Below are 1153433 nucleotides of genomic sequence, written 5' to 3' on the forward strand. Positions count from 1 at the left end.
CCCCACATCCCTCCCCTGTGGTAACCATCAGTCTATTCTCTGAGTTACTCTATTTTGGTTTTGTTTGTTCATCTGTTTTGCTTTTTAGAATCCATATGTAAGTGAAATCATATGGTATTTATCTTTTCTGTCTAACTTATTTCACTTAGCACAATACCCTCTAGGTCTCGATCCAGAATATAACAGCAATTTCCACCATTTCCTTTTTGCATGAATATGTTTGAAAAGTTGAAGAGTTAGTGATCAAAAACTATCAGGTAAAGATGACAGGAACAAACAGTTGGTTGAATCCTACTGAGGGATGTTTAATCTGGACCATGCCAACAATAAGTCATACCATTGGCCTGCTATGAAACTGATGTTTCTAATGATGCTAATAATTGAACTTTCCAGATGCAACTGATTATTAGTGAGGCAATCATTTTTCACTATATATAAATTAAACTCAAATAACAGTGGTTTAAATAAGATAGAAAGTTGTTTCTCTCTCAGATAAGATCAAATGTAGGTAGGTATTCAGAGACATCTCATGGTTCCACAGTTCTCTAAGACTCACACAATCTCCAGCTTCGCATTCTGCTATTACTGCGATAGTATCATTGTCCTTAAGTGTCAAGGTGGTATTTAAGCTGTCACATCTACAATACAAGGTGCAACACAAGGTAGGGATGAGAAAGTGGCTTGTCTTCTTCTTTTCAGGGACATGTGGACAACACTTTCAATTATGCTCCAGTGGCCAATACTTAGTAAAATGGTTGCTTGTGCAAGGGATATGCAAAATGTGCAAAATGTAGCCTTAGTTCTGGACGTCCATGTTCCCAGCTAAAACCTAAGGGAGAAGGAAAATTGGGAATTAACTAGGAGTTTTTGCCAACAAACTGACTTGGTCTGTTGGATACACAGCACACTTCAAGTTTCTTCCTTGAAACAGAAATTTGTATTAAATGGGTCATTCATATCATTTTTAACTACATCTTTACACATTATTATAAATTCTGGTATATCAATCTTTATACTTTCTGTGAAATACATTAAAGCATTTTTTAATCAGGGCAGCACCCTAAAACATTGGTGATATATTTTGTAATCATGATGTAGGCTAGGTAACTCCTGCAAGGCTTCTATTGACAAGCAGTTTTATCTACATAAATGATTATAGACCTTCCTAACTTGATCTTTAGGTTCTGACACAGGAACTCCAAAACTCAGCTACTATGTTAGCCAATATATCAATTTCCTTTACCCATCATTGGCATTTTCTCTACTTTACCCTTTCTGAATGGGGAAAACTCAGTCCTCTTAAGATTGTCCCTTCCTTTGTAATGAAATTGTGATCACCAGGAATTTCTTTTTTCTATGAATTGAAACAATGCACCTGAAATTATAAATTTTTTAAAATTTTATTTTGGTATCATTAATCTACAATTACATGAAGGACATTATGTTTATGAGGCTCCCCCCTTCACCAAGTCCTCCACACACCCCCATTCACAGTCACTGTCTATCAACATAGTAAGATGCTGTAAAATCACTACTTATCTTCTCTGTGTTGCACAGCCCTCCCCGTGCCCCCCACAACACTGTACATGCTAATCGTAATGCCCCCTTTCTTTTTTTCCCACCCTTATCCCTCCCTTCCCACCCATCCTCCCCAGTCCCTTTCCCTTTGGTAACTGTTAGTCCATTCTTGGGTTCTGTGCTTCTGCTGCTGTTTTGTTCCTTCAGTTTTCCATTTTTCTTATACTGCACATATGAGTGAAATCATTTGGTACTTGTCTTTCTCTGCCTGGCTTATTTCACTGAGCATAATACTCTCTAGCTCCATCCATGCTATTGCAAATGGTAGGATCTGTTTTTTTCTTATAGCTGAGTAATATTCCATTGTGTTTATGTACCACATCTTCTTTATCCATTCATCTACTGATGGACATTTAGGTTGCTTCCATATCTTGGCTATTGTAAATAGTGCAGCGATAAACATAGGGGTACATCTGTCTTTTTCAAACTGGAGTGCTGCATTCTTGGGGTAAATCCCTAGAAGTGGAATTCCTGGGTCAAATGGTATTTCTATTTTGAGCATTTTGAGGAACCTCCATACTCTTTTCCACAATGGTTGAACTAATTTACATTCCCACCAGCAGTGTAGGAGGGTTCCCCTTTCTCCACAACCTTGCCAACATTTGTTGTTGTTTGTCTTTTGGACGGTAGCCATCCTTACTGGTATGAGGTGATATCTCGTTGTGGTTTTAATTTGCATTTCTCTGATGACAAGCGATGTGGAGCATCTTTTTATGTGTCTGTTGGCCATCTGAATTTCTTCTTTAGAGAACTGTGTATTCAGCTCCTCTGCCCATTTTTTAATTCGATTATTTGCTTTTTGTTCGTTGAGGTGTGAGCTCTTTATATATTTTGGATGTCAACCCTTTATCAGATCGCTCATTTACGAATACATTCTCCCATAATGCAGGGTACCTTTTTGTTCTATTGATGGTATCCTTTGCTGTACAGAAGCTTTTCAGCTTGATATAGTCCCACTTGTTCATTTTTGCTATTGTATCCCTTGCCCAGGGAGATATGTTCAAGAAGAGGTCACTCATGTTTATGTCTAAGAGATTTTTGCCTATGTGATCCAGTTTCATTCTCTTACATGTAGCTGTCCAGTTTTGCCAGCACCATCTGTTGAAGAGACTGTCATTTCACCATTGTATGTCCATGACTCCTTTATCAAATATTAGTTGACCATATATGTTTGGGTTAATGTTTGGAGTCTCTATTCTGTTCCATTGGCCTGTGGCTCTGTTCTTGTGCCAGTACCAAACTGTCTTGATTACTGTGGCTTTGTAGTAGAGCTTGGAGTTGGGGAGCGAGATCCCCCCCCACCACTTTATTCTTCCTTCTCGGGATTGCTTTAGCTATTCGGGGTCTTTGGTGTTCCCATATGAATTTTTGAACTATTTGTTCCAGTTCATTGAAGAATGCTGTTGGAAATTTGATAGGGATTGCATCGAATTTGAATATTGTTTTGGGGAGGATGGCCATTTGGATGATATTAATTCTTCCTAGCTAGGAGCATGGGATGAGTTTCCATTTGTTAGTGACCTCTTTAATTTCTCTTAAGAGTGTCTTATAGTTTTCAGGGTATAGGTCTTTCACTTCCTTGGTTAGGTTTATTCCTAGGTATTTTATTCTTTTTGATGCTATTGTGAATGGAATTGTCTTCCTGATTTCTCTTTCTATTAGTTTATTGTTAGTGTATAGAAAAGCCACAGATTTCTGTGTGTTAATTTTGTATCCTGCAACTTTGCTGAATTCCGATATTAGCTCTAGTAGTTTTGGGGTGGAGTCTTTAGGGTTTTTTATGTACAATATCATGTCATCTTCAAATAGTGACAGTTTAACTTACTCTTTACCATTCTGGATTCCTTGTATTTCTTTGTTTTGTCTAATTGCCATGGCTAGGACCTCCAGTACTATGTTGAATAACAGTGGGGATAGTGGGCATTCCTGTCTTGTTCCTGATCGCAGAGGAAAAGCTTTCAGCCTCTCGCTGTTCAGTATGATGTTGGCTGTGGGTTTATCATATATGGCCTTTATTATGTTGAGGTACTTGCCCTCTATACCCTTTTTGTTGAGAGTTTTTATCATGAATGGATGTTGAATTTTATTGAGTGTTTTTTCAGCATCTATGGAGATGATCATGTGGTTTTTGTCTTTCTTTTTGTTGATGTGGTTGATGTTGATGGATTTTCAAATGTTGTACCATCCTTGCATCCCTGGGATGAATCCCACTTGGTCATGGTGTATGATCCTTTTGATGTATTTTTGAATTCGGTTTACTAATATTCTGTTGAGTATTTTTGCATCTATGTTCATCTGGGATATTGGTCTGTAGTTTTCGTTTTTGGTGGGGTCTTTGCCTGGTTTTTGTATTAGGGTGATGTTGGCTTCATGAAATGAGTTTGGGAGTATTCCCTACTCTTCTATTTTTTGGAAAACTTTAAGTTTGTGGAAAACTTCTCTGTATGTCTGATAAAATTCTGAGGTAAATCCATCTGGCCCTGAGGTTTTGTTCTTGGGTAGTTTTTTGATTATCACTTCAATTTCGTTGCTGGTAATTGGTCTGTTTAGATTTCCTGTTTCTTTCTGGGTCATTCTTGGAAGGTTGTATTTTTCTAAGAAGTTGTCCATTTCTCCTAGGTTTCCCAGCTTGTTAGCATATAGGTTTTCATAGTATTCTCTCATAATTCTTTGTATTTTTGTGGGGTCCGTCGTGATTTTTCCTTTCTTGTTTCTGATTCTGTTGATGTGTGTTGATTCTCTTTTCCTCTTAATATGTCTGGCTAGAGGCTTATCTATTTTGTTTATTCTCTTGAAGAACCAGCTCTTGGTTTCACTGATTTCTTTTCTATTGTTTTATTCTTCTCAATTTTATATATTTCTTCTCTGATCTTTATTATGTCCCTCCTTCTGCTGACCTTAGGCCTCATTTGCTCTTCTTTTCCTAATTTTGATAATTGTGACATTAGACCATTCACTTGGGATTGTTCTTCCTTCTTTAAATATGCCTGGATTGCTGTATACTTTCCTTTTAAGACTGCTTTTGCTGTATCCCACAGTAGTTGGGGCTTAGTGTTGTTGTTGTCATTTGTTTCCATATATTGTTGTATCTCCATTTTGATCTGGTCATTGATCGATTGATTATTTAGGAGCGTGTTGTTAAGCCTCCATATGTTTGTGAGCCTTTTTGCTTTCTTTGTACAATTTATTTCTAGTTTTAGGCCTTTGTGGTCTGAAAAGTTGGTTGTTAGGATTTCAATCTTTTGGAATATACTGAGGCTTTCTTTGTGGCCTAGTATGTGGTCTATTCTGGAGAATGTTCCATGTACACTTGAGAAGAATGTGTATCCTGTTGCTTTTGGATGTAGAGTTCTGTAGATGCTATTAGGTCCATCTGTTCTAGTGTGATGTTCAATGCCTCTGTGTCCTTACTTATTTTCTGTCTGGTGGATCTGTCCTTTGGAGTGAGTGGTGTGTTGAAGTCTCCTAGAATGAATGCATTGCATTCTATTTCCTCCTTTAGTTCTGTTAGTATTTGTTTCACATATGCTGGTGCTCCTGTATTGGGTGCATATATATTTCTAATGGTTATATCCTCTTGTTGGACTGAGCCCTTTATCATTATGTAATGTCCTTCTTTATCTCTTGTTACTTTCTTTCTTTTGAAGTCTATTTTGTCTGATACTAGTATTGCAACACCTGCTTTTTTCTCTCTGTTGTTTGCATGAAATATCTTTTTCCATCCCTTGACTTTTAATCTGTGCATGTCTTTGGGTTTGAGGTGCGTCTCTTGTAAGCAGCATATGGATGGGTCTTGCTTTTTTATCCATTCTATTACTCTGTGTCTTTTGATTGGTGCATTCAGTCCATTTACATTTAGGGTGATTATTGAAAGATATGTACTTATTGCCATTGCAGGCTTTAAGTTTGTGGTTACCAAAGGTTCAAGGTTAGCTTCTTTACTATCTTAATGTTTATCTTAATTCGCTTATTGAGCTATTATAAACACTGTCTGATGATTCTTTATTTCTCTCCCTTTTATTCCTCCTCCTCCATTCTTCATATGTTGAGTGTTTTGTTTTGTGCTCTTTTTAGGAGTGTTCTCATCTAGAGCAGTTCCTCTAAGATACCCTGTAGAGGTGGTTTTTGGAAGGCACATTCCCTCAACTTTTGCTTGTCTGGGAATTGTTTAATCCCTCCTTCATATTTAAATGATGATCGTGCTGGATACAGTATTCTTGGTTTGAGGCCCTTCTGTGTCATTGCATTAAGTATATTGTGCCATTCTCTTCTGGCCTGTAAGGTTTCTGTTGAGATGTCTGATTATAGCCTGATAGATTTTCCTTTGTAGGTGACCTTTTTTTTTCTCTCTGGCTGCCTTTAATACTCTGTCCTTGTCTTTGATCTTTGCCATTTTAATTATTATGTGTCTTGGTGTTGCTCTCCTTGGGTCCCTTTTCATGGGAGTTCTGTGTTTTTCTATGGTCTGAGAGGTCTTTTCCTCCCCTAGTTTGGGGAAGTTTTCAGCAATTATTTCTTCAAAGACACTCTCTATCCCTTTTTCTCTCTTTTCTTCTTCTGATACTCCTATGATGCAAATATTGTTCCTTTTGTATTGGTCACACAGTTCTCTTAATATTCTTTCATTCCTGGAGATCCTTTTATCTCTCTCTGCATCAGCTTCTCTGCATTCCTGTTCTCTGTTTTCTAGTCCATTAATGGTCTCTTGCATCTCGCTCATTCTGTTTTGAAGTCCTTCCAGAGCTTGTTTTATTTCTTCATTCTCCCTCCTTAGTTCTTGCATATTTATCTGCAAGTCCATCAGCATGGTTATGACTTTTGTTTTCAATTCTTTTTCAAGAAGATTGGTTAAATCTATCTCCCCAGGTTCCTTCTCAGGGGAAGATGGATGTAGAAGATGTCAATGCTGTCTGGGTTAGTCTTGTCTGGATCAAATTTTTTGTCTTTTCATGTTGATAGGTGCAGTGGAGTGCTATTGATACGTCTCTCAGCTGGGAGAGTCAAGCCTCTTTCCACTTAGCTCCTGGCCTTTCTTTACTGGGACAACAGTGACCCCTAGTGACTTGTGTTGGGCAGTTGCATGTAGACTGGGTCTTTGTATCTTTTCTGGCCGATATTGAGGAAGCTCCCTTGCTGAGGGCATGGCCAGCCTCAGGCTGCAGCTCTGCTAAGGCGGGGCCCCGTTGGGGTAATGGATGGGGGACTGTTTGGCTGTTCATCTCCGTGAGGGGTCTCAGAGCTGTTGCCCAGGGGGTTAGTGTGACCGGAGTTCCCTGGAATTTCCAGCTGCTGGACTGTGATCTTAGATGCTTCCGTCCAGCTGTGGGGTCCCTTTCCCTTTAAGACTTTCAAAAAGCACTCACTTTTCTTTGTCACAGGGGTGCCAGCTTCGGGACCTGTTCACAGGTCCTACTGTCCTGCTTCCCCAGTTTCCAGCACCCCACGTATGCACTGTGTCTGTGCTCTGGTGCGGATGGCTAGGGCTGGGTGTTTAGCAGTCCTGGGCTCCCTCTCCCTTCCTGCTCTGACTCCTCTCCTCCCGCTGGGAGCTGGGGTGAGGGGCCTCGGGTCCCGCCGGGCTTTGGCTTGTATCTTACTCCTTTCACCAGGCGCTGGGTTCTCGCAGGTGTGGATGTAGTCTGGCTGTTGTCCTGTGTCTTCTGGTCTCTCTTTTAGGATTAGTTGTATTTGTTGTATTTTCAAAAATATATATGTTTTTGGAGGAGATTCCCACTGTCCTACTCACGCTGCCATCTTGGCTCTGCCCCTGCACCTGAAATTAAAACCCATAGATTTTGCCTTTTCCTCTAGAATCTAGAGATACATGATTTAGTATGGGAACTAGTAGTTTCTATATTCAATAAACATGCCAAATAAATGTTTTTGAAGTTTTTTCTTAGCCTTTGGTGAGAGATAACTTATGGGTATCTGAAGGTTTTCCATCAGGGACCTGTGTTCATACATTCTCTAGAAGGACTCATGAGACATGGAACATAGTTATACCCAGGGCTGGGATTCTTTCCAGTGATACAGTAAAGATACACAGCAGAACCATTAAGGGTTAAGACACAGGCAGAATCTGGAGGGATGAATATGCAGGTTTCCATATACTCTCTCCTTCCCAGGAGGGGTCACACAGAACACATTTTTCCCAGCAACAGAAGTGCACCAACAAGTATGTGTGTGATGTTTGTGCCCAAGGATTCCCACTAAAGACACAGGTGCCCAAGTTGTTTACTAGAGGATGGTCATATAGGAAAATTCCAGACTCTACAAGGACAGCAGGCGTTTAGCACAAACCATATTGTTTGCACAGTCTAGGCATAGTGAATCACCATTGTCATTTAACTGTTGCTGGGGACTTTGGGAGCCAAGAACAGAGATGCTAGCCAAAAGCCCATCTTGCAAACATATGTTCTAATTATAACAATCTGAGGCTGGCCATGTAAACTCCTTACTGAAAGATCAGTAAATACCTGTCTTTCAATTTCTGGATGAATAAATTTTTATGTCAAGATATATGTGCAGGAGTGTACTTAATTCAAAAGGCACAAAAGTATAACAGCAGTTTTCCAAAAGTGTTTAAAATATTTACTCATTCAACATTAAAGTTTTCAGGAGCTTTTTTAAACAGTCATGTGAGTAACAAACTACACTGATGATGTTATTTAACAAGAAAGGCACCCTATTTCATTTGGCCTTTTTCCACTCTATTATCCCCAGAGGACAGAAAATGAAGTGTTAATGTCCTGGAACATAAGCAAACACCATGACGTCTTCCTCCATGTGTCAATAAAAGCCCTGCCACCATCTCAGTCCCCAGCTTTGGCACAATGGCTGTCCTTCCTCTTTGGTCCTGCTTGCTGGTCAGTTACTTTTCTGTTTCTTTAGCAGAACTGTCCAATCTCTCGGATCTCTATCCCCCACTGTGGGAGGAGAGTCCTGGTCAGTTCAGTGACTACCAGGTGGAGAATGGAACATACATTATTGACCCCTGGGTATACACTGACAGACTGGGGATGTATAAAATCCTAATCAACAAGACAGCCACTTATTTTGAAAAATATGCACCAGAAAATGAACAAAATATTTTATGGGGATTGCCTGTCCAGCATGGGTGGCAATATAGAACAGGTAAGAATGACTCTTGGTTTCATTCTAATGATCTTCCACTATGACGATGCAGTAATTGGGAAATGGGATCTGTATATATCCTACCATATTTGTGAAAATTGATTCTTTCTTTTCCTTTTCCCTTCATAACCATTATTTCTCTACTTCTCCTTTCTCTCCATAAATCCTTCTTTTATGTACTGCCTGTTTTTACTAGAAACTGCAATGGGGTTTAAGGCATAGTTGCTAAACACAAAAAAAGACCTCACATCTAATCTATTAAGCATTCTACAGGTATTTACTGAATACCTGCTAGGTGCCAGTTTCCATTATAAGCACAGATGAACAAAACAGTCAAGAAGATATGCATAGGAAAAATAAGGTGACGTCAAATTAGTTTGAATTTCTTGAAGATGTAATTGTGATCGCAAGGAAGGACACCTTGTTCGTGAGGATGTTCCTCTGCAAATGATTGATTCCTCTGGAAAATTAAGTACATTCCAGTGTTTAATTAGAAGCTGTATTTGGGCCCAAAGAGTCTTAAATTAAAAGATTCCTTTTTCTTCTCAATCATAATATAAGTTGTTTATAGAGATGGTAGTACAGAATGGAGAACATAGCCGAGGGTTTTGTAACATCTTTCTGTACTGACAGATAGCAATTGCACCAGTTGGGGTGAGGATTTAATAATGTGTGCCACTGCTGAACCATTGTGTTGTATACTTGAAATGAAAATAATATTGTATATCAACTATACTTCAATAAGAAAAGATAAAAAACATTTTTAAAAAAGGTTTTTTTTTTTGACAGGAGAAGCTCAGGAAAAAGACTGGTGTCTCCAGTCCACTCTGTATTGATAACACTACCAATAAGGAATAGGGAGATTATTACTCAGGTGGAGGCCAAGGCAAAGAGAAAGTTAGCAGGAGGGGAAAGAACAAGCTGTAGATGGCTAAGCTAAAAACTAAAAAAGCAAAACAAACAAACAAAAAACTGTATTGGAAGCAACAGATGAAAAGGTGAGGGAACGTAGGACAGAGAATCAGAGGGATGAACAACAGGTAGGCAAGAGAGATGGAAAAGTGACACAAAATGAAGATGAACAACCAGAAGGAGAGATTGAGAAACTACAATTTTCATTTGATGAGGAAAAAAAAAGACTATATTCATTGGAAGAAATACTTTTTGACCTTTTTCTCACTTGACACACCAACCTCATGTTGTAGTTAATCTTACTTATTCTCACTTTATAGATGAGAAAACTGAGGTACAAGTGGTATGTTATTTGGCAAAGGTGAAGCTAGCTAGCGACTAAGCAGGGATTTGGTTTGACTCTAGGCCTGTTTTAATCTCTCTACACTGCCTCCCTAATTTTGGAGAGAAACAGAACAGGAAGTAGGAGAGAGAATAATTACAAAGCACATAATGACAAAACAGATAATTCAATAATAGAAAATTGTGGTGATGTTAGAGAAAGGAAAATGGATGGATTAAAAGACGGGAAGTGAAGGATAAAGAGGGCTAGGAAGATAAACACACATCAAGTGACAATAAATGTTTGTTCATCTTTGCAAACAAAACATACTTAGTTAAGTGACAATTACAACCAGTTTCAAATTGTGCATGATAAATAAATAATCTGTGCATCCTCTATCTTCTAGGAAGATTAGCTGATCCCAGGAGATGGACAGACTGTGGTTATGAATCTGGAGATCGTTTGTGCATCTCTGTAGACAGCTGGTGGGCTGGTAGGTTCATTTCAATAGCAAAATAGCTAACAAACTTCCTCTAAATGTATTCAACCTAAAATCTTAGGAACAGAGAAAACAAAATCAACACTACTCCTTTGTAAAAAAGAATCTCTTTCATCACGTATGTGTGACCTTTATGACACATTCTAAGATTTGGCAGGCACGATGACAATAATGAATCCTTAGGACATATTCAGCTTTTCACAGGACTGAAGCAAGTTGCTGCACAGGATGATGGCCTCTGAAAGCCCAGCCCTGGCGGTTAGCTAGGTAGTGGGCATCTCCAGAATGAGGAAGGATGAGAAATGACATGACAAATGTGCTTTTTCTCATTTTGCTTAGACCAAATACATTTACATATTACACCTGTAAACATGTCAGAGATTGATGACATTATTATCATTGTATCAATCAGTAATCTACAGGTTCAATCAAGGAATACTAAAATAAACAGAAGACTTTCTAACTCTTTCATTTTAGTTTATGTTTTAGTAATACAATGAATTGACCACAATTTCTTAGACATATTTCCCTATAATTAGAAACAAGAATATATTACATTTCATCTTCTTAGAGTGATACACATCACATATACCTTTACATATTTTTCTAAAGCTATGCTGACTGGTTATTTTCAAAGACCCACATATACTCATGGCTACAGATCTAGAATTCTGACTTCTTTATTCTCAGTTGACAGTAGTTTGGAGTTTCAGCCTGCTCCATGGGGGCATAGAACTGCATTCACAAAATACATGTCTATGATGCAAAATATTCTGCATCACCCGTGAGACTCAGCAAAAGTTTTTAGCCATCTAAACTTTAATGTTTAAATCTGCTGGGATAGGTTATAGTTAGAGAGAAGTTTTTTAAAATCTTAATTCATTGTCAATTTTATTATCCAAAGATCTATTGTCAACCCTTGTCCAAAATGTTTGCTTTAAAGACCTAATATAAAATAAGCACATGTGATATTATGGTTGCACATTAAACTTAGCTGAAGAAATTCAAAACATAACACTATAACTGCATTAAAATAGTTTAGAATAAAATCAGTTCATAGTAAAACCTCAGAGTTATTGTATTATTCTGTGCAAAGTAGATAACTTTCCTCCTTTTGTACTTACTGCTTTGAAAAAATGAATATTATCAAATTCAAAAAAATTATTTTTTGTTTTAAAATACTATAGTCAACTACTTTAGCCTGTATTTATTTATGAGCAGAAGTGTGTTGAAGTTATATATGATTCTCAAGGAGATTTTTTTTTTTGGCTGTATTTGTGAGTTTTTGCCTACTGTTTACAGATTACTTAAAAGTTTCCTCTTAGTGTTGTGGTAATAATAAGTACTTTGCTTTTGCAGATGTAAATTTCTTTCTATGCGCATTACCCTTCCTTGCTGCGGTTGATTCAGACATAATGGGGATATCATCAGACCAAGTCATGCTTTTGCCACCATCCAAGGATCAGACGAAGTTTTGTCTTAACGTTTCTAGTTGTCAGTCATCCTTTCCTGGGAAAATGAGACAGTGGATTGCTTTTTTCCAGGTTCCTGTTTTAAGTTTTATAATTTATTTTTTTAGGCACTCATAAGAGAATTTCTTTTCTGTATAATCTTTTTTGTCTAGGTTTTTGGATGCATTATACAGTATTTCCCTAAGTATAAAAATGTAAGTTGTTATGCAAGTTATATTAATATTATTACAAGGCATCAGGGCATTACATGTCATTAATACCCTCTGAACCAACATAGCCTTAACACTAAATCATTCCTCCAATCTCAAATAAATTATATATATTTTTAAAATTGAAAAGCACATATGTATTTCACTGGATGAAAAGATTATTCTGGGTAATTGAACCTTCAAGTCAATCGAGGGTTAACCCTTGGGAGAAATAGTTATAAGTTGGTTTGAGAACAATTAATTAACTTCAACTGAATTAATAAATGATCATATATAGGTAGAACTAAACAATTATGTGGCAATCAAAACCAAATATTCAATGACTAAGATAAAATAACATTAGTTAAACATAGATATGGACAAAGATCACTGATGAAAAGTAAATTTACTCATTCTATAGATTATTAGCTCATTATTTAGATGTGGCTAAATTACATATTCTAATGAATTTTTCTCTTTTCTTAGTCTTAAACTTTGTGGTAATTTCTACTATGGTAGCAGAAAAACAAATGACAAAAAATAAAGATCTCTTGGCCAGTATAAAACACTAACTCTTGGGAAAATGCTTGCAGTTCATTTCTTATAGATGCATTAAGTATTACTAATACCAATAGATATTTATTATACTTTTTACAGAGTGTTAGTCACTGACACCTTATATAAATCAATTATTAGAAACAAAATTCCCCTTTCATGTAGACTATTGCTAAATTACATATGGGAACAAGATTAAATTGTAGGGTGAGGAACTGTTGTAGTTGTTCAAATGTGAGTTAATTTTTCCTCTTTGCTACAGCATTTGCAGTCACCTTCCACCAGCTTTGACGAACTGTTGGAGTACTTATGGGGTGCACATACCTCAACCTTGGATTATACTGACAAAAGTCTTAATGAGAGGTAAGAATGAATCCAAAATCATTTCTATTTAACATGGTCAGTGACTTTTGGCCTTATTTATACCTCTTTATTCTTCTAAAGTGACTGTCAATTCAATAATATATCTAGCCATTGGGCATTTTAATAGTGAGGCGTAAATATATTATTTGTATGATCAGACTTAAGAAGTATCTAATGAAGGAGGGGCAAAAATTTGAAAAAATAAAAATCTTGCACCAGCCAACCAGCTAACCAAAAAATAAAACATACAATCAATTTCTCTATATAATAAAAGGAAATTACCTTCATTGTTTTTACTGCAGACATATATGGTAGGTACATACTTGAGTGAAAAGTCAACTGGTTTCTGGGTAACACTCAAGATATCTTAGATTATCAAAGTCACTCTACAGGTATACTTAGAGGTATTTTACGCTGAGATGTGAGAGTGTACGAATGACTCATGTTTAGTTGTGAGTGACACTGTATAACTCAGGGTTATCCAGAGAAACAGACCTAATAGGAGACAGATGGATAAATAGATGGATAGATGGGTAGGTAGATTGAATGATAAAGGGATGGATGGACAGATGGATGGATGGATGGATAGATAGATAGATAGATAGATAGATAGATAGATAGATAGATAGATAGATAGATAGATAGACTTTTTAAGAGGAATTGGCTCATGTGAATATTATGGAGGCTAGCAAATTCATAACCCAGAGTCTATGCTTGGTTCAAGTTCAAAGGTCAGCAGCTGCTATAGAATCAGAAGGAGCTTACATTCCAGTCTGAAGGCCATCAGGAGAATTCCTGACTCCAGCAAAGCTCAACTTTTCTTCTACCTAGGCCTTCAACTGATTGAATGAGTCCATCCACATTATGGAAGGCAATTTGCTTTATTCAGTCTGCTGATTTAAATGTTAATCTATTCCAAAATCAGTCTCAGAGAAACACCCCAAATAATATTTGACCAAATATCTGGGTGTCCTGTGGCCCAGTCAAGTTGCTGCATGATATCAACCATCACAGACACTGTTTAGGGAATGGAGTCAGCCACATAGAGTGAGGTATTGGATAGAAATCTGGGTATGATAAAAAACAGGATCAAAACCATCAGGGCTCCTTGGTATTATATAAGCAGATTTATAAATCTAGGCAGGAATGTTTGAATATCTCATTTTCCACTGGCTGTTGTCTCTCCCACTGACTCCATCATGCAGTAAGGCAAGTAAATCATCACACTTAACAGATTCACAGAACATTTCCTCCTCTACCTACTAGTATGGTTTCAACAATTAGGCATTAAATTGGGCAATAGAGGAGCTCTTTCCCTTGGCAGTATCAGTGATGTGATTTAGGGCTGCAATCATCACAGTGGCTGTGACTCTACTGCTTTTTCTATTTGATGACAGGAGATAGGGATTAGATTAACAGACAAGGATTTCAGGTTGGGATCGTCAACCTCAAGATCTGATGGATAGCAAGTGTCTTTCTGCATAACTGCTTTTATTTACAGATTTTGCAGGCTCATATACAAAGGTAAATCCTTAGAGAATGCAACTTTATACCTAGGAATAGTTGAAATTCAAGGAAATTGCAGAAATTTAAAAAAAATATATATTTCCTTTCTCTTGTGGACTTAGACTTTTAAGCTTACTGTATTCCTACTTGTGTAATGGAACTGCTTTTGAAAGAAATATCATATCAATAGCCAGTCAAGTTTATTTAAAAATTGCTCCAAAATCACAGAGCATATCAATTTTTTGGTGAATAAGTTTAAACATTTATATGACTCTTTTGATAACAATGATATAAAATAAAAAAAATCAATATACTGGCATATGAGAAGCACTTTCTAATTACAACAAAAAAGTTTTTTCTTAACTCATTTTATTTCCTGAAAATTTATCCTTCTTACTTGACCTTCCATATAGGTGTCAGCAAGTGACTCTCTTAAATGAATTTTTCATATAGCTAATAGCATTTTTTAACTATACCAAGTAAAAGAAATTTCCTTAAGCATTTCAATGTAATACTTCAAGATAAGGCCTTTTTCTAGATCATCAATTTGTGACTGAGCTCTTAAGTAACTTGCTTAAAATCCTGCAGCGAGCGAGTGAATGACTGGGCTAGTATTCATATTCCCTGTGACTCCGTAGCCCATTCCTTACCCTGTATGTTGTGCCGCCTGCAATGTATGCAGCCTACAGACCTGTTTTAAGAGGTCACTGTCTACCAAGGTTCTCCTTCCCTTGTGAAAAGATATTAGAAGCTCTTAAACAATAAAAATATACTACCTTCTCAATGTAAAATGAAGCAGAAATAAAAAAATATAATTTCACTTCCTTTCATGAAGAATCTTCCAATGCTGAGAAGAGATAAGGCACAGATGCAATTGCCAAACTGAACAAAATGCCCCCTTAGGCCTCTTCTCCGACTGTCTCAGGCAGGTCAGAAGGCACGTAAGTCTGAGGCGGGCCTCCCTGGCTGGCCTGCCTGGGCAGCGGCGGGAAGCCCTTGGCCTTCTTGCAAGTGCTATTTTCAGGCAGGAATTCTTCAGGGTTCTCCCGTCCCTCTTGCCCTCCCTCCCTCCCTTCCTTTTTTTTATTTTACATATTGAACTTAGGTGTACTTTCTTACTTTTTATTTTGGATTATTTTTAGTTGGTATATTGTGCCCTTACATGCCAGTGATTTAAAGAGTCCAATGGTTCTATGAGGTGTTGTTATTCCTCCTACCAAAAACACATAAAAAAATAAAATGGCTGTATCTAGACAGAACATCATTAGAATCACTTATTCTGTTACTTGGATATTTGCTGCTATACTTCTGAAAAACTTCTTATAACACCGATTTTCAGTTTTAGGTAGTATCTTTTGAATCACTACTGCAGAAAATTACCACCTCACCCCCATTCTCTTCACCTATCATTTTCTCTGTATAGTTGTTTAATAATTTTGTTTAGGTCGATATTCAGTGCTTACATTATTTTAACTGTCATCACTCTTCACATCTGGGGCCTGCACTAAACTGATTACTTTTGCATTTCCTCATCAGCTTATTCCCCTTGGAGCGAATCATTATCTAGTGCTTCTGTTTTCTTTCAATTTGTACAGAACACTAATGCCTTCAAATTGACAAACCACGGAAGGTTCTTCTCAAGATGTCCAAAAACATCAAGAATTGTGTCAGTTTCTGCTTCAGTAGGTTTCCTTCAGTTGTTAACTGCCCAGGTGGCCAGATATGATCCTTAGGTCTCTAGCACCACCTTGGGGATTTCCTTTATCTCTTTTTTGTGTTGAATCACCCATCTCTAGTATCCCAAATCTTTCTATTTTTCAGATGACTTTGTTTGTTAGGAGTCACATGCCAGTAGATGCAGAATGGTTGTATGAGAAGAAAAATTGGCAGGTGATTTTTTATTCTTAAAATAGCCTTATTCTATCATGATTTTTGACTGAGACTTTGAGTGAGTAAAGAAATCTAGGCTAGTAATACTTAAGATTTTTGAAGGCATATTTCCATTAATTTTTAGCTTCACTTTTGCTATTAAGAAATCTGAAATGGTTTCATTCCTGACCTTTTCTATTAACCTGTTTTTTATCCTTTTTTCTCCTTTCAGTTTTTAAATTTGTTTTGGTGTCTTTTATCCATGTTAGAACTTGCCTCAGGTATTAGGTAATACCTGGATGTGTACTCATATCTAAAGAGAAGCACTTAGAAGCTCTGAGGATGTGAGTAGGTTTTTTCTACTGTGAACACCTTTCCAGGATAATCTTGCTGTGGTTGTTTAACTAGGGAAGCCTTAATGTTACTAACTTTGTCTTTGTTCTTCATCACCTATTTCTCCAGAAAAGATACTTTCTGTCACCTCTTTCAAAAGTGAAGGCCTGCTGCTAGTATTCTTAAAGTCAAGAGAGGGAAGCAGGAAGGGAGAGCCGGGGACTTTACTCTCCTGTGTACTATATTCACATATACTCCCTGTTTTCAATGTACTGTTCTGCCTTCAACTGTGACTAGTTTACATAGTTCAGGGACCCTCTGTTGTACTCTTCTGAGTGTGAGAAGTGGAAGTTACCTACTATGTAGAATCTAGGAGGGAATCTTTGTATATGACTGCTTCTTCAAAAAGCTTTCAAACAATCACCTTCATTACAGCAACTTCCCTTCACAGAGAGAGTACCACTCAGTCTTGACTTCGGAGATATAATACAAATTGCATCAGCATTACTTCTCATCTTCAGTCTCTGGTTGCATAGGATTCAGTTTTATGACTCTATTACATGTTTTCTTTTTTTTTTTTCTGAGTACACAGAACCATTTGAATCCTTCTTTGTCTCTTGTTACTTTCTTTATTTTGAAGTCAATTTTGTCTGATACAAGTACTGCAAGTCCTGTTTTTTTCTCCCTGTTTTTGCATGAAATATCTTTTTTCCATTCATTCACTTTTAGTCTATGTATGTCTTTTGGGTTTGAAGTGAGTCTCAAGATCTGATGGATAGCAAGTATCTTTCTAAGTAACTGCTTTTATTTACAGATTTTTCAGGCTCATATACAAAGGTAAATCATTAGAGAATGTAACTTTAAAGACCCAGTATACAGATGGGTCTTGTTTTTTTTATTCATTCAGTAAGTCTATGTCTTTTGATTGGTGCATTCAGACCATTTACATTTAGGGTCATTATCGATAGATATGTACTTAGTGCCATTGCAGGCTTTAGATTTCTGGTTACCAAAGGTTCAAGGGCAGCTTCTTTGCTATCTAATAGTCTGACTTAACTTGCTTATAACGCTATTTCAAACACAATCTAAAGGTATTTTTCCTCCTCTACTCTTTATATGTTAGGTGTCGCATTCTATACTCTTTGTGTATCCCTTGACTGACTTTGTGGGTAGTTGATTTAATTTTGCATATACTTAGTAATTAATAGGTCTACTTCCTTCACTGTGGTTTTATTTTCTCTGGTAACAGGTATTTAGCTTTAGGAGCACTTCCAACTAGAGCAGGTCCTCCAAAACACACTGTAGAGATGGTTTGTGGAGGGTAAATTACCTCAACTTTTGCTTATCTGGAAACTGTTTAATCCCTGCTTAAAATTTAAATGATAATCTTGCTGGGTAGAGTACTCTTGGTTCGAGTCCCTTCTGTTTCATTGCATTAAATATATCATGCCACTCTCTTCTGGCCTGTAAGGTTTCTGCTAAGAAGTCTGATGACAGCCTGATGGATTTTCCTTTGTAGGTGATCTTTTTTCTCTCTGGATGCTTTTAATACTCTGTCTTTGTCCTTGATCTTTGCCATTTTAATTATTATGTACCTTGGCATTGTCTTCCTTGCGTCCCATGTATTGAGAGATCTGTGCACTTCCATGGCCTGAGAGACTATCTCTTTCCCAAATTGGGAAAGTTTTCAGCAATCACTTCCTCAAAGACATTTTCTATCCCTTTTTCTCTCTTTTCTTCTTCTGGTAGCCCTATAATACAAATATTGCTCTGCTTGGATTGGTCAGAGAATTGTCTTATTATTTTTTCATTCTTAGAGATCCTTCTTTCTCTGATACAAGTACTGCAACTCCTGTTTTTTCTCCCTGTTTTTGCACGAAATACCTTTTTTCCATTCCTTCACTTTTAGTCTGTGTATGTCTTTTGGGTTTGAAGTGAGTCTCTGGTAGGCAGCATACAGATGGGTCTTGTTTTTTTATTCATTCAATAAGTCTATGTCTGTTGATTAGTGCATTCAGACCATTTATATTTAGGGTGATTATCGATAGATATGTACATTTAGTAGTACTCAAGAGTGCACTGAATCCACTCTTCTACTTCAGTGCCTCAGCATCTTTGTATTCCTCTTCTCTAATTTCTATTTAATTTACCATCTGCTCTATCTCATCTAATGGGCATTTAAATCCCTCCATTGTATGTTTCATTTCAGATACTGTATTTTTCAGTTTCTGTCTCTTTCTTGAAGACCTCCCTGAGGTCTTGACTATTTATCTGTAGCTCCATGAACATGTTTATGATTTTTATTTTGAAATCTTTATCAGGAAGATTGGTGATTTCAGATTCACTTAGACCTCTTTTTTGTGTTTGAGGGATTTTGGTTTGTACCAGGTTCTTTCATCATTTCATATTTTTAATGATTTCTATGAAATAACAATTTTGTGTAGGCAGCACCCTCTAATGCCCAGAAGCTACTCCTTAGAACTGCCCAGCACCTGGAACGATGCTGGGGGTTGCAGGCACGCAATGCCAGTGCCTGTCAGAAGGAAAGAGCTCTTTCCTGCTTCCTGGCTGCAATGCCTGCCTCCACTGCCAGGGCCAGTAGGCCAATCGTGCAGGGAGCAGCCTCTGCTTACACCCTTGTAGCTGTCGTAGGTGGGACTGCCCTCTTACTGGCCTGGTGTGATGGTGGGGGCAACAGATTTGTAAACTGATGCCAGCCAGGAAGAAAGAGCAACAGGTTGCTTATCACAGTGGGGGGTCTTAGCACTCCCACTGTCAGCCAGGGGGATGGAGCATGTGAAGCTCCTGAAAGTTTCCAATCTTCTGGGCTGAGTGTGCTGGGATGATTTTGTCCACCTGTCCTTTCCCTGAGCAGCAAGCTCTGTCTGATCCTTGCCTCTTTTGCAGCCCTCTCACTGTTGGGAAGCCTTTCAAAGTGGCTGCCTTTCTTTTGTCCTTGAGCAGCCAGTTGTGGGTACCTGTTCTCCACAAGTGGCTGGAATCTCAGTCTCTCTGAGTATTTTGCCTGTCTTTGCTTTCCAACCCCTCTAATCTCCAAAGCACCATGTTAGGTGGGTTCATGCTCCCTGAGCAGATCTCCAGGGGTTGGTATTTAGCAGTCCTGAGTTTCTACTCCATCCCTGCTCTGTTTCCCTTCCTCCCTCCTGTGAGCTGGGCTTGGGCAAGGGCCTGGGTCCTACCAGATCATGGAAGACTATTTCACCTAGTTTTTCTCACCTGCTACTTTACCCTTTTCCATGAGGTCTTCTCTTTTCCCCAGATGTAGGTTGTCTATTGCAGTCTTCTTTCTGGTTGCTCTTTCAGGATTAGTAGTATTTGCTGTATTTTCATGTTATATGTGGTTTTGGGAGGTAATTTTGGCCTCACTATTCATGCCACCATCTGGTTTTCAGTTCAGTCTATATTACATCTTTTTCGTTTGTTTTATTGGACTTCCAGTTTCTAAGACTATGTTACTCCTGTCTCTCCCACTGTTCTCCCAATCCTTCTGAGTTTTTTTCCTCATGATTAATGATGGGGAGCATCTTTTGCAGGTAATGAAAGTTAATATCTATAAAAATCAGTCTTTTTGTTAAAAACTTTTCTGTTATCTCTTTAATTTATTTCCATTGTTTTTTTCCATAGGGTCATTTCAACATAATCTCATTAATATGTTATGACAGATAAATTTTATAGACAGTTTCAGTACTGAAGTTAAGAATAAAAGTTTTCTATCAATTCATCTCTTTGGAAACTTAAAAAGTAGGATCCCAGTCAAATGGAATTCTTCTGACACATTATGTTGGTGGAAGGTGAATCTTTTAAGGATTATTAATATAGAAAATTTCAAATGCCTCTTTGTGTGCCCTTTGTTTTGTCCAGGTCTAAGAATTAATTTGGAAGGTTCTAGGCTGTTGGTTGTTCCTAGAAAAAAATAAAATAGAAGTTACAATCTTATACTTTGGCATGACACGGATCTTACTCCATTTGTTCTGGGGATCCAAATAATGATAAACTCAGTTTTCTTGTCTTATAACCTATAATAATAATAGTACATACCACATAGGGTACTTCTGAAGATTACTTGAGAAATCCATGCATCATGCTTAACATATCACTGGCGCATGAGAAGCATTCAGTGTACAGTAACTATTATCAATCATTGTGACAAAAAGCAGTGGAGGGCAGCTGAAAAGACTATTAGTTTTAAAGCCAGATTTTATATATTTGGCTTTACAGTTTATTGGGTGTGTAACCCTTTATTTCACTTAGTTTTTCTCACTAGAATGTAGCACAATTGACAGTGACTAAACCAGAGTGCCACACAAGAGTAAGCGTTTATTGCTCACATGTCTGAGGTTTAGCTGGGCTGGTCTGCTGATCTTTCCTGGGCTCACCTCAGGTTAGCTGATTCTGACTGGCCCACAGGGATGAGTGGGACAGCTCAGCTCTGTTCTACTTGTCCTTTATTCTCTATCTGTCAAGATGATGTTTTCCATATTGGCCAAATCAAATCATTTGGTGGGGCCAAGGGCAGGAAATTATGCTCCTCTTCTCTTTTCCCCCTCCCCACATTGTATATAGCATGGAAAGAGCATTTGAAATTTATATACCAAAAAACAGGGAATGGAGAATATTGAAGAAGTAGCACAATGTTTGCTATCTACTACTACATACTGCAGAACTTCATTAAAATTCTATGTATTAACTTTATTTAGGTAAAAACTATAGTACAGTTTATAATTTGCATAAGATCATACCTAACTCTGTGTATTCTGCATATACTTAATTAAAACTCTGTGGTCTTGGATCCTAAGATTGGTTGGTGTGTGTATATATATATATTTATTTATAATATTATATATATAATTTTTATAAACCTTATATATATATAAAACATTTATATATATATATGTAAAATTAAAATGAGCCTTTTAAGGTATATTTTTACCTTTTTACGTAACCACATTATAATTGACTTACTGGATGAATTGTCCAATAACACATTCAATTAAATCGTTTGAAAGGCTTCAATTGAATTTTAGTTCTCCTCATAAGCCCTCTATGTGTTGAACTAATGCTTTCATTTCTTTCTTCCTCTCTCAGTGTTGCTGACTCCTTCCCAGTTTGTTTAATCCATCATTACTAGGACTTTGTGGCCGTTGCTCAAATCCTTATGAATTTACATTTCCTTTTATTCTTATTTCATAGTTAGTCGTGATGTGACTAAAGATAGTCAACTGTGAATCCACACCAAACTTCTTTCATCAAGAGTGCACTGAATCCACCCTTCTGCTTCTGGGTGTTGAAGTCAGGAAGTACCCCCATGAGCATGGGGGCCAAACACAGCAATGTTTCTCCTCTCGATTATGTCACTTAACATTGACAAATATAATGCAAGCATTTTCTCTTTAATGGACCCTACATATGCTGTGAAAACAGAGAAATTAGGATATAATGTAATGAGAAAATAACTTTTACATATATGAATGATATGGTGTTATGGTAATGCAGAGGAGGGGGAAAAAGCCAGTCCTTTTCAGGTGGGCTGGAAAACTTTATATAGAAAGTGATTTGTGATGTGATTTGAGAAAGAATGTAGCTGGTGAGCAAAGCAAAGTGTGGACAATGTTTCAAGGAAAATGAGCCTGTTAAACAACTGAAAATGGTTTCAGCATGCTTAGACAGTTATAGGGACAGGAGCCATGAATAACATAGTTATAAAACTATTTACTACATCCTTAACCTTTCCACAGTAATAATTTGTTTCCCAAATCTGTGTGAGAATTTAACTTCCTCCAGTAGAAAGAATAAAAATATACATGTGCCAGCCAATCTTAGGATCCAAGAACACAGAATTTTATTTTAAGTATATGTAGACCAGACAGAGTTCAATATTATCTCATATTACTCAAAGTAAAAATATGGCAGGCCTTCTCCAGTAGGAAAAAAAACCATGTATTTAGAAAGTCAGACAAGAAAATTGGACATATGTTTCTCTTAGGATGCTTAGTATTTAAGGGGTCCCCTGACTTCAAGAAATCAAGCTTTACAAAGGATATGTGAGTCTAGCAAAAATTTTGCTTTGGTAACTGATTTTTATCGGCACATTTTTAAAGAGCATTACATAGTGATAGTCTAACATCTGGTTATCATGATATTCGAGCTTAAGATGTTAGTTAAAAGGTTAAAAACTCAAAATAAAATACAACAGTTGATGGGATGGGCTTTTCCAAATTAAAATTTTTAATTACCTCTATTTATATCTTCAAAGGTAGGAATTCAAGCTATCACATTCTAAACTAAGAATTACAGTTTTAGTTTGTTGGCAAAAGATGGTCTTTTCCAGAAAACAATGAGGCTGAAATTCTGAATGGACTAACTATAATTGTACATGTTTCCACTTGTCTTTTAGGTTGGAATATTTATCCAAACCAGAAGCGAACTTTGGAAGAAATTGGGCTACAGCTGTGAAATATTTAGGTGCATCGCTGTTTCCTACAACCTTGATTAGAGTTCATGAATTCCAGAAGGGCCTCCCATCACGAATGTTTGTTAATGGGGACAGAGGCCCCTTCATCAGTGACTTCACTAACTTTCAGAACACGGTCCTGCTTAGTCTAAATCTACTTTACAAAGTAGATAACTCTATAGGTAAGGTGCCTTACAAGCAATACCTTAAAGAAAATCAATATTACATTGGATAAATATAGGTAGAAAAAATGATTACATCATAGATATATATCGTTAGAACACATACTTTCAAAGAAAGTCATTATTTCATTTGGGTGCCCATTCCACACACTGTTGTTCTTCCAGTCATGGCCTGTCCTGACCCATTAATTCAGCCACCAGATTATAAGTCCATTTTTTCATCTACAAGCTTACATATTTCTTTTCTGTTATTACAGTATTTTTTTTCCTTATATGTTGCTTTTACATTTAAAAAAAGATAAATCATTCTCAAAAGGAAACCTGCCATGATTAATGGGGAACACGAATAAACTGACTTCTGTGAACTCCCTGCATCCAGCCTTGGTAGTCATGCTCCAGCCCCTTCATTGTGGGGTTTCCTAGCAGAATGAAAAACAGAAGGAATTTTTAATTGCAAGTTTGAATTACCATAAAATCCCAGTTTTCCAGATACGTGCTTATGCTCTAAAATATTAGTATTTTTAAAACAAACAATGAATATGAATGCTATGAAAGCAAAGTCAACATAAATACATTAAATATATGTTCTTGAAATCTTATTTGCATTAGTTAGAGTCACAAATAAACCCAAACATTTTGGGAGTTTCATGCAATTGGAGTTTCTTCTTGCTCCATTAATGACCCAGTGCAGAGTTCTCAGTGGCAGCTTCTCTTTACACAGTGAGTAGCACACTGAAGCCCTTCCAGCTCCTGGAATTATCTACACCCCACCAACAGGAAGATACTGCTGCATTTGGAGAATGCCTGGATATTTCTTCCTCTTTATCTCATACTCTACAGGTACAAACTGTTCACAGTTTCCCCTATCTGGATGCAAGTGGGCTAGGGAATTAAGTCGTTGCCTGAGAACTACTGTTGTGTGATGAATATACACCAGGAAAGGGAAAGCATGAGCTTTGATGATCACCTACCCATCTCTGCCAAATTATCAGATAACATCATGGCATTCTAGTCTTGGATCCTCTACACTGGCTCCATGGCTCTTTTCTCTTAAGATGTAAAGGGTGGAGAACTGAGTGGAGATTTGAAAGTTATTTCACTTAAAGCATTGAAGTGCAATCCTATATGATTTTACTATAAGATCAGATTTTACTGAAATTTTGTTTTGGGTTTAATATGCAATTTTGAGTTGCTTTCATGAGAAAAAAATGGGACATTAAATGTTGAAAACTACTTGTGAAAAAAAGTGAGGCTTGATAGCCCAATTGGGCAGACATTGTGTAATGAGGGATTTAGATCGTCTGGTCATTATTCTCATGACCAACTACTCCGTGCTCTCACTGGCACTCAGAAGTCAGTCACAGTGGCGAAGGCCTTGGAATATTAAAATAAGCAGAGAAGGAAAACAAACCAACCAAGAAAGCTGTTGCCTCCTTCTCCACTCTAGTCATCACCACCTCCTCCTTTCTGTGAATGAGGACAACTGTTTGTTAAAGTACAATGTGTGAAGAGGTGGGAGGAAATGAGCTTGGGCGTCTCAGAAGCTTTAATTCAGGTGGCAACATAGGAGGCTGCTGGTTTTATGGACACACCGAAATCACAGCCATATACAGAACAATATCCCTCTGAGAGAAATCTGGAAACTAGTAGAGTGACTCTTACACATTGGGCAAATAAGAGTAAAACCCACATTTAAATGGGAAGGAAAAACTGTGGCCCAGACTTGTCATAAATCCCACCTCTGGCATGATTACAACAAGGAGGGATTTCACAACTACCATCTTCTCCCGGAAGAGTGAGGGGTTTGGGCCTCACATCTGGCACCCTGATTTTTTAAGCCTTCCTTACAGATAGCTATCCAAATCATCAAGCTTTGAAGCAAAGAGGGCTTGAATCCATAATCCATAGGACCCAAGAGCAAAAGTGAACTAATAGACAGTTCTTTAAGGGCTTGCAGACTTTCTGGTAAATGGCAAAATGCCCAGGGTCCAGAACAGAGGCAGCAGATTGAAATGTGCCCACTGTTTGTATCAAAGAGGCCTGGTGGGTTCCATCTTTGTATTCTTCCTTTGCTTCTTTCCAGCCTGCTGCCATCTCACAGAAAGGAGCTTGTCCATAGTTCTGGTGCCCTGTTTTTTGCAGTTGCCACTCAGGGGATACCCCTTGATCACCTGGCTCTGGTGGCAAGTGGGGCTTAAGTTCACAGGTTCTACTAGGCGATAATACGCAAAGCTGCTGCCTGAGGATCTGGTTTACAATTAGCTTGCATCCACGTGCTGGCTGAGATCTTCCCCTTTTGGGACACTAATAGGTCTTGGCACATCCTTGACACTAAGAACAAAGAAAGCTTCTTGGATAATCATGAAGGACTGAGATACAACCAAGAGCAAGGGCAGGGTTGAATGATAAGGTTCTTCTCCTACACAAGGTCACTCTTTCAAAGCTGGGATAGTTAGTTGTTTTATCTAGAGCATAGAAACCAACAGGAAAGTCAAAAAAGAAGAAACGGAGGAATATACTCCAAATGAAAGAAGATAAAACCTCATAAAAAGACTTTATCAAAATGGAGGTAAATCATAAAGACTTAAAAATAATGGTCATAAAAATGGTCACTGTGGTTGAGAGAACAATGAATGAAGAAAGTGAGAATTTCAACATAGAGAGAGAAAATATAAGAAAGTGCCAAGCAGAAATCACAGAGCTGAAGAATATAATAACTGAGCTGAAGTTCAATAGAGAGGTTCAACAACCACCTGGGTGAAGTGGAAGAAAAGGTCAGCAAACTGGAGGGCAGGGCAGGGGAATCTATCCTTTAAGAGGAGTCAAAAGAAAAAAAGAATAAAAAAGAGTGAGGACAGCTCAAAGGAATTTATAGGACAACATCAAGTAGATCAATATTTGGATTATAGGCATCCCAGAGAAGAGAGAGAGAAAGGGGCAGAGAAATTATTTAGAGAAATAATGGCTGAAAACTTCTACAGCCTGGGGGATGGAAACAGACATCCAGATCCAGGAAATTCAGAGAGTTCCAAATAAGAGGAACCCAAAGAGACCCCTAGAAGAACACACAGGGGGTGAATTTCTTGACATCAGTTTTGGCAATTGTTTTTTTTTGGTGCAGGAGTATTTGACACCAAAAGGAAATGCAACAAAAGCAAAGTAAACAAGTGGAACTATATATATCAAACTAAAAAGCTTCCACACAACAAAGGAAACCATCAACAAAATGAAAAGGAAATCTGGTGTATATCATTTGTCTGACAAAAGGTTAATATCCATAATATATAAAGAACTCATACAATTTAACAGAGAGGAAAGAAAAGATCTGATTAAAAAATGGGCAGGAGATCTCAAAAGATATTTCAACAAAGAAGACAAACAGATATCCAACAGGTACTTGAAAAGGTGCTCAATATCACTAATCATTACGGAAATGCACACATCAATAATTATGACAGTGAGATATATTCTCATGTGTTAGAATGGCTATTATCAGAAAGACAGAAATAATGTGTTAATGAAGGTGCAGAGAAAAAGGAACACTTGCACACAGTTGGTCGGAATTTAAATTGGTGCAGCCTTTATATAAATAGTATGGAATTTCTTAAAAATAATTAAAATGGAACTATCATATGATTTGACAATTCCATTTCTATCCAGAAATGGACAATTCCATTTCTTACCCAAAGGAAATGAAACCACTATGTTGGAAAGATATCTGCAGCCCCCATGCTCATTGCAGCATTATTGACAATAGCCAAGACATGGAAATGATCTGTGTCCATCAATGGATGAATGGTTAGAGAAAATGTGATACATACACACACACACACACACACACACAGAAAGAGAGAGAGAAATATTCAGCCATGAAAAAAGGAAATCCTGCCATTTGTGACAACATGGGTAAACTTGAGGGCATTATTCTAAGTGAAGTAAGTCAGAAAGAGAAAGACAAATATCACCTGACTTCATTTTTATTTGAAATCTAAGAAAAATAAATCAAATGGATAGATACAAAATAAATATTGATGTTTGCCAGAGGCAGGGTGTAGAAGGTGGGTGAAATGCATGAAGGCGGTCATAAGGTACAAACTTTCAGTTACAAGATGAATCTTGGCGATGTAATGTACATTGTGGTGACTATAGTTAACCATACGGTATTGTATATTTGGAAGTTGCTAAAAGAGTAGATCTTAAACGTTCTCATCATAAGAAAAGAGCTTGTAACAATTTGTGATGGTGGATGTTAGCCAAACATATTTTTTATTATTTTTATTGGAATATAGTTTATATACAACATTATATTGGCTTCAGATGAACAGCTTAGTGATTCAATTATTTACATTATTAAATGCTCACCATATTAAGTGTAGTTACCACCTGTCACCATGGAAATATAGTGAAATATTACGAGATATATTCTTTATGTTATACCACCTGTCACCATGAAAATATAGTGAAATATTATGAGCTATATTCTCTATGTTATACACTAAATTATTTTGTAAGTTGAAGTTTGTACCTCTTTATCCTCTTCACCTATTTCACCCTCCCATCCCTGTGTGGTAACCAATTGTCCATTCTCTGTGTTTATTAGTCAATTTCTGTACTGTTCGTTTGTTTTGTTTTTCAGATTCCACATGTAAGTGAAACTGTATGATATTCCTCTTTCTTTGATTGATTTATCTCATGATAATACCCTCTAGGTCCAACTAAATTTATTGTAATCATTTCTATATATATAGAATCATTATGTTGTACACCTAAAAATAATACAATGTTATATTGTCTCATTTAAAAACTTATTAAATTTCAAATCTAATAATCTATTGTATTGAATTGAAAATAAATAATGGGTGCCATGTAAAATTAAGAGGTTATCATGAGAAAGGGAACTCATTTTTATTATATACCTACCCCATGCCTGAAATCCTGTCAGGTGGTGTTTTTTGGTTTTTTTTCATTATCACATATACAAATCACTACAACGCTTTCATAAAAATATCATTACCGTTATTTTACTGATAGAAAACAGAGGCTTTGTAAATTGAAATAATCCACCTGTTGGTAAATGAGCCAGTAGATTTGCATCCTGGCCATGTTATTTTAAAGCCTGTGCTGTTTTTCCTTAACAATCATCCTGCATTCTGAAATCTGTTCTCTAGGATAAGTTGAAATCTGGTGTCAGCCCTTTGCTTCGCTGTTGGATGTGCCTGAGTGGGACTGACTCAAAATTAACCATGCATTAAGATTTCAAATTAAACTTGTTTCCTTACTAGTCTAGATTTAGAAAGAATCATTATTCTTGGATCTTAGAATTTTAATAGATTGGCTCTAGCTAACTGAGAAACATGAACCAGATGCTCTTATCCACCAATCAGGTAACATACTATATTGATGGAAAAGAATAAAGGATGTTTATGGAAATAATTCTCCATGGAAGTTCAGCATTATCCTACCATCTCCAAAGAGTCTAGAATCCTGGGACCAAGGGTTCAGGATACTGTCAAACTGTTGCTTCATATACATGAACAGAGTTAACCTGAAATTGAATCAATTTTCTTCTCTTCAATTGATTTTTTTTCTAAATTATTTTCTCTCTATTTAAAATGTATTTAATTGTGTCTTTTATTGATTTATTTTAAAGTGTATTTAATATACTCAAACTTAAAAAGTCTAAGTGTTGAGATGTTTATTAAATGAAAATAGAAGTCTGCTTCACCATCTCTTTTCACTTAAATATCTTAGTCCTTCACTCAATTTTTAAAAATCAATCTTTGGTGCAAATTCCTAGAATATTTTAAATAGATAAAACAGTGCAAGCAAGTATATAAATTAAACCTGTGTTGTTTGCATAAATTAAATTATATTCACTGCTCTGCATTATACATATTTTACTAGAAAAAATTTTGGAGCTTTTCCCATATCAGGACATACTGATCCAACTCATTCTATTGAAAGGATAGTAGTATTTCATTTAATGGATTTATCATAACTGTGAACATCACCTTCTGTTATAAGGTATTAGAAATAATGTGACAATGCCATTGTATGTATCCTTATATTCACATAATTTATGATTTTACCAATAAATTTGTAGCTAAGAAATGAATTAAAATCAGTGGGCCATATATTGCGAAATGGTACTCAAAGATTTCAGGGGTTTACATTTTTGTCTTCAGACTATGAATTTAGATTCCTGTTTCGAATCCACTACCATATAGTGATTTCAATGCTTTATGTTAGTTTGTTATATAGAAAATGCTACTTCACCATTATATGAATTTACAGTTCTTTAAATGTGTTTGTGTACTTTTCTCAGTTTTCTGGTTACTTATATTTCTTATTGTTTTTTATATGAAGAGCTGGTTAGTTAATTTTAAACTTAAAAGCTTTATATGTATAATTATCATGTAATAAAATTAATATTTGTATGCAAAATACATAGAATTTTGTGTAAATGTTATAACAATAGGGTATAAATTTAAATTGACATGTAATAACTTTAAATCTTTTCCAGGTTCATTATCTTTGCCTGTATGGAAAACTTTAATGAAGACACATGAGGCAAGGAAGCTATTTCTAGAGTTTTTAGAAATAATTGTTAAAATCTTTAATTCAACGTTTCTGGATATGATTAATGAATTAAAAATGAATGATAATTTGTTGAGCAACAGCAATTTCAAAATTTGATGTGATCACAGCCTTAAGTTTTCTTATTTCTGGTGTTTTTGATTGTGCTTATGCATTCCCAACTTTAAATCCAAATTAACGATATGATTATTTTACTCAATTAGTAATTCTTGATTTTTGAATTTATCAATACTTAAAATGTCCAGGATTTAAATAAGACTGCATTAAGCTCTAATAAATCACTAAGAAATTAATAGACACACATTAAACTTGTATGGCTCTTTTATAGTTCTCCTATGTAAACTAATTTCATGAAATTTAAAGCAATATGTCTTACTGATTTATAATCTAAATCCAGACTACTTTCAAATAAAATACTGACAAAGTTTTTAAAACTCATAAATAGAGTACGTAACTGATTTGTCAGTTTTGTGCACGTATCCTTAATCTCCTTGTCAAGTTTGTTCCCTCCAGAAGAGCCAACTCCAGGCGTCGCTCAGACAAGGATTTCAGCCCATCCCCAAAGCTGATGAAGACCCACATCAGCAGCCCCGCCACTTAGCTGCGTCCTCCTCTTGTGTGCCCTTGTCCATCTCGGCCATGGCTGAGTCAGCTCCATGACCTCACTCTCCCTGACAGACAGCAAGGAACTGCTGGACCCACAGGCAGGGACAGCGCCCCCCTCAGCAGGAAGCAGCCACAGATGAACGACCGACACCTACTTTACCCGGAAAGATTTCAAGAGTCCACATTCCTTGAGGGGGAAATGAGATGGGCCAGGGATGTGGGACATGCATCGTGATTCATTTTTCCTGCCTATAACTGAAAATGCTGAAATATACATAGCATAGTAAGAACAGGAGGGACTCCATATTAAGGCTAAGATTCCATTTAAACACCAGGGAGTTAGGAGGTAAGGTTTCAAACATATTTTATGGTGATCAGGCAATAGCTGACCCTGTCTTAAGGCAGAGCAACAGTCCTATATGATATGTCCCCCCTGCTTGAGGGTAACTGCTCTTTTGGAGAACAGGATCAAGAAATTCCTTGTGTTAAGTTTATCTTACAGAATATCTAGAGGATTGACTAGGGATGGTGACAGTGTCTCTCACTGAAGATAGACATCTCAAGGCCATATGTCAAGCCTGTGCCCAACACCCCCCAACCCTTTGCCCCATTCTTGAGAGCCTTAAAAGACAGAATCCCAAACCTTTATGTGCACCTGCTCTCTGAGGTTGTCCATACTACCCTTTCTTCAAGTGTGTACTTTTTGTCTTAAATAAAGACTTCTCTCTGCTCAAGTTATTGCATTTTGTCTCTGTGCTCTTTCAGTGGTAAGCATTTTTGTTACTTTGCTATTTCATTCAATTTTCTAGACTTAAGCACAAATCTTCAATCTCTCTGTTCTACTTTAGACAAGTAGGGAAGGGCTACTGAGAGATCTGATTCAGGCTTGCAAGTTCCCATTGCTTGGGTGACCTGGACAGGACTGCAATTGTATGATCATGTCTTTAGTTACTTGCCCCCAAATCTCCTTTCTTTGCCTTTGGGAAGTTCTCAGAACATACTTTCACTACATCCAGTGCTCTGCAGCTCCCCCAAATCCTGGAGTGGTAGAGGCTTAGTCCCCATGCCATGCAGATTCAAGTAGAACTTTGGATGTCAGGTGACTCTGGCTTCAGGAGTTGGCCAGGGATCTGCCCTGAGCAGAGCAGGAGTTACTGACCTTCCCCTTTCCTCCCTCTGTTCTTCCTTGCTCTCTACTGCCTGTATGGCTGCTGCCATTCACTGCTACTTTCACTTAATGAATTGCTTCCTCACCTACACTCATCCTATCTGTTCAAGAATTTGTTTTCAATCAGAGGCAAGAATCCTCCCTGGTCCAAACTGAGGTTTCACCTAGTGCACAGGGAGATACCTCCCCATACGCAGCTGCTCAACAATACTATAGAACCTGATTTTATGAAATTTAAAGCAAGGTATGTCTTGCTGATTTATATCCTAAATCCAGACTATTTTAAAATAAAATACAAAGTTTTTAAAACTCAAAAATAAACTGGCAAACAGAATACATAACCGATTCAGTTTTGAGTGTGTGTTTTCACTGACCACAAGCTCCTAACAATTAAATACTAAGTTTCTTCTCCTTTGGTTGACACTTGATAATGTTTAAGAGTGAAATTAGCCAAGATTGCTCTCTTCTCAGAGAAGGTACGTACTGGCAATGAGGTGGTGTTTTCCAGAGCTTACATGAAGCTTTCATATGAAGGTTTCCCCAGAGCCTCATCTATAAACTAAATCTACCCGCCAAATGTTGAAAAAGAAATTAGATAAATTGATTTGAATAATATACACTTTGGAGTTGGAAAGATAAACTTTAAATCTCAGCTTTATTGTTTTCTAGAGTGACCTTGAGCAATTTTTCTAGTACCCTCTAAGCCTCAGTTTAGTTGTTAAAAGAGAGATTATAAAACCTACTTGCAGAATTATTTTGAGGAATCAATAAAACATGGATATAAAGTGACTAGGATTCTTCCCAGTGTGCAGTAGGCATCTACAAAAGGTAGCAATTTTCACAATAATTGTGTTCAGAGATTGATGGCATGTGCTATATTGTTGGGGCAGTATAAAACATCTTTGATAAGCCAAATAAAATTTTAATAAGTTATATTAAAGAAAAATAGGAAAATAACAAAGAGCTGATAACAGCTGAGGAACAAATAGATCAGAAAAATAGAATAGAAAGTTCATACCCAGAATGAAACACATATGGAAACTTAGTATATATATGACAAACATGGGGTCTCCTATCACTAAGATTGAAAGTAACTTGTTAATAAATGATGCTGGGATAACTAGGTAGCCACTTGGGAAAAAGATAAAGTTAGATTCATTTCTCATAGCTTACTCAAAAACAAATCCTATGAATTAGTTGTCTAAGTGTATGCAAGATATGCGAGAGGAATCTGATTGTATCCATACTTATACGAGAGGAAAATTTAGAAGAATCCCTCTTACACATCTTGTAGCCACAGGCTTTCAACTTTATTGCCTGGAGTCAATAAAAAAAGGAATAAGTTGACTGCCTTATAATTGAAAATGTTTGCATGAAAAAATTAGCATAAACCAACTACGAATACAATATCATATAGAGAAGAAAATATTCTTAGCATATACTATAAAGCGCAAGATATAATTTTATTAGGGATTTATATATCTCTAATATATAAATAACTCTTAGAAATTGAGGTCAAGTGATGGAAAACCTGATAGTAAAAATGAAAACATATTGGTTAGGAAAGAACAGATTATTCACAAAAATGATTTTTTAAAAAAGAAAGAAATCCTGCCATTTGCAACAACATGGATGGACCTAGAGGATATTATGCTTAATGAAATAAGCCAGGTGGAGAAAAAAAAATACCATATGATTTCACTTAATTGTGGAATCTAAAACAAAACAAAATAGACAAAATAGCAGTTTTGTTCTCAGACTCAGAGAGACTGAGAAGTGACTGTGGTTACCATTGGTGGGGGTTTGGGGTAGGTGGAGGGAGAGGGTGAAGGGGATAAAAGGGCACAAACATTCTCAATCATAGTTTAAGTTGGTCATGGAGATGGTAGTACAGCATGGAGAATATAGCCAAAGATTCTGTAACATCATGCTATGTTGATAGATACTAACTGCATTAATGGGGGTGAGGATTTAATTATATGAACCGCTGTGTTGTATCCTTGAAACCAATATAAGGTTGTATATCAACTATCCTTCAATTTTAAAAAAAGGTGTAAAAAGATTTTTTAAATGGCACTTATGGGAAAAAAACTCATTCATAGTTAGAGAATTGTAAACTAAAATAATAAATTACCATTTCTAAACAACCAGACTAACAAAAATGAAAGTATGTGATGACCCATCCTATTAGTGAAGCTGTGGAAAAACAGGTAATATGTTACATTGTATAAAAAAATAAAACAAATAAAAAAAAAACAAGGAATGTAATTTTGTATAAAGCTTCAGGAGGGAAAATTGACAAGACCTAACAAACCAGAAATGGACTTAACATTTGAGCATGTAATGTATTTCCAGGAATCTATCATAAAATTATACCACACACAAAACAAAATATAACTGTGCAAGCTTAGTGTACCATTGTTTATGATTTCAAAATAGGGGGGATAAACACCCCCAAATAAGGCAGTGGTTGCATTTTAAAGGTCTAATACTGTGCAGCTATAGAAAGAATGAGGAAAAATACTGAATAGATGCAACTTTCACAACACACTATCAAAATAAAAAAAAGCACTTCAGTAAGAAATAAGAAAATGCTTCTTTTACCAAGTGGTCCACATCAACATTATCAGTAAAAACACTGCAGGAACCTCAGTTAAAGAAGAAAATTACATCAGAAAAAATGAACAAATACAAACTAGGAAAAATGGGAAAATTTACCAATATTGTTATAAAATTATTTTCTAACATGGACCTTATTAAAATGAAGCATAGGTTTGTTTAATAATGTTATAAAAATAATATGGAGGAGAACATAGAGCAGGATGTCAGCATTCCAAAATCCTGCAGATTAAATCAATTAAATGGAATCCATGTATAAAAAAAGAAGCAAAATATTTTTAAAATATTTTTTAAAATGGAAAAACAATAACAAAGTAAAAGGAAATTATAAGTTTCACGTGGGTGAACTTTGCTTTAAAATGAGTAAATGTCCTCACATTAGATAAAAGTGAAAAATGTAACAGCATGCAGCTTAGAAATATATAAAAAAATCTCAAATAGAATATTTCTGACCACTTCCATAGCTACCAATACAGTCTTTTTTTTGTCACCGAGTCTAAGCTCATGCCACTCGCCACACAGGCCAAAAGGTCCACAGACTAGGTTTTTTTTCAGAAAACCAGCAGACTGGAAAAATGGAAGACTAATGTCCCAGTGCAGCACTTTAACTTAAGGTTGATTCTAAGTTTCTTTTTTATTAGGGAAGTGGGGAACTGGAGGGGATTGAGGTCAGTGGGTGACGACCCACCTCAGACATCTGGACATCAGCAATGGTCTAAGGAGGCTGGGAAACTCCTCATCCTTGTTTAGTTGACTCCAGTCATTTTGTTGACATAGGTCTGGCCACAGTGTTCCTGTAAGTCCTTAACAATCCAGTCATCATTTCTGTATATACTTCATCTCCTTGCAGGAAGCAAGTTTTGGGTAAGGGGCTGTTTGCATCACTGTTAGGTCACCAGCAAAATTCCATTTGATGTTTAACATGCCTACAGGGCTGTGGGGCTGAGTAGTAACTTTTTGACCCAAAGATTAAGTAAGCAAAGGAGACAGATACAAAATGAAGGCAGATCTGCCAAGCTTTTCCTCTCAGTTACACTGTTTTTCTTTTCGAACTTTCATTTTCGTGATGCACAAATTTCTTTGATTTAATGCAGAATCCACATTCAGAAGCAAACACAACTAATCTTGGAGGAATGTGCAGTCACTTGCAGTTGCCTGCCAACAGTTTTCCTATTCCATTCATTTTCCTTGATGGAAGAAACTATCTTTCATCATAGAAGCTGAAAACATCCCCAGAATATACCCCACCATTTTTGGTACATGGTAGGCACACAATAAATGCTAAAGATCTGAGTGGTATATAGAAATGGAATGTATTAAGAGCCCCAGCACAGCACATTGAGAAACCATATGCCTAGTGATTAAGACCACGTAGTTTGGAATCACACAGATCTTAGTTTAAGTCTAAGTTGGATTGTTGAAAAGTTAAAATTTGGAAGACAGACATGCATATACATATTTTTATAAAAGTACCTGGTAAAGTGATTGTCTGACAAATAATAACTAATCTATTAATCCTCAAGGACTTCTTTAAAACTTTCATGTATTTATTTATATAATTGTCACAACTGTTGTGAGCTAGGTAGGTATGCTTATTAAGTCTCATTTCATGGATGAGGAAACTGGGATATAGGGAAGATCAGTGACTTTTCTAAGATCACTCAGTTGGCACAATGTTTTTTAATCAGGTTCTTTGGAAGTCACTGAATAAATATTATTTACTTGCAATCACTACGATGCCACTTGGAGAGCACCTGGAAAAAAAGAACAGCAAAATAAATAAATATATAGATAGATAGATAGATAGATAGATAGATAGATAGATAGATAGATAGATAGATAGATAGATAAATAAATGAATGAATGAATAAATGAATAAATAAATGAAGAGAAATATTATATTTAGGTTACAGAGTGCCATCTAGTGATAACCTAGAGAATTTCATCATTGTATATCACTGTAACAACTGAGGAAGTTTTATTTTGCTTAATATAATCTTTAAAGAGGTATTATAAGTTAGCAGTATATTTATAATTATCTTGACATATTTTATGGGCCCAATAAGAAAACATGATGCATTTACAGGATCCTTCCAACTGATATTCAAGAAACCAACTTTCTAGTGCTATTGACAATAACTTTGAAATTTGGAAACATTTGGTACAAATTCTATTGCAGAAAATAGCCACTTTCTCTCAGATGCAGTATACAGTGACCCAGATTTCAGAGTTTGCAACAGATAATCTGGTTGGGAGCCTTTCGGGGGAGCAAATAGTTGCTATTAAAAACAAAGTAAGAAGCGGTAGATAAGCACTGGGGGCCTTTCCCGAGGATGTGCTTGCTTATTCCAGAAGCAGGCAGTGTAACTGCTCTGCAGTTCGCTGCTAGGAGGGCAGAGCAGAAGCCAGGAGGTGCAGAGCTGGCCAGTCAGCCTGGTTCTAAAACCACTTGTTCACTCTCTCCCACCAACCATTTTAGTACATCACAGCTATGCAAGTTTGTTTTTACAAATATGTGATTTACAACATCAGGGTTCTAGCATTATCATTTCTACAGAGTATAGCTCAATTTTAACATACCATACAGCTTTATATGAAATTGACTGACTTTGGATATACTTAATGGTTTTATTTAATTCAACATCACTTGATGATTGTTAGTAGAACTTACATTTACATTGTAGCTACCATATTTCATAGTTCTGTGATTAATAAATTTGTCTCAGAGCACTTAGAGAATTCATCATACCATTCTTTAGAAGCCTAGAATTTTACTAATATTTAGAAATCTCCAGTTATTTGATGAGGTCTTTTGACTTTTGATATTACCATCAAGGAGAAAGAAATCATGAGAAAGTAAGAAACTTGTACATGATGTTCTCTGTCCTTGAGATAACAATACTTTATGATGTGTGGACATACTATTTTATTCTTTCCCTGGTGAAAAAGAGCTGCTACTCTAATTTGTTAAACTTAGTTTACCAATTTTTATATTAAATTCTGGTATGGGAAGAGTTTTTCATGGCTAGGTAAACTAAAGGGTAATGAATGCAACTTACATTTTGAATGTAAATCTCATTTGTATGAAAGGAAAGTTGAGGTTTTATGATAACAAGTTTAAAAATAGAAAATACATACATGTGCATGAACATATTTTTCCTTTGGTATAAATGCATAAGTATATTTTATTAAATACATCTGTAAAATTATGAAACTGTATGGCTTCCTTGCAGTTGTTTTAAAAGGTATCATTTTAATAAAAATTTTTAAATATTGTCTTGGGATATAGAAAGCAGCTCCCCTGCAGTGTCATCATCTCTTCCCTAGTCCCTCCTCCAAATGAAATTTGGAGGTAATCGAGCAGTCTTCTGGGATTCATCAGAAATCACCACTCATACAAGCACTCAGGGCTCAAAATCTCAGGGAACCACAATAAGTGGCATTTGGTCATATTCTCCTGACGGAAAAGTGTGCTGGAAAGCCATTCTGTATCCCAGCAGGGTGCAGGATTCCTAGTCACCATCTAGGCATGTTCCACAGCCTTGCACATTAAAATGGCATGAACACTACTATTCACCAATTCTTCAGGGTAAGACATAACTTAGCCTGCTCTTGTCAGTGACCAGAAGAGTTTTGCAAATTATTCAGTGTCACTAGAGAATTCAACTCAGGTATGGCTGGAGCAGCAGCAAAGCAGGTGTTTTTAAGGACTAGGGTGTGTCTGCTTGTCAGGGGTCTTCTTCCAAGCTCTCGTGGAATGGGATTATCTTTGCCTGGGTGAGCTGTGCCTGGCCCTGCCTCTCATTTGAGCTGAAGATTTAGAAACACAACTGCCTCCACTACTCCTCCTGATGAGGACGAACATTTAAAAGGAGATGTTGATTTAGCTCTTTGCTAGGGCTGACAAGACCCTGGCATTTAGGTGAGTTGGATTTATGGTGGAAACCGGATGAAACAAGAAGAGTACGCTTCATTCCCAAGAGCCTTTGTAGGATAATTCAAAATAGGGATGGGGCAGAAAGAGGGTGTGTTCTAATCCATTTTATGAACCCAGTCTATTCTTACCTATTGTCAAATCTATTACCAGAAACTTGCAGACATGAGACATGTGCAGCTCATAAGTACACATCATCAAAGGCACTGGAAGATGATGTTATCTGCCATTCAAGGAGGAAACTTTTATTAATATTTAGGCAAGTAGAACAATCTCTCTCCCTGAGAGATTAATTGTATTTGTTTATATATCATTATACCATTCTAAATGAGAGAATATCGTTTATAAAGGTTAATGAACATGAAGATTCAATACTTAGTACTCTCTAAAGAGTCTACTAATTATACTGATTATATAGTAAGTAGTAATTATGAATATACCTGACAGTTTTTAACCAAAGGTGTTTTTGAAAAGGACGGTATTTTATAATGGTCAGAACAAGACCTTTGGAATTTTTTTTTCTCTTACAAGTGAATGAACTTTCCATGTCTTAATCATAAATGGAGGAAGGAGAGTAAGAGTATTTTATCTATTCAATGTTAAATAATGAGCAAATTCTTTAAAGGGAAACTTGATCCATGAAAGAAGCCAGTCATAAAAGGCCAATATATCATATTATTCCATTTATGTGAAATGTCCAGAATGGGCTCATTGGTAGAGATAGAAGTAGTTTAGTGGTGGCTGGATGCTGAGGGGAGGGAAGAATGGGGAGCAACTGCTTAAAGTTAACAGGGTTTCTTTTTGGCCTGATGAAAATGCCCTGAAATTAGATAGTGGTGATGGTTGTGCAACATTGTGAATGTACTAAAAACTACTGAATTAATTATTTGAAAGGTTAAAATAGTGAATTTTATGTTACTTGATGTTTACCTGGGTAAAAAAATTTTTTTAATAAAAAAAAGGAAAATTTAATCTTGACCCTCTCTTATTTCACATGCTATGTTACTTTGGAAATCAAATATTTGAATTTAAAATGGTTGTTTCAGTCAACTTACTTGTGATTATTTATTAAGAGAGTTGAAATAAACTGATTAAACTTGCTACAACTTAGTTCATAATTACATTTCTACAAAGAATTATTCTTAAGTTGACCTGAAATTATCATAAACTAGAACACTTCTTCACTATTCATTTGTATACAATTTATTTGATGTGGCAAAAGTGGATAGGCCTATGTTGACACTGTATAGAAACAAGGGTGCCAATGAAATTTTATGTCAAAGGCAATCTGCTAACATTGGTATTGCTATCAAGAACATTATTTCTTAGGAAAATGTAAATTTCAAAAAAAAATTCCTGCATAAGTGGTACACAAAAATTTTATGGCTACCCCCTAAAATTATACAATGAAACACCTAAAAAGTTTGGGAAAATTCATTCCACTGTTTCATTGCCTCTGGGGAGAATGAATGACAGCTAGAAACATAACAAAAATTCATGGTCCTTGGAAGGTGGCAAAAGGGTGACTTTGATAGTTCCAGTATGCCAGACTCAACTGCAGCAAGGAAGGATATTGCAGGGAGATAATAATGAAGAAAAGCAGTTTTTTAATTAATATATCAAAGAGATGGTTTCTCAAGTAAAGAAATCTATCATAAAAGAAGTATCTATAGACCCAGCAATATAGGTAACAGTAGGCCTGAGAACCACTGAAAATTTTATCAGAAATTTCTTCAAGGATGATATAAAATTTGAATTTGAATTTGATCATATAAAAATGGAATAAAGCCACACTGTCATAAGTCAAAAGTTATTTACTCTCACACTGAATTCACTGGCCCACCAACTGTCCACAGAGATGTACAGATGATTCCAGCTTTGTGGCCACAGCTACAAATCAGCTAATCTGCCTAAAAGAGGGAGGATGCAGAGTAGGGTTTTTAAGGTACACTTCTAATATGCATATCGCTGAAAATTAAGTAGATATATTATGCTTACAGGAATGTACAAAATATTTATTTTCTGAATAAATTGTGTTGGTTTCCCCGCCACTCTCTGTAATATATTTTATGACTCCCACCCATCTCCCATACAAATCGTTGGTCTCCTTCAACACCGCTAAAACTGTCTACTCTTTTGATCTTAAGTGTTTTTTTTAAAACCTCTGTAATTCCCAAGTCTCCTACTTACTAGTTCTTTACTTTTTACCATCAAAGTCAGGGAGCCAATATTTACCAATAATAAAGTTGTAGACTCAATTTGCTTTAAATAAAATCCATTTTCCATCACTGTCTGTGAGACCTTGGATAAATAACTCTGTAAGTCTTGGTTTTGAAATCTGTTAAGTGGGGTTACTGATAACAATTTCCTCATGGAGTCTGGGGATTAATAAAAGAAGAAGGCCATTGAAGGTGCTCAGTGCAAAAAGCACCTGATCCATAAATCTTAGCTATTATTCACGTATTTTTCCTTTTCTTATTACTCATTCTATGTTTCTTATGTCCTAAACTTTTCACCCTTTTCACGTTCCATTTTGGTGTCCCTTCTAACTGTACTCCCTGCATACCCCCTTAGCCATTTTCTGATTGGATGCCCATCATTCCCCTCCTTCAACCATTGCTTCCTGTACATTTCCAAACTTGGTATATTATCTTCCCCTACTCTCTCTAGATCCTTTCCTCCCCCAAGTTCTGCTTCTCGGTTTCCCATAGCATATATATTTTTTCACTTGCTGACCTGCATATCCTCACTTTATCAATAACTTAAAAAATCTGATTAGGTCTGTTAATGCATATGAATCTCCTGAAATAATTTTTCCTTAGGCTGATAATTTGGAATAAAATTCAAGTCTGAAACTTTCCTTTGTGATTGTTTTGAATCCTTCCAGTACTTTCTTTCCTTTGTTCCGTTAATATGTATCTAAATTATACCTACTTTCCACAATTCATTTCAAATCTCACTTATTTACCAAATTTTTCCTGCTCACGAAACTCTTTTTAAGTTCTCATTGCACCTTTATGCAGTATTTTTGTTTTAGGTCTTTTATTGTTCTCTATTTCATTCCTGCAATTATTATTTTTCAATTATGTAGCAAGAGTTCCTTGAGAGGAAGCATAAAACATTCAGTACACTGTCTCTCTTCCACAGAGCTCAGAATAACACTAAACCTGTACTAGATGAAGAAAGATGATACTTACTTATTTGAATTTCACCAGATGAAGTAAGAAAGTCTCATTTCCACCCTACACCTAATTATGAGCTAAGGTCCTTAGTTACCACATGGCCCTCTGTTTTTCCACCTTTTTCACTTGAGTGATACTTCCTCGATTCTGCCTCATCCCCAATATTTCCTTTTGGCTCTGCCTTGGCTAAGTAATAATAAACATACATGTAACAATGTGGTTGAACCTCAAAGTAGTTATGCCTAATGAAATAAAGAAGATAATAAAGAGTGCATATTGTTACAACTCCATTTGTTTTTAAAAAATCTAGAAAATTGAAAATATAACATGCAGTGATAGAAAGTAGGTCAGTGTCTGCCTTGAGGGGAGTTGAGGATGGGAAACGAGGGGAAGGGTGTGAAGAAGGAGTTGCCAAAGGGCACAGAAACTTTTTGCAGTGAGGGCTTGTTTCTTACCTTAAGGGTAGATAAGACTTAATGAGTGTAACATATTAAGCTTAAACACTTATCAAATTGTATACGTTAAATAGATAGCTCAATCTAATATATACACTCGTATATTAAATGTATGTCACTTTAAATGTCTGTTCCTGGATATACTTCTCAGTGCTTAAAAATTGATCTTGGCACATTGTAGTGATCAAAATAATATGTGTGAATGTTGAATGAACCAGCGTCAAGTGCTTTAGTAGAAGTTAGTGGCTGTTTGCCTCAGTGAATGTTCACTCTCTAGAACGGGGCTGCTATTTAATACATTAGGCACCTGTGACCATACAAAAACAAATTAATTAAAATCAAAAGAAATTAAAAGAAAAATGCACAATTCAAGGGCACAACAGCCACATGGAGCCACTGCTGCCCTCCTGGACAGTGCATCGGCAGAGCATTTTTACCATCCCAGGGAGCTCCTTGGAACAGAGCTGGGTAGACAACTCTTGTACCCAGTGAGCATTCCATAGTGTTTGATAAAAATTCAAGGAGAATAAGGAGAAATAATAATAGAGATGGGAGGAGAGGAAAAGAAAAGAGAAGATGGGAAAAGAGTAGAAAAATAATCAACTTTCAACAACTTCATGTATTACATGCAAGGTACCACTTCTCAGTTAGTTTACAGTTACATCTGAGGATTGATATATGTAAAAAGAGAGTTATGCTCACCTGTATGTATTGTCATAAAACTTTCCATAAAATATTCTGTTCATTTCTAATGTATATTTTGCAAAGTACCTTGCTCTTTGGTTAACTAGGATTTTCTACATCCCCATTCTCTCAGGGTGTGGTTAGGGGTCAATGACATATTTTCCATTTCTAGTCATTGAACCGAGTAGGGCTCTCTTTCCACAGGAAAGGATTCACAACTGAGAGACGGATGCTTCTGCTAAAAAAGCAGAAAGATAACCAATGATTCCACCAGCCCAGGAAGCAAGGAGAGTCCTGGTGCTGCAGCTGAGAGTTGAGATTATGGCAGGGACTCTATTAGGAAATGGAGAGGGAATTTATATTATATTTTATAATTTATTTTGTATCCCAATGAATCAGCATTTTGCATTTCTTTTTCTAATGATGATAAGGTAGAGACGGGAATGTCATACCAACTGAAACAGAGTGACTTCAAGATAAAGTGGATTATGCAACAGTTTCTGAGGAATGTTAGGAAGTCTTGGTCTCATTTATTCCTGTCTCTTTGTTTGTTTCTCTCGCATAGCAACTGTAATAATAAGTCACGTTTTCACCTCAAGTACTTGTACTTCTCAAGGGGAATCACTGTTAATCCAAATGATTCTGACTGGTACAATTTCAACAACACAACTACATAAACCAAACAGTTCCATACAAAATTCAGCAGGTTTGCCGCTTAACCAAATCGTTTTTCCATTTCACTTTACATGCAAATCCAGACCTACATGTCTGACCTGTCTGAACTTTAGCAGTGTTTGAGTCAAAGGCTTGCTAGCATTTAGTTTATACCACTAAGGTACTCAGTGCCATAAGATATATTAAGAACATTATAAAAGGCATTTTAGTACTTTTAGTCTTGACATAGGGAAGTGAGAAGCATTTCTCCATGTGTTCTCATCATCCATTATTCAAGGCGTTTTAATCATGTTATTTATTTTTTGTGTTTTATGTTTTGACTTCTCTTGAGGCCTTTACAGACCTGGAGAGAGACTGCACTTCTCAGGCTAGCTAATTCCTGGGTGGGCTTGCCTGAAATCTGTTTTTCGTGTGCATTCTGGTAGGTCCAAGGCTGTGTCCACACCTACATTCTTATTCTCACAAACCAAGCCACTATTTCCCCTGACCTGGATCATTCCAGGGCCCAGGTACCAGGCACCTAGAGGCCACCCTATTGTCCAAAGCACGTCCTAGACTGTTTACTCTGCCGTGCTTTGCTTTCCTGAGAAAACCCGGATAAAGGTCTCACCGATGCCTTTTCCTCACATCTGTTGTCCTGGTGTTTCCCCTGAAGCCTTGTGTGGGGTGGCATGCTTTTTTCTCTTTAGAAATGTAAGTAATAAATTCTTCTTTCTATGGCATTGGCCCTTGCATGTCCATACTCAGTCACACGTCCATAAACTAACTTCCAGGTATAATGTTTGAACACGATGGGGGTCCAATGGGTAAAAACTCTCCTGTCACTCTGGTTGGACAAGTCTGAGTACCACATAGGTTCTTGCAGGTGTTTCAGGTAGCAACAGAAGCATTCAAGTTTATGGACAGTAGGAAGAGGTACAAGGAGTGACTGAAGGTTAGCTGCATTAAGCAGGTCAAAGCCAGTGTGGACCTGGTCATAAACAGTGGCTGTAGCCAGAATAGAGGCCAGGAGGATTCAGGAATTATGCCCAGGAGTGTGGGTTTGGAACTCCAGCATGAGAGCTGAATTATGAACCATAATTGGAAATACGCAGTCCATGGTCTCATGCAGGCCCAGCCCTTCCCTGCTGTGTGCATGTGCAGTGTATTTATTCTAATCACAATGAGTTACCAGTAAACTCTTCATCAGAAGATCATTCCCAAGGCTTAGACTTTATTTGTCAGCTATTTATTGAGCAGTGCCCTTACCCCCGGTCCTACCCAGCACTGGCCTGCCATGGGGAGCAAGGTGGAAAAGATCACTGTCTCTGAGGTGTTCACCCAAGGATTACTCTAAAAATGTAATCTCTAATAAAAGAAAGTAATGTGAGGTGTGATAGGTGAACTTTACCTTCAATTTTACTTTTTTCCCAGCTTTATTGAGGTATAACTGGGGAATAAAAATAGTTTGTATCTAAGATTTATAACATGGTGTTTTTATGTACATATACATTGTGAAATGATTACTACAATTGAACTAGTAACACCTCCATCACATCACATAGTTACCATTTTCTGTGTATGGTGAGAGTATTTAAGATCTACTCTCAGTAGATTTCAAGTATAAAGCACAGTATTATTCACTATAGTCACCATGCTGTACATTGAACTTACTCCTCTTACTACAGAAAGTTTGTACCCTTTGACCACTATCTCCCATTTCCCCCGCCTTCCAGAAGCCACTACTCTACTCTGCTATATGAGTTCAACTTTTTCAGATTTCACATGTAAGTGAGAATAAACAGTAGTTGTCTTCCTTGTCCTATTTGCAACTTGTTTAATTGCAAATATTTTTCTTGGTTAAAAAATTAATAAACATGTAACAAAGATTATTCACCCACATTTTCTTTGTCCAATCCAGTATATCTTCTATCACTCAATCTGTTGACATGTCTTCAAATTTACTTGAGAAAATAAAGTAGGTGCTTTGCATAAAGCGATGACATAGTGATACAGATTTGTGTTGACACTGACACAGAAGTAGTTAAAGAATCACTTAAGAATATCACTATAATCTTCCAGGACATTAGGTGGTTTACTCCATCAAGACTGCAGGCACAAAACTAGGATTCTTGCACTTTGGGTATAATCTCTGCTAAAAAATTGAGTAAAAATAATATAAAAACTGGAATTAACTTGCTTCTAGTGGTGCAATCTTCCATCAAAGGCAGTCTTTATGTGTATGTCTCTGTTAATTTATTTATCTATATCTCTATAGTTATTTGTCTATGACTTATTTTTTCTTTATTTCTTCTACAAAGATAGGATACTGTATATATTTATGTATATATGCACTCTTTGACACCCTGATTTTTTCACTTAAATTTTTTTCTGGGCAATTACTCTATATGTCCTCATAGGGATATTCCTCATTTTTTTCTTTTGCTAATTACTTAGTACTCCTTCATGTGGATGTTCAATACTTTATTCAGCCAATATTGTATATATGGCCATTTAAATGTTTTCCTAATAAATTTCAGATACAAATAATATCACAGTGAATATCCTTGGATATATATTTGTTTTGTTTTCCATTTCATAGGAGGCAAATCTTTTAGGTAAATTGCCTGAAAAGGGATTACTGTTTCAAAATATAAGTGCATAAAAGATGAGGAACCTTTGGCCCTGAAACAAAATGGCATAGACTCACATTTCCCTGCTCCTCCCCTCACATACAATGAAATGCCCTAGAAATTATTCTACAGATCATGATAAAAGAACTCTGAAAACTGGATAGAAGAATGGATGCCTGAAGACTCCAGGACTCTAGGAATGACATTGTGGTGTTCCCTGGGTTTTATTTATCTCCTACATAACTCCTAGACTAGGAACCAGGGAGCCCTGTGCTCTGAAACTGTCAACAAGAATATACAAGAACAGCAAGAAAGTTTCTGTCTTTGGCCAAAAGAGACCTAGTGGGACCTAGCCTCCACTACACAGTCTGATCACCTTCAGGTAGTCCAAGGTGCTGGCAAGAAGTGCAGGGTGGCAGGAGGAAGTCCTAGGCTATGCCAACTCTCGCTCCACCCCTGACACATGCATGGGCAGTTTCATCCTCCAACAGGCCAGCAGTGGAAGTCTTGCATCTCTATGACTCATAACTGCAGCTTTGACCCCACCTGGATAGTTACTCAGTGGCAACAGGTGGCTCAGGGAAGGGGCTTCTGTCCCTGTAGATGGCACCAGCAGAGACTGAATGGCAGAAACATACCACAGAGCAGAATAACGTTGTAAGGACTGAGAAAACTAACCTGTCATTTGGAGCAAACCCACAAAAGTTGACTGAAACCCATATGCTAAGCCTGAGCAGGATGATTCCCTGCTAAGATGGAAGGATTGTATAGGTTTAAGAGTCTTTTAACATAATAAACAAAATGTTTAGGACATAATTGAAATCATCAGATATCCTAAGAACCAGATAAACCACAATTTTAATGCGAAATCACAACCAACAGACATTGACACCAAGGTGAATCAGATATTGAAATTATCTGCTACAGATTTTTAAATAGCCATCATATGATTGGATAAAGAAGATGTGGTACATATACACAATGGAATATTATTCAGCCATAAAAAGAAAACAAATCCTACCATTTGCAACAACACGGATGGAGCTAGAGGGTATTATGCTCAGTGAAATAAGCCAAGCGGAGAAAGAGAAATACCAAATGATTTCACTCATCTGTGGAGTATAAGAACAAAGGAAAAACTGAAGAAACAAAACAGCAGCAGAATCACAGAACCCAAGAATGGACTAACAGGTGCCAAAGGGAAAGGGACTGGGGAGGGATAAGTGGGGGAGGACAAAGGCGGGTATTAAGATTAGCATGCATTAAGGGGGGGGTGGGAGAAAGGGGAGGGCTGACAACACAGAGAAAACAAGTAGTGATTCTACAGCATTTTGATATGCTGATGGACAGTGACTGTAAAGGGGTTTATGGGGGGACCTGGTATAGGGGAGAGCCTAGTAAACAGAATATTCTTCATGTAATTGTAGATTAATGATAACAAAAAAAGCAAAAAAAAAGAGAAAGAAAGCGGGATTACTCCTTGATAGGATAAAACTAACTGTAAATCAATGATTAATGCATGCTTTAAATATCCTTAATTTTGATCATTTAAAGGGTGTCAGATGATCAGCTATGGAAGTACATTTTTCTGATAATATTCCTTTCTCTTAAAAAAAAAAAAGCAGTTCCTGTGTGGTGATCTCTAATAAGTTCTTCAAAATGGTATAAAGGGCATATCAAAGTGTGGGCAAAGGGTCTCTATGTGTTTATACAGAGGATCAAAGCCTAATTTGGTTACCCAGAAAACGAACTAAGGTATGATATGAAGAAGTTCCAACATCAACATACTCTGGAAGAGTCATTCCAGAAGATGATCATCAAAAAACATCAACAAAGATCCTGGTGCGGTTGCAGTTGTAGCTGCATTCATCCTACTGGTTCCTGGAATTGCCTTGGGAATGAAGAAGGAGATATCTAAGCTGACCTGTGCACACAGTAAAATAACAAATTTGACTAAATCTATACTGTTGGAACTCAACCAAGAATTAGGAGAAGTGCAAGTTGCAGTGCTCCAAAATCTTGAGACTACAGACTATCTACTGTTAAAAGAACATATGGGATGTGAACAGTTCCCAGGAATGGGTTGTTTTAAATTTTCTGATTTTTCTCAAACTATTCAAATTCAGTTAGACAATATCCATCATATCATAGATAAGTTTTCACAAATGCTTAGGGTGCCTAACTGGTTTTCTTGGCTTCACTGGAGATGGCTGGTAATTGTAGGTCTGCTTTGGTTATGTAACTGTATTTCTATTATGTTAATGTGTGTGCACAACTTAATTAGTAGTTTAAAACCTATACATGTTTAAGTTACTCTACAAGAAGATATGTCAAAGAAATATTCAATCTTCCCATGTTTTCTTCCATCTGCTACTTCTATAGCTTTTTTTTCTTCCTTCCTAATTACAACCCTTAAATAGAATTTGTGTTTCATATTGAATTTATTGAGTACCGTAATTCTTCCAATTGGTAAAGATACCTCAAGACAAATGCTGGGCATAAAACCCACAGGGCATAAATCTGCAAAGAAGTAAAAAGCTAACCTTTTCAAACAATATTGCTTCTCTCTCACTTACCAACTTTACATTTCCCTGTATGGCCCCGGAAGATGACTGGTTAGCCAGAGACGGGTAAGATTCCTCAAGGGAGGAACAACCTAAGACAGGCACAGTCACAGGGGTGTCATCAGGTGAGAAATTGGAGATCAACAGAGGTGAAGCTTAGAACCTCACCCCCGCTGTTTTGAGAGAAATCGTCTGCATCCGTGGATGTTTTGTTACCCTTGTCTAGCTTGGATTAATACTTAGTCTATAGGCACATACCTGATCATCTACATTTGCCCTCTTACAGCACTAAACTATGTTTTCTACCTTTATCTTGCATCTACCTACCACCTCAGCATTTTATTAAAAAAAATAATAATAATAATAAGGGAGAAATGTGGGATTCACATATAAATCAAGTATAAAAATCAAACAAATATTCATATTTGACCTGATTGTTTATAGTTCATAATGTGTGATCAAAACTGAAAGTTTCTGTGACGACTGCCCTTGTACTGTTCACCATGTAAGAACTTATTCACTATGTAAGAATTTGTACACTGTGTAAGAACTTGCTCGTTGTGCTTCAGAAGATCTGAGACTGATGAGAATTAGGCTTGGGGTGGATTAATGATTGTGCATTGAGTCCCCTATACAGAATTTTATTGTTGTTAACTGTTAACAACCATTTGATCAATAAATATGAGAGATCCCCTCTCAAAAAAAATAGCCATCATAAAAATCTTCAGGATCTAAATGACATTTATAAACACTCCATTCACCAGTAGAGTACAAATTCTTTTCAAGCAACAATAGAATAAAAAAAATACCACATCCTGGACAATAAAATTAACTTTAACAAACATAAAATTATTAAAATCATGGGGAGTATGTTCTCTGACCACAACAAAATCAAGAAATTAATAACAGAATGATAACAAGAAAATCACCCAGAATACAAGATTAACAAGCAAAAATCAGTCATGTCTCTTTGCAATCACAAATAACTGAATTTTTTAAAGTAGCATCACTGCAAAGAAAATATAATACTTAAGTTTAAAACTAAGAAAATATTTAAAGGATTGCATAATGAAATAAATAAAAGATGTAAATATTTGTAAGTACATACCATATTTGTGTTTTCAAAAATTCAGTATAGTGAAGACATCAATTCTCCCTAAACTTATATATAGGTTTAACACAATTCCTAACAATATTGCAGCAAGGTTTTTTCCTTAGATATACACCCTTATTCTAAAATTTGTATGGTAAAGGAAAGACCCTATAATAGCTAAAAACTTTTTTAACTAGAAGAATAAAGTGGGAGGAATAATTCTTCCTGGCTTCTTGCATAGCCACAGTGATTAAGACAAGTGGTACAAGTGGAGGAATAGGCACATGGATCAATGGAACAGAATAAGGAAACCAGAAATAAATCTACACAAATATGTGCAATGAATTTTTAACAAAGTTGCAAAAGAAATAATATGGAGGAAGGAGAGCTTGTTAATTAAATGGTGCTGGAGCATTTGGAAACTCACAGGCAAAAAAAAACCAAACCTTAATCTAATCTACATACCTTATTAAAAAATTAACTCTAAATAGATCAGGGATATAAATATAAAACATAAAACTATAAAAATCTACAACAAACATAGGATAAAATCTTTGGAAACTAGGACTAGGCAAATTGTCCCTTAGACTTGACTCCAAAAGCATTAAAAACAAAAATCCATAAAAGGATATTTGATTATTGGACTCAGCAAAAATAAGAAATTTTCATCTTGAAAGATTCTGTTATGAAGAAGAAAAGATAAGCTATAGATTGAGAGAAAGTATTTGCAAATCACATGTACAATGAAGGACTTGTATCTAGAATCTATAAAGAATTCTCAAAACTCAACAATAAACAATCCAATTTAAAAATGGAAAAAAGACATGAACAGACACTATACCAAAAAGGGAGAGGGATGTCAGATAAGCTGATGAAAGAATGTTTAACATAATTGGCCACTGAAGATCTGAAAATTAAGCCCACAGAATAATTGACTGAGAAAGATTAAAGATGGTGGTGTGAGAGGTGAGACAGAGGCTTCCTCCTAAAACCTCACAAAATATAGTTATTACAACCAATCCTGAAAGAGCAACAGGAAAGAGGACTGTGCCAGATTGCATAGACCTGGAGAAGAGAGCAGAAGTCATGGAACAGGGTAACGTACCAAAGCTGTGGCTTGGCAGGACTCCAGCCTTTCCCCTACACCAGCTCATGAGTGGAAGGAAGAAAAACAGAGTGGGGAGGGAGTGGAGGGCTGGGACTGCTGAAATCCTAACTCCAGAAATCTTCCCTGGGAGCACAAACCTACATTTCATGGTGCTTGCATGGTGATCCCATGATTAGGGGGTTGGAAAGCTAAGACAGGCAGAATTCCTGGAGAGACTGAGATTCTAGCCACTTGTGGAAAGCAGGGATCCATATTCAACTGCTCTGGGACAAAAAAGAGGCAGACAGTCTGAGAGACTTCCTAAAAAGGAAGCCCTTAGCAAGAGGGCTGCTAATGGGACAAGGATTGCACAGAGCTTACTGGTCAGGAGAAAGGACAGGTACACAAAATTGTCCAGGTGTACTCTGCCCAGCAGGTTGGGAGCTTTCACAATCTTCAGATGCTCCAGCTCCCTGTCTGGCTATGCAGCTCCAAGGATCCCCTCTGTGATACACAGCCTGCTGCGCCTTCTTCCAGGCCAGCCCCACCTAGCTCACAAACTGGCAAATGCTGCCCTGGCATTAGGCCAGCTGGAGGGAAGATCTGTCTATAGCAACTACAAATGCAATGCATAGAGGCTTATATCTGTGTGCTCAGCCCACAGGTTCAGGCATAGCAGTGGGAAGCCAGAAACAGCTCTATCCTCCCCCCAGGCACTAATACCACTCCCCTGTGACCCCTGACATTGCTTCAGGGGCTGAGCAACTTCACAGCGTAGAGCTTCTGGACACTAGAGGGCGCCATATACAAATATGAAATGCCAAAGGAACAGGGTCCAAAGTAAAATTATTAATACAACTCCTGAGAAAGATTTAAGTGACATTGAACTCATGAATCTTCCTGAAAGGGAGTTCAAAATAAAAATTGTTAACATGCTCATGGAGGTATGGAAAGAAATTCAAGAACTCAGGAATTAATTCTGGCCAGAGATCCAATTATTGAAGAGCACAATGGAGGGAAGTAAAAGCAGATTAGATATGGTGGAGAAGATGATAAACAAAATAGAAACTAGAGAAGAGGAATACAAAGAAGCTGAGGCACATAAAGAAAAAAGGATCTCTAAGAATGAAAGAATATTGAGAGAACTGTGTGACCAATCCAATCAGAATAATATTTGCATTATAGGGGTACCAGAAGAAGAAGAGAGAGAAAAAGGGATAGAAAGTGTCTTTGAGGAGGTTATTGCTGAAAACTTCCCCAACTGGGGAAGGAGATAGTTTCTCAGGCCATGGAGATGCACAGATCTTCCAACACAAGAGACCCAAGGAAGACAACACTAAGACATATAGCAATTAAAATGGCAAAGATCAAGGGTAAGGACAGACTATTAAAAGCAGCCACAGAGACAAATAAGATCACATACAAAGGAAAGCCCATCAGGCTGTCATCAGACTTATCAGCAGAAACCTTATAGGCCAGAAGGGAGTGGCATGATGTATTTAGTGCAATGAAGCAGAAGGGCCTTGAATCAAGAATACTTTCTCTGGCAAGATTATCATTTAAATTTGAAGAAGGGATTAAACAATTTCCATAAGCAAAATCTGAGAGAATTTACCTCCCACAAACCATCTGTACAGTGTAATTTGGAGGGAATGTTATAGATGGAAGTGTTCCTAAGGTTTAATAGCTGTCACCAGAGGAAATAAAACCACAGTGAAGAAAGTAGAACAGCTAATCACTAAGCAAATGCAAAATTAAATTAACTATCCCCAAAGTCAATCAAGGCACAGACAAAGAGTACAGAATATGATACCTAATATATAAAGAATGAAGGAGGAAGACAAAGGAGGAGAAAAAAAGAACCTTTAGATTGTGTTTGTAATTGCATATTAAGTGAGTTAAGTTAGACTCTTAGATAGTAAGGAAGTTAACCTTGAACCTTTAGTAACCACGAATGTAAAGCCTGCAATGGCAGTAAGTACATACCTATTGATAATCACCCTAAATGTAAATGGACTGAATGCACAATCAAAAGATATAGAGTCACTGAATGGATAAAAAACAATACCCATCTATATGCTGCCTACAAGAGACTCACTTTAAACCCAAAAACATACACAGACTTAAAGTGAAGGGATGCAAAAAGATATTTCATGCAACTAATAGGGAGAAAAAAGCAGGAGTTGCAGTACTTGTAACAGACAAAATAGACTTCAAAACAAAGAAAGTCACAAGAGACAAAGAAGGACATTACATAATGATAAGAGGGTCAATCCAACAAGATGATATAATCATTATGAATATCTATGTGCCCAACACAGGAGCACCTACATATATGAAACAAATACTAACAGAACTAAAAGGGGAAATAGAATGCAATGCATTCATTCCAGGAGATTTCAACACTCCACTAACTGTGAAGGATAGATCAACCAGAAAGAAGATAAGTAAGGAGGCTGAGGCACTGAATAACACATTAGAACAGATGGACCTAACAGACATCTACAGAACTCTATACCAAAAAGCAGCAGAATACACATTCTTCTCAAGTGTACATGGAATATTTTCAAGAATAGATCATATACTAGGCCACAAAAAGAGCCTTGGTAAATTCAAAAAGATTGAAATTGTAACAACCGGTTTCTCATACCACAAAGGTATGAAACTAGAAATACAAAGAAAATGAAAATTCCCACAAACACAAGGAGGCTTCATAACATGATCCTAAATAACCAATGAATCAATGACCAAATAAAAACAGAGATCAAGCAATATATGGAGACAAATGACAACAATAATTCAACACCGCAAAATCTGTGGGATGCAGCAAAGGCCATGCTAAGTTGAAAGTATATTGCAATACAGGCCTACTCAAGAAAGACAAACAATCATATTTGAGAATTCTAAACTCACAATTAACGAAACTAGAAAAAGAAGAACAAATGAGGCCCAAGTCAGTAGAAGGAGGGACATAATAAAGATCAGAGCAGAAATGAGTAAAATAGAGAAGAATAAAACAGTAGAATCAATGAAAGCAAGAGCTGGTTCTTTGAGAAAATAAACAAAATAGATAAACCCCTAGCCAGACTTATCCCCAAAAAAAGAGAGTCTAAACACATAAACAGAATCAGAAATGAGAAAGGAAAAATCGCTACAGACACCACAGAAATACAAAGAATTATTAGAGAATACTATGAAAAATTATATGCTAGCAAACTGGATAACCTAGAAGAAATGGACAACTTTCTAGAAAAATACAATTTTCCAAGGCTGACCCAGAAAGAAACTAAAAATCTGAACAGACCATTTACCAGCAATGAAATTGAATTGGTAATCAAAAACCCACCAAAGAACAAAATCCTTGGACCAGAAGGCTTCACCACTGAATTTTATCAAACATTTAGTGAAGACCTAATACCCATCCTCCTTCAAGTTTTCCAAAGAGTCGAAGAGGGAGTACTTCCAAACTCATTCTGTGAGACCAGTATCACTCTGATACCAAAATCAGGCAAAGACACAACAAAAAAGAAAATTACAGACCAATATCCCTCATGAACATAGGTGCAAAAATACTCAACAAAATATTAGCAAAGCAAATTCAAAAATACGTCAAAAAGATCATCCATCATCATCAAGTAAATTTATTCTAGGGATGTAAAGGATGGTACAATATTTGAAAATCCATCAACATCATCCACCACATCAACAAAAAGAAGGACAAAACCACATGATCATCTCCACAGATGCTGAAAAAGCATTTGACAAAATTCAACATCCATTCATGACAAAAACTGTCAACAAAATGGGTACAGAGGGCAAGTACCTCAACCCAGTAAAGGTCATATATGACAAACCCACAGCCAACAATGTACTTAACAGCAAGAAGCTGAAAGCTTTTCCTTTAAGATTGGGAACAAGACAAGGATGCCCACTGTCCCCACTTCTATTCAGCATAGTACTGCAGGTCCTCGCCACAGGCAATCAGACAACACAAAGAAATAAAAGGCATCCAGATAGGCAAGGAAGAAGTTAAACTGTCCCTGTTTCCGGATGATGCTAGAGTCCAGCTCCAGCAGACGTGTGGGTCATGAAGGAAAGGACAGCGTCAGCGAATGAGGAGACGAAACACCTGATTAAGGTTGTAACAACTCCTGACATCAAGTGGCAGGGTCTTTATTTTTATACCTTTTTAAGGTTTACATAATGTTAAACATTTTTCTTTAATCATGAATAATACAATCTTTTTCCTGTCAGTTTCTACATAATTCCGGCTTACTACCCTTAAGTGAATATCATCATTTCTTCCAATAGTAGCTGTTTAACATTTAATTTTTAACTTTCTCTTAGTCTATTGTGATTAGTAATTCATGTAAGCTATGTGCTAGGTGCTAAACAGAAAATGGCATGAGACAGCATGTGGGCTATGATTTTTACTTATAAGTGTGTAAGATTATATAGAGTTTAAGATACGTGTCTAAGGCTATATAAAGTTTAAGCAGGTTATATAAAATGCAAGCTATATGTCTTTTGGTCATTAAATGTAGTATTAATTAAATCTTATCCTACACATGTGGGTTTAGGCTTACATCTAAAGTCTAGGAATGGTACTTTTATCACCCAGAAGTTTTAACATTCCTCAACATTTCTACGGATACAATAAAAACACCTTATTCTTTCATAATATTCATTCCACAATTTCAAATGTTTACACTTTCCTCCTGTGTCCACAGGTACCAGGGCCTTGCAGTCCTCTTTAATCTTTCATGTAATAACACTAAATCTTCTCTTACTACCTTACCATTAATATAATAATATTTTGTCATAAATTGATTATAAACTTTTATATATGGGATAGTTATACATGTAAATCTTCCTATTTTACTCATAACTTCTTTTTTCAAGGGGGATACTCTTCTAATATTATAAGCAACATAAAGGGGGGGCCCTGGGCAGTGGGAACTATAATATTTATTACTTTGCTGTTTCATATAACTTTCTTGGGAAAATGGATTTTTCCATGGCCTAGGTTCCCATAACTCCTTCTCTGTCAATATTCTAAATAAATCCTGATTAGTCATGTTTGAATTGTTACAAAGGGGAGGACAAACTGCATCTAGTTTTAAGAGGCCTGGGTTGTTCTGCCTCACTTATTCGTGGCAGTCTGCCTGGAACAGTTGGTCCCATAACACTGCTTTCATTTCTGGAATTGCTGCTTTGATCAATATTTTGGCTTATGTTATTTACTAAAGATTAATACATCTTAAATACATAAGATTTCCCATATATGAGCCCAATCACCAACATCATAACTGCAAAAATAAGTGCGGGAATTAGCAGGGGCCAGTTATGAGGTTTCCTGTTTTCAGGATTCCTCCTCGTGCCTGGACCTTGTCAAACAGCATGAGCAGCATGGCCCGCGCCATCTCTCCCTTTTTTATTTTTTGCAGCTAATTGAAGCATTTTTAATTTCAAAGAGTTGTTTATATTTCTTTGCTCAGCAGTCAGATGAAAACTGGGAAAAAGAATAAAAGAGAGAGTATAATTAATGCTGAAATTCTGAAATTTATATAAAAGGGAAACTAAGCAGTATGGGTAGTGTACTGTTGCAGGGTAGCCAGGAAAGAATTAGCAACTTCAGGAGCTGTGGCTGAGGATACATGAGCCTTACTAAGAGCTTTAATCTTTTTTTGTAAACTGGCCATATCTAAAGAAATATTAGAATTATCTTAAATGCCTAATAAATTATTTTTTACACTGTCTCAAAAAGTTTGGGTGGAATTATATAAATAGGGAGTCACACAAATCTATTTATACTGACTGTAACATTTGGTAATCAAGTGGGTTTTTAAATTTTGGACTTGATTTTTTACATACAGCAGGGTTTTTTCTAAAACATTGTCATGGCTTAATCTTTTTGTTAATTTGCTTTTGTAAGTATAAAGCTACCAAACATTTCTGCTTAGAATATCTACGTGGTTGGCTGTGTGAATTTCTTGTACTGAAGCAGTAGGGTATAATGCAAATGAGCTAATGAGTGTAATTAATGCAGTGATTCTTAATATTAAGGCAGCTACAAATCACTTTGGGTGGCTTAAAGCATGAACAATGAACTGGAGAACTTGTATTCCTGGGTTATCATACCAAGGCTCTTTTAAAACCACAGGAAGAATAACATAATAAGGCTGATGTACAAGCATAAAACCAGTAGGACCATAAGTAGGGTCTCTTCCAGGGCATTAACTTTGAATTCCAATTTTTGATTAATAATCTTTTAAGTGGCTGAAGCTAATGATACGTTCTTTAGACAACTGATCAGTAAGTGGCAGTATGGGTCTCTTGTACAAGGGCTACAGCTGAAAGAGAAAGGAAAGTTGCTAAGGTAAGGAGTGCAGCAATACCAAGAATGAGAGCTGCTACAAAACACTTTCTCCGAAGTAAGAGAGTGCTGGTATCACGAAGTGTTTGTAGCCCATAATTATTAAACCACATAGAATTTAAAGTAATAGAAATCATTAAATGTGGGGGATGGTGACAATACAAATGACTTTTGCATTACTTTTTTACAGAAATACAGGTATAAAGAGTACAATTATTTATTACAATTTATAATGAATTTATCTATAATTTTGCTAATATTTATAGATATATAATTCTGATAGCAAAAAGGCATAAATGAAATTAGCAAACAGGCTCGAAGTTGATAAACAGCTTTTTTTGTGGGTCAGTGCAGTGTTACTGGTCTGACAGAAGCTACAACTCACCATAATTCAGATTGTAGGAAAGATTTTTCATTTAGAGATGTAGTTAATATGGGTGGGACTTCAAGCATAGCAATAAACAGAGTTTTACTGGTAATAGGCAAAGCCTGAAGGCGATCTACAGCTTCGGCTTCTTCCATGAGCTTTTTTATCTGGTCTCAGTTCGGAGGGTTGCTTCTTCAAGTTTATCTTGCTAATCGCTGCTGTGGGGGAAGACTTGGTCACGACTGGTGAGCTTTTCAGGAATCTTGCAGAGCCAGGTTCTGTAAACGCTGTACTAGAAGTTCTTCAAGGTTTTTTCTTGGGCAGGGACTTTCACTTCATCTTGGGAAGTTGCATGGGGGAGGAGGTGGTGGTTGAGACTTGTTTGATGAGTTTGTTTGGTACCCACATGGGTGTATCTGAGTCCTATTTAAAAATACAAGCATATCCTCTCCCACAGGTTATTAAAATATCAGGCTTTTTCTATTGCTCTGTAAGCAAGTTTTTCTGTTTTATTAAAGGTTTGGAATCAATTGAAGGCAAAAAGCCACAAAATTATTATTATTATTATTATTATTATTATTATTTTTAGTTTATTTAATTTTATGTAACCAATACCTGTTGTGCTGAAATTCAGTTCTTTACTAATTTAGAAGTAATCAGTGACTACAAATGACAACAGACCTATAAATGACAATGTTTAAAGATTTGATGAGAGTTTACAGTAAGAAAGCTGACACAAGGAAATTTGGACATTTCTGTAACACAAAACATCAGATAACAAAGTTTAGCATCATCTTCTTTGACAGTGCTTTCCAGGTAGATACATATTAGATAAATAAAGCAAATTAGCCAAGCATTTTCCCCAATGAGGAGAAAAAATTCTTCTGACATGTTCCAGGGGCCCTCTGGAAAGTATCAGAGTTAACTAGAGGTAAAAGAGGGAGGATGACATGATATTGTACATTAAAAAAACCCTAAAGGATCCACCCCCAAAATACTAGATCTAATATCTGAATTCAGCAAAGTTGTGGGAAACAAAATTAATACGAAGAAATTTGTGTCATTCCTGTACACTAACAATGAACTAGCAGAGAGAGAAATCAGGTAAACAATTCCATTTACAGTTGCATCAAAAAGAATAAAATACCTAGGAATAAACCTAACCAAGGAAGTGAAAGATCTATACTCTGAAAACTACAAGATACTCATGAGAGAAATTAAAGAAGATACCAATAAATGGGAACACATTCCATGCTCATGGATAGGAAGAATTAATACTGTTAAAATGGCCATCCTGCCTAAAGCCATCTACAGATTCAATGCAATTAATATCAAAATACCAACAGCATTCTTCAACAAACTAGAGAAAATCATTCTAAAATTCATATGAAACCACAAAAGAATCTGAATAGCCAAAGCAATCCTGAGAAGGAAGAGTAAAGCTGGGGGGATTATGCTCTCCAACTTCAAGCTCTACTACAAAGCCACAGTAATCAAGACAATTTGGTACTGGCACAAGAACAGATCCATAGACCAATGGAACAAACTAGAGAGCCCTGATATAAACCCAACCATATATGGTCAATTAATATATGATAAAGGAGCTATGGACATACAATGGGGAAATGACAGCCTCTTCAACAACTACTGTTGGCAAAACTAGACAGCTACATGTAAAAGAATGAAACAGTACTATTGTCTAATCCCATACACAAAAGTAAACTCAAAATGGCTCAAAGATCTGAATGTAAGTCATGAAACCATAAAATTCTTAGAAGAAAACATAGGCAAAAATCTCCTGAATACAAGCATGAGCAACTTCTTCCTGAATGCATCTCCTCAAGCAAAGGAAACAAAAGCAAAAATGAACTCATGGGACTACATCAAACTAAAAAGTTTCTGTATGGCAAAGGATACAATCAACAGAACAAAAAGACATCCTACACTATGGGAGAATAGATTTGTAAATGTCATATTCAACAAGGGATTAACATCCAAAATATATAAAGAACTTACACACTTCAAGACCCAAAAAGCAAATAACCCGATTAAGAAATGGGCAGAGGATATAAAGATATAGTTCTCCAAAGAAGTAATTCAGATGGCCAACAGACACATGAAAAGATGCTCCACATCACTAATCATCAGGGAAATGCAAATTAAAACCACAATGAGATATCAACTCACACCAGTCAGAATGGCCAGCATCAAAAAGACTAAGAACAACAAATGCTGGAGAGGATGCAGAGAAAGGGGAACCCTCCTACACTGCTGGTGGGAATGTAAGCTAGTTCGACCATTGTGGAAAGCAATATGGAGGTTCCTCAAAAAACTAAAAGTAGAAATACCATTTGACCCAGGAATCCCACTTCTTGGAATTTACAAAAAGAACACAAGTTCTCAGATTCAAAAAGACATATGCACCCCTGTTTATTGCAGCACTTTTTACACATCAGTAGATGAATGGATAATAAGAGATGGTACATATACACAATGGAATACTATTCAGCCATAAGAAAGAAACAAATCCTACCATTTGTAACAACATGAATGGAGCTGGAGGATATTATGCTCAGTGAAATAAGCCAGCCCGAGAAAGACAAATGCCGAATGATTTCCCTCATTTGTGGAGTATAACAGCGAAGCAAAACTAAAGGAACAAAATAGCAGCAGACTCACTGACTCCAAGAAGAAACTAGTGGTTACCAAAGGGGATGGGTGTGAGAGGGCGGGTGGGGAGGTAGGGAACAGGGGATTGAGGGGTATTATGTTTAGTACACATGTTGTGGGGGATCACGAGGGAAACAGTGCAGCACAGAGAAGGCAAATAGTGGATCTGTGGCATCTTATTACACTGATGGACAGTGGCTGCATTGGGGTATGGGTGGGGACTTGATAATATGGGTAAGTGTAGTAACCACATTATTTTTTCATGTGAAACCTTCATAAGAGTGTTTCAATAATACCTTAATAAAAAATTTTAAAAAGAAAAAGAAAATTAAGCCCACAATGAGATATCACTACATGCCTATTAGATGACTAAAATAAAAAATAGTGATAACTCAAATACTACTAAGAATGTGAGAAACTGGATCATTTATTTGTTGCTGGTGGGAATATAAAAGGTACAACTGCTCTGGAAAATAGTTTGGCAGTTCCTTTTGAAACTAAATATGGACTTGCCATATATATGACCTAATAATAAAATTCTTAGGCATATGTCTCAGAGAAATGATAACTTGTTTTAACACAGAAAATTTTATAGATATTGCGTGTAGTGTAGATATATTATTATGTAGTGATTATACAAATCTATACATGCAGAAAGTTTGCACAGAAATATACACATAGTCTTAAAGACACATGGATAAGTACAGGTGTTACTGATGAAATTTGAATGCAGTGTATGGATGGAAGTAATACTGATATCTTAGTTTTGATAATGCAAAATGTTAACATTGGTGTAGTTTAGGTGAGGAGTGCACGTGATCCCTGTACATTTCTTGTCATTTTCCTATCAATTTTTGATTATTGCAAAATAAAGTAACATTAAAAAATATGTTTTGTTATGTAGGACAAGTTTCTTGTATGGGGGTTGTCATATTTTGCCCCACCAGCAGAGATAAAGGGTTTAAGTTGTAAAATTAGGTTTTTGCTAATTTCAGATAGAGAAATGGCATGCTATTATGCATTAAATTTGCATTTCTCTTATCATGAATATGTTAACACAAGGAATATAACTGTCAAAGCAGATTCACATGAATCATAAACCTTTCCCGATCTCAGGCTTAATTAATCATTTTAAGGATACAAACAAGTAGCTGACACAGAATTTATTTTTGTAGGGTGAGAAAATTTCAGACACTGCAACCTAAATGTCTTTTCCTCCTGTGTTAATATGCAATTTGAATTCAGATTAACACATGTGTTCTGACCGATGTATGCAAATAATGTCGTTCTCAAGGGCAATGGTTTCAGTTTTGAAGCTCCTCAGTTTTGTGTTGTTTCTTACGCAGAAAAAATGTACCAACAAGATTAATGTCCATCACCAGCTCTGCTCCATAAATCCATAAAGTCTATTTTTATTTGCAGTAAGTGATCTAAACAGGCCTTGTACATCATGCCTGATAAAAGCATTTTTTATAGAGTGAGTGAATCCGTTATTGTTCTATCATTAGCTTGTTTAGCAGGAGATTTGTTACAGGAATTGACAAATGTATGAATAGAGCTGGTCTAAGTCAAACATTTACCTTAGGCATTCTGCGTAGGAAGGGATGAGATACACGCCTGTGGTTAATTTCTTTCCTAATGAATAAAGTTGTGCATTTTTTTCATGTGTAAGTGACATTTGACCATTGTTTTTGTGAACCTCCTCTTTATGTCTTTTGCCTAATTGTTAAATTGAGTCTTTTGTGCTTTTCATTTAAGATCATATCTTTCTTTCTCAAAAAGAACTGGTATTAATTCTTTATCTATGATTACAATTATTTTCTCCCATTTTGTTATTAGGCTTTTTACTTTGCATATGTATGTAGTATGCTAATCATATATGCACACATAACCACATCTATTTCTGTATCTATCAATATGTGTATGTGTTACTACTTGAGTCTATGTCTCTGAATCTAAGCCAGTACCAAGGGTTGATTCTAGACTTTTTTCAACCCCAACAGATCCTTGCACTTATTTGTATCTTCTATGATAATGATATGGTGATATTCCCGGCTCTCATTACCTACAAGATAATTATTTTTTGTCCAACAGAGTATACATTTATACAGAGTAAAATAGTTTCAAAATTACAACCCTGTAGTCTTGTGAGAAACAAATAGAGTGTGAGTATTTTTACACTCATAGTATCCAGACTGTTTCCTACAATTACTTAGTTGGATATGGCCACCACCCCCACCCTTCTGTGATGTCATGCCTCTGTAATACATTTAAAACACTTTAAGTTCCACTTGTCTAGTCTACATTTCACCCTCGGTTTTGTTACTGCTAAGAAAGAAGCTCATTGCCTGGGTGGCTTCTGGAATTTGGAGGCAACATGTATCTCATTTGACAATGCTACTCAGATTCATTTTTAGAGTGACCAGAAAAAGCTGCTAATTATAGTGGGGCCAAAAACAACACACCACAATTCTGGCTGTTGTGCAATCTGTTTTGACACTTGAATTTTATGATCCAACAGATCCAATGATACTTCAAGTATCAGTGGACAATAGGGATGTTATATGGAGCCAAAAAGGGTTGGCACATTTTTCAGGCACTGGAAGAAATATCAGGTCAACCTATCTTTCAGGAATTCAGGGAAACAAAGATATTCTCAGGCAAATATAGAAAAATATAGTTTTTCCTCAGAAGAACTGTAGTTAAAGAATAGCTGAAAAATTTTAGCCAAACAGAAGGAAAATGAAAATGGAAGCTTGGAATTTGAGAAAAAAATGGAGTAAAAACAGGGGTAAATATAGTGAACTTTCCTTGTCTGCATGTGTATTTAAACCATGTTTAAAACAAAAATCGTAACACCATTTTTTGTGATGTTTAATATATGTAAAATCCATATTTAAGACACTTATTATTTTACAAGTCAGCAAGTGAAAGGTGCCGAAATGGAGGTAAATTTTCTTTCACTTGTAGTGGTAAAATGCTGTTAGCAGTAGACAGTGATGTTATTTATGAATAATCTTTATTTTTTAATTTTTTTATTAAGATATTATTGCTAAACTCTCTTATGAAGGTTTCCCATGAAAAAACAATGTGGTTACTACATTTACCCATATTATCAAGTCCCCACCCATAACCCATTGCAGTCACTGTCCATCAGTATAGTAAGATGCCACAGATTTAATATTTGCCTTCTCTGTGCTACACTGTCTTCCCCGTGACCCCTCACACCATGTGTACTAAACATAATACCCCCCAATCCTCTTCTCCCTCCCTCCCTAACCGCCCTCCCACACCCCTCCCCTTTGGTAGCCGCTAGTCCCTTCTTAGAGTCTGTGAGTCTGCTGCTGTTTTGTTCCTTCAGTTTTGCTCGTTGTTATTCTCCACAAATGAGGGACATCATTTGGCACTTGTCCTTCTCTGTCTGGCTTATTTCATTGCGCATAATATCCTCCAGCTCCATCCATGTTGTTGCAAATGGTAGGATTTGTTTCTTTCTTATGGCTGAATAGTATTCCATTGTGTATATGTACCACCGCTGCTTTATCTATCCATCTACTAATTGACACTTATGTTGCTTCCATATCTTGGCTATTGTAAATAGTGATGTGATAAACATAGGGGTACATATGTCTTTTTGAATCTGAGAATTTGTATTCTTTTGGTAAATTCCAAGGAGTGGGATTCCCAGGTCAAATAGTATTTCTATTTTTAGTTTTTTGAGGAACCTCCATATTGCTTTCCACAATGGTCGAACTAGCTTACATTCCCACCAGCAGTGTAGGGTTCTCCTTTCTCCACATCCTTGCCAGCGTTTGCTGTTCTTAGTCTTTTTGATGCTGGCCATCCTTACTGGTGTGAGGTGATATCTCATTGTGGTTTTAATTTGCATTTCCCTGATGATTAGTGATGTGCAGCATCTTTTCATGTGTCTATTGGCCATCTGAATTTCTTCTTTGGAGAACTATATCTTTATATCCTCAGCGCATTTTTTAATCGGGTTATTTGCTTTTTGGGTGTTGAGGTGTGTAAGTTCTTTATGTATTTTGGAAGTTAACCCTTTGTTGAATATGACATTTACAAATCTATTCTCCCATACTGTAGGATGTCTTTTTGTTTTGTTGATGATGTCCTTTGCAGTACAGAAGCTTTTTAGTTTGATGTAGTCCCATGAGTTCATTTTTGCTTTTGTTTCCTTTGCTTGAGGAGATGCATTCAGGAAGAAGTTGCTCATGTTTATATTCAGGAGAATGTTGTCTATGTTTTCTTCTAAGAGTTTTATGGTTTCATGACTTACATTCAGGTCTTTGAGCCATTTCAAGTTTTCTTTTGTGTATGGGGTTAGACAATAGTAGTGTTTCATTCTCTTATATGCAGCTGTCCAGTTCTGCCAACAGTAGTTGTTGAAGAGGCTGTCATTTCCCCATTGTATGTCCATAGCTCCTTTATTATATATTGATTGACCATGTATGGTTGGGTTTATATCAGGGCTCTCTAGTCTATTCCATTGGTCCGTGGCTCTGTTCTTGTGCCAGTACCAAATTATCTTGATTACTGTAGCTTTGTAGTGGAGCTTGAAGTTGGGGAGCGTAATCCCCCCAGCTTTATTCTTCCTTCTCAGGATTGCTTTGTCTATTCAGTGTCTTTTGTGGTTCCATATGAATTTTAGAATGATTTTCTCTAGCTTATTGAAAAATGCTGTTGGTATTTTGATAGCGATTGCACTGTATCTGTAGATTGCTTTAGGCAGGATGGCCATTTTAACAGTATTATTTCTTCCTATCCATGAGCATGGAATGTGTTTCCATTTATTTATATCTTCTTTAATTTCTCTCATGAGTGTCTTGTAGTTTTCAAAGTATAGGTCTTTCACTTCTTTGATTAGGTTTATTTCTAGGTATTTTATTCTTTTTTGATGCAATTGTGAATGCAATTGTTCTGATTTCTCTTTCTGCTAGTTCATCATTAGGGCATTGGAATGCAACAGATTTCTGTGTATTAATTTTTTACCCTTCAACTTTGCTGAATTCAGATATTATATCTAATAGTTCTGGAGTGGATTCTTTCGGGTTTTTTATGTACAATATCATCATCTGCAAACAGTGACAATTTAATTTCTTCCTTACCTATCTAGATGCCCTTTATTTTCTTAGTGTTGTCTAATTGCTGTGACAAGGACCTCCAGTACTATGTTGAATAAAAGTGGGGAGAGTGCACATCCTTGTCTTTTTCCCGATCTTAAAGGAAAAGCTTTCAGCTTCTCACTTAAGAATTTTTATTATGAATGTGTGTTGAATTTTCTCAAATGCTTTTTGGCATCTATAGAGATGATCATGTGGTTTTTGTCCTTTTTGTTGATGTGGTGGAAGATGTTGATGGATTTTCAAATGTTGTACCATCCTTGCATCCATGGAATAAATCCAACTTGATCATGGTGGTTGGTCTTTTTTGACATATTTTTAAATTCAGTTTGATAATATTTTGTTGAGGTTTTTTGAATCTACTTTCATCAGGGATATTGATCTGTAATTTAGTTTTTTTGTGGTGTTTTTGCCTAGTTTTGGTATTAGAGTGTTGCTGGCCTCATAGAACAAGATTGGAAGTATTCCCTCTTCTTCTACTCTTTTGAAAACTTTTAAGGACAATGGGTATTAGGTCTTCAATAAATGTTTGATTAAATTCAGCAGTGAAGCCATCTAGTCCAGGAATTTTGTTCTTAGGTAGTTTTTTGATTACCAATTCAATTTTGTTCCTGGTAATTGGTCTGTTCAGATTATCTGATTCTTTCTGGGTCAGCCTTGGAAGGTTGTATTTCTAGAAAGTTATCCATTTCTTCTTGGTTATCCAATTTGTTAGCATGTAATTTTTCAGTATTCTCTTATAATTCTTTGTATTTCTGTGGTGTCTGTCATGATTTTTCCTTTATCATTTCTGATTCTGTTTATGTGTGTAGACTCTCCTTTTTCTTGATAAGTCTGGCTAGGGGATGATCCATTTTGTTTATTTTCTCAAAGTACCAGCTCCTCCTTTCATTGATTCTTTCTATTTTATTCTTCTAGATTTTATTTATTTATGCTCTAATCTTTATTGTGTCCCTCCTTCTACTGACTTTGGACCTTTTGTTGTTCTTTTTCTAGTTTCATTAATTGTGATATGGGAGTGTTCTTCTTTTCTGAGGTGGGCCTGTATTACAATATACTTTCTTCTTAGAACGGTCTTTCCTGTGTCCCATACATTTTGCGGGTGTTGAATTATTGTCATTTGTCTCCATATAATGCTTCATCTCTGTTTTCATTTGGTCATTGATCCTTTGGTTATATTTATGCATAATCTTAATTCCTACAATAACCATTAAGAAAATTGTACAAAAAGAGATACTGAAAAACCTCATGAATAAATCAAAATAGAATTCTAAAAAAAAAAATCTACTAGCAACACAGAAAAGTGAGCAAAGGAAAAAAGAGGGTTAAAAAAATATAGAAAACATAATGAAATGTCAGACTTAAACCCTAACATAATGAGTTTAAATACAAAGGCTATACCAAGTAAACGACACCACTTCTGTCTCAGTCCATTCAGGCTGCTGTAACAGGATACCATATCCCGGGTAACTTATAAACAACAGAAATTTATTTCTCACAGCTCTTCAGGCTGGGAAAGTCCAAGATGAAGTCAGCAACAGATTCAGTGTCTGGTGGGAGTTGACTTTCTGGTTCACAGATGACTCTCCTTTTGCCGTGTCCTCAAATGATGGACAGACTGAGGAATTTCTCTGGTGTTTCTCTTTGAAGAGCACTAAACTCGGACCCAATCACCTCCCAAAGGTCTCACCTCCTATGTCAACTCATGACATATGACAACTCACCATATGTCAACTTATGATTTTTGGGGGCATACAAGCATTCAGTTTATAGCAAAATATTGGCAAAGTTGATTAAAAAGATGACTCAACTATATGCTGTTTGAAGAAATAGACAAGTCTACAATTATACTTGGAGAATTCAATAAACTTTTCTTAAAAATAAAACACAGCAAGAATATAGAAGAACTGAAAAATATAACCAAGCAACAGAATTCAATTGACATTAATAGAACACTTAACCTAACAACAGCAAAATACATTCTCTTCAAGTGTCCTTAGAACATTTACCAAGATATACCATATTCTGGGTCATAAATAAAGTTCAAAATTTAAAATAATTGAAATTGTACAAAGTATTTTTTTCTATAGAATTAATCTAGAATAATGGAAGTAAACTAGAAATCAGTAACACACTGGTTACAGCAAAATCCCCATATACTTAGAAGTTAAACAACATGCTTCTAATTAACACATGAATTTCAAAATAAAGCCAGACACTAGCTAAAGTAGTCAAAGTTGTAAAGAGGTATTTTAATCCTTACTATTGCAATAGGGAAAAGAATCCAGTGTGAACTGAACTCCACTTCGATTTGTACAGAGGTGACAGGTGTTTTAAAGAGAGATGAGGGAAGGGGTAAGAGGGTGGTCAGGGACTCAGTAGCATCAGGGAAGTGAAAGTGAAATGTGGTAAAAGCCATGGTGCTGGTTGGGGGTGGGGGAAGGTTGTTTATCTTAAACCCATCTGGGTCTATAAACTGGCACTTATTGAAGTCAAGCTCCTACCCTCCCACAGAAGCAGAGAGATAGAGGCCCTATCTTCAGGTGTTACCTGAAATAAGCAGTAAATAAATTCTTTTGGTAACCTTGAGTTTTCTCAGACAGGCACATTAGGAGGGGCTAGGGCCATCCTAGTGATGTGGCCTTGAACTGTTAGAAACTATGTGAATGCTCATTCTGGTCTTTACAGGCCAAAGTTGAAGTGGAATTTTTGGAATGCATCTAAAGCAGGGCTGAAAAGAGAATTTGCCGCAACAATGTTTACTTTAGAAAATACAAAAGGTCTCAAAATAAAAATCCAAGTTTTCTTCAAAAGAAATTAGAGAAAGGAAAGCAAAATAAAATCAAAGTCAAAAGAAAGAAGGAAATAGTAGAATCAATGAAATTGAAAATAAGAAAACAATTTCAGAAAATGAATGTAACAAAACTTGGTTCTTTGAAAAGATTGATAAAATTAATCTAGCATGACTGACAATGATTAAAAAAGAGAAAAAATATATTCCCCATATTAAGAATGAAACGGGACTTCACTAAAGACCCAATAGACCGCAAAAGAATAATAAAACACTATGAAAAACTCTGTACTAATAAATATAAGTTAGGAGAAATGGGGCAATTTTTCAAAGAGCAAAAACCAACAAAATTTACTCAACATGAAATATATAATCGGGATAGTCCTAAACCATATAAGAAATTGTATTCATAATTTTAAGGGTCCTGAAAAATGAATTTCCAAGCCCACATTGTTTACTCTAGAATCTTCTGAAACACTGAAGGAAGAGCTAGCTCTAATTGTGTATAGTCTTTTCCAGAAAATAGAAGACAAGGGAAACAATTCACAATATTATATTATTCTTACATTAAATCTTGACAACACAGTACCAAAAAAGAAAAAAAAAGAGAATGCTACAGGTTAACATATCTTACATTTTGATCCAAAAATTCCTAACAAAGGATTAGCAAACTGAATTCAACAATACATAAAGTAATTCTACATAATGGCCTAGTGAGGTTTATTCCAGATTGGTTCAATACCTTAAAATCAACCAATATAACTGATCAAACCAAAAGACTAAGAAAGAAAAGTCACATGATTATATCAATAATGAAGAAAAACAGTCGGCAAAATTCAATACCCATTCATGATGAACACCTTCAACTAGGAAGAGAGAGGAACTTTCTCAACTTGATAAAAAATATTTACAAAAAATTTATAACTAACAGCAGAATAACGTGCAGAGCTCCTCCATCTGTGATTCCAAGGTACCTCAAACTGAGCTTGACTGACCGTCTTCAACACAAGCACGTTTACTCTGTGACCTTTCCTCTTTTTTGTTGGAAGAAATGATCTTTTTTTTTTAGTTTCACCATGCCTTTAGACATCTTTATCTCCTCTGCTACTTTTATAGACAATCTGAGTCATCATCTTGTCTTTTTTTCCTTGAAAGAATTTTGTTTTTGCTTCCCTTGACCACTCCTTAATCCATGCTTGTACTTTTACACCTGGGTTAGTTCTACGGGGTCTGAGCTGGTGACAATGGTTCCATTTCCTTCTTTTAGTTAGTCTAACACTCATTCTTGATAATATTGAACAAAAAAAAGCCCCCTGCTTTGGTTATATCTCTTTCTTCAAGACACAAAGTAATTCTATATAACTTACTGCTTCAAACTTAAATTCTTGCCCTACTTACCCAATATTACAATTAACTTGCCTCCTGAATGCACTGTATGTATTTTTGTTTTGGATGGACCTTTCTTCTCTCTATACCTCTTCCTTGGTAACACACACACACATCAAATATTACAACACTTCCAACATCCGTGTTTTCCAAATCTCATTATATTCCTTCTACATGCGTTACTTTTCTTTTCTTTTCTGCATCCAAATTTTATTTAGTTGTTAAGATTTACTCCAATTCCAATTCTTATTCCCTTCAATGATTATTCCAGCACATAACTCTCTCTTCTGCAGATCTTATAAGACTTGTAAGGTTGCAGAAAAAATACATCTTTTCTCTGCCCTCTGTTCTCGGCACAGAGCTCCTAAAGCCCTTGTAATTTCCTAAATGATAAGAACACTAGGAGCATCTTTTGTTGAGGTGTCTCTGGGTAGGCTTCTGGATGGCTTCTGTATGGAGCTGGTCATCCGAAAGACCAAGCCATGATTGGAAGGTTGAACTTTAAGGCCTCTTCCCACTCCTCCAGGTAGGGGAGAAGGGTTGAAAATGGAGCTAATAATTGATCATGCCTATGCAAGGAGTTGGCGTTAGAATATCTTACAGGTTGATAAATACATCCACATTGGGAGGGTGATACACCCCAACTCTATAAGACAGGTCTGCTGTGTTCAGGACCATCCTAGATTTTGCTGTATTTATCTCTTCATCTCACTGTTCCTCTGTATCCTTTATCATATCCTTTAATAAATTGGTAAACATATGTTGTCTCTACAATCAATAAATAAGTCATGGAGATGTAATATACAATACAGTGACAATAGTTGACAATACTGTACTGCATATTTTAAAGTTGTTAAGAGTGTAGATCTTAAAAGTTCTCATCACAAGAAAAAAAATTGTAACCTTGTGATGTAATGGATGCTAACTAAACTTACTGTGCTAAACATTTTGCAATGTATACATATATCAAATCATTATATTTTACACCCTAAACTGATACAATATTATATTTCAATTGTAGGTCAGCAACACAAAAAATTAAAATATAAAAATAAACTGATAAAGGTAATCAAGAGCTTCCCTGAGTTCTACCAGCTGCTATAAGTAAATTGATTGAATCTGGGTAGGGGGTTGTGGGAACCCCTGCTGTGTAGGCAGTTGGGCAGCAGTTGTGGGAAAACTAAAGACCTGCTTCTTGAGGTTGGCATCTGAAGTGGGATGGGAGCAGTCTTGTGAGATGCAATCTCCAGGTTGAGTGTCAGAATTGAGTTAAATTGACTTTTGCTTAATAATTGCGTCCTGACAGTTTTACGTTGACAGAAGTTCGTCCTCCTCAACTTGCCAAAAGACAGAAAGTCACAGCCATCCTAGGGCTTAGTAGATTGGTTTTGCTTCCTAAATAACTCCCTCTTATAAGGACCTTGTGTTTACCCTGAACTCACCCTAATAATTCAGGATAATTTCCCATGTCAAGATCTTAAATTAATGACATCTGCAAAGTGTCTTTGGGAGGGAAGGTATATATTCCCAGGTTCTGTGGATTAGGTCGTGGTAGTAGTTTTGAGGGGGCTTTTGTAACAAAGCAGCACGAATTGAATAGTTAAACAATAGAAATTTATTTTCTCACAGTTCTAGAGGATACAAGTCCAAGATCCAAGGCACTGGCAGGGTTGCTTTTTTTCTGAGAGCCGTGAGGAAGAATCTGTTTCTTGTCTCTCCCCTAACTCCTGGTAATTTGCAGGCAATCTCTGGCATTCCTCGGCATGTAGAAATATTGCCGGATCTCTGCCTTATTTTTACACATGGCATGCTCACTCCTTATGTGTATGCCTGTCTCCAAATTTCTCCTTCTTATAAAGACACTAGTCATATTGGATTAGGTCCCACTGATGACTTCATTTTAACTTGATTACCTCTGTAAAAACCCTCTCTCTAAATAAAGTCACATTCTGCGGTATTAAGGATTTCAACATGTGAATTTTGGGGGGACATGATTCAACCCATAACAGATGTGGATGTCTTGATAACAGGAAATATCTGGTATGGAGAAGGAGTAATTTTTGTTGGAAATTTAGGAAAAATAGCGTATTAACTGAGATACGGTGTGATAAGCATTCTATTAATATCTCTGCCATCACCACAAGGTGTAATACAGAATTTAGAACTTCACCAAATGAAATATGTTATATAAAGGTTGACATATTTTGGGAAAACATCCTAAAATCTCCAAATTTATAAAATAACAGAGACTGATTAAACAGAGGAAGATATAAATTTACCTTTGTCTCAATCAATATTTGAGAAGGTGTAATTAACAGTGAGTAATGAAAAATAAAAAATAAACAATTTTGGGTAAACAAAATAAACAAATATAAAAATACCTGTGAGGGTTATGCTCATGGTGAATTTAGTATTTTAAGAAAATTTAAACTTCCTATTGGATAATGTGGGTTTCAATATCTGTTTGAGTGCAGTAATCTTTTGTGCCCAAAGGATTGTAGAGCTTGCTTTACAAGAGTTATAATAATATGACCAAATAATATATTGCAAGGGGTATTAACAATATGATTAACAACTTACACTACTATCAACATAACCAAAAATCACTGAATCATTCTCTCCTCCCTCTCCTCAAATGCTATTGCCAAGTCTTGTTTATCTTATGTCTGCATGTTCATCCGAATCTTCCTGCCATTTCAATACCCATATCTACTATTGTATTAATTTCCTTTGAGACTGAGTAAGAGTTCCTGATTCAGACTTTATCCCCAGTATCCCCAATCTTATTAGCTTTTTAAACTGTTGTTCATATGGATAATTTCTATTACTCTGTCTTTCCTCTGTCAAGTCTACTCTGCTATTGAGTTCATCTACTGAATGTCTTCTTTCAATTATTATATATTTTCATTTTAAAATTTCTCTTTATATACATCTTCTATTCATTTAATACCATTTCATTTTCCCATTCATTTCAAGAATTTAAAAGACTGCATGTTTAAGCGATTTTATTATAGCTGCTGTAAAGTCTCTGTCAGACAGTTCCAACATCTATGTCATTTTATAAGCATCTGTTGATTGTTTTTTCCCATGAAAGTTGACATTTCCATCTTTCTTCATATGCCAAGTAATTTTGGACTGTATCCTGGATATCTTGACTATTATGTTATGAGACGCTGAGCTTTGTGTAAATCCCATGGAGAATGTTGACATTTTATTCAGTAAAGAGTCTACCAAGTAAATTTCAGACCATGACTTTCTACCCATCTTCTGCAAGCTGTACTTTCAACATCAGTTAATATTTTTAAAGCCTTTTTAGTGCCTCAGTGTTATTGGATTTGTTCCACCTGAGTTAACTCAGCAGTAAGTATGGGGAAAGACATACTCTAATTAGCTCATTTCTCACAATTTTATGATAATATGAGCCAGATCCACACATATGCATGTCAAGATATGCCCAGAAGTCCTTAAATTTGTGATGGTCTTTCTGAGCTCTTTGTTCTCCATGAATCTGGAGATAGCTGGTGCTTAATCAGTTGGCAGTTGATGAAGTCTAAGGATGATTTGAATAATAAAAGACCCAACTAAAACCTTATTACAAAGAATCTATGCAACTAAGATACTGTTACAAAAACAAATTAAAGTAATCTTTCTAAAAAGTAAACCACCATACAGTTTATTCCTTAATGATATCACCACACTGTGTCTTTAACTATATCCTACGATTTAACCACAAATCAAGTTTTCCTTTAGGATATTTCCTAGTCTTCCTTAAACTCTCCTGTGTTTGATTAGTAGCTGTGGTATATTGAGGTAAACACTGACCAACACAATACTGAAAGAGAACAAATTGGAGAACTGACACTATGCTACTTCAAGACTTATTACAAAGCTACAGTAATCAAGACAGTGTGAAATTGGTGAAAGAATGGACAAATTAATGGAATAGAATAGGGAGCCCAGAAAGGAACTGCACAAAGGCAATTGACCTTTGACAGAAGAGCACAGACAATACAGTTTTTTTAACAAATGGTGCTGGAACAACTGGACATCCAGATGCAAAAAAAAAAGGAACCTGGACAGAGACCCTACACCCTTTACAAAAGTTAGCTCAAAGTGGATCATAAACCTAAATGTAAAATGTCAGAGGTTAGGGTGAAAGGAGAGATGAGTAGGTGGAGTACAGAGGATTTCTAAGGCAATTGAACTACTCTGTATATTATAGTGATGGATGCATGCCATTGCACATTTATCATAATCCATGGACTGTACAGCACCAAGAGTTAACCTAATGTAATCCTAATGTAAACTTTGGATTTTGGATGATAGTAAAATATCAATGTAATTCACTGATGGTAACCAATGTACCACTCTGGTCCACAATGTTTATAATGGGGGAGGCTGTGCATACATGGGGTTGGGAGGTATATTGGAACTCTATGTACTTTCCATTCTATTTTCCTGTGAACTTAAAATTGCTTAGAAAATAATGACTATTATAAAGAAAAATAAAAAAGCACTGAATGCTTACCAAATCCTTCTATGTGGAGAAGGTAACAGAGAGGTAGAGGATAAGTATGCTACAAGCATCAAATCCCAAAGAGGGAGCAAGCACTGTCATCTGGGTTATGATATTGTTCATCTGACATGAAGAAACATGAATTAAGCCACTACCATGTGATGGATACAGTGCTGGGTGACTGAAGACTGAAATACAGAGAGCAGTAAGAATGCAATCCTTGTTCACTAAAGGGAGTGGTGAGGCTCAGAACACACTACATCAAAATAGGGCTCTTGCTAAGATATTTTCCCTGGTTTAGTACATTTACCTCATTTCCTTTGCCCTATTATATCTTTCCATTCTTAATCAAACCTAGCATAATAGCACTCTGGTTTAGCTGTTTCTTTGGGTCTTCATTTCCTTAAGAAGGTACTTGTCAGAGAGAACTCATATTAAATACATTTGTTTGCTTTTTTTCTGTTAATCTTTTTTTTGTTCAAAGGTCTCAGTCAAAATTTAAAAGAGAAGAGGAAGAAGATGTTTTCTCTTGCAGGTGAAATAAACAGGTAAATATATAATCTCTACAGAGCCAGAGCAGTATGGAGGAAATGGAGGTGATTAACTCAGCTCGGGGGCACCGGGAAGCTTCCTGAAAGATGACATATATCCTCAGTCTTGAAGGATGAGTAAGAATTGACCTACTGAGCCTGGTAGGAAGGGGATTAATGGCAGAGACAATGGGCTACAAATCATTTTACAGGGGAAGTCCCGCTGCATGCCTAGGCAGTCAGCTGGGACTGGGTAAGGATTTACACTGTTTCCGCACAATCAACCCAACCTGATATTTATTTTTACTTAAGAGTTAGCTTGAAGAAAACCTCCTGTCTTTTGGATTGAAAGAGCTAGCTTTGGGGCAGAATGCCACTATAAACCTATCACTTTTAAGAAGGAATACAAGTTCCTTCTCAATGATGCTTCATATTTTAAGTGTTCCGTGATTTTAGCAAAGCAGCTTAAAAGATTGTCAGATTCTAGTAGAAATTTTGCCTCAGCATCTTTTCATTTTAACTCTGTTTTCCCAACATTAGTCAAAGCCCTGCACATTGGTGTTATCTGGTATTCAACTATACCGAACATTATTAAATGGGGAAGAAGAAATAAAAATTAAACATTTGATGAGGAAATCCTTTACAAAATTAAAGTTCAATAATCTGGTTTCACATACAAAAGAATAAAGATTAAAACCACCAACATTCCCAAATACATGTTCTACCAAATGAACTCATGCTCTTATTTTGATGGCAGATATTATCTAACCACCTTCCTTGAAAATTAGGGAAGGTGGGACTCAGAGAAAACTCAGTTTACACTTATTTCCATTCTTTAGAGTTTAATATTATGGAGCAGAATTTGCAAAACGCTGGGCTGTCTTTGTAGAATGCAGCTCTCATTTCTATCATCTTGGTAACAAATCCTTTTCTAAAGGATCTGCCACAGTGAATTCTTATTACTGGAGTTAAAAGTGAGATAACAGCATAGTGACTTTGCTAACTGATAGATCGGTGTTGTCTGATTTAAGTTTTCTCCACAAAGCACCTAATTCTATAGGTTCTACAGATTCTCTGATATATTTTACACTGTATGACATGGACAAGTGAAGAATTAGAAGTTCAGTTATGGATATAAATCACTGCCATACATGATCAAAGAAAGGAAGTGTGATTTCCTCTAGCAATTTCATGCAAGATTTTTGCAACAACAATTGCTGGGCACCTTCATGTGGCCAGCCCTCTCCATGGGGTCGTCAGGCAGCAGGCCCTTTGAAGCATACCCCCCATTGATCTGGAAGTGATATGATGCCTGTCTATTCCCTTCCTGGGGCTTCTTACTTTTGCTTCCTCCATTGATCTTGGACAGAAAAAAAGTTATATACAAAAACCTACCTAACTAATGGGAGCAAGAATTTAAACCATCTTACCAGATTTGTCTGTTCAATTCTGTATATTCCAGACATAACCAAATATCCTTTCCCAAATCCTAGTGTTCTGCTACAGCCCTTCCCCAATGTCTAGGTTATATAACAAAGGAAGAAACGGAAACTATCTATAAATGATAGTTTGAAAGTTCCTCATATAACCTGGTTCCAGAATAAATGTGCCCTGTTGAACCAAGTTATAACATAATTGAATCATTTTTAGTCCTTATGGCAAAAACACCCATATTAATGTGGGCATGGAAGGAGACAGGTGATACATTTAAAAATTATATTAAAAATAACTTTTTAGATATCATATCTATATTCCAGCATTTGGGCAGTATAAACTACCTCTTACTTTTCAGGATGTGACGACAAGAGCTTGAGTGGAGAGTTAAAAGCTTTTTTAACAAAAAAGAAACTTGGATGTTATAAATTTTAGCTTTTTATAAACTCCAATTTTACTGTAAGTTAGCATCAGATTAGATACTGTGTTTAAAAAACTGGTGAAAAAAAGGGAAAAGCTTTTGAGAAATACTGCTGCTTGGATTTATAAACTAGGCAACTAGCAACATCTAGTGGTTATTCCCATGATCAAACAAACTTTCTCATTTCCAATGTTGGTTAGAACTCACAGACATGCTTAAAATCTTGGCAGGTATTTTGAATTCAGTAAAAATAAAGTAAAATAATAAATAGAGGAAACAATAAAAAATGAAATCTAAGCAATAATTTATTATAAATATGCAATGTATACTATTATTTACAAGTGGTTTATGAACAATAAAATTTAATACATTGAGTATTGAAGCCGCTTTACTTGTCCTAAGAAGGGCTGTAACTTTGCTATACATAGGAAACAAGACTTAATTTTACCTCCTGTAACCCTAAAAGTTAAATTAATATTTTAAGCTCCTGCTATGGGTAACTATTATTTTAACTGTTAAAATTGTTATGGGTTTTGAACCATTATTTTACTCAACTGTTTGAAATCAGACAATAGTAACAGCAGGTTTTGATGCTTGAATACACATAATCTGGCAGTGAGGGCCTATACACATATTAAGAAATAATAGCTAATAATTATTGAAGGCAAAAGAAATTTCGCCCGGAATTTTTCTATTTTTTTCAATGGCCAACCCACAAATAAATCATCAATGATTGAATACATATTAAAAACTGTCAGAAACTGTTTGATTCTTATTAACACAATTCGAATGCCTTAAAAGATTACTTCAAATGTCAAGAGTATAACGTAGAATACTGACAGAGAAGACATTAACCTGATTGCAATCTGAAAACAAAGGGGAAATGGAGAAAAGAGACTGATGTTTTTATACACATTTATACACATTTTAAGTGCCAGACACTGGGTGGTGCTCCATGTTCATCCATTATCATACTTCATCTCCATGACGACTGGAGAGGTGGATGTCATTTGCTGCCTCCTCCTGTCCCATTTTATACTAAAAAATGGAGTCCCACTCCTAGTGATCACACAACTAGTAGGTGACAAAAGTAGACCTGAATTCACCTCAGTCTAACTCCAAAATCAATGCTCTCCATGCTCATCAAATCATCATATATGTATACTAAATACTAAATTTATACTCTGGACAAAAAGTTTTAAATATGGTATCAGCATATTTTTTTTCAGTTTTCCAATTGTTTCTCAAGTGATGAAAAATAATGGTTCCAGGGTCATATATTGTCTTGAAAGGTGTCCCACTGATCAAGTCTGACTTTTATTCATCAGTGAAAAATGTTATTTCGCACTTTCATATAACTATTATGTTCGGTACTCAAGAGATTAGAGAAATCTTAAGATACAAATCTAAGTTAAAGGTGGTATAGCAAATTAAATTTATACAGCATTGGAGATTAATTCATTTAAAAATCATGTATTATGTACCTGCAATATGTTACTGCAGATACAAAGACAAATGACCCAAGCAGCGTGAATACCAGGAACTCAGTGAAAATATATGCAGACACATATTCACAACACTGAAGATATATTATTGTGCCAGATGTACTCTATAGAGTGATAGGGAGGTGGGAATGATGGTGTCTGCTTGAATAAATCTTACAAAATTCACAGAGGAGATGTTTGAACTTTGCAATTCACTAGCTTGATTGGGGAAGGATGAAAGATTGTGCCAATTTGAAAGAAGAGTCCATGTAAGGGCAAGAAAGTGATGGGAGAAGTGAATGGATATGAGACATATTTAGGAAGTAATACTACGTCAAGGGTAATGACTCCTCATGACCTTAGAATAATAGGGACTATGCATCGCCACCAGGGTACAAGACAGTCTGGTGCAATGAGAAGAAACTGTTGACTGTGTGACTAGTCTAATCTGACATGTTCCCTTTCCCCCACTATTTGTAAATGATCACTAATTATTTATTTCCTATTTGGTAGCATTTATTATTTAATATAGCTGTACCATTGTCCCTTAGTTATTTTTAAAACTCTAATATATTGATTGCCAAAAAGTTAAACTATATACCTCTGTGATTTAAACCTTCAGTCCTTGCTCTACGCGGTAGTAAGGGATGATAAAAATGAGTATGCAAGCTGAAACTTTGCAAAGTGATCTTAATAGTCAATGAGAATTATTAATTGTTCATGACCTTTAAAATTTTTGTTTAAATATTAAAATTCTTACTGTCAGTTATAAATGTATAAGGAAATGAAAAGAACCATAAAATTAATATTTATCTGGTACACTCTAATTTTAAACATTGGGAACATTGAGAATTAAAATGTCATTTCTTTGTAAAACAATCAAGAATAGTGTATACAGTTCTTGTTGCCTTCTTCTCATATACCATGCAACAGAGAGAGAGCATTCCTGGGAGAATTCATTCTTCTTCCTAAGTCTGTATCAGCTCCCAACATTGTGTCCTTTCAATGTTGTGAAATGTCTCAAAAAGCTCCTGTACTGTGAAGATTTGTGCTGTTGACATGTCCCTTGAAACCTCTTGATACTTCTCACATCCACCTTCCTCATTAATGTCATAAAGGTGGCTGTCACCAAGTTCCTCTGGCTGCCTAGGTAAAGTCTCTCAAATGGCAGGAGTGCCAACATTCTCACCATCTACTCTTCCACAGCTGCATTCATGTCTGATTCAGATTTCCCTGCCAGTGTTATCTCCTTTCATTTCTCTGCTGCAAAAATAATTTCATTTTCATTGACTTCTTTCACACCCTTTTTGGATGAATCCAATTTTGTAAAAGGTCAGGTGAATTTATTACTGTGAGACAACACAACTCCAGCTTGCTGTCTTTGTGTGAACTGAATAACAAATATTCAGTGAGTTAAAAAAAAAATTCAGTGAGTTACCAGTCACCAACATACTATAAGAGAAGTGGCGTGTTTAGTCACTGATCAATATGTATATGTGTTATTTACAGCAGGTGGATGGATAAACAACTTGTAGTATATCCATAGACTGGAACACTATTCAGCCAAAATAAAGAATAAAGAATTTATATACACAATATAGCATGTATGATGCTCAAAATAACTACATTAAGTAAAAGAAGGTAGACAAGAGAAATATATATATATTTTCTATGATTCCTCTTATGAAGTCTAGAAAATGAAAATTAATTTATAGTGTTACAAAGAAGATAGAAAGTAGTTATATAGGGACAGAGAGGAGGGAGAAAGAGGAGTATGAGAAGCAAATGTAAAGTACACAGGAAACCTTTTGGCATCATGGATATGTTTATTATGCTGATTGAGGAGATGGTTTTGTGGGTATAAAGTTATATCCAAATTTATCAAGTTTTCTACTATAACTATGTACAGTTTTTTGTGTGTCAATTATACCTCAATAAAACTGTTATAAAAATGTATTCCATTCTTGTTTTTTTTTACTGTCATTAACCTTGCATATACTTAAAAATTATATGGCTTTATACTTGTCCAATGACAATATAAATTAAGTAAAACAAGTTTGGTTTAATTTTTAGCAAAAAATTTAATTATTGACAAAGTATTTCAGAGTTATATGTCATTCTTAGTGTCCAGCAAATTTCTAAAAAAAGGTAATGAAATCTAAAAATTTTTAGACTTTTTACCTTAACTAAGTGGCTAATAGATCAGTGCAGTTTTATCACTAAGTGTAATTAACAAGGCTGCCAGCTGTTAGAATACAGAGATAATTTGTCACAGAAACATTTGAAAATAAAAATTGAGCTTCTTTTTTGTTCCAATGAGTAAAGTTTTCAAGTAATTTTAAAAAATAGATTAGGATAATTCAAACTATTGATTACAATTTTGGGCATATTATTCAATAGAAAAATGTATTTTAAAGAATTTTATGGAAATTCCCATTTATCATTGGTTTAAATACACTCTGTAGACATAACAAATGCTTAGTATTGTAAAGTGAGTTTATTGAGCAAGATATTTGAAACAATATTTTAAAATAAATGTCCATAAATTTTATATTTACAGGTATCAGGGGAAACCATAGGCCTTCTTCCTTCTTCATAACTTAAGCTTTACCTTATGTTTCGATACAATTGACTCAAAATTCAAGAAGGACATTCCCTTGGAATCCGAGCAGGAGCGTCTCAGAGAGCAGGGGTCACAGTGTAATCATTCATTCTGTCTTGTTGCTGTCGCCTTGTTGTAATTTGGTGTTTGTGGCCTTGACTGCTTTTAATGACGAGGTATTCTTGCCCATAAAATTAAAATTAATAAGTTTACATGTATAATTTAGTTACACAAATTGATGAACAGTATTCCAAAAGTTATTAAGTTTCAGAAGCAAAAAAGCCCTTTGTCTGGCAATTTTGATATGGTTCTATGGAGTACTGTTAAACCCTGCTCAGAGGTTTGAATGTTAGAATATCCTAGTAATGTTGCCTGGCATTTCCAGGGATTAAATATTTGCTCAAGGCTGTAGCTCTTCGTAACTGCTTTAACAGAAGAAATGCAAAGACAAGATAGAAATGCTATTGTTGAATACTCTAACATGAAATCACAGACTGATTTAGGTTTAATATAGTCTGAGCAATTATCACTTTCAATGGTAAAACCAAAGTTAAGCAGACAAAATACTTTTATTGTTAAAATGGAAGTGAGTTTGTAGGAAACAATATTTCCTAACACCCAATCTTAATAATTTAATTGATCAATGCAACTTTTTATATGTCTGGAATATTTGTCTCAAAGCAAAGATCAAGATTATGAATTAGGTCAATTACTGCTCAGTATGTTGTAAAATTTTTTAGAATAATAACTTCTAAATAAATAATTATGTTATTATCATTTAATTTTTAATGATTTTAATTTGACATTTATTTTGTTAATGTTCCCTTCTTTACATGTTTTCTAATATCAAATATTTCAGGTAGACATTTTTACATCACAATATATTCTCTCTTAATAATAAGTTATGCATTTATCATCATATCTTCATTTTGCAACTGAAAATCTCTGCAACTAAACTTCTGTCACACAAAATGATTCACTGTTTATTATCCTGGATATTCATTATTGTTTTAAAACACATAAATAAATTATTTTAACATAAAGGAAAAACCCATGATTTGGAGAATTCCCCAGATTCCCCAGGAATTCTTACTTCTTATTCCCAAATCCCAGTATTAGTATATATAGGGAATTTGAAAACACAGTGTTGGCAATTTTATATGTTCCTCACTTTTGCAATCCCTGATTTATGGATTTAGTTAAAATCTACTTTTACCTCTAACTTTCATGACTTAGAGTACAAACCCTGGATTTAGATTGCACCTGTCTATCAAGTTGTTCCAGAACTCTGTAAACCCATATCCAAAATTATACCTCCCCATGACTTTGGTGTGAGAATGAGAGGTAGTAGTATTTTGAGTCCACTTTTCTACACACATAGCAAATTGAAATAATTAACTTACATAAACTACAATAACAAAATCACCAAAAGTATAAAACAAAATATATAGTTCATTTCCCACTCTCATAAATAAAAACTATTTGTAACAAATGGTGATAAAGTGAATTTATATTTTAGACTTTCAGAATCTAAATGAGAAATGAATATGGGTACCTTTCACCTTTTAGTACTTATTTAATATATAAGCCAGTAATACAGATGAAGTTATTATCAGTCAATTATTTCCACATAATAAGAGCAAAATGATATAACCATTCTCCTCCAATAGCACACTATAATCTAATCAAGGATATGAGCACTTACAAATATTTTTGCTATTATTTCACTACTAACCTCTAACTTAGAAAATAAGGACTCTTCATGTATCTTTCCATGCATTGATTGGATTCAAACTAAGCTTGAGGCTTCCTTAGAATGCACAAAAATAAAAAACGTAATGATAAATTTAAAAATTTAAATGTCAAGGCAATGTCTAAAAGAATATAAATATCATATTCATGAAATACTTTGGTAACACTGCCTAGAGAGTTTAGCTTTTACTTTTGAATACTGTAAAAGGTAAGAATTTGACATATAATGTAGAAAGCATTCATTCTCAACATAAAGATTTGAGGACATTTTAAGGAACATGCTGGAGAAAATGTATTTCATATCTTTTATTGGTATGTAGGATAAATAGAAGAAAATATTTATGAGATTAGCCAACTTGAAAAATGTATTCCAGTAGGACAGCAGAGCGAAACTGTATGCCTAATAACATTACATATGCTAAAAATAAAGTACACACAGGGGATTATAGTATGTATTTTGAGGGAGGTTTGCTGAATATCTACCAACTCTGTTGGCCAAATCAAACAGCAGTGTTTTCCTTACATCATTTTTTAAACATGTTTTGAAATATTCCATATATGTAACATATATAGATAGGTAGATAGATATACACACATATGATATAAATAATTTAAAAATCCACATGCATACCAACAAATGTAAGAAATAGCACATTACAGGCACACTTTGAGGCCTTTAGGCTCATATCCCAATCTCTCTTCAACCTTTATCCCACGGGTAAGTCCTATCCTGAAATTCCTGCTTATCATTCTCTTGCTTTCTCATATATATGTTCAGTGAAGTGAATAATTCTTAAAAGTAAGTAAAATTAAGTGACTTTATGTATACTTCCATGTAATCAGAACACAGATAAAGATATGGAACATCACCAGCACCCAGAAAGCTCTTTTTACCCCTTCCCAGTCATTCCAACTCAAATGCCAACAGTATACTTCCTTCTATTAACATAAAGCAGTGTTGCCTGCTCTTAAAATTCATGTAAATGGAATCATACAGCATGTGCTATCTTTGCACTTGATTTCCATCATTTATCTTACAGGTTTTGAAATGCATTCACGTTGTTGCACATATCATTGCACACAGGTTGTTACTGCTCCATTTCTCCACAATTTATTTGTCTATTCTACAGCTCATGGGTATGGATTGTCTCCAGTTTGGAGCTACTAGGAATAAGGCTGCTACAAACATCTTAGTGTATGCCTTACTAGTATTAATGCTTTCAGTTTTGTTCCATTTACACCAAGGAGTGGAACTTCTGGGTCATAAGGTAGATATATGTTTAGTTTTAGAAGATACTGCATTTTGCCAAAGTAGATGTTTCAATTTAAACTCCCACCAGCAATATGTGGAAGTTCTGATTGTTCCCCACTGTCTTTAAAACTCATTCCTGTCACTTACTTTTTAAATTTTAGCCATCTGGTGGATTTGTAATTGTATATGTCACTGTGGCTTTAATTTACATTTTCCTAAAGACTGCTATGATTTTGAACACTTTTACATATGCTCATTATCCATTTGGATACCCTTGTTTATGGAATGCCTGCTTAAGTTCTTGATCCTTTCTTAAAAAGGGTTGTCTGCATTTTACTTAATGATTTGTAGGAATTAGATCTTCTGAATACAATTCTTTTGTTGGTTGTATGTAAGACAAATATCTTCTCCCATTCTGTGAATTCTTTTTTGCATATCATTCCTTCTTGATTCTCAGATCATTATTTCTGGATTAGAGTACGTCCTTTATGTACTTTTGTACTACAAATTCAACTATTTAGAAATCCTTTCTGTTCTTATCTATACAAATATTTTATTCTTATATTTTTAAACATTTACTTTGATTAGAGCTCTTGAGAGTTTTCCTATTAGCACCTTGGCTTCCAGCTTCTGTTTTAGCCCTAGACAAGTCTATTTGCTTATTGAATTGATGACTCAGCCTAATCTTTGTATCCATCTTCTCGAATTTCACTATAATATGATGTGTTGGGACATTACTTTTTTATTCTTCTTGAGGTATGCTGTGTTTTCTAAATCTATTATCACTAATTCTAGAAAGTTCTCAGATACCATCTCTAACTATTGCCTTACCTCAGCCTTGTGCCATTCTCTCAATTTCTCCTGCTCTAACTCTATTAAATATTAGGCCTTCTTAAACTCATCTCAATGACTTTTAACATCTCTTTTATATTTTTCATTGCTCGTCTTTCTTTGCTGTAATCTGGGTGATAATTTAAGATCTACCATCTCATCAACTTTCTCTTCTGTTATACCCCATCTGGTTTTTTTATTATTATATGTTTTCTAATATTTTTATGTTTCCTTAGTACTAATGCAAGGACAAGACCACTAGAATGAGTTTCAGTTCCAGATTATTGATAAAATATAAAAGACACTACAGGCTTACCCAGCACCAAGTTTACTTAGCTTTAAAAAAGGGTAGACAACAAATAGCAAGAACTATACAAAGCAGGAAAACCCAGGGGCCTCAGACACCCAAGCGTAGCATCTCATGTGGCCCATCACCGTACTGTTCTGGAGACATGACAAAGCGTTGAGTGTGAATCACATCACTACAGGAACGCCACAGAGGCTAGGGCCCCCTCGCTCAAGTACCCTGATGGTCATCTAAAGGGCTATGTATCTGACTCTCATTCTTTAGTTCTTCTTCAGAACATTAATGACATAATATATAATAAATAATTGTGACAGTCATGCACAGAGTGCTTAAATGGACTCTCTCATGAACAGAATACCTCCTCTTGCAGCAGATCAAATAACAGTGTCTCCTGGGCCCAGCCTGTCTCACAGTGGGTCCACTGGTCGCACAGACCCCACCAATGGTTGTTTCCTCATTTCTCAATTACGGTCAGAACAGATACACATTATGGTTCTTGGAACCACAGTAATGGTCCCAGGCAGTCTGTGGAGAATGAGCTATTGTAATAGAAAAAGCTGAGTTGAAGCCTTTGAACTACCTTCATTTACTTCTGGCTGATAACAGTGAACATAGAACAATACCGTATCCCAGGTGAACTGGCAGAAATCAGTGGTACCTTCACAGATTTAAGGAAGAAGTATAGTATGTTAAATAGAATCAATTATTAGGAAGAAAAATAAGATAAAATGGGGCAGGAGACAAGAAGAACCAGGTGAGGCTGAGGTTATAGTTTGAGGTAATATGGTCCAGCCAGGCATTTGTGTAAAACCAGAGGGAAATGAAGGAGTGATCTGTGTGGATATCTGAGCAAAAAGCACTTCCCACTGGAAAGAAAGCAAATGCACAGGTGAGGCAAGACCATCCTGGCATGTTCCATGAACAGTGGGTGGCCTTTATGAAGTGAGCACAGTGAGTGAGAGGAGAAGAGGCCAGAGAGGTAACAGGAATAGATCATGCTGGGCTTTTTAGATTATTTTAGGAATTTTAGCTTTTACTCTGAGTGAGGTGGGAAGCAGCTCATTGAGGTGGGTGTGAAATGATACATGATTTAATGAGATCATTCTGGCTCCTTCCCTAAGAATTGATTGGTAGCAAGACCAGGCATGGGGAGAATGGCTACAAGGTTACTGCGATGATCCAATAACAGACGATTGAAACTTGAGCCACTGTGGTAGAAGTGGAAGCAGTAAGAAGTGGCAAAATGGTGTAAATATTTTTACAGCAAAATCAAAAGAATGCCTGCATTTTATTAGATTCAGTTTTTAGTATTCTAAACTATGGAGATTTAATTGGATCTTAATTCTGACTCTTCCATCCACAAATTTTATAAATCTTCTTCCTTTTAGAAGTAACAGGCATCTTAAGCCTTTGGGTCAACATACGAAAGTCTCATTAATGGTGACTTTGATCTTAAAAGAACACTTTTTATGTTAAAGTCCTAGATTTTAAGAGCCAAACACATCTCAAAGAACATTTTCCATTCTCTGTTTCTTACTGCCTTCCCAACCCCTCCCCAAAACTGCTTGACTGATTCAGTAAGGAGAGGGCAGCATCAATAATTGGTAGTCTTGACAGCTATAAATGCAGCTTGACCAAGCTGTGGAATCTGGTAATTGAACTCAGCACTCTAGGTCCCTGGTTGGGGCAGACGAAGCAGCGGCTGAGTATCTCCATCCATCCTCTGGATCCTTTAATACAGGCAGCTTCCTCCTTAGTAGTGAAGATTTGATTTAAATTCTGGTTAAATAATATTTTAACTTATTTGTCATAGGAATATAGCTATTCCACAGTTAAACATGATAGAGAACACACACACACACACACACAATAAAAATAGAAAATTTATTTTCAACCTCCCAAAGTCTTCATAGATGAACATGAAGTTTATTATAATTTTCAATATCAAGAGAGCTGGAAGCACGGTACATAAAAGGACAGTTAGAAATGTTATATATGATTTCTACTGGAAAGCCCTTGATGATTCACAACCAAACTAAGGCATGAATTCTCTTGCTTTTCTAATCAAAGAATTGTGACAACTAAAAGTATACATGTAATTGTTCTCATATACCAAATAAAAATACTTATTATTCATTATGCTTTGAAAAATAACATACTGGCCTGTGAGTTCTATAAGTTTGCCAAGGTTGCTGAATTGAGAAAGGACCCTCTGTGGAGTTGAATAATCAAATGTGGGACCACAACCTTTGAAAAGTTCTTGTTCTTATGAGGACAAACAAGCACAATAAATTAAAATGAAACTATATCAGAAAATATCAGAATTTGTAAGTAACAGGCTATATTATCACATCAAGTCGCTAAACAATATTTAAGGTATTATTAAAATCAGGATTGACTTCATTTGAAAAAAAATAAGGAGAAGTAGGCTAAATCAGAATATAAACATTGTGTGAAAGATCTCTAACTGTATTTTTTTTTTTCTGCTGACAAGTTGTTTCATGATTTGCTGTCTTCAGAAACTCTTTGGTACTAAACCAATGGATAATTTTTATATATAATGCAAAATAACTATGAGATAGGGAATTAACTAACAGTTTGTTTTGTACAGAGGAAGACCTATGATCAAGGTACAAAACCTGCATTAAATTCCTGAATAACTTTAACAAGATAATCTGTCTGCCTCACCATTTTATTACAGGCAAAAAAATATAGTCCCTGTATACCTAATGCATAGGAATACAATGAAATGGCCTTCCTGCAATCTTGATGAATGTTCATTTACAGGGTTATCTAGTATACACTATATGCAATAATAAGGGCTATTATCAGATCTTTAGTGACACTGTAGTCATGAACTCTGGGTTGCTGGGGGCAGGAGACAGTTACGGAAAATTCCTATGACTCAAAATGGCTTTGGCTGAGAGGCCTAAAACACCCTCATTTACAGTATATTTCTAAAACAAACTGAAAATGTGAAGTCAAACTCATTTCTTCAGCCCCAAGGCAATCAGATACGAAACCTGGGTATTTTTAAATCACTCTCAGATATAATTACTTTTAAAGATATTTTTTACAGGAATGATGTTAACACTAGAAAAAATGGCAAAACAAATTCTGTAAAACAGTGAAGCTGTTTGGTGAGCTTTCATCCTATTTTAATTGTTTTTACTCTAGACACCAAAATATAAAATTAATTTTCAATTGTTTAATTGTTGGTAGGGGAAATAAGAACCACCAACAAAATGTACACATTAAATACATATGTCTGAAAGTAACAATAAAATAATCTATATAGATTTTGTCACAAGAATAGACTACGTGAATTCCATATCATAAGTTGCTGTGTAAGTTTCATCTGTTAAAACTTTTAAGGTTGTTTTCTCCTTTGCAAGGGCCAGTCGAGTTGCTTCTGGGGTCCACTGGGGAATAGTTGTTTTCAGCTAGAAGTCCAGGCTAACTGTTTCCTTGCAGCATTTATGTTCACTGCCCAAGTTACTTCAGTCACATCTTGTTATTTTTGATGTTTGTCATTTTTGAAGATTTCTGTAAGAAAAAGTAAGAAGAGTCCATCAGAAATATGTTTTGGAAATTGGAAATAGCCAGGAAAGATAATAGTTGCATTCAAATACTGTTTATAGGGCACTCAAATGCATATATATGTGTTTTTATTTTCAGGAATAATTGGAAGAAAATAAGAAGAGCCCAAAACAAACAAAAGAAAACCCCAAATCCAAGGAAGTAATATATACTCTTCAGAAACAAGGTAAATTTTTCTACGAGGAAGGAGATAGTATTTTAAATTTCTAAGTGTTTTTCAGTTTACAAAGTGCTTTTCTTTGCATTTTAGTTTGCCTTTATAAAACCTCTATTACACAGGTAATGTAAGGTCAAAAACTGAATCCACAGTGAAGTAAAGAGACTTGCCAAGCAACCGCACAGCTAGTAAGAGACTGAAATTGATTATGCTCTAAAAAATGTCTGATCGCAGACCCATCACCCTGGCTGTCGCACATGCCTACAGAACGGAGCCCAAACCTGACAGAGTCCTAAAGACTGCAGAGCAGGAAAAGGGTACCCATAAATGTTAAACTGAAGAGAAAGCACAAGTCTCAAGCATAAGCTGTACAATCTAAAGGTTCGAAGGCATGTATTCAATCTTGACATTAATCGATCATATCAAAGTCTCAAGTAAAGGAAGCTACATTGCAGATAGCAATAGGGGGTCGTAAAAATTCCTAACAACGTTCACTCTAATTGTCTAGAGGTACAGAGTCATCTGTTCTGTGCTCCCACACCTCCATTGTTCTTGTGATCTGTTAAGCGCCCGGCTGTGGGGACCAGGAGAGAGCACTCTGAGGTCCACACCCTGAATGTCCATTAGCCTAAGACTTCATCCCTTCCTCTTCCGTCACCCCTTTCCCCCTCCATTTTCCTCCTTCCTCTCTTTCTTGTTTCCTCCCTCCTTCCTTACCTCTCTCTCTTCTTCTTGTTTCTCTCTTTTCCTTCTCTGTCCCTGCCCTCTCTCCTTCTTCCCTATCTCCTTCCTTCCTTCTCTGCTACATGCTACAACCTTAAGGAAGTTACCTAACATTCATTTTCTTATCTTTATAAAAAAGAAGGGGGAAAGGATAATAATGCCTGTTTTACAGGGGGTGACAAAGATTGAATGAGTTAATTAATGTAAGGAGTTTTAAATTTTATAGTAAAGAGGTTTGCTGTCTCACCAACTGTTAACTATTTTTATTATATGTGTGAAATACAAAGAGAAAAATATATAGTTTTGTGACCTCTGACGAGCTCACAGACTAACTGGTGAAAAAAAGGGAGGATATCAAAGCAGAAAGAAGAGGAATTTCTCCACATATCATGTTAATTCCCCTAATGGCCTGAATTTAGTTTCCTCCGTCAGCATCTCTCCGTAGCGCTAGCTGGGGCTAGGGGCTGGGGCTGGCGGGTAGGTGGGGTAGTCAGGGGCCTGATGAGAAAAGACAGCCTGGATTCCATGCTCCCCTTGATTTCAGCCAGTATCCCCAACTGTTGCCCTTAGAGTTTTAGGTCTCCCTGACATCAAACAGCAGTAAAACTCCACATTGTAGAGAATACATTATAGATGAAAGAACACCAGATTTTTAGGCAGTATGCCCACGTTTAATTCTCATTTTTATCACCTACTATCTTTGTGACTTTATCTGTAAAAAGGGATTACAATAGTATTTCTCCCTCACAGTATTGCTTTGCTTGGCTGGGAGAAGGGAGTGAGGGCAAAGGAAATCAATATATTGTGGCTTAGAGAAAGGGAATCTGAAGATCTAGGTCTGATTCCTGATTCTAAGACTTACTGGCTTTATGTCTTGGGGAATCTCTGAATTCCATCTCCTTATCAGTGAATGAGTTGTGATAGTAATAATTGAATCATAGAGTTGAAATATCAAATGAAATAATGGGCCTACAAGTGCTTTGTAAAAAGTAAAATGCTATAGAAATATTACTTGCTTTTACCATCTTGTATTCACATAAAACTATTGTAAGCCTGTAGTTTGAAAGTTCAATCTGTCATCTTGACAGTTATTAGTCTCACTCTCCCTTGTCAATAAACTGATTTAAGATAATACATAGTTAAGTAGAAAAATGGGAGATGAGGGAATTATAATAATTTGATTATCTCTGTACAAAATAACAGCATTTACACAATCTTAGCTTTGGAAGGGACTTTATAAGTTGCTTCTCCCAGCCTGATCCAGCCCAGTCTTCCACCCAGTAGGGAATGCTCTAAACAACATCCAAGCTCTAGAGGTCAGTTTGAGTTGACAGAACAGATTTCACATTGAATAGAAACTGCATTCTTTATTGCATTAACTAAAAAATCTCAAAACATGCAGGAACCAATTTTTACCACAATTCTTTAGGTTTTAAAATACAAATTGATTTAAGCCTTTCAACTCTTTTGGCATTCATCAACCATTCCTTTTGGAAATGTCACAGACTTAATATGGAGGTGATGTTTCTTACATTCAATTGAATATTCACAGGTTGTTTTTGAACATTCACAATTACTTAAATGACCACATTAACTGAGGTATGTGGAGTCATGTCCATTCATTTTGTAGGAGATCAAGTGAAACACTTCGTCCATGGAAGAATAGATACAGAACATTGTCTGACTGGGTTTTTCTCCCTAAAAAGCATCCTTTAATAGTCAAAATTTACCTCTTTGAAAAATAACCTAGTGTTCAATCCACAAAATGAAACTTTGTATACACAGAATTAGGTGAGTATTTTTTGAATGAGAGGATTAAAGTAAGAAAAATTTCCATTTCTTCTTATTTTAGAGGAATCAAGTTTAAGTATATCTAAATTTGCTTTACATTCTCTCATAAAGCCGATATTTCTGAAAGAGTTCATTTGAACCACAACCAATCACACCCTGCTCATTTTCCCTTTTGGAAACTGGGTGCCAGTGTCTTCAACTTGCTTGTGCTGATGGTGAACAGTAAAACCTGCAGCAAGCACATGCACGTCCTTTAGGAGGCAGCTCGGTTGTGAAATGTGTTTTTCTGGAATCTCTTAACATTTTCCTGGATTTTCATCCATGTACCCATTTTCATATCCACATCCATCTTCTTCTTTCCTTTCATTAACACCTTTTGTAATTAAGTGATCAGTTAAGGTTGAAATAACTGCTCTATTCTTCCTCTCATCTACAGTGATTACATGGCTACAGCATCATTTTTCAAAGACAAGTCACACAATTATGTCCCTGGCAAATGTTTCTGCGTACAGAAAATGTTTGATAGTTGTCATACATTTCATGTCAGGTTCAGAAGAGGAATCTGGGGCTCATTTCTTTACTCAAGAAATATTCACTGAGTACAGCTGGGGCTTTTTGTCAGTTTGCTCTACCCTTAGAAGAATTTAAGAAGAATCTAAAGATAAAGCAAACTGACAAAAAAAAAATCCTGCCTTCATGGTGCCATCATGTGGGAAAGGTGACCCATAATCAAAATAAAGAAGTTAAGTGTGTATATAGTACGCTAGATGGCAGAAGAGAGAGAGGCAGGCGCAGATGGAAGATTACAATTTCAAATGAAGGGTTTGCAGAAGAAATCACCAAGAAGGTAATAGCTGAGGAAAAACCCACAGAAGTCAAAGCTGTAAACCTTGTAGCTCTCTAGGGGGAAAGATTATGCCATTTAGAGAGAATAGCCGGCATAGTGTGGGGGATGGAGCACTCCGAGAGTGTTTGAGGAACACCTAGGAGGCCAATATAGCTAGAATAGCAAGAAAGGAGAGAAGCAGAGAGACCACTGGAGGATTGTGAGGAAAGAAGTTACATGGTCTGACCGAGCTTGTGACACCTTTACTCTGTCTGCTGTGTTGAGAATAGACAGTATGAGGCAAGGGTAGAGGCAGATTGACAAGTTAGGAAGCCAAATCAACATCCGAATGAGAAATGATGATGTCTTGAACTGAGCTGATAGTGGTAACCATAATAAAAAAAATAGTCATATTCTAGATTATTGTTTGAGGATAAAGCCAACAAGATTTGCTGATGGAGTGGATGTGATGAGTGAGAAGAAGACTGTCTACAATTCTTCTACTGCATTATTTTTCAAAGTGTGGTCCAAGGTCTGCTGTACCACAATCACCCAGGAAACACGCTGAAATAAATTCCTAGTTCCTAACTGCAAACTTCTGAATCAGATTCTCTAGAGCAGAGGTTGGAAAACTTTAACTCTAAAGGGCTAGATAGTAAATATTTTAGGCTTTGCATCAAACCACTCAACTTGGCTGATAAGAGGCCAAAGCAGCCATAGATAATATGTAAATGAAGGAGTGTGGCTGGGTTTCAATAAAACTTTATGTAGATACTGAAATTTGAATTTCATATAATTTTTACCTATCAGAAAATATTGTTTTTTTTTCTTTTAAACCATTAAAGAAAAACTTCTTGGTTTGTGGGCTATACTAAAATAAGCAGTGGGACAGATTTGACCCACTGCCAGAGTTTGCCAACGCTGCCTTAGAGAGCAGATGCCAGGAATACGTATTTTTAGTATGTGCATTAAGTAACATTTTTATGCACAGGAATGTAGAGAATCACTGAGATAAACTCAGACAGTAATGGCCATCTATTCCTTTTTGCTTTACTTCATTCACGGTCACAATAAAGATGAGCTTCTTGAATGAAATAAGAACAAGAGTTGGTTTTGAATAATGGATAAAAGAAAGTTTCACACCTGCTAACAAGAAAAAAGATTAGAAGAATGAGGAAAGGAAATTTAAAATGATAAGATTGAGAGTTACTCATGAGAAAAATTAGGAAATTGGGGAGAGGCTCAAAAGCTTATTATTTAGAGGCAAACTTTATAGTTTTAAAGAATGCACTTACCATGAGAAAGAATCAATCATAGATTTGTACATGACTCCATAAAGGTCAAAGGCAGAGGTCACCATATAAATCTAGTTCTACCCAACTTAAGATACTGTCAATTGACTCAAGAAAAATATTTTTTCATATAAAAGAATTCTTCTATCATAAGTTGCACACCATGAACACAGCTCATCTCTGCTTGCTACAACCCTGTGTTAGGTCTCAGTTGTTAAGGTCTGTACCATGGCATATCTTCTTTTCTTATTTTACAGTCTGCTTCAATTGCTCTTTCTTTCTAGTGTTACACTCAAACCATAAAATAACATGAGGAAAATGAAGAAAAAATAACTTACTTAAACAGACTTGTTAATCATAATCATCTTACTGAAATAGTGATCATTCTAGGCTTAAAATAATTGATTCTGTTTCTTCATCCAGAATTTCTCAACTTTATCTCTACTTTGCTACCATGTTGTTGTCTTCTTTTTCTCAAGATGTAATTCACCAAAGTTTTATTTCTGAGAACTGAGTTAAACAGAAATTGATATTTTTTTATTTCTGAGAAAATAATTTTTAAAAATAAACTCAAAGGCAGTTTCAAGTCCTAATGGATCTAAAACTATTAGCAAATAGCTTTGGGATTACTTAGAGAACTTATTGGTGAAAAATAAGAGTAATTTCATAAGCCTCTAATAAGCACTGTGGAAACTACAAGAAGATAATGAGATGGAAGAAGACATAGAGAGTAAGACAAGACTTCAAACAGGCTGTCTCAAAAACCTGTCCTGCTCCAACACTCCTAACTCCTTAACATATTTTTTAAAATCTCTATAGAGTCCTTGGTAAACCAACATGAGACACAGTTAATATTATACTACAGCAATCAATATGCAGTAAGTGCTAAATAAAGGCTGTTGATAGAACTCCATACACCATAACAATATTGTTTTTGTGTCTACTCTGTGCTAGTCTCATTACACCATTTCATGTGAGGCGGTTATTTTTATCCTTATTTTACAGATAAGGAAACAAAATCACAAAGAACTGTGGCATTCTTTGAATCAGAGTCCAGTCTCGGGTCTGTTTGGTACAAAGCCTGCCTACTTTCCTCCGTACCCACCATCTCATAGAATGCTTCCCCAGTGGCTCAAGTTCCTGTCCAGCCACAGAGGAGAGAATGCAGTGAAAAGAAAAGGATTAAAAAAAAAAAAGGAGTGAAAAGAAAAGTTGCTTTGCCTAAAGAATTGTTTTTCCCTTTTCAATATGGTATATGGTTTTGCTTTTATAATTAACATTCTGCTGATGAGATCTCCCATTGGTGAAGGCTGACGAGTCAGATTTTCCGTGAAGAGCAAACACTGCAGAAAATAAATTAATCTCTAGGGAAGAAGAGGGGCAAGGCTGTCACTGCTCCCACAACCACCTAATAGGAAGTGATATTACAGAATTTTTCAAAGGGTGAAATGACTGAGGGTTCTCCTTCCAGCATATTCTTAAACATTTAAACCTTCCAAAAAGAGGGAAATCGATTGTTATAAAATGAAGAGCAATCTTATAACATTTTCTTCAGGCTGTCAGTATTTCCAGACTAAGATAGTATTCCCTCGAAACATTAGGAATATTCTACTTGTGACGTTATTTTGTTTATGTTATGAAAATTTGCATTCATGGTAAATGGAAAGATGAAGGATATACTAGATTATTTTTTATTACCAGTTTGAAATTATCCAATATTTTACATAATAGGTTTTTCAGTCTTTGGAGTAAAAGTAATTCTTGTGCTTAGAATTAACAATGAATTATTGAAGTGCTCCTTTATTAAAATTGAGAAACAAGAATATGTTTTATGACATCTAAAGTACCTACATCTCAATAGCATATATTTAATCATTAGTCTCAGTCTTTAATATAGAATACCAATCTTGTCTAATTCTTTAAAAAGTCCTGATAGAGACCTGCTTATGTTTTATTTTCCACTGTACAAGAAAAATCTGAAGTTCTGATTAAACATTAATGTTAAATTAAAGCTCAGTATAAAAACTTCTTTATTTTCCTACAGATCCATTCGTTATTTCTAGCTTCCACCTTGACCTCAGCAAAAAGCTTTTCCGTGAAACTTGTTTCCTCTCATCTGTTTAATTTACCACAGTAAGTAGACTCCTAAATGGGGTGCATCACGTCTACTGTGACTCTTAGTGATGAGCAACAGTTGCATTGTTCTATGATAGCAGAGTAGGCTGTAGAATCCAGTGCTTTCAGAATTGACAGGGCATAAAGATTACCTGGTGCACCTCCTATTTTGGTGAGGAAAGTATGACTTAGAAAAATGAAATGGCTTGTGAAATGCTACACATCTAGGCTGGGGTGGAGCTGAGACTAGATCTGAGAGTTCCTGGTTTTTTTGCTTTCTAGCTTTGGTTTCTCACTACCTGACAAGTCGAACTTATGGAGGATGAATCATGGCATGGATTTAGTCTAAAGATGTAGGGATAATTAGAAGAACATAGATGAAGCTTCAAAAGAAAAGAAATTGACTAATTAGGAGAATATAAAATTTTCTCAGTAGAGAACATTTAGGGAGGGCAAACACAGGCATATTTTAAAAGGTTATCCTTTCTGGCAAAAATTTCAGTTTCTAAAAAGACACATTAAGGGGGGAAAAAAGACAGCACTCCCTGTTTAGCCAGTCAGATCACCAGAAGCAATCTCTGCAATTAAAGAGTCATCTGCATAATAATTGAGTCCTCCCCACAACTAAATAATAATCCTCTGACACCAAATGACTTGGCCACTGGCTAAAGGAAACCACCTTACCCACAGTCTTGCTCTCTTCTCAGGTGCAGCTGTATTCAATCACTGATGGATTCAGAAGCCATAAAGGCCTTGTCCTCTTGCCCCAATTCAGAATGCCTCTGAAGAGCCACGCCGACTGCAGAGCTCCCTGAGGGATCAGCTAGGTCTTTGTGCTGACTGTATCCCGATTCAGCCTCCCCGGGGCCCAGATCTGCTTTTGCTCTTCTGTCTTAGGTGTTGTTCCTGGGAACACTTCCCAGTCAACTTTCCATGTGCCAGTTCCCTAGGGAACTGCACATGCCACAAATAACCAAAAACAAACATTTGCACGTTCTCTCATCTACTAAAAGTAGCACTTAAACTGATGGAACAGAGAAGCCCTGCTCTTCCTGACCTACTGCAGCTGAGGTAAGATGGGGACGCTATCCATTAGGGAGGGTCAGGGCTTCCATGTCTCTGCATCACTGCAGTATTTCTTGGACTCACAAGAGTAATTCATCTCCAAAGGAGATTTCTGATCGCCTCCCATGCCCATTGAATTCACAGGGACCATGATATTCCCAAGAGGCTACAATTCTCAAAGGAAAAAGTTCAGACAGAAACTTAGAGTTTACAAGAGCCACATTAAGTGGCAAAAGTTGCAAAAGACACTGTCTGGAAGTAAAGTTTTCCATACAATCAACTCCTAAAGTTGCAGGACTTTATTATAATAGCTATGATTAAATTGGAGTTTATTACATACTCTACCAGCTTTAACCTATTTTGTAATGTAGTTCTTCAAAATGGCCTATGATGTAACACTATTATTAACCCAATTTTACAAATAAAGAAATAGAGACATTAAAAAATTGCTCATGGTGCACAGCTAGTGAGCAGGAGAGCCAAGATTTAAACCTAGCAGTCTGAGTTTAGACTCCAAAGGTTAACCAGTTAATCATCCTGCTTTCAGAGAACTGTTTTCTTAGTAATTTATGGACCAAACAACAGGCAAACTTAATAACACTGCTCCTAAAATAAGGTATTATCATTGCCAAGCAACCAGAGTGAGTCAAGACCCCCCAGAAGGTCATCCACAAGTCTGATGAAGTGTTTTCATCAGTTTCTTGGTGAAGAGGAACTGAGACTGTCAGCACCAATTCTAAAATACAGTTTATTGTAGTCCTGGCTGCAATAGAGCAAACTCTCATTTACATAGCATTTCAGCCATTCAAAGAGAATCATCTCATTTTTTATTAATTTCAAAATAAAGAGCTCCTTTCAGTATAATTATTAGATACATATTTGAAATGGTTCCACTTCATCTGATTGAAAGACTAAGATCTGGGTGTCCAGAAGGAGTGAAACTAGAGAAGCAGCATCTTTGTCTTAGGTTTCTATTTCTGTTTTGTTTTTGTCTGTGATAGGCTACAAAGACTCTGAAATTGCTACTCTTGCAAAGAGAATTTAGGAAATGACTGGCATATCTAAGCATTAAAAAGAGATGAACACTCAGAAGGGTATCATTTGCTAACTTGAACTCCAAGGTGGTTACTGACTGTTCAGAGATGATCTATCCAATTCCAAATACAGTAAATGTTAAGTAATATTAAGAGATCCCATTCCTTTTTTTTTAAAATGAAGAAGCATATACTAAGTCACACATGATAAAAATGAACAAAGTCTGAAGAATTATATTTTTGATTTACTTAACTTTTGTATTTGTACATATGGCATTGTCATACAACTCTAATTCATAATGAACAGTGACTGTAATTTATTGTAATTACAAATGGGAAAGCAATGAAAATATTGCCCAGATAAATATAATTTCTAAATAAATACATGTTGAAATTAACTTACCCTAAGTAAGGAAATTTCATTTTACTCTCTTGAATAAAGTTAGGAATTCACGTTCACTTAGAACCACTACTTTAATTCTAGGTTCCTCTTTCTCCTTAAACCATCAGTTACAAGCACTATGTTCAAAGCAGGTATTGCCCTGGTCTGAACACACTCTGCACTATTCACTGGAAGTGCAAAGCTGGGGCTGCCGCACACCTTCAGGAGGATGCACACACAGGGGTAGTTCAGATAACAGGTTTTCCTATGACTGAAACAAAAACTTTGATCTCAGGAATTGTGTTATCTGGTCTTTCTTAGGATCCATAACTTAAGGGAAAAAAAGAATAGTTTCCAATGAATTAATAATGGCTTGGGACCCTACATGCTGTAGCAATTTTCACTGCAGTAGTTGTTTCTTTTGTAGTCATGCTTGATTAGTATTTGAAATTTGGAGGAACTGCAATATGCATGGTTTTCAAAGCCCTTCACAGAATTTCATTTTTATCCCTTGGAGAGAGTCAGTGAAGGTAATAAGAAAAGCTCTATGGGATATTTTTATAGGAGTGTCAGAAGCCAGTAAGCTAACTACATGAAAGAACCCAGATTGTACAGACAGAGTTTGAGCACAAACACTTCAGAGACTTTGTATCTGGTATTTTGACTTTTACCTGCCCTTGGAGGGAAAAAGAGTGCTAGCTACAAAACCAAACAAGGAAGGGAAAGGAACAAACCTTATGCTTAAGAATAATTACAGTTTCAATTTTCCTACAAATGAAATGTGAAGTTTCAAAGATAAGGGGTAATAGAAACTGAGCTGCTTCTGTGTGTCTAAAATATTGCCAAGGAAGACCATTTTCATTTCCCTTGCTAACTCATCCCAGATTTCCACAATACATAAACCAGTCTAGGTAGATGAACTGAATGCTACCAACTTCTCCACAAGCCCATTTGCTCTTGCTACCGTTCGGTAGAGATGGAAAATGTCAGATCATAATCTCCATGAATGAAACTATCATAACTCAAGTCTGCAATAGGTTCTGACACTGCTTTAAACATTTCTCAAGTTATTTTACTCCCTTCTCAAGCCATTAATCCTTCTTGTTCATTCTAGCAAAAATTTTAAAGTACTATCGTTATGATAATACAAGCAACCTTAAACTAAAACTTCCTTGACCATGAAAACCATAGATGAGGAGAAAAACCTAATGAAAAATATTAAATAGATCTATCGTTATTTTGAGAATTTAATATTATGTTGCATTTCAAACTACATTTCAGTTAGATTGCCGATCAGGCAGTCCCTTGGACTAAGCCATATATTCTAAACAAAATCGTAGTAAGAGTATGTCGTTGTGCTTTTGTCATGTAGGCATTCAAAAGCATCATCATACGGGTTAACCAACCTGTGGTTGCATGGGCATCCGCTCCTCCAGTTGCTCCACTCTTGGTTCCCTCTTTCTCCAGAACAGCCAACTCATTTTGACAGCCAGCTGGTACTTCTGGATCCAGGCCGGCTTGATCTGAGTGTGGTTTCTTAGATATGTCTACATGGAGACTCTGAAATTACACAGGCCAGAGTGATTGATTTCACAAGTAAATAATCAGTCCAAAATAAATGTTTCCCAGATATTTGACAAAGATAAACATTTACCACGTGACAAGCTACTTTTGTGCATCTGAAACAGAACATTTTATATGTCAAAGTGAGTTACAGGTTACATTTTTTCATCAATATATTTTGGTGATCTAAATACGGAACTTCTCAGGCATGTCTCAGTGACTTGAATAAGAAGTCATCTCAGACACAGAAAAATCATCTTCAAAGACCAGTTGTGTTTATTATTTTCTTCCCATGAAGCTCATAAATTATTTTTCATTTAGAGCATGTTCACTCAGTTTTGTTCTTATGGTTAAATAATCCAGCATTTTATTATATATTAAGTAATTACATATTACATAATGAGCAGGTTTCATTTCAGTATTATCTGTACTCTTTATATAAAACAAATCATAACACGCCTTTTAACCCACCTTTTAATTAGTATTGTGCGAACTTGACAAAGCTCCTCTAGTCAATTTAAGAATAATAATTCATCATCCTAATGAAGTATTAAGACATAACATCAATGGACCCCAAAACACCTCTCACATACAAAAGGTGTCATAGTGTTTGATGTTACACAGACACACTGTATGCTTCAAAAGAATCAGCAGACAGGAATGAAAACTAAGGCCGAAGTAGGAAATTGAACTTTCAGCACTTTGCTTCATACACAAATTCAGACTAGTTTTTCAGTTTGAATGTGGTTATGCACTATTCAAAGATTCATAGAGTCAAATTTAGCCAGTCAATTTTAGTCATTCATTTTGATTCACTAAAGGATGGAATAATGAACCAGTTTCCTTAAGTTCCTCCTACAGACTGTACATAGCATTAAATTCACTAAAACCTTCCTTAAAATCTTGAATCAAAGTTTTTTTAAAGTTTGGAAAGGGCCATGAAGGAACTTAGGGTCCAGTAAGATTAAGGAATTTACCCAAATAAACAGAATGAACAGTGTTGAGCCTCAGGGATATGTCTCCCAATCCTTAGCTCTTTGCATCAGTCTACGATCCATTTGTTTATTTATTCACACAGTGTAGTAGACTAGTTGCCCTGATGACCCCAATCATTCACTCCTCTCTGCAGCCATGTCCTTTCAGTGTGACCACGCACTGCCCTCCTATTGACTTTTGACTTGCCCATGTTTCTTCTTTGAGACCAACAGGCTTTGGCACGTGAAACACAAACAGACGCTTGAAAGATGCTTGAGCGATTGGCCTTGCTCGTTCTTGCCCTCACTATGCCATGAGGACATGCCTAAACTAGCACGCTAGAGTTTGAGCAGGACAGAGAACAGAGTCGGGTTGCCCTAATCACCCAAGGTGAGACAACCAACAGCCCATGGAACTCCAGATATTTGTAAGAATCCAGCCCAGATCACCTGAAACTAAGTTAGGTGAGCTGAATCCCAGAACCTCAGGTTTTGTGCTGTATGCCATTAAGTTTTTCTGTGAGTATGCAGCATTGTGTGGCAATAGGTAAGTTGTACATTCAACAGCCATTTATCTATAGTAACCCAGATACTGGGCATAATGTGAGAATACAAAGATAAATATGATGTAGCCTTTACAACAACATTGTTTAAACAAAATTTCTTAAATTGTTTAAACAGGGAATTAAAATATAGTGTGGTAAGTCATTTGTAGATAATTCTCCAATTCCTCCTTTGATGGCAAAAGATGGCATCCTGCCAGGTGATCCTGCCAGGGACAACTCTGAAGATCAGATTTGAATGTTGGTATTAACCAAAACTGTACCACTAAACTTATTTACATTTGACTCATTTACTGCCTACAAAAATGTAAGTCCATCACTCAGCATAAATTTCTTAATTAATTTTTAGGCCTGTATTAACATATAGCTTTGGAAAGAAGTAGATTCAACCAGCATCTAAATACTCTCCTAATTTTGAAATTAGTTACCTTTGGAAAATATACTGTGATTTCAAATTACTAGATGAGTATTAGATCATAGTTTCTCAATACTGAGTCATAAACGAGATTCAAGTAGGAATGCAGCTTCTTGCTTACTCACACCACATTCAATTGATAATATTAAAACTTTGAGGGGTAAAAATGTAAGAAAAATCCATGAAATTCTCAGACATCAAAGAAGAAATGCAGAAATTAAATAAAGCCCTTAAACTTGAAACCTCTAACAGAAAAGGGCTGAGGAGAGAAAATGGCTGCCTAATCACAAAGGGTGAAGTATTATAAAGGCCTAGGGCTTCCTCAAGCAAACCCCCAGCAGATTAGCCATTTTATAAACATATTACCATTTCTATAATTAAGAACCCCATTTTGCTACAGAGCACTCCCCACACTGAGGTCACCTCTCGTGAAGCTGTGTCAAATTTTTGAACCTCTCCTTTGCCTTGCTTATTACAGCCGGGATCCTGTTTCCTGGTCTTAGCATAAAGGGAAGTAGATGTCTCTTAAGCCACTGATGTAGCTACATTCTCTCAACCTTGTTTACTTATTGCCTTGCGCCAGCTCCCTGGGTCCCAAACCTTCCACAGCCACAATAAAATTCCCACAATGCTCCTTTCTTCGCTGCCCAATTGCCTTCCTTGAAGCACCAATCCTTCTCTCTTTCCTTCTATCTCTCTTTCTCTCTTCCTGTCTTTTCAAATTCTTCTGCTATGCCTCCAGAATGCTGCTCCATGATTTTCAAATATCACCACATACTCAACTTCCCTTCAAAACCTTGTCTCTGCCTTTCTCTTTTGACTGAAATTCCATCCTCCATTGAGGACAGTACTTCTCCTACAAGTGAGGAGGAGATGGCCACTTGTTCCTCCACACCCTAGATACCTTCAGGTTGGGGTTACTCTTGCCGATAGTGCTGCCCATTGCTTCCTTGCCTCCTTGCAGAGAAACCCTGCTGCTTTGATATTCCTGCCATCTAGCTGTGCACCATCTCTCTTCTGGGCCATATCATCTAACTAGTAATCTCTAGTCACAACTTATCCACCATAAAAAGACTGGATTATTGGTTTTCATTCTAGCCCCATGATCCTGGATGATGTTCGCATCTACACAAACATCCCATTCAACACCATGACTGGATCTCCTTTTTATGAATGAACTTCTCCACCTTAGCCTTTCACTCCCTAAAACCTATCACAACTGGAACCTTTTCCACCTCCAAAATCAGTTAAGTGTCTTCCTCTCTCCTGTCTTCAAGTTTCCCGTCTCCACTCCAGCCAAGCTCTCCATCCGAGCCTGCTTTTCCCAGCAGGACTGCTCTTGGACCTCACTGGGAAGCTTAGTTCCACTTACCCTTCCACTTTCTCTGTCCTCCAGCCCTAGCATCCATTCCAGCTCAAGAACTTCAGTCTGTCCTGTAACCTGTCCACCCTGATCCTGTGTTATCCTTCAGCAGCATTTGACATGTCTAGTCACTCCCTTTGCTTGGTTTCTGGGGTCCTTCTACCACCTTGACCTCTCATTCTTAGTCCCCTTTGCTGGCTCAACCTCTTTTACCTAACATTGGCTGTTAAGAGTTTCTCAAGGTTTTGTTATTGACCCAGTTTTCTTTTTACCATCCTTAGTTAATTCCAACAATCACATGGCTTGACTTACCATCTTCATGTTTATAATGCTAGGCATGGGGGAGATTTAGGAAATGAGATGAGGCAAGGGCTCGCATGCCATGATAAGCACTCTGGACTCCAGTTCTCATGTCCTTCAGCTCTACAGTCCCACCACTCTTCCCTCCTGTCTTTAGGCTTGGCTAGTCCATCTTCATGGAACATTCTTCACAAACAATTTCTCCTTTATTTTATGAAATCTTGGATTTCTGCGTGTTTTCCCTTACCATGTATACTTTAGCCAGCACCTTTGTTTTCTAGTCTTTGAGCACCTTATACTTCCACTGCAACACATTTTTCACAAACAAAATAAAATAACACCTGGTTTAGTGTTTGATGTCTGTCTCTCTGTTTAAAATATAAGCCTGCTAAGAATAAGGACTATGTCTGTTCTATTCTCAGTCCTTATCTCAGTTTTCTAAATATAGTAGTTATTAAATAACTGCATATTAAATGACTGGAGAAATGCAGGAACAGAAGACAGATTTAATTTGTATGACTTTTTCTTTGGCTAGTGTATCAATGGCTACTGCATGTCACATGTTTACATGTTAGGAGTTATACCCAGTCACTTTGAAAAATAATGATTATTACATAATTGAAAGGAACACAGATTTTTAGCTTGCTTTATACCCATAAAATAAAAATAAACACACATTTAAAATCCTGTGTTTTTAAATAAATCCACTGCTGCAATCATTGCAAACATTGTAGTTATATATTATCTCATATATTTCGCTGGCTCAAGTTAGACTGGCCACTCACTACAAAAATTGTAAATCAAAGAATGATTATGTTGGGGAAAGCGAAAACTTGAGAACTGAGTGGATATACACAGTGGGCCTATATTCCTAAGGCACAAGACTGTGGCCTGACAATACTGGAAGGAATAAAACTCTCTGTCAGACACTCACTCCATGATGTCAAGCCTTCAACCTGAAGATTAGATCCAGAGGAAAATGAGAAAAGTAACATGTGGGCAAAGAACAGAGAGTATACAGACCAACGTGAACTGGCACGCACTGGGCCTTTGTGACCACTCTCAAGTTGTAGCTCAAAAATAAAACCTGCTTATTTTGTATAAATTTCATTTAACTTATTAGAAATGAGTCATTATGATGCTGTCTGCTAATATAAAACAACTATTAAATTATTTTTCATGTTATTCTTGGTTTGTGTCTTTATGCTGCTTTTGATGTCCCTGCTGAATGATCCAGTTACGAGGTACTATAATTGAACAAAGAAAGGAACAAATAAGAATTACCGAAGAGTTAACCCAAATGTCCATTAAAAAAAAAATTGACAGATTTCTTCGAATCCAATTTTCATCTTATACCTAAGGTCATATTGTTGGAAATAATCATCCTTTTCCAAGCAATTCACTGAGATTCCCAGTTCATACTTGTAGGGCAAATAAGGCTTGCTTCTCCTTAGAAAGCCACACCAGGCCTGTCTGGGCCCAGGAACTAAACATCATTTACAATTAAAATGACATGAAGTATCCCAAATAATGTACTTTGCTTTTCACTTTGTAAACAATCAATCATTCTCTAACAGATTAAAAAAAGCAAAGTCCTTCTCTGCTTATATAAACAACTACTCCTTTCCTCTGCCTGTACTTTCTCACTTTGGAAAAGTGGATTCAAGGGATACTTGGGAAGAAATCTCAAGGGATATTTGGGAAGAAAATACTCATTAACTAACTCCCTTCCTCAAAAATTAACATAGAATTAATTCTACTTAAAACAAGAATAACAGTAACAGAAATTCAGAGAGTATACATTAAAATAAGGAAATGAGGATCAAAATCCAATCAGAGTAAGTACAGGCTTGCTACACACACTCAAATTATCATTCCAGGAGAACATGTAATCCTCTGTGTAATTTATCTTGTAGTATATGTTTGTGTGTGTGTGTTTCCTCTTTTGTTATATGGTTGTATCACAATAAATACTTTAGATTATCAAATGGCTTTAAAAACTAATACATTTCTCATTGTGCACTATAAAGAGCCAATTAAATGGAGGCAAATATTTAAACACAAATTTTATCTGAAAAATAATCTGACATTATCTTAACTCATACAAACAGTCCTCTTCCAGAAAATAATCTGCAGTTTCATACAATACCCATCTATACTAGTAAACTGCCTTTTCTGTGCAGAATATGTTCTTTATGCCAATTGAAAGAGAATGCTTTTGAGTTTGTTATATCCAATCCCAAAGACAAGCTGTATTTGACTCCCTTCCTGTGCCTTACATCCTTAGGTTGTTTGCAGGGGGTTTGCCTGGCCTATGGTTGGCACATCTCATTTCCTCAGCCCATCAGAAGCCCGTTTTCACCTCTCCTATTTCTTCCTGAGCTTCAAGCTGTGGTCTTCCCAGGTGAGAGGCTTTGCTGGCATCACTTACCCTTCCAGCCAGGGCTCTTCTCCCGCAACCAGCACACTTTCTTCTCCAAGTGGAACCAGGCTGGCTGAGCTCTGAGCTGGCAGCTGACTGGGAAACTTAGCAGCAGTCACAGGTGTACACATGTGGCTTGATACTTAGGCAATCTTGAGCCCACTTGCAGTTAACAGGGGGCAGATCCTTCTCTTCCCCGCCTGCCCCAAATACCACCAGAAATGAAGTAAGAGTTGGGGTTTTCAATGTGCCTGGACCTTTCCCATGGGTAGCAGAGGATCTGTATCTGCCTCCCTATCAGTTGCCCTGATAAGAGATGACAACCTTTCATCTCAGCCCTTCAAGGATTTCCTCTTTCTGCTGGAATTCCTGGGATGAGACCCAAGAAAAACCATCCCTGCTAGAATTATGATTCGATATCTTACCATGTGTCATATATAAAAAATCATACTATGTTCTCTGGGTCTTGACTTCAGACTACTTTAATCCTTCACTTTCAAAGACATGTCTCCAGAACACATTACATATTAAAGGAGTATACTGTAAGTACTCATAGATCTCAGTTGCATCTTCCTCTGTTTTTCCTGCTGAAAACTGGAAACTGGCCAATTTGACATCCAGAAGTCCTACCATCCCAATTTAATGTTGATTGGACCACCCTCTAGGGGGAAATTGAATCCTAGCTCATGGATGCAAGAAGAACTTAGTATAATCAAACACACACAATATAATTGAAGCAAGTTTAAGAATTTTCCTCCAGAGTACTCAGGGTGGAAAACCTCTTCACATCCTTCTGTGAAGCTCACTTAAGTCTACTTCTTGCTATTCTAATCTTCTATGAATATAGCGAAAAATGAAATATATACTTGAGGCAACACTAAACCAACATATCTTTATTTTAAGGTCAGAAGAGACAGCTAATCTGTACCTATGTTATTCTTAAGGAGATAAATGAGAAGTCCACCTGCTTTCAAAAATGATAGCCCAGTCACTCCAGATGATGGACAAGCATGCAGAAAGGCCTGCTATTTTAGGACTGCTGTGCCAAGAGCATCCCTTTTAAAATACCAAAGTCACCTTATTTATTTCTATGCAAAGACCCATTACAGTGTTCATATGAATAAATTGTCTTCTCTCTTTATTTTACTTTCCTGCAAATTTTAAAATTATTAAATCATATGTCATTGTTATAACTTTCAAAGCTCCTATTTTAATTTGAAAATCATAACTCTTGGACTCGTGAGGGTAATCTCTAGTCAAAGGGCAGGAAAATTAATCTTAGTTTTAATTATAGAAATAGAAATTACTATAGAATAAACTCTGTGACACATTTTTGTTTTGATTAGTTTTCGGTGAAATTAGTTTTTAATCACTGGACATATGAACAGCATTTGAAAAATGTCCAGCAGAGCAACACTTGCTGCAGATGGCAGATGGGAATTGCAGAGCGCCCTATAATAGTTCTGTATCTAGGCAAAGTATTCTAAACTCATTTCTTCAAAATTACATTTGAAATCATTTTAACCTTTTGGATATGTTAAAATACAGCCTTTAACATGAATCTTTGGAAGGCATCCTTCCTAGCAATCTGATTTCAAATAATTGTATATTATTTGAACTAGAAACAATTGTGATGAGTATGATTCATCTCACTATTACTTCAAGTATCCTAACACTTGACTAAAAATATTTTCACCAAGAACATACTAACCATCAGTCGTAAATCCCATTGTCTTTTCTCAGAGCTCATGGTTTCTGAGCTTCCTGCTGCACATAAGTATGTTAACCACCTCGTCATTTTTTTAAAAATGTGTTCCCTTCCATCTCCTCCATAATCCTGTACTCTCATCTTCTATCTCTTGGGTCCTCATTCACTCATCCTTTTTGTCATCTTTATTTTTCTTTCCAGTCTCTAAATCAAGTGATATGCTTGTTGTTAACAATAAAAATTGTAGGTGTAAAGCATAAATGTGATACATGTATATATGCATAAAATTATATGGATGTACTCTACTAACATATCTGTAGATATGTGCATATACTCTACAGTATTCACTATAAAACAAACTCAAAATAGAAACTTTAACATAATAAAATTGAAGTAAAAATACTTTAAATATAATTTTATTTAATCTATTAGTAATATTGAAAAAATAGTTGAATAGTTTTCATTACTTTTTAAATCTTGATTTAACATTTTGTGTTATAGTAATTCAGTTGTTTGCTTCATAGTTCTGTTGATTTACATACTGAGTTTTAATGGCTTTCACCACTAAAAGTGATGCTTCACAAAGATATATGGATCCAAATGGAAAAACTACATTGTTAATTGCTCTAAGTTATGATATACATTTTTCAACATCTACTAATTTTGCATAGATGGTAAATTCCTATCTTTCTTGGTGTCAAACTCGTTTTAAAAACATACAGATTTGAGCTGGTAGTTAATTAATTAATATTTAACTATTGGATTTAAATCCACTGAAATTCTTTGGGAGATTTCATAAATGGTTAGACATTTTTTTCCCAAGACTTAAAAGTTTGCTAGATGAAAGGTTTTATAGATTGTATTAAATATATTGCATTGTTTTCAGCAATGAAAACACACAACATCAGAAACATTTTTGAACAATCCATTTTCAAAATGTTCTATATAAAATGATTCTTTTGTTATAGCTATTTTTGCTTCTCTTAATTGAAAGACTAGTTTGTGTGTGTGTGTGTGTGTGTGTGCGTGTGTGTTCCTCTTGGTACCAGATTACTGACAGGCAATTACCATGGATTGTGTAGACATATTTGAACACTCTCTTTTTTGTAAAATAAATCTTAATACACTTTTAATTTTAGAATAAATTATTTATCATAAGACAATTAACAAGTTTTCATATGGCATAAAAGAGTGCCACAATCATTCCCCATTTTACAAAGTGCCATGAAGATCCTATAGTATTTTATATTTTTGTTTCTCTAAATCAACCATATTCAAAACATCCTGCAGAACTTTGTAAACCAGCTACAATTTCTTTGCTGTGGTAATTTGCCTATCATGACACTGGGAATACATTTCCTATGTGGATTCATGCCTCTAATCTTCCTTTAGGACCACTTTTAAAATGTCTAGACAATGCAGCTGCTCTATCACTGATGTACTTACTTTAGTTCACCCACAAAGCAATGCTTTCACTAAAGAAGTCATTAAAGGGATAGAATAATGGCTTCTCCAATGCATGTAAAAAATACTTCACAGGTTTCATTACTGAAGCACAATCTAGCAACTATAATAAACATATATGTCAGGAAATAATTGAACTCTCACTTGACCTTACAGAAAATCTCCCTCACTGAGTCATTTATTCATACAAATAATAATAACAACTAACATTTATTTTGTGCTAACGGAGTGTCAGGCACTTGTCTGCACCTAGTACATGTATTAGCATACTGAATTCATCAGTATGTTTTCCTAAGCATCTTTCAAGAGTTTTGCAGAAAAAGAAATGGTTTTCACTCATCACATTTCTTCTTTGTATGCTTTTAGCCATATCTAGGAAGAACCAGTGTATGTATTCAATAATACATAGTTTTTTCCTTTACTGCTTTTTAAAAAAATTTAAGAGTTAACATTAATTTTGGTGAATTTTAAAAATGATGAAGTACTGGGTTGAGTATAATATAAATACCACTGAAAAATGATAGGCAATTGTCTTTATGTTCTTATTGCTTAGTTTTAAAGCATATTGTTAATCATGATCGCTTCATTTTCTCAGTTGCTAATCTCACATAAACAGTATAAACTAAGGCGAAGTTCACTGTCACTGAGTGTAAATCTTCATTTCAGTCTTCTTGATAGTCTCAAATTCTTGGCTGATATCTTGACGTCTATGATTAGTACATCTTTTTTTTTTCCCTGATGTGGCTGCTGGAAAAATATTAGAAGTGTGAAAACTGTCAGTTCTCCATTAAAAAAAAATCACTGCTGTCTTTTGCTCAGATTATAAACACAATATTTTAATACATTTATTTACTGAAGCATCTAATACTTTTAGAAAAATGCACAAAGATAAGAACAACTCAATGACTTGACACAAATTGAAAGCACCTATGTAACTACTACCTCAGTCTGGAAAGAAAAGATTCATAACTCTCTGGCAGCTACTTCATACCTCAACCTAGTCACATTGCCAATCTCCCTTCCCCAAAGCTAACCACTACCCTGATTTATAATATCATAGATTAGTTTTCTTTCTTATTTGGAAACTTTATATACTTTGAGTCATAGAGTATATTCTTTTTTGTATCTGCCTTCTTTTTTTTTTATCCATAACTTCATAGAGTGTTCCACTATATGAATATATCAAAATTTATTTATTCTATTTTGAAGAACACTTGAGTTGTTTCCAATTTTTAGCTATTATAAATAATGCCACTAAGAATATTCCTATACATGTCTTTTTGTGTGCATATATACACATTTCTGTTGAGTGCACATATGCATATGTTTCCGTAGGCATATATTTTTTGGGTCATAGGGTGTATGTATACTCAGCTTTAGTAGATCCTGCAAAACAATTTCCGGAGTATACAAAGTTATGCACTTTCTTGCTATGAATTAGTACGGACAGTCTTTTTATTTGACCATTCATTCTGTGATTCTTTAGTATTCTCATTATGATTTCAATTTACACTTTCCAGATGACTAATGAGATTAAATGCCTGTTCAATGTTGTATTGATCATTGTGAAGTATCTACTTTGTGAAGTAACTATTCAAGTGTTTTACCCATTTTCTCTATAGTGCTGTATGTATTTTTGTCATTGACTGGTAAAAGCTCTTTGTATATTCTAAATACAAGTCCTTTTTAGTATCCATTATCTGTTTCTTCCACTCTGCAGCTTGCCTGTCTACTCTATTAACAGTGTCTTTAGTAGTATAATCTTGAATTGATGGTGTTTTTCTTTGTTTAGTAATTTTTTAAAGTACTTATCCATTTTATGAATTGGTTTCATTTAAACTAGAAAATACAATTTGCAAACAACTTGACCAGGCTCATCCAATCTGCAGTATAATGCAATACTTGGAAATCAAGGGTGCTACTGTGAACCCTTGGCAGAGGCCTACACAGGGTCCCAGTCTCACAGATACACAGTCTGGAAACAAAAACAAAATCCAGTGGCCAGAACTGCCCTATAATTTGAGTTAACAGTGATCATCAAGAGCTGCTGACTTCATCAAGAAAACAAAAACAAAAACCAGCCAGATGATATATATCTCTTGGTCGAAAACACACAGTAGAGTGGTCTTCCCCAAAATTAAAATCTGAATCTATCCACTTTCAAGATTTAGCTATTAATTTATAGGGAAACAAGTCGAAAGTACATTTTGAAAGGATGTCCATTCACAAATAAGACTGTTCTAGAATATATGACACCTAGAATATATTTTATCTAAAATATTTGGCATGTAATAGGCTAGAAAAGAAACACCTATGGAAATCATATGTGAAGTACAAGAAATCTAAGAATAAGTGTTTGGGAAAACAACAAAGTGAACTAAACATCACAGGTACTTGTAGTTTCTACACAGTTGCTCTAAATAAATGAGCGAAGAAACACCATTTCCACTCTGCTAACCGGCAACCACAGGGATAGGATCAACAGAAGCCACACTGTGGGAAACTGTAGGACTAATCCAGTTTCTCCAACTACTTAAAAAAAAAGAAGAAACTTACAGATTAAAAGAGACCTTAAACCTCATTTGATTGCAATGAATGCACCATATTTAGATCCTTATTCAAACTGTAAGAAAACACTTGGGAGACAACCACGCAAATTTGGATCCTAATGATATTTGACAACATTAAGGAATTCTTGCTAATGTTTTCACGTATGACAACTGTAGTGTTTGTTTTAAGAATCTGTACCTTTTAGAGATATCCACTGAAGTATTTGCTGACCAAATTAAATGAAGTGATGCCTTTTTTTTTTCTTTCCCAAAATATTTAGTGGGGCTGAAAAGTGAGAGAGATAGCTGAAACACAATGAGTCCTGAGCTGATAGCTGACGAAACTGGGCAGTGGATACCTGGAGGTTCATTATGTTATTCTCTCTCTACTTTTGCATGTACTTGAAACTTTCCAGAAAAAAAAGTTAAAAAATTGTTTGACCTGGCTTGATATCAAGACAACAATACATTTATGTACAGTGTGAAGAGGCATGAAAAAATGTATTGGATTTCAGAATATTGGTTGCAGTTTCTTAAACCATTTCAGCTGCCTAGAGTTGAGGTTAGTACTTTGGCTAGGAAGACATAGCTAGCTCTCCTACAGTCTCATAGGAGGAGAATTTCAGACTTGACTTTACTTCTCCAGAACCTACACAAGAAGTTGCATTTTGGATAGTGAAGGAGGGGTCAGGGACAAGGTTGCAATCCAACACCAGACTGAAAGCCTGGAAGGATTTATTGGTGGACAGTAACATGGAATACTCCAGTGTAGTCAAGCTCACCAACCATCACACATTTATTTGCTCTTGGCTAATTGTAGGGACATAGAGAGAAGAGAAGGAGATTTGGGTCTTTTCCACCTATATCTGAAATCCTTGTTTAATAAAAAACCAAAACTTTAGACATGTCTCTTTTGTTGCCTTCTGTCTAAGGTATTGTACTGAGAGGAAATTAATTTTATTGTATTTAATTTGTATAGTAAGTCAAGAGATTTTTAATTCATAGTAAGAAAATATTGAATATAGAATATAATTAGCACATACAGAGACACACAGACACACACACACACACACATACCATTTGAAGCTCTGCAGAAAATGCTTCAATTTATTCCCACATTACTTTGAAGACAGAGAAATCCAGTAGAGTAGAGAGTAAAACTGATGATAAGAGATATTTAAGAGCCACACGTTTATTGGTATAGGCTTTATAACACCAAAATGAATTCCCAGGATCATATAAGTACTTTAAATACATTAAAATTTCTACACAAGTGCATGATCTGCCATTATATCTGCCGCATAGAAACTTGGTTAACAGAGAAGTTACAAGAGGAAAAGCTGATAAACGAAACTCAAGTACAAAAGGATTAAACAATATCCCCAAATGAAAACCAGACTAGAGTCTAAGCTAAAGGCTCATCCTTTCCAGGCCTATGTTCAAATTACTTTTTATTACTTGCCATTTTATTCATTCTTCTACATTCTTCTTCATCTTCTAATGTAGTCAGAGTTGCATATTACATTGCCCTTATTATATTTAAAAGGTTTATCCCAGTTTCTGAAAATTAGAAAACAATGAGTAGGGGAAACTGAATGACCGAATAGAATAAAAGAAAAATATCTGTCGGTGCTTTTCTTTTTCCATATGTCAGATGAAAGGTGAAACACAGAGGGACTTAAGAGCAATAATCATGCCAGGTCTATGAAACTGCTCAGGTGGTGTTTGATTTAAGATATCATTTCATTTTTGCTTTAAAAGTTAGGTCGCAGACACAAACTCAATAAAGCCAAGGGAGGATGGGGGTATTTTAGTAGTCATTTAATATTCCCACCAGATGGCAGTGCTCCCCGGCTCTTGGCAGCTACCTTCGAGAGTCTGTGCATCAGCAACAAAGCAGTGAAATCATATCTATGCGCTTGGTTTGAATATGGGAAATCTGCCAGGACTCCATGGCTCCAGGATTAAATGTCTCTCATTTGAAAAGAGACTTCCGTGGGGCAGAGGTTTTTATTTTTTCAAGTCATACATATATCTTCAGGACAAAGGCTATTTACATAAACTCCAGGCTTTTGTGGAGCTTCTCAGGATGGTAGTTGGCCCCTTTTCTTGATGCTCAGGACTCCAAGAGGCTGGTAAATGCACCAATGAATGTTTCAGAGTATTGTGTTTCTTAAAGCACAGCCAAGTAAGAAGTATTCAAATGCCATACATATCTCAAGTATTCTCATCTGATCTCAGCTCCTACAGTATTTACTCAAACATTTTCATTTTTTTTTTTTTGGCAAGGAGCTAGGTAAATACATTCAACTTCACCTTTTTTTATACATACGTCCTTGAGATATTTTGACTACTGTGTTAGGTTTGAGAATTTTATTCTCTAACTACATGTGTACAAATATACCATAAGCTAATTCCAGAATAAAAGGTTTATCTCAATGATCAGTGACATTTGCATTCAGAAATTATAAGCAATTATGAATTCATTGCTAGAGAGAACCTTAATGCACTCCCCAAGTTATTTATTTTTAATGTGTACTTCTAAGAAATTCATATACCTGACATGGATCAATATTAATTGACTACTTTTTCAATACAGGAATTCACACAATCCTACATATTGTCTATGCCTTATATAGGAGTAGGCTGGGAACATTCTCACAGGGGGCTTGTGCAGGGCCAAGGGTGGGGCTTTGGGGACAGGGACTTCTCAGACAAGGGCGTGATGGTGACTCAGGGAGCACAAGTGAGGCGGGGCTCTATCTTATCACCCTGGCTTTTTCCTACTGAAGAACCACAGAAAGTGCCATCCCAAAATAGGACTGTAGGAGTTCAGGAAATGCCACCCCAAAATATGCCACTTGGATATATTGATTATTTTGAGCTGTAGGTAGTTAAAAAACAGCAAAAGCAAGGAGAGACAGTCTCTGAACTCTTAGCTGCCTAAATACAGATCCTTCACCAGGAGATTAATTGTCATCAACCCCCTCTTTGGAAGTTACATCAACTGGAAGATTGACTCTTGCCATGGAGGAAGTTGACATCACACCCAGACAAACATTTTTTACAAACTAACATTCCTCCCATCTATTCTTTAAGGGCCCACTCACCTTCTCTAACAATTATTTGCTCTTCCCTAAGAGGCCTGTGTCCCCTCCCCTTTCCTTATTAAGATGGTATTTAAGCCTAACTTCCACAACTACCTCTTTGCCTTACTCAGTTTTCCTAGGTATCTCCCTTGAAAACATGAGGCCTACATGTCAATAAACTTCCGTTTGTTTTTCTCTTGTTAATCTGCCTTTTATTACATGGGTCTCAGCCAAGAACTCAGAAGTGTAGAGAGAAAATTAGTTTTCCTCCTAACATAGAAAGCACAAGCCACTGAGCAAAGCCATGGCTAAGTTCTACCCTGCGCCCGAATTCTCATTTTCTCCCCCCTTAACCCAGTCCACACAATGCACTGTGCTGCAAATCTAAAGAATTTAAACTATTTTTCATATACATGATATAAAGTGTTAGAACTCAGAATAAATTTTAATAAAAAAAAGAAAACACTCATTACCCAAAACTGAATTCACAGTCATCCACAGGGAATGGGACTGTAATCCAGTTGCCAAATAATGTAGCATATGTGGATACAAGCATGCATAAAAAAGGAAAATTTTCTGTGGAAGGGGAATTTGGGACCACATTATTTAGGTAAACAGTGCAACAAGGAAAGGCTGTAGGACTGTGCATGCTAGTTGAAAGCAGAGAAAGTGCTATGCTGTTTCAAAAGCAGCAAGTCATAGGTTATTCATATAAATTAGTTTTTGATTTAACCTCTCTATTTAAAATTCCTCTATAACTCCTATTCTATAGCCCAAAAGATAAGATCCAGACTAGTTTCTGTGACCTTTAAGATCATTCCACAACCCCATTTCATTCCTCACCTTCTATGCTACGCTTTATAGTTTCCTGAGTAGGTCCTGCTCTTTATTTTGAAGTCCATCCTGCTGGGTAGTGGGGCTCCAGGCAGTCTTTCCACATTCTCACTTTGAAATTTCCAGTGACTCCTCAATACATTTGTGATGAATTAATTAATCGATTAAGTAACTCTTGGTTGATTTTCTGGCTATTCTAGTTCTGTAAAATTCTAAAATGCTTATTAAGTTTTCTTTGGGAAACCCTGGAATATCTGTGTATTGTATTAGGGCTTTGTATGATATTATACTTATTATATTATATTACACTAGGGCTATTATACTATACTAAGGCTGATGTGGCAAATTACCACAACCTGGAAGTTTATTCTCTAAAAGTTCTGAAGGTCAAAAGTTTGAAATCAAGGTGTCCAAAGGGCTGCACTCTCTTCAGAGGCTCTGGGGGGCACTTAAGTTCTTCCAGCTTCTCTGAGCTGTTGACATTCCTTGGTGTTTCTTGCCTGGAGGCTGTGTGATTCTAATCTCTGCAAACATCTTCACATGGCCTTTTCCTCTGTGCTTTCATGTGTCTAAACTTCCTCACTCTCTCTAAGATATATAGGATAGCATTTAGGGTCCACCAGTTAACGCAGGATAATATCCTCCTTTCAATCATATCATTGCTCTATAAGGAAATACTCATTATTTTGCCATTCTTTTGTCAGATTTTCAGGTGATTAATATGTACACATCTTTTTAGAAGCCACATTAAGCCTACCACAACCTGAGCGCAGATAATTAACCAAATGAAAACACAAAGTCCAAACTGGGCTCAGGGTTTCTCTCACCAACACAATATTTTCTTTGTGAGACCTAAGCCCAGAAGTGTCTATAACTCTGAAATGGAACTTTCACGTACAGCACGCCGGGGGATTGCTCTTGCTAAATGAGCTTCACATAAACTGACAACCTTCTAGAGAACAGGAAGACAGAGGGGACAATAGTGAAGAAGACCCTGGTGATGAAAGAGTAGTAGCGGGCAGACCTGATCAGTGCACCTGGTCCTGCATACTGGTCAGGCCGGTGCCCAGGGACTGGAGGATGGATGCCTCCAACACACACAGTCCAGACAGAAGCACTGGGGAGCTGGAGCCAAAAGGTGGACAAGAAGCCCAAGATGAAACGTTTTCATTTCCAGGGAGCTTGGAGTTGAGAGAGTAAGAGTGAGCAAACTCTGGGGCAAAAATGACTGAAAATTACTTCCCACTACCTCTCAGGGCTAAGAATAAAGGAAGGAGCAGCCGGTAGAAACTGAGAGGTGGCATGTGAAACAGTGAGGGCTTGAGCAGCTTAATGCTGTAAACCTAACAATTATTCCAAACATAGAACCTTAAGAGGTTTTGTGTGAATCTGCAATCTGCCACTTTGCCAATATTCTTGTACTCTAAGATTCTATTATGCAAAAAAAAAAGTGGTTTTTAATATTAACTGAAGGGCTCACACTCAGCTGATACGCGACAGTATTGAGCAGAGAAGCATCGGCCCTCAATTAAGGCATGTTCTGAATGGCCAGTGCCCACGCTGGTTTTCTCCAGGTCATGTCTCACTGTACGCATGGGCATGCAAGGACAGTGTTGGAAAACGAGCCATTGGAGAAGGGGTCCCTGGACCCTGAGGCAAAGAATCTCCCAAATCCTTCAGGGGAAGAAGTAGGAAGATAATTAGAGCTTTGGCAACGTGAACCTAATTGGTTTTTTTCTGCTTTATGCGTCTTTTCTGGGCAAGTGGGAATCTTTGATCACAAAGAACATCTAAAATCATGTAAAATATCCATGAAATTAGGGGCTGGAAACTCAGACACCTTCAGAGCCCATGAAGCAGGGCTCAAGATAGATAACAGAAAAAAGTAAGAACCATACTTGTGATTGACTCCAGGGTTGGAAGTTACCAGTTTGTGAGTATCTAGTGAGGAAAATACTGCTAAAGCTTGGAAGCTTCTAATGTATTTGAGCATTACTAAAAATATTTATTCGATATAAACATCAAACTGTTCATAGTCATAGCCCACTCAGGACAAAAATGATTAATAAGGTGATTTTAATCAAACACAATTGCATAGCCAATTCAATTGATTCTCCTAAAGTATCTTTTAGTTGGCCTAAACTTCTCAGTGTCATTAAAAAAAACGGTGACCATATGTAAGGCCAGCCCATTTTGCTGAGTTACTCTAGAAAGATATGAGAGCATAAACAATTTTAACCATTTTTTTTTCTGTTACTGGAAAATAAAGCTAGTATGTGGTTACAAATGGCTGTGGAGGAGGGAAGGACTTTGTGATGGACATAGCATTAGACCTCCAGAGAGCATTTGTGAGTTACTAAGACTACAAGACACAAACTATAAACCATTTATTACAATATTTTTATAAGAAAAAATAAGAATTTAGGGACATTTTAAGATACATACATGTTTTATATTACTGGCAAGTGTAACTAAAAACCAAAAGCTTTTAAAAAATTTTTCCTTCTGTAATCATGTTTGAAAATATTTCCACTTCTCTCTTCCCCTCATCATATATAAAGATATTTGCACATGCTTGCTTTTCCACACCTAAAAAGTACTTAAATTTGATAGATGCCATCTATGAGAAACCAATAAAACCCTACAAATACTGTAGCTCTGTAGGAAATTCAGTCTTAAATCTGCAAACATACTATCCAACTTCACTATTTCTCAACAGACATGTGGTTAATAGACCCAGAAGCAGCAAAAGGTAACAGTCCACAATACATAAATTATAAACATATAGGTAAGATTACCATTTCCTTTAAACCTCACTATCAAGTTTTCTGTGCTTTTAAGGTTAAATAATGATCTACACCTCAATTAAATATAAATCAGTTTTATTATCAGTTTTATTCTGATCTTGTGTTTATTCTGATCTTGAAAGTAGCTCCTAGAATAGCATTGTTTGCTGTTGCTTATAAAATTTCAATTGAAATATTATAGACTTAGAATCATAGAGGGAGGGTAAATCTCCCAGACATATATTGTACTCCATTCTATAACAAAATGAAGATGCAAAATGGAATGAGTAAGGAGAAGACAGCTAAAGATATACAACAGTTCTATAAAGAATTCTTAAGGCTTGAAGCATACAAAAATCTAGACACAGCAAAAGGTGTTCATCTAGGAATTTAGAAACTGTGATTTTTACTACCAGTTTCTCCAATTCTCTAAGTGACTGAAGAAGTCATTTATAGTTATACTGTTTTTCAGTCTTTTATTATACCAGCTCATTCTCACCTTCTCATCTAATCAATTTCTTAATCTGCAAAATGGGAATTATCTGGTCAAGATAACAGTTCAAGTTTACATGATCCTGCTCAGGCAACGTGGGAGAAAGAAGAAAGCCTTGGAACCCACATACTTTTCCATCAGGTGTGACAATTGATCTCCAAAAAAATAATAATAAACTGATACCAGCAAAAAAATGACAAAATAAGTGTTTGCTGCAGAACAAATAAATGGAGACAATGTAAAAAAGTTCTTTGTAGGTCAGCTAAGAGAATTACATGAAATACTGTGTCTGGAGGAAGGATATGGACTTTTATGGAATACAGTAGGGTGGTTCCTAAAGAAAGTAAACACCTAAAATCACCATATGATCCAACAATGCAGCTTCTGGAATCACAGCCAAAGAACTGTAAGCAGGGGCTCAAGTACATATTTATACACCAATGTTCACAGCAGCACTATTCACAATAGCCAAAGGTGGAAGCAACCCAGGTGCCCACTAACAAAGAATGAGTAAACAAAATATAGAATATACACACAGTGGAATATTATTCAGCCTTAAAAAGCAATGAAATTCTGACACATGCTACAATATGGATGAAATGTGAAGACATTATGTTAGGTGAAATAAGCCAGAAACAAAAGGGCAAATATTGTATGATTTCACTTATATGAGGGACATAAAGTAGTCAGATTATAGAGACAGAAAGTGGAATAGTGGTTGCCAGGGGGTGGGGGTGGTGGGTGGAGATTACTGTTCAATGACCACAAAATTTAAGTCTGGAACATAAAAAAGTTTCAGAGATGGATGGTGGTGATGGTTGCACAATGTGAGTACAGTTAATGCCATTGAATTGTACACCTAAAACTCAATTAACAGTTTCCATTATGTGTATTTTATCACAGTATGAAAAAAAGAAGTACAAAACAGGATCTGAGGAATTTTTCTTCCTGAGTTTTACAAAATTCATTATTAAAAAGCCTAACATATAAAAGAACAAATTATATTTTAAATAGTATATGGCATGTGAAAAGATTCACAAAAGAAGGAATGTGGGCTATTCTCTTGATCTGAAGAAGATCAGCATGCCTACAAGAGGGGAGAGAAGACTGAAAGGCAAGAAGCAGCCTTAGGTGACTGTCTCCTCCAGACTGAAATAATGATATCTCAGCTCTGGTGATAGCTTTGCATTAAAACCTCTTAATTTCAAGTTTATCGCTTGGCTGCTAATCTGCTGGGCACCAAACTCTCCAGATATGAAGTCTAAGCCTAAGAAAAATATCCTCACCCTCAATTTTTCTCTCACCCCAACTCAAATTAAATGAAAAAGTCATCTTGACATTTAGAAATTCATGGATGTGAATGGAATGAAGGGAAGTTTACGTTAGAAATATACTTGGTGTTAAGAGTTAAATAATGAAATATATGGAAAAAGAACAGAACAGAATTGTAATTTCAAAGGATTAGCTTTTCCAGTCCTTAAAGGTAATAGGGATAGGGTATAAAATGCTTTTTAAGGTAGAGTCTTTTAAGAAAGATGCACGCACAAGGTTTCTTAGTTGCTATGATATTAGCTTTGTGTGCAGATGCTGAATTCAAACAAGACTAGAGATGTCTTATTGCGTCCTGGGCTGCTTGACGTATGTGTGATAATGAAGGTGATGGTTACATCAGTTCCTATCAAAAGTCTGACACAAATTTCTCAGGTCTACAATGTATCATAAATGCAAATCTTGTATTTAGAATAAGTTCTGTAGAAAACAATGTATAAATAGTGAAAAGCAAGTCTATGTTTTTCAATATTATAGTAGTCATTTCTGTAATGTGCCTACAGGTGTTTCCTTAGGTAAAAAAGAACAGCTCACTAGGTTTTACTTTTAACAGTTTAGCATGGTACCCTTTGAAAATTGCTTTTGGCCTAGAAAAGAAAAATAGACAGTAAAGACACATAACTGAAATCTGGAAATAAAACTTTATTAAGTCATTGAAATTGATTTCTAATATCTGATATCCAATATGTGATACCAGGTAGAATGATCAGAATTTCCCGTAGAACAGATTTTCATTGCCTGCTCCAGGCAATTATTCTCCAGTAAGTTACAGAAGCTGCAGATGTCTTTTTGGGTTTGCCAGAATCATCTTGATCACTTACCTTAGGAAGTTAAAGAGGGGTTGATCTTTTGGAAATATTCAGCAGAAACAAATTGTCTTTAGTTGACACTTTTTGTTCATTCTCCCATCTTCAGTTCCCCAACTTCCTTTAACATCCTTATTTTGCCCCAGATCCTTCCTACTGTATCAAAGGTGCAATTGTAAAGCATAAGTGGGAAAAGACTAACATAAAGAAATACAACACAGTGGAATGTTGGTATGTCTCCTGAGCTTTAGAGATATTTAAACAGATTCCTCTCCTTAACGTCTCAAAGCAATCAGCCAGGGTTACCAAAATAGCACTCACATATCTACCTTGAGAGAGCTTAAATTATTCCCCAACACTTATGGAAAGTAATTTGGAAATATGTATCAGTGCCTTTAAATATTACTACACCCTTGACCTACAGTTCTACTTGTGGGATATATGCCTAACTAACTGATATTCAATATAAAATTTTTTCATAAAGAAAATTTAGAAGCAATCATTCAAATGACAATTAAAATCCCAAACAATGCAGAATTACTGGGAAAATTGTGGTGAATGCAATAAGGTGGATATTTAAAATCATTTAAAAAGATGATCTATAGGAGGCGGAGCCAACTTGGTGGCGTGAGTAGGACAGTGGGAATCTCCTCCCACTTAAACATACATATTTTTGAAAATACAACAAATACAACTAATCCTAAAAGAGAAACCAGAAGACACAGGACAACAGCCAGACTACATCCACATGTGCGAGAGCCTACCGCTTGGTGAAAGGGATAAGATACAAGCCCCGGCCTGGCGGGACCCAAGCACACCTCCCCCCAGCTCCTGGCAGGAGGGAGAGGGAGCCCAGGACCGCACCAGAGCGCAGACACAGTGCATGGCATGTGTGGAGGGCTGGAAACTAGGGAAATAGGGCAGCAAGACCTCTGATGACCCTGTGACAAAGAAAAGCAAGTGCTTTTTGAAAGTCTTAAAGGGACAGGGACATAACAGCTGGATGGAAACAACAAAGGTCACAGCCCAGTGGCTGGAAATTACAGGGAAAACCAGGTGCACTGACCCCTTGGGCAACAGCTCTGAGACCCCTCACAGAGGTAAACAGCCAAACAACCCTCCCATCCATTACCCCTCTGGACGCTGGGAAAGCAGAGAAGCAGCCTAAGGCAAGCCCTGTCCTCAGAAAGGGAGCTTCCTCCATATCGGCTGGGCAAGACACAAAGACCCAGTCTACATGCAATTACACAACACAAGCCACTAGGGGTCGCAGTTGTCCCAGTAAAGAAAGACCAGTAGCAAGTGAAAAGTTTGGCCCTCCCAGCTGACAGTCAATAGCACCTGTCAACATGAAAAGGCAAAAAAATATGATCCAGACAAGACTAACCCAGACAGCTTCGGCATCTGCTACATCTTCCCCTGAGAAGAAACCTGGGGAGATAGATTGAACCAATCTTCCTGAAAAAGAATTCAAAACAAAAGTCATAACCAAGCTGATGGACTTGCAGAGAAATATGCAAGAACTAAGGAAGGAGAATACAGAAATAAAACAAGCTCTGGAAGGACTTCAAAACAGAATGGATGAGATGCAAGAGACCATCAATGGACTAGAAAACAGAGAACAGGAACACAGAGAAGCTGATGCAGAGATAAAAGGATCTGCAGGAATGAAAGAATTCTAAGAGAGCTGAGTGACCAATCGAAATGGAACAATATCTGCATTATAGCGGTACCAGAAGAAGAACAGAGAGAAAAAGGGATAGAAAGTGTCTTTGAAGAAATAATTGCCAAAAACTTCCCCAAACTAGGGGAAGAAATGGCCTCTCAGACCACAGAGGTACACAGAACTCCCATGACAAGGGATCCAAGGAGGGCAACACCAAGACACATAATAATTAAAAAGGCAAAGATCAAAGACAAGGAAAAAGTGTTAAAGACAGTCAGAGAGAAAAAACAGGTTACCTACAAAGGAAAACCCATCAGGCATCATCAGACTTTTCAACAGAAACCCTACAGGCCAGAAGAATGGCATGATATATTTAATGCAATGAAACAGAAGGGCCTCGAACCAAGACTACTGTATACAGCACGAATATCATTTAAATATGAAGGAGGGATTAAAAAATTCCCAGACAAGCAAAAGTTGAGGGAATTTGCCTCCCACAAACCACCTCTACAGGGCATCCTACAGGGACTGCTCTAGATGGGAGCACTCCTAAAAAGAGCACAGAACAGAACACCCAACATATGAAGAAGGGAGGAGGAGGAATAAGAAGGGAGAGAACATCAGACCGCGTGTATAATAGCTCAACAAGCGAGTAAAGTTAGACAGTAAGATAGTAAAGAAGCAAACCCTGAACCTTTGGTAACCACAAACTTAAAGCCTGCAATGGCAATAAGTTCATACCTTTCAATAATCACCCTAAATGTAAATGGACTGAATGAACCAATCAAAAGACACAGAGTAATAGAATGGATAAAAAAGCAAGATCCATCCATATGCTGCTTACAAGAGACTCACCTCAAACCCAAAAACATGCACAGACTTAAAGTCAAGGGATGAAAAAAGATATTTCAGGCAAACAACAAAGAGAAGAAAGCAGGTGTTGCAATTCTGGTATCAGACAAGACAGACTTCAAAATAAAGAAAGTAACAGAAGACAAAGAAGGACATTACATAATGATAAAGGGCTCAGTCCAACAAGAGGATATAACCATTATAAATATATATGCACCCAATACAGGAGCACCAACATACCTGAAACAAATACTAACAGAACTAAAGGAGGAAATAGAATGCAATGCATTCATTCTAGGAGACGTCAACACACCACTCACTCCAAAGGACAGATCCACCAGACAGAAAATAAGTAAGGACACAAAGCCACTGAACAACACACTAGAACAGATGGACCTAATAGACATCTACAGAACTCTACATCCAAAAGCAACAGGATACACATTCTTCTCAAGTGCACATGGAGCATTCTCCAGAATAGACCATATACTAGGCCACAAAAAGAGCCTCAGTAAATTTCAAAAGATTGAAATCCTACCAACCAACTTTTCAAACCACAAAGGCATAAAACTAGAAATAAACTGTACAAAGAAAGCAAAAAGGCTCACAAACACATGGAGGCTTAACAACACACTCCTAAATAATCAATGGATCAATGACCAAATCAAAATGGAGATCCAGCAATATATGGAAACAAACGACAACAACAACACTAAGCCACAACTACTCTGGGACACAGCAAAAGCAGTCCTAAGAGGAAAGTATATAGCAATCCAGGCATATTTCTAAAAGGAAGAACAATCCCAAATAAATGGTCTAATGTCACAATTATCAAAATTGGAAAAAGAAGAACAATGAGGCCTAAGGTCAGCAGAAGGAGGGACATAATAAATATCAGAGAAAAAATAAATAAAATTGACAAGAATAAAACAATAGCAAAAATCAGTGAAACCAAGAGGTGGTTCTTTGAGAAAATAAACAAAATAGATAAGCCTCTAGCCAGACTTATTAAGAGGAAAAGAGAGTCAACACAAATCAACAGTATCAGAAACAAGAAAGGAAAAATCACGACGGACCCCACAGAAATACAAAGAATTATTAGTGAGTACTATGAAAACCTATATGCTAACAAGCTTGGACACCTAGGAGAAATGGACAACTTCATAGAAAAATACAACCTTCCAAGACAGACCCAGAAAGAAGCAGAAAATCTAAACAGACCAATTACCAGCAATGAAATTGAAGTGGTAATCAAAAAACTACCAAAGAACAAAACCCCCGGGACAGATGGATTCACCTCAGAATTTTATCAGACATACAGGGAAGACATAATACCCATTCTCCTTAAAGTTTTCCAAAAAATAGAAGAGGAGGAGATACTCCCAAACTCATTCTATGAAGCTAACATCACCCTAATACCAAAACCAGGCAAAGACCCCACCAAAAAAGAAAACTACAGACCAATATCCCAGATGAACATAGATGCAAAAATACTCAACAGAATATTAGCAAACCGAACTCAAAAATACATCAAAAGGATCGTACACCATGACCAAGTGGGATTCATCCCAGGGATGCAAGGATGGTACAACATTTGAAAGTCCATCAACATCATCCACCACATCAACAAAAAGAAGGACAAAAACCACATGATCATCTCCATAGATGCTGAAAAAGCATTCGACAAAGTTCAACATCCATTCATGATAAAAACTCTCAGCAAAATGGGAATAGAGGGCAAGTACCTCAACATAATAAAGGCCATATATGATAAACCCACAGCCAACATTATATTGAACAGCGAAAAGCTGAAAGCTTTTCCTCTGAGATTGGGAACTAGACAGGGATGCCCACTCTCCCCACTGTTATTTAACATAGTACTGGAGGTCTTAGCCACGGCAATTAGACAAAACAAAGAAATACAAGGAATCCAGATTGGTAAAGAAGAAATTAAACTGTTACTATTTGCAGATGACATGATACTATACATAAAAAACCCTAAAGACTCCACCCCAAACTACTAGAACTGATATCGGAATACATCAAAGTTGCAGGATGCAAAATCAACACACAGAAATCTGTGGCTTTCCTATACACTAACAATAAACCAACAGAAAGAGAAATCAGGAAAACAACTCCATTCACAATTGCATCAAAAAAAATAAAATACCTAGGAATAAACCTAACCAAAGAAGTGAAAGGCTTATACTCTGAAAACTACAAGTCACTCTTAAGAAAAATTAAAGGGGACACTAACAGATGGAAACTCATCCCATGCTCATGGCTAGGAAGAATTAATATCATCAAAATGGCCATCCTGCCCAAAGCAATATACAGATTTGATGCAATCCCTATAAAACTACCAGCAACATTCTTCAAGGAACTGGAACAAATAATTCAAAAATTCATATGGAAACACCAAAGACCCTGAATAGCCAAAGCAATCCTGAGGAAGAAGAATAGAGTAGGGGGGATCTCACTCCCCAACTTCAAGCTCTACTATAAAGCCATAGTAATCAAGACAATTTGGTACTGGCACAAGAACAGAGCCACAGACCAATGGAACAGACTAGAGGATCCAGACATTAACCCAGACATATATGGTCAATTAATATTTGATAAAGGAGCCATGGACATACAATGGCGAAATGGCAGTCTCTTCAACAGATGGTGCTGGCAAAACTGGACAGCTACATGTAGGAGAATGAAACTGGACATTGCCTAACCCCATATACAAAAGTAAACTCAAAATGGATCAAAGACCTGAATATAAGTCATGAAACCATTAAACTCTTGGAAAAAAACATAGGCAAAAACCTCTTAGACATAAACATGAGTGACCTCTTCTTGAACATATCTCCCCGGGCAAGGAAAACAACAGCAAAAATGAACAAGTGGGACGATATTAAGCTGAAAAGCTTCTATACAGCAAAAGACACTATCAATAGAACAAAAAGGAATGCTACAGTATGGGAGAATATATTTGAAAATGACAGATCCGATAAAGGCTTGACGTCCAGAATATCTAAAGAGCTCACACACCTCAATAAACAAAACACAAATAACCCAATTAAAAAATGGGCAGAGGAACTGAACAGACGGTTCTCCAAAGAAGAAATTCAGATGGCCAACAGACACATGAAAAGATGCTCCACATCGCTAATTATCAGAGAAATGCAAATTAAAACTACAATGAGGTATCACCTCACACCAGTAAGGATGGCTGCCATCCAAAAGACAAACAACAACAAATGTTGGCGAGGCTGTGGAGAAAGGGGAACCCTCCTACACTGCTGGTGGGAATGTAAATTAGTTCAACCATTGTGGAAAGCAGTTTGGAGGTTCATCAAAATGCTCAAAACAGACTTACCATTTGACCCAAGAATTCCACTCCTAGGAATTTACCCTAAGAATGCAGCAATCAAGTTTGAGAAAGACAGATGCACCCCTATGTTTATTGCAGCACTATTTACAATAGTCAAGAATTGGAAGCAACCTAAATGTCCATCAATAGATGAATGGATAAAGAAGTTGTGGTACATATACACAATGGAATACTACTCAGCCATAAGAAGAGGGAAAATCCTACCATTTGCAGCAACATGGATGGAGCTGGAGGGTATTATGCTCAGTGAAATAAGCCAAGTGGAGAAAGAGAAATACCAAATGATTTCACTCATCTGTGGAGTATAAGAACAAAGGAAAAACTGAAGGAACAAAACAGCAGCAGAATCACAGAACTCAGGAATGGACTAACAGGTACCAAAGGGAAAGGGACTGGGGAGGATGGGTGGGTAGGGAGGGATAAGTGGGGGGAAGAAGAAGGGGAGTATTAAGATTAGCATGCATGGGGTGTGGAAGAAAGGGGAGGGCTGTACAACACAGAGAAGACAAGTAGTGATTCTACAACACTTTGCAATGCTGATGGACAGTGACTGTAAAGGAGCTTATAGGGGGGACTTGGTATAGGGGAGAGCTAGTAAACATAATATTCATCATGTAAGTGTAGATTAATGATAACAAAAAAAAAAAACAGTTCCTGTTTGGTGACCTCCAATGAGTTCTACACAATGGTATAAAGGGCATATAAAAGTGTAGGCAAAGGGTTTGTTTGTGTTTATAGAGAGGATCAAAGCCTAATTTGGCTACCCTGAAAATGAACTAAGATACGATATGAAATAGAACTTCCAACATAAGCACTCTCTGGAAGACTCATGCCAGAAGATGATCATTAAAAAACCCCAACAAAGAACCACGCGCTGCTACAGGTGTAGATGCACTCATCCCACCAGTTCCTGGACTTGCCATGGGAATGAAGAAGGAGATATCTAAGCTGGCCTGTGCATACAGTAAAACAACAAATTTGACCGGATCTATACTATTGGAACTCAACCAAGAATTAGGAGAAGTGCAAACTGTAGTGCTCCAAAATCTTACAACTACAGACTATTTACTGTTAAAAGAACATATGAGATGTGAACAGTCCCCAGGAATGGGTTGTTTTAATTTGTCTGATTTCTCTCAGACTGTTCAAGTTCAGTTGGACAATATCCACCATATCATAGATAAGTTTTCACAAATGCCTAAGGTGCCTAACTGGTTTTCTTGGTTTCACTGGAGATGGCTGGTAACTATAGGTATGCTTTGGTTATGTAACTGTACTCCTATTATGTTAATGTGTGTGCACAATTTAATTAGTAGTTTACAACCTACACATGCTTATATTACTTTACAAGAAGATATGTCAAAGAAATAATCAATCTTCCCATGTTTTCTTCCGTCTGCTACTTCTATAGCTTTTCTTCTTCCTTCCTAATTACAACCCTTAAGTAGAATTCGTGCCTCATATAGAAATTACCGAGTATCACAATTCTTCCAAGTGGTAAAGATACCTCAAGACAAATGCTGGGCATAGAAGCCACAGGGCATAAATATGCAAAGAAGGAAAAAACTAACCTTTTCAAACAATAAGGCTTCTCTCTCACCAACTTTACATTTCCCTGTATGGCCCCAGAAGATGACTGGTTAGCCAGAGATGGGTAAGATTCCTCAAGGGAGGAACAACCTAAGACAGGCATAGTCGCAGGGGTCCATCAGGTGAGAAATTGGGGATCAACAGAGGTGAGGCTTAGAACCTCTCCCCCCCTGTTCTGAGAGAAATCTGTTGCATCCGTGGATGTTTTATTGCCCTTGTCTAGCTTGTATTAACACATAGTCTACAGGCACACACCTAATAATCTACATTTGCTCTCTTACAACACTAAACTATGTTTTCTACCTTTATCTTGAATCTACCTACCACTTCAGCATTTTATTAAAAATAATAATAATAAAGAGAGAAATGTGGTATCCACATATAAATCAAGTATAAAAATCAAACGAATATTCATATTTGAACTGACTGTTTATAGTTCATAATGCATGATCAAAACTGAAAGTTTCTGTGATGACTGCCCTTGTACTGTTCACCATGTAACTTATTCACTATGTAAGAATTTGTTCTCCATGTAAGAACTTGTTCGTTATGCTTCAGAAGATTGGGGACTGACGAAAATTAGGCTTGGGGTGGATTAATGATTATACATTGAGCATTGAGTCCCCTATACAGAATTTTATTGTTGTGAACAACCATTTGATCAATAAATAGGAGAGATGCCCTCACAAAAAAAAAAAAGTACACACTTCCAATTGTAAAATAAATAAGTAACCAGGATGTAATGTATCACATAAGGAATATAGTCAAAATATTGTAACAACTTGGTATGGTGATAGCTGGTACCTAGAATTATCATGTATATAAATGTTGAATCACTGTGTTGTACACCTGAAACTAAGCTAATGTAATATTGTGTCAACTACCCTTCAATAAAAAATAATTATCTAAAAAAAAAAAAGATGATCTATAATGCTTATAAGTATCTTTATGCCACAATTTTATATGGAAAAATCAAGTAAAGTGCAAGTATATTATGCAATATGTATGCACCATGTATCAAGTTACAAGTATTGGTCTGTTGGTATGAACATAATATATTAGCATTTTACCCTGTGGGTGAATTTGGATCCCAATTCTAATTCAATGTATTCAACTATGTTACTTAAAGGAAAAGGCTTTTAACTTAAATAGATCTATTCTCTTTTACTTATAAATATGGGTAGAATTGTCAAATATGTCTACTAGAATAAGACTTAAATGTATAAAATGCCTGATGTTAATATGCATACTTAGAACACTGAAACTATTTGTTTCAAACTCAGTTTATATCCAGCTACTTCCCCATTTCTTCCCAAATTAACCTTTTATTCTCATCTAGTTCCAAGGAATAATATTCTATTAAATATCTGTAGGTTGTTTACTTGTGAAGGAAAATCCCAAATATTTGTGGCTCAGTGGGGAGAATGCATTTCTTTTTCATAGAAAAGTACAATAGAAGTGCTGATTAGAGTCGATGTGGATTGAACAATATGAGGCTTGCAGGCATTCTCTCTCTCTCTCACTCTTTCTCCCTCTACCTTATCTAACATATTGTGACAAATTTGGAAATGTGATGTAGAAATACCAGTTCTAGCCATTTACATTAAGTAATAAATCACAGATGTGCTAAAGGTTGAGCAAAAGGTTTAACAAAATGCACTGCTTATTAGAACATTTTTAGTAATAAAAAGTTGGAAACAATGACCAAAAATAGAAGACTGATTATGTAAATCCATAAAATATACTACTATGCATGGGAAATGTTGGCTTTATATTAACTTAATTGAAAAGAGGTGATTACAAATCAGATCATGCAGAGGAGAAAGAAATTGAAAAGGATTTATCAAAATTATTAAGAACTGAATTACAGGCGGCTTTACGTTCATGTTTATGTTTTTTTCAAAATATTTGTCTGCAGTAAGTATTTTGCCCAAAAGACTGCTCATATGATAAAGTTACTTTTTAAGTCGTGCTGAGAAAAGTTGTGTCAACATCAAAATAGAATAATGCTCATAATTCACACTAAATATTCTTCACATTTGGTCAAAGGATAATTGAATGACTCAAGGAATCTGCAACATACTTTTTCTTTATTATGTATGTTTACCTACTTTCCTCCTGTTTCTCCTTGTTACTGGACACTCCACCCTGATCCCCACCCCCACACAGGTTCTTCCACATTTGCCAAAAAAAAAAAAAAAAGCTAACTATAAATAAAGGAATAAAGAAAATAAACTTTCAGGGGAACTATATCAACTGTTTAAACTGAAAACAACCAAAAAATTTACCACATGCTATGAAGACGACACAAGAAGAAGAGATTCAATTTTCCTGCTAGAGTTTTTTACGATTAGCAATGCTGCTGAGTTAGGGCAAATGGCTGCAGGATCTGCTGTGAGAGGTCTATAATCTTGTCTGTGTTGGACGGATTGTATCTACTGGGATTTATTCACTTGAAGAGTTTGCTTTACCAGCACACATGACCAAGATCTGATGGCTGAATGGAGGTATTATGGATAGTGAATCAGAATGGGAATCAAGAAACAATTTTAACAACTTCCAGAAGAAAATACAGGCAGTTAAGTTCCTTGACATCTGTTTTGATTAATTTTTTTTCCATTTGACACCAAATGCAAAAGCAACAAAAGCAAAATAACAATAATAATAAGTAGGATGACATCAATCTAAAAAGCTTCTGCACAACAAAGGAAACCATCAAGAAAATGAAAAGGTAACCTACTGAATGGGAGAAAATATTTGCAATCACATATTGAATAATGGGTAAATATACAAAATAAAGAACTCATACAATGCAATTGCAAAGAAAACCCAATTCTAAAAAATGGGCAGAGGATCTGAATAGACATTTTTCATCCAAAGAAGACATACAGATGGCCAACAGGCACATGAAAAGATACTCCATATCACTAATCATCAGATAAATGCAAATCAAAATCAGTTAGATATCATCTCACACGTGTTAGAATGGCTGTTATCAAAAAGACAAAAAATGACAAGTGTTAACAAGGATGTAGAGAAAGGAAATTCTTGTGCACCATTGGTGGGAATGTAAATCGGTGTAACCACTATGGAAAACAGCATAGAGGGTCCTCAAAATATAAAGATTAGAGCTACCATATGATCCAGAAATTCCACTTTTGGGTATTTCTCTGAGGAAAATGAAAACACTAACTTGAAAATACATATATATATGCACCCCATGTTTATTGCAGCATTATTCACAATAGCCAAGATAGGGAAACAACCGGTTTGTTGATACTCGAATGGATAAAGAAGATGTGGCATATATAAATACAATATTATTTAGCCATAAAAGCAAATGGACTCTTGCCCTTTGTGACAACATGTACGGATGGAACTTTTGAGGGCATTATGCTAAGTGAAATAGGTCAGACAGAGAGGCAAATGCTGTATGACCTCACTTATAAGTGAAATCTAAAAAATTAAAAAACAACATTAAACTTGTAGATACAGAGGAGAAATTAGAGGCTGTCACAGGCAGGGGATGGAAGAAATGCATGAAGGGGATCAAAAGGTACAAATTCCAGTTATAAAATAAATAAGTCATTGAGATGCAATGTACACTGTGGTGACTATAGTTAATAATACTGTATTATATATTTGAAAGTTGCTAAAAAGGGTAAATCTTCAAAGTTCTCAGCACAAGAAAAAAAATTGTAACTAAGTCTGGTGATGGATGTTAACTAGACTATTGTGGTGATTATTTCTCAATATATACAAATAAATCATTATGTTGTATACATTATACTAATGTAATAGTATATCAGTTATACCTTAATAATAAATAAGGAAAAAGGATGTTAATATCACTTCTGTAACTACTATTATATAACTTACAAAAATCACAATTTCTCAGAAACTCAGTTTCCATGTTAACCTATGATAATATATATAATTATGTAATACTTAGATACTTTACTGAATTAAAATTTGATATTTGTACTTCCAATTATTTCATAGTGAAAGCAGCCCTGGACTGAAAGCCAAGAGATTAAATGTCTACTCTAAGATCCACTCCTAATTTTTTACTGATTCTAGGCTAACCAGTGTTTTAGGAGTTAATAGCGTAAGTGCATATGACACAGTAGGATAAGATGGACTCTAAAGTCTCATTATTTTAACATTCCATGATTCTTTGAATATAGCCTCTGTAACAATTTCATATGTCAGAATATTGCCATTGACAACATTTCCTCATATGTAAAAGCTGATCCAGCCCTGAAGATATCATGCCTCATTGAATCTGGAGCTCACTTCAGGGGGAAAGCAATTGTGCTTTTATCTGAAAGAGCACATAATTATTAAGCCTATACCCCTCCCAATGTGGGCAACTTCTTTAGTCTCTACTGTTCAAATATGACAAGAGCATAGAAATATGTGGTGATTATAAACTGACGATAAGCAAAGCAACTGAACTCTATATTCATTCGAAACCCAGGATTGATGCTTTCTAATGTCAAGTTAATGGGGAAGAAAAGCCTTCAGGAGACTAGATCTAAAACATTGCACATCAGCAGCTTATTTTGAAAGAAGATTTCACACAGAAAAGAATGATTCATATTCATGAAAAGGCTCTATCACATTTTCAATTCTTGCTTAGGATTTTTGCTGCACGTTCCCTCTGCCTTCATAGGAAGTGGCCTCTCTAACGTAGCAGTGAACTTACAGGTGAGTCTGAAATAAATTTTATAATAGGACCAAAGACCTTTTAGAGAATCTGGGAAAGAAGGTAAAGACTCCAATTAAGTAATCTTATGCTATAAGACCCTAATGAAGCTTTACTGGGCCATAGGGTTAAATGTTCTTGGACCTTACTAGATTAAAGATGAAGTTTCAGCCATAAAATAGGCCTTATCCCCTAGACATATAGCTGAACTGGAAGGTTATTAGCATAATACATCATGGAGAGCTGCAGGCAGCACCACAATAACACCATGGCATCAGTTCTGCAGAATATAGAAGAAGATTTGTAATTTTGAGTATATCAAGGTATTCATAAAAAAGCACTTTACTTTTCTGGGGCACTAATAAAAAGTCAGTACTAAAGTCTGCTCCTTCCATTTTAAAATGGGGACAGTATCTCCTAGAACAGTTGAGAATGCCCATCAGAAACATTCTCCACAAAATACCAATGGTCTCATTATAATCACTGTTGTTAGGAGATAGTACCGCACTTCAGTCCAGGTCTCAGTCAACTAACTCTGTTGGGCCCGGATTGTAATAAGAAAGCTGTGCTTGGAAGGGTGAGGAAAATGTATTGATGTCTTCTAACTAATAACGTATTCTGATAACCTGTAGTTTAAAATTTTCTTTTTCTTTTAAGTCTGAGAAAAACAAGGACATATTATGGCTTATGTGTTGTCCTTTTGACTTGGGCATAGTTTTTGGTCATAGCCTTGGCCTAGGTAAAAAATATCATTTTATGTATACTATTCAAGCACCAATTTTATTATTTACTTTTACATATACCTCACATAATATTTTGTATGGTCAGTCTGAAAAAAAAAGCACAAAACAACTCACTAATTAGTGGCACAATTTAATTCATGCCTGATCCATCTTCAAAATGAGGATGTCAATGCATCATCAATATAAGAACTAGTCTAACAAATGTTTGGATTTGGATTCCCAGACTGGCACAAACCATGGTCAGACTAGATCTTTTTTATCTTATTTGAGGCAGGAAAAATCCGTTTGTTTTAAAACTGATGAATAATTACTGATATATATGGGAGAAATATATGGGAGAGTTACAATAAGATAAAGAAGTTGTTTAACTATCATTTCATATAACTCAAATGCTTTACAGAACAGACTATACAGCAGTCTCAAGCTTACAGAGATTTTGTATTCCTACACTTGGATAATGCAACTTGGAGAATTTTTCTATAAAAGCATTCTCAACCATGTGTCTAAGCTTTCAGACTTTTTTAGAACAGGTGCTTTAATGTAGTTGAGCTTCAATACAAATTATATTTTCAAGTTGATATTTACTAGTTAGTTTTTATGGTGATGCTGCCCTGGACCTAGATTCTTGTTCTTTCTCTACTCTGCCATTTTTAGTACCTCAATTTTGTCCATTGGCCAGTTCCTCTCCTGGTCACAAGAGAGCTCTAGCAGCAACTCAACAAAATGCTTCTTAGTTCACATCCCCTGGAAGACAGGGAAACCTCTCCCTTCACTAAAATGTCATTTCCTCCCTCAGGCTCACTGGGCAAGCTTGGGTCATTTGTCCATCTCCAGACAAATTATGGTTGATAGGAAAATTGTCTTAAATGAATCATAAAGTAAGTTGGAGCTTGGGACAATTGTCTTAAAAAGGGGGTTGTATTAAGAAGAGGAATGACAGAATGCAGCTTTGGGGATTTGGAAAGGGCAGTGGAGACAATGAAAACAGATGAGGAAAGAATGATGAATGGTTGCAACTGTCCAAATTAATGAACTGTTAATAAATTATCTATTAATTTGGGGAATGATAACTTGGGGAACGCTCACAATGTTAATAATGTATATACATATGTATGTAGGGTTATGTTTCTAGAAATATTGCAACTAATTGGAACATTTTCCCAAGAAATTACATAAAGGATTATTTTAAAACTCCATCAAATCCATTCTTTTCCAAAGATGTCATTTAATAACTCTATGACAGCTGGTTATTTTGGTAATAAACTCTTTAAAGAACAATCTTGGCTTGATGGTATGCAATGCATCTTTCCTCTAAACAGCCAGCATCTATAGACACATGTCTTCCAGGAGCATATAGTGCTCAAACTGTATCTGCCATTAGCATCATCATCACCAATTAGACTCCGGCACCACAATTCAAGAAAGTAGCACATGAGAGGTATTGCATCTCTAAATAAAAAAGAGCTACTTTTCAAATTAAATGTTATATTAAGGAACCGGTTAATATGTCTTCCCAGGCTAAGTCAGTTTTGGATTTATACTGATAGCACTGAAGATATCAATGAACAAGAGTTATAAGGCTTCCCATAACATGTTGAACATTTCAGTTTTGATTCAAAATAGACATTTTTCATCATTCCGCAGAATGCTGGAAAAAAACATCTGGCATATCAAGATACCATTTGAAAGTGTTTTTTTTTCTTTGGTATCAACTTACTATAACATTTAATTGTGGGTTGTACAAACATTCTCCACAATTAAAGTAATAGCAGAAAATCAGCAACATTCTCATCCTGCGTATCATGTTTCAGCAATCAATATTCAACACAAACTCATCCAAGTACAGAAAAGGATTCACAGTGTGTAATCAAGGTATGTCATTAAATAATCCTCCTTTTTGCAAAAAAAGGAAAGACCTTATCATAACTATCTTTTAAAAAGTAAGAATTTCATTTCAATCCCGGTCAATTAAATTCTCTAAAAGTCTACATACGAAACTATCAATATACAAGCAGGTATGCATTTTATGATTTTGCAAGAACAATTGTACAGAGTGGCTGTCAAGTTAAAAAGGTAGTATACAAATATCTCATTAACTTGTAGATCAGTGCCACAAAAGCAATTATGAAATCTTGGACAAATTTTACTATACCTAAGGTTACTACTAATCAGTTTCATTTTTGCAGAAGCTTATAAGATGAAAACTATTGTATTGCATATTCTAACAGAATACTTCATGACCAAATTTAAATTTACTCAAGATGGTTGTATGCCCATTGTCCCTAATGGCTACTTTTGACAAAATGATAATAAAAATGAGACATCATAATGATCAATATACAAAACATTTGAGAAAGCATTCTGGCACTTCTAAATGAAACCTCTGGCTTTTCCTTCTGAATCCCCTGTCACTTAACCACATTCACTAGCATTTGTCACTAATTATTAACTGTTTACTAACATAACAGCTATTTTATTTAGCTGAAGAAATAAAGTCTAGAGTGATAGTGTATTTTCTAGATTTTAGTATACTCAAATCAAGTCAAATGAAGTCTAGGAGTAAGTTTCATTAGGGGGTTCATTGCTTAGCTTTTATGAGGAAATGGTAATGTGGCTTTGAACTCCAAAATGTGCCTGCTTTGCAGTCCAATTATTTATATCTTAATAGAAAATGTCACCACAATTAATCTTGGCTTTTATTTTTCTGTTAAGCAGACAACATAAAATGACTTTTTAATCCAGACATTTATTCATTAGAATGGTTCTGATTTTTCTGCCAAAAATAACAATAAAAGAGTAACATAATCAAAAATCGGTCACCTCTGTATTTCCAAAGGAAAAGTAAGAAATAAAAAATATTTGTACTGCAAGTCAAATGAAAATTCTTTTATTTCATAATAGAGCTTTCCAACAGAACTTTCCAGGATGATAGAAATGTTTTTTATCTGTGCAATTCATTATAATTGCTACTGGTGACCTGTGGCTGTTGAGCCTTGAGATGTGACTAAAGAACTGTATTTTTTATTTTGGATAATTTAAATTTAAATAGCCCCATATGGCAGTGGTCCATATTAGCCATGAAAAAATGGTATAATAAGTTACTGGTTTCTACAATTATTGCCAGAGTTACTTATGATGTATCTAAGCCTTGGATAAATATATAAATTTATTCCTGAACAGAAAAAAATGTACTAAAAATGTGATAATATCTAAAGGCTCTAGTATATTTAGATGCTTTATATGGACAGAGAAATCAATTCACTCATCACATAGATAGATAGGTAGATAGATAGATTGATTTACATATGTATATGCAGATACATGCATGTGTATATAAATATATTAGTACAACTGCATTAGTCTAAATTAGTTGTATCAATAACTACCAATTCTTAGTGGAGTACAACAATATAGGTTTATTTCTTATTCCTATTATACTTTTTAGACAGCTATACTCTGAGACTAGCTGAAAGAGTAGCTTTATTCAAGGACTTATCCATTTTTTGGCAGAGGAAAGAAAGCAATGGTGAAACCAAGTACAGAGCTCTCAAAGCTTTTCCTTGAAAGTGGCATATGTCACATGTCACATTTTATTGACCAAGTCAAGACATGTGGACAAGCCTGATATCAGCAGTGCTGGGCATATTATCTTCCTTCAAGAATAACCTGGTAAAGAAAGTCAGATAGAAAAGAGCAGCAAATAATTTAACAGTAATATAATTTATTCTCTGCAGATATATACATGCATAGGTATAAAAATACAAATATAGATACACCCACAACTGTGTATATGTTTATATGTACACATATAGGTATATATATTTACACAGCTTCATTATAAAAGAGATTTGAATCAGTGAATGATTGTGTATAAAATAAATAGAATACAAGAAATAAAGAATTGAGACTACAACAAAAAAAAGCAGTCAAAAAAGAGAAAGTATACAAATAAGAAATTATAGGTCCTTTACAGTTGTTAGAGCTGAATTATTAAATGGATCACGAACTTCTTGTTAGAAAAGGGGATACAAAAGTAGAATACATAATCAATTTTTACATTTATATTAATCAGAAGGTAAAAATAAATCAATTTCTTAGAGAAAGCTTTTATTGGCTTAACAATATATGAACACACGATATGATAATGAAAATAATTCCTTGCCATTTACCTTGAAATAAACATATTATAAATATATATCACTACAGTAAATCAATAGTCCTAATGCTTAGTAGGTATTTGGTAAATATTTATTTGTTGAATGAAAAAAAAAAGAGAGGAATGCTTCCTATAGCAGAAACATAAAGTCAATGTATTACACTAAAGCTCAACAAATTACAATATCTTTTACAAGAAGGCAAATATATATATATATATATATGGTTGTCTGACTTGATATTGACAGAAGTTTAGAGTACATAGAAGAATGGACTACAGATTGTTTAGGTTATCATTCATGAAAGAAAAAATAAATGTTGGATCATTTCAAGGAAAAATAAATCTTTTTTAATAAAGTCAGTAACATGATCAGAATCATAATAAAAGTTCACAAGATTTGAATCATGCACTTTAAAGCAGGTACTTAGTTGTAGTTCTATGTACATTTTAAGGACTTGAAATATACTTAACTAACAATAGATCCCAATGCTAGAGATGTTAAGAAGGCTCAAATTTAAATACATGAAAGGACTGAAGTTATATTAGATATTCTTTTTTTAAAATTACTATGTGTTACATACAGGGATTGGTGACCTTTTCAGAATTTAGGAAGAGTTTCTTTATTTTAATTAGTAAAGAAAAGGAGTTTAATACATAAATATAAGTTTATATAGGGGAATTAATACTTTAAAGTTATGATTGCAAGGAAATTTCCATTTGTCATTATGAAACCTTTAGAATATATCATAATGCTCTCATAAATGCTAAACAAGTAATCAATGAACAACAGTTACAGGTAAACTTTGAGGTTTGCTCAGTCATCAGTCAAATGTATGAGGCTGATGACACTCAAAATTACACCTCTAACTATAATCTCTTCCCTAATCACTGGACTCAAATACATAATATATATGGAACTGCCTTCCATCAAGTAAAGTTTTATGTCCAAAAGTCATTTTAAACTTTTATCTGAAACTTAATTACTTCCTTTCTCTCAAACATGTTTCCTTACTAGTAGTTAATATCTCAGTTAAGGGTAAATTCTTTATTCCAATTGCTCAGGTTGCTATTAATGGTTGGAGTCATCTCTGACTCTGTCTTACATATATCCATCATTGAATTATCATGGCTCTCACCATATCTAATACATCCAGCATCTAACCTCATCTCATCATATCCAGACCTACATCCCTAGCCCAGGCCACCCTTGTTTCTTGCCAGGACTATCTAAAAGACTTCTGTATGATCTTTCACATTTTGTCTTACCCTTTTACAATTTCCTCTTCACAGAACAGCTAAAAGGATCATTTCAGAATGTAAATTAGATCATGTTAATTCCCTATTCAAAAATCTTCTGTTGGCAGTGTATCTTACTTAGAATAGAAATCAAGAGTTCTTAACATTGCCTACATGATCTGGCTCCCTGCTAACCTTTAAATCTAATATCCTACTTCTCATGTCTACTCCAACCATGACAAGAACTTTATCATCTCAAGGCTTTTGCACTGTCTGTTCCGTCTGCCTCTATCTGTTCTCCCAAAAATAGGATGACTGGCTTGCTCATTCCCTGACCACTCTGTCTAATTAATTCAAATAGGTGTCCTCACCACCATCATTTTCTCTGCCCTATCTAAATAGCTTTCAATACTTATCAAGCACTGAATATTATATTTAGCCTAAAATGTTTAAATTGATCTTCAAATTTATCATTTCTATCACTTCCTCTACATACCTCTTCCTGCTGATTTTGCTCTAAGCATTTCTAGGCTAAATAAATAGAAGCAAAGCATTCAGTGTTGTCCACCAACTTACTAACTTACAAAAAAATAAAAGAAAATCCTAACTGGCTCCTTATTGCACTGAAAAAAAGGTGTAGATAACTTCAATAACTAGATACTCATAGTCTCATATAAGTCAGAAATAAACACCTGGGCTGGAGGAGGTGGGAGGAAAGGCACCAAATGCTTTTCAGGGTCCCTTTGCCAACCAGTCCCAACTGCATTTGTTCTTCTATTTATGAATTTGACTCTTAAAAGTCTGAGAAAGAAAAGAATTTGCTTAATTTCCATAAATAACTTATAAAGGGAAAGTCCATTTAGAAAGAAAAGGAAGATCATTATTTTTTAAATTTAAGTACACTCACCAATGAATTCTTTGGCAGTTGAAATATTCTTTATCTTTCATATGCATGATATACTGTCTGTAGTCTATAGAACGCTTTCATATACATTGTCTTGTTGGATCATCAAATCAAGATTTGTATTGGGGCTGTGACTGGACTAACTAATTAACCTGATCTTCAACAAGAGTTAGTTTTGAATACCCCAATGAACTGATGCTCTTGGGAGGCAGATGTTTCTGACCATCACTAGGCTTTTGCATAATAAAGTAGGTTATTACTAAAGTCAATTAAAAACAAAAACAAAGACATTTGTCCTACCTTTGTTACTCTCCCTACCTATCCTGATCCATGAAAAAATTACCTCATCTATTTGCAGATGATTGAATATACATAATTAGTTATGACTTCTTTTAGCTTAGATTATTGTCTTTATACTGATCTGTTATCCAATATGTAATTACTAGTTATGTGTGGCTCCTAAATGCCTGAAATTTGGCTAGTCTAAACTGAGATGTGTGTGAGTATAATATATACACTAGACTTTCTAAACTAAAAAACATGTTAATGATCTCATAAATAATTTTATTCTGGTTACATATAAATAATTGAATCAATATTTTGTAAATATAAAGCTAAAGTATATAATAAAAATAATTTCATCTATTGTTGCGGTTTTTCTTTTTTTGATATGGTTACCAGAGAATTTAAAATTTCATCTATGATTCACATTTGTGACTCACATTATGTCACTAGGGAACAGAAAATTCAGAGATGGACATAACAGACGAATCTTACACATTCCTAAAAACTAGTTTACTTTGGTTTAATTAAGGAAGAGATAAATAACAAACCAAAGTTATCTATCACCAGTTTAGAAAGACACAAAGTGTGTAATGTAACATGTATCCTATAATTGACTGATAGAGGCCTTCAGGATTGGTACATCTACTGACTGCTTATTGGCTTTGTATGTACTTCATCCTGTGATCAACCAGATTAAAATATAAAATAAACTGCTTGTATAGAGAGATAGCATAGCCTTAGAGGGGGACAGAGACACTAGTCCACTAACACCTACTTTGATCTGTACCTTGACTATTTAAAGCCCTATTTCCTATAAATATTGCACTTGATAAGAATCCAGGAATTCAATCCGCAGGGAGGGGTACTGAATGGTGGTCACTGGTAATCACTAATGTAGTGATTCCAGAGCAGTTTTTTTATTATCTTACTCTTTGATTCTCAAATTCACTTTTTGAGTATCTATATTTTCTACTTCTTACACAAAATCTCCAAATCTTGTTTGAATTCTGCTTTTCCTGAAGAGATTAATATCAATGTTATTGTTTGTTTTGTTCTCTCTCCTTCTACATTATAATAAAATTAGACACCCCTCCCCTCAACCCAACTGCAGTAGGAGTTTATGCTTCATTTTGTTCTGACAGCTCCATTTGTATGGGCCACCCCAGGGAAACCTCATTAGCTGTGAATTTCAAAGCTTCATGTAAACTACAAGTGTTCCATAAATCTAATCCTGTTACAGAGACCGTTGCATTCTCAAGGGATGCCTCCTGAGACTTTCAGGAATTCTCAAAGTCAAGAATACTATTACAGCACTTAATTTCTTCCTTAGGAATTCAGTAAGGGAGAATTAAAAAAAAAGTAAGTGATCTCTTCACACTCTTAATGGTTCTACAAATACAAGGCCAAAATCATGCGTAAAGCTACTTGAAGGGATAAGAATTGTTACTTTCTTAGGTCTCCTTACGGCTCACCAACATGATCATTTGGCTACTTTCTGGGAAATTTTTCATAAAGCAATAAAGCTTTCATCCTCTCACAAGTGTATCTGTTTAAAAGATGAAGAAGACAGAACAATAAAAGCCCAAGTTGAGATGAACTGCCAACCAGGAAAAATATATGGGGAAGCTAACTCCAACCCATTCGTCTTCAAGTGTAAGAGATTCAGTCTCAGTTATGGTAAATTACAAATTATAATATGTTGTTGTGCCTAAAGACTGCTTGCACATAATGAAAAGAATGTCAAATGTAAAAAAAAAAAATCACTGAAGTAATTTAATCAAAATGGAATTTTATTGGGTATATTTGAATGCTCGCTGATCATTGCAGGAGTCCTTGGAAAAATCTATAATTATTCTTAAATCCTTATTGTTATGCAATCTAAAGCAAATATTTGAGTAGTTGATCTAGAAGCAAATAGAACAAAATTTAGTACCTCAGATTCATAGCATCTGTACTCCTGGCTTTGAATTTGTGCTACTTACCTGAAATCATGATTTAATTTTTTATGCCCAAGGTACTTTAATCTAAGAATTCTAATAAACTCTTAATCATCATCCAAAGGGCTCATTACATTGCAGTTTTAGCTCTTCTAATGACTGCTTATATCCTTGTGATGCCCACCAGAATTACTCAAAATGAATTTTACACTTTCATGTAGCTTTTTTTGTTTGATGCAATAACCAACAGTTTTATTGAATGTGACATGCACCATGAACTCAGTAGCATGTGGAAATCTTTGTTTTTAAAAAATGTTTGATTTGATGATACTATTGATAAAAATAATTGGATATTAGACACCACAGCCCCTTTTCTATTCTATTTCTAGAAATAAAAGAATTCCCTTCCTCAGATAAGTAAAAATATAAAATATGTCCAAATGTTTCAGTACACTAATTGGTATAATTAATTAATGGTTATGATAGAACCCCCCAAATGTTCATAACTACATCCTTCCATTTCCTCTTAAAATCCTTCTCTGAACTGTAGCACACACATGCACACAAACACACAATGTACTCTATTTAGTTCTGCACCTAACTATGTAATGATATTTTTCATCCATACAGATTATAAATTGGTGGCAGAATATGATGCTTCTTTCATCCAATTAAAGAAGTGTAATTTCAAAGCAAAATAAATGTTAACTATCATTATTTATATTCCAGAGATTCATCTTCCATCCTAACTTAAATGGCACACTGTTTCTAGATTCATTAACAACTCCAGGCACATCTACCTCCACTTGCCTCTGTCAACCCAGCAAGCTGTTCCTTCTGACTTCAAAGTGTGAATATTTTTGCTTCATCATCAGTTTTGTAGTATGAAGGGAGAGTTGGCTTACCTAAAAAGAAACCATACTTTCCAACGAAAACAATAAGGATGCTAATCACCATTTCCTCTTAAAATACATATGCCTCTTCCTCCAAAAAGAGAAAGACAAGGGAACTTTCTTTTGTGAAAGAATAAAGGCAAAGTGTGAAAGAAATCTTCAAACAGTATTAATTATATTTTTTAAGTTCAGAATATTAAAATCAGCAAAATTATCAGTTAAATTATTTATGTATTCAGGCAATTATTCAGATCAGAAATTTGAAAATTCCAAAAATGTTAAAATGTGTTTAAATAAAAGTTCCCAAGTTACTCATAATTTCTATAAAGTTGCCTAGATATTGCTCAATGTGGAATGTGAAAGTATCACTTTGTATTCATCACATTGGCTTTCCTTTCTATTAAAACAGGTTCAAATCATTTTGGCAGTCCAATCTTAGCTCCAATAGCACGTAATCAATCTTTCTTACCACACGGCCAACTCTGAAGAATCTTTTAACCTTAAACAATGCAGAGATGATCTCAAAGCTCAGTCTAAAATGCAAATATTGCAGTTCTTCAAACACATCATCAGAAGACAACATTCATTTCCGATTTACTTTGCAGACCTTCCTTTACTAGGTGGATCTCTGAATTCTGATCGATTTATGTCTTTGCAGGGAGATGTAAACATTAATTATATTTGAAAGAATTACTTAATTTCTTAAAGCTACACTTTAAATGAAAGGTCTAACTAGGAAAGAAATAGATTGGAAAAAAATAACATTTTTAAGGACCCCATTAAATTGGATACATTATTTGAGCTATTTATCCTCGGCCTTCTTCACTTTGTTCTAATCAGTGACTAAAAGTGTTATTTTAAACTTCTGAGTTTGTTGTATTTATAATGAATAAATGAAAATATGTACCAAGTCTTGGCAACTTATGTGCATGGCAGTGTATGAAGTTCCCTCCTACAATATCTTCTTTGATCTCCCCCAGGAACTTAATAGGTGGATATCATCTCCTCATTTTACAAGTGAACAAAGAGAGGCACAGAGGTGAAGCAATATGTTCAATGACTAAGTCCAAACACTCAGGCTTTGCTCCTTACTATCAATCATGCTTATTTCTCTGAAGATTTCATTTCTGCTCTGTAAGATAAGGGGACTTAAAATCACCTTTATATTCCATAGCAATCACTAACTTCACACTGGAAGTCAGAACTATGAAGGTGTTTAATTATTTACGATTGACCAAGCATAGTTTAGAACCAACCATGGTATTCTTTTCCCATTCTTTGTATTTCTGTGTAATTACAATAATAATGTATGCACTATTTCTCCCTTCTCCCCCCCCTAGGGTCACTGTACTCATCATGTTATGTGTCTATCAAACCACATACATAAATCAGAATATGTAGATGATCACATGGAATGTGTAGCTCTGTTGATTTCTTTTAATAAATGGAAAAATACTATGTATTTTGTTTTACAATTTGCTTTCTTCACTTAATATTTCTCTTGGACACTTTTATTTTTTGATGCATCTATATCTGCTCCATTCTTTTTAAAATTCCTAGTATGGATATTCTTAGATTATATAATCATCCCCCTTTTCATAGATATCCATACAGCTTCCATATGTTTATTATTTGAAAATGAAACAATGATTTTCTTTTATTAAGGTATCATTGATATACAATCTTATGAAGGTTTCACATGAGCAACATGTGGTTACAGCATTCACCCACATTATCAAGTCCTGCCCCACACCGCATTGTAGTTGCTGCCCATCAGCCTGGTAAGATGCTATAGAGTCACTAGTCTTCTCTGTGCTATACTGCCTTCCCCATGACCCTCCTACATTATGTATGCTAATCATAATATACCTTAATCCCCTTTTCCCTCCCTCCCCACCCATCCTCCCCAACCCCTTCCCTTTGGTAACCTCTAGACCCTTTTTGGAGTCTGTGATTCTGCTGCTGTTTTGTTCCTTCAGTTTTGCTTTGTTGTTATACTCCACAGATGAGTGAAATCATTTGGTACTTGACTTTCTCAGCCTGGTTTATTTCACTGAGCATAATACCCTCTAGCTCCATCCATGTTGTTGCCAATGGTAGGATTTGTTTTCTTTTTATGGCTGAATAGTATTCCATTTGTGTATATGTGCCACCTCTTCTTTATCCATTCATCTACTGATGGATCCTTAGGTTGCTTTCATATCTTGGCTATTGTAAATAATGCTGCAATAAATGTAGGGGTGCATGTCTTTTTGAATCTTGTATCTTAATTTTCTAGGAGTGGAATTCCTGGGTCAAATGGTATTTCCATTTTTAGTTTTTTGAGAAACCTACATGCTACTTTCCACAATGGTTGAACTAATTTACATTCCCACCAGCAATGTAGGAGGGTTCCTCTTTCTCCACATTCTCTCCAGCATTTGCTGTTTCTTGTTTATTAGATGTTGGTCATCTTAACTGGTGTGAGGTGATATTTCATTGTGATTTTAATTTGCATTTCCCTGATGATTAGCAATGAGGAGCATTTTTCATGTGCTTATTGGACATTTGAATTTCTTCTTTGAAGAAGTGTCTGTTCAGATCTTCCACCCATTTTTTAATTGGGTTATTCGCTTTTTGGGTGTTGAGTCATGTGAGTTCTTTATATATTTTGGATGTCAATCCCTCATCAGATATGTCATTTATGAATATATTCTCCCATAGTCTAGGATGCCTTTTGAAACAATGATTATTCTTATGAATGCTCATATGGGGGGGATTTTCTAAGACAGATAATGACAGTAAAATTGCTAGGTCCAAAAGTATTCATACAATGCATAAAAGAACCTGTTTCCTCACACTATCTGATTAACTTTTTGTCTTTCTTTGCCATTTTTGCCCCTGGTGAATTAAGTATCTTATTTTTAAAATTGCATATTCTTGATTTCCAATGAGATTAATAAATATTTCACATATTATTGGTCATTTATATTTCTGTAAACTTGCATTCACATCATTTGCCCATTTTCAGAGTGTTACATGTTCACTGAGGATTTTTAAGGAAGAGTACTTATATATGAGCTAATAAAATATTTTATTTATAATTTGATTCTTAAAGATTGAACTCTTGATGTCATCCTTTGGAAAAAAAGTTAGATATGATGGTTCTTTTCTGAATAGCCACAATCACTCAGATACCTTCCTGTTTTGTCATTCCATAGACTACACTCTTCTCTTTAGTGTCCACAAATTCTAATTCCTAAGGCTTTTCCCTGGAAACAACAGCAATATCTTTCAAATATAATGTCATTTTGATGTTTCCACTCCCAGAAAAGTCTAAAAATGTAAGAAGTTCTAGTGAATGATTTAGAGCTCCAATTTTTTCATTTAGGAAGCTCTCTAAAAAGAAGTGGGTAAGGGGACTCAGTCTTTAAGGAATTTTTATTCTATAAGAAGTAAAACTTGTTTACTTAACTTCTCTTGGCTCTGCCAATCATGATCTACTTAGCATAAAAATGAAGTTATGCTAAATCAAGTTGATAGCACTGGATAAGTTCCAGAATTCAATATCTGTATGCATATAAAGATATGCTGATTCAGACTAAATACCTAAAGCCCCTAAATTACTTTTTGCATGATTTTGAAGATAGAAAAAATAAGAAGCTAGAGGTAAACCCAAGATTCTTCTGATAAGTGAATAGAACTTTACTCTGAAATGTACTTCCATGGGAAGCAAGGCAAAGAATGTAGCTTTTTATAATGGTCTCAAATGATTAAGTGAATGTGGAAGCCCTGAGACCTATCAGGATGATTTTGGAGTGCTGCCTTATTAGAGGATCACTTTTTCTGATAATCACACATACTCCTGATATATTTCAGCATAACTAGGATGCCAAGTTCTCAGCTAGTATATTCCAAAAGAATTTACACTCTCAGAATATGTTTGAGCCTCTTTATCCCATTTTCCATCATTAAAATGAAAACACTGTTAAAAATACTCAGATCTCTTAAAACTACTTTATGTATTTAAAAAAATAATCTCCTTTCCTATGATTGATAAGCAGCTATGAATTTAAGCTTCCATTAGAGGATTTTAAAATATTTTTAATGACAACAGGAAGATTATGGATATTTTCATCACATACATGACATCTGGTATCTTATTCCCTGCCAAAATCTATAAATGGCTTAAACTGTCACTTTGTAAAAAGCAACCTTAAGAAACCAAATGACGTAAAGCATAATAATTAATACAGCAAAAACTGTACAAGGCTCTAATATTAGTGGCTATGTAATTATATGTCAGAGAAAAAGTTAAGGCTAGATTAAATTCAAATGAGAAAATCACAATTAGTCAGTTTATTCATTTTCATCCTATAAAATCTTACCTTTTGTACATAGTGACTTGGATGAGCTTCTCAGGTACCTATTGCTACATGACAAATCACCCCAAAATTCAGTGGTTTAAAGCAACACCATTTTACTATCTCCACTGTTCTAATCAATCTAATGCATTAATCAACTAGGCCCATCTTCTTGTGATGTTATCTGGGTCTGCAGCATTCCAGAAGGCTCACTATTTGCCCAGCACTTTGGTGGAGAAAGCTGGGCTCTGCTGAGATGCTGTGACAATTGGACATCGCAATGGGCTCTTCAAGATAGCCAGTCTTTTTATGCAGCAGCTCAGTGCTATCCTAAAAAAGCAAAACAGAACCTACCAGGCCTTCTCAAGGCTTGGATCAGGAGCTGGCTCAGTGACACTTGCATCACATTCAATTGGTAAAAGCAAATCACAGGGCTAGTGCAGATAGATCCAGGGCGGTGGAGGACCACCAAGAGGCTTGAGGACCAGATGACATGGCTCCTTGGGGAACCTGACAGTCTAACTGAGTGGCTCCATGGTATTGCTCCCTTAGCATTCAAAGTGCATACCCTAGATAACAGCTTGCAGAGTCACAAGTAAATGTAAGTTCCTGATGTGAATTTCCCATAGGTTCTTATGATGAACATTCTCCTCTGTCTCACAGGAACTTCTCCTTCTGTATACCTGAGATTTGACCCTCATGAAGCTCACCAAACCCTCACTCTTTTTAGTTTGAATTGACCAATCTCACCTTAACTCTGGAACCCCAAAGCACTCCACTATGGGACCCTAATAAAGACATGTGTCCCAGGTCCTGCCAGCTCTCCCTGTTACCCTGACTTTACCTCCCAGTGTGGCTCCTCCAGGCTTGCCATGTACTTTCTCTAGGACTCGTGAATGATAAACCTCTCCACTTCAACTATCTTGTGGTCTTTGTTGAACCCAGCTCACTATCTTGATACCCTGGGGCTCTAATAAACAAATGTCAATTTAATAAAGTCACAATGCAGACCATCTTTGAAGAGTAGCTACCAGTAGGTCCTTTGGCCGAAGATGATGCACATACCGCCTACTTTCAAAATATGCTTAACAATAGCCCTAAATCCTCAAAGTTGCATCCCGTCTCAACATCAGAATCACACTTTAAGTCTAGAATCACATGATGTAAATCAGGTCCAGGTGCTGTAGAGGTTAACTGACCTGTTCTTGACTGGAAGAACATAAAATAAAGGAAAAAAATGTGGCCCCCATATCCACAACATACAGTGGGAAGACAGGATCTAGAGAACCACAATAGGCCTTTCAATCAAAACAAAGGAGGAAAAATGGGAGCAACATAGGAATCAATGGTCTGAAAAAATTCTGAGATCTAGCAGGGCACACCTGCTGTTTCACTTTATTCAGAAGGCACAGGGTATGTTGAGTAGGACGCAAATGTATTCCCTGGGTGTAATTCTTCTTGGCTGCTGGCCCCATGCTCTGGATTCTTGACACTACCTTCTGAATTATCTTATTCCCTTAAGAAAGAACTCATATTTAAGCTGAGTCATGATCTCAGCCTGCTTCCTCTTAGAAGGAAATTTGAGTGCTCAAAGGCGTTTTAATTTTTTTCTTGAATGGTCTGTTCCTTTCAGTCCACACTAGTATAATTCCTTTTAAAGCCTGTGGATTTGTTATGTACAAATTATAATCAAATTAATTAGATGAAATTGGCACCCATACATTTCTGAGTGCGATCTTTTTCTATTTGAAGTCACTTACGAGGATGCAGAGGCTCACAGCAGAGAAGTCAAAGAGACATGACCTTAAGATTCATTCTTAGAAGTACTTTCTACTGAAAGGAAATTTGAGACATTCATATATTTCTGAAGTTGTAACAAAATTACATCCATACCTTTGATCTGATCAGAAGTCCATAATACTCTACTTACAGCATTCTGGGTGGACATTTTCCATGAAAAAAAATTTATTTACTATCACCCCCAAAAATTATTTCACACTTCTCTTCAGTGAATGTCTCCCACCCCGACAACAAATGATCTGCTCTCTGTTACTATAGATGAGTTTTGCTTTTCTAGATTTTTATAAAAATGGAACATGTAGTATTTATTCTTTAATGTCTGGCTTCTTTGGCTCGGCATAATGTTTTTTGGGATTCATTCATGCTGTTGCATGCCTTTTCGTTGCTGAGTAATATTCCAGGGTGTAACTATACCACAATGTGTTTATCCATTTTATCTATGAAAGAATTTAGCTTATTTCTAGTTTGGGGGTTATAATAAAGAATCTATAAATATTCTTGTACCTGCCTTTGTGTGGAAATATGTCTTAATCACTTTTTGGTAAGTACCTTAAAGTAGAATGGTGAAGTTTTATGGAAGACTTATATATAACTTCTTTTAAAAATCTGTCATAATTATCTAAAGAAGTGGTATTATTTCATTCCTATCAGCATGTATGAATGTTCCAGTTCTTCCACAAACATACCAAAAGTTGATCTTGTTAGTCTTTCTAACTTTAGCTATTTGGCAACTTATGGTTTAATTACTAGTAATGATGATTTTAAATGTAGAGTATTTTTCAAAATACTTATTAACATTTTGAATTAATTCATTTGTGAAATGGTCTAATCTTTTTCTCTCCATTTTTTTTTCCAGTTGTGTTTGTCTTCTTATTGCTGAGTTGTAAAAAAATTTTTTTTAAGATATAACAGATACAAGTACTTTGTCAAATATACATATCTCTAGTATTTTCTCTCAGACTGTTGCTTTTCATTTGCAATAGAATATCTTTAAATGAGAAGTTTTTAATCTGATGACATTCAGTTTAACTTTTTTTTAATGGTTCATGCTTGTGTCCTATTTAAAAAAAAATCTTGGCCTTCTTTAATTGTGAATATTTTCTTTTACGTTTGCTTCTAAAATTGTATCATTTTAGCTTTTCGATTTGGGTCTTTGATTCATTTTAAGTTAATTTTTATTTTTAATGTAAGGTTAAGACTGAGGTACATTTTTTTTCCCAATTGATATCAAGTTATTCCAATACCAATTGTTCCAATACTGATTATCTCTACTGAATTACATTAGTACCTTTGTTGAGAAGCAGTTGATCATTTATGTGTGAACTTATATCTCTGCTCTTTCATGCTTCATTGATTTATAGGTCTAGCCTTATATTAGCACTACACTGTTTTGATTACTGTGGGTTTCTTAGAAGTGTTGAAATGAAGTACTGTTTCTTCGACAACTTTTTTCCTCTGTTTTTTCAAAATTGCTTTGGCTATTTTAGGTCTTTCATACTTGCATATAAATTTTAGTATTAACTTGGTAATTTCTATCTTTAAGAAAGAGCTAGAATTTTTATTGGGTTTGGTTTCAATATACATATGTCAGTTTGAAGGATAATTGACAGCTTAACAATATTTAATCTTCCAATTTAAGATCATGCCATATATTTCCATTAATTTGGTCTCCTATACCATTTTCAATGTTCTTGATTTTACCAATGAGCCCAATTTGTTTTTGTTGATTATTATTTGCTCATTATCTAGTTCTTTACTTTCAACTCTCATCTTTATTAAGTCTTTCTTTTACTTACTTTACATTTAATTTACTCTTCTTTTTTACCTTCTTATGATAGAAGATAAATGATTGATTTTATGTAGTACTTTTTCTCTATCATAAGCACTACAAATATTGATTTGATTATCTGAAATGTTACTTTATCTGAATTCCAAAATTTGAACATACTGTTTTTATTTCCAATCATTTCTAACTTCTCTTGTGATTTCATCTTTGACCCATAGATTCTCCAGAAGTGTGTTGTTTAAATGCCAATAATTGGTTATTTTACCATGTATCTTTTGTTATTGATTTCTAATTATCCATTGTGGTTAAGAATTTACTCTCTATAATTTCTATGCTTCTAAATTTATGAAGACTTTTATGTTCCAGCATGTGTTTGTGGTAAGCAGCCTCTACGATGACCCTCTGAAGATCACTGCCTCCTACATTCATGCTCTTTTGTAATTAATTGCCTGAGTGTGAGCTGGATTTAGTGACTCACTTCTAACAAACAGAATTTGGCAGAAGCAATGGAATCTCACTTCTGAAACCAGGTTTTAAAAAGACTGCAATTACTGCCATAGGTGCTCTTTCTCTTTCTCTTTCTTGGACCTCTCACTCTGGAAGAAGCCAGCTGCCATTTTAAGAGGCAGCTCTGTAGAGTCTCATGCGAGTAACCTTGGAATCAGAGCTTCTAAGTCCTGTGTCAAACCAGGTGAGTGAACTTGAAAGCAGAAGCTCTTCAAGTCAGCATTTTAGAAGAGAGCAGCCCCAGCTGATATCTTGATTGAAACATCATAAAGACCCTGAGGTAGAACCACCCAGCTAAGCTGTCCCAGATTCTTGACCTACAAAAACTGTGACATAGTGAATATTGTTTTCAGTTACATGTTTTGGTATAATTTGTTATGCAACAATATTAAATGAACGCAGATGTTAGTTTTATCTTAATGAATGTTCCATAACTTGTAAAGAACTTGTGTTCTGGCTATTTTAGAGCAGAGGTTTCTATAAAATCAGTTAGTTTACTTAGATGATAATGCTGCTGAGCTCTTCTATGTGCTAACAGTTTTTTTCTTTCTTCTATTAGTTGATGTTAGAGGAGGGTTGAAATCTCCAACTACAATTGTGGATTTGTCTATTTTTCTTTTCAGTTCAATAGATTTTTACCTCATGTATTTTGCAATTCCCCTCTTAAGTAAATACACATGTAAGAATTGTGATATCTTCTTGATAAATTAATCTTTTATGGCTATAAAACTTCAGTCTTTATATCTGATATCTTGCCCTAAATTCTATTTTGTCTTATATAGCCTCTCCAGCTTTCTCTTGAATAGTGTTTGAATGGTATATCTTTCCCATTCTTTCACTTTTAACTGATCTGTGACTTTATACTTATAATGTATTTTCTTTATAGACAGTACACAGTTGGGTACTTTTTTAAAAAATTTAGTCTGACAATTTTTGACCATTAATTGGAGTTTTTACCCATTTATATTAAAGTGATTATTCATTCATTTGAGTTAACTTAACACCCTGGTTTTTTTTCAGTTTGTTTCATCTTTTTCCTTTATCTCTGGCTTAGGTTAATTGAATATATTTTAGGATTTTGTTCATCTCCATGAATAGCTTATTAACTTTACCCTTTATTTAGTTTGCTATAGGATCTGCAATATTCATTGATAATTTATGACAGAATTGTTTCAAATAATATTATGCTATTTTTGGTCTATGGGTTATTCTTTATAATAACATCTGAGACATAATCAAGAAAACATATTTTTCACTGAAAATTTCCAGAACTTAAAATGCAAAGCAGAGAAAGTCTTGTTACATGACACAGTGGCTTATTAAGGAAAAGACTTGATGCAAATGATTATATTTTTAATAAAAATAAACAAAAAATTTTGGCTCTCTCAAAGTAGCATGCCAATTTTGTTTCAGGCTATGAAATGTTTTTTAGTGGTAGATCAAGAACTGGAAGGCAAGGGCTGCTTTCCTGATGATGGACAAACACCACTGCTTGGACTGTGCTTTGTTATCTTCAAATTTTTCCATATTTCCATATTCAACAGGAATTATTTATATGATAAAAAGAGTGCTTATTTGTTTATTATTTTAATATCATTTGAACTTTCTGTATAAGACAATTAAATATTTCTCTTTCAACTTAGAGTACATATGGTAAAGCCACAAGTTTTACTATTGTCTCTGAAGTGACAAGGTTCCCTACCATGTGAATCATTGGAATTGAGATTGTAGGAATGCTCTTCCACATACTATTTATTGTAGTAAATTATATATAAATTCAAATGCAGTAATGGGTTGCTTTACAGAATTTTATCAAGTGAGTACATACCTAAACTGAATGTAGAAATCCTAATGTACTCCCAATGCTGGAGCAATTATTGACCAAGTGAAATAGTAGTGTGTGTGTGTGTATTGGTCTATAGTTTTATATATATATAAAATTTTATACACACACACACACACACACACACACACACATACACACACACATATATATGCACCATTATTTGTGACATCAAAATAAAGGGGAGGAGAGTAAAAAGATGGAACCCTTATAGGTAAATAAAGACAATTTGTTATCAGCAGATAAAAGACTATTTTATCTGTGTAATGTTTTATGCAAACTTCATTGTAACCACAAAGCAGAAATCTAGAGCAGAGACAGGAAACACATAAAGAAGTGGGTGGGGGAGAAGACTGAACAAATCAACATGGAAAATCACCAATTTACAAACATGAACAGAAATATAAGGAGAACAGAAACAATGGAGAGACAAAATAACCAGAAGACAAAAGATAAAATGGCAGTAGTAAATCCTTACATATGAATAATCAACCTAAATGTAAATGAACTGAACTCATCTATCAAAAAACATAGAATGAAATGGCTGGATGAATAACAAAATAATAAGGCTCAACTATACATCACTTTCTGGAGACTCATTTCAGTTTAAAGACACACAGAGGCTCAAAGGATAGAATATAATATTCCAAAAAAAGATAAAAATGAAAAGAAGGCAGGCATAGCCATACTTAAGCAAAATAGAGTTTAAGTCAAAAAGGGAAATAACAGACAAGGTCATTATATATGATAACAGCGTCAAAACATCAAGAAGATATAACAAGTATAAATATATAATGCTCCCAACACTCAGACACTGTGATATAGTAAACAATAACAGATTTTAAGGGAGAAATAGACAATATAATAATCAGCAATGGATAGATTGTCCAGAAAGAAAATCAACAAGAGAACACTGGATTTAAATTCTTTAGAACAAGTAGACTTAATAAACATATACTGAACATTCTATCCAGCAGTAGCAGAATATATACTCTTCTCAAGTACATATGAAAGTTTCTCAAGTACATATGAAAGATTGAATCATACCAACTAGCTTCTTGACCACAATAATATGAAACTAGAAATCAATGATGAGAGAAAAGTGAGATCTATAAATATGTGGAAACTAAGCAACACATTTCTAAACAACTAATGGGTCAAAGAAAAAATTAAAAGGAAAACAAAAAATTATTCTGAAACAAATGAAATGAGAAGACAACATATCAAATAGTGCAGGATGCAGAAAAGGCAGTTCTGAGGGGCAAATTTATAGCAATAAACATGCATATTAAGAAACTGGGAAGCTCTCAAATAAACAATCTAACTCTTTATACCTCAAGCAACTAGAAAAAGAATAAATTAAACCCAAAGTTAGCAGAAAGAAAGAAACAATAAGGATCTGAGTGGAAACAAATGAAATAGAGAATGAAAAAACAGTAGAAAAGATCAACAAAACCAAGGACTAGTTCTTTCAAAAGATAAGCAGAATTGAAAAACCTTTAGCTGGACTAAGAAAAAAAGAGTGATGACTCAAATAAACAAAATTAGGAATGAAAGAGGAGACATTACAACTGGTACTAAAGAAACACAGGATCATGAGATTACTATGAACACTTATACACCAACAGATTACACAATCTAGAAGAAACAGATACATTACTAGAAACAGACAACCTTCTAAGACTGAATTAGGGAGAAATAGAATAACTGAACATATAAAGAAAAGAGTTAAGAGATTGACTCAGTAATCAAAAAACGCTCAACACAAAAAACTTCAGGACCAGACAGATTCACTGGAGAATCCTATCAAACATTTAAAGGATTAATACCAAACCTTTTCAAACTCTTCTAAAATATTGAGGAGAATTGGACACTTCTAAACTCATTCTACAAGGCCAGCACTACTTAAATAACCAAAACTAGATGATGGTACCACAGAGAAGACAATTATACACTAATATCCCTGATAAATATAGATTCAGAAATTGTCAACAAAATATTAGCCAACTGAATTCAAGAACCCATTAAAAGGATTATATACCACAACCAAGTGGGATTTATCCCTGAGATGCAATGATGGTTCAACATATATGAATCAAAAAATGTTAACGTCATACCAATGAAATAAAAGAAAAAAATTATGTTAATAGATACAGAAAAAACATTTGACAAAGTAAAACATATTTTCATGATAAAGACCTTAACAGACTGGGTATAGTAAGAATATACCTCAACATAATAAAGGCCTTATATGGCAAACACACAGCTAATGTTATACTCAATGGAAATAAACTGAAGTCTTTCTGCTAAGATCAGAAACAAGGCAAGAATGCCCTCTCTTACTACTCTTATTCTATATTGTACTGGAATCCTTCTCTAGAGCAATTGGTCAAGACAAAGAAAAGGCATCCAAATCATAAGGGAAGAAGTAAAATGATTTACTGATAGCATGGTCCTATACATAGAAAATCCCAAAGAATCAGTATAAAAACTGTTGGAATTGATCAACAATTTCAGTAAATGGGCAGGATACAAAATCAAGTACAGAAATCAACTGTGTTCCTTTACATTAATGATGGAGCATTTGAAAAAGAAATAAACAGTGTAATTCAATGAAATTCAAGCCTATCACCACTCACAGTGAAATGCTCTCACCGATCCATCTCAACAGTCCCGCAAGTATGTGTGTGTGAGGAGCTCCGTAAGTATACACACATTATTTCTGGGATCCCTTTTTTTGAATGTAGCACAAAGAACAAATGATATACAGAGTATCTTGACAATAAATACCATAAAATGAATCTCATTACTTTTCAGTACAAACATCAGTGTGGCATGAAACTCATGAAGGGAAGACATTGGTGTTCAATTTGAAATTTGAAGGGTCTGAGGCAATAGTATAAGATAAGAAGTCAGCCTGCCAAAATGTCAGATAAGTAGACGGGCAGACAGATGAAGAAGGGTATGCTGTGTAAATGTAGATAGACAGATAAGGATAATCATGACAGGAAATACAAAGTCTCTAGATCAGAATACAATTTATTATGCACAGAGCATCCAAACTGTGGAAGTCATCACCGATAAAATCATCTTGAATGGATGATGTTCACATAATTGTTGTCTCACTAAAGGAAATATGAGGATTTTGCACCTGCAGAGGGATTTCACCACAGGCTTACAAAAGCATGATACTCAGGAGTTTAGGCAGCCACATAGGCCCACCCTCCCCTCTGGAGGGGGTGAGTCTTTTACTCTGGGATGTAAGCAAATGTTTACAGGAGAAAGAAGTCTCTAAATCCCCCATACACTACCTCTGCCTTCCAGGACATAATGGCTGTTCAAGCATCCTTTAACCAAATTTGCCAGTGGTCTTTCCTCAGAGTTTAGACCATGCAGAAAAGATTCACAGAGAATTGCCTTGCAATAATCACATCTAGGGATTGAAGCTAAAAAGTCTAGTGACCTTTTTTCCTGTCTTACTCTACAGCTTTCTATTACTGAATAATGAAAGGTTGAGAGACTAATGTGAAGGGAAAAAATAGTAAAATACTTTCTTCACCTTTACTGACATTTTCATTAAAGAAATGATATTCATATTATTGTCTTAGTCTGAACTACCTAAACTTTTGAGAGTAATCATTTACTGGCAGTAACAGCATTAAAAGATATATCCAGATTGTAGTTTTATTTGAAAATAAGGTTCTTTAACATTTTAACCCTATATATTTTCTGGAAGAGACACAACAAAAATGATCATGCTAGTAGAGATGCTTCCTTTTTGTCACTGAATAGGCAATATGTTTTTATATCTTATAAATTCTGTCTAGACAAGGTTACTTCACTTAATCCTCATTACCTTCAGTCCACTTACCCAGAATATGACAAAATACTAAAGAAATAAATTGACTTTATTTACTTCTATGTCACAAAAATACCTTCGAATAAATTACAAAGTCAGAACAAAATGCTGTAGCATCTAGATGGCATTTTATAAACAAAGTTTTGGTTTCCTGATCATTACTGATGTTAATGATTTTGGTTCCTCTTCCAGCCATAGTGATTATTTTAAAGCATAAAGTCTATCATACCACAGCTCTGCTCCAAACCCTTTGCTGGCTCCCTTTCTCAGTCATAGACAAAAAAATTAGATTCCTTTCAATAGCCTCTAATAACCTACAGGACCTGCCTATCCTGTGTAACTGTTGCTTTTTGTTTATTTCTTTTGTTCTAGATTGCTCTGTCTACATATTCCAACCAACTGATAGATGGTTTGCTGAACAACTGAGAATAAATTAACATGTACCTTGGAATAAGTCTTAAATTACTTAGTTTTCCATTAAAGCTAGATGAATTCTGTGTATAATCCAAATGTTTTCCCCTAAGAGATTTTTCAGGAGTTGTGAAAATTTGTTCTCTTGTTCAATGGGACACAAAGACTTACTAAGCATCTTTTGAGGACAGTCATATATCATTCAAGAAATGGCCTTAGCAGTATAGACTTCCCAGATCTAACAAAAGAGACAAGACATGTACATCAATATTACTATTTGCAAATACAGTGGCAAAAGAAAAATAAAAGCTAAAGAATTCCAAGGAAACTGGTCAAGATCACTTGATTACTAGATCCAAACTGGAAAATTCTTCTGAATGAAGTGAAGTATATCCAGAAACTTACATCCTCTCTATCTCAGAGTAAGAGAGGAAGTGGAGCAACAATTTTATAACGTTCAAAAAAACCACATTGGTTGCGATGACAATATACAGTCTAGGCGTTTTGGCTTGCCACAGTCTTTCTTCACCTGGTTAGCACATAGAGCTACAAAATCAGGGTGGATCCCACTAGGAAAATGTCATACAACAGCTTTCTCTCCAAGAATGTGTCAGCAACATCATGTTTGTAGGTAAAGAAAAATGTACTTGCTTCTAAACTTAGGTTATTGATGTACATATTCACAATGCCTTTCACCTATAGGAAATAATTTAATTTCAAATCATGAAATTTGCATATAAAATGGCTAACATTGAGCTATGTTTTAGGTGAAGCCGTACTCACTCCCTTTTGATATGTTATTGTTTTAGACATTTTTGTTATTCCTCTGGGTTTTGTCTTTACCACCACCCTGTGATGAAGGTGCGATCATTCTGTTTTGTCCATGATGGAAACAAGAAACATGGCTTCCATGCAAAGAACAACAGAGCAGAAAAATTGCTAAAGACATTCAGACACCACGTTTCTAGGAGGCGTCATGGGATCAAACAAATGCCTGGGTTTTGCTGGCGGGAGGGAGAAAGCACAGCCCTGACATGGACTGCATACCGGAGACCCTTGGCCAAGTGTGCTAGCTATACAATGGTGGTAATGCGACCCTTATCGGGAGGCTGCATTACAGGAATCAAATGAGATGAAACACACAAAACCATTTATTATTATTATAGCTGCAAAGAAAGACAAAACTTTAATACTTTATAATATATTTACCAATAAGCCAATGTTAGAAAAATCTGAGAATCGTTTTGGATTGTTTCTGGCTCTCTCAAAAATGCTTCTCATTTTGAACTACTCCCTGTTGCCAATCAAATCTGAATTACTGCTTACCTCCAAAGACCACTCTCTTGAAGATTGATTACCTTTTAACCATGATTTGAGACTTAGTTTTCATAATAAGAAATAACAGTTTTGCAGAACGGTCTGGCAGAGCTTTATAGAACAGCTTCAGTCAGGCTGACATGTGCTTTTATTAACCATACTTCCTGTAGCTGCACAGACAATGAGAAATCCACTTCTGTGAGAACAACCAATTATAACTGAACAGGTACACTTTCCCCCCAGCCTGGTCATGATGTCAAATATTTGATTAGGGAGGTCCGTGCTTTTAGCAAAATGGGGGCAAATTTCTTTCAATTTGCAAGGACAAGCTATTTCTGCCTTTCATTCCATAACCTCTTAGTATCTTAATCCTGGTCTTTCAGTTCCAAATAGACTCATGAATGCAACACCCCTGAGATGGGAAAAACAATTTTGTTATGTTTGTTTGAAAACAAATTGAGTTAGCTATGTGAAGGGACAGGCTGCACTGTGGCACAGAATCATTCATACGCATGGTATGGTTCTGGGAGAGAATAGAGACAAGTTACCCTTGAAGAATAGGTCCCAGGGGAGGCAAACTGGGGATGGAATTGGTTGATCCTGGAAAGGAATCTCAAGAATGGAATTCCTACTATGTGCAGGATTAAGAAGACAAGGCAGGCCCCATTAATTCAAGCCCTATAGACAAGGGCTCCTTCTCAGGAGCCAAAGACAGAGAAACTTAAAGGCAGTGCCAACAGGAAGACCACCTTCCCCCCAAATACCATAAGCTCATTTTTGGATACTTCTTGTTTCTTTAAAATTCTTCAGTTATATCAGGAACCATTTACTGTTACAAGGGACTTGAAGATTTTCTGTTAGTTTTAACTCTTTTCTGACCAGGGTATAGATACAGAATCATAGATTGGTAAACTATTTAAGCTCAAAGAAAACATACTGATCACTTACTTTAACCTCATTTTATAGTCAGTATGCCAAGATTATCCCAGATGACATGACAAACTAGTAACAAAGCCGCAGTGAGAATCACATTCTCCTAATTTCCAGATAGTGCTTTTTATTTTTTCACCATAGCTATTTAAGGTTAAATTTTAACATTTGGAAAGAGAGTTGCACCTTTAAAAAGTCCAAGAGAAAATTCTGTTAATAAGGGAACCCATGTAGGAATAAGCTTAATTTAAAAGGTCAACAGTAGAAAGTTATAAAATGAACATTCCTCATTGAAAGTAGGAGGGAAAAATGCAACCCAGAAAGAAATACTTCTGGTTTTACACTTAAAATATATCTGGAACTAACCATTTCTCATTGCTTCCATTGCTACCCTCCTTGTCCATGTATGGCAATGATTCCCAAATAGTCTCTCTGTTTCCATCCTTGTTCATCTACATCTAACAGCAGCACAAAAAGTCAGAATGAGCCCTTTAAAACATACTTTTATGTTGTTCCACATAAATGGTGGTTTATGTTATTCCACCATTTGATCCTCCAATCACTTCATTTCTCATGAAAAGTTAAGCTCAAAACACTACAAAGACTTCCTCTGCCCCACTCCCCTCCATTTCTCCTCTCATCTCATTCTTTTTTGTTTCCTTCACTCACTATATTCTAGCCACCCTGTCCTTCCAGCTAATTCTTGAGCACATTAGACATATATTCCTGCCTTAGGGTTTATCTCTTTTTTCTGCCTAGAATCAGCTTATCCATTCAAGTTATTGGACAAGTGTTGTCTTCTCAGTAAGACATACCATGACCCTGTTTGGAAGTATTCTATTCCTCTTGCACTCTTAATCTTGTTCTATTCTTTTTTCCAAAGCACTTACCATGCTCTAACATTCTGTGTTATTTATTCCCACTAGAATGTAACATTTAATTGACCATCAAACCATTTGCTAAGGTTTTTGTTACTGATCTGTAAGAAGCACCTAAAATAGTACTAAAATGCAATAATTAGGAAATAGTTGCGCAATGACAGATTTGATTAAAAGCAGATGATCACCATGTTAAAAGACATGATCTCTACTTTTACTCAAATGAAAATACATAAAATCCTACACCAGAGAGAGTACCACAGCCCTGAGTGTTCCTAACTGAAGGAAGGGATCTAATAGGAAGAAATGTCAGAAGTACTTTGGAAATTTTTAGAAAGATACACATGACTTTAATAAGAAGGTCTATCTAAATGGAATATCAAACCATTTAACTATTTACCCAAGGTGCAAATACCAAGAATCATAAAAATTTATATTCTCCCAAGTTAATATTTAGTATAATTTCAATCAAAATCCACACAAGATGTTTTTATAGAGGTTAATGAAGTGGTTTATAAGTTCATTTGAAAAAACAGAGATGAAAACTTGAATAATTATTGATAAGAGAAGAAGTATATATCCGTATTAAAACATATTAGAAAATACTATATTGTGAGATACTGATTTTAGACATACCAGGTAAATCAAAGAAATAAAGTAATAAAATTGAGAAACTGCCTCCAGGACAGATGAATAAGGAATAACTTAGTATATATATATATATATATATATATATATATATATATATATATATATATATATATATATATATATGATATTGGGAACATGTATTAATCATTTAAAAAATTTTTTTCAAAATATAATATATGATATACAAAATACATTCTTCATGGATTAAGGAGTTAAATAAGAAAATAAAGTTTTAGAATAATTATAAGTGGATCTGATATTAGGCAGATCAGTCTTCCCAACCTTAATATTACATAATTAAATTATAAGAATTATTATCTTGAATGTATTACTATTATTAAAGTGAACAATCAATATGAGCTGGTCCTGAATGGAAAAGCATTGGCTTTGTTAGATGAAAAACTTGAACAGGGTTAAGGGTCAAAGATTAATCACTAGGCATTAGGCATTAGAACTTTCATGTCCTATCTTTGCTATCTATTATCTTCAAACCTTCAACAAATTCATTTTTTTACTTACAACTGCATTTTTGATGATTCCTTGAAAAAAAAGAGAAAAAATTGAATTCATAGTTTGGGGCACAAGACCAGAGCAACCTGATGCAATTGGAACATGTGTTTTAAGATGAAAAAATTAATGTGAATAAGAATGAAACACAATAATAAACAGGGTGGGAAGAAACTTTTGGAGATAATGGATAGGTTTATGGCAAGACTGTGTTGATGGTTTCATGGCTGTATAATTACTACTAAACTCATCAAGTTACATATATTAATTATGTATACCTTTTTGTATGTCAACAATATAAAGTAAAAAAATAAAACAAAATTCAGGAAAAAAAGAAGAGTGAAGAGCAAGAAAGCATAAGAAACCAAAGGAGAAAACATAAAGGTTCCACATAAATTTTTGGAAATAAAGAAGGGCATTGGAATGCTAAAATTTACATGAAACTGACTTATTTTATGTTATTTGAACATTTAAAAACTTGACATCCAAAAGGATGATTAGAGATAATTGCATTGTACATATGTACTCACATACAGAAATATGCACACATGGGTGTATACTATACAAACATACACACACACACACACATACTTAGTGAATTTTTGATCAAGTTAGGCTTGATAGGATATAAGCAGAAAACAACTTCATTCTTGTTATTTTTTTATTGATATACAATCTTATATTGGTTTCAGGTGTACAATGCAGTGGTTCAACGGGTTCAGTTTCCGGTATTATTAAATCCTCACTACCCACCAGTGCCATTACTGTCTGTCAACATAGGAAGATGTTACAGAATCACTGACTGTATTCTCCATGCTGTACTACCATTCCTGTGACCAGCTTATATTATGAATGAGAACTTTTGTACTCCTTTATTCCCCTCACCGCCCCCATCTACCCTCCCTAACCCCTCCCCCATGGTAACCACCAGTCACTTCTCAGTATTTATGAGTCTACTGCTATTTTGTTTATTTTGTTTTGTTTTGTTCTTTTCATTTCCACAAATAAGTAAAATCATACAGTATTTGTCTTTCTCTGCCTGGCTTATTTCATTTAGCATAATACACTCTATGTCCATCCATGTTGTTGCAAATGGTGGGATTTCTTTTTCTTTTCTATCATTTTGCTGTTGGCATTGATTGTGGGACCTTCATCTTTCAAGTTCCACACTGATAGTCTAGCAACTCGCTTTAAAATGGGAAGTTCATAGGCTCACATTTAATTCTCAGGCTTGAGTCCTCTGGAATAACTCAGGAGCAAAGAGTCAAATGTAACAATTTGTTGGACTACAAATATGTATACACATGCATAGATGCATGTGTCCATATATCATTTTATCACAGATACAGGTAAACATAGAATCATACATGTGGGTGTTCCTGAATCTACATGTTAATAAATAATGGAAATATAATATTTATAGAACAACATATTAATGTGATAAGATTACTGGTGATTTTATTTTATTCTTTTGTTTTTCTCTATTTCCTAGTAAAATAGTGTAAAATATATATAAAACATATATAGATGTAGGTACATGATATATATACATATACACATGTGCACACACATATGCATTCATGCATACACACATACCTATATATGAAGGCATAGATGAATATATACTAATATGTGTATATATGAAATTAAATTCTAAAAAATACAAAAGTAAATAAGATTGATACATATGCATGGGATCACTGTAATTGGAATAAGTTTTAGAGCAATAAAAGTAAGCACAAATGAAGAGTTTAACAGATTTAGCTGCATAAAAATTTAATACTTCCACATAGAAGCATTAAGAACCAGTAGTCTGGAAATACCCCAAAATGTGACAAATATGCCAACTCTTTTCAATATATTTACTGCAAAAGAATTTAGAGAAAAACAAAGTAAAATTCTTTTTTCTCCCTTCCTTTTTTCCTTCCTTGCTATTTCTTTTCTTCTTCCTCCCACAAACATTTATGGAGTGATTGTTCTGTATGAGGAACTTTAACAAAAACTTAAGAATGCAAACACAAATATATATTCCCAGGCCTAAAGATGCAGAGTCCAATTAGTGTGATGGATATGTAAAAGTGCCATTATAACACTTTGCAGTGGATGCTGTCATAGCACTTTCTAGGTCTTGCTGTGGAAAACCAAAGTAAGAACACCAAACAGATTTGTGAGCTAGGAGATGGGAGGTAGCTCGCCAAGGAAATTTCCTTACAAGAGAGAAGAACACAGAGAACTTTAGATGAATAATAAAGGATGGTTTAGAATTCTAGCCCTAACACTTAGTAGAGGCTCTCTTTCCTTGCCAGTTATTCTCTAAGCCTTAGTTTCCTTGTGAGAGAAATTAAGGCTTGAGAAAATTATAAAAAATTAAAGGAAAGCCAGAAAGGATTTTTAGTAAGAGAGTTACATGGTTTGGATAAAATAAGAGTTCCTGTGGTCAGGATTCTCACCTGAACCTGGTTGACTAGCTCACTGCACACCTGTGGGCAATACATGGCTGTTGACTCTATATAAAGAGCTCTGCCCAGTGCTCTGGGTGCGACATGGTGGCAGGGCTGCAAGGCTACAGGAGAGCAGCACAGAAGCTGGAGTGGTGGCAGCGCCGAGCACAGAGGCCCAGAGGACAGCTGTGCAGGACGACTGTGCACAGAGGCCCAAAGGACAGCTGTGCAGAGGGGAGCAGAAGCAGAGACTGGCTTGCTGCATACAGACTCACTCTGAGTGAATGGGATTCTAGTGACTGACCTGCCACCTGGAAATAAAGATGGGTATAACCCTTTCACCCCAAAGAACGTTTTGCTGTCAATTTCTTTGTTCACACTGAATCCATAGAGAACTTGCCCAGGGCTGAAACCCATTGGCAAGACACATGGAAAGATTTTCCTTTTAAAATGATCAATATATCAACAATGTGGATAATAAATATGAATACAGTGTGACCAGAAGTCAAAAGACAAGTTAGACATTCTCAATCCAGAAGAGAAATGATGAGGACCTGAAGTCAGGAGGTATGTATTCAGAAGATGTTAAAGTAGGACTTACAGGATTCAAAGGTCTATAAATGGGAAGAGGGGAAAAAAGGAAGGACTCTTCCTAGATGTCTGTTTCAGGCTGTAGTAGATGGTATACAGGTTTTGTTTTTTTTCATTCTTTGTTTTACTAGAAGTACAAAATGCAGTTTTTCTTTTTTTTTTATTTTGGTATCATTAATCTACAGTTACATGAAGGGCATTATGTTTACTAGGCTCCCCCCTTCACCAAGTCCCCCCCACATACCCGTTCACAGTCACTGTCCATCTATGTAGTAAGATGCTGTAAAATCACTACTTGTCTTTTCTGTGTTGCACAGCCCTCTCCGTGCCCCCCACGCACTATACATGCTAATCGTAATGTCCTCTTTCTTTTTCCCCGCCCTTATCCCTCCCTTCCCACCCATCCTCCCCAGTCCCTTTCCTTTTGGTAACTGTTAGTCCATTCTGGGTTCTGTGATTCTGCTACTGTTTTGTTCCTTCAGTTTTCCTTTGTTCTTATACTCCACATATGAGTAAAATCATTTAGTACTTGTCTTTCTCCACCTGGCTTTCAAAATGCAGTCTTTCTTTAATCAACTAAAAGAATGAGAATGTGGAGAAAATGGAAACTTGCTTGTGTCAGCTGCTTAAGTTTTAGCTGTGGGTTTAATGGGGCACCAGGGGCTATCATCAAAGAAGGAGTGAAAGTAACAGAAAAACGTACCTCTGGGAAAAATCTGAAATGACTAAAAGGAGGAAAGATGAGGGATGATGGGTGGGGTTACAAGAACATAGGAGCAATCTTTAGGAAATTAGCCAAAGAGAGACAGCTCTATCATCATGTAATCACCTGATGGCTGAACCAGGTAAAGGATAAGTCAAGTAGCATGAAGACTGAGTTCTGACCAGTGGAAGAGCATGGTGTGGCAGGACACCTAATCAGCTGGGACTGAGGAAGCCTCATTCTCCATCTGCAATAGAATGACTAAGAAGTGAACTAAACAATTTATCGAACAGCAAACTAAGAAACTAGGTAATGACACACTTTCCCTTATCTGACCCTCTTTGCTCTTCCATCTCATGTTATTACTCTGTGCTACAGTCATAAAAACCTCTCCCAGATCCTTAATGATGTTCTTTCTGGTGGGATGACACTAAGCATCACTGTACATTTGACTAATTCATCTTGCCTGAACTTCCGTATTTCAATCTGGGCCTCTAAATATCCTTTTCTGAGCTCAATCCCAAATTTTGATAGAAGGTCTTAATCAGTTTTCCCCAAATCTCTGCTCTCTCCATAAGAACAGTCTTCTGTCTAGTTTCCATACTGTGATTGCCCATTTTCCCATTTTTCTTCCAATAGAAAGGAAGTCCCCTGAGCATAGATACTGTATTTCATTCACCTAATGTATCTCTAGTGCTTTTCACAACAAATGGCACATAATTAGGGTTTTGTATCTATGGAAATAAAATGAGTGTAAACAATTATAACAATCATCATTTTAGCATTTTTAAATAATTACAGATATAAGTAATTTAATTTTACAATCAAAGCATTTTACTTACAATGTACAATTAGAATAATATTTAAAGAAATGGAAACCAAAAGATTTTAAAATATCTCTCCTCAATCTTTTACTGTAATTATATAGTCCTAGTTTTCCTCTATGTGGCAGTGAATTTTTCTTGCTTACTAAGAATGTGTCCATTGTTCTGAGCTCTTAGCCTTTTTCTTTTTATAGGTCCATACCTCCTTTAATGAAGAAAAGGCTTCATAGTTTCTCTGGATCTTGTCACCTACTTGATGTTAATTTCCAAAATTACTAGTCGAGTCCCAATTCTAGTTACTGAAGTTTATTTCAGTTAAACCTCCTGAATTGTTACTAAAAACCTTCCTGCTGATATCAGGAATGGCTCTAGGCCTTCCTAAATTTCTAACATGTCTGAGATACTTCAACGTATTCTCCAGCTTTTTCTCACCATTGGATCAAGAAAGAAAAATCCTGTGTGATAAACCTCCATTTCTAGGAATAACATGTCAGAAGGAAGTATCTTTCCTCACCTGATCATTTCCCTGACCTTTGATATGTCCCAGAGGTACCGCTGAAACCTTGTAACTGCTGTAGGCCAAACACAGTGTTATAGACTGTCATCTCTCAAAGACTGAACCTTTCTTAAAGGACTTCTAAGCACATTAAAACAGGTTTTAAAAGAAATATACAAAAGCATTTCCAGTTGCTTTCTTAAATGTATTCATATAATGACTAATTCTACTGAGATCATGTTATATGTATCAAATAAGTAATTTGTGAGTTTGGATAGGAATTTAAAAAGTAAGCATAGAGGAGATTGAGGATTAAGCTCTAAGACACTTAAACATTAATAGTTAAACTATACTAACAAAACATTAAGCTTAAACATTTATAGTTAAAGAAGACCAGAGGAAGAACCAGCAAAAAATCCAAGAGGAAATTTAACTGCTGCAGTGTAAAGAAAACAGGGGCACATGATATTCCAAAAGATAAAGAAAGGACTTCAAAAAGCCGGGGTTGTTCAATTGGGCCACTTACAGTTTAGTATTCAAATAATATGAGGTCTAAGGGTTGACCATAAAATTTGGCAACCTGAGCATTGCTGGTAACCACAACATATTACATACCATTCAGCCTGGATTACCTCATGTGCAAAATAGCGATAATAATAGCAACCATTTCATGATGCTGTGTGAAAGATTCAATCAGCTAATAATACATGTAAGGACCTAGCAAAATGCCAGCAACAGAGGACTCACTCAGTTATGGAAGTGTTTTTTTAATTAACAAAATACTGAGACCAGTCCAGATCACATAATTGACAGAACATATCTCATACGACTTTGTGTTTTATCCTATTTCACAACTGGTAATTGTGCACATTTAAAACATTAGTTAAGATGTGGAAACATTTGAAAATAAACTTTCTTAAGGACAAGGGGGTATATGAAATTTAGTGATCTAAATAAGCATAATGTCACAGCTAAAATTACTTATCTCTTACACTAAATATATTCCTTTTATATATTGTATAACTCCTTAATTTTACATTTAGCCACTTTAAATTTTTGTATCTGCATAAATAACTTGAGAGTATATAGTTCTTGTGGTATTTGATATATAAATTTATTCCATTTGGTTAATTTTGTAGTTCAATAGCTTTGTGATTTTTATAGTATTTTCTCTAATATTTTTCTCACATCATCAGATTTGAAATTAGCTACATAATTGGCTTCTGGTAAATTTCTTAAACAATGACATATCTCAAAAAAATAGCTAAAAGGAGCTAGTTTTTATCTTGATAATGTATCTTGGTAAGTATTGGGTGGATGCTTTCCAAGACATCATAGTCATACTGAAGTTAGATTCTGGATGAAGCAAAACAAAAAAGTTAAGTGCTGTAAAAGGTTGGATGAGACTTTTCCTTTAAATAACACATTTGTATGAAACATTTCTTTCTCTATAATTTTTTAGAGTGTTTATGGACCCTCTGGTCCTTTAAATTCAAAGTTCATTTTCACTTACTACTCTTCTAGAAAAATCTTTTGTACTTTTCAAAATTTGAAAAAATAATACTGATTTTTGTTTTTGAAGCCTACCATTGTGCATTCTTTCATAGCTATCTTATATTCATTTTCTATCTTAACATTTACCCAGAAAATGTGGTTTGGAAAGCAAAGCATAAATGTTTTCACTTATGTAGTTGACATCAATGAAAACACTACTAAGAGATTAAAAGTAATTGTTGACTCACAAGAACTGGGGAGTTATAGCAAAACATCCTTGCTCAACTATAGGGCTTACATCTTAGCAACTTATTTCTAGGCAAGGTTTTTATTCTAAACTAAATTCAGAACTGATATAATAATGGAAAACTCAAATTAATCCGTTTTGGAAACTGCAAAGCCAGTTGGAACTCACTTCCTCTACTCTTCAGATATTCTTCTTAATTACAAAAGAAACCAAAAAAAAAAAAAACTGAAGGTAGTGAGATCAAAGAGCAGAAAAATATCTAGTGAAGCCAATGATTCTGGGCACTAAATCATTCTAAGCACTAAAAAACCTTTAGGGATTATAGGCAATTGGCAATTCAAATGTTTTTATTGTGTATATACTGTGCATTGAATATTCCAAGCTGCTGATTCTTTTATTAGAGCTGGTCATTTCTAAACAGATATTTCCAGGTTACAGACATTCAAAGAAAATGAAAACTATTCTAACCTTTGTAAAAGCCAGAATTCTAATGTGAAACGATTTACTCCACATTTCATTCAATCATTTTGTCTATCTTCTGGGAGAATAAATATATTTTCTTTTAATTCACTTTTTTTTTGTAGATAAAAAGTAATAGTAACATTGAAAATATGACAATCACCTATTCAGTGGTATTTTCATTCTTGGCTCCGCGGGAGGGAGAGGGAGGCAGAAACAGTATTAACTGACGTTTTTTTGTGAATCTGTCCTCATTCCCTGAGTGTGAACATTCTCGGTTGGCTGCAACTTCAAAGAGGACCAACATTTTGGTTAATTCAATTATTGCCAAGTAGGAGTATTCGTCAATCATCCCAGAATGGAAACAATATTCTTTGGATACAAACTCTTTAGAGAAAATGGGTATCTTTATTATTAGTTTGATAACTTGTTCATTTTTTGGTTGAAATTCCCTTAAAGCAGGCCATGTTTCACAGAAATTCTCAGTCATAATGTAAGGTGGTGATGGGATGGTAGTACAGCATGGAGAATATAGCCAATGATTCTGTAACATCTTTCTGTGTTGACAGATAGTGACTGCACTAGTGGGGTGAGGGTTTAATAATGTGGGTAACTGTTGAACCACTGTGCTTTATACTTGAAACCAATAAAAGGTTATACGTTAACTATACTACAAAAAAAAAATCAGGCCATGTCTTAATTTAAGCAATTACTTTTCATTTAAAACTCATTTAAACTACTCTTCAGCTTTCCAGCTCAGTATTAATGTAGTGCATTTCATGTCTAGATCAAAACTTTGAAAGCTCTGATTACTCTTCTGCTTCCAGAAGCACAAAAATAGTTTATAAATATCCTGCACCTCCCATTGGGAATAGATTTCTACCTATTCAGGTATCAGCTGAAACTGGAGTTCGGCAAATTTTCAACTCAGCACTTCCCTTTATGCACCCTTTGTCCTCTCCTCCCATCTTTTTCACTTCCTCTTACTATAGTTGGCTGGTAATAGGCTCATGCCATTTATTAGACTACAACCTCAGGCAACTCAAAAACCATGATGTGAAGTTCGTCTGTATGTGTCTTTTCCTAAGAACCATCCAACTATCTGCTAAAAATATGCTAAAATTGTTGCAGTTAAAATGTGTCAACATTTTAAAGGAAGGTCATTAAGTTCCCTTTATTTTTCTTATTATTCAGATTCAAAACTCCACTTTTTAAAGTATGTCCATGTTCCACCTTCATTGTCTTCTGTCTTTGAAAATTGCTAAAACATCAATTTCCCTGATCCATAAGGAAACAGACTTACAGCTTCTATGTCAGACCAAGAGGACACACGAAGAATAGACAGATATTCCTCCCCAGTGGTCGCAAACCCGAACACTCTTAATGTCTTTACATCCCATCAGGCTAACAAAAACAAAAACAGATCACACCGTTTGTGACTAAATCCAGTACACAATTGAGCAAATCATACTATTCTTTAAAGATCGATCCAGATTTAGCCAGGGAGCAGGGGTTTCTTTAACGCTTCTCAGCCACTCTCACTGTCACACCACATCAGACGTGAGCCTTAGCACCCAGCAGCTGCTGTTGAGGTGTTCTCTCTGCACCTCCCAGAAACTGTTGCTTTCCTGCTGCCTTGTTCAGCCCTTACTATTCTGGTATGGGGTTTGTTTTCTGCTCATTTCCTAGTACCTTGCCATTACTGCCTCCCTTGCTCTTTGCCTTAATGTCTCCTACGGGTGTTCTTGTCTGACAAAAATCTAGAAATTCCAGCAGCAAAGTGGACACTTGGGCATTAAATGGCCAAACAGAGTTAGTAAAATGCAAGATTTCTGGTCCCAGTTGCAGTCTCTGAAGGAGTGAAATATCTCATCTTTCAACCAAAGGTTTGTTTTTCTCTCTGGTTATAGGCTCTTTCATCAGAATACAGAAGTTACATTTCCCCTCTGTGGCACCCAGAAGTCATAGCCATATATATCCTCGACAGGCAAAAACCCCAGTGAGTATATGTTCTTTCAAACTATCTGCAACTACTTCTGACATAGAAAGGAACCCTCAGGGAAGGAGAGTCTATCCCCACAGAATTCCTATTTAGAACACAATTTCAGGTCCAGTCTCACTTATTAGATCACTTTATAATATCGTTTTCATCTAAGAATCAGAAAGCACAGATCTTAAAGACTAAAAGGAATTTTGAGGGGTCACTTGGTGTGTTCTCACTTTGTTTAGGCCCCATACATTATTGTTCCAAATTGTTAACTATCATATTTTAAAAACAATAATAAAGTCTAAAGCTTCAGTGTAAAACTTCACAGGCCTTGAAATGTGCTGTTATCTCTGTTAATATCCACCCCTGCCACCTGTCCCTGTCCATATCCGCATTACAATTCTCAAATTTCTACTATTATCAATTTTTTCTTATTTAGGTATTGCTAGAGCTAGAGAACCATTGACAATCTTACCTTAGAAAACAATTCTATTTATCCTAGTTCCTATAACCTGTTCTAACGCATTCTTAATTTCTAAATGTCTTAGGTGAATTTGTAGGGTTCATAACTGACAACAGATACCTGCTACAGGTGAACTTGGCTAATACTGAGCACAGTTAGTACAGTATTCTTAGTTCGTACATCTGTCCTGTTACTTAACAGTGGAAGGAATGATCTCGTCAAATGACCCACTGGGAAGGCAATAGTAAACTTAAATACTAGTGAAGCATCTGATACTCTCTTCTCTATATATACAATAACATATTTTAAAGAGTTAAGTGAGTTTGAATACTTAAACTCTGAATAGCTCTTAAGTGCTTTCTGAGTTTAAAGCAATATTCCACATACTCCAAAAATCTTAGAGGATTGTCTTCAATGGCTGCTTCCTGCCTGTAGAGTACAAAAAATGTTCTATCCAATCATTTCAAAAGTATACATAGATACAAGAGCTTTAGTGTAGATATCAGAAGAAACATAAAAAAAAATATGAAAGGATGACATTGTGATAATAAGAAATAGTTGGTTGCAAGACTTTTCAAGTAGTTTATGCAGAAACTGACAGAGCTTTTGTTTATCTTCCAAAAATGATCCACTAAGCAGATTCCTATCTTCATAGTGAAAAAAAATTACTGAAAATGAGGTCAGTAGGTCTGAACACAGGTAAAATATAGTATCCTGTGACATTTTAAAGTGATTTCAGAAAAAAAATTATTTGTATACCACAGTAGAATTGATGGAACTAATCATAAACAAAGAATCCTAGACCCTTCTCAACTGACTAATAAACTTTCAACCAACAAGAATCTCCTGACATTATAAATCTCGGCTTTCCTAGCTTCCACTGTAACCTTTCTGGGAATAAGAAATTTGTTCCAATGTATTACACCAAAATTGTTCTCCCTTTGAGTCTGAACTTATGTTGTAATAGAAAATAAAAATGCAGTCTTTGCCACAGAGCATCTCTATTGTTTGAGACCTCATTTCCTTCCCATCAATCTTGGCTATAGTTGGGGCATCCAATAAATTGCTTGAGTCAAGAGAGGGCATGTGACCCAAAATCCTTGTCTGTCACAACAGGAGTCAGGCAAAGAGTTTATATTCTTCTCTAGTGATGAAGCTATGAGATGGAGGAACTGTCAGTTATAATGTGCCTTATGTAAATAAAACTAGCCTGGAAAATAAACCAATGTAGGATGAAAAGTAAGGTCCATTCCAGCCATATTCAAGATCCTGTTCCCAAGTGTCCCTGATGCTTAGTTGTACCCTTAGGATCTTCATGAGTACAAGAGCTAATAAATTCACTAAAAAGAAAAAACAAGAGCTACTTTGTCAACATAACAAGTCTTAAGTTAAATACAGATTTTTCTCTCCAAAGTTTTTACTTTTTCCTTTCTCCCAACTTTACATCCTAAATGAGCTTTCTAGTGCTCCTTTAACATAAACTTGGTGCCTTAAACAATACAAATTCATTACTTAGAGTTCTGTAAATCAGAAATTTGACATGCGTCTCACTGGCTAAAGTCAAGGTGTTGGCAGAACTGCATTCCTTTCTGGAGGTCTTTCATGTATTTCTCTGATGTTTCTTCTGATATCTATATTAAAGCACTTCTATCTATCTATGTATGCTTTTGAAGTGAATGTATAGATCATTTCTTATACTCTACAGGCAGGCAGCAACCATTGAAAACAAGGGAATCTGTTCTTATCTTTTCTAACTTCTAGGGACCACATCTACATTCCTCGTATCAATGTTCCCTTTCCTGCGTTTTCAGAGGCAGCAGCATTGCGACTCTGACCATTCCTCTGCAGTCACATCCCTCTCTGACCCTGATTTCAGCTGGGAAATGTTCTTTTAAGGACCCTTGTAGTTAAGTAGGACCAACCTGGATAATCCAGGATAATTTCCTCATCTCAAGGTCCTTAATTTTAAGCACATGTGCAAAGTCACCGCTTCTGGAGAGCTAGGCATGGCTACCTTGGGGGTGAAAATGTGGGTTTGGGGGTAAGGGACATTATTCTGCCTACCACTGTAAATGAGAACAACATTTATCTCTCACATCACTCCACTCAGTAATAAAAGTATACTAAACAGGAGGAGCCAGACACCCTCCACATTAATAGCAGCCTGTTAATCAACATTCTTTGGGAACAGTTGTTTAATTCAAAATTACTCCTTCAAAACTGTTTTTCTGGAAAAGAAATTTCTGCTGGTTTTATTTTTTTCTGAAGATGAGTTTGAAGATACTGGCTTTCCTCAGCATACCACACAATCAGAATGCAGTCTTTGAAATGTAGAATTAAAACTATTTCCATACCCACATATTTGAAGCCAGAGGCTGCTATCTTTCCTGAGCATAGAGAGTAAACACAGCATCTCTCTTTGTTTTACTAATTGCTTTGTTTCCCCAAGGTGCTAGCACATCTGCCAGGCCAGAACAAGCTCCTTCCACACACCATAGAGCGACCTTCACTCCCTGGGGTAAGGGCCAGTGCTTTCCAAACACTCAGCAGGCAGTTTTGACGAGGCAGAGACTGCAAGTAGAAGTGAACTGTAACCCCTCCCTTCGTAAAATCCTTAGGGTGGTTATGGAGTTGTTGATTCTGTAATGATCTGATACTGCCTGCAATTTTATTGATTTTTGTTTTTCAGTAGAACTATTAAAGATTATAATTCTCAGATAGGCAGAATGTGGGCAGATGCTCATATGCTCACACACAGTTCTGCCAAGATATTTTTACATCATTGTGCACATAAAACAAAATGAAGACGTCTTACAGATGCATGCTACTGGTAACCCCCCAGAAAAAGGGAGTTTATTATATGCTCATTTCCTGCATGAAGTATTAAAACAACTCTACCTAGAAAAAATGAAACAGCACTTCCAAAATAAAAGAGATTTGCTTCCGAGGCACCTTATAAAACATTCCAAACTGCTAAAACCCATTGAGACAGCAATTTGGGTTATCATATCCAAATGTCACCCCTGCTATTTCTAATTCAGTATAAACTTCTTGTCATATCTACTGGTTAAGCATCAAAATACAAAATGCTGCAACAGCTTATGCACTTCTGATGTTCATTCATCTACTGTGCATCAGAAAGGCTCATTTCAAATATGGCGTGAAAGAAAGAAAAGTAAACAAGAAACAGACCCAGAAGAGACTTGAAAACACTCACGAGGAAAAACAGAAAGCAAAATCATAGCCTTACCTTGGGAGACTTAGGCTGACCCAGTGTCTTTTCTTCTGCTGAGGTTGGCAGAGTTAACTTTGTTTCTTCCAAGGAGGGATGTTTGGGTGGGCGAGGTGGAGGGTGCAAGATAGAGCTCTCATATCTCCGCATCATGTAATATTGTTCTTCAGTGATCTCTTCCACCAGAGTCCTGACCAGAAACGATTCTGTATTCCTAGACAAATTACTAACTAACTGCACGGTCATATTCAAGCGGCCAACGGGAATTTCCCAACACTCCATGGGGTTGGCAAAGTCGCTTATGAGTAGGTAAGAGTCTGTGATCATTTCCTCCAACTGCAGTCCTGGTGTGGCAACTAAAATGTCCTCATCAATGGAAAGATCTCTCACTGATACCTTCACATTGAAGGGCAAACAGAACTGTGCACAGAGCTCAGCAATCTGGTACTGTTTCTTATCATGAATCACCTCTATGAAACCTCCCTCCATGTACAAAGGGAGCGCGGCTGCCTCACAGGATTTTCTGAGGATTTTTTCACAGACCAGGACATTCACCACTGTTTTGATCCCCTCACAAAGCACTTCAGTCGTCTGTGAGTGATGCACTAGAAACTGGTCCCCGACAGATACGGAGGACAGCTCACAGTCAGGGGGATGAAAGGCTTTGGTGGCCACCACGTGGAGAGGTTCCTTTTCACTCTTTGCTATCTCCAGGTCATACACGGTTGGGAACTCTCGAGGTCGCCTCTTGAATTTGCCTTTATAACTAGTGGGGATCAAGAAGTGTCTTTTAGGAAAATTGCTTCGAATTTCTGAAGCTAAGATCCTCGATGCCTGGTACTTTTTGTGGATCGTAATGGTTTTCCCAGGCTGTAATATGCTTCCGGACAACTGGTTTCCTTTAGGCGCTTCTATGACTTCAGCCACTATGGGGAATTCTTCACTGGTCATCTCAAAAAGATCTTGCATCGATAACAGCTGAAGAAACCAGTTGGCATCATAACTGTCAGTAATGTCTTTGACTTCAACATCTAAACTGGGGAGGATGCGCACTATATCTTTTTGAACTGAAAGAAAAAAAAGAGGCTATGACATTTTGTGCATCAAAATGTTGCTATGAGATAGTATGAGAATCCCTCCTGGTGCCTTAAATATATTTCATTTAAAAAAACCAAGATGTTCATGATATAACATTTCTTACATCTGACTTTTTTTTTCAAGTTTCAAAACTAAATAGATCATATATAAAACCAACACCCATAAACCCAACTGTTCAGCTTAAAAAATGTACAGGAACTAGTACACCAGAGCCCTATGTACCTCACCAAAGTCACTTCCTCCTCATTGAAACTTAAGGGTCGCCATTCTCCTGACTCTAGTGTTAATCATTCTCTGTTTTTCTTTAAAGTTTTATCACATTTAACATATATGTACATGTATGTAAATGTATATGTCTGTATGTGCATTCTTTTTCAGGCTTATAAATTTAAGTAATGCTTCTGAGGTTCAGATATTATATTTAAATTATCTGGGAAGAAATATTCTTTTTCCTTGCATGCTTTTGAAAATGAATAATTTGGAAGATTTAGACAGACTTTCCTTTTTTAAAACATTACCTATGTGATGACCTTTGATATTATTAACTCCATTCAGGGTCTGAACACTGTAACTTTGTAACTTGTGTCATATCACTTGTACATGCCGTGTAACAGAGTTCCTGAAGACACAGCATAAGAAAGTATTATTTACTTGAATTAAAAAAGAAAAAAGAAAAAAATCAATGGTTGTCTATAGGCTGAGAAATTCTAAAGATTCTTCATTGAAAAAAAAAGAGGCGTCTAAGAAAAGCACATGTTTTACCTTTATCAGTCCATTTTGTAGAGCTTAACACACCCAAACTTTTCAGATCATCACAGGCTTCCCTAAACTCCAAGATAATTTCAGAAACAATAAAACCTCAGATCAAAATGAACTAGATTTAAAAATTGTAAAAGTAGCACTAGTTAGGCATCAGGCATCATAGGCCCATGTCATTTCTCAAGTCATGGAATAGTTGCCATTAATGACTTTCTGGGACATGAATTAATCTGTTAGAACACAGGGACTCTAAACAGGCCAGATCCCAATCTGTAGTTGGACATTATAGATATTGTGGGTACAAGAGTCTTTGATTGTTTTGCCCTGCAATATATTCCAGTGTCTAGAAAGGTGCCTGGCACATAGTAGATACTCAATAAATGAATTGAGTAAATGAAAAACAATTGCCAAAACAATACCCTTGATTGAGTACTGAAGGATATGATCCATTAAACAAATGGAGTTCCATGTAAAATTTCATTGGGAAAAAAGAAGCTTCTACTGCTAAAACTCCTACTTTATAACACAGAAATTATTGTATATTTCATTTAAAACATGTCCTTTAAGGTTGTAGTTTATCTTATTCAATGGCTTATTTGGTGCAATAAATATTTTTATTGTTTGATTTCTATAAAACAATAATTCAGACATTTTAAAGTATAGAAATATTCATGATAAATAAGCCTAAAGAGCAGATTCAATATAGGGAAATAACACATGCAGTGAAAATCAACAGCTCCATCTTAGATCCATCAGAGAATTAAGGTCACAGGGCAAACTATTACCCCCAAAAAACTAGAAAAATAGGTGAACACCCTGTTGCAATTTATTGGGAGCAGAAACGACTGCTGGATGCAACAACTGGCAAGAACACTAAGAATAATTGCTGGAGTCTAAGGATGGACAAACTTGAGAGATAAAACTTGAGGGGTTCCAAGTTGAGGAAGATCCTCCCATGTTTTCCTGAATTTATTTCTAGGAGCCCCACCAGGTTCTTAGGGTAAAGATCAGAGAAAAATCCCCTCGTTCTTCAGGCAGGGTGAGGGGAAACGTAACCATTTTGAAATACACCCAGAGTATAACATTCAATTCTCCTTAAAAAAGGCCTTCCCTCAAGGAAAACTTATCCCAGCCTAACCAATTTGGGTTTTACCAGAGTCTAACTGATGTGGGAAAGGGAATACCCAGTCATACCTCCCCATATATTTTCACATGGGGGAAGGGAAATACCCAACTGCAGCCCCATTAGCCGTTCTATTTCACCTAAGGGGCAGTGCAGAAGAAAGCTGACCTTTGTGAAGGTCACACCCAGGGGCACAGGGCCACTAAAAGACTGAGACCTAATTGTAGGATTATAGAATGCTCCCCTTCCCTACACCTTTCCAACCATATCAACAGGGCTTCTATAATATAACAGGGGATTACATCTGAAAGATTGGTATTTACGCTCTTTTCAAGAAGAATCTCTAGGGAAGGACAACAGAGGAGAACAAAAACAACCACACTACATAAAATTTTAGCCTCTGACACCCATAGCTTCAATAAACAGTAAATGTAGCCTAATTCCTGCGCAGATAAACATAGAACTTCACACTAAAGACCTGTTTACATCAGTTTCTGAGACATCACGTCTAGCTTTCAACAGAAAACTACGAAGTATGTTAAAAGTCAAACAGCATAATCTGAAGAGACAAAGCAAGTATCAAAACCAGACTCTCATATGGCAGAAATTTTGGAATATTCAGACTGAAAATTTTAAACATGATTAATACACTAATGGCTCTAATGCAATAAAATGCAAGAAAAGATAGATAATGTAAGCAGAGAGATGGGAGCTCTCAGAAAAATCAAAAAGAAATGCTAGATATTCAAAACATGGTAACAGAAATGAAGAATGGCTTTGATGAATTCATTAGTAGACTGGACATGGCTAACAAAAGAATCAGGGGGCTTGAAGATATTATCAAACCGAAAAGAATAAAAAAATGGAACAGAATATCCAAGAACTGTGGGACAATTACAAAAGTTATAGCATGCCCACCACCAAGGGAGTGACAGAGAAAAAAGGAGAAAGGAACAAAACAGTATTTGAATACGCATCAGCATTTTCCAAAATTAATGAAGTGTAGAGAACATCAAGCAAGATAAATACAAAAAAAACTGTACCAAACATATCATATTCAGACTGCAGAAAATCAAAAAATAGAAAACTTCAAGAAGACAGAAGAAAAGCCCATATCACCTATAGAAGAAAAATAAGAATATTACCATACTTGTCTTCAAAAACCATGCAAGAAAGAAGAGAATAAGTAGTATATATGAAGTGTTGGGGAAAAAATCAACCCAATATTCTGTATCCAGCAAAATTGTCCTACAGAATTCAAGGGTGGCCGAATATGCCACCTCAAAATATATCACTTTGCCATAAACATTATTTTGAGCTAACAGTACTTGAAAAACAGCAAATGCAAGAAGATCATTCTAATCTCCCCTATTCTTTCTGAAAACAGGAGATTAAAAACTCACATGTGAAAGATGCCTTTCCTATACCAGGACAAAAGAAACATTCTTCAACAAGGAGTCACAGCCAAGAGAATTCTGTACAAACAGACTTTGTTAAAATAATTCTCACCTTCCTTTAGCCTACCTGCATAGTTTAGTTATTTCTCCACAATTGCCTCTCTTTGTTCAACCCAACGTAAATACATGCAGGTTTTACCAATTCTTGGGTCTTTGTTTCCTTCCGAAAGCTTTTGGGTCACATAAAACATAAATTTGTATGCTTTTCTCATCTTTATCTGTGTAATGTAAATGCAATTCTAAAGCCCAGAAGAAAAACCCTAAGAGGGTAAAGGTAAAATTTACAGCTTTTGTTACCAGTAGACCTGCTTTGCAAGAAATATAAAAGAAGTTCTTCCTAGAGAAGGAAAATGATATAGGTCAGAAACTCAGATCTGCATAAGAAAAGGAAGAGTATTAGCGAGGAAGTAAGTGAAGGCAAATATTTTACTTTTCTTACTCTTAATTGCCATAACAGATAACAGTTTGTTCAAAATAATAATAGCCACAATATAGTGGATGACAACAGCTTGTGGATAATGAAATGTATGACAGCAGTGTTATGAGGGACAGGAGAGAGGGACTGAAGTGATGTAGTGTTATTTGAAAGTGGACTTAGATCAAAACGTATATTGCAAACTCTAAGGCAATAACTAAAAATATTTTTAAATATAATTGATATGCCAAGAGAGCAGAGAAAATGGAGTAATATAAAAAGCTCAATTAAAATTACAGTAGGCAGAAAAAAGAATGAAAGAAATAACACATTTAGTTTGGAGATGAAGATAAAGATAGATATGAAAGATGCGGCTGCAACATGCATCTTTAAGGATGGGGAGAAATTGCGAGCCAAGACAGGATATTCTCTATGTCCCAGATGGTAAGAATGCTATGATCAAAGATAAGGTGCCAGAAAAAATAGGTTATAGTCAGTGATTAACATGTAATACAGCCTTGGGATTTCGAACTAGAGCCATGGGATCTGGACAAGAGACCCACTCAAGACTATGGATGAACTGACCCACGAGTGCCATGCAGAAGAATATATAACTACTTCAGGAGGAAATAAAAATATTTGAGATTAAAAATGACCAAATTAAATTAGGAATTTGGCAGATTAATTTGACCAACACAGTGGGAAGAGAAGCTGATAACAGAGCATTTGCCTTTTTACTAACTGTCATGAAGTCCGTAGATCCTCAGTATTCTAACAGCTCAATTTACCTAATTGCTTTTTGCATCAGTCTCAAATTTTGTTATTTTGCTGTCCTGTCTCTTAACACATTTAAACAAAACACCACTTGATTTTTTGTACTGTTCTCTTTGTTCTTACATGTTTTAAGTTCCCCATAGGCAAAAGTTAAAATGAAAACTTACATTTGTTTAAAATTACCTAGAATTTGGAAAAGACATCCTCAATTTTAAGAATAGTCTTAACTAATTTTTATGACAAATATTATATTTAAGAATGTGTTCAGGAGAAAGATAAAGAAATCAACATTTTTTTGTTTTGTTTTTCTTTTAAAATAAAGGGTTAGATGCTCTTATAAAAATATTTTTTAAAGCAAGAGGGGAGAAAAAAACTATATAATTTGTATGAACTTATCGGTTTTAGGTTACCCTGCTTACATTTTGTAAGCAGTATGTGTGTGTGTGTATTATAAATTCTTTAAGGATGCATTTGTTATCTTACAATTGGAAAAATGTAATCCTCCCACAAAACAACTGGTTACAGAGTGTAAGCTAAATAAGAAAACTTTCCCAGGAAGGTAATCTTCACTTCAAAATAATAGATAATAAAGCAGCAATTCTGACCATGAGAGATTCCTGGAGGAGTTTACTACAAATTTTCCAGTTTTAAACCAATCTGAAGTAAGAAGAACATATATTCGTACAACCTTAGCTTAAACTTCCCGAATTTTCTTTCTGGACAAACATAAATTGTTCTTTCTTAGATATGTTTTCTGATTATCCAAAGAGAGGTCTTGTGAAAAAATTTCCATTCCATTTTCTCTAAAAAGGTAGCACTGGTTTCCTCTTTATGCTGCTGAGTCATTTCATTGAAATTTGTCTTTCTGCCTGCTCTTTCAGGGAAACTCCCTTCGCAGTTACAGTTTATGTTAACCATAATGTGGTTCTTTTCTGCATTTCACTGTAACAATTCTTTTAGCTAAGTATGAATTGTGGGACCCCACTAAAAATTAACTTTAAAGAGAGAATAAAGGTTTACATTTAAGTTTGGTTAATGATGGGAAATGCATTTCCTTGGACAGTTAATTATTCAATTCTGGAATACTCTCATCTCAGTTCAGCATGTGAGTACCTATCCTTTGCAACTGCACCTGAATTAGTAGTACGGTGCTGGAAATCTGCTGAGATAATCTTATTCAAGTCTTGAAGTTGAAACGATGGGTCTGTATATTTTTAAAATAAATTTGTAAACACTAGCCTGCAGTTTCTCTCAATTTCTAGTTCTTCTTATATTAGTAATAATGATTATTCATATATTTATTATTTATTCATTTATTTATTTTATTTTTTTATTTTGTTGTCATTAACCTACAATTACATGAAGAATATTATGTTTACTAGGGCCCCCCTTCACCAAATCCCCCCCACAAACCCCATTACAGTACTGTCCATCAGCGTAGTAAGATGCTGTAGAATCACTACTTGTCTTCTCTGTGTTGCACAGCCCTCCCCGGGCTTTTGGCAAAGTGATAATTATGATTAAAAGCATACTGTTAATCATAATACCCCCTTTCTTTTTCCCCACCCTTATCCCTCCCTTCCCTCCCTTTCTCCCCAGTCCCTTTCCCTTTGGTAACTGTTAGTCCATTCTTAGGTTCTATGATTCTGCTGCTGTTTTGTTCCTTCAGTCTTTCTTTGTTCCTATAGTCTTTGGGTTTGAGGTGAGTCTCTTGTAAGCAGCATAGAGATGGGTCTTGCTTTTTCATCCATTCTATTATTCTGTGTCTTTTGATTGGTGCATTCAGTCCATTTACATTTAGGGTGATTATTGAAAGATATATACTTATTGCCATTGCAGGCTTTAGATTCGTGGTTGCCAAAGGTTCAAGGTTAGCTTCTTTAGTGTCTTACTGTCTAACTTAACTCACTTATTGAGCTATTTTAAACACTGTCTGATCATTCTTTATTTTTCTCCATTCTTATTCCTCCTCCTCCATTCTTTATATGTTGGTTGTTTTATTCTGTGCTCTTTTGTGCTTCCTTTAACTGCTTTTGTGGGTAGCTGATTTTATTTTTTGCCTTTAGTTGGTATTTGGTTGCTCTGCTTTCTTTGCTGTGATTTTATTTTCTCTGTTGACATCTATTTACTCTTAGAAGTGCTCCCATCTAGAGCAGTCCCTCTAAAATACCCTGTAGAGGTGGTTTGTGGGAGGCAAATTCCCTCAACTTTTGCTTGTCTGGGAATTGTTTAATCCCTCCTTCATATTTAAATGATAGTCGTGCTGGATACAGTATTCTTGGTTCAAGGCCCTTCTATTTCATTGCATTAAATATATCATGCCATTCCCTTCTTGCCTGTAAGGTTTCTGTTGAGAAGTCTGGTGATAGCCTGATGGGTTTTCCTTTGTAGGTGAAATTTTTCCTCTCTCTAGCTGCCTTTAAAACTCTGTCCTTGTCCTTGATCTTTGCCATTTTAATTATTATGTGTCTTGGTGTTGTCCTCCTTGGGTCCTTTCTGTTGGGAGTTCTGTACACTTCCGTGGTCTGATCGATTATTTCCTCCCCCAGTTTGGGGAAGTTTTCAGCAATTATTTCTTCAAATACTCTTTCTATTCCTTTTTCTCTCTCTTCTTCTTCTGGTACCCCTATAATGCAGATATTGTTCCTTTTGGATTGATCACACAGTTCTCTTAATATTGTTTCATTCCCAGAGATCCTTTTATCTCTCTCTGCGTCAGCTTCTATGCGTTCCTGTTCTCTGGTTTCTATTCCATCAATGGCCTCTTGCATCTTATCCATTCTGTTTATAAATCCTTCCAGAGATTGTTTCATTTCTGTGATCTCCCTCTGGACATCTGTAATCTCCCTCCTGACTTCATCCCTTAGCTCTTGCATATTTCTCTGCAGCTCCATCAGCATGGTTATGAGCTTTATTTTTAATTCTTTATTCTTATATTTATTGGAAATTTTCAGTTTCTAAGTTTGATTTCTTTATCATTTACTTTCCAAGGCTATACTTCTCCCAAAAGTATGTTCATAAATTTTATCTCCAGCTCTCAGTGTGAATTGAGAGTGAAGACTTAGTGAATTGTTTTCTTCATCTTTTTGCATAACTTGTACTCTTTATTATATGGTGTTTATTAGATGCACTAATGATTTCTGAGCTCTGCCTCACTGCAAACTTTTAAATTAAAATTTGCTTTACAGCTCACCCATTTGGTCTTGATTTTCTTAATGAATATTACGTTAATTTTTTTCCATTTACTTAGCTTCATTATAGTTTAAGAGAAACTATGCTGTGAATGTCCATTTTATTAGATGGTTCTCCTCTGATTCTATTGCTGTTTGTATTTATAAATAAAGAATATGCCTTTTGCTCTCTAACATTTGCAGCAAAAAAAATTATTTCTCCCTCACTGAGAAGTCATTTAAAATGAATATACTTTCATTTAACACAGGATTTTTATTAACACTACTCTGTCTTTTACATTTCCATTTAGTTTATAAATGCTAAGAGAAGTGAATGACCAATTTTCTTTTACTGGATGATACAGTTCACCATGTTTTCTCCATTAATGTTTGTGATGGAGAGTTTTATGTGTCAACTTAGTACCTACTTACTTAAACACTGATTTAGGTGTTTCTGTGAAGGTATTTTTTAGATGTGGTTAACATCTAAATCATTTGACTTTAAATAAAGAATGTTAACTTCAGTAATGTGGCTGAGCTTTGTCCAATCATTTGGCCTTATGAGCAAAACCTAACGTTTCCTAGAGAAGAAATTCTGCCTCAACACTGCAGCATCAACTTCTGAGTTAACAGCCTGCCAGTCTTTCCTATAGAACTTCAGCCCCATAGTTTCATGAGCCAAGTCCTTAAGATTAATTAGTAATATATAATTATGTATATATAATATATAGTATTAAATTTATATATATTTATTGTTTCTCTTGAGAACCCACACAGTTAGTGCAATACATAAATACATAAACATATACTAAAAACTACTTTCCTCTGTGTGCTATTTGATATTTCTATTAGTAATAAGATAACTGCCTAAAGCGGTAAAATGAAATGGAAGCTGACTAGATTATCTACTGATTCTAAATATTACGTTAAATCACAGTAGTTTCATGGACATATTAGAAAAAGCATCTCTAATAAAAATTGAACCTGTTATATGAATATAAATGATATCAACTTTGGTTCCATGAAGTGAATATTCATTCTCCTTAGCTGTTAAATTCATGAATATGCTATCATAATAAAGCAAATCTGGATATGGTGATTGAGAAAGCCTTCTGGTTACCTAAAGAGGAACTTTTTACTGTGCAATATATATATGTACAGAAACAATTATTCTGGTTGTTTCATGTATTCATGCATGTATTTGATTTACTGAATATTGAACATTTACTTAAGAAAAAAGAGAAAAAGTTCCAGTGCATTTGGAAGTTGTCTGCAATCCTTAAACTAAATGAAGACAGAACTCAGATGGAGGATTGGTAAATGATTTGGCAGAATAGAAAAGGGAAAGCCTATTTGTGCCTAAGAAGTCAGAGTGCAATGCTCCATGGGAGCCCCAAAAGGCTGGCAAATTGAAGGTATCAGGCTCTTCTGAAAGTAGAAGAGAAGCTAGCAGGCAAACATACAAGCAGACTGAATGTATTAAAGAGTGGTTAAAATCAGGTTCCCAACTGTAATATGGGGAAGATAGGTGACCCCCACTTCACTTCTCTTTCTGCAGGAAACATTAGACACCAGCCTCCAGAACCTGGAAATTGGGGATGAGTGAGCAGACAGAAGCTTGGAATGGAGGGAAAGGAAGTAAGTCTAAATCTCAGCAGCTCCCCCACTCAGCTACAATAGTTTCAGAACCTCCAGAAGATATCAAGAAAAGTTTTCTCAGGTGAAGCTAAGTAAGTCCTAGAGGAAAGATTCACAGAATTTGACTTTGAGGAATGCTTCAAGGAAAAAACTGGCAAAATGAAACCTTAAACTCATGAACAAAGAGCTTGTATATAAATAGTACCTCACTGACAAAATTTTTTTTAAAGTGCCTCACATGTAAATATGAACGAATGACAAATAATCACCAGGCATTTGAGGAAAACATTTAATAAGATAAAAAATTTTTCTTAAAAGCCTCAAAAGAGGCAGATGAAATGCAAAGAACAGGAGAAAAGTTCAAGAAATTATAAAATATTCTGAGAGAGATAAGGTATTACATTCTTAAAATAAGAAAATGCTAACATTTAAAAAATGATGTAAGAAATGACTCTTAGAAATTAAAAATGTGATAGCTGAAATTAAAAATTCGTTAAAACAGTTGGAAATGTAGTTAAGAAATTTTCCCTGAAGGTAAGCCAAAGGCAAGGAGACAAAATAGAGAAAAAAATTGCCCTAGATAAGTATGGGAGCTTCAATAGGAGATGCGAAGTTACACAAAGAAGAGAAAAGAATAATTGAAAGGGAAGTATCAAAGAAATTATCTCAGAAATGAGGGACCTGAATTTCCAGTCTGAAAACTATCATCACAATGAAAGAACAGACTCATCACAAAGCATATTACTGTGAAACTTCAGAATATCACAGATAATATCTCAAAGACAATATCGGAAAGTAGAAGATAAGGGAGCAAAGCTTTTCATTGTCAGAAGCTATTTGCAACCTGGAATTCTAAAAGTAGCCAAACTATCAATCTTATGTGAGTAGAGTAATAAACATTTTTGAAACATGCAGATCCTCTAGTTGACTAATTAATATCCTCTGTACCTTTCTCAGGAAGCAAATGGGGAGAGGGCTCCACAAAACTAGAAAAAAACAAGGAAGAAGTTATTTGACTACAGAAGTTGTTGGTAAACACAGAAGCAAGTTAAAGGAAGCATCAGGATGTTTTCACATGGAAGCCCAAGACAGAAAGTTTACAGACTAAATGTCTGTGGCCTCCATATGTACATGTTGAAACCCTTCCCTGATTTGATGGTATTTGGGAAGTGATTAGAATTAGATGAGGTCATGCAGGTGGGGTCCCCATGAATGGGATTAGTGCCCTTATAAAAGTCTTGAAAGAACTTTGCTTTCCCTCTCTGCACTCCACATGTGAGGATACAATAAGAAGCCAGGAGTCTGTAAGCTACAAGTGGCTCCTCCCCATAACTCAAAAACGTGGGCACCCTAATCTCAGACTTCCAGCCTCCAGAACTGTGAGTAATAAATTTCTGTTGCTTATGAGCCATCTGGTTGATGGTATTCTGTTAGAGCAGCCCAAGCTGACTAAAACAAGCACCTGTGTGGTCGGTGTAGAGAGCAACCAATTCAGACTGGAGCATGGGGACAGAAGGCTTCAGGAGAAAAAAAATAATAGGAAGGGTAGATCTTCTAACAGTTTGGGCTCTGAGGAAAACTACGTTGAACAGCTTTTTCTAACAGAGATACTGGAAAATACTACAAGACCAAGGAGAATATTGAAGAAAACCAAGCAATGAAACAATAAGGTCATCATTACATAAAAACAAAGTTATACAGAAATGGAATTATAGTCGTTATACAACACTTGATTCAGCAATGAATTGTCACAAAAACGAAAATCCTAACGCTTAACCATATTTTACCATATGCTGAGAGAATGGGAAAAGGGAAGAGCAAGTAGGAATATAAGAGCATTAAATCTTCATCACTTTATGTGGAAGTGAGTAGTTACTGTTTAAGTAATGACTTGAAAAATAGCAAGACGCTTATATCATTTGGAAATGTAAATGCAAACACAAGAAAGCAGGCACGAAATTAATTTCAAGTTACTTTGGAGCAGCCAAATGGGGCAGAACTTTGGGAATGGTCAAGGGCATAAGGTTTGCTGCTAATTTTAAGTCTTTTCACCACTATTTGACTTCTTTGATTTTAATAAATATTGAAACTTTTTTTAATAAAATGAGAAAAAGAGGAGGCCTCAGATCACTAAAAGATCAATGTATTTTTCTGCTACTCATTTACAACCTATATACAATAGTCAGTGCCTTTCTGATATCAGTATTCTGTGTATATGCTTTCAGCCCTCTGCTTATAGATCAATGAATATGTCATATCTGAGCAAAAATTGTACCCCCAAGTTTGGAAGGCTCTGAGTTGTTCTCCTACAATGAAATGTAGCATTTGAACTCTTGATAGGGAAGCAATAATTATCAATCTACATATCAAAACATAACACTATTTAAAAGGTTTCAATGACCAAGACTTATTGTGTTTTGAAGCAATTTTAAACAGCTGACTCAATTTTTCCTTTGCAAATATTATACCTTTCATTTGTTACTCTAATACAAATTTTATCATCCTACGAAAGGCACAAACATATCTTATTATGACTTATATAAGACCAGTTGTTAAAAGTCTTGGACTATTATTTATATCTTTTTTCAAAAGAAACTTAAAAAAAATCGTTGAGTGTATAGTGAGAGTTAGCAGGGTTTCAGGGCTGACATGGGGATGATTGAGAGTTTTCAGGAAGAAATATTTCATTCAAACTTTTCTGCTACTGTTCTTTTTTATGCAGCCTAAATTTTCACATTAATAACATATTAAAAACTAGCACTAGCAATAGAATATCTTATGTTCCCTCTTTTCTCTACTTACTTGCTCTGTTCTCTTTTCAGCAAATCAATATTTCAAAGCTTCCTGTAGTTCTCAATCTTTTTCATTTTTTATTTCCCCTTAGGTTTCTTACTAGAGTCTCCTATCCCTGGCTCAGACCTATTCTTTTTGTTGTCATGTTGTAAAGGAAGGACTCAAGACAAGAAGGGTTTGAACTGTACCTGACAGTCAAGGCCATTGAGTAGCAGCTTATGAAGCAATGTGCCCTTGACTTCAAGGCAAGTTCGAATCTTCAATATCAAAAAGAGTAATGGAAAACAAGACCACAATTGATTTAAACAACAATCTGCACTTTACATTTAAGGGAAAAATGCCTATAGCAACAACACTTTAAATATTTGGGCTTTTTTATGTTGGACACGCGTCTTCTATTCCCAGAGAATATTCTGCAGTCAGTCCACATGCAGAGCAGTCTCAGACAGCATCTGTCCCCAAATTTCTGTACAATAAGAACTAATGTTTAAAATAATCCCTAAGAAATTGAAGACCCAAAATAATTAAAATAAAAATTCAATTTTAGTATCATTTAAAGAATGGAAATTGAATGAAAACATTTTGGGAAAGATTTTATTTCAACCAAAGACTTTCTTCTGGGAACTTGGTCAGCAGGAAACCGTATTTAAGTCCATCTAAACAAATCTGTTACTATCTTCTGTTTTTGTGTCAATGTATATATTTAATTAACTGCACCACCATCCAACCTGTAAAACATGTCCAAAGCCTAGGAAACAGGTTGACTTCTTCCCCCTTTGCAATTATCCTCCAAATCTTGCTGGTCTACTTCTTAAATACCAAGGATTCAGAGTCCCTCTGAAACTATTATTGTATTACCCCCTACTAGCCGGTCATACACCCAATGGCTTCACTATACAACTCTGGCCTTGTTCCTCCTAGCTGAGAAATCTTTATTAATTTGCCCTTTGGATAATGTGAACCCCTTAACATACATTTCAAGACCCTCCATAAAAGATTCCACTACCTCATTGCACGTTTTGATATTTGCCCCAATTTGCCTTCTTCTCTCTTTTTTACACTGGAGCTCTAATCTTTTGCTTACCTGCTTTCCCTCAAGCTGTCACCACTTCCTCCAATATTGTCCCCTCCATCTTTGCCTGACTATCTACTATTTATCCTTCAGGTCTTAGTTTAAAAGCGATTTCCTAAAAGAAGACTTTCCTGATCCCTAATCTAAATTCACTAAACGTTGCAACAACCTTGTTCACATGCGTAGGTTCTGGGTCGACTCTCATTTGAAGCTGTGTGATTGTAGATGCCAATGGTTTTAGAAAATTAACAAATTTTAAAATGAGAAAATGCTACCATGATTTATAAAAATTGAAGAAAACTCAGTTCTAAATTTGAGTGCACATTTTGGAATAGCTAACAGACCACTAATGTGAGGTCTCAAATTCAGCATGACTTCATTTCTTGTCATATTAAAAATAATCATGGAAAAGGAAACAAACATTCTCAATCACAATATAAGTTGGCCATGGGGATGGTAGTACAGCATGGGGAATAGAGCCAGTGATTCTGTAACATCTTCTTATACTGACAGATAGCAACTGCACTAGTTGGGGTGAGGATTGAATAATACCAGTAATTGTCAAACGACTGTGTTGTATACCTGAAACCAATATAACATTGTATGTCAACAACATTTCAATTAAAAAAAGCAATATGAACAATCATGCTGTGGCCTCAACTTTTTTGTAGTATGACAAAAAAACCACTACTTAAGAGTAATTTCTTACCTATACCTGTAGTTTTAATGAATGAATTAACTTATGGTTAATTATTTGCATGTAACAAATTTAATATAGCTTTAAAATCCAGCCAAAATCAATTTTTACAATAATTGTGTAAGTGACAAACAATACTAATGGGAGCAGAGTAAACAGAATTTGAGATATCCAACAGGTACCCTTGGACCAAACATTTTCACATACTGCTTTTTTCCTCAGGTGTATATGCAATACCCTAATAGAATCTTATTTCATTCAAAAGCAACTCTAAGAGGTAAGCAAAAGAAACATCATCGTCCCCTTTGCATAGACATAGTTTAAATGGCTCTCCCAAATCCACCACCTAGTAAGTTATTGACCCAGGATCAGAATCCAGGACTTTTGACTTCAAATATAGAAGAAACCTTTGTTCCATACTTGCCCTGTGGTGTACCATAATTTTTAAATTCAAGGTTTTAATTTTGTTAGAGTAGTAGTACTCTCTCCAGCTATTCCTACTTTAAAATGCAAACGATCCTGTGAAGGTTAGATATTAAAACACACTTCTGTGTGAATTAATTTGTCCCATCATTTTCCCTTAGGTCAGAGAGACTCCCAGCTATTAGAAAGATTTATGATCAGTAATGGGTGGCCGAAAAAAGAAAAAAAGGCTATCACAAAAAATAGAAGGAACCAATATATTAAGGAAATTCTGCATCCTTACCTTTTTGTTGATAATCTCCCCATAGAAGAAAGTCCCTTTCTAACCAAAAATGCCTTATTCTAAAAAACAGCTCTTTTCTGACCATGCTTAACTGGCAGTGATAAAAGTGAATTAATATTTTAATCTGTCTGTACCTTACAATTACAGCACCTTCCATTTGGATTGCACCACACAATTTACAATATACATTTATATATATTATTCCTTTTGATCCTTGCAACAAGTGCATGGTTTGCCTATTTATAGATGAAGAATCTAACTCTCAGCAGGCTTAATGGTCAAGTTAGGGACAGAGTCCTATTCTTCAGACTCTAAAGCTTTTCTCTTTCCCAAATCCCACAATACTCATGCTCATAGAGCATTATTTGAAGTATATACTTACATTTCATCACACCTTGAATTTCATACACAGGCTTGAGAATCAGAGCACCGTCAAAGCCTTTAGGGAATGGATTTGTTAGGTCCCACTTATTTGAAAAATCTGTAAGTTTCACAGTTCGTGTTCTATTCTTGGGGATCTTCCATTCAACGATCTCTTTCAGGGTGTAAATATGTTCATCTTTACACTCATAAAATTCTCCTTTTTGTGACAAAGGCAAAGTGAATGAGTGATTCTGATGATTCCTTACCACTCCACAATTCACCATTATTTCTCCATTGATCTCTTCCACCGAGTCGAGCACGATTTCTTCACCTTGTTTTACAACAAGATTCTCTTGTTTTATATCCTCCTGATGATAGAAGCAAGGATGCCCTAGTCTACTTGGCCCGATATGGATGGTCCTTGTAATTTCTTCCATAGTAAGGTATGGAGTTTTATCAGCCACAATCTTAAAAAGACCTAAGAAGAGAATTGTGTGAATTAAAGATAGTTCTTACAATGAAAGTTCTCATAAGAAAATCACAGTGAGTTAAAAACAAGTATAATGTAGCTCTTAAAAGTAATGTATCCTTTTAAAGATTAAGGATACTTGTTTTAATCCTGATTTCTTCTAGGAAATTTTAATGTGTTGTCTGTATATTACTGGATCATCAGATCTAGTCAACGTAAAAGAAAACAAGGGCAAAAAAACCTTGCAATTGAAAAGGCACTGTGCTTTGAAATGGGACATTTGAGGTATTGTCTGTATCCCAACTACCCATGTAATCTTGAGCAAGTTAATCTTTCAAGATTGTTTTTTTATTTTTAATATTTAAAATCAGAGTATTGGATTAGATCAGTGTTTTCATAAATATATTCTCTAGATGCACAAATATTAAAAGATATTCCAGAAAGAAACTGTTTCATAGTCAATAATTACAAAGCTATATACCTGGAACTAGACAGTGGTGATGGTCGTCCAGACTTGTAATGTATTGAACAACAGTGAGTTGTACACTTTAAAATGGTAAATTTTATGTTATCTGTATTCTACCACAAGAAATGATATCTACATATTTCCAATTAATTTAAAACTTTGTCAGAAGCTTTAGATGCACTGTAACTCACAAAAAGGGAATATAACATGCAGAAAATCCCAGATTTCTTGATTTTAAAACTCTTGGGGAAATATCCAGTAATAAATAGCAATACCAACATATCATGAAATATTAGCAATCCACACAACTGTCCTTGGACAGTGCTACCTGGGTTCAGTAGTTGTTCTGGATTGAATATTCTTGATTATATATCATTCTTTCTTCCCATTCTTCAGTTTTACCATAGTTCCACTATTTGAATTTTTTCCTGTAATATTATTGGGAAAGTCACTAAAATAATGAATTTTTACTGTTTAAGATACAGCTTTTTATGCTTGCATGTTTAATTCTTCCCTTTAAGTTATTTTGCTTTTATTTTATGCTTTGTAGCACTTTCAGAAATTTATTTATTGAACAGATTTTAATAAATTCCAGGGGAAAAAAAGGACATAAGAAAAATTAGATAATTGCTTTCTTAATCCAGAAGTAAATTAATGATAATATTATATGCTAGCATGCACTAAGAATATAGTGTATTAAAAAGCTCAGGATGCTATAGCTTGGAAAAATCACTTACTAGTTTACTCAACAAATACATTCCAATTAAGTTCACATATAAATATACATCACAGCATTTTTAACTATGCTACAAAGTCTTTTATCTCTACTTTGGGTTGCTGTACAAAGATTTAGAATTACTTATATTTGTAGTCAATCTTTGCTCAAATGAAAAATACAGGATTTTGGTTATTTGTAGATATAAGCCTCCTGAAAAAGTGTGGGTGATACAGTTCTGACCAGGAATGAGTAAGGCAGTATGTCCTCAAAAAACTTTAGAAATGGAACAGTGTTTATCGCTGTCTGGTGTGCTTGAAGACAGCAAGGCAAGGGAACATTTGCTTTGAAGGACCTTCTTATTTTATTACATTCTATATCAGGGAAAATCCAAAAAAACAGTAAATGAATTTGTGTGTATGTGTGCGTGTGCATGTGTGGGTGTGTATATGCACATGTTTAATCTTATTTGTGTGTGAAGATTTATTTTGAGTCCACAATCCCTTTCAGGGTATAGAAAATTCAACAGTGTTTGTCAAATAAGTTTAAAAAAATAGCTACCTAAAATCTCATAAATGGTGGAGACACATCATTTTATTTCTATCCTAGCTATATTGATGACATAAGTCACAGTAGAATTAATTCAGCATCTTCTTTCTTAGGGAATTGGGTTCACCTAAGGTAATAACAGACCTAAAATGTTATGAAATGGAAAAAGCCTGAAACCCTAAGGACCACCATTATTTCAAGTTAATCACACACTTCAGAGCTGTCTTGTTGGATGTCTCTATTGCAAGAAAAATCTGTGAATCTGTGTTTTCCCTTAGAGGATGATTAAATACACAGTTTAGTGTAATACTAAGTGGCAGAGTACTGGAAAAAATATGATTAACTTGTTTCTTCCTATCCTACAGCAGTCAATCCAGAGCCCCTCCTTATATACAGCTTCCTAAGATCATATAAGCTAGGGAGAGTTTTTATTTATATATGATGTCATATTGGAATTTCAATTTCATAATAAACAAAAGCACCATATGCCTGCTTAGCTTTAAATTTGACCAATTTTTCCTCTGTCTTTTTCACAAAGAGTATGATAGTTTTGTACTGGAGAAAGTATTATTTGTTATACTTTCAAAGAAAGTCAAAACACCTATCATGAGCTGAGTGATCATGAAAGTACTTATAAAATAAGCCAATATGTAATCTTCATAAAGTAAGCTGAAAAACACAGAGAAAATGGATTTCTACTTTCAAATTTGATCATAGCATCTATTAAAATGAATATTATTGTTCTTGAATTAGGAGAAATTGTTCATAAAGAGCATGTCATTTGAGAGACAAAAAATTATAAGGAAAAGGAATTAATTGATATGTTGAAAGTTAGTCAACAAGTGAACTTAGTCTTTAAGATCTTGTCCCTGAATCTTTATTATTTGGGAGTTTATACTTTTAACTAATTCTTAATGATCTATAATTATTATTATTGATAATAATAGTAACAACTGAAATTTGGCTAGAAATTTACAAGTTTGAATGAGTTTTTTCATATGCATTATTTCTCTTCAAAATAATCTTTTCTGGACAGTAAAACAAATAAATTACTGGGGAATATAAGAATTGTAATGATTTTCATAGTCATGTTTTTGGAATTTCATATCAAACCTTTGACATCCAAGTCTTACACTCTTGAAAATACACCAGGCCACCTTCCTGTCACATATATGACTTAAGGACATTTATGAAAACATGCTGATTCCGTTTCAAAAAATATATATATTCCAGGCTTGCCCTCATTTTGCACAGATCAGCTTTTCCAGACCCACCAATAGGAGAAGAGCAAGAATAATTTCCTGGTTCACTGTGCAGAACTTATGCTCATTAGTTTGTTTTCTACTTTTTTCTCTATTTCAGCAATTCCCACCACAATTGGAAAAATAATTTAAAAAAATTAAAATTTCCCTGTGTATCATAATATTGCTTAATATGCATATCACAAAACCATTGTGAAGAGTTAACAATCTTTTTTCCTAATGTCATCTCTACCTTACTTTCTCACTTCCAGCCAAATGTATTCCCTCCATCTCTGAGATAAGAAATTATATAGTGAACTTTACTTACTAATTCTCATCTTCCTCTCATGTCATCAAAACTGGGATTATTAAAATATAAGCTAGTTAGAATGTGCTAGAAATTAACATGTATGATATAATTTAATTTTCTAAAGAGCAATATGAAGCGGTTATAAATCAAACACAAAAGTTTATGTATAAACACATGATTTAAAGAGATGCCATCAAGTCTCTATCATCACATAATTTATAACAATCATGGTAGGTTTTGCTTCTATAGTTGAAGGGCTCACTCATGAAGTTACACTTTCAACCTTTCATTATTATTGTAAATCATAAATTACTTGTCCAGTCTATCATCAGCTAACAGGGAAAATTCCAAGGTGGGTGTCGACCCTCCTTTTAGGTGCATAAAGTCTTAGAATTTTTTTAATCAAACAGTGTAACAACATAAGCTTCACTGATAATTAAGACACTGACTGGCGTTAATCTCATTTGTTCAATAGTTCAAATGGCCACGTGCCTGTAAGTGTAGGTGAGGCCTCCAAGGGAGGCCTGGGAACTTCCCAAAGTGAAGGGCTTGTATGAAAGGGTTTGGCCAGGTATATTTGGTGAAGATTCCTGAAAATACTGCAGAATCTTAAAGGTGTTTTTTCATGTTATTGAGAGACTTTTGGACCCCACCCAAGAGCAGGGGCTGGAATTTGAATCAGCCAATGGCCAACAATTTAATCAATCATGGCTATACAGTAAAGTCCTCACAAAACCCCCTGAGCAAAGCTTATTGCTCTCTGCTCGGTTGGATCCTGCTTCTCCATCAGGGAGAGCTTCTATACTTGGGGAACCAGAACACCTCCATGTGCCACCAAACTAGGTGCCAAGCTCCATGAGGATAAAAGCTCCTTTATTTGAGACCTTGTCCTATGTGTCTTTTCATCTGCATGTTAACTTGTATTCTTTACAGTATGTTTCATTAAACTGGTAAATATAAGTGTTTTCCTGCATTCTGTGAGCCACTCTAGCAAATTAATCTAACCCAAACGGGATGTTGTAGGAACCTACAATCTACAGGGAGTAGGTCAGAAGCACAGGTTATGCCTGGGGCTTGTATCCAGCATCTGGAGTGGGGAGATAAAGGGCAGTTTTGTAGGATGGAGCCCTTAACCTGGGGAATCTGGTGCTGTCTCCGGGCAGAGAGCATCAGAATTGAGTTGAGTTCTCTAATACCCTGCTGGTGTTTGAGAATTGCCTGATGTTATGTGTGGGAAAACCCCCTCCCACTTAACCACCTTAGAATTGTGTCTGGGAACCTGAATGAAATTATACTACTATTACTGCTGGGTATAATATTGTTATTATTATTGTTACATATCTAGGAAAACACACTGTCACAGGTTGATAATGCTGCACACACAAAAGTCATGTTCTTTCAGTGTTCTTCAGGCTACCTGGACAGGAGAAATGGGTTTACAGAATACATTATCATAGTTTTTAAATAAGTAATTCTCTCAAAAATGGATAAATCACTTTAAACACTTCCTTCAAAGAAACCATGCACTGCAAATTAAACTAACTTAAACACAAGGAATAACAAGATGGCAGAGCTAACATTTCTACTTCCACTCAAGCTTTTCTTCAGTCATATTATGAGGCAAAAATAATGGTAGTCTAGGAGAGGATTAAAGATGACAGTGTGAGAGGAGAGACAGAGGCTTCCTCCTAAAACTGGATACAATTAGAAAATTTAATTGGCGCAACTAATCCTGAGAGAGCAACAGGAAAGAGGACGATGTCAGACTGCACACACTGGGAGAAAAGAGCAAATCTCAGCGAACGGGGTAACGTACCAGAGCTGTGGCTCTGAGGGACACAAGCCCCTCCACCACCCCAGCTCACCTGCGGGAGGAAGAGAAACAGAGCAGGGAGGGAGTGGGGGCCTGGGACTGCTGAATACCTAGCTCCAGAGATCTGCGCTGGGAGCACAAACCTACATTTCATGGTGCTTTCATGAGACTAGCAAGACTGCTGGGTTGGAAAGTTAATACAGGCAGAGTTCCTGGGGAGACTTGGATTCCAGCTGCTTGTAGAAAGCAGGGATCCATATCCAGCTGCTTTGGGACAAAAACATACCTGTGTGACTAGCCCACCGGTTCAGGCAGTGGAGACAGGCACAGCAGCCAGGAAGCAGGGAACAGCCCTTTCCTCCCCCCTAGGCACCAATACTGCTCCCCTGTGACCCCTGACATTGCTTCAGGGGCTCAGCAGCTCCAGAATAGAGCTTCTGGACACTAGAGGGTGGCATATACAAACATGAAACGCCAAAGGAACCTTGTACAGAGTAAAATTGTTAAAACAACTCCCGAGAAAGATTTAAATGATATGGACCTTGTGACTCTTCCTGAAAGGGAGTTCAAAATAAAAATCATCAACATTCTAATGGAGGTATGGAAAGACATCCAAGAACTCAGGGATGAATTCAGGTTGGAGATCCAATCGTTGAAGAGCACGATGGAGGGTATTAAAAACAGGTTGGATAAGGTGGAGGAGACAATAAATGAAATAGAAACTAGAGAAGAGGAATACAAAGAAGCTGAGGCACAGAGAGAAAAAAGGATCTCTAAAAATGAAAGAATATTGAGAGAACTGTGCAACCAATCCAAGTGGAACAATATTCACATTATAGGGATACCAGAAGAAGAGAGAGAGAAAGGGATAGGAAGTGTCTTTGATGAGGTAGTTGCTGAAAACTTCCCTAATCTGGGGAAGGAGATAGTCTCTCAGGCCATGGAGACCCACAGATCCCCCTACAGAAGAGACCCAAGGAAGACAACACCAAGACACATAGTAATTAAAATGGGAAAGATCAAGGATAAGGACAGACTGTTAAAAGCAGCCAGAGGCAGAAATAAGATCACATACAAAGGAAAGCCCATCAGACTAACATCAGACTTCTCAGCAGAAACCTTACAAGCAAGAAGGGAGTGGAATGATGTATTTAATGCCATGAAGCAGAAGGGCCTGGAAACAAGATTGCTTTATCCAGCCAGATTATCATTTAAATTTGAAAGAGAGATTAAACAATTTCCAGATAAGCAAAAGCTGAGAGAGTTTACCTCCCACAAACCATCTCTGCAGTCTATTTTGGAGAGACTGCTATGGATGGAAGTGTAACTAGGGTTGGATAGCTGTCACCAGAGGTAGTAAAACCACGGTAGGGAGGGTGGAGCAGTTGATTGCAAGGCAAATGCAAAATTAAATTGCCTATCCCCAAAGTCAATCAAGGGATAGACAAAAAGTACAGAATTTGACACCTAATATATAAAGAATGAAGGAGGAAGAAAAAGGAGGAGAAATAGAAAAGAACCTTTAGATTGTGTTTGTAACAGCATACTGAGTTAAGTTAGACTCTTAGATAGTAAGGAAAGTAACCTGGAACATTTGGTAACCACAAATCTAAAGCCTGAAATGGGAATAAGTACATACCTATCGATAATAACCCTAAATGTAAATGGACTGAATGCACCAATCAAAAGACATAGACTCACTGAATGGATAAAAAAACAAGACCCATCTATATGCTGCTTACAAGAGACCCACCTCAAACACAAAGACATGCACAGACTAAAAGTCAAGGTATGGAAAACGATATTTCATGCAAACAATAGAGAGAAAAAAGCAGGTGTGGCAGTACTAGTATCAGACACAATAGACTTCAAAATAAAGAAAGTAACAAGAGATAAAGAAGGACATTACATAATGATAAAGGGGTCAGTCCAACAAGAGGATATAACATTATAAATATATATGCAACCAACACAGAAACAACAATGTATGTGAAACAAATACTAACAAAATTAAAGGAGGAAATAGAATGCAATGTATTCATTTTAGGAGACTTCAACACACCATTCACTCCAAACAACAGATCCACCAGGCAGAAAATAAGTAAGGACACAGAGGCATTGAACAACACACTAGAACAGATGGACCTAATAGACATGTATAGAACTCTACACCCAAAAGCAACAGGATACACACTCTTCTCAAGTGCACATGGAACATTCTCCAGAATAGACCACATAGTAGGCCACAAAAAGAGCAATTAAAAAAGATTGAAGTTCTACCAACCAACTTTTCAGACCACAAAGGTATAAAACTAGAAATAAATTGTACAAAGAAAGCAAAAAGGCTCCCAAACACATGGAGGCTTAACAACATGCGCCTAAATAGTCAATGGATCAATGACCAAATTAAAATGGAGATCCAGCAATATATGGAAATAAATAACAACAACAACACAAAGCCCCAACTTCTGTGGCACACAGTGAAAGCAGTCTTAAGAGGAAACTATATAGCAATCCAGGCATATTTAAAGAAGGAAGAACAAACCCAAATGAATAGTCTAACATCACAATTATCAAAATTGGAAAAAGAAGAACAAATGAGGTCTAAAGTCAGCACAAGGTGGGACATAATAAATATCAGAAAAGAAATAAACAAAATTGAGAAGAATAAAACATTAGCAAAAATCAATGAAACCAAGAGCTGGTGCTTTGAGAAAATAAACAAAATAGATAAGCCTCTAGCCAGACTTACTAAGAGAAAAACAGAATCAACACACATCAACAGAATCAGAAATGAGAAAGGAAACATCACGATGGACCCAACAGAAATAAAAAGAATTAAAGACTACTATGAAAACCTATATGCTAAGAAGCTGGAAAACCTAGAAGAAATGGGCAACTTCTTAGAAAAATACAACCTTCCAAGACTGACCAAGGAAGGAACACAAAATCTAAACAAACCAATTACCAGCAAAGAAATTGAAGCGGTAATCAAAAATCAACCCAAGAACAAAACCCCTGGGCCAGATGGATTTACCTCGGAATTTTATCAGACATACAGAGAAGATATAATACCCATTCTCCTTAAAGTTTTGCAAAAAATAGAAGAGGAGGGAATACTCCCAAACTCATTCCATGAAGCCAACATCACCCTAATACCAAAACCAGGCAAAGACTCCACCAAAAAAGAAAATTACAGAGCAATATCCCTGATGAATGTAGATGCAAAAATACTCAATAAAATATTAGCAAACTGAATTCAAAAGTATATCAAAAGGATGATACACCATGACGAAGTGGGATTCATCTCAGGGATGCAAGGATGGTACAACATTAGAAAATCCATCAACATCATCCACCACATCAACAAAAAGAAGGACAAAAACCACATGATCATCTCCATAGATGCTGAAAAAGCATTCGACAAAGTTCAACATCCATTCATGATAAAAACTCTCAGCAAAATGGGAATAGAGGGCAAGTACCTCAACATAATAAAGGCCATATATGGTAAACCCACAGCCAACATTATACTGAACAGCGAGAAGCTTAAAGCTTTTCCCCTGAGATCGGGAACTAGACAGGGATGCCCACTCTCCCCACTGTTATTTAACATAGTACGGGAGGTCCTAGCCAAGGTAATCAGACAAAGCAAAGAAATACAAGGAATCCAGATTGGTAAAGAAGAAGTTAAACTGTCACTATTTGCAGATGACATGATGTTGTACTTAAAAAACCCTAAAGACTCCACTCAAAAACTACTAGAACTGATATTGGAATATGGCAAAGGTGCAGGATACAAAATTAACACACAGAAATCTGTAGCTTTCTTATACACTAACAATGAACCAATAGAAAGAGAAATCAGGAAAACAACTCCATTCACAATTGCATCAAAAAGAATAAAATACCTAGGAATAAACCTAACCAAAGAAACGAAAGACCTATACCCTGAAAACTACAAGTCACTCTTAAGAGAAATTAGAGGGGACACTAACAAATGGAAACTCTTCCCATGCTCATGGCTAGGAAGAATTAGTATCGTCAAAATGGACATTATGCCCAAAGCAATATACAGATTTGATGCAATCCCTATCAAATTACCAACAGCATTCTTCAACAAGCTGGAACAAATAGTTCAAAAATTCATATGAAAACACTCAAGACCCTGAATAGCCAAAGCAATCCTGGGAAAGAAGTGGCAGGGATCTCACTCCCCAACTTCAAGCTCACTACAAAGCCATAGTAATCAAGACAATTTGGTACTGGCACAAGAACAGAGCCACAGACCAGTGGAACAGATTAGAGACTCCAGACATTAATCCAAACATATATGGTCAATTAATATTCAATAAAGGAGCCATGGACATAAAATGGGGAAATGAGTCTCTTCAACAGATGGTGCTGGCAGAACTGGACAGCTACATGTAAGAGAATGAAATTGGATCACTGTCTAACCCCATACACAAAAGTAAATTCAAAATGGATCAAAAACCTGACAGTAAGTCATGAAACCATAAAACTCTTAGAAAAAAACATAGGCAAAAATCTCTTGGACATAAACATTAGCGACTTCTTCATGAACATATCTCCCCGGGCAAGGAAAACAAAAGCAAAAATGAACAAGTGGGACTATATCAAGCTGAAAAGCTTCTGTACAGCAAAGGACACCATCAATAGAACAAAAAGGTACCCTATAGTATGGGAGAATATATTTGTAAATGACAGATCTGATAAAGGCTTTACATCCAAAATATATAAAGAGCTCACACACCTCAACAAACAAAAAGCAAATAATCCAATTCAAAAATGGGCAGAGGTGCTGACAGACAATTCTCCAAGGAAGAAATTCAGATGGCCAACAGACACATGAAAAGATGCTCCACATTGCTAGTTATCAGAGAAATGCAAATTAAAACCACAATGAGATATCATCTCACACCAGTAAGGATGGCTACCATCCGAAAGACAAACAACAACAAATGTTGGCGAGGTTGTGGAGAAAGGGGAACCCTCCTACACTGCTGGTGGGAATGTAAATTAGTTCAACCATTGTGGAAAGCAGTATGGAGGTTCCTCAAAATGCTCAAAATAGACTTACCATTTGACCCAGGAATTCCACTTATAGGAATTTACCCTAAGGATGCAGCACTCCAGTTTGAAAAAGACAGATGCACCCCTATGTTTATCACAGCACTATTTTCAATAGCCAAGAAGTGGAAGCAACCAAAGTGTTCATCAGTAGATGAATGGATAAAGAAGATGTGGTACATATACACAATGGAATATTATTCAGCCATAAGAAGAAAACAAATCCTACAATTTGCAACAATATGGATGGAGCTAGCAGGTATTATGTTCAGTGAAATAAGCCAAACAGAGAAAGACAAATACCAAATGATTTCACTTATCTGTGGAGTATAAGAGCAAAGGAAAAACTTAAGGAACAAAACAGCAGCAGAATCACAAAACCCAAGAATGGACTAACAGTTACCAAAGGGAAAGAGACTGGGGAGAATGGGAGGGTAGGGAGGGATAAGGGTGGGGGAAAAAGTAAGGGGGTATTATGTTTAGCATGTATAATGTGAGGGGTAGGGGAAAGGGGAGGGCTGTGCAACAGAGAGAAGACACGTAGTTATTCTACAACCTCTTACTATGCTGATGGACAGTGACTTTAATGGAGTTTGTTAGGGGGGTACTTGGGGTAGGGGAGAGCCTCCAGTGAACATAATGTTCTTCATGTAATTGTAGATTAATGATAACAACAAAAAAATAATTGTAGTCTAGTTTATATGGAAAGTGGCTGAAACTTTTGTAACACTTCAAAGTTAACAAAATACGGACTCATACCCACTAGCAGTAGAAGGAAATTTGCCCTTGAGATACAGGTAAAGATATATCAAATGCACACAAATAATTTTAAATATATACATATACATTTGAGATGCATGTTCAAAAATTTCTAATGGACTGAGCTATATGGAGAAGATTTGGAGACAAGTCAGACTGCTGCATATTTCTGATTATGCCTTTTCGCCATTAAAGCAAAGTGTGTCTACTTATTTCTGTTGAGCATGTGTGTCGGCCTTTTATGAGATGTGTACTTTGTTCTGCAATCAAATTCTTAAACATTCTGTTATTTATATGCAATTGCCCATATAACTTTCTCCTGTTATTTATCCTGTTATTTATACTTGCCCATAAAACCACTTCTTGTGGTTTTTCTATCATTTTGTTATATTCCCAAGACAACTTAGGTGTGATGCTGACCTAGTCCTACAATATAGATTGTTTTGGGACACCTCTTGGGAATATTCATACAAGATAGGTTTTGTAGGAATATCCTACAAAACTACCTTCTTCAAGACTACCCCAAATCTAATATTTCCACTAGAAATTCTAGCTCAAGCATCTCCATTCAAGTTCATGTTGAAATGGGTATGAGAAATGCCCTATCATAGCAAAAAAGAAAATCCTTGTGCAAAGTATTAGAATATATAACAACATCCAAACTGTAAGAAATTTCTCCAGATTTCTCAGAGTCAAATATAAGATGATTGATCATCAACTAATGAGTGACTTCAACAAACTTGATAGAATAACCTCCAAGAATAGAAACAAGGAATGTGAAAAACATTAAAGTTATTAATAAGAAAATTTTGTACAGTAATCTAACTGAGTATTTGGGAGGGGAGAAGACATATCAAAGATGGTGGCCACATTGTTAAATGTTAGATGAGACTAAGCAAGGTTGTAGAATTCCTGTTTGAATATCTTTATATTTATAGTGGAATTGCCATTGTCTATAATAGCTATTAACAATTTTTAATAGTTATTTTACCTGGAGGTAAAAAGAATAAATCAATAAACCTTTCAATTCCTGTTGACATCTTTGGTTCAACCTTTGCATAAAAAAGAAAAACTTCTTTTCCCAGTAACACTATGCAGTACCTAAACATTTAAGATGTTTAACAAATAATTTACATTAATAATGTTAGGTCTTGAAATCACATGATATAACTTGATATCTATACCTAAAACTGTTATAATCATAACTTATGAATAGATGTGTCACATATACTTGCTCATGTTAAAATTTTCTCTTTCTCAAGCAGCGAGAATGAGTAATAGATCAAGGATGAGGAGAGAGTGAGAGAAATTCTTCTCATAAACCTTGGCAAAACCTAGACTCTTCAGTTCCTCAGACACTGCCCCTTGTGTTAAAGGAAGACACATAAAGATCTAGAAAGAACCCCCAACAAACCTTAGGAATCCCAAAATCTCTCACTAGGCTTTACTTAGAAGATTTTCAAAATACCACATATTTACTAACCCTGGCCCTGGGTGACTTAAGCAATAGAATTTTCAGGGCCAGTGAAACAGCAATTTCAGGCAAAGTGGAGTGGTTAATAGTATGAATTGTTGATTCAGACAGTCCAGGTTTAATGCTGGCTCAGCCATTTCCTTGATGTGTAAACTTGAAAATTTAAACTCTCAGGGCTATGATTTCCTTTTCTGTAAAATGGAGAAAATTATATCTATTTCATAAAGTCATTGTGGTGATTAAGTGACTTATTACATACAACATGCTCAGACAGTACATAACACATAACAAGCACCAAAAAAGCAAAGGAGAAAAAGCAATTGTTATTCTTTCTCCTCATTTTCTTTCATTCTGGAATTCTAAGCTATTGAAGGATGGTTATAAAGTCAGAGAGATTAGTACAAAGAGGACAAACTAGATATTCCAGCTGGATCAAATTGGGTGGAACAAAATACATAATTCACAATTCAGTACCTAACACAGATTGAATAAAAAACCCCAGCATGATCATTTCCACAGATTTCATTGGAGTGTTTGAGTATGGAAATGAGCCTCTGGTGACCTCTTTCGGTGGAGGAGCCTTTAGGGAAATATTTCCAGGTTGCTTTGAGGAGTTTGTCTAACCCCATACCTTGATAAATTGCTTAGAATTTAACCACCATAATTTTATGCCCATAATAAGCAGATTATAGGGAGATGTGGGCACATTTTAAATGCAAATATTGTGCTGCTTTTAGTTATTCACAAGGTATACATTATACACAGTTGCTGAAGTTTCCTTGAACAAAAGAAACAGCAAAATGCTGAGGCATTTTTGAAAATGTGTTTTATTCATGGCTGTGAAAGGTAGTTGAAGCCTGTTGAGGGAGGAGTATACCTTCCCTTTATTTTAATGATCTTAATTTTGCTAATGGAATGTTAGTGGAAAGAGTTTGGGAGCCATGTGGTGCTGATTGCGTTGTTCAGTATTGATGTTGCCTGCAAATTAAACGTACCTAAGTAGCCACCTGTTTATGCTTACGATTATGTAAAGCCCCATATGTTTCCCTCTCCACACATGGGAGGTAAATATTGAAAAAATTATTCTGGTGTGAAGGGTGAAAACAGCAGCAATTCTTCTATAACTGTCAACATATGCTGTGGGTTTCTTTTAATGTTGTGCTTTGCCTGACATATTTGCCGATTTTCACCATGCAGTATTCAAAAAAATCTGTTACCCATGGTTATACAAAACAATTAAAAATCAGTTTACATTAAATTCTAATTAGGAAGAGATATAATTTCCTGATGTAACCATACATTTTAATGGATTTCAGAGCTTATGATTTAAATAGATTTTGATTTGCACGATAAAGAAAATGCAGGGTTTTTTCCCTAAGTTTATAAGCATATAAAAGGGAACATTTTCTTCCTCAGCACATCTTTTTGATTCCATATTACTAGGCAACAAAATACAACTCAAATAACATAAATTTGAAAATCCCACCTAAAATCAACAATGGGCTCTTCAACTAGCTGGCCCACCACTCTGTCTACTGGATCTGCTCTGGAAAGCAGTTTGCTGGGCCCCTTATCAGAGATCTGACCTGGTATTGGGTCAGCAAGAGCTTCCAAGCAATTTGAGGGGAGTTTCTTTAGAGCATTGGGGCATCTGGTGCAGGTAACATCTGTGGAACTGCCTCACACTATTCAAAGACTGGCCAACAGTAGCTTACAGGAGAAACCAGAGCCACCGAACTTGATGTTGTTGATCACTTTAGACAGAAGATAAATGGATTGGATTTTTTGATGATGTATATCTGATCAAAAGGGATTTAAGTATTGAGTCTAGCAACCTAGACAAAACTACACAGAATATGATAGAAAAAGGTGAAAAATTATCACACCATTGAACACTAAGAATGATAGACAAACTGCTCCAAAAAGCCAGAAGATACTTTTATAATAAAGAAGATGGAACTGAAATGAGAACAATTTAAAGGCTTACCCATGCTGGGTTTCACAAAACAGAGGAGCCCCTCTAAATTTTTTAAAGGTAATAATAAGAATGACAATAAAAAAAATTATAATCATTGACTTTTTCTCTAGGTCAAGTTTCTTAGTAAGCACTTAATGATGACCTCATATCATTTATTTAATTCTTGGAAGAATTTTGTGAGATAAATAGTAGAATATTTCCCAACCTTATGAATAAGGAAATTAATAAACTGATGCACTGAAACACTTCAAGGAGGTCACCTAGTCTTTTAAATTTTGGTATTTATTTTCAATCCTGACATATGGATCGATAGAAATGGTTTAACAACATTGAAACTATACCATATACATTCGTTGGGATTTCACTTTTTTCATTTAACATTGAATCATGATTACACCTCATGTTTAAAAATGTTTTCCACAGATACAATTTTTAATGGCTGTATCATACCATATTTTTCCACGCTATTAAGCATTTAAGTTAATTCCATTATTTTGCTGTTACAAATAGTGCTAAGAGGACTAGAGTTTATTCTAGTAAGTGGAGCCACTGAGTTAAAGGTCTTTTTCTAGGCAGACTAATGGCTCCAGGAGGGCAGGGTCCAAGACATAAGTGTATCCCAGTCATCAGTTGTTAACCCTGTACATGTGCAAAAGAAATCCTGGCCAACTGATTGGCAGAAGGTCTTGAAATATAGTATCAAGCTTTTTTCAGAAAAGTTACAACATTCTATACACCCTTCCATTTGATTTGAGAGTAACCGTTTGACAATATCTTTCTTAACTTTATCATGCTTGTAAAAACTTAGCTAATAAATATGTGGAAAAGCTTTTATTGTTCTAACTTACATTAATGAATCTGAACAAATTTTTTCATGGTTATAAACCATCTGAATTTCTTCCGATAGAAAGTTCCATTTTATGTAAAAATATATTGTTTGTTTATGATTTTCATTATATTTGTAATCTGAAACTTTTTTCAAATACAAACAAAATAGTTTTACTTAAAATGTAACTTTTTCATCTGCTTCAAATTTCCTTTGCTATGTAGTGTAAGGTTAATGATCAATTTCATCTATTATTTTCTAAATTGATAAGTATACTATAGTAGTAACTTACTAAATAACTCCTCCCTTAACCCCATATGTGTGGTACTGAGTTTATCAAATAGGAAGTAACACTCTATGTTAAGGTCTGTTTCAGAGCTATAAACTAATGCTAAAGTTAGGGACACTAGAGTCAAAATCAAAGCATTGCTCTGATACTTCTATAACTAGGACCACTAATACTAAATTATTGATTCAACTTGTGATTTTTTTAAAGTAACACTGTAATTCATGGTAACTTTGTAATGGGTTTTAATATTGACAGAACAAGTATTCCCTTATTGTTCTGTTTTTTAAATATCTGCTTGAATATTTTCACTTCCTTTTTCCCCCAAATGAACTTTAGAATTACTTTGTCAAGAGACATCATAATAATAATTATAATTATAATGTGGGATTTGTGTTGGTCATTGTGCTGATCTCATTAATTAATCCATGTGCAATTGATATATATATATGTAATAGTTTTCTGATTCAAGTACCAAAAATGTCCTTTTGTTGATTTTCAATAAATAATTTTTATAATATCTTTAACTAACAAAATAGATGAGTTAAAGTTTTATAATATTCCATACACTAGTTATAAAGATATTGAACCAAGTTGTTCTATGCTTTTACCTGGCTATTTTAAAATAGATTATGCTTATATATTCTAAACAGTTATAAATGGCAAGTCAGGGCTATATATATTTTTTCATATATATATTTATATTTTAGTTACATACTTATGCATTTTGCTTATATTTATTTATTTTTATCCTATCATCTTACTAAACTTGTTTATTAATTCGAACAAATTTAAAATTTTTGTTTCATTTGAGTCTATTGGATTTCCTACATAATCTTACTTCAATCACCTTATTTCTAAAAGTTTTCTAATTCATTTGCTTCTGGCTATATTTACTTACACAAAATTCTAGAAGAGGGTTAAATAAGAGTAAAAACAAGCACCCTTACAAGAACAACTCTTCTTTTCTCTGGCTCACTGGGCCTAACTACTTGGTGTCTGTGTCTAACTCCAGTGCCCCACTGATAGTGTGATCTTCTGCCTCTCTGCATCAGGTTCTGCCATTTTCTAGGATTCGGAAGGTTTTTAAATTCATGTTGCTAGAAAAAACACTGAAACAAGAACACTCAAAACCATTGAATTGTATACTTTAAACAGTTGAATTTTATTCTGTATAAATTATAGCTCAATAAAGATGTTAATTTTTAAAAAGATGGGAGGGGAAGGGATGGGCAGTTAAGTAATATCTTCAAAAAAAAGCGGTTAGATTGGCCCTGTGGTTGTTTCCTGTGCATCATAAATGGAGTCTTTATAGAACGTGATTTGGCAACATGCATCAAAGCTTTAAAAACATTTTTACTTCAGAAGTCATTATTTCATGTATATGAAATTGTTATAATAACTGGAATTGCAAACAAAACTTTAGTAAAAAAACTGCTTACTATAGCATAAATTGCACAAATGAACATGTTCAAGATCAATTTATTAATTAGAAATATGCACATGAAGGACTACTAAATAGAAAATGAAAATTATACTTTGAAGAATATTTAATGACATAAGAAAGTCCTCAGAAATAGATTTCTTTTGTATTATATCAAAACATGAGTCTATATGTGTCTGGGTGTCCATGTACTGGAAAACAATGGAAGGAAAAAAATATGCCAAATATTAATGCTAGATAGTTCTGATGATGAGATTATAGAACACTTTTATTAACTACCCTGTATTTTCTTTCATTTTCTAATTTTGTATAAGATACATGTGGTATTTGTAAAATTGGGAAAAGCCGATTTATTTTATAACTTTAAAAAGTCATGTTCCTTATGTCCATACAAAAACCTGTACATGGATGTTTGTAGCAGCTTCCTTCATAACTGGCAAAGCTTAAAAAAACCAAGAGGTCCTTCAGTAGATGAATGGATAAATAAGCTGTGGTACAGCCAGACAATAGAATATTATTCAGTGCTAAAAAGAAGTGAGCTATCAAGTTAAGAAAAAACGTGAAGGGACCTTAAATGTATATTACTAAATGAAAGAAGCCAATCTTTCATTTACATACTCTGTGATTCCAACTGTATGACATTTTGGAAAAGGCAAAACTTTTGGAAACAGCAAAAAGACCAGTGGTTGCTAGAGGTTGTGGGGTAGGAAGGATGAGCAGGTGGAGTACAGAGAATTGTTAGGACAATGAAAACACTCTATATGACTCTATAAAAATTGATACATGTCATTATACATTGGTCTAAACCCACAGAATGCACAACACCAAGAGTGAGTTGTAATGTGAACCATGAAATTTGAATGATTATGATGCATCAATGTAAGCTCATTTACTGTAACAACTATACTGCTCTGGTGGGGGACGTTGATAATGGAGGAGGCTATGTATATGTAGGGATGGGGGATATATGGGAGATCTCTGTACTTTCTGCTCCATTTTGCTGAGAACCTAAAGCTGCTCTAAAAAATTTATCTCTATTTTTTTAAAAAAGCTTTTGTTCTAGCAGCAGAATCTCTACATCACTCACATGCAATTATGTTTCAATATACTAATGTGCTTTACCAATGTCCAGTTAAGAGAGTCAAAGAGGTGGAGACCTGAGTAGTCAGTTGTTTTTTTTTAAGGAAAATTTGGTTCTCACCAGAGTTCCTCCATAGTGATACTGTTGAGGTAAAGCCGTAAAGAGCTTTAGAGGAACTGTACTTGCGTAAGAAAGTGGGATAGTAAGAGCAAAAAGTGATGAGATAGGTTTGTAGATGCACATAAAATATTACTGGTATGAAAATTTATAGAACAGTAGTGACAGTTGTGGAAAAGTCTATTTTAAAATAATCTTTCTGACAGAATTCTGGTCCAATGCGAAAATGTTCATAGGTGAGAGAAAACATTTCAACCCAGAACTACAAAATCTATTTGTCTTTCAGATAATATACATTTTAGTTATCCAAATACCAAGGACTTAGAAAAACAATCAGATCATATACTGAAGAGTAGAGGAAAAAAATTGGCCAAAAAAAAATGGAACTAAAAATTAATGTAAAAGCCTGAATTTCTTGGGCATTTAGATTACTTCACATTTTCTTCCATAGTATATCCAGAATACCCCTTTTTGTCTAAGAAAATATTTTGTATAAAAGACATAGCTGAATTTATTTTGCTTAAGTGAGCACAGTGGGGAAAGAGATGCTGCAAGACAAGTTGACCCAGAAAATTTGGAAGAATAGCCCATGATTCTTTGAATAGCAAATTATCCAAAAGGCAGGGAGTCCTATTTAGGGCTTCTCTAAATTGTGTCATCATAGCATCCAGATGGAAAAATAGCAGCAAATTTTGCCTTATATCTTGCTTTTTTTAACAAAAGCCCTTCAAAAAATAAGAAGCTTATTCACAATAAAGCTATTAAAACATATTCTCAATATTTTTTGCATAACTCTTTTTTCCCATCGGGTCCTTTTAGAAACTGATATGTTAGTCAGGTTAAAAATGAACTATAATCATAAAATGGCTAAGCATGAAAGATTTAGTCATTTCAATGGTAGATGAAACCTATAATGAATGACCATTGAATCTAATATTACGTGTTTTCTACCAATTAAGTATACAGTTTCCCAAATGAAACAAGGGGAAATTCATTTTCAACAATATTAATGTATTACATATTTTGGTACCCATGAATAAAGGAGCAGGTTCATAAATTTTAGTCAATTTTAATTAATTTCTTGAAGAAATTATTTTGTTACTAATCCAATTTTTGTCATTGGTTATTCACAGTATTTTTCTTTATACAGCACATTTGTAATTAAAATAGTTTTGAAAGAATCTTTTGTTAATGTATGTAGAAATGTTGGGAGATAATTCTCCGTGGCACTTTTACATATGTCAGAAGCTAGAGGTAAAAAATTTGTTTCATTACCAGTATAAAAATGATAGAGAAGATCTCCCTCCTGAGGGACATTATAGGAGAGTAAACCCTCCCTCTTCTCCCCATAGGGAATTTTCTTACATTCCAGGGTAATAAAGACAATATCTTCCCATAGGGCAAAATCGGCAGATTTGCCAGCAGCCCCTTACATGTTGGGGATTTCCTAAATTTAGTGCTCCTCACCTGTGCATTTGGCACCTACTTAGCCCTGCACTTTATCACCCAGTGGGTTATGGGGCTTCAGGGGCTTTAAGGCATGAAGCTCATGCTGTCTGCTGTGCCTTGAGAAATAGTTACATTCATTTGATCTCATTGTTTCATTATTGACCTAATTTATGGAAGTGTGACAAATCAGTAGAGGAGCTACAGGGCTATTTAAGCATAGATTCACCAAATAACATATAAAATCCAATTATCTGTTTATCTGGTAGAAATTCATTTAACATTAACAAGTCTGAGAGTAAAAAATTCTGGGGAGGCCCAGGAATAGGGGAGTCCCTACAATGTTGTAACTTTTAACCACCAGGAACTTGACCAGGATCTCAAGGTCCATGTCAGAGAAAAATCCCCTCATGTTTCTGGTAGAGGGAGGGTAAAAGAAACCATTCTGAAATAGGCCAAAGCATTTTGTTTTTCTTAATAAGGCTGCCTTGAAGTGAAACTGTTTGTATTTTATCAGAACTAACTGACCCAGGGGAAGGAAAATACATAACTAATGTCACTTCTACTCAGGGAAAAAAGTTCAACTAAAGACCACTCTAGCCTTCACTTGGAGAAAGGGAAATACCCAGGTCTATACTTCTCTAGTTTTCCACATGGAAGAAGGGAAATACCTAAGTCTAGGCATCCAGTCCCACCTAAGCAGTGGGGAACAGGACTGAGAAACACTTGTGAAGTTCATAGTTCAGAGGAACAGGCTTATGAAAGTACTGAGACCTGGTCATAGGGCTGTGGAATGCTGCTCTGCCAACCACAGTTTATTGTCACATTACTAAAGGTCTCTTTACCAATGTTCTTTCACTCAGCACGTCATATCTGGCTATCAAAAAATTACAACGCATACTTAAAGGCAAAAAGACAATTGAAGACACAGAGCAAGCATAAGAATCAGACTCCTCTATGGCAGGGATGTTGGAAAAATCAGACCAGGGATTTAAAACAATTATTAATCAACTAAGGGTTCTAATGGATAAAGTACGATAGGTAGGCAATGTAAGCAGAGAGATAGAAACCTAAGAAAAAAACAAAAAGAAATGCAAGATAAATAACACTATAATAGAAATGAGAATGCTTTTGATGTGTTCATTAGTAGATTAGACATAGCTGAGTAAAGAATCTCTGAGCTTGAGGATATAGCAATAGAAATTTATAAAACAGAAAAGCAAAAGGAAAAATCAAAACAAAAACACAGAACAGAAAACGAAGAAATACTGTGCGACAATAACGAAAGGTAGATTATATGCATAGTGGAAATACCAGAAAGAAAGAGATAGAACTAAAAACAGAAGCAGTACTTGAAGCAATAGTGACTGAGAATTTCCCCAAATTAATGTCATACACCAAAGGACAGTTTCAAGATGCTCAGAGAACTAAACATGATAATGGCACATACACATAAGCATGCAACTACATAGGAATATCATATTCAAAATGCAGAAAGCCAAAGATAAAGAAAAAATCTTGAAAGAAACCGGAAGAATAGAACACCTTATCTACAGATGAATAAAGATAAGAATTATGACCAACTACTCCTCAGAAACTAGACAAACAAGAAGAGAGTGAAACGAAATATTTGAAGTGTTAAGAAAAAAACTAGAAAAACGTAGAAAAACCACCCATCTAGAATTTTTTACTCTGATACATTCTCCTTCAAAGTAAAGGAGATTTAAATACTTTCTCAGACAAACAACAAATGAGAATGTTTGTTATCAGTACGCCTACTTTACAAGAATACAATGCTAGCAAAATTTCCAGTAAGTTATTTCACAAATTGTAGATATTCACAAATTGATGCTGTGGTTATACGCATAGGAAAAAGACCCAGAATAGCTAACACAATATTGAAGAAGGACAAAGTCAGAGAACTAACACTACCTGACATGAAAACTTAACATAAAGCTACAGTAATTAAGACAGTGTGGGACTGGTGAAAAAAAATAAATAATTAAACAAATTCATGAATGGAAGAGAATGGAGAGCCTAGAAATAGATTCATATAAATATGGTTCAACTGATCTTTGATGAAGAAGTAAAGGCAATACAGTGAAGCAAAGGCAGTCTTTTTATTAAATGATTCTGGAATAACAGAACATCACATGTAAAAAAAATGAATCCAGACACAGATCTTATGCCCTTCACAAAAATTAACTCAATATGGATCATAAATGTAAATACAAAGCACAAATCTATAAAACTCCTAGAAGATAACATAGGAGAAAAATCTAGGTGACCTTGGGCTTGACAATGACTTTTTAGATATGACATCAAAGGAACAATCTATGAAAGAAGTAACTGTTAAACTGGATTCTATTTTTGAAACAGTGCTTTCTGAATAATACTGCCAAGAAATGAGAACACAAGCCACAGGCTGGGAGAAAATATTTGCCAAAGATGTGTCTGAAAAAGGACTTGTATCCACAATACATAAGGAAAAATTAAACTTCAACAGTAAGGAAACAAACAACCTCGTTAAAAAATGGTCAAAAGATCTGAACAGACAGCTCACCCAAGAAGAATTAAAGATTTCAAATAAGCACATGAAAAGATGTTCAATATCATACATTATTTAGAAATAGAAAATTGAAACAACAATGAAATACCATGGGCATATATGTATTGGAATTACCAAAATCCAAAACACTGACAATGCAAAATGCTAATGAGGATGTGGAATATCAGAAACTTTCATTTACTGCTGGTGGGAAAACACAGTGACACAGCCATTTTAGAAGGCAGTTTGGCAGTTTATTTAGACTAAAAACACATTTACCATATGGTCCAGCAATTATGTTTTTTGGAATTTACCTAACTGAGTTGAAAACTCATATCCACACAAAGACCTGCACATGAAAGTTTATAATGTCAACTTCATTCATAATTGCCAAAACTTGGAACCAAGTTGTTCTTCAGAAAGTGAATGGCCAAATGAACTGCATGTTACATTCAGAAAATCAAATATTACCTAGTGCTAAAAAAGAAATGAGCTATCAAAAAATGAAAATATGGTTTCAATATCAGGGAAATTGTGCATATTTAGTGGCAGCTAGTATATTGTAAATCTCTGAACCTGCTGCACAATTTCACTATGTACATAAAACTGCTCTAAAAATAGTCTTAATTTAAAAAAACAGAAGAATTAAAATGATACACTAGAAAGTACCCATTTAACAGAAAACAAGGTCTAGCCATACAGAAAAAATAGGAAAATAGTCATTGCAAATCTTACATTATCAGTAATTGCATTAAGTTATGAATGGATTAACACTGACTAAATGGCAGATTGGCAAAATGGATTAGAAAACATCTGCTTGCTGGCTATAAGAGACATACTGCAGATCAAACACACAAATAGTTTGAAAGTAAAAGAATAGAAGATAGACCATGCAAGTAATAACCAAAAGGGAACTGGAGTTACTACACTAGTATCAAACAAAATAAACTTTAAAATAAAAATTGTTACTAGATACAAAGAAAAATATCATACAATGCTAGGAGAAAAGACTATTTTACACACATAATCATCACCTGACATCAGAGCTCCAGAATACATGAAGCATAAACTGAAATTAGTAGTTGGGAACGTCAATATTTTGCTTGAAGTAATGGATAGATCTAGAAAGAAGATCCACAAGGAAATAGAAGACTTGAACAACACTATAAACCAATAGACATGTATAGGACACTCCACCAAACAACAGCAAAATATGTATTCTTCTCAAGTGCACATGAACATTCTCTAGGGTAGGTCATACATTAGTCCATAAAATAAGTTTCAATAAATTTTAAAAGATGATACAATCACAAAAAGCATGTCATCTGACCACAATAGAATGAAATTAGAAATCAATAACAAAAGGAAATTTTGAAAATTCCCAAGTCAGAAAGAGTGTTTAGAAATTGTATTAGACTTCTGAGTTTAAAAGTCTAACTGGGAGTTTAAATTGAAAGTTCTAAGTAGAGTATAAATAAATAGATGTTTCTGTTGAAACTTATGAAAAATAGTGGCCATAATTTTTATTTTCTCCCTAGTGCTAATATAGAATCATTACTCCTGTATCTGAGATCCCTTTCCTCATCACCTAGAAGTCCTCTTTGAAAGTAATCCCTAACCATCATCAATCATTTTACTCCTCCATTTTAACCCTGACCCTTACAATAAAACTAGTTTTGTAAATACATTTTCAAACTGTTGCTCAGTTAATGTAAGCCTATCATATCAACTGAAAGCTCAAAGGGATATTCTAAATAGCAACTCCCCATGTTAAACTGTTAGTCTATAGCTAAGTATCTTATTTCTCTAATAAGAAACATGCCTACCATAAGATTCTAGTCATTTTACCTTACTAAATATTTATTATATACATCTTCTCCTAAATACCACAGGGAATATAGCAATAGATGAGATTCAGATTGTCTTCAACAAACTTGTGATCTCTTAGACAAACTGTGCTCAAAAGGCAAGCATACAAGTAACTTCAATTGCATGCAAAATGTAATAAATCAATGCAATAAAATAGTGCAGTGATTAAGGCATGCAACAGTATAAGTGATTCAAAAAGGGAGTTTTTACATCCAATTAGAATAGTTAGGAAAAGCTTATTATAAAAGCAATAGTTTGCAACTTTGGCTGCTCATTAGTATCACCCTGGTAGCTTTACGAAATTTTGATAAGCAGATATCATCCCAGACCAAATAAATCAGAATATCTCAGGCAAGTATCCTGAGCATCAGGATTTTTTTAAAATTCCCTAGATGATTTCCATGTTTGAGAAACATTGCTATAAAGGAGGCAGGTAAGGAAGGCATAATTAGAATTGAACATGTGTAAGATTTTAGTTGAAAAGGGTAAGATACTGGAGCACTTGGAAGAATCTCCTCCTCATACAGCTAATTTATTTTCATTCCCCAAACCGCAGCTCAAGTACAACGTTTTCTGAAAAACTTTCTCTAGTTCCACCAATGGTAACAATAATAATAATAATGGTAGTAAAAACTGACATTTTTTATGGTCCTTGTTATATAAATACCATTCTAAGTATTTTAGGTATATTTTAATATTTAATCCTCTGAATAACACTAGGAGATAGATAGTATTATTATCCCCATTTTATATGTAAACTTGGCAAGTTTACATAACAAAAAAGTGACAAACAAAAAAGATGCAAAGACTCTAAAATCTATGTTCTGAAACACGACCAACTGGAGTTAGATGTTCCTTATCAAAACTCTCATAGAACCCATACATAGTCCAATCATACCAGTAACCAAATTGTATTACGAATGCTTACTAGGTTTTTTCTCTTCCACGAAATTTTTATTCATTTATTCAATAAATTATTGACCACATTCTCTGTGCCAGAAAAAGTAATTGGTACTAGAAACACAAAATCACATATGTCATATTTTACCTGTCAAGACGCTTTAGGCTATGGCAGCAGTCAGCAAACTTAAGTTCACAGAGAAAATTCTGTTGGCCAACTGGTTTTATATATATATTTATTGAACCATAGCCATGTTTCTTGGTTTATGTATTATCTGTAGCTTCTTTCATGTTACATCACAGTGGAGTAGTGGTGACAGAGGACATCAGTAGTAAAATCTAAAATATTTACTATCTGATCCTTTACGGGAAGTTTGCCAATCCCTGGTCTAGAGAATAAGACAAGTAAGAAAACCATCAATGACTACTCAATAAGGCACACACTATGGTGCCCACAAAATCATGGGAACATAAAAGAGAGATAAAAGTTAGAAAGTTAGAAGGTCAGAAAGATATCTCTAGAACACATGATGTTTGAGGTAACTTTGGAAGGCAGAGTAGACTCAACTAGACAAGATGAGCAAACAAACAGGGCAGTAAGAACAGACAGGGAAGCGCAGCCGTGATCCAGGGAGCTGGAATAAAGAGGGCAGATTTGTTTAAGAGATATTAGTTAGTTCTATGTGACTTATGAAAATATATCTTTGACTAATTCAGTCTTTATATCTAGTATAGCTAGTGGTGCATGGAGTTGAAACTTTCTAAATATTTGTTAACATAAACTATTAAGTCTTAAGTAAAGGATGTTTATTTTAAAAAGGGAGAAGTACTTGTTTTCTATTATTCCTAAAATCATTGAATTATAAAAATTATGAGTTTTTACCCATTGCCCTAGAGTGAAATAAGAAACCTACCACCTTTTCATTGTTTTCAATTGTATAGGTACATATGTCTATTAGCAATACAGTTTTATAAATGAGAAATGGTTCCAATATACAAACCTGGAAAATTCATAGGCAGTTCAAACGGTTGTGGAGATGTACACCCTTCAATTTGCTCACAAATTTCAGCCATGATCTTCTTAATTTTGAGGCCCGTAATTTTAATCACTTCTCCTGTTGACAAACAGCATTCATTTCCAAACATTTCATAAATAGAACCTGAATAAAAGGAGAGTGAAAAACAGTTTTTAAAAAAAGTTAAATAGTGAAGAGAATTAAGTAATAAAGTAGAAGCCACAAGCCTCATCTAAGGTGTTTTTATTCAGTTCTTCTCTTAGTACCTACTAAACAGGAATTTAATCAAGTTTGGTAAAATGATCAGCATGAACCAGGAAAAATATTAGATTTTCACTTCATCCACTGGGCAAAGTATAAACCATTTTATTTTTGTTATCATTGTAAATTGAATTCATGGTTTCCTTATCACCTTTAGCTCATCTTTCCAAGGTCAAACAGCAAACATGACTTCCCCTGCTGTGATTTATGATCTGTTTTCTCTGGGTCACAGAATTAGGCTTATATGAGTCAACAATGATCTAAGTAATTACAGCAAACAAGGTTGTAATCCAAAGACAGAGGGTCTGCACACCAGGGGTTTATATTAAGAGCACCATATCTATTTATTAGATGTGGTTCTCTTCATCATTGGGAGTATAAGACTTTTTGTCCATTTTCTCTCTTGATTTTTGAGAAGCTGGAAACATTGTTCAACATCTTTAAGGCAATAGAGGGCAGATCAGCCCAGATAAACTGAAAAACTTCATTTTAGATGAGGATTTCAGTCTCCTTTCTAACAAACCTTTTATTATAGATGCTAAAGCTAATCTTTTCATCTATTTATTTTCTTTTATATCTTCTGATAATGAGAAGATGGGCAGCAGAAAAGAGGACAGGCAAAAATTCCGGATAATCTACCCCTAAAAAGGGAACAACCCCAAAATTACCTCTCTGAAATATTATCACTGTACAATTTTCAGTAAACTGAAGGTGGGTGTAATGGGGGGTATTAAAACCTACCAGTCTTCTCTTGCCTCTAACATGATTTATAATATTTTTACCATATTAAAATGTGAATAATATGAGCACAAAATTTTAGGCTTCTTTTTTTTTCTCTTTTGAGCTCCTCATAGAATCTCGCCTGATATACAGTAGGCTTCTAGAACATTTTTGTAGCATTAATGGTTATCATAAAAGCCTGGCATCCAATCTAGCTTTAAACAATTCTGAAATTTTATCAGATCTCAACAGGGAGCAGGGGACACACTCAAATTAGAATAATTTGAAGAGGTTTCAATAAAGGGGCAGTTTACACAGAGGGGCAACCAGTTCTAGGCAACAAGAGACCATCACTCTTCTGACCTCACTCTTCTCCCTCTATTTGATCCTCTGCTAAGTCACCTCATTGGCCAAATTTACCCAGAAGCTAGAGTACAAGACGGCTGCTGATGCCCTCACAGAAGTCATCCTCCATCCTCCCAGGCAGAGAGTGGAAATGAAAATCTATCACAGCAAACTTATTATTTATTGTTTAATGGGGACCATTTTTTGTGGACATGCTAGTGTGTCTTCTCAAGTTTTAGTATATACTCCCATAACTCCCTCCTTTCCTTAACTATATATGCATTAATACTTTTCATTAACTCCAATACATAATGTCAGCCATCTCAAATCTTTTGTGGAACAATTATAATATTAAAACATAATAATAAACCTAGAGTGACTTTTCCTCCAGTGAACTTGGAATTGTTATTTTCTATGATCTTTATTTGGCAATTAACCACATACTAACATTTTACATCTTTAGTATTATCTCTTCCTGTACTTCATTTTTTACTGACTTTAGTTTTAATCAGTCCCAATCAACTTTAAGCTTCATGAAAGAAAATGCTGCATTATATTATTGCATAGCTACAACAACACATCAACCTTCTAGCCTCAATCATTCAGCAAAACTTCAATGAAAACCTATTATGTGTCAGGCATTATGATTGTATCAGAGGTAAATACATATCTCTTGCCCCTCAGAAGCACAGTCTTGAAGGGAACAGATAAGTAAGCAGACATTGTAACAGGTTATGAGAAAGTCATAATATAGGGAGTACAGGACATAGTGGGAGGCATTGAGAGGCATTTAATTAGCAGTTACGTGGGAAAGAGATTAGGGAAGGTTTCTTGGAGGAAATGACAACTGAAGCATCACAAGGTATTAGAACAGGCAGAGGAAATAGTTGAAAATGCAGAGACATGAAAGAGCCTGATACAATCTGGAAATTTCGAGTGAATTTGTTATGTCTCAAAAGTAAAGTAAGAAAGGGGAAGTGGTAAGAAAGGAGACTAGAGAAATAGAGGGAGTCCAGATCATGCAGCATCTTTCTGAAATTATCAAAAAACAAAAAAGACCAATCAAAGTCTGAAGCAACCTTCGAGTCAGAAAATCTATAGTCTCAGTTGTCAAGGTCCAGGAACTAGTACCAGTTTAATGAAAGGCCATACAAATGTAGGTACTTGCTCTCCAAAGTGTGGTCTACTGCATTACCCAGGAGCTTGTTAGACTCTTGGCCAGACCCCCCAACCTGCTGAATCAGAACCTGCATTTTTAATAAGATCCCCGGATGATACATAAGTACATTACCACTTGGAAAGCACTGTCTAGGTAACAACTGTGTAACTAAAATAGTCTCTGTTCTGGCACTGTTGCAAAATTAACCAGAGAGGGAAGGACATGCCATTTAGTGTCAGTGAAATGGACGATGTTGGGGCAGGGAAAGAGAGAGATTTTTAGTAGGAAACTGATATGGTAAGATTTTTCCTTACTACATGAAATAGAACAGAATATAACATACTCTGTTTCAGCTGAAGTCTATTGGGCTTATTTCCATGCAGTGTCTAATTATAGATCATTGTGTACCAACTGACTGACTTGGAAGGCACGCCATCTTTCTTTCACAGGTTCCATTGGAATTCAAAATTAAAAGACGAATTTCTGTCAGATTACATATCAAGTCACAGAGAAGAGAAGCCAGAGAATTCTATGAGGAGAAAACCCCCAGAATTTTAGTCACTACACAAAAAGCTTTTGACTCTTCTGTTCTCTTTCCAAGCATCTTTCTCTTTTTGAAAGAAGAAAATCATTTCCTTCAGTCATATAAGGAAAAGAACTTCATACAAATACTAATCTTCTACATTTATCTTCGGTTATTTGTGACGTCCAGTTTCCTCTAATGCCGAAGTTGCTAATTCACTTCAATAGAGTGGTCAGTGACACCCAATGCTAGAAAGTTACGTGCATGAAAGGTAACAAAAACATTCAGCAAATCTTGAATCCCTGAAACATGAAGGGTTCCTGTACATTGTTATAATATAATGTCTTCCTAAGATATATTTTTTCCTTGGTGAAACTATAAAATGGTTAATTTTTAAAGTGGCCAACTTCCAGAATCTAGAACAAGCACATATAATATGTGTAATTGCCTTTTAAAAATTTGCTGAGATGTGTATCCGCACTATGTGTTTGTGTATATATAGATATGGATATTAAAATGGTTTTCATTTCATTTTAAACACGACATATATTTTGAATATGCAAATCTCAAATCTATTAAATCTTTACAGACGGATTCTTTCCAAGTCAGAGCATATGTATTCAGGAGAGTGCCAACCATCAGAGAGAGCTGGAACAAAGCAGCCTGTTTTCAGTGATCAAACATGGCCCCCAAAGGCTGTAATGAAAGAGCCATGTGCCTTTGAAATCACCTTTTCTGTAATGCTACTTTGCTCAATAAAAACGACACATTAATATTCTTTTATGAGCTCATCTCTTATTTGACAATCCGTATAAGCAAGGCTGTGATCACATTGGAACAGCCAAAACAAGGGGTTCAACAGAATTTCTTCCATTTCCTCTACAAAGTCAAAAATGTGTGGCAGTCACAGAAGAGAAACTTACATCGTTTAAAGGATCCCCCTCACCCCTTTTTCTTAAGATGCACACATTCCCTCCATCCCCCACCACCCTCCCCTGCCCTACCAGGCCTCTTCATCAGCCTGTCAAAGTTCAACCAGTCCTAAAGATTCAGCTCATATTCACGTCTTCTTCAAAGCCTTCCTTGATCCCCACACCTAAGTGAGAATTAATTCTCTCCTCTGTGCTCTTAGAGCACGTACAGCCCCTTTGTGATTATTCTGACTGCCTGCTGTTTGGGTATTATTTTCTGGCCATTGATACTATGCATGTTTTAGAATGTATTATGAGTTCCTAGAGAAGAGCTATCTCTCAACTGTATTTTTTATCTGTCCTCACATATGCAGCTAGTAACACAGATTTTGTCACTTAGTAGATCCTTGGTGAATGTTGAATTATAACTTAGCCTTACTTTAAAATATCAACAAATTATTGTGAACATAGTAGTAATCCTTCTACATCAGAAGTTTAAAGCATGGCCAACCAAGACTTTGACATGGGTTATATCTTCCTTTGGTATGTTTGACATCAAATGCAAAAGCATATGCAAGATTAGCTGGCCACCTTGTGAGTTCCCTAGACAAAGAACATCAGGGCAGGTAATTCTTAAAGAAGAATATCTACTTTTTAAGGTTGCACTTGGCCACCATGTTTACCACTTTTATATTGCTGGGCTTGAGGGTGCTGTTCATGATGTGATGATCTGACATAGGTTTAGAGGTGTTATGAAATTGCATCTATACAGTTCAATTGATTTTGCATTACAGTGTATATAAAAGCACATCAGACTGGTATTGCCAGTAGAAGTGTATCTTTGCTCCTCATGATTATTCTTTACTTAAGGATAGTGTAAATTCCCAAGAAACATTCACAAAAGAAAGCATAAAAGTGTGAAATTATTTTATTAGCAGTGCTATCCCTGTACTGGGTGATTGATTAGACATTAAGAGACCATTATACCATTTGACCCAGGAATTTCACTCCTAGGAATTTACCCTAAGAATACAGCAGCCCAATTTGAAAAATACATATGTACCCCTATGTTTATTGCACCACTATTTACAATAGCCAAGAAATGGAAGCAACCTAAGTGTCCATCAGTAGATGAATGGATAAAGATGATGTGGTACATATACACAATGGAATATTATTCAGCCATTTGCAACAACATGGATGGAGCTAAAGAGTATTATGCTCAGTGAAATAAGCCAGGAAGAGAAAGACAAGTACCAAATGACTTCACTCATCCGTGGAGTATGAGAACAAAGAAAAAACTGAAGGAACAAAACAAGCAGACTCACAGAACCTAAGAATGGACTAACAGTTACCAAAGGGAAAGGGACTGGGGAGGGTGGATGGGAAGGGAGGGATAAGGGGGAAAAAAGAGCATTACACTTAGCACACATAATGTAGGGGGAGCACAGGGAAGGCAGTATAGCACAGAGAAGACAAGTATGACTCTATAGCATCTTACTATGCTGATGGACAGTGACTACAATGGGGTATGTGGTGGGGACTTGATAATGGGGGGAGTCTGGTAAACATAATGTTGCTCATGTAATTGTACATTAATGATACCAAAAAAAAAGGAAAAGAGAGAGAGACCATTATAGTGGTAAGTTCAATTTTCCAAATTAATCTCTAGATAGTTCCCATAGGAATGAAGCTAGAAAGATGCCAAAGGTGCAACAGATATTCACATGGCCAGTCTTCCATGAAAGTAAGGGAATTTCTCCATTCCCCTGTAAGGCAGAGAAAATGTCTTTCCTAGTATCTGATGAATCAAAACATAGCTAAACATGATATTTGAATGAAGTATGAAAAACATCAGACATGAAACAACAAGCTTGCAGCTTTACTGGGGTGGATTCTAGCAGTTGGATGCTGGATATACCACAGAAAGCTATACCTGAACTTTGATAGGAAATTATCTTTAAGGGCATAGAGACTTTCTTCCACCACTGCCAAAATATCAATATAAGGAGAGTAAAACATTAGGAAGACATCTTACATTGGTAAGGAAAATGATGGCCACACTAAGAAGAACTGAGGTATGATCTCTCTTACCTCTGAGAATATGAAGTTCTTTCTGTGAGTTGGGGATTTAGGTGTTATCCAGGAAGTCAAACTTAAATACAAGCATGTGGGAGACAATAGTGAATGTGGGTGTCTCTAAAAATCTGCTTATGGGGAAGAAATGAAAACCATAACAGGTTGGAAAGGCTGGAGCTTGAGAGCCAGTAAAGCAGGTTAAAGTAATAGTGAGGCCAGGAGCCAGAAAATGCCCACTTTTCAACCACTCTGAATGGTTAAATGACTGAAGTTTGGTGGTTGATGAACGAAGATTCACAGTTTCCTACAATAGCTAAAAAATGTCTGTATAATTGCAGAATCAATTTAATATAGCAAACAGAACTGTGCCAGAGGGTTTGCAAGTTGGTGTTATGATGGAAATCATCACTGCAGCTCTTTGCGTTAACAATGATCACAGCAAGAGGATTTGGGATCTGTGTGCATGAAATGAATATCCCTCTTAGACATCTACAAAATGTTTCTTTTGATAATGGAATGACTCAATGGTGCTGCATCTCTTAACACAATTTTTGACCAATGTATTCTCCATATTTTGCCCAAATTTCAACCCTCAAAATGACGTTATGAATAATAACTTCTTATATAAATAATGTTGCATTGGGAGATGGTTTATTATCATGGGAAGGACTTGGTTTTAAGTATATTTTATATAGTTTAAAATATTTGCCTATGTTTTATATCGCAAATGTTAAATAAACTTACTATTGACCTCTATAGCCATTTAAAATCATAAACTTGTTCTTTGCATTTCATTTAGGGAATATAAATATACTGATTGAATTGATTATACATGGGCTCTAATGCACTATAATGTGTTCATCCAAAGTATATAAAATAAAGTATCACTATATCATAAATTTTCCCTAAGTTAATTAGCATCAAACACTTCATTAACTACTCTGCTTGTGAAATATAGTTTATAAATAGAGACCAAAGGTTTAGAAACTTCTATAGGAATTTTGAAGTTATACTATATTCATTGAGTTAAATAATAAAATACATGCTTGTATTTTGTATGTCTTTCTTTAAAACATTTTTTAATAATAATTCACTTATATTTCAGTTTACTAAAGCAGTAGTCCATGATGGATTGGGTAAAGAAAATAAATTGGAACTTCACCACAGATAGTTTAATCCTAAAGCATAAAGTATAAATATATGACCACAGTCAAAACAGGGAACCAGGTTGTAGTCCAGGGAGTTAGGGAGTTAGAGCAAAATTTGAACATACCAGAAAAAGGAAAGTTACACCTAATATACAGTGTCCTAATTGATACTATTAACTTATCTATCTCAATGTCACTAACAGTGTAGATGCCTTGACTAAAAAACACAGGAATTTTAATTAACTTGACAGTAATAGTTCTAATTACAGATTATTACACGGGCATTCTGATTTGTATATTATACTCTTTGATTTGTATGAGGCAGTGTTTGAACCTAAGTGACCTTGGATGCTTTGATTTGTTAGATATATGCAGCTAAGCTGCAAAGATAAAGCCACGAGCAGGTGAAACACCCTAGGAGATAAATTCCTTGAGTTCTATCTAACCAGCATAGCAGGTATTCTCCATATAAATATCTAGACTCTATTCTACAACTTTTCCCTCCCATCACTAATTAGTCATTTGAATCAAGATGAGGCCTAATAATCCTCCTCAACATAAAGTTCCAGGTAACTATCCATCAATTGAGATGGCATGCCATATAGAAATTATTCCCAGCCTAGTCCTGCACTATGACTTATCTTGCTTTCTTTAAATCCCCTTGGCTAATCTTTATTTTTTAAGATTTTCATCCTCAGATTGGGATAATTTACTCCCAAAGCCTTAGTTTTAGTTTTTAAAAAATCTGGCAGAATACAGACTCCCTCAAATCCATCATGTTTTTTCAAGGCAACTGTCTGAATTGAGGCATAAAACATCTAAACTGATAATAATCACAACTTTATATACCCCAATGGCAGCCGTAGGATGAGCTGCAATTTCATTTACATTTCTACATTAATTCTAATGATCTCTTGAATCATTGAGTCTCTGTCAGACAGGAAAATTAAGACAACATGCTATCCTACTAACGTATTACAATGACTGAGTCTCTATACACTATTTTTACCAAGTGGTTCTCCAAACCATACTTGAACACTTTCACTGATGGAATTCCAATTATTTAAAGGTGTCTACTTTTGAGCAATTCTCAGTGCTAAGGAACTCTGCTTTTTACTAAGTGTAATATGTGTTCTTATAGGATATACACATTAGAACTATTTTTAGCCCTTAGAATCATACAGAGCACAACTATTTAATTCCTCTACAAAGCAGCCGTAAAATGTTTGAAGATAGCTGTCACAGTTGACCTTTATAGCAAATCAATCTGTCAGACAATTGCAGTATGTTTGGGGCCACTGCTTACAGCATAGGTGGCCCATTTTAAATGACTTGATGTGAATGGCTTTCTTGAAATTGTACAACATGGTATCAGTCTTTTCAAAAACGTGTGCCTTTGCATGCTCAAGGGGAGGCTCGATAGTGCCTGTCAGGGATGTTCAAAGAAAGTTTCCTGCCATGAAACTAAAAATCTTCATATGAGAATAAGGCAGCTGTTTCATATGAGCAACACTTGGCTTTGCCAACCAATAAGTCAAGGTAATTCCTATAGTAGAAAAAGTAAAAATGTCCGAAAGCTGAGTAGTAAATTTAAGGAAGTAATACCTCCCAGTAGATAGATTCTTCCTCTGCATTCCTTCCACTATTAAAGCAAGACATGAAGATTATTTCCCCAAGAAAGGAAAGAGATTTAACCAGTAAGTCATTGTTTAGTTCTGAGACTCAAAGAAATTTTTGAATACTTGGGAAGATAATAATAATGAAAAGATAGACTTTATTGGAAGGGGAAAGTGTTTTTTCACAATTGCCAAAAATCTTTTTATGTAAACATAAGAATCAAAAATGGGAGATTGTTATATAGTAGTTTTTAGTATATAGTATATATAGGAATTATATATTATTACATAGTATATAGATTATTATATTATAGATGAGGGGGACTCAGCACATGCCATAAAGGGATTTCCTGCCTGGCTGCAAAGAAAATTAGAATTTTTTTCAACATGAAGATGAAAAAATCCAATGTTCTATTTTTAACTTCCAAAATTTGTTTTTTTGTGCCACATGAAGGGAAAAAATTGTTTTGATTCATAAAAGCTGTTTCTTATTGAAAGAAGTAAAAACCAGGTTCTAAGGAAGAAGGTCATAGAATTAATGCTTTAAAGTTAGTTTGTAAAGAGAACAGAATTCCAGGCTGTCTTCTGGGAGACTAGCTGGGAAGGAGAGAGGTGACTTCAGTGGAGAATCACATTGCAGAAGATTTGTGGGGCCTAGTTTGCAGACATCATGTGAAGAGGTGCAGAGATTGCCATAAGCAGCCTATCCAGTATCCATTGTGATAAGCCTCAGGAGGCTTCCTGAGTCTGTGACAAATGACCATGCTAATAAGCACTAAATTAACGTGAATAAACAAGCTCAGCTTCTCAGCTTCTCAATTCTGTCTGTTGAGGGCCTTCCTCAACAGCTATCTGAATATCCAGCAAAAGTGATGTCCACCCATACAAATCAGAGGTCTCTATTCCACACTTAGGTTTGACTTCTTAATAGAAGGGCACATAGAACTCAGAAAAATCATTATACCCACATTTATATTTTATTACAGAGAAATGATGCAGATTAAAATGAGCAAAGGAACAATGTTCATAGGCAGAGTCCAGGAGACAAGTTTCCAGTTGTCTTCTACCAGTAAGGTCACATGGACACAGTTTAATTCTCCCAGCAATGGTCGATGGCAACATATACAAACCATTGCTAACCAGGGAAGCTCATTGAACCTGGTGTCCAGGGATTTTACTAGAGGCCAGTCACTTCAGAAGTCAAACCAATACAGCATGGCCCAGGCCCCTGTCAAGCAAGTGGTGGCATTCACCATAAGTCACATTCTTAAGCTATACAGAGTGGCCCAACTTCCAAAATATACAGGCCTTTTATCACGCAGGATATACCAAGAAACAAGACCAGTCCTTTCTATAGAATTTGCAGATTTGAACATGGAAAGCCTGCTGAGTTAACACTTTACAGCATACCATGTCTCAGGACTTTGTTAAAGCTTGTCAGGAAAGCTTGTCCAAGATTTTAAGAAGCAAAAAAGAATAGGTGTCCTTTCAGTGAAGAGCTGGATATTGTCTAGCAGACCTTTTAAGGAATCATTTGGGATTCTTTAGTGTAATGCAGCTTTAAATGACACTATAGTGACGTACAGAAAATTGATGGAAATGTAAATGATACTTAACCATAGTGATGCAAATGATCATTTTCCATTGAAACAAAAATATTTTTTTCCAATATACATATAATTGACCTATACCTTGTAGAAAAGATAACCCGAAATATTACATGTTTAAGGAAGACAGTTAGGAATACTTTTTGAATACTGGAATTTGAACACTGGAAAATTCATTTGAGCATTTCTCATGGTGTGTGTGTGTGTTTGAGCTGGTTTTAATATCTCACTGGTTATCTCATTTGATGAGTTGAATAAAATAGTCCATGTGTTCATTTCATGTTTTTAAAGGAGTGATATTTTTAACTTTGTAAAAAATATACTTTGTCAATCTCACATTAGTTGCCCAGCATTTGGGTTCTCTTTTGAATATGACTAGTCATTTGTAACAGAGGGTGGGATCCTTCAGTCCCAGAAGAGCATTGATAATTTGATAAGAAAACTGTTCAATATTTATATTTGGGTAGAAATTCAGTGTTGAAAACTTACTCCCTTTGTATTTGTAAAATATTATATCTAATTTAGACAGTAGACTTTCTTCCTTTTCTTTTCTTTTTTAAATTTGTGTTATTCTTTCTCTTCCCTAGTTTATCACTTAATGATATCATTCATTTTTGCAGAGCAAATGATCTCCTTCTCATAAGAGATAATTCTCATTACAAGCCTTCAACAGATAAAATTTCAACTCGCTTATTTTTAAGAATGATAAATGTTTTTAAATTTTATGTTCAAAAGAGTCAGGATAAGATTTTAAGATACAATAGAATTCTAAAATGTATTCTAAAGATTAAATTGCTCTTCAGTGAAAGACCCCATATTTCTATAAACTTTCAAAATGACTATCCTGCCTAAAGCAATCTACAGATTCAGTGCAATCCCCATAAAAATACCAACAGCATTCTTCCACAAACTGGAACAAATGGTTCTAAAATTCATATGGAACCACAAAGACCCAAAATAGCCAAAGCAATCCTGAGAAAGAACGAAGTGGGGAGTATTGCACTTCCAGACTTCAAGCTCTGCTACAGAGCCACAGTAATCAAAACAATTTGGTATGGGCACAAGGACAGACCTGTAGATGAATGGAACAGAATAGAGAGCCCAGATATAAACCCACACATATATGGTCAATTAATATATGATAATGGAGCCATGAATATACAATGGGGAAATGACAGCCTCTTTAAAAACTGGACAGCTACATGTAAGAGAATGAAACTAAATTATTGTCTAATTCATACATACATAAAAATAAAACTCAAAATGGATCAAAGACCTGAATGTAAGTCATGAAACCATAAAACTCAAAGAAAAAAATATAGGCAAAAATCTCTTGAATATAAACATAAGCAACTTTTTCCTTAACACATCTCCTTAGGCAAGGGAAACAAAATAAAAATGAACAAATGAAACTGCATCAAATTAAAAAGCTTCTGTACAGCAAAGGACACTATCAGTAGAACAAAAAGGCATCCTACAGTATGGCAGAATATATTCATAAATGACATATCTGATAAAAGGTTAACATTCAAAATATATAAGGAACTCACATGCCTCAACACCCAAAAAACAAATAACCCAATTAAAAAATGGTTGAAGGACCTGAACAGACACTTCTCCAAAGAGGAAATATGGATGGCCAACAGGCATGTGAAAATATACTCCACACCACTAATCGTCAGGGAAATGCAAATTAAAACCACAATGAGATATCACCTCACACCAGTTAGGACGGCCATGTTCCAAAAGATAAGGAACAACAAATGGTGACGAGGAAGCAGAGAAAGGGGAACCCTCCTGCACTGTTGGTGGAAATGTAAATTGTTTCAGACGCTGTAGAAAGCAATATGGAGGTTCCTCAAAAAACTAAACATAGAAATACTGTTTGACCCAGTAATTCCACTCTTAGGAATTTACCTGAAGAAAACAAGATCTCTGATTCAAAAAGACGTATGCACCCCTATGTTTATTGCTGCATTATTTGCATTTGCCAAGATAAGGAAGCAACCTAAATGTTCATCAGTAGATGAATGTATAAAGAAGATGTGGCATATATACACAATGGAATATTACTCAGCCATGAAAAGAAAAGAAAGCATGCCATTTACAACAACATGGATAGATCTAGAGATATTATGTTCAGTGAAATATCAGGTGGAGAAAGACAAATACCAAATGATTTCACTCATTTGTGAAGTATAACAACAAAGTGAAATCGAACAAAAAAAGTAGAGGACTCAGAGACACCAAGTGATGAGTGGTTACCAAAGAGGAGGGAGAAGGAGATTAAGGGGCATTATAATTCACAATCACAACATAGGTAGGTCATGTGGACAGTAGTACAGCATGGAGAATACAATTAATGACTCTATAGCATCTTACCACATTGATAGGTAGTGACCACAATGGAGGGGGTGAAGAATTGATAATAGGGGTGAATGCTGAACCACTGTTTTGTGTATGAGAAACCATCAAAAGATTGTATATCAATGATACTTTAATTTAAAGAACTAATAAAGGAATAATAAATATTAATCAGTACATTTGAGTCAAAAACTTATAGATATAATTTGATGTGCAAAACTTTTGCTTTCAAAAAAAAAAGTTTATTGTGAAACCACCAAGAGCCCCCATTCAGCTGTTGAAACAAATCCTAAAACAACAGTTGCTGAAATAAGAAGTGTTTCTTTCTCAAATAACAACCCAGTGGTAACTTGTCAGGGTTTATAAGGAATCTTCGTGGGATCTAGCTTTCTTCCTGTTGCTATTCTGGCTTCTTCAACATGAAACTTGTGCCTTCTGTTCTAAGAAGGCTGCTCCAGTTCCTATCATCTTGTCTGAATTTCAGGTAGTGAGAAAAAGATATGAAGAAGAGGAGGACATTCCTTTTGTTTTAGCGGCATGCAATAGAAATGTCATACATCATATATTCTCACAACTCATTAGCCAAAATTTAATCAAGTGCCCACATTAAGCATTAAGAGAACTGTACAGTATCATTTTTAACTGTTCACAGATGATATCTGTTACTAGAAGAGAGAACATATATGGTTAGGGAGACATCTAACAATCTCTGATCAGCAAAATGTGAGGGAAAGATATATATATTTCATGATTTAAATTAGCTGCACTGTATCTGTAAACTTATCTTGTCTTAGGGGGAAACATTGTATATTTTTATTTGAAACACCAAAGATAGGGGATCTGTTCCTGAGATTGAGACTGCAAGCTAGGATTTCAGGGTTGATTTTTACCTCCACTGAAAAGATGAAAATATTTTACACACACACACACACACACACACACACACTTCTTATCTCCATTCATTCCTACTCATTTAACTAGGTGAAAATCACAGATAAGAATGCCTTCTCTAGAGTTTCAAATCCAGGATCTATATTTAATAGATGTGAGTTCATGTAATATCTTTGTCTATAAAATGGGGACTGTGCCTCAATTTCCTTGTCCTTAAAATGAAGATAGTAATATTACCTCAAATCATTGTTTTGAGGATCAAAGATGATAATCAATTTTTAAGTAAATAGCTCAGCACCTGGCATTTGTTTAGGGCTTAATAAATACTTGCCATCATTGGGTTCATCCTTGTTATGTCATATTATATTGTTGTTTAATGCTGAATAATTCAGTATAATGTTTTACTTAGTAAGCTGGTGTGATTTTGTTGGTTTATCTTTATGAAAGTTAAGTGTCCTCTTTGGATGTAGGTGAGGTTTTCCCTGAATAAAAAAAATGATATATTTTGTTTGTCAATAATCCTATTAAAGAGAATATTATGGAGGAGAAAATAGGAACTTAAGAAGATGGATTATGAATAAAGGCACACTCAAGGTCAGCTTTTTTCCCAACTTGTGCTAATGAACCTTGGTATGCCACAAATGGGTTATAAATGTGCCAATATATTGAACTCACTGAAGTGACCAGCTCCGGTAGGTCTGGGATGACTGGTAGGTTTGGTTGGTGACTTTTGGTTGAAAGTTGCCTTGTCTGTTTACCCTGGTTGTCAAACAAATATTCCTATTGTGCATATGTGCCTGACATAATTTAATGAGTTGGGAGGAAGGGTCTAGGAGCACTCCTGGTGGAAAGTTAAGTTGCTTTCTTTCTATGAAGGTTCGCTGAGAAGTGGTGTTACCCTGGGCAAGGGTAGAGCTCTATAGCCATTCAGAAAGGAGCCCTGGGAGACACTTTATTTTTGACTTATTCATTTTTTCAACTATTCAACACATTGAATATATGATATGTGTAAAACAAAGAACTATGATAAGTACTACTGGTATAATGGTGAGCAAGAATAAGTGGTCTCAACCTTCATGAATTTTTTAATATTTTGGAATAAAAGATAATCAAAATATTATACAAATATATGATTACAAAATGATGATTACTATGAAAGAAAATTGTTGATACTAGGAGAAAGGACCTGGGCTTCTGGGCTTTGTGAATAGTACATCTGCATTACATTTATTTATTAAATCCTTCAACAATCATTACATGCCAGGCATATTAATCTCAAGCTGACAGTAAAGTCTTATTAAAAGGCATCATCTGGGATTTCCATTCCACGAAGATGGCAGTAAACATACAATTTCCTAACCTCATATACAGGCATACCTTGGAGACTTGAAGGTTTGGTGTTTAACTGCTGCAATAGACCAAATATCACAATAAAGCAAGTCAACTGGCAATTTCTTAAAACAGGGCAACAGTGAAGTTTGCTGCATCAGTCTAGTCTCCCTGTCACAAACAATTTCTCTGTGTCATGCAGTGCTGTTTTTAACATTTTAGAACTTCTTTCAAAATTGAAGTCAGTCCTCTCAAACCCTGCCAACGCTTTATCAACTAAGTCTATGGACTATTCAAAATCCTTTGTTGCCATTTACATCAATCTTCACTATATCATCACCAGGAGTAAATTCCATCTCAAGAAAACACTTTGTTGAACAATATCCATCATATCATAGACTAATTTTCACAAATGCCTAGGGTGCCTAAATGGTTTTCTTGGCTTCACTGGAGATGGCTGGTAATTATAGATTTGCTTTGTTTATGTCACTGTATTCCTATTATGTTATTATGTGTGTGCAAGTTAGTTAGTAGTTTAAAACCTATACATGCTCAAGGTAGTCTACAAGAAGATATGTCAAAGAAATAATCAATCCTCCCATGTTTTCTTCCATATGCTACCTCTATAGCTTTTCTTCTTCCTTCCTAATTACAACCCTTAAATAGAATTCGTGCCTCATATAGAATTTACTGAGTATCATAATTCCTCCAGGTGGTAAAGATACCTCGAGACAAGTGCTGGGCATAGAAGCCACAGGGCATAAATCTGCAAAGAAGTAAAAAGCTAACCTTTTCAAACAACATGGCTTCTCTCTCACTTACCAACTTTACATTTCCCTGTATGGCCCCGGAAGATGACTGGTTAGCCAGAGACGGGTAAGATTCCTCAAGGGAGGAACAACCTAAGACAGGCACAGTCGCAGGGGGGCCATCAGGTGAGAAATCGGGGAACAACAGTGGTGAAGCTTAGAACCTCACCCCCTCCCCCATTTTGAGAGAAAGCTTCTGCATCCGTGGATGTTTTATTGCCCTTGTCTAGCTCGGATTAGCACATAGTCTACAGGCACACACCTGATCATCTACAATTGCTCTCTTACAACACTAAACTATGTTTTCTAACTTTATCTTGCAGCTACCTACCACTTTAGCATTTTATTAAAAATAAAAAAAATAATAATAATAATGGGAGAAATGTGGGATCCACATATAAATAAGTATAAAAATCAAACGAATATTCATATTTGACCTAATTGTTTATAGTTCATAATGCATGATCAAAACCAAAAGTTTCTGTGATGAATGCCCTTGTACTGTTGACCATGTAAGAACTTATTCACTATGTAAGAATTCGTTCACTAAGTAAGAACTTGTTCATTATGCTTCAGAAGATTGGAAACTGACGAGAATTAGGCTTGAGATGGATTAATGGTTATGCATTGAGCATTGACCCCCCTATACAGAATTTTATTGTTGTTAACAACCATTTGATTAATAAATATAAGAGATGCCCTCTCAAAAAAAAAAGAAAACACTTTGCTCATCCATAAGAAGCAACTCCTCATCCATTCAAATTTTATCATGAGATTGCAGCAATTCAATTACATCCTCAGGCTTCACTTCTAATTTGAATTCTCTTGCTATTTATACCACATCTGCAGTTATTTTCTCCACTGAAGTCTTGACACCATCAGTCATCCATGAGGGTTGGAATCAACTTCTTCCAAACTGCTGTTTATGTTGATATTTTAAGCTCTTCCTATGAATCATGAATGTTCTAAAAGACATCTCAAAAGGCAAATACTTTCCAGAAGGTTTTCAACTGAGTTTGGTCAGGTCCATCAGAGCAATCACTATCTTTGGGAGCTATAGCCTTAAGAAATGTATTTCTTAAAGAATAAGACTTGAAAGTTGAAATTACTCCTTGATCCTTTGGCTTCAGAAGGGACGCTGTGTTAGCAGGTATGAAAACAATGAGAATTTTAGTGTACACCTCCATTAGAGTTCTTGGGTAACCAAATGCATTGTCAACAAGCAGTCATATTTTGAAAGGAGTCTTTTTATTTCCTGAGCAGATCTCAACAGTGGGCTTACTATATTCAGTAAACCATGTTATAAACAGATGTGCTGTTATCTGGCTTTTTTCTTCCCTTTGTAGAGTATAGGTAAAGTAGATTTAGCATAATTCTTGAGGGCTATTCACTTTCAGAATGGTGACTAAACATTGACTGCAACTTAAACATTCCAGATGCATGAGCCCCTAACAAGAGAATCAGCCTGTCCTTTGAAGCTTTAAAGCCAGGCACTTACTTCTCTCTGGCTATGAAAGCCCTAGATAACATTTTCTTCCAATAGAGGGCTGTTTGTCTTTATTGAGAATCTGCTGTTTAGTGTAGCCACCTTTATTACTTATGTCAGCTAGATCTTCTGGATAACTTGCTGCATTTTCTATATCAGCACTTGCTGTTTTACCTGGTACTTTTCTGTATGAAGATGGCTTTGAACGCTTCTTTTGCAGCTTCCTCACCTTTGTCATTCTTCCTAGAATTGAAGAGTCAGGGCCTTGGTCTGGATTAGGCTTTGGTTTAAGGGAATGTTATAGCTGGCTTTATGTTTTATTTCCTGAGCAGATCTCAACAGTGGGCTTACTATATTCAGTAAACCATGTTATAAACAGATGTGCTGTTATCTGGGCTTTGTTCTTCCATTTATAGAGTACAAGCAAAGTAGATTTAGCATAATTCTGAGGGCTATAAGCTTTCAGAATGGTGAATAAACATTAGGCTAACACTTTCTCCATATCAGCAATAAAGCTGTTTTTCTTCCTTATCATTTGTGTGCTCACTGGAGTTACCCTTTTAATTTCCTTCAAGAACTTTTCCTTTGCATTCACAACTTGTCTAACTGGTGCAAGAAGCCTAGCTTCTAGCTTATCTTGGCTTTAAACATACCCTCCTCACTAAGATGAATCAGTTCTAGCTTTTGATTTAAAGTGAGAGACATGTGACTCTTCCCTTCACTTGAACATTTAGACTCCATTGTAGGGTTATTAGTTGGCCTAATTTCCTCATTGTTGTGTTTTGGGGGGCCCAAGGAGAAGGAGAAAGAGAAGAAAATGGCTGGTCAGTGGAGCATAGTAATTTATAAATGCACACATTTATAAATTAAGTTCTCCATCTTAAATGCACACAGTTTGTGGTACTCCAAAACAATTGCAATAAGAACATCAAAGATCACTGATCACAGATCACCATAACAAATATAATGATAATGAAAAAGTTTGAAATATTGTGAGAATTACCAAAATGTGATGCAAGACATGAAGTGAACAAATGCTGTTGAAAAATGGTGCTGTTACATTATCTCAATGCAGGTTTGCCACAAACCTTCAATTTGTAAAGAGACACAATATCTGTGAAGCTCAATAAAACAAAATACAATAAAATTAGGTATGTCTGTATCCCACACTTGAAGCTAGAGAACGTGGCAACCTAGAAATACCTTTGGTACAGGAAAAAATATAAATAAAATCGCCAAGAATCCTGTTCTCTCTAGACCAGAGAAGGAACAGCCTAGTAAGACAGAAAACTTTCTGACAATAATCACTCTATTAAAGCCAGATATTACAGAAAAACATTTTTATTCTCTAACCACCCACTAGGAAAGGCTGATAGAGACCTTATAATTTCACCATTGATAAGTGTAATGACACTCACCCTTTGCTGGGGTGGTGTTAGAAAGGCAGTTAAGAAATGGGATTTGCACTTTTGTGAGCCTGTAATAAGACCCCCACCCCCATCAGGAAAACCAAGTGGAGAGTCTGGACTTCCCCCCTCACCCAGCAGTACTCAAGTGCCCTTTCTCCTTTTCCCTGGGATGATGTCTGAGAATGTCTAATTAAAAAATTAGGACTTTAATTATTGCCCAATGTAATTAGGCACCTCCCTACAATAAGGTTTAAGAGGAAGCCATGTATGGAACAGTAATGAGGCAATACTATCCCTCTCATCAAAGGTAGTATCACTGGAGGCCTAGTAAGTAGCCAGTACTCCAATCTGAACAGCACAAAGGATGATCCCCTCCCTTCAGATGTCAAAAGAGGCTGAATGGGGAACCTGGACTTCTAACTCCACCTGGCAGTAATGAGGCAATACACCCCATTCCCTCCTGAAGAAACAAAAAACAGAATCCAAAGATAAAAACTAAAGATATTATGGCAGACTTAAGCCTTTGAATATCACAGTTATATTAAATGTAAATGGTCTAAATACATCATTTAAAAAACAGAGATTGATATAATATATTAAAAAACATGACCCAAATATAGCTGATCTATAAGAAACTCACTTCAAATATAACAATATAGACAGGTTGAAAGAAAACGGATAGAAAAAAATACATCATGCAAACATTCATCAAAGGAAAACAAAATTAGTTATATTAACATCAGATATAGTAAACCAGAGAAATTCAGAGGAATAAAACAGAGGAAATAGCTACAGACCCTTGAGATTTCAAAAAACTCATAAGAGAATCCTATATACAACCTAACCTGCATAATTTGATAATTTAGGTGCAATGAACCAATTTCTCAAAAAAAACACAATATACCATGGCTCACCCAATATAAAATGGATAACAGGCTCAGTCCCTTATTAAGGAAATTGATTCATAATTACAAAATTCCCAAAAGAGAAATCTCCAAGACCTGCTTGTGTTACTAGAGAATTCTATTAAACTTCTAAGGAAGTATTTCACCAATTCTATACAATCTGTTCCAGAAAATAGAAGAAGAGGGAATATTTGCCCATTTATTTTATGAAGCTAGTAATTGCCATTATACCAAAACCTCTGCAATAAAGAAAAATGCAGACCAATATCCCTCATCAATAGACAAAAAAATCCTTCACAAAATGTTAGCAAATAGAATCCAGCAATATATAAAAATAATTATTGTATCATAACCAGGTGTGGTTATCCAAGAGATACTAGATTGGCTCAATATTCAGAAAGCAATCAATGTAATCATTTATATTAACAAGATAAAGAAGAAAAAGTATATGACCACATAAATTAATGCAGAAAAAGCATTTGACAAAATTAAACACCCATTCACCATCATCATTATCGCAAAACTCTCTGAACAACTAGGGTACAGGGCAACTTCTTTAAATGAATAAAGAGGATATAACAACAACAACAAAAGACCTACAACAAACAATATACTTTATGATTAAAGACTAAATGCTTTTTTCCGAAGATGATGAAAAATCCAAGGCTGCTCTAACCACTTTTATTAAACATAGTTCTGCAAGTTCCAGCCAGTGCAAAAAGGTAAGAAAAGGAAAAATAAAGGCATATATGTTGGAATGGAAGATATGAAACTGTCCCTATTTGCAGATGATTATCCACATAGAAAATCCCAAGGAATCACCAAAAATCTCTTAAAAACTATTAAGTGAATTCACTAAAGTCATAGAATAAAAGACTAACATATAATAGTTAGTGTTTTTATAACTAACAATGAATCTGTGGACCCTGAAATTACAATTATATATAATAATCTTAAAAAATGAAATACTTCATTGCAAATCTGACAAAACAGGTACAGAACTTATATGTCAAGAAGTAGAAAACACTGATAGGAGAAATTAAAGATCTTTATATAAAATGGAGAGACATAGCATGTTCATGGATTGGAGCACTCAGCATAATAAAAACATCAATCTTCTCAAATTGGTATACTGGTTAATGTGATTCATGACATAATTTCAACAAGATTTTTTGTACAGGTAGACAAGATCATTCTAAAATGTATATGGAAAGTCAAAGGAACTAGAAAACTAAGACAATTTTGAAAAGGAAGAATAAAGTAGAGGGAACTAGGCTACCTAAGTTTAGGTACTTACTATATAATAATCTAGACTGTGTGACTGGCAGAAGCATAGATATACACGTCAATGGAACAAAATGCATTAATGTCTAGGAACAGCCCCATAGAAATAAGCTCATTTGATTTTTGACTAACTTGCAAAAGCAATTAAATGGAGGAAAGATGGCCTTTTAAACAAATGGTGTGGAAGCAATTGTATATCCATAGGCAAAAGAAGATTAACCTATTACTAAACTTCACACCATAAACATATAAATGTTGGCTGAAAAGGGATCATGAACTTAAATGTAAAATTTAAAACTAAAAACTTTTAGAAGAAAAGAACAATGGAAAATCTTTAGGACCTAGGGCTAGGCAAAGAGTTCTCATGGCAAACTGACACCATAAGCATGATCTATAAAAGGAAAATTTGATAAATTAAACTTCATTAAAATTAAAAACTTTTGCACTGCAAAAGTCAATGTGAAAAGATTGAAAAAACAAGCTACAGATTGGGAGAAAATATTTGCAAACTATTTATCTGTCAGAGAACTTATATCTAGAATTTATGAAAAAACCTCAAAATCAAATATTAAAAAAATAAAACAATCAAATTAGAAAATAGGCAAAACATGCAGAATATCATTTCACCAGAGAGGATCTACGATGGCAAATGAGCACATTATTAACCATTACTAAATCGCAAATTCATACCATCTACTTATCAAAATGACTAAAATAAAAAATAGTGAGACCACCAAATGCTGGTGAGGATGCAGAGAAATTATTACTTGTACATTGTTGATGGGCATTTAAAATGGTAGAGCCACTCAGGAACACAGTTTGGCAGTTTCTTAAAAAAATAACTAAATATGCAACTACCAGCATTTCACTCTGGGTATTTAGCCCAGAGAAATAAAATATTATTTTCACATAAACACTTAAATGTAAATATTTATTGAAGGTTTATTCATAATAGCCAAAGACTGGGAATAGGTCAAATGTCCTTCAACATGTGAATAAGTTAAATAAATTATGGTATATCCATACTATGAAATACCACTCAATAACAAAAAGAAAGAAGAATTAATTAATTCAAAAACCTAAATGAATCTCTAGACAATTATGCTGAATGAAATCCAAAAGGTTACACATTGTATTATTCTCTTTATAACATTTTGAAATGACAAAATTATAAAAGCCTGAACAGATTAATGTCTGGGAGACGATAAGGGAAATGGGAAGGCAGTGGGTATGGCTATAAAAGGGAAACATGAAGGATGTGGTGATTAAAAATATTCTGTATCTTTACTGTATCAATGTCAATATCCTAGAGGAGCCAGTATACCACAGTCTTGTAAGATGTTATGATCAAAGGAAACTGGGTGAAGGATACATGGGATCTCTCTATATGATTGCTTACAATTGCTTGCAAATCTGCAGTCATCTCAAAATGAAGTTTAATTTAAATAGTGTGCATACATACAGTATGCATGTGCTGCAGTGCAACTTTTCACCCTAGTGACAGACTGAGAAATCCTGAGTCAGACACAGAAACACATGTGGACAAGGTGAAGTAGTAGAAGTAAAAAAAAATTTATAATGCCCCAAATGCAGCAAGTTCTTAGGAGAGTCATGATAGCAGAGATAGAGGGAGTAGGTTATGCTGATATTGGAGAAGATGTGAGCCTCTTCTCGCCCTTGGGACTCCCAGAGGGACTTCAGAGCAGCTCTGTCCAGTAGAACTTTCTACAGTGATCGACATATATAACTTGAGCTGCCTGACACTGCAGCTAAGACCCACATGAGGCTCATGAGCACTTGAAATTAATGTAACTGAGGAACTCAAATTTAAAATTTATTTAGTTGAAGTAATTCAAATGTAAATAGTCACATATGGCCAGCGGGTACTGTATTGAACATCATTTCATTTTTCCACTAAAAGAAAAAAGGGAGTCTTAAATGAGAGCCTACGTTTTGTTGTCAGTAAAGTGATCAGAGTTTAGGTAATTTGGGCATCCTTGTATCACCTTGATTATCTTCTGATGCTAATGAAGCCACAACAATTCAAAGGATATTCTCCTATATGTGTGGTAGCTGATGAGTAATTATGGCCAAATTGGATCAATCTGGATGGCTGGTTAATAATATTGATAGAAAGGACATTCTAGAAAGTAAAAATATCACTTTTCAGATTTAAACAAATGAACACGTGTGAAAGGACAACCTGACATCATGGCTTTCCAAGACAAGCTGATTACAAAATAAAAAGTAAGTGGTTTGAGAGGACCTAAGGGGAGTGAATTTGAGCTGCAGTTGTATGTACTGCTATTGTTCTAAGAAAGTTCTCCTAAGAGGTGCTGCAGAGGAGCAAAAGACACATGGAGCAGTGATATGTGTTTCCAGGTGCAGCAAGTGATGTGGGTATGCAGTGAGCAGAGCCTGCACAGGACGGCAGCCGTGAACCCTGAAACAACCCTCCAGAACTGGTGAGAGCAAAGTAGAAAAATGGGACGAAAATGACTTCGAGGATGCACTGCCTGACTCTAAGAGAATTATGGCATACTAGATGTAGAAAAATTGGCAAGAAAACAGGGACTGTGGTTCTTGATAATACTGTTTCTAAGGTCCAATTGTTATCCTTAAGCAGAGATGGTCCTATCTTGCTCCTCCTAAACAACTGCCAACAGGCTGCACCAAAAGCCATATTCATATAGTGCATAATTCACTAACTGTCATTATCTAAATGTATACTTATACAGCCAGTTTTAAAGTTAATTCTTCAATATCATACATACTTACTAAATTGCAATCATAACTGGTAATAGTAAGAAGTTGTTAAAGGAGAAACGTGTAGCTGAGACTAGTTATTTCTTGTGCATATTTACTTTAGCAACCCAGTTTAGAGAGTCAAACTGCCATTAGTAAATTGTTACAAAATTTTTTAAAAACATTGATGGTTCTATAAGAAAAGGATTTACTATAGAATTTTGTAAACTCTTCAGGTGGTAGAGCAAGAATAAACTTTAAGTTTTATCCCTGGGACAGAGGTAGGTATATGGCCAATAGGTGACCTTGAAAACGGAAATAATAATAATAGTCTTATCATAATTAATACCCTTAAAATATAATGAATTAAATAATTTAATTAAGATTAAATATGTGTACATATAAACATATGAATATTAAATTTGTGTATAGGTGAACATATGTAAAGCACTTAATATACATGTTGTATTTTATATATTCACATGTATTTCTATATAGACTTACATATATATAACTGATATGAATATATGTATTATATATATGCTTACATACCCAAATCTATATACAACAGTGCCTGGCACATAATGAACCTTCATTATATAGGGCTATAATAATAATTAATAATCCACCATAAACTGTGTACTAAAAGCAAACATTTATTCCTAACACTTTCTCAATTTTGTTTTCTGTCATTTCTTCTCTTTAACAAACTATCCCACTTTCTTCTGCTTCTCCTCCGACACAATTATTTGAGGTGCTTGGCAGATTCCTCCTTTAATCTCCCATACCTCCCATGTTGGTGTTCTTTGACCCACAGATTTCTTCTGACCTGACACAGGGACTACAGAGCAATCCCTGAAATAATGCTTTCACACAAATCAAAAGAGAATACATCAAAATATTAATAGTATTTCTCTCTCATAGATGAAGTTATTGGTGATTTTGTGCTTCTGCATTTTCCAACTTCTTAGCTATGTGCATGCATATATTATTTCTATAGTTAAAAATGATTTTTTTTCAACATCCAGTTTACTGAACAAGATCATAATGCAAACTTCGTTTTCTGTCAAATTGTTAAGTCAACACCCAAATGGTTACATATATGAAGTAAATAGTGATAAATGACAATGTTAGTAATGTGTTTTCTTTAATTGAAGTATAATTAATATACAATCATATTAGTTTCAAGTATGCAACACAGTGGTTCACTAGTTACCCACATTACAAAATCCTTACCCCAACTAGTGCAGTTACTGTCAACATAGAAAGATGTTACAGAATTATTGGCTATATTCTCCACGCTGCATTACCATCCTTGTGACCAACTTATATTATGATGGAGAATTTTTCTGTCCCTTTATCCCCCTTCTTTTCCCCACCTACCCACCCCAACCACTCTCACGTGGTAACCACCAGTTACTTATCAGGGTCTGTGAGTCTACTGCTATTTTCTTCATTTCGTTTTGTTTTGTTTTTAGATTACACATATAAGTGAATTCATACAGTATTTGTCTTTCTCCACCTGGTTTATTTCACTTAGCATAACATCCTCTAGATCCAACCATGTTGATGCACATGGCAGAATTTCTTTCTTTTTTATGGCTGAATAAAAAAGTGTATATAGAGAAAATGGTCATTTCTGACCAGGATACTTGCCTGGCTTTAATATCGCATTGTAGACCTGAAATAACTTGTTTGCATGCCTATGGGATGTTTACCAGGGACAAAGCAGCTGTTCAGTCATGGGAGTATTGGCCCAGAGGAAGGGTGGAGAGGAAACACCCAATCTCTCTTCTCCTCTGTTCCTGGTATGTAATTGGTCGTTCGTGGCCAGTCATCACAGAGCCCATCCACAGAGTTCCTCCTGTTGCTCAGGGTGGGGAAATAGAAGGCAGTGAAAGCAGGGAGAGAGAGGTATGAGTGTGGGAGCCATGAGAATGGGAAAGAGTGGAGAAGGGAGGCCTAGAGGGAGAACTAGGAGAGAATGGTGGCTGGCAGAGGGAAGCCATGGAGCCCTGATGATAGGAGAGGATTAAGCCTGAGCTGGGAACAGTAGAGAGTAGCACCAGAGCCAGGAGAGACTGAGACCTATGCCATGAGAATAAAAGTGGTTTGAACCCCTTTTAAAACCCCAGCTTTTGACCTTGTCTTTAGTCAGTCTCATCAAATTCATAGGCAACTTGTCCCAGGCAGGGAACCCTTTCCTCCTGGTGCAACAGTATATAGGTACCCTATCTTCTTTATCTATTCATCTACTAATGGACACTGTTCAAGAGATTTTTGCCTATATTTTCTTCTAAGAGTTTTATACACTTTTATGTATAAAGTTAGACAGTAATCTAGTTTCACTCTTTTGCATGTAGCTGTCCAGTTTTCCCAACACCAGTTATTGAAGAGACTGTTATTTCCCCATTGTACATTAATGGCTCCTTTAATTGACCAAAGATGTGTAGATTTATATCTGGGCTCTCTATTCTGTTCCATTGATCTTTGGGTCTGTGTTCTTGTGCCAATATCACACTGCATTGATTACTGTAGCTTTGTAGTATAGCTTGAAGTCAGGTTGCATAACTGCAACTTTGCTGAATCCAGTTATTAGCTCTAATAGGTTTTTGGTGGAGTCTTCAGACTTCTATATAGTACCATGTCATCTGCCAATAGTGACAGTTTTACTTCTTTGTAACATTAGTAATATGGAGAGTAGTCAAAGGAACAACAGATAAGTAACTTTTCTGGCATTTTATGACTCTCATCAGAATATGTCTGATGTCTAAATTTTTAAATTGATCATTAGTGCAGCTCCAGTCATAATAAATATAATGGATATTGGTCAGGAAAGTTTAGGTTATGCTGAAATAACAACCAACCCTAAAGTCTTAGAAATTTAAGCAATCAAGGTATATTTCTTATTCCACTACATGTGCACTACAGATTGGTAAGGAAGTGTCTTGAAAAATTATAGTCACTTAGGACTGTTGAAAGCTCCATTTTCAAATGGCCTACCAGGATAAAATATGTCAAAATATGAACAGGCTCTTAAAGCACGTGTCCCTAAATGATACACATTGGCTCTTCCCTCATTACATTGGCCAGTGCAAATCTGTGGCTACAAAAGAGTTGAGAATTACAATCCTATGATGTACTTGAAAAAGGGAGAAAATTGGAATAAATGAACACCATTTTCTTTTTATTCTTGAATCTTTTTACTTGGCTATAAAGTGTTCTTTCAAAAAACTGAAGATGATACACTGACACAGGTCAAGTTATCTATGATATATATCACAATTTTTCTTCAGCTAGTTTACCTGGTGCTTTAATCTGGATTTGTGATAGAAATTTTGTATTTTCTCCCAACAGTGATCTCTAAAGTGACCTGTGGCCTACACATTGCATAGAATATTACAAGACATGAGGTTAGAGAACATATTAGAGCTTCAATTCGTATTCATTTCTACATAAAACAAATAAGAAAATTAAACTATACTAGCATTAAATATAAAAGTTTTCTAATCTTTAATTTTAAACTTTACCAGTATATTTAAAATTTCTAATTGAGACTTACATCAGATGGTCATAAAACATACATAGTTTACAATTCCAAAAAATGAGAGTTGAAAGAATTGTCCTAATGTGTTTATTTCCAATACTTCCATATATTGGATTTTATGTATCAAATTAAGTCAATTTAAGAATTTTTATAATCTAAAATAGTCCCCACAAAATAGACAATATGTTTTTTAGGATGCTTGTAAAGACACTTGAGAATTGAAGGTTGCAGAGCCTATCAAGAAGAAAATGACAGAATGACACTTCTATTCCTAATACAAACTTGTCATCAGCTGATGCAATTGCTATCTAAAAGAGAAACTGTCAAAATATGAAGATTATTTCACATATAAATTGATAGGCACCAACATTAATGATAAATTCACTCCAAGTATGTATTATATATGATGTATATTGGATCTTTATTAGGTATTTTTAAGAGCTATTATTGAAAACAAGGTTTTGTGATCAAATAAAGTCCTGATCAATTAAGTCATGGATAAAGCATTCCAGCTATGAGCTCACTCTGTGGCCAAGACTGGTTTTTCAATTACCTACTTGAAATTTTTGCTTGAGTAAATGACATATATTTATATTTGACATGTCTGAAACAGAACTTTTGTTTTCTTTACCAAAGCTCTTCCTCCATTGTTCTTCACAACTCGGTCAAATGCACAAACATCTATCCAGTGGTTTAGGTAAAAAAAAAATCCTTGCATTTATCCTCTGGTGTTCTCCTCCCTCACACCCACATGAAGTCCATGAGCAAGTCCTGACATTCCTACCTCCAAAGTATATCCTGAATTGGTCATTTCTCTTCAAAGTAAATCAAGGCACCATGTCTCTTTTGGATTACTGCATGGTCTCCTAGTATGTCTCCTTCCACTTCTGCCTCACTGACGCCTATTCTCCCAACGCAGCCAATGATTCTCCTGAAATGGCAACTCAGGTGCTTTCAGTCTCCTGCCTCAACCTGGTCATCAGCATTTCTTATAAAATCAAAACTCCTTGAAATGCTCTTGCCCACTCCTTAAAATTCTTCTCATATGACTTTACTCTCTGCTTTCTTCTATATGTTCAAGGTACAGGATTTTTCTCATCTCAAACAGGTTAAGTTCCTTTTGGTCTCCAGATGTTTGCACTAGTTGTTCACTCCGTTTAGAGCAATCATCGCGCAGGTCTTTTCTTGGCTGATCCTTTCTCAACAATCAGGTCTCGGCTTCTAAATTAGCTTTTTAGAGTGGCCTTCACTGATCATCTCACCTTACCTCCCCCCACCTGCTTCCCCAGCCTGATTCTGTATCAAATTATGTATTGCTATGTCCTTTCAGACCTACAAAATGTGTACCTCCCCATGTCCTCAGCCTCATCCCCCGTCATACTTACCCTCAATTGCTCTGCTTCATACCACTGACTTCCTCCTGGTTTCTTAACTAGAGGAAAAAAGCTGTTTTACAGTTTGCGGTCGCTCTGTCCTCAGAAGGAAATGTTTTTCTTCCAAATATATGCACGGCTTATTTCCTCAGTTCATTCTGGCCTCTACTCAAATTTCATCCCATCAGAGACATCGGCCTTGATCACCCTCTGAAAAGATCATCTCTTCTGTCTGTCTCACTTTACTCTCTATTTAGTTCTTCATGGTCCTTGCATATATTATAACCCTGTCATGTGTTTGACATTTTTCCCATCCACTAGAAAATAAGCTACAATAAGGTAGGGGTTTTGCTATCTTCCCCTACTTGTGTCTTTTGAATAATGCCTGATAATGTATTATTGTAATTTATGTAAGCTATTCTATTCTGAGGCTCACTTAATGTCTATCCATAAAACGTGTGGCTGTGATCACTCTAATATAGTCATTATTTTTGCTTCTCTGTAGTTATATTTCAAGTTAATTTCCAGATGTCAAATGTTTATACACATGTTATTTGTTGATGTATATTGCCCAATTGATATTTAGAAAGTTTGTAAAAGTTTACACACTGATTAACTGTGCCTCCCCTCATATCTGCACATTCATGCCTACATTGGGTTTTGTGAATCTAATATGTGACTGAAGAGGTAATTAAGAGTGATTTACTGCTTATTTTCATTTTATTGTGAGTAAATACTTTATATGATTCTGGAACATGAACTGCCTTTTATATCTTGTGTATATAGCCATAATAGAATTCAAATTAGTTTTATTTCACTTTTTAGAAGTGGTTGACCAGTTTTCTTCATACTATACCAACGTCATGGTAATCATAATAAAAGTAGTTAAGATTTACTGCAGGATGTCTATGGGCCAGTCATTTTGCTAAGTATCAGGTATAAAATAGCTCAATTAATCTTCACATCAACCTTCAGGTTATGATGAAGACTAATTTTCTTAAGAAAGAAATAAAGCAAATGTTGACAGTTATAGATAACAGAATCATCTCTGATAACAGCCAAAAGGCAGAGTCCTGAGTTTATAACCATAGTTCTATACTTCATGGAATAGGGCAATTTAATAAGTCATTGAACAACGTGTTACTGAGAGTGTTGTGTTGCTTATTATCATTGTGGTTGTAAATTGGGAGCATTCGGTCCAGTACTGCAGAACCTTACATGACTTCATGTTAGTCTTTCTCAGGTTGCCTCATAACGCGGTTTGCCCCAAATCTCCTGTTGTGGAGTCTTTACCACCAAGTTGGCAAAACCTGGTTTCACCGTCTACACTGATACACAGAAGCAGGAGTATAAAGAGTATGTTTCCTTGCACTTAAAGTAAGACACACCAAAATATTGGAAATAAATGCTTAGCAGAAGATATTCCAAAAGAAAACTGGAGTAGTCATGTTATTTTCTAACAAAATAGAACTTAATGAATAAAAATTCCTGTAGGAAAAAGGATGATAATAAAGAAGGTATAATCCTCATTAACAAAGCTCATGCAGCAGCTCAACCTCAAAAATGTGATGAAATAACAGATAGAAGTGAGGAGAGAACTAGATAAGTGAACAACTAATGAAGAATTTTTTCCCATAACTTTCTCAGAAAATAATCAGTAAAGCAAAAAAAGAAAATAAGCAATGAGAGCAAGATTTGAACAAAACAATTAAAAACTCAAGCTATTTCATATATATATGTGTGTATATATATATATATATATATATATATATAGAGAGAGAGAGAGAGAGAGAGGGATGTTATACCAAACAAAACATAAGCTATTCCTGAGCACATATGAAATGTTTAAAAAGTAGAACATGATTCATACCTTAAAGCAAGGGAAGTGTCATTCAATTCCAAAGAAACAGTATGATATAGACTATTATTCTCTAACATAGAATAAAATTGTTAATTAAAAAGAAAAGAATATCTATAGGATATTCCATATTTTTGGTAAATAAATAAAATAAATAACCACTGAGTTGAAAGGGAATAAATTGTACTTTGAATTGAGTAATAGAGAAAACACTACATGGCAAAATACATGGGGAAAAGTTATACATGTATTTAGAGAAAAAAACACACTTATCAAGAATCAAAAAATGTTTTAAAATGACTGCCAATTCAACCTGGGAAGCTGGAAAAGGAGCAAGGAAGCAAAGAGAGAAACAAGAAAAGACAAGAATGAAAACCAAGTCAGAAATCAATAAAAGAAGCAAAACAATGAAGAATATTAACAAAACCAAATTCTGATATCCATCCAAAAATTTCTATATTTAATAGTTATAGAAGAATAGTGCTAACTTTAAGTGCTAACTTTAAGGAAGAGTTAAAACTTTTTTTTTTTTTTTTTTGCAAATGACCTCAGAAAATAGAAAACAACAAAATCTATTTAGCTCCTTTTAGGAAGCTACTGTTTTCTTGAGTCTGAAACAGATGAGTCGATTAGCTCATTCCAATTATGATTAAATGCAAAATTCTTAAATTTGATATGAAGCCCTACATTGCATTTAAAGAATGTATATATAACATGAAGGAATTCTTCAACTTGAAATATGTTTAAAAGTAATTTAACATTAACAGACTAAAGAAAGGGAAGCACATTATTATCTTAATAAGTGATGAAAAAGTATTGATTAAGTTCAATAAGTATTTGTTATGAAAACACTCAGAAAGCATGGATTAGATGGGAATTTCCTTAATTTAGAGAAGGTTAAATACCAATTTTAGAATATTACACTTAATGAAGGAATTTTAGGTGCATTTTATTTATGAGAAAGAATAAGATAGGGTTCTCATTATTGCTTATAGTACTGAAGTTGCTTATACATTATTGCTTATAGTACAGATAGTACTGAAGGCTCTGACCTATACTATAAGGATAAGAAAAAACAAATACCTATAAAACACAGTAGGGAAAAGACACAACTCTTGATATTTCCTAAATGACACCAATATCTATTTAGGAAAACCAACACAATGAAAAAGATAGACTATTAGAAGTAATAAGAGAATTCATCAACACTGCTGATAATATTTACTTGCATTTCTCTACTTCAGTGATAACCAATGAGAAAACAGAAGAAATATGATTATCCATCAACATACATACACACACACACGTGTGTGTGTGTGTGTGTGTGTGTGTGTGTGTGTGTGTGTGTGCATTCTAGGAACAGGCTGTGATATACAGATCTCTATGGAGATATTTTATTAAATTCTAACACATGAGCTAGGAGATGGGTTTTCCATTAATTGCTTTGTTTTTGTTTTTTAATATGTAATAAACTATACTCACAGATGAGAAGAATTTACAATTTAAAAAATTGAACTCAGAATTAAAAACATTTCTACATTAGAAATCCCAGCTCAGAATGGCTTCATTTGGAATTCCACTAAGTATTTAAAGAAATAAGATCAAACTTGCACTACATCTTTCAAAGAATAGAAAAAGACTCAATCCAAGAAGCTTTGTAAATTCAACACAGCTCAATACAAAAAGTTGACTAGGACAGTATAAGCAATAAAAATTATACACTAATTCTATTTCTTAAAAGACATACAAAAATCCTAAAATTAATTTGGTAAACCAAATTCAGTGTTATATGACCAAATTTGTCTTATTCAATTAAAAACTTTTATTCAAGTAAAAGCTGTAATATTTTAAAAATTGATCAATGTAAAAAAATTACCATCACAAATTTTAGAGAAAGAATATTTGTTTGTATATTCATGATTTCAAAAAAAATCTATCAGATAATTAGAAATTCCTTTAACTTAAAACAAATATTGTATTTAAAGATGAATTATTGAAACTTTCTGTTTGTGAATGAGGCAAGGTGGTTCTTATCATTATTCTTATTCAGTATCATACTAGAAGCACTACTCAGTGCTTTGAAGGACAACAAAGCGCAATCACTGGAAAGAAGAAATAAGACGAATCAATATTCATGGAAATCTGAATGTGTACATAATAAATCAAAATAATTAGAGATATATTCTTAGAATTAAATAAGCGCAACAAAGAGAAAATGAAAGCTTCTAAAGACACCATTTATAATGGAATAAAAAACAATGAATAATTAAGAATAAACATAAAAAAGAAATGTAAGAATTCCACACACAAAAAAAATAATTATAAAATGCAGAGATCTACATAACTGCATAACTATACCAAGTTCATGGATCAGAAGACTTAATACAAAATGTTGCCAATTCTCTCCAAACCAAAGCACTGGTAATTAAAATGCAAGGGGACTTCTTTGAAAGTTGGTAAGTTAATTCTAAAATGGGTATGAATTTCAAGCTGCTAAACTTAAAGAAGAAGAATAAATTGGGAGAACTTATTCTACAGTAGTATTTCTCAAATTTGGCTGCATGTGTTAATCCTTGTGGAGATTCTTTAAAATCCAATGATAATGTCTTTTATTACATAATTAAAACAGAGGCTACCACTAGGCTTTTCCACAATAACTAAAATTATGAAAACCAATAAGGTCAAGTGTTGCCAAGGACATGGACTAATTATGACTCTCAGATACTGCTGGTGTAAAAGAAATGTATACATATTGGCATAATGACTCAGGAAAATTGTTTTTCATTATCTACCAAGGCTGAGCATACACATACTATATATATACAGCAATTCCATTTTATATACCCAAATGAGTTCATATATATGAGAACACACATATTCAAAAATGTTCATAACAATGTTACTGGTAGCAACTCCAAACTAGAAATAATCCAAATGCCCATTAGCAGTAGAATGTATTAAAAAATTGTAGTATATTGATCCAATGGAATACTTTTATGCACTGAAATGAATAAATTGTTGAAACATCATGGATTAATTTTGCGAAGATAGTGTTGAACACAAATGCCAACCAGAAAAGAATGCATACTATGATTTTGCATTTATATAAAATTCATTAGCAGACAAAAGTCATGATAATGATTACCTTTGGAGAGAATGGTAGATAATAACTAAGAAAGGGCACAGGATGGGACTTTCAAATATTTGTAATTTTCTGTTACCTGACCAGGGTAATAGTTACATAAATGTGCTTACTTTGTGAAAATGCATCAAGGTGTCACTTTTTTTTTAATTGAAGTAAAACATAGTAGTAAAGTACTAAAAGATGAAGATGGTCTGAACATGCAGAGAGATTACGTTCTTTTGTAAGACTTGCTATAAAAATGTCAATTCTTCCCAAGTTGATCTATAAAATCAATGCAATCCAGTACAAATTATAGTTGGATCTCTTAAGTAATCAGTTGATTTCTTTAAAATATATTTGGAACGTCTCTGACTAGCTAAGTCAACTTAGAAAAAAAGAGTAAAAAACTAGGGATAAGTCTATATATGAACTAAACATGAACACTTATTCTGTAATTATAATTGTAAAATAGAGTGATTTTTGTATAATTGAGAAAAAATACACTAATGAAGTGAAGGAGACATTTTGGAGTCAGATTAATCAAAGTGTAAGCATATAATATGATTTTAAAGTAGCAACATAAATCAATGAAGAATGGATGGCTAGTTCAGTAAATGGTATTGGAAAATCAGGTCTATTATATTAAAAAAAGCTAAAATTGGATCACTCTACACCTCACAGCAAAGTGCCCTCCACATGGATTAAAAGCTAAATGTGAAATATGAAACTGTAAAGTTGATACAAAACAACATAGAAAAAATATCTTTATAACCAGGACATGAAGAAAGACTTCTTATGCAAAGCCTCAAAGCACACCATGAAACAAAAAATGATTTGGGGTTAGTTTAGGAACAAAGATATATTTTGTAATATTGTATACATGGAAAAATATGGTCTGATTCCAAATTATAATAAAAAAATGAATTTAACAAAACTATCTACTAATCTGATGACAGCATGCACCAGCAGGTGTGTATGTGTGTGTGCCTGTGTGTGCCTGTGTGTATGAACTAATACTGACATCTGTCAATCTTTGCTTTATTTTATAATATAATATCTAAAACATTCTTTTGTCTATGAATGGAGAAGATTTTCTTACCAACAGTTCTTTAAGTCATTTTCCCAGTAGTTTGTCTGAATCTATTCTTCTACTGCCTCAGTTCTACCTCTATTATGACCAGAAAGATATATTGGCCTAGAAAATGACTTTGTCTTACATGTACTCAAACTAACTGCTTAAAGATTATAGGGTATATATTGTAGGCTTTAATGTTCTTTTACAAAAATAAACATATTACATCAAAACATAATAGTTTATTTAATAATCTCAATTGAATTTTTACTTTTCAACGTAGATCCTTAAAAATTATCTTGTGATTCAAAGACTTTAATTTCAATGCCTTCAAATAAGAATGTCATTATTTAAGGAATTAGAAGTTAGGCCACTATAGAAAGAGTAAGAGAAGTGTTAACATAAGCAACATTGAGAAGTGGCTAAGAGTTTGGTGAGCTTTTTTTCCTAAAGATTGTGCTTTTAATAGTTGCTTCTGTTTTAGAAAAACTACATTTTATTTTTTATATTCAAGAAACATAAATATGGAGAACTTTCAGCTCTTGGATTACAACCAATTTCAAAGAAATTATACACCGTTCATGTTGAACTATGTGAAGGATTACAAAAAACTCCAGAGGCTTCATTCAATTTCTTGTCCCTATCCACCTCTGTCCAGTTCCTCCCTTCTCCAGCACACCAGGGTATTGCTCAGTCATCAGATAATTACTTTCTCTCTTTTACAATCGACTTTCCTTTAACAGAACTCATATATTTTCTATTAAAACTTCCCTCTGCAATTCCCAAGAGTATACACCTTATAAACACTTTTGAGCCAGCCAAGGGATAGGAAGGTACTTACCTACCTTCAAAATAGATGCCTGACTGGATCTCCAGGACCCTGGGGAGGGTCCGGAGGTCAAGGGAGTGGACGAATTCTTCCAGTGACAATGCCATTGCTCTGACTTGGGTCCCTGTGCAGACCTGGTACTTACAGAAGCTTGTGGCTTCTGAGTGTCACTTGTCTGCAAGCACAGTCCTTGCTCATCATCCCTCCCTGGGGCAGGCAGGGATGTCACACCAGAGCCCAGCTGCAGCGGAGCAGCTCTTTGTGGGGAGGACCTTGAAGAAGGAGGGAGGGGGCAGCAGACAAAGCGTTTTACAGCTCTCTTTGTTCTCACTGTGGCTTCATTTCCTTCTGACACTGCAGTAGAACTGGATGGAGGTGGGGTGAGCACCTCTGAACAGTTGCTACAAAAAAATGAGAATTGACAAGTAGCTCCCTCTGCCCATTGCCAGTCCAGGTGTGCGTCGATAAACAGCAGGGGCCAGGCTCTTTGGAGTCAGAGTGGCTTGTGGCCTGTGGCTTGTGAACCAGAAAAGAACAGGAATACAGGACTGAAATCTAATCTTAAAAAAGGCACCATGCTAATTCTTTATCTCTTTAGTTCGTTTCTTAAGTTTGGCTTTCTTGCCTTATTTGTATACTCAGTGCTTTCATATTAAATTTGGTTATGGAAGGGCTTTGTGTCAGTTCTTTGCAGAAATTTGGTGCTCTGAAGGGAGCAGATTGAAAGCACTGGCTATTCTTTCTTCCACATTAAAAATGTTGCTGAATCTTCAAGAAGGGTGGGGGAGGGGTGCAATGTGCAAAGTGAGGCGGTACATTAATCCACTAAGTTAATATGAATTTTCTAATCACCATGTTATAGTGAAAGTATCTAAATCCGTTGTTATAAAAGGGTTTCCTGGGTTTTGCTCTGCTTTTGATTTACACGTGACTTCAGCTTTGTGTCCTCCGTTCCTCATTTGTCACATTTATTAAATGGAGAGAAAGTAGAAGCCAAATAAATTGTACAACTTAATCTTCCCAGGTTAATTTTCTGCAGCTCTGATCCTGTGGTCCACATTTAGAGGGGGAAATGCCCAAAGTCAAAGGAATCAAGAGAAGCCTTGCGAAAACAAACCTCTTAAAATCCTCTCCCCTCTACACTTTGTATTTAGCTGAACCACTGTCCTGGAGCTAGTGTAGACAGCTCAAAGTGATATTTTCTAAGTGTCTTTAAATCTAAAAGAGGACTGGTTGGTCTAGACATAGTGAAAGATCCTAAGAAGCTGCTTCTCCTTGTAAGTTGGACTCCAGGCTCCCTGCCTAGGAAGTGTTTTAGCCTTAGTCTACAGAGAGCAGAGCCAGACAGAGAGCGCCAGGGGTGACCCGTCTCCACCATATCCTTCTCATAAATGACCTAGGGATGAGAAGCACTGCCTTATTTTAACATAGAGTTTCCAAAACTCTTTCAGCTCCTATAATCAGCTCCTATAATCATATTTGACACTTGGAATAATCTGCCCGGCTTCATTTCCTTCTTTACAAAGCTAGAATTTATGAAGTCATGTTAATAGTTTTCCACCGGTAGCTTGTACTTACTCATCACTTGCAACTTCTTTACTCAAAAGTCTCCCCAACTTGATCAGTCAGCCTTCTATAGCCCTCCCCTCCACAGCTCCTAGATGGGATGGCTGCAAACACTGCTTATAGCCTAACAACCTATCTCACATGGTAGAATAAATGAAAAAGGCTGCTGTGGACTCCTTAAAAATCATACATCTGTGAAATTGGTGTCCCCAACAAATTTCAATTGATGCCTAATCCAAACTGTATTTCACTTGATTTAAAAAAAAAAGATATTCCTAGTCAACTTTCTATGCTACTATCCAAAGAAGCCTTTTCAAAATATCACCAATCTCTTAGTTATCTAAGCTACCCTGGCTTCTGCTCTTTCAAGAGATGTCCCTTGATTTCTGTTACAATCTAACTCTCTTATATTCCCAATCTTCATTAATGACACTACCATTCTGCAGTTCCCGCAAGCAGAAGGCTACATGACGGGCGGTGCCACCTCCAGTCTCCAAACCCCTCCAGCCCCCTGTGCAGCAAGCTCAAGAGCACTCCCCCTGTTCCTGCTCTGGGCCCCCACGGCTGCCGTGTTCCTCCAGATCATAATCACTCTGACGCTCTAGCTAAAGAAATCCTGACATGAAAGCCAAGGTAAAAAGGACAAATAACAGTGTTGGGAAGATACTTGAACCACTGGGTAATAAAATGAATGATTTAAATTCAACCACTGAAACAGCAGATTACAGAGGTAATACTAGTCAGATTAATGAGAGCTCAGAAACAAACGACTATAAATAATAATTTACCATATGAAAAAGGTGAAATTCCAAAGCAGGAGAGAAGAATGTTTTATTCAAAGAATAGGTACTAGATAATTTTTAAAATGAAAGATCCCTAGGATTCCATACAATGAAATTCAATTTAGATACATTTGAAATTAAATGGAATGAAAAATCAAGCAAAGGAAAAAATGAAAAAATGACGAGAGTAAAGAAAGAACTTTTTCTAAGCATTAAGAGAAATAAAAGCAAGTGCTAATAGATTTGACAATGGACATATAAAATACTTCTATAAATCAAAAAGGAGCTATAATAGAACAGAAAAAAAAAAAGAAAAGTGCATACCTCAAATTAAGAATTGATATCCTGGGTGCACCAAGAGTGCTTATTGATCAATGTGCCAAAAATATATATATATATTCATGGACTTCTGCTTCTGGCTATGAGCTTGTATCTGACCAAGTATCCTACCAAGAGCAATTAGAAAGGTAGATGATTTTTTAAAAATCTGTTTTAAGGAACAAGAGAGCTATCAGGGCAGTTGAGACTTGAGAGGCCAAGATCCTGAAAAGCAAAGAAACACAATGAGACGAATCCAATACTCTACATTTTTTTTCGCCTCAAGGCATTTGTGGATTACCAATTGGCACCAAGAGAGAGGCTAAAGAGAAGAGCAAAAGTAGTGGTTAAGGAGAGAAGCGGAGTTATTAGCAGTTTCATATAGCTTGGGAGACAATCATTAGAATTTGGGGCTAGCAAGGCACCCAGGGAAACTCAGAGAAATGAGTTGTTTACCACCACTTTCCTCCTTCAGGGTTTGCCCATTCAAAAGCAGTCCTGGGTTGATTGTATGAGACAGCAGTTGGAAAGTGATTGGTAAGAAATTGAAGAAACCAAGCAGTGCTTTTCACCAGTCTCCTGTTTCAGGGAAGGCATGGCTCGCCAAGGAGGTGGGAGGAGCTCCAGGAAATGCCACGTGCTCTCCCTGGAGGCCCTAAAGGCTGATCTCTAAGAGAAAGGGTTGGCTGTAAATAGAACAGGCCTTACAAGTACTGAAGCCCAGATTAAATTAGCTCAATCCCTGATTGGATTAAGGTGATCTGCCCCCTATTAGCTGCCAAACAAAAGCAAAAGTAAATCATTCTATATTCAGAGGAAACAAGCTACATAAGTAAAGGCAAAATATAAACATTTGTAGTCAAACAGAAACTAAAGAAAATTTGGCTTAGTAGACCAACACTAAAGGAAGTTCTAAAAGGTGTGTTTCAAACAAAAGGAAGATGATCCCATACAGAAAGTCAAAATGCAAGAAGGAATTTAGAGGGTAAATATATGGGAAAGTTGAATAAATATTGATTGTACAATATAATAATTTAAGGAATTTAAAATATATGTGAACAGCCAAATTATGAATGGAAAGTAAAGAGTTCTGAAGGAAATGAAAAGTGCAATTCCAGTGAACATAGAAATGGTAAGAAAGAAAAACAGCATTATTGCTGATATGGAGAAAGTTCAAGAGGCATTTCTATAAGCCAAAGCCCAACTCTCTTTAATCCTGGAGGCTGAGAAAAGTAAGGAAACTGCAGAAGAAAAATTTGTGGCTAGCAGAGGTCGGTTCGTGAGGTTTAAGGCAAGAAGCCATCTGCATAACAGCAAACTGCAAAGTTAGGCAGCAAGTGCTGATGTAGAAGCTTCAGTAAGTTATCCAGAAGATCTAGTAAAGGTAATTAAAATTCTGGGGCACTCAAGATTTGTGCTAAATCTACGTGGCCTGTGCTCTATAAATGAAGCAATAAAGCCCAGATAGCAGCACATCTGTTTACAACATGGCTTACTGAATATTTTAAGCCTGCTTAGAATCTGAGTTGAGATCTGCTGAGGAAAAAAAGACTCATTTCAAAATATGACTACTCATTGACAATGCACCTAGTCACCCAAGAGTCTGATGGAGATATACAAGATTTATGTTCTTTTCATGCCTGCTAACAGAACAGCTATTCTGTAGCCCATGGATCTAGGAATAATTCTGACTTCAAGTCTTATTATTTAAGAAATATATTTCATAAGGCTATAGCTGCCATAGATAGTGTTTCCTCTGATGGAGTTGAGCAAATTTAATTGAAAACCTTCTGAAGATTTACCATTCTAGATGCCATTAAACACATTTATGACTCATGGGAAGAGGTCAAAATACCAACATGAGCAGCAGTTTGGAAGAAGCTGATTCCAGTCCTCATGGATGACCTTGATAGTTTCAAGACTTCAGTGGAGGAATTAACTGCAGGTGTGTTGGAAATAACAAGAGAACTGGAATTAGAAGTGGACCCTGAAGATGTGCCTGGATTGTTATAATCTCATGATAATATTTGAATGGATGAGAATCTGTTTCTTATGATGAGCAAAGAAAGTGGTTTCTTGAGGTGGAACCTACTCAGATGCGCTGAAGATAGATGAAATGACTATACAGGGTCCAGAATATTCCATAGACTTCATCGATAAAGCAGCAACAGCATTGAAAGGATTCCAATTTCGAAAGTTCTACTGTGGGTAAAATACTATGAAACTGCATTGCATGTTATGGAGAAATTATTCATGAAAGGAAGAGTCCATTGATGTGGCAAACTTCATTGTTGTCTTCTTTCAAGAAGTTTGCCGCAGCCACCCCAGCCTTCAGATAGCCTCCCCCCTGATCAGTCAGCAGTTCTCAACATGGAGTCAAGACCCACCAACAAAAAGATCATGACTTGCTGGAAGATCAGATGATGGTTAGCATGTTTTTAGCATTCATTTTGTTAAATTAAAGCATGTACATTTTATTTTTACATAACGCTATTGCCTAGACTACAGTATAGTGTAAATATAATTATTATATGCACTGGGAAACCAAATAATCCATCTGACTCACTTTATTGTGATATTCATTTTATTGGAGTGGTCTGGAACTGAACCCATAACATCTCCAAGGTATGCTTGTGTCCAATTCTCAATAGAGATGACCAGGCTACTTTATGGGGACACACAGGAAAGTCACCCAACCCAGGGACCTGAATAGTTAAGAATGGATTTCCCTGTGGAGAGTATTCCTGAGGTTAATCATAAAGTGTAAGAGGCAGTTAGGAAGCTAAGCCTGGTCATCTTATGGAAGCTTTACTCAAAAGGATGTGGTTTTTGCAAGGGGCTCTGCTTTACCAAATAGTGCCAAGCAGGGGCACCTGTTGAAATGTGAATATAGCAAGGAGGAATGATATGAATGTGTTGGCATTGTATGAATCCTGTGCTGATGGTTTCCCTTGCTGTAGAACTCAGTCCATTCCCTAAGAACCATAATGACTGATTGAGAATAAAAACCTCTTCCCTCATAAAAGAAATTCCTGTTCTCTCTCCAAATGGTGGCATTTCTTGATCTAATGTTAACATTTTCTTCTGATGTTTATACAGTATTATGTAAAAACATAACTGCAATATGCTTGCAGAAAGCATATCCTCATTTTAGTATTTATTTTCTCTTTTTCACACTTTCTCTTTTTTCACAATTGTTATATCTGAAAGATAATCAGTGATGTCACTTACATTTCACAGTAACATCTTAGAGTCTCTGAGAAAAAACTAAGTCCTAAGCATTAGTAAAAATAAATTTTAAATTTCTTAAAATAATTTTTTATTACAAGTAAAACACTGATAAGTTCCCAACCTTGTCAAAAAATCAAGGTTTTCCTTTTCACTTCCAGACCTAAAAATAAGGAATACATTAAATATAAATTGTATTATAAAAATAAAATATTAAAATGTATGTTAAATGTAAATTGTTGAATTTGGAATATTATATTAGGGTATGTGTTTTTCTAACCCATGTCAGACCTTTACTTAGCCTTACAGATATATATATATATATATATATTTTCACCTAATACAACTGGACTGAATTAGGCTGGGACAGCCACCAGGTGATCAAAACTGTAATATCAATAGCAAATTGATTATGGAAAAGTGATGGAGATAGCAACAAAAATGAAAACATACAAATATAAAATGACCAACATAAGAAACTACATATATATAAACAGAAATCTTATATATGAAAATTATACTAACAATACATATGTAATATAAATACTAACATATAATACAATATATCATATATAATATAAATATATGTGCATACTTTTTAATATATATATATATATGCTAAAGAGAGAAGGGGGAGTGATACAACTTGGTCAGGATTCCTATTTCTTAAACTATTTTAATAACTGAAGAATACAATTTGCTCACTCGGCTGATAGGCAATACATACATGGCTGAGGCCATTATGTTTCTCAAAGCTCCCATACTTTACAAAAAAAGCACGTGATATGCAATTTGATCATTTTCAAAGTTGGAAAGTTATGGATCTAGTGATAAGAAAACATGGGGCAGGAGTTACTTTTGGAAAAAATCTTGTTTGTTGAGAAACTACATTCCCTGACCCCCACCCCCTACCAAGTAAAAATCTCAAAGAAAAAGCTTGAAAGAGCAGCAGTTGGAAAGGTTTACAAATTCACTTTATACAAAAAGAATAACTTTAGATTTCATTACTTTCAAGTGCATCCAATTTCTTTTATCTTGTTTTTTGTATACATGAAATAGCTAAAAATAAATAAGGTAACAGGCTTGTTATAGATGACGATTTTTCACAAAGATTTATAGTCATAGCTCAAATTACCTTCTCAGTGACTATGTTTTCCAATTAAACTCTGAGAGTATTGCAACCAACCTCATCAGTTTGTGAGCTCATTGTTTTAGAAGATGTATTTATTTCATTCATAGGGATAATGAATTGATCTCCAAGAGTTTTTTTTTTCAGGGAAGAAAATTCTTGATATCATCAACAGTTTACAACCACATTATGTATTTGTTTTTTGTTGGTATGTATTCAAAAGTAATTTAATATTTTTATCTATTAGTTTCCTGAAACACTGTTCTCAGAATAAAAAAGTCTGAAAGTAATAAGGCATTAGGGAACCTGTTCCTGACATTCCCATGCCTCAAAGAAGATCATTAGAGGACTTCAAATTGGAAGTGGAGCTTAGAAAGTGGAGCAACCATTATTTTTAAATATTTCAATCATTTCTGAATAGGCTATGGATTTACAGAAAAGTTGCAAAGATAGTAGAGAGATTTCCTGTCCACCCACCCTCATTTTCCCTATTAAAGCTTTACATTACTATGGTGCACTTGTCACATGTTAGAAACCAGTATTGAAAGATAATTAACTAATCTCCACACTTCATTAGAATTTTAAGACTTTTTGCAGAATCCCATCTGAGATACCCCATCAAATTTAGTCACCACGTCTCCGTAAGTTCCTCTGGTCTATGACAGTTTTCCAGATCACAGAGGTTAAGTACTATTCTTATTCTATCATATCCAGGTATATGCTATGAACATGACTTATCATTTATGATTCTAACTTTAATCACCTAATGTAGTGTTATTAGGTTTTTCCACAGTAAATTTGCATTGGCCTTATCAGTTTGTGAGCTCATTGTTTTAGAAGATGTATTTATTTCATTCATAGGGATAATGAATTGATCTCCAAGAGTTTTTTTGGAGATCAATTTATTTGGAAGCAAGTAATTAAGCATAGTCTACACTTAAGGTATGGTCATTTATGCCCCATCTTTTTGAGGGAGGAATATCTACATAAATAATTTGGACTTCTGCTGAATAAAAGGTTTGTGTCTTCTGCACTTATTTATTCAATCACATATTTATGTCATATGGATAATGAATATTTATTTTCTACTTGGGTTATAATCTAATGTTACATTTTTTAATTTGTAGTTCAAATTGTTCCAGCTTTGACCATTGTATACACATGTAGCTATACTATTTCCCTGTGTGTCTGTTTGTAACCACATTTAGCTAAACATGAGTTTATCCTGATGTCTCCAACTCCAGTCCAGTACTACATTATTCATCTAGCCTTCTCTGCCTGCTTGTCTGTAACCTTCCACTCTAACAATGAGACATCTATGTCCCACCAAGTGCCATTCAGTTACTTGTTTGTTCAGTCCCACGTACAGAGGTTTCACAGTGTTAACCCATATATGGTAAGTTTGTAAGAAACAATTTTTATCAATTAGACTACAATGCTTATTATGGTTGTTTTTGTCTTTAGTCTTACAGTTTTCAGTCATTTCCACATTTACTTAGGTTAGCAGCTCTTTTTCTGCAACTCCTTTTATCAACTTTTATACATTGATACACAATATAGTTATATAACAACTACACACAAGAATGTATATTATAAGAAATTATAGTTAGATTCTTTCATCACAGTCTGAATTACATACTGGAATTTCTTGGCAATCATCACTTGTATAAGCTCTGTATCACTTAGCGGTGAGATGCCTAATTATCTCTTCTAAAATATAGAAGAATACATATGAGTATTAAATTCCAGGTTAATAATTATGTTTTGCTGTACGGAAGTATTAAAATGCATGTTACTTATGAATATATATGAAAATTGGAAAAAAAAACTAAAATAATCCAAAACAACAACAGAATGAGTAAGTACATCAGGGCCTATCCCTACAATGGAACACTATGCAGAGTGAAAAACAAATGATATACAACTGTATACATCAACATGGGTGTATCTCATAACAAGAATAAAAGGGTTCACAAAATAATACAAATAAGGTAATTACATTTAACAGGAAAAGTATATGTCAATTAATATATAGTAATATAAGCAAAGGAATAAAAAACACAAAAATTAGGATACTACAAACATCATGGGGAAGAGGGAAAGAGATGTAAAGATTGTATTGTATGCCTTTCTCAGTATCTGATTGAGTTCATCTATCCCTGAACAGCCTCAGTGGCCAGGTGACTACAATGTTCTGACTGTCCAGGTTAGGTCACTGGACCATTCTGACACTGGACATAAAACACCTGGATTGAGAGTGAAGCAGTAAGTGATTTCTCAGAAAAAGGCAGATAGATACTGGATGGAAAAAATAATTTGTCCTACACTCATATTTTAATTCCAGGTCTGATTCTTTTACCTCATTTTAAATTATTTCTTCTTTCATAGAAGTCTCACTACCTGAACATCTCTTATTATGTGGCCTTTTGCATGTTTTTTTTTTCTGTTTTTAGATTAAAAATACCTAAGGGAAGCATCTGTATCTAATTTAACTACATGCACTTCATGGCTTCAAGCATTGTGCTAAGAAATATTTTCTAGAATCAAAAACTGAATGGCCTTCACATATTTGTTGTATCTGTCAACCAAAGAAAAGCAAAGCTGTAATGCAAGTTGCCTTTATTTTGAGCCTTAGGAATTGAGATCCTAGAGACACACATTTTCCTCTGAATTGCTGACAAAATTGAGGGTTTTGCGAGGTGAACAGCAGGAAGTTAATTCATTTATATACGTTGTTGTGAGTGTTTTGTGCTGCAGCTGGCAGAGAAGTTCGCACGTTATTCAGTTTCTGGTTGGTTGCTATAACCCAACGCAGGCAAGTGTGTATGTAAATCCGTGACAGTGGTCTCAGGAATGCTGTTTGGCAGATAGCTGTGGCTGGCATTCTCCTGACGTGAGGCTGCCAATGTGTACAGATCCCGTGTCCTTAATGGCCCCCCAGCTCCGTTTCAGTTGTTCCCCTTAGGCAGGCTGACTCCATTTTGAGTTTAGTTTGTCACCCATTACATATTTAATTGAAAAATATAAAACTGAACCAGGCTAGTTTTGCCTCCATCCTCCTCTTCTTTTCCTCAGGCAGACAGAATAAAGTCATGAGCAGACTTCGTAAAGCTAGGGCAATTGTCTCACTGACTGACTTCTCAGTTGAAGTAGGGCTATCATTCAGGCTTTTAATCCCCAAAGCATTATTTAATATGTACTTGAAGTAAATACTGACCACATAAAAAAGCTCAATATTTTTCTCCTTAGTAAGATTTTATAGCTCATACCTTAGAATTTGGTCACATGTACTATATTTTTAGACTACCAGTATTGAATTGGTAGTGACAATCAAGGACTGTGTGTTTCCTAGCACTTAATCTGGAGAAAATATCGCTCTCAAAGTCCTTACTGAATACTGCAGAGAAATGGCAGAAGTTAAATCTTATACTACCATTCCCACAAGGGCATGTATGGGAAGATACTAAGAAAAACTTACAGTATTCCTTCTTCTTTTCACTTTGTAAATCCTTACAGCATGAATCTCTTCTGCTATGTATCATTTCATATAATAGAATTTAAGAAAGGAAAGGAATTTGGAGTCAAAACCTAACTATATGTCCTCTACAAAATCCTATTTTGTTTGCTATAAAGTGGTATTACAGATAAAATTTCAAGTACAATATTTAATAAATGTACATTATCCAGGTTGTCAGAAGAGCAATTGATTTGAAATGCAGTTTAACTTTAGATTTTATGTACAACCAGTGAACACAAAGAGCTGCTAACTGTTGGTTTTGAACCATTTTTAGAATCAACTCCATATTATTTTTGGATAAAAATAAAAATTTATGGTGTACAATGTTATATTTGAAGAAATATTTATACATGATCTAATGATTACTGCAGTCATTATGACCACCACAATCATATGACCATCACATCAAATAGATACCATTTCGTGCCTGTAGTGATAACACTTGAGATTACTCTCTTAGAAAATTTTAAGTATACAATATGTTATTATAACTATAGTGCCCGTGCTGTACATTAGGTCTCCAGAAGTTATTTATCTTGTAACTGAAAGTTTGCACTCTTTGATCAATATCTCCCTTTTACCCCACCTCCCAGCCTCTGGTAACTATCCTTCTACTCTGTTCTGTGAGTTCAAATTTTTTTGGATCCCACATAAAAGTGAGATGATATTTATCTTTCAGTATCTAGCTTATTTTACTCAGCATAATATCCTCCAGAATCATCCATGTTGTTTTTTTAAGAATGAATCATATTCTATTTTATATATACATATATATATAATATGTATATATATTACATATAATGTGGATAATATATTTTATGAATAATCCTGTAATGAACATAACAGTACAGAATCTCTTCAAGATCCTGTTTTCATTTCCTTTGAATAGTTTCCCAGAACTGGGATTGCTGGATGACATAGTAGCCCTATTTTCAGTTTTTTGAGGAACCTCTATACTGTTTCCTATAATGTCTATGCCAATTCACACCAACAGTACACAAGGGTTCCCTTTTCTCCACATCCTCACCAGCACTTGTTATCCTTTAATTTTTCAAGGTTTGAGGTGCTATCTCGCTGTGGCCTTGTTTGCATTTTCTGGTGGTTAGTGCGGCTAAGCACCTTTTCGTACTGTTGGCCATTTGTCTCACCCCACCGCACTGGGGAGGGTAAGGGGTAAAAGGCAAAAAAAGCTCAGTCATAACATAATTTGGTCACAGGGATGGTAGTACAGCATGGAGAATATAGCCAATGATTCTGTAACATTTTCCTATGTTAACAGATAGTAACTGCACTGGTTGGGGTGAAGATTTAGTTATATGGATAAATGTTGAACCACCATTTTGTATACTTGAAACTAATATAAGATTGTATATCAATGATACTTTATTTAAAAAAAAAACTGGCAGCAAATCCCTGCTCAAAGACCTGTCTTTCCCAGTTTCCATATTCCAAAGGCTAAAGGTTCAACATTTCCTTAGATTCCAAGAGATATCATAATGTGCTTCTAATACATTCCCCTTCTCTGCTTAAGTTAGAGGGACTCAGTTTATCACACTGATATCTGAGAGGAACCAGAACACTGTGCAGTTAAGGTTCTCATTACAGGGTTCAGTGTTGTTTTTTAAGAAGCATGCATGGTCAGATGAATTTACAAGCCATTTTCTTGGATAGACCCTAATCCCAGGATGGCCTGTGCCTCTTCTTTAACTCCAAATGGGCACCTAAGACTTCAAAAGACAGAGTACTCCCATTTAAAATAAATGAATAAAGTCATGTATAACTCATACCCTATGAGTGCATTTTAATCTTGAAGAAATAGAAGAATTATCATCCTGATTCTGCTGTTAACAGTAATATTCTTTACAGAAATTTTTATCTGTAATTGAAATCTGGGTGAATTCTCTGTAATTGACTACTTGACACTATACACCTGAGACTGTATACATAACCAGTGACAACTGTGGCCCTCAGAAGTCATATAAAAGAAGGAATATCCCACCAATGGCAGTATGTTTGATCACAGACACCATCATCAGCATAGGGGCTCTGGGGCGGCCCAGGTCTTCTTTCCTGAAGGAACGAAGGGGGCCATGAAGGACCCTCGCCCCCTGCCACCAGCAAAGGCGACCAATGTAAACATAAACTCTGCGTCTTCATGATGCTCCATTTGTAAGCCTGGGTGCCTGCAAAAGGGGTGGAGCTCTTAAGTCTTGGTGTGGTTAAACCCAGATTGGACCAGACTCAGTACTTCCTGCTGTGTTAGCTGAAAGACACAGCAACCAATTACACTTAGATTAATCTGAAGAGCAAAATTATAAGCTTTCAGAATTGTTTAAAGGCAAGCTTTCAGTTGAGGATCAGGTAAAACTAGAACCACAAATCAAAAACCCCTCTGGAACTTAAAGATGTTCTCTCTCCATCTTTCATTTTTATTTTTCTGCATGTCACAGAGAAGTCTAAGTAACCGTGCCAGGGTCCCTTAGCTAGTTTGTAATAGAGGTGAAATCCAGATCTTTTGACTTCTGGTTTTGAGCAATTTCTACCTCACTTTACTTTTTGCTATGAGAGCAACTAAATCAGCTATACAAATGTAACTTCTCCATGTTTCACTAATTGATAAATTGCCCCAAATGAGTACTTCCTGAGTATGATGAACAGCTGCATGAAGGCCCTCATACTTCCCTCCTCCCCCTGTCTGCTTCTGTTCCAATATAGGTGGTAGGTAGAGTCAGTGACCATGAAATCACATAGTACTGGCTCTGCACCCCAGTTTGCAGACCCTAAGCAAGTTGTTTAACTTCTCCAAGTCTTGACTTTCTCATCTTTAAAACAAGATGGTAATTGGCCACCCACAGGGTGTTACTGTGAGAGTAAAGTGAGATATTGCACATATACAATACCCAACAATACACCAATATGTGGAAACCTTTTTGATGGTAATAGAGCTATTGATGTCACCGTTCACATGTCAGTTCTCCAAAGAGCTCTGCCATCCCGCCTCTAGTTCTAAACACAAACACCACGGCCATGAGCCTTATCAGAACAAGGGTATTTTTATTGATGAAAACAATCTTTCAGTGTTTTTGTGGAGGAGAAAGTGAGGTGAACAGATGACTTGACACTCATTTGTGGCCTCATCCAGTGTCAAAGCCTGGTTTCCCAAAGAGACTGGCCAGTATTTCTGGGCAGCTGTCAACCTGGCTGATTTACACAGATGTGACAACACCTGCTGAATTAACCTATGGCATTTGCCCAAGCCTACCTCTGCCGAAAACAAATCTCTGTCCCCATGGCATGCTGGATAAGAGAGAGAGATGCATTATTTACTGAGACACTTCAAGATAGTCTCAGGTAACAGGAAGTGTTTTGAGATTTATCTGTCATGTTTTAAGTGCACATAAGACAGCGGGAGATACACAGGGTATGTTCCTGAAATCTCTTCTTTTCAATCAGTGTCCTCTGTGACTTTTACACTATAATTTATTTTTAAAGAGGCATCATAGTGTTCTGGGTGCCATAATAAAATCTAAAATAAATGTTTTCACCCAGATAAGCACTATTAAAAGGAAAGGATACTGAATTCATTTAAATACATTTGCAAAAGATTGATTTTCCCAAGAGACTATACATATCCTATTTCTCTAATTATTCTTGAAGTTTTGCCTATCAACTGACAATTTCCCACAGAAAGGAAGCAAAACAGCCTGACAGCAGAGAACTATCACAATATTAGAATGAAAACAGGTTTGTCACTTCCCTTATTTGTTGTAATGTCTGAGTTACTGGGAGTCAGAAATGAAATACCCCCACTCTAGTGAACAGTTACTAAGAATATATTAAACTGAAAGTTAAATTCAAAGTCAAATTTCTCTAGTTTTTGAGGATTCGTATACTAATTCTTAACTGTAAGTAACCAGTATGATGGGATATACAAAATTAGAAAAAAATATCATCATTTTGCTTTATTTTCCCAATATTTTTCTGCTTTTCTCTACAGCCCAGTACCCAATCTTGTGGCTTCTAATAAATAGGAGGGTTTCTCAGCAACCAATAAGCACCCAATTAGGCACCACCCCAGCCCTGCAGTAAGCCTAGGTCACCAGCCCTAAATTTCCTTTCTATCTTAGCTCAGCTTCTCTTCAGAAGCCATGGTTTCTTTCTTATCACTGAACTTGATTCAAGTCTTCCTAAGCCTGGGGGTCCCCTCAAAACAATGATCTCTGTTGAAAGGTGGTGATGGTTATACAACAATGTGAATGTACCAAGCGTACAACACGGTGAGCTGTGCACTTAAAAATGGTTTTATGTTGTGTACATTTTGCCACCAAAAGAAGTAATTACCTCTATCTTTTATTCTTAGGTAGCAGAGGGGCTTGCTTCCCAGAGGGCCCAGGCTTTCTTTTTTTAATAGTCTCACCATCTCTGTATCTTGCATGCCAAAAGCAAAGGTTTTTTGAGCTAATCATGCATATATGATACAAAATTGCCTTTATTCCATTTCCCTTCTCCTTCAAGAAATGGAATATATTATCTCCTTGAATCTATGTGGGCTTATGACTCTCTTGAAACCAATTGAATGTGGGAGATACCATGCTAGGTAAATTGTGAAGACAGATGATCATAAGCAATGCATCTTCCTTCTTACTTGTTCAAACTCGATCTTGGTTCCCTCAACTGCCATGTAGTCCTACTACGTTGATGCCCAAACTAGCCCAGATAGACTGACCAATGGAGAAAACCTAAAACTTTATGGAGATAGACAGATGCAGCCCTCAGCTTCTCTAGATTCAGTCACTCTCTCACTGCAGTTGCATGAGACTTCAATTCAGAACTACACAGTCAACCCCTTCCTGAATTCCAATCTCACCAAAACCGCAAGAGGTAATAAAATTATTATTGTCAATTTTGATCTATAAATTGCTGTGCAGCAACAGAGAACTGGAAGAGAATTTCGTTCCTGAAAGTGGGTGCCATTATAAAAACCAAAAATATGTGACACTGGGCTTAAGTCAAGACAAAAGTGGAAGATCCTTGAAGAAACTACATGGCCTGGAACAGAATTTAGTAGAACCTTAAAACACCTCAAGGAGGCTGTCTGTGGAAGCTTAATATGTAAGGAACATACTACCAGAAGGTTAAGGAAAAGAGATCCTTTCGTGTAGTGACAGAAAATTGACAAAGCTGTCATGAGTTAGCATGAGAAATAGAAAATGCACCTTATGAACCTGGTGGCCTAAGTAAGGACATTTCGAGGCGGAGTGTTGAGAATGCAGCCTGGTTTCTTCTAAAATGAGAGAAGAGATGGGCTAAAAAATCAAGCATTCACATTTGGAGTTGGAGTAAAGTCTTTTCAGCTAGCAAAAATAACTCAAAATAAGAAAGGGTCTCAGGCCAAAGACCAAATCTAAAATCTAACTATGTGAAAATCTGAACGAGCTAAGGTAACTCATGGTAACTGCCAGACAGACAAAAAAACCTTCAAGGACCTGAAGGGCATGGCTTTCAGTTAAACAAAAGGGATTTTAAGACTCCTAAGAGCACAGCAGCCTCACAGGTAAAACCCAAGGTAAAAAAGGACTTATCTTGAAAAGATTTATAGATGTGGCTTTTGTCTACTGAGGGTAAATTAGAAAGTAGTATACAGGAAGCCTATGCCATTTTAAAAGAATTGTATTTGAGAAATTGAAAATTGAAAGAGGACTTTGGATTTGTTAATTTCCAAAGAGAGAAAGCAGGATGAGAAAGCTAATCAAATGCAAATACAGGCTCCAGGCTTATCTTATATATTTCATGCCCCAGCCCTAAAATCTGTCATTTCTCTAAGGAGTCCTAGTTTCTTTTATTGGAGGATGGTACTAGAAACCAAGATCTGAGTGCTATGTGTAACTTACTGCTACTGAGGTGTCATTGCTTCTAGGTCTTGGAGATGACAGAGCTAAGAAATCCATGTATCTGTATAGTGTCCCACATATATACACATTTTTATAACTATTTCTGTATCTGTATTTATGTTAAGTTAAACATGAGTTCATAGTGATGTCTTCAATGCTACTCTATTATTGTATGGATCATTCTAGCTTCCTCCTTTGCTTGTTTCTAATTCCCCACACCAATAGTTGTATTTTTACAACTGCCACCCATTTCCTTGTGATAATCTTAAATATAAAATTGTCAGTTATTTTACCCCCCAAAAAAGGGTTTATTTGGGAATGGCAGACGATTGTGATTTGGGTCAAACAAGCTACAGAAAAACCACAGGAAAATCCAGAGAACAAAGGAGAGGAATGCTCTTTTTTAGAGGAAAGGGAAAAGTTGGGAGGGTTGACATAAACAAAAAGTCCATTGGAGTGAATTGGGAGTTTGAAGTATAGTGGCTTTTGCTGACTGAGTGTGACAGTCTTTCATTGGCTAGGCTATTGTTGGGGAAGGATAAAAACTTTTCTTCCTCTAGCTGGTCAGTAAAATAGTAATTAAAGTAGTGTGGACTTGCAAGGTACATCTTTCTGTTGGGTCTGCAATTGATGAGAGGTAGGGCATGAGAACTCCCCCTTCCAATCTCCCAGTCCCATTTTAGTGAGGTTTCCTTTTATGAATTTTAATGCTTGTTTTCCATGGTGGTATGGGTTAAAAATTCTAAAACTGCTATGCATGCGTACTGGTATTGAATATTAAATGGATGATTAACTTGAGGCAGGGGCAGGAAATATGCTATATGAGCCTGGATCATTTTGTTGTGCCAGAAAGGAAGCATTCAAGCAAAACAAAACACATGTGATAGAATATGTCAAAGGGAGACAGAAACCAATTGCAAGAATCTCAATAACTAAACCTAGAAACAATTTTTAAAAGTTAATAAAATAATATTGGATTATAGAGCAAAGTAAAAAATGAATATTCATGAAGCCATACTCATATAAACAAATGACTGAATAAATAAATAAATGGAGGAAAACAAATATCTTATGCACAAGAATTCCAAATAATTTATATAGATATTTGCCCCTCAAGGAGGTAGAACTAATTCCCCATGCTTTACATACGTCCTGTGCATGATGACTTCCTTCCAAAGACTACAGTTTGGAAGGAAGAAAAGGTTAACTTTACAGTTGAGAAACCTAACAAATACTACCTTAACTAGGTAATCAATGTCAACATCAGCAGCAGCAAGTCACTGCTGATCTCAAGTACCCTTGAGATGAGGTGATATGAATAGCACTCACCTCTGGACTTCCTCCTCACAGCCTGTAACTCAGGTTAGTAATGAAAACCTCTGACAAATCACAACTGAGAATCATTCAACGAAATACCTGACCAATACCCCTCAGAGCAGTCAAGGTCATTAGAAACAGGGCAAGTCGGAGAAATCGCCACAGCTAAGTGGAACCTAAGAAGAAATAACAAGTGGATACAATATGGTATCCTTCATGGGACCCTGGCATATAGTAAAAGAACATTAGGGAACAACTAAGAAAACCTGAATAAAGACTAAAGTTTAGTTAATAATTGTTTATCAAGAGTGACTTGTTAATTGTGAGAAATGTACATACAAAAGTAAGATGTTAATAAGCAGAAAGTAAGAGTATATGAGAATTCTCTGTATGCTCTTTGAAATGTTTCTGTAAAGCTGTCATAAAACAAAAAGTTTATTTAAAAGAAAAGGAATTATGGAAGGAGCTGGACTGTCCTAAGGACATAACTTTATACCAGTTCTGGATTACCTATACTGCTGGATTTCTTACTGCATCCAGAAAATGTCTACATTGTTAAATTACTCTTGATGTAATTTTCAAACTCTTCCTGTCAGAGAAAAGCCAGGATGAATGTCTTAGAGGTATGACAGGAGAATGGCAGGCCTGAGAAAGGGAGGAGGCGTAAAAAGGACAAAGCTATTTCTGAAGCAGAGCCTTATCTTATGTTCCCAAATTCTAATGTCATAATTCTGTGAGAAACTATACATTTTTTTTTGAACTGAAAGAATTCTTCACTTTCCACAGTTGAAGAAAAATCTCTAACTGTTGTGAGTTGTATTACTGGGGTGGGGGGGTTGGGGGGATGATATTAAAAAAAACACATGCTGAGTAGAATCTAAAGACAACCTGAGTAACACACATACAAATGTTGTTTGGTAAGAATCAGGGTCCAGAACAAAGGGGATGGAGTGTTTGGGTAGGACTTTTTAAAATTTGGGTGTGAGGAGGATAATTAGATATAAATGGTCATGTCACTTTAACCAAAAATTCCTGATATTACCTGTGATCCCCAGACAGTAACTGTTTGTTGGTAAGTTTGAAGGCCCTATCATCCACAGGGCAAGGGAGGTGACGATCTGGTAGCCCCTTGTCTGTCTTTGAGATTTTGTATGTCTCTGAGCAGAAGCCACAGAGGCCCAGTTCATGCGTGGATGGCTCAGGAACTCCCCAGAAAGGGTCTGGGCCGCTTTTCTTAACTGTTTGGGTGGTTCAACCAGTTATTACCTAAAATCAAGGCTGACTCATGCATATCATCAGTTAAAGGCAAAATGAGAAATTGGATTTAGTTTAGAAATATAGATGCTTGTATCTATGGGGAAGCAGATACAGCAAAACAAAGACATAATGAGATCAGATATAAAGAAGTCGAATGTGGAAACCAAGTAAAACCCGTAACCCCAGCAGGGAAGGTACAGTGAAGCAGAGGGAGGATCGTGCTCTTGGTTTCTGGACTATTAGAAAAAAATGCATGAAAGCAGATCACTGCAAAAAACATTTAGTATCAGTTTGCATCTGCCTATAACTTACCCTCTAGGAGCCCCTGAGGGTCATACCTATAACATTCCCTGCAGGGCTTTAATGGGATGGACAAAGAGGACAATACGGTTCCCAGCACTGACCCCCTGGGAATGGAAGGGGTTCTAGAGACAAACTTGGCCTTTTACTTCCTTTCTCAAAACACCCATGCCTCATTTCATAAATTAAAAACTTGGCATGATATATTTAATTGTAATTTCCTCCTCAGCCTATGTAAAGTTCAATCTGAAACAATTTCAGAGTGTTTCATTTTAATGACTGAAATGTGTATTCAATTCCTATAAAAATCCAAAACTCCATTCTGAATGCAGCTGACATTCTCCAGCACATCATTTAAATTTCTCCTAGTAATTTTCTGCCTTCTGTGAGACAGTGATATTACATTGCCTCAAGGCATTTTGCATATTTTGTTGATTTTAACATTTAAAGTCCTGGTGGTTTTTACTCTCTCATTATGTCCCTGTTCATGTCCCATATTCCCCTCTATTCCTCTCTAGGAAAAAGTGAGAAAGTTGAAATGATCTGCGTGAGTTTAGAAGGCAGTTTCTCTGAGATGGCTACAGATGTTGGTTTGAAACAGAAGTACTGATAAAGGCATCAAAAGTCAAGGAAGTTTGTTCTGGTTATGACGGCTATGAGGAAAAAATAATTCAATTCTTCTGCCTATTATGTAGAAGCTCTCAACATTAGCAGGGAGCTCAAAATAAGGCTGGAATCACTTTTAGCATTTAGGAATACCACAAACAAAAATCATGAAACCACTATATTTTTTGAAATTTCTTAGGCAAAAGAATAGAAAAAACACAGGGGGGAAAACAAAAAAGGATTGCAAGTCTCTGACTTGTCAAAAGCAAAGTCTGTTACATGGATAAGAAACATGAATGAAAATGGGAGAGAATAAGCAATTCTGATCAAAAGACTATACCAAGAACCCCTGTAGCTATCAAAATTTCCCAAATACCTCCATTCCAATGGATTAGTTTGAAAAGGAAAAGTCTGTCTCATATCTAATTGCTAACATATATATAAACGGACTATAAACTTTACTTATATATTTTATATTATAGTATCCAGACAGTGACACATATTCCCATGTACACTTAAACTTAACAGTAATATCTTCATAAATATTTTCATTTTTAATCTTTATCCTCCTTTCTTCTATCCATCTGCTTTCTTTGGCCCAGGGCTTTTTTATTTATCCATCCACCGAGCACTTACGGAGAAATGCCACAATGATAGTTTAAAGATGGCCACACATTCTTCGACACTTTCAGATTTGAGAGCTGGGAGCCTGTTTCCCCTCCTTTCGAATCTAGCAGGACTCTGCAACTACTCTGACTAGTTAGAATAATTGACCAGAGAGATTCAATGCTGCTCCATTTTTTGAGCCAGCCTTAAAAGACTAGAGGCCTCTATTTCCTATTTCTTGAAATGCTTGTCCTGGGGCAAATCAGTCACCTGGCAAGAAGTTCAATGCCTCTGAGTCTGTATGAGGAAGCCCAGGCTAGCCATATGGGGAGGCCACGCGGGGAGAGATGGCTGGCCAGCCCTGATGACACAGGTGAATGAGGAGGCTTTTTGGTGACTCCCGCCACAAGCCATCTACCTAAAACCATTAAGATTAAAAAACACATTGTTACTATAAACAATTAAGTGTCAGGACGGATTATTACATAGCAATAGATAACCAGATTCCCAATGTAGAGGGTTGGGACGGTACAAAGGAGAGTAAAAGAAGATGCCCTCTCTCAAGGAAAAAGCAGAAAAGAGTTTTAGTGAATATTATGAGAGGAAGTTATAACTGACTAATTCTACAGGAACATAGAGGATTCAAGGATTACTTATGGCTAGGATCCGGTTTTGCAAAAGGGAAACTGTTGACTAAAAGAGAGAGGCGACTTGCACTGTGTGAATTCTTACTGAGATTCAGTTTCCTGATCTGTAAATCGTGTAAGATTAAATAGGCTGGTCGTGTGAAACGCTAAGAATATGGTTCAGCCCATAGTCAATGATTAACCTGTATTAGCTACTACTATTATTATTTATTATCACTATTATTATTACTAATCATCATCAGTAGTAGTAGCAAACACCTCCGTCTCAAGATAAAACTGAGAAGACCACTAAGTCTCCCAGGTTAGCCCTGCTGGCCCCACGGTGGGAGAGGAGTGCATAGTTAGGCTTCCGTCTCTCATACTAACGTTCTTTTGAGCATCTTTGATCTTCAACACTAAATAGTTGTATTGCTGTAAATCACACAAGTCTGTCTAAAATCATTGTTTCTTAATAGTATATAGAGAGGAGACATTATGGCATAATGTTTAAGAGTGGGTTCCAATCCTATTTTGAACATATACTGGCTCTGAGACTTTCTGTGCTTCGGTTGTCATACCTTCAAAACAAAAAATAATGATCTAGTAGTTAATAATTATCCACTAGTTATTTACCTACTATCTAAAAAACAATAATTTATCTGGTACTCATAAGAAGTTGTAGTGAGAATGAAATGGGATAATATATATAAAGTCCTTAACACAGTGTTCAATAAATGTTAGTTATTGTTATTACTATATTACCACTGGCAAGTAACAATAATATAGTCCCTACTACATGCTAGTCATTTTTATATATCATTAATGAGCCATTCAGCAAACTTTAATCATAATTGTTACTATATCTATGAGAAAACAGGTTCAGAGATAAATTACTTTTCTACTGTCACCCAGCAAGAAACCACTAAAGTCAGATTTTAATTCACATATGGCTGATAATAAAACTCATTCCTTTTCTACTATGCCATTCCTTCTTGAGAAAACACTAATATTTGCCATAAACAGGAATTAATACACATTCTCACTTTCTTAGGTTTATAAAATTTAGTGAGAAAAAATAAGAAATACTCATTTTTTATCTGAAGTTCAAATTTACATGGGTGTCTTGTAATTATCTAGCAACCCAATGTGTTCATATCTTTTTAGCTGTTAAACCTAAAAACATTTTGCTTTTCCACTAACCACTGAAAAATCAGAGATCTTGCCTTTTGCCAGTTTTATCTTCATTTGCCAGATGAAACCTAATGGAGGGAAGGAAAATACTTTTGTGTCAGACATCTCCCACCCTTAGACTCACCCCAACAGACTGAAAGTGCTCCTTGGAGAAAGGAACTTCATTCATGTTTGTGCTTCCCGGCACTATATATAACATATATGTGTACTCAAAAAATACTTGTGGAATGAAAACAGCAGTCAAGAGTCCTTAGGAGTCCTTCAGAGAGAAGATTTGTGCTGTGAGGAACATTGAGCAAATGGTGTGCACAGCAAATACAAAACAACAAGAACTTGGTATAGTTGCTTGTCAACTCAGAAATTAATACTCTTCTTTCTTCCACAGCCTCAAGAAATTTCAAATCCACTCATCCAAGACTTAGGTAAATACTTTGACTACTTGCTTATCATGTAGAAGCTCTGTACAGACAGAACAGACGGATACTAGCATTTCTGGAATGTTAAATGCTATGGGCCAAAGTTGGCTCAAAGCTACATTTTAGAAGTTTCTCCTTCTCCTTCTCCTTCTCCTCCTCCTCCTTCTGTTCCTTCTGTTCCTTCTTCTTTCTTCTTCATGTCACACCTACTTGGACAATGTATCATCTTCAGGATTCCATTCAGTGAAAAGATCATAAAACTAAGGAAACCTTTTGGAGAGAACAAGAGAAGCCCTGATTAAGATTTAGTCCCAAGGAAGGACAGTGGAGTCCCTGAAATAAAGTCATGACAAGTGACAGAGCTTTGGGATTGGAATGGAGGAAAAGGAAAAAATGAAGGTTTGGTCTGTGAGCTGGAAAAAAATGTGGGGAGGTCTGACTCAGAGCAGACTACACTCTGGAGAAGCAAATACGTCTAGGGAACTGTCACCCCGACAGCCCTGTCCAGCTTATGCATGGAGATCTTTTGACACAGTATCTCTGGAGAGGTGGGATCTTCTCTGCTCAGGCCAGGAATCTGCACTAGTGGCCATTAGAGTGGAAAGAGAAGTAATGTCACCACATCTTTGTGAACTTGACCATCAGTGATGGGACTTACATACTGTAGACAATTGTTCTGCCTTCTGTGATCTTGTGTAGTTTATAGATCATCTCTGTACCTCTATTTTCTTATCTGTGAAAATGGGATTAATGATAGTACCTATGTCATGTCTATTGTAAGCTAAGGTTAAACAGCAATATAATAAATGCTTACTATTAATGTCACCTAATTTTTCACTGTAAACACTGTATTTTGTGATGACAATGCTAATAAAACAAGCTGTAACCTCGTGATCTGAGAACAGTTTTGGTCTTGAACTTCTCTGACACCACACTGAGAGACTGAAAGGGAGATTCCCTCTTTGAAGGTCATCTGTCCTGGGCAGTAGCAGGAAACACTCAACCTTTCCAGTGTATTCCTATAATTCTGACACCAACTCTCAGGCCTAGAGGTCTAGCAGAATACCAGCACCTCAAAAAACCAATAGTATGGGTGCCAATTTCAGGGCACGCACAGGAGGCCAGAACCAGTTCTGAGATCTGGGAGTGAATGGGACTAGCAAACCTGGCCAATGCTAAACACACAAGATTCCTGAACATGCAGGGAAAGAGCAGGGCCCTAATGAGGCAGGCTTCTGCTTGGTCTTCATGATTTAGACTGCTACCTCAAAGTGTAATGCTCCATCCAATGAGATAGGCGCAGAAAAGAAAATAGCACCATTAAATACATATTTTTTTTTAGGTTCTGGCAGCTGAACATACATTATTTTTTTTTCATTAATATAGTACAGCATATTTTAAATTGTTATCAATGCCTGGATATGGCAAACCTGGCCAATGCTAAACATACAAGATTCCTGACCAGGTAGGGAAAGAGGGCTGGATTGGGAATTTGATAATAGCAGTGCATGACATTTGACTTTTTTAAAAATTATGGAACATTTCTTTACCCTTTAAGCAGAACTTATTTAAATTCCAAAGATTTATTTGAAAAAAATCAAAAACCAAAAGCCAAAAAAATAATTCAGTATCTGTTTTTCAACATTTTCTTCCTTCTGATAATTCACCCTAACTTTGTCCTCATTTCTTTGAGTGTGTGACCCTATGGCAACTAACTACTTTTAATCTTTTTTTGCTTTTTAAAAAACCCACACAGTTTCCTGGTTAAAACACATTTATTTTCCTCGTTTCCTCTATCAGTTTTCAATGCAAACTCAGGACTTACATTTCATAAAACAATGGCATGCACTGCTCTTTTCAACACTTTCAGAAATACATTCAGTGGTGTGTTTGTAGATGGCAAAATGATGTTAATGCATTTATCCATCTGCCTTTTTACTAAACTGGGGATCAACGCAGGGTATTTGATAGCATGGATTATAAGTGCTGTCCTCAACACTTCTGAAAATGGGTTATACCAAAAGCTATAAGCATGACTTCAGGACATTTTAGAAATGGAAATCTACAAATCTCAGAATAGCTCATTCAGTATAGATTCTCCTAGGGAAGAGATATAATCTTTGGAAATTATGTTGGCTAGAATTTTCTCTCTAACAAAACAACGAAACAAACAAAAAAGTAAAATCCTTTTTCTTTCAGAGAAGCCTTTGCAAGTTTTCCTAGGAACAAATGTATATGAGCTCATCAAATAAGACTTCTGTTTCTACTCCTGCCTGTGATGTGTATGTATGTGTGTGTGTGTATATATGCATACATACATATAAAACATATTTATATATGTAATTTTGAAGGGTTTGGGGAACTGCTAAGAACACAGAATTTGAGAATCTATGTTCTTCATCCACCATGTAAGCAGTCCAGTCACCCTTAGACCACTGTGCTGTGAGAAAGCCCAGATTAGAACGCATATAGAGCCCATGTGGAGAGACTCAAGACTACTTGAAGAGACAGATCCCAAGATTACAAGTAACCAGTTGCTCCAGCTTCCATTTTCCAGCTCCTTATCATTGTCTGACTGCAACTTCATGAAATACCTCAAGGTGAGACCCTTCCAAAGTTTTACTCATGGAAACTATGAGAGAAAATAAAATGATGATTGTTGTTTGAAGCCACAAGAAGGAGAAAAAGGCAAGTAGGACATCAGACATTTCCCTTAGGGCATTTGTCCAATTTGGGAGGCGCAGAGAGAAACCACGAATCTGGACAGTCAAGGGCGTAATTGCAAAAAGGCAACAAATGCAGAGAACTTTTGAAAATGTAAAGGTGCTAAAGAGACAAAACTTAAGAGTTCAAGATTGCCAAACAGCCAATATTTATAAATAACAGGTTGGTTTTACATTTTACCAGCTGCTCTTTCCGCATCACACCCACAAAAATGGCTAAAATGAAAAATAACAGATACTGGGTAGGGTGTAGACTGACTCAAACTCTTACATGCCACTGGGGAGAATTTAAAGTATTACAGCCGCTTTGCAAATCTATTTGGCACTCAGTTTCTACTAATGGCAAACATGTATTTTCCACTCAACACACACTTAGACGTACACTAAGCAGAATGACTACATCTGCTCAGGAAAAGGCATGTACACTTGTGTATAGCAGCACTTTACTTAGTAGAGAAAAACGGGAAACAATCCAAGCATTCATCATGGCAAATGAACAAATAAATGGTGTTCTCTCATACAATGAAATACAATGCAGTAGTGAGAGTGAATGAACTATCTCTTCTACATGGAATAGCAGAGCTTCGACTTACAAGCATTATGCTGATGGAAATAAGCCAGACACAAAAGAATTCCTTTTATTTGAGTTCATTTACATAAAGCCCCCAAACAGGCATAACTAATCTGTGCTGTTAGAAGTTAGGCGAATGTTTACCTTGGAAAGGGTAGTGACTGGCAGTGGTCATTAGTGGTCATTAGTGCTCTGGGATGCTGCCAATGTTCTCTTTCTTTTTGTTTACAGGAGTTTCTGTTTACATAAGTATTTTTTCTTAGTGAAAACATATTAGGCTTTGCACTAATGACTTGTGCATATCTGTATGTAGGCTGTACTTCAATGAATAATTATTTTAAAAAATGTAAGATCTCACTCTCACGCTTTCATGGGTTTTAGTTCTGGGAATCCTCTAGCTTTTCACAATGAAGAACCAAGAAATATCCTACCTAGGGCATTCTCTATAATAAAGGCCAGATCTCCAGGGAGAGAGTCTTTACCAGATTCTTATCCAGATAGGAGGAAGGCCTTTACCTAACTCCAGCTCCCTCTAGCCTTTCTGTCTTACCTAAGGGGGGAGAAGAAGGCAAAAAACCATATATGAAAGTCAAAGGAAAGGGACACAGGACTGCTAAATGACAGAGGTTTAATCACAAGATCATCAATCACTTTCCCTCCCACATACTTTACTGCCACACCAACAGGGCTCCGTATAATAATAAAAGATTACAGTTGAAAGAGCTGCAATATGCAGCTTTTATGTAAAGAAGAGTTCTTAGGGAAGCCCCAACACAACAGGGAGCAAGAACACGAACAGAATCTGAAGCTAATGGCATCTATAGCGATAGCTAACATTAAACACAGCCCAGCTTCTAGCCGCATTAATAGAACCTCACTCTAAAGGCCTGTTAACCTTAGCACCTGTTGCCTCATGTCTGGTCTTCAACAAAAAAATCACAAGGCATGCTAAAAGGCAAGAAAAAAGGAAAATCTCCAAGCTGGACCAATCCATAGTTTTTATACATGGTGTAATTTGTTTCTTGAAAATCTGAATTTTTCTTCACTGGGTATAAGGCTTAGTTACCTGTTCAAGTAATGAATAGTACTAAACTTTTGGGGATTGCAATGCTGAATTTAATTAACACATTTTCTGCTAACATGCTGAGTAATATTCTCTACCTCAGATCTCTGCTCAAATGTCACCTCATCAGTAAGTAATTCCACTTAAATAACAGCACTTCTCCACACTCATGATCCACTGTCTGCGCTTTATTTTTCTCCATAGCACTAATCTTTATCTAAACCTTATACATCTCATTTGATTATTTATTATTTGCCTCCCCTGACTAGAAATAAGCTTCCTGAAAGCTGTCTGTTTTATTCACTACCCCTCCCAACGTGCCTACAACAGTACAATGTTTGGCAAATGTGTGCTGAATCAATGAATAAATATATATCTATCAATATTTTATACATAGTTAACTAAGTATACCAGATTTTATTATGGTAGCTAACACTGATTGAATTCTTACTATGTACTAAGAATTGTGCCAAACGGCTGTGGGTTTTTTGTGGACTGCCTTATTTAAACTGCACAACAACTCTATGTGTAGGTGTTGTTATCTGCTCCCTTTAGCAAATGAGGAAACTGAAAATGAAGTGATTAAGTAAATTATCCAACATCCTCCACAGATAAATTGTATTTTTTTGATCTCAGAATTTTGGCTAAATTACTAATATTACAAATTTAAGTGACAGCAGCCCATCCAGTCTAAAGAGGAGCCAATAATGCACATCTCTATAGGACTGTTTAGAAGGTACGCCATACAATGCTACCAGCACACTATTACGACAACCAAAATATACAGAGGGAAGGCCAGGAATTTGCAAGGGGTTCCTTTAAAGTAATGTAGGTCTTTTCGGGTGGTCATTGCTACTGAAGGAAAGGGCAGTGGCTTTTCCCATCTTCCCTCCTCTTTGCCTCATCTTCCCTTCCCTCAATGGCTGTGCTGCCCGACAGAGCGCTCTGAAGATGATCCTCTCACTCCCATACTTGATGAGCTTCAGAAACTCACAGACACTCCCTAGCTCATTGCACTAAGGTAAGGGGCAGTGAGAGAATTCTCAATCGCTGAAGAATCACAGAATCATCTCGATAATGCTGAACTTATATTAATAACAAAAGCAGCCACTGATGGTAGGCTCCAAGGACAGAGAGCCATACACAGCCATCCCTCCCAGCAGGTGCCATGGCAGAGCCAGGATGAATCCATGTTGAAGGTCCCTATTCACGAAGAGGGTCTACCGGGGCAGCAGCAGTTCAGCAGTGAACAACTACGGAGTAAACCCACCAGGTAAAGGACCTGAGACGCACATGTCCTGATGTCAGTCAGAGAGTACAACATGGATGCCAAGAAATCAGGCAGTGCAGAAGTCTCACAAGCTCTCCAGGAGCAAAACACAGCACAAGCTGGCACTTGGATGTCTGTCTGAGAGCAGGTATTGACAGCCTATCAGTGATAGCCAAGAGAAAATAAAATTTCAGGACCAAAGAAGTAAAAAATAAATAAATAAGTTTATACCTTTGTTCTAACCTCTTCCTCCTTCATTGTGCTGCTTCAGATTTTTTTTATGTCAGGTAAGAGGGAGGCAGGGTAAATGAACAGACCCCCCCTCTAATACAAGACTGGAGGCCCCAGGTCTGTGTGAGTTGTGATAGGAAAGGGAGTTGCTTTCGACTGGATTAAGATATATGTCAGCTGTAGTCTGTTGCAGAATTTATAACACATAAACTTTTTAATTGAATGTTCTCAGAAAACTATGGGATCTCACTGCTCTAGGTAATATTAAGGGACAAAGAGGGCAAGATCAAACTAAACATGTTGAAAGCAATGGTGAAGAAAAATTAAACTTTCCTGGTTGTACCCTACCAAGATAAGATTATTCTGTAAACAAGTTACAATGATAGCACTAACACTACATAGCCTTAATATATCAGAAAATTAATGATTAAAAAGGAATGCAAAACGATATTCACAATCTCTAAAAACACTGAAATATGGCAAAATTTGGGCTGGGAATCCACTTCCTATTTTAATACCAAGCATCTAGGTTTGCAGTGTCATTGCTGACATAAATGGATTGTCTCTGACACAGATTCCCCAATCAATCTCAGTTATTCATGTGTATCTGCTCCAAGAGCCACATGTGGAATCTGAAATATCCAGTAAAGACCAACACAGTAGAGAAGACACAGTGGCATATCCAATCTGCCAAAAGACCGTAAGGTTATCAAGCTTATGTATGAAGGGATAGCAAAACACCTACATACCTGACAAACTAATAACCATGATCATTGATTGAGTTACATGGGTCATGAGACAAAATACTTTAGTTAATTAATTTAATCCTCACAATCAACCCATGAGACAGTAGGTTCATTATCAGTCTCATATATTTTACATATGAGGAAACTGAGGCATAGAGAGATTAAGAAATTTGTCACCCGGGGAGGAGGTGGCAGACAGGACTTGAACCTAAGCAATCTGGATTCAGTCCATGTTTTCTCTGATATTTATATAAAAAATGCCTCATGCGGAAAAACAAAACTAGTCAAAATTCCTTACAAGTAGTTACAAAATTATAAGAAAGTCACCCCCCTGTGTTTCCTTAAGAATCCAAAACTCCTAATGCCAGGGGTTATCAGGTTTGAAAAATTTCTTCTGCCCAAAGTTGATTATAGCACTGTTGTAAAATTCTTAGTGCTTGTCTCTTCTGGGTCTTCAAACCCAGTATGGTGGGCAGGGATTCCTTTAAAGTAAAATTTAGCTGGAAGGGAAATATTAATCATTAAAGGTAGACTGGCCCCAAAGGCTTAATGTGTCTGTTCTTTTATCTTTATACTTCATGTAATAAAAACATTACAAGATTATGTGTTTCTGCATTTTTCCTTTTTCTGAAAGCCCAAATATATGTTGGTTTCATACTTTTGATCATGACTTTAGTAACATTCCAGTTGAAATAAATGTTAAGTGCTCAGAACTGGCATTCACTCCCTTAGCTGCTAGGAGTGATGCTGTCAAGGGCTCCCAATTGAGTTCATCTCTAGAAACTATCTTTGGCTGAAAGAAATAGCCTTATAAGGTAAAAATTCTAAGAATTGCTCTGTAAGTGCCTGCAGGGAACTATGAGTACTCTATCTCCAGTGATGGGCTCCTTATTGCCTCAAAGCCAGTGGTGGCTCTATCTCCAAAATAACATTTCCGAGCTTGTATACTCCTAAGACTGAATGAGAAGTGACCAGTTAAAATAGGGTGGAATAGGGAAGGCCAAGCTATGTTCATAAATTATTTGATTTAGTATATGGATGCAAGCTGCATTTACCCTTTGTTGAGAGAAGAGTTCCGGCACAACAACACAACACTTAACAGTGGCCTTGCAAGACAGTGGCTAAGTAAAATTATAACACACAATAAAGCTTTGGGTAGTGATCCTGGTTATCCATTTAGTATGGAGAGAGAAATAACCAAAATAACCATGTGTAGATGGATCATAGACTTGAATGGCTTGACTGTTTGGTCAGGGTCCTGAAATGAGGAAAAACTGGAAGATCGTAGATAGTGGTATTTGGAGATGTATGTGGCTTCCTCTATCACAAAGCATATGGAGGGTGAAGATTATTGTATTGTGTGCTACCACCAGAGAACATCCACCACAACAAAGTGGACAGAATTGAACAGTGATTGACGTTTACATGGCCTCTGTCCTTAGCTACTGGCAAATGTTTACTCTGATAGCAACTTAGACCAGTGTTGAGTCCCCAGTATGATGCCATCCCCTGAGGAGATGACCAGTCATTTGGTGGCAAGTTGAGAACATCGGATTCCTTCAGCCCAACATGACTGGAACCAACAGTTAATCTGGAAGTAGGTTATTTTTACTGCCTTCATGGCTTCAACCAGTGTCCCTGTATCTAACACCTTACAGCATTTTAATCTACTAACATGGGATCTTTCATAACAACAGATAAAACCAAAGGAACCATTTTAAAGCAAAAATGGTCCAGCAGTGAGCACATGGTCGTGGGATCTACCGGTTCTGCTGCTTTCCATAGTACCCGGAAACTGCCAGCTTGACAGAGTGATGGAATAGCTTGTGAATGTGCAGATGAGGTGTCAACTTGGATGATGGAGCCCCATCCTTCATGATATGACGCATACCCCAAATCAGCACCCATGATATTATGCTATGTCTCCAATAAATATAAATACGTGAGAATAGGAACCATGGGGTACACGTAAGAGTAGCTTCAATGACCTCAATCTCACTGACCTACTGGAGATTTTGCTCCCTGTACCTTTAGCTCTAGGCCCTGTGGTTCTAGAGATTCTGGCTCCCAGTGAGGGAATACTTCTGCTAGAAGACACCGTGAGAATGCCATTAAACTTAAAGCCAAAATTGATCCTAGTTACTTCAAACTCTTTGCACCCAGAGTTCAGCAGGCCAGCAATGGTGCCACCATCCAGGCTGGTACAACTGATCCTGTTCTTCATGGGGAGGCAAGGCTGCTGGTGCGTAATGAGGACATGGAGGAATTCATGTGGGATCCAAATGATCCACTAGGGCATCTGATGGTTCTGTGCCTATTAGTGACAGTAAATAGTTGAGTACAATAGCGATGGCTTGGAAAATGCATGGGGGTTGGAGACTCTCCTCTATCGTGGATGAGCGTGTGCATCACTCAGCCACATAAGCCATCATGACCAGCAGAGGAGCTGGTGAAGAATGAGGCAAATCTAGAATGATGAGTAGCAGAGAGGATGATGATATCTTCCCCTGATATGAGCTGTAGCCATGGTTTCTGCAGTTCGTATTGTTTACTTTCTCCTTGTAAGTTTTCCTGGTTATAGCTGCCAGCTAGAATCTTGGAAGAGCTGATTCTGGATGGTGTGAACTCACTCCATGAAGTACACAGATCCAAGAGACACATTGGATGGTAAACTCTAATGAACGCTGTGCCATCCCACCCAGAGCCCTCTTCGGAGCCTTTGTACCCACCCCCCACCTGTCAGAAACGTTGACTACTGACAGCTCTTAGCTGAGCCCTTCTTTAGGAATCACCCTTTGTTTGTGCAAGCTTCTTGACCCAAGGTTCCGCCCCTTCTCCCGGGGTAGTCTGCAGCTGGTGAGTGGTCAGGGCCAGGATACAAGGGTCTGGTTTCTTTGCCTCAAATGAAGCAACTGGGCAACTCAGCTCCATGGCAGCTGCATTACGGGTCAACCGCCCTCTGACCTGTTGTTCTCAATAAACTGCCTGCATGCTAATCTCCCCATCAGGGTCTCTTTTCCGGGCAACTGACCCGAATGACATTTACAAACTCTGTTAAAATGATACTTCTTTTTTCTTATCTAGCTGTAGTAAACATATACTCAACTATTTTGTTGATGTTCTACTAAGACAAGGAATAGTACTTTTACATGTAACCTTAAGTGATTCTTTCAGTCTCTTCAAGGTCTGCCTGTGTGTTAAATTTCGTGGAGGATCCTTTTCCTCGCCTTTTTCCCTAGGTAAGATGCCAGAGCTGGGTAACTGAAGACATGGCCTAGGAGATCTGGCATTTACTCCTATACTGTTCAAAAGTACCATGATCATTACTTCGCTTCTGCAGCCGTGGCACAGAGACAAATCCTGCAGCAGCTCCTCAGACTATGAAACGATGCAAAGTCTTTAACAAAGCTGCCGATTTCCTGTATCTTGAAATCTCTTTGTCTCATTCCAAGAACCACAGAGCACTATCATTAACAAAAGTCAACAGCATATCTCAATGTAAATTCAAATGTGATATTTCGGTTTAAGTTTACCACAAAAAAACATCTCCAGAAGAGTGTCATTATGGCTGCCCAGATAACTTCTCATTGACAACAAAATAAAGTTCAAACTCCTGCCATGTTAGACCCTTCACCCTTCATCTTTAAATTAATCCACGCTGCTCTGCTCCAGCTAAACTGATACCCAATTCATAGACATATCTTGTGCCTTTTCTGGAAAGCCCCCTCTCACAGCTCTCCCAAACCACTCGTCAGGCCCCATCTCTCTTGGCATCTCTTTCATAATTTTTTCATAAACAATAGAGGTCATGAAATGTTGCCTAATGCTCATTGGAAAAAGACCCTAACCCTTACCCCAGCCTAGAAGGTCCTGTATTGTGCAGGCTCTCTCCCTCTCCAACTTTGTCTTGTACCTTGGTAAGTTTTTAGCACTACGAGCAGTTTTCTCTTTATAGCATCATGCTCTTCCTCCCAGCAGGTTAGTTGCATACCGGTCCTTATTCCTATAATACTTCCTCTGGCCCAGAAGCTCCAGTCTTTTGCCTAGTTATTTCCTATTCTTTCAGATCTAAGACCAGTTTTCAATCTGGGAAACTTTACGTGATTCCTCAGAATAAGTAAGAAGTCCTTTATCATATGCTCTCACAGAACATAGCCTCCCAAGTCACAGCTGTGCTGTGTGCTAGTTAGATTCAGTGCATAAGGAGAAGAGACAGAAATCCTGTTATGTAGGAATGCGAGGTGCACACAAGTCTTTGGAAGGGTGGGAAGAGTAAAGGTTGGGGAAACTGCCATCAGAATTCAGGAAATCATATACCACAGGAGTCATTTGTGATCTCTGCTAGGCCTTGTGACTAATTCACAAGAGGTTGCCTAGAAGCTGTTGTCAAAACCACCTGCCATCAGCTGTCTGCCAAAGCCCATGAAGCTTCCTTATACCCTGTAGGGGAACACTACCTTCTGGTTCTTTTCTTCCTTCTAAATCTGTGAGCACCTGCCATAAGCAGAATCTAATCTACTAGGAATTTTGGGCAATATAATTCCCAGGTTTCTAGATCAGGGTTGATAAAAATGTTTCTATAAAGGACCAGATGGTCAATATCTTAGGCTTTGTTCATTACAGAATGGAAAGTACACAGAAATACTGAAATTTTAATCTCAGATAATGTTTAAATGTTATAAACTCTTATTTTTCTTTCAATCTTTTTCCCCAAGCCATTTACAAATGTAAAATCCATTCTCAGCTTGGGAGCAGTACAAAACAGGTGGCAGGCTGAATCAAGCCCACAGGCAGCTATTTGCCAGCCTTTGTCCTAGACTCTGCAAAACAAGAAGAGTAGAAATGGTGCTGATATGCCAGCAGAGAATCTGGGTACTAACTAATAAAAGCACGGTGATTTTAGGATGCCAGCAAGGCCATAGGTGTGAGTTAGGGGACCAGAGGAGGGGAGTGGGAGAGGAATCCAAGACCCCTGAAAGATACCCATGGTTTCTTGGCCTGCCAAGCCTCAGTCTTAAACCGGCCAATAATATTTCATAACGGAATGCTACTGCACACATCCAGCTTTATACTTTCTTAGGTCAGATAACATTCAGTAATGGTAGCCATTCTGGTAGTCCATTCTCATAGTTATTGGTGTTCCATTCCATGGTCAGCCTTTTCTACTAGGGTCATAGAGCTAGCCCATAGCAGCTTTACTAATAGAAATAGTATTTGGCAGAAGAGGAAATAGCCTTCTTCCAAAACCTGAGGGGTATGCAATACGATGTCACTATTGCTGACTATATACTTCCTCCTTTTCTGCCACAAATTCTTTAGGTCCCACTCAGTCTGCTGGGTCATTGGCCTAGCTGGCAGGTCAGCTTGTGCAGGAGCCTGGTACTATATAGTACCTGAACTGAGTACTGCTGTAGAGAGGAACACTAGGGCTCTGTCTGCTGTGAGCTGTGCAAGATGAGGCAGCTTATTTCTCTTTTAAGAGGAAATATCCTGACATTTCACACCATTGTCCTATGAGAAACTTCGAATTTTCACAGGTCTGTGAATTTTCACATGGTTGACTCCCTTCCTCAGTCACACTTTTTCTTCTTAAGGCATGTGGTTGTCAGCTCCTTCCTGATGACATGGTCAGACCAATATACCCCAACATAATTATTCTGTTGCATATCAAGATGATCAAGATCCCCCTAGGCCAGAATACCAGCTATTCAAAGGTCCTCTGTACAGCAGTGAAGTAAAGAGCTTGCACCAAAATGTTCATCAATGCACTGATGCACTGCTCTCTCATTAAAAAGTCTTGCCTAGAAAAAAATTGTCAGCTGAACTAAGTAGTGTAGTTAGTGAACTATGGTTCACAGTCTGGTGCAAACTCCTTAATTCACTGGACACAAGTAAGAAATATGGACCAGAAACCAGTTCACAGAAGACACTCTGAGGATCACTGCTTTTAGTCTAGACTGCAACATGACAGAGATCAGACATAGTTTTGATAAAAGATAGCAAAGGTGTATTGCTGAACTGCTGGGCAAAGGTGAGATGTTGCAGGTTATATTTACTGATGAAAACTAAAGTGAAAGCATTTGCTAGGGCAGTTGGTGCATATCACATGCCAGAGGCAGATTTGTTTTAGTAAAGACATCAGCTATTGCTTGCTTCAGATTACCAAGGTCCCATTTCCCCCAGCAAAGAGTCCTTCCATGCACTCATCTATTGTATGAGTGTTCTAATGCTGTAATCCAGTTTGATGGACTGTGTCTGAGGGCCACTTCTAGAACTAATTAGTGGATCAGCCAAGATTTTGGCAAGGAATGGATGGCATATTAAACAGTAAATTGAGGGATTAAGAAAAATTCTATTGTGGTGGTACTAGCAAGTTTAGGGGAACAGCAAAGTTTGGTAAAGCACCCAGGAAGTAGTGAGGGTTGAAAGTCATCATTATACCTAGACCTGAAAGGGTAAGATGACGAAGCAGTATTACTAGAATCAGGAGAGCTGAAGCCAGGGGAAGAGGGGCTGCCTTCCAGGAGGTTGGTAGAGGAATACAGCCTCTAAGAAAAATGAAGCCCAGCTAGGGGAAAGCACCACTCGCTGTCTTCCTGCCAGTGGATCCCCCTCTGGTGCTTGACTTAGCCAACCCCAGCTCTGCGTCAAACAGCAAGGAAATCCAGGTGGTCAGTCCCGGAAGGTCAGCCTCCCGTGAAGCACAGCCAGGCCGAGAAGAGGCCAATAGAGCCAAACACGTACTTGTGAAAGGCTAATAGAGAATAACATGCCTTCATCCTCAAGAGGAAGTTTTGATCAAACAGATTATAGTTCTACAATCAAATGCCACAGCAATTTTAAAAAATGAACGAACTTTCCAAGTAAATAAATCTCAGGAACATAATAAGTGAAACACAGAAAGCAGCAGCAGGACGCTCACACTACAACATCTACGTAACATTTAAAAACCTAATAAAACCAAACTGTATGGATGCATAAGTATGTGGAAAAAGGATATTCTAGCAGTAACCACTGGGAATGCAATTTTGTATGCATCACTGTTTATGGATGGAATATGTCTGGAAGTGTCTTCATTCCACCCTCATGCTGGAATGATTTGGCCAGGGGTGTCAGTTATCTGTCACTGCGGTGGGGGCTGCGCTGTGTCCTCCAAAAAGGTACGTTGACGTCCTAAGGCCCCAGCACCTCATAATGTAATTTTTTGGAAATAGGGTCATCACAGATGCAATATTTCAGTTGAAATGAGATTACTCTGTAGTTGGGTTGGTCTTTAATCCAGTCTAACCGGTAGCTAAGAGGAGAAGGGACACGTGCAGGGGAAAGACCCTGTGAAGATGGAAGTAGAGATTGCAATGATGCCTCTGCAAGACAGGGAATGCTGGGGACTGATGGCGAACCCTCAGAAGGTAGAGAGGCAAGCAAGCCTTCTCTTTCTGCAGGTGTCAGACATTGTATGGTCCTGCCACCACCTTCATTTCTGGGCTTCAAGCCTCCAGAAGTGGGACGATAAATTTATGTTGTTTTAAGTCATGCAGTTTGTGGTACTGTCATGCCAGCTTTAAGAATCTAACACTCTAAATCAGGACTCTGACCCACAGGAAGGGACATGCTTCTTGGCTGAGTATCAGGCCCGACTAGGTAGAGGCAGGTAACTTTATCCTTGGGTCAAGGGCAGTCTGTTTTTCTCCTGCCTTGATATGGTTCAGGCCCCAGATATGCAGACACAGTGCGGTCCACAAGCCCAGCATGCCTCGTTCTGTCAGCCCTGTGACTTCAGTTCGGCTCTGGTCTTGCTCATCTCCCTGGCACCTCCAGGTCACACAGCTTCAGACCCTGCTCACTGCTATGGTTTTCTATACGCTTTCTAGGAAAGCTTCTGTGTTTCCGATTGATGAGATTTTCATATCTAGGTTCCATAGTAAGCTCTGTGTTTATAAAACATGTTTCCATGTTGCAATCATTTTTGTGTTTGGACTGGAATAGAGAAAAATTTTGCTTATATTCAATCAGTGCTATTGAATTGGATGAATTGCTATAGTCTTAGACCCCGATTTATTTTTTGTTTCTCATGGTCCTGAGTCAAATTACTTACTAAAGAGCTCATTGAATTCATGAATACTATGAATGAAGTGCCAAAGTACTTCAGAGAATGAGTTTACCCAGTGGACTCAAAGGATAATCCTGGAACGTTCCCAGGAGCAGATGCCTGTGGGCTTCATTGATTTGTCTGCTTTTTTAGAAGAGGAGACAATGTGTGATGTTGTGGGGAAAACATAGACGAAAAAAGTCTGGATTCAAGGTCTAGCTTAAATTGTATCTAATAAACATTTATTGAAATTTGCCATGTACAATATCACACATTGAGCTCTGGACTATGCCGGGTGAGTGGACAGAGAATGGAGGCCCGAGGGGACGGGCATATCCAAACTCTTGGCTCTGGCCACTAAGCCCGCAGGCTGTGGACCAGTCTGGCCGACCTCCCATTGAACCACTCTCCTGTTCCTTGTACACATTCAGCTTCTTCCCATTTGGGGGCCTTCCCATTTAGGAACCTCTCTCTTATTCTTTGCAGCTGCCCAGGTCACTTGTGACATCATTTATTGTAATCCTCTGCATAGCATGGATCACTATCCATTGTCTTGATTGTTTATTTGCTCTGTATATTGTGTTTGCCTTTCAGTCCTCTTTATCTGAATTCATTGTCTTGGTATGGTTTTGGAAAAACACAAGATTTGGATTAAAATCCTGATCTCATATTCCCTTTCTTTTGATATTATTACCACTCCAACAGATAAGAAATGTGCTTGCCATTTGCTACAACATGGATGGACCTAGGGGATATTATGCTAAGTGAAATAAGCTAGACAGAGAAAAACAAATACCATATGATTTTACTTATATGTGGAATCTAAAAAACAAAACAAACAAAACAGAAATAGACTTATAAACACAGAGATAAGACTATTGATTGCCATAAGGGAGTGGGTGAGGGTGGGTGGCATAGGCAAAGGGGGAAAACATTAGTGAAAATGCTCGGTAGTTTGAGCTCAGTGATTCCTCTATCCGTTTTTACTCAAAATTCGATGAGCTGTACACTGAGGTATGTGCATTTGTTGCATGTACCTCAATAAAAAAAGTAAAGAAATATGCTGGAAAAGGTCTTTTCTGCAACTTAAAAAAATGATTATGGACTCAAGAATGAATGACTACCTAATATTTTCTTCTGGATTCAACAAATGGGGAGAAGGCTTTGGATTATCTGCCACTGGGAAGTGATTGCATAAGTACGCAGTTGTATGTTGGATGTAGTTGGATCATCTGCTAGGTGATGCATGTGCTGTGGCATATTTTAAGTCAGTAGAGGAATCTGTCTTCGAATCTTATCTTTCAGGAGAGCTTGAACCCTTTTCAAAACTAAAGTAGGGTATCACAATGAGGGATACAGACATTGATATAATCCATGAATCTTATTCAGATTTACCTGGGTTTACTCTTAGTTATATGTGCCTGTGTGTATATATTTGGTTCTGTGCAATTTTGTCGCATATGTACGTTCACGCATCCACCACCACAGACAAGATACTGAACAGTGCCATCACCATAACGATTGCCTGTGTTGCCCTTTTATAACCACACCCACCTCCCATTGACCCACCCCACCCACATTCCTAAACCCTTGCAAATAACTGATCTGTTCTCCATTTCTAAAATTCTGTCATTTGCAAAACATTACATATATGGAATCACACAGCATATATCCTTTTGGGATTGGCTTTTTTCACTTGGTATAATTCCCTGGAGTTCTTTCAAGTTGTTGCCTATATTGACTGTTCATTCCTTTTTATTGCTGAGTAGTATCCATTGTAAGACTGTATACCACAGTTTAACCATTCACCTGTTGTAGAACCTCTGGGCTGTTTCTAGTTTCAGGCTATTACAAATAAAGCTGCTATGAATATTGAAGTACAGGTTTTTTGTTTTTTTTTTGTTTTTTTGAAAAGTACAGGTTTTTGTATAATGTAAGTTTTCATTTTTCTGGAATAAGTGCCTATGAGTGTAACTGCTTGGTTGCATGTTTAGTTTAAGAAGTATCCACCATAATGTTTTCGACAGTGACTCTAACATTTTACATTTCTACCAGCAATATAAACATGATACAGTTTCTCTGTATCCTCATCAGCATTTGGTGTTTGTTGTTGTCATTTTTTCACCTTAGTCATTCTGGTAGATGCATCATGGTATCTCATTGGGGTTTTAATTTACATTTTCCTTATGGCTAATATTGCTGAACATATTTTCATGTGCTTCTCATCTATACCTCTTCAGTGAGAAGTCTGTTCATGTCTTTTGTGCATTTTCTTTTTTTTTTATGTATGATTATATTTATATGACATCTAAATGCTTTTAATGCCTTTGGTAGGACATTCTTCTTTGATATCACTAACAGTACAAAATGAAAGGATTTTGTGAAAGGATTTGTCCCTGATTCTGGGCATTGGGACTATAGGGTGGGGGATGGGGTGCAGGGGAGTTGAGTTTGTTTGTGGTTTTTCCTTTATTTTTTATTTTTTGTTATTTATATTTGTTTTTGCTTCATATTTTCCCCATCTCTGTGTATATTTGGTGGTTGATTCTTTATCATTTTCAAAATAGTCCCACTGTAAAAGCTCCAAGGAGAGTGTGAAAGTGTCACTCCCCCAATGCCCTGGATTCTGGCCCCAGTTCTGCTTTGGTAATAGTGGGTGCCTGTCCCACATGTTACCAACAGCTGTGAGCAAAGCACCAACAGGAGAAACCTTGGCATCAGGAGATGGAAGGCTGGGCATTACCTCTCTGTGCCACCTAGAAAGCTTTACTCATAAGTAAGGAATGTGGCAGCCCGTCCACTGAGGAAATGTACCGCCCAAACATTTTCATGCAGATCATTCAATGTATTACATGGGATTGCTGAGTATGTCTAAGAAAAACATCTACATTTTCCTGGAAGACATTAAAATTCTCACATTTGAAATGTAATCATTTGAGAATCTTGAGGGACGCTGATGATGTGTTATAAGACAGGTTACAGCATCCAGGGCACAAATGGCAATAAAGAGCCTAACATGGACTCTGGGATAGCTTTTTTTTTTTTTTTCTTTTGAGAGGGCATCTCTCATATTTATAGAACAAATGGTTGTTAACAGTTACAAACAATAAAATTCTGTACAGGAGACTCAATGCACAATCATTAATCCACCCCAAGCCTAATTCTCATCAGTCTCGGATCTTCTGAAGCACAACGAACAAGTTCTTACATGGTGAACAAATTCTTACATAGTGAATAAGTTCTTACATGGTGAACAGTACAAGGGCATACATCACAGAAATTTTCGGTTTTGATCACGCATTATGAACTATAAACAATCAGGTCAAATATGAATATTTGTTTGATTTTTATACTTGATTTATATGTGAGTCCCACATTTCTCACTTATTATTATTATTATTATTTTTAATAAAATGCTGAAGTGGTAGGTAGATGCAAGATAAAGGTAGAAAACATGGTTTAGTGCTGTAAGAGGGCAAATGTAGATGATCAGGTCTGTGCCTATAGACTAAGTATTAATCCAAGCTAGACAAGGGCAACAAAACAACCACGGATGCAGATTTCTCTCAAAACAGGGGGGGTGAGGTTCTAAGCCTCACCTCTGTTGATCCCCAATTTCTTACCTGATGGCCCCCCTGCGACTGTGCCTGTCTTAGTTGTTCCTCCCTTGAGGAATCTTACCCGTCTCTGGCTAACTGTCATCTTCCGGGGCCATACAGGGAGATGTAAAGTTGGTAAGTGAGAGAGAAGCCATATTGTTTGAAAAGGTTAGCTTTTTACTTCTTTGCAGATTTATGCCCTGTGGGTTTTATGCCCAGCATTTGTCTTTAGGTATCTTTACCACTTGGAAGAATTATGATACTCAGTAAATTCGATATGAGGCACAAATTCTATTTAAGGGTTGTAATTAGGAAGGAAGAAAAAAAGCTATAGAAGTAGCAGATGGAAGAAAACATGGGAAGATTGGTTATTTCTTTGACATATCTTCTTGTAGAGTAACATCATCATGTATAGGTTTTAAACTACTAATTAAATTGCATACATACATTAACATAATAGGAATACAGCTACATAACAAAAGCAGACCTAAAATTACCAGCCATCTCCAGTGAAACCAAGAAAACCAGTTAGGCACCCTAGGCATTTGTGAAAACTTATCTATGATATGATGGATATTGTCTAACTGAATTTGAATAGTTTGAGAAAAATCAGACATTTTAAAACAACACATTCCTGGGAACTGTTCACATCCCATATGTTCTTTTAACAGTAAATAGTCTGTAGTCTCAAGATTTTGGAGCGCTGCAACTTGTACTTCTCCTAATTCTTGGTTGAGTTCCAACAGTATAGATCTAGTCAAATTTGTTATTTTACTGTAGGCACAGGCCAGCTTAGATATTTCCTTCTTCATTCCAATGGCAATTCCAGGAACCAGTGGGATGAATGCAGCTACAACTGCAACAGTACCAGGATTTTTGTTGACATTTTTTGATGGTCATCTTCTGGAATGACTCTTCCAGGGTATGTTGATGTTGGAACTTCTTCTTCACATCGTATCTTAGTTCATTTTCTGGGTAGCCAAATTAGGCTTTGATCCTCTGTATAAACACAAACAGACCCTTTGCCCACACTTTGATATTCCCTTTATACCATTGTGAAGAACTTATTGGAGGTCACCACACAGGAACTGCTTTTTTTTTTAAGAGAAAGGAATATTATTAGAAAAATATATTTCCATAGCTGATCATCTGACACCCTTTAAATGATGAAAATTGAGGATATTTAAAGCATGTATTAATCATTGATTTACAGTTAGTTTTATCCTATCAGGGAGTAATCCCCCTTTCTTCCTTTTTTTTTGTTGCTTTTTTTGTTATCATTAATCTACAATTACATGAAGAATATTATGTTTACTAGGCTCTCCCCTATACCAGGTCCCCCTATAAACCCCTTTACAGTCCATCAGCAGAGCAAAATGCTATAGAATCACTACTTGTCTTCCCTGTGTTGTACAGCCCTCCCCTTTCTGCCACCCCCACCTTTATGCATGATGATCTTAATACCCACCCCTTCATCTTACCCCCCCCTTATCCTTGCCTACCCACCCATCCTCCCCAGTCCCTTTTCCTTTGGTACCTGTTAGTCCATTCTTGGGTTCTGTGATTCTGCTGCTGTTTTGTTCCTTCACTTTTTCCTTTGTTCTTATACTCCACAGATGAGTGAAATCATTTGGTATTTATCTTTCTCCGCTTGGCTTATTTCACTGAGCATAATACCCTCCAGCTCCATCCATGTTGTTGCAAATGGTAGGATTTGTTTTCTTCTTATGGCTGAATAATATTCCATTGTGTATATGTACCACATGTTCTTTATCCAATCATCTACTGATGGACACTTAGGTTGCTACCAATTCTTGGCTATTGTAAATAGTGCTGCAATAAACATAGGGGTGCATCTGTCTTTTTCAAACTTGAGTGCTGCGTTTTTAGGGTAAATTCCTAGGAGTGGAATTCCTGGGTCAAATGGTAGGTCTGTTTTGAGCATTCTGATGAACCTCCATACTGCTTTCCACAATGGTTGAACTAATTTACATTGCCACCAGCAGTGTAGGAGGGTTCTCCTTTCTCCACAGCCTCGCCAACATTTGTTGCTGTTTGTCTTTTGGATGGCAGCCATCCTTACTGGTGTGAGGTGATATCTCATTGTAGTTTTAATTTGCATTTCTCTGATAATTAGCGATGTGGAGCATCTTTTCATGTGTCTGTTGGCCATCTGTATTTCTTTCCTGGAGATTTGTCTGTTCAGTTCCTCTGCCCATTTTTTAATTGGATTATTTGTTTTTTGTTTGTTGAGGTGGGTGAGCTCTTTATATATTTTGGACATCAGTCTTTATCGGATGTGTCATTTTCAAATATATTCTCCCATACTGTAGGGTTCCTTTTTGCTCTATTGATGGTGTCTTTTGTTGTACAGTAGCTTTTCAGCTTAATATAGTCCCACTTGTTCATTTCTGCTGTTATTTTCCTTGCCCTGGGAGGTAAGTTCAAGAAGAGGTCACTCATGTTTATGTCTAAAAGGTTTTTGCCTATGTTTTTTTCTAAGAGTTTTATGGTTTCATGCTTACATTCAGGTCTTTGATCCATTTTGAATTTACTTTTGTGTATGGGGTTAGACAATGGTCCAGTTTCATTCTCTCACATGTAGCTGTCCAGTTTTGCCAGCACCATCTGTTGAAGAGACTCATTTCACCATTGTATGTCCATGGCTCCTTTATCAAATATTAATTGACCATATATGTTTGGGTTAATGTCTGAAGTCTCTAATCTGTTCCACTGGTCTGTGGCTCTGTTCTTGTGCCAGTACCAAATTGTCTTGATTACTATGGCTTTGTAGTGAGCTTGAAGTTGGGGAGTGAGATCCCCGCCACTTTATTCTTCTTTTTCAGGATTGCTTTGGCTATTTGGGGTCTTTGGTGTTTCCATATGAATTTTTGAATTATTTGTTCCAGTTCATTGAAGAATGTTGCTGGTAATTTGATAGGGATTGCATCAAATCTGTATATTGCTTTGGGCAGAATGTCCATTTTGATGATATTAATTCTTCCTAGCCATGAGCATGGGATGAGTTTCCATTTGTTAGTGTCCCCTTTAATGTCTCTTAAGTGTGACTTGTAGTTTTCAGGGTACAGGTCTTTCATTTCTTTGGTTAGGTGTATTCCTAGGTATATTATTCTTTTTGATGCAATTGTGTATGGAGTTGTTTTCCTGATTTCTCTTTCTATTGGTTCATTGTTAGTGTATAAGAAAGCTACAGATTTCTGTGTGTTAATTTTGTATCCTGCAACTTTGCTGTATTCCGATATCAGTTCTAGTAGTTTTGGAGTGGAGTCTTTACGGTTTTTTAAGTACAATATCATGTCATCTGCAAATAGTAACAGTTTAACTTCTTCTTCACCAATCTGGATTCCTTGTATTTCTTTGTTTTGTCTAATTGCCATGGCTAGGACCTCCAGTACTATGTTAAATAACAGTGGGGAGAGTGGGCATCCCTGTCTGGTTCCCAATCTCAGAGGAAAAGCTTTCAGCTTCTCGCTGTTCAGTATAATGTTGACTGTGGGTTTACCATATATGGCCTTTATTATGTTGAGGTACTTGCCCTCTATTCCCATTTTGCTGAGAGTTTTTATCATGAATGGATGTTGAATTTCGTCAAATGCTTTTTCAGCATCTATGGAGATGATCATGTGGTTTTTGTCTTTCTTTTTGTTGATGTGGTGGATGATGTTGATGGATTTTCGAATGTTGTACCTTGCATTCCTGGGATGAATCCCACTTCGTCATGGTGTATGATCCTTTTGATATACTTTTGAATTCAGTTTGCTAATATTTTATTGAGTATTTTTGCATCTACATTCATCAGGCATATTGTTCTGTAATTTTATTTTTTGGTGGAGTATTTGCCTGGTTTTGGTATTAGGGTGGTGTTGGCTTCATAGAATGAGTTTGGGAGTATTCCCTCCTCTTCTATTTTTTGGAAAATTTTAAGGAGAATGGCTATTATGTCTTCTCTGTGTGTCTGATAAAATTCCGAGGTAAACCCATCCCATCTGGGGGTTTTGTTCTTGGGTAGTTTTTGATTACCATTTCAATTTCTTTGTTTCTAATTGGTTTGTTTAACTTTTGTGTTTCATCCTTGGTCAGTCTTGGAAGGTTGTATTTTTCTAGGAAGTTGTCCATTTCTTCTAGGTTTTCCAGCTTGTTGGCATATAGGTTTTCATAGTTGTCTTTAATAATTCTTTGTATTTCTGTGGAGTCTGTGGTGATTTTTCCATTCTCATTTCTGATTCTGTTGATGTGTGTTGATTCTCTTTTTCTCTTAATAAGTTTGTCTAGAGGCTTATCTATTTTGTTTATTTTCTCAAAGAACCAGCTCTTGGTTTTGTTGATTTTTCCTATTGTTTTATTCTTCTCAATTTTGTTTATTTCTCCTCTGATATTTATTTTGTCCCTCCTTCTGCTGACTTTAGGCCTCATTTGTTCTTCTTTTTCCAGTTTGTGATGTTAGACTATTCATTTGGGATTGTTCTTCCTTCTTCAAGTGTGCCTGGATCGCTATATACTTTCCTTTTAAGACTGCTTTCACTGCGTCCCACAGAAGTTGGGGCTTTGTGTTGTTGTTATTTGTTTCTATATATTCTTTGATCTCTATTTTGATTTGTTTGTTGATCCATTGATTATTTAGGAATGTTGTTAAGCCTCCATGTGTTTGTGAGCCTTTTTGTTTTCTTTGTAGAATTTATTTCTGGTTTTATACCTTTGTGGTCTGAAAAATTGGTTGGTAGAATTTCAATCTTTTGGAATTTACTGAGGCTCTTTTTGTGGGCTAGTATGTGGTCTATTCTGGAGAATGTTCCATGTGCACTTGAGAAGAATGTATATCCTGTTGCTTTTGAATGTAGAGTTCTATAGATGTCTACTAGGTCCATCTGTTCTACTGTGTTTTTCAGTGCCTCTGTGTCCTTACTTATTTTCTGCCCAGTGGATCTATCCTTTGGTGTGAGTGGTGTGTTGAAATCTCCTAAAATCAATGCATTGCAGTCTATTTCCCCTTTAGTTCTGTTAGTATTTGTTTCACATATGCTGGTGCTCCTGTGTTGGGTGCATATATATTGAGAATGGTTATATCCTCTTGGACTGAGCCCTTTATCATTATGTAGTGTCCTTCTTTATCTCTTGTTACTTTCTTTGTTTTGAAGTGTATTTTGTCTGATATTAGTACTGCAACCCCTGCTTTCTTCTCTCTGTTGTTTGCCTGAAATATGTTTTTCCATCCCTTGACTTTTAGTCTGTGCATGTCTTTGGGTTTGAGGTGAGTTTCTTGTAAGCAGCATATAGATGGCTCTTGCTTTTTTATCCATTCCATTACTCTGTGTCTTTTGATTGGTGCATTCAGTCCATTTACATTTAGGGTGACTATTGAAAGATATGTACTTATTGCCATTGCAGGCTTTAAATTCATGGTTACCAAAGGTTCAAGGTTAGCCTCTTTAGTATCTTACTGCCTAACTTAGCTCACTTATTGAGCTGTTATATACACTGTCTGGAGATTCTTTTCTTCTCTCCCTTCTTATTCCTCCTCCTCCATTCTTCATATGTTGTGTGTTTTGTTCTGTGCTCTTTTTAGGAGTGCTCCCATCTAGAGCAGTCCCTGTAAGATGCCCTGTAGAGGTGGTTTGTGAGAAGCAAATTCCCTCAGCTTTTGCTTGTCTGGGAATTGTTTAATCCCGCCATCATATTTAAATGATAGTCGTGCTGGATACAGTATCCTTGGTTCAAGGCCCTTCTGTTTCATTGCATTAAATATATCATGCCATTCTCTTCTGGCCTGTAAGGTTTCTGTCGAGAAGTGTGATGATAGCCTGATGGGTTTTCCTTTATAGGTGACCTTTTTCTCTCTAGCTGCCTTTAAAACTCTTTCCTTGTCCTTCATCTTTGCCATTTTAATTATTATGTGTCTTGGTGTTGTCCTCCTTGGGTCCTTTCTGTTGGGGGTTCTGTGTACTTCCATGGTCTGTTCAATTATTTCCTCCCCCAGTTTGGGGGAAGTTTTCAGCAATTATTTCTTCAAAGACACTTTCTAACCCTTTTCCTCTCTCTTCTTCTTCTGGTACCCCTATAATATGGATATTGTTCCTTTTGGATTGGTCACACAGTTCTCTTAATATTGTTTCATTCCTGGAGATCTTTTATCTCTCTCTGTGTGAGCTTCTATGTGTTCCTGTTCTCTGGTTTCTATTCCTTCAATGGCCTCTTGCATCTTTTCCATTCTGCATATAAATCCTTCCAGAGTTTTTTTCACTTCTGTAATCTCCTTCCTGGCATCTGTGATCTCCCTCCAGACTTCATCCCATTGCTCTTGCATTTTTCTCTCCATCTCTGTCAGCATGTTTATGATTTTTGTTTTGAATTCTTTTTCAGGAAGACTGGTTAGGTCTTTCTCCCTCTCTGGTGTTGCCTCTGTTATCTTGGTTTGCCTGTAATTTTGCCTTTTCATGGTGATAGAAATAGTTTGCAGAGCTGGAATGCATGATGGCTGGAAGAACTTCACTTCTTGTTGGTTTGTGGCCTTCCTCTCCTGGGAGAACAGTGACCAGTAGTGGCTTTTGCTGGGCAGCTGCAAGCAGAGAGGGCTTCTGCGTCCTGCCCTGCTGCTATGGAGTTTATCTCCGCTGTTTGCCATGGGCGTGGCCTGGCTTGGGCTGCTGCTCCAAAATGGTGGAGCCCTGTTGGATGGGAAGTGGCCGGGACCTCTGTTTTCCCTGCTGCCCAGGGGGTTAGAGTACCCAGAGATCCCCAGATTCCCTACCTCTGGACTAAGTGTCCCACCCTGCCCCTTTAAAACTTCCCAAAAGCACTCACCAAAACAAAACAAAACAGAACAAAAAAATTTCAATAAATAATTTAAAAACAAACAAAAAAAAAAACGCTCACTTTTCTTTGTCCTCAGGCACCTGCCTCAGGCATCTGCTCACCGGTCTTGCTGCCCTGTTTCCCTAGTATTGGGGTCCCTGTCCCTTTAAGACTTCCAAAAAGCACTCGCCAAAAAAAGAAGAAGAAAAAAAAATGGCCGCTCGCATTTCTTTATTCTCCGGCACTGGCCTCAGGCACCCACTCACTGGTCTTGCTGCCCTGTTTCACTAGTATTGGGGTCCCTGTCCCTTTAAGACTTCCAAAAAGCACTTTCCAAAAAAAGAAAAAAAAAATGGCCCCTCACTTTTGTTTGTTCTCCGGCGCCGGCCTCTGGTACCTGCTCACCAGTCTTGCTGGCCTGTTTCCTTGGTATCCAGGACCCCACGCATGCACTGTGTCTGTGCTCTGGTCTGGATGGCTGGGGCTGGGTGCTCAGCAGTTCTGGGCTCCTTCTCCCTCCCGCTGTGACTCCTCCCCTCCCACCGGGAGCTGGGGGGAGGGGCGCTTGTGTCCCACCGGGCCAGGGCCTATATCTTACCCCCTTCGCGAGGCGCTGGGTTCTCGCAGGTGTGTATGTGGTCTGGATGTTGTCCTGTGTCCTCTGGTCTCTATTCTAGCAAGAGTTGTCTTTGTTATATTTTCATAGATATATGTGGTTTTGGGAGATTTCCGCTGCTCTACTCATGCCGCCATCTTCTTCTTTTGTGCATTTTCTAATTGTTTGTTAATTTTTTTACTGTTGAGTTTTGCGAGTTCTTTATTCTAGATGCTGGTCCTTTCATTGGCTATGTAGTTTCCATATGTTTTATTCTAATCTTGTCCTTCATCCTTTTCACATTGGTTTTCTCAGAATGAAAGATTTTAATTTTGATGAGGCTCAAATTATCAACTTTAACTTTTAGGGATCATGCTTTGGGGGCCAGGTATAAGAACCTTTCTTAGCCCTAAATCCAAAAATAATTTCTTGCTCTTCTTTTTCTAAAAATAGTAGTACATTCTTCTGATTAATATATGATACAGTAAACCTTAATATTTGATAGTGATTCCTTTCACTTTTTAATTCATTGTTAAGATTGTTTTAGCTATCCTAAAGCCTGTGCCTTTCCATAAGAATTTTAGAAAAAGTTGTCTATATCTACAAAAATTCTTGTTGGGATTTTTATAGGAATTAGATTAAACCTATAGATTAATTTGGGAAGAACTGATAGTTTTACTATGTTGAGTCTTTCAATCCACAAATACATCTCTCCATTTACCTAGGTATACTTGATTTCTCTTATCGGCATTTTATGATTTTCAGCATAATTTACTTTTTTATACTTGGTCAGTTTTTGGTAATGGGTTTATATTGGCCTCATCAAATGAGGGAGTATGATCCCTTCTCTTCTGTTTTCTTTAATGGTTATAGGATGATTCAGAGTATCCATCTCATCTTATTTGAATTTTCAACAGTTTGTGTTTTTTTCAGGAGTTGGTCCATTTTTCTCAATTGTCCAATTTATGAGTATGTTTTTTATAGTATTTATTTACTATCTTTTTAATAACTGCATTATCTGTTATGATGTCCTCTGTTACAATCCTGATATTGGTGATTTATGTATTGTCTTTTTATGTTTGTTTTGCTAAAGTTTTATCAATTCTATTTATTTTTTAGAATTAGATTTTCATTTTACTAATGTTCTCTATTTTCATTGCCATTGATTTCTGCTCTTATCTTTATTTTTTCCTTCCTTTTCCTTGCTTTTGTTTTGTTCTTCCTTTTCTATTTTCTTGAGGTCAGAACTTCATTGATTTGAGACCTCATCTCATTTCAAATACAAGCATTTAGTGCCATAAATTTTCCTCTCAGCACTGCTGGATAGAGTGTTCTAAAGTTTTCAATTAGACCTTGTCAATTGATTGTATTGTTCAGATCAGTATCTTCACTGATTTTCTGTCTACTAGTTCTGTCAGTTGCTGTGGTTTGTTGGGTGGGAAGGGGATTTTGAAGTTTACAACTATAATCGTGGATTTATCCGATTTATCCATTTCTCCTTTTCCTCTATCCATTTTTACTTCATGCATTTTGAGGTTGTGACTTGGTATGTACACATTTACCATCATTATGCCTTCACTTGTGCACTGATCATTATGGCCTTTGCTTGTAATGTCCCCTTATGTAGGAATTTTACTTGCTCAGAAGTTTACTTTATCCAATGCCAATTATAGCTATTATTTTCTAAACGGAATGTTTGCATGGTATATCTATCAATCCAGTTACTTTCATCCTACTTATTTCACTGAATATGAAGTTTCATCTCCATAGTACATATATGTCATTTTTTTATCCAACACGACAATGTTTCTACTGATAGATTTAGACCACTTATGGTAATTATTGATATAGTAGCACTAAGTCTGTCATTTTATTATTTGTTTTATATTCATTTTTTTCTGGTTCTGATTCCTATTTCCCTTTCCTTAATTTTCTGTGCACTGTGTGAACATGTTTTAGGATTTCATCTTGATTCATTTATAGCATTTTGGAGCATATCTTTTGGAATAATTTTCTTAGTTGTTCCTCTGGGCATTACCATACACATACTTGATTTGTTACACTTGAGTAGTATCATTATTTTATCACTGTGTACAGTATGAAACTTTACTTCCATTTAGATCTTTTCCTTCCCCACTTTTAATATAACTTTCTTGAGTATCAGATGGTGTTATTATTTCAATCAACTATGATTTATAAAATAGATGAGGAAAAGGATATTCCATTGTATACTCATACTTCTGCTCTATTGTTCTTTTCCTTCTGATGCTTGAAAATTCTTTTTATTTGTTTGTTTAAAGAACTTTCTTTAGCCATCTTTAAGGGTAGGTCTAGCAACAAAGATAACAGAGACCAATGGCCTGCAAAGCTGAAAGTTTAAAGTATTTACTATCAGACCCTTTACTGGTAGACATATGACTTCTCTAGGTTTTAATTTCTTCAACTTAACAATAAGGTTATCGATTTGGTGGTCTGGAATATTTCTGTCTATCATTTTATAAGGAAAATCAATCTGAGTTCTTATGAGAAGGTAGGCTTTTTTTCTCCCAAGGACCACATTTGAGCTCTGACAATACAGAATTTGACATTGGAAAGTAAGTAACAAATTCTCACTTTATCATGCCAAGAGTATAACATGAAGGTGAAAAGAAATTAACTTCAGTTTGCTGAATGTGCGTTAGGTAATTAGATTTATGAAACGGGAGTCTAGGTCCCCACAGCAGGCCGGCAGGGGCCATGCTGTTCTGCACCTGCCGCAGAGGGTCCGTCACACTCTGGATGTGTGGTGCTTCCACACATGCTTTTCTGCACTTGCGACTAAAACTCAGGCCATCCCATGCCTCACAGAACAAGCCCTCCCCCTTTTGAGTTCTTAATACAATTATTTCCAGAAGAATGATTTTCTAGTCATCATTTAGGGGGTGATTACTAGGTATGAATGACTTTCTGAAATATTCTCTCTGCAATTTAGTCCAGGGAGAAGAGAGCAGAAAGAGACACTGGTCTTGTTTTGTTTTCATCTTAGGAGTCAGGATTCATTTACACATATTTTTAAAACAGAAAAATATGTGAGAAAATAAGGTAAATAGGAAACAAAGAGGAAGTATGGAAAGTTACTGTGCTATTTTAAGAGAATTAAAATCATGTTTCTTTAAAAACATTTTTGAAAGATCCAAATAGCAAAACAACTGTTTTTGTTGGGAAATTGTGGCTCTTATATGGCTATGCCAGATGAAGACTTCTGACAGGTTTTGTTTCACACAGAGTTGGGCTAGAGTTTTCTTTGTGTTTTAAGATCTAATTGGCTGCCAACATTAAAAATTTTAAGTCATGTAAAAATTTAGATTTCCACACTCTTCCGATAAATGAGACATCATTGAGTCCATGTTGCCACACAGCAAATGCTGCTGGGAGGTAAGGGCCATTCTCTTTGGGTGTCACATGTGCTTCTGAGTCCAAATGGGAGACGGCCTTCCCACCTCGTTCCCTCTGCTGCCCACATCAAACAACTGTCATTTATCATTAATCTCATATTATTGCTATCTCATATTCTTATGCTAGAACTGAAGATGGTGGAATATCTAATATGCAATTCTCTATCAAAATTGGGAAAATGCAGGATGGACCAAGAGCAGCATGTGTTTTAACGAAAAATGGGAGACAGGTTTTATTTGTGGAGAAATGAAAAAATACTATTAGAAAATGCACAAGCAAAGGTTGTCCATTGCAGTAATACAACCTGAATGATCATTCTGAAATATATCTGGCCTGCTCCCCTAACTTACAGTATCTGCTGGGCCTGCAGGCATTTCAGCTTTGCCTCTCTGTTTTTTCAACAAATGACCAGTGGATGCCAGGACAATCTTCTTTTCTTTCCTTTCCCAGCGTGATTTTGTCTCAGACCAGGCAAATAGTGGGACCGTATGGCCTTTGCTTGTCTGTACATTCTAACATCTATGTCCGAACTCCCCAGTGACTCAATTTACAAATTCTTATTCTCGACGTTCTTCAAGTTCTACATCTACTTAGTTTGCATCAACGTACTGAGGGTCTTTTACTTTTTTATTCTTTTGGCCTAAGTGCTACATATGCTCTAACATATGAATTGAGACAAATAAAACTTTAAGACTGATAAGGTTATGTTGAACTGAACACAAGTACATCAGAATAAATTAACACTCAATTTTCTGTGTTAGTTTCAGGTATTATAGATCATTTTCTACCATTGGCAAGTGCATTATGAGAGATGGTATCTGTCATCAACTCTCTCCCTCTTCCTGCGATCTTAACGTTAAAGAGAGCTTTCAGATATTCAATAGGGACTTCATTTCAGTGGTTTAGAAACCCCTTCCACTGGTTTCTTTTGGGATTTGGTTTAACAATGGTGTCTCTCTGGTGTTTGTTATTTTCCACGTTAGCATTTCATCTCACTTTAGAGGAAGCTGGAAGTTTAGGAGTGTTATATATCTGCCACATTTCCATTGACTTTTGGACAATTTATATTCCAGCCACTAACAGCTTGCTTAAGTAGATCCCAGGGCAAAGCTTTCCCTTTCAGGTTCAGAGATAATATTCTAATACTCTGCAGACTGCTTGAATAGACCAGAATTATGAACAAATTCAGATAATCTCTCTCTCATGCCAAGCTTTCCTAAGCTGTGGGGAGACTTTATGAAATAATATGTAAGTAGAAATCACCACAGGAAGCACAGCCAGCTGTCTTCTATCTTCACTTAGAATAGTGTTCACTAAAATAGCTTATTGCCCCTCCATGGAACAGAGGTGTTTACTAAAACAATGAAATGAAGTCTAGGAAAGATGTGGAGTTGCTGCCTATGGAAATATTTTATGGAGTAAATATTCTACATATTATACTAGAGTATGGAACAGAATATTGATTTCTAACCATTTTGCCATGAAAAGGGTCTACTTGCTAAAGCCCACAGAAATTAAATATAAATGTACAATTGTCACTCCCTATGAAAGTGAGGCAACTTTCAAAGGTGGATTTCCAAAATGAACAGGTTGTCTAGTACATTATTTAGATGCCAGGGATCTCTCTTGGAAGCATCTTGTCTTGGAGGGGTGAAGACTTCCAGGCTTATTACATGAATACCTGGGACCAAAGGCGTTCTCAGTGCGGTGAATACTGAACATGCACATCAGTGTAGAGGTGAACATATCTGCTCTCCTTCCTTGTCCAGGTAAAAATATCTTCCTTTTAATGCAAAACCCTTTTCTTTCTCCAAAGACTAAGTATTAGAAAAAGGCTAGGCAGCTTAGACTAGAAGGCTAAACACTTATTTTCAAGAGTACTTGGTTAAGATGCATAAATTTCCAGTTGCTTGTATGTATCTGGCCCACCACACTGCTGATTCTGATTCATTCATGTGAGTAGAAATGAGATCAGGGTCAGCAAAGCAGAATCTTCCATGAGATTAACATCAGGAACATTAATAGGTAAAGAAATCTTGGGTGAGTTTTTGGGTTTTTTTTGGTTAAATCCATCCATGCTTAAATGAATATTAGTCTTCCTAGGAAAGGATAAAGTCTCTTTATCTAAAGTCTTACTAAGAAAAGGCACAAATGTTCTAATAATGTACACAGCAGATAAAAGTGTGAAGATGCCATTAATGCTAGTTTATGAGAAAATCAATTAATGAGGAACAATAAGAATGAAGTGCCAAATATTCTGTCATGCCATCAGGGAAACTGTGTTTAGCAGAAGAGATTGAACTGCTAAAGCAGACTCCAATTTGAATCTGTCAGCCAATCATTTACCTTCTCATTAACTTCAGTTTCATCACTGGTAAAACAGGGATGCTGATTATAAGATTTGTTCCAGGGAAGAAATAAGGAAATATATTACATAAAAGGATAGTTACATACATAGCGAATTAAAAAAAAAAAGATGTCAAGCCCATTGCTTTCCCTCTTCCAGTTATGTGGACTTTTTGACATTCAATGAAAAAATAAATAAAAATGAAAGACATTAGTGCTTGGACATTGGTTTTACTTTTAATAGAATTTTTGTGGTCTACTTTTATCCATGGAGACAGGCTATCTATTTGGGAGGGAAGGCATGAAAATTTAAGAGGAGAAAATGATGTGTAACCAATAACCACTGTAATTATAAAACTTTATTTTGCTCTTATTTTAATTAAATCTTATAAGCACCATGTCATGTACTGGCAACCTAGGAAGAGGAAGAGGATACCGGAATGCTTCAGTCAGTAACAAACTGCAAGCTGATGATGTTCAGTTACAATTACATGAAGCATATGAACAAGACCACATTTAGAAAGGTCCACTTGAAAATCCTGCAACGATGCACAAAACTGGAATCTGGCACTGATTTGTTCACACTGTCTATGGGGTCAGAACCCAAAGCTTGCGCATGTAAACAAGAAAAGAAACACTGTCACCTTGACAGTTTACAGTTTGCTAAATCATGACCCTGAAAGCATAAATGTTGCCATTCTGTTTTCTCGACCAGTCCTTGGTCACAGGCTGAAATGATGAATGCCTTTAAAATTTAAATGACGCTTAAAGGCTATGCTCAACATAGCACAAGTCATCAGCAAGGCCTTGGAATGTGTGCAATTCTCATATATGATCATGAAACCACTATTTACCTAATGAAATTGTGGAAAAATGAAGCATTTTCAGCAAAATGTTTTAATTTGGTCCTATAGTAAAAGACCCAATTGCCAAGTTGTTTTACATAAATTTAATTCACAAGCAGGTACACAAGAGAATCACTATAAAGAACATTGCTTCCTGGTTTATGAATAAAAAGTTTATCCTCGACTTACACTAAAACATACAAAAAATAATCTACAAAAATCGTTTACAATTGAGTTTAGTGAAAGAAAAAGCTTTCTTCAGAAAAAAAAAATGTGTGGTGGTAGTAGTTTAGCCATCAAAAAAGGAATGTAAGTAACCAATAAATATAATGTGCTTTCTCCATATAGACATATTTACACTTGAGTCTTTGGCTTATGTTTTTTTTCTAAAAAGAACTTTAAATGATCCAGCCATCATTGCACATTAAATGAAAATAAGCCAGTTATATATATTTATACATTTATATAGAGATCTGCTACACTTGAAACATATAAAAAGTGAACTTTACTATGAATTCGCACAGCTTTTCTTTCTTTTTCCTTTAAAGATCTAACGTCTTTTATCTAAAAAAGGGAGAAAAGTGCGCCTTTGAAAGTATTAATTCATGCAACATGTGGTGGCCGCTCTACCAAAACCAGGAGAGGCTGCATATTCACTGTACAAACACTGATAAATTCTCCTCTGAATCTGGTTCTTATTAAATATAATTTATGTGGCACGAAATGTTGGTGCTTTCATACAATAATAGAAACTAATTGAGTCCTTTTTATTAAGATACGCAACTTCATAAGAAAAATACTTTCACCTCTTGAATGTAAAAGTCTCCCACCCCCCACGTTAAAATCTTTCTGCCCAGGTGTAGCAGGTACAACAGCTGCTGGCTCAACAGGTGAACAGGCTCCTGCTTGGATGCACTCTGAAGCCTCGCCCGACTAAGACGATTCCAGATACTCCAGAGCTACATCATAGCAGAAACGGTACTGCTCCTGAAAGATGGCAAAACAAACAATGTTAAAACCAAAGAGTTGAGTAAAGGTAAGAAGAGGAGACTGATGGTGGCTCATAGCTCCCAAATGAATATTTGGTGACCACTTTAGATTATTCTAAGAATTACAAATTATTTTTTTAATGCAAGTTTAATGTCTGTGCATACATATTTTACTGTTTAGTCTAATGGCCACTATTTAAGTAAAAGGAACTAGATGTAAAAAGATATGTTCTCTTTCTCCCTTATTTTCTATCAATATTTTTTAAAGTCCAGTACTTTTTCCTGATTATAAAAGAAATACCTGATCATTACAGAAATATTTCTCAGTGCAGAAAAATATAAAGAATCAGAAAAAGAGTTTCTATAATTCTACTATCAGAAACAACTGCTATAATACTGCCTCAGTTTTGCTTTAGTCCTTTTTTATGTGTGGTTGAAATAATTATTTTAGAACAAATACAATTATATATGTATATTAAGGATAGATATAATTTTATATTTTAATTTCCTTCATTTAATATTGTATGTGTCTTTTTCCCATGTTATTTAATACATCTTTTAATACTACATAAAAACCTAATATATGGATTATTTGACTATTAGATTGCTTCTATTTTTTCCTGTATTATAAATGTTACAGTGAACATGTGCAAATATTCTTTACCACACTTCAGATTTTTTCCTTAGCATAAAAAAAAAGTCAATCATTTTAAACTGCTACATCACAATTCCAAGTCCTTAATTTTTGACATGGTCTTGGGTTCATCAAAGTATTTAAGTAAATTTATCAAGAATAATTAGTGGTTTTTAATTTTTTTGACCTTATTTATAATTGGAAATTTATTTCTGCCCCTTTTCTGTATTTAAGACAATTTGGGTGACATAAAATTTTTTAGTCAAAATTGCCTTTCCTCTAAGTCCATCTATGTGTTGCTCTATTATCAAGAATTTAGAAAAATTCAGAGACTATACTACAAATTCTGACTTGGAATATATAGCTTATTAAAAAGTTTCCAATTCAGTCTAAAACACATATTATTTCTAAAGAGAACTTACAGGTGTTCTTCAGCAATAAACTAGGGTAATAAAAACTTTCCCCAAGAGGTCTTTATCAATCCTACCCTAATTATCAAGTAGGTGTGATTTAAATTAGCCTACCACGGTGGTAAGTGCATCTGAAGAGGCAAAAAGTGCTTGAAAACAGTTATGTCTCTTTAATCAGTCTCTAGCACTTTTGTTTACACTCTAAGTTTCCTCAGCAAACTTGTCAGTTCAATTCAACAGTACACTGAAATAATCACTAACTTCGATTAAACAAAAATCAGAGGGTAAGGTATTTAGTCAGGATTCATGGGACATGATGTAAAGGTAAATAATAACTCTTTGGAAGGTTCTAGAACGGCTGGGTTTAACCACAGGTTCTTTTTTTTTTTTTTTAAGTAACACTGGAAAGTTGGAGTTGAATTTGAAGGTAGAATTTGAATTCTAAGGCCAGAAGCGAACCCATTGATGAACTGAAGAAGGCTTGACTTGATCTGAGAGATAGGGGCAGAGTATATATTACGAGATCTTCAGACTGTAAAGTGTTTAAAGACATAACCACTAAGCCATCTGCTTTGTATGAAGACTTGAGAGCTCTAACTTAACCATCCTTACAATCCATCCCCTTTCTCCAACTCCACTGACAACACCTGGTCAAAACCAACATCATTTTGTCCAAACAGCTGCAATAACCTCGAGGAGAAGCTGGATTAGAAGGGTCTAAGGGGAAGGAGACTGTTACTACTTTTAAAAGTGAAACAGTATAAATGAAACTCTTTAGATTTTTGTCTCAGGAAGCAATGCACTTCTTGTGTGAACAATCCATGGGCAGGAAGTGGTAAGAATACTTTAAAGGTTTATTGAATTGCTCATTTTACTTATCTGATCATCTTGATAAATGTAAGGCAAGCAACAATGATGCCTTGGTTTTTCTGGTTTACTTTTCTGTGAGTATAAACTACACAGCTGCTCCTGACCTTATCCCACAGCGCACATATGCGTAACCCACAGACGTTTTACTTTAGAAGTGAAATGTCTAGAGAAGCTTAACTTTCTCACTCTTCACATGGCTTTAGCCAGATGAACTCCTACGTACACACCTATCAGCTCCTATTTTGTAAGCAGTGTTCTAATTTTATGAGCCCTGGCAAATTCATGTAGCATATGACCTATACTCAATAATTGGTAAAAGCTGAAAACTGTCAGCAATGATGGTTTAAAATTTATAATTTGAACAGGAATGAAGAATTAGAGATAATAACTAAAATAAATTTAAGTTGCTCTTTAAGAACGTCAGGTGTCTGAAGTTCTGATGCAACCTATGAGTATATCCCTCAGATTAATGTTTTACCAGCTAACTCAATATTATTTAAGAAATAAAAATAAACAAGAATAAAGTCTAGACAGCAGGATGTATTCTTATCATAAAACCATTTACTACCGTTTATTTCAGCAAATATTTATTACCTGCAACGGAAAAAAAAATATCCCACACATTTCCCAAATCACGGTGAAATAGTTTTCTTTATCATTAACAGTTTAAGTGATAAGTGTTGACGTTTATGTGAGTAGAAAGGGATACATAGGCATTCATCATTTAGCCAGGGACGTCCCCACAAAGACTCAGTTAGCCTTCTGATTGCCTGTGTGTAGTAAGCCGGAACAACAAGTAGGTACATGACTTGACTAATCTCTATGCCGCCTTCTCTGTCGAAGACTGTGACTCACCGGGGCTTCCACCATGTTTGGCTTGCTGTTCCTTAGTGTCTTGACAGCATGGAACACGTCGACAACGTTTTGCCGTTTGACCATTTCAACAACAATGCCTATGGCACAGAACATGCCACTTCGCCCACCACCGTTTCTAGAAGCACAGAAAGCAAAAGCATCTTAGACAGTTGCTTTTGAGGACCGTAGGTCACACAATTATATATATTCGGGAAAAAAAAACACCTTAGCTTTTAATTTTTTTCCATTCGTGTCTTAATTTTGCATCATGCGTGTTCAGGTATGTGTACAGAGCCGAGAGGAAGGACCCTGGAGGCTGACGTTAGCTCAGTCAGTAGCTTATGCTTGCGATAGGCTACAAGCACAAATTGCTGCAACTTAGATACCTTGAGATTTTGACAGATTTGTAAACACTGTAAATCAGAAAAGTGGTGGCTCTGAGTAGTGTGCGGAAGAGATTGAATCATATAATAGCTATAAAATAATCAACTTTTAAATATGAAAATTAAAGTTAGTAGTTATAGATTCATGAGCAGGAAAATTATTTTAAAATAATAGCCCTGGGGGCCTGCAAGATGTGAGTCAGCTGCACTTGAACATGGGAAATGCAAGGCCAATGAAGCAGTGAGCACCGGGCCCTGTGCCCTGCCCGGCCACGCCGCCTACTCACAGGCAGTGGATGATCGTCCGGCCTTCCCCCTCCTCACATTCCTCCTGCCATTTTTCCACCTGCAGTATCAGTTTCAAAAATGACCGCTTGGAGCCAGGCACTTCTCGATGAGAAGCCCACCCCAGATACTGAAACTGCTGCACCATCAGATAGCCTTCCTGTGGCTGTAGGGAGAAGTATTTTTATTACTGAATGTTTACCAGAAACTAAAAGGTGGATCCCAGTTTGTACCATTATATAAATGACATTGACATTGAATCGAGTCTAGCTGATAAAAATCTGAAAAATGTACATACCAGTGCAGAAACATTCTAAATTACAGAAGCAAGAAACAGGCGAATCATCATTTATATAAGCCTCTCCCTCACACCACATATCCAACAGCCAATTCTTATGGTTATACTTCTTAAATAACTTTCAAGTTCATCTCCTCTTTACTGCCACTGACATCCTGGCACTCCCAATCACAAATTATGATAATTACTCCCTAGTTGATCTCTCTGAATAAAAAAACTTTGATCTCCTTCCAAACCATTCTTACTGCAGGCATCATAGTAATTTTGAAATGCAAATATCATCTTGTCATTCCCCTGCTTTAATGCCTACCCATGATCTTATCACAAAACCTAAATTGCTACCATGGCTTAAATAAAAAACCCTACATGATGAGGCTTCACCTTCTTCTCCCACCTTCCCTTTATTCTAACACATGATTCCACTCTTCAAGTTCTCAGCACACTGCTGTCTTTTAGTCTGCTTCTCAAATCATTTCTTGTCTTGTGGGTTTTGCACAGTCTCCCCTTTGCCTTGGACATTTCCTTCTTGCTTGCCTTTCTCAATCCCAGTCGAGTGACCAACTTTTCTTGGGGTTGCCCTGGATTTTTCTGGTCTTTGCACTGAAACTTGTGTGTCTTAGGAAACCTCTCTGTCCTGTGGAAACTAAGATGGTTATCCCACCCCAAATAGCTCCTACTGATTCTTAACATTTTGGCTTAAACATCACTGCCTCCAAGAAGTCTTCTCTGATTACTCAGTTATGTCCAATCATGCAAACACCCTATATTCTATACTTATTCCCTATAAAATTTCTCATATTTGTAAATAAATATTAGACAATTCGTTGTTCAATGCTTATCTTTCCTGATAAAATATAAATTATTTAAGGACAAGGAAACCTCTCTCTTTTTTCCCCTACACTTTGTATCTCTAGAACCTAGCAAAATATTTTGTGAAGAATAGTACTGTTGAATGAATGAATCACAATTTTAAAGCCTCAAAGGAAAATGTAAGGAAGAATTTTCAATATGTGAGTAGGCCATATAAAAAGGCATCAGATCTAAAGGTCCATATGGTAAGGGCTCCCACGGCTTTTGGCAGGACAAGGATCTACCTGCTATAATACCCAGCTTCTTTTCTCACTGGTACCTACTAAATATCCAATGGCATGAATGATATTAAATGAGATTAGGAACAGAAAAATATCATGCACTGATAAGGACCAGAATACTACATAGAGAGGGAAATAAACAAGCAAATTGCAGCTATGCTGACAAGAAAAAATGTAACACAGATTTCAATTCCTGTTCTTAGAATATTTTTCATGTAAACAACTTAATTAGCAGACAAGTCTCACTTGCTTAGTTTAGCAGCTACGATTTTTCAACTAAAATATTACCAGAACCATCATGTAACAGATGTGCAGACATAATGAGATTCCACTTAAATTAACATCTAAGATACGCACTGATATTATGACATGATTGAAGTTATCCTTTTTTTCCTCCACTGAAATGAGCAATAGAATTGGATATGATTTTATCCTCTGCTTACAGTTACGTACATATAGACTTACTCACCAGAAACATATATAGTCATTTTGATACAAAAAACACTGAAGCACGACAATCCTAATCACACACTTAAAATAATACACATACATTGAGCTGCTACTAAAAAACAGCAATCTTTCCCTTTAAAAAGAGAGTGACTCCATGGAAGTTAAGAGGGTTTTCTTATTTTCATTTCAAATTCTCCTTGTTGTTTGGTTACATAATCTACACAGTTTTTACTAGCATGTTCTTTTTTTTTGGAGATACCCCAAATGTAGTTTGTCATTTAGTGCAAAACACATGAAAAGTCAAGGAAAGAAAGACTCCTGAGGTACACCTTTGCTACTCTGCTCCTAGGAAAAGGTACATAGGTCACAGCACTGATTCTAGTTATAAAATGGGCACAGCCAGATGTAGACATTTAGAAAGGTGAAATTGTAGGTAGAAGAGAATTAATGATGGCTGAGATGTACCTTTTCCTTCCTGCCTGGGATCCTTCCATATATGCAGGACTTAGAATAGTGACATGGAACCCTTCTACAATGGCTGGTCCAACAAATCCCTTTCTTCTGAGGTAAAATTTCTTCTCTGTCAGTATTATTATTATATTCTTATTTTTCAATTGCATGCCTTTTCTGGGCTGGGTATCAATGCTAACAAAACATGCAGTCAACTTCAGATAAGGCCACTTATGTTCAGGGGCCAGGGCCAGAAATCCAAGTCAACTGAGCTACTGCACCTGAATTTAGATTTCCAGATGGAAAACATTAGTCTAGTAATGGACCAGGAAACCCAGCTTCTAGCATTTCTGCTTCTCTGTTTTTGTTCTAGTACTAAGGTATCGAATGATTACTAGCTTTGGAACTGATGACACAATACCTATTAATTCTACTCTCCCTGTTGTCTGAATGGAATTAGAGCCTGAGCCCATTGTGGTTATTATCACCTGTTATGGAGTGGCTCAGTTAAAAATGATTAATGACTTACTCTTGTTAGATTGCATATCCTAAAAATCCGGTTTATCACATCACAATCCATTGAGCAAGACATACATTCCACTTGGATGGGGCCATATCGGAGCATCCCTTCTTCGGGCCAGTACTGAGGGCAGCCCTACATGATGAATGTTTTGAAAGAGAAAGAAAATGAGCATTATTTGTTTTCTACTTAGGGTAGTACAAAGCTGATTTTAGTGTTTTATTACTACTTTATTAATATAAGAACCCAAAAGCAACCCATAGGCATTAACCTGGGACAAGTCGACTTCATTTAACATCACAATGGAGGTACAGCCATAATCATACACCAATCTCCAGAAGTCCTTCATGGTGTTTGGCAGAGGGTACTGCGTGACGATGAAAGCAGCTGGTTGCCTATAGCTCTGTTTAGAAATAAGGGGGATGGAGAAACATATGAACTTAAATGAACCAACAGCTGTACAAGCAGATTCAGTGCCCTTTGTTGTAAGAGCAGAAAGATGTAATAGTATCCCAGGAAGATGAGCTAGACTGCTGTATACACAGGAATAACAGATTTGGGTCAGGGGAATACACTGGAGCTAGTAATGAGTCAAACAGATGGTAAGATTTCCGTGCCTCAGCAGCCATTCAAGCCAAGAAATTCAGTTTTGTTTTATTGAGAAAAGTAAATACAGGACAAATACAAAAGAAGAAACCAAAGGACTTCTTGGGGTTAAGATGCTCCATGATGCACCTCTGGGGCTATTTTAGCTTTCCAACGGTCATCAATCTGAGAGGCTGAAGGCACAGAATCTTGTGGTGTGTGTGGGTCTGTATCTACCTATCATCTATCAACTGTTACATACATAACTGTCTGGTTCTCCTCTAATTCCAAATAAGAAAAACCACATAAGTCTCAAACTTATGTGCTTTACATTATATAGATATTATTAGCACATTCTGCACATCTTGGAGGCAATGCACTTACCACAGTTTTCTGGGCATTTCTAATGGTCAAAATGGTAGTTTCATTCATTTAAGATTTTTCAAGGGCCAAAGAGTAAAACCAATGCACTCCTTGGCCCCACCTAAGAGGAAAGGGCTCCTGTTTACCAAGGGCCCCTTGAATAGGACACACATTATCTCTATCCTGAAGGAGAGGGTCTGCTCATCTGGCCTGGGCAATCTGTGTTCTGCAGACAGATGATCTACACTAGAATAGAAATATACATTTCTGTGTAATAACTTAAGCTAACGACTTGTTAAAAAATTATTTGTAAAAAAAAAATTACTAGACAGTTGCGTGAGATAAATTTTCTTAGCTAATAAAAATTGCCAGTGATTTTCTAACTCACTGTATCATACCACACTTTAAGTCGTTCAAATGCCTTAACATCAGTGTAGAAATTGATCCTCGAACTTCAACTGATCCTATACCAGTTAGGAACTACTGCTAACCATGACATTCCACTCCACGGAAGACCGAAGGATGAATCTGAGTAGATGGTAACTCACTTGGCTGCTTCCAAATGACCTCAAGACCTCACAGAGTTATAAACTGCAGCTCGGGTGAGTGCCTCCTCAGGAAGGTATATAGGCTCATGTGAAAGGATAAGAAACAAGTATGCCTTCCTTCCAGTTAAACTTCTGCTCTGTGGAAAGGTAAGTCAAAGGTGGCTGAAAGCTATTCACTCATTTTTTGAGTGACAAGGGAGAGATGAATGAGGGGATGATATGGGAAAAGACTGAAGATTTTCTGATTATTTCCTTTCCAAGTGCAGGAGCGTATCTAAGCCTTTAAAATCATAGCCTCCTTGGCCTTACCTCCTAATTCTTTTACAGGGATGGCAAAGGAGTGTATAACACTAGTAATGGGCACAGAGGGTAGACGGAATGGCGGTGTTGATGAATGAGCCTTGTTCTTCTAAGGTGAACCAATCTTTACTTTTCTGAAGCTCCAACTACACTACTAAATCTGTAGGGTGGTTTCAACTATGAAATACATCTTTGTTGAATTATAGGGAAGTAAGCAGAGAGTAGGAACAGGTGGAGTACCAGGTTCAGGCTCATACTGATCACATATGGCCCTTGAAAACAACCTGGAAATTAAGAAAAACCTGACAGAGATGACAAAGACAAAAAGATGCCTCAAACCTATGCCTCATCAATATCTTTCTCAGCGTTACTTTCTTCCCTTTCTCACACAGCCTTTTTTCATTCCAAGTCTAGACTTAGAAATGAAAAGGTCTTGGGTGTTTTCTTGGGTGTATCTGTTCTATTTTCCTTTTCAGACAATTACAATGGGAAGAAATGGTACAATAAGGATCTAATGTGATTTCAATGGATATGATTAATGACTAGGCAAGACTCCAGTCAAGACAAGAATAGGAGCTTATTACTTGCACCTGCCTTTAGTCTACTCTGCTCTGCAGCATAAAAAAGAACAAAAGACCTGGCTAAAAGACTCATCTCAGAAGTTGAACTTGGGCTATCCTGTGTTTATCAGAAGCTAATTTTGGAAAACACAATAGGAGCAATAACTTATAAACTTTTATTATTTGTCTCATGGGAATGAACCCTGCCTTCTAATTTCTCTTGCTATGGTTCTACAGGCTAGAGGCAAAAACAAGAAATGTTTACAAATGAAAGTAGTGAACTGTTTAAAAGGATTCTGAACCTTGATGGCCTTCTTGCTTCTTCCCAGGGTAACCAAAGCAAGGCGGCCACAGACTAATTTAAAACTCTCTTTCCATGTTGTTCTGTCTACAGGATGCTAATATGCTGAGCACATGCTCTACCATCTACAGTTTACGAAGAGCGCAGTGGGGTAAGATAGTTGTGTGTAGAGTGGGGCTGTGTAACATGCCTTCCCTACTTATTTATAAATAGCATCTATTAATTTATGGCCTTTAAAACAAGTTTGCTATAAACTACTGGAACATTAAATGTCAGAGATAAAATTTCCAAAATTAATACCACTTTGCTAGGATATGGCACCCTGTGATTTAAAAAATTCATTCCTAACTATTTAAAATAGGTAAGCAGGATTTTCTTTCCTGAAGTTCAGATGAAAAATATTACCTGCAGATATTTCCTGTACAGAATGCATTTGACAATACAGGTTCAAATGTATAACAAAGCCTAAAACTTATAGTTCCCAAGAATCCCTGTAGGGGAATTTTCAAAATCATTTTCCAATAATTTATATTTCAATGCAAATTTTCAATTTTCCTCTTCAGGCCATTTTAATTTTTCTTGAAAACTAGCCAGCGTTCATCATAATATGTAGCTTTTCATGTCACTTTACACTAACAAAGAGACAGTCGCTTACATCCATAAGAGCAGCATTGATATAGTTACTACTCTCCCCATCAATTGTGATTAAAAAAGGCAGACATCTGTCAGGTGGCAGCATGTCCATGAATCGGTTCTTGTCATGGTTCCTTGGCAGGCATGCTATACTGCAGTCTTCAGCTTGGAGTCGAGGGGTGACTGAATTCAAGGTCTAAAAAGAAAAGGGGACCTATGTTAAAAGACAGTGACCCATTTAATAGGATAACACAGAACCATCAAGTATTTGGGAGGCCAAGTAGAAAGTGAAGAATTTGTACAAAGCAAGGGCATTTGCCACCATGACAGACTGAAAGACTTTGGAGTTAAAGCTAACGAAGCCTGAGAGGTGACAAAGAAAAAATACACACATCGTTCAATGTGCCTTTTCTTTGGAGAAAAAGGGAAGCTGAACAACACAGCTACCTGCCAAGTGTACTGCCTGACCAAAGGCAATAGAACTAGAGTGGCCCATCATCCTGACCCATCCTCAAAGTTGGAAACTATCAGGTGTAATAACATTTTGGCATGCCAGGTTTGAAGATATGCCATGACATCTGGAAAAAGCACTGGGAAAATAATCAAAGTATTAGGTTTCTAGAGCTTCTTTTGACTTCAGAGTCACATACCCTCAGGGACATTTTAAGGGCAGTGAAAACATTTGGGGTCTTTAAGAGACAATGTTTAGTCAAAGTTCAGCTATTATTATTAATGTGCTTGATTTCATATTGTGAGTGACACATAAGGTCAAAATGCATAAGACTGCATTAAAAAAGGTCATAAATACACACAAATCACCAACAAATTTGACTTTTATGACATCTTTCCCCATACTCTTTCCTGAGCCTGAACTCATTTGCCCTTCAAGCTAGAGCAGATATGAGCTCATTAATGCAAAACTGACTCCATAATATGGACAATGGAAGAGATGGGTATTATATTATACTTAAAATAGGGTCAAAGGTTGTAAATTTGACTTGAAAGACCTTTCTTAGAAGAATTAATAATGCCCGGAACAAATTGGAATAAGTTGTTCATAAGAGAGGCTCTGGAAATGGTAAATACCTGGAATTCATCTTTGAGATGTGAAGAGTTAGTCTGGGAGTCTATTCTAATCATATCAAAATATGCAGCTTTAAATTCACAGACAGGTATGGCAGTTTCTCCACATAAGCAGGCTTCTAAAATGGCATCATGAATAAAAATGTACTGTTCCTACCGAAAGAAAGAAAAATAAAATTTTCATACTGTTTTCATAAAAATTTTCTGTCACCAAAGGTAGAGAACACAAAGAATTTTCTCTATATGGAAATATTAATAAAAATACCAATTTTTTCCTCTACGACTTGATGAACAAATACTGATTCTATGTGAAAAACATCTCCTGTTCGATAAATGTGGGAGAGCCAAAAAAAAAGTCCACTAGAGGCAAATCAACTTTCAACATACCTCTGTCTGGACCATATTGATACGACGAGACCTTAAGGCTTTGACGCAGTTGTAAATATCAACAACACCTTCTCTTTCAGCCATGTCCAGCATGATGTCAATCACAATGTAACAGCCAGTTCGTCCAGCACCAGCACTGGAAACAATTAAAAAAATCTAAAGAATGGCAGGAAGCATGTTGAGGCAATCTTATATACAATCCTTCAACATTCAGATAAGTGGGGTCAAGTTGATGGGTAAATCCAAACTATAATTTATACATACTGTATAAATGCTTATTAATATACAGATAACTTCATGTAGAGTACCTGCTTTTGTGTACACAGAAGGTTGGAATAGGAGTTCTAAAGAAAAAGATAAACCTTGTAAATCTAATTATAGTTTGGAAATAATGTGTATATGTTGTTCAAGTTCCATTTTATGTAAATCTAATACACGTAATTTCAAGCCTGTAGACTTGATCAAGCGGTGGATTCAACTTCACAATTTAACCTCAAAATGAAACATTCTTATACTCATATAGTTGTGGGTCCTCTGGCAAAATGCAAGAATGATGGCTCACTGTCTTAGTAAGGCTCTTGTAAATACCAACGCAAAAGACACCTATTCTGAAACAAACAGGAAATCTGAGGAGTCACAATTCAGGGGAAGTGCTAGAAAGGAAATGGTGTTATCAACAGGGAGGAGAGAATATTTGAGTGGCGATCTGAAGAAAGAATGAAAATGAATTGTTAGGCCAAGAATATAATTCCTTCCAGGTCATAAAGAAGCCACGGTCTTACTGCATTTAATTCATTGGTTGAATCAAAATACACTATTGATTATTTTACCCCTTGGGAATGTTTCTCCAGTTTTATATATAGGTCAGTGGAGCAAACAAGATATTGCTGGTTTTGGGGAGGGGGGGATTGGGATTCACTTCCTAGTCAGTTTCCTCTCTTTCATAAACTCAGAATTAACCTGAGTATAAGTTGAAAATGACACTTCTGTTTCCATAGAGTATCTGGTCATCATGGAACACCTCTGAAGCAAGCAATTCATAAGAAAGGAAACCTCTATGATAAGTCAATATACACTTGAACTGAAACCTATTTATCTCATTTTTTAAAAGCTTAGATGGGCTATTAACATTATTTCTTTGTTGTAGATTTGGTCATTTCTCTTAAACTCACTGTTCTTTAAGAAATTTAAGTAAAATACATTGTGGCTATCTCCCTTTCTCTTCTTTTTTTTTTTCCTATTATCTTTTCAATCACTGTTCCCAGAGTCTGAGACAGGAAAGTAATTGATGAGGACATCAGATTTCTTGAGGAGGATTGAATTGATGACCTTTTCTCAGGGTACACAGTATATGATCCTTATGAGATGCCTTACTTTTATTTTATTTTCTGTGGATTCCCTCCATCCCTTTTATATTTGATCATTTAAATTCTGAATAGGCTGGATTTTCAGAAAAAAAAATGCCTAACTTTTATGCAGCTTGGAAGGGATAGTATTTGAGAATGTAGTGCACATTTATGAAAAGCTTTTCAGATTCAGTACATATTTTTCTGTTCACATCTCAAAATAAGACCATGTAATTTGCTTTAAGTGTCTCTGAATGCTTGTTTTAAGAGGAGTTTCTAATCAGAAGAAAGTCTGGATATAATGTTCACACTTTTCTGGGATATATTTACAGGATCTCACTGATGTAGTTTTTAAGGTCCTCTGATGGATGGCTTGTAAAAAAATTCTTAAACAGCCATTTTATAGCACAAATTCTTGCAATTTAGACCATTTAGTAACTCAATATGTCTCAAATTTAGTTTTAAAAGCTGGGATTCTATTGAGAATTTACTAAATTGGCAAGAAATCTCTATTTCAACCTACCATTCCATACAATACAGGATCTGCAAAAGCGATAAAAAAAGAACAAAACAGAAACACAGATGTTGCTACTAAAAGGCAGAGTTTCTATGTGGATAACATACACACATTAGTATTTATTTTGTAAGTTTCTATTTTATATCCTCCTTACAGCTAACTGTTAACTTATTGCTGTTTTACCTTATTTGCAAAACATGCAAGCTGAACCTTGTAAGCATGCATTAGTTTTGTGCTTAAAAGCCCTGTCATGATACTTAAGAAACCACGGTGCACTCCATCAGTGCCATTTGGACCACCACTCACCTGCAGTGCACAACGATGGGGCCAGCACTCGGAGGGTTTGAGAACTTGACTCTCCGGATAAAAGAAAGAAGCCCTGTAGCGTGGTATGGCACTCCGTGGTCAGGCCAGCCAGTGAAGTGGAACTGTTTAACTTCACGGATCTCATTATATCCCCTCTGTGCACACATGTAAAAGAAGTGTTTGTTTCAGAAAGACCAAAATTAAGCCGTTAAACACAACCATGAGGACTATACCTGGCTGACAATGACAAAAATGAAGAATTTATCAAGGATCATGCATTTTCAGAAAAAGGATGCTGGCCTGACCTGGCCTAGGAGCTTACCTTGATTGTCAGACAGTTGCCAAAGAAAAGAAAATTAGAAGTCTTGCTCAGTTCTATTAAGTCTGGGTAAACTTTATTTACCTTGACAGTTTCTTACTTGGAAATGACAACACATAAAATTATTAGGGGAGAAGGAAGAAATGGGAGAGCTAAAATGCTGCCCTATTGACTCAAAGCACTGAGTTCTTAAGTGGTGTATAAAAACAACTTCCTGGCGTCTCACCGCACAGATTTCAAGGCCTTGCTTATCCATGTTGAAAATGGTTTTGAAGCATAGCATGTAGGGAGTTTCCAGGACAGTGTTACTCTAGATTGCTGTGTAAAAATAGACAGTTAAACTGCTCTTTGGGAAAATCTTTTTTTTTTAATTTTGCAAACTAACTCAGCAAACAGAGCATTATTCAAAGAAACAAAACTACAAAATGAAAGAAGTGAAGGATCCATCATTTTGCCTCTCTCCTACTGGGTTAATTTGAGAGAACCCTTCAAACACACACTTTAAAGATTTTTCCTTCTGTTTCGTTGAAAGAAGCCTGAAGACAGTGATAGTACAGTTTGGAAAATATCCATGAAACGCTGCAGAATTTTATTTTATTTTATTTTTTACAAATCTACATTTGTAGCAAAAAAATCCCAAACAAATGAAAAATCAAACAAAAATAATCCCACTATCATCTGTATAACCCCAGCTCTTCTGTGGCCATCTGTGAAATCTCAATACAACTTGTTCAACAAGAAAAGGTAGAAAAATGGCATGAAATAAATGAATCAAATTGAGAAAGTTTGTATTTCAATTCTATCCTATACAGACCAATATCAGCAACACCTTGGAAGCCACTGGTCAAATATTATTCCTTTTAAAATTTCCAATTCCCAACACAGTATCCTATACAAAGCAAGGCTCAACGAATAATTATAATGACAATGATAAACATCATCATGGAATCATGCAAATGGAAAAGCATTTTCTTTACTACTTTTCAAGTCAACTCTAATAAGGAAGATCACAAATTGTTCTAAGACCTGATTTTAGACAATTACTTCACCTCCTCTATATTAATCTTTTTACTGGAGTCGCTATAAGGGCCTTGCTTTCTTTAGTAAATTTTAATATATGGTAGCATATGTCTTTTCTAATAGTGATGCAGTTTATTCCTTCCCTTGTCTTAGTTCATTTACTAGAACTTCTAAAATTTATGAATACTAGTGAGAATGACTATGCACATCACATTCCTGATGATAACAGCAACGCCTTTAGTTTTTCACTCCTTAATATGCACACTATTAGGTTTTGTTGAATCACCTTTCTCAAGATGAGGGTGTCTCCTTATGTTCCTAATATAATTAGGGCATTATTATATATGTCTTTTAATATGTTAACAATATCTATTAATGAAATCAGATGGCTTTGCTCCCATTAGTGCAGACAAATATGAAATATTCTGTTACATTTCCTACCACAGGTGTCATGTCCTTGTATTCTTAAAAAAGCGATCATTAGAGATGATACTGTGATCTTTTGTTAATTCATTGCTGGATTCAAATTTTCAACGTTTTATTTTGGAGTGTTGCTGGTCTACAAAGTAGGTTTGCACACAATTGAGACATAGAGATAGAAAGAGATCCAAAGAGAGACAGAGACATAGAAGAGCTTGAAAGAATGCTATCTTTCCCTGGTTCTGTTATCACAGTTATATGCTAGCTTCTAAAGTGTATTTAGTTGGTTTTGATGATTTTCTATGCCCTAGTTTGATTAAAATAGATATTAGCTATTCTCTAAAGGTTAAGGAAACCTTAACTATACAACAATTTTACTGGTAAATTTTAACATTACATTTTCTTCTATCATCTGTCAGATTTCTAACTCTTTTTGGGTCAAATTTTGAGAATTATTATTTGTTAGGATATTAGTGTATTAGACTAAAATCTATGACTCAAAGTTTACAAATATTTTTCATAACTTTCCCAATAGCAAATATAACTGTAGTTATACCCTTTTTATGTTTTCTAATAATGCATATTTTATTGTTCCTCATTTGGAATTGACAGTGGTCATTTTATTGATTTTTCCAAGGAATTAGCTTTTTGATCTAATTTATTATTATTATTTTTTGTTTTATATTTAGTTTCTCCTTTATTCTATTGACTTTTCTCTGATTTTCTAACTTCATGATTTTTCACAAGATTCTAGACTGCCTTTCAGAGTAGAAATCATTTTAGGGATTTAGTATGTGTCCCAAGGTTTAGAAACATGCTGGCACATGGTATGCTCTCAAATAAATACATGTGGAATGAATGAATGAATGAATGAATGAATGAATGAATGAATGGATTTTTACAGTACCATCAAACAAATTTTGACAGGGATTTTAAGAGAAAAAACAATTTCAGTGTACATGTATTTTTAGATAGAATTTTAGAATACTTACCCTTTCCAGGGTGAATGTCCTAACTACATATTCAGCAAGTGGTTCCATGTCTACACAAGTTACTTTGAAGTCACCATAAACTTCAGTATCATCAGGCCAATACTTATAGCACTTAACCTAAATGACAGAAAAAATACATAGCTGGACCTGAATACATAATACACATTAACCAAGATGATTTAATTTCTGTCATAACTCTTCTGGTCACAGTTAAAAAAAAATCTATAAATGAGATAAAAGAATCTGTTACACAATAAATAGAAAAACTTTGTGTAGTCTCATAAAAATATATAAGCCTGGTAATGCAATTGGATTCTAGTGTAAAATCAAAGTTTATTTTATTACTCAAATAATTTGAGAAATCAAATAACTTCTCAGCTATAAGGTCCACTAATCAAATAACTTCTCAGCTATATGGTCCACTTAGGAGCACTTATTTGTAATACTATGCCTATGATTTTCTTTTAAACAATTAAATGATATTCTATTTTAAGCAGGTTATGTTTTGCTACTCAACCTATACTCATGTTTTGTGGCAAAAAGAGAAAATCTTTTTCTTACCCGGCCAACCTCAACTAAGTTTGTGACCATCACAATGCAGGCAGACTGTTCTTGCCAGATCATTCTCCAGAAATCATATACTGTTTCATGAACTGGGCCTATGTGGGAATTAATATGTCATTATGTGATCAGAGAGATCTTGTAGTCAGAAAAAGTATAGATAAGAAGCAGAGTAATCTAAATAAACCAGATAATAACATTAAAAATCAAACACCAAATGTTACTGAAAGTACATAGATTCAGTTCAAATCTAAATTCATACATGGGCGTATATAAGTTTTATTTTCAATAAGCCTTCTATATTTCCCAATTTAGAAGAAGATATTACTAGGATATTTATGTCTGTCACTAGGTCAGTTTAATTCATCTTGAAATACGCATAGGAAGTCATATACCACCATAAGTCAAACAGCATTATTACCAATTAAATATGCCCACATCATTTATAAATAGTGCATGTTTAGGCGTTAATAAAGACACATCCTAACCCTGTATTATCATCTCCAAACTGCAAAGCATCTACTGGGTTATACACTAAGTACCATGAAAAAACTGGAATATTATTCACCATGGATGATCTTTCTAACTTTAAAGAGTTTATAATTAAACTCAATTATTCAAAGGTATCTGAAAATACTTTTAAAACTAATTAGAAAATGCTCTGTCAAAAGGGCAAAGATACCTTTTGTGTCATTTTCTTCTTTTATTAAATAAATAAAGCAGGTTTCTCTTCTGATGGCCAGGGGTCAATTTGGAGAGATGACCAAAGGTATTTTAGGACACTCATTCCCTAGTATGTCACTATAACAAGACTTCCCTATTTTCTTCTTATTTTCCACTCTGAATGAATTAAGTTCCCTTTAGCCTTTTGTTTTGTCTCAGTCTTGACTTGTAAAGCAATTGCTGAAAGGGAGCCTCGCATCTCACCATAACAACACTGGGCTTGAGTACTGTCACATGCTGGGCCAAAGAGTGCGCTGCAAGAACACAGGCAGCTTAGACAAGAGGAGACCTTTCTTGCTTCCTTCAAAACTAAGTAATTCCTCTGTCCAGTACTCGTTACCAGCGCCCTGGAATATCAGAACACCAGCAACCAAATCACACATAAGCAGTTTCCTTTTTACTTTTAATTAAAAAATGAATCAAGCTTTATTTTATATACGTTTTATACAGAAAAAACACTTTGAATTATTCAAATGAATAATGAGCAGTGTTACTCGGAAGAGCTGCTCTTCTTTTCAGTTAAGTCAGATAAACTTGCCAGAAGCACCATATGGATGAATAAGCAAATTTGGTTGTTCTATAGCATTTAAAAAGACAGAGTTTTACCTTGAGTTGCAATGTAGTGACTTGGTCTCTGGTAGCCCTAAAATAGGAGGACAAATTGATTATCATTTTATGTCAATATCAGAAATAAATGAATGAAGGCATAAAAAGATGAAGACAACCACCTGTTGAGATTAAATTACAGTAAAAAAGTCCAGAAATGAGTAGTGAACTCATGGTTCACTTCTCAAACCTAGGTTATCTGAAAGGTAAACATAAAATTATTTTAAGGGCTCCGATTAGAATATATATTGCATAATTGAGTTTTGTTTACTAGGGAATGACCTCATAGATTTGGTTTCGCTAAAATGTTTATGCCTTCATGTTAATCTTTAGTCATTCATTCCTGACAAAACTGTGTTAAAAAATATTGATTCTCATTTTATCATCCAAAAGTACAACACACTGCATTACAAATGGACAAAGACATATTAGAACCATAAAAAAATAACAGAACATTCCAATGTTAGAGCTGGACAATGCATGTGTGCATCAAGTCAAAGTCTGCTGAGATATTTTAGAATATTCCTGCACTATAATGTGTTCAGGAATCTGCCAAAACTATTTTGTGTGTTCTGATAATATTAATTTACACACACATAATTATAGGTACACACATATATAGGGAAAGAAGAGTTTTAAAAACTGCATCAGATCCTAAACAAAAAGTTTAGCACATTTTTTCTACTTTCCTAGGGTGCCAAGAGCTCTATGTGGCTAAACATTTAATTTAGTTTCAATAAATAAATTATTTCACAATAAAAAATAAGTTGTTGCTCTCAACTGGTTTGAATTCCAATAGATCATGAGTAGCAAAAATGTAAATGGTAGAACAGTGTTAAGCTTTGAATTTGTTTTGTCTTCCTTAAAGGGCTTTAGTAAAAACCTGTGGTATAACTAGTCCACATTTTAGTGTGGGTGACTCAATGCACATATAAATGCATATGAACTAAGATCTCCAATCTAAAACTTAATAGGTTGAGCATTATACTGTTGCAAATTTGGAAGTTTTCTATTTCTTAACATACCAATATAGCACAATGTTTTATGGAGAAACTTTTTCCAAGCTTTACAAGCATTTCATTTCCTGTTTTCAAGAAAAATTTACCAACTGCATAGACGTCTTTTAGGTATAATAAACTAATGGGATGGGGAACATTATGAAGTCATGTAGTAATCAGCCAAAATACACTGGGGTCTTAACAGAGAGATTAGATCACGATGCAGTCTCATTTAGAACACAGTTTTACCATAGGGGCCATATGGCGGTATTATAATAAGGCTCCAGTGTATATGTCTTGGCAGAAAACCAAGGTTAAGCTAAATAGGTAAAAGCAAGTGCAAATTTGTCAGAGAACTCTTAATTTTTTTATTCTAAACAGACCATTAGCTTAATTTTCCACATTAAGATGGCTGATAAATTTAAAATACTGAACATGAGTAAAATGATAATCAGAATTTTAACCAATATACTCAGAAACTATACATACTAAAACTATTAATTTAAATATGTAAATAATAACAATTTACAAAATAACTGTAAAACATGACTTATTAAAATGTAATTAAAGTTATGTCCTATTTATAGAGATTAGAAAATGTGGGGTCCTAATTTTCATATCTCTTACAAAAACAAATGTATACATATATGTGCAATATCTGACACATCTACCTTTAGTCTTACAATTAATGCAAATTTTGAACTGATTAATCTCAGCACACCTAGGTCTGAATAATTTTTGAAAAGACTGAAGTTTAATGTGTGCTTAACATGTGCTAGCTAGGCATTGTGCTAAATGCTCAACATGCATTACTGCATTTCATTCTCAAAACAAAGTGATGAGGTTAGTTACTATTACTGTTTTTTCTTCTGTAAAGGTGGGAAAACTGAGGCACAGAGAGATGAAGTAACATTCCAAGATTTCCAGTGTGATTTGAACCGGTTAGTACAAATAAAGAGCCTGCCCTTCTTATATGTAATGTATTACATTGCCTCCTTAACAGCATTTTGTCTTTTATTTGATAATTTCTTCCCATTTAACAAAAACTTTGCATGAAGGTATGTCTGTAATGAAAATTTAACAGTGGAATATATGATCAAAACAAACATTTGATTTGTATGATTCGATATATATGTGTGATATGTGTATTTTACAAATGCAATTATTTTGCCTATGTAATTTTAATACTTTACAAGCCAATACCACACACCATAAAATAGTCTTTCTACCTATTTTTAACATCAGAAGTCAAATGGAAAAAGTGAAATTTCAGAAACACTAATACACATCATACTATCCAGCTTCTCACATATGTTTGGGGAAGGGTAGAATAAAAGCCAGAAACAGAAATCATTAACAAATAAAACTCAAGTACATAATAACTTGTCAAAAGCTAAAAATGGTCCTGTTTTTCTAAACATAGAAAAGGGAAGGAGGTAAAATATATCTTAACACATGTAAAGGAGTTACAAAAAAAATGAACATAGATATACTTATGAGGCTAATTAGGTGAAGCATGCAGAGATAACTAGTAGTAAGCATTAGTAATAATTGTAATTAAGAGTAATTCATATTAAATATTTATAATAGGGTGCTGTTATTTACATATAGTGGTACTTACATCCCTGTACAGCCAAATCTACATCCCAAACCAAAGTCAGGTGTGAAAGAAAGCACAACAACGTCAGTAAGTACTAGGACATAGAACAAGGAAAAGTGTACAGTTTGTTCTTTATTTTAAAAAGCTAGCAATCACTTTATAGGTAATAACAGGTAGAGATTAACATATATAAGCTAACAAATTGGGCACACTGGACTATAACAATACTTACATCTATATAGTTGGCATTAATGTAATCTGAAGAAGGATCATCCTCTACAGGTTGCAAAATTACTCTGGAGTGATCATCTAAAAGTTTCAAATAATAAAATAAAGGCTATGAAATGAGACTATGTCCCAGGTAGAAACTTAAAATAATACAGTGGTTGATAATAGTTTATCCATAATATACTACCAAAATTTCTGTAAATACCTATCAATTAAAGAAACACAAGAACTTTAATGAGCACATTACTTACTATAATTATAATATTAATTAATTATAATATTAATAATTAATAAGGCTTCAGTGACTAGCATCTTCATAGTCACTAAGTTTCTGGAGAACATGACAATGTCTGAAACATTATTTAAGTCCTGGATTTGTCTAAAGAACTGAACTTGCCTTAATTCCTAACGTTGCTTCTTACTGATTTTAAATGGGCTGGGGTCGTTTTTCCTTGCACTTTACAGCAAAATAGCCACAAAACTAGGGAGTGCATTTTGAGCCCCTGCTCTCAACTTCTTATCTCTTGAGAGTCAAGGCTAAATTCTGATGTAATCATAAAATACTTAAAAATAACTCAAACTGAGAAGAGTGTCTAAATAAATCAGTAGCTAGTTACAAGCTAAACTACCTATTACTTGCCTTACTGCTCCTGTGGTTTCATATGGTAATTTATTTATCCCATGTATGTATCTTGAAGGCTTAATGAGGAGGAAGTCTCTAATGATAAGTAATACAGAGCGACTGGGGGTCAGACACTGAATCTGAGGAAGAAATAATGGTATGTGTCAAGAATAACACTCATACCTTGAATATGTTTCGTGGAAATGTTATGGCAATTTATCACTGAAAAGATCTTTCTTTTTCATTATCCCGATATTCTCAGCTGTTAATAACACCCCCACGCATTTATGCGCAGACGTAAAATCAAATAGCATGTTACCTCCACAAGATGAAGTCTGAGTCAGTATAATTAATGAGGATGACAACAATTTTAGAGTCATTGCTAATACTCAATACTGTTTAAATATTAAAGAAATTACTTTATAAACAGATATGCCACCCTCTGGGATCTCTTAAAGTTTGAAACTGTTATAAGGACAACTTACTTTTTAATCTTTTACACACAATATTTGCATTCACCAAGAATTGTATGAGAACTTACATGCTATAATATTTCCATAACGGTTTTTTGCTCTATTTTGATCTTTTTTAGCTACATCCCAAGATGCTGACTGTCCTTCAAAGAAGCTCTGGAAAAAAAAAAGAAATTCACAAGGAGACTGAATTTAATTCCTTTTCTTGAATCACTTTTACCTGTTTTGAAGACCAAAACAGTAAACGCCACTTTTCTCAGGGAGGAAAGGAGTCCTGAAGTAGTAAGTAAACAAGCTCTATTTTCAGACCTCAAAGCTTGTTTGTTGGACTCCTACTTGTTCATCCTGGATTGGACTGAGTTCAAATTAAGGACAAAAACAACTTGAGAGAAAAAAAGCGCCTTGAAAGTATTTCAAACTTAAGATTGCTATGGTGGAGACTTGATAATGGGGGGAATCTAGTAACCACAATGTTGCCCATGTCATTTTATATTAATGATACAAAAAAAAATTATACATAAAAAACAATTTAAGATTGCTATGACTTTGTGAGAAGGAAGTACTGAAAGCATCAAAACTTTCAAAACTACTTTTAATGAGTATCTTTAAAGTGTTCTTCATTTCGCATTTCTAACAGGAAAAAGAAAACCTGTTTTTGCCCCATAATTATTCACTAAATCATGTGCAAAACATCACATTTCAGTTTCTCTGAGGATCATGAAAAGGACTGTATCTATAGCAAGGGACCATATGAAAATTAAAAAGTCACCATCTCCAAGAATCTTGGAGCAGATGAATTTGTTGATTGGCTTAGTTACCATATGCAGCAATTTAAAATGTGGGTATAGATTTCTTCTTGCAGAAAAACTTAAACTTTGCTTGACACAGGAAATAGGGTCTTCAAAGAGCAATGGTCTTTGAAGTGAGGTACACAGGAATATGCATGAAATGAACAAAAGAGAATCAGCTCTGGCAGAAATTATAATTCCTTGTGCTGTTCTGTTACCCTAGCAGAGTGTTTCTGGTATGTATTCAAAATCAATCTTCAAAATGCAAAGATTATTTTATTTGCTCCCACACTAAGGCATATAAGTTATTGGTAAATAAAATGCAGTGTTTAGAAGATTATTCACAATTTGGATGCATTTTGGATGGTCTTTCAAAGTAAAGTATTAACTTGACTCTTTTATTTTAAGTGTGTGTATGGTGGTATGTGTTTGGTGCTGAAAGAGTTTTATTCTATACCGACTGGTATTTCTCAGTAAGGGATGCTCAGTTTAAATCATTTCCTTCATAGTTTGGTTTGAGTAGGAAGGGGAAATTTGGGTGGAAGAATTTCCCATATCCTTCTTTTGAGTTCTTAATGTTTGGATATGCAGTGCTCTGTTTTTCTTCTTAGCCACCTTCACCCTATAATCCACAAAACAAAACTAAGAGTGACTAAGTAGTACACTGAGACCACAAAGCTTGACCCCATTCACTCAACAGGCAAAAAGACAGAGAAGTACCTACAGCATAAGTCTAATGATACAGTGAGACTCAAGATATACTGTTACAGATTTTTTGAGTGGGGAATATAAGGTCTAACGAAGTGGTTTTTAAACAACATACTAAAGTAAATTATGGAATCCAACATTTAAAAATTCTTAAAATATATCCCCAGGAAGTCCCTGCCCTTTTCTTTCAACCCCATCTACCCCCTCTCTCTATAGACACACTTATTGTACACTCATTAGGATTAGAGCGCTTTCAGGGTATTTCACTCCTTGTTCTACTAAAGGGAGGAAAAAATGTTAAATGTCGAATGTCATGGTTAGAAATAAGATTTAACATATTATTGAAACTTTCACCTCATATTCCTCTTTGAACCCATAGCTGTCTGATGTCTTCATGAGATTAATGTGCTGCAGTAAGTCGGCTACCCTGATGGCTGGGTGCAGCTGTCCTGTCTGGTAAGGGGATTCTGTCCCCTCACAGAGGTAGCGAGGCACATCTAGAAGACGACTGGACTCTGCTGTAGCACTGTGGTTCTCATCTGGCATTTTTCAGATTCCAGAAGATTAAAAAAAAGACAAAGTTATCTTGTTTTATATATATTTTTATATATATGCACAAAGAAGATTCTAAGACCTTAAGATCTTTCTTATAACAGAAGGAAGGAAGGAAAAGAAACAGTATAGGCTTAGGGCAGCATCCCCATAAAGATAAAGCCTCCTACATCAGCTGAAGGTATAGGTCAGGGTATATTTTATCAGCACAACAGATGCTGCAAGATGTAGAGACATCTGGTCCCCTTTAAGGAGTCTAAGTGGGAGATTTTGCTGAGTTCTTCAGTTCTCTGGTATCTGCGGTCATAGCTGTATACAGTTGGACCAGATCAAATTGGCAATTGAAGAGGTATTTTCATTGTCCATTAAATTGAAAAAATTCCTTCCCATCCATATCCCAACCTCTCTCAGGGACCCAATCTGGGCAACTCATTCAAGGGCTCTTCTTGTTGTTCTTGAGGCCCTGCTATGCCACCTGGGGCTTCTTACTACTATACACTCCAGACTGGGAAATGGGCATTCTACAGAATCACCCTCTAGCCCCTTGATGTTTGTGAGGCAGGTTATATGTGCATATATACTCAGTCTCTACCCCCTTGGTTATTATTGTTATTGCTTTGATTGCTGATCTATTTTATTTCTTCTTGCTACTATGTGAAAGAAACCAGGGCATGTGTCTGGGACAAAATATGTAGGTATTTCCTTTGGAATTCCTCCCAGGCCCATCCAAGCTGAGCTACATGTCTCCTTTCTTATGCTCCCGTGGCTTCCTATTCTCCTACCTGTCATTTTCCTTACTCTATATTTTAATCATTTGTTTACTCGTCTATTTTCTTCACTAAACTCTGAACTCAGAGTGTAGGGAAAGTCGTATTTTTCTTTTTATTCCCAGTGCCTGGTGCAAAGCAGTGATTCGATAATTATTGCAATGAATGAATCAGTTCAAACCAATTGAATCCCTCACCCTCCACATTTAAGTGTAGGCCCCATCCCAACTGTGTTGTTAGCTTAAAAGGAAAAGAAACTTTTAAAGTCACTTTCTGTCATAAGAAGGAAGAAAAGAACAAGAACATTTTACCTATGAAGAATAAATATTATTTTAATGACCATTGCACTAATAATTACAATGAGAAGAAGCATGCTTATAGTTATCACATTTAAACTTACCATTAAAAAAAACAAATGTTTTAAGGGGTGTTACTTTGAAAAGCATTATACTGCCATACTCATTAACAGAAGAGAAAGTACACTCTTAGGGGAACTTGTGTTTTTAATGATAATGAACACTGTAGAGAACGATATTTAATTAACAGTTAAACATATTTCAAGTGCTGGTACATTTGCCTGTTCTATCGCCAACTCTACAAATAGGATATGGCAAAAAATGAATTGTTGTCCCCATGATAAACATTTTTTCTTCCTGGAGAAGAGGAAAAAAAAAAAAGAACCCCACAATCAGATTTGTGTGCTTCTACAATTTAAGTTGATTGCATACACTTTACTTTCCCTTATTAGGCTGAATGCATTTTTTTTTTGCATTTACTTCTAAAAATACACATTTAATCCAAAAAAAAAGAAATCTCTGGTGGATTCTGCTGTGGCCTAACCACCCAACTGAATTAATGTCCTTTACTCAGGTTTTGCCCACCTCTCTATACACAAACATTTGCTAGCCAACATGATTCATGAGAGTTTTCTCCTCTTCCTGTAAGATTACCCTCAGTTGTTAAAATATTACAATCCATAGAATGACATAAAGAATATATACATCTCCCCAGTAAAATTAAATTCAGAGGCCACTGATTTTGGCACTATCACTATATAGTATATTACTATCACTATATAAATATATAGTTTAGGATGAGAAGTAAAGAGAACAGACAATGTCATAGAAGTGAAATGTAATCACCCAAAATGGGATAAGGTAGCCAGGGCTCTGTAGAGTAGCCCCAGAGCTCACACTGAACCTGCTGGAGCAGCAGAATATTTACAGTTGTAGAAACATCTCAGTGGGAAACAAATAATTCACCCATATTCCAAATCTTACATGATTTTGTTCCAATAGGAAATAGTGCCTTTTGTTTTGTATTGAGCTTTAATATAGTAGTACAATGAGCAGTATTCTTTAAAATAATCACATATGAATTATTAATCTCAATATATTTCCACCTCATTAAACCACCTAAAATGTGACTACTAGTGAGAGTACATGTACTAATCATTACCCTTATTAAACATTTAAGAAGAGAACTTCAAATATTTCCTTGATGGAAAGGTTTTCTAGAATTCTGAGCAATACACTTACCAGTTATAGGGACTTTAACCCAATGAAGCGGTAAAACACAAAAAACAAAAAATATGAATCAGTATGAAAAGTTTCTAAGGTCTTTTAAAATCAGTAAATAGACATTAATATCAAACAATATTTTACATGATTTCAAAAACTGCCTTATAATTATAAAATCAAGTGGATGTAAAAGAACTGTAAATACCAAGATTCTAAGAATGATGAAAAAATGCAACAAATCATTTCTATATCTGATATGATTGAGAAATTCAGCTTTTAAAGAAAAAAACTATTTTTTAAAAAAACCAACCAGCTTGATTTTCAAAATGAAATGAAATGTATAGCAATAGTATGTAAGAATAGATTTTATGACTCTGTGTTAACTCTAGTCTTCCTTAAATGTAAATATACCTTTTCACAGGAAAAATAATTATAATAATCTTTTAAGTCTTATAGTTTGCAAAACTCATATCATTACTTAATTTCTTCTTTACAAAAAATGGTAGGAATTATTATACTATTTTACAGACGGGGAAGCAAAGATGTAAGGTATTTTCATGAGTTTATATTGTGAGTCCATGGGTGGACTGACATGGTTTTAGAATATTCTTGTAATGAAATTTAGCAGAAGACAACCAGTTTTTCTCCAATGAGTTTTTAACATTTTAATTGAATTCTACTTATTAATTTGAGGCTGACAACACTATACAGTGTTTGACAGAAGACAACGTTCTCAGAGTCACCTGGTGCCACCCGGAGGTCATGATTCCTGACTCCTCCCTACCTCCCTATGTGATCACACCACCCCTTTGGACAAATCCCTCAGTTCAACTCCCCGATATTATTGGTGTGAACGTCAAAGGGAGAGTGCAATCAGAGAAAGAGAACATTGACTTTCAGATAGTTTTAGTATAGATATCCTTTATATTATAAAATTATAAGTTTAATAATTATTTTAGTGAAAAAGAGGTGTATTTTACTTAACTGAATTAGTGTATTATCCTAAAATACTTAAAAAATATAAATAAATGTTGAATACATGGATAATAAAAACATATGTAAGATAGATGTAAGCTAAAGATTTATGCTTATGAGAAATTTAAATATGAGAATTAGGAACTTGTAAGATATATTATCCAGTAATTTCCTTATTTCTTTGGTTAAATCTTAAATATTAGAAGCACAGTTAAAACTGATACAGAATTTAACATATAAGCAAGCTGGTCTCGCTGGTGTATAATTAGTCAAGGAAGAGTATAAACAGAAATGAAACTCATTCCATTATTGAATATACAGTTAAATTAAACATTAATGTAATTTTACATCTGAAAATTATTCATCTAGTAATGAATACTAGTTGTCTTAGATGTTATATAGTAGTAAACCTTCGCTTATTCTAAATTTCTTGAAAGATAACACTTATCATGTAAGGTGCATTCATATAGAACACAAAATTCCAGATCAATATTATAGCAACTTTACCCACACTTATAAATTCTTAATAAAGACAAAACTACAGCAAATTCACAGATTCCTAATGCCCACTTGGAAATGTGTTCTTTAGTTGCTATGAAATTAGGGGGAGTTAGAAAATCCCTATCCATATGGTAAATTTTTATATATAAATTAAGTATTCAGGTAGCATTGGTCCCTACATATGTGGTTATAGATTCATTCTATTTACTTGTGTGTAAACATCAGTCATATATGAAGGGCCATTCTACTCCATTCTACTTGGTTTTACTCCAAACCCAACAAAACCAAGAGTTAAAGAATACGTTGCCTTAAAAAGGCAACTGATAACTGAAATCCATTAGATTTGATTGGGTTGACCACAGTTGCTATTTTGATGAGACCATGACAATATTTTCAAAATCAAGCTGCTTCCTGCACTGTAAACAATTACTGTATAGACAAAATTATAACCCATGCAAGGATGTGTGATCCATGCAAAAATGGATGATAAAGAATTAGGGCCTCACCTAACACAGCAGTCGGCACAAGTGGATCATTGGGCACTGTAGGAAAACAAAGCTCATGAGGGAATATATATAGCCCTAATGTTGTATTTTACACTTAATATTTTTTCTTAAAATATATTTATGCTTTCTTAAGAAATATAATTATAAAACTCTTTGATTACAATAACCTACAAAAGTAAATTTTCCTTTTTTCAGCTTGGGTTATCTCAAGACACTAGGGAAGGTACAGCTATAATTATAGTTTAGTATTCTATTCAATTTTAAAAGCTAGGAAGATTCAACTTGACATGATAAAGATCATAAAATACCCATGCATTTTAGATCTATCAAGTATAAGGTACTTACAGAAATAATTATCTCATATTCATTTCAAATAATGTTTTTCAGTTAACTGTGGGAAACAAATTTAATCCTTTCTCCAAGTTCACAAATGGATATAGATAGTTATGTTGCTGGATTCAAGTTACCTAATAAGGTACTAACAGGAAATAGATAAGAAGTTTGGCGAAGTAACATGCCTTCAAATCTTTATTTGGTTAGTTATTACATCAAGTGATTAGAGAGACAGTACCTCTATATTTTCAACAGAACTTACTTTTAACAATAATAGTATTTTATGTTATGCTTTGTCACTTTAGTGAAATATGTATATAATATATCAGGAAAGCCCTATTAATACTAAAACTAAATTCCAAAATGGCTCATACGGTATATCCAACTATTAATTTGGGGTGTGTGTGTGTGTGTGTGTGTGTGTATTAGGGAAAACAATGGGCTGCATTTAGGACCAATAATCATTGAAAATTTTATCAAGCTAGACATTTCAGGAAAGAAATAAAAAAACCTTTCCTTACTGAAGAGACATAAATGCATACAACCTACAAATACTTTATTTTCTCAACCTTACGACTACATAGGTTTATAATCTGTAAGGAAATGCATGTACTTCTACTGTTTACATCTTCCCTTATATACATTTTCCAAACTGGGGCAAGCAAACCATGGGGCTGTGTGGCAGAATGCCTCTGTGTACACAACGCCAAGGATAAACACGATTTGCCTTCTCAAGCAAAAATTTTACTTGAGGATTTGAAGAAACAGAGCCAGGTAATTTAACTTAAACTAACAAAATAAGCATATTGCTATAGAATAGAATATAAAATTCATAGGAAATTGGAAGATAAAAAATATTGATTATGGATCAATTATTCAAATCATCTGCCATTAAACAGCACTTTAGTATAAATATTTTAAAAGACTTGCCTTCATAGATCAACAAGAATTCTTACTCTGTGTGGACAGATGGGTGAATGAATGGATAGATTTCACCATTCCCTGCCAATCCACCAGTTCAAGTAAACTTTTGGACTTCAAACTAGGTACTTAAGAGCATGTAGAACCTTCCTAGTCTTAGTTAACTTTTTATTACTGAAATTTTCCCAGATATCTATAGTAGAATATTTTAATAGAATAATTTTACCCATACCAATAATTCCCTGAAAGAATTATGATATTTCTTACCTAAAAGTAACTTTATCTTACACAAAGGAAGACTCAAATGACAACATAATTATAAAAAAATTCTGACATGAATTAATTTTATGAAGGCAACCAGGGATTAAAGGCAATGACATGATTTGGTCTGAATGGTATATGAATATCTCTTATGCTATAGTAATAAAATACATACAGTTTGAAGTTAAACTAAATTCAATGCCAAGACTGAGAATAGCCTTCTTATAAATACCATAATTATTCTCTATCATTTTCTCTTCCAAGCTGCTTCTTCCATTTTTTTCTTAGTTTCTAGCACTATTCTAAAGGTAATGTTTTGAATTCAGAGTGGACTTAAAGAACTTCAAAAATAAATTATTGAAGTTTATGAAGAACTTACATCTTGGACTAAAATTATGTTGGTCCATGAATGTAATGGAAAGAGGGTCTTCTGCATGCAGAGTGCTCTGATCGGCATAACTTCGATCCATAGCATTCACCATGTGAGTCATCTCCTGCCGGGTGTTCCCCATAGCATCTTTGCGTTTTTTAGCAAGCTTGCTGCCAATGCAAATACAAAAGGGAAACCTTAATGTAAGGAAGGGTTGAAGGAAAGTTCACACCAGCAATAAGTAGTTCGGAAAAGCCCAAGGATAAGGATATAGATGTGGTTTAGAAACTCTAACTAGTCATTATTTCAGAAATTAAGTTTGACATTCAAACAGCATTTGTTGCTTGCTATAAAATTATTTTATTTATCTCAATGGATATTTCAACATTCAAGATGTCAACCAAACATCTCATCATTTCTTGTATTTTATCATTAAGCTAAATGATTATAAAATATATATTAAAACCATAAACAACTTTCTTAGGAGAGCTATTCAAGGAAATTTTAAGCTAAAGCTAAGTTTTAGTTTTCTTCCTTGGTGATTATTTCTTTTGATCAACATTTAGAAGTTCTGTGGAATAATATGACTTCTTTTTCAAGTTTATTTTGGTGTCATACAATTAAAATAGACAAATCCCATTCTTTACTTGTATTACTCAGTAAAAGTGCAACATTGTAGCATTAACATATTTAGCAATATATTTATAACATTAATCCAAACCTAATCTGGAGACTTGTAGAATCCACCACAGCTAGACATTATGCAAATACACAGGAATATTTGGGAGAGTTATATATACTGTGTAAGAACAGAACTTCGAGAAAAGTTTGGAAAATGCTGTGTAGAAGTATTATACAAATGATCATAATCTTGAATTACAGACATGGTCAAATCCTAAAAATGTGTTTTAGAACCACAGAAATGCCGTGTAAATGAAGCAGCACAAAGAACTCAGAGAATTTAGAAATTAACAGAATTAGACTTCTGAGCTACTCAAATATTGACATCTTTATCTTATATATCAAGGATGTGAAGTACATTCTGGTTCTTTGTGAATGTTACACATGGGACATGCAATAAAAAGAAAACTATTAAGGTATATAAAACATTTATATCACATTAACAAGGCAATTTATATGTGATATAAATAAAGGCACTCTAAAAGTCTCTAGTAGCCAGATTATGTTTATGGCAGTAGTTTATGTTGGATTGGAAATATTCTTTAGCTGTTTTAAGAATACCATTTCTCAGCTAGATTATTAGCTAGGACATTTTCTTCTGGTTCCCATTATATCTGTACTAGAGCAAATATACTATATTTTTTAAAAGGCTCATTTTATACTTGGGTTTATGTTGAAAGGCTTTTCCCTTAAAAAATTAATGCAGTGATTTGAGACTTATACTCCTGAGTAAGATATTTTTATCTGAGAATTATAGTACTTAGCCTCAGGAGGTACATATCTAACACACCCAACATACAGACTCAGCAGGTCTGACATCTAAATAAGATAGTTATAAACTAATCTTTAGGGTTGGAAACCACATTAATTTCTTTTTTAAAAATAATAATACTGATAATGACAGTACTAGTAATAAGTACAACAAGAACAATGACAAAAGTATAACAAGAACTTCCACCACCACCATCACTACCACTACACCATCACAACTACCACCACCAATGCTTATCACCAATATTTGCTCTACTCATTAAAAGAGCTACTATCTCTTACTTTCTAAGCTAGAGAGTAAAAGCCCTGTAAAAACTTTACAGGTTCCAGATGGGTAACATAAATGAGTGCTTTTGCCAGTGTTAAGATAGCATAAGTAAGAGTGAAGACCCTGGAGCTGTGCAGGGGACAACTTGCTTAAGGGACTACTGACATTTGATCCCAGTGTTGACCTTCTGTTTAAAAAGAATTCATTAATTTGAATATGTATGTTAAATTTCCTGATTTTTTTCAAGTGTTTTGCAGTAGTGTATGGGGCAAATTAAACATCAACAGGTCACACTTTGATCTATAGACTTCACTTTCCAAACTTACCTCTATTCCATCATATAGGATATTTGTTCTTTGACCTACAATGTTCTTTCACCAAATATCTTGTTAACTTTCATTCTGTCTCACCTTATCATGGAAGCTTCTCTGATCCCAATACAACCTACCTCAGGTGAAGGTTCCCTGGTAAGTGTCTTTACAGCACATGGTTTTGCCTATAGTAACACTCATCACATATCTTTGCAGGTGTCTTTATGATTCCCTGATTGTTTTTACTATGTGTTCCATGAAGGAAAAGGATCATCTGTATATTCCTAGTGCCTAAAGCAGTATCTGGCACACAGCAGGCAATCAATAAATAGTTGCTGAATGGATGAATTAGGCCTGTTATCTGCTTGGCACATTTCATTTATTAATTCAGTTAATTCTCAGATCAACCTGCTGAAAAAGGCATCAGGATTCTCATGTATAGATGAGTTCACTGACACTCATACAAGTTAAATAACTTGTCCAAGGGTATATATCCAATAAGCAGTTAAGAATGATCTGGTTCCAAGGCCTAAGCTCTTCTACTAGTATATCCAATTGCTGACCTTTTTTTTAAATGCCATATTACAAAGTAGTACTATAACATGAAGCATCTACTTACTCCAGGAGTTAAACATTAGTTATAAATTTGAGAATAATGTGAATGCAAGCACATGTTTTGCTATTTAAATATTTTTAAGAAGCAAAAAAATAAAATTGTTTAAGAAATAACTTCCAATCTTTGTTTCTTGGGCAAGAAGAAAGAATGAATTCATTCCTCAAAAAATGCAAGAGATCAAATTGGATAAAAATAACACAACTTGAAAGCTGGATTAAAAATAATGTGAATAGTTGAAGACGGGAAGTTTAAAGCAAATAGAAAAGACATACTTAAACTTTGGGGTTTTCCTTTAAAACATACAGAACATATATTTTGTGATTGTGGAAAAATAGTAATGAATTTGTCAAATGCATAACAGGTAAAAGTTTTCATGGCAATGATAGATTTTTACTTTTCAGATTCACAAACCTTTGTTAATTGACAAATTACAGGGGAATATTACCTTTGTTAATATCTGCCAGCCATGCATTATCAGCTTGGTTCTTATACCTTAATCCTCACAACAACCCTGTGAGGTAGGCTTTAATTCAGGTTATTACAAAATAAGTAAAAATTAACATCAGGGTTAAGGTTTTGATCAAGAACTGACAGTTACTATGATGATACCAGTGAATGTTGGTTTAAGGTCACACCTGGTTTTCTTTTAAATTATATTCTAATTTATTTCTACTTTTATTTTTAGAAAATCTCTAAGTCAAATTAGTTCCGATAGGTATGTTTTAAGAAGGTTTCAAAAGCATATCTCTGTGGTATCCTTTCTAATTATGATTGATAATGCCAGTAACCTTAAGTATTACAGTAACATTATCATAACTTACTACATAATCTAGAATACAGAGATGTTACCTCTCCACTAAAAAGGAAATCCCATTCTAACATTATAGATACATTAATGGTTAATGGTAAGTTTCTTGACATTCTCATAATTCAAAACTTATTGATTCCTATATGTGTACTTTGTCTTACTCTAAGCAAACAGCATATGTGTGTGTGTATAGACACACACACATTTACTTATAAATTTACATATAAATGTATAATATACATTTCAGGACAGTTAAGCAATTCATTTTGCAACTGCTTGAGTTTGACAAAAGTGCAATGACTTTCATTATCAAAGCAGCCAACAGCATAAACTTCTGCAGGTGGACATATGGGTGGGCAATAAAGAGAAAAAGTGCTCCATCATTGTATGAAATGGTACAGTTAATTACCTTTGGCTTCATCAAACATGATTTAACAAGGATATTATGACTTATCACAATAAGCTAAGAGCACTGTTAGCTTACACCTGCTTGTTTTAGCAGATTTTAAGAAGTCAAATGTTTATAATATTTAAAATATTAGCAGAATTCTGTTATAATCTTTGAGATTCTTGGCAAATTTTATTGTAAGGCTAGCTTAAATTTACCTAGCAAAATTAATACTGTGGGTAAGGACCCCAAACATACTTAATCACAATCTCTAAATCTTAAAAGTTGGTGGATCAAATATTGATCAATTAATGTCCAAGAATACTTTGTTGTATTTATTCCTTTGGATTGGATGACTACCCTGGCATCTAAAGTTTTAACTGAAAATGACTAGAGAAACAGAGTGGACAATACTCCCAATCCTTATCCAACCAGTGTTCCATACCTAAGCAGAACATAAGCTAGGAGTTTGGAAGAGAAAAGAGATATTTGACACTTATGTATGTTTTGTTAGATTGACAGCATTTTTTTTTGGTCTTGGTATTGGTAAACTCATTCTTCCATTTAAGTTACAATAAATGAATTCAATTTTTTTTCTCTAAAACAATTTTTATTTCTTTGTCACTGCAACATAATGATTTTATCCATTTGTTTTTGCAAGAACATACTGATTACCTAGATGGCCAGGCCAATTGTGTTCTGAAGTTATAACCCATTCTGGATTCCTGGAAATGTGGAGAGAGATGTTGTTACAGGCAGAGCTTACCTGATTTGCAGTATGAGGTACAGGTTTGACTTAAATAAATAAATGATGCTTTGGTCTATAGTCTAAAGCTACTTATGGAAAATTGTAAATAAAAATTAAAAGTAGCCAAACATAGAAATACAATATCCCTTTTTAAAAAGATTAACAAAACAAGTTAGTAGAAACTCTTTATAGTTTTAGTGTCCAGAAAAACACATTTTTGAAATGTCACCAAAATTGCAAAGTTGTTTTTTTGGATTTTTTTGAAAAGGGATACTGCATCTTCAACACATGTAAATTGTATTATCACCCATTTTCTACTTACAGGTAGTAGGAGTAAGAATAGTAGCTCCTCCTGGCAAGCAAATCACAGACAGTGGAAAAAGAGAAGCAATGGTGAATGAAAAGCGTGACTCTGTCACATTCAATAAAGCAGAAAAATGTGCGTTAAAAATAAAATAAAATAAAATAAAATTTATGTTTTTGGTTTGCACTTCAATTTGCTCATGCATTGGTTAGATATCTTTTGCCATGCAATTAGATATGCAATAGAAAAATAAAATTTAAAATACATAATTTGAAGAAAAATAACATGCTGACATTTCTCTTATTGCCAGAAACTTGAAAAATTAAATGAATTGTGTATTTTCAACATGCAGTTAAGCTTATTATCCATTACCATCTAAATGCCATGACAGATGGAACAGCTGTGTATAGAACTTGTACACTAAAATGACTCCTTTTCTTTAGATACAAAACATAAAGATCTATTAGGTTAATATAGAATATATATGGAATGATACCTAAATTTCTGTAAACAAGTCAGTATATCTTAATGGTACACAGGTACATATGTATATTCTGTGAATATACGTATGTACCATATATTATATATACACAAAGATACTTTTACAGTAGATGTATGTGACCTTAATTGCATACACAAACATTTACTGTATTGAAATATAATTTCAAATTTATGTTTGGAATTCATAATGTATTCATGCTGTGCATTTAAAATATAATGCATAACCAATGAAAAAATGGCATACATTTGGAAATAATTCAATAGCGATTAAATTAAAAAAGATGACACTGCGCTTTGAAAGATGCAATATCCCTTTTCTTAGCCTAAAAACTTACTTTAAATATATACCCTCAGCTGTAGAATTTTGCCAAATTGAGTTTCACACCATTTCTTTATACAACAACCAAAAATACACAGAACTTTTTTCAACATGAGAAATATACCTACATATATTATTCCCAGTGAGGGATGAAGTCTTGAGAAACTTAACAATTTCCCATAAAAATAAAGATCTTCAGCTAAAATAATTTGCTTTTTCCATTATTTTTAATATAAATTTTTGTTTTAAAATGGAAACTAAATTATAACTAAAATTGTTTATCTAAAGTTCATACTATCCAATATTGTTATATATCTATGCTTTTATGTATGTAATACAAACATATTTGTGATTAAATCATATGTGATACATGTATAATACACTACGTAGGAGTAAAAGTCATAAAGTTGCTCAGATCAGGGATTCTGGTAGTTTTTATATATTGGAAGGTAATATGTGTAAATATGTAATTTTATAAATCTATAAAATTGCAACTTTTCTTTGTCATAAAGATAGTGGTGAGTAAAAGAAACAAAAGGCCTAGCATACTTTCCATCAAAAGATAATAAATGCATAATTATGAAAACTCAAACATTAAGCATTTTAATAGGAAGGCCAACCATTTGAAATATGAACCAGAAAAAGAATTTGTTACATTATGCAATTTTACAGAGTTGTCAGAGCATTTTATCCCCACCTCCCCTGGCAAAAAAATACTTGGAGATTGTTTTAGAATACTTTAGGAAACTTAGGTTTCAACTTTTTCTTATTATTTCTAAACAGAGGGCATGAATAAGGAAGGCTACAATAACAGATAAGTGTTGAATAAATAACAAATAAAACCAGTAAGTTTAACCCAATTCTTGTTAAGTGAGGACATAGTCAGATGTCATTTTCATGCTCAGATTCAATCTGAGGTGAGTGGAGTAGTTTTAATTGTGAAACAAAGTTTCATTAACTCTCTAAACTGTTTTAGTTAACTCTCCAAATAAAAATTTAAACTAAGTAGAAACATGAGATCTGAAGGTTATCTTCAACAATTTCATTGACCTTAACTGACAAATTTGTGTTACTAAAGTATTCAAGTCTTCCTGTCTCAAATATGATGTATTTTCCAACCACAGAGGTAGACAACAGCAAAAAGAGAAAGCACTCTTGGGGAAAGCACGTATGTAGCTAATTTAACACAAAACACTATAATGCATACCTAATGTTTCTAATGCAGATGTGTCTTCTCCAACATATATATCTCCAGGGGATAATTGTAAAGAGGCAATAAATTAAAATAAACTCTGATGGAATCATTAAACATGTAGTATGAGTCTTATCTATATTGTTAATGACTTATTTTGAGTACAAAGTAACAATCATAATAATATATTAAAAGATTTAATGTAAGCCGACAGTTATCCATTATTCAATATAATTCACAAATTGCCAATACTTATATGCACAAAAGTATTATAGGATTGTACTCTGCATATAAAGACTTTTTAACAAAGTCCTTCCAAACTGTATTACCTAAAACGTATTATTGGAAAGACTGGATAGTTGTACCAGTTGCCAAGATAATGCCTTGCAAATAATGACACTTTATAGAAAGGAGAAAAGTTCAAATTATAAAAACTGTATACTTTGAAATGTTTTTCAGTAGGAGTATATTTTAATCTCCTGATAGAGTTCAGTTTAAATTCCAGTAGGTCTTAAATATCTTCATATAACTCCAGAAGATGGCGATATTGGTTGATACAGTATAAAAGACTAATGCTCCATTAAAAAAAAAGACTCTAGATTAAAGTGCTGCAATATTTAGCCAGTGAACATTTAATATACAATTTCACAAAATAATGTTTATATTCTTCTCATATTTTATTTTTGGCCACTACTGAGAAAAATAGAGGAAGAGTACAAAATAATTCAGACTATAATCCAAGTATCAGAATAAATCCTTATTTTGGCTTTTAATAAATAACACTTCAAAATATAAGATAAATAAATATCTCAGGTATTTTTGCATTTGAGAAATTTAAATTCATACATTAATTTCAACACTAACTTGACACAAGGTATATGTTCATACCCAAAATTAAACTAGAAATAACCAGTAAGAATTTATTAAAAAGCATGAGAAATAGACTCAGATGCTGACGTCATTAAAATCCAATTCTTGTTGTTTGTTGTAATTTAAAAGAGCTCAAGGAAACAAAAAGTGTTGGAAATTTAGGAACATAAATTGTGCGTGAGACAGAACAAAAACAGGTCTTACCTCTTTTTCACGATTAATATGACAACTAGGAGGAGGAGGATGAACACCAAAATGCCTGCACTAATTCCTGCTATTTTCACCACTCTGTCTGTCTGCTTGGCTGGGTCTGGGATCACTTCTGGTTCCTCTGTCGCTGCTGCTAAATGAATCAAAAAAATAAGTTACTGCAATAATTATCACAGAAGGGAAAATTATTCCTGGTCAAAATCTATTACACAAAGACAACTTATTTTATTTGTATAAGAGTAACTCGAAAATATAAGTACAGAAGCATGCTATAGCATGAGAGACGTAGGGTGGAGATAAAGGAAATGTTTTTTGCATAAGGGTTTTTGTTAACACAAATAATAAAACAGAACCTAGAAAGAACTATCAAAGGGGAGGATGAACTATTTTCCTCCAAACATCCTTAAATTCAGAACACAAGAGTTTTAGCAAAGAGTACATTGGAAAAAGTGAGGTCAGACTTAAAAATTCATTTGCTGGTTGGTTCACTGAGCAAACGCTGCTTGACTCAAGTGTGTGGTGCTGTGGTTGGCACTTTAGGGTAGAGTCAGTGGCACTCACCCGGAACACAAGGGGTGAGGTTAAATAGGTGCCCAGTCTAAATGCTAGAGGTGTGAGTTTGTGATTTGATATTTGAAGTGAATAATTGGTTTGGAGAAAGAAAAGCAGAAGAAAGGAAAAACAGACACATGAAGGAATATTTCACATTCTCTTAACAAATAAAACCCAGATATTAAACTTGGGAAAGAGAATTTTGAGATGAAACTTTTTAAAAAAATTCCTCACTGTCTTTCTTGCTCAAAGTCACCACCATCCCTCATATACATACACAATCAAGACTATAAACTTTAGTCAGTTTACAAGCTCCAGTATCTCTCTGAAGACCTTTTCCTTTACCTCATTCACCTTGAAAACTGACAGGAGAGTATTATTATCTACATTTTATAGATAAAAAGCTTGAGCCTTAGTGAGATAAGAATAGATTAGAAAATTCTTAAGAACAGAGAAAATCTCACATATGTTCTATTTCGTAAAGCAGTATTTCTCAGTGTTTCCAAGATCCACAATCCCTCCTGCTAATTGTGTGACAGGAGTAGAGGTGGTTCTCAGGATTAGGCACATTTAGGAACTGGCTGTGAAACATCCTCAAAGGGGCTATGGTGGCTGAATGAACAAAGAATCCTTAAATCCAAGCTCATACCTTTCCAATAAATAATACACTAATTCCCTTTTAAAAATTATCCACTTTCCTCCATTCCTTTCTTCTTTAGCTTTTCTCTCTTGGCTTCTTTACCCTGTCTCCCCTGCCCTCCCCCACCCCGTTCTGCAAATCTAAACCTCTGCTCCAGTTTCCCAACCAGCCTCAGTTCCCTCAAATGGGTACTGATACAAGGTTGATAGCTTTTAATTTTTTTCAAGAAGGAAATAAAAAGGAATATATCTAATATCAATATCATGTCTTAGAATAGTGATTTAAAGCTAACCAGTAGGAAAAATAGTTTGAATAAAAGTGTTGGAGAGAACAGTTACCTTTGTAAAACAATTCACTATAACGGTCTTCATTTATCTTATTTCAATTGGATATGATAAAACTACCCATGGACTGGTATTTGGTTACTACTATTCTCAAGAAGGAAAAGCAAGCCTTCAGTTTTCCTTTCTGACTGACACTCTTTATATATCCAGGCTTCAGGAAATTTCCAATCTCATTAATTATGAAAAGAGGTAGTTCAATGATTACCACATTTCAAACTACACATTATGGGTCAATACATCAAAACCTGTGTAAGTACACTGGAGACCTTATCTTTCCCAAGAGCTACTTTAGAAATACATACATCAGTGTGCAGACAGACAGATAAAAAATGAAAACAGGTGGAGTATATTTCAAAGTTGGATATAAAGCTAAAATGAATCTATTTCCTGTTTTTAATTCTCAAATTCTCAGTGTTTCTGAAACTCTCTGGAAAATCAGTTCTTTGATGAAGCAAATATATATTTAATATGTCACTTTAATTCAATAAACACATGCCATCATGTGATAGTTTTCTAAAGAAATGCTGTAATATATATTTCATAAGAATCTTCAGAACCTAAGCCCCATCATACAAACTTTATAATATGCACAAATGCAAATATAAACTATCATTACAAAGTACAAACAGCTAGCCTTAATACTAGCTAGGCTTAATAATTAAATTTAAAATGACATGATGTGATGGATAAACAATTTCAAATTCAGAGGATGAGGAATTTTTTAAAGAAGTATTATTAAATAATAAAGATTTGTTAGTGAATTAACCTAAACATATTTCCAGAAATGAAAAGCCAAATCTAAAAGTATATTTCCAACCAAAGATATTGATAACCTTGCAGATGTACTCAGGGTGCAAAAGAATGAGACTTTTATAATCTATTAGAGAATAAATTATTACCTTAAAGTAATAGTCTACATGCCTTTGTTAAACACTGGACTTCAATGAATATTTACCAAATAGTTTAAAAAGAAAAAAAACCCCACTGGGTTCATTCATTTGGGTTAGGTAAGGGTGCTTCTCTGTCATGATTACAACTTTTGTGCAGAGTTGTTTATCAGTACTTCAACATCATTATTAAAGTTGAGTATAGAAGACTAATCAAATTCTCCAGGAATATATGATTTGGCTGTTGTTTTCCCTTGATTGTGAATCTTCCTCAAAGTCTTTAGCTATGACATATATTACTACTACTAACAGCATTTTTTATTAAATGTCTGCATAAATTTATTACTTCAGATACTTTAATCACACGTAGTTTCCTAAGTTCTTGGCCTACTAGAACCAAGGAACATAAATATCCTATTTAAAATCAGTCAAGCTTAAAAGATTCATTAATGGAAACACAAGCGGGTAGCCCGTAAGTGAGCATTTTCTTTTTTCTTCAAAGAGAGCAAAAAGCTATTATAGTGACTGCACTCCTGAGCCCTGTGTATAATTTATGCACATACACAAAAGGCAATGTGGAACACCTTTTTCAGAAATGCTTTCTTTTGTCATAAATCTTTACCTTTTTCATCTGTCAAAGAATATCTGAAGAGTCCCCAATGTTCTGAAGCCAAGAGCTGCATAATTCTTGGGACAGTGAGAAAAAACTAAGCCAGTATTTCATTTTTATTGGGCAAATTTATGAGATGCCCCCCCCCTTTTTTTTCCAAGATAATTAAAGTGACTTTATAAATTGTGTCCTTGCTCTCACGACTTAAAATCTATTTACCTAAGAAAGTTAGGTAAATATTAGAGCTGGAAGCCTCCAAGTACAATATAGTAGGTGATCTCATAGCAGCAACTTTAGAGATACCATCGTCCTGTAAATTCTATGAATCCTCTGGGTTTTTTTTCACTATTGCTTTCTTTCCTTCTCAGTTATAATTCTGAAAAACTGTTCACACTCACTTCCCACTCAAGACCTAAAACTGTCAGCAGGTTTATATCCTTCAATGCCACCAACCCACCATCACAGTGTCCCTAATGCAAATGACTAGTTACTGAGTTCAACAAGCACTTTTCTTATATTATGTGACCTTTTCATAGCATTTGGCATTGCTGTCTACGACCTCTTTCTTGCAACGCTCTGCTTTCCATTAAGTGGCCACCTGCCAGTTTTCATATGTCTCTGCTCTCTCCTTTCCAGATCTGCGGTGTGAACCCTTTCCTTGTTTCCCTTAAAATTAGATGCTGCTTTGAGTTCCTCAGGTACCTGGGCCTCTTCACACTGTTTTCCATACTTTCTGGCTTAATTAATGTTTTCATCTACTTCCATCACTTCAGTTGCTATCCATTCATGCTATTCTCTCTCAAATCAATATATCTCTAACCATGGGTTAGGACTCCAACCTGAACCTGACCCATGTAGTCATCTGATTCTTGTTATATGTCTTCACATCAATGTAGGACAGTCCCCTTATACACACCATCTACACTGCTACTACCTAACTTAGGTTAACGTGACATCTCATTCAGATTACACTGTAGCCCCCCGTCTTACCTCCCTGACCTCACTCCCTACCTGTTTCACACCAAAACTCACAGGGGACCCCCCAGCATGCATGACTTCAACTGTATCATGCCATTCCACTGATTATAATCCTCCTATGCCTTCCCACTGCTGGAAAGACAAAGCACATGAAAGCAGGGACCATGTTTATTTTGCTCAGTATTGTATTTCTAGTAGAATCTGGAAAAGAGCAACAGTACAAAAGTATTGGTTGAAGAACTCAAACAATGCCCCTAAAGCTGCCTGCAGTAGATTGTACTGGCATACAGAAAATCAGGTGTCTTCTTAAAAAAAAAGGATAGATTTGATCAGACTCATATCTTATTTTGATGATAGTATAAAATGAATTTAGTACAGACATTCTGAATTGTCTCTAGAAATTTCAAGCCCCTGTGCTAGCCATTCCTTCACAAGGTTAACTTTCTACCATCTCCCACCATCCAAACCCAAATCAAAGTGCAAGGAAATCCCCCCATCATGGAAAGGAGATTTGATACCAGTGAGACCCTATTTTAATTCTCAGCCCCTTCTCTTAGAATTAATATTTTATCTATAAAATAAAAATAATAGTGCATAGACTATATAGCTTTTAGGAATATTAAGTGACATAATGATGGGAAAAGTTTTTATAAGCTGTGAAGCTAGTAACAGAAGTAATAGTAGATGCTGTTGCCTAGGTAGACAGGGCCTAGATGTTAACCCTTTGATTTTTCATATAAAAATTAAAAATTATGAACATGGGAACTGACAGTACTAAAAACAGTTTTAAAAAAAAATCTTAATAGTCCATTGTATAAATATATAATGATGAGTTTTGTAAAATACATGTTATTAATTAAATAGTCCGCCACAGTGGACATCTAAGCCTTACGGGCATCTTGAGCATATATTATTTAAGTCAATGATCCTTTGAAGTCATTTTGCTTCATCATGTCATGTGATCTTATAAAACTTTGTCCTGTCTTACACTGCTGTCAATAAAAACATAGTCTATCAGAGTTTTATATTGGTGAAAAAATGAAAACTGCTATATATCACACATTTTCTTTCAATGGTCACTATAATGTAGTTGTAGTTTATTCTTGTTTAATAAAGATACAGATATTACCTGCAAATTTCTGCTGTGGAAAATACTAGTGCACAAGTCAATGAAGATTTTAAACAACTATGAAATAAAAGTACAGATTAATATTTCAAATATTTAAAATTAATTTCACAGTTTAAGGCATCTTCTTGTAGTTCTAAATTCTCTAAATTTGGTTTGGTTTTAAAGCCAGAGTTCAAAATGTTACAGTAAAATCCTGAAGAAATGATAGAAATATTTTTTTAAAAAGCAATAAAAGAAGTATCACATTTCAGGAATGTACTTGAAGGTTAAAAAACATAATGTTTTTTTTTCTTTTGCTTCATAGTAACTTAATGAAGGGCAAATATTTTATTTTACATACCAATTTTTCATTAAGCATTCCATTTAGTGAAGTGGATTCAATTGGTTAAAACAGAGCCTCAGAGTGTTCTCCTACACCTGACACACAGTTGAGTCTCTCTGTGAGAAGTCTGAGGTCTGTCTGTCACTCTATAACACCTTCTTACTGCCTTAGGTCAGACCCAGTCATCTTGCTTTTTTCACTAAGCCTTTCTGCTTCCCATATAGGCCTCCTCAGACTTATCTTCTATATTGCCACCAAAATGAGTTTTCTAAAATGCAAATTTGATTGAACAACTTCTTTAACTGCTTTCCATTCAAGAGGAAAGGCAAAAGTTCTTGGTACGACATCGAAGGCCTTTTAAAATGAGCTCTAATCAAAATGTTCAGTCTCATCTACTGACAATTCCTTTAGGGTATCATATACAGGGATCATTTAAAAGCATCAGCTGTTTCCCAAATACTCAAATACTTCTTAATCTATTCCAGGACTTGGCAAACTGTGGCCTGCATGGTGGCTGCTCCAGCAGACTTTTGACTGCAACTATTACATGACTGCAAACATTCAGCTTTACAAGATAATGCCAAATTGTTACCAATTTACATACCCACCAGCAGCATATGTAAATTCTATTTAAATTACATTCTAACATTTGTATTATCAGCCTTTGTAAATTTTGCCTGTTTAGTGATAGAAAATAGTATCTAATATGCAGTTGATTATTGAAATTATCTTTTGAGATGTTTATTTGAAATATTTATACTTAATTTCTCCTCTGAATGCATGGTACACAACTTTGACCCATTTTTCCTATTTGGTTTTCATTCTTTACTCATCAGTTTATAGAAATGTTTTATATGTCGATGCTAATCCTTTGTCAGCTATGTGTGTTATAAATACCTTTTATTGAATGGCTTTTCTTTCATTTTATTTATGGTATTTTGATGAATAGCAGTTCTTAATTAATGAAGTCAAATCTATCAATTGTTTCTTCAAATTCATAAAAATAATCTTTTATTCTCTAAAAGTTTTAAGATTGTACATTTCCTAATTAATACTAGATCCATCTGGAATTGCTTTCTGAGTATGATGCACAATAGGAAGGATTTCAGGTCTCCTGCCCTCTCCCCTGCATAAATATCCAGTTATCTATGAACAATTTTTGAATTGTTCCAATGATCTACAAAGGCACTTCTGCATTAAATCCAAATTACATAAATGCATGAATTCAGTTTCTGGACTCTCTATTATTTTCCAAGACACACTGTATCAATTTTGTGCTGACATTTCATGGTTTTAATTACTACAGCTATATAATAAGTTGTAATATATGAAGGGTACAATCCCATGCTAGTCCTTTTCTTAAGTACTTTAGATTATCTTTACATTTTGCTATGGTTAACTTCTTCAGATTTAAGTTCAGCTGATAAGTTCCCTTTTCACTTCTGTCAGAACTACTATGTACTCTATCCAAAGAGTTTAAAAATTTTGAACAATTAGTCTTTTTCTTCTTCAAAGTTCCATTTGGTTCTCTGCAAATGGTTCTTTGTTTACTTGCTCCTGATAGCATCTTGCTAATCTTTGTGATTTGTACTTTATTTCTTTAGGTATTTTGTACACAGGTCTTTAGTACTTTGGATTTAATATTAAAACCCTGCAGTCCTCTGGGGATTCAGATCGGTTGTTTCTGGTAACTCTCACAGTGAGTTACTTTCATGAATGCTTGGAGACCTTTGATTGTGAGTTAATTGCTATATGTTAGTCTGGGAATCTGCAGGACTAAATTGGTCGTGCCTTCATCTAAAAAAGACCCGTGAGGTTCCACAGGACTCACACCACCTCTGCAACCCTCAAGAGTACCAGCTCTGTATGGGTGTCCCATGCTAGGCAATCTCCTTATCACCAGCCTGAAGATCAGTGTCTTAAGTGCGATATAGCTTCAATGACCCCCTTCTGGGTCTACCAACCCTTCCTTCTGCGTAGTGCTTAGTGTTCTCAGCTCCAGCAGCCTACCTTTTTTTTGTTGGGGGAAGGCGGAGAGAATAGTGGATTCTTAGAGACCTCCCCTAGGTGCTGTGGGACCAGCAGTGTATCTAAAGATATGTCTATCCAGGTAGGATTGTTCTGCAGAGGTTCTCAGAGCCCCTAATCTGCCAGCCTCCCCAAAATGGAAGTCAGATTGTGGAATTTTATGTTTTTCTTTTTCCCAAGAACTTATCTTTACCTACCTACCCTCTTACCTCTAAAACACCAGTTAATTATTTTCCATAATCCACATGTCAAACTGTATTGCAAATATTTTTCAGTAAGTCTTATGTATAGATTTCGAGCTAGATTGGGAGCAATATAATCTTATTCATCTTTTTCATGTCTAATTATTTAGACAGTGACCAACAAATTAGCTTAATGAACAAGAAATAAAAAAAGTTCATCATTTGTCAAAGTATATTACCTATATAAAATCATATATCAACTACATGTTGATAATGTTGTTATCAACAATGTTTAAATGTTTAGAGTTTTAACATTTATTAAATAAATACAGGAATACATAAAACAGGGAACACTCTAATCAGGTGGTATTAAACATTTTTGTTATAGCAAAACCAATGATCTGAGTTTGAATTCCAGCTTTGCCACTTACTGATTAAGTGACTTTGAGTAAGTTATTTAGCTTCTGTGTTCCTCAGTTTTTTATTGGTAAAATAGAGATGATAAAGATACCTACCTTCTAGGTTGATGGAAAGATTAAATGTACATAATAAGGCGTCAGTATGTACTACGGTATATATAATTAAATTCAGATCAAATTCTTTTTCCAAGTCTAGACTTCTGAACAATAGCTAAATATGAGTTCAAATAAACATCATCAAATGAAAAGAATTCTAATTTCTAAAAATACAGAGATAGTCTTCCTCTTCATCATTTATCATATATTTGTTAAATATGTTGAGGGTACAAAAGAGTATAGTAGGTCAAAAACCAGAAAGATGAACAAGATTAGGGATCTATCTAGTGATCAAAAGTTTTTTTTTTTAACCTCAAGTTACAAAGGAAATCAGAGTGTAATAATAGAGTAGAATTAAAAATTAACTTGGGCAAGTAAAAATATTAAAAAGGCAAATTATATAATGTCATAATCCTGGGGAATAATGAGTGGGCGTACATTTATGCCAAAGGTATAGAAAGGGGAAAGGAAAGTGTAAATTAGGAGCTACCCCTTCCATAAACTGATTATTACATATGGGGGATCCAGGTAGCAAAGCCTATGGTGAGTAAAATAGACTGAGCTGAAGACTTCTGAGAAATAAAAGGAGTCAGTTAAAACAAATGGTGCTGAATCACATATCTGCACATAGTGTTTACGGCAGAGTAGTCCACGAACAACTAAATTTATTCCTTAAAGTGAAATGTTTATAAAATGATAAATTTGGATATTGGGAGATGATAAGAAAAAAAGCTTCATAATAAAGTCAGTGATTTTTTTTTTCCCCTCTCAGAAACTACAGGATCAGGAAAGTCTCTTCTTCAGGGAAAAATCTGGAATATTAAAATCCAGTCACTGCATGTAATTAAAAGGCAAATGCATTTGACCTTTCTGTTGGCACAGTATGCAGAATGCCAGATCTAGGCCAGTCATCCAGATATGCCATTCAAAGCACAAACAGGAGAGAAAAAAAAACCCCCCACACATATCTGAATGTAATATAACATAAAATATCAGAAAAACAAATAGAAACCAAACCAAACTGTCGGCAGTGTTCAAGTTATGAGGATGTGGTGTGATCTAAAATAATAAATATAACCTACCTTTTAACCTACTTCTACTTTCCTTATTTGTAAAATGAGGGGTTAAGATTAGCTGCTTTTTTTTGGCTGCTTTTAGTTATGAATTCTACTTGCATTTCCAGCAGGTCATTTTCCACAACGGCTTGGATAATTCATTAATCTGGCATATCTCAGGAGAACACACAACATGGTTTAAATCATATTAATAGAGGTTGCCCTGCAATTTTCACAGGTGTTTATTTACTAAATTAGAGACTGCCCTAATATCGTACAGAGGAGCCAGCTTAAAAAGTGATTTTATTTGAGTTCCAGCTTCTTCAAATAACTTAGTATAAAGTCTAAATTTTTAATAATGTTTTAGAATTTGAGATTAGTTTTTAATCCTAAAATACCTTTTGGCCTTGAGTACAGAGATAGGAGCCACATTTTTAAATGGCTCTTCATAGTCCAAAATTACCTAAGCACTGGCTCCATTTCACAATATCTGCTTTTTGAAATATCTAACAAAATCTAAGTTACTTTAGCTGACTACATCTTGTCCACTTCTACATAATGAACCTTTTTCTTTTTTTTAATACTCAAAGCTGTCCCCTTGTCTAAATGGGGCCCTTTCAATGCAACATTTCCATCTCTTCAATGAAGCCTTCTCCAGTCCTGTAATCTCACTGGCTTCTGAATTCCTGTACATTTGCTGGTGCTATTTTCTTATCTGTACATTAAATGAAGGTCTCATAGTGACAGGCTGGAGTTTTAGAAGGAGTAAGAGTTTTTGAGGTTGCCATTCACTGATTACATGGTCTTGGGGAAGTTGCATAACTTCTTTGAATCTCAGTTTCTTCATTCATAAAATGGGCAGAACTATTCCCTTGCATCTATCCTAAGAATTAAATAAAATAATCTTTAACAAAGCTCAGAAAGGTTTGTTCTTTGTCTTTTCCATATCTTCCTCCTTTGCAGGCACACACCGGCATCTGCACTCTTGAGCATGGAGTAGGGATTCAGCAAATAATCGATCTCCAAGTTCCCCACTTACGTTAGAGCTTTAACCACCAACAATCTGCATGCTGCTACTTGGAGATAGCTTCACAGGGTAAAGACAAAGAGGCTACTTAATCTTCTGCCTATGACTGCAGAAGCTAGGTAGTTGGTAAATTACGTAAGTAGTGCCTTCAGCTCTCTCACACTTGAACCTTACCCTTTTCTCCCGTATCCCTGCCTCACATTCTACTGTGACCAATTTTTAAAACACTGGGGGTGGGGAGGTGTTTTTTTCTCTTTTTGCCTTTTTGCCACACACCCCAATTTTTGGTCCCTTACTTTCCTTCTCTTAAAACCTAATTCTCAGCAGCTTTTAAACAAGCAGTTTCATTTTTCTTTGACCTTTAATATATTTGCTTTTTCAATTACCTCCGAATTCATTGAATTTGCTGTTCACATACTTCTACTTACTGTTTTGGATTCCTTAAAGGTGGTTTCTAAGTGTCTTACGCCAAATGAGTCCTGCTACTGTCAAAGACTCCCTCGCTTATGGAGGGAGAAACAAACAAGACTGTGTGTATTCCTAAGAGCTCTCTCAGAAACTGTTCTCCAAGGTCACCGGCTCACACAGCTCAGCTCCCAGCCCTAGTATCTCTGGCACACCTACCTTTCCTGGGTGCTTCTGATCAACTCTTTTCCACTAACCTCCGTGTGAACTTGTTCTTTCTCATGGACTTCACGGAGCCTTAGCTCTATGAGCACATTTCTTTTCCAATTCCCCCCCGCCCAACCTAATATGTTTTCATATTTTGGGGGTATAGAAAGCCAACCCCTTAAAAGGAAAATTGTGCTCTTTTATTAAGTTTATACATACTTGGCAGATCAGGTGCTGGATCCTGTCTAACTTCAGCTGCTTGAGATCCCTGCATTAACCAACATGCTCTGACATAGAGATTAAAACTTTTATTATAAATCCCATCCCTCAATACATTTTTCTGCTTTAAAAATATTGAGCAACTTCTCTGATTTGTGGTAAACTGCGTAGCAGCATCTGCAGAAGCCAGGAAAAAAGGCAACAGAAGAGGTAAAACAAAGACTAAAAGTCTGAAAAACCAAGCATACTTTGAGAAACAGAGATCCATAAAGACATTCAATAAATATTCAATAATAATGTCATGTGTGTATATTAACAATAGTTCTAAAATTCTTAATCAAAGGTTGATTTCTAATTGCCTTGATAAAAGCAAGCTGATGTTACAAGTGAAGAATCAGGGGAAATCATAGGATCTACTCTATTTTTCTTATCAGTTTTTGCAATTAATCCCTTCAATTTTGAAAAAATAAAGATTTGTCCTTATTCTAAACCTTTTATTTCCTTCTTTCAACTTCTGTTCCTTTCATTTCCCCCAGATTAGCATCGCCTTCCCGTATCACCTGAGACCTACAAGATGTCTCCAGACAACCTAGGCTTGTGTCTGCAGAAAACAAGAGTGGCAGCAGTGTGGAGCACTGGTGTGTTTCCAGAGATTAGCATTTAAATCAGATCAGAGCAGCAGTGTGGAGAGGTGCCTCACACAGGTGCCCTGTTCTCGCCTGGACACCCATGTTGCATCTGTGGTTTCCTAGCTGCATTTATTGGGGGATGAACTGGCAAAATTCTACTTGCCACTCTTATCAGAAGTGGACCCAGAGTCAAAGAAATTCAATCCAAATTGGCACACGAAAGCTGGCCTTGTTCCTTTCTGATGGGGAGGGCAAAATGAATAGAGCCCTGACAACAAGGATGAATTCTCTTGTGAACAGGCAGCTCTCAGGTGGTGCGCACAGAGCACAGTGTTTTCTTTGCTAATCATGGACATGTTTGCCTACTAACGGACAGTAGAAGGGGTAGGTCTGATTTTACTGAGTAGTGGAGCCAAAATTATGCAGATAGGAGACAGAGTCTATCCTAGGTTTCAACTGTATTGTATTCAAAGAGAAAATATATTCGTATCTTTGCAAGGTATTCTTATATCACAGGGGATTTCATAAAGGGAACAACCATAACACAAGTCTTTATAGAAATGGCATTATAACCCACTTCGGTTTACCTTCTTAACATCTTCTAACCTGGCCCATGGACTTGAAGAATTAGGAGATCTGAGGGCCCCAGTTTGTAATATGAAAGGATTCATAATATGATACACTGTTTTGAAGTGGCTCATGGATGAAGGACTTTTATGGCTCCATAATGATGAGTGAGGGTCTGAAGACTGTCAGGATAGCAGGAATGGGGAAGGAAGGAGGGAATGCAAGTCCTTAAAGAACACCTCTCATGGAAGGTCTAAGGATGGCAGGATGTTTCTCACTAGTGATAAAGGAACTATGATATATTTAAGTCAGCTAAGATTCCCCTATTTATTCCTGCTTCAAAATTACATACTTCCATAGCCTCCCTTCAGGACAGGACCTTGGATGGTTATGGTGCAGTTTGAACCATTTGGTCTGGTGAACATAAAGGGTGGGTAATAGCTGGAAAGGGATGGACCTGATTTACTCCATTTTCTTGGACTGGCAAGCCATCTGGCTCTTAAAATGGATCAGTAAACCATTATCTTATGAGTTCTCTTGTTCCAGGAACATTTTTAAGGAAAAAGAGATTAATGGTTCCCTATATATGAAACACAAAAAAAGTGTATGTTTAGTATCACACTTTAAAAAGTGGAATTTTCATAGTGTACAAAACTAGAACTACATTTTAACTAATTTCTGAAAAGTAGTAGAGTCTACCAGAGAATTTACAGGCAGAAAACCAGATTAAGAAGAAGCATTTTTTATTGTTCTGCATAGGTAAGTGAAGATACTCACTTCTGGAGAGGAACAGAGAAGGTGCCCCATTTATATTAGTGTTCCAGTTAAAACCTGAGATGAAGGCAGAGAGCCTCTAACCAAGATCAGTAGTGTACTCTCGGGAATTTGTTGCTGCAACTAGTATCCCTCTTTAGAAAGCACTGGATGATCTCGGACCCACCCATGTGTTCTGCAGTCCTTCTCTGCATGTAATAACTTCTCATGTGGAATTCACCTTCCTGGAGTCCAATTTCATCCAGACCTCTGTGCAAGCTAGATTCACGGTTTTCGTCCCTTCTAACGTTCTCCACCCTCCTTCAGCTACAGACCTGTTATTGTCACCTTTTTTTTCCTCTCTGGGGTAGTTAATTTTATGTGTCAACTATGACTGGGCCACAGGTGTTCCAATATCTGGTTCCATTATTCCAGGTGTGTCTGTCAGGGTGTTTCCAGAGGAGATTAGCATTTAAATCAGATCAGCATTAAATCAGACTAATTAAAGCAGATGGCCTTCCCCAATGTTGGTGGGCTGCAAGCAATCAAGGGCCTGACTAGAACAAAAAGATGGAGAAGAGAAGCATTCGCTCGGCTGGACTGTTGAGCTGAGAGACTAGGTCTTCCGCCCTTGCACTGGGATGTGAATTTACATCGCATCCCAGTTCTTAGGTCTGGTTCTTAGGTCTTGGACTCTGACTGGAACTATACCATTCACTCTCCTCAGTCTCCAGCTTACAGACAACACATGTGGGACTCTTCTCAGACTCTATAGTGTTATGCAAACTAATTTTCCATAATAAATCGCATCTGTATCTATTTCCTATGGGTTCTGTTTCTCTGGAGAACCCTGACAAATTCACTACACATCATATTATCTTCACCACTGAATTTGCCCCCAGTCTGTCTGCATGTTCTATAATTTGCTATGGTTTTCCATTAAAACTCTGCTGGGGAGTATTCTTCTCAAAAAGTATGATAAAAACAAAGAAACAAATTATCACTTCTCATCTAGTATATTTTAAAACAGAACTGTTTGATCTCTTATTTTTATAAACAGAGACTGTCTCTAGAGTAATAAGATAATTCACACATTTTAGCTTCTGTCTACCCATATTTTTCTTTTTAAAATAGGCACTTAATGTACTCCTGAAGTTCAAAGCTATTTAAATATTCCAAGTCACAATAGTAACTAAATCCTTTAAGCACATAAACATTTCAACCCATATGAACACACTAAAATAATTCCTTGTAAGAGCTGTGTAAACATCAGGACAAATCTTACTCTATCACATCACCATGTACTTTAGCAAGTGAATATCTGTTCTGAGCACATGACCACAACTACTTGCTATGTAACAGATGATTTTTCTCAGTATAAGATTATGTTGTTATGGTATCAGCAAATGATGATCTTATGAATCCTCTTGTTTACCAGGAACATTTTTAAGGCAAAATAAAATATTAATGGATCCCTATTACATGTTTGCATTTCTAATGTAAATTCAGTATCAGGCATGGAAATTAATAATTTCACATTTTCTTAGTGTACAAAACCAGAATTACATTTTATCTAATCTCTGATAATTCCCAGAATTTACCAGTACACTCTGAAGCATTACTACTATTATTTTTGCAGTTCACGAACATGTACTAATAAAATGAATATGAGAGAAAAACATGTAAACTGTAATACCTTTTCAACCAAGATCGCACACAGTGCTAGTTTATTTTGTAGTACTCTATCTTTGACATATGTGGAATAAATTCTACAAAGCTAAAGGAATTTGCCAGTCCTTTTAAATGAAATTATCTCAGGCCTATTTGCAAACTCCTAATAAACAGTGAAACAGAGTTTGCATTCTGCATGTATGAACAAAGATTTGCATAAGACAGTCTCTCCCTATGAGGCCAAGTTTTGTTCTTCATTAGTATCTATGCATTCATATTCCAAAGTCTCTGATTCAGACAGATTGTCTCCAACTTTTGTTACATCAAAATTATTTAAGCTGAACCTCAAAGGAGACAAGACAGTCCTATAAATCTTTTGCTAAACGTTTCAACTTAGAGAAGAATAAATAAAAATATTTAAATGAGAACAAAAATCAAAGGTTTGCAGATTAGAAAACCCTGGTTCTACCCTTGCTCAAATTAGATAAAATGCTGACTAGACACCTTAACCTCAGAAAAGGTCACAAAATAATTTTCCATTTACCTATTTGTTTACTACTTAACAAATTTACCACAAACGTGGTGGCTTAAAACAACACACATATATTCTCTTAGAGTTCTGGGAACGAGAGGTCCAAAAGCAGTACTGCTGGGACACAGTCAAGGCAGAGCAACACTCCCTGTAGAGGCTCTAGCGGGGAATAGGCTCTGGCCTCTCCAGCTTCCTTGCGGGGTCACATCATGCCAATTGGTCTTTGTGGTCACATTGCCTTCTTCTCTCCTGCATGTCAAATCTTCTTCTTTTTCTTCCAATAGACGTGTGATTGGATTTAGGGCCACCCAGCTAATCCAGGACAATCTCTCCAAGTCAAGATCTTTAATCACATGTGCAAACACTGTTTCTTTATGAGGTAACATTTACAGATTCCGGGATTAGGACCTGATATGTCTGTGTTTTAAAAGGGATTTTTCAAGGTATATACTTTGAGTAATCAAGAGAATCCCAGAGGAGAGAGAACAGAGTGATGGTATTAAGCGGCAGGGAATGAGGGAAGACAAAGATCATCATTTACCAAATGGCCAGAGCGTGCAAGCAGTTCTCTTCATTCCCACCGTCGGTAGTTTTTACTGCTAAAGGAAGCTGTCCTCAGTCCAGTCGCACTCACACATATAGTAGCTGCAGAAGCCCTTGCAATCTGCTTCAAAGCTTTACTCTTCTATAGATATCGTGTGTGTGCACCAAATGGTCTTTCCTTTAAATCGGGTAAGATAATACAATCCAGTCATAACAGCTATTCCTGAATAGCTGAATGGCAGCATTTGGAAAAAGGGAAGAGAGTCATCCATGTGCTCCAACCGTATTTCCACAAGGCCTTTACTATAATTACAGGAGTCCAACATGCAAGCTCCTCCTGCTTCTTCACATGTTCCAAGCGCACATGCATCTCTAGCCTTTAATGGGGTTGCTGTCCTACCCTATCCTTCTTCCACAAGTCCAGTCTCCTTTGTTCTTTCAATGTCTATCTCGAATCCAACTTTTCATGAAGTTTTCATTTTCACCACTTGCCCTGGTAATTAATTATTCCTTTATATGTCAGAATCTCATGGTCTTTTAAAAAACAGTATTGATCATTCTTTGTTTTCTACTTAGCTCAATGTATGTATGTTGTCTCCACTACACTGCAAGCTCCTTCAAGGAAGGACTGTCTTATTCAGAACGGTTTTCTCTTCCCTGGCCCCCTATCCTTATCCATACACATCTTGCAAGAGAGAATTCCACATAGCTGAGACTCAATAACTGTTCAATTTGTTCTGTACCTTGGGCAAAGTATTTCTCACTATATGACTTTGCTTCCCCGTGAAATTACAAAGGAGAGAGAGAGAGGATCTCTTCCTGGTAAAAGAGATAGTTGTTATAAGACATATGATATATATATATTTATTTCTTAAGGGTTTGAATTCCTAAAGAGGGACAAGCTTTAATCTTGAGATTGGCATTTAAAACATCAACCCAGAGTAAAAATTATCCTTTTAAAGAGGAGAAATAACTATTAAAATAGTACATTATAGGATACGCTTTAGTCTTCCAAATGGTAGCATTTCTTTGGAAAAACAAAACCACTTTTAAGTGTAATTTCAAATAGTATGTACTATTGAAATAGTACACATTTTTATCTTAAGATTTAAAACTGTAGGTGATCACAGATACATTTATTTTATCCAAGCCAAGAAGTACAAAATCTTTATTTGTTGAACAAATACTTGAATGCTTTTACATGCCAGGCTCTGGGTAGATGCCGGGAATGCACCAGCCAATAAGAGGTTGAACCTATCTTTTTAGCTTAGAGGGAGAAATAGACAATAAAAAAACATTTTATAACTAATTGTGATAAATACCCTGATATAAAAGAGAGGGTTATGAGAATATATAGGAAGAACATTCTAGTTTGGGGAATAAAAATAACTATACTGAGGCCTGAAGGACATATGCCAGTAAGGCAAAAATACTGCAGAATCTTTTCTGTACACAGGGCTGTGCCTCTGAAGAGAGGTCTGAGATAAGAGAAACAGGTTTGCAAGCCATCCTAAGTATAGAATGTGATTGCAGCCAGAGTGAAATCTCGTAGCTAGAGTACACATTACAGAAGAAAGCCCAGATCCAAGTGTTGAGTAGTAGTTAAAAATGAGGGTAACAAGGATGGGTAAGTATTTAAGACATGCTCAAAGGCCTTCTTGTAAAAATCAATTAAAGACAACTTAGTGTGGCTAACTTTAGTGAGAAGTACCACAAGGCAACAATTGAAAACAAGGTTACAACCAGATAATGCAGGGCTTTGTAGGCCAAACTGAAGCTTTTAGCCTTCATTTTAAGATAATTTGGAACCATGACAGTATTTTAAACAAGTAACAATCAGATTTGCATTTGTAAATGCTCTCTGGCTATCACCTGGAGAATCAGTAAGAAGAAGGCAATGGTAGAGCTGGGAGGACTGGCTGCAGTGACCATCACAGTGGTCCAGGTAAGAGACGAAGGTGGACTGAACTAGCAGCAGTGGAAATGAAGCGGGAAGGGGCGGAAGTACACAGAATTAAGCAACTTCGGTAATGGACTCAGGGACTTAACAGTGCTTGATGAATGGTTGGATAGGAGAGGTTAAGAAGAGAGAAGAGTTAACCATAATTCCCTAGTACTTGAGGCACTACTCCGTGGATGGCAGTCATATAAATTGAGATAAAGAACACTGGAATAGGAGCAGGTTTTAGGAGGGAAGATCAGATTAGTTTTCAAGTACCTGAGTCCAACCTGCCAGTGAGAAAGATATTTCAGATACAGGGCTGTAGCTCAGGAGAGAGATCTCAATTAGGAGAAACAGGTTTGCAAGCTATCTCAGCACAGAATATGACTGCAACTATTGTGAAATCTTGTAGAGAAAATACAAGCAAGAGTAAAAGACGACCCCTATTCCAGCCCTGAGAAACTCCAAGGAAGGGGTATATGCTAGCAAAACATGCTAAGGAATTATGGACAGAAAAAGAAAAACCCGTGATGGTAGGCTATTATGGAAAAAGCCAATGAAAGCAGACTCTTGGCTTAGTCCTATTCTAGGTTTGGGTAAACAGGGGAAGTATTTACCCAAAAGGTTATTTTTAAGTCTGAGAATTAGAGGGCAAAAAACATGTTTATTTGGATATTTCTGAATTGCACAAAAGTCTTAAGTTCTTTGTTAAGTGAAAAAAAATTATGTATTATTTTAAGTCACATGCACTGAATGAATAAGTTACTTAGTATGATACACCTAAAGCCTACAATCCACTTAGAGGCTGCAAGTAGAAATTGACATGGAATGTTTTGTTTTGGCAAAGTTGAAAAGGTAGTAATAAATTATCAATAGTTCTCCAAAAAGTTTGTGGTTCATGAAAATTTCATCTACATATGTGCTTTTGTAATATAATGAAGAAAATAATATTATGTCTAACTTGGATTTTTCTAAGATCTTTCTTCTAAATACCTTAGAGTAAGTTTACAGGTTTATTTTTCTGTTGTTACATTAGCCAAAGGATCAGATATGACATCATTCTACACATCAGAGATGCAGCAGGAAAAATTCGAAACAGAAAAAATTGCTTTGTTCTGTGGGGAAAGTTCCTTTGCTTTTCTGAGACCCAGTTTTCTCAGCTTTAAAATGGGATTCATAATTCCTACCCTCTAGGTTTGTTTTAAAGATTACTGAATATATGTATTTAAAGTACCTGAAAGTGCTTGGCATGTAGCAGTAACATAGTATGTAGTTATTAGTATCAATAGTGGGTAGTAAAAAATTACTGTCATGCAACACATACACTTTGGCAGGACTACATAATTTTGAAAAATATACTAGCATTTTTTTTTTGCATAGTGTGTCTCAACCAAATCTTTTTTATTTATTTTTAAAACAGAAAAGGTATTTAGTAATAGAATTTTGTATTCAGTCATTTCTATTCAGTAATAGAATTATTCATTTTATATAATTTTCCTTCCTATTGTACTAAAATAGAACATATCCTCACACTGAAATTGCAGCTGACCCAACACACTAACCAATGTCCCATTTCATTCATTCAGTTTCCAGTTATTAACTCAATAAATATTTTGGAGCACCTGTTGTGATAGCTGCTGAGGGCAGATTCGAGTCTGACCCATGCCCTGCTCTCTGGAGCCTGCATTCTAGCAGGGGAGGCAGACCTCAACAAACAATCAAAATTGAATTCAGTGCCACAAAGGAAAAATACAATTTACTCCTTTTCCAGACTTGACTTATATTTCACAGTGCTCAGAACTTCTGGATTCTTTGGGAACTTCATCACTTGTCTTGTAATTAACAATTAACAAATTGTTAATGGTAATTATCAATCACTTGTCTGATCTCATTAATACAAATGGCTAACGTGCACTTCCAATAGCAAGAGCAGAAAATACCTATCACTCTGTAATAACTTTTCACTTATTCATCATTTCTTGGAATCATGTATATGTTATTTCCTTTAAAAGCAGACTTATACTAGCATGCTTCCCACTAGACCGAACTGTTTGTCTATCTAGCAAATGGGTAATTACGGTGTGGCTGTTCATTAGTTCATTCATTGAAGAAATATGTACACTGGCAATAACATAAGTCAGATGGTGGTAGCACGTGAAGCTGAATAAGCCAGCCCCTCCCTTCAAAGAGTTCAGAGAGTCTTTCAGGAAACTGTATGCCTAAAAGTCAAAGTGCCCTTTACAATTTTTCTGCCACAACTTCCTCTGTTGAATGAATGATTGTGTAAGAGCTTCATAAATGCCAAGTTCTTTGAATACATTAATTTTTCAATTAGCTTTCACAGGCACCTGAGAGGCCTGTGAGGCAGGCATTGTATCTTCTTTTCTGGAGGAAGATGAGGACACTGAGTTTCCTCTATCCTCATCTGCCTTTCAGGGCTTCTCTTACTCAAGTGCTGGAGTCCATGTTCCCCTCATCTCCACCCACCTTCAGCTTTAATGTAGGTTTTTCCAAAACCCAAATATGATCCTCCTTCTGCCCTGTTTAGTAGTGCCCACAAAACTTTCAGAGAAAATGAAAATGGGAATGCAAATTAAAGTACATATACGACTTATAACAGTATTTAGTCATTTAAAACAAAAACACATACATGTGGGAAAAAGCTCATGGTATGATAGTCACTACAAATAATTACAAATTACAAATGCTGCAATTATGGAAAATACTTATGTAAACATTTGATAAGAAAAAGGAAAAAAGCAAAAATGATAATAGCTATTTTAGGATATTGTTTTAAAACACTTCTTGATATTACTATTTCATTTTGATAATTTTTACAGCACAGGAGAAAATGAAACCTTAAAGCACTGTTGATTCTGCCATTGTTCTCAAGATAAAGTTCAATCCCAAGTGTTCCAGTCTTTCCATAACTCTTTTAGCCTAATTTTCACCAGTTTCCATACATATTCTTCCCAGAACATTTAATTAACTTTCAGGTCTATACACCTTTGCCCATGCTGTTCCCTATGCCTTGGGTCCTTTCTACCAGCCTATCTTAAGTCCACATTTTGTACAAAATTCTATTTTATGCCTGACACATATCACAATTATTAGCTCGTCTGTCAGGCTCTCTCACTACTCACAACTCCTTGAGAGCTGGAGCCACATCTTGCTCATTTTTATTTTCTCAATGTGGCAGAGAGTAGATGTGCAACAAAAATTGTCCATTAAATATTCTTGTACACTTTCATACAGGAGAACATTTTTCATTTGACACTAGGTTTTGATGGCTTCTCATTTCAGATTAGGAGGCTAAATGGAATACATTCTGAGCTACACTGGACTAGCCCAGACTAGTGCTGGACTGCTTGAGAGCACTTGGCCAACTGAAAGTCAAATTACATACTTCTCCCATTTTTCAAAATACTGTGAGCATCAAGTTCCAGATGTGCCAGAGACTGAGGATGAAAGGTAAAAGACAACAGGATCTATTTTCTAAAATATATCACTGCTGTAGGTTAGGCTCCTTAGAAACAGAGCCTGATACAAGGATTCGGATGCACATGATTTAAAAGAGTGTTCTCAGGAGGGAAAAACACTGAGAAGGATGAAGAGGCCAGGGAAAGGAGGTAAGTAAAAACATGGTCTCAGCTGAAGTCTTAACTTCAGCCTGATCCCATGAGAGAGCTCTGGAACATAAACTGCACCAGAATTGACCTCACCTTGGGATGAGGTGCTGGCTTTTGTATTCTTCTGTCACTTAGTCATTGGTGGTAAGCTGACAGGGTTGGGAGGTGGGCACATGAGGCTCTGTACACAGCAAATGCTTTTTAGCTGTAACTAATTTGCAACAGAAGAGAGGAGCTCTGAGCTATTAGCAGCTAATGCTCACAGAAACTGGGAATAGGTCCACAACCTTGGTAAAAGGGATGTGGCTAAAGTCACACAAAAGCTCCTCCAAGTGACAGCATAATTGGCTCTTCAAAAAAAGAATATCAAATAGCAAGAAAAGAGAGATATTTTGAAAGATAGACATTACGAAGTTTATTACATAACCAGCAGTATCTCCAGCTCAACCAGCAGCTGTTCATATTTATCTGTATATCCTGACATTATCTGTAGAAGGTTCTTAAAACCTGATTCTTCCATTAGGTAACTGTCATCTGAGACTTGGTGTTTCTTACTTCCTATTTCTAGCTGTGCATCTTGACACTGCTTCCTCAGATTATTTTAATTTTATCAAAGCCTTCATACATTTGACTCAAACTGAAATAAGAAGGCTTCTTCATTTCTGCAGAACAGTCCTATCTGGCTAATCGGATAGCAGCTGGGTTCTCTTAAAAGCAGCTCATGCTCTGCACAAAGCATATACACATCAAAATGCTTTTTGTTTTCTTAAATCAGAGATTAAATTTAAGAAGAATTTCAAGTTGACATGAAAATAATTCTCCTCAAAAGTCAGAAATGTCTTTCACTACAGGTTATATGAAACTTCTCACATGGAAATTGATGTGAACATCTGGCATGTTTGAATCATAGCATTCATTTTAGATACTTAACTAGGTTTGAAGAAATACACTGAAAGATATGGCAGATAAAATGATGAAATAAAATGAAACTTCAAGGTTGGAAGAGATGTTAGACACCATCATATTAATGTAACTTTTAATAATAGAAAATTTTAAGAGATATTTAAAATTTCTATGTCTTAGCCCAATAAATGAGAGTGCAGATAAAGTAGCTGAAGCAGGGACAGGGAACCCACGTCTTGAATGATCTGACTTCATCTTGCCCCACATCCTTGAAATCTGCTCATTGAACTAGATTTGTGTCTAGTCAACCTAAAGGCCGACCACTGATTTGGCAAAGGCTACACTAGTGGTTCATAGAGCCCAGGGCGTCTGACCCCAAATCTGATACACTTTCTTTGACACCACAACTAAAGACATGATTCCTGCCCTCCGAAACTTTGCACCTTGTTTGGAAAGAAAATAAATGTACAAAATAACAGTCCAAGGTGTGTGACATTAATGATATATAAATGGTGTACAGTAAATGTCAGAAATTCAGGAAAGGGGGGAGATGTGCAGTTGAACTCCCCTGAATCATTTTCAAAATAAATTAAGTAATTTCAACATCTGTCTAGTTTTATGTAAGACTAGACGATGGCAATTACCTTTGTCTTGGGAGGTGGGGAGCTAATGAGAACAAGCCAAGTAACCAAAACTTCAATTCCATTTTTAAAAATGACCTGTGCTCTCATTTCCCAGTTGTTTCTGCAATCTAATAAATTTGACCTTACTTTGTCTTCCCTCTTTATCTTTTTCTTCACTTTCAATCTGTAGATTTTGAACTAGGTTAAGATAGCTCAAGAAATGTAAAATATTTTAGATGCCAAAGAGTTGTATCACCTCCACTACTTTCGTAGTAAGAAAAGCACCTGAGCTGCTGGTCTAGGAACCTGTCTGAATCAGTGTCCTTGATCTCATGCCTTGTCTTTTCCACACCCTTACCCAGCATCATGGTCTGTCAGGTGTGACGAACTCACAGGCTGACTTGTGTCAGGATCCTGCAGGCCACAGTTTAGTAGCAGCCACAAGAGCAAGGACTTCCTATAGAAGGCAGGTGTGATTTGGACAGTTCAAGTGTTTCTGGTTTCTTGTGCCTGCTCTGATCTCAAAATCCTGACTGATTTTTGTCCTCTGACCTGGTCCTAATTTTCAGTTCTGTGTAAGGCAGACTGCAGAGGCTTCCTCTGTCTGCTGCCTCTCAGCTCCAGACTATGTTTAAGCTCTGCCTTCTGACTGAATCTCTCTTTCCTAGTCAACATTGGCTGGTTTCTGCCCTATTTGACCCCCTGCTTCGGGATTCTGTGCTGTGTTTTCCAGTCTTTTGTGGTTTTCCGCCTTCTTGTGGTTCTGCTTGCCACATCATGCTGCTTCCCACAAGCTTAGCAAGTCGCCTAATTCAGATCGGCTAACAGGAGATTTACTATTTTGTTCATGGTGTGTAAAGGCCACAGCTCTAATAGCTTGATCGAGTCATACTTATAGGAGAGTGATTGTAAACTGTGATTATAATCCAAGAAATTTTCAACTAAATATATCGGTCATTATTTATAATGTCCTCTTTGCCTATAAATGGATTGTAAACTAGATATTTAAAAAATCAAGTAACTATCAAACATGAAGAGTCAACTAAACTATCAAGGTGAAAATATTTACCTCCCTTAAAAGGAAGAATAGATGTGATAATTCTGGTTTCTAAGGACTGAAATATTCTCCAGTTTTAAAGGTTCTCCAGTTTTAAAAATACTTTAAATCAATCCCATGAAGGAAGGAGTTGGTAGCGTCTGAAACAGATGTAGGCCTGGTGATTGAAGGCAGCAGTGAAGGTCATCATGTGACAAGCAGAAGCATCCTTAGGACAGTATTGCTGCTGGGACCTGGCACTAAATCTTAGTCCCTGGTATGATACATACTTTTTAAAAGATTAATCTGGATAATCCAGAAGTGTACGCTGAACTAGTTTTAAAGTATGTGATTTTAGGGAGAAAACGGCTGAGTTTGCATGTCTTGAGTAACTGATGGGAATGTGGGTGAAGACAATATGGGCCTTTTGGGAAGCGGCAGGGATGGTAGATGTGGAAAATGTAGGAAAAGAATGAACACATTTATAGTATTTCTAAATTGTTCACAGCTGTTCATAGACCCAGAGGAGTAAGTTAGAAAAGCACTACTAATTTTAGTACATAAGGGTAGCACTTGGGGCTTGGCACCTATGCCAGAGCCATGCTCTTCATTTGAAAGTGGACTGTGTTGGGGGATGTCCAGAGATACTAAGGTATAATGGATCAACTATGTTAGAAGGTAGCAACTGTTCAAGTCATATTTAGAACATGAAAATTCAGCTGACAAATCTCTTCCCAAAGAGTTTAGGACTATATTCAAACTTCATGAGATCACAGCTATCTTTACAATTATATCCTTGCCAGATTTCTGAGGATTTTAGAACACCATATGTCTGCTATTATTGCATTAAGATAAATTTTTATTTTACTGACACACAGATTTAGAAGTTAACAGGAATGGCAGTTTTACATTTCAATGAAAGATTTTTGTATTATAAAGTAAAATTGGTGATTAAAGGTCAATTTCATAAGTCAGGAATAGTTTTGTACATAATATTAACTCTGATTAGGGTCCTATGAATGCTGATGCAAATTTGAACCTCTCAGGTGACACACATCTTCACATGGAAAGAAATACCCCTTTACAACTGAGGACCACCTCCTTGAATGCAGACTGGTCCTCCAGTACAAATTATACCCTGGTCAAAAATTATGTTGCCAGGGAAACTAAACCACCCTCAAAATTATGTTATTCATATTGTGTTTTTTAAGCAAAGGGCAAGACATCCCTTAAAAAGTCAACCCAGAGGCAGGAAAAAGATGGCAGTGTGAGAAGTGAGGTAGAAACCTCCTCCCAAACCACATACATAAAAATACAGCAAATACAACTAATTCTGAAAGAGTGACTCCAAGACTGCAACAGATTGCCTACATCTGGGGAAAAGAGAAGGCATCACAGAAAAGGGTAAAGTAGCAAAGCTGCAATCTGGTGGGATCCAAGCCCTTCTGCCAACCCAGCTCACAGGTATGAGGAAAGAGAAACAGAGCAGGGAGGGAGTAGAAGCTAAACACCCATCCCTGGGATCTGCTTCAGGAGCATGAACCCACATTACATGGTGCTCTGGAGATTAGTGGGGTTGCAAAGCAAAGAAAGGAGGAATACTCAGAAAGACTGAGATCTCAGCCACTTGTAGAGAACAGGTACCCACAACTGGCCACTCCGGGAAAAAAGAAAAGCAGGCACTTTGAAAGACTTTCCAACAGTGAGAGAGATGCTAAAGAGGCAAAGATTACACAGAGCATGCAGCTCAGGAGAAAGCACAGGTGGACAAAATTGTTCTGACACACTCAGCCCAGAGGCTGGGAACTTTCAGGAGCTTTAGGCACTCTATCCCCATGGCTGGCAATGCAACACTGAGACCCCCGACTGTGATACCCAGCCTGCCGCTCCTTCCTCCCTGCAGGCACTGGACAACACACTTGCTGCCCCCATCATTGTGCCAGGCCACCTGGAGGGCAGAACCACCTATGGTAGCTACAGATGATAGCATAGAGACTACTGCCTGCACACTCAACAGTGGAGGCAGTTACTGCAGCCAGGAAGGAGGAGAGAGCTTTTTCCATCTGTCAGGCACTGGCATGCCTACACCCCCCGCCATTCCTCCAGGTGCTGGGCAGCTCCAGAGAGTACAGCACCTGGACACTAGAGGGCACTGCCTATACAAAGTTATTATTCCATAGTAATCATTAGATTTATGAAATGGCAAAAGAATTTTGTACAAACCAAAACCCCTCAATCACCAGAAAGAGGGCTAAGTGAAACTGTAATCACCAAACTTGTGGCTAGAGATTCCAAAATAAAAATCATAAGAATGCTCACTGAGCTACAGAGAAGTATTCAAGACTTCCAGGGAGGACTTCAAGAAAGAGATAGGAACTTTGAAAAATACAGTATCTGAAAGGAAAAGGATAATGGAGGGATTTAAAAGTAGATTAGGTGAGGTAGAGCAGATGGTAAATGAAAAAGAAATTGGAGAAGAGAAAAACAAAGAAACTGAGGTACAGAGAGAAAAGGACCAGTAGCAATGAAAGAATAATAAGAGAACTGTGTCACCAGTACAAACAAAACATTATTTGCATATAGAGGTACCAGAAGAAGAGAGAGAAAAATGGACAAAAAGTCTCTCTGAGGAAATGACTACTGAAAAGTTCCCCAATCAGGGGAAGGAAATAGTCTCTCAAGCCATAGAAGTTCACAGATCTCCCAACACAAGGGACCCAAGGAAGACAACACCAAGACATATAACAATTAAAATGGCAAAGATCAAGGACAAGGACAGAGTGTTAAAAGCAGCCAGAGAGAGAAAAATGATCACCTACGAAAGGAAACCCATTAGGCTATCATCAGACTTCTCAGCAGAAAACTTATAGGCAAGAAAGCACTGGCATGATATAGTTAATAAAATGAAACAGAAGGGTGTCCAACCAAGAATACTCTACCCAGCGAGATTATCATTTAAATTTGAAGCAGGGATCAAACAATTTCCAGATAAGCCAAAATTGAGGCTCCCGCAAACCATCTCAACAGTGGACTACATCTATTTTGGAGAGACTGCTCTAGAAGGAAGCGCTCCTCAGGCTAAACAGCTGCCTCCAGAGAAAATAAAACCACAGTAAAGGAAGTAGACCAATTAATTATTAAGCAAAGGCAAGATGAACTCAACTACCTACAAGTCAGTCAATGGATACACATCTAATATATAAAGAGTGAGGGAAGAAGAAAAAGATGGGAGGAAAAAAAGAATCTTTAGATTGCATTTGAAATAGTGCAAAAAGCAAGTTAAGTTGGACTGTTAGATAGTAAAAAAGCTACCATTGAACCTTTAGTAACCACAAATCTAAAGCCTGCAATGGCAATCAGTACATATCAATCAATAATCACCCTAAATATAAATGGTCTGAATGCACCAATCAAAATAAATAGTTACAGAATGTATAAAAAAACAAGTCCCATCTATATGCTGTCTACAAGAGATTCACTTCAAATCCAAAGACATACATAGCCTAAAAGTGAAGGGAGGGAAAAAGATATTCCATGCAAATAATAGGGAGATACAGGAGTTGCAGTACTTGTATCAGACAAAACATTTCAAAACAAAGAAAGTAACAAGAAACAAAGAAGGACATTACATAATGATAAAAGGGTCAGTACAAAAAGAGGATATAACATTAAAAACATCTATACACCCAACATAGGAGCACCTAATCATGTGACATACTAACAGAATTAAAGGGGAAACAGAATGCAATGCATTCTTTTTAGGAGACTTCAACACACCACTCACTCCAAAGGACAAACTGTCCAGACAGAAAATAAGTAAGGAGACAGAGGTACTGAACAACACATTAGAACAGATGGACCTAAGAGACATCTATAGAACACTCCACTCAGAAGCAACAGGATACACATTTTTCCCAAGCGCACATGGAACATTTACCACAATAGATCACATACTAGACCTCAAAAAGAGCCTCAGTAAATTCAGAAAGATTGAATTTGTGCCAAACAGCTTCTCAGATCACAAAGGTATGAAACTGGAAATAAATTATGCAAAGAAAACAAAAAATCTCACAAACACATGGAGGCTTAACAACATGTTCTTAAATAACCAAGGGATCAATGACCGAATAAAAACAGAGATCAAGCAATATACAGAGACAAGTAAAAACAACAACTCAACAACACAAAATCTGTGAGACGCAGTAAAGACCATGCTAAGAGGGAAGTATACTGCAGTACAGGCATACCTCAGGAGAGAAGAAAAATCTCAAATGAACAGACTAAACTCACAATTAAGGAAACTAGAAAAAGAAGAACAAATAAGGCCCAAAGTCAGTAGAAGGAGGGGCATAATAAAGATCAAAGCAGAAATAAACAAAATCTAGAATAATAAACAACAGAAAGAATCAATGAAACCAGGAGTTGGTTCTTCAAGAAAATAAACAAAATAGATAAAGCCCTAGCCAGACTTATCAGGAAAAAAAGGGAGTGTACACACATAAACAAAATCAGAAGTGAGAAAGAAAACATCTCTATGAACAGCACTGAAATACAAAGAATTATTAGAGAATACTATGAAAAATTATATGCTAACAAATTGGATAACCTAGATGAATTGGACAACTTTTTACAAAAATACAATCTTCTAAGACTGACCCAGGAAGAAACAGAAAATCTGAACAGACCAATTACCAGCAATGAAATTGAACTGGTAATCAAAAAACTGCCAAAGAGCAAAATTCCTGGACCAGATAGCTTCACAGCTGAATTTTATCAAACATTTAGAGAAGAGCTAATACCCATCCTCCTTAAAGTTTTCCAAAAAGTAGAAGATGAGGAAATACTTCCAAACTCTTTCTATGAGGCCAGCATCACTCGAATACCAAAACCAGGCGAAGACACAACAAAAAAAGAAAATTACAGACCAATATCCCTGATGTACACAGATGCAAAAATCCTCAAAAAAATATCAGAAAACTAAATTAAAAAATGCATCAAAAATATTATCCATCTTGATCAAGTGAGATTTATTCCAGAGATGCAAGGATGGTACAATATTAAAAAATCCATCAACATCATCCACCACATCAACAAAAAGAAGGATAAAAACCACAAGATCATCTTCATAGGTGTTGAAAAAGCATTCAACAAAATTCAACATCTATTCATGATAAAAACTCAATAAAATGGGTATAGAGGGCAAGTACCTTAACACAGTAAAGGCCATATATGACAGACCCACAGCCAACAACATACTTAACAGCGAGAAGCTGAAGGCCTTTCCTTTAAGATTGGGAACAAGATAGGGATGCCCACTCTCAACACTTTCATTCAACATAGTTCTGGAAGTCCTAGCCATGGCAATCAGACAACACAAAAAAATAAAAAGCATTCAGATTGGTAAGGAAGAAGTTAAACTGTCACTGTTTGTAGATGACATGATACTGTACATAAAAAACCCTAAAGACTCCACCCCAAAACTACTAGAACTGATATCGGAATACAGCAAAGTTGCAGGATACAAAATCAACACACAGAAAGCTGTGGCTCTCCTACACACTAACAATGAACCAACAGAAAAAGAAATCAGGAAAGCAATTCCATTTACAATTGCATCAAAAAGAATAAAATACCTAGGGATAAACCTAACCAAAGAGGGGAAGAACCTATGCCTTGAAAAGTACAAGACACTCATGAGAGAAATTAAAGAAGACATCAATAAATGGAAATACGTCTCATGTCCACGGATAGGAAGAATTAATATTGTCAAAATGGCCATCCTATCTACAGCAATCTACAGATCAATGCAATCCCTATCAAAATACCAATGGCATTCTTCAACAAACTAGAACAAATAGTTCTAAAATTCATATGAAACCACAAAGACCCTGAATAGCCACAGCAATCTGAGAAGGAAGAAAAAGCTGGGGGGATTATGTTCCCCAACTTCAAGCTCTACTACAAAGACACAGCAAGCGAAACAATTTGGTACTGGCACAAGAACAGACCCATAGATCAATGGAACAGAATAGACAGCCAAGATATAAATCCAAGCATATATGGTCAATTAATATATGATAACATAGCCATGGATATACAATGGGGAAATGACAGCCTCTGCAGCAAGTGGTGCTGGCAAAACTGGACAGCTACAAATATGAGAATGAAACTTGATTATTGTCTAACTCCATACACAAAAGTAAACTCAAAATGGATCAAAGAGCTGGATGTAAGTCATGAAACCATTAAACTCTTAGAAGAAAACAGGCAACAATCTGTTGAATATAAACATAAGCAACTTTTTCCTGAACACATCTCTTTAGTTAAGGGAAACAAAAGCAAAAATGAACAAATGGGATTACATCAAGCTAAAAAGCCTCTGTACAGCAAAAGACACCATCAATAGACCTAAAAGGCATCCCACAGTATGGGAGAATATATTTGTAAAGGACATATCTGACAAGAGGTTAACATGCAAAATATATAAAGAACTCACATGCCTCAACACCCAAAAAGCAAGTAACCCGATTAAAAAATGGGTGGAGGATATGAACAGACAATTCTCCAAAGAAGAAATTCAGATGGCCAACAGACACATGAAAAAATGCTCCACATCACTAATTACCAGAGAAATGCAAATTAAAACCACAAAGAGATATCACTTCACATCAGTTAGCATGACCAACATCCAAAAGACAAGAAACAACAAATGCTGGTGAGGATGCAGAGAAATGGGAAACCTCCCACACTGTTGAAGGTAATGTTAATTAGTCTAACCATTGTTGAAAGCAATATGGAGGTTCCTCAAAAAACTAAAAATAGAAATACCATTTGACCCAGGAATTCCATTTCTAGGAATTTACCTGAAAGAAATAAGATCCCTAATTCAAGAAGAATACACACCCCTATGTTTATTGCAGCACTATTTATAATAGCCAAGATATGGAAGCAACCTAAGTGTCCATCAGTAGATGAATGAATAAAGAAGAGGTGGTACATGTACGCAATGGAATATTATTCAGCCATAAGAAGAAAAGAAATCCTACCATTTGCAACAATATGGATGGAGCTAGAGGGTATTACGCTCAGTTAAATAAGCCAACTACAGAATGACAGGTACCAAATGATTTCACTCATCAGTGGAGTATAACAACAAAGTAAATATAAAGGAACAAAACAACAACAGACTCACAGACTCTAAGACCGGACTAGTGATTACCAAAGGGAAAGGGTTGGAGAGGATGGGTAGGGAGGGAGGGAGAAGGGGATTAAAGGGCATTATAATTAGCATACATCCTTTAGGTGGGTAACAGGGAAGGCAGTATAGCACAGAGAAGTAGTGACTATAGCATCTTACTATGCTGATTCACAGTGACTACTGCATGGGGTGTGTGGCGGGGACTTGATAATATGGGTGAATGCTGTAACCACAATGTTGCTCATGTGAAACCTTCATAAGATTGTATATCAATGATACCTTAATAAAAAAAAATCAACCCAAAAACTGTATGCACAACTAAAGCTATTAGCATCTAAATGTGCCTCCTTTTAGAAAAAGGATGCTAAGAAAGCTCAGTTTCTCCTCTCTTAACAAAATGACAGAAAAGCTGTAACATGCATTCAAATTGATAACTAATTTTTGATCAGCAGGATTTTAACCATCATACTGTTTAGTATAAGCTTCTCTTGGATAAAGGAAAAGAATGATTAAAATCTTAATCAAAGAAATGTATTTGCTTGTTTCAATTCTTACATTTGCATATTTAATGAACAAATTCGATCACACATGCATTCATTCATGTGGTCAACACAAAAATATTAAATATCCAGGAGATTTGTAAAGTAAAAAAGTAGAGGCTAATACAAAAGAAAACAAACGAGGGTTCTGAATTCCGTGAAACTGTTATAGTTTCCATAGATTTTAAAATAGGCCATCAAAAATGTCTTAACATTAGAAAATGTTAACAAGTTCTAACATCTGAAACTGTTATAGTTTTATATTTTACAATTCCTCTTCAGAGAATGAAGCAGTTACGTCACATGCTGTTTTTGTTTTGTTTTTAACTTGAGGAAAAGGAACTGGGAAATCACAAGTAAGTTGAACAAGACTTGATGACTGAGGCATGAACAGGAGGCATGTAAAATATTTAAGCCCTTAATAAATACTTGTGGGTTAACTAACTGAAATGTTTAGATCAAAGTGGTATACACAGAAATATTTGGTGAAGAAGCATATATCTTAAGTTATAATGTGTTTCATAGCTATGTGAGGAAGACATATTAGAAAGGAGAAAGATGCAAGTGAGATAGATAGGAAGATTTTGAAACTTTTTAAAATGTTGTTTGTGCCAGTTAAAGAAAATTCAGGAAGTTTTCAGTTTCTGCTGCTTAAGGACATTACCTATTAAAAATGATTATACCAATTCTTGCTTTATGAAACATTACCCAATCCTTCAGTGAGTGGTGTCTGTTAATATCATCTGGCCACCTGATGGCAACATGGCCATGATACAAAATAAGGAAATTCATATTTTCACTTTATGATCTGCCACATGAAGGTATTCTCATTAAAACATGCCAAGTGTGGCATGTCTGCCTGGGTTCTATTTCTATAAAATAGAAAAAACTCTGAGATTGTGCTCATGGAAGCTCCACAGCAAACCTTCCTTAGAGCAACCAAAGAGAGAAAAATGCCAAATATTAGCACTGGTATTGAAATTTCCACAACAGTGGGTTCTTGCTAAGGCAGACAGTGATTTCTAGAGGCCTTTAGAAGCTTTGAGAGGCTCTATAATATTTAGTGAGTGGAGGAAGAGCTGTCTGCATTAATAGTTGATGCATTCTGTGATCCTACGAATACCAGCAAATGTCAGCATATTCTTTAAGTCTTCTAGTGTGGTTGTGTCCAACCATTTAGGTGATGAGATACATATAATTGAAGTTGCTTCTTGTAGCTCCTTTACATATTAAGATTAGGAAACTTTATTGATTACTTTTTGAAGTTCTGTACATTGGTACGCTGAATGGATTTTGTTTCTTGAGAGTGGAGATCTTAGGAAATAGTGGTTATATTTGGAAACTAGTAGCGTTGAGAGCCTCTGTTCCATGTTTATGCCTCAAAATAAGAACAGAAAAGAGGCACAGGCAAAACCAAAGCTCAGGGAGTCCAAGGGCTGTGGGAGAATAAGCCCGACAAAATCAGAGTTTTACAAGAGCTGTATTCTGTGGTGTGGCCACACCATGTTCTTAGGAGCAGCCAAATCTGGGAGATCTTTGGAGACAAATACATAAATATTTTGAATAAGCAAATTGTAAGATGCTGCTAGCAACATAATTATATAGAGAACAATAACTTTATAGGTATGAAATAATTACCAAAAAAAAGATTTTTAGGGAAGTGATAGTTATTAGGCATAAACAAAAGAGAGAAGGGAGCCTTCATCGATAGAAAATGGCAAGAAAGAATGTAGAAAAGTAACCAGGGTGTGAATGTCCAAAGGTCAGTAAACATATCTTATTAATTTTTATACTTTTTTATACTGGGATTGTTTATACTTAATACTACACAGCATGAAAAGTACTTAATAAAATAAGATGTTAAAATAAATACAGGGAATAAAGAATTAACAAAATAGAAAAAAATGTGTGTGTGTATATATATATATCACAAAATTATAAAGGATCCTTGAATAGACTACCAATTGTCCCTGATTTTTTTGAAAGTAAATGACCTGATTTCTTTCAGTCTCCTTCCTACCTCATTCTTTTATTATGCTTGGAAGTCAGTCTTGTTCACAGTGCCACAACCTATCCCCTACCCTTTTATTTTGAACTAATCAGATTTTTCTGCCTCCTCTCAGCAAGCAATCCTGTATATTTGATCACTAGACCTAGGTTCCCCACTGATAGATCCTGTGTGAGAGACACAAGAGACATTATATACTAAGTCATTTAAGTCATCTCAGATAAAGACTGAATTAATTTACATCTCAGAGGAAATTTGAAGCTGGAGTCTCCTATCCTGAGGTCCTTCTACTTCCTGCAGAAAAGTTAATTTAGGGCATTTTTCGATACCCTAGCGTGATGAGCAACTGTTCCTGTGAATGGATCCAAATAAAAGCATGATGCAAATCAGTCCTCTAAGAGTTACCCAAATGAGGCTCCAGAGTTCTCAAACTTCCTGGAACATTTGCTTAAAAAATGTATCTTAAAACAGTACTTAGAAAAACCAATTTATGTTTTATTACCCATATGACACTAATACATTCAGTAAGTAAACCTAGCACAATTAGGATTTTACTATATATTTATTTCAATGCAATCTTTTAGATGAAGAAAAATGGAGAGAAAGCAGTCATGCTTCTGGTATCTATAAAAATCAAGTTAGCATCATTTTGGTAAATAAATATCTTCACATCATGACAATACATCAGGGTGATTAGTGCATCAATTAGTTATTTGTTAAATTCTGAAACTGAATAAGAAGCAATCCATAGTTTGGCAATGTGAAATATCCTATTTTTCTCTGCAATACACTACTTTAGATGACAATATCTATCATGGCAAATTTTGACTTCCCTCTTTAAGATTTTTAAAACAATGATTATGTTGAGAGTAAAGCTGAAATTTTTGCTTCACAAAAAATTTCCATGTGGTTTTAACACTGATTCCCAAAACCATATGTTCTTTATCAACAAATAGGATATATAGCTTAGATGTTTCACAGACATAGTTATATTGAACACTGAGCAAGACTTCTGTACATCTGGCAAACAGAAATCAAACTGAATTGAACTGGTGATGTGCATATTTCTCTAAATTTTTCTCACATTGAAAAAAAGTTGAATATATATCTTAGAATATATGCAAGTATTTTTTAAGGAAAAATTTAAATACTAATGTGCTTCATGTATCTTTTTATGATTATTGTGACCTTCACCTTTCATTCTGCCAAGTACTGTGTGAACTTTCAATTAGCTACTTCTAACTGTATTTTAAAAAAGGTTCTCTCAGCGGTTTAATTTTGAAAATACTTTTTTTCCACATTTTCCTCTGCCAACTGGCTAAACTAATGAATTGCAACTTATTCCTGTGGCTCTTCATGCTTTCTCCCACTTAATTTTTTTGACACATTTTGTTTTTAAGGAATAAAAAGTACAGTTTTCACAACCTCTACAGATGCTGCCCTACTCCATGTGAGAATGCCTGAGGAACTCTGAAATCAGAGAGTGTCTGTGATTAATAAGAGCCTATCACAAACCAAGATGATTTAGAATCTACTTACCTCAGGAATGGACAGAACCACTCTGTGCTTAAAGATATTCCAAAGCAAACTAAAGTATTTCCAGGCTTTCCCTAAGAAGCAGCTTTTTCATTCATCAACTTAAAACAAAATCCGAAATGTGCCATAAACAGTTTACTGTGCTCATGTGATTGTCTCTTCAGTCTTTATGGGACAGTTTTAAAACAATTATCAGCGATATCATTATGTAAATCATTTAACAAATGAGACATAATAAAATGTTTACCATAGTTGCCCATTATATAAACAAAAATCTTCAAAAAACCTGGTAACAATTAGTAGTAATAAGTGTATGAAGACAAGAGTATTATAAAAAATTGTTTGAAATGTAAATTTGTATTACTTTTTTTGTAACTTGGCTGCAATTATTTAAAAATATATACATATCAAATAACTTAGAAATATTGATTTTTAAGAATTCATCCTATAACAGAGGATGCAGAGATCTTACCCAAGAGCCTTTATTCCATTATTGCATGTAATAGTAAGAAATCTGAAAAAATCCCCACATTAGATAAATATATACAATTTTGTATCTACAACAAATTAGATTGTTCATTTGTTTTATAAAATCTAAACCAAAAAGCCTACACAGTTTTCAGACAAGAACATAAGTATTTAATGGAGGTTATTAGCAAATTCTAAATTACAAGCAAATCTACAACATAGACTGTAAACGCTCTACCAAAATGAAAAAGGAAACACCCTATTTTCAAGAACAGATCTTGGCAGAGCTGAGAAATCTCCATGAGGAGGAGAGCTCATGACTGAAGACAGACATGGCCAATGACTATTTTTACCCCAAACCTTCTCTGCATAGTAACTGCATACAGGTGCCATGCCCTCCATCCTACAACTGTCTTCCTTTAAAACTCAGTATCTGGCTTAGTGCCTGACAGCAAGTAAGCTCACAGTACACACGTTCTGAATTGATAATCAAGCTTCCAACGTTTAGCAGCTGGTGTATTGGTAAGGTGTAGGAAATTAAGCAACAAACAAAGACGTATACAAGATATGACTGTTGTCCACGATGATGATGTGAAATTAAACTTTAAAATCCTTAAATTTCTCACATCAACAAAACAGTAATCATGATCACTTCTGAAAAGTGATGTTCTACAAGACAAGTCTGAATTATACAAGACAAGGTGATGTCTTAGGTCACATGCTTCTTAGGGCCTTAAATTTTCTTTCTTCCTTATTTCTCTATAAAAATTATCTCATTTGCCCTAGTCTTTAGTTCACTGTTAACCCACCAACAATGAACCATGTTTACTTCCAACCAGCTCCCTGAGTGGTTGAGCTTGTCAGAAAAATAAATACTGGCCAATACACAGCAGCTTTTTATAAAGGAGTCAGGCCTGGAAGGATAGTCACCAGGGTGAGCCAAGTTTCACTAATGCAGTGAAGCCATACATCCAGGGTGCAGCCTAGGTGGATTTTCATCTGGGAAATAACAGCAGCCAGCAAACCAAGAAATCAGGAAGCATACAAGGATTAGGGTTTCCTCAAAGGCAATGACTGAGATTTTAAGAGGCACAGATGCAAAGTCAGGAGTTGTAAATAACAGCAGCAGACAGTAAGTAAAACACTGTTTTTCTGAATTTGCAACATGGACAGCACACATGCACATACAAAACGCCTAACAGGAAGACTAGCTTTGTTTTAACAGGACAATTTGGATATGTTTTTAATAGTCAATGATACTCAAATGGAATTAATTTTTGCTACTATTAGGGACATAAAAGATGTGGTGCCATTTTATCACCTCCGGAATCATATTTACAAACATGAATTTCAGCATTTTCTTAAACAATGAAGTAGAAATGGTAAGCTTTTTGTCAGTAAATTCAGGAGGAGCCCTTGGATAAAGAGTAGGAAATAGAAGAAGTGAGCAAGATTTCAAACTGAAGCTCAGTCGAGATCCATGTCAAAAACAGGTGACAAATGTAGAACTGTTTAGATGTTAGGGTGATAACATTCACTTTCTATCTTCAAAATAAAAACCCACTAAACTATATATGTGCTCAAGTATGTGACATTTTTCATATCTCACTTTCAGAACATCTGAGAATTTTTATTTTTAAAAGAAAGTAGAATTTTTCCATGGTTTTTATAAGGGTAATAGGGCTGCATAATTTACTTGAGAAAACTGATCACCAAAAAATACTTCACTAATCTAAAAGTTTTAAGCACATAAAACAAATCCAAAAATATGTCATCTTTTCCTATCAATCACACATAGTGGTCATTGTTCATTCAAAAAAGATCCAATTAATTTTCTACTCTAATGCCATTTATTAAATCAGAGAGATAATCTTTAATCCACATTTCATTAAAAACTGTATAGAATACATAATTTCAGATGCTAGACTGATAGGAGATAAATACTTGGTCTCTTACGGAGCAATAATTATCAACCAGTGCTCTATAACACTCTGCAAATGTGCTCCGATGAGGCCAAAATGGATTTTAATCTTCTTTCCCTACAATAGGATAAATATGGAAAAAAGACAGGCAAAGCTCATGTTACCATAATATTGCAATAAAAACTAATCTAATCCTTTTGATGGGGGGATTCACTCTTAAGATCTGTTTTTAATTGCTAAGAATAAAATACTTTTTCTAATTTAGCAATTGCCTTCTTCAAAATCAAAGGATTAACATAGAGAACCTATACTGCCACTATATAAAGATAATAACAAATTATATGTTTGTGAGTGTGAATGTGTATATGTCTCTCTCTCTCTCTCTCTATATATATATATACATACACACACATGTATACACACACACGTGTGATTTTTGTATTTTCAGCAAGGCTATACCTTCAACACTGCTTGGAAAACTCCTCTCATCTATATATCCAAGTTCTTTGTTTATAATTTTTGCTTCCTACATAATTGCAAGACATAATTCAGCTCAATTTCTGCCACATAGCAAGGATTCCCTTTCCTCCAGTTTCTACTAACGTGTTCCTCATTTTCTTCCGAGCCTTTGCAGGTAGAGATTTTAACATTTATCTAACAGTCTAGTAAAGGTAATCTAGGCTTTTACTATATATAATGCTCCTCAAAATTCTTCCAAGTCTCTGCCAATTGCCCAATTCCAAAGTCACTCATCAATTTTTAGGTGTTTGTTAGAGCAGTACCCCACTTCCAGCTGCCAAAATCTTGTCACTACTTCAAATTGCCACAAATGTGTGCGTTAAAACAACACAATTCATTACCTTAGAGTTTTAGAGGTCAGAAGTCTTAAATGAATTGTCTGGGACTAAAATTAAGGTGTTTTTCAGGCATTACATGAGTCCACCTGGACAATCCAGGATAATTTCCCCATCTCGAGATCCTTAATATATTTGCAAAGTCTCTTTTGCCACACAGATTAACGTATTTATAGAGTCTGGGCATTAAAAAGGTGGGTATCTTTGTGGGGACAATTATTCAGCCTACCACAGAGTGCAAAACTAAAAATTACTATGACTATAAATTACTTATCTATTTAGGACAATATGATTCTCTAGCAATGGTAAAAGGCTTAGTTTTGATGGACAGTTGTAAAGGGATTGTGGGAAGAGAATCCTATCAGCAAGAGTTTTGCCATCTTTGCTCTGTCAGATAATGTTATTTCTGACCCTTTCTCATAATGTCTATAAATGTTATCTGAGTAATGAAGTTCATTCTCATTAGTCATTTATGGCAATATTTCTAGAATTCAAGGCAATAATTCACTCATTGTTGATACTATTCAAATGAAACAATTACAAAATTCTCCCTTTTAAACAACTTGCATCCTCATTTTGATGCTAACAGTATATTACCAAATGAAAATCTCTGGATTACTCTTAATCACATGAGGGACATGATTACTACAGCAGACTTCCAGTAATCATATTGCCTTGGTTGACACAATGATGGAGATTTAACATATATTAGTATTTAAACTGGTGATTCTAGAATGGCAGTGTGAAATAAGTGTGGTATATTATAAAAAGTACAAGGCGTTGGTTTCTGTTCCTACACTTTCAACAGTCTATTCTACTTTGTTCAATAAAATCATCAATGAACATCAGTTTTTCTCATCCATAAAAGGTGGGCACAACTTAGATCAGGGGTTCCAAACTTTTCAGTATAAAAACATTTTGTAAAAGAGATACTAAATGGAATATAAGTATTTTGCTAATATAATTTTATAAGTTCAAATAGTTCAAATTTACTTATTACCAGTTTCCATTACCTATTACAAAGCCAGTTAGTGAAAACATAAGAACTAGTCACAGGAGAATTTGAAATTAGGCATTATAGTTGTAGCTGTATATTTTAAGAATCTGTATGTTTTAACATTCTTTTGGTTGTCATTATCAACATATGCATGCACAAATGACACTATCATTTTAGTAACTTTGCAATTTCAACATGTACTTAAAAACAGAGGTAGAAAAAGTTTCACATCTTTTCAGGAAAAAAGAAACAATAGCAAAACTTAAGGTAAGATATTAGTTAGTGTTCTGCAAATAACAGATTTGTATATATAAGCACTTTTTTTCAGTTTTAAAATAATTGATTACTAACGTAGAGTAAACACTTTTGAAATCCCTAAAATGTCTACAAAATGGACTAGGAATATCTTTCTAATATGCAATTTCTAAAACATATAATAAATAAGTATAATAAGTAGATAAATAAAGTTCAATTGGCTTAAGACAGGGATTAGAATTCATCACTTTGCCAGAAATTTCCCATGAATAACGCTGTTCTTTTTGAAAACTCCCCATTACTTTAATAGATTACTTATGTAGTACACATATATATATTACATATACAATATATGTTGTATTTCTTTTTCTACATTTTAATTTTTCTCAGGTATTTATTTGTGTCTTGAATTGGACCATAAGCTTCTCAAAGTCAAGTCTTGCACTTCCTCTCTACACAGTAATGAAAATACTCTTACCTAGTAGGGAGGAGGGTAAAATTTAACTACTTTTTCTCAACTTATTTATCCTCAGGTAAAATTTAAAAAAAGAAATAATTAAATTAGTAACTCAGGCAAAACTTTTCTTCCCACATTTTGTCCATCCTAAAAGTGGACATATTTTAGATGAAAATGAACAAAAAGTTGATTGGAACCTTAATAAGGACAAAATTTGTATTCATAATAAATCTTTCTTTTTTTGTAGGAGACTTAAAAGAAAATAAATTCTTCGATTTATTTCTAATCTATATCAATATAATAAAGATGTATTAGGAAAAAGAAAACTGATATACATTTGGGGAATTGAAAAGTAGAATAATTCTGGATAATAATATTCATTCACTCATTCATTCCAAAGACACTGACTGTATTTATATTAAACATAAGGCACAGATGTAACAAATATAAGGTTATCACCTCTATCCTTGTAAATCTTACAGTTCTTCCAGATAGGTCTTCATTCTAAGAAATTTGCAAATAATGAACAATTTGGACAATTTAATTAGACTTTGAATTCATTGTATATAAATACTACATTTTTATTCTACTCTGATTTTTCAAAGGCAAAGATATACTTCAGTTTTGCAAAAAGGTTGAAAAATTATCTATTAGCTACTGATTTTTTAAATAACTTTCTCCATGCTTAAAGAAAACCAAAGAATTTACTATGATAAGGCCTTTGATAGAGTACCAGGAAATACCAGTGCCTAGCAGAGGTTAGTTCCAAGCCATGAACCACTAATTTAAGCTTTATTAAAATTGTATTTGTTCTGGCTTGGTTTTACATAGATATGATTTCCTTCTCCCCAGGCTATAGTCCTTTACTCTATCACTAATATACTCTTCTGTAATTTCCTCTCTCTTAGTTCAAGAAAAATGAAACCTCACATCAGATTAATGTTTGAAAACTAGTATGCAGACCCAGTAGGCAGAAAAAATGATGCAAACTTGTTTCCTTGCAAGAAAGGAGTGTGAGTACCAGGGAGAGGACTTAGTTATTCAGTGCAAAAAAAGGAACTTATCCTCACTGATTACAATTTTTCAGAAGAGCTTGTAGCTTCCTCAAAGCTTGACCCATTCTAAGGACCAAGAAAAGCCACATATCTGCCCAGAGTTTCTTAATGGCTGAACTATCAGAATTGACTCTGGTTTCCATCAGCTAAAAAAGTTCAGATAAAGTATCTGAACTTTCTTCCTGATGCTTTACCATTTCCTTCAACATGGAGCTGTCAAAATATAGAGCATCTTAGTGCAATTTAAGAAATTAAGCTTAGGATTTTAGGGACCAAAACCCAGTTAAATGTATTTTTTCCTTTAGACCTCACCCCTGATTTCAAATCACCTTCTACCACAGTTATATGTTCTGTAAGGGATAAAGCAAAAGAGCACAATTTAAGAGCTCAGGTTGGTAAGTTGTATTCAAATTCAAGTTCATCTGTGGTGAATATGGCAAGATGAATTCAACCAAATAACTTCTATACACATGGTACAACCAACTGGAGCTTCGTGGGTTTCCTTGTAACTTTTTGACAGACTAAGTGTTCTTTTTCTTTTCATGTTTGTTGTTTTTGAATGTCTCATCATTTAAAAGGCACTTTTATCCATCTGCACACTCAGAGAAAAGGGCACAAATGAAAGATCTGAAAAAAGCAACATGAGACAAAATTAAGATTATGAAGGGCATGCTTTAAAAAAAACAACCTACTCTTTATCCAGTGCCTGGAAAATAGCAGAGGGAATAAAGAATAAAGTAAGTAAACTATTACCAGTGTTTTTGTTTTATAATGTATTTCAGATGAAATCTTTCTCACAGATCTACTTTTTTGTGACAAGTGATTATAGGCATCTGTCACTATCACACATCAACATTAAGTTTATCAAAAGAGAATAAACTGATATTAAGTGAATGGATGACTGCAGATATGCATGCCTTGGGTTCCAAATTTCCTTCTTTCCCTGGGGTCTGGTGGGATTACCTGGGCTCCTCCCTTTCAGCTTTGTCTGGAGCCCAGTGAGAACAAATCCCACTAAAGTTCCTTTGCTGTCAAGGCAGCTGAACGTGTTCCTTATATCCTACACACTGACACCCAAAAGGAGATTTCCTTTTATTTGATGTACCACAGAAACCTTTCTTGAGACTTATTCTCCTTTTTGTTTTTCAAAGATACAGCTGACAAACTCCTTTTCATTCGTTTACAACAATTCAAGTTTTGGATACACCTTTTTATAAATGAATTGACTTTCACGATTTTCAGTATAATTTCAATAATCCTCTTCACTTCATTCCTGATGCACATTTTCTCAATGACTAAATACGAGTCATAGACAGCAGCGCCACTGATCTCAACTGCAATGAATACAACTCCCAGAACACTTCCCATCTCATGCATTCACATCACTCTATCTTAGACATTATGACTTTATGCGTTTTTTTAAAAGTCAAGCCTACATCTGAATCCTCCTTATGTGTTGGCTGCCTTCAGATACGAGTTCTGAGAAGACAGGAAACAATCTATTACACCAGAAGTTTCTTAGAACAATTCTCACATCAAACATTTTCAAAATAGTCCTGCTATTCTCGTATGTATGCTAACTGTTCTTGGCTTTTAAATTCACATTCTCCACAAGAATTTTCAGTGCCCTAAGCCAATACAGAACACACATTTTAAGCACACAGTTTAATGGGTTTTAAATATGAGTATACGCTTGTGAAATACTGGACCATTCCTTACCTGGAAGGTTCCTACATGCCTCTTTCATGTCAATATAGTTATGCCATTTGACTATTTAAGAGTGTTTTCAAAATGCCCTGACAGAAACTTTTTTATTTTCATATTGAAAAGTTTTATACCAAAGCTAACTATATTCATATTGTGTTAGTTCAAAATGTAGTCAGGCGATAAGTTGATTTTGCCCTAATAAAGTGTGCTTTACATTAGATCTGGAGAGAAACATTAAAAAAAAAAAACAAAAAACCCTTATTCTTTCTGTAACTAATTGCTATCATAAATATTTAGGTTTGTTTTTATACATATTTCTTTAATAACTACATAATACAAATTATGTCCTTTTGAAGTAAGGTACAAGATGATAATAATAATCATGATGATGAAAAAATAGCAGTTAACTCTTACCTAATAGTCACAATATACTAGACATTATTCAAGCATTTCATATATAAACTATTTTAATCTTCACAATAATAGTAAATGGAAGGTACTCTAATATTCTTATTTTGAGGATGAGGGGTTAAATAATTTATCCAGTGCTAAGAATACTAAGCAACAAAGTCAGGATTTAAACTCAGGTAGTTCAGGGCAAGAATTCTTTTCTGTTACTCATTAAACCACACTATCAACCTGAGATTCAGAAGAATAGCAGGGATAGATTATTCAACAAAGAAACTAACTACAGCAAATAGATTCTCTCACCACCTCTGAATCTTAGGCAAATTTTCTATACCACAGGATAAATTCAAATTTCATAATCTAACCTCTCTTGCAGTCTAAATATCATATGACATTTGTCATCATAATTTCATCTGTATTGTCAGAGGGACAAAAATGACACTTAAACAACCTGTGTAAAATCTAAATAACCAAATAAGAACAATTACAGTGTTAGAATCATTTATAGCTATCTGTCCTCAGTTATAGAAATACAGCATGGCCATATCTAAAGAATTTCCTGGGGGCTAAAGCCAGATCATTTTACTTTACTTTTCTAGCTCTATTTGAAACCTTGGAAAAGCATAGATACAGAGTTAGAAAGTTGAAATTTTTAGAAAGTAATGGACTTCTAAATGCCTGTCATTGTCTCCCCAAAATTTCAACTCTAGGTCTTGATCTACTGGATAAGCTTTTAAAATAAATACTTATATTATATGCATCTGTATACATTTTATCTTTCCCTTCATTAGGGATTGCTTTATTCTAAAAATTGTCATGAGGAATCTTAGTAGCTGAATTGAAAAAGTGTATTTTTTTCCTCTGATGTGATGCTTTTTTATTACTTCTCCTGTATCAAAGGAAAAGTCTTTATTGCTTTACAAATCAACAGTAAAACATAAATGCTGAGTAGAGTAGATTGATGATTAAATGGAGAAAAATGGCGAAAGGAAAGATGCCAGCAGAGACAGAATATGGCCATTCATTTTTACCCCAAATGAATCAACTACTGGTCATGAACGTGAGTCTAATACTAATTCTGGTAGCAAACTACTCAGAGCACCAGCCCTGTGCGGAGATCCACGTCTGCGTGCAGACAGCTTTCCCTCATTTCTCTTGCTAGAATACAGCAAGTAGCTCTCTCTCCCTTCTTGGCACCATCAACTACCTCTCAACATAGGGTGACAGATATAGTGAATGCAGGTGACTTCTCCCACTCTGAATTCCAAATACTCATTCAAAGATGAAGATTTTTTTCTCAAGCAACTGCACTATATTATACAATGTTAGCATGCACTGGCCATTAGTCATCACATTTCTAATTTCTTGGTTATCAGTTGGATTAAAAATATTATTTTAAGTTAAAAAAAAAAGTAAAGGATCCTTGCTCAAACTGCATTACTATGAAGCTGTGGACCAGTCACCATATCTGTACTCGTCTATATGGATGGACTAGCTCAGTTCTTTTTATGTTTGATTGTCTGCCACAGAAAGTAACAGAGGATTTTAAAAGAGTAACTTGCTATTTTGAGCTGCTATTGCTGAGCTTTTCCTAATACATTGGTAGATCAGCAGCACAAGACCTTTCAGGCACTAAATGGCAGAAATAAGCCCTTCTAAGGTTTGCTAAATCCTTCCTATTCTCATGACAAAATTCCTTCAGTCAAGTACTAGAGGATGGAAAGAAGCACCCCATTACATGTTAAAGACACTCAAGGGAGTCGGAGAACTTGGCTGACAGTTTAACTGGGCCCTAGTACAAATACTCTGTAATAGAAGTACCACATTTAATTAGCCCTGAAGTAGGGAACAAAGCTCTTTCATTTTAGAAAGCAGGCAAATGGAATTTGAAAAAAAAAAAACAGCAGATCTCTTACCTTTCGTAGCAATTCGAACACACTGCGTTTTAGTTTCCTGGTGGAGTAAAAATGAAAGACAATAGTCAGTGTATAATGTTTCTTTTTATAAACTATATTATGAAGATTAATCTGGGCTTATAAAATAGGTTTATGAGGAACAGAATTGGAGCACTAAGGAAACTTTAAATTTTTCATAAGTATACTCAGAGAGCTTTTTTTTTTAACTCTAAAATACAAACCTTAAAACATTTTCATTATTTTCTAAAGATTCAGGTACCTGTTTTCACCTTGTAATGAAACAAGTTATTTGTCTGGGATGAGTAGTATATAGTGTTCTATTGGCATTTATTATATTTTTTGAATAATCAGAAAGAAAAATGTATATGCAAAGCTAATACAAATCAGACCCAAACACAAACTTCATTTTCACCTCTTAGCTGTAGACTCAGACGAAAGCTGAATGTTATATACTCTCACTTGGATCCTAACATGACTAAAGAGCTAAATGACAATAGTTAAAAAGATTATCAAAAAATCATATCACAGTTATAGTATAATTTATCTGTTCTTTTTTCCTTTTTAGTTTATCTTTTGGGAGTGAAGTATTTCTCAGTATGATTTTCTGTCTCTTGCTAGAGAGATGGGGTTGAGGAAGTAGAACTAAAATTAGAAAAGGACAAGAATTATTTCAGACTTTTTTTAAAAGTGTTGTTGGGTGGTACCAGAAGGAGTAACTCACTTCTCGGCCCACCATACCTTACTCCCCCAGGACTTAGTTCATTAAGTTTGTATTTCTGAATATACAAGAGGTTAAAAAGGATGTTGATGCCAGTAAACAAACAAACAAACAAAAAGGCTGTTTTCAAAATGTCTAAATACCTCCATTCTGAGTAGTTCTACATATTGATAAACCAAGAATTTATTATTTTCTCTTAAGTATTTATTATTTTTAAATTAAACAAAATAAAGCAGTGGGGGGAAAGTTAGTAATTAAAAAAGAATGTTTGCATTTCTATTATTTAACTGTGACCTGAGGCCTTCTTAGTAAGCTCTAAGATATTGTTTCACATTCCTGTAAGGGCCCAAAGTAATTTTGATTTCCTAAAAGCAATCTCTTAATTCTACCAAGTTTACCAGCCTCTGCAGGTAGGAGCCATGTCAATTTTGAAACTATTTGCCAAGATGACTGTGAAATATACTGTACTTAGATTAAACCACATGTAGAAGAGAAAATTCATAACAAGGCTTTTAAAGAGTGACAGAATATCCTTTATAAGTAATAGACTTTTATTAACACAGCTCTCATACACAGATCAAGTAACGAAAGTTAATTTGAAATCTCTCACCTCTCTGAAGATGAAAACCCAACACAGAACTATGTTTCCTACCACCATGCTACTTTATACCCAGAATGGAATAATAACTTCCATAATCTTCTCTTTTTTGAGCATCCCCGTCATACCATGGGTACAAAATGATGTGTAGGTGGGAAGTGGGCTGTCGACTTGCCTCTAAAGACTGTCACTTATGTAGAAATAAACTAGAAGATGAGAAGAACTTTGCCAACTATGAGCAGCCTCTGGCTTTGGAGTACATCTGAGAAGATTCTGGGGCACTCTGCTTTTCTACTTCAAGCTAACAATACAGGTAAGCAGAAAAAAAGAGCTTTCATTCAAAAGTAGCCAGTCATACCCTAAGTTTTTCTGGTTTCCTCAGAAATGCAAATGGATGGTTATGTCCTCCAATTAAACTACTCCAGGATAAAATATGACTGTTGTAATTGGACATTACATATTTTACATCATCTCCCAGGTATCCACCTCAGAAACTCCAAGACCCAAACCCAGCAATTTCCTAAACAACCACAAGTACAGAAAAATGTCATTTTTTGAGTGCATTTTCAATTGTGGGAGTTTCCTATCCTCCACATTTTTTTCCCATATTATTCTCTGCAAAAATAATAAATAAAATAAGTTTTAGGGTAGAAAATATTTCAAAGAAAACAGCATGAGGCATGAAAGGCCAGGTTATTTCCCCATACATGGAACCATTGGTGGTTTCTAACTTCCTGTTGTGTTTTCCTCTTCAATATTCATTTGGGATCAGCAGCAGTGTTCAAAAACAACTGTGTCCAAAATGGGAAAAGGAGGGGCAGCCGAGGAAACAGAAAACACACTTCTCTGATGGCACAGCATCCAGCTATCTCCAGGCAGCCTTCTGCTTTGGTTGTCAGATATACCACAGGCGCCCCATTACTTTGTAATCAGAGGATTGTTACTTGTTATTTACTATTTGGCTTGTAACCCCTGAAAAGTTTATAAGGGTTTATTAGCCTGCTGTGGAACACACATTCTGTTTATCCTGCAGTAAATTTAATCTTCTGAAGTCTGCCACTACTGAGCAAAGAAGACAGAACAATGCCTGGTATTTACTGAGGTTGGAGGCCCTGTAGCAGCATACCCACCTTTTCAAATCATTTTGCTCACAATTGCTTTTGTGGGCTTTCCTGAAGAAAGCTCAAGTAGAAGCAGTTACTAGGAAACCAGAATCTGGTGCAATGTAACTGGCACGGAGCCTCACCCTACAGTAGGCCCAAAACTGTGTGCACTGTTGGGAACAGAAACAACACCCCCTACACACCAATTTTTTTTCCTGACAAATGCTGTTGAGTATTTATAAAATTCAACTGCAGTTTTTCCTCAGGGCAGTGAAAAAGCAAAATTTTGGAGGAAGCTCACCTTCTCCACACTGCTCATTGCCTGGAAATAGATGTTGTATCCTTTACGTGGAGCCAAAGGGGGGTTCCAAAAGCCCTGATAGGTCCTGTTGTCGCCCACCGTGAATGGGGCAGGTTCAGGAAGATTCCCTGGGGGTAGTTCAGCAGCGAAGTAGTACGGTGCACCCCCGCTCAGGGAATTTTGGTATGTGACAGGAACTTGGTAGCATTCCATTGCTCCAGCTTCGCGCTTGGTTCGGTGTGGGTGCAACTCCTCCACAACAATCTGATAGGCACTTTTTGGAAAAAAGGGGGGAAAAAAAAGCACACGTTTAAAGATCCTAGATACTAAGATTTCCCAAGAAAAGAATGAGGTATTTAAATGCTAAAATGCAACATTTGAAAGTCTTTAAAGTCATTCTTTATCCATAGCATTCTTTTTCAACTATTTTGCAGTAAAATTGAATTCGAAGTGGATTCTGCTTCTCCTACCCTCAATGTAGTTAGTAAGGACCTAGAAAAAGAGGAATATCATCATAAAACTCTCCACATTTTTAAATGTTGTGAAATGAGCCACTCTAATAAGGAGCCTGACATTAACCAGAGACACAGAAGAGATTAAGTTCTTCGTCTGATATTTTTAAATGTTTAACGTTAACATTTTCCTTTGAAATGATAGCATGGAGGGGCCAGCTCCAAGGCCCAGGAGAGTGACTGCTTCAGGGTGGGGCTTGAAGCACCAGCCTGCGGTTGTCATCACTGGGGAGACAGAATGTGCTGACAGGCTTCTCCACCTCTCGACCTTGCTGTGGCATCGGCGCTGGCTCCAAGCAATGCAGAATGAAAGCAAAAGTGACATGCGGCAACACAGGCACAGATGGACAGAAATCTGTCCTCAGCACCGAAATAGACTGGCTCCTTCTTCTAAAGTTGTTCATAATAAATGTTACAATTTGTACAAACAGATGGCATTTGGCCTATTAAGCTTGAACCTAAACCTTCTAATACCTTTCTTAAAAGTCTTAAAACTTCTGCAATATCTCTTATTTTACAGAGGAAAGGAAAGAAATAATGCAGCTTTAAAATAAAGATCTGCATAATGACTAATACAATCTCTTTAATCAATTTCTAAAACTGGTATATAATATTCTTTTTTTTGTAAGACATTCCTTACGCAAACACTTGCTAGGTATGTACAACCGAGAAAGCTGATATTCATACTTTTATGTATTAATTATGAATTAAAATGTTTCAAAATTCTTGAAATTACGAGATAATGCATTATAGTTGCTCATATGAATCGAATATAAATAAGCTTAATATGTAGGGCTGCAAGTTGGAATCTTGAATTCTTGGCAAATATACTCATTCTACGTAGGGAAACCTTGCTATTCAATGGACCTCCAGCAGGCATAGAATATTGTTTACAATGAATTTCCATGAAAAGAAAGAAGGGAGGTAGAGAGAGAGAGAGACAGACTAAATTTACATCTATGATAATTAAATATTACAATTTATAACACTATAGAATCTGGTATCAAATTCTAGCTGAATATTAAACTCTGTATGCCTGCAAACAGAACTTTCATAGATTACAAGAAAAGAGCTTTAAAAAATAAAGATTTTTTTCTTCCTATTACTTCAAGTTCCCATTTTCCATTAAAATATTGCCAAGAAATTGGTAGTTTGGTATCCATTTGCTTTCCTTTAGAACTAGAACAGAAATTGTATTAATGTCAGAAATCAAGATTTGAGCAAGTAACTAATGTAAAAGACTGTTGTTTGAAATAATGTGCACTGTATCATTCTCTATACCTCTGCCAAGTAGGGTCTCTAAGTCCTAGGAATGCTATTGACAAGATACATACTGTCTGAGGGGTCTATAGAGCAGGCCCTTGTCAATTCTAAAGAAGAGGAAATACACAAACATGGCCCTTGGAGAGGAAAAGAAAAGATATAGCTGACACATGCTATATTAAGCAAACAATCTTTTTTTTCTCTTTATTTTCAATTTAGAATCCATATTTGTATGTTATAAATCTGCATATCCTACAGATATATACATATATGTAGCTAGACTCACAGATACACACTCCCCAAACAGGTCTAACCTCATAGTCTTGCCCAAATGAGCAATAATGATAATTAACCATCCTTGTTAATCATTTAACCTAATTCTTAAAAGTAAATTCCTTGTTAATTACCCTATACTGCTAAAAAAAAATCCAGAAAATCTAGTGAACATGCATTCTTAACTAATTCTATTACATTGACATAGGTTGTAAATTACAAATTAAAGAACTTCATGCAAGACAGCTTGTCTCTCCAGATCTAGTAGGAGCAAAGCAAACTGCCAATGATGGAGAGGATTTAAGGATGAAACGTGGAATCTGTTCTTTGGGTAAGATCTCATTGAACTTGAGATGGAATCCCAAATCAAAACTTATAAAGTTCATTTTAAAAAGAATTTATCTTCCCTTCATTGTTTAATTTGTCCAAGCAGACTATACTCTAGCCAAATACTCTTACTCTTTGAAAAACCTTTCTTTTCCCTGCTATTTTCTTATTTATCAATACAAATTAATTAAAGGACAGAAAATAAGGAATGAGGAATGAAATCAGAAGTGATTTGAATGATTACATGAAATGGGACTGTACTTTTTCATCCCTGTGGCTATCTAATCACTAAGTGGTACTTAAAATTAGCTAGATCTAAATATTATTTGAATTTAGTACCTTAGCAACTTAAAATATTCTAATGCCACCTGAACAGTTTTATTCACTCCATTCATATTTCATATTTTCTCATTCCTTTTAATTAAGTTTTAGAAATATTTCTGCAATTAAGTTAAAATTAATATACTGGCATCATGAATCTTCCCTCAATACTCAAAAGATGATTTCCTTATGTTAAAAAAATGAAAATGATTTCACCATACTATAATCTGATTTGATCAAACATTGGTATATGCTCCTTTTTAGTTTTTGAGGGAGGCCAAATGATGACTTCTCATCATACAATTTCCCTTCAGTCATAAGACTGTAAGAAAATATACAAGGGGATTTTGTCATTAACTCAAAAAAGCAATTATATGATACATATGATAGATAGTTTTCCTGATTTAATGCTCAAAAATATTGGAGCTGAACTCAAAGTTACTTATAAAAAACTGCTATGGATTTTGTTTTAACCCATTAGTAAATCAAACCTCTGTGAATCTGATTTTAGTTTTAACTTGTCCAACTTCCTGGTGACAGCAAGTAACATTATACATTTGTATACTTCATCATTTTTCATCTCAGATTTCTCCCTAAAGCTTCAGGAGAAAATCCCTACCTCCAGTATTTTCTATTTCCCACTAGACTTCCCAAGATCTCCCAATCACCACTGTTCATCCTGTTCCAAAGCCAACATTTTGATTATCCATAGAATGAAGGTTTAATTATTATGTTCTCCAGCTCTTCATTCCTTAAACAAACAAGCCAGGTCTCTCATGACTTCCCTATTTCTGTAAAAGGAACTCCCAGTTTCTGAATCAACAAAGCTCAAAACCCTGGCATTAACTTTAACAAGTTCTACTTTAGGCATGTTCTATCTCCCTTGTAATATACCATTCCTTTTCATCCCCATTTCTTCCATCATTAGGGAGGTAACTGTAACTTTATGTTCACATTACTGGTTTAGTCTTCTCGCCTCCAGTTCCTCCTTCATATACTCCAGGCACACACTCATTCACTCATCCACTCATTCTATTATTTTTCAATATTCTCTTTATGCTCTGAACTGTTCATGGAGAATGCAAAAGAGAACCATTTCTAGCACTGCTCATATTTTTCTGAAACAACACTTTTGATATTAACTAGCCTTGTCTGACATCCCACTGTGTCAAAACTATGTGATGCTCTCTCATTTTCAAAGTCTATATATTCTTTACGTTGGGGTTAGTGTCTTTGCACATCCCTTGCCTTACATCTCTGTTCTTGCTGTCACTCTCCTGAATATTCATTTCAAATTTGTTCAACCATTTTTACCTAATAATATAATACAGACCATCAAAGAGTTTCTTCTTTCTCTTTTGCTAGCTTTTCTGCTTCTGCCATGAAGCCTTCTGGAATTAGTTCATTCTGTAGTAATTACTCTGTCTTCTAAAATCAATGGAGGTAATTCTTGAGGTAATTGAGTGAATGATGTGGGGGTTAAAGTCAGACTCATGTGGAATGCATTTTTAATTTAGTCCTTAATCCACCCACAAATTATAACGCCACAGATTCAATGATAGGAAACATCAGGGGTATCCCTCAGAAATTCTGTGGTTGAAAGAAAGGCCAAGAACCACAGTTTTATAGTATTTATTGCTTTTATCACTAACATGCTACATTAAAAATACTACTGGTATTATACTATTTTATATATATATATATATAATATTTTATATTCCCTAATCATATGTTTTTAGCAAATTGTAAGCTAATTAAAGACAGTGGCTTTCATATTTTTTAACTCCACTGCCCGTTCATCTATTCATCAAGCATTTATTAAGTGCCTACTATATGCTGTGAATTATTTTAAGCTGAAGTTACAATAATGAACATAGTAAGTAGTCCAAGTCTTCTCTCATGAAGCTTACATTCTAATAGGGAAATAGAAATAAAACAAATAAAAGAAAACAAACAATAGGATGTTAAAAGGGGAGAAGTGCTCTGAAGAAAAACAAAGCAGGATGAAAGGAATAGGGAATGACAGGAATGAAGTTATATTTTATAAGCATGGTCAAGAAAGTGACTATATCATGTAGTGTCCTTTAAGCAGAAACTTGAAAGGAAAGGTTTCAGCTATGTGGGTGCTTGTATTAGTTAATTATTCTTGTATAACAAATTACTGAAAAAGTTTGTGGCTCAAAACAATAAACATTAATTACTATGCAATTTCTGTGGGTCAGGAATTTGGGACTGACTTGGCTGGGTTGTTCTGGTTTAGGGTTTCTAAAAACGTCACAATCCAGCTGTTGGCTGGGTCTCCAGTCATTAAAGGAAAGAAGATCAAACAGAAATGGCTCACTTCCTCCCATGTTTCTATCAGAAAAAAATTCTTCCTACTATAATTCTATAGAATATACATTGAATTAAAAATAACATCTATTTGACTTTACTTGAACCATATGACTTGTATGTCCATAAAATGGGGCAAAAAAAATTCTTTTCATTTTTGTTTAAATTTCAAAGCACTTTATATTTGGAATTCAAGTAAGTTCTAGGTCATGACAGAAAAATCAGGTGCAACTATTTGATCTCTTTAAATTTCTGGGATGAACTGGGATATTCTGCAGATGAAGGAGGATGTCAGTCCTATGTTTCAAGTTGTCTATATGTGACCAACTGACTCAGGAAATAACTCTGACATACAAGGTCTGAACTCCAACTAAACTCACCTGTATTTTGATCTGTATTTCTAGTAAGCTACCATTGAATATCAGAAAACTTATTTTCCTAATATAACTGTGGAAGAAATGACGGTTTTGACTGCATTTCATGACTATATTCTAATTACCTACCTAAAAATACATGGTACTTAATGTTTTAAACTGCAAAATTAAGCTTTACCTACAAAATAAACATTAAGTTACCTTAGAATAGGTAGCTTCCTGCTGGACTAAAATTGGGAGAGCTTATATTTGGAAAATGCTGCAATAAAATACACATTCATTTAGTAAACCTTAAAATATATTGAATTCACCACTGAGGAACTCTTCTCTATGCTTTTGCAATGTGCTGTTTTTATTATTTGAAAACAGCTACACTGGCTCAATCTTTTAGAAACGGGACATTGTATATATTATAATTTGTATCTACTCAGGTGAGAATTTGAACTCACTTATGAAGAATATAAAATGTTTTTGGAAAACAAAATAAATTACACATTTTAGGGAACTGATTTCAAATGTGGGCAATATTCATACTGAATCATAGTAACAATTGTCAAGTGATGTTATTTTTAAGCACAGAGCTCAGAAAGTTGGTGAGGAGATTCAAAGGTCTAGTTAAATCAGACAGCCGCCACCTTTAGCCTTTAGAATGATTATGTATTCAAAATTTAACTTTGTCAAAGAACCACACTTGCCAGGTTGTACATGGTTTATATTAAAGACTGTATGGATACAGTCTTTATGGATAACAGAATGATGAAGCGATTGATGGTTCTAAGTGCTGCATTATTTAGAACAGGCTTTTTCACTGGGGTGTACATAATTTGTTTTGTATACATCATGATACTTTAGAGAAAAAGCTTGGTGAAAATATTCATAAGGTAGCAAATATACCATAAGTATATTATAATTTATAATATGAAAAATGTTTGTATTTTACAAATTTTGTATTTTGCCTTTTTTAAAAATTGGGGTAACAATTGAATACAACAAAAAAAATCTATTATTCCTTAATGACCTCAAAGAACAATAGCGTGAATTCTTAGATGACTTTCTGTTCTGCTACCCCTTCTGAAGTAAAAACTACCATCATCTTTCACCTAAAGTCTTCCATCTGTCTTCTCACCATGCTTTACACATTCTACCTGTGTAAAACCTTGTATTGGAGGCCTAGCCTCACCTGCATTCCCAGTGCTTCTGCCATAATGTGGTCCAATAGTCCATTCTGCCTTTGGTCTGATTTACCCCAGTCCATTCTTTATGTTTCTATAGAGTGATCTTTCTAAGGACGTAAAATTGCTCCTGGCAGTTTTCACTCACAGTCCTCTGTGGCGACCTTCACTTTCCAAGCTGGTACTAACCAGCCTCTCCCACTGGCCCCTGCCTATTTCTCTAACTTCAGCTCCTGTCATTTCTCCCACACACCTTTTCCTCCCAATGGCTTGAACTACTTGTAATTCTGAGTGTACTACATTATGTCACATACGCAGTCATCCACTTTGCAATCATTTGGAAGGGCCACTGTTTCTTCTCTTCAGCAACCTCTCCCCTTTTATCAAGGTGACCCTTTGCTAAAGTCATTTCTACCTCTCCTTCAAAACTCAGCTCTAGAACCGCACATTCTCACTGTTGTCAGTTGTCACCCACTGACTTACGAGGCTGTCATTGCTCGTACTAAGGCACATACTAAGTCCTCTTATGTGGGATTCTAGTCCAAGAATCCAGTTTGGTCCTGGCACATACTGAATACTATTGCATCAATAAAATTATAAGAACCATTGGTAATTTTAGCTTTCCTAGTAAAACTAAACTAAAGGTACACATTTTTACGTAACAAGGATTTTCCAAGTGCTATGATAGAGGCTTTTGGAATTGGGGTTTATTGGACATTAGGAAGACAAAAATGGAAAGATGTAGACATTTCCACTGCAGCTGGGACAACTAGATGGCAAAATGCAGTGTGGCAGAGGCTGGAAATACTGTAAAATGGAGGACGATAGAACCTGATATTTAGGGCCTATGATAGCAGACAAAGCTAGTAGATGGATGCCCTCAGGAGGTTTTGCTAGGTGGTACACAGGTCTGGTTTTATTGGAGGGTGGAAGTGATGTTCCACAAGGCAGTGGAATGGCAATAAGCATTAGCAGAGTAGAGATTCTGACAGGCTGGCATAAATGAAGAAGAAACTGGGTGGAAAACCAAATTGTTTCAAGAATCTGAAGGAAGTCAAGGGGATCCAATCAAAGATTTGATGTACCAGACCATAAATGATATCAGTTGGACCCTTATCTTCAAAGAGGTTAGAGCCCTGGACAAAATAAATGTTCAGATAAGGTTCCGGTTACTGGCAGCAATGTCAAAGGCAGGGATGTGGTCAGAGGAAAAAGACAGAACTACCTGTCTGGAAGATTCAAAAAGCAAAGGAGGCAGGTTCATCTGAGGCCAAATCACCTGACTTGACCAGTCTGGTCCTCCCACCTGGCCACCCTCTACAGGTGATCCCCAATAGCTGAGCAAGTCACTACAAAACACTAAAGATGGTCAAAGTGGGATTAAAGTATCAGTTGGAAAACAGATTTTTTTTCCTTGCAGTAACACTCTTCTAAAACACTTGTTATTTGTTTATATATCATTTAATTATTTCTTCTTGCAGTATTTCACGTTTTAAATTTATTTTGAGTACTAATCACCTAAGATTTGGTTCCTAGCTACTGGGCTCAATTCCAGAAAAGGTCAAATGAATTTCTAACAAATACAAAGAGGTGCATTCTATATCAAAGAAAGAGGAGATATGATTGTCAAGGATTATGTTTATAGAACCACTAGTTTAGGTCATATGAATTCTTAGAAATTAGAAATTTTGTGATGAGTAAATTAAAACAAATAGAAAGATTTTTGATTTAAAAAACGTGTTTTTAATAATATATTCACTAGTTCAACAAAGTTCTTGAACATCAGCTATGAGCAAATGATTTACGAGGATGCAGGCACCTCTGATCATTCTTGACAAGTGTGGCACAAGCTCTGTGCTTAATTGTGATCATTTTATCTTTGATTCACAGTGCCTAGCACAGTACCTGGTATATGATACACAGTTGATGTCTGTGCATTAAATTGGTTAAATTAATAAAGAATTAGTGTAGGTTACATTATGTAGCATGATTGTGTAATAAAAATAATATACTTTGTGTGCCACAAACATAGTACATTTTGTGTGCAACTTACATTAAGTAAAGCTGAATTCACTCAAATATCTAACTCTTGAAGTATAAATGCAAGTGCCTGATAGCTCATTTAAACAGCAGAAGCAGAACTGAATACCTACAAAGTAAATTTTATCACAGGTAGGAACATGTGAATGACTCTGATTACTTGTCAATAGAAAAGGATGCTGAATGCAGGCATTTTCTCTTTCTCCTTTGGTTCAGCAATCACACTCATGCACAGATCATTGCTTCATGAATACTACTATGTATGTACTTTCCATTTTCAAGTAGCCAGTGCTTTGTGGCAGGTGTTTATATCACAAGTGTATTCAATCATCTCTCTTTTTCTCTGGTTGGTATTCCCATGATTTTAAGCCAGACAGGACTTTAAAAAGTCTTCTTTACAGACTTAAGTTCTTTCATCAATATTTTTTTATTAAGAAAAATATTTCTTTCTTTCCAAGTGATATGGGATTATTTGAATGGTTAATTGTGCTCATAAGGTCAAATGTGTTCATATTACACACAGAACAAAGATTAGTTTAATTTTAATGAACATGTAAACAATTTGAATGATTCTGTTATGATATATCTGCACTTATTTCTGCACCTTGATTTATTTCTCATCTCAATACAGGTATGAAAACAGAGCATCCACAAAATCCACAAGTTTCAAATGGAAACTTATTTGTTTCAGACATTTAATTACAAATGCATAAGGATTAAAATCAGTGGAATAATTTGACTCAATCCCTAAGAATAACTGGTTCATAATATTCTTTAAGATGGTAGTAAAACAGGAGATTTTAAATATTGGGTAGATAAAGAAAATAGCAAATTGAATTTTAATATTTAGTATGGAATTCCCAATAAGCCACAATTTAGTAATCAGTCATATTGGTTGCATTTACTATACTTAATTATTTTATTTCCCCAAAGCTTCTTATTTTTCAATCACTTTTAAAATTATAACAGATTTAATACATGGACAGGAGTTATTAATAATGGACAGAAGTTATTTCCTTGTTCTATTTCCAACAAGTACTTTCAAAACTAATATATATATATATATATACCACAGATACCAACAGAGGAAGTGAAATGAAATGGGACTAGAAGAAAATAAAAATTAAAGAGCAACACTCTTATACAGCACAGACAGGTGAATTGCGCAGCTCATGAATATCTCAAAAATCCCCTTAGAATCTTACTTTTTTTAAATATCTGCAGGCTCTGTCCAAATGAAAGACAAAAACAAACCAAAAAATTACTACCTGATGGTAATTGTCAAATGAATGTCTCTTAGAAATGAACTTTTATGTTGGCTGCTAACCAAGTATGAGTAAACGTCTCTCCTGTAACTGTGACTTCTCCCCTCTTACCTGATAGGTGCACCTTTGGCCTGTGCTGGTCTCAGCAATACAGTTATTGTTGTGGCAGTTTCATTGAGAGATGCATCAACTCCTTCATAGTCAGGTAAGGTTGGAGCTGATAAATGATTAAGGAGGGAAAATAAGTTTCAGTCAATTAACAGGCATATATCATAGTTCAGGATGAAAAAATGATCCTGACTGAAGGAAAAATCTATTGAATACTTACTTATCTAAAATATACCTTATTTTATAGAACAACATATGCTACTGAAAGTTATCCCTGGGAACCTAAAGCAGCAGAAAATGTAAAGACAAGTTTTGTTGCTGAAATTGAAGTTATAATCTGGTGACTTGGCCATGCACTCCAAAGATTGTATAAAGCTTCTTTAGCTTTTGGTTTCCTGAGATCTTGAAATCAGCATTAATGGGATGGGAGAAAAATAGGAACGACACAGATGCTGGATATGCCGATATGCAGACAGAAATGGCAGGAACTGAGCTAAAGGACTGCACGGTGAGGTGGTACTGTTCATGCCCTAATGGCTGTGGAATGACCTGCTATTAGTGTCTGAATTGCTCTCACCACTATGGTCACAATAGAAATATATCAAGGGAGTGTGGTGAATGACAACTCTAGTTTTTATATGAACTTGTGCATTAGTTGCCAGATTCTGGAAAAGGAGAAACTTAGAAATTTTCAAACTATTTGATAAAGTTTAGGATGTGGTGGAGCTTCCTAATCTTGATCTGGGGGGAAAAGTAACTGCAAATAGCTTTCAATTATTTCCATGTGGTAAAAAGAGGTTTAAGGGAATAGACAAACCCTGAAATGTGCAATATCAGAAAAACTGAGAACAAATGGCCTCTAATAAAAAGGTTAAAGTATTTTATTCAGTCATTGAACATTTACTAAATACATACTATGTGTCAAATTTTATGTGAAGTACTATAAATGTAAAGACAAATGAAGCACAGTCTCTGATATTTATGGAAGTAAAAGTAGGGATTCACATTTTATCAAGAGTGAGAGTCTTATAAGCAAGCAAACAAAAATACAATAAAATATTAGGTGACCAAAAGGGGAGAAAATTAACTTGCTGAAACAGTGGTTCTAAAACTAGGGAGCTCAGAAGCACTAGAAGGCTTCCTAAAACACAGACTGCTGCCCTTCTACCCTAGAGTTTCCGATTCAGCAGGTCTAGGAAGGGGCCTGGTAATGTGCATGTCTAGAAAGTTTCCACTTTACATCGATGCTGTTGGTCTGGAACCACTAGTCTATGCTGGTGTTGGTCATTGGGAAGATGAGACAGAGAAGACTTCAGGGTTTAGGTGATGTTTGAGCTGTATGTTAAAAGAGAGTGAAAACTCATCAGGAAGAGAAAGCATGGCATAAACTTCCAAAGACAGGAAACAGAATTTATTTGCAAAGACAGGAAACAGAATTCATTTGCAGAAATCATAATGTGAAAGGATATGGTATGTTCTAAAGATACAAGCAATTTGCTATGCGTGGATTTTTGGATTCATGAGCAGGAGTGGAGGATGGGAAGAGCCATAAAATGACATCAAATGAAGGGCCACAAATGTTGACCACACTTGCACATTTGAGCTTTATCCTATAGGACACAATGCATTAGATTTTGAAAAAAATTCAGAAAGGAAATAAGTGTTGTAGGAAGATCGATGGAAAAATACAATGAAGTAAGGTAAGTCTGAAGGCAAGGATACTGCTATGAAAGATATTTCAATGATCTCTTTAAAATACAGTTCAGAGGGAAGAGAAGGAACAGTGACATTAGAAAGAGGAAAAATATCTGAGAGTTATTTAGGAAGTAGACTCAATAGACATTAAATATGCACAATATATGTCTATTACATATGTGTATGTGTCTATTTTATATGTATATTATATATTATGTGTATTCTGCATTCACACACAGATACATAAAACATGCTCTCAATGACCTGATTATATTTTTATTGAAATCGCTTTTAAAATACTGAGGAATATATTTACTAGACTCAAGGAATAAATAACAATAAATTATTAAGTGATGCTGAGAACCACACTAACCATAAATTGTATTAGATTGATTATTTACTACGCATTACCAAGACACAGTGATTACAATCACGTTTTTAAAGTCCAAATCAAGTAACTATGTTCATCAGCTGATTCAAGTGAAACTGCATTTAAATAATTCAAAGAAAATGATAGATGGGTGTTCTGGTCTCTAAATATACATTTTTTATTCAATAAAAGGCACTGTGTCTGAACCACAATAAATAATGGCTCTCAATAACATCCAATTGCTCCTTGTTTTCAGTTTTACAAGTTCATGTACATTTTGTAGGTATCTCTACTGAAGGGTTGTATCCATTTATAGCATTACTGCTAATTCTAGAAGATAGGAAACATGTTTCACTATATCATGGTATCTCCAAGTCATATTTTCTAGTAAAGTGATTTAATAAATATTTTAAATTCATGACTTAGCTTTGTTTCATCAGGAAATGAGTTTTCAATTTTAATGCATTGCTATTTTATAACATAATGGATAACATTTTAAAATACTTTTTAAATCAGAATATTAAAATTAAATCAAATTTATGCAAAAGGAACCATAGCTCATATTGAAATAATTTTTTTTCATGGTATAAATTTTTAAAGTTTCTTTTATAGTCAAAGCATTTCCAAATAAAATTTTAGACTTAAAAAAATAGAATATGTAGCTTCCTTCTGATACAAATAGTACAATAGTAGAAAAATTTTTAGCGATGTATTATAACAGATCACCAATATTTGCTATACTACAACTGTAATGAAAATGAACATAAAGAAACAAAAATAATTTAGAAATTCAAAATCAGTATTTTAATATATTAAGTGGTTAATTCTTTAAAACATTCATTTTTCAAATTTAACTTATTACATAAATATTTATTTTAGTAATCTTAAATAAAAAAGATAAAACATTATATAAGCTGGAGTAGATTTAGGGCATATCACAATGCTAATCCCTGGCAAAAAATTAATCAGGTTTAGCTGATGATTTGACTGAAGGAGAAATCACATCTGTAAACAATCCAGTCAAATGCAAAGTATGAAACTGTGAGCATAACATAATGTGAAATTTAATTGTATTTGTTTATCAGCTAAATTATCCTACACATTACATTCTGAAATTTAATGAATGTATATGGAATTTCTAAGAGTAAGAAAAGCTCATATTTGTTTAAAATTATTGGAATGTCAAAGAAAATGGAACCGAGAGACAAAGATCAAGGATCTTCTACTATTTTTTAGATAAAATCCATTTACAGTAAAGATCAGATACCACAATAATTACCAAATCCTCAAATGTATAACAGGTCTATGCATTACTTTTAAAGACTTCTAATTAAGATAAGGTAATTTTTAAAAAGACCACTGTCAAATAGAAGTAATTATTTGAGATGTTTTTGGGTTTGGATATCAAACCAATAATAATCTGTATTTAAATGCTTTCTAAAGTGCCTTCAATGAATAACTACATTAAAGATTCAGTAAGTGAGATGAACTTCCCTCAGTGCACATGTGATTCTGTAGGACACGCTTTTATTAACCCAACTGGTTTGCACTTAATTCATTTGCCTACCTGAGATATTGGTGGTAACGTTGATGGCAGTGGCTGGCCCAAAGCCTTTGACTGTACTGGCCCTTATGAAAAACTGGTAGGTGGTTCCAGGATGGAGATGCATAAAGACATGGTGTGTGCTGTTCCACAAATTTGATACAGTCTGGGGAGGTCCAGCCACTGGAACTGCAGGGTCAAATGACCTTATACTGCTGTAGCTGACCTGTTTCAGGAAATATTATTTCTTATTACATATTCAATATAAGTCATAATAAATTTTAAAGAAAGTAGTATTCAAGGGCATCTTTGTGGAGTTAATCACATTGTTTTTCACTTTTCTTTCTTCTCATTTTGACATGGTTATTTCACTGTCATTCTGTATCTATTGCCTATCTAATCATCCACCCATCCCCCATCCAACCATCCCCAAATCTACCTAAAGTTATATCTGACTGGACTAATACACATCTATTTTCTTCTATCAAAAAAATAAATCAGTATGTTTAAATATGAATACACATACATACAAAATCTTATGATTATGTATTTTAATGCATATGAAATATGGAAAGTAAAGTATTCCACAAATGCTTATTATAATTAACATTATTCTACATTTTGTCCAAGTTACATAACAAACTTAATGTAAATAGTATTCAAGTATGCTAATACAGTCTGCAATTATAAGACTAAACTAGTGATCCCATTCCTGCACTGCACTCTATACTCACTAGAAATTTAAGATTTTATGCTCTAATCAACACTGATAACACAGGAAAAGAGTTACACATTAGTGCAATTAAAATGATCCCTTCTTTTCTTCTTTGCAGCTTCTCATATTTAAAAATAAGATCATAATTTTTATATTCAAAGTTGACTGAAACTCTAGAAAAGTCAAGTTTATCATTTGTTTTGCTCCTTTGGTACTAATCTCTTACTCTGAAAACACTGACATTCAATGACCTCACCTAAATCACAATATAAAATGTTTCTTAATTTGATAAAACTTCATTCTTTACAACTACCAGAAGGGCATTTGACAAGGCCCATGCTGCTTCCCTATAACAACAACATAAAAACATATATTTACTTTAAAAATCTGAAAATTCTAGGTGCCACACAACCCTTGTTTTGATATTCAATTTTGTTATCAAGGAATTTGTAAATTAAAACAGAGGAGAACTAATAATAATTTTAACCCCCTAATTCTTACTTCTTTTCAATTATTTCCCTCCTTTTCCTTTTATTCTCCTTCTAATCCACATTTCAGTTAACTTCCTTATTATCCCAGTACCTCATACTGAGTGATGATTCCATTTGGATCCATAGGTTCTTTCCAGTTCAAGAAGATTTTATTTTCAAAGGATGTTCCTTGAAGAGAATTGACTGGTACTGGGCCAGGCACTATAAATATATATATTTTCGGTTATAAAGATCCTTATATCAGAAACAGAAAAAACAGATCATGTAAACTCAATAAACCAAATAAAAAGTAAGTTAAAATGTGTCCTTAAAAAGAAAATAAGCTGTATGGCCAGTTTTTTGATGTTTAATGCACAGGAATTTAAAGTAAATCTATAAACTTCTAAGGCAGAAAATGTACAAATGCCAAATTATTTTTATTCAAAATAATATTTTATCACCTTAGAGAGCTGAATAAATTGTGTAGTCTGGTTTTCTCTGTTGTAAACCTCTAATAAAATGAAGATCTCACTTGTAATTTGTTTCAAGAACACAGCTATATCTCCCTGAAAGATACACTGAAGATTGTAAGCTTCTAAAGCGTCTTCATAAAGTTCATAAAATAATGACTTATCATAATAAACACTCCTTAGACCCAAAAGCCAAATCATATAGCACTGATTTAAAATGCCCATTAATAGTCCATCTGTCTTTTATAGCCGTACTTAGCACATTTCTATAATTAAAAAAAGACAGCATTGATTATTTCAATTAAAAAAAACTGTAGGATGAATAGGTTCAAATACCATTCATTGCTTCACTCTTTTAAATGAAATTCCCCTTTTCAAAACTAACAATCAAACCACTTTACAACATCACACTGGTTTAAAACTAAACAATCAGCATAACTAATTTTGAATTATCCTCAGGTATGACAAGATCTGAGAAACCATCATTCCCGTCCTCATTTGCAAATGTCTTAAAACTGACAACACTCAGTGGCAGCAATGAATGATGTGTCTGCTCCTATTTACAAAACACAAGATACAAGACACTTCTGCTCTTGGGTATTTTCCTTTCATATATTTTATTAAAATACATACTTGCTATTTATTTGCATAAATATCCAGTTTTTATTCTGATAATGTTTAAAAACATATCTTATCCACCCTATTTTGCTTTAAAAAAAAGTGTTTTCTTTTGAAAATATTGCTCCAATATTGGGTGAGTACGGTTTTTAATTAATATTTTTGCTTAATCTAACGTTTCAGTGAACTTCACACATAACATTATCTAGAAATGTAGTTTCAGACTACACAGCAATTTTGTAAGGATTGAAATAAATTAAAAATCACTGGATCAAGGGAAATGTATCATGGCTAGCAGCATCAAGAAATTCTGAATGCTATGTCATAAGAGTAAGATGTATTTCAGTCTACAAGGAGACAATAAATGATGGCTATGACCTCTAGGACAGCCAACATAATTTGGCACATTAATAATAAATTCACAGCAGAAAAGAAACCCACAGTAAACAGAAATGACAGCACTAAACTTTAGAAGATAGGTTCATGCCTCTGTCAGGTGAGAGTTCAGGGAGAAGTTAACCAAGGACATCCACTCCCCACCCACCCCCAAGTCTGCAACGTTGGCACAGGCTGTGCAGTTCATCAACGCAGTGGGTCCATGATGGTCTATGTGTACAATCTGTGGCACCATAGAGGCTGCCATGGGCATTAGCTGGTTTCCCAAGACAATGCCTGCTGTTTCCATTCTACTCAAATGAAATAAACTTACAATAGTAATTAAGGAAAAGCAATTCTTCACCTTTCTACACCTTTGGGGTTGGGGGAGGAGGCAAGACCCTGACCAGTGAAAAAATGTTTATTGGATGGTGTGATAATTATTACCTGTGTTCACCAAACACAATTTGGCAACAAATACTATAAAATGGCAGACAGATTTCAAATTGTTCACAAATAGAGATAGTTAGAATGTGTGCATAATTCTGCATTGGAAGAGGGGTTAAATTGGAAAGTATGCTCTCTAGAATTTGTGTATTTCTCTGGTCTTCCGACATATGTTCTACTTTGTCAAAAGGGATCACTTCTAGAACCTACAGGTCATATTTGTAAGAGGGGAAAGATTGGGGGAAAAGTATGGCCAAGACAGTATAACACTATTGATCTTGCACTGGGACTAGTAGAGTGGACAAAAGACTACACTTAGGTAAGCTACAAAATGCACACATAAACAGGTAGGGGAATGTGGTGTGGGCACAGACAAATGATATTCAGTAACTTTCCACATTTGAAGGAAGATAACGTCTACGTATAGACATCTGTACTTATGATTTGTGTACATCCAAACTAAGTTACTAAGACTATCATCATGGCAGTTTTCATATCAGGGAATGTCACTTTACATTTCCACATCAACAACTTTTAATGGAGACAGAATGCTGACTTTTATTCCCCTGCTTGTGATTTATTTGAGAGCTGTTTCAGCTATTTTTTCTTTTTTGCATACAAGACAATCCTTTAAAATACAACTTTCAAAATGGAAGAGAGGAGAAATGAAGTGTGGGTTGGTCAAGACTATATTAAATAAGCATTATAACCTTTAAAATATAATAAATGCACATTTTGAATAGCTTTGTATCAGAAAAAAATGTCTCCGAACCAGGCTTTTCTGCTGAGCTAACATTATAATATTGATTTTATAAATGCTGGAATAAAAAATGAAAACAATCTCATACAAAAAAATTCTACCCATCTATTAAAAAATGTGTGCGATAAATTAAATATAAATTCTACCTTAGGGTTCTGGTGAGAAATCACTCTAGCTTTGCTTTCATGATTTATGGATATCCCCAGAAATCTTTTCATGAAATTGTATTCTTTTATTAGATGGTTGGTAATTTATTCTTTTTCTATGTATATAGGGCAGCAATAATTTAGTAAGAATGACTTAATTAGATCATCATAATCCATCGATCTTCACAACAATAGCTTATGATTTAGACATTCTGTGCCCTCCTCAGGAACAGTGAGACACATCATGTATTCTATGTAGAAACTAGAACTCACAAGGGCAGATTTGAAGAACGAGATACTTGAAAATACCTGATAGAAAGTTTGTACTTCAATCATTTATCCTTATGTGTAAACAAAAGAAAAAAAATACCTTATAGTAGAAGGAATTACTCTGTGACTATATTATGAAATAATAATATACAACTCAATATCATCACAACCAATGAAAATATTCTTCAAAATAGATGTTAAAATAGTTTAAGATTGGAAATGATATTGAAATTGACTACACAGTTAATGTCATTTTACTTATACAAGATTATATCTAGATACAACAAATAGCATAGTCATGCATCTATTTAAAATTCTGTAATAATTTACTTCCTGATTTTAATCCTGTTGTATGTGTGCTCAAAAATACATTAAAAATTTTAATACAATATGAAAAAGATTACATAAGCCTGACTGCATTCTTTGGTTTGTGGGAATGACAAGCAAACCAAAAAAAAAAAAAAAAACATACCAAAGAACACCATCAGAATGAATTATGTTGTTAGACAGTGATTGGCTAGAGGAGCACAAAACTTATGTATATGAGTCTAATATTATCAATTAAGAAATTATACTGTTTTAAATTTTAAGTGCAGGCAATAAAACATGTGAGTGCATTCTTATTATAAAAATATGAGTTACAAAATGTGTAGCACAATACAGGCATTTTAATATTTATCTCACTGTATGAAATAATTTTTCAGAGCTTTTGAGTCTATGTTTAGACTTTGCGTTTTTATTATCCACCTATGAAACAACAATACTAGCCGTTCTTTCTTGCATAAGCATCTATTGAGGTACGGTGTTTCGTGGGGGGTGATATATGAGTGTTTATGTATCAGAGGCAGGGTTTATTGTTCAAAATACTGTTAATGCTTCGATTAGGTGAAAGTTCTGACATGATAGCTGAGGTCATCATTTGAAATTTCTGGCATTTTAGGACAATATTAATTGTTTCCTTCAAAATCTGAGCTAAGTGAGGTTAGAAAGCTCTCACTTCCCTTTTTCACAACATAAACACAGCAGACTAGAGTTACTTCCACTTTTCAGAGTGAGAGAGCTTTTAAGTGATATGGAAAATTTCTGGAAAACGTAATTGACCTATTTAATAGCAATCTTATCCTTGGTAGGCATCAAAACAGACATCTGAGCCAATCATTTAGCCTTATGTGTACACAGAAGGAAAAAAAATCCCTTATAGTAGACAACTTGAAACACATCTGTGCCATTTTATAGTATTTGTTGTATGAGCACACGTACAAGTATAGAACTTGAGGGAAACTGGGCACCTGGGTATGAAACACATCCTGTTTCCTGAAACGCAAGAAAAAATATAGTCCTATTAAAAAGCTATTCAAATAGAATTTTGGAAGGGGATGGACTTAAAGAGCATCTAATTTAAACTTTTCATATGGAGATGAGAAATGATGAGAAATGAAGGAATAGGAGGAAAGGAAGGATTTGCTCAGGTTACAGAGTTATTAGAACCAGGACTGAAAACTCAGGACTGCTTACTCCCAGCTCAGCTTTGCCTTAATTCCTTAATTAGCACCACTCTTTCCCCCTCTATGCCTTCATTTATAAAAGGAAATATTCAGATGAAATGTCTTATATTGAAATAATACTTCATTGTTATTATTAGAACATTATAATTTGTATGATACATCTTTGTTAAGTCAAAGAATGTACTGATATTCACATTAATGACATACTGTAGTGCAGTAACAGTCTGCACATACAGAATATTAATATAAATGTTCCTATCATTTAATAATTAAGAAACACATAGAATTTAGGCAAAATTTGATGGTAGTAAGGTGGATAAAAGATGATAGTTTGATGATATGATAAAAGGGTGTTATTTATACTTAAAGATATGAACTTTGGTCTTCTTTTGTATTTAGACTTAAGTAAAACTATCTAAAAATGAATGGTCTAGGTAAACAGTGCTGTTTTCAAATTTAAGGAAAGTGAAAGCTACTACTGTTGGTTTGCAAAAAGGTAATCAATATAGTGCCATGAAAAACAGTGAAACGTTTCTGAACACTTGATAAGAAAACTATGGACTTTTAGTCTAATTGCTACTTCTTAGCATTGTATAAAAGAAGACAACAGCAGAGGTCTAGCTCACACAGTATTTGATATTACTCTGAAGAATATTAGATGCAAACTCATTTTTCTTAGATGCAAACTCTTTCCAAAGTTAACCTTGTTAGATGCATTTAGCAGATATCAGAATCCAATTCAATTTGGGATAAAGTAGGGAGAACTGTAAGCAATTCTTAATTCTTATTATATAACTCTCCTTTTTCAGATAACAAAGCATAAGCATACCATCTTCATCAGTCTGAATGATCGTCTCTTCACTCTCCTTCCTGCCTTCTGGATTGGTTAGGATCATCTTGAGGCTGACGTTTGTATAAGGCGGCAGATGGTTCACAACATGCTGAGGGGCTTTGGGGTCCATGTCCAAACAGTCTGCCTTGCTCTCATTATGACCACGGAAATAATGGTAGCAGATAGTGACATTAAAAGTATGGCAACGAGTAATATTGTAACCCAAGGATTCCCAGTCCACAGCAATGCGTCTTGCCTGTATCTCAGCAATCTTCAAAGTCTTTGGGGTTCTCATAGGTTCTAAAAAATAAATCAAAGACACAGGTAACTGTCAAGTTTACAAAGAATAATCTTGGGAAAATAAAACACTGAGCATTACATAGCACGTGTAAACTTAGGAAAATTTGAAAGTCATCTTTTATTCCTATTCTCTTTATTTACCCATGATCTTATTATCAAAGGTTTCGGTCAGGGGCTATGATTTACCAATAGGAAAAGAAACTATGTAAAATGTCAATGACCCATAGCATTCAGGAGCACCACAAAATAATAAAAACCTGGAAATGTGGTCACAATGACTTTATGCATGCTGCCATTGTCACTGTTTGATTCCCCACCTTTCTTTTCTTTTGTCATTACTGAGCAAGTGAATTAGCTGACATGTTATAATGGAGACAAGTCAACATGTTCTGCTCTATGATTTGTCATGTCATCAAGCTATGCTGTATACTAATTAGTCTAATTGGAATACTAAACTACCATTTACAAAAAATGACTCAGATATTAATTAACATTTATTATTTCAGTAATGATGTTCATCAAAGCAGAAAAATATCTGAGAAAAACTGGAACACATGTGGATATTCACTTTGTCATCTATCCTTCTTGATCTCTTTCAATCTTTTTCTAGGAAACATTCAAGTCTGACAGTCCATTCACTGTCACCCACACCAACATGGCAAGTGAATTTCCATTCAACTAGAAAATGCTGGCGGGGCTAAACACTCCAAAGACCGGAGTCCATCCATCACTGCTTCCCAAGTGTACTCTTTCCTCATGCAAGACTAACTTTAATCATCAAACTTCATCAAAATAATCACTCTATGGAAGTCATGGCCATGGCAAAGTCTACACAGTAAACAAACCACAGTACAACTTTAATACACTGATTTTACAAAGAAAAAAGTCAAGACCTTGCTGGTTTCTCCCTTAACTCACTAAGGATAGTCACTGCTTTTGCTAAATGGAATCAGTAGGGAAAAAAGAAGAAAAATATTACAAAAAGCCCAATTTGAGTGCTTTGGTAAATTTTCATTTTTGAGATTAAAATCTCAGTTCTGTAAAAATAATCAGCAGGACATACAAATGGCAAGCCCAAATTGGGATTTCAATTCAATGTATTTAATGTGTGATTTGAAATACACTCCAGTGGTCATTTAATTTAAAACCTCAAACTACAAAAATACATAGATATATATACACACACATGCAAATTAATCTTTGGTAGAATCCAGTGCTTAGGTTTTAAATGCTGCTGCCAATCTGCTGATTGTTCACAGTATCCAGTCCCCTATTGTACCACTTCTGTTTCACGTCTTACCTTAAGCATTGTAAGTAGGCTGTAAGAATGACATAGCTTTCTAATCATTAAAAAAAATCTCTTTACGTCCAGCTCTTTGCAAATATTTTCCCCACCGGGCACAAGAGCAATGACACTTTCAGTTCAATCTAGGTAGACTGAAAACACAGTATTTGGTGCCACTCCCAGCAGCTGAGCAGGCAGTCAAAGGATCATCGTAAAATTCCCAAGTAGACTGTGCGTCTGCTGCCTATCAGGCAGCAATCAGATATGATTTAGTGGCCGTATACAGGTCAGGCCATACTTTTTTCTAAAAGTATCTACAACGAGAAAGTAAGATTTCCCCAGCGAACATATGGAATATAGGAATGAAAATCTCCCATTCAGAAATGAGAAAAAACACTAAGAAATATTTATTCCTCTCTTTAAGTTGTTTTAGGTCTAATATTTATGTACTTGCTTTCATACACCACCCATTTTTAATCTGACATTTTCCCTTTTTACAAATTTCTGTTTCCATGTGATTGCTCTTTCATGCATTCTTTCCTTTTATCCCACTATTTAGTTTGCACTTACTCTGCATCCTAATACAACTTCATAAGCATAAAAAGAGCATAAAAGAAAGTGAAGATAACACAAATAAATGGAAGTGCATTTTGTGCTCATGGATTGGAAGATTCAATATTGTTAAAACAGCAATATTACTCTAAGCAATCTACAGATTCAGTGCAATCCATACCAAAATTTCAAAATTTTTTTTTTTAAGAAATAGAACAAATAATCCTAAAAATTGTATGGAACCACACACACACACACACACACACACACACACACACACACACACACACACACACACACAATAGCCAAAACAATTTTGAGAAAGAAGAACAAAGTTGAAGACATCACACTCCCTGACTTCAAACTATAATAGAAAGTTACAGTAATTAAAACAGTATAGCATTGGCATAAAAACAGACACAGATCAATGGAATAGAACAGAGATCCCAGAAATAACCCCATGTACATCAGTTAATTTATGATGAAGGAGCCAAGAATATACAATGGGAAAAGGACAGTCTCCTCAATAAATGGTTGGGAAAATTGGACAGCTGCACGTAAAAGAATGAAACTGGATCACTGTCTCACTCCATACACAAAAATTATCTCAAAATGGAATGAAGCCTTGAACATAAGACCTGAAACCATGAAACTCCTTAAGGAAAACATATGTGGTAAGCTCCTTGACATAGGCGTTGACTATGATTTTTTTTTAATCTAACACCAAAAGCGAAAGCAACAAAAGCAAAATAAATAAGTGAGATTACATCATACTAAAAAGCTGCACAGTAAGGGAAACCATCAGCAAAATGAAAAGGCAGCCTACACAATGGGAGAAAATATTTGCAAATCATGTATGTTTAAAGGGGTTAATACTCAAAATATATAAAGAACTCATACAACTCAGTAGCATAAAAATAAATAATCCAATTAAAAAATGGGCAGAAGATTTGAATAAACATTTTTTCAATGGCATACAGATAGCCAACAGGTACATGAAAAGGCATTAATCACCAGAGACATGCAAATCAAAACCAAAATGAGATAACACCTCACACCTGTTAGAATGACTATTATGAAAAAGAGAAGAAACAACAAGTATTGGAGAAAGGGAATCCTTGCAGACTGTTAGTTGGGATGTAAATTGATGCAGCCACTAGGGGAAACAGTATGGAGGTTCTTCAGAAAATTAAAAATAGAATTACCATATGATCCAGCTATTCCATTTTTGGGTACTTACCCAATGAAAACAAAAACATTAACTCAAAAATATATATACACACCCCTATTGATTGCAACATTATTTACATCAGCCAAGATATGGAAGCTAGCTACCTAAGTGTTCACTGATGGATGAATGCATAAACAAACTGTGCTATACTGTTCCGCCATATAAAGAATGAAGCCCTGACATTTGTGACAATGTGGATGGACCTCAAGGGCATTATGCCAAGTGAAGTAAGTCAGACCAAGAAAGACAATACTGTATGATCTGTCTTATATAGAGAATCAAAATAAATATATAAATAAATAAAGATAGAAAAAGAAAAACAAAGAAGGAAAAGACTCACCAAGTTCATAAATACAGCAAACAGATTGGTGGTTGCCAGAAGGGAAGGGTGGGAGGTGGGAGAAATGGGTGAAAAGGGTACAAATTTATTTTTAAATAAGTTTTAAAGGGAATCTGTGCTACAGATGTATTTGACATAACTTCACTGACAGGAGTTGTGTGTGGGAGGGGCGGTTACCTAAGTAACTTAGGAAATGAATAGAGACTATGAGACAAAAAAAAATCCCAAAAAAGTGGATACCCATAGTAATAATTTAAAGTTTACCTTTACGTTTTCTTTTTTAGTTTACCTAACATCTGCCTTTAGGGTGCAGTCACCATAGAGAGATTATATTTCTGAATAGCATACTTAGAATCCTATTCAAACAAACAAAAAAAGAAATAAGAAAATAAAGAGGACATATGAATGTGAATAAATCGAAATGAAAAGTTGTAAAGTAAAAAAAATTAAAGCTACTTAATAGTGTATGGACTTAGAACCTTAATTATGAACTCTTCAATCTGCCTGCTGTATTACTGACTGTGTTTCTACATTTTCTCGTAAACTTACTACAAAACAATTAGAGAATTAATTTCTATTTATAAACTTCAATAATTATAGAAATAAATAGAAATTTTCTTCTCCTAACTAATCTCATTATATCCAATTTCATTTGCCCTCTGGCTTCCTTTATACAACTCCTCTACAGAGCCCTTAAAATAGAGAGTGTATGTGCTAGTAATTCTTTCTGCTCAGTTGCACATCTAGCTGATTAGCTACTACTGGAACTGCCTGAAGTTTGTAGAACATGGTGTTTGTAAGAACATGGTGTTTCTCTAGGCTTGGAAGAATGAAAAGATGCAAATGTTTCTATATGGAAGGATTCAGTGTCAAAAGCAAAAGCAATTCACTACCCCTCTTCTTTTATTCTAATATTTAAAAATGACTTAAATTTTACTCTCACACAACAAACTAAACACAAATACACACATCTAAAATCAAACTCAATTATTTTGAACTCTATGGCAACTGCAGTAACTCAGGGGAAGTCACTATTTAATTATACTTTCTCTTAATTGACATGAGACTTCTTCTTTTTTTTTTTTCTTTCAGTTTTTATTGAGGTAGGTGGGACCTTCTCAGCTATCTGTCTACCTACCTCTCTATACACATACACATACACATATTCACATATGTACTTTTATAGACACACACATACATTCACACACATGATAGGCACTCTGCTATCCAACTTCTCTGAATTCTATTACATTTGACATGGTCTGGCAACTGCATGCATAAGATTTTTTACATTAGAGTATAAACAGTTCTACTACCACGAAATCCATTCAAAGGAAATTCTATGAAAAAATTTAACAGAAATTACCTAAATTCCTCAGCCTGATCCATTACTCTTGTGCCTCACCAATAATTACATTATACATCAGGTATATGAACACAAAAACAAAATTCTGAATTTTTCTAAATTGGAATATTACTTAAATTGTCATATAATAACTGAAAGAAGGATATTACTCAAAACTGATACATTATATACAAACTGAGCATAAATACTTTTTTAAAGATTAAATAATTTAAAGAAGTGAATAGTGAATGGCACACAGAGGCATCACAGTAAACTGGCTGATGTACAGGTAATCCAGTAGGAGAGTTTGTGGGGAAAATTGATTGGAAAAACTTTGGATGTCACGGTAAGAGGCTGAACTTGATCCATCAGGCTATGGAAAGTCACTAAGTAGGAAATTAATATAATCAATTAACTACTTCAGAAAAATTAATTTTGAGGTTGTGCAGTGTAGACACTGGAAGTAGATAATTCTGAAGACTGCAATGTGTTAGGGAAGAATAAGGGGCCAAGAATGAGCATGACCTCAATAGAGACTGGAGGTTACCTCAAGTTGGAAACTGGTGTATCAAGGACAGATCAAAGTTAAGATGGTAAAAGAAAAACCATGAAGTAAAGCTTTCTAGATCCTACTATGTTCTGAAATCTGTGTGTTCAATACACACTCTAATCCAGTTCTTCCCCCAAAATCAATTAGAAGTTCAGACTGAGTGAAATCTATAAGAAACGAGGACACCAGCAGAGGAATTAAGTTTTAAGACCATGTGTATTATACTTGGAGAAGATGAGGGCAGGGGAGGTGAGGGAACATTAAGAAGCACATGCAGGAACTGGAATCATAAGCAGAATCCAACCCTTTCCAATCTATTCTTTAGATGATGAATCTCAACTCCTCTTTTAAGTGTCCTGTGGACAGATGTGCAACCAGATTGGCATAAAGGTCTCTTTCATTCATTCGTTTCCAATAATTTTAATAGGAAAACACTACTAAAATTTAAAAACTATTAAATTTTTTAAAAAGCACATGCAATGAGAAATGTCACAATTGGCTGGTTATCTTTTCTGCCAATGTTGATCACCCACATTTACTAATATTTCCCATTCCACTTTTCCTTCTATTGTTCACCTACTTACTAGTTGTTACAATCAAAAAGGATATATGAAATCAAGAAGAAATAAAAAGAAATGGCAGAAAACTTACCTATGAAATCTATGACCAGTATTATATAATTAGCAGGTAAATAAATATCACTCCCTGACTTAAATTCTGAACAGCTCAAGCATGGGGTTTTTGCCTGTAATTTTTGTGTCAAATATTTAACCCAAATATTTTATCCTTGATAGGATAAAATGAAGAACAAAATAATTCTATGAAGGTTTAGAAAAATAGAGGCAACATCAATAGAACCTGTTGACTTTGAGGCGGCTCTCAACAGCAAGATTTAATAAGTGGTTCTAGATAACAGATAAAAAGGAATTCAATTTTTTAGTATTTGCTAAACAGCACATGACATGACAGGTCAATATCCATGTCCTCTTGTAGAGATAATCTCCAGTTATCCTGAAAGAGTTGTGAAAACAAAAGCTTAGCAGCTATAAGAGAATTGAGGGCAGGGATCATATTTCCCTAGAATCAGTTTTGAATGATAAAACTTATTATCCAGCTGTCAGTCAGAGAAAAACAGAGGATGTCCCAAAGCTCTTGCCAAGGAAAAAAGGAAGATCCTGTCAAAGATGTACACAAACTAAGAGCACTGAAGCATGACAGGGAGCTTCGTGCTCCCGGCTACTTTTTCATCAGAAATCCTAGAAGCTGACTGTTCTCATTCAATTTATCAAATTAAATACAAGGAAAGTCAATTTCCGGACTGACAGAGAAAATATATGTGAGTGTAAAATAATACTACTATTACTACTACTACTAATAATAACAGAGATGAAATTCTGAACAAAGGTGAATTAAAAAAACATTAAAAGGAAGAAATCATTGATATAACTTGGAAGAGGAGAAAACTTAAGGTCTTTGGAAGACACAGTCTTTACTTTTCCTGACTGATGCTTTGTATTTTTATGCTTTGCTTCATGGTAAGCAATGAAAATAAACAAGATTTTACATTGCACATCTTTTCAACCTTATAGCATCATTAGTCTTGCCAAAAATATTTCATCTCTGCTCCCATGGGTCAAATTGAGTTAGTGGTTAAGTTGGTGAGATGACTTGATTAGTACTGTAACGTGAGGGAGCCTCAGGTCCAGGAATAATCACAAACCAACTGTCAACTCTTGGGGCTTTCTCTTGTACTGTTGAAATGACACTCTTGGATTCAGTGAGACAGAATGACAGGAGGTACATGTCTCATTCATCTCTCCTGCAGAGTCAAAATAATGTTTACCCAGGACCACAATCAGAACAATATCAAGCATTCATCAGATTAACCCAAAATATGTCATTTTCACTGCTTTCAAGAGCCTGAGTGAAGCTCATCAAGTCATCCTAATAAACTTAACATACACATCTTCTTTACAACTATGCTAAGGAAATAGTGTGATTTTTCAAGAATAATACCAAGTGACATGGAAAAGAAGACAAAGATGATTCTTTTTCCAATAAAGAAGTCTAGCTGAATGTCTTATTATGACACTTAATTCTCAAAATATGGGCAGTTGAAAATTTGGGAATTCATGTGTTTCACTTAAACCCTTATGTAATTATATTAGACTATGTTGGAAGAAACATGGAATTACGATCAATGTGTCCACTTCAATTCATCTCTGATAGTGCATATTCCACTTCTGCGCCATAAAATAAGTAAAACTTTAAAAATAAAACATTCTTTAAGGATAACTGCCTATACTTGGATGAAATGTGAAATAGAAAACTGAAAAGGCATTTTCCTTTAGTTTATAGAAAAAGAAGAAAATAACCTATCACTACTATAAAACAAGCTTCATTTTTCACAAAATATTTTTAGCAACAGCATTAATCAGACACAAAAAGGTAGTGATTTGCATATAACCATTAAAAAAGCAATATGGAAAACACTGATTTATAAGATGCAGTGTAAAAAATCAGGTGACTTTAGAAGAGCTGTTCATAGCAATGACAAAACTGTAGAGGGGATTTTTCAATGCCTTCAACCCAAAAAGAAGAAAAATTACACACTTCTTAGGCTGTCCTAAAAACTGAGGTAAACATCTTGTATCAAGCACAGTCATTGGCCCATAGTATATGCTTGGAAATTTTATTTTCTGAACAATAAAGCAAATAATTTTAATATGCTTTAAGTCCAAGAACTAATGAAAATATAGACCTTTAGAACTCAATTCTGTGTAGTAGTTACAGTGATGACTCCAATTCTTTACTTCTCCTTGTATTCATACTGTTTTCCATGTGACTTTGCAATTACTCACACCAAAAAATAGAGAGTATATTTCCTCACGCTTTGATTTTGAGCCTATCTTGTAATTTGCTTTGGTCTTAAGAAGGAGACAACAGTGATGGTTTACGGCCTGTATCTCAAGAAGCCCTGTGAGGGCCTGCTGGTTTGTACACTGCCACCATCACTTGAATAAAAGATACATGGGAAGCAGAGCTCAGTCACCGTAGTTGCACCAGCAAAAGCTGGATCAGCCACCTGCCTATCAGATTGTTGTGAGACAGCCAAATCATCAGACATTCCTAGTCAACCATTTCAGAAGTATGAGTAATACATGCTTGTTTATGACACTGACAAAATTTTGTGGTGAGTTGTTATTCAGCATTTTGATATAATCCCCATTCCATTTTAATAATCCCCATTCCTAATCTCTTCATTTGGTAAATTACCTTAATATTTGTGTAAAGCTTATGTCATCTCTCTACAGAAGAATGCTCAACACATTTTATTTTTCTATAATGGGTGGTGCTGGGCCACTACATGCTTATTTAGTATTCTTTTTGTAATAGGAACGTTTATTAAAGGCTTGACAGGTGCCAGGTACTGTGGTATATGATATATGCTCTAAAAATGACTTTAAATGAATTTGTTTTGTCTTCATTCCCTGTATGCTCTTTGAGAGAAAGTTCATTTTTTTCATTATGCTCTTATAGATACTAATATATTAAATGTTGGACTAATAATTCTATGAGTGAGAAGAACATATTAATACCTTATTCTAGGCTATAATAATTGAAAGAGTAATTTTCCAGTGCCCTAATACTTATTACAATATTTTAACTTTTTATATCAATATGATGTTATACGTGTATATAAAAGTGTACCTGAAACATAGTCTAAATTTCCTTACTTCTGACATATATATTGTTACCCAAACCCTTTTAACACTGCTTAGTGTTTTCCTTAACTACATAACTCTTTTTTAGACATCTTACATCTATTCTTGAATGAGTCAGTCACTCAATTAAAACTGGAAAATTATTATGAAGTATATTAATGAAATGTTAAGAGGGTGTGTTTTAAGTGAGGACATCTTATGACATAAAAGCGCCCTCACACACCCTAAAAATAAACTACAACAATTAATTATAATGATATCCTATGTAAGTAAAGCTAATTTCACTCCTTAAAAGATCATTATTTTAATACATCATCTTAGGTCCTTCTTTCATTCCTTCTGGAAATTTGCTAAATAGACAAATTTGCTGTTGATCACATTGCTGAACAAGGAAGTGAAACTTTTCTAAATTATAATAGAAAAAAGCTATAGTATACAGATTTTGAAAATGATAGTGGCTATTGACAGCCTTTGATGCATCTTTGGATTTTATAAAATGCAAGTGTCTGGTCACATGCTTACTCAGCAGGAATAGAAAGACATATAAGGGCTGTGGGCTGATGATTATTTGTCCATTTCCTTTTCTGAAGCCACCATTTATGCTATGCTTTCATGCATGATGAACAGCTTGCAGATCCTTCACATGTAATCAATAGTTGTGAAGTTTTATATTAGGTTTAGACATTAGGCAGCCTTGATTATAAATTTTATTGACTTGTACAGCTAGTGCAGAAATCCCTGTACATTTTTCAGAGATTAAATTAAAAGGAGATATATGGCCTACACATGCCAGAAATGCCAGTGTGATTATATGGTGTGACCTCTTTATACTCATTCCTCTAGATGAATAAGACCTATCTAGGGCACTCAAACATGAGTCGGCATGTCAACAAGCATCAAGCTGAGTAGTAAACACAGTGAAAATGTGACAAAATGAATTACAAAATTGCAAGGAAACCTGCCTAAGACTCTAATTAATACAGGAGACTTGCAAGGATTAATTGTTTGGCTCATTTGTAAATTAGGAAATTGACAGAGATAAGAATAATGAACTCTTTAACTTCTACCTGGAAAATCTGAGCCTATATTAAAACTGAAGATTCATGATCTTTTTTAAGATTGAGGAATGAGAGCCATTGTTTTTAAGTACTAGAAAAATAAATATGATCACTTTAAAGTTGGCAAATAGCATAGTGACTACAAAATTCACAACCAAATATGCTTTATGAATATTCCCACTTCAAACACTTTTAAAGCACTGCAATATATTTTATGTCCACTATTTTAAGGTCTAAGGCTATCCAGAAAAAAAGTTAATATGCAAATATCAGGGAAGGCTAATATTTTTCAATTTGTAAACCTCATTTTTCTCTTTTAATGTTCTGTTGTGGCTGTCTGAATATTAGTTCACCTTTGTTCTTTGTGAAGTATTTTTCATTCTTGTAATTGAGTATGTCCCAAATCTCTATAAGCCCTATATATGATGACACATACAGTGGAAATAAGGAGAAGGTGAATCACTTTGACATGCATCCTAAAGAATTCATTTCCTTGCCTTTGAAAATAATCTCCAGCCTGATCTCTGACCTGAACTCCAGATTTATATATCCAATTGCCAACTAAATGTCTCAACTGGGCTGTCTAGTGGGCATCTCAGACAAATCTGCAAAACTGGGTGAAGGCTATTGCACAGTCTGCTCCTCTGGCAGTCTTCCCCATATTCCAGGTAACCAGGCCAAAAAAACCTTGTTCACCCAAAGGCCTTCCTTCATCCTGCACTTCATTTCCATTCCATCAACAACGCTGAACATTCTCTATGGAACTAGACGCCTTACCACTACTTCTACCACTGCTATTTCTTCAATCTTAGCTGATATCACTTGGGGCTGCAATTAGTAAAACTGTTCCCAAACTAAACTGGAATGAACCTCTGCTTCTTCTTTTACACCCTCCTTTACACCATTGTCAGAGGGACCCTGAAAAATCCTCTAGTGACTGCCCACCGAAGTCAGAGTTAAGAGTGAAAAACAGTCATCATAATGGGTTTCTCGGTCATGCACATTCTACTGCCCACCCTACCCCTGGCCTTGCTCCCTGACCACCTCAACTCCCACAACTCTCTGTCTCTACCCATTAGACTTTTCTCAAACATGCCAGGCACATTCTTGCCTCTGGCAGGGCCTTTGCACTGCCTCTTCTCTATTATGCAAATGTTCTTCTCCCAGATGTTCACTTGTCTCATTCCTTCTCCTATTCATGCATTCATTCACCATAAATGATGGATGAATGAATGTATTAATTAATGGATCTTTGTATCTTCTTCAGTCACTAAGTTTCTGGCACATAAAAATTGAGCTACAAATTTTTGCTGAGTGAAAATTACTTTTAATAATAGAAAAGCCACCATTAAAATTATATGTCTGAATTTAGTTGTAAAATGAAATTTAAACAATGGACCATCTGTATTCTCTAGGAATAACATTAACATGTTTTAATACTATAGAAGCAAAGTAAAGATTTCAATTTGAGTAACAAAAATGTCAAATTACTGGGAGAAATCAAGTAACAGGAGGAGGGTAAGGTTACTATAGACCTTTGAAAAACTAAAGTGGAAAATCTTTGACAGAAGGAAGTATACATGTAATGTTGGGAATCTGAAGAGCACACTGAAAATTTTTATCTATCATGAATATCAGGCTAGGTTAACTATTCATTTTGAACTGCCTATTACTATTTTTTGATCTTTCAAGCATTTTTTTCTTATTTTCTCAACTAGAGATCAAGTTCCTCCAGGGATAGAAAATATTTACTACTTCACTTAATCAGTGCTAAGCATAGAGTTAGAAAGTGATGAATACATTAACTTTAGGTAATTTTACCCTAAAGGAGTTGTTATGAATTCTAAGGGCTTTTAACATTAAATATCAAAATAACTCTCAACAAGATAGAGAAATAAAAAATCCTTGAAGTCAATGGATGTTTTTTTCAAAGCATAAGAACAATAAACTTTGTTATCTTACATTATTTGATATTCTAACTTAAAAATGAGATGTTCTAGGAGCAAATAATTCAAAAATTCATATGGAAACACCAAAGACCCCGAATAGCCAAAACAATCCTGAAAAAGAAGAATAAAGTAGGGGGGATCTCACTCCCCAACTTCAAGCTCTACTACAAAGCCATAGTAATCAAGACAATTTGGTACTGGCACAAGAACAGAGCCACAGACCAGTGGAACAGATTAGAGACTCCAGAAATTAACCCAAACATATATGGTCAATTAATATTTGATAAAGGAGCCATGGACATACAATGGCGAAATGACAGTCTCTTCAACAGATGGTGCTGGCAAAACTGGACAGCTACATGTAGGAGAATGAAACTGGACCATTGTCTAACCCCATATACAAAGGTAAACTCAAAATGGATCAAAGACCTGAATGTAAGTCATGAAACCATTAAACTCTTGGAAAAAAACATAGGCAAAAACCTCTTAGACATAAACATGAGTGACCTCTTCTTGAACATATCACCCCGGGCAAGGAAAACAACAGCAAAAATGAGCAAGTGGGATGATATTAAGCTGAAAAGCTTCTGTACAGCAAAAGACACCATCAATAGAACAAAAAGGAACCCTACAGTATGGGAGAATATATTTGAAAATGACAGATCCGATAAAGGCTTGACGTCCAGAATATATAAAGAGCTCACACACCTGAACAAACAAAAAGCAAATAACCCAATTAAAAAATGGGCAGAGGAACTGAACAGACAGTTCTCTAAAAAAGAAATACAGATGGCCAACAGACACATGAAAAGATGCTCCACATCGCTAATTATCAGAGAAATGCAAATTAAAACTACAATGAGGTATCACCTCACACCAGTAAGGATGGCTGCCATCCAAAAGACAAACAACAACAAATGTTGGCGAGGCTGTGGAGAAAGGGGAACCCTCCTACACTGCTGGTGGGAATGTAAATTAGTTCAACCATTGTGGAAAGCAGTATGGAGGTTCATCAAAATGCTCAAAACAGACTTACCATTTGACCCAGGAATTCCACTCCTAGGAATTTACCCTAAGAACGCAGCAATCAAGTTTGAGAAAGACAGATGCACCCCTATGTTTACCGCAGCACTATTTACAATAGCCAAGAATTGGAAGCAACCTAAATGTCCGTCGGTAGATAAATGGATAAAGAAGATGTGGTACTTATACACAATGGAATACTACTCAGCCATAAGAAGAGGGAAAATCCTACCATTTGCAGCAACATGGATGGAACTGGAGAGTATTATGCTCAGCGAAATAAGCCAAGCAGAGAAAGAGAAATACCAAATGATTTCACTCATCTGAGGAGTATAAGAACAAAGGAAAAACTGAAGGAACAAAACAGCAGCGGAATTACAGAACCCAAAAATGGACTAACAGGTACCAAAGGGAAAGGAACTGGGGAGGATGGGTGGGCAGGGAGGGATAAGGAGGGGGAAGAAGAAAGGGGGTATTAAGATTAGCATGCATAGGGGCGGGAGGGAGAAAGTGGGGGGCTGTACAACACAGAGAGGACAAGTAGTGATTCTACAACATTTTGCTATGCTGATGGACAGTGACTGCAATGTGGTTTTTAGGGGGGACCTGGTATAGGGGAGAGCATAGTAAACATAGTATTCTTCATGTAAGTGTAGATTAAAGAATAAAAAAAAAAGAAAGAAAGAAAAGGGGATTACTCCTTGATAGGATAAAACTGTTGGTAAATCAAAGATTAACGCATGCTTTAAATATCCTTAATTTTGATCACTTAAAGGGTGTCAGATGATTGGCTATGGAGGTACTCTTTTCTGATAATATTCCTTTCTCTTAATAAAAAAAAAAAAGCAGTTCCTGTGTGGTGACCTCCAATGAGTTCTACACAGTGGTATAGAGGGCAAGTCAAAGTGTGGGCAAAGGGTCTGTTTGTTTTTATGTAGAAGATCAAGGCCTAGCTTGGCTACCCAGAAAATGAACTAAGATACGATATGAGGAGGAGCTTCCTGCATCAGCACTCTCTGGAGGACTCCTGCCGGGGGATAAGCATCAAAAAGCCTCCACAGGGATCCAGGCGATGCTGTGGTTGTGGCTGCGTCCGTCCCACCATTTCCTGGACTTGCCATTGGAATGAGGAGGGAGATGTCTAGGCTGGCATGTGCATACAGTGAGACAATGAATTTGACTGGATCTGTACTGTTGGAACTCAACCAGGAGTTGGGAGGGGTGCAAGTTGTAGTGCTCCAAAATCTTACGACTATAGACTATCTACGGTTAAAAGAACATATGGGATGTGAACAGATCCCAGAAATGGGTTGCTTTAATTTGTCTGATTTCTCTCAGTGTTCAAGTACAGTAGGACAATATCCATCATATCATAGACAAGTTTTCACAAATGCCTAGGGTGCCTAACTGGTTTTCTTGGCTTCACTGGAGATGGCGGGTAATTATAGATTTGCTTTGTTTATGTCACCGTATTCCTATTATGTTAATATGGGTGCACAATTTAGTTAGTAGTTTAAAACCTATACATGCTTAAGTTACTCTACAAGAAGATATGTCAAAGAAATAATCAATCCCCCCATGTTTCCTTCCATTTGCTACCTCTACAGCTTTTCTTCTTCCTTCCTAATTACAACCCTTAAATAGAATTCGTGTCTCATATCGAATTTACCGAGTATCATAATTCCTCCAGGTGGTAAAGATACCTCGAGACAAGTGCTGGGCATAGAAGCCACAGGGCATAAATTTGCAAAAAAGTAAAAAGCTAACCTTTTCAAACAATATGGCTTCTCTCTCACTTACCAACTTCACATTTCCCTGTATGGCCCCGGAAGATGACTGGTTAGCCAGAGATGGGTAAGATTCCTCAAGGGAGGAACAACCTAAGACAGGCACAGTCACAGGGGGGCCATCAGGTGAGAAATCGGGGAACAACAGTGGTGAAGTTTAGAACCTCACCCCCCCCTGTTTTGAGAGAAAGCTTCTGCATCCGTGGATGTTTTATTGCCCTTGTCTAGCTCGGATTAGCACATAGTCTACAGGCACACACCTGATCATCTACAATTGCTCTCTTACAACACTAAACTATGTTTTCTACCTTTATCTTGCATCTACCTACCACTTCAGTATTTTATTAAAAACAAAAATAATCATAATAATAAAGGGAGAAATGTAGTATCCACATATAAATCAAGTATAAAAATCAAACGAATATTCATATTTGACCTGATCGTTTATAGTTCATAATGCGTGATCAAAACCGAAAGTTTCTGTGATGAATGCCCTTGTTCTGTTCACCATGTAAGAACTTATTCACTATGTAAGAATTCGTTCACCATGTAAGAACTTGTTCGTTATGCTTCAGAAGATTGGAGACTGTTGAGAATTAGGCTTGAGATGGATTAATGATTGTGCATTGAGCATTGACTCCCCTATACAGAATTTTATTGTTGTTAACAACCACTTGATCAATAAACATGAGAGATGCCCTCTCAAAAAAAAAAATGAGATGTTCTGTATAAATTGAATTTAATTTATGAACAACTGATTTTGTTTTAGGTTATACTGTAGAACAGATGGTGTCATTAAACTCATATTAAACATCTTTTTCACTTGCATGGAAACCTAAAGAAATTGCTCTTTAATTAGAGTCTTAGGGATACTCTCTACCTTGAGCATACTCTCAGTCAGGCTCTCTGATTCCTGGCGTCAAGTACCTTTGGGTATGGCTTTTATTTACACTTGCCTGTTTGTTTTAGTGGCCTAGAACTGGTTTCATAAGAGTATTTCCTCATCTCTGTGTGTTTATACATGTGATATATTTCTTAAATTACTGAATGTAGCCACAGTAAGAGAACAGAGACCTCCATTGCTGAAAAGACCATAGACGTGAATGAAATTGATTAAAGGGAATGGGCTGTGGAATCGGATTTCAGTTACTTATGTGTAAGTTACTTAACATCTGTATATATATCAGTCCCAACTCCAGGAAATGGGGATGGGAGAGTGGTATCTACATCAAAGAACTATAATTAGGATATTATAAGATGCTACATGTAATGTGCTTAAAAAATACCTGGCATATTTTATGAGCGATTTGTGGCTATTAATTTTATTATGATACTGTATTAGTGGTCAACTAACATTATCACTTGTAAGTATGAAATCCTAGAGAAATTTGGGAAGAGGATTTTTTCCACCAAAAGTGGATTACCTGTCACCTGTGGCTATTTATCTTCTATTCCCCACATAGAAAGGAAAAGCATTCATTTATAATTTTCAGAATGTCAAGTTAAATAATTTTTTTTAAATCATGATATCTGCAATATTTTTGAATTCTAAGCAATCATCTCTATATCTCTATTTTTCCCATCTTCCATTTTATATGTAATTACTGATTACATATAAATTGTAATTTTAAATGTATACAATTACTGTACACACAGCCAAGTATATTTTCTTGTTTGTTTGTATTTCATTATTCTGGTTCCCTCGAAATAAAGAAAAAAAATTCAGAATGTTATTTTGCCTGTTTTCCTCCATAATTTATGTTAACCTTTAGATTTTAAAAATTAAACAATTAAAACATGAATATATTTTTTTAAAAAAGCATGATACCTGATTACCTTACACCAGTTAGGATGGCCAACATCAAAAAGACAAGGAACAACAAATGCTGGTGAGGATGCATAGAAAGGGGAACCCTCCTACACTGCTGGTGGGAATGTAAATTAGTTCAACCATTGTGGAAAGCAATATGGAGGTTCTTCAAAAAACTAAAAATAGAAATACCATTTGACCCAGGAAAATTCCACTCCTAGGAATTTACCCAAAGGAAACAAGATCTCAGATTCAAAAAGACATATGCATATACACAAAGAAATACTATTCAGCCATAAGAAAGAAACAAATCCTACCATTTGCAACAACATGGATGGAGCTGGAGGACATTATGCTCACTGAAATAAGCTAGGTGGAGAAAGACAAATGCCAAATGATTTCCCTCATTTGTGGAGTATAACAATGAAGCAAAACTGAAGGAACAAAATGGCAGCAGACTCAGAGACTCCAAGAATGAACTGGTGGTTACCAAAGGGAAAGGGTGTGGGTGGGATGGTGGGAAGGGAGGGAGAAGGGGATTGAGGGGTATTATGTTTATTACACATGGTGTCAGGGATCACGGGGAGAACAGTGTAGCACAGAGAAGGGACATAGCAGATCTATTGCATCTTACTACACTGATGGACAGTGACTGCATTGGGATATGGGTGAGGACTTGATAATATGGGTAAATGTAATAACCATATTGTTTTTTCATGTGAAACCTTCAAAAGAGTGTATATGAATCATACCTCAATAAAAAAAAGACATATGCACCCCTATGTTATATTATAGCAGCACTATTTACAATAGCCAAGATATGGACGCAACCTATGTGCCATCAGTAGATGAATGGATAAGGAAGATATGGTACATATATATATACACAATGGAATATTATTCAGCCATAAGAAGAAAACAAATTCTACATTTGCAACAACATGAATGGAGCTAGAGGGTATTATGCTCAGTGAAATTAGCCAGGCGGAGAAAGACAAGTAGCAAATGATTTCACTCAACTGTGAAGTATAACAGTGAAACAAAACTGAAGGAACAAAACTGAACAGACTCAGACTCCAAAAAGGGAGGGTGGGTGGGGAGGGAGGGAGGAGGGGATTGAGGGGTATTATTTTTAGTACACATGGTGTGGAGGGTCACGGAAAAGACAGTGTAGCACAGACAAGACAAGTAGTGACTCTGTGGCATCTTACTACACTGATGGACAGTGACTTCAATGGGTATGGGGGGACTTGATAATATGGTTGAATGTAGTAACTACAATGTTTTCATGTGAAACCTTCATAAGAGTGTGTATCAGTGATACCTTAATAAAAAAAGCAAGATACCTGGATTACTTTGCCCATTTTCAGGTCCTTCAAGAACATGTGCATAAGATATTAGGGAAAAATATCTAACTTGGAATAAAAACAGCCCTAAAATCGAACAGAAATCTAACAGAGAACTTTAAGAAAAATAGATAATGCTGTTAAATACAAAGCTTTTCTGCTAAACCAAATCCTTTGAGCCTATCCACTCATTTCCATTTGTGAATGCAAACTATTTTTCTCTACAAGTGAAGTCTTCAATGTATCATTAAATAGTAATACTAAAAATTTCAAGAATTTTTGTTTTGAATGTAAAGCTATAAGGAGGGTTGTTTCAAAGGTTTTGTTGTTTATGTTCTATATAAATGGTTGCTCAATGACATTTCCAGCAACCAAATATCATGATTAAACTGTAGCTATTTATCATATTCTAACATATCCAATGCTTTCTTTGGACACTCTTAGTATGTTTTGCAAATATATAAAAAATAATTTAGTAAGTACAAATGATTGAGCACCTAACAAAAGATACTTTATTATGAAGTGCTTAACATACTTTAAAATCAAAAATAAATACCAAAGTAGTTAATTTCTAGATTCTTTTAAAATTATGATGTCTTGAATATAGACTGTATATCTAGTCATTTACTAATAAATTCACATAAATAAATTTAAATCTCAAATAGTTAAACTTCAGTAATTAAGGTTACTGATACTTCACTGGGATGCAAGACTGTGTTTTTTAAAATTTCACATAATTTTTTTACACATAGTTGTAAATTTTACACACAAATGTGCAGGACCCAATGAAACTCATTAAAATGGAGTACTCAGCAATTGAGGTATGGCAGGTCCTGCTCATTCCCTTCTTTTACATGCTTTAAGAAGGTATTTTTTAATGCATTTTCTGAAGCAATGATTCATCATGGAATGTAGTACACCAGAAACATATATTTTCAAGTCATTTTGAAACATTTTTCTTAAAGCACTCACACTTTGATTGTTATAACTATTTAGGGAATCCTTTCAAAAATGTCAAATACACTTTCCTGACATCTTAAATGCTGTATATTGAAAATATTAGCAGGACAATTATTAAGGCTCATCATCATGGCTGTGGTTTTTGATGATACTCTCCTGGTAAAGTAGAACTCTATAATTTGAGTATTTATTAGGCTTTCATAATGTCTTCTCTCTTCCAAGGGGACTGTGAAGACAAGAATTATGCCATATTTCTCTGCATCCATCATGGATTCAAGCATAATGCCACATTGTAGATGTCTACTTAAAGTTAACTTATTGAATAAAATAATGAATAACTGCGTTAGTTTTCAGTAAATGCACACATTAAATCTGTTTTCTTTACAGACAACCATCCCATCTTTTCCATTGATGTTCCTTGAGTGGGCAGAAGAGCCCAAAGTAATATAATGCAAAAAGTGATGGGGAAATAGTGTTTATTTGATGTCTTTAAACATTATGTTCAAATAAAAAATATATAGCTTAATTTTAAGAGAATTATTAGTTTATCAAAAATTGATGAAGAAGTGTTAATAGTGCATCAGTTTGCCTTACAATACCTACATACTATTTCATCACAGCTCTTTTAAAAAACTGCAATGACAATATCTATGTTAGATAATAATACTTGTGACAATTTGGGATGGGAGGATTTCCAAGCTTCTCCAAGGGAAAGCCTTCTCCCTCCCAGCAGCTGTGCATCACTGAATGAGGGCTCACATGGAGAGACATAATTGACATGACACCAACTGCTGAGCAAGACAGCAGCCCTCTTCGCGGGCACATGCCACGGCAACGCAGGGAGAGCCCTCTCCTTTCTCCTCAACACAAATGTATTTCTTTTCATTTGTCAACCACTGCAATTTTCTTTAAATTTTACATAGATCCGAAAGCCATCTCTCTCCTGTTGCAATATGTCCTCCAGCCCTGCCGAAACTCAACCAGATCCCTGAACAGCACAAGGCCCCCTTCACACTTCAGTCAAAATCAGTTGTTCCTCAACACATTCTTAAGAGTCAATATTGTTTCAGTGCCAATACTGTACTGTTTAAAAATGATACTGTTTACTGCTTCCTCCAAGTGATGCTAAAATAACAAGCAAGTTTAGTCATTTGAGTAAATAAAAATTAGCTAAGACAATTAAATAGTCAATAAAAACCCAATAAAATAAAAGTAAAATAAAATTCTATTTTTTAAATGTGATACACAGTGCACAAAAACAGTGGAGACATCTAAGAATTAAATACATACTGTGTGCTATGGAAAAGTTTTCAGCATGTATTATTTCATTTAATGCTCATAGCAAGTCTAAAAAGCTGGTATTATTTCCCCCCCACAATCTTATAAAACAAGAAACTGACATTAGGAAGTGGTTGAGTAACTTAATAATCGTTTAGCCAGACTTCAAATCTAATTCTGGCAGACTTGAAAACAATACTCAGTTTCTAGCAGTATACAGAATTTGTATTAAGGACTCTGAAAAACATCAGTAATGATACATACAAACTTTCCCATAGAAAGAGATTAAAATTTATATTTTCTTAAGTGTAAAATACCTACTATGTTCCAGTAGGTTACATTTAACATATTATTGTGACCACGGCTCTTTAAATAACACCAGAGTAGCTAAATTCAAATGAACAGCCACATCAGCCTCCTAAATGAGCTCCATCCCTTCCAGCCTTGTCCTTTTTCACTTTCAGAAGTTTGAAATGTAAGGTTAATTATGATTTTCAATCTAACCCACTTCCATTCTTAATGGTTACATTATTAATGGCACACATCTGCCATAAGGACTGTTATGGTCCAGTTTCTCTCATCTTATTTTAAGCTGTGTGTACAATTACTCACATGTTATATTTGCTTTTTCAATTGTTACATTTTGTTGTTATATGGCAACAATTTAATATGTGACAATGTCTCAGAATTGATTCATAAAAGCCTAAAAACAGTGATGAACATACACAGGGCCTTAGCATAAAGAGTGAACAAGTATGAAGTGACAAAACATTATGTGATTTTTTTTGTGCTAGAACAGGTAGTGATAAAAAGGACAAAAAAAATGATACACAGCTTGAGTACTTGAAACTTGGATTTTCTTCTATTTGGTGAGCCATTCATCTCTGATCAATGTACTGTCTGTAATAAAATTGTGTCTAATAGTGGCTTACATCTACTGACACTTTCTTATCATTTTCGAAACAAGCTCAGTAACCTCTATAAGTAAACCAAACAAGTTCTTACAAAATCAAAGCAAAATGATGCTTTCTGTGATGAAATACTCCAGTCACCAAAGATAGGAAGGGAGCAGGAGTAGACTTCCAAATTCACACTAAAAAAATTAACAATAACAATAATGCACTCAAAAAATTAGGGAAGCTATTGACAAAATGTCTATATCAATGAATACTGTCACATGTTGGAGCTATGCAATGCAGAATAGCAATGCCCATCTCTTGGAAGTAGTAAGGGACATTCTATTTAAGCTGAACACCCCTTATGTGCAGAGAATATGCTCCTGATGGATGTGCGGGAAAATGTGAGGGCACAATGCTCCATGACTTTTGGTATCAGTCATCCTCAGACACCAGGACTACACACAGATACAGGAACAAGGCAGTGAATTCAACACTGGTGTAACACAGCTGTGTATGCAGAGGGGAAAGTTGGCACTTTGTACAGAGAATTAAAACTCGAACATCAATACAGATATTTTATTCATTGAGAACAGCTAAGAGTCAAGCATAATCTATCTGATCTTGATTCAGTGTTGAAGTATTAAATAAAATGGTGAATAAAATGACCTTGTATTTTCTATGTACTGAGTGAAGAAATGGGCCACGAATACAAGACCGCCGTGTTAAACTAAAACACACTGATTTTAGAGGGGAAAGAAGCCCACATAGGTTTTCAAAATAAAAGATAAACACATTTCTTCCTGACACTGCTCATGCTATTAAAGATCATTTCAGTGATTTCAAGTGTTATGCAAAAATAACTCAATTTTATGCAACATACTCAACTTATTGAATAGTCTAAACCTATCGCATCGGGGTCAAAATAGCACCGTATTTAATTCTGAGAATCAGAGAGATTTCCTAAGATGAGTAAATAGAGATACAAATGACACAGTCACTCCAAGTTTAATCTAACTCAAAACAGAATGGTTTCCTATGCTTTTTAGAGAGAGAGATTGGTATCCTATTGGTAGGCATATTTAAAAAATACTCAATGCTGCAACCAAATGTGAAAAAACAATTTTAAGTACTGAATTTAACAAAAGTGTGCATTAAAGTAAATTTTTGTTATATCCTAAGTTAAAACATTTAACTCTCTAGCTTCTGAGTAAGATAGGCTTGCCAACTTAGACTCTGACAGTTTACTAAAAGTGACTCCCAATAAAATACCAACTTAACATGTGTGGCTCCACATCACATCCAAACATCCAGAAGTGATAGTCACAAACTACTCTTTAGTGATCATTCCCATCAATCTACAATTATGTGTTAATACTTACTAAGTTGGAGGGCATAAGGAAAAGAGAAAATACAGAATAGATCTAGAACTTCAGATGTTTCTCAGAATATTTATCTTAAATTAACATAGGAGTAACAATGAAAAATGCAATTAATGACTTTTTCTGATATGAAACAAATAGCACTTTCAATTTAAAATACAATTTTACTTTTCATTTGGTATCATTAATATACAACCACATGAGCAACACTGTGGTTACTACATTCCCCCCATTATCAAATTCCCACTACATACCCAATTACAGTCACTGTCCATCACCGTAGTAAGATGCTATAGAAGCACTACTTGTCTTCTCTGTGCTATACTGCCCTCCCTGTGCCCCCCACACACATTAGGTATGCTAATTGTAATGCCCCTTATTCCCTTTCTCCCTCGCTTCCCACCCACCCTCCCCAGTTCCTCTTCATTTGGTAACTGTTAGTCCATTCTTGGGTTCTGTGAGTCTGCTGATGTTTTGTTCCTTCAGTTTTTTCTTTGTTCTTATGCTCCACAGATGAGTGAAATCATTTGGTACTTGTCTTTCTCTGCCTGGCTTATTTCACTGAGCATAATACCCTCTAGCTCCATCCATATTGTTCAAATGGTAGGGTTTGTTTTCTTCTTATGGCTGGATAATATTCCATTGTGCATATGTACCACATCTAATGTGTCCATTCATTTACTGATGGACACATAGGTTGCTTCCATGTCTTGGCTATTGTAAATAGTGCTGTGATAAACATAGGGGTGCATATGTCTTTTCAAACTGGGGTGCTGCATTCTGAGGGTATATTCCTAGGAGTGGAATTCCTGGGTCAAATGGTATTTCTAATTTTAGTTTTTTGAGGAACTTCCATACTGTTTTCCACAATGGTTGCACTAGTTTACATTCCCACCAGCAGTGTAGGAGGTTTCCCCTTTCTCCACAATTTTACTTTTATTTTAAAATTTACTTATAACTGTGCTTTCCAGGTTGCATTAAACTCCCTTATGTCAGTTGTAGATACCAAGCTGTGAATAACACTGCCCTATTGGGTAAAGTTCAAATTCCTCAACAAATTATGGAATACCCTCTTTAATCTAGGCTCCACCTACCTCTCCACTGTCTTCTCAGCACTCTTCATGTTTCTGGAATATCAAACTATCTTTAGTTCTCCATATACACATGTATTTTCCTTACCTCCATAATTCTGTTTTTGTCATGTCCCCTGATGTAATACACTTCCCTCTCTGACAGCCTCTTCCTCGTTCAACCATTCCATCTGGTTAACTCCTCCTAGCCATTTTTAAATATCACTTAATGTCACTTTAATATCATCTAGCTTTGAAATTTTTATATTAGCTCAGATATTCTCTGGAATCCTGCTCTATTCCCACATCTTCACCTTGCCCAGTTAGAAGACTTTTTAATGCTTTGTGATAACTGACATCATGGAACTTCTACTTGCAAGTTATCATTGTGTGTCCTTAGCTCTACTACTGGAAAGGGAGCCCCTCTAATTTCTTTTTAATTTTTATATTCCCAGAGTCTAGCCGAACACCTAGCATACAGTAGGTATGTCTATAAATAACTTATAGTCATAAGAAAAATGAATGCTCAATTTTACCTGTGAGGATGGAGGAGAGGATGTTGGTACAGATTTTATAGCTTTAATAAACATATTATTCTAATCACTACTCTCACTATCTCTGTTTGAGCAAGGTAAAGTAAATCTCGATGAACCAGACATCTAGTTATGAGATTAGTTAGAGATCTGTGTAACAATGCAATTACTTTTAGAGATTGACTTTAATATTCAAGCTTTTAAATATACATATTTAATTTATATTTCAATGACACCAAGCTCTTATTTCCTACACTTAGATTGGATCACAATGAAGAGAAATTTAATGAGAATGGGGTAAAACTTGCAAAAAAAACATGCACTCAAAACTAGCATATATAATACAGTTTTTGAAGTATATATTATAAATATTTTTGCTGAAAATAAAAAGAAAACTGAGTTATGGAAGAATTAGTCCTTTTCAAATTAATATGAGATTTTACCATTTATTTTATGATGGAGAGAATGTATTTTAAGTTACAATGAATTTTTAATAGTTCAGCAAAAGGAAAACATTTGGTTATGAAAACTGGTCCACTAGAAGCATGTGACAGAGTCAATACAAAAATAAGTATATCACAGGTTCAGAGCTTTAGGAGTGCTTGACAGGTTATCTGGGCTGGCAATTCCCTTGCCTCGGCAAGATCGTTTTCAAAATGCAGCAAACGCTTCTGTGTACTCAGAAAATGCCTCTTGGGGAAGAGGAGTCATAATCTTCCTTAATAATTCACTAAGCCCTTTTTAAACCTGGCACCTAAATATAGTTTAGCACATAGAGTTCAGAGGCCATATTCTTTTGCTTTTACTTTAGTGGTGAATTAGAAGAGCCTAATTCGCTGAGTAAATGCAGTTTGATTTCTTACAGACAATTCAAACTCGTGTCAGTCACTGAACACATCATCTTTCCATACCTCTCTTTCCAAACCAATTTTTCCTTCTACAGTCACCTACTCATTTGCTCAAACCTGTAAGTCACCCAAGATATGCTAGTTTTTCACCCTCTTCCATAGGCTTACATTGAATCAAGACCCACACCTAGTATGTGTCACTCTAAAATTCAACTCTTCCTCATTACTTACTTCCAAGTCTCACTTAGAACAATGAAAATACCCTAACTAGTTTCCTTACCTCCAGTTCTATCTGCTCTCCCTTTGTTTTAATTACATAGGAAAATACTGTTAGTATAATAGTCATACAAATATGGACACAAAACATATTTATGGCATTGTTCCTAACAACATCCAGGTACAATACATACATGGACACACAGATAGGATAAAAGCATCCAGAAAGAAGGACAAAGTGTGGTTGTTAACTGCTTTTTTGTCCACACACAATAACAGATACGTACTACACTTAATAATACAATGCTATTGCTGTTATAAATTACTTAATTAAAATTGTGATTGATCTTATAAAGGAAAACTAAAGGAATTATGACAACATACAACAAGGAAAGTTTGACTGATAATAAAGCATCAAGATGCACCTTTGAAGGACTATGTCAGTTGCACCTTGTAGGACGCAGACGTTACTTATCAGAGTTTTTAATGGCATATTCCACACAGGCAGCTCAGCGTGAAGGTCCAAGGCAGAGCAAAGGGTAGTCCAGAAGGGCCATGAAAAGGCTTGGTGAGAATAAAGAAACAGTGGTGTAGAATGGTGGCAGTGAGGCTTGTAAAATACAAGGCAGTGCCCACATCAAGTTGTGCCATGTATAAAAAGATCAGTCTTTGTTTTACTGCAATCAACAGTCTGTTTATATATGTCTTATTTTGTGATTGAAAACATTAAATGAAAATACTGTTCTCCAGGGTGATATACCTAAAATATAATCCCAGCATGCCACTCCTCTGCTCCCTATCACATTAAGGATCGTGTTAAACAGCCCTGAAAGCACAGCATGCCCTTTGCACTGTGGGCAAATTCTGGCTATTGGGCTGTACCTCACGGTCACTCTGGGCTCCAGTCTAACTGAATGGCTGTGACCCTCACTGGACACAATCACAGACTCTGTTTCTTTGAGTCAAACACATTTGTCACCAGGATCCTGTGGCTCATACATCAGAACTAAGGCCCCAGTTCCTACAGCAAGTCCTCCAAACTACATGTCCTTGGTGCTTACATACAAAATTAGGATTCTCCACCCAGCTTCTATTTTCCTGTGTGTCTCCTCGGTACAATTTAACATATGCTCACATAAAAATGTGAAAAATGACAAAAACAACAACAAAAAAACAGAAATGTAAACTGTCACAAGGGAACTGACTTTATCAGGGAAAATGGATTATAAAAATGAACTTTAGAAGTACTTGATATATAACAGAAGTCAAGGAACAAAGAGAGAAATTTCATACTTTTGGGTTATAGAAACTTCTTTCTTTCAATAAAATTGAAATATTAATACCTACCTTACAAAAGCTCTCAAGGACGATATCACTACATCATGGGATAATATACATGAAAGGGACTTGAAAAATATACTATGTCTAACAGTGTATTTTATTATTAGTTTTGAGCCTAGAATTAAAAATTTGCACGTTCACAAGCTCTTATACCTTCCCTCAAAGATACTATAGATGGGAAATAACTATTTTCTATGCAGTGTATTTCTCTTTTACTCTTCCACCCTTAATGCATACTAGTCACAAACTTAAAATGTGTTTTCATTGCAAACCAAATATATAGAATGATATACAGTAACAGGTAAACCCCTCTCCACTCTCACTCTGAATTCCCACTACCCTCCCTCCACATTCCTCATCAAACCTAATCACAGACTACTCACTGTTAATATATTTTCAAGTCAAGCTTGTCTCAATGATTTATTGCTTTTCACAATATTTCTTCTATTTTTGTTATGTTTTAGGCAGTCTGTGATGCTTTTAAGTGTATCTCCTGTAATTGATTTTCCAATTTGTCTTCTCTCTACAGTATCTGTTACTGGTGAGGGGTGGATTAAGATTAAGAGGGATACAGAACTATCTAAATTTAGATTTAGAACCCATAATCTCTTAGAAATTTTATATATTTCTTGTCTTTCCTTATTTAATTTACAATTAATTAATGTTATCTATACATAATCCTTGAAATGGAGTGGAAATATCACTTGATCCCATTTAAAATCAAACCATTTGATGTATTCTTTGATTATGAAAAGGTCATGCTAAAAATACACATTAATTCATTGATGATTATGTATCTGGGAGAAAATCAGGAGTCTTTCTCCTGCATGTTCACAAGCTCTTATACCTTCATTTATTATTAATTATTTTAATTAATTATTATTAATTAATAATCTTTCAAATATATAAGAAATGGCATAACCAAAGAGGAATGAATCCATAGTGTATATTAAAAATAAGTAAATTTTCTTTCTAAGATGACAAATGAAATCTACAACCTTATACTTAAACTAGCAAGCAACAATATGATGCAATGGATAAGAGCAGGGTCGCTGGAGTTGGGTTACTGGGTTCAAACCTTGATCCAGTATTAGATATGTGAACATGGGAAAGTTACTTAACATTTCAAAGCTTTTGTTCACACATACATAAAATGTCAGGAGAGAGAGGATCTTGTGTTGTTCAACAATATAAAAAGAAATGGAGTTTTTATTATTAAGACCTAATTTCAAATTTCAAATTTATAACACTGAATTTCACACCACAAATAAGTGGTGATAACAGAGCTGTTTTGATGAATGATTATATCTGAATTCTAGAATTATGGATGACAGCCCGCGGTCCTCCAAAGTTCCTCCAGAAACACAATTCTATAAAACACAGCTTGAAAACCAATTTTCTATTATGAAGCTTTGTGTGATTGTAACTTGGGGTAACCATCAATATAAATTTAATAACAATTAATTAAGACAAATTGATTAGTTAAATACTGCTGTAAGGTAACATTACTTGTGCAGACTTTCAAACTTTAGAAGGAAGACTCTCAGTAACTATGATTATATTCAGTAGAGATAGAGGTATTTCCCAAAGATGTCATTTTATCATCTGCTATATTTACATTCTGCAGCTTTCTGTATTTTAAAGTTCCAACCTAATTAATTTTTATCCACAAAGACAACACAGTTCTTTCAAAAAATGTAGTCTAGGTTTTAGGATATAATATTCATATTGTTCTAAAGATTCTGATATTTTCATAATCAAGCTATTTATTTGTGATTGAGTAAATATGATCCGAAAGACAGAAAATGCACAGACTCCATAAGGAGGCTGCCTCAGTGCAGAGAGTAGAACAAATCCATGCATCAGCCAAAGGTGTTTTGATTCACAAAAAAAAATACAGTGATGTTAATAAATAATAGACATGGTGCCTATGATTCAAAATAACTCCATTTATTCCTCTATCCATTAAACTTTCCTGTAAAGGGATCTGTGACTTGATTTGCATCCAATGGTAATGAATCTAGGTTTCCATGGACTTGCACTGTGGCATATTTGTGTTGAGCAAATATTATGGCACTAGTGCCAGCTATGCATCCCACTTCTGGAAGTAAACAAGTAGTTCTGCTCTAAATAAAATTGTAGTATGTATATATATTACATTATATATATATATATATAATTTATCTGTAATATATTTCTTCTCTAATATAGAGATTTCTTTAATGAATATAGGATACAGAATTCAGAAAAGTAAGAAGAAAGCTGAATTGTACATCATTTCTCTTAATGTTAACACAAAGATTGAAATTTTCCCCCATTGATTGCTTTTGAACCATTAACATGCCAGTAAAGGACAGCCAAAAGCTTAGAATTGACTCTTGATTTTTATGTTTATAATGACCTACAAATTTTTTAAAGGATGTACCTTTAAGTGTATTCTTAATCTTTCCCTGTTTTCACTATGATAAATAAAATGACGACATTAGCAAAACTCCATCTTGTCTTTTAAATCATTAATAGATGTAATACTATCAGTACTAAAATTGATCCTGAGGGCATCCGTTTATTAACCTCTTTCCACTTGAGAAATCAGCCATTAATTTCTGGACTTGCTTTTTATCCTTCCTACAATTTAAATCTTAGAAGGAAATTTTACTTTTAATCCTTGATCATCAGCTTTCCTTAGCTTTGTCTTGTAAAGACCTTTATCAGAAGTTCTGAACCAAAGTAGCATTTCCCTTCTCCACAAATAACTTCTACCAATTTATTGGATTTCTGCATTTATTGGATTTCTCTCAGGTAAGAGTCTATTTAGTCCTGAGCAGAACAGTCAGGAACATTATTTAAATACTCCAAGAGTACAAATCAGCTGCTTTGAAAAATGCTAGGAGAACAAATTAAAGTGACATGAGTAAATTTAAATTTCACCCATATGCTAGACTAATGCATAATCCATTAATAAAATGAAATCTACTATGCTAGTAATTCATTTACATGGGCTTGATTCTCCCCAGTATTAAAAACATACTTTAAAAACATTTCAGCATGAAAACATAACTGACAACAACAAAAATTGCCAAGAAGCCATGGATCTTTTATCTTTTTAAAAACTTACACTTTCTATTATTCTTTTAAATTTTCAAAGATCAAAATGACATCCTTAGATGGATTATTCCCTAAGTATCAGTTGTGTCCTCCAAATGAAGAATACAAAGTGTCCTAAAATAGAAAAGGGTTTGGATATCTACCTTCTTGCTAAGAACCATTTCACAAACTTCCTTACATTCAGTGAGAAAATTCAGAACTATATAGTAATGGCTTTACAATATTTTCACAAAAGATTATTTCTAATAGTACTGTTGACTTCAGTTATTTCCAAGAATAAGCTAAAGCTGTCTGCAAGAAAATAATAGCTAGAAAGTAAATTCACTCAAGGACCAAATTCACTTTATCCCAAAAGAGAAAGACTTCAGTTTTATATAGGTTTCTCAGTCATGGTTTTCCTGTTTCCATATGAATTTCACAACACAATTGTGAAATTGTTCATTGTAAAATGGACAATCAGTAACTACAATGCTTATGAGAAAAGTTTCTAATATATTAATACTAGATGGTCCCTCTTTTCAATTGAACAAATGAACATAATTTAAAAATCAATTAACTAAGCCACAACTCCAGGCCAGGCACTTATTTAGGTGCTTTACATGTCATTTCCTTTAAATCTGACAACAAAATGAGATTTTTCCTATTGTTACCTCCATATTAGAAATAAGGTTTAATATTTTGTCCGAGGTGACAGTATTGCAGGAAGAAGTCTGATTCTTTAACATTATAATCCAAAGAAATCTGCCAATGTTAACTGACATAAATGTTCTTAACTAATTTACCAGAGACTTTCCAGTTTTATAATATTTTGTTTTTATTATACAATTAAAGGCTCAATCCCACTTTCAAGGATGACACTATTAATTTTTTTTGCATGCCAATTATAGTCTTTTACTATGCAAATTTCTTCTCATAGGGGTGGCTAAAAATTGAGATTATAGCCCAATAATGATTTTTGATATTTTGTTCTTAATAGTAAGAAATATTTGAAAATATTCTTAAAAAGTCTTCCATCTGGAAGTGCAACTTTCTTTTTTTGAACCATTCCAAATACAGAGACTTCTGAGCTGTTTACAACCTAAAACAAGGATGTGACTGACTATAAATCTTTATCTCAAAGATTACTTTGAATAAAGTGATTCCACTACTTGGTATCTATCAAAAATACACTGGAGGGAGTATGATGGAGTGATAGTTTTTTAACACTAATGAATTATCAACTAATAATCTGGAGTGGAGGTATGTGCTAATGATTATATTTTACATATGTAATGCTTGTGAAAAAGTTCACATAATTATTGACGAGTTACCATGATCAAGGCAGAAAAATACAATATCCTTAACTGAACAAGAAAAAGGGAAAATCTGAAGCATCAATTTTGTTGAAGAATATTTAGACAACAGAAGTCAAAATCTTCTTTTCAGTTTAAGTTAAAAAAAAAAGATTTCAACACAAACTTGACTCCAACTGTTATAGAGAATAAAATGCTAAAGGAAAATTATGTCTTATTTCAATGAAATAACACAATAAAAATATCAAACTTTTCACCACAAGGAGAAAAAGGAATACAGCACAATAAGTAATTTCCCCATAACAATCTGCCTCTGTATATTAAGTGGTCAATTGAACAATTTTAAATATATGTTACCAAAAACGATACAGCTGACCCTTCAACAACATGGGGTCAGTTTTATACACTCAGGCTGCCAAAAGTTAAAGTCTAACAATATCAAATACAACTGACCCTTAAACAATGCAGGGGTTAGGGGTATCAATGCCTCATTCACTGAAAAATCCAGGTATAATTTTTGAGTCCCCCAAAACTTTACTAAGAACCTACTATTGACCTGAAGCATTACTGGTAACATAAACAGTCAAGTAACTCATATTTTGTATGTTATATGTATTATGTCCTGTAGTCTTACAATAAAGTAAGCTAGTTTTTCCAAACAGTTGCAAATCTCCAAAAATTCTTCCAATACAGTTACTGAAAAAAATCCATGTGTAAGTGGCCCCATGAAGTTCAAATCCATGGTGTTCAAGGCACAACCATATTTTAAAGTAATTAAAGGAATATTTTCTCCCCATTTCTAGAGGAAAAACTCCATTCTCTTTTTCTTCTATAGAATTGGAAGAAGAAATTGGCACTTATTTTGCAAAGTTTTTATAAATCATCCAAAAAGAAGGAAGTCATACTTATGTTCAAGAAGTTTAGAAATTTTGTGAAACTAATACTTTGTAAAATAACAAAAACATTTTAAAAAGCACAGTTTGAAAAAATTAATTTAAAAGCATAACTTAAAAAATAAATGACAATAAATATATATAAGCATTAATTATTGTGCTGAGAATATCTTAATTCAGAGATTCAGAATTAACTAGAGGCAGAAGGGAAGTGAGGAAATTTCTCAATTTTGATCAGAGAGATTGAGATTCATTTAGTACTTCCTTGGGCTGATAGCTGCAACTGATAGAAATGTTAAATGGAAGTACCAAATATTTATTCTTCACAATTCAAAAATAAAAGTGACAATGCTTGGATCACCTAGTTTGTGAATATGTGTTTGTCTATCTGTTTTCAAATACTTCTGATCAAAATGATTATATTGTATTTTAAAACATGAAACATAAGAGCACTAAAAATTGTATTTTCATTTCCAGTATAATACTCTTAAGGTTATAAAGAAACATCTACAAACTTAGCTGCACAGAAACTTTTTTTGAAATTAGTATTACAATCTATTTTGCATATGAAACTCAGGTAATTTTAAAAAACTTACAGGCATACTTCATAACAGCTGCTTCCTTTTCCCTGAATGATTGCCTTTGGAGTTTGTACCTTCCAAATGTTGAGTGAATTTTAAATGTCTTTTAATGTTCAGGGTATTTTCCCCACCCCAGCAATCAAAGTTAAGATTACACCACACCTGCCCTCCTGCTTAAGTTCCACTTTTTCTGCATTTAGCACTAGATTCCAAGGACCGAATTTAGCTTTCTGATTCATGTCTAAAAAACAAGCCAATAGAATTTTTACTAATTTGTGGCCATTAGTCATTTTACTGTGCCTCTCCAGTGTTCAGAGATGTCTCATTCCATGATAGGAGGGCAGTTAACACCTGTAAGGTAATTATATCTACCAAATGCTGTTGGCCAGGAATGTGAACATATAATTGTTCCTGCCATCTGTTAATTGTTCTATTTGAATCACTTATTTCATTATATACATTTACTTGGCATCTACATAGTTTTACTAGTCTAGAAATGCTACATTTGCTTGTAGCAGAGTTTATAAGTCTTTACATCATTAAGATGGAATTTGTAAGTCTTTGGGGAACGACACAAATTTAAATGGATAAAAAAGCCTGTGTGTGCATGTGCACAGAGGAGAGGGGAGGAAATTATCCTAGTGAGAGGGAAACCTAAACAGGAAAGTAAATCATTTTCAGAGGAAAACAGAAATTTATGAGAGAAGGTAAGTGCTGATTGGAAGACAGATGGATAACCGAGATGGAATCCTGCCTGAAATCTTATAAATAAAAAAAAAAACACTATTGATCTTTATCACAGAAACCCCTGCCAAAGGGACTGATAAATCTTTATATCAAGTTGCTAATAAGAACACTCAATGCTTCCATGGCTTTAAAGCCTTAAAATGGAATCCTCAGGTTCCACAGAGGGATTCAGAAATTTACAAATGTTTGGATATACATTTTACATGCAGTATTATAACTTCACAAATGCTACAAACAAATCCGAAAATGACCAGCTGTGTGACTTAAGGCAAGTTTATTCACTTGTCAGTGCCTCAGTTTCACCATCCACAAAGCAAGGGTAACTGAAGTGTGAAGCTTAAGAGAGATAATAAATGTAGAGCACTCCGTGTGTAGCATATGGTGAGAGCTCAAAAATGATTACTTATTATTATTGTAATCATTTTTAAGACAATTCTAACATGGTAGACCAGTAGTATGTTCATTTTTACTGCAGATTAGTTAATTTTTATACAGACTTCTTTTGCACTGCAGGTGTTTGAACACCTTATGGATATGCCATGATGTGTGTGGGTTGAACAGTGACCCCCAAAACAGGTATCATTATCTAGAAATTCAGAATGGGACCTTAGTTGGAGTAAAGCTTTAGAGAGGTAATAAAGGAAAGAATCTCAAAATGAAATCATCGTGGAATAGGGTGAGCCCTAATTTCAGTGAGGAGTCCTCAGAAGAGACAGAAAAGGAGGGAACAGAGAAATACAGGGGAGAAGGCCATGTAAAGACAGAGGCTGAGACTGGAGTGATGCATCTACAAGCCAAAGAACTTTAAGGAAAGCTGGAGGTCCCCAGAGGTTGTAAGAGGCAAAGACTTCTCCCCTACAATCTCCAGAGATGAGCACGGCCCTGCGGACATCTTGATTGTGCTGCTGGCCTCCGGAACTGTGAAAGAGTAAATTTCTGCTGTTTTAAGCTCCTCAGTTTGTGGTAATTTGTTACAGCAGACCTAGGAAATTAATGCACGTGGTACAGAGGTACTTTCTTTGCACTGGTCTTTTTAAAGTCAGTCATGAGTGTCCACTCCAATAACACTATACAAGCAAGATCATTTTCCTTTTTTTCTTAATAAGCAATTTATTTTAGAACAGATATTTACAGAACTGCAAATAGAGTACCAAACTCCCATATATGCCACATTCAGTTCCCCCTATTACTACCATCTTACATTGATACCATACCTTTGTCAAAACTAATAAACTGATATTCACACATTATTATTAACTAAGCTCCTTACTTCTACCTAATGTCATTTTTATGTTGCATGTTCCCACCCAGGATACCCCACTGCATTTAATCATCATGTCTCCTTCATCTCCTCAGGTCTGTGATAGTTTCTCAGATTTTCCTTGTTTTGATGATCTCAACAGTTTGAGAAGTATTGGTCAGCTACTTTGAAGACCATCCCTCTATTGGAAATTGTCTGACGTTTTTCTCAGATTAATTTGGTTCTGTGGGTTTTGGGAAGGGAGACCAAAGATGTAAAGTGCCATTCTCATCACATCTTATCAAGGGTACAGAGTATTAACATGACTTATCACTCCTAATGCTGCCAGTGACCACCTGGCTGAAGTCGTGTTTGTCAGGTTTCTCCACTATAATGCTACTCCCCCAGCCCCACTCCCGACTTTGCATGCTATAATCTTTGGAAGGAAGTCACTATGCAAAGCTCAACCTCAAGAAGAGGAGAATTTATTATGCTCAACTTCCTTAAAGGCAGAATAATCTACATACAGTATTTGGAATTATTCTGCATGGGAGATTAACATTTCTTCCTTATTTGTTTATTTAATCATTTATATCGGTATGGACTCATGAATATTTTTTTTTATCCCTGGGTTATATTCCAAAGCGACTTTATTTGTTTTGCTGGAATTATTCCTGCTTCGGTCACTGGGAACTTTTTCAGATGCCTCCTTAATCCCTTTGACATTAACCCCCAACACACAATAGGGGGTTTGGGGGAACTTTCTTACTTTCTGGCACTATAAGATCCTTCAGGCTCATCTTGTGCTTTTCCTGCCTCAGTCCTAAAATCCATTTCTTTAAGGAGCCCTGGTTCCTTTTACTAGACATTGGTACTGGGTGGCAGGTATGCTGTGACTACTGGGGTAACATTGCTTCTAAGCCCTCCCAGATGACAGAGCAAGGAGATATATGTATGTATATTAACCCCTATATATATATTATATATATATGCATTTCTAAATGTAACCATGTGTGTCTATATTAAACTAAGCATGATATCTCCAACTCCATGACCACATAGATCACTCTTGCCTTTTTACATTGCTTATCTGTAAACTACTAGTCTAACAATAAGAAAACTGGCCCCCACCATCTTACATAACTTCTCAGTTCCCATATTCATATATAATAGATTTAGAATTATTAACTTGTAAGCATGTAAGATATAAATTTGTCAACTAGAATACTGCACTCATATACAGTTCCTTTAGCTTTTAGTTTTAAAGACACCACTAATTTCCAGTTAAGTCAACACTCTTCTCCACATCTCTTTAGTAGAATTTGTTCATATATTTGTGATATAGTTAGATTACAGTATCATAGAAAATAGTTCCACTGCCCTAAAAATAAGTCTCCTCACTTCACCTATTCGAAAAACATCTTCCCTTTCACAACCCCCGGAAACAACTGACTACACAATCTGTGATGTTAATGTTAAATGACAACTTGAAGGATGTTTTAGGATAAATTAACATTTAAACACTGAATCTGAAGCAGAGTGTCCTAAATAATGTGGATGGGCCTTATCCAATCAGTTGAAGACCTGAAGAGTACAAAAAGAGTGGCCTCTGTGAGCAAGAGGGAATTCTTCAGCAGCTGCCTTAGACCTCATCTGCATCACTGTCTCTTTTGGAGCCTGCAGCCTATTGGCTTTTGGACTGAAACTCACCATCAAGTCTCGGGGTCTATAGCCTGCAAACCTAAATTGTGCATTTTAGACATGCTAGCCTCCATAACAGTGTAAGCCAATGCCTTGTAATAAATCTCTTAAATACACACACACACACACACACACCACACATACATATATCCTGTTGGTTTAGTTTTTCAAGAAAACCCTTATTAAAATCTCTATAATTTTGCCTTTTTCAAAATGTCACACAATTGAAATCACACAATATGTAGCCCCTCATTCTGTCTATTTTCATGGAGCATAATTTGCATTTAAGATTCAGTCATGTGCATGTGTGGTTTGATAGCCACTCCTTTTTATTGCTACTTACTGCTGAATAGTATTCCATTGCATGGATATAACATGTTGTCTTTATCCATTCACCTTTTGAAAGGAATCTTCAATGTTTAAATTTTTTGGTGATTATGAATACAGCTATTATAAATATTTGCATGCAAGTTTTGAGTTTTGCATGCAAGTTTTTTGCATTTAAGTTTTTGAATTAAATAGGTAAGAGTATAAATGCCTTATAATATGGCAAGACTATGTGTAACTTTCTAAGAAGTCTCAAACTCTCTTCCAAAGTAGCTATATCAATTTGCATTCTCATTGGTAATGAATGAAAATTCCTATTGCTCCACATTCCTTGCTAGCAACTGGTACTTTCATTTTTCAGGGATACCAGTCATTCTAATAGGTATATAGTAGTATCTCATTGCTGCATTAATTTGTACGGTTGAAAAGACCATTTTCTCCATCAGGTTGTTTTGGCATGTTTTTCAAAAAGTAATTGACAAAAGAAGCCCCAAATCAAGGTGTGGGGAGGCTTGGTTCCTTCTAAAAGCACTGAAGGCAAACTGTCCCTGTCCTTCCTCTTAGCTTCTGGTGCTTGCCAGCAATCCTTGGTGCTCTCTCCTTGGTTTGTGTCAGCATGACCCCCATCTCTGCCTGCTCGCATGTAGCCTTCTTCCCTGTGTGCTGGATCTCCTCTTACAGAGACATCAGTGACTGGATTGAGGATCCGCCCTAATCCAGTATGACCTCACATGACTTTATATTTTAATAACATCTACAAAGATACCATTTCAAATAAGGTCACTGTCACTGGTTGTGGGGGTCAGGACGTGAACCTATTTTTGGAGGGTCACAATTTAACCCTTCATACCTACTATCTAATCATTAGCTAAGAACTAGGCTAATTATTTAACAGATGCTAGGTCTTTTACTCCTCACATCTATTATAATGAAATACTACTGTGAACGTCATATCATCCAATTAGGGACTTGAGGTATGGAGAGGTGTACTAAGTTGTCCAAAGACACACAGGAAAGCCTCTTAGGAGACTACTCTGGTAGGGGTGGGAGAAACCATTGTGACAGCTTGTACAGAAGTGACGGCTGAGGGATGTTCAAGCAGCTGTGATACGTTGCACTGCCAAGCACATGCTGTTTAGTTAAGTACAGCATTTTTCCAAACACTGTGAGATAATGGCCTACAACTTATATGTCATATGCATGTACAGTGTTGAAATTACAGCAATGTCTTTCAGAATTTGTTACAAATCAAAGCTCACTGCTGGTCATGAGGCAAAGTTTTTAGTGGACTATTAGAGATGAGAGGATTTAATTTTTACTGCTGAAGAGACCTTATTAGATAACTATCTCAATTAGGCCATGGATGCAATGTTTTGGGTTACTTTTGACTTAGGGTTTTATTTAGCTAAACAAGCTCACTTTCTTGATACCAGGCCAGAACGTTCTCTATGCGGAATGTGTCTTTATGAAACTAAAACTTGTAGTTTAGACTCAATATGCCTTTAAGGGAGGTGAAAGTGACTTAGGAAACTCATACTAAATATTTGACTGAGCAGAACATTGACATAATTGAGATTATTTAAAAATAGTACTTCCAACACTTTGGTTTACTGTGGCCACACTGAACTCTGCTAGGAAGCATTGTGAGCAGCAGATGAATTCTCCTAGTGATTCAGCCCTAAAACAACAATTTCCAACTATTCTTCTTTTAAACTTCTGGATTAGCTTTCTAAGAGATTACCCTGGGATTGCAAAATAAACTATTAACATACATTTCTTTTTTTTTTATGATTCAAAGGCTATTTATTGGTTATAATTCCACCTCTGTCTCTGACTTATAAAAGTCCCTTAGCCTCTCTGGATTTTCATTCTCTCTCCTAAGAACAGTTTGATTATCCTGGCATATTTTGCATGTGAGTAGTGAGATTTTTTTTTTTGGTTTAATTAATATACAATCACATGAGCAACATTGTGGTTACTAGATTCCCCCCAGTATCAAGTCCCCACCACTTACCCTATTACAGTCACTGTCCATCACTGTAGCAAGATGCTATAGAAGCACTACTTGTCTTCTCTGTGCTATACTGCTTTCCCTGTGCCCCTCCACCCCATGTTATGTGGGCTAATCGTAATGCCCCTTATTCTCTTTCTCCCTCCCTTCCCGCCCACCCTCCCCAGTCCCTTTCCCTTTGGCAACTCTTAGTCCATTCTTGGGTTCTGTGAGTCTGCTGATGTTTTGTTCCTTTAGTTTTGGCTTTGTTCTTTTACTCCACAGATGAGTGAAATCATTTGGTACTTGTCTTTCTCTGCCTGGCTTATTTCACTGAGCATAATACCCTCTAGCTCCATCCATGTTGCTGCAAATGGTAGGATTTGTTTTCTTTTTATGGCTGAATAATATTCCATTGTGATTATGTACCACATCTTCTTTATCCATTCATCTACTGATGGACACTTAGGTTGCTTCCATTTCTTGGCTATTGTAAATAGTGCTGTGATAAACATTGGGGTGCATATGTCTTTTTCAAACTAGGATCCTATATTCTTAAGGTAAATTCCTAGGAGCATACGTTTCTTTAATTACATTAATTATCTACATGAATCAGGATTCCTGACACTCTGAAATCAAAAGAAACTCAGAAATCAACTGGATGTTAAGGCCAATAAGATAGCATCTATCATTCCAAATCAGTGAAGTTCAATTTTTGTTTTTATTAAAATACTCTTGGTTTATAAGGAAAGTTAATAAACTTTTGAAATAAACACACATTTACAGTAGTATTTTGAGGTCTTTCATATTGATTTCATTTTACAAATGGCTTTCAGTGCTGAAGAGTCACTTATATCCTATATGAGGACCAAAATTTAATTTATGTAGCAAGCCAAAATGTGATCACTGTGCATTGTTCCACCTGCACCTTTCGATACTCTCACCGCATCTCCCAGTCATACTGCCTAGGCAAATGTAGACACCTCCCTTCAGATGGCAAGATCTTCCTGTTTGCTTTTACTCAGGCTAACAAAAGCACTGCTATCCTTCAGGGCCCAGCTGAAAAATCTCCTTCTCATGTACAAAAGCCATTGCCTCCCTTCCCAGGACTCCCACAGTACTCTGAGCAAACACCATTTTTACAACCTCCTAGTAAACTCAAAAGCAACACCTGCCTGATACTGTGCTTCTCAAACTGAGGGGATATATGGGTCTGCAGTAGACAGGACAAACTGCAACTTAACTATGGCCAACTTCCCCTGGACTCCAAAGATTTAGGGGGCAAATTATGTTAAAACACCAGAAGATAGAACTTAGAATTCACTTGAATTGTTAAGATATAGCAAACAATTTCAGAGGAATTATTCTGTTGAAATGAAGAAGTCAGGCTGTATCCACAATTCTCACAGTTATCCCTTCTTCTCTAATGCTAGAGTTCTTTGATAGGAAAGTCTGATAGTTAAGTTATTATTGTATATTCACAAACTAATATAAAGTGGTAAAAAGATGTCTGTGGAATGTGGTGCATGAGAGCTAAACAAGCAACAGAAATGACATGAACCAACACTTCAATGCACTGTGGACAGGAGTTCTTTCTACCCAAGATGTTACCAGTTCCCATTTTGAAAAGAGAAGCTAAAGGGGTCTATTGATTTCACAAGGAAATATTTTCACTACTTGCATATATTGCTTATTTGACTCATGATTTGTAGAACCAAAGATCTTAGTTTAGCATGGGTCTTCTCTCTTGGTTTGAAAATTACACAATGGGCCTTAACCTGATGTATCCTTTACCTGTCTAAGTTGGCTTGTGACTTTACCTACATCTATTTATTTCTTTTAATTTTGATTATTCTGTATTTAAGCTGAATGTCCCCCAAAATGATTTTTCTGTACCTCTCAGAGTAAGCCATCTCATCACTGCTATTCAATATATATTCACCAGTACTATTTAATGCATAGTACATGTTTTCAGCAATAAACTGGATTATATTAAAAAACAAAAAATATTTCTTGCCTTATGCACTAGAATCTATTCCTTCAATGTAATACTGCTAGCTATTTTTTTCACTCAATCACCTATTAGCTCCCCAGGAATTAAGCATTTGCTTAAATTAAGTTGATCCTCTCAGATTTTCCTTTTCCTTTTTGTCATTCTTATAAGAGGCAGTTTTATAGTACCTTAAACAGAGAAATTACTCAATAAATGTTTGCTAAACTGAACTGAAGGGAATAAGAAATGCCACCACTTTTCTGAAACCCAGGAGTTAAGGCAAAATTGAGGTGATGTATCACTGCTAACAAAAGCAGTGAATGCACAGAAAATGCAAAAACTTAATCATATATTCAGTCCATTTACAAGTTGAATATCCTTACCTTCAGAACAATCTCAAACTAATAGTATTTAGAAAAAATTAAGGTAGTGCATTTTATTAGGTATATGTCTGCACTCCCATTCTGTATACACTTTATGTCATTTCATGAGTAGATGTGTCATCATGTCAGTTGAGAACATTAACCTTTCTTAAACTCAAAAAGAAATACCATCCAAGGAAAGCAATGAAGCATTTCTCTATATCTTTTATGTTTAAAGGCTGAGTATCATCAGATAGTGTCACATAAACAGTCATCTCGCTAGTTCTGAACATACAACTCAGTTCCTAGGGCTGCACAAGAAGATTTAAGAATACAGTAAGAGAGATGATTTGGTATATTTTGTCTAAATCATGAACATTTTCAGATGACAATAATGGAGAAATTAAATAATTTCTCAGGTCAAAAGATTAAGGCATCTTAATGTAAAATATTTTTTCTAATTATCCCTAGCTATAATTTTTTGATCTCATACTATAAATTCAATTTCCTCCCATCCAATAGTTAGAATAGCAAGTCTATTTCGTCAAACATTACATTTCTTCTAAGGATGTTCTGTCAATAATAAATCTTGCAATGTTATCTATTGACCTGATTTTCTTCAAAGTAACAATAGTCCCACTTTGTTGCTAGGATAATGTATAAACGTCATAATAGATGCTCAGTGTTCCATCTCAGTAAGTGGTAACATCAACCACTGCATTACGAGTTGGAAACCTAAGAGCCTGGCTCATGTTACCTTCAGAGTCCTTCCTCATTAAGTTCTATCATTTTTTCCCTCTATGGCTTTTTCATCTATGCAGTTCTGTTATCTATACATTAATCCAAGACAGTGAGATAAAAATAGGTATTAGGGGGTAAAAGGGTTTCCTTTAGGAAAGTCTGGGTTAAACAAATTAAATAAGGTGATTTGCCATGAGATTCATTGAGCACTGAAAATGTCTGCTGTCATTTAACTCGCCATGCCACACTTTGAAAGTTCATTTGGCATTTACATTAAATGTTTAGGGACTATTTTAACAAATGAACTCTTTTTATTTTTTCACAAGCAAATGGATGGCATTGGTTTGGAAAGTATATCAAAATGAGGAGATTTCACCTCTAATTTAGATATCCAAATTCTGGAAACAGACATATTAGTGAATAAGAAAACACTTGTGGGAAACACATTCAAACAACTGAACAACTGAATTATATTTTAAGGAACGTGGTTTGAAAGCTACAAGGCTCTGGGGTCAGCCCCTCCGTTCCAGAACTACATAATTTGCTGTTGCATGAGAGAGTAAAATTGTTGTTTTCTGTCTTACAATTTCCATCCATTACCCATCATCCTTTTAGGATTATAAATGCCTCCTTTCTTCTCCTCTTCCCAAACACCTTGGGCATTAATTGTTTATTTCTTTCTCTCTTCCATTTTAAGAGGAGAGAGACTTGAGGGAAGGGTTATAACTGGGAAGAAAAATCATTTCCCTAAGTGGTAAAATGCATAACTGAAATAATATCCTACAGATTGTGCAGGGACAGAGCTTTGAGCATTTGATTCATGCCGTGGCTTTCTTTCAAAGTCACTGGAAGATAAAGGAGCAATTGTGACTCTGGCAGTCTTCCAAATCTCAGCTGTGTGTTGCTTGAGAAACTACTTCTGTGGTGGCAAAACATGGGTGATCAAGTGGGTGCTGGGCGAGGACACATGACCTAATAAAAATCTAGGGGAAGCCACATCAGGCGAGAGACCACCACTAAGAATGCTCTTGTCTGCATCTGCCTATGGGGGGATGGCAGGTGTGCATTTGGATGCAGGTAGCCAATTAACTACTGCTCAACAGTAATATTAGCTCTTTTCTGTTTCCAGGCATCGCAGCACCTCCGTATAGAATAGATGTCCAACTCCCACTGTAGTTTTGGCTAAAAATCTTCCAGTACCCCTCCAGCCAGAAGTGAAATTAGGACACCTGCAGAATAAAATGCCCTCCTTCAAGCCAAGTGGAGTTGTATAACAGTGCTCTTTTTTTCTTTAATGAAACTCAGTTTTAAAAGGGATATCCCTAAACCACTATCTCCAAGTTTGTAAGAAAGCATGCTTAACTCATCAAGGGTTTTTTTTTTCACTGTATTTATTTACTCATGTTAAGTTAAAGGCAGCTAAGGCTGTGATCATGTGATTTAAAAGTTGCAAACATCATTAGGTTTTTTAATTCTAGCTCTGATCCCTGCACTAAAGAAAAATATTATACTGGTTAATAATTTATATGTAAAATATTTAAATATCATTATGTACGCAAGTATGTTTTCATAGGCCAAATATCTTTTTCAGACAAATAATTATAAGCCACTGTACTGTAAAAACTCTGTATTTTTAATCAAAGGAATAAAATAAAATGCACATTAAAAATATTGTGTAAGATAAAAGTGAAGTATAGATACAGCTAAAGGCTGTACATTCTAAAATAACAACTACTGTCATCAATTACATTTGCTTCCCCTGTCTCTCTTCCCAACTAAGGTCTACTCTGGAGAATATTACTAACATTAATTGATCTTTCCTGAATCACACAGATGAATGACACCACTATTGCAAGGACAAAACATAAGTGACATTAGTTAATATCATATTCATTCTGCGTTGCACAAAAATTTTCCCTCCACACACAACCTGCATTCTACTATGCTACTACAAGTCAAATTGATAAAATGTTTGATAAAATGATACAATGTTCATAAAACAACCCTAATGTCCATTCATAGACGAATGGATAAAAAATATGTGATACATATGTAGTATTACTCAGCCATAAAAGAATGAAATCTTGCCATTTGCGACGTATACAGAACCAGAGGATATTATACCAAGTGAAAGAAGTCAGAGAGACAAATACCATATGATTTCACTTATATGTGAATTCTAAAAATAACAGAACAAATGAACAAAACAAAACTGAAATAGACTCATAAATACAGAGAACAGATTGGTTGTTAGCACGGGGGAAGGGCATAGGGGAACGGGGGTGAGTGAAATAGGTGAAGGGGTGAAGATTGGTGAGAATTTTGTTATCTTGTCTGGACAATGGTTATGTGAATGACACATGTCAAAATTTATCAAGCATTTGATATAAATTCATCAAGCATTTGAATAAAATGTATTTTATTGTACACACCTCAATATAAAAATTCTTTTTAAAAATGGATATAATAGCAAGCATTAAAAGCCATTCTTCATGTCATTTTGTAAAGCCTGCTGCCATATAAACTAGAGAATAGTCATGATTTTCCCATCTTCCAGATTTGAACATCTGGGTGTCAACATATTCCATTCTAGTAAGAGGGCAGCTTTCCACAAAGAGACCTTCAAAAAGCTTGGAGACTGTCAGATTTACTCACATTATCACATCAATTACAAAATGAAGTAGAACTAATACATTTCTAGCAGGTAAAATTAATAAATTCAATCTTAAGGAAGAGACAAGCATGTTGAAAATTTTAGTTCAGGGCATTTATACAGGATGAGATTAAAAACAGGTATTTAAAGTCAAATGTTGAAAAATGAACATTTAGAATTTAGGCATATAATTTACAAATTAATTTGATTTTCCTTGCTCTGTATAAGAAATTTAATTTGGACAATATGAGTAGAATTATGGGATTTTTAAGACAGGATCTTGATAAGAGATCTCTAAGGTCTCTTTTACTTTAAAATTTGTATTAATCTGAATCTAATGTAAACATCAGAAATAAAACATATTTTACTATGTGATACATGTGGATGATGAGCTAAATTTGAAACTATTAGGAAATTTGGCACTTTTATTTTTATGGACAAAATTTTAAAACAAAATATGCAAACACTAGATTGTATTTATTTTGAAACATCCTTATGAAGTGATTATATTTGACTTAAGTTTATGTATCATAAATGATGAGCAAAATTATATCTAAGATAACACTTTTAAACTTTTTTTGGGTGATAAATAAATAAGAGTTCATATTTTGAGGAAATGTATTTCAGAATGTAAAAAATTCAAATTAGTTTTCTTAATTAGTATGGTGTTAAACAGCAAAGCCACATGTAAGTATAAAACAGTAATTATTTCATAAGTATCTGTATGGAATAGTAACTAAAGAAAAAATCTCAAGGTAAGAAATAATATATTTTTGCTGTGGATCTCAAATATTTATAACAACTCTATGTTCTTTATTTTACAGAATGGTCCCATTGTCAAACATTGTAGCTTTTTCTAAGTTTAAATCATTAGCGTGGCATAATATTCCAAATATTTTAAGATTCAAACACTGCTCCTTGTAACCAAATTGGTAAAAATATTTGGCAAACTATGAGCTCTGATTTTTTTCCTTTGAATGGTTCCAATAATCTTATAGCAGTACCCATTAATAAAATACTCACCAGAGATCAGCAAGAGAGTAAACTATATTCGTGGTGATGCAAATAGTTCCATTTCAGCAACCAAATGCATCTGTTTGATGCCAAAATAAACACACATGTATTTATAGCTTTCAGGCATGCATAATCTTAAAAAAACTTCCTAAGTTCTAATGGTTCCTCATCTCAGAAACCTTATTAAAAAATTCTATGAAGAATACAAATACGATTTTTCTAAAGTTTTTAAAACATTATATTGTCAATATTATGTTCTACTTCTGCATTATGAGTTTTAGGAAGCTTTCATAGTTACCTGTGATGATAAAGTGCTATATTGGCCAGGCCATGGTGCCTCCCTCTTGGCAAACACCAATTTAGACTTTATTGTGAAGGGATTTTTAAAGATGTGGCTAATATTTAATCAGCAGACTTTGAGTAAAACAGCTTACCCTCCATGATGTAAATGGGCCTCATGCAATCAGTTGAAGGCCTTAAGAGAAAAGACTCAAAGAAGAATTTCTGCCTCCTGACTGTCTCATAACTGCAGCAAAAGCTCCTGACAGTTTCCAGCCTGTTCACCTGCCTTGCAAATACTGGACTTAACAGCCTGCACAATCTTGAGTCCATCTCTTAAAAATATTTCTTGATTTCTTTCTCCCACTCCTTCTTTTCTCACACATTCTAATTGTTCTGTTTCTCTGGAGAATCCTGACTAATACACCACCACATTCTGTTTTCTTCTATATTTAGTCTTAAAGATGGGACAAGGTCTAATCATGACTGATGTGTTTTCACAAAGCATGTAAGATCTCCTCTTCCTACCCTTGCAGTTCATGGAGCGGCGCTGAACACTCTCCGTACAGGATGGAGGGCTGGTTGATGCAGCGCCGGAGCCAGAGGTCTGGCACCCTTCCTTCTTGTTTTGGTGAAGCCATTGTGCCAGGGTCCACCTATCATTTTGGCTTAGGTCTGCCAAATATAAGAGGTTGCTGTGTCTTAGCAACATTTTTGCTGCTTCTACAACACCAAAGCCCTATTGACTATTTGCTTATTAGCACAACCAAATGAACTACGGGGTTTCCCAGAACGCTTTTCAGTGCTCTTGAGATTCTGCCTACGAAGTGTGCCTGAAAGGTGTGATGCCAACTTACTCCACTGGACCCTAATACACTTCAAAGTGGACACTGGTGGGGCTGCTCTGGGGACCAAACCATTCACTTTCTTTCAGGAGCAAGACCTTCTTTTTTTCTTTCTCTAACTTTACCTCTAGGCTCTCCCTGAGATTTCTGAGTCTCTTAGTGACAATAATTTCTTTTTTTATTATTATCATTATTTTTTTTATTTTTTATTTTTTTATTTAAAAACATTTTTTCTTAAGGTATGATTGATATACACTCTTATGAAGGTTTCATATGAAAAAACAGTGTGGTTACTACATTCACCCATATTATCAACTCCCCACCCATTCTCCAATGCAGTCACTGTCCATCAGTGCAGCAAGTTGCCAGAGATCCACTGTGTGCCTTCTCTGTGATACACTGTTCTCCCCGTGATCTCTCACACCATGTGTACTAAACATAATACCCCTCAGTCCCCTTCTCCCTCCCTCCTCACCCACCCTCCCACACCTCCTCCCCTTTGGTAACCACTAGTTCATTCTTGGAGTCTCTGAGTCTGCTGCCATTTTGTTCCTTCAGTTTTGCTTCATTGTTATACTCCACAAATGTCAGTGCCACTAATTTCAAGTGCTGTCTTCTAACAGAGAAACCAGCCTAGGAGATGTGCTCTGGGTTCACCCCTGAGTGTTATTATCATGGGAAGAGCTTGCTAATGCCACTGTTATCAAGGGAACAAAAAGGAAGAACATCTGGAAGCGTTTTAAGAGATGATGAGACACATGGATAAATATGGTGTACGGGCTAAACTGTGACTCTCCAATGTGCATGTTGAAGCTCTAACCCCCAGTACTTTAGAATGTGACTTTGTTTGGAGATAGGGCCTTTAAAGGGGTGATGAAGTTAAAATGAGACCCTTGGGTGGGCCCTGGGTATCCTTATCAGAAAAGGAAGATTCGGACGTAACACACATCGGGGATGCAAGTGCCCAGAAGAGAGACCACGTGAGGACAGAGCAAGAAAGCTGCTGTCTGTAAGCCAAGGAAAGAAGCCTCAGGAGAACCCGAGTCTGCTGACACCTTGAACTTAAGCCTTCAGAACTGTGAGAAAATGTGTTTTGTTATTTAAACCATCCAGTCTCTGGTATTGTGTTACGACAGCCCTGGCAGACTAACACATATGGTATCAGACAATGAGGAAATAATAGAGCATTTGAAAAAGGCATTACAGACAGGGCTTCAAGTTCTTCCTGGGCTGCACAACCCACCTATCAGACATAGGTCCCAACTGAGCTCCAGAGAGGGCTCTCATCGTTCTCCCACTGCCCGGCGATGCAAAGTTCAGAACAGCTGGCAACTGTAACTACCAGAAACTCCTTCACAAGCCACTGCTGGCCTTTCCCCGTCTCTTGTGTGTTGTAGTGTCCCACCTGTGGGAACTATAATTGGCAGGGTGCTAAATATAACCACATACTCTCTTCTCCCAGTTCCTTATTTACTCTCTTACTTACTTTCCTGAATGGATTTTAAAACTGATAGGTTGTTACTTGAAGAGGGAGTTTACTTTCGGAAGCAAAATTTCTACAGTGTATGAGTGGTTGCCCAGCTTTTCACTTCGAGGAAACCTTTTATTTTAAGCCAGATTCAATATAGCTTTTATGTCCTGCTTCAAACTGAGCTTAGTTAGCTCTTATTTCCAGAAGCATAGCACAGGTAACCCGCCAACTGCATTTTAAAATCCAGTTTCAACAACAGAAATATGGATGTTCGTGAGACAAGGCAAGTAGAGTAAATCATAACAGTAAGTATAAGGGCATTTAATATATAGTTACTTCAAATCACTTCTTGAAATTTATTTTGACTAAATATAGGGAAAAAAACAGAATTCCTTTCAAATTCTTGTGGTAAGTGGACCATCAGTCTGTGTTTCTCATATTGTGAAATATTACCTTTTTCTGGGTCTTCATAGTCAATTTAGTGGAAAGTTTAGACATGTTATGTTCAGGGCTGCTAGCCAAACACCATTTAAAGTAGAAATCTCAGTTATCTCTTAACAGTAACAAATAGTTATTTACTGAACCCAAACAGCATCCAAGATACTCTTTTCAAAGCAAAGGGAGGCTCACAATCTAATGATGAGCAGCCAAACCAATTATACTAAATGTTCCCACAAGCTAAAATAATATACTAATGTAAAATTTAGTAGATAATAAGAAACTTTCCAAGCAGTGAAGGCAAAGATTATATGTGTCTTAGGAATTATTTTGAAATCTACCAAGTATTAATCAAGAAAAACAAATGAATTATCATCTCACAAAATGAGTATCTCCCACTTTACGTTTTTTCTTGCCCATTTGAAATATAAATACCTGCCACATATTCATTAAGCCACAGATATTTCATTTTTAAAACATAAAGCTTTATAAAAATAAAGGCTTTTTATTACCAAGGGAAGATGTGTATCTGGATCTGTGCCAAATTACTTTTCTTTAGAAGAGCTAACAGATACTAAGTCCCCAAATTAAAAATGGAAAACATCAACATGTTCTTGTTTGGATATTAAGAAACATAAAAGAAATGCAGAACATGTTCTGTCACTGTGTATCAGAGACTGGCCACAATAATTTTACATTGCCCAGTAGAGACTGGTTTTTGGCCACCCCCAGATGAACAGGAAGTAGTCAGACAAGCTATACGATTAAGTTACATGTCTCACTCTTTCCCTTTTGATTCTTTCTTGTGTTTCAATAGGAAAGACTAGATGTGAATCTCAGTACAGATTCCTAAACAATGATCACCAGTGATGGGGAAACTTCATGAAATATCATTTATTTATATTATATTTTCATAAATTCATTGCTTATTCCAAATGGTATGATGTTTCAGCTAACTCTCAGAAATTATTGTCCAGTTGGCTTACCCAAAACTTCTTGAATTCTCCTAGTGCTTTTACTACTTTGGTTTTTTTATTCTCACCCCTCCTCCTTCAATTAAGTCATCCTCTTTTTTTATGACCATTTGATTTGATAATCAATTTCATTTTTATACTGAAATAATGATTTTTCCACCCTTATTTAGGACTCCAGGGAACTAAATATCCTGTCTTTGGAGTATCAGCAATCCTGAGCCTTTCAGATGCTCTGTTTAGTTTTCAGAGTGGCAGCATAATGGGAGATAAAGTAAGGGCCTGTACTGGGGGAACTTAATGGACACATTCTATAATCACTTGAGTGCTTTCTCTGCAGATGGCCTACTCCTCATTCCAGCAGTGGTGCAGGAAATACAAAAGAAATGGCAAGGCTTCTGTCTCCCACGAGACTTCAGTCCAATGCGGTGAGGGGCAGGCAGCTAAGCAACATATGCAGGGGTATCTGTCAGTGAAAGTTGCGAGAAAGGGAGAATTTACAGCTGGAGAGGCCTGGAGAGAACAGTGTGAGCAGGGGACAGTGAGCAGGGGAGCAATGAAGAGAATGTCTCTAGTGGGAGTTAGGCTCTGGTCAGAGACCAACAAAGAGGTAAAATTAGACAAAGAACAGCCACATCATCGAGAGTCTTAAACACTAGATAAAGGATTTAAACTTTTGCAAACAATGATAAACCTTTGCAGGTTTTAAGCATGAGAATCAACTATGTTAAAAGCAGTGGAATAAAAAGATAAACCTGTTGGTGTATAGAATAAACTTTATTTTCTAGGAAAGCCTGGAAAAAGGATGTCTTGGAAGCAGCTGCAGTGGTCCATGTGTGAAGTGATGCGAGCCCAAATTGCTTTATAGTTATCTCAGACATTTTAAGAATAAAATGTCACAAAAAAAGATATGCACTAACATATAAGATGTGGAATTTCATAAAAATATAGTTTAAAGAGCTCCTATCTTCCTTTGCTCTCAAAGGTCCCCTGTTGAGATCATCATAGTTATGAAAATAGGGTTTTACACTAAAAAAACAATATGAAACTTTGAGGAAGACCTTTTGAGTGATTAGGGTTCCTTTTGATTGTAAAGTTAATGCAATCAATAACTCCCTCCCTGTCTCTCTTTACAGCACTAATCCTAATACACAAGCAAATCTAAATCCGGGTTGGCCTTCATTGACAGTTTCTGATGAGTGGTCCAGACTTCAGAATGAACATCCAGGGGCCCTTCTGGGGTACTGAAGAGCTAAGCAGAGTAGCCTGCTCCAGTTCTCCAAATTCAACTGATGTCAGAAAAATAATTTTGCAAGAAAAAATTATTTTTTTCAAGAAGGAGAAAATTGATTTAATTGGTTTTAATTCTATACTTAGGACACAGTGATGTTGATTTTATTTCTCTAGCAATAATTTTTTAATCCAAATAAACTGGCATTGAGTAAATAAAAATAAAATTGAAAGAGCAGAAAGCAGTATGCCAGCAAATGCTATAAACAATCATGGACTACTCAGAAACTGTCATCCTGTCACCCCCTTTTCTGCAGTGGAGGAAGACATTTCCTCACTTCCTATTTAAAATGTTCCTGCACACTTGTCTCTTATCCAGATGCATGTGTTGCTGCCTGGCTTTTTTAATACTGACATTATGTATAATTCATTGTATACCTGGCCCAGGTGTAAATGGGTAACATTTATAACAGCTAAATATATTGTTCATGACACTCTGAAGAATAACTAAACACAAGGCATCTTTTAGAGTCAGATAAACAAAATGAGGAGACAATATTATAAGCCTATAAGAGTGAGATATAATTTGCAGAAGGGGCCTGTGAAACTGGTAATTTAAGAAATACATAAGCATTTTTCCCCTCAACTTCAAATATTACCTTTGAAATAAATACCTCAAAATATACTTAATAGTAGTCAAATATCCTACAATAAATGTCAAGAGCTTGCCTAAGACATCTCTACTTTCCCAGTCCCATCCCCAGACTGAATTACTATTAACAGTGTCCTTTGGTTCCATGATTCTTGCAACAAAACTGATTTGGATACATTGATCACTAAGTCATATACATAATTTTTCAACAATGTGCAAGAAAAATTATTTTTTTTCAAGAAGGAGAAAATTGATTATTTGAGCTACTGAATATAGTCTCAGAATTATTAAGGCTAGAATTTAGGATTCCCATTTTACAGGTAAACATTTTCAGAATAAACCAGATCCAAATGAAGTAGGTAGATAAATGCAGTTGGTCTTTCAGATTTAATTTCTTCCTTAACTTTTACCATTGAAAACACTTTAAAATTCATGCAAAAGTTCAGTTTTCATTTTAATGAAGCAATCTTATATTGTCAAAAATCACCTATATGTCTTAAAGATGGAAATTAAGTATCCAAAGAGGACCAAAACATTTTGCTTTTACCAGACAGCAAAGATTCCATTCAGAAGCAAGCATCATAAAGAAGTTGTTCCTATGGCTTGAAACCTGTCTCTGGGTCTCTTTTCTTCTGCTAAACCTATTAACTTGCACTTTTATACTCAATGCATTTTGATCACCTATTAAACACAATGGATTTTTTAATTGGTGAGAAAAATTTAAGCACATGGAGGTTTGATTCTTCAAGAAATTCAACTACAAATGAAGATCAAGATTATTTTATTTAGTGCAATATTTTATTAAATCAATTTAAAATTATTGTACCATGAAACTTTGAAAATGTCTAATTAACATTTTATTCTTAATGAATTTTATTCTTGAGCTATTCTTAATAGCTCAAGGAACAATCTTGAGAAAGAAAATTCAAATTTCAGTTTAAATTATTGACAAATATATCTCCAAACATAAAATAATATCCTTCTATATATTGAAAGATATATATTATAAACTAACATGGAACAAATCAACTATCACTATCAAAGTGACAACATATTAAACAGTAAGCTCTTTCAAAAGAAACAAATGTGAGAGGATGATTTAAGAATACTTTTAGTCATTAACATATACATTATAAAGAAAAATAAAATCATAAACAAAACTCCTCGCCTAAAATCTCATGGAGCTTTGGTGTATAGAGTCATCGAACAGTTAAAGAATTATCAGAAAGATATAGATTTGAGTGCAATCTTGAGGTACAGCCTTTGACTAGTTTTTAAAAAGCTTTCTTTATGTTGCTAATGCAACAGTTTTCAGTGGCTACAGATGTATTGATTCAGTACGGCTGTAAAAGCATTTTATATTTATTTGTGTTGATTACAAAATCATTGCATCTCACCTTGGCCTTGGGTCTCTGATATTTGCCCTTTTTTATGTACTGGGATGAGTTTTAACAATCTGTTCAGTCTTCATATAGATACCAGAAGAAAAACAATTCTTTGGTTCCAACTTTACCTTCAGTTTTATAAGACTTTATTGTTTTAAGGCAGATGGTATAATATACTGCATCATCTAAATTAAGATTTTTTTCTTCCTAGCATAAAATTCTTTTTGAGAATCAACAACTAGATGTTCTTCCTTACTCCTTAAAAACCCAAAAATACATTAACATGTATGTGTGCATGTAGTTATGCATTACTAATTGTGGATATGTACGTAAGCATATGTATATACACAGACCATACAGCCATTGTAAGTGACAATACATGAACTTGCTTTCCATTCTTTAGTTATCACCCCAGAACCAGAGAGCAGACATCGCTCAGAATATGGACTTCAACAAGCAATAGAAATTCATTCATTTTTACTTTAAAATTCAAATTGAGAAGTCTGCAGAGAAGCTGATAAGCTGTCTAGTAGACTATAAAGTCTACCACAGGCCTTAAGATCTTGCACAGGTGGATTATGTGTATTGAAGTAAAAGGAATAAATGTCCTCTAAGGTGAGCGAATCCATCACAACTCTCACCCAGGCAAGGCAAATATTGTACGTCCATTGGAAGTTATGAATATAAATACCACAAGCTTTCACACACATGTGTCTTCCAAATGCAAATGTATTTCTTATAGAGATAAGAATGTAGAGGAGTTTTGAGGGGTTTTTTTTCCCCAAGAGAAATGGACTCAATAAAATTAGAATGTGTAAATAAAAAGAAAATGCTAGTGAATCTTAGCTTTCAAAAAAATAAAGTCTAACTTTTAAAAGGTGTGAATGCTCTTCTATTCATCCAATACCTCATCATCTAAGTATCCTTATATCATACATTTAAATGCATTTTTCATACACAATAAAGATTTGGCCTCATCATATTATGGAATGGGGCCTATATATTAAGCTACAGCAAAATAGAGACAATTTGGTACATTGCTTCTCAAAAATATTTACAGTATTGTAATCTAACTATTCTAGATATTTATCATCTCTGATCTAAATACTGATTCATTGCTCAAATACTTTTCAAAACGTATCCATGTGAAAGGAATTGGAATACTTGGTATTTTTTTCCAAAGCTGATGGATTCCAAAATTTATGAAAGCATAATCATGGTGACTGGTCTCAAATTCAATCTTGGGCAGCAAACCCAAGGTAGGTCCTCAGCATAGCCAGGCAACTACACTATTTCTTGATTTATGCACTCTCATGGAGGACTATTTTACATTTCTCTCCTCCCATATTTTCTATTCCCACTCTCAGTCTTAACAGATTAGTTTGGTTCTTTTTCATTCAGAAGAGAATTTCATCATCATCCTATAGCAGCTACATGATCCAGGGTCTTCTCTCTCCTAACTCAAACCAGCAACCCCCTTTTCTTCCTCTACACAGTGTTTTTAAAATTATTTGTGGTGAAGGACCTATACCCCAAGCTAACATGAACCTAAATTTTTGTAAACTACAATAAAAATAATTAATAATTAAATAAAAGATTAAAGATATGCACCATGTATCACATATCAGATTCAACACACACCATTACTACATCAAGTCGCTATAAAAGCTTTCTCGCAAATTCTGTCTTACCTGTGACTCAGTGATGACCAGCTTGCCACAGGCACCCACCCAATGAGCACACTTTGATAGGGATAGCCTGTTTCAGGACTAGCTCTGGTTTCCTTTGCTGGAACCTTCTTCCCCCATGAAAGCCAAATGTCTTGCTCTTTATCTTATTCACCTTGGCTTTAATGTCACTACGTGAGAAAGGACTCCCCTGATCATTGTGTCACCTATCAAAATAAATCCTTGCTGTCACTTTCCATTCTGTTGCATTATATGTCCTCTTTACCTTTACAATTTACTTGGCATTCTTATATTTATTATTCTTTATTTTCCCAATATAAATTGAGTTCCACTTTAAGTCAGTGACTTTATGATTTTGCTACTGAATTCCCAGCATTTAAATTCTAAGTGGCAAACAGTAGGTTAATTCAATGTTACTTAGTTAAAGTGTGAATGTCACCAAATATATAACCAAACATAACTAGTACGGTATCATCACAGGTGTCTGGATAATGGTGAAAGCTTTCTGTGGTTCCATAAATACCAACGTCTAGTTTCTTTCACAGTACAATACGAAGATGAAATGGCAGAGGTTAAATTTAACTGTGAGACATGTTGTTTAAAATACAGTTCACAAAAGCTACATAAGAACAAATGTCTACAATTGCTTTCGGATGCTTGGGGTGAAACAGCAAGCTTTTGTACAAAAGAAGTGTCTAATGAAATGAAGGCATAAACAATTAAAACACATTGCCTTTCAAGAAAACTAGAAGTAAATTCAGAAGATTACTGCTCCTTTACTTATGATTGGACCTGAGTTTATCTGACCTCAAAGCTGGTTTTAATGTATACTAATTACATTAAACAACACAAGCATTTAAGTGGAATTCAAAATATTAAGAAAAAAATTAAAGAAAAAAGTCATATTCTTGAGGTGAAGAAGCAAGAGTGAAAAAACCTATTATATATTTGGGTCAGTTAAAAATGATCATCCTTATATTTTAATGAACATTAAACAAATTCTTTTAGATTCTGTGTGTCATAAATATTCTTTTACATTAGCATATAATGTATATTCTATTTCCTTACAACATAGGTATCTTACAGTTAATATATTAAGTCCTTCCTACTTAAAAAATATTAACTATAACTATTGTGTTGAAAGCTAGTTAATTTTTAACAAATAAGTGTAATAATACACATGCACTATTATTTTATGGTCACAGCACAAGAAGAGCAAGCATCTTCTGGGAAATATTCCCCCTTCCCTGTATGTGGTTTGATGGGCATCCCATCTTCTCACAAACCCAGCCCTAGCCACAGCTGGGTCAGGTGTGCACGAGCCTGCTACACATAGCTGATGGGTGGAGGGGTGGCCCTGATGGAGGGATCTGGGCTTAGGGTTCCTTCCCTTCCTAGGGGTGGCTATATGAGAAAGGAGGCAGTCAAGCTATTTTCACTGAAGTTAAAGACTACTGAAGCATAAGGGAACTTCTTGAGATGATGGAGATAGTATATATTGCAATCATGGTAGTGGTTTGCGATAATTTGTATGATGGTATACTGAAAAGGGAAAGTTTTACTCTATCTAATAAAGTATATCTCAATTAACCTGATTTAAAATGCTTTACATAACTTATTATTTGCTGAAGTTGTGTTTTATCATATTGCTTTAATATATGTGCCAATTTGACAAAGTGTTATTTTTCTGTATTCTAATCTGCACATGTGCTATAAGAAGCCATGACAAGGTATTAAAATTAATACTTTAATATCACTCTGTGGAACAGTGTACAATACTCGGTAATCTCATATCTTGTTTGCAAAATCTATAAACATCATATAATTGCTTCAATTAGGAATATGTTTCAATACAAATGAATAGCTTGAAAAAAATGGGCACTTGGGAACTAAAGTGGGAACATTTCTCCTATTCTGATCTAATTAGCTCATTCTTCTACCCCAGTTTGCTTTCCTGTTATCTCCTGAGGTATTGCTTGTATAAAAATATTTCCATTTTTAACCATTTGCCTAAGTTGTAAATATATTGCTACTTACTATATAAAAATGTATGCTGTAAAGAACAGGAAATTTACACAAGGTTTACACAAACAGATATAGGAAACATTTAATAATAAAGATGACAACACTTAGAAATGTTTTAACATTCTAGTAAAGTAATAATCTGTTTAAAGCTACACATTCTCTATAGTTTTTACATTTAAAGTTACAAAAAAAACCACACCTAGGAACATTTAATGGTTCAGAGAAACCATTCATCCTTCTGGTACTAAATAGCAAAACCCTAGTTATTTTTCCAGGATTGTACTTCAGATGTTCACCTTTCAAACAAGTTCATAAGCAACTCTCTTGCAGGGGAGAGGCTATTTCCAAATACCTATAAATTTTGTAAAATCTTAAGACTATACAGTTGACAAAAACATAGTATCGTTAGAAATAAACATCAAATACAAAAAACAAAATGGATATAATAAGTCAACGTCAATAGTTTTCATTACTCATACAGAGGAATCTTCATTGACTGAGAAGGCTGAACTCTGAGTGCTGCAGTTGTGTTTTTAAAATTCTCTCAAAGTGTGGACCCCCTGGCTCAACAATAGTTCATGTGAAAACAACATAAAACTAACAAACAATAAAACCTGAGAAGTAAGAAAGTGTTCTTTCTGCATAAGAAAATATCTGATGGATCAAAGTCATGAGCATAAGTGTATAGTTGTCTCTCCTCCATCCATACACTGAAGCAAAGCCTTTGCTACCTCCTCAGTTCCCCCACCACTGCAATCCTACCCACCCTATTTCCCTGCACTTACCATGTATGGAATCTTCCTTGTTGTGAAGAGGTTTAAAGGTCAGTTTATATAATAATAACCTGGTGGAGAGGAGCCACAAACACACAGGAATTTGAGTTAACTGCTAAACTTGAGCCAAGAAGCAGTTGCCAAAAATTGCAATGTAATCTTAGTGACCAGAAAAAGGGAGGAGGTAAACCCATTATTTCCAGTATTGGTTGAACCACCACATGAGGAGTTCAGTTCTCTACTTCACGTTTTAAGAGGGACACCAATGACCTTTGAGTGATGAACATCTACAGATTTTTAGGGAGGGGATCATCATTTAGTGCCTGAAGATAAATGAGAATACATTTTCCTTAAGTAGATGCTGTGTAAAAATAAAAAGGATTGCTTTGTGAGGTAGAAAATCTTGATCGTAGGAATTTTAACATATTCATTCAAAGATTTCATTAGCACATATTATGTGAGGCTATGCAAGGCAGTATGGAATTACAGTTAGTAATAATAACAAAAAAGTTCTTCCTTCAAAGAATTTCTACTCCAGCAAAGATCTGGCAGGTACCAGTTATTCCTGTTGGATTGTAGAAGGCATGCCTCCCTTGGTAGGAAGAATACACAAATGTTCCCCTATAATCCCTTCCTACTCAAATGGTTAATGTTGAACATTAAGATTTTATTATTCATTTCCTAAGGAGACTTGATATTCCTTAACAGGTTACTAGTCAGAGCAGAAACCAAGAAATGATTGTGCAAAAACAATGCATTAGCCTTCCACTGCTTATCTTTGCAATTTTCCAAAACATTTGTGTTATGAAAAATATGTTTGAAAAATCTGCCTAAAATGTTGCCAGCTACATTGATGTGCTTAGTAAGAACAATCACTAGTGTGTAGGAAATTTATTTGCATGTTAATTAACTTTGGAGGAATGAGACCTGCTTTACTCAAAGATTATATAATGTCTTTCCAGAAAGAGAACAAAGCCAAAGTTTGGGAAAATGACAGAATTTAATTACCTGTTCCATGATTTCAAGGGGAATTCATCTACCATATCTTACATAAATGGCTGATGCATTTAAATCAAAGGGAATGATGAACTGAATCAGCCTGCTTGACATTACGGTGTAGGTTGTCACTGAGTAGCAAACAAAATCTTTATGACATAGTATAGCTAATGAGATAATAATAATAATATTATTGATAATGTTTAAACAGAATAAATATATTCAATGTGAAATGTGCTGTTGTGGTATTTTAGATGTGTCTGACTTACAAACAATATTCTAAATTTTGAATAGTTATTATATTGCAGTAGCAATATAGTGCTACACACATGCAGTAGGTGGTTTTGGTATCTGATGAGCATAAAGTCCAATCTCAATCTGGTATTTACTGTGTGGCACTTACTTAATTTTGATAAATTTATATCTATTTCTTTTGCATGGGGATAATGAATACATCATAGGATAGTGGTGAGAATTTACATAGATAAGGCATGCAAAATACTTGGTAAAGAAGCTAGCACTTGGTAAAGTCTCAATAAGTGAGGGCAGTCTCAGTAAAAGGAAGCTTTATATAATGTTGGTAGTATAACTTTCTCTTTTGATATATTGAAGCCCATTTGTATTATTCTCATCATTCCTTCCTTTCTCATTTCTGTCCAAACAAAATCAGCTTTAGATTTGTCTGCAAATAAATGAGAGATAAGAGAAGAAACAATCATTGCTGAATGTCTTTAAAAGTAAAAGCACTTTCAGCTAATTGTAGGTGTTCACTGCATGGAATGGTGTCCTGGGAATTAAAACATGCCAGAATTTCATAAGGATTGTGGCATCTTCCTCAGTAATCTTAAGTGACTCTATCACTCCACTGGGTCAAAGAAACAGAGTGCTTGCTCCTGGGCTAGAAGCAGGATATACTGTTAGGACATTTATTAGTATTAATTTGGGTTACATAGAGTGCCAAGAAGTTCAGTGGATTTGGCTGTAGTTTTTGCTATGATCAATTTAAGAAGCAAGCTAAAAAATAAGCTCACAGGTAGAAAAGTAAGGATGAGATAACAGATGTTATCATTACTGCACTGGGTTTAGTGCTGCTTCTTTAAGCTTTTAATATCACTGAAGTCATTCCTGATTTTATACTTTTTGACTTACACAAATACATATAAGACCATAGGTCAAATAAATTATTTTTTAAAAACCCTGTATTTGAGAGAGGCGCCACATGACTTCCCCATTGTTAGTGAAGCAAATAACCAAAAACAACTAAATTGGTACATGTCCTATATTCCAGATTCACTGGACTCCAAAGGCTCTGCCCTTTGCAATCACCATTCCCTCCCCTGCCTTGTTCATTTTTCCAGAGGCATCCCAAATGTCTGCCTTCTGTTCAGCCTTCTTTGCTTCGTTGCAACTTTCAAACAGTTGACTGCTGTCAAGCTCTGAAAATGCGCTCTGTTATCGCATTACATAAACATCTCTCTCTTCCTTCATCTCACATTTTTATTGAGAAATCACAAGTTTATATATGGGAGTAAGGGAATTCAAGGCTATAGAAAAGGCAAATTCAAGGTCATATTTATATGTATATATGATCTGGAAGAATTTAGTTAAACTTTGTAGGTTTACTCATCTCTGCAAGAGCACAATAACATCAACAGATGTTTTCAGTAATTTCAAGTTTCTACAGAGGATGAAACAAGGTATTTCAAGTGAATAGCACAGTAGTTGAAAAAGAGAATTATGCCTTAAAATACCAATTATTATTATGATTATTGTCAATAATTCAAATAGGGAGTATCATGTGACAAGTGTTCAACAGAAGAAAAGCAAAATACTAAAGGAACACAAGGTAAAACAGTAATTTTGATGGAGATCTCAGAAGCATAATGCCTGCCATTGGGAATTCAGTATATGTTTATTAAATTGACTTGAATTTCCAGATCTGTTGAAAATTGAATGGAAGTTAAAGGACAGGCAGAATTTTAAAAAACTAAAACAGAAAGGAAGAGATTTTTCCCCTAATTTTAAGGATTTCAGCTCTATTCCTGTCCACTTATTGGGTATTCTGAGCTATAAAAAATCAAGCAAATCATATATGCTCACTATACTACTTCATCTTATGAATTTACACACCATAAAAAAACAGTTAAGCAAAGAAGAGAAGAGAGAGAACAAATTAAGGCATTCTTAAAGAAACAGTCTTTTATGCTAATCTGTAGCTTTAGGCATGTCTTTAGTAGCTTATTTTGTTATACTAAATACAAGAGGGTAATATAAATGGTAAAAGAACCTAGAGATTAACACACACGTAATGAGGTGATCCCCAACAAGTAGTAGAGAAAACTATAAATTCTTCATAGATCAAATCTTCAAAAATCCATTCGTGTTTTCAGATGCAGCCTAACTATGAACAACTGATGTGCATAGTCTATAAATCTATGCTTATTTTACATGAAACTGCGGTAGAGAGAGGGGGATGACTTAAGTTTGTCTCTGAGAAGGTTACTACAAACTTCTAAAAGTTTTAATGGAGAAAGTAAAGTAACAGAATGAGAGATGATGAATGAGTGAGCAGATCCTTTAGAAACACATAGTATAAAAAGGTAATTATTTTGAGACCTTTATTAGTGAAGGAAAAAAAAGGATAGAGTCCAGTGAGGGAAAATTGAGGTTTAAATAAATGATTTCTTTTTATAAAGAGACTTAAAAATATGAATATCTGTTGGGTGTTTGGAAAAATTGGTGTAATGAATGAATAGAAATACATAAGCTGAATTATTTGAAGGAAAAGATCTCTGGAAAGACAAAAGCAGCTAAGATTAAGTGGACTTGGGAAGAGATTATTATACCTGAAAAGGACAGGACGTCCATTCCACGGGGTCAGGAGGGAGGTAGCAGGGAGTGAATGTTGAAGTGTTTTGTTTAGGAAAGAAAGGGAAGAAAGAGTAATTGTAGAGTTGTGATCAGTTGGCTTTAATTTTCCTCAATAAAATCAAATGTAAAGTTTTAAGAGAGTGATTAGGTGTTTGAAAGAAAGGAACATTATGAGGGTCACAGGTGGTTCTCAGAAATAAGTCAAATAGAGATGAATCAAAGTACTGATGGTAAACCAGGCTTGTAATTAAGCCCATCAGTACAATGAAAGGACTTAGGGCCACATGGTGTTATAATGGAGAACTGTGGAGTTTATCTAAGGGTGAGGCCTGGCAAAAGGGAGGGGCACCCTAGCCAGAGTGAGTATAGGGGTGGAAGAGACCATGAACAGAATCTGAGGGGAGATGGGCAGGCTGAGAGACACTGGGGAATTAGGGTTTATAATGGGACTAGAAAAAAAAAAGGATTAGACCAGTGGAAACAAAGAGTTTAAATTGATAAGTTTAATGCTAGAAATCAAAGGGTCTGAGGAGTTTATGGATGGATTCATTTAAAAAAGAAAATACTCAAAGAAATGAATTACCTATTTAGACAGCTAAGTCACCTAAGACAGTAGCAGAGTGGAAAGAATCGGGGGCAAAATGGAGACTGAAAATGAAAACCTTCACAGAGAGTTGTCAGATCCTGATAAAGGAGAGCAGCACGTCTATGATGTGACTCACGAAGGGGGAGCAACTCAGGGAAGAGAGAGAGAGGAAGCGGAATTACCAATAGGCATTGCTTAATTTCAGGGGAAGCACTTGGCGGCATGCATGGGACAGGTCAGAACTCAACACAGCTGAAGAATTGACCCACAAACACTGACTGCTCTTTTTAAAATTGAATAACACAATTCAAATAGAATTTGTCATGTGGCTTCTATCTCTCTAAAATTTAATACAATGAGGAATATGGTGAAAGAAACTATGATTCTTTTTGCCTTCAAGGAGAGTAGAATGTGTTTGGGAAGGAAAATAGACTACATGAGGAAATTAGTTGAATAATGAAACAAAATATAAATAACTGATATGTATTAGATGTGAAATCAAAAGAAGATCAAAGACCTGAGATAAATAGGGTATCAATTAAGTGAAAAAGGCAAAGATAAGAAATATCAGGATGGTGAAGACGGTACGATAAAAAGAGACAACTTTCTTAGTAAGGTGTACAGAATGACACACTGCAGGTCCTGGAATGTGACTGAGAAAGCTATTAATATACAGTGTAAGAAAAATAATTAAGTCTACTCAATCATGTTCATCTTTCTGTGGCATATGGGTTTTCCTATTAGAGCAAGTTATGTATTTGCTATCAGAAGAATGAAAATATGTTTTCCAGTATTTGATTTAAATTACTTGGGTTTAAAACTGAAGTATAAGAAAGTGATCAGACCATTCAAACTACAATTAGCAATACATTTTCATTGCAGTTCTACAGATTTGAAATTCATCTTTCAGGTTACAATGAATATAAATAAATACATTGTCCTCTCCTTTAAAAATCAGCAGGTTTAGAAAGAATTTAAGATAAAGGCATTGCTGTTCTGACAGACAATGACAACATTTTAGATACAATGCCTGCTAAGTGAAAAATCTGAAATTCTGCAAGGCCCTGTTAATCATTTTAGTTGATGAGAATTCATTCATTCAATATTCCCTTGAAAAAAAATGGTCTTTTCCTCTGAAATATTAAAATAACTAAAAAGGGTTTATGACAACCAGTATAAACGTGTAGTTACGGCCACCATTTATAAAGATAAGCTTCACTCTCCATGGTCCCAAGAAAAAAGTGAAACTCCATAAATAACATCAATAACAATGATGCAAGACTAGGAACTCAGAAGCATGTATTCTTTAGCTAAGAACTAATTTATGACTGGAGCGGGCTCTAAGTATGATAGAAAAATCCCATCAGAAGGAGAAAAAGCTGATTCAGGGTTATTTGCTAAGACTTAACATATGGGTCATAATTGTTATGTATAATTTAGTGATCTTATTTGCATGTCACAGGTCTTATAGGCATTTTTTAAATAAATCAATATATTAATAAAAATTGAGATAGTACACATCAACAAAGGAACAATTCAATTCATAATAAACGATTGCTAAATTGTGAATATTTATGTATTGAAGACTATAGTATCAGAATATCAATAACAAAAAATATTAGTGAATAAAGGAGAAATTGATAAAAAGTCATTGTTATTGATAGTTCTATCATTTGCATCTCTAAAAGATCCCTGTAACGCAAATGCTACAGCTGACCTTAATAATATAATGACAAGGAAGATTGAATAATGGTAAAATACATTTTAAAGGACAATGCCTAGTTTTAAGAGTCCACATATCTGTACAAAAAAAAATTTATCAGTTACTTGGTTAATGAAAAAAAGTTTAATAAATTCTGAAAAAGCATAAACTGTACTACCTCATTTTCTGACCACAGTGTAATACAAATAATTAAAACTAATGAGATTTGAAAAAAATAAATGATTCACCTAAGGAATTACTTCATCAAAGAGGATATAAAAATGCAATTAGAGTTAATTTAAAAAATAATGAAAATGATATCTAAGTTTCCAGCTATTATAAATTCTCATAATTTGTTACTTGGGTAGTGATACAAGATAAAAATACAATTAGATGCACAAAGATATGTTTCATTTTTATGTTTATTATGGAAATTGTTAAACATATGGGAAAGTAGAGAGAATAATGTAACAGACCCTCATGTACCTGGCTTCAATAATTATTAGTTGATTTGTTCAAATCTGAACCTAAATGATGTATATAAATTGCATTTGGTTGATATGTCTTTTAAATCCCTTTCAATCTGAAAGTCCTCACTCTCTCATATCACATTTAATAATTAAAGAAATAAGGTCATTCATCTTACAGAACTGCCTACATTCTAGATTTTTCTGTCTAGTATTATTTATACATCCTTCAATATCTAGAATTTCTTATAAAATGGTACTACAGCTACAGAAACCTAAACAGATTCAGGCTTGCGTTCTTGGCAAGAGCATTTCATAGGCATTGTGTACATCTATCAGAGGCAAAGAATGTTCAGTGGTTTCTCTTTTTTAATGCTAATAGCCATTAATGATCATTAACTAAATCCATTCCTTCCTTGAGTTTTGCAAAGTGGGAATATTATAATTCTACCATTTCTTCTTTATTCATTAGTTGGAATAATTCTATGAAGACAGACTTTTCACTTTAGCTAGTTACTCTAACTTAGAGTTAATATAGGAAAGACAGGTTAAATATTTGATGCTTTCACTATATTTGCAAGTTTTCAGAGTATGTTGCTTTCCTGGCATTATCCAAAGATTATCAATGATATCAAGTTTTAAAGGACTTATAAATTTTAGCATATTTTATAAAGCTTAACCCATTACAGTTCTTTCCTTCCTTCATTTGTTTCTTCTCAACACATCCCAATTTTGGCCAGTGGGATACACTTCAACCTCACTCTTCTGTCATTGTGACACAACCCTAGTAACTTTTAAGAGCTTCCTTATTTTCTGGTGTTAAAAGGTGTTTCAGCCTCAACTTATATATTCCCTGCTCCAGATGAGATATCAGTTATTTCTCCAAAGGGCCACAAAAGTTTGGATAAATTAAGAAGTATAATGTCAGAAATTTATTACTAGACTACATGAATGCTGTGAAGCATTCCTAAGTCGTCAGTCTAATTTTAAATATAATGAAAATGATATCCAAGTTCCCAGCTATTATAAATTCTCATAATTTGTTATTGGGTAGTGATACAAGATGTCAGTCTACTTTAAAAAATAATGAAAATGATATCCAAGTTTCCAGCTATTGTATCACTACGTGCAAAACACCAGGTTGAAGAATGAAGTTCTTTATCCATGTAGAAATTATTGTAAAGTCTTAAATCTTATAGTCCTATTTTCTTTTCTTATGATTTACTATGAGTGTTTGTGTTTACTCATCTAAGTATTTCCTCTAATCTATCGTTCACAAAATTGGCAATTCCTAGTATAAACTAATACTTTATAAAATGTGCTTGAAATAAAAATACCAAATGTGGAACCTCCAGAAAACTGATCTAAATATAAGGTATACATAAGTTTCAATAATATGTATTAATATAGAGCTTCAGAACTTCATTTATATCCATATTGTTGCAAATGGTAGGATTTGTTTCTTTCTTATGGCTGAATGGTATTCCATTGTGTACATGTACTACTTCTTCTTTATCCATTCATCTACTGATGGACACTTAGGTTGGTTCCATATCTTGACTATTGTAAATAGTGCTGCGATAAACATAGGGGTGCATATGTCTTTTTGAATCTGAGAACTTGTATTCTTTGGGTAAATTCCTAGGAGTGGAAATCTGTGGCCTCTTACTACACTGATGGACAATGACTGCAATGGGGTATACGGGGGACTCAATAATGTGGGTGAATGTAGTAACCACATTGTTTTTCATGTGAAACCTCCATAAGAGTGTATATCAATAATACCTTTAAAAAATAAATAGTTTATATCCATTAGCAACAAAAATTAAATGCAACATAAAATAATTATAAGAATATAAACTTTACCTAAAGCAATCACATAAACATATAGAATTTTCAGAACCCACTTCTAACTGGTTCTTCATTAATTGCTTGCTATATGTAAGAGTCTGTCTGTATGAAAATTATATCCAAGCTCCCAGCTATTATAAATTCTCATAATTTGTTACTTGGGTAGTGACACAAGATGAAAATACAATTAGATGCACGCACAAAGATATGTTTCATTTTCTGAATCTGAGAACTTGCATTCTCAGATGTATTCTCAGAACTTGATTCTCTTTGTATTGCATGCATGGATGGATGTCATCGAGTTAGTGCAGCATAGTGGTTAAGAATATGGACTGTGGAGTCAGGCATCAGTTTCAATCTTAGATCCTTCTTTTAATAACTATGTGGCTCAAAAGAAGTAACCTGACTCCTCTATTTCAGTTTCTTTGTCTTTAAAATGGGGGTAATAATACCTCATCTGTTACTATGAGGATTTAAATGGGTTAATACAGGCCTATAATAGTTTATCTAAATTCTGAACAATAGTGAGGCAATTTATGGTTTTTAATTATCCCCATTGGTTTTGCTGCAGACATACTAATGTGTCTGATCACAGAATGTTGCTCTAGACCCTACTGGAGAATTACTATACTTTCATGTCTGAGCACAGACTATTGATTTTACACAAAGTCTCCTTAAATCCCTTCAATATTATCACATACTTTCAACACCTCCTGTCACTTTTACTTTATAATGTGAAAGGTATTTCAAGACTTGTCAGGATTATCTCATTTCTTAAAATAAATTGTATTATTTTCTTTGTCATTTATTTATATATACATATATAATATTAAATTGATATACCTACGTAAACATCTGAAGTACATCACATTTGATGTACACACAAGCACAAGCACTAAAAAAATGGCATTCCTCTAATATCCATGACCTGGTTATTTGTTTTGGATTATTATGCAGCTTGTGAATGGTCAAAAACATTCCATGATCATTTGATATCTAATTTTATCTCTCATCCAAAGACATGACATGTAAATACTCAAGAAATTAATTTGTAAGGCATCCATGATAAAATGACAGCTTTTTAAATGAATGGCCATTCTGCCTAGTCTTATTGACTGAGTTTTGTTCACCCTGGAAAGCGAATCAGGCACACATTTAACAGCAGAGGGACAAGGCCACTCAGGAAAGTCTCAATGCTTTATCCACAACACACAGACACTTTGAAATTAATCACCAGGAGTTAAACTATAGAAGTCTACAAAAACTTCACAGGTTCTATTTCCCATTTCTCATTCTTTTTCTTCATCTAAATCCACATGAAGCACTAGCACTCTCAAATACCTCACTCACTAAGTAACTCAAAATAGATCTGCCACTTCAAATTTCTCTTTTCCCCTTCCTTGGACATTTATCAAATAGTCATTACAGATTTTTTCCTTCTCTCCATTTAAACAGGAAACCTGTTTAATTCTTCCTTTCATTCACCTAGATATATGTGAGATTTTATATATATAGATATATATTTTTTTCTTTCCTATGTGTACCTGTAAAATGTAATTATTAGCAAAAGTGTCCCCCAACAGGTGATGATTTCTGAAGTTCCTTTAATTACTAAGGACTAACATACATGAAAATCTTTTTGGGGTTCAAATGTGTTGCTCCTGATTTACTATAGAAAAACCTTTTAATTTATGAATGCATATGGATTGTCAAAATTAGTTTATGGTAACAAAAGACACTACTGAAATGCTTCTGTAAGATCTGAAGGATCATAAAGCACAGTGCAGGGCTGATAGTGACTGCAATGGGGGGCTGAGGAGTTGATAATATGGGTGAATGCTGAAATCACAATGTTGTTCATGTGAAACCTTCATAAGATTGTCTATCAATGATACTTGAATGAAAAAAAATCACACATGAGAAAATATATCAAGAAGTAAAGTTTAATTTAGTTATTTTAAAAAGTAAAGTGTATATGATTGTGCTTGGCACATAGTAGGTGCATAATATAATTACTATTATTATTTTAAAAAATTCAGTACAACAACTCATGGAAAAAGAAATAGAGACATTATAGGAGAAAGGGATTCTAAAACCCAAGTTGTCGGTTTTAGCTATGTGAATAATTGAATATTTGAGCAAACCTACAAAAAGGTATAAGAATGTTGCGAAATTCTATTTTTTTCTGTTTTGATCCAATTAAATAGGTCAAAGTCTACAGAATACATACAGAAGCTCTATATAACTTCTGTCATCTTCTGGATTTATTTCCAAGCATACGAAGCAACCAATGAGGTTTACTCCTGACTTCTATATTTTTGCAAAATTTGATAAACTGGAGATGCTCATTTAGTACAGTTTATTAGCCAGTGGTGCAAACTAATTTTACATTTGAGGTATAAGATAAAAACTGTATAAAACCCATTATTGTAATTATTGATAGAACATCATAATCCAATATGTTTTTTGAAAGAAATAACAGAATGAAAAGCAAAGTTTATGCAATTTCTAAAGTACCAATTTGTGACTCTAATATCTTAAAGGAAAATGAAGATGAACATTAAAAGAGGTACATTATTTTTAAAAGACTGTTGTTGACAACACAGATTATTTTTTTCCTGACAATATCCTTATGAAACTATTGTGAAGAGAGGAATATGGATCTAGAGTAAGAATGGTATGTCTGGAGACATTTGGCATAAGGTCTACAAAATCAGCAAAACAGGCCACATCACATTTATTTACAACTCTCCTAAGTCGGTTTTTTTCAATAGCAGGAGTTATATATTGTTATAGAAGTATTAAATTTCCCTTATGCTCTGATATTTATATATTTTTCATATTCTTATTTCAGGACATTGAAAAGCTCATTTAATTTGAAAAGAACAATTACTACTGATTTTTTAATACTCATATTCTAACAAACACATCATTCATATTAAGTAAAAGAAATGTACACTTATGCAATCAAAAAGGTAGATTAATAGAGATATGTGGCATTCATTCTCAAGGAGAGCAATTTTACCCCTGGGGGGTTAAAACTAGTTCTTAGAAGGTACAAACTATTACTCCTTTTTATATACAGTACATAAACAGATAGATAGTATATTTGTGGAATTAAAATTATATCAGAGGAGATAAAAAATTCTAAAATGGCTCTGTAGAGACTGAGTAATAATGAAACAAAAGCTGGGAAACACTGAATATACCACCAAAAGCAAGGAAAGAAGTCAGAACAGCAATACAAAGTGGACGAACCATGAAGAAATGGAAATTTAACTCAAAGTGGGACGAAGGATTCTGGACTCTAACACTGAGGAGATAGTTCAGTGGAAAAGAGTCAGAAAGACTTGGATTTAAGTTACAGCTCAACTTTTCTTTAGATATATCTTGTCCACATTGCATCTTTCTTTCTTAAAACTCACTTTCCTAAATCTATAATGGAGATACGAGATAAGCTCATCAGATTGTTGAACTGAATGCAATTATGAAAATGAATTCTTAATATAGCATCTAATGCATTAAAAATAATCAGTACATGGTATTAAAAAATATTTATTAATAAGTGCTTAATTTAGCAAATACATTTTGACAAGTTGAAACACTGAGGTGATTTGGTCATCAAAAGCCTAGAAAATTACATTGGAAGATGGATTTTAAATGAAATAGTTTGAATATAAATGTCAGTCCCTTAGCAATCAGAGTGATCAGAAAAAAATTAGTTATTGAAGGAAGCTTTAGAACCTGTATTTCTATAAAATTATAGGTGACTCCACCTCCATCTGTTCAAGATGATTCATACATTCATAAGCCTTAAGGAGAGACGGTAGACCAGATGGTCCTGAATTATCTTCCACTTCTATTATTTTCAAACTCAAATAGTTTGTGTTAAATGTGCTAGCTTAAAATCATATATAATCGGATGGAAAAGAATAGATTCTAGCCCATGTTTAAAGGACATAATAGCTTACATTTTGAAACAGTTTGTTTAGCATGTGAAATTTTGTCAAAAGTAACAAATGATGGTTGCATTCATAATTAACAGTACCAGAGCTTGCTTGAATATAAATCAGAAAGAAACAATATTTGATTAATGCATTACTGAGAGTTCATGTTCTAGCAGCCCTATGTGAATTGTCTGTGCGTACTCCATGGCTCGTTATGATTTATCTTCATCAGCCATAGGCCAGAATTACCAGATTCCAATTACTTTGCTTCCCAGTTTCAAGAAAAGGAGAGAAATTATGTCAGTATACCACAGGAGATGGCTTAAAATGCCTTAGGTAAAGAAAGTAATCTACTGTTCTCTGACATTCACTGCCTGAAAGTCGTTCACATTAACAACCATTCAAAGTTGTTCAGTGCAAGCCAATTGCTTCTATTTCCCTCTTGTCAGTTACATTAGCTTCAACAAAAATTTAACTCTAAGAAAATTAAAAAAAAAAAAAATCTCGCAAAGCCTGACAAGGGCATATATGGGTCCTGACAGAACATAATGTTTCTGAATTTACTTTAATACAGATATTAGAATATTGATTTTCTCCAAGAACAGTCTACCATTTTGAGCATATGCTCATTTCATTCCCTTGTTTTCCTCTAAAACCACAGTGTGTTGATGGGCAAATGTTTATCAAGATAAAAAGAAAAAATAGAAATCTTTTGTTTATACTAAGAATAGCATGAGTAGAAAAAAAACAAATGTCCTTAATTTCACCAATACTATGTCATTATTCATGATTATGAGATAGAGATCAAGTTACATTTCAAAATGCATAATATAATCTAATATTCTTTCACTAAGAACTATTATACTCATATAACAGACCATTAACTTCCAGACAATTTAGAGCTCACAAGGTTAACATCAGCACTACAAAAAGGAAATGGGGATGACATTTAAATAACAGTAAGTGTCAATATACTATTATACAACCTAACGGAGATAATAGTTTCGATGTTTATCTATTATGCTGGGCTGCATGACTTTGATGTTTAACAAGAGGATTAACTAATTTTTGATAGTATGCACACCATAAATTTTACATGTGTGAATAAAAATGTATGATATAACTACCGAAAAACTGTATCCTACCATATTTTTCTAATTTTAATCTATTTTGTCTTATTTTCTCCTCCATCTGTGAGTGTGTTTATGTGTAACAGAGAGAAAAGAGCGAGAAGACAACAGGATAGATCTTTCTAGACTTTCCCAAGTGTGTATGTGGTGGGAAAGCCAGAATGTGGGCACAGCGGATGCACTCACTAAAACTGTCTCACACTTTTTGCAAATAGGGAAAGAGCCTGACGTAAAAGCAAGAGTTCCAATTATATTTAAAAATAATTGTCAAATACTGGATGAAGGGTGCATGCATTTCAATTCAAGAATGACTCAAATACCTCTTTATTGTGTTCAAATAATAACGGATGAATAGACTCTTCCCAGTTAACTATCTGGGTGAGGTCCATTAATGCTGAAAATGAACAGTGAGACAAATTGCAGGAAGCTGCACATATTGACAAGATCTGCACAGTATCCTTTTTGAGATGCTGAGCAAGACCTCAGAGAAAAATATAACGTGGACATCAACACATACAGGCTTTTCTGGTTTCCTGCTTTTATGTGGTTAGCACAATTTAGGTGTCTTTTTACTTTATCACTGTATCAGTTATGCTTCTTTGAATTGTTTCAAACCATCTAAATGAAATCTAAGACTGTTAGGGTATAGAAGCTGTAATGTTCTATATCATCACTTATTAAAACAAAATCCTTTTTTTCTAAAGATAAATTTTGTTATCCTCATTTTGCCTTTTCTTGACTGTGAGTTTTCTGAATGCCTTTGGGATAGAACAAACATAAATAGTTAAACAATTTTCCCTTATGTGGGTAAAATTGTAATATTTGAGAATCTCTCGCCTGGCGTTAGTGCATCTCCACACAATAGGTATTTCCAAGGGGTGGAGAGAAGTAGTGCATCTCCACATCAGTAGGTAATTACAAAGGTTAGTGAGGGCTTATCTGGACCAGAGGTTGGGTGTGGGGCCCCTTCTTCTACAGCCTGGGCACAAGTGACATGGGGAGCAGAAGTGGACTGCTTGTAAGAAATAAATGGGTTTCACACACATTATTTTTCCTTTTGACTAATTTCGGTTTCAAAGGTATTGTGCCCTGGGATTTCCCCCCAGAGTTATACCATCCCAAAATTACATGGGGTACATTTATTCCATAAAAATAAGTCATGATTACATAGCTTAGTAGAAAAATATTTCTCAATTTGTCTTGGAAATTTATGCTTGATGGTAGGGTGAGATGTTGTCATATTTGGGAAAGAAGGAAGGCTAAAAGCAAGCTGAGTTAGCTTTCCAACGTAGAAATGGTGAAGTCCAGGACGATCACGGGAAGATGGCGGTGTGAGTAGTTCAGAGAAAATTTCCTCCCCAAAACATATATATTTATGAAAATACAATAAATACAACTATTCCTAAAAGAGACACCAGTGGATGCAGTACAACAGCCAGGATACACCTACATCTGCGAGAACTCAGCATCACACGAAGGGGGTAAGATACAAGCCATGGCCAGGCAGGACACGAATGCTCCCCCACCCCAAAACCAGGTGGGAAGAAAGGAGTCGGAATGGGGAGGGAGTGAAAGCCCAGGACTGCTAAACAACCAGCTCTAGAAATCCGCACCCGGAATGCAGACACAAGGTGCAAAGGGTGCTGGATATTAGAGAAACAGAAAAGCAAAATCTGTGGGCAGGTCTCCGCAACTGGCGCCCCTGAGACAAAAGAAAAGCGAGCGCTTTCTGCAAGTCTTAAAGAGACAGGGACCCCACAGCTGGACGAAGTTGTCCCAGCAGCTGGGAATACCGGGGAAACTTAGGCACCCTAAATAGAGACAGTGCGGCTCTGAAGCCCCTCACAGGACTAGGCAGCCTGCCAGTCTTTCCTCCAACTGGCACGGACCCTGACACACGGGCCCAGTAGCAGGAGAGTGGGAGCGTGCACTGGGGACGGAAGCACTGGAAGGAACCGAGAGCAGATCCATGCGCTGCAGGAGAGGCTTGTGCTAGCCCACAGTGGCGCGAACGAAGAGACCGGGCGTGGCACGCTTGCACCGGCAGCAGTGAAGCCAGAGCCCAGTAGAAGCCTGCACGGAAAAGCCCAGTGTGCACTGGCACAAGAGCCAGAGGGAGCAGGTGCGCTCCCAGGAGTCGACCGGAATCCCAACCCAATGCACAGTCGCCTGGGCTAGACCCAAAGGCTGCTGGTGCTAAACAGCTGCCAGGCAGGGTCCCCACTAGCATGGAGGAGCACACCTGGCATGCCTGCCACTCCCCACAGGGCTCCGTGGTGCTCTAATGGACACCCTGCCCACAGCAGCTTCGGAGATTCAACCGCTGGCTGCTCCAGGAGTGCAGGTAGCCATCACAGGCAGCGGAGAAGGGCAAGGCATCCAGCAAGCAGGAAAGGACTTTCTTTTCCCAGCTGACACACCCGCAACCTGCCTAAAGCCACTGCTATCACCAAGAAAAGGCAAAAAAATCTGGTCCAGACCAAGATAGTTACACCTGAGAAAGGATCTGCAGAGGCAGACTTAACCAGTCCCCCTGAAAAAGAATGCAAAATAAAAATCATAAACATGCTGACACAGCGGCAGAGAAATATGCAAGAGCTAAGGGATGAAGTCCGGAGGGAGATCACAGACGTCTGGAGGGAGATTACAGAAGTGAAACAAACTCTGGAAGGATTTATAAGCAGAATGGATAAGATGCAAGAGGCCATTGATGGAATAGAAACCAGAGAACAGGAACGCATAGAAGCTGATGCAGAGAGAGATAAAAGGATCTCCAGGAATGAAACAATATTAAGAGAACTGTGTGACCAATCCAAAAGGAACAATATCCACGTTATAGGGGTACCAGAGGAAGAAGAGAGAGAAAAAGGGATAGAAAGTGTCTTTGAAGAAATAATTGCTGAGACCTTCCCCAAACTGGAGGAGGAAATAGTTGCAGACTATGGAGGCACACAGAACTCCCGAGAGACGGGATCCAAAGAGGTCAACACCAAGACACATAATAATTAAAATGGCAATGATAAAGGACAGGGAAAGAGTATTAAAGGCAGCCAGAGAGAGTAAAAAGGTCACCTACAAAGGAAAACCCATCAGGCTATCATTACACTTCTCAACAGAAACCTTCCAGGCCAGAAAAGAATGGCATGATATACTTAATGCAATGAAACAGAAGGGCCTTGAACCAAGGATACTGTATCCAGCACGATTATCATTTAAATATGAAGGAGGGATTAAATAATTCCCAGACAAGCAAAAGTTGAGGGAATTTGCCTCCCACAAACCACCTCTACAGGGTATCTTAGAGGGACTGCTCTCATGGGGGCACTCCTAAAAAGAGCACAGAACAAAACACCCAACATATGAAGAATGGAGGAGGAGGAAAAAGAAGGGAAAGAAATAATCATCAGACTGTGTTTATAACAGCTCAATAAGCGAGTGAGGTCAGACAGTAAGGTAGTAAACAAGATAACCTTGAACCTTTGGTAACCACAAATCTAAAGCCTGCAATGGCAATAAGTACATATCTTTCAATAATCACCCTAAATATAAATGGACTGAATGCAACAATCAAAAGACACAGAGTACAAAGATGGCGGCGTGAGGGGAGAGAGAGAGGCTTCCTCCTAAAACTGGATACAATTAGAAAATTTAATTGGCAAAACTAATCCTGAGAGGGCAACAGGAAAGAGGATGCGTCAGACTGCACACACCGGGAGAAAAGAGCAGACCTCAGCAAATGGGGTAACATACCAGAGCTGTGGCTCCAAGGGACCTGAGCCCCTCACCCACCCCAAGTCACCGGCGGGAGGAAGAGAAATGTAGCAGGGATGAAGTGGAAGGCTTGGGACTGCAGAATACCTAGCTCCAGAGATCTGCACTGGGAGCACAAACCTACATTTCATGGTGCTTTCATGAGACTCGCATGTCTATCAGGTTGGAAAGTTAATACAGGCAGAGTTCCTGTGGAGACTGGGACTCCAGCTGCTTGTGGAAAGCAGGGATCCATATCTGGCTGCTTTGGGATGAAAACTTATACCTGTGTGCCCGGCCCACTGGCTCAGGCAGTGGAGACAGGCACAGGAGCCAGGAGGCAGGAAACAGCTCTTCCCCACCCCCGTTACCGCTCCCCTGTGACCTCTGACATTGCTTCAGGGTCTCAGCAGCTCCAGAATAGAGCTTCTGGACACTAGAGGGCACAAATATACAAACATGAAACGACAAATGAACCTTGTCCAGAGTAAAATTGTTAATACAACTCCCGAGAAAGATTTAAATAATATGGACCTCGTGACTCTTCATGAAAGGGAGTTCAAAATAAAAATAATCAACATCCTACTGGACGTACAGGAAGACATTGAAGAACTGAGGAATGAATTCAGGTCAGAGATCCAATTGTTAAAGAACATGAAGGAGGGTAATAAAAGCAGGTTGGATACGGTGGAGGAGACAATAAATGAAATAGAAACTAGAGAAGAGGAATACAAAGAAGCTGAGGCACAGAGAGAAAAAAGGATCTCTAAAAATGAAAGAACATTGAGAGATTTGTGTGACAAATCCAAGCGAAACAACATTCGCATTATAGGGATACCAGAAGAAGAAGAGAAAGAGAAAGGGATAGAACGTGTCTTTGAGGAGGTAGTTGCTGAAAACTTCCCTAATCTGGGGAAGGAGATAGTCTCTCAGGCCATGGAGATCCACAGATGTCCCAACACAAGAGACCCAAGGAAGACAACACCAAGACACATAGTAATTAAAATGGGAAAGATCAAGGATAAGGACAGACTGTTAAAAGCAGCCAGAGGCAGAAATAGGATGACATACAAAGGAAAGCCCATCAGACTAACAACAGACTTCACAGCAGAAACCTTACAGGCCAGAAGGGAGTGGCGTGATGTATTTAATGCCATGAAGCAGAAGGGCCTGGAACCAAGATTACTTTATCTGGCAAGATTATCATTTAAATTTGAAGGAGGGATTAAACAATTTCCAGATAAGCAAAAGCTGAGAGAGTTTACCTCCCACAAACCATCTCTGCAGTCTACTTTGGAGGGACTGCTATAGATGGAAGTGTTCCTAGGGTTGGATAGCTGTCACCAGAGGTAGTAAAACCACGGTAGGGAGGGTGGAGAAGCTTATTGCGAGGCAAATGCAAAATTAAATTGACTATCCCCAAAGTCAATCAAGGGATAGAGAAAAAGTACAGCATTTGATACCTAATACATAAAGAATGAAGGAGGAAGAAAAAAGAGGAGAAATAGAAAAGAACCTTTAGATTGTGTTTGTAACAGCATACTAAGTGAGTTAAGTTAGAAAATTAGATAGTAACGAAAGTAACCTGGAACTTTTGCTAACCATGAATCTAATGCCTAAAATGGCAATAAGTACATACCTATCGATAATCACCCTAAATGTAAATGGACTGAATGCACCAATCAAAAGACATAGAGTCAGTGAATGGATAAAAAACAAGACCCATCTATATGCTGCTTACAAGAGACCCACATCAAACCCAAAGACATGCACAGACTAAAAGTCAAGGGATGGAAAAAGATATTTCATGCAAACAACAGGGAGAAAAAAGCAGGTGTTGCAGTACTAGCATCAGACAAAATAGACTTCAAAACAAAGAAAGTAACAAGAGATAAAGAAGTCCAACAAGAGGATATAACCATTATAAACATATATGTACACAACACAGGAGCACCAGCATCTGTGAAACAAATACTAACAGAATTAAAGGAGGAAATAGACTGCAATGCATTCATTTTAGGAGACTTCAACACACCACTCACCCCAAAGGATAGATCCACTGGGCAGAAAATAAGTAAGGACACGGAGGCACTGAAAAACACAGGAGAACAGATGGACATAATAGACATCTATAGAACTCTACACCCAAAAGCAACAGGATATACATTCTTCTCAAGTGCACATGGAACATTCTCCAGAATAGACCACATACTACACCACAAAAAGAGTCTGAGTAAATTAAAAAATATTGAAATCCTACCAAACAACTTTTCAGGCCACAAAGGTATAAAACTAGAAATAAATTGTACCAAAAAAGCAAAAAGGCTCATAAAGACATGGAGGCTTAACAACACGCTTCTAAATAGTCAATGAATCAATGACCAAATTAAAATGGAGATCCAGGAATATATGGGAATAAATGACAACAAGAACACAAAGCCCCAACTTCTGTGGGATGCAGCGAAAGCAGTCTTAAGAGTAAAGTAAATAGCAATCCAGGCATATTTAAAGAAGGAAGAACAAACCCAAATTAACAGTCTAACATCACAGTTATCAAAATTGGAGAAAGAAGAACAAATGAGGCCTAAAGTCAGCAGAAGGAGGGACACACTAAAGATCAGAGAAGAAATAAACAAAATTGAGAAGAATGAAACAATAGAAAAAAATCAATGAAATCAAGAGCTGGTTCTTTGAGAAAATAAACAAAATAGATAAGCCTCTAGCCAGACTTATTAAGAGAAAAAGAGAATCAACACACATCAACAGAATCAGAAATGAGAAAGGAAACATCTTGACGGACCCAACAGAAATGCAAAGATTTATTAGAGACTACTATGAAAACCTTTATGCTAAGAAGCTGGAAAACCTAGAAGAAATGGACAACTTCCTAGAAAAAAACAAACTTCCAGACTGACCAAGGAAAAAACACAAAATCTAAACAAACCAATTACCAGCAAAGAAAATGAAGCAGTAATAAAAAAACTACCAAAGAAAAAAAACCCAGGGCCAGATGGATATACCTCCAAATTTTATCAGACACACAGAAGACATAATAAATATTCTCCTTAAAGTTTTCCAAAAAACAGAAGAGGAGGGAATACTCCTAAACTCATTCTATGAAGCCAACATCACCCTAATACCAAAACCAGGAAAAGACCCCACCAAAAAAGAAAATAACAGACCAATATCCCTGAAGAATGTAGATGCAAAAATACTTAACAAAATATTAGCAAACCGAATTCAAAAATATATCAAAAGGATTATATACCACGACCAAGTAGGATTCATCCCAGGGATGCAAGGACGGTACAACATTCGAAAATCCATCAACATCACCCACCACATCAACAAAAAGAAAGACAAAAACCACATGATCATCTCCATAGATGCTGAAAAAGCATTTGACAAAATTCAACATCCATTCACGATAAGAACTTTCAGCAAAATGGGTATAGCGGGTAAGTACCTCAACATAATGAAGGCCATATATAATAAACCCACAGCCAACATCATACTTAACAGTGAGAAGCTGAAAGCTTTTCCTCTGACATCGGGAACAAGACAGGGATGCCCAGTCTCCCCACTGTTATTTAACATAGTACTGGAGGTCCTAGCCATGGCAATTAGACAAAACAAAGAAATACAAGGAATCCAGAACGCTAAAGAAGAAGTCAAACTGTCACTATTTGCAGATGACATGATATTGTACATAAAAAACCCTAAAGACTCCACTCCAAAACTACTAGAACTGATATCAGAATACAGCAAAGTTGCAGGATACAAAATTAACACACAGAAATCTGTGGCTTTCCTATACACTAACAATGAACCAATAGAAAGAGAAATCAGGAAAAAAATTCCATGCACAATAGCATCAAAAAGAATAAAATACCTAGGAATAAACCTAACCAAAGAAGTGAAAGACCTATACCCTGAAAACTATAACACACTCTTAAGAGAAGTTAAAGAGGACACTAACAAATGGAAACTCAACCCATGCTCTTGGCTAGGAAGAATTAATATCGTCAAAATGGCTATCCTGCCCAAAGCTATATACAGATGTGATGCGATCCCTATCAAATTACCAGCAACATTCTTCAACAAACTGGAACAAATAGTTCAAAAATTCATATGGAAACACCAAAGACCCCGAATAGCCAAAGCAATTCTGAGAAAAAAGAATAAAGTGGCGGGGATCTCACTCCCCAACTTCAAGAATAAAATGGCGGGGATCTCACTCCCCAACAAAGCCATAGTAATCAAGATAATTTGATACTGGAACAAGAACAGAGCCACAGACCAATGGGACAGATTAGAGACTCCAGACATTAATCCAAACATATATGGTTAATTAATATTCAAAAAAAGGAGCCATGGACATACAATGGGGAAATGACAGTCTGTTCAACAGATGGTGCTGGCAGAACTGGACAGCTACATGTAAGAGAATGAAACTGGATCACTGTCTAACCCTATACACAAAAGTAAATTCAAAATGGATCAAAGACCTGAATGTAAGTCATAAAACCACAAAACTCTTAAAAAAAAACATAGGTAAAAATCTCTTGGATGTGAATATTAGTGACTTCTTCGTGAATATAACTCCCCAGGCAAGGAAAACAAAAGCAAAAATGAGCAAGTGGGACTATATCAAGCTGAAAAGCTTCTGTACAGCAAAGGACACCATCAATAGAACAAAAAGGTACCCTACATTATGGGAGAATATTTTCATAAATGACAGATCCAATAAAGGCTTGACATCCAAAATATATAAAGATCTCACGCTCCTCAACAAACAAAAAGCAAATAATCCAATTAAAAAATGGGCAGAGGAGCTGAACAGTTCTCCAAAGAAGAAATTCAGATGGCCAACAGACACATGAAATGATGCTCCACATCGCTAGTTATCAGAGAAATGCAATGAGATATCACCTCATACCAGTAAGGATAGCCACCATCCAAAAGACAAACAACAACAAATGTTGGCAAGGTTGCGGAGAAAGGGAAACCCTCCTACACTGCTGGTGGGAATGTAAATTAGTTCAACCATTGTGGAAAGCAATATGGAGGTTCCTCAAAATGCTCAAAATAGACTTGCCATTTGACCCAGGAATTCCACTTATAGGAATTCACCCTAAGGATGCAGCACTCCAATTTAAAAAAGACAGATGCATCCCTATGTTTATCACAGCACTATTTACAATAGCCAAGAAATGGAAGCAACCTAAGTGTCCATCAGTAGATGAATGGATAAAGAAGATGTGGTACATATACACAATGGAATATTATTCAGCCATAAGAAGAAAACAAAGCGTACCATTTGCAACCACATGGATAGAGCTAGAGGGTATAATGCTCAGTGAAATAAGCCAAGTGGAGAATGACATATACCAAATGATTTCACTCATCTGTGGAGTATAAGAACAAAACAAAAACTGAAGGAATAAAACAGCAGCAGCAGAATCACAGAACCCAAGAATGGACTAACAGTTATCAAAGGGAAACAGACTGGGGAAAATGGGAGGGTAGGGAGGGATAAGGGCTGGGAAGAAGAAAGGGGATATTATGATTAGCATGTATAATGTGGGGGGTGGGGGAAAGGGGAGGGCTTTGCAACACAGAGAAGACAAGTAGTGATTCTACAACATCTTACCATGCTGATGGACAGTGACTGTAATGGGGTTTGTGGGGGGGACTTGGGGTAGGGGAGAGCTTAGTAAACATAATGTTCTTCAAAAAAATAAAAATAAATTAATTAATTAAAAAAAAAGAAACATAATGTCATCTAAAAAAGTAAATGCTTCATAGTATGTTTTCTTCTTGGTACCTGCAGCCATAGGAAATGATTTTTAATGTTCATAGTGTAATAAGGTTTTTTCTTTGATATTAAAGGAAAAATAAAAGGAAAAAAAAAGACACAGAGTAATAGAATGGATTAAAAAGCAAGACCCATCTATATGCTATTTACAAGAGACTCACCTCAAACGCAAAGACATGCACAGATTAAAAGTCAAGGGTTGGAGAAGGGTATTTCACATGAATAACAGAGAGAAAAAAGCAGGTGTTGCAATACTAGTATCAGACAAAATAGACTTCAAAATAAAGAAAGTAACAAGAGATAAAGAAGGACATTACATAATGATAAAGGGCTCAGTCCAACAAGAGGATACAACCATTATAAACATATATGCACCCAATACAGGAGCACCAATATATGTGAAACAAATACTAACTGAATTAAAGGAGGAAATATAATGCAATGCATTCATTTTGGGAGTCTTTAACACACCACTCACCCCAAAGGACAGATGCACAAGACAGAAAATAAGTAAGGACACAGAGGCACTGAACAACACGCTAGAACAGATGGACCTAATAGACATCTATAGCACTCTACACTCAAAAGCAACAGGATACACATTCTTCTCAAGTGCACATGGAACATTCTCCAGAATAGACAACATACTAGGCTATAAAAAGAACCTCAGTAAATTCCAAAAGATTGAAATCCTACCAGCCAACTTTTCAGACGACAAAGGTATAAAACTAGAAATAAATTATATAAAGAAAGCAAAAAGGCTCACAAACACATGGAAGCTTAACAACATGCTCCTAAATAATCAATGGATCAATGACCAAATAAAAATGGAGATCCAGCAATATATGGAAACACATGACAACAATAACTTAAAGCCCAACTTCTGTGGGACGCAGTAAAAGCAGTCTTAAGAGGAAAGTATATAGCAATCCAGGCATATTTAAAGAAGGAGGAACAATCCCAAATGAATAGTCTAATATCAAAATTATCGAAACTGGAAAAAGAAGAACAAATAAGGCCTAAGGTCAGCAGATGGAGGGACGTAATAAAGATCTGAGAAGAAACAAATAAAATTGAGAAGAATAAAACAATAAAAAAAATCAATGAATCCAAGAGCTGGTTCTTTGAGAAAATAAACAAAATAGATAAGTTTCTAGCCAGACTTATTAGGAAAAAGAGAGTTAACACACATCAACAGAATTAGAAACGAGAAAGGAAAAATCACGACAGACCCCACAGAAATACAAAGAATTATTAGAGAATACTATGAAAACCTGTATGCTAACAAGCTGGAAAACCTAGGAGAAATGGACAACTTCTTAGAAAAATACAACCTTCCAAGAGTGACCCAGAAAGAAGCATAAAATCTAAACAGACCAATTACCAGCAAAGAAATTGAATCAGTAATCAAAAAACTACCCAGGAATAAAACCCCGGGGCCAGATGGATTTACCTCGGAATTTAATCAGACATACGGAGAAGACATAACACCCATTCTTCTTAAAGTTTTCCAAAAAATAGAAGAGGAGGGAATACTCCCAAACTCATTCCATGAAGCCAACATCACCCTAATACCAAAACCAGGCAAAGACCCCACCAAAAAAGAAAACTACAGACCAATATCCCTGATGAACATAGATGCAAAAATACTCAAGAAAATATTAGCACACGGAATTCAAAACTACATCAAGAGAATCATACACCAGGACGAAGTGGGATTTATCCCAGGGATGCAAGGATGGTATAACATTCGAAAATCCATCAACATCATCCACCACATCAACAAAAAGAAAGACAAAAACCACATGATCATCTCCATAGATGCTGAAAAAGCATTTGACAAAATTCAACATCCATTCATGATAAGAACTTTCAGCAAAATGGGTATAGAGGGTAAGTACCTCAACTTAATGAAGGCCATATACAATAAACCCACAGCCAACATCATACTTAACAGTGAGAAGCTGAAAGCTTTTCCTCTGACATCGGGAACAAGACAGGGATGCCCAGTCTCCCCACTGTTATTTAACATAGTACTGGAGGTCCTAGCCATGGCAATTAGACAAAACAAAGAAATAGAAGGAATCCAGACCACTAAAGAAGAAGTCAAACTGTCACTATTTGCAGATGACATGATATTGTACATAAAAAACCCTAAAGACTCCCCTGTAAAACTAGAAGTAATATCGAAATTCAGCAAAGTTGCAGGATGCAAAATTAACACACAGAAATCTGTAGCTTTCCTATATACTAACAATGAACTAATAGAAAGAGAAATCAAGAAAACAATTCCATTCACAATAGCATCAAAAAGAATAAAATACCTAGGAATAAACTTAACCAAGGAAGTGAAAGACCTCCTATACCCTGAAAACTACAAGACACTCTTAAGAGAAATTAAAGAGGTCACTAACAAATAGAAACTCATCCCATGCTCCTGGCTAGGAAGAATTAATATCGTCAAAATGGCCATCCTGCCCAAAGCAATATACAGATTCGATGCAATCCCTATCAAATTACCAACAGCATTCTTCAATGAACTGGAACAAATAGTTCAAAATTCATATGGAAACACCAAAGACCCTGAATAGCCAATGCAATCCTGAGAAGGAAGAATAAAGTGGGGGAGGGGGAGGATCTCACTCTCCAACTTCAGGCTCTACAACAAAGCCACAGTAATCAAGACAATTTGGTACTGGCACAAGAACAGAGCCACAGACCAGTGGAACAGATTAGAGACTCCAGACATTAATCCAAACATATTTGGCCAATTAATATTTGATAAAGGAGCCATGGACAAAAAATGGAGAAAAGACAGTCCCTTCAACAGATGGTGCTGGCAAAACTGGACAGCTACATATAAAAGAATGAAACTGGATCACTGTCTAACCCCATACACAAAAGTAAACTCCGAATGGATCAAATACCTGAATGTAAGTCATGAAACCATAAAACTCTTAGAAAAAAACATAGGCAAAAATCTTATGGTCATAAACATGAGTGACTTCTTCATTAACATATCTCCCCAGGTAAGGGAAACAAAGGCAAAAATGAACAAGTTGGACTATATCAAGCTGAAAAGCTTCTGTACAGCAAAGGACACCATCAATAGAAAAGAAAGGTACCCTACAGTATGGGAGAACATATTCATAAATGACAGGTTCGATAAAGGATTGACATCCAAAATATATAAGGAGCTCACACGCCTCAACAAACAAAAAGCAAATAATCCAGTTAAAAAATGGGCAGAGGAGTTGAATAGACAGTTCTCTAAATAAGAAATCCAGATGGCCAACAGACACATGAAAAGATGCTCCACATCGCTAAACATCAGAGAAATGCAAATTAAAATCGCAATGAGATATCACGTCACACCAGTAAGGATCGCCATCATCGAAAAGACAAACAACAACAAATGTTGGCGAGGATGTGGAGAAAGGGGAACCCTCCTACACTGCTGGTGGGAATGTAAACTAGTTCACCCATTGTGAAAAGCAGTATGGAGGTTACTCAGAATGCTCAAAATAGAAATCCGATTTGACCCAGGAATTCCACTTCTGGGAATTTATGCTAAGAATGCAGCACTCCAATTTGAAAAAGACAGATGCACCCCTATGTTTATTGCTACACTGTTTACAATAGCCAAGATATGGAAGCAACCTAAATGTCCATCAGTAGATGAATGGATAAAGAATATGTGGTACATATACACAATGGAATATTACGCAGCCATAAGAAAAAACAGATCCTACCATTCGCAACAACATGGATGTAGCTAGAGGGTATTATGCTCAGTGAAATAAGCCAAGCGGAGAAGGACAAGTACCAAATGATTTCACTCAGATATGAAGTATAAGAACAAAGGAAAACTGAAGGAACAAAACAGCAGCAGAATCACAGAACCCAAGAATGGACTAATAGTTACCAAAGGGAAAGGGACTGGAGACTATGGGTGGGAAGGGAAGGATAAGGGTGAGGAAAAAGAAAGAGGGCATTACGATTAGCATGTATAGTGCATCAGGGGCACAGGGAGGGCTGCACAACACAGATAAGACAAGTAGTGATTTTACAGCATCTTACTATGTTGATGGACAGTGACTGTGAAGGGGTATGTGGGGAGGACTTGGTGAAGGGGGGAACCTAGTAAACATAATGTTCTTTCTGTAATTGTAGATTAATGATACCAAAAAAAAAAAAGAAATGTTGAAGTCCATTGCTCATGTGAAAATAAGGTTTACAAATGCATAAAATACAGAGAATTTCAAAAGCTACCAAATCATCTTTCAAATATGTGATATAGTAAGAAATGTGTTAACTTAGTAATGCATTAAAGAGGCAGGTCTAATAACTACTGTAATTTCAAAGAAGTGATGAGAGTAAACATTTCTAGCTATATACAACTGTAATGCAATATGCAACTATCTGTGATGCTTGTTGGAAACAAAGTTACTTATGCTACTAATACTATCATAAGATGTGCCTTTATTCCCAATTGAAGGAAACACTAAATTAGAGTTGGAAATTAGTGGAAATAAAGTCTTTTTTTTTTGTTTTTCATGTAAAAATTTTCCAGGGGCCTGAGTTCTATTTAAGAATACCCAGGTTAAGAATCCCTATTTCAGAGGAATACTTTCTAGCCTTCTTTGTCCTCTTCCCTTACAGCTCTCATCACACATCCCAATTCCTCACTCCTTATTTTCTTCAAGATACCCCATAACCAACTGAAATTTTACTTCTCCCAGTAATGGCCATCACTGATGCTATGACATGGCAACTTATACACATATATAAACATCCCTGTATAAGTGAAGTTAAGTGAAAGGAAACATTAATGATCAGAGAAAGAGGCAATAAATACTCTGTGGCAATCACTCAGAATCAGACGTATAACTCTCATCATGGAGAATCAGATACTGTTCTTGAATGGAGTATGATCATACAAGCTTAATTATTCCAAGTTATGACCCTATGTGTATATCTCAGCTGCTTTTTCCATAAAAGAAAATCTTCAGCCACTGGTTACATTGGATTACTAATAGCTTTATACTAGTTGGGTTTTTTGTATGACATTACTATGAAATTGGCTGTCCAGTATATTGTGGCTTAGTCCTTCAAAACTGCAATTCTCCGAACACCTCTAACTTGTGGTAAAAAAATATGATATAAATCTGCTTCAATACCATTGACACAGAATTAATATCTCTATCTTCAAAAAAGGTGTTAGATACAAAACTGATCTTAAGTTAAATTTTGCATTTTAATCATTAGGTGAAATGAACTGGTTTGCTGATGTGCAACTAAAAAATACTACTTAAAGAAGCATAAAATAAAGATACATTTGGGTATTATGGAAGATTCACTACAGGTAGGAGGAATGTAAGTCAACAATGTACATAAAACTGAAATAAGCTGAAGAAAAACAGGGAGGCATTCAAGTGTTTTCCATATTTTCAAGTACATGTCAGATAATAAAAATGTCCTAATTGTGAACAAGGACAGTTCAAAGGAGGGTAGAGCAAAAGGAGATGAAAATTAAGTTGTCATGATTCACGAAAATGGAAAGTACAACCAATGATCAAGTTTGGGATAACTAGATAAATAATTTCAATGAATATAAATTTAAAAAAACAAAATTCAGTTTTATACACCTAGACTACCAAAAGCTAAAGTCTGAAAACATCAAATACAGTTGACTCCTGAACAACATGGGGGTGAGGGACATTGACTACTGCTCAATTAAAAATCTACATTTAACTTTTGACTCCCTCAGAATATAACTACTAATACCCCACTGTCAACTTGTAGCCTTACTAAAAATAAAAGCAGTAGATGAACATATATTTTAAATGTTATGTGTATTATATACTGCATTCTTACAATAAAGTAATCTAGAGGAAAGAAAATGTTTTCTCAAATTGTTGCAAATCTCCAAAAAAAATTCCCAATATATTTATTTTTAAAAACCCACATGTAGGTGGACCTATGTAGTTCTAATCTATGTTGTTCAAGGGTAAACTGTATTGGTAAAAAAGTGTAGAAACTAGGATTTTATAATTGATGGTGAGGGTATTAACAAATATGAGACTTTGTGATACAATTTGACAATATCTAGTAAAAGTGAATATGGATACACCATACCACATTACCATTCCAATTTTAGTTATATGCCATAGAAAAACTTCTATAAGTTTACAAGAAGACATACACAAGGAATGTTCATAGCAGAATTATTTATAATTAAAAAAAATTCTGGGTATACTTTAAATGGCCATGTATGGAGGAATGTTACAAATGACAAGTCACAAGGAGGGCTAATTTTTCAGCCATGTAACAAGTAAACTAGATTAATGTTTGTACAAGGATAAATATCAAAACTTCTAAGTGAAAGGTTGATACATGTTTATACTTCTGGTATATTTTTTTAAAAAATACCTGCAAAACACTACATTCTCCAAATTCTTAGAAAAAATTCAGTCAAAGGGATATATCATTTAAGAATACAGGGTTAGATAGAGATAAGAATTAACATTTGTTGGCAAGGATGCAGAGAAATGAGAACCCTCCTACACTGTTGGTGGGAATGTAAATTGTAGTAACCACTGTGGAAAGCAATATGGAGGTTCCTCAAAAATCTAAAAAATGGAAATACCATTTGACCCAGTAATTCCGCTCCTAGGAATCTACCTGAAAAAAACAAGAGCCCTGATTTGAAAAGATAAATGCACCCCTTTGTTTATTGCTGCACTATTTGGAATAGTCATATAAGGAAACAATCTAAGTGTCCATCAGTAGATCAACAGATTAAGAAGAAGTGGTATACATACACAATGGAATATTATTCAGTCATAAAAAGAAAAATCCTGGCATTTGCAACAACATGGCTGGATCTAGAGGGTATTATGCACAGTGAAATAAACCAGGTGGAGAAAAACAAATACCATATGATTTCACTTATTTGTAGAATATAAAAACAAAGCAAAACAACAGAAACAAAATAGCAATAGACTCACAGACACTGAAAAGTGACTAGTGATTATCAAGTGGGAGGGGTTGGGGCAGATTAGGGTAAAGAGTGAAGGGGATAAAGAGGCCTAGTAATTTGAAAGCACAATATAAGTTGCTCATGGGATGGTATTATAGCATGGAGAACATAGTCCGTGATTCTGTAAGAATTTTCTATACTGACCATAGTAACTGTACTAGAGGAGGTGAAGATTTAATAATATGGGTAAATATTGAACCACTGTGTTGTATATTTGAAACCAATATAAGATTGTGTATCTGCAATACTTCAGTTAAAAAAAAAAAGAACACAGGGTTAGATAAATCAGGGTAAAATGACTGGTTATAAGCACTTAAATGTAGAGCCAGGATGAGCAAGCAGTGAGCAAGCAGGATGAGCAAGCATTTTATATGGCTATAAAATGGAAGACAAATGTTAGATAACATAACAATGTTATAAAACAACACTTTGTAATATGTTATTAGAATTGAATGTTAGTGAACTAGGGTGTTCATGTTCATAGGAAAGAGTGAAGCATTATCATTTAAAATGAAAACTGAATTTTAAAAAATGATTCTTATTACCTCTTGTTATTTCTCATAATCCATTTTCTTAACACATGTATCTTTAAAACACAGATGCAGTTCAACATGTTTGCAAATTATTTTACCCAATTATTAACGCTATCCTCTTTTTCCTCTTTATACACATGCACATACTTACACAAATAGAGATGCATAAAATGATGCTCTCTAAAATTAATGATTATTTTTCTGCATGATAGGACTTTTAGTTGATTTTGTTTTCTTTTTCTTTCTACACTTGCTTTTAACCTTTACAACTATAATGGAAATGCAATACAAAAATCAAACTAACTCCATGGGTAGTGAAAATAATTAGGAGATATAAATCTTATCTTAAATATATTCATACATAAAGTAATACAAGGCAGACTCTAAATGTACATATAACTAGAAGAGTAAAATAACATATTTTTCAAAACTTTCATAATGATTAGATTTAAAAATAATTTTTTTTGCAAACAGCCTTCACTAGGACAAACTTTCAAAAATATATCTCCTTAATAAAATTAGTAATGAAGTTTATAATGAATTCACATGGTGCTATGAGTGAATATTGAAGTATTTATTAAAAATTAATGAAATGAGAACCTAATATATCATCTCTGTAAAAGTTTGTATCACAGAACAATTGTAGTTCAGTAGTTAAGTAGAAGATCAAAGAAAAGTAAAAGATGCATAAAACTATTTAAAATTAAAGTAGCACTGGATATATATTAAATTTCTTTGTGCTAGTTGAGTTTCTAGACAGCTCTCAGAAGAGTATCTCTTCTAGATCTTGATAAAGGCAAAGTTGCTAAATTCTGACCTGCAAGTCTTCCTCCTGGCTTTAATATTAACTGTTCATAGGAGACACAGCTTTTAGAAAATCAATTTGTTCATAGCCTCAAGACAAAAATAACTTGGTAGCAACAAAGAGCAAAAAGATATTCACAAGGACTGCAGAAGGATATAAGTTATGGACATTCTTCATTTATACTGAATCAACCTGAGCCCCACAGAAGAAATTTTTCCTTTTTTTCTGTGTTTTACTTTTTTAATTTCAAAAAGGTTTGTTTTTGGTAATTAATTATTACATTTTTTTAAAAACCTTTTTTGTTTGTTATGATTAATATACAATCACATAAGCAACATTGTGGTGACTAGATTTCCCCCATTATCAAGTCCTCACCACATACCCCATTACAGTCACTGTCCATCAGCATAATAAGATGCTATAGAGTCACTACTTGTCTTCTCTATGCTACTCTGCCTTCCCCGTGCCCCCTCTATGCTATGTGTGCTAATCATAATGCCCTCATTACCCTTCTCCCTCCCTTCCCACCCACCCTCCCACCTAGTCCATTTTTGGGTTCTGTGAGTCTGCTGTCATTTTGTTCCTTCATTTTTTGCTTTTTTCTTATACTCTACAGATGAGTGAAATCATTTGGTACTTGTCTTTCTCCACCTGGCTTATTTCACTAAGCATAATACCCTCTAGCTCCATCCATGTGGTTGCAAATGGTAGGATTTGTTTTCTTCTTATGGCTGAATAGTATTCCATTGTGCATATGTACCACATTTTCTTTATCCATTCATCCACTGATGAACACCTAGGTTGCTTCCATATCTTGGCTATTGTAAATAGTGCTGCACTAAACATAGGGGTGCATATGTCATTTTGAATCTGAGAAGTTGTTTTCTTTGGGTAAATTCCTAGGAGTGGAATTCCTAGGTCAAATGGTATTTCTATTTTTAGTTTTTTGATGAACCACCATACTGCTTTCCACAATGGTTGAAACAGTTCACATTCCCACCAGCAGTGTAGGTGGGTTCCCTTATCTGTATCCTCACCAGCAATTGTTGGTCTTATTCTTTTCTATGTTGGCCTTCCTAAGTGGTGTGAGGTGATATCTCATTGTGGTTTTAATTTGCATTTCTCTGATAATTAGCTATGTGGAGCATCTTTTCATGTGCCTGTTGACCATGTGAATTTCTTCTTTGGAGAAATGTCTGTTCATATCCTCCACCCATTTATTTGCTTTTTGGGTGTTAAAGCATGTGAGTTTTTATATAGTTTGGATGTTCTCCAAACTATATAAAAACAAATATATTCTCCCAAACTGTAGGATGCCTTTTTGTTCTGCTGATGGTGTTCTTTGCTATACAGAAGGTTTTAGCATGATGTAGTCCCATTTGTTCATTTTTAATTTTGTTTCCCTAGCCCAAGGAGATGTGTTCAGGAAAAAGTTGCTCATGTTTATATTCAAGAGATTATTGCCTATGTTTTCTTCTTAAGAGTTTATGGGTTCATGACGTACATTCAGGTCTTTGATCCATTTTGACTTTACTTTTGTGTATGGGGTTAGACAATAATCCAGTTTCATTCTGTTGCATGTAGCTGTCCAGTTTTGCCAACAACAATTGTTGAAGAGGCTGACATTTCCCCATCATATATTGGTGGCTCCTTTATCATATATTAACTGACCATATATGCTTGGTTTATATCTGAGCTCTTTAGTCTGTTCCATTCGTCCATGGGTCTATTCTTGTGCCAGTACCAAATTGTTTCCATTACTGTGTCTTTGTAGTAGAGCTTGAAGTTGGGAAGCAAGATTCCCCGTGCTTTATTCTTCCTTCTCAGGACTGCTTTGGCTATTTGGGATCTTTCATGGTTCCATATGAATTTTAGAACTATTTGTTCCAGTTCGTTGAAGAAGGCCGTCAGTACTTTGATAGGGATTGCATTGATTCTGAAAACTGCTTTAGGCAGGATGGCCATTTTGACAGTATTAATTCATCCTACCCAAGAGCATGGGGTGAATTTCCATTTATTAGTGCCCTCTTTAATTTATCTTAAGAGTGTAGTTTTGTAGTCTTGTAGTTTTCAGGGTAAAGGTCTTTCACTTCCTTGGTTAGGTTTATTCCTTGGTATTTTATTCTTTTTGATGTAATTGTAAATGGAATCGTTTTACTGATTTCTCTGTCTGCTGGCTCATCATTAGCATATAGGATGCAACAGATTTTTGTGTATTGATTTTGTATCTTGGAATTTTGCTGAATTCAGATAGTAGTTCTTTTAGTTTTACAGTGGATTCTTTAGGATTTTTTATGTACAATATCATGTCATCTGCAAAGTCACAGCTGACTTCTTCCTTGCCAATCTGGATGCCTCTTATTTATTGTGTTGTCTGATTTCTGTGGCTAGGACCTCCAGTAGTACTATGTTGAATAAAAGCGGAGAGAGTGGGCATCCTTGTCTTGTTCCTGATCTTAAAGGAAAAGCTTTCAGCTTCTCGCTGTTAAATATAATGTTGGCTGTGGGTTTGTCATATATGGCCTTTATTATGTTGAAGTACTTACCCTCTATACCCATTTTGTTGAGAGCTTTTATCATGAATGGATGTTGGATTTTGTTGAATGCATTTTTTGTCATCTATAGATATGATCATATAGTTTTTATCCTTCTTTTTCTTGATGTGGTGGATGATGTTGATGGATTTTTGAATGTTGTACCATTCTTGCATCCCTTGAGTAAATCCTACTTGATCATGATGGATGATCTTTTTGATGTATTTTTGAATTCAGTTTGCTAATATTTTGTTGAGTATTTTTGCATCTATTTTCATCAGGGATATTGGTCTGTAATTTTCTCTTTTTTTGCGGTGTCTGGTTTTGGTATTAGAGTGATGCTGGCCTCATAGAATGAGCTTAGGAGGATTTCCCCCTGTTCTACCTTTTGGAAAACTTTAAGGAGGATGGGTATTAGGTCTTCATAAAATGTTTGATAAAATTCAGCAGTGAAACAATCTGGTCCCAGAGTTTTGTTCTTAAGTAGTTTGATTACCAATTCAATTTCATTGCTGGTAATTGGTCTGTTCATATTTTCTGTTTCTTCCTGGTTCAAACTTTTTTCTAGAAAGTTGTCCTTTTCTTCTAGGTTATCTAATTTGTTACCATATAATTTTTTATAGTATTCTCTCATAATTCTTGTATTTCTATGTTGTCCATAGTGATTTTTCCTTTCTCATTTCTGATTTTGATTATGTATGTAGACTCTCTTTTTTTCTTGATAAGTGTGGCTAAGGGTCTATCTGTTTTGTTTATTTTCTCGAAGAACCATCTATTGCTTTCAATGATCCTTTCCATTGTTTTATTCTTCTTGATTTTACTTAGTTCTGCTCTATCTTTATTATGTCCCTCCTTCTCCTGACTCTGGGCCTCATTTGTTCTTCTTTATCTAGTTTCAGTAATTGTGAGTTTAGACTGTTCTTTTGGGATTTTTCTTCTTTCCTGAGGCATGCCTGTATTGCAGTATACTTCCCTCTTAACACAGCCTTTGCTGTATCCCACAGATTTTGCGGTGTTTAATTATTGTTGTCATTTGTCTCCATGTATTACTTGATCTCTGTTTTTATTTGGTAATTGATCCATTGATTATTTAGGAGCATGTTATTAAGCCTCTATGTGTTTGTGGGCATTTTCATTTTCTTTGTGTAATTTATTTCTAGTTTCATACCTTTGTGATTTGAGAAGGTGGCTGGTACAATTTCAATGTTTTTGAATTTACTAAGGCTATTTTTGGGGCCTAGTATGTGACCTATTCTGGAAAATGTTCCATGTGCACTTGAGAAGAATGTGTATCCTGCTACTTTTGCATGGAGAGTTCTGTAGTTGTCTGATAGGTCCATCTGTTCTAATACGTTGTTCAGTGCCTCTGCATCCTTACTTATTTTCTGTCTAGTTGATCAGTCGTTTAGAGTGAGTGGTGTGTTGAAGTCTCCTAAAATAAACGCATTGCATTCTATTTCCCCCTTTAATTCTATATTTAGTATTTGTTTCACATATGTAGGTGATCCTGTGTTGGGTACATAGATATTTATAATAGTTATATCCTCTTATTGGACTGACCCCTTTATAATATGTAATGTCCTTGTCTCTTGTTACTTTCTTTGTTTTGAAGTCTATTTTGTTTTATACAAGTACTGCAACTCCTGCTTTTTCTCCCTATTAGTGGCATGAAATATCTTTTTCTATCAATTCACTTTCAGTCTGTGTATGTCTTTGGGTTTGAAGTGATTCCCTTGTAGGCTGCATATTGACAGGTCTTGTTTTTTTATCCATTCAGTGACTCTATGTCTTTTGATTGGTCCATTCAGTTCATTTACATTTAGGGTGATTATCGATAGGTATGTGCTTATTGCCATTGCAGGCTTTAGATTTGTCATTACCAAAGTTTCCAGGGTAATTTCCTTACTATCTAACAGTCTAATTTAACTACTTAGTATGCTATTGCAAACACAACCTAAAGGTTTTTACTTCTTCTTCCTCCTTTTTCCTCCTCCTCCATTCTTGATATATTAGGTGTCATATTCTGTACTCTTTGTCTATCCCTTGATTGACCTGGGGGTAGTTGATTTGACTTTGCATCTGCTTAGTGATCATTTGTTTTACTTTACTGTGGTTTTATTTCCCCTGGTGACAGCTATTTAGCCTCAGGAATAGTTCCATCTATAGCAGTTGCTCCAAAATGTATTGTAGAGATAGTTTGTGAGAGCTAAATTCTCTCAGTTTCTACTCATTTTAAAATTCTTTAATCCCTTCTTCAAATTTAAATGAAAACCTTGCTGGGTAGAGTATTCTTGGTTCAAGGCCCTTCCATTTTCATTACATTAAATATATCATGCCACTCCCTTCTGGCGTGTAAGGTTTCTGTTGAGAAGTTTGATAATAGCCTCATGAGTTTTGTTTTGCATGTGATCTTTTTTCTCTCTCTAGCTGATTTTAAAAGTCTGTCCTTATCCTTGATCTTTGCCATTTTAATTATTATATGTCTTGGTGTTGTCTTCCTTGGGTCCTTGTCTTGGGAGATCTGTGCACCTCCATGGCCTGAGAGACTATCTGTTTCCCTAGACTGGGGAAGTTTTCAGCAATTACCTCCTCAATGACACTCTTTCTATACTTGTTCTCCCTCTTCTTCTGGTACCCCTGTAATGTGATTATTCTTCCATTTGGTTTGGTCACACAGTTCTCTCAGTATTCTTTCATTCTTAGAGATCCTTTTTTCTCTCTGTGCCTCAGCTTCTTTGCATTACTATTCTCTAATTTCTATTTCATTTACCCTCTTGTCCACTACATCTAATCTACTTTTAAATTCGTCCATTGTATGTTTCATTTCAGATACAGAATTTCTTAATGATTGAATCTCTGTCCTAAATTCATTCCTGAGTTCTTAAATATTTTTCTGTACCTCCATGAGCATGTTTATGATTTTTATTTTGAACTCTCTTTCAGGAAGATTGGTGAGTTCAGTTTCATTTAGTCCTTTTCCTGGTGTTTGCGAGATTTTTGCTTGAAACAGGTTGCTTTGACATTTCATATTTGTTTTTAGCAACCTCTAGTGCCCAGAAGCTCTAGTCTCTGGAACTGCTCAGCCCCTGAAGTGATGTCAGGGTTTGCAGGGGAGTGGCACTTGTGCCTGGGGGGGAGGAAAGAGCTGTTTCCTGCTTCCCAGCTGCAGTGCCTGTCTCCGCTGTCACAACTAGTGGGCCAGCACACAGGTGTAAGCCTCTGTACTTTGCATCTGCAGCTGCCATAGGTGGAACTTCCTTCTGCCTGGCCTGACGTCAGGGCAGGGACTGCTGGTTTGCAAGCAGGTGCCAGCAGGCAAAGAGCAAGGTGCAGCAGGCTGTGTATTACAAGTGAGGGGCCTCTGAGCTGAGTAGCCAGCCAGGGGGATGGAGCACCTGAAGCTTCTGAAAGTTCCCAACCTGCTGGGCAGAGTGTGCCCTGAAAACCTTGTCCACCTATCCCTTCTCCCGCACAGCAAGCTCTGAGCAAACCCCACCCCTTCAGCAACCCTCTCACTGCTAGGAAGCCTCACAGACCACCCACCTTGGGAATAATTCCATCTATAGCAGTCCCTCCAAAATGCATTGCTTATCTGAAAATTGTTTAACCCCTCCTTCAAATTTAAATGAAAACCTTGCTGAGTAGAGTATTCTTGATTCGAGGACTTTCTGTTTTCATTACATTAAATATATCATGCCACTCCCTTCTGGCCTGTAAGGTTTCTGTCCCAAAGCAGCTGGATGTGGATCCCAGTCCTCCACAAATGGCTTGAATCTCAGTCTCCCCATGTATTCCACCTGTCGTAGCTTTCCAACCCCACTAATCTCCAGAGCACATTGCAACGTAGGTTCGTTCTTCCATAGCAGATCTCCAGGGCTGGCTGTTCAGCAGTCCTGGGCTTCCACCTCCTCCCCGCTCTGTGTCTCTTCCTCCCGCCACAGAGTTGGGGTGGGGAAGGGCTTGGGTCCCGCCAGATTAAGGCTTTGGTATGTTACCCTGTTTCATGAGGTTTACTCGATTCTCCAGATGTGTGCAGTCTGGTTCAACCTTCTTTCCTGTTGCTCTTTTAGGATTAGTTGTATAAGCTATATTTTCATAATATATGTGAATTTGGGAGGAGTTCTTTATCTCACCTCTCATGCTGCCATCTTGAATTCTCTTCACTCAGGAGATATTTTTTCTTATCCCCATAATGAAGGCAAGTTATATTTTTCTGAAGCAATTGATTAATTTTATCTTATAAAAACTATGACTTCTGTAGATAAGATTATGGATTTGGGAGTCAAAAGTGTCTGGATTCATGTCCCAGCTCAACCACTCAATTGTTGTGTGACTGCAGATAAAATACTTTTCTAAGATTCCTCTTCTGTATATGTAAAATATAACATCTCCACTTTGCAGGGGGCACTGCTATAATTAAATAAAATAATGATGTGTCAAAAACAGAGTACAGTTCTTATAATGCTAAAAGTGATTGATAAACATTAACTTTTTTATATAAATAATAAAACCATAGTTACTAATTGATATGAATTTTGCTTTTACTACTTATAAACTCAAAACCAATGTACGGTCTCCTCTAGTAACAGCACATTCTATGACATAAATGATTGTTTACTTGTTACCCCATGCATTTATCGATGGCTTTTTTTCCTAGTGTCCTTTTTTTCTCCCTAACTTACTTATCAATTTAATATTCTTCTGTTCTATCTGTATGTTCCAGTAAACCATATCCGATTATTCTTGAAATAAAGAAGGATGTAAATAACACATATATTCCTACGTAAATATACAAATAATAAATAAAGACTACTTGAAGTATGCTTTACTATCCCATAAAGTTAACATTGGTTTTGTGTTTTCTGTCACCTAAGTTCACTTGGGTTATCAATACCATCAGGTAATAACTAGGAACAAAGTTTACCCACTTCAAGATAAAAAGTCAACTTCTGCAAAACTAATCAACAATGATAAACTTTTTTTTGGAATCAGTCCAGTGTTTCCCTGGATAGCCTTGTGCTATGTCTTACACATAAATATATATGAAAAACCACAAAGATAATATTACAACTTGGTCTGTGAGAAAAGGAAAATGACACAGAACTATGTGCACAGTCAGGAAAAAATAATCCAACTTTAACAGTAAAGGTTACATTAACATTTTGTTTCCTAGAAAGCACTCTAACAAATGAAATAAATCTTGAACATGTATGTTTAAATTTAAAACTATACCAGGATTGTTTAAAAGTTTATAACATTACTATTAGCCATGAATATTAGATGTTATGAATCATATCTACATTTAATAAAAAGCATATATGAAATTACTTTCTAATTTGTTATTCTAGTGTCTTTTTCATCTGAGATATTTTGACACTGACTTTATGTTCTATACTACTCTCCCATCTCCAGTAGGGTTAAAGTACACTTTATATCCCTTTGCCATAATTCAAAAGTAAATGGGTCACAGGAAGTCAGTTATAGCAAAATTTCCTACAAATTATTGCTAGGTAATTTTCAGAGAAATTGTATTACCAAGCAGTCCACCTGTAGTAAGAATTTTCTATTATAAAGTATTCTCGTTAGGAAAATTTTTAGAGTGAATATGTCATAACTTGATTCTTACTATTATCATCTGCTGTACTTATTAATAATATTGCCATCACACAACTAATGCATTTGCTTTTTAAATATTATCTCTGTTTACATGTCTTGCCCAAATTCAATTTAGGAACTGCTTTTCCCAGCTGAAGTTGACCTAGGATTTTACTGAATCAAGTACTAAACAAAAATTTGTCAGTGCAGTTATTGCCATTAACTACCTACCTATTTTTAAAATAGAATTTTAACTGAGCTCTAGTCCAGAGCCAAATAGCTTTGAAATTTTTAAGAACCTAATTTAAAGCAATATTCTAAAAGAAAAGCAAAGTGATATATTTTTTAACCTGAGAACAGAAAATGGCCCTCAGAAGTTGAAATCCCCTCCAAAATAAGTTCCTGGAATGAAAATGCTACTGAATAATCCCTGAATGCCAGAAAATGTGTTCTCACACAAGCACAATTTTAGGAGTAAATCTTGTCACACCTTCCAAATATGTAACAGTTCCATTTTATTCTCTCATGCATTTTGATTAAAAGGAAAAGGAAAAATGACTTCACTAAAAATAAAAACTGCCCCAAGCCCAAATTAATTTCATAGTTCAAAGTACATGAATTTACAAAAACTCAATTACACCAATTTACAGAAAAATGCAAGCACGCGCATATGTATAAATCCTGAACTAAGGTTGCAATATTATCCTGCAATACCATCAGCATATTTAGTCTTTAAATGGACCTTTACAATTTTAATCTTAAAGATATGAAAAGCAAAATGAGAAAGTTTAAGTGAACCAGAGAATTAGTTGAACTCAGGTCTATCATTGAGACCAATCTCTTCTTTCTACTTTTTTTTTTTTTGGTAAACTTTCTTCTTTTGTAAATATTTATTTTTATAAATGAATGACTTTAAATCATGTTAAGAAATACAAAATTCTATATAAAGTTATTACCTGATTTTTATTATTTCATCATACCTTTATTTTCTCATTTAACATTATATTCAAATAAAGACTTTATATATGTACTTTCAATGGTTACACAGTATTAAATACATAGATGTGCATAATTTATAGTCATTCCCTTACTGTTGAGTATTTAGTTTCTTTCCAATTTCCAATACTACATACCATGCTAGATCAAAATTATTCATTTGTATATGTGTGTGTGAGTGAGTGCTATTTTAAGGCTAGTATCAGAATTGAGATTATGCATATTAAATATCTTTACAACACACACTATGTACTTTCCATAACATTATGGGAGAAAATAAAGTATTTGATTTGAAATATAAAATAAATTAGTAATGAAAAAATAGGTACTGAAATACTAGTCAATAAATATTTCATGTTGGCAGTTTCTTCTGTTTTAATTGTTTTATTACTCAAAACATTTAAATGAAACTGTGAACAATTTTTTCAAATGGTAATATGGACTCCTTGAAGTATTAGTTCAGATATTGTAACTAAAATTTGGGTTTTGATTAGCACAAAGTTAAATTGTAATTAGAAACTTCATTCCACAACTACTACAAATAACCCAAGGGTACTCTTGAGTTCTCCCTGTAGATGAAAGGTGAAATTGCCCCGCAAGGCACAAATAAGTGAGATGCTCAATGTCTAATCTTCGTATCTCTATCTAGTTTAATCTATATCCACCCATACCTATGGTAATACCTATAACTATTTCTAGGCTCTTCTCAGCATTGCCTACTCTTTTGGGAGAAAATGATAAAGAGATGAATACATGGGTGATTCCTTTATAATTCCATTCATGGAATTAGAAAAACTGTTGATTTTACTCTGCATTTAGTAGTATATCCTAATTCAATAACTTTATTTAGAATCTAAACAGATCTTATCCAGTACGTTAAGTTACTAGAGAAATACCCTTTTTCAGGAATGCCACTTTGGAAGTTAGCACTGAGAATGGACGTGTCATCTTTTAAAGTAACAATCTGTCTACATAAAAGTAAACTTGAAATGGATCAGACCTGAATGTAAGTCATGAAACCATAAAACTTAGAAAAAAAACATAGGCAAAACTCTCTTGAATATAAACATGAGCAACTTCTTCATGAACATATCTCCACGGGCAAGAGAAAAAAAGGAAAAATGAACAAGTGGGACTATATCAAACTAAAAAGCTTCTGTACAGCAAAGGATACCATCAGTAGAACAAAAAGGCATCCTCAAGTTTGGCAGAATATACTCATAAATGACATATCCGATAAAGGGTTGACATCCAAAATATACAAAGAGGTCACGCACCTCAACGAACAAAAAGCAAATAATCCAATTAAAATATGGGCAGAGGATATGAAAAGACACTTCTCCAAAGAAGAAATTCAGATGGCCAACAGGCACATGAGAAGATGCTCCACATTGCTAATCATCAGAGATATGCAAATTAAAACCACAATGAGGTTATCACCTCATACCAGTTAGGATGGCCAACATCCAAAAGGCAAACAACAGCAAATGTTGGTGAGGATGTGGAGAAAGGGGAACCCTCCTACACTGCTTGTGGGAATATAAATTAGTTCTACAATTGTGGAAAGCAGTATGGAGGTTCATCAAAATGCTCAAAATAGAAATACCATTTGACCCAGGAATTCCACTCCTAGGAATTTACCCTAAGAACACATCAATCAAGTTTGAGAAAGACAGATGCACCCCTATGTTTATTGCAGCACTATTTACAATAGTCAAGAATTGGAAGCAACCTAAATGTCCATTGGTAGATGAATGGATAAAGAAGATGTGGTACATATACAAAATGGAATACTACTCAGCCATAAGAAGAGGGAAAATCCTACCATTTGCAGCAACATGGATGGAGCTGGAGGGTATTATGTTCAGTGAAATAAGCCAAGCGGAGAAAGAGAAATACCAAATGATTTCACTCATCTGTGGAGTATAAGAACAAAGGAAAAACTGAAGGAACAAAACAGCACTGGAATCACAGAACCCAAGAATGGACTAACAGGTACCAAAGGGAAAGGGACTGGGGAGGATGGGTGGGCAGGGAGGGATAAGAGGGGGGAGAAGAAGAGGGATATTAAGATTAGCATGCATAGGTGGGGGGTGGGAGAAAGGGGAGGGCTGTACAAGACAGAGAAGACAAGTAGTGATTCTACAACATTTTGCTATGCTGACGGACAGTGACTGTAAAGGGGTTTACAGGGGGAACCTGGTAGAGGGGAGAGCCTAGTAAACATAATATTCTTCATGCAAGTGTAGATTAAAGATAACAAAAGAAAAAGAAAGAGAAGAGGGATTACTTCCTGATAGGATAAAACTAACTGTAAATCAACGATTAATGCATGCTTTAAATATCCTTAATTTTGATCACCTAAAGGGTGTCAGATCATCTGCTACGGATGTACACTTTTCTGATAATATTCCTTTCTCTTAAAAAAAAAAAAAGAAAAAAAGCAGTTCCTGTGTGGTGACCTCCAATGAGTTCTACACAATGGTATAAAGGGCATATCAAAGTGTGGGCAAAGGGTCTGTTTGTGTTTATACAGAGGATCAAAGCCTAATTTGTCTATCCAGAAAATGAACTAAGATATGATATGAAGAAGAACTTCCAACATCAGCACTCTCTGGAAGAGACATACCAGAAGATGATCATCAAAAAACCTCAACAAAGATCCTGGTGATGCTGCAGTTGTAGCTGCATTCATCCCACCAGTTCCTGGACTTGCCATTGGAATGAAGAAGGAGATATCTAAGCTGGCCTGTGCTTTCAGTAAAACAACAAATTTGCCTGGATCTATACTGTTGGAACTCAACCAAGAATTAGGAGAAGTGCAAGTTGCAGCACTCCAAAATCTTGCGGCTACAGACTATCTACTGTTAAAAGAACATATGGGATGTGAACAGTTCCCAGGAATGGGTTGTTTTAATTTGTCTGATTTCTCTCAGACTGTTCAAGTTCAGTTGGACAATATCCATTATATCATAGACAAATTTCACAAATGCCTAGGGTGCCTAACTGGTTTTCTTGGCTTCACTGGAGATGGCTGGTAATTATAGATCTGCTTTGGTTATGTAACTGTATTCCTATTATGTTAATGTTTCTGCACAATTTAATTAGTAGTTTAAAACCTATACATGCTGAAGTTACTCTACAAGAAGATATGTCAAAGAAATAATCAATCTTCCCATGTTTTCTTCCATCTGCTACCTCTATAGCTTTTCTTCTTCCTTCCTAATTACAACCCTTAAATAGAATTCGTGCCTCATATCAAATTCACTGAGTATCATAACTCCTCCAAGTGGTAAAGATACCTCGAGACAAGTGCTGGGCATAGAAGCCACAGGGCATAAATCTGCAAAGAAGTAAAAAGCTAATCTTTTCAAACAATATGGCTTCTCTCTCACTTACCAACTCTACATTTCCCTGTATGGCCACAGAAGATGACTGATTAGCCAGAGATGGGTAAGATTCCTCAAGGGAGGAACAACCTAAGACAGGCACAGTCACAGGGGTCCATCAGGTGAGAAATTGGGGATCAACAGAGGTGAGGCTTAGAACCTCACCCCCTCTGTTTTGAGAGAAATCTTCTGCATCTGTGGATGTTTTACTGTCCTTGTCTAGCTTGGATTAACACATAGTCTACAGGCACACACCTGATCATCTACATTTGCTCTCTTACAAACACTAAGCTATGTTTTCTACCTTTATCTTACATCTACCTACCACTTCAGCATTTTATTTAAAAAAATAATAATAACAATAATAAAGGGAGAAATGTGGGATTCACATATAAATCAAGTATAAAAATCAAACAAATATTCATATTTGACCTGATTGTTTATAGTTCATAATGAGTGATCAAAACTGAAAGTTTCTGTGATGAATGCCCTTGTACTGTTCACCATGTAAGAACTTATTCACTATGTAAGAATTTGTTCACCATGTAAGAACTTGTTCATTATGCTTCAGAAGATTGGAGACTGACGAGAATTAGGCTGGGGATGGATTAATGATTGTACATTGAGCATTGACTCCCCTATACAGAATTTTATTGTTGTTAACAACCATTTGATCAATAAATATGAGAGATGCCCTCTCAAAAAAAAAGAAAAAGTGAGTTTTCCCTCAGTGAAGAGTTAGCCAGAAGTGAGTAGTAGACAGAATTTAAAGTATTATCTGAGCTAGCAGGAAGGAATATTCAGAAAAGTACTTCTCTCCCTATTGCTTTCAGAAACAAGCAGAGTTCTGTATTGTACTGATGTACTTTATGTATGGTGGAAATATGAAGAAAATACCTTATTTAAATGAAATTAAACAGAATGATCAGTTAATTTTCACATTCTTTCACTTGTTAGAAGGAGACATGTTCACTAAGTTACTTATTAATGCTACTTTTAAAAACAAGACAAGTGAGAAATGTTATTTTCTCTTCACCACTTTATGCCTGGCTCTACTACAGTGCTCGGTAGGGGTTCAAAATTCATTGACTATATCATTAAGGAAAACAGGACCACTGTCCCTAACCATCAGACCATCTCGGTTAATAGTCTGATATCAAGAGATTGTTTTGTTTCAAAAGGACAAAGCTTTATGCTCTGCAGCACTACTGTATATCCTGATGGCACATGAAAAGTTCATCTCCCTGGCCAGACAACAGCTATTACTATCTTCATTTCACAGTTCTTACATTACTAAGAGAGCTCCAATATACTTGTCCAAAAAATCACAAATTCATCAATAGAGCAATTTTTTTTTCAGTTATAGTAAGGTTCTCCCAAAAGCACTGTACTTTAAAATACCATAATATAAAGGAGAAAGATAACAGCTTAAGATAGTATTGCTTAGTATAAGAGAAATTAAACCTTTAAATATGTTCTTAAGCTTCCTATATTGGTATAATTTACTGGAAGGCAAAAAGGGAGTCAAGCATTAATGAAGTGTCTAAAAAAAACTTTTCAAAGGTTACTGCCATTTGTTTCAAAATTAGATATCCATTCTCTTATTCACTTCTAAGATCTACCTATGGAAGAAAAAAGTCTAGCAAAGCAATAGGTTCTCGTTTCCAATAAATGTTACCCTTGCATCATGAGCAAATGTTTTAGGTGCTAAAGACTTAAAAAGTACCTAATAATTGGCACAGAAATTATTTCACTTCTATAATTACTATTAAAAGAGAGGCCTATTTATATTTATATAAATTATGTAATAAATAGATATACAATAATATAAATCATTATAGATTCATATGCAACAGTAATACAAAAATATGACATGTGTGTATTTTGTGGGGTGTATATAGTATAACAGAGTACAGTACCTGGTTAAAAAATAAAAAGGTAAAAATAAACTTTTTTTCTGATTATTATCCCTTTATTGTGATGGGCTACACAATGTTGGGAGATTGTAACAAAGCCAGAGAATGAAAGACGAGTTATTTAAACTCAAACGTCATGGAGATGATTCAGCTGAGACAATTAGAATAGATATCACTCAGTGATTTCTAGGCCACATCATGCATAGTGACAGCTGAACTTGCACAGATCTTGCTTGGAGTAACATGAAAGGCATGAAATTCTGCCCTTTGAAGTTCATTTTTTATTGGGTTCACAAAGTGTACTATAATTTGCAACACTTGAGATTAGAATTCACTCATTATCACTTTCCTTTGAATGTGCTTTTACTTGCTGCAGTTTATTTACAAGTTGGTGTAGAGGAAAGAGGATGGAAAAGTCATCCCCACAGCAATTATTAGCTATAATAAGGCCATATCTTGTAGGAAGACAGTAAAGACCAGAAGCAAAATTGCCAGTTTCAGATTTAGTTAAGAATCAAGTTAAATGATGAAAATAACAAGATACATCTTTATAAAGATGTTTTTTCCTAAGAAACTCTACAGAGTGACCAATACTCTCTGAAGACGCTATTTTATAACTAGGATGGGTCTGGATAAGTGAGTACCAAAAATTATCATGAAGCTGTACTCCTCCCCACCAACCCCTGCCCAAGAAAATGTGACTGCAAATTATTTTTTATTTATTTTTGCCAGAGCCTGATTTTAAAGTTTTCTTTCTTATTCTAAAGCAAAGAAAATAAATTATGATTCAAACAAAGAAGTTAATAGGGAGTAACAATTAATGGCAGAGGTAGATCCTCTGGGTAAAAAGCAATCTAGGACAGGTTTATGCACCAGTGTCATCACAATGGCACCATCAAAGAGAGGTCTGAAGCTCACTGTCTCCTGAATCCATATTCATAATTAACACCTTCCCTAGTGTTTGATAACAGGATCCAGGATCCACAGTTTTTAATTCTACCTCGGTTATTTTTTTTCCACTGTTTGTTATTATAATTTAAAACAGTATGAATATGTAATTTTATTTCTACTTCTACTTCTCAGTATCATATAGAAACCCCAGGACCAAAGGGGAAATCCAGGACATTTAATAGGACTGATGCTGTAATTCAAATCATTTCCACCTGTCAGCTTTATTGTAACATGCAAAATTCAATAAAAACAAATGAAGCCAATAAAAAGAGTACTTAATGATACCGTTAACAGACTCAGCATGTGGTAAAGTACTATGGATAAATAAAAAGTGTCATTTTCACTGGTTACCAAATGCTTTCTACCAACAAAGTAAAGCAGAAGAAGGTAATTTTAAACTAAAAGCAACCCAACTCTATTTAAGTTAATTACACAGCTACTAATGATATCCCCTTTAAGGAAATGTGCCATGAACTATGCGGTTAACTGTACATCCCATGCCTGAGGTTAAAAAAAAAAGATGGTGGTTTCATATTTGTTCAGCTTTCATGATTCTTATGCTGGAAGTTCCTAGCATTATAGACCATTAACAGAGTCAATATTAGTTGCTTATATTGTAAAATCTCTCTCTTTCTCCTTCTCTCTTTCTCCATGGAAATTTCGAATACATGAAAATTTAGAATAGCATTTCTATAAACCATGGGCCCCAGAGAATTCAAAATCAACCCAACAAATTATTTTGATTTAAATTAGGATGTGAATTTTATTTTCCATTTAATACCTTCGTTTGTGCATATGGTTTCCCTATGTATTCACAGAAAGGAAAGAGTGAAGGCAAATCACCTTTTTGATGATGATGGTTTTATGCATTATTTCACAGCTAAGGAATCAGTGACAGGGCTGTGGATTCATTCATCAGAAGTGTTAGTGAAAATAAAAGTTAATATTGTTTTCAAATATTTGCTTGGGAACAATTACCTTTGGTCATCTCTGGATTTCCAAAATACTTTGTATTTTTTTATGTAACTTATTATGTGCTTATTGTTATATGGCTCTAACACTAGACTGTCAGTTCCTTAAAGAGTAAGAATCCTGTGTTATTGATGTTATATCTCTTACAGTCCTAAGTGTATCAATGTACATAACTTTGACCCTCAATAAAATTTGTGAAATATATTAATATCCAATTAAATACACAGTAGCTCTTGGATTTCTCTGCAACCTTTCATAATTTTTTCCTCTAAATAATGTGTTATACCGAATGGGTTTTGCATGTGAACTAATGACACTAGGCAACCCACATATTTGAAGAAGTAAACTAAACAGTAAAGTAAGTTCTATGACCTATAAAATGTCTTTAAAATACCTCTAATGAAAGGCACTTTCTTGATTATTAGGAATGACAATATTTTCCAGGAATTTATGGATTCCCTATCTCTAAAATTACAGAGACATGCTATAGAGAAGATTATAGTCAGCATATGTGTATTTTTAAATTATCATAAGCATGTTTTCATGGTCTCTCTGTCCCCAGTCATTCCTTAGCTTCTCCTATCGAGATGGGATAATCTTTCTAAAAGCAATCTAATAATGTCAGTCTGCTTCTTCAAAACAGCAGGACAGCAGCCTCTACCATGTCAGACTTGGCTACATCCCAGCTGCAGCATGGATTCTCCCACAGCCCAGTTAGTCAATGCTCCATCTATTTCCAGAACCCAAAAATACCTGCAAGGTTTACAAATGGGCTAAACATATAGTTCTCTCTGTTTGTAATTCTATTTTTTGTTCTCTTCTGCCTTAAAACCTCACAATTTTTAAGATGCAGTTTAACAGCCATCCTTTCCTGATGACAGCTTCTTGGAAATATTCCCTTGAAGAACAGCTTCCTCTTTTAAATTCCTATCACTCTGCATTTTACTCTTTATTTATAGGTCTGTCCCTGGTGAGTACTAGGGGCTTAAGTGCATGGCATTGCTTGTATAACTTTGAAGACCTAATACTTAGCCCAGTGCTGTTAGAAAAAATATAATAAAGATAAAAAACAAAAGAAGCCAGTAAAAGTTTTTCTGAATAAATAAAAGCCTTTCAAACTGAAATACTCTCTACAGAATCTGAAAAACAAAATAAGGTTACTAATTACTAAAAAGAAATAAATCTATAAAAGGATTTTAGACAAGAAAAAACAAGTTTTAGGATGTAGGAATAAAGGGAACCCTCATACACAGTTGATGAGAATGTAAAAGCCTCTAAGAAAAAAGAGTACAGAGGTTCCTCAAAAAATTAAAAACAGAACTACCAAATGATCCAGCAATTTCACTTTGGGGTATTTATATGAAGAAAACAAAAACACTAATTTAAAGACATATGTTATCCCATGCTCACTGCAACATTTTCAATAGCCAAATTATGGAAATAACCTACGTGTCCATCAGTAGATCAAGAGATAAAGATGTATGTATGTCCAGTGGAATACTGGCTCACCATCAAAAAGAATGAAATCTTGTCATTTTCAACATCATGGATGGAACTTGACAGTACTCTGCTAAGAGAAATGAGCCAGACATATGATTTCACTTATATGTAGAATCCAAACAACAAATAAAACAAATAAATAGAACAAAACTCAGAGATAAAGAAAATAGATTATTTTTTGCCAGAGGAGAGTTGGAAAGGGGTATGGATGAAATGGGTGATGGGAATCAAGAGGTATAAAACCTCCAAATATAAAATAAGTAAGTCATGGAAATGTAATGTGTAGCATGGTGACTATAGTCAGTGATACTATATATAGCATATTGGAAAGTTGCTAAGAGTAAATCCTGAAAATTCTTATTATAAGAAAAAACTTTGTAACTCTATGGTGACAGATGATAACCAGAATTACTGTAATGATCATTTAAGTATGTATACCACTTATGTCATATACCTGAAACTAAAATCATGTTACATGTCAATTATTTTTTAAAAAGGATTTTAAGATTTTTAAGAAAATTGAAGAAACTATTTTCCATAACTTTTCTTATGGCTTTTTATCTTTAGTTTTTTTTATTTCAATAATAATAGCTTTGCCTTTTAAAACTCTTGCTCAAAAACAATTTAAAAAGCCACATAAAGATCAGGTAAGAAATTAATGCATTCAAAAATTTTAAAACAAGCATTGAGATAAGGCTTCAATTTAAATCAAACAGTGTGTCATCCTTACACTGTTAAAACATACCAAGTCTTACAAGAGTTGTTTATTTTGTTTTAGCCTCGAGGCTGAGTTTCCATGATAACTAGTCTTTGTGATTAATACCTTGGATCACAGGGGGAAAAAAAATCAATATATGGTTCCATTTTGCTGATGAAGCTGTAGCCAAAAGGTCAAAATTTAATTCCTCATCTTCTGGTTTCTGAACATACCTGAGTATTGTTTTGTTTTGTTTTGTTTCTTCTATTTTAGATTTAGAAGAGAAAAAAAATGCATTTTTAGTAAATGTTTACATTTAAAATAAGACACTCTCCTTTTCACTGCTTTTCATGTTTCACTGAAAATTGCCAAAAGCATTGAACTTCGGTATAAGAGTGGAGAGCACTTTTCCCAACTGTGTAAATATATTACATTCTGGACACCCTGAACTCCTGACCTTCCCTATGAGGGGGATGCTGCTAAATGTCAGTTAATCATAAGGCAGTGTCACAATGGGTTACCCTGAAGCAGAAGGCAATTTAAAAGAGCAATTTTAACATGCAATTGCCAAAGCATGAAATGCAGACAATTTCTGATGATGGCATATTTTATTTCCATGTAATAAGAGAAAGAGAAACTGTATTTTCTTTGCTTCTACACCAGATGGTATACCCAGAGGAAACAGACACACCGAAAAAAACAAGCATACTTTCTTTGATTGTTCAATGCAGTTTTTGAATTGCTTCCCATTTAACACAACTTCACATTTGTACCTTTTTGTAAAATGTATAAAATGCCTGAAGAAGCATTATGTGAACAATAACATGGGTCAGGTGGAAAGCTTACAGTGAAATAATCATACCCTTCAGGTACACAGAGAAGCATGAGGCACGCGTAGGTGGCTACAGCCACAAGAGGCTGTAATTACCACCTCTCCTAACTTGAGAGACCCTGAAGCAGGTAACTGCACTTACCAAATAATTTTAATATACTTTAGAAAGAAAACAAAAAAATAGCTTTGGCAACTAGGCAGGACATTCTCAGGAAAGGATAAAGTAAAACATTGTTTTGCACTTCTTTCTTAACTGTTTAAAATATCTAAAACACATCATATACTTGAGTGTTAAACACACTAATCAATTGGGCTGCAAACATTAAGCTACTTTTTCTCAGAGAGCAAGTTAGCTGGACAGATACTATCTTTAAAAAGGTACATCCCTCCCAAACTTTACCAGGTGTACTTTTTAAATTTATGCTATACTCTCCTGAAAAGGAAAAATCATATATACTAGGAGAAAGAGCAGAAAGAATTCAGGCTTTTCAAGTACCAAAAAATGGATTTGAGCCCCACCTGCTCAGTTGTCTGACATTAGATAAGTCACTGTTTTGTTTTTTCCTGAATCTTAGATTCTTCAACTAGAAAATTGGGATAAAAATATATCTAGCTCACAGGATTAGTATGAAATAAAATGTCATGATAGGTTCATCAGATGCTGATTATAAGCAATATTAATAGATAGCTAACTACAAAAATCTGTATTTGCATTTTAAAGTACAAAATTTACTCATTACACATAAAGGCATTTAATTGACTGGCTGTAGAGTTATTTCTTGACAGGTTTCTGTCAAGAAAAAAAATTACTACTGCCAGAATTAAAATATTTAAAGCTTAAATATATTAAAATGGAATATTTAACATGGTAAAGAGTAACTAATACAATCATTGATACTTAGTAGTCAAAACTGTTCCTCTGTGGTACATCAGAATAAAGAATTTCTAAGAGACAGAAAATCATCATCATTCCTTTGTTATTTCCAAGAAACTCATGTGAAATTGGTATCATGCACACACACATATGGCTAAGTTTTTATCTTATTTTTAAGGCTTCTTGGTTGTCTAACATGCAGGGTGTATTAAAATAGCTATTTCAAAATAATCACATTTATTCAACCAGATGACATTAATGGCAGAACACTACAACTCTGGCATGCTGTTCTCCCAGCCTTGATTAAAATGGCATGTTTTGTAGGACAAGTATTTAGAGCTTGCACAATTCAATAGAATTAGTTGGGAACTTCTCCAAAGGTTATGTTTGAGGTTCCAAAGGGATCATTCATTTTCACCAGATTATGAAGAATTTTTAGCCTTTTGAATTCTATACTAAATATCAGCTAATATCATAGTTATCAAAAATTGTGTTCTATTTTGTAGTTATATGACACCAGGATGAGATGGTGATGGTGTTGATAAAGTCTGAGGGATCTTAAGTTTGGAGAAAGGCATATGGATTTAGAAGAAAAGTAGATGGACATAATAGTAATCAATAGATTGTTTTACATATGCAATGTTTATCAATTATATTCAACATCTGCTTTTCAGAGATTGTTTAAAAATTAATACAATATACATTTATACAAGGTTTCATCCTCTTTTCTAATTAATAGAGCAAGATTAGTAGATACTCCTAACAAAACAGTAACTGCAGCTTCTCTCAAATTACAATATACTTGAAAATCTTGTCATAAACATTTCTTCCTTTACCATAAAAGCCTGCAAAAAAACACAACATGCACCAAAGACTCACCACATGTGAGTTTTTTTAAAAAACAAACTTTCTCCCATTGAAAGTAAAACTATGAATGAGCTTGATACCATTTTATGCCACAGATACTTCAAATTGAATGTTTCTCAAATAAGGAATAAGAAAAAGGAGCAATATAATTCCCAAATGTCAAGACATTTATAAATTTGAAAGCTGCTATGAGTGTAAGTTATTTTTACTCTGCCCCTCCTACACAGGTAAAGTTATTCTCAAAATAAAAGACCTCAAGCACTTTAGAGTCGTATTTTTACTTATTGCAGTTCAACACACATTGTGAACATAAGCATTCAAAAGGGATAAATCAATGTTCATTAGCCTGCTGTTTTCACCCAGTTAATACAGTGCAACTGGCTTTAAGTCACAATCACATTTACTTGCAATCACCATTGGCTCTCACAGCAAAGCCAATTTCAAATAATCCCTCAGTTAAACAAAAATTACATTATATTAACAATACATTGTGTGGTACTGTTAATTTTCAATGGTCTATTTTAGTGAAAATGAACAAACTAAGAAAGCATATGAGATTATTTAAAGAAAAGTTTGGGCACAGGAAGTTAAGAGGAAGACCACTGAAACTGTAAATTACCTTTCATTATTTTAATTTGTATATACCTAATAAAGATTAACATAGGAGAGGTCATTTTACTAGGAAACATGCATTGGCAATACTCTCAGTCAAATGGACTCTGTTGTTCATCTTTTCATGGTAGCACGGGGCACTAATTTTAGACCAAGCGAACTACTTCTCAGGTTCCACATTGTCTCCTCATTAAATTATTTCTCTGACTAGCTGATGTTTGTGGAGTCAACTTGTCTCTCCCTCAGAAAGTTCATCGGTTATAATAAGAATAATTTGTCACAAGAAAGGACTTGCTATACAGAGAATTTGAAAAGCAAATTGTGTGATTTAGGCTGAGCCATGAGGACTTAATCAGTCTCTTCTAGGTTAAGATGCTTTTCAACCACTGGATCAATGTATGACACCAATCAGCAAATTAGTAGACTCTCCACTGTCTAAATCTCAGACTAATGATTAAGCATTTAAATTTCCTGTTAGTAAACACCTTTCAACATCATTAATATATAAATATATTGGTATAGTATATTAATAAATATACAAATATATATTATAAATATAAATAATATATTAACATTAAATGTATATTAATATGTAAAGTACCTTAATATAAAATTTAGCTGGATTAGAAAATATTTAAGGATAACAACATATGAGAAATTGCACAGGGCTTTGCTTTGATTTTAGATCTATATTCTTGCTGGGTGGCCCCAAAATACTGTAAATGCTAAACAGATGTTCAAGAAACAAAAGACATTTTATAAGCATCTACATTTTCATATATCCCCACAGTCTTAGTTTGTAATTTTCAGAATCTAAATCATTATATGTTAAATGCATAGATCCATGTACCAACTCTGCAGGTGTCTCAACATAATTCTTAATGGATTAAGAAAAAAGTCTCTTTCAATTAAACTATTTTCAATAATAAACAGTGCACTAAAAAATGTACTTTAATAAATGTAGATGATTAAACTTTTCAGTGGCTTTTAATAAATAGCTAATAATTTCTCCCAGTATAACAACAGGGCACAATAAGGAATTAGGTTGCATGCTTATATATTACAGTTAATTTCACTTTTTATTTTCTTTTTGTTTTCTCCATATGCTATTTTTTTTCACTACTCTGTTTTAGGCACAATAGCAAGGCTTAAACCATAAGCAAACCTCTCTGTATTTTGCAAATGGTTGTCAAACTACGGAGTTAATCCTCAACAACAGTACTTTCTGAAGAGAAGAGTTAGTTATCTCAGCCAGACTTGGTTCAGAATAACTTTTCCTATCTTATTATCAGATAGGACCTCTGCACTGACCGTAACAAAACTGTCAAGGGAGACAATTTCCTCGTAGTGGAAAGATATTCAGCACTTGCTTGAACTGTAAAGGTTTTCTCTCTCAATACTTTCACTTGCATCTATCAGGGATTTGGGGCTGAATACAAGCAAGCTGAGCAAAATCACCATGCAAGAAAAGATTGTGGATTCACTTTAAAATAAATAAATAAATAAATAATAAACATATGCTGCTAAATCAGTCAAGTTATGACATAACTAATGTTACGATTTACCAAATTCATTGGAACTCAAAATACCGTCTACACTGTGTATCAAACAATTAGAACTTTCAATATTGTATGTGTACTCTATGCCTCATGCAGAACTAGGCAAAATGGCCAGCAAGTTAGTCTTACCTGCACATTTGGTTCTGGTGATCAGCGGAGGTCCGGGGAGCCCCGTTCCACCTTCACCCGGTCTTGTAAGTAGAACACGGATCTCATATTCGGTGTCTGGATCCAAATGCCATAATTTGTATGTTGGAGCATTGACTGCATGGGTTTCTGTCCAGGATCCTGATGTCATTCGGTACTCCACTTCTTTCAGGATAATGGGACCATCGCCAATGATAGAGTTGGCATTTAGCTGAATCAGCAAATAGGTAGGTCCAACACCAAGGAGCTGGGGAGGGGCAATAGGTCTCGGTGGTTCTAGGAAAGATGAATATACAATCTAATTAGTTACAAATCCAAAGGCTATATAATACATGGGTATATTAGTAACTCTCAAAGCCTAAAGGCTTAATGAATTATTTAGAAGTACATAATAAAAACCTAAAGAAAATCAGCCCATGAGTGGTCTGAGCACTGGATTCATAAAGAGCAAATACGTTCACAAATGGGACATGATCCTTTTACCACAAGTTTTCTTTTATTAAAAACATGCCTCCTCAGGGGATATACCTGTAACACAGTAACTAAAGTAAATAAAGAGAAAATAGTTAGAGATGGATAGCTCTGATTAGTTACTAACAGAGTACAATTGATCTTTTAAATTCTTTAAGTTCTCAGACTTTACAAATCTCCAAATTAATGAATACTGCTATAACTCATTATTTCATTTTGAAACATGGACAGGTAGCATTTTGATTTTGATTTGTTTTTCACTTCTTCAGAGTTCCTCCAGATGAGGTAAGGAGAAAGGCATAACAGAAAACCTGAGCTCAGAAGCTGATGCCCAGCACTGACTTGTTTCTACCTACCCACCTCAGAGTGTAAGAAATGAAACTTTACACCAAGACAAATCACACATCACTATATATCACTGACCTTTGGGAGTGATAAAGCAGTGCAGCAAATATTAAACTCTGACGTCCAAGGTACATGGCAATTTAATTTGGGATAGCTCAGATATTTTCTTGAAAGAAACTTTGGGAAACATTATTTCAATGTTTGAGCTTATAATAATGCTGAGTGATGAATTGCAGCACTTTGTCTTTTTTTTAACCTTAACAACAATGTAGCTGAGATTTGATACTGGACTTTATAAAGTAGTCCACAGCTGTAGCTCTTCTGTAAGGCCTGTCCATGGGGAATACTAAGTCATGAAGAAGTTCTGACAGTACATTGTGACTAGGCGGCGGTCTCTGAATGTCTGACAGAACACTTCTTGGGGAAGCCAAAAGACTTTAAAGGAAAGTATTAAACTTAATAAAGTAGTAACTTCCTAAAAGTTATTTTAAAGGATTTTTTTTGTTGTTTAAAGAGTTAAAGTAAATCATATGAAGGAAAACTATTAAATGCAACCACACACAATGCTTTCACTTCCCTGGTAGGGGTGGACTGGAGAGGATGCAAACAGAGAGAAGTTAAGAACAGACAGCTAGTATCTTTCAAACTGCATTTTCTATTTTAATGGCAATGCATGCTGGAATAATACACAATGCAAAAATTCTCAAAGACAGATTTTGCCTATGGATACAGGTTTAATGAAGCGAGGGTTTTCAGTTGTAGCCAGGATTTGTCTTTAAACCCTAATTGTATAAAAGTATAGTTTCCACCTTATAAAACTCTGAGTTACAAACACCCCTAAAATAAGGAGAAAGACTTGCTGGCCTAGATCTCTAGTCATTTTCAAGTATTTATTGAGTAACTATTAAATTCTAGGTTGTTGTACACACTGGGTATTCATATAATACGGCAAGGGAGATACAGTAACAATAAATCAACAAATTCATTATTTTAAATGACAGTTATGTAAAAAACAAACAGATACTAAAGGACAACAGATGGGAGGGCATCTAGTGAGTAACACCAATTTTTTTTCCTATCCCAAATCATCTGAATAATTTTGTTACTCCCATCAATAATCATGGCTCTTTAAAGCAACAGCTTTCAAATTACTTATTGGTAGAACCCTAGGAATTTGTGCTCTACTATGCTCCTGTTTAAAGTGAAAATAAAACTAAGATGAAATAAAATAATATATGTGCTATATAAACTCTTTCCATTTAGAGTTATTTTTATAGAAAAGCAGTTCTTAACACCTGATTTTTAAACTTTCACTACAAAATATCTTCCTTACAGTTTGAAAACTGTATCAACAATATATAGTCAAAATTGCATAGGGAGTGAACTATTTCCATTTTCAAAACTGACTTAATGGGGAAATTACAGAAGAAAAAGCTTAAATAAAACCAAAATAGTTTAGAATTTTCATATATCAGCTAAAGAAAGAGCTAGACATTTCATATCATTACATTTTCCCAACTAGTCTAATAACTTTTATATTGAAGACTACAAAGTTTAGGTAGGCAGAAAGTTGATATATTTTCTAAACCTTAACTAATATGAAACTTAAAGAAATGAACATAATAGAAAAAAAGTGCAAATACTTTCCAAACTACATGTTGCACATATTTTAAGAAGCAGTCTGTATTTTGCTAATAAAATTGAGTTGCCTCATATGTGCAATGTTTGTTTTCATTCCAGATGGCTCATATACTGACTAATTTAAGTAGGAAATGATGCTCAATTCATAACTTACTGGAGTTCTCACTCAGAGTAGCCATGCCACACTCATATTATGGCTGAGCAACAACCTGAAGAAGTCTGATATGTGACATGATGGAACAATTTGTCAAATGAATTAGAAATAACAAAACCTTGTTAATCTAGAAATGTGTGGGTATTCTGACTTGATCTATTTGTATATTGAATGTTAAATCTCACTTATCAAAAGTCTGCACACCAATGCCATGGAAAATAAGGAGAAAACCAAAGAGGAGACCAGAAGATGACAGGGAAAACAGGAGAGGGAAAAAGCGACAATAAAACATATTATTAGAAACAAGTGAAAAAAGTATAGCATATTTCTTTACCATTTCTATCTTTAAGAAAGTGGCATGTAAAAAAATGAAATTCGAAGTCAGGAGATTTAGTTTCAAAAAATTCATACATAATAACTGGGTAAATGTGAATATGTTTTTTAACTTCTTGGCAATTATATTTTTATTGATAAACTAGGCATTATTTTAAGAATTTTTTTAAACTTTGCATCTCTACTGTGTCAACAAGCCCTATATTTGATGCTGTTTTGCTTTGCATTGGTTTTGCTAGAGTGCATGTAAATTTTAAATCCAAATATTAATTTTCAACACTAGTGTTTTGTAAACATGAAGAAATTGGTTTGGTGCAATCAGTTTCTCAGCCTGAAGAAGAGCAACTATTCATTCTGATCAAGTTTACATCTCATTTGCTCTGGTCAAGTGAACAAAGGGTGCGTTCCAGTAATCAAAGCAGCCACTCAAATGTGGAACTGTGGCAATATTCAGAGAGGCTTAGATATGCATTGATCAACAGCATGATTATAAGTGAAACTTAGCACTAATGAGACTAATATACTACTACATATTAAACTTTTTATGTTAGAGGTGAAAAGTAGCCTCGCATTAGCATGTGTATTTTGTTTTCAGACCCTTGAGATCAAGGAAGCTTATTTATAAAATCTCTATTCATTTCAATAAATTATGTATGAATTTTAATCAGTAAGCAAATGAACAAGTAATTGTTCTTCAGCAATATTAATATTCTTCATAACTTAATACACTATCAGACCCAGAGGTGTGTGGAGCAAATAAATCCCAATTGTAAAACTAGGTATTAACTGAAGCATGCAATCCCCAAAATACAAGATAAACTTTGCCAGTGTTACCAATTAACTTTCAATTAATGGCTTGCATTCATTATTCTAGATCTAAACCCATTACAAAATTGTAATTATACATTCAAATTGCTTTGTTTTTTTATTTCAAGTAATTTTTATAAATGTCTTGAAATCAAGTCATTATGAAAGTATATTCTCATCCAATTATTCCTATTATAATGCTACTTAACAAACATGTGTCACTTATTAAAATGCAGTTGATTATTAAAATGCAAAATCAGAAAAAGAAGCCACAAAACCAGAAAAAGTCAGTTGACAAAGCAAATATCAAGGCAGATAACACTCTATATTCATCTTTTTAAATTAATTAATTAATTAAATCACTTATAATCCTATCTCCTAAACTGTTTTACTTACTTGTCAAAGAGAATTGACAAAAAGTATCTCAAGATAAGCCCTCTCACCTAGAAGCAAGCATTGATAATGCATTTGTCTCCTATGTCTGCTATACCAATTATTATAAACTTGGTAGCATAAAATAACAGAAGTTTATTTTCTCATGGCTCTGGAGACCAGATGTTCAACTCAGTATTACTTGGTCAAAATCAGTGTGGCACTAGGTCACACTTCCTCCAAGACTTTAGTTGAGAAGCCATTTATTATAGAAAAGATGCCTTTTCCAACATCTGCTGGCTGCTGGTATTCCTTGGCTTGTAGCCACATCACTTCAATTTCTATCTCATTGTTCATACTGTGTCCTTCTCTCTGTTTATTTAAATATCCCTCAACCTCTTGCTTATACGGACACTTGTGATTGTATTTAGGGTCCACATGGGTAATCCAAGATGCCCTCCCCATCTCAAGACCCTTATTTTATTAATATAATCCCTAACAACCATTTTTCCAGATATGGTCATGGGCTCCAGGGACTAGGACCTGATTTCTTTGGGGCCATATTTCAGCCTGCCACAGACAGGGACTATGATCCTTTCACCTGGAAGACATCTCAGCTCTACCTCCTTTCTAGTTCATAGGAAGCCTGTGAGGAGAAATGCATTCTAGGGAAGTTTCATAACTAGGTTTAGAGCAGTGGAAATTATAAAGAGCTAATAATTTATATTATTTATTTTTCAAAAGGAATAAAAATAGGACTGATGAAAACCATTACTCAAAATGGCTACAGGAGTTAATGTTCCCTTACCATGCCTAAATTCCTCTAAAGCTCAATTGTAGAATATTTGCCTTGGAGAAAGATATTTTCTTATTTGCTATCATTTGTTTACTTAAATGAATTGTTTCAAAGTAAATGTTACTTAATTTCTTTATAATTCCCCTCATTAAAAGTTTGATCCAGTCTAGTTAAAAAAAAAAAAAAACTGACTAGTTCATACTTCATGCTTTTTCATTTTCTTCCTCAGCACCTATTAAGTACTGAAAGAAGAAGAATGGACAGTAGATACTGAAAGCAGGAAGAATGACATCAATGTACCAAACAATTTAAGCATTTACTTACCAGCTACCCTATAATGATTTTAAATGATTTTAAGTCGCACCTCAAAGATAACAATTGAATTTAATGTTACTTGAGAAACATGGAATAATAACTGACTAAACAGAAGATGGCCTTTCATCTCATAAAAAATGGAAAGCAGGTTACAGATAATTAGAAGCATTTACTTTGGCCATTCAATATCACATGTATGACAATATAATTCATTTTATTTTTCCTTAGATGTTAAACTATGAAATACACAGATGAAAAATTTTCATATTCATTTAACAAGGTTTCTCTTGCACTCATATTTTATGAATGCTATTACAGATAAATATATAAGAATAATCTTTCATGATTTTTCACTCTGTTATTTCTCTGATATTTCGGATTTCCAGTCCTAATAAATAGTTTGGGCAGCCAAATACCTCTCCATTCATTCTTCTGGCTACCATCTTATAATTTTTGTTCATATCAATGATGTAGTCAGTAAATTCTATAAATTATCTTTTAGGTAAATTACTATTTTAATTAAGTTCACACATTTATGCACTTACAGATTTTGTTAAGTCAAAGGATTTCTTTATTTAATAAATTAAAATCCCTTTTTAAATGAAATAATCCAATTGATAGACTTCTTTCTTTTTTTCCAAGTCTTATCATTCAGGTGGCTCATAAGTTTGAACTCATCAAAGGTAATGCTAAGAGATCACAAAGTTTGGATGTTTTTAAACCCGAGTTTCCTGTGCTAGCACCTAGACCAAGTATCAATCAAAACGAGTATTGTTATCTATTATCATGTCCATGAAAATTAGATGGGTATTACCATCGAGTTATGGTAAACTATAGAAAGAGTATCTACTGTGCCACACATGCAAAAATACTTCTGAGAACCAAGAAGTAAGCTTATATGATTTCTCTAAGTATGCAGAAATGCCTTACATAAAGTGAAAAAAAATCAACCAAATGTTCAAAGCCCTCATTTAGTGATATATATTCTTGTTTATACTATCTACTTTTTATCACTATTAATTATATCCAGCTACACAAGGGTTTAGGAGTTTCTTCATTCCCTCCAATGAGGTCTCTATTAAGAGCAGTTGTTCAAATAATTAAGGAGTGTTACTGGCCTTGGGTGGGTTTGGCCAAGATCACTTAAGATCATGAAATACACAGGACAGTCCCACAAAATGAAGAATTCTCCAGTCTAAAACACAAGTAGCCTCCTCTAGCGAAACACCACAACAATGTTAAAAATTATTTTCCCTTACAAATCCACAGCTTATTCTTACCTAAAGTTACATCACTTATATTTCCATTTCTCAAAAGAACACTGATTTGCTTTGTTTATGTCACCGTATTCCTATTATGTTAATATGTGTGTGCAATTTAATTAGTAGTTTAAAACCTATACATGCTCAAGGTAGTCTACAAGAAGATATGTCAAAGAAATAATCAATCCTCCCATGTTTTCTTCCATATGCTACCTCTATAGCTTTTCTTCTTCCTTCCTAATTACAATCCTTAAATAGAATTCGTGCCTCATATCGAATTTACCGAGTATCATAATTCCTCCAGGTGGTAAAGATACCTCGAGACAAGTGCTGGGCATAGAAGCCACAGGGCATAAATCTGCAAAGAAGTAAAAAGCTAACCTTTTCAAACAATATGGCTTCTCTCTCACTCACCAACTTTACATTTCCCTGTATGGCCCCGGAAGATGACTGGTTAGCCAGAGACGGGTAAGATTCCTCAAGGGAGGACCAACCTAAGACAGGCACAGTCACGGGGGGGCCATCAGGTGAGAAATCGGGGAACAACAGTGGTGAAGCTTAGAACCTCACCCACCCCTGTTTTGAGAGAAAGCTTCTGCATCCGTGGATGTTTTATTGCCCTTCTCTAGCTTGGATTAGCACATAGTCTACAGGCACACACATGATCATCTAAAATTGCTCTCTTACAACACTAAACTTTGTTTTCTAACTTGATCTTGCATCTACCTACCACTTCAGCATTTTATTAAAAATAAAAATAATAATAATAACAATGAAGGGAGAAATGTGGGATCCAATCCACATATAAATCAAGTATAAAAATAAAACGAATATTCATATTTGACCTGATTGTTTATAGTTCATAATGCGTGATCAAAACCGAAAGTTTCTGTGATGACTGCCCTTGTACTGCTCACCATGTAAGAACTTATTCACTATGTAAGAATTCGTTCACCATGTAAGAACTTGTTCATTATGCTTCAGAAGACTGGAGACTGACGAGAATTAGGCTTGAGATGGATTAATGATTGTGCATTGAGCATTGACTCCCCTATACAGAATTTTATTGTTGTTAACAACCATTTGATCAATAAATATGAGAGATGCCCTCTCAAAAAAAAAAAAAAAAAAAGAACACTGGACCAAAATTTTGAAGTAGAGGGTACAAACCCTGAACAGGTGATCATTTATTTATATGGGCTTAACCATGGTTAATGAGAATTAAAAGAACATTTAAGTAGAAAGCTTGCTTATAGGCAAGTGAAATATTTTTGGGAAATAATCTAACAATATATATCAATAAGTAAAAATATGTTCATGAACTAAAGTAATAATACTTCTGGAATATAATGTAAAGAATTCTTCTAAATGTTTGTTTAGAAAAGAAAAAAAATCAAAATACTCAATAGGAAATGGGGATGCATATTTATGGTATACGCAACAGAATGTCACACAATTTCAAGAACTCAGGTTGTGAAGATTATACAACAAATGTCAGGGAATATCTGTTTATTTAAGGAATATTTAAGTTTATTAGAGTTTTCATTTGTAAAGTAAAAAGTATATATTTAGGGAGAAAAAACAAAAACCCACATTGAAAACCACCGACTACCACCAGAAGGAAATACGCTGAAAAGAGAATAGCGGTGACAGGGGAACTGTGAGCCCATGAGTGGTTTTGCTTTTTCTTTTATCTCTATTTTCCAATAAAATCTGTAATGTGTTCATAAAACTTTATTATCATTACATCCTTAATATCTGTAATATTCAATGTATTCAATAATATATACAATGAATGACTAGCTCAACAACACCTTGAAAAAAAGAAGCTACCCATGCTGGTGTAAGAAAAATTATCCATAAATTTATAAATTCTATCTATAGACTACAACTTCAGGTTGAGAATCATCATTTGGAGATGGCAATAGGAAAACTCTTATGAGTTTATTAATTTGCTTAATCTATTTTCAGATGATGAAATTAAGTTCTCAAAATAGAAGATTTACCATCTTGAGCTTTGAACCATGTAGCTAGCCAATTGCTCTGACATTGATACACAGCACCTACAAAATGTTACTATTTAATTAAAGGAGTTAGTTGACTGGAACAAAAAGAACATTTTCTAAGCAATTGCTTAGTAACCAAGTGGCATCAAATGATTTATCTAGCTTGTAAAAAAAAGGCACAGATACAAACCTGTATAATAATTCTTTTTTGTCTTTTAGTCAAATCAGATTAATTATGCTTTAAAGGGTTTTCCATGTGAGGAAAAAATTCCTACATGTATTAAAGTTTGAACACACCATATCAAACAGGAATGCTATCAAAATACAAAATCACACTAATAACTAGAACACATACAAATAACTTGAGTTTCTTGAACAGAAACTTAAATCTGATGTTAAATCCGCCATTGCTCATATTAAACAGGTATTTTGCCTTTCAATCCTTGTGTGTTAAATATTCATTTTTTTTATCTTCAAGATCTGTAGAATTACAGTCTTTAATCTCAGTGACATGGCTCTTTCCTGCTGCCCAAAGAGCTGAAATAAGAAGAATCATTTCAGCAATGAAACTGCAAATTTTGCGCATTGAATTTTATATCCTATGCATTACCATGGCATTTTATACACCTTGATTTGAAAATACTGGTGCAATAACTTTATTACCTGCTTGAAATGAAAAGGCTCAGCAGCAGCACCCTGGTATAAATCTGCCAGTAGAAACTAAAAACAGGGTTAGGTTCACATTTAAAGGGTATGAAAAGGTGAAGGGACTGTGAAAAGTGAAGTTTATTTGCTCTTTAGCCCATATAATCTAACTGTGAGATGACTAGGAATTTTTATCTCATTTTGTCCCCAAACTACACTCTGCCTCATTAATATCTAGACAATGGATTGATTCAGAATTAAGATTTTATTGCAATAATTCAACAAGTTTACAAAAGCCTCCATCAGTACCACAATCCATATGGCAGCAAACCATGTATGCCATGATGAAAATTATGGATTGCTTTGATTGAGTCAGAAGCTAATACCGAAGATATCTCTTATGGCCATTTAACCCCTCATTTCAGCTTTAGTCAGAGCTGAAATTGTTCATGCATTTCACAGAAAGAACATCCAGTTGATTCCAAGAATAACAATCAGGTAAGTAGTAAAACTGAAGAGCTTTCAGCTCTTTGTTGGGCTCTCTCAGTTCTAGGGCCATAAACAGTAACCTCATTACCACCTCATCAGTCACTTTTACGAGGGAGGAGGGAGAAAAAATGGTAGGAGAAAGGAGCGGAACTATGTTTGACAACAATATACATTCCAGTAACATGTTAAATATGCCTAGGTTACACAGGTATTATTCCATTCTAGGTTCTGGGTGAAAGGATTTGGAGTAACACCATTTATATTCATTTTATATTAATACATAATAAGACACAATGGCTGACTCCAGTAAACCAAGAAATAGTATTAAAAAAAACACAGCAAAATCTCTGTAATACCTCTTCCTCCTTTCTCTACATATTCATCCATCCATCTGTACACACATGCACACACACACACACACACACAACATGTAATAACAATGCAGTAACATAATCAAGAAAAAAACATCACTTTAAAATATCCTGAGTGTTCCATATGTAGAATATAAAACATTTAAAAAATCTCATGAGCCTAAATTCCAAATTTAGATATTTTAAAACTATGCAATCAGAAGAATTTCCCGACATTTAATTGTAGCCAAACACAATCTAAGTTTGGCAACTTGATCCCTGGGTCTAAATACTCTCTTGTGCTGACTCATTGTAATATAACACATAATAAGGATATGTTTATAATGAATGTGTACTTTGTGCTGATTCCAAATCAATTCAAAATAATGCATGGAGTTTTTAGTGTAAGTAGCCAGCATCAGATAGCCATTTTTTCAGTGTAATGACTTAGCTCATTAACAGAATCAGGAGAACCTACTCACTCCCTCCCCTAATAACCCTGCTTCACAGGAATGTAAAATCCAAGACTTTACTTACCAAAGTTGATCAGGAGAACCGTTATTTACCTGTTATTGATACATAACTCTTGGAGATACAGAGAGGCTATCTTTTAGCCAGGCATATCACTTTATGTATAAGAAGTATATAGTTACTTTTTATGAAAAAGAATTTGTGATGACATAGTAAAAACAATTGAACAAGACTTCAGTCATATAATAACTCCTCTAGAAAATATGCTTTATATATGCACTACTAACTCATTAACAGTCATAATTTTAGGATGCTTTTCAGTTCAAAAAACATTAGTTCTTTAGAGATTTTACAGCAAACAAACTGTCACTAGCTTATACAGATCCAACTCAGGTTTGTAATGTGAAGGTTCCTAATATATATTCATTCCAAAGGACAAATGACATAAATTAGCAATTACAGAACACCTCCTCAATTTTGAGATTAAACAAAACAAAAAGCAATTATGTATCCTATTAGATTAGATACCCTTGATTAAACCAGGAGGCACAGAAATTTTAATGTGAAATTAGTTCAACAGATGCAGTCAGTGATTCCAACTATTCCTGATGGTAACTTGGTTACAGAGGAGACTTGAATTAGGGGACCAGAGGACAGATTTCTGTGAACTTATATTTAAATCTCTAAACTAAGAAAAGCAGGTTTTTATGGGTAACTTAAGAGTGTATCAGCAGAATGATGAAAAAAGGCAATGCCATCAAAATAGAGCCATCCATGCGGTCACCATAATTACAAGAGCTTCTGAATAATTATTTTAATCATTTAGTTCTACTAGCATTCCTTTATGGGCCAAAATACCTGTACCCAGTAGTCAAAGTGTCATCAAAAATAAAATTACCACACCCAGCTTTATAGTCTGATGGAAATGGAAAGCAGACAAGAATAATTATAGACCTATCTGATAAAATAACAAGATGGTGACAGTTTAAAGATATTTAACCATGTAAATGGTTACCTGACCAAGAACATTTTACACTAGTGTGACAGCTCAGCCAGCAAGAAACCTTCTATTTTCATTCCCTTCCACCACACCTACTTCCACTTCATAAGGAGCATTCACAGATATTCAGAATATCAAAAAAAATTTTATCATCTAAAATATAATATATGGGGAGGCAGTCCTACTTGTGAACCATCAGTGCACAGCAAGGGAAAGTTTCCAGATTAGTAAAATAAAGGGTGTCAGGGCCATAAGTAAAGCAATTACATTGCCAAGGGGTTGAGTTCTCCTTTTGCAGCTATTGTTACAAAATGACGAGAAACCTCCCTCTTCTACTTTGATTAAATATCATGCCTTCTAAAAATAGGACATGAAATGCTACTGACCCAGACTGCTCATATATTCTTTCTGTGAACGTCAAATTATTCATCTTCCTGCAACTTTAACCATGTCACCTGAAAATTTGCTAGGGAGAAAAACATACATAAAATGTTCAAACATTTTCATGGGCACTGAAGAATCTTGTAAACAATACCTCCCATCAGTGGACTTAAGATGAGTAAGATTTGGTAAGGAAGCCTACTATTTTAAGTACTATAATGAAGATAAGAAAGCATCATGCTTTTACATTTTTAAATTAAGAGTTTGACATTGGGCAAAGGTCAAGAAGGTTAGTTTGGAAATTAAAGAGGTATACCAGATGTAGTACTACAATAAAGCGTAACAATATGTTTCAAATGTAAAGGCACTACTTTGTGCGAGGGAATTTGTAATCTTGTTTTAAAGGTTATTTAATTTTAATAAGTATATGTAAATCATGTTAAATAGACACTTTACTGATCAAAAATTTATATTCTTCTCTTTATAAAATCAAATGCCAGATTTGATTGACATTTGGTGAGAAATGGTCAACGCTATGGCCACTAAGCCATGGTGCCACTAAGCCTGGTGCCAACTGGGAAATATTGAAATTATGGGCAGAATGGCTGGGTGGGATGGTGAAGGGTGGAGAAATAGTTTTTGCAACTATCACAATATTATAGCTGAAAATCAGAAAATTTTTAGAAGGCATAAAATGCTATAGTCACAGGTAGTTCAAAAACATGGCCTAAAATTATCTAAGAGGTTGGGTCAGTGTACCCTTCTGTTGAATCTGAGTGATCTTGGACCCCCTGACTGAATATGTAGAGAACAGAGGAAGTAAGAGAATGAAATTTTGAGGACAGCTTCCAAAACAGCATGCATTTCCCCTCAGTTCACTAAAAACCCGGAACATTTGCTCTTAGAGCACTCGGCCACCATGTTAAAAATTAAATTAGCTGGTGGAGACACTGTTGTTTTGGAACAGAGGACTAAAGATGGTGGCATGAGAGGTGAGACCTTCCCAAACCTCATATAATATGAAAATATAGTTAATACAACTAATTCTGAAAGAGCAACAGGAAAGACGGCTGTGCCAGACAGCATACACTGGGAGAAAAGAACAGATCTCACAGAACAGGGTAAAGTACCAAAGCCATGATCTGAAAGAACCCAAGCCCATCCCCCAACCCCAGCTCACTGGCAGGAGGGAGAGAAAAAGAGTGGGGAGGAGGTAGAGGTCTAGGATGGCTGAGCACCCAGCCCTGGAGATCTGCTCTGGGAACACAAACCTACATTACTTAGTGTTCTGGAGATCAGTGGGGTTGAAAACCTAAGATTGGTGGAATACTAGGAGAGAATGAGATTCCAGCTGTTTGTGGAAAACAGGGATCAACATCTGAACGCTCTGGAACAAAAGACAGGTGGGCAGTCTGAGAGACTCCCTAACAGCGAGAGGACTGCTAAAGGGGAAAGGATTGCATAGAGCTTGCTGCTCAGGAGAAAGGACACATGGACAAAATTGTCTGGATGCACTCTGCTCATCAGGTTTGGAACTTTTGGGAGCTCAGGCGCTCCAACAACCTGGCTGGCTACATAGTTCTGAGGCACACCACAGTGATACACAGCCTACTGCACCTTTCTCCAGGCCAGCACTAGCAAGAAAAACAACTGCCCATGGCACTACACCAGGCCAGCCACAGGGAGGCCCCGCCTACAGCAGCTGTAAGTGCAAAGCATAGAGGCTTCTACCTGCATGCTCTGCCCACTGGTTCTGGCAGTTGAAACATGTACTGCAGCCAGGAAGCAGGAAACAGCTCTTTCCTCTCCCAGGCTCCCTTGTGACCGCCACCATGACTCCAGGTGCTGAGCACCTCAAGAGAGTAGAGCTTCTGGGAACTAGAGGGCACCACAAACAAACATGACATGCCAAAGGAAACAGGTTCACAACCAAATCCCACAAACACCATAAAGAAGGCCAAGTGAAACTGAACTGACCAATTTTCCTGAAAGAGATTTCAATATAAAAATCATGAACACACTTGCGGAGTGACAGAAAAATATTCAAGACCTCAGGAAGGAAGTCAAGAAAGAGACAGAAACTTTGAAAAATACAGTGTCGAAAAGGAAACATGATGAAGGGATTTAAAAGCAGATTAGATAAAGTAGAGGAGATGGTAAATGAAATAGAAATTAGTGAAGAGGAATAAAAAGAAGCTGAGGCAAAGAAAGAAAAAAGGATCTCTAGGAATGAAAGAATATTGAGAGAACTGTGTGACCAATCCAAAAGGAACAATATTTGCATCATAGAAGCACCAGAAGAAGAAGAGGGAGAAAAAGGGAAAGTGTCCTTCAGGAGGTAATTGCTGAAAACTTCCCCAATCTGAGGAAGGAGATAGTCTCTTAGGCCATGGAAGTACACAGATCTCCCAACACAAGGGACACAAGGAAGACAACAATAAGACATATAATAATTAAAATGGCAAAGATCAAGAATAAGGACAGACTACTAAAAGAAGCCAGAGGAAAAAGGATCACATACAAAGGAAAACCCATTAGGCTATCATCAGACTTCTCAACAGAGCCCTTACAGGCCAAAAGGGAGTGGCATTATATAGTTAATGCAATGAAGCAGAAGGGACTCGAACCAAGAATACTCTACCCAGCATGATTATCATTTAAATTTAAAGAGGGGATTAAACAATTTCCAGATAACCAAAGCTGAGAGAATTTACCTCCTACAAACCATCTCTACTGTATATTTTGAAGGGACTGCTATAGATGGAAGTGTTGCTAAGGCTAAATACCTGTCACTGGGGGAAATAAAACCACAGTAAAGAAAGGAGACCAGTTAATTACTAAGCAGATGCAAAATCAAATCAACTACCCCCAAAATCAGTCAAAGGATAGGCAAAGAGTACAGAATATGATACCTAATATATAAAGAATGGAAGAGGAAGAAAAGGGAAAAAAAAAAAAAGAACCTTTAGATTGTGTTTGTGATAGCATAGTAATTTAATTAAATTGGACTGTTAGATAGTAAGGAAGTTACCCTTGAACCTTTGGTAACCATGAATCGAAAGCCTGCAATGACAATAAGTACATACTGATTGATAATCACTCTAAATGTAAATGGTCTGAATGCACCAGACAAAAGACATAGAGTCACTGAATGGATAAATAAAACAAGACCTGTCTATATGCTGCCTACAATAAACTCACTTCAAACCCAAAAACACATACAGACTAAAAGTGAAGGGAGGGAAAAAGATATTTTATGCAATCAATAGGGAGAAAAAAGCAGGCGTTGCAGTACTTGTATCAGACAAAATAGACTTTAAAACAAAGAAAGTAATGAGACAAAGAAGGACATTACATGATAAAGGGGTCACTCCAACAAGAGAATAAAACCATTATAAATATCCATGCACCCAATTCAGGAGCACCTACATATGTGAAACAAATACTAACAGAATTAAAAGGGGAAACAGAATGCAATGCATTCATTCTAGGAGAATTCAACACACCACTCACTCCAAAGGACAGAAAACCAGATAGTAAATAAGAAAGGAGACAGAGGCACTGAACAACACATTAGAACATATGGTACTAACTTGGAACAAGGATGGAGCTAGAGGGTATTATGCTCAATGAAATAAGTCAGGCAGAGAAAGACAAATACCAAATGATTTTGCTCATTTGTGGAGTATGATGATGAAGCAAAACTGAAGGAACAAAACAGCAGAGGAATCACAGACTCCAAGAAGGGACTAGTGGTTACCAAAGGGATGGAGTATGGGAGGGGTGGTGGGGAGGGAGGGGAAGGGGATTGAGGGGTACTATGATTAATTCACACGGTGTCGAGGGGGTTATGGGGAAAACAGCGTAGCACAGAGAGGACAAGTAGTGACTCTGTGGCATCTTACTACACTGATGGACAGTGACTTCAATGGGGTATGGGGGTGTACTTGATAATATGGGTGAATGTAGTAACCACAATATTTTTCATGTGAAACCTCCCTAAGAATGTATATCAATGATACCTTAGTTTAAAAAAAAAAGTTAAATTAGCTGGTGGAGTTATCCCAGCCTACATACTAGACATGTGCATAAAGAAGTTTGCAGATGATTCTCACGTCCAGGAATTTGAGTCACCTTCAGCTGTTCAATTTTCACATTTCCAGCTAACGACTCAAACATCCTAGGACAGGGAAAAACTGTCCTATTCTGAGCACTATAAAATTCTTACTGTTTTATACCAGCAAGTTTTAGGTAATTTATTGTGCAGAAGTTGATCAACAGAACATTGTCTTATTAAGAAATTGAAAGTAAACTCTAATGAAAGATGCGAAGTTCTTAAAATACACTGTTCTTTCATGACATGTACCCTGCTTACCTGTCCAGCCTCACATTTTTCTACTCTTCAATTCTAATCACATGTTCATATTTACCACTTGTATTGTCTACAAGGAAATCTCTTTATCCACCATTACCCTTTATATGCTGCCTGGAGCACCCTTTCTCCATTTATAGAGTTAGCAAAAGTGATTATCTTCCAATCTCAGCTCATTTATTACTGTGTCTATAAGTCAGCATACACTCCACAGCCTGAAATAAGTGTATCTGTTCTGCTAATAGATTTATCTATATTTTCTCCTTCTCTCTCTCTATGACAAAGCTCCATAAGACAAGAACTTTATATTATTTGTTTTTGAGTTCATGTCTTCAGTGCTTGGCATATCAGGCAATCAGTCAATGATTGTTGAATGAATGCATTTACTAACACATGAAAGAAAGAGCACAAGGAAATTAAAAACAGAAAGTAGGGTAATACCCAGTGCTATTGAGGAAATAGAGCACCTAGAACTTTCATGCTTCAGGTAGGAGTATATATGGATACAACAAATTGAAAAAACTGCTTACCAGCACCTACTAAAGCTGAACATAGACATACCATATTACCCAGAAATTCCACTCCAGGTATAGGCTTCCCCCAAAATTAATACATCTTTTCCTCAATTTTGGGTGCTAGAATATTTGTATGCATTATTATAAATAGCTCAAGGTGAAAATAAATCATAGACCTATCATCAGTGAAATGGATAAACTGTGGCAAAGTTGCAAGACAGAATTTTTATATCATGTAAATGACCTACAGTGATGTGCAATGTGAGTTTCACAAACTTAATGTTTGAGGGAGAAGCCATAAAAGAGTATAAACTATAGAATTCCATTGACCTAAGTTATTCATTACTGTAGAAGACAGTAGTTACCCTGGGGAAGTGTGGTTAGTGACTAGAAAAGGGTGTGTGCTGGGTGGAGGCCTTTGGTAGTGCTGGTAATATTCTATTCCTTGATGTGGATTGTAGGCATATTTCATTTGAAAATTCATCAAGCTATACATTTTTCAAGCTATATTTTTAATACGCAATTTTCTGTATCTACACTATACTTAAATAAGAAAAATAAAAAAAGAAGTAAAGTGAAAAGTAACTATGTATCTAGTTGGTCCCAAACTCCTGTTCAGAAATACCCACCCACACACAACTCAAGGACTGTTAGTAAATTAGAATCTCATTCTGAGGTTTAAAATTGTAAGTCAGCATTTATTGCAAATATCTAATTTAGTCAAACTTTCTCTAGAAAATTCCTAAATTACTCATAATTTTACCAGTTCATAGTTTTTAACTACACACTTCATTGCGCCAGCCGCTCTTTCAGCTTCTAAAATATGAGAATTTCTGAGTTCAAAAGAAACAAAAGGAATGTCTATCTGCAAAAATTTAGGCATTAAAATCTTTCTGCCTTTAAGATAGGTAAAGTTCATCTTGGAAGGAGTAGTAGAGTTCCACAGTAGCCTTTGTATATTAAATATATTATGAGGTAACTACTTCATAGAAAGGCATCAAGTCAACTTTCTGCTTTGCAACTGTGAGTGCTTGAGAATTATTAAAATTCATTTATATAGGGTATCTTATTTGTATACAATTCATGCATGTCCCATAGCATCTCTCTACTATAATTTCCTTTTCCTTAATATTATTCTGGAATCATGCCAACTTTAGGTTATTAGTGTCTTGATATTATTTGAATTTTGATTGCATTGTTACTGTTAGTTCACAGAAAAACTCTGGGAGCCCATCTAATAGCATCACTCTAGATGTTTACTCAGGAAGAAAACACAGAAATGGAGCTACCCAGCAAGTGAGTCATTTGAAAAAAGGGAATTTGGCTCATGATTTGACTTTCAACATAAAGGGTTACTCAGGACACATCCTTTTCTGGAATATAAAAATAGAGTAATTGAGGAGAAAACTTCCTCAAGAGCATACCCTAAACATTTTCTAATACGATTTCACCAAATTGGAAACAATACAATGACAAAGGTAGTCTGGAAAAAAAGGGTGGGGGGAGCAGAGAAAGAACAAGCCAGGCAATCTGAGGTTTTTCATCTGACTTGATCAGAGATGACTAGACCATAGAAAAACCCACCTGCTGAGCACTGACAGGAGGCTGTCTGAAGTTGTTAATATTCATATGAAATTAGTAATAAGTACTGATGGACTTTGATTACTAATCACTGTGACTTCACAAAGAGGATGGCCTACAGAATTCTGAATAAAATTTATTTTTCCACAGTCAGGAAAGCTTTGAAACCCAAAGATCTTATGACATTACCAAAGACATATAACATATTTCTAATATATGTGTAGAGCTACAGAAGCAATTCATAACTCTTGGCATAATATCTAAGAAGAATGGTAATAGAAGAGGAGAAGAATATAGGAGGAATAAGAGAATAGTTTTTAACTTTTCATAAACTACACATGTGCCAAGTTCTGCCTAGATTCTAACATAGCCTTCAGGGATTGCTGGAATCTAGGCTGAATGAGCACATATATGTGTTTGCATGTACATGCTGTTTTGTTAGTACATCAGAATCTGGGAAAGGGATGTGTGGTGATAATTTTTTTAAATACCCTTTATTTGACTTAAAGAGGGTTATCTCCTGCCCCTGGATTGAGAATCAATCACTGCCATAAAATGGTAGGTTATAGTTATAATGCTACCGGTCAGGGACGGAAACAGTTAAAAACAATAGCAAAGCAACTTAAAGTAAACACATTGTTTCTAAAGTGACAATAAAATAATTATAGTTACATTTTAGTTAGAATCATTGAAATTTAAGAGGAAAATCTCACGAATCTGTTTCTTACTGATATAGGTTTAATTCATGTTTCAAGTAGTATTTTCCTAAATGCTGCTATGTAAAATCAGTTAGTATACGTATAGCATAGTATTACCAAAGCATGGTGAAAACAGTATGAGCTCTGGAGTCAGACTTGGGTTACTGTCTGAAGCCAGCCCTTAAAGACACCAGATCTGAGCAACTTTACTGATCAGCCTCAGGTTCCCTGATGTTCAAAATGGGGATATTAAGAGTCGTTGTCATGAAACTAGAGTAATAATGTATGTAAACCATCCATAACAGCACCTGGCACAGTGCAAATGTATTATAAATGGATTTTTATTACAACTTATACTAAACATTTATATTCTGTTCATTAAATTTACATTCAGCAGAAATAATAAATGTCTTAACTGTGTTCATTATCCCGTTACATCAGTCAGTTACCAAAATAAGCTTATAAATTGGTGCTAAGCTACATTCACTACCAATGAACATGGAAAATGAAAAAAATTTCAAGCATAAAAATTTAGGGGGAAACGTAAGTCCCTAGGGACATGCCCTGCTTATTGATACATTTCATTTAAAAGAAAAGTCACATTTCCAGTTAACTTTTAAATTTCAATATCCTTGCTATTAACTAAATCTAGAATAGTTCTTTTTTAGTTGGAATAGAAAGAAAAGGCATAAACAGAAGTTTTATTGGCTTTTTAGACCCTCATGGAAAGGAAGTAGATTAGAGGAAGGAATTAGTATCAGGTCATAGAAGAAATTATGTTATAATTTAAAGACTAGATAATCTCATAGCTACATATAGAATTATAAGATATAAAGATAACATGTGTTAGTCCCTTTTACTAGCAATAAACACAATGATTAACTTAGGGTTACTGCTCAAAAATGTTAATCAAATCAATGAATAATTTTGAAGTATTTTTATGTTTATAATAAAATAATTTTTCTTATTTAAAGTGAATTGAAGAGAAGTGAGAGGAAAAGGATGAACGTCTGATGATAGTTAAATCAAACTCTGTTTCATTTTGGTATTTCAGATATTCTCTTATAAGAATCAAACAAAACACACATATTCAGCAAAAAGGCACACTTCAATCTCCCAACTGAAAAATATATGCTGCTAATGATAAAGGTATTCATAAAACAATTTCATCTTGCATTGTTCTTAATTCATTCAATCAAGACATTGGAAACAATAATATATTTTATTTTCAATATCAAAAGAAGATTATCAATATCAGTTGCTTTATTGTAGATAAACAAGATACTCTAAAAATATAGTCAAGTAAGGCCACAAAAGAGAAAGTTTAAAGTGTTGGAGAATTTTTGAAAAAATAATTGTAATAAATTTTTCTAATTGTCTTAAGAGTAATTTCATATAACACCTTAAGTTCAAGATGATGAAAGGTCACTAACATACTGCCAAAGGCATTCTCATGAGATAAATTCAGTTACAAGTGCTTCAACTGTTCCAGCCACAATTTAAACATAGAATCCAATTATCCATTTCATTTTCATTTATACCTCATAGGCTAGATCATTTATCATGTTTCATGATAATGATCAGAAGACACACAGAAGTGATTTCTGGAGGTAACAAATTACCTACCATATTAGCACAGCTTACAAGATCCTGTCAACAACTACTATGCATAAATATGAGGTAATTAAATTTACAGTGTGCAAGAGCGTTTGATATGCTACTTGCTTCCTACACAGCTGCCAAAAATCAATCTGGGTTGCTAAATGCAACAAGCCCATTTGGCTGCAAATCAGGAATCATTATGCCCCATAACTCCTACAGGTAGCCAGTGTGCAGTGGCTCAAAATGCTGAGATGCAACTTTCATGATCTGTTACTCTTCTTGCCACTAAACCATCCATCATTACTGTGGAGACAGCTTGGAATGATAGCCCTGGACCTTCACATTACTGCTCCTTGAACTCTGTCTCATCAATCTTTTGCATCATTCCTGATTCACAGTTAAGTACCCTCTCCCAGCTGCAAAACCAAATGTGAACTTGTAATGCCTTTAACCTACAGTGCCTCTCTAATAGTAATTGATTTCTCTTCATATGGAGCTGCTGTTCAGAAAAGACCACTCATGAGAGCTGATGCCAAAAGATGATTTTTAAAAGACCCAGGTAACACTATTCTAATAGTTGTATGAAAGCATGTAGTTTTGTTTTGTTTTGCAAGTTAGGCTTCAGAATTGCATTAGTATTTCAATTTTATTTTTTACTCATAAAATACAGAAACATAAACTCAGATACAGACATATAGATGTCTCTGAATGCAAAGGTACACACACCAAAAAGAAAAGATATCCCATAATATGTTGATAAATGCCATATTTCAATCTGAAATCTATTAATCAGAGTTTCAAATATGTTTGATAGTAAAAATCAGAACTTTAAGTACTTACTATGTTGAAATTGCAAATCATGTGTTTATCCTTGAAACAATGAATGCAAATAAAAGAGGGGGATTTAAAGTTAGGTGCAAGGATATTGTGGAAACTGCCTTTTAAAATAAATCTGTCACTCGCCTATTTTTTCCTTCTTCACTGATTGCTAAAAGAAATTTCAAAAATGATACCAGTTACAGAGTGGTTGGCATACCATAAACTATCCAAGAACTAAAGGGTTTTAATTCCACTCTATCTGAATGCTGTTATAAAAGTTTAATAAATCAAAATGATCAAAATGTTCCCAGTGGCAGATTGGGATTCGGTTTCCAATTCAAATTCTCTTTAATATATGGCTTTGCTGACATCTTTCATTTCTACCATCTATGCTGAATCCCAAACACCCTGCTTTTCATTATTACCATGCATCAACCAGTCTGGTCATAGTAACTGCTTTTTAACAATACTGCACAATACAAAGAAATGTCAAACCTAGTGGGGGTTTTAACAGCAAAATTATGGCAGGTAGGAACTCTCTATCTATCCTTAAGTAAATATTTTTAAACCGCCCACTGCAGTGAATGACATTCTTTGAGGACTGAGAAATTCTGTTGACCCAAAACCTTAGAAAGAAAATCTCCCTCCTTCTTTAAAGCTTTAAAAAATTGATGTAAGAAAAAGACATGTCTAGGAGCATTATTATCAGGGGCAATCAAATTCTGAAGAGCAGAGAAAGTGAAGTCTTTAGAAAGACTGCCTTATTTCTACAAAATAAAAAGTTTTTACAAAAAAAAGGAAAAAGATTTTCACTTAGCCTCATATCCAACCAGAAACCTACCTGAAGCTGCAGAGGAAAAAATATCTACACCTGATAAACCTTCCATGTGTCTTTATATTTGGATAATTCAGAAAGAAAAAAAAATCACTATATTTATGTCAGGTTTCTCTTTCTAAATTTTCTATTTACTTCAATACATCTGCTTTTATCCTAAGTTTAACAACATGAAATACTGTAACAATATTAGCAAAGACTATAGAATGGAAGCTTACAAAACACAAAAGCATTTGTATGCACTAAGTACCTATTGCTAAATTCATATTGCAATGAATCCCTACTTAATACGCTACAGTTAACTGAAGTCATTTCTGCATTCCTAAAGATTTTAAAACTCTCTAGAATTCCAACCAAAAGTTTACAATTGAAGTTACTATTTATGCTGTTAAATAAGTTCTTCTACGAGTCTCCCAAATTTCCATCCATAATACCAGATTTCATCCAGATTCTTCTCCTGTCTTCCTACAATGCTCTGAACAGTGTTTGACTCACTCTTTCCACCACAAGCTCCTCAAGGATGCCTCACCAGCTAAAGGGTTTATGATTTTTAGAGCCTCCTGAACATACTCTCAGCAAATTGATCATTCTCTAGATTGTTTCCTATCCTGATTTTCTGAGACAGATATGAATACATGAATAACTTACTCCCAAACTCCCCAAAGTACCCAAATCAAATTACAAAATAAATTTCTACTGCTTAGGTTGGTATTCACATTCCATCAGGATTAGACCTCAACGTGCACTTTCAGGTTCATCCCAGATTTCTCCCCTAGAAAACACTGCACTATACTCAATATTTAATATTAGTCCATAAGAGCATGTATTTGCCCATGCCATGCCCTCTGCTGGGAATGTCCTTTACTTCTCTTCAACTATCCAAATCCTATCCATCCATCAATGGTAAGATGAAACTACCCCTCCTCAGCGCATCTCCTGACTACCAAAGGCAGCAGTGAGGCTGTCCTCTGCTCTAAGAATTAAGTCCATGCCTTCCCTGTGCTTTTTGTTTCTTTGACAAAAATTATTTGATTATATCTGCTGGCTGTCAGCCACAATGGCGGCTACAGAGACACAATACCAAGGGAGCAAAAGGGCGTAGTCCTCCGCTGTGTCAGTGTGCAGTGGAGGCAGACGGAAGGGATTTGAAAACTGGTGAGGAAGCACTGCAGGAAGAAAGAACCAAAAGCAAGGTAGACGAGAGTGTGGTACATGAAAGCAAGTGAAAGAAAGCCAGCGCTGTAGACTGAGTCTGGTGTGCAAAGGAGAGCCTCATGAAGGATTGAGAGGTTGGCAGAGCCAGATGCAGCCAGGGCAAATTCCAGATTCAGATGAAACACCTGGAATTTATAATGCACCGACAAGAAGCCATCAGAATCAGTGTGGCACTCTCTGACTTACTCTGGAAACGTGGTCAGCCTGGCTGCTGTGCGAAGACCTATGGAGAAAGCAAGCGTTGATACACCAAGACCAGTGAGGAGGGTTTTTGTTAGCACAGAACAAAGAAGATTGTGATATGGTTAAAGGAGATGGCAGTTCTAGCTCCGAGGAAAGCGTGTTTCCCTAAACTTGTGTGACCGAAATGAGTCAAGGGAAAAGCTATATTGGGAGAAACCCTTTCATTGCTCACAGAAGGCCTGGCTCCGCTGGTTCCCTCTAGTCGCCGCTCCGCCCCCAACTCTCTCCCAGCCCTGCCCATGGTTTCCTCTCCACCCACCCTTCCCGGGAGACACTCCGCAGACGGATGCCCTGAGAATAACAGGCGCCGGACCAATTACGCAACAGAGGGGAGGAGAGAACAGCCTCTCTCCATCCCTTGCCTGGGAGGCTGAGGGAAGAAAAACCTGTTGATATGCACAGGGGTTTCTGTAAATATTGCAGTGTACCCCACAGCAGTGAAGGCAAGGAAGGTGCTGGGCTCTTTCAGAACAGGCGATAAAATTCTGACAAATGAAGGAGGCAGTCAATGAGCATTCATATTTCTATGTGCTGTATATCTTACCCAAAAATCTAAAAATTTTTGAGACATCATCTTGTGCAAGTATTTGTTCTGCACATGCCGACTGTAAGCATTACGTAAAGGTATTTTGGAAACTTAGAGCTAAATGACTTTGGAGAAAACATTGTAAAACAAAACCAATGAATGCTCTTCTATAGTAGAAAATAGCTATCACTTTGGTATTTTGGAAAAAATTGAGAAGAAACCTGAACAAGATAAGAATGTGAAAGCATGCATACATTTGAGAAAAACGAAGTACAGGTGGAGGGAACAGCAAGTCTAAGAGCCCTAGGGCAGGAGTATGTTGGAAGAGTTGGTGTGCCTGCTGTGGATGAAGGAAGAAGGTGAATGAAAAGAAATTTTGAGTGGTATTCAGTGGATAACCCTTTGAAGGTCTTTTGTAGCAGGAAAGGGCTGTGATTTTTTTTTTCTTCCCTTAGGGTGAAGAGAAGCTGTTACAGGGATGACATGGCAGCCTGAGAGGAGCAACAGTTTCCTCTATATGTATATGAAGATGAAAGAAAACCACAGTGGCAATTTGGATAATGGAAATGACGTGTGTGGGTAAAATTGGAACATTTCCAGAATATCTCGCCTGGCTTTGGTATATCTGCATATCAAAAGGCATTCAGAGGTGGAAAGAAGTATGGCTTTAGTGCATTTGCATCTTTCCTCAGGGGTGGAGAAAAGGGGTGGTAATAAATTTCATATCATCTCCATATCAGTGGATGATTACCTGGGCAACAGAGGGCTTATCTATACCTGAGAGGTGAGGGGAGAGGGCCGCTGTGGTTGCTGCTGGGGCAGAGAAGACGGCCGGACTGCAGTTTGTGAGCAATAAACGGTTTTTAAACTTTATTTCTCCCTTTGACTGATTTTGGCTTTTTAGAGGTATTTTGCCCCGGGATTTCCTCTCCCCGGACTGACACGTGGGTAAAAATTTCTTCCTAACCAGGGTTCAGCAACTTGTTCCTTTGTTTCTTTTAAAACAACGACAGATTCTGTGCCATCACAACTAAGTTTGCTTCCCAGTTGTGCCATAATACAGAAAAACAACAAAGTGTTTTCTTAGTGAAGAGCTCAGAAAGCATAAAATGAACAGTAAAACTCCCCAAAAAAGTAAACTCCCAAACTATATCCTAAATTTAAGTCTCCCTGCTCCAATCCCTGGTAAGACATGGGAACACGTGTGGGCCACTTCTCCAAAAGAGAGCTTAGAAAAAGGTGGGTGTGGATTTATACATTGAGAAAGCTGCCCATATTTTGCCACAATTATTGAGTGTCCGTCTAGTCATTAGTCCCTAAATCCTCACTTTTAAAATTTTAGTACAGCTTTTTCTTTTTGAATACAAATAACTATGAACTAAACACAATCCATGCTGAGGACTAACAAAATACAAATGTTTACCGATGCTTATTTGTTCTGACATTACTATTGTTTTTAATTCTTATTAGACTATTTCTTAGAAAAGGGAACACAATACTAACCTAGATACAAAAGAAAGTGCTTTCTGCGGTAATAAATTTCATTGAACAATTTAGTTTTCACTGACTTACCTATACCATTTGACTTCTACTTAATATTTTATGATTGTTTTCTGTTTTCGGTGTGTTTCTTAGTTTGTACTCTAGTACGACAGGTTCCTGACGGCATTTTACTAGTAAGCAGTAGGTTTATTAGCTAGTTTCTTTTTTTAAGATGTGAACATCTAAGTGGCAAATAGTTCATGCTAACTGCAGAAGCTAAACACCAAAATACAGCCAACAGTCTAGCAAGGAAGCCTACTATTACTGATTTTTTAAAAGACGAAGTGGTGGGGGAGTGAAGAAGACTCGAGAGTTACGACTGATGTTCCCCCCAGAGTACTTACATAGCCATCGTTATTCATTGTACCTCTAAAACTATGAATTTCTCTCTCTCTAGCTGATTGATTTCAATCTGTCGGCTATAGGACTTCTGTTAAATTAACATACTTTAAGACTCTTACAGTACTACATTATTTACGAGATTAGTGCCTAATAAAGGGTTTTAATGGACTAGTTCCTTTGATAGGGTATTTTTTACTTGATAGGGGATCTTATTCTTTTCTTATAGAATTACAAATGTGACCAAAATCTAAGTAAAAACTGTGCCAAAATATTTAATAATTCCACATTTCCCTATAAAATAAATTAAATTATAAATTGCTTGAGAACTGACGTTTTCTTTGTAATTTCTTGGTGCCTATTATTTACCATTTTAAGTACTCAATAAAGGCTGCTAGCTGCTTTTCCAATAAAGTTGCAAATTGACTTCATTGCTTCCTTCTGGTTTGGGGGAGGGAAAGAAAAATAGTGAGCAAGTAGGGGAATATAAATTATAAAGACACTGTTAGACTGTGAAGTTGATATAAGTCCTGGAAGAAATGGACTCAAATTACATTTATCACAAACACAAAGAGAAAACAGAATTGAGAGGGTCAGAGAGAAAGTACAGACCTACTCTCAATGCTCCAAAATCAAATTCCCTGGAGTACAACAGAAAGAATTCTTTGGCATGCAAATCATTCTGCTTTCTCTTTGATCGTTCTCGAATTCTTAAGAGGTAAGCTCCAACAAAAGCAGGTTCCTCAAAGATTCACTCCAAAACACAGTGACCAGCACTTGTACTGCTAAACGTTAGGTAGAGTTCTACACCTGAATCTCACTTAGGAAAAACACTCAGAAATCCTTTGGGAAAGAACTCTTACTGTTTTTATTTTGAAAACAAACACAGACAATAAGAAACATGAAAGTAATCACTCAGACAATACAAATGCTACACTCCACCATTTTCATTAAATAGCATCAGAAAACTCCAGCAGGAGAAAATTAATAGGAAAAACTATTTGGAATAATGGTGTACAAGCGTAATGGAACAGAGTTTCAGTAACAATACGTTATCGGAAATAAGGACATCTAGTATCCTTTTGCTTATTGAGGGTTTAAAAATGTACCAGACATCTTGTACACTGAATCACCTGAATTACAAGTAGCTACTATAAATGAGAGGACACTCTACATGTTTCTTTTATCATATTCAAGGGTAGCAAAGTATAATTTTTAGACATGCAATATTTGCAGTCTCCTCCAAATTTGAGACATTTCGTAAACCTTGACTGACTGCATGTGCTTTCCTAACTATGGTGGGACAGTTGGGGAAAATTAGTACGTGGTAGATCTGTGTTCTTAGACTGTCATTATAGGTCAGATTTTAATTGAATTCTCCCAGATAACTCCCAGTATTCTGTCAGGTTAACTAGTTTTCACAATAGAAGCAAAGAAAAGGGATCTTCAAGTCAGCATTAAGTAAAAGGATTTTTATATAAATTCATGAGTCTGACAGCTATGCCATGAAAACTAGTTAAAAATCAATAGCATGTGGTATTGAGCAGAATGCTGAAGGACCCAATCTAGACATTTCCATGGCCTTTAACCACCAACTAACAAAAATATTACTATGTTGTGTTTTCCACTTCCCAAGTCTCCTTGCTTCTAAGGTAAAAACATTAAAATGAAATATCCAGACCTGAATTTTAACTAGTATGTACAAATAGACTAGACTATAACCTATTGGTTGAATTAAGATTATTTTTCAAGTGAAAAAATTTCATGCTGAACTTAAAGTCATCCTTTTTAGTTCATATGAGAAAGGAAAGAGACTGGTTCAGACACTACAGAAAACAACTGCTATCATCTTTCCCGTATGCGAGCAATCTTCATTCCATCTGTAAGTGAGTGGCGAATGTGGTCCATCACTTGTTCTGTTCATCTTTTAGGATCAGCTCCACCACTGGGGCTTCAACCAAACAATTTCTTTGGTTAACTTTTAGAAAAGTATTGATTGTCTTTCTCTAAATATGCTAGGAGCTGCAGCAAACAAAGATGAACTAACTAGACAGGCTCTGATGGGATGCAGACTACAAATAATTACAATAACATCAGGACCTGTAAAGTTCAAATGCAAGCCCACTCTTAGTTTGGACTTCCTTCCCTCCTCACACGTTAGTAGTGGGTAAACCAGTACTAGGCAAGTGATTCCATCAACAGGTTGCTCTTCAAAAAAGCTATGATCCCACTCAGTACTATTACCTGATTTATATGACAGCACTAGTCTTCCACATTACCAAATTCCAAACTGTATGTCCGTAAAGGTTAATTTTTAACTTCTTTTGAAGGATTTGCTCAATTCCTTTCTTACCTAAATAGAATGAATAACTCCCCTCTGAATAACATTCTTTGTACTCTGGAGTCCCATGTATAATGTACAAATGTTCTCTGATGGGCCTTCTAGTTGTCTCTCCATTTGCAGCCATGCAATTTGATACCTGTGGGAGGGAGTAACCTCTCTGTCCATTGGATGAGATAAAAGAAGTATATAGCCATATTGTTATCTTGTGACCATATGGAGACCCTGGCTTAGGATACAAGCCAAAACCATGGACTACAGAGTGAATAACTGGAAAGAACCTGGATCCTTCATGACTAAATGAATCAACCCAGAAGCCCATCTCTATACCTTGCAGTTACAAAAATCAATATACCCTTATTTTTAAGCTACTTCATGCTGTCTTACTAAGGGAGGTATCAACAATCCAAATTCCTTGTTTTTAAACACCAAAATTTATTTTACAGGTCGACCTACACTGAGTAATAAGTTAGGCAAATAAGTTGACTGTCACCCCACTTTACAGCAAGAGGTCCCTGGTATTCATTAGGAATAAATGAAAAAAAAAATTAACTAAATACTTTTTAAGTCCAGAGCTTTTGGATACTGGCCAATTGTTGACATTATAATTTGAAGATGCGATACATATACACAATGGAATACTATTCAGCCATAAGAAAGAAACAAATCCTACCATTTGCAACAACATGGATGGAGCTGGAGGACATTATGCTCAGTGAAATAAGCCAGGCAGAGAAAGACAAGTGCCAAATGATTTCCCTCATTTGTGGAGTAAAACAATGAAGCAAAACTGAAGGAACAAAATGGCAGCAGACTCGGAGACTCCAAGAATGAACCAGTGGTTACCACAGGGGAGCGGTGCCGGAGGGCGGATGGGGAGGGAGGGAGAAGGGGACTGAGGGGTATTATGTTTAGTACATATGGTGTGGGGGATCATTGGGAGAACACTGTAGCACAGAGAAGGCACACAGTGGACCTGAAGGCATCTTGCTGCACTGATGGACAGTGACTGCATTGGGGTGTGGGTGGGGACTTGATAATATGGGTGAATGTAGTAACCACATTGTTTTTCATGTGAAACCTTCATAAGAGTGCATATCAATCATACATTAATAAAAAATTAAAAGAAAAATATAATAACTGGAAATAGAAATTGTCACTTAAAACAATCAGAGAATTTTATACAAGTTTATTATGGGCCAGTTGGTTAGAAATATATGTGGGTCTTTGATTCAGACAGGTGGAAAAGAAAGAAGACTGCAAATGAGGTAAAGAATGAGAGTCTATAAAATAACTTAGACTATAAAGTTGGCACTTTAAGTTTGAAGCTTGTAAACACCATTTCAGCCTGTATTTCACATTTTGTACACTTCAATTTTGTAGAAACATTGAGCAAAAACATCTGCTCTTGATCTCATCTCTGTAAAAACTTTTTGTCGATAAAGATTGGCTTCCATAAGCTCAAGACATTATCATTACTCAAAATGATCTGGAAGCGATGCTAAAGTCATGACAACGTAAATTCTCTTTCAGCATACTGGGTTTTTTTTTTTTTTTTTTTTTGCTCCCTCTGGCTGTGGGAACACAGAGATCAATATCCTTCAACATGAGAATTCTGCAGTGAAATTTTCATTTGTAACAAACAGCAACAAGAGAGCCTCAAGCATGCCCTGTCACTTTCAGTGTAAGAGAAAATGCACGAATAAACTCTTATCCTTGGGTCATTTTTGACAGCAGGCAATACTATGCCAGCTCATATTAAAGCCTATTCATATCACTGCCCCCAAAATTTCCTTTAAAATTACCATCTTTTGTATTTGAGTAATAGGATGTCAGTTTTGAAAGTACCAGTTAAAGACAGGACCTGCCACCATAGTTAATTCTCAGCACTGTTTCCACACCAGGACAGCTGACCCAGAAGGGTGTGTCTGTTGGTTAGCAATATTTATTTGGTGGTTCTCTGGACAAACAAGAAGAGTTATTGCTCTATTTAGTTTTTAAATAAAGTATCAAGTTTCACCTATAAGTATTGGATATGTAACAAACTAAAATATGTTGAAAATAAAAATACAACTGTCAAAACTCTCCAATTATGTTTTTAAAATGTTAGCAGACTGGATAACACATTCAAAGCACCATCATATTTTTACTCAACTGGTACAATATAACATCTAAAATCAGACAGAGGTTAAATGGCAGGACTTTCAGGAAGGGAAAAAAAAGTCATAACTTCCTATGAAATTCATTCTCCTTTTATAAATCATATTGAAATTATTATTTATTCCACAAGTAACGCTCCTAGAACAGCCATAAGGCAGTCTTTTCCACATAAAGACCACGTTTCAATGAAATAACAAAATCTACTTTTCAATTCAGATAAACAGAGGAGATCTAGTAATGCTGAAATAAATTACTCTTTAAATAAATAAGCATGAAACAGCTATATGAAAGAGGGAAATATATCTTTAAAGGGAACACCTGGATAAAAGTTTCAAGTCTACCTTTTATAAACTGATAATTACATTACAGGGCCACTTCCTCAAAAAACATATATATTAATTATGTATAAATAACTGTAAGATACTGAAAAGCACTCTAGGTAGACTATTAAAAGCCACCACCTCATTCAGTGGCTGGATATCATGAATGCACGTTCGGTACTAGGCAGATACAGTGAGCATGGTGATGACTCAAGAGCTCACCCACCTCCCTGGATCTGTATGTAGCATACCAATCACTGAAAATTACCCAAGGGCACCTTAAGGCCTTCAGGAGAGAAAGATGCTGAACAGCACTCCGCAAAGATGGCTATACAGGCATGTATGGACACAAAATAATTTAATCCTTCTAACTGAGCACTGGAGTCAAATATTATCATATTTTCTTATTATCCAATTAACAGGGGCTGTGATTTCATGAATTTAAGCAAGTGATACGAGCTGACTCTGGAAACATGAGAGAAGTTTATTTAAAAGAGAGTCATACCCAGTCTAGAAAGATAAATTTTTTTTGATGAGCTATAAAATATCTCAAGATAAAAGCATTACAAGTGGTTAGTAGCATTATTTAATAATGTTAATGTGAGATAAAGCTGTGGTGGGAAAGAAGGAACCCAGCATCAGGAGGAGTCAAGAAACATGGGGTTAAATTCTGGTTCAGTCAATTATTAGATTTTTGCGACTCTGGGCAATTATCAAACAATCTGAATTGCAATTTTCTTCTCAAAAGTATTAAAGGTAAAAGTATTAAGATCAAGTACATCTTAAAATGAAATAATATATGTAAAAAGATAGTTGATGGCAAGCATAACAAAATGTATTAACTTCAGTATGGATATGCCTCATACTCCTCTTTCAGCCTCTGGACAAGACACATGCCTCACTCTCCGCCTACTGGCACTTCTTTCTCTTACCCCTGCCCCCACATCCACCCCGCCTTCACCTGGGCAACTTTTTCTCAACCTTTGGATCCTATCTCAAAGAAAACTTACAAAGGTTTTCCCTGGCACCTTTGACAAATCTCAGCCCAGTTTAAATATTTTTGATAGGATATCCCAAACTTCTCTGTGAAGAGACTTACATAGTCTGTAATTATTTTCGTTCATGTCATTATTGACTGATGCTTGAGTCTACTCAGCAGAGTTGCATTCTCTTGAAATTTCCATGTGGAAAATAGATTCCTAATTTTTTTGAGATTTCAGCTCAACTGTCACCTCTCAAAGAGACATAACTTCTGTGTTGAAAGACATCATAAAGTGACCTTAACTACACCATCAATCCCTGTCATTTTGTGTTTTTGTTCTCCTTTATAACAGGTACTATGACTTGATACATTTTTAATCTTTCCATATAGCATATTTCAGTGTTAGGTTCTATATGAGCAGGGACTTTGTATTCTACTTACATTGTATCTTCACCACCTGGAACAGTGTACGGAACTCAGCAAATATTGAGTAAATGTAATACATTGTGCATTTGTGCTTGCTTTTCCAGTATTCACCTCAGCTATGTAATGATATGTGATAATCCCTCACATTGCCCTAGTAAACTTAGTATCCAAGATACTAATGAGGACCTCTTACCAAGTCTAACTTACTATAATTCTATAGGGGGCCAGAACTGAACATCCACCACTGGGTTTTCACATTGGCAAAATTTACAGGTCTACCTGGGGAAACTGTGGCCTTGACCTCACTGCCACAGGCTTTGAACAGCAAAAGTAACAACTGCTTTAAACAGAGAAATGAATCTAAAATTAAAATTCAAACTAGGTGATGGCAATGTGGAATGAAGTGCTTTATATGGTTAGCCTTATTAGAGCTTTTTAAAATAGATATCTTTTGATGGAAAAACTTGTTGAAAACTAACTATGCAACCACAGTCTTAATTTCATCTTAAGGCAGTATCAGAAATTAATGCTATGATTATTTTAGTGACTGGAGATGAAAAGCACTGGAATTAAAAATCAATCCAAATATATACAAAGTTGCTTTTGTTCTAGTAAAGCCATACAATTTCAGAAGTGAAAGCAACTTTACCTCTCACAATAAGCTGAGCAAAATTGGACACACCAGAACCTCGTTCTGACTGAGTTACACAGCGATACAAATCCTGGTCAGTTTTTGTCACTTCTTGCAATCTAAAGGAAGCAGCAAATCTTCTGTGATTGATGTTCTTAGTCTGGGCTACTGGTATATCTTCTCCATTTCGTCTCTGCAAACAGAAACCAATCTTTAAGAAACAGATTCTTAACATTTCCACAAATCTAAAACATCTTAGTAATCAATATCTATGATAAATTTTAATCCTGTTGCTAAATTAGGAGGAAAATACCTATATAGCCTCACAAATTTTCACCATTGTCATTCCATCAGGAAAATTATGTAAACAAATATTGGTATCCTTTAGGTGGTGGACACTATGGTAGTAATCTCAATTTTCTATAAAATTGCTATTAGTTAAAAGTATATGAATGAACAGGACAGTTATTGTCTCCATGGCAAATGATTCACTGGCCCCTTCTTCCAAAGTACATATATGTATGTGCTTCTTTTAGACCTTTTACTACACTGCATGTTCTGTAATAGATTTGTCCCCATCAGAAGACCAAGACCATTCCTAATGCATCTTAATATTCTAAATGTGTAGCATGTGATGAATCACAGGATGCAAATAAAATATTCATGAATAGAGTCAAATGAAAATCTCTGTAAACTTTCATCTCTTCAGCATTAATGACAGCAAATGTATACCATTTAAAAGAAGTAATCAAAGATAAAAGCATATCTGTCAACTTTCAAGTGAAATACTGGAAATCCTATGTACATCAGGTGCCTCACACAAGACCAGTAAATGTAAACTGTAAAAGAAATCACTGAAAAATTCAACCACAATAAAATGTATAACTTCTGTATATTGAAAGACATCATAAATTTGGTGAAAAAAACAAGCCGTAAACTGTGATTATTTGTCATGGAAATAACCATCAAAAGATAAATAGCCAGGTAATGAATGTAAAGATCTGTGGCTCAATAAGAAAAATGACCAACAATCTTATCAAAATCTGGACAGGCTATTTAACAAGAGAAAAATGTGTATTTAATAACCACATAAAGAGACCCCCAACCTAAATTTTATAAATTCAGTAGGTCATAGAGAACACAAAGGAAAAAGAAGAGGCACAACTATAAGAAATAATTGGTCACGATCCTCAATCTCATTTCTTATTGGTGAAATGTTTAGTATCACTGGTATATTTGCACACTACTTGAAATATCATTTCATACTACTAGCCATGGAAAACAAAACCCTAAAGTTACTAACATAGTGTAAACTGTTAGATTCATTTTAGAAAATAATTTGCTACCATTTAGTAAAGTTAAAGATGTATATAAACTTTAGGACCCAGAAATCCCACTTCCACATTTCTGTATTTGAATCACTTTCATATGTCATCAAGAAGATATGATTAAGAATGTTAAATTCAGAATCATTTTTTAAAGTTTAATATGGGAGAGATCCAAATATTATTGATTATTGGATAGACTGAGATTTATCCATTCAATAAAATACAATGTTGCAGTTAAACTACACAAACTACTGAAAAATTAACAATCAGCAATCACAAGCCAGTATTCACCATGCTCTAGCATTCCACTTACTTAAAATACATATACACATGTTTAAATATGTTTTTTAAAATCCTCAACAAAAACTATGAGATAAAAATGCAGAATGTTAACTTGTTTAATTACAGTGATGGGTTACCAGTGATCATCTTACTGTCTTCTGGAATTTTTTGTATGTTTGAAATACATGGTGTTCTTTAAAACAATAAAAATTAAGGGATTGCTATATTATTTTAATATATTTTTAAATCTTAAAATTCACTATATCTTTAATCAACTTTTTCTTCAAATCTGAAATTATATATGTGCACATTATATAGTATATAAATATATGTTCATGTAAACACATACATACATACCTAAGAACATAATATCTCAATTATTTTACCATTTCTCATTCAATCAGTTTTTGTTAATTCTTTCCTTACCCACCATTCCATAATTTTTGCACCAAGATCCCTGATCATTCCCCTGGATAATAAGAGGAACAGAAGCTTATATTCAAAAGCCCTGAAAATATAAAGCCATAAAATGACACCTAAATTCTCTCTTCCTTCAAACACATAAACAAAAAATGGATTATGTACGTAAATCTTAGACTGCATTTTTTTCAATTATCACATCAATTGATACAGTCTCTCTAAGTGGAAGGCTGATCATAACTAAACACTCTTTACACCCCCATAAATTCTCACTTCCGTCTCCCTCTAATTTATCCTTCCAGTTGTGATCACCTACCAACACCTTTCTCCCTGCCATTTATATCTCTCCGTTCTTTTCCAAGTCCACCCAGTTCCTGCTGCCCGCCCTGCCTTCTGAATTACTTTGTGCATGCACACAAACACACCTACATCTTTTTAATGCCAGGCCTTTCAAAAACCCTTCTTTCATGAAAAGATTCTAAGTACTCACAACCTTTTCCTTTCAATACAGGCATATCTCCAAGATATTACAGGTTTGATTCCAGACAACTGCAATAGAGCAAATATTGCAATAAAGCAAGTCAAATGAAGTTTTTGGTTCCCCAGTGCATATAATAATTATGTTTATACTATATTATAGTCTGTTACTTAGACAATAGCATTATGTCTAAAAATACAATGCACATGTCTTAATTCTAAAAGATTTTATAGCTGTTGACTGATCAGGATGGTGGTTCCTGAGGGATGGGTGGTTCAAGAGGTTTAAGTCAAGAAGTCATCTCTACTACAGAGGTTCATAAGGTTGGATGGCTGTGTCAATTTCTTAAAATAAGACAACAATAAGGTTTGATTCATTGGTGGATTCTTCCTTTGACGAATGATTTCTCTGTAGAATATTATGCTATTTGACGATATTTTACCCACAACAGAGCTTTCTTTCAAAATAGCAGTCAATCCTCTCAAACTCTGCTGCTGTTTCATCAATTATGTATATATATGATATTCTAAATCCTTAGTTGTCATTTCAACAATTTTCACATTATCTTCACCAGAAGTAGCTTCCATCGCAAGACACTCTTTCTTTATCCATCAAAAGGAACTCCTCATTTGTTCAAGGTTCACCATGAGATTGCAGCATTTCAGTTGCATCTTCAGGGTCTGCTGCTAATTCCAGTTCTCCTGCTCTTTCCACCACATCTGCAGTTACTTCCTCCCCTAAAGTCTTGAACCCCTTAAAGCCATTCATGAGAGTTGGAATCAATTTCTACCAAACCCCTGTTAATGTTGATATTTTTAACTTTTCCCACAAATCACAAATGTTTTTAATGGCATTTAGAGTGGTGAACCATTTCCAGAAGATTTTCTGTTGACTTTTCCCAGATTCTTCTTAGGAACCAGAATCTATGGTAGTGATAGTCTTACAAAATATACTTCTTACATAATTTGAAAGTCAAAATTATTCCTTGATTCATGTGCTGCAGAATGGGTGTTATGTTAGCAGGCAAGAAAACAACATAAAATCTCATTTTACATCTCTGTCAGAGTTCTTTCTAATATTTTGAAAGGAGTCTTTTTTTTTTTTCTTAATAGTAGGTTTCAACAGTGTGCTTACAATATCCAATAAACCATGTTGTATACAGATGCCCTGTTACCTAGGCTTTATTGTTCCTTTTATAGAGCATCGGCAAAGTAGATTTAGCATAATTCGGAAGGGCCCTAGGAGTTTTGGAATGGTTCCTGAGCACTGGCCTCAACTTAAAGGTACCGGCTGCATTAGCCCCTAACAAGAGAGTCAGCTTGTCCTTTGAAGTTTGAAGCCAGGCATGGACTTCCCCCTCTTTAGCTATTAAAGTCTAGATGGCATCTTTTTCCTATAGAAGGCTGTTTCACCCACACTGAAAATCTGTCATTTAGTGCAGCCACCTTCATTGATTATTTTAGTTTGATCTTCTGGATCCCTTGCTATAGCTGCTACATTAGCACTTGCTGCTTCACCTTGCACTCTTTTGTAGCAGAGATGACTTCTTGCCTTAAACCTCAGGAACCAACCTCTCCTAGCTTCAAACTTTTCTCCTGCAGCTTCCTCACCTCTCTCAGCCTTCACAGAATTGAACAGTTAGGGCCTTGCTCTGGATTAGGGTTTGGCTTAGGGGAAGGTAGCGGCTGGTTTGATCTTCTATCCAGACCCACTGAAACTTTTTCCACATCAGCAATAAGGCTGTTTTGCTTCTCTTATCATTATATGTTTGCTGGAATTCCTTTAAGAACTTTTCCTTTGCATTCACAACTTGGCTAACTGTTTGGGACAAGAGACCTAGCTCTCAGCCTATCTTCTTTCCTCACAAATCTTAATCATTTTTAGCTTTTGATTTCACATGAGAAACATGCATCTCTACCTCTCACTTGAACACTTATAGGCCATTGTTGGGTTATTAATTGGCCTAATTTCAACAGTTTTGTATCTCAGGGAACAGGGAGGCCCAAGCAGATGGACAGAGACCGGCAGACAGCTGGTTGACGGAGCAGTCAGAAGACACACAACATTCACAGGCTAAACTCACTGTCTTACATGGGTATGGTTCATGGCTCCACAAAACAACTACAATAGTAACATCAGAGATCACTGACCACAGATCACTACAATAAATACAATAATAATGAAAAAGTTTAAAATATTGCCAATATCACCAAAACATGACACAGAGACATGAACTGAGCAAATGCTATTGGAAAAACGGTGCCAACAGAATTGCTTGATGCAGGGTTGCCACAAACCTTCAATTTGTAAGAAAAGGCAATATCTGTGAAATGCAATAAAGCAAGGTATGACTGTAATCATCATTCCATCTTTTGATCCTAATTTGCATTTGTCTCATAATGTCACTGTCCTCCAAACTTCTCTCAGAGGAAGGTTTGTTTTCTTCTATGACCTCGCCCTTCTTCAGGGAAGGCCACTCTTACCCTGGTTCCTTACTTCCAGATGACTCTTATTCTAAACAACATAACAACTTCTCAACGTATGGAGTTCCTAGATGCCTAACTATCACTGCCAGCACAGTTATCTACCAGATGAAAATATCCTCTCCACAACAGTCCCGTGAATATTTTTAGTGATCTCAAAACTCACCCTCGTCTCAGAGATAAAGAATAGCTTTGTTTACTACCTTCTGACATCCAAGTGCCTACGCCATGACAGCTTTCTCTCAAATCATGGCTGCCCGTGTAATCCCCTCATTTCTTCAAATCTCTGCATTGTCAGTAAGAACTCACTCTCTGACCCTTTCTTTCATAGCCAGCCATTTCAAAGAAGGTTACACTAGCCTGAAAGAATTCTGGATTCTTTTATTTCCACTGTTTATGCATTACCAATGTAGGCTTTGCATTATATCTTTGCAACCATTCCAGAACTCTGTCTTTGGCTGGAATCAGTCATTTGCTCTCATGAAAAATACATGCTATCGAGCAAAAGAGATAAACAACTCCTAGACATTCCCAGTTGATTCACACAGTGGCTCAAGGTATAGAGTCTGACTCTTGCCTCTCTGCCTCAACTTCATACTCCACCAACTCATATACACTCTTCACTTTCTCCTCTCACTGACATTGTCATGGAGAGTGCCTCAAAAAGTCAAACAGTTTTTTCTATCTTTAAATTGATTCTATAATATATACTGTATATGTCCTTTTATCTCTTTGTGTGCTAGAGTCATCCTAAAGGTAGGGTTTCAAGTTATACTTCAATAGTATTTTTCTCCCATGGCATCACATGTGTATTATTTTTATTTAATAGATACTCAACTTCTGTGTTAAAATGAGTTAAATTCACTGACAAGAATCATGTAAATCTTCCTTAGGCTTTTATAAAAATTGTAACAAAATATATAATAATTAAAATTAATAATAAAAGGAATTTACATGAATACAGAATCTCAAAGATATCAGATAATTTACACAAAGCTATTTGGAATGATACCACAACTCAGAGTTGCTGAGGGGCCTGCTTAAGGGGATCCACTCAGGAGATCACAAAGCTGATTATGTTACATTATGCTTATATCTGTGTGTGTATTAATATACTAACAACTACAAAACAGGTGCTTACATAGGATATAAATTATTTATATAGTTAATGAGTACAGGAAACCTAGGTGCTCTTTATTTCTTAAAATAAAACAACAATAAACATTATTGTCATAGTATTCAGAGTCATCTTCAATAAACACTTAATAAGCACCTCTAAGTACTTTATGTTATAATGTTTGCTGCTGTCTCAAACATACAGTGATAATGATTTCTATTTAAAGATCAGAAAATCATAGTCCAGAAAGATTAGAAATGTGATATATAGCCTGTTAGTACCAGGATTAAAACTCATAACAGAGTTTGATGACATAAAATCCAGCAGTATTTCCCCTAACTAAACCAAAGCTGGGGTTTTTCTTTTTCATTTGTATAATAGGTCTCATCCAATGAATTAATTATTTGTTGCTGAGTTCTGATCAATGCCTTATATCAATAAAAAATACAATTCACTATACTAGACATTGCTTTACTCAGCTTCCAGTAATGCATTACAGTTAAAAGTAGCAATTGTTGAAATGTACATTCAGAAGTCAAAAATAATGGTAAGTATTTCTGTTAGAATCCAAAATAATAGGTCTTTGCCTGACTACAAGCTATCAATTTAGCAGAGCGGGCAGGGCTATGAAGGAAATAAGTAATAGTAAATTTCTCTCATGCAGCAGTGTTTGTATATACTTTTCTGACTTTATTCTTCATTTCCAAGCTCTTATCCAACTTTGAGATTTTTGTATGAATTCTCCATTGCAAATAGCCCAACTCTGAAAAACTGTGGAATATAAATCACAATACTATATGATCCAATGGATATAACTTAGCACTTCGCTTTTTTCTATTCCTTTCCCTTCCCTTCCCAGATCCTTGTTATGCTTTCTTATCCACATTGTGTCCAGTATAGGTTGCTGAGACTTGTCACTTACCAAACCACCTGGGCAAATCATTGGAATCCCTATTATTCCTCCTCTATTAAACTGAGTAAGCTTCATCATGCAGGGTACATGCAGTATTTATTTGACAAGTTCAGTTCCTAGAATAAAGTAGTGTAGTGGTAATACTGGATAATTCCCTACATCTGTAATAACCAGGTTATTTAATCAAATTCCTTGCTATTTAAAGTGTGGTCTACAGACCAGTAGCATCAGGATCACCTGTCAGATTATTACAAATGCAAAGTCTAGAGATCACTCAAGACCTACTGAATCAAAATCTGCATTTTTACAAGATCCCTAGGTTATGCATCAAGATATTATAGCTTGAAATACACTGATAGAAAGCAAAAAAGGTGTCCTATTCCTACTAACAATGATAGGTCTAAAAATGGGTGTGTACCCTGATTATGTACAAGGAGATAGAAAAGGAACAGGCAAAGTCACTTTCAGAGAGGTTTCTTCACTTATACAGAAGACTCAGTGGGTCCCCTTTTCTTTTTCTTCAAGTTATGCCTAAAACTAGAAGAGCTAATATGTCAGCATGAGAGAGCCCAATCTGATGGAAAGTTCACACGCTGAGGATGGCACGTTAAGGAGAAAGCCATGATCCAGTTCTTAATCAAATGTCTGAAATGGTGTCAATAACTCCTAGAGCCCCTTTCTTCCTGGACTTCCTGTTAAGTGATATAATGCTTTTGGTTTTCTTATTGCTCTCAGCTTGAAATCCTACAAGTCAATGCAGTACCATTAAAATATTGATACAGTTTATTTCAGCTTTTTTCAAAGCTTGAGGAATAAAATTAATCCAATTTATTTTAAATTCATGTGGCACTTAGAACGCTTGCAAAGATTATTTCACCTATTGACTTGAAGAACAAATCAAATTATATTTGTTATTTTATTTGTTTTCACTGTCTTTCCTGAGCACATAATAGTATATCACCTCTCCATCCTCTTTGAGTTGGAGAAATTGAAAAGAAACTGTTTTCCTACATGTGGTATTTAGATTCTTGTTGAACAACATTAAGAGGACTGCATATTATTTGCCAATATATGCCCTTTTTTCCAAATCTAATTCCAAAGTAAATCTTCTCACTTCTGAGGTTGAAATCAATCATACAGCCATCCAACCAAATTAATCCCAAAGACCTGAGGTTTACTCATCAGGGTTTGTCTGCCAATAACAACCTTTTTTCTTTCTCACAGGGATGATAAAGCTATCATCACGATCATTATTATTACTGAACAATTAAATCCAAGAAATTTAGAAACACAAAAGGGCATCATCTCAAAATTAAAGTTTTAGAAATGTACAAACTTCTAAAATGAGAAATATGTTGCTATTTTGAGACATTCATTTATATTCATTGGAAACTTAAATTTATTCAATAGATTAAGCACTAAGTAAGAAAATAGTGTTCCTCCAGGAAAAAGTTACACTATAATGGCACTACTAAGGTCACCAAAGTATTTATGACTTGGCAATGAAAGGATTGAACAAGATGAATGATACTTGAAACAGAAAAAGATAGGGGCCAAAATATTATAATTCTGATATAAAGCAGGGTAAACATATGTTGGGCATAGATCTATAGCAAAGTAGTAGAATCAGGATCATTAACCAAGTATAACAAAAATTAAAGTCAGCTATTAAACAAGAAAAGGAGTTTTAACCTAAGAAGCAGAGGAATCTATGCAATGTTGGGAGAAGGTAATAACCAATGTGAAGAACCAAACAAAGAATGCATGAGTAAGGAGACTGAGCCAGCCTGATGGGGGATGATACTTATTGTCAAGTCCATTTATCAGCTTCACAATTTTTCATTACTTCTCAAATCTTTTATCTAAAAATGGGGATATCAATTTATATCTCCTTATTCAACATGATGTTGAGAGTATTAGGTGAGATAATTGTGCCAAAAATTTTAATTTCAAATCCTGATGATAGCAATATTATGAAGATAATAATCAAAACAATATCTAAGTGAAAAACATATTTGATGACTGTGATGGTCTATTCATGAGTCAAGTTGGCAAGGCTACAGTCCCCAGGTATTCACTCAAACACTAACCTATGTCTTCCTCTGAAAGTACTTTGTTGACATTTGTTGAAGGTATTTAATTGACATTAAATGAGGTAGATTATCCTAGATAATCTGGTAGACTTAATTCAATCCGTTGAAAAGTTTTAAGAGCAGAATTGAGGCTTCCCTCAGGTAGAAGAAATTCTACCTATGAAGGGCAATTTTAGTGTGTGTCTGAATTCTCCAACTTGCCCTTCCCAAGGGTTTGCCTTACTGATTCAGACTTGTCTAGACAGCAACCACAATCACATAAACCAATTTCTTGCAATAGATCTCTTGGGGGATGTGTGTGTGTGTGTGTGTGTGTGTGAGTGTGTATCCTACTGGGTCTGCATTTCATGTTTGAACCCTGACAGCTGGAGATGTTTTTGTTACCAGAAATGGTTCTGGAGACACAGCTAGATTTTTAAAGATGAGTACTCTGTTTCTGTGTAGTTCTGAGTTTCTGGAACTGGTTCTCTAATCTGATTAATTTAATGGCACTAATTACTTTATTGCTAATGGTAAAGAAAACACTGTTAGTCCATATAACATAATGTAGCAATAAAGATGTGCAAAATATTACTGTTAGATATTCCTTATCAAATAGCTGTAGAAGGCAAAGTTCTAGGTGACCAGGTATTTGCTACCTTAGGACATTTTTGACTGAGGAATATAATGGGATTGGCTAGCTGTTCCAAGCTACATTGGAGAAAATGGGTAACATAAAGCATGTGAGTTTATAATTATAAAACTACACTATTTATAGTAGGAGGGAAGTTGAGTAGAGCAAGGAGATGAATGAAATTAAACCATTACAACTGGGGGATTCTGGTAAATGGTGGCAGTAGCATGGTTTTTCACTCTTTCTGAATCTGCCACATAAAAGCAGACACAATAACACCCTGAGAGTAAGGAAAGAGAAGGTCCAGACAAAGTGAAGGTGAGAGTAAGTTAAGAAAACCTGGAAAGCAAGTGGCTGCATTTTTAAACATAACTCACTGCAACAGAAGAGGAATTTTATGCAGTCAGGAGTTTTCTGGAACCTCACACCTCATTTTAAAATTTCAAGAAAACTTATTTCATATAAAAATTAACAACTTAAAATTATCAAGGTCAATTCAATAAAAAGTTATTACAAGTTTAAAATACAGTAAGGAGCAGAGTATGATCCCTAAAGTCACTGAACGTAAGTCAGAAAAATATGTTCACAAAGCACATCAAAACTGCAACCAAATATTTCTAAGTAAGTAAAGGCATATTAAGAAAATGATTCACGAATGAAAAGAACAATATAAATTTGAATTAATAAATTTCATAAATGAGGTACTAGAACTCAGAAAAAAATTAGAAAGAAAAAATCACTTTAGAAACATAATTAACTAGAGTAAATAAACTCAACCAATAATATATTAAGTAAAACAGAATGTGGAAAGAGAGGCTTTTTAAATTAAAAATAAGAATAAAAAGGATCTCAGAGAAGTTGGCTAATTATGATGATATACAAAGAAGATCAAACAGAGATAACAGAAATCCACACAGAAACAATGGGAACAGAAAAAATACTAAAATTTAATTAAAATAAAAATCTTCTGAAAAATTTTTGAAAGTTTTAAAAATATTTACTGGAAGAAGATACCTCATACATGAGAAGAGTAATCCAAAATGACCCACAGTGACATGATAATAGAAGAATTTTTAAAGAAACAGAAAAAAATCCTTTGAATATCTAGAAAAATGAGGTAGATGACTTATAAGGAAAATAAAATTTATTATCAGACTTTAACAGAAGGTTTTATGCCAGAGACATTGAAATTACTCAAGGAAAGAAAATGTGAGTGAAGGATTTTATATCCTGCAAAATTTACTTAAGAATCAAGGGCACATATAAGCTGGTACCAACATCCAAATCTTACACATTTTCTTCTCCAGATTTGGTGCTCAGATGAATTTTAGTAAGAAATTGTATTTCAGGACCATGATGTGGATACTGAGGGATATGCATTGCTAGACCTTTTCAGTGATCAAAACTAAGAATATGTGTGTATATATATATATATATATATATATATATATATATATATATATATATATAAAATGGTTTTTTTTAAAAAGGTAAAACATATATGAGTTCACAATGATATTTCAAATTCAAGCCTAAAGATTTTTACTTAATGTTTTCCCAACTACAATTTGGGAAGCTATCAAAGACAACTTAAATCACATCAGAAAGACTCTGGATCCAACTTGAAGAGGTACCCACTGGCTAAAGATGTGACAATTTGAGTTACAATAATAGTAATAATTATAATGAATTGATGTCGATTAAATGTTTAACTTCATGAATTCGTATTATTTAAAAAAAAGAAATGAAAAGAAGAAGAATCAGTCACTAGTGAAAGATGATAAGAGAACCAGTTCATTGTATCGAAAACTAATAACCAAAGCAAAGTATGCAACATTTATCCTCCCTTTCTTTTAAGGACTGTGTCACTGGGGAAGCAAATAATAGATAAGAAACCTGGAAACCACACTAAACAGGCAGTGCTAACAGTGGGAGAGTGCATTCTTCGTGCACAGAAAAAGCAGTAGGTTGTTATTTATAGATATCAATACGAAGAAATCCTTAAAGTTTCTATGACTGCCAGGCTTTTACAGTCATGCTCTAGGGATAGATAAGGAAGGTAAAGAATATTTCATACATTATTCATTTATAATCAATTGTGCAATCTGTAGACAGTAAGTGCAGAGTTGATAAATTATTGAAGAAAGAAAAGAATGCACAGTATCTTTAAGGCACTGGACTCTTTATGGTAGAAAGCCACATAAAGCCAACCAAAATGGCCTTTGGAATATTTAACAACACTAAAAATCAAATACGATTAAACATTCTAATGCTCACCATTACATACATACACATCCAAAATCCTGGAGATAAAAATAAATATTATAATCCATGATTCTTGCTCAGTGATTTTTTTTCTTAGAGACCAAAGACTGTAATCTTCATAGGAGCCATGAAAGAAGAATATAATGCCATGAACTCAAATAAACCATCTGAGGAAAAGCATGACTGAGAAGAGTGGTACCCCTTAGCTACAAAATAGAACATGGTCTCTTTAGTGGAGAAGAATTCATTGTAAATTAGCATATACACACACAAAAAAATCACTACTGCTTAAATTAAGCATAAACGGAGAAAATTCGAGTGAAACTGTAGGCTAGTGTTCATCTACCAGTTTACAGAAAGTCAGGGAAGCAGACAAACATGGTTACCACTCCTCTCTGACATCATTCCTCTTCGGTGAGTTATGGGGTACAGAAGCCCAAGTCAGAAAGCAACAACAGCCTTCCCGTAGAATAATTCTCCTACGTGATACCAGGACCACGTAGAGGCTTAAATGGCCTTCAAACTGTCCTGGAAAACTTTTACTAAGGCCAAAGAGCCAGAAAGAACGGGAATGTGTCCTCATCTTTTGCTCCTATTTAGGATACTGTATATGCAAGAGTAAAGATAGAAAGGAAAAAAGTAAACAAATGGGTCTAACAGAAAAAACAGTTGCAAGACAGAAAATGAAAAACAAACTCCTTAGCTGGCTTTAAATTAAAAAGATAAAATAATTTTTTGAGGAATTTTAGAAAGTCGCCTTTATTATTTCACTCTCAAATGCTCCCCAGTTCTGTCAACTGGTACCAACTTGATCCAAAACCATTGTCCTCTCTCTCCTTCCTATTTCCCAATTCCACAAGCACTGCCAAATTCCAGGCCCTCACAGCTTGATGCTGTACTGTGAACAGTAGCTTCCTTCTTGCTTTTGTCCCAGCATGGCCTAGTCCCAACCCTGCCATAAACTGTATATACCTCTACTGCCCATTGTGAACCCTCTACTTGAAGAAGAACCTTCTCTTGGTGTTCCTATCTCTCCCACCACACTCATCTACAGCGATCCCCATGCCCACTTAATCTTTGCTTATTCAAGTCCTGTACATCCTTCAAAGACTCAATCAAATCCTCCTTAATGATTTCATCAATCATTCCAATCTGTTACTCTTTCTCTATTCTTACACAGCATAGTGCTTAGATTTCATATGGTTTTGTTTTAATCAGTTATAGAAGCATCTCTCATAGCTGAAAAAATCTTAACAAGCATTCAGCCTCATGCGTGAATCTCTTCTACATCTCTAGCAAGTGCTTTGGATACTTCCACTAATTGCAATTTTACTACTTCTTGAAGTACCTTATTCTAGGATTTAAGAGCCCAACAATTACAAATTTTTCCTTATAATCAGCTAATATCTCTCACCATGTACTTTAAAACCATTAGTTATAATTGTACTTTAGTATCTATAGAGAACAAATTAAATCCCTCTTGTATGTTCCCAATATTCCAAGATTTCAAGAAATTTATCCAGTCTCCTACAAATCTCCAGATATATTTATATGTTACCTTACCATATTTCTTCAATTTTATTCACTGTCCTAGTAACTATATACTGCCTTTCATCACTCTAATATTTCAGTATGCGTCAGCCACTCTTAACGCCCATCTAGAAAATGTGAGAACTTTTGCCAAGTCCACACATTAGGACAATTTTCTGTTTTACCTTCCTTTCTTTTTTGTAATGGCACTCAATGTAAGGTAATCACATATTACATGATTAATCAACTTGGCTTTGAAATATTCCTCTCAAATAACTTCTCAAGGAATTACCCAATACAGAATGCAAGTTTCTAGTCATAGGTTCATTTCTTCCAAGAATTCTTTATTATAGTAAATGCAAAATTATAAGATTTTTTCTCAAAAAGAAATTGTATCAAGGATAGTAAAATCTTTCACACAAATGAAATATGCTACAAATATCCAAGCATGTCATATGATAATATAAATAGGTATGAAAAATACAATAGCAGGAGGATGTTAAAAAGAGTTTTATAAGCAATGACTAGATGGCATTTGAAAAAAATGTAGTGAAATATTTCATTGGTTAAAATCTTTGTACTTGAAAATGAATTCATTTTTTAAAAGTTCATACTTCTTATTTTCACTGCTACATGAGGAGGTTTACAGGTAGTATATAGGAATAAGGCTATGATATCTGCCTGGATAGATAAAACACTGTAATGCCAGGAGTTTCAGACCAACCATTCTCATTGACCCTCAGCTGGTAACAGTTGGTATTGGTACTGCAAGAAGTCAGCCTCTTTCTAGTTGTTTTTAGAACAATTTCCAAGTAATTTTACTAATTTCATTCTCCAATTATTACTCTCAATCCATTGCTTAAAGTATCTATTGCTCCATGAGGAATGACATTGCCTTTGGCTGAGAAACTAGCTATATCATAGTACATTAGCAGTGACAAGCCTTACCAAGTACAAAGAGATGGCTGACTTTCCCGTTTGGCAGGCCCACTAGAAGGCTCAGTGCCAGCACCTGCTGAGATTACTGACAGATTGGCCCAATTGCCACAGTTTTGATGGCAATCTGCATAGGATTACCATTCACACATTAAACAGCCTCATTTCAATTCACCAAAACAAATGGTACCACCAAATCTACCCACATATTTCCCTGCTTTCAATAACTCTGCTGTTGAATTTCTCTGTCCAATCCAATGATGCATGCCTGCCAAGTTCTGTAATGATGGATGGAGTCATTAGCATTTTAGTTTCTACACAGAACCTGAAGCCAAAGCATATGGTCTGACAGATGTTCCAGCAATAGGCTCTATTCGATTTGCCATGTAGGTGTCCCCTTCTACTGGGCCTTCATGAAAGAATACTAATTTGTAATTTACAGTCCATCCCCTGCTTTAACTTATCCACATCCTTGAAAAGTTATAACATGTTCTAATAATAGAAGTCAGAACAACTTATTCTGTATTTTAGTTTAGACTAATAATTAGAAATCACCTTTTAACCTAATCAAATGACTTTAAATGGGCAAGATGGTCACAAATTCAGGTGCATTTGTAAGCTACAGCTATCTACAGCTGGATTAATACTGCCAGTAATTTAGTTACTTGATAATATGTTTTATATACTCAGTTTTTCTTCATTCATTGTTTAGTGAGGGAAACTATATATAGCAAACTGGACAGATTTTAACCTGAGAAAAATGTATATGTATCAACACACCCAACACCCCAATAAAAATATATGACATTTACATTACCTCAGAAAGTTTCCCCCACCCCCATCCAAATCATCATCTCCCACCATCAAACACTGCTCTGATTTCTGTCACCATAGATTAGCTTTGTCTCTTCTGGAACTTAATAAAAATGTAATCATACAATATGTACTCTTTAGTGTCTGTCCTCTTTCTGAAAACATAATACTGCTGAGACTTATCCATACTGTTGTGTGTATCAGCCATTCATTCTTTGTTCTTGCTGAGTAGCATTCCACTGATTGAATGAACCACAAATTGTTTATCCATTCTCCTGTCAATGGACATTTGGTTTCTTTACAATTATTGGTTATTATGAATAAAGCTCTCATAAACATTCTTTCACAAGTCTTTCTGTGAACATGTGCCTTTATTTCTCCCATGTAAATACTTAGCAGTGAAACTACTGTGTCGTAGGTTTCTTATTTGCTTACATATTCAGTTTTTCTTGCATTCACTCCATCTTTAGTCATATTAGTATGAGTTGTGATAACAGGAACATGACTAAAATTTTTAACCTAGAAAAATGTATAATCTAATATTTCTCCTTCCTGTGAGAAAATTATCTGACACATCTCAGAATTGTAACTACTTGTTTTTATTACTTTACTTCAGTATAAATTTTACATTAAAATTTCATTTGTGATCTATTTTCTTAAAACTCATGTTTTACCATAAGCCTTCAGTTATGGTCCACACATTCTCTACCATTGGGGTTTCTTAGGAGCATAGAATGGCATAGTTCTAAAATTTGTAAGCATTGAAAAACATCTGCTCACATGGGAAAAAATTATACATCATAAGCTGACAAAAAAATATATGCTGTTTATATCTAGAATGCCTGCTACTTCACCGAACTTTATGATCAAAAAGGAATTCAGAGATTTCTATGAATGACTAAAGACTTTCTTGTGTAAGTCCCTTATCCAGTATGAATGAGCTTTTAAAACTATGTTCCAAAAAGCCTCATTATTTCACCATATTTCTAGCTTGCTGACACACCACAGACTTCTAAAAACATTTATTCAGGTTGTTTTATTAAGCATGTTTATGTACATGGTCACTCAGCATGTATAAAGACGTTGACTTGGGTTATATATTTTGTCATTGTTTCCTAAATGTCTACAATGAATGACCTACTTCTAGACTATATAATTATACAGCCTGAGATCTTATAGGAAAGAACACACCCTAAACATACATCCAGAACCCCTGTAACATGCCTGATGAATTATCCTATATTAGCTCAGGTAACTCATCAAGGGTTTGCTTTTATTGTGCTCCATTTTTTAATTTACTTAATTTGTATGTCATTTTAAACAATAAAAATGACTGAAATATCAACTTTAAGCCAAAGACAATAAAACAAGTGACAGAATTTATTTTCTAAATGTATTTCCACACATAAGTATCACATACTATCAGTTATTATGGTCATTGTTTTTCATAGCAGTTGTATCATTTTTCCTTTAAAACAGAAAATTGGCTGCTTTTCTAGCTTTTAATCTCTTATCCCACATTTAAACATCTACCAGTTGAAGCTCAATGCAAAATAATGAAAGTGATTTGGAGGACTTGAAAAGTTGATCACCGTTTTTTTATTACACCGGACCACGGAAGTGTAACAGCTACTCCTTTATTCCACTACATTTGTGACAGGATGCAGTGACCTCTCATTTTGAGTTGCTTCAAGTACATTCATTGTCAGTATTGTCCTCAGCAGATATTTTTAAGCAGCTGTTTTCACAATGATACTTAATTTGAGGGACCACTTTTTTCCCATACAAAACTAACAGCATAAAAGTTTTACATCCTGCCATCAAACACAATAATCACAATCATGTTTCAGGCCATCAAAAGTAATGTAAAGACATAATTTATCATCTTATAGTTGGAAGGAATTTTAGTTTCTAGTTGGAAGGAATTTTAGTTTCTATTCATATCTCCTTTTATAGATAAGGAACTTGAGGCCAGAACACTTCACTGAATTCTCTAAGTCCACCTAATTGAGTTAGAGAGTTAAGGGGTTAGAATTAAAGTCAGAATTAAGAACTGGCCTTCCTGATTTCCACAAATTTGTCTTAAACCAGGCAAAACTTGGTATCTATTTGTAAGCGTTGACTTGTAGAGTCATTGTGGAATCAAGATGCTTCCTGGTTTATTGTGTTTCTACTACTTTCAGCAAAATATGGAAAAATTTTTAAAGTCATTGGTCCCTTTTTGATGTTTATAAATATATATATAAAATGATATACATTTATCAGATTATTTATCAGTCTTATTCATTTGAAAACATCCCTTAACTAATTGATAATCTTCAATATTTCTTAAACATGGGGAAGAATGATGTGAGAGAATAAGCTAAGACAATTTAAGAAGGTACTATTGAAAAAGGTAGAAAAACTTCTTAATGAAAAAGGAAATATGCAAATAGATGAGGAATTGAGCAATCTCAAGGTCAAAACACAAGGGAAATATGCAAATTCACCTTGGCAAATGCAAAGAGAAGGTAGAGGAGAAAAAAGAAAGCAGGAAGGGAATCTAACAAAATTTTTTAACCTCTCATCTTTGAAAAATGGCAGGAGAAAAATTTTAAGAAATGAGCCGATCTACAAAGTAGGAAACACACCACAAATGAACAGTATTTTGACTGCAACCCACTCAGTTCAACAGGGCCAGCACGTCTTTGTTGCCACAAGGCAGCTGGTGTTTGTGTACATAAAACCCTCTTTATTTCAATGTCCCATTAAATCCTAGGGCACAAAACCAGGGGCAGACTGCAGTGTCTCTGGTTCTCCAAGACAAGACTATATGGATTGCAGCCCAAGTCAAAAGGCAACTAATGTTCCTCTCAAATGAAAAAAGAAATAGCAAAATAATTAGAAAATATATCTAAAAACATTTCTTAAACTAATGATCTACTTAGGCTGAGAGAGAAAGTAAGAGGAATTCTGACTTGCTTTTTAGCTGTTAAAACAGGTTACATATTATCCAATACAGTCTCCAGGAGGAAATAAATATGTTGTGTTTCAGTATCTGTAGGGGAAATGATCATAATAACAAAAAAAAAAGAGGGGCTTCATTTCATTTTCACATTCACGATGGTATTCTGATACACGCAAATCAATTAAGTTATAAAAGTAATGATAATTAGGTTTATATGAAGTATATCTGTTATAATGGGATGTGGGAATTGGATGAAATAACACATTTATAAAATCCATATAATATCAAGTATTTTACTAGGTATGAGTCCAATAATCATTTATTCTAATCATTACTCCAATCTCCTGCAACCTAATGATTATCCTCAACACTAATTTTACCTCTCTGAAGACATGGTGAAATAAATCCTGATGGCTATGTTCAAGAAACCAAACTAATGTTAAAATTATTTTTCTTTTTGGTCTCCAATGGCATTCTCAGGAATTTAAAATTCTAATTAAATCCCTTTCCTCATTCTGTTGCAAACAGAACCAAAATAACAATAGTAATATAAAGGTGCTCCAAGAATATTACTTACATTCTAGCTTCAATTATTAGCTCAACATGCATGGTCTCAACATCCTAGGTCCACCATGGCATTGGAGCTGCTCTTAGCTCCTCCCCTCCCCTTGCCCCAGGATTGGCAGATAATTCTCTGAAAGCGAGGCACATTCCTTAGTCTATTGTTTTTTCACTGTTTCTCTTAAAGCTCTTTATATTTATCACTTACCTTTTCCCAACTTTCTGCTATTGCAATTCAATAAATACATATCTATTGAGGATTAATATGTGCAAAGCAACTGTCTAGACCTGAGACCTGTGATTGAACCTTATACACAAAAATTATGAAACAATTATAATTGGTTCTCTTCCAATTCACATGTTTAGAAATACCCCAAAGGTTTCTTAAATTACTTAAAATTTTTTATCAGAATGTCACAGTTCCTACTTAAGTTTTCAAAATATTGACGAAATTTTCCGTTTTCTTTTTCTATTTTGAATGGATCTAGAAAAGTTGTTTTCACGATTTGCATGTAACCTTACAGAGTCATTAGGTTTCACTAGAAACTAATGCAAATACTCATTAAACATATACTCCTAAATTTTCATTCCTATTCCAAAAACAGAAATATCTGAAATGAATCTGGAGCCAATTAAATCAACCTATACAAAAGACAACCTGTCACACGTATACACATCACAACCGCACCCCACACACCTGCACATGCATACACAGAGAAAAGAATGAGACCACAAACAGTACATTTGTGATTTGGGTGCCCTTTGTGATCAAGGGTACCCTTTAGCTCGGTTGCCAACTTACCTGCAGCCACAGTTTGTTGTGCACAGCATCTCTCCCCGTAGCAATGCACTGAAATGTAGCATTCTGCCCTGCATTGACCTCTACATCCCCCAGACGGAGGAAATGAGGAGATTTATCTGTGAAAGCAGGAAAAAAGTCATTTTTTTCCCATGAAGAAAACATGCTTTGCTACTTTTTTCCAACAGAATAATGTCATTAATACTTTTACCTTTGCCCGAGACTAACACAATATGGAAGAAATTGAGTTTTCTTTCTGTTGAAAGACACCATTTCTTCTCTCACTCTCATAGTTCCCTATTTTTCAATAGCTCTATTACTTATTGTCCCATAATTTCCAGAGCATTGTTCTCTACAGATGAGCACACAACAATTACTGCTGAAGGTCTGCCATAGTATGTTTCATATGGGTGATAATAAAAGTCACAAGTCAAAGCAAGCAAATGAGATCAAATAGGCACAAATCAGAGTACAATAGGAAAAAGTAATGAAAACACAGTATAAAATACTCACATACACATGACCATCAAACCATTAAACTACACTTTAAGCAGTTAGATCTTCTCTCCATTAATTTTTTTACATTTTACAACTATAATTCTCTAGTACTTTAAAGAACAGGGGAATATTTTCATTTCTCCTAAATGGAATATCAGCTTAACTCCTCCCAAACTCACTTCCTATTCTTTTATACTCCTAAGAAAGTTACCCAAAAGAAATTGAACCAAAAGTGATGGCTGCAGTCAAAATATACATGAGTCATATGATTGTCAAATAAGTGTTTGCTATTAATTACCTTTTCAAACTGAAGCCTATTCATGTTTTCAAATGAAGAAATATAAACAAGAAAAGCTGAGCCTCAGGGAGAGAGAGGAAGCTCCTGGGGGGGTTCATCACAGTGAAAACTGCTGCTCTGCTCAATTCATTTTTGTTGTTTACTCAAATGCCTTTCTTTAACAACTCTCATTCAAGAAATATAAATGACCAATAGAGAAATACTGTCCACATATACTAATGGGTTGAGAACTTTGTGAACCAATCTGAACATGGAGATAATTTTGTCCTCCATTTTCTTAGACTATACCACATGCAATAAATCATTTGACCCTTGCCTACTACAACCTTCTCTAGCACCTCATCTCAATAGGCACTTCAGAAAAGTAAATGCTTAGCCTAGAATTTGAGCTAGAAAACAGCTCTCCAGTTGTGGACTCCTGACCGACGCCATCAGAATCACCTGGAAACTTACTAGAAATGTAGCTTCTCAGGCCCCACCTCAGACATACTGAATCAGACCCAGAGGAGGAATCAAGCAGTCTCTGATTTGCACATCCTGTGGGTGATGCTGATGCACTATAGTGTCCGACAGCCTCTTAGCAGGAGCACAAGCCTTGGCCTCTGGTCTGGTGCACACTGTGCAGGCTGCTTACAATGCGCCAGAGAATTTCTACCAGGAAATTCTGGTAGGTCACTGAAGAAATCATTTTCTAGGCTCTATAAAATGGGCCCTATAAAATGCTGTTTGTTGGGAGATATAGGTAGAGTCTGACTTTACGCCAGCTGCTTCAAGCCCGGGTCTATTGGATGCATGCAATAATTGTCTTTCAGGGAAATACACACACAGTTATACCATCTGAAGACCAATCAATGTGCACCTAAGGACACTGCAAAACTATGAGCTAGTCAACTGTCTTCTTTTGTTTGCTTTCTCTCATTTTGTTGTTTAATATTTAAAAAACCAGATATTTATTATGACATAAAAAATATTTGTCCTAAATTCAAAGTAAGGCGAACTAATTACTTCTCTTCACTTCATTCCAACTTTCAACATAGCTGATCACATAAATTAGGGATCCATAAATTATTTTAGGTTCTTTTCAGTTGAACTCTGATTTGCTATTCTTCTATGCTTTCCTAGACAACTTACTAATAACAAAAGATGGAAAAAGTCCTACCTAGAGTTTCATTTATATTTGTATTTTGTTCTCAGTAATGAATAAGAATCCTTTAATATGTGTACAATAAGTGGCAAATCTGAAAAATATTTGATTCAAAAAATCCAGGAATACTTCAGTGTTCTTTTAAAACTGAACGAAGGCTAAATGTAACAACGAAAGAGACAGAAATGACCAAGTGATAAACAAAGACAGTCCCTGCCAATGTAAGACAAGCAATGAAAGGATGCAGAAAAATACAGTTCTTAATCACAACCTACCGCAAGGATAACTCAGTACTTGGATGTCATCAATGGCAATATAACCACTTCTCCCTCCTGAGACTTCAGCTTCAAATATTACCTGTCAAGAAGAAATAGAAAACATTTATAACAATCATTTTTAAGGAATGTTCACAGGGAAAGAAGAGCTACAACAAGCTTAAGAAAATTAAATTTGATCTTTATTCTACAAGAATTAAAAATGTATCTCATAATGTAGAGTAATTTCTGAAACCCTGTACAGGTAAACATAACAATTTTTGTTGGAAGAACAATTAAATTACTGGGGTCAAGCGGCTGTCACTAAATTTTTTAAGCAACTGCTATTAAGTGTTGTTAGATTTTCTGAATGGGCAATATGTAGCCAGAATGAATAGGCAGATAAAGCAGATGTCATCATCCATAAATTTTCTCTTTTTGATTTTCCCCATTTTAATTTATTTAACATAAATTGAGCACCTAAAATATTCCAAGCAGTATGCTAACCAGTGAAGATATCAAATAACCTAAGCTTTTAAACAGCTAAATTTTCAAAGATAGATCACTGTTATTACAGGCAAAAAATATATATATTTTAATATATATAAAATATATATATAATGGAATAATATGGCTACAAAGGTAAAAAAGGGTGGAGATGAGATTAGAAGACTTTGAATACCATAGAAGTGAAGGAAGGAGTATACTCTGTCAAAATTCCACATTAATAAATATGAAACAAACTAACTAAAAGGTTTCATTTTTGGTATCATTAATATACAATCACATGAGCAATATTGTGGTTACTAGATTTCCCCCATTATCAAGTCCCCACCACATATCCCATTACACTCACTGTCCATCAGCATAGTAAGATGCTACAGAGTCACTACTTGTCTTTTCTGTGCTACACTGCCTTCCCCAGCCCCTACCCCCATGTTATGTGTGCTACTCGTAATGCCACTTATTTCCCTTATCCCTCCCTTCCCACCCACCCTTCCCAGTCCCTTTCCCTTTAGTAACTGTTAGTCCATTCTTGGGTTCTGAGTCTGCCCCTGTTTTGTTCCTCCAGTTTTTGCTTTGTTCTTATACTCCACAGATGAGTGAAATCATTTGGTACTTGTCTTTCTCTGCCTGGCTTATTTCACTGAGCATAATACCCTCTAGCTCCATCCATGTTGTTGCAAAAGGTAGGATTTGTTTTCTTCTATGGCTGAATAATATTCCATTGTGTATATGTACCACATCTTCTTTATCCATTCATCTACCGATGGACTCTTAGGTTGCTTCCATTTCTTGGTTATTGTAAATAGTGCTGTGATAAACATAGGGGTGCATATGTCTTTTTGAAACTGGGATCCTGCATTCTTAGGGTAAATTCCTAGGACAGGAATTCTAACTAAAAGGTTTCTATGTTCAAATACAAGCTCATGTTACACAGTTTTGTTGTTATAGTTAATTATAGTCAATAGCAGAACTTCATATTAATAAGATATGCAGTAATTTTTAAAGAGAAAACATTCAGCATGCTACATTTACTTGACTATGGGCTCCTTTATTCATGGAGATACACAGATTATTTCTGGAGTACTTTAAAAAACATTTTAGGAAATGTAATGGAAGTTCATGTTTAAAGTAGAAATATAATCAAATTGGTCTATTAGAAACATATTTGGCAATAAGGTAGAGGATGGCCTAAACGAAGATAAGACTGGAAACAGACACTTAACTAACATGCTAACAGCAGCAGAAATACAGAGATAAAAGAAAGAGGACAGGTAAAAAATAATGCTAAGGAAATAGAAAAAATAGAATTTATTGAGTCAGTTGTAATTAATTAAAGGACAATACTGACTCCTGCCTCGGGTCAATAAGTGGATGTTGCTATTAAAATCCCTAGCCAGGAATAGTGATACAGCAAAAGGTACAAATTTGAGGGAGAAGATAATTATGTACATTTCACACATATCAAATTTAAGTTTTCCCAGGATAGACATGGGGTAAATGCTCAGGAGGTAACTAGACTAATACATCTTGAAAGGAAAAGATGGGCCTAAAATAAAGCAATAGATTTGGAAGTCATCCTCATGGAAAGGAGTAAGCTATAGATTTGGAAGTTGAATCAGTGGTGGTTAAGCAAGATGGAATATGGAAAGATAAAGAAGAGAAAATCTGAAATTGATGTCAAGAAGACAGCCAACATAAGTAAAGTAAACAAAGTATGATTAACACGTGATGGTCAAGGAAGAAAAATATGAACAGATTCTAGGCAAGACCACTTGCTTGAAGATGAGAAAACTTGTATTTGACTCCCAACTCTCCTGTTTACAAATTCTTGAGCAAATCACATTGACTTTTTAGAGCCAAGCCTCAACTCCGTAATATTGACATAATGCAGCATTCATTATAAAGCTTTATGAGGACTAAATAGCAGCACATGTAAAAGCACTATATAAACCAAAAAATAAAATTATCAACATTGTTAATATGTGGGATGTGTATAAATGCATCCCAGAAAAATAAATTTTATTTGCCTAAATGATAGTCAAGGAATAGGAAGGCAAAGAAAGAAAAGTGAGAAAACCATTTTTGAAAAAAAAGGAAAAATTCTCATGAATAGATCACACATCTGTATAATTAATCAAAATTGTTGGTTATTTACATTTTGTTATAGTCAGCATTCATTTCTTTAATTTCTATACTTATATTAGTTTTACTTTCTCAATTTTACTTCCTTTGCTTCATATGGGTGTAAGTTTAAACATGTTTTCTAGACCTCTGAGAAAATGCTTCTTATTTGTTCACTTAAGCTGAGCTTTATTTTGGACAATAAATTTGGACCTTGATTTAAAAGTAAGCAAAAGAACTGGTTCTTTATTAAAGAAAAAAAAATGTTTCTCTTTTTAGTGACCCCATTTTTTCTGGTTAAGTGCTGTCTTTGCCTCATTAACGAGAGATAGAGGAAATTTCTAAGATCAGATTCCTTTACAGCTAAGGATCTAATCAGCTTTATCACTTCAACAGAGCCCTCACCTTGTAAGGCTCTTTTGTCTGGTCAGGGGAAACAAATCTCAATGGCTTAATTATACAAAGCTTGCTTGGGTTAATGCTCAGGTCAGATCTAATGCTTGGTGTCAAGTAGTCAACCAGGGCTTCCCAGAAGAAGAAAGCAATGGAAGACATACCAGATGTCAACTTTAACCCATCTAAGGATGCCAGCCTGGTAACAAATGAATGGGCTCTGCTTTTCATGCTGTTTTCACTCCACTCCATTACCTAAAATACTAAAGGTAATGATTCTAATCTAGTTTTTGCAACTTTAGCAACATTCGTGGATTATTAACTAAATAACTGAAGTAAGGATGAATTAAAGTAGATGGGGGGAAGAAAACCCTAAAAACAAGGACAATTTTACCCTTTGACAAACTGAATTAGTACAGGGGAAGTGCTTCATATAATGGAAACCTGAACTCAATTGCAGGAAGCCTGACATCTAGTTGCTGGTCTATCCCATGTAACCCTAGCAATTTATTGAACTATCCCTTAGTAGCCTCATCAGGATAATACTGACCTTGCCTATATCACAGGTTTGCTGTGAAGATTCAATGGTATATGTGATATATGAATTAAGTGATATATGAATACTATGTATTTCATACAAGATATTATGGATATGAGAAAAATCTGAAAAAAATTTGCCTATAATTTTCTTTCAATATATCACAGTGTTGAGTACAGGTTCCAAAGTCAGATACACATTTAGTTCACATCCTTGAAGTATAACTTATGGAAAAACATTTATAAAGTTACTTGTGTAACTTATGTAAAATCTAAGCCTCAGTCTACTTTCTATAGAAAGAAATGATTAAAATCCTTTTCAGGTCTTAAAAGAGGATATAGGAGATAATGTATATGAAACAGGTAGCGCAGCTCCTGGCACATAGAACGTACATAATGTTAAAGGTACCATTGCCATCATGGGTAGAAAACATCCACAAAGGACACATTGACCAAAGCACAATTTCTTCTCATTGGCTTCTTCCTGGTCTCCTCTACAACTTAACCCTTCACCCCAATTTGAAAAGACACAGAAGAAACTGGTATTCTAGTCTTACATTTGTGTTTTTGTGATCTGAGTTTTTAAATATTGAATGTTGCTACTGTAAAGTTAAAAATAAATGAAATAGGGTTTGGAGGAAAATCAAACCCTATTTCTAAATATTCATGTCCAAATTTTGATAATGAATTAAAGAGTCAACTGTAACACACACAGAGATGACTAAGGCTACAGATTAAACCATATCAGTGCTAGTAAAGCACACACACCTACATTTCATTACAATGTAGGTCTCAAAGAGGAGCTGTGGTCGACTCAGCTTGTAACCTCAAACATTATTTATAGAGCTTAGCACAGAGTAGATACTCTATAGATGTTAGCTTAGCAACAACAAAATATTTTGATTTAATTTTTAAAGTCATTACTATAAATATGAATATAAATAAAATATAACTATATGTATTTATATATTATGAACAAAAATTCATAAATTCTCTCTCATGTAAACTTTAAACATAGTTTCTCAAAGATCTACCCTATGCCACCTTCTCTATTTTTGCCATATTTTCTACCCTGATAAGACTGAGAAAGATGAGCCTGCAAAAGGACAGAGGGGATTGAAGTAAAAAATATATATATAAACACATATAAAAGGGAAATGGAGGTACACAATGTCACAAAAGCCAATGAAAGAATATTTGAAGTGATGTTAAGTCCAAATGCTGGTCAAACACTAAATAAAATGGAGATTTAAAATATCCCCCTTAAATATCTTATAACTGAAAGTTTGTACTCTTTGACCAACATCTTCCCATTTCCCTACCTCCCCCACCTCCCTGGTAACTACCATTCTAGTCTCTGTTTCTATGAGCCTCTGTTTCTGCTTTTTTAGATTCCACATAAAAGTGATATCAAACCTGAAAACTACAAGACACTCTTGAGATAAATTAAAGAGGACACTAATAAATGGAAATTCATCCTATGCTCTTGGGTAGGAAGAACTAATATTGTAAAATGGCCATCCTGCCTAAAGCAATCCACAGATTCAATGCAGTCCCTATTAAAATACCAACAGCATTCTTCAACGAAATGGAACAAATAGTTATAAAATTCATATGGAAGCACAAAAGACCCTGAATAGCCAAAGCAATCCTGAGAAGGAAGAATAAAGCAGGGGGAATCTCACTTCCCAACATCAAACTCTACTACAAAGCCACAGTAATCAAGACAATTTGGTGCTGGCACAAGAATAGACCCATAGACCAATGGAACAGACTAGAGAGCCCAGATATAAACCCAAGCATATATGCTGAATTAATATACAATAAAGGAGCCATGGATATGCAATGGGGAAATCATAGCCTCTTCAACAACTGGTGTTGGCAAAACTGGACAGCTATATGTAAGAGAATGAAACGGGATTACTGTCTAACTCCATACACAAAAGTAAAGTCAAAATGGATCAAAGACCTGAATGTAAGTCATGAAACCATTAAACTCGTAGAAGAAAAATAGGCAAAACTCTCTTGAATATAAACATGAGCAAATTTTCATTAATATGTCTCCCTGGGCAAGGGAAACAGAAGCAAAAATGAACAAGTGGGACTATATCAAACTAAAAAGCTTCTGTACAGCAAAGGACACCATCAGTAGAACAAAAAGGCATCCTACAATATGGGAGAATATATTCATAAATGACATATCCGATAAGGGGTTAACATCCAAAATATATAAAGAGCTCATGTGCCTCAACAACCAAAAAGCAAATAATCTGATTAAAAAATGGGCAGAGGATCTGAACAGACAGTTCTCCAAAGAAGAAATTCAGATGGTCAATAGGCACATGAAAAGATGCTTCACATAGCTAATCATCAGAGATATGCAAATTAAAACCTGAGATATTTCCTCACACCAGTTAGGATGACCAACATCCAAAAGACAAACAACAGCAAATGTTGGTGAGGATGTAGAGAAAGGGGAACCCTCCTGCACTGCTGGTGGGAATGTAAATTGGTTCAACCATTGTGGAAAGCAATATGGAGGTTCTTCAAAAAACTAAAAATAGAAATACCATTTGATCCAGGAATTCCACTCCTAGGAATTTACCCTAAGAGTGCAGTAGCCCAGATTCCAAAAGACATATGCACCCCTATGTTTATCACAGCACTATTTACAATAACGAAGAAATGGAAGCAACCTAAGTGCCCATCAGTAGATGATAAGATGTGGTACATATACACAATGGAATATTATTCAGCCATAAGAAGAAAACAAATCCTACCATTTGCAACAACTTGGATGGAGCTAGAGGGTATTATGCTCAGTGAAATAAGCCAGGCGGAGAAAAAAAGTAACAAATGATTTAACTCATCTGTGGAGTATAACAACAAAGCAAAAACTGTAGGAACAAAACAGCAGCAGACTCACAGAACCCAAGAATGGACTAACAGTAAAAAGAAAAAGGGACTGGGGAGAGTGGATGGGAAGGGAGGGATAAGGGAATTAAGGGGCATTATGATGAGCACACATAATGTAGGGGGGGCATGGGGAAGGCAGTATAGCACAGAGAAGACAAGTAGTGACTCTATAGCATTTTACTATGCTGAGGGACAGTGACTGTAATGGGGTATGTGGTGGGGACTTGATACTGGGAATAATCTAGTAACTGCAATGTTGCTTGTGTGACTGTATATTAATTATACCATAATTTTAAAAAAGTGATTTCATACCAAAGAGTACAAACTTCCACTTATAAGATGAGTAAGTTCTGAGGATCTAATGTAGGGTATTTGATTGTCACTGTTAACAATACTGCATTACATACTTGGATGTTACTAGGAGAGTAGATCTTAAATGTTCTCACCACAAAAAATAATTATAATAATAATTATATGACTTGGAGCTAGTGCTACGGAGGTAATGATTTTGCAACATATACATGAATCAAATCAAAACATTGTACATCTTAAACTTACATAATGTTATCTGTGTATTATATCTTAATAGAACTAGAAAAAAGTACCCCTTATACATGTCACTGAGATTAAGAGTGACAAAGGAAGAAGCAACAGCAGTGGAAACCTTATTGGACAATGACAAAGAGAGCAGAGAAGTGGAAATGAGTGTAAAAACTCCTACAGGAAGTTTGCCTGAACAGGTGGACAGAAATTTAACTAAGAGTAGAAGAAGATACAGGAGCAAGACCAGTGCTCGATTTTTTTAATTATTATATTTAAGAAGGGAAACAGATGTTTAGAGGTTGATACACATGCTTCAATTTAATAGAGGATGGTTGAGCATACATGGGAGAGAAATAAAAACTGTTAGTGTGAGGTAGGATATGACAGTATTCAAATCCAGATCATGGGAAGGGGTCTACTTTTTTGAAAACATGAGGAAAGGAGAGGATGAATGGAGATATGATACATTTGTAGATTGGTAGATAAGGGAGTTTAATTTTATGGCTTTGTTTTTCTCAGTTCTGAGCAATGGGCTAGTGAAAGAAGAGTGGTCAGAGTCTGGAAGGAATCAAACTGAGTGGAATAGAGAAGAAAATGAGAGAGGGAATTGAACAGAAAACTGTAGTAGGATTTCCACGGGTATTGTGGGCCCATTTGAAGCTGGTAACCATGAGTTTCTGGTGATCCCAATCTATCATAAAGTGTGTGTGTGTTTTTGTTTTTTTTTACAGAATTTGGTTTCAAGCACATAAAAAGGAGATTTTTAAAAAAATAAGCAAGGAATTTATGGAAATAGTTAATTTAACAAAAATATTACAATGAAATCAAATTTTAATATGATAAGCAAGTTGATGAATTGGCAAAAGACAGGAGGTCTGACAAACTGGAGCTCCCCATGAGGTTGATGGATGAGCTCAGTAAATGAATAAAGGAGAAGGAAAGGAGTCTATCTTATGGTCAAAAAGTGAGATGAATACATGTAAAGTTAGAACACTTGTGAGATATTACAAGATCTGCTTAACCAGAGCAGCAGGGTCAAATAAGGTGGATGGTTTTGGAAATGAGTTAAAATAGGAAAGGTGATTTTTGGAGATGAGAAGGTGAAGGAACGGCAAGTGGGCTTTCCACAAAGATACCTAAGTCATCAGGATGATGGTTGGTATGGGGAGTAGACAGAGCAACTCTACAGATAAGGTCAATCCTAAAGCTTATGATAAATAGTAGAAAATGATTTGGAGTCTCATGGAAAGCAATAATGAGGATGATGACAAGACAGAAAAGAAAGAAACTCAAAGGGACAGGGCATTTCCTATCCAGTGACCTGGTCCTAAGTTATATGGGAATTAATATCTGCTCCTCCAGAGACTGTTCGGGGAGAAATGTCCCCCAGCTAGAGCTACAGACAGAGCAGATTATAATTATATACTGAATTGCAGCAATAAATTTTCAAGATTTCTCTCTCCTACAAAAAATTTAAATGCATCAAAAGTAGTGACTTGTTCCCCATAACATTAGTGAACAAGAGGAATCCTGTTTAAAGTTGGGGGTGTGAAGAATTCCAATACGCTACAGAAAACAACTAAATAATATAAGTGGATTTTAGTTAGTAGTGTGCCTCAAGGAGAAATATGGGATAGGGTATTTATTTCACTTTTACCTAACTCATAAAATTTTGTTGACATAAAATAACTCCCCCTTGAGAAAGTTTCAGATAATTTTCCCAAGCTAATTTAGAAAGCAGGAAAACATAATTACTTCCCTTGAATAGTTAAATAACACTGTAAGGAATAAATTACTGTTTATAGGCCCCAGAAGATCTTATACTGAATAAGTCAAATATCTATGTGGAAATTTCAAAATTCAGAATCTAGTTTGTTTTCAAAGGTGAAAATATGTCATTAAGATTAATGTACACATAACTGGCAAGTGATACCAAAACTCCAATGCACTATTGACAGTCTGTCACCCACTGCAGCAACTCTCACAGGCATTATCAATCTGGAATTCTACTTTCTCAACTAAGGGTTCACTGAAAGTGTTGGAGAAAAGGAGCTTCTCCACGTCAGACCCCTGCATGCCAGACTGGTTTGCCTAGTGACTCATGTAATAGTTTATTTCTAAGAATCTAATATGCAAAAGTATCTTTAGTAAAGGCCTTGGGGCCCTCTAAAACTAATGAATTCTTAACATCTCTTGCCTATTGGTGGCCTACATGCTTATTTAGTTCCTTGAAGGAGATAAAAAACCAGTGATTGCAAAAGGTATATAGACAAAATAAGGAAGCAAGGGAAATACTGGTGCATTCTTTCGCTTTAAAGCTGCTTACAAGAGTAATTAGGGAATCCTAATTACATACCAATTAAATATAGAAAATCATTAAGACATATAATCGAGCCCTAATTGGTTCTTCATCTAAAACCTTTTCATATTTCAGATTTTAGCTATCCTTAGCATCTTCATGACTTATGAGATATATGGGTACATTCGAATGCAAAATCAGTTATTTTCCTTAAGATGTCCAGAGATTACATATGACCAGGATCCTAGAAGCATTAGTACTGTCACGACTTCGCATTAAGACTTCACAATCTACAGGGAGCAGTAAGGGTTACAGAGATTCTAAAACCTACACTTTGTCACCTGAGTATATACATGCTTACTGTAGTTACAGAGTCTGCCTCTCAACAGAAGCTGCTGTAGAGTTTAGAAATTCTCTTTATTTCATATACATACATACATACACACACACAAACACACACAGTCCTGTCTATCTGCCTATCTATCCACAGACCATTGTAAAAATATAATAGTGACTAATGTTGATTTTAGAATGCAAATTCTATGCACAGCGCAGCCAAGTGTGCCTTGAATAAGATACCAGTGTTACAAAAACATTCTAAGGCTTAGCATTACCACATGTAAGTGATGAGAGGGGCTGCTACGTTATCTAACAGGACAACAGGATTAGGACCATACTTGCATGACAAGCAGCTACAACCCCCAACAAACTACGACCCTTTTCAGAGTAATACTGTGTTTGCCTGACAAACAACAGAATATAGGCCAAAGCACATACGAGTGTCCAGGAAATAGTAAAAATTCAGGACCACAGATCAAAAGGAGAAAGTAAAACCTAAGAGATTTCAGCTCAAAGTAGACTGTAGAAAAGAAAAGCCCCAAAGAAGGTGATTTCAGAAAGCTCTCCACTGAAATAAATATGCAGCCATAGTACATGGCTATGTTTCAAATTAGCGCAGGGAGTTGGCTATTCTTAATGTACCCACCAAAAGTATCTAGATCTAAGTAAAGGACCTAACAATAATCATTTTTAGAGCTTGTACTAAAATGTTTTAAGTTCCCAATAATAGTCCAGTTGTTACTTCAATTAATTTTCATTCCTGAAATCTCTCACTTGCAAAAAACTGTCAGTGGTGTTTTTCATTTAGATACCCATGTAGGTTAATACTTTTCAAAAACATATGACTCTGTAACGTGGCTGGAGAACCAGACAAGCTTTTCATCTCTGAAAACAAATCCAGAATTTGAACCAAGAATAAATAATATTCACAAAATCAACACAAGAAGAGTTTTTTATGTTCTTTGCATCTCTCTCTATCATTAAAATGCCTTTGGCAGGGAGAGGGCAGGCAAGGTATATAGCGCTCTTTCAAAAATGTTCTTTTTAATCTTTAATGATCATGGAGATACATGTCCAAGCCCTCACACAGAGCCCAGCCAAGAGCACACCAGTATCAGGAGGCACTTCAACGCTGAGTCACACTCAACTCAAATCCCTGTGCTGACCTCATAGGGCTACTGTGAGGATTAAGAGAGATGATGCACAATTTAGGAGGTTCTCCATAAATGTAAAACCTTTCCTTCCTTTCCTTCTCCAGGGACTGACTCCTGGTAGGTAGTGCCTGAAGACCCCAGCCAGTGAGAATTAAGGAAGCAACACAAATAAGGAAGCCAGACAGAGGCTACAGATGGCACTGACACCAGAGACCCTGAGACTCACCTCTTAGCCTTTCAGTACTGCAACCGACCAGCACCACACACTCACTACCTTCCCCATTCCTAATCTCAAACACAAAGTGTTTCCAACAATCTTATACCCACACCACTCGCCTACCCTTCGTAGGCTCCTTTTTCATTTCAGTTCAAGGTGCAGTATGGTGAAGACGATGCAGACTATCAGAGCATAATGCTGTATTCTAAAGGCTTGTAATGTATTCAGAAATAAATTGAAATAGAACCCACTATTCATGGCACAGCCTAATTTATGTTAGAGTATGAGTTTAGCAAAAGAGAGGTAAAAAATCAGAAGGCAGTTAGAAGGGGGAAATGAAACAAAACTTAAACTGAAATAATTCAAGATCTAAAAATGCCATGAAACATATTTTTCATCTTGTGGGTCCATCCTTAGATACATAAGCAAGCAACTTCCACCATAAAAGATATGCTATAAAACTGAAAGTGGAGAAGCAAAGGGTAACAGAAAATTCATCAGCAAAATGTCATTTCTGTATCTTTACTATCATAGCTCCCCCATCTAGGTTATATTTTATAGTTAGTTGTCTGAGGCAAAAATAAAAGATGACTGGTTAAGGTTGCTATTTCTATCAACATGACACTGAATTACAGTACTATTTTTCCTCGCTTCTAGAGATATGCCATTTGTCTTCTTACAATCCACAGGCAGAATCTTTTAAATTTTAGCACCAACAGGCCAATGTTACACAGAGCAGAAGTAGATCACTTCACTTGCACAACTGTATCTAAAAAAAATGCTTTCAAACTAACACATTAAGTCTTTTCCTCACCAAACTTAAGTGACTCTCAAGAGCTTTAATTTATAATTAGGGAGATCAATTTTTAAAAAATTAAAATTAGTAGTGCAACCTATATGTACCATCACACTCAGTATTTTTTAACATGAAACCTTTGGTAGTATGAACTTACAGAAAAAAGCAAGCTTTAAGCAATTAAATGCTACTCAAAGGTAATATAACCACATCAGTCTACATCAAGGCAAAGTTCAACCAGATGCTAAACTTGAGCTCTCACATTACAAATGCAAACACATTAATAAGTAATTGTTTTGTTAAGACCATGGGTAAAAAGAGAACCCTTTATTTTCATATTGGTTTGAGAATTAAATTTCAAAAGTACTGTAACCCTTCCCTCTTGAAAAAGCAGGCAAGAATTAAGTGGGAAGAGATTATACAAAGTTAATTAGAGTAATCAGTTTGTGTACTCTTAGTTGAGTTTAGGAATAAAAAAAAAGTTTTTATTTCTATTTTGTTTTACAGTGGGCAAGTACAGTGATATCTTTGGTTATAAGGATTAAATAGTGCAAATAAAAGTGATTATTACATAATTTAATATGCCAGTGCTTTTAGCTAATAAAAAGCCTAGTGAATGCTCAGCATATTTACTAGGGGAGGTACTGAACAACACATTTCATAGTTAGCTTCCACAAAAGAAAACAATGAGGACCTTTAGAAGATATCCTAGCACTGCTAAAAAATGGGTGCATACACATAAATATGTACACATATTTGCCTTGACTTCTTATCCTAAAAAACAAGAAAATCTATATTAGATCTATTAACTAAAAGTATACATTTTATTTAATTCTTTGCAGAGTATGAACTCAAATATTTGGTGATACACTTAGTAAAATAATCATGTGTCTTAAATCAGCAAAGGACACAGCTGTACTTTAAGACTCTTGCTAAAAATTTTAAGGCAAAAAAGATGTTATCTAGAATATTCAGAGATCTTAAGTTAGCTAGTATTGAAATCTCAATGAAAAAAGAAGGAAAATGACATCCTTTTCCATATCTCAAAGTAAACATTATTTTTGAAGAATACCCATAACCTCTCTGGGTACCTGACAATCAATAAAAATGGGTTATTTGAGGCAGAGAATTTTAGAAATTACAATACCGATGAGAAAGAAATCCTTGGAATTCTTCATACAATTACAAAAGCCTGAGACAATATAAAAAATGTTACTGAATCATAAAGTATTTTTGGTACCCATAGAAGACAAAAGGAATGGAATAAAACCAGGCTTTAAAGATAGATGGGGAGAGAGAAACTCTATCTTCACCAGGAACAGGGAACGGGAAAGGAGGGAAAGCCTTAATTTTATTTGCAGGACTTAGGGGAAGGTGAGGGGGAGTGATAGACACTGTAATGACCAAGGGCCTTTTTTAGTGAAAAATAGAAACCAACCTAAATGACTTAGGTGACCTTAAAGAGTCAATCAAGTGAATCTAGAAGTAGTTTATGAAAATCAAAGGCCTTTTTTCAGAGACGTTAAGAGACATTTAACCTACTTAAACCTTGCACAGCTTCTACACATTGGCATTAATGTATCAACAAATCACACAGGTGTTGAAAGCTGCCAAATAGCTTAAGGAGACCAGGCCAGTGGTTCTCAACAAGTGGTCCTGGCACCAGCAGCCTCAGTGACATGGAGGGACTTACTAGAAGTGCAAACACTTGGGACCCACACACGGAGCTGGGTAGATGGGGCCTATGATCCACAGTCTCTCTGGGTGATTCCAGCGCAGGCTGAAGTCTGAGAACCACTCACATAAGTACTACCTCAGTTCAAAGATAAAATGAGCCAGAAGTCTTTGTAGTAGTCCTATAGTTAGTAACAGAAGAGTTGGTTCTAGGAACTTATTGTTTCAGTACCTTTTTTTTGCATGGAAAATCAATTCATGGTTAGATTCATCATTTTTTTCAGATACCCAGCTAAGATTATGCACACACACACACACACACACACACACACACACACACACACATACACACACATATCTGTATAAAATACTAATTTTAAAACTTCAAAAAAATTTAGAAAGTTGAAATGACTGGCCCCTCATTTATTCATCAAAACTTGTTTGATAGACACTAGAAAGAGAGAAATACCTAATTTTTAATCCCTGTCCTCAAAAAGGTCACAATGTGGCATAAGAGGGGGATGTCCTAGGAATAACTACAGCAATTATTTATAATAAAACAGGGTTAGAGAGACATAAGAGAATTCAGAGGAGGGAGAAAATTACTTCACTGGGGGGAAAGAGCAAAAGACTCCACAGGAAGTAACCACAGAGCATCTGATAAAGGTAGTCATCCCTCAGTCCCCAAGCCCTTAGTGAACACACACTACACATTCTTGCCAGTCGAGATACAGAGATGGATAAAAGGCAGAGCATAGCTTCTAGGAGGTGAAGGTCTATGACTTATGTGGAGCACTAACACACAAGAAGGAGAGAGTTGGCCAGTTTTTTTTCTATCTGGGAAAGCAGACCATGATTCAAAAAGGAAATGACTCCAGAGCAGAGTTTAAAACAAAGGAAAGAGGGGAAAAAGGGTATTACAGATCAAAAGAAGTCTATTTGTGAAAGCACAGCAATAGGAAACTTCTTGACCTATTGGCAAAACAATTTGTAGAACTTTCACAGATAGTTAGGAGGAGCAAACAGAGGAAATAAGGCCTTGGAAATAGGAGGCTGAGACTTGCAAAAGCTTTTACACCAGACTTTTATGCACAGACTTATCTTGCAAAGACTTCCATGCCAGAGCAGGAGTCCGCCCTTTATCCCCAACATACTGTAATGCCTTGAAAGGGTTTACAAATGAGGTGATGTGATTGATTGATTTGCACCTAATAAAGGACACTGTGGTAGGAACAACCAGACTGAAACACTGGAATCTCATCAAAAGGACCTAAACATCCAAATTTACACCTAAATAACTTAGATCTTAGTTGACCAGTGAAGAAATATTTATTGCACCCTGACTATGTACAATGGTGTGAAAAAATTTTAAGCCTACATTATTATGCATATGTATGGAAAGAACAATGTGTGTGTGTGTGTGTGTGTGTGTGTGTGTGTGTGTGTGTGTGTGTATGTGTAAGTAGTTTATTTTTCTTTTAAATTCAAAATTTTACCAACAAACCAAGTTATTTAAGGCCAATAATCTTAAGGAGGCTCCAGGTAAATTTAATGTGAGACTTAAAATATCATAAGCATTGTCTTTACTCTAAGATTTATAAAACAGTAAATGAAGTTCATATAACAAAATCCAAGATTTTTATTCCTTTCATACTGTTAAATTCAGTTTTCTTAGGAGAGTAGTGAAAATTCATCTTTAATTTTCTCTATACTACATGTCACCAAAAAAACAAAAACAATTTATTGAATGAATCTAACTCAAAGTTCCAACTGTCAAAAAACAGAGTTCTCTGATTTGTAAATGCACCAAACTTCACTAGTGAGACATTCGTAACAAATCTGGCATAAAGAAAATAGCCAGAATATATTTTATTTAGAAATCAATTAGGACCACTAAAATTTTTTAAATATTACATTTTGAGGAGGACTGTTACAAGAAATAAAAGCATTTCTTTTTTCATTAAACTATACTTCTTTTCATTTTTAAAGTAACACTAGCTTAGCTTGTCTATACTGTTTCTATCTGTTTTGTTCTGTAACAACAAAAAAAGAGAGTATAGGAAAGCCCTTAATATTTCTATAAGACCACTACATTATGTTAAATAAAGTAAATAATTAAAACTTCCATTTTATTATATTAAAATGATCAAAATATTTTATATACTGAATGCCAGAATTAAACATTTACGGCTTAATTGGCTTTTGGATTAACTAGGTCTTGACTTCGTATTTTCCTTTATCTCTTCTTGAAGTGCCCATGCTAATACTAGAGATTATTGTTTAGAGAAATACAAAGCAATGGGAAAAAGAAATAAATGAAAGAAATATGGAATAAAAATACTGACCCTTTTAACATAGCATATTCATTTGTTCATTATATAGCTGACCCTTGAATAATGCAGAGACTGGGGAACCAGCACCCCCTCACAGCCACACACACAGTGAAAATTCAGTGTATAACTTCTTACTCTCCCAAATTAACTACTAATAGCCTACTGTTGACCAAAAACCTTACCAATAACATAACCAGTCCATTAACACATATTCTTTATGTTACATGTATTATATACTGTATTCATACAATAAAGTAGGCTAAAGAAAAGACATTTTTCAAATTGTCACAAATCTCCAAAAAATTTTCTAATATGTTTATTGAAAACAATCACATATAAGTGGACCCACACAGTTCAAACCCATGTTGTTCAAGGGTCAACTGCATATCTACCAATCACCTAATACGTAGAGGAGATTAACAATGTAGAAGAAGTTAGTGACTTCTGAAAAACATCCTAATGTGGAAGAATGACAATAAATAAATATATGCAATGGTGACAAAGTGTTATGGAGACAAAGAGCTAAAAAACAGAGGCGGAGGCACAATGTTCAAGGAAATCTCTGAGAAAGTATACTATGAGCAGAGACTTGAATGTGAAGAGGGAGGGAATACCATTTCAAACAGAAGGAACAACAGTCACAAAAAGACTTTGAGACAGGAACAATTTTGGAACCTTCCAGAAGCACAAGGCAGAGTGATGGAGAAAGAGAGAAGCAGTCAAGTTTGTGTGGAGTTAGCCAGGAATCAGATGCATGCTAAAGAACTTGAATTTTATTTTAAGTGTGCTGAGAAGCCAGGGGAGGATATGGGTAGAATCTTTCATATCTGACATATGTTTCTGAAAGATGAGTCTGCTGTGACAATAGCCTACTAGGATGAGAAGGGAAGCTAGGAGAACTGTTGAAAGGCAGATGTTTGAGGTGAGAGAGGATGGAAGCCTTTAGCACTGCCTCCCATATACTTTCACATTACAGGGAAAACACACACACACACAGAAAATGATAATATCTGTGACATATATTGGAGTAAATGGACAAGGCTGTTCATATCTTAAGTCTCCAGCCTACAGGCTAAGGTATCCCAATAACAAATTCAACTTTACATCTCTATACATCTAAGTAGATAGACAGATATGTAGATACACAGATACATAGATAGACAGCAAGTATATAAACTGAATGTAATTTTATAGAAAAAGTAAAAAAAGCAGTATGTAGACCCAACTAACAGTAATTAACCTTGAGGAAGGGATTGGGCAGAAGGGACAGAATGATATAAAGGAGGAGTTTCACTTTTTTATTTTATTTACCTCTCTGTTGACTTTTATAATATTTATCAATGTATTATATCACTTAGAAAATCTTTTTTAGGCCTATAGATTATGTTATTATTCTTTGAACTATACTTTTGATGACATGGCTCCCTAAAAATATTTTTGAAATTCCTTTTTTAAAAAAGAGATTGCATTTTATTCTAAATGGAATGGAATAGGCTTATAGCAGAAAAGTCACATCATCTGAATTATGATCTAAAGAAGTTTATTGTGATATCTGTGGAGAGAAGGGGTATGTGGGAGAGTAAAAGCCAGAAGCAGAGATGATGCTGAGACCACTGCAGGCGTTCAAGAAAATGATGATGGTTCTAACCATAGATATGGCCTAGGAAATGGAGAAAATGCTTTCTCTTTGCTACCCCCAATATCTAGAATAGCAAGTGGCATGGAGTATGCATTCCAACACACAGGACTTGTGGCCAAATAAGGAAGAAAGGAGAGCTGGAGGCAGGCCAGCCAATCAGAGGGCTGTAGTATGCTGCTTTTCCAATTTGTGTTGGAGAGGCAGACGTTTTTCTTGGAGATGCTTGTATAATGTCCATTTCTGAAGAACAGCTAACTAATACCCTAAGAAATTCAAGATTTATATAGCTACTAATACAACAAATTAATTTTGGAAGCAAGCAAGGTGAAAATTATTTTAAAATAAACTTCTTTCTCAGTTCAACTCTAGTATGAAAACATGCTGTCACTGAAGTTTCAAATACTTTAGAAGATATTACAAAAATATGAAATTATATTGAATATTTACCATTCACTATAATAAAGGCATCTAAGAAATATTGCTTTAATAGTTTAAAATTTAGTGGTATAGTTCTTCTCTAAAATCTGAAACAAATTAACCTAAACTATGGAGCTGATTTGTACTCTCTTAGCTTTTTCTTATCTTATTTCACTTATCAGCTGAGGTCTCTATCAGTTTTTTTACCCTGAGCCTGGTCAGCAGTAATTTCTTCTTTACCCCACTTGATCTCTGTCTAGCCCTTAGCTTCATTTTCTATTTTACCTGCACAAATATAAATCCCATCTGTCATTCCCTTTTTCTATATTGTCAAATATAAGACTTAAAATAAAAACTTCAAACAAATCTTCAATTTCTGCTTTACCATATTAGATAATTCATTGTTTTATTTTCTGTGGTTTATACGACTAAAAATATAAAAACAGAATCTACAGCTGTAGAGATTTTTCAACAGATTATATGGATTTTTAATTTGAGGATAATGTTTCTAGAGGGGGAAAAGTGATGTTACAAATAGAAAGTTAATTTTCCAAGCTATCCCTTAAGATACTTTAGTCCATAATACAGATAAAACACTATACATTTGTAATAGGTTTCATTCTATTACTTTCTTTATAAAATACTTATATCCCCAACTTTGAAACAGCAAAATACTGGTTTAAGTATTAATACAATACAATCTAGCCACAGGTCTACAGTTATTAAAAGATGGGTACTACATGAAGAGCTTCAGAGTCTAGAAAAAACTGTCCTACAGAATCATGCACCATAATGGAAATGTCTTCCATCTCTTCTATATGGTTGCCCAGCAACAGGTGGGCACTTGGATATGTGTACTTGAAATTTGGCTAGTGCACCTGAGGAAATACATTTTTTATTTTATTTTATTTTAATTAAATTTAAATAATCATATCTGGCCAGTGGCTACCTCACCGGACATTGGAGCTCTGAAATACAAATTTCAACAAATTTGGTGAGTAGCAATTAGGTGGTATATTAATGATAGTGAAATCAAAAGCAAAAAGAAGCAACTGGAGTGTCTCAGTCAATTTTCACATAAGAATAATATAAATCCCATTAGCATCAAGAATGTAGGTTCTACTCTAAGGGAAAGCTTTGATTGAGCCCTTACATGGTGGACTAATTGCTTACTGGCATCAACAAGCAATAGTGACATGACTAACTCTAGGACCCAATACCTAGAGTTATTCAGCCTGAGAAAAGTTTCTCCATGTGAGCAAATGACAGAGCCAATCAAAGGTGCTTTATTTGTATCATGCAATGCTATATGATTTGCTATTACCATCAAATATTACTTTCCAAGTTTGGATTTCATCCCAATTTTACGGATGACAAACTAGGAAGCATGGTGAAAGTAATACAACACAATACTGTGGATACACCAATTTTATGTCCATTTTCCAATATGTTTTCTCCCTGAATTCAAACACTGTGAGACAAACTCAAGATTAAATTGAAACTAAATAAGTCATGCAGTAAAAATATAAACTATACTCTATTGAAAGGGGATTTTTCACTTCAGGAAAACAGACTGAAAGCCTTAGTTTTAAGACAAAATACAAATATTGATTATCAATATCAATTTTTTACAATCATAAAATTTGGCCTTTTTTTTTAATGTAGGAGGGAATTATTTTGAAGAGTTAAACTCTTCACAAAGAGAATACTAACTTCCCAAGAAAAATGAATCAGAATGTTTATGTACTTAAGTTATCTTTATAGGAGATAAACCTAAACTACCCCAATTACAGGACTATGGAAGGGTGCAGGGCAGAGAAGGAGGGAAACATTAATAGACCCTTTACCCATAGCCATCAAAACTGTCAGATGGTCTGGATAACAGTCATCTAAAGCCTTAAATAACAAGAATACCTACTTTTTATTTTTGTTATTTTACAAGTCAATATGAAGCATTGCCATGAAAAGTCTATTTTACGAAAAACAAAAAATATAAAATACTATGGCTCTTTTAGTCTTTTTATAGTAGGTTTACTGCTACTTTTTTCCAAGAATTTAAAGCTAGTCTAAAGCCATGGACAAAAATGGTCCAACTACTTTACATTCTAGAAAATTCATAAACAACCAGGCCTATCTTCCTGCAGTGTTCTGAATGGTGACAGACGCAGACACACCACAGCCCACGGCCTCTGATACCCAGCTAATCTGAGCAGAATACTGGGCACAAGAGAAAGAGGTGCAGTATTGACAGTGATGGGCATCCCCTCCTCTGGGGGGAAGGGAAGCAGGTGCTTCCCCCACAGGAAACTTTCTAGGGCCAAGCAGAGGGAAGTTTCTAAAAGAACCACTCGTCAAGACTGGGAGTACCTGTGAGTAGAGAAGGCTGGCAAATGGCTCCCACAGAAATGCTTCATGAGGCAGTCCCTGGGTTAACTTGGCAAAAATCCCATATGAACAAGAAGGTGTTTCTTTCTCATTGTGGAGAGTGTTAATGGACAGACATTTGCTGGCAGCCTACAGCAGGAGAACCAGGGGGGACCATATGCTGTTAGCCCAGTGGTCTGCCGGTAAAGATTCAGTAATTGACTGGGAGGTGTGGGGAAGGGGGAGGTGGAGACAACAGGTCCTGCTTTGTGGCTCTTACTGATTTCAGACAGAAATCCGCCATGGCCACTTTCAGGCTACCAATGTGAAGTCACCAAATGTGCCACGTGAAGGGATGTGTGCTGGCACATTATTCTGCAGTATTTTCCACCACAGAAAGATAACACACACAAAACAAAATATTCAGAGGTGTTAAATCTTGAGTTTATTGCTTTGTTTTTAGTATAATTTGATTATTCACTTATATAATCATAATGTCTAAGCTATCATAAAAATCACAAAATTCCTGAAATGTTAACAATCTGTTCTTGCAAGCCAGCGCCAGCCACCTCTTGCACACCACTAGTTCCTAGAAGGTGAGGGAAAGTTTCTCTCTTGGTCGGAGGACATGGAGGAGGTTGGCTTCTCTCTACACAGACAACACCTTATAGAGGTGGTACTGGGGCTCAAGGTCTTACCAGGTAACAGCTAAATGAGGGGCCACTCTCTCTGGAAAGGCCAGAGTAGTGAACCACTGGCAGAAATTCAAGAGGAACATAGCAGCCTTTCTCCAAAGGAGACCTTGAGGATAGCAGAGGCTGGCATGAAGCAGAATAACATGCCAAGTAAACTATTCCCATAGCAACTGTAAGAAAAAATGTAAGAAAAGTCAGAGCAAAAGCAGGGTTCCTCTCCACATCTGACATAGGTCCACTTAAGCAAGAAGACATCTGCCTCCTTCACGTGCACTTCCAAATCGAGTTCTGGCAAGGAGAAAACAAAAGGAACCACAGACAATATGCTGACTTCTCTCCTCCCAACACCAAGCTGCAAGTTTAGGAGATGATGAGTGGAGGGAAGGCAAAATAAGTGTGTGTACACTTAAACTAGACTAAACTGGATTCTAATAACTGAAAAGGAACAAAACTATGAAATACATACAGCAGATAAGAGTCCACAGACAGATCCACTAGACAGAAAATAAGTAAGGACACAGAGGCACTGAACAACACACTAGAACAGATGGACCTAATAGACATCTATAGAACTCTACACCCAAAAGCAACAGGATACACATTCTTCTCAAGTGCACATGGAACATTCTCCAAAATAGACCACATACTAGCCCACGAAAAGAGCCTCAGTAAATTCCAAAATACTGAAATTCTACCAACCAACTTTTCAGACCACAAAGGTATAAGAGTAGAAATAAATTCTACAAAGAAAGCAAAAAGGCTCACAAACACATGGAGGCTTAACAACATGCTTCTAAATAATCAATGGATCAATGACCAAATCAAAATAGAGATCAAGCAATATATGGAAACAAATGACAACAACAACACAAAGCCCCAACTTCAGTGGGACACAACGAAAGCAGTAATAAGAGGAAAGTATATAGCAATACAGGCCTATTTAAAGAAGGAAGAACAATCACAAATGAATAGTCTAAAGACACAATTATTGAAATTGGAAAAAGAAGAACAAATAAGGCCTAAAGTCAGCAGAAGGAGGGACATAATAAAGATCAGAGAAGAAATAAATAAAATTCAGAAGAATAAAACAATAGAAAAAATCAATGAAACCAAGAGCTGCTTCTTTGAGAAAATAAACAAAATAGATAAACCCCTAGCCAGACTTATAAAAAAAAAAAGAGAGAATCTACACACATCAACAGTATCAGAAATGAGAGAGGAAAAATCACAATGGACACCACAGAAATACAAAAAATTATTAGAGAATACTACAAAAAACTATATGCTAACAAGCTGGAAAACGTAGAAATGGACAACTTCCTAGAAAAATACAACCTTCCAAGACTGACCAAGGAAGAAACACAACATCTAAACAGATCAACTACCAGCAAGGAAATTGAAGCGGTAATCAAAAAACTACCCAAGAGCAAAACTCCCCAGCCAAATGGATTAACCACGGAGTTTCATCAGACATACAGAGAAGACATAATACCCATTCTCCTTAAAATTTTCCAAAAAATAGAAGAAGAGGGAATACTTCCTGACTCATTCCATGAAGCCAGCATCACCCTAATACCAAAACCAGGCAAAGACCCAGCCAGAAAAGAAAATCACAGACCGATATCCCTGATGAACATAGATGCAAAAATACTCAACAAAATATTAGCAAACCGAATTCAAAACTACATCAAGAGGATCATACACCATGATCAAGTGGGATTCATCTCAGGGATGCAAGGATGGTACAACATTCGAAAATCCATCAACATCATCTACCACAAAAAGAAGGACAAAAATCACATGATCATCTCCGTAGACGCTGAAAAAGCATTCAAGAAAATTCGACATTCATTCATGATAAAAACTCTCAGCAAAATGGGTATAGAGGGCAAGTACCTCAACATAATATAGGCCATATATGATAAACCCACAGCGAACATCATACTGAACAGAGAGAAGCTGGAAGCATTTCCTCTAAGATGGGGAACAAGACAGGGATGCCCACTATCCCCACTGTGATTCAACACAGTACTGGAGGTCCTAGCCACAGCAATTAGACAAAAAAAAAGAAATACAAGGAATCTAGATCAGTAAAGAAGAACTTAAACTGTCACTATTTGCAGATGACATGATATTGTACATAAAAAACCCTAAAGACTCCACTTCAAAACTACTAGAACTGATATTGGAATACAGTAAAGTTGCAGGATACAAAATTAACACACAGAAATCTGTGGCTTTCCTATACACAAACAATGAACTAATAGAGAGAGAAACCAGGAAAACAATTCCATTCACAATTGCATCAAAGAAAATAAAATACCTAGGAATAAACCTAACCAAGGAAGTGAAAGACTTATACCCCAAAAACTACAAGACATTCTTAAGAGAAATTAAAGAGGATACTAACAAATGGAAACTCATCCCATGCTCTTGGGTAGGAAGAATTAATATTGTCAAAATGGCCATCCTGCCCAAAACAATCTATAGATTTAATGCAATCTCTATCAAATAATCAACAGCATTCTTCAACAAACTGGAACAAATAGTTCTAAAATTCATATGGAACCACCAAAGACCCCGAATAGCCAAAGCAATCCTGGGAAGGAAGAAGAAAGTGGGAGGGATCTCGTTCCCCAACTTCAAGCTCTACTACAAAGCCACAGTAATCAAGACAATTTGGTACTGGCACAAGAACAGAGTCACAGACCAGTGGAACAGAATAGAGTCTCCAGACATTAACCCAAACATATATGGTCAATTAATATACAATAAAAGAGCCATGGACATACAATGGGGAAATCTGACAGCCTCTTCAACAGCTGGTGTTGGCAAAACTGGACAGCTATATGTAAGAGAATGAAACTGGATCACTGTCTAACCCCTACACAAAAGTAAATTCAAAATGGATCAAAGACCTGAATGTAAGTCATGAAACCATAAAACTCTTAGAAAAAAACATAGGCAAAAATCTCTTGGACATTAACATGAGCAACTTCTTCATGAGCATATCTCTCCGGGCAAGAGAAACAAAAGCAAAATGAACAAGTGGGACTATATCAAGCTGAAAAGCTTCTGTACAGCAAAGGACACCATCAATTGAACAAAAAGGTATCCTACAGTATGGGAGAACATATTCATCAATGACAGATTCGACAAAGGGTTGACATCCAAAATATATAAAGAGCTCACATACCGCAACAAACAAAAAGCGAACAATCCAATTAAAAAATGGGCAGAGGAGCTGAACAGACAGTTCTCCAAAGAAATTCAAATGGCCAACAGACACATGAAAATATGCTCCACATCACTAGTCATCAGAGAAATGCAAATTAAAACCAAAATGAGATATCACCTCACATCAGTAAGGATCACCAGCATTCAAAAGACAAACAACAACAAATGTTGGCAAGGCTGTGAAGAAAGGGGAACCCTCCTACACTGCTGGTGGGAATGTAAATAAGTTCAACCATTGTGGAAAGCAGTATGGAGGTTCCTCAAAAAGCTCAAAATAGAAATACCATTTGACCCAGGAATTTCACTTCTAGGAATTTACCCTACGAATGCAGCAGCGCAGTTTGAAAAAGACAGACGTACCCCTATATTTATCGCAGCACTATTTACAATAGCCAAGAAATGGAAGCAACCTAAGTGTCCAACAGTAGATGAATGGATAAAGAAGATGTGGTACATATACACAATGGAATATTATTCAGCCATAAGAAGAAAACCAATCCTAGCATTTCCAACAACATGGATGGAGCTAGAGGGTATTATGCTCAGTGAAATAAGCCAGGCAGAGAAAGACAAGTACCAAATGATTTCACTCATATGTGGAGTATAAGAACGAAGGAAAAACTGAAGGAACAAAACAACAGCAGAATCACAGAACCCAAGAAGGGACTAACAGTTACCAAAGGGAAAGGGACTGGGGAGGATGGGTGGGAAGGGAGGGAGAAGGTAGGGAAGAAGAAAGGGGGCCTTACGATTAAGCATGTATAATGTTGAGGGGGGCATAGGGAGGGCTGTACAACACAGAGAAGACAAGTAGTGATTTTAGAGCATCTTACTACGCTGATGGACAGTGACTAATGGGGTCTCTGGGGCAGACTTGGTGAAGGGGGGAGTCTGGTAAACATAATGTTTCTCATGTAATTGTACATTAATTGTATGTAAAAAAAAGTCACAGCACCAATCAAGAAACATTAAGTATTTCGATTTAGATAAGGGCTTAAGGGGTAATACTTAATTTTAGGACCTAATTTTGTGACCAGCACTGTGAAAGCCAACATGGAAAAGAGAGGAAAGAATACACAGATCCTGTTCTCAGAAACAGAAAATTTATTTTAAAAAGCATCTATCTATCACATATCAGGCAGTACATTAGTGCATTGGACTACAAAGCTAAAATGAGGACAACCCCACAGTCTAGAAGCCAGAGACTAGGTAAAATAAGAGTACTTACAAAACAGTATTATGTGGGCTATGATAGATGCAGCTACATAAATCTACTGAAACACAGAAGAAAGACTAAATATCAGGAGAAGCTGGAGAGGCTCAAAAGATGATTACATTTTAACCCACAAGAAAGCAGAAAAAGGATGTGATTAGAGAGGCCTGAATAGCAGGTAAAAGATTTTCCTGATTCTGCAGTGTTTGCAGGATGCCCTGACTTTGGATAGTAATACCAGGCAGGCCAGTTAATCAGGAAAATGGCATATAGAGATCTAGGTGATGGTGAGAATAGAGAACTTTACCAAAGGCAGTGCAATTCATTAACAACTTCAATATGACGAAAAATGAAGAGAGCTTTGGGATGTAACAAAAGTTGAGTCAGTTCCAGTTACAAAGTTTCCAGCCAGAGGGATTCTGTGGATGATGTGTCACTGATAGAATACAGAAATTGGGACACAGCTAGAGTATAAAGAGTAAACATAAACAATTCAAGTTTAAACTATTGATAGTTAAAAACATACAAGAGCCACCATACTTAAGCAAAATGCATTTCTTTTACTACCTATGTAAGTTTTAGAGGTAAGAATTGACAAATGTTAAATTTGGAATAGTTGTTTTCAAGTTTCTTAAAATCACAGGTGTCCTTGTAGAAGGTAATATATTCTCCACCAGCAACTTCTCTGGTATAATGAGCGTGCTGCAGTTTTTCTATGTAATAAGGTAAAATCAATTTAGCTTTCGCTGTAGCTGCAAGAAAAGTCTTTAAACCAATTAAACTAACTTTCTCTTCTGCTGATTGTACTTGCTATTCGATTATCCTCAACCCACAGCAGACAGCCCTCACTTTTGGGCCATTGTAGTTTCCTGGAAACCACATCTTTCAAACACCTGTGATATAATTTAAGTAAAGTTTTTGACATCAATAAATTATGACAATGTCACTTCAATTATACATTATTAAAGCAAAGGAAAAATGAAAACAAATATAATCATTTTTTAAATAGTAAACTTTTGCTCCAAGTCATCTTCTAAAATTTTAGTACTGAAGAAACTTTAGGAAGTATCTAAGCTGCAACATCAGATTTTTTCAAAGAGGCCCACATAGTTTAACTTGGATTCTAAATGGTTTCAGAATATTAGAGGCAGAAACAGGATTTTATAACAGAGTTCTACTGATTCAAAGGGCAAGGTATTTAACATTCTACTACAGTTCACCCCCCAACTTTACAAAGCCACATTCAGTGACCCTAAGTAATTAGCATTGACTAAGAGGAAAGACAATGTACTACAAAGAAAACATAGTCTACCTGAATATGGCATTTCCACCATACTGAATTCTGAGCATTTTCCACATATAATACAGATGCTAGAAACCTTTCAAATATCATTTATATGCGTGTCTTTGGAGAGCATATAACATGCAGCATCCAGTGGTCTTAACTTTAAGGATGGACTTTTGGAGATTGTCTAGAGAGTGTATATTATCTTTCAAATGCTACTCAGGAAGATATTAATTTATTTCTCCACCAAAACAAAAAGAAATAAAACCATCTTGGGAATTATTCTGTTTAAATGTAGACAGTGTAGCATCCTGTCATAGAGGATTCGGGGAATCAGTCAATCATCAAGAGTCCAGGAGTCTAACTCCCACTTTGTTTCTAGCTACATATATGCTACATAAAACAAGGAGAGAGGACTGGGTAGCTAAGGACTTTTTTTTTTCTTTTATTAATCTTAAAGATCTGTGATTCTGACTTCAATTGTCAACTTTTGGCAATTAATACTTGTTTTTATTCAGCTCTTAAACATCAAGAGCAGCCTTGAAAGAATTAAAAGGACAGACAAAAGGCTGCCTGAGCACAGTGGTCTAGGGAGGGTGGGAAGAGAAGCTGCCTCTTAGCCTTGATAACAGTGGGAGAAACAAAAACCTAAAAAAAAAAAATTCTTCTGTAGTCAATCCAAGGTAACTGAGATGGCTGGCAGAGGACCAGAGGCTGAAGAAGCCACAGCAGTTGCCAAGATAGAAGCAAAGGAAACATGGTACCCTACTGCCCCGGAGTCAGAACAGTGATTACTAGGTAAGTGCTCTAAAATTTGACAGGGATAGAGAGCAGACTGACCAGGTGTCCACATTGTAGACATGGTCCTCCCTAGCTCTTAAACAAATCAAGATGAAAGCACCACAGGGAGGTTGAAAGCAGATGATTTTATTCACCCCCACCCTGTTATCAGCTTTATAAGAGCTGTAGCTGGAAAACTGCTGATAAAACCAATGTAGTAATCTCCCCTGCTATGCTTTGATCTGGTTTACTGGCAGAAGCAGCTATTACCTACACAAAAAAGGAAAGGTCTGATCAGGTGCAAATCTCTACGGCACCCTGGCCTAAGTTCAGAAGCCCCCCTCCTCAGTCAAAGTTCAAAGCAACCACAGATCACTAGCACAATGGTGTTTTCAACTTTGAAGAAATCATTGCTCAGATTTGGCAAACTATGATTATAAAATCTCTGGTTTTCATCCAAGATTATTGATGCATAATCTCTGGCAATGCTGTGTCCTAAGCCAGTTTGACTGGTTTGTTCTTTATTTGGAAGAGTTGGAACAAATATACTTAAAATTAATATCAACCTGAACATGTAATGTGAAGTTCATCAGGAAAATATTATCACTATTAATAGCACTCAATAATATTAGTAATTTAATTTCCTAAAACAAGAATTCTGATAGCAACTACAATGTTACGCATGTGTTGATTCTAACAGATATATCCACATATGAACTAGTCATTCAAACATAAGTTAAAAACAACAGACAATGGATTTTTTAGTATGAGGTAAAAAAACATAGCAAGTACTCAAAGAAAACACTGGTATTTGATCTTTGTGAAGTTACAGAAGCCATTCTCTGAAAAGCATAGATTGTCTACCTTAATAGAGCATGTAAAATTTAGTTCACAAGGCTTTAAAGTTCAAAATTGGACTACTATGTAATTCACAGACCCCAGATCATGAACCTGATTATCCATCATTCCTTCCACTTACAGTCTAACTTACAATGTCCCCTGCTCTAATCACCTTAAGATTGAACCTTAGACCAAAGCATGTCTAGATGTCATGGACCAACAGTTCTTTTATCTGGAATACAGGAGTGTCCAGCGTCATCTCCTTGAATATATTCATCCTAGTTAAGAAGCATTTCTAATAAAGGACACATGGATTACTAGTCAGTGCAGAAGTAGCAATTCATTACTGTAATGTTTCAGAAGCCCCATAATTGTATGAACTTTATAAGCTTTCTTCTTACTATCATAATCAAACAATTAATTGTTCAGCCAATGACATAAAAATTGTTCTTATAAACCTATATCCCCTCCCTTTCCCAAGTACATTCATATATAAGATAAGCCAGGGCTCCTTTTTTTATTTAGTGAACATACTTTATTGAATTTACTATAGTAAGAATGAAAACAACAGAAACAACTAGACTAACATCACTAAAAGATCAAGAAACCATTAAGTAAAGTGCCAACTTCCCCTTTATCAAATGCCTCAAATTCTATGTTTAAAATATAATTATAATTAAAAATGTTGGTCAACAGAACAGCATCTAAATAATAACCCACTATTTCAAATAAACAAGAATTTTACAAATTGCAACACCAAAATGGTATTGTTTTTATTGCTCCTATTTTTAATTTCCTGAAGAACTCCATTCCTAGGACACAGGACACAAGGTTTATTCTCCCTGCCTAGACTTTGATAAACTGAATCACAGTTTCTGGCTCTTACACAAACCGCATTCTGAAAAATCAGAAAACTAATTCTACTGAAGTGCTTGACTAAGTTAATTATTGTTATGGCATATAAAGATAACCTCACAATTAATAAAAACATAATTTGAAAACACTTGTGAGAGCATTTTAAAATTTACTCTCCATATCATAATAAACTGCTTCCTGGGGTTTAAAATTCCCCTAAATCAATTTAAAATTATGTCACAGTCCCATAGGCAGGTGTATCTGCAGAGGCGATCATGGGCATTCACACTCAGATAATTCATCACCACAGAAATAGGTTTGAAAGCATTTTTATTCTGGGTCCAGACAAATGATTCAGAAATACCTCCTAAGTTACAAGTAGGTTGTCTCACTATTAAATTTGTAGGCCAGCTCATGGAAGAGTATAAAATGAAATAGCCTGATTTGGCTAAAATGAATGTTTGTACATTTTGGATTATCATGGAAAAATTCAAAAACCAAATTTCTGGTGTAAGCCAACCAACAAAGCAGTATTAATGAACATGACCTCTCCATTGCTGGTGAGGTCTGGCAACCAAAATTATTGAATAGAATCATGTTTGAAAGCATCTTGAAATACTATTAATTTAATTTCACCATAAGCCAAATCATGCTCCTGTTGCCAAAGTGAAGAATAAGTAAATCTGTGCAATTGCAATATATCAAACTCTAGTGTAAGCACTTACCATGCATATTGCCTTGCACTTGAGTAGCACTGTGTAACACACAACACTGCTTCTTTTCATTCATGATAACACATTTATGATGTAGGAATTACCCTTCTTATAAGGATGAAGACACTGAGCTTCACAGATGCTGACTAACTTGATGAGGCTCTCAGTGAATGAACTCAAATGATTCCAGAGTCTGTGCTCCTGTCTTATAAGCAAGGCTGCAAGAATTACTTCTCTATGTGGTTATTCACTTTTTTCAATGTGAAGCTGAATGTTCAAAGACCTGAGATATTTAATTCTATATATTTCTTTAATTTTTTGTTTGTAGATCTTTTTTTTGCTGTTGTTTACTTATTGATAACCAACTGGCAAATTCCCAATGTTACCTAGAAAGAGTAAAGAAAGAGTTCAAGGGCCTATAGCTCCCTCTGGGTCTATTTCTCTGTAACGAGAAAAGAGCCAATAAACTGGTAAGTGAAGGCACTGCAATTTCATTTTAACAGAGGCTACAATAATGAGGGACAGAGAGGAGAAAACTACTGAAACAGAAATTGAAGTTCCTAATGGTAATCATGGAGAATAAAGTTTAGACTACTCAATTCTACTCGAAGTTTTACAGAGTAAACATGGTCCCGATAAGTAGACTTTACATGGGGATTTAATATTCATTTGAGTGTTCTCGCATTAGAATAGTCTGTGGCAATAGGAGACATGGCAAAATACAAAGAGAACTGAACTGATTACTAAGAGATATGGTTTTAAATCCCACTGTCAATAACTAATTGTGTAATATCCCATAAATGGCAAATTCAGGACCCCAACTGTTTTTATGCATAAAATGAGAAGACTGGAGCAACTGCTTTCTAAAGTACCATTCAGTATTAATATTTCATGAGGTTAAAAGACATCTTGCTACAGTTGATGAATTATAAGTAACTCTTAAGATTCTTTCAAGATTAAGTATCTTACTTTTTTTGCCACATGACATATTTTTGTTTTTCTGGCAAATCAAAACCCAAACAAAGCCTCTAAAAGAGGGGCATTACATATAAACCATCCTTACTTTGTAGAATTTAGTTAGATGATGGTACATGTAAAACTTTAAAAAATTTTAAATATACACACAAGATAAAATTAAGTAATTAAATATTAAAGCATTAAAATAAATTGTTAATATAATATATATCAATTACAAATGCCAATGTACTGAAAAAATAAGAGTATAAGATTCTACTCGAGACAATATATGTAAAGGTTTATGACATCTATAAGTGGTTTAAATACAAATTTATTTATGTCTACTGGTAACATTTACCAGGACACCTAACTTAAGGCAGCAAAAATATTGCCTTTAACCACAGAAGACAAGTTCAAAAGAAGTTCAGAAAGAAAAAAAATTTACTTTCCTAATTATTCTTTCCTGCTTACAGATGTTTTATATTCATTTATTCAGATTCTGCCTCCTTTGTGGAAAAGACTAAAAGCAACTGAAAGGATACATTAAAACAAGAAAAACTACTAAGTGTAAAATCGGAGGTAAAGAAGGAGCAAAATAAGAATGCAGACATCAGAGTCAGAAATAAAGCTCAAAAATGTTTGCCATAAATATTTATATACTTCATATTAGAAAGCTGTAAGTTGGCCCTAACTTTCCAGCAATAAATGCAGCATGCAGCTCCTGGTGTAATGTGATTCAGTAAAACAATTCCATTGGGAGGCAAATTGGTGTGTTCCTTGTGCCAGTCTCCAAAGACATGGTTTGATCTGGGGATAGATTTTAGATAATATGGAAACGTAGAGGAGGAAAGGACCATATATCTTTCAAGCAAGCTTTCCCAAATATTATTTCTCTAAAGTATGGGCTCCAACTACGCTCCCTCCTGTAAAGGTCTATGACATAAAACTGTTAAACAATGTCATTTAAATGCAGACACATGTTTCAACAAACTCAGAAGTTTAGGAAATTATATATACGGAACATGTAAATATTAAGGAATCTAGCCTTAAAAAGATTTGACCCTGTCCAAAAGGGTATTCCCTCCCTTGTTGAGTATACCACCGCAGGAACAGACATTTCCTTAAAAAGTTTTTCTAAATCTTCTGTAACTGAAAAACAATGCATATCCTGTTGCTTGGAAACTCTACTCCTTATAGCTTGGCAAAACAATGTCAACCTGAAAAAAAATTTCACTAATGTGAAATTTTAGCTGTCTGCTCGAGTTGATTATAACAACGTGGTTCAATAAAACACACATTTAAAGTTCAACTTGGAGCTAAGCTTAAGTAATATTACCTATGAAGTAAAAACCAAGGTAACTTAGATGGGTCTTTTAAATAAAAGTCACAATACACTGACAAAAGAAAATAACACAACAGCAGTAAAAGGAGTTGTCAATTCATGCCACTTTTAGATTGCTATAATGAAACTATGAAACTGTCTATAAGAAAATGGTTATCTTATGCCCACTCAAAGAGCAAGCATGCAAGAACTCTGTTAAAACACAGAAAATCAATTTAAAGAGAAGAAAGGTCAGAATACAATCACGTTCAACTCTAATGAAATATGTGCCCTGCTGTCTCAAAACAATATTCCTTCTGACCCTGACTCTAGAAATAGTAATAAAGAGACAGATTCTAAAACGAGATCAATAACTGGGATCAGGAGTCTATGTTGAGCTTTGGCAGCCTAGCTCATAACAGACTCCTGACCAAAGAAGTAAAGGTTGGGGAAAGGACAGACATTAGTTTCTGTGAGGTTAGAATAACATTCTAGCATGATTTATGAAATGACCTCAGCCAATCGCTTAGGCTTAAAATAATAGGTGTCTTGAATTAATTCCAGCCTCCCAGTCCAAACAAATTATATCCTAAGTTATGGAGAAAGCTTGCACAAGTACCTAATCCCCTCCCTAGTACTTAAAACGATTTGAATGAATGGCTGAATGATCCAATGTGCTATCTGCTAGTGCTGAGAATAATAAAAAGGAGCACAATATCTGAATACAGGGACAAATACAGTCCCATTGTTTTTAGGGCTGAATAAATTTAAGTTTAAAAAACAATCCTACAAACCAGTATTTCCAAGTTCTCAGTGAAATTCTATTAATATATTAAATGAATATCTTCTGAATATTTCCAAAGAAAAGCTGGAAGTACCAGAATAATAGATAAAGGAAATGATGCAGTTCTTCATTCATCCGTATTTCAATAAGGCATTTGGCAAAATCTCTTACACTCCCCTTAAGGGCAAGATACAGAAATGAGAGATGGATAATAACATAGTAATGTCACTTTCTGACACGGCTAATCTCTATATGGGAAAAAGAGTTGATTAATGCATTATTATCAACCAGGAAGAAACCATCCTACACAAGCCCACAAGGCTTGGTCTTCAGCCTTGGTTCATTTATTATCAAACACTGGCAGGAGAACATATCTAGCTGATACTTACTTATAAAGCACACAAGACTAGAAAAAAAAAACCTAATGTACTGGCTGAGAAAACTACGATAAAAAATTTTTAAGAGGCTGAGATAATGAGGTATGTCTAACAAGATAAAAGGTATTAGGGACAATGTACAATCCTTGGTTCAAAATAAACCTCCTGATTTCTCTGGGTCAGTGCTCTTGTTACACTCCAACATGTTCATACACAAAAAGCAGTGCAGACTTCTAATCAGGATATGAATAATCCCGGAAGGAGACTTGGGCCAAGAGGCCAGGAATGGAAGTAGAATAAGACTGGTTTGTCCTGGTCTTCAATCCACAAAGTGCTGTGTTTACCTTTCCCACTCGGCCATTAATCACCCTGAGATACGGCCTACGCACTTATTTAGACTGGAAGTAGCTCACACTGTGAGCTATTATTAAGTTGAATATAACAGAATTCAGAGCTGGAAATAATACCCATCCCTGGAGGAACAATTTGCCCATATTTGTACTCAAGGCAGATTTTTAAAAGATGCCTGGAAAAACTGCTTGGTGCTTAGGTCAGTTCTTTGAATGTGTTACAGCCTGATTCTAATTAACAACAAAAAATTAATATAATCAGACTCTAGATTAAGAAAAATAAAAAAGGATTGATTTGTGATGTTTGAGAAAATGGAAAAGCAACAGGCACTCCACATTAGACACCTTTAATTAAAAACACAAAGTAAATGGACTCATTCCCCAGTGAATGGCTTTCCTTAGCCGACTACAGAATTGCTTATCAGGTAAATCTGTTAGAGCAACAGCCATTTAGATAGGGATCAATGCAATTGGAAGCCAAGTAGAAATTTACTGGAGTGGTAAACCACAGAGCTATTTGTTTTTATTTTTTAAAATTGAAGCCATTTCAAGAAAGTACTCTCACCAAGTTTCTTTTGAAATATTTCAGATAGCTAGGTATAAAAAGGAATGTAAAAATGCATCCCCAAAGTGACTCTGAAAGTACTTACTGTAATTTTGACAAGAATAGTTACACATGATTTCTGCTACACGTCTCCCTCTGAATTTTAATTGGTGGTTGGAGGAAACAGTTCATGGATAAAAGCCTTTATTATTAACCACTTCTCACATTCCACCCCAAGCCACTACCAAGCATCTCACTGCCAGCATATTTGTAAATAATAGTTTTCAACAGTCTGAGAAAAGACCATGATCAAGCAGTAAAGCCTTTGTTAATCACTGACTTGCTAGAAAAGACCCAGAGAGAGACAGAGAGGAAGGGAGGGAAACACTTTTGCTGTTTTCCTTTATTAGTAGCAATAACTTTTCAAAAATCATGTTATGACAAACATCAAGGCTTAAACCAAGCAGAGAAAGGCAAATACCAGATGATTTCATTTACTTGTGGAATATAAATACAAAACAAAACACAATGAACAAAACAGCAGTAGACTCAGAGGCACTAAGAAGTGACTGGCGTTTACCACGGGGGGAGGGATTGGAGTAGATGGCGAGGGTGAGGGAGATAAAGGGGCTCAAAAATCTCAGTCATAATATAAGTTGGTCATGGGGATGGTAGTACAACATGGAGAATATAGCCAATGATTCTGTAACATCTCCCTATGTTGACAGACAGCAACTGTACTATTTGGGGTAAGAATTTAATAATGTGTGTGGTGAACCACTGTGCTGTATACTTGAAATCAATATTGTATATCAACTATATTTAAAAAAATAAACATTAAAAAAACAAGCCTTAAGAAAAAATCAACCTCTTCTCTATCTCTTTGGTCAATGTCCTCTGGGCTTGCATGGTTAGGCAGGGGTAGGGCTCTGCACACCCATCCCTGGGCACCTGGCACGGAGCACAATGATGGGTGTGTAGTAGCTTCTCAATGTCAGTAAAAACATATTAAAACACTGTTTCCACATGACCTTAGTGAACATAAAATTATCACAGTCCTTTTCCCCTTTGAGAGTAATACCCTGTCAAGGAAATTTCATCAAAGAAGAAAATAATATTACAATAAAACAGAAGTTTAAAAAACAACCTGTGGTGGCACAATACTTTTAGAAAGCTATTTAATAATATAGCTTATGAGCCAGCCTTTCTAAGTTCAAACATCATCCTTGGGGAATTAAGGTTTAAGAAAATAATACATGATAAAATACAAATACACATATAATATATATTTACATATGTTATATATATTCACATACATATTTATATTTATACTATATATATAAAGAGAAAAAACACGGGATCAACAGAATGACCAAATCAACTCTAACATTTTCTCAAGTATGTTTTCTAGTCTGAAAATTATGATCACAAAAAAAATGTCAAAATGAGGTGGGAACAGTGGGGGTGGGCACAGGGAAGGCAGTATATCACAGAGAAAACAAAGACAAGTAGTGACTGTATAGCATCTTACTACGCTGATGGACAGTGACTGTAATGAGGTATGTGGTGGGGACTTGATAATGGGGGGAGTCTAGTAACCATAATGTTGCTCATGTAATTGTATATTATTATGATACCAAAATAAAAATAATAAAAATTGAGATTGAGGTGGGAACACTTTATTACATTCAAATATTTAAATTTTTAAATAGGATATGATAGAGCCCTGACACTATGACTGCAACTATGTGAAAAAAATACTTGGAAAAAATCTAGAAAATGCTAATTCACAATTGTAGTTATATTAACATGTTTGGGACTAACATTAAATTTTAAATCGATTTTCCATACTTCTGTAGCAAATCACTTGAACAATTCTTTAAAAAAAAACTTTAGAATTTGTGCAAATCAAACTTTTGCAAAAAAAAAAAAATCTAGGTAACAGTGATTCCAAATTTTGACCCTGTAAGAGGATTGGAGGAAGTGAAGGAAATCTGTATTTGCCAGCATTTGGCCACACTGCAGCACAAAGCAGCAACTGTTTCTCTGCATCAGCACAGCAAGTTTGACATCATGCTGACCCCACAACATGATCTGCTCTGTGGAACCCTGGCGGAGACTGTCCAGGATCGTGTTGCTGTCCAAGACCATGCGTGAGAGCAGGACACGCTCTCACAAACAGAGCAAAAGCAGGAGGCAACTGAGCCTTCGGGTCTAATAGCAAAGACAACAATCTTTAGTCTTTTGATCTGTGCTTTAGGCATAAATAATAAAGAATAATAGCCCTCCCTGAAATATTCCCCCCAGATGCATGGGAAAGGAGCTTCAGGTACCCAACTGGAAGACCCTCTGAGGCTAATATGATGATAAATAAGCTTTGTCCTTTATTTTGTTTTTATTACCCAACTTTTATCACCCTTATCTCCAGGATCTCCCCTATGCCTGGCAATTGAGAACTCCAGAATAAGGCACTTATACAATATTGGAATCCTATTTCCCATTAAGTCCTTCTCAGGAAGAAGCACTTTACCTCAGTGATAAGGGAACCTGGAGCCCATGTGCCTACAAAGTAAAATTCTTATCTCTGCACTTACCACCTCACCCATTCCAAACCCAGCACACATTGCTCTTTATTGTAATCCTAATAGAAGATCTCAGAGGTAAAGAGCTGCGCCCATACATTTATACACAAACCTAATTTTCCTACAATTTCAAAGCTTCTCTCATAAATACAAGAATCCCTACCAGAATTAATCTGCTACCTTTGTGGGTTAGAAAGAAGGGGAATCAATAACAGAGAACTCTCCTACATGTCCAATAGTTGGAAGAGTAGAAAGGGGAGTGAGGGGGGAAAGGCAAAATGCATCAACAGAAAAAAAGAGAAGGGTAGGGATAGGAAAGACCTCTGTCTCTAGCCTTCCCTTTCCACCCTGTGGCTAATTTGCTATTTTCTCAGTGAATCCATATGATACACTGGGGGAAACACTAAGGCTCTGTAGGACTGTATTTTGCTTTCAATTAAGAATTATACTGGAGCTTCCTCTCTTAAGGTGAAACATCTTTAGGGTGTGTTTTGTTTTGTTCTGAAGAAAGGTTAATCCAAATGAGCCACATCAAACAGAAAAAAGCACAAGCACCTGCCTCAGTTTCAATAAATATTATCAGTATGTCAACATAAAAGTACTAATTATGTAAGGCAATTAAGCTATTATGTACATATATATGAGTCCCACACACGCCAGAGGAGCTTGCTGTAATGGTTCCATCATGGGATCAAGAATCTGAGTGTGTCACTTGCTGGAATCCCAGTTCAGTAGCTTGGCGCCTCCTCCTCACTCCCCAAGAAGCAAGATAAAGAAAACAACCTACCCAACAGAGGTTTAGTATGTGGATTTGGAATAATTCTTTAAACACCAGAAGTTGATAAAGCATGCTTTACAATTGCAATTTTATGCTACAGGCATGTTCACATTTCTGCTAAGGGATTCGGTTTACATCAATCTCTACAAATTTATGTACATAGTGTATAAACATTTTAACATAATAATAATCCTCTATTATAACAGAGAGACAGCATGGTCTCCTGAATTGTGTGTTGAATACCCTATCCAGTTCTACCTACCTCAAAGGGATTCTGTAAAGTAGATATCTCCAGAAAGTACTATGAGTTCTTTTCCAAAAGTATCTTACAAACACCATGTATTTATTATAGCAGGAAGGAAAAAAGAAGCAATGACACAGTTTAGGAGTGTAAAAAAAAATGGCAATTGGGATCAAAATGAATAAGAAAACTGCTGAAAGAGATTAGAGGGAACATTAAACATAAGAAATATGGATATATTAGTCCTACAAATATAACAAAGGCTGGTGCATCACACGTGGGCATTGCAACAAACCAGCTCACCACAAGGATTAAAACAGGACAGCCTTGCCTTTCACAGAGTTTTGATTCCTCCTGGAAGGCAGGTATGGCCAGAAGCAAGCTTGTCTTGACTGGCATGCACCCCTAGGCTCACTACCTACCCTGCTGCAGAGTCATGAGTGTGCAAACAGCCTCCACAGACCATTTCCTCCAGGGGTACCCCAATCAATATAGAAAATGGCAACGGTGACAAGGGATGGAAAAGGAAAAGCTCTTCCATGGAGCCCAGTCTAGTCAACAAACAGGAGTCATAACTATATATTAACCTGGTAGTAAAACTTACTTAGGGCAGCTAAAAATACAGTTAATACAGTTTTGATTTATGAGATGAGTTTCAGTTATGTCGCCACATATCAGTGTTCTTCCTTCTCATATGAATAATATTGCTTTTGGGGGCAGGAGAAATATTTTTTAAAGTATATGATTTTATAGGCAAATCATTATAATTGTAAATTTATAAACATTGCCAGGTAGGTTCAATAATTTACAATGTTCTACTCCATAAACTAATTATCCCAGAACAATCATTTTTCAGATACAGGAATACAAACTGGAAAACAATATAAAGAGAAGCAATATGCATATTTACACTAAAATTAAAATCAACAGCATTTACTAGGAAAATAGGCTAAATGCTTACAGAAATAAATTCAGCACAATGAAGCAAGAACTCCAAGGATTCATCAGAGGAGTCACTTATTCTGTTGCACAGTATAAGCAGTGCTCTGGGTGCATTACTGTACAACTACATACTCAGGTCTAACAATATTTCTGGTCCCCTCTTCACTCTTCTTTCCCACTGTATTTCACTTTTTAGGCCATTAGCACATTATATCTAGACTACTACAACAGCCCGCTCACAAGTCCCCCTGACTCCATAAACTTGCCTGTGGCCAAATATGGCAAAAACTTAGTTTCCTCAAGCAAGGCTCTGAGACATTCATTACTGGTAAACCTTCAGCGTGGTTCTCTATTTTTTTAAACTGGATCAGCTCAACCTTGTTAGCCTGGCATTCAGAGCTCATCAGAGTCTGGTCCCTTTCAGCCTGTTATGCTCTCACATTGTTCCAAAACTAACCCTAAATTCAATTTGGTTTGGACTTCTGCAATTCACTGAAAAAGCCTATCTCTCAGTTACCAAAATACCTATTAAAATGCCAAATCTTTGTTCCTAGGAGTAAATCTTAACAGTTGAAATGCCTCTTCATTTTTAAAATCTTGTCTCTGTCACAGTGATTAGACACCCATCTCAATTTCTCAGCCTCTCTCCCTCTTCGCAGAGCACATGTCCTACACTCTTCAAGTGGTATTTTTCATGTACTGATTTGAATATAGATACTGACCCAGTATGTTCTTAAAGGAAACTCTACCTTCTACAACTCTGGACCTCATGTAGTCCCTACTCACTCAGTGAATGGTGTCGAATATAACAGTGAACATTTCTACTTTTCAACAAAACTTCTAAAGGTTATTCTCAGTTTCACTAGAATTTGGAAGGACAAAAACACAGTGGCCTACTTTTAAAATCTGCATGATATTTATAGAGAAGACACATTTATGGAACACTTTATAAAGTACATAATGTTTTATAATTATAGTCCATAATGCATACAAAGTAGGTCAGAAGCATCATCCTCCCTTTAAAGCTAAGGAAAGTAGACTGCAAATAATATTTCCATAAGGCTGTATTATATAATTATTTAACAGAACTTCAGGCTATTGTTGTTGTGTTTTGCTGGTAAGAATGATGGGTTTGTTGTGGATTTTCTTAAAGCACAATGAGATATCGCTGAACACCAGTTAGGATGGCCAACATCCAAAAGAAAAGCAACAACAAATGCTGGTGAGGATGCGGAGAAAGAGGAACCCTCCTACATTGTTGGTGGGCATATAAATTGGTAGAGCCACTGTGGAAAGCAATATGGACGTTCTTCAAAAAACTAAAAATAAAATACACTTTGTCCCAGGAATTCCACTCCCAGGAATTTACCCGAAGAAAACAAGATCCTTGATTCAAAAAGCAGCCCGAAGTTTATCGCTGCACTATTTACAATAGCCAGGAGATGGAAACAACCTAAGTATCCATCAGTAAGTAGATAAATGGATAAAGACGTTGTGGTACATATTCACAATGGAATATTATTCAGCCATAAGAAGAAAACAAATCCTACCATTTGCAACAACATGGATGGAGCTAGAGGGTATTATGCTCAGTGAAATAAGCCAGGCAGAGAAAGACAAGTACCAAATGATTTCAATCATTTGTGGAGTATAACAGCAAAGCAAAACTGAAGGAACAAAACTGCAGAAGATTCGCAGACTCCAAGAAGGGACTAGCGGTTACCAAAGGGAAGGGCTTATGGAGGGTGGGTGGGAAGGGAGGGAGAAGGGGATTAAGGGACATTATGATTAGCACACATAATGTAGGTGGCTCACAGGGAAGGCAGTGTAGCACAGAGAAGATAAGTAGTGACTCAATAGCATCTTACTATGCTGATGGACAGTGATTGCAAGAGGTGTGGGGGGCACTGATAATATGGGTGAATGTTGTTACCACAATGTTGCTCCTGTGACACTTCAAAAGATTGTATATCAATGATACCTTAATAAAAAAAATAAATGAGAGGTTTGTTGTGGATTATTTTCAAATCTCAGTTTATTTGTGGTATAAAAGAATTTCCACCAATTTAGAGAGAACATGGAGAAGTTCATTAACTATCTTATTAAGTCCTAAGGGCCACTATGCAATGAGAATAAAAAGTTGAGTAAAACAAATGTACTCCCTTATTTTCCTAAGCTAACATACCAATACTCTATTCATACATGACACTGAAAGATAATTCTCTCTCTTCTCCTTACCGAGATTTTACAAGAACTACTAAAAAGTTATTTTTGATATCCCTGTGCAAATGTTGAAGCAAACCATTATCACTGTCCTGAAGCCACATTGATCACTTGTCTGAGAATCTCAGACAGTTCTAACACCAAATGTCATATAACGAAAGTTAAGAATTTTGAAGTTATTCACTACAATCCTGGTAATCGTCAGGCACCAGGAGACCCTCTTGGTTTTCACAGTTCTACTCAATCTCAAAGACTTTCTTCCCCATCAAAACCCTCTACAAAAAAAAAAAAAAAACCTACTCCACATGCCTTCTGGAAAATCCCTGCTATGGTTAAATTCATCTTTGTTTGGGACCCAGAATGACTTACCTCTGAATGCTGCTGACTGTCTCAACCCACCCCTGGGAGAAAACTGGAGGCCAGCAGCCTCCAGTGTGCACATCACCTCCACAGCAGAGTAAGGGCTATAGCTTTTTGCTTCTGACTGCTTTTAAAATTTTCTCTTTATCACTAGTATCCAGCCACTTTATCATGATGCACTTTGGTGTGGTCTGATATATATCCTATCTGCATGGAAATCACTGTATTTTTGGGTCTGTGGGTTCAAAGTTTTCATCAAATTTGGAAGATATTTGCCCATTATTTTTCCAAATATTTTTTATTCTCCTTCTCTTATCTTGTGGGGTCCCAATTACACATTAGACCACGTGTTTTGACCTACAGATCACTGAGACTATTCATCTTTTTTCACATTTTTTTTCCTCCTCTGGTTTCATTTTTGATAATTTCTATTGCTATGACTTGATAATAGGAATATCCCTAGAAGTTCCATTTGGTTTCTTTTTTAATCTTCCATTTCTCTCCTTACCATGCTCATATTTTTCTCTGTCTCTTGAACATATGGTACACATGCACATAATAGCTGTTTAACACCTTTGCAAGTTTCATTATTTCTGTCTCCCCTGGGTATATTTCTATTGATTATTTCCTACTACTACTTATAGTTTACATTTTCCTGCTTTTTTGCATACAAGGTAATTTTTCTTGAACACTAAATACTGTGGGTTTTACAATGAGATAACACCTCTTACCAGTCAGAATGCTCACTATCCAAAAGACAAGAAATGACAAGTTTTGACAAGGATATGGAGAAAAGGGAACCCTGCTACACTGTCCGTGGGAATGTAAGTCAGTGCAGCCACTAAGAAAAGCAGTATGGAGGTTCTTCAGAAAACTAAAAACAGAAATACCATACAACCCAACAATTACACTTCTGGGAATTTACCCAAAGAAAACAAAATCACTGATTCAAAAATATATATGCACTCCTATGTTTATTGCTACATTATTTACAATAGCCAAGATATGGAAACAACCCAAGAGTCCATCAACAGAAATGTGGTACATATATACAATGAAATATTATTCAACCATAAAAAAGAAAGAAACCATGCCATTTGCAACAACATAGATGGACCTAGAGATATTACGCTAAGTGAAATAAGCCAGGCAGAGAAAGACAAATCAAATGCCATATGATTTCACTTATATGTAGAATCTAAAATAAAAACATCAGGACAAAACAGCAGTGGACTCATAGACAATGAGAAGTGACTGGTAGTTACCATGGGGTTGGGTTGAGTGTATGAAAGAACTAAAGGAGATAAAAAGGTGTAAAATCTTATTCATAATAAAAATTAGTCATGGGGATGAAAGTACAGCATAGAGAATGCAGTCAATAATTCTGTAACATCTTTCTATGTTGACAGTAACTACACTAGTTGGGGTGAGCATTTAATAATGTAGATAACTGTGGAATCATTATATTGTATATTTGAAACCAATAGATATTATAAATCAAATACACTTCAATTTAAAAAAAAAAATTTAAATACAGAAAGCTTTACAAAAAACATGGTGAGTTTTATGTTTTTCAATGCCGGATTTTGTTCTAGCCCTTTAAAGAGCATTGGACTTTTTTTCAGCACACTATCGTGTGTGAATCAATGTGATCCTCTGAAGGGCTGGTTTTAAGTTTTGTTATGGTGGGTCCAGAGCAGCCTTTAAAATAAGGTCAATTTACTCCCTTGAATAAAGCAATATCATTCTGAGGACTCTGCCCAATACTCTGTGTATAATGAAAGCTCTCCAGCCTGGCTGGTGGGAATGCCAGTAAGTCCCAGCTCTGGGTGAATTCTGTGATTTGTCCTGCTTCTTTCCAGTGGTTCTTTATCCTGCCTCTTAGAGTTTCACCCACATATATGGCAATTTGAAAGGAACCCTCTGCAAATCTCTGGTGGTATCTTCCTCATTTTTCTCTATGCTTCTCTGTCCCACAAATCCTCACTGTCTCACCCTCTCCAACTCAGCTCCCAGTCTCCTCCTCTCAGTGAAAAGGCTGCATGGTGTTTAAGTGCCCTCCCCACCCTTTCCCCACCTCTCCCCACCCGTTCCCCCCAGTGCCAGGCTTGGATGCAACATCCAAGCTGAAAACTGGGACAATCTTAGGGGTCACCTCATTCGTTTCTCTTCTATCAGGGATTACAGTACTACACTGTCTGATATCCAATATCTACAGACTCCTGCTCCAGAGGACACCTCTTGCAACAGTTAATCCTTTTACAGACAAAAGCAGGATTTCTTCCGAGGATAATAATTTAAAACTCCCTCTCACCTTCTGCTTTTTGAGAGACTTCCATGCTTTATTTACTTTAAACCCCACAGCTGTTTTTTAGACAGAAATCTAAATTTCTGTCTTATACACAACTGTAATTCCTCTGTGCCCCCCGTCTTCACTCACATATAAAGACTTTGTCTCAAACTTCCATCAAGAAAAATTAAAGAAATCAGACATCACTTCCTTTAACTTCCTGCCACCAAACCATAAACTTCTGTGCATCTTCACTATTGTTACTCCTTTCCATCATTCCTGGGAGACAAGCTGACCTCTCCTTTTCATGGCCAACTCCATGACTTTGACTAGTTGTTTTCCTGGATCTCATTCCACCTGTCATCAATCTCTTCTGCATCTTTAACATTTCCTTTCTAGTTGTTTCTTTCCATTAGCTTTTTATAAATATCCTCAAGTAGCTTCTTCATTTTTAAAAGCCTCACTTGATCATGATTATCCTCTGGCTACTGTCCAACCATACTCTTCTTATCCAAATTTCTACTCTTTCTTTACTTTCTGCATTTTATATCCTTCAGCTAACTCACCAACCAATTCATTACGGCTTCTTCACCCAAAACTCTACTAGAGCCTTTCTCATTGAAGCAGACTAAGTATTAAATGCAAAAGTCCTTCTTCAGGCATCTGGCTCTGTGCTAGCATGCTTTTAACCTGAACTGCCTTGGGTCCCACAACATGAAAGTTTCTAGTTCCCTGTATACTCACACTAGTTGTTCTTGTGTTTAGGATCTCTTTGTTTAATTTATTTCATAAATACAGATGTTACTCAAGAGTCATTTCTTTGTCTTTCCCATCTGTACTCTCTCTATCTACACACACACAGCCCTTTCAGGCCAGACTCTAACTTTTCTTCTTTTATTTTCTTCAATATATTGGCTTTCATCCAGTTTCCATCTGAATCCCATCTTCAGTGATCCAATCTTTCTCCCGTCAAAGCTATGTCCACCAGCACTATAACCTCCATCAGTGCTACCAAAAGTAGGGGCCCTGAATCATTTGCATTAGAATTACCTAAAATAAATGCTTAGATGAACATTTCTAGGTTCTACTTAAGATCTCTTGGGTCATCATCTCTAGGTGGTAGGGCCCCTTGGACCTGCATCTTTTAAGAAGCAAACCAAGTGATTCTTAAGTACTGTGATGTTTATTACCAAGTGGTTTAGACCCAAAATTATAGAGATTCCTCATATCAAAGTTCTAGGAGCTGTGTCTATTTCAAGGTACAGAAATGTTCAGTACTATTGTCTTACCAGGATATTCCAACCAACATTATTACACCAAATACAACTCATAAGCAATGAATTAATAAACAATGTCTATTTTAAGTGATGCTCTTCTAGGAAATGAGCAACAAATGGAATTTATAAAATCCAAGCACAGTCTAAGTTTAGAAATACTGCGACAGAATATTTAAGTAGTTTAAATCACTCAAAACTTTCAAGTACTGTAATAATGCATTTGACTCATACTGTCCAATCAATGCAATGACTTTAAATGTCTGAAAACATCATATTTGTTTTAAAAAAAGCAATTGATTCTGTAGTGTTATACTTTTTTAATAAAATATTTGAAGGTTCTAATGAGATTTCTATACAATCTTTTTCCTACCTTTAAAATAAAAACATAAAGACAATTTGACCTGTGCACCTTAATACACTTTATGAAGATGAAATAATTTTCAGAAACCAAAGTAAATTTGAGTTTAAACATGGCACAAATTGTTAGGTATTGTTTAGTATTATAACTCAAAGACAATTTCAAGGATGTGTCAACATTATTAACTTAACATTTTATTTTTCATGCATAAACATCATGTTGCAAAATAATAGCACTATGTTTAGTAACTTCAAGACAGTATTATTAAAAGACACTTGATTTGTGAAGCAGTAACACAATCAGATGGAGAACCATTCAGTTTTATGATTTTAAACAGCCTGCTAAAAGGACTGAAAAAAAGATGGGAAATAACTAAAATATCCATATGAATCCTGGTCAGATAGTCTCCCTTGGCTAGAAAGGCAGAGATTTTTTTGTATCTACTATAGCTATAATCTGCTTCACTTCAACTAACAACGTTTTAGACAGCAGATTTCCATTCTGAGATAATGAAAAATGCTTATGCATTTCCATTAAAAATCAACACTTTACACCACCACCCAGATTTTTTCAGTATTTGGGGAGCTAGCAACCAAAAAACAAAAAGCGAAGAAAAACAAATAAACAGAAATATACTTAACTGCACACAAGAAGGAAGCCAATTTAATCCCATATTCTCTACAGTTATTTCTAAAGCAACTGTTCTCAAAATGTGGTTCCAGATCAACAACATGCAGCATTCTCTAGAACTTTGGTAGAAATGCAACTTTTTGGATTCTTCCCTAGCCCTGTTAAGCCAGGAACTCTGGGAATGGAGCCCAGCCAACTAAGTTTACGAAAGCCTCCACCTATTCTGATGCATGCTCAGGTCTGAGAACACCTGTGCAGAGTTTAGTGCCCAGGAGCATTGGAATGTAAGAGAACTGGAGGTTGCTTTGAAGGATTCTACATACAAGCAATTTAATTTTTTAAGCTCTCAAAATCTCCTACTTATTTAAGACCCTCTGTATGCTTATTTGTATAAAAGCAATACATCCAAAATTTCTAATCACCAGAGAAAACCTTTAAAAATTGATTTTAGAAATACAGAGCACAGTAAAGAAGAAATTGCAAGTGTTATATGAAAGGCAATGTAGAAAACAAGAAATAGCAGCAGTGTCTTGCCAATGGGTTTCATTCCCAGGCAAGTTCACTATGGATTCAGTGAGACTGAGGAATGACAACAGAATGTTCTTAGGGTGAAAGGGTTTATATCCAACTTTATTCCCACGGTTGCAGGTCATTCACTAGAATCCCATCCACTCAGAGCAAGTATGCATGCAGCAAGCCAGTCTCTACCCCTGGACCTCTCTGACCCCACAGCCATCTCAGTCTCTGTCCTTGGCACTGCCACCACTCCAGTTTCTGCTCTCCTGCAGACCTGCAGTTGTGCCACTGTGTTGCCCAGAGCACTGGGAGGAGCTCTATATAGAGTCAATAGCAATGTATTGCCCACAAGTGTGTAATGAGCTAGCTGACCAAGGCCAGGTGAGAATCCTGGCCATAGGAACCTTCACTTTATCCATAAGCAGATGCCACTTACTGAACTTGACAAGGCATTTTATACACTTTATCTTTTGTGTTGTCAATCTTCACAACAGATTTACTTTCTGCAAATGAGAAAACTGAAAATAAAAGGTAAGTGTAGTAAGCAGAAAAATGACCCCCAGAAAATATCTATACACTAATCCCAAGAACTTGTAAATATGTAAATATGTTGTTAAAGGGCAAAGGGGAACTAAGGTTTCAGATAGAATAAGATTACAAAAGGTGTTAAGGTTGCTAATAATCAGCTGGCCTTGAAATGAGAGCACCCTCAATTACCCAAGTTGGCTCAATGCAATCTTACAGAGTCCTTGGAGGAGGGAGGAGTCCTCTACTCAGGAGCATTACACCCTTTCCCAGCTGGGATCACCTATCAAAAGTCTTTTACCTCAATTAAGCCTGAACATGTGTTTTGATTTAACACTATATTTTTTTTAAAATATACTCTATAGTTCTCTGGTTCTGTCATATTCAGTTTTCTTACTATTGACCCAGTTCACATATTTATGCTATCAGATTGGCCCCAAGTAGGCAACTGTTTTTACAATTCTTGTTGTAGATAAAGGATGAAGTTCTCTCACCAGAATTTTTAACTCCTTTGACAACTTGGGAAAATCTATGGTTTTAGAGGTTCATGTCAATGCACTATAGCATGAAAGAGAAAATACACCAATGTTTTAGAAAAGAAAGTATCTATATGGCATTCTTTGCAAAAGATATCATGGCGACCAATAAAATACTACAAAAATTTTTTGAATTAAATAAATTGGTCTTATGGCCATGAGAAAGATTACTATATAGTTTATGGGTTTACAAAAGTAGTTGAAAATACACAAAGAAATATACTAATATACACTGCTTTAGAAATACATTAATATTTTTTTCTTGTGAGTTATTTTATTAAATAAGTGTATTATTAAACAAGTATTAGTAATATGCAAATAAATTTTAGATAATTCTGTGTTGTTGACTTCATGACTGTAACCTATACATTTCTCATGGAAATGATGCCATATATAACAACATATATCAACATTTCTATTGATATTCTATATTTAACTTACCACAATTAAAAATAAGTATGTGAATATATAACCAATCTTTCCATTTTGAAACACTGACCTCTTTGTCAGATAGTCTTTTACATTTATTTTTCCCAGACTCCAGACACAAAGAAATAGAATTCCCAAAACATCTCTTTCACAACTCTAGATTTATGTGTTATATTTTCTACCTATCATGTATTTCCCCCTTTTCCCAAAACAATTCAGTGCTCCTTTCTGGACAGAGTAATCTGCCCTGTGAATTCTTTTGCCATCTTAGACAATAAGCAAAGTAACCCTCTTCTGTGTTCCCCAGTATACTGACATACATGCATTACAGCACTTGAATTTTACTGTAATTACTTGACTCCTTTGCATCACCCATAAAACAGCATCTGCTGTAGGACAACTACAGTGGGTAAGTCACATTTCTATCCCAAAATTTAAAAAAATTCCTATCTGGCAGACAGAATTCCACAAACCTTTGTTAAAGAAACAAAAACATCTTGGTGATCAAAGAATAGCCATCAGAATGAAACAGTTTGGGGTTCAACACACAACTAACATTTACCAGCTTTTTGACCCCAGTTAGATAGATTTCACCAAGTTTTTTCTTTCATTTTTTACAAACTGGACATAATATTCACTTCATCCAGCTGTTGTGAAAGTCAAGGTAGATAATGCACATAAAGATATCACTGTAGAGTAAGTAGAGGTACTTTTGTTACAACAATTATTCAGTATTCCAGACTTTCATAGATCTTTACTTTGTTTCACTTGGCTGAGATTTCTGAAACTTTACCAGGACATCATTTACCAGCCCTATCTCATGACAGAAGTAAAGTCTCTAATAAAATTTTAGGGAACGCAATGTTCAGACCTTTTCTGAAGCAATAGACCAGACCAAAATATTTTTCCAGAAAGTTTCTGAATTACAAGTTGATGGGTCTACTAAAATTAAACAACAGTGATAATTAAACTAGCTGAGGAAAGAGGAAGTGCTCCACTGAGTGAAGTAGAATTCAATTCGTTTCAGCAATCTCTTTGTGACTGCCTAGCACAGGTAACTAACATGCAAAAAGCTCGGGGGAGATGTACAAACAAAAGACAGACTCAATTCCCTGTCTACACAATGTGATGAGATGGGCTCAAGCAGATAATACTGCAACTGACAGAATCTGAGAAAGCCTACTTGACATCCCACTGATAGAGTCTTTGTGCTTGTAGGTGTGGATGATTTTTTTTTAAACACTTACTTTCACAAGTTTCCCAGTCTCCACCATATTACATATTTTCCCTAAGGACACTTAAAAATATTTCTATATGACACTCTTGTATACTAAGTACATTTCTCAAATTTATTTTGCCATTTTATTTTGCTAAATTTAAGTATATGTAAACAAATATTCTTAAAAGGAGGCAATCCGTAAAGTTTTGCTGCACATGCTATATGAGCAGAGGGTGTCCAATACTGATTAAATAACAGCTTTCCCTCAAGACAGTTTTCTCCCCACTTCTCTTGGTGTAATGTATAAAGAATTCCATCTCCTTTTTTCTTTCCACAGTGCACCCTGAAGCAGAAATGCTGTCTGATGTCTATTTCTCTTCTGTCACTTGAAATACAAAGCTGGTCTTCTTTGGGGTCCCTGTGGGTTTCACAGACTCTAGTTTTTTGTTTCTATCTAGAATCAGTAAACTTGCAAATACCTGCCTGCATTTTGCATATTTGGTTTCATTAAGTCAATTTACTAAATTAAAGTTTTGGGAAAAGAGATAAAGCTTATTGCATTTTATCTCTTTCGCTTTGGTAGACAGTAAATTTGAAAATAACTGGAGATACACTTCCAACTAACAATACAATTAAGATTTAACTAAGTATCACATTGGCTGGAGCCCAGTTATGCTTATCCACTATGATAGCTAACAACATGACAAGTGTAGAGTTTACATAATATTTGTATAATATATATTCTGACTCTGCTTTGTCCAAAATTCAATTGTCTTATTAAATAACTTGACTATAGCAATTATTACAATTTTGCCAATATGAATAAATGACAGAGGGCTGACCAACTCAAAAAGAAATCATAGACCTTCAGGAATAAAGAGTTATTAAAAAACACATTTGTGCAGAATTACATTATGAAAGAGAAATAACATAATATCCCATATACACAAGTACATAATTGCATATCTGATTTCATTATACTGTATGGAAAACCTTAAGTTATTAATATTGGATTTTTTTTCCACAAATTAACCATATGATTAGTTTGCATTTGAGACAGAGTATACAATAAGATATGTGTGTGTCACCATATGAATATTTTGAATTATTGTTTTCAAATTTAAAATTATATAATAAAACCTTTTTAGCACCAGCAAATACTGGTATTTGCTGTTTTTAAAAAGACAAAAGAAACCTTGATTAGTCCAAAAAGAATGAGATAATTCAGAAAACCAAAATGTAAAATACCATTAATGTGATTAACCATCCAGTTTAACCTAGTCATTAATATAAGGCAATTAGGAAGTTTCTGCAAAAGCATTTAAGTCTCAGGATAAACAAAACCATGTAGAAGATGTGATGTAGAAAGTAAAAAAGAAGAAATGGATATTTTTATATTAAAATACACACAGACATATGTCAAGAGTATACAATACATAGTCTGTGTCAACTTCTAACATTCAATATGCTTGCCCTAGGCTGCTTCAAGTTTCATTCAAAATGACTCCTTCCACCTCTTTGCTGCAAAATGATTTAAATACTGTAAGACAGTGGAAGGTAAGCTAGGACACACATTAAGCTCAGGAAGCACCACTTCAGCGCAATGCTACTGAAGTGCTTTCAGTCTGGCCTGGCGGGCTCTGGAACACTAGAGAGTGTAGAGTCTCAGGCCCCACCCTATACTGATGGAATAGAATCTCTGGCAATGATGCCTAGGAACACAGGTTTTAGCAAGCCCTCCAGGCAATTCTCTAAACAGCAAAGTTTAAGAAGCACTGTTCTAGGGCAGTCACCAAACTTTTTCTCAAAGCCCTGACAGAAAATAGTTAAGGTTTTGAGGGCTGTATACTCTGTCACTGCCACTCAACTCTGCCACTGTAGCACAAGAGCACTGAAGACAGCAGGGAATGAGCATGGCCGTGTGCCAATAAAATTTTATTTATGGACATGATTTCATATAATTTTCACATGTCATAAAATATCCTTTCCTTTTGCAAACCCATCATTAGGTCACGCACACAAAAATATACAAGATCAGGCCGCGGGCCAGATTTGGTCATAATTTGCTGACTCTTGCTGTAAGATATGAAAAAACCGTATGGCAGGAATAAATTAGAATTATCTATCAAGGTGCACAGAAAGCAAGAATGTTTTAAAATTAGTCCTGAGGAGGAAAAAAAGGATTGATTATGATAGAGTAATTAACAGGAAAGACCCAGTTGTAAAAACAATGACATACTCAGACCTGGGCAAAGAGGTGTGCAAAAGATGCAGCAATATAATTAAAGTGGGAAAATGGCTTGGATTATGATAAAATAAGGTACTGGGTACAAATCTGATCACAGTAGGCAGGTTTGGGTTCTTGCTTCTCATTCCCATTTATAATCAGGAAACCTGAACTCTAATCCTAGCTCTAGGAAATCCAACTAAATTATCTTAAGCAAATAAATTCCCTAATCTACAAATTAAAGTGATTATTTGAAATAAACCTTAGTTCTCCAAAATTAAACTTCTAGCATTCTGAAAAGGAGACATATACAGAGCCAATATACCTTAAACTTTAGGACCCTATAAGGTAACACAGCAATCCACATGTTGCCAATTGCCACACTGTAGCAATTATTTGAAGCACACTGTCATAAACAGTAATTTTTAAAAGTTTAAATTTACATCCTTACAGAAGGTGTGCTAAAGAAATGAAAAATAATTAAATTCACCAAAAGCAAGTGTCTCCTCTACTCAGAAGTTTCCAACAAGTCTCCACACCCTCTGAGTAAAAGTCCCTCCCAAGTGCTACAAGCTTTCAAGTAGCCTCAGCCAACTGCCTTCTCAACCCCACCTCCTTCTCTTCTGACTCTTCCCTTACCCAAAATGTTCCTCTGGCAGATGCCTGTACGGCTTAGCCCATTCATTTTCTTACAACTTTGCCCAAGAGCCGACTCAGTGAGGCTCACCCAGACTATTCAATGTAAAATTACAACATTTTCCTGCTCCTTAAATCTTAGTATCCCCCAACCATTTCCTGCTCTGTTTTCTTTTCTATAGCTATTACTACCTTCTAGTCTTCCCATAGCATTACTTGTTCCTTGTTTGTTCCCTGTGACACAATACAATAGCTTCTTCAGAGTAGTGATTTATTTGTTTCTTTTATTTACTGGTACATTGTAAATACCCAGAACAGCACCAGGCATGAAGAAAGCCCTTGGAAAATATTTGTTGAATAAATGAATTACTTATTGAGTAAATGAATGAATTAATGGAAGGTAGATATCACTACTTTTTTTAATATATGCATAAAAAACAGCAATGGTACAACTGTAAAAAATATTTAGCCATCATTTTTAACACATTTCTATCCTTCCCAAAATAACAATAATTTTTCTCACATTATCTTTTCTAGATCTTAAAATCATAAATGTTATTGTCAATTTCCTCAAATGCCCTGATGTTTGGTGACAGGTGCAAAAAACAAAACAGTTCTCACTCTCTTAATACTTGGAAGATGTTGAGTAAAAGTATGTATCACATTCAAGTGTAGGTAACTTTTGTGTTTTACTTGTTACTTGCTTTACAATTTAAGATATAACATAAGAGAAATGTTAAATACAAAAACACATCATGATTTTAAGCATACAGTATCTACATTTTTAAAATACTGATTTTCTTCAAATTGCAAAAGCAAGAAGTCTATTTTTCTTCTTTTTAGAAGAAACCACAAATCTACAAATGTACATCTATTATAAATACAGATTATATAATTTTGTCTTAGTACACAAACTCTTTGAGTCCACTTCAGAGTCAGAGACACAAAATTGCTGATATATTCTGTGATAACTAGTGCATTGTTCCTACTGCTGGAAAATTATTTTTTCTTCTTTTAGGATAAGGGTATTATCTCAATGATTTCTGTTCTAGATATAAGCTAAAATAAAATGATCTACATTTATTATCTTGCCTGCTGCAGGTAGACTATTTTCTGGCATTTAAAAACACCTAAGAACAGTAGTAATACATATAGTTAGATTGACTCAAAGTTCCTACTACTAAATTAAAAACAAAGAATAAAACAAATCCCCCCAAAGTCCTCATTTTTATAGAAAACCAGGGAAAAAGCAGAACTATTTACCCTCCTTTTTGCTCTATTAATTCTATTTACTCAAAACATGTATCTGGAAGAAGTTAAAACTAAAGTCTTCCATGCTAAAGTTCATAAGCCTCTTTTATCTTACCTTCTTTGAGATTTCTGCAGGATTTGATGATCTTACCATTTCCTTTCTTGAAAAGTTCTCTTTCCTTAAATTTCCAGTCACTTAATTTCATGGTTTCCTCCTAATTATTTGTATCTCCCTTCTATCTCTTTTCCAGGCCCAAATTGCTCGACTCTCCTATAGATTACCATAAAATACCACTAGTATTCATAAGACCCTCTTCTTACTCTATTCTCCCTGAGCAATACAGGCTTCCTCTGACTTCTGTCTGCATCATGTAAACTTCCAAATCTGTTTTCCTGGTTAAGATATTTCTCCTGACCTTCGGATATCCAAACTATGAGTCAACTCTGCATAGATGGTCCACAGTTACCTGAATTAGCATCAGTCACCCCAACTCCCTGCATACACACACACACACACACACACACACACATACACACACACACACACACACACACACACACAAAGCTTCATCTCAACCCCTATGCCAATAAAAAGCATCACACTCCACTTGTACAATTAGAAGACACATCACCTGTGTCTTCTTTCTCTAATCACACATGTCAAATCAACCTTCAACTCCTATCAATTCCATCTCCAAGCCATTTCTGAAATCAATTGATTTTATTCAAGCCTGCACTGTCAGTGACCTATTTCAGATCCTCCATTCCTACCCTGACCTGAACTAGTAAAAAGTCTCCTAAGTGAACAGCCTAATTCCAGTACTGCCTATCAGTTCTGCATTCCCAAATAGATATTCCAAAATTAGCCCCCTTAGTTTTGTCCATTGAACTCTGCCTCTAGATGCATTAGGACCTTTTTAATATGGATCCCTATTCCTTTAAGGAGTCAAGGTCTCTGTCAGAGTATAGAAAGTGCTCTTAGCAGGTGAAAAGGGCAATGTGTGAACGTGTCCCTATGGCTGAAAAGTGGGACAGAGAATATATATACTTGGAGATTACAACTGTTAGTGTATTTGTCCTATTATATTTCTCATCAATTCTCTACCATGCCACTGCCTGGGTTACTTTGGCAATAAAGTGATTTAATATGAGTTGGATACCATTCAGTATTCATTTGTATCACTCTGTTATAAAACATCTATTCTCTAAGTAGATATGACTCTCTACTACCTCAAGAGGTTAAACTAACCTCTCCTCTAAGTGATTTTCTTAAGCTAGAAGACTTATGTCAAAGTTGTGGCATAAAGATTCATTACTTAATTTTATTCCATTTAAATAAACTGTTCAAGCAAATATTTTTCTAAAAGGGAAAGTTTTTCTTTAAAACACTGGGAGTATTTTTACACAGAATTTAAAGAGTGTAAGATTTCCACCCTTACTGCTGTTCCAAGAACCAATTATCTCAATTACAACACTCATTTAACAATTATTTGTCATCTAGATTACCTGTTGAAACAATAGAGGAGTTTACCATCAGGAAACAAAAGCTGTACTGTAGTCAGAATAAAACAGTCATGGAAGCTCTTATCAAAGCCCATGACTCAATCAGTTCTGGAGCAATAAAATTAACATGAATGTATTCCATATTTTGCCTGTGGCTTAAAAAGACTAGCAGTGCCAGTGACTTCTGCTCCTCAGTGGTAAACTGGGGGTGATGTAAGAACCTTTCCATAAAACTTTGCCAAGCAAAACCAAAATACGATACTAAGCAGGAGGAACACAATTGCTTTATGAGGGAAAATGTTTTAGGATAACTTTCAAAGTAATGTTTTCTTTAATTCATACTACTACCAGACATAGCATTTAACATCAGGGAGGCAAAACTTTACCAAATTTTTAAACTACTTAACTACCCATCATTCATTACATCATACAGAAAAAGTAGTGTCAATGAGTACAATAATAAAAATACACAAAACATACTTTTGTTTGATTTTAAGAAGAAAAGGTTATTTGATTGTGAAATGCACAAAATATCAAAGTTAATTGAAAAGTAGTTGAACAGAAAGGAAATCCTGGCCTATTGACACACCTTTCCATGTGTCATGTGCACAGATCATGCGGCCTCTGTGATCCTCCAAAGTCGGGGAACTGGATAAAATAATCATTAAGCCTTTCACTTTAAAATATGTAGAAGTCTGCCATTTGATAAACTTAAAAGTTGTCTTTACCTCTGTTAGAAATGGTACTGGGCAAAAAGAAAAAGCATTTTAAGATTTATTTGTTCAAGAGAATTGGAAACAATATTAAATTCCCAGGGAACTCATTTTCACATAAAATCAGTATATATTCCCTAGCCCTCCTAGAAGGACAGTAACAGGCCAATAATCTACGAGGGAAAAAAGACAGCAATGAATGTTATAGGAAACAAAATTTATGAGAAACAAGTAGTTCTAAATCACCACAGCAGTTTAAGAAATGGATTAGATAGCATACCTCTGTGCCTCTGTTCCTATTTCTGTATTCCTTTCCTTAAAAAAAATTGTTTCTAAACATAAAAATAGCTCTTTCTTCTACTTGTCTTCTAAGTACTCTCTTTTTGATTGCTATAGAAGACACTTAAAGAGTAAGTTTGAAAAAGAAGAAATAAAAGGTTGACATGTCTTTCAGTAGATTTTTTAAGAGTCCCCTTTTCAAAGCCACCATTTTTTTTGTTTTATCACTGTCTTTTGATGCACACCAATTAACAGCTGAAATAAAGTCGACTAATATAGAGGCTTGAACCAGAATATCCTTTCTCGTGTTTTTTTTTTCCTATCTTACATGAATCACCAAAGAATATTGGATTCACGTTCTACATCATTAGTAGCTTAGAGGACTTAAAGTTTCCTTTTCTCCACTATCTAGCTTGAATAGTTGGTCTATGAATTTTCACTATTACCTGGCCTGTTCATAGAAAATAGGAATGGAAGAAACTAAGTCTGCCAGAATGCACAGATATTTTTTCCGTAAAGATACTGACAAAAGTGAAAAAAGATACAGGAAATAAGAAAAAAAAAAGAAAAGAAAATAGAAATTAAGAAAAAAGAGAAAACAGAAATTAAACACTTAAGAGTTAGCATTAAAAACCACATATACTTTAACAAGGAAAGACTCTCAGTGGAGACTGAAAAATTTGCTCTCTCAGAAAAATATAAAATTTGCCAATTATCCTAAGTACAATTTTTCATACAAAAAGTTTTAGAATCCAACTCCCCAAATCAAACAAAATGTTAAAAATTCACCCAGGACAATCCAAATACAATTGCATTGCATAAAATTAATTTCCCTCTACTAATCAACCCACCAATATTTATTAATTACCTATTAGGATATAAAGAGCTCATGCGCCTCAACAGACAAAAAGCAAATAATCCAATTAAAAAATGGGCAGAGTATCTGAACAGACACTTCTCCAAAGAAGCAATTCAGATGGTCAACAAGCACATGAAAAGATGCTCCACATTGCTAATCATCAGAGAAATGCAAATTAAGACCACAATGAGATATTACCTCACACTGGTGAGGATGGCCACCATCCAAAAGACAAACAACAACAAATGTTGGCAGATGTGGAGAAAGGGGAACCCTCCTACACTGCTGGTGGGAATGTAAATTAGTTCAACCATTGTGGAAAGCAGTATGGAGATTCCTCAAAATGCTCAAAATAGAAATACCATTTGACCCAGGAATTCCATTCCTAGGAATTTACCCTAAGAATGCAGCAGCCCAGTTTGAAAAAGACATAAGCACCCCTATGTTTATTGCAGCACTATTTACAATAGCCAAAAATGGAAGCAACCTAAGTGTCCACCAGTAGATGAATGGACAAAGAAAATGTGGTACATATACACAATGCAATATTATTCAGCCATAAGAAGTAAACAAATCCTACCATTTGCAACAACATGGATGGAGCTAGAGGGTATTATGCTCAGTGAAGTAAGCCAGGTGGAAAAAGACAAGCATCAGATGATTTCACTCATCTATCGAGTATAAGAACAAAAAAAAAAACCTGAAAGAACAAAACAGCAGCAGACTCACAGAACCCAAGAATGGACTAACAGTTATCAAAGGGAAAGGGACTGGGGAGGATGGGTGGGAAAGGAGGGATAAGGGGAAAAAAGGGGCACTATGATTAGCAGACATAAATGTGGGGGGCGGGGCACAGGGAGGGCTGTACAACACAGAGAAGACAAGTAGTGATTCTATAGCATCTTACTACACTGATGGACAGTGACTGTAATGGGACATGTGGGGGGGACCTGATGATGCGGGTATCTAGTAAACATAATGTTACTCATGTAATTGTAGATTAATGATACCAAAATAAATTTAAAATAAATAAATACATATTACACACTAGGTATTATGACATGTGCTAGAAGGAAATCAAACATATAAGAATTTGTACCTTTAGTTCACAAAGACATTCAGGGAAGTTATAACACAGTTAATCATGAATGCCAAAAGAATGATAGGAAGGGTTTGATTGAGATCTGCCAGTAAGTAGAACAATGAGTACAATGGAATGAAGTAATAAATGAAAACAAAAAGCACAAGACACTTTAAAGAGAAACTATTTAGAGGAAGAGAGATTTTATAGTGAAAGATAAGGTAAAGCAGACTTGGGGCTAGACACAGGAAAAACTGGAGAGCCTTAGGGACTACACACTTCAGCATGAGAACTACAAGGAGTTAAGGAAGGTATTTTAATTTAAGAGACCCAAAGTCTTGCTTGGTTAAGATTACTACTGATATGGTATTATATTATTATTTTATTATTATATGAGAGAAAAGCAGATGCAGGGAATCTCCTCAAAACATTACAGACGTCTGAGGGTTGGATGACATGGTATGAAACAGGGTGGCAGTCAGAATGAAAACAGTCAAAAACTCATTTCAAATGAAAAACTTGCAGGATTCAATAACCAGTTAGATGTGGGGGTGAGGTTTGGGAAAAGGTGGAAGAATTTCTATTTCAGATATGAGTTTAAGGTGGTATATATAAACATGGAAATTTCTAGCAGGCAGTTGGAAAGAGGGCTGAGAGCTCAAAAAACATATATACACAAAATGTAAATACATATTAAATACACACATACCTACATACAGAGAGAAAGGAAAAGAGAAAAGAATGCACATGCATGAGTTTAACACTAAGGAAAATTATTATAAAGAGCACTACTTCCTTCACACTATATAGAAAATCAATTCTAAAGTCATTAAGCACTTAAATTTGAAAGACAAGTGATTAAACTTTTTAAGTAAATATAGAATAAAATAACCTCAGAGTTGGAAGGGTTTCTTACAACACTTTTTAAAAATCTGTAAATGAAAAAATCAATAATCATAAATATTAAGATTAAAATCTTGTACAAAGAACTATGATAAAAATCCAAAAATAAGCCCAAACCTAGAATGAAACATATATTATTACCAAATAACATCTAAATTAGATAAAAAAACAACTACCTATTGATAAGAAACAAATAAAGGAATAGAAAAATGGGCTAAAGACATAAATGGGGACTTGCAAAAAGTAGAAAAATGTCAAACATTTGAAAATACACTCAACCTTAGAAGTAGTCAAATAATTTCAAATAATCTTAAGTAAATACAATTTTTGTCTGCAATTTTAGACCCATCTAATGAAAAAAAAACTTAAACTAAAAACACCAACCTAAAAAATTTGGCTATTGAATAATACCATATAGGTACATTCGGCCAAAATGTGTAACAATGGTAATGCTTACATATGCTGGTTGGAATGCCGATTGTTTAATCATTTTGCCAAACAACTTAGTCTCATTTTATCAAGCCAAATATGTACATATCCCATGAATTTACAATTTATGCACAAAGATACAAGTATAATAAAATACAAATATGTATAACGCAGTGCTTTATTTTTTATTTTTTAATTGAAGTTTATCTGATATATAATATTATATTGGTTTCAAGTATGCAACATAATGACTCCATAGTTATCTACATTATTAATGCTCACCCCAACTAGTGTAGTTACTATCAACATAAAGACATTACAAAATTATTGACTATATCCTCTGTGCTGTACTCTCATCCCCATGACTAATTTATATTATGATTGAGATTTAGTGTCTCTTTATCCCCTTCACCTATTTCAGCCACACACCCTAACCCCTCCCCCATGGTAACCATCAGTCACTTCTCAGTGTCTGTGATTATAATGCTGTATCATTCATTTTGTTTTCTTTTGATTTTAGATTCTACATTAAGTGAGATCATATGATATTTGTCTTCCTGCCTGGCTTATTTCATTGAACATAATACCCTCTACATACTGTTGCAAATGGCATCATTTCTTTCTTTTTTATAGCTGAATAATATTCCATTGTATGTATATGTACCACTTCTTTACCCATTCACCTATTGATGGACATGGGTTGCTTCCATATTTTGGCTATTGTAAATAATGTGGCAATAAACATAGGAATACAAGTATCTTTTTGAGTCAGTGATTTTGTTTGGGTAAATTCCCAGAAGTAGAATTGTTGGATTATATGGTATTTTATTTTTAGTTTTTATGGAACCTCTACACTGCTTTCCACAGTGGCTGGACCCATTTAATTTACATTCCCACCAACAGTGTACGAGGGTTCCCCTTTCTCCACATCTTCCCCAACACCTGTTATTTCTTGTCTTTTGGATAGTGGCCATTCTGACTGGTGTGAGGTGGCATCTCATTGCAGTTTTGATTTGTATTTCCCTGAGGACTAATGATGTGGAAAAACAACACTGTGTTTTAATATAATAACTGGAAAACCTAGGGATAAACCAAATATCTATAGGCAGAAGACTGGAGAATTACTTTTATCATATTAAAAAATAGAACACATTATAGCAACGAAAAAGAACTACAGCTATACACACACACACAGAAATATGGGTGCTTAATGGGTGTGAGTGCAGAGGAATCAAGTGGCCAAGACATGCACAAAACATGACACTGCTTATATAATATTTCAAGAACATATAAGAATTAATAAAATACTCATTTAAAGTAAGTTAAGGAAAGAAGGAAGGAGAAAATGATCACAAAACTTAGAATACTGTTTTCCTTGGGACAGAAGGACAGTTTTAATGGAAGAAGACTCTCAAGGGTTTCTGGTGAGATTATTTTAGTTGGTTTATCGGTATGTGTATGTTTTACTTTTCTTTATATCTTGTGCATAGTTATATATTTATAAAATATTTCATATTATTTATGTACAATTTCATATTTTACATTTATTATAACTAATATAAATTTATATTAATACAATTAATATCTTATTAATATAATTTTATAACAAAATTATTTTGCTTCATATGAAAATGAGTTATTTATGAAAGAAAACTGACTACATACCTAGTACTGCGTGCATTTAGAGAAATGAGAAAGAAGGAAGACCAGAAAATGAGAGAAAAAAAACTAATCAGAGGAATGTAGGGGGAATAAAAGGATAATAGAGGTTTTTAGATCTAAGCAGGGAAAAGAGGGACCAGAAATGCAAACGTTACACCGAAGTCTAGGGGAATAAGGTCTTGGAAAAAGTTGGAGACCACTGATGATCTTTAGACAGTAATTTCAGGTGAACGTAATGGGTAACAATCAAGCTGTAAGATACAAGAGAACAATTTTTCAGTAAAAACCACCCTCTGATGAAGTTTGGCTATGAAGAATAGATGTGCAAGGAAGTACAGGCAAGTTTTTTTTCAGCTCAATGCAGCTTTACATGTTTGCAGAGAGAGGCAGGCATCCGTGGGCACACGGAATATACTGGGATGGGCCCGGAGAAAGTAGCCAAAGATGCAGGAGAAAGAAGATGATAGCAGAGGTCACACATCAGTTTTAAATAAATAATACTATAGTCCTGGCATTAAAAATGATAAAGTTGCTATTATCTATATTAAATGCCTCACGTAATGAATCAGAACATAGTCAGAGTCAATAGGTTATAAATTACAGCCCTGCTACAGAATGGCTCCTTACTTTAAAGAGTTAATCTCTCATTCTTTCTTAACTCACCACAATGTCTAATCCACCTCAACCCTCACTAGACGTGTTAAAAGGGTCTTCTTAAAGAGTATGGCAGAGGCATCACATCCCCAGCACTCTAGTTCTCCCAGCCCCTAGGCCAAAGATGAGATCCTCTCCTAAGACACATTGATCCCCTCAGGACAGGAGTGGTAGGTGTAAATGGGGCCTCTTCGTGAGCAAGGAAGGAGGCAGAGAGGGGTGGGGGGAATCCGGGGTCCATGGAGTCAGAATGAAGTCTTTGGGAATCATCCAAATAGAATGAGGCCTGCTGCAGCAGACCAGGTCGATAGGCAAGGCTCAGACCCCATGCAGAGCAATGGCCTTACTTGGATATAGGAGCTGCTCCATAAAACACCTTGGACCACCTCTCACTGAAGTTTCTGCCTCCAAACTATGTTACATCAGAAGCCGTGGTTAACTTTTTATAGGCCAAAATGCTTTATATTGTTGAAGAACAGAACTGTAATAGCATTCAGGAATTTTAAAAATGTTATGTCGTCTGGTTGTGATAAAGAGTACAACAAATGTCTCCTAATACATATTTTCCAAATGATTCCCTCTAAATTAAAATATTCATGATTTTTTTTGTTTCTTCTTCTCAAAGTTAATAAGAACCATATTAAGGGAGCCAAGATGGTGGCGTGAGTAGGACAGTGGGAATCTCCTCCCAAAAACATTTATATTTTTGAAAATACAACAAATATAACTAATCCTAAAAGAGAGACCAGAAGACACAGGACAACAGCCAGACTACATCCACACCTGCAAGAACCCAGCGCCTGGTGAAAGGGGTAAGATACAAGCCGCAGCCTGGCGGGACCCGAGGCCCCTCACCCCAGCTCCTGGCAGGAGGAGAGGAGTCGGAGCAGGGAGGGAGAGGGAGGCCAGGACTGCTGAACACCCAGCCCTAGCCATCCGCACCAGAGCGCAGACACAGTGCATGTGTGGGGTGATGGAAATAAGGGAAGCAGGACAGTAGGACCTGTGAGCGGGTCCCAAAGCCAGCACCCCTGTGACTGCTTTTTGAAAGTCTTAAAGGGACAGGGAACCCACAGCTGGAAGGAAGCATCCCGGGTCACAGTCCAGAAGCAGGAAATTCCAGGGAACTCCGGGCACACAAACCCCCTGGGCAACAGCTCTGAGACCCCATATGGAGGTAAACAGCCAAACAGCCCCCCATCCATTGCCCCTCCAGGGCCCCGCCATAGCAGAGCTGCAGCCTGAGGCTGGCCATGCCCTCAGCAAGGGAGCTTGCTCCATACCGGCCGGGCAAGATACAGACACCCAGTCTACACGCAATTGCCCAACACAAGTACTAGGGGTCGCAGTTGTCCTAGTAAAGAAAGTCTAGGAGCCAAGTGGAAAGAAGCTTGACTCTCCCAGCTAAAAGACACGTCAATAGTACACTACTGCACCTATCAACATGAAATGGCAAAAAAATTTGATTCAGACAAGATTAACCCAGACAGCATCGGCATCTGCTACATCTTCCCCTGAGAAGGAACCTGGACAGATAGAATTAACCAATCTTCCTGAAAAATAATTCAAAACAAAAGTCATAACCATGTTGATGGACTTGCAGAGAAATATGCAAGAATTAAGGAGGGAGAATACAGAAATAAAACAAGCACTGGAAGGACTTCAAAACAGAATGGACAAGATGCAAGAGACCATTAATGGACTAGAAAACAGAGAACAGGCATGCAGAGAAGCTGATGCAGAGAGAGATAAAAGGATCTCCAGGAATGAAAGAATTCTAAGAGAGCTGAGTGACCAATCAAAATGGAACAATATCCTCATTATAGGGGAACCAGAAGAAGAAGAGAGAGAAAAAGGGAGAGAAAGTGTCTTTGAAGAAATAATTGCTGAAAAGTTCCCCAAACTAGGGGAGGAAATGGCCTCTCGGACCACAGAGGTACACAGAACTCCAATGACACGGGATCCAAGGAGGGCAACACCAAGACACATAATAATTAAAATGGCAAAGATCAAAGACAAGGACAAAGTATTAAAGGCAGCCACAGGGAAAAAAAGGTCACCTACAAAGGAAAACCCATCAGGCTATCATCAGACTTCTCAACAGAAACCCTACAGGCCAGAAGAGAATGGCATGATATACTTAATGAAATGAAACACAAGGGCCTTGAACCAAGGATACTGTATACAGCACAATTATCATTTAAATATGAAGGAGGGATTAAACAATTCCCAGACAAGCAAAAGTTGAGGGAATTTGTCTCCCACAAACCACCTCTACAGGGCCTCTTACAGGGACTGCCCTAGATGGGAGCACTCCTAAAAAGAGCACAGAACAAAACACCCAACATATGAAGAAGGGAGAAGAAGGAATAAGAAGGGAGAGAAATAAAGAATCATCAGACCATGTTTATAATAGCTCAATAAGCGAGTTAAGTTAGACAGTAAGATAGTAAAGAAGCTAACCTTGAACCTTTGGTAACCACAAACTTAAAGCCTGCAATGGCAATAAGTACATACCTTTCAATAATCACCCTGAATGTAAATGGACTGAATGCACAAATCAAAAGACACAGAGTAATGGAATGGATAAAAAAGCAAGACCCATCCATATGCTGCTTACAAGAGACTCACCTCAAACCCAAAGACATGCACAGACTTAAAGTCAAGAGATGGAAAAAGATATTTCATGCAAACAACAAGGAGAAAAAAGCAGGTGTTGCAATACTAGTATCAGACAAAATAGACTTCAAAATAAAGAAAGTAACAAAAGATAAAGAAGGACATTACATAATGATAAAGGGCTCAGTCCAACAAGAGGATATAACCATTATAAATATATAAGCACCCAATACAGAAGCACCAACATATGTAAAACAAATACTAACAGAATTAAAGGACAAAACACAATGCAATGCATTCATTCTGGGAGACTTCAACACACCACTCACTCCAAAGGACAGATCCACCAGACAGAAAATAAGTAAGGACACAGAGGCACTGAACAACACACTAGAACAGATGGACCTAATAGACATATACAGAACTCTACATCCAAAAGCAACAGGATACACATTCTTCTCAAGTGCACATGGAACATTCTCCAGAATAGACCACATACTAGGCCACAAAAGGAGCCTCAGTAAATTCCAAAAGATTGAAATCCTACCAACCAACTTTTCAGACCACAAAGGCATAGAACTAGAAATAAATTGTACAAAGAAAGCAAAAATGCTCACAAACATATGGAGGCTTAACAACACACTCCTAAATAATCAATGGATCAATGACCAAATCAAAATGGAGATCCAGCAATATATGGAAACAAAGGACAACAACAACACAAAGCCCCAACTATTGTGGGATACAGCAAAAGCAGTCTTAAGAGGAAAGTATATAGCAAACCAGGCATATTTAAAGAAGGAAGAACAATCCCAAATGAATGGTCTAATGTCACAATTATCGAAACTGGAAAAAGAAGAACAATTGAGGCCTAAGGTCAGCAGAAGGAGGGACATAATAAAGATCAGAGAAGAAATAAAAAAATTGAGAAGAATAAAACAATAGCAAAAATCAATGAAACCAAGAGCTGGTTCTTTGAGAAAATAAACAAAATAGATAAGCCTCTAGCCAGATTTATTAAGAGGAAAAGAGAGTCAACACAAATCAACAGAATCAGAAATGAGAAGGGAAAAATCACAACGGATCCCAAAGAAATACAAAGAATTATTAGAGAGTACTATGAAAACCTATATGCTAACAAGATGTGAAACCTAGGAGAAATGGACAACTTCCTAGAAAAATAAAACCTTCCAAGACCGACCCAGAAAGAAACGGAAAATCTAAACAGACCAATTACCAGCAATGAAATTGAAGCGGTAATCAAAAAACTACCAAAGAACAAAACCCCAGGGCCAAATGGATTTACCTCAGAATTTTATCAGACATACAGAGAAGACATAATACCCATTCTCCTTAAAGTTTTCCATAAAATAGAAGAGGAGGGAATACTCCCAAACTCATTCCATGAAGCCAACACCACCCTAATACCAAAACCAGGCAAAGACCCCACCAAAAAAGAAAATTACAGACCAATATTCCTGATGAATGTAGATGCAAAAATACTCAACAAAATATTAGCAAATCGAACTCAAAAATACATCAAAAGGATCATACACCATGACCAAGTGGGATTCATCCCAGGGATGCAAGGATGGTAGAACATTCGAAAATCCATCAACATCATCCACCGCATCAACAAAAAGAAGGACAAAAACCACATGATCATCTCCATAGATGCTGAAAAAGCATTTGATAAAATTCAACATCCATTCATGATAAAAACTCTCAAGAAAATGGGTATACAGGGTAAGTCCCTCAATATTATAAAGGCGATATATGTTAAACCCACAGCTAACATCATACTGAATAGCGAGAAGCTGAAAGCTTTTCCTCCAAGATCGGGAACAAGACAGGGATGCCCACTATCCCCACTGTTATTCAACATAGTACTGGAGGTCCTAGCCACGGCAATTAGACAAAACAAAGAAATACAAGGAATTCAGATTGGTAATGAAGAAGTTAAACTGTCACTATTTGCAGATGACATGATATTGTATATAGAAAACCCTAAAGACTCCACTCTGAAACTACTAGAGCTAATATCGGAATACAGCAAAGTTGCAGGATACAAAATTAACATACAAAAATCTGTGGCTTTCCTATATACTAACAATAAACTAATAGAAAGAGAAATCGGGAAGACAATTTCATTCACAATAGCATCAAAAAGAATAAAACACCTAGGAAGAAACCTAAGCTAGGAAGTGAAAGTCCTATACCCTGAAAACTATAAGACACCCTTAAAAGAAATTAAAGAGGTCACTAACAAATGGAAACTCATCCCATGCTCATGGCTAGGAAGAATTAATATCATCAAAATGGCCATCCTACCCAAAGCAATATACAGATTTGACGCAATCCCTATCGAACTACCAACAGCATTCTTCAATGAACTGGAACAAATAGTTCAAAAATTCATATGGAAACACCAAAGACCTCGAATAGCTAAAGCAATTCTGAGAAGGAAGAATAAAGTAGGGGGGATCTCACTCCCCAACTTCAAGCTCTACTACAAATCCACAGTGATCAAGACAATTTGGTACCGGCACAAGAACAGAGACACAGACCAATGGAACAGAATAGAGACTCCAAACATTAACCCAAACATATATGGTCAACTAATATTTGATAAAGGGGCCATAGACATACAATGGGGAAATGACAGTCTCTTCAACAGATGGTGCTGGCAAAACTGGACAGCTACATGTAAGAGAATGAAACTGTATCACTGTCTAACCCCATACACAAAAGTAAATTCAAAATGGATCAAAGACTTGAATGTAAGTCATGAAACCATAAAACTCTTAGAAAAAAACATAGGCAAAAATCTCTTAGACATAAACATGAGTGACCTCTTCTTAAACATAACATATCCCCCCAGGCAAGGGAAATAAATGCAAAAATGAACAAATGGGACTATATCAAGCTGAAAAGCTTCTGTAGAGCAAAGGACACCATCAATAGAACAAAAAGGTACCCTACAGTATGGGAGAATATATTCGTAAATGACAGATCCGATAAAGGGTTGACATCCAAAATATATAAAGAGCTCACACACCGCAACAAACAAAAGGCAAATAATCCAATTAAAAAATGGGCAGAGGAGCTGAATAGGCAGTTCTCTAAAGAAGAAATTCAGATGGCCAACAGACACATGAAAGATGCTCCACATCGCTTGTCATCAGAGAAATGCAAATTAAAACCACAACGAGATATCACCTCACACCAGTAAGGATGGCTACCATCCAAAAGGCAAACAACAACAAATGTTGGCGAGGTTGTGGAGAAAGGGGAACCCTCCTACACTGCTGGTGGGAATGTAAATTAGTTCAACCATTGTGGAAAGCAGTATGGAGGTTCTTCAAAATGCTCAAAATAGAAATACCATTTGACCCAGGAATTCCACTTCTAGGAATTTACCCCAGGAATGTAGCACTCCAGTTTGAAAAAGGCAGATGCACCACTATGTTTATCACAGCACTATTTACAATAGCCAAGATATGGACGCAACCTAAATGTCCATTAGTAGATGAATGGATAAAGAAGATGTGGTACATATACACAATGGAATATTACTCAGCCATAAGAGAAAAACAAATCCTACCATTCGTATCAACATGATGGAGCTAGAGGGTATTATGCTCAGTGAAATAAGCCAGGCGGAGAAAGACAAGTACCAAATTATTTCACTCATATGTGGAGTATAAGAACAAAAGAAAACTGAAGGTACAAAACAGCAGCAGAAGCACAGAACCCAAGAATGGACTAATAGTTACCAAAGGGAAAGGGACTGGGGAGGACAGGTAGGAAGGGAGGGATAAGAGTGGGAAAAAAAGAAAGGGGGCATTACGATTAGCATGTATAGTGTGGGTGGGGGCACAGGGAGGGCTGTGCAACACAGAGAAGACAAGTAGTGATTTTACAGCATATTACTATGTTAATGGACAGTGACTGTGAATGGGGATGCGGAGGGGACTTGGTGAAGGGGGGAGCCTAGTAAACATAATGTCCTTCATGTAATTGTAGATTAATGATACCAAAATAAAATTTTTAAAAAACCATTTTAATAGAAAATTTCCCATTCAGACTAATACCAATTCACTCCCTCCAGGTAATATGATCACAAATTATGGTTTACATAATCTCCCTCACCCACTGTCTTTCTAGTAGTAGCAGTAAGATTGAAAAAAATAAAATAAAAAGTTCCATTCTCTGCTTCTACAAACCAACATCATCCATTTATATGATGACAAATCAAAGTCTCAAATCAAAGTACTGGACAATGAAGAGCCCTTTTCTTTTCTTTCTTTCCTTTTTTGAAGCTCGGTGAGCTATGCTGTCTTAGCCTAACTAGCACCATGTTTTACAAAGTGTGTTATAGGTAACCTTTATGAGCTTTTCCTTGCAGAACAGAATCTTTTTGATTCCCTATTATTGCATAAGGTAGCTGATAGATATACATGATCTCACTGGGTATAGAAATATGTTAGGAAGGTTCATGTTGACAGAGGTGAGAGGATTATTTCTGCAACATGAGCTCTATCTGAACCAGAGTGGGTTCAAGGCTGAAATTCAATTCAGGGTATAATCTATTAACAAGGTAAGCAGTGAATTTTAATCAGTACAGTGACAACTAAGAAGCAGTGCATAAATAACTTTGCAACCTGTGTTCTTTGCTTGACTCTCTTCCATAAAGAACCATGACCAAGAAAGATCCAAAATCAAACCTCATTTTAAACTTCTGTGCCTTACACCTCAGGCCCGTGACTAAACAACTCAACTGGCTCCAAACAAAGAAGCAAATGGCAATGAAAAAAAGCAGAAAGGACCTTTTGCTGCATCATAAAGGCAACACACTGACAACTCTCAGAGGCTAGCAACCCTACAAAAGGCACTCTCAACATGAACAAAGAGCTTCCTACTGCCAATCAATAGAGCACTCCTGGTTACATAGGGAGTGAATGCCATTTACTAACTGGGTTGCATTAAAACTGGCAAGTCCATTTGTGAACAACAATCCACTTTATTTTCCTGGAGATTTGAGGGCATAGCATGCCCTTTTTTACGGCACAAGGAAACTTACTTGGCATTAATGACACAGAACTTGTCTAACTTGGAACCCCTGGTACATAAAGAAAATAAAGGATTATAAGCCACCCAGGTGTAGGAGATTAAGGGCTTAATGGCCAGATGGAGGAGAAGAGCATCATCTGGGCATCCTTCATCCTTTATAATAAGGGAAAGTTTCCCAGTGATCCCAGCAGAAAGAATAAGCTTAAATGAACAAAATTTAGCAATTCTGTTGACAAAGGCAGAATCCTTGAACAGGCTTTTTTTTTTTTTTTGCAAGTTTGTCTGCCAAAACCTGATTATCTTTCATAACAAATAAATCTCTACCTAGCAGAAAGAACTAAATAACAAAAATATGCTTCCCCCACCCCATCCCTGCCAGGTCAGCATCCAAAATGTTGAACATCATAACTTCAAGTGTCTAGTTTGAACAGATAGGGCTAAGAGAATCGCAGTAGGCAGATGGCCAGCCAATGCTGAGTTAAGGCCCACCTTTGATCCGCTGAGCTCAGTCTTAAAAGAATGACTTAAAAATCATTACTATCATCACACTACTCTACTGATTCGAAAAATCATTACTATCATCACACTACTCTACTGATTCGAAAAATCATTACTATCATCACACTACTCTACTGATTCGACTTTCTGAATGTTAGGCATCAAAACAAACAAAAACAAATCTTTTGACTGGATTTGAAAACTTCTCAAATATAGGGCCCAACCTATTCAATATAATCTATCATCCCTCCTCATTTCAACTCCCTCCACTTGAGCCAGACCAGTGTGGCTGTCCCCTCACACAGTACGGTCATTCTCACTTCTGACCAGCTGAGGGTGCTATCTGCGCCTAGTAACTGAGAAACTATAATCTTTTACATACCCCTTATACACCTAGTCCCACTCCATTTCTGGCTGACCATGTAATCTCTGCCTTCCTTCTTGAAGCTCCTTTAAGAATATTGTTTTCTTCACTGCTTTGGACATTTAATTAAGTAGTAACACAAGACAGCTAATACGGATGTTTTATCTCCCTCAGGAAACTTGTTTTTCAGCACTGTTCTATTACAGCATTTTCAAACACATATAAAATTAGAGATAACTATAAAACAAAATCTCATTTAACCATCACCATCTATCAAAACAAGGCTCATCTCCTTAATGGACTTTATATTCCCTAAAGAAAAGTATGAAATTGTTTTCATACTTATTTCTCTGCTTTTTCCACAAGTGTAGACTAATGCTAAGCATATAGTAACAATTCAATAAATACTTGGTTGATTACAGAAATTAACTGAAATATAGTCCACCCAAGTTCTGAGTCACCCCTTAAGCATTCAGCTTACTTCAGCCAAACATTTCTTGGACAGATAAACCATAAAAGTATTCAATGTTTTCAAAGAAATATTAGCAAATAATATTAAGAAATATTCGCTTGAAAAATTACCTGTAAGTAAAAAAAATTATAACCCTATTCTCATCCTACCACTTACTAGTTCATCAGCAAATCAAATTTTCTTTTGACACCAAGACAGAAAATCATTTTCAAATAAGCAAACAAACAGCCTGGCACATTAGAGAAGGACTAGAATTTATCTTTAGGTGACCTAACTCAATTCTTGTTAGTAACATGAACTAAAGTTATTCATCCTCTCTCCATCCTTATCACTAATAAAAATAGCTGTGTTTTTCCTAGTGACCTCACAATGCTATTATAAGGATTTTTTTTTCATTTGTCAAACTGATTTCTAAAATACAAGGCACCACATGTAAATATTATACTATGTACATGGTATACCCAGTCCTTTTTCATATAGGATCTATAATCCACTTGAGGGCACAAGACTTAAAACTACCTGAAATATTATAAGCTGTCTAATTAGCAACTTAAGCAATACAGATACAAGAAGTGAGATATCTAACAAAGGCTTCATGGTGGAAGTGGGCATAAGTTGGGTTTTAAAGGATTAACAGAACTTGAGCAAGGGAAAGGAAGAAACAAAGGCATTTCAGAAGACAGATGTATCATGTAAAAATTCACATGCACACAAACAAAGTGTACAAATGGCCCAAAGAACAATTACAGCAGTTTGCAGTTTGACTAAAGAAGAGGTGACTATGAAAAAAATAATGGTAGAGACTGGAGCAGCTGGCTGAAGCTAAATTATGAAGGACCTCAAATGAAGGCTAATCATTTTGACTTCAAAAGAAACCCTAGTAAAATCTGAGGAGCTCAATATTAGCAAATCAGCATCTCAAGAAAAGTACTTGATTTATAATAAAGTTCAAGGCAAGGAAAACCAGTCAGGAAACTGTTACCATTATCAAGATCAGATGATCAGCGATGCGACTAGGTAGTGAGCCCTGAAAGGACTGAAGAAGAACATAGGCTCGGAACATAAACACGATGAGACCAAGAATACATAAATAGAACCACCTGATAAAAAACCATAAGTACACAAACTCTTTCCTTGGATTGCAAAGCTACAGAGAACTACAACCTGTTTATCTCATTTTCTTGCCAATGGGTTTCAGCCCTGGGCAAGTTCACTATGGATTCAATGTGACCAAAGAAATGACAGTAGAACATTCTTGGGGTGAAAGGGTTTATACCCAACTTTATTCCCACAGTGGCAGGTCAATCACTAGGATCCCGTCCACTCAGAGTGAGTCTGCACACAGCAAGCTGGTCTGTGCCTGTGGGCCTCTGCCCCCGCAGCTGCCTCAGTATCTGCCCTCAGCGCTGCCATCACTCCAGTCTCCTCTCTGCTCTCCTGCAGCCTTGCAGCCGTGCCACCGTGTTGCCCAGAGCACTGGGAGGAGCTCTTTACGTAGAGTCAAAAGTATTGCCCACATGTGTGCAGTGAGCTAGCCAACCAGAGCTAGGTGAGAATCTGGCCACAGGAACCTTCACTTTATCCACACTTATCTTTACAAACGTTCTCTTTAACACCTATGCCTGTCTCAATCCCTCCAAAATGTTGATTTTTCAGATTTAGGGCTTTGTATATGAGCTTTTTTCTCAGTCTCCAGTGCATTTCTCTGATTTTAGTGTGACTAGGTCCTTTATGCCAATCAGATCTCTGGGTGAAAGTCACCTTTTCAAACAGTCCTTTCTGAACCACTGATCCATGATGGTTTCCAAGACTATAACTCTCACAAATTCTATATGCTTAAACACTTGATTGTATTTGCATCGTTTTCTCATTTATTTATTTATCTGTTTGATTTTCTTCTCTCCTCCCACCTCTAAGTGGAATTCCTGGGAGAACAGGAACTTTGAGACTCATGTAGCACTGTATATCCCAGAGGCATTTATTAGGTTGCTTGAGAAATATTTGTTGAATGGATAAATAAATGAGTCACTCACAGTCAACCTACAGACAAAGTCAACCTTGCTGTTGTCCTCAGGGCTACTCTGGGTTCTACACCTTATTCAGGCTTGGATATTCCACTTCCTTTACAAGCTGTGGGAGAATCCCAAATCTTTGCAAATCTCTTTCAATCTGCTAGCTTCAGTTGGTGTCTTTCATTTGTAAGTAAGAGCTTTAAACAGACTACTTGGCAACTTTCATTACCTCCCTCTAATCTCACAAAACCCAAGTTTAATGAGTAGACTGACATCATCCCATATTATGGTGACTGAAACACAAAAGGTCCTAAAAAATAGTCAGGCAATGAGTAAGGAAGGGATGCCCAATGGACCCGGAATTGACAAGCCAAATGACATCTAGTTTAAACCTTTATTCAGTATATAAAATGGCTATGACTTTATTCTATCAACATAGAAAAACAAGACCTATTTCTAATTCTCATGTATCAAGTCGTAATTCCTAATGTAATATACATTCACAGTAAAGTTATTTGGTTATGGGTTTATTGTTCTGCTTATAACTGCAGCCCACCCCCCACAAAAAACAGGGGGTAAGGTGGAGAAAGCAAGCAGGAAGAGAGGAAAACATGAAAGAAAAAGAAAACAGCAACCAAAAAATAAAAGAAAAAACATTTAAAAAAAATACTCTTTGACCTGGTATTTATGGAGCTAAACTGACTTCATTCCTTTGTAAACTTTACACTACTGAAGTTCCCAATCAAACCAAGTGTCTTTTTATAAATCTAGAGTCACTGTGTCTGCTTCCAAGTATATTTGTACTATTGTTGCAAAAGACTAGTATCTAAAGCTGTTTAAATTTAAAACAAACTTTGATCTCCAGGTGCCAGAAATTTTCCATTCTTTATTACTTCATTGAATTATTACTTGGTATAAATTTATGACTATAGATCTTATTTTTAAACATAAGATGAGAATTGATTTACTGCTTCCAGATGCTGAGAAGAATGACTTTTTAAAACATCACTGAAAGAATATCAAGAATCCAGATCTCATCAGGGAATTCCAGTGGTGTGTGCAATGGATATTCATATAACTAAAAGCAGAAATAACGTGTAGCAGCTAGTTTTATGACAGTTTAAACTCACCTTTTGCAAATCAAGACAGCTAAAATTAATCATAAATTGTCCACTAGATTATTTAAGTGGATACTTTAATTGCCAGTATCCAAAGTTTGTTCCAACATTTATTATTAACAATGGAATAGTCTATTAGCTAAAGGAATAGTAAAATAGATACAGACTATAAATATGTCTGACATTTCCCTTATATTTCCTTCCTATTGCAGACTCTCAATTGAAAAACCTATACTATAGTGCATCCTTTTATTTTTCCATTATCTTCTAAGAAATGAAACTGAAATCAGTTAAATTTTAGACAAAAACATAATGTCATTAAGTTTTGTTTTCTCTGTGAAGAGCCAATATTTTGTTCATGCCACATACAGTCTAAAATAAAGAAAATCATCCTTTGAATTTGAAATGGACAAAAAGGTCACACAGAAATGCAAGCTGTACAGAAACTTGAATCCCTGCCAAAAAAGGCCAATTCCAATTAATTATCAAAATCAGCAGACAAAATAACTTAAGGAATTAATTTTAAATTGCTGTCTATATTTTTATATGATATGGTTTTATATACATTAATAAATTGTACAGAATTGTCAAAAACATCATTAAAGTAATTAGAAGGAAATAGTTCTTGCATTTTTTTTGTGTTTTGCTTGGAATCCTGTTCCAATAGGATACCTTTTTTTATTTCAGTACATGAAGATCATCCCAATAAATGTATGCTAAATAACTAATAAAGAGGTATGAAAAACAAGGAATCAGAAATATGCTAATTTAGATTCAACAAACTGTGCTGAATGTAAGTAGCAAGCAAGTAAAACACTGGTATCCCTTCTACCAGTCTTAGTCGCATTTGTCTTCCTCACTTCCCTCGGATAAACTCCTAAAGAAAAAAAGTCCTAAATTGAACAAACACTTCCTAACTCTTCTTACTGTTCATTACTTTTCAATCTGCTATTAAAAGGAAAGTGAACTAATTTCATGCAACTATTTCTCAAAAGAATTAGTGAAGGAGCACTTGAAGGCTCCACTACACTTAAATAAAAACAGGTATGGTTTAGTAGAGTAACAAGAGACTTCTGCCATATACTTGCAATAATTACTGTGTTAACTAGGACTCTTCATTTGTTGACATTTATTTACAAACTGTAAATCTCATTAGTGAATCAGTACAGAGTCTAAAGGAAAAGCAAAGCAGATGTTTTATAATAAAAGCAAATTATAATCAAGAACCAAGAAGTCACTCTCACGGGTTCTAAGTTTTAAGAAAACAATGACTATAATAACATGGGAGCTTTTCCAAAAACCATTTAGAATACTTTAAATGAAACAAATACAGAACCATTAAGATTAAAACTCAGCAGCAAAAGTCTGCTTTGTTAATAGCCTATCAGACAGAAGGTATTTTACCAATGTAAAAATGAGCCAAAGTACCCCTATTAGGCAATTACTGTTGTCATAACTAAAATAAGTCTATCTAGTTGTAACTAACTTAAGAAGTCACTGATAATGGCTGACGTTCAAAACTTTAACAGTAAGATTAAATTCCTAAAGAGGAAAACAAAGAATAATTCTGACCACAAAATAACCAGCAATTTAGTCCATGCCTGAAGACAAGAAACATTTACTTGGCACTTGATCAAATATTAAAACAAACTAAAAATAACATATGTGGAAATATCCAGCCTAGTGTCCTACACATGGCAGACACCCCAGCTGATCTTTCCTTCCTCTCTTTCTACTCTCTTCAGCCATTGTGTTATAGCCCTATTTACATTTTCAAGTATATAGATTCATCCTCTCTCTACAACTGGACTGAAAAGTATGAATTGTTTCACTCATAAATATGTATACTTTTAATTTTGCCATATACCTCATATATTCTAACTACAAAAAATGTGTATTTATAAGTGGGATTCCTTGAAAACTCAAGAAAGATGTCATATGATATATTAGGATATTTTAGGGTACGTAGAAGAATATTATCTAAAAGTTGTTTAAAAAATAGTTTTTATCTTTTTATTATTGCTATTATTATTTTGTCTGAGAATAGGACCCTGGGTCCTCCCAGACTTTCTTCTGTTACCCTGGGTTTGTCATCTCCTTCCTCATAGTTACCAGATAACTGTAGTAACACCAAGCATCATGTAACAACATGTCTCCCCCTTCATCAGGGAGGAACATCTTTCCTAGAAGTCCCCCAGCAGACTTCGGCTCACAACTCACTGCTCAGAGCTGAGTCCTATGTCCACTCCCACCTGCAGAGGAAGCTGGGAAAGTAAGAAAAGTGGGAGAGAGTCCTGCCAATGTGGAAGAAAGTGAGGAGACTGACACTTGAATAGATAGTTAACAATATCTGAGCATGTTATACAAGACAATGAGCCAGAGTCATTCATAGTGCCTACAAATGAAGTTGTTACAGCTGTAGATTTATCTAGTGCTATGGACTGAATTGTGAGACCACAATGCTCTCCTCTGCACCACGTTGAGGACACAATGAATAGGTGGCCATCTCCAAGCTAGGGAGAGAATTCTATCTAGGAACCAAACTGGCCAGCGCTTTGATATCTGGATTTCCCAGCCTGAGAGAAATAATTTCTGCTGTTTACCCTCCCAATCTGTAGTATTTTGTTACGGCGCTCAAGCATACTAATACATCCAGGAAAGAAAAAATGCTGTTGTCCTCCTTTCTTCAGTGGGCTCTACATGGGTGAATGAGGACCAGTATAAACTGGAAGAGTTCCAAAAGTTCCAAGGACTGATATCCTCTTTCCTGACTCTGCACGGAAGGTTCCTGAGTATACTCTCACTCCAGCTTCAATCCCCAAATATCAATCTTTTAAAACTTTTTCTTTAAGTAAGCAGTCACTTGGGTTAAGTCTTAATCTTCTAAGATCTAAAGCGAGCAGTATCTCTGGAGTGTAAGAATCATCCATTCTCACAATATCAGTGCAATGCATGTTAACATAAACCTTTAGAAAGAAAATAAAAACAGAGAACCCCATGCTTATCCAGTTCTTACATTTTTTTCAAACTAACAAAAAATGTTAGGAAGAAAAACTATTGCAGAACTTCAGTGTTTTGTTTCTCAGTGAATTAGAGCATAAGGGAAAAAAAAGGCGCACATTCTGTTATATTATCACTTTTCAATTTCTGGCCAAACCCGTGTAGTTGTTATCACGCATCATTTTTGTGATTAATGATGTGCACCCAGTTAATGGAAAACAGCAGATTAGATTTCCACTAATAGTTTTGGAAGTTATGTCGGCCTGCATCATTTGGTAACAACCTCACTGTTCAGTAAGAAATTAATGGATTTAATCCCAAAGCAGAACTTACTTTTATACATACAAGACAGGTCAGATTTCCAGAGTGGAGAAATTTATATATTTAGAGGTAAGCTGATCTTCAGTTGAAACTTAACACTGAGATAATACCCTCATAATATTTTGAGTTTTTTCTTTCACTTCAGTGAACAACTACCAAACTTAAGGTACTTACTTAAGGCCTATAAAAATAGGTAGAATTAGCAACTTGTAACCATGGCAAATAAAATGAATATAATTAGTATACTAAACTGAAAAGACATCTATTATTCTGAAAACACAGGTGATAAAGAGTTCCTTATATATTAGTATATCATAGCAATGTTTATGTCATACACAAAATTTACATTTGCTTGTTCTACTTAACTATGCAAAGTGTTGCCTCCAAATAATTGTGAAGCATACTAATCTAGGAATAGAGAAATCAATAGGAAAGAATTATAATCCCATTTCTGCCTCAAACTGCTTTGGAGACAATCTATCTTGTGTTTTCATTATCCACCCCCCACACATATTCTATATTTATCTCTAAATCCTTGAACAATTGCTATATTGTTTCAAGTTTTTATATGTATATCTCACATTTCCCAACTGGACTAAGCAAGCTCCTTAAAGGCAGGCCCTACATGTAATTTACATTTTTGTCTCCAATAGGGCTAAATTAGACTGTAAACTTCAGAAGAGAGACGTTGACTATATATCCCCAGGGGTAAGCATGGTATGACCTCACACTAATCAGGTATCAAATAAGTCAAAATTTTAATAAATAAAAAACCTGAAAAGAATAACAGAGGATGAAGGAGAATATGTGGCACTCGGAGGATTTTATGGACAGTGAAAATACTCTGTATGATACTATATGATTGATACACATCATTAACCATTTGCCTAAACCCTTTGAATTACAACACCAAGAGCCAACCTAAGATTAACAGTGGACTTTGAGTGATTATGATGTGTCAATGTAGATTCATCAGTTATAACAAATGTAGCACTCCGGCAGGGGATGTTGATAATTGGGGAGGCTATGTGTGTGTGAGGACAGCAGGTATATGGGATATCTCTGTACTCTCAATTGCTGTGAACCTAAAACTGCTCACAAAAATGAAAACTTAAAAAAAAAACTATGGCATGCTTTCAAGACAGAAAAAAAGCTGAGCACATATTAAATCTAGTAGCAATTGTAATTTTTTTATTCACATACCATAATGTTAACCAAATATTATGGTAAACACATCCTGTGTATCAGACACTTTCTGAAACACTTTGTATATGTTAACACACTTAATACTCACAACAACCCAATGTTGTGGGTACTATTGTGATTCTCATTTTTAATTTGAAGAAATTACAAAGAGATTATGGAATAGCCCACAGCATAAGTGATTAAATTATCACATCCATCTCAAGTTTAGGCATTTGGAAGGGTAAATCACATCAAAAATATACTATATCTGTTTCAGATTTTTAGTTCAACAGAAAAATGGAAAAGAGAAGAACTAACTTACAGAGAGGATTTTTTTTTTTCACTTCCAGGAGTGTGATTTTTATACAAAAATTATCCTTTACTAATTAAAGGTATAGCACTCTGGACCTATTTTCTTTTTGACTGTTTGCTATTGTTGAAGTTAGGTGAGAAGGGGGTGTATTAGAGGAGTGGTCAGATAAGGAAAGATGCAAACAAAGACAGGATTTGCCATCAGAAATACAAAAAGAAAAAGGAATTAGGAAAATGAGAGGGTTAAAAAATGGCTTAAAGAAATAGTTTTGGTGAGTGTAAATTATCTGGAAAAGAAAAGCTAAGTATAAAATCAAGCAGGCTAATTTTTATGCATATCATAACTCAATCAAGAGTCTGGAAAAGAAACAAAAATATGCAGTGATTCTTTAATAATGAAAGAGTACACCCAGATCAGATGGTTTCATGGGTAAATTCTACCAAACATTTAAAGAAGAGCTAATACCCATCCTTCTTAAAGTATCCCAAAAAAATAGAAGGGAAAGGAATATGTCCAAACCCATTATATGAGGCAAGCATTACCCTAATACCAAAACCAAGACACTAGAAAACTGAAAATTATGGACCAATATTCCTTATGAACATAGATGCAAAAATACTCAACAAAATATCAGCAAACTGAATTCTCAAATAATCAAAAGGATCATTCACCTCGACCAAGTGGGATATATTCTTGGGATGCAAGGATGGTTCAATATCCATAAATCATCAATGTAATACACCAAGTAACAAGAGAAGGAGAAAAATATGATCATCTAAATAGATGCTGAAAAAGTTATTTGACAAAATTCAACATCCATTTATGATAAAAACTGCCAACAAAGTAGGTACAGAGGGCATATACTTCAACATAATAAAGGCCATATGTGACAAATCCAAAGCTAACATCATACTCAAAGGTAAAAAGCTAAAACTTTTCCTTTAAGATCAAGAACAAGACAAAGATGGCCACTCTTACTTTTAGTAAATATAATATTGGAAGTGCTAGACACAGCAATCAGACAAGAAAAAGAAATAATCAGCTTCAAAAACTGGTAAGGAAGAAATAAAACTGTCACTATTTGCAGATGATTGGACACTATATATGAAAATCCTAAAGACTCCACCAAAAAACTATTAGAACTAATAAATGAGTTCAGTAAAGTTGAAAGGTACAAAATCAATATAGAGAAACCTGTTGCATTTCTGTATACTAACAGTGAACTAGCAAAAGGAGGAATCAAGAAAACAATCCCATTTACAATTGGATTGAAAAGAATAAAATGCCTAGGAACAAATGTAACCAAGGAAGTAAAGACTTGTACTGAGAAAACTATAAGACATTGATTAAAGAAACTGAAGAAGAAACAAATAAATGTAAAGATGTTCCATGCTCATGGATAGGAAGAATTAAAATTGTGAAAATGACCGTATTGCTCAAAGCAGTCTACAAATTCAATGCAGTCCCTATTAAAACACCAATGGCATTTTTCACAGAACTAGATCAACTATTCCTAAAATTTGTAATGAACCACAAAAGACCATGAATAGTCAAAACAATCTTGAGAAAGAAAAACAAAGCAGGGGGTATCACATTTCCTGATTTCAAGCTATACTAGAAAGCTATAATGATCAAAACAATATAGTACTGGCCTAAGAACAAACTCATAGATCAATGAAACAGAATAGGGAGCTCAGAAATAAATCTATGCATATATGGTCAATTAATATATGACAAAGGAGTCATGAATAGACAATGGGGTAAAGACTGTCTCTTCAATAAATGTTGGGAGAACTGGACAGTTAAAGGTGAAAAAATGAAACTGTATCACTACCTTACACCACACACAAAAATAAACTCGAATGGATCAGAGACGTAAATGTAAGATCTGAAACAATAAAACTTCTGAAAGAAAACACAGTGAACTCATGAATATCAGCAATAGTAATTCTTTTTCTGGATATGTCTCCCCCAGCAAGGGAAACAAAAGCAAAAATAACTAAGTGGGACTACATCATACTAAAAAGCTTCTGCACAGCAAAGGAAATCACCAATAAAATGAAATGGCAAGCTAGTCTATGGGAGAATATATTTCCAAATGATATACCCTATAAGGGATGAATATCCAAATATATAAAAACTAACAACTCAATGCCAAAAAAATAATAATAATCCAATTAAAGAATGGACCAAGAAGCTGACTAGACATTTTCCAAAGACATACAGGTGACCAAAAGCACATGAAAAGATGTTCAATATCACTAATCATCAGGTGACTGCAAATCAGTGAGCTAGTATCTCACACCAGTATGAATGGATACTATCCAAAAGACAAGAAATAGGAAGTGTTGGCAAGGATGTGTGGAGAAAAGGGAACCCTCTTCACTGTTGATGAGAATGTAAACTGGTGCAGCCACTATGGAAAGCAATATAGAGGTTTCTCAATAAACTGAAAATAGAACTACCATATGATCCAATAATTCCACTTCTGGGAGTTAGCCAAAGAAACCAAAATCACTGATATGAAAAGATATATACACATCTATGTTTATTACAGCATTATTTACACTTGCCAAGTTATGGAAGCAACCTAAGTGTCCATCAATAGATAAATGGATCACAAAGATGTGCTACATATACATGAGCTTACCATTTGCAATGACATGGATGGACCTAGAGGATATTGTGCTAAATTAAATAAACCAGGAAGAGAAAGAAAAATCATATATGATTTCACTTATAAATAGAGTCTTAAAAAATTTAACAAATGAAGAAAACAGAAATAGACTCATAGACACAGAGAAGAGACTGGTGGTTGCCACTGAGGAGTAGGGTGGAAGAGTGGGTGAAATAGGTGAAGGGGATAAAGAATAACAAAATTCCAACTGTAATATAAATTAGTCACAGGGATAGCAGTATAACATAGAGAATATAGTCAATAATGCTATAATGTTTTTGTATGTTGACAGATGGTAAACTACACTTACTGAGGTAATAATATCGGTAACTGTAGAACCACAATGTTGTATACCTGAAATCAGTGTGATATTGTATATCAACTATACTTCAATCTAAAAAAAGAATGAAAAAGCAGGGTTCTATCGTGGCACATGGCAATGGCTATATTTAATTTGTTTTTTATCCATAAAAATTCTACATTAAGCAATAGACAAAAGTTTTTCATGGTATTGCTTAATAGCAAAAATGCTACATCAATATATGGTTTCTGCTATGCTGGTTGTTTCTAATAACTGATGTATAAGTACAAGTAGGTATCTAAATGACAGAATCGATGAAAACATCAATCAAGTAATTTATTGAGCACTAAGCACATGAAAAAAATATTCTACTCTGTTATTTGCTCTCATTGATTGTTAAGGTTTTGCAGGTTAACGAAAAAGATGTGGAAGCAAAGTAATTAATCACTTAAGAAATGATCTGTTGCTCAAATTCCAATCTGTAACAAAGAGACATTTATCCATCTCAGTTTTAAGCATTAGTAATCTTTTTCTCTGACAAGAATTCTCTAGAAAGATCCACCAGGTTGAAACTTGTTTGGCACTTTTTGCACTGTTTGCTTAAAAACAACAGAAGTACAAGGAACCCTGGGAGTTTTGTCATGAAAAATGAACCTGAACAAGTATCATTCATTCAGTTCTAGGTACTTTAACTTTATACCCTAAGAAAATGTTACTAATACCAACTATTCAAAGACAGCTCTCACAAAAAACTAGGAAAAAGTGATTATATGAATGCCGTTTCTTAGTTATGAAGGAGAAACAGAGGTATGACTCCACAGATACATTATTTGTTGGATTTATCAAAATCTACTTCTAGGTGTTTTTGTCTATTTCAAGGAAAAACTAACAATTATTTAATGAACAATCTACATAGGTAGCAAGCAGCAGAGCTGTGTACTGGCAACCTAAATCTAGAATCTAAATTTTTAACAGTTTTGCCAGATATGTTATTTGGGCTTTAATTTCTTTTAAGGAGGCTGAATCCACTGACAGTTTTATTTTGCTGAAGCAGATCTTTTTCTTTTCACTGTTATGTTAAGTCCCAGTTACAGATGCCAGTGAAGTCAGTATAATGACAGTGTGTTGTGAGGGTGACCCAGCAATGACAGCCATCAACCCACTGTTGTCAGAGATGAGCCCATTGATCTTGCTTCCAGTGTATTAGCATTCACATACCTCCACCCGCCCCCAAACCGCATATGCAGTTCTCCCAGAGCTGTGGGCCCTGAAAAAACAGATGGCTTCTCCCAGACTGAAGAAAGGCACCCTTCTGTTCAGGAATAATGCAATCAGCTAGTATCTGATGAAAATCCATTGAAATCTGAATAAACACATAACCCTGAACAGAGCACCTTACCTGTGCAATCACACCTATGAAGTAAGAGGCTTTTAAGAAATAAACTCAAGTTAAAGCAATTAAAACAATGCCTTGCTTCCCCTCCTCACCTGCAGGAATAAGTACAAGCCTAACCTGAAGAAATAGTTCATTTTTAAAAAGCAGAAATGAAACTTGTTCTTAGCTTATAAATGACTCACTGACCATAATAAAAGACACTTTACATGAATGCATTCTCATTAAGTTCTATAATAAACTGCAAATAGGCAAGTCTTTTAAAAGTTAAAATCTCAAGATCTAACACAGAAGTGAACTTTCAAAAGTGGTAACCATGTTTCCAGGTACTAAACCTCATAGTGAGGATTATTCAACAACTCTCCAAACTAGTAAATGGATTTTTTTTTGTTAGACTATATAAAATCACTCAGATAAAACATAAAGTAGGTATTGACACTATTCACTGTATGGCTTGATTACAATTAAATCAAGCATTTCTGGAAAAAATCTGGAGATATTGGACAACTTTTTGGGTTTGCTTATTTTTAAACTCCATGTAATTGACAAAAATATAATTATTCAAAATGCCTCAGTCTCAGATTTTTCATGAAGCAGTGATTTCATGTTTATTTTCCAAATATTATTTTCAAGAAGTCAGTCAAACAATCCAGTTTGAATATTACACTCAACTCGAAAGAACTCTTTCTTCCTTAAGAGACACAGAAATGTATCTGTCAGTAAGTAGCTCTTCGCCAAACAATCAACAAATTTTATACTTAAAACTACTTTTTTCTGTATGTGGAAATATTTTCTCTACTTTGAAAGGTTTGTGCCAATGTATCCAAACATCTCCTCAAGAACAGGGTGGAGGAGGTCTAAAGAGACAATCTTCCACTCCTCTGGGCTAGTATTTACTTCTGAGTATTACATATACAGTGAGATCCAGTAACATCAAAGCATAAACCAGGAAAGCACAGAAGATTACCTGATATTCATTGGGCCAAAAGGTGCTCACTGCTAGCTCAGCCCGAAGCCAATCTCGTCCTGTGAATCCTGTCACATTCCAAATTGGATTGGCAAGAGGTCCTTTATTCACCCTAACTAGAATGTTCAAAGTGCCAGGATTCAGCCCTTTCTGACTGTATAACAGGTAACTGAAATCAATACAGTGAGTGTCATTCTCCTTCATTGTAGGCAGCTGAAGTCTGGCTTTTTCTCCAGGCTCATGATCTGAAGAGTCCACTATCATATAGGAACCTGAAATGACATTACATGTAGTAAAGCTAAATATGTGAGCAAAAGGGAATACATAATAAAAGAATACTAAAAACAATACCAATCCATTCTAAATATTAAATATAACTCAAAAAGACTGTCGTCTTCCAGAACAGAACTACAGAAAGATGTCAAAACAAGTAAGTAGCTCAACTGAATTATTAGTAGGTAACAGACATTGTTCCAAGTAAATAACATGCATTAATTAATTTACTCTCTGCAACAACCTGTTATTACTCCTGTTTTACAAATGAAGAAATTGAGGCACTATTAATAACTTACTGAATCCAGATCCTACTCTAAAAGATCTCATCTTACCAAACTAAGGTCTTTTATTATCAAACAAAAAACAAATAAAAGTAATACCTTAATTGGCCTGGCTTACAAAAAGGTGTATCTTTCCTTTTCCCTATCCATGATACTGTGGGAGATGGACTAAGAGTGCAGGCACTGGAGTCATTTATGATTTCAAATCCCAGTATTATCATTTAAACAAACTGTTTTATCTTTTGCAAAGTACTCACCACTTTGAACTTCAATTCAGGGAATAAGGACACTTTGCAGTATAAGTGTGATAACTCAAGTTATAAATGTCAAATTTCTAAAGTTGAGAATCTGACATAGATTTGCCTACTCAAACTCTGCCCACTAAGCTATCAGCTTATCACCATTGCTATTTGCCATGTGCAATTCTGTGGCAGTTCCTGTGCTCTTCTAGGGCTCAATTTGAAAATCACTATCGACTCCAGTACTTTCGACTTAATAAATATTCATTGTTTACCTGTCATGGAGACGCACATAACATAAAGAGGCCTAACCTCATAGCACCTAGTAGTTCCACCCTCAAACACAGTCTTTGCTTTTTGCAGGCAAAGGCCATACATATAATGCTAATGACAAAAATGGGACTTGAACATCAGCTGCTGACATCAGTCTAAGGACCTCTGCAGAAAAAGTCAGTCTTTCTTATGTCACAGTGGATTTTAACAGACACATCTCACAAAAATGTAAATATATCTGTTTATCATACTTAAGGTAGAGCACAAATTTCATTATAAAGTATTTTCCCCCGGGATGTAATTTTAACCAACATGTATGAGGTGTAGTGTTACAGAATCCAATGTTATAAGAATTACACTTAGGTCTCTCTTCCTGACAACTTGTAGAATTAATCGACCTTCTGTGCTTCCTCCCTAAAACATAGTAACTTTTACCCATGACACACTGAACACTCATTGACTACCAGTCTAACTAGCTCAATTTACTTCCCACAAGTTCAAAATATGGCAGACAAAGAGGACTTCTAGACATAAGAAACCAAAATTTCAAATCTAACCAATCTTGTTCAGTGGTAGTCTTTGGTCAGAACTTTTGTAAGATTTCATATGATAACACAATCAGTTATCAGGCCAAGTACACAATAAGCTTACTAGTGTGACAGTTGCTGATAATACTTTCACTTCATTTTTTCCAGTTCTCATCTTCTCTTATAACCTAGAATTCTTTTTATTCCTGAGTCTCACAGATTACACATTAATAGAATAAATTGGCCACATTTATTTTTGGAGAAATTATGTATTTTTTTTAACAGGATGTCCTGGATCCCAACCCAACTTATTGAAACAGAATGTTTCTATTCTTGGTTATATAATTACATTCTGATGTCCATGGCTCATTTGCCAAGATGTCTTTCAGATTTACCATAGAAGAGCAGAGCAGACCAATCATTGCTTTTAACTAGGACCAGGCTTGAGATTTTGGATAAGTTACTTAGGGTTACTGGGCCTCAACTTCTTCACAAACTGTGACCTATTTTCTCCACTGCTACACAGTGTTTTCAATGACATTTTATGGCAGTAATGAATTTAAATTATTTTATAAGTCTGCATCAATTATGGCTTCTGATTGTCAAGTTCAAAGTAGTGCACCCTAAATGACTTACAGGATTTCAAATAGCTATTGTTTTCCATTATAAAATAAACTTGGGAGTAAAATATGCTTTATCACACATTTTAATTATGTAGTGTGATATTTACCATTAAGATCATTTAGCAATTTTTAGCCAGTTGCACATTTTAAGCTATAATAATTTTCTTATTAAGGAAATGGGATGAGCAAAGTATATTAATTTGTAGGAATTACCAATTTGATAATAGGGACAACAATCACAAAATAAAAGCTTGACCAAACAATTTCAGCATTTCCAGGTCATTCTATGCAAGTTGAAATAGTTTTAAAGTGCTGATATTTCATTTCTATGCAATGTTTCTGCTAAATGGTACTCTACCAATACAGCCTAATTATTACTACATTTTCTGATTTCTATGGGATAGTACACACCTATTGCACAGCTCCAGAAAGGAAGAGCCAAGCACTAGCACCAAAAAGCCTTCTAAATCCTTCTGCCAACTGACTTTATATAGTAGCAATTTACCCTGTTGAAACTACGGAGGTAGCCACAGGTTTGACACAACCCAAACATTGAGAACACTATTCTATTCTTATCAACTTCTAAAAAGTACTTCTACAGTCTCCCAGAATAACTAACTAGCTATCAACCCCTAGAGTCAGGAAATTATACAATATGCATTTCCCTTATTCTTTACGTTCTAATTTAATTTTATTTACTATAGTTCTGACACCAGCTAACTAATCCCTCAGATTTTTAATGAGTTCAGCCCTACCTACTTGTGATTTAGCTATCTTGAGACTTAATAATGAAACATCTGTGTCACACATATATCACATACTTACTCCTAATTAATATAACTTCTTTAATGTGGCCTTATAATACTCCTTATAGTTTCTTGAGTTAGGGTTCTCAAATATATCATTTAAGACATAGGAGAAAAACTACTATGCTTACGCTCATAAAAAAAGTATAATCTTCCTGAAGAGAATTTGGCAATGAGAATCAAAAACCTTAAAAGAGAAATATACCCTCTGCTGGTGATTCCAAATCTATAAATGCATGTTAAAGATCACATATATGTACAAAGTATAGCTTTAAAAATGATGTCCATATCATCATTATGCTATTTAAAATAGAGAAAAACAGAAATACTTTAAATGTCCAAAAATAGGCAACCTGCAAAATCATAATAAATCAGTTTGATGAAAACTTATGCAGTCATTAAGAATGAGATTATTAAATAAATTTAATGGAAGATAGTCACAATATGTTAAGTAAAATAAGCAGGTTATAAATATTCTATTCATTAATGAAAAAATATATATTTATGTTAAAGATATACAATTGTATGAATGTTGGGGGAAAAACAAAAATATATAGCAAATAGTTAACTGCATTATCAGAAGGGAGCTGTAATTGTCTTTTATTGTCTTATTTTTGTCTATGTATATTCACCAAATGCTCTGCAATAAACATGCATTAGATTTGTACTTTAAAAAGAGAAAGAGTACATGAATATTATCTTCCAAGAGAAACATCAAATAAATAATGATAAATACTTAGGAAATATACACAAGTATTTTGCCTTTTAAAAATAAATCTTACTTGCATCCTACAGATTAACAGCATCTTGGCTTTCAAAAAAACCACAATACCAAAAGCAGGAACTTCTTATTTCAATTCATTAAAAAAAAAGAGAAAGAAAAGCAGTAACTATTTAGACTAAATAGTGTCTTTTACTTAAAAGAATAACCAAAGAAAACAAGTCCCATATTCATAAACACCATTATCTAATATCTGGTTGAATAAATAATTCCTTATGGATTTCATGTATTAATGAAAATTTTTCTTTGAGCTACTTCTAAGAATAACATAATAAAACAGGAAAGAGAATTAACTACAAAAAAAATAATGAATGATAAATAGGTTTCCATACTTCACCTTAAAACTCCTGTATTTATATTTATATATATATGTGTGTGTGTGTGTGTGTGTGTGTGTGTGTGTATGTATATATCCTTTAGTGTACTAACATAATATTTTTATTAAGCCAGCTCTTATTCAAAATCCATTGAATGAGCCCCATTAAAAAAACTGAAATTTCCACTTTCTGCTTAGTATCAACAACCCTCCATGATTTTGCCCCAAAGTACTTTTGCCACTTTACCTCCTGCTACTTCTTCTCACAAGTCATCTTCTTTAATCTCACAGAGTCCTCACTATTTTTTCCACATACCATGCCAGTTTTCTTCTCTGGAAGCGGCTCACCCCTTTTTATAAGAGAACCTCCCTTATCTCATACCCTAGCAGATTCTTATCCACTGCACTGTCTCAGCTCCAGCCCATGTTGAGCCCTTTGATACATAGTTTCTACCTTTCTGGTTCTTGCCCTTAATTATACACTGCCTTTGTTCAAATATTCCATAATTTATGTAGGGATCATTTATATCCCTAAGAAGAATAATGCAAAGTAAAAACTTATTCAGAGTCTAATCAAAAGAGAGAAACCACACAGAAAACATAACAGTGAAAGTATAACCTAAGAATTATTAACTATAAGAGAGTAGAAACTTTAAAGTTGTAAAGAGAACCCTATGAGTAACCACATTACCCAAGGAAGGGAAAATATGGAAAGGGGAAGAAGGTTGCTAAGAATCAGATCTCCTCCAAGAAGGTGTGGCTGCAGTCCACTGGCTGCAGAAGAAGTTTGCTGGGTAGCTCAGGGTGGAGTTGGATAAGAAGGAAACATTTTATGCAGTAGGGTACCAACGAGCCCAGGGGTGTGCTGTGTGCATGTTGAGAGGGCCACAGCAAGGGGATCACCAAACCAGGCCTGGGGCCACAAGCTCCCTGAGGGAATATATGCACTGGCCATATTACCAGACAACAGACAGATAAGTAGTGTCAGCAAGAAAAAGCTAAAATAGAAGCACAATTCAACCAAAGAAGCTCCTTGTACTGACATATTATAACCCTGTGCTAGTTACAGAAGAGAACTTCTTAAATGGTCAAGCTCCACTATCAGAGAACAGGTAATTAAAGGTGGATTTGGAGCTGCAAAGTAATGAATTGATAACTGATATAGCATCTAACAAGGGTCCTGCATATAGAATAAATTTTATAAATGCTTCTTAGTTGCTTAGTTGTATGCCTGAATGAAAGAGAAGGAAACGATGAGACTAACTCTCAGAATGTAACAACGTGTAACTGTTGAGGCAGTATCAATTTTACCTATACAGAGAGAAACTATCAGAAAACATCAAAACAACAACAAAAATAAAACAAACAATTGGAACTGGTTTATGCAGCTTCCAGACTAGAATCATTTGATAGAAGTTTATAACGTTCGGAAGTGTGCCCTTAGTATTTTTTAAGAACCACTCCTCGAGCAATGGTTCTCAAATACTTCAGTCTCAGGTCCCATTTTACACTCTTAAAAATTATTGAAGATGTCAAAGAGCTTTGTTTCTGTGAGTTCTATCTACCAATTCTGACCATCTTAGAAGTTCAAACTGAGAAATTTCAAAAACACTTATTAATTCATCTGAGAATAACAATAATAAACCCATTATGTTGACCTAAATAACGTATTTTTATTTAAATAATTGTATTAAAAAAAAAGACAGAATGAAGAGGGCAGTTTTACATGTTTGAAAGCCTCTTTAATATCTACTTAATAGAAGGCTGCTTAAATACTCATTTTTATTTCATTCAAGCTGTTGAGATATCAGACATCATGTAGCCTCTGGGATATTCTATTATACACTTATGAGAGACTGAGAGGAATAAATGAGAAAAACAACATCCTAGTGTTATTATGACAACAGTTTTGACCTCACAAATCCCTAAAAGGGCCTGGGGACCCATGGTGCTCCCTGTACTACATGCAGAGAACCACTGCATTGTGATACACAGAATTATTTTATCTTTAGGTTCTAATGAGAACATTATCAGTGCTTTTATTTATATTGAGTCTACTTTATTCATTCATTCAGTATCTGCAGGGTATAAAGATGTACTCTATGTACTCTAAGAAAAGTCTTTACAGGGATGTTGGATGTTTAGAGAATAAAAATAATTAAAGCTGAATATTTTAACACTAGTACAAAGGGAGTACTAGTAAAGGGTTCATCAGAGAAAAAGAGCCAATAGGACATATTCACACATGGAAACAGAATGAAAGAGAGTGAAAGAGATTTATTAGAAGGAAATGGGTCAAGTGATTATGGAGGTGGAGAAGTCCAAATGCAGAGAAGTGAATAGTATAGCTTCAGTTTGAATCCGAAGACTAGGTGATATTCTATTCTAATAAGAAAAGCATTTTTGTGTGTTCTGGGACCATGCTGAATAGCTATCAAAGCACCAACATGCTGTGCAAAACAGTTAGTTCTTGGCATTGAGTGATATTTTCCCAGCAGAAACAAGAACATGCCAAAAACTGTTGGTATGAAAGAGACACTGCACAGTAACATAGTTTCATGCCCAGCCAGTTTAAGAAGCAACAACCAGGATCTCTGGTTAGAGAGAATAGTGACAACCAAAATCGTGGTATGGGCCCCTAATAAGCCAGGGATTTTTTCTTTGATGTAACATTAATGTCGCTAAGCATTTCTATTGTTACTACCTTTGCACTGGAGGCAATCCCATTGCCTTCTATTTCCTATCTTTCAGCTTCTTTTTTCCTTTTTTCAAGCTTTGTCTCCTCACCCCATTTTACTGTATCTGATTCAGTGGCAATATAATATACCAAATTACTAAAACTAAGAAGCTAGAGATCAGTTTGATTTTTCCTTTCCTTCACTTTCCTCTTGTAATAATACACTGGCTATTCATATTGTCTCTACTTCCAAACTATCTCCTCAATCCATCCACTTTTCTTCTTCATAGTTTACCAAGTTCCTGTCATCTCTCAGGATAATTAGAATCACCTCCTAACAGGTTTCCTGATTTCCACACTAGCAGCCCTACAATCATTTTCTACAGGCAGCCAAATTAATTTTTTCAAAACATACAATTAATCTTTTCATATCTACACATTGCAATGAGAAGTAGATTCAACTTTTTAGCCTAACAGCTTCAATAAAATCTGGTCCTGCCTCCCTCTCTCACACTGTCTCCTAGACCTTTCTTCCCTTACTCGACATGTGCCAGATAGAGCCAGTTTCCTCCTGCTTTCAAAAACCCAAGCTTATGCCTGCCCAACAGCCTTCATACTGGTTGGCACACTCTCTCCTCAGCGGACTTATTTCCATCACTCAAGGTATCAGATCAAATGCCATCTACTGGTGAAGCATTCCTTGATCTATTAACTAACATAGTTCCTTCTAAGATTCTTTCTACTGTGGCAATTTTTGTTGTTGTTATTTCCCTCACAGCACTTGTGTTTCCTGCTCTGCATAATTATAACATTACCATAATGCTCTCATATGTACCAAATATACTACATCTATCTGTGTATCTCCCCAGCCCAAGTGCAAGTTTTTCAAGTTTAAAGATTTCTTTTTCCCCATGGCACCTAACAGTGGGATTTTATACCCACAGACTCTTGGTGAATTCAACTGAAGACAGGCAAATTTAGAGAACCTCAAACATGGTAACAGCATTATTTTTTCTAACATACATCGAAAAAGGGAAAAAAAACCATGGAACCTGAAATGACTTTAAACACGGTGCTCAATCTTCACGATTTGCCAAGAGATTCCATCACTTCAGTAAGACTGACATAGGTGCCCTCACTTTTTTCACATGATCTGTAATTCTTCAGACTTTCACATTCTAAATTTCTTAAGAAAATGCCTCTCCTAATGGAATTCACCCTCCACCTTATATAGTCTGTTTCTAAAAGAGACAATAAGGCACACATTATAAAATGCCAGATTAGAGAAAGTAAATTTGTCCCTCAAACTCCAATACAAAAGGACTGAACTTGAATCTTCGTAGGATTCTATTTCCAACAAATAAAGTCTCTCTAAAATGTCCCTTCTGTTGTCTTGGCAAAACATAAACCTGCTTCATACACATTCTGCAAGGATAAAATATCTCATAATCCCCGAGTAAGGGCTTTGTACTTGTTCTAGGTGGCCAACTGACACTTAAAAATAGAAAAATATCTTGATTTCAGAGAATACATTCTAAAACTTTCAGACAACACAAACCACTAAAAGGTAGGTTTTAGGTAAAATTAGCACAGAGTTTGCCTGCTACATGTTAAGGTTTAAAACTGGGCCAAACATTGTACCATGATCTACCTTCTTCCCCTACAACATTTTAGAAGGCAAAGCATGAATCTTATTGGCTCTTACTTTGACCACCAAAATATTCATTTCATCTGTATGACACAGAAAACCTGTGCAAAGTGATTATTAAAAGTGTTAATTAATATCATCTGCTTCCTCTTTAGAAGAGGTTAATTTAAAAATCCATTGCGCTTTTTTCTCCAGGGTCTTTTAGGACTCCAGTTTTCCCTACCTCCTACCCATCAATTTAACTTCTACCTTGGGCAAAATAATTGCCCTTTCTCTGTCTTAGATTCCTTACTTTGAAATCCCAAAACCTCTGAGGTTGGCTGTCAGGATTAACTGAGATTGTCTACATGATGTGCTAAAGCGTGCTGATTGGGTAGGTTTTTAACATTCTGTTCTATATTCATTCCTTTCTCTATCAAATAGTAGAGAATCAAACCAAAAAATGTATGAAAAGAACATTTTCAAAGATAAAAAAAATGAAATGACAGTGTTGAAGAGTAGTGTACCTAAGACCTTCCAGTTCAGTGGCACTGTGGCACTTGAACCTTTCTCAACCCTTGTCTTTCCAATCCTGCCTAACCCCGACATCCCCATACATTAACCCTCCCACCTTGCTCTTTCCTTCCTATCCCTTTCTAACCCCCTTTCTTGCTCTTTCTTTCTTTGAAATCTGATGTGTATATAGAATACTCTCCCCAGAAACACACACACACACATTTACTGACAATTTAATTGTAAAGGATTCATAGATCTAAGTTGAAGTTCTCCTGTTCTAAGATGTGTCCAATTTCTGAATCCTAGTACTGCACCCCTGGCTCTCTAACCCACATAGCTTTTACATTATGTGGAACTGAAATGCTTTGAGAAGCAGTTGCTAGAATGAAAAGCCACTTAAGAAAGAATAATCAGAGTTGCATTTCCCCAGAAGGCAAGAGAATCTTTGTCCTGTAGCCAATTTTGTAATCATCACTCATCTTTCCAAAGGAGCCAATATTTAAAAGAACAATGAAAGATAAGAAAGAGAAGGAAATACAGCCTACAGCTTCTGGAAACTGCTTCAGAGCTAAATACCATACCAAAAATCCCACCCTGCTGTCTGGATATACAATAACCTTGTGAACAATGGAAAGCCAGGGCAGTAGAGAATGAGTGTACAGTGCTTCCATATTGCCATATAAACAGATATTCCCAAAATCAAAACACTCAGTAGTCACAGTATATCTGAAGGCACCAAAAATCTATTTTAATATACTAGAAGAACCGGGGTCTCTTTGATTCAAAATTAATAACAAGAGACAACTATTCCTGAATAATTAATGGGAAGTAATGATCAATTAGAGAAGAAATCATGTTGAGCAAAATCCAACTGCATTCTCACATTCAAGAATAATCAGGCTACAGGAGCTGTTCAACTAAGAACCAAGGAAGTTGCTTCATTTATCATACTCTAAGGACCAGGAGTATTCCTTATAATAGAATGAATACAATAACTACACTGACTACAATAGAAGACACTTCATAAAAGATTCAAAAGGAAGGAATAATACATATTCCACCATCATCCAAATGAAAGCATATTTCTATCTATAGAATGGCTAAGATTTCAAGCTTTGAGGTCAGAGACCTGATTCTGCATCCTGGCTCTGACACTGCCCATCCCAGTCATCCATCTCTCCTCTACTACTGTACTGATGAAATCCGAGGCTCAGAAAACATAAGTGTTTTAGATATAATAAAAGCACTGTTTGAGTGGATTGTTGTTGAGTCTACAAAAATGGGAAATGGCCAAGGAAAAATATCTTTTTACTGTTCTTATTGACAAAGTATTATCTAAACCAAAAATCTGTCTGCTTGTTTTTGAAAACAGTGCCTGCCTGAGAAGCCTAACACAAACAAAGAAAAAGAAAAGCAAAAGGGAAGGAAAGCATAAAATATGGAGGAAAAAGTAAGAAATTAATTATAGAGAAAGGAGGAAAAGAGTCTAAGGGAGAAGAGAGAAAGAGAAGAAGCAAACTGTTAAGATCTAGAAAGTCAGGTGAAAAGAGGAAGAACAGGGTGGTAGAGAAAATAGGGTTATATTTATTTTCTGTCTCCCAAAGTAGCTTCATAAGCTATCCAAATATCATAAATGACACTGAGGTCCCAGAAAATATAAAAGCCAAAGAGTAATGGTATCATCTCCTCCCATGATGATTAATCTTCTGTAATTCAACAATATTATATAAAATTAAAACAAAAAACACCTGAGACCCATCTGAAGTCTCCTGAACCTACATTAAGATAGCTCTAGTGGTTCCCAATACTACAGCAAAGTATAAAACGGAATCATACCACTCTTCTCTAAGATAAGCTACTCCACTCCAGCCCTGCCAATCCAGCTGTTACTTAAAAAATCACCAAACACACCTGGTTAATTGTGAAATAGCATCTTGGCCAACGATGAGGAAAGGGACTACATGCAAATACTTCTCTGTTAGCGTACAATTAATTCAACTTCCTCTTAGCAAATACAGTCACTCAAGGATTTAAATAAAACATTCCTTTTAAACATAACCAAAAAAGCTGCATGATGCAAGTGACCTCCATTCCAACAGCTCTCTTTCTGCCCTGAGAGCGACTGAGGATTGTGCTTCAATGTTTTCATAAATGCTGATTTAAGGCCCAATGGGTGAACACAAACACTGAGAAACTGTAGAGTTTCAGTTCCCACACTGCCTTTTTAAAGCTTTCCCCTGGGGTGTACTATAGAAGTTAAAATAGAAAATAGTTTCAGCCAAAGAAACAGTGGGAACTCTGACCAACAACTCAGTGTAGGTGTTTCTCCACCTTCTCTCAAAGGGTGAGTAGCTATTTTGTATGGAAGGGAAGCGGGAACTTGAAAATTTTCAAAAACGTGACTTTCAGATCTTCCAGTCTACTATTGAGATGCACTTTCAGGATTTCAGTAATATTCATAAGATAAATGGAAAAATGCATAAGCATACAGAACAGGATCAAATCTCTCTCCCTTGAGAATAACTAGAAGCAAGGACATGTCTCCAAGATTTTTTTTTCTTCTAACTTTAATATTATCAAGTAACATCCTAAGAATTCTTTACATTACTTTAAAAAAAAAAGCAACTATTTTCAAATGATCCTACAAGCAGTGTCTAAACTCTGCAAGCACCACAAAATGGCAGTAATTACTCCAATCACAGTGACATAAATCTACTAGATGAAACAGAAACACAAGTTCTATTGTTGAACAGAACTTGAATATAGGTTGAAGCAATCAACTGCATGCCCAGACATAGATAAGACCATACATTCCATTTGGTACTCAAAATCATCACAAGTCTGATCCATATTAACCTTGCAATGCTTATTTGCCATGAGTCACCAGCATGAACTAAGTTCACAATTCATAATGGTGCAGCATGCATTTTTGCCTTGTTCATCCCCCCTTTTTTGCTTAGAAGGCAATATTTTCTTTTTCTCCCCTAGCAAGCTCAATTCCCAGCTTCTCTATGAATTCCCAGAATTAATCACAGAATTTTGTAGGTAATTCATATATTTTACATTTCCTAGCTTGTAGTGTTATAATATGTAGAATTTTCCAAACTCAGTAGTAACCCTCTCATGGGCTCTTGCCTCTCAGTATGCCTTTCTGCATAGTCATCTACATACAACAGATATTCCATTAAGAGAAATGATAATGGAGGCTAGCTTAAATATAGTAATTAATAGAACTATTTAAAACAGCAAAAGTATCTTATTTAATTCATCCAAACTTCCAATGAGAAATATACTGAATATGTAAAGTGCTAAATATTATAATATGAGGTTTAGAAAACTTAACTACCTTGCTCAAAACTCAAACCAAATCTAATACTAAAGCATTTTCTTTTGCTTCTATGTTATACTATCAAAGTAGATAGGATTTAATTTACAAAGAATTAATACAACTTCAATAATTTCAAAGTGCATGGAAAACCTAGTGAGCATGAATTTAAAGTGCTCTAACTAGTAACATTTTAGTACTTTTCCTACATGGAGCTTCTTCCACATGTATGAAGTATCACACAAATGAGCAAACTATCAACAAATGTGTATTGAAACAAAATTGTGGTAACCTCTATACAAGAGAGGTTGACTTTGAGATCATATCATGGGGAGATAGAACTTCGTCTGAAAGGTCTGAAGTCTTTCTGAGAAAATGAGGTCAGAGCTGTGATCTGAGGAATTAGAGTTATTAGCTGAAGAGAAAGGAAGATCATTACGGACAATAGAAACCACTGGTTCAAAAGACCTGGAGAAGGGCAGATATAACAAATATGAGAGATCCAAAATTTGGCTGGACAGGAGAAATGGGGGTAAATAAGGATGGAGATGCAGGAAGTAAATGGACCAAGAAGGCCTTGCAAGCGAAGAGGAGTTTTGCCTTTATCATAAATGTTATATAGAAAGACACAGAAAAGATTTCACCTGGGGAGGTGGAGGTTGTCGTCCTAAATCGGATTTATATTTTAGAAAATCACTCTGGTGACAGTGTAGAGAATAAATGGGTGATGAGGTAGTAAGTAGAGTGACTTAGGGAGAACAGTAGGAAATAGTTAGAGCATTCAGTAGGAAAAATTATATTTAAATTATGGTAGTAGATAATGGAGATGATGTGAAGCAACCAGCCAAAACATCTTAAAACCAGCAAGATTTGGTGGTGCATGAGATATGGAAGTGAAGAACAGCAGGTATCCAGAACACACAACTATAGTCCTTGCTCATATACCCACATAGACAGAGGTGTGATACACACTGGACAAAGGTTAATTTTAGGGAAAAAATCAGTTTGCTATAAACAGTAGAATCTACTGTATGGTTTTCAGCAAAAAAGAAAGTTCTTAAAGGATATAGGAAACCCAAACAATGACCAAAATACACCCCAGGACCCCTCTAGTGGAGACCCACGCTTGTACATAGCCAACTGCTCCCAGCAACACCCAGACTGGGTCCTATACTTTACAGCTTCCAGGTATCTATGTGTCTTGTCAATAGGCTTCAGCCCTGGGCAATTTCACTATGGATTCAGCAACACCGAGGAATGACAATGGAACCTTTTTGGGGAGTGAGTGTCCTGCCAATGGGTCTCAGCCCGAGACAAGTTCACTATGGGTTCAATGTGACCAAAGAAATGACAGTAGGACATTCTTGGGGTGAAAGGGTTATACCCAACTTTATTCCCATGGTGGCAGGTCAATCACTGGAATCCCGTCCACTCAGTGCAAGTCTGCGTGCAGCACGCCAGTCTCTGCCTCTGGGCCTCTCTGTCCCTGCAGCCATCTCAGTCTCTATCGTTGGCACTGCTACCACTCCAGTCTCTGCTCTCCTGCAGCCATGCAGCTGTACAGCCATGCCACCCTGTCACCCAGAGCACTGAGCAGAGCTTTTTATACAGAGTCAGCAATGATGTACTGCCCACACATATGCAATGAACTAGCTGACCAGGGCCAGGTGGGAATCCTAGCCATAGAACCTTCACTTTATCCACACTATGCTTCTACTCTCTTTAGAAGGATATCCTTATGATGCCTCCTTGCTGCAGTCAGTAGCTTCCTAATCAAAGTTCCTGTGGGTTGTTTGAATGGTGGGAGATTTGGTCACCTGTCAATATCTAGCTATTAAGATGGCTGAAAAATAACTATTTGACTTCTTTCTGAGTCTATGAGAACTTAAAAGGCAAAAACGTCACCAAATATAGGAAAGGCTGCCAAAAAGAATAATAAATATCATCTAAGGAAGAAGGGGCATTAATTTTGTTGAGTCATGCCAGAGAAGATGTCAAATAGGCTGTGGAGTATATGATTCTGCATCTCAGAAAAAATCTTGACTATAAACACACTTGTGAATCATCTGTATGTAAATTTCATAACGCTACTGGGTTTTTTCCTTTTTGGTAAACTTTAAAGAGAAGCTAAAATATTTTATGAACATAATAAAGCAGAAAAAATTCAATCAAATTAATATTGCACCATATTTTATCATGGAACGTGGAACACAACAACCTACTTGCAAACCTTTTTATCAGTCACAGTGATAACAGTACAGTGATAGAAATATTACAGAAGGTGAGGGCGAAATTCATTCTAAAGCTTTAACTTACATGGCTAGCTCTGATAACTGGTAAGCATGTTCTTACCATCTTTTACCAAAATGTTATTTCAATAGCAATTAATCATTTGGGGTGATTTCTGAGACCCCCACAACAGACTCTTCAGGGGGTGAAAGCCAGTAAATCTTGCACCTACAAATACACACAACTAGTTGGGTACCTCAAGTATATTTGTCTCTGGACCCTCACTAAACACATCTTTGTATCTGAGCAGCCATCTCCCAATTTTTTTTTTCAAATACAAAACAAAGATTCCCTATTGGGTACGTTGTATATTTATCCTGATTAGCATTCAGTTTAAAAGACAATGTGTTCCAGGGAAGAAAAAACTGACAAGATGCAAAAACAGACATACACATCTGGACAGGAAAATTGGAACCAAATGTGATTGAAACACCATTGTGATTATCCTTTTCCATAGTAAATTTGGCCTAAATTGCTTCCTGGAATACAGAAAAGCACATACCCTTCTACACCTGAAAAATTAAGTAAATAAATGAGGATCTAACATACAAGTTCATGGTGATAAACGTGCTCCAGGGACATCTCCTACATGAAGTAATTCATACTGATACCAACATTGGGCTTCCAAGAACTTGGGGCTTAGGATTTCCTTAGGTTTAGGAAAGGTTCCACAAGGGGCACTGTCATACCACTGGGCCTCTGAATCTTCTTGTACAGGTAGAAATGGTCTCACGAGCAAGTTCCTTATGGCAGTAATGGAAAAAAGTGTTTCACCCACCTTTCTACTTGCCCAGGATGTATTTGGGATGAAATCCAAAGGTCAAAATTATGACCATAACCCTCTCCTAAACAAAGGAGACAAAGACGGTGGCAGTAGGAGATGCGAGCTGTGAAGACCCAACAAAAGAAAGAAGCAGAAGCCTAAGGAATCTAATTCTTAAACAAACTTAATAGATTTGTTCATATGACCTACAAGAAGGATAAGATTGCTCCAGTAGCTAGAATTTCCTCCTAAATAACTCGTTTTGTCTAAGAATAAACTATTTTGTGGTTCTCTATCAAATCACTAAAAATAGCTAAGAGTTCACTGGTCTGAACTGTCAGAGCAAAGCCATATGGCTCATAACATATACACAGCAACCAGATAGGGTTTCAAGACTTTCTCTCTTGTTGAACATTTCTTTCAAGCACCAGTCTCAGTATGCTGACTTCCTTAAGGAATCCCCTTGTTCTAGCAGACCCAGCAACTGGGTAAGCATTATTACTTTTACCTTACCTCCAAATGTGCAAGAAAGCATGCTCTGTTAAATCCCTATGGGTATGAAACAGTTTAAGAGTAAACCCCTGCTTCAGTGTTTCTCAAACATAGGTAAAATACCAATCTTTAAAAAGGAAAACTTTATCACACATCTCAGTGTTAACTTAAAACTATGCACAGATAATCTCTGAGCATTAACTTATTAGGCTGAGTTCACTCGTACAAACATATCAAAAAAATCAGTAAAATTTAAATTAACACTTAACATAATAAATTGTGCAAAATAATTGCAAATATTACATTTAATAGTGAATAATACAAACTTGTTTTTTTTTTATTTTATATTTCACTTTTGAGTTTGATTCTTTTGATTTTGATCATAATGAAACATCATCTAAGTCAACGTTATTATCATCTTTGTTATTTTCCTTTGAAAATATTTTGAAAAGATTTTTAGCCACTGATTCAAGCTTTTGATGGGCTGATTAATTTAATAATGCATTCCAAAGTACAATAATAGGAAATGTTTAAAGCACTTACTAAAAATTACTTTTTGATTGTTAATGAGGTTTTTTAAAATAATACATACAAATTCAGGAGCTGCACAGTATATCTGGTACAAAAGTAGTATGATACAGGTTAATATAAATGTCACAGTTTTACCGTGAGTTCCCCATAATTATGACATGTATTATCTGCCCCACAGTAAGTAAATTTGCCCAACACTTTTCTCTATGTGAACTACTACTGTTAAACATTCTCTTGTGCCCTAAACTATAATGCAATTTGTACTTCTGAGACAGGGACGATGGGCTTAGACAGAATAGGGTGAGGGCCTCCATTAAAAGCAAGACAGGATATTTAGTCAGAGCAATGTAACTACAAGCAAGGAAACCCTCTACAAAAACTTTGTGTTAAACATTAAGCACTAGAGTTATTCTTCAGTGAGATCAGATCACATGTTTTTATTATGCTAATCACTTGTAATCATAAGATTGACTTTAGCATGCTAAAAGGCCCAGCCCTATGTGATGTCTTTTCTCCTTCAGACCTGATAAGGTGATTTTACAAACTGGGCAACTAATTTAGCATGCAGACCCAGCTGTAAACAACATAGTAAAAGGCAGGAAGGATTCCACCTTAAAGATAAGATTGCATTTTAACACCCAAGAAGTTAAGAAGTAAGATTCTTAAATTACTCTTTAGCAAACAATACCTCACCTCAACCCACCTTGGGGTCTGAGCAGGCCGCCTTGTTTGAAGGCTCCCAGACCAAGATGCTGGTATCTCAGTGAGAAATCATCAGAGCAGGAAGTTGCTTGTGTTAGTTAATTTTAAATATTCAGGGACCACTTAACAAGCCCACACCCCTAAGCCTTTATCCAGTTCCCAAAAATCCTATAAAACCCCTAAACAAGGGACCACTATGGGCTCTCTTGTCCCCTCCTGGTGAGAGCCAGGAGCTCTATCCCTCACTTCTCTCTAAATAAAAGCCTTTCCCTCGCTCGCTGACATTGACTGTTTCCTAAGTTCATTCTTCGACTCCACAAACGAGAACTGTGGCATCACTTGCACTTAGCAAAGATATAACATCAACAAAAATGAAAATAATACCTCTGAATTATTTCTCAATCACCCAGATAATCTTAAGTGTGCACCTTAATTTTAGATTCAAAACAAGCATATAATTTTTTTTAATTTGGCTATCATTAAAGAACAACTACATGAACAACATTATGGATACTAGACTCCCCCTATTATCAAGTCCCCACCACATACCCCATTACAGTCATTGTCCATCAGCATACTAAGATGCTATAGAATCACTATTTGTCTTCTCTGTGTTAAACTGCTTACCCTGTGTCACCTGCCTACATTACACATGATAATCGTACTGCTCTCTTTCTTTTTCCCCGCCCTTATCCCTCCATTCCCACCCATCCTCCCCAGTCCCTTTCCCTTTAGTAACTGTTAATCCATTCTTGGGTTATGTGAGTCTGCTGCTGTTTTGTTCCTTCAGTTTTTTTCTTTGTTTTTATACTCCACAGATGAGTGAAATCATTTGATATTTGTCTTTCTCTGCCTGGCTTAATTCACTGAGCATATACCCTCTAGCTCCATTCATGTTGTTGCAAATGGTAAGATTTGTTTTTTTCTTATGGCTAAATAATATTCCATTGTGTATATGTACCACATCTTCTTAATCCATTCATCTACTGATGGACACTTAGGTTGCTTCCATTTCCTGGCTATTGTAAATAGTTCTGTGATAAACATAGGGGTGCACATGTCTTTTTCAAACTAGGCTGCTGCATTCTTAGGGTAAATTCCTAGGAGAGAAATTCCCAGGTCAAATGGTGTATCTATTTTTAATTTTTGATGAACCTCCACACTGCTTTCCACAAAGGTTCGACTAGTTTACATTCCCACCAGCAGTGTAGGAGGGTTCCCCTTTCTACACATCCTTGCCAACATTTGTTGTTGTTTGTCTTTTGGATGTTGGCCATCCTAACAGCTGTGAGGTGATATCTCATTATGGTTTTAATTTGCATTTCACTGATGATTACTGATGTGGATGATCTTTTCATGTGCCTGTTGGCCTTCTGAATTTCTTCTTTGGAAAAGTGTTCAGATCCTCTGCCCAATTTTTACTTGGCTTATTTGCTTTTAGTTTGTTTAGGTGCATGAGCTTTTTATATAATTTGGATGTCAACCCCTTATCAAATATGTCATTTATGAATATATTCTCCCATACTGTAGGATGCCTTTGTGATAGTGTCCTTTGCTGTACAGAAGCTTTTTAGTTTGATATAGTCCCACTTGCTCATTTTTGCTTTTGTTTCCCTTGCCCAGGGAGATATGTTCATGAAGAAGTTGCTCATGTTTATGTCCAAGAGATTTTTGCCTATGTTTTTTTCTAAAAGTTTTATGATTTCATGACTTACATTCAGGTCTTTGATCCATTTTGAGTTTACTTTTGTGTATGGGGTTAAACAATAATCCAGTTTCATTCTCTTACATGTAGCTGTCCAGTTTGGCCAACACCAGCTGTTGAAGAGGCTGTCATTTCCCATTGTATATCCATGGCTCCTGTGTCATATATTAATTGACCATATATGCTGGGATTTATATCTGGGCTCTCTAGTCTGTTCCATTGGTCTATGGATCTGTTCTTGTGCCAGTACCAAATTGTCTTGATACTGTGATTTTGTAGTAGAGCTTGAAGTAAAGGAGCATAATTCCCTCCACTTTATTCTTCCTTCTCAGGATTGCTTTAGCTATTCATGCTCTTTTGTAGTTCCATATGAATTTTAGAACTATTTGCTCTAGTTCACTGAAGAATGCTGTTTGTACTTTGATAGGGATTGCATTGAATCTATAGATTGCTTTAGGCAGGATTGCCATTTTGACATTATTAATTCTTCCTATCCATGAGCACAGGATGTGTTTCCATTTATTGGCATCTTCTTTAATTTCTCTCATGAGTGTCCTGTAGTTTTCAGAGTATAGGTCTTTCACTTCCTTGGTTAGGTTTATTGCTAAGTATGTTTTTTTTTTCTTAATGCTTTTTATTTATTATTATTATTCACTTAAAATGTTTGCTTTTTTTTTTTTTGAGAGGGCATCTCTCATATTTATTGATCAAATGGTTGTTAACAACAATAAAATTCAGTATAGGGGGGTCAACGCTCAATGTACAATCATTAATCCATCTCAAGCCTAATTCTCGTCAGTCTCCAATCTTCTGAAGCATAACGAACAAGTTCTTACATGGTGAACGAATTCTTACATAGTGAATAAATTCTTACATGGTGGACAGTACAAGGGCATTCATCACAGAAACTTTCGGTTTTGATCATGCATTATTACCTATAAACAATCAGGTCAAATATGAATATTTGTTTGATTTTTGTACTTGATTTATATGTTGATCCCACATTTCTCCTATTATTATTATTATTTTTATTTTTAATAAAATGCTGAAGTGGTAGGTAGATGCAAGATAAAGGTAGAAAACATAGTTTAGTGCTGTAAGAGGGCAAATGTAGATGATCAGATGATCAGGTGTGTGCCTATGGACTAAGTATTAATCCAGGCTAGACAAGAGCAGCAAGACATCCACGGATGCAGAAGATTTCTCTCAAAGCAGGGGGGGTGAGGTTCTGAGCCTCACCTCTGTTGATCCCCAAATTCTCACCTGATCGCCCCCCTGCTACTGTGCCTGACTTAGGTTGTTCCTCCCTTGAGGAATCTTACCCGTCTCTGGCTAACCAGTCATCTTCCGGGGCCATACAGGGAAATGTAAAGTTGGTAAGTGAGAGAGAAGCCATATTGTTTGCAAAGGTTAGCTTTTTACTTCTTTGCAGATTTATGCCCTGTGGCTTCTATGCCCAGCACTTGTCTCGAGGTATCTTTACCGCCTGGAGGAATTATGATACTCGGTAAATTCGATATGAGGCACGAATTCTATTTAAGGGTTGTAATTAGGAAGGAAGAAGAAAAGCTATAGATGTAGCATATGAAGGAAACATGGGAGGATTGATTATTTCTTTGACATATCTTCTTGTACAGTACCTTAAGTATGTATAGGTTTTAAACTACTAACTAATTTGCACACACATATTAACATAATAGGAATACGGTGACATAAACAAAGCAAATCTATAATTACCATCCATCTCCAGTGAAGCCAAGAAAACCATTTAGGCACCCTAGGCATTTGTGAAAATTTATCTATGATATGATGGATATTGTCCAACTGTACTTGAACCATCAGACAAATTAAAGCAGCCCATTTCTGGGATCTGTTCACATCCCATATGTTCTTTTAACCATAGATAGTCTATAGTCATGAGATTTTGGAGTGCTACAACTTGCACCCCTCCCAACTCCTGGCTGAGTTCCAACAGTACAGATCCGGTCAAATTCGTTGTCTCACTGTATGCAGATGCCAGCCTAGACATCTCCCTCCTCATTCCTATGGCAAGTCCAGGAGACGGTGGGCTGGATGCAGCCACAACCTCAGCATCGTCCAGATACCTGTGGAGGCTTTTTGATGATCATCCCCCGGCACAAGTCCTCCAGAGAGTGCTGATGCCGGAAGCTCCTCCTCATATAGTATCTTAGTTCATAAGTATGTTTTTTTTTTCTGAGAGGGCATCTCTCATATTTATTGATCAAATGGTTGTTAACAACAATAAAATTCTGTATAGGGGACTCAATGCACAATCATTACTCATCCCCAAGCCTAATTCTCAACAGTCTCCAATCTTCAAAAGCATAACGAACAAGTTCTTACATGGTGAACAAATTCTTACATAGTGAATAAGTTCTTACAAGGTGAACAGTACAAGGGCAGTCATCACAGAAACTTTTGGTTTTGATCATGCATTATGAACTATAAACAATCAGGTCAAATATGAATATTCATTTGATTTTTATACTTGATTTATATGTGAATCCCACATTTCTCCCTTTTTATTATTATTGTTATTATTATTATTTTTAATAAAATGCTGAAGTGGTAGGAAGATGCAAGATAAAGGTAGAAAACAGAGTTTAGTGCTGTAAGAGGGCAAATGTAGATGATCAGGTGTGTGCCTATAGACTAAGTATTAATCCCAGCTAGACAAGGGCAACAAAACATCCACGGATGCAGATTTCTCTCAAAATAGCATCTTATCCATTCTGCTTATATATCCTTCCAGAGTTTGTTTCACTTCTGTGATCTCCTTCCTGGCATCTGTGATCTCCCTCCAGACTTCATCCCTTAGCTATTGCAAATTTCTCTGCATCTCTGTCAGCATGTTTATGATTTTTATTTTGAATTCTTTTTCAGGAAGACTGGTTAGGTCTGTCTCCTTCTCTGGTGTTGTCTCTGTGATCTTGGTTTGCCTGTAATTTTGCCTTTTCATGGTGATAGAAATAGTTTGCAGAGCTGGGACGAGTGATGGCTGGAAGAACTTCCCTTCTTGTTTGTTTGTAGCCTTCCTCTCCTGGGAGAACAGCGACCTCTAGTGGCTTGTGCTGGGCAGCTGCGCGCAGACAGGGCTTCTGATTCTTGCCCGGCTGCTATGGAGTTTATCTCCGCTGTGGCTGTGGGCGTGCCTGTCTCAGGCTGGTGCTCCAAAATGGTGGAGCCGTGTTGGAGGGGGTGCGGCCGGGAGACTATTTATCTCCGTGAGGGGCCTCCGTACTCCCTGCTCCCCAGAGGGTTAGTGTGTCCAGAGATCCCGAGAGTCCCTGCCTCTGGACTAAGTGTCCCTCCCTGTCCCTTTAAGACTTCCAAAAAGCACTTGCCAAAAAAATAAAATTAAGTAACTAAAAAAAAAAACCACTCGCTTTTCTTTGTACTCAGGCCCCGGCCTCAGGGAACCGTTCACTGGTCTTGCTGCCCTGTTTCCCTAGTACCCAGGACCCCACACATGCACTGTGTCTGCGCTCTAGTCCAAATGGCTGGGGCTGGGTGTTCAGCAGTCCTGGGCTCCCTTCTCCCTCCTGGCTCCGACTCCTCTCCTACCGCCGGGAGCTGGGGAGAGGGGCACTCGGGTCCCGCCAGTCTGGGGCTTGTATCTAACCCCCTTCACGAGGCGCTGGGTTCTCGCAGGTGTGGATGTGGTCTGGATGTTGTCCTGTGTCCTCTGGTCTCTATTCTAGGAAGAGTTGTCTTTGTTATATTTTCATAAATATATGTGGTTTTGGGAGGAGATTTCCACTGCGTTACTCACGCCACCATCTTGGCTCCGCCTCCTATTGCTAAGTATTTTATTCTTTTTGATGAAATTGTGAATGGAATTGTTTTCCTGATTTCTCTTTCTGCTAGTTCATCGTTAGTGTATAGAAATGCCACAGATTTCTGTGTATTACTTTTGTATCCTGCAACTTTGCTGAATTCAGATATTAGATCTAGTAGTTTTGGAGTGGAGTTTAAGAGTTTTTTTTATGTACAGTATCGTGTCATCTGCAAACAGGGACAGTTTGACTTCTTCCTAACCAATCTGGATGCCTTTTATTTCTTTGTGTTGTCTGATTTCCATGGCTATGACCTCCAGAACTATGTTGAGTAAAAGTGGGTGGGCATCCTTGTCTTGTTCCCGATCTTAAAGGAAAAACTTTCAGCTTCTCACTGTTAAGTATAATGTTGGCTGTGGGTTTGTCATATATGGCCTTTATTATGTTGAGGTACTTGCCCTCTATACCCATTTTGTTGAGAGTTTTTATCATGAATGGATGTTGAATTTTGTCAAATGCTTTTTCAGCATCTATGGAGATAATTCTGTGGTTTTTATCCTTTTTGTTGATGTGGTGATGATGTTGATGGATTTTCAAATGTTGTACTATCCTTGCATCCCTAGGATGAATCCCACTTGATCATGATGGATGATCTTTTCAATGTATTTTTGAATTCGGTTTGCTAATATTTTGTTGAGTATTTTTGCATTTATGTTCATCAGGGATATTGGTCTGTAATTTTCTTTCTTTGTGGTGTCTTTGTCTGGTTTTGGTAATAGAGTGATGTTGGCTTCATAGAATGAGTTTGGGAGTATTCTCTCCTCTTCTACTTTTTTGAAAACTTTAAGGAGGATGGGTATTAGGTCTTTGCTAAATGCTTGATAAAATGTAACAATGAAACAATCTGTTTCAGGGGTTTTGTTCTTAGGTAGTTTTTTGATTACCAATTCAATTTCCTTGCGCTGGTAATTGGTCTATTCAGATTTTATGTTTCTTCTTGGGTCAGCTTTGGAAGGTTGTGTTTTTCTAGAAAGTTGTCCATTTCTTCTGGGTTACCCAGTTTGTTGCCATATAATTTTTCATAGTATTCTCTCATAATTCTTTGTATTTCTGTGGTGTCTGTAGTGATTTTTCCTTTCTCATTTGTGATTTTGATTATGTGTGTACACTCTCTTTTTTTCTTCATAAGTTTGGCTAGGGGTTTATCTATTTTGTTTATTTTTTCAAGAACCTGCTCCTGCTTTCATTGATTCTTTCTGTCTTATTCTTCTCGATTTTATTTTATTCTTCTCGATTTTATTTGCCATATATGACAAACCCACAGCCAACATTATACTTAACAGTGAGAAGCTGAAAGTTTTTCCTTTAAGATCGGGAACAAGACAAGGATGCCCACCCACTTTTACTCAACATAGTTCTGGAGGTCATAGCCATGGAAATCAGACAACACAAAGAAATAAAAATGCTCTAATAAAAGCATACAATTATTAAAAGTTCATAGACTCAGAGAATATGGATTGTAGTTTGAGAAACACTGCCCTACACACTCAATAGTAAACTCAGCTCAAATAAAATTTATTATTTGTAATACAGATAACTATAGAATAAGTAAACAAGTACAAAAAAGCATGCTGGAAACAAAATTGTGTCTATTGAAGCCTAAATTCACTTTCTGGAAAGAAAACCCATAACTTCCTTCAATTTTTTGGAAGAAAAATGTTTTTTAAAAATATATTCAGACCAATGCATCCCCTTAAAATAAGAACTACCACTTTATGCTCTATGCCTTCCTCTTTGCCCCTAACTTTGGAATTTAATAGTAGGAAAGGATGTTTCCCCTTAAAGTAGTAAACTAAAAACTAAACAACTAATTACGTGTTTCCTTTTCGAGTTGGTGCCAAGAGGCTGAGTATCTAATCTGAAGCCCAAGTAGAACAGCAATATAGGCCTTAGTGACTGCAAATCTGTTTATTTGCCATGAACTGGAGTTTATAATTATATTAGCATTCTTACATATCAGGAGTCTTTTTTCCTTATTTATCTTTGCTATCTGGGTAACTATGTTAGAAGCAAGTCACCTCAAATTATTTGTATAGCCATGAAAATAAAAGAAAGTATATAAATTACATAATTAAAGATTAGTAAATGAAGACAGCCCCCATTTGTTACTAAGACCAGATTTTCCTTAAGTGCCTGCAACTTTGCCAGTTCTACATAAAATTGCATATGGAGAAGATAGTCAGTTGAGATTGCCTGCTATGCTACATCTGAGAATTTAAACCATGTAGTGGTTATTTATCTCAATATCCAAAACTGCACAGTTATATAAATAAAAAATACCCATTATGTAGTTATATATCTGTACCTCTGTCCCCACACCAATTCATCTTCCTTGAATAGTTAGTTATATGACTGGCTGTAGAATACAGTATTATAAAACTGTATGAAAATGTATTATAAATTGTAAATTGGTCCCCACTTTCAGAACAAAGCAGAATATCCACTCTAGTAAATTTTCCAAGAAGGGATCTTTCTTATTTTGAAAAAGTATAGCTACAAAAACCTACATTGATCATTTTCATTGGTAAAAATTCACAAATATTCTTTTTTAAAATCAGAAATGCAAGAAAGATGTTCCCTATCTTCCTATTGAACTTTGTTCTGAATATCCTGGACAGTGCAGTAAAACAGATAATATAAATGTCTATATAATTTTTTAATTGTCAATAGATAGTTGTAATCATTAATAAAAGTAATAGAAGGTTTTATAACATCTAAAGAATAAATATAAAATAAATAGAATGTGGCCTGATTTTGCATAAAAAGGGTTATTCATATACAGTAAAATTTCTATTAACAAATTCCCTTAGAATAAACTATTTTAAACTGAAATTCAGCTGTTAAATGCTTTATCTTAAAGCATTTCATAAATCATGTGAAAAACGGTTGTTTGCATTTTTAGCTGCTTGACAAAATATACAAGGGCAAAGTTCTTATTTCTCCCAAGTACAGTTGCAATAAACAAGACAGATTTTAGGCTAAGAAACATCTGCAGTTTCATCTATTTTTTTTTAAGCATATAGTTGAGAGGATGAACTCTAGAGTCAGTTCAAACTTGGTTCAAATCCTAGCTCTATGACTTGAAAATTAAGTGATCTCCACAACTCGGTTCCCCTTTTGTAGAATGGGGCTCTTTATCTGCAAAAGAAAAATCTTTCTCTGCCATACAGAAATTTTGGGAGGCATACATTAAATATATTTATCCCCTTTAATATTTCTAATATTGCACAGAAAAGCCAACAACGATTTATGTGCTCTTGTTTCTTATGTCAAAACACTTTCTCACTCAAGGGGAACCCTCCTACACTGCTGGGGGAAAAGTAAGCTAGTTCAACCATTGTGGAAAGCAATATGGAGGTTCCTCAAAAAAATAAAAATAGAAATACCATTTGATCTGGAAATTCCACTCCTAGGAATTTACCCAAAGAACACAAGTTCTCAGATTCAAAAAGACATATGCACCCCTATGTTTATAGCAGCACTATTTACAATATCCAAGAAATGGAAACAACCTAAGTGTCCTTCAGTAGATGAATGGATAAAGAAGATGTGGTACATATACACAATGCAATACTATTCAGCCATAAGAAAACAAATCCTACCATTTGCAACAACATGGATGGAGCTGGAGGACATTATGCTCAGTGAAATAAGCCAGACGGAGAAGGACCAGTACCAAATGATTTCCCTCATTTGTGGAGTATAACAATGAAGCAAAACTGAAGGAACAAAACAGTAGCAGACTCACAGACTTCAAGAAGGGACTAGCAGCTACCAAAGGGGAGGAGTTGGGGAGGGCAGGTGGAAAGTGAGGGAGAAGGGGATTCAGGGGTTTTATGAATGGCATACACGGTGTGGGGGGATCACAGGAGGGAAGACAATGTAGCACAGAGAAGACAATTAGTGACTCTGTGGCATCTTACTATGCTGTTTGGCAGTGACTTCAGTGGGGTATGGGGGGGGACTTGATATTATGGGTGAATGTAGTAACCATGGCGTTTTTCATGTGAAACCTTTATAAGAGTATATATCAATAATACCTTAATAAAAAAAAAACATTTTCTCACTCTTCTTACCCAAAAGGAAGCCCAACGCCCTCACATGACTTTGTTGTAAACAAGTCAACAACTGTATCTTGATCAGTGGTACCAAGATGAAAAATGGTGCTTATCCATCTTTTCAGCATCCACTGATGCTACTCCCTCACTTAGAAACTTTCCTATCACCACTTAGCCAAAGAAATCACACACATCTTTCAAAACCCAACTCAAGGTATATCAGGATCCTCATACTGAATTCACTAACAACTGGAAATCTGTGTTTGTTAAAATACTGTAAAATGTAAGGTGACCTCATAATGCACTGCATATGCAGCCAGTCACAACAAAAACTTAACTATGATTCCTTAATCTTTCTTCTACTCTCCCCAATCACCTCTCATTTCTAAGCAAGACTTTTGTTTGTACTCCTCAGCTTTTGTCATACCCCTGTGGACAGGAAGAATAAAGGGGAAAACTTCTTAATTAACCTAGAGAAACTATAAATTTGTTTATTTAACAAAGGGCAGAAGTTACCTGGAGAATAGAAATGAAAATTACCCTGTACAGAGAAAAACAGGGGGAAAGGTAGGTCTCTAAATATAAAGCCAAGTGATCATTTTTTGCAGACACAAAATTAGAGCAACCACTATGATATGAATTTTGAGGAGTCACATAATTTTTCAGCAAATTTCCCCTTATTATGATATACATCATTGCACACACAAACACAAGTACACTGATATGTGTATACATACATACACACAAATCTGCAGAAGTCTTTAGTGAAGACATGCATGTTATTTTAGACACTTTTTGATATTGAATATATGCATCTCTTTGATGTGACACCAAAGGGAACTGAGCCTTTAGGTAAGGGCAAGAAGATGCAGATTTGTTCCCATTATAAACATGAAACACTTAACTCTGAGACTGGCACAAAGTTAGTATTGAGAGCATAGTAGCTGCTCTCATCCTGTTGTCTATTTTTCATTCTGTGTGTGTCTACCATCTCAAGAAGACAAGCCATCTTGCTGATGACCATAGCCTATACTCCATCAAGCCACAGCATCCGGCATTGTACTAAACAACAGTCAGGAATCAATAAGTATCAGCTAATTCAATCACTGACATTTGAGAAAATCCCAACATCTGAGACACAACTAATTAAGTTAGGTCCAGGAGAAGCAAGAATGTTTTCCAATTTATTTCTCCTCTGATACTGTCTAGGATTCCTCTTCAGTTCATAAATCAGATTGGGGAGCTAATATATGTGCTCATCACCATGCAAGGGAAATATATGCATTTGAATACCTTCTCACTAATATATCATGAAGGTGTTTAATACAACCTTGCCTGTGACATCAAATGCTCTGAGATAATGAATCTAAATGTATAAGCTTTATTTCCATCAAAATTATATATATATCTAAGCCTCAAAACAGAAGCAATCGATTTTAACTACAAAGTTGCACGTGTTTTGTTTTGTCTGTTTGTTTTTAAATATCCATTGTATCTTTAAATATCAACTATATTTTTTAAGTTACATTTTAAAAGGATATATATCCAAGGTAATAGAGGTCGTATTTATTTACTTTCACCTTAGTATATACCTGCTGTCTTAAAAACAGTCCAATGATCAGATGCAGAAAAGAGAGATACAAGGACTTATATTGCTGATGTTTCCATGTTATGCTCTAAGTGTCCACGGTCTCACAAACTTTTGTGGTTTTAGGAAATCATTTCATATGTTTCATAGGCTAAAATTCTGAAAAACACCTAATTTAAGCAACATATCTAAATGGCAATTATTTTAATACTCAGGGAAGGAAAGGAAAACAGAAAGATAAAAACTGAACTGCCATCTTTTATTTTTGCCTTATAGTGGCTAATCCTGTCATTAAAAAGTCAAAGATTTTAGCCAGTTTTGTGACACATCCTACTATATAGTTAACTTCAGTTAATTGATTTCCCAAGTATAATGATCTTAATAGGTAATCTGCTGTAAAATCCAAAACATTTCACAAATTATATGATATAGTATTGGTTTCTATTCAGTTGCCTGACAAATAAGTCCAGTGCAGATTCTATTCTCTCAATAAATGTACAGATTATAGGGGAAGATAAGACACTTATAAAGCTTATAATTGTTCTGATATAGATGGTGTCAGGCCGACCCAGTTTAGTACATGCTAAGTGTGTAATCTTGAGCATGTTATTTCTCCTTTCTAAAACACGGGTCCTTCATCTATCAGACAGGAATCAAACAGTGTGTCCATAGGACTGGAATGAAGAATATACTGGGCAGCATAAGCATGAAGTTTGGCACATAGCAAATCTGTAACAAATGGTAATTAAATGCTTGCTATTCCTATAACAATAGGAAAGGAAAGAAAAAAATATTAATTTATACACATCAAAAATCTGACCGTTAAGTGATGATACATGACACTCGAGTACACTAAACATAGTAAATAAGGCTCAAATAACTATTACAATGCTATCTCACTAGAAACTGTAAATTAATATTTTAATCTTTGATCTATGAATGTGAAAGAAATCTGAGCCATTCATAAGCAAACTTAATGGGACAGTGGGAACAAAGGGAAGAGTTGAGAACAGAGGTCATTTATGGTGGTATTGTCTACTGACTCAGAGGGAAGTCTGATTTGTCCCTTCAGCACAATCAGAGTATCACAGGGATGTTCATCTCTTCTCCCTTGTCAAAATGGTACCATAAAATCCAGGCAGTTGAAGACTGACTAAATTCCCTGGAGAGTCAAGAGCTACACATCTGAGGTATCTCTAAACTTGTAGAACCTGGAGATAAATCTATAGCAAATAAAGATTAGTATAACATGTTGAGATTATTTTTCATTTACTTGCTTATATGTCTTTAAGAAGCACAAAATCAACTCTATATCAAAGAACTTTAAGGTTTTCATTTAACCTATAAATTCTATATGTGAGTATAAACATGAAAGGGAAGGTACAGCACATGTACACGTAGGTAAAGCAATCTCAAATCCACGTTTCTTAAGCTTACAGTTCTTATCCTCATTCAAAATACAGGTAAAATACATGTATGCTAATTTTTAGCCATTATGAATTCATCTAGTGATCCTTATCTGGAAATAAACTCTTTAAGAAACCTGTTTCCTATGTTTTGTGTATTTATAACACTTCATTCCCTACATTGCAATTAAAATTTTAAAGTGAAACCCAGCATCCAAATACAATAATATTCTATGAATTAGCAACATGAATGAGTTGCTTTCATTTTTGCTCAGAAATTTTATATTAAGTTCTTGAAATCTTTCTTTGTCAGAAATACAATACCCACAGGAATTAAATATGTCAATAACACAAAGATTATGACAAAAAATTTTAAGACATGGCTCTCAATAATATGTTATCACCTACTATGGATTTCACACAAACACAGGTGCTTTGATAAAAAGTGGTGGAGAACAATATTCAAAAGTCACTATAGCACTTTCAGTATGGAAACATCAAATAAAACTATACTATTTTAAAATATTTCCAAATACGTATTTGTTTACATAATCTGCAAGTAAAATTTCTAATTAGCTCATTATCTGAAGAACATATCAACTAATATACCTGATTAAATAAAGCCCCCAATTGTAAAACTCTGCCAAAATGAGTTATTTTAGTCAAATATTAATGAAGACTTCTAGAAAAAGTTTTCAATGCAATACCTACCATCTCTAGGCCAATAAAAAATTATCTTCCATTTACAACAAATAAAAGTATTGTTAGATATATTACAATAATTTCTCTCAGGTGCATTAACATAATAAAGTCCCCCAAATCTTTAAAATATGACTGCAATTAAGTTTATTGTATTTTATTCAAAGTGAATATTAAAGCCATAACTATCTATAAAAAATTCTTTGAGAATTACAATCCACATGTCCCTTTGTAAATTGAAATACTTCAATTTATTTTAAAAAATATACAATCAATTTTATTCCTATTTCCATAATATGAGAAGTTTTACTGGAAATATAATCTTAACAATCAAATTGAAGAGAATTACTTTTCAGTTAGTTATTAAGTATTTTTAGCTACGCCTTTAATAAGTCATGTGTGAAAACTTGGAAGCTCTATAACAATTTGTTTAACTTTTAAATTAGAGGTGGAGCAAATCAAACATCCTGTTGAACACTGATAAGAAAAATAATCACTAATTTGGCTACCAATGAATAAAAATATGTGGGCACCACAGCATAGGAATGACATGTCCTTATTAAATAAGAAAGTAAATGAAAACCCACATATCTAAGAATGCTAGTAATTGCTATGGGCTTTTGAACAGAGATTTCCATACCATACCCTACCTCCCTTATGCTCCACAAGGCAGCAATTATGGGTAAAGAAAGAAATGAAGGTAAATGAGAAATCATGTAAAGAAATATGAATAAAGCATAAGAGAAAATTCTCATGAGAGTCCCAAAGAATTCAAGTGTGAGATCCCGAAAAAGGAACAAAAATTCACAGCCAAACTAGGGCAATGGGAAGTACTATATAGCAAATATAAAAATATGCGATGTTACTGTTTCTCACAGTCCTTAGGCTCATTCCCTTAATGAAATGTAAGCGGAAACAACTGCAGAAATCAATTTGTCCATAAATATTCCCTGGTGGGTTTTTTTTTTTTTTCAAAAATTAAAACCCTTGGGCAATGGTTAATAACTGAATGTAAAACTGCAGATGAATGAGATTTTATCAACAGGAAAATACAGAAATTCATTCAAGCTTTATGCTTTCATGATCTCTACCTTTTTATCTTCTTTTTATTGTATCAAATATAAATAAATGAATAAATGAAACGTGAGGTGAACCACCCACAGGGACAATTTGGCTGAGAGCTTCTGCTGTTTTACTGCCTTAGTTAACAACAAATGAGCAATGAGCATATCTTCAGAAACTGACGCTCTAAGAGGGAAAGAAAGATAACACAATGTATTCACACTGCTCAACAAAAACCAGCGCACATTTTAGGCATCAACTGGAAAATACACGTAAATTTTTGATGAAAAGAAGTGGTGTTGAATAGATGTAGGTGTTACAGCCTGTCTTGTTTTACCGGAATAGCAGGGAAATTTTATGCATGTGAAATCTACTCAAGCATTGGAGTTGAGCCTGGGTTTCCAATAATGCAAAGTTAGTGATAGCTGTAGGGGAAAAGACCCATGGGTAGGGTGACCGTGGAAGTCTTCTTCCAAACCAGAACACAGAGTGAATGGGGCACCATTAATAATTATGCCTCAGTAACACTTATAAAGCAGGATTGTCCGAGGAAAATCAGACATGTTAGCAATCTACCCACCAGTTTCAGAACATGGAGCAGTGTTTTCATGGAGGCCAGAGAGAAAGCCATGCACAGAATCCATGTAGATGGATACCCATGCATCCACTTGATGAGGATGTCAGAAAGGAAGAAATAAAAACTCCAGACAATGGGATAGGAGCCAGACATAACAGGTTAGAAGGAGGAGCTAGATGATAAAAATGCCCTTTTTTTTTTAATAAAAAAAAATAAGGTACTATGGACTAACTCACAGCCAAGGTAAAAGGTTCCAAAGGTACCAATCAGGGTCATATATAAAAATGTTCTTAAAAATGTCAAAGGCTTCAGTCTATTGTAAAAAGCAAGTCAACAGATATTATATGTGTTGACATGCAAAAGTAGAGGATGGAGAGAAAGCTAACTTAGCAAAATTCTAAGACAAGTAGATTATCAACAGTATAAAAATGCCCTTTAAAAAAAGATGACAGAGGGTAAGGATGAGCACCCAGAAAGGTACTCATCAATTAGGCTGACATTGATACAATCCAGTAACATGTATCTCAGATCAAGGTTTTTAAACTGAGAGATGAAGAGTGCAATCTGTCCACAGAAATGCTTTGTTTGGCCTACATGGTGCTTCATGAACATTTAAGCTAATACTTTCAAAAGGAAACCTCAACATAAAAATCAAGATTTCTAGCTTCTCTAAAAGAACTGAAAGTAATAGAAAACCTGGGCCTACATCTCTGCATAGCAAAACTGTGAGATTAGAGTAATCTTTAGTATTTAAACCTCAAATGGAAAAATCATCACCAAGCCAGCTTTTATATACCTATTGGCCTAGCAGATCTTTGCATGTGCAAACCACATTAACTCCTTTGGCGTCAAAAAGCTGGTCTTTCATCTCCAGTTTAATGCACTACTCTTTTGCCCCTGACCCTCTAACCCCGTTTAAAATTTAAAAAGTGATAGAAAAGATGGTTTCAGCTCTCTTTCTTCAGTTCCAGGCCCCGCTGCATACAAGTTCGTGTGAGATGCTTTGCTAGGAATTGAATCATAATAGTGAGTCAAATCCTGAAATTAGCCAGGAATCTTTAGAGCTTTAAGAATCTTTTAAGAGAGCATCACGTTTATGGATGAAAAATGACTCCTCCCGTCTTGGAGTCTTAACTTTTACCACATCTTGATGTCCAAGGGACTGAGAGTGAGGAATTTGACCAAACATGAGGAATCTCAGCCCTATAAAGAAACAAAAGGTAGCCTTGTTGTGTCAAAATGAGAGGTGACTTGATAGAAATATAAAATAAAAACATCTACAAATCTAACAACAGCCCTGGTCCTATTTCATAGAAGCAAGGGAATTAGTGTGTTTTATGCGGTGGAAAATGAAGTGTGAATTTAAACACATGTTCAGACAGATAGAATAGAAGGAATTAATCACTAGAATTCCTTAAAGATCTGACAGAACATTTGATAGATAACTGTAAAGGGCATGGGAAGTTAAACTTCAAAAATAAAAACCATCTCTGAGGAGAGATCATCAGCTTCTCACATAATTTTCACAAATCAAACTGATTAAATGAAAGTTCCTGATAGTTCATTTTTCATCTAATTCTTACTAAAAGTATACCCCTGAGCTTAAAATTTCCCTTCTCTAGATTAGAATTTACCAACCTAAATTCCATAAACCCTAAGGGAAATAAGGACTTTCAGACATTTTGCTCACTGAAAACTTGTAAAAATGAAATCATGTAATGAAACTAACACAAAACAAGTAAAAAGCTAAAATGTCATGGTGAAAATGTTAAGGAATCTCCTTGCAATGTCCTCCAGCCTACAAAGAACACTGTATTTGGGGTCTGGAGAGATGGAGTCAAGATTGGGCTGCATGTAGGAAAGAGAACTCGATTGGTGCTCCAGAGTCTGGACCATCCACTTTAACTTTAAAGAAAATAATACAATTTTAATCAGTTTTGCATTTTGATATTAGACCTGCAGTATAGCATATAATCATATAAAACATTCTGCTAATAAAAATCACCAGCTGCACACAAACACCAAAACAAACACTAAAACATCTTTGAATGTAAAACATTTCCATGAAGTATTAAATGTTTTAGTTGCATTGTCCTTTAATTCATTCCCCACACTGAAGTCAGAGTGCTCTCTGTGAACTGCAGCTCTAACTGGGTCTCTCTTATGGCCCTAGTATAAACACCATGTGTTTTAACATGGATTGCGGTATCTCCAAGACCCCGTCTCCTATCTTCTCAGCTTCTCTACTGCCTTTCATACACTCTATGCTCCAGCCATACTGAACTTCCTTCATTTCCTCTAAAGTGCCCTACTCTGTCATACCTCCAAGTCATGGCATATGCAGTTCCCTCTGCATGGAAGATCACCCTCCCATCTCTCTCTGCCTTGATAGCTCCTATTCATGCATAGATTCCAACTGAGACATCATTGCCAGAGGCTGTGTGCCCCCAACAGCTTCCTGCACACCCTCTAACAAAGCACATATCATCTTTTAATGGCCACAGTCCTCTCATTGCTCAGCATTGTCAAACTATAAAAAATAAACATCCAAGCTAAAACTGTACAAATAAACCTTTATAATCAGTGAGAAAATTTATGAGGGTTCAATGCCCTTTGAATACTTCTTACAAAACTCTAAAACACTCTCTTCTTTTAAATCATAAACTTACAGGGAAATGTAAAAAGAGTAGTACTAATTATTTATAAACTGAAATATAAAACAATACAAATATTGAGAAAACTTATTAACATAAGGGAAACTCAAAACTCAACATTTAAAATACAAACAATCCAATAAGAAAATGGGCAAAAGACATAAACAGATACTTCACTGAAGAGATTTCACAGGTAGCAATTAAGCACATGAAAAGCCATTCAATAGTATTAAACATTAGAGAAATGCAAATTGAAACCACAATGAGATTATTAAACAACTTCAAAATAGCTAACATAAAAAATAGTGTTAATACTCAGTACTGTAGAGGATGCTGGGAAAACGGATTACTCATACACCATTGGTAGGAATGTAAATGGCTCACAGCCACTTTGTAAAATAGACTGACAATTTCTAATAAAACAAAATACGCACTTACCATATGAAACATCAGCTCAATTCCTGGAGATTTCTCAAAAGAAAATACAAATGTATGTTCACATAAAAACATATAGATAAGTGTTCATAGCAGCTTTATTCATAATAGCCAAAAGAAAACAATGAAAATGCCCCTCAATGAGAGAATCGTTAAAGAAACAGTGGTACATACATACTGTGGATTACCACTCAGCAAAAGAATGGAACAAACTATTGATGCACTAAACAACTTGCATGGATCTCAAGGGAATTATTCAGAGCGAACAAAATCAATTGAAAATATACACAGAGTATACACAGTATACACACACACACATATTCCATTTACACATAATATTCTTGAAATGACAAAATTAATAAGGAAAAACGGTTAGTGGTTCTCAATGGGTGATAATGAAAGGGTAGGAAAGGTGGATGTGATTATAAAACAGTAGCCCAAGGGATCCTTATGGTGACACAACTATTAGAAATCTTGATCATGGCAGTGGTTATGTGAATCTACACATGATAAAAATTGCATAGAACTGAATACAACATACACACACATGCACAAACACTTATACAGGAGTTTGCATAAAACTGATGAATAAAGTCAGGTTGTACTGTTAACAATTTCCAGGTTGTGCTATGGTACTTTACATATACAAAATGTAATAGGGTATAATTGGGCAAACTGGATGAAGGGTGCACAAGAGCTCTCTGTATTATTTCTTAAAATTGTATATGACCCCACAATTACCTCTAAAACAAAAACTGAATTAAAAAATTGTCAAAAGTAGTTTGAAAAGCGCTTGCTTTCTTTTCTTTACAAAACTTAAAATAACATGGCATTAGCAACCTTTCATGCCTTAGCAAACTGTCCTATTCCTTTCTAAATCTGAATTAGCTTCCAGCATATCATTCTTTTCACTTTTGATGTCATGAAGTAACTCCACGAATTCCCTCAGTGTGAATATTTTGCCAGTGTCATTCTTCCAGGGTATCTTTTCCTTTCTGTCACAATCACGTTCTTCATTTATGCTGCTAAGTTCACCTTCACTAAATTTCTCTGGCCACACATCTAGAGTCTCTTGAATAACAAGGAAAGTCAACGTTCCCATGGGCAACAATTTCTTCTTCTACCTCATCTGGATTGTATTTGAATCTTTCTTCCAGGATTATCACTTTGTTTCTTCACTGCACTGTCATCTCTGTCAGCCAATTTTCTCTTTAAATTGCCCATTGTTATAAAATGTCAGGTAGGTTTACCATAGGGAGACAAGTACAACTCCGTTCCATGCTTGCTGTCTGCTTGAACTGCATGATATGTGAGCAACAACCACTCACCAACAGACTTTGAAAGAAGTACGTGATGCGTCATCGAACATGATGCACATCTGTGAGCTGAGGACCTCGCAGAGGGGCTTCTGCTTTATGCAATTATTCACAATTAACAGACCATGGTAACTAATGTCTGAACCATGTCTCGGGGTAACTGGTAAACAGCAGTACATGTAACACGGCTGTACTTTTTCCATATGCTAATATATGATTCCCTACCTCTCCTAGTTTTTTTTACCAAACAATTCTTTATACTACCCTTAATTTCCTCCTTATGTAAAAAATCTAGAGAGGTTTTGCTGAGTGTTCCCAATAAATGTGAACTCTCATAACTAATATGAAAACATAAACCTGAAAAGAAATACATATACACAGTCATACTGGTATTAATAACCATATTAACCCAAACTCTAATGAAAATAAAAATATGTATACAAATTCTGGAGTCTAAAATCATCTCATGATCATCAACTCTTAATAAAATAAGAAACAAAAAAACTCTCCAGAAATAATTTATACATGGTTTGGTGGGCTTATGGCTTTGTTTTGTCTTGTTTTAATTTTAATCTTCTTTACCCAGCAGTTTCCATTCTAAAATGCTGGTTTTCATTCCTTGAACAGACACCCACCGATATTAGGATGAGCCATCTCAAAAGTATGCTGCAAGATGGCAAAATAATTTTATTCCATGATGGAAAATTTGCTAAAAATGTCCACTTAATTACTATTTTCATTGATTAAATCCATAAAGTGCTTGCATTTCTTACAAGAGAATTGCATCCCAAATACAAAGACTCATTTTATAGTATTGTTATCATTCACTTTAATTTCCAAATATTTCATACATACTATGATCTGTATCATTTCATAACATCTGTTATATATTCTACAAAAGTAATGCATATTCCTCATGGGAAATATGAAAATGCACGAAGGCTAAAAAAGTGTTAAATCACTCATAATCATACTACCCAGAGATAGTCACTGTTCACATTTCAATATATTTGTTTCTTCTATATATGGAAATACTTTTTTCCCCCCAAACAAAATTACATTTCTTTACATAATATATTCAGAATGTGTTAAATTTTTCATTCAATTTTATTTTACTGCCTAACATGGGAATTAACATAAACAGCAATAAGAATGGCTAACATCATTAAAAAGAGTAGGGCAATATGCTAAGCATCTTATAAATATTAACTCATCCAATTCTTATGATAGTATGAGGGTACTATTATTATTATTATTAATACTAGTATGGATTACGTGGAATACAAGACCTAGAGAGTTGAAACTAACTTGCATAAGATCATAAACTAATATACAGTGGAGTGCAGATTTAAGCCTAGGCCATTTTCATCTGCCCTTTGATCATGTTTTCTGGCTCTCATGGTCAGCCCATACCCATTCAAGATCAGTATGATTTAATTAGGTCCAAATGATAGCATGTTGTAAAATGAACATAGTTATTTGACTGGCAAATATTTAATTTAAATTAAGAAACTAAACATAGAATACTAGACATTTTAATGAATTTAACACTTTACTGGAGAGTTGAGATTATTTTTTTCAGAAATAAAGAGCTGTTTTTTCCTTCTATTAATAGTTAATTCTGGAATTCTTAATGGTATATTGACTCCATTATTGTATAGCATTTACACTTTATTTATTAGGGTTTAAAGTCTGAATGTTATATGTGAAGATGAAAGAATTTTCCTACACCTACATGCAAAACAATTGAGTTTAGTAAATTACACCATGTCCAAAAGGGAAGAGTATGGGCTAAAGATGCTTAGCAAACCATTTTACCAAAGATTACAGAAAGTATCTTTCTATATCCATGATGCCCAAATTACTTGAAACTTAGAATAGTAGAAATGAAATGCCAGAAGTTGATACTACTTTGGTCTCTTATTTCTCTTTCCTTTCCTATCGAGGGAAAGAAAAATGTTAATGCCTTTAACAAGGCACAATCCAGGCATATTTATAAAAGGTCTAGTGGGTGTAGAACAACCTCTCTTTACCAATAATACCAATGTATGCATTCATACAAAACACACATGTATTAGTGTGTGTCTATGTAGCATATTGTAAAATTTTAGCAACTGGAGAGCAAAGAAAAAGATTTAAGTAAAATTTTAAAAATACCTTCACCAAAATTCCCTTCTATACATACACATTTTTTTACTGGAATGTCGTAATTTGAGAATGTTGCTGAATGCAGTTTTTCCCTAGTCATTCTCAAGCCATCCTTCTCCGAAGTTGTTAAAAATCACTGAGTCAACTAAAAGGCAAATAGCTCTTGAAAAAAGTTATTAAATGGAAAGTCAGTTCACACAATGTATATAATGTAGCCCAACAGAAAAATGTCTAAGCCACAAGTAGTACTCTGCTCAAGGCTGTCTTGTCTCTGAGTGCAGGATTTCATCGCCTCTGGTGAAATCCTGCATCACTTATTGCTTTCTTTCCCCATCAGTTACCCCCTTTCCTTCCTGTCTCTGTAGTCTAACACTCCTGACTGATCTAGACCCCACATATAATCTCCTCCATTGCAACAATACAACAGCCCCTCATTTAGGTCCAAATTCCTCTCCATCTATGGCCTTTCTCCTTTCTCTGCACAGCTAATTGAAGGCATAATCAGTGGGGTTCCTCACTTGCACAGCAAGCTCACTTGACTGCAACCTTGCTCTTGCCCCCTTCTGTGGATGAAACTAGTCCCACCAAGATCACCAATAAATCCTTAATGAGTGAATCTGTTAAGCAGTTTTCATTTCTCATTGTAACTATATCTTTCTATAGCAACAAGAAATATTTAGCATTCTGCCTTCTTTAAACTCTCACCTCCATGCATTTCCACATACTATTAGTGTTACTTTTCCTGCTACCTCTCTGATGACCCTCTTCAATTTTCTTAAGGACTCCTCTTTTCCTGCTGATCCTTCAATGAAAGATTTTTTTCCTGGGTTTCTCTTCTTTCTTCACATAATAAATTACAATATTTCATGCACAATCTTCCACAGTCATGGCTTCAGCCAACAGTTTGTGCTGATGATGGGTTAATATATATTTCTACATCAGATCACTTTCCAAATTAGTATGGACAATGAAGGTCTGGAAATTCTTCTATTTATTCTACAGCATACAGGTAACCGGAATCAGAGCTGAAATTGTAAGCCATACCTTCTGACTCCACTCTAGTCCCATATTTTTTCTAATATGATACATAGCTTCTCTAGCTCAGCAAGGAAGGAAATGCTAACTTTCAAATACGAGTAGAAGAAATTTGAACTTCAGGACTTTATATAAGGGTAGTAGTTTCTGGTGAAACTGGGTCTTAGAAATTAGGAAAATTTTAAATTTCTAGATACAATTTAAAAAATGAGATGGAGCCCAGAAGCACTGTGAGATAAGACAGGGCACGAGGATCCATCCTTCATAAACCAAGAAACTGAGACAGTTTTTCATCTTTCACATTTTCTTCTTGCTCTATTTCCAATTACATAACAAGGGAATGCAAGATTGCTCCTATCATGCTATTAAATCTGAGTTTTAAGCATGCTCATTTTGTAGTTGTAGTAAGGAACTATTTAATCAGCTATGAACTAGAGTTCATATTTTAATAGTCTCATTTGATATCATAATATTAGCAGCAGGAAAGAGGTAAAGATAGAGATCATGGGCATCTGATTACTAACTGCCTTTTACAAGTTGCATAACAAGATCTAGGAAGTAGTCACTTCTCTTACAGGGCCAAAAAGGCAGGAGTATGAAAGGAGTATGGAGAAATCTACCTTTCAGGGCTTATGTGATGAGCTCCAGCAATCAGATACCTAGCTCCATTTCTGGCCACCGTCACAGTACACACCATTCCCAGTCTCAGTCTATTTATATTTATAGAATAGCTAACTCTCTGTAGCCAGAAGAGGAGATAACACTACCAAAACAGTTATAAATATTCATACCTTATGAATAATTATATTCATACTTATTCATAATTATAATTATATAATTTTAAGCATTCAAAAGCAACTCTATTTTTTTAATGATAAGAAAATGACACATTTCCATTTCAAACACTACAATTATCTTATTATTGATCATATTACACTGGTAATGTCTTATATTATTGTAACTATTGCTTACCTCCATCTGTCTAACTTGACTGTGAAAACTTATCAGTGTATTCTTTTAAGAAATAACTTTAAAATTTAAGATGCAGCATCACATTTAAAAACAGCTGAAGTATTGATGTTTCAACAATAACTAGTAGTGATGTTATATAGCCTCACTCTATTCAATCACATCTCTTTGCCATGCCTACACTCTTATCAAATTTCTGTGAACTACATGAATAATTACAGAGAACAAGCCTATTCAAAGAGCCCATATCAAGCATGATTTTACTTCAGACTTGTAAACTTATCTCAGTGCTAAATTCAATGTGCTTTTATAACTAATACTCAAACACATCAAAACAGGTTTGCTTATTCAAACATTAACAGTGGTAAGAGCAGCCCATGAAATTATAAGCAGTTGTGATTTAAAAAAAAGAGACCAAATTCCACTTGATCTGTAATAATCACTCTTTAGTATAACAGTCCTTAGTCCTGAAGGAGAGGACATATTCAAGCCAGAACCTGCAATCCTATGCAAATACTGTCAATGGAGAAGGCTGGTGGGGCCCCTCACACCTTTATGGGCAAACTTACCCTTCCTCCCCATGTACCACGGCTCATAGCTCCTGCAGCACTTGAAGAATTCAATGCCTGCTACCTATTCAGAATAACAGAGCTGCGCGCAGCCAAATAAAAACACTGTTTCAAACACAAATTTTAGTAGAGGAGTTGTCCATCCCTAAGGTCAGCCATGAGAAAAAGATGAAAAAGGAAACCTCAAGCACAACTCTGGGGTATTTTCCAAAGACTGGGAGGTTTAATCCACCAGACTTCTCACTGGACAGTGGAATAACTCACTGACACAGTGCCATCTTCAGTAGCAGATTACCTGAAAGTGAGATGTCTTTCTAAATCTGCTGTTTCAAAGCAAATAATTATCCTGATAAATCATGCAAATAGAACTCTTGTTCAGCTGAATGACAAAAATATCCAGTGCATTATCTCAGCACATGAGTAGGCCGAAAGATAATACAAAATGAGATGCTTATTTCAATTTTTAAATATCTGCAAGCAGCAGCTGGAAAGCAGCAATGTATTTCAGTCAGGAGGAGTAGTTCCTGAAATCATAAAAGGCGGATTTGAAGGCAGAAGGAGAATGATGGGAAGATTAATATACATATGGATTAAAGTCTTTACCTACATGATGCTTACACTCAGGTTTCCATCATGCAAGCTAGCAAGAAAGGATGTGCAATGTGGACAACATCTTATTTAATCTTGCTTTCACTAAAACACAGACTCCGCTAGGGTACTGACACTCAAATATGGCATAAGATTCCACTGGAAGGCAACCATGCAATCCCAAGGTTGCTCATTAAAAAGTATATAATTTCCAGGTACCACTTTCTGATTTTTGGATCCAGAAGTCTCCCTTTTAAAATAAGCACCCGAAGAGTTTCCCTGTGGGATCATCACACTTTGAGATACAATGACATGATTTCCTGGTACTCTGCACCCTCTTCATCCCTGGCAGCCTAAGAAAACAAACGGTAGATAATTTACAGGAAGTTTTAGGAAAGTTAGCTAATATAACATTAGAAAATGCACTACCTTGCTGAACTCCAGAGTTCTACCAAGTAAGAAACAGTTAATTTTAGAAATGGTTTCCATTTCTAGCTTGATAGCAACATGATATTATTTCATTTATTTTATGCTCTATTTTGTGCTTCATGGATTACCATATTACATTGTATTTTATAAACATGATTAAATATTTAAGAATCATGCATTTCAATTGTCTGCAAAAATTCTTGTTTTGTATTTGCAATAGTACTTGGCTATAAATTTATTAATATTTTCATTTTATTCAATTTAAGAGACTATTTTGTATCTTTGAGTACAATCTAATGCTATTTTCTATATGGTAACTCGATTTTCCCTGAAAAATAAAACTGCAACATTTAATAGCAGTCCCAAAGTGGAAATTACTTTTCCCCTGCATTTGCAGTTTAACAAAAAGTATATAACACATTTGTGAATGAGTGTATGCCTACTAACTCAATTGATAAGCGAGGAATTAGCAATAGGCTATACAGTAATATTTCAGTAGATTGCTCAGCTGGTATTATCTTTTAGTCTAGAATCAAAGGAAGGCTGGTCTCCTTAACAGACATTTTCCTCTGCTGTTCAGGTCAACTGCTCCTTGAGAGCTGCATATTAGAAGAAGGTCTTCTTTATTAATACATATTTATCCAAAATAAAAGACAGATTTCTTATTTCTCTTCAAATATAAGCATTTCTGCATTCATCGTTGCTCAACATTAGCTCCTACGTTTTTACAATAGAAAAAGTCACTTGAGACAACGCATGATCTTTTGAGAAACACAAAGCTTAAGACAACATTCCATAAAATTCCATCATTTTCATGTAAACCTTAAAGAGCTTAAGAAATTTTAAACTCCTCTTACTTCCCAGAGTTTGTTTACCTTGCTATCAGAAAAACTAACAATTATTGATCTCCTAATATGTGTAAGGCCAGACTACTAAACCTTAACATATTATTACTTCATTTAATCTTGCATTCCAGATCAGGAAGTGATGGTTTTAAAGTTATGGGCCTTGAAGTGGCACAGATAGTATTCCAAAACTTTGCCCATTCAACACCATCTTGAAATTTCATCAGAGTCAAAGTAGTTAGAGAACAACGAAATGTGGTGACAACTGCTATTACATAATGTCAAGGTGAATCACTAATTAGCGCTTGAGAAACACATCCAGCGTATTAACTAAGTATGTATGGTGAGTGTAAAGTTAGTAATAATTCACCTCCAAATCCATTCTTCTGTCTTCTAATTCCCTTGGCAAAACTCCTAGATTAATTCTCCAAAATGTTCATAATCCAGAGGGCCCCAAGTGACCTACTTCATACTGATTTGAGCAATGATAGAACCTTATAGTGCTTTTCATATGCTTTTAGATAAACATTGATAAACTAATAGCTTGGAAACTAAGCTGGGTCAGATGGCAGTGTTATTTCACACCCGTTACAATCAAAATTAGTCAGAGCTTACTTTCAAAACATCTCTGCCCTAAATTGTTTTTTAGTTTCAGATATATGAATACTGCCAATTCAGAGCTTCTGAGTGACATGAAATAACTTATGTCAAGATTCTGATATAATTTCAGTAAAAACTAGAGAATTTTGCTGCTTCAGACAGACTATAAACAAATTTACAATGGTAAATGTAAAAGAGCCTTTACGGTTTTTTTTTAAATACTGAAAATAGGACACAGAACACCCATGGCCCAATTACTTTTTTACAGTTGAGAATTCAGAGCAAATTGAGAATTACTAACTACTTGAAATGAATATGGCTAAGTGTCAAGTAGTTAAATTTGTAAGGACTAGCTTTTCAGTTATTTAGAATGATTCATAATTAGCACAGTTCATAGAAATTTCAGAAGTTATTTCAACTATTCAGTTTATAAACCCTACATATAGACAGTCCATGGACAAAACCATACTCATAGAACTACTATCTCAAGAAAGAGAAATATTTACCTGTGAGAAAATCTGCTGTCTCATTGCCTATAAACTGTTACCTGTTTTACTCTGTGAAACTAAACCTGTTTCTCCATTAAAACAATAAAAACCATTACCTAGCTACTTTTGTTATTTTGTTGTTTTTTTAATAGCACAGGTGTGACTATGCAGCCAGGGAAGATTCTTTAACTTACAAAATGGATTATTTTCAATTAATATGAAACATTTTATATATTTAATTAATACACTAAGCAAGTTGTTTACATCTAACTAAAGATAGTTTTGTCAATCACATAAATGCCTCCCAAATTGCATGCTTCAGACTTTCCAGCTTATTCCCACCCACTCAAACACTGTCTCAACATTTTAACAGAGTATGATAAAAAAGATTCCTGTTGAAATAAATCTATCTTTCACATCTTAGAGCAGAAAAGGGAACACTTCATGTACTTAATTTCTCTTCCAAGTCTATGATGGGTCCACAGATAAAACAGGTCATTTTAAATATGTACGGTTCTGGAGAGGATTTATAAACACGGATATAAATTATACCCTTAAGGTGATTTATCAAGGCAACTCTTTTGACTCCTCATTAACCAAAAAATTAAGAGAAAGAATGGCTATGCAACTTTTTGCTAAAGCATAACAGAAAACCTGGTTTCTGCATTAAGACAGAGAAACTTTGAATCTCTTTTACTGAAATGAATTTTAAATGTTGAATTAAAATTTTAAAAGGGCTAATATTAAATAAAATAACATTTACAAATGGAGATAAAGACCAGGCTTAATGCCAAAATTGCAAAGAGAAAGATGGCACAGTATAAATATAAATACTGTTGACCCTTGAACAACAGAGGTTTGAAGTGTGTGGGTCCACTTAAATGCAAATTTTTTTCAAAAAATACATTAGGAAAATTTTTGGAGATCTGTGACAATTTGAAAAAACTCACAGATGAACCGCATAACCTAGAGATATTGAAAAAATTAAGAAAATGTCAGGTATGTTATGAATTCATAAATATATGTAGATACTGAACTGTTTTATCATTTACTACCATAAAATTAATAGTAAGTTATTAGTAGCTAAGATTTTGGGAGTCAAAAGTTAAACACAAATTTTTCAACTATACAGCGGTCTGCACCTATAGCCCCTACATTGCTTAATGATGAAACATATATGCATACTTTTTTTCTACAAAGATAGTACTGAATGTTGAGGCAATATATTTAAATTTTAAGTTTCAATTATATGTATATACTTTTCCCACAATAGAGATGTCAGTGTGCTAATGATACAGTATGTATCAAAAATTTGATTGTTCTGAAATAAGTTATAAACCAAAGAAAACTGGTACCAAAACAGAGAGGTCAAGATAGGAAGGAAAATAATCACTGTAAATGCAGTAATAAAAATCAAATTTGTTTCAGTTAACCCAACTCCCTAAACTTAAAGAAGATAAAAAGAGGTAGGAAACCTTCAGGAGCATTTCTTTGCATCAGTGCAGTGCACTAAGTATTCCATCTGCTGTGCACATTTCCTATCCTGCTTGTAGTCAGATAGTGTAATGCTCCAATATGGCCAATTAGCTGCTACTTCCTATATAAAGCGGCGGATGCCGCCCCATGCGGCGGATGCCATGAAAACTTTCTAGTTACTTTCTTCTCTTACTACTGAGAAAGTTCTGCATTCCAAATGATACAAACACAAACACACAGAACTTCAGTCAGCATGGGTCTCTGAGTGGCCACAGGATGCAAGCTATGGACATATAATATAAGTAAGAAACAACTGTTACTGACACAATTGGGAACTACAACATAACCAAGTCTAGCTCAACCAAAGAGGTGGTCATAAAAATGGTCTATTCTAAACTGCTTGGTAAACAGTGTATGTTTCTGTTCCTTTCGCATACCTTAGAAGCCTCATTCATGCCCCTATATTTTGGCTTATAAATTAGTCTCACTGGAAATAGGCATAAACATTACATCTCCTTTATCTGGGATCAAATTCCTAATCACTCATTTCTATCATTTTCACCATTAGTGATTGATCAAATCAGAGCAAAGTAAAAATATTCATGCAAAAACTCAAACCAGTCCCAAAAAGCCCATTAAAGAGAAAGAGTCTCTTTAACAAATATGATTGGAGGATTTCTTGAAGGTTTCTTTTAGACCCAAAATTTAAGTCTGTAACTATTTTTTTGCAGGCTGCTTTTGATCAGCAACACCCTTCCAAATGACATTTCCATACTAACATTCAAGGTTAGTTATCTTATTGGAGTTACAGCATTTCAACAGTAGAAAGAACAGATTATTTAGTCAGTCCCCCCCACACACAATGGATGAGAAAATTAAAGCCCTCAGAGATAGTAATTAGCAAAGCAAAAGCTGGACCTTTTGGTGTTACTGTAACCTCTAAATTAGATAGCTGATGATTTATCCAATAAACAAACCATACTCAAACTTTATCAACTCATTTATTATATAATTACAGTACTCAAGTGTAGAAACTTATTTTATACTCTGTTATATAATAAAAGTCTAACATACTGTGATTCTGAGTCACGATGCATTTGTTCAAGGCTTAATTTTTCTTAACCATTCTCATTTTTAACTTTCAAATATTTATATATTTCTTGGAGGCAAATGGCATTCAAACAATTACATTTTATTTTTTTATCCTACTATGGAGGGCAAACAACCCACACATAAATTTGATAGCTACACAAGTTTGCATTACTTCTACTGAATTCAACACATGCTTGTATTAAGACAGGATAACTATAAAAACATATCATTAGACACACATCATTGATTTGTCACTTGCATGAAAACGTGTTGAGTTCATCATTATGAGTATCTCTCACATCTTGATTGGCAATACTGTAAAAGGAAAGTGAAGGCCTTATTAAGTAAGCCTTATCAACAGAGTCAATAATGATCATGGACTTTTCCAAAGTGAATGCAACAAATAAATGGCCTTCTCCTAAGCAGCAGTGCTTAGATACTGGATTTCAAAGTATATGGATAATAATTAGTTGTCTCACTGTTCACCTTATTGAGGTAAACACAGTTTAAGTGAGCACATGTGAATTTCAGTATAGCACTGAACAGTCATATCCTTTTTACTTCATACTGATTTTCCTATTAGGGTGACCCACACACCTATACAGGTCTATAATATTTTGAATCCATTTAAAAAAAGAAAACTTTCCTTCATCTGCCAGCTGATACAACCAAATCGGAGTTAAACAGACTGCAGTAGTGGAATCAATGACCATCTTTACAGTTATGGTGTAACTGTAATGAGCTGTATTTCTATATTGTTAGCAGTAAATTTGAGGATAGGTTATTATAAATATGTTGTCTCTACATATATCATATATTTTGAAAATGGCAAAGAATGTCTAATGATCACTGGGGTTCAAGCTTCTTAATTTCCTGGAAGTGTCCTACAAAAATTAGCACAATGTACACAGAAAATAGACATGAAATGAATAAAAGCTTGTGAGCATCATAGGCCAAACTCAAGTTCTAGTCAGGGGTATGATCCACATGCTCACTTTTCTTCTTAACAATCTTACCTACATCTCCACAGCCATTAACAATTATAAGATATTTATTCAGTTTAAAGTCACTTCTGGGTTTAAAGTTTAAGGACCTAATGTGTCATCTGAGACTGTTTTGTTTGTATAGCAGTAGAGGAAAATTGAGGTTATACTTACAGAAGAACAATTTTATCAGCAAAATGAAAATACTTTCAGAGGATCAAAAATTAAGATTATAGAAATCCTCCCAAAGCCTTTTACAACTGACCTGAAGTGGAACTGGTATTTCCTCTAGCCAGCACACTCACATGCCACAAATACCTCAGTGGGACGTACCTACCAACCACTGTGTGCCTGTCTTCAGCTACTGATAGCATTCGGGCACGTTAGCGCTGTATTTATGGGTTTGTCACATAGTCGTCAATATCAGGCTTTTGTAACAGAGAAAACAGTTTCCTCTCCTAATTCAAGGGTTGGGTATTTTCTAAGACAATGGCCTCACATAATGTTCAAGTGAAATTAAAAACAGGGAAAACCTGATAAGATTGGTTTAAAACCATTCCAGGTTTGATCTCCTAATGCTGAGCCATTTGTGTGTACTCTCAAAGAAACTACTGGTAGAGCTGTACCTGTGATACCTGTCACCCATACCTCAAGCCAGAGATAGTAGTTATTTCTTAGTCTCTGAATCTTTTTGCAACATTGTGGAATAACTGAGCTTGGAGATCTCCTCTGTGTTCAAGTTAGTCACAAGAAATGAGTTGTTCGAGTAGAACACAGAGAAGCCTTTCCATAGAGTCCATCTAATGGACTAGCCGTGACCATTAGAAAAGCTTGTCAGTACAGGGGTCAAACAGAGAAGCCCAAGGGAAGCACAGAAAGGAAACGGACTCGTGATGCTTCTGGAAGTAGTTTGCCACCCAAACCAGCTCTTCAGTTGAGAAACTGTACATGGTAGGGCTACTTTTGGAAAGCCTGCAAAAAAGAAAACCTTAGTAACTTGAGCAAAACACTGCAGCCATCCAAAGCAGTTCTAATACAACAGATTCAGTTAAAATGCTTAAACCCTGGACTAAAGGATTAACACCAATTAAGTCTCATACCTCTTCTATTGTGGAACATTAAAGTTCTTTTAAGTTCTCTCTTTCTCAATTTTAAAATTTTCTGTTTCCTCAGCATCTATATATATCAAGTATTGGGCTAAGGGCTTTATGTATGTCAAGTCTACACAAGGTCTTCACAAAGTGGATATCATTTTATTAACTTTATGGCTGAGAAAATAAAGGCTTAAAGAAGTTTGAGGTGACTTATCCACTCTAGGAGACAGAGTTGAGGAAAGAACCAGGTCTTTCTAGTCCCAGAGCCTTTGTGTGCACAAAGCCTTGCAGCTTTACAGCAATAATAAAACACAATGAGAATGTGCAGGCACTTAGTGTATGTATTTAAATTATATCATCAACTGTGGGTTCAAGAAACATCAAAGAGAGTGAATAAGAATCATGTTGGTGGTTTGCCTGCTTTTAGATTTAACCAGCCCCAGCATTAGACAACAAACATGGGTCTGCTACTCTCTTGATCTTGTCAATTTCCTTCCTAGTCTTACAGTATCAACTTCTTTAGTTGCAGAGGATGACTCTACAGTTAGAAGATAGGAGCCTCATAAAAGGGTACTTCTACCCACAAGCAACTGCTCACCTGATGTCCAACTGTTCCAGCACTGGCGGGGATAGAAGCTGTTGGACCTACTGTATAATAGTAACCTTGAATGCTATGTGGCACCTTTCTCAAAGACCAGAACTCCATAAAGGAAGAATATTTTACTCTTTGTACATATTCCTAATCCCATATCAGTTACACAGTATGCCTTCAATAAATATTTGTTGCTACGTGGTCAAATTAAATGCAATTCTACCATATTCGGTATTCATGCTGGTTTTCCAACACTGCCAATAGGTGATACTGAATTATCCCGGACCCCTATAACCCGTCCACCATTAATTCTATCCAGTTTGACAGCATTTACTTAAAAGATTACCAATATCACTGGAGTCTAGAATTTTAAAGATATGTAAAGGCACTCATTAGAACACCCACATGGGCCCCAAGCAGTAGAGTTCTCAAATCTAAATCTTGCTAAATGCACGGATTCAACTAGTGTATCCAAATATTCTCCACCATGACATACCTTGAAGTACTTTTAAAAAATACTAATACTCTGGCCCTTTCCCTGGAGATCTGAATTTAATTGGTCTTACGTGGGAACAGCACAGGCATTTTTTTTAAGCTCCCTGTAGAGTCTAAGCACTCGGCTTTGATTGTATTGACAGAAGGCCCATATTAAAATAAATGATAGTAGTAAGTACAGCTATAAGAGATTGTCTCTCCTAAATTGTTTCATATATAAATTAAACCTCTAACTTGGGCCTCATTAATCCTGGGTTCCTACATCAAACATAGGTCTCCTAGCACATAATAGCCATGTTTAAAATGGAACCCATTAACTACTATAACAAAATAAAAAGTAATCTCCTACTTGAAAATTTGAGAGAAACTTCAGGAAGAAATATTCTCAATTTAATGAGTTACCATGTTAGTTCAATTTTATAAAGCAATTAAATGAAGTGTATCAAGCACCTAATTTTGGAGCTTTGACTCTCTAATGTTCACACATAGCCTTCCCCACTTCCGCAATCAAAAATAATGCAAAATGCAAAGATGTCATCTCATTGTAGAATTGCTGAGCTTATTTTAAAAGTCACTGGGTTTAAATCTACAGATGTCAGGAAACTATAAAATAGATTTCCCTTAAATTTAGATGTGGAAAAGGAAGGCTATTGGGGTAGGTAGGGAAAACAGGAAGCAGAGACTGAAGAAGAAAATAACTCAATCTAGACAGAGAGCAGAGAAAATAAATTGAAGGAGGATCTGGGATGAAGAGAAAGGAGCAGGGCCATGATCCGCACTTACTCTATTTAAGCAAACAAAACAAAATCAATTAATGTAAAAGCAATTCCAATAAAGGGAGAGGGGCCTTAACAATTAGCTGTTGCATTAAAATAAATAAATAAATAAGTCAAATGCAGGCAAATCTGTGACAAGCCAATGAGCAAGATCCTGTATTTACCAGTTGCTTCCTCTGACTAGTTACAACTTCCTTTGAGTAATTCTAACTTTCCCCAATGAAGCTTTCTCATTCTTGAAAAAAATTATTTTTCAAGTAAGTGCTACTGACCCAAGATTGCTACTAACTGGAATGGGGAGTCTGAGTCAGAAGTCCTTCTCCTTAACTCTTGAGAGTCACAGGACCAGAGTGAGGGTCCAGCCATCTCGATTATAACCTAACTCTAGCTCTGTACTTTTCCCCAATCAAGCACAATAAAACTCTCCACTTCTTTCCAAAGAACAAAAATCACCAGAGATAAACTGCACAGCTGACTTAATTCACTTTCTTCTAAAGAGCCTAGGCTTTGCATGCAGTTTAAACCACTTCAGAAGTCAAGCTTTCTGCCTTTAAGATACAGTAGGCATTTCACCCAGGGAAAAAAAAGTTATCCTGAGTGTATTTATATACTGATTTTGCCTCCTCACTGTCTTATCACTCCTAAACAGTTTCACTGAATCATTTCCTACTTCTCTATTCCTGAAAAAGAGGTGCAGTTTTCATAAGTGCAATAATAATGATTTTAGAAAGCAGACTCTTTTCCAAAGTACAGGTTAACTTCGAAGAACTCTGAAGAGAAAATGGAAAGTTTCCACATGTAAATAAGGTCCAAAGACTGAGTATTCTAAGTAAAACCTCAGTAGATAAGCACAATTTAGATAGATAGCTCATAAGGTACTCAAAAGATATCAGACCCTGGTCTGATAAATCTAAATTTAATTTTGCCTTTCACCAGGTGAAATAAAGTGAGTGAAAATTGATTATTCCTCATTCTTAAATGCTTGGCATAGTGGTGGATATTTAAGAGAAATTTAATTGTATTCCATGTCCAATGAATTAAACTTAGGATAAATTTTAATAAACTCAGAGAAATTACTTTCTTCCAAATAAATGTACATTAACTGAGAAGCTGGAAAGTTTATGGAAATTTACTAAATTTAAAAAACAAGCTTTAGAAATTCTTAAAAATTGTTTTTAGTTTTTATCTCTTCTCTTACATTTTAGTATATACCTAGTATGGCCTTTGCCATACAGATGTGGATGCTATGTTACTGAAGACTATTCCATGGCTACCCTTGTGAGAAAATCTATTCCAGACTGAGCACTTTGTCCTGATGATGGAAGACAAACACAGGAGGGAAAATAAGGGCCTTTACTCTAAAGCTGACAGCCTTGTAGAGGAACAATGCATTCAAAATTGGGAGTTGGGGGAAACTCTGAGTAAAACAAAAGCAAAAAGGAGATTGAAAATTTTGAAAGAAAGCAAACAGCTCAATCATGAAGAAAATAATAGTGAAGGCAAATAAAGTTTAGAGCTCTTGTTCAAAACAAAGTCCCTTCTGAATCAGTTTGTCTCCCCTATATGTATGTGCACACATGCACACACACACACACACACACACACACACACACACACACACACACACACACTTTGTGTCTTGAGGCATACTTATAAGACTACATCATTCATATTAACGGTCTAAATAAGCATTTGCTGATTATTCCCATGTAGACGATTCAAAGTAAGATCTTGAACAGACAGGATACAATAACGAGTTAAAAAAAAACAAAACAAAAGCGGCATTTCAGGGCTTAGAATCTACCGGGAAGGAGGACATGGCATTTGGTCCCTTGAGCATAACAGACCCAAAATAAATATCATTTTAAATAAATACTTTTTTTTAAAAGCGAGTTGTTTGATGATAACAGCTTGTGCTTATATTGTAGTACTTTCATTCCCACCTACAAAGCTTAATGTACTAAATAAACATCACCATCCACCAGGGCATCCCTGTTATTGATGTAGCTGGAAAGAATTATTCATTCTTTATTCAAATGAGGAAAAGGTTTTAGGAGGTTAAATTAGTTGCTCACAGCTACAGAATTAACAGTAAAATAGGGAATACAACTCAGGGTTCCCTAAGCTATTGCTCCAGATATTTTTTTATCTCCTAAATAAAATATATCTCTTTTATAGGTCTTTAGGAGTCTCAAGTAGTTTTTCATAGTAATATTATTCGTGAAGCAATGCCTTCTTAACATCAAGACAATTCATCCTGCCAAGTTTGCATTTTTCTATTTTAATACCTCTTAAATGAACATTATTTTTTGATGAAAACTTTCCACTCTTAAATTCAAAATTATCATCTATAAACATTTCAAATTTCTATATAAAGTTACCACCAAAAGAAAAGAAAGAAATCACTTGGCAAATAGTTTGAATTTTGTTACTACATTTGAAAAAAAAATCTACTGACCCCATTAAAAAGAACTTTTAACTTATGTATAAGGATAAAAACATTACCTTCATTATTTCTCACACACACACACACACACACACACACACACACACACACACACACACAATTTACTATTACACTGAAGTTTGTTCTCCTCGGAAATGATTTTGGTTCCAAGCAATAGTGCCAACACTACTAAACACAAACCATGTTCCCCCATTTTGCCCTTGTTAGCATTGCAATAACTTTACCTTGTCTTATGGCTATTGTTTCAGTATAATTGAATTCTTGAAAGATTTCATTTGCCTCAAAACATTTCAAGCCACAATATGAACAGCTCAATTATAATCAGACAACTCAGTAAATTGAAACTGAATCAACAGAAATACTGGGATTTGTCTATGAATTATACCACACTTTTCTACATTATACCACTTGCTTTGAAGAAACTCAGAACACCAGTGCTTTGTCTTCGATTCTTCTCCTTCACAATTATTATTCTGTCCATTCACTTTATTAGTCACATCTGTTTAATCAGTTTGGACTCTATCTGTAGTACAACATGGAATTAATAAAAATAAGTGGCTACATCAGTATCAATCACATGAAATAACACTTTTATGGCAAAGCATTTCTAACCCAAACTGGGGAGCTTGTTAGCATATGTTAATTTTATAGATGCTCATAAAAAAATATTTTAATGTATTCTATTTAGATTTTGACTTCAGTTGTAACACTGTCATTACTCTTACAGGTCTGAACTGGTAGTTACCATAACAACTTGGAACACTTTATAACCCATTACAATCGGCATCTGTCCGTGTTCTTACACTTCTTTAGCATATTTCCACAGTAGTTCATTTCTTGGCTAAACGGTCTCCTTCTTCCCAAAATAAAGACCTTCTCTTGGAAGGTCAAAGTCGATTATCAGGAGCACCCAATCTCTAACTCAATCAACTAAACTACCTTGCTTCCCTGAATAACAAAAAAAAGTGTATTTAATTTCAAGGAAGATAGTCATTCCAGATTCATGCATCATCCCAAAACCTCAGTTCCTTAACAAAGTTATTTCAGCTATGAGTTCAAAGTCATTTTACCACACGGAAAAATGCTAGAGACTAGAAACTCTGGGGCACACAGCTGCATGGAATGAACATTGCCCAGTGGTCCTAGGTTTGCCCCTGTTATTTTGGGCCTCTCCAGTTAGCATCCCTTTCTCTTGCATAATTAGGTGGTATACCTAGTCTTAAACCCAAGTCTTCTTATTCAATGCCCAAATTCTGACAATATAACTTGTATTCAAAACTGTCGACTAAGGTTTTCTACGAACAGCTCTGCTACCAGTTGCCTTTATCATAACAAAGGAATGGACTTCAGAGGATACCAGGGAATGGTGATAAATACAAATTAGAAATGAAGACGTAAAATTGAGGGAGAGTTGGTAGGAAAAAACTTTGTATCCTTTTAATGAGGTGGTTAACAGTATGTTTGTCTACAGCATCACCAAGGACAAAACAATTAAGCCACACAGTAGGTTTTCAATCTTTTCCAATATTCAGTGTATCTAGGAAAAACCAAAGGAAAAATGACAGAGGTACAGTGGGCACACTGCATATGTTGTTCATTTAATTTTTGACAATTTCCAAAGAGCTGAAAAGTAGTTCAGAAACCTAAGGACAGGTAAGGGTAAAGAGTTTGTCTTCCCTACTTGATTTTAAGTTGGTGAGGACAAATAATGATAATGAGGACAATTTTAGTTAGACTATTTTAAGTGCTTGCACATGATACTCTGGTGAGCAGAAATGACTGGTATGAGTCACTACTCCTTGGGACATAGATCAGACCCTGCTCTTGCAAGAGTATGTCTAGCTTCTTAGTACATCACAAAGACATTTCTAGCAAGTCAGTGCCCTGAATTTTTTTCACTCCCCTTTGCCAAATTCTGAACAGAAACATGGAATGGGAAAACCAACAGAAATGACTGGTATAAATGTGTATATGGATTTGGGTGTGTATATGATAAAATAAGAATGCACCATATGCTGTAAATGTTGGAAAATAATGACACAGGTAATTTCAAGACAAGAAATGGTTCCTTGAGACTGGAAACACTCTGATATATTTTTCAGTTATTATTTACAAGTAAAAGCATGGTAAACATGGCACACAACAAGTTCTTACCAAAAATTCCATACTATGGCTACTAGTCAACTCACTCAATTTATTCCTAGTGTTTATATGTTATTTTTAGGATTTTTCACCAAATGATTATTTGCCTTCATACAATTTCAAGGCTTTGCCCTTGGATTTTATGCTATAAACAGGTGTAGTCATTCACATTTTGATATGCAGTACATATACATTAATCAAGCACTGATGCATATTCAAAAAATCTATAAACAAAAACAGGATGGCCCAATGTAATACAAAGGGTTAAAAATTGTTTACACATAAACACTTCTTTGCTTCCACTACTTTGACGTTGCATATTAGAATCACCTAGGGACTTTAAATACCTATGCCCTAGCCCTAACTCAATTGAACAAAAGTTTCTGGGGGTGTAGCACTAGTCATTTATAAAGAACCCCCTCTTATTCTAAAATGCAGCCAGCTTTGAGGACCAAAGTTCCATAATGATCTTAAAACATTCCCTAAACATTACTTGAAATTATATTCCTTTCTAGATCTAGTATCACAATTTTTCATTATACTAACAATAATATAACATTGCAGATTATTAAAGGCAATTACACAATAAATATGTGTCTAGGTATAGTGGTCTAGAATGTGAGCTTCTCCATTGTCCATCAGGCTCTGACTCAGTGGTAAATCCAAATCACTCTTGAGGAGATAAATCTTTTACCTGCCTAAGGATACGCCTTGGTTTCAGTACTAGAAGTATTTATTCATCATTCTCTTGAGTAACAAGATTGTTTCTACTGAATTCGTTATTATCTCTTATCATATGTTGCAATTAATTATATATTTTTTCACTTGTTATATAAAAAAATGAAAGAAAATGACCTCAGAAACAAATACACAGTCCCCATCTTCCAATTTTCCAGGACCTCTGCAGCACACATTTTAGTATTAATTTCACACTTTATTTCATATTATTTCCTTCTATCAATAAACATAGAAAAGTACACAGATTTTGATAAATCTATTCTACTCTAAGTTCAGCTACATCACTTTGAATATTTGTTGCTCTGTTTTTGGTATAATACATTTTCCTCCAATGACACAGGCCATTAATGCTTAGGTGCCTTTGTATATTTATTTCTCCCCACCTTTGATCACTAGACATTGGAGTAAAGCGAGGTTCAGTCCTTGGAATTCTTTTGCTTTTTATTCACCCTACCATTGTGATCTCGTCTATTCTCACGGTTCCAAATATCCTCTATATACTAAAGACTTTCAAATAACCCTTTCCTCTGAATATTAGACTTGGATATCAAATAGGTATTTGAAATTTAACATCTCTAAAACCTAACTCTTACTCTTCTCCGAACATCTGCCACTCCTACATTCATCCCCATCTCAGTTGATGCCTATTCCACCCTTCCAAATGCTCAGGCCAAAACACTTTTTATTCATACTCAGCACCTCAAATCCTGTCTGTCATTCAATCCCATTAACTCTAATGTTTAATCACCTTTGATTATACCCTGGTCCTAAGTCACAATCTTCTCTCACTTGGATTATCACTAGCTCCTAACTGATCGCCTGCTTCTTCTTTTGCTCCATCCCAATGTCTATTCTTCACATCCTGTAGTCAGTTTGGCTCTGTAAGTCAGATCATATCACTCCACCTAAAACCTAAAACCTTCCAAGTCCTATTTCTGGGCCTGTACAATCATTATCACTACCTTATCCTTATCTCCTACGACAACCCCTCACACTCACTCTCTTTCAGCCAAACTGGTCATGTGACTGTTTTTCAAATGCTGGCACGTTCCTCCTCCAGGGACCCCCCCACTTGCTGATCTCTCTGCCTGGAATGCTTCTCCCCTAGATATCTGCATGTCTTGCTCTATTACAATCTTTTAAGCTTTGGTTTTCCACATAACACTTAGAAACACGAACACTTAGAAGTAATATATACAATTTTACTTCTATATTTTTTATTGTCTTTCTTCCCATCAGAATATAAGCTCCTTGAAAGCAAGGAATTTTTTGTTTTGTTCATGAATTTATCCCAAGTGCCCAGAGGAGTGCCTGGCAAATATACTATTAAATGAATATTTGTTAAGTGAATGAATGAATGAATTGGTAAATAATAGGTCAGCAAAACTGACTAAATTATCTTCATCCTAGTACTTTGTTATTCAGAATCTTGAGGAAAAGTTAAAAGGGATTTGAAAATAATCTTCATTAAAGCAAGAAGCGGCCAAAAAAATAGAATCAAAGTTTACTAGACAAAGAAATGTACTTAGTTCCAAAATAAATGAAAAAAAAATGTCCTAATTAACAAGGAAGGTCAACTAAAATGAGAACTACATGCAATTTTCATTCACTCGACAGACTTTAATCAACTTCAGAACTGTTATAAGCATATAAATTAGGTTGTATTTTAAACACATTAAAACTTCCTTTCTTAATGTGAAAAAGACTTGTTTCTTGCTCTGTTTAACTCCAGTACAGTCAAGAATTATGCTTCAGATACAGTCTGTGGACACAGTATGCTTTTTAGGTACACAAATCTTTATAGAAATACAACAAATTAATAACACATATTAAAATGAAAGTTATGTTTCAATAAATAAATATGACCCCTAAGTTACCTTCATTTATTATATCAGAACAAAGATTCACAACTAGCAACCTGGGTGTATCTATAATCTCTAACAAAAGGGTAAAAATTTTCCCAAATGGACAAATGCCAAATAAGTACTTACACATGTTCTACCTACTTTAACCTAAAAACCAAAATCAGTTTTCATGACAGAAAATCCAGATTTAAAAAATAATCATAAGCCATAAAAGGCAGATTCAGATTCAATATTTTGAATCTAGACATTTACTGGTACTTGCTTGAAGATATTTGATAGTTAACATAACTCAGTTTTTGTCACACAAGATACTTTTAAAAAGTTTTCCAGTTTCTTCATGTTTCAAATGTTGTAGAATGACTTCTCCCTACATCTTTATAACATCATAGTCTACAGCTACTTTCAGCATTAAGTAAAACCCAAGGAAACTGATATGCTTCATTTAACCAGTGTTAAAATAAGAATAATCACAAAGCAATTCAGTAAGCCAAGTAGAAAAATAATTATGTTAAAATAGTTTCAGAGAGTTGAGAAATAAACTTTCCCAATTATTTCCATGTCTTAAACAACCTATCTTTGTCGAGTAATGTTTGAAAAGTTCAAGTTGATCTACAATACTCTTCTATGGAAACCAGTTTCAGATACATTATGTATCATAGTGCCCAGCACCTGCATTCAGTGAACAATTACATAGCAAAGGTAATTTTCTGAATTGGACATAAAATAATTCATAATGAGGTGCAGAAAAATTATAATTGGGAATGTAATTTATTCCTTGCTAAAAAAATAAAAAAAGTGAAAGAATTCAAATCAATTTCTTACAGATTAATGAGATTACTAACCATCCATGTCACCTTGGGCCAGAGAGAAAGAGAAATAATATTTATTAAATATCAACTACATGCTAGATAGTAACAGATGCTACACAAACATTATTACCTTTTACTGGTACAATAAAATTGAGCGAGAGATCTTATTATTCCTAAGTTACTGATGGAAAAATGGAAGCTCAGGAAGGTTATGTGTCATAACCAAATGGCAAACAATAGAAACCAGATTTGAAATCTGGCTATTCTGGTTCCTGTGTCAGTTTACCTACTTGCACACTCTTTGATTTGTGAAATGAAAGGTTAGACTAGAGATAATCTTTAAAGTCTCTTCTGGATTTAATACTCACTTAATCAAAATCATTATTTTGATGATTTTAAGAGTACTATTCTGGCCCTACTGCTCAAGTGGTTAGACAATGCACTGAATGTGGGGCCTTCATGTGTCAAAATATAATGAAAATTGAGCACAAAGGAATGTATTCCCTATTATGACATACTATTATCATTATACTATAGTACTATAATTTAACCATATATAGTCAAGTGTCCATAAAAAAGGGATTGTAAATATTTAAAAGCAACATGAAGGGCACCTATATAAAAATTATAAAAACTAATTCATTCACTACATAAAAATTATAAATCACTTTTGTTGACCACTCATTTTTCTTTATTCACTCCACTCCAGTGATTTTTTGGAGAGCCTGTAGATGTTCACTTTCTAACCAAAGACATAGAGCATTTACTATTACAAATAATTTTTTGACCACTGCCAGAGGCCCAATAAAAACTTGCTCAGCCTACACAAATAAGAGAACAACAAGAAAGCTGTCCTATTTTTTTTAATGGAGTTCAGTACAAAAAGTATATATAAACATTGTGAGACCTGGACTTTATGATAACAGCAATAGTTTTATACACACACACACATATAAAACACCAATAGTCAGCAATTCTTCCCACCAGCTTACTGTCTTCATTGATTTTTAGTTTTGAGTAAAAGAGAACAGAAGAAACAGATGCCTCTACCAAAGCTAAGGAGACTCTTGTTTCTTGATATCACTGGCAGTGAAGCTATCTGAGCAACCCAGTAAAAATAAAAAACAAAATCAGTGCCTATCACCTAAAGCAAGGGTTCACTGTCACAATTATACTCCCTACAGAAAGAGCATAAACACAATGAAATATTATTATATTGTTGACCATAGAAAATGTTAAGTATAGAAAGTGTTAAAAGGAAGCACTAGAGATCATTTCTACATAGAAAGAGGAGGAAATACCTCAGTTGGAATTAAACCCACTCCAGTCATCCTTGTAACTAAACCCATCCTGTTCATCTACATGGAAATGCTTATAAAGGCCAATTTAGCAACAGAAGAATATTTAAAGCAATTAATTCAAATCATTTTCCAAAATACCCCTTTTTTCTTTTTCATTAATATTATCACTCCTATTTATTCATTCAAAAACTACTTGAATTTCAAGATAATTAATACATGCTGTCAAGCAAAATAGTAGAGAAAGAGCGCATTCATACTTTAAAAGGTATTGGGCCATTCATTCAACACTTATTTACAGCAGGTCAATGTGCCAAACAGTACTAAACTACATAAAAGTGAATGATGGTATTGTTTACCTTTTACTTACTTTAAAGTATCAGTCTCTTAGCTGTATTTCCAAGAACTATAATCTCATTTTTATGAACACTAGCACATTCTTCAGCATTGTTTTAGATAATGTTTTAAGCCACAAAACTGATCAGTCAAAATCAGTGGTGAGGCTGTATACACAAATCTTTGACAGTTTAAACAAAATTTTAATTTCTATAAAATTCTAAGTTCTTCCTAAGCACTGTATACCATAAACCACTAAAACGATGAGCCAAATTAAATACCCAAATGCTACCTACAATTAATACTGAATGAATATCTTAAACATCTCAGAGAAAGATAACCTATTCATTGCAGTAGCTACTAATACAGGAACTATATTCATACCCTAATAGGCTTGCTCATTATCAACAATTAAATCAAGAATTTAAATGAGCTTTTTCCTTTCTTAAAAATCACTCCTTTCTCACTGAAGAATAACTTTGTCTTGACAATTGGTTTCAAATAAACTTTTAATTGATACATTCCATATGCAGGTGTAGCCCACAAAATGTTTCCCTTGTTCATAGTTTTATCAATAGAACAATTTCTGGTTTAATACCAACTTAGTAGAGATATTTATCAATACAAAGATACTTGGTAAAAAAATTTTTTCTACTTATAACTTAAAAATTCAATACAGTATATAAATAAAGCAATGCATAGTTCCAGGCAAAACATACCCATAAACTAAATGGTAACCTATTTAATTATTACTTGGCAGTGAAAAGAGAACAGTATTGCATTAAAGGGGACAAAAAGCATGATTGTTTCAAAATGTGAAAGAAAATGGTCAAAGGAAAATTTTCAATCCACATAAGAAGCTAACAAGCTTACAGAAAGAAATTTATTTATTTTGTAGTATAACTCCTGCAAATAGTAAGTCCTGAAAAAAATCAATAACCTGTGTTAAAACTTTTGTCAGAGTTGGCTCAGTTTTGATTGGATTTTTTTTGTAACTTTTTTTTTAAAGCTTTAACAGGCAAATACTACATTAATTCATTAATTCCAGGCTGGAGTTATGTTTTCTTTCTCTTAAAATAATGAACTCATCTTAGTAATTTCAACCTTCTTTTAATAAGAGATTGTAAAAATTATTCTTAATGTTTTCTTTAATTTAGATACAAAATCTCTCTCCAGAACAATTTTTTTTCATGTTCATTTTATTATCATTTATATATTTAAAAACAAACACAATATCACTACTTCTAGAAGAGTTAAGTTTTCTTCTAAGTGTTACCTTTTGCTATTTATTTTTAAGTACTAACTACTAATAGCAATTAATATGTTAATACAGTTACTGTTATAATAAATATTAGTAATGTTAAAATATTGATGTTATTCTTGTTCTCAAGCACCTATGCTGTTAGTTAATTGACAAATCTCTTGCAATAACTCTTTTGATCCAGCCTGCATGATAAGACTAATTCAGAAAAATAAACCTTTAAAAAGTCTCTTATAAACTGTGGAACTTCCTATACAGGTTTGGACAACCACATGGTACCTTACCTTATGAGGCCAGGGAAACTAAAATCAAGTAAAGTTGTTTGGTATGCTCCACACATTTTGACTAGCTCAATATGATTGCAAGAGGAACACAGAAATGACTCCAAATCAGAAAAGTTCTATCTTCTGTACAATAACTTTCTTCAGGTAAATATTACTGAAATAAAGTACGTGCCCAAGATAATGCAGTTTATAGGAAGAACCTGAGATCTGATAATACCCTTATTGTCCATATACCCTTATCCTCACGAGAAACAAGTAATTAAATTCTGAAGAAGTAGTTGAATCCTGTATCCCTTTGGAGAACTTTCCTCCACTCAAATATTGCTGATTACAGTAATAAATTAATCATAGTCATTCAGTTTTATCAGCAAATAGTTTCTGCATTCTTCCCATACTTGGCCTATAGGCAATGCTACAAGCTTTAACTCTAGAAATTGGTCCTCAACTAATGGCCTCAGTGGAACGGACTGGACTAGATACTTCTTTGATGTCTTCAAAAAAAGCCTCATGGGCATAAATGTCAGTGCTAGTAACACACATCAGACTGTACCAGGACACAGAGGCAGAATTTCCAGGGCTGATGACTTCCTGAAAGAGACTACAATCCCACTGTTCGAAACCCTATGAATTAGTTAAGTATAACTTAATGAACTGATGAGGGAAATCTAATTGGAATTACTTGCTTGGAAGATTATTAGTATATTTTTAATGTTCTAATTTCTGGTTGGTATGTGATAAAGCTCTTCCTGATCTCTAACCCTTACTTTAATAGAACCTTAAATAGTATCTTAGAAAAAAAGTCCTCAGAAATCCAGGAATACATTCGTTTTCTAAGTTCCTTTACTTTTCAGAGCAAAGAAGTTAACAAGGTAGGTATAAGAAGGACTTGCCCTTCTTTTTAACAGACAAATTAATTGTGCAACCAAATTATTTGAGTTGAGTTTTATGCAATGTTATATTTAAGAATAACTTTTACTGAAACATGTAAGCCCTCCAAAGCACCAAAGGCTATATTTCATATGTGGAACCAGTACCTACAAAACTCTCCCAGTAACCAGGTCTGTTATTTGGCTTAAGTTTATAGGTTCCCAGCTTAAGAGGAGATAAGGAAGGTCAATTACTGGCAGGTTAGGAATCTCAGCTGATTTGGGAGACATAAAATGAATTCATCCACATTTATAAGTCCTACAGGGCTCACTGGTGGAGATGAATAATTTGAGTTTGAATTCTTAGCTTCTGGAAAAGAATAAAAAATAGAGATTAAAAAAAATTAGAGTGATAGAAGCTATTAAAAATGCAATTCTAGATTTGTAATGAACCTTCATACACAAGTTAACTTTCAGCATTTACTAGTTATTTAACATATATGGCACTAGGTATTTTGATCCTACCACAAGGTTTATATTTGTTAATAAACACATCTTGTACCTATGTAAATAGATCAGACCAAAACAAAATAAAACCATCTTTTTTTAACAAGAATTTATGCAAAGTATTTATGATCATAAAGGGGACCTGTTAAGGGGAAAAAGTTCAAAACTTGGCAACTAGACAAAAGAATGACTGCATACCCTACACCAAGGATTAGCTAATTCTTTGAGTACATAGCTTTGTCCAAGCTATTATCAGTATGAAGATATTTTATAAACCTTTGAGAGGAGATGCTAATTTGTATAGAGCTCATGGCAGTATAAATGACACTTATATGATAATAATGCAAATATATTTTATCCAGTAGAGAGACAAATGAATTGTTTGGTAGTAAAGATAACCTCAAACATTTTAAATATATTGCCCTGTTGGACATTAATCTATTTAGTATAAAATTAAGAATCTTATTCCAGCAATCTTTCAGTGGCTATAAATATTTCCCTTGTTTCTATAATCTTTTGAACCAGACTTACTACCCTGCAGTTTCCATCAGTAAAAATTAAATATATCTTTAGCATCTTCACATTATATAAGACTTGACTCACTATAAATTTTTGAGTTTTTTATAAAATATGTTGTCTTATATCTTCTGTGTCATAAAACTCAGGAGGAAAATAAGAGAGAATACAAAAATTCTCAATCACAACAACTGCAGGTTAAAAACTTAAATAAATTTACTAAGGGCAGGAGATTTTCTACTTCTCAAATTACAGATCCAGTAAATGCTTTGAAATTAAGTAAAAAGGGACAGTGTGATGGCAGTTTTAGAGAATATCATGCTGCTCTAATAACTGCTTTATTTGTCCACTCTTCTAAATCCCACAGCTTTGAAATTCTACTACCTCATCTATCCTACCATATCTGCATCAAATAGTTCTATAACAAGCACTGTTTACCTACCCAATATCTACCCCATCCTTATGCCATTAAATTCTGGCTGGCCGTGTGCACCGGGGGAGCTGGCACTAACTCTAGCCTCATCTCCAAGTGAGGGAGGATGTTTCCCATGATTGATTCATTTAGGCATGAGTATGTGACACAATTTTGGCCAATTAAACAAAAAGATATATCTATTAATAGGCACCTCAGAAAAGTTCTTTATGTTTATTTAAAAAACAAACATAATGAAGAGACAACGTCTTTTTCTTTATGTCTGAAGTTAATACCTAGACAGCTGCTGACTTTATTACCAGGAGAGGAGCTAGTCTGTGGTAAAAAAGATGAGCTATCAGATGACACTAAAGAACCTGAATTCTTGAGGCATCACTGAGCCACTTAACTAGCCAATCCAGGACCTCTTTTTTTGTAAAAGCAGCTCCTCTTTTGGTTTAAAGACATTTTAAGTTGGGCTTTCCTTTACTTAGAGCTGGAGAAAGTGTAAGAAATAAAACTTTTGTCACACTTCCACATCAGTCCTGAAGTTTTTTCTGCAGTCTCTGAAGAAGGATTTCTACTTATACTTGCTTAAACAGAGTTTAAAAGTCAGGTCTTTCTCCTGTATCTCTGCATACTTGGATTCCTAACCTTTATTTTTTCAAGACATGATAGCTCTGGCAATTTTTGGGCACACTGAACCTCACTTCCCTCATCTACAGAATGAAATTAAAACATACCTCAAAGGGCTTTTGTGAGGATTAAGTGAAATGACGTATTTTCAAAATGCCTGGAATTAGAAGTAGTCAGAAGGACTTTTTTTTTTAACATCAACAAAGTCTAACCTGGCTAAGATAAAAAAAAATACACATTCAAAACATATTTTTATACCCAAATTTGCCATTCCACTTTCCTGTTTAAGTCACCAATGATTAACTGGAGGGAGGGGAGGAAGTACAGAAATATATAATCAACTTTATCAAATTTGTGGAATTGTCCTATTTAATTGTGTTATCATAACCTAAAAGGAGTCAGCAGACCTTTTTCAACTATGTCCCTAGGTAAAAATTCCATAATGCTGCCGGCATTTTTAAGTTGTCACGTGTCCTAAATATATAAAACATTCATTTATTTTTGAGGGATATTTCTTAATCAATAATTTTCTTTTGGAAAGGGGAAGAGGTCTGTACAGCATACCATAATACAATTGGCAGAAATTAGGTTTGAAAAACTGAAAATCTCCCGAAATGCTAAAAGCATCTTTTTATGTAATGCTAATTATATATATAAGCATATAAGATAATTAACACCCCATATTTTTTAATAATCCTTAACTTAATCACTTGCCTTTCATTGCTTTTTTGTTCATTTTTTTTTCCTGGCATTCTTCTTGTGTTTGAAAGATAATAAGCTTTCAAACTGAGAATGTCTAAGACAATTACTTATCCATGACAAGGTAAATTTATTTTTGGAGAGGAAAAGTTTAAGGTCCTAACTGTACTTTAGTCCCACTCTCCCTCCCTCACCAAGGAAAAGTTAATTTATTTCTTTGGACTATGTATTGATGTTAAGGTACAAGTTAAAGTTAACAGTATGTCTTTGAAATTACTTTGTATTCTTTTCCCTCATTCTTCTAGGAGGTTAGGAATTCTCTAGCACTGACACCAATATTTTTTTTTCACTTTTTTTAAATAATAGGCTGTTTTTACCCCTAAGATATATTGGAACATATCTACCTTAGATGCATTATGAACCTGAAACATCAGGAAAATATTCCTGTCTCAGCATGCCATTTCTGTCCACTGTAATTTAGACATTCTTCTTGCTGCATTTATGTCCACAAGGGTAATAGTCCTTACATTAAAAAGCATCCTTCATGAAGTGGCTCATCCTTTACACAGTCCATTATAGCCTTTCACTCTCTGACCCCTCAATGCTTGCAGCTCCCACTGTTTTTAATAAGCAATTCAAATGTGGTAAACTATCAGCTCTGTGCTGTGGACAAAAGTACCAACAGATAGATAATAACATTTGGATGAGCACATTGAAATAAACCCATACCTTTGCAAACAAAGTCTTAAAATTATTTTTAAACCCTGAACTTTAGTCTGATACCTTTAGTCCATGAATTTTCTTCTACCATAAATGTTCTAATGAGACAGCAGATAATACATGTGTTACTAAAGTTTTGCTTAGACAGACAGGCAGCAAGTGTTCATTGACTAAAAATAACACACAGGTAAATCACAGAAAGGACAAAGCATCTCCTGAGGGGATAAGAGTATCAGAGAGGAAACCCTGAAGCTCAGCTGCAATTCCAACAACAGTAAGTCTCAGAATCCATTTCATGTGAACATTAACAGACATTCAAATGCTTTTAAATTTTAGAAAGAAATACAGAATTTTAGATGAAGTAATAGAAAATCATTGTAGATTAAATCTAATACATAGCTCATTTTATCATGGATTTAAATGTCCATGGCCAAGTCAAGGAAATTAATTAGCTACATTACAATTATGAAGCAGAATGGTAGTGAGTCAAGCAAGGGTAATTTTTATTTTAGACAATCTTAAATTCAAATCCTGCGACTGAGTAGCTTTAAGCAAGTTATTCATTCTACTTATCTCCAAAATTTCACTGATTTTCTAGGGGTCATTTGAGGATTAAAAAAATATACCATGGCTCTGGTATAGTGAAACCCAGTAGGCTACCATCATGTCATAGCTCGTGGTAACAAATGCCTTCATCTCAGAGATGCTTCTCTGAAAGTGTTGAGTGTGCATTAAACCATTGTTCAAACTGTGCCTTGGAGCCTTACATCTCTAAGTTTTTCACAGAAGAAATCTTGATGGAAATAGGTGGGAGGAAAGAGGTACAGAGAGGGATTTAAGGAGTGCAAAGCAAGGAGATCTACAGGACCTTTGGGTCCTTGTTACCAATTTTCCGTATTTGAGTACTGGGAAATATTGCTCAAAAAAGAATTCCATTGTTTAAAAAGTAAATCTGAAAACCGTTGATTGATGCATAGCCTTGCAGCTTTAAACTTCTGAGGTTTTCAGGCTCTGTCACCTTAGAATCTAACACTTGTGTTCAACACTTAGAGGTTTATCCATCTGAACTAACGAACCAATGTAAGTGATTCCTTTCCCTTCCCCTGTCCCCCTATCTGTCCTCCTCCTTCCCTTCTCCCACTACCATCCATTTTTTCAGTTTTCATTAGAACAACTGCGCAGATTCACACCCATACTATCTTTGGTTGTATTAACAGACAATGATAACTAGGTGACAAAAAGAAAATTAAACTAGCATTTTGGCCTGATTTTGCTCTATCCTTTAACACAGATGAAACCAGCAGTAACACTGCAACTCAGTTTCTCTTTACCAGCACTCTATGCACATAACTTTATTCTGCCAAGCTCTGCCTCAGTTTGGCTCTAGTAGATTTGCTGTCAAACAATTCTGTTAGTTCAGATATGTGAACAGTTACGACCTTGTAGAAACATGTCTTATAATCAACTGTCTGTAACAGAGTGATGAAAATATTAGACAAGGTGATCCACTCATTTTAACAAGTGATTAAGGTTCCCAGAGAAATAGACTATGGGCTAGACAAGGTAAATCAACCCAAAATCTCCCTTGAAATTTCTCCTCAGATATATTAAAATGTGATATGCTGCATGCATAACATTGCTTGGTTAATTCATAATTCATAACTAAATATTCTCTTACAAAACTAAGACTATTATCATTATATAGGAATCTTAGCTGAAATTGTGTTACCTATATGTGTTTTCATATTGATCAAATTGTGGGCACCAATGTTTTGTTTGATTTTCACATCACACCATCAGAAGAAAGCCAGGCACAGAATAATGTGACCAATTCATGCTCCCTATTAAACATACAAATACATTTAGTCCCTCCAAATAAATATTTAAAGAAGACAAGCCTTATTTTAACAACCTGGCTAAGAATTCATGTTTAAACTCTGAGATAAAAACTGAAAACACAGTTCTAAGAGTAATAAATTAATATACAGGCACATTTCTTAACGACATTATTCATTCCTCACCCTTCTCTGTGTAATATCATGTGCTCTTTGATTTAGTTTGGGGTTTGACAAAAGGGCAGAATTCATATCTAGGAAGGACTTAAACTATGGAATCACACCTCACTGAGTTTTATAACAGAGGAGAAATGGTTTCGCACTTCAGTCTTCAGATTAATTTAATGACAGAGGGCTTTTATTTTTTACTATGTGTATAGTGTGTGTGAGTGTGCACTTAACAAAAAGAACCCTGTGCAGTGATGTACATTATCTCAGTGAAAAGTACCAGACTGAAGGTACGATACAATGTAATCATGAATTTAAATACTGTCAAGTGGGTACTCTGGAGAATCTACACTAAAATTCAATTAGTCATTTTACAAAAACCTGTTAAAAAGAAAAGCAGATATAATTACAGGAGAAGATGTCAATCATACTTTCTTACTCTCGCATCTAGGATGGAACACATGGTAAAATGATCAGACGAATTTGTTACATGAAGTCATAAGTGTAAAAATACATTTGACAAACAAGGTAATGGACACAGATGTATTTGAGATCAAAGAACAATTTCCAGTTCCATGCAACATCTCTTATTCTCTATAGGTTTGTTTTTTTTATATATACCAGACTTTTGAGTAGTAGATTGTGATTAATTTGACAAGCAAAAGACAAAACAGAGAGAGAGAAACACAGACAGAGACAAAGAAAGACAGAATGAAAGAGGGAGAAATTCTAAAAGTGTTTACTCCTTGGTAGTATTGATAACACTTAAAATTATATCCAAAATCAACAGGTGAAATCATTTATAAAGGCAAATAAATATGTATTCTAATTACATTAAACTCTGAACTGATGCTACCTTCTAAGCACTAACCATCTCCTACCCCTGTCAGAGCCTCCTGCAGTTTTATAATACTCTGACTTCTAACACTATCAGTTAGTTTTGCCTGTTTTTGAAATTTATATAAATAAAATATAGTACATACCTTTTTGTGTCCAGTTTCTTTCCCTCAAGATTATGTTTCTAAAATTCATCATACCATATATAACATTAGTTTGTTCATTTACATTGCTGTATAATATTCCAATATATAAATATATCTCTGCTTATTTATCCTTTGAACTATTAAGAGACATTTGGGTTATTTTCTGTTTGGGACTATTATGAATACTAGTGCTGTAAACATTCTTTCACATGTTGTTTGGAGAACATGTCTAGTTAGTTCTGTGGGGCTTATACACAAGAATGGGTTTGCTGGGCCATCAGGTTGTACAGATATACTCTCTAACCAGCAGTATAGGAGAATATCACTTGATCCATATTCTCACCAACCTTGACATTTTGATTTTCATCTTTCTGCTGAATGTATAATAATTTATCATTATTTTTATTCCCATTTCCTTAATATATGAGTTAGCCAGGTGTTCATATTTTCATATGATTTTTGGCCATTAGGATATACTCAGTATTTTTGCATACTATTAGGATATACTCAGTATTTTTGCAAGCTATTTTAAATGTACTTAGCAGACCTTTCAGCCACTGTCATTATTGCCACTTGACAAAGGTGGTATGGGGGGCTAGGAACTGCTGAAGAACATTTTAAGCAATTATTGATAGCATTTTGCCTTCAAACAAGGAGAAATATTTGTCTTCTTTTCTTTATTATTGTCTACCCATAATCATTCTTCTTTTATTCTATACTAATTTATGCACCTTGTCTTTCTTCTTCCCTTTTATGTATCCAGTTCAAAAAGGTCAATAAACACAAGCCAATTAACAATGTCCCAGTACTGTATAGAGAGTTCAGTAGTTCAATAACAAGTTTGCATCAGAGACCCAGCATTCTTAACTTAGGTTTGCCAAATGTCTGAGGTTTCTTGTTAAATAAATGAAAAAAAGTAAGCATGCCTGACTATTTATGTGAAATAGATGGATATTTGATAGAATTAAAATAGGATAAATCTGAATGTCTTATTTTTTCAACTTTTGAACAAAGTTCAGTGAGTGTTTTAAGGACTATCAGAAGGAAAACATTATATATTGTAAAAAGGACAACAGTAAAGGAAGAATATACACAGGATGCTTTCTTTCACCTTCTCTGAAGACTAAATACAAGTTACATTTGGTAAAAATAAAGTGGCCGTGACCTTTTTCCCTCCTCTGCATGATTAATTACTTAATGTCCTATTAATTGGAAGATGTGGCTGAATTTCAAACACTTTCATTTTCTGGGCATATCATCCTGTCCTGTAACTACCGATTAAGCTGTTCATCAAAGCGCCAACAAGGTCATCTGAACAGTATCTCTTCAGCTATTCATTATCCATCTTCAATGGTAATTAACAGTGGTAACATTTCCATAAATCAACATCTTTCTGATTATTCTCTGATGATAAACAGTCAAAATGTGTGCATCCCAGCCCACCCCTTTTAATTTTATATTTAAAAAAATTCAGTCTAAATATACCACAGAGAAAACTCAGGTGAAATATTCCAGGAGTTTTTCTTTAATTAAAAGGTACCAGGAAAATAAGGTTATGTACCTTTTAGGGAAAAACACAAACCTTGGCACTAAACTACAGGAGTCGCTGACAACACAGGGGTCAAACATAAGAAGCAAAGGGTGTCAGCCACCTAGTACCAATTTATTTCTCTGACAAGGAAATTATGGCTCAGGTTAGCTTCAGAAATAACCATTTGCCTCCTCAGCACACAGGGTGACAATTTAGAATAGAAAGCAGATTTAATTCACCCTACTTTCAAAGAACACATCACAGCGCATAGACCAATAAAGTTTCAAAGGATGTATTTACTGTATTCATGTACAAACCATATTTTGGAAATGTAACTTTTAGGTTTGGTTTTGGTTACTTTGTGTACTTGTGGTGTATTGTTGTTTATTGTGGCTGTTTTTACTTTTTAGGCTTTTATATCATGTTAGTAAATTCAGGGATGCTACTGATAAATTTATTCCCTTAAATCACCAGAGTTGACATGTTCATCTTTAATGGTATGTCTAAAATTGTCATATATAAAATTCACACTCAGATTAGGAAACTCTTCCTGAATTTGTAGAAAATTTAGTGATAAAGTATTCACAAATAATCTTACTAAAAATACTGAACATATATTTTAAAACTTAAATTATTAGTAACAGGCAGTCAGCCCATTAATTATAAATGGTTATATGCTGTAATTATATGATGATTATATATAATATATTATTACATGCTATATTACTATATCAGTTAAATATATTGTATATTATTATCATGTACACATAATTATATAACACAATTATATACCAATTTCCAAATATTGGAAGAATAGCTCATTCTCATTACTACTGTATTTTAATATTCCTGTTTATATTTTCAATTTTTACATTAAGTTATTTGTAAATATACATGCACAGAACTTGGAGTTAGTTCCAAATTAATATGTAGAATTAGAAGCACATGTACTAGTCTGGTAGTACATGATGTTATGTATATATTAGTATCCCATGTTAGTTAATGTGAAAAACACAACTCAAACTGACTTAAATGGTAATAAAATGTATTACACAAAACCAAAAATCAAAAGATCTAACAATGTGTAGGTAAAGGACAAACAGGGCTTAACTAAAAAGTCACTCAGAAAATACCTTCTCCTTTTGACTGCCTCCAGGCTGCCTCTATTCACAGCCACTAACATGCTCATGACCAGTGGGAAAAGATAAGCTCCCTCCCCACCATGGAATAAAAATCCTTCCCTTCAGTCTGATTAGATTAAATCTGCATAATTTAACTGAATAGGTACAAGCTAACTGATCTCACTCACATTTTAGGTTATTTTGAAAGTCTCTTGTTCTTTTTTTTTTTTATTTCCTGGTTTGATTTCCATTTTTTTTTTTATTAAATAGGAAAAAAAATTACTAATACACTATTCCCAAGTCAGAGATAAAAAAAAGGTATAGTAAGCACTCTTGAAGAATCTGGGACTTTGCAAAGTTGTTGAGGGAAAAGCGAAGAATACATTAAGGCTCTTTCTTAAATGTGGTCAAACAGCCTGACCACAATAGGTTCTTATAACAGTTAAACTATTATGCTATAACTAAAATAAGAAATGCCACATATTCCAAAGCAGTTCCCCCCAATGCTGGGTGAATTCTCAAGCAGAATGATTCTCACCTTGAGGCATCTCAGGTGGCAGATAATGAGGTTCTTGGGCACTGACATGTACCCATTCAAAGTCATCATATAGATCCTGGTGGTAATCACAGGCCCCTGGGCCATCATCAAAAGTGCAGCCACCTAAAAAGGGGAAAGAAGGACTACTGTTACATTCTAAACAGACTTGGAAAACCTGCAGAATGCACTGGAAAAGGAAACATCCTGAAATATGTACTGTAGCAGCCATAATTTTAATAATAAATGATACTCCTGTTTATCACTAGTCTTGTTAAAATTTCCACATGAAGTGAAATTTCTCAGTAGTTCTGCTTGAATAAGAAACAGTGTGACAAAGTAACATCTTCCTATGGAGGTAAGGACTGAATAATATGGGTAATGAACCACTGTGTTGTACATTTGAAACCACTATAAGATTATAAGATTGCATATCAGCGATACTTCAATTTAAAAAAAAGAAAGATATCTAAGATGTTAAGTGAAGAGCAAAAAAATAAAATACAGTTTGATCCTTAAAGGAAGACTGAGGCACTGACTTTGAAAGAAGATACGTGTATAGTGAGGCTTTTCGAAGTACACAAAACCACCTAAAACCTAAATAGCCTTGAACTATTTTAGTGGGGAGAAGTGGAGGAAGGAAGAATGAAAACTGTTTCTCTTCATAATGCAAGTTCAAAAATGTGACGTTAATATTTAAGTCTTATCAAATCCCTTGCTTTAAAAGAACATCTTGAAATCTACGCATAATAGCAAAATGCAACATATAAAGCCTTATAGGGTCTAAAGTATTTGAGGTCAGTGACATACACTCATCCATATTTTATTTAGATATTTTCATACACACACTTATGAGTTAAAAGGAAAGAAAAAAACTGAAGCAGGATTCTAAACAGATTCGCCTATAATCACACTCACTACACTTCCACTTCATCTTTTTCTTGAAAATGGGGATAGCCTCTTCCCCTTCACATCGGTCATTTTGCTTCACTTTATTTTCAGGGGTAATTTTAGGGTAGAAGTAGAATAATTACTTTTGCTTCTCAGCCTACATCCACAAGCACACACAACTCAACACATTTAGCTTATTCATGTCATAAAAATAAGAACTGGCCTATATGTCTAATCTTGAAAGAAAGTGAATTAAAACTAATGAAAATCCAGCAGTGGGTTTAATGAGAAAAACCAATAACCTGTCTCCTTTCAAGTAGCTTATTTGTTTAGTTTCCATGTGGATCTTTGTGAATAAACTCAATGAATTCTCAGGCCAAACAGAGGGCTTGGGGTAGTAAACTTCAGGCCTATAAATTCTCCGTAAACAAGGAATTCATTATCCTCATCAAAAGTTTGTCAAGTTGAAAATGAATCAATTTATATTCCTCACCAATGACAGCAACAAGCAAGCACCACAAGCAAAGGAGGGAAGATCAGCTCTCCAGACAACCCCAGAGCCCTAACAACCTTTTTCAAAAGCAGAAAATCTAAGTGGGTATCTTTTAATCATTCTTACGACTTCATCAATCCTTCAAAATAAATAACCAAACTCAGCAGTTTGAAAGCTTAATATTGTCTTTTAAATATGCCTGAAACAGCTTTATATAAATGCTCTCATGAAAATGATGACATTTTTAATTTAAAATTAATCAATGAAGAGGTTGCTAGGGAATGCATCTTCACCTGGCAAGGGGAAAGTTTTTCTCAAAATATAATTGGACATCACAACCCTAAAATGACTGCTTTGGCAACACATGCCTTCAGCGCCCCTGCTGTCCTTTAGAATAATAGTGTGAGTGTCCTCCCTATATAAATTTTAAATGACCGGTGGAACCTACATTGGCTCATTTGGAAGACAAATGGCCTTAATTGCTGTCCTTCATAGCCATTGTTCATTTTAGACTCCAGGATTCTGATTACCAATAACAACTAAGAGTATCTCTGCAAAATAAATGGGTCAATCCCAACTACTTGTTTCACACCACTGCCTTATCAGGCAAGTCTTGGAAATAGCTACTGGTCCACTTGAATGATACGAAAATTTTTAGAAAATGGCTTTTTATTTTACAATTTACAATAAATTCTAAAACAAGAAGTACCACATATCTATTTACCACCCATAAGAGCATATATCAATAAAACTTTGATAAAGATTGCTCTAAGTTTTTTGTATTTTCCATTTCAAGGACTAATACAGTGTACTGGACAACAGAAAATATAAAAAATACTGTTTCTGGCCTAATGAATGAAATAGGCACAGACAGACATGGAGTGGGGCAGGGAAAAAATTATATATATATGAAATACAGTGTGTTATGAAGTAAAATAACAATATGACCAAGGTCACAAAGAACACAAACGGCACAGAAATTGGCTACCTACACCCAGATGGGTTATGGAAGGCTTTATGGAATCAAGCCTAAGAAGTGTAAGGATATGCCAGGCCAGAATGGAAACAGGACTGAAATTAGAGAAAAAGCAACAGCAAAGGTACACAAGTCTAAAGAAACAGCAGATATTGGGGAATCTCAAATATTCTCAAAAAATTATGTGTGATAAGTATGAAAAGTATATAAGGGACAAGATGAAAACAAAACTAAATCTTAAAAGATTTTAGATATCATTAAGTGTTCAGATTTTATTCTATAGTTGTATTGAAGCCATTTCAGGATTGTATCCAGGAGTATAACAAAATTCAAGTCACATTAATAATAATAATAACAATAATAATGATAATCATAATAAAAACTCTAGTAAACATGTAAAGTTTAAAGAGGAAAATATAGTTAGGTAATTTGTTTCAGCCTTATTATAGATAATACAGAATATATCTTGAGCTAATTCCATTATATATGATCCCTATTTATCATTTAAGATGACTAGAAAGGCCTAATAACAAAGTCTTCTATAAAACATAGTCTTCTATACACATGTTCCTGACTTCAAGACATCTTTATATATATTATTACAATCTATTTAAAAGAGAAATACCTTAGCAAGGTTCTCATTCATAAATAAAAGTATAAATTATGAATTAAAGTTTCACTTAGCGAGATGGCAGAGCAAAATGATCTGAAATGATATTCAGGAAATTTAGTTAGGCAGAGGGGATGAAAAATGAGCAAGGAAACATCTTACATTTTCAGTTGATGTTTTTTGCTATTTGGTAAGACAAAACAAGCAGCTGTAAATCATGTCAGAAAAACAGCAACCACAAGTTCCTTGACCCTTGGAGGAAAATTACTTCTGAAGAAGCATTTCACAGATTACTAATTCCCTCTATGCCAATCAATCAAAAAGGACAGACTCACTGCAATAGTTGGCTTCCACTATGGCAACCCACTTAGAGGGGCTTTGCAAGCTGTATATATCTGAAAACACAAATCAAGCTAATTTAGACTTGCCTGCGTTTCTTTTCATGCCTAAATTGCTCACTAGAAGAACTGCTACAAAGGAACATACGTACAAAGTAAAGTATCACTACCTCAAAACTATATTGTCTGAACTATCTAGCATTTAGAGATTCTTGAGTATTTATTTAAACAGATGAGTAGGAACTCTTTGAGGAAGCATGTGAATAAGAGGCCTTTTCTGTGGAATCACAAAAGAATGAATGTAAACTCTAATCTTTTCTGATGTCAAACTTTTCAATAAAACCCAATGTCAGGATAATTTAGAAAAAAAGTTAAATTGGAGAAAAATCAAATTAAATAGTCAGTGGGACCCTGGAAGCTCTGAACATTTTGTGAAGGACATTCTTTTAAAACATATTGTACTAGGATCATCCACATTCTCCCATCCAGGGCACCTCTGCAGTCTTAATCCTCTGGGTGTAATAGCAAGAATTATCTTTCACGATTCTTTACTACTTTAAACAACAAACTTCATTTAGCTAAAGATACAGACTTTTTCTTTTCTTTAAAAATGTTTTAAAAAGTAAGAGGAAAATTCCCAGACAAAACATGTTGTCAAGTACAGTATCCTTAGCACAGTTTTATAATCCTCAAAAATGGTTAATCTTGTCCAATTGTGAATTAAGCTATGATATACAAATTTGCTTGTGTAAAGGATCATCAGCTTTGGAATGATCTTTCTTCCATTAAAGACAAAAAGGAAGACTAATACATGTCATATTAAGACACATGAAATACTGAATTAAACTAACTTTGAATAGATCATCTTTATCTATGCTAATCAGAAGCCATAGTATAAGTTCACTGGAAGAATCCCCAAAACTCATACAAAGAAGTCAATACATTTTGCAAAATTTAGAAGAGCCAAAAAGGAACTTATTACTAAATACTTAAATGTAATTCTGTTTATAATCTGAGTCAATATAGTCTATTCCCACAAAAACAGATTTTTGAAAAAAATGTAAAAACTGATGCTTTTAAATAAAGTTCATTTTTCCTCTGAAATCTGAGATATCTTAATAGATATTTTTCCTTTCATCTTCTGAAAATACTTAAAGTACAAAATAAAAATTGACATACCATGATCAATACTTAGGTAGTTTACATCTGCTCTAAGGATACGCAATGTTTTTTCTCAGCTTAAATACGACTATAATCCAAATAAAAAAAAATAATCCAAGTAGGTGCATGCCTTTTGAGGGCATGAATCACTGGTTATAATATATTGCTCTGGCTCAATACCAAAGAGGAGATCTACTGTAGAAGAATAAGGAAATGTATGAATAAGAGTTCCTTAAATGATAATCACTTTAGATCGAGAAAAAAGAAAGTATTCTGCCTGCTAGTAGTTAATTAGTATGTGAAAATATTATTTGAGCCTAGCTCCTTCATGAAGAAAGAGGAACTTGAAACACTTTTGTGGAAATCCAAATCCATCATTTACTGATAGATACAAATGATTCTTAATGATGAGAGAAGAGTTCATTCCAAACACACCCATAAATTATCTAACTGTTCATCCCCAGAGTTCCATTTCTAGCGAGGGATATATGTTTAATACATATAATCCAAGGTTATTTAGCTTGGAAGATTTCTATTCAAACTGTCTATGATTTGAAGTAAAAAAATATACTTCAACTAACTGACTAATTTTCTTGACTGAATTAATCAGAAATGGAATAATAAATCAAATTTCACTCCCATCCATCTTTAAGAGAGAAGCAATAATAAAATCTCCTAAACTTCAATTAAGACTTAAGGAATTTTAAGTAAGTGTTACATATGGCCACTAGGTTGTAGAAGAAAGACTGTTTTCTAGAGTGACACAGAGTGATGGCAAAGTACACATACAGCTTTGCAATTTTCAATTTCCTCCCCATGAAAATCAAGATAATAATAGTTATAGTACAGTTATGTGAAGATTGGTGATAAGGCATATAAGCCCCTAACACTCAACAAGTTTTTTAACAGCACTCTTATTTTTTCATGTTTAATTCTTGACAGTTTATTCCGTTTAAATGCTATATAGATGCAAACTTCTGGACATATTTAACAGCTAAAGCCTGAATGAAAAAGAAACTTTTGGTTCCGTATAATTGACCCAGAAAAGACTAGAGTTTCAATTAAAGCAGTATTACCATATTATCATAACCAGTTTTCCCTGAACACTCTTCAGGTATGCTTTCACTAGGAAATACCTTCCTTTAGATCAGGGGGCAGCAAACATTATCTGTGAAAAGCAAATTAATAATTATTTTAGGTTTTGCAGGCCATACCATTTCTCTCTCAACCACAAAGCTGTGTTAATGTAGCATGAAAGCCACCACAGAGAATACCAAACAAATAGACATGGTTGTATTCAAATAAAACTTTTATTTAGAAAAAACAGGAGGCAGACTAGACTTTTAACTGTGAGCCACATAGTTCAGCAACCTTTGGATAAGACATAATCTTAAGCATGCTTGAAAATTATAGGTAGTACACAGTCTAGTTAAAAACTTACAACCAAGGGTCTTTGATTTTTCCCTCACCTCCATATGACTCAATATTCCTTCCCATATATCAAGATGAGTAGAGGTAGGCCAGAGCCAGGAAGCTGAACCAGAAATAGAGTCTGAATGACAGTAAGTCTGAAACCAAGTCCAACTGTTTGGGCAGAGGTTTAAGGCAAAAAGCGAGAATATGGGAGAGCTCAAGATACTTTCAAGGTCCTCTGGCCTGGCCTTCAAACTTCTAAGACCACAAGGGGAACATGTTGTACATCGCCATCCAGCATATATATGCATATATCCACACAAATCCTTGTATACCTAGTAAGTGTGAACACACAAACACATCTATTCACTAAATCATTTATTATCTCCTACAATGGGTCACTAGTCCAGTGCTCTTTCTACAAGTGAAATAAAATGAAGAGTAGTTGTATGAATGTGGAAAGCAGATACGAAAAGATAATAGGCCAGTCATCCTCTGTCTCAAGTACATGTGAGCACATGTCCACTGTGGGAGAGGACCCAGAAAGCAGGGATGAGCAATCCATGTCTCTGTATCTAATTTTCAGGTGTCAGGCACAATCAGAAGTCCAAAAATAAGCCTCTGCAATCTGAGCAGCCTTGACAGTATAGATGTGACTTCATCCAACCTCATTATGGAGTTAATGGATGACTGCATGCCAAATAGCCATAGAAATGACTTCACAGATGAAAAGAGGTTTATTAAAATATAAAAGGAACATATTAATGTAAAGTACCTCATAGGAGAAAATATAAAAACTGCCCAGAGTCACAGAGAAAGAAAGTATCCCAGCCAGGATCTGACCACCACATGAAATGGCTCCTCAAAGCCAGGTGGGATTACGTATCTTCAGAATCATCCATAGAGCTCCCTCCAACCAGCATCATTCCATGCTATTACTCAGATAGCATTATCCACCTCACCCATGTGATGATGTGGTGGTGCTGCATCTCCTGAGGATGAAGTATAGGGAACTTTGAACAACACCCATGGAAAGTCTCTCAGGCTTGATGCCACAGACGGGAAAGGGTCTTCATTGAACAGACTGTAAAAGCCCAGCTGATTAACTAGTAATTTCCACAAATAGTTTCATTTACACAGAGTGACTTAAACTGACAGTCTGTATGATCATTAACACTGCCCTATCATCCTTGCCTGACAACCTTCACTTTTCACCTCATTTCCCCCAAAACATGGATAAGTGGTTTTCTACCTTTAAAAATATTAGAATAAATTAAAAGCAAATTGTTCTGTCAAATTTTGTAGTAGCCTGCATATTAATCTTAGGAAAAGAAACCAGGTGATTTTCCAAGGATTATTAATGTATTTACCAGTTTATTTTCCTATTTCTTTATCTTTTTATCTATTCCAGGAAAATCTCATGTTTTTTGCTTAGTGTTAGATAGACAATCTAAGAAACCCATTGAACAAACTAATGGAGAGTAAATGTACAGAAAAATATAATTCCCCAATTGAAGCCATATTTACATTTTAGTAAAATAGGAAACCACCTAAGCTCACATTTAAACATTTCTTTGTTTTGTTTTGTTTCTCATGGAGGGATTCCTGGTGGGCTATGCTTCACCCATATCAGACACCTTCTAGCTTATTTCAGCAGTTACTCCTGACTCGGTTCAAGCATTATGGGTGATAGATCATTTTTCATTTATGGAGTTCTGTGAAATGCTGAAGCCATGTAAAACAGAATTCCATAACTCAACTTCCTAAAGGAAGGATAAAGATCTGCTTTAAGGTTTTGAATTTAAAGTTTGATATCAGATTGCAAAAGGAATCGTAAATATATTTAACTACATTTTAAGAAGGTCAAAATTCAGTTTTGTAAAACTCTGAAATATACTGCAAGGAAATATAATCAACTAATTTAGGTAAGTGATTATAATGTATCTCAAAAGTTAAAAAAAATTTTATCTATCTTTTTCATTAATATGAGGCCCCTTTCCTATCAAAATGTTTCTAGATTTGATGTAACGTAGAAGGTACAGAGGCCAGTGTTTGGGTTCTTCATAGTTCTGAAAATATATTCTTAAGAGTAAAGAAATATGGTTCTTTCGCCATTTTCTTTATTTAGAAAAAAACTGGATATCATCACTTAATCAGGACGTTAACTACTGATATTGGATGTTATTAACCAGTACTTCTCATTCTAAGCATCATTTAAACAGTTTGGCCTTCTACCAGGCCCACAGCTAACAACCCACTCACATAAACACAAACAGATCATTACATTAATATTGAGTGATGTTAGAAACCTTGTGTTCCAGGATCTCTGCCCTTTTCTCATAAAGGAAGCATTCTGGCCTTTAACCAAAGTGTTGGTGAGACTTTTACTACAGCCTTTCAAAGCGTCACCTTCTGACCAAGTCAGTGTTAAAGTCTGAATCAACTTCCTCGAGTTTCCTTTCCCAAGAGAATACATATGGTTATCATTAGTGGAATCGTCACATAAAATAAAGATTTCTCAAGCAGCAAAAAAAACAATGCTATACACAGACATTTAAGTGACATGCAAGTCAATGGACATTCTAACCTAATGAGAAGGGTAAGATTTTACACAGGTCTCAGCAAGATTCAGGTCTGTCTGTATCTTCATTTTCTGATTTCTATACAAACCAAAAAAAAAAACAAAGAAAGAAACACATTTGGCACACATCTCTACTCTTCTACCTACTACATAGGAATGCTGTGCCAATTAATTTGAAAAGTCTCTCCACAATATCCTCTGACATTAAAGCTAAGTGCCAGGCACATTTAGGGCCTCATTAAATTGGGATTTCAGTTTGGAAAATATCTAGGTAAGATTCTTATTATTCTTTTATATTTTTGTGAAATTTTTTAGAACTAATAATTTGGAAGATTAGAAAAAGGAAAGTGAGCTTACAACAACATCCCATCATTCCTGGGCCTCTGTGAAAAGATAAAGAAGCTATATGATAGAAAATTCAGTTATATGTCAGGAATTCATGCCACCACTGACTCTACTCCCCAGTAGAAATCCTAAAATATAAACTACCACAATTCAACTGTTCTTACTTAATAAAAATATTTTAAAGATGTTAGCTCTGCCTATGTTAGAATTTCATCAGAATTCTAAAAATATTAAAAAATGCCTCATTGTAGAAAAGAAGTGGCCCTGGAGGAATAATTGAATAGAGATAAGAATTTAACTTTCTTTTGTTGCAAACTTCATGCAGATTAGGGACGCATGGTTCCCAAGAATAGTAGGATAAAAATATCTACAGATGTGAAATATCCTTCTCATAAAATTTAGATGATTGGCTTAAGCATAATATCCCATTCATTTAATATTCTTACTTTAATTTATCTTCCAGTGCTTGCTCTAAAACATAGTGAACAAATTTATATCTACCAAACTATACAGTTTGTTGATAAAAGGCAAATACATTTTTCGAGAGTGAAACATAAAAACATGGAAATTTTTAATTCCAAATGTGAGTGGGCAAGAAACTGGCAAATATGATTTGAGTAATAGATTAAAAGCAGTAGCAGTGTAAAGATAGCATTTGAAGTCTGATGTCTGCTGCACAGGACAGCTTTCCTGCCTCACTTCCCACATCAAGCAATAGCTTACATTTTGGAATTTTCAAGTCTCTAAAAATAGTAAAATAAAAGACATTATAACGTGGAGGTGGCAAGGCTATCCCAGCAAGTAATTAATAAAAACAATTTGTTTCCCAGTTAATGTCCCAATAAACTTAAGAAAAGTCTGTCAGCCTCATTGTTCAAGTAAAGGAAAATTGCAACAAAAGTAAGCATTTTTTGTCCAAATCACTTGCAAAACTTCAAAGGGTTAGTAAAATCTAGTGTTGATAGTACATGAAGTAACAATAAGAGGGCCAATGGCACTTTCCTTTTTCGGGGTATTTGGTTTTATTTATCAAAGTTTGCAATCACTTGCCTTTCAATCTAGCAATTGCATTTGTAGAAGTCTGTCCTACATACATGCAGTCCTGAGTCTTAAAAATATAAACTAGGACTACCAAAACAAATAATCTGTGGGCTCTTTCAATGGCACCCAAAGACAAGAAGATTACCTTCAAGACTGAGGGGCACTTACAGTAAAATTCCTTGCAAATAAAATTAGGAACTTGGACTAATGAACACTAGGTAGGTATTACAATAGTTAATTCACATGGGAAACCTAAATAATATCCCATTCATTTAATGTTCTTACTTTAATTTCTCTTCCAGTGCTTCATTCTCTTCCAGTTCAACATTATCAATTGGTGAAATGACGACAAAGCATATTTTAAGAGGCAATATAGAATCAAGCAATTATTTGGCAAACACTGAGACAATTAAAAAAAAGATCTAGAGATATTATAGAAGTAAAGAAATGTTGAATCAAGGGTACACATGGAAAGAAGGCAGTGTCATAGGAGATCAATGACATAAAAGTATCCCCTCTTAACCACCAATTCTTTCAACTGGCTATTTAAGCAGATTGGAAAAACAAAGAGAAACCACTTATGAGAAGTAACAGTTTATGATAAACCATTCAAGATATGACTGATTACAGCAATAGCATTATAAGTCAGCCAAAAATAAAATTATCTAAAAGAATGGCTGTGAGTATAACTTCCTGATATTCTCCTGACATCTAATAACATATCATATACCTCCTTTTCACTTATCACTTCAGTAACTCCAGGACTCACTGGAAGGTACAACCAGAATGCAAAACAGATTAAGCATAATGGAGAGCTAAACATGTCAAAAGCATTTCTGATGCCACTTCATATGCAAAGGGTGGGTTTATAATTGCCAGAGAATGTATATGATTACCTATTTCTGTATTAAATGCTTATACATGATTGTGATTACCTAGCTACTAACATTATTTAATTCAACATTTTTCTAATAATCTTGTATTAGTAAAATAAAATCTATTACTAGAAATAGCACTTTCAATTAGTGGAATAAAATTCAATCAACTAGGAAATCACATATTAAGATTACTAGAGGAAATAGGAAAATATCTTTCAACTTCAAATAACTTCCCAACCCCTCTCTCATCCCTCAGTTTCATATTTAATTTTTGTATACAATTTGGATGTTCACATAGACTTTACATAGATCAAGATGATGCATGGAGGATGTATGGCTGGAGGAACTAAGACATGAAAATCATGGTATAAAGCAAGCAATACAGTGATATAATCTAAGTAGTTGTATTTGACTAAGATCCTCTCAGGAAATGACCTAGAGTGTTGAGTAGTACCAAGAAGGGATGTTAGGTTAGAGAAAAGAGGTGATAGAGACCCAGGGCAATGAAAGCATCTCTTGGGGAACAAACAAAAGAGACTGGGTGGGAGAGGAGAGGAGGCTGTACTAAAGATTAAGAGTCAAGGTCCAAAAGGGTGAAGGTTGGGAGACAGAGACCACCGAGGTAAGACTTAGGTGGACATGATAGTGGACTTTTTGACCTACTCATTTGAAGTGGCAAGACACTCATGATGCCGTGAATTGCATAAAATTGTATTTCTTTAAGAACTGCCTAAAAACATTTTTAGTAAGAGGCTCTCAGATTATCGCTCAATAGGTTTTAATTTCCACCTGTTAAGTACTGCCAAGTGAAAGCACACCTGTGAGGTTAGGAATCTCCTCGCCATGATCAGGTCAATAACAAGTATCCCTGCCACTAGATGAGAATCATCCATTCACAGAATTCTGCAGTCCATCCCCACTTCTCCCCTTGGTAATCCATAAAAGGATCATATTAGGATTGTTTTCCTGTATTCAGGGCATCTTGTAAAACAGACAAAAAGACTTTTTTCTTTTCTTTTTTTTTTGCTGTGAAGATACTGGCTATAACACGGTCATGTTTTCAAGAGGTTATTTTAACTTCTACCAAAATATTAAATGGCCTTGGTGACTGTCATGTGGCCTTGCACAAGACTGCAGCAATGTCTACACAATGCATCTTGAGCAGGGGTATTTGTGCTTTCTTTAAGACCACAGATGCTCAGTGACTGAAGGCTATTGAATGTGACTCGATGGCATTAATTACACCTCCAAGGGTAAAGTGAGAATTGTGTGATTCAAAGAATAAAATTTTACGGTACTATAAAACACTGGTCTAGAAGTTGCAAGGGAAGGGAACTGCCGGGTAAGTAATTGAAGGCAGGCGAGTTGACTTCCTGCCCAATCACTAACTTGGCTGAGCCTTCAGTGGTAAAACTTTCTTCCCAGACTTAAATTTATAATCACAATAACAACCACTGCCTCCAAAGAAAACCAAATGAGCACACTCCTCTTCTCAAACATTTAAGATACAAAGTAAATTTCTCTCCAAGGACCCAAGGTGTCAGGAATATCATACTTCTTCTAAATTTCAATGCTATCATTTAGAAAAGTCAGATCTAAACCAGAACATTACTGAATACATTTCACACCACAACATATAAACATGTATTTTCATACAGAGAAAGTAGGAATAGATTTTTTAAGTTTCCACTCTTAAAGCGAGAGCAGTTTTACTATAATCCTTGATCAAATCTATTCTCTGCATATTGACAGCGTCAAGCAGATATAAGTAACAGCAAATTACAACATGTGCCATTTGGTAAGAAGCTTTGCAATTACAATCTTTAGATGCATTTGAATTTACAAACAAAATGTAGAAAGACATTATGGATCTCAGAGGGGATTAATGAAAAAATTTGGTAAGAATACAAAGTGTAAAACAGTAATTTTTAACATGAAAAAATATTTAACACAGTTCACAGCACATAGTAAGCTCTAAATAAATACAGCTCTTTTTTAATTAAAAAAAATAACACATATTCTCACCAACCAAAGATAATCAGTGCTAACATTTTGCTGTATATCTCTTTCTAGGCTTTCCCACATTATATTTTCTTACTATTCATTACTAATATTTAGGAATGCCACCCCATTTCTTTAGGTGTACAGAACCCAGACATTTTGCTAATGCTTTAAATCTAATACTATTACAGTTGATGCTACTGGGACTTCTAAGTATAAATTCACAATGCTTAAATAACACTAAGTTTATTCTCCTTTGTGTGTGTGTGTGATTATTTAAAACCACAGGAATTTCTAAAAGAATGGTGGTATCAAACAGATTGTCCATTCATTAGTGCTCTTCCTATTACCTGGAGTGTTACTTTTTTGTAACACTCTATCTCTACAATCTCTCTCTCTACTCATCTTCAATGCTACTTCCAGAAAGGGATATTCTTTAGGCACGAGGTGTGACAGAAGCTCTAATAGTGTCAGAAGTACATATCACTATGGAAGAGATGAAAACTGCAGAAGCAGGAACACTGCAATCGGAACTGTGGCTGATGGTAGCCAAGTGGCTACTCTGTGCCAGGCACCGTTCCAAGCATGTGATGTGAATTCATTAAATCCTCACAGCAACCTAAAGAGGTGGGTACTATTATTATGTCCATTTTATAGATGATGAAACTAAGGTAAACTAAGTGCACCTGAGCTTAAATGATTTGTTCAAGGTCACATTGCTAGTAAGGCACTAATCCAAGATCCAAATCCAAGCAAAGCTGGTATGTTTGAACTTTCTCCAAATGGAAGAAAAGAAGCATTTCAAAGAGAAGAGCAGCATTAAACTTGAGGAAAAAGGCACCAAGCAAGCCAGGTATTATCCAAGTAAAAAATGCAGACTAAACAAGCAGCCGCAAACCTTAGACCAGATACCACAGGCATTTGTACAAATGCGGGAAAGATCTCTGGAGAAAAAAAGATAAATTTTTGTACAAACAATGGCAAACTACAAGAGTTCTCTTAGGAAAGCAGATTTCACGCTCCAAACACTCCCATGCAGTCGAGTAACGGTTTCCTCTTGATCTAAATACCTTACAGATTTCTCAAGCCAGTGAATTTTAAGTAAGCTAATGGCACTAATTCTCTTTCCCTCCTTTCACCCTATTTCTTCTCTTGGAGAAGGAGAAGAAGGCATGTCTCATTTTAGCAGCTGTGACTCAGCTGTCTACATGCCCGCACTAGGAATTTGGACATCTCTTCAAAGATGCCATTTACAAGCAAGAAATTGTTGGAAGAGCAAGGATGTGTGCCTCTTTCAGTTAGCATCACTTTTGTGTAATAAATATTTTTAACCCAGTTTATTTCCACATCTACAACCCATATATTTCCTTGGTAATGGTGGGTATTTAATTTACTAGAACTAGCTATTTGAGGATGGTGACTGCATTTAAGGCTGCCTACATGTCTCTAACACATGACAAGGCAGTGACATTCTAACCTGATTCCTGACAGAGTTCAAAGCAATCCCATAAAGAAAGAGAAACATCATATCAAGGGTATCTGCCAAGTGTCTATCTGTATGGAGTTCTGCTCAGACCCGTGTATGAAAACATTCCTTTGTTCCATACCCCAATGGAGTTCCACCCTAGTTTTCTAGGGAAATGCAGCTCTCCACTTGTTCTAAATGCTGATTTACTTGAAGTGAAGGAATCTGAAAATGTGAGAAGTTGCAAAAGATCTTCAAGCTTATCAAGTATAATTCTCCACCCAGTGCAGGAATGTCTTCTAGAGTCTTGGGACAGATGGTCTCTCTGCATCTGCTAGGATATTTCATACTCGTCATCTTAAAGCAGGACCTCTGTGGTATCAATGGTATTCTAACATGATAGCTTTGAAATCACTTCACAGTTCAGATGCAATGGCATGACACGTTTGAGAAATTTGACCTTCTAAAAGACTACACCCTATTGAGTATAATACAACCATTAGACTACAGAACTGGAAAGGATTTTAAGGGCCATTTAAGCACAGGTCAACTTCTAGTTAATCTAGACCACAATCTAGGTTTAGTTAAGCAGGAGGCCTACAGGTACATATATCTCAAGTTCAATCTATTGTGATCACTAGCAGGAAGATTACCCTCCCATACGGAGCCAACTTATCAAAACAAAGTTGGATCTTTTTCTTTTTCAAACTGATGTCCAGTTCCTTATTTTTCTCATCCCATCCTATTTAATTGACCTTTAAAAACCTGATAAAAGAAGAGAAGACTAATAAAAGTTAACAGGTCACAAAAGGAAGTAGAAACTACAGTCCTGGGATTCTGATGTTCCATGGGTCACAAATTGAAGAAAAACTGGATCTATTCAACCTTTAAAAGAGGAACTGCATAGGGAAACAAATTCTATGTGATATTCCCCAAACTCTAAGGTACAAACCTATTTATACTAAATATCTTTGTAATGTTAAGTAAAACCAATGCTCATAGAAAAAGGCCTCATTTTCTCCTTACTACTAGATACTCCTAGTATCTAAGTATCAGAACTAAAAGGGGCATGATATCCCCATGAACAATGAACATTATGACTGCATCTATGGTAAATTTTGTGATACAATGGCAGGGATTGAGTAGTTGTGATAGACTGTATGGCTCTCAAAGTTTAAAATATTTACTATCAGGTCCTTTGCAGAAAAAGTTTACTAATTCCTGATTTAGATGATCATCTTAAAAGATGTCCTGGGTCACCTGGACAGTCTGCCTTACAATGGAAGGCTATTATCCTGTTTCAGCGTGCTAGTTTTCAGTTAAAATTATAATCATTTCAGCCAGAGCAAGACTGCTTGAATTGTGACCTGGTGCAAAAAGAACAGAGATAAGCTTTAAAAGGAGTTTCAGAAAAACCACATCATCCTTTGCTTTAACATTGTTCATTTAAATGTTATGGGTATATGCTTGCTAGTGTTTCTGTGTTGTTTGATTTGTCTTTTTACTTGCATAAGAGCTAAAAGCAGGAGTTAATACTAATGTTATGTTAGCATATAACAAAGGTAATTTAAATCAATACAAAGTCCAAAAGAATTTTTTCTTTCAAAAGGGCCTGAGTATGTATGTATAAAGACTTTCATAATAAAAATATATAATTAATCTGTAAGTAAATAAATAAATAAATAAATAAATAAATAAATAAATAAATAAATAAATAAATAAAAGGGGCATGACATCAAGATTTTACCTGAATCGGCTCCTTGTTCCCAGTTAGGAAAGGTACCATAGCCTCCTTTTGCACTGGGGACTCTCTAAGGTTAATTGACTTCCCCAGACTCAGTAAATGATGAAAGAGAGGCTCTATCCCAGGGTCCCTCTCTGTCATGCAGCAATTCTTTTTTTCTCTACTTCACACCACTCTGAAATGTTTTCCAGCTTACTTCCATCAGCCAATTTAATTCTTTTTAAAAATTTTTGCTAGTGTGCACAAATGAAATTTCTTCAGAGTTGGAAGATATTTTTGAAAGATAGCAGTTACTGTATGTTATTCACCTAATTTTTTAAAAAATGAATCAAGTAGACAAGAAGCTGCATTACTCTGCCATTGCTTATTTTTCAAAATCTCATCTTCTGGAAGAGATTAGTTCCTTTATTGCTCTGTCCAACTGATCTAATGTAATAAAGACATTTCTTAGCTTTTCTAAATGTGGTTTAGAATATGAGAAACCAAACACTTCAAGAAAATACCAAATTTTTAAAAAACAAAGAAACCTAAGTATTTTTTGTAAATCACATATTAAGCGTCAGACAATGTAGGCAGTTGTCTTTCATTTAATATTCACAAACATTTCATTTAATTTTATACTATTTAATATTTACAAAGGTCAATTTCCACAAGCTGTTCATTTAATATGAATATTTAATTTCATTTAATATTTACAAATACAGTCAGGGAAATGTTCTCATTTTTAAAGTTCAGAAAACTGAGATGCAGAACATTGATATGGCTACGGTCACATAACTATTAATTGGTAAACTGAAACCCTGTATCTCTCTGATTCCAAAGATTGTGTACTTCTCAATTTACCTGAAAAACTAAAGCAACTGGAGGGCTTGAGGACATACAGCAGAATGAGGAAATAATAAGGTCTCTTCCTAAGCACACAGTCTAGATTAGCTAACTGTTACTAAATCAGGTAATCTTGGTTTTTCTTTGATCAAATTTCTTTAATTTCTCCTTATTTGCTCCTATGATTCAAGGGCTGGGACAAACCCTGCCATGTCACCTTCCAAACTTGCTTCCCAAGAACCTCAGAATTCTCCAACGCCAAGGCATCTATGTGAAAAATAAGGGAGATTTTTCTTTAAGAATTTGGGTATTTACTCTTGAGAAAAATGTGGATGAGGCTTCATATAAAAACTTAACTTATGCTTGATGTCCAAGCCACAACACTTTTCCTTTTAATGAATAATGCTTTATTATTTTAATAAATACAAAAGAATTCTATTCATATTTCAGTAGTGAAAAAGGTGCCATTTGAGGCATACACTGAGGGAAAAGAAAACATTATTTTCATAAATCACTCTCATAAACCACTTTGGCAGAGGTGACTCTTGAGGATAATTTCTATTTGTCAAGTCCCCTTATCTTCGGAGAGAATGACTTGGGCTTAAAGAGCAGCATCTGAAACCAAGAGGCAGCTGATAAGCCTTGTAGAAGGCGATGTCATGAAAAAACGAACCCTAATCCAACAATTGCAACAATTAAAATAACATTAAGTCCTCATCTACTAATGACTCTTGATGTTTATTCACTCAATGACAGAAGCCCGTATGACTATGGCAAGGTACATGGCACATCAGAAGGCTTTAATAAAAATTGTTGTAAATAGTTGACAATATAAGATGAAAAACTTCATTCCTATATGAATGGTAAAAAAACGCTTGGTTGTATGACATTTGTGACGATTAGGATTAAATGTTTGGGGCTGATCATATCTTTGTAGGTCACATTAGAGCTCAATGAATCTAGTTGCTGGTACAGAATTCAATTCAAAACTTTCACTGAAGCACCGACAGTACCAGGACTGCACTAGATACTGGGAATATGGAAATAAAAATGTGGCTGCCATAAGGGGGCTAAGAAATATAAGTAAATAATTACAATATGACAAATACACATCAAGTATATAGCAGCAGGAGAAGTGATCAATAAACACGATACTTTGGTAGGTGGTCAATAACTTCTCAGAAAATCTGACGTGAACTAAATTTTGAAGGAAGGATAAAGACCAGCCAAAGAAAAGAGCTGGTCAGGAATAACTAGTCAGACTAACTTGGTTTCGGGGCAGTATCACATTGAACAGAGAGATGCTAAATGAAGAACTGGAGAGGTAAAGAATACTTGGTGCAATAGGCATTGGGTGCCATGCAGAGTATTCTAGAACTACACCTTTATAAGTAAGGGACACAAATGAAATTGTGTTTTAGAAGGACCGCTTTAAAAGTAGTGGCACAGACAGATTGTCAAGCACCACAAGACAAAGATAAAATTTAAAGAAGTGATCACAATAGTCTGGGTGAGAGTTGGTGAAGGTCTGAACTAACTGAGGTTTAAAAACAGATCTCCTGTTAGGACAGTGGTATACAGATGTATTCTTTTTTGCAAGTGAGTATGGAAAATAATATAAAACTATAAATTGATAGGCATTTTTTTAATTAAAAAGAGTTTGCATACTCAATATGTCTTAGCTTTCTTTTAGAATTAAAATAAGAAGGAAATGCATGGATACACAAAAACATACATATGTATGCATACCCACATGCATACCAAAAAAGATAAAATGGTAAGTCAAAAAATTCAGTAGTATTTTTTCAGACGAGTGGGATTAAGAGGTTCTTTGTATTTTCCAAATTCTATAGTATGAACACTTTTATCTTGAAACAGAGATATTATTTATTCTTTCCACTTCCACACTAGGGGATAAAATATTTTGAACAAATGAGAATATTCACATCATTAAGCAGATATTTACTAAGAAAAGACAAGTTGTACTTTTTCATTCATATTTGTGTAATGTATATATATATAATGTATTACGCATACATATGCACATATATGTAATGTACATATACATGTATATCATACATGTATAATGTTTTATATATTACATATACATATATATTCTGTGGAGCAAGAAATTTTATCTGAAACTGATATTTCCTCTTTTTTATGGTATAGTACTCTGAAATGCAATGAAAAAAAATAATTCCATTTTTTTCCTTGGGTTATTTTCAGAACACTGACTAGTTAGGTTTAACAAATGATCTAAGATTAAAGGTATATAGTATGTGTAAAGGGTAAAACAACCTAAGAGTTAAAATACTAAGACAATATGAGCAATTATGAAGGTCACATATAGGAAGGCAAGAGACATTTAGCTCTAATTTCTAAAAGTACTCTGTGGATAACATTATTCTCCCAGCAACCTTACATAAGGATAGGCCATTAAATTGTCAACACCTCCAAAGAGAAGTTTATATATTGTTTATTCATAGAAAATCTAATGGTTTTTAATAATGCAAATTCAAGAAACAATAATGTTATAATGGAAAGCATGGGAGTCATTTAATAATGCTAACAGACACAGATCACTTTAATACAAGAAAACTAATTTGTTGGCCTATCATTAGAGGTCCTTTCTGGATCTATCACCATAAGCATCACTCCAAATTCACTAACAAATAAATATTTAATAAGTCAGCAATAACACTGAGACTTCCATCCTGATATGCTTAAAAACAAGAACATTTCTTTGATCATAGCAGTATTTTTGTCACTTTGCCAATGTTCCTTAATTTTCTCATTCCTTATAATACTGCCATGAATTCAGAGTTCACCTTTTTTCCCTAAGGAACAAACAGCATTCCACAATAAATTTCATGTACCAAATGTGAGAAAAAGCAAAAAGAACATCATGCTTCTCATCTCTAAATCCTAGAGACATTCTCAGCATCTTCTCTCCCGCTCATCACAGTCTGGGGTAATGGACCGCATCACTTCCTATCCATCCCCACAAGATGAAAAGGAAGTAAATATGGTTCAGGTGCAAGTGAGTATGTTTGTTTATTAATCAGGATTTTTTTTAAACATACCAAAGATGGATGCTAACATTCTGTGAGACACTACATCCGGTCACAAAAAATAATTAAAATGCATTTTTACCAATACTACATTTTATGAATTCTATTTATCATAAAGTTATGACACCTTAAAATTCATTCAATGCTCTTTTCCTAACATAGAGTTCCTTCAAACTTTCTCTCCTCAAAATTCCAAATACGCAGTAAAATTTTTCCTTTACTAAAAAATGTGATTTGCTCCAGAGACCATAGTCCCTGTTAAAACATTCCTCTACATGTCCCAAATCACTCACTGCAAGCAGACGACTGCAGCACCCATGGCTGGCAAAGGTGTTCCCTGGGAATCAGCCTGTCTCCTCCTCAGAACCAGACCACCACTAAAAAGCAGCAGCAAAGAGCTAACTTGGGCACATCATATTCTGTACCATTTTAAATGTTGCACAGGATGTTGGACTTTCTTTCCAACCACCGTCTTGACTACACCATTCTCTTTTCCCATCCCTATTTATGATGTGTGCCCCCTGCTCACAGATACTTCATTCTAATGATTTCTCTCTAGCTCTGCAGAGCACTCCGTCACCAATCCACACCACTCCCTCCAGAAACTCAATTACATAAAGGCTTTGCCCACCCATGCTCCTGAGATTCTTATCAGGACTTTATGAAGAAATCTCCAAATGTCTACAAATAACTAGTATCCAATAATCCCAAATAAAGTATAAATAGTAGCACTTGGATTCTCTTTCGATCTTATTATGAGACAGGGACCATGGGGTGTAGTCAGAGTAAAGTGAGGGCCTCCGGAAAAAGCAAGGCAGGATATTTACAGTCAGAGCAATGTAACTACATGCAAGGAAATCCCCCTACCAAAACTCTGTGTTAAACATTAAGCTCTAGAGTCATTCTTCAGTGAGATCAGTTAATATTACCCACATAAAGAAGAGTAGCACATGTTTTTATTATGCTAATCATTTGTAATCATGTGTAAGATTCACTTTAGCATGCTAAAAGGCCCAGGCCTACGTGCTGTCTTTCCTCCTTCAGATCTGATGAAGTGACTTGCAAACTGGGCAACTGATTTAGCATGCAGACCCAGCTGTAAACAACATAGTAAAAGGCAGGAAGGATTCCACCTTAAAGATAAGATTGCATTTTAATACCCAGGAAGTTAAGAAGTAAGATTCTTAAACTTAGTCTTTAGCAAACAGACAATACCTCAGCCACCTTGGGGGCTGGGCAGGCAGCCTTGTTTGATATGCTCCCAGACCAAGATGCTAGTATCCCAGGGAAAAATCAGAGCAGTGAATTTCTTGTGTTAAGTTAATTTTTAATAATTCAGGGACCAGTTAACAAGTACACACCCCTAAGCTTTTTTTCATGTTCCCAAAAATCCTCAACTGTCTATAAAACCCCTAGACAACGCACCACTACGGGCTCTCTTGTCCCCTCCTTGCACGAGTCAGGAGCTCTGTTCTCTCATTGTATCTCTCAATAAAAGCCTCTCCCTGGCTCTCCTACCTTGGATGTTTGCGAGACTCATTCTTCAACTCTGCAAACAAGAACCCCGGCATCAATTACATGAAGCTCCGAAAACATTTGATGGTAAGGAAATATTTGGAGGCGGGGAGCAAGATTATTTGCCACATGAGATTCAGTCTATTCAATTTATGTCCTACAGACCAAGAAAGGAAGAAAGCGGAGTTTAGGAGTAGGTGTAAACTTCGGTTGCCTCTTTCAAGTAATGGAAAGTGACAATACAGAGACTGGAATTCAACAGAAAACCAGCCTGAGAACCTGCTGAAGACTTATATTCCTGTAAGAGTGCTACCCTGGGCACCCCTCACTGCCCATGCTGAGGAGCCAAGGCAAGACTGATTCTGGGGGTGGAAAGGATCATACACTCTCTGTGTTCCCCACAAAAAGCTGTCAAGCAAAAATGGTGAGAAGAGCATCTGTTCCTCCAAACTCCTCCCTCCAGAAAAGAAAATACTGAAGGATCCAAAAACCTATATTTCCAGCCTTCCCAAGAGTAACCCTTTCCCCTTTTGGAAACTCAGTAGTATTGTCTAGTTAGGCAGGAAATACTTCCTAAGAGCTGATTAGTAATCCCAGTTAGTACACAGCAAATGAACAAGCATGCATAACACTGGACATGGATAAGATCTACTTTGCTGTGATTTTATGCCATTGTATTTCCAAACTTAGCCCATGTGTACTCAATTTTAAGCCACACATTGCTTAAAATATGGCTGCCCATCCTCCCTAAAAAAGGGAACACTATCACTGACTATAAAATTTACAGGGAAAGAGTCCTTTCAAATGATTACATCTAATTGAAAGAAAAAAATATGAATTGTCTCAGAAAGGGAAATTCTGGGAAGTCTTTTGTCTTGCACACAGTGAAAGCAATTGTTTAAAAGGAACTCAAGGCTCTAACCTGAATTATTTGCACTGTTTTGCCCAAAAATATTCCTAGTAAAAAGCTAAAATGTATAGTTTTCTTTCTTTGATCTGTGATCAACTGCTGTCTTAAATCAATACGTGTTTAATTACCACCTACTAAATGCAAGACCCCACACTAGAAATGTGGAACATGCTTCAGAGAATGAAACCTTATCGTTGCTCTCAGGGGACTTCAGAGTTCCATGGAGAAGCCGAGGCCAAGATACAAAAAATGACAAAACAAAGCAATCTATGGCCATGACAAGAGAAAGTACAAGAAAAATTATGTGAGCCTTTAGAAGAAAGCAAGAACACAATTTCATGCCTACCACTTATGGTCTGGAAGTTTTTATGGAAATGGCAGCACAAAGACGAAGGCATAGATGGTTGTGTCAACTAGAACCTAAAGAGAACATTCAAATTATGAAAGGAGCTCAGGACAGAGAGCCACAGGTTGTGATTGGGCAACAGTGCACTGTGCAGCTTGTATTTGAACAAGAAAAATAGTGGTAGATAAAGATAGAAACAAGATGATTGTTCTTAGTATAATAAAGTTCAATTTTAGCAAAATGATACAACCCAACTTTGATAATTGAAAGATACTTTCTGCACCCAGGCAAGACACCCTACCTTCCGACGGCAGTGTCTCACCTGTTTCCCAGACTTCATCACTCTTCCTACGTCAGTTTCTGGTTGCCTGTATACAATTATTCATTTCTGGATTCTTTAAAATCAACATTTATCAAATCTGGCAGGCTTACTTTTCTACTGCCGTTTTTAAACAAAAGCTTATTGTATTTTTAGTATGTTAACTGGTAAAGAAAACTATTAAAATATTTTTCCTTAAAAATGATAAAGCAACAGTTTTTCTAGGGGGGAGGGAGGAATCTCTACCACAAATAAAATAAAAAAATATTATTTTTGAGTTTTTAAGTTTGTAAAGTGGTAGCCAAAGTGGGTGTGGGTAAAACTGCAGTATTTCCAGAATCTCACCTGGCCTTAGTGCAACTCCATATTAAGAGGTGTTTCCAAGGGGTGGAGAGATGTAGTCCATCTCCATATCAACAGGTAATTACAAGGGCAAGGGAGAGCATATCTGGACTGGAGAGGTTGGGTGGGGTCCCTTTTTCTGCAGCCAGTCACAAGAGACATGGGAGTGCAGATTGCTTGTAGGCAATAAATGGGTTTCTCCCACTTTATTTCTCCCTTTGACTGGTTTTGGTTTCAAAGGTATTTTGCCCCAGGACTTTCCCCCAGAGTTACAGTTCCTCAGGGGGAGGAGCAACCCCCTCTCCAGGTGGTGGGGCACTCCATGCTCCGCCCCTATACCCAGGATGAGCCGGTGGACATGAGCTTCTGATTCCACCAATAGCCCTCAGAACCTTTGCCTACATGGCTTGTGCATATCTGGGGAACAGGGGTAGAAAACATTGCTATATCAGGATTGGAAACGGGTAGACTGGCTTCTCTGAGGCTCACCCTTCCCTCCAGCAGTGGTTGCAAAGTGCCCGTCACACCTCAGGGAATCAGGCACTTCTGGATTGGCTAACAGCAGCCATCAAGGCAGTTTAACCTAATCAGGGTGATTTATCATACTTACCCACTAGGCAGAAATCCTATGCAGAGTTCCAGCAGCTGTTACAGGAGCTGGGCATGAAAAATACCATCTGTAATATGGACCCCCCAGGACCCCAGTGAAGAGTTAGTCACCATAAGGATGAGAAATCTGGTGCTCCATACAGCTCCCCATTTTTCTTTGGGTCCCTAGAAACTATTCTTGCCCCCCACATAGGGCAACCCATAGTGAGGGCTACTTGTACTTTAGCAAATCTGGGGGAGGTTTGAACAAATAAAATCACAGGAGAAAGTATGGGCCATGACTGAAAGGAGAGGTGCAAAATGCCCCACGAAGGGTTGAGGACCCAGATGTGATTTGATTTGATAGATGCTAGGATAAAGAAATAATAACTTGATGGGCAGCCCAACAGGATCTTGTTAGAACTATGGCAACAATTAAAGCCAGAGCAACAGTTCCAGCCACTGAGGTCCAGGACACAGAAGCCGGAGGCAAAGCCCCATGTCCAGCCTGTGTCCCTGCAAGACTTCCTGGGGACAGTACTCAGGCTCCGCCTGGGCCCTCACCCCCACAGGATGACGATTGGGCACTGCAGTTAGACCGAGGGGGTGTCAAGGCCCCCACATTGGGGGATGTGGTGGGGACCAGTGGCCACATGTAGAATTAGCAAATCACTGGTGCCCCATGAATGTACAATGTGTCCTGGCTCTGATGGACACAGGAGCTGAAAGTTCTCTGATTTATGGAAACCCTGAGCATTTTCCTGGGACCCCTGCTGTAATAGATGACTATGGGGGTAGGGCAATTAGGGAAGGAAGCCCAAATCCCATTGGGGATAGGACAGTTACCCCCAAAGGAGTATACTGTGCACATTTCCCCCATCCCAGAATATATTTTGGGGGCAGTTATCCTGTAGGGCCTGTGGTTACAGACCACTGCAGGTGAGTTCAGATTGAGGGTATGTGTGGTAAAAGAAGTTCTGAGGAGACATGCTAAGCACCTGCCTGTAGCTCTGCCTGTACATCACATGTAACAAACTCTAAGCAGTATAAATTTCCTGGGGGACACAAGGAAATTGGAGAAACTCTACAGGAGTTGGAGAAGGTGGGCATTATAAAGCCCACTCATAGTTCTTTTAATTTCCCAGTGTGGCCAGTGAAAAAGCCAGACAGCTCTTGGCATCTGACCATGGATTAGAAGGAACTGAATAGAGTTACACCCCCTTTGCATGCTGCCATTCCCCCTCCATAGCAGCCGTTCTGGACACCCTCAGTCAAGAACTAGGGACATATCATTACGTTGTGGACCTTGTTAATGCTTTCTTCTCTTTTGACATAGCACAGGAAAGTCAGGAACAGTTTGCCTTCACATGGGAAGGCCAGCAGTGGACATTCACTGTCCTTTCACAGAGATACCTCCACAGTCCCACCATCTGTCACGGACTTGTAGCCCAGGAGGTGGCCACATGGAAGAAACCACAAATGGTGTGGCTGAATCACTACATTGATGATATGCTCACATCTGATTCTCTTGTAGATTCAGAAGGGGCAGTCCCTAGACTGCTGCAACATCCATAGGAGAAAGAATAGGCTGTGAACAGCACCAAGGCTTAGGGTCCTGGTTTGTCTGTAAAATTCTTGGGGGTTGTCTGGTCAGGAAAAACTAAAATTATTCCTCATGCATCCACAGACAACATCCAGGCTTTATCTACTCCAACCACTGTGGCAGTATTAAAAGAGTTTTTGGGTCTTTTGGGCTACTGGAGAGTGTTTATCCTGCACTTGGCACAAATTCTGAAGCCTTTATACCACTTGGTACAAAAGGGCATCAGGTGGGACTGGGATGAAATGTGCTGCTGCTAAGCGAACAGTCAAGGTCATGCAGGCCTTGAGTGTAATGGGCTCATCAAGGCCCTGTGAGCTAGATGTTCATGTAATGGAAGACAGTTATGGATGGGGTCTTTGGCAGCGGCTAGAATGGACACGCCAACCTACTGGATTCTGGTCACAACTACTTAAATGAGCAGAGGTCCAGTACACCTTCATAGAGAAGCAACTGGCTGCCATGTACCATGCCTTGCTGGCTATGGAGCCCATCACCAAAATAGCTCCGACCAAGCTAATAACCACCTACCCCATCATGGGGTAGGTGCAAGACTGGACCCAAAGGCCGTGGAGTGGAGTGGCACAGACGCCTTCACTGGCCAAATGAGGCTCATACTTACAGCAGTGTAGCACCCTTCCAATAGCCTCTTAAGTGGAGAACTCCAACGTTTATTGGGACCAGTGACATATTCAAGTGGAAAGCAGGAAGAACTTGCTTTTGAGCCATTGGTAGCCGAGAGTCCTTATCAGGAGGGAAAAGCTCCTATACCTAAAGATACTTGGTATACAAACAGCTCCAGTCGTAGGGAGCCCCAAAAGTGGAGGGCTGTGGCTTTCCAGCCTAAGACGGAGTCAGTATGGAAGGAGAACAGAGAAGGAAAGAGTGGCCAATGGGCTGAGTTGCAGGCAGTATGCCTCGTGGTAACACAGGAGCCCTCACCTATAGTTGTCTGCACTGACATCTGGGCTGTTTATCAGGGCTTGACCCTGTGATTACTAACATGGTACCATGCCAACCAGATGGTTGATCACGAGCCCCTTTGAGGGCAAGAGTTGTAGCAAGACCTATGGGCCTCTGGTCAGACTAAGACTGACTGTTCCTGTATATCATGTGACTGGCCATTTGCCTTTGGCATCCCCAGGGAATGATTAAGCAGACACACTGGCCCAGGTGCACTGGCTAGAAGGAAAGCCTGTCTCTGACGTAGCCCAATGATTACATCAGCTTTTGTTGCACATGGTGCAAAAGACAACGTGGGCTGTAGCCCATCAGTGGGGCTTGCCACTGACCTTTGAAGAAGTCAGCAGAGACTGGAAGGGATGCCTTCTATGCTCTAAGAGAGACTTACACTGAATCCCGCAGGAACATTGGACAACAGTAAAGGGGCTGATACCCCTTGTCAGGTGGCAAATAGACTGTACTGGGCCTCTGCCCATATCAGAAGGGTATCATATGCCATGACTTGTGTGGACACAACCACTGGCCTGTTGGTTGCTTTGACTGCATGTCATGCATATCAGAAAACCATCAAGAGGGGCCTAGATTGCCTCTTTACAACCTATGGACAGCCACAGGTGATTGAGAGCAATCAAGGCACCCACTTTACTGGACTAGAATCTCTTGCCTCACCTTAGTGTGTCTCCATATCAAAAGGTGTTTCTAATGGGTGAAGAGAAGAAGTCCATTTCCATATCGATAGGTAATTACAAAGGGAGTGAGGATATATATGAACCTGAGAGGTTGGGTAGGGCCCCTTTTTCTGCAGCCAGGTCACACGAGACATGGGCAAGCAGAAGTGGATGACTGCTTGTAGGCAATCAACACAGTTCTCCCACTTTATTTCTCTCTTTGACTGATTTTGGCTCAAAGGTACTTTGCCCTAGGCTTGGATAATATCTTCCCCCTGGAGTTACAGGGCGTTATAAAATCAGAAGAGGGGGACTGGTTGTCAGAAAAAGCCCATAGGTATTTTAAAAGAACATTGGTGTTTGTGGCAAAAGATATTCATCAATCCTTCATCCAAAAATGTAGGAATAAGAGAAGAGTAGGGAAATAAGAAAAATGTTTATTACTTGATTGGGATTTACTTCTTTTCTAATCTAACAGAAATACTCTTCTGATGAAGATTCAAAACTTGCTGAATAATAAGAACAGGACCGTTTTTTTCTTTTATTAACTTATCAGATAAGGGGTTAACATCAAAAATACATTTAAAAATTCATTTGACTAAGCACCCCAAAAAACCCACAAATAAATGAATTAAAAAATGTGCAGAGGACCTGAACAGACATTTTTCCAAAGAAATATAGATGGCAACAGGCACACGAAAAGATGCTTCACACAGCTAATCATCAGGCAAATGCAAATTAAAACCACAAAGAGATGTCACCTCACACCAGTTACAACGGCCACTATCTAAAAGACAAGAAATAGCAAGTGTTGGAGAAGATGTGGAGAAAAGGGAACCCACCCTCCTACACTGTTGGTGGGAATGTAAATTGGTGCAGCCACTGTGGAAAGTAGAATGGAGGGTCTTCAAAATGCTAAAAAGAGAAATACCACAGGAGCCAGTAATTCCACTTTAAACAAAGGACTTTTTACAAAGCATTTAAGACTATCTTCATGAGTACTCATCTTTGCAGAGTTATAATCCATTTCAGAAAAGAAGCACTAACTACATAGGAAAGTACCTCTCTGCCTCCCATTCCACACAATATACCAAAAATGAATTGCTAAAAAATAGTATTAGTCAGTATTGTTGTTGTTTTTTCTTTTTAGCTGGAATCACAAAGATATGCATACAAAGAGCAGAGAGTTAGAGGTTGATTATAATGACAGAATTATCATCAAATAATATTTCTTCAAGCTCCACAAAAATCTCAGAAGCTAAAATTCTGTATTTAAAATCCCTCTGGTATAAAAAGAGTCTGGGCTTGGTTACCGTTTTGGCAGGCTTGTAAGAACACCTTACTCTTGTAAACTAACAATTCAGGATTCATGAGGCTAGATCCATTCAAACAAACAAAAAAACATATTGCTAAGCAACATTAAAAGGCTCACCGACCTCAGAGCCCAGGCCAGCAAACAAGAGCCAACAAAGCTGCTTTGTACTTCTACACAAAGTTCCCCCTGCCTACAACCCCGTTTTTATGTTGTAGATATTATAAATGTGTTAACAGAACGTTGTGCTTAATTTTTCATGATACATTATTTTTCCTCATGCACTGTTTTTAATGCATTACTTAAGGTATGAATTTAATGTTGAAGTTATTGTATGTGTGTGCACAGGTGTGTGTATACACCGATTTGATTCCTTATAATGACTCCAAAATAAAAATGCAGTCTTTTCCACTTTCTCCCAGCAAATACAGCTTTTTCTGTGAAAGAGCTGAAGTACCACAAAAATTTCTTATACTTACTGAGAAGCAAACATGTGCCACTATGGCAATTCATCCAGATACAATTACTGGTAATTTATTCAGAAAATTTCAAGTCAAGTAGAATATGCAGATCATTACTTTTACAATGGCCACACATGGGATTTTTGCCCAGCACGTATCTCTAGGTGGTTCTACAGCATGATCACCCCGAATCAACAGGGTTATTATTCAAGGAGCTGCAATGTTAGTCCAGCAAACCGTGTTCCCTTCCCATAGCAAATCGGCCCCAGGGTGGTATTCAACCCAACACATCAGAATCCCTTTGTGGAATTTTGCACCTGGTTAACACTAGGTAGAAATTGGGATATAAAATTTGGGAATTCTCAATGGTCATACTATTGTGTGGAGGAAAGGGTATACCTCAAAGAAAGAAAAAGGAAGCCAACACACAAGAGCAACACAGATATGACATGAAGATAGTGACCTGGGGGTTCTGTGTCCCAGGTCTACTTGTTTCAGAGGTCAGACTGCATGCCTGACCTCTACATTGTTTGTTATTTATTACTCAGTTCATCCTTGCACTTCATTAGATTCCGATGTACCTTTCTAATGTATTCCTTTTCCCAACTAGTCAAACCTTTGTCTAGAATTGAAAGATTCAGAACAATATAATCACTCATTATATATAGCATGGGAGAATGCTTTTTTTCCCAAAGAACTCAAAATTAAAAGTATCACAGATGTTTAAAAAAAAAACAACTGAGCATTTCTGCTCCTCAAAAACGTTTAAAACAGAGGTTAAAAGGCTGAAGTGACTACCATAAAAACCTGAGCAATCAGTGGTATATGTATACTGTGCTAAAATAAAAATTTTCAAAATTACTCTTCGTTGTGTCCTAAACTTTGTGGTTCAAACTCAAGGCTAGCATAGTTATCCTAAAACAGGTTTAGCTCTCTCTGGCAATTAAAAACTCTTTGATAAGTAAAGATAGGTGTTAGTTAGTTTTTATTTGTTTGTTTGTTTAATCTATTTATTTTTCTGAGCACCTACGATCAAATTAAAAAGTTTGGCTGAAAAACCTTGAGAAGTTAGCTTTCTCACTTAAAAACAGAGAACTGTTTTTGAGTTTTTTTTCTCTTTTTTTTAATGCAGGATCTGATGAATGTTCAGTAGTAACAGCTGTGACTAACAATGAATCAAAAACTATTTTCACTCTTCTCATGACCTAGGAACATTATCAACCCAAAATAAAACAATGAAAAAGAAAAGCTTAACATTTTATAAGATGATTAAACCCTATCAAACCATTACGGACAGGTTCTGGGACTTGTTTTTTAATAGTTTCATCAAAGTGGCAGAGGAAGAGGTGTAAGAGAAGAAAAAAATATGGCTACGAGTTTCATGACATTAATATTTATGCAGCTGTATAGAGTCAAACAATGTATTTCAGAGCAACTTTAGAATTATATATTGAATAAGCCTTATGCCTTTCCATAATAATTTGCTGGATCAATATTTCTGTTTTGGATGTTTTTAGGGTATTCTCTCTTTAATAAGTATTTCTTGAGTTCTTTATAGGGATAGAATGCATAGCAGGGAGCACACGTTTTGATTAATTTGTATCTTAAAGAAAAAAGACTAACTTACTCTTAAGAGAACTATAGCAAAAAGAAAATTTGGTACAAATGTATTTTTGCTTCTGGGAAGTGAAGATTACTGAAGAGAATGAATGGCAGCGACTGAAAAATCATTTTGAGACAGGAAGTTTAGGTCTGTTTACCTTGTCGAGTTAATACCTGGAAGACTGAGGGTAAGATCCGTATTTCTCAACAAGGCAGCATTTCACAAGTCACACTATTCACAGCTGGATAAAACAGGACTTAGTAATTAGGGACACCAGATCATGGCTCACCCACATCTGAAAACTTCACTCTGGTGTTTGGACCTTTCACCACCTTCCCTCAACCTAATTTTGTGAACCAACATTTGCCAGTGAGGGTCTGCAAGAACTGTTTCGCAGCATTTTTGTGCTGTTTACTAAAAAGGAGAATGAAATAAGCCATGATAAATCACATTACATACAAATTTTAATAGATGACTTCTCAGAATCTTTATGTGTGAACATCACTAGGAGGTGTATGCAGTATCCAAAGTTTCCCAAACTTATGTCACCACAGAAACCTCTTTATGCATGTTATCTCTTAGGACTAGCATTCCTGAGGAAATAAACTAAGACTTACTGCTTCTCATAATTATTCCTTTGATTTCTGTCTCTAGTGCTTACATATTCTAGTCTCTTTGTCAAGGATGCATTAGCCCTTAACGCCTCCAGTGTGTATTGGTATTTACCGATTTAAGGCCCAGTGAAAACACCAGTTCATTTTTAAAGCTCTCCTTGAGGGTCCCTAGCTGGAAGCAATACCGCCCAGAGAACACTGATTCTACTCTTCCTTCAGTATCTCCTTTCTATTAAAGCTATTTTTCCAGTATTTTATTCAATCCCCATAATCCCTTTGAAAGCAGCATCTGGGCCTTATTCGTCTTTTCATTCTCAGCACCCAACAGTGGGTTTTAATGATTACCTAAGTGAAAATTTCAAATGTAGCCTAATCTTTATAACTTCTTATAACTCCCATGGCCCCTATCACACACCATGCTCTTTCAAATGTTCTTTGAGAAAAATGAATTGAACGAGTCAGCATTTCCAACAAGCACTACATCTTTAAAATCATACAGGAAAAAAAATTAACATTTCCAAAAGAAAATACTGTAGTTTTGAATTTTTTATTGAACATTTTGTCACTGGTAACTAGAAAAGCTTTATAACCCATGTTTTGGAGGGGAGAGGTGAGAACAAAACAAAAGTATTTGTTATGGCATAAAATAATCTTACAAAGTCATTTTTTCTTGATTTGCCTAAAACTAAACAGTTTTCCTATTCCAAGTTAAAACTGTCAAGGAAACATTGTTCATTTTTTAAAAATAAACTAATATACTCTGAAGATTTCAGAGCCTTTACTTGTTCCAGTATTCATCAATTTCAACCTTCTGTAAAGGAGTTCCCCACCTGGCCAACATTACAGCTTGTGAGACACAAGTTCTCCTTTCAAAACATAAAACACCAACAAGCTGAAAGAGTATGACCTTCCCTTTATGTATTTCCCCATCATGTGTTCTAATGAGCATTAGTGCTGAACTGGCACATGTTAAGGGTGTAGAGACAGCATTGATTGTATCAGTAATAATAGTAATAATAGCTAATACTTATTGCCACTCACAATGTGCCAGAGTGCTTACATATGCAATTAATCTTACAACAGCTCTATGAAGAAAGTACTATTATCTCCACAAATAAGAAAACCTAGGGAGATGTTACATAACTTATCCATAAGTTCACACAGCTAGTAACGATAGCTCCAGGATTTTCACCCAGATAATTTGTCTCCAGAGCCCAAACTCTTAGCCGTCATGGTCTCCTGCCCACCTTCTACTAAGGCACACAGAAATAGTATGCAGTTACATGTACTGGTTGGAGAACTACTCCTCTCAACTAACACCCTTCTTGCCATCACTGACAGTCTGAAGATAATGTCTGTGATTCATCCTAGACAAGTGAAGTATGTCTGCTAAAGAGAAGACAGTGTAAAATATGAACATGATTTTTAAAACTATTGTGGTTTGATTAATAGATGTACAGATTAATTAAACAGATTTAATTGCCTTATTAATTACCTCTGTGTTCCTCATAGTAAAATTGGGAAACTTTGTCAATTCCTGGGTGACTGCCACACCAATCAGTTCTTTCTCCTAAACCTCTCCTTCCCTCAGCCCTCTCTCCCCACTTTCAGCTAGCCAATGTACAACAAAACATTTAGCACTGCCCTTTTGATATGGAATGGAAAAATCATATAAGAATTTGTAGACACTGATCTGATGGACAGTCCTCCTAAGGATTCAATAGATTCACTTGCTCAGGGATAGCACTGAGTCTGTTCTTCTGAAAAATTAGCTGCTTGCAATTCTAGAGCAGGACTACCCTTTCACTGAGCATTGTATCGCTAGCCTAGGAGAAAGCTAGTCTACAATCCAAAGACGCACATCATTAGTACTTTACTAAAAAACTATCTTAAGCCTATCATTGTCTATACAGACTTTCAGTTTGTTTTGTCAGTATTTACTAAAATGCCAGGCACTATTCAGAGCATACTGAGATCAACAAGACAGTGAAATATTCAGTCTACATTCCACATGCAATTGTGGGTAGATATGGAAACATAATACAAAGCAGTAGAGGGGATGTCTCCTGGAGAAGGAGCTAGAATGACTGAAGAAGGATGCCAATGTGAAAATCTGTGGTTAAGAGTCATTCATGCAGAGCAAACATCAAGTACAAGGTGCCTGAGGTAGGGACAACCTTTCAGGACCCACTAGGTGGTCCATCAAGTAGTAAAACTATGACTTCAAATTGACCACAACATCATTCCAAGCAACTGAGCTAATTACCAAAATCAAAACCAACTCCATTTCTTGATAAAAATAAAAAGTCATATCCCTGACCCTGTCCTACTAATTAAAAAAATAGCAATAATCTGGGAATAAGGCACTAAAATCTACCTTTTTAGCAGCAAAAGGGGCTATGATAAAACAAAGGTAATAGTGCCACTTTCAAAGTGATAGCAAAATAAAGTTTGAAAAAAACATATCTCTGTCCACCTCATCTATAAAATATGTCACCTTATAATGAATTCCAGTGCATTCTACTAGTGAGATGCAAGGTCAGAGAAGTGTTTTAAAGAAACAGTCATCTCTGTTAACTTAAAAGAAAATTGCAAAGACTCTTTCAGAAGTTTGTCTTAGTGATTCAGAATGCACTCAGTGAAGTATGAATTACTAATTAGATGATTCCTTCCTTGAGAGACTTCACAGTAATAAAAATCAAATACAACTGAGAGCTTCCACCATTATGAGCTATTTTTGCATAATCTTCAATGGTATATAAAGTTTATTTCAAATTACAGATGTTGTTTTCATTTTTTAAATTCACTTCTTAGGTATCACCTTTTAGTCATAAGGGATCAGAAGTCAAATCTGAGTAGTTTGTAAAATTTTCCATGTGATTGTCATGATGAAAAGGTAACTTACAGGAATCGTGGAATCACCTTGATAAACAAGTGCTTTTATCATATGAGCAGTTCAAGTGAAGAAACCTAGATTGGAAAATAGTAGACTCTACCATCCTCAGATTAGCAATGATTTAAGAAAGAAAAGGGGAAAAAACTGCAAAAAAAAAAAAAAAAAAAAACCCTCAGGAGACAGCTTAATAGAGCTGTGATAGGAGACAAAAAAACAAAGCACTTAATAGCCTCATAGTTTCTCATCTAAGGTAAAACAGGTAAAATGGGGATAGTATTTCCTCTCTCCCAGGATTATCTGAAATATCATAGGGGTGTTGAATTCTAAAGAAACTAATGAAAAGCTTCAGATCTATTAGGAAATCAATACATGCTAGTTCTCTCGCCAAATCATCCTCTTTTGAACTGTTTGGTTTTGTTAGATTCAATAAGCATGTATTGAGTGCCTGTTACATGTCAGGGAGTATATTAAGTGCTGGTGATGCAGTGATGACTGAAACATGTTACATATCTTTAGTGAGAGCAGAAAACATAGAAAGGACATAATCAGTAATGCAACATGTTATGTGCATTCATGAGTGTACAATAAAACACATTAAAAAATTAACTCTGCTCAAAAAAAGAACAAAGCCACAAAGAAGTATATTTGTAATTCATTTATACTTTTAAATAAATGCACTTGATATGAAATACAAACAAGAATTTGTCATGGCAAAAAAACAACAAAGGCCACATCAGGAAAAAGGATGCATTAATTCAGTAAAGAGTGATGAAAGAACCTACGTGTATCAGGCCCTGGACTGGCACCAAGTATGCCTAAGCAGAGGTCTGGAGATGTAAAAACACATGTTATATTCAGAAAGAGCAAGTACACACTGTGTTCTCCCCTCCCCTTACCTATTTCACACTCCCAAATAAACATAAATCTTAAGCAACAGGATGATTTTTTAAATATTCTTAATTACTGTGTAAATGGGTAGATTTCATATTGTGTTGGTAATGTTCTTGAGAAAAGTTTTTTATAAACTTTAAATGCATACGCAGTCTTAATACAAGCATCTGTTATATATAAAACATACTTTGAAAAACAATAAAAACTATCTCTGTAAGCTAAGCAGTCTAAAAACATGACTTAATAAATAGGACGTCAGATTCCAATCTCTCCAGCTTGACTAGTGTTCATAACTGATGATGTTAGAATGAAATCAGGTTTTTTAAAATATGCTTTAAAATTTATCCTTTGCTACAAATAATGTCAAAAGCATATCAGCTGAAATGAAACACCATTTTAGTTCAAGTCCCATGAACTGGAAAAACTCAAAACATGTTCATGTTAAACCGTCAAATAGTCTAGCATTCTGCTGGATCTAATTGCTTGCTTTTCTCTTTTAATGAGGCAACACCCTCTTTTAAAACCTCATTTCACTGTACAGAGCACACTAACCCTGAACATAAGATTTCCTTTTAAGTCACAGGTACCTGAAACAGTATAACTGTTTCCTTGTAAAGCCAGAAGAAAAACCTAAATGAGCAAGACCTGGTCTAAGGACAGGGTGGAGCTACCAGGGCACCTGACATTTCATAAGACACATTTATCGCTCACTCCCAAACCTTGCAGAAATAGAAGGGAGCTGTGTTACATATTTTCTTATTGAAAGAAATAGACAGAGGAAGAGAGGGAGAAAAGAAGAAAGGAAAGAGGGAAGGAAGGAGGGAGGGAGAGATGAAAGGGAAAAGGGAAGGAGGGAGGAAGAAAGGAAGGAAAGGAGGGAGGGAGGGATAGGAGAAGAAGGGTTGGGTGGGGGAGGGAAAAGGCTGTTGAAAACACAGCTTCTTATAGTTTTAACTAAGACAACTTGTTAGAATTGTCATAAACCACCACAGATTATGAGTTTTATAACTACTATTCTGAAGGGTTTTGTTTTTACTAGCTCAAACAGAAATTCAAAAACCCCACTGAAAAATAAACACTGTTCCTTGCTTACAAAATGAGTAAATTGTGGTAACTTGTTATTGTATGAATACCTTGGTATATTTTAAACAGGATTAAGTTTTTTTTTAATTAAGCTGATATAAACTAAACCTTTTAGGAATTACTACTGTAATATGTAAAATCAAAGTGTACCTTTGGTACATTTGCAAATGCAATAATATGAGAGCAGTTCCTAGAGATAAAGGGCTAAACAAATGCAAGGTATTATTAGAGAACCTGTCCACTTATTCTTATGGAGCAATGGGCCTTAACATGCTTTACATAAAATTATAGGAGCATAAAAACCCATGACAAACCATTAAGATTATCAGCTCTCATCTGAACCCATACAAAAATATGCCTACATCCCTATTTTACTCCCAAAATGAAACTATTTAAGGTGGTTCATCAAGATTTTCAAAATCTAATTAATAATCTCACAAAGGACTCAGGTGAATTATGTGACCGAAAGTAGGAAGCATGAGATTACTCTAAACCCATGTTACCTCTAGCATACAGGTACATAGTATTCATACATGCATGCACACACATACGACTCAATGTAATTCATTCAATTTTACTTTTCTATTTTATGATGAACTTTTATTTAGTATTTATCTTGTTACTTTAAATTTTCTTTCCTAATCCAGGTGTATTCATTTAACTGTCTTCTCATTTTGTAACTTAATTGTCTTTAATTGTAATATTATTTTACATATTTTATTTTTTATTCTTTATTCAATTTCCATTGCATTTTCTAATAGTTTTTTAGAAATTTCTAAGTAACTTTTACTTTTACCCCCTTTTGAATAAATAAAAGGCACTTGAGCACAGTAGATAAAGTCAAAGGAACACAATTCATAAAACATAACAGAGAAAAGGACATCTTTCAAGAGGTTTTATACAGAGCTATCTGTGCCTGAAGTCAGAGATCTCCTAGGCAATCGTAGCGAAGATATTTGATCCTGTCATTAACCAGTCATGGCTGATAGAACTATTTTTCATCCATTTACACAATAACCTGGGAACTGCATAGGTAAAATTACCCCCACAGGCAGATAGCAAACTAGCCTACAAAACAGTCCAGATTAACTGAAACAACAATATTATCTTGTGTCTGGGCAATTTACTGCCTCTCTGAGGAAGCAGGTGGATATACTAACAACCAGAGCCTCTGAACACAATTATTGGATTGGGGTTTTTTTCTCCTAAGCAAAGGAGCCATGGACAGACTAGGCATACGGGGCTTTCCTTAATAAGTGTTTTTACTCAGTTTCAAAAAGATGTGTACTAGAGTGTAACTAGATGCTTCTGAACCTTCCTTCCACCTTTTTTTGGAAAAATGTACAATAAAGAGGGCAGGAGAGCATAACTGTAGCAATAGCAGAGTAAATCCACCACTTAATAGCTAAGTGACCTTGAACAAACCACTTAACCTCCTGAAATCTCAGTTTATCTACTTCCTCTAGGAGTCAGTCATAGAACTTGCCATTTATGTGTATATATGGAAGTATTAAATGAGATTGCGCACAAGAAGCAAGACTGGCACTTCAAAAAGGCAATTAATGTTAGCTAGTTTGAAAGGGAACATCAAATATAAAGTACTGAAATCTCTCTTATGCTGACCCATTCCAAAATAAACTTGGATAAACTGAATTATTTCACTTCAAGAAAGGAATTTAAATATTCCTCATGTGCAAACCTCAGCGGTATGTTATATTTATCATAAAAATCAAGAAAATGCCTATGGTTAGGATTCTCCCAATAGGTTCTACAGCTGTTTAAAACAATTTCAAAGCTTAAAACTTCAAAAAGCTTGATTTACAATGGCCATACTAATATTATGAGTCCCATAAATGTGTAATTTTAATTAAATTAGTTGGTCTTCTGAAGATGAAAGAGTTTGACAGGAAGTTAATATACATCTATCACTAACAGTGTGTTTTTTTTAAGAACTTTGTACTTTTTTAATGTGGAATTGATCTCAGTATAACTAGCCAATGGCTTAGATCTGAATTTACTACCACATCCAGTGAGAGGCTGGGCAGTCAAACGTCACACAGAACAGCCTAGGTGAGCTGATGAAAGTAGAAGAAAATGATAGTTTTCTATCTCCTGGAGGGCAATTTTAAAGCAGTTCTTTATCTACCTGAAAGAAATGTTGACCCAAACAATCATTAGAGACTACTCTTAGGTGGCAAGTCACAATGAGTCGATGGATAAAGGGCTGGAGAGCAATCATAACTTTGCAAAGAAGCAAAAAACCCCTTTAGTATTACAAAAAAGTAAACTCCGTAGTATAATAATTTGACTTCTATGGGAAGCTGGACACAAATTTTCACAAGAGCCAGCACTCAGAAATTATAACGAAAACAACCTGTTGTGTGCTTCCTAGTCAACAAAAGCATTCTAACAAAAACTGAGTTCTCAGATAAACCACACCAGAAATAAACATTTGGGCATTATGACTGAATTTAATCGAAGAGAAGCCAACTAATTAATAAATTGGCTTGCCAAAATTAGGGGGCGTTGTTCGGGAGGAGACGATATAAAAGACAAGAATTTTACTTCTTAATTTAGAGTCCCAGGTAAAGTGACAAAGGGTATATCCCCTTATGCACTATATGAAAAGATATTTGTAAGTTTCTTTGGAGTCTCAACCAACATTTTTCCAAAATGTTGTTTGAAACAATAAGTATGTTTTTCCAGGATAGACCCCTGAAGATCAGTAGGTAGTTTATATCATTTTAAAGTATTGTTTTACAGCTTTGTATTTAAATTGAAAATGACAGAAATAAGTAGCAATATCAGCAATAAGAACAGTAAAATGATCTAACTGAAGGAATCTTTTAAACTATATCCCACTTGCTGGAGCTTAAAGACCAAATTTGAAAATTTGTGGAGGTGGAATATTTAGAAATACATGAAGTTTCTGAAGACAACTTTTGACATTTTTGCTCACCTTAGGAACTGATGTAAAGCTACTTTCTCTAAAACACCTTTTATTTTCCATGCTTTAAGTATATACTGACACTAATTTCATCAACTGAGATTACTTATGACACATAAGTGGGCACAGTGGCAGCTAAATAATCAAAGCTAACAATCATTGAGCAACTTTTTCATGCAAAATGATATATGCTGAGAGCTTCACTTACATCATTTTATTTTAGCCTCAAAACAACCCTCTAAGGTAGGTGTTATTTTCCCCATTTTAGGAAGCAGAGGCACAGAGTACAAACTAACTTGCCCAAGATCACTGGGCAGGAAGAGGATACAAACCCACTCAGTCAGATTCCACAGCCTTAATCATTGCACTATATATATTGCTTCAGCAAAAGGTGTTTCTAAAATTTAGCTGGCCAAAAGTGGGAAGATGAAATAGAGAAGAGAAATGGAGATTAACAAAGTTCTTGCTAGAAAGAAACGTAATGAGATAAAATTAAATGAGCGGCAAGTGGAGGAATAATGCATGCACACCCAAAAGTAACATCAGGGGCAGTTGCTTATCCCTCCTGAGTGGGTGGTGGTGGGTGGGGGTTGGACCAGAGATACAGTGAACGGGCCTTGAGGAGAGCTCGACTTGAACCACACAGCTCTTACTATTGGCCAGGAGGTGTCACTATTCCTAAGAGCGCAGGATCTATGGTATATGTGAGGGCTGATTTGCTTTATTAAACCACTTCTCATCACAGGAGTTTCTAGAGAGAGGCTTATCTGTGGGTGATCCCCCCACTAATACTTCCACCTCTGCTCATGAGGAAGGGAATAAAGGAAGATTTAGCCACCTTTAAATGGATGCCAATTCCTGGCTCTTTACCTACTCTTACACACATTAGCACTCTAAACCATAATTCTTCTACTATAGGTTTCTTCTTCTTTGAAGTAACAATTGCTAGCAGGGATTTCTCTAAGAAGAACATGTTTATTACTGCCAGGGCACAGAGAAGTTTGAATTAAGGAAACAGTGGCTCTTGCCACAGGCTGGAATTGGAGAAGACAGAGCCAATCAGTATTCATCTCTCTCTGTCCAGCCAAATACTTTTAGCTCTCTCCATCTGCCTACAGCTTCCCTCCTTCCACTTGGGGATCAAATCAAAGAGCTGTTGCCCAGCACAGATGCAACAAACATATTATTGACTTACAAAGAGATACGAACAGTAAACTAGGGCTCCCGAGGTAGGCTGGGAAAAGCCAAAACGGGGGTATGCGGTGGGAGATGGGGGATGGAGTTAAGCCTCCAAGACTGAAACTTGAACACACCATCCAACACAAGCACCACCACTTAAGTTCTTACCGATCAGCTGCTTCTGACTTAATCACCAAATACTACTGACTAACATTTACAGAGCTCCTGCTTTGGGCCAGGCACACAATAGATGATTTACAGCCTTTGCATCAACTCTGGGAGATAGCCTTTGCTTTCCCATTGAAACTGAAGTTCAAAGAAAAAGTAACTTAACGAATCACTGTTGTGTACTTGAAACCAATATAATACTGTATATTAACTATACTCAGTAAAGAAAAGAAAAAGTGACTTAAATATGACCAGAGAATTATTATGATGGATCAGTATTCCAATCAGTTCTCCAAGTCTTATATTCTTTCCATTATATAATGATGCATTCCTGACACGAGGGGCATACTAAGATTTGCTTACAAAGCACTTTGCAGCAAGCAAGGAATTACTTTCAAAAAATGGGAAAATTTCTTAGAAGATTAAGATTCCAACAAGTGGTGATAAAATTCTTTACTAAATGGGAATTGAATATTTGAAAGAAACAACAGTTGAATAACTATGCATTTTCCCCCTCCCTCCCCTCATTCTAGCTCTCAAAATATTTTACACTGAAATTCAAAACGAGGGCAGACGGGTTATAAATGAACAAAGTAGATAACACATTTATCTGTCAGACTACAAATTAAATGAAGGCAGAAACTTTGTCTGATTCACCAGTGAATTCCCAGAGCCATAAATAAACTCAGGCCCATGGCAAGGAATTAATATATATTTTTTAAATAAAAGAATTAAGAAAAATGAAAAACTATTCACTGATAAAATTTTACAATCTCCTTAATATACTATCTTCATGATTTCTGCTCTGATTTCAGAATTTTAAAATCTATGCTTTAGGGATAAAAGAAAATATGCAGAAACAAGCCAACACCAAGGAGCAAAGTCCACAGTGAATGACAGGGTCTATAACCCTGCAAATGATTACATGCTGTTCCTAATTAGTCTTCCAAATGTTAGAGAGTGCATTTGTTGAAAGTGAAAACACAGTTGTAACCAGACACAGATTTCTAAATATTACTAAGGTACCCAGAGTAGATAATTAAATATATTTAGCCTGTAATATACCTCAACGATGGGCTAATTCAAAACATGACTTTAAATTCTGGTTCTGAATCTGATTTAAATTCTGATTCATACAAGAAGCAGGAGAATGGAAAAGGAACAAGATTGTCCCCATCCCACAGTATCTTTTGTTTTGCTTGAAGTTAGTTGGCTACGGGCAAAATTTTAAAGTAGTTCAAATTAGCCTTTGCATCCTTTTACCTACATTTTCTTCCGAAGCTCCAAGAGCTCCAAACTGTCCCCATTTTAAGTTACAGATGATATCCTACCTCATCTGAGAAGGACTGAATGCTCCGCAATTGCTCAGTCCCTTCTTCCCAGACTCCACCACCCAGAGCAACTGATTTCAGATGAACTAAGAAGGAAACAATGTAATTAAATTTACTCACACTAAAGTGTGATTTTTAAATTTAATTTTCAAGAGTTAATGCATCTGGCATGTTTCAAAACATCAAAACAAATTTAAAAGGAATGTAGTAAACACTTCCCCTTCCACAGGTAACTGCTGCCATTAATATCTTGTGGATCCTTCCCAAGTTTCTTTGTATATGTATACATATGTATGTATATGTATACAAGCAAGTAGGAACACACTTTCTTATTTTCTCTCCTCTTTAACGAAAAGTTAGCACAAAATACTTGCTCTCAGACATGTATTTTTTATCTTTTTTTTAACTTTAATAAAACGTCTTGAAGATCTTTCCATATCAGTATAAAGGATTGTCTACATTATTTCTGTTGACAGCTGGAAAGTATTCTACCACATGAATGGACTGTAATTGACTTAAAGAGTTCCCTGTTGGTGAACATTCAGTTGCTTTTCAATCTTTTGCTATTAAAAATAATACTGCAATGAACATCTTGTATTTAGAGATTTTGAAAAAAATTCCCAAAGAAGGTGTTATTGGATATATCCATCTGCATTTGACTGACATTGTTAAACTACCCCCTATGGGGTGTGTTCCTATTTACATACCAAACAACAAAAGAGAATACCTGCTTCCAAAACCTTTGCTAATAGACTGTTACCAAATTTCTGGATATTTGCCAATCTGATTAGTGAAAAAAAAGGCATTGCTAATTTTCATTTGTGTTTCTTTATTCTAAGGGTAACTGAGCATCTTCTCATCTGTTTAAAAGTTTGTATTTCCTTTTTGTAAATAGTTCGTTCACATCCTACCTATATGAATTTTGGGTAGCCACTTAAACCTCTGAAAACCTTTTGATGGTTTTTAGAAGACTAACCAAATTAATCCTCAAGTGGTGCTATTTCAAAGAATATGAAAAAATGGAAAGTTTGTGCAGGGTGGGGGGAACATATTATTGGGCAGAAGTAACCAACAGACTTAGGTCAGCCTGGCCCAGGTGTTTGGAAGTGTTCTTTTACGAATAAGAAAACCGAAAATTAGAAAATTAAGCCCATTAATAAACAGCATTTGTTTTAAGACTGGTAAGGACCAGAGGTTGCATTCAAGGTCCCTCTTCCAAGTCAGTCCTCACTCCTTTCCATTAAGGCCTTCCTCTCTAGGCAAGCTAGAAAAGTGCTTATCTGTGTAAACTTAGCATTGGACAGACAAAATAATAAAGGTATAATGCAGCTCCCTTTATGAAGGTATAAAAAAGGATTAACAAGACAGATCCACTAAAACTGACCTCCTCAGAGATAATCACAAGACTAGTAATTTAAGCAGAAATGTGATGTACAGGGTGGTGGTACATAAAAACAGGGTAGCTGGGGTTATTCACTGTCACAGTAATAAAGAAGGGGAGGAGAACACAGAGTCTGTACCATGATCCTAAAAAGAAGCCATCAGAAAAGAAAGCCTGCAAACAGTTCAGGAGACCTCAGCCAGCACCAACGCTCAATAGCTACAGTAAATCCCCATCTAAAGAACCAGCACAACTATCCCTTCAGAGTCCTCACATTACCGTAGGTGGACAGCCAGATAGGAGCAGGGAGGGGGTTCAGGACTTCGGTTGCTATTTATATTCAGTTAGATGCTTGTTTACATTTAAACATTCCATGCAAACTGTTCTCGAGGGGATGTGAGGAGAGAGGGTATAGACACCAGACCTGCCAAAACTGGCTGGTTACAACATGAAGAAGTTGGCCCTAACTTCACCTCAAAATAAATTCTATGTCACTAATATACTAGAACTCACACCCCTTGGCACCACGAAAGTTCCGAGGAAGACCATCAAAGGACAAAAAGAGGGCGTTACCCTATTTCCCAGTAATCCCCTCCCTATTCCAAGAAAACCCCACCTAACTTGATGGATATTCCACCCCTGCTTAAACTCCAGCTATAAGACCACCCAACCTGAACCCTGCCGTGCTGCTCTTGTCGGAAGCACGGCCCCACTCCATCCCTGACTGTGCACTTTGCTATATTAACTACTCTTTGCTTGTACCTGCTCAACCTGCTTGTGAATTCTTTCTCTACCAGAGTCAAGGACCCTGCCACAGGTTGAGCTCTCACCTAGCAGGCAGGGAGATCTTCCCGGACTGGACTGCCCAATGATATTTTGACGACCCTGAAAGAGACCCAACACAGAATGGTCTGGGGGCAAGGAAGAATTCTGTGTTGCTTTAAGGAGCTCCTGTCTTTTTCTCTTGGAGCCTTGGTTATTTTTGCCCCTTTCTTGGTGGGCACTGGCCAACCACTTAAAAGTCACTAGGGTGGTCACCAGCTATAATAAGTCTCCCAGGTGAGAATAAATTGGTCACAAAATGGGTTAGATTGGCTCTAGGCCACCTGCCAACCTCAAGGCAATGTCTGTGCTTGGAGGGACACTGTGAAGCAAAACAATCCACCCCATCCCAAGGCACATTCTCCCTATAGGCTGCGGTCTCTCAACTTCCAAGGTTCCATTTCCTCCACTCCTGGCGCTCCCTGGCACCTCCTTCTTGACTCAGTCTAGAACTTCTTCATCTCAGTTCCATATCTATCCCCCTTCCTGGGTTAGAGTAGATGGTGAGATAGGAGCACCAGAAAGGAAGGGAGAAGTGGAAGGCGGTCACCTTTCTAAGGGGTTTTATACCCAACTTTTTGCCTAAAACAAGAAGTAAGCCAGAGCCAGGCAATCCATAAGGCTGATGCCTGCACAAAGGACAACTGAGATATGTCTGAGAGGCCTTGGCCCATTCACATGATCATTAGAATTCCCCCACTACCTACCCCCTGGGTTTTTTCTGCCTCCCTTATGAGTATGAGCATGCAGGGCCACAGCAGTCACATGACCTGAACTTGTTAACCACCCCTTCACATTTTCCCAAAAACCAACAACTATTCAGATAAGCAGAACTGGCCCTGACCTCTCAGGCCACGCGCCCTCTCTTTGAGCATGTACTTTCTCCTTGCCAAGGAAAACTGTCTCCCAGCCTCATCTTGCTTCGTATTCCATGTTGAGTGCCCCAAAGAGGGGTAGGAAAGATCCCTCCTGGTAACTGCAGACTTCTAAACCTACAGACTTCCAACCAAGGAGTTACCAAACATCAGCTTTATGTACCGAATCCATCTTTGAATAAACAGCAAAAAAGAGAGGCAAAGATGAATACTGGTGGACCTGTCCTCAAAATACCTTACAATTCTATTTATAACTCTTGAATAGAGAGGCAGCTATAAAAGTTTAAATATGAAAAGTTAGCTCTAGAACCATAAATACATTAAGCAGGTGGACTTTCCTGTTTGAATTCTCTCTACTCTGCCAGATAAAATCCTTCTGACCCTACCTTCATAGTCACCTCATATTTCTGTACATCGCCTACTCTCTTTTGTCCTCTTTGTAGCTCCCTTTCATTATTTTTTCATTATTTTCTCTCCATATTCTCTTCTTTTCTACCAACAATGGTGGGACCAGAGTGTAATAGGGATATATAGTTTAACATCCCACCTCCTCTTCTCAGGCTCCCAAAATCACCTCATGTAAACTACATGCCAAGTAAATAAACATTTGGTTGCTACAAAACAAGCTCCTTGGCCTCCCATCCACAACCACATAGTCACCCATAGCCTCTCCTGTGCAGAAAACCGGGCCAGCAATGACCATAAAATATACCTACTTATTTCTAACCCCAGCTACTTATATCCTACCAATTACCAATGTCATTTCTCTCAGGGTAAGAGTCCAAAGCATGGGAGTATGTTTTCCTACATGGCAAAAAATATATTCAAACTAAAATTGTGCAAAAATACTAGGGCAGCCTCAACCATGTCCTGAGTATAACTGAGGACAGCCACAGGCACATAGAGGGTTAAGGAAAAAAGCTTTAGTTTATTCATTGACTGACTCTAGCATTTTCATGGCTCTAATTAGTATAGCCAGTACATTAATACAGTATCAGTTAAGTTACGACCAGGAAACTTAATGACTAATTAAGAAGAAAAATCAAGATTTATTGTAAAAGTAATTCAAATTCTGAAAGCATTGGTGAATAGTACACATATGTGTATTTTTAGCAGAATGGTAATACTCTGAACTTGAGAAGCTGCTTGCAATTTTACAATAAAGCTGGCAAATCATGTTATAATGACATAGTAAGAGGTTATATTTCACAAATAAAAAGTACAAAGAAACATTAATTTCTTTAAAATGGTGGCAGAGATCATTCTGCCCATTGTAAAAACACAGAATTTGCCCACAGTCTTTAAACAAGCTCAGCCTAAATCATTAGTAAGCACCACAGTTACATGTAAGCCTTAATCATTCCATTTGCCAGGTACCTGGAGAAGGGACAGGTGAGGGAGCAGAAGTGAGGAAGAGACCTGAAAAGAAAAATGGAATGAGGGGAAAATGGAGAAGTAGACAGAAGGATTAAGGGGGAGGAAAGGGGAGGAGGAGGAAGGGAGGGGAATGGAAAGATAAAATGATCACGATTACAGTTCACAGATAATGTGCTTTATAAAGAATGGATTTGAAGGAACTCTAAATAAATTAGAGAACAAATACATTCTAGGTGGCATCGACTAAATGGTAACATTGAGGTAAATGTAAAAAAGTAGAAAATCTAACAGACTAAAAAAAGATTAATGCTGGAAAGAGAGGCGAGGGAGGGAGCCATTAAGAATGACTCCAAGGCTTCTGATATTAACTATTGAGTCAGACTAGCAGAGAGGAAGAAAATACAGATTTGTTCAAGACTTCGATCATATCAATTTGCTATACCTAGGAAATAACCAAATCGAGATATGGAATGAGTGAAAGAAAGGTCCTAGGGCTTTGAGAAAGATTATCCCCTTGACCAAAGTTTAGACAGGCTCCCCTAAGCGCTTTTCTCAACTATGCCCTGTGTTTACCAGACCTGCATAGCCCAAGTTTAGCAAAAATCCTGCTAAGTCGGTTTGTCAAGAATCCCGCAATGTCAAAATCTGATCAACCTCCACAACTGATCAAATTCCTCATCTCCCACCAACCTCCTCAGTGATTATCTGATCATCCTGGCCTGAATCTTGAATTCAGCAAGAATCTGGCCAAGTAGGTTAAACCAGAATCCCCTACTTATCCTCTGAGTAAATTTTCTATTCACTGACACCCACAGGCTCCTTGGCTATGAATTCCCCACTTATCCATGCTACATTTAAATTAAGGCAGGTTCTATACTGAGGTCTCTACATGGAGGCTTCTTTTCCCCTACTGCAGTAGTTACTGAATAAAATCTGCTTTCATTCAATACTGCCAGCTCTGGTTTTCAACAGCCTTGAAAGAGATGTCAGGACCGGAGTCCCAAATTTAGAGAAATGAATAAGTTTACAGATGACACTAGTAGCTATGAGATTAAACTATGGAGGAGAGAGTTTAGAATAAAAAAGAGAAGAGGGCCATGTGAGACACCAAGAAGATTAAACTGAATTTTAAAGTTGAAGAGATCATGACTTCCCAGTTTGAGCTAAGCATAAGTGACCAGAAAGATAGGAGAAAAAAGCAGAGAATGAGATTATTATTGGAAAATAAAAGAAGTAGCTTTGTAAGGAGCTTGTTGCCAAAAGAGTACTACTGTCCATTCAAATAATAGAATCTCCTCCAAACAATACTTCATTGAGCTGCTAGGAATATATATATATGGAATATATAAAGTGTGTGTATATGTGTGTGTGTATATATATATATATATATATATATATATATATATATATATATATATACGTACACACCTATATATATATACGGATAATTTCTGGCACATACTGATGTCAAAAAAAAATGGGGAGTTCCTTACTGCTCTAAGTTGGAAAGGTGTAAATAAAATCGTATTAAATAAATGTACATCTATTTATGGCATACATTTTTTCTTCCTAATGATGAGGTTCAGGGCAGTCCACTCCAAAATATGCCACTTTGGCACATTATTCCAAATCAAAGTTGCTTCAGAAACAGCCAGTGCAAGAAATACACACTGACCCTCCTCTGTCCCCCTGCAAGCAGTAAATAAATTACCCATGTGAACGATACCCTCCCTGCACCTGGAGGGTAAAAGGCATCCTTATCACCAGGAATAGGGACTTCAAGAAGGAAGCTGTACAACAAACCTACTTACTTCTTTATTAATTTACCCCAACCCAAACCCCTGTCTTATCAATTCTTCTCAAATTTGTTGTTTCTTTGTCTAAAAACACATAGAACGACTGCCTTTGGTCACTTCTTTGAGACTCGTATTTCTATAAGCCCCCATTGTACAAATCAAATTTGTTTTTCTCCTGTCAATCTGCCTTATGTCAACTGAATTATTAGACCAGCCAAAGAACCCAGAAGTGAAGAAAGGAAAAGTTTCCCTTTGTCCTACTCTTAACATGTGAGTAACTTGCAGAAACAAAGCAATGGCAAGAGGTACATAACATTTTTTTAGATCCTGATTTTTTTAATGCTTTGAAATGTTTAGTTTTGCCTTAATAATGTATACTAATATTTATATTACCACTATAATTGTATGGCCCCAGTAAGAAAAACCAAGTTAACAGTAAGATTGTTCATTCTAATTTGAGAGAGGCCCCCAAATAATGTTTGCTGGATGAGTAATACACTGCTCACACTGCTGAATCCTTTGCCTCTCTCCTTCTGTGTTTTTGAGACTGAACAGCAATTAGCCTTGGTGTAGCTGCCAGAAATCTCCATGTGTAGATAGGTCTAACACGTTCCATCTTGTGTAGTCTGAGACTGGGCCAGTTTATTTTGCTTAGAACCCTAAGCTGGCCTCTCACCAAGAACACACGCTAACTGAAGGATCAACCTAAAACACAAAAAACCCAAAACCTACCAATTTTTCCATGTAATGGTGATGAACCTACATATAACTTCACAATCTGCAACTTCTCTGTAATGTTCTGAGATGTCTGTCTGGATAAGCGATTTCCCGATAAACAAGAGCAAGGGTAAAACCTCTTTCAGAAAACTCCCTCAATTAGCAATCACCTTCATTTAGCAACAGCACCTCCAGTATGCCAGCTGCAGGGGAAATTAATTAAATTTAATAGAAGCCACGGGGGAAGTAATTAAATTTAATAGAAGTCATGGATTCCAAATGAAGATAAACTGTATTTGTAATCAGACCTACTGTGTCACTAACTCATTCCCAGGTTGGTAAACGCATGAGCCAAGTGCAAACCACCTTCCACAGGAACAACAACCTAACTGGAATCACTCCCTCATTTTCACTTCAAAATGTAAAATGACTGACATAGTACGCTATGGAAAACATCCCTAATTTTTGTTGAAGTGTTTTGTTTTGTTTTGTTTTTTTCAAAATAAAAAATCTGCACCACTGTAACCTGTCAATTATGTGTAAACGAGCAGATCTGAGCAGAACAGAAGTCATAGCACAGACAAGAAGTAATGAAAGGTTGGCATGTTTGCTTTGGGAAGGAAAACTAGCGGCCCATTCATCTAAATGCAGTTATGTTTCAATTTAACTAAATTACAAGGTTTGAAATTAGCAATGCTTCAAGCGCTCCGGGCTACCGCTCCCACCAGAACACTTCATCTTTAATACCTGCTCCAGCTTGCAAATAAAACTGAGGAAAACAGTAAGGGAAAATGCTCAACACATCTTTTTAACAAAGGCCTTTTCTAAAAACTGCAATCTTATGTTTCTTACCCCTCAGAAAATCTAAAGCTTAAGTGAAACAAGGCTAAATAATACTTTTTTTTCTTTTACTACATTTTCTATGCATAGTTTTTTAAGTATTTATCTTATTTATCATGATAAAGTATAAGCTTCTTAAGGACAAAGATAATTTCAGTTTTAAGTTTATCTCTAGAATAATAAATAAGCACAGTGCTTTGTACACAGTGAGGGATTCGAAAATATTTATTATCCCACTTTAATGAGAAAAGAGTTGGATAGCATTACTCTCTCATGAAGTCATTACCAACACTGGTTTGAGCAGGCAAGCTTTTCTAGGCTGGTGGTGCAGTGCCAGGCAAGAATGCCAAGATTTCCACCTGACCTGTGAAATAAGAAAAATTCTATTTTGGAGTTATTTTGAGGAGTAAGTGCTATGTGGTTTTCTTGCCAATGGGTTTCAGCCCCAGACCAGTTCACTATGGATTCAATGTGACCAAAGAAATGAGAGTAGAATGTTCTTGGGGTGAAAGGGCTACACCCAACTTTATTTCCACGGTGGCAGGTCAGTCACTAAAATCTCATTCACTCAGAGTGAGTCTGCATGCAGCAAGCTGGTCTCTGCCTCTGGGCATCTCTACCCACACAGCCATCCTCTGGGCTTCTGTCCTTGGCACTGCCACCACTCCAGCCTTTGCTCTGCTCTCCTGCCGCCTTGCAGCCATGCCACCATGTCATCCAGAGCACTAGGCAGAGTTCTTTATGTGGAATCAATAACAACATATTACCCACATGTGTGTAGTGAGCTAGCCGCAAGGCCAGGTGAGAATCCTGGCCACGGGAACTTTCATTTTGTCCACAGTGGTTTATGAAACACTTTATTTAAGACAAAATAATAATAGCCAACATAATAACAAACATCTACCATGCCAGACACATACTAAGAACTTTACATAGATGATCTCATTAAATGCTCACCAAAACCCTAGTGTTTAGTTACTATTTTTATTATTTACAGCTGAAGAAAGTAGTTTAGAGAAGTTATACCACTGATTTAAGAACCTAATAGCTACTTACTGAAGGGACCAGCATTTGAATCAGGCTTAACGTGTTACAGGTGCAAAAGGTACTGTGCAAACCTTGTCCATTTCCCAGTGTACAGAATCAAGAGCATGTTTTTTAATGGTAAGAAATACGTCAGCACAAAAGCAAAAGCTTCTTTTTATTTAGAAACTTGGTGCCAAGTACATGAGAATATTCCATGACTCAGTAAACATACTTCCATTGTGGTGAACACAAATGTGTTACTGATTTGGCCAGCCGCTGGCCATGCTAAATGCTCCTCTGTGCATTTCACCTTCGAGGCACTTATTACACTGTTTTGAAATCACGTGACTCTCCCACTAGACTATGGCTCAATGGTAAGGACCACACCCTTCATGACAGCATCACCAGGGCCTATCACATAATACATGTACATGCTATAGATGCTTCATAAATGTGTGTGGACTAAATGAACAACTATTACATTTTTTATAAGTTTAGTTCTAGAGTTCTAAAGAATCTAAATGATTGCTACTTATAATTCTTAAGTAATCGAAGTACATATAATTCCAGTTGGTCACCTGTTCTGCAAAGACTTTTCTGCTCTTTTCATTTCACATACACACTTATCCATAAAATTAAACTTTGAGTCTCCCTACATATTCCTATGGCAGACCTCACAACATATTTCTTCCCCCATTTACATTCCCCACTGTCTCCCTCTGTTAAACTATAAAGACCTTATTTTTCTTTTATCTTCAGCACTCAGCACAGAGCATGACTTATATGAGGAACTAAATTAACTATTAGAAATAAAATATTTATGTGTATTGCTCTTTTGGTCTTTAGGAAGCTAGCTCTCTGCAATCAGGAATCAAAGATCTTTTACTCTTCATGTGTGGAGTTGGACAGGGGAAAGAAATTAGTAGTATCATTTACAACTTAAACTTTACTCATTAACCTAGTACAAAAAATATTAACCAAGCATATTTAAAAGTGGTCCCCTCAGAAAGTATTTTGCCTTATCTAAGTAGCAATGATCATATCAATTTCTTGTGTTTCTTTCTTATGCTATCCCAGTTTTACAAAATGTGTTTAAATGTTTTCAACACAGAAACACACATGAATCAGGAAGGTACTTCGCAAAATCTCACACTGTACATCATTGAAGACAGTCTCCTTTATAAAATCCTTTTAACAAACTTTTCCTTTGTCTACCTAACCGTGCATTACTTAAGCCAGAAACTAATACCTATACTTCATTATTTCATTAGAACTTACTAATTTGGTCACTCCTGGTGTTTGATATCAATCTATCGAACTGTTTTAAGTTCTTAACACATCTGTATAACTTGAAAGGAAAATACACATGTGGATAAAGTGAAGGTTCCTGTGGCCAGGAGTCTCATCTGGCCCTGGTCGGCTAGCTCACCACACATGTGTGGACAATGCATTGTTGTTGACTCTATATAAAGAGCTCTGCCCAGTGCTCTGAGCAACATGGTGGCACAGCTGAAAAGTTGCAGGAGAGCAGTGCAGAGCTGGAGTGGTGGCAGCGCTGAGGACAGAGACTGGGACAGCTGTGTGGGCAGAGAGGCCCAGAGTACAGCTGTGCAGGCAGAGGGGCCCAGAGGCAGAGACCAGCTTGCTGCATGCAGACTCACTTTGAGTGAATAGGATTCTAGTGATTGACCTGCCACCAAGGAAATAAAGTTGGGTATAAAACCTTTCACCCCAAGAACATTCCACTGTCATTTCTTTGATCACATTGAATCCATAGTGAATTTGCCCATTGGCAAGAAAGCACTATAGGCATTACTGTTGGAAGGACACCTCTCTTACTGCTCTGATACTTTAGTGTTGCTTTTTTTCCTTGAGAAGAGAAACCACAAAGAAAAACAGAAAAACCAGAAAATAGTAGAAAGACTTACATAATCTGATCTCTGTTCCCCAAATAAATTAATGATTTTTTCCCAAGGTGTAATTTTTTTAATTGACTGTTAACCAAAATTAAGAATAAATATTTAAGACTGTGTGTAGAACAGACCCTATGTGAATTCAGTAATTGAAGAGTCAAACACATTGACCCTTATTTTTGCCCATATACTTACTGTGTGAGATTGAACTGCAGCAGCATAAAAATCAAACCAAGAAGTCTATCCGCAGAGAAATGATTACTATTTTGACAGTGGAGAAACATGTCACCTGCTCAAACTATATTAGCTTCTAAGGATACATACATAATTATAATGATGAGTGAGATCACTATTAAGAAATGCACTGTGAGGCATTATTGTACTTAATTTCTTTGAAAATTAAAACAAATTATCCTCTTCTCTGTAATAACAATTTAATTTTTTCAAACTGTTAATGAACCAATTAAACAGCCACTTATTCTAATGCATGGAAGAAATTCTACTTGTATGAATATATACCAAGATTTCTTGGTTTTTTTGTTTTTTTACATATAAAGACAATTGCTTGGCATGTATATGACAACTACTCCTTCAAACCAATAACACCCAAGTGTGAGTTCCACAGAACCTTTCTAGCAATCACGAGGTCAAAACTATTTTCATAATGATACTAAGACACTATTATCTTTTTCAAGATGGTACAAAAGCAATGGTGTTCAGTTATTGATGCCACAAGCATGAATCAAAGCAACGGCACCAAATTTTACTAGCAGTCATTTTATTCTCATTGACATGTAATCACAGTAAATAAAATGCAATTGCACTTAAGAATGCCTTTAATAAGTTCACAAAATTAGTTGTAAAAAGTACAATTTTAATATTATATGTGATGAAGGGAAACATGCATTAAAGCATTTCTACTGCACATCAAAAACACATTGGGATAGTTGTCTCAAGGAAAAGCACTTATGAGACTCAGATATGAAGTGAACTAGCCACTCCTTTCATGAAACACTACTTTTACTTGAATGAATAACTGAAGACAACCTATTCAGAATTGGGTATGAGTGACACTTTCAGAAGAAAAAAGTAATTGAGCCTGTCATGTCAAGAAAAATAACTGACAATATCTATTGCCAATGATAAAAATTGAACTTTTAAGTGAAATAAGTATCATGAAAAATTCCACCACCATCCCGGGCTTGAGGCTTTCCAACACTTAAAACATTTTCTGAAATTCTCAAATGTGATTGTTTGATATTACCTACTAAACTGTGTAAACATTTGGAAGATGTACCTGACTCAGTGAACAAATATTTTCCAACTGACCAATTCATGTTATAAAATCATACATAAGTAAAAGATATATACAAAGTATAAAAAATGCCAATGTATTTTAATGTAACAAAATACAAAGTGTGCCTTGATAGTTGTTGATTTCCCATTGAAGCTAACTTTCAAGAAATTACAATCTATAGAGTTTTAGTGTAATATCGAAGAATAATCTCCACAATTATTTGGAAAATCTTTAAGAATACTCCTCCCTTTTCTTTCATATATTCCACCAAAAGAACATATCACAAGAGATTGAATGCAGAAGCAGATAAAAAAAAAAAAACCTGGCTGTCTTCAATTAAGGTAGAAATTAAAGAGAATTACAACATGGAAAGAAATGCCAGTCTTGCATTAAGGTTTTTTTGCTTTAGAAAGTAGGGGATATATTTTTCCCATAAAAACATGTTTTATGTTAACACATAACATATTTTGAATTGTTGTTTTTTAAACTCCTCAGTTTTTTTCTTACATGGAAAATATCAATACAAATAATCTACATAAACACAGTTCTTTTGGGTGTTCAACAAATTTTAAGATAGTGAATGGGTCCTTAGTCCAAAAAGTCTGAGAACCACTGATCTAAAGTAAAGGGTTATGTACTTTGTAGCATGATTCTCAGTAGGATATTTAACAAACCCCTAGTGAGATTAGAACATGCTTTTCCCATGCATACTTAAAATATCTTATAAATGCCAACCATAATGTCAATTCCTCATGATATATGATAAAAGTACGTAGTTCTTGCCCTTTAGCTACTTACAGTCTCACAAGGAGATGTCCTAGTCCTCCCAGGATTATTTGGCAACAGGCCATGTGGCCCTTTGAGCCCACTCTCGAAGTCCTCACCACTGTTATGCCAGTTCAGAATGCTTGTTACCAGTTCAAGTGCCACCATTAATCTCTGCTTATCATATTTCCTGTATTTTTCATTTATTTGGTCCCCTTTCATTTCTTCTGGATTTTTAACTCTCACATAGAAAATCCTCCCTTTTAAAAAAACCAGGCCATCCGAGTCCTCCCTTCTTTTCACTGAAAGTACACACAATCGTGTTTGGTATCATCTTCAGATCACTTTTAATTTCCTGCATTAATTTGCTGCTGGTTACTGACTGTGTCTTCCCTACTAAAAAGTGTTGTAGGGACTCAATGTATTCACTTTATGATCTTTCAGACTGTACAAACTTCAGCTGAGGTAAAACCACACATCTATAAAATCTAGGCTTTCATCACTGGAGAAAATAATACAAGCTTACTTTTCTTAAGTTCAAAGTCTATGTCTATAATGAGGCAAACCAAACAAGAATAAGATACAACAAGATCTCTTACCCTAGAGAATGCTCATTTCCAAATAACGAGCAACACCTACTGAAAAATACACAGAAAAATTCTGAGCTGATCATGATTAATCCAATACCTTATTTCTTTACTATTCAACATTAGGGGATAACTAAAAATTGAAAACAGATGACAGAGATACAACCAAGTTCTGACATTAAAAAGTTAATTGGACTATATTATCTAAAATCCATGTTGTTCATTGCTATTGAGGTCTCCTGTATTGGCTGAGAAACCACCCTAAGTGGTCTCTGGAGGTGGATATGTGCTACTCTGCAAACCAATCTTAATTCCTACGAACTCTTCCTCTACCTAGTCTGCATGATGTGATTAAGAATAAAGACTGTGTAATCAGAGAAAGCCTTGGTTCAAAGTTCACTATGTGATACCGAGCACTTAAACTTCCTTAAGCCTATTTCCTCAAATACAAAAAAGAGCTACTAACAGCTAACCTGCAGATTTTATGACTCGATGACATCATAAAGCTAAGTAACCACATTTTAAACATTTGGAAGTAGTTTTAATGGTCTAATCAAGTTCCAGCCATTATATACAACTGTACATATGTTTATTTTCCTGTGGCAGAATCTGAACATTAAAAACACAGATTATTTGCTTCAGAATGTAACTAGATCCAGATCAAGAATGGGATTGAACAGATGAAATATCCCTCTGTAAGAGGAGCAGAGAATTGGAATGCATTGCACAGGCTCAGGGTTCCCCAGATGGCTGTGCCCCTCAGCCCCAGCCCAGCCCCAGCCCCAACCCCTGCCTTTGCTGATATCATATTGAGACAAATAGGTAAATTTCTGCTTCTGATTCCTTCTCCATTGCATGAAGAATTAAGAATTATAGTATCTACTTCATGGGGTGTTATGAAGGTCAAGTGAACTAATAATTGTAAAGGGCTAAGTTCAAAGCTGGGCACAGAATAAGCCCTGAATAAATGTTAGCTAGTGTATTATTATTTTCAGGTTGCCTTTGGAGTTTTTCTTCCATGGTTCATTTATTTTAGTTTATAATTTTAAAAAAAGCACACACAAAAAAACAAAACACTCCTACATAAATTGCTTTGAATGAAATCCATATACTGTGATAGAGTTTGGTCATACAACATTTTCATTAAGTTATTGTTACAATTCAAATTTATGCCCCTTTCTGCTTTCCTCCTCTTTCTATTTTCCCTGTCTTCCTTTCCCCACCCTCCTCCTCCTTCCCTATTCCCTTTTTTCCCCTCTCAAGTACTTCTATTGCATCATGTATCAAGGACTACAAGGACTGCTTGTCTCACATTTACTAGTGGTAAGATTGACCAGAAGCTTCAGGTGGCAGAAGTCTAATCATCTCATTGTAGGATTCCTCATCCTAGTATCTATTTAAGCCTTCCTTCTAATAGTTTTATCATTCATTGATGACCATTACCTTATTCCATTAAGGGTTGCAAAATGGAGTTTCCTTACTGTATTTTTCCTTCTACATATATTATCTAGAATTATTTTGTATAGAAGAACATTTTTCATCTGCTAGGTATATTTGGTTTCCTTGAAATACAGTTCATAATAGAAAGGTGGGACAATTCTCTTATGTATCATTTTTCATCATATTAAATTGGGTCTTCAGTATGAATTGTATTTTTAAAAATCTCCAAGTGATTCTTATGTGTAGCCAGGGTAGAGAAACACCAGTCTAGAACTTGGCTACATCCCAGATCCTGAAGTTTCATTGCTTATTATAAAAGCAAACTTGTAAAATAGCTATTGTTTTTACTACATGATATATTATTTTGCCAAACTCTATCACAGTGTATGGATTTCATTCAAAGCAATTTATGTAGGAGTGTTTTGGGAGGTGCTTGTTTTTGTGTGTTTTTTTTTTTTAATTATAAACTAAAAGAGGAGAAAGGGAAGAAAGGAATGAGAGGTAAGAGGGGAGGCATGAAGAAGCAAGGTGTAGGGAGGACTAGAGAGAGCAGGAAGGAGGAGGCTGGGAAGAGTAAGTGGAGCTAGAAAGAGGAAGAAAAAAGAGGGTACAATTGAAGCAGTGAAGACAAAGAAGTTAGAGTCAACTGACAAGATGATTGTGAAACTCATGATGTTCCTGTCCTTTAATAACTAGGCACCTCAATTTCTTTGGAATAAATTTTTCTGCTTGCTCAGTCAAGGTAGCCAATGACAGCTCTATTACTTACAATCGTCAAGAGTTCAGAATACAAGTAGAATTCAGAGAACAGAAGAAGGGCATTTTAACTTAAAACACTGCAATAGTACATTACAGGGACTACTCAGATTAATTATTGATAGATATTCCAAATGACAAACAATAATGCAATCAATAACTGAACCACATTCTGGAATGATTAATCCAATGAGTATAAATTTGAATTTTAACAATAACGTAATGAAAATGTTGAATGACCACCAAAAAAATCAAAAAGCAGAAAATATGCTCATAACAAATACATTCTCTGTATATTTCAAAAATATAAATCTGGATTGAAGGATGCGTGAATAATTTGAGGAAGGGAGGGAGGGAGGGAGGGAGGGAGGGAGGGAGGAAGGAAGGAAGGAAGGAAGGAAGGAAGGAAGGAAGGAAGGAAGGAAGGAAGGAAGGAAGGAAGGAAGGAAGGAAGGATAATAGGGAAAGGTGGAGGGTAGGGAAAAACACCTAAGTTCAGATACTGCTACACAAACTTTTGATGATAATTCAAAAAGGAATGTCTAAACAGTATAGATTTGTTTAATGATAATAAAATGCCTCAAATAAAAAATGCTCAAAGACATACCTGCCATGTTGTCCTGACAAAATCATTGCATTAAATTAACTAGTCTGAGAAACATGGGTTCTTCTGAGGTTTAAATTCAGTGCTGTGCATGAAAGCCTTTTGCAAAGAACTGATCTCTGTGCAAAAAATATCAAAGTATTTTAAAAGTAAATTAATAGCATAAACAAAATTGAAGATAGAGTACTAATGTAAACTTCTAATAAGCAACTCAGTTTAGTTTATTCTCACCTCCTAATTGATAGGCTAATTATATGCATTAGAAAAATAATAAGACCTAATTTCTATAAAATTATTTCACAATTCTGACTCTGTTAATTCAGACAGGTGTTGCCCACAATTCATCTAAATTAGCATGATTTTACCACAATGCTATTAAGCCACATGGGAAAAAACTAAATGAACACAAAATGGATATATTTGCTCATTTGAAATCTCATTATAAATTCTTATCATTAAGTACACTCATTTTCTTCTTAGCCTCATGCCAATTCTCTGCTTCTATGACCTTGAAAACAGAGAGACTGTGTGGAGGAAACTACCATTTCCACTTAGGCATTGTAGTGAGACATCCTCAGAATTTGGAAAAAAGCTCACCTTCCAATACTGAAACAATAAAAATTAGAACATAAGCAGCAAACCCTACCTTAAACAAAAAAAAATCTATTTTGAGTCTACAATGAGCCCAGTGGCAAGGGCCCTGAATCCAGAATCAGATTCAAATTCCAGCTCCTCCACCTATTTCAGGATACAATTTGAAGCAATTTACTGCACATTTCTCTACCTCTTCTCTGTTACATGGTAGAGAGAAAGAGGAGTCATCTTCTGGGGTTATCAAAACGATCTGCATGTGATGATGCACATAGCACTCAGCATGATGCCAGGCACATACACCGCACTCATCACTGCACGAGTCCCAGGGTGCATTCTTAGGAAGGTTAGGATGGGCACAGACACAAACCATTACAAGTTTACTCACATTCTATTGTCTGAAGTAATAATTAAAGGAAGGACAAAGATATGAAAGTCATGTTAGGGTACAAGAACATCATTATTGGTGGTTGCATGAAGCAGAGTTTTCTCCAAAGAAACAGAAACAATAGGGATTATAAAACAATGTATACTACAAAGGATATATAAGACTTATATAGTACATATATAGCCAATAGCTAATAAGAGAGATGATGATATGACTAATAGACATGTTTGTGTGTGTGTGTGTGTGTGTGTGTGTGTGTGTGTGTGTGTGTGTGTATATATGTATTTGGAAACTTCTTATAGGAGTTGGCTCATATGATTATGAAGACTGAGGAGTCCCACTATCTGCTTTCTTCAAGATGGAAAACCAGAAAAACTGGTGGTATAATTCAGTCCAAGTTCAAAGACCTGAGAACCAGGAGAGCCAATGGTGTTTAAGTCCCAAATTGGTTTTAAGGCCCAAGAATTGGGAGGCCAATGGTGTAAGCCATGGTCTGGGTCAGAAGGCCCCCAGTGTCTAAGAGTAGAAGATGGATGTCTCCGCTCAAGCAGAGAGCATATTCACCTCCCAGCATTTTTTGTTCTAGTCAAACCCTCTAAAGATTGGATGAGGCACCAGCATTGGTGAGGGTAATTTTCTTTACTTGATTACCAATTCAGATGCTAATCTCATCTGGAGACATCCTCATGGACACATTCGGAAATATTCTACCAGTTATCTGGGCAGTCTTAGCCCAGTCAAGGTGACATGTAAAATTAACTTATCACAGCAGTATTTCTCCAGTTCAGAGCAAGAGAACTCTCTCTCTAGAGACGGCTATCAGGAACCTGGGCAGAAACATCCAAAGGCAATATATGTATATATATATATAGCAACCTAAAAACCTTTGAATATCTAATTCACCAAGTTCCAGGACCAGCTCACCCAGGTGCCATCTAATCCACAATGTAATCCCTTGCATGAACTTGGTCATCAAAAGAAGTTAATAAAGAGGCAGAATCAGAGAATTATCTCCAATTATACATCATAAATCAGCCTCTTTTCAGTTTGCTCATGATGAATCACTCTCCTGAAAACAGATAAAACCAAAATTTTAAACCTGCAAAATTCAGGATCCAGCAGAGGAATGGAGTGGGTCCATCAATGTCCTAAAAATCTAATGTCCTGACAATCCATGAGATCACACCTATTTCTCAACAAACAGACCTGAAGTACCAACCAGGTGTGGGACACTGAGCATTATAAAAACAGTCCCTGCCTTCATGATCTAATCAGAGGAGAAGCCCAAATGGACTTGAATATAATGAGACCATCCTCTTGACAAGTTACATACAAAGGGCTATGGAACAGAGAAGTATCAGAAATAACTTTGAATCCAATCAAGAAGCTTGTTCACAGAAATCAAGTCCAACTGCTTTCCATGAGAGTTAAAATTAATGAGTATACTAATATCTTGAATAAGTAACAGAATACTAAATACTCTTCACCAGAGCACAAAATGTCACAAGAAGGAAGCAAAGTACCACAAAACTGTTGAAGGTATGCCATCCATACAGAGTGGATGGTTAACAGTAATTATAATATTCTAAACCAGAGACAGAGAGATTACATAATGAAAGGCAGAGTGCCATATACTAAGAGTTTATATATATCACTTAACTAAAAGTAAGATGGTTCTGGACTTTCAACCTCCTGTACCACTGACAACTGCCTGAGTCTTTACTCTCTTAAATTTCTGAGCAAACATTAAATCAGATTTAAACTTGTACTTGCAACTCTCAGACAGAGAGTAAATGGCCTTCATTATGTCTTTGTATATATATAAAGATAGAAGAGTATTCATATACTTCATATACAGTTTTATATTTTCTGCCTTAATAGTAAATTTAATTTTTTTAAGTTAAATATTATTTTCCGAAGATATGTCTACTCATTTTTCTTAAAGATCTATACTTCAATAAACACTCCCAACCTACCCCTGTACTCCAAATTCTATTTGGCCCTGCAGTGAAGTCAAATGTGAGATCCTGGCATCAATTTGTTGCCATGGAAAAGATTGAGACATCAATGTTTCTGCATTATGACTGTACCATAGGAGCAGATGGGCTGACAAGGGAAAAAAATCCTTGCAAATATCTCTTCAATAATTAACCAGTGTCAGGTATTATTTTAAATTTATATTATTATAAAAACTTGAGTAAGATCAATTTGATAGTACAGAGCACAAGTGATTGCAACTTCTGAATTTTTACTGAGGGAAACATTTTCAAATGATACAAACAGAAAGACTTGCTGTATTCTTTCACCCATTTGATTCTGTTAGGTTGCATGTTGTATACTTTTATGCTGCTTAAAACTATGTATAACCATATTTGGAAGAAATCAAATTTAACAAAAGCAAACCCTATTCCACATAGAGAAGCAGGTGACAATATTACATGTGTGAAGAGACAGATTCAGTCCTTTAACTTCCTTCTACCGTTTTACAGAAAATATTTGCTTTGTGAAAAATACTGAAGTGGGCTACGTACTCATTCGGCTAATCATTTATAATATATGTTTGTTATAAAAATGTTAGGTCCTTTATTTGCTACTGTCCTATGAATATGTTCCAGGAAATTGGCTATTTGAAAATAAAGACCAAACAAATTCCTTTCTGGATTATCCATTGTACTTAGCCACATCTTCTGGACTAAGCTGAATAATAGTCATTTGTGCATTTATGTACGATAATTTTTTTCCTAAAAGTAACAAGGGTTAATATACTTCAATAAGATATGCATGCACCATTTATGCCTGAATCATGAGGTATGAAACTATCACTCTCCTAATCTTCATAAAGTATTATAATTTGGAGCCTCTTATTCCATCACCTGCAGTGAGCCCTTTTTATCCAAACATGAAAACATTGTTCTTCCCCAGTGTGGGCTAATTACACCATCTGCTTAGCCACAGACTATTAATGTTAACTCTTTATCCTTCCCACATGTACTGCCCTCAAACACCTTACACTATCAAAAGTACAAGTGGTAGACAAGGCAAGGCAATCAGTCTCCCGATTAGTATTCTCAGCTTTCTCTACCAGGGTAACACTAGGGTCTCCATAATGACTTGAGCATTTGGACAACTCCATGTCACTTTAGTTTAATGGCACAAGCTATAAAGATAAAGAATAACAACAACAAAAATCACCCTCCTCCTCTCCACCAAAACTAAAAATTGGAAAAGATATAAACGTTGTGGGGAACAGATGGGAACAAAGCCACGAAAGGGAAGGGAGATGAAGAGGAAATCATCTGACAGGCACTGATGATCCTTGAATTTAAGTCATCCAGTTTATTTTACTTATTATAAAATAAGAACAAAATAAAGTTAATAAAAAGATACAAATCTCCTCACAAATTAGGAGAATGCAGCCAAATACACACAATATAAATATAGGTAACGCTATACTAAGGAATTAAAAATATAACCTCAGTAAAGATCATAAACTAGATAACTGAATGTTATGAGAAATAAGCGATGACCTCATTTAAATTGTTCACAATATAAAACCATCCTATTTCAAAGAACTAGAGCATTTTTAAATGTTATTCTTTCTGAAACTTATGAAAGAAATCCATTACGCTCATCTTCTTATATCCACCCCTATCACACATAGAATGATCAATAACTTTACTCATGGCCATTAAAAAGTAAAATACTCTTTTGATTTTTAAAGCCCACAGAATTTTGGCTATATATGCATATAAAAAGCCATCCTCATAGCTTAAAAGCTGGAATATTTAAAGATAGGTCCTATGGGTTAAAATTACCAGGACTGTATTAGGAAGGAAGAAAGGAAAAAATACTAAGAGTGTTGGGACATTTGGTAGACTCCTCACCTGGAAAATGAGGACGACAAATTTCATTATCTCTATGTTCCTTCAAGTTACAATACTCAATAAATGACAAATTCTTATAGCTAGACTATCACACTAATTAATATACCTAGTATGTACAAAGGTCAAGACATGGTACCAAAACTTGGCAGAATTCATCCATCTAATAGTTTTTAAGCTCACTGTTGAAATGGAACAAAAGAAAAAAGGAAGGCAGGAAAGTCACAGCCACCAGTGCACCATGTTCCACGTCACCAAGGTCCACCTTGGAGGCAAATGATACAGGTCATCCTCCCACCATCTGAGTCCTTTCTGTGGACTCTGAAAAGATGGCTTTGGAACCTCTGTACCCAGCACTGCTATTAAGAGACAAACTGACACCCACAGCAACAATAAATGGAGTGAGTTGGACCAGTGAAACAGCACAGACCAGCACAGACTGGCCCATCTCTATGGATGACAGAAGCTGCTATTGGTTTCTTACTCTCATTCTTTAGTTCCTCCCAGTAATAGCCCTTCCTTCACTAGCTGCCATTTCTAATAAATAAAGCAACAGGGGTACTTATCTATCAAAATAACAGCATTACGTTGAAGATAACAGTAGTGTATCGGTTCATTCAAGCTGCTATAACAAAATATTGCACCCTGGGTGGCTTATAAACAACAGAAATTTATTCTTCATAGTTCTCAGTGCTGGGAAATCCAAAATCAAGGCACCAGCAGATTTGGTGTCTGGTGTGTCTGGTGAAGACCTGCTTTCTGGTTCATAGATGACTGACTTTTCATTGTGTCCTCACATGGCAGAAGGGGGCAAGGGAGCTGTCTGGGACCTCTCTTGTGAAGGCACTAATCCTATTCATGAGAGTTCTACCTTCATGGCTCAATTATCTCCCAAAGACCCCACCACCAAATACCACCAAACTGGGGATTAGGTTTCAACATATGAACTGAGGGAGAACATTAACTTTCAGTCTGTAGTGAGGAGTCCATAACTAATGCAAAAAGATGCAAAGAGGTGAAGAGTCATAATACATTATTGACTATGTATTTGTTATATGGCCCAACTGTAACTCGACAATTGTGAAGAATGTCTTTTTTCTTCCAAAAGAAGTAATCATTAAAGACAAATACAGTTGCAAATTTGGGGGTTCCTTGCCCATTAAGTCACTAGTATAACTCAAGAGATTATGAAATTCTTCACTTAGGAGAAACAAAGTACACAGAATTTAATGGAGACACAACTGTAGGTGCTGGAAAAGATGCAAGTAAAAGCTTCCCCACTGAAGACACTGAAGTTCTGTAAGGAATGATTCAACTATCAAACTTAAATTTCCCCATATTTTTCTTATTTAAGGTCATATGGATGAAAGGAGCAGGCAGCAGCCATCAGAGTTTTATATTAATTTTATAACTATGTGCTTATATATTTATTTTGAAGTTTAGAAAACTGAGCACTCAAAATGGAGGGCACATAAAATAATGAACACTTAGAGGAATAAACATAAAAATATTTTTTAAGATATTTCAATTTTAAGCCATAGTTAAAGGGAAATAGTTGAGAGGAAAAAAATGCACCTTGAAGGAAATTGCTTAAAAATACTTTTTCACACTAATCTTTTTCCATTTCTTATAATGGACCAATTTAATCAAAACGTTTCTCTTCAGCACACAGACCTATGTATTGTCCAGAGCTGTTAGAAAAAAATACATATGTATGCACTTGTGGTTTAAATAGATATGTGTAACCATCTTGAAAAAAAGATTTTTTTCTCTTTTCTTTTTTTATATATACAAAAATCCAGATGTCCTAATGAAAAGCCATAATTCATCAGATGTTGATGCATCAGAGATATAAAGGAAAAAAATAAAAGCTATAAAAATAGATTAAAATGACACTTAAATACATTTGCCTAACAAGTCCCCATTAGGGAAAAACTGTATTAAAATATCTGTTGTGTGCATATACCAATTTTAAAAAGGGATTGTAACTGCTTACAAAAGCTCCAACACACCCTGACCTATTTTTTCATTTTTTTTAAGGTGAAACTACCTGACCACTACTAACATTAACAAGAACATACCTTTAATTTCTAGGAAAGCTAAACTGATGAATAGAGGGTAAGGCAAATCTGCCCTAATAAGCAGGAAAAGGGGTACAGAGCCCCAAACAAGACCAACCCCTGACACTCTGATGTGATGAGAATAAACTAGTATTCATTATTTTAACAGCTTTGAGATATTATTTGCATAATATTCCATAAATTCACCCCTTCAAAGTGTACAATTCAGTGCTTTTAAGTATATTCAGAATTGCACAAGAATCACCACTATGTGACTTTACATTCCATCTCTCCTTAAAAAAAAAAACGCCTAGTGGTACCTACCAACAGTCCTTCCTCACAACCCCCTCCACCTCCTCTGCGGATCCACTGATCAACTTCCTGTCTCTACGTGTTTATCTATTCTAGACATTGCATGTAACTGAAATCATACAGTATGTGTTCTACTATGACTGGCTTCTTTCACCTAGCATAATGTTTTTGAGGTTCATCTATGTGGTAGTATGTACAGTACTTCATGATTTGTCATTGCTGAATCTTCCATCTCACATTTATTTTTCAAGACGATTTCAGATTTGCTGTTTTTCTAATTTCTGGCTTCTGTGAAAACATCTGGAGAATGGTGGAAGGAGTGTGAGGACAGAACAGGAAGGAAGGTATCCTAAAATGATTAGTAAAAAAAAAAAAAAGAAAAAGAAAACAAAGGAATCTTGAGCAGCATTCTTCAATAAAAATATAATTAGATCCATGTATGTAATTCTGTATTTTCTAGTTAGCTGCATTTTAAAAAATAAAAAGTAGATGACACTAATTTTAATAATATTTCATTTAATCCAATATATTCAAAACTATCACTTCAAGATACAGTCAATATAAAAACTGAGATATTTTACATTCTTTTCTTCATATCGTATCCATTATGTAATTTACATTTATCACAGATCTCAATTTGGACTAGTCACATTTTTAGGGCTTAAAAGACATGTAGCTAGTTGCTACCATTTAAACAGCACAGATTTAGAGAGCAGAGTAACAGGAGAGGGCCAGCAGACAAAAGAGAATGGTTAGAAAGGATAAGAAACAAGGAACACAAAGGAAAAGAGAGTGGAGACTGGAAGAACAGCAGGGGGGAAAAACAGGTAGATTTTAACTTCTATATGAAGCATTTCCAGAGCCCCACATCTATAGTACGTATCACAGTGAATGCACAGGGAAGAATTAATTAACGAACTGGGTTACTGTGGGGACTATAAAGAAAGGTACAATACATGCCTGTCCTCAATAAAATATCACCAAGAAAGGGAGAGAAAACATTTTGTAAAACTCTTAAGTTACAAAGTGAAGCCCCCTTTATGCCAAATGCAGATAAGTGATACAGAAAGGTTTTGGAGGTGGTGGAATTTATTCACAACCAGGAGAAACAGCGCTATCCTTCCAAGTTCATCCTATACTCACCCCACTCTTTTATAGTTGAATTGCATTTGACACAATTAAAATTCAAAGTTGATTTGATGTTAGTGTTCTCATCATCTGGTAGCTTCTAGCATGCTATTGTGAGAGTTAATCAGTTTAGGACTTAGAGCTCTGCTTACTTACATATGTTACATGTCTGTGATGTAATTCACTTCTTCAAACTCTGAAGCCTCAATTTATCTGTGAACTGCACCATCAGCCATATGTAGCCAACAATGACAACTCCATGTAAACCTCTTATCAAGACGTCATTCTACTTCATTAGTATTCTTCCTTTAATACTTTTATATAAAACAAATTTACACCATAAGGTTAGACAATGTGCCCTTCTAGGTAACTACAACATAAAATTAAGGTAGTTATTAGAAAGCAAGAAAATTGAAGCACTTTTATTCAAATTTTATTGCAGTTTTTGCAAAATAATTTGGCCTTCTCTGTCAATGTCAAACTTTACTTTTAAATAAATGGTTTCACCCTTGAATTCCATGACAAATTTAGAGATAAACTAAATTATGCCAGGAATGCAAGTCCCTATTCATTATTGCATAACATTTTAGGCAAAAAGCCAAATCACAATAAACACAAAGCCTTAGATATCTTTATGTAGCTAAACAGTTGTTTGAACTGTGAAATCATTTTAAAAATCACAAGCTCAACTTTTAAGTTGAAGAGGCAGTCTAACCTCTTAGACGGAAAGAAACTGCTAGGTCAGAAACTAGATAAATACTGTCATAGAAACCAAAGTAAATTCTTTAAAATCCCTAGACTTTGAGAAAGAAAGGAGTGCATTAATGCATTAATAAATAATCCAAACTGTCCATTTATGTGATCTGCCTTAGTAGACACTGAAGAAAGCTAAAAGTTAATTTGAATAAAATCAACAAAACACATCTCTGAAATCTCAAAAAAAAATAATAAGATGCTATACTGACATAACTCTAAATCAAAAGGAATGAATTAGCAATCTTTAACATCCTATTATTATATATTTCACAAAGAGCCTTTAAGAAGCTTTATTTTAGTTTAAAAAAAAAGCGCAAAACATACAACAGATGGCCACCCAATGGCTGCAGCACATTCCCTAGTGAATACTTATAACACAGTAATCAATTCTCACAAGTCATAACAAAGGAAAAAACTCAAATGGTAACACCAAATATTATTTTTTTATTTATAAGAAAATAAGGTCACTCAGGTCACTGTCTTTTTTAAGGATAACAACACAACAAAAACATTGCCAGTTTACAGGAGTGGGAATAATAGAGCTCAAGAAAGTTATGGATGGAAAAATTAAATCCAATTTGTTCTTTCTCTTGGGTTTGATTTCTCCCTGAAAAAAGGTTTGAGAATTTGCCGTGGATTGCCCGACACTACTCATATGTCTTAAAAGGCCCTGTGCAGAGCAAACAGGACCTCCAGTAAAACATCAAATAAAATGTATATTTTCCAACAAAAGCAGTTTGGTAACTTAACTCAAGTAAGGGTAAAAGAACAACTGAAATGCATAGTGTGGATCAGGGAGAGGTCACAACAGTGTAGAAAAGTTCAACTTAAAAGATAAATCTCCAAAAAAGTCATGAAATGGAATCACACTAAAAAAGATCATGAAGAATTTTTATTAAACAAATACTATCCAGCAGTTTATTTTTCAACAGAGTAAAAATAACTGCATAATATTTGGTATTAATTTTGTAAATTCATATTCTAAGTTCAAATCCCTTTTGTTACTGCTGTGAGGATATAAATTGCTCAATTTCAAAAAAATTTTAATGATAAGTATATTTAAAGACTAACAGAATGATCTGTGGAAAATAATTACTATTGTAAAATATTTGGGTTCTAATTATAACCAAATCCATTCATATGCCATGTTTTTAAAACACGTTAAACATTTTGAAATACCTTATTTCTAATGATACAGTCAGTTAGTCTCAAAGGTGAAGTTTGTTTCTGGGCAGTAGTGCACTATTAACAATTGTCAGGGCCAAGAAAATGGAGGTCCCCTCATTTAAAAACCAGGAAAAATTTATTTTACCTTTCTTCCTCAGTGTCTCAACCTGTCAGAATATTTTTTATTTGCTATTTAATCTCAAGCTCTCTAGGGAACAAGAATACTTGTGGGGTAAATACAGACCTTCAGTAGTGCCTGGGGGCCCTGTACTAAGAACTCCTTAAGCAGGAGACACATAATAGATTTAACCCCCACCCCATTCTGCACAGAATCTCTCTCCAGGGGCAGAGGAATTACTGAACTCAGTGGGGGCAGGAAAGTGAGTGCCCAAGGACCCATATCAAGGGCATAGGAGGCAAAAAGAAGTGGACCACATGAGACTGAGAGTCCAAGACTCAATCTCTTGCTCCCTTGTCCAATGGGCTTCATTTACAAAACCCAAATCAAAGATAAAATTAGTAAGAATTTCAAGACAGCATTAAACCCCAAGAATAAGCCTTCTATTGAATTTCAGCCTGATGTGACTGCACTGGTTGCCTGTCCATAAAGGGAGGTCCGACAATTCTTACTCAGACTAAAGGAAAAATACTGAACCGTTTTCTGTAGCAGCTACTGCCAGTTTACTTGGTTGAATCTGTCTTCATAGTATCTACCTCCAACTCCTTGTCAAGGCTATAATTACAAATAGAAGCAATCTAACAGGAAGAAAAATACACTCTTACTCAATAGCTTACCTATTAATTCATGTCAGACAATCCATACAAGCTGCAAAGCAAATTAGTCCTGAAATTTAAAGAAGACAATAGTACAGGCAAAAACAGGAAAGATGAATATACCAACAATTTTTTTAATCTAGAAAACAGAATCATTAAAATTGAAGTACTTCCTCTGCATAATATACAAGGGAATCCTACTGACTCCAGGGTAACATCTGGTAGTAGGTGCATTTCAGACCTTTAAAAAGCATAAAATAACCATAAGTCTTTAAAAATCTTTGAAATGTAAAGTGATCAGTAACATGGGAGACAATTAGGTTCCTTCCTAATAACTAGGGAGGGGAATAATAGGTAAGGTCAGAAATATAGACATCATTTTTATATGTATTTTTAACTAGGGATGGGAAAAAACTAATATTGATTTTATGAGTACAGAGGAAAGGGAATATAGTTCATTCTAAAAAACAACTGAATATGCAATTCAAATGAATCAATAGAAAAGGTAGGATACACTTAAATGCAATGCACACTCTACTTTCTTTGAACATATTTAATACACCTAAAATGTAAATAAAACTTGAGAATAAAATAATGCAAATGAAATATATCCTCAAGTAGTGTCAGGCAGACTAAAGTTGAGAATAAACCAAGACACCTGAAAGATACTAAAAATAACAAAAGAAGCTTTTATATTTGGGCCAAGGGAAACAAAGAAAAGTTATGTTCATATGATTAACAATGGCAAATCTTATTTTGCAAATATCATTCCATTTGGTTTTGAGAAAGTAATATAAATATCACATACATACATACTTAGATAAAGAAGAAGAAAGTAAAACCCTGCATTCTGGTGGATATAAATATCCACTCCCAGAAGAATTTGCCATAGTTTTCATGCCATTGAAACTGCTTTGCCAAAAGTCACTGATGACTTTCATATCACCCATGCGATACACATTTTTCATCCCTCACTATTCGTCATGTTTCAGCACAATTCAATACTAATGATACCCCCAGATATCTCCTCCTCTTCACTTCGGAGGAAAAAGTGGTTTCCGTGATGTAAACCTGCTAGTTTCTTCCAACCTTTCTTACTACTCCTAGGTTTCCCTTGCTGATTTATTGTCCTCTCATTGGCCATTAAATGTTGGAATTTTGTACCAGTATTAAAACTTCAATTACAAGCCAGTGCAGATATTCTATTAAGTTCTCTTATAAAAAAAAAATTCCTTTGCACTGTAGACCCATATATCCAACTGCCTAATTGATCTCTCTACCACAAAGTCATTTATAACATATCCTATCCATGCTTGTGGTCTCTTCCAGACCTCCCTCTCAGTAATAATAGCTCTCATCAAGACCTGAAAGCCAGGAAAACCCAGGATACACTCTTGACACTACCTTCTCTCTCATTCCCACACCCAATCCATCACAGGGGGGAAGCTTTTCCAGATCCTCATAGCAGCATGCACCTTAATATTGTATAAATAACTAATTAAAATGTATCTTCCCCTTTAGACTACAAACTCCATGAAGTCAGGGAATAAAAGTGCTTACATTCAGTATCCTACATTTACCATCTAGCATAATACCTGGCAAATAATAGACACTGGAGTTCTTGTCATATAATAAAGATTGCTCTGATTCAAGAAATCTTAATTTAGCAATAGAGAGGACAAAAAACGTTTTAAATTGTGATTGAGTCATCAGGATAAACTAACTTGGGGCTCAGCTTCTTATAATATTAACAGGTTGATATTTCTTCATTTACTAAGTATATATGCAAAACACACACACAACCTTGGACAGAATTTTATTCTGGCATCATCACACAAATCTTGAATTTCAAGCTTTTAACAAACTATACACTTCAGCAGGAGTTTATCAGGACCCTCATTTAACTACCTGTCAATACTACAACTGGACATTTCTTAACTAGGTAAAGTTTATTTTCAAGTAGTGTAATTTGTCTCAATTTAGACAGACTCCTTTTTTTTTTTTCAGTGTTGAAGTTTACATTACTAATGAATCTACTGTCATTGATGTAAAGTTTCATGAGAATAAAATTGCTTTGGAATAAATTTACAGAATATTTCCCAACAAACACACCAGTAATTCTATGATTTCCATGGACAGCACCCAAACCTCCTCAATGACCATTCATTACAGACATGTCCACCCTGACAAGTAACGGATTGCTATTAGTTCTATTTTATTTGCTCTCATCTTTCACCTAACTAGTATTCGGCACTTTCCTTTAATCAGAGATTTCACTAATCCTTTGAAAAGATGTAATGATTCTATTTCAATCAGAAATAATTTTCTAAAATCTTTGTACCAGAGACACTGCCTCAGGCCATGGAAATACAATATACACATTAAACGCCTTTTCACACACAAACGTCCTCATGTATCTGATTTCACCAACACAGTGTAAGTTACTTTCCCACAGAAGTTCCCTTTGATTAATAAATCTCACAAGTTTGAAACAAGGTAGTTTGTTGGCAGCAATGATAAATGTACTTTTTGCCTATGTAGAAAAATCAAATCACAATACCCATGGCAAGATTAACAAAGTAAGACCAGTATCTAACCTTAAAAAACTAGAAATGACCACAATAAATGAGTGCTTTCTTCCATTTATTTTATCTAGCTAGAAAGTATACACAAAGCCATCTATCAAGAAACAAAAGGTTATCTCAGGTACTTAGCTGTGGATGTAAGCCAAGTGAAGTTGCTATTACAAATTAATAAGGTAGGAATGCACACAAGGAGAGCATGCCTGATTTGCTCGATTTGCCTCCAAAACAGGTCATATTCTAACCTGGAAAGCCAATTCAAATCCAATAAAACAAAATGCTGGTCATTTCTTATATTGTTGTTATTAATGAACACCATAGAGTAGCTTTATGGAGACGTTCAAACACAAGGATTGAAAATAGGGGAAGAAACAGGAACATTAAACAATCAAATAAATCTGTATCTATGCATCCAGACAGATATATAAGCACTTAGGTGCTTTTTCTAGGCATATTTTTATTTTAACATGAGTATTTAGTTTAGTACTTGTGTCAGACAGAATAATGGTCCCCAAAAGGTGTTGATACCCTAATCCCTGGAACTGGTGAATGTGTTACATTGGTGACAAAGAGGAATTAAACCTGCAGATGGAATTGAGGTTGCTAATCAACTGACTTTGAGGGGAGATTATCCTGGATTACCTGGGTAAATCCAATGTAATCATTAGTGCCCTTAAGTGAGGAAGAAACAGAAGAGAACCAGAGAGACAGCAATATGGCAAAGGCTCAGCCTGGCCTTGCTGGCTCTAAAGATAGAGAAAAGGAAGCATAAGCCAAGCAAGTAGGCAACCTCCACAGGCTGGAAAAGGCAAGCAAAAGATCCTTCCCTAGAGCTTCCAGGAAAGAACCAGCCCTGCCTTGATTTCAGCTCAGGGAGACCCATGTGACCTCTGACCTCCAGAAATGTAAGTTAATCAGTTTGTGTTGTTTTATGCCACTAATTGCTGGGATTTGTTGTAGCAGCCATAGAAAACTAATATGATAAATATTTCACAACAAAAATTGTATACACCCTGTTATTTCTAAGCATAATAAAAACTAACCATTTTATCTTACATATCTTATTTAAAAAAACAGCAAACAAAAAAACTCATGGTCCACTTTCAGACGGCCTAAAACAATTAGTGAAGTTACACTTCTCCTTAGGTCTCAGTTTCCTTATTTTTAATATAACGGAATTTGTTGCAATGTTCTAAGGTCCTTTTGAGCTCTAAAGTTCTTTGTGTCCTTGTCTCATGAAGGCTAATTATGAAGTACTGTTTGAGCTTTGGCTTTTTCTATTAAATCATTCTGTTAACCTCTAACAAACCTTTTAACAAAAGTAGTCATGTTAAAATAAATCTAATCTAAGTTCACAAAATTATTCCTAATAACCTTTTGCTTTTCACTTTAGGTCTCTTAATAATTTCCTCGTCGCTTTAGTATGGCATTTCTCTCATCTTTCAAAAAGACCAAGTTCAAGAAAAAGAATGCTTCAGTTAGGAATTGCATACAGCTTTCTTGCTGTTACCTCAGAAGAGGCAAGGCAAAAAAAAAAAAAAAAAAAAATCAATACAATGCACAATTTTGCTTTTAAATAATCCTTAACATACAGGTATTTGGAGGTCCAATAAGGCATTATCTAGAGGAGAAACAGTCTATTTCTTGTTTAAATGGCTGTAAAGCCTCTCCTGTACACTATTTACAAGTCCTGGTTATATTGCTTGACATGTACAGTTAAAAAAAAAAAAGTTAGTAATTTCACTACAATTAACCAATATAGAGAATTTCTTTCTCTTAAAAAAAAATCACAAAACTGGAAAAAAAACAGAGAAGGACAGTTAAAGATACATTATATTAAGGGCTAAGTTAAGTCTCCTTAAAGTTAGAGAGTCAAAATATCGCTAGAAAACATGATAGTGTCTTCAATAAAAACCACTGGAGGACATCATTTAAAAGTAGATTTTATGCAACTATGCCCTCTTGGCCTTAAATGAATTTAATATACCTGAGAGTAACTGACAGTTGAGGATTGTAGTTGAAAACATTCAGAACGTACATACATGCAACATTTTCCCAACCACTATCACAAATATGGTAAATGGTAAAGATATTTGCAGTATATCCAGATTTCTTATAACTATGATATTATTCTGTGTGTGTAAAATTTTACTGAACAAAATGAAATGTCTGATTTTAGGTACATTTGAAAGCAGAAATTGGAGCAGGAAATGAATAGGAAAAAAGACTAATGAGCTGAGTAGAGGATTCTAGATCTTAGAAAGACAAGCAGAAAATGCTGGGACAACCCTTTTCAAGAAGAAAAACAATAATGATTTTAAAAAGTCAAACTCATAGAACCAGAGAATAGAATTGTGGTTTCCCATGGCTAAGGGGGTGGATAAATGGGAAATGTTGGTCAAAGCATGCAAACTTTCAGTTATGAGTAAGTTCTATGGATCTAATGTACATCATGGTGATTGCAGTTGATAATACTGCATTGTACACTTGAAATTTGCTAAGAGGTAGATCTTAAGTGTCATCACCACACACACATACACACACAAAATGGTAACCATGTGACATGAAGGATGTGTTAATTAACTTGACTGTGATAATCATTTCATGATATACATATGTATATTAAATCATCACGTCACACACCTTAAAAAATAAGATAAGCATTGTTTTACATGCCAAAGAAAGCTGTCAGGAAGAGTTTGGGGCCAGGTGCAAATGGAGCAATAGAGATTTGAAAGGTTTATATGAGTGGGGAAAAGAGAGGTCTTCAAGGGAAGCAATCACAGTAAGTGAAAAATGGAAATCAGAAACGCACTTAAAAAATACAAAACAACCTCCAAAACACACACACACAACCAAGGAAAGGTCAATCAATAAGAAGAAAGTGGCCTGGCTGTGAAATGCACTAGGCTAATGATCCCACAGGCAAACCACATTCCTTCACACTGTTAATCACAAGCTGAGATCCAGGAGGTATGTGTGATTGTATGTGAGGTTAACACTGGATATTTCCACATTGCTGTCTTGCAGCTGGGTTTTTAATGATTTGAACATAGTTGTGCTGATAACGGTTTCTCTACAATGCTTTTAAACTGAGTTAAATTTTAATGAGTTAATGAATAATTGGAATGAAACCAACAAATCCATGTGCAGTCTAATGAGAGGGAGCTGAAGAGTAGAGGAAGAGAGGAAGAAGATTAAGTAAAGGCCAACAACAGAAACAAAAGGCAGGGGCAAGGCAGCAGGGGAGAGAGGGAAGGAAACAGGGGACACAAGGAAGGCAGAGCAAAAGCATCAGCCACACCACATCTTGGATTTTCCCCAAGGCTTCACCACTCAGGAGAGCACACCACCAGGTCAAATGGGAGGGTCTGCTGAGCCTTTGTTCCTAATTCTGTTCTTTGTTTGGCCCTCAAGATTTCTGCCTTTTATTTCACTAGTCCCCCAGGAAACATGGTCTCGAAGCTTCTGTTTGTTCACATGGTTTTGTATATCACAGAGGGTACAACACAGCCTAATGCAGCGAATAAGTTTGGGTCCATGTGTGTGTTTGTGGTCAGTTTTGTTTTTTGCTTCCTTCCCCCCTTTTAGTATAGGGAACCCGCTTAATTTGTTTCTTTTTGTTTTGAAATAATTTCAAACTATTGAAAGTTGCAAGAATAATACAAAGAACTCCTGGATATCCTTTACTAACCAAATTCATCAATTTTCAACATTGTATCAGGTTTTCTTTTTTTTCCATATATTTAACCTTTATTCTTCATAATTCAACACGATTTACTCACATTTCCTAAACCATCTGATAGTAGGTTGCATACAACATGTCCTTTACCCCCACAGTATTTCCATGGTATCTATTTCTAAGCCACAAGAATATTTTCTCACATAAGCATAATACAACGATCAAATTCAGAAACTTTAACATTGATATGATAAGCATATATAATGCAAGGCTAAACAAATCTGTGGGCCAAATCCGGCCTGCCTAATGATTTTATAAATGTAATCTTACTGGAATACAGCCATAGCCATTCATTTCTGATTGTCCATGGCAACAATATGAACAACAGCAGAGTTGGGTAGTTGTTTCAAAAATGACAACTTGGCCTGCATAGTCCTAAAAACTTTACTATATGGTCCTTCACAGAAAAATTTTTGCTAATACTGATATAACTCATGGTCCATATTCTACTGTCAATTGTCCCAATAATGTTCTTTGTAACTGTATTTCCCAGCCCAGGATTCATCAGGGGTCATGCATTGCATTTAATTGTTATGTCTCTGAGTCTTCTTTAATCCAGAATAATTCCTGAGTCTTTCCTGTCTCCAGGACATTGCCATTTTGAAGAAGAAAAGACAGGTATTTTTTAGAATATTCCCCTAGTTGGGTTTAATCTGGTGTTTCCTCATGACCAGATTAAAGTAATACATTTGTTGTCAGAACACTATGAAGTGATTTTACGTTCTTCTTCTGGTATCATACCCAGATCACATGATATATTTGCCCTTCCTTGGTAATTCTGATTCTCTCTTTCTGTTCTATACAGATACTATTTTTGTACTTGCAATGAATAAAAAATCTGTAGGGAGATACTGTAAAACAATTAAGTATTCTGTTGTCCATCAGACTTCTGCCCCCAACTTAACATCCACTGATGAATCTTGCCACATCAACCTTTATGATTATTAATGCAACATGCTAATTTTTCTAATTAATTTGTAATTTCACAGAATCCACAATGGTATCAGTTTATGATCAGAAATTAAATGACTCATCTGTTGCTAGCTGTTTTTCAAGGTTCTCTTGGAGAAATTTAGAACTTTCAAAACTCTTATACTTAGATAGTCCTAAAGTCTCTCAGGGTACAGAATACCAATTTAGGCAAATGTTCTCAAGATGAAAATAATTAGAATTTCTTGCTCATCCACATAACAAAGCCTCTCTTGTAAAGCTACCACTTATGTTAAAAAGCTACATTTTTAAACTTCCATTGTTTTCACTCTAGAATGTATACTCATTTCCACAATATGAAGTACAAAAGAGACATCCATGACAAAATAACCCAAAACAAAACCTAATATATTTTGTATAATAATTGTGAGTCACCCATACATCATTCCCTTCTATTTAACCCACCAGGGCCACAAATCACAGTTCAGTAACCACTGTCTTAAACTAAGGAATTAAGTCCCAAACTTTAGGGGGCTATGTTACTTTGCTATGGCTGCCAGAATGAAATACCAAAGACTGGGTGGTTGGAACAACAGAAATTTATTTTTGCACAGTTCTGGGATCTAGAAGTTCAAGATCAAGTAGGTAGGTTTGGTTTCTTCTCAGGCCTCTCTCGTTCACTTGCAGATGGCCACCTTCTCACAGTGTCCTCACACGGTCCTCCCTCCTATATGTGTCTGTGTTCTAATCTCTTCCTGTAAGGACAATAATCATACTGGATGTGGGTCCAACCGTGTGACTTCATTTTCCTCACATTCTTGTCTTTAAAGGTCATATCTCCAAATAAAGTCACATTCTGAGGTACTGGAAGTTAGGATGTCAACAACTGAATTTGGAGGGTACACAAGTCTATTCACAGCAGGGACAATACTAGGTTCTATTTAAGATAACTGCCACCAATTTTCTAGGTGACACTAGGAAATCTGTATCTGCTTATACATATCTACTTATATACTTGGGTCTTCTAGTTCCCCAGTGGGACCATGATGTCAAAAAAACTGAAAGGCATGTGTGGAAGGAACCTGAATATTTACTTAAAGGAGAGATGACATGTGTGGATGTGATGGCTGTCATCAAATAGTTGAATGGAAGATACATTAGAAATTGACTTGTTTTAAATACCAAATGATTTCACTTATTTGTGTAGTATAAAAACAAAGCAAAACAAAAAGAACAAAATAGCAATAGACTCATAAACACCAAGAAGGGACTAGTTGGTTACCAAAAGGGAGGGGCTAGGGAAGGTAGGGGTGGAGGGAGAAAGGAATTGAGGGGCACAATAATTCACAATCACAATGTAGGTTGGTCATGGGGATGTTAGTACAGCATGGAGAATACAGGTAATGATTCTGTAACATCTTACTTGGTTGATGCACAGTGACCGCACTGGACGGGGTGAGGGATTGATAATATGGGTCAATGCTGAACCACTGTGATGTGAATTTGAAACCATCATAAGATTGTGTATCAGTGATATGTTAATCAAAAAAAAGAGAAAAAACACAACACACACATACACACACACAAAGAAATTGACTTGTGTTAAGTCATTCACAAAAGTTTTAACTATGACCAGGAAACAATACATTTTTCAATGAAAAAAAATCTTTCTTACTTATATGACATTAGAAGGAAAGCAGTGACCTCCGAAAATAACATAAAAGCTGAGAATAAACTGTGGGTTGAAAGAGTGGCAAGAGGTTGGCAAAATGAGGCTGTATTGTATCTGTATATTCCTTTTCTCAAGTGAAACTAAAAGACAGATTTCAACAGCTCTGCCCATCAAAGTTTTAAAGTTTCCTGAACTTCTCCCAACAAATGAAAGGCATTGCCTCAGGAAGAAGCAAGAAATGAAATACCGTCATACCAAAGGCTCGGTGTGTTTTCTCTGGAGCAAAACATATGCCCCAAACCATTTCAATGACACAAGGGCAGGAAAAGACACTGATAAAAGGAAGAGATCATGTGTGGGTGTTGCGATGTGGGTGTTGTGAATGTATATAATAATGACTCAACAGAACTGAAGCCATGTAATGTACCTAATAGCTTTTGAATCAGTACCTCAAACATATCAGCTCTCAGGTCAAGAACCCTTGCCTTTAGACATGAATTTTATAAAGTAAAACTCTGAACAATCTTCTTTACAGAAAGTGGCAAGGCAGACCACATACATGGGTATATGATGATATAAAATTAGTACATCCTCTCAGTGTTCACTTTGAATTTCAAACCCTACCTTTACGGGAAGCTAAATAAGAAGGATCATAGCATAGGATTCAGGAACAGGGAAATCTAGCATCAGGCTACCTGGGTGAAATCCTGGACCTGTTACCAGCTATGTGACATTGGGCCAAGTACTTAATCTCCCTGTTTCCTCATTTGAAAAATGGAGATAATAAGGGTTAGTAAGTACCTCATTTACTTGCTGTGAGAGTTATACAAGATAATATATTTGAAGAGTGCCTCACATATAGAAACCATTTAAGAGGTAGAGCTATATTCTGCTGGCAATAGGAAGGCAGTGAACATTAAGACAGGCTTCCCATAATCAGACTTTTGTTTTAGATAAATCACTTTGAGAGCACAGCGAAAGATGGATTGACTGAGGAAACCATTTAGGCAGCCAAGGCAGGACACCAGACAAGGAGACTTCTACAACAGTCCAGGGAAGATATTCTGAGGGTCTTAACTAAAGCAGAATTGGAATAGACAAGAGGTAATTGGAAAGGTACAGGAGATTTTAAAGAGAGAGCATAGGATTTGCTGTAAGGAAAATCAACTGGGTAGTTGGAACTCTGAAGGACTGGTATGAAGCGTGCTTGAGAGCACATAATACAACAGCTTTTAAACATGTTGAAATTGAGGTACACTCCTGGGTGTCCTTGTGGGTTACTGCCATAAGCAGACCTAAGGCATAAAGGAGAAGATGGAGCTGGGGTTCCATTCTGCATGAGAGTCATTTCACTGATGAAAGAAACATTTTAAAATTTATGTTAGAGAAGAAACAGATGACACTTCATAAGAAAAGAATGTGGGGTTACAGCCACATCCTCATATAATGTTCAGTGCCAAGTATTTTTGTACAGTATTATATATATATATATATATGTATATATATGTATATATATATACATATATATATTAAAGTCAACATTGGGGTTGCATCAACATTGTATCAATTCTCCACAATCGGCACTAGTTTTGACAGACAAGTCCTTTTCTTAAAAAACTTAGAAAGGATGTTTCACCAACACAAGTTTTCTGTTATGTATCAATCATTAATTCATTCTCTAATTTCCAAAAGAGGACATTCACGAGCAGATCTAATTCTGCTGCCCTAGAACTACACCTCCCCATGGCAATCTTTGTATTCATCAGCACCTCTCCTCTTACAACAAGAAAAAAATCTAGTTTTTATAGGAGCCATTTAAACAGACCCTCAAAAACATCTAAACACCATCTTGGTCATGAATGTTCTGCATGTCTTGTGGACTAGGAAGCATCCTTTTTGTCTGAGGTCAACTTGTCCAAAACTATGTAAACTGTATTTGCCAACTAGGTGTGACCTTTGGATAAAGTATGTATAAATATGCACACTGGAGAATCACAAAGTAATTCTAATAAAAGAGGTTTAGTTTAATAAGTGTATAAAATATGTAGATTTCATTTTATTTTAATACTCTTTCTTACTATGATTTGGTAGTCTTTTTAAATGATTTAGTTTCATTCATGGTTAAGAAAGCAAAATTTCATTTTGGTTGGATTCAGCAAATTGCTGCATATTTTTCAGGTTTATGATTTATTACTTATTTAAGTCCTGGAAACCTGAAATAAATACCAAATAACTTAGACTATGTAATATTAATGTCTAGATGACAATAAATGTCAACTAGCACTGGCTATTTCTGTACTGCTTTTTTTTAAAGAATCAATCTTGAGATTGAAAAAAAGAATGAAATTTTACTAGGTTGTTAACACCAGTATGTAACGTAAAATGCTTCCATGTGTTTTGTTGCCCAAACACTTAATAAAGAGACAATAAAAAGTTAAAATGTGATTTCCAAATTTTATGATGAAGTCAGAGCAATTAAGAAGGCCAGGGAAAACAAAAATGTTTACCTATTTTGATGCTAAATTATTCTGAATTAAATTTTTAAAAAGCAACACATGACAAATAAAACAAGCCAATTTTATTCCAGGAAGGAAGCTAGCAATCTAAATTATTTGAGATTGAAACTAATTGAATGAAACTAAATTATTTAAAAAGACTACCAAATCATAGAGAAGATACCATTACACTTAGGAATCTCTAGCAGACATATTGTAGCCAACAGGGAGAAAAGTAGTAACATTAATTTCATGGTTGCATTCAAGATTTATTACAAAGCTGAAATCTCTTTTCTATAACCTATAAATTAAAGTCTAAAAGCTAAACTTCATGAGAAGTAACCACCATAAATCAACTAATATTATTTAAGATCACTAAAGAAAAAGCTACCCATACCTAGTTCTTTCTAAAACATTCAGAAATGCAAACTCCTGGGTACAAAGCAACTCATATTTGTGATGTAAACTTGACACGTATACAACATATTCAAATATACAAGTTAGGTGGGATTTTATTTTTTTTCCCCACTAAGACTAGAGCAAAGTTGATGACTAAAAAGTTCTATTTAAAAACCACCCCTCTTTTCATAGGTCTGAGAAAAGAGACACAGCTCAGGTCTGGCTAAGGCTATCAACTCCCTCTTCCTGCCATCATTCTCCATGTGCCCTTACCCCTGCCAGCAAATTAAAGAGCCTGGAGAAGTACCACGTGTAAAGGCATGTGTAAGCATCCTCTTAGGACAGATGTGCTGACACTACTTAAAACTAATTGAAAGACAAGGTGTGGCATTCCTCTTTACTTGGAATCGATAAACTCAGGCAATCTTTGGAGACACTGTTTCAATTCAGTGTTCAGTGGGAAAAAAAGAGTAAAACAAAGAGTTTAAGAACTGGCACAATTTCACTTGTGGTTCATGGACTCCTTCCCACCTAACCCACATCTCTCCTCCATGACATTGTTTTCTGATACAATACCAGCATATACACACATATGTTTTTCCCCTCTGTGGATAAAATGAGAGTTCCTGTGGCCAGGATTCTCACCTGGCTGTGTTTAACTAGCTCACTGCACACCTGTGGGCAATACATAGGTGTTGACTCTATAAAAAGAGCTCCGCCCAGTGCTCTGGGCAAGACACAGTGGCAGGGCTGCAAGGCTGCAGGAGAGAAGAGCAGAGGCTGGAGTGGTGGTAGCGCCAAGGACAGAGGCTCAGAGGACGGCTGTGCAGAACAACTGTGCAGAGAGGCCCAGAGGACGGCTGTGCAGGACAGCTGTGCAGGCAGAGGGGTCCAGAAGCAAGACCAGCTTGCTGCATGCAGACTCACTCTGAGTGAATGGGATTCTAGTGATTGACCTGCCACCTCGAAACAAAGTTGGGTATAACTCTTTCACCCCAAGAACGTTTTGCTGTCATTTTCTTTGGTCACATTGAATCCACAGTGAACTTGCCTGTGACTGAAACCCATTTGCAAGACACCCTCTCACTGGATCCAGTCTCATACCTAAGTACTCCTTGGTCTTTTATTTAATATACTTGTGCTGGGCCTGCTCTCACATGAGTTTAGTCATCTATCTACTCTATGAAGTGGAAATATATACATTCAGGGAACCCTAATATGACCTTTATCCTTGTAAAGGTAAACAAAATAATGCTAAAAAACAAGAGGGTCAATACAGGCCATTTTGCATTTTTATGTTTTTGCCACTCTCGAAGAGAGATCTCAAACACATGTGGGGATTTATTTGCTTTTTAGCAAAAGGAAGGATAATCACCTTGGATGTCTGTAACTTAGCAGAACATTTTCATATCTGCTTTGCATTTACCTGCCCACATTAGAAGAAAAAAAAGCAGTACTAGAGCTAGAAAAAAATTGGTAAAACAATATTTTTTAAAGTTTCGCTAATTTGCAGGCAAATCAGGAAGTGCCTTCAGTAGCAGGCTAATATATATTGCAAAGAAGTAGAATTCCTAGGATATAAAATCCAGCAGCTGTTCCCTACAGCACTTCCCTTCCCTGGACTAATGGGATGAGCTGAGTATTCAGCTTGATACCAGTCACTGTCACCAACCTCCTGGCTTAATCTTCCTCACCAAAGGCAACTGGGTTCCCATTCCTTCCAAGAGAGCTACAGAGAAAGGCAGATGTTCTCAATGGGTAGAAAGGGTGGTTCTGAGACTGGGGTAAAGCCTCAGCGTAGACTGACTGTATCAGGCTGGACCTGGGATTGTCCTACTTGACAAAAATCTGCACAGTGACTAACCCAGACTCTAAGATCCAGAAGACATCTGGTCCTGCACAATCAGGGGTTTATTCATTGGTCCAGATGATCAGGAGTGTTTACCTCCCCAGTTTCACTAAAACTATATGGTTCTGGTTTAAGGTCATTGCCACTGCATTTAAGTCTCAGATGGACCAAAAAAAAAAAAAAAGCATTTTACTTGTGATATTATTATGGCACTAAATTGCCGGAGGTGGGGGTAGTAAGAGGGGGGCTACAGTCATCTTTGCCATTCCTGGGTGGATGTTTCTCACTATAACATCTTGCTTCAGTTCTTATTTACAAATGAAACAGTCATAAAGGCCTATATTGACTCAATCCCACTATACAAATTCCACTGTAACAAAATCCATTTTAACCCACACACAGTGTTTACAGATGGGGGTGATTAAACCAAGCTGGCCCAAAGCCTCTTTGTGGTAAACAGTTTGGGAGGGGGCACATTTTTTTCATCTCAGTAGCTGTGACAGAGGAGGTTTCACACATAGGTTTTCTCCTTCAGACTTCCCGCAAGGGTTATGCTTTGCTTGGAGAGATGGCAGTGTAGTTTAGGTAGGCTTTGAAAAAGGAATGATTAGAAAGGATTGTTAATTGCTCACTGAAAACAGAAGGAAAAGGGGGTGCAGGGAATTTTTCTTTTCTCTTGGCCCACTATTAAATTAAGGAATTAAGTATTACATAATACTATTTATTTTCCTACTTATTAGAATGTCTCTATTCTGTCTGTTGGTTAAAACAAGAAGTCTATTCCTATAATTTCCATTTCTTCCATAAAATTCTTTCTTACATTTTAATATTCTGGAAATAGTTCAAGGAAATACGTGAAGCCACCTACTATCTCATAACCAAGTTCAGTGACTTTCTCAACCTGTCAGGTCCCCTTGACCTCTTTTTATTCCTCTAACTTATTTCTGCTCTTCACTTGCACACCGTCAGCTATAAATTACATGAAGGATCTTCCCCGACCCTCGCTCCAACCTTAGGTCAACCTTTCTTCCCATTCCTTCCTCAAGGAGTTGGCTCACTTTGGGTTCTAGGGATAGTCTATGACTGACACCCAGGAGCCATCACCAGGCTTGACGTTTCTCACTCCTCTTTCACTCCTGTTCTTCCAGATGGCTGCAGAACATCTCACTCAGATGTCAACTAAAATCTGACGTGTGAAAACCTGAGCTCATCTTCTTCCCCAACAATAAGCAAGTGTTCACAAATTTCCTGTAGCTGTCAATGTTAACTCTGTCCTCCCAATCCTCCATGCTCAAAAATGTTATTTCTGATTCTCTCCCTCATCTGCTCCCTCAACATTCAACCTGTCTTCAAACTCTGACATTTTCACCTCTACCACACCTCCCAGATCCAGCCTTTCCTCTTCATAAATGTCATTCCAGCATAGGCTCTTACTCCTCAGACATGGATTAACAATAAGTCCCTTGCTCATACTCCCATCTTCAGTTACTTGTACTATACATAACTGTCAGAACAATCTGCACAAAATACAGAAGGTGCCTTACAGATCAGTCTAACACCCTCATTTTCCTGATGAAAACGAAAGCTAAAAGAAGTTTACATATTCAGTTAGAGGTAGGGTTAAAGCTAAAAAACACAGGACTCATGACTTCTGATCCAATGTGCTACCCACTGTATTAAGGTGTTTCCCAATATTGCATCCACCACCCAAAGCCAAGGCCCACTCTGAGTCTCCAGGCATCATACCGTTCAAGGCCTAAAATCTTAACACCAGGCATCATATCATTCAAGCCCTTAAAAATACTTTGACTGCTCTCCAAGTTGACTTTGTATTGTTTATCATTACACCCCTTGCCCCTCAGTCACTCTCTCTGTCATATCCATACCAATGTAACTTTGAACCCCACTGCTGGGTCAATTTACATACAAAGACAATCCTGTACTTTTGATACATAGTTAAATCCTGACAACAGTTTGAAGACAAATACGGGAGTCAAAAAGGTTTGCATTTCCAATTTCAGTGAGCAAAAAAATTATTTAAAACCCCCAATTATACCTTATCATTTGAAGTAATTCTGAAAAGATATTTTCATCATCTCATACATATTCTTTAACTTTGTTCTAACACCAACATTAAATCTATATCCAAACTTAAGTTCAACTGTTTGCTAGCCATTATCTCATTTACCAATGGTTTTTCCAAGATTAGGACATGAAATCCATTATCTTTTTTTAAATTTTGCAATTTTGCCCACCAAATGCTTTGCTCTTTTATTGCTTTATAGTGTTGGAGGCAAACAAGAAATAACAATCCCAAGAGACTAATCAATCCAGACCTTGAGACAACAGGCTAAGATAAGATGAATGAATGGAGACACCTTTTAAGTGATAGATTAATTCATTACATTATGTATCACCCGAGTAACATTTGCAATATTGTATTGCAGGAATTGTGGTATCAAGGCCCTTTTATTAAGAAACCCTGTCACAAACTTTTATCCTCCAGTTCTAACTCTACCGCCTTCTTTCTTAATCTAATTTAATAATCATCCCTCAATTACCTTAGAGATATTTTGATCATATCACATCCCTTTGGTTCATGTGTTTAAAACTGTAATATTAATTGTTAACTTAGTGAGACCTACTCCTCAATTTCCACCAATAATTTTTTTTCTTTATTTCTTCTTGGTATCATTAATACCAAGTATTGTATTAATACACACTTACATGGACAACATTGTAGTTACTAGACTTCCCCTCATTATCAAGTCCCCACCACATACCCCATTACAGTCACTGTCCATCAGCATAGTAAGATGCTATAGAATCACTACTTGTCTTCTCTGTGCTATACTGCCTTCCCTGTGGCCCCCTCCTCACATCATGTGTGCTAATCATAATGCCCCTTTTTCCCCCTTCTCTCTCCCCTCCCACCTATCCTCCCCAGTACCTTTCCCTTTGGTAACTGTTAGTCCATGCTTGGGTTCTGTGAGTCTGCTATTTTGTTCCTTCAGTTTTTGCTTTGTTCTTATATCCACAGATGAGTGAAATCAGTTGACACTTGTCTTTCTCCGCCTGGCTTATTTCACTGAGCATAATACCCTCTAGCTCCATCCATGTTGTTGCAAATGGTAGGATTTGTTTTCTTCTTATGGCTGAATAATATTCCATTGTATATATAGAATTTTTATAAATATACATTTCAAGAGTTTCCAACAAGTTTTACATACTAAAAGAATTGGGTCTTACAGGTCTTCTATCTCTTCCAGTACTATACTATAGCATACTATTTTGCGGAAGACAAGCACTCAATAGAAGCTTGGTAACTAAAGAGGGGCTCTAAAGTGGACCATCTAGCTGCTGTGCATTTTCTTCTCAGAACTTAATTTTGCTCTAATAGAATTACTTTCAAAAAATAAAATATATAAAAATAAATGAATGAATAAATAAATCCTGTTTGCATGGATTTCAGGCATTAACATGAATTAGCATTTCTGTTGTTTGTTTGCTTGTTTTTAATGCTCACCCCCAGTGACAAGAAGCACATTCTTGATTTCTTCAAACAAGAAAACTTACTCCACAGCCCTCCCTAACAAGACCTGTGTTGGATGGCATTGAACAATATTTCCCAGCCCTCTGAAGAAGTACAGTACCAAGTGAAATAGCCAGGGTGGTAATAGTCACCCTAGCCTACAAGTGAAACTGAAAATGTATTCCTTATGGTCTCGATAAATCTACCTTTGCTCATAGTTTATATTGCACTGTATTATATTTGTTTTTAGCCCCAGTGTATGACTTAAGCAACTCTAAAATGGGAACAGACCTAAAGAAAATCTTGATTGTGAAGGAGGTATGGTCATAGGATGAGAAATAGGAGGAGAAGAAGGTAGAGAAAGAGAAGGAGAACTAGAAACAGAAACTTGTTTAAAATAAAATGTATATATTAGAAAAGAAATGAAATACGCTGTAAGAGATCAGCTCAACAGAAATGCTACAAGTGAACTAGCAATGTGGACATTTTAAACACTTAGTGGTTACATCTAAGTAATGAAGAACAGCCAAATCACAGAAAAGCAGATCTCCTCAAAAGCCACCAAAGTGCCACTTCAGTTAGTCAGTCAGTGAACAGTTTCTGCTACCGATGGACACACAGAAACAGAAAAAGCAAGGTGTGAGAGAATAGAGAGAATTCCCTACTGTTTGCTATCAACAAGACACCAATTGTTCTTGGTTGAATAGCTTATTCTGGGAATTCTTCTGACAGGATGGCTCAGATAGCATCTGTCTCTTACAAGTAAAGGCATTAAGCCAATGAACAGTTCTCATTATCTCAGACAACAACAAATGAAGTCAGAGCAAAGAGGAACGAGGTGGTACTCTGCTCATAAAACCACTTGATGAATTGACAGGCTTTCTTCACAGCTGAGCCAACTTAGGGCTAACTTTCTTAGGTGTATGATTCTTAAGAAAATAAAACCTTAGTAATCTGAATATCTAATTACTACATTTTTAGACAAAGACTCTTACTAATGTAATGCCATCAACACTGAGAACAGAAATGTCTCTATTCATTTTTAAATGCTTGAGCAATGCATTATATCATCAAGGTCTATGAGCAAAGTATTCTATCATCAAGGTCTACAAGAGCATATATTTTTCTACCAACATATTTTTTTTATCCTGACTCATACACATCATGTCTTCCACAACACTGAGTGTTTAAAAGCAGAAAAGAAGCATGTTTTTCATAAAAACAATGTAATTTTAAAGCAACAGAATCCTGATTTTTCACCTCCTTTTCCTTCCCATCTTCTTTTCCTTGGATATTGTGAATGAGTACAGTTTAAGTGTAGTAATATGGAGCCTGACTCTCTGAGTAATTTTTATTCACAGAGATGAACAAGGGAACAGAAAAAAAACATAGGACTGAAAATCTAATATACTAAAAGAACCCATACATTTCCCTAATGCTCAGGTCATCGTTACAGGCTGTGCATTCAATGTCATTTTTGCACACAACCATGGCTATCACTTGAATGAAGAAACAGTCCTAAATAAAATCTCTGTAATCTAGCATCAGATAGTCAGGGCCTACAACTAGCTTAGAATTATAGTGTAATTAAACTGCAACTCTAATTAAAAGTACTGGATCTATGTGACATGAAACATCCTTTATCATCACAGGCCAATTATGTCTCAGTTTGCCATTGTCCTCTGGTGTGTATAAATTTTATCTTTTCATAAAAATAATTGAACACAGATTTGGTAATGACATCCTGGATAGGATGTCCTGATAATTTCCAGGGTCAGACATTTCCTTTTCAATTTATTTCCCCGCCTCATGGCTCTGTTATATATCCTCAGTATCCCTTGATTCCTCAGAAATAAACTACTGATCAAAGAAAGTGTCCTTCAAATAAAGTAATTCATGAATCCTAGATATAGACATTACAATTGCCTTGTTTATCAAATAAAATAAAGAAAAAAAGTGTTTTCTTCTTATTATTTGGTATCAGTGGCTAATCTATCACTCTTGGTCCTAAATTATTTCCAAGATAGTATAAAGCAAGTATAATGAACAGCTATCTTTTAGCAAACTTATATTTTCTCAAGAATAGTGGGTTTCAGTTCCACTAACTCTTCTTTCTTTGTCCTTCTATAAAAACCTTAACAGTAAATACTAAGCACCTTTTTAAACTCCTATTTTAAACTTCTTAAACTCTTAAACAGAAAAACTATAATTCTTTTGGAAAAGTACTGCTTTCTAGAGGTTATTTACAATCCTGTCTATATTCTTAGTTAAATTTTCAAGTGAATAATTAATTTTGAATAAACATCTGCCTCCAAGTTTTAACAAGTTAAACCATCAAATACTAGCTATGACAAATTTGAATAAGACTAAGTCTATGATGCTAATATCATCATTGTTGAGGCATTTATCAAATGATAATACTAACACCTATTTTGTTCTCATGAACAGAAGTAAACTACAGAGGAAAATATTTCCTGGGGAATCCTTTACAAAGTAAACTTTTAAAATGCAAGTATGTTCCTTGTAGGGGACTTTTTGCTAGTGCTCTATTTAAAATACAAGTGTTAAAAAAATACTGAGTTATACTTTTGAAATGCAAAATGGGGCAATATAAAATTATCTTCATTTATATTTTTCCTACTGTGTCCTCAAAAATAAATTAATGTAGCATAGTTTGTTCAATTAAATAACATTTCTAAACTCAATAGTTTCCTTCCTTTTCAAAAATACAAATAAAATCCAAAACCCTAACTGCTGTAATTTTAATTTGCTTTAAAACACATACAAATCTTATAAAAATCAAATTTCCATTTTAACAAGCAGACAATCTCAACAAGATGTTCATAGGATCAAAAAAGCATTAGAGTATCTGAACCCACAGTAAAAAGGAAGAATGATCTACTTATAGCAATATCAGTTATGTGAAGTTTTAATGCTATCCACAAATAAATACAAGCTATGTAATTACAATTCAACTATATGATTAGGAAAATTATCAGAAAACCTAGTAGTCTATAAAAATGTTAATGTACGGCTTTGTTGCAATCGACCAATAGTGACATGTTTAAAAAATAACTCAAGTAATGACACGCCTTATAATAATATCACACATCACACTTTATTGTCAGGTCCTAAGCAAGTAACCAGTACTTGGGGTACTTAATCTTCACTCAGTTCTCTGCTGCCATCACATTTGTATCAACTCCTTTCATTGCGGAAACTACACAGTAGAAAAAAGAAAACTTGCTGGGCATCTGATATTAACATAACCTTATAAAGCTTCATCATTAAAGTGCTTTACCTAGCAAATCATTCTCAAAAATGTATATACTTCATAATACTGTATTGAACACAGGAAATATGCTGAGAGAGTAGATTTCAGGTGCACTCATCACACATGTAGAAAGTGGTAACTACGTGAGAGGATAGTATGTCAATCAGCTTGACTGTAGTCATCATTTCACATATATACATGTGTATCAAATCATATTGTACACCTTAAGTATCTACAATTTTATTTAAAAATATATCGATAAAGAAAAAAGTGCATATACAAATATACACAAGAGATAATACCTATTAAGCTTTGTTATTTCAAAGACAAGGTCCCATTAGAGGAGAGGAGACAAGAGCTAACTAATGTGTGTTGCTTCAATAAATAAAATGAAGGAAAACAAATGAAAAAAGAAAAGAAAAAAGGACTATTTGGGCTACAGTTACTGTCACAGTGAGGGAGGCTAGTGAACAAAGGGTGAACCCAGGAAGCAACTGGGAGGAGCTCTTCCAAGGGGACGGAGAATGGAGGCAATCACAACAGAAAGATACAGAACCAGGGAGGGAAGATGCAGGGTCCAAGAAAAAACAGAAAGTTGCCCTGCTGAAACATGTTATTAAAGAATAAATCAACAGTAATCAGACAAGCAAAATGGAAAATACCTCCTAGGAGTGAAGAATGACTAGCAGTTTTACCTGAGTGCTGAACACACTTTTTAAACATCTACACACCATTTTTTCATTTAATCTTTTTATCAGAGCCAGAACACAAGTATTATTATTCCCCATTAGACCAAGAAGTAGTAAAACAAAGGTTTAGGCTCACATAACCTAGACAGCAATTGACAGAGTTTGGATTTGTGTTCAGTTTTGTTTGGGCTTCAATGTCTTATGCTTCTTGTTTCATTATTCTGAATTCTGTGAAAAGATCAACAGGTGCCTGCCCCTAACTCTAACACTGCTGTGCCACACTCTTGGTTTTCTCTCTAAAGTCAATATCCACTTGCGGACACAGTACAGCTACCTAATATGAATGAGGACTCAGACTATTCACAATCTTAAGTATTCTAGAAATGTAATACTTGTTTCACATCTATGAAACCTGTTTCATCCTCTTTGTCAGTGCATCTTTATTCTCCAAATAACTGTGAACCAAGTCTACCCAAAAAAGAGAAGGGGAGTATGTAATAATCTTACCTATAAAGAAAGAATATAAATATGAAGAATATCTATATAAATATTAAGAGGCAGACTGAAACCAATTATAAGTCAGCAAAGACAGATACCCTAAAGTAGACACATTATACCATCTCAAGGGAATGATATACCTGGTACATAAATTTGTTATAATTAACTTAACATCCTATGTGCTAGACACCAGATACTAAGTATTCCACATTCATCATACCACTCTAAGGTAGGTACTAGTATTAGCCCCATCTAAATGAATTAATTGAAGATTTAATATTTTGTTCAAGGTTATGCACATAATAAATGGAGATGCACTATGAGTGGCAATGGACATGGCAATTAAATGTTAGCCAGGAATTTATTCAAGCAATACCTAAGTAAATTAATTATGGGCTGAAATAGGGTATAAGTAACAAAAATTAAAAAGGGAGAGACCATAGAGTCTAACAAAAACTTGATAAGCAATTACAGGATTTGACAGTAATTAAATACAGAATGTGTAATTAAAATATTGTGTTAATTTTTAAAATTACAATAACGAAAGCTGGTACACTTTTAAGTAAATGGTGGGAACATATATTGCTATTGTCAATACAAAAGTGGAATATCCATTTAGTAATCCAATATGGAATTACATCAAAGGACATTAATATAGTTTTCTTAATAATCAAGCTTTTAGAAATTAACCCAGGGAATACTACTAAAAACGCATGAAGTTCTCTGTTATTTTTAGTTGCTTTAAAAAAATTGTAAAAGTTGTGCAAGGAAACCTTAATATTAAACATCAGTTAAATGGCAAACTATAGAACAAATTCATATATTATACAGGTTTTTATGACAACTATAAAGAAAATATTTAGGTATAAAAACATGTATTTATTAGATGTGTTAATTCAAGGGAAAAAGCAGAAAATAAAATTGTATGTGTGCTGTGATTATAACTGCTACAAATAATTTCTGCATATGGAAAAGGAGAGGGAAGACAGATAGATACACAGAAAAAAATAATTTGATCCATTGAGGTGATTATCAATTTCGCTGTAAGTGACAGAAATTGGACTCAAACTAGTTTAGGCAAAAAGAGAAGTGTATTGACTTGTGGGATCAAAAGAAATGTTGAATAATTACACCACAGGATATGCAAGGAAGAAGCTAGTTCTCATAAACAGTTGAGTTAAAAAACAAAATCCAACTGATTAAATTTTAAAGATCTTACTGGCTTTATTCAACAATTCATGAATCAGGCGGCATCCAATCTAGCATACAGAAAGTAGCTTCACGGAGCTATATAAAGTGAAAGACTTTTATAGACAAAAGGAAGCAGGAACAAGGAAGTTTATACTAGGCAAAAAACAGACTGGTTATTGCAAAATTACTTTTCTTTAGGGAACACGGAGGTGTATCAGGAAGATTTTACCTAACCAATGCTGATCAGAGTGCTCCTGATTGACCAGCTTAAGAGACCATTTCTGGCTCTTAAGAGTCTAATTGGCTTAAGAGTCCATTTCTAGTTGTTGCTAAGTCTTGGTTTGGTGGTATAGGGCTTAGCACAGGCCACTCTATTTGGGGCATGGTGTCTTGTTTATAAGAGTTGGAACCAGGGATTTTTAACATGGCAGTGAATCTCAAGTTCGTCTCTCTGCTACTGTCTACTGCTTTCTCCCCATAGCAGGAAAGATAAATGCCACAAGCTCTCACATTTTAAATCTTAAAGCTTTTTACCACCTGTTAGCAAATGACTGGGTCCCAGTTTTGGAAATCTTAAGGCAGGGCTCTTACTTTCCTAGCATTTCTCAGCTGCCTACTCCTGGATGAAGGAAAGCAGGACACCTTGCCTGAAGATCCCTTCACCTCACCTTTCACGTTGAGTCTTTTGATACTGTGATTTGTAAGACATAGATATTTGGTCTTCATGCCTGTTTCTGGCAGAGAGCTCCTTAAAACTCTTAGGATTTCCTAAGTACTAAAAGAAATAAATACTATTTATAGCAAACCATTTCCAACCACACCTGAGTTTATGCTAATGAGGTGAACTTTGGATGACCCTTAAGGATAGGGGTTGTTTACTGAACCAACCCAGTAATCAGAAGGTTGGAACTTTCAGCGCCCCCATCCCCTTATGCCCAGGAAGAGGAGAAAAGGCTGTAAGATGAATCAATCGCCAGACCAGTGATTTAATCAATTCTGCCTCTCTAATGACACCTCTATAAAAACCCAAAAGGACTGATTCAGAGATCTGCTGGGTTGGTAAAAACATGAAGATTCAGGGAGAGTGATGAGCTCAGACAGCCTGGAATCTCCTCATCCTTCCCCATACTTTGCCCTGTGTGTCTCTTTTATTTTGCTGTTTTTGAATTATATCCTTCTATAATAAAATGGTAATCTAAAGAGTAAAATATTTCTCTGAGTTCTGTGAGCCACTCCAGCAAATTAGTTAAATTCAAGGAGGAGGTTATATGAACCTCTGATCTACAGCCTGTGGGTCAGAACACAGGTGACAACCTGGATTTGCAATTGGCATCTGAAGGAGTGGGGAGAGTGTAATAAAACAGAGCCCTTAACCTGTGGGATCTGATGCTATCTCCAGGCAGAGAATGTCAGAATTGAGTTAACTGCTTGGTGGCACTGGAAAAATACACACTGGGATTAGTGTCAGAATTGGAAGCATGCTAGATAATTCCATGCAAAAATGTTTTGAGCACAGAGAAGAACCTCCTATTTATATAAAGTTTTGCCAACAGGTAGCCTGATTTAGCATTTCTGGGAGTGGGTATTGAAGGGAAAATTAATTTATACTAGCACATAAAGCCATAGATTTCTAATGGGAAAGAAAATTTTCTATTGTATATGAAAATGGTATCTTTTTCATAAGTTACATTCCCTTATTTTCATTGTAAGCAGGTATGAGAAAGGAGATACTTAAAAGAAAAAAAAAAGAACATTTATGTGATTCTCTGATAATGTTTCCACAAGTCATATACGCCTAAGGTTTTTCAAATATTTCCACAGCAATCAACTTCAGTACCATAAGTTGAGGAGTGTACATTCAGGTACAAATAAGGTAACTTGTGAAGACAAATATCTTTTTTGAAAATGGAATATATTTTCTATTGAAATTACACACAGGGATACAGAGGTAACAAAGTGGTTCCATGACTGGGAAAAAAAAATCTCATAAATCATTCCAAAGGAAGTTTATGTTTAGAGTTTCACAGTTAAAGAATAAAGAGCACTATGCTCTCCTGTTTCTTCTAATCCTGCTAAGATTCCTGCACACAGAGCAGGTAATGGGTTGGTCCATGAACTGGGGGCAAACCTCAGCAGGAAACGATACATATTCCCAAGCCTCTATCATACTAATAAGTAAAATGATATTAACATGGTCTCAGAAACTAAACTATGCTTATCATATAACTCAATCACACAAATTTAAGTAAACCATAAATTCTAAGAACTAATTAATACAATGTAATTTTATTATTTTTACTAAGTATCTGTATCAAATTACACTATTATATAAAAGACACCTGATAATGTAAACAACAAACTAGATTCCATTTAATTACTTCATAAACGGAGGGCAAGAACACAAGTCCAAGTATTCCTTACAAGTTTTGTTTTTCTGTACAACCTACATAATTGCAAATTCATAGGAGATGTGCAATAAGTTCAGAAATAACTTTTTTATTATTTCCCAGACCAACCCCAATGCAGATATGTATATAATCCATTCTACATGTATATTTCCAGAAGAGACCCCACAACTTATCTTCATGGTCACTGTACTGCATTTTTGCAAAAGCACCATTTCTTTAGGTTTACCAAGGCATAAGTATCTAGCACAAATATAAACAACTTTAAAGGTCATCTTAAAACACAATATATTAAACATATTTTTAAGTAAAAAAGTGCTCAATTTGCCAGTTAGACCAATCTTCGGCATTAACATGGTTACTTTTACTCCAACTTCTTTTTTCCTCCTTTTCCCTCTTTCTGTCCTTTCCCAAAAATTGTTTTCCAAAAGATGGCGGTTAGAGGAGTACTACAAAAATCAGCATTTAACAGAAACGATGAGACAAATGCTAGAAAAAAATGAAGGTCAGTTTTGCTATTATTTGAAAAGTTAATGCATGACAAGAAAAATCTTAACAGTGTTTGCTGACCCTGCTCATTCTGAACCATGAAATTGCTTGAGCCACACAGAGCAAACTGCCAACCATGATATGAGTAAGGGATTCTGCAGTATCATTCCTACACAGTACAGCCCAAAGTGAACAATCCATAGATATTGTGTAATAATAAGCAGGGGGGTAGGTGAAGGAGAGGAGGAAAAGGAAAATGCCAGAGGCGGTATATAGTCATACCACCCAGGCCCAGATATTGAGCAGCTCTATCTTCCTGAGGACCAGGATAGTGTGCAGTTTAATGGCATTGATTACAGAATCACATTTCCCATGTGTGAATCTTCACTCTGTCATTTCCTAGCTATGTGACCTTGAGCCAGTTGCTTATTCTCTCTGTGTCTCCATTCCTCTGTGTGCAAAATTTGTTTCCTTCAGGTTCTGGAGGCTGGAAGTCCAAGACCAAGGTTCTGGCAAAGTTCTCCTGAAGCTTCTCTGCTTCGCTGGGAGAGGGCTGCCTTATCCCTGTGCATATATATTGCTGGCATCTCTTTCTCTTCTTCTAAGGACACCAGTCATACTGGATCAGGGCCCCACCCTTATGAGCTCATTTAACCTTAATTACATCTAAAGGCTCTATCTCCAAAGAGTCACATTGTGGATTAGGGCTTCCACATATGAATGGGGGGAAGAAGCCCATAATTCAGTCTGCAAGAGGGTATAACAGTAATACCTACCATACATGACTGTGGTAAAAACTAAAGATATTAATTTACATAAAGTATCTGGCATATGGGAAGTGCTATATAAGAACTTACTATTAAGCTAAGCTCCACTGAATTTCCATTCCTAGCAAGTACCCACAAATTACAGCATCAGGGGGATGAAAACAGACATTTATAGTCTGTCTTTAAGATATCTTATACTGGAATGGTATTATCTTTGGGGAAAATGTAGGACACATCTTCCTGAAAACGTTTATCTCAATTCAAAACCTGGGTGGTTAATACAGAAATGTTACTGGTTCCTAACTAGTAGCAAAACCAATACATAGGTTTGATTTTCTCAACATTCCCAGTGGAACAGAAAGTCTTTTTGCATCTCAGGATTATGTGCTGATAAAGAATGCAGAAAGAATGTTTATGAGAAAGCAGACAAAAGCAGCCCGGCTTCCATGTATCCACACTTAGTAGCAGTAATGTAGTTTGGGTTATACCAATAATTTCCAATGAGCTAGAAAAGTTAGACATCAGATTACTTTAGACAGACTCAAACACTCATATGAACACCAAAATCTACCACCAAAATTAACATTAGGTTTATATTAATACATATTTTTCCCCTTGTTACTGTTTCAATTGCCTTTCATGATCCCAGCTGGGGCTCAGTGTACCACCGACATGACAAAAACAGAAGAGAACTGTGGATAGCAGCAAGGATTAGGGTAGCAGAATTTCCGCCAGTGCAAGCAAGACACGAAGAGCTGAGGCTGCTAGGTAACTAATAGCCCAAGCGTTAGGGCAAGAAGAGGGCTAGGTGAAGAAGTTTCCCCTGGGAAATTGATTCACGAATGTTGCCAATTTTTTAAATGAATTTAACATAATCTTCTAATTGTGGAGGCCTGATCCTATCACTACTCTGTGTAAAATCCTTCAATGTCATCACGTCCCCTCCAAGATAAAGTCAATGCTCCTTAGCACAGGACCCAAGGGTTTCATGATTCAGCCCCAACAAATTGCCACATACATCTCTAGTGTCTTCAAAGACAGCAATAGCAGTCCTTACTGCTGTATTTCTGGGCCTTTCACAGGCTGCTCTCTTTGTCTAGAAAACCATCATTGGCTCTCTCCTACCCTACCAATTCCTGCACACGCTTAGACCTCAACACTGGTACTATCTCCTGGGTAAACTCCACCCACCTACCCCCAACTGACTAATTTGCCTCTTCAGTGGGTTCCCACAATGACAAAAACCTAACACTATTATAAAATGTATCATATTCTTACAATGTACATATTTAAGCCATTCCCCTGCCCCCTCTACTATGATGCTTTTCCCAACTTTTCCGGTAATCCCACTTCTTCTCCCACCTGTCTTCTCTCATCACTTCATTCCTAAGTGAGTTACAACATTGGTCAACATGTGCATTTCTCTCAACAGGTGATGGCTCCTGGAAGGCGGAGTGTAAACTGAACCTGACATGGTGCCTCGCGTACACTAGTGGCTTAGCTCATTTTGTTACTTGTAACAGCCAACAAGAGTAGTTATTAGAACCTGCTATTTGATAAACCTTCTTCTGAGGTTTTTTTAGACTAGGCTTTATGCTGAAGTTCACCATAACCATTTTTTAAGGGATATAATGACTTAAGTTAGATCTTATATTAAAAAATAAAATCATCTATATTCTGTTTTGACAAAGTTTTCACAAAGATTTCAAAATATATTCCTTAAAATTAGTATATGACACTTCAGATAAGACTTAGGAAGTTTTCTGATGAGCCAGAAGTACAATGTGTAAATAAGGAGCAACTTTGAAACTGTTGCCCAACAGCTGGAGCACTCGGCAGGAGAACTAAAGAAAACACTGGTTTCCCCAGGGTAGGGGTTAGAGCTAAACACAATGGTACAACAGAAACAACAAAATGAGAAAAAAAGGTTTACAGGATTTATCTGGACTCTTTGGGAGGGAAAATAAAATATTACAAGCCTTCAGTTGAAGTGGCACCATGCGGTCACGCAATCCAAAAGCATTTTAAAAGCTGCCCGTGAATGTTTTCTAGTAAATATTTCCAAAAGAGCCTGAAACTTGATTTACGGGCATGAAAGGGAATTAGAGTATACCTCCCACATTTTACAATTCACATTAAAACTGTCATAATGCCCTGAAAGTATGTAGGGGGAAATAAGACTCAAATTCCTTTTTTCTGACGTTGGTTAAGGCACCCAAATGGTGAAATCTTTGCTCTTCTCACACAAAAAAAAGGACTCTCAGTTCACAACTTTCTAGTATGTGTCTATTTTCTAAGACAACCCATTAAAGAAAACAAGTTTTTAAGAATATCCTCCTTTCTCCATATTTGATTACACACCAGCTCAGTGTAGTCTAAACTACGGAAGGGTGGGTGGGTGTAAACATATGCAGACATACTGGAGATACTGGGGGTTCAGTTCCTGGTCACTGAAATAAAGCAAATACAACAATAAAGCAAGTCAAATGAACTTTCTGGTTTCACGGAACATATAAAAATTATGTTTACACTATACTGTAGTCTATTAATTGCACAATAGCATTATGTCTAAAAAGACAATGTGTCTAACTTAAAAATACTTTATTGCTAAAAAAAAATGCTAATGTCTGAGTTTTCAGCAAGTGGTAATCACCGATCACACATCACCATAGAAAATACTGTAGTGAAAAGTTTTAAATATTTAAGAATTACCCAAATGTGACAAAGAGACATGAAGTGAGTAAATGGTGTTGGAAAAATGAGGCTGATAGACTTGCTCAATGCAGGGTTACTACAACCCTTCAATTTGTAAAATATGCAGTATCTGTGAAGCATAAGAAAGTGAAGCACAATAAAACAAGGTACACCTGTACACGTATATTTATTTCTATAAGAGAAAGTTAACAGGGGAAGAGCTTCAAAAATAGTAAAGTTTATAAAGCAAGGAAGCGAAACTATATAGGAGAAAGAATCCATATAGAACACAGCCTGGAAGGTAGGCCCCTGTAGTCTGGAACTGAAATGGGTAATTTTAAATGACTGCTTTCAACAGACACACATGCACATAGTTACACATACACCTTAAACCATAATAGAAAGGGAAACAATTTTCCAAAACTAAGAATATACAGTCAGGATGTCTAATCAGAATTACGCAGGGAAAAAATAACATGCAAATTTGTTTTTAAATTCAGAGGCCACAGTTCAAAAAAGCCGACTTCATTGTTCCCTAATGAGGTGAATGTTAGTGTTCAAAGCAGATGCTTAGGTAGCATCTCTCATCCTTTGCTCTCACTAAGTGCCCACAAAACTATCATCAAGGCCTACCATTCATTGGTTCAAAATACCTTTCCTACATGCCCACTTCTCTGGAACTCTACCCTCAACCAGACTACTATCATCCCTTGCTTAGATTGCAAAGAAGTCCTCCTAACTGAACTCACCAAAATCCATATGGCCCCCTCCACACTGTTTTTCACAATGTGCTCAATATGATCCTTATAAAATGAAAATCTGATCATATCTCTCTCCTACTTTGGTTCCACTTTTTCCTTATAATAAACTCGTCACAATTACTTAGAGCCAAGCTCCTCTTCACAGACTCCTCTCCAACCATTGATGGGCTTCTGTCAGTTGCTGCAACACACTGTATGCTCTCCAGTCTCCATGCCTTCGTGCAGATTGTACTCTTTGCTTAGAATCTTCTGCCAGCTTCATCACAACAAGAATTCCTGTTCACCCTTTGGTTTTCTTCCTTACGGACATTCTCCTAACCTATATTTCTTTACAAACTTATGGTCACTTAATTATTTATGACTATCTGTATAACATTTGTCCAAAGACCTATAATGGAAAGGACCATGCCCTCAGTCCTTATAACATGCCACAGTGAAAGTGCTCAGTGTATACTAAAAGATTCATTGAGTGTCTTCCAAAATCCTGGAAGAAGCAGGTTTAATGAAGAATTTTCATCTTCAATTGCAATATGATAGTTGGAAAAAATAGTTTCCTAAATCTTGAGGTGGAAAAGTAGGACAGAGAGAAGGCTAGCCCTAAAACCCTGTCCAGTCGTAAAGTGGAAAACGAAGAATATTAATTATAAAACTCTGCCTGTGATTATTATATACTTCATCTATTAAGAAACTTATCATATACTGTATATCCTGATAGTTTCTAGCTAAATTCTGTACATGTAGTTAGTATTTAATAAATGACTATTTTTTAATATAAAATATTAAAACGAAGTAACTTTAATTTAGGTTTTGGGATTTGAGAACAGGTTTAGATTTAATCCTTACATAGGCCTGTCCTGAAGGATTAGAAAGATAGCAATCTTTGAAATAACTATCTTCCTTTAGCTTGACCATTTAATAACAATATATGCAGCCTTTAAAACTTAATTCCCCCCTGTGAAATGATCATCTTCTAAACAAATAAACATTGCAACACCCAACCCTAACCACTTCTAGAGCCATCGAAAGCATAAATGTTACGCAAGGTATGAAAATGAACTAATGATGATGTATGAGATGTTTTCAGGTGTGCCTTGTGGAATTCTTCTCATTTTATTATTAAACTCTTGATAAACAGAGAAGACTATAGTTACCCTCAGAAAATTTTACCCAAACTATATTTATAGTCCTTGGGATCAGAGTCAACTAAAAGAAGGCCAAAGTGGTTCTGAAATCAGTAAAACATTATAGGTAACAAATTATAGGTTACTTTTAAACAGAATAGGATAATCCAAAAAAGATAACAAAGTAACTCTATGCCATAACCCGCCCACAGAAACAACAGCATGTGATTAATCACTTACAAAATTGCTTTGTATCGATGTCAAAATTGGAGATGACTGTGTCAAAATTGGAGATGACTGTGTTCCATACTACCAGCAGTTAACTTCAGAGGGACAAAAAAACATGTAAGTGCCAGTCAGTAGCAGAACACTAATCTTAGTTATCCGTTTTAAGATGCCAGAGAATGGGAACAATAAGTAACATTAAAGTAAGCAACCTTTTTAAGTATTTTTAACTATCCCTGACTGTACACTGAATAAAATAATAATTTTAACACAAACTAGACAGAAATAAAATTTCTATAAACACTTGGGATTTTTATCTTGTTTTGAAATGATTAAATGTAAAACTTCACACTAACCGAGTAAACATCAAAATGAGAGTCATACAGTTGAGAACGTGGGCTTTCTTGTTTTGACTGAATTCTTCCCATTTCCCCTCCTCTTATTTCTTACTCCAGCACTCCTATATATTCTCTCCCAGTACTAATTTCATTGACATTTTGATGGGTCCTGTTCTCTTACTTTGGATCCAAAATGAAAGTGATTATCACTTATCCAAGGTTTTTTTTTTCCCCCTTTCCATTAGATGTAGCTAACACATAAACAGTAAAATCTCATTAACTGAAGGTGAAATGACGTGATTCTGTGAATTATTTTAAAATTTGAATTGCAGAACACTTTAAAAGAGTTTGTTTTTTTTATACTTTGAAGTACTTTCTAACAAGTTTTTTTCAACATGTTGACTAACGTAAGTCCCCTAGAGAACTTTTCCTCATGAATAGGTATGGATGCTTTGCTATTAGCATACTGTTTATATCTGACATGTGAAAAAGTAAAACAGTCAGTTCTCTTATGAACTGTAAATAAGTCTCCTGAAACTGGTCAGCCTATTTCCTTAACACTGTCTTTCTCTCAAGTTCTTAAAAAGATAAATCACAGCCTAGCTTCCATTCCAATTGATCTAACTTTAAAATGATAGACATTCCCAGTTTCAAAACAGGTAGTCTTCTCAACCTGGGCTCCTGCATGGGGAGGGGCTCTCAAGCATTCCCCTCCCTGCAGAGGCCCAGGGAAACTATGTTTGGGGTATTTCCTTGAGAAACTTCACAGCACTTGGAAGCATGCTGGTCTTCCTGTCCACTTAAACTAACCAGCTCTCTGAGACCCATGGGGTAGACATTTACTCAGTTCAATAAACAACACTTGGCAAAGAGCCTTCCTCTACCTAATTTGCATCCCAATATCCTCCTCTGCTTTTAGCAAGCCTCCACCAACCGGCTGCTAAAGAACAGAGGCATCAATGCCCCTCTGTCCAGATAAATGTCCGTTCCTCTACATACTTAATTACTATAATGTTCATAACTCTAAATATTTCAAGATATATGCTGAATTATGAGGTCATGCCATCCTGATACACAAAATGCAAAATATGTATATTTTTATCTTTAGATCCTGGAATTAGGCCACAGGATAAATATGGAATAAAAACCTATTTCTTAACAAGTTTCGCTAAATGGCCACAGAAATAGATAGATGATTGAGAGAGACAGAAAGACAGGTAACAGACAGGCAGGTAGCCACCTTGCTAGCCACTTTTATTTTTTTAAATACCTCCATTCACAAGTTTTACAATCAATTGAGGTTTTGTGTTTTTGTTTCTTTGTTGTTGTTTTCTTTAATTCTTGGGTATTTCTTTACACGGAAATTTTTAGGTGTTCCATTCAGTATTACCATTGGTATCTGAATGTTTACATATTGTCCTTTTTCTTTTAAAATCAAGATGCAGGTTTATGTGAAGACAAAGGTGAATAATGAGCTCATACAGTTATGCCAAAATACATTTGCCTTGTGTTGTGTTGTCAAGAGTAAAACCAAAATAGGAGAAGTAAATATAAATAAAAATCATAGCTTCTTTATTCATGATAATGCCCTGTCATAAAAGGAAATAAAAAATTATTCAATGGGCATGATCTCTATTCAAGAAACTCCAAATCGTAGACATTTGGGTTTGAAAAATACTTTATAAGGTACTTAATCCAATCATCTCTGGTCAAACCTGGTAGTCAATTAGTGTTTGAAGAGCCAAAGAACAAGTCATTGTAATACTAATAACTTCCATTTGTATAGATCCTCCCAAGTTGGAAAGCACTCACATAAATTACCTGATCTGATCTTTACAACCCTGAAAATAGGAAGGTGGAAGTATTATCCCCAAATTGAGGATAAGAAAACAGGCCCAGGTAAATCAAATCACTCATTTACCAGATTAAGGAAACCCATAGTCCACCAGAAGTTCCACACCATCAAAGAATGATCCTGGAGTTTATAAATGGTATGACCTTGGGCATGTCATAGACTTGAGTTACTGCATAGGATTGTAGTGACCATAATGTGAAAAAGTGGGATGACTTCCCTGTTTTTTTGGTCAGACACACAGTGAGAAATTCATTTCACATTTTGACTCAGTACACAGAAACAAAAAATATATATAAATCTATTTAATTAAAACCAAAGTTTCATGAAACAATATTCCTCTGTGAGATGCATGCTTATTTTTATTATTGCTTTCATTATATTCTCTTCATGTTTCGTTATATTCTATTTCATGTTTTTTAAGCTGTTACCTCCAGAACTGAACTCAGTACCCACAAAATAGGTGGTTACATGCAGTACTGAGCTGATACTTAATCAAAAATGCTTAGCTCAGTGCTGGACCCAGTAAACACTAAAATGTTAGCTGTTAAAAATAATTTTTTTGAAAATTAATATCACTACAGGTTAACTTAAAATGCCCTTGAAATGACAGTCAACAAGACATGTAAACTGCCCAGAGAAATGTATACCAACAGCTTCTGTTTCTGATGCACTATCAGGTAAAATCCTCATGGCCACACATTGTTGTGCCAGGCCACCAGGCTTCAATGACAAACTAGCTAAATACACTGAGAAATGAGATGCCTCTCAGGCCCTGCTGAATAAACAGTGCTGCGATACAAAGTAATACGAAGTAGAAGTTGTCTATTAAAAACAGATGCTCTAAAATGGGTTGTCTTGCTAATATAATCATGTGATTACCTGAGAAAGGTTGGGGAGGCATACCTCCAATCACCGTGGCCACTACTGGCAAGCTTTCTACTTATCAGTTACAATATACCTGGCATAGTTAAATCTTTGATTATGCTTAGCTAGTTCAGCCATCATTTTGAATATCAATTAAATTGCTATAGTATTAGAGGCAAAAAAAGTAACAGAGTTTACAGTATAGTGCTTTAAGGTTATACATAGAAATTGCTTTTATAAAGTAAATCCCTGAGAGCTTATATCAACATCCTCTTCCCTATAACCATGTTTAAGCAAAGGGAAAAAAAAACTTCCAGTCAATTTAGTACTATATCTTTATTAATAGTAATATTTATCTCTGTCTCTTCTCCCAGTTGGTTTCTTCAAGGAAAAGAGACCGTTGATTAAGGAGAATTAAAATCTATATTTCGTTTTGAGCAGACTGGGAAATTTTGTTATGAGATCTAGTTTTAAATTATAAAGTTTGGAATGCTTTCAAATTCCTGAAATTGTTCTTACATGAGGGAAGATAGAAATTTTTTTCCAGATATGAAAGATTTCACATATAATACACAGAGAAAAATACATAGAGAAATAAATCCATTTTGCCAGAGAAATAAATCCATTTTGTCAAAGTAAGTGTCCCCCAAGACTTGTCAGCACTTCATCATATATTACTAAACTAAACTCACATACACACACAACCCTATCAAAAGGGGAAAAAAAACCACATATACAACATATTCACAATCTGCCAATTTTAAAAAAGATCTTACAATATACTTCAAAACAGTGAATGTCTTACTCTTAGACATTAACTTTGTAGGCAGAGCCTAACTAAGGCATATAGGCACAAGACTTTTCATTTAGCACTGCAGGATTAACCTGCAGAACATTGTTTTTGAATATGGAATATTCTTGTCTTATAGAAATAAATATTATAAAAAGCGCCTGTTAAACAACATTCCACTTGTATGTGACACTAGTAGAGATTAAACAATGAAAAAAATTTAAATCAAGTAGAATAATCAGAAATAACTTTAGCTAACAGTTGATAATTCAGCAGAAGATACTAAAAGATCACTAAATCAACAGCACAAATAAATTTAAGAAATACATGCTTTCCTAAAAAAATGTAGATTTTGTAGATGTTAATGTCATTTAGCATCAAAACAAAGTCCATGAGAGCAATAATGTACAGGTGAACAGGATGCAAATCAATTCACTTTCATGGGTATGTTTATTCTTCCAATATTTCTGAATAACTTAAATACTGGATACTCTTGTGGGCCACAAATAGCATGTTATTATAAGGATTATACAATAATTTTCAGGTGTATTGGCTGGAAACACACCACCTACTGCGTAATATCCTGGTAAAGATGATGCTTAGCATGAAAATGTACATAATTCAAAAGCACTTAAAGTTTACTCTTTAAGTAGGTTTAGCAGAGCTTGATTACTCATACCAACACCCAAAGACCAAAGGCCATAAAGACACTTGAGTTAAACACAAAGTCTTTTCCTTGGAACATTTCCTGAGAGCAGGCCCCATGGTGGATGCTCCAAAAGACCACTGACATCAGCATTTCATATCTATGAACCTAAACCCTGCTTATAACTAAATCCTCCCCAGTAGATTTCAACATGGACTAGTGTTTCTCACATTAATTCTGCTCTATTGGTAGAATGTTATAATAAATACTTAAGTTATTGCTAAGTTTTTATATTACAGATATTTTGTCCCCATAATTAAAGAGGACTCATTCATTGGACCCCTCCTGCCCATATCCAAGATTATAATGCATTGACTAGTACACAGGAGGAAGCCCATGCCAGCTTGTGACAGTCAACTATTAAAATTTTCAGCAATTCTGGAAATCAGTTGTTAATCACAGCCATTTTTTAAAATTAAGCTATACAAACTTACAGTTGAATAAATTATATTTAAAACAGAGGTATTAAGTCAAACCTCATCACTTCCTAATTATTCTACTACATTTTACTATTACTACATTATACTGTATGTTCTTAAGGTTAGTTACTTCTCTTGTACCTGCCTAGTGGAAATACTACATAATGGCGCACTACTATTCATCCAGTCCAAACTCTGTGTTCACAGGTATCATTTTGGTCATTTGAAATCAGCCATAGTGGGAGTATTTACTCAACAAAAATCAGCAAAGGTTAAAACCTGAACTTTGCTGGGTCTGTCTGTTTGTTTTTTGAGTCAATTGTTAAACATTTACCACCATCACCATTACGTCCACATTTTTCCATAAGCATTGTGTGACCATTCTTGAGATTATGCCGTTGACAGCCTTCTGATCCAGAAAGGCCTCACCACTCCAGAAGTGACTGACCTTTCACCAGGTCCTGATGCTACTCACTCACTGTATTTCCCACTTTGAATTATACTTTATTTCTAGATTCCCCAATTATTCTGTGAGGTCCCTGAGTGCAAGGACTTAGTTAACTGTTTCATCTTTTTGCCCTCTGTTAAATATACCGAGAGCACAGAAAGAACATGCGTATCTGGTGAACTTAACTAACTTTACATGAACTGAGACAAGCTCTCTCATATGTATCTTATTGAAGAGGCCACTAGCTCACTACCCTCTCTAACTCTAACAGGGATCCTAATCAATTACATGATGCACAAAGCAATGTTGCCTGCCTCAACAAGTTATTGCCAAAAAGAATGTGCCAATAATTTAGACTGGTATCACCTATTTTAACAAGCTTGAAAGGATATCATATTTGACATGCTGTCATACAAAGTTCAAGTTTATTGCCATAATTCACAGAATAGATGTATCTCTTTCTGTTATTGCTCAAAAAAAGAATGCAGAATGTAGCTGTAATCCTAAAAACAATAGATGGGATTTGGGGGGGTGGGGATGGGCAAGGTGGAGATTGTCAATACAGTAAAAGGAAACCTTTAACTGCCTTCAAAGGATTGGCACCTGAAAGGGTAACAGCTGGTATGACATCCTGTCCCTCCTATCTCTCCTCCCCTTTACTTGACTATACTTGAAAGCAACATGAGACACTCTTAATAAATTACATGCATTTCTAAAATTGAGGAACTGGGAAAGTTTGTGGTGTAATTACAAATGAAGGATGGTGGTGGATAAAGTACTTCTATCTACTGGTACCCTGACTCCAAACTGTGCAAACTATGGAGAAACCAGGCAAGATCTTAAGTGGATACTTCAGTCTACAGCATGTAACTGTGGGAAACCCAACCGCACTGTGCTATGGACTCTGGTACCTAAGCCAAAGGTGTGAACCACAGCCCTTAAAGCAATTCCCAGGTCTCCCGTGAATTCTGCATTCTGCATCTGATAAGAATGAGCCAGGAAAGGTCTTATCTGTAAGATAAATTTTAGCCCCAATAAGCAGGCGAAGAGAGGCAACAAAGGGCCAGGTAGTTTATTTGAGTGCCACTCCCAGGTGATGTTCCAGGGTCTGGGTATTTCAGGCCAGGGAAGTCACACCCAGTCAGGGAGGTGAGGGGCTTACAAGGGATTAGGAGGGGGAGGAGTGGGCAAAGTAATTTCCAGGTCTCCCCTGAAATCTGCATTCCTGATAAGAATGAGCCAGGAAAGGTCGTATCTACTCTGCAGAATCTAAGAGCAAGGAGTCAGAGCACCTGGGTTCTTCTGGAGATACCTAACACTTCCCAGTCACGGGACTCCCCAGTTCCCTCATGCAAGAAGACTAGAAGCCAGTCTGAACCAGACTGTTCAGAATTCAGAGTTCCTGTGTATATTATGACATTTAAGTATACTGTGTATTATATAGTGTTTTCATTCCACATATTGTAGGTCTGCCATTCCCAACTGATCTTTTTCTGACTTGGTATACTCTACATATGCGTTGTAACATACATAATGAGCAGTCTACTTTCCAAATAATACCTAAGTCATGATTCTGGAGCCCAGAACAAGCAGTCTGGGCCTGCATCCCCTTAACTTAAATATGAATGGTCCCATATTTAAGTTAACATGTGCTATGGAAGATTGCTTGTTTTTAATGCTTTTTTAAATTAAGACTATGAACATGGTCAAATGGTATTAAAATGGCAACATCTTAAAAAAAAACTTTTTAAATGGAGAGGAGTTTAAGAAGACACCTGCTTACCACCACAATTACCTATGTTAACAGGAGTGTCCAGTAAGGATATGAAATTGCATTATTATGGTGAACTGAATGTTATAAGATCATTTATGTCAGTGAAATTCAAACCCACAGTGCAAAGAGCTTCTCTGATAAGAAAGCTGACAGGAGTTTTTAATTATATCTGGAGAGTAGCATATATACTTCACTAGGATAACACAAGGACAGGGGAGGTTTGTTTCAGTTAAAGCTAGAAGTGATACAGTAAGAAACTGAACAACTACAAGAAATCTGAAGCTTAAGTAGAACATAAAATCCTTGTTGAAGTTTAGAGAGACTTTCCTGTGCATTGCCTGGCCGAAGAGTAACTCTGTAAGTGAGCTAACAATTGTCACAAGGTTAGCCAGCCCTCATGCCCTATGCTGGGGCTCTAAAATGGCTTTTTCCCTGCTGACAATGGCTTGAAAAAGTCTTAGGGTTTAAACCACCTGAGCTAAGGGAGATCAAATATCAACACCCACCTTCAAAAATAAAAAACAAAAATGTTATCTGGAACTTATAAGTACGTGGGTGTTCTAAATGCCAATGAAACATTCACTGGCATGTGTCAAATGCAAATGGGAAGTGCAGATATCCTTTTCTCATTCTATAACTTTGGAAACATTTTTTAGAAGCTAAAGAGGCCTCTCTTATCTTCTGCTTCATTTTAACTGTCTCGTTTCTAAATCTGAGTGCTGCTTCTAGACAGGACCAGAGTCTCACTGGGATGGATACTTCTTGAAGTGGCAGAGATCTCGCTCCTCAACTGCCTGGTCAATTCCCATTTTAATCTTTCTTCCAAATTAGAGTTTTCATATTTTGTCTGAGATTAAGGCTGTCCAGGAGACAGTTTCATGAATGCCCTACATTTCCTACCTTTCCCAACCTGCATAAGATATATTAAATGCTTTTTTCAAAGATTTTTGAGGTATATGTACCTAAAATTTAATGCTTCCTGAACTCTAGCTCCCATTTTTGATATGTGATGTTTTCTTTTTGACATTCATCCTAACATTCTGATTTTTGGGAATCAGTATAAATATGCCTCGTTTCCATAAACATTAAACTCTTTGCAGTGGTTGCTGTAGTCTTTGTTAAACGGCATACTGAATTGATTTATTTCAGGCATCTCGTATCTACTCTCTGCCAGTTTTATTTTAAAGTAGAAGATTATGCAGTTAGAGATTTTAAAAGAAACAGCTCAGAACTGGATATTCTACAAATTTTGGTTAATTTAGGCTAGTGATAATAATGATGATAATAAAAGCTAAAATAAATGAATTTTATTAGTGTGCCAGGCACTCTTTTAAGTACCTTGACTCAATATTTCTCAAAACAAACATCCAGGACAGATTCCTGCATTATCTCATTTTACAAATGTGGAAACTAAACTGGTTAGGTCTCACGGCAAGAAAATGTTGGAACCAATATTCATACTCATGTAGTCAGGGTCCAAAGTCCACAATCTTGAACATATGCTATATATTCTACATAAATCAACATTTACATGTCCTTTGCTTACGTATAAAATGGACATGAAATGTTAGTGACGGAATAAGAATAATTTTAATTTTAATTTTAGGCTTCAGTATATATAATTTAGAAATTTTTACTTTTGCTTTGAAAAGTTTACATATCTCCACAATTACTTTTCCCTTTAATTCACACACTGCAGATCATTCGAGCCTCCTTTAATACAGATACTCAAAATCTCCATTTTCTGGTAGGGCAAAGGGTGTATTAAATGACAATACTGTTGCCTTCTTTAAAAAGAATGACAGGTATGTAGTGGGGACCTGATAATGGATGGAATCTAGTAACCACAATGTTGCTCATGTGATTGTGTATTAATGATACCAAAAAAAAAAAGAATGGCAGAAGCACCAGGAGTTGGATTTGCTGCTTCCAGGACACAAGAGCAGGGGCAGTTTGGGGATGGCACAGACCCCCTCCTTCCTGGCTGCCAGGCATCTCTGCCAGTCTCCAGCCTCTTTCCCCAGTGGCTGCCCACGCCTCAGGCAACCAGCTCTCTAAAACTGCAGCAGAGAGACGGCTATTAGACAAGAGAGAGGCAGTCAATAAGCAGCTGCAGATCACAGCAAATGTTACTCTCCAGCCAAACAACCATGACCTCTGCTTCTGAACATTCAGGTTGTGACTGCACATTTACATAGAACCTCTCTGAAGGTGCCCCATGATCTTCCAGAGCCTGTCTCCAGGGGGACAGTAGGTGACGGCAAGCCTCCAGGAAACCAATGTGCCCTCACCTCTACCCGACTTGTTTACAGTACTTACATTTCCGATTACTCAACGTTTGGGAAATTCCACTTGGTGGAATTTTACTATCATTGTGGTGAATTTTTGCGAAATTCTTTTTTGGTAGGCTTCTAGCTTTTCGTGTGTAGACTCAAGGATATTGAAAGATTGCTGACACACTGATTATCTCAGGCAGTTCAAAACAGGACCAGCAATTGTGAGACAGACGGCGCTTTGAGACTTGCCAAGCCACAGGAGTATGGTAAGTTACGAAATAGCCCTAGGCTTCACCTGTGATAAACCAGATGCAGAGCTAAGCAAAGATTACCCACTCCTTAATAGTAATAAAAGTCAGATATGCCCCCAAAGTACAGGGACAAGGCCTGGCTAACTTCCAGCATACCAAGGACCTGACACAGCACTGACACATAGTAGCTGCTCAAAGATATATAGAGTGGAAGAATAAAGAGATACAAGCCTTATCAGAATCATGCTTTTGCCAAGTAGGCAAACCAGTTCACAGGGCAAGAGCATTCCTATCTCTTCACAAAAATACTCTAAATGAAAAGCTATACACACAATTTTCTATGTATGATCATAGTCTTTAAAACATTTGTTAAAAATTTTTCAGTAAAAATATTTTATAATCATATAAGCTTTACTGACAACAGAGAAAATAGAAAATGGTAGTATTTCACAGTAAACTACTTTTATAGAGAAAACACATATATATATATATGTGAAAATGAACTGGGGGACAATGTTTTGTGATACATGATAAATTTACTCACTGTTCACAAGAACCATATTGACTTCTTTATCATACTACTTTCTCCAAAGCTTAGATAAACAACTTCAATATACAAATATACAAAGTGACTATTGTTTTCATTTCCACTCATCAGCATATTATTTTGACCTTCAACAATAATTTCTTCTGTTTCTTAAATCAAAATTAATATTCCCAACAAACATAAATTAAATTTTATGGTAGTTTACAATTATAAATACACTTTCACTTCTATTACTTGTTTTACCTTTGAGAGTGTCCTACTGAGTAATTAGAGAAGATATTAAAATGACTCTTCACTACAATATTCCCTTTATAGTGATAAGGAAATGAAGGATCAAGCAGAAAGGAAATACCTCCATATCTCAGAGCCAGAAAGTTACAGAGCTCAGACTGAGACAGCCCAATGCTCTGTGTGCCAAAAGGGTCCCATACGTAGTCCCCCAAAGAAGCCTTTCACTCTTTCTGAAGCAGGACACTACAAACCTCTAGGTGTAAATGTGAGTGTTGATAAACCCATAATAATGGGTCAGCACTAGATAGTTCTTCTGCTCTAACCTGCCAGGTTGTTAGGCAAATTATCACAAACCCCATCATTCAGGAGTCACAGCTGATAAGAACTGAAATAAGGCATAAAAAAGAGCCATAGAGAAAGCAAGCAAAACACAGTGAAGAAGAAAATAATTTTATAAGTTCTTTTAAGACAATAGACAAAGGTGTGTGAAAAAAAGCCTCTAGGGACAGAAGGAAGCCTATGCAAGTCAATAAGCCTTCTCCACAACCACTGTCTTCAACCCTATGTGTCAGGCCAGCTGCTCTGGCCAGAGAGGGGCTATTAGAGACTATACAGTTGCCTGAGGATGACACTTTGATCTAAACTGGCACAGCTACATTTGAGCCCCAGGTCCTCAGTCACACCCAGCTTTAGGCCACTAGCACAGATGTGTATCTACCAGAGGCCAAATAAATCTCTAATTTTGAGAGGGGGAAGCTGGGCAAACAGCTGCTACTTCTCTACATTTTATTCATTATCCAGTAACCCAGATAGTTCTTACAGCAACTCTTTCGAATGTCCCATGTTTTTTAGATATGTATGATAAAGTTAGGCAGCAGAGGTGAAAAGATCATAATTATAAACAAGTTCACCTTGACCTCTTAAGCTTTCCAAAACGCATACCACAAACACAAACTCATACATACATATATAAATAAATCCGGTAGGATAACTGAAAACCAAGCAGTTATCTAAGATGGTCTGTTTTATTTACAGACATATTAATTATTATCACCTCATATTTGGATTGCAATTCTAATTAAATCCAATCATTAAGTCATGTTTGCATTTGTAAGCAGGGTTTTAGAACTTCAGGATACAAACCTAAAATAATTAATAAAAGTTTAAGTCATAATTATCTATATAAATCACCATTAAGCAAAGCAGTATATATGTTGACCTAGAAATCAAAATCAGTTGGAGCTTAAGTTCTGCCAAGCTATATGACTTTGGGCAAGTTACATAAAATAAAAGGAATTGATCTCTAAGATACCATTCAGCACTTAAAATTCTGTGAATTTTTAATGTTGGACTTATTCAATACTGAGACAAAGAAAATGTAATACAGGCATACCTCACTTTACTGCATTTTTCTTTATTAGACTCCAAAGATACTGCATTTCTTAAATATTGAAGGTTTGTGGTAACTCTGCATGGAGCAAGTCTGATGGTGCCATTTTTCCAACAGCATTTGTTCACATTGTGTCACTGTGTCACACGTTGGTAAATTTTCACAATATTTCCAATTTTTTTTTTCATTATTATACTATGTTATAGGTGCTCTGAGATCAGTGATCTTTGATGTTACTATTGTAATTACTTGGGGGCACCTTGAATTCTTAGTGAGGAAGGTAAGTCAAAAGCCAAGACTGGCTGAAAGCTAGGTGTCTTGTGCCAAACAGCCAAGCTGTGAATGCAAAGGAAAAGTTCTTGAAGGAAATTAAAAACACTACTCCAGTGAACACAGGAGAGGTAAAAAAAAAAAAACAAAATAGCCTTATTGCTGTTATGGAGAAAGTTTTAGTGTTCTGGATAGAAGATCAAACCAGTCACAACATTCCCTTAAACCAAAGCCTAATCCAGAGCAAGGTCCTAACTCTCTTCAATTCTGTGAAGACTGAGAGGTGAAGAAGCAGCAGGATAAGAAGTTGGAAGCTAAGAGAGGTTTGGTTCATGAAGTTGAAGGAAAGAAGCCATCTCCAAAACAGAAAAGTGCAAGGTGAAGCAGCAAGTGCTGATGTAGAATCTGTAGCAAGTGATCCAGAAGATCTAGCTAACATAAATAATGAAGGTGCTGTACTAAATAACAAATTTTCAATGTAGACGAAACAGTGGTCTATTGAAAGATGTCATGTAGGACTTCCATAGCTAGAGGAAAAGTCAATGCTTGGTTTCAAAGGTTCAAAGGGCTAATGCAACCAGTACCTTTAAGTTGAAGCCAATGCTTATTGACCATCCCAAAAATTCTAGGGCCCTTAAGAATTATGTTAAATCTACTCTGCCTGTGCTCTGTAAATGGAACAAAGCCTGGATGATAGTATATCTGTTTACAATTTTAAGCCCAATGTTGAAACCAACTGCTCAGAAAACAAAGATTCCTTTCAAAATATGACTGCTCACTGACAATGTACCTGTTCACCCAAGGGCTCTGATGGAGATGTACAACAAGGTTAATGTTGCTTTCATGCTTGCTAACTCAACATTCATGGATCAAGGAGTAATTTCAACTTTGAAGTCTTATTCTTTGAAATACATTTTGTAAGGCTATAGCTGCTGATAATGATTTCTCTGGCAGATCTGTGCAAAGTAAACTGGAAACCTTCTGGAAAGGATTCACCATTCTAGATGCCATTAAAAAGATTCATGATTCTTGAGAAGAGTCAATATCATCATGAATAGCCATTTGGAGGAAGCTGATTCCAACCCTTATGGATGGCTTTTAGAGGCTCAAGATTTCAGTGGAGGAAATAACAACAAATATGGTAGAACTAACAAGAGAACTAGAATTAGAAATACAGGCTGAATATGTGACTGAATTGCTGCATCTCATGATAAACTTGAATGGATAAGGAGTTGCTTCTTATGGATGATCAAAGAGAGTGGTTTAGTGAGATGGAATCTATTCCTGGTGAAGATGCTGTGGAGATTGTTTGATATCCTGAATAAAAGGATTTAGAATATTCCACAGACTTAGTTAATAAAGCAATGGCAAGGGCTGGAGAGGACTGACTCCAATTTTGAAAGAAGTTCTACTGTGGGTAAAATCCTACCAAACAGCATCACATGCTACAAAGAAATTGTTCATGAAATAAAGAGTCAGGCAATGCCCCAAACTTCATTGTTGTCTGATTTAAGAAATTGCCACAACCACTCCAACCTTCAGAAACCCCGATCAGTCAGCAGCCATCAACATGAACGCACAACCCTCCACCAGAAAAAAGATGAAGATTCACTGAGAGCCCAAATGCTGGTTAGCATATTTTAAGCAATGAAGTATTTTTTGATTAAGGTACGTACATGTTTTTAGACATAACGCTATTGCATATTTACCAGACTACAGAATTGTGTAAACATAACTTTTATATGCACTGGGAAACCAAAAATTTCATTTGACTCATTTTACTGCAATAATTCTTTATTACAGTGGTCTGTAGCTGAACCCACAATATCTCTATGGTATGCCTGTACAAGTAAACTTCTTCCTTTAAACACCAGTGTCTACAGTAGGTAAAACGTGGAAATTACTGATTTGCAGTTTACCTATTAATTCAGCAACTACATTTTTTTTGTATCTCAAAAAATACAGAATAAGCAGACTTTCATATACAGTATCAAACATGTAGAGAATTCTGCTATGTACTGCCCCAAACTCCAGCTCCCAATATTACAAAGCAACCTACTATTATGGGTTAACATTAATTTATATTTGTTTTTCATTAGTCTCTGCCATAACCATGTCATTATGCCTGTATTTTCTGAATCGCTAGTGAATGGCAAAAACAAATATAGCAGTTGTGATTTAATCAGAGACTTCACTGTTGAAACAGCCAGCAAAAGTAGACACGTTTAGAATAGTAAATGGATAACAAAACACTTACAGGCTCATTAATAAGAAGGCAATTAGGACTTCAGGGAAAATTCATTTTCTAAAGGAATGTTAAAGCAAGCTATAAAATGCAAGTAAAATTGTGTTTTGACATGAATAGTGTATGCTGTCTATTACATCATAATTTTTCTCTTAAGAAAACTGACAAGGATCTGTTCTTAAGTATGAACACAAAAGATAGTAAAAAGAACACTAGTAATATTTAATGCATTCTACCTAACTCCCATTCATTAAATTTGGCTGTCCTATAAATGAGTTCCTTATTACAAAGATCCTTAAATTACACTCGAAGAAGAGAAATATAAAACAAGAAACTGCTGCTACTGGTAACATTAGAGGGAATACTATTTCCTGTATCAATTATCAATATGCTAAGTAAAAATGACTGCTACATGTCATGTTTGGCTCCTCTGATATATGTTTACCTTTAAATATTCTTACACAACACATTCATTACCAAAAGTACTTAGCCTTATTTTTATTCTCTTATGAAGTTATTTCTTTCAAAACTGTCTATTAATTTAAAAAACTAAATAATATGGTGGTTTCAATGTGTCTCAGGTGTTAAATTAAGTAAATAGTGATCAGAAATGTAATTCCAGGGAAACTTGTCTCATGTTGTAATTAATCCCTTCACAATACTCTTACCATTCCATAGTAAAATGTATGTGGTAAATCTTTTCAAGCTGAGCTTTCTTTGTCCTTGAGCAGTGTTTTTGAAATTAGATGTTCAAGCAAATCACCTGGGGATTTCATTAAGATGCAGATTCTTGAGTCAGTAGTTCTGGGATGGGCTCTGATAGGGTCGTACAGGAGCATCCTTGGTAATGCTCAAGCTGCTGGTCTGAAGACCACAATTCAAGAAGCAGAATTCCAGGGCATCTTGCAGTTGATGAACCCAATGACCAGTAAGCAATCAACCATCAGCCCTTAGATGGTCAGTGAGAGTGCTAGAAAAGCTTCCTCTCTACTCCTAAACCTAAGGCAAATCACATCAAGGAGCTGCGGCCAGTAGGCCACTTAAACAGCTGCTAGTCACCCTTCTGTCCAACAAGGATTAGGGGAATTTCTGTAGCTGGTCAGCTGCTGCCCTGGCCAGCGTTCGGAGAATCAGCCTACAAACAGCTGGTTAAGGAGCAGGCTGCATTGGCGAAGGGTTTATATAAATAGACACCAAACTGGAGGAAGATTTATTATTTTCTCATTAAAAGAATAGTGTAATACAGTATACCCTATACTATATAGTTCATTTATTTTTCATTCCAGTTTCATCTATGAAATATATAAAATAATTATCTATTTTCAATACTCTTCCCAGAGTATAAGCATAGGAGTTTTATCCCATCTGTAGATGTCCATAGCTTCCTTCTCACCTGAACCTTTGGACAACAAAATTCTATCACTATTAAGATGTGTGTGTGTCACACACACACAAACACATATTTACATCCTTAAGCTTGCCCAACAAAATTAATTCAAACAGTAACTCAAGTAGACATTAGTTGGCTTTATTCTACCTGAGTTGCTCTTATGAAAAGAATTCCTAGCATGACACCTGTAGAAGGATTCAGCCAGCACTGCCCTGTTCATCATTTTTATTAACAGAGTTCTGCAATCATATAAAGTGGAAACATGAATTATTTCATTCAAGAATACTTAATATGCTCTTAAAACAATTTTAAGTGAGAAAAAAAGCCAATTGTAATATTTATGGATTATCAACACACAGAGGAGAATGCCAAAATATTCAACCAGAGTTAAGTGATGAAATGGCAATGTTCCACAGCTAGATTGATGTGATCCTTACATTCCAGGCCCAATATTTCCCCAGAACCTCAACAATCTGCAAGACCTAACAAATTTAAGTTTTTTAACTATGTAAGTTCAGTTTTATTACTAAAATACTAACTACAAAGCAAAAGAATTCCTACAAGAACACCACAGGAAAATAAACATACCTCTTACAACAGAATCTTCATGGAATTAATAAAACCTTTTATGTAAAACTATGTATCTTTAAGAGCATTTTTCATAAAAACACATTTCCATGAAGATGGAGTTTAAAGTATATAAACTACCTAGAGGTCTCAATGATATCAACTATTCAAACAATTTTTTTTAAGTTTTCCAAAGCACAGATGTACATAACTGATCCCACTTACCTCAATATATCTGGCATAATGTTAGTCAAATTTTTCCTATCCCCATTTACAAAAAGGAACTTAAAAGACTCTCTTCCACTCAGAGATTATATACAAACAAATAGTCCATGACATTAAAAAGTTATTCCATGGATTCACAAGTTTATTTCTAGCTTTCATTGATATAATAATTATCCTGATTTGATGTACTTATTTTATTATCAGATAGCAGTGTAAGACATCATGAACTTATAAAATACCATAATCAGTAACTATGACAAGCAGCGTGAGTCTCCATGGAAAAACAAGTGATGTTCAAAAGCAATTACAACCTTCTTAGGCAAAGAGAAACTATTTGATAAAGAAACATAAACCAGATACATATGATCAAAGGGTAAAGTCTGAAAGGAATACACACAGGAAAATTTTTACATGCACAAAATAAGAAATGAATGTTTTTGGACAAAGGCAAGGGCTGATTCCAAATAAACAAATCAAAAATAGGGCCTTCTTCCCTTGAAGATCAAACACATACCCCTACACACACACACACACACACACACACACAATCCCAGTGTTCATTGTTTTGTCGTTAAGAACAATCTGTAAATAAACTCTCTCCATGTTTCCTGCTCTCAATCTTCCAGCATTCCTCTTCCTGCCCTCTGTGAAGAGCAAGTAGGGGAAATGGGAATAGCACAGGGCAGACAAGGACAGCATTTTCCAGCCTCTGAGCAGATCCATATTTAGCAGGACTTACACTGTCTTTAATACCACCTCGAGCAGACCTAGAACACTGCTCTTCAAAAGTATTAGTAAGCAACAATACAGGTTCACTACACAAGAACACATCACATGAAATAAATGTTTCTTAAAGGTCATAAAAATGTACAGCAAACTATCATTGCTAGAAATAGGAGATCCAGTAGGAGGACTGACGTTTCTTCTGGGTAGTGATTAATGCATATTTGCAGTTTTGAAGTCCAGCACCAAAAGGTATTTGTGATTTTTGTGGGTGTGCATGTGGGGCTTTTGTTGTGCTAGAGAGGAGTGGGAAGGAGTGTGGGAGAGGGGCAGAGTGGAGGAAGGGTTGATTTATTTTTCATATTCACATTTATGAACACAAGAAGAGCTGTCAGCAGCACACATGCCAAAACCCAAATAGCAGCCAGACCTGCCTCTTCCCGTCTGGGTAGGCCTGACACAAAATGACATCTTGCAATCTAGGAAAATCAGCAGTCATACATATAGAGACTAGGGAGAGAAAAACCAGTCCCAGAAACATCCAGTGACATATAATTACTAGTGATAGAATTTGGAGTTCTAATGAATTGAGGAACTGAGAAATTCTGGCCAATCAAAACCAACAGGCAAACCTTAAAAACAAGCTGTCTCTGATGTATCTTCCTCTAGTAGATAATGTATATAAGAGAAATTAACTTCACATACAGAGACATCAAGGAGTCTGACACCAGGAAAAGTACACTGCTTCGATGAGCTGCAAGGTCCTAAGAGATCAAGCGAGTGCACACTTACAGTGTGACATGCCAGGAACTATATCCCAGATCAAGGCAGGATCGTAAGCTGCATTTCCAGGCTCACATCATAGTAGAGAGACAATAGTCCCTCTCTAGGTCATTGTTAAGACTGCATCTAAAAAGCTGCACATTTTTCTCTACACTGAGATGAAAAAGCTGAGCAACCAACAGTTGAACAGCTAAAGAAACTGACTAAAAATATATTTCTTCAACTATTAGAAGACTAGGAATGTTAATAATGAATGTTCCAATAGGTATAGCTCAAGTAAGGTTATACATGAGGTAAATTTTAGAAAAAAAATTAAGGATAATTTCTCTCACTGTGCTGACAGAATTACGATCTCACCAATCTAAGGTGTTTATGTTTAATAATGATTAAAATGAATGACTGGCTGAGGGAAACACACACACACATACACACAATCCTGAAGAGCCTGTATTCACTAAGGGACTGTGGGAGGCAAGTAAAGAAGACTGAAGTCCAGGCACTTAGCGACCTTAATGTATGATGATTACACCCCAGATAGCTGCATAATGCTTTACAACTTACAAAGCGCCAGTTCACATCAATTATTTCATACCATCCTCATAAAAACCATGTGGAAGTGTCAGGACGGGCATTATTATCCCCATTTTACAGATGAGAAAGTTGAGTTTCCAAGTTACCTCATCTATGACTGGTCTTGTCAGAAATCTGAGTACTCATACAGAAAACTTTCTCACATTATGGTATCACGAGACAACTACTACATATACAGTGAATAAATTTTAGTAAATCTTTGTGCTTCTATGCCTCAGTTTCCCCAGATATAACACAGATATGATACTGGTATTATTTTAAGTGAGAGATTAAACTGAAAGAATATAATGTAAGTTGATATTTATAGGAAGTTCTGGTCTTAAGGGGGCTCATCATGTGTTTTTAAACTTTAACTCCAAAAGCTAAGAAAAGAGTAATAGTGATAAAAGTATCCTTAAATTTGTGATTTCAACAAAGCAGACTGGATAAGCACATATCAAAGATACAATAATCCTAAATCTTTACAAATTTGCTTCTGGACCTTACTACTTTAGGAACCACATGATAATATCTAAAGGTGGTAAATTGGCCTTAGTGGACATGATCTAAAAGACATATTTAACAGGATATCTTAAAATTCTGATCATATGTTTTAGAATCTGAAAGCATTTTATTTTAGTTTCTTGAAAGAAAATAAAAACCCATTATTTCGAGTATAAGAAAAAACAAAGCAAGAAAGAATGCACCCCTGATCTCTGAATCTCTGTCTTTGCACCAAATCTGACTGCCATACAATCTGATGACGGTAGAATACCCAATGACTTAGGATAGCCAGAAAATGAACATTTTTACAAAATAAACTTTTAATTTATGGAGAAAGCCAGATCCACAATCTGACTTTACACTGTGGGAATAAAAAGCATCTATTTCTTGGCATATGCATACATCTTGAATGTCAAAATTTTGAGACACAATCCTGAGAAAACTGCATTTATTAGGGCTGCATATTCTTAAATATAACATAAAGTCAAATATTTTCCTTTGTCACTAAATAAAAGGCATATTAGTTAAATTACTTGGAACTGGATGTCTAAAAACCCAATTGTTCATTACAGATTATCTGAACTCCAGGAATCAGAAAAGCCTATCTGAACATTCTGCTGGAAGAAATGTAGTATTTACTTGCTCCTTAAAGGGTAAATAACATTTGAAAAGAGTAAAACTTGTTTTACTGCTGAAAATATATCCACCAACTATTGAGACACTAATAGGAGCAACTCTTGAATACATGTAAGCTTAATCATGTACTTATTAGAATTAAAACTTTCAATTAACAACTACATGCCCTTTCAAGCATAGGCTCTCCGTGCAAAGGCAAACGCGGCAGAAATGAATACCCACTCCAACTTGCCTGTCATAAAATGATTGACATCAAGCACCCTTCCAGTATAACAGACGTAATATGTCAGAGATGCATGCAATAATGCATACTCCAGAAAGAATTTAATCAAGCCGTCCGATCATTCATTGCATGCATCTGTCATCCTTTGCATATATTACCGATGCACACAGCTTTTCCTCTACACGCTGCATTTCATAATCTGCTTTGGTGTACAACGCATGCTGCCACCTGAATCTGTTGTCTAACTCCTTTCATAGAGCCGTAATGAGGAGGAGGGAGAGGGAAGGAACGGAAGGGAAATAAACCTTACTCCGGATCACAACAATTTGAGTTTATTTCCAGGAAACAGGGCAGACACAACAATGAAGAAACTGACAAGTGCAAAGTAAGTTCGTTCTCCGCGTCCTTCGGCCTGAGCCAGGAGCGCGGCTCTCGCTTTCCCCTTCTTCTCCATCACCCCTCCGCCACCTCTATGCGTCTCCATCTGCAGCGCGAACCAAGGCAGCAGACGCATTCGCCAGCCAAGCTGAGCTGGTTGGATTGGCCAGAAAAGTTGTCAGGACCGGCGGGAGGCAGCCGAGCGCCCGGGAGCCTGCTCCCCAGCGTCCACCTGGTGAAACTTCAGAGCCCCAGAGGAGAGAACGAAAGAAGCAACCAAGAGGAAGGATAATAAAACTGGCAAGGTACAGAGCACCTAACCCGGAGAGACCGGGTTACACGGACTTCTCTAGGTGGCTTTACCTAGAACCCAGAGAGCTAACATGCGAGACCCTTGCATGCCTCTTTTGGGGTTCTGGCAAGCCCCAGTCGCTTGCACACCCGTCGGGGGCATGCCGAGGCGGGCTCCAGGACAGGCGGGCCAGCTTCGCGGTGGCTCTGCCGGTGGAGCTGCTTCCACACCAGGGGTCGGGCTTCCCCAACGCGGTGCCCAGACCTCCCTACCCAGGACGACTCGGTGTGGATCCTTAGAATCATATTTCAAACGTATTACAGTCTTCGCCAACACACGCACGGAACCTACTCCATGAGCGCCCCAACCTACAGGGCAAACCCAAGAGCAGCCCGACGCTGGGGGAGGAGAAAGGGACTGGGGGAGGGACAGGGAAGTAGTCAGACAATAGTCAAGGAAGGTTATTCCCAGGACAAAAAGCACCTGGCAAAGCGCGCCGAGGATTATCCCTTCCAGTCTCCACGTTTCTGACAAAGGCTTCCCGGGGAAATTTTTTTTCCCTTGAACACTCGAGCGGCAGACGGCAACAAGCCCGCACCAAGAGCTGTTGAGAAGCCATCCCCAGGGTCCCAGCTACTTTTTCTTTCCCTCTTTCCCAGCGCGGTGCAGCCTGAGTTGGACGCCGAGGCAACCAGTTCCCCAAGAAAAGCAATGCCTCCCCACGCTCCGGGACAGCCCTGCCAGCCTTCGCCCCGAGCAAGCCTCAGAAACAATGCGTCGCGAAGATGAAAGTTACCCGCGCCAAGCGGAGCCCAGCACGGTGCCCTGCGTCCCACCTGGCACAAAACTCTGGGGATATCTCTCCCTCTGCCCGCGACCCCTGCCTCTAACCTACCCGCAAATCCTTGCCCCCGGCCCTGGCGAGGGGCCGGCTCCACCCCTCGCGAGCCCCGGACCCGGGGCATTTGTCCGGGCTCCGGACGCCGCCACCCCAACCCCAGCCACTCACCTGCCGAGAACTGGCCTTGGGCCGACCCCAGGAGAGGCCACGGACTGAGGAGCAGGAGCGCCACCCAAGCAGGCAGCAGCGCCGCCGCTGTATCCATGTCGACTTTGGGAGAACTTTGAAGCAGCTTTCCGAAGAGCTGCCGCGGGGATCGCAGCGAAATCCACCACTGAGGTGCCTGCGAGGCCTCGTGGTGGGAGGGCGGGAAGTCCACAGCCGCCCGCCGGCACTTTTTTTCTTCTTGGCGGTCGCCAAACTATCTCTGGGGAGCAAGCGTTGCCCGCGCCGCCGGCCGGCCGCGGCGGCAGCTCTCCATGCTCGTCCGAGGCTGCTCCTGTTAGTCAAGAGTTACTTTGCTCGGGGAGGGACGGGGGCGGAGCCGGGGGGTGACGTCGCCCCGCGGGCTCCGGGCTTCTGAGGAATGCGAGCCCGGGCGCGGCGCCGCCGCCTCCTGCCGGAGAGACGCGCGCCGGCCCCGGCCGCGCGCCCCGCGCCCCGCGCCGCCTTTGTTCGCTGCCCGGGCCCGCTGCCCGCCGCCCGCCGCCGCTCGCGGGGAGCGGGCGGGAAAGGGAACCCCGCGCCGTTGGCCGCCCTGGTCTAGAAATCCGAACTTGAGATGCGAGAGTTTGGTAAGCAGGGCGGCAGCACCAGAGACACGAGCGCAGAGAAATCCCGCCGCCGTTGCGGGGGCGACCTGCGGCTGTGCCTCCACGGTGGCGTCCCGCCGGAGCGGGTGCCGGTAGGAAGGGGGAGAGTGGAAGCACTCTAAGGAAACACCCATCTGTACTGAAAACTCACTGTCCCTTGTTCTCGTAATAAGGAATAAGACACGCCACCCCCATAGAAAACTTACTGCTCCTTAGTCATATAAAAATAAAACTTGAACTAAAATTAATGTTCGGTAACTTTCCAGTGTGAACAGCTGGCAGGCCTCCTTTCTGGTTTATTTGTCATTTGCCGGATACTTGGATTTACTCTCTGCCTCCCCGACTTCGCTTGCATAAGGCTTACCCTTTCCTTCCACATGGGTCTGCTGGAGTAGAAAAGGTGTTTTGATTCTTGTTTTTTTCTTTAATATCTAACAGTTATTTAGGACACAAGTATTTAACAAAAGGACCTTACACCGACAATGAGAACAGCGGCGAATAATTTCATCCAGAGGAAAATAATGCTGTGTTATGACAGTGAAGTATTTTACAGTTTGCTAGTTTTTCAACAGCTTGAAGTGGCTTCACCATATGCCACACTTACTGTGTAGTGGGTGCTGTACTAATTTTTGAAAAATACTAAGTGAAGTAGATGTGGTTACATTTGAATAAATTTTTATTCAGAATTTTGATGTCACAATTCCTTAAACAATAGACTATTGATTGACATCTGTCAGTTACTCCCACATTTTACCTTTAGCCTTCCTAAATCAAGACAATGTGAAGTTCAATTTAACATTCACACAATTTACCCCATCTTCCTTTATACAAATTAAATATATGGTATTAATAACCAGGCTCATGATACAACTGGAAATACATACATATATATATATATAAAATCAGGAAGGAAAATACTTTTTTTAAAAACGTGATAAGGACAAGCTTGATTAAACAAAATTTGGTGTCATAGCTGGCTCATTAGCACACTGACTGGCCCAACCCTTGTCAATTCAATTCAACAGAGTTAAATTCATTCTCTCCTAATGTGCAATGTAGCATTCTTTCCAAATCACTAACCTTTAACTGTTAGCACATCACAGTACCTATTTCTTTGAGGAACATTCCTAATCCTAGTAGCCTAGGCTACTAACAAAAAAACTGAAGGATGCATATTTTCCTTTTGACAGACTTAGCAGAACTAAAATTTAGCATGAATATGTCTTAGGAAAAAGAAAAAAAACATCCATTTACTATTTTACATGTTTCTCTATTGAAAGAAAGATGAAGGAAACTCATGACATGGTAGATTTGTCTGTTTAAACACAGGAAATGCTAGTTTAAAAATTGACATACATTGGCAGGACAAAGTACACACAGTTCTTACCTTGCCCATTCCTTGGGTCAACTGACAGAAGGTTCATTTCACTTTCTCTATCCTGAAAGTAAAAACAGGTAAAAACAGTAACAAATAATCTTTACAGAGTGCTTACAATGGACTAAGTACTGATTTAAGATACACAATGTCTCACTGAGTTCACACAACAATTTTATGTCATTGGTAACAATTATTATTCCCGTTTCACAAATGAGGAAACAAAGTTAGAGATTAGTAATGTACCTAATAGTACATATATGGGTGAGAAGTAGGGGAGGGGGAACAAAGATGAGCAAGAGAATTATCAAAAGGAATCAAACTAGCAAGGAAAAGGAAAAATCAAAGAAATACAATAAAACTTTTAGATAAGTAAATCAGTACTTTTGTCCTTAGTTGTCACTAATGCTGGCCACAATAACTAATACTGGCCAAAGTGGTTTGAAATAATTTGAGTAGAGTATGTGTGTCTTCCACATAGTACTCTGCAAACATTAGGAACTTAACTAGGCTACTATTTATTTAAGACCGAATGAATGTCAATTAATCAGTGGAGGTATAAATTTAGCACAACTTACAGAAAAAAATGAGTGAACATGCATTAAAAGTCACTAAAATGTTCATATTCTTTAATCTACTAGCTATTTCAAGGAAATAATCCAATACATGGAAACTGTTACATACACAAAGATATATATATTACTCACAAAAGGAAAAAGTGGAAATAAATGTCCAACCACACAGATTCATGAACATTATTGGATAGAATGATACAACCACTAGAAATGAAAGTTATTAGAAAGAAGAGCAAATTGCAACGTGGAAAAAAACTTATAATAAAATGCTGGGTAAAAAAAATGAGAAGACATGTTCCTCATGTAATTGTAGATTAATGATACCAAAATAAAATTTTTAAAAAATTAGAAGACAATGAAAAGTTTCAGTTTGGAAAAATGAAAAAGTTTTGGAGATGGCTCATAGTAATAGTTGTAAAATAATATGTGCTTAATGCCACTGAACTATATACTTAAAAATGGTTAAAATGGTAAATTTTGATATTACATATATTTTACTACAATAAAAAAATCAGAAGACAAATATCAACTTGTAGTATGATTACAACTAAGAAAAAAATGAAGACAGAAAATAACCCCATAGGCCATAATGATAATGTAAATAGTAGTAGGTAAGGAATAATGAAGTTCTGTAACTACCTTTCTCTATTTTCCTACTGTCTTAGGTATATAATGATAGTATATCTTGCAAAAGAGGACAGATTTGTACTCTAATTATAGATACAGCACACAGTAACTCCAATTATGAATTTAGACTTGTACTTGGCAAAATGTTTTCTGTAGAAGCCCACTTCTATTGAAATTTAGTAATTGTAATTGTAAAAGAGTGTCTCCAGATCAAATAAGTTTGGAAAACTCTGGATTAAGCAAACTTAAAAAGGTTCCTTTAATGTAGCAGGCTTCTTTACTATAGGACCTTTCCCATTGTTACCAGTATGGCATTTATGCTTCGTGAATCTGAAGGAGGGAAAAGAATGCAGTATTTCACAAAGTTTTGGACCACAGAACTCTTTAATAGTGAAGTATTTCTCAGAATTAAGTTCTAGGGAACAGAATTTGGGAAGCACTGCTTTAAGCAACATCTAATTTATCTGTATCTCAATCCTTCATATAAAAATTAGGCTAAACAGATTTTTCAGATAATTAAATAAATGTATTTTTAACGTATGTATTTCATATAGATGTAAGTTTAGTTATAGATACAGATGAGAAAAGACCTGGATGATAATAGTTGCTGAATGAATGTTATCTTCCTTTTCTTGTTCCGCTGGAGGATCACACAGAATCTTCTACCCAGCGGAAGCAAGATTTTGTTTACCCAGTGAGAGTCTTTGAGTACACCCACAGCAGGTATTTGTAAGCAACTAGATATTTTCAGCTTGTCAATGATAACTGTTTGTATTATGCTTTTCAGTTTGTAATGCCTATCACCTATATGAAGTAGGCAGGGAATGTAATATTATTCATTTCACATAACTGATGAGGAAACTAAAACTTAGAAGGATTTAACATGTTTGGTCAAGGTTATGATACTGATCAGCAGCAGATCTCTCTGACCTGGATATTCTGACTCTGAATCGCATTTTTTCCCCCATCCCCCAATATCTAATTCTCATCTCTAAAACTTTTCACATGAGTTGGTGCAAAATCCTCAATGCCAATTCTTCAGACAAAGCCTCTTGGGCTGGTGGGTGAAAATGAGCTTCTATTTTCTCTTTGAAAGGAGAAAAAAACAAAACAAAACAAAAGCACTTCCTTACAGTAATATTCTTGCTTTGGTATGGATGTTGTCAGTAGAATCCTCTAGGAAGGGAGGGGCAGGGAATTTCTGACGATAAAGCCCTAGAACAGAGTAGGGACTTCCAGAAAAGAAAAGAAAAAAAAAATGTGCCTGTTATGCCTTTGAAAAGCTGTTGTTCTAGATGGGGGTTGGAGTCTTTCAAATGTAGGGCAAAGCCCAATTGCTCCCTGGAGTAGTGCTGGGACCTGGCCAGTTACTACTTAGATCTTGAAGCCAAAGCATCCAGAAACAAATGGATATAGTGATGACCATGTGCCTAAGCCTCTAAGGAATTTCTTCTTTCTGTGTTCTTAGGTAATTTTGGATCAAATGGGGAAAAATGCACTGTATTCAGTTATTTTGTGAGTCCCTTGAACCCTTTAAAATATCCATAACCGGGGATTAGTTCAGAAACACTAGTCAAGAAAATGCATGCTCCAAAGGTTTTATCCAGGGAAGAAACAAACAAAAAAAATGTGAACAGCTTGAGAGCTCAGTGTTGCCAATTTGGAAGAGCAATTTGCCTACAGCTGGATATAATTAACAAGCATGGGTCAAAAAGGAAGCCAATCATAAAAGTGTGAATTGAATCGAGGTAGAGGGATGGGACAATGACAGTCCATTCCAGAGCTAGTATATTCTGACTTGAGAGTCTCTCTCCATTTTCAAAAAGCCTAGTCTAATGATGTTAATAAATGATTGAGCTCGGAGGGTAAAAAAATTAGGCTTTTCATGTACCCTAGTATGCATTGACAAATTATCTTTTCCAGGACATAGGGTGCCTTACTATCCTCTGTATCAGTGAGTTCTTTCCATGCCAAAAAAGAAGGTTGTTTTTTTTTCCTGTCTCACTATAGGAAAAAATGGTATAAAGGGTACCAGCTACACAGCTATATGGAATTCTGTTTGAATTCTTTTGGTTGAATAGACCAGTAAGCTTGAGGTATTTTTTGTTTGTTAGTTATTTAGTAAAAACCAGGAAAGAGGATAACTCTTAAAACTAATTAAATATATCATGTACTAAGTAATACCTTCTGCAGGGTTAAGAGCTCATATGCAGAGTTGCAGCCTAAAGAGAATTAACACAGCTGAATGAGAAATTATCTAATGATTACGCTCCTTCCTTCCTCCCACTTACTTCTGAAGGGGGTTAGGGGGCTGGCTTCACATATGTAACCCTGTGGATCTTGCCATCGTTTTTCTGTGCATATTCTGGTCTTGAGATAGAATGAAAATAGAATTCTGAAACAAAAAATGTGGTACTTCCAGAGCTCTGGAGATTTTTCTAATCCTCCAAATGTTCTCCAATAAATCCTCCCTCTATTCTGTTGGCACTGCCATAGCATTCATACCCAGGGGAAGTCTGGCAAGAAAATAACCCATTAAAATTTACACACAAACATAGGGGCTCATTTCAGTGCTAAGTCCTCTTTAACCTAAGCAAAGAATTCATTTTGTCATTTGCAAGCATTTATTAAGTATAAAAACACAGTGCTAGTTACTCTATGGGAGACACAGGAGAATTAGTAGTTTACACTGAGTTTAACAGACAAAAAAATAAGAGACAACAAACCATATGTGGTGTGTGTGTGTGTGTGTGTGTGTGTGAAAGAGAGAGACTGAGATTTTTAAAATTGTTTTATCTCTTAAATGTGAGGGAATAGAAAGTGAAGTATTAGGTAATGATGAAGTGCAGTTAACAGGAAAAGCTTTTGGGGGATGACCCATTTTGAACCAGATCTTGAAAAAATCAATGGCTGTAACTGGCATTTTAAAAGGCCTGAGGTATAAACCACTTTTTGGAGCTTGAACTTCTTAGTTGAATAGGCTTTCTGTGAAGGAGCTTACCCTTAATAATTGACCAAAATGTACCTCTCGTTGGCTGTGATACCTGTCATTCCTGAAAATGAGTTCTCATTTTATTGTTGAATGTCTTCAGATTACCTGAGGAGCCTTGTTGGAAGATGCCTAAAATACAGATTTCTCGTAACGTCAGTTTATATGCTTTTAAATCTTCACAACTGCTTCAACTAAGTAAGCACAGGAAAGAGCTCATTAAGAAACAGCCATATGAGCAGAGTGGAGTATTAAAATCACATGCAGTTTCTTTGGGGCCATAATGAAATAGTCAATTAGCTCTTTTACTTGTTGACAACTACAGCTGATATAAACTAATGGTCCACTGATCTCAGCAGAAAGTCAAAAGGATGACAAGCTACAACAGTCTGGGGAAAGAATCAGAAGCTGAGCTGGTCAAAACCTAGTTTTATTTTAGTTTCTGTGTGATGTAAAATGGCCATTTAACTAATTTATATAAACTTTAGAGAGGCTTGGTGGACAATGAGAATGTGTATACGAAATAATAATATTAACTATTTTTTAAAAAGACACTTTATGTGGGATAGTAGGCAAAATACTGACAACCCCTCTACCCCCTCCAAAATAACCATGTCTCTGAAAACTGTGAATATGTGCATATATTCCCTTACAGAGCAGAAGACTTCCCAGACGTGATCAAGTTAGGGTTCTTGAGAAAGCAATATTATCCTGGAAAATCTGGTGGGTTCAATATAACCTATAGGGACATTATAAAAGAAAGGCAATAGAGTAAAAACGAAAAGATACAACAATGGAAGCTGAGATCAGAAAGGAGAGAACAATGTTGCACTGTTAGCTTTGAAGATAGAGGAGCGGGCCATGAGCCAAACTAATGCAAGTGGTTGGTAACGCTAGAAAAGTCAAGGGAGTGGACTCCCCTAGGGCTTCCATATGGAATGTAGTCCTTGGCACCTTGACTTTAGCCCAGTGAAATCTGTGTCTGACTTCTGACCTGAGGAACTGTAAGATAATAAATAAGTTTGTGTAGTTTTAAGCCACTGAAGTTTGTAATAATTTGTAACAGCAGCAATAGGAAGCTGATACACATGGGTTGTCTCATTAAAGCTATTATACCCATTTTACATGCTCAAATGAGAAATGAGAAAACTGATACTCAAATAGGTTAAACAGTTTGCTTAAGTAAATGGTGGAACTAACATGCCAGTCCAGGCACTCTGACTCAGGAGTCTGTAGTGTTAAGAAATATGCTGTTTCAAAACACTAATTTTGAATGGCAAGAATATACAACATAAAGGTGCATTGTGACAGAAATTTTATAAAAATGTTTTAATGTGTTTGTAAGTTTCTCTCCCCTGTTTTTGCAATGAACAAAGTTCTTAACCTTCTGTTACAGTTCCTTTGCTATAAATGCTAACAGTCACATTCTAATCTGGCATAATTATATTATTTAGTCAGAGGAGTACATAGACTAAGAAATAGTCTTTGTCAGTAGTTATCTTGAGGATTAACCATTTACATTTAGTAAATTTTCTCTTAACTATCATTATGTTGAATTCTATAGACTGTCATTCTATCCATTTGCTTAAATCCTTTATATATGAATATGTTGGTCATTAATTATGGGGATCATTGCCTCCTTAGGAATCACTCTAATTGCTGTCACTCTAATTTCCTGGAAGTCAAGAATTGCATATTGTTTATAATTGTTTCTCTTTCCATAAAATAGTTACTGTCACATGGTTGTTTAATCAGTGGTAGTTGAGGAATGAATGAATGAATGGATGAAGGAAAGAAAAGACTTTTCAAGGTCAAGTGGCTTTATAGACTGGCAGCAGAAGGTGTAGTATTCTGAAATAATGACAAAACAAATCCCTAGGGAGTAGAGTAGGTTGAAGAATAATAGAACAGAATTTTTAAAAATCTTAACTTCTATGACATGTAGTTTTAAAGTAACATTCTGATACAAGATATTGAAGCCTATTTTTTCCTTTATTCCACTTCCAATATTTTTTATTTATAGCTACAATATTCATCAAGAATGCAGTACTAGCTTATTTGTTTTTCTTTATTTTGAAGTGTTAATGCTTTCAACTTTATTGTGGCAATAGGTGTATTCTATTTTTTATTCAAGTATCATTGATAGACAATCTTATATTGGTTTCAAATATTCAACACAGTGGTTCAACAGTTACCCATATTATTATACCCTTACCCCCTCTAGTTTCATTGCTGTCAATATAGAAAGATGTTCCAGAATCATTGACTATATTCTCCACGCTGTACTACTATCCCCATGGCCAACTTATATTATGATTGAGAATATTTGTGCCTCTTTATCCCCCTTACCCTCCCCACCCATCCAACCCAACTGCTCCCTCATGGTAACCTCTAGTCACTTCTCAGTGTCTATGAGTGTACTGTTATTTTGTTCATTCTGTTTTGCTTTGTTTTTGTATTCCACAAATAACTGAAATTATATGGCATTTGTCTTTCTCCACCTGGCTTATTTCACTGAGCATAATACCCTCTAGATCCATCCATATTGTTGCAAGTGGCAGGATTCATTTTCTTTTTATGGCTGAGTAATATTTCATTGTGTATATGTACCACCTCTTCTTTATCCATTCGTCTATTGATGGACACTTAGGTTGCTTCCATATCTTAGCTATTATAAATAATGTGGCAATTAAGACAGGGGTGCATGTATCTTTTTGAATCAGGGATTTTGTTTTCACTGGGTAAATTCTTAGAAGTGGAATTACTGGGTCAAATGGTATTTTTAGTTTTAGGTGGTTTTTTTTTGAGGAAACTCCATATGTTTCCGCAGTGGTTGTACCAATTTATGTTCCCACCAACAGTGCAGCAGGGTTCTCTTTTCTCCACATCCTCACTAACACTTGTTATTTTTTCTTTTGGATAGTGGCCATTCTGACTGGTGTGAGGTGATGTATCACTGTGGTTTTGATTTACATTTACATTTCTCTGATGATTAATGATGTGGAGAATCTTTTCATGTGCTGTTGGCCATCCATATTTCTTCTTTGGATAATGTCAGATCAGGTCCTCTGTCCATTTTTAAACAGGTTATTTGGTTTTGTTTTGTTTTTTTGGTGTTAAGGTGTATGAGCTCTTTATATATTTTGGATGTTAACCCCTTATCAGTTAAATCATTTACAAATATATTCTCCTATACTGTACGTTGTCTGTTGTTCTTCTGATGGTGTCATTTGCCATACAGAAGCTCTTTAGTTTCATGTAGTTTCACTTGTTCATTCTTGGTTTTGTTGCCTGAAGAGATGTATCCAAGAAAATATTGCTTGTGCTTATGTTTAAGAGATTTTTGCCTATGTTTTCTTCTGAGAGTTTTATGGTTTCATGTCTTACTTACAGGTCTTTGATTCATTTCTAGTTTACTTTTGTTTATGAAGTTAGACAGTAATCCAGTTTCATTCTCTTACATATAGCTGTCCAGTTTTCCCAGCATCAGTTATTGAAGAGGCTGTCTTTTCCCCACTGTATATTCATGGCTCCTTTATCATACATTAATTGACCATATATGTGTAGGTTTATATCTGGGCTCTCTCTTCTGTTCCATTAATCTATGGATCTGTTCTTGTGCCAGTTTCATACTGTTTTGATCACTGTAGCTTTATAGTGTAGCTTGAAGTCAGGGAGCATAACTCCCCTGGCTTTGTTCTTTTTCAGGATTGCTTTAGATATTCAGGATCTTTTGTGGCTCTATATGAATTTTAGGATTATTTTCTCTGGTTCATTGAAAAATGCTGTTGGTATTTTGATAGAGATTGCATTGAATCTGTAAATTGCTTTGGGCAGAAAGTTCATTTTGATAATATTAATTCTTCCTATCCATGAGCACGGGATGGATTTCCATTCATTTGTGTCTTCTGTAATTTCTCTCATGAGTGTCTTATAGTGTTCAAAGTACAGGTCTTTTCATCTCCTTGGTTCAGTTTATTCCTAGGTATTTAATTATTTTTGATGCAATTATAAATGGATTATTTTCCTGATTTATTTCAGCTAGTTCATTGTTAGTATATAGGAACACAACAGATTTCTGTGTATTAATTTTGTATCCTGCAACTTTGCTGAATCCAGGTATTAGTTCTAATATTTTTTTCATGGAATCGTTAGGGTTTCCTATGTTTAATATTATGCCATCTGCAAATAGTGACTGTTTAACTTCCTTAATTTGGGTGCCTTTTATTTCTGTCTTCTCTGATTGCTGTGGCTAGTACTAGTTTATTTGTTTTTGTGTTCTTCCTGCTGATGAAATATTTTCTTTTGTGCATAACAACCAGCTGTCAACATCATTTATTTTCATACCCAAAGGTACTGAAAGCTTATATTTACTCCTCAGTGTTCAATACCCAGAGTTCAGGTCCTACTGCAGCAGTGAGATCTATGAGTCTAAATCCCACGTATCCTGGATAAACTGAAATTGCACCCTAAAACAGTTTAAGGCTGGTTAAGTCATCTTAGATCTGAGTGTTTGAAGTTTTACCCTTCCTAGATAGATTCAAGAAGGGAAAGCTAAGTGAATATCTCTTGTTCAAAATGCTGTCTTTCAGTTGCAAAATACCTCAAAAAACAAATAATGATTAAGTTGATGACTCATGATCCAGTTACTGGTTATAAACTCTTAATTCAGGGTGGTTTGACTAAGACATCTCTCCTGCCTGCCTGTCCTACACAATCTGATCTTTTCCTTCTTTTCTTTAATAAATATTCACTGTGTGCCTCACAGTGCTGGTTACTACTATAGGTACTGCTTATACAACAGGGTAAAAAATAAGCAGAAATCTCTGTACTGTGTTTATGTTCTAGCAGAGGGAGGTAGACAATAAACCTGTAAGTAAAACATACAATAGCCAAGAAAGAATAGCTGTCATCATTACACTTAATATTGTAATACTGAAAAATATCAGAAAAAAAGAGAGACCTTTATTGTATTTTGCTTTTGAAACCATGACTGGGTTCAATGTAATAATGTTATCAAAATAAAATTGGGCTCAGTGTAAGGAAAGAATGTATGATTTTCCTCTAAACCATGTGTATTTTTATTTTATGAATAATTGTGTATCTATTGGATTTCCCTTTTTTCCTTTGGCTGCTTGGAAACTCCAAGCTAAATCTGCAGTCATATTTAGTAATTGTGTACAACTTAGGCCTACATTGTTATATACTAAATTTCCAATGGTCTAATTTTATTATTCTACCTGGTTTCTTTTCACCTTGATTTATTTACTTATTTATATCTTAATGTATTAGTTTCCTTTTGGTAAACCAAGAACAAGTCTACCAATAAATAAGCAAATAAATAAATAAAATGACCCCAAGAGAATAGGTACTTAAGTTCTATAGATTCATAGACTAGAACAAGAGATTCTACCATCTTGCCTCTTAAATCTTTTTTAGATGAAAAATGTCAAGTCACAGAAAGTTAGGCTGTCTTATCCAAGAAGTCATAGCGCATGTTCAACATGTGCTAATTCACCGCTTGTCAAGATGAAATGGAATGGGGTTGGTTTCTGCATTATGAAAGACTTTTGACTAAATGCAATCTATGATTATTCATCTCTAAATCACAGAATTCTACTAGCTTTTAAGTTGTCCTTGGATTTGGCCAGTTGTCCTTGGATTTGGATGAGAGAAAGAGATTAGGATAACCCATCAGATCCTCTAAATTCTTAACAAAACTGTCAAGAAAAATAAATCTTGCTACAGAATCTATAAATCTTAGCAAATGGGCATGCTTGAGATGACTAGGTAAAACATTAGGAATGCCTTTAAATTATTGCAACCTACTCCTGCATTAAAAAGAAATTATGTGATTCAGATCCAAAGGTATGATTTTTCAAGAAGAAAAATGACACCTGAGTTTGTAAGTGACAAGACCCATCACAGAGTTATTTTGTCCAGTAGTAATACAGCTGCTGATCAGTTTACTACAGAGCCCAAGGGCAGATTAATTATTTAGCAGTAGAATAAATTGAAGAGTTGGCCCTAACTACTTCAATACAAATTGAAACACCAGGCTCTGCAAAACTCTCAGCAATAATCAGAAAAAATACAACTGGCTTTGAAACTAAATTTTGCAATTGAACTATAATCACCGTTTCTTTATTTCCTCCTAACCCTCAACCTTCATTTTCCTCACCCCAATCCATCTAATTACCTGCATGCCCCACACCCATATGCCCACATCATATTAACCAATACCTTCCTAACATGGCAATTCTTCTCTGCATTTTTTCCCTCTTCCTTCCTGCCCCCTTCTTTCCTATATTTAATTCTCTGAACTGGGCATTGAGCGGCACCGAAATGGATGGAGCACAAGGTCCCATGCCTCCAAGAATGTAAGTGGCAGTCTAATGGTGAGTTGCGGACAAGGAGAATGACATATGAAAAAAGAATTAGGAATAAAGACAAAAATGAGAGGCACAGTTGAGGTACAAACAACCCTCTGAAAACATAGATTAAGAAGCAATTAATTCCTTTCGTTTTCTAGCAAGGCTGGTAACAAATATCTTTACTCTGCTTATTCCCCTCCCATCTGTTTGTCTCACATCTAATAGGGACAATTTGGGATGTGGGTTGTCAGTTTCTGCTACTGAAATGTAAAACCAGAGGATGAAATATATTCTGATGTCAACCACAGAAGAGGCTGTATTTAACTTAATATAGTAAAGAGCAGTTTGATGGCCAAATCTCAGCGAGCAACAACGATCCTAGGTCCCTGTTTCCAATTGCTGATTTAGGACCCCCAATACTAAGTGGTTTCAATCATGTTTTCTCATTTCTCTCTCTCTCTCCCAACTTCCCAGGTCCTTCCTAGGATTTTCCAGCGTGATGTTTTTGCCGCCTCACTAGTTCCTCACACAAGACTATTCTAGTTGCCACACATTTCAAGCACAGACCAAGCCTATGTAACAGGGAGACCTCGACAGCCTATGTGTTATGAATATAAAGGCAGTCTCCAGTCTCTTTGTCTAGCATGCCATCATTTTCTGTGTCTTATCAAACATTCAAACATTCTTGTGAGTTTAGTGAAGAAAGTCATTTATACCTCAACTGGAATTACTTCACCATATTATTTTTTCTTTAAAGATCTGGCAGAGATGAGATACCTTCAGGCGGCGAATTCACTCATTCAGCTACTATTTACTTAGCATCCTATTACAGGTTACCTATTATTTACAGGTTAACTTGTTGCAAAAATGAGTAAGACTTGCCTGGTTTATACGCTGATTGGAAAAAGAAACACAACTGTAATTTTAGAAAGTGATAATTGTATGGAGGAGCCACCAATATTGCCTTGGATATTAAGCAAAGGTTTCAGAGAAGATCACAGATTTGAAGAAATCTTGAAGTTAATTGGAATGGGCCAGAGATAGGGAAGGAGGAGATAGGGGAGATGGAAATTATGAACATTTTGAAATGGGGAGGTTTGGGAGGAAGGCCAGGATAGAGATTTCAACTAGCCAGTATTGGCATAAGACATTGTGAGTAGGGAAGAAGTAGATTCAGAATTTGGGAGAAAAAATGCCAAAAGGGAGTAGGAGATGGAGGAAAATTATAAGACAGTCTGGGACTATTTTAGATTTTTGTCATTGAAAGGTTGCTTGAAGAGGCAAAGAAACAGGCAATTGGGATTAGATTAGTAGGATGATTTGGAAGGAATTAGGATATGAATAATGGAACTAACAATACCTGTGTAGTCAACATTCCTTTTAATTAACCCTTTTTGTAGTCTCCTAGGATCTGCGTTGTTTGTTACGCAGAAACACGTTGAACAGCACAGTTCCAGTTCTATTCTTAAATAACTGTTTGCAAGTACCCTAAACTCTCAGAGATCCATTTCTTTATATTTCACAGGAAAGCATGGGAATTGATGATCCTTAAGATCTCTTAGTTCCAAAGGCTATGATTATTTTTAGGTCTTGGAAGAATTGTGCTGTGTATAGCACTATCTAAATAGACACAATCTCCTCCTACTAGGAGCAAAGGCATTACCAGAACACTGACACCAAAGAACACAGGGCTTTATTATTTCAAATTTTAAAAATAGATTTTCTCCTCATTACAAAAATAATACATGTTTATTACAGAAGAATTGGAAGGAAGAAAACAGTACCAGAAAAGTATCACTCAGTTACAAACCATGGTTAATGCTTGGCATATAACCTTACTAAGAATATTACTTCATGTAAAACCATATTAAATTAATGGTGAATTATTCTCTATTAGAAAAAGTTGTTTGCTTCTTCTAGAGCTCAGTGCACACAAATAACTACTGAGCATTTCATGGAGTTCAACAAATCCAGGCAGATTTCCTTCTTCCAGAAAGTCAATCAACATACATTAAGTAAAAGCTATTGTAATTACAACTCAATACAAACATCTACCTTGTGATTTCAGATTAATGTTTTCTTAAAGTCCTTTCAAGGAATACACTCAACTGTTAATAGATGTGATTTGTGGCACATGTACCATATGTCAGGCACCGCACAAGGTACTTTCTATGTGTCATCTTTAAACTTCACAATAATACTCTAGAGCAGGTATTCTAATACCAGTTTTACAAATAAGATTTACAGGCTTGGAGAGGTTGATTGACTTTCTTACAGCTACAATGCTAGTAAAAAGCTGAGAAAAAGTTTGGGATCAAAATTTCCTGGTGCCAAATGCCACTTTACCACAATCTCGGCATTCACCAAACTGTTTTCCAAATACTAGTGTCCAATGACATAATAAGAGTGTTCTGTAAGAAAAGCCTATATTGTCCGTTATGTTCAGAAAATGTCACACTACAGGAAAGAAACATATTTAACTTAATGCCTAATTCCTTAATCTTATTTGGCAGCACACATAGGTTTTTCACCAATAGACCTTTCTGTACATTACTCTAAAGACCAAGGTGAGCAATAATGAATGAGAAAATCCAGGAAACGTTCACTGACCTAGGTTTTTTCCTGTTCATTACAATTTAAACAACCACTGACTACCAGGAACATTTCAGGGAACCCTTGAATACACTAGAGCATAAAAATACCAAAAATAATTGTTTTTGTTATAGTCTTAAGTACAAATAGAAACTGATTTGTTATAAAATTAATGAACCTTAATCTCAGTCCCTTGCAGGACTCCTTCCAAAACCCTGGGGGGTGGGTCCCTTAACAATGTGTTCATATAATCATAGCTTTTTTTTCGGTAAAATTTGCGGAAAAAAAAATTGGTTAAGACTGTCTCTTGCCTCTTGATGTGCCCTGCTGAGTGATATTGGAGTGGTGGTGCACTTTTTTGGTATTCAGTTATCTAGATGAGTTTGATGTTTGATTATCTGATGTACTAGTTCCCCACTGCCCATCAGAAGATATTCAGCAATGTCGGAGACATTTTTAGGTGTCACAACTGGAGAGAGGTAGGAATATTACTGGCATGTAGAGACCACGGAGGCTGCCAGATACCTGGAATTGACAGAATGACCCTGTTTCCAACCGAGGAAAATTTTTCAGGCCCAAAATGTCAATAGTGTCAACGTTGAGAAATCTGGTTTAGTGCAATAAATTTTTGTAGTTTGCAGTCACTTTCATGTATAGTTAAGTTATTCCTGGCTGTCCTGGTGTGGAAATGGCTTCCATGAATATTCTGTACTGACTTGCTCAGGGTCATGATATGAAATAGAAGAGTAGAGATTGTATGTGAACTGGCTCTTCACTAACTGACACTGCAAGTATATAGGTGGTGGTGAAGGAAGGTTTGAAATTTATGGAGCCAGAAGCTAGTCTGAGGTAATTTTTCCAAACATCAAACATTTCTAAGAAGGGGAAGATGCCTAGTCAAAACAGCAGTCTTCTCTGTTAGGAACATACTCAATAATGCGGTATGTACAATTATAAATGCACTATATGGTTCTCTCTTTGATGAGAATTACACAAAATGGAATTTATAAAACTCCTCCAATTGTAGGGCACATGCTTAGGGCCGTACTACAAACACAATGTTTGTCTGTTTTTGTAAAGTCACCTGTTTTATGCACCCTGATACAGGGTATCTTGGCATGACATTGTAAACAACAAATTGAGGTTGAAAAAAAGCTTTCTATATTAGCATTAATTTAAAACACATTTGATCTACAATGCTAGAAGAGAGACTGAATTATCTTTCCATTCCATTTATAGAAAATATAAGAATTGCCATATGAAGAGATGTTGGGGTAAAAAGTATTATACAGGTATGCCAGGCAGTAAAGTAATTTAAAAATGTTGTTTTTCTTGAATTTTTGTAATGTTTATGTGTCAGCTTTTTAAAATATATAACTTGCTGTGATTTCTTTTATCATTTTAAATATTCACTTTCAAATCTAATTTTTCATTTTAATTTCTTTTTTTAAAAGGGGTCCACAAAGTTGTGTTAAACCTCAGGCCCTACAAAATCTAGATATTCTCCTAGATTCACATTTTATTTTGATACAAACTATTGAATTGGTATTTATTTCTTTAAAGACAATGTTCACTCCCTGCTCATGGCTCATTGCAGAAAGCAGCCCCACTGAGAAGTCCATATTTTATCTTCTTTTGCTATGTCTTACTAGGACTGAAATATTCTCTTCCATTTCCCTTACTTAATGGAAAATAAAGATGCAAGAAAAAAATCCCATTTCCTCTATGAAACCTGCTGCCCTAAAGTCACAAACATAATTTATGGATTCTAGCCATGCTTGCAATCTTTGCCATGCCAATAAAGTTTATTGAAATTGGAATTGGAATTAAAGAGCTTAAACCAAAAGAACCAGTCCAGGGGTCAGAAAAAATATATATATATATGTAGGCTATATCCAAATAAGAATGTTGCTCTATCTGCAGCCAAACTGTAATGCAAGTTAGCAAAAGCCAGTCTGTTTTATTTTTTCATTCAATCTAATCAGATTAACATGGAGGAAAAATTTCTTTTTTATTTAGTATTTTATTAAATTATAAAAACTGGTCATTCCATTTTAGAATGGAGTTTTTGCCTTATGGTTCAGAGTTCTAGGGCTTAAAGATTTAGAGAAACGTGACCAAAAAATATCTATGGTAAAGCTGAAATTACTAGTCAGGGTGAGCATTATAAAAATGTAAGTAAAAATGAATTTAGAAGTGATATGAGTACACTGAATTGGTTGAAACGTAAAATCCCACAGAGAAGTATTTGTGGATTGCTGCAGGAAATCTACATTAAAGTACATTATTTCATGCAGAGAGAATCTTACTGAAATTATAAAGTACTCCTGTGGCAAAAAGGAAAGAACAACCCACAGCTTTATAGCAGCAGCAGTCAGGATAACTGTACACATCTCAAAATAAATCTCTCACTTTCAGAGGAAGGTTTCAAATGTCTCAAAACATCTGGGCACTACTTGAGGTTGCCCAAATGTTCTGGCCAAGGAGACACAAACGTAGGTTGCATTAGGGCAGAATAATATTTCAGAGACTCTGCTTTTGGAGCATTTCTAATTTCATTCAGTCTTAAATTACCCCAGTCTAATAGGGAGACACAAAGATGACCAGTATATGGAGAGCCCTAGACTGCAGATTAGAGAATATTTGAAGCTAAAATCAATTCGTAGGCTGGATGTGTGTGAATAGTAGCACAAATTAAACATTTGAGCTCCCAATTCAACTACTTATACTCTACTTTGTGTAGCTCCAGAGTGCCTGGACAGACTTGGTGCCAGAAACTTTGGAGGAGAATCTGTATACTTTGATGTTTTAGTGGGAGAACTTAGTTAAAAATTCTGTCAAGCTCCTAGCATTAAGGAAAATATCTGCATGGCTCTGTAGACTTAATCGTTTTCAGAATCAGGAAAAAGGGAAGTAGTCTGATAGAAAGAAAAGGCTACCAATCTGGAGATAAAGAAACTGTGCATAACTGTGACCTAGGTAAATCTATTCACCTCACTGTAATGTATATAATAGTACACATCAAGGGTGGTGATGATTAAATAATACAATATATGTGAAATGACTTCACATGGGGCTTGTAGCAGAGTGGTTTTCTTGTTGTAATAGTTATCTTTCTCTTCCTTTATTTAACCTCAACTATTCTTGGTGATCATGTTTAAGACAAGGCTGTTGGTCTACCATATTTTGAAATTCATCATAATCATTGCATTTCTTTATATGGGTAAACATTTTGAAATTTTGAGGGAGAAGATGTTAAAATGAAGATAAAGATTTACTCATTAGATTATTCACAGAAAAACATTAGACTTCTTATTTGCTGAAGAGCAAGAATGGGGACATGACCCATTAATAGTATCTTAGCTTTATAAGACTCAGATTACTTTGTGTACTCAGAATGGCTTTTCAATTTTTCCAACTTAATCTAAATAAAAGTCAAGTTTCTAAAAATCAGTATCACATATGAAAATCATGCTGAAATTAAGTAAGTGCATATTTTAACTTAAATAGAGAGGTGGAGCTAACAATTTTTACCATTTTATTAAATATCAAATGTCTGAGACATTATTCACCAGAATGAAATACACTTGGATTTTTCTTCCTCCTTTCTTCTCTTCACTCCTTTCCTTCTCCCTTTTTCTCTCTTCCTTCCTTCCTTCCTTCCTTTAAAAAGTTTCACATAGAACAGCAGTTGGATTTTAGTCTCAATGCATTACCTTTTTTATACCTAAAAGATTTCATTTATAATAGTGTTATCTATAAGGTTATTCTACATAGACCTGATGACAGTAATGAGGTTTCAGTATAATAGGAACATAATTTGTTCTTAACTGTAATGTAAGACGTATATAAAAAAATATATCTTTTTTTGGTATCATTAATCTACAATTACATGAGGAACATTATGTTTACTAGACTCCCCCATCACCAAGTCCCCCCCACATACTCCATTACAGTCACAGTCCATCAGCATAGTAAGATGCTGTAGAATTACTACTTGTCTTCTCTGTGTTGCACAGCCCTACCCTTGCCACCTCCCACATTATACATGCTAATCATAGTGCCCCCTTTCTCCCCCCCCCTTTTCCCTCCCTTCCCACCAATCCTCCCCAGTCCCTTTCCCTTTGGTAACTGTTAGTCCATTCTTGAGTTCTGTGTGTCTGCTGCTGTTTTGCTCCTTCACTTTTTTTCTTTGTTCTTATACTCCATAGATGAGTGAAATCATTTGACACTTGTCTTTCTCCATCTGGCTTATTTCACTGAGCATAATACCCTCTAGCTCCATCCATGTTGTTGCAAATGGTAGGATTTGTTTTTTTCTTATGGCTGAAAAATATTCCATTGTGTATATGTACCACATCTTCTTTATCCATTCATCTACTGATGGACACTTAGGTTGCTTCCATTTCTTGGCTATTGTAAATAGTGCTGTGATAAACATAGGGGTGCATCTGTCTTTTTCAAACTGGGCTGCTGCATCCTTAGGGTAAATTCCTAGAAGTGGGATTCCTGGGTCAAATGGTATTTCTATTTTGAGCTTTTTGAGGAACCTCCATACTGCTTTCCACAATGGTTGGGCTAATTTACATTCCCACCAGCAGTGTAGGAGGGTTCCCCTTTCTCCACAACCTCGCCAGCATTTGTTTTTGTTTGTCTTTTGGATGATGGCGATCCTTACTGGTGTGAGGTGTTATCTCATTGTGGTTTTAATTTGCATTTCTCTGATGTCTAGCGATGTGGAAAAAATACATATTAAGTATACTATCTTAAATATATTGCAAATTTTACTGTTTTACTTACTACATCACTATTCATAATTCTTGAGATTTTCCTCTAAAAATAGTATTGGTTTCATGATCCATAGTTACATTTTTGAGAAACTACTTGGCCATTCTAACTCTGGAAAAACGAACTGGAAATACAATAGTTGAAATATACCAACCATATATCTATATTATCAGCACTTTGAAAGTTAGTGGGAATTTGTTAATGTGCGTGAATATAATTTTTTCATATTAAGCCCATCTTCTCCAGTTTTATGTCACAATTTTCTTTTCAAGATATTGAAATTGTAAGTCCATAATGCTTCATCTGCAAATCTAAAATCCAAAATAATCTGAATACCAAAAGGTGTTTTGAAACTCATATAATGGCAAAACCTAGCTGAACAGAGGTTAAGATCTATATTCTAGACACTTATGGATGTCAACATATTTCCCTGCAGAAATAGCTGAGTTTTGATAACAGTGCTTCTGCAGACCCTACTGTGGATATAATAGATGGTATATGTACCACATCATTTTTCTAAAATTCTCAAAGTTCTTAACTTTGATACATATCTTGTTGCATGGATTTCAGAAAAGTGACTGTACACCTGGATTTTCTTCAGGATTGCTCTTATTTTATTAACTCAACCTTTCTTTATTTCTATTTTTAAAAATTCAATAAACTTGGATTACACTGAAGGTCAGCTGTGTTTAGAAATTGATCAGGGTTAATAATTCAGGGCCTCTTTTGTGAGTTATTAACATGGAATTAAAATTATTTTTATTAGAGAACAGGGAGAATGCTAGTTGTCAAAGAGGAGTATCCATTTGAAAACAAATTAACAAAAAGACATGACTCCAATCACCGAGAGAAATATAGTGGAATACTAAATTTTAGGTAAACTTATTTAAATGTAGGAATTTCATGTTATCAGCACATCTCAAAAAGCAGATGCCTTGTGCTGTATGCTAACTGCTAAGAGTGCTACGATTTTCTACCAGAATCCAGTTATTCTCAAGATTTCTGATAGATGGCCCTTACTGCTCTGCCACCCTGCTCTGTGAATCATGTAATTGTTTACTGTACTGGTCCATTTAACTCCCATTTAGTACCATATCTCATCCATACCCAAAGCATTTATATTTCTTTTTTTTTTTGATGATGAAAGAAAACATTTTATGTCTTCTATATATGGAACTTCAGAAGTCAAGTTATTAATGCAAAAAATATGTTTGTTGCCTGTCAGGTACTTTCCACCTTTCATCCCTCCCTTCATTCCTCCCATCCTTTCCACTTACTTCTTCCCTCCCTTACTTTGTCCCTCCTTCCCTCTCATTTGCCCTTCCTTCCTTTAAATGAAGATTATCATTAAGAAACTTTGGTGCATGTGGAGTCCTTCCCTTGAAATATAATGCTTTTTTTCTCATATGGAACTTAAACACATAAATGTTGCCCTTTTTAAAAACAATTGAAGTTTTCTCTTTATTATGAAGATGCTATTAGATAGCACTCACTTAAGTGATAGTATGATTATGTCAATAACAAAAATAGATCATACATTAATGACATTTGGTCTGGATAGAAAAACAGGAACTTGAAAGTGTATTTCTCTAACTTGGTAACATTTCCAAATCAACTCAAAAGGATAAAAATATTGTAAAATGAACAGCACCTATTTAAAGCATACAATTTGAACAAATTTGGCATATGTATACACCTGTGAAAACATCAACACAATCAAGATAATGAACATATCCATCACCTCCAAGAGTTTCTTTAAGATTCTTTGTCACCCCTTCCTCCAGTCCTCCTGGCCCTCTCCCCAATGTTGTCTGAAGACACTTACTGCTTTCTGTCACTGTACATTAGTTTGTATTTTCTATAACTTTATATAAGTGGAATATTACAATGTGTACTCTTTTTTTGACTGACTTATTTCACTTAGTATAATTATTTGAAATCCATCCGTGTTGCTTTGTGCATTAATTGTTACTCCTTTTAGTGCTGAATAGTGTGACATTGCATGAATATGCCACAATTTCTTTATCCATTTATTTGTTCATGAATTAGTTTGCCTATAGTCAAGTTTTAGATATTGTAGATAAAGCTTCTGTGAACATTTCTGTTGTCTTTGTATGAAATACACTTTGAATTTTCTTGAGTAAATATCTAGGAGTGGAATAGATGGATTGTATGGCAGGTATATAGTTAACTTTTCAAGAAACTGCCACATTGTTTTTCAAAGCAGTTGTACCATTCAACATTACCTTTAGCAATGTATGAGAATTTTAGATATTCTGCATCTTCATCAACATTTCATAGGGTCAGACTTTTGGCTTACAATATTCAAATAAGTGTGTAGTGGTATCTGACTATTATTTTAATTTGCATTTTTCTAATGACTAATGATGCTGAGAATCTTTTTTGTGACTATTTTCCATCTCTATATTTTATTAAATGAAGTGTTTTTTTCATATTTTATGTCCATCTTTTGAAAATAGACTATTTTTTAGAATAGCTTTATGTCGCGTGCCCTGTCCTCGCCGGCAAGAACAGCATGCAACAACAGCAGGATTCTTCTGCAGAAAGCTTTATTCTTCAGCTCTTTGTGAAACAAATGAGTTGGGCAGGACCCAGAGGGGAAGGAGAGGCTTGCTTATATAGTTCTCATGCTCTGACCTGGTTGGTGCGGCTCCATATGCCTTATTAGCATAACCATTTGGTGGGTCTCATTGGTCCTTATGCCAAGGCGCAATTAGCATGTAGTTTAGTGGTGTGGGATGATTTGTCATTAGGAAGTTCGGGGCCTTCTGGCTGTCCTGCATTGGGCGCTATTTTCTGAGCGCGGCTGCCAACATCTCCCCCTTTTTTGTCTAACAGAAGCTCAAGGCGGAACTTGCCAGCAGAGGCGGAGACAGAGGCCTGACCTCCATCATACTTCCTGATGCCCCCTTTTTGGCGAGGGGTTCTGGGCATCTACCCCTATGCAGTCAGGCATGCCTCTCAGAGGGGTCCAAGACCTCTTGCAGTGCTTTGCCTCGCATCCTCTGGCTGGCGTTGGGACCGCTTGGTACAAAGGGTTTGGACCCTTTTTCTCAACCCTCTTGCACCATGAGCTTCTTAAAGAAAGCTGTGATTAAGCATTGAGGTACTCAGGCCTGGTGCAGTGCCACATGGGCTCAGGGTGCAAGAGCTACCTCAAGCTAAAGCCGAGCTTCCTTCTTAAGCATGTTGAGCCACACTTGGGGAGAGGCGCCAACGTCTATCGCCATTAGGGCTTGAGCAAGGATCACCTTGTCCTGCTTATGTTGGTTGCGGAGTCTGCATAACAACCAGAGTAAGAGCATGAGACCTCCAAGCAGGAACACGCCCATCCCAGCCATGCCCGCCCACTCCTTGACGTGGGAGAGAGCTCTGAGGAACCAGGAAGAGAGTCCTTCCGCTACGGAGATATCTAGACGGGTGGAGTTGATGTGGATAATTTCTCGCCGCAGCTCTTCTAGTGTCCCATCGAAGTCTTGGGACCAGTTTCCTGAAAGATACTGGGACAGGTCTCGTGACAGATTAGCTGCCCGTGTAAAATTTTTATATTGAATGCTAGTGATGCAGAGGGCATGATATTTCCGCTCACATCCCAATTGGGCCATTTGCCAGAGCACCTCTATTTGTTCCTCCACGAGATCTATGCGTTGATTGAGGATCATTATTCCTCCTTTCAGTTTGCCATCAAGTGTGGACTGTTGGTCCAGGGCAGAAGCTACTGAGGCTGCAAGGTTATTGAGCTCTGTAGCCGATTTGATGGAGGTGTCTAAAGCTATACCAGCGGCGGTGGCTGCGACCGCGGTCGCGGAGATCAGGAGCACTATGGCGGCTGTAACACCGAAATCGCGCCTTTCTCGAAACAGAGTCATGGTGTTAGGGGTGTCTACGGGAACAGGGACCCAACGGGGGATGCGGACTACCAAAGCATTGGTAAAGTTACGCGCATCCCAACACTGAGACAGAAAGCAGGTTTCATTGGAGCAGGAGTCAAAGCTACTATTGGATAAGATAAACAGAAATGGGGGGTCTACGCATACTGGAGAAGGTGGAAAAAGGGAATTAGGTGACTCTGGACCTGATTTTGCTGAACATGTGTAGTTCTCGTTGTTATGGGTCATGATCATGTTCCAGTGTGCGCGCATGTGGTTATTCTCGCACCAAAAGGTGATATTTTTTACACCGATTCCCCCACCCTGGAGGGCGGAAAAGGGGGAGAGGTCGGTACACGAGCCATTGACTCCACACAGCATCCATTTATGGAAGGGGTTCATGCTCAGATGCTGACGAAACTCGCCTTCGAGCACCTTTACTGGCCACCAAGCCTCATTGGCTGGCCGTCCCTCCATATCTGGGGAGATGGTAAACTCCTGCCTCTCAGTTGCCCACGTTACTACAGTTGACTGACAGTCAGTCCAGGGCCACAGCTCTCCCTCATAGTCGCCCACACAATGGGAGGCATATTTGGGTTGACGAGGCCTGTCGGTGGAATTGTTCCTGGGAGAGTGTACAAATGTGCCATTGATCCAGAGAACCATCTGGTGGATAGTCATGTTCTTATAGGGCGGGCTCCCTTCCTTATTAGGCCCTTCAAATTTAGCTGACATAACGGGGAGGCTACTGGCCTCTAGAATTATGTCACTGAACCATCCGTATTTCCTCCGTTTCAGGGAGATACAGCCAGCTAGATTCTGAGTGGTGAAGCATAATGACCCATTAGTTACGAAGGATCGGTTTTCTCCCAGGGGAGCTACTAGGGTGTCTTTAACTAAGTAGGGCAAGTTCATACTAGCATTGGTAGTGAAAAAGCGCGGAAAAACGGCTGCATTGAAACGGACAGGCATAGGCTTAGGAAAGGCAGACAGGATTCCCCATCTCAATACTCCCTGAGTCGGGGTCTCCAGTGTCAGGAGCAGGGTCAGGAGGTATAGCGAAGTCATCTCCTTTGTTTAGGACTTTCCTCGTTAGGCGCTCCGGGATCCAGAAGGGATTTTCTTCACCCTGGGGGAAAACACACACAGCTCCCCTGGATCTGATTATGATTGGATCCGGGCCCTTCCATTGGTTAGATAACACGTCCTTCCATTTTACTAGTTCTTGTGGGTCTTTTGGCCACTGATTATGGCGATCCGCTGCTGTATGGCCTTGAGCATCCAGATTCAAAAAATTTATAGTGAAAAGTGCTAGGGCTATGGCAGTTTTTGGTGTGGGGGGTATATCTTCAATTCCCCCTTTTTGTTTAAGTAAATAGGATTTGAGCGTGCAGTTCGCGCGTTCCACAATCCCTTGACCCTGTGGGTTGTAGGGAAGGCCAGTGATATGTTTTATCCCCATGTGATGACAAAATTGAGCAAATTTTGTAGAGGTATAGGCTGGGCCATTGTCTGTTTTCAGAATCTGTGGTAACCCCCATGCGCTCCAAGCCTCAAGGCAGTGCTGGATGACATGGGAAGCTTTCTCTCCTGACAATGGGGAGGCAAAGATGACTCCTGAACAAGTATCCACGGATACATGTACATATTTCAGTTTCCCAAAAGACGAAATATGCGTCACATCCATTTGCCAAACTTGTAAAGGCCTAATACCTCTGGGGTTGATCCCAACATGAGGTGTGGGAAGGAAGCTGCAGCAATGTTGGCAGCTAAGGACAATGTTCCTAGCTTCGGCCCTGGTTATGCTAAACCGCTTGCGCAGTGTTTCGGCAGTGACATGAAATTGTGTATGGAATTTTGAAGCTGTGGTGATAGGGTCTAGCAGGGGAAAAGCTATATTTCTGGTTGCGAGGTCTGCCAGGTGGTTGCCTTGGGTCATAGGCCCGGGAAGGCCTGAATGTGCTCTGATATGAGTTATATACAAAGGAGATTGCCTATGAAGTAGTGCTGATTGTATCTGTTTGAACAAAGTGGCTACTGGGCTGGACGCTTTGATTAGCCCGGCCACTTCTAGAGATTTGACTGCATTAACTACATAACAGGAGTCAGACACAATATTTAAAGGTTCAGGAAAGATTTGTAGGACCTCTAAGACTATGCGACATTCCACTATTTGTGGAGTGTCAGGCGTGTAGCCTTTTGTCACAACTTTGCCATCATGGACATAGGCACCTGTGCCTGTCTTAGACCCGTCCGTGTAAACTGTTTTTCCATGAGGCAGCGGGGTTAGGCTAGTGACCCGAGGAAATACTAGGAGATGATTTTTGGCGAAGTTGATGAGGGGATGTTTAGGGAAATGATTATCAAAGGTTCCTGAGAAACTGTAAGCAAGTATGGCCCAATCATCGTTCATAGCACATAATACTTGTATCTGTTCTACGCTGTAAGGGGTTATAATTTTAGCTGGAGCCTCTCCGAAATGTGTCATGGAGGTTTTTACTCCTCTCAAAGCAAGTTTGGCCACGGCTGCCGGATAGTACTCTATTGTCCTAGCCTGAGAGGCTTGGGGATGGATCCAGATCAGTGGGCCGTGCTGCCATAAAACTGCTGTTGGCAGCTCCGGGGTGGGAAGCACATACAACTCAAAGGGTTCATTCGATTGCACTCTATTTAATTGTGCTGTCATCAAAGCCTGTTCTACTTTGCGAATGGCTTGTAATGCCTCAGGTGTGAGGGAGCGCGGTGACGTTAGTTGTGGGTCTCCTTCTAGGGTTTTAAATAGTGGAGTCAATTCAGTGGTGGGTATCTTTAAGTATGGGCGCAACCAATTAATATCCCCTAGGAGTTTTTGGAAGTCATTCAAATTTCGCAATTGATTATGTCTTATCTCAAGCTTTTGGGGGCAAATTACATCTGTGTAAATGGTTGCTCCTAGGAATTTGCTAACACTAGATTTTTGGACCTTCTCGCTTGCTATATTCAGTCTCCAATTTTCTAGGGATCTAGTGAGATCTATATATGCTTCTTCTATTTCCGTTGGTTGTGGGGAGCAAAGAAGGATGTCATCCATGTAATGGATGATCTTTAGCGTGGGATAGGTCTTACGAATTGGGTCTAGCGCTCGCTGAACGTACAGTTGACATATGGTGGGGCTATTTGCCATTCCTTGAGGGAGGACCTTCCACTGAAATCTGGCATCGGGTTGTTCATGGTTAATAGCTGGCAAAGTAAAAGCAAATCTTTCCCTGTCCTTGGAGCTTAGAGGTATAGAAAAGAAACAATCTTTAATATCTATTATGAGCACTTTCCATTCTTTGGGTAAGGCAGAGAGGAGTGGCAGTCCCCATTGTACGGGTCCAAGCATTCTCATTTGAGCATTTACTGCTCTCAGATCATGAAGCAACCTCCATGATCCTGACTTTTTCCTGATTACAAATATGGGTGTGTTCCATGGGGACACAGAGGGTTCTAGGTGTCCCACTTGGAGCTGCTCTTGCACTAAGCAATGAGCTGCTTCTAATTTTTCAGAGGATAGGGGCCACTGAGGAACCCATACGGCCTCCTCTGTGAGCCAAGGTATGGGCATGGCATCTTCAATGGCCCCTATGAAAAACCCAGGCCGTGACGGTCATTCTTTACTTTGGGCAGGATGGGCTCTATGCGTCCCTGTTGGTGTTTCCCCAGCCCCTTGCCAGGGATGTATCCCATGTCCATCATCATGCCTTGGGCGGGGGTGGAGTATTCATTAATGAGTTTGAGGCCTAAGTCTCTCATGACATCCCTCCCCCATAAATTGACCGGTAGAGGGAGTACATAAGGGGTGACTGTACCCTCTTGTCCTTCAGGGGCTCGCCATTTCAATGGTTTGGCACTAATTGAAGGGCTTGACTCATATCCTAAACCTTGTAATGAATGTGAGGATTGGGTCACAGGCCACTTGGAGGGCCACCAGGTTGCAGAGATAATACTTTTATCTGCTCCAGTGTCTAGGATTCCCTCAAAGCTCTTTCCCTCTATTTGAAGAGTTAATTTTGGTCTGTCTGCTAAATCTAATACTATGAAGGCTGAATCCCAGTCAGAGGATCCAAAGCCCCTTTCTCCCCTCTCCGTGTTGGTAGCAGGATAATTGGCGTGGAGACTAGGTAAAACTAAGAGCTGGGCTATGCGGTCTCCCGGGGATATAGGATAGATTCCTCTGGGAGCCGAACACATGATTTTTACCTGTCCTTCATAATCTTGATCTATAACTCCGGGATGAACTACTAGGCCTTTCAATGCAGCAGAAGAGCGCCCTAGGAGTAACCCAATGGTATTTGGTGGTAGGGGGCCTTTAAAGTCTGAAGGGATAGGCTGAACTCCCATCTGTGGAGTCAACACTATTCTGGTGGTGGCACGGATGTCCAATCCCGCGGAACCTGAAGTGGCTCTCCTTGGGGGGCCTGGTTGTTCCCGAATGACACTTGCGTGCTGGTTGCCCCATATATTTGCGGGCCCTGGTGACGGGGGCCCCTCTGGGCGTTTTTTGGCAGTTCTAACAGTTTCCCTTCTATATCTTTAATAGACCGGCACTCATTAGCCCAATGCCTGCCTTTCTTACACTTAGGGCACAACCCAGGGGTCTTTTGGGTTGTTTGTTCTGAAGCTGGGCTCCTACACTCTCTCTTTATATGTCCTAATTTCCCGCATTGAAAGCATTTGATACTTCTGTTAGTGATCCTGGCTTGTTTGTGGCTCTGTAATATGGCCGCGGCTAGGCCCGCATTGGTGAGTGGTCCTCCTATCTCTCTACAGGCTTTTAGCCATGCACTCATTCCTTTTTGTTTCCAGGGTGTAATCGCCTGTCTACACTCTTTGGTACATTGTTCAAATACTAATTGCTCTACCAGGGGCATCGCTTGTTCCTGATCTCCAAATATTCTGCCTGCGGCCTCCATCATACGAGCGACAAAGTCAGAAAATGGCTCGCTCAGCCCCTGAATAATTTTTGTCAAATTGCCTGATACTTCTCCTTTGTTGGTGAGGGCTTTCCATGCCTTGGCGGCGCACGTGTTTATTTGTGCGTATACCTGTAAGGGGAAGGCGGTCTGGTTGGCTACCCACTGTCCTTGGCCCGTCAGCATATCATATGACCACGCAGGCTGTCCTTCGGCCGCGTTTGCGCGTGCCTGGGTCATGCTGATATCATGCCACAATGCCTTCCATTCTATGTATTGCCCCATACTAGAAAGGCATGCCTTAGTTACATATTGCCAGTCTGCGGGTGTCATGGCTGTCTCTGTTAATCTCTCAACTTGTGCTATGGTATAGTTAGCACTGACTCCATAAGCCCGAACGGATTCTGCTAACTCCTTAACTTGTTTATGGCTCAGGGGCTGGTGAGAGCGTACGCCATTATCCTCAAATACAGGAAACATTTGTCTAATTGCCTGAAGAGTATCTGGGTGGCAAAAGGAGAGTGCGCCACTCACGTAAGGTGGCGGGGCAACGGGCGTCGGGGGACACCCTGCTTTCATTTTTTCCTTGGTCCGCTTTTCAACTTTGCTGGTTCCCTTACTTCTGCACTCTGCGGTTTTATTCTCTTCCCCTTCCTCTGCGGACGTTAATTCCTCCTCAGATTCCCTATTGGAGAGTTGGAGGTCCCTCAACTCTTTCCAGGGGTATTTACTATTTTCTCCGAGGCGATCGTCACTCGCTTCTCGGGGCTCTTTCGCTTTTGCCCTAGGCAGGCTTTCTCCCTCACTCTGAGGTTTCTTTACCTTCGTTTTTGTGGCCTTTTTTCGGCCGCGCGTGCTCTCTGTTTCCCGTTCCGTTTCTGACATGCTCTCTTGGATATCTGTCAATGCTCTCTGACCTTCTTTTATTACCTTTTCACATCTCTCATCTTGCAGACAAGCTCTAATCAGTTTCCAGAGGGGCCTGGTGCCTCCCCTCAGGCTACCCTCCTCCTCCTCTCTATCAAGATCTTTCCCCAGTTTGTCCCAGCTCGGGATTGAGAGGGACCCTGAACAAATGAACCAGGGGGCCACACGGTCTATCTCCTTCACAAAAGATCCTAAGACTTTGCTGGAGAACTTCAAGTTTCGCTCTTTGAGAGCTGTCTGCAGCGCCGTGACTAATGACGGTGCATTCCCCATGGTGCCTCCTTATTTACAGAGAACCATCAACCATCATCCTAAAAAGCAGGGGCCTCTCGGAACTTACCCCTCCGGGCTTTCTTCTGACCTGCAGTTCTGAATCCTCTCCAGATGTCTGAAGGGTCCTCCCTGTGCCGGTGATGTTCTGGTTCCCGGGATTCGGCACCACTTGTCGCGTGCCCTGTCCTCGCCGGCAAGAACAGCATGCAACAACAGCAGGATTCTTCTGCAGAAAGCTTTATTCTTCAGCTCTTTGTGAAACAAATGAGTTGGGCAGGACCCAGAGGGGAAGGAGAGGCTTGCTTATATAGTTCTCATGCTCTGACCTGGTTGGTGCGGCTCCATATGCCTTATTAGCATAACCATTTGGTGGGTCTCATTGGTCCTTATGCCAAGGCGCAATTAGCATGTAGTTTAGTGGTGTGGGATGATTTGTCATTAGGAAGTTCGGGGCCTTCTGGCTGTCCTGCATTGGGCGCTATTTTCTGAGCGCGGCTGCCAACAGCTTTAGATTTACAGAAAAACTAAGAAAATAGTATCAGAGTTCCCATGTACCTGACACCAGTTTCCTCTAACATTTTTTAGCTAGTAGCTTTTTTATAATCAATGAACCAATATTGATATATTACCATTAACTAAAATCCTTACTCTATTCAGATTTCTTTAGTCTTTACCTAAATCCAGGATCCCCATCGAGGGTACCACATCATATTTAATTATGTCTCTTTAGGATCCTCTTCTCTGTGAGGAGTATGAGGATCCTCTTGTCTGTTTTGAGAGTATGGATCAGGTATTTTGCAGAATGCTCCTCTAATTGATTTTGTCTGGTATTTCTCTTACGGTGAGACTAAGATTACAGTTTTTTAGGAGAAGACTACAAAAGTTAAGTATCATTTTCATCATATCACGTCTGTTACATATACTATCAACTTGATTTATCACTGTTAATGTTAACCTTGTTCAGCTCAGGTAGTGTTTGGCAGATATTTTTAACTATAAAGTTATTCTTCCCCTCCCTTCTTGACTTACTGTGCTCTTTGCAAAGGACTCGCTATGTGGAACCCACACTTAAAAATTGGGAAGTTATAGTCCCTTTGCTTGAGGGTAAAGTATCTATATACATTACTTGGAATTATTCAGCTTAGACAAGATGTCTCTTCTTTCTTTCACTTATTTAACTGCTTATTTATAGTAATATGGACAGTCTCATGAAAATTTATTTTATACTCTGGGTTATACCAATATTTCTTTTTTTGTTATTGCTCAAATATTCCAGCTATGGATATTGGAAGTTCCTTCAGCTTGTGTCCCTTGACATGCCTCCTTCAATGTTTTGAGCACCAACTTACTTTCTGATATAAAAGATACTTCATTTTCCTACTAACACCCATTTTTAAATTAGGTTGTCATTTTCTTATTAATGAAACTTGAGAGTTCATTTTATATTTTGGATATAGGCTCTCTACCAAATAGAAGAGTAGAAAGTTTTTAATTTGATGACCTGTAATTTATGAATCTTTGTTTTATGTATCATGCTTCCAGTATTGTATCTAAGAAACCTTAGTCTAACCCAATGTCCTAAATTTTCTATGGCTTTTCTAAAATCATAAAGTTTTAGTTTTTACACTGAAATCTGTGATGCATTTTGATTTGTTCTGTGTAAATGGGGAGAGGTATGGATTGAGGTTCTCTTCATTTAGCATATGGGCATCTAATTTTTCCAGCACCATATGATGAAGAGAGTATACTTTGTCTACTTAAATCCTTTTGCCTTTTTGCCAAAACACAATTGGCCATATGTATATGTATCTATCTCTGAATACTGTATTCTCTTCCTTTGGTCTATATTTATTTACGACATTACCACACTGTCTTGAATACTGTACATTTATGTTGTCTGGAAATAAGGTGATATAATTCTTTCTGATTTGTTCTTCTTTCTCAAAATTTGTTTTGACTATTCCAGGTTCTTTGAATTGCCAGATGAATTTTATAATCAGCTTCTCAATTTCTATAAAGCATAGTATACTCTGAGTCTATAGCTAAATCTGGGGATAATTGACATAACAATATTGAACTTCTGATCCATTAGCATAGTATATCTCTCCACTTGTTTAGGTTTTTTATTTCTCTCAGCATTGTTTCAAAATTTTCAGTGTAATGTGTCTTACACAACTTTCATCAAATTTATTCCCAATTATTTTATTTCATGGCATTTCAGGTGCTGTTTTAAAATTTCAACTTCTGATTTTTCATTACTAGCATTAAGAAATACCATTAATTTTGTGTATTGATCTTGTATACTATAAACAATGAACTAACTTATTGATTCTAATAGTTTTTGTGTAAATTCTGAAAGATTTTCTTCAGATGATCATGTCATCTGAGAATGAAGATAATTTCACTTCATCTTTTCCATTCCAGATGCCTTTTGTTTTATTTTCTTGTTTTATTGTACTACCTAGAATGTGCAGTAAAATATTGAATAGAAGTGGTGAAGCAGTTATCCCAGCTTTGTTCCTGATCTTAAGGAAAAAGAATGTTGTCTTTCCTCATCTAGTATAATGATACATATTCCACATCTTAAACAGCAAACATTCAATGTTTTATTTTAAGTAGTTGTAGGTTAATTGTAGCTTGTGGCCCTTATCAGGCTAAATATTTTCCCTTCTACTCCTACTCAGTTGAGAGTTTTTATCAGGAATGCATGTTAGATTTTGCCCATATTTTTTCTGCATTTATTTAGATATTCACATAGTTGTTTTTTTTAGTCTGTAAATATGGTGAATTACATTCATTGATTTACATATTATTGACTTCAATTTTGCTAAAATTTTAAGAATTATTTCATCTATGTCCATCATAAATATTTGTCAGGTTTTGTAATTAACATAATAGTGCTGGCATCTTAGGATAATATGGGAAGTACTCTTCATCTTCTAGTTCTGGAACATTTTGTGGAGAATTCATCTTACGTCTTCAATAAATTTTTAGTAGAATTCACAAATGAAAGCATCTGGGACTATAATTTTCTTTCTGGGAATGTTTTTAACTACAAACTCAAATTTTAAGGTAAACATAGATTTACTTTATAATTCAAGGAGGTGAGTGAAATATGAATAGGACAAACCCAAACAAATTCGCACAAAGCCACAGCAGTGTCAAACTTTTAAAAGCTAAAGACAAAGAATATTTCTTGAAAGCAGAGAAAGATAAATGACAGTTTACCCATAGTGGAAAAAACAATTCACATATCAGAAACCATGAAGATGATAAGGATATGGCACAATATTTTTCAAGTGGTTAAAGAAAAGTACTTTCAGCCCAGAAATCTATATCCAGCAAAAATACCCTTCAAGAATAAAATTGAAACCGAGAAATATTCTGATGAAGAAAAGCTAAGAAAATTTGTTGCCAGGAGATCTATCTTCAAATAAAGTTTAAAGGAAGTTTCCTAACAGGAAATAAATGATAAAAGAATGAATCTTCAAATATTAGAGAAGAAGAAAAAAACGAGGGAAAAGTAAATACATGTTTAATTAAAAGTACATTTTTTCTTCTCTTTTTGAGTTTTCAATGTGTTTGACAGTTGAAGCAATGATCATAATGTTGATGTAGTTCTAACACATGTAGAGGAAATATTTAAGATGATATTATAAATGGGTAAGGGATTGTAGGAGAGCTAAGGTTTCTACACTTGATGTATTAAGAGATCTATGCTAGTAGACAGTGCTATATTATGTATACATAATGTGATAACTAGCACAGCCACTAAGAAAGATGTACAAAGAGATACTGAAAAATCCTATATTTAAATGAAAATGGAACTCTCAAAAATGTTCAAGTAATCTGTAGAAAAGCAAGAATAAGAAAGAAATGAAAAAGAAAGAACAAACAGAAAACAAAAATAAAATAGTACACTTATACCCCACCACACTGATAATTGCACTAAACATAAATGCACAATTAAAAGAAATTTGCAGATTGAATAAGAATACATGGCTTAACCATATACTGTCTGAAAGAAACTTTGAGTATAACAATATAGATAGGTTTTAAAGGAAAAGGGTAGAAAATGGTATATTATGCATACCTAATCAAAAGAAAGTAGAAGTGGCAGTATTAACATCCGATAAAGTGGACTTTAGAGCACCAAAAAGACACAGTAATGTTAAGTGAGTGTGCACTGAACAGGGAGCTGTATAATGTGTGAAGAAGAACTGATAGGACAAAAAGGAGAAATAAACACATCCATAATTATATTTGGAGACTTCAGCCCCCTTCTGTCAAAAACTGATAAAAACATGAGACAGGGTTTAGAAGAACTCAACAACACTATCCACCAGTAAGATCTAATTGCTATTGAACATTCTACCTAACAGCAACAGAATACTGACAAGTGCTGAAGAACATAGACCAGATAGATCATATCCTGGGCCATACAATACACCTCAACATATTAAAAGGAATTGAAATCATATAAGTATGTTCTCTGATTACAATAGAATCAAACTAGAAATGAGTAATAAAAATGATAACAGGAAAACCTCTGAACACTTGGAAACTAAATAACACACTTCTAAATAATTCATGGCTCACAGAAGAAATCTCCAGGGAAATAAATACATTGAGCTGAAAAAAAATAATCAAAAATAATCAAAAGTATGTGGGACACAGATAAAGCAATGCTGAGAGGGAAATTTATAGCACCAAATACTTACATCAGAAAAGAGGAAAGGTCTCAAATCAATAATCTAAACTACCACTTCAAGGACCTAGAAAAATAAGAAAAAATAAGATGCAAAACAAGTAAAAGGAAAAAATTAAAATAAAAATAATGTAAAGAGCAGACATGAATGAAATTGAAAACACAAAAACAATAGAAAAAATAAATCAAGAAAAAACTAATTGTTTAAAAAGCAATTTGACAACTGCTGGTATGTCTAAGAAAGAAAAAAACAGACATGAATTATCAACACTAGTAATGAAACAGGGATATCACTACATATTCTGCAACCATTAAAATTATACTAAGTGAGTGCTACAATTTTATACTCATAAATTTGACTAATTAGCTGAAGTGAACCATTTCCTCAAAAAGCACAAGCAACTTAACTCAATATGAAATAATTTTAATAGCCTTATAAATATTAAGGAAATTAATTTTATAATTAAAAATTGTCCCTCCAAATATTCAGATTCAGATACTGTCACTGCAGAATTCTACCAAAAATTTAAAGAAGAATTAATGCCAGTTCTATATAATGTCTTCCATGGAATAGGGGAGTATACTTTCTAATGCATTTTATGAAGCTACTATCTCCCTGATACCAATATCAAACCAAGATGGTACACAAGAAGAAAGATCCAAACTGATATCTCCCTGGAATATGGATGCCAAAATTCTTAAGAAAATATTAGGAAATAGAATTCAGCAATGTAAGAAGTATCATAAACCATGACCTAGTGTATTCTATTCCAAGGATCCAAGGCTAGATCAATATTTGAAAAGCAAACAATATAATTAACTAAATTAACAAGATAAAAAATAAATACCACATGATTAATCAATTGATACAGAAAATCATTTGACAAAATTCAAGTCCTATCTATGATAAAAGCTCTTAGAAAACTTGGAATAGAAGGGAACTTCTCAAATTGATAAAGCACATCTACAGAAACCCTACCACAGACATCATACTTAATGGTTAATGACAGAATGCTTTACCCCAAAAATCAAGGGCAAGGCAAGTATTACCACTGCTATTCCACATGGTACTGGAAGTTCTAGCCAGGCCAATAGTTAAGGAAAAGAAATAAAGGAAAAAAATTTTTTTAAAAAAGAAGAAATAGTCTGTTTATGTGGTCTCCTTTTCAGCTCTATATAAAAAATCCTAAAGAATCTACAAAAAAACTCCTAGAACTAATAAATGAATTTAGAAAGGTCACAAGATAAAGACCAAGATACCAAGATACAAAATTAATTGCATTTTTATATTCTAGCAATGAATATGTGGACACCGAAGTTAAAAATACAGTATCACTTTCAATCACTCAAAAGAAAATTATGTGTAACCCTAGCAAAACATTTGTAAGACTTGTAAGCTGAAAATCACAAAATAATGAGGAAAGAAATTTTTAAAATTCTAAATAAATGAAGAGATGTGACCTGTTCTTGGATTAAAAGTTTCAACATAGTATTGATATCAATTCTCCTCAAACTGATATACAAATTTAATGTAATTCCTTTCAAAATCCCAGCAATATTTGCTTTGAGATATAGACAAGATTTTTCTAAATTTATATGGAAAAGCAAACCAAAATAGCTAAACCAATTTTGAGGAAAAAAAGAACAAAATGGGAGAAATTGCTTTACTAGATTTCAAAACTAATGTAACCTCAGTAATCGACACTGTGTGGTATTAGTAGAGGAATAGACACATATATCACTAAACAGAATAAATAACTCATATATAGCTCTAAACAAGTGTTGCTAACTGGTTTTCTATAGAGATGCAAGAGCAATTCAGTAAAGGAAAGATCATCTTTTCAACAAATGGTGTTGAAACAGTTGAATAACCACAGGCAAAACATCATGCCTTACATAAAATTTAACTCAAAAAAAATCACAGAGCTTAATGTAAAACATAAAACTATAAAATGTTTCAAAGGCTATATAGAATAAATTCTTTAGAGCTTAGGACTTAATAAAAGTCTTAGTTGTGATCCTAAAAACATAATCCCTAGATAAAAGGAAATCCAATAAATTGGACTTTATTAATATTAAAAACTTTTGCTCTTAAAAAGATCCTGTTAAGATGATAAAAAGAAAAGCAACAACCTGAGAGGAAATATTTGTAAATCTCATCAGAAAAAAAAGACTCATATCTTGAATATATAAAGGATTCTGATAATTCAACATTAAAAATAAATCATTTAGAAAATGACAAGACACATGAAGAGACATTTCACTGCAGAGGATATACAGATGGCAAATAAACACATGAAAAGATGTTCAGCATCACTAGCCATTAAGGACATACATCATACTATGATGAGATATCACTTTACATGTATTAGAACAGCTAATACTAAAAAAAAAAATAGTGACAAATAAGACAAATGCTTGTGAAGATGTGGAGAAACTCAATCTCTCATACTTGCTGTTGGGAATGTGAAATATTAGCCACTCTGGAGAATATTTTGACAGCTTCCTTACAAACCATATATATATATATATATATTATACCATCCATTTCCAGCAATTGCATGCCTGAAATGAAATTGTACTCATAGAGAAAAGAAAATGTATGTGTACACATAAACTTGCATATGATTGATTATAGCAGTTTTATTATTAGTAGCCTCAAACTGGAAAGAACTAAAATGTCACTCAACAGTTAAATGTCTCTCAAACGTATATCCATTTGGTGGAATATTACTCGGCAATAAAAAGGAAAGAACTCTTGATAGTTGTGACAACTTGGATGGATCTCAAAAATATTATGTTGAGTTTAAAGGGCCAAGGTCAAAGGTCACATACTACATGATTCCATTTATATAACATTCTCAATATGAAAAATTAAAGAAATAGAAAGTAGGTTAGTACTTTTTAGGGTTAGACATGGTGAGGAGTAGGGGTGAATGCAACCATACAGGGATTGTGGAAGGAGATCTTTGAGGTGATAGAATAGTTCATATCTTGATTTTGGGGGTGATTGCATGAATGTGCACATATGATAAAATGACAAAACTATATGCAGATAGTGTTCCAATGTTGGTTTTCTGGTTTATATTGCATTATAGTTATATAAGACATACCCACCAAGGAAATTTGGTGAATGGGACAGGAGAGCTCTCTGTACTACTGTTGTACTTCCTGTAACATCATTATGATTTCAAAATAAAAATTTCTTTTAAAGATAAAGATAAAAAATTAAATTATTTATCAGGTTGGCAAAAAGTATGGGCTTTTTGGATTTTTTTCTAATAGTCTAGGTATTAAAATTGTTTCAGAAACTTCAAGTGAACATAAATGAATATTTGCATAGGCTAGAAAAAGAGAGAGAGAGAGAGACATTTTAAGACCAGTTAAGAAAGGCTAAATTACTTAATAAGTTTTATTGGAAAATAGAATGTACCTATATGTGTGGGATATACATGTATGTATATACATTTATGAGAACTTCAAATGCATCAAATCCTTACTTTATTGGAAGGAAATAGGAGCAAATATTTGATATAGTCTTGATGTGGACTTTACAATTGTTTTGTAAACAGTACAGAAAAGAAAAAATACATTAACCATTAAAAAAAGGTGGGCAGATGTGAATACTAAGCAATAAGTCACCTAAACATCAATAGCCAACAGATTTACCAATACCAATGTTCAGAAAACAAACAACAATTTCGAGAGTAATATGTATAGTTCATATTTCAAAGAATATGAGGTGCTGAAAGCATAGATCCTAGAACCTACCTAACCAGCTGGGTCAGATCCCAAGTCTACCACCTCATTACTGATTAGGTTTCGAACAATTTATACAAACACTCTACCTCAATTATTACTTGTTTGTTTAATTATTGTGGTATGAACACTTAACACAGGATTATTTTAAATGATCATAAATATCCAAGACTGAAGAAAGCATGGGAAAAATAAGCATTCCCATACACTGCTGATGAGAGGTTAAATTGTTAAAACTGATGTTTTGTTCTCTGTGATAGATGTTGGCAGTTTTCCTCAAATGTGTTTGGATTTGTAACATTGCTGGTGTCCTTGGCCATTGGCAATGCAAGAGAGCTGGTGGTTAGTGGGGTGGGAGTTAGAACGATTCAGCATTTAGTCTTCATTTTTCAGTACAATGCCTCAGTATAACCTTTGGGTCTTCTGCTGGAGTGGGGGCACTGATTTGAGGGTCCATAGGCTCCAAGAAACACAGCTGCCTGTACCCGTACTGGGGCCTCTGTGTTCCAAGTCTTTCTGGGATTCTGAGGAGGGAATCTGCTAGCCCCTCTTTTAATATTCTTTTTTGTTTTAGATTTCGTCTTCATTTCGCTCTGCCAATTGGATTACTCTCCATCTGCTTTTCATCTTCTAAAAATGTGTTCACATGTCTTACCTACTGTTGACTTCTCTTTGTCCTGACAGGTTTATTCTTTTATTAGTATTACTTTCCATTACTTTTGTTTCTAGAAGGAGTGGAAAATAAACACAAGAGTTCAAGCTATAGTGCTTCAATGAAACCTGTTTCCTAAAATTACCACGAGAAATATGGTTTAATTTTAAGACTTTAAAAAGTTACCTTAAAATGAATGACAACTGAGGCTCCTTCCATATGATTCTTTAATTAAGCATGAGTCAGAGAAAATTAACTGTTTTATAATGTCTATATTCCATATACTCAACAGAACCCTACCAAGTATATTTTTACAGTTCCCTTTTCCTTTTTAGATTGAGAGTTGATTCTCAATTTGTTGAACAGTTGCTTCTTCATTTGATGTGGGACCACAGCATGTAGGATGGATTTTGCACATTGATAAGCTGTCAGCACACTATGAAGGAAATCTTCTGGGATAGATTCAGGAAATATTTGTCTAATTCGTATCTTTTTAAAATCCAAATTGTGGGGAAATTTATGAAAGAAACAATTTCTTAACATTAGACATGTAAAAATGCCAGATAATCACAAGCAGCAGTTCCAGGGAAATGTTAATTGGAATAAAAATAATAATAAAACCTTCCTTGATCTATACAGAATATTATTTATTTGTTGATTTGGGTCGACTTTTACCAAGGTTTCCTACAAAACCTGAAGATAGAAATTAAGTTTGACTATACCATCTGATATGTAAATACCTACCATATGTATGTATTTGTCAGTTTACACCTCTTCATGGACTATAATACAGTACTCTCAAAAAGGAGTTTTATCTTTTCTGCTCTATAATTGTTTTCATTTCCATTAAAAGAGAAAGGCACAAATAATAGAAAGAAAGCATGCAATCTCTGTTATGTCAGTAAATCTTTGATGTCTATTAAAACCCCACCTAAACTTGCAATTCCCTTGACAGAGCACGTAGGAAGGCCTTTTCTCCAGCTGCTGTTTTTGCTGATGAGATGCCAAATGCCTTCACAGATACATCTCGAAAGAGAGAGAGGGTGATGGGGATGCAATTATAGGAACTCTGCTCTTAAAAGAAGTAGTTCAGTAAAGGTGAGTGGTTTTATACTTACTAGATCAACACACAAGGATGATTTCAAATGATGTTCACTAACAATAAAAGAGAATTTTATCCGATTTTTAAATATTGGTTTATATTTAATAAGTAATGCATGAAATGTCCATCAACTGCCACTCAAAACTGTAGCTTCACCCTGTCATTATTTTTCCATTTAAAAAATATTTTAAATTTTAAACTCTGAACAGTTTTTTCATTTACCTGGAATCTAATTTATTTTTATACAGCAATATTCATGAGCTGTACGCTGAAGATTTGTTATACTGCAATGAATATAGAGGCAATCAATATGTAAATATTACTTATTTTCATGCATATCTTATTTTTATGTAAATAGTGTAACAAAGGAGTAGCATTATTGTGGTAAATATAAACTCTGTAGTCTGAAACTAAAATTTAAAGACTCTCCTTTCCTGTTTTCAATGAACCCCCCCCATCCCAATATCCAAATAATTTCCATTACTCCTGCCTCTTACACTTTCCCCCTTCCAAAGTGATTGGTCCCTGTATGTAGTAAGTGCTGGTTGGGCTGAATATTCATATTTGTGAACATATTATTGACATTAATAGTCTTTAATGAGAATCAGCACAACATTAAAATTTGCTAATTTCAAACTTGGGATTTCAGAAATATTGTTAGCTTATCACTACAATTTACAGTCTAGGATTATAAATGGTCACTGTTATGTCCCAGCAAGTAAAAATCTCCAAAGGCAACAAGGAAAGAGTAAAACAAAGTAACAAAACTCCAATCTCTCTCTTTCCTTTCCCTACTTCCAATCCTCCTCCTCCCTCTTTCTTCTCTTTATATAATAGTAAACATAGCAAATTGAGTTCACAGTTATTTGAGATTGGACGATATTTCTTATTCATCACTTCCTAAGTTAGATTATACATCTGTTCTTTAAAGCATCAAATTGTTACAAAAATGTGCAGGAAAAATACAACTGCCTTTGAGGTTGGGTGATACATTTTTAGTGTTCTGAATATAGGTGTAAATTGAAAAAGAATGAAATAAGCAAGAGCAAACAGGGTAAGAATTAAAAACGCTTTATCTTTGTTCTTTCATTTCCTTTACTACAGAGCACAATCAACACTTTACAACAGGGTTAATGCACTCTCTTCAAACATGCTATTATTCTTTCACAAGAGCACAATATTTTATTAGTTATGCTGTCTGCAAACTTTCCAAAGTGACAAGACTGTGTGGATGGGTTGATCACAAGCAATTCTTGGTGCCCTCTGTTGGATATTTGCAGTGTACACCAACAATAGCAAGAACCATACAGCTGCAGGTAATTTTAATGGTGGAAGTTCTAATTTTAATTAGTATAATTAACTGAAACAAATGAAAAAAAAAACAGAGGTTTATGCTTTCTGCTCAGTAGTTATTGAATATTCAAATTTTACATCTGCTTTCCATTCAAGCAAAGGATGAGTTGTATTCCTTTGTTGTGAAATAGCCTTGGTTTTATTTCATAATGAAGACAGTATCTCAACTGACTCCTGGATATCTTAGAATAGTTCAGTTTTTGTGTGTCTACAAACACCTTAAAAAATAAAAGCAAAAATATTATTTGATCAACATATAAAATAATGAGTAAATGTCAAAATATCATTAAAACTTGTATTTCTACCTGTTTTTTACAGATGAAAACAGAAGATTCTTTCTCATTGACAGTTTTCTTATTATTACCATTACCACCAAAATAGCTTATAGTAAACATTTAGAAATCATAATCAGATAATGTAAATTAAACATCTTCAGGGTACATAACCTCACATTATGTAATTTATGACTATGATTTCAAAGGGGGAAAGATGGAAAGGTATCTATTCCTTGGGTTGACTGTGTCAGCAAAGAAGAGATGTTGGAGCCCTAACCCTGGTAGCTCTGAATGTGACCTTACCTTAAAATAGGATCTTTGCAAACGTCATCAAGTTAAGATGATGTCATACTGGATTAAAGTGGGCCCTAATCGAAAAGCTGGAGGTCTTTTTAAGAAGGGAAAACAGAGAGAGACACACACATACACAGGAAGAGGCCAAGTGAAGACAGGCAGTGACTGGAGCTCTTCTGCAACAAACTAAGGAACGCCAAGGATCGCCAGCTACCACCAGAATCTAGGAAGAGGCAAGGAAGGATCCTCCCCTAGAGCCTTTAGCGGGAGTATGGCCTTGCTGATGACATTCTGATTTTGGAATTTTACTAGTCTTCAGAACGGTTAGACACTACATTTCTGTTGTTTGAAGCCACAGAGTTTGTGGCAGTTTCCTATAGCAGCCTTAGGAAACTAACACAGTATCCTTCCGGCCAAGTGAGATTACTCCTAATCAAGGAGATACTGTTATGTATAAAGACCCTTAAAGCTCTATGGCTCGGAGCGTTGGCAATGCTGAAAGAACGCTTTGTAGGAGAGGAAGACATCATAACTGCTTTTTTGCATGATTTTAAGAGGGAAATCAACTATATCCAACCGATAAAACCTGTAAGCTCTACCACAATTATGGGACACATTCTGATGTTCTTCAAATACTGGAATTCTGAAAAGGGAAAACGCAATAGGTGTACCATCTCTTTATCAACTATGTAACACAGCTGATGTTCTCCTTTACAAAGATTTTTTGAACAATTATCGAAGTGGAGAATTATCAAATATAAAACATCAAACAATTTTAGGGCTGAAAGTCTTAGCACCAATCTTGTCAACTTATTACTCTTTATGCTTCTTTCTTTGGCCCTTTCTCTTCTATTTTGACCCTAGCTTAGTACAATTGGGCATTAGCTTGCAATATTATTTTCAAATACTAGGAATTCCGTAATATTGAGAGAGCAAAACATAGATGATCCAGAGAGGATAATGTATTAGATTGAGAGACTAAATGAAAAGATAGAAACGGAACTTTGACAGATGGATTGGACACAAAATAGTTAAAAGATGGCACATTATATCAAGGAGAGGAAATAAACATTGGAAAGGAAGCAGGAGAAAGGAAGAATCAGAAACAGCCAGTGCCCTGGGAAAACAAGGAAAATTGAAACAATATTAGAGGCGGAAAAGAAAATAATATAAATTGCATTTGAGGGCAATATTTTGGAATAATATATAGGATTATAACGTCACAAATGTCTTTACGAAATGATAATTTTATTCAAAACAACCATTAAATAATTATGTAAGTACTGATTATTTTTTATCAAATATATGATTGGAGTTGTTTATAGTAGATTTGTCAGAACTATAGGGGAGAATAAATATTTAGAGGTCACGAAACTATTGTTAAATTAGTGTTCTATATGCTTTTTGAATAATCTCAGGGCTGTGTAAATTCACTGTGTTCTTTCCCTTTAGATATTGTTAATAGTGTCTATGATATTTAATTACTATTTATAAAACACTGAAATCAATTTCACAAAATGTGATATAAAACATCATCAGTTTTGTGAATGCATTGTGTGTGTCACTGTATCCAGCAATAAACAGTACAACTCTTTTCTGAAAATCTCATCTGCTCAAATAATTTTTCATACTCAATTACTCACATATGAGAACAAATTCATCTACTGATGTAAATAGATAAGAGGCATAAAGTATGTAAGAAGAGAATGAAATGGAAGAAACATTTTATAATTTATTGAGATCCACTATCAGCTATTTTAAAAAACATAAATATTTTTATAAGGTAATTCCATTCTGTTTGCTCTTCTACTATCTATACTGCTTTCCCCTTTGTTTAAATTATTTTCCATTTTCTACACTTTGTTACCTTAGCCTTTAAAATCATTGTTTCCAAAGTACTATTAGCCTGGAAAGTGTACATTCTTACCACCCACATCAGTCTATGCTACCTCATCTCTCTCTTTTAGTCATTCTTTTTCTTTCTATTGCCTTGAAAACTGTCCATCATGTCAAAAATCCCCTACTACTTATAATTCCATAAAGTTAGGTATGGGGATGAGGGATAATAAATAATACGTTTAATTCAAATCTCCTAAGTTTTCTCTAGACTATGGGGATATAAAACATTCCTTTGGGAGGGCAGGGCCTGGGTATATTTCTTTACAGAATACACAGGGGTGGGGGGAAAGCTGTGCATTTCCGCGCCCAGGGAAGATCAGCATTTTTGGCATTTCTAACTCCTCCCAGTCAATTCTTGAAACACCCAGGACTAGATGCCTTTGCCTAGTTGTCTAGAAGGATTTGTATAAGCGTTCTCTGTTTAAACACAAAACAAATTAATCTCCTGTCAACTAACACTTTAATGGAGATGATCCATGATTATCCAAAGGCAGGCCCTGGGGAAAAGAGAGCCTAGGAAGTTAGAGAACTGGGGAGTTGAGTTCTCAAAGAGAAGGGAAGGTGAGGAGGGAGGAGCTGAGGACAAACCGCAGTGTCATTCTGATGGCCTTGCCAACCCACAGGCATTGTCTGAAACTTTGCCAGTTTTGAATATTCAACATTTAATTCTCATCTTATGCTATCATTTAGAGTTTCTGTACATTATATTTGATATCACAGCTAGGTTCCCTGTTCAGTCTCCTCCCAGGGATTTTTTTCTCTGACACCATTGAAAGCCTCTAGTTGTTTGCTCTGTGCTGAAATGTATGAAACAAATTTGCTAATTGGAAATGTGACAGAAACAACTTGACATAAATACTTCTGTCTTCCTTTTGTTTTATTGTAGTTTGACTGCTTTTCACTAAAAGATTTTCTCTTTCTGAGTTCAGTTATCATTCCCATAACTCTCAATTCTGGTGCCTTGCTCAGGAACTTCCACACATTATTTTGATTTTTACTAATATGTCTTTTGGTCACTTGTTTCCTTTCCACTATTTTTTTATGTTTTGTTTTGTGGGTTTTTTTGTGCCTTTTGGCCACTGTCTCCTCAGCTCCCCCATCCCCTAGCTCCTGGCAACTACCATTCTACTCTGTTTTTAAGCGTTTGACTTTTTTAGATTCCACATATAAGTGATATTATACAGTATTTGTTTTTCTCTGTCTGACTGATCTCACTTAGTATAATGCCCTAAAGCTCCATTCATGTTGTCTAAATGGAAGGATTTCCTTCTTTATCATGGCTGAATAATATTCCCTATGTGTGTATACACACAATGTATATATGTCAATGTATACATATATATATTTAGAAAAAGAGAGCATATTGTGTGTGTTTGTGTGTGTATTCCCATCTTCTTTTACCCATTCATCTGTTAATACTTAGGTTGTTCCCATATCTTGGTTATTGTGAATAATGCTGCAATAAATATCTTTTTGCGTTTTATTTTTTTCTTTTCCTTACTAAATCCCTGTTTTTTTATATCCTTTTACAAGATGTTCACAATCACCCTCAAACAATCAATGACCAAACTTTTGCTCATTCTTGTCTTTTTTTTTTCCAAGGTTCTTATCCTTCACTATGCTTTTTTCTCTGCACTCAGTCTTAGCCCTTTCTAATTGCTAGGTACTTCTTTGCTTTGATATCCATGATTGCCTTCTCTCTGACTTTCTTGCCCTTTTCCTTTTTAAATCTAATCCATGTAATCTCTCGTTCTCCAAATTATTTTCTTCTTTCATAAACTGCTGCACTTGTTCAGTTCACTTCTACATTAGCAGGTGTATCTCTCATACCAAAGATCCTTCAAATTTCTTTGCCACATCCTAAGCTTTCCTTGAAATGTACATATTACCGGTTTTGATAATTAGGGATGTGTATATGTGTGTGTGTGTGTGTGTGTGTGTGTGTGTTTTAAAGATGATCAATCCGAAGAGAACTGGCAAAAATATATAACTACAAAGTGTAAAATTGGGAAAACAATTCAAAAATGGTTATATATGTATGGCAAACCCTATACTTTCAATCACAGCTTATATCAGAAAGACCCATTGTTGAAGATGCAACAGTGATGGGGATTTGAATAGCTTGGTTATATGGGTAAGAAAAACCTGCTTATTTATACAAACTCAGCAGTATGTATTGAAGTTTTACTATATACCTGAGTATACTTCTATGTAATGTGGAAAATACAAATGTGTTTGAGAAACTATGCATATCTTACAGACACAAACAATTTAGTAACTTCATCTCTGGGCTTGTATTGTGCTTTCTCTGTGCTAAGAGGTATTATTGACTAAGGCTATATGGACCACAGAATCCATGTTCTGGCTACTGTATTACACAGTTTCATAGGACCTGACCATTTCTTCTAAATATTTCTCATCTGTCCAGTTCTCACTTTTCCACTATTATTACTTTAGTTTGGATCATGTTTAATAATTAACTAATTAATTACATTAGTCTCAAATGGTCTTCTTGCTATGGTCTTCCTGTGTTCCTCTGTCTCTGTCTCAATTTCTGTCTTTCTCTGTCTCTTCACCCTCCACCTGTCTACCCATCTATTTATTTACTGTCTACTATTTGCCATGTTCTTGACTAATCTCTGGTGATACAATGGTGTCTTGCCAATGGGTTTCAGCCCCGGAAAAGTTCGCTATGGATTCAGTGAGACCAAAGAAATTGACAGAAAAACGTTCTTTGGGGTGAAAGGGTTTATTACCTGGCTTGTTCTCCAGCAGTAGGTCGAGCACTCGTGTCTCTGCCTCCACCCACAGCACTGGGCCAAGCTCTCTGTAGAGCACAGTAATAGCTTAGTGCCTACAGGTGTGGAAGCAGCATCCCAGCAACAGGCCAGTTACATCATCAGGTGGTTTACGTTAAGTGAGGATCCTGGCCATAGGAACCCCAACTTCCCCACACTCCACCCCTCCAGGATTCTCGCCTTACAATCTACATGCTTTCAATCTTCTGCAGTGGTCCCTGTGCGAGAAAGCTGGAGCACTGTAACCAGATTCCACAATAGCCACAGAGGATAACAACTTAGAGATAATAAAAATTAAGATACAGCAAGATTCTGATACAAAAATTATAATAATCCTCAAGCCAGAGGAAGTTCCCAGTCCACAAAGACTTTAGGGGCGATAAGACACATGTTTTAATGCCACCAACATAGGTTGCATGCAAGAGAGTGGTCCTATGATAGGACTGTAGCAGGAAGGGGGTCCCTTCCAGGTCTAGTATACCATACTTTTACCCCCTTCCCCGTAGGGGTTACTGAAGGGTCTATATATATAGTGCTATGGGAGGTACATGCACTGGCCATAATGATAAAACAAAACTCCCCGGTAAGATGCTCTTATGTTCTGGCCATTCAGGATATACTACTGTGACCTTTGATGGCCACTCTGCTGTTATTCCAGGAATACACAAGAGGCCAGCTTCCAGGCCTTGTCTCCAAGCTGCCGGGAGAGCCAGCCATCATTGGTCCATGTGTCAAAAGGTCCAAGGCCACGTTCACTCAATGGAGTCTCTGGGGTTCAGTGCAGTTTTTGCTGGCAGCAAGATGTTATTCTGGTGGCCAAACCTCTGCTTCAGTGATTCTTCCTTGGTCTGTACTTGCATTTGTATAGGGGAGGCAGCCATATATGTTAACATGTCTATAGGGCTCAAAGCTCCCTTTCAGGGTCTCTCATTCAAACGCCGTAGCATGGCCCATAAGTGGACTGACCATCCCCGCAGACTATTGGTATCTGACTTTGGTCCGGATTTTAACAAGCCATTGTGCCTGTCTATCATGCCTGCTGCAGTAGGATACTATGGCACATGAAACTTCCATTTGATTCCCAGCTGTTGTACCCATTCTTGCAGTGTATGTCCTGGGTGCCCTGATCACTCTCAATCACCTGTGCTCGGCCGTAGGCAGCAAAAAGACGCTCCGGACCTCTTTCAGTCACCTGCTGGTCTGCACACAGGTAGGAAAAGCAACCAGAAGTCCAGTAGCTGTGTCCACACAAGTCATCGTGTACTGATATCCTTCTGACACAGGTAGAAGCCCAATACAGTCTATCTGCCACCTGACAAGGGGTATAGGCCCCTTAGCTATTGCCCCACGTTGCTGTGGAATGTGGTGTAAGTCCCTTTTGAAGCACACGACACAATCCGGCCAGGCTCTACTAACTTCTTCGAAGGTCAAAGGCAAGCCCCACCGACAGGCCACAGCTCACATTGTCTTTTGCCCTGAATGCAACGAATGCTGATGCAGCCATTGGGCTACATCAGAGGCAGACTTTCCTTCTAACCAACGTATCTGGGCCAATTTATCTTCCTCATCATTCCCTGGGGATGTCAGTGGCAAATGACCTGTCACATGGTATACTGTAATTATTTTAGTCTGACCACAGGCCCATAAGTCTTGCCATAATTCTTGCCCCCAAAGGGGTCAGTGACCAGCCAGCCAGTTGGCATGGTACCAGGTTGGTAGCCACAGGGTCAAGCCCCAATAGACAGCCCAGCTGTCAGTACAGACAACTATAGGGGAGGGCTCCTGGCTGATCACAAGCAGCACAGCCTGCAACTCTGCCCACTGGCTGCTCTTCCCCTCACCATCTTCCATCCATATTGTCTCAGTCTTAGGATGGAAAGCTATGGTCCTCCATTTTGGGGGCTGCCCATGGCTGGAGCCATCTGTGTACCATGCATCTTCGTGTATAGGGGCTCTTCCCTCCTGATAGGGACTCTCTGTTACTAATGGTTCAAAAGCAAGTTCTTCCTGCTTTTCCTTAGTATATGTCACCGGCCCCAACAAGCGTTGGAGTTCTTCACTCAAGGGGCTACTAGAGAGGGCACTACAATGCTGTAGGTAAGCACCCCACTTGGCTAGTGTGGGTGTTTGTGCCACACCACTCCTTGGCTTTTGGGTCCAGTCTCATACCCACCCCAAGATGGGATAGGTGGTTATTACCCTTATCGGGGCCATTCCAGTGATGGGTTCTGTAGCCAGCAAGGCATGATACACGGCAGCCAGTTGCTTTTCTGACGAAGTGTATCGAACCTCTGCCCCTTTCTAGAATTGTGACCAGAATCCAACAGGTTGGTGAATTCGTTCAAGCCGCTGCCAGAGACCCCAGCCATAACTGTCTTCAGTGACATGAACATCCAGCTCACAGGGTCTTGATGGGTCTATCACACTCAAGGCCTACACGGCCTTGACTGCCCGTTTTGCTGTAGTAAAGGCAGATGCACATGTCTCATCCCAGTCTCACTTGACGCCCTTTTGTACCAACTGATATAAGGGCTTCAGAATTTGCGCCAAGTGCGGTATAAACACTCTCCAGTAGCCTAGAAACCCAGAAACTCCTGTAACAATGCTACAGTTGTGGGGGTAGGAAAGGCCTGGACTTTGTCTGTAACTGCTTCTGGTATAACTTTGGTCTTTCCTGACCAGATGACCCCCAAGAATTTAACAAACTAGGTTCCTGAACCTTGGTGCTGTTCACAGCCCATCCTTTCTCTTGTAAATGTTGCAACAGTCTAGGTGCTGCACCTTCTAGATCTGAAAGAGAATTGGATGTGAACATGACATCATCAATAGAATGGTACAGCCACACCGTTGATGATTTCTCCCGTGTAGCCAAGTCCTGGGCTACAAGTCCATGGCAGATGGTGGGGCTGTGGAGGTATCCCTGTGGGAGGCTGGTGAAAGTCCATTGCCATCCTTCCCATGTGAAGGCAAACTGTTCCTGACTTTCCTGTTCAGTGTCAATGGAAAAGAAGGCATTAGCAAGATCTGCCACATAATGGTATGTTCCTAGTTCATGGCTGAGGGTATCCATCCATCAGGCCTGCAATAGAGGGGACAGAAGCATGCATAGGGGGTATGACTTTATTCAGTTCTCTATAATCCACAGTCATACGCCAGGAGCCATCTGACTTTTTTACAGGCCACACTGGGAAACTGAAAGGACTATGGGTGGGCTTTATAATACCCACCTTTTATTATGCCCTCCAGGCAGTTTGTATTGTTTGGTGTTAGTCACTCACGGAGGCACAGGCAAAGCTATGGGCGGGTGCCTAGCATGTCCCCTCAGAACTGTCCTCACCACATGTACTCTCAGTCTGAACTCACCTGCAGTGGTCTGCAACCATAGACCCTGCAGGATATCAATCCCCCAAATATACTCAGGGATAGAAGATATATACACAGTATACTCTTTTGGGGATGGACGCCCTATTCCCAAAGGGATTTGGGCTTTTTCACCCTGATAACCTTCCCCCCGTATCCATCTATGATAGTGGGGGTCCCGGGGAACCACTCAAGGTTACCATGACTCAGTGAATATTCAGCCTGTGTCCACCAGAGCCAAGACATGTTGTATGTTCACTGGGGACCAATGGAGAGCTATTTCAACATGTGGCCTCCAGTCACCCCCTGGTCCCTCAGGGCAGATACCTTGACCTTCCCCTCAGTCAAACCATGCTCCCCAGTCACCTTCCTGTGTGGGCTCAAGCAAGGTTGCCTTGTTCTCCAGCAGGAAGTCTTACAAACACACAGGCCAGACTTGTGGCTCTGTCTCTGACCTCTGCCTCTTTGGTCTTAATGGCTGGAACTGCTGCTCTGGTTTCAGCTGTTGCCATAGCTCTAGTAAGATCCTATTGGACTTCCCATCTAATTTCCTTCCATCTGCTCCTGCCCATATTAAATCAACCCACATCTGGGTCCTCATAACCTTCATAGGACCCTGTAAATTCTTGTGAGTAACAGGTCTTATTTCTTTCTGGATTCTTGTTGCTTCTGCCTCTCCTAAGTCTGCCACTTTGTGTCACCTTGCTTATGGGCTGCCCTAAGTGAGGCGAAAGAATGGCCACCACAGACCCAAAGAGGGATGTAGGAGCCATTTGAAGTACAATATTTGTCATCCCAGTAGTGAAAATCTCTTCATCTGGGCTAGAATTCTATGGACTACAGATAACATTTCTTATGCCTAGCTCTCATAGCACCTGGTACGTATGCCATCTAACAGGAGAGGATGGCAGATCACCCAGATTGGGCCACACAGCATGAAGTGCAGCCATAAGCCAATCGAGGAGGGAAGATTCCCTGGGGTCTGATGTGCATTTTGTAATCGCTGCCTCAAGGCAGGCTGCACTGTCAGGGAAGCCAGCTTTCCCATCTCTGATCCTGACAGAAAATTCCATCCACCCCTAAGTTCCACAGATGCAGGAGCCAAGCTGATATTGATTCCAAGGGCTTCTCTCTAAACCTGGACCCCAAATCCACCAGCTCAGCCTGAGTGTAGGGGCAGACCATAGAGTGCTCCACGACCTGGGGAGGGGGCTGGGCTTCTCCTTGGGGAACTTTTAGCCGCTGGGTCTTTATTTTCTTTACAACCACTGGGCGTGCTTTCAATACAGGAGGCACCAGTGCCTCTGGCACCAACCCTTCATCCTTCTCCAGCTCCTCCATTTCTGGGGCTGAAGGCACTTTTCTCTCCCCTTCCCTGAGTGCTTCCTCTGCTACAATCTTCACCTTTTCTAACTCGCAGCAATGCTACCTCTGTCCTCAGAAGGTCTCTGACCTTCAGCTCAATGCTGTGCAGCTGATGTTCTCGTGTCACCTCAGCCTGTGCTTCCCTCAGGAGTTCATCCTTTCCCTTGATGGCCCCTTCCTACTTCAGAATACCTGGCAGCGCTGCTGCCTCATCTCCAATGGCACCTTGCTGCTGGCGCTCTCGTGCTGCCTTCTCCCGCATCAAGGCCATCTCCTTAGGGCATCCACAGAGGTTTGCAGCTCGTGTTCTTGTGCTACCATTTCTTGGGTCTCCTCTGTAGACCTTTTTAGGACTGTGAGAAGCAGCCAACCCACAGTCCCCGCTGCCTCACGGGCACTCTGTCTCTCAAAAGACCTTCTTACTATACCAAGGGCCACCCCTACAGCCTCAGGTGTCACCTCTACTTGCCTCCAGTCCTGGGTGGGGCCTAGTCCTCTAGGAGGTAAGCCACCTCAGACCACATACCCATTGGGGGATGATCCACTGTCTCCCCATTCACAGTGGCAGCCCACTGAAGCACCCCTCCCATAAGGGCAGCCTGTCTTTTTCCTTGGTCAACTTTTCCTGCTGACTTTTGCCAATTGTCTTGCCAATGGGTTTCAGCCCCGGGCAAGCTCGCTATGGATTCAGTGTGACTAAAGAAATTGACAGCAAAACGTTCTTTGGGGTGAAAGGGTTTATTACCCGGCTTGTTCTCCCGCAGTAGGTCAAGCACTAGCATCTCTGCCTCCTCCCAGAGCACTGGGCCGAGCTCTCTGTGTAGTGCAATAATAGTTTATTGCCTACAGGTGTGGAAGCAACAGCCAGCAACAGACCAGTTACATCATCAGGTGGGTTAAGTTCAGTGAGGATCCTGGCCATAGGAACTCCAACTTCCCATATATGGTGATACCTTCCATAAGGAACGGAGAGCCTCATGTAGTAAACTACTGTTCACTTGAGTCTTGTATTTTCCTTCCTTAGAAATCTTTAACATCCTCCAGTGACTTTTAGGATAAGGATCAAGTTTATCAGCGCTTGCAAGACCCTTCACAATCTGGCACAATATATTACTATTTGGAGGGAAAGGCAGGAGCCAGGGATGACTGATGTCCTGCAAAGGGCAGGGCAGTTCTGTATAACAAGGAATTTATAACAAGGCATCTTGCATGACGTTTAAATGGCCACAAATTTCAAAACTTCAACTGAACCCAGAGCCTAACTCAGTTTTTTGATTATGTACAAAGCTTTTATTTTATTTACTTTTTCAGAATGATTTTAATATTCATTGATCTTGATGCAACTTTCAACCAAAATACTAAACTAGCTCAATAGCTAGACTCCTCTCCAATTTTCCACCTTCAGGAACCAGAACAGGAGAATGAATAACACTATGAGAGAATCCTGGGGTTACACCTCTTGGTTGCCCTCAGAAATTTGTTACAGTATGTGTGTGTGTGTGTGTGTGTGTGTATGAATGTTCGCAGATGGGTTTAGCCTGGGACAGGATGTAGCCCAAAAGGGCAGTTAGAGGACAAAATGGAAAGAGAAGAGTTGGAATTCTGTTCTTGCTCCTCCAGTGACTTTTAACGTCCTCCATGATCTTGGGACAAACAGCAGCTGCTCCAAATCCCTGCTCAGGTACTTTTCCCATTATCCTCAAGAGTAAGTTTTGGGCATTGTGGATAAAATGAGAGTTCCTGTGGCCAGGATTCTCACCTGGCCCTGGTTGACTAGCTCACTGCACACCTGTGGCATTACATAGCTGTTGACTCTATATGAAGAGCTCTGCCCAGTGGTCTGGGCATGACACAGTGGAACAGCTGCAAGGCTGCAAGAGAGCAGAGCAGAGGCTGGAGTGGTGGCAGTGCCGAGGACAGAGGCCCAGAGGACGGCTGTGTGGGACGACTGTGCGGGACGACTGTGCAGGCAGAGAGGCCCAGAGGATGGCTGTGAGGGCAGAGGGGCCCAGAGGATGGGTGTGCGGGCAGAGGGGCCTAGAAGCAGAGACTGGCTTGCTGCATGCAGACTCGCTCTGAGTGAATGGGATTCTAGTGACTGAACTGCCACCTGGAAATAAAGTTGGTTATAAACCTTTCACTCCAAGAATGTTTTGCTGTCAATTTCTTTAGTCACATTGAATCTATAGTGAACTTGCCCAGGGTTGAAACCCATTGGCAAGACAGATAGTAAAAGAGCTCTTTTCTTCTGCGATGCTAAGAAAAACAGGTGGAGACAATCTGACTTCAGGCAGTTGTGTCTCCACCCCTCATTCTCCAAATTACAGGGACACAGGTACTCAACCTTAGCCCAGCAGTGGAGTTATCTATGAATCTTTAAGAAATATTAATGTCTGGATTCCCCCCTTACCAGTTTTGGATTTGTTTTAAGGTGTGGCCTGGTGATTCTACATGGTTCTCTATACAGTCTGTGAAGAGAGAATTATAATCTAAGGACTGTCTCCTCCTAACACTGATTTAGCTAAAGGTGGTAAAAGGTGAAGTACTGACCTGAGATTTTTTGTGATAAAAAGTGATTTTTCTAGTGTTTGGAGCTCTTCATCTTAAGTCATCAATGCCCCACCTGCACCCCTGACTCATTTAACTGACACATTGGGAAATACATGTTACCTGAAAGCATGGATGGTACTTCTAGAGAAGTGGTTCCCAAATTTTGTTGCATGTTAAAATTACCTGGAGACATTTTAAAAAACCCACTAACACCTGGCTCCTACTCCTAGTTATGCTAATATAATTGTTATTAAGTGGAACCTGGCTTTGGAATTTTTAAAAGATCCACAGGTGATCCTAATGGGCAGCAAAGCTTGGGAACTAGCCCTAGTGAGAAAGCACTCAAAGAGCAATACAACAGGATATCTGAGGAGCACAACCATTTCAAAACAATATTCTGGATTACAGATATCCATAGAAGCAGAAATCTTAAGACAAACAGTTGTGAATTTAAAATTAGGAAGCTATTTGAAAGATGAAAAGATTGGGAAAAAAAAGAGGGTGGGTAGTTCACACCAAATATATAAATATGTATCTTTCCAGAGCAAAAAATCGAGTTATATCATATTTTTTAATAGCAAATGTTATATGCAAGAAGATAATGAAGGGCTATTTTATAAGTGCCAGAGAAAAATAACTTAAAAGGGTTTATTACAGAATTTTCAAGCCAAACGGTCTTCAACATGCTAGCATAATAACAAATATTCTCAGGCATAGAAGGTTGCAATATAATCACCATGCAAAGACATGTGGACAACAGTTTGAGAGAAGTGGCAGGAGAGAAAAACCCAAGACATGTGCTGTGGATGAAGTGAAGGTTCCTATGGCCAGGATTCTCACCTGGCCCTGGTCGGCTAGCTCATTACACACATGTGGGCAATACATCATTATTGACCCTGTATAATGAGTTCCACTCAGTGCTCTGGGTGACATGTTGACACTGCTGCAGGAGAGTCAGGGCTGGAGGGGTGGCAGCACCAAGGACAGAGACCAAGGCAGCTATAGGGGCAGAGAGGCCCAGAGGCAGAGACTGGCTTGCTGCATGCAGACTCTAAGTGGACAGGAATCTAGTGATTGACCTGCAACTGTGAGTATAAAGTTGAGTATAAACCCTTTCACCCCAAGAACATTCCATTGTCATTTCTTTGGTCTCTTTGAATCCATAGTAAACTTGTCTATGGCTGAAACCCATTGGCAAGACATGTGGCAAAAGATATTTGAATTAAAGGTGGTTGAAAAGCTTGGTGAAATCTGTACTTATTATAGCCATTTGAGGCCACATAAAAAAGAGGAGATATATTCCACAATAATCTAGAATTAAAAGTCTGGAAAAAAATCACATGATGGGCATTGTTATAGGGGAAAAATAAGGAATTAAAGAATTTGTTAATTGCCTATATTTACAGGGAGGATTTATTTTTTTAAAAAGGGAGAAAAGTATTAAAAAGAAACAAATGTTAAATGTCATGCCAATGGGTTTAAGACCCAGGCATGTTCACTATGGGTTCAGTGAGACTGAGGAGTGACAGTGGAACATTCCTGGGGTAAAAGGGTTTATTACCTGGATTTATTCTCCCAGTGAGCACTAGAATTATGTCTGCATCCAACAGCCTACAGGTCTATGATCCGCCTTCTCTCTACTTCTGCACAGAACAGTGGACAGAGCTCTTTATATAATGACTCAGTCAGTAATAGCTATTGCCTGTGGGTGTGGAAGCAGTAGCCTAGCAGCAGGCCAGTTATACCATCAAGTAGTTTAGGTTCAGGTGAGGATCCTGGCCATAGGAACTTCAATTTTCTCCATATTAAACAAAAATACGTTAAGGTTAGAGAGACATGTACAAATACATCAGTAATAATAATATAAGTAAATTAGATTTAGGAATTTAAACTCCAATATTTAAACATTGAATATTTAAAAAATCCAGATATATATTGTTTAAAAAGTACATTGGCTTTACCTGTGGCCAAAATAGAACAAGAACCAGATTTACCCTTCTACTTAAAACAAGTGAAAACTTGGACACAAATAGGAAAGAAGTTTTCAAGACATTGGTGTCAAACAGCAAAGGACAATTAACTTAGTTGAAGGAAACAAATGAGGTGAGCCCTCTGATTGTCCAAACTTTGAGAGAATTTCCAGATCATAAGGAGGGTAAGCTCAGGTAGAGATCATTGGACTCCTTGATTTGAGGAGACTGAGCCAAAAACCCAAGAAGAAGAATGCAGTCAGATGTTACATGGCAGCTAGATTACAAGAGAGAAGATAGCCACATAAAGATAAAGCTCTGGGCATCTACAGAGAATCACCCTCTACCGCTCTCAGCAAAGTGCTGATTGCACACGCATTTGAGAAGACACACTGCAGTGGTGATAGAGCAGACAAGAAACACCCAAAATCGTTAACAGGAACAGGACCCAGCACTCACACAGGGTAGGGACTAGGGACTAGTGCTTGTTCTTACCAGCCACACTGGAAACCTACACAATTCACAGGGATTTAGGTAGGAGGGTCTAGTCTTGACACTGAATATTTAGCTAGGTTACATATAGCTCTAGTCTTACATAACGAATCTTCAAAGCAGAACACCAACTGATGAAATGGTTTCTAACTGACTATGTGTTTCTAACAGCATACTGTCCCTTCTCTATAGACTCTTATATTATAGTTTTTTTGCTTGTTTATTTCTTCTCAACCCATCCCTTCCTTCCCAAAACCAACAGAAGGATATACTTCAAGTTTTAAGTACCAGTGTGTAATATATGGTTTGACAGGTAGTAAGCTACCAGAAGATGTATGCACTCTGATGATTTATCTCTGTCCTACTCCATGACATAAAGTGAGGAATTATTTTGATTCATATTTATAAAGCTCAGGTCACTTGTGAGGGTACCATATTTCCCTTTTTTTCTCCCCTATGAAAGTTTATAGTAATTTGTCATCTTTATTTCAGTTAAGGCCATGTCTCTCTTGCTCTTATCATATAAATAAGATTGGTATGTTTACTTATTGCATTATTTTCTATTGCTGCTGTAACAAATTACCACAAAGTTAAGCGTAGTGGCTTAAGCAATAAAATTTCTTACCTTACAGCTCTATAGAATAGAAGTCTGGCACATTTCTCACTGGGCTAAAATAAAAGTTCTGCAGGACAGTGTTCCTTTCTGGAGGCTATAGGGGTTTCCTTCCCCTCCCCAGCTTCTAGAGGTTGCCAGAATTCCTTTCTCTTCCATCTTCACAGCCAGCAAAGGCTCCACTGATTCTCCCACTTGTAATGGCCCTCATGATTATATTTACCAGTCCTTCTGATACCCAATTACCAATTTGTTCCATTTAGCAAACTTAGAAGCCAATTAGCTATCTTAATTCCATCTTAATTTCTCTTTACCATGTAGCTTAGTATACATGGATTCACACCTTGAAGTGGGTAAGGGGAATTACTCTGCCTACCACACTTTTTTGTAACAGCTGTTTTTTTCTAGCATGCATATTCCTCTGCTTTCCCTTTCCTATATTTATACAAAATGAGTTCATCTCACCCTACTTCTCAGAAGTCATATCATATTTCATATAGGTACAAGCATCTGACAATTTCAACACATCTTCTCATGTATTTGTGGCTAAGTCCTTACATGTTGAAATATAAATTATGTTATTTTCCTATTATGACTATAATTTTATAGTGAAGCCATTCTTCCTTCTCTCCTTCCTTCCTTCCTTTTTTGAAATTATGTGTGTTAGTAGATTACATTGTCTATGAATTTTATTCCAGGATCATAAAGAGAGTTAACAAAATATTATAATAAAAAGGGAGGATAGGATATAAGATTGAGAGTCATTTTTCTGGAAGTAGTAAGTTGACTCCTTGAACAATAAACAAAAATCTCTTCAAGGGTAATTGAAGTGCTCTATCAAGAAAACCATGAGAACTCCATATACCTCCAAATGCATACCTCCGAATACTTTGGATATTCAGGCAAATGTGGAGTTCCTGCCAGTGTTAATACTGACCTTGGTATGTCATTTATTTTGCTTTTATAAAGAACCTCTGCTTGCAGACCTGTGACTAGATTATCAAAGAGATACTTATCTATTTTGTTAAATGCTTCACAAAGCAATAGCAGAAGATTGAGCAAATAAACAACAATTCAAACCAAAAATGAGCTGTTTTTTAAATTTTTGTCTTAATTTTATGTGGGCTACATTTAATGCTCACAATGTAGTTAAAACTATTATTATTTTACAAACAAAGGAAATCAAAAGACATGTAGGGAAATAAATAACTATCGAGATTATGTAGTACATAAATCAAAAGGCCAATAAATGAACTATGATTCTTTAACAGCAGTTTGCACAATTCAGCCAAATGATAATGTGTACACATTTGCAAAATTTAAATATTGTATTTTTCTTTGTGATACTTTAAATCTCTACTTAAATGATTTATAATAGAATTCATTACTGAAAGGTTCCTTAATTTTGTAGGTATAGTTTATATACAAATATATATTTAACTAGAAAGTTACAGGATTAAAAAAATCCTCTACATTTTCTAATGGAGTAAATCTCACCTCTGATACCGTAAGTCAAAAATGAGCCTCTAACCAATTTCTTTGGCTATCGTCATAAAAACGATAGAGCAACTCAATATTCTGCTTCAGATTTTTTCTCCAGACCTTTTCCTTCTCTTTCTATACAGTGATGCAAGAGTGATGAGTAGGATAGGGTCGAGCATAAAGTCCTGAAAATCCTGTCCTTCTAGCATCTGTATCACATTTGGTTCCTTCCAAGGGCATGCTACAGAAAGAAGACTACACAGGATCCATATGGAGTTGAACAGAGGTAACTCATGGAAATCCTACACCTTGAATATGTTGAGGGAGAAGTATCCTTAACAATTTCCTCCTAAAGGCACATGTGTACCTGTTAATCAAATTATGGCTGGGTAGATGGTGGTCTTCTGCATCCAAGAAACTGCCAGTGAACAACTCTAATTGCCTGTACTTACCATGAGTATGTGTACATTCCTAATGAGTATCCGGTTGGCTTCACTCATCTACCTGTGTTCCTGCCCCCTTACTGGCTTAGGCAATAACAGATAACAGTTGTGAATTTTTATGTTGTCAGAGATGGTGCTCTTTACTCACATTATTTCATTTAATGCTCACAATGTAGTTAAAACTATTATTATTCTATAAACAAAGGAAATCAAAAGACATGTAGGGAAATAAATAACTGTCAAGATTATGTAGTACATAAATCAAAAGGCCAATAAATGAACTATGATTCTTTAACAGCAGTTTGCACAATTCAGAGATTCATTCAACATAATGTCTGAGTACTTAATATATGTCAAACAGAGAGTTAGGTGTTGGGAATACAATGACCAATAAAACAGAGAAGGTACCTACCCTTTGGGAACATAAATTCTACTGAGAGAAATAGAAACAGGCAAGGAAGTAGATTAGTTACAGTTTGTAAAAACTTTGATGAAAAAAACACAAAAGGAAGCCCAGTAGGGAAGAAAGGCATTTCAAGTAGAATGTTCAGGGAAAACTTCTCTGAGTAGGGACCATTTAATCTAAATCTTTCCAACGACAAAAGGTGGAGCAGGGAGAGAGCATAGGGACAACCACAGCTTCCCAGGCCTGCACACTGGCTCATGTGGAAGATAAATCACATGTGGTTGGGGTGAACCTGAAGAGGTTACATAGGTAAAGCATTTTTGAAGTGTATTTTGGCAATATCCATCCACATGTTAATATATTTTAAATTTGGATGCTGTACTTTCTTTTCTTGCAGGCTTATAAAAATATTCTTGCATATGTGAACTAAGCTCCTGGAAATCAGGTAAATCTTTTCCTTTCCCAAGGGTAAGGAGGGTATGGGCTGTTTTTTCTTTTTCTGTCCTCTGGGCTTTAAGTTACAACACTCCATCTTGGATTATTTTTCCTTATTTCGTGGACAATCACTGATAGAGATCTTTCCTGGAATAGTACCAGGAAAATAATGTACATCAAAGCTGACATACCACATTCTGGGCTGTATTGAAGGTACAATCATAACTTTTAATAAGAAAGAGTTTATTTTGGTAAAATGATATCTTTCCAGCTGTCCTAACAGATACCAGAGGAGATGCCCTCTTTGGACAGGATGGTGGTGGGAAGCCATCCAGATGCCCTGGGGAGGAATTCCAGATCATGCCTCCACGTAGTGTAGTGGTGAGGCTGCGGCCATACCAGCAAAACCCGCTCTGTAGGACTGAACCAGGCTAGATTTTTGTTCTTTTGTTTTCCTGTAAATCACTTTTGAGTTTCTGTTTCTCAAGTCTGGAAGAAGCAGACATGTAATTTTGGCAGAACCTTCCTCAGCGAGTTTCTAGTTGTTCAATTGTTTATCTAGAGTGCGGGGGTGAGTAACAATGAAAAAACCAGTATCAGAGATAAAGACTGGGTAAGTTTACATTTGCAGCCCTGCCAGCTCTCCACATTCTAGGAAAAATGGAGTTAAGCAATTACCTAGGAAGGTTAGGCAAAAAGGTACAAATAAACAGAGGATGATTAAGTGCTCCCTCCACTTCATGCTTGTGTCTTTGAGGTCACAACCACTATGTTCTGCTTGAGTCTGGCTATGGAAACCTGAGCCTCTCGTGGCTCGAGGTGACTTGTATTGCAAGAGAAAACTGTCCAGCTCAGTAGGCTGTGACATCTCTTTGTGTGGCATAAAGAATATATGATATTAACTAGAGCATGTAGATGCACATGATCAAATTCTTGGTACAAAACTTCCCACATTGCCTTGTTTCTTTTGCTTTTGTTCGCTCTTAAATATCTGACATAATTTGGCATCAATATATTTAGTTCTATTAAAAATTCTCCAGCTTCAGATCATGTGATCATTTGGGGTGAACTGTGACATGTATTCACATGGATTTTTATCCCTTTCTTTCCACATTTATTTAATTTATATAATATGCCAGGTACTGTGCAACATATTAGAGAAACAAAGTCCAACAATAATCCATATCCTAATAAATTCAGACTATGGTTGTTGGGGAGAAAATCAAGTAAATTAATAACTATAATACACTGTGGATGAATATGTAGATAGAAAGATACATTAGAAGCTGATCGAAAATAATGCATAACATTAGAGTACCTTAATACACTCAAACACACACAAAACACACAAAAATCAAATATAAATAAATATATTAATAGTAAATAACAAAGCTACCTAGAAAGGAAAATCTGAAATACCAACCCAGATGCATTTTAATATGACTTAATTGTTTTTAGTTTTACAGGAAATGAGCCTTACATACAATTTTTGGTGGTCTAGGAAAATAGATTGACTAGATAAAAGAATTTCTTCAAAAAAGTTTAATCTTTCTCCTTCACTGAATTATAAACTCCATTACAGTGTGCTATATATTTATTTCTTCTTTGAATTTTCTTCATTTCATGACACATAATATATTAAATTAAAATGTTTGGAGGAAAGAAATAAATACCACAACTTAAAAAAGTAATGATTCTTTATTTGTAGTGCATACTTATGAAGCATTGCATACCTCTGTATTAGTAAGGATAGTATTGACTGTGACTTCTCATTTCTTTGAGAATTCAGAGTCACTATTATGAGCAATAATTATTTAATTGAACTTTAGATGTACATGCAGATAGAGATATAGGATGTAGGGGCAAATGAGTATCAATATGAGAAGGTTCATCACATTTTCTTCCCTACAAAGATCCCTAGATTGCTGAAAGCTTGCTTTTAGTTTATTTTCATTGATTGATTTTTTTTCTCACTTATGTGGAAGAAAACAAATGCATTGCTTGGCCCCAAGGGAAAAGTGTTCTTTTGCAATGTAATTATGGAATAAATATATACAATCTTCATTCAAATAATTTCTTTATCCTTCAGAAAACTCTCCATTCTTATTGCCAGTTGATTTGTTGGTAGCACAAAAATCATTATCTCTTTTTTCCAACCTGTCACTATCAACATATAAATTTCAACATATTTATGTTAATATTTATTGAACAAGTATTTATTGAATACCCTATGTATGTATCAGGTATTGTCCTAGGCATTCAAGATACATCAAGAAACAGAAAAGAATTCCTAACTTCATGAAATTTACAATCTATTATGTATAACTGAAGTATCTCCCTCGTTTTTGCAATTCACCTTAGTGTAATTAGGACAATGACACCTACCCAACTAAAGAGTTTATAATATTTTACAATTGATAACATTCTTTTAGAGAATATAATTTCATTAGAACTTCACAGATAAGATAGGTAGATAGATGTTATTACTGTTTCTTATAATATATAGGTGCAGAACTTGGGCTTAAACAAAGTAAATTGCTTCTCAAGGACATACAGGTGTAAGTAGCTGAGCTGCTTGAATCTAGAATACTTACATATTGTAAAACTGCCTCAAACTTTTTAATTAAAAATATTTTTGTATTCATTACTTAATTTGTTCTTCACAATGGTCTATGTGGTAGTTACTGATCCCTTGCTAATTTTGATACCTGATAGTGTAGAATGGCTGGGGTATCTGTCCAAGGTTATCTAGTGGGTAATGGTAGTACTGGGAATCCAGCCATGTTCATTGAAAAAAATCATCTCTATATGCTAAACACTGGCCAAATATTTTCTTTAATCTCTGTATTCTTTTAGGCAAAAGGAGTCCTAAGAGTTCATCATAAATATGATAGAAATTTTTGAGTGCTTTATGAGTTAATATCCCATGAAGTCAGTTTTTCTTATTACATTTTCTGATTAACACCCCGGTATACAATTTGAATAGTGAGGTGACAGTGGCAGGCAGCAAAATCACAAAACTCTTATACAACACATTCCCCTTTTCAGAATATATTCTACCATTTTCTTAGGTGAACCTATCATTCAGACAAGTCTTCTTAAAAAGTATATTGCAGGTGCCAAAATAAGGTTGAAACAACCAGAAAAACAAAACAAAACTGAAGTCACCCATCCATTAACAATACCTTGTAAATATAGAGTTAGAAACATCGTACATTATTTTTGATCAATGGGATTTCCAATAGTGCAGGTCTTATTACCTAAGAGACAGTCAGGATTGGTATATGCAAAAGCTATTAAGGTATCTTTTTTCTTCTGAAACTCAGCAGTTTGAGATTATTACTGTTTGACAAGCAGGAGTAAACTGGATGACAGTTTCACCAGATTTGCAGAAGTATTCCAGGATACAATGTTCCTAATGAGTCCTAAAATGCCACTTAATTTTTTTTCAGCTTCATTGTTTGATAACTTGATTTAATGGACATACTGAATCCTTAGGTTTCATGTCCCACTGACAAATGTGAAAGCTGCTTCTCAAGTGGCACGTAAATGTCTGGCTTTTTATTAATAAGAAACACTTTGTATAGTAATCCAGGTTCTGTGGAACTAATTGTTGTCCTTCTTGTGTATACCTAAATGTTGTCCTGGCTGCCCTGAATGTCACCATGGCTTCCTCTGCCAGTGTATAATCCAGTGGAGGGCCCCTTGCCCAGTCCAGCTTGGAGTACCCTCAAAATGACAGCCCATCCAATATAGCTATGCCCTCCAGGCTCCTATGGTCAATAGAACTCAGATCGTGGTTCTCCATGAATAATCTAAACAATCTGATAAAATAAAGCTATTTTATATTTTGTTCTAAGAGGCTATTAAGGTGCTTAGGGGAAGGGAAGGTAGGAAATCATCCTATACTAGGCGCCTTATATTCATCAGGCACTGCAAGGTGCTTTCCATATGCTATCTTATTTAATTGTTATGCAAAAAATCCCTTTATAAATTACATATTATTCCATTTTACAGATGAGGAATCTGGTACTCAAGAAGGTTAAATGATTTGTTTTAAGTTAAATAACAGAGGCGGGATTTCAAACTCAGATTTATGTTGCTCCTAAAATGATGCTCTACTTGCCACTTGGTTTACTGGGCTTAATTTACCCTTATACTAAATGAAAGTGAAAGAATTGCTCTTATGATAGGCAAACTGGTAAATTAAATTTATTGTTCTTGAACCCACAAGTCTTTTACTTTCCATCGGTCTGTTTTTTGTTTTATGTTGGCAAAAATACAACATATCTAGAGAGAAGTAAGTTTGGGGAAATTTTGTGAATTGGGTAGGAGTAACACTGTGTTTTCTCACTCTGCCCCAAATTTTAAGATAACTAGGTCAGCTCTACTCAGTCCAGATATCCATATGTGACAGTAGGTTAGAAAGATTCTTTTATTTGAGACTTTATGAAATTGACCAAAAAAATTACTAAGAATGACAAAGTACACTCTAGAATGGGGATGACATTCATTTTCTGATGGATAACACGTCTAAGTAAGGTGGCCATGGAAATAGCTTCTGTCCTTAATTGTTCTAGATGTGTTGTATCCTTTGATCCTTTTGGATCCAAGTTCTGCTCCCTGGAATAGATACTTCGTTTTGGTATCTAACAAGATCTTGATTTTTGTATGTATGAAGAGCCAAAAGTTCACTTTTAAGTAGAATGTTTATCAATAGTTTTCAATGGAGACTTTGCGTCCCTGCAGTATGCTTGCTGCTTTGTTTTCTTCTAGTGCTTGTCTTCTCTTGCCTTCATCTGTACCTACGTAGGTAGGAGTTTTTGCTTTTTCTTTGGGTTTGTTTGTTTATTTTTGGTTAGAGTAACAAGCAACCCATCTCAGACTGTCTTAAACACTGAAAGTGGTTAATTTACTTATGCAATGGAAAGCTTTAGTGGTAGCATGGGCTTCAGTGAAGAGTTGGCTCTACTTTTCTGTTATTCTCTTGACTCTGGTCTCCTGCAGTTTGAGCTTTGCTTTCAGTCTGCTTTGCCGTATGGTTATAAAAGGGCTGCCAGCAGCTTCTGGAGTGACCTGTTTCTTCATTCAGGTTTTCAGAAAGAAAGCTTTACTTTCCAAACCATCGAAGATTTTCTCTGAAGTAGCCAATCATAGATGCCCTGGAAAGATGAGTTTAACCCTAAGTAATTTATTCAAATCAAGGCTTATCCCTGGAGGAAGTCAACTGCATAACAAATGTATGGTTTCCATACAATGGAGAATGACAAATATTTGCTAGGAGGCTTAATCCAAATGCCCAAACATAGTGCTTGGACTTAAGCATTAAATTTTTATTCTCTTTGTTTTGCTACTAACCCTGGAGCAAAGAAAGTTAGAGGAAGGTTATTGTGATCTCTCTGATGAGGAAGTCAGATTCTTAATGGTAACCATGAAGAAAATAGATTTTCTCCCTTACAGAAAAGTACTGAGACAACAACGTTGTTGTCAACTGTTTTCATCAGTAGCTCAAATGATCTAACCAGTGTTTCCCAAAATATGTTACATTCACACCCCCATCAATGGAGCAGCATCTGCATCTCCTAGGAATGTTTATAAATGCAAATACTGAAACAGAAACCCTGGGAGTGGGCAAATCTTCGTTCTAACAAACACTGTAGTTGATTGTGATCACATTAAAGTTTGAGAACCACTGGCCTAACAATGACTTCAGCTGTCACTATCCTGTGGTTTCCACGAGTGTTTAATGGGATTATTTACTTTCATTTAATTGCCATTTGAGATTGGGGTATACCAGAAAACTGAGCCCCAGATGAGTTACTTTCTTTGTATGTATCAGAATATAACAATACAATTTTGAATTCAACTGACTTTGTGCAGTCAGTTCTGTTATAATTGCTTTTAAAAATGTGAATTTGTTCCAATGCAATTGATATTTTAAGGAACAAGTTTAGCATAAAACGAATTTTGCATTTGCTTATGTGCTCTTACATCTGCGAGAAAAATTCGGTGAGCTCAGGAAACTGCACCCAGCTGAGCTGAGCCTCTTAGAAGTACACAAAAAGTAGACACACTCACAGCTCCCAAGAATAATCAGTGGCTCACACTCATCACATCTGGTGTTACAACTTCCTGTTGATTCAGAAAGCCTTCTTTTCACCCCCTCACAGTGATCCACAGGCTGCAACACTTGCGTAAATAAACTTCAGGTAGTTTTCAAGGTAAACTGCCATATTTGTTATAGGATTTATGTATTTCTTGTAAAACTGCTACTATTTTTACTAGGTTCTTCTCTTTCTTTCCTTTTAAGCTCCACTGACAAATTTTTTGAGTATCGTGCCCCATCCCCTATGGTTTTTATTGCACTCTTTTAGGGTGGAGATTTTTAGAAACATATGTTGCATTAAAGCAGAATGGAGTATAATTTGAGCAAAGCTTAGCAACTTAAAACTGTTGTAATCCTGATTTCAGGGCTAATTTTGTGTTTTATAATCTAAATTTGTTTCATAAATTTCTTTTAAATTTGTTTCAGGATGAACTTTCTGTTTTATAATTATTTAGTTTCTGTATTAGTAAGCACAAGAAACTGAATTTAACATTTTCACCCTTAGGGAGTGACAGTCTTGAAAATATTTATCAGTTTTTATATCAATGTACTGTATTTTGTTTGAATTTAACATTACAGGCTTTAGATAATAAAGTATATTAGTCTATATCAGAACACATTCCAAGAAAAAGTTGTATTTCTCCTTAGTTTCCTCTTTTTTATTGTAATACACAAATACCTAAAAATGCCCCCAAATTATCCTTCTCTTTTTGGGATAGGTTTATTGATAAGAACAAAAGAATATTAAAGAATATTAGGAGTTTCACATCATATTAGGAATAATGGCAAAGGCTGTTTATTATTATTGTCATTATTGCTAGCATTATTTCTTTGAATATATATTTCTTTCTCCTATTTACCCTTTTCCAAAATATTTTTATTCTGATATTTGTAATCAACTCTTTAAGGAATGTAAAAAAAAAATGCTTGTCAGTTTTATGAAGGAGGGAGGTTCTTTGGTAATTAGCTGTGTATAATGTTATGTGCTATCAAAACATTTGGTTCAAATGATACACAGAAATGACTACTGGGCTTAATTTTTTCACTATATTCCCCATCCCTCCTTACCTTCCGCTAGTGATACAATGTTAGGGAAGCATGATTTCTGGAGTAATGGAAGCTCAGCTAGGTAACAATAGCATTTGATTGCCCTTTAAAGTATTTAGAAATTGAAGGTGAGTTGTCCAAAATGCATTTACTCTGAACAGAAATACAGTGAAACTGCAAAGCTTTATCTTTGTAATTATTCATTGTTTATTATTTAGTTGTTTGCATGCCCTCTGTTTTTCACATCAGTGTTATCTGTCTTAGATCCCCATGTGTCTTGACCTAAACTTTGTTTCCTAAATTGCTCTGTGCGGTTAAATGCTTTGTGATTATGACAAAAAGCATCATTATAACTGTTAGACTAGAGGTCTACATACAAAGCTGTATCCCATGGAGAGGAGCTTCTGTCAATGAACAATGGCTGGGTATACTGTGTAAAGGCAGGATTGACAATTATTCAGTATAAAACAATCACTCTGTGTATCTTACAATATAGAACAACACAGTGTGTGTGTGTGTAATTCATTTCTTGATTAATAACAAAGAGAGCAACAATTAAACTGGACTATACAGGAAGATCAATTAATAAACTTATTAATTGGGGACTTTTTGATGGCTTTGTTGATACCCTAAATCTGCAGTCTTTATATTCTCAATAGTGACTCACAATAAGTGGGGTGATGCTTTTACATCTGTAGATATATTTTAAAATGTCATATTTTATTCTTTGTATGTGAAAAAGTCCCAGGCAGTAGTCTCAAATAACTTCTATTAATATTTGTTTAGTGTATGATAAATTATTAGACACAGGTTCCTACATAACCAACAAAATATACTTGCCAAAATTAACAGCATTTACAAAGATACTTACATTAAAAAAAAAAGTGAACACAATTACACAAATCAGATCAATGAGCCAGAGTCAGTCTCCAGAAATACAAATTTGTGACTCCTTGTTTAAACAGTCTATGAAAACCCCTGGAGAAGTCTTAATCATCATTAAGTTCCTTTTTTTGAAAGATTTCTCCTCACTTGGTGGTTCCTCATCTTCTAGTTGTCAACAAATACCAAGAGGGCTTTAAAAAAGAAAGGAGAAAAAAAAAAAACAGAAAAAAAAATGTCAGTTATGCATGTAAACTTTTGGCATTGTATAATGAAGTATTCCTAAATCTTTGGTGAATGAACATCTTGAATGCCAAATGAATTTTCAGGGAACATAAAAACTGATAAACATAACAGTTCTAAAGTTAACTTCTAAATTCTAAGTTATTCTTTCATAATGCATAAACTCATAAGTCTTCAACAGAAAGTACTTAAATTTTTTATTAAGAAATCCCTCAAGTTTGAAAATAAAAGGTTATCCTTTAAAGAGTTGGTAAGGAAAGAAACCATTAAGACTGTTTTCACGAATACAAACTGATGAGAAAAAAAGTAAGAATTCTAAAGAGAAAACATTCTGACCTTTTAGCGTGATTTGACACGGATGAATATATACCATGCTCGAAGTCTTTGTTTTCTAGTTCTGACTTGTTCACTAACTTAAGGTTGACCTTGGGGTGATCATTTCATCTTTTACAGCTGTGTTTCTCTTATGTGAAAGAAAGAGGTTTGTCTATAAAATCCTTAATGTCCTCTGCTTCTAAAATATTATAAAATTATCATGCCATGGTATGATTTTTAAAAATTATTTAAATGTTTGCAGAAAACTATTTTGAATTCACACTGTATACTAAGCAACTACATTGAAAGTCTAAAAATCCCCTAGGTCAAATGTACTATTGCTCCAATGACCCACCACTACTGAAGAGGGGTACAATTTCTCTCTTAAAAGTTATTCATTTGCCTCAAACACAGATGGAGGAAAAAGTACATGACTATCTATTGTAAAAACACAGACAATTAGATATAATTTATCATAATAGATCTGTAGATAATATGGGCCATTACCTTCATATTACTTGTTAAATTTAATGCCCTCTAGCGCTCAAGTAATTGTACTGAACCTCTCATTTGTGTATATGTGTTTATCTTGAGTAAAGTTTCTGTCAAAGAGCAGTTTCCCTGAATTAGTCAAGAAAAGGTCAAAGCTCTTAAATCAAACCAATGTTTGTCCACTAAAAGCCTCAGAACTAGTGGTATTTCTCCTTAGAGCCTTTCAGTTGCAAGGTAGAGAGACAGAGGAGAGAGGGAGGGAAAAAGAGAGAGAAAGAAAAACCACAGGGCAGGTATTTTTCTACCGTAGTTTGATTTAGTGAATGTTGGACTAGTAAACCAGTAATTGAATATAAAAACTTTGCAAATACATATTTTTTGTGTTTGTTTTCATGTTGTCTGCCACTGTGACAACTAAGGGGGGAATTTATAGGAATGCATTTATAGGAGTAGGTAATCTTGTGCTTCTGAGTTTCCTGGGCCTGAAATAATTGGCAGCTTGAATCTGAAATGCAGACACAGAAAGTCACCCTTGGTTTAATGCCTTTTTTTGGCTTTTCATGTTTTTATTTTGGTGCACTTTTTTTTCTGATATCAAATATTACCTTGGTGCTAAAAAATCAAGAGTGAAGAAAGCAGGCAGAAACATGAGAAAAATCAGTTCATTATGTCTCTCCCATGTATGATTGGGCTCACGTGATTGGTGTATTCACCTTTGTAGTGTCATCTCACTCCAATCTCTGTAGACATCAATACTAGGAAATGAAAAGCAAAACTCTAAAGTGTGAGGAAAAACACCAATTATTTATGTATGCACTCAGTTTGTGAGGGCTCTAACTACTGATCTTCAGATAAGTTTCTAGACTGAAGTAGATTTAAATGTGTAGATAGCTGTGCTGTATTTTTATATTTATTGTAATTAGTATCTAAAGCAGGAAGGAAAAGACAAATTGTTACTCATTATTTTCTCCACTTGCTTCTGCAAAAGTAGCAAAGAGAAGGGATTGCTTTCTATCTACTTGAAATAGGCATTTAAGCTATAGTGAATTCAAAAATCCTTAGGCATTTTCCTCAAAGTTTCCTTCAGTGAAAATTGATATGAATCAAAAATTTATATTAAAAAAATGGCAAGGCCATTGCTCCTAGCAGAGTTATATGAATGATTTGGTAGGTCAAACAATCTGTCAACTATTTTCCTCTAGATCAGAGGACTAGTATATCAGGCCAGAATCTTACCCTGTAAAACGTCAGGCAAAGTTATTTTTGGAATCTGACAGTGTGTGATTTGACATTCCTAAAGTTGACTTTCTAAGACTTTAGTTTCAAAAACCAAGTGAATATTATAGTAAAATATAATTCTTATGCTAAACTACAGCTGTAAGAATGAAAATGCAGTTTAAATACATTCAGTGAGTCTTCAATGCTTTCTCCATTAAATAAAGAGATTACAAATTAAAAGTACTAAAAAATTGCAGTTGACATTCAGAAACTCATTAGCTTCATTCTTTTTCCAAAACCACCATAGCAATTAGTCTAAACTTTAATTGGCGAAAATTGTTCATCATTAAAACACTAGTTTTTGAGACTATTTATTTTTTCTCCCTTGGACTTCAATTTTTTTAGAAATTTAAAATCATTTCTGTACCAGTTCCTGAAAAGATCAAGCATGTTTGCATTTGCATTTGCATTTTATCTGTCCAGAGAAGACATTCTCTTTCTTGAACTCACTCCTACTGGCCTTTTCTGCTTGGTCAGATGCCTATGAGCATCCTGTACTATCATCTATAGACTGAATGCCAGTCTCTGTTTCCTAAGAAAATATGGAAAAACTTGTAACCAGGGACCCAATTTATATTTACAACTCTCAAATAGGATCTCTTGTCAATTCTTAACTGTTTCTTCATGATATAATCTTTGTTTTCATCTCAATTTAAGTTCTTCAGTTTAAGACATTGCTTCCTTATTAAGACATTTCCCCCCTTAAAATTATCCACTATCAGTTAATACAGACACACTTCTATATTCCCTCCTTCATGTGTTCAACCAATTACTCATCTGTTTATTTGGCAGCTTCCAATGCTGACACTACTGGAAACATGGAATAAGAAGAGGAAATGGATGTGTTCACTTCTATAAAGGTGCTTATAAAGGTCAGATAAACAATATCAGTGCATTTAAATGTTAAGAGAAAAAGGCAGCAGAACATGTAGGGCATGCTGGGGACTCACAGGAAGGTATGGTTTTCATTATCTGGAAGGGAGGTGGTGCAACAGAAACCTGTAGGTGCCAAAGATGCTTGACCTGAATGTTCAAAGGTGTTTTGTCAGATGGTCAGTGGATGAAGGTGCTCTCCCTTCAGAAGAACACAAAACACAAAACAAAAAATCCATGCTAAGAATCTTTGTCTTTTAGTAGGAAGAAGTAATTCATTTATGTCTAATATAATTATCAATTCTATTAGACTTAAGTCTTATTAAAAGACAGAGATTCTTAGTCTGGATAAAAATGTAAGGTCCAGTTATATTCTCCCTATAAAGGAAGAACTTTTCATTAAAAAAATACAGGTTTAGTGAAGCAAAATAATTGAAAAATGGAGTGGCCATATTAATATAATACAAAATAGACTTCAGGACAAAGTATATTTGTCCTGATATATATTATCAGATTTAAGAGGAACACTTCACAATGATAAACTGTTAATTAAGGAAATACAACAATCATATATGAGTATGTGCCCAATAACAGACCTTTAAAATTCTTAATAAAAAAATATAAAATAAGTAAGTTTATAAAAGGGCAGAACAATGTCAGCTCCTTGAGGTAATTGATATCAATAGAATACACTGAGCAACTACATAATAAACATTCTTTTAAGTGCACATGGAACATTCGCTAATATTGTTAATGTGTCAGGCCATAAAATAAGTCTAAATAAATTTCAAAAGACTGCAATATTCCTTAGTATATTCTCTGACCACAATGAATATAAATTAGAAATAAATAAGATGTCAAGAAAAGCCTAAAATATTTGGAAATTAAATAACATACTCTAAATGATATATGGGTCAAAGGTAAAATCACAAGGAATATTAGGAAATATTTTTAACTGAATGATAATGAAATTATGGTATGTAAGAATTTGTGGGATGGGATGATAAATTCTGTTTTCTTCCATGGAGGAGTAACTGGTACAGGACTTGCCCTTTCTCTGTAGTCAGTTAGAAAACTGGATCAACTGTATGAAAAAATTGTCAGACATTGGCCAACAGATAGCAGAGGACTGTATTTCCCTAACAAATGAGCTAAGCTCTACCACCTGAAGATAAGAAAGGCACGTGAGAAGGACCACAGACTTCTCTCCAAAGACAGCACAAGTCAAAAGGTAATGAAACAATATTTTTAAAATGCTTAGAGTTCTACATCCAACAAAATATTTTCAAAAAAGACAGGCAAATAAAGCCTTTTTTAGACAAACAAAAACTGGAACACCTTCTTAACAGCACATTTTAACTTCAGGGAATAGTAAACAAAGTTCTTCAAGTTGAAGGAAATGATACCAGATGGAAACCTGTATGTATGCAAAGAATGAAAAATGCCAAAAATGGCAAAAAGGCAGGAAATATAAAATCCTTATTTTCCTTTTTTTGTGTAAAACATACATACCATACAATTTTTTAAAAATTTTGGTATTATTAATGTACAATTACATGAGCAACATTATGGTTACTAGACTCCCCCCATTATCAAGACCCCACCACATACCCCATTACAGTCACCGTCCATCAGCATAGTAAGATGCTATAGAGTTACTACTTGTCTTCTCTGTGTTGTCCTGCCTTCCCCATGCCCCACCAACCTCTACTACATTATGTGTGCTAATCATAATGCCCCTTTTTCCCCCTTATCCCTCCCTTCCCACCCATCCTCCCCAGTCCCTTTCCCTTTGGTAACTGTTAGTCCATTCTTGGGTTCTGTGATTCTGCTGCTGTTTAGTTCCTTCAGTTTTTTCTTTGTTCTTATACTCCAAAGATGAGTGAAATCATTTGATACTTGTCTTTCTCTGCCTGGCTTATTTCACTGAGCATAATATCCTCTAGCTCCATCCATGATGTTGCAAATGGTAGGATTTGTTTTCTTATAATGGCTGAATAATATTCCATTGTGTATATGTATCACGTCTTCTTTATCCATTCATCTACTGATGGACACTTGGGTTGCTTCCATTTCTTGGCTATTGTAAACATAGGGGTGCATATGTCTTTTTCAAACTGGACTCCTGCATTCTTAGAGTAAATTCCTAGGAGTGGAATTCCTGGGTCAAATGGTGTTTTTATTTTGAGTTTTTTGAGGAACCTCCATACTGCTTTCTACAATGGTTGAACTAATTTACATTCCCACCAGCAGTGTAGGAGGGTTCCCCTTTCTCCACAACCTCACCAACATTTGTTGTTGTTTGTCTTTTGAATGGTGACCTTCCTAACTGGTGTGAGGTGATATCTCATTGTGGTTTTAATTTGCATTTTCCTGATGATTAGATATGTGGAGCATCTTTTCATGTGTCTGTTGGCCATCTGAATTTCTTCTTTGAAGAACTGTCTGTTCAGCTCCTCTCCCCATTTTTTAATTGGCTTATTTGCTTTATGTTTGTTGAGGTGTGTGAGCTCTTTATATATTTTGGATGTCAGCCCTTTATCAGATATGTCATTTATGAATATATTCTCTCATACTGTAGGATGCCTTTTTGTTCTATTGATGGTGTTCTTTGCTGTACAGAAGCTTTTCAGCTTGATATAGTCCCAGTTGTTCATTTTTGCTTTCGTTTCCCTTGCCCAGGGAGATATGTTCATGAAGAAGTTGCTCATGTTTATGTCCAAGAGATTTTTGCCTTTGTTTTTTTCTAAGAGTTTTATGGTTTCATGACTTAGATTCAGGTCTTTGATTTCAAATTTTTCAAATTTACTTTTCTGACATACCACTAAAATTCACATCATAACCATTTATAAGTGTGTAGTTCCTTGGTATTAAAGTATTAAGTGCATTCACATTGTTGTGCAACCATTAACACCATCGATCTCCAGAAATTTTCATCTTCCACAGAATTTTTTTTATGCTTTTACTTATTTTTTGCTTCTTTAAAAGATTTTATACTATTTAATGTAAAAATAATGCCAATGTAATGTGTGATTTCTAACATTTTTGTGGAAGTATATGACAACGATAGCAACAGGTGGGGAAAGATATAAGTTTACAGCTGGAATGCCCTTACATTATTCCTAAAAAGATGTACTATTATTTGAATGTGGATAAATCTTTTAAATAATTTAATAAATTTTAAAAATCATGAAAAGTCAAAGGTGTATATTGTAAACCATAGAGAAACCACTAAAAATATAAGAAAAATAGTCACAGATAATAAACTAATAGTGGAGATGAAATAGAATACTAAAAAATACTCATGCAATCCAGAAGATGCAAAAGAAAAAAAAATGGACAAAGAAGAAATGGGACCAATAGAAAACAATAATAAGATTGGAGACTTAAATGCAATGCTGTCAATAATTACATTAATTCAAGTGATTTAAATACTCCAAATAAGAGACAAGGACTGTCAGATTAGATTTAAAAAAATGGAGTGCCCAACCACATGCTTTTACATAAGATATAATTTTAATGTAATGATACACATTTAAAAGTTTAAAAGTAAAAGACTGGAAAAGATGTACCATGCATTAAAAGGCTGTTAAGATACACTGAAAAGGAGCTAATACCACTTCTGTGGTAATCCTGCCAAAAAATGCATGTCCTGAATCTAATCATGAGGAAACATTAGGCAAACCCAAAATAAAGGTCACAAAATAATTGACCTGTCCTCTTCCAAAATGTCAAGGTTATGAAAGGCAAGGACGCACTGAAGAATTGTTCTGGATTGCGAGAATAAAGAGGCCTGCAAAAAGTGATTTGGAACCAGATCTTTTAAATATAACCATTTCAGGACAATTGGCCAAACTTTAATAGGGTCCAGAGAGATGGCCTAAAGCATTAAGTGAGTGAGTGGGTCATAGTATTGCATCAATGTTAATTTTCTGATTTTGATGGGTACATTTAATTCAGTGGTAGAATGTTGAATGTCTTTGTAGGAAATATACACTAAAGTAATCAGGATGTTGAGGCTTCATATTGGTAACTTATTCTCAAATGGTTTAGGAAAATGAAGTTGCAGGAAAAAGTTATCTCTCAAACCTATGTTCTTTCCTAGCTCCCTTTCCTGCTTTCTCCTTTTTATGGTTAAGTAGAATATCCTTCACCTACCATCTTTACTTCCTCATTCACCTCCCTGTATTTCATTAATATTAAATATAAATCTCTAACATCATTATTAACAAATTATGTACATATCTTAAAGGTCTACAGTGAAGAAGAGTGATCCCCAGACATACCTCTGCCCATTTCCCAACTGAGCTATTCCTGGGACCCTTTCTTAACTCTTTAAGCTAACTGAACACTGCCATTTTAATATTTCTGTGCATCAATGGATGAAAAGAATTTTTGTGTTTGAGAATTTTGAGAGTTTTTTTTTTAAATTGACAATAAAAGTGGACAGGAATTGGAAACACTGAACTTCTCAATAGTAATATTGGATGCCAGAAATAATAGAGTAGAGCCTTTCAAATTTTGAGGGAAACTGTTTTTCAACCCAGAATTCAATACCCAGACCACCTATTAATCAAGCTAGTCAGACCAAAATTAATCAACAGTTTTAGATACATAAGACTCACAAAGCATATCTCCTCTATCAGACACTGGAGAATCTACTCTATCAAAATGAGGGAATAAAAATAAAATACATCCATTGATGCACAGAAATATTAAAATGGCAGTGTTCAGTTAGCTTAAAGAGTTAAAGGAGGGCCCCAGGAATAACTCAATTGGGAAATGGGCAGAGGTATGTCTGGGGATCACTCTTCTTCACTGTAGACCTTTAAGATATGTACATACATTACTTTAACAATGATGTTAGAGATTTATATTTAATATTAATGAAATACAGGGAAGTGAATGAGGAAGTAAAGATGGTAGGTGGAGGATATTCTACTTAACCATAAAAGGAAGGAGAAAGCAGGAAAGGGAGCTAGGAAGGAGCACAGGTTTGAGAGATAATTTTTTCCTGCTAAATTAAGAGAAACGAGCATGGTGCTATAATCTGAGGGAAAGTGAGAAGAGTGGGTGACCAAGTAAAAAGTACCAGAAAGCATGCTTTTTCAACTATGCTGGTAGAAATGACATGCTGTCCCGTGTAGATAGAAATAATTTGTAGTCTTGTGTGCTATGAAAACCTCCACTTCCTTCCTACCTAACATATGCTAAGAAAAAAATAGGACATATAAACTAAATAGGATTGCAAAACTTGGTGAAGATTTGAAACAGTATTTGTGGGTCATAGTTGGGAGCTGAAAGAGGGCTGCCTAAGGTTGTCAAGCAGCATGGACGGTCCAGCTGACGTGATTGTACATGTCAGTAACACTAGCCACACCTATGCATGATTTTTCTCTTCACATCTTAACAGCCTGGGTGTAGCTACTAAATTTAGATCTGGAATTTTCCCAGTGGGTACAAACAAGTGGTAACCCAGGGGTTGATCTAAACTCAAGAGAAAAGGAAGTAAAATCCTATAAGAATGTCAGACAGGGTTAAGAGGGCGGGGCTGAAAACTGGAGGTCAAAATGTATTGAAATAGCAGCATGGGATTAAAGGAGCCAAAAACTGGGTGGATGTGAAATTGTAGTCCAAGAAAGAATGGGGTGGGTGAGGGGGACACTCAGAATTGGAACTCACTATTCCGAAGAATTGCCATTCAGAAGAAGTACAATGGGAAAAGCCAATAAATAATCAAGAATCCATGTATAGAAGGAAGAAAAGCAGACACGGGAGCCTAACTGGTGTGGAGCTCTCCAGTTTTTCTTGAGGAGTTAGGCTGACTTAGAGCCTCTTTGCTGTATCTTTGTGCTCTTGGGAATGACATATATCGGATGAATCAAACTTCCACTGCATCCAACTATCTGTGGGTAATAACCACCTAATATCAAGCTCTCCTTTTCCAGGTTGCTATGTTGGCACCAATTTAACACCGTAATCTTTTCTAGTAGGTTTGTTTTTTATTTATGTTTTCGATTTCCTCTGCATTTCAGTGATAGTTTTCTTGGCACACAGTCCCAGCTGCAGACAGCTTTTATTTTTAGGTTTCCTTATTCAGGAAGAGTAGTCCCTGTTTAGGGATTTCACTGTCTTTCTAAGCTTTCCACTGAGCTGCAACCCTGTAGCTTTTTTCAAATTCAAGTCACTGGGGAGGCCTTTCGACATGCGGAGAAGACAAGACAACATTTTGTACAAAGAAGAAAAGGCAACCAAAAGGAGAGTCCAGAACCAACTAGATACCACAGGAAAGTGAAGACAGTGACAGGAGCCGAAAAGACAAAAGACAATACATCAGATCCTTAATAAGCCAGCCAGAAGCATCAAAACCATGGTCTCAATAACTTGTAGCCAGAGGTTTGCAAACAGGGAAGGAAATTCTTGTTTTATAATTCCCCAAAGTACCACAGGTCATAAAATACCTCCTATTGTTTAAAATAAGCAAGTTATTTTCTGGTCTACAGCAGTAGTGAATTGGCTAATTTTTGAGGCATTCATGCACATATAGATTTCAAAGGGGCAATTACATTATTTGAGGGAAATAACCTCATGTTGAACGTACACTTTAAGAAAGAAATAGTATAGTTAGGTAGTATGCCTAGATATTTAAAATATATTTATTTAAGCTTTGCTATATTTTATAAAATATGTTAGAATCCCTTTTCCCAATGTGTAGCAGTCCTAGCTATGATGCAAGATAGCCTACCTGATATGCTGTAATCATAATCAAATGCAAAGGTGTAATTTCTTCATTTTTGTGTATGTGCAGTTTACATACACATAATGTATAATGTGCCTTTTTAACATGGATGTTAGGAGCAATATGTATTTCACATGATCCCCAAATAAGCTGCATTTTGGTCTGTTTAAAGAGCATGGAAGTTATGATGATCAGAAGAGGATGCAGAAGGCAATTTACAAGGCAATTTGCAAATTTGTAAGACGAGAGTCCTAGAAAGTGCTGAAGTTTTATGGCTCCCAAATGAGCCTCTTTTTATTCTAGAGGAGTTGGAGAACGATTCTTTCAGTCACTTATTTCTTAACAATAAATGGTATTTTAATCTAAAATACTTCAGGCACTTGAGGTAGACTTATAAGAAACACCGAAAGACCACTTTTGTATCTCCACGAACCATTTCAGCTAACTAGGCTGTAGCATCTCCTGCCTCCACCCACAGATTCACTCCTGTTTACCACCTTCTGCTCTCACCAAAAGTGACCCTGCCCAGGCCCATTCATTCCCAACAGAGTGAGAAGGAACCCAAGAGTTGGGGGAAGAAGGGCAGTTTGCCACAGCCTGGGATCAGTCCTGGCTTCGGGTGAGACAAGTCCTGCCTTGTCTCATCTCCACTTCTTACATTTTGTGGCTCTCCTGATAATTTCTGGTGTCCTGACAGTTGGTCCCACATTTTTGCTTTTTCCCTTTCTGTTTCTGCTGACCATTCAGAAGCTGTTTGCCTCTAGGACTCCTGACTTGATCTGACGTCCAATATTTATTTCTGTCCTCTTGATTCTTCCTTGCTTTACCCATTTCCCTGACATTTTAAGATGTGTTTCTCCCTAGTTTTAGTGCTTCTCCTGACCTTCACTTTGCCCTGCCCCTCAAGATACTGCCGTAATTACTATTGTATGAAAGAAGCTAATCAACCACTACTCTAAATTCATAAATACTTGGAAGTGAGAAAAAAAAATCTTGCATGTTTTCCCCCATGTATTCCCATAGATTTAACTCTCACCTTTTATATGGGGGCATCAGTGGCAGTAAGTGACAATTTACTTCTAGGGGTTGTATGGTGATTATGGGTCAAGCCCTCCATTCAGTCCAGTGAGTCACTAGCTCCTAGTTGTGAACTGGTGTTAATTTTGCTTCATTTGCCAACACCAGCAAGACTTTTGGAGATGAACCATAGTTACTGTAAGAGGTAGCATGGAATAAGTTAGACTTGGGCTAATATCCCAGCTCTACTGTGTTATAACTTTGATCAGGTTAACAATAATAATTTTCCCCCCAGTCTTACTTTAGAGCTTGGAACGTAGAAAGTGCTTGATATGTTAAACTATTTTGGTGATGAGTAAAAATGTGTAATGAATTGTCAAAACTTAGGTTGCCTTTTTGAGGGACTGTCTTTAGCGGATGCCTGCTCTCCAAGAAGGGGAGCTTCTCATGTCTATGGCATCCTCTATAATCCCAACAAAACTTATCAGTATCCTTTATTGACTATGCTGTTCTCTAGAATGTTTGCATCTACACTTGTGGTTTCATGGAAATACTGTCTCTCCCAACAGGCTTTGCCAACAGGTCCCACCTGGTATGACAGTCCCTGTCTACTCAGATGCTATCTTTCTAACCCGTGACGCACCTGCCAGAGGTATGCCTCTCAAAGTTCATCAGCTAACCTAAGGAACCACTTGGAAAAATTCCCTCCTGCATGTGGCAATGCCCCTGGTTGAACCATTCCTACCTCATTACCAAAGACCATCAGACAACAAGGTCAGTAGGAAAATGGTACTCATCTCTTTTACTATCTCTGTCCCTTCTTCATTTGATGATCCTCAAAATCCTTAGGTCAGAATGACTGACGTTGCTCTTTCCCTACAGTTCTTCTTATAGCACTTGCCACTTCCAATTGTAAATTATTGTTTTCAGCCTATCTCCCTTTCAAAACTCTGAGCCTATGAAAACCAAGAAAATGAAGGTTCCTCTTGATTATCACTTTATTCCCAGTTCCCAGCCCAGCAATTGGCAGTATCATTTTGTGGTTAAGAACTTGCAATCTGGAGTCAGGATGCTTGATTTAATTTATGATTCCATTCCTACTATGTGTGTGGATTTAGGCAAGTTACTGAAATTACTTGTACTTCAGTTTACTTGCCTGAAAAATAGGTATTTTAATAACATGTTACTTCTTAGGGAAGCTTAAATAAATTAATATGCATAAATCACCAGGATAGTGCTTGACACAAAACAAATAGCTATTCAGGTATGTGCTTAATAAATATTTGATGTATTAATAAATGCCATAGTAGGTCCAGCCATCAGCATTGTGCAGATATCATTTAATCAATCTGAATAATCCAGCTGCCTTGAGAGTCATTTGATTTTTTTCATACATGTTTTTCACTTACTGCCTCTGATGCATTATTGTATTGTGTCAAAGTCACTTGTCTAAACTTTTTTTTCTTTTTCTGTTTGCTTTTTTTTGGTCTAAACATTTTTTAAAAAGCCAAACAGTGTTGAATAATTTTAAAAACCATTATAATTTGATGCTATGCATTTCTAAGCCCTCATATACAAAGTGCTTAATTGCCTCATATTAGGTTTTACACTGCTGATCAAATCCACTCACTTAATAGATATGTAGTTGTGCAATGTGTGGTGTGTAAGAAGGATGCTAGGTCAATGTTTGTGTGTGTGTGTAGGTATATTTGTGTGTATATGTGCCTGTGCATATTTGTCTGTGTGTTGGGAGTGGAGCTGGCAATGCTAAAGATTAATAAGATGAAGTTTCTGCTCTATGGAACCTAGAAATTTAATAAAGGGGATAACCATGCAAACCTCTAACTAAATCACAAAGCCCAGTCCCCTGGGAGTCTGTGAATATCTGCATCCAGCTCTGGAAATGCATAGTCTCTCTCTGCATCTGTAATTTTACCCAGGCTGGCATCTGAGTTAGAGTGTAGGCACCTGATGTTTTGCTTTGTCAGTATGTACAACACCACACACCTCTGTACACTGAGAGAAATTGTGAGAAAAATTTTTCCCTGAAAGAAACACAAATAGTGCCACGAAGCCATAGAAAATTAGGTCGGTCTCTCAGTGAGAAAGAATTTTCCTAAAAAGACTTCCTAAGGAACATTTAAAAGTATTTCAACAAACAAACAAATAAACATGATAACTGAGAAGAGTGTAAGCTTCTGTCCCTTCCATAGTTTCATTTCCTGGTTCTTTTGACCTTTAGTGAATCACTTTGCCTTATTTATTTCCACCCCCACTCTGTCGTAATACTAAGAGAATTCCCAGAGGGGAGACTACAGAAGTCTGTCAGCAGCAGGGTCTATTCTGGCAGGAAAACTATTCTATAAAAGAAAAGAGAAATGGATTTCCTTTCCCTGTAGTTCAATATTTTCTTCCTCCACACATTGGCTAAACTCCCCCATCTCATTTCCTCACAAATGTCAGGGTTGGGTTGCCCCACTCTCAGACAGCTCTCTTCATTATGATTATCAGTGTTAAAGCCATGTCATTAATCCTCTTGGGGATAGGAGGCCTCACACTGAATGAATGGGGAAGGTCACCATGGAAACATTTGTCTCCATAGCTGACTCACTGCAACCCCATTGCTGCTGCACCACATCCTGTCTGCCATCTGAATTGCACTGGATGAAGCCACACATTTGGCATCTCCTGTAGGACCATATTCTTTTAAAAGCTACTGAAAATCTATGCCAAGGGAACGTTCCTCAGACTCATGGTAATAATTCCATTTGAGATATGTTTAAGTGGGTGATACTATGCAATTAGTTGCTCACACCTTTTAATAAACACACACGGTAAACATTACCTGTGGTTTCTCAGCTCCCAGTTACCACACAGTCTTGTGGTCTCGGGAGATACGCCCTGGCACGGAGAAAAGTGCCCATGTAGAAAATAAGGAAAGCACCTGAACCCTCACGTTGCAGAAAGGACCCTCCTCAGGGATGGGAGTGATCTATCAAAATGTGGCATGGTGAAGTGGAGGGGAATAAAATGGTCCCTGCTCAGGGTTTTTTTATTTTTATTTTTTTTGCTGTTTCAGTGAAAAAAGCAAGAAAACCCATGTAGACAAATTACATTTGAGGATTGCAGGCTTCTCACTTAGAGCCTTATCATAGGAAGGCAGGGCGTCAGCGTTTCCTCGATGGGCAATTAGATCTATGCTGGAAGATAGCAGGCTTAAATAAAATCACGTGAGAACTATAGTGTACACCCCAGCACCTCTGCCCGGCTAAGTGGAGAAATCTGTCTAGGCTTGCAGTGTTCGTGTTCAGAGCTGGCTCTTGTTCTGCAAACTGAGGCCCAGCAAGAGAAGCAGTCTGGGAGTGAAACGGGGGAATGGATGATTTCCTAAACTGCACATTCACTGGATCTTCAGAAGCAGGTAGGTCCTCATTTCTCGTTTATCCTTTGGATCCCAGATGAAAGTCTTTAAATGATAATGATAGTAGACTTTCATACAGCACTTGCTTACATGTGCCAAGTTGAACATGTCTTATCTCATTTGCTTCTATGTATTATAAAAGGTAGGTAGTCTTCTTTACTTGATAGATTAAGACACTGAGTCATGGAACAATTTAGTGATTTCCCTATGGTCACACAGCTCTTATGTGACATAAATCTAGGCAGTCAACCTCCAGAGTTCATTTACTTAAACATTCAGCCATGTACTTGTCTCTTGTGGAGTCATATTGTTCATTCTCTGCCCTCTCCCGGTCTCCCTCTTTCACTTTTCTCCCTTGTCTTCCCCCATCTCTGCTTGTTTGGTCTCTTGCTCCCTCACGTCCTGCTATTAGCCGCTAGCTGCCTCCCATCTCTCCTCTGGCAGCCGCTCCCACTCTCCCTCCTGTCCTGTCTTCCTCCCTCCCTCTCTGTTACTGGAAGTGGACACCTGATGGCCCCACCTGGGTACATCAGCTGGTCCCAGACAAGGGAGTTTGGTCTCTCCCAAACTAACCTACCTGGGAAGCAGGAAAAGCTAGTTTTTGCTTCCAGATCCCCTCTTCCCACCAGCACTTCTTAGTTCCTCTGCCATTACCTTCTTTTCCACAGGTTTCCAGTTCTTTTGTACTCTTCCCTATAAAATGTTTCTCAGTAAGGATGGGATATCTTAAAACTTATATAGTGAATTCAATCTCTTCACTTACATTAAAGTCTCCCCATTGTATGGACATTGGTTTCTTCTTTCTGTGTAGAGTTTGTTATTCAAGTACATCATGTATGGTGCTATGGACTGAAATGTGTACTCCCTCCTCCCCCCAGTTCATATGTTCAAGCCTTAACCCCCCCATGTGACTGTATCTGGAGACAGGGCCTTTGAAAAGGTAATTACGTTTGAAGGAGGTTATAAAAGTGGGGCTCTTCCAATATGACTGGTGTCCTTATAAGAAGACAGACCCCAGGGATGTGTATTTACAGAGAAAAGGCCATGTGAAGACACAGGAAGAGGATGGCCATCTGAAAGCGCGGAAGATAGGTCTTAGAAAAACTTGCCAGCATGTTGATTTTGGACTTCCTGCCTCCAGAACTGAAAGAAAATAAATTTCAGTTACTTAAGTCACCCAGTCTGTGGAGAAATACACAAATCCTAAGTGCCTATAGAGAGGCTGTGCTTCTGTTTACCTTCTGCATGTGGGAGGGTTCAGCTTCTGCAGGCATCTATTATGCTAGTGAGTCAATTTCAGGGTCAGGCTTGGCAAGACACTGGTCTCTCAATCTAAAGCAACATTCTCCAAGCTGTTCCACAAATGATAAAGATGATACTATAACCATCTCAATTGTTTCTGAATTAAATAGGAAAATGGGTACCAATAGTTCTTTAAAATCTAATATGTCAGTGCTTGGCAGGGCCCAAAGTTGGACTATTTAAAACTACCTTACTGTTTTTAAAATGAAATATTTCAAACATTCAAAAAATACAAATACTAATATAATGACTTCATCACCTGATTTCAATAAATTGAGACAATTCACTATATTTGCCTCTGAAAAAATTTAAACTATTCTTGTAAATCCCAGAGTTTCTTCTATTATTCTTAAAGTCTAAAGACTCTGGGTTCTGTAAACAAATACAGAGCGCCACTAACAGTATTAAACAAAAAGCACAACACAAAACTCCCATACTTAACCAATCCTATTGTTACCTGATGTCTTTTCCATTATGTTCATATCATTTGTTAATGAAATTCCCCAACACTCAAATTGGTAGATTTTAAAACTTGTCACTTCCTTTGGTATGTGACTGAGGATCCTTCACTCCAATCATATAAATGGGAGGAGCAAGTAGTGAACCATCCCTTGAAGATCAGGCATCTATACCAAATGGTTAGAGAAAATCTGAACAGATTTGAGAGGGGATGAGCAGCAGAAACTCTTCAAAAAATTGCTGAGTGGATTTAGAGGTGACAGAGCTATTACTGATGGATAGTTACCATGAAGAGTCCTGTGTCCTGAGGGTATATGCTCAAAAAAATGAGAAAATTGGGACTTAAAGGGAAGACAGAGAAACTGAACCATATTAAAGGTAAGATTACATTCGGGGCAGGGTTAGTTATTGTTCTGGTGGGATTATCCATTCTAGGGTGCTGAAGGTAAACTATGGATGACTTTGAACACAAAGAACTCATTGATTCATGTGCTTACCCCAGAGATCTAAAATTTATTTTTGAAAAATAAAGGGCCTCGCCCTGAGAGGGTGAGAGAGAGAGATATCAAAAAAAAAAAAAAAAAAAAGGAAGAAGAAAAGGGACCAATTTAAGAAACAGGTTTAACTATTAAAGGGCGCCTTTTCTTGTTTTTTTGTCTGTTGACTCTGAACTTATCAATGTGAATCAGTGAACATGCATTCCAGTCATAAAAAATGCCAGGCCACAGCTGGTGAAGAAACTTAAAACTCATCTTAATGTCTAAGTGAGATGCTTCTGCCAGGACTCAGCAGTAATTGTAGAGGAATAAGTATGGACTTCAATTTCTTTGAAAAATTAGCTAATAAGGAGAAGATAATTTGATTTTATGCTTTAACTCTTTGGAGTTCACTTGCAAAGAAATCTAATTTTTGGATTTTAGTTTCTTCCAGGGTACTTCAAAAGGGATGTGATTTACTGTCAAACTTTGTATTTTCTTTGTTGTCAGCATTTTTATTAGAGCATTTTTATTTACCTTTGTGTTGTCATTTGGTTTTATTGAAGGACTTCTGGAAAATCTATGAAATAGATAAAATAGGAAATGAATAGCATGTGGTGTGATTTGGAGCTAATTTACTCAGCAAATCTGACCTGTTGCTGACATTTCCTGGGTATAAAGTAAGCTAAGCTACCACTTTGTGTTCCCAGGAGGAAGCCCAAATGAGCTAAGGTTGCTATTAGGGAAGGCCCTTAAGAACAGAGGGTAGGATTTTCCACATAGATTTTGGTCTTCCTCCCCAAGGGGATTACCGTGTCTGGCTGATTTGTCTCAGAGGAATGAAATAAGTGAATAAAAGCTGTAGCATGCTAAAGGACAGATCTTTTTCCCAGCCACCTGTTTCCCTGTGCCCAGAGAAGGTAGTCTCCAATCACCTTTCTTAGTAATAAAAGTGATATTTTGGTACAATTTGGTCCCAAACTTAAATACAGGGGAAAGGGATGTTATTGACATTACCCTCAGCAATATTATATGTTACTCCATAGATGGATGAATATAACTAAAAAATTTGTAATAATGTACTAAATCATACATCAGTAATAGGAACATATAAATTAGAATGGTGAATGAAGACCTGGGGAAGGTGGGGAACAGAATATAAGATCCTACATAATGATGATTGTATTAATAGTTAATATTTTCTAAGTGTTTATTCTGCCCAATTCATTTTGGTAATTATAAGTCCCATTTTTCAGCTGAGGAAACTGAAGCACAGTAAGTGTAAATGGTGATAGTCAATGAAAGTGAAGCCTGAATTAGTAATCAAGTGGCCTCTATTGGTTAATTTAGGTGTCCACTTGACTGGGCTAAGATGCCCAGAGAATTTGTAAAATATAATTTCTGGGTGTGTCTCTGGAAGAGATTAGCATTTGAATCAGTTGACTGAGTAAAAAAGGTCGCCTTCCCCAATGCAGGTGCACATCATTCAATACATTGGGCCTTAAATAAAATGAAAAGTTGGAGGAAGGGTGAATTCACTTTCTCTGCTTGAGCTGGGACATCCACCTTCTCCTGCACTCAGACATCAGTGTTCTCATGTTCTGGGGCTTTTGGAACTAGACCTGGATTTGCACCATCAGCCCCAAGATTCTCAGGCCTTTGAATGTGGACTGCCTTACATCACCAGCTTTCCTATTCTCCCACTTGCAGACAATAGATCATGGGACTGTTCAGCCTTCATAACTACATGAGCCAATTCCTACAATAAGTCTTCTATAATAAATTCCTAAATAAGTATCTATCAGCAATCCTATTGATTTTGTGTCTCTGGAGAGCCTTGATTAATACATGGCCTAAACTCAGAATGGGTACTCTTAACTTATAATACACTAGAATTTTATGAAAACAAATCTGGCTTTGAACTTCCCAGAAAATAAAACTTTTGTTATCAGTGCTAACTGTTCTTTTCCCTTTCTTCTTTTTATATTAGGACATAGCACCAGAAGAAAAGTTAACAATTTAATGATCTCTTAGGACATCCTGTGAAAGTTAACTCCAAAAAGCTTCCCCATTTTACCTGCCAATAACAGTATATGAAGTGTGTAATTTTAACACACCTTGTCAAAATAGGTTGTTATCACTTTTTACATTTTATTATTGTCAGAATATGCAATGTCATCCACAGTAACAAGAAATCCCAAAACATCAGTGACTTACAACAGCTTAGGTTTATATCTTGCTGAAACCACATATCTTTTTGCAGTCTGGATGGGCACTTAGCTATTCATTGTCTCTCTGGAATCTCACTTTGGAGAGCTCTGAAGGGTTGCATCAACACAATGTTTTGGTTCAGACATGAAAAATACACTTAGGTTCACAATTCCATTAGCCATAACCTGTCACATACTTTCACCCAATCATAAATTGTCCAGGAAATGCAAATTTACCATGGACCAATAAGGAAGAGAGCTTGAAAACACTTCATGATCAGCACTTAGGATTGTTACACATTTTCACCAATTTCATAGCTAAAAAATGACAATTTGCCTTATTTTGCATTTATATTACAAGAGGTTGAGAAATTTCTCCTTTGTGAATTGCTTATTCATGCTCTTTTTTTTTTACATATTAAACTGGGTATGTTGGAGGAATCCAGTAAAAAAGCTGGTTGAGGAAGTTTAATTGTTCTCTAGTTATCAGCAAGGATTGCTTATTGCCCTTCCTTTCCCAAGAAGTTCCATAGAGGGAAATACTCTGGAGGTTAGTGATCACTTGATATGCAACACACTATGAACAACATATCTTAGAATTGTTTCAGTAGGGGCACTGACTATTAATAATGTTTGGTAACCTATGATTGATTCATATTTATGACAATATAACATGAGTCAGTCTACCTAACATACTCTGCCAAAGGTATCTATTTTTCCAAGGTATATTTGTTAGACCTCTTTCAGTGAGAAGTGACAGAATTATAATACAAACTAGTTTAATAAAACAAAAATATATGGCCTCAAGTAAAAATTATTCTAGAAAAAGTTACCTAGAGGTTCCCTAGGTTTAGGCATGGCTGGATATGTGTAGTCAAATATCACTAGAATTCTCTCCTTTCCATTTTTTATGTCTTTTTCTCATGGCAATCCTTGACAGGTTTTCCTCACATGGCTGCAAAGAGCTTTGCAGCTTATAGATAAGCTATTGAACCTATGTCATCCTTAGAACTAGGAATCTCAGAGAAGAGAATATGACCTTCCCTTTTCTACATTCTTATCAATCCTCAAAAAGGCAATTCTTAAGCTTACTTGAAAAATATCCCCAAACTGGACCATCCTCTTTATCTAGAGGCAGAGGGTATGTATACTGATTGGCTAGTTTTGCTTATATCCTGTGGTAGGCCAACTTATGTTCCCCCTAAATTCATATATTGAAGTTCTAACCTTTAGTAGCTCAGAATGTGGCTGTATTTCTTGAGATAGATTCTTTCAGAAGGCAATTAAATTAAATTGAGGTCATTATGTAGGCACTAACCTGATATAACTGAGATTCTCATAACAAAATGAAATTCAGACACAGGGATGTACAGAGGGGAAGACTATACAGGACACAGGGAGGAGATAGCCATATGCAAACCAAGGATTGACGCCCCAAGGAAAACCACGCCTACTGACACTTTGATCTCTGATTTCTATCCTTTAGAACTGTGAGAAAATACATTTTTATTGTTTAAGCCACCGTCTTTGGTACTTTGTCAGAGTGGGCCTACCAAGGGATAGGTGTGGCCCTTTGATTACCCACCCAAGTACAAACTCCCAGATGGGAGACAGGCAGTTCTCAGGAGGAAACCAGAGGTCCTAAGACTTGAGGAAGGAGGGAGTGATTCTGGGGATGACACCATAGTTGTTCCGTCAGAGACTGCAAATGTCAGACTGCAAGCTAGTAAACTGGTAATGCATTTTTCCCCCTCCTAAGCAGTGTCAACAAATAAATAGACTACCATTTAATATCGTATCATATCACACACACACACACACACACACAAAATTGAACTTTTCTCAATGAATCATGGGGCTTGGCATTTTCATGCCCTGAGGTGGGGGAGACAGATTTGAGCCTTGTCTTCTGCCTCCTTTCTTGGTCTACAGACAATACAACTTTCTCTGCTCAAGACAGGTGCCTTGGTAATTGAGTTTTCCTTGCTTACCAATATCAAAGAGAACTGAAGAGTAGTTGCTCTTTTTGCTCATGAATCCAACTTTTCACTCAGGATATGCTTGTGCATATGTTCCCTGTTTATCTGAGACACCTCCCTTGTCTCTGGAGACCCTTGATGAAGTTGACAGTTAAGGACAGAGATAGGTGAGGTTAATACAAGGAAGGAGAAGGAAAGGGGCAATTGTGGAAGTGGGGATTAATCCATGGACTCTTAAAAGGCAAAACTCATTTCCTGCCCTGTTACTACATTCATAAAATTCATTACCTCTTTCAGTGCTATCTTTTCCAAGGCAAAGAAGTCATGAGTTGTCTCTTTAGTATCCTTGGAGTGAGACTGGTGCCAGCTGGTCAAGTCCACTGACTCACACCTGAACCTGTGCAGAACAGATTTCAGATGACCCAAAGTTACCTTTTCTTTATTACTGCTACTAAAATCTCTGCCTGTGGGCGGGGCTTAGTCGCCATTTTTGAACATACAGTTTATATAGTAACATGTTAACATGCTATGCAGGTGTGGGAGAAAAGTCCTGCCCAGCTCTGCTAAATATGCATAAGCCTCCTGTGTAAATTACGTATTCCATCTGAGGTAGGGGAGACAGATTTGAGCCTTGTCTTCTGTCTCCTTTCTTGATCCCCAGACAATACAACTTCCTCTGCTCAAGACAGGTGCCTTGGTGATTGAGTTTTCACTGCTTTCCAGCAAATGGCCTGACTTAGCTCTGTAACAAATTTGGTGACCACGAAGGAACTTTAGGGCCTTTCTGGACAGCTTTGCCCATGGCTCACAGCACGTGATGTGAACTGGGCTCCGTGGCGGGTCTGAGCAGCGGCCGGCATGTCGCCTCCCTGACGTGCCTCCCGCCACCACCTTGCTGGCCGCATAGCATTGATCTGCAGCCTCTCTACTTTCACTTCTGCGGCAGAGAAACTGGTTCCAGGAAAAGATGTCTCCCTCTGGGTGAGTAATCTCAATTAAAGCGACCAAATCCTATTTCCGTCTCCTGTTCAAGGCTTCTGAGTATAGGTTTTCTGTTTTTGGCCCTTTCGGGTCCTGTTTTTGGTTTTCAGTAAGAGTTCCGGGCATTGTTTGGAAGGATTCATGTGGTGGCAGAAACCCCCAAATTAGAGGAGAAAGGTTCAGGATGCCGCAGGCAGTTACTCCTGTTTTCTGGTCTGCTTCTGGTCTCGTTAATCTGTTGGAATCCTGGAATTGTTTTAAATAGTTGTTAACTATTCTGCTGTGTGGATATGAGCTTGTGTGAGTGTTCATGTTAAGTGTAATGTCTCTTTCTGGAAGCTGCGGAATGTTCAGGTATGAATACATGAAAGAGGAAATTATTTTCCTCTGTGATACAGCTTCGCCACAATACTCTCTAGTTGCAGGGGACAAAGTGGCCTGAGAAAGCATCTTTAAATTATAATATCATATATTATATGGAACGGGAGGAAACTCCCCAGAAACTTGTGTTACAGGAACCAGTGGTGGAGAAAAACGATGACCTCCCTGTGACTTAGTTAAATTCACCTACTGCATCACTTCCCATGTGTGGAGGACGTGAGACTTGTAACTCTGCCCTTGGGGTCAGAAAAGCAGGAAGGAATGGTCTCATCATTTCACACCTACACAGGGAACCTAATTAGGCCAGGGGACAACTCATATTCAAGGAAGGTAATTACCTTTTCAGCAAGTGCATACAGAAGGAATCCATGAGATAGGACAGCCTCAGATGTTGGTCTATTTATATACCCCATTTTCAACTTTGGATTTACGTAATTGAAAGAACAATATACTCTCATATGAGGATAACCCTAAGAAAACGGAACGACTTTTTCTCTTCCCTTTTCACTACTCATAGTGCAGTCTGTGGAGATATACAAACCTTCCTCAACACCTTCCTCACTTCTGAGGAAGTGAGAATGGTTTCGGAAAAAGCAGAGCAGGTGACTCATAGGCTTCATGAAGCCATTCCAAATAACTTGGTGAAGGTAGAAGCAGTTTTAGCTATTCCAATGGCTGATCTAGGACGGAATTCAAGTGACTCTGGAGATAGAAATAAGTTAGATCATTATGAAGATCTCACACTACTGGGATAATAAAAGGGAGTCCCAAGACAGAGAAGCCTTAATAAAGTTCAGGAGGTAAATCAGAAACCTAATGAATCCCGTAGAGTTTCTAGGAAGAATCTTTGAGGCTTACAGACAATATAATGACATGACCCCAGAAGATCCAAACAATGGTAAAATGACTTTCATTACCCAGGGTGCTCTGCATCCAGATAAAACTGCAAATAATGGATGGTATACTAGGAATGCCTGTGTCAGTTTGGACTGAGATTGCTTTTAAGGTTTTTCACAGATGAGATGAGACCCGAGAAAGGAAGGAATAATGGAAGGTGAAACAAGCTTCCCTCCTGGCAGTAGCACTGGTACAGGAGCAGCCAGTGGGCAGATAAGGGAGAACTCAAGGGAGAACTCGACCCAGGATGCCACCAGAACAAGCTGGGCCCTCTAAGCTGTGCTACCACAGCTAGGAAACACTGAGTCCTTGGAAATACCTGAAGAGATCCTGTAGAAGCAGACCTGACTTGACAGACCAGCCTCCATCAGACTTGGATTTGGCTATATTCATGGACAGAAGGAAACAGTTTCATGGACCAGAGCCTACAAAAGACTTGATGTGCTATGGTAACTCACCAAGAAATCTTGGAAGCAGAGGCACTCCTTCACTGTATCTCAGTATAGAAGGCTGAACTGATTGCTCTCACCAGAACCCTGCACCTGGACCAGAAGATTGGGTACTACTGAAGTCCTGGAAGAACAGGGATCCTGAACACCAGCTCCATCCACAATGGGGAGGACTATATGAGGTGCTCTTGGTAGCTTACTTGTCTGTAAAGCTGAAGGGAGTTAAGCCTGGGGTGTACCATGCAAGAGTCAAGTTAGTCACTGTCCAGCTCACCAAACTGCCAAGATTACTCCATTGAGGTAGAATGGAATGGGAGCTACACAAGTGAGTATCATAAAGCATCATCTGAATGTGGGTTGGCGGTGGACCCTGATTGTGACTTTTCCACTTCCTGCTATGAAGTGAACACTTAACTGATCTTAGGTTGCTTTTTGGAAGTCACAAGGAGTACATTAGGATGAACGGCACTCAGATTCTTGCTAGTCTGATAGAATTGTTTGCTCGTTTTACTTTACTTTTATATCTGGTTATGAAACTGTGTTACCTGAAGGATGGAATCATTTTCTTTGTAGAGATAATTAAAATGTAAGGTAAAGAGTTAATAGTTCTTGTATTTTTAGACTCAAATAACTTATTTCTACAAACTAATTGCCAGTGTTGGCAAAATGTGCCTTACTTTGTTTATTGCTCCCTTTTCCTTATCTCCCTGACCCTGACCTGGAAAGAGAATTCCTTGACAAGAATTCCTCAAACTTTAGCAAAGGCAGAACATCTTATGAAATGCTGGATATGTCATCCAAAACCCCTGTCTGTATATGATCATACTGATCCCTTAAATATGTCTGTAACAAACTTCTCTGCTGTTCCTGATTTCACCCTGTGTATGATAGAAATCCTGCTAGTGTAATTTACTGAGTAAGAGTAGCAATACAAGGCCATACATCTCTTCCTCCTTGTTTCTTTTTAATTCCATTGCCCGAGGCTTTGGATTATAACCTCAGGTCATGGACTTCTCAGAACCTGTCAATGCAAATATAATTAATGAACTCTTCAATTTATCATTTCCCTTTGGCACTTCAAACAAATACTGTTGGGGAGATGGCCAATCCTATGGGACTTCTGCCTCTTGGAAATACCTTGCCTGAATTTGTTAATGACCTTCTGTCCGGCATATTATGGACTCATGTCTAATGATTATAGTCCCCATTTCTCCTATAAGCTTTTTATAAGCTTGTTGTAAGGGGTTTTATCTTGGATTTCAGCAAATCAAATAACTCCTTAAAATTGTACAAGCCCCTGAAGCACAAAAACCACCATCCATAGACCCATGGTTTTACCCAGTCCCCAAAGCCTTACCACAAAATGCAGATCTCAGTGTTCATAATTTATCTGGATTCCTACCTCCACCTCCCACCCTGGGATTTTGGAGGTGTTTGTTTTTGGAGGCCACCAAGGAGCTCCTTGGTCCTATACTTGCTAAGATAGTTAGAGGATAGGAGGCACCCACTTATTGGGATATTTGGTCACTCCTCTATCCATCCATCACCATGTGGAAACCAGCAAGCTTTTAGAGCCAATTCTGGCCAGTTCTTTAAACTGTTTTCTGGAGCTAAATGTAGTCTACCTGCTGACCAAGAAGATAGATTCTGGTTTTTTATTTGGGAGAACTCTCCCATCATGGTGGGGAGTAGGTTCCCAGGAACATATGATTAGAAATCTGTTAGTTACCCTAGGTGTACTAGCCAGTGAAACTGCTGTAGCCATTGTAGCCCAACAAAAATCATCAAACTCTTTGGCCTGAGTAGTCTTAGACAACCGGATAGCTTTAGATTATATATTGGAAGAGCAAGGAGGTATGTGTGGTGGCCAACATCTCATGCTGTGTTTATGTCAACACCTCCTCCAAGGGTGGAACCCATCTGCAAAAAAAAATCAGACAACAGGCCAGTTGTCTCATATACAGCAGAGATCTGCTGAAACCCCAGGAGGTGACTGGTTTAGAGGGTTTTCTTGGATTTCACAGGGGATTAGGTTATGTTACAGAAAATGTTAAATTTTGGAACATCATTACTTCTTATTCTTTTGGTACCTAAAATTTAAATGTTTCATTAAATGTACCAAAATGGTTGAAGAGTGAACTAACGTATTAGTTATGCAAGATACAGGTGCCGATCCAGGTAACTAGGGAATATTTCCAACTAAGTGCTAAACAGTTTCACTCCCAAAACCTCTAACTTTGGCCCTGTCCAGCAGGAAGTAGCCAGGACGGTTGATGCCCCAAATCCCTCAAGCTTGAGGAATGACCAAAGAATAGGGAGGACTGAAACCACGGCCTTCTAATTATAAAAGCAAAAGTCCTTTCCTGCCCCTGTTACTCACTGCATTCTTAAAAAATTCATTACCTCCTTCTGTTCTGTCTTTCCTAAGATGAAGTCACGAGTTGATTTTTTCAAGACCCTTGGAGCCAGACCAGTCCAACCGGTCAAACCCACTGACCCTCACCTGAGCCTGTGCAGAACAGATTTCCAATGACCTGAAGTTACCTTTTCTTTATTACCCTACTAAAATCTCCACCTGTGGGTGGAGTTTAGTGCTGTTTTTGAGCATACAGTGTAGGTAGTAGCATGCCGGGGCAGGAGAAAAGTCTTGCCCACCTCTGCTAAATATACATAGCCTCCTGTATAAATTCTGTACTCCATCTGAGGTTGGGGAGACAGATTTAACCCTTGTCTCCTGTGTCCTGCCTCCTTAGGCCACCTATAATTTCACCCTGTAGAAGACCAGTGCCTTGAGGATTGATTTTTCCAGTGGCTCAGTAACAGGGAGAGAAAAGGAGTCATTTAAGAAAACAGAGAAGACTCAGTTAATGAGAACACCAGGAGACAGCATCATTATCACACACATTATTATTAACTAGAGGGGGATGGTCAAACAATGCCACATCCAAAGACACCTGGTAGGCTGAATGAAAACAATCTATTAGTTTTGTCAATTAGAAGATCACTCATGGCATACAATAAGAAAAGTAGTTTCATTCTTGTGACTGGACAGCAATCTGAATGGACAGAAGTGAGGAAGTCCTTTTCTTTTTTAGGTCTATTATCCAATGTACTGAAAAATACATGAGGTTTTATGGGAAGGTTGCTTTTTTATTATATAATAAAAAAATGTTTATTGACCAACAGAAGGATTTAAGTAGGAGATGCTGCACATATAGTCAAGAGTCAGAAATAAATGATGGAGCCCAATTCTAGGCAGCTGAACCTGAACAACAACAAAAAAAACTTAAAAAAAAATTGGAATACTTCATGAATTTTTGTGTGACTTTTGCACAGGGCCCATGGTAATCTTCTCTGTATTGTTCCAATTTTAATATGTGTACTGCTAAAGTTAGGAGAATAAAATTTTAATCACACCTGTATATGTGAATTTTAAGACTCATTAGTGATCACATGAATGTCCCATATGTTCCTGGGGCTCAAAAAGTTTAAAAATAACTTTATTAACTGATCCTACCCATCCACAACTTTATTTCTATTCCTATATTTCTCTCCTGGTGACCCAAGTATCCTAAATGGGAAGTGTGAAATTTGTTTTATATTTCTCTTTTTTACCACCATTCTATTTCTTTGACCTTTCCTGCCACTCTCCATCCAATCAGACACAAAGTCCTATTGATTCGTCTCTTAAGTATGTCTAGAGTCTAGTTTTTTCTTTACCAAGGTCCTCTTTTTTATGATCTCCATTGAACTGAAAACATCTTGACGATGAAGTTTGTACTTCAGGTTTATTCCTTATTTTAACTTCTAGAAGTATATAAAACATTTTGAAAACATTCAGTAAGTTTATGGAGATGAACTAAATGGTCTAGTGCCTGGTTTTCCAGTTTCATGTTCCACTACCCTTGTATCCTGTGCTTTAGTCATACTGTGCAACCTACTCTTCCACCAATACCCCACAATATTCCATGTGTCCTTGTATTTACACAGCTATTAATGCTGCCTGGAATGTTCTTCACAATGCATTGCTAAGTGGACCATGTCTCTGAAAAGTTGGTAGAATTAATGCTCCTGCAAAAATTTCAGTTTATTCCTTTTATTCAAGGTCTATGCTTTTGTGCAGATCTTGCTGTAAAATGCCAAATACATTTCTTTCTGTCACACAACAAAACATTTCTCAACCTTACTTGTTTTATATGGTCATAGGATGTGAATGGAAATAATGTGTATACTGTCAGGCATGGCCCTAAGTTCCTCTCAGTTGTCATTCTGCATGCTGTTTTCTACTTTATGGTGGCCAGTTTAAAGACTCCCTCAAGGAGATATCAGATGCTATGAGTTGAAGATGGTAGGGCTGTTGGGAAAAGGAAGGCCGGGTTCCCCAAGTTATTGGTTGTAGGGGAGTGAGCAACTCCTGCATGGGACCATTGTGAGAGTGTGAAATACACTTTCAGTGTGTTAAGCCACTGAGATTTTGAAATTTTTCTTATAAAGCCACTGAAGGAGAGCAGAATTTACCACTCCAAAATATATCTTCTTGGCATAAGAATTATTTTAAGCTGATTATTTTTTTTTAAGTGTTAACACTGGAGAACCTCTGATAAACCAAGAAGTTCTTTTGTAGAGATATTTATATGTATAAGGGGCTCTCGATTTGTAAAGGTGTCCCCCTAGTTGTAGTAGGAAGAGGTGGATCTTCTAGCAACTCTGGAAGCTCTTTATCAGTGGAGAAGATGATGACTTAAATCTGCATAACACCCTTACTCTTGCCTCTGAGTTTGCCCTGGTAATCTTCCATAACTGACTCCCCATCCCCTATATCTTCATTTGTCTTTAGCTGAAGATGACATCGTAGTTCCCCCCTTATCTGTGGTTTTGCCTTCCATGGTTTCTGTTACCTGCAGTCAGCATTGGTCTGGAAGAAGATGATTCTCCTTCTGATGATTGTCAGAAGATCACTAGTAGTTTAAAGCTTTGTCATAATGCCTATGTCATTCATGTCACTTTGTCTCATCACATAGGCATTTTACCATCTCATATCACAGAAGAAAGGTGAGTACAGTACAATAAAAAATCTTGTGAAAGACCACTGTATTATTATAACTTTTATGACAGCATATTGTTACATTGTTCTCTTTTATTATTGTTAGTTTCTTACTGCACTTAATGTAGGAATTGAACTTCTTCATAGTAGGAAAAGACATAATATATTTAGTGTTTGGTATTATCTGTGGTTTCAGGTATCCTTTAGGGGTCTTGGAACATAAACCCTATGGATAAAGGGGGACTACTATATTTCAAGTTTATGGCTTTGGCCATTTTGGAGTTACTCTGCTTTTCTGGGTCTCTTCCATGTGTACATGTTTTTAGTAAACTTTTGTTTTTCTCCTCTTAATCTGTCTTACATCAATTAAGTTATTATATAGACCAGCTAAAGAGCCTAGAAGGGAAGAAGGTAAAATTTTTATGCCCCTACAGCACTAATTAATGTTACCTAATAGAGTACTAATTGCCATTATACCTTCATTGTAACTCATCATATTAGGCTGTAATAATTGATGGATATATTTATTTCTCCATTAGATTTTGCCTGTCTGTGAAGAAAATGAAACTTTCTCCATGATTCCCACCTGTCCTTAATAGCAGCCATTATATATACATAAAAGCTTGTTTGCACATCTGTGGAATGTTTACTGGGGACAAGCAGCTGGTCAGTCATGGGAGTACTGGCCCAGGGGAGGGGTGGAGAGGAAACACCCATTCTTTCCTCTCCTCAGTTCCTGGTATGTAATTGGTCAGGCATCTGCCAGTCACCAGAGATCTACCCATAGAGTTCCTCCTGCTGCTTCGGGTGGGGAAGCAGAGAACACAGAGAACAGGGAGAGAGTGGTGGGAGCATGAGAGCAGAGAGCTTGGATAGCAGAAAAGGGAAGCCAGGAGTGGGAACTAGGAGACAGTGGCAGGTGGAGGGAAGCCGTGCAGCTCCAGCGCTACGAGACCATTAAGCCTGTGCTGGGGAGCAGGAAGCAGCAGCACCACTGTGAATAAATGTGGTGCTCCTTTGGGAACCTCCAACTTCTTGCCCTTGCCTTCATTCGGTCTCACTGAATTCATAAGGAACTTGCTCTGCACAGGGAACCCCCTGCCCCCCAAGCCACATTGTTCTGTAGACTATCAATGTTCCCAATATCTGGCACAAACTAGTTGTTACCTCACAAATATAGAACCTAAATTTTATGTGAGCGCTACAATTTACTCTATTGACCTTTCTCAAATTATTTTTTACAAAAAATAGTCCTTATAATTATAAGCACTTAGATTTTTTTCACACATGAAATTCTCTTATTAGAAAACATATGAGATATAAGCAGTCATATTTTTACCCAGTTACCACAGGTAGTTCTTTCTATTCAGAACAATGAGTGATATTGGACATATTTTCAAATTCAAATGCAGTTTTAAAATATGTAATTTGTTATTTGTATTTTTGTAAGTGGCAAGTGATGGTAGCTTGTGCAAATTAATCTACGCAGTATGAGTGTTTTAGTACTATTGAATAATAACAGTATGCAAATTGAAAGGTAATTCCATTATGGCAAGCTTCCTGGAAAAAAATGAGTGGCCTGACTGTTACAAAATTTGGAGTCATTATTAGAAATTACAATTATTGAATAATAAATACAGCAGTCATTTGGCCTTTGGAATTGAAGTTTTGATTCAGTGGTAAAAAGAGGTAGTTTCATTCAGTTCTTTTTACTACCTGTCTCTTCTTTTTTATCAGACCCTGGATTGTAAGTAACAGTGAGTTGTGAAGGGATCATAAAGGGTAATTTTTGTTCAAGTCAAAATAATAGCTCTTTCAGTTCTTTCTAAGCTTTCCCCTTCATTCCAGGGCAAATAAGACATTTTCAAGCCATTTAAGTTACAATGAATGACTGTTAAAATAATAGAGAACAGAAAATGCTTTTGTTATTCAGGATTATTCTAGAAAGTAATTAGTACAACTAGAGCTTGGAAGTACTGGTTACTAAAATCCAATATGAGGATATATGAATATTATTATTGTTATATACAATTCCATTAAAATTTTATCTTCAGAACAAAATCTCATTAATTTGAATTGATAATTCCTTAGACTTTATGATAAGTCAAACATTTTAGTCAGAAGTGTGTTTTTTTAATGTGTTGATAATACAAGTGAAATTTCAGAAGATTTGTTTCATCTACTTACAGTGTTGAAAAGGAAAAAAAATGGCATAGTCCTTTTCATGGAGTTAATGTCAGTTATAATGGTTGATAGCTATTTACCAAAGTAAACATAATAGAATCTGATTAATCAATATTTGAATTTATGTTAATATAAATACTTGGGGTGAATGCAAGTACATCTCTTTCAAAAGTACCATAAAATCATTTTGTGCATTTTGCTTGTATATTTTTTCATTAAACACCAAGGGACAAGCAGATGGCATTTAAAATATTAACCCTGAATCTTTGCTGCTGGGAAAAAAAATGTCTCCTCAGGTTAATATAAGAGATTCAAGACAGGAGAGTCTAGGAAGAGCGTGACCTGAATTGGGTGTTTTTCCCTTCCATTATCTATTCCATCCAAATTGTCTGTCTCCTGATTCAGATGACTGCTGGGATCCATGGAATGGCTGGGTGGAAAGAAGGTGCTTCTCCACTTCTGGTGAGGCATGTGTCTAAGACCATCAAAAGGAGCTTTGACCTAGACTCTTAATCACTGCAATCTATAGAGAGCTTGGAGTCTTAGAGATTAGTGGAAATGAGTGTTAGATCAACGTTTGTGGGCCTAGTTTTCATTGATTTCCAAAGGAGAAATATATATATTTTTAAATAAAGGAAGAGAATCAGGCCATCCTCAGACTTCTTCCATGTACCCAATGTGGGAGGAAATGACAGGTGCATTAGCAAGGACTTCTACACTGCTGGTGGACCACCAGAGAGGCCTCCAATATTTGTGCCACTTTCATCACTTTGATACTTTACAATTTACTATATTCCTGAGTTTCCCCTGAGAGGAAAAAAATGAAAAAAATCCCCAAACATCCATAAGGGCCTGATAGCCCAGGGAGAGGAAGATCAGTCAGAACAAACAAAATACTTCAAACAAAACTGAACTCCTAAAAGAGACAGACAATAATTTGAACTGAAATATAGAGTACTCAAGGAGATTCAAGTGCTTCTCAAGAAGTCTTTTGGAGCTAACACAAACAAAAATAAAATCCACTTCTTCACCCAAAAAAGAAAAAAATATGATTTCCTAACCAAAGAATTTACCAGAATAATTGAAGGAGGGGCAGGCTTTGGTGAAGATGACAGAGGATGCTATCTGTTCCATAAAACCTGGCCCCTCTTTGTCCTGGGAATGTAGGCAGGTTTCATTCCCTAGCCCATTTTACACTTATGAATTCCCATACTGTTGAATTCTTGCTAATGGAATATTACAAGTAATGTGCACCAATTCCAGAGATGAAATACAAATTTCCAGTGGTTATCCTCCACTCTCTTCCCATCTGCTGGCTGGATGTAGATGCCAAAGGTGACGTGGAAAACCCCTATATTAAAGAAGACAAGTCTCTGTTAGACTAGACTGACTGAGCAGAGTAAATTTGCCCTAAGTTTTTTACCATTTTATGCACTGCAATTGTGTTAAGTAACTGAGTGTATCTGTTATGACTTAAGTATACCTCAATGAATACAGTGAATTAATGATCTGAAAGATCAAAGAAATATCTTTTTATTTTTTTAGTGATATACAATCTTATTTTAGTTTCAAGTATACAACACAGTGATTCAACAGTTACCCATATTATTAAATCCTCACTCCTACTAGTACAGCTACTGTCTGTCAACACAGAAACATGTTACAGAATCACTGGCTATATTCTCCATGCTGTACTACTATCTGCATGACCAGCCTACATTATGATTGATAATTTTTGTGCCCCTTTATCACTGTCCCCCTCCCTTCACCCTTCCCAACCCCTTCACCAGTCCCTTCTCAGTGTCTGTGAGTCTACTGCTGTTTTGTTCATTCTGTTTTGCTTTGTTTTTGTATTCTACAAATAACTTAAATCATATGGTTTTTGTCTTTCTCTGCCTGTTTTATTTCACTAAGCATAATACCCTCTAGATCCATCCATGATGTTGCAAATGGCAGGATTTCTTTTCTTTTTATGGCTGAATAATATTCCATTGTGTATATGTACCACTTATTCTTTATCCATTCATCTGTTGGTAGATACTTAGATGGCTTCCATATCTTGGCTATTATAAATAATGCAGCAGTAAACATAGGGATGCATATAACTTTTTGGATTAGGGATTTGGTTTTCTTTGGGTAAATTCCTAGAAGTAGAATTGCTGTGTTGAATGGCATTTCTATTTATAGCTTTTTGAGAAATCTCCATACTGCTTTGCACAGTGGCTGTACCAGTTGACATTCCCACCAACAGTGTAGGAGGGTCCCCTTTTCTCCACATCCTCACCAACTCTTGTTATTTCTTGTCTTTTGAATAGTGGCCATTCTGACTGGTGTGAGGTGATATCTTGTTGTGGTTTTGATTTGCATTTCCCTGATGATTAGTAATGTGGAGCATCTTCTCAGGTGCCTGTGGCCATCTGCATTTCTTTGGAGAAATGTCTGTTCAGATCCTCTGCCCATTTGAAAGAAATATCATAACGCATACATTAAAAAAGATTTATGTAAATTATAACATATTTGTAAGATTATGTGTATGATTATGATAATAAGATAATGAGATAATTTGTATGATTATGCAAACCATAGAGTACATACTGCATTGGAAGAAAATAACTGAGAAAGCAGTATATCCAAACCATAAGTAAAATGAAAGAGAGACCCTGCAGGGGAGGAGCAGAGGAGGTCCTATAGCCAGATAGCTAAATCTATGTGGATAATAATATCCTGCTGATTTGGGCTGTTAATATAAGTGCTAATTATGGAGTCTTGAAACTGAAGGGATATATGGGGACTGACTACTAGCCTACAACCAAAAGCACTACATTATTTGAGCAAAACTTGACTTTAGAGTGTGTGGGAGAGGAGAAAAGTAAAAGTATTTAAATAGCTTTACCTAGGGCATACAGAAAAGGGGAAAGACGAAGAAGCTTGTCTCACTGGTGTGGGGTGTGTGTGTGTGCGATTCTGAGTAAGGGTGAGAAAGCAGGGAGTAAGATGGAATAAGAGCGGCTGGGTTGAGAAAGACTTGCCATCTGATTTTTAAAAGCAGTAAAGAGAAAAGAAAGCTATGTGTCTGATTAAGAGTCTCCTTAATAATGACCATTAAAAAGGGGAAGAAGGCAGAGTAATATATCAATTAGTTAATAAAAAATAGATGACTCATAATCTAGCCAGCAAAAATAAGGAAAAGGAAAAGGAAGGAAAGAGATTATAAAATGCAGTTAATTTTATGAATCAGCATATTTGTCCCCAAAATGACAACCTTCTGCAAAATAATGCAGTGAAAAAACCATGAGGAAAAGTGGGGTGAAGAGTGCAACACTCAGAAACTTTGTCAGTCACAGATTAATAAAAAGATTGAACTTAATAAAAATGGTGGGACAGCTTTATAGATGTTAAGCTGTTAAAAATACACAAATGCTAAATAAATGTGGCAAATTACCCTGAAAAAGTGCAGTTTGCTTGTGAAAGTGGGAGCCGGAAGGGTTACAGCTTGTGAAACTTACTTCATCAATACTTAAAATCTGATCCAGTGCACAGCGCTCTCCCTTTAATTGACATCAGTATCACTATGGCTTTATTATGTGTACTCCCAACTTAACCAGCAGCTGAAGACTTCGGGAATTGTGGTTATTATGGTTGAGATCACGAAGCCAGTTGCTAGCATAGCACCCAAAGCAGCCTGTTCTGCACCCTGTATAAAACTAGTGCTTTCTTCTTGATTGTGAGAAAGATGGTTCTCCATTGTCATACTATTCAGTCTTTAATTTGTATGCTCAACGGTCTTTTAATTTCTTGTTTCTTTAGGCCTTGTTCCTGTTGCCTTTAACAGCAGTTGAAGTCACTCTAGGCATAAACATTGATTTTTTGCAGAGTTGTCTCTCATGGTCCACAATATGTGGATTCCTTTGTGCTTGTTGCTGGGGAGATATCATATATTCTCTCATTTCTTTCAAAACACTTTATTTCAAGATTCTCCTCAATACTTAAAAATATTTTTTTACATGCACTGCTTACTGTTCTTGAATCTGAATGCTTAGACATGGTTGAGTGTTTAAAGAGTGCTTTTTTCCATATAAAAAAATTGATAGATTCAAAGGAATAGAAAAATATAACCATATAGAATAACACATGTTGTGTAGTGACATGGGAGTGAATATCTTAGGAGTGAACGTGAGTACATTTTGTGTATGAATTAGATGTGGCTCAGGTCAGCTGGTACAGTTTTCTACCTTGGTGGCTTTAATGATTCATAAGCAGACCTGAAATTTATGTCCAAATTGTTCCCCAATATGTCAATCAAGTTGGAAGAACTTCATATTTTAAGATAAGGACTACAGCAGAACTGACTGTGTTTGATTAAAAAGTAACATATATTTATGTTTATGTCATCACATTAAATTAACTGAAATCTCCTTTTACAAGAGAGAGCATCAAATTGAATTTAAAAGAGCACAGCTATGTATTGACCTTGCAGGAAACACATTGTCGTATGACAAAGAGATGAGCAGAGAGATATGAGGTAAATTCAAACAAAACAAAAGTAATATTATAAATATCAGAGAAACTGAAATTTAAGGATAATGTAACTAATCAGAATAAAGACATTATAAATAAAAAATTGCTACTTATGAGGAGATATAATGATTATAAACTTATGTACCAAACATAGCAACTAAACAAACTAAATCTATTAGAAACTAAAAACCTAGTAGGATTTATATTTATAATGAAACTTTAGAATACCACTTTCAAGTTTGAAATAGGTCTGGTAGGCAAAAAAAATTTTTTTTGAATAAAACACTATTTTATATACATGTACATACAAACACATATACATATATATGATCATAAATGTAACATTTTTATATCCCTTAAGCAGAGAAAATATAGTCAATTAAGTATTAGAAAAAGAATCTTATAATTTATCAAAAATTTAATACATTATAATAAAGATTTTATTTTAGAAATGAATGATGATTCATTATCAGGAAATCTGCCACGAGAACTTAATACGTGATTTAATATAAAGCAAACTTAAAGAGAATAAACAAATGTTCATAACTAATAACTATGAATGGTAAAATCAACCTTTAAAAATATATCAGGGATTTTTAGTAAAACTTAGAAAAATAGAAAAACACATTAAAATTAAAAAGGCCATTTACCAAAAACACAGCTTATGCTATTTCTTTTCTATATGGTATAATGCTAAAAATCCTTAAAAAAAAATCAGTGAGGGTATATATTTCTAAATGAAAAAATAGAGAAAGAACATAAAGGAGCAATTCATAGGACATCAAATCCAAAAATTCAAGAAATAAATGAAATGATCAAACTAACGAGGAGTCAGGGAAATGCAAATTAACATAACAAGATGTCATTATCTCCTGATAAGATTGGACAAAATTTTGAAAGACTGATATTTTTCTACTGCTTGTAGTGGTATAAAGAAAAGAATATTTTCAAAAAATGCATGGATATATGAATTATTACTTTTTTTTGGAAAGGAAATGTAGTAATTGCTATTATAATTAGAAAATAAAAAATATCACATACAGCCTTTGACCCAGCAATCCCATCCTGGGTATTTGGGCCATAGAATTAAAAGCACCAGTATGTGAGCATAAATATATAAAGATGTTTAGTGAAGCATTGTTTAAAATACAAAAAAAAAAAGAGGGAGGAAAATGAATATCCCTTACAATGGTTGAATTATGGAAGCTGCATATAATGAATTATTTTGCAACTATTAAAAATGAATTAGAGCCATATTCAGATACTTTTCAGAATTTCCATGAGGTATTACTGGGTGAAAAGGAAGCAGAAAAGTGAATATAAGGTTTTGGGTTTTTTTTGGTAGCAAATAATGAAAAAAGTCTATATGCATGAATATACTAAAAATGTGAGAACTGCTACTACATTTTTAACATGATTTGCTTGGAGAAGAAAGGTAGAATATAGGTGAAGAGGCAGGGAAAGGTGGGATCAGGAATAAAGAAAAGGAAAAACAAACAAGCAACAGCAGGCTGTAAAAGAAAAAAATGTCCAAAATGTGGTCACATTTATGCATCTGTATGTAAATTAGTATACTGCTAGTCTTGTGCATTCTAGGAGGAAGAAACTTATGTTTACTATTAATAGGCATAGTTGTAAATGCAATAAAAATCCCAATAATGGACAGCCTTATTATATCAGAGTATCAGGCTCCAAAAGGTGACACTACATAGAAAATTTGGGTTTCAGAAGGTAGGCGTTGTCTACGCTACAATTGCATCCTGCATACCAGTGAGGTCATGGGTAAGATGCTGGCCTGACCTTGCCTCAGAAGCAGTAGCCATGGCTTGACGGGTTGGGTTTCTCCAAAGGAAAAAATCCTACATATTCAAACAGAACCAGCAGGATTGTATTTGCATGAGGGTCTCATTGCTTTGCTTTGCTTTCTCCATGGAAATCTGGAGCCAATTGTATGGAAGGTTATGGGAGTTGGCCCCACCTGTGTACAGGAATATGAACAGATTTCTGCCTTGCAGAAAGTTTCCCTATGTTTAAAAAACATTCTGGTGCTTTGGTTCTAAATGCAGAGACTGATTTAGTTGGTACGGGGAGAGGGGCTGGGTTTTTGAGATAGAGCAATAGAGATATAGAGAGGGATGGAGAGAGGGACAGTTTACATCTATCTGCACCACTCCCCTCCCCCATCCCTGCCCCACCATCAGTCTATTGCTCAGTTAGAATTGTAGAATCTTAATCCATTTCAAATCTAAAGTTCTGTTATTACAAACTGTTCCACATCTGGCTTAATTACTAGAAGGGCCAAGATTCAACAAGACTGCCCATTTAATCCTCATCTATTAGTAATCTAGGATAAAATATAGTAATTAACTCAAAGGCACTGAGAGATGGGTTTAAAAAATGGTGGTGTTTGTCATCAAGTGAATATATATGAGGTGGGACATGGATTAGTATAGAAGAGATAAACCTCAGTGGTCATTTTTGACAGAACATTGGAATCATCTAGGGAACTTTAACAAATACTAATGCTTCCTCCCTGCAAGGTTCTAGAGCTCTTGGTCTGGGCATAGTGATTTTAAGAATTGCTAAGTTGATTCTACTATGTAGCCAGGGTTGAAAACCACTGATCTAAGAGGAAATGGCACCAAAAAAATATTTGTGTGGTGGTGCAAAGACACTTAGGAATGGATGGCATTCCATTCATGTATTAATTCCTTCAGTTCAGGCATTTAGAGTAGTCATTCTTTTCATTACATTCAACTAATTCAATATTTATTAAGCTCGTACTCTGTATTTGTCATTGAATTAGGGACACAGATTCTCCACTCAGTCATCACTTGATAGCTACAATGCAAATTTCTTTTCACTAATGCCTCCCCATGCCTGGAAGGCATCTTTTATTCTAACTCTTGCTCTGTTAGAAAGAGCAGCAAATTTTCTCTTCTCTTCTCTCTTTTTCTTTTCTTTTCCTTTCTTTTGTTTCATTTTAGTAAAGTAGGAAGGGTAGAGGGTGGCAAAGAAAGAGACTAGGAAAATTTTATGGAGTGACTACTCTGTGTTAGGCAAGGGTTAGCATTTCACAGTTGGAATCTCACAAATCTGTGAGAGAGGTATTAACTCCATTTTACAAATGAGGATACTTAGACTCAAAAAGTTTAAGGTCAAAAAGCCCCTTAAGCTGCAAAGCTAGGATATAAACTTCAAAGTTCTTTCTAAGAAACTTTGGATTACTGTTTCTCTAAAGTCAGGAGAGTAAAATTACATCCCTACTGGAAATTGTGCGTGTTAAGCATGTATTTGGGAAAGTGTCTGGGAAGATAGTTACTTTGAAGTTTCTTCTTGTATCTTAAAAGCTCACTTGAGTTTTTATTTTATCCACTATCTGTTTATTAAAATATAAAACTTGTATTTAACTCACTATTAGGGAAAAATGATTTCATGTTTCTGCTTTAATAGGTGCCATTGCATCTATTTTATCAATTTTATTTGAAAATTGTGCTAGAGACAACTGACAGTACATATAACTTTCAGCATCCATGATATTTCTCTGCTATGCCTTGTAATCACTAAATTTCAGTAATTCATACCAAAATAAATTCTGGGGTACAAATGGCAACAAACTTTTCTTCAGTGTGTTTCTGAATCTCTGACAAGAAGTTTTGCTGAAAAGAGACTCAAATGCTACCTAAATTGAAAAGGTCTGTATCCACTGGCCAGTCTCACTTACTCCTTGATGATGATCTTTATTTTCCCCTAATGCTATAATTCTCATGCCAGGAATCAAGAATCTCAAATGACTCATAGTCCCTATTATTAACTGTCTTCATCCAATTAAAACTTCATTTTATGTGTAGTGATCACATATGTATTTCAACCACTCAGTCTGCAGCACTTTGAACCCTTGTAATTATTTATTCAACTCTTGTAATTATCTGTTTAATTTGTGTATTTCCCGCTGTTATAAGCACCACGAAGGTAGGAATTTTGTCTATCTTTTTACTAATGTATCTCTTACATCTAACATTTTGCCTTGTAGATATCAGGCATTTAGTATTTGTTGAATGATTATAGTATAGAACTTTCTCAAATGATTTGCTCCTAAAATATACTTTTTATATGCTGTGAGAATGTGTTTTCCTACATAACAATATGACACATAGCAGTTACAATAGTATAACTCCATCTGGGTTCCAAGACCGTATTTCAATGTGTGTAAGTATGTGGGAGGGGGTCTTCCCACACATAACCCCAAACAATTCTTGAACAGCAGCAGGGAGTTGGAGAACTCAATTCTGATGCTATCTGCCCAGACACAGCGCCAGATTCCCCAGGTTAAGGGCTCTGTCCTACAAGATTGCCATCTACCCCCTACTGCAGGTGCCGGTCACAAGCTTCAGGCTGGTAACCTGTGCTTCTGACCTATTGCCTATAGATTGGAGGTTCCTACATCCCCCTTAGGTTTGATTAATTTGCTAGAGTGCTCACAGGACTCAGGAAAGCACTTGCGTTTACCAGTTTAATGAAGAATACCATAAAGGGTACAAGTTAACAGCCAGATGAAGAGAAACATAGGACGAGGTCCCAAATAAAGGAGCATCTGTGCTCGTGGAGCTTGGGGCCTGGCTTGGTGGCATGTGGAGCATAGAAGCTCTCCCTGACTGAGAAGCAGGATCCAATTGAATGATAAGGTCTTCTCAGGGGGTTTGTGAGGGCTTCATTACATAGTCATGATTGACTAAATTATTGGCCATTGGCATGGCTGATTTGACCTTCAGCTCCTGCCCTTAGGGGGCATCCCAAAATCTCTCAGTAACATGATAAAATATCCATTTCACCTTTAAGACTACAGCATTTGAGGAACTATGGATGAAGACCAAATATACCTGGGAAATATATATTTGGTTATATAAATGACCAAATGTGTATTTCTTGTGACTCACTATATCGTACATGCCAGGCTTCACTGAGCTTGAGGAAAGCCTGAAATAATTTCTGATTTCATTGCTTATGCTTTTTATTGTATTCTATTCACAATTTCTTTTAATTGCTAAATATCCTGAACAGCTTTTGAGGTATTTGTTTGAAGTGTTGCTACAAGAATGATGATTTCTAGTTGTCATTGCCTAGGAATTTTATCACACAAACTTCCACCCGATATCTGGATTAATTTATATTTCTATGATACAAAATAAAATATAATTAAGCATCAAAGTTCATCAATGTCAATAGTATTAATAGCTTCTAGGTACTTTAAATTAACCAATTTGTATTAGGAAAATACCTTTGGTTGTTCTTCTATCAAGATCATACCACAAACAAACAAAACAGAAATAGACTCAGACATAGAGAAGAGTCTGGTGGTTATCATGGAGGAAAGGTTAAGGGGATGGGTGAAATAGGTGAGTGGGATAAAGAGCCCCAAATCTCAATTATAAAATAAATTAGTCATGGGGATGAAAGTGCAGCATAGAAAATGTAGTCAATAATTCTGTAATATCTTTCTATGTTGAAAGATAGTAACTACACTTATTGGGGTGAGCATTTAATAATTAAACAACTGTGAGTCACTATGTCATACACTTAAAACCAATGTAATGTATCAACTGTACTTCAATAAAAAATAAATGTGAATGAGAGATCTTATTAGCATTGTTCTAAAATAGGTTATAGTGGCTTGCACAATTTGGTAAATTCAATTGGTAAATTCAGTTTAAAAAAATCATTGAAGTGAAAAAAACAAAGCAAAAGAGAAGAAAAAAATGATTGAATTGTACACTGGAATTGGATGAATTACATGATATGTAAAATATGCCTCAATAAAGTAATTCTTTAATTCTAAAAAAACATAATCTCAAGGGACATCTAAGGGACAACTGACTTGATATCATATTGCTTTGCATTTCTATTGTACATTTTTACTGGTTTCAGACTTATTTTCAAATTATTGGCTTTTAAATTCTTCTCAGTATTGCCAGTTGAAAATATAATCTAAAAATTATTTCCCTTCTTTCAAGTAACTGGGAAAGGTCATAAATTCCTTTACCAACATATAGTTATTAGTATTCTCATGTAATTAGGGAGCTCATAATATCAGGAACTGGAGTAGTGTCAAACTAGTAATCTAGTAAACTAGATATGTGCAACCACTCTTTTATTATACTATCTCATTTTCTTTATATATCACATACATGGTCAAATTATACAATTTTATTACACACAAATGTATATATATCATTTTTAGTGACACATAGTAATTTAAAATGATCTGAGTATCCTCACATTAACATAGGAGATATTTGTTATCCCTTAAAAAACACAACAAACAGGAGAGTAGATTAAAGATGGCAGCTTGAGAGGTGAGACAGAGGCCTCCTCCCAAAACAACATATAACACAAAAATATAGTTAATGCAACTAATCCTGAAAGAGCAGTAGGAAAGAAGGCTGCACTACACTGCATACACCAGGAGAAAAGAACAGACTTCATGGAACAGGGCACTAGCGCTGCTTCCCTGCAACTGCTGACATCACTCCAGGGGACTGAGCAGCACCAGAGAGTAGAGCTTCTGGGCACTAGAGGGCGCCACATACAAATAAGACACGTCAAAGGAGCCTGGTTCAAACCAAAATCCCAGAAACACCAGAAAGAGCCGAATAGCCAAAGCAATCCTGAGAAGGAAGAATAAAGCAGGGGAAATTATGCTCCCTGACTTCAAGCTCTACTACAAAGCCACAGTAATCAAGACAATTTGATACTGGCACAAGAACAGACCCATAAACCAGTGGAGCAGACTAGAGAGCCCAGTTATAAACCCAAGCACATATGGTCAATTAATATTCGGTAAAGGAGCCATGGACATACAATGGGGAAATGACAGTCTCTTCAACAACTGGTGTTGGCAAAACTGGACACATACATGCAAGAGAATGAAACTGGATTTTTGTCTAACCCCATACGTAGAAGTAAACTCGAAATGGATCATAGACCTGAATATGTCATGAAACCATAAAACTCTTAAAAGAGAACATAGGCAAAAATCTCTTGAATATAAACATGAGCAGCTTTTTTCCTGATCCCATCTCCTTGGACAAGGGAAACAAAAGTAAGAATGAACAAGTGGGACTACATCAAGCTAAAAAGCTTCTGTACAGTAAAGAACACCATCTGTAGAACAAAAGGCATCCTACAGTGTGGGAGAATATATTTGTAAATGACATATCTGACAAGGGGTTAACATCCAAAATACATAAAGAATTCCCATGTCTCAACACCCAAAAAGCAAATAACCTGATAACTAAATGGGCAGAGGATATGAACAGACACTTCTCCAAAGAAGAAATTCAGATGGCCAACAGGCACATGAAAAGATGCTCCATATTGCTAATTATCAAGGAAATGAAAATTAAAATCACAGTGAGATATCACCTTATACCAGTTAGGATGGCCAATATCGAAAAGACTAGAAACAACAAATGCTGGCCAGGATGCGAAGAAAGGGGAACCCTCCTACACTGCTGGTAGAAAAGTAAACTAGTTCAACCATTGTGGAAAGTAATATGGAGGTTCCTTAAAAAACTAAAAATAGAAATACCGTTTGACCCTGTAATTCCACTCCTAGGAATTCATGCAGAGAAAACAAGGTCTCAGATTCAAGAAATGTATGTATCTGTATGTTTATTACAGCACTATTTGCAATAGCCAAGATATGGAAGCAACCTAAGTGTCCAACAGTAAATGAATGGATAAAGAAGAGGTGGTACATACACACAATAGAATACTATTCAGCCGTAAGAAAGAAACAGATCCTACCATTTGCAACAACATGGATGGAGCTAGAGGGTATTATGGTCTGTGAAATATATCAGGCAGAGAAAGACAAATACCAAATGATTTTCCTCATTTGTGGAGTATAACATTGAAGCAAAACTGAAGGAAGAAAACATTACCAGACTCACACACTCCAGGAAGGGGCTAGTGGATATCAAAGGGGAAGGGTGAAGGACAGCGGGTTGGGAGTGAGTGAGAAGGGGATTGAGAGGTGGTATGATTAGTACACATGGTGTTATGGGGAAGACAATATAGCACAGAGAAGACAAGTAGTGACTGTGGCATCTTACCACATTGATGGACAATGACTGCAGTGGGATATGGAGTGGGGACTCTGTAATATGGGTGAATGCAGTAAACACATTGTTTTTCATGTGAAACATTCATTAGAGTGTATATCAGTGACACCTTAAAAACACACACACACACAACAAGCAGAAAGCAGCTGAGAGGTACTAGATTCAGTCTTGCCCTTTGTCATATATCCACATTCAGAGTTGAAACCAGTTACAGATCTGCTCTTTGGTGCTGTCCATTCTGATTTCAAAGTAGAGGCTCTTTTTCACTCTTTCCTATTTTAATTTTAGAGTTCTGGCAGAATAGAATAAGTATAAAGAAAATGGTTCACTGCTTACTCTGGTATACACTTTATCTTGTGAGAATTTATGATAGGTGGTACTTGAGAGCAGTGCCTGCATGGCAATTCTTAGAGCATCTCTACTGCTGTATATCATCCTTTGTTGTTATTTGCTACATTATATTAGTTTTGCAAATAGCCACTCATGCAGGGAAGTAAGACTTTAGGCTGGATAGTGTGGTACTATCCAATCTTGTATATGGTTTAGTAAGCTTATATGTTAAATATACCACATTTTTTATCATTGTTGTCTCCAAACCACAATTAATGTTAGCTGACAAGTGGTGTGAGGTAAAAGTCTTGAACCTCTTTCAGCAAAGAAATAAATCTATGGCAGCACCACTTTGTTAGGCAGGATGTATAGGGATAATTAATCATTTTAGGATATTGCAATAGCTATTCTATCGGGGTTGAGGTAAAAAACCTTCATCAAGATTGGGCATAAATAAAAAAATAAATAAGAAAGGCACAGTTATAGTAAGATACAGCTGAAAAATAACCTTGGCAGAAAGAACAGGCATGAAATATAACATGGGAGATGTTTTCAAGAAAAGTTTTGAGCTGATCCAACTGACTGTGAAGTAGAGTTGCATGCCCAGGGTAAGACTGTGCAAAAAAAAGGGTTGTGTTAGTATGTGTCTGTGGTTTTCAAAGTTAGAACCAGCTTATATGCCCATGGCCTTGATGCCTTCTGGTGGATGGGAAGCAGCAGGAGTCAGGAGGTAGCACTGGTCTAGCCAGCACTGCCCAGTTCCTGCTAAAGAGCTGGCCTGACCTCTTGCCTGGGACCGAGAAGCTACAGTCTGCCTAGATCAAAGTCCTGGGGAGGTGGTTTGATTTGAAAGACTTGAACTGGCACAAAGTCAAATAGGTCAGACAGGTGGGGTGGAGGCAGGCATCATAAGAGCTTCAAGAACTGTGGCTTTGAGCGGGAATCTGGCCTCTAAGATTTTTTGGCCAAGAGCTGCTCTGTTGTTCTTTGCCTTTCCTGCTCTCCGTTAAGGTGCAATCCTCTACTCCAAAAGGCTCAAAATGTTGGGAAAAGCCTCATTGCTTGGAAGTAATATCATATTCTTAGTCCCCCAGGGAAGGTCTTTGTGTCTTGAATTAGAATTCATTATTTATCTTTGCCCTCAGTGGTAAAATCATTTTCCAGTGCTAGGGAAAGGGGAGTTTGTGAATGAAAGGGCAAATCTTAAGGCCAAGGATGCATTTGTGCTTTTCAGCAGTAAAATCCTAACCTGAGAGGATTCTTAAAACCTGCAGTTCTCCTTACTTTGCCCTTGACTCTGTCAGCTCCCTTGTTTAAAAAAATGATGTGGGGCAAACTGATAAAATGGGTTCCCCAGAGTATATCCACTCCCTCTTCAACCTGACTGTAGGTTGACAGTTTATATAACACTAACTGAATGTGTGGAACTGACAGTTGTCAAATTAATATTTATACAAAAAATTTGTTCTGTATGCAAAACCAGTCAGGCTTAAGATATTAAGCAGTGGACACCAGTTTTACAGCTTGTGATGCTTTAAAATACCATTTTGGTATGACTGAAACTTATTTTGGCACAAATGTGTTAAGCAGTGAGTGAGTGCTGGGCCACTTTTAATGCTTAGTAATTAAGTTTCTCCCACAAGGTAACTATTGTTATTATTTAGGATAACCACGAGACTTTCAAAACTATTACTTTTCTCTCCTAACTTTAGTCACAAACCTTCATAGAAAGGAGTCCTAAATTTACACTTTCCCCATAACTTTTGTACAACTCCATTAAGGTTGCAGCATGTGAAATAGGTCCAAAGGCTTCCTTTAATGTCATTCACTGACCAAAATATCTTTTCTCTACATTTACAAAATGGAAAATAAGCTTATGATATTACTCTAAGAAATTCACAATTTGAAGATATACACACAATTAAAAGGCATATACTTAAGACTGTTTTTTAAAACATTTAGAACTGTCTGAGTAATGTCCTTATCACTTGAAAATATTATAGATTAGTGGAAGTTGAATGGCCATACTCAATCTCCACACCTGGAAACATGAAGATATTTGAGAAATAAGGCTTTGGTCAATGGACTGCTACTACACAATTTCTGAGCAGTGAAGTAAATAAGATTAAAAGGAATTAAGAAAGGGAATGTAATAAAATGAGGAAAGACACCTTCTCTCACTTGCCATCAGATACCATCTTCATCCTATATATTTTTCCCTTACAACATTTGGAAAGGTTAGAATTATATGTATTTAAGTGAATACTTCTTATTTCCCCAAACAAACTGTAAAATTTACAGGGCATACCCAAGGAAAACAAGATCCCAGATTCAAAAAGACATATGCACCCCTGTGTTTATGGCAGCACTATTTACATAGCCAAGATATGGAAGCAACCTAAGTGTCCATCAGTAGATGAATGGATAAAGATGTGGTATGTATACACAATGGAATATTATTCAGCCATCAAAAGAAAACAAATCCTACCATTTGCAACAACATGGATGGAGCTACAGGTTATTATGCTGAGTGAAATAAGCCAGGCGGAGAAAGGCAAGTGCCAAATGATTTCCCTCTTTTATGGAGTATAACAACAAAGCAAAACTGAAGGAACAAAACAGCAGCAGACTCACAGACTCCAAGAAGAGACTAAAGGGAAGGCGATGGGGAGGGTGGGTGGGGATGGAGGGAGAAGGGGATTAAGGGGCATTATGATTAACATATAATATAGGTAGGTCGTGGGGAAGGCAATATAGCACAGAGAAGACAAGTAGTGACTCTTAGCATCTTACTATACTGATGGACAGTGACTGCAATGGGTTGAAGGGAGGACTTGATAAAATGGGTGAATGTTGTAACCACAGTGTTGCTTATGTGAAACCTTCATAGGAGTGTATATCAATGATACCTTAAAAAAAATTAACAGGGGCAGGAACACTGCTTGTGTTCCTCATTGTGAATTATCCATGCACTGTGTATCATGTACAGGACCTGTTTAAGGGGAGCACTCAGTGCATTTTTCTGAAAGAAAAAATGAGTGAGTAGAAGAATGAATTATTCTAGCAGATAATTATAGGCTTAAACAAGGATACCACAGAGAGTCAGCAGAGTTGACCTTGAAGAATAGATTCAAGGTTCTGTGCTCTGTGTCCTGGTTTATATCCTGTTGGGCCCCAGTGAATTGAGTGTCCAGACGTTGTCCATGGGCAGGGAATATTGTGAAACTTGGAGGTGACGCTTTTCTCTGATTGTGTTGGTAGAAGCAAAGCTGTTACATTAGCCTGGATTCTGATTACACACTGTGTATACAATAATTGTGTAACAGGCAAGGTGAGCAGTAAACAAATGCTGTTTTCATTTCTTAAACTCCCTGTGCAGTTCTTTAGCATAAGAGATGGTAAACAATTTTGGAAGACACTCAAATGTTTTAAACATATTTTTTTGTGTTGTCATGAATACATCCTTATAGTAATTCCTCAAATTCTGTCATAGCTCTTAATTGTATGTTCAGTAGGAACAAATCCAAGCTGACCTACTTGATTGTATAGTAATTAATACACATGATAAAGACATTAAAGGACCATCTTAGCTAATAATAGCAAGTTTGTCTTCCTTAAATGGGCTATTTTTTTTCCCAAGATGATTTGCAATAATTTATTTGGGCTAGTTTGCATTCAAAAAAGTTCTTTATATATTGTCTAGTAGAAGCAATTTGTCTTCTTTTGTTAATAGGCTTATAAATTTGAGTTTTAAAGCCAATTAAAAAGAAAATCACCAAATGAACTACACCTAATTTATTTAAATGACTAGCTTTGCTGTAATGGAATAAAAAATATGGAATTTAATGTCTTATTTTGTCTTTAATGACTTTCATTGTAGTATTTCAGACTTCAGTGTCCCTGTTACATAATCTTTAGAATGGGGTTAGTCATGTAATGGTTGTCCTCTGAATATTATCAGGGTCTTATGAGCTAAAGAATATCAAACATTAAATGTACTATAATAAAACAAATCTGGATTAAGGAATTTGTTTACTACCTCTTATTTACTAAAATATATTTTGAAGTCTCAGTGGTAACAGAAAATGTTTATTCAAATACCAGGCTAGATACTGGGGACATAGAGATGGAAAATGTAGTCTTTGTTCTCAAGAACCTCATGGTCTAAGATGAAATATTGATAGGGAAACGAAGCATTTCATTCCAGTGTTATGAGTAATATACTAGAGGAATTCACATAATCTTTAAAGATGAGAGCAGAGAGTTGAGAGACATATTTTTTTAACCTAGAAATAATTTGTTTTGTTGTCAGAGATTTTCTAAAAGGTGGTTATACTTGATGACTTTCTTGAAGGAAAAGGAGTTACCAGCCAGGAGGAAATATGTGTATGTGCTTAAGTGTATGTGTAAGAGGGCCTGGAATTTGGGTATTCCAAATACAGAAAACGGCATGTGCAAATGGCTCTTTATCACTGATAGCTGTATATAGTATTTATGTTTAGTGACCACTGATGAGAAGCTGGGGGAGATAAACAACAACCAGATTAATGAGAACCTTGTAAAACATGCTAACAAATGGCTCTTTATTCTAAGGATAATGTGGATCCACTAAAGAATTTTATATAGTACAGTTTTTCTTTTCTTTCCTTTTTTAAAAAAAACACATGCTTTTAGTATATATAAAAATAATATGGCCCCCTTCAAAAGATTTTGAAGTTCATAATGAAAATTCCTGCTAAAAACAAAGAAATTATAATCTCCAAGTAGATTTTCTAAATTACTCTATCACAAATATGATTTATTTAACGAGGTCTCTCTTCTTTCATACTACTTTCCCCAACCTTTAGATGGGATTATATGATTTCACTCAGTCATGCAGTTAAGAGTAACAGCTTCAGAATGAGTTGGAAAGTGGATAGAGAAATTATGGAATATACTGGGGAGATCTGTTAGGGGTTATTGGGTATTGCAGAGAAGAAGTAATGAGTGCCTGACTGTGTGGCAGCAGTAGGAACTGAGAATAACGTTGGTGTAAGGGATACTGAGATTAGATCTATAAAACTGGATGGGTGATGGGATGGGGAGTAGAAAACACAGAGTGATTAAAGTTGATTGCTTAGATTCTGGCTCAGCCTAATAGATGGTTACTCATATCAAAATGTTTTGAAAGAGTGGGTATGGAAAAGAGGTAAAAAAAATGGTGAGTTCAATTGGAGATCTGTTGGTTTGGAGATGAATGTTGTGTAATAAACATATGGATATATGGGTTGGAGCTCAGGGAGAGATCTAGAGGCAAATATAGATTTGAAAGTCATTGCTGAACAGATGGTAGTTAAAATCACAGGTTTGGCTAACATGTTCCAGGACAAAGGGTTAACTGGAATCAGAAGAATACAAATGAAGAAACTGGGAAAAGCTCATCTTTGCAGGGAGAGGAGGAAGATGAAACTTAAAGGAGGCCAAGAAAGAGTACTGTAGAAGTAGGAATTAAACCAAGACAAAGCAAAATCTTGGAAGATGATGGAGGAAATAATTTCAAGGCAAAAGAAATGATCAGTGTCATAAAGGATGGGGAGTTCAAGTAGGATGAGAACCTGCAAGTGCTCATTCAATTTGTGTTGGTGGTTGAAAAGTTCTTGGTGGCCGTATTGCCTCATTGATGGAAATTAAATATACAGTTTAAAGATTTTTGTTAAGCAAAAGGATTTCTCTTGAAAAGATCAAACCAAACCAAACCAAAAGCACTCTTGATACCATAAAAGTATTTCATTTCCTCATTTTTCTAAATGTTGCAAGATCTTTTGGTCATTTAGTCACATAGAAATGAGACTGTACAGTATTAATTTTTCTCTATCTGACTTATTTCCCTTAGAATAATACCCTCAATGTCCATCCATGTTGTTGCAAATGGCAGAATTTCTTTCCTTTTTTATGGCTGAATAATATTCCATTGTATATATATATCACATTTTCTTTATCTGTTCATCCTTTGATTGACACTTAGGTTGTTTGATGTCTTGGCTGTTGTAAGTAATGCTCAATGAACATGGTGCAGATATCTCTTTGAGACAGTGATTTCATTTCCCTTGTATATATACCAGAAGTGGAATTGCTGGGCTATATGGTAGTTTCATTTTTAATTTTTTGAGAAACTGTCATACTGTTTTCCATAATGACTGCACCAATTTACATTTCTGCCAACAGGGCCCAAGAGTTCCCTTTTCCCCATCTTTGCCAGCATTTGTTATCTCTTATTGTTATGATAATAGCAATTCTAACAGAGGTGTGATATATATAGTATGAAATTAAACATCAACTTTGGATGAAGTTAAGACAGAATTTTATATAATTTTTAACCTCATAGAATCACTTAGGAAGAGGGGCTTCTCCAAACTAATCAGTAAATGAAAAGCATCAAAAAAAAACTTATTTCCAGAGGTGGATTTCTCTCCACCTGATTCAGGTTTTCCAGTTTAACTCTTAAATATGAGAAACACTATATATAAGTTTTGAATATGGTGACAGTGAAGTCAGGAAAGGGGAGGGAGTGAAGACTCAACCAGCATTACTTAACAGTATTGTTGTAAACAACAGGCCACTTCTATTTCAAAGTAAAATATTACAAAGGCTCAAAATAGTCTTGGGCAGTACAGAAAAGCAGAGAAAGCACTGAATTAGATGCCAAAGATGAACTCTCATGGATAAAACAGGTAAAAAATGGCAGCAATAGTAACATTTGAGGCCTAGGAAAAGCTGGGATGTTACCAAGAGGCTACCTACTCCCTGAAGTAGAAATGTTTGCATTATGTTTCCTAGATATAAAGTACCTGAAGTTCAGGTGGTTTGGAATTTTGGAGAAGGCAAATTGATTATTTATTACAGGCCAATGCAAATATTTCTCAATGAATAGTGCATCTTTACAATTAACACGGGAAGTTCCAGAAAATGAAGTACTTCTTAACTCAGGACCACCTTGGTGAATAAATGATATGTTCTTAGGTGAACTGTTGTTCACCCAAGGGGCAGAGACAAGACTAATGAAGAGAATTTCTGTTCTCTTAATAAATTTAGCAGAACTGGTTAGAGGCCTTGGCTTTCAGAATATCCTCAGACTATGGCATCCTTTCAACCAACTGGTGAAGGACAGAAGAGCTTTAGGCTCTCCAGAGTCAGAGAGGCATTCAGGCTTTGATGAAGGTTAGGTGCACATCATCATTTGAGAAATTCCCTATGGAACTACATCTGGAAGCAGGAATTTCCTTTCTAATCCTAATTGATTTAAGGAATTTCCAAGAAAATTATAATTTTTTTTCCTAAAAATTTTAGTAGTGTAGCACTGTGCTTCTGATTAAGCACACCTTTGAAAAATATCTCATATGTCCATTATAAGCATATGGATCATATACACATGATTTTCAGGTGTGATTTGAGGAAATATGAGATTATATTCTGTGATGGAAAGTTTTGTTCCTAATATGTAAGTCCATAGCATAATTGCCATCTCACTAGATTTGCATGGAAATTTTTACAAGAACTATACAAAGGTGCTTTAGAAAAGAGACATACTTCTTTAGAAAGATTAACAACCAAATGATAACCAAAAATTATCAACTAGGAACAGGTGACTGTTCAAATTCTATGATACTATGAAACATCATAGGAATGGTTAATCATTCCATAAAATTTGTTACCCAGTTTTAAATATGTAAAGGTTGCTGGAGCTAATTAAACAGTCTTAGAGTATTAGAATCTCCCTTGGGGATGAATGGAATTGGCACTAAAGATGTTGGGGCAATTCCTTAGCTCCTAATTGTTAAACCCTCCCTGCAGAGAGTGAAATCTTTCTGATGGCCAGTGCCTACCATTTGTTCAAAAATATTCAGTGACTGCATATTTATGTTCAATTAACCTGTCATGCAGCTCCACTTGACAAAAATCTTAATTGTTTGCAGGTTCTTTCTGAAATATCACCTCTTCATGAAGCCTTTTCTGAATCTTTTCAGCTGAATGTAATCTCTCCTTCCTCTGACTTCCCTAATTACCCCAATCTTCATTTTGTTTCATTTATTTGTTTAACTTGTTCATTTGCTGCACTATTTTGTAAACCCCTTGAAGGCACAAAGTTTCTTCTCCAGTTTTGTATTCTCAACCTCCTTAGCCCACTATCCAATAGATGAATAAACCTTTTATTGTTAAGAAATGACACCCTAATATCACACAATTGTAAATAGTGGAGCTCAGGTTTGAAATAATAAGGTTACGTTTATTCTACCATGATCAAACATGGATTACCTAAGTCTACAGAAAACCATTCAAACACTTGGTGTTTGTGTGTGGCTGGGTGGGGAGAAATACCAGAAAGCAGGAGTTTGTGTTTGGTTGTTTACATTCGATTACTTTTACTCTATTTGCATATCTAAAAGTCCTTCCCAAATCGCACATAAGGATGCTTTTTGAATTACATTGGCTGCTACTGCAAAGTCATAAAGACGTTATAATTACCTTCAGAACAGTTAAAAATTTAGAGTTCCAGGTAAACCTGGGTATAGATTCTCCTGGGATAACTGGACCAGCCAGAACCTTTGTGAGGTTGTGGATAAAATGAGAGTTCCTGTGGCCAGGATTCTCACCTGGCCCTGGTGGGCTTGCTCACTACACACATGTGGGCAATGCATCGTTATTGACTCTAAATAAAGAGCTCCACCCAGTGCTCTGGGAGACACGGTGGCATGGCTGCAAGGCTGCCGGAGAGCAGAGCAGAGGCTGGAGTGGTGGCAGCCCTGAGGACAGAGGCCCAGAGGCAGAGATTAGCTTGCTGCAGGCAAACTTACTCTGAGTGGACAGGATTTTAGTGATTGACTTGCCACCGTGGAAATAAAGTTGGGTATAAACCCTTTCACCACAAGAACGTTCTACTTTCATTTCTTTCGTCACTTTGAATCCATAATGAACTTGTCTGGGGCTAAAACCCATTGGCAAGACAGAGGTTAATACTCAATATGGGAATTTGTTTTTTCCTATTTAAATAGCAAATTTAGCCAAGATCTAGGTTAGAAAATTCCAAACCAAACCAATGGTGCACAGAGAAGATCCTGGAACAAAGAAAGAAATCCATTTGAACAGCATACGAGAGAAGTAATTGGTATTGTAGTAATTGATAGTAACTGGGGCTGGAGATTACAGACCAACAAACAATGAGTAAGGTCATATTATAAAGCCAAAAATCATCAATAAAAGTAAACAAAGCCAGGTAACTAAATCAAGATCAAGTATGACAATGTGACTGAAATCTTATGGCCAGGATTTTCGCCTGGCCCTGGTCGGTTAGCTCATTACACACGTGTGGGCAATGTGTTGCTATTGACTATATAAAGAGCTCCTCTCGGTGGTCTGGACAACACGGTGGTCCACGGTGGTATGTCTGCAGAGCAGCAGAAACTGTAGTGGTGGTAGTGTTGAGGACAGAGACTGAGACGGCCTCAGGGACAGAGAGGCCCAGAGGCAGAGACCGGCTTGCTGCCTGCAGACTCGCTCTAGTGGATGGGATTCTAGTGATTGACCTGCCACCATGGGAATAAAGTTGGGTATAACCCTTTCACCCCAAGAACGTTCCATTGTCATTTTTCGGTCTCATTGAATCTATAGTGAACTCATCTGGGGCTTAAACCCATTGGCAAGACAAGCACCAAATTTTAAAGACAGGTTGGCCAGAAACAGGTGAGTGGGAGACTTAAGTAAGTTATTACATGTGGTATTTTACTTCAGTCTCCTTCCTTCCTCCCTGTCTTCCTTCCTCTCTCTTTCTCTCCTTTCCTTCCCTCCCTTTTCCTTAACTTCTTTCCCTTCCTTTTAGAAAAATAATCTCTACTGTGTGTATCATGCTGAACCCTTAAAATGATAATGTGTTTCCTGCCTAAACAGAGTTCTTGCACCCTGTTGAGACCATGGGTGTTAATATCTGTCTTCACCTAATGTGTCTTGAGTACTAATCATTTGCAGTGTTTCCATTGTTCACAATCTAAAATATGAATCTAATGCTGAAGACATGGCTCATGCTATAGAAAATTATGTGCCTATCGGCCAGAAACCCCACCCCTGACCTTCAATTTAAATGACTGTTCTAATTGGTGTAATGTGTGTAGTTTATGATGTTACACAGTAGAACTCAGTTACAATAGTGGTGCTGAGAGACTTGGGTAATGGCTACATGTAGACTTATAAAATGAGAGAAATTCATGATGAACCTTTAAGTGAGAAAACATGATTTTTCTTACAGTACAGCCGTATCTTTGCTATTATAAGAAACATTAGGATGAAATTTTTATAGAATTACACAAAACATATGGAACCACCATTGTAAATAGCATGAAGTATGATATCAAATCCAAACTCAGATACGTGCTTAAGGCTTGAAATATATTGTATTTCAACTTGAACTTCATGACAGCTGAATAAGGGATATGATATTGCCTTTTAATGAGCTAATTCCTCCCCAGTTTTAAGGCTGACAAAAGGTCAGCCCTTACAGATTGCACAGCATACACTTGTAAGAAGCTCTTATAAATCATCCCTATGTTCAAGTGCAAGGCGACTATAACACAACTTCATGTATTAAACCAAAAGTGCCTTTCAAAGTAGGGGAGAGAGGAACAATGCTTATTATGACAATATACTGAGTGCTTTATGCAGTAGAAAATTTGCCTTGGTAGTTTCTCAATGGACAAGGACAAGGACAAGGGCATTTTTATCTTGAATAAAATAGCAACTCATTCCTTAGAGGATACCAAAACATGTAGAACACTTCTTATTTGGATGTGCATATATGTGCCATCTGTTTGGTTTTGGGTATCAGATCCTTCTGCCTTATCCCTAAATTTAAGAAAACCTAAACTATGTACAGCATGGCCATAATGTGTCAGGTTTAGAGAGGTGATACCTGAGCATTGGAAATTGGAACATTTCCAAATATTCAGTTTAGAGAGATGGAAATATAGCAGATGTCACTCCTGAACTGGTACAGAACCTGGGGACAGGTAGTTGATATTGGCTGGTGGCCAAAACTACCCCCAAATTTCAAAGGCAATTTGGAGATATGTTTACAACAGAATTGTAGTTAAAAGGGGATGGCAATGGGAATATAAATTGGTATAATCTTTTTTAATGGTAAGTTATTAAAAATTAGGTAGCTTTAATTAATGCTTTCTATATTCCAGAGACTATACTAGTTACTTACATATAGTTTTATTACTGTGTGTCAAGAATCTTTGAAGTATTAATTTTTTTGATCAAGTGTTTCTACATCTAGGAACTTACATAATCAAAAGCAGTTTAAGTTGATGGTAGTTTAAGTTCAAGCATAAGGTAATAATGAAAGATCCATATAAAGATTTATGCACTAAGATGTTTGTTGCAACATTATATAGCACAGAATTTGAAACAAATGTCCAATAATAAAGAATGCTTGGGTAAAGTTACATGATAGGATATTATGCACCTACTGAAATCATGTTTGCAAGGTATATCAAGAAAATCAGAAAATGATCTCCATGCAGTGTTAAGCAACAAATAAAGTAGATGCAAAATGATATATATAAAATAACTTCTATGTTACAATAAATAATAAACAAATGCACTTTTATGAAAAGACATACGAAATTCAGCAAAACATTTATAGTTTTACCTGGGTGATAGAAATTATGAATGATTTTAGTAATCTTTCAAAATGTGTTTCTATAGCACCCAAATTTTCCACAAGTAGACATTATGTTTATAATTGGAAGAATCAAGCTTAAGAAATTTTGTGACAATGTAATTCCTGAATTCTCTACAGGAAAATTCTCTTCATCTTGCTCCCTCCCAGACTGTGAGTGGGCCTCCTGCTCATCTGATAACTTCTTTGGGTTAATTTTGGATCTTCAGGTTAGAGTGATTTTTCTTTTGGAGTTTGAATACTTAGTTTCCTGCCTCTTAAGAAACCATCCCCGTGGTAGATGATTGATTATGATACCTTCCTTGGGTGAAGGGATCCTCAGGTAAACTATCCCATTCCACCTGTACTCAGTGACACCTGGCAGCTTCATGCTTTACTGAAGGTACTCATTAATAGGACCTTTGGGGATATACTGAGTGTCTTAAAAGTCACTTGAAGTTTTGGGGATGTCAGTGGGCTGTCTAGTAGTTCTCAGCTTTCAGAGGGTTGGCTATACCTCCATCTACCTGCCTTTCTACTTTGAAGACTTTATTGACAAGACAGCCTACAAGAATGTTTACATGAAATTCCCTGGGCCTCCTGGTTATATTAAGGATAGGGGAGTTGGGGATTTAAAGTCAGTGGCTCTCACAGACCTTGGAGCCTTATGGGAACTCAGGAATCAATGATGAAGGAAGGAATACTGAGAGAGACAGAAGTAGACTTTAATAAAACATTTTATAAGCAAGAGGATAAATACTGATTTTCAGAGAATAGATAGTAGGTGGGGAAACATATAAGGAGGTAGGGAAATCATTCTGAGGTAGGGAAAGTTTAGGAAAAGTGCCCTTTTTTAGGACAAATATTCAGGATTGATAAGGTAAATTAAGAGGGCAATGTAGGGTGATATCATGTAAATGGATGAGATAGTTAATATCAACTCTTCAATAAGTAAAATTGCAAACTGTTTCTTCTAAGGATTCAAAGAAGTAAAGTTACTTATGGCCTAGACCTTCTATAGCTGACTAACAGATTGAATAATGCCCACCTAAAGATATCATATCCTAATCTGTGGGATTTGTGTTACTTTATTTGGAAAGAGGGTCTGCAGATTTGACTAAATTAAGGATTTTGAGATAAAGCGATTACCCTGGATTATTCAGTGGGTCTCACATACCATCCCAAATGTCTTTATATGATAGAAGCAGAGGGAGGTTCCACACAGACACACAGAGGATAAGGCATCCAGAGAAGAGGGGGTAATGTGATCATGGAGGCAAAGACCGGAGTAATGCCGGCACAATCCAAGAAAATGCTTGGAGCCACCAGAAGATGGAAGAGGCAGGCAGGATACTTCCCTAGGGCCTTTGGAGGGAATGTAGTCCTGCTGATACATTGATTTCAGGCATCTGGTCTGCAGAACTGTGAGGGAATAATTCATGTTGTTTTAGGCCAATGACAATTAGTTTAATTTAATATATTTGTGGTGATTTGTTGCTGTAGCCCTAGGAAATGAATACATGTAACTTATGTAATCCTTATTATGACTGGTTGGAGAGAAACATGGTTGTAAGTGTGCTTGTAATATGGTGAGAGGTAAAATCAATTTTGAAGAGCAGGTAGGCGGTGGTAGGTGTCTAGGAGTACAGTGACAATAACATTAGCTCTTGTGAAAGAATTGTACTGAATGGAGGGGAAAAGAAGAGGGAAAGAGTTTCTGTCCTTCATGAATATCCCAATCTATCTTTTAGTGGAATCATTAAATCTGAACACTTAGATGAGATAAAGTTGTCCTAGTTACCATTCTTGGTTGAGAACTGGAGTCAGATACTCTGTGGGGTTATGTACCCAAATCCTGGATGATTCTTCAAAATTTCACGGTTGGTAAATAGGACTTATGCTATAGTTTATCGACATGGGAACCAATGGTAAAGTTAACTGGCTCATTTTTCTGGACCTGAAGAACAGTTGTTTTTAAGGAAGTTTTGCTAGTCTGAAAACAAAACAAAACAAAACAACTGCTGCTTCAAAACCCAAACTAGATGCACTCCAAAGCATTCTTTCCTCAAAACTACCTTGTGGATGCCAGGCCTAGAAAATTTACATTTGATGGACAAACAGGACAGTTTTTCATGCTACACAAAGGCAACATTATAATCTAGCAGTCAGACCATAGTTCCACTGATGCGTGGAGATGTGGGACAGATGAAGATAATTCAGGGAATCCAGCTGCAGCTGCAGTCTCAGGGAACCCTCCCCCAGTTCGCTGAAATCCCAAACGCTTATCACAAAAGCAAGAGAAATTTGATAACAACCTGGCAATGCTGACCAGACTTACTCTTGCTAGGGCAAGAAAGTGATATTCAGAGATTGATATACTCTTAAACTAATCAAAAGAGAAATGGAAAGGTTTCTTTTTCATAGGCTCGAGTCACATTGAGTTTGGTCAGATAGTGGTAGGGGCCCAGTCAAGTCACTTACTTGTTCGAGTATGTAAAATACATGGGAAAGAAAGGAAAAGATTGAAAAGAATGGGGTATTTATTTACTGAACCAAGGAACTCAATCCTCTCTGAGTATAAAAGGCTGCAGGAGGATTCTCTCCTAGGTATTTGGATGTGTGGACAGAGGATTATTTCTACAGGACCGTAGGGAATATTTGCCATGTCATGTGCTGTAGGTAATATAATTCTGTTATGTCAATTATCACCAAGAAGTGGGTTAAAAATCGATGTTTGTTTACAAAATAATACCTATTATTATTTTTTTGAAAAGATAACAAAAGCTGTAATAAAGGTATATAATGAGGATGACATTCCCATGGATGTCTGTTCTTTGGAGTCAGCCACAGTTAAGAGCTTGGCATACAAAATTAGAGCTCATAACCTTGTAGATGTTATCCAGTCCAATTCTCTTGTTTTATAGCGCATAACAATAAGCCAGAAACAAAACTATTGAATTGTGCAGCTAATTAGGAAAATATCTTGGTTTGCCCTCATGTCACCTAAAGATACTTTCATTTACCCGATTTTTCTTTTGAGATACCAGGGACACACTTTCTAGATATTCTCTACGTTCTACTAGGTTGACCCAAGACTAAGGAGGAATAGCTGAGGACAGCCAGGGAAAGCTGCCTAAGGTAATCAAATGAAGAGAAAGGTTATGATTGAATCATCAGTCTCGTTAAATCAAAGAGGGCTCTATTCTTTTTTCAAACTTCTAAAAAATCATGATAACAATAGGGTATTTACCAATCCCTAGGACTTTCTTTGTTTATCACAGGAGTATATTTTTAGCTTTCTCTAAGAAATCAGCCTGGAGTTTTTGAATCATTTTGCCCAGTTTCTACATCCTCCTAATTTATTCTGTGCAACAGTCCCCCACCCCACCCATGGCTGCTTATTTTATGGCAAATAACATGAAAGACTTTTTGAATTTTCTCTGAGCCATCTGAAATTTCACTGAATGTTGATGTTTTTTCCTTAAAAAGAGTCCTATTTATCTTACAAAAAATCATATTTAAGATTTAAACTTCTTTAGGGAGACTGTTTTCAGTACTATGAAAATCCCAGCAAAATGATTAAAATCATTTTACATAATCTTAACCTGTATTAAGAGCCATTGTTTTTCCAATTTTTTCATGATCTTATGCTTTCTCAGTCTTTCAAAATAGAGTAGTAAGTAGGGTGAACAGAAATATGGTCAAGATAGCTTTTCTCCCCACATGGTGCTTAGGTCAGTTTAAAAAATGTCCTAAGATATGTATATGAATTATACCGTAAGCAAATGTATATTCATATTATATGTATATATGTTTATATATGTACATAGCTATAGAATTCACAAATTTTTGAGTAGGAAAGGAGCTTGGACCTTGAGCCTTCCTTTGTAAATTTGGAATCAAATGTTGACTCTTTTGCTTGCTGTGTGATCTTGGCCAAGTCACTTAGCTTCTGAACTTTACTTTCCTCATGTATAAAATGAAGATAATCAATGACTATATTGAGGTGATGTCACCAGGATTAAATATTATAAAGAAATAAAGGCCCATGTCATACAAAGCCTGATGGCTAGTAGGTGTCAGCAAGTAGTGGTTATTATTATTTTCTCACACATCACATAACATGTTTAAAGGACTAAATAATATTGCCTGAAAATATCCAGGCTTCATTTCTGTACCAATTTCTGCCTTTTAGAAAATGCTACTTCTTTGGAGATCCTTTGCAAATTGTAGCTTTATTCAGTCTTTCCCAAACTTACATGCTCTCCTCTGCTTCATTTCTACCAGCAGATCTAGTGTTAAGACTTTCTGGCTCTTCTCCTTGTTCCTGCCTTGTTTCCGATTGGATTGTAACATGTTCCAGAACCATTTCAGGCACTCTGCCCTCTGTGCAATTGCCTTAGAATCAACTTACCTCACAACTGGTTGTCACTCGTTACATTTTTATCAGTTGACCAAAAAAATGATTAGGTGAATGTAGATTAGGTTGTCATGCCTCTGGAGTGCCTGAAGTTCAGAACTTTTTACTGGACACTTCTCTTGTCTCTTGGCACTAAGAGGAACATGTCAACAGTGAAACTTATCTGGAAGCTGAATATGATGTTCCTGATAGACGGAGGTGTCACATTATATGGAAGCCAGTAGTGTTTGATAGAACAGTGTGCCAAAAGCACATTGGGTTCAGTATAGCTGTCCAGCTCTTTGCATATCAGTATGTCATTTGCTAGCATGCTAAAAATACAGCAAGAGGCCAAGATTATTTTTAGTTAAAAAAGCTTCATTTACTTCTTATAAGTTAAATAGATCTTTAATGAATAACTTCTTTAATTTAGCCTTGTTTTTAACATATGAAAAGGGAATAAATATTCAGTGATTTGAATGATGGGTTCTCTGTAACAATGAAATATTTAAATGCTTTTACCAGGAGCGTAAATCGACTAATGTTTCTTTTGACAACCACAAGTATTTTCTATTAAGTGAGAGTAATCTTTTTTAAGCTAAATGTAAAAGCACAAACAGGGAGAACTTTCATTTTTAACTTTTAATACTTAGAAGCGTGTCTTCATTCATCTTGCTCATGAAGATGTTTTCCTTAAATTTGCATGTATAACCATCTCTTCCAAATTAGCATAGTTTTATGATTAATTTTGAAAGAAAAACCTAAGTTGTAGTCACTGGCATGGAATGTTTCTTGGAGCAGGAAACTGGAATTTGTTTTTCTGTAGCACTAACTCATTCACTGTTTATTTGCCCTTTGATATTGAATGTCATATTCTCAATCTGAAGTGAAGCATAATTTACAAAATGCTTTACTTCTATTATTACAATGTTAAATGTGATAGACTATATATAGTAATATGAGCCAATTGATAATGAATTTCCTGACATGAACTGAAATTTGGGTGAGAGATATGCCTGTGGTGGATTATCCTGCCTTGAAACTAAGAACCAAAAAGATGGTTCGTTCATTTGACTGAAGCTTTGAGTTCACACTTGTGTAGTGAACTACTTTTTCCTCCCATCAAAATTTCCCATAAAAAAGTATGTAACCAAAAAAAGAATATTTTTATGCAATTTCTTTTAATAAACTAAGATAACAATAGCCTATTTCCTGTATTAGTGGCCCTTGAGGTAGATGATTAAATAGCAAAAAAAAAACAAAAAACACCCTTATTTATGACTTCATCAGACTGACAGTGTGGGTAGTTTTGGTGGTTACTGTTTTCTTTTTAAATTTTCTAAAGGACTATTTCTCAAACACCTTTTTTTTGTCATTTCAAACTTGTGATATTTTCCTGTATTGGTAGGTTTCAGTCAGAAAAATCAGAAGCCTTTCTGGATATTCCAACACGAAGGGGTTTGATCTTGAAATGACAGGCGTAACTCTTGCTAGGTCTGAGGAGTGAAGGCCAGGGAAGCCAGCCTGCTGGTATCAGTAGCCAGTAGACCTAGAGAGGGTTCTAAACCGTTCATCTGGGAGGTGTTCTGAATCTTAAGAATCTACAAGAAGGGGCTGCTAATGTTTTTGTTGCCTGAAGCACCCAAAGTGGCTAATTTGGAAGCCCTTAGCTACAGACTCTCATGTCTACCTGTGCATATTTCTTTAATTGCAGTCAGGAAAGAATGCGTGCTTTTTTCTTCCTTGCTACTTTCTGCATCTTAATGCTTGATTGCAATTTCAGACTGGCTTGGAACCATCCAGTTAAAAGGAATCTGGGAAATGGAGTTTCAGTTTCTTCTCCTTTGAGGCAGACTAAAAGATAAAATACTATTTAAATCAGTTGGGGCTGCTGTAACAAAATACCATAGACTTGGCTACTTAAACAACAAACATTTATTTATCACAGTTTTGGAAGCTTAGAAGTTCAAGATTAAGGTGCCAAAAGATCTCATGTCTGGTAAGAGAGTTCTTCCTGGTTTACAGATGGCCACCTTCATGCTCTATCCTCACATGACAGTGAGAGATCTCATTACTTTTGCTCTTTTTATAAGGGCATTGTCCCTTCATAGAGCCCTACCCTCATTACCTAATCTAACCCTAATTATTTCCCAAAGCTCCGTCTCCAAATATCATCCCATTGGAGATAGGGTTTCAACATGTAAAGTTTGGGTAGACACAAATGTTCAGAACATAGCAAATGGGAACAGGAGTGATGCCAAGTTGAACACAAGTCTGGCATGATTCACCTTTTCTAAGATCGGTATCCATATATGCCTTTCTACCCATACAACGTCAAAAACAACCACCACCAACATCATGCTTCCACTCACATTGTGTAACTCTACCATATATAGTCATATATGTGCCCTTTCCCCCAAAGTGTAGACACAAAGTTCCATAAATCTGTCTCTGGGTGATGTCTGTTCTTTTTCTAAGTTCTTTCCAATTCTCTTTTGATATCGTTTAATTTATAGACTCATCTTTAAGGTTAATCTCAACTAGTACATGTTGTATTAGATAGAAGAGGAAAGTTGGAAAACAAATAGGTTGATAAATGCAAATATGTATTTCATAAAACAAAAAAGGGAATAGGTGTAGCTTCTACATAACTCATTTTTGCAAGTGAGTAAGAGGCCATAGTTGGTATTTATAATTTCATTCTCTCACTACCCATTCCATTTGCCCTCAGTAAGTACCTTTGTGGGTGATGGTTCTTTATCTGATGTGGGAATGCAAAACTTTGTTTTTAAAGGTCTGAAGTTATATAATGGCCCTGCTTTTTTGGGTCGCTCCATTCCTATATTAACCTTTCCACTGGACATGTGAGTACTAAAAGGCAACCCAGAAACTCTCTCGAATCCTCACTTCCTGCATTATACAGCAGCAATTCTATTTCTCCTTGATATCAGAACTCACTACGGATATTACAGAAAACCACTCTTTGCTTATTGGCTTAGTGTCATGAAGATTTCAATGATAGGGGTTAAACATCAAGTTCAGTGGAATCATTCCACTAGTGGAAGCATTTATTCTTCAGGAATCTGCAAACCTGTAGAGCCAAAAGATGGGAAATGGGAAGAAAAGCTCTAGTGATTGGGTCTCTAAGCAGTGAGAAGAAGGAACCACTCCCATTCCCAGTTCTTGGTTTCTTTTTTTTTAAATTATAATTTTATTTTTTTTACTAAGTATCGTTGATGTACAATCTTATGAAATTGTCACATGAACAACATTGTGGTTTCAACATTCACCCATATTATCAAGTCCTCACCCCCCATGGCAGTCACTTTATCAGTGTAGTTAGATGCTACAGGGTCATTACTTGTCTTCTCCATACTGTACTACCCTCCCCCTGCCATACCTATATTGGGATTGCTAATTATACTGCCCCTTTATCCCCTTCCCCTCCTTTGCCACCCACCCTCCCCAACCCCTTCCCTTTGATAACCACTAGTCCCTTCTTGGAGTCTGTGAATCTGCTTCTGTTTTGTTCCTTCAGTTTTGCTTTGTTATACTATACAAATGAGTGAAATCATTTGGTATTTGTCTTTCTCTGCCTGGCTTATTTCACTGAGCATGATACTCTCTAACTCCATCCAAGTTGTTGCAGATGGTAGGATTTGTTTTCTTTTTACAGCTGAATAATACTCCATTGTGTATATGTAACTTATCTTCTTTATCCATTCATCTGTTGATGGACACTTAAGCTGCTTCCAAATCTTGGCTATTGTAAATAGTGCTGTGATAAACATAGGGCTGCTTATGTCTTTTGGAATCAGGAATCTTGTTTTCTTTGGGTCAATTCCTAGAAGTGGAATTCCTGGGTCAAACGGTATTTCTATTTTTAGTTTTTTGAGGAACCTCCACACTGCTTTCCACAATGGTTGAACTAATTTATATTCCCACCAACAGTGGAGGAGGGTTCCCCTTTCTCCACATTCTTCTAAGAGTTTTATGGTTTCATGACTTACGTTCAGTCTTTGATCCATTTCAAGTTTACTTTTGTGTATGGAGATAGACAATGATCCAGTTTCATTCTCTTACATGCAGCTCTCCAGTTCTGCCAACATCAGCTGTTGAAGAGGCTGTCATTTTCCCATTGTATATCTATGGCTCCCTTATCATATATTAATTGACCATATATGCTTGGGTTTATATCTGGGCTCTTTATTCTGTTCCACTGGTCTGTGGGTCTGTTCTTGTGCCATTACCAAATTGTCTTGATTACTGTGGCTTTGTAGTAGAGCTTGAAGTTGGGGAGCATAATCCCCCAAGCTTTATTCTTCCTTCTCAGGTTTGCTTTGGCTATTCTGGGTCTTTAGTGGTTCGATATGAATTTTAGAACTATTTGCTCTAGTTTGTTGAAGAATGCTGTTAGGGATTTTTGATAGGCATTGCATTGAATCTGTAGATTACTTTAGGCAGGATGGCTGTTTTGATAATATTAATTCTTCCTATTCATTAGCATGGGATGTATTTCCATTTATTGGTGTCTTCTTTAATTTCTCTCATGAGTATCTTGTAGTTTTCAGAGTATAGGCATTTCCCTTCTGTATTCCTAGGTATTTTATTCTTTTTGATGCAATTGTAAATGGAGATTTTTTCCTGATTTCTCTTTCTGCTAGTTCATTGTTACTATATAGGAATGCAACAGATTTCTGTGTATTAATTTTGTATCCTGCAACTTCACTGAATTCAGTTATTATTTCTAGTAGTTTTTTAATGGATTCTTTAGTGTTTTTTTTATGTACAACATCATGTTATCTACAAACAGTTACAGTTTAAATTCTTTCTTACCAATCTGTATGCCTTTTATTTCTTTGTGTTGTCTGATTCTTGTGGCTAGGACCTCCAGTACTATGTTGAATAACAGTAGTGAGAGTGGACATCCTTGTGTTGTTCCTGATCTTAGAGGAAAAGCTTCAGCTTTTCATTGTTCAGTATAATGCTGAATGTGGGTTTGTTGTATATGGTCTTTATTATGTTGAGGTACTTGCACTCTGTACCCATTTCATTAAGAGTTTTTATCATGAATATATTTTGAATTTTGTCAAATGCTTTCTCAGCATCTATGGAGATGATCATGTGGTTTTTGTTCTTCTTTTTGTAGACATGGTGTATGATGTTGATTGATTTTCAAATACTCTACCATCCTTATATCCCTGAAGTAAATCCTACTTTGTCATGATGTATGATATTTTTTATGTATTTTTGAATTCAGTTTGCTAATATTTTGTTGAGGATATTTTGCATTTATGTTTATCAGGGATATTGGTCTGTAATTTTTGTGTGTGTGGTGTTTTTGTCTAGTTTTGGTGTTACACTTATGCTGGCTTCATAGAATGAGTTTGGAAGTACTCCCTCCTCTTCTACTTTTTTTGGAAAACTTTAAGGAGGATGTGTATTAGCTCTGTAGATGTTTGATAAAATTCAGCCATGAAGCCATCTGGCACAGGGATTTTATTCTTAGGTAGTTTTTTGATTACCAATTCAATTTTGTTGCTGGTAATTGGTCTGTTCAGATTTTATGTTTCTTCCTAGTTCAGCCTTGGAAGAAGGTTTAAAAATACTTCTTAAAAATACTTATAGTATTTTTTCTAGAAAGTCGTCCATTTCTTCCAGACTATCCAGTTTCATTTTAAAATAATTCTTTGTATATCTGTGGTGTTCATAGTGATTTTGCATTTTTTGTTTCTCAGTCTGTTTATGTGTGTACATTCTTTTTTTCCTGATGAATCTAACTAGGGGTTTATCTATTTTTTATTTTCTCAAAGAACCAGCTCCTGGTTTCATCAATTCTTTCTATTGTTTTATTCTTCTCAATATTATTTCTACTCTAATCTTTGTTAAGTTCCTCTTACTCACTTTGGGCATCATTTATTCTTCTTTTTCTGCTTTCATTAATTGTGAGTTTAAACTGTTCATTTGGTATTCTTGTTTCTTGAGATAAGCCTGTATTGCTATATACTTTTAGAACTGCCTTCACTGTATCCCACAGCTTTTGGGCTGTTGAGTTATTGTTTTCATTTGTCTCCATATATTGCTTGATCCCTGTTTTTATTTGGTTATTGATCCATTGATTATTTTGGAGCATGTAGTTAAGTCTCCATGCTCCTATCATGTGGGCTTTTTTGTTTTCTTCATATAATTTATTTCTAGTTACATACCTTTGTAGTCTGAGAAACTGGTTGACACAATTTTAATCTTTTTGAGTTTACTGAGGCTCTTTTTGTGGCCTAGTATACAATCTATTCTGGAAAATGTTCCATGTGCCCTTGAAAAGATATGTATTCTACTGCTTTTGATTGGGGTTTTCTGTAGATGTCTGTTAGGCCCATCTGTTCTAATGCCTTATTCAGTGCCTCTGTCTCCTTACTTGTTTTCTGTCTGGTTGATCTGTCTTTTGGTGTGAGTTGTGTGTTGAAGTTTCCTAAGATGAATGCTTTGCATTCTGTTTCCCCCTTTAATTCTGTTAGTATTTGTTTCATGTATTTAGGTGCACCTATATTTGGTGCATAGATATTTATAATGGTTATATCCTCTTGTTGGACTGACCCCTTTATTATTATGTACTGTCCTTCTTTGCTTTGAAATCTATTTTGTCTGATATAAGTACTGCTACTCCTGCTTATTTTCCTCCATATTAGTTTCATGAAAGATCTTTTTCCATCCCTTTACTTTTCATCTGTGTATGTCTTTGGATTTGAAGTGAGTCTCTTCATTCAAACAGTAGGCAGCGTATAGATGGGTCTTGTTTTTTTATCCATTCTGTAACTCTGTATCCTTTGATTGGTGCATTCAGTTCATTTACATTTAGGGTGATTATCAATAGGTATGTACTTATTGCCTTTGCAGGCTTTAGATTTGCGGTTCAAGGGCAGCTTTCTTAGTATCTAACTGTCTATCTTAACTCACTTATTATGCTACTTCAAACAGAATCTAAATGTTCTTTTTTATCCCCTTCTTCTTCTTTCTTCTTTCTTCATTCTTCTTCTTCTCAACTCTTAATATATTAGGTGTCATATTCTGTACTTATTGTGTATCCCTTGAGTAATTTTGTGAGTAGTTGATTTTGTTTTGTATTTGCTTAGCAATTAATTGGTCTATTTCCTTTACTGCGGTTTTATTTTTTCTGGTGACAGCTATTTAGCTTTAGGTGCTCTTTCATCTGGAGAGGTCCCTTTAAGATACAGTGTAAAGATGGTTTGTTGGTCATGAATCCCATCAACTTTTGCTTATCTGGAAATTATTTGATCCCTACTTCAAATTTAAATAATAATCTTGCCAGGCAGAGCATTCTTGGTTGGAGGCTCTTCTGCTTCATTGCATTAAATATATCATGCCATTCTGTTTTGTAAGGTTTCTGCTGAGAAGTCTGATGATACTTTGATGGGTTTTCCCTTATATGTGATCCTTTTTCTCTCTGACTGCTTTCAATACTCTCCTTGTCCTTGATCTGTGCCATTTAATTATTATATATCTTGGTGTTGTTTTCCTAGGGTTCCTTGTGTTGGGAGATCTCTGCACTTCCATGACCTTAGTGACTGTTTCCTTCCCCAGATTGGGCCAGCTATTATTTCCTCAAAGAGACTTTCTATCTCTTTGTCTCTCTCTTCTTTTGGAACCCCTACAATGTGAATATTGTTCTGTTTGGATTCATTGCACAGTTCTCTTATTACTTTTTCATTCCTAGAGATCCTTTTATCTCTCTGCCTTAGCTTTGTTTTTCTGTTCTCTAATTTCTATTTCATTTACGATCTTCTCTATCTCATCTAATCTACTTATAAATCCTCCCATTGTATGTTTCATCTCAGATACTGTATTTTTCAAAGTTTCTGTCTCTTGAAGTCCTCCCCAAGATCTTGAATATTTTTTGTAGCTCCATGAGAATATTTATGATTGTTATTTTGAAATCTTTGTCAGAAAAATTGGTGATTAGTTTTATTTAGCCCTCTTTGTGGTTTTTATTTTTTTTGCAATTTTGCTTGGACCAGTTTCTTTGTCACTTCATTTTTTTACTGTTTCCTATGGAATAATAACTTTTTGCAGGCTGTGCTCTCTAGTGCACAGAAGCTCTAATCTCTGGAGCTGCCATGGGCCTATATCAGTGGTGGGGGTTGCAGGTGAGTGATGCCTTCTGGGAGAAAAGTGCTTGGCTGGGAGGATTCCTGCCTTCCCTGCTTTAACACCTGCCTCCACTGCCAGGTCCAGCAGGCCATATGTTCTGGGAGGAGCCTCTGTGCTATGCCCCTGTAGTGGCCATGGGCCCCTGTAGCTGCCTCAGGCTGGGATGGCATGATGGTGTGGGTAGCAGGTTAGCATAGTGGGACTGGCGCCTAATGGGAGGAAAGAGTGGCAGGCTGTGCAGCACACTGGGGGGTCTTGGGGCTTTGTTGCCAGCAAGAGGGATGGAGCATCTAAAGCTCCTGAGCATTCTCAACATGCTGTGCTGAAGTGTGCCAGGATGGTTTTGTCTGCCTGCCCTTTTTCCTGAGCAAAGAACTATGTGTAACCTTTGCCCCTTTGACATCCCTTTTGCTGCTGGGAAGTCCTTCAAACTGACCACATTAGTTTCATCCTGGGGTGCTGGTTGTGCATACCTGTTCTCCACAAGCAGTCTCTGAGTATTTAACCCTTTGCTTTCCAACCCCACTAATCTCCACAGCATCTTGTAATGTGGGATTGTGCTCCTAGAGCATATCTTTAGGGCTGGGTGTTCAGTAATCCTGGGCTTCTACTCTCTCCCTCTCCATTTCTCTTCATCCTGCCTGTGGGCTGGGGTATGGGGAAGGCTTGGGTCCCACTGGATTACAGCTTCACTACTTTACTCTTTTCTGTGAGGTCTTCTCTTTTTCTCCATATGTAGGCAGTCTGTCTGCAGTCACTTTTTTAGGATTAGTTGTATTTACTTTATTTTTGTGTTTTATGTGATTTTGAGAGGAGGTTTGTGTTTCACTTCTCATGTCACCATATTTTTCTCTATCCATTTCTTGGTTTCTTAATCCATATCTCTAGCTATGGGAAAAATAGCACAATATTGATTGCTATTTCAAAACATATACAAGATCTTTTAGGATAGCACCTAGCTGAAGAAGCAATCATTAATTAGCACACTAACTGGGTCTTCAGTAGGGTGTTCCACTGTTTTATCAGGTAAGGAATGTTGAAGAGATATGGTATATGATAAGACCTGTAAATTCCATGGATCTGAACCTTTTCCTCATTCTTTGCTGGTAAATGTGTTCTGTCAAAAGCAAAGTTTTATAGGTATCATGACAGAGAATTAGGAACTCTATTAACTTATGGGTAGTGTGCTTACAAGGCAGTGCAGACAGGAAAGGTATATACATATCTATTGTGTTTATTTTTAGGAAACGATGCTTCCTCCTCCCTGGTAGGGTGGTCATCCTGGCTAACTGATCCCCTTGGGTATAGTGCCACAAGTGGAATCAACATCAGACTCTGCTGGTGGCATGTTAGGTATTAAGCTATAATGGTAGGCAGAATAGTCTTGTTGAAGGGAAGACCATGTTTTAACCTGTGCACAGCCTCTGTCCCTGATGCCTTGAATACTTTGTTCATGAGCCCATGGGTCAAGATAAAGTGGCTGAGGTAAGAGAGTGGCCAATATGCATGAAAGTGTTATCTTCTCCACTTAATTACTGGGAAAATTCTCTGCAGTTGAGGCCTTTTTGTTTGCACTTATTTGGGGCACAAATAATTTGAAACTCTTACCCATTTTCAGAAGTGTACCACTTCTTGTTTAGATCCTCTTGTTATCAATCTTTTATTTTGCTTCTTTCAAAATCTTGAGCAATGGTAAAATTTTTTTCCATTTCCCATGGTGTAGATCTACATCTCTTTCAAGAAAACATTAAAAAGTGAATGCATTAATTTATATACATAAATAATCCACTTTTGGAAATTTGATGAATTTTAGCAAATGTGTATACTGTCACCTACACAAAACCCCAAATATAGAATATTTTCTTCATCCAGAAAGTTCCCTTGTGACTTTTTGCAGTACATACCTTCACTTATCCCTTTCACCAAGCAAACAATGACTTGCTTTCCATCACTGGAGATTAGTTTTGCTTGTTCTAGAATTTCATGTAAGTTGAAACATGCAGCGTATAGTCTTTAGTGTCTGGCTTCATTTCATTGTGTATTTATGAGATGCATCCATGTTGCTGCATGTATCAGTAGTTGGCTCTCTTTCACTGCTGAGTAATACTCCATTGTATGAATGTGCCACAGTTTGTTTACCCATCACCATGATGGATTTCGGGTGTAAGTCTTTCTGTAAACACATGTTATTAATTCTCAGGGGCAAACACTAGAGATGTTAAGTGCATGTTACCCTTTAAGAAACTCTCAAAATGTTTTCCAAATGGTTGTAGAATTTTCTATTCCTACCTGATGATAACACATGCATATAGTTTCCATTGCTTCATATTCTTGCTAATACTTTGTATTGTTAGAATTTTTAATTTTGGTTATTTCTAATTTCTTTTTGATTTGCATTTTACTGTTGAGTAATGATATTTCATATGCTTATTGACAGTTTATTTATTTTGGGTAAAACATTGGTTCAAATATTTTGCCCATGTATATTTTTTGTTATTTGTCGTATTATTGAGTTGTGAGATGTCTTTATATATACTGAAAGCAAGTCTTTTCTCAGATATGTGTGCTGTGAATATTCTCCCCTAACACGGATTAAGTTACTTACTAGTCTGTGGCTTACCTTTTTCTTTTTGTAAAGAAAGGTATCTTAAGGAGCAGTCATTTTTAATCTTGATCAAGTTCAAGTGTCAAATTTTTTATGTTTATATTTTTTATATAGAGTAGTACACAAAAACAGTACAAAATAGTACACCAAGGTCACAAAGATTTTCTGTGTTTTATTCTAGAACTTTTATAGTTTAAATTTTTACACTTAGGGCTATGATATATTATTCCAAGTTAATTTTTTATGTACAATTGGAGGTAAGGGTTGAGGCTTCCTTGTGCACTGTAGCCTTCATGTCTCATTTAAGTCTTTTCCATATTCATGTCTCTATTTAAAATACTCTATCTTTTCTCTACTTTCTTGAACACATGCGTATATTTTAAATAACTGTTCTACTGTTCTTGTTTACAGATTCTATAATTTCATAATTTTGGGTCAGTTTTGATTGAATTATTTTTCTTCTCTTTCTGTTTCTTATTTTCCTGCTCTTTCTATGTTTGGAGGACAGATTTTGTGAATTTTACTTTGGTGCTGTATATTTTAATACTATAAATGATTTTTAGGTTTGTTCTGGGACATTAAGTTACTTGGAAACAGACTGGCTCTTTTAGTTCTTGAGTTTAATCTTTATTAGGTAGGATCAGAGTAGCTAATTTTGCCATGCTGCTGAGGAAAACCTATTACCCATATTCTATCCAGTGCTCTATTTTCCACTTTGACTTGTGAGTGGGAGAACTATTCCTGGTCCTGTGAAAACATTGTGAGTTTTCCCCTTGAGTCCTCTTAGGTTGTTCTTTTTCCATCTTCAGAGAGTTTTGTGCCAGATATGCACTGGTTAAGACTCAGCAAAAGACTCAAGGGAAAGGAGATCCCTTGAAGATTTTTGAATCTTTCTCTTTTTGCAACTCTCTCCACTCTGGCATTCTGACCAGCAAAATGTGGCCTTCTCCAAAGAGACCTTGGAAGTTTGTCAGATATTACAGTACACTGGCTCTGAAATGATGCTAGTTGCTGGGAAGATGAAATGTTCTTGTGGGTATCCACAGTCAATTTTTGAGCATCATTTCCTTATCTCTGGAAGTATCTCTTATGTGGGTAAGAAAGTTGATGTCAGCTGACTAGAAATTCTTTCCCCTGGACATTGCTGGAGATGTCTGTGAATCTGGTACTCTTGGTCTCCTTTACCTTTGCTTCATGCTGACATAGCTTTGTTTGATAAACCTTTTCTTTAGTGATAATTTTGTAGCTCTCAGTCACATTGCAGTCTTGCTAGTTGGGTTTCTAAAACTCTTTACTCACATATACTAAAAGTCACATGAGTCATTCTCATAAATGAGTAATTCAGTAATTAAGTGTTGATTTTTACCAGATTTACTTTCAAAGATCAATTCCATTGTAAACATTGTGACTACAATTATTGTGAACTAAGAATTTTGGTACATATTCCTGACTTTTAAAAAATCTTTACTGGGGCCTTCTACATTATTTGTATGAGCAACTTTAGCAACTAGAATTATGGGAAGTATCTTTTATTCGTTAATATTTTCTGGTTTGTTCTTACTCTTTTTACTTTATAGTTATTTCATTGTCTATAAAATTTAAATTTTTATATAGCAAAAACTATTACTCTTTATGTTTATTGTTCCTTTGCTCATTTCAATGCACATGAATGAATTAATCTCTATCCAAAGACCTGATAATCATTAAATGCTATATATTTTCTCCTAGATTGGTGAATATTTATTTTACATTTGTAGACATTTTGGATGCTGTCCAGTTTCCTCTATTTTCTTCCTTATGAGTAAGCCAGGTCCTTCCTCTGTGATTGCACCCACCACATTACTTGGCTAATCTATAACATGGATGGACCCATGACAGCCATGTTGGCACAATCTGATTCTTCCTCTTTGGTGATAGTTTATTGTAATACAGTGGCCATCTGAAGATGGTTTAATTAACATTATTTTCCTGGGAATTTAAATCTGGGCTCTAAAATTTAAATTGAATGCAGGGGAGCCACTTGAATGGATAAGATGCTGTAAGATCTTGTTCACCATATCTCTGAGGCCTTCAGAGAGAGATGAATGGGTGCAGTTAGTGCTCAACAAGAAGCAGAGGAGAGGGGGAGGAGATTTTTTGATGTCTTCTGCTTTTCTAGTTTCAAAGTTTCTCTAAAGCCAGACTATATTCCTGTCTTTGGGCATTAATGGATGTACTGATATCCTTATCAAGTTCTCTTTCTCCTTTTTTTCCTTTTTTCTTGCTTGATCTAGCTAAACTTTGTTTATAGTGTTTACAGTGCAGGAGTTCCAACTAATAAAATTTCGATTTTTTTTTGTAGTGATGATTTCGATATAAGCTGGCAGATGTATAATCCAACATCCATCCAAAGAATAGAAATGACATAACTATATACCATCTTCTAGGAACCATATGAAGGCAGTTTGCAAAAGAAGAATGCTAATCAGAGGCATATATCTGTCAAATCCTATAATTACTAAAAAAAATCAGGCTTAAACCAGGTTAAAAAAGAAGATTCTGTGTAGGAAGTGTAAGCATCAGTACTTGAAGCTGGAAATGGAGATGCAATAGAAGCAAAATGGAAGGGTGAGAGAAGGCTGGAAGAATTAGTAAAACGAGGTAAACTATGCAAAATCAGTCTAGGATGGATCACAAGGATAAGGAGCTTAGTTAACTCTTTGTTTTTTAATGAGCAGCTATGAATGTATAAGGCACAGGACATTATTAGAAACCAAGGCAGACACCACCCTTGTGTGGATGGAGGGTGAAGATATTAAATAATTAGTTGTCTATTTATTTACATCATTGTTTCTGTGATGAGTGCTATTTGGAGAACCATTAAGAGTGACTAAGTCTGGATGTCATGAAATGATTCTTGGGGGAACTTAAATAAAATGTCTTTGTATATATTTTCTAAGCCAGATGTTAAAGTGGCAGACTTGTTCCAATGGGGCTGTGACAAAAAAAAATTCCTATAATTACTCATAACAAAGAAGTGGCAAAAATGTAAGTATATAGATTTAAATCTGCATTTGTTTATGCTTTCAACATTTTCTTCTTGAAATAAGTGTTAGTCTTGTGACTTAAAATGCAGAGAATAGCACACATTGTCTAGCTTTTTCAGAAGGAGGCAGTGAATGTGAAGAATTATCCTGCCCAAGAAATCTACCTGTTTAGGTGGAAAGGCTTTCACTATCAAATAAGCCAAATGCTGCTTATGTATTTCATTACACCGTTTCATAAGACTTATTTTCTTTATGCTACCCAACTCATATTATTCAGACTTTTCTCCAAACTTTCAGACACTGGGGAGAGAAAATAGGAGAACTAACCAGATTTTAAGCATGTATTCCATGCCAGATCTTACGGAAAGTACTTTCTTATCCTTAGAATTTCATTATTTTCCTCATCAATCTAGTCATATCTAATTCTCCAACAGAGCAGAGCTTTTTCACCAAGGCCATGGACCTTTGGAGTGCCTAGGCTTCAACAGGTCAGTTAAAACTTAGAAATTGCATACATAATTGTGTGTTTTGGACTAGGGATTGGATAAGAGAGGTCAGTCCATAATATTTACCAGTTCTAAGAGAAAATAGTGAGTTAAAATTGTTTGGTAGTTCCGTTCAAAAATCCTTCCTTGTCCCTGAAAACTTTCCTGTTTATCTCACTTTGAAAGCAGTTTTGAAAGACTTAGTTTACTTAAACATAGCTGGTTCACATGTTCCTTACTAGTTTGAGAAATGTCTTCTCTTACAAATTAGATTGAAAGTTCCATAATGCACAGTTCTTTTATGCCTTTTTTATCTCCCTTTAGTTTCTGGCACAGGGTTTTAATCTTGACTGGTGATTAAAAATTCCTATTAACAAATAACATAATTATTGCTTCTTAAAAATCTAAAAAAAATGAATTTTCTAGTGAAAATTCATTAACATATTTTTCTACATTTCTATAATTTATAATTGGATTTGATAACTGCTCACAGGAATATTTTTAGTTGTAAAAATGACAAAAATGTGTTTAATTTAACGAATAATACACACACATTTAGTTGATTTTGCTATTACCTAATATCATTAGGTTATTTTGAAAAGGGATCTTGTAAATATCAAGCATTGCCTATTATGCCTAATTTTTAACAATGTTATAGTTAGTAAATTAAGTAATATTTTTTAACTACTCAGTCTAAGTAAGCAGAATAATAGTCCAATGATATTTACCTGCTTATCCTCAAATCTGTGAATAAATTGTGTATACATTATGAATAGATTATTAGCATAATTTCATGGCAAGGAGGAAAGAGTTTGCAGATAGAATTAAAACTGCTAATCAGCTGTCTTTAGAATAAGTCCTGGATTTTTGGGGTGGGCGCAGTGTAATCACAAAGGCCCTTAAATGTGTAAAAGGAAGGCAAAAGGATCCAAATCAGTGATTTGTTTTGACAAACTTGCCTCTCTCCGGCTGGCTATGAAGATGGAGGAAGGGACCATGAGCCCAGGGATGCAGGCAGCCTCTAGAAGCTTGCAAAGGCAAGAAAACGGTTTCTCCTGAGAACCTCAAGATGGCATGCAGCCCTGCTGATGCCTTGAGGTTAGCCTAGTGAGACCCATTTAGCATGTCTGAACTCCAATAAATTTTAGTTTCAAGTCTCTAAATGTGTGGTAATTTATTAAGTTAACAACAGGAAACTTAATACACACTAACAGTAGGAATAACTTTAAACTACATTACTGTCCACATACTGTGCACAGAGTAATTGGTTAAATACATAGATTTTTCTTTTTGTTCTCACACAACCTTATGAATTAGACTTTGTAGCAGAAGGCAGAACGAAGTTTTGAATCGAGCTCTGCCTTACTCCAGAGCTGTGGTCTTCACCACTGTGCTGTACAACCTCCTCTTTATAAATCATTGAATGAATAATTCAGGTATGTAACACCCAGCCAGGTACATACAGAGCACATATGAAGTGCTCAGGAAATGCTTATGAATCATTTATTATTAATTATAAGTTGAATTTTTTATTATAAACCAATTCTTAATTTTCTAAAGAGCAGCATTTTGGTCAATAGAAATATTCAGGAGATTGGAGTTATTCTACCTCCCTGGGTAGAAGTGTCAATGGCTGGAGCAACTTAGAACCTGAGTATTACTATTTTAGCTGTTTATTACAGCTATCATTTGAGAGATACTTAAGCCTTTGAGAGTTCATATCTTATAATTTTGAGAATAAGAAGATATATGAACCTCCTGCAAAACCTGGTGAATCATCTTAATCTGGGTTCTTCCTTGAAAGTGCTCCAAACAGACATTTTTTATGGCATGAGAAAGTGAAAGCATATTTAACCTAAGGCCAAGTTATAGATTCCCTCACTGTAAGTAAGCATCATATAAAACAACCAATCCATTTTTTCTTCAACTTTCCAAACTTGTTTTTATCCATTTGCTTGAAATGTTTTCTCTCTTGCTCTATAAGTATATCATGTGCACTGCCTGGTTCTCCCTATAGTATTTGCTTTCCATTAACTTACTATTGATTTTCGGTTATGTGTACATAGTACTGCACGAACATAAACTGCAAACACCAGACTGAAAGACGTTCTGAACTGTAACCGTTTTCTCTTGGTGACAAAGCACTACAACATGAATATTATCTGTGGCTTCTTTTAAAGTATTTAAGGCAGTTTTGACAAGGAGGATCAAGTCTCGCCAAGTGATGATGTATATAAATGATAGTGGAGAAAAAATTTGGCATCTAGGGATGAAGGATGTTCAAGTAGAAAGGACAGACTGAATTGGATAAAGATGAGTTTTTGAAAATATAGTATTACAGAAGATGAAGTAAAGTATAAATATAATGAAAAAAAGGTACTAAAAGATGAGAGAAGTGGACAGGACTGGTAAGGAAGAAAGACATTACAGGTTGAGATGACATCTAAAAGAGGGTATAGTTTTGGTGACAAGTGAAATTTTAATAGTTATTGTAACTGAATATGGTGAATAAAGCCTCTCACATTTTGAAATCACTCAGTTTTATTGTTTTGCATTACAATCTCAAACACAGTAGAAGTACTTTGAAGTAAGACTGATATATATATATATATATAATATATATATATAATATATATATATTAGACAAAATTCTTAACTTCTTTATTAGTTATATTACCTTTAAAATGGAGGTAAATATGAACTCACAGTTATTGAATGACTTTTCTACTAGTAAATAAACTAGTAAAGTGCCTATGTAATTTCTATATTTTAAAAAAATAATAAAAATAACTAATATCCATATTTATATTTAAGCTGATGGAAATGAAAAACAGTAAATATAACAAAAGACTATAAATAAAATGGATTGAAGTAATTAAGCAAAAATCATGTTTCAATTACTTTCAATTATTTCAAAGGTTTTGACTGAACTCCATAATTCTCATTAAATGTATATATCTATTAATAAGACAGAAGAAATAAACAAGCCAAGGAGACTGATGGACAGAGATAAATTTTTTAAATTGATGAGTTGTGAAAATGAAATCTTAAAAGATTGTAGTGAGAGTCCTTTATATTATGATCTCATGTTTCAAGACTTTGCGATTGTATGATTGTATTGAACTAAAACTGAAATTGACAATGAGTACTTTTCTAACATTTTAAGATTGTATTCCACTTTCAGATAGTATTTTTGGAAATGGCGCTAAGTTATAAATATAAGAAATTTTTTCTCATAAATATAAATTTAAAAATGTTTAGATAAGAGACCGGTATTACATGATGAACATTTCGACAATATTCATCTACATGAGCACAATGTCTTCTGTGAAGTTTCTTTCTAATTAGAGCAAGAGAATTTTTGGAGGAAAGATAAGCTAACTGGTATGTCTTAGCTTTGTGTCTTCTTTCTTACATATCATTTGTACAAATAAGAATTTTCTATTTGCCTTTCATTAGTTCATTTTTTGAAATTGTGTTTTATTTTTTCTAATCATGTTTAGTTTGAAAAGTTCAAGATTCTAAACCAAGAAGCTTAGTTACTGAATATTTTATGTTGATCTTGTTTTTTCTCTTTCTATTAAAAAGTTCTTCAGTGTTTTACTGCTTTGGCCGGGTTGAGTTGGAACTGAGTTGGGCTAAGTGAACAGTTATTGGAATATGATCAACAGAATGACATATTCTTGCTGAATGACTTCTTGGATTGTTAACTAATTAGTAAAACCTAATTTAAATTTTCCCTAGCTCAACTGCAAGCTTCAACCAAATTAAATATTCCTTACACAAATTATCAAAAAAAAAAAGTGTCCATTGAATGCCTACTTTATCATTTTCACCCTTTCCCAGGAATACTCTCCTTGTTGGGACAAACATTGCCTTTTGATAAATTACTTTATATTGGTATAGTGTTAAAGGCTCCTTCTGAACCATTGTTCAGTCTTGCAGTTTACCATATTTCCTGACTGTGGAGAACAAAGGCTAGGCTTTCAAGCATCTTGGAAGGAAATATGGATGCATTTTTGATAATTCAGTTATGTGATCAGGGCTCATATCTTTTAAAAGGAGATTGCTCTGATACAGCTTCTCAATGTGATCTCTCTTGAGGACTGATTCTTCTTGGCCACTATTACATCAAAGAAGAGCATAGAGGAATTGGGGTGAGTTTTGTGTGCATGTGGGAGTGGTACACTGTTTTTTTAAATTTATTTTTTAGATTTTTAAAAAAATTAAGGTATCATTGACATGCAGTCTTATGAAGGTTTCACAAGAAAAACAATTTGGTTATTGCATTCACCCTTATAATCGAGTCTCCTCCCATACCCTATTGCAGTCACTGTCCATCAGTGTAGTAAGATGCCACAGAGTCCCTATTTGTCTTCTCTGAGCTTCACTGTCTTTTCCATGACCCCACACACCCCATGTGCACCAATCATGATACCCCACAATCCCCTTCTCCCTCCCTCCCCACCCACTTTCCCCTACCCCTCCCCTTTGGTAATCACTAGTCCCTTCTTGGAGTCTGTGAGTCTGCTGATATTTTGTTCCTTCACCTTTGCTTCATTGTTATACTCCACAAATGAGGGAAATCATTTGGTATTTGTCTTTCTCTGCCTGACTTATTTCACTGAGCATAATACCAGCTAGCTCCATCCATGTTGTTGCAAATGGTAGGATTTGTTTCTTTCTTATGGCTGAATAGCATTCCATTGTGTATATGTACCGCCTATTCTTTATCCATTCATCTGCTGATGGACACTTAGCTTGCTTCCATTTCTTGACTATTGTAAATAGTGCTGCGATAAACATAGCGGTGCATATGTCTTTTTGAATCTTAAGTTGTTTTCTTTGGGTAAATTACTAGGAGTGGAATTCCTGGGTCAAATAGTATTTTTATTTTTAGTTTTTTGAGGAACCTCCATATTGTTTTCCACAGTAGTTGGACTAGTTTATATTCCCACCAGCAGTGTAGAGGGTTCCTCTATCTCCACATCCTTGCCAGCATTTGTTGTTCCCAGTCTTTTCTAAGTTGGCCATCCTAACTGGTGTGAGGTGATTTCTCAATATGGTTTTAATTTGCATTTCCCTGATAATTAGCAATGTGGAGCATCTTTTCATGTACCTGTTGGCCATCTGAATTTCTTCTTTGAAGAAGTGTCTGTTCATATCCTCTGCCCATTTTTTTAATAGGGTTATTTGCTTTTTGGGTGTTGAGGTGTGTGAGTTCTTTATATATTTTGGATGTTAACCCCTTGTTGGATATGTCATTTACAAATATATTCTCCCATACTGTAGGATGCCTTTTTGTTCTGCTGATGGTGTCCTTATTTGCTATTTCCTCTTAATTGAGTCAAAAGAATGTGTATAGTGCCATTGTTCTAACTACTATTTGTTTATCTACTTTTTCTTTGGGAAACAATATTAAGAAGTGAGAACATGCTGTTGAATTCTGTTTACCAAAGTTATCTTTGCTTTGAATCATCCTAATTTAGAACTAAAGCATAGTTACTCTTAGAAAATGGCAATTCAATGTATTTTTAGCTTATATTTTCCAAGATGAGGAAAAACCAATGAGGAAAATTCCCATTTGCAGCCTAACCTTCAAGTCTGTGTCTCCCAACCAAAGTTTAAGAAATACCGCTGCACTGGAAGAAAATTCTCATGATCCTGATTTTGCTTCACCTTTGGTTATTCCCAGGAAATCAGTCCCAGATGGAGAAAGTATACTGGTAAGACAATTGAATTTATTCCTTTTCCAATGTATCTTTCCCTTTCTGGTGAAATAAACTCTGTAATTTTTAATGTGTTCATGTCAGCCATTGTGCTAGAAATTTAAAATAGCAGTGGGGACACTACAGTGCTTCCAACATTTTTTTCAGTGCTTCCTAAGTGTGTGGAAGTGTGGTGACTTGTGCAGCCATTTCTGAGCAAAAGTTTTATGGGAGGAGAAACTAGTGTAGGAATAGGAGCGATAAAACATGTAGCCACCAGTTCCTCAAGATATATTTTTATTTGCTTCAGTCAGTGCTTTCTGTGATTTAGGCAGATCACTGATAATTTTAAGTTGGAGAAGGAAGAAAGAAGCAGAGATGTTTCAAAAAAGAATACTGAGGAAGTTGATTGAAGAATCGATATATATTTGGCATATTAACAATACAACCTTCATTATCAGATTAAAAACTAGACACCATATTTTTATGGTGAGAAGAGGATGACACAGCGACTGGAGTTTGGTGAGAGATGTTCAGCTGACTATTGACCCGGAGGGCACCATTTCCCTCGGTGCATTCATTGTTATCAAGTGTATCCTGCTGCCTTTCAGCCTGATCCATCACTCATCAAAAGCAGATCAATCTCAAGCAGTGACCTCACACTGAACAAACAAACAGGAACTGTGTATACAGTTAGATTCCTCAAGGCTGCATACATATGACCAGAGTATTCGTTTTTCATTAGTGGGAACTCTGGAAGGCATGGAATGGCTAACCCTGATTCCTCTTCCCCTTCCATCTGAGGCTTCAGACATCTATTGCAAAGTGTCTGCACTCTCCAGATAAGGATGTTCCTCCAGGTAGACTTTCACCTCTCTGCCTGAATTCCTCTTTGGAACCTGTTTACTCTCATCTGGTTCTATTCTTCCCATCCTATGCCTTTTCCCTAATTCCTCATGCTGAAACACTTTGTATTGATGGGCCAGTCAGATGTCTAATTAGACATTCAAGACTCAGGAACCTACTTGACTGGGCAGGAGAGTAGTTATGCTATACAATGTTTAATGGCATCGGATGAGGAGAGCCTGATGTACCTATCTGCATTATACCTGTTGCTAGAATTGGGTAGTCCACATCTTTGGGCCATCCCTTCTTAATTCCTAGTATTTATCTCTAAGAAACTTCTTTTTCTAGGATTATAGTCTTAACTCACCCCTGATGGACCATGTGTGTGTGTGTGTGTGTGTGTGTGTGTGTTTGTGTGTTTATGTACAAATGCCTTCAATAAAGTGACTGTCAAAGCTGACCAATTTAGATGTTCTCTTTTTAATGAATTTTTACCACCTTGCTTGGATCAGTTATGTGCTGGCCTATAGTTATTCTCAGGTGACAATTTTTTCTTCTTATTTCCAAGATCTTGAAATCTTGTCATCTCACTGTTTATCTCACTGTTTATTTATTTATTTATTTCATTTTGGTATCATTAATACAAAATCACACGAGCAACATTGTAGTTACTAGATTTCCCCCATTATCAAGTCCCCCCACATATCCCATTACAGTCACTGTCCATCAGCATAGTAAGATGCTATAGAATCTCTACTTGTCTTCTCTGTGTTGTACTGCCTTCCCTGTGCCCCTCCTCCCTACATTATGTGTGCTAATTGTAATGCCCCTTTTTCCCCTTTATCCCTCTCTTACCACCCATCCTCCCCAGTCCCTTTCCCTTTGGTAACTGTTAGTCCACTCTTCGATTCTGTGAGTCTGCTGCTGTTTTGGTCCTTCAGTTTTTGCTTTGTTCTTATACTACACAAATGAGTGAAATCATTTGATACTTGTCTTTCTCCACCTGGCTTATTTCACTGAGCATAATACCCTCTAGCTCCATCCGTGTTGTTGCAAATGGTAGGATTTGTTTTCTTCTTATGGCTGAATAATATTCCATTGTGTATATGTACCACCTCTTCTTTATCCATTCATCTACTGATAGACACTTAGGTTGCTTCCATTTCTTGGCTATTGTAAATAGTGCTGTGATAGACATAGGGGTGCATATTTTTTGAGGAACCTCCATACCGCTTTCCACTATGGTTGAACAAATTTACATTCCCAACAGCAGTGCAGGAAGGTTCCCCTATCTCCGCATCCTTGCCAGCATTTGTTGTTCCCAGTCTTTTCTAAGTTGGCCATCCTAACTGGTATGAGGTGATATCTCATTGTGGTTTTAATTTGCATTTCCCTGATAATTAGCGATGTGGAGCATCTTTTCACAAGCCTGCTGGCCATCTGAATTTTTCTTTGGAGAAGTGTCTGTTCATATCCTCTGCCCATTTTTTAATAGGGCTATTTTCTTTTTGGGTGTTGAGGCATGTGAGTTCTTTATATATTTTGGATGTCAACCCCTTATCAGATATGTCATTTATGAATATATTCTTCCATACTGTAGGATGCCTTTTTGTTCTGCTGATGGTGTCCTTTGCTGTACAGAAGCTTTTTAGCATGATGTAGTCTCATTTGTTCAGATTTGGTTTTTTTCCCCTTGCCTGAGGAGATGCGTTCAGGAAATAGATGCTCATGTTTATATTCAAGACTTTTTTGCCTATGTTTTCTTCTAAGAGTTTTATGGTTTCATGACTTACATTCAGGTCTTTGATTCATTTTGAGTTTACTTTTGTGTATGGGGTGAGACAATAATCCAGTTTCATTCTCTTACCTGTAGACTGTCTAGTTTTGCCAACACCAGTTGTTGAAGGGGCTGTCATTTCCCCATTGTATATCCATGACTCCTTTATTGTATATTAATTGACCATATATGCTTGAGTTTATATCTGGGCTCTCTGGTCTGTTCCATTGGTCTATGCTCACTACTGTTCTTATAGATCATCCACACATTTATATATTATATAATGAGCTCCATATACAGAAAACACCATTCTACATTCATTTGCTAAGTAAATGATTGAAATTCTACTATAGGCCATTACTAAAACCATTTGCTAATGCATTCATTCATTTATTAATTTCTTTAAGGAAAACTGTATTTATTGAGCATGTACAACTATTATTAGAAACAAGGTTAGAAACTTAGTATTCCACAGTAAACAAGCTGGACAAAGTGTCTATTCTCATCATGTTTACGGAACAGTTGGGAAATCAGTAACCAGAATACTGTTGGTAAAAAATAACATAGAGAAAGTAATAGGGTCTTATAGGAGCGGTGATGCATAAATATAGTGGCTTTTATATTTAAAAATTTAGTGTCAATGTAATTTGAACAAAATTTACAAAGTGACCCAAGTAGAAAAAGTAGAAAATTAAAATATTAGGTAACATATTTCACTTATTTGTGGAACATAAAAACAAAGCAAAACAAAATGAACAGAACAGTAGTAGACTCATAGACAAATGAGAAGTGACTAGTGGTTACCATGGGAGTGGTTGCAGTGGATGGGTGGGAAGGTGAGGGGCATAAAGGGGCACAAAAATCTCAATCATAATATGAGTTGGTCACAGGGGAATAGTAGTACAGCATGGATAATATAACCAATGGTTCTTAACATCTTCCCATGTTAACAGATGGTAAGTGCACTAGTGGGTGTGAGGATTTAAAAATATGGGTAACTGTTGAACCACTGTTGTATATTTGAAACCAATATATAATTGTATATGATGGTACTTCAATAAAAAAAATTAGGTAATAGTAAGAGAATTAGATAGTTTTAAATCTTCTGATGACAATGCTAGGCTGGAAATTTTGGCAAGTTTATCCAAGTGAAAGGAGAAAAAAATGGCTAGGTTTGTTTCCTTGGAAAAGGGAAACAAATCCAAAAACAATCTGAGAAACAGAAAAGCAGTCAAGGATGAGACTAAAAATTATCTTACAGCGTTGATAAATAAAAGTGGAAATTTGGAAATCAATGGAAGTTTGGCAGATAGATAGATTATAACACTATAAACCTCAAGAAGAAAAAGGAAGTTTAGATCTTCATGAAACAAAGCTTAAAGGGGAAATGTTAATGTTAGAAAATCACACAAATGACTAAAATCTTAGAATGTTCAAATCCCTGAAGAAATAAGTATACTATCATACAGATTTTATGGGCCATTTTATTTTTATAGTAGTTGATTCTAAACATTATTCTTTTCCCCAAAGAGAGTCTACCATGTAACAACTAGTAAAATCGCAAGAACAGGTAAAATTACAGAAAAGACTCCATCTTCTAGCAGTCTAGGACTTTACCCTGTGATTTAAGTTTTTTACTTAGCCTGTGCCTGAGTGTTTCATGTAACAATTGGTTTGTAGATTATCCCATCGTTGAGTAGTTTGTCCCTGAATCCTAGGCTGGGAAAGCTTATGAAGAGTCTATTTCCCTGACTTCAGGTCCAGTAACACTCAAATAACCTAAAAACATCACTCTAGGTTCTTAAAAGTCTCTTGTGAAGGAGAGGCTACCATATTCCCTTTATAAGCTTTGTGGAGAGCATCTAATTGGTAGGTTATTTTTAGATACCTTTTCCAAGATTATGCTCTTTCCAAGTCTCTTAATACAGCACATGATGCCAACAGCTCGTGTTGTTATCATGTCATTCTAGTCCTTTAACGGACCCCTGGGAGGAAGAGAAGTGTTTATTCCTTTGAAATGATGTCTAGATTTCCTTTCTTAATTTTATCTAGACTGTAAACTAATGTACCCAGGTCATGTCTTTTCTTTTGTATTCTGCATAGCGCTCCCTTTGGCTTTAGATAAGATTTAGAAAAGATAATGAGGAAGATTATTTAAAATGGTAGTATAATTAAGATTGAATGAGATATTTGGGCTGAGTGTCAAAGAGCTTAATAGGTAGTTGCTGATGTAACAGGGAAAGATGGGATTTTGTCTTCAAATGAGGCTTCTTGGAGAGGGAGAGCAGCACCTTTGTTGGAGAACATTCTGGACTAGTTGAACTGGGAACATTAATTCAGACAGGTACAGGACTGGGAACATGGCTGTGATTACCTAATTTATAAATTGATATACCTGTGTTTTCTCCAGTGTCCTAAGGAAGTTGACATTATATTTTAATACTCATCTGAATATATCTGCTGCTGAATATCTGCTACTTTTGCCTCCCTGGAACCCATTCTTTTCTCTCTCACATTGTTTTCCCCACCAGCTTTGGAAAGCTATCCTGCTCCCACTTTTAGGGCTTGTATTTGAAAGAGATGACCCCCAACCCAGATCCAGATGTGGGTATGATATAGGTCTAGACAATGAGTTCATTCAGTTCCTGTGCCTACAGAGCATCGTGGAGGATGGGAAACAATCACCCATTTCAGACCAATCCAAGGGTTGAACTACTGAAAAGGAAGAGCACTGTGTTTGCTAAAGGTGGAAGAGATAGGCTGGAGCTGCTCGTAGCCATCTTACTGCTCCCCGGGGTAAGGCTGACCAAACAAAACTGATACAGAAAACAGACCTGAGATAAGGAGAGAAACCAAGTCTTTGTTGATGCAGTTGGAACCACTGGATGTTGTGCCTTCTGAAAATGTGCAGTTTTTTGAGCCTGTAGATTTGCATTTTTCTGTTATACAGAACAGTAATAAAATGTGTTTTGCTTCCACACCTGTCTATATTTCAAATGCTGACAATTCTACACAGAATCCACTTCCCTTCTGTCTTGCTTTATCATCTGAAGAGAGGACAGTGGGGGCAGGCATGAGGTCAGGCAGCCAGACACACTACACAGATGGCTGCCATGGGTCATATCGCTCATGCTGAGAGCATAATAATAAATACTTCCCTTGCGTTTGGGAACAAGGTGGATTTATCTTCAACTAGAATTCCTAACGTAGGAAATAGCAGTGAAAAGCTGACTTTTTAAAAAAGAAAATCACTACCCACACCTTTTGGTAGCGCCCAGGAGGCTGCAAGGAGAAAGGAACAAAATGATTCTGCTCTCCAGTTGCCCAGCTGTAATTCTAATGTTGAAACTGTTGCCTTCTAACTTCTTCTTATCCAGCAAGGCTACTGCTACAGAGAATTATGGATTCTAATCACTTGTTCTTGCTAACCTTCAAACAGGTAGATAAGAGGAAGAAATAACTCCCACTGAAAAGGTCTATAATATCTGTAGCTGAGTTCTTTCCTGGAGGAGAGTGTTTCTATGAGATACTGGGATATTATAATGCTATTCTGATGGTTTAAAGAAAAATAGAATAACACTAGATATCATATTAGATGATATACATCATTTGTAGTACTAGGATAGAAAAAAAGTCTTAGTTTCTTTATTAATTTTCAAATTGTTGCATCATGTTTTTCTTTTCAGCACTTAGTATGAAGGCCATTTCTTAACTGGCAGGTAAGATGTCAAGTTGAGAAGGCTCAAAGTCATCTGACAGTAGGGAAGGTGAGTTTTTAACTTGGCAGTGGATTTTATTATTTGTAGAAAACTTAAAAAATATATATCTCATAAATTAAAAATGGCACATAAGTGGAAAGCTTAATAAATTCAAAGTGAATGTATCAGTGTCACAAACACCCAAATCAAGAAATGCAACGTGGCCAACACCCCAAAATCCTCTGCTCAGCCACCGTCTACCTCCTTCTACATCAGGATAACTGCCATGCTAATTTCTCACACTGTAGATTAGTTACTGGCAGAGATTTGGAAAGGCAGAACATCCTACTAACATGTGAGGAAAGTTCCATTGAAAGCTTGAACCCTAATACTATTTTACAACTGCACCTATTGTCCTCCAACCCTCGTAGGGAACCACCCACATCTACTCCAAATTTCCTCTGGAGCATTTTTAATGTTAAGTTCCTAATTCTTGCAGTTGGATGATGTGAGAAGTTTTATCATAAAAATTTATGAATGAGGTTACCATGGGAGTGTCTGGGTTCACTAATCACCTGTAATAGTTGCTGTGAGAAAGGGCTACGGTGGAGGCAACCCTGTCCTTCCCTCCTCCATTTTGCCCTACTGTGTAACCACTATGGCTTACTCTTTAAAATAAAAATATCATTTAAAGGGTTTAATTGTTAGACCCTGTGCAGTCTCTCCTGGTTTCAACTTTAAGGAGTAAAAGTCTCTTTTGGTGTGCTCTACTTTCCTTCCAAGTCACCAAGTTGGTCCAAGCAAACAGGTTAAGAGATAGTCTAGGAACACTGGTCAATTTGTGTCATGTTAAGGCTGGTTAAGTGAAGTGATAGGTGACTTGCTTTGGAAAGAATAATGGCCATTCCAATATACTGCTAGTTGTTTTGGGTTCTTCCAGAATATGATATTCTGTATCTAGCTAAACTAATCTCTTCATCACTTGCCAAAGAGAACACTGAATATTTAACAGAATCTAGTACAAATACAGATGTACTGTCCCCAAACTAATATGTGCTACTCATCATTCTGGGATTTTGGAGAGACTTGACTTTTAGAAGTGTAGAGAAATAATTTGTCCTCAAACTAGAGACATTGGATTATATGATTACTCATAGCATTAATCAAATTCAGAATTAAAGACTGTACCTTAAATTATACTTTATTCTTTTCATTGAACAGTAATCTCAGTTAACATTGACAGAAGTATGGATTTAGCAATTTTCAGAGCATTTATTTGTTTATTTTTTTGATGAAGAAGAAAAGTAACATTTATTGAGAAGTTACAATGTGGTAAGCGCAGTATTTGCTCTGTATTTTTCCCGTTTCACAGTGAAGAAGCTTAACCTGAGAGAGCTGAAGTCACTTATCCAAGTCACAGAACACAGGCAATTTCTCGTGACTCGGCCTAGTGGCGTGGCCAGTACATGTCATGGCCAAGTGTTTTTCAGAGCATTTATTTTAATTGGATTTAAAAGGGATATTATACTATATAAAACCCTCAGAGTATTTTTATGTAGTAGTACCATGGTTTATGTATGTAGAACTCATTTAAAGACAGAAATGCAATGTATTGTATTACCTTCTTATAATCCTGTATATTATGCATATTTCTTCTTACAGTGAGTAATTATTGAGAAACAATGATAACTGTTCAGAGGGTGATTTTGAGAGTTGAACGAAGAAGGTCTCTAGCCTTTAAAGCTTTTTGAAGGTAAGGATTCTGAGCCCATTGCCTGAGTGTCATCCTTATCTGAAATAATATGTGGAAAACAACAATAATGGGAATGAGCAGAGTGTATTTGAGAGGAATGGAGAGGCCAGTCCAACCGAATGCTGCATATATGTATTTGTGTTTATGATCAAGTGTAGAATAAAGTAGGACCCATAAAATTGGATATATTATAGTCTTGCATAGTAACAGATACAATTGTACTCAACACATATTGAATGAACAAATGAAAAAGAACCTTGAATATCTAATGGATGATTTGAGACATCATGAGTATAAGGTCCCTCTTTGTGACTAGAAATGCTAGCTTCCTCTGATAGACAGCAAAGTTGCAAGTTCTTAGATGTATGGGAACTCAAACAACTTTTCAGCTTTAAAGAGAAAATCTTACCTGACATTGCGCATATTTAAATTTATGCCAAGTTGCCTGCAGGCAGTTGAAGGAGTTAGTCAAATAAACGATAAAGAAATTTCAAAACATCTTGTACTTGAATATAAATTTGGTGGTTCAGTATCCTATGAACTATAACCAATCCATCTTCCCTAGGCTTAATAGCACTTTTTTTCTGTGACATTAAAAGGCTTTAAATTATACTAGCAAGAATTGTGACAATATCAACTGCTGCTAGAGTGAAAAAACCAAAATATCATGTACATGTGTATAGAAGTATATACATATCTACACATATACATCAAAATTATATATACATATAAATGCTATATAGACATGCACACACACTTACTAACTAGTTTTTTTTTTTTTTTTTTTTTTTTTTGAGAGGGCATCTCTCATATTTATTGATCAAATGGTTGTTAACAACAATAAAATTCAGTATAGGGGGGTCAATGCTCAATGTACAATCATTAATCCATCTCAAGCCTAATTCTCGTCAGTCTCCAATCTTCTGAAGCATAACGAACAAGTTCTTACATGGTGAACGAATTCTTACAGAGTGAATAAATTCTTACATGGTGAACAGTACAAGGGCAGTCATCACAGAAACTTTCGGTTTTGATCATGCAATATGACCTATAAACCATCAGGTCAAATATGAATGTTCATTTGATTTTTGTACTTGATTTATATGTTGATCCCACATTTCTCCTATTATTATTATTATTTTTATTTTTAATAAAATGCTGAAGTGGTAGGTAGATGCAAGATAAAGGTAGAAAACATAGTTTAGTGCTGTAAGAAGGCAAATATAGATGATCAGATGATCAGGTGTGTGCCTATGGACTAAGTATTAATCCAGGCTAGACAAGGGCAGCAAGACATCCACGGATGCAGAAGATTTCTCTCAAAGCAGGGGGGGTGAGGTTCTGAGCCTCACCTCTGTTGATCCCCAAATTCTCACCTGATGGCCCCCCTGTGACTGTGCCTGTCTTAGGTTGTTCCTCCCTTGAGGAATCTTACCCGTCTCTGGCTAACCAGTCATCTTCCGGGGCCATACAGGGAAATGTAAAGTTGGTAAGTGAGAGAGAAGCCATATTGTTTGCAAAGGTTAGCTTTTTACTTCTTTGCAGATTTATGCCCTGTGGCTTCTATGCCCAGCACTTGTCTCGAGGTATCTTTACCACCTGGAGGAATTATGATACTCGGTAAATTCGATATGAGGCACGAATTCTATTTAAGGTTTGTAATTAGGAAGGAAGAAGAAAAGCTATAGATGTAGCATATGAAGGAAACTTGGGAGGATTGATTATTTCTTTGACATATCTTCTTGTATAGTACCTTAAGTATGTATAGGTTTTAAACTACTAACTAATTTGCACACACATATTAACATAATAGGAATACGGTGACATAAACAAAGCAAATCTATAATTGCCAGCCATCTCCAGTGAAGCCAAGAAAACCATTTAGGCACCCTAGGCATTTGTGAAAATTTATCTATGATATGATGGATATTGTCCAACTGTACTTGAACCATCAGACAAATTAAAGCAGCCCATTTCTGGGATCTGTTCACATCCCATATGTTCTTTTAACCATAGATAGTCTATAGTCATGAGATTTTGGGGTGCTACAACTTGCACCCTTCCCAACTCCTGGTTGAGTTCCAACAGTACAGATCCAGTCAAATTCGTTGTCTCACTGTATGCACATGCCAGCCTAGACATCTCCCTCCTCCTTCTTATGGCAAGTCCAGGAGACGGTGGGCTGGATGCAGCCACAACCGCAGCATCGTCCGGATCCCTGTGGAGGCTTTTTGATGATCATCCCCCGGCACGAGTCCTCCAGAGAGTGCTGATGCCGGAAGCTCCTCCTCATATCGTATCTTAGTTCATTTTCTGGGTATCCAAGCTAGGCCTTGATCTTCTGTGTAGAAACAAACAGACCCTTTGCCCACACTTTGACATGCCCTCTATACCACTGTGAACTCATTGGAGGTCAGCACACAGTAACTGCTTTTTTTTTTTTTTTTTAATTAAGAGAAAGGAATATTATCAGAAAAGAGTACCTCCATAGCTGATCATCTGACACCCTTTAAGTGATCAACATTAAGGATATTTAAAGCATGCGTTGATCTTTGATTTACCAATAGTTTTATCCTGTTAAGGAGTAATCCCCCTTTTCTTTCTTTCTTTCTTTTTTTTTTTTTAATTTTTAATCTACACTTACCTGAAGAATACTATGTTTACTATGCTCTCCCCTATATCAGGTCCCCCCTAACAACCACATTATGGTTACTGTCCATCAGCTTAGCAAAATGTGGTAGAGTCACTACTTGTCCTCTCTGTGTTGTGCAGCCCACCCTCCCCTTTCTCCCTCCCCCTCATGCATGCTAATCTTAATACCCCCCTTCTTCTTCCCCCCCCTTATCCCTCCCTGCCCACCCATCCTCCCCAGTTCCTTTCCCTTTGGTACCTGTTAGTCCATTTTTGGGTTCTGTAATTCCGCTGCTGTTTTGTTCCTTCAGTTTTTCCTTTGTTCCTATACTCCTCAGATGAGTGAAATCATTTGGTATTTCTCTTTCTCCGCTTGGCTTATTTCACTGAGCATAATACTCTCCAGCTCCATCCATGTTGCTGCAAATGGTTGGATTTTTCCACTTCTTATGGCTGAGTAGTATTCCATTGTGTATATGTACCACATCTTCTTTATCCATTCATCTACAGATGGACATTTAGGTTGCTTCCAATTCTTGGCTATTGTAAATAGTGCTGCGATAAACATAGGAGTGCATCTGTCTTTCTCAAACTTGATTGCTGCGTTCTTAGGGTAAATTCCTAGGAGTGGAATTCCTGGGTCAAATGGTAGGTCTGTTTTGAGCATTTTGATGCACCTCCATACTGCTTTCCACAATGGTTGAACTAATTTACATTCCCACCAGCAGTGTAGGAGGGTTCCCCTTTCTCCACAGCCTCGCCAACATTTGTTGTTGTTTGTCTTTTGGATGGCAGCTATCCTTACTGGTGTGAGGTGATACCTCATTGTAGTTTTAATTTGCATTTCTCTGATAATTAGCGATGTGGAGCATCTTTTCATGTGTCTCTTGGCCATCTGTATTTCTTTTTTGGAGAACTGTCTGTTCAGTTCCTCTGCCCATTTTTTAATTGGGTTATTTGTTTTTTGTTTGTTGAGGCGTGTGAGCTCTTTATATATTCTGGACGTCAAGCCTTTATCAGATCTGTCATTTTCAAATATATTCTCCCATACTGTAGGGTTCCTTTTTGTTCTATTGATGGTGTCTTTCGCTGTACAGAAGCTTTTCAGCTTAATGTAGTCCCACTTGCTCATTTTTGCTGTTGTTTTCCTTGCCCGGGGAGATATGTTCAAGAAGAGATCACTCATGTTTATATCTAAGAGGTTTTTGCCTATGTTTTTTTCCAAGAGTTTAATGGTTTCGTGACTTACATTCAGGTCTTTGATCCATTTTGAGTTTACCTTTGTATATGGGGTTAGACAATGGTCCAGTTTCATTCTCCTACATGTAGCTGTCCAGTTTTGCCAGCACCATCTGTTGAAGAGACTGTCATTTTGCCATTGTATGTCCATGGCTCCTTTATCAAATATTAATTGACCATATATGTTTGGGTTAATTTCTGGGGTCTCTAATCTGTTCCACTGGTCTGTGGCTCTGTTCTTGTGCCAGTACCAAATTGTCTTGATTACTATGGCTTTGTAGTAGAGCTTGAAGTTGGGGAGTGAGATCCCCCCTACTTTATTCTTCTTTTTTAGGATTGCTTTGGCTATTCGGGGTCTTTGGTGTTTCCATATGAATTTTTGAATTATTTGTTCCAATTCATTGAAGAATGTTGCTGGTAATTTGAGAGGGATTGCATCAAATTTGTATATTGCTTTCGGCAGGATGGCCATTTTGACAATATTAATTCTTCCTAGCCATGAGCATGGGATGAGTTTCCATTTATTAGTGTCCCCTTTAATTTCTCTTAAGAGTGACTTGTAGTTTTCAGAGTATAAGTCTTTCACTTCCTTGGTTAGGTTTATTCCTAGGTATTTTATTCTTTTTGATGCAATGGTGAATGGAATTGTTTTCCTGATTTCTCTTTCTATTGATTCGTTGTTAGTGTATAGGAAAGCTACAGATTTCTGTGTGTTGATTTTGTATCCTGCAACTTTGCTGTATTCCGATATCAGTTCTAGTAGTTTTGGAGTGGAGTCTTTAGGGTTTTTTATGTACAGTATCATATCATCTGCAAATAGTGACAGTTTAACTTCTTCTTTACCAATCTGGATTCCTTGTATTTCTTTGTTTTGTCTGATTGCCGTGGCTAGGACCTCCAGTACTATGTTAAATAACAGTGGGGAGAGTGGGCATCCCTGTCTGGTTCCCGATCTCAGTGGAAATGCTTTCAGCTTCTCGCTGTTCAGTATAATGCTGGCTGTGGGTTTATCATATATGGCCTTTATTATGTTGAGGTACTTGCCCTCTATTCCCATTTTGCTGAGAGTTTTTATCATGAATGGATGTTGCTAACTAGTTTTTTATAAGTTCCATGAGATGAAATTTTGTAAACTTAGAAAATATTAATGAGTTTCTGGGTAGGAATCCAAATTTCATAGGTATTTCCTTGAAGTCAGACTATGACATTTAAAAAATAAACCAGTTTATTTTATTTTGTTTGTTTTGATTTGTTTTATTATGATTTTATTTTTGTAATGCATTCTAACAAAATGGTCCACTTGGTTGTGCTCATGCACAGCTGATGTCAGCATATTACTAGTGAGGTATAGATGACATATCTTCATCTCTGGTTCTGTCCTACACTGTTCCTGTCAACATTTTACCAAACATGAGATGGCCAGTGTGAGTTAATTATTTTCTGGTCATTCTCATCTGCATAATTTGGTTATCTCCTAGGTGCAGTCTTTGTAAATAGTGTTGGTTTCTGGAGATTAGAGTGGGCAGATGGCATATAGAGAAATGTTCACTAATCTTACCCAAGTATATAACAGATCATAGTATAAGAGGACTTGGATGTTTCTGTGGTTAGTATGACCATTTTGCTCTCAAGTTTCCAACATAATGTAAAATTTAAAACGAATAAAATAAGCTTTAAGAGGGATTCAGCCTGATACTTTGGGGGAGTAAATGAAAGATCTGTTCATCATTCCATTTGGCATCTTTGTATTATTTTAATGGCCTATGTCCCAGATGGGTATTATCATATTGATAGGAAATGGTGAAATTTTTCTTTTTTTAAAGCAACAACTACTGGATTGGCTTAATGGTTTCCTTAAAATGACAGATTAGTGGTATGGGGGCTGTTTTTAATATAGTTTTACAGCAAAGCAGATTTGTGTAATTTGGCCACCTGCTATAAACATCAATTTTAATCAATCACATATATCTTTGCCAATATAGTTTACCAGTGGTAAAATGCCTGAAGATTTTGAAATAAATTTCATGATAAAATTAAACAACCATCTGGAATTATAATATAGGTTTTCTCAAAATGATTTACAAGGAATAAATTTGAAATGTATATAGAGAATATACACATAAAAGTTACATCTATTTTGTCCCTTTTTAAAATGCTGTTTGCAAGGACATTTAATTGGGAATAATACAGAAAATATACCTACTCAACAATGTCTGTAAACAGCTATGGGCAGAAAAACAATTGAGCTCTGCTGGTCTAGTCTGAATGCTTAGATAATGATTCCATCTGCTCTATCCAGGGTCTCAGTGATTATGATCCAATCTCTAGCTTTTCAGTCAGTTATTGCAAAATGCAAAATCTGCTTTCTGATATTTGCTTTTTAAAGTATCATTGATATACAATCTTATGATGGCTTCAAATACACAACACAGTGATTCAACATTCACCCATAGTATCAAGTACTCATCCGCTCCATTGTGGTCACTATCAATGTAATAAGATGTATAGAGTCATTAATTGTATTCTCTGTGTGGTACCGCCTTCCTCATGACCTACCTATATTGCGATTGTGAATTATAGTAACCCTTAATCCCCTTCTTCCTCCCCAATCACCCTCCCCTTTGGTAACCACTAGTCCCTTCTCAGTGTTTTATGAGTCTACTGCTATTTTGTTCCTTCCATTTTGCTGTGTTTTATACTCCACAAATAAGTGAAATCATATGGGATTTGTCTTTCTCTGCCTGGCTTATTTCAGCTAGCATAATACCCTCTAGATCCATCTATGTTGTTGCAAATGGCAGGATTTCCTTTCTTTTTATGGATGAATAATATTATATTGTGTATATGTATCACACCTTATTTATCCATTCATCTATTGATGGATACTTAGGTGGCTTCCATATCTTGGCTATTGTAAACAAAGCAGTAATTAAACAGGGGTACATATATCTTTTAAAATAAAGGATTTTGTTTTCTTTGAGTAAATTCCCAGGAGTGGAATTCCTGGGTCTAATGGTATTTTCATCTTTAGTTTTTTGAGGAACCTCCATGTTGCTGTCCACAATGGCTGAACTAATTTACATTCTTGCAAACAGTGTAGGAGGGTTGCCTGTTCTCTGCGTCCTCACCAGCATTTGTTGTTTCTTGTCTGTTGGACTTTGGCCATCCTAACTGGTGTGAGGTGATGTCTTATTGTGGTTTTAATTTGCATTTCTCTGTTGATTAGCGATGTAGAGCATCATGTCGTGTACCTGTTGGCCATCTGTATTTCTTCTTTGGAGAAGTGTCTGTTCAGGTCCTCTGCCCATTTTTTAATTGGGTTGTTTGCTTCTTGGGTGTTGAGATGTGTGAGTTCTTTCTATATTTTGAATGTTAACCCCTTATTGGGTAAACCATTTATGAATATATTCTCCCATACTGTAGGATGCCTTTTTGTCCTGCTGAAGGTGTCCTTTGCTGTACAGAAACTTTTTAGTTTAATGTAGTCCGATTTTTTCATTTTTCCTTTTGTTTCCCTTGCCTGAGGAAATGTGTTCAGAAAAAGTTGCTGATGTTTGTATTTAAGAGATTTTTGCTTATGTTTTTTTCTAACAGTTTTATAGTTCCATAACTTGAATTCAGGTCTTTGATACATTTTGAATTTACTTATGTGTATGGAGTTAGCCAGTTTTATTCTCTTACATATAGTTGTCCAGTTTTGCCACCACCAGCTGTTGAAGAGGCTGTTTTTTCTCCATTGTATATTCATGGCTCCTTTATTGCATATTAATGGACCATATATGTATGGGTTTATATGTGGGCTCTCTATTCTGTTCCACTGATCTGTGGGTCTGTTCTTGTGCCAGTGCCAAATTATCCTGATTACTGTGGCCTTGTAGTAGAGCTTGAAATTGGGGAGCATAATCCCCCCAGCTTTATTCTTCATTCTCAGGATTGCTTTGGATCTTTTGTGGTTCCATATGAATTTTAGAATTATTTGTTCTAGTCTCTTGAAGAATGCTGTCAGTATTTTGATAGGGATTGCATTGAATCTGTAGATTGCTTTAGACAGGATGGCCATTTTGACAATATCAATTCTTCCTATCCATTAGCACAGGATAGATTTCAATTTACTGGTGTCTTTTCAAATTTCTCTCATGAGTGCCTTTAGTTTCAGGGTATAGGTGTTTCACTGCCTTGGTTAGGTTTATTCCTATTCTTTTTGATGCAATTGTAAATGGAATTGTTTTCCTGATTTTTCTTTCTGCTAATTTGTTGTTAGTATACAGGAATGCAATCTAGATTTCTATGTATTAATTTTGTATTCTACAACTTTGCTGAATTCAGATATTAGTTCTAGTAGATGGTAGATTCTTTTGGCTTATCTATGTATAATATCATGTCATTTGCAAATTGTGACAGTGTAACTTCTTTCTTACCTGTTTAGATGCATTTTATCTCTGTGTTTGTCTGTGTGCCATGGCTAGGACCTCCAGTAATATGTTGAATAAAAGTGAGAGTAGGCATCCTTGTGTTGTTCCCGATCTTAGAAGAAAGGATTCAGCTTTTTGCTATTAAGTATGATATTAGCTGGGAGTTTGTCATATATGGCTATGTTGAGATACTTACCCTCTATACTCATTTTGTTAACTGATATTTATTTTCAGTGATGTTGATTTAATAATGTGCCCCAATCCAAATATAATTTAGGGAAAAATTTTATATTAATCCTGCATATGCAAGTTAGATTTGCCCTTCCATTTTCTATAGTAGAAACTTCCCAAACTGTTAAAAAAAAGACACAAAGAATTTGCATAAGGATTATATTATAATCTGAATCTGTGAAACCAAAGATATTGAATAGTTATATTAGTAGTAATTTCTACATATAACCTCGCAATGTACTTATTTTTAGGGACATGGCTTATTTTAGATGTTTTAATCTTAGGCTTATTTTAGATTTAATGATTTATTCATCACTAGTGGTTGGGAATGTGGGTGTTGGTTTTTATATCCTCTGTTTTATCTCTCTTTATATTCCTTTTATTACTCATTTCAATATGCCACCTGTGGGGGTTTGTCCTTGAAATAACTAGTATTCCTTCAGCATAGAATATATATTATTAGTTTAATAGCTTATTCTGCAATCTATTCGAAGCCACAGTTCTTGTGAAAGACTGGATACAAAACTAAAAATGTAAAATCAGAACAAAATATGTTTAAAAAAAAAGACTTGGAATTTCCAGTGAAAGACTCATCATTTGCACTTAAAAAATAAACTAATTCAGGCCCATTAGGGATGACATGTAATACTTTTAATTTCTGTGGCATTATTGTCAATATGGAATCCCTGCTTTATAGAGATTAACTTTGAGCATGTAATAAACTTAGATTCAGTAGCTACTCTTATGCATTCATTTATTCATTTCGTTTAAAAGTAAAATATTTTGTTTATTTGAAGTATATTCTTAAGATATCACCTCATATAGAGAAAAATAAAAGTTTTTATCACATATTCATTTAACAAAACATGTATAATAGGCTGGGTATTTATTTACATAATTTCACATAAAAACCCTGTGAGGTAACTGAGGCTGACTCCAGATGGCAAATTGTTACCAATAGTGGTCAGTATCCACTGTTTGGAGATGATAAATATAGAAACTCTAAAGACTCCATTAAAAAACTATTAGAACTAATAACTGGATTCAGCAAAGTTGCAGTATACAAAATTAATGACATAAATCTGTTGTGTTCTTTTATACTAACAAAGAACTAGAATAAAGAGAAAGCAGGAAAACAACTCCATTTACAATCACACCAAAAAGAATAAAATACCTAGGAAGAAACCTAACCAAGGAGGTAAAAGACCTGTACTCTGGAAACTATAAGACACTCATGAGAGAAATCAGACACCAATAAATTGAAATTTATCCTGTCCTAATGGGTAGGAAGAATTAATATTGTCAAAATGGCCATCCTGCTTAAAGCAATCTATAAATTCAATGCAATCCCTATCAAAATACTAATAGCATTTTTCAATGAATTAGATCAAATAATCCTAAAATTCATATGTAACTACAAAACACCCCAAATAACCAAAGTAATCCTGAGAAAGAAGAACAAAGCTGGGGGTATTATGCTTTTTGACTTCAAGCTATACTACAAAGGTATAGTAATCAAAAGACTGTGGTACTGGCAAAAAGAGCAGTCCCTAGATCAATGGAACAGGATAGAGAGCCTAGATATAAACCCACACACATACAATCAATTAATATACAATAAAGGATCTATGAATACACAAAGTGGAAAAGACAGCCTCTTTAATAGCTGGTGTTCTGAAAACTGGAGAGCTTCATGCAAGGGAATGAAACTGGATTAATGTTTAATGCCATATAGAAAAGTAAACTCAAAATGGATCAAAGACCTAAATATAAGACATGAAACTATAAAACTCTTAGAAGAAAACATAGGCAAAAATCTCTGGAACATAAGCATGAGCAATATTTTCCTGGGCACATCTCCTTGTGTAAGGGAAACAAAATAAAAAATGAACAGGTAGGACTACATCAAACTAAAAAACTTCTGTACAGCAGAGGACATTATCTGCAGAACAAAAAGGCAACATACAATATGGGAGAAAATATTTAAAAATGACTTATCTAATAAATAATAAAGAACTATATCTGATAAATATAAATATCCAAAATATAAAGAATGCACATGCTTCAACAACCAAAAAGCAAATAAACCAATTAAAAAATTGGTGGAGGATATGAACAGACAATTCTCCAAAGAAGCAATTCAGATGGCCAACAGGCACATGAAAAGATGCTCCACATTGCTAATTATCAGGGAAATGCAAATTAAAACCACAATGAGATATCACCTCACACCGGTAAGGATGGCCAGCATCAAACAGACTAAGAACAATAAATGCTGGTGAGGATGCAGAGAAAGGGGAACCCTCCTACACTGCTGGTGGGAATATAAGCTAGTTCAACCATTGTGGAAAGCAATACGGAGGTTTCTCAAAAAACTGAAAATAGAAATACCATTTGACTCAGTAATTCCACTTCTAGGAATTTACCCAGTGAAAGCAGAATCCCTTATTCAAAAAGATATATGCCCCTCTATGTTTATTGCTGCATTATTTACAATAACCAAGATATGGAAGCAACCTATGTGTCCATATCATAGATGAATGGATAAAGTAGAGGTGGTGCATATGCACAATGGAGTGTTATTCAGCCATGTAAAAAAATCCTGCCATTTATGACAACATTGATGGATCTAGAGTGTATTATGCTGGGTAGAATAAACCAGATGGAGGAAGACAAATACCACGTGATTTCACTTTTATGTGGAATATGAAAACAAAAGAAGATTAGATGAACAATGCCAATAGACTCATAGATATTTATAAGTGACTGGTGTTTACCACTGAGGAGGAACTTGGGTAAGCAGGTGGGGAGTTTGAGGGGGAAAAATTCTCAATCATAGTATAAGTTGGTCCCAGTCATGATAGCACAGCATGGAGAATACAACCAATGATTGTGTAACATCTTCCTATGTGCCAGATAGTAACTGCACTAGTAGGTGTGAGGGTTTAATAATATGGGAACTGTCGAACCACTGTGTTGTATACTTGAAACCAATATGAGATTATATATCAACATACTTCAATAAAAGAAAAAGAAATGGTAGTGATGTAATGAGTTATAAGAAATACATATTTTGTCATTCATATGACCAAATATATATTTCCCAGGTATATTTGCTCTTCACCTATAGTTCCTGAAAACACTGCAGATTCTTAAATCTGAAATGGGTGTTTAGTCATGTTAATGAGACACTTCTGGACATCCCCCCACCCAAGGGTGAGGTCTGGAGGTTGAGTCAGCCAATGGCCTTTAATTTAGTCAACCATGAATATACAGTGAAGCCCTCACAAAACCATTAGAGAAGAGCTTCTCTCTCTGTGTTCTGCTCTGTCTGCTCTGCTCTGTTGGATCCTGCTTCTTGGCCAGAGAGAGCTTCTGTGCTTGGAAAGCCAGAATGCCTCCACATGCCACCGAGCCAGGCCTTTACTTGGGACCTTGCACTGTGTCTCTTTTCATTTGGCTGTTAACTTGTATCCTTTATGGTTTACTTTATTGAACTGGTAACATAAGTGTTTTTCTGAGTTCTCTGAGCCGCTCTAGCAAATTAGTCAAACCTAAGGGGGAGCTTATGGGAACCTCCAGTCTGTAGGTGGAAAGTCAGAAGCACAGTTAACTGCCTGGCACTTGGGACCTGTGTCTGGAGTCGGGGGTGGAGGGCGGTTGTTAGGATGGAGCCCTTAACCTGGGAATCAGGTGCTATCTCTGGGCAGATAGCATCAGAATTGAGTTGAGTTCTCCAGTACCCTGCTTGATGTAAGTATGTGTGGGAAGACCCCCTCCCACATACTTACACACATTGGAATCGGGTCCAGGTACCCAAATGGAGTTATACTATTATTGCTGTGTATAATATTGTTAGTGTTATACATGTATGTGTAGGGAAAAAAATACACCACTGCATTTGGTGTTGTATGAGTGGGAATCACAGATGTGAAATACTTTTTCATCAGGATATGAAACCATGGGTTATGTGTATTACATAATAAGTAGGTTTTATTGCTAGTTTATAATAAAATATGTAAGGATTAAAGACTTGTGCATACTAAAATTGTTTTTTTTAATTTTTAATTTTGGTATCATTAATCTACAATTACATGAAGAACATTATGTTTACTAGGCTCCCCCCTTCACCAAGTCCCCTCCACATACTCCTTCACAGTCACTGTCCATCAGCGTAGTAAGATGCTGTAAAATCACTACTTGTCTTCTCTATGTTGCACAGCCCTCCCTGGGACCCCCAACCCACTATACATGCTAATTGTAATGCCCCCTTTCTTTTTCCCCACCCTTGTCCCTCCCTTCCCACCCATCCTCCCCAGTCCCTTTCCCTTTTGTGGACTAATAAAATTGTTTTTAAAAGATTATCCTATGATTTTTGTGCACCTTCATACTTTTTTCATGTTTTATGAATGTTATATGTCTGTTACTATTATACTTTTGTTAAAGAGTCCCTTTAGATTAATAAATCAACTCCATTGTAACACAAAAAATTGGTTTTTAAAATAAATAAAATACGTATGTAAAATTAAGAAAGATGGAAAGATAGTATATGTTCATGGATTGGACATACTTCCCAAAGCAATCTACAGATTCAAGGCAATCCCTTTCAAAATACCAATGGCATTTTACACAGAACTATAACAAATAGTCCTAAAATTTGTTGGAAACCACAAAAGACCCCAATAGCAAAGCAATCTTGAGAACTAAGAACAATGTTGGGTGTATTATGCTCCGTGACTTCAAGCTATACTTCAAAGCTATTGTAATCATAACAGTATGGTATTGGCACAAAAAATTACATAGATCAATGGAAGAGAATAGAAAGCCCAGAAATAAATCCATGCTTATATGGTCAATTAATATATGACAAAGGAGACAAGAATATACAGTGGGGAAGAGACAATCTTTTCAATGAATGGTGGTGATAAAACCAGATAGCCATATGCAAAAGAGTGAAACTGGACCACTGTCTTATACCATTCACAGAAATAAACTCAAAATGGATTAATGAACTAAATATAAGATCTGAAAGCATTAAACTGCAAACAGGAAACGTAGGCAGTAAACTCCTGAACATCAACATAAGAAATTTTTTCTGGATATGTCTCCCCAATCAAGGGAAACAGAAGCAAAAATAAACAGGTGGGACTACATCAAACTAAAAAGCCTATGCACAGCAAAGGAAACCATCAACAGTACAGAAAGGCAGCCCACTGAATGAGAGAATATATTTGCAAATGATATATATCTGATAAGGGATTAATATCCAAAAGATATAAGGAACTGATACAATTCAATACCAAATAAAAAAATCTGATTGGAGAAATGTCTATTCATGTCCTCTGCCCATTTTTGAAAGAAGACAAACAGATGACCAACAGGCATGTGAAAAGATGCTCCACATCACTAATCACCAGAGAAATTCAAATGAGAACCACAATAAGATATCACCTCACACAAGTCAGAATGACGAGTATCAAAAAGACAAATAAGTATTGGTGTGGATGTGGAGAAAAGCAACCATCATGCACTGTAGGTGGGAATGTGAATTGGATAAGCCACCAATGGGAAACAGTATGGAGGTTCCTTAAACAACTAAAAACAGGAATACCACAGGATTCGGCAATTCTACTTCTGGGTATTTACCTGAAGAAGTCCAAGTCACAAATTTGAAAAGATTTATGTACCCTTAAGTTTTACTGCACATTATTTATAATATTCAAGATATGGGAGCAACGTAAGTGTCCATCAATATGTGAATAGATGATGATGTGGTATATATATACAGTGTAATGTTCCTCAGTCATAAAAAAGAATGAAATATTGCCATTTGCAACAACATGGATGGGCCTAGAGAATATTATGCTAAGTGAAATATGTGAGACAGAGAAAGACAAATACCATATGATTTCACTTATATATGGAATCTAAAAAATAATGAACAAACAAAACAGAAATAGACTCATAAACAGAGAACAGGTTGCTGTGCCAGAGTGGGGAGATGGGCAAAATTGGTAGAGAATAAAAAATAAATAAAATAAAGATGTGTCTCCTTTATTAATATTTTACAGATATCTAAGAGCACAAGCAACTGGTTGTATTTTGTCTCCTTGCCTCTTTCTCAAAAGCAGACATAATATCAATTATTAGATAAACATTGAGCAGACTGAAGAGAAAAGAACAAAGTATGTGAATAATGAACACATTGAAAGATAATTTAATTCTTGTATAATTTAAAATTGAAGAGATGTCATGGACCTTAGAAAGTTGGAACAATTGTTATAAAGAGAATTATTATTGCTATATAAAATGTACTTTTTAATCTCTCTTATTTAACACTGTTCAAAATGCCTACTATAATGGGTTATGAAATGGCATTCACATGCTTAAGATTGTTTGTCCATGTCAAGTACTATTTGATGGTTTTGATTTGACAGGTCAGGTCAATCAAAACAATGAAATAAGCCTCTGTACTATATCCAGCCTAATTATACTGTCAACATTTAGATGTTTTGTAATAGTAAAGCATATTAATTGTTTGATGCAAGGAGTTTAGGATCCTTAGCTTCCCTTCTAGCATATAAAATGTTGCTCACTTTAGCAAACATGTAAAGGAATAGTTGGATTAAATTTTTAGCAAAGCAATTTATTTCCTTACTTAATGCAAGACTAGTACTAATGATTCTTGTAACAATTGTCATAAAGATGATTCATATTTTTCTGTGTGGTTTTATAAATGCACCATCTAGCGTAAGATAGAAGATTCTAGTTTAATTGCTAACATTTATCTTTGTGGGTCTCATTTTCCCCCTGGAGTAACATTTCTAGAAATGATAAAAAATAAATCATTACTTAAAAGATTGGGTTTTGAAAAATGGAATTTAAGGTTATTAGATAAAAGTTTTTACGGGAGGTGGTGATGTTGCATGAATTATCCTAGTTCTTATATTTTTGTCTGTTAAGCCATAGATAAAATTAAAGAGTTAATTATTAGAATTATCTTATAGGGGTCAGAGTTTAGATTAAAAATATAAGAGCAGTAAAACTTTGCTTTTAGGTTATCTTTAAATAATACCTTAAATCAGTAACTCTCTAATGTCATTTCTCTCTCTTGCCCTCTGCCTCCCCCCACCTCCCTTTACTTCCTTCTTATTGCTCTCCCTTCCACAAATATTTATTGAAAGCTTCCTCAGTATAAAACATATTAATGTGATTACAAATATGTTGCCATACAAACAAATGCAAAGATTTCCTAGATTAAAAGTACTGTTAAGATTAGTCTTGAGCAATATTTGAAGAAGGAAAGAGCTGTGCTTTTGGAGGGATGATATCATGAGTAGGCATTGACTACATCAGGGCAAAACTGGCTGTTTATGACCGAGCCCGAAAGTCCAGTTATGGAAGGAGTCTTGTAGATTCTGTAGATGTAGCAGGGAAGCAGTCAAGCTCCAACTAACAGGGGGATGTTCTGTTAGACAATGATTCAGCTAAGGAAATTACAGACAAATTACAGTTCCACATGACCTTTTATTAGGCTCTTATGAGGGGAAAGTGCATAGTACAGAAAAAAACCATGGACAGTAAGGAGGAGGAAGGCACATACAGTGGCTTGGGCCCAAAAAGAAGACAAATTCATTATTAAAAAAACCAGATCCCTTTGTCTTCCTTGGTGGACATTAGCTGCATGGAGTGGACCAAGCAGAGTGTCCCCTTGTCAAGAATATTAATTTAAATTGATTTGCTAGCTGTTCATTTTTTTTTCTTGTTCTTTTTCTTTAAGGGGGTAATGTGGCAATTGGAATCAAAGTGGTATCTAAGGAGGATAATTTCAGATAATAGTGATTAAGAGCATGTAAATTGGAGTCAGAGTGGAATCAAATCTCAGCTTCATTACTTACAAATTTTGTGGCTTTGGGCAAATTATTTAACTTTCTTGTGCCCTAGGATTCTTATCTTTAAAACTAGAAAAACAATAGCATGCGCCTCATAGAATTGTAATGAGGATTAATTGAAATAATACTTCTAAATTACTTAGAATAATGCCTGGCCAATAGTAAATCAATGTTAAATATATTTTAAAAATTAGATAAAGGCTGTCTGCATTAATAGCTCACAACAGAAATTGTAAATACTATCATTGTAGGGGGAAAAGAAAGGCACATATGAGGTATTTAGGGCTTGGAACCAGAAGTGTGGCTTGTGGTATGTACAGGAAGGATCTAGAATTCATTTCCTCTAGTTTTACATAGCCCTATCTAATTCATGCCCAGACATTCCAGATTAATCTGGATATACTGTAAGCTCAGCCATATAAGTATTAAAATAATCTAAGATTTCATATTCTACCTGAAGGGACAAGAGCTGTTGAGACTCGAAATACGCTTCTAAGTTAACAAAATTTGAGCCAAACTTCTCTTATAGGGAACTTTCAATCTTCAGCCTTAGAAACCTTGGGGTTCCTGATAAAAATTCCATACCACACAGTCCACACAGGTCCACAGACTGGACAAACAGGCCAAACACAACATCTAGAAGATTGTAAGCTTCGGAGCCTGTTACCTGTGTTTGGCTCAGTAGTGAATAGCCAGCTCTTGTGATACGTATAGTTTTTTTGTGGATGGCAACTGGGACTTTTTGACATTTGAAAGCCTCATTCTATCCTTGAATCTATGATGCATCCATTTGAAGAGTCCTATAAATGTGAAGATATTTTGTGGAAGCTGGAGAATGAGGCAGATTAGAAGTGATTAATTGTCCTGTTGAAAGTTTAATTCATATTTTCCTTTATTATGGGGGGAGGGTTCTACTGGATAGCAAAAATACGAATTTTTTTCTGTCACTTTGTTCAGTCTGTGGAGAGCAAAGGATTATTCTGTACAATATGTTTTCTAATAATTTGTCCAAACTAATTTCTTATGCCAGAGTCACATCTTGCTCTTGTGTTTTTCTCCCCACATTTCCCCCAGTGGGTTACTTATGCTTTTAACAAAATGATGAATGATTCTTTGTATATTCTAAATGTGCTTGTTTCCTCTGGCGAATCTGAGTGAAACAAGTACATTTTTGCAGAAGAAATCTAATGTGGTTACCTGTTCCTTTGAAACTGGCTTCATCTTTGTTTCTAAGCATTTTCTGCAAATTGAATGCTGTATATTTAAAAGCTACAATATTTCATACTTCTAATGGAGATAAGATTGTAAAAACAACTTATAATAGAAGGGATTTTAGTTTCTTTTAGAGAGGAATATTTTATAACAAAATAAATCTATTTAGGGATTTAAAAATATTTTTTCTCTGGATGTTACTATGAAACTTTAAAAGACATGAAATTATTCTTCTCTTTTCTAGAGATCCTTTCTCTCTTTTGTTTCTCTCTGATTACATTCTCTGTCCCCCATTGCATTTCTTTACTTTGCTGTTTAAGCATTTGACTACAGTTTTTTGACTTAAGAAATGTGTCCATTTGTTTTTTTACTGCACACATACACATACCCATGCATATTTGATCATGGATTTTGGAAAAATAATAAGACAAAGTGAAGATATGGGGCAACTAAGGCACAAAATTCTTCAGAGAATTGCTTTATTTTTTTCCTTCTTATATAATCAAAGTGCTATAAAAATTGTACTTAAGTTTTTGGAATTTCTCAAATGGAAATGGTGTAAAATATCATTTGGAGATTTTTTTTGAAGTGTAGTTATGAACCTGTGCATAAGTAATTGTTCAGTAGGTAGCATGAGTAGAAAAACAATATGTAAACTTAGTTGTCATGTATCTTACTGAGAATTGTTTATAAGATGAACCTCAATAAAAATTTTTAGTTCTGATCAAGACATTGTGACACATTGGAATATATATATGTTCCTGACATGGTCCATACTCTCCAGAAATTCATATTTAGTTGAAGAAAAAAATGGACATCATGAAGGTACAAGCTAGTCTGTGAATGGCACAGGAGACACAAGACATTCATTGGGATCATAGTGGGCAGATGTGTATATGCACAATTCTCTGTAGCAAGGGTGCATACATTCCATTAGTTTCTCCTCAGACTTTAAAAGTGTGAGGGAGCTGTTGAAATAAGTAGGGATGGTCTCTCAGAGGAAGTAATAGAAACTTGGAGCCCAATATTTATATACGATGACTGTGTGTGGGGACACATGGAAGAGAATCCCATGAGAGGTCAGGAGTGTGAGTGAATGATGTAAGGTAGGAAAGTAAGTTTGTTCAGAAATGACGAGTAGGAAGCCAAGTTGAATTAAAGCTGAATTGTGACAAATTATAGAAGGTTTTGGTTTCCAATTAGGACATGATGAGTAGAATGGGGGCTTCAAATGTTCTTGAAAGTTGAAATTGATTGTTGTGTATAAAACAAATTGGGAAGTGAAAAGTGATTAAATTAGCATTAGGTTTTTCTGGGTCTTGTTTTTTGTTTTTACACTGTGTATATAAGTTCATTAATATTTAATATGAGCAAGAAAAAGAAGAATCAAGGATGCACATGGATATCAGACCTGTAAATACATACATTCATTAATTCACCCCCACCAAAAAGTGGTTGAGTCCCTGTGCTGTGAGCCAGGCACTGTTCTAGGGACTTGAAATACATCAGTGAACAAAGTGAAGTCATTCCTTCTAAGGTATTTACATTCTAGGGAATGGTACAGAAATCTTCAGTGAATGGGACAGTTATAGTGGTGAGATAGAGCAGGGAAATAGGACAAGAGTCATACCATTGTAAAAATCTACTTACCCTGTAAAAAAGGCCCAGCTTATTCTTTAACTTAATCTATTTGCTGTCATTCCTCTTCTTCCAACCTCTTAAACAATAAGAAACTTTGTAACCAGGATGAGAGACAGACCTCCAGAATGCAGATGAACCTATGTGGGTAAAGAATGCTGAGATCTGGACCAACAGTCATCTGAATAACCATATTGTTAAGACATAACTTCAAAGAATTATTAAGGCATTACATACATGATCCTTACACTGACCACTACCCAAAAGGCCTTATAAAACTCTAAACCCTAAACTCTTAAGTGTACCTCCTCTCTGAGGTTACCTGCATTCCTGTCTGAGTGTGTACTGTCTTATCAAATAAACATTTTTGCTGCATAAGCTTATTGCACTTATTGCTGAACTCTTTTTCCTGATAAAGACAAGAACTTGCAGACCTCCACTTCTGGTGGTAAATGTCTTCATCACTTTGCTGTTTCATTCAGCTTTCTGGTCTTAACACAATCTTTTTCTCTCTCCCTGTTTTATTCCAGTCCAGTAGGGAATTGTAAGTTCTCAGAATGTAATCTCACTACTTCCACTGCTTCACAGCTTCCCCAGATTCTCGGGTGATAGTGATGTAATTCCCAAGCCTGGTAGACCAAGCAGACGTTAGACACCGGGAGAACCTGACTTTACGAGTTGGTGAGGGATTTTCCCTATGCCAAGTAGGAGTTCAATGAACTTCGCTTTTCTTCCCGGATTCTTCTTTGCTCTCTACTGCCTGCATGGCTGCTGACATTTGCTTCTACTCTTGCTTGATCATGAATTCCTTTCTTGCTGGCACTTGTTCGATGGAGAATTCTTTCTTGATCAGTCAAGAGCCCTCCCTTGTCCAGGGTGAGGCTTTTGCCTACTGTGCAGGGAGGGACCTCACCAAATGCAGCTGCCCGGCAATGGTGGCACAAAGTGCTAAGTGCGAAGGGGGAATATGTTACAAAGTAGTGGAGCTATTTCTAAATTTTAGTGCTAAAATAATAGGCTAGAAATTTGCTCATTGGAGTTTGAACAAATGGTATTACTTGTCATTAATATTCCATTTGAATTAATGGATAAAGCAACTCAGTAGTATTTATATTAAACATTTATTTCAGGATAATCTTACTCTTCATCTATTTGAGTGTTCTAAAAGGCCTGAAAGAAAAGGAAAAAGGAAATAAAAACAAAGGAGAAAGGAAAAGAAAAGGAAAATATCTAAAGTACTTTGGATGGTCAAATAGTAGCATTGAATCAACTGGGTATTAAACATTATATAAAACAGTCTTCATTATATGGAAATTTCTATTCATGTTTTGTAATAGTGTAATTTAAATCTGAGAAATATATTTCCTCAAAAAAATCTAAAACATAGCTCTGATAAAACATGGTCATAAAAGCTTAGAAAAGGATGCGTAATTCTGCTTGGGGCTGTCCGGCAAGCTGTGCCCAAAGTAGTGAATCTCAATATAAGTCCCAAAGAAAGACCTGCTATGAAAGGGCATTTTAGATAGAGGAAACTGTAAAGGCATATGCACTGGAGAGGCATGTGAAGTAGAGAAGTCTAGGGAAATTGCAAACTGAATGGTAGAATGCTGGTAGAATTGTGAAAGGCCTAACATGACCTGAAATGTGGCAGTGACAAACTCATGAAAGGCCTTCCATGTCAGCATGTGTTAGAACATTCTGAAGTGGAGTCCTTCAAACCCTGTAATGTTAGAAGAAATAATGCCATCACTATATCCCCCAAACATAACATGGCAAGCAATAATACAAAGCTATGAGGTCTTGTGAAATATAATGATGTAGTCTAATGTACAGCAAGTGGTCATTTTTAGGATGAATCTAAATTCTCTGTAGTGAAGAAGAGTCAGACCATAAATAGATACAGGAGGTTTAATGAGTTTCCAAAGGCAATCTTCATCTAGTCAGAGTGTAGAAGAGAGTCACATAGAGAACTTAAGTTATTAATTTATCTAATAAATATTTATTAACTACCCATAACATATCTTTGTGAGAGATGAGAGTCTTGCTTTTGAGAAGTTTATAAGGTACCACAAAAATCACCATCTTTGAGTCTGAAAAACTAAAATAATAGAATCTGCTGAATGATGTTGTGGCTATTTCCTGGCCCCCAGGTATCTTGAGTGAATTATGCTGCTGATCTTCAAGGATTAGGAAGGTTAATGGACAATTGCATTTCTTAATGTGCTTGTAAGTGCTTTTTTGTGACCTGCATGTTAGCCTATTTATAAGACATGCCACAAAGAAGTCTAGTGGGAACTCTTTGAATTAGTGCTATACACCTGGAGTTGTGAAAATGAAACAAATATCATTTTTAAGTATATAATGAAAGAAAGGAATGTATGAGCAAAACAGAGAGATAGCATTAGACCCAAATGACTGTGTTAGTTGGTGACCTACACAAGACATTCACTGATTTGTTTAGGCTCTGCCCAGGGACATTGAGCATCAAGAGAACTGGGCTTCCTCTCCAACTCCAGGGATGATGCTTGATTAGTTCAAGTCAATTATGGTAATTCCATACCCCTGCTAACTGATTCATTCTGGCATGTACATGTGACAGAATTTTCGCAAGTGAGATGTGAATGGAAATCAGTTGGAAAGCTTATAGGACAATTTTAGCCATTCTTATTTAAGGATATAAGGAAGAGAATAAGTTTTCTATTCATTATGGCTTTTGTATGTTGTGTGAGGATGTAATGTTTGAGGCTACTGTAGCCATCTTGCTGTCATGAAAGAACAAGCCTGAGGACATATGTGTGCATTCTTACGAGGGCAGTATGGAAGCAATGGAAAGAACCTGAGTTCCTCATGGTATAATGTACTAGTTAGTTAATCAGTTAACTATTCCTGCCCTGCCACAGCTATATGAATGTCTGTATGACATAACAAATGTCTTTACTGAAGCCAGTTTTGTCTTAATGGTTTTTCTTGTAGCTGAAAGCATTGTTGGGGTGGAAAACCTTTTCCTTTACCCTCTTAGGATCAGGATTTGGGGGGTCGGCAATTTAAACTGACATAAGACAGATTAATAGGATAAAAGGCATATGTTTCTTTATTGATATTGATATTTTTATGTGTATTCAGGCCTCACAGGAAAAAAAAAGTGAAAACACAAAGAGGCATGTCCATCTGGGGCATTTATGTACCATTTTAACAAAGGTTGATCAATTATGAAATGACTAGGCAGAAGAAAAGGGAGTTTGAGCTTCTAGGGACCATAAATTGTGGAAAGATGACTAGGAAATGGATAGTAGATAAGGATAGTTGAATATAGTTTATTATATATATATGAGTTGTTTTCCTCTTCCTGGAGCAGGAGAACACATTTACAAATTGAAATTCCTTTACAAAAGGAAATTTATGCACTGATTTTAGGCAAAAAATGGGAGGGCAGAAAGTTCTTCCTGCATTTGCTACTTCTTAATTGCCTTCAGCTCAAAATAATGCTTATGCCAAGTGACATGTTCTGGGGTTATATGTTCTGAACCCCTTCAGCACCCCCCATAATGATGTATTATGAGGTGGGGACTTTGGGGGGTTGTCAGGATTAGATGTGGTCATGAGGGTGGAGCCTTCATGAGTGGGTTAGTGCCTTAATAAGGGTCACATGAGAACTTGCTGCCCCTCCCTGCTGTCCACCACGCAAGGACAAACAAGTCAGTAGTCTGCAGTTCAGGAGAAGGCTCTCACCAGAACTCAAGCATGCTGGCATCCTTATCTTGGATTTCCAGTCTCCTGAACTGTAAAAATTAAATTTCTGTTGTTTATCGGCCACCTGGTTTATGGTATTTTGTTATAGCAACTTAAGGTAAGACACCACGTTCCTGTGTTCCCAGGGGTTGAGTGTGAGCCTTTTTTTCAGGCTGCTGTATACATTTTGTGCTCTTTAGAAGTTCGGGCAGATTGAAACAGGGTTAGTTTTCATGTTAGACATATTTTTAAATTATAATTTTTATGTCTATAGTAAAACCAAATCTCAAGCATAATTAGAGTGAAGGTGGAGGTGATAAATGAGTTGAAAAAGAAAAAAAAATTGAAATGATTTACAAAAAATCCACAGCAGGTTTTGAACTAGGCATTACAAGTTTATAATTAAGACACTTTTCTTATTTTTGACTAGAAAGTAAAAACAAAGTAAAAACCGAAAGACCAAAAGCAGGTGATCAAGAGCTAGTAATGGTTTGAGAAGACAGCTGTTTTTCAGGTATTAAAAATAAATGCAGCTCTGTAGGGAATTAAAGGAAGTGGATGACCCCCATCTTTCCTCAGAACAGACATTTAAGTGAGACAAAGTTCAACCCTTAATAAATAAAGCCCAGGAGTAAGGAAATTCAGAAATTTGAATCAGTAAAATGTGTTATTTTATGTCTTTATTGATAGATTTGTGTAGGGATCTGAATGACATTTAAGAACCTCTTGATTATATGAAATTGAATTTCAGTGAAACTGGACTGTTATTTTGTGAAGTATGTGACAACGTTTTTTCTTTAGGAAGGTATCATTTTAATTAGTGTATTTGAAGGTTGAGTGGATAGTTTTATCCTTTCAAAGTAGTGATTTTCTTCACAGATTTCAGTTCTATGTCATATATTACTGACCTTTAAAATGTCTCTGAATTACTGCTGTTTTCTCTTCTTAAATTGGGAGAACTTTATTCCTGATTGAGAAGCCAGGACTGAAAATGTCACCTTTCCCTGAGGTGTGAGGTATGGAGGAAATCTTTTGGAAATGTCCAGTTTTCTAGTCTCACAATGTGCAACTTATACTTGTATAGAATGTTAGGTCAAAATTTTTTACCATTTCTCACATTAAAATGTAAAGGCTTGACACTGATGTAAAAAACAAGTAGAACCCGAAAAAAAATCTCCACCTGTTTTAGGGAATTCAGTATTCAATTGAGAGCAATAATTGGCAATATTAACATATTGATAAGAAATGTCAGAGTTCAAGAAGCCAGTCTGAGTCTTCACTTTTTACTTATTTTGTGATACTGGCTTAAGAAGGGTCCCTTTTTAAGGAAGACTGTTATCTCACTTGATTGACAGGCAGCAGCCATGATTCCTATATTATGTGTCATGGCTCTAGACCAAGAAAAAATTATTCACTCACTTGGAAAATGTCATATAAGCATAGGATTTGATGTCTTGAAATTCATTAAGTGTTTACTGTATGAGTGACCTGTGTGGGTGACATGATCATAGCACTTTAAAATTGTTCTAGCAGCTTCCTAGACTGCATAGAGAAAAATTTCATTTTCTCAACAATTTATTAGATACCACTATAGGAGACTAGTAAAAGGAAATAGATGTGTACATGCAGTGATATCTAAGTATAACAAAGAACTGCAGATGATATAGTTGAAGTATAGATGAAGGGACAAATATTAGGTACCATTTGATGAAAAGAAAATCACCCATCCATTCATGCAACTTGTAAACATTGACCCTCTCTAATGTGTGAGGGACCATGTTTTGTGTGAGAGTTATAGTGGTAAACAAAATAGATTTATGGAGTTTATTCTTGGATTTAATTCTTCAACATTAATGAAAGCATTTCACTCATATTTAATTACAAGCCAGGTTAAGTATTGTCCTTGAAATATATAACTGGATAGAGGTTGGTATATATATATATATATATATATATATATACACATACACACACACACAGAGCAGAGAATTTAACATCTGTATTTTTTAATGAGCTGGGAACCACTAGGTGAGCTATACTTATTTATTTAAGTAATTATTTAAATAATCTTTGTGACTTTCTGTTGCTTCATTTTTTAAATCTTCAAAGCCAGGAGAAGTTATAGTCTTTCAGAGAAAATTAACACAAAGAAGCCTGAAAAATGAAAAGCATTATACAGATTTAAGTTGTACAGTGTTATAAGATGATAGTTAAAAGTACTAAGGCCAAGAACATCACTTATGGAACAAGTTGTTATACAGAAGTAATTATGGTAAGCCAGATAAGATGGATATTTCTGTTGCAAGTAGTTCACAAAAATATTTTACAGTAGGGAGTTGTTGATTTTTGAAAACAGTCAGTAACATGATAAATGTAGAAATAGATTGCCATGGTCTGAGAAAAAAAAGTCCATGGGGGCGAGTAACAAGGTCGGGCTACAAGTGGAAGTCCTGATTCAATTCCATTTGTAGAGCTGTAAGTGTAAATACTGCCCTTTTACATTCTGATCTCTTTCCCCCTCAATTCCCTTCTCGAGCTTTCCTCTACCGGCCATGTCATCTCGCCAGTGGCTAATTATGACTTTTCTGGGAGTTATATGGGTACCAAGAGCCCCTAAGGGCCCATGTCTGGGGTCCTTGTATGTTTAGGTTTTGGCCTTCTTCCTTCTACTCTTTCTCTAGAGTATGGAGTACACTCTCTTGTTAGCTATTCCTTCATGTTTTTCTGCATATTTTCCTGATTTATATTGTGTGCATATTTTTCTTCTAAAGGTTGAATTCTGTAGATCTTGGCTTCCTTCAGCTTAACTCCATGGCACACTGGAAGCAGATTTGACACTGCATATTTCTGAGTCCTTCTAAGTAGTCATAAGGACCGAATAGCAATAGCATAACAGATCAGTAGAAGAAGTAGCCCACAGCTTTTTATCATTCTCAAGCTACTCAAAATTATAATCTATTTCAGGGAGAAAAAAAATTTCTTAGAGATCCCTGTTCCCTTCCTTTATGTCAGACAAGCAAGCACTCTGACATTCCAGGTTTTTAAGGGACATATTACCTAGAATTCATAGGTTCTTTTGATAGGATTTCCAACTGTGATACTTATTTGATGCCTACACAGCATTCTCAAATATCATTGTATTATGAACGTCTAATTTGGTCCTTTGATATATTATGTTAACAGCAACATATCTCCTGAAAGACAACACTTAGATTCTGTGGGTATCAGGGTGATTGGCCTTGACACCTGTCAGTCCAGTAATCACCAAGGAAGATTTGGCTGAATTAATTTGTTTTCTGGTTATCTGTTTCTCCTCTACTAACCATTTCTGTCCTTTATACCAGGTTACAATCTTAGATAGTTTAAAGATATCTTCCAAGGAAAGAAGGATTTTCATCAAAGGTATGAAATTCAAGTACATAAATGTAACATCAGTTCAGTGCAGTTTCCAAAATATAAATCATCATTTGGCATAAGGAAAACTTTTTGCACTCCTCTATAGAATAGCGCTTCAAATTCAGGAGCATTTCCTCAGACATGTAATGACAGTTACTGTCTTCTGGGCACTGGCTGTAAGGCGGGAGCTCTCAGGCTGGGTACTGGAGTGAGGACGTGAAAGTGAACACAAGTGCAGACAGGCTCAGAGAAGGCACTTTCAGGCCTTTTTAATTCTGTATCGTCTGACTGTATTTCTATTTAATCATGACTTTTAAAAAAATCTTTTATTTTTTTGGTGGGGAAGGGTTGGTCAGTAGCCAAATAAGGCAGGTTATTTTCTCTCCTTTGTACTTATAACAGTCTTGGATAGTTGATATCGTCTTTGTGCGCCACATGCTTGTTTCCCAGTGGTGTCCCACCTGGGATAACCCTGTCTCTTTTCTGTTTTCATGACCACTTTTCTTTTCAGGGAAAATTGGAGGAAAGTAGAACAGGAGAGGCTTGTATTATTTTGTAGTCTTTGTTGTATCTCATAATTTTTTCTGCACTATTTCAAAAAAGTAAAAACCTTTGTCTGATGCTTTTCCCTCTCTTTGAATACCTTTCTTCCTTTTCCTTTCTTCTCTTTTGTCTTTCTTATCATAGTTAACAGTGCCAGTTTTTTAAGTTTTTTTAAAGGTATTTTAAAAAGGAGTCCCATTATAGTTGTATAAAATTTTTCTTCATTCCTCCCATCATCCCATATTTTATATGACTTTAATATGATCCCTGCCCAAACAACTGGAATGAATATCTCTATTATTTCTGCACAGATTGCACAGCATGGAAAAGACTGTCCTTGTACTGTCCATCAAAAAACACTTATATTATTGCAACCCATGTTTAAGAGCCCCAAAACTGTACATGGAGTCTTATTGCAGCAATTTTGTATATTTACTCTAAATTCGTCTTTGAGTAGAGAATCCCTGTGACTTCTCTCAGGGCGTGGAGATATTGGAAGCCTAATTATTCATGTGTCAGCTGGAACAAGTGAGGTGGCAAGTGTTGACATTTGGATTTCTGGAGAAGGCACTTTGTTTTTATCAAAATATGAGGTGCCAGTTAGTATTTTATATGTGTTGATTCGTTTTCACAAATACAGAGTTAAAGAAAAGCTCAAATGTGAAGATCTTTGTGAACGTTATCAGATGATAAAATTTGGTTCTTATATAAGAGGAGAGGCAACCAAAAATTAGAGAAAAAAAGCTGAAATAGCATTTTAAGAAATTCTACACTGGGAATGGAAACAATTAAATGAAGAGGAAGTAGTTCTAACTATTCCAACTTCAAGCTGCTTCTTTGAAAGTAACTGTTTACTATATATTTACTAATCTCGATAAAATGATACCAACGTATATTTTACATCAACTGTATCAATACTGTTATTATCATTGTTATCTTTGTCAATATCATCATTCTTGTTGAACACCCACTCCATACAAAGATGCTCTGTGTTTGTGCTGTAAACAGAGATTAGACAATAGATCTGATCACAATGTTGCTATAATCTAGGAGTAGAGACAGTAGATATACATAACAATAAAGAAATGTTAATAAAAATCATTAGACTTTAATACTTCCCAGAATTTGCCCTTATTGATTATGCTTTTCTCCTTTATGCTATTATATGTAATTCTTCTAACCTTTGTAATTGGATTAACATTGGATTTTAATCTGTCTGGTTCATACAAAGAAAACCTATAATTCCAAATGTGATTTGTCTTCTTCATAAAACTAATCTGATATGAACTATATTTGACTCACTAGAGAATATAGTTTCCTTTAATTTTTAATACATGTTTATATTCATCAGCATAATTAATGCTTATTACTGGTAAAAGTGACCTTGGAAATCTCGTAATCTTAGCTTGAAATCTGATGGGGGTTTGGGTGAGGTCTGCCCTGGACTACTCGTAGTAAAGCAATGACTCAGAGATCTAGCCTCCTCCCACTGTGTTGCTCTACCATCATAGAATCTGTCACTTTCTGCCTCAGATGCATAAGAAAGAGTAAACAGTCACATGAGGCCTTTTAGAAATATGTCAGTTCTGCTGGTGTTCCATTGGCCTGAATTTAGTTATATGGCTTCAGCTTAATAGTAAGGAAGTCTGTGACATGTGGTCTTGTGGGACCTTCAGAAAAGAGAATGGGTTTGTTGAGTCCACAGCATGATCTCTGTCTCAGTAGGCCTATGGAGATTGGGAGCTTAAGAAACAGAACAGATGATAAAAACAGCCTTGGAAGACAGTGACAGTGATAGAGAGTTGATTTGATGGATACTGGATAATGAAAGCCGTTACCCAAAGAATGTTGCAAATGATCTAAAAGCATTTTAAAGAATGGTTTTAAAAATGAGGGACTTAGAGGGAGCACTGGCGTGGCATAGACTTTTAATTGTCTCGTTGTCCATTTCTTCTCCTTTTGCAATGAAACTGATTTCCTGCCTGGCTAATGACTATTTTGTGTACCCTTCCTTGTACTTGGGTATGACCATGTGACTAATTTCTTTCCATTGATATGTAAGAGGAAATGTTATGTAGGATTTCTACAAAGTCACCTTTGCATGTATGCTTTTTGTCTTTCTTTCCTCTTTTTTGAACCATGAATTGACCTTTTGAATGGGAGGCGTCCACTAGGATGGTAGAGTAGAAACAAGAAGTCTGGGTCTCTGAAAGTTCTCTGCCTTCCTACGAGGCAATCCTTTACATGAAAGAAACTGATACTACTATTTTTTTTCAAGGCATTGTTTCAAGGCATTAATTTTTGTTTTCTGTTGCATGCAGCTGTTCCAAATCCTCAATAGTATGTAAGGAATAACAACATTTAACAGAAATAACTCCAGTGCACACCAAACTTTAAGTTTTAATACTTTCGATGTAATATTTTTGACTTTTTTTTCAAGGTGGACATCAGAGTTTCATGATAGCAAAGGTACAAAAGAAATCAATAGAATATGTAGCCTCTGATTTTTGTCATTCTCAAACCACTCAAAATGATAATCTATTTTAGCAGGAAAATAAAAATAAAAATCCAGGTCCCTGTTTTCTTCTTTCATATAAGATAAGCAAACTGTCTGACTTTGTAGGTGTTTAAGGCACCAGTATTTTTGGAAAGTCACCATTCAAGAAAACAGAAAAGGATTCTATTTTTAGACCTTTATCTCTATTTGAATTATATTGATACCATGGAAGGTGAAATAAAATGCATATGTGACCATAAAAAATTTTAATTGATTTTGGTAAACCTGTTCTTCCTATTAGCTGTTATATATAGAACACCTTGGAAAACTTAGAGGGCAGTGGAATCAATGAGCAATAAGTAACACAATCTTATAAAGGATAAATCTTACTGAAATTGATAGTTTCATGCAGAATTACAAACTTTCAGAATAGAGGAAAGACAATAGATGCAATATGTAGTTTCTAGAGTTTAAAAAAATATTGAAAGTACCTGGAGAAATATGTGAACAATTAATTTGAATTGGCACTGTCATTTTACCTGAGAAATGAGTGGCCTTGAATGAAAAACTGCCTGATGAGTAATATTTACATGGTAAGCTTAATGGCATTGCATTGAATTTTGGCAGAGCTATCCAGAAATAAGTCAGTGTTATGGTGATTCTTTTTACTTCCTCCCCTCTGCAACCCCTCTGGCCTCTCTATATCTCTCTTTATTTCTCAGCATATTTTTATTAGCCTATAAATAAAAACAGACTAATTATTAATTAATCTATTATAATAGACTAATATCATATAGTATTCTAGCCAATTAATAAATAAATCTGTATTGCATTCTGGACTGTCGTGCTGACCAAGAATTTTGATTGTCATTAACTGATGAATTGTTCATAAATTGGTTGTTTTATTTTAATGTCTTTGCTTTTCATGAGGCTGCATTTCATAAATGTGGTGGCAAGTTTATTTTATCAACTCTTAATCTACCTTGTTTCTTTATTTTTAAAGATTTTTGTAGGGGGCATAATTTTCTTCAAGAACTTCTTTCTTGCCCTATTTTCTTGAATGTTTTTTCCCCTCCCTCACTGTTTCACTTTTATTCTTTGGCTCTAATACTCTCATTAGGATATTAGTTTTTAAGTGTTAACTGATATAAATGAGTAATAAATAGGGTATTAGGATTGTGAAGTACAAAAAGGTTGGTCTTTAGGGTTACATCTGGCTTAAAATTACTACTCATATTAATGGAGTAATCTTGGGCAACTTTGCCTAACAGCTTTGAGCATGATATTTTTTATCTGTAAAAATTGGTATAAATAAATAAATACATATGTTAGAGGCATGCTGTGAGAATGAAATGATAGGACATATGTAGAAATGGTTAACAGGTGTATCTCAAGGACTAGGTCCGTAGTCTATAAAGTTCTTTTTTCTGTTTTCTCTTCTTAAGTTAATCCATCCCTCCAGCCTTCCTCATTTCCTTTATCTCTCCAAAGTGACATGTTTGTACCATAACAGAGACATCAATATCCTAATCTAAGGTTTAACTGTAGTATACCCCTTTAGTCACATTTTGCCAAATTTTTATTCAGTCACAAGAGCCACTGCAAGAAAATAAAGGAGCAAACAAAATATTTCTGACTGTAAGTATTATTATCCTGGCATATTTCAGTGTGAATTTAGGAAAAATGTTAGCATTGGCTGTTTCTGTACCATCTCCAGATTATTTTCTCAGTACACTCTTGATTTCACTTAACCCGCACATTCTGATTAATGTCACTGTGGCAAGAACATACATTCCTAAAAATGTATAAATAGTGAGAAAGACTGTTTCAGAGCAGCATTTTGAAGCGGCTGTTTTTGTGGGGTTTCTCTCCTGATGGAGTTCAATTCATCCGAGATAGTTTGCAGTTATGAGCCAGCCCACTAATGAAGAAATAACAGCATTGGCAATGATGCTCTTAAAAATTCTCCTCTCAGCTACTGTAGAAACTCCTGGTACTTCCCCTTAATGTCCCTTCCTGTCCCTCACCTTCCTTTACAGGGAGTGGCCAACCTGTATTTGGAATGTTGAGCACCGACCCAGTTTCTCACCATCCCCTCTCTTTGCTTCCTTCCTTTCCTAAATCTTCCTACATTGTAGCACTGAACTATTATGCAGCTTGTGGGTACTATTTTAAAACTGATAAATTTGTATTTTCTTAAGAAGTGAAACTGTTGTGGGTTGACCCACTATATAGAAGTGAATATTACTCAACGGAAGGCAAGTTATGATGGTAGAAATTGGGTGCTTAGTGAGAAGTTGCTGCTGCAAGTGACCACTTGGAAAAGAGGCACAGAAATGGTGGACAACATAAGGGAACACAGATCCATTTATGTTGTGTGTGTATGGCTGGAGACATCATTTTGAATATCTGTATTATGAATAAGGTGCAGATATAAAGACACAACCATACTCTCTATGGAATTAAGAGGAGAAGTAGTTTGTTTTCCTAATGGTGTGAACATGGCCTGTAGTACATCAGAAATAGCAAATTTACGAACACAGAATTGACAGAAATATGCGAAACTTTTCCAATAGTTTACTTTTGAATACATTACAAAATATGACAGATCATAGTAAATTTTGTGTCATTTTATTTCCCAGGGGAAGTGCTAGGTTTGTAAATCCTAGAATCTCATCAAACTCTGTTTTGAACTTCATTTCTTTTTGAGCTAGAATTTTGGAAGATTATATATTTTCTTGAAGAAAATGTTCATCCAGTTACTAATGATATTGAAGGGATGGAAATGTAATTTCTAGAAATCACTTACCACTTTTTAAAGTTTTATAGTTCATGGACTGGGATACTGAAAATTGAAATTTGATTTAATACTTAGTGGAAAGAAGAGAATTTATTATTTATATCTCAAATATAAAAGTATTTGAGGCTTCTGTTACCAAACTTCATAGGATGTATTTCAGAAAAATGATTTTTAAATAAAGTAGAGTGGAAAAAAAAAGAAAAGGTGTGCTGGAAGGAATTAGGTCTTTAACTCTTTAGCTGACCCAAATAAGTTGGAGAAAGTTCTTACAGAGTTTTATTTCATTTTCCCATCAATAAAGAGAGGATAATAATAATTACTTATTGCACAAGAGTCTTGTAATAATTAATTAATGTTTTAAAGCACTTTGAAGATGAAAACAATTTTATAAGCCTCATTCTTAAAGGCAAATTTTTATGGTAAGTATTAACCAACTGAAGTCATGCATTTGTTCTCCTCAGCTTAATGTTAAATGCTTCACTTGGATCTGTAGGTTAATTCTGAATTTAAGAATGACACTCTTGAAAAGAATGTGAAGTCCTGCTTTGAATCTTGGTGTTTAGACGGTGAAATCCTGGGTAACTCGTTCTTCTGAATTTGTTTTTCTCCTTGTCATTAGTCTCTTTCATCCCAGCAAGTGAGGAAGTCTGTATTACAAGAGATTTTCCATGTTAGAGCTTCCTAGAGTCACCTCTTTCTAAAGCATTTATTTAATAGAAAGAGAAAGTGTGACCATATGATGGTAATTCTACATATGGAGAAAACAAGATTATTCATTCACTTAAAAAATATTGATTGAGCATTTTCATCTAATGGAAGAATTCAAGTGACAGGTACTCTATAGAAAGTTAAAAGTCAGTATTATAATGGCTGAGAAGAGGAAGGCATCACATATATGGTTTTAGGAAACACAGTTTCTATAAAGGTAACATCTTAGAGGTGCCTTTATATTTAACAGGGAGAAAGGGAGGAGTGGAGATCTAGAACAGTGGTTTTCAGTAGGGACAATCCTGTCTCCCCCACCTCCACCATGCTGGGACATTTAAGCAATATTTGGAGACATTTTTGGTTGTCACAACTGAGGAAGTGCTACAGGCATCCCCTGAGATACTGCTAAGCATTGTACAATGCACAGGACAGCCTCCTCAACACAGACTTATCTTGGTTTTAATGTCAGTAGGGCCACACTTGAGACACTGATGGTGATACAGGAGACAGAACTATCAAAGATGCCAGATGGAAAAAACATAGGGTGTAGATCAGGAGTTGTTTGGCAAGAATAGAAAAATAAGAGTTAGGTAATACTGAAAATGTTTCTAGAACTTTGAATATTAGGTTAGACTACAGAGTTGATTCATTCTTTTGGCTATTCATTCAATAAATATATCACAGGTGATGGGATAAAGAGATCACACACACACACACACACACACACACACACACACACCTGCTTGGCTTTATTTCAGCTAGCAGTTTTTTGCCAATGTACCTTTCTGTCCTTTCATACAACTATGAGCAGCCTATGATGTGCTGGACAGCTTTCATTGTTGGCTCTTACAGATTGACTCTGCACTTTTCTCCACGTGCCCCAGGATGCTGATCTTTATGGACTCTATGCTTGAGTGCCTCTGTGTTTGGTTTTGGTTGTGTTTGGCCCAACCAGGACACTTGCACTCTCAGGAGCTGAGAGGGACAGGAGAAGGCAGCTGGGGCATTTCTTCCTTGTCTCCCTCTTCCAAGTAATCAGGTTATTGCAGACTTGTGCATCCTTTACCTGAAGACCACAACTCCTTTCAGATGGCCTTTCTTGGAGAGCCACCCTCTCTTGGAACTGCTCCGTCCCCTTGCCCTTTCTGGCCCAGGGCTGGCAATGCTCCTCACCGATTGTAAGTATGATTCTATACGATCCTTCTTGATGAACCTGTCTACACTTCTATAAAGAAGTCCCTCCTTAAGCTCTCCTTAGATTGCATTCTGGGACTTCATTGTTATGTATGGAGCACATGACTTGGGAAATGTTCATATGGTATTTACTTATAAAAAAGTTCTGCATCGGAAGGAGTCCAGCAAAGCTTAAATTTTGTATTATGACCCATGAGGATCTGCTGAAGAATTTATCTGTTAGCTTATTTATTGGTTTGTTTATTTTTAAGTGTGGCACACCCAAGAGGTTTGATTGTTTCACAGAACCATGTTGGTATTCTGTATGCAATGCCACATTTGATGTATTTGATTTTCAAGAATATATAAGGTTTTGGAAAAGTGACATTGCTCAAAAAGAGCTGTGCTTTATTCTGGGGGGTGGATTGCAGAGGGAAAGAGGCAATGAGGGAAGGAGAACAACTTAGATGCATAGTCAATACTGAGAAATATTTTATTCCTTGTTTTTGATTGTTTTCTAATTCTCAAGAAATAAAGACAATACTTTAAAAAGTCCAGATACTGACTCACTTAGCATCGAAAGGAAAAACAAGAATGGAAGAGGAATTATGCCAACACAGTTCACAATGTTTGGAAGCTTCTTGGATATGGTAGTGTAGAATGCTGATTGTGAGATAAGCTGGGAAAGATAGTAATGAAAATGTAAAACATCATGCAAAGAAACAAACTCTTTTCTCTCAATTTCTTTATAGCTAACAATCATACCTGTGCCTTCATGAATATTGAGGTGAGAGTTTTATTGAGATGAAGTTACATGCAAAAGTAGGGCAATAATCCTTCAGGTAAACAGAGACTAAGTTAATGGGGAAAGTAAATCCTGGTGACAGTTAAGTGGAGAAATCGTGATTTGTTTAACAGAAAAATTGAACTTCAAAGTTGGACCCTAAATAGATGGAATCAGGAACTTTTATCTCTCTCTTTGATCTTTTAAAGTATGTCCACATCAAGAATGAGCTACAGTGGTTTGCATGTGCCCCATGGTGAGGGACTAGAGACTTGAGGGCCTTAGGGAAGTCTCATCATTGTCCTAGGGTCTCACGGGGATGAAATAGGCTTATATCCTCAGAGAAAAAAATGTATTTATTCAAACCAGTTTAGCTTAAGTAAAGGTAATTTCTGTGTTTTCTTTTTTGTTCAGATAATTCATTCTTACTGGACACCATCCTTGCCAATCACTGTCATCTATTCTAGGGATACACAAATGAATGAGACATGGTCCCTGCCTCCAAGGGTCTTTTAATAATCTCTTCAACTGTGTCTCAACGGCACTATGGGGAACGAAGGAACAAGTTATTTATCCAATTTGATAAAATAAAGTTCCTCCTTGGTTAGCATGGTCATGGCAGAAGTAATCTGTAAAAAAAACCCCCAAAGACCAGTGTAAATCTCAGAGCAAAATGAGGTGGTTGGTGTAATCCAGTGATTCCTCATCAGGAGGTGCTCTCTGCACACCAACCTTGGAGCATCTCTCTTTTATTTTCCATGAAGAGGGTGGTATTTCCTTTAAGTTGTGGTGGAGGTTTTTTCCCCTGAGGGATTATAATAGTCGTTGTATAACGAAGTTAGTATCAAGCCAGTGTCTATTTTAGTTACAGAATTTCAAGTATATTAACATTTTCAGTCTGAATGATACATTTCCAATTATTGAAATGCCTGTTATTCACATACGTTTTTTTTGAAGGTGGAAAGCAACAGAACTGTTAAAGTGCCTTCTATCTGAAGCATTCAGATAAATATTTGAGAACCTGATATTTATATAATACTCTGTCTCTAAAGATATGCATTTGATCATCTCCAAGTTCTTTTTGTTTTTCTGTTGCTGTGCCAACCCTTCTTCCTGTCACCTCACCAGCATTAACTAAACACTGCCTTGCTTTCCCAGTATCTTGGGTAACCTATCACATTTTAATAACTTTATTTAAGTAGAATTTACATATGATGAAATTCACTCATTTAAATTGTATAGTTCCGTGAAGCTTAGTAAATTTATGTAATTATGCAGCTATCACCACTTCTAGTTTTATAACATTTCAGTCACCAAAATAAATCCCCTGTGCCCCTTTGCAGTTAAACCCTGCTCCCACTGTAGCCCCAATCACTGATATTTCTCTCTCTGTAATTTTGTTCTATGAATTTATGTATAAATGGAATCATGCCCTCTGCAGTCTTTTGTATCTAGTTTCTTTCCTTCATATAATGTTTTTGAGATCCATCTACATTGCTTAGGGTATTAGGACTTTGTTCCTTAATTATTGCTGAGTAGCATTCCTTGTTTGCATGTACCATATTTTGTGTGTCCATTTGCCAACTGAGAGGCATTTGAATTATTTCCAGTATTTGCCTGCTATAAATTATTCTAAGTAAGTGATTGTGATTATGAAGAATACTTATTTGAACACTAGTGTTTTGTAAATGTGTGTTTTCATTTCTGTTGGGCAGACACCTAGGACTGGAATTTCTGGGTTTTATGGTAAATATGTGTTTAAGAAAAAACTACCAAACAGCCACATTTCCAGAGTGGCTATAGCATTGTATGATGCCTCCAGCAATGCTTCTCTGTATTCTTACTGATTCTTGTTACTGTCAGATGTTTTGATTGTAACAACTCGAGTGTGTGTGCTTTGGTATCACATTGTGGTTTACTCTGCAATTGCCTCCTGACACTTACGGTGAACTTCTTTTCATATGTTTATTCGACATTTGCGTATCCTTCTTTGTAAGTATCCATATACATCTTTTGCTCATTTTAAAATTGATTTATTGTTCTTATTCAATTATAAGATTCTGCACACTGACATTTATCAGATATGACTTGCACATATTTTCTCCCAGCCCGTGGCTTATCTTTTCATTTTCTTAATGATGTTTTTGAAAGCCACGATTATCTAAACATAAATATCTGTATACATATACATATGTAGGGATTTTATTTGGTTTTTTCTGGTTTTATTAAAGTGGAATCTGACTTCACATACCTTTCAGCATCTTGATTTTCTCATTCCACATTACCTCATGGAAATTCCTCCATTGGTCATAATTCACTGTTTTTAAGAACTATATTCCTTAACATGGTATGCATTGCCCTATTGATGAGTATTCAGTTTGTTTTAAGGTTTATTTTTTTCCTCCATAATATCCAGTAAAGTGACAGCCACACTCATATCTGTATCTATATATCTTTAGCCTTTATTTCTAAAGCTTGAAGTCTAAGAGTATGATTTTTGATTCAAAGACTGTCGATACTGTTTATTTTGATAGATGTTGCTGGATTGCTTTCTGAAACGGATGTGTTAACTCACTTTTCTACTAAATGTGTATCTTCTCCCATATTTACACAAGTCAGAGAATGTCCATTTAAGATCTTTGCCAGTGAGAAAGGTAAAATGTACTGGACAGGACATTTGTATTTCTATGATGACTAATAAATATGGGCTTTTTTCATATGTTTGCTATTTGATTGGATTTTCTCATCTACTAATTCTCACTTAAACTTTCATAAAACATTTTTCCATTAGTTGTTTGTCTTTTTTTTTTCCAGAATATAAGTGTACTTGGATATTACAGATTTTGGCTTTTGCCATCTGAATTGGAAGTATTTCTTCCAGTCATATTGCTGGACTATTGGTTTTGCTTTTGGTATTCTTTGCTGTAAAATTTTTTAAGTTTTATAGCTTCTAGTCTGATTAAGAAAATCTTCATTAATAGACTCATGTAGTTTCTTTAAATAGTTGTATTTTTTTATATATTATAAATTTTTTTCTAATGTTTAAAGTGGGTACTAGGTTCCTGATAATGCATGTTATCTTGAGTAACTCCATCCTCCCATTAGTTTTGTCTTCAGACTAGAGTTGTTTAGGTGACTGTGCTGGTCTTGATCTCAGCATTTTTTACCCTTGTAGGTTCCTTTACTCTCTGGAGGTCTGTCTGTCATCCTGGTTACAGTTACTTAATTGATTAAGGTGACTGGAAGAAGAGTAACAGCATATAGATAATTTAAGGAATAAAGTGGGCCTTTTTCACAGGCCAAGTAGGTATGACCCTTGTCCCATTTCCCTGCTCAATCTCAGAAGTATCAGGAAACCTATGTAGTAAAGGGTTAAACCATATCCTCCAAGTGATATTTTGATATCCATCTCTTTGATAATCTGCTTCTATTTCTGAATTGTTTAGAACCTGACGAGGGAGAGAAGGCTTACTTTAGTGACCATCCCAACCCCCAACATTTAGTAATGCAGAAATGTTATATATTTTAAGCATGTATGGTAGTAGCCAAAGGGCACCCAGAATGGTGCTATTTAGTTGCATTTTAATTTGACTTATTAAAAGAATTGTTTATTTTAGTCCCTTTGGCTCAATGCTGATTTTAATCACTTTCAATAGACATTTCCTTCCCTTCATGTTTTACAATGCGAACTAATAAAAGATATTATCACTTACTTTGAAATCTATATTCTGTGGGCATGATATTTGAGCTTCATGAAACTTAGGAGAAAGACTGACAAATGGTAGTAATATGGTGATTATAGAAGCAGGATAAAGAGCTTGGCTTTAAACCCCAGCTCTGCCTTATAGTAACTGTGTAAAAAGGTAAAAATTACTTAAATCTCTGTACCTCATTTCCTTATACTTGTAAAATAAGAATAATAGTATGTATCTCATAGAGTAGTTGGGAAGATTAAGTGAGCTAAGACAGGTGCAGCTCTTATCATGCCATGATATTTGCTATGTAACCCCCCATCCCTTTAGCACTTACTATGCTTCTTTCATGAAGAATTAGGTTGAATAGCTGGGGATTCATCTTGCCATGATTAGAGTGAATGATGGTCCATTTTCAGAGGTTGTGAAGAAAGCTGAGGATCGACTTATCCCAAAAAAAGGGGGCAATGGCATGGCTTTTGTCCTAGAGAACTGAAAACAAGTGAAACTGTACTCCATAAAAGATAAGGAAATACAAGTATCAAGGAAAGAAAGAGAATAGACAACTTATCAGTTATGTTGAGGGAAAATAAAACGCACAAGAAGAAATATCCAAAAAAGGGACTGAAGAAATATAAGAGTGGCTGTTCTAAACTGATCTACTCCTAAACAGGCTAATCTATCAGTATTATAAGATTATGAGGTGAAGTATGTACTCATTCTGACCATGATACGTCTAGACACTTTCTTTCCAACTACAACAGGCAGCTGGAAAATGTCAATTAGCCAGCATATCCATCTGGGTTTTCCTTAATGTTCATGGTGAAATATTTGTCTGGGCAGAGACTACATATTTTATCTTAGATACCAAACAATAAAAGTAAGACATGCACATCCATTATGGCTTGTAGTTTCCTAGCTAATTTTTTTGGTTGGTAACATTTTGATTTGGAGAGAAAAACATTAGTGTTAATAAATATTAAGGTTAAGTTGCTACTATTCTTATGTAAACAGAATTCTTCAGTTTTGAATTATGTCCCTTTAGGTGTAATCTGTTGTACCTATAGCCTCATTAGTGGTATTTGAAAGTGTCTAAGCCTGACAGTTAGTTCAATTGGACGAATGCAAAGAACAACAAGCACTGATTTCTAAGAAGCTAATAAGAAGAAATTTAAATAACATTAGCTTAGTTTTAGAATACAAGATAACATTTGGAAAGATTTATTTATTTACATATTACAATGACATTTCTTAGAATAACATGCTTATTTTCAGAGGCTTCTAGGATGCAATATACATGATTTTAACATACATAATGGAGGATAAATTTAACATCGGAAGCTTTCAGTTACACTTTCTTTTAGAATTTGGATTTTTATTTTCACTCTCTGTAGCAAGATAACATTGAGATATGTGTAAGAAATACAGAGTGGATGGCAAAATAGAATGCTATGATGTGAAGGGGAATTTGATGAAAGTATAATTGATTCAGAGATTTTTGTTGAACAAATGAAACCAAAGATTTTTTCCCCAGCATCACAAACTAATTGCATTTCTTTTCCGATTCCCTTGGAGACACATGTGGAATAAAATGTAATAAATACTGTACTTGTGTGTTTACTTACCAGAATGTTCTCCTCAGAAAAAGTAATGATACCCTTTCATTGACATCATGCAAGTGATAATATGCTTTTGTTTCTGTCATTGGAGTAATAATAACCTTTCAACCAAATCACTGCACAGTGCTTCTTTCTTTTATTGTACATAATGCATAAAAATAAAAAGGGTATATTATTTCTTAAGGAAAAAGGTTATTTAAATAAATTCAAAGACATCTAAAAACTAGTTCCTTTTTAATGTGTACTAAAATTTCTATAGATACTTGTAGCTTTATAAAAAATTTGATTTTAATATTCTTTCAGTTGTCACATTATACTTAACTGCAGACATCTGCTTCTTCATATCTAACAAATCAATTAAAACTAGTTTTTAGTTGCTTATTTACTATATAACAATAATAAAGAATTAGATTTTTTGCCAAATATTTCTCAGGCTGTTTCAAAGTCTGGTTTGAATAAAATATCACTGGAAGGTAAATTGTATGTCACTAAAGAATAGATATTATGTACAAGCTTATGTTGGTAAGTAAGTTTAATAGGATTCAATAAGGATTGACACTACTCATAGTGAGAATTTAAACTTTTTCTTTCAAGTCACTTTAATCACTTAAATTAACTCATAGCTTTAATATAAAACACTGATATGTATTTAATAGAATTCTTTATTAGTTATTCCCATCATAATAAATTTACACTGTGAAATTGTGACTTCGATCTCTTTATTGTGTCTTAGAAATAAAAAACATAAGTCTTGTCTGTTTTTGCTTCATCAAAATCTGTGAAACTATGATATTTGGTAGATGAAGGAAATCCAAATAGCACTACTCTATATAATAAGAAAAGTGAATGAACCATATACTGAAAATTTTAAATAAAGAACTAAACATAATAGTAATAAACTAATCAGAAAGCTTCCTCACACAGACAGACATGAGTCTCAAGAAGTATGCTAGAGGAATTTTATAGCAATTAAATATAAAATTTTACATCTTTTAAATATATGTTCATTAAATAAAGTGTCTGTTTCTGGTCTTGTTTCATGCCCCAAAATGCCTCATCTGAGCTAGATAATGTTGGTTTGAAGACACACTTACAAATGGAGGCAAGAATGGTACCATCAGTTCCAGATTTCTACTAGTGAAAATGGTAGCCTAAATTGTGTGTTGGGTTTTATTGGAACAAGGGAAACCTAGTTAAAGACTTTTTCAAAATTCATACTTATTTAGCAGAGCAAGAAAACAATTTCACAACTGGTTTTTAGTTCTTCTAAGTCATTTCTGCTCATACTATTGGAAGGAGGGGAATTATTCACCAAATTGGCAATAGTAGGAGTTCTGATATGACACTGTCATTTAGTGGGTGTGACATTATTGACTGCCAGGTCCCTTTCTGTGAATATTAAAAGAGATATGTTATTCTCAACTGTGATTATTCCAGTTAATTTTTTCGGTAACAGCTTTATTGAGATATAATTCACATGCCACATATTTCACCCAGTTAAAGTGTATAATCCAATGGTTTTTAATATATTCACAGTTATGCAACCATTGTCACAATCAATTTTAGAACATTTTCATTACCCAAAAAGAAAACCCATACCCATTTATAGCCACTTCCCATTTTCTCCCAACTACCATCCTACTGCCTTAATCCTAGGAAACCCTAATTTAGCTTCTGTCTTTGTAAATTTGCCTATTTTGGACATTTCATATATTTGGAATCATACAATATGTGGTCTTTTGTCTGGAGCCTTTCACTCAGCATATTTTCAAGGCTTATCCATTTTGCCCCATGTATCAGTACTTCATTGCTTTTTAATGCTAAATAATATTCTATTCTATGGGTATACCACATTTTGTTTATCCTTGCATCAGTTGAGAGACATTTGGTTTGTTTCTGTCCTTTGACGGTTAAGAATAATGCTTCTATGAACATCACTGTACAAGTTTTTAAGTGGGTATATATTTTCACTTCTTTCAGAAATATGCCTAGGAGTGTAATTGCTGGATCATATGGGAACTGTGAATAATCAGATTGGAATTGCCAGACTCCTTTCCAAAGAGGTTGTGCCATTTTGCATTCCTACCAGTGGTATATGGAGGTCCTGATTTCTGCACAACTTGTCAACACTTGTCATTATCTGTCTTACTGACTAACCATTCTGGGAAGTGTAAACAATACATCATTACAGTTTTGATTTGCATTTTCCTGAAGATATGACATATTTTCAGGTGCTTATTGGTCATTTCTGTATTTTACAGAAGAATATCTATTCAGATCCTTTGCTCATTTAAACAATTCTTATTTGTATTTTTATTATTTTTATGAGTTCTTTATGTTGTCAATTTCACTTTGGGCTTATGTGATGAAAACTTTAAGTGTTTATCTGTGTATAAGAAATTCAATTATTAACAAAACATTAAATCAATGAGATATAATTTTTGACCAACTTGATGTATGGAAACTAATTGACTTAATTTTTCTTCTGTTATTCTGGAGTCTGTTTGACTATCAAACTGTGGATTTTAATATGCTGCCCAGGGAACAGCTTATAAGATAATAGGATATATTGATTTGAAATTAAGTTCAAGGAAGTAAATTATTTGTTCTGGGTCTTCAGAAAGAGTCCTCCTTTTAGAAAGATATAATATGAAGAAAAAAGTAAATTTTTATGAACTTTTATTTTCTTTATAATAATGCATTTATTTTTTAAAGTTTTAAGATTTTAGCATTTGAGCAGTCATCTTTCCTTCTTTCACATTTTCCTCATATGTCTTTCCTTGTACATATTGTTACTTTCAGGCTGTAAATCAAACCTAAAAGTACATGAATGTTTTTATTCATTTCAACAAAAACAATCATCTCCACTCCCCACTCCCTTATCTTCAATTGAACAAGTAAGGGAAAAAATAAAGTCATGGCTGCCCTCTTGATTTTGCTAGTCTGGCCCATTTTCTAAGCACACTGAGGCAGACATCTTAGCCTAGTATACATGGAAGAACACTTATGAACAATCAAAACTTGGAGAGGAAATCAGCTGCCACTAAAATGTCAAAGTATTAAGTATTTCTGTACATGTAAATCTAGGAAAGGGAGGAGACTGTGGAGTACTGTGAGGGCAGAATCTGGCATTTCAGAGACGGGTGATAGGTGTTAATGGTCCCTTCCTTTGGGCCTCCTTCCGTGGATCAGGGATATAACATGGAAGTCATCTTGAATAACTGGACGGAAAGAATGCATAGCTCAACAAAAACATGACCTCCCTTTTATGAAAGGAAGACATCCTGGGAGGCATAACTGCAGATTAACACCCCAGTTTGCACAATGTATTTCTTTTAGGGCTCCTGATAACGTTTTGGTCAGATAATAAGTCTTCATCATGAAAAGAAAAATGAAGTGGACTAAACACCGAACAGACTGGACTTAGTTATATATTTGAAAATTTGGTTATACGACATTTAAAAATATAATCCCAATTTTAAGTGCTCTTTGAAATCAACCAGTGTAGGAATGTATGTTATAACTTTAAGATAAAATAAGTTCACAACTGTACATAAAATTCATAAATATATATAGATAATTTTTTAAAACACATCAGTTCTTGTTCACAAACAGATGAAATCCTAAGTTTCAGCAAATATAAGAAGGTGGCGAATGTTAAGTCATGATCTTCGACCCAGATGTGGTGATAATCTGGGGTTCTTATTTGAATAATAGCTCTTTACATTGGGTGCCAGCAACGTCATCTCTTGAGTTTCTCTTTCGTACGACTTCCCTTCTCTATTTTAGCTAATGCATGCAATTGGAATTTTGCAATTTAACAATGGAGCCCTATGACAGGTAATAAATAATGCCTAGTAATGTGAATAGAGAGAAGAACATGTGTTAGGCCAGGAGTGATGTAAATTGTCCATATGGAAGAAAACAAGAAAAATGAAGTAAGGGTGAAGGGAACATTAAGGGAAAATCTTAAGGGCAAGAATTTTTTATTTACAAATATGCTTTCCTTTAGCACTAGCTTTTGCAAGTGAGTGCCTGCATTTTGTGATCTTAGTAAATCATGTCTGTGTAAGTATGAGCTTAAAGCTATTAAATTACCAAAAGCCAACCCCCTAAAACTCAAATGCATGAAAAGATGTAAAAACAAAATAAAACAATGAAGAAAATTTCCTATTTAAAATTTAATGCTGATGTGATTAAAAACATACATCAGTAGCTTAAAGGCAATCAGACTTCATAATCAAGGAGTAGGCTTGTTATAATAAAAACAAACTTCACTGTCATTTCTGGGTGCAGGTTTAATTTATTATTACTTTTTAAAAAGTCAAAATTGCAGGAGGCAATTCATTTATTTGGATTGAAAGCTACATCTGGGTAAGAGTTAATAGCCATCTAAAAGTACAGTATCATTTGAGAAGGCTTGGGGGTATGCCTGGAGTTTTTCACTTTTATATCATTTGCTAATAAGCTAGTTATCCAGAAGCTATTAGAATATTTGATTTTGCTGAAATTAAACAAAAATTTGGACTCATACTTAACATTTTGTACAGAAAGCTGCCATTACATTTTGCCATGGTTTTTTAAAATCCAATGTAATGGTTTGTTTTTTTCTGTTTTTTTTTTTTTTTTTTTTTTTTTTGCTTGTGTGTGTGTGTGTGGCTTTCTGTTCTTGCTTTAGGAAATGTTTCTCTGCTGTATGTTAAATGAAACAAGTAAATAACAAATGAAGTAAGATAATTTTCTGAGCTGATGTTTTACAAAGCTTCAAACATTAGAACTATGCCTGGTTTAAAGAATTTCGTGATTGATATTTGTGCTGTAAAACTTCACTGGCTTTTACTAGTAGGCACTAAATTTCCAAAAGCCTGTATCTGAAAGATAATTCATTATACTGTTAAGCGTATTTTCCCCCTGGCTCTAAGGGCAAGATAGGTACAGTATAGGAAAATGTGAGACTATCAGTGAACTACTTACAAAACAAACTAAAATTGAGGGGGAAAAAAAAGACATTAGACGTAAGAGAAATGTCATGACCAATTCTGGACTTTGTATTTAGCAAATGCAATGTTTTAGACTGTAATTTTTAATATTTGGTTTTCCCTCCATTCATTTTCCTTTCTGTTTTATTCTTCTCTCCTCTCCCTTCTTCCTTTCTTTTCTCTTTTTTCTCACCAAAATTATTTTCTCCTGTAAACAAGACATGTTTCCACCTTGAGAATTATAGAATGCCAATGTCATTCCATTTAGTTTTGCAAACTGAAAGCATGTACATGTGTGTGTGTGTGTGTGGCAGGGGGGAGAAGTTTTTATTCAAGAAAATTCTAAATATAAATTTGAATTTATTTCCCTTTGCCTAACATTTTACAAAAATTCAACATAGTTTTGGAAATAAATTGCTGTAAATCAGAATCTCTGTGGTACTATTCTTTCCCTAAAATTTCTTACTAGATATGTCTACATTGACTTAACTTGAAATATAGTCACAAGTAGACCTCCCTATAATACCTTTCTCAAGTTTCCAGCTATGGAATTGAAAATATGAAAATATCACAGCTAATTTCTTTAACAATGCATTAAACACAGTCTTCAAGTTTAACTTTTTTATTAACACAAGAGTTAATGACTCATGAATGAGATTTTAAAAATTTCTTTTATAAGATCATTGCTTAGATATTTTGGAAGTAATTTTCCTACTGTAATAATATTAAAAGACTGGGATTTGGTCCAAGAATGACCCTCACACTGGTTTGTTCATCTCATAATGAGGCTGAAGTGTAGAAATCTAGACTCTAACTTCAAAGCATTGTTCGCAAAAAAAAAAAAATGGGTTGAAGCTCTCTTGATTTTCTGATTTACCAGAGTTTTGCTCTGCTTGTATAATCTGATTCTTATCCCTGGTTGCAGAATTCTAGAGGGAGAAAGCAAGGAATTGCTGAATTCTGGCTCACCTCAATTTCATACAAATTTTAACTGAGCCTATACCTCTGCCCTCCTTTTTCAATTTATCTTTTAACTGTTTCTCAAACAAAATATTCAAAAGAGTAGTTGCCATGGATATTTGGTTATCTTTCTTCTTATCTTTTCAATCCCATATTTTCTTCTTCCTCAAGTTTCATCCTATTCCTCATCCAATAATTATTCTTCCCTTTTATTTGAAAAGATTCAGGGCCCTTTCCTTTCTTCCTCAGCTTGTCAGTTTGTGATCCCTTCAATTTTAGAGAAAGATGATTCTGCCATAAAACCAGCCTTGTTTTTTTGTCCTTGATGCAGCAGCTCCTATTTCATAAGGGATGCTATTCTTACAGATGCTCATTTCCAGTCCAGAATCTCACATCCTGCTTAACATACACAATTTATTTCCCATGCCTCTCTAGCTACTGTCCCCTTTCCTTCTTTTCCTTTATTGCCAAACATATTCAATGCCTTTTTCATCTCTATTCTCCTGGTGTTAAATTCATTTCGTTGTTTTCTCTTCTCCCCCATTCTGTTGGGATCACCCTCTCAAGATCTACTCATTGTTAACACTAGCAGCCACTTATTCACTCTCAATCTACTTAATTCTTTACTACATCTCCTTAAAATTACTTTTCCTTGACTTCTGGGAAGCACATTACAGCGCTCTGCATTACTCAAATTCTTCTCTTCCTGCCTTTTAAATGCTTAATCTTTTTCAAATATTCTTACTCCTCTGTTGTTCTCTCTGTTAAAAACTGCACTTCAGAGATCTCATGTTCCCCAGGACTGCGACTCTCCCTTCTGCTTTTAAGTTCTTGCTTGCCTAATTATATTTAATCTGTGATACAAATCTGTGAGGTAGATAATATTGTACTCATTTTACAGACTCCTGAATTCCTATTTTCAGCTTCCAACTATCTGGCCACTTTTCAAAAGTCAACTAGACATCATATTGTACTTAGGCATTCAGTATAACGCAGTAACATATCCAGGATTAAATTGATAATCTTTCTTCTGTCCCATCCAGTGTTCCTTCCTATATTTCCTACTGGGGTTAGTAATACAACTACTAGCCAGGTCACTTCGTTCACAATCTTGAATTAAGTTGGATTCCAAACAGTAGAAGCTTCCAGTGGGATCAACCCGGACCATCATCATCTGGTGGCTACAATGGTCTGTTTCTCCCCACAGCACTTTTGACAGCAATTGTGTGGACTTTCCACACCAAGCAATTCTCCAATGCCCTGTGGACTCAACTGGGTGTCTTACAATTTAATTCATTTCCCACACTAGCTACCCAGAGTTAACAAGACAAGACTGCCCTCCTCCCACTTCAGAAACCAGTCACATTAGTGGGTGCCCAGCTTACTTATATTCTGTCCAATTTGGCTATAAATTGGAGGTTCCCATGACTCCCTTCTCGGGTTGCTATAATGGCTCATAGCACTCAGGGATACATGTAACTTACTATCACTAGTTTGAAATATATTAAAAAGGATACAGATGAACAGCCAGATGCAGAGACATGTAGAGCAAGGTACGAAAGGATCCTGAATGGAGGAGCTTCTGTCCTATGGAGTTTGGGGTGTGGCACCTTCCTGGCACATGGGTACATTCATCAACTTGAAAGTTCCCTTGGCTTTAGAGATTTTATGGAAGTTCCATTATGTAGATATGATTGAGCAAATCATTGGCCATTGGTGATTAAGTCATCCCCCAGCCCTCAGCCCTCCCTAGAGGGAGGTTGGGGAGTGGAGCTGAAAGTCCCTCCCAATTCTAATCCCATGCTTGGTTCTTCAGCAACTAGCACCCACCAGAAGCTATTTGGGGTCCAGAAAGAGACCCTTTATTTTTTCCTATATTTATTTATTTTTATTAAGGTGTCATTGACATACAGTCTTATGAAGGTTTCACATGAGCAACCTGTGGTTACAACATTCACCCATATTATCAAGTTCCCACCCCCCCAACCCATGGCAACCACTGTCCAGAAACACAGTAAGGTGCTGTAGAGTTACTACTTGTCTTCTCCATGCTTTATTGCCTTCCCCATGACCCATTACATCATGTTTGTTAATCATAATCCCTCTTAATCCCCTTCTCCCTCCCTCTCTCCCTCCCCACCCTCCCCAACCCTTCCCTTTGGTAACTGCTAGTCCCTTCTTGGAGTCTGTGAGTCTGCTGCTGTTTCGTTCCTTTCATTTTGCATTGTTGTTATACTCCACAAATGAGGGAAATCATTTGGTACTTGTCTTTCTCCCCCTGGCTTATTTCACTGAGCATAATACCCTCTAGCTCCATCCATGTTGTTGCAAACGGTAGGATTTGTTTTCTTTCTAGGCTGAATAATATTCCATTGTGTATATGTACCACATCTTTATCCATTCATCTACTGATGGACACTTAGGTTGCTTCCATATCTTGGCTATTGTAAATAGTGCTGCGATAAACATAGGGGTGCATATGTCTTTTTGAATCTGAGAAGTTGTTTTCTTTGGGTAAATTCCTAAGAGTGGAATTACAGGGTCAAATAGTAGGATTTGTTTTCTTTTTATGGCTGAATAATATTCTATTTTTAGTTTTTTGAGGAACCTCCATGTTGCTGTCCACAATGGCTGAACTGATTTACATTCTTGCCAACAGTGTAGGAGGGTTCCCCTTCCTTGCATCTTCGCCAGCATTTGTTGTTTCTTGTCTCTTGGATGTTGGCCATTCTAACTGGTGTGAGATGATATATCTTGTGGTTTTAATTTGCATTTCCCTGACAGTTAGTGATGTGGAGCATCTTTTCATGTGCCTCTTGGCCACTGGAGTTTCTTTTTTGGAGTTGTGTCTGTTCTTTTTTTTTAATTGGATTATTTGCTTTTTGGGTGTTGATGCATGTGAGTTCTTTATATATTTTAGATGTTACCCCTTATCAGATATGTCATTTATGAATATATTCTCCCATACTGTAGGATGCCTTTTTGTCCTGCTGATGTGTCTTATGCTGTACAGAAGCTTTTTAGTTTGATGTTGTCCCATTTATTCATTTTTGCTTTTGTTTCCCTTGCCCAAGGAGATGCATGCAGGAAAAAGTTGCTCATGTTTATATTCAAGAGATTTTTGCCTATGTTTTCTTCTAAGAGTTTTATGGTTTCATGATTTAACATTCAGGTCTTTGATCCAAATCAAGTTTACTTTTGTGTATGGGGTTAGACAATAATCCAGTTTCATTTTCTTACATATAGCTGTCCAGTTTTGCCAACACCACTTGTTGAAGAGACTGTCATTTCCCCATTGTATATCCAGGCTCCTTTATTGTATATTAATTGGCCATATATGTATGGGTTTAAGGAGTCACCTTCTTAACATAAATTCAGATATTGTTGATAGGGTCTTATTATGAAAGTAAAGTATATTTCTCCTACCTCTGTCACACAAGGAATCCTAAGGGTTTAGGAGCTCTGTGCCAGGAACTGGGATGAAGACCAAATATATATTTCTTATTACATCACAGTATCACATTGGGCCTTCCATTACCTGTCAACTCATCATATAAAGCCCACTCAAATGATAATTCCTTCATCTGGTCTTCGCTTGATCATGGGAACTTTCTCACAAGTCTCTGTTCCTGTGGCACTTGTTTATCCCTTCCTGATAATGCTAACAGCTCAGGTCATTGAGTCATTCCTCGGGCTGCCACTTTCAAGCTTTCTGAAGTTTCATTTTTCCATAGTAGAAAACAGTGTCAACACTAATAATGCCTAGTTTTGGGGTGTTTAAAAAGATTAAATAGATAACAATGCACATAGTTGGAACATCATAAATGCTAAAAAATTACTGGCTAGCTCACTTCCTAAAACAAAATGCTGTGAAAATATGCAGAGCCTGGAGATTTAGATTCTAGTTCTCTGTTTTGTATGCCTTGGCTTTTCAATGATGTGACCTGGTCACCATATCTAAACTCACAGTACTTTTTATTGTCTCTGCTATACAGTGGAATGGGTTATAATTCAAATGAATACTTGCGGGATGAGATGAGAAATTTTCCATGGTGATGTTAATAAACTGTAAGATTATTGGCAAAATATAAATAATGATTAAAAAATTAAGCACTTGAACAGAGGAATCAGACTTTGTACATCTTTGCATTTTGTTCATCAGATGAACAAGCATGAATTACACAAACAAACATGGTTAGCAGAGTGGCTTATATATAAAATACCTTGGTTGTTTGTGGGTTGAATTTCTTTTGATATCAGTTCTCTGTTTGTCATATATAGACACTTTTCAAATCCTGTTTTTAGAAGAACAACAACAGCAATGGAAATGCTCTTATCTTTATTACTTTACCCTGTAACGCAAGGTCACTCTCCCAATCAGGCCCCAATCTCCTTTAAGAGTAACTATAACACCCTGTCTTGCCACCCAGATGCCTTGCTTCTATCATTCCATTTCTTACAATGGCGTAGAGTAATCCTGCTTCAACACTCATTTGACCATACAATTCTCTTGTATAGGAAACTTCAGTCGCTTGCTTTTTCTTACCACGACAAAACTAAATTTCTCCCCTGAAATTTAAAATCCACCATCTGTTTCTGTTTTCCTAGGCAATATTATTTTCCATTATTCCTTAACAAGCTTCCACTGCCCCACTGAGACAGGTGTAGTTATTGTTTCTAGTAAACTAGGCCTTGAAGACAAAAATGTGCATGAAATCTTTAGTAGCATGCTCCTTATTTTCCTCTCACCTTCTATGCTTTTACACATATTCTGTTTAAGTGTCATGGGATGCCTTCTTCTCTCTCTTCACCTTATATAAATCTACTGAAACTCCATGACCCAACCAATTTTTTTTACTCCCCTATCAATATTCCTTGCAGTTCTCATTAATCTTCCATATTTCTTAATGTCATTACACAGTCTTAAAATATCTGAACTAGATGATTTAGTCACAGCGTGTAAGATTCAGAAGGTACCATGGGACCTATAGTGTCTCTGTCCCCCAGCAGCTCCCCATTTTCATGCTCCTGTAGGTGTTTTCTCTCTCTCTCTCTCTTTCTATATATATATATATATATATATATATATATATATATATATATATATATATATATATATACACACACACACATATCTTATGTGTATATATACATATACATATCTTACATATATATATATCTCCTTCTCTAATCCCTTTTCCTCCCTCCTTCTTAATACAACTAATGGAGGGAGTGGTGAGCTGTCCCTAAGGAGGTCACATTTAACCAGATACCTGAGTAGTGTGATTGAGCATATTGGGTGAGGATCTGGGGAAAGAAAAATTCCAGGCAAAGTGAAGAGCAGTTGCAAAATCCTTCATGGGACAACAAACATGCTCCAGCAACAGCCAGCCAGCATGTGGTCTGATTGGGAGGATGAAGATAAGATCACAGCAGGTGAGGATGGGGTGGTATAGGGCCAAATCATAAAGAGTGTTTTAAGCCATGGTAAGAAGTTTGGAATTTTTTCTAAATTTGGTGAAAATCTATTGTAGGATTGCAAGCAGAGCATGCCATGAGCTACTTACATTTTAAATTGACCATTATGCATACTTCATTGTGACTTAACAATAGGCAAGTAAAGAACAGGCAGGGAAGACATTGAGGTTTCAGCCAAGAGGAAACTATAAAGCCCTTTTCTTTGAATGGGTCTCAATGTTGCAAATCAACTGAAATTACAGATTACTTAGAAATTAATGACATTACCACATGTTAAAACCTAAAAGATACTGGCAGAGTGTAACTTAGAAATTGATAACAATAAAAGCATTTATTTAAAATGTTGAAAGTAAACTAAATAATTAAATAGGAGTAGGATTAAGAAAGTAAGGTATAATTTGGATGGGAAGGATGAAGAAAGTTATAAGCAGGAATTAAATATAAATGAAATAAGACTGAACTGCTTCTTTGAAAGGACTAGTGAAAAGGAGAAGACTGGTAAGTTTGAAGAAAGAGGAAAAGGGAGAAAACACATTAAGATATTACAGGTCACTTTTGTGAAGGTGGTACAGCTCATAATTCTACCTTTTCTAGGATTGGCCTCCAACATGTAATGATTGTTGTTTGGTGTTTCCATCTGTGGTATGTGGTCCCATTTCAATAGCTGCCATTCGTTGACCAAGGATGGAGAACTCACCCAAGCTGGACCAGTTGTATTTTTTCCTGGAAAACTGATGTTTAAAATAGTGAGAAACAGAGATTGAGGGTAGTTAGAGCTTCGAACTGTGGCCTTCATAGGGTTCAGAGTGCTTCCAGAAGTCACTTGTACTCATAGATTATGGGAGCCAATTTCCACATCTTGATCATCAGTATGTATGCTAATAATGCTTTTCTCATTTTTTTACTTTCACAATACCCTTCTTCTCTCTCACGAAGAAAAAGCATACACTTCATTCAGGCTTCCCAAACATTATGATTGTAAATTGTATGGGTGTGTAAAAACCACCGGGGCACCAAACTAAGAACAGTTAGAAATATTGATGTTGGTTATGAAAAAATGAATGCCTAATGACTGGGTAACAAATCCTCTTGCAGATCACAGGATATTTCATTGAATTAAATAAAATTTAAAGAGAACCTAATAGGGTTTTCATTGATGTACCATTAAAAATAATTTTAAAAGAAATTTCACTAAATAATTTTGTCATATAATCAATAATGAATTCAGAGAATTAATAACTTTGCTCTATCAAAACTCCTTCTAGGACCAGTTATTAATTTATATGAGCAAACTTACTCAGAACTTATATCTATGAAAATGAAAATAGGGATAATATGAATATCAAGCCCTATCTTATCCTGAGTGATAATGACATTCATCGATGAATTTATGAGTTAATAATAAAAAAAATGAAGAAATAGAAAATCTTCAGTCCCATTCATTTTACTAAGAAATACATTTTCAATTAAAGTTTACATTTCATGATTGATACTTGTCAAAACTTGTGAATTTATTGTTTAAATCAAACTGAGAACAACTAGTAATTATAACAATTCAATCCAAAAGAAAAAAATAATTTAACACTTAGAAAATTATAGTCAAAGGAAATTAAACATTACACATATTCATAGTTTTCTTGTAGAAGAGTATTAAAGGATAATAAATACAAGATACTCAAGCATAAAAATATGTATCACCTTGGCATAAAGTTTTATGGGGCCAAGCGAAACATAAAAAAACAAAAAGAAATAATGTAAAATTCTAATTATAAAAGTTTTTTAAGAACTGGATTGTGGTGGGTGTCAAATCACTATTGTATTTAGATTCCATTGGGTACATTTTAAAGTGATAGAGTAGTTTCACTTTTAAAGTCATATGTTTAAAATATAAAGAAAATTAGCTTTTCACACCTATGTAAGTTTATACTACAAAATTTTATTTCTCAGCTTAAAAATTCTTTACAAATATTGACTCATTCTGCTGTACACCTGAAATTAGTATATCTCAATTACATCTCCATAAAAAATATCCATTCAGAGTATGCCTAAGTAAAATGTTTGACGACCTCTATTTTAAAGAGAAGACACACCCCTGAAACCTGTGCTGCAGACATCTGGGGGGAGCTTCTCCCTTTCACAAAGTATGTTAAAGTTGGAACTGAAAAGAACCTCAACAATGGCCAGATCCTTACAGTGTTCAGGTTAGAACATACGCTTTAAGTTTGAATCCTTGATGGGCCACTTGCTCTCTGTATCACTGGACAAGTAACATACTGATTTATTCCTCAATTTCTTCATCTGAAAAGTGGGAGAAAATGTACCTATATCAAAAGTTATTTTAAGAATTAAGTTAGTACAGTGCTTGGCATACAGTAAGAATGTACAATATTAGTTGTTAGCAGAAAGGAAGAAATGAGCTATAATTAAAGATACGGGGGATGGAATATTAGTATATTTTAAACATACTTAACCAAACAACTGTGAAAAACTGGATTAGTTGGATTTATTTTTAAGAAAACATAAATTGTTAAATTCTAGTCATGTAAAGTAGGAAACCTGAACACTGCTTAATTATAGAAGAAACTGGTACCTAAGAAAGGTACTAGGATTAGGTGATTTTTGCAAATAAGTTCTTCTCATTTGTGGAAGATTTTAGGTTTTTTAAAAACTTCTCAAAACAGGACAAATCGGAAATTGCTGTAATGATACTAGCATAATACTGATAGCAAAACTTGTCACAGAAGGGGCTCATTTACATACACACACCAAATCCCACTTAATTAATAGGATTTAAAAATCCAAGTTTACTCTAGGAATACAATCATGCTTAAGTATTATTGCTATAATGGGGCTAAGGAAAAAAAAACACGTACTTATATTGAGAATTGCTGATCTGAGAATAGCAATACATAGAAAGTCAGATGGGAAACCCCAGTAGGTACAGTTATCAGTGTCCTTAAACTAATCTATAAATTGAATGTAAGTCAACAATTTCAGTAAAATCATGGTTGTAGATTTTCTGAATTAAAGGAATCTATGTGCAATGAAGTGGACAGATTCAGACCCGCTTGGCAGGAGCGTTGTTTGCTGCAGTATTTTGGGGAGCTAATATGGCATTATGTATCTGGGTGAGTCGTGTTTATAGTTTTTGATCTAGCAGTGAGGTGGATTTTGATTGATTGATTGGTGGGGATATTAGTAAGGAAAGAAAGCAAGTTGAAAAACTATGTTTAACATGATTTCATTCTGCTAAAAATCCATATTTATATATTTAGATATATTTGGATACATAGAGAAGAGTGTCTCAAAATTTGCACATCCAAACCTTGGCTCAGGAGGCATTGGGAACTCTACTACATTCCTCATACAGTTCTGTGACATCAGGTATTTTTTTTAACAAGAATTTTTTTATAATTAAAATCAAATCTTTGGAAAAATCTTAAAGTTGGCAGTGGCTATTGGATTGATGTGTTACTTAGCTTGGAATTACAGTCAGAGAGACATAGACTGATGGAAAGAAGTCAGGCTCAGAGATATTTCCTTACAGCCTTTTTTCTTTTAGTAATTAGGGGCAAACCTGAGTTAGAAACAGATTCAGAGATTCAGTACCACTTCCTCTAAATCACACTATTGCTTTTGCAGTCAAATATTTAGACATAAGTGTAAGATCTTACACTGATTTCATTTGATTTTATCTTGTTAATTTAAGCCATTCTCCTCACCTGATCCAAATGGTTTGGAAACTTATGGTGTATCAAAATTACATGTTTTCTTACTAGTTTTCAACATATTACATATTTATCTAAGTTATTGCATAAATGCTTTCTTTGTATAGAACCAAAGACTGGGTATATAAGTCTGAGTTTTAGTTTCAAAAGTCTCCTTGTTTCAAGTACATAGATGTTAAAAAAAAAGGTATACTTTTACAAAAACTGTGATGTCAGACATTTATCCTTGGGATGTTCCCATATTCTTGTCTTTCCTTTTGTTGCTCTACCTTCAGAGACAGAAATTTAAAAAAGATTTACATTAAAATAAATTGATCTGATCCCACCCAGAAGCATTGTCCTCTCATTCTTCCCCAAGTTTTCCCCATAGCTGCCCCTGCTTCCCTACACAGCCTTAAATATGGGCCTCACCCTCCATCAGTTGCTGTCTCATTTCTCTACCACCTGTATCTCTGTCTATAATCTATCTATCTATTTTTTCTGTACAGGCAGCTGCCCTTGATTTTCACATTGATATATTCAACACACATTTTTCTTTTAACAGTTTTTTATGTTATCTCAGGAGATTCTAAATTTGAAAAGAGAATTTGACTGTACACCTTTCCATAGAAATATCCCAAATAAAAATATAAAGACCCAAAGGACTTGGCAAAGTAGCTTAAAGCATGCCAGCAAATACTAAAGGCTCATTTTTGTTTGTTTGTTTCTTTGAAGGCCCATGTTTTATCTCTATAATTCAAGTGTTGCTGAATTTCACTTCATAATGTTTGTTTTAATATGAAATTGTGACTTCAAATGTAAATAAAATGAATCATACATTCCACCAAATCTTTAATAAAATGGACTCTGTCTCCAAGATGTGTTCTATTCATGCCATCACTTCTCATGCTTTCTTGCACACCACCTCTCCAAAGTACAGTATTTACTACTTGAAGTTCATATGCATTTGTGTTTGGGAATGTGAGTGGTTAAGTTGGGTATTATTTTGTACTGTTATTTGGCAAGAAAATAATTGCCTTCCCTTGGCTTCTTAGAAGCCTACCATGCTTGTGTGTAGGAGTTATATATAAGGAAAGCATATGTGTGTATAAGCTCCTCCCTAGGATTCTGTGCGATTTTGAATGCTGAATTTCAAAGAGGCCATTTTGATGTCTTAGGAAATTAGTCACTGGAATTGATGCAGCTTTTAAAAGAAATGGAAGTTCCCAGAGAGTGCTAATGCTGGGCTAGAATGAGCATTCGTAGGCAGGTAAATCAGTCATACAAAATGAAATTATATATGCAACTATTAAAGATTACCTTCTTGCTAAATAAATGACAATTTTTATGATAGATGTATTGCTTGTAATTGAAAGTCCTTGATTATGGGGGTGTAATGACAGCAGAAACTAGAGGTAAGCTGTTTGAATGAATTCTTTTTACAAAAATACTGAAAATACAGATTTGAAAAAAGGGTACTTTCTTCCAAATGTTTAAAATCCAAAAACATAAAAGGAATAAATAAATCTTTAGTACTAAATTATCTTAGAGAGTAAAATCTTGTTTTTTGTTCTTATAAATAAAATTCTTTCCAAGCATTATTTTAAATAATTTAACATGTGCGATCTAAATAATTTAGAGTTACAAGTTAGATAACAGATGTTTACTAGGAACCATTTATTTGAAACAAAAAAGGGATATCTTTCTTGATAAATGTGAGAGGGGACCTACAGGGCAAAGTCAGAAGATACAAGACAAAAAAAGGAAAATCCACTTTGAAGAAAATTTAGAGACTTCAGTAAAGCTTAGAGGTTTTAAATGACTTACAAGTTGTTTGTTGGTAGATTGGCATTTAGAAACCTTCAGATGCCAGGTGTGACGTTCCCACCAAGCAAAAGGCTGTCTTTTCGTGGAATGAGAACAAAGCGAGGAAATGAATCTGTATCTTAAGTTGTATGGGTGATGGACGATAGGTCAGCAATCAGTGTTAATAGCCCAAGTTCTGTTGTTCTTGTAAGTTCTACCCCCCATATTAAATTGGCAGTTTCATCACCTTTTTCAATTTCTTTCTCATTCCTTATTTTCCTTGTCATTCTATACTTTTCCTTGTCGAGTCCATATGAGTAAAGGGACGTGGCAGAGCTGTCCTCAGCACAAACTGTCCAGGCAACTCTTACATCTTTCTGGCACCTGAAACTCAAAAGGAGAGCATTAAATGTCTAATTTTTGCTTAGCTCTGTGCTGGTGCCAAGCCAGCTCCTGTGAATAGGCTTTGTGAATCATTATGGCAGTGAAACTTAACAGAAAAGAACTTTGGGGCTTTCCTACATAGAATATTTTTTCTCCAGGAAGAATTTCTCCTTGCATGTCCCAGCATGTCCTCTTTCACCAAAGCTGCCTCTTGTTGAGTGACAATGAGTTCAAATGATGCAGTAAGTGACTTTTGACCTCTCGTTTCATTTCATTTTGACACAAGTGACAGGTGTTTTGGCTGAACTATTTTCTTATTTCCATAGAGCTAGTGACCTTGAGTTTGTTAAAGGTTAATTTTTCTATGGAAAAACTAGTAAGGAAGTAAATGAATCTCTCAAGATTTCCTTACCAAATATTTCACACAAGTCTAGTGCTCTGGCTTAAGTATAATTTGCTATATTCATTGTAATGTAGAGTTAATGTTTAAGCTAATGTTTTATTTTTTCCATGGCTAGCTTTCTCTTTGCTCATCCAAGCAAATCTTGCGCTTTTTCCTCTTATTTTATTCTTTTTTGATTTGTACACATGTTGAGTGAAAGGGAGTGTTTGTATGAGGAGGGAGTGTATGTGTTTTCGTTTGAAATATTTTCTTAAAGCGTCTTAATAGTATGTTAAATAGTACTGATTTATGTGTAATTAAGGTAAGTAAATTAGGTATTTGACTTGCTTTATACTTCATAGTACTGAATTCTTCCCCACATTTTTGGAGCTTTTTTTTTTACACAAATTTGGATTCTAAAGGCCAACACTAGGGGTCATCCTTCTTTATTTTCATTTTAGTTACTGCCCAGAACCCGCTGACAGTCCGTTAATCTCAGAAAGAAAGTCAGCAATTTTGTCAAGGAAAGCAAAAGACTGTTAGATCTCAGAATGCTAATAATTTTACTTTTTGTCCTTGCCCTGTCGTGAAGCCCCAGGTTGTAATAGAATATTATGAATGAGGAAATGCTGTTGAGTTTTTTGGGGCAAACATTTTGAGAATAAAAGTTAACTCAGTTGATTTGAAGTAGGGCTTTTTGGACAGTAAGTTTTTTAGGCTATAATATATAGGGTATTACTTGAAACCATAAAATTTAAAAATAAAATTTTCATTTAATAGCTTATAGATGTAATAATGATTTTGCTTAATAAAATAGTACTAATATCTTCATAAAATGAAATGGGGTAAGTTAGATAATTATGATTATTCATATCCTAACTGTGGGTTTATAAAATTATCTGAGAATGAAATTGTAGATAAAAGTATATAGTAAAGCTGAACCAAATAGTTGTCATTTGTTCATGCTTTCCTTGATGTATGTGTGTCTGTGTACCTGACTGAAAGACTATTGCATCCTTAATAATGCAAACGATTTATAGAATAGCAATCATTACTTCATAGATTTGCCCCACAGTTCAGTTTTGAAGACAGGTCCTATAGTTTTATTAGGCAGCTTGTACCTCTTGGAACCTCTCTTCTCAGTTGGAATATTTCAAACAACATGTCTATAAAAAAGATCACTCAGAATCCCAAAGGCAGGTCCTTCTTTCAAGAATTCTGTTCACGTCTTAAATTCTTTTTTCTTTCCGTTACAAACTCTAACCTCTGCCCTCTTCTCCCTTATACTTTTTTTCTGGTTTTGAACAGGTTCCTATTGATCTTTCCTTTCAGATATCCAGATAATAAAGACAATACTCTGAGTTATTAAATGCTTATTAAGTGCTAGGTCTTAAGTCTTTACAACTTCACTTTAAAGATGAAGAAACTGAGTCCCAGCGGGTTAAGCAGAGAACCAGAGGTAGACTCTGAGCTGAGGCTGCCTGGCTGCGGGAGGTGCGCTCCTAAGCTCTAGGCTACGCCCAGTTTACCAGCTTCCTGCACGTCTGTCAGTTACAAGTGTGGAAACCCTTACTTAAATATTAGTTGGCAAATAAACAATTGTCTGCTGTCCTCTGAAGAGAGTGACGCAATTTTGAAGGAATGGTTCCACTAGTGGCATTTTAGACAGAGTAGTGGAACCAGTAGGGCAATACTAAGGATTAGTGGTGATCCTAAAGCACCCTAAACTTTCTGCACCAAAGGAGCTGCCTCATCGTGGAGGGAACAGTCTCGTTCCAGAGGTTAGCAGGGCGGGCCAGCAGTCTCCATGGCAACAGACAGGTAAACAGCACACCTGCTTGTTTGGTGATGTTCCAGTGTTGGAGGAAGATGGAGAGTGGTTAGATGAGGGATTTAACTGGTTCTTCAGCTAATTTTTTTTCCTCTGTGTAGTTTTTCCCAAATCCAGATGACGAACAAATTTCTCCTTCATCTGTTCTCCAATGGCAATTTGCATATGTATATGTTTACTGTAATGTTCTCATTACCGCATAATTATGTCTTTAGTTTCCTGTTTCTGCACCTAATCTACAAGCTCATTGAAACTGAGACAATCTCAGATGTATGAGAAACCTAAAAACAGTTGTGAAAAATTAATTCTCAATTTTTAAAGGACTCTTTGTCATATTTTGTAATATGAGACTAAAATATTGCTCAACACTAGACTAAAATATTGCTCAACACTAGCAGCATGGAGATTGGAGCTGGGGTGGTGTGAGGATGCTTTGCTAGGCAAATGCAGCAGATTGTAGATGATTAGGAGAGAGAAAGGGAGAGAGAGTAAGCCCAAACTGAATTTCCAGGAAGTGAAGGGAAGTTGTGAGGCTTGCTCCATTCCTGGACCAAGGTAGCTGTTTGTGTCCATTCTAGACGGCAGTCTTTTGTACTTGAGAGGTTAAAATAATCTCTTGCCAAATTAAGTTTGACTATTAAATTTCCCTCACTTCATTTCAGAGCTGACTGAAATACGATTTGGGGGCTGACAAAGCATCCTCTTGCCAACTGGCGCCTGTTGAGGCATCTCCGTCACTGCGTCCACGTGTGCTGTTTCTCTTCTCTCTGCGTCAGTCATGAAATCTGCCTATTTCCCACTCATGCTCAGTATTGTTTGAGTTTAGACATTCTGTTTAGGACTGATGAGGCCATAGAGAGTAGTCGCAGGCCCACATCTGTATTGGCTTTTCTTTGTTCCCTGAACCTATCCCGTCCCTTCTCTTTTCCCTGAGTAAATCCTCATGCAGCTTTGACACTAACTGGTGCAGAGAAGAGCAGAAATGAGCGGGACAGTTCTTACTGGACTGATGCTTCCATGAGCTGGCATTGAGCTCCCTGAGACTCGACGTGGTTTCAAACTACCTTTTTCTACTTTTTTTGGTTCCTCAGAGACTCCCGACCTTCTACCTCATGTTCCTGAGGGTCTCACACCAGTACTTCTCTCTTCGAGGGAGAGTTCCTTTCTCACCCTTGTATTAGACAGACATCACTCTCTTTAAATAGTTTCTTCAAAGGCCTTCTCTTTGGTTTTAATGTTAAGTCAAAGAACCCAATTTCCTTTTCCTAGAGAAGAGTAGCACACCAACTGTCTGAAAATTCTCTACTAAATTTCTCTACGTTTGGTGTGGGTGAGGAATCAAAGATCCGCAGAACCAGTTCCCCTCACCACTTTCTGCAAATTCCATTGGTGGTCCTGCACCTGTCTTTGATAGATGGTCTCGGGGGGTTGGCAGAAAATGCGAATTAAAACAGTTCAGTTTTAATGTCCTATTAAGTTATGACTTGTGTCAATATGTTGAATAAGAACTAAAACTCCTCATGGTTGAAATACTTGCTATGTATCTAGTAAGTAGAACAATCTACTTATTTTTATTGTGGTAAAATGTACCTAATATGAATTTACCATTCTAACCACTTCTAAGGATAAAATTCAGGGCATTAAATACATTCACATGGTTGTGCATTGACTATATTTTAAACCTGGGTCTTTCTACTTCCAGTCTGTGTGTGCACATTTTGTAACTGGAGACTTTAATTCTGACTTTATGTCTGTCTAGGCTTCGTGAGAGGTTCATCAGGCTCTTCAAATACCCTTTTCTTCTTTCTCCATTCCTTCTCCTAAACCCAAGCATCTCCTCTAAATCTAATGGGTTTTCTTGTTTAAATATTTCACATTTAAATTCTACTAAAGTAAATGTTTAAGAATGACTTTAATTTATCTTTACTTAAGAACCAGTTACTCCATTTTACCCAGTCATCCCCATTCTTGCTGGTGTTTTCCTCGTACTTCTTTCAGCTCACAATATTTTGGGAAAAAACTTTGAGCTCTTTGCAAGAATAAACCCAGGTATTATCAATTTACTAAGTCCACTCCCTAAAAACCAGCTTGCCTAAAAGTTTAACTATATCCCATCTCACAATTAAGCAGTTAAGTAATGATTTCATGTTTCCTGAGTTGGCCTAGGATGTCACTTATTAACCATACTTGTAAATGTATAGAGAGGTGATTAACCATAAAGGGGAAACATAAACATTTACTACATAAATTTGAAATATTATTTCAAAAGAATATAAGCAAAGATAAAATCAAGTGATGAGCTGAAAATTCGTTTTTGAATATCTATATGCCAGACTGGTTTGACACTCTATGCTTTCTGTTTGTCCACTGGTATTTCTCATTTTTAAGCTAGCCTAGCTATTCCCCTTCCTCTGAAAAGTTGCTCCTCCCCTACTTTGACAGTGTGATGGTCTCAGTGTTTGTAGTCTCTCAGTCCCCAGCTGATGGGAGTGGGCTTGTGATCCAGGTCTGGTCACTCAGAACACTTTCTTCTTAGCCTTGGGGGGCCCATGGGTTGTCACATATCATAGGCAAGACAATGTGAGTCTCTCTGTTGTTAGTAAAGGGAGGCTGTGGTGCTGTGTGAGTTGAGTGGAGGTGTGGGGCACAGAATCTTACTCTTTAGTCCAAGACTGTAAATCTGGAATGGCCAGTGGCAATATTTATCTTCTCATCTCTTTATTCTGTGAAGGAAAACAGAGTAAAAGAGAATGAGGACATAGTGTGAGAGAATCCAGGACAGGAAATACATTTGGCTCTGGCAATGTTGTTTGAATGCTAGAATTCAGTCACTTTCAAAATAAATTCCTTTGATGTCTTTCTGTCATTAATAACCTGTAGGGTTCTAACAAAATGATTAATAAATATTCCTTTCAGTCAGTAAGAAAAATATAAACTACTTGAGAGAAATGGACACAATGAAGAAGAGGGAGAAATCAAAGTGGTCAAAAAACTTATGAAAAAATTTTGTCCATACTTTCCACCAAAAACAAAATATGGAGATGGACTAACAATTTAAATGTAGGGAAAATGATCAAGAAGAAAATATAGAAGTGTATATATATATATATTTTTTATCTTTGGGTAGCAAAGATATTTTATTATAACAAGATCATAGGAAAAATAGGTTTAGCTACATGCAAATGTAACAAAATTAATGATAGACAATACTTTGGGAATTTTTTAACATTTAAAAGATATAAATACAAATATTTAAAAAACAAAAATTCAAGTAAAAGAGAAAAGACAATGGACGGTCATTAGGCTAATACTAATGGCAATAAATAGTGCTTACTTTATGATAAGTAGATGCAAAAGAAAATGAGATAAATATCCTCTGTTTTACTCTTCAGACTGTTGATTAGAAGATGCAATAACACCTAGTGTGACAAGTGGGAAACAAAACAGGGCTTTTTAATACTCCATTTGTAGGGAGGTGAATTGGTGAAAACTTTTGGAGGACTGGGCAAAATATTTTCATGCATTCATTCAAAATATTCACTGAGTCCCTACAATGTGCCAAGTACTGTTTCATGCTTTGGGATTGTAATAACCATGCTGAACAACAATTTCTGACCTCACAGAGTTTCATTCTATAAAACTTATAGTGCAAACTCTTTGAACCAGTAATTACACTTCTCGTTTGCTGAAGTGCTCTTAGGTTGTATAAAATGATACTCATTCTAGCACTGTTAGTCACGTGAAACATTAGGAGCAAACTAAAAGTTGATCAATGTAGGACTGTTGAATATGTTATGGTATTCATTGGGTAAAAGCGTCCTGTAGTTATTCAAAATAATGAAGTAGGTTTAGGACTGTGTGTTTGGGTGTAAAAGATATTTATCTATGTATATACATATTTTCATAGAAGACATTCTGACAGCATATAGAGAAAAAGGGTTTGCTCTGGAGTGGAATTGTAACAATGTATTTCTTGTCTTTCTTTTTTGGTGTAATTCTTTTTTATTGAAGTATAACTGATAGACAATATTTTATTGGTTTCAGATATGCCACACAGTGATTCAGCAGTTACACACATTATTAAATCCTCACTCCAACTAGTGCAGTTACCATCTGTCAACAATAGATGTTACAAAACTATTGACTATATTCTCCATGCTGTGCTTTCATCCCTATGACGAACTTATATTATGATTGAGAATTTTTGTGCCCTTTTACGCGCCTCACCCACCCCACCCACCTACCCAAATACCTCTCCCATAGTAGCCACTAGGCACTTCTCAGTGTCAGTGAGTCTACTGCTGTTTGGTTCATGTTTTTTTTTTTATTAAAGTATCATTGATATACAATCTTATGTTGGTTTCAAATATACAACACAGTGGTCATTACCCATATTGTTAAATCCTCACCCCCTCTAGTGAGGTTACTGTCTATTAATGGAGTAAGAAGTTACAGAATCATTGACTATATTCTCCATGATATACTACCGTTCCTGTGACCAATTTATATTGTGATTGCAAATTATTGTGCCCCTTTATTCCCTTAGCTCTTCCCTGTCACCAGCCCTAACCCATTCCCCTTGGTCCCTTCATAGTGTCTGTGAGTCTACTGCTATTTTGTTCTTTCTGTTTGGCTTTGATTTTATACTCCACAAATAAGTGAAATCATATGGGATTTGTTTTTCTCTGCTTGGCTTATTTCACTGAGAATAAAACCCTCTAAGTCTATCCTGGTTGTCACAAATGGCAGATTTCTTTCTTGTTTATGGCTGAATATTCCATTGTGTGTATGTACCACCTCTTCTTTATCTATTCATGTATTGATGAACACTTAGTTTGCTTCCATAACTTGGTTTTATAAATAATGCAGCAATAAATATAGGGGTGCATATATCTTCAAATCAGTGATTTTGTTTTCTTTTGGTAAATTTCTAGAAGTAGAATTACTGGGTTGTATGGTATTTCACTTTTTAGTTTTTTAAGGAACCTCCATACTGCTTTGCACAGTGGCTGTACCAGTTTACATTTCTGCCCACAGTGTAGTAGGAAGGGTTCCCTTTTCTCCACATCTTCCCCAGCACTTGTTATTTCTTGTCATTTGTATAGCGGCCATTCTAACTGGTGTGGGGTGATGTATCATGGTTGTTTTGATTTTCATTTCCTTGATGATTAGTGATGTGGAGCATCCTTTCATGTGCCTGTTGGCCATCTCTAAGTCTTTTTGGAAAATATTAGTATATAGGAATGCAAAAGATTTCTGTGTGTTAGTTTTGTATCCTGAAACTTTGCTGAATCCAGTTATTCTAATAATTTTTTTGGTGGAGTCTTTAGGGGTTTCTATTTATAGTGTCTGTCATCTACAAATAGTGAATATTTTACTACTTCCTTACCAATTTGGATGATTTTTATCTCTTTATCTCATCTGATTGCCATGGCTAGGATTTGCAGCACTATGTTGAATTAAAGTGGTGAGAGTGGGCATCCTTGTCTTGCTCTGGATCTTAGAGGAAAAGCTTTCAGCTTTTCACCATTGAGTATGAAGTTAGCTATAGGTTCGTCATACATGGCCTTTATTATGTTGAGGTGTGTTCCTGCTATACCCATTTTGTTGAGAGTTTTTATTATGAATGGATGTTGAATTTTGTCAAATGCCTTTTTAGCATCTATTGAGATGATTATATGGTTTTTATCCTTCCTTTTCTTAATGTGGTGTATTACACTGATTGATTTACAAATATTGTACCCTCCTTGCATCTCTGGAATAAACTCCACTTGGTTGTGATAGATGATCCTTCTGATATATTTTTTAATTCAGTTTGCTAATATTTTGTTGAGGATTTTTGCAAGTATATTCATCAGCCATATTGGTCTGTAATTTTCTTTTTTTGTAGTTTCTCTGTCTGGTTTTGGTATTAGAGTGGTGCTTGCCTTGTAGAATGAATTTGGAGGTATTCCATCCTCTTCTACTTTTTGGAATACTTTATGATGGATGGGTGTCAGCTCTTCTTTAAAAGTTTGGTAGAATTCAGCTGTAAAGCCATCTGTTTCTAGAATTTTGTTGGAAGTTTTTCGATTACCAATTCAATTTCATTTCTGGCAATTGGTCTGTTCAGATTTTCTGTTTCTTTGTCAGTCTTGGAAGGTTGTACTTTTCTTGGAATTTGTCCACTTCTTCTAGGTCATCCAATTTATTAGCATACAATTTTTCTTAAAATTCTATAATATTTCTCTGAATTTCTGTGGTGTCAATGATAACTTCTTTATGTTTCTGATTTTGTTAATTTGTGTACTGTCTTTTTTACTTGATAAATCTGGCTAGGTGTTTGACTATTTTGTTTGTTTTCTCAAAGAACCAGTTCTTGGTTTCATTGATTTTTTTCAGTTGTTTTCTTATCCTCTCTTTCATTTGTTTCTGCTCTCATCTTTATTATATCCCTCATTCTGCTCACTTTGGGTTTCATTTGTTCATTTTCTGGTTTCTTTGACTGTGTGTTTAGACTGTTTATTTGGAATTGTTCTCATTTCTTGAGGTAGGCCTGTATTGCTATGTACTTTCCTCTCAGGACTGCTTTTGTGGCATCCCACATATTTTGAACTGTTGTCTTTTTGTTTTCATTTGTCCTGTATTGCTTGATTTCCTTTTTGATTTGTTCATTGACCTATTGATCATTTAGAGCATGTCATTTAACCCCCTTGTGTTTGTGGGTTTTTTTTTTGTTTCCTTCATGTAATTGATTTCTTGTCTTATAACATTGTGATCTGAAAAGATGCTTGATACAATTACCATTTTTTAAATATATTGAAGCTCTTTTTGGTCCTCATATATAATCTATTCTGGAGAATGTTCCAGGTACACTTGAGAAAAATGTGTCTCCTGCTGCTTTTGTGTGAAATGTCCTGTAGATATCTGTTAAGTCCATCTGATCTAATGTTTTGTTTAGTGCCTCTGTGTCCTTATTTATTTTCTGTCTGGATGATCTTTCCAGACATTAGTATAAGTTGTGTGTTTAAGTCTCCTAATATAAATTAGTTCCAATCTCTTTCCCTGTTAATTCTGTTAGTGTTTCTTTTACAAATTTGGTGCTCCTAGGTTGGGAACAAATATAATGGTTATATCCTCTTGTTGGACTGACCCCTTTTTCATTATGTAATGTCTTTCTTTGTCTTTTGTTATTTTCTTAGTCTTAAAGTCTATTTGATGTGATAAAACCACTGCTACTCTTGCTTTTTTCTTTTGTTTGCGTGAGATATCTTTTTCCATTCTTTCACTTTCAGCTTGTGTATGAATTTAGGTCTGAGATGAGTCCCTTGTAAGCAGCATATAGATGGGTCTTTTTTCTTTATCCATTCTGCCATCTTTTATCTTTTGATTGGTGCCTTCAGTTCATTTACATGTTAGGTAATTATCGATAGGTGTTTACTTATTGCCAGGTTATTAATTATTTTCTGGTTGTTTTTGATTCTTCTCTGTTCTTTACTTCCTCCCTTATACTCTAATCTTGTTCTTGGATTCTTTTTTAATATTGTTATTGGATTTCTTTTTTAATTTTTTGTGTATCTATTATAGGCTTTAGGCTGATGGTTACCATAAAATTCATATATAGTTTCCTAAATATATAGTGGTCTATATTAAGTTGATGGTTACTCTTTTGAACACAATATAAAAGAACTACTTTTTTATTCTTCCTGCTCCTCCATACTTTATATATAATATGCCATAGTCCACATCTTTTGTGTATACCTTGACTGATTTTGTGTATAGTTGATTTTACTACTCGTTTTTAACTTCATATTTGCTTGCTAAGTAATTAGTCTACTATCTTTACTGTAGGTTTACTTTTATTGATGAAAAATACTTAGACTTAGGAACATTTCTATCAACAGAATTCCCTTTAATCTATCTTGTTAAAGCTGGTTAGTGGTGGTGCATTCTTTTAACTTTCATTTATCTGGAAAACCTTTAATCTCTCCTTTAATTCTGAATGATAACCTTGCTGGGTAGAGGATTCTTGGTTGTAGATTCTTCTGTTTGAATACATTAAATAGTTCATGCCATTCTCTTCTGGCCTGTAAAATTTCTGCTGAGAAATCTCCCGGTACTCTTAGGGAGTTTCCCTTCTAGGTAACTATCTGCCTCTTGATACTTTTAAGATTCACTTTTCATCTTTAATGCTTGCCATTGCAATTTCTATATGTCTTGATGTTGTCTTACTGGGGTTTGACTCACTGAACTTCTAGGACCTGGGTGTCTATTTCCTTCACCAGATTGGGGGATTTTTCAGCAATTGTATCTTCAAAGAATTTTTCTTCTCCTTTGTCTCTCTCTTCTCCTTTTGATGCCTCCATTGTGTATATTGTTTCATTCAGATTTGTCATACAGGTCTCTTAGCATCTTTTCATTTTTAGAAATTCTTTTTTTTCTCTCTTTTTCTCAGCTTTATTGTTGTTCTGTTCTCTGATTTCCATCTCATTGATCATCTCCTCTAGTTCCTTATATCTACTATTCATTCCCTCTGTTGTATTTTTCTTTGAGTAATTCTGTTATTCAGCTCTCTGTGGCTCTTTTCAGATCTTAGGTCTCTTTTGTTGAAATTCTGAGATAATCAATTCTCTTCTCCAGATCAGTGAACATATTTATGACTGTTACTTTGAAATCTTTATCTAGGAGAATGGTAATCTCCCTTTCATTTAGCTCTCTTTCTGGTGTCTGATTTTGTTATTTTGTTTGGAACATTTACGTCTGTCTTCTTATTTTGTTTGCGTTTCTATGTTTCTTCCTTTGTATTAGATTGGCTGTTCTTCTTTGTCTAGGAAGTAATAGCTTTCTGAAGAAGACATCCTGTGGTGCCCAGAAGCTGAAGACCCTTTTCTCACCACTGCCTGGTTCTCCTTTGCAGTGGACAGTGGCTGCTGTTGGACTGAGGGCAGGGCAGCATTTCTGCCAGCCTGTGGGAAGTGGCTGATCTCTGTCAGCAGAAGCTGACAGCTCACCTCAGCATGCCCTCTATGTGCCAGGAGGTGCTGCTTCTGGGATCATTGTGGATCAGGGTGGAGCTGCCCCTCTGCCTACCTTGCAGCAGTGATAGCCTGCTGGGCTGACAGTGGATGGGGCAGGTGCACAGGGGAGAGTCACTGTAGGAATGAGTTGTTTGGGAGACGGAGTGTTTGTCCCTGTTTTCTACAGGCGGTTCATTAGTTGGGCAGAGAGAGGACCAGGAAAGCTGGGAAAGCCATTCTATGCCTGCTAGGCATCAAATTCAGCAAGGGGAATGGAGTGTTTGTGCTTGGATCTCATGAGCACCTGTCCAGTTGGGCTGGGGAGGGCTGGGGAAGTATCATCCATCTGCCTTTTCTTCTCTGGAGAGGGCTCCCTCCAACCCCTTTCCTTCTGGAACAGTTCCCACTGCTGGTAAATCTTTCAAACTACTCCCTCTATGTTGGGTGTCATCAGGCCTAAAGGAGTGACACCAAAACCGACAGGAGTCTCAGCCTCCTAGAGTGCCCCATCCTCCCTTGTGTCCAGCCCTGTTACGCACCAAAGCCCAATGCACTGTGGACTTGTGATCCCAGAGCAGATGTGCAGGGCCAGGCGTGCAGGATTCCTGTGCGCTTATTCCTGCCCTACTCCACTTTTCACCCTCTTGCCTGTGGGCGGTGATGAGGGGAGGGTTTCTGTCCTGCTCCATCTGGCTCTACCACCTTACCCTTCTCTGTGTGGTTGCCTCTTCTTCCCCAGGTGCAGGTGGTCTGTTCTGCAGTCTTCAGATAGTTTTCAGAGTTATTGTTTATGCTCTAGTTTCTTCCTTGGTGTGTACATGGGAGATTTCTACCTTGCCTTCCTATTCTGCCATCTTTTCCACTGCTTTCCTGACAGTGCATTTCTAAGTGGTTTGAATGTGCTTTCTAATGGGTACATTTTGTTTGTATAATCAGAATTTTAAAACTGTGCAGTCATATTAGTAATCAAATCCTATTTAAAGCAACATGAGATAACCATTTTTGTTTTCTAAATTAGTGTAAAGAAAGAAAAGGAAAAAGAAAAAAATAACAGTACGGTAAAGGTGTGGAGAAATAGGCACTTTAATACATGGATGTCCTAGTGACACCACTTTTTCCAGAGGGCAGTACTTAGACAGTCAGCTATTGCTGTTTGCATAGCTGTGTCTTAAGCAATACCTCCCCCTAGCGGTCATTCTCTGGTCATACAAATTTCCTGATTTCCAACGGACTTGGAAGTTGACACTTAACTGGGAGCCTAGGACTAGAGTCCATGCATGGAGCATGCTTGACCACCGACTAAACCAGCAATCTTTCCATGTCCAGTTCTACCTTTGTTACTGAGAAAAAGGCCAGTTGTATGAAAGAGAATTGTCATCAGTGCCCAATGCTTATGAAAAGCAAGGTTTGAGAAGGAGGGAGCTTTCTTGTTGGCTAGGTGAAAAAAAGCATCCGTATTGTGAGGTCCAGAAGAGGCAGGGCTGGGATCAGTGTGGCTACAGAGGACTATGGGAGTGCAAGGACTACAGGACCAGAGGCCAACCACCAGGGGTCCTACTGAACTGTCCATTTTCCCTCTATTTGTTCAGCCCAGCAACTGTAGGAAAAATAATTAGGAGGGTAAAATGGAAAACAGCAAACGCCCTCCTAATTTGTGTTATTACACTACATTAGATACATTTGTACTTACTAGCAGGGAGACCAGTGACAAAGATCCACATGTCCAATGCCAAAAAGTGTATCTGTTCACCTAAAAATTCTGCTTCTAGGAATTCATCTTACAGAAAAATACTTGGCACTCCCAAAGATTTATGCACAAGAATGACTACTACAAATAGTAGAAATAATCTCAAATCTGAGAATGAGGGATTGCTGAGATATGTTCATGACATTATCATGTGATTGATACTGGGTAGCCATAAGAATCATCTTGAAGAATACTTATTGTCAAGGTAAAATGTAAAAATATTTTTATTAAGTGAAAAAATAAGGTTGCAAAATAATACATAACCGATTTTTTAAGAAACATAATGGCATATATATATTCATATGACTGAAAGGTTATATGTATGTACCAAACTGTTAATAGTAGTTATCCTGGATAGATGGAACTTTTTTATGATTGATGTTTTCTTCTTTATACTTTGTACATTTCCAAATTTTAAAAATATTCATATATTGCTTCTATATTTAGAAAATATTTAACCCAGGAAAGTATCTCCTCTTGAATTGTAGGTGCAATTCAAATTATTCCTCTTATACGATTGTTCTCATAATAGTTTTACATTGGCTTAATTTAGAATCAGTGCTTTTAAATAGCCTAGTAAGTGCCTGTAAGATTGTCCTCTTATTATTTAATCACAAAGAACATTAAGATATATATAATATGATTTAAAAAATATTTTAGTCTATTTTTAACTAAGGAGAAAGGCATGTGTAGGTTGGGGAAATATTCTTTTCTACAGAGTTAATGTTACTATCTATCCCACTGACTTATAGAGAAAAAAAATGAAACTGATTCATGCAAAGGCTTAGCTCCTAGTAATTACTGTACTTATTACTTATGATCACTTTCTGTAGCAAGAAATAATAATATAATAGACATGATATTCTATGTTCTACATGATATTCTAACATCATGTCTATAACATTATTGTCTTTTACTTTGCTTTCAGTGTTTAACACTATTATGTATGCAGAGTTGCCAAGAGTTATATACTTAGAGTACATCCAGGTGGTTGTACTCTAGGGTAGATACCAGTGAACATGTCCACCATTCAACCATTATTATTCTCTACCTTTCTGAGAAAATTCCTAAATCTTCAACAATCAGTCAAATCTTTTACCAAAATCAATATGGACACAATGGCTATTAAATTTATTGGTTCATCATTTGACTTCATTTTATTTAGTAGTTGAAGTGAAGTGCCACCTTCTTGGCAAAATATTATATGGTTTGTTAATTTTTGTTATTTTATGAGTTTGTTTCTTCCCATATCAAATTTTGCTCAAATTCAACAACTGAGTAAACAAAGTAGAAAGCAATTCTGAGTGGCTCTACATTCTACTCAGATTCACAGAGTGAATAACATTGGTGAACAGATAAATAAAGGAAGAGATGAGTAAATACAAAAGGCACAGATTACTACTTCGTATTCACAGTAGAAGTTTCTCATATCCACACATAAACCTGGGAATTCAGAGGAAGGCTGAATTTTAACTTAATAATTTTACATTATTTCAACATTCCAAAATTTCTAAATATGTAACATTGTAAGATGCCTATCTATTTCTTTATGACATCTTCACAATGATTAGTGGAAAATAGAAAGGATTCTAAAGGCATTCAGTTTTTTTGTTTTTTGTTTTTTGAGTGAAATGAAATTCACAATCTTAGTCTAAAGGCTAACTTTTGCATTTGTTTCTTGCAATTTTTATTTATTAAATGACAGGTAGAAAAAGCTTATTTAAATGGAACAAGTTACTAATTGTAAATAGTTAATCTTGGGAATTAGAACAACCAACCTTTCAGGCTATGAGTTATTTATTAACAAGAAATGATCATCAGTGGCCCTTTGCTATTATTTTTATGGGGTCAGAATATTAAAAAAATTAGCAATATTTAAAGTGTCAAGACAACTAAATTTCAATTGGCTTATCTACAGAATTCAGGACTTTTACTTCTCATGATTTCTTACCTAGAAACTTCTGAATATGAAGGACAGGGAAATCTGGTCCTGGATTGTCAACTTCAAGGTTACTGCACTATCTATCAGTGTTAGTCCCTGTTTTAAAGCAATATATTAAAATTTGCTTACTGCTTTTTTATGCATGTTTAACTTGCTCACGAGAACTAAAATAATTATCTCTAGAAATTTCACTTGATCTAATTTATTTCAGATTTTGGTTTACAAAATCTAAAGTGAGCTTAAATAGGGAACTTAAAGAAAAAATAATTGATCTCAATCATACTATAGAGGTTTGCTACTATTTCCAAAAATATAATAGATGACATACCATAAATATACCCAAACAAAATAATTCCAATGCTTTGAATATTTAAATATCTTAAAATGCATTGCTTAGCTGTCATAAAGGACAGGACTTTATGCTACTGGCATAATTATTGTAATTTTATGCCAGTATTATCTCATTGCAGGCATAAACAAATAGAGAACAGACGTCCTAGACATACTATTGATATTATTTTTTGCAGTGCCTCTTATTTTTAACAATATGATCTAGATTGATTGATTTCTAACAGTATGACTCATTGATTTTCTCATTAAATAACTATGTTTTGTGGAAATATGGCCAGTTTTATCTTCTCCATTTATATTATCATAACTTCCTAATTTTCTTGTATTATTGAAATGGCTGAAGCCACTGGTATGATGTTCAATAGGATAGTGATAGCCTACATGTTCTATCTTCTGACTTCATTGTCAATGTCTATTATGTTTCCTATGAATTTTTGTAAGACTTCCTTTTCTAAGGTATAGTTATTCTCTTCTATTTTCTTTGTTTTTTTTATAAAAAGCATAAATGTTGTATTTGCTCAAATGTACTTATCTATTCAGGTTGTCATATTTGCTCTTTTGATTTCAGATAATGATATATTAATATTCAATTATCCTTATGCTAAAACCAAATTATATGTGTGTGTGTTCATGTGTAAGATACTGCCAATTATGACTTGCTAATATTAGAATGTTTACAAATATGCTCATAGAAGATACAAATATATTACATTTTTCTTTTTCCTAACTGTCCTTGTCCAGTCTAAGCATCAAGACTGCACCAGGTTTTATAAAATTACTTGGAGAATGTTCTATCTTGGGAAAATTTTACATAAGATTAAGATTATTTTCTTCAAATTTTTTAATAGAAATCATCTCTTTGGGTGGAAAATAAATAAGTGTGTGTGTGTATGTTTATATATATGTATATTTATCAAAATCAAATTCTTTAATTGTTACTGGTTTATTGGGTTTTTCTATTATTATATAATATTATATTATTATTACATAATAATACTCATATTATTGAATTAATATGGCAAAAACAGTTTATGTAAGTCAGATAAAAACTGATAATTCTATTTCAAAGAGAGAAGAACTGATTTTAGGAAACTTAACTGGGTAACTGCTTTGATATATTTAATAAATATCCTAAGTAGTTCTATCAAATTATTTTATAGTCTTATGTGCTTTATACTTGTTCTATTCATTTCTGATTGAGATTTGTTAAAAATTGTCACCATGTTTACAAATTTAAAAATTTCAATTTACTGGTAGATTTTGTGTTTTACATTTCAGATGTATGTTGTTAAGTGCATACAATTTCATGGTTACTTTTTCTTCTAGGAAGATTCTTTTATGATTGTGTGGCAACCTTCTTTACTCCCGTTAATGATTTTTGCTTAAAATTCTGTTTCCCAATATTAATTTCAATGTCCATTCAACATCTTTATATCTGTCACTGTTTGCATGGGATATCATTTCAACCCCTTTATTTTCAAACTTTCTGTGAGGTTTTGTTTGAGGCATGGTGTTTGTAAGTACAGCTCTCTCTTCCTCTCTCAAAAAATATATATTTGTTAAAACTTTTTCCCATATAGGTTTGGCAGTTAAATATTGTTTTTTAGCTTAATCCTAAATTAACAAATGACTACATATTTTAATGTAAATCTCTATTTTTTTTAGTATTTCTTTCCTCATCACAGAACAATAAAAATCTTAGCATGATTTGCTCATTGAACAATCTGTGAATTTTAGATAAGAATTTTAATTCCCCACTTTAAACATAAAATTATTATTTTTAAGTGTAGTTAATTGAATATACTAGAATATTTAATCAATTTCAGTGCCCACCACTTTTTTCTTTCTCTTTTCCCTACCTTACCTCCTCCTTCTATTTTCTTTTGATAAAATACATGGTTCCGTTTTCTTTTAGAGAATGCCTAGTGGAGAGCTACTCTTAGATGCGTGTTTGAAAACATCTTTATTTCACCCTCACTCTTGAATAATGGTTTGGTTAAGTACAGATTCCATGTTGACAGTTTTCTCTTCCATCTATCTTTAGATATAATCATTCCACAGAATTTTGAAATGCATCATTGCAGACAAGAAGTGTGTTTTACATCCGCCTGTCATTTGTAAGTTCTTTGTTTTCCTCTGGTAGCTTTCACCCTAATGGCCTATAGTGTCAGTGCACGAGTGTCACTTTCACCCTAATGGCCTATAGTGTCAGTGCACTGTTTCTGAGTGTGCAAGTTACCAACAAATCAGAGTGCACTTTCATCTGAGGGCTCATGCTTTTCTTGATTCTGGAGCATTCTCAAGCAGCCGTCCCTTTATATATTCCATATGTCAGTCTCTTATTTCTTCACTGCTTTGTCATATTTATTCTTCCTTCTCTGAAATATATTCTGTTTGAGTTCCTCCCTTATGCTCATCTCCTAGCCATTCTGTAGTTGGTTCCATTTCTATTTTAATTTATATATACTGTATTTTATTTAAATGACTTTAATTTTCATTTTTAGTATATTTAAATGATCTTTTCTATATTTGTAATTTATTTCTTAAGGATTTCTAAGTTTAAAGGGAATTATCTCTCGTTTTTCCTGTGAAAATTTTCAATATTTATCTTAAAATCCTTGTCCCAACCTTAAAAATTAATGAATTTACATGCTAATTATTGACTTTTTTTGGCTAACTTTTAATGTTATGTTTCTTTATGTGTTCTCAGTCTCACTTCCTTCCCCATCCATCCTCACTTCCGTTCTCCCTTTTTCTCCCACTTTGTCGCATTCTATCACAGCTTCCTGCCCAGCATTTTGCATTTACACTTGGCTCTTGAGCAACACTGGGTAAGAGGCACTGACCCCACATGCAGTTGAAAATCTACATATAACTTTGCTTCCCCAAAACTTACTAACAATGTACTGTTGACAGGAAGCCTTACTTTTAGCATAGAGTTGATTAATATATATTTGGTATGTTATAAGTATGATATACTGTGTTCTTACAATAAAGTAAGCTAGAGAAAAGATATTTTTCAAATTGTCAAAATTTCCAAAAATTTTCTAATATATTTATTGAAAAAAATCTGGGTGTAAGTGGATACATGTAGTTCAAATCCATGTTGTTTAAGAGTCAACTGTACTTTTAGTTGGCCTTCTGATTCTCTAGTTTAGAACCTGGTTAGATAATGACAGTCAGTAGCTCAAGGTCAGTAGCTGATATTGGCAACACATTTTGGCTATCTCTTTTTTTTTTAAATTTTATTTAAGTTATCATTGATATACAGTTTTATATTGGTTTCTCTTCTGAATGTTTCAGTTTGCTCTTTATGCACATCTGCTTTTTCTATGTGCTAAACTATTCACCTATTCCTTAAAAGAAGTACTCTTATTTTTGCAAAAGGTGCAAGATTCTAGCAGTGCCATTTAGAAAAATTCTCTCTTCCCTTCCTCTAGGCCCTGACAAAGTGTCTTGCTTCGCTGAACAGTGGTCCTGTCCCTCTGAATCCTTTTCCCAGCTAGACCTTGACTGTTGAACTTCTGTGTACTTTGCATTACCCAATTTCAGCAAGAATCCTGCTCAGTTGGTTTAGCCAGAATCCTCTGCTCTTGGTATCTCATCACCCTTCATGTCTGATCATATTCTTCATCCTCACCATCCCACAGCTGGTGTCTGATCACCTTGGCCTGCCTTCATCAAGAATCCTGTTAGGTTAGTTTAGCTATAAGTGCCCCCTATGTAACCCTCATGTTTCCTTTTAGTAATTTTCAATCCACTGGATCCCCAATCCCTCACTCCTGGGGCATAAATTCCTATTTTTTCTTGTATTTGTAGTGGAGCAATTGAGCCCAGTTCTACAAGTTCTATACTGAAGTCTCTTTCCTTCTATTGTGATAATACTGAATAAAATCTGTTTCTACCACTTTAGCTATTGTCCAACTCTGGTTTTCTTTGACAGGGCTTTTCCTTTTGGCCTTCCTAGCTTTTTTTCCCAAAGCATTGAAAGCTCCTGGGGAAAAAAAATGCTAAATTCACAGTGTAGTCTTTACAACCAGTGTTACAGGTTGGAGCCTCTGTAAGCAAGCCTTTAACTTCTTCTTCCAAAATGGATTCTATGAGTTGGTTCATTTTGTACCAGTAGGGGTGTAATTGCATGGTGTGCTTAGGTGATAAAAGTATGAGGCCTGTTTGCTAGACCTGAGAGTTTAAATGAGTAGAATGGTGGATGGTGTGATTGAAATCTTGGTTTATAGGGGTCAGAGGCAGTTGTGCCTTAGAGGACTACTACTTCTGTTCCTCCTCTTTCTCTCCTCCTTATTAGTGATAAATAACTATTAATGGGCAAAATGATCTATCGTGAATGTGTTCTGTATGCATAACTGATTTTTATAATGCTACAACTGGCAGGAACTTTCTAGTTTGCTCTGTTTTTTTTGTTTAGTCTCTGTTTCTTTTTTGTCAGGGAAGTCACATTAATTTTTGCTCTAAAAAGGCTAAAAATGGTCAAAAACTGCTGTACAAGACAATTTAATCTCAATAATCAGCTGGCTGATTGGATATCATTCAGAGGCAAAGAAACCACCAGGCAAATTCAAGAGCATTTAAACCCAACGTATTTTTAATCTTTCCCCAGTTGACAATAGGCAAATATTGATACTGAATACTAAAATCTGTAAAGCAAAAGAGAATGATTTTCACAGCTTTTGGAAAAGGCCACTGGACTTACTTTGCCAGTTGTTTCTTTTTATTTTTTTGAATTGGCTTATTGTTTCAGGCTTGGTCCCTCACTCAGAGGCAATTTATATAGAAAACAGGTTTTCATTTGCATATTCTGTTGAGGAATTTGAAGTATGTTTCCTTGGAAACTTTGTTTGTGTGGAACAGTTATTTACATAAATAATGTTTTCATTAAAGTTAATGTTTCCAAAAAGAGGAATATTAATAGTTTGTGGCAGATAAAGCATGAATTAAGACTAAAATATTTTTATGCTAAAATTCATTATGATTAGCAGAACTTGGTTACCTTCATCAACAACATGAAATAAAACTTCCCAAAGTATATTAGGTTACATGTTCTGTACATTATATAGCAACATCCTTCTTACTCAATTCAGGACTGGTAGGTAGAAAGTTAACTGAAATAGTTGTTTCATTGGATATCAGAGAAAATTATATAGATACATATTTCAACATTTAAGTTAAAACAAGTTAATTTGTATTCATTTGCAAATTTGTTGATGAAAATTAAAGGCCTTTAATGGGTCTTCTGAGGGAAGTTCTACTTTTTCTTTCTAATATAATCACATCTGTAATGTACTCTATAATTTCCAATTTCAGTTTCCTTAAACTTATGAGAGCCCATGTACTTGCACAAAAAATTCAGTGCAAATGACTGGTTTTTTTTTCAAATTTCCCGTAAACATTTTATAGTTTTCTTGTCTATACTTCATACAACAGAGAATATGTGTTAGTGCCTCACAGTTATAACCTCTTGTGCAGCATTTAACTTAGTTTATGCAGCAAACCCACCATTGATCACATTTGATTAGCTTGCAATAAAACTTATTTAATCATGTAATTGTTGTAACAAGTTCAAGTGGCATAAATGGTTTAGGAAATTCAACTGAATCGTGGTAAACATACAGCTCTACTTCTGGGAGCATATACTTTCAGAAAAGTATTGAGTACTATAGGGGAGAAAAACTTTTATACCCTCTGAGATTCTGTCACTGGACCTAAGAATTAAGCTGACTTAAAATGGATTAACAGGAGAAAAACATACATGTTTTATTGAATATTTTAAATATTTTAAATTAAAAGTATTTGTACACATATATAGGAGTTTTCAAAAAGAAAATAAAGGCTCAAACAAGTTGTTAGGCCCCCAAACTTACATACCTTCTTAAACAAGAATAACAAATTGTGGGTATATGACGAGAGAATGGGGCTTGGGCTCGTGGCACATTGTACTGTGTCCAGGAAATATATAGGAGAAATTAGTGGAAGAAAACAGTTTTTAGTAGGTTTGCTTATATAGGTCCATCCTGATGCTGACTCCTAGTTGCTGGTGATAAGACTGTGGTCGTCTTCCTGATGCAGGGAGAACACCTTTCTCATGGGAAATTTGATGACCTCCTTTTGGGAAGAAAGAGGGCAGTCAGAGAACCCTTCCTGCATCTGTTTCTCAAACGCTCAAAATAATCAGTATGATAAAGTGGCATATTTTGGGATGTTGTGAACCCCTTCAGTACTGAAGGGTACCAAGCTCTGTGCTTTGTCCTGGTGATTCAAGAGTGAATACAACAGAGGAGAACCCCTGCCAGCATGGAGCGAGAGATTAGTCAATAAGTAAATAAATAGTTTAGTTAATAACTATCATTTCTTTTATGGGAAATCAGGATGTCCTCTGCCTGAATGCCTTCCCACACTCACAGCGTGCCACGGTTCTTTCTCAGCTTGAGGTCCCTAATGTCGGAGTTAAAAGCTGTCGGGTGGCTCTTCCCACATCAGGGCATTCAAAGGAGTGTTCTTCAGTATTAACAATCTGGGGTTGAAAAAGTCATTGGATCTGGCTGAAGATGTCATCAGTCTTCTCATTCACTTTTTCCATTCACTGTGATGTTTTAAAATTTTTACTTTGAGTAAGGTATGCATTTTGGCTGAAGATTTTCTCCAGCATAGCTCTTTGAGCGGAAGTGTAAGGGCACCTGCACAATAGGCAGCACGGGATGCAGTGGACACCTGTCAGTATTTTTAGAGTAGAAATGGCAAGAATGGCGTACTCTGCTGAGTCATCAAGTAGATGGAATCTTCTTTATGTATTTGCTACTATGCTATGATTTGGGGGCATAGGAGTACAATTAAACATACCATCATTATTTTTTCTAATTGGCACACTGAAAATATTTTCTTCTGGAAAATATAATGCTGTTTTTACCCTACTTAGATGCATCACTATTATTTTATCTAAAAAGTAATATTTTAATAATAATGTTTACTTAAAACTATTTTTGTGAGTACCACAACCCCTTTTCAAAACGTTTTCTTTTCAATGACTCATTTATTAAATTTATTCAGTACTTTTCTTTTATAGCATATTGTGTCTTAGTGCTTCAGAAGTAAGTGATAAAGAAATTTAGGGAAAAATTGTTTATTTTACCTTGTAAAGAAAAGAAACAAGAGGACTATGGCTCTTTCCAAATGAACACAAATACTAAACAAATACAATGTATGAATGCATCCATTGGGAAAGTCCCTCTTGTGTCAGTAAGTAAAGCTCTGTTTTCCAACTTTGTCTCTTCCTATTTCCTTACCAAAACAAACTCAGCTTACTTGCAGTTTTCCTTTTGTTGCTATTGTGATTTACTATTAAGCAAATTTAGGCAAAGCAGAATCACTTGTATGTATGGAAATTAAGTGTTGGAAGGAGCTGGAATCCAAAAGAAACAGATGTAACAACTAAGTAATATCTCTTGGTTGTTGCAGTTATTGTTGTTTGGATAATATTGGGTATTTTAAATTTTGCTGTTTTTCAGAAAATATTTTTGATATTTTTAGGTTGAAGCTGAGCTTTGTATTCATTCATTCATTAAATATTTACTAACTACTAAATAGTAGGCATGTTTTCAAACATTTGAGAAATATCAGTGAATAAAACGGCCAAGATTCCTGCCCTTTGAAGAGCTCTCCTGCTAGTAGGCAAGAAAAATTACAAAAACACCCATAAGAATTAAGTAAACTGTGGGATTTAGATGATAAGCACTAAGGAAAAGGAAGCAGAGATGAGTAAGGAGGATTGAGAGTTAGGGGAGTGGCGGAGTCCAGGTAAGTCCCATTTGGAAGTGATGTTTGGACAAAAACCTGAAAAGGGTAGGTGGTAATTTTTGATGGTATGGTGGGGAGAGGAAACTGCTGGAGGCTCTGAGGTAGATGTGTGCCTAGGACGCCGGAGGATAGCAAGGGGACCTGGAGGCAGGAGCCAGGTAACCGAATTGAGTATCAGAAAGAGAGAAGTCAGAGGAGTAGATTTATATGATCTCAACATTTTAACAGGATAAGTCCAGTTACTGTGCTGAGAATAAAGTAGATGTGGCCGAAGGATGAAGTAGAAAGGACAGTGGGGAGGCTATTGCAATAAAGCAGATGAAAAATGATGGTCATCCCAACCCTAGGTTTTGCAGGATAGGATTCTGGCTATACTTTGAAGGCAGAACCCTTAAAATTTGTATCATTACATTTTTAAAAAAAGCATTACTTCATTTTGTATGTTCATTTTGTATCCTATTATTGTTAAGTTATGAAATAAATAAATCATAGGGATGTATTGTACATGTACAGCATAGGGAATAGAGTTAATAATATTGTAATAATTTTGTATGGTGACAGATGGTACCTACACTTATCATGGAGATCATTTGACAATGTAAAAAAATACTGAATTATTATGAGGTACACCTGAAACTGATAACTTATTGTATATCAGTTATACGTCAGTTAAAAAAGTATTGTTTCCTTGCATAGGATGTAAATCATCTATTGGAAAGATTCTATTATTACTTAGTAGTATTCTAGACACAATTTGTTACTCTTCCTTAACATGAAGAAAATTTGAAAGCCTACCTGGCATATGCTCACACACAAAAACATCATTTTTAAGGTGGGAGTGATAGATGATAGGAGATATATTTCTCAGGTCATACATGGATTAGGTTTTAAGATGAGCTTGGCTTATGTAATGTTTATTATTTCTCAGCACCCTGAACATACACATATCAACTGACTATTGAAATACTATAATTCATGTCATATTTTAATTTTAAAATTTGTTTTCAAAACCAACACCATAGTTACAAAAGATGATATACACACATCACACATATATTTTATCTTTTTAAATGGGCCTTCCTAAATGAATAATAATTTTATTTCTTCTCTTTTATTGCCAACTTATTTGAAATGATGCTGACATCCAGAAATGTTTGCAGATGCATCTTACTTTTTTCCCCTTTTCTCTAAGTGCCAGTTCTGGTAAGAAATTGAAAAACAAATGAAGTATCACCATCCTATTTAACACTGTTGTCGAAATCATTCAACTTCACATACAGCTGCTCTCTAGATCTTTGACTCCCAATTATAAGAAAGCATCTAGTGTTTTCTTTTTCAGTTTTCCACTCTAATCTCTATTTTAGCAGCCTATTTTCTTTTCAAATAATTGAAAATTATGTTATAACTAGTTTATTGCCTTCAACTGACATAATGACATATTGAAACTTTTTTAAGTTGTAAGAAATCAAGTGATAATGGAAAAGACAGAGATGGAAATGATTCAAGTGAATACCAAAATAGAGAGTGGATGTGCCAGGGTGGTAAATCCAATCCTCTTAGACAGAAATTTGAATGTCCTGAGCATCTTTTATGTCAGCTTGACTTTAGCAGTGTGGGTCTTACTGACAGTTAGAAAAATACATGTTGAAAATTTCAAAATTTCTTCACTTTGAATATTGATAAGTACTCATTTATTCTGGAAAAAACAATATTTCCTTTATTAGAATTTAGGAAGTTATCTCAGCTCTTCATGGACAACATAGCCTTAAAATGGTGATAGAAAAAGAAAAAATAACCTTACAATTAATAGTATCAATTTGATTCCATCCACTTAGGGGTTTTTAATGCTTTATTTAGATTAATTTCTGTTGTCAAATTAAATATCACTCAAACATTTCTCTCTTCAGCCAGATCTTCCCTCTGAATATTAGGGTGTATATCAATTTGCCTACACTTAATGAATCCCAAATTTCCAATATGGCCCCCTTCCCACCACCTTACTCTAGTCAAACTCCATAAAAGTCATCTCCGTCTTATTGATAGCACTTAATCTATCCAATTACTTTTGCCCCCAAATTTGGATTCATCTTGGACTTCTCTCTCCTTATTCCACATTCAGTAATCAGGAAATTCTGTTCGCAGTCATTTCAAACTATCTAACTACTTCTCTGTCTGAACCATCATTTATAGAATAAATTGCAACAGATTTCTAAATGGCCTTCCTACCTCTCTCATCTTGCTTCTTTATAATTTATTCCCATTGCAATAACCAAGTAATCCATTTAAAACACAATTGGTTTTCATGTCACTTCTTAAAAACCTCCATTGGTTCTCCATCTCAAATGGAATAAAAGCCAAAGTTCATCAGAATGGCCTATAAATTCCTGTATGAACTGGTTTTCACTTTTCTCTTATATGGGGATGTTGTCCAGGATTCATCAGGAGAAGGGGCTCTAGTAAACACACCTGGATCTCAGTTAAAAGCATTCAGTGGTTCACCTCAAAAGTGAGTAAAAATCAGGAGTCTTTTTTTTAATTGAAGTATCATTGATATACAATTTTATGTATTTTTTAAATGTATACAACACAGTGATCAAACAGTTAACCATATTATTAAATCCTCACCCCCGCTAGTGCAGTTACTGTCCGTTTAACATAGAGATGTTAAAGAATCATTGGTGATATTCTCCCTGCTGTACTGCAGTCCCTGAGACCAAACTATATTATGATTGAGAATTTCTGTGCCCCTTTATCTCTCTCACACTCTCCACTACTCACCCCAACTTGTCCCTCATAGTAACCACCAGTCACTTCTAAGTGTTTATGAGTCTTCTGTTAGTTTGTTCATTTGTTTTGCTTTGTTTTTATACACAAATAAGTGAAATCATACGGGATTTGTCTTTCTCTGCCTGGCTTATTTCACTGAGCATAAAACCCTCTAGGTTCATCCATGTTGTCACAAATAGCAGATTCTTCCCTTTTTATGGCCGAATAATATTCCATTGTGTATATGTACCACCTCTTCTTTATCCATTCTTCTATTGATGGACACTTAGATTGCTTCCATACTTGGCTATTGTAAATAATGCGGTGATTAACACAGAGGTGCACATATCTTTTCAAATCAGGGATTTTGTTTTCTTTTGGTAAATTCCTAGAAGTGGAATTACTGGATTTGTATGGTATTTCACTTTTTAGTTTTTTGAGGAACCTCCATACTTCTTTTCACAGTGGCTGTACCAATTTACATTCCAACCAACAGTGTAAGAAGGTTCCTTTTTCTCCACATCCTCTCCAACACTTGTTATTTCTTGTCTTTTGGATAGTGGCCTTTCTAACTGGTAGGGGGTGATACATCATTGTAGTTTTGATTTGCATTTCTTTGATGATTAGTGATGTGGAGCACCTTTTCAGGTGCCTGTTGGCTATCTCTAAATCCTTTTTGGAAAAAAGTATATTCAGGTCCTCTGCCAATTTTTGAATCAGGATATTTGTCTTTTTGATATTGAGGCATATGAGTTCTTTACATATTTGGTTGTTAACCCCTTATCAGATAAATCATTTACAAATATATTCTCTCATACTGTAGGTTGCCTTTTGGTTCTGATGGTGTCTTTTCCTGTACAGAAGCTTTTCAGTTTAACGTAGTCCCACTTGTTCATTTTTTTTCCCTCTTGCCTGAGCAAATGTGTCCAGGAAAATATTGCTCATCCTTATATTCAAGAGATTTTTGCCTATGTTTTCTTCTAAGAATTTTATGGTTTCATGACTTACATTCAGGTGTTTGTTCCATTCTGAGTTTATTTTTGTATATAGAGTTAGACTGTAATCCATTCTCATTCTTTTGCATGTATCTGCCCAGTTTTCCCAGCACCAGTTATTGAAGAGGCTGTTTTTTCCCCATTGTATATTCATGGCTCATTTATCATATATTAATTGACCATATATGCATGGGTTTATATATGGGCTGTCTATTCTGTTCCATTTATCTAGAGTCTAGGGTCTGTTCTTGTGCCAGTACTATACTGTTTTGATTACTGTAGCTTTGTAATATAGCTTGAAGTCAGGGAGCATAATACTCCTGGCTTTGTTGTTCTTTCTCAGGATTGCTTTGGCTGTTGAGGGTGTTTTTATGGTTCCATATGAATTTGAGGATTATTTACTCCAGTTCATTGAAAAATGCCATTGGCATTTTGATACCAATTGCATTTAATCTGTAAATTGATTTGGGCAGGATGGCCATTTTGACAATATTAAATCTTCTTTTCAATGAGCACAGGGTACATTTCCATTTATTTGTGTTTTCTTTAATTTCTCCCATGAGGGTTCTATAATACAGCTCCGTGGTTAGGTTACTTTCTAGGTATTTTATTCTTTTTGATGCAATTGTAAATGGAATTATGTTCCTGATTTCTTTTTATGCTAGTTCTTTGTTAGAATGTAGAAACATAGCAGATGTCTTTGTATTGTGTACCCTGAAACTTTGCTGAATCCAGTTATTAGTTCTAATAGTTCTTTGGTAGATTCTTTATGTTTTTCTATATATAGTATCATGTCAGTTATACTTCTTCTTTATAAACTTGGATGCCTTTTATTTCTTATTCTTGCATGATTGCCATGCCTAGAACTTCTACTACTATGTTAAATGAAAGTGGTAAGATTGGGCATCCTTGTTTTATTCCTGCTCTTAGAGGAAAAGCTTTCAGCTTTTTGCCATTGAATATGATGTTAGCTGTAGGGTTGTCATAAGTGGCCTTTATTATGTTGAGGTATATTCCCTCTATACCTATTTTGTTGAGAGTTTTTATCATGAATGGATGTTGAATTTTGTCAAATGTTTTTTCATCATCTACTGAGATGATTATATGGATTTTATCCTTCCTTTTGTTAATGTTGTATATTACATTGATTGATTTACAAATACTGTATCATTCTTGCATCCCTGGAATAAATCCCACTTTGTGATGAACAATCCTTTGATGTATTTTTGAATTTGGTTTGATAATATTTTATTGAGGATTTTTGCATCTATGTTCATCAGGGATATTGGTCTATAAATTTCTTTTTTTTGTGATGTCTTTGTCTGGTTTTGGTATTAGAGTGATGCTGGCCTTGTAGAATGGTTTGGAAGTATTCCCTCCTCTTCTACTTTTTGGAATACTTTAAGAAAGATGGGAAAGATGGGTATTAGTTTTTCTTTAAGTGTTGGTAGAATTCAGCTGTAAAGCCATCTAGTTCTGGACTTTTGTTTGTTGGGAGTTTTTTGATTACCAATTCAATTTCATTTTTGGCAATTGGTTTGTTCAGATTTTCTGTTTTTTCCTTGGTCATTCTTGGAAAGTTCTATTTTTCTAAGAATTTGTCAATTTCTTTTCTAGGCTGTCCACTTTATTGGGAAACAATTTTTCATAAAATTCTCTAATGATTCTTTGTATTTCTATGGTATCCATTGTGGCTATTTCTTTTCTGTTTCTGATTTAATTTGTGTCCTCTTTCGTTTCTTCTTGATTAGTCTGGCTGAGGATTTGTCTATTTTGTTTATTTTCTCAAAGAACCAGCCCTTGGGTTCATTGCTTTTTTTCTATTGTTTTCTTATTCTGTGTTTTATTTATTTCTGCTTTGATCTTTATTATTTCACACCTTCTACTAACTTTGGGTTTCTTTTGTTCTTTTTCTAGTTTCTTTAATTATGATTTTAGACAGTTTATTTGGGATTGTTATTATTTCTTGAGGTAGGCCTCTTCTGCTATGTACTTCCCTCTTAGAACTCTTGCTGTGTCCCCAAAATTGTAGACTATTGTATTTTTGCTTTTATTTGTTTCCATGTATTGCTTGATTTCCTCTTTGATTTGTTCATTGATCCGTTGATTATATAGAAGCGCATTGTTTGGCCTCCTTGTATTTGTGGGCTTGTTTATTTCTGTGTGTTATTTATTTTTGTGGTCTGAGAAGTTGCTTGACACAATTTCAATCTTTTTGAATTTATTGAGGCTCGTTTTGTGTCCTAGTATATGATATGTTCTGGAGATTGTTCCATGTACACTTGAGAAAAATGTGTATCCTGCTGTTTGGGTGGAATATTCTGTAGATGTCTGTTAGGTCCATCTGATCTTATGTATTGTTCAGTGCCTCTGTTTCCTTATTTTCTGTCTGGTTGATCTGTCTGTTAATGTAAGTGGTATGTTAAAATCTCCTAATATAAATGTGTTCCAGACTATTTCCTCCTTTAATTCTATTAGTATTTGTTTTGCATATTTAGGTCCTCCTGTGTTGGGTACAAGGATATTCATAATGGTTATGTCCTCTTGTCTGACTGATACCTTTATTATTACATAATGTCCTTGTTTGTCTTTTGTTACTTTGTCTTAAAATCTATTTTGTCTGACGTAAGTACTGCTACTCCTACTTTTTTTCTCCCTTTTATTTTTTGAAATATCTTTTTCCATCCTTTTGCTTTCAGTCTGTGTATGTCTTAGGTATGAAATAAGTATCTTGTAAGCAGCATGTTAATAGGTCTTGTGTTGATCCCTTCTGTCACCCTTTGTCTTCTGATTGGTGCATTCAGTCCATTTACATTTAAGGTAATTATTGACAGGTATGTTCCTATTGCCACTTTATAAATTGTTTTCTGGCTGTTTTTGTATTTCCTCTTTGTTCTTGTCTTACTCTCTTATACCTTTCTCTTGTTATTAGATGGTTTCTTTAGTATTATGCCTGAATTTCTTTAAAAAGTTGTTTTCTATATCTGTTATAGGCTTTAAGTTTGTGGTTACCATGAGGTTCATATGTAGTTTCCCAAATATATAACTGTCTATACTAATCTGATAGTCACTTGATTGCAAACACATTCTAAAAGTACTACTTTTTATTCTTTTTCCTCCTTCACACTTTATGTATGTCATTATCTACATCTTTTGAATATCCCTTGACTAATTTTGTGTATAGTTGATTTTACTACTTTTGTTTTTTTTAACTTCTTACTTGCTTTGTAATTGATCTACTACCTTTACTGTAGGTTTATTTTCACTGGTAAAAAGTGTTTTGACTTAAGAACATTGCCATTTATAGAAATCCCTTCAACATATCCTGTAAGGCAAGTTCAGTTGTGGTAAATGCGTTTAACCTTTGTTTACCTGGGAAACTTATAATGTCTCTGTCAATTCTGAGTGATAAACTTGCTGAGTAGAAAATTCTTGGTTGTAGTTTCTTTCAAAACTTTGAATGATTCATGCCATTCCCTTCTGTCCTGTAGAGTTTCTGCTGGGAATTGTGCTGATTGCCTTATGGAGTTTCCCTTATTGGTAACTGTCTGCCTTCCTTTTGCTGCTTTTAAGATTCTTTTTTCATCTTTAATCTTTGTCATTTTAATTACTATGTGTCTTGGTGTTATCTCCTTCTGGTTCATCTTGTTAGGGGATCTCTGTACCTCCAGGACCCGGACGCCCATTTGTTTCCCAGATTGGGGATATTTTCAACTATTATTTATTCAAATATTTTTTGTACCCATTTGTCTCTCTGTTCTCTTTCTGGGACCCTTATGCGAATATTGTTTCATTTTCAGTTGACACACAGCTCTCTTATCATATTCTCATTTTTAAAGTTATTTTTTCTCTCTGTTCCTGTGCTCGGTTATTCGACAGTTGTCTATCTTCCATCACATTGATTGTTTCCTATGCTTCCTGCAGTCTGCTGTTCATTCCCTCTATTGTGTCTTTCATTTCAGTTACTGTATTCTTCAGCTCTGAATGGCTTTTTTCATATCTCTATCTCTGTCGAAATTCTATTTGAGTTCCTGAATTGATTTTACCATTTCTGTAAGCATCTTTATGACTGTTACTTTGAATTCTTTATCAGAAGGATTGCCAATTTCCACTGTACTTAGCCCGTTCTCTGGCGTTTTATCTTGCTCTTTTGCTTGGGACATATTCCTCTGCCTCCTCATTTTGCCTGGGTTTCTGTGTTTCTTCATTTCATCAGCTATGCTTTCTGGTCTTGAAAGTAATAGCTTTATGAACTGGGCATCTTGGTTCTCTTTTTCCACTGAGCTGCAGCTGGTGGTGGTGGTCTGTGGATGGTGCTTGCCTTTTTGCCTATCTGCCAGCATGGCTAATCCCCACATCTAGCCTCTGTGTGCCCTTTGTGTGATGTGTGGCATATCAGCTGGTATTTGTTGTGGGTGGGACTGTCCTCTGCTGGCTGTTCAGCAGTGGAAGATCACTGCTAAGCTAAGTGTGCTGAGCAGAGAAGGTATGCCATGGGGTACTGGGGTACTGGGGTTGAGCCAGTGGTGTACGTGAAGAGTTTAGGGCTGGTTACTGCATGCGTTTGGCCAGCTGAGCTGAGGGATGGCCAGGAAAGCCAGGAAAATGTAGTCCCCCCTCCATCTGCCCAGCAGCAAAGTCACACTACTGTTTGTCTGAATGGGCCAGGCAGGTTGGGTATGTAGGGAAGCACCCACCTTGGACTGAACAGCCAGCAAGCGAGATGGAGAGTTTTGGATCTGGCTCCCATAAGCACCTGACCAGATGGGCTGAAGAAGAGATGGAAAGGTGTTACCTTCCTGCCCTTTCTCCTTTGGAGAGAGCTCCCTCTGACCCCCACCTCTCTGGTACACTTCCACTTTCAAACTGGCGCCTCTGTGTTGGGTCTCAGCAGAACCAATAGAGCACATCTGTCCTCCACAAGCATCCGGAGTCTCAGCCTTCCGCAGTGCTCCAGCTCTCCTTGGTGACCAGTCCCATTAAACCTCAAAGCCCAATGCCATGTGAAAGTGCATTCTCGAGCAGATCTGCTGTGACAGGTGTGTGTCTGATTCCTGGATGTTTATCCCCTCTCCACACCATTCCTCCCTCCCACACACAGATTGGAATGGGGGTAGGGCTTGTGACCTGATTGATCACAGTTCTGCCCCTTCACCCTCCTCAATATGGTATTCTCTTCTTCACCAATTATCGCTGGGCTGTTCCTGTAGTCTTTGGGTCATTTTCAGGATTAGTTGTATTTGCTGTAGTTGCTTCCTCGGTGTGTAAGTGGGAGGAGTTGTTCTTCTTGCCATTTACTCCTCCATCTTTTTGCCATCCCTGTCTTTTCCATTTCTAAAATCAATTTCTTCATTCTCTTTGCCTGATCACTAAGCCAATGCCACACATACAAGGTATTTTCAAAGGAAGAATCCCACTTCAACTGTCTTTATTATTTTATACATCTTTAAATCTATGTATGAAATCATACATATATTTTTAAATATCTATAAATTTGTTTCTAAAAATCTATATAAAATATATTTTTATTTTTACTAATATCTGTATTAGTTAAGATAATAACAGAAGCTATAAAATTAACAAAACAAAACACAAAATAGCCAAAATTATGTTAGGTTTAGAAAACTGAAGATTGTTTTTGTTCAAGTACTATCTAATTCAGACACTCTTGGTTGACAGTTAGTCTCGTATCAAGTGATTCAGGACCTCAGGCCCCTTCTATCTTATGTTCCCACCATGCTTTAGGAACATGAAGTCCTGTGCATTTAGTTGGCATATAGGAAAAAAGAATGTGAATAAAACAGAGTTTTTCCTCAGCTGAGGAAACGTGAGGTGACATTATTTTGGCTCACATTATACCAGCATCATGCTTGAAGATGGCAAATAATTGGAATTGTAGACTTTGGATGGATAATAGGCTTCCCTTATGAACTCTTATATTAGTGAAGAAAGATTATGAATTTTTTTTGGACAGTTAACCAGTTCTGTCACAGAAGTCTTTTTGGATGAATAAATGAGCAAATGTTGAATTTGTAAACTAAGCTTACCTCCCTTCACAATACCTATACCACATTCATAATTAAACAGACTTAATGAGGTCGCTATGGTGTGAGAATAGAAGTGCCATGCATTTAGTGACATTATGGGAAAACTTTCAGTTGAATCACTTGTCTATGAGTACATACATATCACTAGAATGATAAGCATGTCAAAAACACTCATCCAGTCACCCTATTATATATATTGAAAAAATACATGCATTTTACTTGAGAGGAATATTGTGCATTTTAACTTATCTATGTTGAATTTAATTTATTGAGTTAAACAAAGATACCAGAAATAAGCAGACAGTATTGGTGAGATTGCTTTATATGTGGATCCTGCACAAATACTTTTAATTCTTCCTGTAATTGCAATAGAATTCTGAAGTTATACAAACTTTTAAGAATTATATTAGCCTTTCAAAACTCATTCTCTTAAACATGGGAGAGTATGCAACAAAAATAATATGCATACTTAAAGAAATTATGTTGAAATGCTTAATTTCTCAAAATCACTCATACTTCAACAAAGAAACAAATGATAATTATGGACCTCTCCTTTGTGACCTAAGCCCATACTTTTAAAGGAGAGACATGACTATTTTGACAATATAAATGCAAACTCACACTGTATTTGCATATATTAGGTACATGTTGCAGTATCAAGACCAATTAATGGAGAACATATTTTGTGAGATGCAGTAACTATAAGGCATATAAAAATGTGTTTTGCAATATTTAATTTAAATTAAATGTTCTTGATTATTCTTAGTAACCATAATATGGAAGCAATAATTTTTAGGTTTTAATTTACAGGTAGCAACATTTATAAATTGCATTCATTCATGGATATATTTATTTGCAGCTCAGAATCAAATAAGATGGCCATTTAGAAACTGCTCAGACTTACAGACTGAGCTTATTTCGTCTATTGGTTTGCCAAACCCATTTAGTTTTAATGAAAACCTCTCATCAGTTATCTATTTTCAATATCCTTATTAAATTAGTGCTGGAAAATTGTCTATAAAGCAATGACTTCATTTACTTGAGTTCCCATTCAAAAGGCACCTTCTAGTATGACACAATAAAGATATCAATAAAGTTTTAAACATCATATTAAATGCTAATTAGATCTGAACAAATACATATAAAATTTTTATTGTAGTTCATTTTGTCCTTGATTTATTATTGAGTACAGTAGTTTCATTTTTTATACTTCATAGCAAATGAATTGATTTCAACTTTATAATCATCATTAAAACTATATTCAACCTGTTGATTTTTAAAAATTTTATTTCACAATGAGGTCTTTTAATAAAGTAGATGAAGACCTACCTGTGAGGTATCTATGTATTTATTTTTATTGAATAAATTTGACATGTAACATTGTATAGATTTAAGTTATACAGTGTGTCACCTTGATATATTTTAATATATAATTATTCTGATTGCTTTTGTAATATTTATCACATTAGATTATTATAGAACAATATTACTATCTATGTTCCCTGTACTGTGCAGATTTTTATGCTTCTTTGCTATTTGTTATAAATTTGAACCCTTAAACACAATCATCTCCCTACTTCCCATCCCCTGGTAACCACCATTTTACTTTCTATTTTTTACAGGATTGATTATTTTTTAGATTCCACATAGACTGTTATCATACAGTTCTTGTCTTTGACTTGCTTAGCATAATGTGCTCAAGGTCTATCATGTTGGTGCAAATAGCAGGATATCCTTCTTTCTCAGAATATTCCATTATGTATATATATACCACATTTAAAAAAATCAGTTCATCCATTGATGACTATTTGAGCTGTTTCTGTATCTTAGCTATTGTGGATAATGCTATTATAAACATGAGAGTGCATGTTTTTCATCAAAATCCTATTTTCATTTCCTTTGGGTTTTATATTCAGAAGTGGATAGCTGGATTATAGTAAATCTATTTTTAATTTTTTGGAGGAAACTCCACCTTGTTTTTTATGGTGGTTGGTTTACATTCCCATCAACATTGTGTAAGAATTCCCTTTTCACTACATCCTTGCTGGCTCTTGTCTCTGTTCTTCTTGATAATAGTCATTCTAACAGGTGTGAGGTGTTACATCATTGTGGTTTTGATTTGAGTGATACTGAACATCTTTTCATGTACCTCTTGGCCATTTTGATGTCTTCTTTGAAAAATGTCTATTCAGTTTTCCTGCAAATTTTTAAATTATATAGATATTTGCAAGTTCTTTATTTTTTAAAATATTAACCCCTTATATAATATATGGTCAGCAAAATTTCTCTCTCTGTAGGTTTTCTTTTAATTTTGTTGTTTCTTTTGCTGTACAGAAGCTTTTAAATCTGATATAGTCCCATTTGTTGATTTTTGCTTTTGTTTGTGCCTTTGGCATAATGGTATTTAGATATCATTGCCAAGACCAATATCGATGAGCTTCCTCCCTGTCTTCTTCTGTGAGGTATTTATCTTGTCTTCAAGGTCAATACTGGAAAAATTAATATATACATTTAATTGCCAGAATCAAAGAAATTTTGATGTTTTGTAAAGATTATAAATTACTTGAGGGCAACAATTATGTCATAGATGTTTTTTAATATGTGGACTATAACTAAGCAGTTTTATACCCTGCAGCTGTACTGAAGGAAGTGAGAGAGGGAGCAGAAAGAGGGAAGCACAATTTCATTCCTCAGAGAAACAGAGAGGTGAATGAGCAACAGCTTGTAGCAGCCTGTTGCAGAATCAGTCCACTAGGGGCATTGCTTGTTCCTGATCTCCAAATATTCTGTACAAGGACTATGGTTGGCTACCCACTGTCCTTGGCCCGTCACTAAGCAGTTTTATACCCTGCAGCTGTACTGAAGGAAGTGAGAGAGGGAGCAGAAAGAGGGAAGCACAATTTCATTCCTCAGAGAAACAGAGAGGTGAATGAGCAACAGCTTGTAGCAGCCTGTTGCAGAATCAGTCTCCTCCAGGAACATAGACTATCTTTCTGTTCTCTTTAAGTTTTCTCACCTGACTTTTGCAGTTCTCAGTATATAGGACTGACATATTTTACCTTAAGTTTCTTTCCAAGTATTTTGTGAAATGGAATTTTAAAAAGTTTCCTTTCATAGTTGTTTGTGGCTAATATAGAGAAATAATACTGATTCTTGTGGTATTAGCTTTATATTCTATAACCTTGCTAAATTCATTTATTCATTTTATTAGTTTGTTTTGTAGCTTATTTAGATTTCTGTATATAATGATATAATCTCTGAAAAAATAGTTTTACTTCTTGCTTTCATTATCTTTAATTTTTTCAATTTCTTTTTTTTTTTTTGCCTTATTGCACCTCCTAAGACTTCCAGTGAAATTTTGTATAGAACTGTTGAAAGTGGGCATCTTTATCTTGTTTCATATACTAAGTGAAAGCTGTTGCTATTTTACTTAAGCAGCTGTAGGTTTACTTGGGTATCCTTCATCAGGCTGTACGTGTTGTCTTGTATTCCTAGTTGTTGCAGACTTCTTTTATGCATGGATGTTAAATTTTGTCCAATTATTTTTTTCTGCATCAACTGAAATGATCATATAATTTATTTTGTGAGTATGGTGGATTATATTAATAGGTATTTTGATATAAAACAAACTTTGCATTTCTGTATTTAACTCCATTCAATCAAGATAAAGGATCTATTCATGTATTTCTGGATTAGGTTTGCAAATTGTTTCATTAAGGATTTTTGTATCTCTATTTATAAAAGATACCATTCTATCATTTTCTTTGCTTTTATTGTTGTTATCAGGTGTGGCTCTGAGGATTTATTTCCAGGAGGGCCCTGAGACATTGAACCCTGAAGTTATAAGAATGCGTGAATTCTGTTTCACAATCTTCCACTGCCACTCTTCAGCAAAATTCAGGGAGTTGTGGGAGAAATTCTCAGGCACATTATTTTTTTCATCTAGGTTTCTTGTAGACTTCTGTCTTCTCTGCCAGTGTACATTGTTTTTAAAAACTAGGTTTGTTTCTCCTCATTTCTGCAAATTCTATCTATGACATGCCCACATACTGCTCACTTGCACCCAAAGAAGGCATGTGCCCCCAAGCATGAAAGCTGTTGTGGTTTACTACTCCTCTGTGTATACACGGTTCATTTCTTGCTGGGATTTTGTTTATCAAGGCCTCTGTGAATCCACTACCTTTGATATTTCCCCAGAATATTAGGTATTTTTCTTGAGGCTACCATGAAAAGCACATATATTTTTGCCTTCTACATCCTACTGAGAAACAGAAATTCTTCCAATTATCTTATATTGTGCTTTCTGTTTGTGGAGATGCAGAATTATCCCTATCATCTGTATGTGCTGGTAGACCAATATTTTTCCTACTGTATTTTTTTACTAAGAGTATAGTCCTGCATGGGTCCAACTATGATTATGCTTAAGTTCTTTTCTTTTACTTTCATCTGTGCTTTAACATCCAAGCCTCTAGTTCATTAAAATTAATAAATACTTCATGAAGAGTAATCATTAGGTTTTTAGCATAGTATGCAAGTTGTCAGCATTTTTGCTTTTCGTTTATTTCTTATCTTGTTCTTTCTTGTAACAACCGTTGGGAATTCTCTTATCCTCAAGTGAGTTTCTCTCTGCTTATAAAAGCTTATTTTCTGTATTTTACCCAGCATTTTTGGGTGCTGTAGTTGGACAGTATCTTGTATGCTGTATTGACAGGAAACATAAGTCAGTTCTTGGGTCCTCGGATAGCTTTTAACCTTTCACCAACACAATGTGGAAATACTATTTTTCTTCCTCTCAAACCCTCCAGTATTTTTCACTTCTCTTTTTATGACCCTTAATTTGTTCTGTTCTACTATATCATTGTTAGTTTTCATGCTTGTCTTAGCTGTACGACAAGAGTGTAAGTTGAATAAAGGAAGGAATTTTCTTACCTTCTGTATATCATAGTGTATGCCTAGTGCAATATGCTACACACACTATGTATTCAATGGAGGAATTGATGTATGAGGAGTATAATAATGTGAATGAGTTTTCACGGAGAAAAAGCAAAAGTATTTTTGTAAGCAAGGTAAAATTCTGAAGCTTTTTTCCCTTTGGTTGTAGTTGCAGACAAGAGTAAATCTGAAAGCAAGAAGACAATGGACATGGTCTTTATCTCAAACCACTTACCCCAAAGTTGTGTTGCTTCACTGGATCATTATCATCATCATCCAGTTCATTTGAATTTCAGATATACAAGGAATAGTTTTGAAATATAAATATGTCCCAAATTGCCATATTTGCTCAAACTTAACTAGGTGTCCTGTGTTTTTATCTGGCAATGCTGTTCACATTATAACTAGAATGCCCAGAGCCACACTGTTAAACATTTTCCAGGTGTAGCTTCCTTAGGCTACATGTATACCCAAAATCTTCTCTCTGAACCCCACTTCTCTCATGAGGATAATTTCTTCCATGTTATATTTGTTTTTCAAAATTACAATTAACAAACTGACAAGACTAAGCTGTGTTGTAAGTGTATAATAGTGGGTGAATTTTGGAATTTTTAACCCTCATGGAACATGTGCCCATGGTACCAGTGTTCTTTTGAAGTCAGTGTCATAATTCAAAATAACTGATTCTATTAATGGCAACATCAAACCAGAGATAAAGATATTTTCCAAAAAAGCAAGGAAGAAGTAAGTAGTCATCAAACCATTTCAGTAATGTGACTGCTGATGACATTTACGTTAGGAGGGGCACTTCCTACTTGTTGGGATTACTAGCATATAGACTCCGTGATTATTAGCTATACATGATCTTAACTATAACTGAAACTTTTTTTAGACTTTGTATTTAAAAATAATTTAAATAAGTTTCTTGGAATATTTTAAAATTCAAATGATCACTTGCAGTCTTGGGTCCTAAAAATTTAGTGGAAAATCAAAATAAAAACATAATTAAAACCAAGTTATTAAATCCACAAAATTACTCACATGATCAGTGCTTCTTTTTCTCCAGATCACATATACTTATTGAATACCACAACTTCCCCATTATTAAGCAATAAATCAGGGAATAAAATAGAATGTAATTGCAATTAATAAGAAAACCTACCTAACATATTAATCTAACATAATTCATGTAGATGAATTATGCATTTGGAACTAATGGGAGCATTTTCATTTATAAATTTAGGTTTAAAATTGATTCTCTAGGAGAATATTATTATATATATAGTAAGAGGGGACAGAGAAGGGAATTATGAAATGTTTTTAGTGAAATAAGAGGAATTTTATGAGTATTTTAAGTACACATTTTATTTTTATGACATAATAAGAGATTTAAACTACAACCGAAACAATGGTTATATAGAATGTAAGAAAATACTTGTAATTGGAGTGTATAAACCAGGAAGATAGCTAACAACTGTGGACAAGTTTTAAAGGAACATTTGTCATTATTGCTCTAGGATGAATATCTTCCTGGTTATTTTGTACATTCTAAAGGCTTCCCTATGTTTTATTTCTCTTCAGCAAATCAGAGTTTAGAATTGAAAGGGACTATTTTTTCTGTGGTCCTCAACTATTTTCCTTCCTTGTCAACAAACCTGATGGAAATAACCAACTCAAGTAGGTAACTACTGGAGAGGTCCTCCAAAGGGTGGAAATTCAGTATCTTGGTGAAGGACTGAAGACTGCAGGCATGGGTAATTTGATAAAGTCCTACAAATAATTCTGATATCCTCTCCCGTCCATAAAGATATTGCATGTAATTTTTTAATGAGGTAATTGAGAGTCAGTTTTCTCCAACAATGTCCATAAACTTAAGTGAGGACTTAAAATGGGAACCCATGTCTCCTATTTTCAAATGCAGTGCTTTTTCTAATGCACCATATTTTACTACGCTCTTCTTAAAATTATCTTAACATCAGTAATGATTTATCACTTTTGTTCACAAATGCATGTGAATTCTTTGACCCTCCTTTTTTTTTTTTCTAAAATTGATTTCGGTTAACTGTTGTAAAACAGAGTTTCTTTGGCAGAGAAATACTCAAATATGAATGGCCTGAGTTACTCTGAGTTTAACGCTTCCTTACACGTTTGGAGGTATCTATACAGTATTACCAATTTTAGTAGATCTTGTGTTTTATTATTTTAGGTTTTGGAACATATTTCTAGAATGTTTAATCAAGGGTAAACAATGGTGGAGCTTTTGCCCTAATGACTAATTTTGATTAACTCATCCAGCCAGTTTGGTTTATATTTCCATAATGTGGTTTCATTAATTTTTTAGATTCAGGTGGTACCAAAGTAGGAGGATACTCTTAGGGATAGCAGACAGTGATGGTTCCATTCCTTTTCTGGTGCTAGGGACAAGTGGATGGAAGAGGTGGTGTCGAGCAGCTGCAATCCGTCCACCCCTGCTCCAGGTGCCGGCTTCTTAGTGCATCTTTACAAGCTTCAATTCAGAAACAATCCAGTCAGATCAAAATGACTCATCCTTTTTTGTGATTCACATCCTCACTACTAAATTCTTTCATGTCTCTCAACTTAATGTCTGGATTTAAAAGAGACTTTGTTACACCTTGAACTTTCTTTTGATCTTTTTAATGTGTATGTGCATAAACTCTTATCCGGGTTGTATTCTTCAGCAGAAGTCATTCATTTATTAGCTAAGTGTACACTATATGCCACACATCGTCCTAGGTTGTAGGCACAGAGTAAATAAAAGAGTCTTTGCTCTTGTGGAACTTATAGTCTGGTTGGAATTTACAGTTTTATAGTCTGGTTGATAAAGATTTTATATATACACATGTTTTTTATATATATATACACACAGATATGTTTATAGACACCGATGTGCATGTCTACCTACACATGTATGTATGTGTATTTATGTGTATGTATTTGGTGATACCTGCTAATAAAAAAAAAAAGATAACTGGACAAAGAAATTTACTGGGATGCTGTTTTAGGGAATGATTCTCTGATGAAGTATCCCATTAGTGGAAATAGAGATCCAGGGTGGTATCTGAGGGAAGAACATTTCAGTCCAGGGAAGGAGCTTGCTTTGTATGTCTGTTTGCAGAATTACAAAAAAGTGATGAGGCTACAGCACTGCGACAGGAAGAGAGCGGAGATGAGGTCTGCGCTGCTGTCAGGAGCCAGGTCATGTCGGGCTTTGTGGGCCATGCATGACAAGGAGTTTGAATCTTACTCCTGTAAAATGGGAATATACTGAGAGGTTTTGAGGTGAGGAAGAACATAATCTGGCTTATGTTTACAAATATTCGATGTGTGTGGTGTAAAGAGTAGGTTATAGTGGAATTAAGAGGAGGCAGACATATTGAAAGACTGTTAAAATAATACAGTCAAGAAATGAGGATGCTTAGACTGATGTGGGACCTGTAGAGGAGTGAGCTTTTCAATATACGTCAAAGGTAGAAACAAAGGGTTTGCTAATGTTTTGGATATAGAATGTGAGAGGAAGAAAAGCTAAGATGACTGTATGATTTGGCCTGAGGATAGAGAAGCACTGACGTTGCTCTCTTCCTGAGAGGGGAAAAATGATTAGGTAAGCAGTTATTTTTGGAATCTTCCCTAGCAGTATAACAAATTTCTCTGGATATAAGTGAAAACCTCCTCCAAAAGACTGAGTTGGTTCAGTACCTCTTTATGTTACTTCCTGAGCATCTTTTACACTTGCTAATGAAATCTCAGGTTGGCAGCATAGATAAAAATGATTGGTGGAGCTATTAGGGAAATATTCACAGAGGCTAACAACTATCTTGCTTGACAGGCAGAAACAATGACTACTTAAGTGGCTTTAGCGACAAGGAGTGGCCTAAAAAAACCCCTAGTTTAAAAGGAATGTCAATCTTACCAAAGAGTCCCTGACTTCATTATCTGTTTGTTAGTATAAAAGAAATAGGGAGTTCCCCCACCCCCTTTGGTTGGGTTTTAAATCAGTAATAAATGTTTAAATGTTGAAAATTAAATTGATTTAATTTTTGCTTTTTAATTAGTAGGAAAGGATCTGTTATTTAGTCCTGAGAATAGGCAGGAGACATCTGGGACCACTTTGTATACAGACACTGCTTATATTGACAGAAAAATGATTACTAGGCAAAAATGCATGATTAGACAAAGACACTTAATAGAAAAATTAACACTAACATGTAAAATAATCCTTCAAATTTGTATAATAGACTGATTTCTTTTTCTGAATATGTGCTTCTTGATTTTTATGTCTGCATTTCATAAAATTCAGGATACTTTATTACTAGGGGGAACTATATTTTGAAAAAGAATGTGCTAATTAAAAGAAATACAGCAGTGTGCTAGAATACAAACATTTCCAATAATGACACAGTATTTTGTATACAGTATTAATATCCTACATGCTGGGCTCCTGAAACAAACTTTGGTAGCAGATATTTCAAACCAAATTCACCACATATTCTAAGGAAATAAGCCACTAATACAAAAATTTACAGGTTCCAAAATGTAGGAATGTTTCCAAGACACTTTTTTGTAATTTAATGTTAAATTCCTTCCTGAAATAAAAAAGTTTTCTCTGAGCTTTCATTGCTTATTCTGTCCCACACATTATCACCAAGAAGCAGAACTGTCCTTTTTCAGTTACAAACTGTTACTCTGCCAGCATCATGTAAAATACCCTGCTGTTCTGAAACCTTTTCCGTGACTCCTAGCCACTTTCCTCATTTCTTTCCTGAACAAGCTTCTCGGTCTTTCTCTTTCATTCCCTAAAGACTTTCATACATGGTGACAGTCTTCCACGTTACGCTTTATTCCTGTATCATCCTTGGTAACTACAACAAACACGTGGATGATTTTTGCAACATTCCAGCTTCTTAGTTTCTTGCAATTTCATCACTTTGCTTCATGCCCTATTATTTTTTTTTTTTTAGAAATTTTTACCACCCAGGACTTAACCTGTCTCTGAAATATTCAATCCCAAATTAGTTTCTGTCCACAACCTCTTCTCACTTAGTCCCTTCCTCTGCCTGCATGGCTGCGCAAATAAGAGCCACTTTTCCGGGTACTGTGTAATGCTGACACTCAGTACTGCATCCACATTAATGAATTCCTTTCTTACCGGCATTCATTCGAGCTGTTCACAAATTGTTTCCCAGAGTCGAGAGCCCTCCCTCCCCCATCTGGGTTGGGGTTTCATCTGGTGTGTGCAGGGAGAGACCTTCCCAGATGGGGCTGCGCAGCAACAATGGGGTTCAGGACATGCTATCCCAAAAGATAGCAACTTGGCATATTGAATATTTTAAGATGAAGGAGTTTGAGAAAATGATAGAAGCAGGAAGGTTACTCTGATATTCTCTGAATACTTGCCTGTCTTTCCTGAAAGTAGGGGTAAATCTCCCATGTGAAAGGTACCAGGAGGAAGGCAGACATTCTCACCAGAGACAGGAAATTTAGGGCAGGGAAATCTGCATAAACAAACCTTGTTAAACTAACCATTATCTTCCTGGTTATAGCCTCACAATTCACTACCCCTAGGCAAAACCCCTTTGTCTTGTCATTTCTTTACAAATTTATTATTTCTTTGTCTTAAAGGTATAAGAGCTTTCTGTTCTGTTCATTTCTTCAGAGCTTCATTCTTGTTAAGGCTTCCCTGTATATATAAAAACTTAATGAAATCCGTATGCTTTTCTCCTGTTAATCTGTCTTTGTCAGTTCAATTTTCACACCCCGCTAGGGACCTTAAGAGAGTCTAGGAAGATTTTTTCCTTCCCTGCAAGGTTGATTCTGAAATTGCCAGACACACTGACATGGCTACCTTGGAAAGTGCTGCTGCCGCACACCTGGTACCCATACTGGTGGGTTACCAAAGCTGTGTCGTTGCCAGAAGTAACCTCTGAACTGGGTCAGAAGTGATAAATCTTTGCATCACTCACTCAAGATTCACTCTCAAATGGGAGAGTGTGTCAAACTGAACCTGGTTCCGATGTTTATACCCTTGTGTTGAGAGTGGGGAGTAGGAAGTTCTCACACCTTCCTCTTTTCAAGTAGAAGGTGAGGCAGTGAATCCTATCAGCTTTGCAAAATGGTAATTTTCCGCCAAACAGGACGAGTGTTTGGAAACTAGTGGGTCAATGCCTGATATACCAATCCTTTATTAATCCAATTGGCTTCCTCAGTGCAGCTATATGTGGGCTATTGAATACTGTTAGAGAAAAGCATACAGTCATGAATTTATATTCTTTAATCACAATTAGACCCTAACCATTTCCTAAAAATCTTTTATATAATTCCTAATCAGTTACCTTTTCTTCTCTGTAACAGTTGCACATTTTCTCCACCTTTCTTTCTTCTAATCCTTCCCTTTCTTCTCTTATTCTTAGTAGTTGCTGTCATTGCTTTCTTTAGAAAGAAAAATAGAAGCTCAAGAAAGAACTCACTGAATTTCCTGCCACCATGCCAGCGAATGTATCTTGTCACATTCATGTTTTCTTTCTTCCTGTATCTCAATGATTAATCTTCCTTCCTGTGCTCTAGTTTCTCCACCTCTATCTCTTTATCCTGTAGAGCCTATCTCTTTGCACTTTTTCAGGGCCATCATTTGATTATTTCCCTTATAATCAGCTTTCCTTTATTTACTTATTTGTGTGCCTAGACATTTAAACATGTTCAAATTATTAACATGAAGTTTTCTTTAACCCATACTGCTTATGCTACCACTCTATCACTCTATTATTCTACTCAATGATGCTATTTCTTACCGGCATATTTTTTACCGGCCAGGAATAATTGTCCTGGAAGAATGCCTTATTTCTGGTGGTTATTTCTGGGACAGTTTTGCTGGAACAGGATACAAAATTGAATCTAGCAGTTTACAGAGTTATAAGGTAAACTAAATATACAGACTTTCAAGTAACCTGATATGATTTGTTCATTAATGAAGAAGAAATAGGACCTGACACTTGATTGACACAAATGGAGTCCTTTGATACTCCCTTGCCAATAGAAAGAGTTTTTTTTCTGATTCTGGGGACACTAGCTTTCTCTTTCTTGAACCCCTTATAATGCTCTCTTTTCTTAGGCAGTTGCCTGGCAATGGGTACCTAACCTCCTTACCCTGTACTGGTTTCCTTTTGCTACCATAACAAATAATCTCAAATTTGATGACTTAAGACAACACAGATACTGTTTTATAATTCTCTGGGTCAAAAGTTCAACATGGGTCTTGCCAGCTAAAATCAAAATGTCACCTGGGCTGTGTTCCCTTCTGGGGACTCTAGGAGAGAATCCATTTCTTTGCCTCTTCCCTCTTATAGAGGCTGCCGGCATTTCTTGGTTCCTGGTCCCCTTCCTCCATCTTCAAAACCAGCAATGGGGGTGGACCCATACTCACGGCCATTTTTCAGCATACTTCAGAGTGGCAGGCACTAAGTCTGAACAGGGAGTAAAAAGCTCTTATCAAAAATTTGCAGAGTTTTCTAATATATATTGCAGATACCTGAGGGATAGATGTGAGAGTGCATTTTAAGTGTGTTTGACCAAGGAAGACAGAATGTAACATTAGATTGGACCAGTTTTTTGAAATGGGTGAATGTACAGGATAATCTAGATTTTAAATGTTATTTGAGCAGCTGAAAATAGTTTTATTAATTTGTTTTGTTGGTGATGGAAACTTACAGAAAGCAGTCGATATTTATAACTTCCCTAGTGTGATAGAAAGGAAGGAATCCAAGAGTCCAAGGAAATAGGAGTTTTGGAATATTTATCATGTATGACCTGTGCATTCCGTATCCATTATATATTCTGAAGAGAACAAAGGGTCCTCGCTTAACTAAGGCATTCATCAGCAGTCCTTGAAAATCCCTGTGGTGACTGTCTTCTGTAGGCTAATATGACCACAGGAGGTGCTGCCAGCGAGATGGTTCCCTGATTTTATTAGGGATGATGGGATCCAAAGTGACAGAAGCCAAGTATCAGTGCTTCAGTAGGACCGGAGACATGGTGGTAATGGAAGTACTCGGCAGTAGGGATGAGGTGGTAATCTGAGTATTTTAACCCATAAGAATCTTTGGAAGGCTATTTTAAAAAAAATGATGTATATTAAAGATGTACTTACTTAACTCATTATTGATGGAACCAGCAGGATGGTAAGCTGATTAAAAATAAAATTATAGGGTACATAGTATTATTTATAGCCATGGGAAGAAAGAATGCTAGATTAAGATTTTGAAATTACATACAAAAAATGTCAGTGCCCTACAGGGTATGTAAGGTTTTCTATGGCATAAAAATACTTTGCATCTCTACAGAACAAAACTAATCTGCATTTCTATAGAAACAGAATCATCTGCTACACTATTAGTTTTCTACACCTACCCTTACAGAGTTGCAAAATACTATAATCAAAATGTACATGCCCCTAGGGTGAGATAATCCTTGTTAGATAAACTTCGTAATGCTCTAGTGTGACATTGAAAGGACATACAATCATCCATTTCCCTGTTCCCAAGGTTTGGATTTTTTTCTTTTTCTAAACAGTTTCTCACTTTTGAACACATATCCTCATTGCCGTGGCTAGGGGCACCCAGTGATAGTATCTCTCACTATAATTAAAGTTTGTCCTACATGAAATGTACTCTTTGTATCTGGACCTTCCCCTTAGTGTAAAATTGTTGGGCTAAATGTTTTTGTATCTTATCTATAGTTTATTATTTTTGTTGTCATTGTTGTATTCCATTCTGTGGATATACAAAAATTTGTTTATGCATTTATCTACTGTTGAGCTTTTTGTGTCCTTCCAGTTTTTAGCTATTCTGAATGAACCTGCTAAGCATCTTCACATACAAGTCTTTATGGGAACATACATTTTTATTTCAACTGGGTAAATAACAATGAATGGAATTAGTAAGTTGTATGGTATGTGTACCTTTATAAAAACTAGCAGTTTCTCAAAGTGGTTACATCATTTTATATTTTCATTAGTAATGTATCAGAGTTCTAGAGGATTACCACCCTTAAAAACTTTTGATATCATTAGTTGTATTTTTTAGCCATAATAATGGGTACATCCAGAGTAGGTTTTAGTCAATTTGGCTGCTATAACAAAAATTCCATAGACTGTGTTAACCAGAAGACATGTATTTCTTATAGTTCTAGAGTGTAAGTAATCTAAGATCAAGGTGCCAGTAGATTTAATTAGGGCCCACTTTCTGGTTAATGGCCGGATGTGTTCTTGCTATACCCTGACAAGACAAAAGAGAGTAAGAGAGCTCTCGAGGGATCTCTCTTACAAGGGCACTAATCCCTCTCATGAGGGCTTCACTCTCCTGATCTAATCACCTCCCAAAGGCCACACTTCCTGATACTATCTCAGTCAGACTTAAGTGTCAATATAGGAATTCTGAAGGACACAAATATCCAGTCTATAGTATCCTGTTAACTTACTGTGGGTTTAATTTTCATTTCAATGATTACTCACCACATTGAACCTTTTTAATATAGTTATTGGTCATTAATATGTCTTCTTTTGTGAGTTACTTGATTAGGTCTTTTGCCTATTTTGGTGAGGAGATTCTTTGTATTCTAAATAGCAAGTTGTAAAAGTTCCTTATATGTTCTAGATACAAGTCAGTTTCCAAATACGCATACTGAGAACATTTTCTCTCAGTCTGTAGATTGTCTTTCCATTTTCATGTCAGTGTCTATTGAAAACAGAAGGTTTGAATTTTAATGAATTACAGTTTACCAGTTTTTTAAGGGATGAAGTTTATTTTTAAACTGTATTTGTCTACTCCAGAATCACAAATATTTTGTCCTGTTTTTTTAAACATTTTTACAATTGAAATATAGCTGATACACAATATTGTATTGGCTTCAAGTATACAACATAGTTATTCAATGGTTATCTACATTATTAAATGCTCACCCCAACTAGTAGTTACTATCCATCAGCAAAGAAAGTATTATAATATTACTGTATTCCCTAAGCTGTTCTTTCATCCCTATGACTAATTTATATTATGATTGAGATTTTGTGCTTTTTTTATCCCCTTTACTTCTTTAATCCACCCACTCTTTCTCCTCCCCCATGGTAACCACCAGTCTCTTCTCTATTTTGAGAGTGTTTAGCATGAATGGATATTGAATTTTGTCAAATAACTTTTAGCATCTATTGAGGTGATTATATGGTTTTCATCCTTCCTTTTGCTAATGTGATATATCACTTTGACTGACCTACAAATATTGTACCATCCTTGCATCCCTGGAATAAATCCCACTTGGTTGTGATGAACAATCCTTTTGATATATTTTAGAATTTGATTTGCCTATATTTTGTTGAAAATTTTTACATCTATTTTCATCAGCAATATTGGTCTATAATTTTATTTTTTTGTAGTGTCTTTGTCAGGTTTTAGTATTAGAGTGATGTTGGCTTCATAGATTGAGTATGGAAGTATTCCCTCCTTTTGTATTTTTTGGAATACTTTAAGAAGGATAGGTATTAGCTCTTTAAATGTTTGGTAGAACTCACCCATGAAGTTGTCTAATCTTGGAATTTTATTTATTAGGCCTGTGTTTCCTTAATATACAATGTCACGTTTTTAGGTTTTATGGTTTTGACTATAATTTACTTTGAGTTCAAACCATCAGACGTTTTTGTATGGTACAAGGTAAGGATAAGGGTTTATGTTTTTCCATACATAAATCCAGTTGTTCTAGCATCATTTATTGAAAGACTACATTTTTTTCCCTTAAGTTATCTTGGCACCTTTGTCAAAAACCAGTTAACCACACATATGTAACCATACATATGTAGGCCTACTGTACTCTGTATTTGTTCCTTTGATCCATAGTTTGATCCTTATGTCAATGACAAATTCTCTTAATTTTAGTAGTTTTATACTAAATGTTAAAATTCAGCAATTCCCGTTCAACTTTGTTCTTTTCAAAGACTATTTTGACTATCTTGGTTTTTGTATTTCCATATAATTTTAGTATCAATTTAGTAGTTATCACAAAAATTTTGCTTGTTTTACTGAAATTGTATTGAAGCTATAGATCATTTGGGGACAATTACTTGCCTAGCAATGTTTTAAGTCTTTAATATACAAATTCCCCACTTTTCAGCCAAAGAATCAAGCATATCACTGTGCACGTTTCTGGAGTTCTTCTTTCTATGTAGATCTCTTCTCTGTAGACTGCTGTTTTGAAGTTTCCAGCCACATAAACCTGCCTGAATCCAGATTTGCACTTTTCATTCAGTGAAATCATTGTGTTCTCTGGAATCTTGTCCATGTAGGGAGGTCTGGACTGTTCATCCAGAAAGCAATCCAGGGAAAAATAAAGCTCACTGGTTGTTCTGTATCTCTCAGTTGGTTTCATATATTTTTGCCCAATTTTCTGGTTGTTGATGGTGAAGACCTGTGGGTATTTATTACTCCATGTTGGCCAGAAGCAGAATTCCTAAAAATCATTTTAAGTTATGGTGTGAAATAAAGATTTAATTTCATTAATTGCTAAGCTGTATTTAAAACCTTTACTGATTGATTTGAAATATCAACTTTATCATAAAGTTAATTTTTAAGTATATATGTCTTGATTTGCTGTTCTCTTCCATCCATATGTTTACTTATACTTGAGAAATTATCAAATATTTTAATAATTATAAGTTGAATTGTAGTTTAGAATCTTGTAGTGTAATGCCCTTTAATTATCTTTTTTTTCTTATAACTGATTATGTATGATATGTTATGGTGAAAATGTAGGAATATAACATTATATGTTTTTAATGTCACTAACCCACAAAAGTTTTTCTTCTTTCATTAAAAAACATAATTTAACTGTACTTTGATAAACTATATATTATTCTTCTGAATTTAATTGTTTAGTAGTGTTTAGATTTGATGGAGAAGAAAAAGTTAATCTGAAGAAATTATTTCTTATTAAAACAGTTTTATTTTCTTTATGCTATGTTGTAGATGAGTGGCTCCACTGGTAGCTGAGCTATTAGTAAGAAAACTTGTACAATTTTAAAGTAATATTAGTAACTTTGAACTTATAAATGTTAAATATAATCTAAGGGTTTATGATGAGCAATCTATATAAGGAATTGAGAACTTGACTTAATTTAACCTTACGGCAATAAAAGTATAATTTTGAAGATTGAGTAACTTATAGAAAATATTGAACTGAAAATATTTAACTAAGTAAATAAAACAAATTTCAATGAAAGTACACATTTTTGAAATTATAATAAGATATTACATACAGATATGAGAAAATCACATATGGAAGCTATAGGTGAAATAAAGTTTGTAGAAGAAAATAATAAACATTAAAAACTTTATGTAAATGAAGGAGACATGTCAAGAAGATAAATTGTTCATTTTACTCCAGAAGGATTTAACTTTTACTTTTATCATTCATTAATTTTACAAACATCTAATCACTTTAGCATCTGAAGTATAACAAATTGCTATGTTTAAGATATAAAGTTACATAAAACCTTCTGTAACTTCAATGAAGTCACATGTTCATAAAGATCACAATTTTTATACAAAGTTAGAAGTAATAGTATAGATATGTAGCATATATGCTCTTGAAGAGTAGATATTTGATGTATATATTTTATAACATTAATAACCATGATAATATTGTAAATTATAGTAGCCCAATTTCAATATTTTCTAGCCTTAAAAATATTGCTTTATTTTATTTGTATATTTTATATCAAGCAGACAACTTAGCATCCTAAAAACAGAAAAAAGTCACAAAGGTTACTACAGTATCAATCAGTGAGAGAACAGAATTGTAGTTTGTCCCTCTGAATTTTCTTCTTTCCCTTGGATTTCACTTTAACTTGAGAAAACGAAAGCTTTGCCTTCTTAAGGGTTTGAAAGAAAGCAGTTGCTGGTGGAGTGAGAGAGATCATGAAAAAGGAGCTCGAAGAGAATCAGACACAAAGGTCTTACTCTGAGTTTATGCTTCCCGTGTACCTCAGGAGTTCAAACCAGTATTCTTGCTTCCCACTCCTTGTTATAACCCAACATGGCCCCTTTGCCTTTATCCTGCCCTAATCGTTCACCACCTCCTTAACCCTCCTATCATGTCATGCTTCCAACTCAGTGAAAGTGCACCTCAGGAGTGCCATTCAGAACACTTGAGAACACAGAAGCACTATGCCTCCTGGTTTGCCACTGCTCACCTTAAGGGTAGGGGTTCTCCATGAGAGATTATAGGTGAAGATTATATGCAACATTTACATATCACACATCTGTTCTAAATCTTCATTATCAGTAGGGTTGTAGTGCCTTCACAAACTCACAAGCATTGGCAGTAAAAAAAGTAAGTATCCCACTGTTTCATGTTAAACAGTCACTGGCAAACTGATAGTTGTATTATTTATTCCTTGAAAATGTTGAACTAATTCTCATAGTTAAATGTGTCATTCTGAAGGAAATTTACTCTTCTTTTTCCCTTTCAAACCCCAGCATTATTGTTTCCATCTTCTGCGATATGAAATCATGAACCTTTTGTGAGTCCTTTTTGGTGATGATAGAACTCATTTCAGTCCCAGTGATATTAGAATGCTCTCTTTGAGTCAAACCACAGAAATTTTCCTGATGCCTTTGAAATAAACAATTGAAACAATTAAGCCTCTAATGCTGGCTTCCTGGAATTTTGTCTCTAACTGGTTTCTACATCAACTCACATATATATTCTTCATGTGAAAGATATTACAAAGGCACAATGCTGGTGCTGCGCCTAAAATTCCCCCTCATTCAAATTTGAGAATTTAATAAATGGGAATTAACTATAATGGCATAAAGAGACTGATTTTTATGGAATGAATTTTCATACCATGAACATCATTTCCCAAAGTAAACCCCGAGAAAAACTTGTGGGATGATTCATGAAAAAAAAAAGAGTGTTATGGCCTAATAAATGCAGTATAATAAATATGAACTCTATCTCATGTTGTTCAGTGCACTTAAACATAATAGTCTCTATTGAAGAAATGTGCTTGACATAATTATTTCCACGTTTGTTTGAAAAGTTAGAAGCTCAAGGTCTGCAGTCAGGCAACTCAATATCATATCCTGACACTTCCATTTTCCAGCTGTGTGACCTTGGAACAATTATTTAATATCTCTGTTTCTTAGTTCCATCATCTACAAGGTGAGGATAATAATAGTAACTTGCTCATAGGTTTCTTGTGGGAATTGAATGAGTTAATACATGTTAAGTGCTTTGAATAGTGCTTGATACAAGTGCTTCAAAAAGATAGGTGATTATAGTTTAACTTTGGTATCCTTTTTTCATGTACCACCTACTAGTAGCTTGTTAATAATTTTTATCATTCAATAATATTTATAATTCATTGACTAATTCCAAAATTCTGGTCACGCGTTAGCTGCTGTCTTAGTCAGTTTGGCCTGCTATAACAAAATACCACAAAGTAAGTGGCTTAAACAACAAAATTTATTTCTCAATTACAGATACTAGGAAATCCATGGTCAAGGTGCTGCCAGATCCTGTGCCTGGTTGAGGGCCCATTTCATAGCTTGTAGATAGCTGTCTTCTCCTTGACATGGTGGAGAGCAGAAAGCAGGGAAAGAAGCTTCCCTGTCTCCTCTTATAAGGGCACTAATCACATTCATAAGGGATCCACCCTCATGACCTAATTACTCCCCAAGATCCCACTTTCTAATCTCATCACATTAGCGGTCAGGATTTCAAACTACGAATTTTGTGAGGGATGAAACTTTCAGTCTATAACAACTGTACTACCAGTATTTATTTTTATTTCAAATATAAATGAGTCATAGATTAAATAATTTCATTTAATCAAATATTTACATAGCAAGACATAAATATTAGGCCTATATTTGTTGGTAAGGGGCATACACAGAATAGAAACCTTGGTCTAGCTCCAAAATTTGTGCCAGCAATAGGTGAGCTTAATAGTCTTCTTGTACTTATTTAAGATACTTGAGACATTAAACATGACCCTCTGTTTGTACCAAGGTCTCAATTGCGGAAGAAGAATCTATTATATTATGGAAATTTGGCCCACCTGAGAGTACTGCCTAGGGACAGTTTTCCATGGCTGATTTGCATTAGGGATAAGTGCCTGATCCAAGAATGGATGATCATTTTAGTTGCCTGATGAGTTTTGCCAAACAGGGATAATAGTGATTAAATGAACAATCCAGACTTTATCTTAGGGAATTTGAATATCAGGCATACTGAGAGGAAGTCTTTTATCACATGAGTATAGAATGGAGAGACAGAACATTGCTAACTCAATATAATGTTTAAGTTCTAGGCTTTAAACACTTCTGATAGAAAATAAGAGTCGGGTTACATATGATTTTCTATTATAGCTGCTATTATATTGTAATGTCTATGACATCGGGTTGTTACTATTCATAGTTTATTTTCTTCCCTTGCACCCTTTTGGAACAGGAAAATTTTGACTAGCTGAGATGGAGCAGAGATACCACCAACACTTTCTCTAGTTCTCCATATCAGAAATACTAGTATTTGTAGATGTAAAGGACCTTTGTTTCCTAACTAGAGGATGAGGGAAATATTTTAGTTATGGATAGTAACTTTTTGAGAGACAGAGTTTAGAGAACACTATTCTTTTAGTTTTGAGTGCTTTAGTGGGGAATTAAACTCTGCAAAAAGGGGTTATAAAGAGGTGTAATTTCCTCCATCCCTTTAAAGAATTCTGTGATAAACAGGGCAAAAGATGTGTAGGTGCCATGGGTCTAGGGACCCTGCAGAACAGAGTCTGTGCTTCTGGATAAATATAGTCCAGAGTTAGTGAAGAGTTTATTCTTTCCATATATGTGTCCAACACAACATCCTTTTAGTCCTTTAGAGTCCTATAACTTGGGGCATTGGAGTTTTCTTGACCAGAAGCAGTGACTCTCAGGACTTCTGCAGTCAGGGGTAAGAAGTTTTGTGAGCCCAAGAGGAGAGCTGACAATGAGTATAAATGTGACATGATGAGCAGCTGACAGACTGGTTTCTAAGTATAATTGAAACATCCTTTGAGTACTTCCAGAAAAAAAATAGAAACACAGAGAACAAGTTGAGGGGAGCTTATTTCATGCTTTGGCAGATAGGAGAGGGGATAATGACTCATAATTAAATCTCTCCATTTTTAAAAAATCACAGTCTGTTAAGGCTTGGGAATACTGGTTATAATTAAAATAAATCCCTATCAACTGAGATAATATCAGCATATCCTAAAAGATTCCTCCTGATCTGAAAGAGCTTAACTAACGCAATTACATGGTACACTACCTACAAGAAGTGCATACAGACAGCAGTATGAAGAGTCTTTTCTGTTAAATTAATGGGATGGAAAAGGCTAAGTTATTTTGTTATTTTGATGTTTTTGCCATTTCAGACCAGACCAGAAAGGGTTGCAATCAAAGAAATAAACAACAAACTAAAAATCACATGGTAGAAATTCTCTCACAGAAACAGTTGAATTAATTTGTACAATTTACAAAATTATTAACAGTTATGATTAAATATATATATATATATATACTTATTTTATTCAACTTGTTATTTTGAAACAAATTATAGACTCACTAGAAGTTGCAAAAATAGTATAGAGAAGGTTTATGGATGCATAACCTAGCTTCTGTCAATGGTGGCATCTTACACAGTACATTACCGAAACCAGGATATCGATACTGGCACGTTACAATTAACTAGACCAACTCCTCATATACCACAAACCACCAAACTCACCCAAGATGAAACAGATCATCTGAATACTTCTGTAAATGTTAGCAAAATTGATTTGATATAAAAGCTTATGGAAAACAAATCTCCAGATGCTTTCACTGGAGAATTCTACCAAGTACTTGAAGAATTAGTAACAATTCCACACAGTGTCTTCCAGAAAATGGAAGAGGAGGGAACACTTTGCAACATTTTTCTTTTAAGGTCAGCATTACTGTAATACCAAAACCAGATGAAAATTGTAGAAAAAAGCAAACTACTTCCTCATGACCATCAGCTACAAAAATCCTCAGTAAAATACTAGTAAGGTGAATCCAACAATACATTGACAAAATTATGCAGAATGATCAAGTGAATTTTATTCCAACTATGCAAGGCTAGTTCAACCCTCAATGTATCTGTGTGCTAAAAACTGAGAAACCATGATGAAAGAAATAAAGATCTAAATAAATGGAGAGGGAAACTATGTTCATGGATTGGAAAGCTCAACATAATAAACATGTCAAATCTCTACAAACTCATCTATAAATCAAATACAATTCCTATCAAATTCTCAGCAACATGTCTTTTTATAGACATAGATATATTTATATGTGTCTTAAAATACATATAGAAAGTCAGAGGAAGTAGAATAGTCCAAACAGTTATGGAAAAGAAGAATAAAGCTAGAAGAATTACACTACCTAATTTTAATATACTCCATCTATGTCTCTATGTCTCCACTTGGCATGTAGAGACTACATCTCTACGTAATCTGCTCAATTTTTCTAGTTTTTGAACACATAAAAACAATTACAATGATGAGTGTGTTTTCATGCTTTGTCTGCTAATTCTAACATCTGTTTCTTGTTCTGGATCAATTACAACTGATTGGTTTTTCTCCAAACATCATTTCCTGCTTCTTTGGGTTCTTGAGTTTTTTATTGAATGATAGGAAATATAAATCTTACTTGGTTGGATGCTGTATCATTTTTATTTCTAGAAATATTCTTTATTTCAGTGCAGTTAAGTTACTTGGAAACAGCTTAATCCACTCTGGTCTTGTTTTTAAAGTTTTTCAGGACAAAAGCTGCATTTAATCTGGGGTGAACTTTACTCTGTTACTGACTCAAGACCCTGTTGAGTATGCTATACAGTGTGCCTTGAATTATGTGGTTTTCCACTCTGGCTGGTGGGACCAGGCATTATTTCTGGTCCTGGGTGAGCACCAGGTACTGCTCCCTTTAATTATTTCAGATTTTTATTTTGCCTCAGCCTTGAGTGGTCTCCTCATATTCATGCACCAATGAATACTTGTCTGTATCCTGGAGGTGAACTGTCCACAGGGTGTCTGGACTGGGGAGTCTCCTCCTCTTCTACAGAGCCTGGGAATTCTTTCAAGGCAGTCAGCTGGGCTTCCTAAAATAGTATAACTCTCCTCATTTGTGTCCCATCTGTCAGGGATCGCTGTCCTTCATCTGATGCATTGAAAATGCTGTTCTGTATGTTTTATTTGCTTTAGGTTTAGTTGTTTCAAGTAGGAGGGTAAATTCAATCCCAGAACTCTTTTTGGCCAGATATGAAAGTCCCACCATTATGTTTTGCCTAGATATATTTAATGTTTACTACATTCTCTCTCTTCCTCCATTTTCAGTCTCTTCTATTGAATTCCTTTTGCTGCAACCGGAGTAATTCTTCTAAAATACATAGTTAATCAAGGACCAAAAAACTACCATGGTCACTCAAAGAATTTATCACGAAGAATAAAATCTAATAAAAACTTAATAAGATTTAGAGGCCTTCTGTCCAAATCTAGCCTTAATCCCTCCAATCCAATATTTTCCGATTTTTCCTTTCATAGTCTATACTTCAGCCACACTTAAATTGTTGAGTCCTTTCAAAGGTATGAGATGGTCTTGCCTCTTTAGGTGCTCACGTATCTTTGCCCTTTTCTCCCACCTATCCCCTGCTCACCCTTCATTTCTTCATTTAATGTATACTTTCTCTGTGTTTAACTCAGCACCTAGCACATAACAGACATATAGTATTTCTTTTAGCCTGTTGTTATTTGGGGTTGGTGTGGGGAGGATGAAATTGAAAATAGAGACAAATCCTGAGTATCTGTGACATTTTATTTTTAAAATTAAATGAATTCTAAATAAAAGGATGTTACTAATGCCTATATTTCCAAGATTTTCCTATTCCTACTGAATAGTTTTGAGAATGGCTGTTTTCAACAGCTTAAGTTTGCAGTGGAGTTTCTCCACCGGCTCCCATTTCTCATTACTCCTACTGAGTATCTGGCCTTCTTTAGGGCTTTCTGTTTAGTGCCAGACTTCACCCAATTCAAGGTTGGCATAATCATTCAATTTTATTCCAGAAAAGGCCCTTCTTCTCCTTTCCCAGGCCAGCTGGCATCTTCTTAAAATTCTTCCCAGCATTCATGACCTGTCTCGTGTTCCAGGTTCCTCTTGTCTTGGCTTTTTCTCATCACCCAGCAGATTCTCTAGTGAGCAAAGGCTATTTGTCTTGACTGATGGTGGCAGAATTCCTAGTCTGAGTACACACCACCAAGCAGAAATTATTTAACTAAAAAGAAAAGATGGCATTTAAAATCGTTTAAAAAACCAAAAGATAAAAATAAAGGATAAAATCTTATTTCTACATTTTAGATAAAGATTCTCAGGAGAACATTCTCATAAAAAACTCTGTTATTAATTGTTGACATATAAAATGTACTTTGGAACATGTTTCAACCATTTATTTAATGAGTTAAAATGATGTGTACAGCGATATTTTCTGGAAAAATAATGGTTTTTCTCTGGTTTAAATTTTGGGGAACTCGTTGAACATAGATTGAGTTAATGTTTGAATCATATATCCATTTGTCATTAGATATTAAGTACAGCTATGTGCAAAGCAATGTGCTTGATTTGGGGGACACATAAAGATCAATAATGGACATGTGGTCTTTGTCTTCATGCACCTACATGTGAACAGATTACTAGAAGGCAAATTATTGCTTCCGAGATGAACTACAAAATTTTAGAATGTCTATAATGCCTAACTATATTACATAACATATGTTTTGTACTTTGCAGAAATTGATTATTAATTAAAATTTGTCTTCCTTTATCCTACTTTTTTTTGTTTGTATCCTAGGGACACAAAATTGGATTAATATTTATCTTGTTTTATTACATGCTCTTTTAAGTGGCTCTTGCATACTTTATTTATTAGTTTTTGTTTGCATGCAGTAATATAACAGATACCAGTTAACGTAACACCCAACTTAGAAACTAGAACATCTAATGATCTGGTCCTTGCCTTTCTGACCTCTGCCTGACTCCCTCCAACCTCTCATAATTATTATCTGGGGTCACATATAGATATTATTTTGCTTTTAAAAATGTGCATCAGTCATAGCTAAGTATCCTAAACAAGTAAATTATTTTAATTTTTTAAAATGTACAGTATTTTAACTTTTGGGACTAATTTTTCCCACTTTAATTTAGATTGTTTACATTCATTAGTGATGTTGTATGTAACATTTATTCATTCATTATTTGACATTATTGCATTTTGTGAATATGCAATAATTTAGTCATCCATTTTCCCGTCAGTGTACCTTTGATTATTTATATATTTTTGCTACTACAAACATTACTAAATGCATATTCTGCATATATATCTGGCTTACCTTTGCAAGAGATTTTCTTTGGTATAAAATTATCTGAGTTAAACACAAGTTTCCTAAAAGTTATCAAGAAAAATAGGAATGTTTTAAACTGAATTTTATTATCATAGAAACATTGTATGCCAGACAAATTCTATCGGTTGTAATGGACATGTGTGTAGAAATGTATATTAATACTCTTTTTGAAAGTCAGTTTGGTCAGAAATCTCAAATTTGCTGTCCAGCAATTACATTCAACCTGGAAATGTTTCTCTTTGCTCTCTTGTTTTCAAAGGTACATACAATGCTCTTTTTCCTAATTAAAAGAAAAGCTAAAGACTGTGCTGTGTCTTACTTGGCATATCAGTTAATGTGAACACAACATCCATTTCTGCACAGGACAAGAATTTTTCATCTTTAGCTAAAAAAGGTAAGGTTAGAGTTGTGACTAGATTTGACCAATTGAGAGAAACTAGGGAACACTGTCTGGATACCATCTTTTCATGTGATAGAACACAGTTTAAATTAGCCATTGGTAGTAAATCAGTCCACTGGTATCTGTTCAGTTTTGATACTATTCAACATCACTTTCAATGGCCTCTGTTACAAACTTAATTTGAGATTATCTTTTTGTCCTAAACCTTATAATTCAAATAATTTATCTTGTATCTCCTTTTCAAAAGCAAAACTCTCACTAAACTTTTTTTCGAGCGACTAGGTAGGACAATGATCGGTATTTCCTGAAAGTAATGAACAGGTGACTCACAATGGTTTCTTTTTGGGCTAGATTTAAGCTCTGAAAATTTTAAGGTTGTCTTTGTAACTTATTACTTTACCACAAGAGTGCACTAAGAAGCCCTTATAAACACAAGAATCAGCTGTTTAATTTGCTATAACTCATTTATCCAGAGCAGTAAAATGTTTCTATTGGATTCACGTGAAGGTGCTCACACTCAGAGAACTTTCCTACATTGTTAGAGATACTGTACATAAGAGCAAAAATGAATTCCCCTCACAATTAAATCCAACAGATAAGATTTTTTTCAATAATTATTTATTAAGTCTTTAACACTGTTTCATAGATTATTTCAGGCATGAAAATGAACTTAATAAGGGATTTTTAAAATTTCTTTGCCACTTAAAATATAGTTCTTTTCTAAAAAGAATTTTTAATTATTTGAGAGAAACAGTGGTAGAATTTTACCATATATTCCAATTGTGAACTATAAAACTTTAATACTTTATGTTAATTTAGTAATTATGTTAGCATATATCAATTTTTCATTACTTAGTTAAGTAAAATTGTATATTGGGTATTTTATGAGCTTTACATAATTCAAGGGACACTTTACACACTGCATATGTCAACCTGGACTATTGAAAGTAAATTTTATTTTGTTTCACAAAACAGACAGAAAAACCTACCAACAATAGTGTCTGAAGCCTAATTATGTCTATATATTAGAAACACATCACATCACCTCTGTCACCTCATTGATAAAAAGCAGCAATCATTTTGCTTTTAGATAAAGCTTTGCAATTGTTAACATATAAATCTGCCTCATGCTGTATTCTCCAGTGAGCATTTATTAACTGCCTATTGTATGTCACACACTGTGATAGATCTTGGGGAATCAAAGTTAATAACAATAGCAGATACAAAGGCTCCTGTAAGGCATTCACCATTATTTGGATAGCAGTGGAGATGGAGTTATTAGAGAGGAGTGTGAAGGGTCGAAGTTTTCTTCAGTACTCATTGGAACGTTTGCATTAGCAAAAATCAAAATGGATTTATTTGAAAGGGACACTTAGATCATGTTTTAGAAGAAGCACAAGCTTGGGAGGCAGAAATTCTGAGTTTTTATCTCAGCTTAATCAATTCATACCTTAGGAACTTTAAAAGATCCTGTTTCCTTATTTGTAAGATTCAAGAGTTAGTGTATATGATCTTTTAGTTTCCTTTGAGCTTTAACATGTTACCAGTTTAATTACATAACTGCATAATGAAGAGATTTGCTTTATTAAAAAGCAAAAAAAATGGATTGCAAACTGCACATTTTGTAGTAACAGGACAATTAATGTATTGTGGACTTTTGATTTTTAACATAAAGACATTATTCATTTTTACAGTTTAGTTCAGCAGTAGGCATCTTGCCCATGTGCTAGGCAGAAAATGACCCTTCACACACAAAATAATCCTTTGAATACAACATTCCAGTCTGTTGCTATTCATTACTGTAAATTCCTTTGTAGGCTAATTGGTTTGATGATGGAAAAAACAATATCATTTCAGGAAATTATACTTCATATTGAAGATTTAATGTCATGGGATTTACTGAGGACTTCCTTATTTCCTGTTACACCTATCATCACCTTTAATTTACATTTTAAAATGTTTTTTCTTATGGAAAATGTCAAACATGGAAAAGTGATACAGTAATTTCCCATGTATTCATCATACACTTTTAACAATGATCATCCATGACCAGTCTTTACCACTGTATGCTATACACTCCTGATCATTTTCAAGGACATCCCAATATTGCATCATCATAGATAAATATAATGACAAAGCATTCTGATCTATTTGTAAAACCAGGCTGAGGCTTTTTCCTACTTCTTTAGTTGTTTGTGTCTGACCTTCTTTCTCTAATGCGGCCATTAGAGTAAGCGGAGGGAGTGGTGCTGTTGCAAGCATGGTGGGTGATAAGGAATTCTGGGATTATTGATTAATGTGCTTTAGTCTTGTTTGAACTTGATCCCAGATGCACAATTTCCATATTATTATGGATTGCTACTGGGCCTGCCTGACTCTGTGATTTAGTGGACCTAATGGAAAACAGCTCATGACAGGCAGTTCCATGTATGGCTATGTAGTGTTCCATGGTCAAGTGCTTCGTGTTTACAAGAGCTCAGTATCCAGCGGGAGCTGTGTTTAATAATTCTCCACTGGAGATAGCTTGACCTTTCTCCATCATCCCAGCTGCCTGAATTGTGAATCATCTTCGGGAGTTTGACATTAATTTCTCAATAACTTTCCTACCAGTGGGACTTCCATTTTATTATAGGGTCTACTAACTTGTGTAGCCCAAGCAATAGCCTCGTTATACCATAGCCTGAACCTGTTTCATTTCCCCTTTCTGGTCTAGCTCTAGTCAAAGACAGCAGTATCCACTATATGAACCCCAGATGAGTATTGCTAATTGAGGAATGTGTTGCCTTCAGAACCTTAAGAGGTCAAAGAGGCAACATGTTTCCTACTTTGTGATTGAGGATGCAAGATACAGTAATTTATCTTTTAATGTGGAGACATTATCTTGCCATGCTTTTGACTATTGGCCCTCCTAAAATTTTGCTGATTTGGCAGACCCCTGAATCTTTATAGAGGTTTACTTCTCTTTCTCTGGAGCTCTTACCAAGGTTTCCAGTGTGCTAACTACCTTTCACTCATCCTGCCTTATCTGCATGATATCACTGATGTAATGGATCAATGTAATGTTCTGGGGATGTCCATGATTCAGGTCAATTTGGACTGTAATAGACAGGGAGCCAGAGAGTTAACCTAGGTTTCAGGCAATACTATAATTGCATTTTGTTGGACATTCCTTGTGAATTCAAATACTTTTTGTTCCTTTATCCTGATGGAAATAGAAACACACAAGAACAGTTATTCACATGTTTTTCCAAAGTACCACATACCATGTACCTATAGTCTTATGAATGTGCTTGAGCCAAAATATGTTTTGCAGAGCAGCTGCAGTTGACCTACTTAGTTGAGCTTGTAACAATGGTCATTCTACAGAATCCATGTTTTTTGTAGTCATCAAATTTGTGATATAAATGGATATAAATGATAGGGACCACTACTTCCTGTCATCCACCATCCTCTACCTCACCCCATCCACCAAGATGCAATATTTGTTCTGATTTTCTGTTTTAGCTGGGAAGTGATAAGGATGGGGAATGAAGTTTCCAAGACATCCTCTTGGCATTTCCCAGTATGATAGCTCTTACCCCAAAGGCCAAGGAACTAATGCAAGGGTTACTCCAACTACTAACAATATCTGACTTATATATTCAGGTGCCATGAGGGTCTGTGTGCCCAGTGATCCCACTGTAAACTAGACTTTGGCCAGAACTCCATTTATTACCTATTGCTCTCTCACCTCATTTACCCCCACTGTAAAATGAAGGCCATGATGATTCTAGAGATCAATGTCAACTTTGATTCTGTATCTAATAGTCCTCAAAATGTCTGGTTATTCCTAGTGTACAGAGACTCAAGGCCTGAGAAAATGGGCATAGATCTCTCTGGAGAATGACTGAAGGAGTCATTACAGTATATACTTGCCATAGCGTTGCATGGTACTAACTCCTGTTGAATTAATTTGTGTCTTTTCATATTGCTTTGGCATTGATTTCTAGTAATTGAATTGCTGGATCAAATGGTAAATGTATGCAAAATTTCCCTGTATAAATGTCACATTATTTTTATTTCTCACAGTAATTTTGAGGGTATCTATTTCCCTATAGCTTCCTCAGAGGTTAGGTGGTTGAATTTGGATTTTTTGCTAATTTGATAGGTGAAAAATATCTCAGGACAATTTTAGTTTGCATTTTTCTTACCATGAGTGAGACTGAGTATCTTTCCATATGGTTAAGAGTTATTTGCCTTTCTTTTCCTGTATGCTCTGTTGATAATTCTAGGAAATTCGTGTAGGGTATTTGGATCTTTTCCTTCACAATTTTAGAAGCACTTGGTATTTGTGTGATATATCTGTTCTGTGGTAGGTGTTTGAGATCTTTTTCCAACTCTGTCATTTGATTTTTACTTACGGCTTTTTTGATCATGCATGTTTTATGTAATAAAATGTATCCTTCTTTTTCCCTATAGCTTTTGCAATCTGAGTCATAGCAGGGAGATTTCCTTCACACCCAGGTTATATTCTGATTCATCCATGGTTTTATTTATTTACTAATATCTTTGATCCATTTGGAATTTGCCATGGTATATGGTATGAGGAATAGATCCAATGTTTTTGTCCCATCCGGTTATCCCAATACCACTTATTACAAAGCCTTAATTTCCCCTTACTTGAGATGCTGCTGCCTTTTTGTACAATAATTTTCCATATGCAACTAAGTACACACTCACAAGCATGTGTGTGTGCATCTGTGTTTGTGTTAAAATTCTGTCCATTGGTCTTTCTGCCTATTTGTGAATTAATATTTGAATTATAGAGGCTTTATAATATATTTTAATATGAGGGGCTAGTCACTTTCCTAGACCTCAATCTTTTTTCAGGGTTTTCCTGCCCATTATTAAATATTTATTCTTTCAAGTGAACTTTATAATAATCTTACCTAGCTCAAGAAAAGTTTTTAATTATGTTTCTATAGAGTTTATATTCAATTTATAAATTTAGGGTGTACTAATGTCTTTACAGCACTGAATCTTCTGGACTAAGTATACTTTTCTGTCTTTGGTGATTTCAGTGTGTAGGTTTTATATTTTTCTTGGTAGCTTTTCTGATATCTATATGTGTGTGCATATGTATAACTATATTAATAAACTCTGTATATAACCTAAATATGCATATTTACTATCATAAGTGGTATCTTAGCCAGGTCTGTTTGTGTATATGAAGGGTATTACTTTTATATTGATTTTATAACCTGCTACTTTATCAAATTACCTAAACATTTGTAGTAGTTTCCCCATTAATTCTTTGAGATATCCAGAAATTTAATTATTTCATTTGTAAATAGAAAGAGTTTACTTCCTCCTTCCAAATATTATGGCTTTAATTGCTTCCTTTTGTTTAGTTTCTTTGGCTGACATTTCCAACAAGAATAATAATTTTTTTATTGGTTATTGGTATTTATTTATCCAAATAGTAATGGATATAATGGGCATTTTTGTCTCATTTGTGATTTTAGGAAGAATACCTCTCATATTTCCCATTAGGTAAGATATTGGCTTTTGGACTGAGGTGGATGTATTTTAAGTTAAGAAAGTATCAACCAGTTGTGTTTATTTATTTATTGAACAAGCACGTGTGTCACATTTGTAATAATTTTATGTGTGGAAATGACCTTGTGATTTTTCTCCTTGGTTCAAAAGATATGATGATTATATAAAGTGAAATAAACCTCACTTGCTTATGCTGTATTATTTTTTTAATGTGTGTTGTTTTCTTTTGCTGATACTTTTACTGTTTTTTTTCTTCAATGTATTTTGGTGAGATTGGGTTGTAGTGTGTTTTGTTTCTTTCTAATTGTTGCTAGGTTTGGGAATCAATGTTATACTTCTTTCATAAAAGGAATTTAGACAATTTATTTCCTTTTCTATGCTCTGGAAGTGTGGCATTGGGATTATTTTTAAAGGATTAATAGACTTCGCTGTTTTTTTGTTTTTTAATAGGTTCCAGGCGAACTGTAACCATTCTCTCTTTATTTATTCATTTATTTATTTTTTACCCACATTTTATATATATATATATATTTTTTTTTTTTGAGAGGGCATCTCTCATATTTATTGATCAAATGGTTGTTAACAGTTAACAACAATAAAATTCTGTACAGGGGACTCGATGCACAATCGTTAATCCACCCCAAGCCTAATTCTCATCAGTCTCCGATCTTCTGAAGCACAACGAACAAGTTCTTACATGGTGAACAAATTCTTACATAGTGAGTAAGTTCTTACATGGTGAACAGTACAAGGGCAGTCATCACAGAAACTTTCGGTTTTGATCACGCATTGTGAACTATAAACAATCAGGTCAAATATGAATATTTGTTTGATTTTTATACTTGATTTATATGTGAATCCCACATTTCTCCATTATTATTATTATTATTTTTATTATTATTATTTTTAACAAAATGATGAAGTGATGGTAGATGCAAGATAAAGGTGGAAAACATAGTTTAGTGTGGTAAGAAAGCAAATGTAGATGATCAAGTGTGTGCCTATAGGCTAAGTATTAATCCAAGCTAGACAAGGGCAACAAAACGTCCACGGATGCAGATGATTTCTCTCAAAACAGGGGGGGTGAGGTTCTAAGCCTCACCTCTGTTGATCCCCAATTTCTCACCTGATGGCCCCCTGCAACTGTGCCTGTCTTAGGTTGTTCCTCCCTTGAGGAATCTTACCCGTCTCTGGCTAACCAGTCATCTTCTGGGGCCATACAGGGAGATGTAAAGTTGGTAAGTGAGAGAGAAGCAGTATTGTTTGAAAAGGTTAGCTTTTTACTTCTTTGCAGATTTATGCCTGTGGGTTTTATGCCCAACATTTGTCTTGAGGTATCTTTACCACTTGGAAGAATTATGATAGTTGGTAAATTCGATATGAGGCATGAACTCTATTTAAGGGTTGTAATTAGAAAGGAAGAAGAAAAGCTATGGAAGTAGCAGACAGAAGAAAACATGGGAAGATTGGTTATTTCTTTGACGTATCTTCTTATAGAGTAACTTCAGCATGTATAGGTTTTAAACTATGAATTAAATTGCACACCCACATTAACATAATAGGAATACAGTTACATAACCAAAGCAGACCTACAATTACCAGCCATCTCCAGTGAAACCAAGAAAACCAGTTAGGCACCTTAGGCATTTGTGAAAACTTATCTATGATATGATGGATATTGTCTAACTGAATTTGAATAGTTTGAGAAAAATCAGACAATTTAAAACAACACATTCCTGGGAACTGTTCACATCCCATATGTTCTTTTAACAGTAGAGAGTCTGTAGTCTCGAGATTTTGGAGCGCTGCAACTTGCACTTCTAATTCTTGGTTGAGTTCCAACAGTATAGATCCAGTCAAATTTGTTATTTTACTGTATGCACAGGCCAGCTTAGATATCTCCTTCTTCATTCCAATGGCAATTCCAGGAACCAGTGGGATGAATGCAGCTACAACTGCAACAGCGCCAGCATCTTTGTTGACATTTTTTGATGATCATCTTCTGGGATGACTCTTCCAGAGTATGTTGATGTTGGAAATTCTTCATATCGTATCTTAGTTCGTTTTCTGGGTAGCCAAATTGGGCTTTGATCCTCTGTATAAACACAAACAGACCCTTTTCCCACATTTTGATATTCCCTTTATACCATTGTGAAGAACTTATTGGAGGTCACCACACAGGAACTGTTTTTTTTTTATCATTAATCAACAATTACATGAAGAATATTATGTTTACTAGTCCCCCCTATAAACCCCTTTACAGTCACAGTCCATCAACATAGCAGAGTGCTGTAGAATCACTACTTGTCTTCTTTGTGCTGTACAGCCCTGCCCTTTCTCCCCGCACACTTTATGCATGCTAATCTTAATACCCTCCTTCATCTTCCCACCCTTATCCCTCCCTACCCACCCATCCTCTCCAGTCCCTTTCCCTTTGGTACCTGTTAGTTCATTCTTGGGTTCTATGATTCTGCTGCTATTTTGTTCCTTCAGTTTTTCCTTTGTTCTTATACTCCACAGATGAGTGAAATCATTTGGTATTTCTCTTTCTCCACTTGGCTTATTTCACTGAGTATAACACCCTCTAGCTCCATCCATGTTGTTGCAAATGGTAGGATTTGTTTTCTTCTTATGGCTGAGTAATATTCCAATGTGTATATGTACCACATCTTCTTTATCCAATCATCTACTGATGGACACTTAGGTTGCTTCCAATTCTCGGCTATTATAAATACTGCTGCAATAAACAAAGGGGTGCATCTGTTTTTTTCAAACTTGAGTGCTGCGTTTTTAGGGTAAATTCCTAGGAGTGGAATTACTGGGTCAAATGGTAAGTTTATTTTGAGCATTTTGAGGAACCTCCATACTGCTTTCCACAATGGTTGAGCTAATTTACATTCTCACCAGCAGTGTAGGAGGGTTCCCCTTTCTCCACAACCTTGCCAACATTTGTTGTTGTTTGTCTTTTGGAAGGTAGCCATCCTTACTGGTGTGGGTGATACCTCATTGTGGTTTTAATTTGCATTTCTCTGATATTTAGCAATGTGGAACATCTTTTCATGTGTCTGTTGGCCATCTGTATTTCTTTTTTGGAGAACTGTCTGTTCAGTTCCTCTGCCCATTTTTAAAGTGGATTGTTTGCTTTTTGTTTGTTGAGGTGGGTGAGCTCTTTATATATTTTGGACGTCAAGCCTTTATCGGATCTGTCATTCTCAAATATATTCTCCTGTACTGTAGGGTTCCTTTTTGTTCTATTGATGGTGCCTTTTGCTGTACAGAAGCTTTTCAGCCTAATCTAGTCCTACTTGTTCATTTTTGCTGTTGTTTTCCCTGCCTGGAGAGATATGTTCAAGAAGAGGTCACTCATGTTTATGTCTAATAGGTTTTTGTGTATGTTTTTTTCTAAGAGTTTTATGGTTTCATGACTTGCATTCAGGTCTTTGATCCATTTTGAATTTACTTTTGTGTATGAGGTTAGACAGTGGTCCGGTTTCATTCTCCTACATGTAGCTGTCCAGTTTTGCCAGCACCATATGTTGAAGAGACTGTCTTTTCCCCAATGTATGTCCATGTCTCCTTTATCAAATATTAATTGACCATATATGTTTGGAGTAATGTCTGAAGTCTCTAATCTGTTCCACTGGTCTGTGGCTCTGTTCTTGTGCCACTACCAAATTGTCTTGATAACAATGGCTTTGTAGTAGAGCTTGAATTTGGGGAGTGAGATCCCCCCTACTTTATTCTTCTTTCTCAGGATTGCTTTGGCTATTCAGGGTCTTTGGTGTTTCCATATGAATTTTTGAATTATTTGTTCAAGTTCACTGAAGAATGTTGCTGGTAATTTGATAGGGATTGCATCAAATCTGTATATTGCTTTGGGCAGGATGGTCATTTTAACGATATTAATTCTTCCTAGCCATGAGTTTGGGATGATTTTCCATTTGTTAGTGTCCCCTTTAATTTCTCTTAAGAGTGACTTGTAGTTTTCAAGGTATAGGTCTTTCACTTCTTTGGTTAGCTTTATTCCTAGGTATTTTATTCTTTTGGATGCAATTGTGAATGGAATTGTTTTCCTGATTTCTCTTTCTATTGGTTCATTGTTAGTGTATAGGAAAGCCACAGATTTCTGTGTGTTAATTTTGTATCCTGCAACTTTGCTGTATTCCGATATCAGTTCTAGTAGTTTTGGAGTGGAGTCTTTAGGGTTTTTTATGAACAATATCATGTCATCTACAAATAGTGACAGTTTAACTTCTTCTTTACCAATCTGGATTCCTTGTATTTCTTTGTTTTGTCTGATTGCCGTGGCTAGGACCTCCAGTACTATGTTAAATAACAGTGGGGAGAGTGGGCATCCCTGTCTAGTTCCTGATCTCAGAGGAAAAGTTTTCGGCTTCTCGCTGTTCAGTATAATGTTGGCTGTGGGTTTATCATATATGGCCTTTATTATGTTGAGGTACTTGCCCTCTATTCCCATTTTGCTGAGAGTTTTTATCATGAATGCATGTTGAATTTTGTCAAATGCTTTTTCAGCATCTATGGAGATGATCATGTGGTTTTCACCTTTCTTTTTGTTGATGTGGTGGATGATGTTGATGGATTTTCGAATGTTGTACCATCCTTGCATTCCTGGGATGAATCCCACTTGGTCATGGTGTATGATCCTTTTTATATACTTTTGAATTCAGTTTGCTAATATTTTATTGAGTATTTTTGCATGTACATTCATCAGGGATATTGGTCTGTAATTTTCTTTTTTGGTGGGGTCTTTGCCTGGTTTTGGTATTAGGGTGATGTTGGCTTCATAGAATGTGTTTGGGAATATTACCTCCTTTTCTATTTTTTGGAAAACTTTAAGGAGAATGGGTATTATGTCTTCTCTGTCCGTCTGATAAAATTCCAAGGTAAATCCGTCCGGCCCAGCGGTTTTGTTCTTGGGTAGTTTTTTGATTACTGTTTCAATTTCTTTGCTCTTAATTGGTTTGTTTAACTTTTGTGTTTCTTCCTTGGTCAGTCTCAGAAGGTTGTATTTTTCTAGGGAGTTGTCCATTTCTTCTAGGTTTTCCAGCTTGTTGGCATATAGGTTTTCATAGTAGTCTTTAATAATTCTTTGTATTTCTGTGGAGTCTGTCGTGATTTTTCCATTCTCATTTCTGATTATGTTGATTTGTGTTGACTCTCTTTTTCTCTTAATAAGTTTGGCTAGAGGCTTATCTATTTTGTTCATTTTCTCAAAGAACCAGCTCTTGGTTTCATTGATTTTTGCTATTATTTTATTCTTCTCAGTTTTGTTTATTTCTTCTCTGATCTTTATTATGTCCCTCCTTCTGCTAACTTTAGGCCTCATTTGTTCTTCTTTTTCCAGTTTCGATAACTGTGATGTTAGACTATTCATTTGGGATTGTTCTTCCTTCTTCAAGTGAGCCTGGATCGCTATATACTTTCCTCTTAAGACTGCTTTCGCTGCGCCCTACCGAAGTTGGGGCTTTGTGTTGTTGTTGTCATTTGTTTCTATATATTCCTTGATCTCTATTTTGATTTGTTCGTTGATCCATTGATTATTTAGGAGCATGTTGTTAAGCCTCCATGTGTTTGTGAGCCTTTTTGTTTTCTTTGTAGAATTTATTTCTAGTTTTATACCTTTGTGGTCTGAAAAATTGGTTGGTAGAATTTCAATATTTGGAATTTACTGACTCTCTTTTTGTGGGCTAGTATGTGGTCTATTCTGGAGAATGTTCCATGTGCAGTTGAGAAGAATGTATATCCTGCTGCTTCTGGATGTAGAGTTCTATAGATGTCTATTAGAGCCATCTGTTCTAGTGTGTTGTTCAGTGCCTCTGTGTCCTTACTTATTTTCTGCCCAGTGGATCTATCCTTTGGGGTGAGTGGTGTGTTGAAGTCTCCTAAAATGAATGCATTGCAGTCTGTTTCCCCCTTTAGTTCTGTTAGTATTTGTTTCACATATGCTGGTGCTGCTGTGTTGGGTGCATATATATTTAGAATGGTTATATCCTCTTGTCAGAGTGAGCCCTTTATCATTATGTAGTGTCTTTCTTTATCTCTTGTAACTTTCTTTGTTTTGAAGTCTATTTTGTCTGATATTAATACTGCAACCCCTGCTTTCTTCTTGCTGTTGTTTGCCTGAAATATGTTTTTCCATCCCTTGACTTTTAGTCTGTGAATGTCTTTGGGTTTGAAGTGAGTTTCTTGTAAGCAGCATATAGATGGCTCTTGCTTTTTTATCCATTCTATTACTCTGTGTCTTTTGATTGGTGCATTCATTCCATTTGCATTTAGGGTGACTGTTGAAAGATATGTACTTATTGCCATTGCAGGGTTTAGATTCATGGTTATCAAAGGTTCAAGGTTAGCCTCTTTAGTATCTTACTGCCTAACTTAGCTCGCTTATTGAGTTGTTGTATACACTGTCTGGAGATTCTTTTCTTCTCTCCTTTCTTATTCCTCCTCCTCCTTTCTTCAAATTTTGGGTGTTTTGTTCTGTGCTCTTTTTAGGAGTGCTCCCATCTAGAGCAGTCCCTGTAAGATGCCCTGTAGAGGTGGTTTGTAGGAAGCAAATTTCCTCAGCTTTTGTTTGTCTGGGAATTGTTTAATCCTGCCATCATATTTCAATGATAGACGTGCTGGATACAGTATCCTTGGTTCAAGGCCCTTCTGTTTCATTGCATTAAATATATCATGCCATTCTCTTCTGGCCTCTAGGGTTTCTGTCGAGAAGTCTGATGATAGCCTGATGGGTTTTCCTTTATAGGTGACCTTTTTCTCTCTAGCTGCCTTTAAAACTCTTTCCTTGTCCTTGATCTTTGCCATTTTAATTATTATGTGTCTTTGTGTTGTCCTCCTTGGATCCTTTCTGTTGGGGGTTCTGTGTATTTCCGTGGTCTGTTTTATTATTTCCTCCCCCAGTTTGGGGATGTTTCAGCAATTTTTTCTTCAAAGACACTTTCTATCCCTTTTCCTCTCTCTTCTTCTTCTGGTACCACTGTTATACAGATATTGTTCTTTTGGATTGGTCACACAGTTCTCTTTATATTGTTTCATTCTTGGAGATCCTTTTATCTCTCTCTATGTCAGCTTCTATGCGTTCCTGTTCTCTGGTTTCTATTCCTTCATGGCCTCTTGCATCTTATCCATTCTGCTTACAAATCCTCCCAGAGTTTGTTTCATTTCTGTAATCTCCTTCCTGGCATCTGAGATCTTCCTCTGGACTTCATCCCATTGCTCTTGCATTTTTCTCTGCATCTCATCACATTGCTCTTGCATTTTTCTCTGCATCTCTGTCAGCATGTTTATGATTTTTATTTTGAATTCTTTTTCAGGAAGACTGGTTAGGTCTGTCTCCTTCTCTGGTGTTGCCTCTGTGATCTTGGTTTGCCTGTAATTTTGCCTTTTCATGGTGATAGAAATAGTTTGCAGAGCTGGAACGAATGATGCCTGGAAGAACTTCCCTCTTGTTGGTTTGTGGCCTTCCTCTCCTGGGAGAACAGCGACCTCTAGTGGCCTGTGCTGGGCAGCTGCATGCAGACAGGGCTACTGCTTCCTACCCAGCTGCTATGGAGTTTATCTCGCTGTTTTTGTGGGCGTGGCCTGGCTGGGGCTGCTGCTCCAAAATGGTGGAGCCCCGTGGGAGGGGGAGCTGCCGGGAGGCTATTTATCTCCATAAGGGGCCTCCGTGCTCCCTGCTGCCCAGGCGGTTAGAGTGCCCAGAGATCCCGTGATTCCCTACCTCTGTACTAAGTGTCCCACCCTGCCCGTTTAAGACTTCCAAAAAGCACTCACCAAAACAAAACACAAAAAAAAATAAAAAATAAAAAATAAATAAATAATTAAAAAAAAAACCGCTCGCTTTTCTTTGTCCTCAGGTGCCAGCCTCAGGCACCCGCTCACTGGTCTTGCTGCCCTGTTTCCCTAGTATTGGGGTCCCTGTCCCTTTAAGACTTCCAGAAAGCATTCGTCAAAAAAAAAAGAGAAAAAAATAATGGCCGCTTGCTTTTGTTTGTTCTACGGCACCGTCCTCAGGCACCCACTCACCGGTCTTGCTGGCCTGTTTCCCTAGTATCCAGGACCCCATGCATGCACTGTGTCTGCACTCTGGTCCAGATCGCTGGGGCTGGGTGTTCAGCAGTCCTGGGCTCCCTCTCATTCCCTGCTCTGACTCCTCTCCTCCCGCGGGGAGCTGGGGGTAGGGGTGCTCAGGTCCCATGGGGCTGTGGCTTGTATCTTACCCCCTTTGCATTTGTGAATGTGGTCTGGATGTTGTCCTATGTCCTCTGGTCTCTATTCTAGGAAGAGTTGTCTTTGTTATATTTTCATAGATATATGTGGCTTTGGGAGGAGATTTCTGCTGCTTTACTCACGCTGCCATCTTGGCTCCGCCCCCCCATTTTCTCTTTATTATTGACAAATGGTACATTTAAACTTTCTATTTCTACTGGGGTCAGTTTTGTTCAGTTTCATTTTTGGAAGAGATTTATCATTTTCATCTAGATGAAATTCATTTGCATAAAATTGGGCAAAATATTCTCATTGTTTTTTAACATCCCTAGTTTTCCTGCTGTTTTCCCTCTTACATATTTGTCATTTCTCCCTCTTTTTTCTTCGATTATTTCATCTAGTGTTGTATCTATTTTGTTAAGAATTTCAAAGGTTCAGGCTTTGAATGTATTAGCTCTATTTTTCTGTTTTATTAGTTATTTTTTCTTTATAAAATTTTCTTTATTAATCATTCTACCTAGTTTTGGTTTAATTTGTGGTTCTTTCTCTAACTTTTTTAGTTGGATTTTTAATTCATTTATTTTCATTAGTAATTTTTATCAATGTAAGTACAAAATACCATTAACCAGCCTATGATAATTGTTTCTGTTTTTTCCCATTATTACAATTTTCTGTGATTTGACTGCAATCCTTTCATTGCTCATGCTTGGGATTAATTTTTGTATATTCATAGGAGAGAAGAGAGGGTAAGATTATATTTCCCAGTTTTCTGGTTCTAGAGCTCCTTCTGTTAGTTTAGTGAAGTGTTAAAAAAATGTCTTTGTACTCTCTGAGATCTCATGGCTTTTTTTCCTTCTCCAACATTAGGTGGAGCTTTTGCTTCTTTGCCCCTCCCCAATATTCCATGTCCCCCTCAATTGGGATTCTACTCCCCAGTAGGTTTGGAAGGAGCTTTGATGATTTTTAAAAAATACAGTTTAGATGGCTCAGACTACTCCAACATTGTATGACTTTACCATTTTCCTTACATTGTACCCACAGACTGTAGACTGTCAAGTTGTTTCCCAAATCAGTTACTGTTCCTGTCTTTTCTTTCCAAGCTTTCCAGAGCTTGGTGATTTGGGGGGTTCTCTAGCTCTCATGGCTCTCAGAAGTCCCTGAACCTTTCCTCTGCTTCCTCTGGCACAGTCTTCTCCATGAAGCATGCATCCTCACCTATTAGCAGTTTAAGGTTTGTAGGTATGACTTGTCATCTAGTATTAATATAGAAGTTTTCCATGGTTTTTGATTTTACTTCTTTGAGTTCTTCATTTGTTTTTATGGGAAAATTAGTGAAGACTCAAAAACTATATGTATTAGTTTACTGACAGAAATTTAGTGTCTCACTGTTCTGGAGGCTTGAAGTTCTAGGAGTGAGATCAAAGCCCTAGAAGTGAGAGCATGTGCATGCCTGTCCAAATTGTTCGAGAATACTTAAAGATTACAGTAGAGCTCAGGAACTAATTGGGAAATGAGTGGATGGGATGATGTGAACTACTTTTGGTGACCTAGAAAAACAGTCAGAGGAGCTGCACTACTTGAGAGAAGAAAGTGAAACTGATCAAAGTTTTTGAGGTGTACTTTGTGTTAAGACAAATTTAAGGAAATTTGTCTGCAATATGTTTGATAGACTCAAAATTAAATTTAGATTAATTTATAGTTTATAATATATGGTTAACATTATAAAATTATCTTAAATTACATATATGTTTTTTCAGTGCTAGTGGAAGATGGGAAATGAAGACTTAATCAGCCTTGATCATTTCTCAGGAGATTTTCACAACTCTTAGTTACTCTCTGTAAAAACACCTTGATGTATGTGTAATGCTCTTATATTTCAAATGATGAAATTAAGCCTAGAGAGCTGAAGAACACATATTTCCTCAAGAACATATCTTTCCTAGGTGTTAAAGTTAAGATTTGAATCCAGCTTTCTCTAACTTCAAGGTTCATGTTCTTTTCACTATCATGCTCTACCTCACAGGAGGTTGCCATATTTTGGATGTGTTATAAAATATATAGTAGAGAGTTGGCAGTGAGACTGGAGAGGAAGAAGGAATAGGCATGAGAGATTTGGGGAAGGAGGATGAGAGAGTAAATAACCATATATTTTTTGAAGTCAGGAATTATATAAAAATAATTTTTGTATCTTCTGTACTCAGCATAATGTGGCAATGTATCAGCCAACGTATTAGAAATGCAGTGCTGAACCTCATTCTCTCTATAACAACTGTAATATGATATGAACATAAAAATTTCTTTTATGACAGAGAAATAAAAACCTATAGAGTAGTGCTAATACCTCTGTGGTTCATTGCTTACATTCAACATGAAAGAAATGCTAAATTTCTGTTAGACATTAGGGAATATATTCCTCCCAGCCCATTTTTGAAGGCTTCCTGAATTCTATTGATCTGATACCCATAGGTTAAGAACTCTGGTGTGGAGGAATATTATAAAATAACGTGAAGTTATTATCAGTCAAAGGGAGAGTGTAGGAAATTCTACAGGACAGTTACTTCAAAACTCTACAATCCAGTTTCTTCAAAAAATATATGATATATAACAGACTTTTTAAAAACAAAAGACATCCAACCAAATGCAATGTTAATATCCCAATTCAAATAAACCAACTCTAAAATGCTTTTGGAAACTGTCAGGTAAAAATGAACATGGACTGGGTATTAAGTTCATTTTGCTAAGTGCAACACTAATATTGTGATTAGGCAGAAAAATTCTTATCTAGTAAATATATATACTGAAGTTATTATGGGTGAAAATTGATGTTTTAACCTTCACATATTTTAAATAATACACCATGGAAAAAAAGTGAGGGAAGGGACTGATGAAATATGAGTAGCAAAATATTGGTAACTGTACAAACTGGGTATGAGGTATTCCATTACCCCACCCTTTATAATTCTATTTATTTCAAAATTTCCTTAATAAATAGATGCTTAAAGATGACAAATTGCCAGAAGCCCTTAAGACAGGACAAATTTAACCTAATATGATGGTAATGAAGCTTTTAGTGGAGGTGTTTGGGGCACCTCTTTGCCATACCTCACATCCACATAACCCATGTTTTTACTGCAGCCATTATTGCAGCTACCAGCTGTACAGAGGGGTAAATGGTAGCATCTTGATTCAGCTACTTCTCATCTCTCACACTTCCTAGCCAGGGGATGATTCTCTGCTATTCCATTGCTGGGTTGTCAGCAGGAATCCATTAAGCCATTTTGCTGTACAGGGAACCCTGGCAGTGCAAAGGACTTAGCACTCCATGGGCAACCCTTGATCAATGAGGAATGGGGGTGCTGATGAAAATGACTCCCTTTTCCCTTCCTCCAGAAGATGATAACTCTTCAGAGTTTGAACAGCCTCCTTAACAGGTCTTTAGTGATTGTACCCCAGAAGCTCACAGTGCTCATCTCAGCTACCCTTGGATTATCTGTTCCACTCTGTCTGCTGCCCCACCATTGTTTCTTGGGATGACTCAGCAAAATAAGCTCTCTGGACATAAGCCCTTATCTCTTAACTCTGCTTCTTGGGGAACTAATCAAGAGAGTAAAAGGAAAACAGATTATAAACTTGGCAGATTTCTTAAGCATTAAACTGACTGGTTAAAATACTATGTCAGTTGGGTAACCTGGGAAGCAGACTGTGAGACAAAGAGCTTTATTGAGCAGTAATGCCTATAAAGGATAAAAGTTGAAGGAAGCAAAATCTCACAAAGAAATACTTGAAATCGCAATGAAAATCAGACATATATGAAAGGAAAAGGGAGCTCTAAGGAGGACTAGGCAGGGAGATCTTCTAGCAGTGACACATATCTGACAAAATCTCAGACAACCAACTGGAAGCTCTGGCATAAAGATACCCCTTAGTGGAGTCCGGCATTTGGCAGACATGCCAGCACCCATATGATACTCAGTCACCACTGTGGGTTGGCTGGGAATAGCTTGGAGTTGGCCCAAAGGCTGGGACAGAGACTGAAGGTAGGCCCAGCTGTAGATTATCAGCTCACTGCACTAACGGCATTTGAACAAGTTCTTCAAGAGAGATTCACACAGCCTATCTCCGTGGCTGCCAAAGGTACATTTTTGGAAAAGAATATTTTTAATTCATATATTTGATTATCTTTCTTCTTTGTAGCCTCAGTGAAAAGGTCTATAAAGTTGAAGACAAAACTGCAGTGATCATTTAGAAATACAGTTACCCAGTGTTAGTCACTCATTCTGAAATCAATGAGGAAAATCTCTGCCAACTTTGAGACGTTGGTGAAGCTGTCTGTGGTAGTGTCAGGAGATGACGGAAAAAGTGAGCACTGGTAAGAAAAATAAGTTTGAATTAATATTCTAAAGGTAAAGGAGAACCCTCCTATACTGCTGGTGGGAATGTAAACTAGTTCAACCATTGTGGAAAGCAATATGGAGGTTCCTCAAAAAACTCAAAATAGAAATACCATTTGACCCAGTAATTCCACTCCTAGGAATTTACCTAAGAATGCGGGAGCCCAGTTTGAAAAAGACAGATGCACCCCTATGTTTACTGCAGCACTATTTGCAATAGCCAAGAAATGGAAGCAACTTAAGTGTCCATCAGTAGATGAATGGATAAAGAAGATGTGGTACATATACACAATGGAGTATTATTCAGCCATAAGAAGAAAACAAATCCTACCATTTGCAGAAACCTGGATGGAGCTAGAGGGTATTATGCTCGGTGAAATAAGCCAAGCAGAGAAAGACAAGTTTCACTCATCTGTGGAGCATAAGAACAAAGCAAAAACTGAAGGAACAAAACAGCAGCAGACTCACAGAACCCAAGAATGGACTAACAGTTGCCAAAGGGAAAGGGTCTGGGGTGGGTGGGGAAGCAAGGGAGAAGGGGAATAAGGGGCATTATGATTAGCACACATAATGTGGGGGGGTGGGCACAGGGAAGATAGTATAGCAGAGAGAAGACAAGTAGTGACTCTATAGCATCTTACTATGCTGATGGACAGTGACTGTAATGGGGTATGTGGTGGGCACTTGATAATGTGGGGAATCTAGTAACCACAATGTTGCTCATGTAATTGTATATTAATGATACCAAAATTAATGAATTAATAAATAAATAAAAATATTCTAAAGGTAGATATGGTGAACGTGCACTTACACTCCTACAGGAGTTTCTCAATGGTAGTGGAAGCAGCTGCCACAGCAAAAGATTTACACAGACTCTCAGAGAAAGGGCAAATGGAAACATAAATTCATAAATGAGCAAAGAGGTGTGGGGCTCCTGCAACAGTGCAGGGTAGGGACTTAGAGACTAATTCCTCTGTTACTCTTACTCAAGACTGCTTGCTTTCAAAGCTAGTGTAGTCCAATACTTGAGGACAGACTAACGAAAGCAAAGGAAGTAACAAATCATCAGCAACATGTTTCTCATAGACTGTGGTCATCATTTCAAAAAGGTTTTTTTCTAGCTTCCTGGATACATCCACAAATGGGAAGTCAGCCATTAGAATGGTGATGTGGTTGTACTTCAACAAAAGGATCAGTCCATATCTAATTGAAGAGTTAACAATAATTACAAAGCATGTGTAAGTGTATGTGGGGAAAATGGAAGTTCCTATGGCCAGGATCCTCACTAGAACCCAAACTACTTGATGCTGTAACTGGCCTGCTGCTAGGCTACTGCTTCCACACCCTAGGCAATAAGCTATTATTGACTGAGTCACTATATAAAGAGCTCTGCCCAGTGCTCTGGGTGGAGGCAGAGACAAAGAAGGATGGAGAAAGCAACTCTAGTGCTTGACTTATTGCCAGGAGAACAAAGCCAGGTAATAAATCCTTTCACCCAAATGTTCCATTGTCATGCCTCAGTCTCACTGAATCCATAGTGAACTTGCTGAGGGCTGAAACCCATTGGAAAGACAGTGTACCACGCAATGTCTCCACATAAACCTCACTTCATCACATCTGTCACTGTAGAAAACCAACGAACAATGAAAACTAGTACTATAAATGTCTATTGTATTGAATCTTTTCTCCTTTTAGAGTTCTGCCACACATTGTCATATTTAATCAAATTTAAATAGCATTTTGAGAACATCTGACTGCATACTGGTCACTCTTTAATTGATCTTACCAATTATTTCCAAATACTTATTCTTTATTATTAATAACTTCTAACTCTATTCAATGTCAAGATAAGAGCCGGTTGAAAGGTACTGAGGGAGTAGAGCTGAGGCCTTAGACTGGAAGCACTGTGGCGAGCCCATGGGAAAATTTCACTTGCTCACAGCTTTCCATCTCCATGGCTTTTGAAAGACTTTTTTCTCTGTCTTTGAGAAAGCTTATAACTGGAGAAGAGGGCCTCTAGGCAGTTTCTCTTGGGAATAACAATCACAAATATTATTAGAGAAAAAAATGATGATCTCCTCTTCCCTGTCACAGGGAGAAAACTTTTGGTACCATCAGTAGAAGTAAAAACACAGCTCTGTCTGAAGAAAAATGGCAGAAAATACATCATCTTGCCATTTCTAAGTTACTCATTAGAAAAAATATTACAATAGTTCAGTTAATTAAATTTTCAATTTATTGTGTGTATGAGTCTCATTTGCTGTTTAGAATAACTTAGAAAATTTTCTATTCAAAAAGCTCTGTAATAAGGAGCTTATCCTGTAATAAGGATATTAAGATGGATAACAATTTTATATCAACAGTCCAATTTAGAGATTTTTTTGGTACACCATTGATATCATTAATAAATGTTCCACGGCTCTTGTTTATTTTTTATAACTTTATAGAGCATAGACAGAAAAGTTCAGCCAAGCACCATTCCTTTTTTTATTTATATAACAGCAATGATTGTTAGATATCCAGTAACCAGTTGACAAACCCAGACGCTGAAGATAAGTCTATACTTAGTTGTTATATTTATATATAACAGAGCAAAATATAAGCAGCTATTTATGGTGACTGCTTCACCAATTCTGAGAATAAATCTGTAGACTCATATGTGCATGTGTAACTGTTCCATTTTTGTTGTTTCAATAATATACCCAGAATATTCCAGTGATTAGGAGCACGCCGCATCACATTACCTAATGATGAGCAACATCTTATTCAGTGATATGCAACAAATTCTTTCCATGTTTACCTTGTGTCATTTTATGATCATAAAGATCCCATAGATGCAGCACTGAGCAAATCCTTGATGGCAGAAGGAAAACAGTAGAATGACAGAAGGAAAATCATAAAGATATTCCACAGGGAAGGGAAGTAGAGGAAGCACCTCCCAATACTGAACAATCAGCTAACCAAACCATTAGGAAAGGTCCAAGCATTAGTACTGTCCAGAGATTCAAGAATCCTGTTTATCCACAAGTGACCTAAATCAGCAAGCATAAGCACTTAATGAGTGTCTGTCATGTGCTTAGTTTTGCATTTAATACTATGAGGGATACAAATACACATAAAAGCCTGATGGTCAAGGAGCTTACAATCTATCTCTGGTGTCATAGCTAACATGCAAAATCATTGAGACTGAATGAGTGGTAATAATCTAAAGGCAGTAGTAGTTTGAATCCAAAAAAATTCATTAGAACTGTAGACATGTTCATGAACTAGGTAGGCCTGTGATGGGCCTTAACAATTGGCCATGATTTTGTAAAACTAAAGAAAAAAAATTTTAAGCATATGAAATAAACACAGGTTATGTTGATGATGGATATCCTGATAGAGATAATCCTCAGATTTTTAATGGAATTGATTAGCATGGCTTATTGGAGAGAATGTGGGTAAGCATGATAGAGTACAAGAAGGAGAGGAATGAAAGTTTTCTATAGAGGAAAAGAAAAAGATCTAAATAAGAGGGTCACTGGTACAGAGCAGTGAGAGACAAATGGGTACTTGTAATAATGGAGTACTCAATGATACAGGGCACAGGAGATAGAAGCAACTAGTATTTATGTACAACCTCCATTCTTGAGCAACACATTAAGTGTCTTATTCAAACTGCAAGTGCTTTTGGCATCAATGGCTTTATTGCAGTGTCCACCAGGTATCCCTGATAACATCCCAAAGTTTTGTGTTAATATTTCACAGTCAACCAATAAATGACATATACTGTGCTATAGAGTACCTGAGCCCTAGGAGCTCTTCACCCTCCCTGGCCAGCCTCTCCATGTACAGGGCCAACCTAGACCCCATCCCCAGAAACTCCTGGAATCTCCAAGTCTCTGAAATCTCTCCACCCTAATTGAGGTACACTTTCAAGCCCTTTCTAAACCAGATTTTTCCCTGGCAAAACCAGATTTTTTTTAACTGTTTAAACTTTTTTCCTTCAGGAAGAAAATTCCAGGCAAGTGATATTCTTCCATTATCTCAGCAAACTTCCATATCAAATCTTCAGTATCCTCCACATTTCTGATCCATCTAAAGTGATGACTTCTGCCCACTACTCCAAGCTTTTCAGCCTTCAGTCTTCATCTCTTCCTAAAAGGCTGGCAGCACTAGTGGCTATTGACCAATCAAGCTACTTTATCCCTCTGTGCCATTGGGCATATTGGTATGCTGTTTCCCTGTCCT

At 35.8% G+C, this 1153433-nt stretch overlaps 3 protein-coding genes, 1 long non-coding RNA gene and 1 other non-coding gene across 17 annotated transcripts; 2 read left to right on the forward strand and 3 right to left on the reverse strand.

Annotated features, from left to right (window-relative positions):
* The first annotated feature begins 8407 nt into the window (after positions 1-8407).
* Positions 8408-30424, forward strand: C13H6orf58 (chromosome 13 C6orf58 homolog). 2 transcript variants are annotated; one of them, XM_073219584.1, is made up of 6 exons: positions 8408-8712; positions 10353-10439; positions 11805-11989; positions 12923-13023; positions 23147-23385; positions 29909-30424. In XM_073219584.1, the coding sequence occupies exons 1-6, from the start codon at positions 8412-8414 to the stop codon at positions 30079-30081; spliced, it is 1086 nt and encodes a 361-aa protein (XP_073075685.1). In that variant the 5' UTR covers positions 8408-8411; the 3' UTR covers positions 30082-30424. The 2 variants fall into 2 exon arrangements, with proteins under 2 accessions (XP_073075685.1, XP_073075686.1); XM_073219585.1 differs by having other exon boundaries at positions 23147-23214.
* Positions 30425-86383: 55959 nt separating this feature from the next.
* Positions 86384-252434, reverse strand: THEMIS (thymocyte selection associated). Its single transcript, XM_036994001.2, has 6 exons — positions 252159-252434; positions 216734-216892; positions 190370-190828; positions 174304-175352; positions 98910-99063; positions 86384-88064 (listed from the first exon to the last, which is right to left on the reverse strand). The coding sequence occupies exons 1-6, from the start codon at positions 252247-252249 to the stop codon at positions 88033-88035; spliced, it is 1944 nt and encodes a 647-aa protein (XP_036849896.2). The 5' UTR covers positions 252250-252434; the 3' UTR covers positions 86384-88032.
* A 54870-nt stretch (positions 252435-307304) lies between these two features.
* Positions 307305-859322, reverse strand: PTPRK (protein tyrosine phosphatase receptor type K). 12 transcript variants are annotated; one of them, XM_073219587.1, is made up of 34 exons: positions 858987-859318; positions 737146-737268; positions 664834-665105; positions 581239-581320; positions 579027-579142; positions 559464-559638; positions 526443-526736; positions 414298-414600; positions 408990-409099; positions 407717-407918; positions 404088-404193; positions 394099-394372; positions 391379-391415; positions 346125-346260; positions 345066-345107; positions 343057-343086; positions 338153-338313; positions 336259-336294; positions 331792-331976; positions 330010-330097; positions 328851-328927; positions 328640-328657; positions 326021-326057; positions 324692-324789; positions 324131-324247; positions 321380-321534; positions 319211-319346; positions 318827-318976; positions 317763-317936; positions 314722-314853; positions 314460-314585; positions 311644-311807; positions 310974-311109; positions 307305-308202 (listed from the first exon to the last, which is right to left on the reverse strand). In XM_073219587.1, the coding sequence occupies exons 1-34, from the start codon at positions 859081-859083 to the stop codon at positions 308149-308151; spliced, it is 4443 nt and encodes a 1480-aa protein (XP_073075688.1). In that variant the 5' UTR covers positions 859084-859318; the 3' UTR covers positions 307305-308148. The 12 variants fall into 12 exon arrangements, with proteins under 12 accessions (XP_073075688.1, XP_073075687.1, XP_073075693.1 ...); XM_073219586.1 differs by having other exon boundaries at positions 346125-346263; XM_073219592.1 differs by lacking the exon at positions 664834-665105 and having other exon boundaries at positions 346125-346263.
* Positions 859323-859473: 151 nt separating this feature from the next.
* On the forward strand, positions 859474-902711 carry LOC140845460 (uncharacterized). Its single transcript, XR_012124225.1, has 3 exons — positions 859474-859612; positions 899049-899191; positions 900867-902711. It is a non-coding gene; the product is annotated as an uncharacterized lncRNA (long non-coding RNA).
* Positions 902712-953768: 51057 nt separating this feature from the next.
* On the reverse strand, positions 953769-953871 carry LOC118967818 (U6 spliceosomal RNA). The gene has a single exon (XR_005055051.1). It is a non-coding gene; the product is annotated as a U6 spliceosomal RNA (small nuclear RNA).
* Positions 953872-1153433: the final 199562 nt, after the last annotated feature.

The sequence above is a fragment of the Manis javanica genome, chromosome 13 (genome assembly GCF_040802235.1).
Source record: "Manis javanica isolate MJ-LG chromosome 13, MJ_LKY, whole genome shotgun sequence".
Taxonomy (NCBI): Eukaryota; Metazoa; Chordata; class Mammalia; order Pholidota; family Manidae; genus Manis; species Manis javanica.

Bases quoted from the DNA above. Each gene is read 5' to 3' on its own strand.
- C13H6orf58 (XM_073219584.1), top strand. From the start codon at position 8,412: ATGGCTGTCCTTCCTCTTTGGTCCTGCTTGCTGGTCAGTTACTTTTCT. The intron at 8,713-10,352 runs GTAAGAATGACT...TCTATCTTCTAG, and splicing joins TGGGTGGCAATATAGAACAG to GAAGATTAGCTGATCCCAGG. The intron at 13,024-23,146 runs GTAAGAATGAAT...CTTGTCTTTTAG, and splicing joins GACAAAAGTCTTAATGAGAG to GTTGGAATATTTATCCAAAC.
- THEMIS (XM_036994001.2), bottom strand. From the start codon at position 252,249: ATGGCATTGTCACTGGAAGAATTCGTCCACTCCCTTGACCTCCGGACC. The intron at 99,064-174,303 runs GTAAGGCTATGA...GTGTAATTTCAG, and splicing joins GTCAGCCTAAGTCTCCCAAG to AGTCTCCATGTAGACATATC. The intron at 88,065-98,909 runs GTTGGTTAACCC...TTTTTCTTACAG, and splicing joins GGATGCCCATGCAACCACAG to AAATCTTCAAAAATGACAAA.
- PTPRK (XM_073219586.1), bottom strand. From the start codon at position 859,083: ATGGATACAGCGGCGGCGCTGCTGCCTGCTTGGGTGGCGCTCCTGCTC. The intron at 394,373-404,087 runs GTAAGAGGGGAG...TTTTCCAAAAAG, and splicing joins GCCAAAGGTGCACCTATCAG to TGCCTATCAGATTGTTGTGG. The intron at 338,314-343,056 runs GTAAGTAGAAAA...TTGCATTGGCAG, and splicing joins TATTCTTACTCCTACTACCT to CAAGCTTGCTAAAAAACGCA.